We start from the raw sequence: 1046109 nt of genomic DNA, 5'->3' as shown, positions 1-1046109 counted from the left end.
ATTTTGGGACTGCCAGGGCAGCAGTGTGCCAACAGCTCTTCTGCCAGTGCTTTCTGGGTTTGTTTGGTGATTTTTTTGGTTCTGGTTTGGTTTTGGTTTTTGTTTGTTTTTGGGGTTTTTTTTTGCTTGGTTTTTACTTACAGACCTGACCCAAAACTTACCAGCAGTCTGTGAAATTAGTGAAATTAAGTTCAGCTTTCCCCTGCTAAAAAAGGATTGAGTAGAGGATGTTATTCCTAAAGTATGGCAAGCACATTTCTCGTTGGCACAGTGCTGGGATGGAGACATTTTCTACATCAAGTGAAAGTCTTCGGAATGCAGTTGTGCTGAGATTTCAGAAACAAGCATTTTGGTGTGTGGAGCGGTGTTTATTTGGGGTGGAGGGTTGGGGGTTTTGTTAGTTGGTTGGGGTTTTTTTGGTTTTGTGTTGGTTTGGTTTTTGTACAAGACAGGATTTTCCTTGAGTCTCTTTTATTGATGAGGCAGGCGATATTGATGAAGCGTGAGATTAGAAGCGGCGTGGCAGCAGTTCCCGAGCCGAGGACATTCCTCATGCATTCCCTGCTGCTTGGTTGGCTGTGAAACTGCGGGTTACCCCTGGCCACGGTGTGGTTTTCCTTTTGCTCCTTGCACCCATCCCCTTTTGCCACAAGATGGAGATGCAAGCCCGAGTTTAGGCCATGTGTGAACCCGCTTCTTCTCCCGTAGGACTGAATCTCCATGACCCTTGCCCGCTCAGGGACCTCCTTTTGCTGCTATTATTTGGAGCCTGCAAACTCGCAAGATACATTAATTCTTAAATAATTTTATATTATTGAAGGGTGCTGGCGTCTGGAAAAAACCTGTTTCTTATCTTTGCTGGAATTAAAACACCTCTGTGATGTAGTTGGCCATAAACAATTTGAACTCCTTGCAAATCCATGTCAAATTTCAAATCATTGCAGCAACACTAAGAGGCAAACCTCTCTCTAAAAATACCTGGGTGTCACTAAGTACAGATTAGTGAGCTAATGATTAGTCAGATAATAGCTGGCTTTTGGTTTAGTCAGTTAAATCAATTCTATAAGCTGCTTTATTTTCTGTTTTCAACTTCAAGAGTCATCAAATATCTACAAATGTTCTGTCCCAAGTGGCCAAGGGAAGAAATCCAGGCTAAAATGTGGCCAGGGAAGGCCCTGCAGACCTGATATTTAGCTGGCAGTGGTGGCAGCTTGGCTGAAATGATTAACAGCTTCATTTCGTAACACAGCAACGGGCAGCCCCTGAAAGGTTTTGGTGGAAAATATTATGTCACATTCATACCTCTTTTCTATATGTTCCTGTAATGAAGCCTCCCATTCCTTCCAAGCTAAAGGCAAGTGTTCAGCATACTCAGCCCTTCATTTAGCCAGCATTTACTTAGTCTTGCACACATAAAGGGAGGATAAAAGGGACCTGAGCCCACAAAATCCCATTTTTCATCATCCATGTTATGAGGTGATACATTCTTTCATCACCAACTTGGGACCACTGATATATTTGTGAATAGCTTTAATCACTATCCTCCACCCCCAATACTATTTCAAAATGTAGGTACTGGACATTTTTATTGTTGACCTACAATAAAAAGTAATTTATTTATAAATCCTCTTTTCCTATTTATCATCACTTATTTTTGGTAGTACTGTTTATGTGATGACTCATCAGAGTATTCTACATTCACAGAAGTCACTTGTAGTAATGAGTGCCTCCAACGAATACTGCCTTTTCTAAAGAAAATTTTGTATAAATAAAGTAGGATGTCATAAATAACAAGATAATATTAAGCAGAAGAACAATGTTATTCAGGCTTGATAAAATTGCAAATTGCGTTTCAAGAAAAACAATTTGTTTCCTTACTTTAGAATCATAACTGTCATATCAGATTTCTCCTTCTCCTACATCCTCCCCTGTCTTGAATGGCAAAGGTGATGTGAAGGCATTAAAAATTCAACCCGACCTTTCTGTAGGGTTTACATTGGAGAAGAGTCACACCACAAATCCCTGCCCCATCTTTCAGTAAAACAGCTCTCAAAAATTCTGGGTTTAATTTTCTGTCCTCCATGTGACGCCTAGTGAATTTTGGTGGCTTTTTTTGTTTGGACAACACAATGAAAGGAAAACAAGATAGTTTCTAGTCCCCTTCACCTTCCGGTTTTCATGCAGAACAACAACAGCACCCCTTATTAATCCTAGTTTTAGATATTTTAAATGTTTAATTCATTAACAAGAACAACATCCTGGGGAAAGTCATCCTTGTTTTGACTCCAAAACCTGCATAGGTGATGTGATTGAAGTGAATCACATGCTTTTTATTGCATGCCTTTTTTTCCTCTCTCTCTCTAAGAAAAGGTGTCTTGTTACTGCTTTTTGTATGAGAAGTTTCAACCCCCCTGCCATGGGCAGTGACATGTTTCACTAGACCAGGTTGCTCAGAGCTCCATCCAACCTAGCCTTAAACACCTGCAGGAATGGGGCATCCACAACTTCTCTTGGGCAACCTGTTTCGAGTCTCACCACCCTCATGGTAAAGAGTTTTTCCCAATATCTAATCTAAACCTACTCTCTTTCATGCGTTGGTCTGGCAATTCCCAGCTGCTTCTGGATTTCTTGTTTTGCTTCTTGCTCTCACCTGTAGCTGCCAGGTCTTACTCAGTAGAGTATGCTCCACGTTTAGTTGGGCTGACCTTCCCATGACCACCCTGGAAGGTCACAGCAAGTATCCTGCGGCTGGCTACTTGGGCTAGCCAGGAGGGAACACAGTAATGGTCAAGGATGCCAGAGCTAGCAGTAATCATTTATTTCACATCAGCCTCTTTTTATGTGGGCTCTTATGAAATGGGTGGTGGATTCTGCTGTCACTGTGGAAATGACGAATAATAATTAGGTTAAAGCAATATATTGCATCATTCACAGAAGAGGTGTGAGGCAGCTCCTTTGAACTTCTAACACTACCCCAGCTGCTCTTCCCCTCTGGGAATGTTGTTTCAACATCTGAGGTTAAATGCTTTATTTGTAAACAAGTGGAAGAGGAAAAAAATTTTTTTTTCCTTTTTTGATTCATTGCATGATTTTATTAACCCATCCTTTACAATGCTGTTACATTAGCATTTAGCTGTTACATGGAAGTGGAGAGAAGGTGATGGAGAGGTCTTTCAGCTAGTGAATATACTCTGTTGGTTCCCCTGAAAAGACAGGCATGTTAAAAAGCCATCAAGCTACTCTTAACACAAATATACCAACATAGTTGAGAACTATAGGAAACAACTGTGTGACCCAAGGTAGGTAGGCTTGGGATATCATAAAAGCCAGCAATACACAGCTTGTGGGTCTGACTTTTCATCAGTCTCACAATGCATTTGCTCTGATTTGAGCTCTCATGGCTCTGGACATATTTTATGGTAAGTTGCATAAATATTCCTCCTGCAGTTATTCTGTCCATGCAGTATAAAATTCCTCAGGAGTAGAAAAGGGAAGAGAGAGTTGTTTGATGCAACATCTTAGCCAGAAAATATGAAGTAGCTTAATGGGAGCTGTATAGAGAGGTGTCTTTTTTGTTGTTGGGTTTGGGGAGTTTTCTGCTTCTCTATAATAATCACGACTGCTTCTGATTTTTTTTTTTTCCTATGGATTTTCTAAATTTTTTGCAGGAAAACAGTGAAGGATTCCTGAGTAATGTGCAACCTAGAGTCAAATACCACAGCATCCTGGCTGATTTCTGCGGCGCCAGAAGTACATACTGCTGTTCCCCATTCATCACATCTTTTTTTTGAGCAGTCACCCCAGAGGGTGGTGCTTCAGTGCAGGGAGAAGAAGATCAGGATGTACAGAAACATGTGTCTGTGGGAAGGGTGGAAGGTACAGGAAGGAATCCGTTTACTTCTAGGCTGGGGTTAGGAAAAGTTCAGGTAAATCTTCCTCTGCCCTGCACAGGGGTTGTGAGCCCTGTGGAAAAGTCAGGAGGGGACAAAGGCAATTGTGGAAGTTTCAGTCTGGTTTCGACTCTTCTGCCACAAAGGAAAGCAGTATGCTGGCCTTCAGCTCTCTCAAGACTTTAAGCCAGTACTGAAGTGTCTTTACTAACACACAGGAAAGTTACCCCACATGCTCCAGCCACTTAACAGAACGTGTGACTTTCTAGGCTCTGATAAACAGATGCTAAAGCTCGATTTCTGGTCTTGCTTTTTATGGAATGAGAATGTGCCTGCTACCTCTCAACACATATTATGAAAGCCTTAATGCCATAGCTGCTGTTCACTGCTGTGGGTTCATGTTTGAACTCTTCACCCGCCACTGCAATCTCCAAGGAGTTGCAGATTCTCATCATTCCCTCTCTGGATTACAGTTTGAAGCACGTAATTGGTTTTCCCAGTGAAGCTGCAATTAGGACTAAGAAGAAAAGGGCTGTGTGTGATTCATGTGAAGAGTAAGTTAGAGGCTTACAGTAAAGAGGGGGTAGAGGAGGGAGGATATTATATAAATTCCCTTTGAGAGTCCTAAAGCGAAATTAAAACATCAATGCTAACTAAGTCTAACTTTTGTAAACCCACCAACTGGGAAAGTTGTAATTTCAGGTTAGAGAGGCTTAGAGAGGAAAACAGAAACCGAACATAAAAGAGACTGCATTTCTTCCTCTCCTTTTCTCTACTTGGCTAGACTTCCTTTTGTCCCTGTGCCAGAGTAAAGTATTTCTGAGAGGCACTTTCCGAAGACCTTCCCTCCTACCCTGATGTTCAGGCCCTGCAGAGTAGCGCTTACATCTGAGTGGATATGGAAATGAGCACGTGTGTGTGTGTGCTTTTCTCTCACAAAAAAAGGCAAACGCCGCAACTCCCCAGTTCTGGTTTGAAGCATAATTTTCATTTCTAGGACGAACACTGCTTCCGGGCAGCAGTGACCGGGAGAAGGGCACTGGGGGAATATATTCCTCTCCCTGCCACTGCCATGCCGTGACTGCTGGCAGTCGCTAGCTGTGTGGGGTGTCCTCCGCTCCGCTTTTCACTATTACCTTTCTCTATTTCACCAACATATCCCTAGATGGAAAATCATAACGGGGGGCAATGCTTGGACTGCTCACACTTCCCAAACTCAGGCCAAGTGTTGCACCGCGTCGTGCTCTGCGGGGCCGTGGCACGGAAGGGTTTGTTCGGCCGGGCTCCGTTCGCGCTGCGGGCGGGCGCGGTTGCGGTTCCCCCGCAGCCCGCTAACGTTACTGGGCTCGGCGGGTTCGCGGCGACACTTCCAGCGGCTCTGCCCGAGCCCAGGCTCGCACACAGGCGGAGCGGCTCCGCTCCCCGCCCGGTACCGAGCTGGTCCCGGCTGCCCGGCCCGGGCCTCGGTGATGCCCGGGAGCCGCGCGGTGCAGCCGCGGGGCCCGCGCTCCGGCCGCCACGACCCGGAGAGGCTCCGGGACGCAGAGGCACCCCAGCCGTGCCCGCCCGGCCGCTCCGGCGGGAGGCGGGGGCCCGGCTCCGCTCCCCCCGCGGGCTGCGGGGCGGGCCGGGGCGGCGGGCGGCACCTCGGGGCCGGGGCTCTCGCCGGCAGGGGCCCGCCGGGAGCAGCGAGGGCGGGCGGCCGGGGCAGAGCGGCAGCCGGCATGGGGGCCGGGGCTCTGGCCGTACGCGTGAGTAGGGGCTGGCGGCGGCACGGGAACGGGAGCGGGGCGGCGCTGCCGGCGGAGCGGGCGGGGGCGGCTGGATGGCGGCTGGATCAGCCTCCTCCTCCTCCTCCTCCCGCCCTCCGCCGGCGTCTCTTGCGGGCCCGGGGCAGGGGAGGCCGGTGCGGGCCCGGCGCCTTCTCCTCGTCCCGAGCGCTCCCCATCTGTTCTCTCCTTCTCTCTTTCTTTTTCTCTCTCTTCTTTCTTCTTCTCCCCGCTCGGCAGCTGCCGCTCGTTTGGGAGAGGCGAAGATTAGTAAAGGCGATTCCAGGCGGTTTTAAGTTTTTTCTTCCCTTTTTTTTTTTAAACCCAGAGAACAACTGCCCTGTCGCGTTCCCTGCGTTAAAGTTGTTGGGTGAGCCGTAAAAGTGCGCCCCTGCGGCGTCTGAATAGGTTTCTTTCCAAGTGTCTGGGCGGCACTTTTTGGCGGCATCGTGCAGGGATGATTAAGTTGCTTTCCCAGTCTTGGAAATTAGCAACAGTAGCATTAATACTTGGACACGTTTTGCCTGTGTAAAGTCAGATCTTCCATCTATAAGGCAACGTAACACTGAACTCTTTGTTTCAGAGCTGTTTTGAGGGGATGGCTTTATTTTGATTTTGGTTAGATGTGTATTTTGCATAACCACGTAATTTTTTTTTTTCCTAGTTAGCACAGCCTCTCCAGATCCTGAAACAAGCTCAAAATTTCCTATTGTTTCTGTGGACATGGCAAATGTCTGTCGGTTCTCATGCAGGTTTAAATAGCGAGGGTCCCCAAGTAAATCCTGCTCAGTGACTCAGGTTTTCAAATGTTGAAACAGGCTGGAAACCTGTAACTGAGCAAGATTGTGAGGCTAATTGAAGGCCTTAATTGGAAAAGCTGCTCAGAAACTGCTCAAAGGATTTTTGCTGTCTTCTGAATTTAATCTAGTCTATGTGATTTTTTCCCTTGGCATGTGTCTGCCTGGAATCAAAATTGCTTATTATTCATTTAATCCTGAATGGGAACAAGTCTTTTTAAAAGAGATGTGGTATTTTAATGTCAGTCAAATTTTAGTTCAAACACTGGTGCATCTACTGTTCATCGTAAATATTTGTAAGATGGCCACAATAAGGCAATATTGCAAGTCTGTTTCACAGATAATAAAGCATATTTATGATGTTTATATAAGCAACATCTTTCGTAAATATCAGACAAGTGTTGTGTAGGACCTGGGACTATAGAGCACACATGTGCTTCAAATAACTGTTTAATGGGAAAAGCACAGCCAAGTGAGTGATCTGCTAGATCATTTTATATCTGAAAGGACAGTCACTCTTAACAGCAGCATAGCAGATGTTCATGTTTCCTACAGTAAAGACGTTGTGTCTCAAGTGAAAAGATTTTAAAGGCTTGTTTAAAATAAAATAAAATATGTATGCTGTGCTAAAATCTGTCTTAACACAGTCAAGTGTCAAGACTTTAGGCAAGAGTGAGCACTTTTTTGTGTTGCTATACAGTATTCTCCATGTGTACAGTTTCTACAACCAGTTTGTTAATGAAACACAGCAGGAATAAGTTTATTTTAAAGCATCATGCCAGTGGTCGACTTCTTAAACAAAGAGATTGAGCTCTGTGGTAGCAGTGGCTCCCAGTTCCTGCAGTGGGATTGCAGCTGTGGTGGTTGATGCTGCTGCTCTGCCTTGAACTGTCTTCCCAAATGTGCAATGCTGTGGGCTGATTAAGATTTCTGCCTATGATCAGTCCTATAAATTAATCATGTATTGTTTTATTCCTCTGGGTGTTCTTGACTGTCTTCCCATGTTTTCTCTGTCACCGCAACTCAAAACTTGTGAGAATGTTGTGCCTCCAGAAGAACCTGTGGGATTAAAGGTTTATTGTGTAGTGGATTTTCCACCCCCCTTGCTATGTGTGATTAGATTACATAGTCCCTTTCTAACCCTAAAACCTTAGTAATTAAATTTCAGGCTTAGCAGATACTAAACATAACAGAAAATCTTTCATAAGAATCCATCACACCTGACAGTGGCCAAAATGAACCCCTAGGAAACAGCATTTGGAAGAAGAGTGTAGCGAACCTTCTCCAGACTGCTGCCCTGACAGGCATCCTGGTGACAAGTTGAGCTACTGGAGGTGTATTGGGATTGTTTGTGTTTGTCCAGGTGCTTTTGTAATCCATGTGATTTTCATGAGTTAACAACAGCAGTCTTCTGCTTACTTGCTCCCAGTTACTTGTTACTCTATAAAGTAGCAAGCTTGTCTACAAAAGTCTGTCTTTCTCCCTTACCTACAGACTGCTTACATTTTTGTTCCTCTTCTATTTTTTCCTCTGTTCATTACTTTCCTGCTTCACAGAAGTTTTTTCCTGGGGATTAAAATGAAGTGGGGCCAAACCCTTATTCTGGAGCGTAGAAGCCAGTTTCGATGGATGTGCTTGTGTTGTGACCACACAACCTTCTGCAGCAAATGTGACTAATGCACTTTTTTTTTTTCCCTCTGCTCCTTTAAGCAGAACAAATCAGCTGTGAGATTGAAGGAGGACATGAAAAAGATAGCTGTGCTTCCACTGAACAAGCAGAGGGACACGGCCTGTCCAAAGGTGTTTGGTGTGAGCCTCCTGGAGCTCCAGCAGCAGGGACTGAGCAAAAATGGAATCCCAATAGTTGTGTGGAATATAGTCGAGTACCTCACCCAGCATGGTAAGCTTAGTGGAGTCACTTCTCCTATGTAGCACTCTTTATGTAAGACTCTTCAAGGGGAAGAATCTGTCTTTTTTTTGTGGAACTAACCACAGGCAAAGAATGTTACTGTATGTGGTTTGCTTCTTTTTTTTTTCTGCCTTGATGCTGAACTTACTTTTTAATATGTTTGTAAACGTAAAGTACAGTGTTAAGTAGCAGCACGCTCATAAACAAGCTGTTCGGTTTATAAATGAAATGTATTCCATTTGTGAAGGTTTGTGTCATCTTCCCGTTGCAAAACAATTGTCTTTAATACTTTCTCTGTATAGAGACAGTCACTGGTACACACACACATACCCCATCAGAGAATATTACTGAAAAGGAATACATGTTCTTATAGATTCCAGTTATTATGAATCCCCTCGAGGAAGCAGGTGTTCAATTCTTAGCTTCTCTCTGCATTCATTTAATGGGAATTAATTTAGTTCCTGTTGTTGAAATACATCTTGTAAAAACCTAGAACACTAGTGGTGCACAGATGGGTTGTATGGCATTTGGTCAGCAATGGAAACGGTTTTGTGGCGGTAATTTCATCTTCTAAGAAGCTGCATCTGGTTTTACCCTAAGGTTTTTCTTTTAGCTACTCAGTAATGATAATCCAGCTGCAGAGGCTTAGATTCTATGACTGTATCTTGATAGATCCTCAGAAGCTCATAGATGCAAACATGGTTTGAAAATCAGCTTGAATTAAGGTACAGTGCAAGTGTAAAACATGATCCTGCCTTTACACAGCAGCATCTTGCTTGATCTACTTCAACCTGCCTTAAAGTGGCCTGCTGGGACACTGGAAGAGAAAGAATGGAAAAAGCTTTCCATCATTTAGGGTTTAATCAAAACCAGAAACTGACAAACACTCTTGACTGCACGTTGTGGGCTGTGCTCTGTGTTCCATAAAAAGATCGGAATCCCACACGACTGTGTCCCAAATATGGACTAAACAAGCCAAGTTTTCTACTCTGCAGCAAGATTAGCTGGGCTTCTGAATGCCAAGTTGATTATCTGGCCCCGATAAAGATAAAGGCAATTCTCTTTCTCTGAAGTGGAAGCGAGATCTCAAAGATACCCTCTTACATAGAAAGTTGTTGAAATGGGTGTCCTGTATCTGTGTAAGATTTGTTTTGTGAATTAATGGTGATGTTAACTGCGAAGGCATTTTTAACAAAGGCCCAGACACCCAGGCTGAGTTGACTCTCGGGCAGCTGCATCCTTAAACTAAGTTTGCATTAAGCTGCCTGTTTCCAAATTTATAGGTGAAGCCAAATTTCTCTGTGCTGTATTTAGTAGTTTCTAATTACTGTTTTCTGGATGTTCTAGCCTCTCTTTATTTCCATAAATGAGTGAAAAAGAGGGAAGGAAGTTTGATCTGTGTGGGGCCTGTGTCCTTTGCTCACCTAGTGCTGCAAAACCAAAAATCATTATTGAGATGAGGTCTTTTCTGCCCTCGAGATGGCAGCACAGCATGTCACATGAGAATGCATTTTTCTGTGAATGCAGGAATACAAACTCTGCTTTAGTCAAGTAAAATGTTGGAGTGCTTGTCCATTTTTCCCTTTCACTTGAGCAATTTGTCTTCTGGTCCAATAAAAGAGATTATTTTTCTCTACAAACTGCTGCCTCAGAATTGATTTCCTGGACTGGAAGCATTCTGTCAGATCGCAGTTCCTTGACGTTTAGTCTGAACTGATGAAAACAATATATATTTCAATCCTCTTAGTGTTACACTCCTGAGGAAGAACAAGCAGGTCCACAGACACAGCATTAGAAAAGGCAGAATTTTTGTGGTGAAAGTGTTCTGGAAGAAAATTAATTTACAGACTTCAGTTTTAGGCTCTTCACAAAAGGTTTTGAGTCTTAACAAATGCCTAGAAAGTGATGTTCAATTTAGTGTGATTCTTCTGACTTTCTCTCTTGAAGCCTCCTTTTTTGTACATCTGCTTTACAGGGTGTGGGGTGTCTGGCCTGTAGTGATTGATACCATTCCTTTTTCATTGTGAAATACTTTGGGCTTTGTGCTGAGCAGGAAACATTATTTGCTCATTGAGATTTCCTACTGTCATAAAGTTGCAGAACTCACTATGGAGTTACAGCTGCACTCAGCACATATTCAGATGTTTTTGCCTCATGATGGTCACAGGTAAGAACCTGTTACCCTGGAACATGGAGCTGGAAGTAGTTACATGTGTGAGTTCAGCAGTCCTGCTCAAGGTAGTGGGCTACTTGCAAAAATGAAGCAACAGAACTGTTTTGTAGAGTCCTTTGTAGGATCCTTTTCTGTTGAAATATACCAGTGGAAAATGTGGCTGTCTCAGTTGGTTTCTCCATGGTGTGAGACAACTCAGTGGCATTGCTGTGTTGTGGGTTCTCAAAAGAGTATCTCAGGCCTCAAGGTCTTGTCACTAGTATTTTTATTTATAATCCAACTAACTGATGGGGGGGGGGCGTTCTGGGGAAAAAGTAGTATTTTTTTTTTATATTATGATGTGTTAATTGCCCTTGTTTGTATTACTACGTGTTATTCAAACTAGAATATGTGTTTCATGGTATCACTGGGATGTGGTAGTTCAGCTCAATCTTAAATCAGTTTTTAATTACAGGTATGACACAGGAAGGTCTCTTCAGGGTGAATGGCAGCATGAAAATGGTGGAGCAGCTGCGTCTGCAGTACGAGCGTGGGGAAGAGGTGGAACTCGTTAAAGATGGTGATGTGTACTCAGCAGCCAGTCTGCTGAAACTGTTCTTGAGAGAGTTGCCAGATGGGATTATCACGTCTGCCTTACATCCCAGGTTCATCCAGCTTTACCAGGGTAAGTGAGAGGTAAAATCTCCATCCTTCAATGCACTTTCTTTCTGGATAACTGGTTTCTTAGTTTACTTTGTTCCTCATTTCCTTTGGCTTCAGCTCTCACCTGCTCCCAGATGTGCAATTCTGTTACAAGAGGCAGAAAAATGTTTCTTATGTATTGGGTAAAGTCTGGACTATTTATGATTTTCTAATCCAGTTATATCTGTTGAATAAAAAGTGAAATGATGAGCTGGTTTCTTTGGGTATGCTTGTAGACAATAATTGTAGTCTCTTTAGGACTCAGATTTGCTTCTGTTTGCTAGGGTGTTTTTGGCAGTTTCATTGTAATGGACTCTGAGAAGTGAGAACTTCATCTGCTGGTCAAATTGGGCCAAAAGCATATACTGCCAAAGTTTCTGCTTCTCACTAAGTAATGTGATTGTCCATCAAAAAAAAGAACCAGTTTGCAAGTAACAGCAGACTTTATGTTTTATTCCCTGTCATAGCACACAACATGGAAGATTTCTTTTTTTTTTTTTTTTTTTATTGACACCCCCTCATCCACCTTCAAGTGGTGGAACAGCCATAGTAAAGACCACCACTTCTGCTGTGGAAAGCTGAGAAACCATTTTGAAGAGAGTTATGCAAGTTTCAGTCAAATTCATCTGAATCTGACAATCTCTGGTGGTGGTAGGTGGAATAAGTGGTGGTTGGCCCTGTTGCTTGGCTGTGTGGGTCACTGACAGTTCGTCTCTCTTGCTGCAGGCAGTCAACACTTCTTTATGTTTTCCTCAGAAGCTGCAAGGTGGGTGGGTAAAGTTACTGGAAAATGCAGAGGAGGAACATGCACTCTGGCATGCATCCCTTGTGGAAGATGGTGCAAAGTTCTCACACCCTTGTCTTGAGGACTTCCTTCTACGTTTCTTACGTTCAGTGGAGAGAAAATTTCGCCATTTCCAGGAGGAGTAAGAATACTGCCATGTGTTTCTTCTTTCTTTCTTTTGTTAACTGGGCTGTAGAGAGTGTTGATGGTGCACTGGAGAAGAGCTTTGTGCTTTACCTTGAGTGCAGACATTTCAGCTGTAATAAGGTTGTATGTGGGCTGTGTAAAATACCTTCCTATTTAGTAAAGTTGTCAGGGGCACAAGGATAGGGTTCAGCAAGTGTTGTGTAGGAAGGTGCTATTGTTTTAGAAAGTCCCCTTTTTCTGGTCATTGCTGTGCTTTCCTTGGGATCTTTTAGATTTCACCAGGTCTGACTCATGAGCTGCATTTTACTTATGTTCTTTCTCATAAATCACAGTTAAAGTGTAAATTAGTATAAGTCACACCTTTGCTGTTCCATATCCCTGCCCCCCAAGAAATATTGATGTATTTTACCAGAAACTGCTGATGTCCTTTGTGAACAGTGCTGTTTGTGGTGTTTGTGGAAAGGTTAATATGTTCCATCTCTCACAGGAAAGGCAAAATCCCCCCAGTACTTTCTAGGGAAATGAGATAGGTATCCTTACTTAGCAGATTTACTCACCAAACTTTCTTGTTTCCAAATAAAGTTACTGGTGTAACCTATGAACCCAGTTCTGCAAAAATCCATCCAACTGTGACGTGTCCTCATAGCTAAGTTTGCCTATATCTCACAATAAGATCCAACTTAGTGCCATTACAACTTTGATTAGGGAGAAAAAAGTCTTATTTGAAAAATTCCAGTTGGCTATTGTGGCAAGGGGAAGGCTTTTGTAAAGTTTGAAGAAAATTTGAAGGGTTTTTCATGCCATAGAAAATAGAGCATAAATGAGTAGTTATGAAAGGCACTGGTGACTTTGACCATGTTCAGATTAGTTTAAGTGGTAGGTGGGCATTTGCTTGCAGTTAAATGATCAACCAGCTGTGCAGGATTGCAGGAGTTATCTGTTCACTTATCAAAGTATGTGCAAGGGTATTGGTTGCAAAATGGTACCAGGAGAGTGCGTGCCTGGGTGTTCGTTTTGTAAACTGTGAAGAGAGTAGGGCAAACTGTTTCTGAGTCAGCAGGTTATTAAAAAATAACTTTGAATCTGGAGCCACTTTGTGGCATGTCTACAGTGAAGGCAAATACAAGCTCTGTCACAACCTCTGTATTCTCTCCTGTTGAAGCTTTGCATGGGAAATGTTTTTCTAGGATTATGCTAGATTTCTTCTGGTGTATTTTTAGGGATTGTTATCAGCATTTTTTAAGCCATCTGAGATCTTGGCCTGAGAAAAACACATAGTTACTTTACTCACTATAAAAATGGTTAGAGATTGATCCCTCTAGTTAAAAAAAAAACTGGACTGAAAATTACAAATTTTACCTGTAGCTGTAACCCTTTTCAATTCCTATTTGAAATCAAATTTGCTCTCAAATTTGTTACCAAATCAAAGAGAAATAATCTGACCTATTATGAAAGAGAGAAGCTGTCCTGTTGGTGTTCAGGAAGTCCATGCATCTGGTTTGGCATTGCTGTCTGCAGCCTATGCAGTGTTGTGTGAAACAGAGCTCTGCATGCTGCCCTCAAGTCCTAAAGTATGTTTATATAAATATTCAACGTAATGCCAAGACTATGCAGCTCCATAAAACATCATGTAGTGTATCGTGGTGTGTCCTGGCATTCTCTCTGTGCCCTTGGAGAAGGCCAGTGGCAGTGGGAGCTGAGAAGGGCCTCCCTCTGTAAACGATGTTGATCGAAGATGTGTGTTGCAAGCGCAAGCCGGGCACACACTGATCATGACCTTGGTGTTGGCCGGTCTCCTCACAGTGCCTAACAAATAAAGGCTGCTCCTTACGGGGAGTTCTGGGGTAAAAAATGTCCATCACAATCTCTTTTGTGTCTGAGGCTTCACTGCAGAGCAGAGCTGTGCCCACCCATGTGAAATAGGCTGTACTTAGAGAAACCTCAGCCAGAAATTAGCAGCTCCCATACAGCAATCCCTGCCTGAGCTTGTTTATTCCTTCTGGCTTTTCATTTCTTATCTTCTGTATCGTGAACACTGACTCTTAAGACATCTGTACATACTGGGAACTGTACGTACAGCTCTTACCCCTTTCACAGGTCACTTGCTTTCATCAAGACAAAGTGCTATTGTACTGTAAATTTTTTTTCTGTTGTTGTTATTTCATTCCCTCCTCCAGCAGAGGTACAGTGAAATATGGACTCTGTCTTCCTTTTGTACTCAGTCTAATTAAGTTTAATGCTATTTCATCACTCTGGCTTCTTGACATAGCTCCATCCTATAGAATTTAGATTTTTGCAGTGGGCAGCAGCTAGATGTGAATTCTAATTCACATACCTCCTTCTGCTCACAGCTTGTGATGACTGGCATAGTTTTATTTGGTGCCTGTGAACAGCCTTGCTAGTTTCAGGGTGTGGGATGGGAGGTGGTGGAAGGGAAGGAGCAGCTCCCCGGAACAGGTCAGTTTACAGAGCACTTAGTAGCCAGCAGCTGTTTGAGTTAGGTGAACAAGCAGAACCAAAAATACAGCTTGTGTTGGGGGATTTTAGAGGTCAAATTTTGATCTGAACAGTGACTGTGAAAATTAATAGATGAGAGCTGACCTTTTAACCATGGTAACTGCAGCAGTGCACCAGATCTGATTTGTTAGGTATGTGTGGTTCTCTGGGATCTTGTGACATAATTTTAACCTTTTCCTTTGACTTTTATTGTCATTTTAGTGTTAACAGAGCTATTTCCAATCTAGAGAAATAACTTCAGTTTTCCATGTGCAGATGACATTTGTTATGCTGTAAAAAGTCTTGGAACTGGATTTTTTATGCAGATGACACACACCAGAGTTCCAAAAGAAGTGTGCTCTTCCTCCAGTATGTTGGAATGAAGGATAAATACAGTGCTACGAAGTGCTGTCATGATAGAGAGTGAGGTGTCTCAAGCTGGATTGTGATGACAGCCTTCTTACAAGGAGGACGTACAACATTTCTGCTCCTGGTGGCAACAAGGCGTGATTTGTTTCCCTCTGGGGCAGGATCATGTCTGAAGGATCATGTCTGAAGCAGATTGTTTCTTGGCAGAGAAAGACTGGAGTCCCACTTCTCACAGACTCTGGAGGTGGAGAGAAATGCTTTAATTCCTCCGGCGGCCCAGTGGGTGCCATGGTACTGCAATGCCAATGTGCTGCCTCTGTGCCGAAGATCAGCTTCCCAGGGCACATTGAGAGCTGCTGACAGATGCAAGCTTTTCTGTCTGCCCTCCAGTCCGGTAGTATGCAAGGCAGCTGGAAGCTATGCAGACATGGTAGCATGACACTGAGCACTAGCCTCTCTTCCTCACCTCACAGCACAGATAATTGGCTGGGGCATGGCACTGTGATAATGTGGCTTCGGTGCTTCCAGGCTGGAGCTGTTTACAGTCAGAGCATTTGAGACTTGAGTGAAACAATTACACCCACCTGTTTGCAGGAATTCCATACCTTTAGTGGTGTTCAGGCAGCATGTTCTGCAGAGGGAATGAGTAACGTGAACAGAGATGAATTGGGGAATTAGATTGTGTCTCTAGCACATCAGAGACACTCAATATGTTCAGAAATAGCATGAACTATTGGAAAATATGTCCCTCTTGTTGTGAGCTGTGGGTGTATGCTGAAATTAAATGAGACTGAAAACACCCTCACAAATGTGTCTGTACTTCCTACACTGTTGAGACTCCTGTTTCTAGTTAATTAACATTTTTGGAGAGACTGCCTGTCCTTTCCACTTGTCTCCTTGACTTGTTCCTCAGTAATGAGTCCCTAGTTCAGCTTTGAGGTGCCAACTGCCCTTGCTGGCTTCCTTGGTCCTCTGTTCTGTGTCCTCTGACTGCTGAGCCTAGACATGGCCTGAGGCTGCTGGTTTTCTTCCGTTCCTCAGCCCAATCCCCTCTATTTCATTCTTGGTTTCAAGCCCTTCCTGACTGCACATCTAGCTGGGCTTCTCTTGCAGGCCTTGGTTGAGATGCTGTCTATTGCACATGGCTGTTGGAAGGCTCCCAAAATAACAAGGTGAGTGTGTCCATCTGCCTTGAGAGCACCTTCCTCTTAGCCTTCGTTCTTATTTTCTTCCTTTTCCCTTCCATATGCTGTTTTGGGCAAAATTTTCAAAAGAGCTGGACGTGCTGTGCTTGAAAGTCGTGAGTAGCATAAACCACTTTGGTGCTCAGATGTTTTTCTGATGGTCACTACCAGCTCAGTAAATCTTAGTGACTGACTTTGAAACAAACTGAAGAGGAGGAAGAATGATCCAAAGAATGGTTTGTTACCATGACTCAGGACTATTTTTGCTCTTTAATTAAAGTTGAAAAGCTGTTCTATTTGAAGAAATAGAGCCATAGATAGCAGTGGTAGACTTGTCCTGAAAATTGTGCAAAGTGCATGGAATACCATGTATGCATGTCACTATCTAGATTCGCCTCAAACTATAAAAGGAATTTTTAAAAATAAAGCTGAAATCCATGAAATGTCATCAGCAGGAGAATCAACAAATTGGTTTTGGTTTCTGGATTGTTTTGGAAGAAACACTTGAGTTCCCTCCTTTGTTTTTTCACTGGAGAAGGAGGAGAGGGAGCAAAGTCCTATTTTGTTAGATTTCACGAGGAGAAGGAATTTGATGGCTCAGTAAATGGGGTTTGCTGCCTCCTGTTACTCAGTGTCTCTATGTCCTTCAATTAGGGTAATTTCTTATAATGTTATGATGTGGTGTCTGTCTCTGTTCCTGAAAGTACAGAAACGAACAAAGGTTTGGCTGTGCCCAGAAATAACATTTTTGATGTTGATTCACACCCCATAATAAATCATAGTGAATGAGCAGGATCATCCTACCCAGAAAATATGACTAAGGCCATGGGCCCAGTAGCTTTGTTTGTTGTCAGAGTGCAAACCTGTGTTCAGAATGTTTTGTGGTGGTTATTAGCATCTTTCTAGTTTGGAAGGGATGGAAATTCCTCCAGTAAATGAAAAAGTACCCGTCTGTCTAAAGCCCCAGTGGGAGACTCAGAGAGGCAATTAGTTATCAAGGGCATTCCCTAATTAGATGATAGTGATGGAAGAGGTACATTTTTTCTGGGAGATGGCTTTGGCTTTCCTTATCATAACTGCAAGCAATTTGTAGTAGAAAACACTCTGTGCTAGTTGCTTTGTTATCTAAAGAAAAGTATGTTAGAAGGTGAATTTTAATGTTCTGGCTGCATGGAAATCAGTTGTGTTTTGTTTTGTTTTAAGCCTCATAAAAAGATAATTAGTAACCAAGTCAGAGACTGTACAGTCCACTTTGATCGGTGCAAAGACAAATGCACTGAAATTCCTTATTGTTATACCATTTAATACAGCCTTCAGAAGCCTCCTGAAATTTTGCTGCAGAAATAAAATAATACATCAGATTGCTTGTTGTTGCCAAGCTGATTGCTAGTTGCAAAGTCATGATTGTTTTTTCTTCTCTGTAGCTGTAAAAAAGCTTGCAATAAGCAAGCAAATAGGAATTTTTTTTTCTCGTGTGCTTCATGCATATTTGATATTTGACTTTTCTGAAGGAGCTAATTTCTTACCTGTAGAAAAAAAGGATATAGTTAATCAGTTGGTTGAAATGTTTGGTCCTGTAATTTGACTGGCATTTTAGACTTTGGTCTGCTGATGAAAGAATTCATACTAAGTCTGTGGTACCAAAGTAGATACATAAAAGTGAATTCACCGTGCATATAAAACTTAAAAAGACTTTCTTGCCATGTACAGTATTTGGCATGACAGGTAATGCAGGAATCCTAAGCCTGGAAGCAAATGAAGTCCCTCAAGTTTCAGCTGTATCAAGTGGCAAGTATGTATATTAAAGAACCTGTTTGTTTGCCAAACTATTTTCAGGATAAATCCTGTTTATTAGCCACAAAAAGTGTCTGATTGTAAAACAGAAATAATACTGCAACCCAGTGGTTGAGTTCTCGGGAGTCATTTTTATACAGACTGCTAATTTTCACAGCTAACCACTTTTCAAAGCACTCTACTCCTGGAATACTGTTCAGTGCAGCCCTGGAATATTTCTGGGAAATTAAAGGTAAAAGCAAAGATGAGACTTCTGAAGTGTTTATACATACATTAAATGGTATTCAAAGATTTTTGTTTTCCCCTTCTTTTTTTCTCTCCAAAAAAATGTGGAGCAAATGTAAAATGTTCTTTTTTCCTGCAGCAGAAGCCATGGGATGTTTTTCTGCCAGTCTTCTCTGCATGCTGGTTGCAGGGCATCCAGCACAGCTGCAGCACCTATTTGCTTAGCTGTTTTGGATGCAGCCTGTTCTATTCCATCTTCTTGGCTGAAAATGAGTCTTGAAGGCTGAGCAAGGTTTGGTTTTGGTTGAGTGCTGGATGAATCTCCTTGCTAAAGATTATAACATCCTCTCAATGCAAAAATCCCTTGTTACCCTGAGCATGGGGAAGATGTCTGTATTCCCAGGGAAAGCCAGCAGCTACTTTGGGACACGGCAGCCTGTTACAAAGAATACAGAAGGAAGAACAAAGAAGCATTTAGCATGATCTTACCTTGGCTCTGTGGAATAAAGCCAACCACTTCCAACCTTCCAACCACTAGAACTGTTTTTAAACCTTACAGTACATCTCCAAGGAAAAAACAGTTATGCCACAACAGTTTTACAGCATTAGCACCAGCAACCCATAAGGCTGATAAATAAAGAAAAAAGTACTAGAAATGCACAGATGGCCTCATCCTAATGGACACTGCTTATAATTAGATCGGTGCAGAAAACCTTTAGGGCATGAGGTCTTCTGTCTGAAAATGATGTTGCAGAGTCCTTGGGGTTTTTATACATATATGGAAATTTCAGTAACATTTCACTTTTGTGGAGAGTAGAAATTAGTGTTTGCAAGGACTAACACATCCTGTTTTGGTATAAAGGGAAAGTAATACTGAATTGTTTTCAAGACTTTGCTTTTATTGACATGTAAACCCAAGATTTTGGTGAGTACAAATCACTTTTTGGAAGGTGTTTTTGAGATGGAGGAGGGGAGCAAAGAATTTTGCATGTGAGTTCATTTCTAGCAGCAGGACACAATTAAGCAGAAGCTGTGTGTGAGGCCAAGCTTGTGTTCACCACCTGGGTCTGTATAAATGCAGCATCTGTGAAGATCATTCAGTTTTTCCTTTAATACTTGGATGTTACTCAGTTCAATATGGAAAACTTCCATCAATACCTAAATTCTAGAAGATTGTACAGTGTAACAAGGCTACTGTCCAACGTGAGGCCACATTTTGACTCATTTTGGAGTGTGACAGTGCCCAGAACAGTCTTTTCTCCATAAGCAAGGCTCCTTCCTGAATATATAGCAGAGTTGTCACCCACAGAAGGTACTGTAGTGCTGTTACAACACTGCATTTCAGGAGACTCTTTGTTTTACCGTTCTTGCTTTCGTATTTTTGAAGGTTTTCATGGGAAGGGAGACTAATAGAATGAGAAGGGTTTGGGAAGTAGGGATAACATCCAGAAGGAGCATGGAATCTGGAGATCTGGTAGAGAGGGAGTTAAAGCAGATTTAGCTGTGCCAGGTGGGGATAAACATGCTCTAAAGCTCTTAGCTGACTGTTAGTAACTGCTCAATCTGCTCAGGAAAAAGGTTACAGCATAAGGGTAAGAATGAAATAGCGCCTGTGGTGGCCAGGTGAGCCTCAGGAGAAACATGCACATTCCCTGAGGAAAACTGAGGAGTTGTGTGTCTCTGAGTAGAAGCAGGAGTGAATTTTAGCTCCCACTGCTTGCTCACCCATGTCAGTAAGTTGGCAACAATGGAGAAAACCTTATACATATGTTTTTTCTTCTCTTGTTTTTCCTAGACTCTAGAAATGACATGCAGAAGGAAAGTTATTTGAAAGAACTCCTTAAAGAACTGCCTGATGCTCATTACTGCCTGCTGAAGTACCTGTGCGAGTTCCTGATAAAAGTTGCTGAACATCACGTAGAGAACAGGATGAATCTTTGCAATCTTGCCACTGTATTTGGACCAAACTGCTTTCAGTAAGTTGGGGTTTTTACTTTTCCCCATATGCTGGCAGGTGGCCAGAAATGCGGATGTCAGAGCTCTTAATTTGTCAAGGTGATCAAATGGAGGCAGTGACTGGGGCTCTGTTAAACTTTAGTGCTAAAGCTATTTTTGAGCCAAATGGAAGTGGAGTTGCTTTCCCATTTCCTCTTGCTGTTTGCTAAACTGTTAATCAGTTTTGTATTGCTGCATTGGTAGCAGAGTGGGAGTAGAACAGTGAAAGGCCTTCAGACTGTCAGTGCAAGGAGGCTTGTGCTCACACAGGTTTCTTCCTCTGCTGTCAGTTAATACGAGTGCTTCTCTGCAGAAAGCTGTGACAAAGGGTACTTGGTGGAAGAGGACTCTGATGCAGCACCCAGGTGCTGTATAATGGAGATGGATGCTGCGTAGTGTCTGCATGTTTGGCCCTGTGATCTGCTCTCTGCCTTCAGATGCTAATGATTCTGGGCTCTCTGTCCTTCTAGTGTATTCAGAAACTGCTCTGGAGCTTGTGGGGATCCACTGGTCTATTGAGACTCCTTACTGTGATGCCATGATGATTTTTTGCCTTTTCTTTTATACCCCTGTTATACCTTTTTACAACTTCTGTATTCTCAGTGCTTTTTGCCTACATTCTTGGACTTGTTTGTCAAGCTAAGAGACTAAACATTTTAGAAGCTTCATAGCTAGGGATCAGTGTGCCCCAGACCCCAAGGTCCTCTCCAGAACACATTCTGTAAACTAAGATAGAACCCATCCAGGGGAAGGTTCCTTGGGGAGGGGGGCTCATTCAAGCCTCTCATTGGGGAATTTTTGATAGATATGCTAATTAGTAAAACCTATAATGTTAGACCAGATTCTTTGGGGTGGGCACTGTGGTGTGCATTTTGGCGCATTCGATGTGGACGTAGTGCACCTAAGGATCCTTAAAATAAATACCAAGGTAAAATCCCTTTTTTCCTTCTAACTGTGTTTGACTCTTGATTTTTAAGACCAGGAAAAGGCAGCAGCCTGACTCAATATTTTACTGTGTTCTTTAACTGGGAGCAGTTCCTGGGTGCTTGTGCTGAAGACGTGCTTTACGTGCTGGTGCAGCTTGCAGCAGTAGCAGGAACAGTTATTTCCAGGTGCAGGAACACTCCTGAGTGAGAAGGTTTCTGTTGAGTCACTGCTGTGATGCAGTGCAGCGTTAGCACCTTCACCTCTGCAATGAACCCTCTGGCTGGCATCCAAGATCTCAACGGGAGACACCTAAGCAGTTTAGTTCAGTCATCAATCTTGAAAGATATGTGATATCTCCAAGAAGAGACAAGTGATTCCTTGTATCAATGTTGCATTTGTATTGATCTTTGTAAAAATTTCACTCTGGACTAATACTGAATTGTCTAGTAAAACTTAGTCTCATGAAGCAATTAGTCTAATCTATCCCCCTGAGCTTCCTCTCGGAAAGAAGTAGATTTCTTTAAAGAGAGAAAACAGAAATTAGTTTCCTGTAATAATGTATCAAGACAGTTCCACGTAGCTAGGCTCGATGCTGCCTGCTGTCTTTTTAAGGAGCCTGTCTTTTTCCGTTGGTTAGGGAGAGAACACACAGCAATGAGACACTTAAACTAAAGCTTGGCCTACAGCTGCCTTATCTTAAGATGTTGCTGGTGGATGATGAAGGTGAATTCAGGATTAAAGCATTTGCTGTATTAGTACAAAGAGATAAAGTACATTTTGAGGAGAATTATTTTCCTCTCCAAAACAAAAAATGCTCAAAAGACAGTAGTATGCATGGGAGTGCATGAATATGAGAATTGCTGGAAGCACAACACTGCAAATTTCTGACAAGGAAAAGCAAAACAATTTTTTAAACTTGCATTCATATGGGTAGTTTGGGAATTTCTGTCTAAATGTATTAGCACAGTTCAGAACAAACAAAGTAATTAGAAGAATTGAGTTCAATGCCTAAATCTCTATGACTCAAGCTCCCTAGTGGCTATTAGAATAATTCTTAGTTTACTCATCGCTTCCTTCAGGAGAGTTTAAAAATTAGCTCTGAGTATTTTTTGGTGTAGAATGCAGAGAACTGTGGTTCAGAATTGCAATTGGCGTTCCTAATATTAAACCAAAGCATATGTGTTAAAAGCTGTATAGTTGTTGCCACAACGGATCTCTGCTACTGAGATGGCATGGAAAAGATACAAAGTTTTTGTAAGGTACAGAGATGGGATCACCTCATTCCATTGCAGAAGACTGAGAAAGGCAGAGTTCACTGGAGGTGAAAACCCAGCGGCTTGTGAGGCTGTATGTGAGTGTAACCAGCCCAGCAGACGTGACACGTGTTGAAATAAATGCTCATGTGGCGAAAGAGGCAGTGAAAGCAAGGCTTGACACTTAACAAATGGCTAATGTGTTTTTTAAAGACCCAAATAGGTTAGAGTTATGGATGTAGATTTTATTTAAACTCTGTTTCAGCATCTGGTAATTCAGCTATGTGTTTCATCAGATCTTGATCTTTTCAAGGCAGTTCAGGATTGTGGTCTAGACACAAAGGTTGTGAGCAACAGTTCAAATACCCTTTTTTCCTGTGTTAATGGATGCATTCTTATATTGCTGGAGCTGTGACCATCTGTATCAACAAAGATTTGATAGGGGGAGAAAAGAACTTGCAGCACTTTTTTTTAGGTATTGGGCTTAACCAGTTGGTTGGCCAAGCATCCAGAAGGAGATCCTCAGAACACATTTCAGAGCTACAGAGTAAGGCTGCCTGAAGCCTACTTGGCAAGCACTGTCTCTACTGGCTGCAGGCAGCCCATGGAGAAGCTGCAGAAATTAAATATTGGCAGGAGGCTGAAGTGAACGTTCCTCTCGCTTTGTGTTGTTTGTTCAGAGCAGTGCATGGGGGGTTTCTCCATGATAAGGAAAGAAGGCTCAGCATCCAACTTGTCAGCAATTACATTGCCAAAGCAGGGAGAACTGAGATTTTTCTGTCAGAAATTCACACTCGTCTAAAATTAATGTCAGAGTCTGTGTAGTTAATGCACAGTGTCAGAGAAGATAAAGCCCATCTGCTGATAGTGAAGGACTTCTTTTGGCAAGGTATTTTTAGTGACAATTTAGCTACTTAAGCATAGTATCTCCTGCTCCATAACCGAAGTTGTTTAACAGTTGAATAAATCATGGTGCTTGGCCACTTTCCAGATATTTAGGCTTCATTTTAATTCTGTTAATCTCATTCTGTTTTTCTACTTTGTGTCCTCTGTAATGTATCCCATCTCCTAAACTTACTGCTTTTATCTTCTCCAGTACTTCCCCTGCTTCCTTACTTGCTGTTTGACAAACTGCACTGGTGCTTTTCTAAGGAAAGATTATCTTGTGCTTTCTGTATTTCTAATGAATAGAATAAAGGAAAAAATGGCTATTTGCATTCCTTGTAACGAAGTGTGATCTAAGATATAAGAACATGTAAAGGGCAAGGTCAAACAGCTTAAAAAAAGATTGGAGATTTGGTTCACTGTTTTTTCCCAACTTGGATTGTTCAGATTTATTGTGATGGAAGGCAAAGGTCAAGTATATTGAGAAATATGGCCCTGGAGGAACAGTGAGCACAAAGGAGCATAAATAGTTGTCTTTTCTGTCACTGGGCTAATCTGTGTAAAGTATTAACATTTGCAGCTTCTTGGAGGAAGTTATTGTCCATTGACCTGAATTTGAGCTCCTGTAGAGGCATAGCTTTAGTGAAGGCCTGCTGTGTGGGCTCTGCTTGGCTCTGACAGCTTGTGTGGAAAAGGAGAGGACCAGGTGGGTTTTCTCTCCTCCTCTCTGTTCTCCTGGAGCTGGGTATCAGAGGAGCTGCTGCACTTACCCTATCCTTTGGTTGGCACGGTAAGACATGAGGTCTCAACAGAATAATCAGAGGGTCCATTTGCACCCATTTTTTGCAGCTCTCTCTCAAACAATATTCTCTGTGTGTGGCCTCCATCATTCAAGCCCTCATTAACTTGGTTGTGTTTCATGCCAGCAGAGATTAAGCATGTTGTGAGGGATTGCTCCGTCCCCCCAAAAGTGGCTGGCAAATGCAGGTGTCCCACTAAAATGCTGGAGTTAGATGCAGTTATTTATATGTGATGAGTACGTAACAGAAGTTACACAAAGGGTAACAAGAAAAGTGTATTCTCTTTGGATATGGAGAAAATGATAGATTGTAGGGTAGCTGTAGGTATTTCAGAGGTGCTGAACTTGAAGGAATTAAAATCTGATCTGAAATTATGCATGAATGTCTTACCTTGGTTTCTAGCAGCCTTGGAGCCTGCACTGGTTGGGTGAAACTGAAGTGAAAGCAGAGGGGCTGAATTAATACTCCTTAGTGAGTAATGTTGGCCTTTGAAACATTATGTGGATGGGCTTTGTTTTCAAGCAGTGCAGTCCCAGTCCTGCATCAGTCTTAAAAACAAATGTGCATCCAGGATTGGGGCCAAATTGAGTACTGAATATTGTTGTTTAAACATTAATTATTGCAAACTGGAGCATGCAGACATAACCTTTCTTAAAGGGTTCATAAAGATTTTAAATACTGCATTTTCCAGCACTGTAAAGGAATTTTTCATAAGTATTCAGTATGCTGAAGCCTATAATGACAGTTTAAAGCATCAAGCATAATATACCAAGTCTATAAATGTTCTCATCCATAATCATATTAAATACTCATGAATATTTGAGCTCAGCAATACAGCTCAAATACAATCATAAGGAGTGTTTTTGAAGAGCCTCTGCTTTGAAATGTTTGGAGATGTGAGCAACATACTTTGCAAGGGGATGTTAGGCTATGGACTGCCCTTTGTCCCCCTTTGTGTAGGTTGCTCTCTCTAAGATGCCTACTATCACTGTAATTTTGTGATGAAAAATGGAGCTTTTGCTTAAGCAAAAGATTTTTCCTATAAATGAAGCCAGTCAGTAAAGTCTTTGTGGCAGCATCACTCTAACTGTTTTGTGTTACCTGTGTTGCCTGTATTTTGCATAATTTTATTATTTATTAATAATTGTTATCATTCATTATATACTATTGTTTTGGGGGTTTTTTTATTAGTGCTTTTATTTTTTATGAATTATTTATTATTTTGCAAGCAATGCTGGTAGAGCAGAACTAACAAGTTGACTTAGGCTCGTAAATCTATTGCTAAAGAAAATAACCTGGAACAGATTTTAACAAGCAGGTAAGTACATGCCCCATAGTTGACTCCCCAGGATTCTCCAGTATCACAGGAGCTAAAACACTTCTGCACAATCTCAACAGTTGTATCTTGTCATTGCATTTCACTGGTGAGACTGGTGAGACATAAGCCTGCAAATGATGCAGAGCACATAAGCGAGTCACACAGACTGAGATGAACACCTGTCTCAAGTGAGTGTTGCTGTATCTTTAGCTACTTATTAGACTGTGATCTTGCAACAGAGTCTGCAAACGTGAATATGTACCTGTTTTCAGCTGCATCAGTTTGTGGACCAGTGTGTTAGGCCAAATCTCTTCTATCAGCTGAAGTGGACGAGGTCGCATCTGTTACAGGCACAGTAAAGACCGCCTAGAGACACAGAACAGACTGCCTCAAGTCATAACTTCTATAAATTACTGCAACTCTGCTCTCAAAATCTCCATTTGTGCTTGTTGAGGGACTTAGGGATATCTGAGGTACTAATGAAAATGTTTTGCTTGGGCTGGAGAAACAAAAAATCCATGCAGTGTTCCCTGTCCTTTGAGTTCCTTCGTTTCTGGCAGGATTCCCTGGGAGAATGGTAAGGTGACTGTGGTGCTTCTCTACAAAAAAAGGTACTGTACAAGCAGCAAAAGTAGTTTATAGAGCACATAGCCCTCAGTGATTGTAAATTAAGATTACAGTGCTGTCATTCCATGCAAGCTGCTTCTGCAAAGCCACATGGGGAAATGGTAATGTGCATCCTGCATCTCAGACAGGGTGGGGTTAAACACTGTTGGGAATTCATAATGAGATGACCCTTTCACATGGAAATCTCTGGCTCTCAGTTGTGGCAGGGAGCTGTCAGCACTTGCTGCCTGGGGAAATCAGTTCAATGAACTCAGTTCTGCTCATTATAGACAGGTGACTACATCCCAGGTCCTCCTGGCCATTTGAGGCAAGTTTCCCAGGTGTGGTGGATGGTGGCAGAGCCTTGTAGTGATGCCTGTCATGCCACTTGCGTGTTTGTGTGTGTCACTGCACCGCTCTCAGTAGAGTCTGGGATTCACTGTCTCAAAAGCTCCCTCTGCATTTAGGCTGTTAGAGCTTGTTTACAGAGACCCTGAGGTAAATTCATTTAACTAAATGCCTGAGATGTAAGGAATTCTTTCACAGTGAGTTAATCTGACCTCAGGTCACTTCAGTTCTGAGTAAAAGTTGTGACACAGAGCCTTGCTGTGGTTTAACCCATTTGAGACTAGCTTTCCTGAGCCATCCTATGGAAGGAGACATGCACTCGGTCTGGAAGAACCCAAAGAACATGTGGGTGTGGGGTCTGCATGGACAGGAGCTGCATAGAGCTGCACTGGGTGAGCCAGCCATGCTTGTAGGACATTGGGCAGAAGTGTGAAATGCTGCTGGGTATCAGATTTTGAATTGAAGAGCTGACAGCCTGATCCTATTACCAAGTAATGTTTTAACTTCAAGAACTACTGCTTCTTCTGCTTTAAAATGACTTCACCAATATTTTCAGTCTTTAATACCCTGCAAAACTTGTGGTGCTGATGCACCTTTGCCCTCAACCCTTCTTAACTGTGTCAGACACTGTTAATGCTGGTGCCTCATTTAGACAAGGTGCATTTTTTCCAAATGCTTAATGTGGACATGCTTTGCTTTGCACACAGATCATTCAGAGCATCTCTCTGGGAAGGGCATGGTGTCCAGGGAATCTAAGGGAGGGGACACTAGAGATTTTGCTCCTGCTCTGCCTATGCTGTGTATCTGCTGATGGCTTTGCAAGCCACTGTGATAACTTCAGTGGGGGTTTTCCACCTCAAATCTCTAAGATAGATCTGCGCTCATCAACACTTTTTCTTCTAGAAATAACTGTAGAAGTTGCAGGTCTGTGCCACCCTTCTGGTGTTTGTGGTAGTGAAACTGATGCTTCTGGTGCTGTTACTGAAGTAATTTGTACATATGTGGCTATAAGGGGATCAAGTCCCTCTGTTGAGGATTTTGTAACTGGAGTAAATTGTGTGTCTAACTCTCAAAGCAACACAGTTGTAATGCCTAATTAACATGAAAATAGACATAAGGGAACCTTGACTATAAACACAGTTTTACTGTGATGCTTTAACAAGATTTTCACAAAAGATCATGAAGGATTTTCAAGGAGTAGGGTATGCATCAGGAAAGTGGAAGTGTGAGAGAATATTTTCTCACAGATCTGGGTTTTTCTAGTCAGTTGAAGTGACATTTGTAGATGTCGTGACTTTTCAGAATGAGAAGAGCTAAAGTAAAATGCTATTTTTTTACACACATTTTCAGAAAAGTCTAGTCAAACTGATAGATCATGCAGTGTGGCAGCAGATGGGGTTTACTGTGTATAAATAGGCAGGGTGGTGTGTGCTCATAATATAAACTTATCTTCAGCTCAGCATATATCTGTTGCAAGGAAAATGTCACCATGGAGAGCTCACAGAGTGTAATAGTCCTTATCGTGATTGAGGTCTAAGAATAGCAATTATAGGAGAAATATATTAGAAACTTTGTTAAATATGTCTGTTTAAATGACAGAGAAGTGGTGATGAATAAAATATGTTAAATTGCCATTAAAATAAATCAATTAATGATCCTTTGCTTAGTTACATTCAGAGGGAAGTGTTAAAAAAGACTGAAGCCACAAGCTTTAGCCTTGTGTTTTGCATATGTATCTCACCCTACTCATGCAGGATTGTTCTGAATAGGATGATGGACTTTTCACAGGTTTGATTTAATAAAGTTTAACTGACAAGGTAGTGTGGGGAAGGAAGGGCAAGAAAGCCATGGAACTGGGCAGAAATTAAATACTGTTTTTATGCTTTGTGGAAAATTTATAGACTGGACTGTTCTTCAACCAGGTAGAGTTTTTTGGTATTAGCTGTTACCAGTAGGGAAGTGTTGGCTGTATTTCCCTGATGACTTTTCCTGGTCTTAAAATCAAGAGTCAGACACAGTTAGAAGGGGAAAAGGGATTTTACCTTGGTATTTATTTTAAGGATCCTTAGGTGTACACATCCAGGTTGAATGCACCCCAATGCACACTGCAATGTACACCCCCAAAAGATCTAGTATAACATTACAGGTTTTACTAATTAGCATATCTATCAAAAATTCCCCAATGAGAGGCTTGAATGAGCCCCCCTCCCCAAGGAACCTTCCCCTGGATGGGTTCTATCTTAGTTTACAGAATGTGTTCTGGAGAGGACCTTGGGGTCTGGGGCACACTGATCCCTAGCTATGAAGCTTCTAAAATGTTTAGTCTCCTAGCTTGACAAACAAGTCCAAGAATGTTGGCAAAAAGCACTGAGAATACAGAAGTTGTAAAAAGGTATAACAGGGGTATAAAAGAAAAGGCAAAAAATCATCACGGCATCATCCCGGCAGATGTCACTTAGGTGAAAGTCCTGCTATCTGGAGTCTTCATTTTGAGTCGCACGTGCTCCATTACATTCTCAGTCCTTTTCCTGGGAATGAGGTTCATAGGGTGCCATTATTTAAATGGTACTCTGTTTTGGAGAAACAAATGAGGAAGGGTTTGCCTGAACTAGCAAGCAAGCAGGCTTTGCACCATGCCAGCTCTGGAGCACACAATTTAGCATGGCAAGAGGGGTTTCCTTCGGTCAGGGCAATTGCATGGGCCTATTGAATACATACACTTAATTCAGGCCAGTTGCTGAGTTTTAGTGAATATGTGACATTCTTTAAAATGAATTGGCCTGAGTGTACGTGCAGATCTATCAACAGAAGTCATCCTATTTGTTCTTTGCTTGGTCTGAGGCCAGGTTCCACACTAATGAAATCAATCAGCTGATTTTACAGTTGCCAATATTCTACAGTGTGAAATAATTCAATCATTTAAAATTCAGGTCCTGCTACTCTAACATGTATTAAATGTGGAAATGATAGCAGTAAGTACTCTCTTCTAGAGTTTACACAGATATGTTCTGCTGCAGTGGGTTACTCTCCCTCTTGACGTGTAGATGTATGGCAGAGAATAAAGCATTGAGAAGGATCAATAGCCCCTACAAAAAGGCCCTTTTTGATGACAAATTTCTGGGAGCATCAGCTTTCAGAGCCATCTTGTTGAAATGCACATCTGGCCCCAATATACTACAGTTACAGTTTTATGGTAGTTAGTTAGTTTGTAAATTTTTATTTACTCTTTGCAGTAAGCAGTAGTTTACTTTCAAGTTACATCCCTGTGAAATAGCTCAGGGGGAATTTGTTTTACTTTTGGAAGATTGGGTTGTGTTTTCTTCTCATATAACCACTTGTTGTCCTCAGCCAAAATGTGCTTGAAACTTTTTTTTGGTTTTGACTTCTCTGCTTCTTCACTTTAAATCTTCCCTGTGTTTCATTACTCCTGATCATCAGTCTCTGCCACTTTATAAGGTCCTTAGGAAATTCATATCCAAGCAGCCACTTTGTAGCTTACTGAGAAGACAGTCTGTCTGCTGGAAGTACTGTACAATAGGAAACACTTAATGAATGGAGAAGAAGATTCTTCAGAGATCGTACTTTTGCATTAAAACAGAATTTAAGTCAGTTTGGGGCCAAGAAAATTGTCCAGTAAAGTGTGCAGAAAGCTTACATTCCAGCAGATGATCACAAGATGCTTCAATGAATTGTGAGCTCTGTTGTGAGCGACATGCATTTTTTGCTACTTGAGAGAGTTGTGTGAAATACATTAGGAAACATGCAGATACCTACAGTATCTTCCCTTTTCTGTGTGCCTTTAAGGTCTGTGGTAAGGTGCAAAGGGGCCTGTTTCAAGAGAGAAAGAAGCTGCTTCTTCAGCAGCCAAGTAGTTGGTTATTCTCCCAGAAAATGGAGCTTAGGAATCACTTTATGTATTGGTCTTCTAGGTTGTTTTGCAGAAGGCAGATTCCATCTGCATGTTTTAGAAAGCCCTTTGAGTTATGATCCTGCTTTCAAAAGAAATGGTAACTCCAAAGTTAGATTAAAAAATCTGGCGTGCAGCATTGGGTCATCTGAAGGCAAAGACCTTGTTTAACTTTTAGTGTTTTGCTTAGCATGTGGGATTTCCTAATTTTTTTCGCTTACCCTTCTTGTGTACCTTTGAGGTTATCATGAATGAGGTTTTGGAGGAAGCTAAATGTGTCTGAGCTGTCTGTACTGTGTGTGGTGAAACACAACTTAGAGCAGAGTTGGTGGCACCCCACTTGGTGGCTGTCTCACTTAAATCCCTACCTAGATTCTGTGGAGAGGGTCGTTTGGCCAACAGGTGTGGTATTTAATATCCATAAGAAAAACTGCAGACAAACTGTGATGATAGTTGTTACCAACATAGGAACAGTCCTCCTTTCCAAGACAAAAGTTCCTGTGCTTGCTATCCAGCCTGTATCCACAACTGAAATGTTACAGAGACCCTGTGCAGGACCTTTTGTATGTTGAGTCCCTGTAACACCCTGCTTGTTGTCTCTCCAATTCTAGTGTGCCCTCTGGATTTGAAGGGATAAAGGAACAGGAGATCTGCAACAGGATAATGACAAAAATGCTGGAAAATTACAATACTTTGTTTGAATTAGAAGGCTTGAAGAAGGATGAAGAAAAGCCTGTATGTGAAGAGCTAGCAAGAATAATTTTGGTAAAAGTGAGTATCTCTAATATTTCATTTTCTTACAGCAAATCAATAATTCAGGCTTATTTCAGGCTTCAATTCAGAAATCCTTTAGATAAGTGGAAGGCAGACTCTTGTGTAATAATGTTCTGTGTTATTGATTGGTATGCAGTTTACACATTGATTCTGCTGATAGGCTAATTTTCATTACTAGTCTGGAAGCTCATTCTATTAAACATCTTATTCTTTGTTGGCTACACACTTATTTATCCAGGAAATATATTCACTAAATTTTAAATGTTTTTGAATGAGGAGGCAGAATACTTTTAAGAAGTGTTCAGGGCTTCTGACATGGTTTATCATTTATGGTGTACTTCAGTGATGATGAACTTTGGTACTCTAGGACAGTGTGAGGTCCCTAGCCTTTGCCACTGTGAAATCTGCCTGTCTCAAACATGTACCTGAGTTTAAAAGTTACATATTCTGACTCAGAACAGCCATTACTGAGTGCGCTTGAAGAGAAGCATTAAATAAGAGTTACTCTTTGAAGAAAGTACATTGGAGCTCTTAAAGAAAAGGGATACAGTTAAAGTATTACCCCTTTGGTGGGAAGAGGGCTTGTGTGTAACATCAAAGGATTCTAAAATTCAGAAGCTGACAAGTAGGGCAGCCAAAAGTGCTTTGTTCTGGCTTGTGCTGTCTCTACCACAGGAAGCAACCTCAAGTCTGTGCAGAATACGGTCATGAGGTTGGTTTGCAGTTGCCTCATTTCTTTTTGTGTGTTAACTGTGCAGATAATTTCTTACAGGGTGTGAATTCTTGAGTTTGGGAGGGTTGAACTACATGCCTATCCTTGGTAGGGTTCTACCCACTGTTAAAATCACTTTAAACTTCACTGTCTGGAATAGAAGTTGACAGAAAATAGTTATAAAAATACTGTCTTTGACCTTGACAGAACAGGAAGTTTGGTGTGAGCCTAGGTTCTGCCATTCAGATGAAATCAGCTGATAACATCTCTGCCTTTGTTGTGTATCACAGGAGGGTCTGCTGAATCTGTATAAGTTGGGCTCAGCTGCTGGTTTTCTTACGTGATGAATCAGTGAGGAAGTATTTAGCTGTATTTAGTTGTCTTTTAGCTGTTACTAACACTTAGCTGAAATGCTCCTGTGGAAGGAGGTAGAATCACTGATAGCCTTCCAGTGCCACAGTCATTTCTGGGTAGTGGAAATGATCTGCCTGGCCGATGGCAGTGATGTTTAGCCGCTGAAAGTCACTTCAGCAACATATTTCTAAAAAAAAGAGCCCAGAAGAAAAGCTTCAGATATGTCTCCTCCTCTTTCAAGCCTCAGCCAGTTCCAAAAGTCTTTCACTTAGTTCTTTCACGGTTCTTAGTCTTTCACTAAGTTCTAAGGACTTGTAGTAATTGGGATTGCGCAAAGGTGGAGATCTGGGAAATTTCCCACAGCTGTTGAGAGATACAAACTATCAGCTTACACGATGACAACCAGAATTACTCCAACAAAATATGCTAAAAGTGTAATTACTCAAGTGAGGTGGGAAGTGTTGCCCACTGAGGCCTTGCCTCAGGAGACAGATGATTGCTTGAGAGGAATGAGCCATGGATGAATACAAGGGCTCACATTGTGTTTGCATCTTTGGACCTTGTTGATATTTTCCAAATTCTGCTGGCAGCCAGCTGCAAAAATTTGACCTTGTTTGTTGTTCGTCTAATTTGGGTGGGAAGTTATTAGCTTAATCAAGGCACATACTCAAACACAAGAAGTACAATCATCTAACTTAATGTAGCAAAGGTACTAAGAAAGTTTTTCTTTAAATTTGTCAGGTGGTTCTATGGCTCTATGAAAGGACACTTTATACTATTCTCAGAGGTTACGTTTTTTGTGTCCTAGCAGATATCCCCAATCCTAGCCAATCTGTATAACAGAGATGGTACACTTGAAGAGCAAATCAAGTGATAATAATGAGATTCAGTAGAGAAAAGTGACTGCCAGATTGCTAATGCATGAACCATTACATACAGCAGAAGCTGGTCTGTGTAATAAAAGAACAAATGCCTCAGAGAATTATTTGGCATGACCTGTGTCACAGTGTCCAGAAAACAGCAAGCTATTTGTAGGCAAAGTTGCTGCTTCTGGAAAAGCCATTGATACATCTACAGGTAGGGGGATAGAAATTTTCCAAGTAATCCTATTGAAAGCAGTGAAAAATGTAGGATGCTCAGGACAATGCTCTCATAAACTGAGGCCCTGTTGATTCTAAGGGTGTTGCATTCAAGCATGAACAGTGGTGGGATGGGGGAGTGGATGGCAAGGAAAGTGAAGAAATGAGGACTTGCCCTTTACCAAACTCAGCTGCATTTATTTAAGTGGCTTTTTTAGCTTCTGTTTTGGGAACAGCAGGAGGGTGAGGAGAGATTTAGATGACCTCATTCACTTCCTTTTGGGGTGTTCCATCATCCCTTCTCCCAAATCCCTCAATACATTGCCAGCATTTCACCCGGAGTCACTACACTGCTACCTTTCCCATGATTGTCTTCACTCTCACTCCTTCCTCACTTTTCCATGTTTACATTTTTCTCTGAATTCCCACAGCCCCGTCCCACTATTCTTGCTGTACTCAAACTTGGCAGCCCTTCATTCCCATTCCAGAGGAAAGGCTGGCAGTCTGTAGTGAAGTGCAGAAGCTCCAGCACTCTTGATACATGACCTTCCATCATCTCCAGTCACTCTGCATGCACGCTGTGGCCCCTCCACAGCCCTTATTTCGTTGCCATCCTTCCTTTGACATTCTTGAATGTGGAGATAACTTTTTCTGTAGGTTAGTACAGTGGCTTGTGGTAATGTGACCTGTCTTATGTGTTCTTCTCAGTGTATAGTTCGGGGATAGGATTTATTGAGACCTTTTCCTAGACACCCATTAATTCCTCTCTCGGTTGGAATGCTGGCATTAGTAAGCATTCCCAAAATGGGGGTGGAGGTACTTGAAAAAAGTCCGTTTTTACACTGTCTTAAGAGTTTGACCTCATGATGAGTGAAGCCATTAATGCTGATCCAGATGTTTCTTGATTAAGAGCTTGGAAAGAGCATCTATAAGCATGAAAATTCATATACAGGCAGAAGAACGCCACGCATTTGCAGAAGGACTAACTTGAATCAAAATTTGAAATTCAATGACAATGGTTTGAAAAAATAAGGAAAGACATCAAAAAAAGTACATCAAACAATGCCCTTCTCTCATTGCTCTGGGATGCCTTTCTAGCTTAGTGTGTTACAAAATTAGCCCTGCTTTTTCTTATCTCTTTTTCATGGCTTCAGACTCTTACTTTGGTGCTGAAATCTCAGCGGGAAAAAGAGGAACATACCTTTAGTTAGTGTCTGAAGATGTTGTGAGAATCTTACTTTTCCTTGCAGTCTTGGGCTGTTGTTGAGGTTGCTTAGGTGCCTGTTGTGTGACATTATCCACTCATAATAATCTTTTTTGAAGTCAACATCAACCCTCAATCATTAATTAAACTGAAAACCAGGGGAGTAGTGGCTCATGCTATCCCACCCCAAAACGGAAGTGTCATGTCTTGGTCATATTTACCATCTTCCCAAACTTGGCTGACTCTGACACTTCATGGTCTGGATATCTTAAGATTTTCCACACTTTGGTCATAAAGTCAGTGGAATAAAAGCAGGAAATACTGCTCTTTTAAAATGAAAACAAGAATATGTGGATCATTAGACAAAGTCATGGAAGCATCAAGCTACTCTTGGAGCAGTGTATTGGAAAGGAAAAACAGCTCCGGCGGAGCAAGTTGCATCTTGTTTACTATATTTGTCATAGCTAGGGGAAATCCACAATGCTACAGGCTTCCAGAAGGAACAAGAGCATTTCAATCAGGTACAGACTGTGGCAGCTTAAAGAAAATATGTTTTAAAGAGGCTGAAAGTTAATTAGTGTTAGAGATGGGAAAAAGAGATGCGATTCTGTAGGGCTGCTGATAGTTGACCTGCCATTCTTGTTGTGTGTGTGCACTGAGGAGGCACAGGTACACCTTTATCCCAGTTACAGTTCTTCTTTCAGAGGTTGCTCAGTCATTGGGAAAGACTAGTTGTGCTAGGTAAAAAGGATTTCTTAGCTTGCTTTCTCAGTGGATCATAATTCAGAAAATAAGGCAGCTGGAAATCTCTGCAAGTTTCATTCCAGTCCCTGCTTTGTTCCTAGGGCTGTAAAGCCTCCTCTTGCTCATTGCTCAGGCATATTGCAGTATTATAATTAGAAATGATGGGAAATGTTTCTTTGGAAACCTCTACATTTTTTTAGAAGTGCAATTTTAATGAAAAAGAAAATTCATCTTAGAATAGTTCCAATTTCAATGGGAAATTGAACTGTCAGGTTCATGATGGAAGGAATTCGTTCCACCTAATAGAATGATATCCAGATGATCATCCAGTTTGGTGGCCAGCAGGTGGAAGTATAACATGTACTTTCTTCAGAAATATGTCTGTATTTGGAAACACCTTATAATAAAAGAATTATGGGAGTTGATTTATTTTTTTTAAATTCTGAAATAAGTTGGCGTTTGTTGGAATTTATAGGTCTCATTTGCAGCCAGCTATTACTGCAATCCTTAATCCAGGCTTCACTTCAATTTCCTAACTCCGTGAGGGGTCAGTAGGAGTCCCAGTCTGTTGATCAATAGGCTCTGCTAGTTAGAGAGAAATGGGTGAAGTGGGTTGAGTGTTCTCATTAGGTGTTTGCTCCATGGTCACGTTGTCAGGATCATAAATACCTGGTTTTTATTAGGCACTGTTGTGTGTAAGCAGGTAATTTTCTGTCAGTGCATCTGCACTATTGTTCATTTTCGCATTGTAAGTGTCAGGGTTTTTTAAGAAAAACATTGTTATATTTTGCTTTGGAACAGAATTCCTACTGTGAATCCATATGATCCTGATAGATTTTTGTGTTACTAAACTGAGTGATAACTCATGTAATGAATGATCAGTCAGTCCTGAGTTGCAGTACTGCCAATTTTATAATCTTCTGGAAGAAATAGGTTTACAAAATCTACAGTAACAACAGAAATAATAATTTTGAACAAGGACCTTTAATATACAAAGGTCTTGAATTGCTGTTTGAACTGTAGCTGCATATAGTCTTATGTTGTACAGCTAGCCAGTGGTGTATTGCTACAGCTGGAATAAATTGGGACCTTGGAATAACAGTCATTAGGCTTCTCTAACAATCAAAGATAGGCAGTGAAGATTTTTATTTAGTTCAAGTTGCAAGGGAAATTTGGGCCGGCAAACTATTAAGAGACTCACTCTTGAGAGATTTCTAGAATTATTCCTTCCACTGGCTTCAGGTGAAACATGTCACCTTTAATAGCGTGGTTTATAGCTCAATATTGTCTTCAAATAAAACATACAATCTGTTACCTAGTCATTGTATTTTCACCTTTTCCCTCCAATGCCTTCTTGACAGAGCACTTCTAGTTTCAAGAACCATTCAGCTCAGAGCACATAAATATTTGCACTGGCACACAAGCACTGACATTATGAGGATGCAATGCTGTTCCTGGCTTCAGCACATGTTTGAGACAGAAATGCAAAAGGCTTTCCTCATTCCTCCCCTGCTGGGTGGTAGAATACATACCCTGTTCACCTGATGCAGAAGAAAAAGTACACTTGGAAAATTCATAGAACATTAAAATAATATTAACATAATAAGAAAATTGAATTGAAAGTCGATCTTACAAAGTCAAGGAAAACTATAAATGCACAATTTGATCATTGTAAGTATATTGTAGGTGCATTCTGATGCCCTCTGAACAGGCAGCTTTCAATCCCTGAAGAGCTGCAGAAATTGGTCTCTCACTGATTTTTTGCAAAAACAAATAGTTTCAAAAGAACTCTTACTTTAGATGCAATTACCTTTCTGCATTTTTATCCTGTTTGTTTCCAGTCTGCTAGCCAGAGCTGCCACTTCAGTGGGGAGGATGAGCTGGCAGAGTAGTTCTTTGCACTTTAAATGGCAGCACAGGTGCACACACAGCGTTGTGCAAGCCTGCTCTCAGATTTCTGACATGCAGGCAACCTGCTGCTGCAGGTGTGGCTGCAACTCTTGGTGCTTGCTGTGTGCAAGGTGTGCAGTGCCCATCCCAGCCAGGTAAGACCCCTAAGTGCATTTTTTATTTTGTCAAGGAGAGTGCTCCAGCTAACTTAGCTTAAAGTGGAATGCTTGCTCCTTCCCATTGAACACTCTGAGCAGATCATTCAGCCTGAGATAAGATTTGAGCCTTCATCTCTGAGGAGAGGTAGGAAAGGTGAGATAGTCACACAGTTCTCCATCTTGGCTTGACTGGTCCCTCTGCAGTCAGTTGTAAATGTCCACCTCCACTGAAAGCCACAGTGTTTCAGCTGATTTCTGCCCATGAGCAAAAGTAGATCTTCACTTATAAATGCTTTTTTCCCTTCTTCAGCTATAGCATGAGGTTCTAATCTCTTTGCAAGATCTGGGAGAAACTTCTGAGAACTCACCAACTCCATGACTGAGTGGGCTCCCTCTAATAAGTCCCTCTCCCTGTCACCTCAGGGTTACACACTCAGCACAAACAAAAGCAGCCCCTCATTTACGTCAGGAAAGAAGGCATCCATTTCTAATCCATGTTACACTGCCCTGGATAAGCCTGCAGGGTCGAGATACTTTCCTTTATTCTTCTTTCATGTCCGGGACCATTTTAGCATCGTGTTAATGATCGGCTTTCAGTACTGGATTAATTCTTTCCCATCAGGAGACAGCGGGAACGGATCTTTGGAAATCCTTTCCGAAGATCTGAACGAACAATTCCATTTTGTGCTGTGTCCCCTTATTTGGGCAAGTCATGCCAGTTTGCTCCTGCATGGACTAGGGAGCCCCCAAGAGTAGGAGTGGGATCACATGGGAGATGTGAAGAAGGGTGGGAAAGTGCATGAGGAGAAGGAGCACCTGTGGAAGTCTGTCTCCATTTTTTTGTTTAGTATTTCTTCAGCTAGGATTCACTTTGCAGTTGTCCACCAGTGAGCAGATGGGCATGTTTATAGTAAGGGTGTATAGTGATTCAGCCAGAATGACATTTTAAGATGTGAGCTGACAGGAAATGAGCAATATGAGATTTGTAGGGGAAAGTTTATAAGCCTCCAGACCCTTCACCTATAGGAAATTCAGTCTGGAGTGAGGAGGATGGTTATGTTTAGGCTGGGATTCAGAAAGGCAGGTAAAAAAAACCCTGAACAATTCCTTGTGCAATTCTGAAATAGCTTTCCAGTGCTTCTAGCTCTGCTGGTTTTGACAACTCTGTGTATGTATTATTAAACCAGAATATTTCTGCTCTTGAAATTCACTGAAGCATTTACAGGATTATAAATCTGTCACTTGTGGTGTTACTAAATGCAGTACTAAATATTTACACAAATATTTACACAAATATGCTAATGCTAAACTCTATAAAGTAATACATTATTATGCTGATACTTATTTTGCTAGAATTTCACTACCGATTTTTTCATTTTAACACATTATAAGAAGAAATTTGCCAAGATTTAGGACATATAAAGGAAAGACATGCATAACTAATGTCTCTTTCTCTCCTGCTGTCCATACTTCTAGTATACTGTAAATTGTTTTAATATAGCTGACAAATTTTGCAATTGACGTGCTTAGGAATTTTGCTTTTGCTCTCTGAGTTTTTTCTTGAAACAAACACTCATTGATAACTATCATTGTCCCATGATAATTCCACATAGCTAAAATGCAGGGAAAATAACATCCATATGTGCATGTGTGTCCTGGTCTGTACTTGCACTTGTTTTATTTGAAATGTTTTTCATCCATTGTCTGATGATTTGGGTTTATTTGTGGGTTTTTTGGTTGTTGTTTTTTTGTTTTGTTGTGGGGGTTTTGGTTATTTGTTTTTTTCAAGGGGTATGACATTGTAATTTAGCACTTGGGAGCAGTCCATCTCAGTCAGGACATCATCATCTTTCAAAAGGGAGGCATCAAAGTCAGCACCAAGAAACAGGGTACAGTAAAATAAGCATGTGAGCTTCATGTAGCCAGCTGTTTCTGAGCATCTTTGCTGCACCCATGGGGGAAAAAGGAGATTAGCAAGAAGGTGAAAATTTTTCAACTAAGACAAATCTCTCAGTTCCTCCTGTTTCGATTCCTTAATGTTTATTCTGCTTTTCCTTAATTAGTCATTCAGTTAATCAGGTTATGCAAAATGATCATCATTATCCCCTCTGTATGAATCAGCAGTCAGTGTTGTCTTTGTGACAAGGACACATTGCAGGCAGTTGGAACTGATCCAAAGTAAAGAAGTGTGAGAGATTTTTCTGCTTGTGGCATTTAATTCTTGCTGGCCTCTGCCGTTATCTGGAATACTCTCAAGGTGGTAGCTTCAGAAGAAGTCAGCACTAAATTAATTATTTTTCCTATATTAAGAGCAGTGAAATGCTCGCTGGCTTCAGTATAAGTTCTATGGGTTTTTGAAAATCCCTCCTGTGAGCACTGTGGTGATCACAGTTTATCCAGAAGTTGATTCATACACCCTGCTGTGCCTTGTAATATTTCTAGTGCCCCAAAGCTTGTGTCCTTAAACTGGGCTCAGGGCAGTCTGAGAGCAACAGGAGCATGTGATGCATGGGACACAAGGTGCCAGATGCTCCTAATGTGTGGATATGTATGCTCTTGAAAATCTGATATATCCAGCAGATCCCAGCAGCATTTGACCTTAATTGCCAGCAGTGAACATCTCAGTTTCACTGTTAAGAAAGGGGTCTGTTCTTTGTGTGCTGAGAATCTTACACAAGTAACTAGAACAGTATCGAGACACTTAGGACTCCCTAATTTACTGCAGATCAGATACTTCTTCTGAAAGTAACGTTGCTGAATTCCTTGTGTGAAAAACTTTTTTCCTTGTGAGTATTTTGATTTTTAGATCTGAAAATACAATTTAGCTTTTTCAAGACTGAGTTTAAGCAACTGTAATGAGAGATGCAGATCTGGAGAGCCTGTATTTTTCCCATATCTAGGTCATAGCTTTCTTTTAGATTCCATTTATGAATAATATTACAGGAAAATAGATAAATCAAATTCCAGTTTTCAAAATTGAAAGGTAGAATAAAATATTCCGTGGAACTGCTCTGAGCTCTGTTGTTACTGAACACATCTGTGCGCATATACACAGAGTTAGGTAAACCCAGCAAGAGAGAAGTCCTCTTGTGCCACTTTGTAAATGTTTAATTTGGTTTTTTGATCTTAAGTTCTGCTACAGGCTTCTTATTTGTATCTCAGACGGGTGTGGTCACTGACACCTTAACCCCCTGCAAGCTTATATATGATGATGTGCTGGTTTAGGCTTGAGTAGAGTTAATTTTCTTCATAGCAGCTGGTGTGGGGCTGTGTTTTGGATTTGTGCTGGAAACAGTGTTGATAACACAGGGATGTTTTAATTGCAGATTGTGGACATGGGCATGGAAGATGAGTATTTTCCCTTAGTGAAGTCTTTGTAACCTTTTACAAATTCTGGAATTATGTTTGATCCTGGCACTACCAGTTTAACTTCCTGTAGCATTCTGTTATGAGTCCTTCTGCATGGCTGGAGATACATTTTACTCTTTCTCCTGGAAACTACCACAAGATTCCACAGATGGAGTTGGTGGCATTGAGTTGCATCACGGGATTGTTACTATGTTTGTCATTTCCTTTTCCCTATTGTAGTCCTCTCCAAAAATAATGGATTTCCACATCTCTGTCTTGCTTACGTATCAGCTCATGACCTTTGAATGTGTTTTACGGCAGTGAGTGCAGTGGGTTAAGGTTGTACTGATGTGAAACAGAGTATCATTTAGCTGTTTATTGAGAGATACGGTCTCAGGTAAAAGGTCATATATATAAATAGTCTTGGAAGAACAAAAGGAAATGAAAGTTGAACTGAATAGGGTATTAGTTCTATATTGAAAAGCAGTGATGCAGTTTTTTTGCAGTGAGATTCTCCTTTTTATCACTTCTATCTGAAACGGCTATGCTGAATTCCAGTTATTAAAGTATAGGGTAAACATTGGCAAGGCAGAACAGCAGACAGGAGGAAACTGACCCAGTATTTATATGCTAATAGCAACCAAGGCAAAAAACTCATATATAAATACTAGATGTTTCAACGTGTGTTACCTGGTTTGTTTAGTATTATTTACTGACATTGTTCCCCCTTTAACAATGATGTTTTCATCAGTTTCTGAATACAAAATGGAAGGGATGCCTAACATTGTGAAGAGATTTTTATTTTTTTTTTCAGTTACTGTTCACATTAAATAATTTTCTGTATTTTTCCTGAAGGTATCTGTGCCACTGAACAGTGGCTCTGTGAACTGATAACTGAATAAAAATCAGTTATTCCATCCAGTTAACAGTCATGAAAATACCTGTGACCATGTGAATTAAAAAAATGCCTTTGAAGATCTCCGTACCATTGGCCACACAGTTTTCATCTTAGAAATACAGATTATTTGGTGCCTTGCATGTCTTTTGTAGCCTTAATCAGCCATGAGCTATTTTGCATGGTCACAGAGGGGAAGAGATTCCATATTGTCTTCATCTTAGGAGTAAGGAGAGCAGTCTGTAACTCTGACAGCACTGCTGCATGACACACCTGCCCTGCTGTGCAGCAGGGAACTTAGTATGGGGGGGGCATGTATTTGCCATCCCAACATCAAATAAGGGGAGATCCAGGAACTCTTAAATTCACTGTTTCTTTTGCACTGCTCCATGCACAACACTGTTGTGGCCTCGGGAAAATCTGCAGGTGTGACCCTGGTGACACCTGCCTGAGGCAAAGGCTGCACTGCAGTGTTAGGTGGAGGGAAATAGAATATTCCCTCCTCTGTGCTGTACAGCTGCTGACCCAGTAAAGAGTCAGCTGTTGCAGTCTGTCCCGATGCAATCAGCTAATGCATCATTCCTGCAGTCATTTGCAGCATGGAATTCACTGAATAATCCTCTTAATGGCTGCTCATCATACATGAGAGTGGCTGTGCTGGCTCACACTGGGGATCCATCCAGCCCAGTGTCCTGCTTCCAGCACTGCCCATAAGCAGATGTCAAGGGAGGAGAAGGACAAGGCAGCAAGGTGTTTCCTCCCTTTTTGCTACCCATTTGTGACTATTCTCGGAAGTTTTCCTGCTTTTGATATGGTTTGTGTATTTAGTGATGTCCAGAGTAATTGTCCTGGGTCTCTCTCGCACGTGTGTAATCTTTTCGCTTCCAACATATCATCTGGAAAAGTGTGCCACAAATTGCTTCCCCTCACGTGAAGAACTGACTCCTTTTGTTTGTTATAAACATGGCTTTCACTGGTGTCATTTGAAGGTCAGCTGATTTTTTTTCTCCCTTTTTTTTTTTTTTCTTTGAACTGAAGGACATAGTGAACAGTCGAACAGAACATCTCCACATCTCCACCACCCATGACCCCTACAAGCTACCATGGTGGTTGGGGGATTTCTGCTTGATGAAAAATTATCACTGGTATTTGCAGCCCTAATCATTGCGTTGACAACAACTGTTTTTTCTGTCAAAGCCCTTGCACAGAGTCAGTGAGCAATCCCATGTAATAGCTTTTCTCTTTTGGGGCACAAGGCCAAACACTTTGATGAAGTAAATTGGATGACATTTTGGTGAAGTCAGAGTGGCACATTCTTTATTGCAGAAGGGACTCTGACTCCATGTTTCTGTAAAAAAAACTGGTCTGTGCTTTAATTAAGAAAAAGTTTCACATTGATTAAAGTTCAAGTTTATTTTGATTAAGGTGGTCTTCTATGTATTAACAGCTGAAAAATAGATCTGGTGCTTTCCAGAAGCATTTAAAACTTGAACTGAGAATCCCAAGGCCAGTTTCCTCTGATTATGCAGCTTGTGAGACCAGAAACAGAGTAATTAATGAATCAAGTAGGAAAGAGAGGATGAGCACAGCATTAATAATGAGATTGTTCCAAAGATAACTTGGAATATCATGTTATCAACAAATAAGTTTATCGTTGTTATTAAAATGCAGCACAATGTATAGCCATTGTTGTTAGTAGCTATTTTGTTTCCTAATTCCTTCCTTAAGCAGTCATAATCAGATGCATTTAAAGTCTTGTGTTACAGTGTGGTAGCATGCTACAAATACAAAGGACGTTAAATTGACTGCACTGTTCAGTATGTCCATAACTACAGTTGACTGAAGCTAAAACATAACAAATTGTATGCTCATTCAACATCTTGGTGTGAAAAGGGTTAAAAGTGATGGTCGTATTCTGTTGTTTTGAGCTTTGCATCCAAATCTGGTAACAGTGTAAGATACAAGTATGCTGTATGAATCCCTCTTACTTAATAATGGCAATGGATAAGGGAACTAGTACAGTTTATTATTATTATGTAAGGTTAGGAGGACCTGCAGGTCTCTAAATTTGCCACATTTGCAGATGTAGGAGATGACTAAAAGCTTTGCTTTATGCTGACAGACTTCTGACTGCACTATTTGCCAATAAATATTGCCTGTCAAAGTTAGGAAATAAAATGTTCTCTGGCTTTCTGTGTGATTTTCTCAATTCTTGTGTGAAAATCATTAAAGAAACTTAAAGATCAAAACCTGGGATTTGACAGTGTCCTGTACAGATGCTGATTCCTTACTTTGGCCCAAGTACTCTTCATAGTAGAAAAGTTCCCTTAGTAACTGTGGGGGGACTTGATACCATCATGAGCAGGTACTCTAGTTTGGGTAGGTGTTGGGAAGTATGAGATGGAGAGGTGGTTGCTGGCAGCTGTTGACAGTAAGCAGGGCTTGGGTAACTTTCCAGGTGTAGACAGTTAATGCTGATTGTTGAATACACCCAGTTGAACAAAACAAAGTTTGTTTTGTATCCAGTGTGCTGCACTGGAGATTTTTTTCTTCATGTGAGAATGGAAAGTATGCAATTGTTAATAAGCCATACTTCTTAGAGCATTCTCTGGTGATTTGTAATGTTCTAGAAGAGTGATGCTCAGGTAGGACTTCTCCATGCTAGTCATTTTGTGGCTCTAAGTTCATTTATCCCAGTTGTACAGGAGCCACATAATTGGTCTTAAGGGAAATCAGGCCTTAAAGCACAACAGATTTCATCCCTTTGTTTCAAGAATTTCACAAGCAATGCTAAAAATGAATAAACAGAAATCTCAATGAATTCTCAAGCTTCAGTAATTCAAAGATGCACTGAAATGTATATAGGTAGTTATGTAATAATGTTATTTTTTTAATGCAAGTATGAAGGTTGATGTAATTGCTTACGTCCTTACCAGAAACGCAGATAGACAAGTGCTCTTTAAGTCCTTGCAAGTGTGACCTGACTAAATTTTGTCAGTTTTACTACTCTGTGTGGAATGCAAGTGCCTGACTTTAAATACTTGCATTTGAAAATTACAATTTAGGTTTATTGAATCCCAATACCAAAGAGTGTTCTGAGAGCAAGAGTCACATTCCTGAACATGTACAGTTATTTAATCTATGTAATAGAGTTAGGAATCAGTTTAACTGTGGCCAAAAATATCTTAATTGAATTAACTTTTTGATCTGCAAGTTCACAGGATGTTTGGAAAAACAAAATATATTCCAAAACATGCTTAGTTACTGAAGTACGACCTGTTATTGGAAATGAGCGCATTCTTTCTACTTCCTGGATTTTAAAGGGTAAAATCAAACATACTGCCAGTCCTTCAGGAGCAAATATGCAAGAACAAAACACTGACAGCAGTGGATTCTCAGCTTAAACTGTGTTTGAGATTCTGGTTTTGTTTGTTTGTAAGTTTTCCAAGTAGCCTGGGAACTTGGACAGCCTGCAAATGTGACTGTTAGGCCTGCCTCATATTCCTAGTAGGTTTTGTTTTGTCTTTCAACTTGCATCTTTCATGTTAATGATGGTAAGTTCTTCCCCTTGTCTTAATTAATGTAAAGATGTGCTGTACAGTTAGAGAAAACAGCCAGTTTGTAGGAGGAGTGGTGTAATCTTATAGTAATGTTTGCCTTGTAAAACCCAGCATGAATTGAAGGACGGTCGGGAATCAGCAGGAGATTTGCAAGTGTTGGAATCAACTGTAAATAAGATCTTTCCTTAGAGAACCAGAAAAATATACTTGTGTGCATTCCACCCAGTGCAGTTAAGACCTCTTGCCAGAGCCTGCATTTAGCAGACTTTTGGAGGTTAATGTTTAATAGGTTATTAGCTAGTGCTGTTTGCTGTGTTCCCAGTATATGGATCTCCTGCTCCCTTGGAAGTACTATTTTGTGCAAATTAAATGTGTTTCATACTGAAACACATGAATCTACATGTGCTGCTGCAGAATCCATGGTGGAGCAGTTAATAGTGTGCTATCACAGGTTTTTCTGCTTTTAGTTCATGCACTTCTGTTCTCATTTTTCATCTCTGTTCAACATAATAAAAGCAATTCTTGTACTGCATGATTCCTAAAATCTCTGATTATTGCATGCTTATCTTACTAGTATTCAGTCAGTGGCAAGCCTAGTCCTCCGTTAACTGCAGGAATGTTGATTTCTAACTTTTGCTAGTAAGTGACAGAACAATGATCTAACACACCTACGTGATTCACTTGAGTCATTTGTCTTCGATGACTTGTACTTACAACTGGAGGTATAGTTGTAATGAAGATACAATGCCATGAAAATGGGAGATAGAGAACACGTATGAGATCACCTTGAAAGTTCTGTTAGAGTACAGAATGTATTTTTAACTCCTTTTCTAGTTCAGAGGTGAATGACCCAAGAACCGAATCATTCCTGTCCTTTTGTTGCTAGATTGTTACGTGGTCTGGTGGAATTTCTAGTGGAGTCTCAGCTTATCTCTGTTACCCAGTGTTGATTCAGAGGGCCATAAAAATGAGCTTGGGCACGTTTAGTGCCAGTTTATTGGTATGCCTGAGAGTGCTGCTCCACCTCTGTTCAAAATTCCTAAGGCCTGAACCTGCTTTTATTACAGAGTTTGTAAACAGCATTCTTTATTGCTGAGAAGGAAAAGAGATTGAGGAGTGGGAGCTGGAGTCAGCCTTTACAGTCGTCTACTCAGTTGTTCAAGTTCCCTGGTTAATGAGTTGGCCATATGGTAATGTAGGCTAGGAGAAATACAGAGGTAAAACAATCTGTTTTCCTTGAAGGATCTGCCTGCACTTTATGGGATATAGCACAGTTCAGACCAGTGCCAACACTGTCTTTTAGGGAGCAAATTCTTTCATTACTGTGTAATTCATTGTCATGCTGTGAACAGGAGAAACACCATACATGGAGAAAGACCGGTTTCTTAACAGCTTGTTTTAAACTTTTCAACCTACTTACATGGACTTGAGTGAAACAGCTCTGAATTTTGGCGCAGCTTCACATTTTTCTAATGAAGAAATCCTTTGGCAAACACTTACTTGTTTACAGCTCAAACAGTTGGCCAGCAGGAAGGATGGAGGAATGTAATGGGCACTGTACTGACTTACCTTTGTTCTCTGGCTTTTGATGGGCTCATTAACGTTTGCCCTTTAACAGCAGAGCAGAGAGTTACAGAGCATTTGCTTTAGGATTCATTCACATTTATTTTAAGAATACACTGAAATATCACATCATGCCCATTGTAACTACAGTAACTTACCATAATTTTTCTTGCTCTCACTATTGTTTTGAATGGGCAGGTGAATATAGACATGAGCAGGAAGTCTGCCCTGTGGGAAGCTGAGAGCAGGAATTGTCACCATAGTCAGCCTTCTAAGTTCATTCCTGCATTTCTCCTGTGAGTGTGATCATCTGACCATATTTGTGCTTCTTACTTTTGATGCATTATCTATTCAAGCTAGGAGAGTCCAAAGTGGATGAAAGGCAGAAGTTATTCCAAGAGGAGCAGTGTCCCAGCAGTGTAGTCAGAACTCTAGGATTTGGATTAGAATAACTTCCAGTATCCTTGTGGGATACATTCAGGATTGTGACTGAGGCTGGATTTTTATGTTTTTCAAGAGGCCATAAGGTTTGTTGCTGCACAGAGATGATAAGATGATGGGCTATCGTATCTCTCCACTGTAAAATCATGCATGCTTGTTTTGCTTTTGAGCTTTTTGGTTTTATTTAATCCACCAGGGAGTCCTCAACATGCCTTTTGCTGAGATTCCTAGGACCCCTGATCTGCAAAGTCTACATCAATCCCACTCTTTCCTCTCCACCTGGATAAAGCTCTCTTCACCTCAGTTCAGAACACTGACTGCGCTGCATTTCCTTTGGCAAACAGATGCCAGGCAGCAGTCAGTGACTGCTGGGAGCTGGTTGTATCTTCTGGCTTGAGGCCCGTACATCTTGTTGCTTTTTGGCCTACATCCCATGCAGGCTGCACGCCTGCAGCATTTTGACAAAGCTGCCTGGAGAGCTGCACAGGGCAGGAGGCTGAAGGGATTCCCTTAGGCAAAGTGCCTGACCTCCTGCAGAAAAAGGGCCTTAAGGTGCTGCTGGTTCACTTCAAAAACCTCCTGTTGTGTGTGCGCCATGCAGAGTCACAGGTTAAGATAAACTTACTACTGGGTTGATTGCTTAATTTTGAATGTTTTTAGGACAGGATAGCTTTGGGTTCAGATTACATCTTTCTGGAGTGTGCAAGTTTAATGTTTAGCCTTCAGGGGAAATTTGGAATTTGTTCACTGAATCTGCTTTGGTTTATAAGAGACATTATTTTGACCTTGAGAGTTTACTGAAACAAAATTATGGGATTCACAGCCAGTGACAAGTAAACTACCTTTGGAGCTAGAAATGCTGTATCTGCAGAGCTGTGCTTGAATTTCATAGACTTTCTGAGAGCATTTGCTAGCTTCTTACCTCTGGAATCGAGCAGTGTTAGCAAAGTGTGTGTTGACTTTCAAGCATTTAAGCAGTTCTGCTGTTCACTGTGGCTTTGGTCAAATATGGAGGCTCTGGTGTTGTTTCCTGAGCTCTGTCAGGCTGGTGCTGTGACTACTGCCCTGGGGAGCCTGTTCCAGTGCCCAATCACCATCTGGGTGAAGAACCTTTTTCTGATATCCAAACTAAACTTCCCCTGGCACAACTTCTGGCCATTCCCTCTGTCCTGTCACTGCTCACCACGGAGACAAGATCAGCATCTGCCCCTCCTCTTCCCCTCATGAGAGGTTGCAGACTGCAATGAGGTCTCCCCTCAGTATCCTCTTCTCCAGGCTGAACAGGCCAGCTGCTCCTCATATGGCTTTCCTTCAGGCCTTTCATCATCTTCATTGCCTTCCTTTGGACACTCTATGATAGCTCAATATCTTCCTTACATTGTGGCACCCAGAACTGCCCCCAGCACTGGAGGTGAGGCTGCCCCAGTGCAGAGCAGAGCAGGACAGTCCTCTCCCTTGCCTGGCTGGCGATGCTGTGCCTGGTGCCCCCCAGGACAGGGTTGTCCCTCCTGGCTGCCAGGGCACTGCTGACTCGTGTTCAACTTGCCACCGACCAGGACTCCCAGGTCTCTTTCTGCAGCGCTGCCTTCCAGCATCTCATTCCCCAGCCTGTCTGTACATCCAAGGTTGTCCCATCCCTGGTGCAGAATCCTGCACTTTTCCTTGCTGAACTTCACATGGTTGGTGATTGCCCAGCCCTCTGATTTGTTGAGGTCTCTCTGCAGGGACTCCCTGCCTTCGAGGAAGTCAATAGCTTCTCCCAATTTAGTGTCCTCTGCAAACTTACTTAGTATTCCTTAAAGTCCTGTGTCCAAGTAGTTAATGAAGATGTTGAAGAGTACAGAACCTAAGATTGGGCCCTGTGGAACCCCACTGGTGACAGGTCCCCAGTCTGATGTCATCCCATTCACTGTAACCCTTTGTGCCAAACCCATGAGCCAGTTGCTCACCCATCCCATGATGTGTTTATCCAGCTGAGTGCTGCACATTTTGTTCAGGATCCTGTGAGAGGCAGTATCAAAAGCTTTACTGAAATCCAAAGGATTCCCTTGATCAACTAGATGGATTACCTTGTCATAAAAGGAAATTAAGTTGGACAAGCAGGACTGGGATGTGGTTTAAAGGAAGATAATACTCAGCTCTTTGATTCCAAAGAGTCTTGCTCTCATTAAGACATCTGAACTTGCATAGAACATCAGAATTTCATAGAACTTTAAAGCTTCATACACTTTAGGGTTGCATCAAATTTTTAACTTTGATATCTGAGAAGAGCGGAGTGCGGAGGAGGTGTTTTAGTCATCCAATGCCTAAAAATACAAGTAGAGTAAGAGAAATCCAAATTTGGCAGTGGCAGCTGCACATATTGTAAAGATGACCACATTTATCGTGACTTTATGGTTACAGCATGGGAGTTAATCAAGGAAGGATTTCAGGCTTGGTTCTGAGTGTGGAAGAGAGTTGGTAAGTGAAATATTTTTCAAGTATGTTGACTCTGCTAAACCTGGAATGATTACAGAGCTATTGATCTTTGTTTCCCAGTGTCAGTAATTTATGATGAGGCATCTTTAATTCGAGAAGAACTTCACAACTGTAATATACCTATGTGGTTTTAAAGTCAGTATTGTAGGTTGTAGGTGAAGTGATGAATCAAGGTGCCTTTTAGTGACATTTTTACATTTCATTACTTTCTGAATAGAATCTATGTTTTGGGGAAGTATTTGGGCACAAGCCCATTTTAAGTAAGACAGCAGCCCTACTGAAGACATCTGTGGTGAGGGACGCCACTTGTCACCAGTCTCGACTGGGACATTGAGCCCTTGACAACTCCTCTCTGCATGCAACCATCCAGCCAATCCTCATCCACCGAACAGTCCATCCATCAAATCTATGTCTCTGCAATTTGGAGAGAAGGATGTGGTGGAGGCTGTGTCAAAGGCCTTACAGAAGTCCAGCAGATAACATCTGTAGTTCTTCCCTTGCTTTTAGCTCTACTGTTATGGAAAAAAATGGCAGCATAATTCAGGTATGTTTGGATTATGTTGTTCCACAGCCTCTCTGACTTCTTTGTCCCTACTAGTGTAGTCCACATAGCATTCAAACCATGACTTTAGCACTTGCTTCCTCACACACAGAAATTCTGTGCCATGGCCAGTAATGTAATCACACCCTCAGTAGGAGCATAGGAATAGAAAGTGAGAGAATAATATAAGAAGTGTAAGATGAATGTAACTGAAGAATCTCCCTGTGGATTTATCCCTGCCTTTGAAAGTCCTTTGGGCCGGAAGTATATCTGGTACTCACAGCTGCAGGAGATTTATCCCATCCAGATTCATCCCAGAAGTCCCTTACTGCAATAAAATGGTGGTGGAGCAGTGTTGTGTGAGAATTGGCTGCAGTATGGAATTTTGGAGAACAACACAAGTACAGCGTAAATACTTGGTCTGTTCACTGAATGACTTGAAGGGATTTGCTGTCTCAGCAGGAATTTCCACCAGGTTCTCTGGGGAAATTCAGGATGACTTAAACCCTCTGGCAAAATCTGTGTCTCCAAACAAGGCCTGGTGTAATTGTCATTACCATTAACTTTGGCAGAGAGCTTACAGCTCTGTGTATGAATGGAGTGAGTGGAATATATTTGTTTCAAGGTTTCAGTGGCTGAATACCAACTGTGGGTGACTTTGGCAGGTGGCTCATTCCGTGGTTGTTTGACTGGGCAGAACTGGTTGAATTAGGTTGATTAGCTGTCAGGTATGAGTTACAGCTGGCTAATGTTCTCCTTTTCTCAGTCCTTCATGAAGCAGAGGTAATGCTGATGAGTGGATAGATTGACATTAAAGCTTTATGCTGATAGCTAGCCAGATTGAGACTAGAGTGAGAAAGAAACCAGTGTTCCAAATTTCCATGCATTGCTTGGCTATGCCTGGGTTTTTGCAAAGAAACGTACCTTTTTCTATTCCATGGCATATTTGTATTGATACAGACAACTTGTAAGTTGAAAGAGCACTAGGGTGACAAAGTATGAAGCCTTTCAAAAAATAATATGGACCTCTTTGTTTTGGTGGACAACTCTAAGAATTCCATTTGTGTATTAAGCAAGATTTGAGGGAGGTTTCTCCTGTCTGGAAGAGTACTGCGTTCATGCACCTTTAAACAAAAGAATGTGCTGTGTATGTTTTAAATACCTGGTGGGTTTTTTGAGGATTACTTTATAGAAATGTCTTTATTATCCTTTCTATGATGATATTTAAATATAAACTCACAGCTAGTTTCTTCCAAAAGATCTGCATTTAGACTTCACAGTTACTTAACTCAGATGGGTATGAATTGTCCAATTATTTACATGTTCACGCACAGCTTGAGATACTGGAAGTTTTTGATTTTCTTACTTGAGAACATGAGTGTGGTACTCAGAAAAGCAGGATGACCTGTGCTAAGGATCCGTGTCTATAAACCACGTTGATTCATATGCACAGAGCTCTCCAGACTCATGTGGAGCAGCTCATGTTCTTCAAGAACAGAGAAAGGTTAGTCAGCACACCACGTCAGATCTTTAGAATATGTCATGTTTATCTTTGATCTTTGAACCCAGGAGCTTCTGACACCTCACAGGGAGATGAAACATCCCTGTGATGCACCCAGTCAGTTATGAAGAATCTTGGTGGTATTATTGTGTGGGATGATGTCACTTGACTGGTCAGCTTGTGCCTCCAGGTGAAAGGTTTTTTTGCACTTTCTTCAACACCCATCATGATGCATGTTTATACTGGTCATAAAACTGACTAGTCTCTATTACAACTGCAGACATAGTTCCTTGCATCTGAACTTTGAGACAACAAAACTCGAAAGCCAAATGCGGGATGTATGGTGTATTATTTCCTTGTAGTTTTCAGTTCTTTGGTGGTTTTATTATCTTTTCTTGTCCCTTTGATTGTCAGTAGCACCTGATGCTATTTTGCTTGTATTTAGCTGAGAATGAAGGTGTATTTTAAATTACAGAGTAGCAAACTTAAGCAGAGCCCATGCTTTTAGTGGCCACAGCCTGTAGCTATGGTGTAACAGCCCACAACATACCTGCTTCAGGCTGAGTCTGTTTTTTGTCAAATGCAATTTGAGGTTAAGCATCACCAGAGAAAAAATTCTCAGGAAACAAAAATCAAATTATTTTTTCTTCAGCCAAAGCATCACTGCTCTCTAGGCTTGTCCTTGAATTTATTGGTGTCATCTTCCAAAGTGAAGCTTTTTATGTATTTGCAAAGATTTATAGATATGTGTTTGCTTAGTGGTTAGATTTCGACAGGGACAAAATGCTGCTTTGACAGATGCCACACCACATTAGGCATCTCAGTCTGCAGCAGGTCATATGTTCATGAGCTGGGCTTGTTTAGCCTGCAGAAAAGGAGGTAGAGGGGTGTTGTTATTGCTCTCTATACGTACTTGAAAGGAGGTTGTAGCCAGGTGGGGGTTGGCCTCTTCAGTGAGTCAGTGCCTCCAGGCCCTAGTGCCTCCTGTTGTGATTCTCTCCTGTAATGTTGCCATTGTGTAGCTCCCTGTCTCCCTTCCTCCCCAAAGACGTGGTTTTCCCCATTTAAATCACAGCACTGCTGCTGTTTTGTACCAGCTGAGAGGCACTGCCTGGTGTCCATGTGCTTTGTGCCCAGTTCCCGTGGTTCCAACAGCTGGAGACTGCTGCAGGTGATGGGCTAACAGAGTACTGCTGGAACCAGCAGTGGTTCAAAGGTGAGATGCTGACTTCAGGAAAAATGCCCACTGACGTCAGAAAAGTCAGGATCTTACTCAGAGCAAGCGGTCCAGAGGCTAAAACTGGGAAGCTCTCTCAACATCTCTCTCTGATTTCCCTTTGCACTGATAAATGTTTTATTTTTCATTTTATTATCTTCAAAGCTCAGTAAGAAGCAGCCTTCTGTCCCATGAAACTTTTCAACACGCACAAAGCATTTGAAAGCAACTGTGAGTGAAACAAAGCACTAGAAACAGAAGTAAAATGAATTTTACAAAAAACCTTAGGGTAAGACAGGTGTGAAAAGGAGTTCAGAAATTCTGATTTACTGTCCAGCAGATTTGTAACAACTACAGCAGGCAGCAGAACTGAGAAACAAATGGATAATTAAAGTCATTAGGAGGCACCAGCATTACTTCTTTAGAGAAAAAATGGTTACAGAAGGGCCTGTGAACATGTGCATAGGTATAGTCAGTGTAGTGCATTTGAATTTTCAGAAGGTTTTCATGGGATTGTCAACGGAAGCAAAGATATCTTGTGATTAGAAAGAAAGACTTTTTATGGATTAATAACTAGAAAGCCCTAAAAAGATATGATTGGTTTATCACTTTCTGAGAAGTCCCTTAAGGATCTTAGTTGGAATCTGTGCTATTTAACTGCTTCCATAATGACCTAGGAAATACTGAATGTACTGCTAATAGAAAAGTATTCAAGGTAGGAAAAACTAAAATCTGGCTACAAAGACTTTCAGAAGGCTTCTAATTTACTCTGTATTGGGTGCAAAACTGGTTAGTGGAGTTTCCATCACTATGTGCTAACTATGTCAATGAAACCCCACAGATTGTATAAATGTGTATACCGATGAGCTCCAAATTAAGCAATCATGAAAGCAAATAAAAGGTTAGATTTTCATGAGAAGCCACCTCTAAATCTGGCTTCATATCTAATGCCACATGCAGTTCTAACTGCATTTTAGAAAGGACTTAATACAACGTGAAAAGGTGTAGAGAAAAGCAGCAAAAATGATCAAACACATGAGCATGACTCCTGTAAAATGAGAGACTATATAAACTCATATTTTTCTGTCTGATTAGAGACCACTACTGGAGCAGTATGAAGTCAAGAATGGTATGGGGAAGGTGGTTACGGAACAGTTACTGGCAAATTCGCATAATTCAAAGCCAAGGGAAAGATTATGTCACCATACCTAAAATAGAAGTACTTTTTAATCGATTTTAATCAATGTGTAACAATGTTGTGAAACTCCCAGCCATGGGATCTTGCAAAGGCTAAAACCAGAAGTGAGCACAAGAGAAAACTGAGTGTAATCACAAAGGTTAGTTTCAATGTTTGCTGTAAAATAAGGGCCAGACCTCTGAACTTGCTCTTCTTCTCCCCTAAGAATTCTTAGAGCACATGTTGATATCAACTGTCATTAAAAAGTGTGGGAAGGGGGTTGAGCAGGGGTATATATTTGCTGGTACCATCTATTTCTCCAGTGGTCAAGAAGCAAATTCAGTGCAAACTTTTTTAGTCTATCTGCTGTGATACAGAAAATAAGTATTTATTTCACTTACCTTTCTTTTCTTAATTTTTTTCTTGCCTCTGCTCTTTCAATAGACATGCCTTTATTCTTCTTTAAATAATCTTTATCAAGCTGAGTGTTTGATTTATCTGTATTTTGTAATACTGTTTTGCAATTTGTCATCTTTGATGTTTGCACACTGGTATGGAATATCTTTCAGTTACAGATTATGTGAAAAGGCTGTTCTGGCCTTTCTTCTCTTCATATTTCAATTTTCTCTCTCCTTGCTTCTGTAGATGACCAAACCCCCAACGGAACGACCCAACCAAACGTGCCTATTGCCACAACCAGGCCAGTCAGACGGAATACCTCGAGTCAGCCTCCAATTAACAGACAGTGGTTCATGTGGGAAGGAGATGGACTTAGCAGATGAAATCTCCTTCGTTAACAATGATGTGTTTTTCTCCAGGTTAGTGTTCTTTTTTTGTCTTTGTGTTTGTCTCTTTGTTTTGTACCTGCACCTCCAGCTCTGGACATTTTGAACACTTAAACAGAATACTGGGGTGTAAGATAAAGTAATGTGCCTTTTCCTGTTGAATCCACACACTCTGAAGCCAGCTGTGTGCTTTGGTTTACCTCTCCAACATAAAATTTGAAGCATATGAAGGTAGCCTGCTTGGTGAAGGAGTGCAGGTGGACAGGCCTGATCTACAATCAGGCAATAGAAATTACACCGAGCACAAGATGCAACCAAAATGTGTCTCTTTTGAATAATCAAGTGTATTTGATCTGCCCAGTTTAAGTCTTAACAGATGGCTGACTTTATTCTCACTCATAAATCCAAAAAAGAAGGGGCTTTTGAAGGGTTTTGTCTTTCTGGCAAGAATGGTGCTACTGATAGTACTGCTCCATTCAGACAAGAATAGAAGAGTATGTGTAGAGTATCTATAAGAGTATCTTTCTGAATTTATCTATGAGAGTCTTATCCGTTTAAAGCATCTATAAAAGTATCTATCTAAAGGAGTATTTTGAGTTTTGATTTTTGGCATATTGTCTGTTAGATGAACAGGTAATGGGCATTTTGCTTTTTTGTAAAGTCCTTCCCTGAACATCAGGCTGAACCAGGATCTTTTCATTGTTCTCAGGATATTGAATTGAGTCTCGTTTTCTCTCCTCTTGTGTCTAGTGCAGCACATGAGGGATTCAGGTTACTGTGGGAAATTGCAGTGCGCTACTGAAATATGGAATTGGCCTGATATGGGAAATAGTGCTCTTCACATGTCATGGAACACAACACTGCGGTGTCCTAGCATACCAACCAGGAACACAAAGCAGAGGCAGTGCTGCCAGACACGTAACTGAGTGACTTCACTGTGTAAGCAGGAGATGTGTGCTATTCTCAGCACCAGTGCAGACAGACAGCACTCAATTTATGAGACGAGTTAGCAAATTATGCACTAACACCAGGTTTGATTCACAGTAATGGTGGTGAAGCATAGATATCAAATTTGGTTTCTAGCCCTTGGCAGGCACACATGCTTTTTAACTCTTAGCTATGTTAGCTGTGTGTTTCATCTCCCCAAACTTCCCCAAAGATTCCTGCAGCCAGAACACATCAAGTTTGTTTATATGGCTTTATTATTCCAGCTGCTTTTGGCTGAGATGACTTAGAAATCAATTATCAGAGCAGGTTAGCTGGCAAAACGGAGAAGGCAATACAGTTCTATCAGCTAGACAGCACCATGCAGGTGGGGCTGGGGCAGAAGTTCCAGCCTCTTGAGTTGATGTGCTGTAACCTGGCAGAAATTGTGCCCCTACCTGTACTCTGCTATGTGTTCCAAGGTGTAAAGGGAAATGAAGTGCCCAAGGGTTGAAATAAAGAACTGCCAGGTCTCATGTCTGGGAAGGTGTGTGTGATTGATCTACTTCATGAGGTACCCCAACAAACTGCCTTTCTTCCAGAGCAGTCCCCAAGAGATGTAATTATTTGCTGTAGGAATTCCTGCTTTCCTGTTAATGTGTAATTGCTTAGAAGAGTACTGTTGAAGTATGGGACAGTTGGGCCAGTGCTGGCACAGGACATTAAGCACCAAATGAAATGTGTTTGTACCTAGGCAGAAGCCTAATCTTCATGCTCGGGCCATGGGTTGAAAGATGTCTGCATCTCTAATTTTATCTGGGAAATTAATTAACTGTAGAAATTAATTCTCTTGTAATCCCATTTTGTTCAAGAATGCCCTAGTTTTCTGTCCTGTCACACTTCTGTACATGCTTACCTAATTGTGTTGAATATCTACACTGCTGTTTGCTTCTGGTACTTTTTTGTCAGTGATCTACTGCCGCTGCTGAAGGGGAAGTAGGTAGTGTTTGCTATTTTCTTCCCAGGTCCAGGCTGGCAGGTCGTTGGGCAGGATGGGATAGAGAGAAGGCCGTGGAGGAGAGAGAGGTCTCCAGCAGACCTAACATGCCTGGGGGACTGATGTCTGTGCAACAAACCCTGATTCCTTGGCATTAATGTAGCGCTCTGATACATCAGGAGTGGTTTTAAACATGCCTTTGGCAGCCTTGTGTCACTCCCATGTAATTTAAGCTCACAATGAAGTATTACTGGTCTTATTTCAGTGCAAGGCTATTATTAGGAGTTTTCACCTTTTTCAGCAGAAGGACTCTGGCATCTGACCTAGATTACAAAGTGTTTTGCAAACACACTGCTATTCTTGTTGGGGGGTTTTGTGTCACAAGGTACCAACAGTTCTAAAATAAATGTTATCATTAATTATATGTAATTACCAGGTGAGTTTTAGTGAAATTACTGTATCTGCTCAGCTATGATATGATCTTTGTTAGAAAAGATTAAAGGTTGTTCTTGGCAGTGACAATCATTTGCTGTTTCATGAAAATGCCTGTGGTTTGTTCCCTTTCCATGCTCAGATACCATGATATGGGTGGATTAGAAGAGGATGAAGGGCTACACAGAACAGTAGATCCAGAATTCCACCTTTAGCAGCTTCACAAGTGTAACAGTAAAGAAATAACCACACACACTAAGCCCCTAAGGCCCCCTCTAGCAAGGATTACAATCTTCAATAAATTTTCAATCAGTTTAATTTGACCCTACAGCCTTCAGGGAGAAACTGAGAGACTTCTGGCTGCTTAGTAATTTTTAGTACTATTTAAAATGCCTCTTAATGTGTCTTCATACAGTTGTCCTTAAAATGAAGATCCACTGTAGTGGATCCACAACTACAGTTGTCTTCTAGAATGACTTATCATTTTTTAAAAAAAAATGCCTTCTTACAGGTATGATATTCCTCACTGCAGGAATTTTTTGAAGGTGCTACTGTCATCTAAAATATGCAATATATCAGTTGCAGTCAAAACATTGCAGAGCATAAAGTCTGTATCACCTGTATCACCTTCTGTTCACAACAGTTATCGTAAGAAAATGTTATATGTAAGGTTGTTATGTTCTTTTTTTCTGAACAAAATAGGTGGATTAACTCTATATACCTGCAGTCCCCACTAGCATATAATATATGTGTTGTTTTGAAAATTGCCTCATTATTATAGCTGTATGCCAAGGGCAAACTCCTAATTATGCAATAGCAGAAAAGCATACCTGTAATGCAGCTCTTGAGTAAATCCAAAAGCAGTGGAGAAAGAGAGAAAGGAAGGAAGGAAGACAGAGGCAGGAGAGGAGAGACTGGTGCTCTGAAAAAAGGATGAAAGTCTTTAGGCAAAATGCAGCCTGTTACGTACTTCTGTGAGTCTCATCTCATTTTTGCAAGGGTTCTGGTGCAGAACTTCAGGGCAGCCAAACCTCCAGACCCTGGGAATCACACATGTCCTTTGTCTTTACCTGATTGAGAGCCACATGACTCACACTGCAGACTCAGGAGCTTGGGGGAAGGCAACAACTTTAGTACTGGAGAGTGGGCTGGATGGAATGGGCCACCCTGGGGCCTTACCAGACCTTCAGTGAGAGGGAGCTAGAGTGAGCTTGCAGCTCTGTGAAGCAGAGTCCCTGTTTGGGTCCCTCTTTCTTTCCTTCTTTCTCTAGAAGGAAAAAGTCTGCTCAAAGCTCTGGTTCGCACATAACTGCAGCAGGAATTGGCACGATTTTGGATATGTTTAGAGGTACTAAAACTTCAAATAACTGCTTCAAATAATAGATTCAAATGGCTTTTACTTCAGGGTTAAGATATATTAAGATTTACATGGATACAAAGGTAGGAGGGCCTCTTGCAAGCAATGCTCTCAGCCTTTTGTGCTAAACTTCATATACAAGCAAAGAGAAGAGAGAACTTTCAGAAAGGAGGAAAAATGCTTCCTGCAGGCAAAATGTGAAGCAGGGGATTGAGGATGGTGAGCATAGATGTCTTTCCTGATACTGGCTCAGAGGTGTATGCTGTCTGCAGGCTTTGGTTGATACTGTTCTGGATCTTTTGCCCAGGAAAGGGCACTGAAGTATGGTATGTCTATTGTAGCACTTGCTGGAGCTGCATCTCTTTGCACTCCTGGGACTGTTTTGAAGGGGGATCTCTCAGTGGGAGAGCATCCTGCTGTTTGTGGTGCTGTTAGGCTCTGTGCAGGGAAATATCAATGAGTGTAGTTGGGTACCTGTCCTTGCCTAGTAGTGATTGGGTGCTGGGAAGTGGGTGCGTGTATGGCAGCCAGACTTTGTGAAAAACTGTGCAGCTCCTGAGAGCCACAGCTTAGAGCAACCACAGCAGTTGTTCAGTAAGCCAGCCTTCTGTATTTTGTAGCCATGTCTTTGTGTGCCAGAGATCACAAATTCCTGTTAGTGACTGCCATCACAGCTGCATTGAGATTTGCTGGCACAGATACCCTGTGCTGGCTTTCTAACACGTGCATGTTCTCAAAGAGGTTTGTTTACATCAACCTTTTGTTCACAAAAATCCTTATATCTGGCCTGTGTCCTGAAAATAAAGGGATCACATGCCTAGTAGCCTGGTAGCATCCCTAAAATAAAGGGTTGGTTAATGTACCCTGCTGTGCCTTCTTTTTAATGGCACAGTGTATTTTCACTGCTAGTTACTGAGGTATGAAAACATACATACATTTGTACACTGAGAAGTTTGTGCTTACTATAAACACTTTCCCTATTTGTTGGCTTTCCTTTTAGCAGCTGCGGTTTAAAACCGAGGCAAGCCAAAACTTATCATTATTCTCTGGCATGTGATAAGAACTGGTCTGTTGTTGCCAGAACAAATCAAACAGGGGGCTAGTGTTGTTTGCTTAGCTGACTATTTTTGTTTAGGTTTGGGGTTTTTTTGTTTTTGAAGTCTGCCATGCCAGTACATTCAGTCCCCATCAAAAGTAATAATTTGCCTTACCACTGAGGAGCCTTGCTGCCAGGTTTACATAAGGGATTGCAGCCAGGCAGCAGGCAGGGCTGCCCTCCAACAGCCATGGATTCTTCAAGAAAACGATTCAGGAAAGGGGTAAAGGTCTGGAGCAGTGGTGGGGAGGTGGTAAGCACAGTTGCCTTCTGCATCATTAAGCTCGTAGCAGCCTCTGGCAGGCCCTGTTCTGAGCCCTCAGAGAGGACTTTTTATGTAAAATGTTGTTGCTTTTTGCCACTTTTCTCTCTTTAGGTTGTGTTGAGTTAGTTTTTCCAAGCTGACTCATTTAACTTTCCAAGTACATTTGTCTCCACCCTCCTATGCAATCAATTCCCTTCTTTCTTGCATTGTGGGATGCTGGCAGCAGGAACTGCCTTACATAATGAGTTGTTAAGAAAAGCATTTAGTTTTCTAAAAACACAGCCACAAAGACATGTGATTTCTGTGTCTCTCCAAGGCAGGTGACTGTGAATGGCAAATCAGGGTGTGGTCTGAACTCTTCCTGGGTTCTTCTCCCCTGTCTATAGCCCAGATGTAATAACAGTTACAGAAACATGTAATTATGTAGATTTTTTCCATGCAAGTCACTTGGGTGGATTTCAGTGTACTTTTCCAAGCATTTGCCCTTTCTCTTCCACCCTGCACAGGTTACTCCTTTAAATTAGGCTTTGTCATTACACTATTCTAACTTTCCTTTATATTTCTAGCCATTTTATCTTTGTCTCTCTTTGCAAGATTTACATGGTGACAAATTATGGCTTGTGGGATGGAGAACATTTTGAATCTGATGCTCTGACCTCTGCCACAGAAGTAGAAGTTCATCTTAGAAGCAAGAAGAATCATGTATGAAACAAAGATCTGGTGCCTATTCGAGGTAGAAGGCACATATGCACTTTTATTGTCATAATGTGCATATGGAAACAAAAGTTCTTCTTTTCAGTCCATGAGCCAAGTATATTAGCTTTTCCAGTTTCCTGGGACAGGATCCAGCAGCCTTAGAAATCAGAAAGGGACTACAGTAAATTCACAGTAATTGAGTAACAAAGCTGGAAAAAAAATACTGCCTTTCAGGCATTGCTCTCTCTGCTAGAAGGAGTCTTTATTTTGTTACCAGCTTTTGCTGCAAGGATGAAGTCCCTACATCTCATGAAGCTTGATGGCTTTCTGATACCGACTGGGCCAGATAATAGAATTGCTGAGGAAATAAAGGACAAACATCTGTATGATTTTTAAGTAATTCTTAAACAAAAGGATACATGACCTCTTATTGGAGAACACACAGTGAATAATAAGGAGTTTAAGCCAACCTTGGAAATATTTGTGCTTCTGATATTTGTATTTATATAAACCGAGACAGCCATCACTAACCCATGTTTCAAGCAAGTAGGAAAGAAGCAGAGCCTCTGCACTGTGACTTGACTTATTTTTACTTCAGGGAGTAGTTCCCTCTCCTGTAACTTCCTTAGCCTGTCTGCTGGTGCATTGTTCAGATGGGGAGGTTCAGCACAGAGTGCTTTGTTTCCGGTAGCTTTGCAGAGCAAGCAGTTTTCTACCACCTGAGGCTGTGAGGTATTCCTTCCCCTGTGGCTCTCCAGAGGGGACCTGGGCCTGTGTCCTGCAGGCAGTCCCCACAGGAAGATCAGCGGGCAGAGGTCACTGGGTTCTCAGTCAGGCTTGTTTGCTGCTGCAATTTCCCGGTTCAGCTGGAAGGGCTCTGCGTCTGGACGTTGTGTTCAGCACGTTGCAGCGTAGGCTGCTGGGTTCAGCTGTGACTTCCCATGACACACATGTATATTTTTAATCAAAGTGGTCAGCTGGCTGTCTAATAAGATGCAAAGTGTGGCAGGGCAGAGTTGTCACTCACTGCTCCTGTCACTTTGCTTGCATCAGTTTGGCTCCGAACTGTTTCTGTGTTGTAAAATCCTTCTCTTTCATGGTCAGTGGCCATGAGAGATTTCCTCTTGTTTTATCTGTTGTGAGGAGTATGATCCCAAGCTGACTGCCTTGTCTACAAATTGCACTTTCTCTCATTGGCTCAGTGCCTTCCTCTTGGCTGGAGAGGGTTGTAGTTAGGAAGTGTGAAGATAGTTCTGTTCCTGTACCAAAGCTTTTCTTTTCATTATGCACCTGCTGAAATAGTGTGTTTGTGCTAGGGATGCCTGCAAAGAGAGGCCACTAGGTAGTTGCAAAGAAAAACTAAAAGCTGCTTGGTTGTTAATGACTTCCAGTTGTTAAGGCTTTGACAGGACTCTTGGAAACAAAAGATTCCACCACCAGTTCCTCAGGTCCTGTCACAGTCTCCAAGCTCTGTGCATTCAGAAGGTTTGAATCACATAGGGAGGAATTAATATCTAATAAAATAACATTTTTATTGTTCTACATTATGGTTAGGAACTATCTAGCCACTATAAAATGATTGGGAGCACTACTAACACTCCACCATGTTTTATAAAATTTATAGATATTTTCTTAAAAAAACCACCCTGACACTTCAGAAACTGTCAAATTGGAAAAAAAACCTCAAGTGACCACTGTTCTAACAGGGCTACTGAGCATCACAGAAAAGAAGTCACCTCTAAAATCTTGTTAGCTTTTGCTGGATTTATGCCCCTTGAGTAGAAAAATACATTTTTTTCCCAAGACTCTGAAAGGTGGTTGGGAAGTTGAAAACTTACAGACCTTACCCATGTTGTTCTGAATGTTCCTGATAATGAAATGTATGCTGACCTTTTGTTTGCCTGCATTATCCACTTGTGCCACTCCTGACAGGAGTGTCCTGCAGCGGGACAGGGGTGTGTTCACAGCCTGGACACGTACAGAGCAGCTGGGCTCAAAGCAGATGTTGCAAATGAGGGGCATAGCAGTGAGCTGTGCTGATTAAGCCCAGCATCGCTGTATCTGGCTGTGCATAAACAACCATCTGTTGTTCTTTGCTGTACACGCGGCTGGGTGCAGGAAGAAGCCCTAGGGCTGACCTGAGAGGGCTGTGTTCTGCTCAAATGCACTCAGGTTTTAATGGATCTGGTCAGAGTTGCCTTTTAGCAGGATCTCCCTTGCTTCTGTGGCAGATGAATCTTGCAGCTCTAGGCAGAGGGCTGGAGTTATTCTTACCCAGCTCTAAAACTCTTTGTTTTAGTGCTTCCCAGCCAGAGTTGATCTCTCCTGCCGAGTCATCTTTTTCCCACCAGCTCTCCCGGGAGCCAGGCCGGCCACTGGGGCACTGGTGCAAAGGGAGGACTCCTTTCAGTCACGTCATCAGCTGAAGGAGAGGAGCTATTCCTGGAGGGTTTTTTCTGGACAGTGACTCTGCCAGACTGCCTCCCTTGCCAACACGAACAGCAGTTTATCTTTCAGTGGAGTAAAAAGTCGCGTGCAGCAAACGTGAATGGTGTGGCTTGTTCCTCTGCTTTCCTCAGCCCCTTCCCATATCCTTGTTTTTCATAAGGCTAAGGATAAACTACAGGCATGTCACTTGAAGGCGTTTTAGGAAGCAGGGAACATGAAGGGTGAAGAGGTATGGACTTCAAAAGATAGTAATTTTGTAGAGGATTGGGAGGATGTTTTTGGAAGACGTGAGGGTGTGAAAACAGTGACATTTTTGGTAGGTAATATAAATCATGGTGGGAGTACCAGGGACTAATTTCAATTTTTTTTTTTAAACCTTTTTGCTAACAAATGAATGCGTTTTCTTCGTTGTGTTCAATGACATTTTCATATTGGTGTGAAACAGCTGGACTTTTAAAGAGCTTTTGTGCAGACAGTTTTATAGAAATAACAAGTAAGTGTTTTAAAGAAATAACAATTTAGAGGAGTGGGAGAAATGTGACTGGACACTAAAATTTAGGAATTTCATTAGATTAGCAGAGCTTTGGAGAAAGCCTGCTTTGAAAATAACATGTACCAGACTGGACTCCTGCTTGTTTGCTTGCTCTCCTGTGCTGCAGCACTTGAACTAACTGGTGCAAATGAAGAACCTAGTGACCTTGTCACTCAGCGTGCTTTACCCTGTTCCCACAGCAGATTAGCTGGCACAACCATTCATTACTTGTTGCTTTCCTAGGAGACCCTTTAGGGACCTACTCCCAATCTACCCCCTTCTCCAGGATAGAGGCCAAAAAATAATTTCTGGGCTATCCCATGGGGCCAGAGTCCTTTGGAACAAGTTAAAGCAGCTGACAAGAGGGTGTGGCAGTGCTTGCAAAGGACGCTGCTGTTTAACGAAGAGCAGCCACAGCAGCAAATCCAGGTCTCCAGGGAGCATGGGGCATCCCTTGCAATGGGAAATGAACTTCTGTGCTTGTCTGTTGGATGAGATCGGGAGTGCTGAGAGCCTGAAGCTCTGAGAAGCTTTCCGTTTGGTCCACACTTTTCTCTTGTCCCTGCAAGTTTAAAGAACAGTTCTGGAATATGTTTCCTCCTTAACAGATTTTAACTAGCTTTAAAATGTAATTTGACCTCTAAGTTGCAGAAAGGAACAGAAAAGCTACCCAATATATTCTCCACAGATATGCCAACAAGGCTTATGTTTCTATGCCAGTGCAAAAAAGAACAGGGGTAAAATGAAGTCAGCTGAGAGCAATCTGCTTCTCTTTTGGACAAGAGGAGTGTCAGTTATGAAAATAAGTAAGAAAATTCTGCAAATTACATCTAGACAGTTTACCTAAGGTTTGGTGTTCCTAAACAGAGGCAACTGTAATTTGTAAGAACATTAAAACTTCACTATCATCTTTGATGAATTACATCAGTAGTTGATTATTCTCACCACTTTAAAATATCTAATTTCTAGGCATAATTTGCCTATCTTGGACTTCCAGCCATTGAGTCTTGGTCAGTTTGTGAGCTCTAGGTCAAGTATTAATGTTTCCTGCATGCACAGATGATTTTCTTTGAAAAGTACTAAATGTGTGGGTTTCGGTTTTTTGTGCCCTTCATGGGTTGTCTCTTAGCACTCTTCAGTTTTGCATAACTTGCTTGGGAATGGGAATTCCTGAACTGATCAGAGTCTTTTGTAGCAACAAACCCAGTAGGAAATACAGACGTAATCCACGTTTTCCATGTAATAGCCATGTTGATGTCTCTGAGGATGATGATAATTTCTTCAGCCACACAGTCACTTAGGGCTTGTAAGCAGGATGTTGTGTCCCCCATCTTGCACATAGTTCCCAGATTTTACTCTTATGTGGTTGTGCTGAAAGTTTTAATGCTGGCTTGCACACAACATACAAAAACAACGACCAGTATAATTTTATATTTACTTACAAATCATTGAAACATCGTTAAGTGAAACAGGGCTGAGTACCAGCTTTGTAAAGTCACTGTTACTGCTTTTAAATCTTTCTGAGGATTCCCCTTTCACTAAATTATGTTTCTGACATGTTAGTTGATCTTTCTTCCTGTTTATGCCCTTTTGGTGGGGGCCTTTTTAATTGCTTTGTTTGGACATGAAGGGCTACGGTTTCCAAGTCCAGTTTGTATTTACATGTGACTTGCTTATTTCATATGTGCACACAAATCTTCTGGCCTGTGGGAGATTTTCCAGGGTATTTATCATTTGTAATGGCAGATGTTCTTATGCATAGACACTTCAAAGAGGAAAATGTGTGTATTAATATATGTATGTGTACGTAAATAGTGGCATTTTTAATTTTGGTGGTATTTTGAAAAGTACATTCTTTAATTTTCAGTCTGGCAATATCTTTCCTTTGCATTTCATGTTTTGCCAGAGGGAAAATATTGTGTAACTTAATAAACATAGTGGGAATAAATTGATGATATTGAGCAGCATCCAAAAAGCCCTTAGATTTTGTCAGTCTAGTCAAGATCACCTTTTTTTTTCCTTTTTTTTTTTAATAGTATCTGATTTGTGTGTGACTGTGCAGTGAAGCAAGGGATAACTGCTTTTCAGGAGGCAGACACAACCACATCCTCACAAAATCCATTATTTAGATCACATATCTTGTATCCTCTGGTGCTGCTCACAGATCCTCTTCTCTTCTTGCTTTATATGCTGAGAAAATTACTTGGCAGCAAAGTATGAAAAGGAAAGAAAGAGGAGACAGCACTTCTGTAATGATGATTGACAGGAGACTTCCTTTCCAAACGTGTGGTTGTTCTTTAAACTTTGCTGAAGAAAAGTGATTATTCATATTTAGTTCCAGCCAGTGTATTTTTTCCTTTGTTGAAACTCAGTAAGAAATTTGCAAATCAAATAGTTTGAACACAGGTGTTGCCTTGGTGCAGGTGCTGAAGTGTGGCGGTATGTTGTTGGTATTTCAAGGGACTTTATCATTTTTATTGTTATTTGCTGTCTATTTTCCTGAAGTATTTACAATACACTTGGGAGTGTGCAGTCGGTGGAGAGGATGCTGTGCCTGTCCTGAGAGAGGGTTTTTCCTCATCCTCTGTTTCTATGGTTGGTGGTACCATAAAGGGCTTCTGTGCTGCATTGTTGCTGCCAACAGATGAGTTTGGCCTTTCTGAGAAATAGGAATGCACGAACTATATGAAACTTGCAGAAGAGGTTTTGTCTTCCATGTTTAACATGGGAGAACAAATTCAACAAGTACAAGAAAATCCAAAATACAATGTTGTATAATTCCAGGTTTTATGTGTGATAGCCCAGCTTGAGTTACGCAAGTTAAAAAAGATTGTAAGAGGGCAGGGGGAGGGTAGGAATTCCTGCCTCTGTCAAGTAGCAAGTTGGTTTGAGCGTAAACATGTGTGAAGGAAGTGGAATTGTTTGGAGATAAGACTGCAGTTTTCTGGCACCTTTTGTGTGCCTGCTTTGTGCCACAAATAAATCACTTGTGGTCCATGCCCATGAACAGGGGAGGTGAAGAATTAAGATTTGTGTTCTTGTTTAGCAGTTGAGAGATTCAAAAGGCCCATTGAGACTGTGTGAGCTGAGCTAAGGTGACCTTCTTCCTGTACTACCACTCTTACCAATGGCTGGCCACAGTCCCTGAAAGGAGTTTCTAAAATTTCACTCTGACATTTCTCCAGTGTTACAATCTTTTGTTACAGTGTCTGCAGCTGCTCTCGAAATAGTTAAAACTTAGGGAAACCAGCAGTGCTAGCAACAACCAACGAGAATTTTTTCAACTTTGGTCGCCTTTCTTTCAACAGTTGTTGAAGTTGCATGCCAGTGGGTGCAGGGAAACATGAGCTCTTGTACTTCTTAGTTGTGATGGTTTTGGCAATGTAAAAAGAGACATATGAGGATGCAAAGGAGAAAACTGATACCCATTGAGGAGATTGCAAAAGAAGAGAACAGAAACAAAAGGTGGATCTGAAGGTGTTGATGGCACAGGGAGCCCTGCAACTTTACTGTTGGCATCTGGTTGATTTTAGCATGATGCCATGAGCTAACCTTCTTCATTGATGCTAATCCATAAATTAATCTTTCTGGTTGTTACAGGTTGTTGTGTTAGTGAATTCTTTGTCAAGAAGCTTAGTACTTTTAAGCTTATTTATACAAGCAAGTCCCATGGAAGTTATGACAACAGCTAGTGTATAAATTCATAGTACAGCAGCTATTTGAGTTATCCCACTTCTGTTTATACAGCAAGCTGCTCTGGAGAACCCTGACTCCTTGCCCACATGGATGGGTCCTTAGTTAAATGTGGAAAATTAATTTTTTTTAATGGCATCCTGATGGTAACACTCAGTTTATAGAAGTGTAATAAACTATGAATAATTGTGTGTGTATAAAAAAGGACTGGCCAGGAAAAGACAATTTGATTTATTGTTGAATTGTGAAACGGTACAAGGTGCTTTTGTTTTATACTGAAGTAATTTTATGTATCAGAGTAAAATCTTTCTCTCATAGTTTTAGTTGCTTGTGAGTACATATAGTGCATTTAATTTAATAGGAAGTCATCAAGATACTCATTTAATTGCCACAGATAAGAGCAGCCCAGATCCATGATGGCAGAGTGCTTTATCAGCATTGCTGACTTGCCTAAAAAGGGGCCCTGTGCTGTGCCTGGCGTGACTGTCACAGCAGAACAGGCTTGTGCTGAGGCAATGGGCAGAAGCATTACTAATGCACTTCTTCCAGTCAGCCAGCTGACAGCAGATATTAGACAGTTCAGGGTACTGAAGCGAAGCCATGTCTCAATTGACCCCCATGCCTCTACTCCATGCCACTGCTTTGTGAGGCTGCAGCTGCCCACTGCTCTTGATTTCAACAGAAAACGCCCCTGGCCTCCTGCTGACAAAAGATCAGATCTGTTGGGCATCCCTGTGAAATGTCTGATAGCCTCTGCTAACCTGAGGGTGTCGGCTGCTTCTCCAGAAAGCTGATGTGGTTCATGTCTAGTTTGCGTGGCCTATATCTCTAAGGAAGTCTTAAACAGGTACTATGCTCCTGCTACAGCTTTCTTCCAAGTCAGCAGTAGCCCTCACTAGGGTTGAACCGGGTAGTACTTTTAATACTGACTTGAATTTTTGAAGATTGATATGTGCCATTATGTTTGTACCACCTAAAGTGTTGAAAGGTTCCATTCTCTTAGGCCCCTTTATCAGATTAGGATCATCCCCTTCCCCATCACACGAACTATGCAGTGTGATAACATCGTTCACAGGCAGGGCAGCAGCAGAAGTGTTTCTGTCCAATGCTGGGGGAAATGGAAAGCCATTCCTCAGGCTGTCTGGGCAGAGGAGCCAAGTAAAACCTTGGGTATGCTCCTTCAGTAGCCATTAAATGTTTCAGTGCAAGACCTTAGTGGATTTTGTGCTGTTCGTTTTCCAAGGCTGCTGTGTCCTGGCAAGTGGCACACCCCTTGTGTGGGGTTTTTTTGCTGCTGCTCTTCCAGCCCCAAACTTCTACCCAATAAAATGGTGTGATTTGTTGTTTCAGAGCAGTATTTGGTCAGTAGCCACAGATGTAGAAGCAGGAGTGCTTGAGGATAGCCCACTGGGAACATGAGTTGGGCTCTGCAGTTGTCTCTTCAGTTCAAATATTAAGAAGAGTTTTCTTTGCAGTCGGTCAGAATTGGGTGGCCAACTACAGCACAAACCTTTCAAACCGCAGTAGGATCTACTGCAACAGGAAGGGATCAAGTTAAGAGGTTGTGCCAGCCCTACTAGACACGGTGAAGGTGTGAGGGCAGAGCCAGAGCAGCCCCGCGAAGGTGTCGCGGAGCGGTGCGGGGTGTGGGTGCACGGCGAACCCCCTGCCCGGGGCACCGCGCCTGCCCCTCCCGGCGCGGAGCCGGCGCCGCTGCGGCCGTGGGGAGGGAGCTCGGGAGACACTACATTGCACCCTGAGCAAGTTTAGGAAGAAGGGCGGTGGGTTACTGAAAGGGATACAGAAGACCTTGTGGGGTCTTTCTGTTCAAAGGTGTCCTGTAGCCATTAGAGCTCAGCTTGTAGCATCTCTTGCAGGCCCAAAACCAAGAGGACATGAGAAGCCGCTTTTGGTTAACCCGTGCCGGCCAAGCCCGGTGGGGCGAGCAAGGACAGGGGCCGGGGCGGGTGTCGCAGCTGTGGGGCCGGGCCGGCGCTCTGGGCGCTGGGGCGGGCCGTCGTCAGCCGCCAACCCGGGCCCGGCGGCCCCTTCGCCCCTCCCCGGGGCCGGGCGCTCCCCGCGGCGAAACGCTGGCGGCGCTGCGGGCGCGGCGAGAGGCGCGGCGGGCGGCCGGGCGGGCAGCGGCTCGATGGCCAGCATGGCGTGCGAGGTGATGCCCCTGCAGAGGTACGTGTCCGGCCGGGGCAGGCCCGGGATCCAGCGCGGGCTTCTGCCGGGCTGCCCGGCACGGGGGAGCCGGGACTCCGGCCCCGCCTGGAAGCGGGGATACCCGCCCGGGAGTGGGATACCCGCCCGGGAGTGGGATTCCCGCCCCGGCACCGGGGCAGTGCAACAAGTCGGGTTATTAGCGGGTCTCCGGGGGTAGGGGATCTTTGGCTTCCTGGGGCGGAGAGGGGGCTCGATGTAGCGCCCCGAAATCCACACAGCGCTCTCCGTGAGGGGTGGGAGCAGCTCTGAGGTGTACCGGGAGCCCGGACAGCGCTGGGGCTCCGCCGGCTCCGTGCGCCCGGGCGAACCCGAGCCCTGCGGCGGCTGCCCGCGGCGGGGCTGTGCTGCGGTGCGGGAGCTGCCCCTGCGCACAGCCCACCTCCGGCTGTCAGCTCACACAGCTCCAGCCTGCCGCAGCATGGGCGGCAGGTTTAGTTTTGGGAGGAAAAGGGCTGGGTGTTTCCAGGGTGCCGGCGCACACCTCCCTTCAGCACCAGCCGTGAGCAAGTACCTGTGGTGGCATGTGCTCCCGCCACACTGTGGCAGGGACAGCTGCAGTCAAGGTGCTGAAATGGCAGGGCACAGACCCACTGCGGGGAGGAGTGTAAACATCCCTTTCACTGGGTCATCAAATTCTTTTTTTTTTTTATTTTTACCTCTCATTCAGTTCTCAAAATTAAGCGGTCCTTATCTCCCCTAGTAGTATTTGAATGGCCTGAATATCAATCTTTCTGGGATCTATAAAACAGTAAATAGAAAATTTACTGTGCCATTTCAGCACTGTGGTGGTGCTGTTTCAGCAGAAGCTGCAGAGTTGCTGCTTCCTTGAACACCATAAAATAGTAACTAAAATTGCTGCCCAAACTGTTACTGTCTTGGTAAAGTGTAGGGTCCTCTGCAGGTAGATGTGGAGAAAGTCTCTTTGGCACTAATGCAGTCGTGAGGTTCCATGTTGATGACTGCAGAGAAACGGAAATATGGTTTGAATGTCTTAAAGAAGTGGTCATGGTGTATCATTTCTATTTGAAGGACCAGTCTCACATAATATTTTTAACCTTTCTATGTTCCCAAGGATCTGACTGTCCTACCAGCAGTCGGAGCAAGTGGTTGTTATTATGCTCTTGACTCTTCACCCAGGGGAGCATAGGTTTCACAGGCTGGCTCTGATTAGACTCTTTGTTGTTGTTGCAAGGACTAAGTCTCGATCAGTTAGAGATGCAGTCAGCACTTCAAAAGTGAGGAATTTTCTTCAAACTCCATTAAGCCTTAAGCATGGTACAGAATTGTTTTGAGTTTTTCAGTTAAAATAATTCACTAAATTCTGGCTCCTTTTCCATGTCCTTGATCTATTTTTAGTCTGCGTATACTGTACTTTTTAGCATCTAATTTTCTTTGGCACAGATTGCCAGATCCCTTAACAGTGGCGTTCTCCAGGCTGCACCTTTATTTTCTGTTCTTCCCTGTATAATGTTGTCTCCTTCCTTTGGGAACAGTTTTGCTGGCTTTGAGCATTTTTTTGTCAGCTTTGGGAAAGGTTTTACCTCTAGTATTGGCTAGTACTAGCGTGGATAACACTTTGTGCTTCCTGTGGGGTGGACAGGCTGATGTTGCTGTTCCAGCTGAGGGCATGGACAAATTGCAGTGTATGGTTCCTGTTATTGGGTTTAGATCAGAGATGGGGCACACTTCAGGTGCTGTGATTTAGGACACATGCCAAGCTGAAAGAATCTGTCTTTCTCTCTCAAGAAAGGGAATGAGCTGCCTGCAGTAACCACACTTGGTTCCCTTCCTGGGTGAGTGAACTCCCTCTTGCCCATCTCCTGGAGGTGCCCTGCTCCGTGCTCTTTGGGGCCCCAAGGCTGGCCATGCTGTGCCTGCCGTGGAAACCCTCCTATGCTGAAGCAATCCAAATGTGTAGCTGGTGTGTAAAACTTGGGAGAGGGAGAAGGGCTCTGTATCAATCAAGGTATGTGTGAGCTGTGAGTCTGTCTCCCAGAAAATCATATACTGTGCTTGCACAGAGCCATATGTACTATATGTTATCATTCTATACATAGATATTTGTGGAATGGCATGGGATGGGGTATGGTGACCTGCTGTGAAGGAGTGACAGTGGGGATGTCAGGGTTATGTTTCATTGCATGGGAAGAGGTGGAAGGCCAAATGTGTTGTACCCTCACTGCAGTAGGTACTATATTGCCCAAGTGCTGCAGAAGGCACCGGTGAATGTCACATGGATTGCATTACTGATTTTCCAACAGCTTATCCACCAGTAATTGTCTCTTCTATTGCCATTAGGCCACCATCTTTTCAGAACAGCATTAGCTTACTTTGGTATCCTAGCTTCCTAGTTAGAGCGTTACTAATGCTGTTAATGCATGTTTGAATTCATGTATTCCCGCTCAGTCTATTGCAGATTTAACAACAGCTGTGCAAAGCCAGAGGGCTGCCTTTGCCAAGCATATCTACCAGTTTCTGTAGGAGATAAGAAAGGCAGGTACATGCTTGGGCCTTGTTTGTGATAGCTGGCCTCTGTTGCTTAACAAGTCAAGGTAGTGGAAGAGTGAAGCCATCAGAAATATTTTTAGCAAGTGTATATGATTGCAGCAGGGAGGGTGACTGATTTGTTTCTAACCTGTACAGCAGCAGTGGTCTGCATGGGCAGCCTCACTTGCAGTTATCAGGATTGTTTGATTTACCTTACTGGTTGGTTTGTTTGGGGTCTTTCACAAATACCCAGCAGTTTAGCATGAGAACACTATTTGTATTCCACCACACTTTTTTTTTTTTTTTTGGGTGTCTGCTGTGTTCTCTTTATCACATTTGTGAACATTTGTCTGTGTAAAGTTGTATTGTAAATAAGTCTGATCTTTTGGACTTCGCTATCGCTTTCTATCTAAAGTGCTGGGAGTACTTGACAAGCCCTTATGAAGTATGTTCTGGAATATGGATGTGAAGTGAAGTATGCTCTCTGAGAGTGGAGAGAACTTGTATCTAATTTTTTCTTTGTTTGCTTTGGGTTTGGGTGGGTTTTTTTTCTGGTGGAAGAATGAAGAGGAATTCAAACCTGTGGTTCTCATCTTCCTCAAGTCATAGCTTTTTGGAAAATGCTATGTGAATTTTTTGTCTTCCAAACTCAGATTTGACCCACAGCTGGGTACCCTGTCTTGTCACAGCTGTGACATGAGTGTAGGAGCCTGTGGAAGCTCTTCCTCAGTACCACTGGGCATGGAAGGCTCGGACTAAAAGAAGAAATTGGTGTGGAAATTTTCTTTTGTGTTTGTCTCTGTGGTGTCCACCTGATTAAGCAAGAAAATATGAATATTTACCTAAAAACTGGCCTCTCAGATACATTTATTTGAAGTGTGCAAGCTTTTAACAAACAATCCTGTAACTGAAATCGCTGGTTACCTAGTAACAGTTCTTCACCATTATAATGCAACAGGTATCTGTGTGTTATGCAACTTCACTGTTAAATTCTGAGAAGAGGTGAGACTTTGGCTGGTACATTCATTCTGCCTCTTTCTGAGCCATTTTCTAGTTTTATCCTAGTGAGGACTACTGCCAAACCACAAGTAAAAGGAAAGACTGCCCCATCTTTCATAATAAGACCCAACTAGCTTAAGAAGTGAAACAACAAAAGTGAGCTATTTAACATTGACGTCATTTTCTAAAAGATAAACATATTTTCAATCTAGGAGGATAGTAAGCAGAAAATAATTATACGAAATTATGCTGTCAAGGGCTCCAGGATATTCAGTTATGTTAATATAAATGGAAAATCTGCTTATAACTCACAGTGGCACTTAATCAGCAAGAAGTTCTGCTCATTTCAGCTTGCCATGGGAAAGCCTATACCTCCCTGATCTCTGATGTTGCTTTGAAGTAGGAGGAGATGTGCAAAACACCTTCAGTGTACATTTTTTCCTGTTCAGGTAGTATGCTTCAGTCTCAGTGCCACCTCACGCATAGCCTGTGCAGTTGTGCTTATGGATAGATGCCTATGCAGTGGAATTTAGTTGAGAGATCTTTAGGAAAAACACTGCTGAAGAAACAGCTTTGGGGAAGATGGTGGGATCTTTTGGAGTTTAATATTTAAACCAATAGCAGTTCACCCCCACCCAAGTAATTGGAGATATTTTGCAATTGTATGATATTTTTGCAGAATAGGTGAGTTCAGAATAAAGAAGCTGGGTTGTCAGCTTTGGATTTTGATATGTGGCTCATTTGCTGAGTAGCTTACTTAAGTTTCTGTGGTAGGTGTGGTTGGGTATAGGCACAACTATTGTGAAGACTGGATATAAATATCTGAAACAACATGTTATGGTTTTCACTTACTAAAGTTGCTCTTCAGGGAAAATGAAATGTTGGCATGGAAATAATTCTCACAGGAAAATAGCTGTTAAGCATTTGTTTTTTGAACAGTGCATGTATGGCATTCCCTCCTTCCCCTCTGTTTAAGGATATAGAGCAAGGGTGGCATTGCTCAAGGATTGATGGTAGGTCCTGACTGTAATGATGACCATTGTATCACCACACTGTTATGATGTTAGATTTAATTTATGGTTACTCTTGTATCAAGAATGGTATTATTCTTTCTTCTTTTGCATAATGTACCTCAGTATTTATTTGAAGGAAGCTTATTTTGAAGGATTTATTTGAAGGCAAAAGCTTGTGTTGCCTGCTATTTCTCATTTGCAAAAACATTGCCTTTTACCCACTGCTGCGAAGCACAAGCTAGGAGTAAATAGCTCTACTGAGAAAATAAGCATGCAATAAATTTTCATGAGCTGTTTCAATCTTGCATTTTTTGCAACATCGAAATAACTTTTATGGGGAAATGACTTGGGTGGGTGAAAAAGTGCTGAAAAATTTGTGAATAAGATGAGACTTTCAGCAAAAAGCACTACTGTGGTCTCAAAATCAGTGTTTCCTTGAAGCTGTTTTTAGTGTTGTTGGTGTTGAATGGCATAATAAATAAATAAGCAATATTGTTAAAATCCTCTGTAGTTGCAAAAATTGTATGTCTTTTAATCCAAGGAGGCATAAATGTTCTGAATGATGAGAAGAAAACAAGAGGGAGATAAGTTTGAAGTCTTAAGAAGTTGCCCAAGCTTAGCCTTCCTTCTCCTCCCTCCAAAACCTGCATTAACTTTTGATATCATTAGTAGTTTGCTGCCACTGAATTTTTCAATGCCGTTTTGTTTGATTGCATTAAAAATAAAAGCAGCTATTGCTTTGCATTAAAAAAGTGTTCTCACTAAAAACCAATTAAATTTCTTTTGAAGTCAAGAATTTCTGTGGTAGAATAGAAAGCAAGCCATTCCCTTATCTAACATTTGAGGTCAGAACAAACAGAGCCTATGGCAAGGCATTAGGAAAACATGACCTTGGCTGAGCAGCAAGACCCTGACAGTGTCTAGGCCCTTCATCTCCAGTGCAAAATGTTGACCCATGAGTCAAAGTACATTTTTGTAATTGTAAAAAAAAAAAAACAAAAACAAAAGCAATCAAAAAAACCCCAAAAAACCCCAAGAAACAAAACAACAGCAACCAAAAAAAAAAAAAAAACCCACAAAAAGAACCCTGAAGCCAAAATCTAGAGTATTTTTTTTTTTTTATTTCATCAACTAAATGTCCCATTTATGTTTTGAAAAGAGATGCAGAGTAGGAAAGCAGCAGTAGCTTTGTAATGGAGGTTCCAGTGCCAGGAAGCTTAGACAGAAGAACTGCTGATAATTAAGTGCAGGTAAAACAAGGAGGAAGGACCCTGAGCCACTCTCTGACCTGCAGTGGGAGCGAGCTCAGGCTGGCCAGGAGAGGGTTGAGACAGGGGTATTCCTTATGCTCGTAAATTGGCAATTTTCCATCTAAATGGGTGTTCTACAACAGGCTCAGCAGCTCCCTTATTCTGCCTGAAGGGTGAGATGATTTAAAGGTTGGACTTGATCTGAGAGGTCTTTTTCACTCTCAGCAATTCTATGGTTCTATGAGATGTCAGAAAAAAGGAAGACTGTGATTGCCTGTTCAAGAATGTCAGGGGTGAATGGTTGCCTGTAACATTCCTGTTGCAAAAGAGGGAGGCAAAAAATGGATAACTCTCCTTCTGTAACGGGAATTTATTGTTTAACAGTTAGACTTCACCCAGGCTTTCCTGTTTCCTTCTTCAGGGACAGAAAGGATGTGCCTGAAAATCCCAAGATGTGTTAAACTAACTGGTGGGCTAAACTGGTGTTCCTTCCAGTCTGACGTACTTTTTATTAGCTCAGTGGTGGTCACAAACATACGTAATACTACTTCTTTAGCTCTGAAATAAACAGAACAAGTTTGATTTGCTGTATTTTTTTTGGTTGGTTTTGGTTTGACTTTTTCTAGTTTGGCTGGTATTTGTTTTGGGTTTTAGCAAGAAGGAAGCTGTCAGGTAATCTCCCAAGTATTTCATGGACATGATTAATTTCTGTTTAATCCCTTGACTTAGGGGAGCTATTTATATGCCTGAGAAAAAAGAGACTGCTGTATTTTGCACTCACTTGCTTGACCAGGTAATCAGTGATAGTTGAATAAATAACTGGGTTTTTTAAAAGTTATTTCATCCTTTTAGTGCCTTCTGGACATAAAGCATATGTAAAGCTTGAGAAAACTTTGGGGACACAAAAAACCCAACCAAACAAAAAAGCCCCAAAACTTATTTTACTGCTAAGCCTGTTTGTCTAATGGATAAGTTCTTTGCCGGACAAGGTAGAAATTTAGAAGATTTTTATGGTTTTCTCAAAAGTCTGGATTTCATACTAGTTAGCCTGGAGGGCTTCATCCCAGATTCAGCTACTGCTCATTTGCTGCATGTGTAAAAGTATGAACCACTATTGAGTAAGAGAGGCTTTTCACAGCTACAATTATTACCAACCATGTGAAATCTTGACACTTGGTGATCTAAATGAAACTGATATTTGGTTCCTGACTTCTGTAAGAGCTTCTTTCTCTGCCATTCCCAGCTGATGGGCTTAAAATAATTTGGTTTTCCTCAGTTCCTTTGTATGGGTGGATAAATTTTTGTACAATTAGAAAACTTGCTTGACCTTAAGAAGCATCCAGTTGCAGTTGCTGTGGAAGAAAGGGAAGAAAATGCAAGAGGATTCAAAGTCCTGGCTGAATACTACTTTTCCATCTGCTCTGTCAAAACAAATATTGGGAGCATAAATGTAAAAGATTATTTGGACTTTTTCAGTATGATTGTGCTTCTTTGATTTGGAAGTTAATTACAAACCTTGCAATAAGGAGGGGCATTTATGATGAAAAGAAAGCATGTTTGGTGTGGCTTTGGCAGCTGCCACTTGTACATAAAGCAGCATTTCGTTTTGTCATTTGAAGTTGCATTGATGCAGAGAAATCTTGATGGCACTGTGAACTTTAATTTACGTGAGAAAAGATTTTTCATCTTTTCTGTCCACTACTTGGACTTGTTTGCACTGAGATTACAAGTACAGCTATTAATGCAGTGAACTGAACATAGCAAAAAACTTCACCAGCAGCTTTGTGATTTAAAGTACTTTCTTTACACTTAAAAAAAGTATAAATTCTGTAAGTGCTAAATAAAGTGATAGCATGCATGCAGGCTGGGAGACTGCATGCCATCAGGGGAGGGAGCCCTACCTGGCAGAGGTTCTTACCCATGCCTTTGTTGCAGGTTGTCTTCAGGGAAAGGCAGTAATGGGCATTTCTGTGTTTCCGTCAACTTTTTCTAGGCAGTCTCAAAGCTGTAGCAGTTTCTCACAAAGACACTTCAGGTGCTGTTAGTCTCTGTTCACGGGCAGGCGCTCTCCTCCCACTGTGCACTGCTCTTTGTCCTGCTTGGCTCTGGCAGCAGCAGCAGCTCTGGGAACTGCAGCTTGTGCAGGCCACTGAAGACAGGCTTGTAGAAGTGGCAGCAAAGTTCCCAGTAGCAGCTGTACTCCATTCTTCTTGGGGAGCTGCTGAAAGCTGTCCAGTCACTGTTGCCTTACAGAGGTGATGAAGTTTTGGCAGACCACGCCGATTTCAAAGGCAGTTTCTCTTCCTTCCGGTCCGTGGTATTTGGTATTACCTTCAAATCAGAATGTGCTTTAAGGTCTTTTCTATATATGTCTATTTATGAATCTTTCCATATTCTAGTTGGGGGGGTCGAATCCCTGTTATTTTTTCTCTGGAGCACTGGCTTGCTTATCTGTCTGTCTGCCTTTTTGACTCCCTTGTATCCTGCCTCCTCCCTCGTGCTCTGGCCTCCCCAGTGGGTTTGGTGTTCATATTTGTGCATCAGTTATAACATTGGCTGGGTTGGAAATAAGCCATGGTTAAATCTTCTTCTGGCTCTGTACAGTGTGAGGGCAGGGTGCTTACCTGGCTGCAGGCCAGTTTCAGCTCATCTTGCTGAGGGAGCTTCATGCTGGCTCCAATGGAAGCTGCAGAAGGTACCTGGAGTACTTGATTTCCTAGCTGCAAATCCTACAGAGATGTTCCTTTCCCTTTTATCGAGTGCTTAGAGCAGCTTTTATAAGCCAATAAATAAAATCCTTCAAAATTCAAGAGATAATGTGTGATTCTGTGTCCCAGCTCATTCTTACCCTTGAGCCAGCACAGGCACAATGGGCTGGTCAGTCACTTACCAGGTAGTTATGTTGGGGCCAGGACAGTGCGCAACTAAAACACAACTAAACATTTTGTCATGAGGCCTCCATGCCAGCCAGTGGCAATCCCTGGTCTCAAACCAAGAGAAATTTCATTCAAATAAACTTTCCACAGGAGCAATAAAAGTGGGGAATAGGTGGCCTCATGCATGCACCTATGGCCATGGCCGTTTCTTTGGTTACTCAAAATGTCATTTGTGGTTTTTGTCAAATTTGGCTTTAATAGGCAGATTGTTTAATTCTGGAACAGCAGACAGCAAAGGACTCTCTTGGTTTTCCTGGCAAAATGCTTTATTGTTGCTATGGGAATAGCCTTAGAACTGTTGCAGAGTCAGAATGACTCCTGGCTGTCTAGCAGAAGATCTGTTACGCCACATTTGTGGACGTTGAGAAACGAGTTGGATTGCCAGGATTTAAGGAAAGTAACTTAAAGCTTTCTTCCATGCGTCAGCTAGAGGACAAAATAGACTTAAGTGTTACCTCTGCAACGGGTGCAATATCACTTTTATTATCTCTGCTTTTTAAGAGTGAGTATCTTGAGCTGCAAATACAAGACAGAACTGCATACTAACTTACAAAATATGTTTTGTTTTTAGCTCCCAAGAAGATGAGCGGCCCATGTCACCCTTCTATGTGAGGTATTTACTCAGCTGTTTTCATTTATTTTTCTGTGCGGGATTGCCTTGTTATTGGAATTAAATGTGGGGAGGGGTTCAGAGGTTCTGAACAGACTGTAATCAAAGTGAGGATTAGTTTTACATTTGTAATTGTTGCACAGTTAGTGGGATGAGTCTTTGTAGGTACCATCTCTGTTGCTATTCTTCTGTCTTTAGAGAGGAGGCCCAGGGTTTAACGTCTTTATTACAAGATGGACATGGATTTCCTTTTTCCTTTGGTTTGTTACGTAGCTTAGATGCCTGAGTAGCTTATCTGCAGGCACAGGAGAGATTTTTGCTACAGGATTTGAGGAACTGGCAGCATGTGCTGCTCAGAAAGAAACCAGGAACCAGATGGTGAGTCAGCAGCCCATCCAGCAACTGTTTCCCTGCTGCAGCCTAGAAAAGCAGGAGAGTGCTTAAGTACCCAACAAGCCTCACTGGAGGGAATGGTGCTCATGCTGCATTCGAACAAATTGTTTCTTGTTTTGCCAACTGGAGGGCAAAGTCACTGCTTTTAAAGGGGTCTCATTCTGTTGACATCAGTGAAAGTTTGCTCTGCTTGCTTCAGTAGCAGGCTCAGTTCCAATGCTTTAATTTTTACTTAGTGGAAGAACAGGAGCCAGAGCAATTAACAATGAAGGGCTGCAGAGAGGGAAGGGCCAGATATTATAATTGGGTTCTTTGATCTCTGCAGAGTTTAAACAAATAAAAAGAAATCCCAGTGGTGCTTTATGTGAGAATTATCACTATCCCAGTGATAATTGGAATTCTTACAGTGATGTCTGAATGTGTTAATATCTGGCATATATTCCTGTTTATCTTTGTAGCTTGGTTTTTTTTCTTAAAGAATTTTTCTAACATGAAGCACAGAAAGAGTGCAGTTAATGCATACGGCGCAGAAAGTGTGTCAGGGAATTGTTCATGGACTAGCCTGGTTGCATGATCCTGTCTGCCTTCCTGTTGATGCACCATCACTCCCTGTAATGTATTTGTGCAGATGTTGCCCAGTCTGTGCCTCAAAAGCTCCAGATTGTCCAAGGAGATTCTGCCTTTTCCTTCAGGAGATTATTTTGTAGCTGCATACATACGTTCCCCTGTCTCAAATTTTCCCGAGTTTAATTCTTCATCCTGTCTTTGCATTAAAAATCGTCCGCCCTTTTGTTTTTCTTTCTGGCTAAATGTGACCTTCAAATGATTTTAGGCTTTCATTACATTTCCATCTGTCTTACTGCTCAAAACTGTCCTTCCAAGCCCTTTCCTGGATTATAGAAAAATGATACATGAAGGAGATTCTCTTTGGCTGACCTTGTCAAGATCACCAAGGAGATGGGGAGTGAGGAATGGACCTGAGAAAACTGATACCAAAGGACATTTCTGAGAGGAAGAGAACAAGTTTGAACATCTTAAATAGAGATGTAGGCATATTGGGGGGAGAACAGAGAATGAGTGTGTCCACTGAAATGAAAGGATGGATTTCCATGGGAATCTGTCTTGCAGACAGGAAGGGAAGAGTCAGGAAGAAACACATGGATGGGAATTGTAGAAATGGCTGGTAGGAGTAAAGGGAGCAGCACACCTTGAGGTACAGGCTTCATGCCAAGCTCTTGTCTTTTGTAACATTGCTGGGATACAGTTACTTGTAAATAAAGGGAACAGCTTGTAAGTCTTGCTTCTGTTTATAACACATCAGAAATGTGTCCTCCTGAGGTCAGTTGCCAGGTGCAGTGAATTTGGCAGGAGAGCTGGTGCTGGCTGGGCAGTTCCTGGTGCTTCAACAACTGGGAACTGGAGTGGGTGGCCAGTTTTCTCTGCGTAACTTTGAATGTTCTGATTGTTTCCCCAGAGGCTGTGCATGACATATGTAGGAATAGCATTTCACACCATGGGCAAGGAAGGGGAGACTGTCTGCTTTAGCTGTCTGATGGTCAAATCTATTTCTGTTGCTACCAGCCACACTTACATAGTTTGAAATACTGTTCAAGAAATCCTTCAAGTAAATCATGAATGTTTGGGTACAGAGCAGTCACTGCTGTGTTTATGCAGTAGTTCCATATAGATAATTATACAACAAGTTAAGTAAGTGGGAACAAGAGCTCTTTAGCTTCCAAACACTGCATAATACTTGGCTTTTGCCAGACGGAAGGAACATTGTGTCCCTCTGTCATGGTTTAACCCCAGCCAGCAACCAGCTGCTTTTCTCACTCCCCCACCGGCGGGATTTGGTTGTGAACTGGAATGGTAACAGCTGGAAAACTCATGGGTTGAGATAAAGACAGGTTAATAGGAAAGATCCATGCACACAAGCAAAGCAGAACAGGGAATTAATTCAGTGCTTCCCATGGGCAGGCAGGTTCAGCCATCTCCAGAAAGCAGGGCCCTGTCACATGTAATGGTGGCTTGGGAAGACAGATGCCATCACTCCAAATGTTCCCCCTTCCTCCATCTTCCCCCTGCTCTATATACTGAGCATGGTGCCCTATGGTCTGGAATAGCCCTTTGGTCAGTTTGGGTCACCTGGCCTGGCTGTGTCTCCTCCCAACCTCCCATGCACCCCTAAATTCCCTGCCAGTACAAAAACCAGAAAAGGCCTTGGCTCTGTGTGAGCCCTGCTCAGCAATAACAAAAACATCTCTATGTTATCAACCCTGTGTTCAGCACAAATCCAAAACACAGCCCCATACCAGCCCCTGGGAAGAAAATCAACTCTACCCCAGCCAAAACCAGTACACCCTCTGTAAATCAGTTTTAGTAGGATCAACTCAGAGACTTGATTATTCAGTGCTGTACCGTGTCAGCTAACAATGGAGATATTTCCCTGGTTGCTATTTTTAACAAGAAGACAAATGCTGAAGGTCTTAACTTTTAAGTCAGAACTGTCAGAATGCCACCAATAAATACACTGTTTCTTAAAATGACACTGATTTAGGGTTGGGGATTTGTTGTTTTTTTTTTTTCTTTAGATATTGGGAAAGTCAAGACTTTATTACCACTGCTACTTTGTAAGGAAATAAACAGTCTTTAACAGTACAAGAGTAAGCAGTAAATGAGACAAAATGTGACAGGGGTTTGTAAAAAGCGTACCAGTAACACCGGTACAACCACATTATTTTTAAAAGATTTCCCAGAGAGAGGAAGGAGTATACCTAATCTCTCTGATGTCAGCAAAATGTTTTATATCATGTCATCTATATGGAAAAAGGGGACATGAGTACTAGAACTTAAAAATGGGTAGGGAGGGGCTGAGACCTATAGGTATTGCTGGTAGGAGAGGAATGGGTTTGCTGCTGGAGCTCCTTAAGTGTCATGAACTTCTTTTCCTTAATGGCCACTAGCATACTAAAATGGAATCATGTTCTTTAATTGAGCTTATAGCAGGGGTGAAAGGGTTGGGGGTGTCCTCTGGGAGAAAATATATGACAGTGAGATATTATATAGAGTGTGTGTGTATATATATATATAAAATATTTCACTGTCATATATACATAAGGTATTTTTATTTATTTATAAAGATAAGCATCAAATTTAAGATACATACTATAAAAAATAATAACATAAGTAATAAAGTAATTTACCTCAGGTCTAATAATGAAAATCTTTACCATGAAAGGGGAGTTCCTCCCATTTGGAAATGCCAGGGGAAAAAAAAGGACATGAACATACTTGTTCATGGAGGGATGAAAGGGAGGTATGGGATGAAAATACTCCAGTTGAAGTAATCACGTGCCAGTGGATATATAAAGGGAGTATTTTCAGTATACTTAGAAGGAGTATGGATACCCTTGTAAAAGAGACAGGTGTGGCCTTACACAGTTTCAAGTCACTCGTGTTCCAATGGCTTTAGGTTTGTGAAGATGATTAAAGAAATGTTATAAGATGGAGAAAAGAGCATGGATGTCCTAGTTACCATAAGAAGTGAACCAGGGTACACATATTCCCCCTGAGTTTTAGACAGAGGGGGAAGGATGTGTATCCTAAATAACAATACTGATGTGAGAGAGAATGTGTGTAAATAGTTTATGCATAGATTTGGGCAGAAAATTATTAATTTTGTAGCTGGAGCCCTCTTTCATTGGGCATAATAAGGATGAGGTCAGCTTGACCAATTTGAGAGATCTGGAGTTTGATTGCATTCACCTACTGCTGACCAGGGTTGTCCTCTCCCTCTCTGTAGTCCTTGATTAGATAATTTGTTGGCTCAGCTGTGTTCAGTACCAGGCAAGATTTCTATACTGTTCAAAGAAGAGAAAAGCCTTGCTAGGTGGTTGTTTCAGGGAGTCATGCCTGAAGGGTGTTTACGTTCCAAAACCTTTTGTAACAAGACCTTGTGGCGAAGGGAGTTGAGATTGTTAAAAAGTGCACAGTACTGCTCCTTGCATAATTCTGCAGTGAGACTGTGACTGCCAGCTGTATTGAGTAATCAGTACTAAGAAACACTTGGCACTTTCAGGTAATGAAGCAGCATCTGGCAGCAGCAATTCCCTGTAAGCACAATTCCACTCCACGTGTGCAATGAGTTTTCAGAAGGCAGGGAATCTTCAGGCATGCTTTATGCTGGGGTGTGTGCGTTAGATGTGACATTAGTCATGAGACGCTTTCAGAGGAGCTCCCTGATGGGTACGGCCTGAGATAAGCCAGACTGATATTACAGGGGAGAAAAGCAAAAGCTTTGTAGTGTGGAGCTTCCTTGTTAACGTGCAGAACATTAAACTGAAATTGCAATGAGACCTGAAATCACAAGCAGTGCCAAGGATTGCATTAAATACCCATGAGTGCAGGGCAAGGCATTGGACAGTTTTGCCTGCTTCTTTTCCTAGAAGTATTCCTGTGGGCATTATTCAGTACAGCTGACTGTTTCTCCTTTTAACAATTCTTATTTAAGACAACTCTTTTTATGTAATGCAGGTCAGGTATTCTTAGCCTGAGGTTTACTGGGTAAGATGTTTTATGCTGTTTGTTCTCAGGTCAGTTTTCTGAAGAAACTGGAAAATTTTGCTCTGGATTTCACACCTGCTCAGAAATTTGCTTGACCACCTTCCCACTGGACACTTCTTCCTTCATGGCACATGCTATAAGAGGTCTTAAGATCCACAGGAGTGCTGGGCTCCATCGCAGATCATGATTATGTTATGTGATACACACTCATGTCCCTCACACCAGCACTGGCTGAAAGGAAACACCAGGCCACTGGGTGCCCCTGCTCTGGGTGCCTGACTGCTGTGCAGGTCTGAGGCTCCCTGAGGATTATTTCCCTCCTCTGCAGAGAAGCCTGCACAGACACAGCCATGCAAATTCACCAAGCTGAATCATGTGGCCTCTATGAATCCCTTGCAGGGTTGTCTCTGCTCCAAGCAGTAGGTGTCAGTGTGTATCCATCATAAAGGATGTGCAAGTGAAAAACATTAGGAATCCTGAAGAAAGTTGCTTTTTGTGGGGTTAGTTTTCTGTGTAGTAACAAGGTAGTGTAAAAAATAGTTTACCACGTTTAAAGGGAGGATAATTTGATCTGGGCTTGTGAAAGTGTGAAGGTGCTGAGAAAATAATGAAAGTGTGTCCTCTGTGTGATGGGACATCCCAGTAAGTAAGAGCACACCCCTTTTATTTTTAAACTCATTATTTTCACATTTTCTATGCCATCACAACCCTTCTCTTTGGTCAAAGTGTGTCAAATAAAGTAGTCGTCTTAAAATAGATCCCACATGAGTTTGCAGTATTGCATGTCACAGTGTGGAGAGTGGATAGCATTTAGACCATATAAATACGTATGAATAGGAACTTCATAGGTCATGGATTGAAGTAATATATTTGGGAGAACTTCAGGAGTTTCTCATCTGTTATGTCAAAGCCATTTAAACATCCTCAACTTTGCTGGAATAGCAAGATGGTGAAAAGTTTTTGCATCTATTGCGGCTTTCTTACTGTTGTGCTCGGCTTTTAAAAACCTGAAAACAGGAACCAAACCCACCTTTGCTTCCTGAATAAAGCAGATGGACTGTAAATACATCTCAGCAACAAGTGTCTTTAGTACCAGATTGCAAGAATAGTTTATGAGTTAGGCCATTAAGCATTGTCAGGAATTCATTTACTTCATAAATGAAAACCCAGTCTGGGAAAATACTGTGGCAGTATGTCAGTTTGCTAGTTTACTCTGTTTCATGTTTTTTTCTTTGCTCTTTTTACCTGGATGCTAAGATATTTTGCTCAGTAGTGGCTTGAATGAAAGAAATTAGGAGGAGGGGCTTCGATATCCAGCTCAGTTATTTGTCTGCTCTCACAAGATGCTCAATGCAGACCAAACAAGGTGCAGGCATTGCATGAGGTAATTCTCACTCTAGTGCACATCTTTTAAATTTACAGAGTACTAGTTAGGGGGGCAGGTGAGATATAATGGTGATGGAAAATACCACCTTCTCATCTTTGAGGTTGAAACAGAAGAAAGGAGGTCATGCAGTAAGAGTTTACCTTATGTGTGAAGTAAGGCATTATCCAGAGCTGATGGAGCACCTCTGAAAGTGAACAAAAGACTTGGGTAAACAAGTTAGACAAAACTGGGAAGTGCTAGAGGTCAGACTTCCCAAAAGGAAAAGCATGAGGGTCATAAGAAACAAGTTCAAAAGTTCATAGCACTTAATACAGTTGTGTGCCTTGATGCAGGTTTTCTGGCTGGCTTTCTGGAAGTCCCCCAGCACTGGGAAAATGTCCTGCTGCCTTCTGTCACCCAAGGAGACAATTTCTAATTTCTATCAAAAGTCAGTATTTCTCAGCATGCTCTGCAACAGCAGCTGCATAATCTAATAAAGATAATCTAGCTGTGGAGATAATTGACCGTACGTATCAGTGAAATGGAGCAGATTTGAGGAGAAAATAATTAACTGAAGCAGAATATGAGTTCCCATTGTCCGGATGATGTACTGAGCAAGGCAGCTGCCTGCACAGGCGGGCATGCCAAGAGGGCTCTTCTAGGCATGGCTTGCCCTGCCTGCTCTGCATAAATCCAACAGCAGAGCAACTTCTGCCACCCAAGAAGTTTGGGAAACCCCACAGGATACACCCTGCCTGCCTGGTTGCTTTTCTGGCTTCTGAAATCCTCACAAGGCAGTGTCTTGCCTGGGTTTGCCAATGTGCTCGTGCACTTCCTGTTCTGTCCCACAGCAGGCTCAAATCCTAAAACCACTGTGTAACTATCTCCCCTCCACCATTTGTTTTGGATGTGAACTTCCTTGGTATAAGAAAGGTTGGTGGAGAGAAAGTAAAGTAATTTAGCAATGCATTCAAATAAAGCTTCAAAATGAAATAGCCAGAAAAGTTACCAGCTGTGGAATTAAAGGGAAGTTAGTGTATCTAGAAAAACTCTGATTTAAAATCTGTCTTATTGAGAGGGGGGCTGATAAAGAGCACTAAGTTTTCACAGAGCTAAGGGTAAACTTGGATTCAGTACAGTAAAATCGGAATGTCAGAGCTTCATTTTGTAGTCATCCACTCAGCTGGCATGTAATGTATATGTACTTCCTTGTTAGTTGTCAGTAGTTTGAAAATCACCATGTTACTGTCTTTCTTACAGAATCTGTATTGTCTGAATAGGGCCTTTCTAGATACAGTAAATTAATTGTTACACGTAATTACAAATTACTCGGGTTAATGTACTTAAAACTGAATTGCTGTTAGTAAAGCACACAGTTTGTGAATTAGACAACTACAAAATGTACTGGGGTGTTAGAAAAATTTTTATTGGTTGATAAAGCTACATCCTACGGATGCTTTTAAAAAGCTAAAATCCAAACAATCCCTTCTTTCTCTGCACTATCACTTTACTGGCATGAAAACAGGGAAGTGTGATATGAAAGACAACCCCACTCAGTTAGGCGTGCATGTAAATATTACAAAAAGGTGATACAGTATTAACCTACTCCCATGGGTGTAGGAGTTGTAGCAAGCACATGAATTGTATCTTATGATGTGGGTTAGCCTACCACACTAGCACCTTACTTGCTAATACGTCTGCCATGGGAGACCAGGTCTTAAAAAATAGTTTTGGGCTGGGAAGAGGCCACATAGTTCCTGTAAGCAAACTGGAAAGCAAGCAGAGTGCTTGAAATGTGCACTTCAAGTTCCAAAGCCATCCTGTAGTTAACAGTCAAGATGTTAGATGTGGGAAGAGAGTGATCTTGCCAATGTTGTTTCCTGTATGCAGATACTTTATCTGTAATAATAGGTACAGTAATAGTTATTTGTATGTCTTCATGAAATTACCTGAATGACACAACTGCTCAGGTCCTGTGCAGGTAATGTGGGACATAATGGCAAGTCTGTGACTGCTTTCCTGGTGTGCCACCATTCCAGTGGCCTGTGCTGTGACTGGAGAGTAGCACTGAGTGAAGCTGGGACTGGCAAGGATGTGTGTGTGGTTAAATCCCAGGTGAACACACTGGCTCAGCCTGAAGCACACTGCGAGTATAATTTGCAGCTGGGTGTTGTGGGGTTTGTAACTCACTGCACTGGAGTCACACTGGTTCGTTGGTTTTGTTAAATTAGCTGTAGTGGCCCCTCATTTACCCTTCTCATACTCTGTTGCCTGCCTTCTGCCCAAGTGACGCTCAAACCCAGTAAGGCCACAGAGTGGTTATCTGAGGGTGCTGCAGCTTCTTACATAGCTCTAGCCCCATACAGTGAAGTGCAAAGTATTCGAGGGAGACAGAGAGGAAACCTTTGGGTAGTGAAGGCAAATCAGCTGTTGATGGTTCTGCAAGGAAACTATTTAAGATAAACTGGTAAAGACTGAAAGTGATGAATGGCTGCTTTGGCAGGAAGCACGTCTTGCATCCAGCCTGTACCCTCACCACATTTTACTGGGATTTATCTGCCAGTTGTACTCTGCTGATACAGGGATAATTTGAAAGGAAACCCCTAGGCCTGTAGCTTATTTAACTTAAGGCAGGTTGCAGGAGGGATGAATAGGCAGTGTCACCTTATCTGCAAGGCTGAGTCAGCTGAGTCAGTAGCTGAAAAAGGGGCAGGATGGGACTCAGCTTGGCAGAGGGAAGAAAGCAGTGACACCTGTGCCAAGTCAGCTTGTTCAGAAGGGCTTTGAACAGCAAGCGATAACACCTACATTTGTGTCAGCTCTTCCTGAGCCTGATAACAGACTGAGGTAAAAGGGAGAGGAGAGTGCATCGATTTTATTTTTTTTAAATGTGAAGCAAAGAATATGAGTATGTTCTCTGAGCATATTCAAAGAGAGAATAGTTAAACAGAGAGAGCAGTTAAGTGTATACATTTTCAAGTCAGCTTCAAAAGGCGAAGACTTTTGTGCTGAGGCTAAAACATCAGCAGCAGAAAGCCCAGAAGAAAACAAAAAAATCTGTAACATGTTGAGGTTGAAATACTTGCTGTTAGACTTTTGCCTATGCATGAAAATGACAGGGAAATTAATTGTTGAGGATATTGACTTGTCAAAATGTGCCACGTCACAGTGGGAGTGAAAATTCCTTAAGGAGAAAACCTGTGGCATGTGTATGCAGTTGTTGTTCAGACAGCTTAGACCTTTAAATCTCAGCACAGCAAAGAGCAAGAGGTTTTAAGACCTTATTTTGATAATAAAATCTAACTTTTTTCTCTTTTTTCTTTTATACAGTGCTCACGTATCACAAGTCAGTAGCAATGTTCCTGCTACAGGAGAGTAAGTGTCTTTTACAATTTTGTAGCTATCTTTCTTGGAGCTTTTTAAAGTATTACTGGTTAATCTTTGATTTCTCTTAAAGAGTTTTTCTTACATAAACAAAAAGCTGGCAGTGTTTCCCAAAGCAATTCATCTGCAATGAAAATAAATCACTTCCTTCTGAAAACTTCTCAGGCCCTTAGTTCTTTGCTCTCTGTGCCTGTGATGTTTTGCTTAGGCAGAATTTGCATATTTCAAGAAGCTCTTTGCACTGCATCATCCTCTTGCTCTTGTTTGCTCCCTGTTGCATCCCAGCAGAGGACGTGACTTGACCCTACTGCTGTAACTGGGAGGAGCAGAGCTAAAATGGGTTGGCTTTGCTGGAGCTGGAAATTCCCAGTGGCTGATGGGTTTGCAGAACTGATCTTTGTCAATAATGAAATACAGACATACTTGCCTAGTTAAACCATCTGGGGTTTTGCAGTTGCTCAGGTCTTCTGACTTTTCCAGGAACTGCAGTCTCAGCAGGCTTTCAAGTATAGCAACTTAGCGCAGCTTTTGTAAAGGAGAAGCCAGCCCAAGCACAGGTTCCCATACTGTAGCTACTCAGTTGAAAATTAACCAGCAAATCCTGAAATAACATTTTAATTATGGAAAAAACAGTAGAAGCTATACGTGGACTTTGGATGTGCACGTTTGAAAAACAAGTCTGCTTAAAGCATTGCAAGAAACAGAGACAGGATGGGGGTGTATACAAAAATGTGTTACCATGTAATCTCTTTGAAAAAAAAAATTTCGTTTTTTCATAAAAGCTTCCTCTGATGAAGGAAGGAAGGGAATGTTGTAAGAGAATGGCAGTACCAAAATGAAGATTTGGTTGTGTTGAAAGTCCAAGTAGCCGCGCATCTTTAACCAATGCAACTGCAGGGGCTCCTTTGTGGTGGCTTGTGTGGAAGCCCTTTCACTGCCAGTGGGTGTGAGGGTGGTCTCACAGCAGTATCGGGGTGGCTGTGGATACACAAGAATGTGGCCCAAGAATGTGTGAAAACAGCATGAACTCCGAACAAAACCCATGCTTGGTCGCAGTGCATGTTAGGAGTTTGTAGTGAGCTACTGTTTGCATATTGTCATCCCTCTGTGAGACAGCAGTGAATCATCTTCTTGCAGGTGATCCCTTGCCTTACTGAGCTTGTGTTGCGCAACAGACTTGACCACTGTCAGCATGGCTGGGTATCAAATGCAGTTTTGTCAGAGCAGGGACTTTTAAGTGGAGGATGAAAGTTAGGCACTAATGTCTGTAGCTGCAGTAAGTAAAATTAGCTGTTTTACTGAAATTTCAGACATCCCTAGAAATAAAAAGAGCAGTGTTAATTGGGAAGGCTTAGCTATTCTGAGGGAATTGAACCAGAGGGTATCTGAAGATTCTGGCTTTGCTCTTTGCCTGTGTCATAGCGCTAGAACATTTTGTGCTGCTTTGCCATCCTAAGAAAGTATAACCCACAGATACCCTTGTTTTATTTATTGTTGCAGAGAGGGAGCTCCACAAAGTTTTTGAGCTCAATTGACCTTATTTTTCGGCTTGACAGGTATTTAGAGAAGACAATCCGCTCAGCCGTGGAGCAGCATCTCTTTGATGTTCATGGCTCAGGCGGCCAGAGTTCAGAGGACTCTGAATCGGGGACATCTTCAGCCTCTTCTAATGTGTCTGCCAGGCAGAGGAGGCGACACCACAAAGAGCAGGAGGAAGCCCGGAGAAACAGAGACATGTATGAGCCTGATTTCTTTGTTTTGGAAAGTATATTTTAAGTCTACCCCAGTCATGTCTTCTATCAAGGCAATGCCACATTCTGTTATGGAAGGCACTGACCTTTTGCCTCGAGTTGGAAGTGCAGAGCAGACTGCAGTGCCTGTGCAGAGCTCCATTGCATCAGTTAGAGCTGGGAGATACAGAGTTTACTAGAGATCATGGACTGGGGCAAAGCATGATAAGAATCTAGGGGGGTTATACCCCCTAGTCAAGTTTTTAATTACAGTATTTGGAATTGGTTACTTACCGTATTTGTTGCATTAGTGGAAATTCCCAAGCAGTTGGCTGCACTGCCTATAACTTTTTTTAGATAAAAACATTGGGCTCAGCTGCTTTTCTGAATTCAGAATGTCTTCAAAAATGAGATTAAGTTCCTCTTTTTGTGTGTGGAGGCACAGCTTGTGTTTGGGTTTAGTGAAGAGACTTGGGAGTTTGTCTGAAATTAGAAAAATCTTCCTTTTGATTAATCAGAATCTAAGATTTTTTTTTTTATCCACCCTATTATGCAAAATTTAAACATGATTTAGTGGTGAGTTTCATTAAATGTCTGTCAAAGAGTAAAGATAATGCCTATTTTTCCATTCATACTCCTTCAGTTGTGACATATATTGTGTGGTACAACTGTGTTACCACCACAGCCTTAACAAAGTAGTTACACAAGGCATAGCTGTATTTGAGAAACTATAACTACAGACTTCGCTCTAATCAGTGCTTACCCATCTGTCTACCTGTAACGCAGCACTAGTTCTTGTAAAGAATGTCTATGCCTCACTGTAGTATTGGATTGCTAGGATTTGAAGTTGGTTCCAAAACAAACATCTAGTCTCCTGTTGTTGTTCCTGGGTGCTCAATTCCCCAAATTCTGTTGGATCTGTACCTTCCTGTATGAAGCTACTTTAATACAGGTGCATAGCCATTGATAACTCGTGTTAATATTGCAGCCATGGTATTTCCCAAAATGTGTCAATGCTACTGTTGTACAAAAAAATCTATAGTTACCAAAAAAAAAAAAAAAAAAAAAGGTGCCATTTTCATAGTGAATCAAAATACACTGTAAAGGTGGCCTGGGAAATTGGTACTTGCAAGTCACCAAAGTATCTGGCAGCAGCTCTAAAGCAGTTTTTCTTGTTAAGTAGCCCTGCTGACAGGCTTCTCAGGTAAGTAGGTCAGAGACTGGCTAGTGTACGTGTTTGGAAGCATATAGTACTGCAGGGCTTTTCTTCAACCTTGTGTTACAGAGTGGCCTCTAGATACGATTGACACAGTTATACAGGCTCAGTCCAGAAAGCTGGAGCCAAGGATTTAAAGCACATTGAAAGTTTTGAATGCTGGCTATGGTCCAAATTGTTTTCCCTGGTTCCCTTAGGTCAGATTGCTGGGATTTCTCTGGGTAAATTATTGAAATTGAGGATTCCTTTCAAAATGTCTTTGTGTTGTTTTTTTGATTGTCAGTGACTTCATCTCCTTGCCTTGTGATGGATCACAAGAGGATTTGTAATGTCACAAAATGGGACTACGGGCAGGAAGTGTGTTTATCACATAATCACATAGGTGAACTCCCAGGCTTTGAAGATTACATGGTCTACAGGCTCTGTATGTGTAATTGGTCTGCTGAGGGGTTTGTAAAAACTTCCAGTAAGGCAAATCTTAGAAGTTTAGTTAGAGATTTATCATACCTCTTTATATCTCTTTTCCACCAACAAAAGAGATCTCTGATGTAGAAAGTCACTGGAACCTTCTAGTTTTGTTTTTGTTCTGAATACTTGCCATGCTGACACTGTCCAGATATTGCAGAGTAACTGGTTTCTTATCACACCAGTCAAGTCTAGATGAATTCTCCTGCTCTTCATGGAAGCAGGCTTTGGAGTTTCACAGCACTGTGTAAGACAGCCACACAGAGTTAGCAAATGTTCCAGTTTCAGTGTCAAGTGTAAGCAAGCTGCCTTTAGCCTCTGGCTAAATGAGGTGCCTTGTGTTTCTCCTGTTCCCATAGTGTTGTGATGTGTATGTGCATCTTCACTATTGGACAAAGTAAAGGGAAGACTACTAAACAAGTGGTATATGAAAAGCTGTCTGCTGAAGGATCCAACAGGGCAAGATAAGCCATATGCCAGGCTTTTGGTAAACATGCACAAACCCTGCAAGCCCAGAGAGTCCGAGTGCATCACGTGATGACTTAGGGCTGGCTGTCCCATTCGCTTCCCAACATAGCAAAACAGTCCTCTGTCCTGGCAGTCATGTTGCCATTGCAGAGATACATTCCCTTTTATGTTTAGTGTAATTCCCAAATGGAAATCAAGCATTTGGCTAAAGCACCACAGTCCTGCTCTTGCATTTGAGAGTTGTGAGTAAGAGGGCCAATTATGCGGTGTCATGCACCAAAGGAGATCCTCGGACCGCAGCTGTGAATCACTTTTCTAAATTAAAAGCACGTGTCTCAAAGGAAAATATGCTTCATACTCTCTGTAAAAATGCCACAGGCAGCCAGGGACTAGTCCAGCTTCCATGTGAAGGCTTCTGTGTGTTGGGTTTAGTGGGAAGTGAATCAAATCCCAAACATTGATCCTCACAACTTTCTCACCTGAGGTGTATACACTTGGTTTTTGCTCCTCAGTGGGATTTAGCGTTACACAGTGTGTGTTTTTGGCTGCATTGGGAAGAACCAGAGATACTGGTTTCATAGGGGATAGATGCTGTTGCTGGAACTGCCCCAGTCAGCATGATGTAGTTCTCTATTGCTACCATAAATGTAGCAAGAGAATGTTTTAAACAACCTCTTGTTGTAATGTCCCTCTTCTTTTTAGGGAAGTTGTCAACAAAGAAAACATTCCCTCTGGATTCAGCAGTCTTGAAGATTGTATTCTAGCTGCTCAAGATGTAGAAAAATTACAAGACACCGGCTCTGGATACCTTAGTGAAAGGAATAAATCAAAACGGCAGAAATCCAGCACTAAGCTTTCAGAGCTTAATGACAACCAGGACAGTCCTGTGGTAAGCCAGCATGCTGTACTATTTGATGCCTGTTACTAGGATGGTAAAAACTCTTCTATTTCAGTGCACATCTGGTTCCTTTAGGTAGACTTTTTTACCTGCAGTACAGGCTTAAGTGCCTATTTTGGACCATGGGAAACACTGGATCCCACGCTTGTAACCCTTGTGATGAGGCAACTGAGAAGTCATATTTCTGCTACAATCCTCTTAGTCCATGTATAGTCATTTTCTCTTTCTGCAACCTTTTTCTTTTGAGTTCAGTGAAGCATTTTGGAAAGCATAAAAGGAAATATGTCTTTTTCCCAGTCTTTCAAAAGCCTTGCGAGGAGTTTGGAACTTAGATGTAGGTTCTCATGTTCAGGTCAAGTTTATTTTTATATTCCTGCTAAGTTCTGAAACTAGGTTTCAAGTGTCTACTTGACAATGAGGTGGCAAAGGTGTTTTATGTCTTTGCCCTAAAGCCTGTGTTTTATTGTGGTGTTTGCAATTTGGAAAGCACTTTGAAGTGTGCTGGTCCAAAAGGTGATCCCTCTATCCACCTTTTACTGAGGAGATGAATGACTTTGTTGTAACGTTGTAAAAATCTGGAATACTGTAGAACTTTCCCAGCATATTCTTGTGTGACCTTCACAGTAGAAGACAGTTTGTCAAGTTCTACAATCTGTAGAATAAAACTGGTGCACCCTCCTTCCCTCTCAGCCACAGCAAACACTGACTGGAGTGTCAGCAGCTGAGCAACCACGCTTTGCTTCAGTGCAAGGTCTGCATGCAGTGGCAGGAGTGCTGTGCCTGCCCCAACCATGCATTGCATGGTTAACAGGAGCAGCATGAACTGTGTGAAAACAACAGTCCTGAGTTATAGGGCATTTCCTGGTGCTTGATTAAGTTTTAGAGCCTGCTGAAAGCAAGTTCTCAATGTGATATTTTGTTTAGATCACAAAATTGCAACAATCTGATGTTCTTACCCTGTGCAGAGATTCTAGAGAGAGGTGGATTTGCTTTTCTTTATGATAAAAAGAGGGCAAGATGCCAAAAATTGTACTCTGTGCTTAATTTATTAAATTTAGTGCTCAGTATCCATAATCTTCTCATGTGATACTTCATGAAAGCAGAGTGAGATAGACACATTCACACTTCTGTCTTTGCTTGTAGCAATGTACTTTAAGATAAGCAAAGGTCTAGTGCTTATGATCTTTTCAGTACCTTTTCTTTGTGCCTGTGGAGTGTAAAGCAGTTTCAATGTAAATGAAAATTTTTCTCAGTATTTAGGAAAGGAATTAATGACAGAAGTGTCCACTTTGGCTGTGGACCTGAAAAACATTCATGAAGTCTTCAAACATGCCCAGAAAGAAATGTCCTCAAACTTAGCTGTGTCCACTGGACTTTACCCTGCCCCTCATTTTTGGATATCTTGAAGAGCAAAGGCTGAAATGAATATAAAATGAACTAATCTTAAAAGCACTTTGACCAAGATGACCATCAGTGTGGTTCTTGCTTGCTCTGCTATAGGGAATGTCACAGTGGAATCATCAAGTGCAAGTACAGTTATGAAATGTCTTGCAGAGAGCATGGTACTATTGTTTTGGAAGAGCAGAAGCTGCTTTTTAAGTTTTAATGAGTATGCTTATTACATACTTGCATTTCAGAGATTGCCAGAAGGATGTGTGGTGGTTTAGCTTTCTTTTGGCTACACCTTTACACATCAAATAATAACCCCAATTAGGCTACCTACTTGGAGTATAACGCAACATGCGCCATAGCATTTACTAATAGGCCTTTGTCATGTAAACAAGTTTGTAATGTTGTCTCTCCTTAAACACCCTTTTCTGAGCATTCCTTTTTTTTCAAAGCCTGAGAGAGTATGTAGGAGAGTGTGTGGAAGCTTTCCTCTTAGCTGTCTGATTGCATCTGGCTCAAAAGCACAAGTGAGCAGTGGAAAAACTGTCAGTTTCACTTAGACTCCCGGGCAAACCAACCACAAAGCATTAAAAGCTTGTAACTGCATTTCAGTGACATGGTAGCCAGGTACCAATAGGACTTAAGAATCAAATTAGGCAAGGCTGGGATGACTGACCTGTGTTACCTTATGGGGCTGGAGGTGGAGCAGGTGAGAGAGGGCTGTGACCGCCCCAAGAAGTCTGTGCGCGTAGTTTCCAGGGCAGGAACCACTCTTCCTCCTATTTGAGAGAGACTTGCCCAAAACCCAGAGTTGAAAGCCTCCTGGGCATGTGCTTGAAGTGGATACATGGCTTGTCCTCACAGTACTCAAGAGTGTTAATGTTCTTAATGGTAGTCAAGACAAATCTCAGAAGAAGTGGTCATAACCAGTTGGATTTCTTGCCCTGCATTCATATTGGCCCAGTATTACATCTTTGCGGTCTCTTTGCATTCTTATGCCTCCTTAAGAAGAAACTAAGGAAGGGTTTGTCTGAGAAGTGGAGTGTTCTCTAACATGAACATAAGGAGTTCTCCTGAGAGGTTGATGTGGATTTTGCTACCTGCTCTTACAGGAGTTGCATAGACCAAAGAATTACTCCCAAGCTTAGGCTGTCTGTCAGTCTGTAAAATGGGAGCTGGCGGGATACTGTGCGGCATTATTCTGTTTCGACATTTTGAGGTTGTCTGATGAAAGAGACGAAGCAGTGAGCAGTTGGGTTTTCTTGCAGTTTATGGGCAATAAAGTGTGGGGTTTGTTTTGTGCAGCGGGCAGTAGTGTGAGTGTTATCTTTCTCGTAGAAGTCCTGTTGGATATTTCTGTATTTGATCTGTTTAATGGCCTGCAGCTTGAATCTGTTTCTCATATATATCTTACTGCTTTAATATTTACTGTATTGCAGAGTATGGAAAGCTTTAGCTCATCCAAGCCTATAGACAGAACAGGACCTGATGACATGGAAATTTTATCTGAAGAAAGGTGATTTTAATTTTATTTTTTATATATATATGTTTTCCTTTCCCTGTGGTTGTAGTACAGCCTGAGAGATCTTCCACCACAGGCTGTAGGGGTGACAGTTATGCCACAGAACCGATTGCCCACCACGTTAACTTCCAAGCAGAGCTTCATGGAGGCACTGTGTGTGTTGTGTGGGCTTTGCCCTGCAGCACATGCCACCAAGGCTCTTTTCCCAGCCTGACAGGAATGTCACTGAAGGTGCTGATGGTGCAGACTTGAAAAGAAATCAGCTGTGGAGCACCTGAACCAGCATGCTCCACACAGGACCTCAGGGCCTGTCTTACCTGGCCTCTGGATTGGGAATCCAGCCTTTTCCCTTGTGCTTCACTCTTCTGCAAGAGCTGTACAGCCTCACTCTGCTCACCTGAGATGACAATTTCTCTCAACAGTTACATTTGTTGGGAGAATTAAGGGCACTGGAATTAAATGACATTATTGTTCTCAAATAGCTCCTGAGAGGAAGCAAAAAAATGCATAGTTTAGCAGCTTGAAGTGCTGCAGCCCTGAGTGTCCCTTCATTTACTGTGTGAATTACTGAGTGTGCAAGAATGTAAAAACCTTTGTGTGCAGAAGTCCTGCTTGTTTTTGTTACAAGACAAGTCTGGTTTTTGTGTTTGTAATACATTGGTTTGTTCTTGGTTTTTCTTTATAGCAAAGAAAGTGAAAACGATGAGGTTTTTTTCAGGCATTCTCAGGTTGGTATTTTTTTTGTTGTTGTTTTTTTGTGTTTCAGTTTTGTGGTCTCTAAAAGCATTTTATTAAGTAGAGACAAGTAGTTATGCATATAGTTCTGTTTTCACAAGAGAAATGGAGTTAGCATGTACATTTTCCTGTCCCTCAACTCTGCTTTTTATTTACATAGTTTAGGGAGCCTCTTAGCCATTGGGGAGTCTTATAGTGTCTGCTTCAGTCCCTTTGATCCCTCCTTGCCAAAAAGGGAAGGATCACTGAAGTCAGCGCTGTGGTTTAAGTGATGTGAAGTTCCCTTATTAATAATGGCAGACAGGGCATCTGACTGCTTATCTGCCAGGGTGGTAAGATTAGCTTGTCTCTCTTGATTTCTCTAAAATCTTTTGGTCTTTTATTTATCATTTCCCAGTGCAGCCTGTTGCTTTTGAACGTAGGTGTCTGTAATCCATTTCAGGATCACCTCCTGCTTCTTTCTAAGAGTTGATGGCTGGGGTGGATGTCAGGGGCGGGGAGATGTGACATTGATGGCAGCAATTTTTCCCCCAGCTTTCTGTTTCTCTTACACACACACACACACACACACACACACACACACACACACACAAACTTCCTGCACTGGCTTTATGGTGTTTTTTCATCTGATTGTTAAACAAATCAAAGATAGGGGTTGGGTTAGGTTGAGGCCACTGCAGTCACTGGCTCATTTGGATTTGCTTAAAACACCTCTAGACAGCCAAGCATTTAAAATACTGGGGAGGATTATGTGAGGTACCTCTCCCTCATTGTGCATCCATTTTAAATGCGCACAGTAAAGCAGCTGTAGACACTGTCTGCTTTCTCTGGCTGTTTGGAGTTGACTGAAGGCTGGTAATACTTTTAAATTAGACTCTTCTTGTGTTTCTTTTAAAAACAAAAGCCACTATACATTTATTGCCTTTGAAAGACTGCAGTTCTGGTAGGAATTATTTCCACCTAGCAGGAAAGGTAAAAGGTTGCTAGCAACTGAGCTCTGACCAGCTGTGAGGTAGCTGGCGAAGTTTGTGGGACCCTGAAATATGTAGCCCCTGCAAAGGGTGTTGAGGGCTGCCTTTGATCATTGCTCTGACTGGGCTTACCCAGATCTCCTACTTTGCTCCCAGAGGGTCAGTAATCCCTTGCACTTGCTCATGAGCTGTTGTATTTTCCGGAGTCTAGATTTTGCAACGCCTTATTCCTCACATACCCACTTGCACATGGAAAAGCTGCTGTTGCTGCCATGCCACACAATACTCCTATTAAGCTTTTAAATTAGCCTGATGGAGATACATTTGAATATGAAATCATAATTTTAAAATAAACTTTGCTTTAGGAAAAGTTTTAAAGTGTAAAATTTTAGCTGCAGGAGAGGATCTTAACCCAGAGGTTGTGTTATATAGGAATTACAAGGTCAAGAAAATGTTACATTCCTGCAGAGTTGTTTTACATTCCTTGCCCCTTATTCCTTACATTTTGCTTAGGGCAGCTTAAAGACATATGTTTCATAACAAACAACTCATTCAGGTTGAAGAAGGGACAGGGATTTTCTTATTCTTTTCTCTTTCTCACCCTATCTCCAGTCTGAAGATATTAGGAAAAGTATTCAAAATTTGCCATAGCTACCAGTTGTGCTGACTTGGGTCTTCATGAGGCTGTAAAAATACCTTGAAACAGAAGCCCCAAATGAATTTTCAGTGGTTTTGTAACCTTCATAATCTGCCCTTGGAAGTAGCTGAGCTCCAGGGTGAAAACCAAAGGTTTCTAGTACCCCAGTTTTGATAAGAGACAAGTATTTAAGATTCATACCAACATGGCAGCAAGTGTAGAGGGGTGTTGGCATGGCTCAGGTAGGAGGAAGGCAGCAGAATGGCTGTGTTCTTGAATCAGGTTGTATTCCTTAAATGTGCTTAAGGATGCTTCCTGCTTGTGGCTGTAATGGAAGATCAGATGTAGGGGAAGCAAGCCTTTAATATAGAGATGATTGGAATCCACAGGTAATTGAACAGAATACAACTTCCTGATCAGAATTTAAAAGTCTTTCTGTTGCCATTTATTTCTTGCTGTTTGAGCTGCTCTTTATGCTGAATCTCCATTGGAGCAGGGAGAATGAATGCAGCTGACTTATCCCCAGGCTACTTAGATCTGTAGTTACTGGTTCCTGCACAGCATAGCTGCAGAAGCAGCTTCTAAAAAGCAGAATTCAAGCAGCTGCTTTGCAGATCTTTTTTTGTGGTCATTTATGTAATATCTGCAGTGAGCTATGACTGCCAGCTGTTACCAACATCATCGACATGTTGCCCCTTTGGTTTGTAAGAAATTGTGGCACATCCATATCTAAAGCAAAATGTTTCTCCCTTACTTGATTCTTTTCCTAGAGGGTGGCAGCTGGTGGCGTCAGGAAATCAAAAAGGAAAATAAGTGATGGGAATACTGAATTATCTACCCCTATGGGTTTGGAGTATTAATGCAAAGGAAGTTAAACATCTGCTTTCTTGAGTCTCCTGGGTTTGTACCACTGTTGTTCTTCAGAGCACCTAATGATTTATTCATTGTATTAGAGCCTACATCAGAGAGCAAGGAAAGGAGAGTAACTGGCTGCAGGCAGAGCACAGGCCTGTTTTTAAACAGCTTCTAAATATTTCCAGCAACTGAAATGACTTTAGGAGGAAGAAGACATAGATACAATCTTTCTAATATATGTGTAATGGAAATGTTCACCTGTCTGGGAAGTGCTCTTATATCTGCTACAGATATCTTTTAAGAGCCTTAATAAGTCAGGAGACTGTACACTCTTCATAGAAAGACATTTATCTCTAATTAGTATCAGTAGTGGTGATGAGATGGTATTCTCAGGTTGCTCCCTTTGAAATTACTAAAATCTAGGTACGTTCCTCTCTTCACACTTTGTTATTAAAAATAGCACCTATTTTGAAACTCAGTGCTTTATTTCTTTCCTTGCCTTAAAATATCACCTTTAAATACTGTGCTGGCAATTTACAAGGAGTTTTATCAACTGGTACAGTTGGCCACTGATCAGTCTTTGTTTGTGAGGTGCAGACTATTTAGATCCTGGCAGGAAATCTGTCAATGGACCGTGGAGAAATATTTAAGTCCTCCCAACTTGGAAGCAGCTTAAAAGATATTGAACGGTGAATTAGCATTTTTCCATGTACACCTCTCACAATAAACACATTTGTAATCAGATTTAGTGTCAAGCTGCAGAGTTATTAGTGCTTGGCAAGCTGTCACCTAGTGTTTCATTTTGTTATAATGTTTCAAAAAGGCCATTTATTGAAATGAACAGGAAATACACACCTTACACAAATACAATGCAGAACACTCTTTACAAATACCAGTGTATTCATCACCCAGATTTTTAGAACTGTAGAACAGCCCAGGTTGAAAAGGACCTCAAAAGGATCATCTGATCCAACCTTTTGTGGGAAAGGAAGCCTAGATGAGATTATTTAGCACCCTGTTCAGTTGCAGGGATTGATGGAATTGAATCCAGATAAAAACGTTTATTCATATGATTTGTCTACTGGGCAACTTTTTTCCCTCTTAATGAAAGTTACTTGTTTTTCTCTCCTCAAAAGGGAAAAAATGCACCAAACACATCATTAGCTTTCTGCAGATGAAAAAAAATAAATGTGCCTTAGTAGCGTGTGCTAAGGATACTGAAGCGTTGGGCCGTGCTTCTGGATTCACAAAGAAAATAGGTCCAGAAATACTGCTTATTTTCTTTTAGCCCGTTTTCTTCATGTATCAGAATATGCAGACTGTTTACTAGGTTTTTCAGAATACTTGCAGAGGGAAAATCTGCATGCTGACTGCCCACTGGACTATATCTGACAGAATTATGCCTAAGCTGTTCTTAACAAATCCAAATAGTTTATGTAGTAACGTAATCCTTTCTATTCAGTTAGCTCTGTGTTTGTTGGTGGGTTTATACATATCACACTACATGTTTATGTACATGCATTACACTTCCTTTTCCCTGCTGCCCTCTGTGAGGCATTACAGCTAATTTATTTTGGAGTGACAGAAGCGCTCGTCTCGTCAGGCACTGTCGCAGACACGCGCACTGTGTCTCTGGATTGTGGGAATGGCAGGCATTTCTGTGTAAACGCACACGACGTGTGGTATGTGCAGGGGGGAACAGTGCTGAGACAAACAGCACTTGCTTCTAGGTAGTACTAGTTGATGAATCATTTACTTGACAGAATTCTGCCTTTTTTGTTTTTTTTTTATTCTGAAGTCACTGGATGCTTGTGTGAATTTTTTGGCGTTTTCCCAGAGTCCACACTGCTTCCAGCTGAGATGCCAAACCCTACTGCCATTTGGATTTGCGCAACACCGCTTTAATACCCAGAGCTCCTCCATAAATAGTTCTGCTCTCCCCACGCCCAGCTAGAAAACAACCACAGGAAATCGGGGAATGTGCAGCCAGCACAGCTTAGCTGGCACTAATTGACCTGAGCCAGCACAGCCTGCATGAGAGCATTCATGTATGTAGCCTGCACTGCTGGCTGGCTGTGGCTGCTGCTGCTGCCTCGGGAGCTCTGGTGCCTGCTTTTTAGAAGGCACCATATTGCTACAGCCTCGCAGCAGCAGCAGCAGCATTTTTGTTGTTGCTCGAAGGAGTTGCGCTCCTGTAGGAAGTGTACGCAGCCACCCCCTCCCTCTCCCTTTCTCTCTGCCTCCCTGCTTCCCTCCCTCCCATTTCATCCAAATCCACTACTGGAGGCTTTCTCAGCTGCATGCAGTTGTCAAGGCAGGCAGTCTCAGGAACTTGCGGTAGCTTTCTAAAGAAGGGAAAATTCAAGGAAGGCAGATGGACGGATGTTTTTACTGGTGTGAGTGAGCAATTAGTACATAGGGGTCACCAAGCAAGGGGTTTGGATTTGGAGCTGGAAACACCAGGGTCTAAAGGCATGAGCTTACTGCTGCTGTGACTGCAGGGTTTTTTTTTCCCCCCTCTGCATCCTGAAATGTTCTGGTTTTTTTCCTTTCTCATTTCTTCGGGTCTATGGGAACATAGCTGACTTCAAGTATGAAGATTCAAGAACATCCAAGCATGCCTGAAAACAAGTTGCAAAGAAATCAAGATGCTGATGATCAGGAAAACAGCTTTGTATCTGAAGTGCCTCGGCTGGATTTAACATCATTGTGTGATGACAACAACTGGGAAGGTAGGATTGTGTGATGGCTGGTTGTGTGAGTGAAATGAGAGAGGGAAACCTGAGTGGGCTGGGTGGATCTTTATGTGTACATGTTCTCTTGCTAAAAACAATAGAAAAGCAACTTTGTCCTGAATATAGAACTGGAAGTTTGGAGAAACTGGAAGCAAATACTGAATGGTACTGGCTCTAATTGTCACTTAGAGGGGGAAAATTAAATGTTTTATTCTTGAAGTTATTTCATGTTCTGTTTAGTGCTGTTAAGTCCCTAAATGTTTCAAGATACCTTATTTCTTAGTGGCTGGTCATTGAGTAATTAAGCTAGACTGCCCTACACTTCAAAGCAACTGAGTATTTCACAGTCTAAAAAATAACTTTTCTTCTTCAATCACTATTTGGAAATAATGATTCAGACCTGAAAAGCACAGCTGGTAAAAAATGCTGTCTATCTGTTACTTCATCTTACAAACAACTTTTCTTTTCGTGTATGCTGTGAAGGAATTCTGATTACCAGCTCAAATGGCAATGTTAAATTGACTGTATGTCATTTAAATTGCTTTGATAGTATTTCTTAGCTCTCCTCTCCAGAATGCATGCTTGGTTGGCTATTTGTACTTGTGTAAGAGTGGGAATCTGGGCAAACTCTATGGGTGCCATGAGCCTTAATTTCATTTGAAATTGAGATGAGATGAAGGTGTCCAGCAGTTTTGGGACCAAACCCTTTTCTAGTTACAGGGTACGTGTCTGTGTACAAGCCATAATTCTGTTAGTTTATGCACTAGGAGTGAAAGATGGGTTTTGACAGGGAAGAAGCAGGAAAACACAAGTGTGGTGTTTTAATGAAACAGGAGAGGGAAAATGTGCAACTAATCACTGCTCTAAAATAACAATTTCTGAGGAACACTGAGAAGGGAAGTTCTCTGTTCCTGCCTCCACAGCGTAGATGATCCAGTGTTTTGCCTTTCCCTCTAGGAGGGGAGTAGTTATGACACTTCAGGCGTGAGTAAAGAAAACCCGCAGCCATGGCTGCCTTTGATTCAGCCATGCAAGCAGTCACCATGCACAGGAGGGAATTTTTCCATTTGCTTGCTAGGTGGGGATTCCCTGGGTGGAATCACCACACATGCAGCATGGCTGATCAAAGCGCCACAGAAGGGCTCCCAGGTGGCCCTGGCTGCTGGATGTTTGCTGAGGTGCCAATTAGCAGAGCCCTGCAGGCTCTCAAGCTAGGGTGAGCATGTCTGTGTTCTCAGAGGTGATGCGTGGCTTCAGCCCTCCTGTGAACCTTTGGAAATAATGACTCCTTTTTTTCCCTTCCTGCATTACTAATAGGAGTCATATGAAGGCATGAAGGGGAGAACACAGCTCCTTTCTGTCTGCCAGAGGCTTTCCCGTTGTATGAAATAAGTTGCTTCTTCGGTACAACTCCCTCTTAGTAGGCATGCTCTTACGTTTGGATTCTAGCTTTCTTGCCCTGCAAATATGAGACAGGATTATGGGCACATGTGACTGTGCTTCTCTCTGATTCCTCCTTCCTCCCTTCTGTTCACGTGTATTTCACAGGAGGAGGAGGTGGGCAGTTGCAAAAGAATCAGCTGTCTGGGGTGAGAGAGACATCATCTTCTGAAGTGCGTGCTTTCCAGAATCACCATTTTGTTGGTGTGGGTTAACAGCAGCAAAATGGTGCCTTCTGTGTCTCAGCAAGGAGAGACTGAGTCTTTCCTAGCTGTGGATGTAGAATCAAGCTTGCAGCAGCCAGGAAGAGGAATATCTTAACATCCACTCTCAGACTGCTTTTGTAGCTAACAGCAGGGTCTGTTGTTGAGACTGGCTCTGCAGGGCAGGGTTGTGCCATCCATCCACACCTCTAGCAGCCAGGACATCCTCCCTTTCTCTGCCAGCCAACCTGAGTCACTCAAACCTTCACACATCTCTGCAGGATCCATGCCACAGCTCTGGTTGCATCCTCAGCGAAAAGGAGAAAGGGCTGTGCCTTCAAATGCCCTAGCACTGAGGTGTTCATTGCTTTGCTCTAGCAAATTTGGTGAGTCCATCTCTTGGGAAATTACCCACTCTTTCAGGACATAGTTGAGCTGATGTTTGGGGTCAAGGTCCTCTATATCATACTGCAGGAAATACAGAGCCTCTAGTGACCAGGGCAGCTGCTGGGACTTTCACAAGTGACGTGTGAGAACAATTACAGGTTGAGGATTTGCCTTGAGCTGTAGCTGTCACTGCCTCCAGTCAAATGCTAGGAAAGAGCCTTGAACAATGGGCACAAAATTACACAAGACAACCTTGTCCATTGACTAGCTTTTATTTGTCACTCAGGCAGGCTCTCTATTGTTTAAAGAGCAGAGCTGCCTTAAAAACCCTCGTTCAGGGACACAGAATTTAGATAACTGCTGCCAGGTACGCTTGCAGGGCCCTATGCCTTTTATGTTACGTTAGCAGTAATTTCTACCAGATATTTTTTTCCCATCATGTTCACCTCATAGTCAAATCTGTACACAAGAGGAGAGGTTTGCTGTACTTCTTCAGGCTGTGTTCCCTTTACCTGAAGCTGAGCACAGAGAGGACAGAGGCATTTTCTCCCTGCTCCCTGCAATACATAGCCTCACACTTTGCCATGTGCTCGCCCTCTGCATCCCCCTCACCTGCTAAGTATAGAGGCGTGTGTAGGAATCATCAGGCTACTGATGCAGTACTCAGGGCGTGAGCAGTGCCCCAGCAAAATTCAAGTGCTGAACTCCTTGCCTCGGTGTATTTCCCATGGTCCAGGAGTATTTTCCTGGCGTGCATTTGGCAGGTGTGAATCAGGGAGTCTTATTATCGCACTGGGTGTGGACTGAGCTGTCCCTGTGGGATGTCACGTCTGACTGCTGGGTTTGCCTGCTCAGCTGGTCAGTGAGTGCCAGCTGAGATGGCTTTGGGAGCAGGCTGTTCAGAGCTGCTTCCACAGCTAAGGTTTCTAATTGTTGGGGATTACATTTGAATCGGGTGCAGTGACTGAGGAGAACAGAGTGTTCTGTCACAGTCCAGCACTGTTGTGCAGATTTCTCACCAAATGTTTCTAATTCAAGCCCAGAACTTGCTATCCTGTCCTCAAGGCAAATCTGGAAGTATGTTGCTCTCCATAGCAGTGGCTGGCCCTGTCAGCAGATCGGGCTGAGCAGGCAGTTCAGTAAATCAATATGATGTGTGATTGCTGCTGATGTCACCCGATTACTGACACTTTAAAAAAGTTCTGTAGCTGAGATTTCAAGCAGAGTTTGCAGTAACAAGCACTTATGAAACAATCAGCAGGCATTTTTCTTCAAGCTTAAAAAAAAAAAATATAAGCAGAAGTTAAAAACACAATTTCAGTTCAAGCGCTTGAGACCCTGAGGGTCAAGCTGATCTACAAAAGGTTTTGACACTGACTTAAATGATACTTTCCCATGGGGAAAAAAACCCAAAGTAATGCAGAAAAATCCATATAGTATAGCAGAAGGGAAGCTGAATTTAGTTTTCCTTTTTTCAACACTGTGGACTTAGATTGATCAGTGTATTTGTGTGCAACACTCTTTAGCCTAAGAAATCAAAAGGTGATGAAGCACATTCTATTTTTATTACTAAGTATAGGAAAAAAATTGCATTGTTTACTGAATAGCATCAAAATATTAAAATTATATTTTTGTTGTTATGACATGCTATAAACAAAATACAAAGTTTGCTAGCTGAGAGATGTGTCATCTAAGTGAAAAGGCGTGGTGGCACTGTATTTGGGCTATTCTTTTGATCTGTGTAGGAAGAATGCCTCCTGATGTATTCAAACAAGGATATTTTCATGAAGTTATTTATAAGATGAAGAAAATAGGTTGTTACTGAGCTAGTGAATGCTTTGGATGAGGTTTTAAATTACTTTATTCATTCCATTATGAGAGGTCTTTCTGGAGTCTTTCAAGTGGCATTTGATACTAGCACCTCAGGTGTTGTAATGAGTTTAGACTTTTTAATCCCTCTGGACCTACTTCAATTTACAGTAGCTAAGATTTGGCCTTGATTGTTTGACAGATGGGTGTGTGTAAAAGCAGCGTTAGCAGCATGTATGAACTGTGTGGCTGCAGACAGGGAAACAGGAGATGCCTGTGGCGTTTTGCTGGCTGCACCTCAAATGGTATTTGTGTGTAGACACCACTCTGTTGGCCCTCCAGCCCCCAGTAACCCTGGCAAATAAACAGTGTAGTGATAAAAAGAAGTCAGGTTTTGTCAGTGAGATGGCTTGGAGCTCACCAATAATACACCAGTTTGGTAGAATAAATCTTTCTTCTCGTGTGAAGTACTTAATGGTTCAGGTTTATTAAAATCTCGAGCCCTCCATGCAGCAGGTTGGCAGAGAGGCTGGATTGCCACAGGCGATGCTCCGTGTGCCTGCGGAGCTCTGCAGAGCCACGCTTGGCAGATGGCTGACAGCTTTGCTGAAAGATGAGCTGGTAGTGGGATTTTGAGAGGGAGCGTAGCCCTTCTGAAGGACTGCAGGCTCGATACCAGCACACAGTTCACTGCTTCTGCACCAGCTTAGAGGCAGCATACCTGAGAGAAATGCCTAGAGAGTCTGACCAAGACATTAAAAATTCTTTCACCCTTTCTCTGCGCTGGTACTGCCATGGTGGGTAAACATTCCGCACACCACCACACCACCACCCCCCCCCGCACTTTTTGTTTTTTTTTTATTAAAAGTTGCCATTCTGGAAAATGAGGGAAGGAAATAGTACATGGAAAAAATGTGGAGATTAGTAGAAAACTGAGAGTTTTGCCTGAGCAGGGGAGATCTGTTCAGGACAGAAGAGGAGTACGTGTAACTGCTCTGTCAAGTGAGTGGCAAAGAAAAGGTGAAATGTTTACATTCTTTACTGAGATTTTATTCTTCAGTTAGGAGAAGGGGGAAAGGGTGACAACATCAATCATTATGGTGGATGCTTTAAAACTGGACTTCATAGCAGATACTTCAAAACTGAACCATTCAGTCCAGGAGTTCAGCAGTATTCAGAAAAAGCTCAGTGCTTTGATACCTATCTTGGCTAGATGAATAACAAAAGATATTGTGCATCCTGTTAAAGATGAATTAATTGATTGTGCACTGTCAGAAAAAGCAGCAAATTACCAGCAGGTTCCTGTGCATTTGTGTGATCCAGCAATTCCAGTGCTTCCAGCTGAAGTGCCTGGCACCTGGCCACCAGGAGAGAGAAGGCAGTTGGACTGCAGCTCTGGTCCACTTAATGATCTGATGTAGATAAAATCCATAATTGTACATATCTAAATATGTTCCTTGATGAAGTGCTGTGTTGGTCTCAGGGGTCTAGCCATTTTGTGTCTAGATGAGGTTTTGTCTTCTAAATATGTATGGTCAGCAAGGGAAACAAAATTACCCGTAGAGACAGGACTTCCAGGAGCAAGGGTTAAAGAAAGATGATTTTCTGTAGCAGCCATTTCTTCCATCAAGTCTAAAATTTGATTTTTCCTTTTAGGACTTTTTTTCCCCCTCTCCTTTGTAACACTTTCTCCTTTGAAATGGGAGTTTCTGTTTTGGGGGAGTATTTTGAAATCAACAAAATAGAAAGTAGACATACCTCAGTCTCAGGTTACATAAAGTGCTTTGCTGCCTTTTGGGGTTTGATCAGAGACTCTTTGAGCCATTGCAATTCCCTGAATGTCGCGTGCTATCTGGTTTTAAATCCACCTTGGACAAAGTCACATGCATCATGCATGATTAATAATGGCTTTGTTAGCTGGTGTGGTAGAAGCTTAATTTAGTTACTGCTAAATATGCCTGGTTTTTTCTAAGTTTATTCCATCTATGTAAATCCCATGGAGGTGTTATTTAACAATTTCCAAGAGGAAATTCTGTTGGAGGGTGAGAGGTATTCAATTAGAAGTGAGAGATGTCTAGAAGAATTTCATGCATCGTTTAACTCTCATTCCTGCCAGTCAAATATATTTATTTTTTCCCTTTTGTATTGCCCTTTATTTTGCTACAAAAGATCTTGTGAGACCCTTCCTAAAATCATGAGAGGAAATGGATGCAAAATATTTCAGGTATTAGAAAGTGCCATGGTTGAACAGAGCTTAGAAAACCTCTTTTTTCAGAAATTAACTGCAGGAAGTACAGGCTACATAAGCTTTCCAAAACATGGCAAAACAGCCTACATACACTTTTGGGACTTGCACACCCCATGGAAGTAGCCTCTGTGAGGCAGGTTTGTTTGTGCTTCTCTTACCACAACACCTTTGAGGGGCAGTTATGCAAAAAGCTTGTGCAAAAACCTCCTGTCATCCTGTTCAGGGTAGCACATCAGTGTACATGCAGCACCAGCCTCTGTGCAGAGGCGTGCCATTTGTATCCATGTGCTAAGGAAGAAGGGACAAGGAAGGGAGCATCTTTTGAAGATGTGTACAGGCAAAACAGCACTGAGCCTGTCCCTGCTGCATTGGCAGTGATCTTGCACTGCTCAAATTGTACAGAGGGGGAATGTTAAACAGCACAGAGGTTCTGCAGGGGAATCCTCATGCAATCCACTCTGAACTGTGAAAATGTTAACCTTGTTTAGCAAAAGGAAACACTGCTTTTGATTCATAAACTGTTAACTTCAAAAGCCCCTTCTCTTTGTGAATGAAGACCAGACACACTAGGCACAGGAAACAATTAGTCTGTAGCTCTGTGGCTGGTCTGGGAACTTTCTGTAAGGTTTTTGTTTTGTTACTTGACTCTAGAACTGTTTGTTAGATTTGTAAGTTCAAAGCCTGCCTCTTAGCTCCACAGGATTAGACAGTTTAAGTAGGAGCATGCAAATCAGCTTAGTAAACTATCTGAACACAAAATGTTGGACTCCTTATGGCATCTGGAGGGAGTGATCACAAGATTGAGGCAGTTGCTTTCTGTGGGCTCTATTATGCTAATCAGCAATGCTAAATTGGGTTTCTCTTTCTCTCCCACTCCACCACCTCCTTGTATAACATTGCTTTTACTTTTAGCTGGTTAGGTTGTCCAGGGGACTGAAGATTTCCTCACTTTTCTACCATGCTGTAAGCAGCGGGATTGCATGAGAAAGGGAGAAGGAGAAACTCAGATCATATTACTGTAATTGTTAATATGTGGGCTAAGCACACTGTGGAACAGGTGGTAACGTGAGACACCTTTTGCTTGCAGGTTAGAAGAACCTATGCTTACTCCTAGGCTTTGAATTTCCAGTAGCAGGCAACAGGGTTGCATTGGAGTGCTGGGGCCTACAGGAGAACCATTTAATTTGGTTACAGCACTTGTACATCCTGAAACTGAAAAAAATTCCTTCTGGAATCCGATTGCCTACTCTATGCACCATGTGCAATAATACTCTCTGTCCAGTATAACCTTTTCCTCAATGGTGCTGGCTGATGATTGCCTCATTTGGTGTCAGTCCATGGTAGTTCCTGGCCAGCTTTTGGGCAGTTTTCTGTTGCACCTAAGAGATGAGTTATATTTGTATTACCTGTTGTGGGCAGACTTTGTAATGCTTTGCTCACAGGGCAGATGCGAGTAGTGACCAGAGAATGCCTGGTGACCAGAGTCTCGGTCCGGGACAAGCGGGTCAAGGTTCATTAGAAAGTTACCTGGAGTCTGTCTTGTGTGTAAAACAAACCCGATAAAACCAGCCTTTGTCTTACTGTTCCCAGAGCCCATCCCTGCTCTCTCCTCATGGCAGCGAGACAGCTTAGACTCAGATGAGGCTCGCCTTTCCCCGCAGGCCGGGCGCTTGATTCGCCAGCTTCTGGATGAGGACAGCGATCCAATGCTGTCCCCTCGCTTCTATGCCTATGGGCAGAGCCAGCAGTACCTGGATGATACGGAAGTGCCTCCTTCTCCTCCCAATTCTCATTCCTTCATGAGGTGGGTTGTGACTTGCCAGTGCTGACTTTCACATCCAGCTGCAAAGGGTTTGCACAGTTGCATCAGGCAGCATCTCTGTGGATCAGCTGTGCTGTGTTGGGTTTCTGTCCCTATTCACACGAAACTGATATTTTTGTAGAAGTTCTTTGTAGTTAATAATTTCTGGGTTTGTGCATTGATATCTAGGGACTTGCTGTTGCTGAAAGAGGCTGTTAGAGCATCTTTTGCTCTCTGTCACTGCACAGTAGCAACATAGCATTCTCACTTTTGTGGGCTTTGCCTTTATTTACACAAAGTTGAAGTGGCCCTCTCTACATTACCATGTACTGTGGCTGTTTGGATAAGCTCTTCCTGCAATCTCTGCTCTTCGTAGGAGACGGAGTTCGTCTTTAGGATCTTATGAAGATGACAGAGAAGACCTTACCCCTGCACAACTCACCCGGAGGATTCAGGGGCTGAAGAAAAAGATCAGGAGATTTGAGGACAAATTTGAAGAGGAGAGGAAATACAGAGTGAGTCTCTAGGAGTTAAGCATTTATGTGGAGATGTATGTATTAGCAGCAAAGGGAAGGGACACCAGGGAAGTGGGTCAAGCATACAGAAGGACACCAGGGAAATATGCCAAACATACAGAGGGCTTGAAAGCTTTTATAAGGAGGAAAGGGGGGAAAAAAAAGGAACAAAAAAGCCGCTGCCCTTTCCCAAAAGTGTGTATCCAAGCAAATGACCTTTCCAGGCATTATGCGCTATCCATGCAGCTCAAGAGAGGGAGGCTAATGAACTTGCAGGATTTCAACCACTGCTTAAGACAGTGTGTAGGAATAGCTGTGTTGAATTTGTTTGTTTGTTTATTTAAGTTCAGCATATGGGAAGCACAGTTGCTCATCTCATTTGCATGATGATAATCCCAGGACACCTGTGCACTGCAGAGGGGAGAGAGCAGCTGCCATTCATTCCTGAGCAAGGAACCACAGTAAAGTGCTGCTGAGCAGCAGCAGTGTGCTGAACTCTTAATTGTTCCTGACACGCCCTTCTGATGCACAAAAAGCTTTGTAAGGAGCTATAAAGCTTTGCATGTGTGCATCTTTGGCTATCTAAATGGCAAAGAGTTGTACTGTAAAGGTCCTGCCTGCGATAGAAGAGGCTGAAAGAAATGCCCAGAGCTTGCTGTAGCCTGGCATTTGGGTTACTTTGATGTGTTTGGATGTAAGGCAGCCTTTGGTGTGGATACATGTGTTCTAACACTTTTCCAACTGTTGATGCCAGGTTTCCTCTATTTTGGAGGTGCCCTCTTGTTAGGAAACAATAGACACAAGGATTCCAATGTGCATCCGGCCCTCTGAGTCACGTCTACAACTTAATCACTGCCATCAAATGTTTTGTGTTTTCTAAAAAGAAAATCCATCTCATGATGCCCCTAGCACACACTGCTGTGACAGGCAGGCGCAGTTTAAGCAAGGTCTGAAATGGGCTGGTCAGAGGTGTGCAGCTGCCAGTCAGAAGCCAGTGCCTGTGCTCTGTGCTGGGTCCAAATTCCAGTGTACCCCTTTGTGCCACACACTTGTTTCAGTGAATGTCTTCTGGTGGTTTAACACAGATTCAGCATGGCTTTTCTTTCCTCCCAGCCCTCCCACAGCGACAAAGCAGCCAACCCTGAAGTGCTCAAATGGACAAATGATTTGGCCAAATTCCGAAAGCAGCTTAAAGGTGAGCAGCCGCCACTGGTGCACCTTTGGAGGGGGGCAGCTTGACTATGCCTCATTTGGATTTGATGTGAGGCAGTGATCCTGTCACTGTCACATTTTAAAAATGAAAAATTGCTCATCTTTACCCGAATTTCCCTGTTCAGAGACAAAACTGAAGATATCAGAGGAAGACCTTGGCCCTGTTGTGCGTCAGCGCAGCAACACACTCCCCAAGAGCTTCGGCTCTCAGCTGGAGAAGGAGGATGACAAGAAGCAAGAGCTGTCAGATAAATCTGCCAAGCCTGCTGTGGAAGTGACCCTTGACTCCATCCAGAAGAAGCTTCAAGAGAAACGAGCAGAGACAAATCGACCTGAAGACATTAAGGTACAATGTAGACAGGTCAGATTTAGGCCTTTAAGTGCAAGTAGGTAACTTGTAGCTACACAGTCACTTGTGATGAAAGCGCTGTGGTCTTCTACATTTTGTTAAAAAGTCTGCAGCCATTAGTCTGGGCTCACTTGCTTTAGTTCCTTGCTCTCTGCCCTTAGTATCTTGATTTTTTTCCCCAGAGCTCAGTTTCTATTGTGTGTCATCTTGTGTTCTTTGTCTGACCCCTGTATATTCTAAGTAATGTTTCTGAATTACTGCAATTTTTTCCTGCCCTATGTTGGCTATTTCTGTTGTTGCATCCAAAGGCTTTTGGCAAATTCTGAGTCTTCCAGTGCTTCTGGAGATCGTGTCATCTGTTTACTCCTTGTTCACTCCAAAGTTGAATGTTATTCTCTCAGGGTACCCTTCAGAGTTTCACACCGAGCTCTGTTAGCTGCTGTCATCTCTGAGGGTTATCAGCAGGGAGGTCTTTGTGTCTGATGCTGTGAGCTCCTGAGGATTGGGCAGGTTTGTAAATGAAGTCCTTGAGTCTGCTAACATGTAAACTGTGCAGTGCTGTACATGAGTGAGGCAGACAGCATTATCTTTGTTTGCTAGATCTGCAGAAGAAAAACATACTATAGCATGTATTTTGACTATTTTCTCACTGTAGCAAGAACCTACAGCCTGGCCACTTATAGAGGGACTGTGATAGTATTTGGTACTGTGATAGGGAGAGAAGGCTTGGTATCAGGCAAATTCAGTGGCGGAATTTTGGCCAACTTAGTTAGAGAAGTCTTCTCTAACTGTCTCCGTTTTTTTGGCTTTGTCACCTCTTGTCTGCTACAGCTTTTCACTCCATAGCAGAATTGGCAGAAAGAGACAATCTAGCTGCACTTGAGTTCTTGGTAAAGTGTGTTTGTGACAGTCAAAGCAAAGGTGTCAAGCTTTACAGGAGGTACAGGAGTTTGTCTCATAGTTCGAGAAGAAGAAAGGACGTGTGTGTTCTGTTGTAGAATTTACACTTCAGATCTTAACTGAAGAAGATCCACCATCATTAGAAGTTGCTTAGTGTTTTTTTTCAAAGCACACCTATAAATCCCCCTTGGGTACATAAAATACCTTCATATGCAAAGTTTGTGTGTTCAATCTGCCTGCATTGTGCCTAGGGTTCTACTCACATTAACAGTCTTATTTGGCAATGTAGCTGGGAAAAGAGAACTGGAAGGTAGAGATGAATATTTAAAATGTAATGATGGTATGACATGACTTTGGTTATGCCACAGATCAGTATTTCTTGAGTCCAGGAATCTGACTTTTTTCCTTCCTTCCTTTCTCTCTCTCTCTGCCACTTTTCATAGGACATGACAAGAGATCAGATAGCAGCTGAAAAAGTGGCTCTTCAAAAAGCTTTGCTGTATTACGAAGGCATTCATGGCAGACCGGTATGTACTGCAGCATTTTTATTTTTTCTTCAAAGTACATCTTTCTGTGTCTTTGTGGTAGATGTTGGGGGCATCATTTACCCCTAATGCCCCTTTGATGTCAGGTCACTAGAGCTTCTTGCTCTCCAAACCACATGTGCACCCTCTAATCCACCTCCCTGATCCTTCACTTCTGCAGCTGCTGAGGAAGCCTGTTCCAGGCAGGGTGATGTCCTCACGCAGCACTGGGCTGGACAGACACCTGCAGGACAGAGCCTGCAGGCTGAATGGGCATTATTTTGGCGTTCTGCTCACCAGGTTCCACAGACAGCCAGTTTGTGGCCCAGTGAACAGTCTGCACAGAAATATTTGTGCATGGTCCGCCATCCAGCCAGGAAGTTTGCGGTTTTCTGGTATCAGTGGCTAATTGGGAAGGCACCTGTATATAAATTGCACCTTCTTAGAGGAGCTCACTCATGTTTCACTCAGTGCCTTGCTTTTTGCACATCCTCTTGGGCCAGAGAATTCTGAAGAAGTTTGTCTCCTGAGCATCACAGCTTAAGTTGAAAGGAGATCTGAGTCTTCTCCTGAGAAACAGATGGGTTTTATCCATGTACCAGGAGAAGAGAACGGCATAAGGTTTCTTGTACATCACATCTTAACAAGGGCTGCTTACTTGTGAGGACAGAGAATTAAGTATTGTCTTCTGTTGATCCCTGCTGTGGCAGAAACACAGTAGCTTCCAGGCCATCAAGTTGGCTTTCTATGTGTCCCTTCTTCTCTTTCACTGATGACATTATAATCTTTGTTACCAGCTGTGTAGGTAAAGTAACTTAATTTCAGAGTGCTGCTGATCTTTTGAGCAGTGGCTTGGGAGCAGCAAATTACTGCTTATAAGGAGTACTTGATTAGTGCAGCTCACAAATCTGTCATTCTGCTGCTGCACGGGATTCCTGATCTTTTCCTTCTGAATTACTTCCTTCTTTATCCATTGTTTTCAAAAAGTCTGACTCATTTATTTAAATGCCTTCATGGATGCTAATATTGTACAGTCACAAACTGTACTAGCAGCTGAAAATGGCATAGTGACATGAGAGGACAGGCAGATTTATTCTTGTGTAAAATAGGAAAAGGGCAGCACAAGGGAATCCACTTAACCTTCCCTGTGTTCTCCGTGAGACCAAGTCTTTTTTTGCTGCTTTTACAGTTACATAAATCAGCAGTTGACATCTTACTGACGTGAACTCACTTCAGCGTGTTCAAAAAGATAACAAGCCCAGAGCCCATCTTGTCAGCATACTTTTATTCCCACCTACCCTTTCCGATGCTGCATTCATACAACTGCTTTTTAATTTGCTTTGGTTTTAAGTAAGCAGTCTATACCTAGCAACACTGAACTGCGTGGCAAGGAAGACTGATCAGCTTTTGCTGTTCCCAGCTCCTGGCAGTGGAGCAGTGGAAAAGTACTGGGAGCTTGAGGAGAATGGGGATAGTTCAGCCAAGTTTTTTTTCTTTCTTAAAGATATTTAACTAAACAAGAAAAACAATGGAGCTCAGATTTATTGTGCAACTGGGTCTTTCTGCACCAGTGATAGATGAACCTGCAAAGGTGGAACCGAACTGTTTTAGTTAAGCCAAAAGTCTGTCTCTGCAGAAACTCTTGAGTTGCTCTAACAATGCAAGCAATGGTCTGTTCTCAGCTGCTGCTCTTTTGCTATGTGGAGTGTGCCCCAGAGTTGTGTCAAAGGCTCCATTATTCAAACAGTCTCTTTGCATTTTGATGTTCTCCCAAAATATACTCAGGTTTTGCTGGTCTTACTTATGTTTACCTAATGAGACAGTGTGCCCATGTACTAAACATTTAGTTTCCGAATGTGCTTTCTGTAAAGTTTGCTGGTGTAAGTGAGCTGCAGGGCAGGCTCAGACTCCATACACTTAAGTTCCAACTCCTATATTAATTCTCTGTGTTGTTCCTCCACATTGATATTCAGACACTGAAGGATGTTGTTTATCTTTTCCATTCTTCAGCATACCTAAGGACTTTGTGCCCATTTCAAGGCTTATGTTTATTTTTCTGTACAGAACAGTGCTGTTAATCAACTTTGAAAAGTTGTTAATTGAAGGTTTGATTCTAAGCCTCAACATAAGCCTCAGCATAGTCTTGGGGTTTTCTTAAGTAACAGACTGTCTGAGCCAGCAGTAGTGTTGTACCGCCTGTTCCACAAACTGCTAATCTTGTAAAGCTAGGAATAATGTAATATATATATTTAGGGTACCCAGTTTCTCTAGTTGTATTCCTGATGAGTTACAGAGAAATGTGCAAAGCTGGAGGCAACTTGCTGGCCAGTGCAATTGAGTGCAGGCATATCAGCACAAAACTCGATACAAAGAGGGCTGAGTGAATTGTTTGATGCCGCTCACATCCCTGTAATCCATGTGAGCTGCTTACTCAATGAACAGGCAGCTCGAGGCTGTCGGGAATTGGAGCCCTGCTGTGCTTTGGGATGTGGGTCATTTGGCCCCCAGAGCTCAGACTGCCCATCTGTGTGCCCCTTATCAGGCCTGGGGATGTTTGCATTGAACCAGGAAAGGAATAAAGATGTTCTTCCTTCTTCCTCCCTGTTCTTCTGCCCCCCACAGAGGGAACATAGGTTATGAGGAGGAAGATGGATGCGATCTCCAGATCCTTATAGTTCATCCCTGCCATCCCACTCCTGGCAATACTTACAGCCTTTCTGCTCCTCACAGGCCAAAACCCTCTCTTTCTCTGGAGGGAGGATGTAAAAGCTTTAGAAAGATTATGCCAGTGAAAGTCAACTGTGGACAAAATAAAATGCAGTTCCCTTTAAAATTGCCCCCGTCTCAAGCTGTATTCCCTTTTCTCCTATTTCTGTTGTAGAAAGAGAGATTGCACAAAACTCTCTAGGGGTTACACTGTTTATGCTGGTTTTTACATGGCAGTTGTTCAGGTGCTCTGGTGATTAGCAGCAGTAGAAAGGCGTGACATCAGTTAAAGCTTCCTCATAAGAGCTTTATAATCTAAAGTTAGACAAAAGATCTAATGGAAGGACACTTGTAGGATGAGAGTCAAGACAGTGCTGAATGATGATCAGGTTTTGCTGAGGATTTTGTTTGTTTTCTAATGTGCTGTAAGAAAACATTGAAGAAATAAAACCCAGCTTGAATCTGAAAAAAATCCAGAAATGAACACACTCAGTTTGTAATGCTCTCAAACTGGGGAGGGTGCACAGCAAGCAGTAAGGAGGAGTGGAGTTAAGGACAGAGCAATGTAAGGAGCACCTGGGGCAGACATCACAGCACTATTCTGTCTTCTCTATGCCACACAGCCCTGGCAGCTTCATCCCTTCTGAGCATTGCAGTAAATTCTTCCCAGTAAGGTGGCTGGGAGGAGGGATGGAGGAGGGCAAGGTTAGGGGGTTAAAAAGATGAAAAACTGCTGGGTTGGACAGGAAATTAGGAGGAATAGCAAAGCCAGAAAGTCAGCTTTTGTGAAAGCTGTAGTTTACCCTACTCAAGGGAAGTCTCCTCACATTGCAGTATCCAGTCGGTGCAGCTGCTTTCTCCTTTCATGAGTCATAAACACAGCCACTGAGGGCCGGCCACAAGAACAAGGATGGGAAACCTTGTCCTGTGCTTACAGTGGCAGACGTGATTGCAAGCACAGAGTGCTGCCTCTGTGGGTCATTTAGTGCTGTGGACATCTGATCCCTAACTGCTCCTTTAAGCCACCTGTCTCATACAGCCCCTTTAAAAGACACCCCACCCACAGCTTCAGCTGGCACTGGACACAGGCGATGCGATGATGGACAGGAGTTTCAGGGCTAGTGCTGCTCACCTCTCATCCCAATACTCTTCAAGCCCCTTCAGTTCTCTTCAAGCCCCTCAGACTGAGGGTGATCACAGGCATGTGAGTTCTGCAGTGGAGTATTCGCTGTAGGCTTCATGGATCTCTCCTCTTTTTCCTTTTCAGGTTACCAAAAATGAACGGCAGGTGATGAAACCGTTGTATGACAGGTATCGCTTGGTCAAACAGATCCTCTCCAGAGCCAACACCATCCCTATTATTGTGAGTACAGCATTCTTTTGGGGGCTGTTTCTTTGGTTTCAAGAGGAAGCAGGAATCGCCACACTTCTGCACATGAGACAATCACTAAGGCTAAGTCCCAACCTCCCTTATCACTCAGAGATAAAGAAAATGAGTGAGTCAATCATACACTTCATACTGAAGTTGGGAAAAGCTGGTCAAAGGGCTCTAGTGCCCACCTGTGAGCCATAGGGCACATCTCACCTTGTGTTGTTTCTTCTCTTTCCATTGGGCTGCTGCTGTTATTTCATCATCTTCTGTTTGGCTACAGCCTCACTTCTTTTTCCGTACCAACCCATGCTGAGCTGTAGGTCTTCCATGCTGCTTGGATTACCCAGGGTTGTATGTACAGGGTTCCTGTACACAGGAACACAGACTTGAGTAGATCCCACAGGAGATGCCAGGCATGTCCTTGGCTGAAAGAAAGGGCCCTCAGTCTTCTAACACTTAATTTGTACTAAAGAGGTCCTCCAAATGGTGGATATTCCCTCATTCAAGGTGGTGCTTTGCCACCAGCAAGGAACCCAATACATCCCTCCAGGGAGAAAATTTAGTCTTTAATTTTAGACAGTTTGTGTAGTCCAGTTTTTAAAAATTAATTTATCTAAAAAACCCACACAGAATACTTCACGCCTGTCTATGGAAAGAGAATTCTTTTATCAGAGTTCCTGTTTACTCTGTCATGTGTGAACCTTTTTTTTGCTTTTCCTGAGCAGTGCTCATGTCCTGCCCACTTTCTGTAGATGGCCAGTGAAGTGAACAGGCTGGCACAGCACTGCTCAGTGCAGTGCCACTGAGAAGTGGGGCTTTTTTCTGCAAATACCAGGAGGTGTTCCTGGTCCTGCATTTCAAACAAAATTAAAAGTTGCTCCTCCTGGAATATGCAAAATAGTCCCCAAAATATGTGCTGTGAAGACAGGCAATCGAGAAGGAGCAAACTGTGTAGGTGTGCATGGGCAGTTTAATGCAAAGCTCTCAAAGAGACCTCAGGTCCTGTTTAGACACAAAACTGAAATTTCACAGAGGCTGTCAAAGGAGAGATGAGACTTCCCACTCTTCTGAGTGAGTACAGTGAGAGGCTCTTAGAGAGACAGGATACATTGGAAAATCCAACTCTACATCAGTAGGCACTTCAGTGGGAAATCAGGCTCCTGGAAAGCAAGTCTGGAAAGCCTGGCTGAGCTTACCCTGTAGCTCTGGACAGCCAGCCAAATGCTCTCTGTGTGTATGGGCCGTGGGCTGGGGGTTATTTTCTTGCAGCCTTTGTCTTGCAGTCACTACCCAGGTGATATTGGAGCATCCAAGTTTCTTTTTAAGAACAGAATGGCAGTGGTGTCCTTTGCTAAGCAACATCCTGAGAGAAAACAGCCCAAGGTTCAGGGGGTTTGCCAGGCATTTTTCTTCTTTGAGAAGGATTATTTCTCCTGGTGGTGTCCAGCCGTGAGCTGAGAGTGAATGTGTGGGTGAGAATGAGCTGAGAGCAGGTGGTGGAGGAGAAAGGGGTTCACAATGTAACATACTTGTTAACACCTGTCACAGGGTTCCCCCTCCAGCAAGCGGAGAAGCCCTTTGCTGCAGCCAATTATCGAGGGCGAAACAGCTTCCTTCTTCAAGGAGATAAAGGTGAAGACCTCCAGCTGCTAACTAATTGCTCAGTTTGCATCAACTTTCCCCTTATACCAATGAAACAGAATGGTTGATTGATTTTTTTTCATCAGTGTTGATTTTTTTGCAGTGTCCTCCTGAAAAATCAGTAGCTGCTTTAAGCCTCGCCAATTCTGATCAAATTCTTCCCTTGTTGTAGATAAGACTACAGTATTTCCTTGGCTTTGCATACTTTCCTATCCTTCTCCTTTCCCCTCTATTTGCACATAATATATTTCATTTTGCTTTAAAAAATTTTTTTGAAAAATCACAATTACCGTTGTACCTTGCTTTTTTTCTTGCTTTCCTCCTTTCTTTTAAAAGGCACTAACTTGTTTTGTGGTAGTTTCTCTCACTCCCAAGCTCTGTGGCTTGCACCCAGCACCGTGGCAGGAATGAGCTCTCACAAAACTAACCCTCGCACGTGGAGCCAGCCGGGGCACTTACAGGATCCTTACCTGCTTCCATCCACTTAATTTATCCAGGTTCTTTTTCACCCCCTTGTGCAGGGTGTTTTTAACTTAAGTGACATGAGGATGGAAGTGAGAACATCTCGGTTCTGGTAGTTGATACTTGGGCTGATTTGGATGGCAGGATTGTTGTGTTTCTTCTTGTGCTGCTGGGAAGTACTAATTTGGGGTTGGGAAGACTGCTATGATACTGGGCCTTCTCCCCTGAGGAATAAAGTCCAACAGCAGATCAGGACACAGAGCGTGGAGCTGGGCCCTGGCTTGCTTTCTGTGCCCTTGCAGTGTAACAAGTGAGAAAAGTGCTTCTGCACATTTGGATCATTTATCTGTTGTCCAGCCAGAGCTTGGTTAAATGTAAATACTGCAGACTTAGAGATCCAAGGTGATTCGAGTGCAGTAGATTGTATATTAATGGACTGTTTTAGGCACTTAGATTGCAGAGTGAAGATGTTAAGCTGCTGTTTGGAAGCTGGTTAATGATCACTGAGCTGCTTAGTATTTTCTAGATAACCGCTGGTTCAAATCTGCAGTACTGGTCTGGTGGGGAGTGTTTTTGTTTGCTTCTGTTTCTTTCTTTTACTATGTCCTCTGTTCACCACCTCTGCGTGCACCCAGTGTGAGAACTTAGAGCTGTCAATTATGGTGATCTCTGATGGCCAGCACGGGCTGGTGCTGTGCCAGGGCAGCACCAAACCAGTTCAGCAGTGTCCTGCAGGGAATACAAACCTAGAGGGGTTTCTAGCAGAAGATCAGGATGACAGCCTTAAGCCTGTTAATGTTATGTGCCTATTAACACTTAAATGGGGCTCTGTGAAGCTGCATCTGGCAGCTTAGTACTGAACTACACTCAGAAGGAAAGAGAGGAAATTGCCAGAAGGCCCCAAAACTTAGCTCCTGCATAGGTCCACTATGGACAGGGAAATATTTGACAGGCCCCTGATAATGTCAGTATTTGGGTGTTTCTTGGGGGGGAGTTTCTTGAAGCATTTGGGAGAGTTGACTAAAAGCATGAAAGGTGGTGTGAGATGACCTTGCCAAACGTTTTGGTACAGTATCTTGAATGTTGTGTTGAAAAAATCGTTGGAATTCTTGCTTTGTGGGATTGCTGATGATAGGATACTCTGGGGATTTTACACTTGTAATTCTGGAATGCCTCATGGTTGCCTAACAATCCAATCAGGTGCATGCTAAATGAATCTAGTTGATGAAGATCATTCTAGTTCAAGGTGTAAATGCTGCTGCAGGTTTAGAATGAGGTTCCTATGTGAGATTTTTTCAAGGGAAGACCTTGGAGGGCCTTCCTTGTTTGAGTTCTGGCTAAGAATCCTTTTAATTCACTCCTTTGTATTTAAGAGCAAAATGATTTCAGAGGTCTTGTGACAGCCAGATGCAGTGTTTTGGCTCTGAGGTCTAAATGAAATCTCTACACTTCCTTTTCCTCCTGTGGGCTTCCCATGGCAGGAGGCTGGCTCCTGAGCTCCTTGCTGGCTTGGGCAGTGTGCCGGTGTCCTGCAGGGAGGCAAGAGAGGCTCGTGGGTGTCTGTGAGGAAAACACCTTGCATCTGTCCTCAGGAGCAGCTTGTCACACTGCTGATGGAAATTGTCCCTTTGCTTTCTTTCCAGGAGCTCTCCCAGAAAAGGGCATGGGAGCTCCTCTGTTGTTGCCAGAGAGATTCCCCTAAAGCAAAGCGTGCTGTTTTTACTGCTTAGACTGACTGAGCAAATCCCTCTCCACTGCGCAGCAGGATCCGTGTTCTCCTGCTGCAGCCCTTCCCAGTCTGGGCAGGGTGGCATGCCTGGGGACTGGGAAATGGCGGTGAGGGATGGTCTCCCCTCCCCACTTCAGCCTGGAGTTGTTGGCAGGGTTTAAGATCAGTATGTGGCTGCTGGTTTGTGCTTTCTGTTTAATGTGTACAACTGATGTCTGGAGAAATGGGTCCTGTCTAATCATGTGCTAAATATTGCTTCAGCTTTCCCAAGTTCCCTGCAGATTTTCCTAAGATGCATTCAGACTTCTCTGTATCTTTTGTTATTATTGCTACTCAAAACTTCTTCTCAGATAATGTTCTTTTTCACCCTCCAGCCTCAGTCTTGGTTGTAATTCTTAGCCTATGGCTTTGCAGTGCATTATCATGGTGTAGAGTTTTAACTTAAAAAGAAAACTCTGGGCAAACTATAATTTAATTTAAATATATGCATTTATAAATCATTGATTTTGAGGATTTAATGGGACTAAGCCAGGTCCTGATGTTACGTTATCCCTTTTTGCTTGAAATATGGGAGTATTCTCTTAGGAATAATTGAATTATTCACAAGGAATTACATGAAAAAAATCAAGAAAATGTCTTCTTTAGGTCCCAGTGCTGCAATATATTTTTCTATTGAAGACTTCAGTGATGTTAGCTCCCAAAAGCTTTTAAAGATACCCATATGCTTAGGTCCTTCCTGGCTAGAGTTACATGGCTGTAAAATAAATACACTTACACGTACATACGCACATATATATCTAAGAGATTTACTGTCCATGCTGCCATTTGCCTCTTTGTCTAAGTAGCCTTGTTCCTTATATTAAGGTTGAAAACTGCCTTCTAGAAATGTCTCTGTACATAAGAGACTGGGCCTTGTTCCCTGATAATTAAAATTATTTCTGGACAGTGTCACAGGACAAGCCCTACTTTTGAGAACACAGTGAATTGGTGAATACCAAGTGCAGCAGGGACTTTCAAATCTCATGCCTGTAAGTTTTGTAAAAAAAAAAAATGGAACACAACCAATTCATCAGTGTGCTTTGGGGAAATGGGAAATTGCACTGTGCAGAGTTTCCAGTACAGTTTTTGCTTTATTCCAGCTAAATGGTCAGAGCTGATGTTGGGAACATGTTAGCAGCAGCAGTCCTTTTACAGTCAGTCATATCCCACATTTGGGTAATTGTAAGAGTGCTGATCTGAGCTCACTGGTATTGCTGTACAAGCATTTGAGGTCTTGAGTTCAGCCATTAGAGAGAGCTGTTGAGCTGCACCTATTGAGAGAAAACTCCACGTTTTAACCTGGCAGTCTCACTGCTGGGAAATGTTTGCAGGGAAATGCAAAGGATGGCTGGTATGCTTTGGACAATATGCATAACAACTGTAAGTGCATTTATTTACATTAGAATAGATAAACTAAACAAAAAAACAGGTTGCTCTGAACCCTAGGTATTTTTTTCACTCAGTTGTGTTGCCCTGGGTCTCCTTAACCAATCTGAGTTGGTGGTGGCAATTTCTCTGTTATGCTTTGGTTCTAGGGTGTCTTACTGATGGTCTTCTGGTGTCCTGTGTATTGCTTGGCAATTGAAGTGTTTGCTCTGCCTTTCCACTTCTTTTCATACTTGTTCCCCAGTGCATGTGGTGAAAGGAGGAACCTGTTCCTGAGAAGGGAAGCAGTAACGTGTCTTGTTGTGGGGGTGCTCTGTCCCTGTGTGTAGGAGGAAGAGGAGGGGTCTGAGGAGGACAGCAGTGTGAAACCGGATTTCACAATTACCATGAGGACAGATTTCAGCGTGCGCAGCTTCTTGGATCAACTCGAAGATGATGCTGACGGCTTCGTTTCCCCGGTGGATGATAAGATGCCATCTAGGAGCAGTCAGGATATGGGGCTTTCAAATCTCCATGAAGCATCCATGTATGTTGAATTCACAGGCAACTTCAAAAAGTTATTTCTTGCTGAGATAACATTTTATTTGTCAGAAAACTGTCTCGGGTTTTTCTGTCTTTATGATCTGAGCCAGAAGTTTTCATGTTTTATTTTTAAATGCAATAGACCCTCATAGGAAAGGGTTTGGGAAGAAACTACCTTGTCCTGATACTGATACTTAGCATCTGCATCTTTGGATTCCATCACTAAATAGTAACTCCACCTGTGTCAAGCCTTTGTCATGAAAACCCTGCACTCCAAAAGGTTTTTCAGGTTTTGGAGAGGTCAAGTGGAAGTAGCTTTGCTAGTTCCAAATCTGATGCAAACACATGTAGGTGGTAGCCCTAGGTTGTGAATTGAATTGAATTTAGTCCTATAAAAGTCACCAAACCCAGACCCATCTGCAGCAAGTAAGTTTTGTAGAAGTTAGTGGTGAATTGTGAAGTGCACACTTGACCTCCTTAGAGGCTGCAGCTTAAGACTGTGATCATTTTGCTGAACTGAATTCAGAGAGCTTTATGTTTTAAGTAACGTGAGGCTGCCAGAGCTGCTCACAGGAGCAGCTTCCTTCCTTGGCATACGTACAGCTAAACATCTGTAGGTTTACTGTATGTTTCCTGTTATAATCGTGTACATATGGATAATCTCATTTATCTTTAAACCCAACAGCCCTGAACTGTTAGAGCAGCTCCAGGAAGTCAGGGAAGAGAAAAAGCGAATCAGAAAAAAATTGAGAGACTTTGAAGATAACTTTTTCCGACAAAATGGAAGGTAACAGTTTCTCAGCTGCCTCTCTGTTCTTCAGCTACTTTTAATCTGTTTTGTGTCTCCAAAGATCTCCAGATATGCAAAATTACCTGAATTCTTATTAGTTATTTCTGCTTCCCTGTCATTATCACTGCTTTACTCACATTCCGAATGGTGGAAGAGTTACCCAGTGTTACAATAACTAGTTTTTTCCCTAACGATTGCTGTCCTATTCTTGCTTCTCTGTGAGGTATTCAGACACTAGTTTTATCAAGTATTTTTGCTTTAGTGTAACTGGTTTTATTGTTCTAAGGAAATGTACCTCATTAACCAGCTGATAGAATGTTTTCATATATTTATAGTTTTAAATTTTCTTGTCTGTTTCTTGCCACCAGCCATCATCCTTAGGGGTTTTTGTAAAATCACTGAAAACTTAAAAAGCCAAGAGCAGGCTGATGAAAGAAATGCCATCTTTCTTTTCATGAATGTGCCTGTTTGTGTAAGTGCTGTGGTGCCAAGCCAGGAGACGCTGTATTTTATTTTGCCAGGCTCAAATGGGCTGACACTTAGATGGCCCCTGAAGTGTTTTCCAGCTTTTTTGCAGAGCTGGTGATTTCAGAGAAGCAGGGCATGTTTCAAGTAGGATTTGGAACTGTGGGATTGTGCTCAGCCTCAACACACAAGAGTCCCACACTTTGTTGGAGCAGCTTGTTTGCCCCTTTTTTTTGTTTTTTTTTTTCCTCTCAAAGGATAAATGTTTTGGTCTTGTTCCCTGACGAGGAGTGGAGGAGAGGAGCTGCTTTGTAGGTCTTGTAGGGGGACAGAGGGAGGCTGCTGAGGGAGGCTTCCTGTTACAGAACTCTTCATGATCTGCTTTCACTCCCACTAGGAATGTGCAGAAAGAAGACCGTACTCCCATGGCTGAAGAATACAATGAATACAAGCAGGTTAAGGCCAAGCTGAGGCTGCTGGAAGTCCTGATCAGTAAGAGAGATATTAGCTCCAAGATCATGTAAAGGAGGAGATTGTTTTTGCCAATAAACAAAGAGGAGAGAGCACCAAATGGACAAATGCATGAAGTGGATGCAGCGGGAACCTGACTGGGGAGAGCTGAGGAGCTCCTGAGAACTGAAGGGTCATTCCCAGAGGTGGGAGAGGGAGGAAAGGTGGATTTCTGTCACTCTCTACATTTGCTGTTGCCCACTCTTTCTCCAGGCCTGATGCCCAAAATGGAGTTTGCCAGTGTAGGAGGCACAACACTGCTCAGTGACTGCACTGAAGGGATCCTTCTGGATGATTTGCTTACAGATCCTGTAATATTTAGAATATCAAAGCCAGCCATGCTATTCTTTTATTTTTCCCCCCAGGATATTATATCAAGAGGCAAAATAGGATTAATAGTAATGAAATCATCAAATAGCTTCTACTTTAGTTGAACAGACAAGTGCCCTGACCGATCTCACATGAAGGTACAGGTCAGACCAGCACCAAGACTGTTCTCTTGTAGCTGCAGTAAAGATTTTGCCCAGGTTTTTGACCTGACTGCTTGGAGTCCAGCATCTTCTGTTGCTCTAGAGAAATGCTGTAAGAATCTCCTGGTCATCAGCCAGAGCTGGTGTGAGTTGCAGTTTGGTGCAGGCTTGAGTTGGGTTTTCTTCCCACTTTTTTGATGGCAAATCCAACCGAAGTAGAAGGAAGTACCTGCATGTTTGGGGTAGTAAAAAAAAATGAGCCATGCATCCAGGTTCTTATCAGCTTGTTCTGCTTGGAGGGTGATACTTAGACCTTCTGACTATGTTTGGGCAATAGGGAAGAGAAGACGTTTTAAAAGCTTTAAGTCAGAATCCCTTGGGATTTTGGCGGTTGGGTAAACACCTGGTGTCAAATATGTGGCAGGTATCTGGAAGACACCCCCCTCCCCCCCCCCATTATCACATGTGCTTCATCATGATACAGACACCTGAGCCCAAGCTGAACAGTCCACACGGGTGTCCCACAAACTCACACACCTACATTTTCTTCTTTCTTGCACATCAGCCCTGTGTGGGCTGCAGCAGCAACACTGATGGTGGCAGCTTTTCTTCCCAGTGCAGGAGGTATTAGCAGCACAGAGGAGACTGCAGGGAACTGAGAGCATGGAGCCATGCTCTGCCTGGGGAAAGGGCCCCTGTCTCAAATGCAAGTTTTGGCAATGCAGTGTTTTCAAATTGGTTATGGCTTTCAGGAAAGAAAGTCTGGGGACACTGATTCAGGTGCACATGTCAAACAGGTGCTGCCTGAAGGAGGGAAAGGCCCTGAGTTTAGGGACACCAGGTTTAGGGACACCAAGTCACTGAGGGCTCACAGTTCTGCCGTCCTGGGACACCCGGGCTCACTCTCCTGCTCCAGAGGTTTGTGTGCACCCCTTGGTCTGCCCTGAGCCAGGCTCCACCCTGATACCCAAGGGAGGGCACTTCTGTAATGTTTTCTTCAGCTCCCCAGGGGATCACTGCCAGTGTGCAGAAGCCAAATAGCCAAGATGGAACCCGGTGTTGATTGTAGCCAGGCCTCATGCATGCCACACCAGAGGAGCCAAGAGGACTCCCAGAACAACTTCTCCCCCTTCCTTCTTTATTAAGGGCAAGTGGGCTCACAAATAGTTGGTTTTGGGTTGTGGTACTTAGATTTATCCCCTTTCACTTGCCATGTGTGCTGTGTGTGTTCTTGCCAAAACTGCTGCTGTTTTGGTCTCTTCAGGATCCCTTGAACTCTTCCAAAGGTGGCCGTGGGCTGCATGTGCCCATTGCTAGTCAGGGTGGGTAAGGCAGAGATGTGTGTTAGTGAAAGCACTTGGGACGAGGACTCACAACTTGGTTTGGTTTTTTTATTGATTTGCAGAATTGCCTGTTCCATATAAAACCAGCGAAGACTGAATTTTGTATTTCCAGACAGTCTGGAGGACTTGTGTTCTGACCTGGGGCTTGGCTTTTCAGAGGTACTGAGTTCCTGTCTCCTGAGACAGGATCTCCTCTGATCCTTGGGGTGTGTTAACTGGGCTGACAGATTGGCTGAAAAAGTGCTTTGAAGGGAAGCCTGACCAGGGTAAACCCCTGTCCCACCCCAGGGCAGGCCAGGAAGCCAGAGCTGTGCCTTTGCCTGCTCCTGTGGGCTCTTCCTCTCATTGTCAACTCTCTGTAGTTATTTTAGTGAAAGCAGCTGAGCCAAGCTGGCTGCAGTGTCACTCTGCTGGTGGAAGTGTGGGATGAGAAAGAATGCTGGGTTACCAAAAGGTCCTTAGCACTGGCTCATTTTTATATTGTTCAGGCCCAGTTCAGCAAAGCAAAAGCCTGGAGGGTGAGTGTGTACCTCAAGCTTGCCTGCCTTTGGGATGTGGCTGAATTACAATGGAGTAAAGCCTGTTTGCTTTGCTGCATCTGGGCCTGGACACCTTTAAATGAATGCAAAAAGCAATGTCTGCCCTTTTTCATAATCATGCATTTTTTCAGTGGGCCAAGGCTTCCCAGGAGTATGTTTTCTCTGCTTATTTTTAAAGCCTGTTTGCACTGTGTACTGATAAATTATCTGTTTTGCTGGGTTTTTCCCCTGACAAATCTTGATAAATGGTATGTAGGGAACAGTTCATTTTATTTTTAAACTGATGAGATTGTAGCATTTTCTGATGCTTAGTTACTGCTGTTTACATGGTATATTGCTAGAATTTCAGATAGTTTCTATGAAATGTAAGTACAGTTATGCACTTTAGAGAGTTTATATTTTTGAACTTTGAAAACTAAAAGTAACAAAACCTATTAATGGAGATTGTACATTAAAAAAAAAAAAGAAAAAAAGAAACACACCTAGCCATCTCTCTTTTTGAACTGGTCTTTTCAAGTCCTTCCCAGTGGCAAAAGAAAGCCAAACTTCAACTGCCTTGTTGTGAAGGGAACTGCTAGAAAAGATTAGAGAGAAGTGAATTTTAAAATTCCAGTCCTGGAAAGACATGTACAAATGGTGAACTTTGTTCTGGGTCTGCAGATGCTGTGACTCCCCTCTCCCAAACCTGCACAGGAGGAGGACTCCTGAGCACTAAAACGTTGTCTTTGTATCTCCCACAGATGATTTGACTTCCCACTGACCACTAATAGCCAGAAATTATGTTTGCCCCACCACACCAAGTCAATTCAAGCAACAGCTGTGCATTTTGTTTGATGATTTGTCTGTGCCAACATCAGTGATTATTGACTGGAGAACATTAAATACAAGACTGTGCTTTTTAAAAGGTGTGAAGTACTGTACAAAATTGTACTTTAGTGATATAAATAAGCTATTTAGTGTAAGACAACCTTTTTCCGTGTCACTAGAACAAGCTGTCTGCTGTAGGATGGCAGTAGGTTCTGTTGGGCTTCCCCTCCCCAGGGGCCATGTCGGACACGTGTCTGTGTTGCCACACTGTGGTATAATAAATCATTATAATGTAAATGTTGGCCATGAATGGGTTGTGCACAAAGTGAGATTGCAGGAGTGAAAGGTAGAGGGGAAACTTGTCATTCTTTGGTTTTATTCTGTTTACTGCTGAGTAAACATTTGAATAATGGATGTTTCTGTTAAAAGCAGTGAAATTAAAGCATTTTTCTTTTAATCATTCTGCTGAGACATCAGTTGTTATTCCTGGTGTGTGCAAGTTTCAGAGGGTAAGTGCTGCCAGCCATCCTCTAGCCTGAGGCACTATCTTTGGAGCTGGGATTGACAAATCAGGGATTGACTGTTGCTGCTGAGATGAGCAACCAGACCAAAATTGCTACAGGTTAAGTCAAAAAAATGTTTGCAGTGAGTCCAATACCTGGAGAAGTACAAAGTAACCCACAGTTGGGCAAAGGGGACTAAGTGGGGCATAATTAATTGCACTAATAGTCAGAGCTTGCAGCATCTATATCCTAGAGGGACAAGCACAGATAACACCATGAGGGCAAGCCCGGCTGATGGCTGAGCAGGATCTCCTGGGCTCCTCCTGTTTTTCCCTGAGGTGTTGACTAAGGTTGTGTTGCCTTTGACTGTCACAGCAGGTGGGGTCGGAGGCCCTTTGCTTGGGGTGCAAGACACAGGACTTGGCTGAGAGTCCAAACTGGACAGCCCACCCCAGACCTCCACTGCATGTCTTGGTGCCCCACATTTAGAAGATTCATGGGAAACTTGAAGCTCTTGTCCTTGGAGATTGGAGTGGGTTGACATCTCCAGCTCTGGGAGGGGGCAGACAAGTCTCACGAACCTGCATGGTCACTCACAGCATGGAGAGTGGAACACTTGCTGGACCTTGGATGGTCAGCAAGTGTATGATCCTTGTGCTTCCCTTTGGACACCTGCATGCAGGGAACTGTCTCCTAGAATAATGGATATGTATATACATCATACATAATTTTGCAAATACCTTGGTGTATAGCAAATATTTGGGTTGGCTGAGTGCAGAAGCCAGTACTAGGGTGGGTGTGGGGGCCTGACTGAAAGAAAAAATTGTTAATAATCACTTTTCTTCAGACTGCATTTGCTGTACAAAAGCAACTTGGGAATGCCATCATGCAGCCAGTGCATTCCTCAGCTAATGCCACCTCAGTGACTCTGGGCTCGGGTCTCTGTTTACATGATTTATGTAAGCAACTTCAAACTGAATCTGTGGTGTCCTTTTTAACATAAATGGATTGAAAAACATTATGTGTACACTTTGTATTTTGTATAAAATAAGAAAATACAACTATTTTGGCTGCACATGTTTGGTGACAGCTTCTGTTCTGTGTGGGATGCTGCCAAGGGTGGCTCCGCTCAATAAAGTGGCTCATGAAGTCCTCAACAGCCCTGGCCCCTCCTGCCTCCTCCTCCTCAGCTGAACAGGGCTGACACCTGCTACTGGAAGAGAGATGTGTGATGATGTATAAATACAAATATACACCCATTTTGCATTTATATAAAACATATACACACTTACCTCTGTAGTGTAATACATGTTATCTACAATAATGCAATACACTGTATGCAAAATACAGACCGTCTCCACTAGACACAACAGTGTCTAGACCTTGTGCAGTTACACAGTGCAGATCACAGAGTAATGTGCACACACTGTATTGTATAGAAGAGGATGTGTGCACATTCCTATGTGTACATAGGATCCATCCATCTAAACATAAATGCAATGTATGTGTCTAACCCCCAGGCATTTATATTTACCACAGAGGGACGGAAGTAGTGCACTTGTTCTTAATTCAACCTTCTCACAGAAAAATTCCTCTTCACAGCTGAGCCACTGAATGAATTACATCTGCATGTCCTGAATGGTGTCCCACAGTGCTGGGGAGCCAGGCCAGCACCACGAGGTCACACCACTGCTGGGTGAGCCCCCAGGTGGTCAGGGTTCCCTAAGCCACAGCCACTCACCTGCACACATGGAGAAGCCTTGCTGGCCATCACTGCCATGAGGAAAAGGCACTGCTGCTCTATGAGAGGAAGGAAAGGAGGAGAAAGGGAGGGATGGTATGACTGAGGGCTGCTCTCAAGTCCAAGCTTTCCCAAGGAGGATGTTCCTGACTTTGAGACAGAACAGGGGGAGAGGCAGTGCTGGTGCTTGGAGCAGCCTCTCCTTTGCTTCCCCACACAACAAGGCAGCCACTCCATCAGAATTAAACATCAAATTTATTGCATAATACTGTACTATGTACACACACATCGAAAATAAACATTTGATATAATTGTATATTTGTCTTCAATGCTGCATTAGAAAGAGGCTGGGGGTCTCTCCGTGTAGCCCACAGCTTGTCTTTAAAAAAAAACAACAAAACAAACCCAGAAGCCTAAAACCTTTTGTTATGAGGTGCAAAGTTCAATACTGTAAATTGAACATGGTGCATAAATACTATGTCCTAATAACAAGTCAATGTCAAAACCACCCTAGGCTTAAAATGAGATTTACATCAAGACCTGAAAAAGGGCAGGGGAGAAGGGAGAAAAATCATTCAAACTTTGCTTAATGGGGCAGTGAGACTGAGAAAAGAGGACAAAAGCTCTCCAATCATACAGGATAGATTTAGGTAGTGATTCTTCTACATTTTCAGTCTAATTCATACAGCTTGTCCTTCAGGCCCCCTGCCAAAAAAGCTGCCAAGTGAGAGGGGCTGTTCTCAAACAGCAAAGTAACCCTCATTTGCAAAGATCAAACCAATCTCCCAGCAGGGGGCTATCACTCAAGTGGGGATCTCCTCTTCCTTTCTTTGACCTGACCTGATGAGACTGGAGATTGCACACACCTCCCACACTCACACACCCCTGCACACACATCCACACACACAACTCCTCTGGACAGAGGTGGCAGCAGCAAAAGCAGCCACCTTACCTTGTATTGGAATAACAGGGCTGTTGGGATGGAAAAACAGGGCTGCCCAGCCACCCAGACTGCAGCCTTGCTAGGATAGAAACACAGCACAAGGGAGGCATTTAGAGAAACCTGCTGTTACAGGTAGGGTTTGTCCTTCCACAAGCCTGAACACAAACCCCACTCCAGAGGGACTCTGAGGCTTCTTCAAGAAGCTTGAAAACAAGATTCAACATGAGTGAGGAAAAACAAGCCAACCTCTGTAAACCACTGTATTTTCCATGAGACATCCTGGTGCAAAAAGACACACCATCACTAATGCACCACTCTGGGGTCACAAATGACATGCCAGCCCAGTACCATCCACCAAGGACCAAAGGGCAGAGGAGACATTTCCATTCAAAGCAAGCAAGAACCAGCTTGCATTTAAAAAGGGAGGAAAAAAGGGTGGGGGGAAGTCACAGCTTTTCAAAGAGCAGATCGCTATTTCATCCTCAGTTTCCACCATACCCTAAATGCAAGGGACATCAAAACATTTCAACTGGATTAAAAGGAGAGGTAAGAGTGTGTGTGTACGGGGGCAATAAAAGCCAACTACAAGGAATTGCCAGGAGGGCAGTGATGTCAAGTTGGAGGGTAAACAACAGAAATGCCCACTGAACTGGTTTTGTTCAGCAGATAAGAAAATTCAAAGCAAGAACCTCTCCCTGCTGAAGCCCCACAAAATGCTGGCAGCATCAGGCTGAGACTGCATCATCTCTATTATTATTCTTTATATTTACCACCCCCCCCCCCCCCCCCAAAAAAAAAAAAAAAAAATTCAGACCTATTCCCCTACAAAAATAAAGCCCAAGCCCATCGTTCTCTTGCTCAGCACCCAGGAGTCCGTGCCTGCCCCGTGGGGTCAGGCCAAGCTGAAGCCCTCGTAGTGGTCGATGGCCTGCACGAGGCGGGCGCTGAGGACCTCCTTGCTGCTGTACTTGGGCAGGTCCAGCAGGTTGTAGCAGGTGTGAGCCACGGGCAGGTACTGCTCCCCGCTGGGCGTCGACTGGATGATGATGCGCAGGCTGGACATGCCGTAGATGGGAATGCGGTCGCTGCCTGTCAGGAACACTGCAGAGACACAGGGAAGGCCGGGCAGCAGGGGCAGGGGAGGCACCTCCCACCAGGGCTGTGCCCACAGGCAAATTTCAGCCCCACCCTGCCTGGACTGGATTCCCAGGGGAGCTGCAGGACAGCAAGGCCAGGGCTGGGTACCAACACTGGCCTTTATCTTTCCAGCAGTCACAGAATCTGAGTGGCTGAGGTTCAAGGGACCTCTGGAGGTCCTTAGGGCCAACCCCCTCTCAAGCAGGGTCACCTAGAGCCAGCCACCCAGGACAGAAGGGAGAAAGAAAACACAATAGCGGGGAAACCCAGATCTGACTAGCAGATACTGCCACTCATGATCTATCACCCAACTTAATGCAATGAAACTCTGCAGCCACTCCCACCTGAGTCTTCAATTCCAGGAGATGCTGCATCACTGCAAGATACTTACAGAGAAATTTCTTCTTCTTTTCCAAGGGAAATGCATGGAAAGTCTCCCAGAACATTCTCACAGTTGGGTGTGTGGCCGTGTAGTCTCCCTTATAGACAGCGCTCTATTAAAAACCAAACCACCACATTTTCAGCTGGCGCTAGAACGCAAAGACTAAGTAGAACCCAGACCTGATCTTTTCTAGTATCTGACATCAGCTCACTGCCTGACAGCTTCGAAAGGGAACACAGGATGGGCAATGGGCAATGGCACGGCTCAAAGACCCAGCAAGGGCTCTCCTGGCAATGTGAGGAAGGCAAACATTAGGCTTTTGCTTTTCAGCTAATTACAAGTGTGGAGAGCAATCCTGGAGTGCCTGTTCACAGGCTGAACTCATGAACAGGATCATATGTTCTGCACTGTAACTTGCTGGTCTATGGATTTTGAGAGGATACAACCCTTTCTGGGTGTTCAGACTCCCCTTTGAACCCTTGTGTACCTTTTGCCATTGTGCAATGGAGTTTTACTGTAGGTGAAGACCCTTTGTCTCCTCCCTTCAGTCTTAGACTTCATCCCTAAAAAAAACCCAGATGGGAGTCCTTCTCCCTGTCCTTCCTCATCCTGAATTTCCTCCCTGAGCTTTATCTGTAGCAGGCCAGCACAGTGACAGACTTTTCCTGTGAGTGACAGCAAGGTGTACAAGGAGCATAAAAAAACCAGAAAATGCATTTGTGGCTTACGCAATCTCCTGACACAGACTAATGCCCATCTCATGCAACTGCACAATCCTGGCTCTTGTGCTAAAAAAAACAAGTACAAGAGGGAAGCTTTACCTCCTCCAGTTCCTCCCAGTTGTAGTTACTGTTTCCAACTATCATGGCCCTGAGCTCTGTGGGCTGGAAGAGTTCCAGGACCTTCCCACCACACACTTTGAGGAAGCCAGTAGAAAAGGCTGTGTACCACTCTTGGATGGACAGGTTGAAGATGTAATTTACGTAGGCTTCAACAAATTCTTCCCTAATGCATTGAGAGAAAGCAGGCAAAGGAAAGCACTTTTAATCACATGCCTAAGCAGCAGCACTGCCAAGTTTCCCTGTTTCTGCCTGTAAAATGTTCTGCAAACACGAGTCTCCAGCAGGCTCAACCCACTGCCCTCCTCTCACCGAGCCACTGCAACGTGGACAAAGTGTTCAGCAGCAAGTGCCACCACGTGTCTGCTTATTCCCTGGCAGCAGCGGCATGGGAGGTCCCCCAGGTTCTCCACCACTGAGAGAAATACTCTGGCCTTTTGGTGGAGGAATTCTCACCACATCCACTATGCAAAAGCAGCATAGAGGGACACGTGAGGAAGTAAAAAGACTAACAAAAATGAACACTTGGAGTAAGAAATCATCTACCAAAGGGGGAGTTATTTTCCAGTGCATTTGTTTTATTGTCATTTTCCCCACAGTCACCGGAGCATTAGGGAAATCCAAGATGATTAAGCACTTAACTGTTGCTTAATTCCTCTCCGGCTGTTACGGTCATGAACCCTGCATCAAGAGCATTTTATGAACTCCAAAGGAGAAAGGGAAAATGCAGGCATTTCCTGCTCTGCATTTGTCAGTTACAACAATCCTGTGCATTCCCCAGTTCCCAATGAACTTTCCTCACATGGGAAAGGGCAGTGCCCACAGATAGGCACACAGCAAACTATTCGGGCCATAGGGCAGCAAATTGGTCCCTGGCCTCTCAATGTACAGGTGGAGGAAGTCATTCAGCATTGTAAGGTAAACTGACAGCCATGTCTAGACTTGGATTTAGAGGTTAGCTTGAGTTCAAAACTCCAATCAGGATGAAGCAATTGAATTTTGGAATGTTAAGCCAGTGGAGCTACACACTAGCCTTTCTCCTTAAGGATTTTCTTCCTTTGTATCCTATCCTGACTCAATAAACAGTTCCAGTAGTTAACCCTGGTGCTCTTCCCAAATGTTCTCAGCTAAAATCTGTGTTCCTTTGTACTGTATGGCATACAGTAAAAAAAAGGCTGATTTTATTTTGAGTGTACATGCCCAACCCAAAAACTTAAAGGGTTCTGTCACTGGCATTTTCATCTCTCCTTCACTGTTGAAGGGGTAGATGAAACACTCCTCCGGTTTTACCTGAAGTCCATCTTCTCTTTGCACGGAGACAGAATTATCCTGCTCTATCTCCATGTGCATTTTGCAGGGAGGTAGCTCTTTAGCTGTGTAATTGCACCATTTTGGGCAGTAGTAAAGTAGGTAACACAGGCAAAGCTTTTGCTACAGCAATGGCTTTAGACACATTCAAAACCCTTTCAAATAATCAGATTAATAGGAAATTACTTCATCTCCAGCCTTGCCAGCAAGGTCTTCAGCAATCCTAGTACAAGTCCCTAACCATGCTGCTGAGTAGTCACTGGATCACAATGTTTTGCCAGCAGAGAAAGAATGTGAACACTGCTTCAAGTAATAAAGGCATTTGTAGAAATCCAATTACAAGATTATGGGAAGAAAATAGTTCAGCAGCTGGACAAAAAAAAAAGGGGAGGGGGAAATGGTAGCTGTGCTAGTAATAACTCCGGGGTGTTCAGTCAAATGGAAAGGGATCCAAGTACAGCAGGTCCTTCTGGCTGTGATCAGGGATGGGGGTCAGGCCGTGCTCAAAGGAAAGTGTTTCTGGCTCCAGAATTAGGAGTACAAACAAGTCTGCCAGGCTCAGTTTTGCTGGTCATGCACAGTTCCTCTCTGAGCCACCAGGGATATTAACCTGGGTCAAAATCATACTCCAATCTCTGCCTAAATGAGAAAACTGCCAAGGGTCTATATGGAGGTCTTTTATAGGGAAGACGTCAATCCAATTCCACGGTACATTTTCCAAACATTGGTGGAAAGGTGATGAAAACCTGATTTTTGTTCAAGTGCAACTAGTGCCCAGTAACTTATGAACAACTAGTCTTAGAATTTGTTTGCAGTGACTGCTAATTCCCCCCCACACACACTGCCCCTCAGACAGGGTTTCTGTGGCACCTTGACTTCACCACAAACACGAGTCCATCCCTACAGGTGCCCCACTTGCCTGTTGTCCTTCTGCACCAGGATTTTATCTCCATCTTCAATCAGGTTCTTCTGCTCTGTCACACCATAGCTTTCCCTGCAGATCTGTACAAAACCAGGAAATTAATTTTAGCAGAAGTATTTTTCAGGGCATATGCCTAGAAGAAAGACAGAGTCCCCTTTCAGAGCTGATGACTGGCATGTAAAGGGTGGGCCAGAGAAAAAGGTATGTGCAGAAACTTCTGTTCTCTGCTCCAAGGACCCTGTGTGCTTCATCACCCTCCATCACCTACATTTGCTGTAGGACGGCTATTAAGTTTACATGTGAACTTAGTAAGGAATAAAAATTATTTTAGGTAAACTTCCTGGGGAGAAAAACCCAAGAGGTGGATAACTAAAAACCTGTTTTTAACTAAGCGCACAAGCTCTGACAATAAAACTGACTCCCTTTTTTAACAGAAACTCAGTAGGTTAATTCATCCTCTCTCACTGGAAGAATAAATGACACAGACATCTTCCTGCTTTTGCCAGCCTAGGAGGGCACCAGTACAAACCCACACTCTGTACACTAACTGGTTACCTGAAAAAAAAATGCGTAAGGGTCAATTTTCAAGTTGCAACAGACAAAAGAGGCCCTTACGTGTGAAAAAGAATTTGGAGAAAAGTCTCTTTAGTTACTTTAAAGGTATCCTTTTTTCACACAGACTGCATTAGCATCAGTATGGCTTCATTACCTCATCCCAAATTACAGCCCTGTCTTGCAGGAGACACAGTCAGATGCAGGTCTGACTCACTCCAGAGAGTTTATGTGCTCATTCATGAAACAAGGAAACGGGCACCACTCTCCTTGCTCAGCAAGGTTCTTCACAGTGTGGAGCAGTTTTATGGCACCTTGTTTTTACCCCAGGGCAGGCCTCAGACAGAGAGTCAAAAAATCCAGCTCAAGATGAACCCATCACTCATATCATGTTAGAGCATCAGGTCTTTGAACAGTGACAACACGCCTACTTTGAAAAGCACTCAGCTTAATCTACTTATTAGCTCGGTTTTCAGGACCACACAAACACAAAAGAAGAAGGGAGTTACAGCAAAGAACATTTTAACATTAGCATGGGCTATGTGCTATAGGCATATGGAATAAGCCACAACACACGTGAAAATATAGATGGGCTTCAACTGTACCACAGTAATCAGAGAGTTGGAATGTTAAATGTATCTTACTGTAAAATTCAAACAGAACGTCTCCTCCACATCTTCCCCGGGGTAATCTAAAAGTTGCTGGAGACTCCTAAATAACAAGTAGGGAAAAAAAAGAAAAAAATAATAATCAGAGATTTAAAAAGCCATACCTCTAACAGGGAAAACAAATTCAGCAGAAGTAAACAGCATCATACATCTGGGCAGTAGGATTGCAAGAGAGAGAATCTGAGTCACCTGAAGCAGTAAGAAGGAAATACACCTCAAATAAAGAGATGCTTTGTTAGAAGCAGGATAAATGCCAGTCCACAGAAACTATCAAATACAGTCCATGCCTACCTATTTCAAGGATCACCTTTAATGATCCTGGCTTTGGAACAGAATTACATTTCTAGTTCTTAAGTTTTAATTCTGTGTCATCACCACACAAAGGTCTGAGGGAGTAGAGGAAGAGACAGAAGTGGACTGCATCTGTATCCCCATCATACAGAAAATACTCTGCCACCCCCCAAAATCCTACTACTGTCTTCCTGGCATTTTACCTCATCATTGATAAACACAGCTGTCACTTTGTGTAGATAAATCAGATGGCACCTCAGAAAAAGAGATAAGACAGCAGTCAGACAGTGGGATCTTAAGTTCCCAGTGTTGGGAGGAACCAGTATCCCTATGCAATTAGGTAGAAAAGATTGGATACACCACTTAGAAAAAGTTAATCTTTCACTCCATTCAACTTCTTCCTGGCATAGGAGCAGGTCAGAACTGCTCTGGTCCATGGATGGGACAATCCACAGTTCTATGCACAGTTCCCTGCTTGCTAGCCTGAGGCTGGCTCGAGGGGAAAGGCTGAGGCTGGGATCTGGGACCACACACACAACCACACAGGACAGGGACAGGCTTCCAGCCCTGCTCGCAAAGGGGGGTGTGGGATGTGTCTTTTGGCTGTGTTGGCACCCAGTTTCTGCGGGTCAGGAGGGTGGGAGCCTAAGCAGATGGGTCCAGTACCCTGTGGAAGAGAGGTCTTACACAAAATTCACCACCAACTCATATGTGCTGCTAGGACCACAGTCACCCAAATTAGTAAGTCACTCCAAAGCATCAGGAGGTGTCTTATGGATCAGCTTTTACGTAGTTTGGCATTTCTTGTTCTTAGTTGGATGGTCTACCTTCCCAGAAAAGCTGCAAATTTTGATTTTCATACCTTCCTTCCGTAGGGGATAGCTCCTTCAAATCCTCTAGGCAGGGCTTCACGTTCAAGAGTTTTTTGTACAGAGCCAAGGGAAAGTGAAGGTCTACCACTGTGAAATTGTATATTGCAAGACCACATATGATGCCAATCAAGTGAAACCAGTTGTGTTCTACAAAACACTGCAAAACCACACAGAGAAATCCTGATGAGACACACTGTCACCGGTGCAATGCACAGTACCCTATCCTCCATGCACTAAGAAGCCAGACCCTGCTTTTCCAACTGGGACGAAGTCAGAGAGCTCCCATCAGGTGCCACTTTGGTTGTAAAGTCCTTGCTGGTGTGTGGCATGGAAATGAAGCTTCAGAAACCATGCTCTATTACTTTTATAAGCCATGATCAGCTGTGGAAACAGCAGCTTTCCACCTTACCCGCCTTTTAACTCCTTTTTAAATACCTCTGCATTTAGACACTAACACTGCTTCAATGTTTACTGTCTATGTACTGCAAGAAAATGTGATAACAATCCTCTCCCTATCACCCATCCTATTTTCTATTAAAAGCTTTTGCACCAGCACAGTGCCACCCAGGCAGATACACCAGCAGAGGTGCTAGCACAGGCCTCCTTTTCTTCACATATTGACTCTCACACTGCTGTGTCAGTCACAGACTGGCTGCCCACGTTTGTTAAATGTTACAAATACACCACTCACTTTCAGTGCTTACACTGTCATCACTCCTGGTGTCAAAAGACTTGTTTTATAGCACTGACATTAGGACTGAATGCTCTGCAATACTGCTTACAAGTTACAAAAGGTACCACGCCACTTCCTTCCTTGTAACCCCCCAGCCAGGACAGCCACACCGTAAGGGAAGACTAGCAATGTCATTTCCCATCTTGCTACCTCTGAAGGTGAAGAAAAGGACATAAACCACCACCTCCAGCCATCTGACAGTACAGATCTTGCATTCCACACTCTTCCAAAACCAACAACCTTACACTACAATATTTCTGGCTGTTTAGAATTTCCTCACATAAAGCATTTACAACGTTAGATCCTGAAGGCAATAGTGATGCATGACTAAGTGGATTGGCTGCAATCATGTGAACAGCAAGGGGGGCACAAAATTCTAATGCCATTACCACCTAAACCTCTCATTCTGTAAAACAGCACATGACCATCACATCCATGATGATAAGAGCTCTATAACCTGTCACCTGACCCTTAGTACGAGTTTTATTAAGGGATAAGAATAAAGAGAGAGCGCCAACTCCTTAACAGGCACAACCATCACTGTTCTGCTAAGGTTAATGGACCTATTTACACTAACTGAAAATAGAGTTCACATTGTACCATGGGTAGAATATGAGAGGAAGAACATTTTTTTCCCATAGTTTGCCACTAGCTTCCTTGTAATTTAAATGCAGCATATTATTCCAACCTGCAAGTATAGAGGGCAAGGGCTTACCGTGTCTGAAAACCACAGCAGGTTTGACTCTGGGTAGTAAGTGAACATGCCATAGATAGGATTGAGTAGTTCTTTTAACAACAGGAGGAAAAATTCCTTTGTCACTCCTCCAGCATCAACAGCTTCCTCACCATCAAAGATCACCTGTAAAAAAAGCAGGTCAGTGACAGGGGTGCAGAGCTGAGACTGAGTAAATCAGACTTCTCTCTAACTGGGAGCCATGCAAAGCAATTTGTCCAACATGCCCAAACCCATGGCAACCCACGAGCTCGTTTCAGTGCTCTGCCTGCAGGGACAGAAGTGGAACAGGGGTGGCAAATCAGATATTTTGAGAATGTTTAACTCCTTATGCAAATCATAAATAACCACCTGTCTTCCCAACAATCAAAGCAGCAGCATGACAGCAGCTACTCAAGATTGCCACAATCTCTCAGAGATAGAACACATCCTATTGTAAACAGCCTGTTCCTGCAAAAGGGCAAAACAGAGACTGCATAACATCATAAAATGCTTCCTCCCCTGGCTCTTGTACACTTGACACACCAGGAAAAGACTAAATCCTGTGCTTGCCTTCTTGTAAACTATCCACTGCCAAAGCACTCCAGGAGTCAGAAAAAAGACTCAGCCTTTACACTGACTAGATTGAGTGCTCCTGTGTGCTATACCTATGGAGAAGTTACTGCACACTGGTGTAGTGGTAATGTGAATGGCTGAAAGGCTGCAGAAATGTCTGCTGGACACAAGGGTGCTAAAGATATGGGGGAAACTTACTTTGAGAGGTTTTTTCAAATCAATGTCTGAATGGATGCTCAACTCCCTCAAAGCATCACCAACTAAATTACTCCTGCGAACATGAAGTACCAGGAAAGGGCTTCTGGCCAGCAGAGGCTCCAGGGTGAGAAGCATGAAGACATTCTGCAAATTTGCACCGTTTATTGCAACCTGTAAATAAAAGAGAAGTGAAAAGCAGCCACAGCTCAGCTTCTTTCTTCCTGTGAAGGGAAAGCAGTTAACAACTACGTGCCTGGTGTTCCTGCCTTTTTGGTTTCCTCAGGGTTCAAGAATCCCATGCTCACTCTGCACTGTGATACCTTGAGAGGCATCACCTAAGGCATCGCTCTGGGTGTGCCTGTATGCCTACCTGTTCCCCCATTTCCCACACCAATACTTTTGAGTCCACTGATAAATTCACCACATTTGAGCAACAGAGATCAAATCCCTGAATGTTGTTTTTTACATTAGGCAGGTGGGTGGGGAGAAGAGGCCTTACTCATGCTCAGTTTACTGAGTCAAGAAGCTCAGTGTGAACACACTCAGGTAAGTGTGAGTCCAGGAGGGAAAATAGTGCTACAAATATACCAAGCAAGGAGCCAGCTGACAAATGGATCTGGCAAGGCACCAGGGAACCCATCACATACAATTCAAAGCCCTCATCCACATGGATCTTCTGGAGATGGGCAAGGCACAAAGTCCAGTCTAAGCTTTGGCTGCACTTAGTTTGTCTTCTCACGCATTGTCCATAGTAAACGGCAAATTCGCATTTGAAAATTCAGTTTAAAGATCACTTAAACCTGAGACAGAAATCCACCAGGGACCAGGCTTTCTCTGCTCCAGCACTCAGAGAACACCGGTTTCCCTGGCATCTAAGTAGTTGTCTTGCTGAAGGTCCTCTCAGGACAACAAACCCTGTACCCGTCTGCTGTTCTGCCAAGGTAAGGTTGATACCTCCTCTCAGCAGTGCACTGCTCACAAATTGGGCAGCTGAAAACATGCAAGAGGCTGACAAAATGAGAGCAGGAGCAAGTGACTGCAGCATCCGAGCATAGGCCAAGCCTCCTCTGCCTTGCTGCAGGCTGTGTGCTCAAGCAGGCGTAGAAAAGCTAGGAGATGGGTATGACATGGAATTAGCACCGTGGCCACAAGTGACTGTGAGGACAGTTTTCCACCCTGAAGGAACCTGACAACCAAGGATCTCAGCAAACTTATTTCACAGAGGATGGGACTAGTCCCAGCCCCAGCTGCACTGGATGAGGGCTCAGTGCCCAACGCTTTGCCTGCCTCAGGAGGCACCTGTGTGAGCAATGCCTGGCACTGGGGCACTTACACTGGCACAGAGGCCAGCTGCCCTTGCCACAGCCTGGCTGTGAGCTGGCTCGGCTGCCACCTACAGGGTGCTGGAGCTGGACACCTGCTGTCAGCACACTCCTGGAGGGCCCCGGGGCTGTGCCCTCACTGCAAATGGATGGATGGGCTGCTGACAACAGCTGCTGCCTGCAACCACAAACAGCACCAGGAGCTGCTCTACAACACTCACCTCATTGTTAGAGGGAACAGCCACTCCCACACCAGGCAGGAATCTGGAAGCAAGTGTCCACTTACCTGAACGTTTGTCTACTTATCCAGTCTTACAGCTCCTCTAACAGAGGCCTCACCTTACTCCTTATCCTTGGACTATCATAAATACATAACTACTCCTTCTCTATACACTTTAAATTGTCACCACGTGCACATCCGGCAGTTCTGACGTTGCCAGACAAGCATTTTGAAGGGAAAGACACCAAGCACTGCCTCTGCAATATCCAGGGCAAAGAGGTTCTCCAGCTACACTGCTCTCCTGTATTATGGAAACAATCATGTGTTGTACCACCAGCTCCCACTTAACACCCTTTCCATGCAGGCACCGTTGCAAAAGGCAGAAAAAAAGAAGTGTGTCAGGAAAATTGGGAGAGAGAATGATTACCTGCATCTGTAATTCTGCATCTGTCTGTAACATCTTGGTCTTAGCTTGAGCATCGAAGATGAAAGGGTAAGAGCAGAGAGTCACAGCGTCCTGCAAGAAAGGCAGGCAAGATTTGCTCCTAGCCACAGCTTCCAGAGCACTTCTTTAAAAAAGAGTCTTGAGAAACAATTTTCTTACCTGCATGATAGATGGCCTTACTTTCTGTGAAAGAAAAAGAGAAGTATGAAAATCTTTTACTCTTTCGATTTTATGTTGTGTGGGCTTTTTTGGATGGACTAGTCCAAAGGTGACCCAAAGTAAATTTTCCTCCTTTGGGACCAACAACCCATTTTTCTTCCTCTCAAAGAAAAGCATGGGAACTTCCTTCTCAACAAAATGCACAAGTCTAATTCAAAACGTGACCAGCAAACACTACTAAGAGGACTGACTGACACAGAAGCCTGTGTTAGTCTGCCATGGGTGAAACGTGCTCTTATGAAGAGCAACAAAAAAACTAGTCCTCAGGCAGAAACCATATGAAACAGGAGAGACCATAAGGCCACAACATGGTGATACAAGAACACCCCTGCAATGCAAATGACTCGTCATTAGCCATATTGACACGTTTAACTATCCCTTACAAAAATTTAAGTCAGTATTTTATTGTTCTGCTCACTAAAAGCACAAAGCAGCACTATTTAAATGATGGAAAATAGAGGATGGGGACACAGCACACACAGCATTTACAAAGCCCATGAAAACACACACAAAAGTTATCACTACAGTCAGGTTTTACTCTTGCAGCATCCCTCAGCAGATGTTTTTTGGTGGTTTTTTTACACTTGGGATTCCTTTCCTTGCTATAATTAAATAAACTCACTGGGTTCCCACACAGCATATTCCAGCCCTCAGTTTAGTTATCTCCTTTCTTACAGATGGGAAAGTGAGACATAAAAGAGGTGAAGGGTCTTACCCAAGATCACCCAGCAGGTTACTGGAAGAGCCAGGAATAGAACCCACATCTCTTGAGGCTTGGTTCAGTCCCCTAGCCAGAACGCCACACTGCCTCCTCTTACAGAGCAACATTTTAACATCACTGGCTACATTATTCACAATACCTGCCTAAACAGCAGAAGTAAAGGGCAAAAATTATAATTTTAGAATACAGGACTTGGCTCCTGAGGTCTTGATTACATTAAAAGGATCCAGCGACTGAATTAATCCCCTTGTGCAAAGACTGAATGAAATTCACATGAATAATCACAGAGACTGTTGCAAGCTTTGGTTCAATATTGTTAGCTCTAACTCTTTTGACAGCCTTTTTTGTTTTTAAGTCAATTTTGCAAAGCCACCAAGTACTCAGATCTGAGAGACTAAACATACAGATGCTCCTATACTGAATACATTACACTCTCATTAAGGATACTGAAAATACAGATCTACAGCCAGAGACACAAACATGGACAGCTTTTTCATGACTATACATAAAACCTCTTACCATTCCAGCCTGGTGCAAGAACCACATGAGATAATCCTCCTGAATGTCCACCAAGCTGGAAATCTCAGGGATATAAAACTTATCATATTCCACGTGTTTAACCTTCTGATTCACCTAGTGAAGAGAACAGATAAAAATATTCAGCATATTTTAATACATACTCAGCATTTTTCTGTAACACACAGGTTTGCTTTCATAAAATCAATTGTAACAACTTGCAACAAAAGGACCCAGAAAGTCTTGCAAAAAACACACAGTCTCTTGTATTTCAGTACAAACCAAGAAGAATCAAGATAAACCTCTTTCTAACTTATTTTAGCTCCCTCTCCTCCTCAACCAGACTACTCAGCAACAACACAGTGAGAGCGGAGGCCATCAAGGGACAGGTGTTTGTGATGCAAAAGTGCATGGCCCAGCAGCAGCCTTGTTCAGGGTAACTTTATTTGTAGTGTTTGAGACAGGACTAAACAATCTTCAAGAACCTCAGACTCAGGAAAGCCACTAACATCTTTCCCACGAGGTGTCTTGGTGGACAGTGACACAGCTCACGACTGACAAAGAGCAGGCAAGACTGAATCATCTCGAGCCAACACATGCCTGGGCTTTCCTCTCACCTTGTGGAGCTTCTCCAGAAGCCTGAGAGCAGCTGTAATGTAGCTGCTGAACAGGACTGGGATCAGCAGCGTCTTCCTTCCACTGAGGAGGTACACCACTGCACCTTTGTAGAGGTCCACGAGCCTGAGGAAGTATCTTGGGCACACTTGAGACCACCAGTTATCTGGAAAGCAGAGGACATCAATATAAACCTTAATCAAAGGCCAGAGTAACCCTTAAGGGGTTACAACTGAGAAAAGGGGAATATACCTGAAGACTCTTCCAAAAAACTTCCCTATTCTTGCCCTAGTTGTAGTGATGCCATGAAGATTTTTGCCTTTTCTTTTATACCCCTGTTATACCTTTTTACAGCTTCTGTATTCTCAGTGCTTTTTGCCTACATTCTTGGACTTGTTCGTTAAGCTAAGAGACTAAACATTTTAGAAGCTTCGTAGTTAGGGATCAGTGTGCCCCAGACCCCAAGGTCCTCTCCAGAACACATTCTGTAAACCAAGATAGAACCATCCAGGGGAAGGTTCCTTGGGGAGGGGGGGCTCACTTGCACCTCTCATTGGGGAATCTTTGATAGATATGCTAATTAGTAAAGCCTATAATGTTATACCCAATGTTGGGGGGGATATATACACGAGAAGGAGAGAGACACAGAGACACAGGGAAAGACTCGGTGGGGTACATCTCGATGAATATGACCTGGATGTGTACACCTAAGGATCCTTAAGAATAAAACCAAGGTAAAATCCCTTTTCCCCTTCTAACCGTGTATGCCTCTTGATTTTAAGACCAGGAAAAGGCATCAGTAGCAACAGGAAAGCAAGGCAGAGTTATCTAAATACCAGAAACTGAAAAGCTCCTCCCTTTCCACTCTCATCTAACCACACCAGTCATTACCCAGCCCAAACCCTGATCAGGGTGGGAGCCTGAATTTGAAGTTTTTCAGCCTTCAATTCAAGCCACTGTTTCAAGTATCTGGCATTAGATACTGTGATCTTGTGGGCTGTCTCTCAGGAGTGACAAGGAAAGAGTTGCCTGGGCAATTCTCTGTAGCACCACATACTTTTCTAGCAGGTGTCAGAGTGTGTCTCCTGGCACATCTGCACTAAAGGATTTAACCCCCTCTTTAGAGAGGCTGATTTCTTTCTTGAGAAGGACAGGTAACCCTTACTCTCCTCTGAAGGGACCCTAACTATTAGCTTCTTTCCTAGAACCAATCACCTGCAAAGTAAAAGCTGAAGCCTAGGAAACCATCATGTCATGTTAGAAACAAACAATTTATCCTCTCAAGTGTCAACACAACAATAGAGTCTGACAGGCAAAAGTTTGAGAATCCTTTGCATTTCTGTATGCTAAAAATCACAGAGGACTACTCCAAGTAGAAGAGGAAACAGACCCAAAGCCTCTTTGAATAATAATAAAAAAATCACTAAGCCTCAAAATAAATTTGCTGGAGTGATTCTTTTGGAGGTCTGAATGCATCACATAGCATTTTACATGATAAATAATACCAGATTTAGTACAAGACAGCCTTAAGAAACAGAGTAAGATAACAAGTACAGTAGTAGCTTAACAAACGTGAGTAGCAATCATTAAGCAGTATATGTTCTGTTCAGCTTAAAATAAGCTCACAGGAAAATATATTAGAAATTAAAAGACTCAGAAGTGGGAGAAGAGTTGAAGTGTTCAGCATAGTCACAGACCAACAGGTTCATCTGCCATCTTGCAGAGGACAAAATAATTTGATATTATATTTAGTATCCTTTTGTTTACCCTATACAGAAAAGATATTCTAAAGTGATCAATAGCTGACCAGATTTAAGAGAGTAGGATCATTTAATCTTAATGATATACAAAAATCTATGTTTCTGTAGAGGAATGCAAATTTATCTGGAACTGAGTCTCTGAATGTGGGTAAACTAGGTAAGGTAAATTAGATTAACCTCCCTAGTAAGTGTTCTTTGAAATGATATTTTACTTCTAAATTAAAACAATTCTTAAGCGACACTTACCAAGCACTTTGCTGGGGTTGGTATCCAGGCGCAGAATAGCCATTGCTAGAGGAAGTGTCAGAGAAATGTAATACTTGGAGTCTTGGAAGGGTGGGAATTCTGGAAGAATCAGATAGATCCTCATTGCCTCAACATCTGGTGGCGAGCTGGACAGCTGAGGAATCAAAAAGCTTTCAAAGCTCTTCAGTATCTAGAGAGAAAACAAAACAAAAAAGACAGCTTATCCTGGGTGATAGAGCACCCACAATGTAGTTGATGTTTAAGAGCTGATGAAATGGTATAACCCTGCTTTAAAAGTCAAACCCAGAGCAAAAAACCCCAAAGCTATAAATATTATAGCTAAAAGTGGCAAGGGGAACATGTATGCTTTTATCCCACAGCTCTGCACTTGTGAAAGAAATTCTCTGAGTTAGAATAAATTATACAACCATAAAGTATTCGACTCCTGATAGACACATAGTAATTACAAATATAACATACACAGAGTTAATTTCAGCAGACATTCAAGTATTAAATGCCATGAGATAAAACTTGTTTTTAAATAAAAGTCTTGGAGACACATTCTGAAGAGGTCAAAATCAGCCCAGGTCAAAGGAGAAGTACCATTAAGTGTCTGGCTTTTAGATTTGCAGCACAACCCTTCCCCAAAAATGCTGCTGGTACTTGCATGCTAGAGAGGGATAAAGCCTTAATTTCCCCTCTGAATACCCAAATCTCAGAAGTGCAATACCTGCTCTAGGAGAATAGAGTGCTGGGAGTTCATCAGCTTCTCAAACAGCACTCTGGTGGAGTTCAGATCAATCCCTGGGATCTTTGGACTGGTTTTAAAATGTTCATCGATTCTTTAAAAAAGAAATCACAGACAGACAGGCATAAGTTTAAGGAAGAGACCCCATTACCTGTGTATTGACATGGCCTGAGAGCAAGCAATAGAGAAATGACCACTAGGGAATTCATAGGACTAGAAACAAAGACTCTCCCTTCTGAATTCCTCCGGGCCTTGGTTAGGGCTGGGATTCTTGCAGAGAAACACTCCATCAAAGTCTCTGGTGTCCCCAGGATTCCTTCACTGTCTTAAGAGCGCTGTATTAGACACTCTGAAGGGGAAGACAGCTACTAAAGATGGGATGCATTTGTCAGTTTGACGGTGTGACTGTAACAACATGAGGAACTAAACACAGCCAGCTGTAGTAGAATGGCTGTTTCCATAACAGCTCCGGCTCCAGGCTGGAAATAGCTCCCCAGGGACATGCCATGGTACAGAGCACTCCAGGCGGTGCTCTGCAAAGGCAGTGCTGGGTGTGCTCGGGCACACAGCCACAGAAAAGCTGCTCCTCCATCTAATCCTGTAATCCAAACAGGCCTACATGGCCTTAGGACACTGGAGGGATGCACTGGGGTATTTCCATCAAGTGCACCATGACATAAGATTTCATGTATAAAGGTACATAGTTAAATATAGCCTCATTTAAGGCTTCAGAATTTATCATTCATTTGGTCAAAGACTTTCCACAGAAGTTAAGTCCTGCACTAGCCAAGACATCACTGAAGGGGAAGAACAACTGCATTTGGCCGATGAAGCCATAAACTCCACTCATTTCCACATTCAAAGGAGACGTGAGACTATTTAAAGTGACTCAACAACTTGGATACCTCAACAAGGGTTTTAAACCAACATGACACAACTCTCCTGATGCAATAACATGTCACAACACTAGAGAAGAAACCACTGGACAAACAGAAAAACACCAAAATAATTAGCAAATTATTTTCTTTTTCAAGTTGCTCTTGAAACATATTATGCCAAGATTACTCAGAGTAAGTAAGCTTTTCTTCACCTAGTTACAGGTCATTTACTCATCAACAGAAAAATTTCTTCTCCTCCTCCTCATCTTATGCTGTTACCTCCTCAACATTCACAGCCAGCCAACACAAGTCTTCCCAACCCACAGCCTTTGACTCAGCTATGTCTTACAACCTTGTCACCACCTATTGTGGGTCACACCCATTTGAAATTCCTCCTTTTGCAAGCAGGAGCACAAAACTTTCCACATGTGATGTCACCTAAAAGGAAAGCACTTCCATGCTGCCCCAGAGGTATTTTCAAGAGCAGCCTGTGTGGAAGTATACTTTCACATGCACCAGCTAGCTCAGCTGGGTAAGAGACTATTCATCCCTAATTTCCCTCAAGGTCATATTCCTCTCCCTCTCTTTAAAGTTGGTATCTATTTCATAAGGAAGAATAACAATTGTGGCAACTCCAAGAAACCTGTGCCACTTACATTTACTTACACCATGCACTCTCTTTGCCCTCCTTACCCAGCTCTAACCACCCACCTCTTTAGGGAACACTCTCTGCCTCCACCTCCTATCTGATCAAAAAAATCAAATCCCACTGCAGAAGTGAGTGAAGCAAAGGGATTCCAGTCCGCATCAAGGGAAAGCCATGCTTCTGGAAATTCATCACTTACTTCTTCTCCAAGAAGCTTCCATTCCAGCAGGCAGCTGAGGACAGTATCTGAACAACATTACTGTTTGCAGCAGGAAGACAAAAGGAAACAGAGATACAGGTTATGAATGGATGCCTCAGTAAATCTCTTCATCTCTTTTCCCCTCCTTCTATGGGAAACAATGTCAGGATAACCCCTTTAGAGGCACAGAGGGCAAGAAGTTCATTCAGGATCATGTAAGGTCCCTCTTTGAAAGGAGGAATTAGTGCCTCCTTTCCACCTATTCTGCCCTTCTCACGGCAGGCACACTGGGGAAAGAACTTAATCAGTCTGTTCACAAGTTCTTGCTGCTCTTCATGAATTTTAAGCAGACAGTGCAGGACAACTTTAAAATCAAGTTCCCACCCACCATCTGCAACGCTGAGGCAGCCTCAAATTCCTCTGCTTTTGCTCAGAAGCTCTCACCTGGCAGCCTTGTGACTGGCAACTCCTCCCCTTGGACACGACCAAGAACCACACTTGAAAAGGTTGCTAAATTTCAAGTGAAAGCATGGCACGGAAGCCAACAAAATTATTTAAATAGAACTTTCAACAAAAGGCTTGTCCAGTGCCACAATACCTACTTGACAGAATTAGAACTGTTCTTTTCTAAAAGCTTTTGCCTCCAGACATCTATAGTTTCATCATTTATTAAACAGGTGTAACGTGTTTCATTTATGGTCCGGAAATCATCAGCAGGCAAGGAATTCTGTGAGAAGATACAGATTTCAGCAAAGACAAGGCTTGTAAAACAATTCCTTCCTATCCATAATCTCTGTTTTAATAAATAACTGATAGCTTCCTTAGTGTGGTCTCTGAAAAGGTTTGGTTATGAAGTTTTGTGGCATTACTAAGAAGTCCAAAAGGGAAAGTATGAAAAAGCTGAGGGGGGAAAAAAAGATCCTAAAATACATCTTAAAAAGAGAAAAATAAAAAATCAAAATATCATTTCCTAGATGTACCAAAGCCCTCTTCAATGCTATAATATATAACTACAGGCTTAGCACAGTTATTCTAGACCTATTTCCATGCCTCAAAAGCTTATCCCAAACACTTCTTGAAAAAAAGAAGACAGAAGCAGGAAAACCAATTCAGTGTTCAACCCTCCATCCAGCACTGCTTGACAAAATCCCAGCGTATGTGGTTGATGGCCCTACACACCAACCATGCAGAAGCCAGTGCCACAGGTGGAAAGCAGCCCCTCACTTCCAATCTGCAAAGATTGGATTGCCCTTCCTGCTGATTAAATTGGAATCAGCGTCTTCCCAGTGGCTTTGATGTGCCTCTAAAGAATGGCAACTTTCAGCCACTGAAGTTGTAAATCCCTGTAACAACTGTCGGAGCTGGTAAGGTTTGTAAGGCTGAATGGACTCCAAAGCAACACTTCCATTTCAGAACATTTTAGCAAAAACAAAAGCTGTCTTGTGAATGCTGGGACAGGGGAGAAGACTTGAAAAGGTACTTCAGTTGGTTTACCTCGTATTTGGAGCAAAGCACAAATGTTTGGTCTCCTCCAGAGAAGATATGTTTAACAATGTGGTATTTACACGCATCTGTTGGAGAAAGACATGGTTGTGTGAGAGGCTGATGAATGCAAGTCCCTACTCGTGCTTTCTCCCCTACCACTTGCACTGCCAGTACAACTACAAGGAGCACCTGTGTCCTTTGAAGGCCCTGCTGAAATCAGCTGGAACTCAAGCACTGTAGCACTTTCATGAGAGGTACACAGGAGGGGAAATTTGTCATTTCTGAACTGCAATAGGGGCTTTAAAGAGAGAACAAAGCCTTTGGAACACAGTATTAGTAGAATTTCATGAAGTCTCAAGACTGCCAAATGCTGAGCTCTGCCATAAAAAGAGAAAGGGAGATGGCATACATTAACAGAGAGAGCAAAAGGTCACCCAGAAATTACCACAGTGCATTTGGGACAATAGCATGGGTTTCTTTTGCTGTTTCCAGAAATTTCACAGAACGACGTTAAGATGTCTTTAGACAGCCATGAGTGAAATGATTTATGTCCATCTGCCATTTCAAATCGAGCACAGTACATACCAGGTTTCCCTGAGAGTTGCCCATTATGAGCTGCCCAGTGACCCTTGACAGGAGAGGGACACTTTACATTGCAAGTGTGCCCTGTTCCCAGCTGGCCTCTTGTTCCACAGCCAAATGCATAGATCATTCCTGAAGAAGGCACAAAGGCTAAAGTGTGATGTCTGTAAGAGACAGGTACGGAGTTTGGGCCTTGTTTAACAATAAATTTTAAAAAAACCAACAAACCAAGAACAAACAAACAAACAAACCCAACAACCAAACCAAATGCAGCCTAAAACTTATTCTCATTTCTCATAGGCCAAAAGCTGGTGCCAAACAGCACCTTTATGCAGGCACCAATGCTCAGTTTTTGCCACCTGATGGCACCAGTTTATGGGATGGAGCCCTTTAGGTGGCAGTGACAAAGAGCAGCTTGTGCCAACACGCAGCTGGTATCAGGCTCACAGTATCAGCTTAGTCATCTGCTAAGCCTGTACATACTGAAAGGCAACAACACAGCACCAGGATTGCTAACTCACTTTTCATTAAAGAGGCTGGAAACTTGTGACCAAAGGGGCTTCTGCTCTAAAGTCTTGCTGAATTATTAAGCTGGGAAGGTATCTTTTACAGGTTAGAATGCAGGGTACAACCCCAATTAAAAAACTATCTCATTTAGAGGGCCTTAAAATTCTTACGGAAAGCAAAATTTAAATTCATTTAGCTTTGACACACAGAATGCAGAAGCAGGACTATTTCCCTCTATTTGCATGATTCAGTATCAGCATTAACCTCCACCAAAGCAAGTTTCTGACTGCATGCAGGACTCACCTGCCACAAGCAATCTGGGATACTTCACTGCCCATGAGCTCAAGAACTCTTCGGGGGTTCACCTCATCATTCATGGAATCATGTCCCAGTTGCCCGCAGGAACCTGCACCGAAGGTGAACACCCCTCCACTCTGTTAGCAAATCAAACAGCAGAGTCTCCATTTAGGGACCCATAACCCAGCAGGATCTCTCCGACTCCAGTTTCAGTATGAGCCCAAAGCTTAGGCAGAGACTGATGGGGATTTTCAAAGGATTCAGAAAAGAAACTCGGGTTCTGCTAATGCAGCTTCCAAACAAGCTACCTTGCCACCCATCAGAAACTAACAGAATTATCTTCAGGTATCCCTACACTAGACAAGCTTCTACAGAACTAGTTTTCTACAATGGTATTTTTCCTACAGGAATCCTGAAGTCAGTTGTTTAATTCATTTTACAGTGGAAAACATTGAGGTTCCAAAACAGGAAGCAACACCTACCAAGTGGCAGAGGCAAGGCAAGAACTGAGCAGCTCTCTTTCAAATCCTAGCCCTGTCCTCTGGCCACTAAATTACACACCACTTGGAGGCAGCAGGTTTGGAACTGAAAACCTCTTGTAAATGCTGTGCCTACTAATGTTTAATTTAAACACTCATTCATTTTAGCTTCCATCTTATTCTGATGCACAGTATTACTCTGTTTTCCAACAAAATGCTATTTTCACCCCTTTGGATGTGTGTTTGTTAATTTTTCCCCCCCCCAAAGCTAATTTCTTCAAGTTATTCACCTGAGTTTTGCTATTCATTGCTGTGGATTATTAACATCTTCATCTTCAAAACCAGCATAGGATCATGCTGGCAGTGAATCTCAGCATAAATAATTAGGCTATATTTTCACTTAGGTCTTTTACTGGGATTGGAAGGAATATAGTAAATCAATTTGTTCTATGATTACCCAGAAAGTACTGTGAAACCATCAGGCAGGTGAGACAGTGGCTAAGGTTCCCAGGTCAGCATCTTTACCTTTGTCAGGACTGCTGTGTGTTCCTCTCCACAGCTGATGTAAACAACCTTCTGAGACCGCAGCAGCTTCACGTGACAAGGGGACTCTCGGTCTGCCATGAGGACAAAGGAAATAAAGCAGCTGTTTCATAAACACAAACCTGCATGTCCAAGAAAAGCACTGGCAGTCTGATTTTCAGATGTTGTCTATGAGCACAAGGGAAACTTTAACAACTGTGGTGAAAAAAACCCACATGTCCTTGAGTGCTTCACTGCCACTTTTCCCCTCAAATTCTTAAAAGACTTGACTGACTCAAACAAAACTGTCCAGATCAAGAATACAAATGTTGATTGTCTTGTATAAATTCAACATGCACTTGCTCTTTGGGAGATATGGTGAGTGCAGCCTAGATACACCCACCTTCAGCTTCATGTTCCATTTCAGACTCCTCAGGGATGACTGCAAATATTTGTTTCCATATTTCTGTATTTCCATATAGAACAACCCTGACACGTGGGAGACACTTGTGCAAGACACGTGGCAAACTGAATCCCAATGTGTATTTAAATACTCGGCTTTCCTTCTGTTGTCATCCTTTAAGCAGAAGATTCTCCTACTTGCAAAGGCTAATCACTACCTACCATTAAGTGATGCTTTTCTCTTTTACTCTGCCACTCCAATCATTTAAAGTCTATCTCCCAGGAATGAATACAGTAAAAAAATAAAAGCTAAGCATTTCAAGGAGCAGTAGGCACCTCAAAACAGTTAGATATTAAGGGGAGCAGCTGCTTATTTCATACCAACAAAAAATCAGGTTCCTACCTATAGAAGTTGCCCATTTCTTAAGATTCTCACCTAAGGATTTGTAGGGTGCTTTTTTACTGGATAGTGAAAGAAACATGGTCACATTTCCATGAGTATAAAATTGAGAGCATATTTTTTATTTACTTTTTTCTGTATTTTAGCACTCTGATCTTTCTTTTGACAGGAATGACACTTCTCCTCTCTACAGCATAATTGTTAATAACAACAGTGCTGGCAGAATAGCCATGTTTGCAAACCTTGCTGTTCATGTTTGGCAAGTATAATTCACACTGTCTTAACCATGATTCACTTTCCATAAATACCACATATTTACTACAATGCCAGGCACTGAGGGGGGAAGCAGAATATGATCCCTGGCCAGCACCACTCCACAAGCTGATGCCTATTCTGTTCATTTAAGATTAGCCCCGTGTCAAAGTAAGCCTTTCATATGTAAACTGCAGCTTTGTTTTAATTAGAAGCATTTAATTGCCAATCTACATGGAAAGGACACTGCTGCTCTTCTATTAGCTCAGCTTTACTTTATAGACAGTACAAGGTATCTAGGTGCATGCTAGGTATCACATCCACACTCAGTAACTTGCCTAGATATCTAAAGTTGCTCAGGAATTATGCAGAAAACAATAAAGAGGTTGATTTGAAGCTCCAAAGAAAATTTTCCATTCATTTATTTTATTCCAAAAAGTTAAAAGAGCGTGTGAACAACAAGCAGAGGAGATCTGGGCTTTTCAGACTAGCACCTGAGAAAACTACCATTGGCCATATATGTCTGGTAAACTGCAACAAATAAACTAGACAACATTTTACAATACTGGGATATGCTGTGTTGACATCACTTTGTAGCTCACCAGTCAAAATCATGTTGGGAAATGAGGAGATGGGTTCAGCCTGCTGTTCTGCAGGGAAAGCCTTTGCTCCAACCAACTTGAAACAAAATATAGACAAAGTATTTTTGAGAAGAGGGAGAAAGAATATGAGCACTTTCTTCGATATTTGCATGTTCTCATTCACACCTGAAAGACCATTCTTTTTGACCCTCCTCACTTAATTTAACATCCACAAGGGGATGTTTCTGTTTTTACTAAGTATGAAAAGCCTGTAGAGACAGAGACTCTTTCTCTGCCATGTCACCTCAGGAGGAGTTGCTGAGTTACACACCCGTTCAGTAAAAATACACTGTCAATGCAACAAGAGACACTAGGCCAAAGGAGTCTATCCATCTTTCACCTGGGAGCATAATTTTCATACCTCGTTCATCACTTAGTCCCAGCTGTCCTGAGCTGTTCTTCCCCCAGCCAAACACAGCTCCTGAGAGAGAAAGGGCAAAACTGTGGGCTCCGCCTGCAGCAACCTGAGCCAAAGGGATCCCATCGAGAGACTTGACACGTTGTGGACTGGCTTGGGAGGGACATTCTTTGCCCAAGCCCAGCTGACCATAGCTGTTCTGCCCCCATGTGAAGAACTGGCCATCTGAAACAAGGAAAGAAGAGAGTGGTGAGTGAAGGCTAGACAACAGAAAAGCAAGTTTGCCAAAATCAAAAAGAAACAGTTCTGGAGGCTTCGCTCCCACCCAAACCTCATGAAGAAAAGGAAAAAAGCGAAATCAAGAAAGACATTCTTCGCTAAAAAAAGCAAAGCCTGAAGCCATCAGGCAGATAAACACACAAGCAACTGAGTGCAAAATACAAAATACAACTGCTGTAACAAACAGTGCAACAAAAAACAGTCCACATGTTTCATACAGAAGAGTAACAGCCAAGGAAAATTTCAGCACAAAGGAATTAATTACACACATTTTTCTAAATCAAGATGGGAAGCTTTCAAGCATTCCTGCCATCATTCACCAGTGAAACAGTGGGTGGTCTGTAATGTTTTCTTTCTTCACAGTATTGGCAAAGCTCTTCCTCAATATTCATGGCACCTGATGCATTTTATAGCATCTCATTTGGCCCGAAAGCAGTCAGGACATGGGATGTCCTTGATTTATTACGCAGAAATATGCAGTCTTGGACACTGTGCAAAATAACAGCACAAATTTTGGTAATTAATAACAAATGTTACCATACCTGCTGCCAGAGCCAGGCAATGCCAATTTCCACAGGAAACCTGCAGTATCGTCTGTTGGTTCAATTTCTTTATCAACCTAAAGATGACAACACTATTTTAGAACAAGCATCCACAAATACAGCATCACCTTAGACAAAAATTACTATTTCCACTCAGATATTTGTTATATACATATACACACAATCTATGGTTCTGAGACTGAGGAACAGTCTTGAAGGCAATACAGATCCATACGTAATAGATGCAAATCTGTGGAGACCTTTAGACACTTGACTAGTAACTCAGCCACATTTCTTGCTATAACACTGAATCCAACCATCTGGAAATGGTGAAAATAGCTGGGTCTTGGTGTCTCTCTCACTATTCTTTTTCAGGCACTGACATTTTTCATGCTGTTATGGGCCTAGCAGTACCAATGAGTTACAGCACCAAACCCTCTTCAGTGCTTTGTACAGAGAATAGCACGTCAAAGGTTCAAGTTATTCCACAAAAATGTTATTTTTAAGATGGCACTATCACATTGCTATGCGAGCCTGTCTCTTTCTGTTTTACCAGAACCACATGCAAGTTAAGGACTGTCTTCCCATAGAGCCCTTCAGCTCAAACATTAATCTTTTGTAAATGAAACTCCTCCTTTAAATACTGTTTCAACAATGACAGCCATCCCAGAGAGATGTCCCAAACTTCTGCTCTGCACTGGATCTGCAGTGGCAGACCAAATGACAGACTGCATCTGTTGTTAACACAGCATGAAACAGGTGTTTTAACACCACGAAGTACAGCATTTTTGAGTCCTCCCTCATGCACCTCCTGTTTCTGTACAAAACACTGTGGCATTTTTCATGGAGGAAGCTAAGCACACTCCAATTTTCTTTTCCATACCTCAACCATCCCATCCATGGGCAGAAGGTCTGTCCTGCCCAAACCTCCTGAGGACTTGCAGCACTCAGGGAGCACCAGAACAGCAGTGAAAAGGAGAAGGAATCACCTTCATCCCAGCATGAGAAGGACCCTACTCCCGCCACATTGAGAGAAAGCCACCCTCCCAAGGTGAGCAACCCTTGATGCATCACCTCCAAGGAGCTTCCCTGAGGAAAGCTGACCCTGTTAAATGCTTACCTTGGTACTGTCACTGCATCTTCTATGGTGGTGAGCCCCAGCTGTCCATCGCTGCCGGCGCCCCAGGAGAAGAGCTGGCCCTGGTCGCTGAGGGCCACACTGTGCGACTCCCCACAGGCCACATGCACAATGTGCTGCCCAGCCAGCGCCCCGATTTGCTCTGAGGGAAACAGAGGGAAAACATCTCTGGTCACAGCATTCATCTCACAGCGACACCAGGTCTGGGCAAATCCGCACGCAAAGCCATTCAGATGGGTGCGCTGATCCCCAATTTAGTTTTAAAACACTTCTTACAGGAGAAAAAGCACCAGGTTTACTAAAAACGTGTCACTGCTGAGCTCTTCTGAAAGCTGGTCTGAAAATCACAGAAGGTAAGCAGGTATACATGCATCAAGCACAATGACAAACTACACACAGCCAGCCTCAGAGACACAGGAAAACCTATCAGGTTATTCAGGAACAGATATCCCACATCTGAGGTTTCCTCACTCAGTTTTGGTTCAGGATCATCCAACACTGAGAAGATCTCAGACCCTGTAAAACATATTTGACCTTCCACAGTTCTCATGTCCAATGAAGATGAGTCATCCACAAAGCTGGATGTCATCCACAACTCATCCATCACACCTCGATTTATTGCTTGATGTGTGTTACAACATTCTCCATGCTTAAGTTTGAACAAGTTTGAACCTATCAACCTATTACTACCACTGTCAAACACTCATTAACAAAAGTCCCATATAAAGGAAGCAAAATGAGATGAAGGAATAAAAGATTTTTAAAAAATCATCACTCAAGTCCTCTGGAAGATAACCCACAACTGACTTTTCATCATTACAACACATGAGGCAACTGAAGCAGGTTTGACAACTACTCTAAAAATATCTACAACCAAATCTTGCTCATTAAACAATTTTTACAAATGGGCATGAAAAAAAGTCTTGTTTTGCAATATAACATTGGAAATACCACACAAACTGATGGAAATACCACAAAACTGATGCATGCCAGACAGAGGCGAAGTTGCTTTTCTTTTTCCTTCCCTGAACAAATACCAGGTGAATGAAGAAAGATTTTGCCCTGTAAGCTACAAGGCAGTGATCAGTGTTAGTGAAGTCCCACTTGCCTGTGACATGAGAGGAAAGGGTCATTACATGTCATTCCGTGAAAATGATACCTCACATCACAAACATCCAGAAATCGTTAACATGCTTAGCACCAAAACATGCTTACCAATTAACCTATATGTCTTAAATGAGTGTAAAAGAAAGGTATCCCTAGGAGGGCTTGTCTTCTAAGACTGGGAATGAGAAAATGAGGAGAAAAATCCCTAATGGATGTTATTGAAGAAAAAGGTGACAACTACTTAAATACGTATTCTAGCTGAGGAAAATGCCACCTGAACAAGTGCTTCATTTCACTCAAAATACTTAATGGCAACAGAAGTGCAGTTTACAAGTAACAAGCCCATAAATACCTAGGAGGGGTTGAGACCTGCCTGCTATCCAACCATCCTTTAGCCCTGCCATCCAATGACACCCTTGGTCCTGCAGCTCTTTCCAGCAGCACTAACCTCACCCAGTCCCACTGACAATCCCTTACAGAGACACAGCCAGGTTTGAGGGTGGCAACTCAATTTAGACACACAGCTTCCCACTTGGGCCCACAAACACCCAACTATAACACTGCTTGGCAGTCTGGTTTATATTAATTTACATATATAAACAAGGGAGCCTATTTTTGTCTGAGAGCTCTAAACAACCAGCAGCTGTAAGGGCTGATCAAGGTCAATGACAAACAGCAGACAAGGTATCTCAGCAGCACATGTGGCTCTGGCCTCTTCCTCTCAGACATCCAGCAAGACAAACATTACCTGCTGCGCTGTGCCCGAGGCACCACCTAAGTTCACACCGGTGTGTTTCTGTACTGGGACCTGAAGGCCCAGAACTAAAGCTGCTGCTGGAGAAGACCATGCCAACAAAAGGAGAGGAGGATAAAGCCATCCACTTCTCCAAGGAAAACCCTTTGATTTACGAACCCATCATTTCACCACTTCACCCTTGCTGGAAGGGTGCAGTGAGCCTTGGCTGTTACCTGGAGCACCTGAGCCCTTGGAAGTGGTCACAAAGTCACCAGCTGGCCCCGCTCCCAAAGCTGCTCCCTGCACACTGCCGAACACTCCAGGGGACATCATGAGTCCGACAAAACAGCAAACGTGGACAATATGGGATGCTGGGGCACCCATAGCAGACACTGTTTTGCTACCTGCAGGCATGTGGAACTTCCCTGCGTGTAAAACACTTCCCTGGGAAAGCAGTATTTGCCATAGTAAGTCTTATTTGCTGCAGAAGGACTACCAGGAGCTGACCCTGAACCACTGGAGCACCTTGGGGATGTGACAGAAGACTCCAGTGTCCAAAGATTAGCATCAGGAGCGGGAGGAGGCAGGACTGTGACCACAGTAGTACTGCAAATAGAGAAAGAGTGCCCTGAGGTATGCAACTGTGGCAAGGACTTCACACACTGGGACACAGAGAGGACATCCAACAGGTTTAGAAATCCCGGGTAGTTTCAGTCCCCACTGGCTCCATCTCAAGTTTAATTTGGCAACACAAATGTGACTTTGCTCTACGTGCCATCCCAAGAGACTAATAAATACCAACTTGTTTTGAAAGGCTGCCCTGTGTCACTGAAAGCCTTCAGTGACTGCACTGCTCACCAGTGGAACAGCGTACAGTCTCACCTGGACTCGCTGGATAACCACAGACAGAAAAAACCCCATGCCTGTCTTGGAGCTGAAGCTCTTTGCCTTTAGAAAGGTGCATGTATGGGCCATCTCACCACCATACATTCCTAAGGCCCTGTCATTAGCAGTTTGCCTGAGAAGTCATGAAGAAATGTAAAGGCCAAACAACTTAAGTTTTACACACTCACATTAATTTCTTTCCAGAGATGGAAAAAAGCCATCCTTCCCCTGGGATTACAGGCTGCCCAGCAAGTCCAACAAGGGTCCTAGTTCATTGTCAGGCTTGCCAAGTCACTGAATGTACCACCTCCCAGCTTACATGGGATATCAAAAACATCTGACAACTACTTCTTTGTTGACCTCACATCCCTTCCTCACATCAAAATATCAGATGTTTTAGTGGTTGGTATACATTTGTTTTACCTTCCAAAGCATCACACCACCATTATTCACTCCTTAGAAAAGATGTACCACTGCACTGAGATGAAGGGTACAAAAGGTGAAGTTTATACTTAGTATTGTGTCTTGTGTAATTGATGAATAAAACCAGTCAAGTGGAGCTTAACAGGCACAATTATCTACAAAGCTAAGCACAACAAAACCCTGAAAACAACAGGGAAGGGCTGAAGCAGTTATGCAATACAATGTTTCAACACCTCATAAAACTTTCAAAAAACAAACAAAAACTCAAAAGTTCCAAGAAGTTGACACAATCTTTTCTTCCTGAAGCTGCCAGCTGTCTCAAAACAGCACCAATGCTTAGAAGTCGTTTATCAGGTTTTCATATCTGGTGGAGTTCCAACTTTGATTTCTCTCTTCTGTCCACTTTAACCCATGGATCTCAACACAAATAGGCATATCAAGGTTTGATTTTTTTTGTTTTAACTCTGTTAGACCTTAAATACACTGTAGCAAAGAACGAGGAAAAATGTTTTCAGGACAGCCCATCTGTGAACGGTGACAGGCCTGCTTCCCAGGAATGCTCTTCTGTTTTCTTGGTTTGCAAGGACACTAGCAAAAGTTGAGGATAAGTGGTGTATGTTTCTACAACTCAACTTTCTGACAATCAGTGCATTTAGCTTGAAGGTGTGGGAATAGCAGTAAAGCTGGGCCAAGAATGAAAACCCCTGACAAGCCATCAGCCCTGACACCATAAATAGAGAGCTTCCCTATTTATAAAACAGGGCCTATGCTTTGCCCCTACATCTTTGGAAAGCTACACAGGATCTTCAGTCTCTGCAACTGCTAGAAGCACAAAGCACTCACTTATACTGCTCTAATTAGAATGAACAGACAATGATTGATTAATTAGCTTTCCCTCTTCTAGTAATTTTATCAGAGAGCTGGTACACCCTTTCTATGTATAGTTTCCAGCTGCTCACAAGACAGGCTTTTGCTAGAGGATGTGGCAAAATCCACAGCCATATGTGTACCAGGATGTACAGGAACAGCACCAGATGGCTTCTACCGCCTGGAAACTACAGAGAAACCATCAGTCCTGAGGTTACACCTTCAGTGGCAAAATCTGCATTTCTGGTCAGAAGAAGCTGTGTCTTGGAAGAGTTTCAAGTGATTTCAGTCTGCTTGGACACCTGGCCAAAACTCTTCATTGCCTCCCCAGCTTGACAATAAGCAACACGGAGCATTTGCTCGTCTCGGTTGTTGCTGTGAGGAAAGTGCTCACAGATTCTCAAAAATAGGTGTCTTACTAGCTTGCCCAGATCAGAAATGGTAGTAGAAACACAGGGAAGAGAGAAACAGGTGAGGTAAAGTAAGGTAAGAAATTCCTCTGGGTTAAATGCTAGCAGCTTGCAAGTCTGAGGATAGATGAGCCAATTTCATTGCTTTGCCATGCTTGTTAATGCAGTCCACATCCACATTGATGATGTGAGAGCACTGTACAACCCACGTCTAAAAATGAGACGTGTGAGATACAATGTTTCAATGCACAAGGCAACTGAGTATTTAATCAGACACCAACAACGACCTAAATTTCACCTGTATAATCCTTCTATCCTCTGAGTACTGAAAAGCCTTAATTCTTACAGGAAAGCAGCAGAGTTCTCTCCTTTTGGAGATGAATTGCACCAACACATTAAACCATCTAGCAAGGTGAGACTAACAGCATTAGCACTTAGGGAAGCCTGGTTCAACAGCCAAAAACTCCATGAAAATCTGGTACTGCCTTCAACAAGCACAAGAAAATCAGAAAAACACTATGGCCCAAATCTATCAGTCACCACCATTTTATTAAGGCACTGTACAAAAAGCAAGTAAGCAGCAGTGGATCTAAAATGCCCTGACAAGATTTTTATACATTAAGTAGTAAACTTCAGCTGACTGCTGATCCCCCAGTCTCCAGTGGCGCACCCCAGAGATGTTTTTGCATATGGATATCCTGGCTCTACTTCTAGCCTGTGATGAGGTTCATGATTTCAGTCCTATTGAAGTCAGCCAACTATTAAAACATGAGTATTTTAATGAAACTGGAAAAAGAGAAAACCAAAGTGCAACAATCAAAATGCCTGCAACTGAAAGTGCGCTAAGACAGAAGTATGCCCAAGATATCTCCCTGCCCTTATGAAGATTTATCCTTTTTTTTTTTGGTCAGAATAACTTGTGTATTAGCTATTCAATGCTTTTAACAGCATTACCAGTAAAATACCAGCATTTAACCACTAGCAGCACAAGTACACTCACCAACTCTTCCAGAAAACATCTTCCCCAGTGGAAGTGTGATTCTGCCACTTGAAAACTGGTAATTGGGGAGGGGGAAAGCATGCTGTTTGCCAAGGCCTTTTTGCCCCTTCCTGTCTCCCTTAAAGCTCCCAAGAAGGACCCTCTGATTTCCCTCTGCCCACTTTCAACTCTGACCACCCAGGCATCCCAGACTCCTAGCTGTCACAGGCAACATCTGGAGTCGTGGACCAGGATGAAGAAATCAGACTCTATAAACCACTTAAACTAAATACAGACTTTGCAAAGCTGTCATCTGCTTTTTGAAAACATAATCTCACCCAGTCAGCTAAAACTGCTCCTGTGGCTTCACTCACACCACCTCTGCAGGCTGTGGTTTGTCAGCAATAAAACCAGAGGAAGGTGCACAGGGAGGAGGCCAGGGATGCTGGACAGTTTCAAGAACACACCTTGGTGACTCTACAGGCTCTGGCATGGCCAGGCAGATGAGACACACAACACGTAGACAGCTGGAACCGCCCTGCCTGACACCAGCTCCACAATTTCACCTTCCTGCTCCTTGCAGAATGTCTCTGTGAAGGTATTACATGCTTGTTGCATCTTGTGCTCAGATTACGTGACACTGTTGCATGCAAGGGTGTGAGAAGCAATGTGCTCTGCACCTGCACAGCACCAGGAGCAAACCCTGTGGGGAGACCATATCCCCACTGTATGACAGCTACCCTCGCTTTCTGCCTGCTGCTCTTCCCCACATACGGCTGCACACCTTATGCTCACACCTCTAATAGCAGGGGGCAAAAACTTTGAAGCATGAAGCAAACAATGTTAACATCAAAATGTAACCTCCTCTGACTTTCAGCAGCTTAAGTTTACTATATCCATCGAGGAGTCTGGGTTTTACAAGTCCAGTTTGCAAATCTTGAGGTCTTCCTTTCCTGAGCATCGTGAACGGTGCTATGCTTGCAGCAGAAAGCAGAGCAGGATGAAGAGAAGCCTAATCAGAGAGACTCACAACAGCAGCAGTGCTGAAGCTGATAAGATTCTGATAATTTGGTTAAAAAGAATGAAATGTAAACAGAGAGTAGACTCACTGAATGAAAAGTAAGTGTGGGGGGAAGACAGTAAAGGACAGAGGACAGACCAAAGGAGGTGACAGTCCCCCAGAACACTGTTGATCACAGTGGTGGGAACAGTCCATAGATCAATGCTGAGAGGTCCCAAGTCACAGAAGATTCTGCAGTCCCCTTTCATCCAGAGACACTAGTGACTCTTATCAAGATGATGGTTTACCTGCACAACACATATGGTACTGCTCATTCATTTATTTAGCATGGCTACTTACAGTCTTAAATATGAGAGAGGCTGGCTCAGTTATTAACACTGCCTTCACTTTATAAAGCTGTTTCTGGTCATGTCAAGGCAGGAATGCAAGGGCAAGAAGTGAGAGGCCACTGTGACATCCCAGGGTGTCACTTCACATATGCTTTGCCAGCTACTCCCCTTCACAGCTGTGAGCAGACACCTACCCCAAGAAAGCAAAGCCCTTCCTCAGACAGAGGCATAGAAAGCCTTCCCCACTTCGCTGCCTTTTGTCTCGAGGACACAGCCTCTCTGAGGAGCTATAGATGCAGAGTGGCATGGGCACAGACAGCTGGAGCAGGCTCTTGGAAAGGGCTGCTCAGGCACAGAGGGCTTCAGTCTGGCAAGCATCAGCTGGCAGAGGGAAGAATCCACCTTCAGACCCTGGAGGCAAACTAGTATGGATAGTTCTTTCAAAGAAATAAAGCACCATAAGTTGCAACAGAAGCACAGGGAAAACATGTTCAGAATACCCAGAGAGAGCCTGTTTTCAGGCTATGGCAGAGAGCTGTAAAAGGTGGTCATTCAGCCAGGCTTGCTGGCCACTGGCAGGCAGCACAAAAGCTGTGGCTGGTCCATGACTACTGAGAAACCCCCAATGTCCACCATGTACAACCTCAGCAAATCCCACAGCTCCAAAGCAGCAAGTCCAAGGTGGGCAGGATGCACTAAACCTTGGCATGACATACTGAGGATGGACACCAGAAGCATAGGGGGAATTAGGGAAATGGGTGCACAGATGCTGGATTTGACAGGCTGGTACTACGCACTGCAAAGCTGTGACACTTGAGAATCTCACTTGTGGCAGCCCCAGGCTTTGATTAAGTAATACGATTTTCAGAAGCACTTGGTTTGCTCCTCACTCTGTTCCCACTTATTTCAATCCTGTAGTGGTTTGCATGGGAGCAAGACAAAGCCACATGTTTCTGAAAAGCCACACCTGCACAGTGCAGACTCAGTAGAGCACCCCTGCCCTTGCTTTCAAGGGCATTCCCCATCAGCTTTACAAATATTGCTTGAAAATATGTTACTGCAAACAAGCATGGTGACTAGGAAAAGGGAGGTAAGGGATGCAGTCCTATTAAACATTAAAAAAAAATTTATTAATTTTATCTACTGGGCATTCTGAGAAAAGAAGATATGAGCATCTGTACATTCCTTTCTGGTGAGTTTTTATAGGCAGGCAGCTGTTTAAAAGGCAGGTCAGGTGTTAAAGAGAGAGAGCACATCTTCACAGCTCTTTTCAGCTACCAAAAATACTTGATTTCTGATAAGAAGTTTCACACAGATCTTTGAGATAAAGTCTTATTTCCAACACAACTTAAGGAAGAGTATCGGGCTGCCTGAAGACAACTGAGTCAAACTCAAAATCAACAGCCACCACACTACTAAAATCTCTCCTAGAAGCTGTGACTCTCAACCATACTTACTCAGCTTAATGAAGTCATCATTTTTGTCCAGCACAGACAACTATGCTGACTACAAAAATGGTTGAGGCATTCAGAAAACTTGTGTGTATCACCTCCAGCTTCTTCCCTGCCCTCTTCCTTTGCCTCACCAGACACAGCCACCCACCCATTTTATCCTGAACACATCTTCCAGCTTCAGCATGGTTGCAGGAAAGGGGCCAGTCATTAGTGCCACACACCATGCCAAGGTTGCATGCTCCTTCCAAGACAGGCAGGCAGACAGCCTTTATTTCATTTGCAGGCTTTACTTCAGCTGCACCTTCAGAAAGCCTCTGAGGAGTATGCATGATACAGGAACAAGAAGTAACAAATATGACATAGATAAATTCAAGTTGAGGTTGCCAAATTGCCCTACAAGCCCTGAGTCAGAAGGCAAAAAGATGGTCATTCTTACTGCAGCTCTGACTTTTGAGGTAAAGAAGCATTAAAATTGTCTCTCTTGGCCTCTGTAAAAACAGATCAGACTGATTGTAAAAAACTAGTATCTTCCTTCCCTGGGCTCATCCTTGTTTTTACCTCTCAGCAAAATGAAATCAAGAGAGAAATCCGGTGGTTCTAGTAATACTTGTGTGATTAGAGACCAGACTTCAGAGTTGCATCTAAGAACATCTTACAGCCATTTTAGGTGCTCACTAGATTTCTTTACTGTCAAGAAATCAGATTTTTATTTGTTTAGGTTCTCCTAAAGAGGCTTCTCTCTCCTCAGTGTAGGCTCTCCTAGTCCTGCAGTCTCAGAAAATACTAGCACAAGTCAGTTCTCATGATCAAGACCACACAAATTTTAAAACAACTCCCACTATAAACATCTGGCATATTCAAATCCCTCAGCCAGCCAATTCAACACAATGCAGGCATATTTAAGATATCTAAGGGAAAGCACTTCCTTTACTTCTCATTCAACAGAATACCTATTGTTTCTAAATTAATTCTAATTTCTGTCTTCTAATTTTAAAGTCATTCTGAAGCCCAAATGGCATCAATTCCACTGAAATGGACACACCATAAAGCAAATCCACTGCAGCCACTAGTGAAGGCACAGCAGCCTCAAACAGCTTGGTCAGATCCTGTGGCCGGTCAAAGGAGCAAAAGGGATGAGTACAAAGCGACCAGTTTAATTCCGTGGGGTTTTTTTTTTACAAATAACATTTACTATGAGTGCCAAAACATAAACATACACAGCTCTTTGTCTGCAACCTGCTCACAACAAACACAAGCCCTGCCACCTCTCCTCCAGAGCAACCAGGGCCTCCTGCCTGACTTCTTACCCACCGGGAAGAGGCTAAATGACGAAGATCCACACAGACTGTCCTTCCAAGCAGGTGGCACATCTGAATTCTCAGCTGTTCCAGGGTTTATGATTAACAAGCATGCTGCCCTGAACACGGAGCTCTCTGCCACTGTAACCCTGTGCTGAGGCTCAGGACAAGTGGACTCACATTGGAAAAGAAAGGCCACTCAGTTCAGAGAAATCCAGAAGAGCTGGATCCCCTAGGTTTGATCGCTTGTTTTGGTGGTGTTTTTTCTGCTTTTTGAAAGAGAATGAACATGATGATGATATTTCTACCAGCAGCTATGAGCAGATAGATTCCACAATGCACAGAAAGGCAGTGCTCCTCTTCACATTTGCATCCTAACAGGAAAAACTGTAAAAAAAAATCATAGGTTTTTCTGCTATATCTTACCAGACAAAACGTTTGAGGCAAATTTGGCTTGAGACATTGTTCTGTAACTCTCTTGAGACACTAATTACCAAAGTCCAGGTTTTCTCACTAGCAGAAGTCAAATGAAATCCAAATTACTTGAACAAAACAAATCTCTACAGCAGAAAACAAGTTCCACATCTCAGACTCGAGCTTATATGAAGCTTTACAAACTGCTAACAACCAGCTAGTTGTTTTACACTCCTCTATAATTCTACCCATATCCCAAAAGAGCCTTTACCTCAGGTACCTGGCCTGTCTTTTCTTCTCCAGCATGCATATTCAGATAAAACACTTATCTAAGAATCATCACAGGCAGCCAAGACATCATGGCAGACCTGAAGAAAATCAATCCAAGTGAAATTAAAGGACTGAAAAAGGGGAAATTTAGATACAGTTATGAAGAATAATTTTCTTTTCCTAAAACCACTGCAGTACAAAATTATTGCTTCCTGTTAGAGACGTAATGTATGCTATCATCTGATAAATTTCAGGAAATCAATGCAAACCCAGATTAATTTTACAAAACAGCGAGTTCCATACGTCACTACCAAAATTGCCAAGTTGCTTCTCCTAAGACGTGGTCAGAGACTCTGGAGACTTCAAGAGCCTAACAACACAAGTGAAAATTAGAGCAGGTCAGACAGAAGCTTTATTAATCATGGTCATGGTGAGAGAACTCTGGAACAGCATTCCACCTCTGCATCCTTGCCAAGTGATAGCAGAGACACCAACTATAGACTATTTTGCAGAGGAAAAGGTAAAAAAGGAGGTGAGGAAAAACAACCATGTAAATACTAACAAAGCTAGATACCCACCCCTAAGAGGTCTCTAATTACCTCACTAATAACCACAATTTGAAGAAACAATGAATTGGCAAACATTGTGACAAAGTGGGAAACTGGCTTGTGGGAGAGCAGTGGGAGTAATACCTGGTATTACCCTGGTATTAACAAAAGTAGAGAGTTTGAATCGCTTAAAAGCAGTCAGCTTTGAATCAAAAAACCACGTTATTTTAGTTAGGATAAACTTCTTAGGCATCTTAAATCTTAATTTTAGCACCACAATGTAAAATCCAGAGGAAAGGGCACTTCCAGAAAATAAACCTCTACTGACTTACACTCTTTCAGTGGCACACACTCCACACCAGTAATTTCTGTTCCCTGCAGAGGAGAGGCATAAGAACCACTTTGCCAGCTGCTATCCCCCTCTCCACATTGCATCCACAAGGTCAGCAGATGTGACCACAAACACAGCTTTTAATTAACACGTTTTCTTTCATTTCAAAAGGTGCCCTCTAAAGGGCTCCTCCAAGAGGAACTGCTGAAATGATTCTGTGGCCACTGCTTGACATCTTCGTGAGTAGCATGAATGAGAAGCAAAATTGAGTAGTGAAAAATAAAAGGGAGGGATCACTCCACCCCTAGAAAGTCATGCAGCCTTCAAGAGGTTCAAAAGCCCCTGCGTATTTTCATGTCTCGGTGTTACTCTCAAATACAACCAAGGCACTCTCTAAGCCCTGGTAAGCATTTCTGAAGTCCAGAGGGGACTCCTCAGGGGCTGCCTGAAGGGGACAATCACTATTGTGTCACAGCCTCCCACATGAGGAGATGGAGCTCACTTCCAGAGCTGGGCAGAGGTCACCCGCTTCTAGCTGCCCTCCCAGGCTGGGCAGGATCAAGCCACAGGGCAGGAAAACCAAGAGACCTCAGCCCACACTGCCCAGTCCAGAAGAGGCTGGAGAGACGCAGCTGCAATCCTACCAGTTCCTGGCATTTCTCCCATTCTCTACCTCAGACTCCCCCTGACAGTCGTCTTTATCATTTTCAACAGCTCAGGACCCCATGTCCCACACATACATCTTCATCACCTATCAGAAATGGCTTCATTCACAGGCCCACAACAATGGAAAACAGAAAAGATGATCTTCAACACGCCTTTCTACACAGAAGGTGCAAGAAGAAGTGCGGGTGAAAGAGGAAGGCTTGATTCTTCTTGGTCCCATTTGCAAAAGAAAACTTAAGAAATTCAGTTCCCAGTGCTGCAAGACAAAGCAGACCCACACAGAGCAGTGTGTGGCATGGGGCTCTCCCCCAGTTTACTGTTACCATAAAGGCTGCTGTGACTGTTCACCATAAGCTAAAAAGAGCAGCTGTTCCTTGCTTTACAGCACATCCCTCCCACCTGCCCCAGCCAGCAGAAATCCCACTGCAGCCACTGCCAGTAACGCTATGTTGGCAGAGGAACACCACTTCTCAGGCATGGCCACAGGCTCCTCAGAGAGCAGCACTGAAGAACCTTTTTCAGAAAAAATTAAACCTGTAGGGTAACTGGGACTTGGTTTCACATCTTGGTGACAGACCCTAATTTAAGGGGTAGAAGAAGGGCACTTGGGATTAAACACAAAGAAACCTTTTATTTCTATTTCAAAATCTGAGATTGGCCCTCTTCTACAGGCCTAGCTGAAAGCAGGATTACCCAGCTGAGAGCAGTCTACATTTCAGCATTCAGGATTCATGAAAACCATTTCCAGCTCTGATCTACTTGCTGTGAAAACTCCATTTTCATCATCAGCTTATGCTTGCTTTATTTTATGGGTAAAACAGCAGCATAGCCCAAAGATGTTTCTCACAGTATTTCTGAAGCAGCCAGGACTGAATTTCTGGGGCCTCTGCACTAGTCTTGAACTAGCTGGGTGATTTGCTGGATGAAGTATCCTCACCAGTTTGAGCTGAATATTCACTAGGCTTGGCTTCCTTTTACCAAGCATCTCATTTATTCCAGATCCTAAATTTACAAGTCCTCAGAAGATGAACAGTTGTTATGCACAGAGAGGACTTAAGCGCTCCTGCTATTCCCAATCCCTTTCAGTAATTGTCTAGAAACTACGTGCAAGCAAAGCAAGAGAGGCCAAATTCAAGGTCAACTCCTCATCATCCAGCATTCAACACCTACCAAATCATTTTGAGAGAAAGAGACAAAACACACTGACAGAGGAAAGGAGCAATAGAGTCAGTCAGGTCAGATTTGCACATACTACATGGGGAACTGTAGCTATTTTGCATACACCTTCTCTCTCTATCATGCAATAATAGATTACACTAGAAAAGACCCAAGCTCTACAGAGAGTAGCCCGCAGTTTGAGGAATTTTTGCTCTAATTACCCCCAGCACAGGATTTTTATTGTATTATGGAAAGAAAAATACCTGTATCTTTACCACGTGCCAAAACCAAGAAATTAAAGGAAGGGAAACTGGAAGGCCAACACTCAAAAGAGTCCAGAAGACAGGCTCAGGGTTCCTTCAAATAACAACATACAATTAAACCACTCCTTCGCCCTGGGAAGGAGAGGCAGTAGCTGCTTGTGGTTCTGCAGTCATGGGTTCTGTCCTTTGGAACACAATGAAGAAGATGCAGTTTGAGTCTGTGGAACACAACGCTACAATGACTTCCTTTCCGATTAAGAAAAAAAGTTGACAAGGGATTCTGAAAGAGGGAAACAAAATTTACAAACCCTCTTGGCCAAACTCAAGTTTGTTCTCCACAACTACACTCAACACAGATCTGCTTGTACTCTTTGGCATAAATGAGAAAACTCCCAGCAACAGCTGAACAGGAGTAGGCATAAGGATGCAGTGCAACTGGAAGGACAAAGCAGAAGACACTCGCGACTCATGGGCCTCTCTTCCTTTTCATAAAGAGGCAACATAATGCCAGATAACAAAATCTGCCCTGGGACCATCTGTGCTCGCCTCTGTTTTGATGAATTTCTCAGGCAAAGTGGGCAGACCTGTCTCCTCACCCGTGCTGCTCAGCTTTAGCTTTCCAGAGCCAGCTAGTGTTATTCAGCATCATTACTGTGTTACGTGAGATGATTATCAGCTCTGCTGGCTCCTCCAGCTCTAGAGCAATCAGCACAAAGCAGCTTCCATAATCTTCTCAGCCCACCAGCCTCAAGACAGTTTGAAGTGTATATAAAAAGCAGACTTACCTGGCTTGCTTCCTTCACAGTCATGCCCCAGTTGACCTTTGGTGTTCAAGCCACAGGTATACACCTCCCCATCTTCCAACAGGAACACAGAGTGGTTTCCTCCACATGCCACCTCCTTGACATTTCTATCATGGATGAATCCATACACCTGTGGTTCAGGAATGATGACCTGGAGGTTGCTACCTATCCCAGGTTGTCCATAAGACGAGTAGCCCCAGCATAGCATTTTCTCTCTTTTCAGCAAGTCATGTATCCTTCCTGGGCAAGAGAAACAGGGCAATGAGTGTGAATGAAGCAAGTACACCACAAGTGATCCTACAGAGATCCAGCTGTTCACAGCAGGAGGTGGAAACAACCAGAAAAGGCATTTCCTGCATGACTGTCAGGTTTGTGAACTGTCAGTAAACCATCACACAGACAAAGAGTAATCAAGACAGCTCAGCTGTGGTACTGAATCAGCACCTTCATGCCTTGGCCATCTCTAGCTGCAAGGCAGTAGAAATGTTCTGAAACCCAGGAGACCAAGCTTTTACTCTGCAAAATTACTCTGCTTCAAAAACCAAATATCAGACAATGCCCTAAACCAACTGTAATGCTTTTTAGACTAACAGGTCCAAATCTGAACTTTTAGAGTGTCATATTCGAGACCAATCCTAAACAGTCTTTAAAAATTACCTCAAAGGTGGTTAGACTAGCCCTGAACAGGTATTTGTGGTGTACTGGCCAATGCAGAAATGTGTTATTTCTGATAAACAAATATTAAGGAGTACTTTGCTCAATTGAACACAGTCTTGCAGCCCAAATTTGTGCATGTACACACACACAGAGAACTTTAGCCACACACTGAACACACACACCCCTGAACTACAGCAAGAATTATACAAGAAGAAGCAGTTCACGTGGAGCAGCACATTGACAGCTTGGCCCTGACAGCAATGGACAGGTCACGTTGATGCAGCTTGCCAGCAGTCAGGTGTTATCTTTTGCATTGTGCTCAGTGAAAGTCAGGGATTTCAGAGTGGGGTAACATGGAAAGGGAAAAAATATAGCAATATAAATATACAAAATAATAAATATAATAAGAAATAAATAAAATAATAAATATAAAATAATAAATAAAGTAATATAAAAGGTCCAAGGTGTGAACGTTATAAAGACAACAGGATGCTAATGCATAAAAGCCAGGGGAGAAAAACAGCATTCCATAAGAAGCACATGAAAGATTTTATTAATACTCCTTTGTCACTCCTAACCTCAATAGGTTTGGGTTATTTGTTAAACATGCTATACTAATAAGACATTGAGAACTCCTCTGATTGAACTGGAAACTAGTTAAAGCTTTTTTTTTTCCTTTCTTTCTTTTTTTTTTTTTTTTTGCAAAGGGAAGAAGAAAGAAGATTAGAAAATGAAAGATCTGAGACATCAAGTCTTACGACACACCATGCCAAGTTTTAAGCTAAGGCAATTTGCAGCAGCAGCATTTACTAACTTAGCACAAGATAGAAAAGCAAACAGTAACCCCTGAAGCACCAAAGATTCCTTCTCCCACTCTGAACAGACAGGAAACACATGCATTTCAGTTTGTTCCCAAAACCTGGTGCTAATTCAAGCTCTAGGTATTAACAATAAAGCCTTTCCTAATCAAAGCCCTAAGCAAAGGGTGTGCATCTCTTACCCTTTGCCTGTCAGCTGTGGTCACTTCCATTGAGGCAGGACTGAGCTGGAAGAGGGAGGGAGAGGATTGGATTTTCCAGTTAGTACTTCATCAGTGGTGCGATTTCCTACCGCAAACTGTTTACTAGGATCTCTTATTATTTAAAGTAATGCAGGACCCCATTTATCTCTAGCAGCCCTCCTTCCTCTATAGCGTAATTCAACTCATTCACACCCACGTGTGCTTATCACTGGCCAGCTCCAAAGGACGAAGAGGAAAACGCAGAGGTTACAAGGCTGTGCCTGGTTAAATCAGTCATGGTGTACAGTCTGGATTTGGTTGCCCTAAGCACAAAAGCCTGCTGGAAGAGACCCCCTCTATGCTGGCTACGCTAAGAATAGGAATGCTGTGGGACACAAGAAAATTCAAGTGTGTGCATGTGCTTTAAATGTGCTTTAAACTGCTGCATTTATAGCGAACTTCATGTTCTATCACACCACCAAAAAAAACCAAAAAACCCCAAACTAAAAATGCATGAGCAGCACCCTGAAGGTGGCAGGGAATAGTTTCAAAACTGACACTGGAATGGCAGAAATCTGGGACTGCCATTTCTCTCAGCCTGGGGAACTGCCGTGTTACAAAGCCATGAGCAGCAATCCTGAAGATCCAAGGATCATGTTCCCTGCTAGGATAAATAGATACTGCCTCTGAGCTGAAAAGATCTCACTAGTATATGACTCGAACTACAATGACATTGTACCACATGATCTAAATATTAATTTGGGATACCTTCTAAAAGGGTACCTCAACAGTCTGCTCCCTACAGACTACAGTCATCTTCCCTAGTGCTAGTTTCATTTAAAAATGCTAAAAATACATTAATTACTTTCCTTGTGTTCATATTCCACATGAGAATTTGCTGCTAATAGGCAAGGGAATATGATGTGATTGATAAGAGATGGGTTTTTCACTCCAGCTAAGACACTACTTGAAACAGGAAGAGTTCAAACTCCCAGTAATCCATATAAACACTAGGGTGATATTTCAGAGTTCAACCCTCCGTTCATGCTAGAGGCCAGATTTTCTGAAGCCCTTCATACTTAACAATCCTGACACCAGACACAGAAAATCTGGTTTTCACTAGTTTTTTTAAATCATTTCTATTGACTGCCACCCCCATCTTCTAAACATTTTGCCAATAAATCTCTGTGCAGCTCAGTTTCACAGGAACAGACCAACACTTTCCACTGGAGAGCAAAAACTAACATAGCCACTTAGAATTTCAGTGTACAGGCACAGCTAAATATTTCCAATGGCCTGGTGAATTTACTTATGTGGAAGACATTTTAAAAACCACGACTTTTAAGACTGTTTTTTTTCTCCCCCCTAAAAAAAGCTGCTGGAGGTCTTAATACATTATATATTCAAGTAGGAGCTGTGTCCTGAAACACAACGAGGCTTTAAATGACAATTTCACACTCTGTTTCCAATCTGGTTAAGGCAGTTACTCTTCTTTGACAGTAGAAGAGGGAGTAAAAGTGCATCTTCCACTGCAAACTACCTCTACAAACTGAACACCTTTCTCATACTAAAACAATTACATAAAAAGTTTCTAGTGTAGGCAAGCACTAACAGACATGTGCCTGCACATACACATGTATATACTAAATATATGATTTATATTCACTTGTCTGAAATTTTATATAAGTGATTAATATTCCTAGTGCCCAGCTCAATACACCTTAAAAAAGCTGAATTTTTATCTTCAGAGGGCAAACCTTTAGGGGAGATGTTTTTCTTAAAAGCATCAGTTAGGGATTAAAGTTCACAGTTCCTTTTAAAAACGGGATTGCAAAAAGCACAAGAACTGCAGTACCCAACTACATCACCTATTCCTATTCTTCAGAAATCCCAACACAGCCAGCTTGGTATTCATGTTTCAGAGATAAGAACAGATGCAATGCAGTAAAGCCAGTCATTTGCAGAGAAACCCCACATACTTAAAAAAAAAAAAAAAAAAAAAAAAAAAAAAAAAAAAAAAAGAAGGGGGAAGATATACCACCACATCCTCAGAGCCTGACATTCCAGGAATAATTCACCATCAAAACAGTGAAGTACATACATAGCACAACTAGAGCTAGGAAAACCTCACACTGTGAGGAATATTTTGAGGAAATCTATTGTGGGTGGAAGACCCACCCTCTGCTATAATAAGCTTCTGCTGACATACTAAGTATATATCCTTTGGTGAAAAAAGCCCCGGTGCTTTGGTAAAGTAATAATGCTGCACGTATGATCATGACAGGATGTATTTTATTTTGTCTTTTTTTTTTTCTTTTCCTCTCTCTTTTTAAAAGCTCTCATGCCATGCACAGTCTCTCCTCACAATCACACAAACATATTCTAAAGCCATTTCCACTCTGCGCCCTTTCTGGGAAAGTCAGCTTAGTAAATATCACGATTGCAACAAACAACACTCAACGCTCAATGCTCTCTAAACAAAGAGATCTGCCAACTGGCAGGGCATGAATAAACAAGTTTTTCCTTCCCTCTTGTTTGTGAGATTTCAGATAGCAAATGTGTTTCTTCTACCGGCATTGCTCAACAATGACGGAATTTACTACCTCTTTCTGCCACTAACCCTCCGAGTCCACTTTCTTCTTCCCTTTGCCTCCGTTTCAGTCCAACTCAATGTCCAATGCAAACCAGGTTCCGGAACAAGGGAACACAAGGTGTACCAGCAAATGAGTTAATGCAGGAGCAGAGCATTTCCACTGCACAGCCGCATGCCCTCAGATGGAGATGGCCCCACAGACGACATATAAAAATAGACACCTAAAATCAAACATGACAATCCCCTCGCCATCACCTCCATTTTGCAATCCCAGTAAAATCACCTCTCCCTCCCTGCCTTCACCCCGGACACCCCGGGCTCCTTGGCTTCCTGCGGCTGCTTCCCAAGACCACACCGACACTTCCCGGCGGGCACAGACCGACCCTGGAGCGACAGCAGCCCCCTGCCCACCCCGCAGCCAGGTGATGCTGCAGCAGCAGCGGCGAGCGGCTCCTGCCGCAGCCGCGTGGCCGCCCCGGGCTCCCCGCCCCGGGCCGGGGACGCGCGTCCTGCGCCGGGGAGGGCGGCGGGGGCTCCCCCGCGCAGGGGCTCGGTACCGGGACCGGCCGCAGCCCCACCGCGGAGCTGAGCTCTCCCTCGCCAGCACTCACCGCCACCGACCCCGCCGCTGCCGTCGCGGCGACGAGGAAGTCCCGGCCCTGCTGCCGCTGGGAGTGACGCGCAGCGCGGCCAATGCGCAGGGCGGGCGCAGGGAGGGCCGGGAATCGCCTTCCCCCGGGGCCAGGGCACAGCGTGGGCTCAGGGCTCCTGGCGGCGGCCCGGCCTTCCCGCCGGTGCTGGAATGCCGCGGGAGCTGCCGTGGAGGCGGAGCGCCAGGGACAGCCGGCCCCGCCCGCTGGGGCTGCGGAGCTTTAGCCTTGCCGGCGGAGCGGATCAGTAGCCGCTCTAAACACAGCAGAAATCAACGCGTGAAGTTAAGCGCATTCCAGAATTTAAGCTGTTCTAAATGAAGGTCTCAAGGGAAAGCCAGCTTTCAAGTGTTTGAAAATGCGTTAAGCACGAAATATCACTTACTAATTACAATAGTCAGTTCCTTTCTCCTAGCCTGTTTCTTCTGCATTTTATGTGGCCTCTGGTCAGCTGGCAGGCTCGTTTGTTTAGGACCTCACACATTTTATACAAAGTTTCAACCTCAAAAAAAAGGTTTGTTGTCAAAGTTTCCGTTGACAGAGAGGGAAAAAAAAAAACCCACAGAGGCCAATGAGCAAGCAATTATGTAACTCCCGAATACTGATTTTCTGGTTTTAGTACCATCTATTAGAAGAAGACTGTGCTCCACAAGAGCAATGCACAAGTTGGATCCTATTCAGGCCACTAAAATGACAGTCAATATTTGGAGCAAACCTCAGACAGATGTTTGCAAGGGCTTAGGATGGGGGGAAGAAGTCCCTAAGGTAAGTGTAGTGCCCACAAGTATCCATGGCCCTTACACAACATCTCTGGCCGTTTGCAGTGTTTGTGCATTTAGCAGACAATGTGTGACGGATCAGGTAAAAAATCACCTGTATTTGCATGGATTATGTTTGTTTAGAATAAAAAGAGCTGCCCCAGAGTAAAATTACACCTGTGCTGTAACAGCTTTGGCTTAACCAGTGTTACAAGCAGCTTCTAGAATAACAAAAAAGCATAGACAGAAGAAAACATGCTTTCTGTGTTTGCTTTTGTTTCTGTTTTGTTTATTTCATCGTCTGGAGACCTTTGCAAAATAGAGCGTTTCCCTTTACACTCGGTTTCGTCTGTTTCTGATTGCACAATCAAGGAGAAGGTACACACACACACAACAAAAATAAAAAAGAAGAAAATGATGGAGCAGAGCCTGGAATTTGTGTGAGAGGGCTAAGAGTCTCTTGTTAAAACCAATTTTTAACTGGTTACATTTCAGCTTCCTGGAGAAGTTTCAAGGCTGCTCTTGCACTTCTCTACAGGTGACACTCAGCTCAGATGAGCAGCCTAAAAAACATCCTGCTGCAGGTTCAATGTACTTTTGCTGCCTGTGTGAAGCCTTTTAAACTCACAGCTGAATGTGATGCTCACTCCTGTTACACTCTCCTGTATGTTTTACAACAGGCACTGCTTGAGAAAATGTAGACACAACCCAGAGTCCAAATTAATTTCAGAAAATCAGAGAGGAGTGCACTACCCTGAAGGTCTTTATATAATATATGTGTATATATATATATACATATATATATATATGTATATAAAAGCACAGATTATTTGAGGACAAATTAAAAATAGCCTTGAAAGTGACTCTGGGCTTTAATCTCCCATGTGATGTTGCATCATGTGATGAGAAGGACATACCTCCAGGCTCTAAATAAACCTATTATCATTTAATCTCTAATGGGTTATTTTGAATTCCGAAGAGAATACATCTTTTGTGCACTTGCACAGCACAGAAGATCACCCTGGATTTCCTACCACAGGCTTAGAAAACCATAAAAAGAGAAACAACAGCCAGGAGCAGGCTGATGAGGAAAAGCAGGCTAAGCTGCCAAACCAGAAATCTCAGGTAATGTGGCAGCATCAGCCGGGCATAAGATGTGGGCAACAACTTGGGTTTCTGCCAGTTCCCTCTTTCTGCAAAAATACACCTGCAGCAGAGTGGTGCCTTTCCTAGAGGATGTAAGCATCCCTGTGATGTCCTGTTTGTCTCAGGGGGGTGAGGGGGACAGGGATTAGATCTGAGCAGGCCATGTCCCCTCGCTCCCCTCAGCTGGGAGCTGCCATCCTCTGAGGTCCTATTTCCCCTCTTCCCATCAACACTCCCATGCCACCTGCTTTCCTGTACTGCCCTGGTGCTTGTGGTGAGTGCTTGAAGTTTTTTTTACTAATTACTATACTATAACTTAAAAGGAAGCTTTTTTTTGGTTTTTTTTTTTTTAGTAGGTAACAATGTCATTCTGCATCACACAGGAAAGACTGACTTGATCAGCATATACAATGCATCTCTTTGAAATACGCTTACATCAGCCTTTGACTCCACTTGTGAATGGCTCCCCCATAGCAAGGAGGACAGAGAACACAGACACACTGCTTGCTAGGCTTATCTACATAGGCAGATGCATAAGAAAGGAAGAACACAGCTACAGGGGTGAAAATTTAATCCATCATCAGTTAATTTAACACAGTGGAAGTCTTCTTTACATATGGATGTCCCCTGACACATTTAATACACCAAAGAGAAGACTGCTGAAAAATAATGATTTGTTTCTCTCCCCGTCCACGTAGCAAAATACACAGCAAACACATATCCTGCCTGACAGTGTTAATATCCTGCCAGTGCTCTGCACTGTTTTGACAATGAGATTCCACAAGCCCTGCAAGCCTCATGTCCACAGGGCTCTTTAGACAGAGCTGTTCTGCAAGCCTAAGATTTTATGATTTAATTGCGAAACATCTCCTTAGAAGATATAAAGAAACATAACAAATACAACAGTTATCACACTAAATAACAAAAAATTATTTTATCATAGTGCATTAGTATAGCTTTTTCAAAAGTCTAGGAATGATCAAATTTTCCTAAGAATTTGTCACAGATAAGTCATAGGCCATATCCAGGTGAGCCCAGACTGCTCCTTCAATTCACAGTCTCATTAGAGTTAGTTGCTCCCCAAGAGAACCCTTAAGTAACACCAGCTTTGCCTTGCAAGGGTGACTGCTTAGCACATCTTGGCTGTGTGCTTGCTAATGTATGAATGTACAAATCACAGAATCACTGCTGCTGGGATCTCACTCTATTAACACAACCAGAACAGTGCAGACCCTGCTTGCACAAATATGCTTGGTTATCAGCTTCCTTCTCTGAAGTGTGCCAAACAGGATTCTTCTTTCCTAAATTTACAGTCTAACTATGAGGTATCTGGTCTAAGCTCAATTTTATAAGCCATGTAAAATCTCAGCAAATACACACACTCGGGAGTTTATAAAGTGCAGTAAAAATATGGCAGAGTAGAAACCAGTAAACTGGAATAATTAAGAGAAAATATGACAAGTGAAACAAAGACTTGTTTTCTTATTTTTGCTTTAAAGTGCTTCTATCCAAGAATTAGGCAAGGCCAAAACCTTCATTATGCTCTATGGCATAAAGCAACTTCTCTTTGAGTACTTTTTTACTGCTGTATCTGGGGAGGAACAAAATGCAGTAGCAGGTCCTGGCACAGGGACAGACCTCATCTGGATTTTCCACTTGAGGATCTTCAATACAAAATCTAAAATGGTCCAGTACATAGCCAGTGATTCGATCAGATCCTGACAAAAAAACTGAAGGAATGAAAAAAAGAAAAACAAGAACAAGTTAGCAAATTAAAAACCAAAACAAAATAATGTTAACTGAAAAACATGAAAATAATTAATGTTAATGAAAACCATGAAGGGAAATTAGTGTAAACATACAGTTATTTTCCTAAGCTAAGTATTTTGCTGTGTTGAATTTGCATCTGAATACAGTTTAAAGTCTCTTACCTATTCATAGTAATTACAAGCCCTCGTCTACTTTATATTGTGGACTTTGTGGATGAGAAAGGCCAGGCTAGGTCTGACCTTCTACCTTTAAAAAGGATCACCTAGCTTCTGCAACCCTTTGACAAAGGTAAACTGCTTACATCAACACAGTGTGCTCACGCAAGCTGAGGCCTCTGACCAACAAGACAACCACAAAAGTAAGGGATAAAGTTACTGCAGGCTTCAAGGTGGTCCGATGCACTCAGGCAAACCTCAAGGGATGTGAGGAGGGTCAACTGTCCCTGTGCAACTCTTTGTGTTATTTCTTTGTGGTTTTCACTAGAAAATGTGGCAGCAGCAGGGGTGAACATGGGGAAAAGCTACAGTTTGGAACAATACTATAATAGTTTTTATGTGCAACCATCTAGAATGTGTGTTGGGGGGGAAAGAAAAGGGCTATGAAAAGTTTAAAATGCCCAATATATTACCAAGAAACATTTTCTTTTTTTCTTCTGGTAGCTTGTGAAACACAGTCCAAAAATTCCTGATGGTTTGATCTGACTTCTTATACTGTCTGTATACCACATTCTGTCAAAAAGACAAAAATAAAACAGGCCAGTTAATCCTCAATATTTCCATTTATATTTAAAGCAACATTTTATCTGATAAATTTTATAATCCTGTTCATAGATATTCAAATCCCCTTAACCTCTGGAATCTGCTTGTTCATTTGTTTTTCAAAGATTCATATGAGAATCCCTGAGTTATGGCTTGATACTTATTCTCCTTTATTCTTGTAGCTGATATAGATTAGAAACAGAACATCAACACAAATCAAAAAAAGAGAAAGCCCTTCGAGCTTCTGCCCATCTGGTCATGACCTGTGCACTCAATGAAAGATCAGGTCAGAAGTAGTTTATGCTTAGCAGATAGAGCAGAAGGACACTGTGCTTGTATACAATACCTTTTCCAGCAGATGCCAGTCAAATGTTGTGTGTCCCTGGAGAAGAACCTGCAGCTCTTCAGGGAAAAATATCTTCCAATATCTAGCTGGGCAGCCTCTTAAGAACCCTTGCATAAAGTCCTCAAATGGCTTCTGTACCGATTTATTGAATATATAATTCACATACAAATCAACATATTCTTTCCTGCAACAGATACCAAACAAGCATTGGTGGTGCTTTTCTAAAAGGAGGATTATAGAGAACTTTATGCCTTATTCCTTTATTCCATATGACCTGCTGTGCTGTACAGACACAGTCTTCACTGAGACCAGTCGCCACTGGCAATTAGTTATTCACTGAATAAGCTGGGAACATCTTCACAAATAAAAGAGAATGCTAGCCAGAATAGATTCATTTTGGTAACACTCCTTGTACTTCATGTGAACACTCCAATGAAATCCTATCAGACACTTGATTATTATAAAAGATGGAACCTAGCAGACCTAACACTCAATGAATACCCAAGAATTTCCCTGAAATCGAAATAAATATTTGCACAGCTGCTAATCAATAGTTCCACTCTTCTCTCTACTTCATATGGGGATTTGTGTAGTGACATTGTACTTGTACAATCAACTCAATGTAAATGCTGTACTTCAAGCTTAAATAGCCCTTTCATGGATCCCTATGGGTCCTCAGGTCATCTGCATAATTCAGGACACAGAATTTCTCTCTGTCCTCTGTGTTACATTAATATTGACACAAAGCCTTATTGATAGATTGCTCCTTCTCCTTTATGTACAAGATACATGCCATATATGTAACTAAGCAGGAAACATTTTGCTCTATAAAAACCCTTACAGAGGTGTACCTATAGCTGGGTTTCCCAGACAAATCACCTGTATTTCCCTGAAAATACTGTTCACTGTTATTTTTTAAATTTGTTAGGAATTTTCCTGTTAATGCCAGGTATCTGCATATGCTGATACCAGGTTGTCCAAGGATCCCCTTCTAATCCACTGCTTGCCCAAACTGCCAATGTCTGGCACGTGTGCAGCGAGTACAGCAGGAACGGAAAGTGTGCAACCTATTGGACCAAGACCAATGGCACAGTACAGAGGTCAATATTTTCTAACAGTATATGGGGATGGGTACAGACATGTTTCATACACTTGTAACAAGACAACAGGATAAGAAATATAAAAATAAAACTGACCTGTTATCCTCAGTGACAGGAATGCTGGCACCATTTTTCTTAAGTTCAACAACCTCCGTGGAATCTTCTCCTTCCATTCCCTATGCAAATAAATTAAAACATTGGCTGCTATGTCTATATATGACAGATATATATGTGCTACTTCTCTCATTCTTCCTGGAGGGTCTGACATAGCACTCCCACTAGTTTGAGTTTACAGACAAGTTGTGTCATTTGCACTGGGACACTGTCTTGCCCAAATACCTATGTGGGATGTCTTACCGTGAAGTCCAAGTCCAAGCTATCACATTCATCATTCAAAATGCTCCGAAGATTCCTGTCAAAAACCAAAAGGGATTAAAGAGAGAAGAAACATGACCATTCAATGCACTTTCAAATTCTGCTGCAAACTATCCTTTGAAAAGCAGCGTTTAAATGCATATATATACACAACACCTACACTCACACAGAACTGTCATATATGGCCCTGAAATTTTGCCATGCTGCTGCCATGAGCTGAGCACAAACGCCTCCAGTAAAAAAGGATTCCAGGCAAGTCCATCCCCATGCCCTGTGTGGACAACTTTACACAAAATTCAGTGACAAGTGGGATTGGGACCACAACCTTGCTTCCAGACATTACCTAGTAAGGAATTAAGTGTGGACCAGAAGGGAGAATTAAGTGTGGACCAGAATTCTGGGACAATTGTTTTGGGGTGCAGCACCTCTCCAAGTACTGCAGACAACCTTGTGTTCCAATTCACTGAGGAACCTCAGTAAATTTAGCACCTCAGGAATTTACCACCTCAACACAGTCACTAGCTCATGGGATGGGGTTCTCATCTTCTTGGTTGTTTATAGCACTTGCATGGAAAGCTGGGCTTCAGAGGCCTTGAAGCATTATGCTGGTGGCAGCAGCACCTCTCCCTGCTATGTCTGACTGACATCTTCTCTCCCAGTGCATGGAAACTCTGCACAAGAGTTCTCAGAACTGGCACAACTGCAGCATTTTGTAATACTGTACTTGTGCAAGACAATATTGTGGAAAGTGATAATTAGTAAATCAGAGAAAAAACCCCAACATTAATAATTGGGTCCTTAGTTCTTTCAAGTCCCAACTACAGCCCAAAGTGTTTTGAACTATATATTCACAGTGTGGACTTAAGCTTTTGTGGAGCAGAGATCTGACACCTTCTAAGCCATGAGGCTTGGCTTTTTATTTTGGCAATACCAGCCTCTCAGAACAACATCCATGCTCTGGACAAGGACCTCCTTGGAAATCTGTGGCTTCTAGCAGCTTCACAATGGCAAATGTGGATGCCACAGGTGCCCCGAATTCAGCCTCTGGGATCTCCCTGTGCATGGTCAAGGCAAGGGACCCAGCTGAAGCTCGGGCCATGCCTGGCTCATACCGGCCCACAGTTGGCAGCAGCTCCTCAAGGTCCTCCAGAGTGGGGGCCAGGTCCAGTAGCTTTTTGTAGAGAGCCCTGGGGAAGGGGAAGGGCACCATGCGCTGGTTAAACAGGGCCATTCCACAGAGTGTCCCAATCAAGAGGAAGGTGTCCTCATCCTCACAGCTGGAGGCCTGGTTAAGAACAAGCACACCAGAAAGCCATGACTGCCTTTTCCCATGGGTGGGTCCCCCATCCACCCCCACAGGGCTGCCTTACCTGTTTGGGGAACCACACAAGGCTGGAGGCAAAGTGGCAGAAGGTGCCAGTGCCAGGCTGGCAGAGGGTCCTGGCTGCGATGCTGAAGAGCTCCTGGGACACCGCACCATTGTCCATCCCCTTCTCACCCACGAAATTCACCTGCAAGGTCCGAGACACCCATAGATAGAGACACCAATGTTGCCCACAAAATCAGATTCCTTACCTGGTGTGCAACAAGCCAATAATTACATACCTGGGAGATAGACACTGATTATTTATTTCAGGGTTGTGCCAACCTGGGTACTCGGTATTCCACAAATCAAGCACATCCCACCAGACTTTTTGAGCCATTATTTATACACAGAAGTTCAGAGTTAGCAACTTTCCAAGTCTGCTATGCTTGGCTAGTAATTTCCAAACAAGTTACATAACCCCAGCTAACTAACTTCCTCACACCCTCAGGGGAAAGGTCTTCACCTGGGCAGGGGTCTTTTTGCCCTGTGGGCATGATTTTTAGTTTTATAATGAACACAGTTCAGCTACAGGACCTTGAGTATTTTGCCAAGTTAGCAATGTATATACAGACATACATCAACACCTTGATTTACTGCATCCTTAAGGCTTTTTAGTTCCCGGATGTCCTAGGCTAGGGAATGCTGCCTGCTGCCTGTTCCACTGACTCGGTCTCCTTTCTTCCTGATTAGTCTTGCAAGTGTACAAAGATCTTAACACCGAAACCCATTCTGATTTAAGATGATCCCGATCCATTCTACATCCTGCACCACGCACAAACCCCCCGAGGCACTGGCGGCGCGGGGCGGGCTGTGGGCGGGCTGTGGGCGGCGGGCGGCGGAAGCGGCGGCCATGCTGCGCGGCGCGGCCGTGCTGCTGCTGCGGCGGGCGGCGCCGAGCGCCCCGCGCACGGCCGGCACTGCCACGGGCAGCGGGAGCAGGGCTCGGGCTCGGGCTCGGGCTCGGGCTCGGCGCGGCCGCAGCCACCGGAGCCATCGCTGCTGCGCTTCCTGGTGTGCCCTCTCTCCAAGCGACCGCTGAGGTGAGGACGGGGCGGGGGAGCTGCGCCCGAGCCCTGGGCAAACCCAGGTTAGTCACTGCTCCTCATGTTTTGCTTGGATGTTTCTCCCCCCTCCGACTTGGCTGGCTAGGTACGAAGAAGCTACGAACGAGCTCATTAACGAGGAGCTGGGCATCGCGTACCCCATCATCGACGGCATCCCGAACATGGTTCCGGAGGCTGCCAGGATGACGCACAAGAAGCCCCCGGCCGAGGGCTCGGAGCAGCCCTGAGGAGCCGCCGGGCGCGGCGGGAGCGGGGCCCGATGGCCGGAGCAGGGCTGCTGCCCTCCCTGCCCACGCTGACTGTGCTCGTTCCCCTCCTGTCCCTGGCAGGCCTGTTCTACTCGGCCAGCGTAGACGAAGCCTTCCCCCAGGGCTGCACCAGCACAAACAGCCTGTGTTTCTACAGCCTCCTCCTTCCTGTTACAATACCAGTTTATGTGTTCTTTCACCTGTGGACCTGGATGGGGATTAAGCTTTTTAGGCACAACTAGTGTGATGTCTTTGCTAACCCCTGGGCTTCTCTAAATCAACGTAATTTGTTTAATCTCATCAAGTATTGCACTTCATTTGAGAGAGTTTCCTTCTGGCACTAGTGACTGGCATCATTTTCCCCGTAGTATCTGGAACTGTATGAAGCAGCAGCCCATTGTTAACTACTGCTAATGCAGATGAAGAGTAGGAGTAATAAGAAACACTAATTCCCTCTGTTTTATCCCTTCAAGAGTGTTGTGCATTTGTAGTGGCACTAATTAAAACCTTCATTTTCATGAGGAAGAACTGTACTCTGACTGAATAAACTAAATTAAAATTAAAACATGCAATGATATGAAACTCTCTTGGAGAGCTCTGGGGTTTTTTAACTAGATTTGTGTACTGAAATATGTGTGTCTCACTGTCAGAACAGCAAAAATTAAAATAAATCAGGTTGGTGTTTAATAACAAAACTTGAGATGAGTTAAATTAAGACATTTCTTTCTTGGGTTATACCCATGTCTGTATGTGGAGTACCTGCAGCTCTTTTCTTTCTAGGGCCACAATGAGAGTGCCCCATGCCAAGTTCTCAGAATTGTCTGAAAAACTTCCTAACAGGACACAGCTGTGAAGGGGATAGGTCAATGCTACAATGCAGGTTTCTTTTTTATGTTTTGCTTTTGGGTAGTTGGTATCTGCAACACAAAACATGTCCTCTACCTGCTGAAAAATGCAGAAATGCAGCACCAAGTTGTAAATGCTGCAGACCATACATAGTTTCCCTGGGTGGGATACTAACAGTGCAGTTGTATTTCTCAGGCTGCTGCTTGGCAAATAATGCTGTGATGCACAGTGTGAAAGGCAGTGCTCACAAGAGGTGCGCCCAAAGGCTGACTTGAGCTAAGGGCAGCTGTTTGTCAGAGCTTGTACAATTGGTGGAGACTCAAAATCTAGAGGACAGTACAGAGCGTACCCTCACTGCCTCCATAAATAAATGCCTCTCTCAGCTGGCATAGTGAGGAAGCAGGAGGGAAAGGTAGCTTTGGGAGCCATTGTGAATATCCAAAGTATATGGGAAAGAAATGCTTTGACAGCTCTGGTTGGCAAGAGAGCTCACTTGGAGAGCACCAGAACTGGGTCATAGGGCACCAAGGTCCATAGTTCCTGTGGCACAGGCATGGTGCCAGACTTTGTGTTAGTGACAGGTGGGGCACGTGGTCCCTTAGCTGAACTCTGCTCTGGGCAGGTGTCCTATTCCCACATCAGCCAGCTAATGGCTTTTGCAGGGCAGGGCCAGCATCACGATTCCTGCAGGAAATGCAACTGCCACAACCTTTGGATCAGTGTGGAAGCCACAGAATAAAGGCACATGGAGACAGCAGCACTGTAATCAGATTCCCATCTCTCTGGCCAGCACTATCCTTCCTTTCCCTTCAGACAGCATCTCCATGAAAGAAATGTCATTTTGTGGCTGTGTTGCTTGCTGACCCCTCAGGCTGGTTCCCCAGACACTGGGGTTTTCATGTACAGCAAACTAGTATAGAGTCTCAAAAGTCAGACTAGCAGCAACAGTACTGGACTTAGACAACTGAGCAATTCTATTCCATTACCCCAAAGCAACCTCACAGTAAATAGCACTGCCACTTTCATTTGACTTATGCCAACAAAGCTGCCTGGAATAAGAATGTAAAATACTGCCCTCCAGATTTACACCATCTATGGAACATGTTTTATAATAATTTGGTGAGCAGTTCTTTTGCTGTATGCTCAGAGAATACCGAAACCCTTCTACCAATATTCAGTAACAGTGAAAATCAAGGAACACTGCAGCAAGATAGTTAGAGCTAACAAGTAATACAATTTGGTATCTTACCCTTAAGATCTTCCTGAAATCTTGGTTTGAGGCGGATTTTAAATTTTTCCATATGTCTTGCAGAAGGCATTGTCTTCTGACAGCAAAATTCCATGTCTCAGAGATGCATATAACAGGTATCTGAGGATTGAAGTAATAGTCTGTTAGCAGTGTGTTTATCTCTTCTGATTGGTAACAAAATTTGCTGCACTTACAATAGAGACATTGGACAGAGCCCTGCATTCTGTAATATGAATGTAGATCTTGCTTTTCCTGTCAAAGATGCATGGAAACTTGCTCAGATTCCATACGACTGTCTGAAATGACAAGGAAGAAAGGAAAAGACATGTTGATTTTCCCTTGTGAAACCAGACTTCAGGGACATGTGTGCAGACTGAACTGCCAGTCTGTACCCTGGCAAACTCCTGTGTCTCTGAAATGAGCCCTTGTGTGCATGAGCACTGCACTAACAGAGGCTCACGTTCTAAAAACAGCTTCTACTTGCTCCTGTGAGTGAGAAGCAGAGAGACACTTGCCAACAGTAGTGCATGAACAATAAAACAGAGAGAATGATTTTAACTGCATCTTCCATAATTCAGCTAAACCAAAATGTCCTGGATACCCAGGTTATGGTACATTGTTTTTAAAAACTGCTGGGTTTATTATATGTAATACCAAAAATTTATACTGGTATAAAAATAATCTAATTCAAAGTGTTACACCTCCAGTGTGATAAGGCAGCAACTTCAGGTAATGTCCTAATTGGCTTTTGATTCTATGCTGTTTCTCAAACCTCCTTTCTCACTCTGGTTACTTGGTACAAAATTGGTACCTTAGCAAACAAAAGCTTATGAAGGAATTAGGCAGTTGCCCTACAAATTCCAGCCAAGTTGCCAGAAAACTTATTTTTTTTTGCCAGAGGAAACCCCTACTATGCACATTTCCATTTCATACTGCTTCCTCTGACACTGACTGCATTTGGTAGCTAATTTTCACTCTGTGTCATCAAGAAATGCCACAGATTATTTTTTATTACCACAGCTTTGTTTTAAGATGTAAGTAAATTGATATGCTCAGTAGGGTTTCTAAATAATAGGTTAAAGACACCTCAAAATATTTCTCTTAATTAAACTTTAATTAATTTTAATTAAAAAGTAAATAAAATCCAGAGTAACGTGAAGTATAGCAACCATCCCTCGTGCTACTATTTCACAGTGAGTGCTAGTTCAAAGCAAACAGATTCTGCTTAAGATTAGCTCCAACTCTCAGAACCAGGGGTCATCAAACCAGTTGTAGCTGCTGGAACACTGGGATGGTAAAGGGCTTGCATAATTTAGAGCACTGGAGGAATGGGGAAAATGAAATGTCTTCGAGATGTATTGGGTTAGTCTCTAGAGTTGACTTCCATATATATATTGTCAACTATTTAAATAAAAGAAAAAAAGCGTTTCACACTGCTGGTAAGATTTATACTTACTGTTACATTTAAGCATGAACATAAGTTGATAATCTCTATCACTTCAGGTACATAGAAGTTGCTTTCATGCACTCTGAAACCAGTTCTGGAGTTCACCTGCATTGAAACACGCAATATATCAGCAGCAGAACTAGTGTGCTGTCTGTGTGGCAGGACAGGACTGACAGGGCTTTCTGCAGAAAGGGCTCTGAGACCCTGTGCAGAAGGTAAGGGATAAAAGTGCTACAAGTATCACAGTGCTCCACAGTGAGAAGTCTCAGAAACCCATGTATAAACTAGCAGGAAAGCAAATTTCATTTCCAATTAAGATCCCTTAACAGGACTCCATCAGGAAAAGTATGTTTCCCTTGGAGTGTCTTTCATGTTGCAGAACACTCTGTGGTTCCCTATTCATGTTCCTACTTGTTGTCTGGAAAAGATACTTGCAGGGGGACAGTGAACATGTAAAGCTCCAGGTCATGTAATCAGTTGCAGAGGAGTAGGCCTGCTGCATTTTTGAGTTTATTTACCTGCATAAATACAGATTCAAGAGTCTAAACTTTGAGGCCGAATTCTGCATTCTCAGCCAAAAGGATATTCAACTCTGAATAAAATTTAACAAGTCTCTGTAGGGTATGCCCAGCCACTGCCCTGGAGGGATGTCTGCTGAGATAAGGAGATACAAGTCTCTCTGATTTATGCTGTGCACTTGAGCTCTTGACTTTCCTAAACTCTGAACATCTCTGCAGGAGAAAGTATGGTGGTCCAGAAAAACACAATTATTGCTCCCTTTGTTCTTCTTGTTTGTGTGCAGCTAAAGAGGTTCTATTGCTGTTGTCCCAGAGAATTTGTCAGGTTAGCAGGTTCTTCAATCATCACAGAGCATTACTGTGGCAGCCACAATGTGCCAAGCAGGTAGGTTGTCTTTTAAATGCTCTGAGCAGTTATTGGGGTGAAGGATCTCACCAGGAGAAAGGGGAATGGGCATGTTACATAGAGGACACCACATCCATAGCTCTGTAGGCATCAATGCATGCACTCCTGAAACCACTGAAAGCATTCTTCCCCTGCCAGGGGCTATAACATGCTTTAGCTCTTCATTTCTACAGAGGGTCAGTTTGGCACAACTCGAGCAGGACTCCTTCAAAACTGTGCTGGTGTAGAGCCAAAGAGATTGCTGAAGCAGTGTCAAACCCAGAGAATTGAACAAGTGAGAAATATTAAAATACTCTAAGCTACATTGATACAGCCTAATTGGGATCCAAGCACTTTCTCACCTGGTAAAGCCTCTGCAGTATTTGCAGAGGCCCTGTTTCAGCTGGGCCTAGGTTGAAGATGTGGTCTGGCCCCCTGGCTATGAACTCCAGGACAGATTGCTTGGAAACCCTCTGATACAGAATGACCAGCTCCCTGAAAAAGGATGTTCCTAGATTTGACCATAGGCATTCTGTAAAGAAAACAGCTAGTAAGGTCACGGGTAACATACAAATCACTGCAATTTGTGGATGAAGCTGCTTTTTCTCTTTTTATCAAATGAATTTAAAAAACCTTTTAATCTTGCACTACAAAAATTATAAAAAACCTCAGACAGAACTTTTTTAATTCTTGTGTCTTGCTGCATAGTCCCCATGTTTCTATGTCTATCAAAAGCAATTATTTCAAGCTCTGGAACATTACATCAGCAGTAATAACACTTGTTCTGCAGCAGAAAATGACCAAGTATTTACATCATTCAGTTTTATCATCATAAAACCCTACCAAGAGTTTGCAGGCCCTCAGGCTGGAGCTTCATGATGGCTTGAGCCATCTCAAGAATCAGAGAGTCTCCATCCTCCCCCTGCAGAAGGAAAGGCAAGATCAAGTAGACCCTGAAATTTTCAGGTGAGATGGGAGAGGAAGACAATGACGGCAGTAAGTTCTTAATCTCCTTTTGCACCTTCAGAGGGGAAAAAAAAAAAGAGACAAGGGTTAAAATGCAATTCTGTTTTGCCAAAGTAATTAGGTGGCATGAAATTCCTAAGTTTCATGCACAAATCCAAAGCTCCTCAGTATCTGTTTAGTGAGCATCCTTATATCAAATCCTTACCTTCTGGTAGACTGTTTGGTTTTTACTGATCTTCTCATAAAAACGTTTCACTTCTGACATGTCTATGCCTGAGACTTCTTTGGAAGTTTTGAAATGTTTGTCTCTATCACAACACAAAAAAAAAGAACACTAAATAATGTTTTTTCTACTGACTGAATAATGAAGCATTGTAGTATTAGAAAATACTTGGAAAGTTCAGCCCCAGGTTCAGTGGGTATAATTTCACGTGTTCTTACAAGATAGACAACACAGGCCACTGTTTTGTGACCTGATTAATATCCTGTCCTTTCTGTCTTGTGTGGCTGTGAACTACTAATGGTAGGCTCCTGTATTTCACCCTAAGATGACTTCCACTTCAGTGCCAGGAGAAGCTATTATGGATCCTTTGAGAGCTGTAATATTGCCTAAAGAGATTATCATCATCTGCCAAATATCACTAAAGAATAATCTTCTAAAATGTGAACTTCTCTAGCACATTTCAGTAGGACCAGGGCTATAAAAATCTTAGTACTAGCTTGAGCTTTCTGAAATAAAGACTGGCTTCTTGCAAATTCAGATAAAATGAATCTTTTCTACATATGTGGCCTAAAATAACACTTTCTGGTCAGTTTACATGCAGCCAATATATTCTGTTATGTTTAAGTCAGTGCATGCTACCTTTTGTCCAGGAAGCTTCCATTGATACAAGCCTCAGATGAAAAGATCAGTCTGATATTCCTGATAGTAAAAAAAACAAAAAGTCAATCCTTTCAACTTCAGGTTTTTAACTCTGAAAGAACAAAAAACGTGTATGAGTGTGTCTGCACCTGACAGCACACAAAACTTTTCTTAGCACCACTTCATTGTCAGTGTTGCAGAAGATGTTGTACTTGAGGAGTTCCTGATCTTTGGCAAGCCACCTCTGCTCTCCTGGGCCTTGTAAGGGAACCTGCTCAAGTGCCCCATGGCAGCCAGTGTTCCATTCTGGTGGTGTTATCATGGAGATCTCTTCTCCTGACAGGTCAGAACATTAGCTGCTTTTGTTTGTTATGCAAAATAAAAGGCAGCATGGGAGGGAAGAGGATCCCCTCCACGGACAGGGTCTTTGTAACATGTGGAGGGAAAATCCATCAGGCTGTCAATGTACTGCTGCACAAAAGCTGGGTTCCCAGAAACTGAAGGGACATTAGACTTACTCACTCCCTGTATTCCTGGTTCTGTTCTTATTGAAGCAGCTATTTTATCAAGCAATTTGCTGTCAGGCCCTTCCTATTGAGATCTGGAAAGAACCCTCTCTCTCACCCTTTCAACAATCACTTTTCACATAATCCAAACTGTGCTAAAAGTGGTCAGGGAAACATACTGTACCAAATTAGCCAAACTTTTGAAATGCTCAAAATCAGCAGCTGGGGTCAGAGTTTCCCAAAGAAAATAACCTCCCGTATAAAACATGAGAAAGACTCTAAGTGTAAGGCATGCCACAGTGGTATAAACATACTGCTTTTGAAAATGGGTAATTAAAGAAGGGACCACTACTTTTTTAAATGCTGGCTCAGCATTCCGGTTTGGGTACTCTGGATCAGGCTTTTTGCACAAGGCCTTGTTCTTCAGGCAGGGTCTTTCACTGGTTTAACTTGTCAGCTCCTCATCAACTTTACAGCCATTCTGGGCAAGAAGAGGACAGGCTTCTGAAGCCATGCAGTACATCTGCTTTGCTCCTGTTGCTTATCAACATCTCTTTTTTCTATGCAAAAACTAGGTGAGAAGTGCTGGTACAAGATTGTGCCTTGGCTAAATTCTTGAACAACAGTTCCTACTCCTCCAAAATAGCCTCCAAAGAATAATTTTTAGAGAAAATCATGTATCAGGAAAAAAACAAAACCAAACCCAAATAGCAAGTTTCAGATTTACTTTTTTATACTCTTCCAAGGTTTAGATTTAGAAATCCATGCATCCACTTCTTTATCCTCCAGAGTGGCAATTCCATTCAAATATGAATTCTGTGTGAAATGCATAAAAATATTGACAAAATTAAAATTGTAGCAGGTGGGATTATTTTTTTTCAATCCAATCATTATAAGAAGATTTCAGCCTAAGTATGAACAAATTAATGGTCATCCAGCATGATCCAGATGCATTAACCACAGAACATATATAATTGCAATACAAGTTAGTTTGTAGGTAAGCACAGAAAAAACTGCAATAGACAGATAGAAAATTGGAGTGCTACAAGCACAATGGAAAATCCAAATGTTTCCAGCAGTAATGTGGACAGTGGCAAAATCAGAAGCTATGATCAAATGTGCACATACCTTGTTCTCCACCCTGCAACGGGCAAAACTTTGGTTTACTCCTGCAATAATTTTAATCCCCTTTTTTGATGCACCCTTTTCTGTAAAAAAACAAAAAGATTGTCATTTGAAGACACTCATTATCTTCAGAGAGTTAAGTGCACAGAACTGGAACAGCAAAAAAACCCTTCAGATAGTAGTTATTAGGGTTAAATGGAATAATTCCTGGTAGAATTTGTTGGGGTGGCCAAGCAAGCATGAGACATAATATTTGCCTTTCAGTGTAAACACAAAGTCAAGAAAGCAAACATCTCCATGGAAGAAACAAATATAGATTGTATACATCTGCAGTGGTCATTACTCTGGCAGGATTTTCCAGTATTCACTGGTGAATTGATGGGAAGTGGTATCAACTGATTGGGCTTGCTCTCATCTTCCAGTTGTCCTTCATCACCAGACCCAAAGAAGTAGAATTTGTCCAAGGAAGGGACATAGACCAGAGTGTGTTGTCTGTTCAGGAAAAAAAAAAAAGTCATAATAAGTGAAAACCACTGGGCAAGACAGAATAAAATTTACAGATACATTTTCAGAGTGTAGACCTGAAGCTTGTCTTTGAAAGTCCTGACAGTCCAGATAAAGAATCCCTTTAACCAACGTGTTAGAACTCTTCATTGCATAAACATTCAGCAATAAAGACACATCTGGACTCAGATTTCCTATACTATCCTCTAATGTTTGTGATTTGGTTCCACATACAAAAATAGTGGAACCTTGCTTCCTTCATACCCTTCTGGTTTTAAAAGTGCACCTTCTGAGCTGCTGAGCCCAATACCAAGCCCAGGTGAGTTGTCAGGAGACTTTTTCTGGCCCAGTTCCAGAAAGGCAAAGTGAAACTGGGTAATTATTACTGCTCTTCAATTCTTACTAAGAACCCACCAGTTTGTCAATCTGGATGGGAATTCATTGACTTTCCCGATGCAGGCTTTTGATGGTCCTTTGCCCTTTGGAACCCAGTATATCCTTTGTTTATTAAAAGAGAAAAAGACCATGGGCTTGTGGTGGTTTTTGCAGCTCTCTTCCTCTGCTCACAAGGGACTGAGGGTTCTGCTCTCACTGGGGCTCTGGCAGTAGGGTGGCTTATACTTGAAAACTTTGAAAAAATTAAAATTGTAGCAGATGGGATTCTTTTTTTTCAAGCCAATCATTACAGGAAGATTTCAACCTAAGTGTGAACAAATTGATGTTCATCCAGCATGATCCAGATGCATTAACCACAGAACAGACATAATTGCAAGTTAGTTTGTAGGTAAGCACAGAAAGATGGATACTCTGACAGTGCTGACCTATTGGGATACAGGGATTTGAACACCTTGGTGACTCCCTTCCCTACTGTTCTTCAGTGATTCCCCTAAGGCATTGACCCTAGAAGACATGTCATTGGCACTTCCCACCTGCCACAGGCAATCTGTGAAACCCTTGCTCCCCACAGCTCAGCCACCACACGAGGCAGGAGTTCATTCCGAGTGGAGTTGTGACCCAGCTGGCCAGACCCTCCTGCTCCAAAGGTGCACACCAGCCCCTCCTTGAAATGAAGAAGCAAACAGGATCACTGCATTATTAGCGACATTCAAATGGTCACAACCAAGAGTGAGAGCCAGCAAGACACACCATGTTATATGGGACTTGATTCAAAACATCCCTGATTGAAACATGCATCAAGCTGGATCATACACTATAAAATCCAAATAATTTAGCTCCTGAGAAAAGCAGTTTAAGTCCTGAGAATAACTCCCTGTTGCTTAAGAATTTTACTTGTGTGAGTAAACCCTAGTGAATTACATGTTGTTCACATCTTCTGAAGTCCCCAATATACCGTAACAAAATATTTTCAAAAAGTACTGGGAGTTGAACTCTGCCTCAGGATTTCCTTTCACCATATCCCTGCAAAAGGTTGCATGCAGGTGACAGGAATATGAGAAAAGACCAGTTTTCCCAATAGCTTAAATAACATCCCTTGGAGATAGCCTTCAGGCTCAGGTGGAAGCAGGCATTACCATCCCAATTTCTCCATGCTGACTTAGCAGTGTATCTTTTCTCAAAAGGTGAGGTCTCAGATGCTGACTTTCCATTTCAGACTCACCTTAGAGAGAACTGCAGTATGATCTGCTCCACATGAGATAAATACAGTCTTCCAGTGCTCTAAAGCTCCAACATATGATGGGCAGTCCCTGTCTGGAAAGAAGATAATACTGCTAAATTGAAAGAGTACTGGGGGGTCTCATGTACAGAAAAATTTAGAAAACAGGAGGATTAAGTGCTTTTCTGTCTTCTCTTAACAGCAATTCATATAGTTACAGCTTGGGTTTGGGTTGTTTTCCCTCCAGTATAACATGCTCTTTCTCATAATGTTCTGTCTTTTTCATATTACTTTATTTTTTTTTTTACTTTGGTTTGAAACAAAATGCAATACTTTCACATCTGCTTGCCAAATGGTACTTTGCTACAAAATATCTGATTCTCAAAGGTGCGGACTTGTTCAGATTAGATTCTGCTGTCATCAGGTTTTGTCTGGCTAGGGCAGCTCTTCTCTAGCCTTCTAGGTTTGAAGACAAGAGGTTATTTTAATTATCCTCTCACCTTGTGTTTAGAGAGAATTAAAGAAGATACAAAAGTATAAAATTAATTTCTTTCATACAAGACTTCCTGGAGAGAGGATAGGAGTGGAAATAGAACTGTAAGACCTCAGAGGTTTTAAGTGCTCACACTATCCAATTAGCCACATAAAATGATGGCAAGTTCTCTGTAGAAATACAGCCCCTAAAACCATTGTACCTCTATGCCTTTCCTAGTCAGGAAACAAAGAACATACCCTGATGTATTTTATTCAGAAGACTTTACTGTCCACTGCTACTCCACAGGAGCTTGACAGTACTGAAGCTCGATTTGGTGAGCTCACTGAGCTCACCAGGAAAACACCCTCCTGGTGCTCTTCTTCCTTACCTTTCGTGTCTCCAAGTCCCAGCTGTCCAAAACTGTTCTTTCCCCAGGAGTACACAGCTCCAGAGAGTGACACAGTGATGCTGTGAGCTCCTCCAGCAGCAATTTGAGCAAGTGGGATGCCCTTTAGTCTTTCCACCAGCTGTGGTTTGGGAGTAAGCGTGGTTTGGCTCCGCACTCCAAGCTGTCCATGGGTGTTCTGACCCCAGGTGAAGAGCTCACCCCCTTCACACACAGAACAAAAGAAAACAGTTCAGCCTCACTGCTTCCCTTTGAGTATTTGCACTTTGAGAGTAGGAGCAAAACTCAGTGCTGTTTTCAGGGACCTAGCTCCAAGGCAAGACCATGTGTGGCCAAATTTCTGTTTGCTTCTGACCTCCTTGGGACTGTTCCTTGCTGTCCATGTGACTCAACACAACACAAAAAAAGGCCACGTGTTTCCACCTCTAAAGTCATACTTACAAGAAGTTCCCAACCAGAAAGGTGTTGTAACTTAAGAATGAGCAGGTCTGGTGACCGCAGAGTGGGGCAGCCACATCTGCTCTCCAAAACACACCTTTGTGGAGGGGCAGTGCTCAGGAACTGGAGAGAGACAGAGAGATGCATGTCCCTGGGTGCTGGGAGGAAGGAGCAGCACTGATAGCCAGTGCACTTTGTGTCCCCACTGCTCATTACTCTATAATGGAGTCACCAACTCATGCAAGTAGTACAAACACTGCCTTCTCAGAGCAAGCGTGACTGCTGTTTGGAGGAAAAGTGTTCTTGAAAGAGGCTACCTCTGGATAGTGCCATGGCATGCTGGTCCCCACATGCTATTTGAACAATATTTCGGTTTCCCAGTTCTTGCACCAGCCTACAAAAATAAGGAAAAAAATCAAAATAAATAGATGCTGTGCTATGAGACAAAGTAAAGGACAAAGAACCTCTGCTTACCAAGCCCTATCACTTTTAGCAGGAAATACATGGAGAAATATAGGTCGCCTGTAAGCTGATTCACACTTTTCTAATGCTGGCCTGCTGTAGCAGGGCTAACTGATTTGATTGTGGTTTGCTCCACAAGAAGCTGGAAAAGAACCAGGCTCAGCCTGATTCTGTTATCTGGCCCCTGGCAAGATAACAGAAAGTCACACAGCAAACTGCTGGGCCATTTGTAGATGATGGTTACCCTCACAGCTTAATCAGAAGGTGGTAAGGTTCAGATATGCTTGTGTCTTTCACCTGCAGTTTTCCCAAGCCATGTGTGGTTTGCAAGTCATCTGCATTGCTCGGGTAGGTTCTACTGATCCTTACTAAGTTTCAGAGAAACCTGTCTCATGTGCATCCCAAGCAGCTCAGATCTTGGTATCTTCCTCAAAATCCGTGCACTTCTAGCTGGGTTAAAAAAGAAGATAAAGTTTTGGGTACTAAGACTGTATGTGTTCCAGTTCCCTCTCTACAACAGGAGCATGCCTCAAACTCCTGGATGTTACCTTGAGGAAAGCAGGCTGCATTTTCTTACTATTGCCATCCATACCTTCATCCTGTGAAAGCTTCTTACCTTGTCTTGGGGCAGTCTGCTGAAGCTTTAGCACAGTGTTCAGAAAGCTTCCCGTTAGGGGAGAGAATGAGCCTGTGTGTGGCATCATGGTTTGAGCACTGCACCTCATTCCTCTGCGACTGTGTGCACTCTGCAGGACACGCACAGACAGACACGACGGTCATGCTATGGCAGCAGGCACCTTAACCACCTCGGCCCCCTCCCCAAGATCTCTGTGTGCTACTGCTTTCACCAAGAGCTTCTGCCTCTCAGGAAAAAGTGAGACAAGTGTATGTGACTTATTTTCTCAGGCCTCTTAGGGTTTCAGTGTCCTGCCTACCCACTGGTTTGTTTCATGCTGGATGACTCTACTCTAAAAGACCTTGCTCCATCTCTTAGGCTGCTGTGCCACCAGCTCCCAAGACAACCAGTGAAACTGCAGCAGAAGCACAAGTCTGTAGCTTCTGCACATCTGTGGCGAGTGTCTGACAGAGACAAAGCACTTTCCTGAGGTATCTGGCCACCCCAGACTTGTCACAGCCTTGGGGATAGGATGCCTTCAAGTCAAGCATCTTACAGGATGCTGGAGGAGCAATGAGGGAAAATTCACACATTGCCTCTTCACAGCAGAAGGAAGTACCTCCTTGTCTACAGCTGAGGGGCTGCAGATACTCTCCCGACCTAGAGGCACCAGGTGACTTGGTTACTCGCATGTAGCTCTGCTCCACCACAAGTGTCTGAGACCCAGCATGCCCAAGAGTGAAAGGTGGTCATCAGCAAACCTAACACCTCTGGAGACTCGCTGCCCACACATCAGACATGGAACTAGGGAGGAAAATCCCTGGCTATTCCCCGGCATGGTCTTTCTCCTTCCAGTCCCCCCGCTCCGAGTGCAGTGCACTGGGACACGCTTAAGCCCCTCATGCAGAAGCTCCCCGTTCCCGAGGGACCGCACAGCAGATTACTGCAACTTCAGCGGTTCCACCTCCACGGACCCGTCCTCGCCCACGCGCGGACCCATCCTCGGGGGGTCCTCCCGGCCGCGCCGCTCCCGCCGGTCCGTACCTCCCGTGCCGCTCCCCCGGCTCCGCTGCTGCCGTCCCTTCGCCATCCCTCACCCGCCGACAGCTCGGGAGTGCCCGGGCAGCACCGGGAACGCCTCGCCGGGGAAATGGAAACCGAAACTCATCAGGGGCCGCGGCAGCGGGAGGAGCGGGAGGGATTCCGGGTACCTGGGAGCCCGGAGCTGGGAACTCTGACTCCTGCGGTGAAAAGGCTTGAGCTACTGGGCTCCGGTGGGTTCCCGGCTCTTCTCAGCCTGCGGAGCTGCTGCTGCCCGGGTGGGAGGAGAGGGCAAGGCAGAAGGCGGGTGGAGGGATGCCGGGGTCTTCCATGTGGAGAATGCGCCCTTTGACTTTCTTATTCACTTCGGAGAGTGACCCGCCCGTGCCCATCCTGTGGAGAGTCGAGAGACCGACTCTGCTGCTCAGCTGTATCCCAACTAAGCCCACGGAAACCCTGAGGGGCTGCTTGGCTGGGGGAAGTCAAACTGCAAGTGCAACGCTCGGTTTGGAAATACATCAACATCTAAAAGACATCTGCTTCCATTCTCACATAGTCTCTGCTAAATCTCCCTCGCCTTCAAAGACGCTGCGAGCTTCCTCCCTCCCAGAAAGACCACCCTGCCTGCCCCACCTCCCACACTGTCTCACTGGAGTGATGCATGCAGGACAATCTTGGTGATGAAATAAGGGATACCCGTGTGAATGATGAAACAGATCAAAACACAAAAGATCACTTTTGTTGTATTCCTAATAGCTGCCACTGATGAATTAAATTCAATCTGTTTATGAGAATTTTGTGCTGCTGAATACTAAGCAGAGATTTTGGGGGGGCACTCTACAAAAGTCTCAAGAAGCACAACACAAATCTAGAGATTTATACTGGTGTTCACTGAAATGCAGTGGAAAATTTATTACTAAGACAGCAGGAGCATCTAATGTATTTAAATGGAGCAGCCTGTGGTGCACAAAAAGGCACCCGGGGGTCCCTGAGGTGAAGAAAAAAGGGTGTGGAGGACCCATGGAAGCAAAACAAGGTGAGCCTGGGGCATACAGTAATTGGCTTCTGCCCAGGGAGGAGCCACCCAGCCTTATCTCTCTCAGCCACTTCCCTACAAGCACTTTGCGGATCATATCTCCTTCCACAGTGTGTAGGAAAGTCTCGAAATCAAGATACCGAGCTAGAGCAGTGATGCCAAAGCATGAGCTGGGAAGGGACACTAGAGGTCCTTCTGCACCAAAGCATGAACTAAGGTCTCCTCCCTGTGAGGAAAACTGCTCCAAGCACAGGCAAGGGCACTGCCTCTCACCCGGCATGGAAAGGAAAAAATTCGAGGGGAAGAAAGGAAAGGAAATGTGTTGATGTCCTCTCTTCAGAGCTACATTCTTCCTCCTGCTAAGTGGACTGCTGACAGTGATTTCATGTCAGAAAGGTTTGCTCTGGTAAACTGCTGCAAGTTAATTAAACACCCTGGGGAATCTACAGCCCCTCTCAGCTGGCCTGAGTCACAGCTCCAGCTGCTCTCTCCATGGGATAGGACACGGTGACCTGGGGGCTACCCAGCAGGGCTCAGCTGCTGGCAACCCACACCAGACAGTGCCACATCCCTCAGTATCACAGCAAGGGACACCAACTACCTCTGTCCTTCTCCTCCCCAGAGTGCCAAAGCAGCACCCACTGCGCAGGCTCTGGCAGAACCAAGGCTGAGCATCCTCTCGGCCTGGACTGCCTTGCAGGAGAGAGCAGTTCCCACAGGCACAGGCAGGCATGAGGGCAGGGAATGAGTGCAATGGCACAGAGAGCACTCTGTGCTGCCCTGCTGCCCTTGCCCCAGGGGTTTATCAGCACCACATTTTTTTGGGTTTGGTGCTTTCAGGGCACAGTTTTGACAGACTCCAGCAGCATTGCCCAGTGCTGCCTGAGGAATATTCCCAATTTCTGCTGGTGGCAACAGCCCCCCACTCTAGAGGACCCTTCAAGAGCCATTCCACTGAAGGAGCCACAAGCTAAGGTAAAAGAAGGCAGCAGGAAACAATGTTGTCCCAAGTATGGACAGGAGGAACCAGAAAGCTCTCCTCTTCTTCCTTGCCTCCACTATAGCAGGAACCTGATGGGTTCACCTGCACCTCTGCAGCCCCCCACAGCCAATGGCTGTGAGCTGAGCATGGGTGGCTGGCAAAAATCATAGAATCATCTAGGTTGGAAGAGACCTTTAAGATCACCAAATTCAACCATCCACCCAGCACTACTACTGTAACCCCTAAACCACTAAATCATCACCCAGCGCAAGATCCAGATGCCTTTTAAACACCTCCAAGGGACGGTGACTCCACTACCCCCCAGGGCAACCTATTCCAACGACTGACCACCCTAACAGTGGAAAAAAATTTCAAATGTCTAATCTGGATCTCCTGTGCCTCAGCTTAAAGCCTCTTCTTCTCACCCTCTCACTGCAGGCACGGCAGAAGAGACCAGCGCCCACCTCACTACAGCCTCCTTTCAGGGAGTTCTAGAGAGCAATGAGGTACCCCCTGAACCTTCTCCATCAGCCCCTCCTCATAAGATATGTTCTAGATAGACATTTCATTAGCCTTGTTGCCCTTCTCTGGACATGCTCCAGCACCTCAATGTCCTTCTTGTAGTCAGGGGCCCAGAACCGGGCACAGCACTCGAGGTGCCGAGTACAGGGGGACAATCTCTGCCCTGATCCTGATGGCCAACACTTACTGACCCAGGCCAGGATGCCATTGGCCTTCTTGGCCCCCTGGGCACAGCTGTGTTCAGCCGGCTGTCAGCCCGCTCCCATAGGTCCCTTTCTGCTGGAAGAAGAAGAGGGGACAGAGGCGATGCCAGAGCTGAGTGCGGGACAAGCGAGAGGGACCGCGTACGGAGGGTCCGGCCGGCGGTGCGGAGGGTCCGGCGGCCGCGGGATGGCGGCGATGCCCCGCTGCCGTGACCGTGACCGTGACCGTGGCTGTGACCGGGCCGGGGCGGCGCCGCCGGGGAGGGGTTTCCCCGCCGCGGCTTAAGCGGCTGCCGGGGGCGGGCGGCGCCGTGCCGCCATGCCGCCCTCCGCGATGCCGCTGCTGCTTCTGCCGCTTCTGCCGCTGCTGCTGGAGGCGCTGGCGGTGCCCGGCCCGGCCACAGCGGCGGCGGGGGGCTGCGGGCCCTGCGATCCGGCGCGGTGCCCGGCGCTGCCGGCGCGGGGCTGCCCGCTGGGCCGGGTGCGGGACGCCTGCGGCTGCTGCTGGCAGTGCGGGCGCGGCGAGGGCGAGGCGTGCGGCGGCGGCGGCGCTGCGGGGGGACGCTGCGCCCCGGGCCTCGAGTGCGTGAAGAGCCGCCAGCGCCGCAAGGCCAAGGGCGGCCCGGCGCTCCCCGCCGCCGGCCCGCCCGGCGTGTGCCTCTGCAAGAGCCGCTACCCGGTGTGCGGCAGCGACGGGCTCACCTACGGCAGCGGCTGCCAGCTCCGCGCCGCCAGCCTGCGCGCACAGAGCCGCGGCGAGCCCGCCATCAGCCAGCGCAGCAAGGGAGCCTGCGAGCAAGGTGCGGGGCAGGGAGCGGGGCGGGCGGGCTGCGGGACGGGGGATGTCCGCTCTGCTGCCCCGGCTTCACGGGCGAAACGCTGCGCCTCCCGAGTGCTCCTCCTGCCGTTCTATCCCATCGGGGTGCTTCTTTGTAAAATGGACATGATTTCAAACCCACCTTAAATGGACTGGAGAGTCCCAGTCGTATGGCGCTGCCTAAACTTGGAGTAACACTTCGGACCAGCCCCAGAAACGCAGAGGAACTTGAGCACTCACTGTTGGCTTCCAGCGGTTCAGTAACTGCACGCCTCCACTCTTCATACTTTGCCTGAAGCTTGCAATTTGAGCTGCTGTGAGATGGGACAAAAGGGGTGAGCTATCCAGGGGAGTGTTCTGCCGAGGAAGGTTGCAAGCAGAGAGGAAAGGAAATGACTGAATGGATGTGAAAGCAACAGAAATTCAGAGCCAACATTCACTGGGTTGCTTTGGCTTGAATTGAAAACGAGCAGTGGCTTTCCTGTGAGCTGCACGTAGTGGTTTGCACTTCCAGCATTTCCAACCAGGAGCTTGATTCATCCCAAGCTTTTTCTTAGGGATGGTGCTCAAGGAAGAAATTGTTCTGCTGTGGAGCCTCTACAAGAAATTCTGGCCTCTGAGAGTGATTTTTGCTGGGAGGGAGGGATAGGACATAGCCTGCAAACCATATACTAAACATCTCAAGGACAAGATTGCAGCGCCAGTGCTGTTTTGGTGGAGGAGTGTTCTCATAAACACAGTATGTGCAGGTCACAACCTCCACCTCCTCCTTCTCTCGCTTCTCATAACTGAGGCCAAGTATGTTTGCAAAAAAATGTTTCTGAAACTCCCAAGGCAGGCATGAAAGACTGGGTGAGGATTGGGTTATGCACTTTGATGTTGCCCATTAAATGCCCTGTGTGGCTTTTCACAAACCTTATCCAAAGCATTGGGTTTACATATTAGCCAGAAACAGGGTGGTACAGTATTAACTCTTGGAGGGGATGAATTTCAGCCTTCAAGGTAATGTGGAATGAGATGAGAATGGCCTCAGTCTGTGCCTCTGTCTAGTATTTGGAAGGAGCCTTTCCTTTCTGGCCTCAGTAGCCCTAAAATGTGTGCTGCTTCTTGGCTCTGCCAGCCCAGACAAGTGAGCAGATGGGTTTGAAAGATGTCATGCTTCATGTGTGTACTTGAGGAGAAGGCTGTGTTCTCACTTGTCTTGCCCAAAGTCATTTGGGAGTTTGTTGCAAAACAGGTACTGATACTTGTAAGATACTGTCCCAGCTCAGACTGGCTGCACTTCTGGTGTCTGTCCCAGACTGGATGCTGGGGGGCTTTGATCTAGACTGTGGAGATAGAGTTTGATGAGGTCAATGCAAACATGAGCCACTGGGCAGGGCATGTGGAAGGCCACTGACCTGTCAGCCCCCAACAGGTCCCCCAAGACTTTTTCTGTCCTCTGATCATTACAGCAGCAGCTTCTCTGAAGCAGGGTCTCAATGTGGGACAGCCATTCCATGCACAAACTGCATCCCTTCCTTGGAGAAGGTCTCTTCAAGTGTGCAGATCTGCAACAAGACACCTTTACGGGCTGTTACCTGTTTAAGAACTTCACTGGAAGATGTGGTGCAGAGCCACTGGCAAAATGTCCTATGTCGTTCTGGGGTGCTGGTCTTCTTTTGGCTCCTGCTGCTGGGAGAGCTCTGACCCAGCATCTCAGGGAAGGGAGCAGGATGGATGTGGGCTGCTCAGCAGTGGTATCACAACTGACCTTTCAGAGATTTCCCTCGGCTGCATGAACCTTCATTGTGCTGTGGACCTTCTGGCAATATGCACTGCTCTGTGGCTTGCAGCAGAGGCAGGGATTCATCCCACAACCGTGTTAAACATCTGGAAGTATTTCTGTATCCCTTAGGGCCTCCTGGCAGTTAGGAGTATTGGGTGGGAAGGGCGGGGAGCTGTAATCTCCACATGGATTTTGAAACACTAACAGGAGAGAACATCCATCCTATCAGCCTCACAGGACAGAGTGTTTTCCAGTATCTTTCCAGATAGGAGACCACATTTTTCTAGGTTTCTAGAAGGACCTGAATACTGTGGTAGTCAAATAGTGGAAGTTCTGACTTTTGCCATTTCCCACCACAAACAGATGCAGGCACTATCTAGGGTGGGATCCAGCACAGGGAGACCACAAACAGGCAGGATTGGCCATTTGTGTGATAGTTTTTGCACAGAAGGAAGTCCTTGGGTGACAGGGCACTTGGGCTTCCTGTTTGTGGCAGATGGGCTCTGAGGTGTATACATGCCCTTACTGGATTGTAAGGACCACCTTCTTTCAGTCCAAGAGTGAGCAGCCTTTCAAGAGAGTATCTGAGAAGAGAGCCGGAAGCATATGGTTCCAGCAGTGGGTCCTAACTGTGTTTGATTGCTCTTGGGATTTTTTTTGTTGTTTTTTTTGTTCAAGTGAAGCTGGAGAGGGAAGGCTTGTTTTGCACATCCTGTTGGATCTTTCTTTGATACTAAATAGCAAAAGGAATGAGCACATCCTCAGCCCTGCAGAATTTGCCTTGACCTTGTCCTTGATTGTTTCCCAGACCTCTCAGATGTGATGTCTGTGATTTGTACAGAAATGATGAAGCCATGCAGAAAAAGGTATTTCTGCTGCAGCCAAAACTTCCTGCTGGAGGGCAAAGGAAGACACAGTTGAGAAGAGTTTGAAAGGACGGAAATAACCCTTGCTCTACCTGCATTGGCAGATGGAGGGATCCAGCTGGTCTTTTCTGGAGTGAGTTTTATGTGGGCAGAACTGTTGGGGATGTCTGGAAAAAGGCATCCTGCTTGATTGCCAACTCCTTGAAGCTGGCTGGCTGCTCTTGGTGGTGTGCCAGCAGAAAAAGCTGCCTGTCTTTTTGCTCTGGGGGAGCAGGCAGTGATGCCATGCTGCACCCTGTTGGCTGGGCTCCTGCTTTGCCCTCACGCTTGCACTCAGCTGGCCACGGGTTTGCCCTGCTCTCTCTCAGGGCACCACTTCCTGCATCCCGTCTCTACCTGTGTGTCCCAGCAGCCTCTTTGTAGCTAATCACAGTGCTGAGGATGCAGGAGGCAGATGCTGTGAAGTTTTCCATCTGCTTTCCAACATTGCCTTTAAACGGATTGTCTGTTTGCTCTCTGCCTATGAAAATGCAGCTCAGGTCTGCTGCCAGGTCTTGCAGGCAGGGCAGGTCCAGACACAAAGCAGAAGCCTGCTGGTGGGGCAGGTACAGGCAGTCTGGGGTGCCTCCTCTGGTGGCCCCCTTGGCAGGAGGGGAGGCTGCTCTGACAGCTGGGGAGCTGCCCTCTGTCACTGCTGTCACACAGCTGTGCACAGATGTTCAGAAGAGCCTCTTAAGGAGCTGGTGGCTTCAGGAATGTAGGCTGAAATTCAATTTGCAGTGCACACACTGAGGCTGTTTGCAGCCAGCTAGGACCTGGGGCAGGAGGACTGTGGTACCCACTGCCGTGCAAAGCCAGCTGGCATAAAGAATTAGGGTTGCATGGCTCAGCTCAAGCCAGGCAGAAAAGCAACCTCAAAGCACCAACCCCCATAAAAAAAAAGCTATCAGGATTTCTGATTATGATGTCTGAGCTGAAAAATACCAGGCACTGACTTGTTGCCTAACCAGTGCAGGAAAGGACAAATACCCCTGAGTCTTTCTTATCATTAGCTACCAGCAAATTCGTACTTTGAGAGATGTGTTGTGACGGCTGGAAATACTGCTAAAATTGCCTCATTATATGGTTTGAAGTCCCTAATGCTTGTTCCAACAGGGTTGGGGTCTCCAGGTTGTTTTGCTGTTGTCATTCAAGACTTTGTGTTATGCTCACTTCTCTCTTGGTGGAAGCCAAACTCCTGTTCTTGCCCAAATGCAGTGTACCACAAAGCAGCTCTCAGCAGACTTCAGAGGACAGTGTTTCACTCTCTGGGGAACTGGTGCTGCTTTGTACCTACCTACAAAGACCTCCTGGGGGTAGAAACTCAGGGCCTCTCTGTGTGAAGGGTAAATTTGCTGGCTTGCCAAGCAGTCTGCTTTATTTCTATTCATCTGAATGTGGTTTAAAACTTTGTGGCTCCATAAAAGTGTTTTCCCAGCACTGGAAACGTGCAGGGCTTTTCCTTTTGATGATGAGGGCTCACAGGATCCCTCCCACAGGCTACAGATGAACAGCAGAACCAGGAGAGATTCTTTTAAAGCTGACTGTAACCAGCATTAAACTTGTCTAGGTCTCACCAGCAAGGAGATCCCAGTCACTGGAGCTGTGCTGTCCCCCCAGGGAGGTATCATTTTGGCTTCCCAGAAGCCCAGACAGCATCCCTCCTGGAAGGGTTTTTTGCTAAGCTCTCGGGCTCAGGAGAAGGTGGGTGCGAGGTTTCTTGGCTGTCCACAGGGTTTGAAAGAACAGGCTGATGGACGTAGGATTGTGACTGCCCCAGGCAAATACATTGCACCCCCAAATTCCTGCCAATTTACCCCATCAGTGGTTTTGCTTTGCTGGTGCTCCACTGTTCCATAAAGGTACGTCTGTCCTGCAGACAAAGAAGTGCCAAGTTTCCACAGGTCAACTTCAAAACAAGAAACATGAATCACATCTGTTGGCTCATTCCATCCAAATTCAGCTGTTGAGGCTTTGCTGGAAATATCTTAGTTTTGAGGGTGGTTTGTTTTATTTTTTTAATCCCCACACACTACCAGAGTAGAGCAAAAACAGGGGTTTGGGAAAAAACTTGTGGGAATTGGCAGACTGCTATTATCACTGAGATTAACTTGTCTTCTCTTGATACAGCTGCCTTAAGTACAAAGGCTCCCAACTCTAGACACCACAAAATATAGTTCATAGCCAGGCACATTTTGCAAGAAATTCTTCTGGATTTGTTAACAAGAGGCTCAGATTGCTTTAGTTCTTTCCTCTCATTCTTCCTTTTTTGAATTTTAAGGGACTTAGAAGAATATACACATTTTATGAGTGGTTTTGTCTTTGTTGGGGAAAGATTTAGAAAAGTTTTTGCTAAGTTGTCTGTGGCTGGAAATGAACTGAGTTCCCTGATTCTTCTGGGAATCTGGTTTGAGTTTCTTCATCAGGTGGGAGTGGGGGTCTTGCAGCAGTGGCCTGCTACCTGCTGTCTCCCACTGCAAAGGAAACGTTGTGTTCGCAGGTGGATCTTACCAGCATTTTTGTGCTGCATCCTGAGAGTCTGTGGGAGAGCACTCTGGGCTGGATCCCATCAGGGCCCACAGACTTGTGAGTGTCTAACTGGCACAGCAGGCCACTAATCATTTCCTCATGGATTATGGGAGCTTCACTCATCTCCCCATCACTGACTTCCAACTCTGAGAGCTGGGTATCCTGAGGACAACTGGTCTTGATATTGAAGACAAAGAAGGCATTAAGTGCCTCTGCCTTTTTCTCATCCCCTGTCACTACACTACCCTCTGCATTCAACAAATGATAGAGACACTCCTTGACCCTCCTTTTGCTGCCAATGTATTTATAGAAACTTTTTTTGTTGTCTTTAATTATAGCCAAATCAAATTCTGCTTGGGCTTTGGCCCTTCTTATTTTCTCCCTACCTCATGACATCCTTATAGCCCTCCCATGTTACCTGACCCTTCTTCCAGAGATGATAGATTCTCCTTTTTTTCCCCCTAAATTCCAGCCTAAGTTCTCTGTTTAATGAGGCTGGTCTTTTTCCCTGGTCTTTCTACACCTGGGGACAGTCTGCTCTTGAATATTTAACAATTCCTTTTTTAAAATGTGTCCAGCCTTCCTGGACTCTGTTGTGTTTCATGACTGACTCCTGAACACTGCTGTTTATTGCTCTCACTCTTCAAAAATACTGGTAATTTAAAATTCATGTGTAACTTTGGGGGCTTCCACTGTTGTAGCATAGGTCATAAATTCCTCCCTAAAAGGAATTCCATTATTTGAAAAGGTTTTGGTTCACTGGAGCTTGAGTTTTTATGGTTACTGTGCTAAAATCTAGTGTGGAAGTTGTTTAATATATTACTTGTCAGAGCCCTAGAGAGCAACAGTATGCTGGGGACTATGCAAAACCTTCACTGCCCAGGAGGGTCCTGTATTTCACCTGTGTCTTCATTCTCAATCAACACAGCATACCCAAATTCACTAGGAAGGAATGATTACTGATCAGCAAATTCCACCCCATGTTTGTTTTTTCTGTTGCTGGAAAGGCATGCTGTGTTTAAAAAAATGCGTTTAATCCTTTGTTGGGCTGAGGTTGGCTGAGGTTAGAACTAAATAGGAGATTACCACGTAACAAGTCTAATCAGGTCAGATTTTTGAAAGCCCTGCTCGCTTTTCCATGCATAAATGCTGCCATGCCTTGTTTCTGTGTCTCCCACTGCAAGCTTTTCACATTCTTTCCAGGCTTTAGCTCATGGAAGTAGATGATCTTTAAGGTCTCTTGCAACCCACACTGTTCTGTGATTCTGTGATGTGAAGGTCAGGCACAAGGTCTCTGAAGGCAGTGTTCCCAAACCATGGTAAAACAGCAGGGCTGAGGTTTCCAGTGGCAGTGGTGTGCACCACATGGAGCCCAGGGGTGTGGAAAGCAGGAGTTGCTCCATGGCACAGTGATGGTGGCCCAGGGCCCTTCCTCATGCTGACTCAGTCTCAGGTCTCCAGGGCTTGGGCAAAGCTGTGTTCGTGTTTGCCGCCTTTCCAGGGCCTGCTGAAGTCTGAGGGGGAGCGTCCAGACAGACACAGCCTCCGCTTTCATGTGGATGTCTTGGAGCTTCCTTCTGTAACTCCTTAGTCTCTTCAAAGACAGATTACAGGAGGAGGAGAAATGCCTTCAGAAGAAGGTAAAGGAGGAGGCTTGTAAATCCAGCAGAAAGCAGCAGGCAGCTTTGGGAGTGGGGAAGGCCAGGAGCTGCTTGCACTTCGTCTGCTGCCGCCTCTCACAGGGCACTGACTTGGGAGGGAGCAGCTGAGGCCATGCCAGCTAAAATGACTAGATGTTGCTTAAGGAAGGTTTCCCTTTTTCCATATAAAGTAATTTTGAAGGGAAAGTACTTTACCAGCAACTTAGGAGACTGGAGTGGGTTTATTTTCAGACTTGCAATAGCTTGTGGGAGTGAACAATGTTTAGCTTTTGCTTGGGTTTGTGCTCTCGGGGAGTGTTCCCAGCCCGTGTGTGACCTGGGGCCGTGGCAGGGCAGTGCAGTGTGCAGGAGGGCTTGCTGGGAGCCAAGCTTTCCCCCACGTGAGCTTCAGCATGTGGTGCATGGCTTCGTGTGTTCATGGTCTGGGCTTCCATGCACGCCCAAGCACCAGGACACAGCCCACAGTACTTCATGTCCAGCTGATTTTTGCCTTTAGTGACATATCTGTAGGCCTCTTGATTTTAGCAAAAAAGTTACTGCTCTGCTTGCTGTGTGTTTTTTATTTGAGTGTGTGTGGACACCAAAGGAAGATTGGTGAGGACCAGCTAACCCTGAGCTGTGATTGATCATGCAGGTATCAGTGAGGGACAAGTGGGTGAGCTGGGAGATGCCAAATCTCTGCAAGCTGTGGCTGAGCAGAGAAGGGGTGCCTGGTGTAGGAGGGGTGTCAGGAACAGATGTCAAGTAATATCCTCATCGAGGACGTCAGAGGCTCTGCTGTGCACATTGCTGTGGCAGAAAAGCAGCTACATACAACAATGGGAACTCCTTTCCAGCTGCTATTTTTGACATAACACAGGCTGCCAGCTCCCTGCAAGCTGCAGAAAAAGTAGTCCCTGTGTTTTGAGACTCTCTCCCAGGGTGAATGAGCTCTGGGGCTCTGTAAAAAGCCCCTTCCAGAGCCAGGGAGAGTTATTTGTTTTACAAACAATGGGCTGAACACAGAGGAAATGCCTGAAGTGCCTGTGGAGAGCATCTGATCTCCATCAACAGCCTGGGCTGTCATCTTGGTCAAGGAGCTCCTGCGCAGTCAGGGAGCATCTGTACATCCACAGGGTCCCTGGCACGGGCTCTGTGGGACAGCGGGGAGCACACAGCCTCCTCGATGGTGGTGACCATTTTTATCAGCAGGTGAAACCCTCAGGTCCTCAGCCCGAAGGAAGCTGAGGGAGAAACCATCCCCTCTGTGGGCAGTGCTGCCAAGAGAGCAAAAAGGCCTCCGAGGTGCAGGCTGTAGGATGATTGTGGGGAGGCTCCTTGCTGGCAGGAATCAAGACATCTGCTCTGTGCAAGGTGAGCTTGTTTCCAGTCCTGGCTTTGCTCCCTTCACAAGAACTCCTGAAGCAAGAGGGACACTTGGAGGAGGGAATGTCCTCACATCTTCTGAAGTGCTCAGCCATCCCCTGCCTCTCCTGTTGTGTCAGGTTGCCGTGTCATCTGTCCATCTCTGTCCACTTTGGGGGACTGTGGGAGGGAGCATGAGGGGGACCAGCAGAATCAGTAAGTAGGGTGACTGTCATGCACCTGGATGTCAGCTCCCTGTGGTGAGAATTTAGCTACTGCTGTAGCCAGTCATGACATGACTTTAAATCTGCTGACTTCTTGGCCTTTCTCAGAAGTTTATTTTTAGTGGCGGAAGAAGCCCAGCTCTAGAGTTTTGGCTGTATGGATTTAAGTCAGTTGTCCAGAGAGAGCACAATGACTTTTCCCATGACACTTGTTGCATCTCTCAGGATGTGTATTCCCTCCTGGCCTCAGAGCTGTGTCAGATACAGGCAGAGGCCTGTGGATGCTTCTATCTCATTTTGCAGCCAAATGCAGAACGTCATGTTCTGCCTGGTTGGATCAGGATGTACATCCCGAGCTTAGGACTAGCTTGTAACAGCCAAGCTCTCACTGTGCTGTGACTGCTGTGCCAAGCCAGACAGGGCTTTGCTGTGAAGCTGTGCAGGCAATTCCCCTGTCCAAGAAGATAAACAATTTCTCCTCACCCAGGAGGTAGGTAGAAGTTCCTTGTCTCTTTTCCCCTGACAGCAATTGCTGCTGAAAAATCATGGTGTGACTTGTTCATCCTGGCAGGGTGAACAAACACCTGTGGGCAAGTGGGTGTCTGAACCCTCGGCACAGGGGGAAACTTGGCAGCAGCCGAGACTGAGACACCTCAGGCAGTGGATTTAGTGGTGTGCTGAATGCTGCCAGTTCCCAACCAGAGGAGAATTGAGCCAGATCCTGGAAGAGCATAACAGTGCCTTAAAGTCCACCTGGCTTTTAATGTAAGAGTCAGAATCTCTCCTTTTCTGTGGTGAGAGATGGTGGTAATTGGGGGGGCAGTTGTGTTTTTCCTGCCTTATAGAAGAACCCCAGTGACAGAGAGGATGGTGTCATACAGGGGCAGACATAGCCCTGCCAGCTGGGGACAGGCCCCAAGCTCTGCTCTAGTGGGGGGCTGGAGCAGAAAGCAGCAGCAGGCTTTGCTGGGTGCATATCAGCTGGAGGCCCTCACAGAGCATGGGTCCAGCCGAGCTGCCTGGGGACATTGTGTCCCATCAGAGCTTCCAAGCACCCTATTATCCCTATTGTTTAAGGGACACCAGAAAAAGAACAGCTGGGCTGTGCAGGAAATGCTGCACTGGGTAAGGGGACCAGAGTGCATGACCTGAGGTGGCCCCGTCCTGGGGATGGCAATACCCTGAGCTGGCCACTGTGGGGTACTCAGGGGGTAAACCTTTAGCAGGGTGTTGAAACACTGCTTAAATAATTTCCTCAGATGAGAGACTCAACTCTGTGCAAATGAGGAGCACCTGGGTTGTGGTGTCCGCCAGGAAACCAGCCCATGCTGACTATTAGGTGTGGTTTCAACCATTGCCCAGGGCTACACATGAAACTTTTCTGCTTCTCCACAGCTGCCTCCTGTTAAAACCAGAACTGGGATAGTTCTGTAACAGAGGCTGTTGAGTGCAGCTACCCCATGTCTCTTTGCAGCTTCCCACCAGCAGGCTGTGTACAGCCATTCCTGGACAGAGAAGTCTCTCAAAAGAGAAGAGCGAACACTTCTCTGGGTTTGCACCAGCTGCTCCGGAGCAGGGAACCACCTCAGCATCCCTTGGGCTAAAACAGAAGGATGGCTGATACCCGTTGGCTGGTGATACCAGTGTGGATCTGCCCCAGATCCTGAGGAGGAAAAAGACAGCAGCTTTCTGCTGGAAGATGTGGCTGCAGTGGGATGCACTTGAAACCTGCAGCCCACTGTCTGCAGCAGGGCTGCAGGGTGGAGTGCACATGCAGGGCTGAAATCAGTGCAGGTTTGGGATCCCATAAGGAGCATCAGGACCCAGATCTGCCCCTTTTTTATGGGGCTGGGAATGAGCTGTGGTCTGTGGGTCACTATACCCAGGAGCTTCCATCAGCCAGGTTCTGGAGTACCTGTCTGCATAGGAAATGCCGCCTTCTCCTGATGGAGTGTAATGAGAGCCTTAGTTTCCTGTTGCTGCCTGCATCTTCAGAACAGAAGGGGGAAAGCAGCTTGTTGTGGTCTTAAAGCTATCAATAACTGGAAATAAACACTCTGTGCTCCCTTGGTCTGCACTTCGTATTGCGGGGAGTTAATAGCTGCATTTTGCAAAACAGCCTCACTAAAGAGGGATTGAACAGAAAAGGCCTTTCTTCCCTTCCTGGGATATGGGTCACGTCTCCGACATTTCCCAGCCTGAGGGGTAAACATCTTCAGCCAGATCTGCAAAACAGCCCTGCTTTGATATGCTTTAGAAGCAACTCTCTATTTAACCAGGAATTGGAGCTCTCTAGAGAAAAGTGGAGCTCTGCATTCACTCACTTCCTTCCCAGATCTCCCCCATGGAGAGCTCTGCCACCATCCAGCCAGCCTTCTTCGGCTGAGCATTGCACACAGGTACAGCATAACATTGAATTCTGCTAGCCCACAGCAATGGGATTGAAATCATGCTGGGAGAAAGGATGCTGCCAAGCTGGCCAAGCTCTCCATGGCATGATAGCGAGTGGATGCACTGTCTCCTGGGGGTCCTTTTCTCCATGCCAGCTGATTTGGTGACTGCATGGTAAGCAGAGCCAGCAGTTGGTAGAGTTCTGCTTAACCCCTGAGATAACAGAATACAAACACCTCTAACCACAACCTTGCAAGGAGGAGGGTTCATCACCTGAAGAGCTCAACACGTGAGTTTTCATCTGGGGTGAGTGCCCATTGGTCTGGATAGCTTAAGGCTGGATGTGTGTGTCACTTTAGAGAGAGAGGCGCTGTGATGTGGGATCAGTCCAGTGAACTTGGCTCCTAGCAGGGATCACCTTTACCTCATCCTCAGAAACCATCAGACATGACTGGCCCCCACTTAAAAGGCATGGAGACAGGCTTGCAGTCAGTCACCTGGGACTGAAAAGCTTTCCTCCCTTTTTGCAGGACCCTCCATCGTGACTCCTCCTAAGGACATCTGGAATGTGACAGGAGCACAAATCTACCTGAGCTGTGAAGTCATTGGCATCCCAACCCCTGTCCTCATCTGGAACAAGGTAAGGGTCCTGCTAGGAGCTCTTACAGCACAGCAAACCAAGGCAGCTGAAACTGCCTGGTAAGCACAAAGGCCACAGCAGATCCCCCTCTGTAGAAGCACACCTCTTTGATGAGTTCTCTCATCTCTGCAGTTCTGTCTACCCACAAACATCTGGTTTTGCTTAGTTTTTAGACATTATTTAGAAAATAAACTTTTGTTGATCCTGAGCCAGGACAGGACTCGTGTTTCTCTTGGTAGCACCTGGTGTTTGGAGCATGTGGGGAATGTCGCTTGACCTGCTTTCACCTTCACCCTGCTGGCAGCATTGACTCTGAGGTGGCTAGACATCGCCCACGTCAGGAACAGGAACCACATGGGGCAGTCATTTAGCTCCAGTAGCCAGCAGCATGTTGATTTTGGCAGCACTGGTAACATCTGGCTTAGGACGGGGGCCAATGTTGAGTGGAGAGGATCCTGGCCGTAGGGCTGAGAGCCACTGCATCACCCCTGCAGCCTCCTCAAGTGCCACAGGTTTATGCATCCTTGTGAAGGATCTTAAAATTAAGCTGAAACATTACTACTTAAGGATACAATGGAGAAAAAAACTAGATTGGCCCAAAATTTGCTGTAAGACAAATTCGTAAGCTTTATTCGTAGGGGTTCCAGAGCAGACTGTCAGGTGAGCATACAGTGTGGGCTTGCTGACTCAGGCAGCGTGTTCTGCTTGTTTATGAGCAGATGCCGAGTTTACACTGTCAGTGCTGCTCTGCTTTTCATGCCTCTTCCTCATGGCTGAGAGACTGCTTGACCTGGTGGTAACAAGGGCTGAGCACCACTTACCCTGTGCTGTGCTCTGGGCTCAGACACTGGGAAGTGACTGCAGTGCTGCTTTCCCATGGATACTGTGCCTACCAGGAGGTACTGCCTGCTTCGCTGCCGCAGAAGCATCCAGGGCTGAGCACACCCTTGGGAACACACGAGTTCTGCGAGGCCAGATCAGCACAGGGCATGCTGGCACATCCCACTGCCCAGCACCATCCATGCCAGAAAACTGTGCCACTCTGTGTGTTGCTGCTGGGGCAAGGGGAACACAGCCTCAGGGCTGAGACTCTGGGGTAGTGGGGCTGCACTATAAGGTGAAACGCTGACACTAGGAAATGCTGCTGCTGCATAAAACACATTCATGTATAACTAATGTTGATCTGTGTGCAGGTATGGTTCAGCACACAGTTCCAACGTAAGCAAGCCCCAAAGTTTTTACCCATTCCTGCACTTCTGTTTAGATAGTTCGAGGACAGTATGGTGTCCAGAGGATGGAGCTTCTGCCTGGGGACCGGGAGAACTTGGCTATCCAGACCCGTGGGGGCCCTGAGAAACACGAAGTGACTGGCTGGGTGCTGGTAAGTACTCTGTGTATGCACAGAGCTGCACAGACAGCAGAGTGCAGCATGCAAGCTGCTCGTGAACAAAGAACAGGACAGGAGACATGGCAACAGACAGGGCATTTAGAGGAAAACAACCTGAGTGAGTTACAAATGAAGGATAAGGGTGACTGCTGCCTCCAGTCCTACCTGTGGCATGCACCCTTCCTCTGTCTAGCAGAAGTGTGCATACCACCTGCAAAAGCAGAGGGGGGATACAGGGGAGTACGGGGTTTGGCACAAAGAAGTTAGGTAAGATACCTGAAAACAGCATCACCTCTACCAGTGCACAGGATGCTCACTGGGGGACTGGGGTGTGTTTCTTCCCTTAGATATCTCCTCTGAGCAAAGAGGATGCTGGGGAATATGAGTGCCATGCATCTAATGCCAAAGGAGAGGCAACAGCTTCTGCGAAAATCCATGTTGTGGAAACTCTGCATGAAATAGCCTTGACCAAAGGTTGGTAAGTGTGGCTGAACACTCAGCAGCTCTCTCCCCAAACAGTTTATTGTTATTTGATACAAAAGGGCCACCTCTGTTTAATGCTTTCAAAGAAAAAAAAAAAAAAAAAAAAGAACCCAACAAACCCTCCCCCTGCCGCCCTGCATTAGAAATACCAGTTTAACATGCAGTTTTTTGCATTTGACAAAACATTCCAGCAAATCAGCTTCTAGAGTTCTCAAGGGATTGTTAAATAACCTGCCACATGCTGTAAAGTACTGGAAATACCAAATTAAAAAATAAAAAACATAAAATATAAAAATAAAAAAATAATAAAAAAAAAAACCAAAACAAAAAACCAAAACAACAACCTTCTGGGTTTTTTATAGAGCAACTTTCAGTGGGTTTCCAACCCTACATTAGTATCATCCTTTCAGTGTTGTGTGGATGCTTTCAAACCTGCTCCTCTCTCTTGGGAGAAGTATTGGCACAACAGACATTCCAGTTCCTGCCATGTTCTCTGTATGCTGGGATGTCAAACCTCAGAGATTTGCCACAGCATGTCCTCTTTCCTAGGCTGTGAGCAAAGCTGGTGGCAAACCAGTCACCCTCATTCCAGCTGCAGAGGATGTACCACAGCCACATGATAAGCTTAGGAATAAATCTGGATAGCCAGAACAGTAACTGTAACCCTGCTAGAGGCAGAGGCATGGTGAACAAAGCATCCAGCTAGAGAATACTGTGCTGCCCAAATCCTCTGTTGGACATAATCCTTAGTTTTTAATCCCAGCTGGCTTTATCCAAATGATATAGTCTTGACTTTTTGTATCCTTATGTTTGAAGAGCTGAAATACTTCCTTTAGAAGAGCATTAGCAGCACCTGGCATTGAAATGAGAGCTTACAATGAATCCAAATATCATTCACAGGAATTTTGCTAATGGTTTTTAGGTAGTTTCTAATCCCTTTTCAAACATCTTATTTATGGATGTGAATGAAATTGAGTTTTAGTGAGTTGTGCCACGAACAGCACACTTGTACCCCAGAGCAGAAAACGTTCACTCCCTCTCTCACAGTAACTACCGCGAGGTTGCAGTCCTGTGCATAGTGCCTCAGTTTGTTTCTTACACACACCCAGCACGTGTTACAGCTGGTTCTTTTCAGCTGTAGGAAAGCTCTAAGGCAGCTGGAGCTAAGTGATAAGTAAATGCAGACTACCAGCTTAAAAGAAATTGATAAGGTTAATGTAACAAACTGTCAGACATCATAGCTACACTGTGAGAGTCTGTGTGCCATGCCCAGGTGATCTCAGCACAGAAAAATGTATCTATTATCACTCCCCTGCAGCAGGGAGGGAAGGAAAGAAGGCAGGAAGGAAGGAGGGGTCAGGTCTCGCCCTCAGCCAAGAGATCCCAAAGCTACTGCCAAAGTTGCAATATTCCCCCTTGGAACAGGTCAGAGTGTAACATGTTTTTGTTTTTCCACAGATGATGGTGCAGAGCTGTGATGTGAGGACTTTCACTTACGCACAGTTTTAAATTAGTATTTCGGAAAGCTGCAAGCTCTGGCTTTTTCTAGCTGACTAACCAATCCCTCTTAACTCCCTTTTTCTGTGAGTCCCAATTTGCTTGCACACTTCTTTCACAGATACACAAATAGAATCACAAGTTTGATTACAAATTTTAATTCTATTTACAGGAAATAAACATACTTTTGAACAGCACATGGCAGATGAGTAAAACTGTATTTTGAATGGAACATACACAAAATGAAACAAAACCTGAGCACTTCAGTCTCGTAATTAAAAAAAAAAAAAGCCCTTTTCAAGGCTAAACACTCATCATACGAGGTGCAATACTCATAGACATCAGTTCTTGGAAGAGGAGTTTGCAGGCATAGGGCATTCGAACCAAAGATATCTGGAAAGAGATTATAAAAGTCTTGTGATAAACACTCATAAAGCATCAACTTCCACCACCCTCTACACAAATAACTTGTTGAGTTTTTGGCTTAAAAGCATATCTGAAGTTATGCATGAAAGCATTTAACAAGAATTGCTCACAAACAGTACTTAAAGCAAGAAGGAAGCTGAGATTTCCTGTAAGGGCTACGTAGCAGCTCTCCAGAACACATTTTTAATGTAAAAGTGCAGCCTAAAAGGGATCTGATCCTAAACAAGAGCCACTTAACATAGAACATGTGCATAGCAGAGTGTGCCTGAGGTGCATAAATGCAGGTAAGGTTTCCAGCACACATCAATTTGTAACCCCAGTGCTGTGTTAAGAGTTGCAGCAGTCAGTCCCTCACACAAAACCATGCCTGTTCAAGGCAACTATTCTTATCTCTGCCACCGCTCTCCCTTGACATACTTCTGTAACCAAGCATGGACTGCAGAGCTTTTATTAAGTTAAAAAAAGCCACCAAAGTGCAACACAAAAGACCTCCTGTGGGGACCCAGCTCTGCAAGCATAAATATCTTCATGGGACAGTCACAAGGGCGATGCCTCTAAATTCCTGTGATTCTGAGTTTTACTTCTAAAAATAAGCTCTTGAGCGTTTAAAGTCTCTGAAAACTCCGCACCGTACAATATTTGAACAGCATTTCCTGCCAAGTGACAAACCAACACTACAAAATTAATAACGAAGCATCCAAATTGACTGCAACGCTATAAACACTTAAAACAGTTATGAAACTAAAATAGCAATTGTTCTGGTGCTTCTTTAAATATTTACTTCCCTATCCTCCTGCTTCACTCAAGTGGCATTTCCTCTTGCCCACAAGGAGAAACAATGGCTGATGAAAACCACACGTACCTGAGTTTTATTACGGCATCCGCGGCATTCGTAGGTGTGAGTCCTCGTGTTTGCAATCGCCATGATTCCACAGAGGTTACACACATGGACTTGGTATGGGTCTGAAGCTTCAAACAACCTTTCTCTCAAGAACTGGGCTGCTCCATGAGCAATCTGGCAATCTCGTTCCATTTCTCCAAAGCGAAGGCCACCGTCACTAAAAGGAAGAGAAAAACCAACTTTTGAGTTCACTGGCAAAATAATCGATTCTTGTTGGTGGAACAGGTATCTGTATTACAAGGCAGGAGGAAAGCTGTGCATTAATTTTCCTCTAACACCTCAGAATAAAACGGTGAAAACAGTAATTTCTAACTGCTGATGAGCATTTCTACAGCAGGTATCTGACAGCCACAGCACAACTGCACGGCAAAATGAAATGTACAATTAAGTCATCCTCTGCTTATCTGTGGTGGGTTAAATCTTGGCTGCTTGCCAGATGCCCACCAAGCAGCTCTCTGATCCCCACCATGTCGACAGGACATGGGGAGAAAGTCAGACGGGAAAGCTCATGAGTGGAGATAAAACCAGGGAGATTGCTTATCAATTACTATCACAGGCAAAACAGATTCCATATGGGGAAAATGGTATCACCCATTAAAAATGGAGTAGGATGATGTGAAATAAAGACAAAACTAAAAAGTTCACTTCCCCAGCCTTCTTCCCAGGCTTATTTCACTCCTTCATTCCCAAGTCCTTCCTCCTCTCCCTGTGATGACATGGGGAATGGGGCTTGCAGTCACTGCACCACAGTTCCTTCTCAGCTGCTCCTTTCTCCTCAGTTTGTTCCTGCTCCAGCATGTGGTCCCTCCCATGGGATAGTCCTTCACAAACTCTTTCAGCGTGGGCCCTTCCCATGGGGTCCAATCCTTCAGGAACAGATTGCAGCAGCAGGGGTCCCCCACGGATCACACCTCCTGCCAGGAGCCTCCTCCAGCGTGGGCTTTCCACAGGCTGCAGGGCAGATCCTGTTGCATTTCCTCACTCCTCTCTCACAGCTGCTGTGCAGCACTTTTTACCCTCTCTTAAATACATTCCCACAGAGGTGCCACCAGCACCACTGCTGGGCTCAGCTCTGGCCAGCAGAGGGGCTTCCAGGGCCAGCTGTAAGTGGCTGTGTCCAGCACAGGGCAAGCCCTGGTCCATTCTCAGAGAGGCCACCCCAGCAGTGGCTCCTGCTACCAAAACCTTGGCACCTGCACCCAGTACACAATCTTAAGCCAAACACATGAAAAAACGGGTGGCCATTTGGTTCTAGCTGCAAAGCTGAAGCCACTAATTGTTCAGGGCTAAAAACTCAACAGAAAAACAAAACACCATATAGAAACTAACACGGATCCTTACCGAGATCTGCCTTCCATGGGCTGTCTGTTAAGGATCTGGATTGGCCCTCTTGCACGAGAATGGATTTTGTCATCCACCATGTGCTTCAAACGCTGGTAATAGGTAGGACCAATGAAGATCTGGGATGTGATTTTTCGACCAGTGAAGCCATTGTAGAGGACCTGAAGAAGTCAATGCAGTCATAAACCTTACCACCCATCAAATGTATATTAAAAAAATTGATGTTTTGATTATACCTCATTTCCTCTTAGATGATAGCCATAATCTGATAAAAGATTAGAAATCTTTTGCACATTGACAGCATCATTAAAGGGTGTAGCATCACCAATTTCTCCCTTGTTCGCAGACACCTACAGAGAAGAGATTTGGAAAAGTTTGTCAGGTTTCGAAGGACTGTGTAGACCATATTTAGCTGTTTCAAACAGTTGTAACTCTTAATACTGGAATTTGAGATTTCATGCCAATGGTACTACCCTATCTCACTTTGTTTATCTGCCACTTATTTTTAAAAATATACAATAAACAATTTTGCTACTCCCTTTTCTGGGTCGGGGAAAATGTCTGGAACAAAAGCAACACATGAGAGAGCACACTGTAGGTAGGGCCTGATCTGCTGGATAAAATTTATAGGACTGTATATCTTCCCTAAGAAAGCTCCTTTTGCTATCAAGTAACTGGAGAACAATAATTTTTAAGTGAATTAATACCTACTAGATAGTATTCATCTTTACAAAAAAAAAAAAAAAAAGAAAAAAGCTCAAAGCAAACAACAACCCCCACCAAATTTAAATTCATATTGCTCAGACATGCAGTATAAAAGACTGTTCTTACCTTGCCCTGAAGACACTCAATCAAGTGACCAATGGTCATACGGGAAGGGATGGCATGGGGGTTGATAATGATATCAGGTGTGATGCCTTCACATGTGAAGGGCATATCCTAGAGCAGGGAAACACACAGTCATTTCTTCCCAGAACATCATGTTTAGGAAAAGTGGGTGCCTGGATCCAAATTACATCTTTTAAAGCATTTCAAAGGCATTTAAGTATGTAAGAAGCAGCTGTGTCCTCTTCAAAAAATATTTTATCTACACTTATGTCAACATATTGCACAGGAGTAGAAATTCCAAAGACAATTCACTTAAGACAGTTCCAATTCTAAGATCATCACAGGTAAAATCTCCAGAAGAAAAAAAATAAATGGCTACCTCTTGCCTGTACTGGATACCACAGGTTCCTTTCTGACCATGTCTGCTAGCGAATTTATCTCCAATTTGCGGAATTCTTACAGAACGTACCTGTAAGCCAAAGGAAAGCACTCAACTGATAACTTAAACACAGACCAAAGATGATTAAAGCAGACAGCATGAATGTCAGTGCTCACCCTAATCTTGCAGAACTTGTACCCTTCCTGGTTCAGGGTTACCATGACCTGATCTACAATCCCAGTCTCGCTGGTCCGCAGGAAGGTGCTGCAGTCTCTCTTGGTGAAGCGTCTGTTCGTGCTTTCCAGCTCATCTTCATTTTCTGGCAGTGTGACTGTTTTGCCAATGATGACATCATCCCCAGACACACGGACCCCAGGGGCTATCAAACCATCATCATCAAGTTTGTCATAGATTGCGTGTCTCATACCTTGGGGGGAAAAAAGGAAAAATGAAAGTAGACTCCCAAATTTTTCAACATACTGACTCTGATGTGCTGCAGTAATTCAACAAGTCTGCCTGCAACTTCAGACAACTGCTGAAATACCTAATGGAAATATCTCAACTGATATATTAATTGCTATGAAATACAGAAATGTCTGTATTAGTATGTCCCAAAATGAAGACTGAATTAGTTCAACATTAACTACCTTGCCCACAAAAATCTTAATTTAAAAACTCAGTCTTCGTACGTTCCTTTGTCTTACCTTGGCAAGTTTCACGTGTGGGCTTTTCAAAAACTTCCTCTTGGTCATACCCTTTCTTAGACTCCTGCTCTTTGTATGAGCGATAGAACACAGATCTGAAACAAAGTTACAGAGTCTTCTCCAGTGAAACTGGCATCATTTTCCCTCATCTGTATATCTCATTTTCGGATATTATGGCTACTGTTACTAATGACAACCAAATCCAAATAATGACCATATGCCACACAACCTTTCCTCTGATTTCCTGTTAATCTGACCTTCACTGAGGAGGGGAAAAAACCAATAAAACACCCCACCAAACCAAAACGTTTCAGATGGCATTATGGTCACTTTGCAGGTATTGCCAAAGTACCTAAGATAACATCCTAATTTTTGATGCACTGTAAAGACTTTTGGATCTGCTTGACATCTCAGAAGTAGTTATTATTCCTAATGACTATTCACATCTTCAGCATATCATTCCTGTGTTACTTTCCTCCTTATACCTGCCACTTTGCAAACTTTTTTAGGCTTCTACTGCTACCTTGCAGTGCCACACACAGAACAACTGAGCTGCAGTGAAGAACTTTCAATTCATATAAGGGTCTTTCTGGGGCTTTAAGGGTTTTTGTTTGCTGCCTCAGTTGCCAGCACATGAAAGTGCTTTCAGATACTATAATGCACAAAGTCCCATCAACCACCAGCTGTGCCAACAGCAGTTCCTTCTAAGGAGAGGGCATTCCAATCCCTACTGGTAGCAACTGTCTCACTAATAAAGACAAGTCTATGTTAAAACGCTGCAACATTGTTCATGTAACTGGCGAGAGTTATATGAAAATACACCAGGGAAGAGCCCAAATATTTCTCCATTAAACTGTGATACAAAAGACCCAAAACAGAGTAAAGACCAAAATGGAAGAGTTGGGAAGGCAAAGTGAACAGTCAGGTTACACAACGGATGAACCATTCCTGTGTTTTGCTAAGATACACATTCACTGTTTTCATTGTGCTGCTCCCTCAAACTCCATTAAAAAAAAAATAAAAGCTTCTCAAGTTGGAAAGATTCAGATCTTACCTGAAAAAGCCTCTGTCAACAGCAGAACGGTTCATGATGACAGAGTCTTCTTGGTTATAGCCTGTGTATGATGCAATGGCTACGATCGAGTTGATACCTACAATATGCAGGGAAAATATTTTGGAAGAATGCACACATGCCCAGACAGACACTATTTAAACTCAAAGTAGGCTGTACTCTCTACAGTGAAGCTGTTCTACCCTTTCTCAGATAAAATCTCTACATCCCACACACAAAAACATGTAGTATCAGCAAATGCAGCTCTTGTTAGAAAAGAGACTCAAGAGTGACCCCTTGTGAAAAACCTATCAAACACCAATACAGAAAATGCATTTTTTCAGTTAGATTTTAGCAGACTTTATGGGTAAAGTAGTTCCAGCTGAAACACTACCAACATATTTTTTGCAGTCGAGGCGTCCAGCTACAAGCTAACACTTAGCCTCTACTTATTTCTTAAATTGCATACGTTTGCTAAATGTTCAGGTACTCTACACACACCATTTGTGAGGTGTTTTAAACAAAACAGTGGTATTTTTGTTCAATGACCATGAACTGACCACACACCTGCTGGTAACTCTCTGAACCTCAAGTACTCCATGGAGCGTGTTGTTACCAGGGGCTTCTGGGGATAATACAACACATGTGCCAGCGTGTCCATACGGACGTGGAAGTTGGTAATGTAGACTCCCATAGCCTGTTTACCCATAGCAGACTGGTACGTGTTCCTGGGAGACTAGACAGACAAAGGAAGACCAATAATTACGTACATAAAACTCTTGACGCACACAGACACACACCGGGGTGTGTTCTGTCAGCTTGAAAAGCAGGATGTCAGCAGAAGTGCACTGACCTGGTTGTGATCAGGGAAAGGGATAATAGATGCACACACTCCCAGGATCATGGATGGGTGAATCTCACAGTGTGTGTATGTTGAACAATACGCCACACCTTTCTCTTGCAAGTCATCTGGAGTCATTGCCAGCATCACAGTCTCTTCTTCCAGGGTGTCAATGTACTCTACTACACCACTGGCCACAAGATCCTGCCAACTGAACAACCAGTAACTCAATTAAAATGGGTCTCTTCAGCAGTGACAAGAACAAGGACTTCCCTGGGTTATTATTACTACCACTGCCTCAGTGTGATTAAAAAAATTGATTAAACTACCAGGCAGAGAAAGCATCTTTGTGCTGCACAAAGCTTTAAACATTCCTCTCTCCAACCTGAGGGAACATGCAGCTTCCGAGATGGAAAATGCTACCTTCAGTTGAATTTCAAGAACATAACTCACCTGTAGTTGTTATACTCTCGTTCCTTCAGCTGGTCAATGTGCCTTTTCTTCAGCAGCAACTTCTGTTTCTCCACAATTAAAAGGGGCCGACAAATTCTGCCTGCATCGGTGTAGATGCGGATTTCTCGCTCACGAATGTCTCTAATCATCGAGACCTGGGCAAGAGAGCAGCATCCCGTGACTACAAAGTCTCAGCTTGGAATCAGAACCACAGAACACAAAACAGGATAACTAAATTCTCTAAAGCAAAGATTTTCTATACACTATCAGAAACACAGAACAAACAGTAACACTCCTACAAAAAGAAGTGTTTCAGAAGATTATTTATAACTGTTTTGTCTTTCAACTGGGTCCTCTTGAAAAACAAACAACCTCCCCTAAAAAAACCAACCCCACAACCAAACAACAAACCATACACAACACCAAGCATATAATAATAATAATAATAATAATACTAAATCACATGCACCAAGTACAAAAGCTTCCCTAACAAAACGCTAAACAAACCCAATGTGAAATATATTCAGAAAGAGATTTGCAAATAATGCCACTTGGAGCATGCAAAGTAGTATAAAGGCATTATCCTCTCTTGTCTGAAAGGACACCCAAACTCTAGATGTAAAATTTATACCTCTGACACAATGATGTCCATCTGACGACGAAGCTTCCTTAGGGTATTCATGAGCTGCTCTGGATCTTTGTGTATTCCTACCCAGCAGCCATTAACAAAGATCTTGGTAGCACTAGAAATGGGAAACACAAACAAATAATAATTAAAAAAATCCCACCCCACTGAAGAATCCCAAACCCTTGAAGTATTGTGCAGGATAAAAAGCTTAAGTCTGTTAAAAAAGTTTCATTTGCACATACTCAGCTATTGCTGCTGGAGAGATTTCTTCTAGGTTTTCCATACTCCACTCCTCCAAGAATTCCAGAATCGGGGATGGCTGAGACCCCACAGAAATGTAAGCCATCAAGGCTAAGTTCTTCACAAGTCCGACTGCATGACCCTAGTTAGAAACCCAAAGTTAACCTGCATTTTCAAATCAAGAGGTTCCCCCAAGAAGATCCAACAATTTAAACTTAACTCCTCAAGGAACTGGACACAGAAACATGCTTTTAACCACCGAGCTAGCTATAAAGCTAAATATTTGTGTCAGCATTACTAAAAGAAGTGCAAGGGATCATCCCAAGTGCCATGGCTACAAAATGACCATGAGGGAAAGGCAGTTAGTACACAAATCCTGCCTTCATTACCTCAGGGGTCTCAGCAGGGCAAACCATTCCCCACAGGGTGTTGTGCAGCTGCCGGGGCTTGGCCAGTTTTCCATCTCTCCCAATCGGAGAATTCAGGCGTCTCAGGTGGGAAAGTGTGGATGCAAAAGTCAGGCGGTTCAACACCTGCACGCAGGAAGGGGTTCAGTCAGTCAAGGCTTCGTAAGTGCATTGCTGACAGGCATCACGACACACAGCACAAAGGATCAATGCCCTCTAGAAATTATGTGCTTACAAAGAACTAAAATAGCTCTGATATTTGTTAGCTACACTTTTCAGCTCACCTCCACTAATCTTACACTACCCCTGGAAACTCAAGCTCCTAACTAGTGTTATAATGGCAGAAGTTTCCAGAGCATGCTTATGCCACAGCAAGGCTCAGCATGATGAACACACTTCTATCCAAGCAGAGGTCTGGTTTTTGTTGTGTAGCTTACTCTGATCAAATGAACTGAACAAGTGATATTTTCTAAGCTGCACTGTCCCCCCGGGAGGGTTTGCCAGTACAATGACAGTCTTCTTTTCCAACTTTGGAAAACTAGGACCACTTAGTTATTAGGAGCAAATCAGCATTCACATTCTTTTCACTCTTCTCAAAGCTTCTCTAAAATCTAAGAAAATCTACCTTAACAGCCTGAAATGTGAGGTTATTTAAAAAGCAAACAGCAACAAACTGTGTTGGCATTTAAAAACTGAAAACTTTTTCCTGTTTTCATCCTTATGGGAAAGAGAGGCTTAACTAAACACTGCACTGGGCTAATGAAGTCAGTGCTCCTCATCATTTGCCGTGGAGTACATAACTTTTGTATTACAAGGTGTCACTCAAGTTTTTTTAATGGCCTGTGAAGCATTGGAAGTAACTAAAGGAAAGAAATCCATCCTCCTGAAAGATTCCCTGGGACTACAAATTTACACAGAAGTCTAAGATCTAACAAAAAAATCCTTACAAGAGTTACACCAACTGTTAAGCAGTGAATGCAATAGCTGAAACAAACAAACCATGACAAAAAAACCCCTAAACTACACACCTGACCCAACTATTTGGATCTTCATCTGTCACCTAAGGAAGTCTCCTTAAAAGAATATTTCTATTTAACATACAACGTGCATGGCTGCTAAGCAATGTTAAACTCTTCCATGACAGTTTTACCATAAAAACTGTAAACCTGACAAAGTCCTTATTGTACCTGAGATACTCCTGCTCTGGCCTGATGAGCTTTCTTCTGGTCACCCCAGTTTCCAGTTGCCAATGAGTATTTCAAACCGTCTGAAATAATTCTTGTTTTAATTGCCAACTCCAAGTTAAAATCTTTCCCTCTGTCAATGAACTTCTGTGCATATATTCTCACTTCCTTCAGCAAATTCTTGAACATTCTGTAGAAGAAAGACACCGAAAAATATGATTAAACAGTGCTGTGAAATTCAGCCTACTTGGGACGATTTGGAAGAAATGTCACTGTCCTCCTGAAAAGAATCAATTCGTAACTAGCGGGGGGGGGGGGGAGGGCCAGAGGGAATAAAGCAAATTTTGTGCATGTTTGTAAACATGCACAAAATATGCTTCAAAGCAAGTCAACGCTAGCCACCTACTGTTAGAGGAGACTTAAACACTCCATGAAGAAGTCACAACCAGATAGAGGCTCTGTTGCCCAAGACTGGCTCTCTGACACAACAGAATTAGTCTGATTTGGAAGCACAGAGTTGGCAATGCCTCTACCCTTAATTATGTCCAAAGAAAATGTGTATGTTATAGTTACCCTCTGAACAGGAAAGCCAAGAGTGGCCCAGCAAGATCCAGTCTCTTGTTGCCATAATGATCTCTGTCATCCAGCTCTCTTCTTCCCAGTGCTGCCAGCAACAATCTATGAACCATATACCTAAGCAAAGAAGATAGTTTATGTTTTAAACTGACAGCAGACATTCACAGCAAAGATTACATGTTTCCACAAATAAATCAGTGAACTCTTTCCTACAGGCTGTCCATTCTAGATCTTTAGGATATCACTGTCCTAAAAGAAATCTCTTCAGTCTATCCTTAGAGGTAGATGACCCACTGAAAGTTCAGGCTAAGGACAGAGAGAAGAAAATATTTACATCGTGATAGTCATGCCTTAAATATACTGTCCTGTACTGTAATATAGGTTCTGTTTAGGCACATGCAATCTGCTATAAAAATCACAAGTCTCCTGATGCTACAGTTCATCATCTGCATACCAATAAGCAGTGATCAAGACAATGTGCTACTAGTTTTAACGAGTGGTTTACATTACAATCAGCTTATCAGAGTTATCTACATCTTAGTTATCAATTTCTAGATGTTGTCCATGCAACTGGATATCAAGTCATTTAGCACTATCATCACATCTAACTTAAGAACCAAAAACTGTTGGGGGCTCATTTTGTTTGCTTTCTTTTTTTTTTCAGTATTTTATCAAAATTTGTATTTTCTCACCCTCAAAAATATACCAGTGCCCCAAGGTTTATCACTGAGTATCCAGGAGACTGAGGTTAAAACAAACTTCCATTCAGTGTGCTCTTCCAATAATAGACATATATGTGAGTAAAATATGTATTTAGGGTCCATTTGCAGCTGTGAGAGAGAGGTCTGACATACCCTAGAAAATAGGCCTTTTTGGTTTCACAGAAGTCACTGACACCAACGTGTGGGAGCATTTCTTTCTGCAAGACTTCTTTGGCGTACTTGATTCTCTTTTCTTTGGTGACACCTGGCTTGGCACCTCTTGAGCCAATGAAGTTTAGGGCAACATTTTGCTCCTGAATGACAAATGCTTCATCCAGAGAAGGTTTGACCTAAGGCACAAAAATGTAGCAAAATCCTGTAGCAACCAGTGCCTGTTGGGGCTGAATGAAACTACACAGTAGTTTGCTGATGGTTCCTTTCAGGATCTGCTAATTACTGATCCAGCTCTTTTCTGGCACCAGAAAACAGTAATGAAGCATGCAGGAAGAACACAAAGAATAGTTCAAACTTCAGAAAAAAGTTCTCATTCAAGTACATTCTAACCCTGATGCCGTTTCAGATATAATCAAGAGTTTACAGTTAAAGTCAACAACAGCAAGAGAAGACCCTACCTCCCCAAATACATATTAACTCTTAGAAATTTCCACTGAACTCTGTTCACTTAATGTACTTATTAGAATAGGTTCAGGTAGAGAACTTTTGACATTTCTAATACAGAATCCACAACAATAATAAATAAATTACAACTGGAAAATGAACAACACTTCAACTGATGACTAGCTGCACCTACACACCACCAAACATGAAGACAGGAAATAATTGAACATGTATTACCATTTCCATCATTTCTGGGTCTTCAAAATCATATATGATGTGCTCCAGAATGTCCCTATCGGACACAAAGCCGAGTGCACGGAAGACAATGATGATGGGCACCTCTTGTTTGATATACGGCAGAGTTGCTACAATGCGCTGACCAATGGCACTCTTCTTTGCACCCTGAAGAGATGGGGGGAAGCACAGGTTAGGCTTAAATCATCCTGCCTTTCAACAGAAGTCTCTAAAATCATCCTGCCTTTCCTTAAAGGTCTCTCTCTGGATTTGGATGATACAACAGAAGCGTATTTATTCAAGCACCACAGAAAAACATGACTTCTCAGCAGGCCAGCTAAGGAGCTACTCTGAAACCTTCCTCCAGCAATGACTTTTTATTTTAAAAGCATTTTGAGCTTTAGAAATCTGCAAATACTTCTAAGTTTTTGCTGATATAAAGGAATGCAAATACTACTCGTTCACCCATATGCATCACTTCTCTCCCTTTGTGCCAAGAGCAATCCTATCCAGCTTCAGTGTTCTTTCTGTTAGGCTTAAACTCAGCTTTTCTAACCCACTGTGCAACTGATTATTCAAGTAGCTGCTGCCCTTCTCCAGAAGGAAACACTGTGGGATGCAGAGAACTCAAGAGTGCCCCAGACATCAGGGGTGAGAATACTGTAAAGCTTCTATTTAAGTTGCTCTTTTCAAAACATCAGTGCAATACTAAATGAGTACTGACACCTTTTGCTTTAGAAGTTACAAGTAGCACTTATTTCCCCTCACAGATGGCACAATTAGATGTTATATATGAATTAATATGTGGTCTGCAAAACACATGTCGACACTAGCTTGGCCATCAGCAAAGAGAGGGTCCCTGCTCCTCTATTTGTTCTTTGTGAAAAAACAGGATACAGCTTGTTTGAATTTTTTAAAGCTCGTGTACAGTAATTTTAAAATTATTTTTAGCCTTACCCTAAAATCTGCCACAAATTGAGCCTTCATTTCAATCCTGAAATTATTTATCATAGAGACAGGCATAACGTTTGACAAACAAATTTTCATTTACTTTTATCTTCTTTACAATTTAGCATCAGAAGAAATTTCTTCTCAATATCCCAAAACCCAATGACATGAAGAGACAGCACAGTAACAAAACTCCTAAAACAAACTCTGGGGTTATTACTGCCAAGGCATACCTGTCCACCTCTGGCCAGCATGCTGACCCATATAGTACTTGTTGGTCGAGAGGAATTTTCCAGACATGATCTACACTCTCCTGTGTAGGCATATTTTGAATCTTTCTTTGCAAACACATACACTGTGTTTGTAGCCATCTTCTCCTGAGCAATCAGAACCTGTGTTGGAAGCAAGAGCACCAGTAAATAACTGACAAAACAGCATGCTGAAACCAACACTCATGGTGATTCCACTACTCCTTCAGGTGCCTTAACTTTTGGAGCACTGTACAGCATGAAGGCAACTTGACAAACTGTCATAGGTTAGCAAGCATAGTCCCGGAAGGGATGTCCTTGCTAAGGGGTGCTTACAGTTTCCTCTGGGAACTGATAGAACCTATCAGCTGGCCAGTTTGAATATGGACAATTCTCTCAGCCACTTAAAGTTGTGACCACCTCTGTGATCCACACTTAAGAACAGGAAACTCCCCCCCAAGCTCTCTCTCTCGTTTCCGGCACTGGGACAGGTGGCTGCGGGCCCCGTGTGGGGGCCACCGGGCCCGGCCAGGCCCTGCTTGGGCCAGGCCGGGCCGGGCCACGGCCATCCTGGAGCCATGGACCTGTTCCAGCCATGGAACCCCTCCCCCACTGCCTTGCCGTGGGCAGCCGGAGCGGCTCGGCTCTGCCTCCTCTCCACTGCGATAAGAAAAATTCAACATTCCAGCTGCAAAGCTGCAAGGCCGAGGTGAGATTAACCCTTTTACTGCTGTGAAGAGCTGAAAACCTGAGGGAAGAGAGAGAGGAGATGCTTAAAGCTGAAATTCTGTTGTGAAGCTATGATATATCAGAGTATCCCGTTGTAATTCCATGAAGATATGGGGGGTGGAGTGTTCAACTCGTGAGCAAAAGCACCTGCGCTGAGATAGGCAGATGCTGACGCAGCTGTAATTTCATGAGAAGTTTGGACAGGGAGAGATGAACCAGATGAGGACTTTTGCTCCAAACGGGAAAGGAGAAAATCTCAGTTCCTAGAGATGAACCAGATGAGGACTTTTGCTCCAAACGGGAAAGGAGAAAACCTCAGTCCCTAGAGATGCTCCCAGAGATAGTCTAACGATGAAGATGAGGAAGACCCTTTGCTCCCAGGGAAGGAGAAGGGCCTCTGTTTTTGTTTCTGAATGGCTCAACCTTAAAATTGTACCCCAAAAAACTTCAAGAGTGGACCCTTGAAAGCAGTTGCGGGAAAAGCTGCAAGTCGGGGGAAAGGACTCACACGCAGGCAGAGAGACTCCTCTTCCTAAATGGACTGAACAATATTTGGAAGTGGGCGGCTGGCTCGTTGTGATAATGTTTTCATAGCATGAGCAAGAAGAGACTTCTCTTTCTAAATGGACTGAACAAGGTTATTATGGAAGTGGTAAACGGACTGAACATCTTAAGGGTTGTCTTTTTACATTGTCAGTGGGAGAAGAGAGGAAGGTGGGGGGAGGAGGAGAGTTCTGAAGGTGGTATAATTTTTTTTTCCCTCTTTTAGGTTTATTAATAAACTTCTTTATATTCTTTCAAGTTTGGTGCCTGCTTTGCATTTCTCCTAATTCTTATCTCACAGCAGATAAACAGTAATGAGTATTTTGGACCAAACCACTACACAAACTCAGCTGGATTATACTCTGTATTTTAAAAATACAGATTTAAACAAAATCTACAGCTAGTTAAGATGGAATAGCCAAAACAAGAGACTCAGGGAACACTGTTGTCTGTGATTATTTACCACACCTGCTGGCTGTGCCGAGACATTTCTGCTAGCTGTAGGCACAATGCTGATACAGAAAGCATTTCACTATCTGTTTTTCCAAGGCCAATGCATTACACAGGCATTTAAATTTAAATGCCAGCTCAACAATCAAAGCCAGATTTTTCTGTTTCCCCCAAGAAGACTATAAAATTCTAATTATTTTGCTGTGTTTGCCTAGGTTATCAGTTAGAAAATAATGGCAGTTCCACTGGTGAGGCACTAACAGGGTGTGGATATGATTTGCTGAAGCTGCTTCCACAGCAATGGAGGCAAGAACCTATTCTTAAAACAAAATGCATCTATATGGTTGTGAACAAGCTGGAGGACACTCTGAGTGAAGAAGTGCCTCATTTCACAGGGCATGCTGCTCTGCAGTTCCGGAAAAGGAAATACAAATATCTGGAGTATGTAGTGGCAAACAGTTCACAAAATGAAAAGCAGTTCACAAAACTGAAGAAGGGAAGACCTGAAGATGGGAAATGTGCCTCAAAGAAGAAAAGGTGGCTTGCAAAAGCCTTAACAGATTAAAAGCCCATCCTTCTGCACGATCAGGAGCTCCCACAGTAACTCTGATACACTGGAGTAAGAGTGTTTATGCTCCTGGCACAGAACATATGGAAACAAGTAAAGAACTTCCAGTGTCTGTCAAGATGGCTGTGCAAGGTATAGTCCCTTACCTTTTCTGATCCGTTAATGATGAAGTAGCCACCAGGATCAAGCGGACACTCGTTCAGCTCACAAAGATCACGGTCAGTTAAGCCGTTCAGCAAACAGTACGTGGAACGCAACATGATAGGGATTTTTCCTATAAAGGTTTTCTGGTGCTGGGTCTGCAATTGGTCCTCTCCTTCTTTAATAACTGTTTTAGTTATATCCACATACAAGGGGGCAGAATACCTACAGAATAAAAACACCACTGTGTTATCTGTCAGTTATTGTCTCTCCGTACAGCCCTGAGTAATGAAGGCAGTTATTCAAGCACTCACTGGTGTATTAAGCATTATTACCAAATCATTAATCACCATCTGCATTTAACAAACAGACATGGCATTTTAAATAAAGCAGTAATATTGCATTTTCAAGGCACTACTATATTGAAAAAGAATATCAATCAATAAAGCAGAGGCAGTTCTTCCTTGTGTTTATCCATCACAGAGTTGGCTCTTACGTAAGATTTCTCAGTCTGGCTTCATTTGGCATCATAGGTGAGGGTGCTCCATCTCTTTCCCAATGTGTAGGTTTGGAGAGATAGATTTGTTCAAACTTCAACAGATACCGGGGCTGGAAAACAAGAATATATTTACTTGTAATGGAAGAAACATCTCTCTTATTAGCAACCAGAATGTTACTGCAGAAGAACCACTACCAATAAATGAAAACACAGCAAGTTGGCAACATTGGTTCCTAGGATGATTCTATAGGACAAGTAAACAAGTAAGACTTGAGTTTTTGGAAAACAATCTGATTTTTAAAATGCACAAAAGCTTCCTACAACAGGAGGTGGCACACCCTTGTTGGCAAACATTTTGTAGGTCAAAAAATCCCTCTTTCTCAGTCCTTATGTGAAGAAACACCTTCTCCTGGATTTGCAGCAACAGCCACATACAGTTCTCATGAAAGCAATCTTAAAGAGAACACATTCTTATCTCTTGAGCATGATTGCTAAATCCTCTCATGTGCTCTAAACTGCTTTCAAAATTTGAGACTGAGAAGTAGAGGGAAACAGAAACAAAAAAATCAAGTTTTTCCCAATACACCCAGTTTCCTTAAATTAGTTTAGTATCTTCAAATGTGGTGAGAGATTGGCTGCAAGTGACTCTGAAGGAAAAAGTAAGTTTTCTTTTTCTCATCCCTAAACCTATTCCTAAAAACTTGTATTTAATAAATGAGAATAAGACACTAACCTCTGTGATTTGAGAAAGTAAAATAGTAGCTCTTGGGCAAAAAGAAGCCCAGCACAAACCACACTTGTGACCTGAACTGTGACCAGGCACAGTGCAAACAGTAACTGCAGAACTGCACAGCTGGAGAATTCTGCCATAATATACACAGAATAACAGAGGAAACGTTAAGAAGAATTAGTGGGATAGATGCTTATGGACAGTTTGTCTAACAGAGAAACCAAAAGGCATCTCAGTTGTTCTCTGCAGGATAGTTGTTTGCTTGAAAAAAAATGCAAAGGAACAGGAAAAACGTGTAACAAATTTAATGCTTGGGTGTCCTAAAGATCATTTAAATCTCTAGAGGGAAGCATCTAGGTAGTGACTGACAGCAAGGCAATGGCTCATCACCATTTGCACTTATGGAACAGGGATGAGACCACACAAGGGACACAGGTGAAAGCCCCCCAGTCACTGCAGAAGGTGCACACTCATTGTAGAGGAGCCATTGCACGGCGCAGATCCGAGACAATTTGTCCTCTTTGGAACGTGGTGCCAAGGGAAGAAGATGAACAACAGCACCCTTTGAAAACCTGGACCAAACTTGAGCCCAACTTAAGTCAAAGCCAACAGAGGAGAAGTTTTCAGCCAAAAACCTTTCTTGCCATGGTAAAGCTACTGAAAAATCAAAATCTCACCAAGACATGACTTGCTCTTGGCTACCTGACCTGCTCTACTAAATCTGTGCATGCAGTTTTGCACAGGAACTGACAACATGAGCTGCAGCAGCCACTTGTTCTTGCTCACTTCTCAACTCAAGCAGCGGGACAGGGGTGGAATAAAACTGATGTAAAATGATTTTGCATTGTAAAAACACATCATCTCTGCCAGGGTTCTCCACTTACTGGCTCTTCCACTTCTCCTGAGGCATGCTGGGCTTCAGCTTGTAAATCAATTGGTGGAGCATCTTCAACAATTCTCTGCACAGACATCTGAATAAACTCATCAAAGGAATCCAGCTGTTGCCTGACTAAACCCTTTTCATCAAAATAGGAGCTAAAAAAAAAAAAAAAGAACAGGTTAATAAGAAATCTTTTAATTCATGTACTTCACACATCAACAAACTTAAGATACATTTATAACAAAACCTCCAACAGCCCTGAAATACAGTACAGAATCAAGCACATCCACTTATCCCAAGGCATGAGTTTCAAACACAGATGCTCCTCACAAATATTTAACAATTCCCTCACTGCCTGAAGACACAGACACTTCCGAGTGACAGACTTGCTGCCACCTCTTGGCTAAGCCACGACTGCATGCACAGTCAGTGCCTTAAATTTCTCTTAAATTGGAAGAGAAACATGATGACAAACCTCACAGAAAGCAGCTTCAGCTCAAGTTTTCAATAATGCCTGTAAAATACTTTGCTTTAACTAATGTTCCAAGCTGTAGTAAACTGGGAGCATGCCCCCAAGTCCAAGGCACTGTTCTCAAAACTTTTATCTTGTGTCCTCTCTGTTCCAGACACACAGGAATTCCCAGCTTCACCTCCTCCAGTTTTCCCTTAGCTTTTGGGTCACCTAACTTCAAACAAGCCCAATCAGAGCCCAAATTCAAAGCTCCACAGCCTGACTTTTGGTGGGATAAACTAACCATGTCTGCTGCATACACTCATGCCATCAAGTTCCTCTACCTCACATTACTGAAGTGAGCCAGGGAACCCACATTACCTCAGCTTCCGTCCCATCACTGTCAACTTCTCACAGAGAACTGGGAAGAACTACCCCCCACCAACAAGTTCAAGCTCCTCCAGGAAGGGTAGCACACCCTTGGCTATCTTGTGTGTTGCTGCACAGTTTGCTGTTGTCCAAGAAAAAGGATGATGGGAAAGAACAACCTGTATCCCAGGACTGCCTCCGAAGTTTCTCACTTCTGGTCTCCAAGCAGACTGTCTATGGGACCAGCCCCACAGATCTACCCTTAGGCTTGCAACTGCTACTCTAAGACACCACTTGTGTACATCTTATGAATGATGTAACTAGCAAAAGAAACACTTTTTACTCAGTTCCACATAGCATCCCACTCCTTAACACTCATAAAAAGCTGCAGGTCCTGGACACTAGAAAAAAACAACACCACCAAAATGGTGGAAATAACCAAGTACTGATGTCCTAATGCCAGCATCAGCTGTGAGATTAGTGGGCTCGATATGGAACCAAAACCACCTCTTTCTTCACTGAAAAACTGTGTGCTGGGGGTCACCAGAGCTTCTCAATCCCTGACGACAAGCCTTTGTTTCTGCCAAAAGCCCTCCTGCTCTGAACGAGCTGCAACACACAGCTTAGCACCACCAAGCCTGCAGCTCCCAGACGCGTTTCCGGGAGCAACCTGGATGTCACCCCGCACAACCGAGAGCACATGTGTTGAAGGCTTAAAGACACCGAGTTTTAGCCGGTCACCTAATAACAATCCAGCAGGCTTCTTGCCACAGGTCGGGGGTAATTTCATCATCGTCTTCATCATATTGCATATCTGCGGGGAAGCACAACATGTGAGCCAGGCTCCGACCACCGCGGTGTCCCTCCTCGCCCGCTCAGGGACCCTCAGTTGGGAGATCCCACCGCGCCCGGCGCATCCCCCCATCTCCCGGCTCCTGCGGGCCCCGCGCGCGCCCAGCGCCATCCCCAGCCCCCTTGCGAAGACGGACGGGAGGAAAAGGCGAGGAGAAAGAAAGGGAGAACCCCTCACCTTCGTCCGCGTCGTACATGGTGGCGGGCGGAGGAAGCCGCGGCGGCGGCGGCCGAGCGAGAGGCGAGAGGCGAGAGGCGAGGGGCGAGAGGCGAGGGGGCGAGAGGCGAGGGGCGAGGGGCCGAGGAGCGAGAGGCGAGGGGCGAGAGGCGAGGGGCGAGCGGGAGCGGAGCGCGGCCGAGCGGCAGCGGGACGGCGGCTGCGCCACCCGTGACGTCACGCGCGCGTCTCCCGCGAGGCGCCCGCGCTCATCGTGATGTCACGCGCGCGCCTCAGCGGGGCGCCGGCGCGCTTCGTGACGTCGGGCGCGCGCGCCGGGCGGTGCGGTGCGGTGCCGCCATGCTCCGCCTGGGCCCCGCGCTCCTGGCCCGCCTGCCCGCGCCCAGCCCCGCGCCCCGCCGCGGCGGTGCGGGGCGGCGGCAGCAGCGGGCGGTGGCGAGGAGCAGGAGCGCTTCGTCTTCCTCGAGTACGAGCCGGACCGGCTGAGAGGGCGGCGGCGGCGGCGGCGGCGGCGCTGCGCCGGGAGCGGGAGCCGAAGCCGCGGCGGGGGCGCGGCGCAGCGGCGGCAGTACCGAGCCTGTCCGACCCGTCGGTGCCGCCGAGCGGCGTGAGCTGCTCGGGCTGCGGGGCCGAGCTGCAGTGCGGGGATGGCGGCGCGCCGGGCTTCGTGCCGGCCGAGAAGTACCGCAGCCTCCTGTCCGAGGGCCCCGCGGCGCTGCGCGGCGCCGTGTGCCAGCGGTGCTGGGCGCTGGCGCACCACGGGAGCGCCCTGCGGCTGCGGCTGCCGCCCGACGAGCACCGCCGCGTGCTGAGCGCGGCCCTGCGCCGCCCGCCGCGCCACGGCCGCGGGCCGCTGCTGCTCTACGTGCTGGACGTGATGGAGCTGCCCGACCCGGTGCTGCCGCAGCTGCCGGCGCTGCTGGGCCCCGACGTCCCCGCCGCGGGCGTGCTGGTGGTGGGCAACAAGGTGGACCTGCTGCCCGCGGACTGCCGCGGGCACCTGGGGCGGCTGCGGAAGCGGGTGGCGGCGGCCTGCGCCCGGGCCGGGCTGCGGGGCGCCGCGCTGGTGGATATCCGCCTGGTGAGCGCCAAGACGGGCTTCGGTGTGGAGGGGCTGGTCAGCCGGCTGCAGCGCTCCTGGAAGTGTGCTGGCGATGTCTACCTGCTGGGTGCTACTAACTCTGGCAAGTCTACTCTCTTCAACACCCTGCTGCGCTCCGACTACTGCAAGTCCCGCGCCCCCGACATCATCGACAGGGCCACCGTGTCCCCGTGGCCAGGTCAGGGCGCTGCTTGGCCCTTTGTAGCACGGGTAATGGGGGCTGGGGGGTGCGCAGAAAACAGTGAGCAGTGGGCCTCTGGGCTGCTCTCGGCCACCCCTACAGTAGGAGAACCTGTCACCAAGGGTACCTGCCACCCTGAGCACCTCTGTGGTGGGCACTGAGTTCCAGAGCTGTGCCTTGCTTCAAATTGTCCCCTGTGAAGAGTGGCTGCAGGAGCTGGGGCTGTTAAAGGAGGCTCAGGGGAGACCTTACTGTTCTCTATAACTACCTGAAAGGAGGTTGTAGCCACATAACAGTCGGTCTCTTGCCCCAAGTAGCTGGCAACAGGAGAAGAGGACATAATGTTAAGCTGCACCAGGGAAGGTTCAGGTTGGAGATTAGGAGGGTTGTTTTCACAGAAAAGGTGATTAGATACTGGAATGAACTGTCTAGAGAGATGGAGTCATAGTCCCTGGAGGGTTCAAGGAAAGACTGGATGTGGCACTCAGTGCCATGGTCTAGTTGACATGGTGATGTTCAGTCACAGGTTGCATTCGATGATCCCAGAGGCCTTTTCCACACTATTTGATTCTGTGATTCCTCCAGGCAGCAGGGGTGGGATGCATGTGGTGAGGGTGCTGTGCATCCTGTAGCGATAAGAGGCCTGGTAAACCAGAGTGTGCACCCCTGTGTGCACCCCTCCTGGTTAGGATGGCACCTGATCTGCATGCCTTGCCCTGTCCCTATCCATTAGAGGTGCCCTCCAGTCTGGAGAGACCTGGAGGTGGAGTGGTGAACACCTGTAGGCCAAAACAAGCTGTCAGGAGGTGAGACTTACCTGGGGTGTACTAAGTCAGTCTTGGCACCTCTTGGCTTTGAGACTGTTCTGTTCAAACTGTAGGTGAGAGCAGGTCTCAAGCAGCTTGTTTTGGATGCCCTTGGATGGGTTGTTTTTGCTGCCCCAACCTGGGAGGGTAGTACTCTATGGGAGCAGCTGTAGTTCCACCTCTGACTTTGTTTTACTGAGTTTCACCAAAAAAGTTAGAGAAGCAGATTTTTTGTAATCTTGTTCCTCAGAGCTGAAATATATCAGGTAGTCAGAGACCCAAATGTGCCTTCTGTTTGTTTTTCCAGGAACAACACTGAACCTGTTGAAATTTCCAATTATTAACCCTACGTGTGACAGGATATTCCGAAGGCAGGAGAGGCTAAAACAAGAGGCAACAAAAACAGAAGATCAGCTAAGCAGTGAAGAAAAAAAACACCTTAATCAACTTAAAAAGCAAGGTTACGTAGTGGGTGGGTATTGCCTGAGTAAAGGTGTTATCTTCCTGCCCCTGATGAAAGTACTGCATTACACAAAAGTAAATTTATTTTGACCAGTACTTGCTCCTGGATTAATGGGGGCAAGACCTCTACCTCCTCCATAAGCAGCATAATTAGCACTTCTTTTGAATACTTGTCAGCTGCTGTAGTAGCAGAGGGTTCCTCTGTGCAATGCATCCTCTGTCTGAACTAGGCTGGCAAATTCTGATAGCTTAGTAGTTTGCAAGGATATCACAGTATGGGCCATCTCTTGTTCCCAAATAAAGAAAATAAGTTTAATTTTAAATAATCCTGTTTGGGCTGCAGGGATTGTACATCATTTTAGTATGTATTCAAAAGAGCAGGTTGGCACAAGATAGCTGTGTTTTTCAGGTAATTCAATTTTGGCAGTTTGAGGCAGTGGAAAAACAAGGCAGTCTGCTTTACCATAAATTGGAAGTAATGGAGTGTCTGTGATCTGGTCCGTGCTGAGATTTCGGGGTCTGAGGAGTGCTAAGCAAGAATTATAGAGGGGCTTTCTTACCATTTTGGCTTTTGAACACACAAATTTTTAGCCACATAGTGAGTTTATCACCGTTATATTACTGATGTACGTCTCTGTTAAGCTGGGAAAGGGGCAGATGTTTGATTGAAGGAAAGGCAAGTTAATAAGTTAATTACCAGGAAACCTTTCATTTTAATCCAGGAAGAGTTGGAAGAACATTTCAACAGCAGAAGTCTTGCTCTGAGATTGACTTCGACCCTGACATGCTCTCCTACAGCATGGATGAAGATCCCAGAGATCCCCCTAAGATGCATGAGGAAAGGGAGGAGTTCACACACAATGAAGTGAAAGATGCTCGGTGGTGTTTTGACACTCCAGGAATTGTAAAGGAAGACTGTGTAGGTACTCTGTGGTGCTGTGTGTCAGGCTGACAGGGTTTGGGAGGACTGTTCTGCCTTAGATGTGCCTGTGGGAGAGTATTTCTGCTGTAGTCCTGGCATTAAGATTCTCTAAGTTTGGGAATTGTATTAAGATAAGGTTTTTATTTACTTGCAAATGGTTCATGTGGTAATGCTGTTGCATTTCTGAATAGTGTAATACTGCCAGCTTTGCAAAGGAGCTGTAGGACTGTGTGCTGGTTTGGACAAATTTGTAAATATATCCTCTGAGAGAAGGCAGGTTCCACCCCTCCCCCACCAGGTTCGGGAAAAATAAGAAATTTTTCCTTGGAGGAAAGTGAAAGAGATAAAAACTATTTATTTAACAAACACACAGGAAAACAATAATAATGCTAGATAATAAAACCTCTCGCTGTGGAGAGCTAGAGTCCTTCCGTAGGTAGCCTGTCCCCTCCTCCTTGGAGCTGGGATGGGGTGGGCCCTCCTCGGGGGCCTTGATGGAAAAAACATCCTCCTGATGTGTTCTGATGTTGAAACAGTCCAGAAAAAGAAGAGAGAAAAAACCCCAAAGTCTCAGCAAAACGAAAGTTCAGCTCTCTGTCTCTCTCCAGAGAAAAGTAGCCGAAAGCTGGCTGAAAAGCAAGCAGGCTGCTTCCTCCCGCTCCTCTCGGCGCTGCAGGACGCAGAGGAGTGTGCGTGTCCTTGAAACACTGCTTTGAAAGTTCTCTCGTTTTTTTTTTTTCCTCTCCCCCCTCTCAGGCTCAGTTTAGAGGCATAGAAAGGCACAAAATTAATTTCTGGGCATCGGGCAGCGATAGGGGTACACATCATAAGTCACCCCAAGACAGACTGCATCACCGAGCTTCCACAACCTCTGCAGGAAGGGGAGTAAGCCAAGAGTGCTTCACCCAGTGAAGCTGGCACTTCTTTAGCTCTTGCAGCCTACTGAAAAAGGTGGAACTTAGGAGGATAACCAGGGTTGTATGACTGAACCAAATCTTAGAGAAAGCATTCTCCTGAAGCTAGCAGTATCTACGGTGTTGCTGCTACTGGCTCCAGTACATCAGGCCTTTGTCAGTGTTTCAGTAGAGCAATGCCCTACTGAAGCCAGTGCTGACAAAGTGCACATGTCCAAAACAGGCATGTTTTGATTTTTGAGCATTTTGATACCCATGCAGAGGTGCAGGTGACCTTTTGGGGAGGATTAACATGTACAGGGAGACAGGAGGGTTCTGAAGAGAATGAAGTGTAAGAACTGTGCTGAGACTTTACAGCTCAAATGCAGGTGCTACTTTCATGAACACTAGAAAACTCCTGGTTTCCTAGTGATGTGTTTGCCAGACCATAACCTGCTTTGCTATAGCACTTAGGTCTCTTAATAGCCAGTGTAGAGACTGGCATCAGCTTAGAGACATGGTTTGGTAACTTGAGATTGTATATTTTCCTCCCTTCTTCTGCAGTTGAATACACTTGGAAAATGCTTACTGCATCCAGAAATACTTGGTGCTGTTTCTGATTCTGATTATCCTTGTGCTCTCCTTTGGAGAGCTCCATGCCACGTTTCAGATAGAATTTTGTTCCTACAATCAATGTTCAGTCTGAGTAGAGGACAAGCAGATTGTCTGTGTGGCAGGGGAGATTCTTCCTGTTTCTCACTTACTGTGTGGACCAGAATTGAACTGTTGTGTCAGATGTTCTTGACACTGCCTTACTTGGTCTTTTTCCTCTACAATGCTAATACTAATTTCATTGTTCCCATTGAAACATCTGGAATGAGTTATGGCAATTTATTTTGCAGGTTTTAAATCTCCTGACAGAGAAGGAAGTAAAGCTGGTTTTGCCATCACATGCCATTGTTCCACGGACCTTCATTCTCAAGCCAGGAATGGTCTTATTTCTAGCAGCCTTGGGACGTATAGACTACTTAGAGGTAGGGGAAGAAAGGATTTTGGGAGCAGCTGCTTAGTCTCTTACTGTAGTACCAGCCATAAAAGGCTTTCTGGGTAGCTTTCTCAGACCCTTTTGTTGCTGCTTTGGAGATGATGAATCAGTTACTGAGTCACTGCATAAAGTCAGAATGCCTTGGGATGCGTAGTTGAAAGGTTTGTTACTTGTTACAAGTGTGCAGTATTTTATAGCATATAATGGGAGCTGCTTTTGAATGCTGACAAATGTCTTCAGGTTAATGTGCTTCCCATGACATACAAAGAGGCACAAGGCAGGGAGGAGAATGTCAGAATTAACTGGGAAAATAGGTGGGTTTCATCATTCCTGTGTTTTGCGAAATCTGTCTGCCAAGAGAGAAAAGCATAGACATTTTTCTTTTCTGACTTAGACCTCTGAAGAATTTGCCAGAGTAAGCAATTAACTGCACATGTATTTTAGTTTCTGTAAAAGGTGCTGTGTGTCCCCCCGCCAGTAATTTCTTCCATTTATTAAAAATCCCATGCCATACACCTTTACTGAACTGTGTGGAGTTGATCTCCCATGATGTTTCCTCTGGAAGGGGCAGTTTTTCCAGACAGACATTATCCTAGATCCTTTTCTCAGTAGCTTGCCCTGTTTTGGGCGTGTGTATGGCTATTCCTTTGTTTCAGTCTGCTTTCCAAGATCACCACAGAAATGTTGAATTGGTGCTTTGCTAAGAACACTCTTGACCTACTGGAACAAAACCAGAAAGGTGGAGGGGGCAGGATTCTGTCAAGTAAAAAATGTACCAATATGGCAGGAGCACACAACGATGTATCAGTTTTGTGCATCTACATCCTCCTGAGGTCTTGGAGGACTATTGTGCTCAGATCATGACAGAAGCTCCTGCCTCGAATTACACCTTTGAACTTGAAGGAATTGCTGCACTTATTTCAGGCTTCCTGCAGTGTTTGGAGAGGTCTCTCCCACTCTGAGCTTGTTTGCTCTGTCTGCAGATGTGATGAGAGTGCCTGCTGCAGTTGCTCCACAGACTTTGCATAGCTTGAGAGCGCTGGAACCAAGTACTGTTTGATGAGAGCTGTGTGTTAGAAATGTAGAGAGATAGGAGAAGAAGCACCAGAGCAGATATCCATCACCTCTAGTGCTGAATAACCACACTGAGTTTGTTCTTGTGAATTAAATGAGAGCAAAGATCTCTGTTGGATGATTTGCCTGAGCTGAGTAGCTGTGCTGGCAGTAGTTGTGGCACTGGGAGTGCTTTGAGGCAGGATGGTGAAGCTGTCTGGAAGCTCAGCTCCCCAGTTTATATAAGCCCTGGCTGCTCTCACTGGCGGAGGCAAGGACCCCTCGGACACAGAGGGGACATCAGGCAAACAGGTATTCAACATGCAGGAAAGAAAGGGGCCAGGAGAGAGCAATTCAGGGCTGCTTTTCTGTTCGCAAAATCAACATCCTTTTGGTATTTATTTCAGGGGGATAAGCCTGCCTGGTTTTCTGTCTTGGCTTCCAATCTGTTGCCAGTCCACGTAACTACGCTGAGTAATGCTGATGCTGTCTATGAGAAGCACACAGCCCAAGAGTTCCTAAAGGTAAGGGGAGGTGCTGGGGGGAGCTCATGGCTGCAGGTAGGCAGGCCCCCTGTCTGGGCCACACTTGGCAGGGAACGTCCACAGGTATCAGGAGTTTGGGACTTCTGTAGTGGGTGAGTGGAGATGTGCAGTGTGGAGCAGTCTTGCACAGACTGCATGGCTGAGGTGTGTTAAGAGAGAGCACTCAAGATGATGTGTTTTCAGCAGAGTTTCTGTTTCTAGCATTCAGGCTGGTAAGATTTGCAGTGCTCTGCTTTCTCATACTTGGCTCTTCTTGAGCAGCCTTAAAGTGCAGGCAGCAACAGGGATATTTTCCATGGCAAACCTGCTGACTGAGGTTTCAGAACAGATAGCAGGTGAAAAATGTGCCTTTTTATTCTTTGCCTGATGGATCTTCTGCACATACCTTCATCTCTTGGTGGTCTGATTTTTTCCTTGGTATGGCAGTGTTCTGTGTAGCACTTGCAGATTGATGGGAGAGGGGGGTGAGCTGTCCCTGTCCTGACACTTCCATTCCTGTGCACATGGAGAACAAGTGCTGTCACTCACATCAAGGCAGCTGGCCTGATCCACCAGCTGCATCCTGCAGTGGGCACTCCATCTTTGCTCACCTCCCCCAGGGTTCCTCTGATGTAATTCTGACTCTGTTCTGGCAAACTTGAAATAACTCCTGTAGGTTATTCAAACCAGCTCTTAATTGGCTAACAAATGTCTGATGTCTTTATTCCCCCTTGTGCCTTGCTTGCTGGTTTGAGGTAGGGGTGCTGAAGCATCTTTTGACTGTTAAATCTTTTCGCTGTGTTTTAATCTTAGGTTCCCATGGGTGGGGAAGAGAGAATGAAAGAGTTCCCCCCACTTGTCCCTCAGGACATTACACTGAAGGGAATTGATACCACTGAGGCAGTTGCAGATATCAAGCTTTCCTCTGCAGGTAATTTAATATTTCTTCATTAGTTTGCTTTGCAGGGTCTGCATCCTAGAAATGTTGATGGGAAGAAGCCTCTGAAGGGGTGAAGCTGTATTTCCTGCTCAGAGCAGGACTTTCAACCACACAAAATCATAGCAGCCATGACTTTGTCCAGCTGAAGCTTGGCAACCTCCAGGAATGGGGATTGACAGCCATGCTTGTACAGGATGGCAGCATTGGAATAGTTTATGCTCTGGCTGCGATACAGGTTCTATAGCATCAGGAATGGCTGTGACACTGTCAGCTGTCCAGGTGAGAGGGAAAGGGCCATTGACTGGAAAGCTTCATTCTTGTGTTCTTGGTAGTTCCCACCATCCCTCTTAAGCTTACCAGGAAAGAGCTGTGTTTGGGAAGAGTAACATGTGGCTTTAGGTGCTGCCTTCTGTTGGGAAAGGGCTGGATATGACCTTTGAGCTTGGTTTCTCAAGCAACCACACGTGGGTAGCCCAGGGTTTTAGGCACTGTGGGAGGCAGTAGTTTGTGTCAGAGCCTTACTTTGATCCTAGGGACTTGTCTTCCTCACTGTCCATATTCTCTTTGGCTCTGCAGGCTGGGTGGCAGTGACGGCTCACGCGGAAGAGGAATTGCTGCTCCGAGCCTACACTCCCAAGGGCACTGCGCTGGTGGTGCGGGAGCCTCCGCTTTTGCCTTACATCAGTAGCATCAGAGGGGCACGGATCCCAGGCACTCCTGCCTACAGGACCAAAAAGCCTCCCTCCTTTGTGGAAAACCTAAGAACTGTGGGAAGCAGATAGTGTTTCTCATCATCTGAGCAAGGCAGAAGACAGAACAGCCCCTGGAGAACCTTGTGGCTTATTGGTATTCAGAAAACCTTGGACTTGTTCTTAAAGGCCAGCAGATACATTTTGGAAAGCTGGGTGGGAGCTCTGCAAGTCCACATCTGATCCAGCAGAATGAACTGCAGCCCTTTGGAATGAACTGAGGGGCTGGGACCTTGCTGTGGGAGGGAAAACAGCTTCTCCTTGGGATCTGCATCAATGGGCAGATCCCTTTACCTGTCCCCTCTTGAAATACAGGGTGGAAACTCACTTTCCTGATCTGGTCTTTGCTGCTTATTGAGTAGGTGGTCTCTTGCAGGCACACTCCCTCACGTTAGAAATCATGACCTTGTTCTTGGGTATTTCCACAGTTAAGGAGGTGGAAGGAGCAGGGAATGCTCCAGTGTGGGTATGACCCTTCTAGTGGCTGAAACTGATTGAACAACATTGCCCAAAAGTTGTGTCCTTTCTCTCCTTCAGCATCTGGGGCAGATGATGGTGTGCAGTATCCTGCTTTTGGAAGCAGGAAAAGTGATGTGATGAAAAGTGGGTCTGCTCATGTGTCTGAAGAGGAAAGTTTTGCAATTCACTGCTTTGATTTGGTTTCTGTAGCTTGGGTAGAGGTTTCTGAAACCAAGGGTGTAGAGTAAAACTTCTCAGATGCTCTTTTGTGTCCTAGTTGACAAAGCACTCTTTCTGTGGGCATAACCATCTTGCTAAATACAGGAAAGCTCCAGTGCAATAATAAATAAGCTCCATCTGCTAAAGACAGGCAGAGTGTGAGAGACAGGGCCAACCAGTCTGCTGAAAAAGAGGCAAAAAAAGAGTATCTTCTAATCTCCTTACCATTCACTGATGTTTTCCCCAGTCAGTCCCCAGAGGTGGCTCTGCTCTCCTTGGGCACTTGACTGTTATCCTGAAGAAGCCTGGGTGTTCTGCAGAAATCATTGGCTCATTCAGCATCTTCTTCTCACCATTGTTGCCTGTGGGATGTATTGGCATTCCTTTAGGGAAACCTGTCCCTTTGCCTTGCTCTTTGTTTCCCCCATTTTCAGCCCCAGCCCACCCTGTGGGACCACTTCTGTCTGCAGGCCCTGCCCAGGGCCACTCTTGTCCCCACTGTGAGGCTGCCGGGGTCTCCTGTGGAGCCACTTCCCATGCCCTGCTACTTCCTTCACCTCTTCCTCGCCCTGCTCTGCTGCCTCCTGCCCTGCTCCCCACGCTGGGGTCCAGTGAGATGGGTTGCGCCAAGCGGGGCCACAGTGGGTTTGAGAAGCGCTGGGTGCTGTAGGGTTTGAAGTTTGGCACTGCCTTGAGGGAGGTTCCCTGTCCTTGCTGGCTCCTGCCCAGTGCACCTGGTGTAGGAAATCAGTTGTTCCTTATGAAGGTCAATCTGCTGCCAGTGAACACAGGGAACGTGGTTCACGTCTGCATCTAGACTAGAGTTCCTCCTGTACATTAGACAAAATATGTGCACCCTCACCTTGACTTCTCAGGAAGTCTTTTCTAGTTCTTTCTAGAAGAAAGAAAAGGACTATGGCAGCATGTTCCTTGCTGCTCAGGCTGTGGCTCACACAGCTCTCCCGTTTTCCTTCTGTTTCTCTGTTGTGAAAGCCAGCACATGTGTGGCCACTCCTAGGGTGTGCTTGGCAAGCATCAGAGCACAGGCAGCAAGCTCCAGAATGTGTTTTTTCCAGCATGTATATATAGGACTGCAGCTGTCTTCCTGGCTGGATTTCTTTGTGCTGCTGTCAGGCCTCACATTTGGCTGCCAAAATTACTGAAGGAGTTGCCAACAGGACTGGTGTGAGGATTATCTGTTTTAGCTGTGCTAATCTTCACAATGCTTTGATTTTCAATTTCCCCCTCATGAAAGGGAAAAAACACTATCTTTTTAATGTTTAAGAGCAAGATTCTAGAAGCTTTTTTTTTTTTTCCCAGAGATTCTTTTTAAAATAACTTTTGTGATGATGGAAGAGGAAGTGCCATATTTATGTCAACTGTTATAACACAGTGCAAAGCAACCCCTGTACAAATTCTGCCCATTCTTTTTGAGCAGGCCACAGATTTATCAAGTCCCTTCCTTGACTTGCTCATAGCTAAATGGGAGAACCATGTTGCTTTCTGCATTTCTTCCAAGACTGGGTTTGAATGGTTGAACATTTTTAACCTGGCAAGAGGCTAAACAACTTCATGTGTCTAGAAACAGCACAAACAAGTTATGTTGTTTAATTTATGTCTTAAGACATAAATACTGAGAAGAATGCAAAATACTGAGACAGGGACCTCTGCATCTTGAACAAATGTACCAATCCAAACTTCTCCTGGATGTTTTACGTGGATCAGATGGTGGTGAGAGAGAAAGAATATGAAGATCTGCCAGAGCCGCCAGCTTAATATCACAACGCAAAAGCAGGTCAAGGTATTGAAAGATACCAAAGTGACACCTCTTCCTCTTCATCCTTGGCTGCATGACAGGTGTGTGGATGATGTACTTCATGAAAAGGCACTGGTAGACAGCACTTCCCCTCTACGCTTCAGAGGTCTGAAAGGCACTCACTGTAGCTTTTTGAGGCCAGAAGCCACTATAATGTTCTTGTGGGGATGATGCAGTTCTGCAGTGCCTGAATTCAGAGCTGTGCTTACCGGCCCCAGGAGAATCCATCACTCCCTTATGTCTAGCTTCCAGCTTTAAAGTATCTTTGGTACTGATTTCCATAAAAACATCCACTGCTGTGCATAATAGTCATGGGCTGCAGAGGTGAATACCCCTGGCTCTTCCTTTTTGCTTTGTAAAGTTTGCACAAATTCGGTGGCTTTAGTCCTTCCTGGAGCACTGCCTGGGGTGGTGTCACTCCACTCCCAGTGTGAAACAGACTAATTTGCACACACTGTTCCTCAAACTTTTATAGAAGAATAAAAGTTGGGATATATTTCCATCAGCGAAGAGCCTGGATGTTGCGGGGGGGGGGGTCCCGAGAGCAGGGGAATCCAGCCAGAGTCCCGATACGAACACCGATACGATCTGAGCATCGTGCTCCCCTTTCATTATTCGGGTACACCAAGTTATACTTTTTCCCCCAAAGTTCACGCCCCTTTCCTATGAGAAAGCCTCTAAGCAGCGGGGGAGCTGACCAGTGTATACCTTTTCCCAAGGCTGTTCAAGGCTGCCGGCTAGCAGGTGCCTTGCAAGCCTGTCTTCAGCCTGAGGCCCCATCAGGGGTACTTCTGCAACAGCCCTGGGATGCCCAAGCCCTCCTGGGGTATCCTATATTCCACAAGGAATCCTTCTACACATCCCCCGTTTTCTTTTTGGGCAACCCAGGTCTGGTCGATGATCTATCGCAGCCCCGCTTTAAGGCAAAACAAAATACTCCCAAGTATTATTAAACCTAATATAACTACAAATAGCAATCGGCAGCCTTCTACTACCAAGGTACGCAGCCATCCGGTGATACCCAGACCCTTAAGCCAATCTCCAATAGGGTCGTCTGTCTCCTGAAAGATGTGTAGGTCCCTCTGGAGGTCAGAGAGGTGCTTGTGAATTGGGACAGAGTGGTCAGAAAGATTCATACAGCACATACGCTGGAAGTCTTTGTAGCCGTGGCTGTGAGCTAGTAGTAGAAAATCAATGGCTGCTCGATTTTGTAATACTGTATGTCTAACACTAGTAACATCTACGCTTAACTCATCAAGCATCTGCGAAGTTATGTTTAACTTATCCCTCTCTCAGCAAGCAAGTTTATGCAAAATAGCGTGAGCCCTGGCTGCCGAAACACCAAGTAACAACATAGATGCTAGCCAAACTGACTGCCTTCACTTGATCTAAATGGGCAGACAGCTGATTGAAAATGTCCGCTAATGCTCCTGTCTCAAGACAGTCAAAAAACAATTTCTCGCTCTACCTCTGTCTGGTGCTATGCCCAAAAATTTATGCAATATACCCAGAAATCTATGCAATTCTCCTTCTTAGTTTTGTCTTTGGAAAGGGTTCCCCGACACCCACCACAAGTCACTAGCAACCACCCAGGGCAGCTGTTACATTCGCCCCAGTGTCTCACTATTTCTCCTGCTACAGAGAGTGGTGGATCTGGCAAGTCCTCAGCTCCTTCACTCAGCCACGTCTGCAGCCTCTCTCAAGGCTCCCCGGGACAGGTCTCAGAGTTCCAGCTGTTGAAGTAGTGGTGTCACTTTTCTCAGGAGCTGATGCTGATAGTGCCTTCTTGTTTCGGGGTCCTGTAGCATGGCACCACTTTGCTGGACATAGCTCTGGTCAGTGATGCAGCGATGACTTGTCCCTGTTGTTGCAGGACATTCTGTAGCATTGCAGCCCACGTTTGTTCCCAGAGCAGGAACTGTGAATGGGTTAGTAACAACTGTACGATGCTGATGTAGTAATTTGAACACAGGACATCTGCTGTAAAGATAGACTGCAAAATGCTTTGTGTAGATAAGTTAGCAAGCTTTTTGATTACTTGTTGTATCAGTTCTTGGTGTTTCTCCCCGTCCCGGGGCCGCTTCTGGGCCGCTTTGGCTTTGCAGGAGACAAAACCGCAGAAGCCGCGCTGCTGCCGGCCGTCCCGCTGTTCGGCGGGGGGGTTACTCTCTGCCGCTTTTGGCCGGGTTTTAGGACCTCTGCGTTGCTCTGCCGCTTTCAGCGGGACAGCAGGACTGCCTGTGTCTCCTTGGCTCGCCTGTGCCCCGTCCCCTGGATCGGGTGTCTCTGCTTCCGCGTTCGCAGCCATTCCTCCCTCGGCCGTCGGAGGGAGAGCATCCTGCCCTGCCGAGTTTAGCAGCTCCTGCACTGAGCGGACGCGCCGCCGCGTTTTTAACCGGTTTTCTCGCGGCCAGCCCGAAGGACCATGCTACCCTGGACTCTGCTCTGGTCTCTGGCCGCCGCTCCATAAGATCCCCGTCTGTTCCTTTCCCAGAGCTGCTATTCTCTAAAGCCTCTATGGCAGCTACAGCAACTGTCTTTTCTGTTTTTATTTCTGTGAGAGTGCTAGTTACTGCCCTCCAGGTTAAGCTGAGGGCTTTAACTTCTTTAGCTTCCTTTCCACCCTCAATCGTGGACAGCCACAGTTCGTTTCCAACTTCCCCCCACGCTTCGACTGAGAACAAACGCGAAGTGTAACTCAATAATCCATGTTCCCGGGCCCACGTAACGAGGGCATTCAGATCTTGGTCTTTTACGATTTCGCCTCTCATAGAGAGAATATTAGCTAGGAGTCGAGGTCCTGCCCCGTAGTCCATAGCTTCTGTGCTGCGGGTATTCGCTCGGCCGCGCGAAAATACGGTCTCCGGCCACTCGGCTTTGAGGTTTAGCCCCCGGCTTTACTCAGCTTCGGGACTTATCCTCCGGCTGGCTATCCTGCTTTGAGACCGGGCCCCCGGCTTTACTCGGCTTCGGGGCCACCCGCTCTGGTTCCCCTGGCTCCGCCGCACGGATACGATGAAATTCGGAGTCTTACCGCATTGAAGCGAACCTGCCTGAGGCAAAACTCACCCGGGTCCCTGCCGTTCGGGCGCCACGCGTAGCGGGGGGGTCCCGGGAGCAGGGGAATCCAGCCAGAGTCCCGATACGAACACCGATACGATCTGAGCATCGCGCTCCCCTTTCATTATTCGGGTACACCAAGTTATACTTTTTCCCCCAAAGTTCACGCCCCTTTCCCATGAGAAAGCCTCTAAGCAGCGGGGGAGCTGACCAGTGTGTATACCTTTTCCCAAGGCTGTTCAAGGCTGCCGGCTGGCAGGTGCCTTGCAAGCCTGTTTTCAGCCTGAGGCCCCGTCAGGGGTACTTCTGCAACAGCCCTGGGATGCCCAAGCCCTCCTGGGGTATCCTATATTCCACAAGGAATCCCTCTACACCTGGAAAAAGAAAGTAAAACGATTAAGAACTTCAAACACTCAAAAAGTGAAGAAAAGGGAAAAAGCTGGAGCAAACAGAAAAAAAAAAAGTAGCAGAAACTGGTTAAAAGAGGGCTGCATTTAGCGACAACAAGGTTTAATCTTTGTGGTCTTACGTGCAAAAGTCACCACAGGAACATTTCAAAACTAGGGCCTGGGCTTTGGGTCCCACAGACGTTAAAACAGGTTTTGGAATGAGGTACAATTGACAAGTGTTGTAGAAACACGGTGAAATGTAACTAGCTACTGTTTTTCTTCACAAAACTGTCAAAAATCTGTCCACAGAGATCAAGTATCATGTCTCTGTGATCTGATCTATGCTCCACAACCAAAACCACGAAAGAAAATGTACTACATTTGTTTTAAGGGTACACCTGAATTCAGGAAGCAATTCTTGCAATCACAAATAATACCTTTACACATTTACAGATTTGCTAATTTAAAATAAAAATGTAACTACAAAATTAATCCTGATCTTGATCTGTGCATGGTAGATTGTACTGTGTTTAGTCTGAAATTGATAAACAGGTATATAGGCACATGAATTTTGAAATTTCAAGCTATCTACAGTTACAAAAGCGAGAGAGATTTTATTCTACACCTTTAGAACATTTGGTATGGCATTGTTTTATTTGTCCACAAGATGGGAATTACAGTACCTTTTACAGTACCTTCTGTATTTGCAAAGCAAGCACATTTAATTTTAGAAAAACACTCAGAATGAAGTGAGGGAAGCCTGACATTTTTTCTAAAAGTCAAGGCAGGCAAAGTTAGAGGTTAGAAGCAGGTCCTTGAGCTTCTAAATGTCAGATTTGCCAAGACCTTAATAAAATCCTGCAAATAACAAAACATGTTGTAAACATTAACAATGGACAAGAAAATAAAAATATATCAAATACACTTGCAAAAGTTCTGAGAACTTGCTGAACCTCTCATAGTTACGGCAAGCAGAGAAAATACGGGAAAAAGGAGAAAAGAAAGTAAAAACATGGTATCCAACAGAGGAAGGTCAACCTCACTGACATGCTGTTCATACTTTGTTATTCTACAAGGTGAGGGGACCTACAGGCAGAGCTTTAAGCATATTCTTCCTTTTTGTCCAAAGAATAAGGGAAATTTAGAGAAGTAAAGGCAATTCCTCCAAATATGTGTTAGGAAGCATGTCAGACAGCATGAATGCACCTAAGTCTTTCAAACAAGTGCCTTAGAGGACATCTTTTTCCTGATGGGAACTGGCTGGGAAATGCAGTAAATACCTTCGACTAGAACCTACCAGGCAATGAACTGACACGGGGATTCACTGGGCAAAATTTAAGGTTTATCGCTACTGTCAAAAATCCCACAGATTTTAAGGTTAGAGATTTTTGGCTAAAACTGTAGTGGACAGGAAAATGCTTTTAAATTTGAGTATCCAATCTTTATGAATCCAGTGAGCACTTTGGAAATAATAATTTCACATGCATGTTTCAACACACTCATTTGTCACTGGGCTTTGTGCACTCTTGGCTCCCTCCATGGAACTCTAGGACTTGTGGTTACATCTATGTAGTAGCTCCCAAGCCTTCTTTTGTGATAATACATAGTTCAACATTTTTAAAGGAGCCTGTGACACTTTGAAATGCTGTGATAGTCAGTACTGCTGAGTATGGCAGTCCTCACTGTCATAAAAAGGAATGAGTGTGTTTCAGGATTGCTGGCATCCACATGGAGAAGCACCTTTGGATGAGTGAGGGGAATGGCAGACTGCCACTTGGTTTATTGCTGGCAGTCCTGTTTGAGAAGCAGGAGCTGAGAACTGGCGAATTAGCCAGTTCACATTAAATCTCTTCAGGCTGCTCAATTTATTTAAATGTGATACTGGTGGGATACAACCTGAGGATGACTAACAGTGATGTCAGAACTTCAAAGTAAGGAAGGCTTCTGTAGCAAAGAAGGGAATGAACTGTGTGCTGTTTATAAAAAATTATGCAATTGACCCATTTAATATCTTACAGTAAATCAATAGGGGCTTTTGTGGGATGAAACCCACAGCAAATTAACAATGTGTAATGACATTGACAAAAGGAAACATTGAGAGCTGGGCTAAGAATACTGAGTCATTGAGAAAGCAGAGAGGATACTAATAAATGGCATTTATTAGCCTAACTCCACAAGGACTAGCAAATTCTATTCTCCCCTTCCCCAAGCCTAGAAAAAAAGGAAGACTAAAGAAAAGGGGGTCAGGAGGAGGCTGAGGGCTGTCAGTGCCCTCTGAAAGAGGGACATGTAGGCAGCATGCTTAAAAAAGACACCAAAACTACACTAAGCCTAGAAATAACAGAAATAAAATTGCTGATGGAGCCCAACAATGCAGTCTGAAACAGTCCTGTTTGAACCATTCAGAGACATTGGTTAGGGTTACGATCCTTCGTTCCAAAAAGGCAGCCTTTCAGTCAAGTTTTGGTTAAGAGAACTCTATGGAATCACTGCAGAGTTGCACTGCACTAGGCTGGCTAATGGAGCATGAGAGAGCTGGAGCTGATGGTGGTCAAAGGAGCAACACACACTACAAATTAAAGCAACTGGCTCAAGTGGAAATGGACACCACAGAGTGAGTGCAGAACTGTTGTACTCAAAGTTATCCATGTATACACAGGTCATTTCACTGTCAAACTGAGGACTGCTAAACATGTCTGACTCTTAGATAACTGAATTGAGCTTAAAGCTATCATTTATGCTAAACAAAGAGAAATTCTAGCAAACAAACAAAACCCAGGCAAGTCCTTTGGCACATTTTGGGCAGCCTCACTGAAAGCCAAGGTCAGCCAACACAACAGGATGAAAATAACCACATGTGTAAGTCCTTACAACACTAAGGGAAATACGTTCAACTAGTTATGAATAAAACATTTTGCTGTATGTGAGTCTTAATTTTTGAAGATTATGTTCTTTTCAATGTTAACATGTTTACTTTGAACTACATTGTGAACATACATTGGTAAATGTATGTTTCCACCAAACTATTTTCAGTTTTGGGTTAGGACTAACATCCATGACAAAATCTAAACATAAGGAAAGTGACATCGTTCCATTTTTGCTAACAGGTCAGCTTTTGAAAAAGCATAAGGAATAATACAAATGCTTCTGATATTCAACAGTCTGTCAAAAAAATTTATGTTGTTTTGAGTTCTCCTGAAATTGCATCACATTTACATCAAACCTCAAAAACATTTGTCATGCTGGTAATATGAAAACCAAGATGGAAATGGATATAGGTTTGAAAAAAAGGAAAACCTTCTCTTTTATCGCTTTTAATCTTCTAACTTCAATTAAAATATTTTCTAAGAGAGATGCCAGAGGCTGCCTAAAGGAAATACCTGATGATAACAGTGCTGACTGTAGTTTATTCATATTTGTGATGGAAGCGATACTGATTTGACTGGGATTTATTTACTTGGGTGCATATAAAACCTTAAATGATAGATTAGATTATTAATTCTTTATCTGTGAGTATTAATTCTTTACCAAAGAGTAAATGTAGTAGCATTCCTGCTGATAGTGCCACTGATTTTTATTTACTTTCCAGAGTATGATGCATAGTGTGGCTTTACCAGACACAGTTCAGTTGAGCTTTGCTTTACTTCTGCTTTTACCTAAACCCACTTTCACTTGAAAGCATCTAAGCACTGCATAATTACTGAGAAACGTGGCCCAAGGAATCTGTGGGTTTGTGATTGTGTAACCTGCCACTAAACATTACATCTTTACATCCCTGAGTTGTGGATCGGATGGGATACATCTTCCTTGAGCATCCAGACATTTTCTATTTCTAGAGTGCTAGAAATAAGCCAGAACTATCTTGGTTGGATCTCTTTTGCTTCCTGGAGATTTGCCACAGTTGCAAAAGAAGAACCTGCAGAATAATCCAGAATAATTTATACCCCTACACAATACTGGATTCTTTGGGGCTTTTTCTACGTCTTTTTGCAAATGGAATAGTGAATTACCAGGAACACAGATATGATTAACTTGTTCTTCAGGCAGTCAGATTACCAGGGAAAATAGAGACAAAGGTAAATCAGACTGGGAAAAATATCCTTCAAAAATATTCTACTTGGAAAGTTTCAAAATGGGAAAACAAAAAGCCATTCACTGAGCATGCTGTGAAAGCTGCAATATTTGACAACCACCTAATCAGACTGATCATATCACAGGTTTTTCATTAAAACTTTATGTGGTCAATATATGAGTAAAAATGTTCTGGATTCCCACCCATAAATGCTTGTGAATATTTCTTTCTAACTCTGATTTCTGAAGTGATGTATGCCTTCTTTAAGTTTGCTCTCAGATTCCTGCAGCTTTTTTCTGCTAAATGTTGATGCAACTTAATTTTCCAAACATAAAATGGCCTTCTGAGCTTTCCAGATTGTCAGGAAAATGGATATTTTAACAGTACTCACAAATAACTGCAGGCCAAGTATTTCCAATGCTTTACCTCTCAAACAGCCATAAAAATAAAAATAGCCAATTACAGAAACAGCCACAGATCTCTGAAGCTTTTCCATTTCATTGTTTTCACGTTCCTCTGAGTGGCTCATGATAGAGAGGAAAACAGCAGCAGCAGCAGCAAAAAAACAAGGGGATATCCTACAGTCCTTTCAGCATTAATTAAGCTATTGCATACTGGCCTGTGGTGACAGAGAGCACATTCTACAACACATTTCAAAAACCTATAGTGACTGCAAAAACAAATATAATCCTAACATTTGCTTTTCAAATATTTGGTGCAAGTGAAGAACAATTCTATAATATCCACAGCGATGCCTTCTTATTAAATTCATTGAGTGTGGATATATTTTGGATCTGTAGGTATTTGCATAATGAGCACGCTTGATAAATAATTACTAAGTTACAGTTAATTTTCCAATTAATTATGAGAAAATCAGTTTGAAAATTGGAGAAGTCTTACAAGTTGCAGTAAGAAGACATGAAGAGCAGATGAAAGGAAAAGGTAACTTCAATTAAAATGTCATCTTAAGTCAACTTCATAATTTTTAAGACAGTGAAGAGAGGTGGGCAACTTCCATCCTACTGCTGTGAGATACTTCTCTGCCACTGAGATTTCTAACACCATTAGCTCTGATCCTCTGGACCTTTGCCCAGTAGCCCTGTCTATTCCCCAGAGACCATTAGTCTCACTGAACTCTGCCCTCTTTCCCTGAGGCAGGGATGCACATAAACAGAGATGCTCGAAAGCTGCTCTGTTTAATAATGCATTCTTGCTTTCTATGAATTGGAGTATTTTCATTCATTTTTGCAGGCTAAACATAGGGCTTATAGCAAATACATCTAGATCACGAGTACATATGTGATGGTGCCTCTAGCACTGCCCTCAGCTTTGATGGCCCTTACTTGACACAGATCTGTCAGCTGCAAACTTCAGGCCAAATTCTACTGAAAGGAAGAGCCCAGGCTGGTCTGGCTGTACAGGACTGAGCAGCACATTAGCCACACCGTGGGGAACAGAAAAGCTCATTTAGGTTTTGCTTTTTTAAACAGGAGAGAATAAAGCCAGTGCCTTACAACAGAAGAGCTGAAGAGCAGAGGGTGAATTGCCCTTTCCGTGAACCAGCATTGCAGTCACTCGAGCAAGACAAGACAGGACTGCTTGCCACAGCAGGAGGGAAGGCAGCACCTTAGAAGAGTTTGGGAAGTTCTAATGTTCACTTTCTTTAATTGCTTTAAAGCACAGCCTCTACTTTTCACGTGCTACCTTCCCAGCCTCCCATGTCTTAGCCATGCCTTCGTGAAGTGAGTAGAGAGTATCTGCAATTTGAATACTGAGCGCTTTTCAGATCTGCGTGTATTTTTATTGAGCAGCGTGCTCCTTTCTTGCTTTCCCAGGTAATTTGGCATACATCTCCTAATAAATCCCCTTTCATTCTTTGCCATTGTCTTCTGAGGAACTTTCCCCTGTCACTCAGCCTTCCTTGGTAGCTTAGAAGGTCTGCCAGTGTGCAGCATGTTTTCTTGATAGCAAAGAGAATAGACCACCTGGCTATTTCACCATGCCAGTGTTGCAGATAGTCCTCAACGGGTAAATGATGGCTTCCTTTATGCTCCTGTGACTTTTTTGCCTGGGAAGGTGGGCTGTATGTGAGAACAGAGATACAGACAGATAGCTCAGCTGACCATGGATAACTATACTGAGTGTAAGTCTTCACAATCAGTGGAAAAGAGGAAAGCTGAATGTTTCCTAGTGCTTTTCACAGGGAGAACGAGCAGATTTGCAAAGGTTTGTTTTACTCACTTTTAGGAAGTTACCACTTGTGGTCCTGATTCAAACATCTCTGTGTTGCTAACCACAAATTACTGATGCTCCCCAACCAATCTTTCAGTTACTGCTCATATTGTTCTTTTTCCTTGGCATTTTCCTATTCTCTTATTTCAGATATCTGCTTCAACACTAACCACACACTCTCTTACAGAGTTGCACAACTTTTTGTACATCAAAGGCAGCAGGCAGTGTTGAGATGTGTTTGGCATTAGGTGATACTGAGGGAAATAAAATATGCATAGGGTAATATTTGATGCTCAGTTCCACCAGAATGGAAACTGCAATTCATAAGTGAGAGAGATATATAAGGTAAAATCAAAGCCAGGCTAGTCCGAAAAATACAAGATCTGCTTTAAGATGCTCTTGGTCTTACCACCCACCACACTTACAAAACCATACCACCCACCAAGAAAACCGTGGGTTTGTACAATGTACTTGTATGCTCAGAGACAAATCACCTAGTACCATATTTGTAAAGGTATTTAGGGGCAGTTAATTTCTAGTGATTTTACTGAATTACAGGTGCCTCAACAGCTCTTGAAGTATGCTGTTTTCCTTGTATGCGCTCGAGTTACCTGGATGCAAAAAAACCCCCAAAAACAAAGCAGTAAAACATTTTTCTTTCATAGTAACATGGCATTCAAGTTTGAGATGCTGAGGTGGTTTGGTGATGAAAGGGGTGTGGAACACCCAGAAACCAGAAAAATGTTTCTTTATGTACCCAAATTAATCCCTAATCCTTGACCCCAGTCAAACATTTCTGAGCCAAACTCATCAGCTCCAGCATGGCTGGCAGCAATGCAAGGAGGAGGATGGAGAATCTCCTGGTGTCACCACATTGGTGTACAGGTCTTTTGGTGTACAGTCAGGCACTACCAGCAGGTCCCAGATGGCAGTGACAATTTCCCTTCTGGGCTCAGCTGAGCTGCATTGAAATCAGCATCATCTGTCTGAACAAGCCATGCTGCTCACCAGCTCCTCAGAAGGGTCATTCGAGGGCTGCTTTGTTCTGTGATGCGGGACAGACACCTCACTGTGTGCTAATGAGGGCCTTTGGCAGACTTATAAAATGTCAGGCTTTTATACAAGCCTGTTACAAGGTCCTCAAAGGCTTCTGAATTCATAGACATTTGCCCCTGTAGCCACGTGCCCAGCAGCCCCGGACATACAGCCCTTTCCCAGCTAGTTTTACGGCGGCATGTGAGTATTTGTCCCTGGTTATTTACTGATTAAAAGGTGGCATTTCAGGGGACAGTCGGTCTCCTGTCTTTAATAGGCTTAAGGTGGAGGATCAGTTCTTTGCTGAGTTCTTTCTCTCTGTACCACTTGATGGCACACTTGCATAGCACACTGCAGGCAGAAGGCAAGAGAAATCCACATGCAAATCCTGTCCAAAGTTGTTCCACTTAATTTGTTCTGCATCATGAATGCACCTGTTTAATTGATTAAAGAAATCTAACGCTGTAGTATTGAGTAGGAATAAGCAGGGCATACAAAATAATTACACCAAGAAAGCCCTGTATTTTGCAATTTTATCCCAGAAGTTTGCCTGGATAATTCATTACTTTTTCATTATTTCAGTAAGTTTGGTAAGAAACTTGCCTTCGTCCTACTGAGCCTTTTCTTGCAAGGGGGATTTTCTTTCCCCAATATTTTCTTCTTCCTCCAAGAAGGTTTGTAGCAGGTTTGCTCATTGCATGTGTTCATGTGTGGTTCAGGGTTTTCTTTTGTCCTTTCAGTTCAAAAGCAGCAATGAATTGCTGTATACCTATACAGTATACCTTCTGTTTGGCTAAACTGTAGGTGGAAATTAGTTTGTGTCCTTTGAGTAATAAAATTATAATTCAACTTCATATCAAAGTAACATTCTCCAGTGGTCTATTTGGGTTTAGTAATGAGTATCAAATGTTATCACATATGCCACTTCTCTCTGGATGATTATAAATACATTAGTGAATGCTGCAGATGGTTACAGACCACAGGTGGAAACAACTTGCTGGTCTGTTGGATTTTATGACTTCATGAAGAAAGCATTGAAACCTTTATCAGCCCTTTATTGGCAGAATCTTAATGGAAAAATGTAAATGACCAGGGCCTGAAGCTAAAAAATTTCAGGGACTGGGGTGAAATATGTAGACAGTGGCTGACTCTCCCAGGAGCACCTTCTGTTCAAGGGCTGGGATCCAGGTTCTGAAGGAGAACCTCAAGGGGGAAACTGGAAGCACCTCAGTAGAAATGACTGAGTGCCAAGTGACCCTTGTATTTACCAAAGCCTAAATCCCACCATCTTTTTTTACAAAAACTTGGTCCACAATACAGTTGCTAAAAGTCTTTTCCTGGCCATGACTTTACCTGTCCATTACTTTGACACTTCATCAGCTCCTCAAGGGCTAAATTAACAAGGGCAGACTTCTTGCCTTTGTTCTTTAATTATCCTTGTTTAATTTTGTGAGTTTCTTCCCCTCCTCCCCCAGCACTCCTCCCCTACTCCTTCAAATGCAAGGGTAAAAGATGAGCTGGATGTTTAAATCAGGGAGAGCTCATGCTTTTTATTTTTCCTGAAACAATGGAGAGCAGAGTGGGAGCCTCATAAATTAATGTCATGGGTTGGTAGCACCTGAGAGGTTGTGAAGCGTATACTGTCCTGACTTCCTCCATTACCCACTGAATTGCACTGGCAGTGATAATTGCAGCTTCAGGAAAAATAACTGCTAAACAATGATAGCAGTAAAGCCCTACAGCCTTTCTCAATTAAATTAAGTGGAGATTTAGTCCTTGAGTACTACTTCTGAAACTGGCTGAGCAGAGTAAGAGCAAGCACCTGGTGGGTTGCAGGGTAGTGTAGGGCAGGAGAAACACTGCTGGCATTGCTCTGTGACCACTGTCCCCGTGCCCCATCTGAAAACCAAATGTCCACCTCTGCCCTGGAGCTAATGTTGGCATGAGAATAAAAACAACAGCTTGCAGGCTGAATCTACTCTAACAGAGGCCACGTAAGCAGGTGAATTTAGGGGAAGGCCGTTGCCACCTCTGTAGCCATCATTTCTCTTCTGGTTTTGCATCAGCAGCTTGTGCTTCCGCCATTATTCATTTGTCTCGGCCGCAACCTCTTGATCTTTGAAGGCTATTTTGGTATTGTTAGAATGTCCTTTCTACCTCATTTATTTCTATCCTTTCTGCTTATCCTGGCACTTTTGCTTTTTATCAACACCATCTGCAAACATCTCACATTTGCTAGTCGGTCTTACACACTTTAGTCTTACAAATTAGGACTTTTTGTCTCTGTACATTCCTGTGTGAGGAGGTACTGGAGTAATTTTTGGTAACAAAGGAAATATCTTTACACTCACTCGATGTAAACTACCCAAAATGAAAGAATGAAGCAAATGAGTAAGAAGTCTTTGTCATAATACTCAGCGAATCCAGATTTTCTTCAAATAATATCTAAGAGAGCATCTACTTCAGCCTTCATAAAGGAAGGGGAACTGCCTTAATGAACATTATTTGAGATAAATATGGGATAGGAAGGGCAGGTTTTTATGAAAGACAACAGCCTGCAAATTGATCTCTTTCTACAGTGCTTAGAAACAACAACCCAAATACGTGGAAAGGCTTTTGACCAACTTTACATAATGTAACTCTTGAATTGCTGTCTCAAAGATTCTGAGCACAGATTTCTGTGTCCAAATTATTCACAGTGCTTAGAAAAAACATCTAAAACTTTGGGAAGCAGGTAGACACAGCACATGGCTGTATTCTAAGAAATCTATGTGAATTTGTCTGTCATCCAAAGCTTGTCCACTGGCTTCAATTTGAGCTCGTCTCCCAGTAAAGTCACCAAGCTCTTCACAGTCCTTGGGTCTAGCCTGAAGTTCCTTTTCTCCCTTTCATCATTTCTTGTGCCAGTTCCCCATTGCTTTTGGTGTATTTTGAGCAGCACTTAACCCCAGCACTCAGTGACACGCACTTTATCGCTGTAACAAAACATCTCTGGCCTTGTGCAAAACAGAAGTAGTCATCTGTCTGGAAGTTGCCAAGGCTCACTACAGGTTGTCATGTAGAGTCAGAGGCTGAGAAAAGAGAACTTGTCAGCTTTACCTTGATAAGCCCATAAGTGTGAAAGACATGTCACATGCAATTTCCATTACAGATATCATGAGGAATCCATGAGAAGCATGAATGAGTGAAAGGAGTCAGGCATTCAAAAAATTATTTACACTGGAGTCCTTGGACAGTTCCAGGTGTGCTTGCTTTCCATAGTAATCAAGGGGATCCTCAAAATTGTTTTGCAAGATGAAAGGAAGATCATCCATTACCAAGTGCATCAAGATAGCAACATAACATTTTCAGATTAACCTTCCTATGTTTCCTGCCCCCCCACCAGCAAAAAATAAATTCTCTCCCAATAGGAAAGCAGGTTTAACATCATACAAAAATGTTTTGGCACTTTTTCCAGTTATTTGGGACCATCTTCCTTGTTCACTTAAGAGTAGTGTACTACATCCTCCTTCCCTTTCTCTGACACTGGGAAGTTAATCCACAAGTACAAGCACCCTCTCCCTTTGTGGTGTAGGAGCAATACGGACTGCTGGTGGAGTCAGCTTTCAGAGGATGAGAACACCAGCTGTCCTGACAATGAGAGATCAAAAACTTGCACTGTGGCACCATTGCCAAGCAGTAGATGTCACATCCTTGAATTTGGGGGTTGTGTCAGATAAGCAGTCACAATTTGAAGTATTTTGTACCTATATTTGTACAGTAGTTTAGTTCATGCTTGCACCAGCACATAGTGGAAGAGGTCATGGAAAGAAAGCAGGCCAGGCCGTGGCCGGCAGGTGTTCCCCCCCAGACACTGTACACCTGCTCCACTGCTGCTCCATCATGCAGCTCAGCACCCTTCCTGCACCAGATGCGAGACCAGCTAGGGGATTAAGGCTCACCTTCCTGAAGATGGAAGTTTGGTATCAGCTGGGACAGATGCAAGGGCCATGCAGCTCAAACATGTGACAGTGCTTGGTTTCCAGGCGCTGACTTTGTTTTAAAAGCTGATTGTAGTTCAGGGAGGAAAAAAAGCTTTTGTTACTTGCATTCACACTCTCACACGAAAGGTTCTGCATGTGGAAGCTGGTAGCAGCACAGCATACTTGCACAGGTTAAAAATACTGTTTCACTTAGGAAAAATAATGTCCTTTTCAAACCTGCACTTAGTTGAACAAGCGAGGTAAGAGATATATAAGATCTTTCAGACAAATGCTACCCGTAGACAAAGTGTTTGTTCATCAATACAGTGCTAAAATAGCATCACTGCAGAAGGTCAGCAGCCCAGTTTCAAGAACTAAAGTCAGATAACGGGTAGTTTTGTAAGACAAGTAGAAGCAAAGTGAGCTTGTATCAATCAGTATGAAAATGTAATTTAATTCAGTGTAACAGAAATCAATTTTTTTCTCCCAGGATCTAAGATAACTAAATATCACAGAGTCAGCTTAATTAGTTTCTGATATTTGTACAACTTCACCTTTAAACTCCGGAAAAAACCCACAGTTCGTGTGTTTATTCTTTGTAATTCCTTTCTGTTCCACTTTACTGCTTAGAAGAAGGAGGCTTACAAAGCTTCACTGTGGCAATAAAATCTTATTCCCATTCAGACTTCCAGTTGGCAACCAGGAGGTGGAATCAACGCTCCACCAGATCCATCAGGCCATCTCTTTAGTATCACTAAAGCAAGCTCAACAAAAGAACACAGTGAAATATATTTTCTGTAAGAGAAATCTTCCTTCCTAGGGGGGATCTTTCCTTTGGTTTCCACCACTTAAACTGTTTTAATTCTGCTGCTGACAAAAAGTAAGTACCATTATGGCTAGAGGGTTATTTTTTGTCCCTATAATCCCACATGAACAGCCCAAAGTCACACAGGTAGTATAGGAGGAAGCGTCAATTTCAACCCCCATTTAATTAACACCGTGTACCCTAGACCACAATAAGCACTTTTACAAAGCCATGCTCACCAAAGGGGGCTCCACAGCATAGTGTAGCTATCCAGAACTGTCTTGAAGACTGTTGGCTGGAGACAGAGGGGATGGTTGCTTTCGCAGAGCTGAATGCTCCTTTAAGTGCAGTCATGGTAAAGTGAAAGATGGAAATCTGCATAGCTCTGCATCGTGCAGTGATAAAGTTTATAACCTCCAGTTCTCTTTAAACTTACCAAGGGCAATGGGGTGAGAGCTTAGTTAATCAATCCTGAGGAATCCTTTCCTGCTATCTTTTCCATCAGCAAAAGAATGAAATCAGAAATGGTGAAGATAGTTCATACACAGCAAAAAAAGGCATTGGAAGCTCAAAGTGCAGTTGATTCAACACAGCTTAATTAAAGCAGGCATTGCAGGATACTTTTGATGCCCTCTCACATTTCTTCTTTTTGAAGTGTTTGCATCCAAATTAGATAGGGTCTTGAGGTAAAACTGCTCTAAAACTGAAGGCAAAGAGCTTGTTACTACCCTAACACTTATTTGCACTGGGACAGAAGTCAGCACTAGCATTCCAGGCAGGGTACATATGTCGAAAGTTTTATTGGGATCAGGGTGGTTTTGCATAACCAAGAGGTTAGTCCAAGAGATGTATTTTTCCAAGAAATCTTGAAAATATCAAAACTTACAAGGTTTGTGCTCTGCAGATCTGATTTACAGAACACGATAATTTTGGAGAGAAATACTCTGTGTCATAATGGGACTTGTTTTTGTCAGCAGAGGAATTAAAACAGTTTAAGTGATGGAAAACAAAGGAAAGATCCTCTCTAGGAAGAAAGACTTCTCTAACATAAAATAGACTTCATTTTCCCTGTATTTCATTAGTTTAAAAATTATCTAGTTTCAAACTGCAACTTTTAAAGTCCAGGATAATTTGCAGTGCACTAGCTTGTCAGAACTTCTGATGAGAGCTTGACTCTCGATTCAGCTCTAGTTTTGTCTTTCCAGCCTTACTTGCAGCTTTCTCTTCCTATAATTTGCTGGGTAAACTACTCAGATTTCAACTTTTTCCTCTATTGACTTCTTTCTTATCTTTTTATATCATTAATCTTTCATGTATACTGAAATTTGGCTGGACTCTGCTACACAGACCTTACTTTATGCTACTCTAAGGGTCTGAATTAAAATTACAAATTCTGTGTGGATTTTCTTTGGATTAGAAAGACATCCCAAAGCTCTAGGGTGTTTCACAGCTGAGGAAAAATGGTGTTTATGTGGGAATGGGAGATGTTCCTGTCAAGAGCTAATAACAGCATCAATTTCTGGATCACTGTGGCTGTACCCACATTTGGCATGGATCAGGGCCAAACATTTAGTGGCTGAGAGCAGAACTGACCTGTGAGATCGTTGGTGAGACAAATATTAACACTAATTACAATATTGCTAGCATCTAATAATGATGAAAGGAAAAATATGCAGACCATATGGAAGGAAGGTACAGACAGTATCTGTCTGGGGCTTGCTGGTTTCCTGCACTGGTACTGTCTCTGTTAAGATTCTGTGTGTATGGTGAAGCTTAGAGCAACTCCAGAGCAGCTTTAAATAATGTGGCCATTTCTGGTCTCGAGAATGAATGCCTTGGAAACAGCTTTCTCATACTCTGAGGTTTCTAACGTGTTAATCAGTCTGCCTCGAGAAGCTGAGAGTGTTCAGTCTGATGTATCTGAAGGTAAAGAACAGGATTTTCTAAAGCAGTCATGATTAATTTTGGTTATTTAGTAAGATGTAACAAGGAATTGTCTAATTAGCAAATCTGAACATCTGATTCCCTGACTGCTCTTTGGTGAGCATGAAGGGCTGTTTTTTTACTAGTGTTCTTTGGAGTGTGTCTTAGTTTTTATTTCATTAACCTGCACTCAAGTAATTCTCAGCTCACCATCCTGTTGCTCTGTGGGACAGATGTATATTCCTTATGGGATGCAAAAGGTGTTCCATTTTAGTGTGGAAGGGCAAGAAGCAACCTGCAGTCATCTTTCTAGAAGCTGGCAGTCATGCCACTGTCCCTTATGTTGCTATTCCGAGAGAATGGGTAGGATGTGATTCCCTTCATCTCACGCAGAAATTACTTGGCCGTGTTGACATTTGCAGCCCTCTGGGATAGCCCCAGCTACTGACCCTGTTTGCTAAACACTAGTTCAGCTGTGTCAGTTCTGTCAAAAACTATTTTCTGGCATTTGTGTTCAACTCACACTGTTTTAATACCCCAGTCATGATTGTTTTCTTTCTTGAGGAAAATAATCACTCTACTTAGGCAATTGAAAAGCTGGATGTTAAATGCCTTACATGTCTTTTATCAGCACTGTGAGCCTGCCTTCTCTGTTGTGAGGAGCCATTGCTGTTCATAGCATGGCCATTTGTCATGCCTCACATCTGCAGCCTGTTACTGGGGCTGTTTCTGAGGAGCTGCGTGGCACAAAATGACCTCTGAACACTCTGGACTGTGTGACTGCATTTATGCTTAGAAGCAAAACTCGGGAGCACAGTCCCTAGAGCAGCAAAAACAGCAACATCTGCCCTGGGCTGTGAGGGAAGCTGAGTCCTCAGAGACACAGAAGCCTGAAGCTATTTCCTTCTGTCAGTTATTCAACTGAAGTCACTGGGAAATTACTGAGGACAATACATCCAATTAGAGAGATCAGTTCTGCACCTCATGACAGCACTATGCAGTAGGCACAATTCCTTCAGTAGCAAGCAAAAAAATTACTCCCAGGAAGGCCTGCAATTCTTGGAATGACACGTGCTGCAAGCAGCATAGCCAAGGACTAGTTTTCTGTTTGCACAGCAGCTCTAGCACTGCTAGATAATAATTCAGATTGGAGGACTAGCTTTGTTCCTTCAGTTCTGCACTGCAGATATCTGTAAGCATCACAGGTGTCCCCTACATCTCTCCTGGTGAGCAGGTTTGAATAGGTGTCATGCCATTGCATTTCAGAGGCAGCTAATCTCATACACCTTCATGGTGCACACTCCAGGGAGATTCATTCAGAGCTTGTGTTTTACTGAATGAGATAAACAGACCTGAGATCCATGATTCAACAAGACAGACAAAAGCACTGGAGCAGGGAAATCCTACAAAATTATATATGGAAATGAGCTGAGTTTCATTAAATGTTATTTTTTTCCAGTGATATTTGTCAAAGTCATCCACACTTACACAGCACGGAAAGAAACTACTGAAGGAGGCAGAGAGTGTACTATCTGGATAGCAGACCAGAATCAGACATGGGCCTGCAACCTGCTTAGAAAAAGCCAGTGGCAATCTGGGTTGCCTTTACAGAAGAACCCTGGTGCACTCATTTCTCCAACGTTGTACTGAGTCTGGGCATTGTGTTATCAGTAGGGAGAGGTCAGAGCTGAAAGAGAAAAAAATTGATGAGCAGATCGTTGACTTGGAATGAACAACTTGTACAGTATGAGAGAGATTAAAAGTACTAAAGTGATTTATGCCAGCTGAGGATCTGAGCTGGCTAGTTTAGTTTTGGCCACTAGCCAACCTAAAGGGTGAGAACAGGGCCCAGCGGTCTGCAAATAACTGAAGGCTATTAAATACCAAGGAGGAAATTAAATGATTTAATGAAGCACACAAAGGTGTAGCTAGAAGTAGTTGGACTTAATTAAGGAAGGGAAAATTGTAAATGAGTATCCAGAAGGCTTCTTGTTAATGAAATATAATAGTCTGAAAATCACCTTTGCCTGAGACTTAAAACTGGGTGTGACAGAATAAAAATGTCTTGAAGGGTGAGAAATTTATAGTGTGGTAAATTTATGGTTGTTTGCAGCCTTGGGCTCAAGTACGTGCATCTTACCTGTTGCACGCCATCACGTCTGTTTGAGGTCTTAAGCACAAACCCACTATATTTTTTGCTACCTTTAATGTGTATCTGCTCCTCTCACTTTTGAAATAAAACCAACCCAAAACCCAAACCAACAAACAACTCTAACCCAAAACCTCATACTAAGGTATGCTTAGTAGAGAACTGGTTTTATGGTAAAATGGAGAAAAGCAATGATAACTATGTGGAAGAGTAGCCAGGGTAGTCCTTGCCAAAATTCTCAGATTAAGATGTTTTCTGAGCCGTCTCAAAATTCTTAGAAGATGTCCTCCCTGCAGTGAGGGCAGTGCAGAGAGACTGTGCAGTCCCAGGTAGGAGAGAAACTCAAGCTTGCCTGAAGCTCTCAGGTACCTCTGTGATGCAAAGAAGAGATACAGAATTGTTGCTGCTCCCCTTACGTGAAGACCAGTAGCAACAGGCTAGGGGAGTGACATTTCTATTTCTGAACAAACTGTGAATCAGTAGCTCAGATATTTGAGAGACAGAGATTATTCTGAATTTGCTAAAATGGCCACATCTGAATTTATTTCACAGCTCATTAGGGAGCTGTGTATAATAAATTATGCAGCATGTTACGTTCAGCTAACCTGCCAGCTCCCTGGTTTGTTTTATGCTCTGGGCTGCTGAGTGTGAATAAGCGAATAGTGCCTATCCGACCACTGTCTTATTGTGCAAATGACAGAGAAAGTGACTTGACAGAGGGTTTTTTTTCTTTCCATCGAACCTAAAGTGGTTTCTTGCAAAGCTAGAGGTGATTTTTCTGCACTCTACATCCATGAGGGCTGTTTCCAGTTGATAAGAAAGGACACATTAGCAGGAGGACAGAGCTACCTAAAGGCAGGAGGGTTTATTTTTCTTTCCTAATTGTTGCTCACAGGGATGGCTCCTCTCTGCCCAGTACTTTCCACTGCCAAGTGGGAAGGATTTCCAGACAGGCTTGAGATGTCTTGTAGACCTCAAGGACACGCTGGACAGAGGCTCAGCTTTGCCATTTTGCTAGTCAGCTTGGGCTGTGGTTTCATCTGTGTGCTGCACAGCATTGGGCAGAGGGAAAAGGCTTCACTTCACTTTCCGCATGTAATAGCTGCAAGTTTTGTTTTTTTTACTTGACTATGCACTCCCAGCTTGTTTTGTGCTCCCTGTGAGAAGGCACAGTTGCTGACATGGGGGATAGCAGCAAAGCAGGAGAATTTCTTTATGCTTTTTTTTAACCAATTCAGCTTTTCAAAGAGGATGGACTTCTTTTTTCTTTTTTCTTTTTTTTTTTCCCCTCAGAATTTGAACCCTGTTCTTATTTTTGCTTTTTTTTCCTTTTGTGTTTCAGTTATTACCACAAATAGTTCTCTGTTGAGTGAGAAAATGCTCATTACTGGAACTAGTATAAAACCTCCAAGTAGATATATATAGATCTAGATACAGATATAGATATAGATATGTGTTTGTATGTCTAATAGTATTTAGACTTTCTCATAGCAAAAGCTTTTCATGATGAACAGGGAGCTTTGGGGAGATGTCTCTCTGTGGTATGTTTCTGTTTTCTGTCAGTACCACCCAGGATAAATTTTTTTTCACAGGCTAGCTGTTCCAGGACATAATGACAGCTGTGGGAGACTGTGTGGGGACAACTCCTGTTTTCTGTTCTGGCACATTTGCATTAAATCTGGTCTAAACACAAAAGCTATATAGGGCTATACACTTTTGCCAGTTGGTTTCGTTAAATCAACTATATCCATTAATTTAGATTGGAGAGGGATTTATTCAGTGTTTCAGGAGTTGTTAAAAGGAAAAAAGAAACCAAGAGTTATTGGATAGTCTTATCTCATACAAGGAGTGTCCTGTGAAGGAAATAAGTATGTCTTACATATCAGGTTTCAAACAGATACAAGATTGGTGCTCAGATGGACTCAGATTCTTTCACGAAGTAAGTCATAGTGTAGAGTTTAATTTCCAAGCTGGTATTAAGGGATCAGTGGCTTTCACAGGTACATGAAAGCAATACACAGGTGTTAAGGCACCTGAAACCAGCTGCTGCATTTTTAAAACCAGCCATTTCGAGCTGCTGGGGTGAGGCTGGGGTTTTGTTTGCTGGTGTGGGTGTGTAGCAGGCTAGTTTGTGTGCTGAGCCAGCACTTGGGAACTGCAGGCACCTTGCAGCAGGCAGGAGCTGTGAGTATAACTGGAGGCAGAATCTGCCATGCTTTTTGTTCACCAGCTGTGGCCAGGGAAAAAATTGCCCTCAACTTTATATGTGTGTTGATGACAAGTGCTCTGCTGAAGCCAGGCACTGGGGCTAGGAAACCTGTCCTTATTCCTCTATGCAACTGGTAACACTACTGAACAAGTATCCCCTCCACACCCCCTCGCCCAATAGCTCTGCAAACTTCTGATGTTTTCTGACACTGACCTAAGTAAAAGGTAGAAACAATCTGCTCTGTGCAACAGAATAGAGGGATTTCCATTTTCTTGAAACCATACATTCCACCTTAATTGCTTTCCTGTAATGATATAGTGATATGGTGTTGGCTTTGTATGAATAATTCAGGGCAGTAAAATGATAAAGTTATCAACAGAAGATGGCTTACAGTGATTATTTAATGCAGTTCACAGATATTTCAAAGACAAAAAGATATATCTGCAGGTGGAATGTGACATGCTACATTGAGGATGTGTACAAATGTATTAACTCTATTACTGGGGTAGAGGAAAAATAAGAGTCAGCTGAAGATAGTGAATAAAACATTTTTATATTCCCTGAATGTATGCCATCGTCTTCTAGTAAATAATGAACAAAAGATCTTTGCAAAATTCAGATAATCTCTTGTGCAATTGCTACACTATATTTTATGAAAAGGAATGGGAAGACTGGAAGAAGACACAGGGTTCTTGTCTGGTGAGCTGGTTAAAAAATGTGTCAGTAGGTGTGCAGCAGCAAATTATAAGGGCGCAGATTTTATGGGTGGGCTGCATGTATGAGTGTGCTGGGGCTTTGCAGTAGAAAACATGCCCTGTGTGCAAAAGCTCTTCTTTCTTTGCTCCCCTCACTCCCCCAGCCTCTGTTGCTCTGCACGGTGTGGGAGCAGTGCCCCACAGGAACAACTGAAGGCAGGTTAAAAACAAAACATGAAATGTTTACAGCCCTGAGCTTCCAGGATGCAGTTGTGTTTTGTGCTGCCTCTTGAGCCCAAGCTAGTGCTGGAACTGGAGGAACTGAGGGAAACAACTTGTTGGAGCAAACCTCAGTGGCTACTGAAATCTCCTGACAGCTTCAGCCATGCTAATGAACGTGGGCTGGGGTGAAGGGCAGCTCGCATTTCCACAGGTCCCCAGTCCCCGTGGTGGAGCAGACCTGGGCATTTTGCCCACTAAGGAGGCAGTGTGGGTGCAGTGGCGCAGCCAGCCTGCTCAAGAACCTTGAGAACTGCTTGGCAGACCGTGGCTTATCAGCTGCTGTGGAGCACAAAGACTGTAAAGATGAAGGCTTTGAATTTTTAGGGATGAGTCTCAAGCCACTCTTAAGTTTGGACCACCATTTGCTTTATGTAAATTGATGCAGTAAGTTCTGTTTACCCTTGGGAAGCACCTTGCAAGCACCACTAGAGATGTGCCCCTGAAATAAGCTTGAAGATTTCTCCTGTATTAAATTACCATGTTAAATATGTCTCTCTCCCTTTTTTATATTCCTCCCTTTTAAAGTAAGTCAAAGAGGAATCTTCACTCTACAGTGTCAGAGAAAAAGAAAAAAGTCTTAATGCTCCTGTCTCTTTTTCCTCCCCATTCTATTACTCTTTACACTATTCATTTATCTGTTTACTATTAAAATAACTATCTGATGGTGGCATTACTTGGCGAAGTGATACAGATATGCTAAGTGGAGTGTGACAGATGAATTCCATAATTTGAAAACCTGCTAGCTATGAGGTAGCAAGCAGTGTCTTTTTTTCTGTCTTTATTGACTATTAAAGCTCCATTTTGCAGCTCATACTGTTCCAATGACATGGTTTTCCATGCAAAAAAGCCTTGGGTTTTTTTTATGAAACGAAAAAATCTTTCCCTCTGTGTTCATGTGGGCTGTGTAATAATAGGATCATTTGTTCAGACCAGAGAAAATAGTTTGTTTTGTTAAGAAAATGGCTTTTCATTACCTTCCTAGAATGTAATTTTTTAAATATGTAAATTAGAACCTTGCATATTAATTGCAGGGCATGCGAGTGCCATTGGCATTGTTTCAGTATACCTGTGCCAGAGCTGCTGCTGGCCAGGATGTGACAAGGCAAAGGGAAAGATATGAGGCTGTACGAATACAGCTGGTCTGAGTGATCCTGATGGGAAATCTGACCACAAGTACTTAATTCCCTTCTGTGATTACTTTCTGCTCTAATTACTTTGAGAGACGATAGAATGATTGTCTTTTCAATAAGCCGACATAGTTTCTAGATTGAAACTGTAAAGCATTTTTCTTCAGTGGATGTTTCCATTTTAATGGAATAGGAGTGCTTATGGACTCAGCTTATCTCATTTTGGCTCAGTTCAGTAACAGCTGAGGAGTAACTTCATTAAACATGTGCTGTGTGGCAGGGGAATGTTGCTTTGCCAAAATCTATACTTATAGTGAAGTATGTTATTTTAACAAGGGAAAGCCAGGATTTCCTTATACATTTATTCCCATAGTAAAGATAATTGTATTTGTCTCTCACACAGCAACTTTCATGGGCCTTAATAAACATTAATTAAACTTAACCTAGCCATTTACTCTGCAGAAAAATGGTAATTATCCCTCTTTAAAAATCAGTTCCCAAAGTAAGTTTTTACTTTATATGTGTTTCTGCTCTTAATTGGACTGTGTGTGGTGAAAGGCCAGATCGTGATCTCGGTTACCCCTAAGGAGTGTCAATAAATGTGCTGGGGCTAATAAATTTATGCAGATGTTTCCATAATAAAAAGCTTGTCTGCAAGTGTTGATGTTGGAATGGTGGCCTGGTCCTTCCCTCTCTGGTAGCAGGTGGTCCTCTGCACTGCTCTGAGAATGGGGTAGCAACTTAAGTCTAACGGGAGTCCTGAGCTACAGGAAGGCTTTTTGTAGCTGAAATCTAAGGTGCAGCTTCTGATTATGTACAGCTCGGCTGGATCCCTGCCTACCTCTTCTGAGATGTCTGCTAGTCCCAGAATTTCAGCCATGCAGTGACTAAAGCAGAGCAGAAAACAGAGCTTTCATTCCTTGTGAGTTTCTGGTGGTGGGCATCTAGAAGGATATTCAGAGAGCCTGACCTTAGGTATGCAATTCCATGGAAAAGGAAAGGTTTTTTTCTTGGGCCTGATTCAGATGCCTTGATTTACCTTCTGTTCACTGACTGTGTATGGAGGAAAAATATAAAATGCAGTTTCCTGGGCTGGATGGTGTGAATAGCTGTATTTTACTAATTTCTAGGCTAAAATCAGCTGAATGAGATAACTAAACTGAAAACTCTTTAAGCTTTTTATCCCATAAAATGTTAGTATCTCTTTTAGATTTCACAATATTTCATTTCTTAAGTGGTTCATTCGGTTACTTTTAATCAAGGACACGAATGTGTTGGTGTTATTTAAGCAAACCCCAGTCTCTTCTGGTTGCTGCAAAGAGTTTCATTTCAGTTTGTGTTGTTTCAGAGCTCAGCCTCCAGGTCCCTGTCCGCTCAGCCCCCTAAGGCCTTCAGTTTTTGGTAAGCTCCCTCTGGCCAAACGCCCAGTCCATGCTAATGCACTTGCTGTGATTTTCAAAATTCTGCCCAGATGGTCTTTTCCTCTGGAATAGTTTGTGATGTTCGACCTCCCATTTTCCTCAGGGGAGAAATAGATAATTTAATTTGTGGGTTTCAGTAGACTTACTAATGACTTTCTGCTTGTTCTGTCATTTTTAAGTAGTTACAGATGCTTCACTGGCACTTTTATATTGTCCTGCATTGTTTCAATCAGTTGTTGGATTTCAGGAGGGAGAGATGTAAACTGTGCTTCAGCTTCTTTGAGACAAAGCTGACAGAGCCATTGAAAATGAGGCACGTGCTGCTGCTGAATATTTTGCCTTTCTGGGTTGCATTTTGCAAGAGAGAGCTGGAAAAGTATATTCATGAGAGAAACTACTGATTCTGAAATGCTTGTGTCTCAAAGTTCAAAGGCCATCAAGTAGGAAACCATTAACTTTTTGGCTCAGAACTTGCCCTTTAGCAACACACAGAACATTATTAAAAAACAACCTTCAAGGATTTTGCCAGTGAAGTTGTCTATTTCTTTATCACCATCTCAGCAGTGCTGACTCGAGGTGTGGGCCTGAGGAGCTCAGCCTGTTTCCCAGTTGGGGTGTGCCAATGGCAGTGACTCCAGCCTGTGCATCACCTACAAGGGGAGACCTGCTGGGCTCTGTGTGTAGCATTCCTGGGGCCTTTAGCTTTCTTAGAAATCCCTCTGTGTTTAGGAGTGTTTTAAAATACTGTGCTGAGCTAGTTAGCATATAATAACAAAAATGATAAAAGCAGAACAAGTAGAAATTATTTTATCCTTGCCTGGTGATAATCTGTTCAAAAGAAAGATAGAAGGCTGCTATGCTCCTGTTCTGACAGAGTTTTTTTTACCTGTGAGAGCTACAGGTAGTTGAAAACAGAAATGTTTTCTGGGAGTAACATAAAGAAAAATTAATTTTTTTTGGCCCCGTTCATTAAAGCTGTATTTTTATTCTTGATGAAGAACCAAGTAATTAAGTTTTAATGGGTATTATTCTGCTAAGGGAGTGCTCTGAAAGAGATATTTCAAGATGGAGTTTGTAGTTTTTTCTAGGTAGGTAGTGTCCTGTGCTTAGCTTACAACAAGCTGACACCAGTGGTCAGTCAGCTTTGCTCTAAATGCTGTGAATTCAAATGTTCAATTAGAAACATGAGACTAATACATAAACCTACAAAGGCAGGGATCAAGTCTCTTTAAAAGTTTTTTTTTCCTTGGCTGTTGTGCTTTTGCATGCAAAATCAGCTTTTTTTAAATGACACTCCCAGATCCTCTGTATTAACATCAGCAACAACAAAGCAGGTTTCCTATTTGAAAAGAAGCTTGCAGGCACAGCCAGTTGTTCGTGGGGCTGACGTACCACCAAGAGCTCAGGCACAAAGACCTCTAAACTGGAGGGACTCAGGTGGTGCTTGTGTGTGGTTTGGTCTCAGGGGAAAGCTGCATCAGAAAGCAGCTGGAGCAGTGTCTTCTGCGTGGCAGTGATGACCACACAACTCTGCAGCTGTGCAGAGGAAGAGGGACACTTGACGGCAGACTGTGGCTGTCACACATGCACAGCGTGTGACCCTGGTCAATTCACACCTCCCCGTCCTTTCAAACGCAGACACACTCCAACCTCCTGCTGGAAAATAGCACAGGTAAGCCAGGGTTCTTATTAATATAAAAAAACCCCACACACCCCCCAAAAAAGAATTTATGTATCTCATCATATTGTCGAACTAACAATAACCTCATTAAGTCTCACTAGGCAGCTGTGGATTTTCCCTTCCCACCATTTAATTTCTAGCCCTGGAAGATGGCAGATGTGATACTGAATCTTCTTTCATTTTACCCTTGTATATGAACTGCACCTTCAGCCTTTTAGAGTACTTCCTACAGCTGGATATAGAGAGAGGGCATTGTTTCTAACCAGGGGCTTTATTTTACAGCATTTTTGAGGCTGTCTGTGGAATTGAGTTGCTTTCTGCAATAGGAACTTGTCCCATGGTGAAGCATGTTGATATCTTACCTATAATCCTCCAGTGTTGCTTCCCAGGCTGTTAAATTTCAGGGCTCTCCTTGTCACGTCTATCTCTCTGACCTTGCCCCCAAGATGGCTATGGAAATTGCAGGAATGCCTTATGGAGACAGTTGTCAGCCCAGGAAGAGCACCAGCTTTTTTTTTCCTTGAATCAAAGATAATTTTGACAGCTGGATGTAACCACACGGTGGTTGTCTTGACATTGTTTGCAAGCTGGTCGCAGTCATTCCTGACTGGGAGCTGTTAAACTGGAGCAGACTCCAGAGGTGTTGAGTGACATGCTGTTGTCCTCGTGTGCCAAACAACAAGTGCTGCGTTTTGGCAGCCTGAGCTCACATATCGGTTCTGTCAAGGTTTAGAGTCTACTACGGCTGTCGTTTGCTTTGGCTTTGTTGTCTCTGGAGCCAAACTCCTTATCACTTATCGCTATTAGTTGTCACATGCTAACTAATATAAGCTGCATCAAGCCTCTCTCCTTTTGACTTGCTACCGGACAAGGGAAACCTGTGCATTGTAAACGCAAATTAACGCATTCTTCCTTGCCAACTGTGCTGGGCAGAAGAACATTTTTTTATGTTAAAATGCTTCTGTGCCAGTGTTGGTGTGATAAAACAAAGCATGGGTAAACTGGGATGTGCCAGCAAGAAAGAGCCAGGCGGAAAATGCTTTCTTCACTAGGAGTGCAGGTGTTTCATGAGAAGCCACAGAAGCATTTCTGGAGCTAATGGTACCATTTTCCTTGGGGCTCAGGATAAACATCCTGTTGTTTTCAACTTGTTCCAGGTTGCTGTGTGGTATAGTACCCTTACAGAGATGAAACTTGTTTGTGTCTGCATTTTTTTCTGATAGTCAACAATGGAAGAGAGGGGAGGCCTTGAGCTCACATGAGCTCCATCTTCTTGTGCATGGGAAGATCCCCTGATGTTGTATTGAGGTCCATTGTGTCTGTGGGCAGCTATCATGTTCAGCCATGAGAGAAAGGGCCAGGTTGCTCAACTGATTTGTGAGAGAGCCCCCATGACACGTGTGGCTGTGCTACTGGGCTCCCCGTGGAGCCCCCACTTTCTGTGGTTCTGTCAGCATGCCCTGGATTTCCTGGTGAAAGGCAGATTTTATTTCAGGGCTGGTGGTGGCTCCAGATGCTGTGAGGATGGCAGGTTTGATGAGGTGGTAATCCTGAGCACATGAACCTGCTCAGTTTGTGGCAGTAAATCAGCGACATTTCCACTAAATCTGCTGCCAGCAGAACTGCCTGGCTGAGCACTGCTTCCTATGCTGGACCAGACCCCAGCCCCAGCAGAAAAGTGATCTGTTCACAGGTGAGACTTCTTTCTGCTTCTGAAGTGTAAATAAAGAATGAAAATAAAGAATAAGGGTTTCTTGCGGTGCCTTAAACATGATAGATTTCCTGTGCAGTTTTAAACACCCCCAGTGAGGAGAGCATGGCTCTGATGCAGGCTTGTCAGAAATAATGGTCAAAACAGAAGGCACTAACACAATCTCTAGACTGGGGCAGCGTCACTTTTTTGTCAGGGTTGTTACTGGGAATGGTAGTAGTGTGGGGGCAGAAGAGTCTTAACAGGAGAATGAATTAAAGAAAAAAAAGAGGTAATATTTCATTCTGATGAGCATGCTTGCTTTTTTTTCCCCCCTCTAAATTTTGCTTCATAGAAACATTTTTCAAACATTTCAAGCTTGAAAAAACCTAGCACTGAACAACAGCTCTAATCAAATAAATAAGGTCTTTTTTCTTTTTTTGTTTACTTGTCTAATTCCAAGTTTCCAGCAATTCCAGCAATTCTACTGTTTCTCAAAATCATTCAGCTTTGAGAGAAAAGTGTCACAAGAATATTTTTCAGTCACAAAATGATTGTAAAAAAAGACAGATAATTTAGCTCAAGGACTGACACTGACTATTAAAAATGTCATAATAAATAGGAACTTTTCTGGAAACTTGAAAGTTTGTGAAAGAAGGAGGCTATGCTGACAGATGTTTCAGAAACCTAATTAATGAAGCCCTGAAATGAAAAAGACTGAGAACAATTTGGCTTCTTGTATGAGAAGAAAGACCACGTAACATTTCAAAAGCAATGAAAGGCCAATCACCCCGAGAACTTCAGACGATAAAGAGGGATTGTAAAATAGGAGTTAGGTTTCTTTTTGTCATTATAAACTTTTAAATGTATCTCTAGATAGAACTGTCTGAAAGCCCGTGAGTATATTTTTGTGACAGTTACTGAGCTTCCAGGGTTTTATACATTCTACATTAGCAAACAAGGACTTTTGAATATTTTAATATTGAAATAGTTTCTTTAGGAATCTGTAGGTGTTCTAGTCAAGGTTGTTCTTCCCTCCTACTGGTCAGAAATTATTAGAGAGAACCAGATTGTTCTGAACCTCAAAACCTTTTCATCCAAATGAGTAAATCTTTTTAACTGCTTCAGTGTCACTGAAAAACACGTATTTAAACAACATTTTTTTTTTTCTGAAACTACTCCAAGTAACTCCAACTTCATCTTGCATGTAATAGTTTTACCCAAATGAAGGATGCACCTAATCTCAGCTGTAAGAATATGGATTTGCCAGTTCTGTACTGCTGCCATTTGTGAGAAATGGCTTTGCCTTACTGTATTTCTTTTCATTATCCTTACTTAGTGGCTGATCAGCTTCCAATAATGTGGTTACTTGATCCTATCCTGTGAAATTACAATCTATTATCTCATCAGGGTATGTTCTCAGAGGGGATTTTAAAAAATGCTGTCAGTAATACCTATACTCAGCTGAAATTAAGTGAGGCCATGGGCTAAGCTGCACTGCTGCAAAGTACAGGGTATCAGCACCTGTCCTTCATTAATCTGCTCAGCCCTTTCTCTTTACACTGTGAAGTGACACGATGACATAAAGGCACAATGAAATACTTGGAAACTTGCTGTCTGCCCATGCTTTGAGGAGTCTCATCCACCTAGATGCTGCCTTGTTTGATAGCTTTGCTGCGGGGCTGAGACTGACAGGGAGCTCATCCCAGTGGCTTCCCTCAGGTTAGCAGTGGCACATGAGAGTGCACAAAGCCTGCTGTGGAAAGCTGAAATAAAGGCAGACATTTGTAAGCCTGTTTCTAACCTCTGTTAATTGAGGTGCCATTTTATTGGGCAGAATTGATGATGCAGTAAGGGGAGTCACACTACATTAAGGCAAATGTATGGAAGCACTTATTGCCACTGAGAGGCAAAAACTGCTTGAGGACATGCTAAAGGATGAGTGTAATGCTGTAGGGGAAATTCTGCAGGTAAAGGTCAGTGGAGTTTTCCTTAAAAGTAGTTCTTGGACAAGTTTGGGACACATTTCTTTGTCTGATTTCTAATACTGCTTTCTAATCTTTGCCTCAAAGAAACAGTGGGGTACAAAGCATATTGTCTGTGCAAGGACTTAAACACATAGAGTGTTGATCTCCCTGTCTGCAAAATGCCAAGGCTAGCTTAAAAATCGTAGACTTTGTTTTGACATGAAAAAATAAATCTTTTTCCTTAGACTTTTTCAAGTCAAGCTTTCAGATGTTCCTGTATGTTTAAAAGGTCTACACATTTACCTGAAAGAGAATGACAAAATATATGTTGGAAAAAAAAAAAAAAAGACTTTTCACATAGCATTTCACATAGCCACGTATTTTCAGATGCATAGGGGAGAAGACCATCACATGCCTCAAATAATGGAATAGCACAATTTCTGTTGTTTTTGTGTAAACAAGAACTGAAACTTCACAGCTGTAAACATGCTATTTATTGTCAGTGACCTTAAAAGACTGGTCACCTTTGAAGATTCATTTGGGTCTCTTCACCACCAGGAGCATCTTCTTGGGCTTCTTCCACATTACATCCAGCAGCTGCCTGTTACAATATACCCTGCCCGTCATCAGATTTGAGTTCTGTATCAGGCTGTACTTATTTTGGTAGAGAAGTAGGTGTGTGTTTGTGTGCTACAGGGGCTGGGGGTGGAGGTTGCACTCTGTACTGCTTGCAGATGGAATTACTGTGCCTGTATTTCAACTTTGCTTATTTCCCTTGTGTCTCTTGTAGATGTCTGTGGGGGATAAAACAAACACTGGCTTTAGATTTGATTTGCACTGTGAATTTGCTTCTAATTGGCACCACCCACACCCCAAAGTTTAAAGTCAATATTTGCAGTTTTCAAAGCCAGAAGGATAAAGCCAGGCTACTACAGTGGGATTTTAAACAGCTGACAAAACATCCTTGCTCTGGTCAGTGGTAAAAGCTCCTTCAGGGACAAGGTGGGCACTGGAGATCCCTGAGCCCTGCTTGTAAGCTGCTCCTTTGACTCTCCCTTCTCACAACCTCTGAAGGATGTGGCCTGAGGCTTGTGGCTTTTGGCCATGTAATGTTTCCATTGCACAGTTCACAGGGTCAGAAAGGTTGCCAGCCTTTGCTGAGGAGCCCTGCCAGTGTAGCTGAAGAGGAGAAACATGGGTGTATGTCACTTTTATCCTGTCCCCTAGCTGGTGAGGTTTAGTTCTGACTTCAGCATTATATAAAATATCTTTTGGATTGTTTAGTGTTAGAGTCAGGACACTCTGCTTCTGTGCCTTTCTCTTGTCCATTACTTATCTGTTAAGAGACTTAGCTTCAAGAGAGAAAACGAAATGACCTGAGTAGTTTTAGTAGTAATGCTGTGGAGCTGCTTCTAAGTGGCATTTTTGTGTGTGTGCATGTTGATAGAATGTTTTAAATTGATCTTCTGTCTCCTAAGGTAGGTGTGTGCAGGCAAAGATGCCAGAAGTTCATGCAGGGTGGTTTTTGTTGTTTTTTTTCCCTAGCAGCCAGGCTCATGCTTAAATTTCTGCAATGCTTCAGAAATACATTCTAGTTGTTATTTAATTGTTATGGATAGCAGAATCAAACAAAATATTTAAATGCAGTGCCCCCCAAATAATCTAGTAAACCTATTCCTAAACTCTATGCCAGATGAAGCCAGGAGCCAGACACACAAATTATGGTTAGTGTTCTTCCAAATTGAGTAAATTAGATCAGATTCTTAAATCCTTCCTTGGATGGCTCAATAAAAAGACACTGGAAGAGCAGCTACACTCCTGCCTGGCCCTGAAACTATGAAATCCAAGATTGAGATAGGGAGATGTGAATGGTGCTGGTTGGATCAGGCACAATACCAGGTGTAAGGGCTGCACAGCAGCTAAACAAGGTGTGAGGCCAAGGGCCATGTGAACACACTGGTTCAGATCTCCCTCCCCAGCAAGACAAATGGCAGAATCTCCATAAATGGGACAATAAGGTGAGTGTGACCTTGGCATTCTGCTTTGTTTTAGATTGCTTGACCTGTGATTCTGAACCTTGCATGCTTTGGGCTCTGGAGTTCTGTGTCTCGGGGGCAAAGCCTGTGGGAAAGTAATAACCCTGGTTCCATCAAGCATTCGAAGTGTGTGGGATAAAAAAGTGCCACGTGAGGGGCTGCTGACAAGCATCTGGATTGAGAGAGGTGACCCTCTGCTGCTGACTTAACAGCTGACATTCTGCAGGCTGAAAGATGACCAGTCCTCTGGGGAAGGAGGAGTTCAAAACATAACCAGAGATGAAAAGGAACTTCAGAAGCGCCTTAAGGCCCCAGCTGAGATCTTCTGAAATCCCTTTGTGCCAGGCTATCTGCAAAATGCACAGTGCAAGAGAGCCTCTCACAGGGAAGGCATGTGGAATAGGAAGGGAAAAGCAGGAAAGCCATCAGTCCCCTAACACCTCACAGGTGATTAGTATCATAAGCAGAAATTGAATGCTGTCTTAGCCCCTGACTAGGGCATTGTTACAGTTGTCACAAACAGCTCAGGCTGATGTTTGTTTCCAGATATTGATTAGAAGGGTGCAAAAAATCCTTTACAGGTGTTACTTTTTTTCTGAAAATGCCAGCAGTTCTATTAACCAGAGATGATGGCCAGGCTCTGTGATTTTGGGGGCAGGCATTCCCTGCCTCCTGGAAAAAGTGCCCTTCGGAAGGATGGCTTAACCAAGTGCCTGACTGTCTCCAAAACAGCTCATGTGAGCTGAGTGCCAAGTGAGGGGAGGAGGCAGAGCCACTCTTTGAGAAGAGTGATGCCCATTCTTGCAGCCCCTCAAAAATATCGGCCCCTTATATGGCCTGAACTTCAGTGCAGGTTGAAGCTGTCAGAGATGATTTAATTCTTGCTGAGTGCTCTTTGACTCCTCTGAGTCCCAGAGTGAAGCTGAGGTCAGGGGCTGGGTGGCTGCTGGCTGCTAGCCCTGCCACAGCTCTGGGGACAGCACCTTATATCTGTGTAATGTGGATCAATAAATCTCACCATGGGACCAATCGCTTGTCCCCATATGCTGGGACTCCACATTCCCAGTGCTGAGGACTGAGATGAGGTACAATAACTGCATTGAAAGGAAATATGTGCCTTCTGTCCAGTAATTAATGTTTCCCTTCTATGTGCACTTCCACACAGAATGGGCTGGATAACTTCACATCGAGCTGGAACATCCAAACCCATTGATGCCATTTCAGGAAAGTGCAGCACTTGTTACAATAATGGCAAAATCATCACAGCTTTTATTCACCTCCCTTTTAGAGCTTAGGTTATCAGTGGTAACTCTATCCCTGATTATTTTTGGTAGAGTAGCTCTCATCCACCTTATACGCAAGCATTATGTTTGCTGCAGTCTAATCCTAAATCCGTAACAAAATAGAGGGAGGAAAACGCTAGCCAGCTTTGGGGAAGCTCTCCTAATTTATGTCAGCAAAGTGTTTGGGTCTGTAAAGATTGTTGTTCACCAAAATATTGAAATTGCAAATGGTCAACTTGGATTGAAAAAATGGGAGTGTATTTTTGTAAGCATTTTCCTGGAATTGGTTCAGATATTCAAGTGTTCATTGGTCAGTAATAAAATTCTGATCTTTTAAATGCCTGCAGTAAATCAAAAGCTTTTTTTCACAGCAGCAGCTCAGATGTTATCCTTTTAAATGTTATAAATATACCCGCAGTGATGACTGTAACAGCACTTCCTTTATATACACAGAAATTAGCCTTGATGATCAATATTCTTCTTTATGGCTTTTGAATTGAAATAAATTTAGAAATTTATTAATATATGCTATTACAGCTCACTGATTCATATAAACTTACAGCTAAAAGGGGATATTATATCAGTTTGTCTCATCCCTTGTACAGCAGTTTGCACAGTTTCTTTATAGTAGCCTGTTCAAATAAGTGTCTCTCACACTTGGATTTTAGGACCTGTGTGTTCTGGGGTCTTTAAGTGGCTGTTTTTAGCAAGCCCCTTAGAGTAAGACAATAATTCTCCCTGTTGTGACTAGCTTATACCAAAATTTCTGCTTGCTGTATTGACTCCACCAAGGTGATATTTCCTTGAACCCATTTCATTTAAACTCAGACACAGGTGAACTTTGATACGATATAATCTTGTTAAAGTCAAACTATTTTTTTCTTTAGATGCTGACTTGTTCTGCACCAATGGCAAGACACTAACTGATTTCAGTGTAGTCAAAATTTAATCCTGTTTTTTGTAGTAGAGGATCAATATTGTTTTACATCTGCATTCCCTCAGTCAGGGCTTTCCATTAACAAATCCAGTAAAGGCATTTAAAGGCCGCGTGACTGCATCAGCAAGCAGTGGGGACTTTTCTCTCAGTCTAAGCTACTCCAAAATGTGTCATGTCATGTGGGCATGAAGCATCTTAGCTATGAGTTTGGGTTAGACTCTTTAGTCAGAACCACTGGCTGAAGAACCATAAATAAATTTAACTGTCTCTTCATGCTGAAATAGTTTTCTTATTTCAAATACCCAGTCCGGTTAACATTGAGCTCAGACCTGTCCACAAGTTCAGCCTCTGTTAATTTCACTGTTTTCTTTTCCTATGTCTTTGCCTTGTGTTTATAAGCAGGACTCTTCATGTATCCAGGCTTGATTTTCCAGAACTTGAGCACATATACAACTTGATACAGCATGGATTATTCCTTTAACAGCAACTAGTGTGGAAATTGCCTTCCTTTGGGGGTCCCCCTCACTTTCATTTTAATTCTTGGAGTAACTTACCAATTATTTTCTCTGTTATTTCATAGAGGTTCTTGCCATGTGTCTCTAGATAGGATGTAGTGATCACTAAATTTTCTGTAAGTTATAGCAGAATCAAAGAAAAGAGACCTGTTCTGTTCCCCCCCCTGCTTTCCAGAGAGGGTATTAGTTGTGTGGTGACTTTTACCTCGTGGAAGCTTTTTCCCACTTAATTTATTTCATCAGAGCAACAAACCCATATGATTTTTGCAACAGTGATTGTAGTTTTCCTGATATTTTACCATGGAGAAATGGATTCAGAATTTATTCTGTGGAAAGAGCTGTCTCCAGAAACTCATGGTGCCCTTCTAACACTGTAATCCTGGGCAGCCCAGGGAAATTAAAGGAGAATTTCAGGATGGAAGAGTGTTGCTAGTTCTATTAAATTAAAGTTAAAAAGCCATACATGGAAAAATGAAGTTTAAACAAGGCTTGGGGAAGCTGCTTCAGAAAAAATTTGTTGTTTTGTGTAGTCTTTATTTTTACCATTAAAGCTGCTTTTGTTGCAGAATCACATTGTAAAAATTGCCAGGAAAGAATAAGAAAATAGTGAAATGATCCAAGCTCTGAATGAATGCCTTTAAGGCTATAACTGTCTTTCCTTCAGTTGATTTTCCCTGGCAGAACTGTAAGGAAAGCTCTTCCCCATTAAATACCAGAAATCCATAGTGCTAAAACCAAGCAGATATGGGCAAGCATCCCCTAAATTTTGCTGATGAACTCATGGTATTTTGTTAGTAGATATTTCTAAAACAGATGACATCTGATGATGATTCTAGAATAGATGACATCTATATCTCTTCTTGTGTGTGTATGTGGACATTTTAAACACCTGTCTCAGTAGGTAACAGTGGAATTTACTACATTCATTTCTGGTTGCCTCTCTGGGGCTTGGGAACTTCAGGATCTGTTATCTGCTAGTAGGGAATCTCGGCATGTCTTGTTTCAAATGCTGGTTAAAATAAAATGAAAAAAAGAAAATAAGGAAGCAGCAGCAGCAGCACCAATGCAGCACATCATGACAGCAGATTAAATATAGACATGGATTAACAGAGCCATTGTTTTCACTCCTGCTAAATAAGACAGTACACTTAAAATGGAATGCCACTTGACCTTTTGTGTCTTGTCAGTCTGTGACTGTATTTAACTGCGGCAGAGAGGAAACATTTTCCCCTGGAACTGTCCCCTGTTGATATGACGATCGCTGCTGCTGGGTCACACCATGCTCAAGAGGCAGAATCCCAGCACTCCAGAGCACAGGAGGGATCTCGCAGCCGATGGAGGAGTTCTGTCCATGTCTCACAACGACTCACGCTCTTTTTTCAGCTTATCTCAGCTGGTGCTCTCTGCTGGCCGGATCAAACCATCGCCAGCCCTCAAACATTCAAAAATCACGTACTTTGAAGTAGAAATTGTTGATGTGCAAAGCAAAAAGCAGATCTGCATTGTGGACAAGGTGAGTGTATTATCCCAGCACGCTGGGGGTGTGCCTGGTTCACACGGTGCCAGTTCAGGGACTCTGTTTTCAGTGTGTTGTGGTCTTATTCTGTAGTACTACTTTCATTCCTTTCTCTGGGAGACACTAAGAATTCCTTGTTAGTCACAACCCTGGGCTGTGCTTCTTCAGGATTTTTACAAATAATCCTGCACTGGTTTGTTGTAGACCTCCTGGCTGCTCTGTGGATTCCAAGTTATGTCCTTAGGCTGACTCTTGACACTTAGATTGCAGTGTCTGTTTCAGAGCACGATACTTAAACGTTTCTTTCAGAATGGATTCTCAGTTTTAATACGTTTGTAAAGCTTACCATCTCTGCAATGCTGTGAGTACTTGCTGGTATCTAAATGTACTCTGCTGTGCCCTGCTTATTAGATTGGAACTGGCAATTAAAAAAAATTTTTAGTTTTAAACAAAGGGTCTTAGCTAAAAGAGGTGTTCTGAGTTTTTGTTTGGTTTTTCTTTTTTTTTTGGGTTTTTTTTTTGTTTGTTTGAATAACGTGAGTAAAACAATATAAACTACAGCCAAATTGTATAAGTAGGATGAGAGGACTGGGTAGGAAGGAAGCTTACAAACCCATAAATAACAGCTAAAAAATGCTTCATAAATATTTTCATCACAATTTTTGTGATTTATTGTCCCTCAGTGAAAGAGTTGGTCTCTTGCCTGCCATGAAAATGGGAATCCTAATTTATTTAGCCTATGGAATTTTTCAGTAACTTAGTGGAGTTTTGAGACTTACTGTTTTCTAGAAAAAAAAAAAATCCCCTTATCCTCATTGGCAAGAGCTGGAACAGGTAGATAAGTTTGCTTCAAATGTTTAATTTAATGCCTTTGAAATACGCAGAGTGGAATACTACCAGATTTCCAGTGTTCTTGGTAATTTAAAGGGTGTTTTTGCAATTTGTGTGCCTAGTTAATGGTAAATGACTCATTTGTTCATTCCTAAAGGGGCAAAATATTTTTTGCTATTTTTTTTAATGTACCCAAAGAGGAAACGTGTCCAAAATGGTCAAACAAATAGGATGACTATTAATAACAATTTTGATGATGTGTTCACATCACTTTATTAAGTGTTATTTACACCGTTAGTTTATCTACATACATTTAGAATTAGGTTTTGATCAAAAGAAAGACTATGTCTGTTTCTTATCTTGAGCTTTCCTATAGTGTCATTAAAAGAAATATAATAAAGAAACAGCATTAGGCAAAGAGCCACATTTCAGGAATCTTTCTGTGCTGCATGCTGCTGGGATGATACCAGACCTGTGTTTTAATCTTTATTCTGAGTTTTTCTGACCTTGAAGATTTTCTACACCTCCTCCAAACCATGGACTCTGCCCCTGTAGAGGTGAAAAGAGAGACATGAGTGGTGATTGTATTCAGAGGTAAAATACACAGAGGGTAGCAATAACAGCAGGAAGCCTCTGCTCAGAAGCAGGAATATATGTTCAATTTACATAGCCAGCAGCATGGACTTTTATAAAAATATTTTTGGCACAGTACCAAGGGATTGGTGCAAGTACAGTATAAGGCTGAGATTTTTGAGACTGCCTAAAGAATTTGGTTTCTGTATGCTCATTCACCTGGCTGTTTAAGTCCCTTTATTTGCTGTGATAATCCCCTCCTAAGTCAACCCTGACAGTACAGAAGTTGAGTTGCTTGCTTCCATGAACACTTGTTATTATTGGTGACCTTAATTTCAGTTGGTTTTTAGAGCAAACAAGAGTCTGTTGTACTGGATTCTGCATAATTTTCTGTTTAATTAAATATAACTGATACAGGGCCAACATGACACTTCTAATGCCTGTTTTCTGTTTGTAAGACAGTTATGATTAACTTAATTTCTTGGGTTTGCATGTAATTATTGCTTGTCAGAATAGGAGAGAGTAGGAACCATAGATTTTAAAATGTATGTATTTAGATTCTTATTGCATATTACTAGTGGTTCAGAATACTATGATTTAGCAATGCATTTTTAATGTTCTCAGATGAATCTAAAGGGCCGAACTGTATTATAATGGCAGAGAGAAGAACCCTTTCTTTCTCCACCCAACAGAAACTCAGGCAGAGTAATTCAGTGCTTAATGCTCTGTGGTTAAACACCAGGAGCTGCTTCCAGAGGTTGATTTCCTAGGAGGCTCTTGCATGTGCTTCTGAATCCCATTCAGATTAGTGGGAGCTCTGTAAAGTCTGCAAAATTATGGTACATTTAACTAGTTCTGGTATTTAGCAAGAAATTATTTCCTGTCCTCAATGCAGTGTCAGGGATTTAGAAAAGGTCTGTTTAGCTGTGTGAGCTTGAGAAACCAGTTGGCACCAATCCAAGGTTTTGAATCCAGCACAATTAAATCTCTGAGTTAATTCTCCATCTGAAAAAGGAAAATAATATTATTTCCTTTGGTTTTCTTACCTATCTTATACTTTTGGGAAGGATCAGTCACTTAGATTAAGTGGTTATTATAAGTTCTTGATTGTCTTTAACTTCAAGGAACAGAATAAATACATATTTGTCTGCTTTTAAACTTTTAAGACACATTCACATCATATTGCAGGCTTTTCTACAACCAGGAAAGGCAGAAAAAAATACTGAAAGGAAGCAGGAGGAGAGAAAAATCCCAGACATTTTGGTCCCATAGTCATGTCCTGCAGGAGTTGGGTCCTGAAGAAAATTACCTAATCTTGCAAAACTTGAAGTAAAATTCACACGACTCAGCAACACCGGAGCTTATTTTGCACATGCACGCTGTGAACATGAAATTCTTTATGGGAGTATCATTTCTTTTATTTAATATTGTCAACCTGCTCTGGGGACTTTCTCTGCTATGGATATGACATTATGCCAGTAGTTTGGCACACATGAGCTTTTGCAGTGAGTTACTTAAAGAATTTAGAAGAGGAATAATAGCAGTGTGAGATCTTTTTCCCCAGATTTGCTCTTGGTACAGAAATTAATTCCGAGGCGATAAGCCATGGAGAAGAGGCTTCTGATTTTGGGGGATGGGGAGGGAATGGAGGAATCACAAACTTGCCTCACTTTATTTTTTTTTTTTCCCCCAGTTATTCTACAAAATGTCCCCAAACTAGGGGAAGTCTCCAAGTGGGGAAAGTTAATTTAAACTCAGGCTACAACTGCCCTTAAAAGCAGTACATAAATGCTCAGAGGAGGTGCCTAGGGACTAGGCACTGAAGTTGTGAGGACGTGTACGAGCAGCCTCCTGCTCCATACACTGCCCATGACAGGACAAGAGTCCAGGTGTCTGGGTCAGTGTGCAGGACAGCATCCTGGGTTTTCCTTCCTTCTTTCCCTGCTCCCCAAGGAGGCAGGCCCAGGAGAGGATGTCTCTGAGCAGGAAGGTCCTTACCAAAGCACCCAAAGGCCTTACAAGAGCTGGTGCCTGAAAGCCACAATTAGGAAAATTTAACCAAGCAATTTGGCCCATATTTTGACAGTTAAGAGATGGTAAATAACAGTTTAGTGTCTTGTGGGCCAATCTTCACCTCTTGAATATGCACATCAATACTGCATTTATGTGAAGATATTCTCAGATTAATAAATAGTTGAGTAATAAGTAGCTGAAACATGAATCATACTGGTTTCTTGCTCAGTGAGTATTTAGCAAGGAAGGAATCTCTTCTTTGGCCAGTGTAAAACAGCAGGTGAGCCTAGTGATCAAAAGTCCCTTTTTTCCTTGCAATTTATTAATTTGTATGGATGAAATTGCTATCTCTGTGTAAAGAGGAAAGCATGTAATTAGTGATTTCTTGTAACAAATATTTTCAATTAAAAAGCACCACAAAATGTCTAAGGATTTTGGCTTCTGTATTGCTTCCAAAAAGCCACAGAAAACAGCAGAACACACAAAAATCAAATCTTATAAATGAAAGAAAACAATTCCTTTTTGTATTTTTTAACAAATAACCCACATTTTTTTTTGCCACCCACAACTTATGAAAAATACATAGCTACTCAAAAACTGTTTTACTCATACATAGTTCCAAAAGCCTGATGTAGGTTGGTTTCAAAGTTATCGATGTGCAGTGATTTGATTTATAAATGCTGTTAAAGCAACTCATAACTGTTTCTTTTATAGCACTCATTGTATAATATTTTTTTCTTCATATTAACTTGTAGTAAAATGTATTTTCTCACAAATGGTGCAATGTAATTAACTTTGCATGAGTTGCTTTTAAGGCAGAAAGTGTTACACAATACAGTTTTTACAGAACAAATCACCTCTGGGGGAACCAGCAGAGAAAGCTTTTTCCCGTCAAAAGCCTCGGAGCTCAGTAGTTTTGTGCTGTACGCTTTTGCAAGTTAAGCTGTAAACAGAGGTGGAAACTCAGGTTTTGGCTACCATGCAGTGATCCTCCTTTTCAGAACACTTCCTAAGGCCTGCAGAAGAGAGCTTGCTCCCTCAGATGTGCAGGAAGAGCCTCTTTTCTTGATGTGTTGCAAAGATAATGGAGGCTACTTTCCTACTGTTCATTAAACCAGCTCTCCATGCCCCACCTCATGCCCTCTCCCACTGAAATCTCCTTGTAAAACCCAGTTAGTGATAGATAAATGTTTTTAGTTGACAATACACCCTGTAGGAACATTTACCTGTATGTTTGTGAGTGTAGGCATGCTGTGCAATGCCTACAATGAATGTCATGTGAATATTGTCATTTTTAGTGGATTAAAAGGCCCTTGCATAGACACACATCTGTGCATCAACACAGTCACTTCTACATACACAACGTTTCTTGCAGAGAAATACTACAGTGTGTATATCACTACATCTTTTGCCAAAGATGAATTAGGGCTTATTCTGATTGCTCTGAAAGGCCTGTCCTTCTCTGAATGAGTTCATAAGCATTTTTTTGGTTGAAAATCACCTAAATCAACAAAGTGTCTTTGTTATCTGCATGTGATGACTTAATAATACAATGAATTTACCCTGGCATGTCAGCAAAGCCATTTACATGCAGAAATGCTGTCTCTGGTATCAGAAATCTCTTCCCCTTGCCTGTGGGTCGCTACTCTCTCACAGAAAGTAAACAGCCAAGGAGAGCAGTCATCACTGTCTCTTGCACAGTCAGCTCTAGCAAATAAAAATAACTTCTCACATCATGGCTTGAAGGTTAGACATACCACATTCATTTTAGGTGAGCAAATGCAGTCATTAAAGTAGGCAATGAAACTCTGCAAAGGAACTCTTTGCAGTACCAGAACATTGCCTCTAATGTCAGATTCTCCCCATTAGCCTCATTCTAGGGAAGCAAAGTAAAGAAGTCCTTTCCCAGGAAAGACATTAATACCTTCATGGCCATTTTAGGTATTCCCCCCCCCCCCTTAAATCTTTCACTTCTAATATTTCACTTCAGAGGACTATATATTCTTCTTTGTGGAGAATGAGCAGAACCTGTGACCATCCACAGCGGCCTCATTTCACGCAGAGGATTTTTATCATCATTTTTCTCATTCAGGCAATCTGTCATTGAAGATGTGCCACCACTGATGCCAGAGATGCCCAAAGGGGCTGAATAACCAGCTGTGCCAAACTAGGGGGCTTACTATAGTAAGACATGGATATGCTGAGTCCCACATAGCAGCAATTCCCACAGCAAAATGGCTGAATTTAGTCTGATTGCTGTAGAAGTCCTCTTTTTAAATTTCCTTTTGGAAGGAGGATTTTGTGGTGTCTTCTACTGTACATTTTCACAGCATCCAGCACAATGGGGATCTGGTCCCTGCTGGGGGGCACAGCAAAAAAATACATTTATAAAATCTGTGTGTTTTCTTGCCTGTAAGAATTGAATCTTATACCTAGCCTCCAGTGCTGGAAGTGATGACAGTAGTATTTTCTTCCCCAGTTATTACTTATACTTGGTAAAGTAGGTAAACATATTCAAATTCTGTTGTAGCAATGCATGACACTTATTTCTTCCTGCTCTGCTAGAAATTCACATAATTTTAATGTCAATATAGCTACAGATGGTTTCAGATGAAAAGAGGCAACTCTACATATAACTTCTTGCTTGCTGCGAGATGGCTTTTTAAACGGAATACCTGGAGAAATGGCCTTTGATTTTTCTAGAAGAGAGAGACTGGGGAGGGGAGAAGCTGGTACCTTTAGGGCATTTAGCATTTGTAAAGGGATAATTTAAAGAATTACAGAAGCTGCAACAGATGACTAATGCTTCAGCTGATACTAATCAAAGCTTAGAAGTGCCTTTAAATGACAGGTTTTATGCATCTCTTATTTTAGATAAAAAAAGCCTAAGCCTAGGGAAAGAGTAAAGAAACAAATATAATAAATATTAAAAAAAAAATGAAGTTTCATACAAAGTTCAGCAAAAACAAGAGAGTGAATTTATGATACACTGGTGGTGCTCCAACTCTTCCTGAACATAAGCCATTCTGGCCAGCAGTAAAAGGCAGCTATGTTACCAGAGCAGTGAATATTGCCAAAAATTCGCAACAGATACAGATTCCCAGCCAGTGTGAAAATGTCCTCTTTCCCACCAAAGTTATGACATTTTACCCCAGCCACACATTTGCCTTATTGCATTAAAGATAATTCACAGATTATTGCAAATTATGAATGTACTGGAGCAATACCAGACCACAGGGAGCAGTAGATGTTTTATTAGTCTAATAGCTAACAGCACAGCCCATGATGGAAAGTCAGGTGCATAATGGCATCTCATATAGGCATTATTGTAGCATTAAAATACTCCTGCATGTGATTTATTGCTCTATCAGAACATGCTTCAGGTTCTTTCTGAAGTCAGACGTGTGATTCTTCACAAAACACCTGAGCCATGTAGTCATGGATCTATAAATACCCAGCAGTATATGTTAATGCTATTATTATATCTGCCTATGTTTAAGCAATTCTGGATTTTAAAAAAGCCCTTAAAATGCAAGATTTTCTTTCTTAACAGCCACGTTTCTTGTGCTTCAAAAGAACAAACTGTTGCAGTCAGAGAATCTCTACCAGAAGGACAGCAGTCTCCTCATTGCACTTGGTATTGAATAATGAATAGTACTTGGATTTCTAACAGACCTGATGCTGCCTGGTTGTTCTCATCTATCACCCTCATTTCCCATTCCTATCTGCTGCTTCTCAGCTTCCAGCTTCCCTCCATGGACCTGCTTTATTAGCCCTGCTGCTCAGAGAGCCACTTGTTTTGACAAAATAAATTCTTCTGTGAATTTTCTTTTGAATTGGTTAATCTTTTGGCTTTTTTTTTTACTTCATGCAGTCCACCAAATAGATTGTGACCTTGTGCTAAATACTGGTTGAGTTTCTTTGGTGCACCTCTTGATTTTAAATTTTAGCAGTCTGTGTAGATATAAAAAAGCAAAAAAAAATCTATACAGTCATTTGATAGAAAAGGGAAGACAAATTCAGAGGTGCCACAGCTAAGCCATATGCTTTATCTGTGCTAGGACTGGACATCAAAATCCAAACAAAAACATAAACCCCACCCCAAGCCTCACTTTTTTCCTGAGAATTACAGGTCAGAATTTTTCTTTATTATTCTAAAAATATATTATTTATATTTTATTCAAGAAAACATTGTTATATATATTTATAATAAAACATTATAATATTTATTTTAAAGTTTCTGTTATTATTTTTCTTTTATATCATTTTTTTTTTTGGTCACATAATTTGTTTTTACATGAATATCCCAAATGTTGCTGTCTTTGAAAGCAATAGTGGGAAAAAAAATGAATCTTGATTTTTTGATGAGGTAGAATTTGGGAAAGATTGCATTACAAGTTAATTCTGAAATATTTCAATCTGTTGTGACACAATAAATATTTCAATCTGTTATGACACAATAAATATTTCAAGTTCAATTTATTTTACAACTTAATAGTGCATTTATTTGCATATTATTTCCTATTGGGTTGTTTTCAATGACACGAGAGCCATGTGTTATATTATTTTGCACCGTCATGATAGATGTGTCATAAAATAATGCAAAAGTAATGACAGTTTCATACAGATGAGGGATAAAAAGTAATGAAAATAACAACAAAATGAATTTCCAGCATGTGCCAGAAGCAGATTTTAAAAAAAAAATTTCTATTCCATTTTTAAAATTTGAAGTCAACACAAATTTACATATCCAGGGTTTTGCCAGAACAGCTCCATTTCCCTGGTAGAAAAGTGTTGTGACTGAGGCTTCCTGACAAGTTCTGCTATTCAGGTGCTGAGGTGAACAGTAACCTTACTCAATCCCCCTTAATAAAAGGTCAGAGGACCAATTCCAGTCAGATTTGCTCAGAAATTGGTGTACATGTTGAATTCTGTAAACTGAGGCATGGCTTGCACACCTTCTCTCTGCTAATGAATTACATTCTCTTTACTTCCACTCTCATCTTTAGCAGAGAGAGAAAAAGCTCTTTTTGGTGTCTGACACCTTTTCAGGCAATTATTTGCAAAGAGAGAGGAATCTTTTTTTAATAGAAATACCCAGCTATCAGTACAAAAACAATTAATCATCTTTAGAGACAAACTTGCCTGGTGTACATTGACATGACTGCACCCAGCAAGCATGTGGCTACGTGTATTCTTAGCTAATTTGGCCCATAATCACTGGAAATACTAGTCAGATTATCTCATATGCCAAGGTTCATGTGACCAGTTAATAATCTGGAAGACTGTTCAGTGAGACAGCCCTCTACTTACGGACGTGTGCTGGAAACTACTTCAGCTCAAGCCATAATTCGGAATATCTCCTGGTTCTGGAAAGACTGGATTGAGAGATTGAGATCAGAGCCAGCTGTTTGGGAGCCACTTCACTGCAGTCTACTGAGTAAAATACTGCATTCTGTATAAAGCCTTTGTGTAGCTGCTGACAGCACTTGTCTATATGTAGTTACCTCTGTGTCATTTCCATGGTGAGCTCATTTATTTATATCTCTTTGGGCATGACCAGCACACTGGTTCACCAAGAGAGCAGTGTGGGACACACCAGGGAAAGGTTAAAGCAAAACAGTGCCAAATTTTTAATTCTGTCTTTGAAAACTGACAATAAGGAAGAGCCAGTCTGATCTGGAAGTCAAATTCACGAAACACAGAACTCTGTTAGAACAGGTGTTTTTCTAATTAACTTTCTGTGGAATGCTGCTGGTTTCTGATAATACAGCATGCTCCCAAAACAAGGACAGGGTGGAAAAGCAGTAATGATGAAGTATTTGTTGAGTACTGAATTTGGAAATTACCTGGCTTTCCCATTAGCTGGTTATCTCTTTTGCAGCCAGATCCTCAGCTGCAATAAACTGATGTCACTGCTTTGAACAAATTTACCCTGGCTGAAGATGGGGTGGTGGTTAATGAGCAGCTGGAGTGGAAGAATTTCTGAATTTCTGCAATTATGGAAAATGCCTATGATAAAGTAGGTGACTCAGCAGTGCAGTGGTACTGATATGTCACAAAGAGAAAAAAATATTCATAGGGAAATGTTGAATGAAAGATTACTTATTTGCTGAAATTCTATTATTCAAATTCTTATTGATATTCTGCTGACCTCTGACCCCTACAATAATTCTTTAGTGCAAGAACTGTGTGGTGCAATTACATACAGATCACCAGATTTGGCATAATTCCTTGACTTATAAATGTAAAAGAGGTATGAAAGTGGATAACTATCTGATTAGCTTGCACTCACAAAAGGCAGTATTAAGTTCCCTTAATATCTTCCACTTAGTGCTCTTCCTTGAGTCATAGCATAAAATACTAATATGGTATTTTAAATCTTAAAAAGAAATGTGATGCTTTGTGCATTGGTGTTGAAAGGAAGAACAGAACTGGTATGGATGACCCAGAAGGTCCTTTAATTATTGAATTCTTATAAATGAAAAGTTGCCTCAAATGGAAAAGCAAAAGTTTTCTGGCTGTGAAAGTACAGGAAAACCAGGACTTGACATTTTTAAATCATCCTTTTCTGAATGAAAAGTGTAATGAATGGAACCCACAGCTGTAAAATATGCATTTATTCATAACATTTTTTCGAGAAAAAGTAGTCTGGCACCTTACACATGATAGTCATTTATTAGAAAGTTGACTATATTTTAAATCTGGCGTTAGACTACAAGTTAAGAAGTTGTAGGGAAAAACTTGCTTGACCATCGGACTGTAGAAGATACATACCAAATAAGAGCAGAAATCCGTCTTGCTTTAAACAAATTAAAGGTGGTCTCTCACTCTGCTTTGCCTTTGCATATTTGGAAAGTGCTGAAATAGAAGAAAGAAAGGGTTATAACACTTTTAGAAATATTTCAGAAGAATGAGAGTAAGACTAATAATTACAGTGAAATATTCCAGAGTGTTTTATTCAGTTAGCAGGAAGGGTAATAAGGGCAGATACTTTCCCAGTCCTGACAATTCCTCAGCTTGTATTGATGTACAATGAAAAGAACAAAAGATAACTAATGGTCTACGAAGAGGACACCCTTAGTAGTAAGCTGGTGTCTCAGCATCCATCTTCTCACTGATCAATATAAGAAACTATAACTTCACTGGTTGTTTTATGAGGTCTTTAAAAAAGCACACAGAATTATCAAGATCATAAAAAAGTGTATTTCATTCTTTTGTGGCTATAGCCTCATTATTCTGCCTGGGAAAGGACACCGCGATTCTTCTATGTCACAACCCATTCTGAAGGGAGAAAGTATTTGTGTTATTTTTCAGCTCACAATCTGTGCAGTTTGTCTCAAGTGGAAGGTCCTCTTCTAAGCCAGCTGGCTCATAAAACAAGTGTCCTGCTGCCCTCCTGGCTGGATGTGAGCTCCATGCCTTCCCTTGGCCCCCACAGCCTGTGCAGAGCCGCGCAGAGCTGCCAGACTGCGACTCACCAGCCCGGACATCTCTGGGCCCGGGCTGGCAGGGCTTAAACCAGCTCTGGCCTGAAGCAGCTTGGATGTAGCCAAGCACAGCAGTGCTCCTGCTAATGAGCTCTGCCTTGCTCAGGGGTGTACAGAGCACGGCCCTTCCAGCTGCTGCTGTACGCTGCGAGCGCCGGCCTTGGAGGTGGGGAGTGGTGTGTGGTGCTGCACATCATGCACCCCGTGGGCACACTCACCGGCTCCTGGGCTGCAGCAGGACACTGGAAGCACTTTGTGACTTTTAAACACCTAAGGCATGTGGATGGTTCCACAGGTAGACCTAAAGCATGAGCTTAGATCAACTTTCTAAATAGCTGAAGTTAGGCTCTGCCATAGGATGATTTAGAGGGGAGAAAGCACTGATTGTCTCAGGATGAAAAAAAGGAGAGGGATGTAAAGGTAGAGTTGCTAACGAGGGCTGGGCTAGCATTTGGAAGAGATTGAGAGCAGCTCTGCCCTGAACTGAAAACATACTCAGGAGAGCTGGAGATGGAGACCTAGGCTGTGTTTTGAGCAAGCACTGCTTCGTAAGCATGCTAAGCTTTACAGTTTTTCAGCTTTCTTTGACTAAATCAGATGATCAGCTCTCCAGAGCATGGTTTGGCCCTAGCTACTCTGTCCCAGAACCCATCACAGTGAGGTGCTGACCTGTAGGGATGCAGGCCCTGCAGTACTGTGGCTTATAGTGTGTTTCTGACAAATTGGAAAAGACCATCCCTGTCCTTCAACTGGCAATGCCAGCTCTAAATACCTGCACATCTGCCCTGTGCTAGGACACATGACAGATTTTGGTCTGCAGGCTTGTGTGCTGAATAGTTTTTGCCACCTAACAGTGCTTGCATCCATATCTGATGGATTCTGGGCTCCAGGCCTCACAGGTGGGAGATTACAAAGTGTGATAAAGCAATTTCAGACATTTTTAGAGGTTTTGAGAACCTAAGCCCCCAGCTCCAGTAGTCAAGTCCACAGAGGATGCACATGTGACAAGAAAAGACACATGGAGACTATGGGAGATGTGCTGTTCTATTGGGTGTTGAATGAAATGGCTTCAGTGCAACAAACAGATAAAATATTTTCTTTCATTTTTGAACTGAGAAAGATAAAAGGTCTTCTTTGTTTGCTGCAGCTAGGAAGAAAAGAGACTCCCAGGGCAATGCCTCTTGCCTGTCCCAGTACTGTTCAACGTGGTTTGGGTCAACACAGGTTTGGGGACAGAGAAAAGGTGATCCCTGGTTTCAAGGAGCCCAGGCCTTGATTTGGGTGGAGTTGGCATTGCTTAGCAGCCACAACATAGACACAAGTCAGGGTTTAAGTAGAATGTAATTTACAGCAGTTCCTGTAAATAAGGACTTTTCCAATGCCCAGTAAAACCCTCTGTAACTGTGGAAAATAGAGTGTTCTCAGCTAAACCCAAGGAAAAAGCTGGGAGAGGTCTGTACTTTACTGCCTTTTAGCACAGGTGTCATTTTACATCTTTAGATCATTGAAATCCATATTGAGCTCTCTGCCTGTTCATATTATTTCTGGAAGCAAGTTGGGTTACTCATAAGTACTGATAGCACATATATTTTATATTTGCATGGGGTGTCAAATAACATAAGAGTAAATTTTCTTTCTGTGCTGATTTGTTGCTTTGGAGTCAGCAATTTTATTTCGTTTCATCAGTATTTCTCCAAACTCAATCTTTTCAACAAAACAACCTATGTTAAGGTTTGACTGATCTCTACTAGGAGAATTTCTCATGTTCTTTTCTGTACTTTTGCATGGTTATTGTCACAATCCACTAATAAGTAGCTCAACGTGCTACTTCCTCAAGAGTCCTGTTGCCTTTCCTGGAAAACAAAAGGCAAATCCAAGTCTTTTGCTCTAGTAAATGCTGTGTTTCTCATACAATTTGTACAAAGTATATTAAGAAATCAATATACACAATAAAACAGAGCCTAAAAAAGCCTCCAGACTGCCCTCTAACACTGTGACACCTGAATTGCTTCAGTGGACATGAACAAAAGCACGCAGAAGCAAACTCATTTCAGGCAGAAAGGACAGAACTGCCACTTTTGCTACTGGCCTCTCCAGAGAGCCCTTTCATATCTCTAGGAGATAGACCTCAGCATGCTTCAATCTAACTTTTAAGCTAAACCCTTTAAATTTTCCCACTGGTTTCACCTTGGGGGCAATTATTGCATCAAGCAGTGCCAGCAGCTTTCTCTCTTGACCTTTGTGGTTTTTACCCTTCCACTGACCAGGCAGAGGTGGTCCAGGTGACATGTAAATCAAATGTGGACAATCCTTAATAACATACCAACATGTGAAAGCAAATTTTCTGATATGTTTCATTCTAGCCTGAAGAACTTGCAGACGAAATTAAGCATATCTGCATTAGAATGGAGAAAGGATCCCAAAGTGAAGAAGAAAGAAAAACTAATCTGCATGAATTTTGCTTTCTTTTCCAGGTACCTCCAGCATCTACCCTTCTTGATGTGAAACACAAATTTCACAAAGCATGTAAGTACTATGGCTACCAGGCTGGAGGCATAGTTAGAGGCCTTTCACTTAGAGAAATTGTCAAATTTATTTTTCATGAATCTCACACAAAAGCTGAGACTGGCTTGACAGCTCCAGTGCTCAATAAGAACAGTGCTTGAACTAAAGTTCTATTGTAGCTATTGCAGATGGGAGAGACTGGAAGGAGATAACTGCATAATTTATCACTGCCAGCACATGAGGGGCAGTAGTTTTTATCTTGTTTTTAATGTTACACAGTGTCAATTCAAGACCAGTACTACATTTGTTCTCCCAGTGTTATACTGGATAAACTTCAATAAATATAAGACTGCTTCAAGCTGGCCCTAAACTGACCATGTGGACCAAAGAAATACTGTAGTGGGGAACTTGAGTTCAGAGTGATTAAATGACATCTGAATTTAGGTTAGATATACAGAGGAAATTCTTTATGGTGAGGGTGGCAAAGCACTGGCACAGGCTGCCCAGAGAAGCTGTGGATGTCCTGTCCCTGGAAGGGTTCCAGGCCAGGTTGGATGGGGCACTGAGCACCCTGGTCTAGTGGGTGGCATCTTAGATACTGAGCTTTCATTAGTTTTACAAAAAAAAAAAGTGTGATCAACTAAAGGCTAGATCCCTTTTGCAACAACAACAACAAAAAGGTTGTCAGCCACTAATATGCCTGAGTTCAGAGTAGGGTAAGTAGAAAAAGCACTATGCTTCTCCTCTGTCCTTAGAATTTTATAAAACACTGAAGCTTAAGGCATCTGTGGTTGCACACGGGTTCAGTTGATGAAGTGAAAGGCTGTTAACCTGCCTGCTCTAAAGTTACTTATTTTCCCTCCCTGTAAGGGCTTGTAAAATACAAAATGGCAAAAGTTCAAAAGCCACACTGCTGAATATGAAAAGATCGAGTGCATAAGTTTTAATATTTCAGTAAGGGTATGTCCTCCCATCAGTTTGTCAAATGCAGTGCACTTCTGCCTAGAATCTCTTAAATCAATTGAAACGGGATTTATATTGATGCAGTTTAAATTTGTTGGAGAACCCTGGCACAGAGGTTTATGCCAATATAACTGTGATGTGGTTTTTAATGGATTTGGGCTAAAATGATGCAAGATTGTGTACAAGCCATTTCAATGGCACCTGTTTTGATATTAAGAAGCATCTTACTCCTCAAGTACTCCCAGTGATGTAAGTGGAGCTGAGTGTAAAGGAAGACAGTAAGCATACAACAAAGCACAGCACACATCATGAACCAAACCTCTGGCAGTGCAGTGTTTTACAGCGCAGGGAAGGGCTGGCAAGTGCCTTCAATGCTTTTTAAGTTCTCAGTTTTTTACGTCAACTCCTCCCATTCCTTGGAGTACACCATATCAGTGTCCTCTGTCCTTTCTTCTCATTTCAGCTCATTGCTTTGATCTCTCTTTTCCAGTTCAGCCTGGATGTTGTTGTCTCATGAGGTTCCCCCCCTTCCTTCTTTCCCGGTTGCAAAGATCAAACCTTCACTTTTTTCTCTTTGTATAGTTAGTGGGATGACAGCTAATAAAATATTGTTCTCTTAGGCAAGGGCTGAGAAGGGGCTGAAGCTGATCTGTGGATACCTTTGGTTAGCATGCATTTTGTACTAGCTCATGCATTCATTTCTGTCATTTTGTGTGTGCCAGACTCACATGTTCCCCTATAATCTCTCATTAAAACACACTCCTACGCACACCCCCTTACAGTCTCCCTGTCTTCATACACTCTCCTTTGATCACCCATGCAATTAAGCTTTCTCCTCAGCTGGTATCTTGTCAGCCCTTCAGTGAGAGGGACCCCTGTGCAGCAATTTCACAAGCATCATCTCTGTCACAGATCAGGTTTTGCTGCCTGATTCAAGAAAGGAGGAAAAAGACTGAATTGTGAATTGCAGCACAGGCTGTTAGACATTAAAATAAAAGAAATGAAATGCAAGTGACACGTGCCGTCTTACTGAAAAATAATTTCTAAGTTAGCCAAATATTAGTTTGGATCTACATTTATACAAAAGGCAGAATAAGGATTTAGAAGTCCAGGAACAAACACTGAAATACTCCTCAGCCTTCACTTCAGCAAAACTGTCTCTACTGAAACAATCCCAGTAAGGCCTAATCCTGTGCTTTTTGTGGCATTGGGTTCATGGGGGCAATCCCAGTTTCATCACCGGTGATTCAGGGATCTTAGTGGAGAGTAACCATTTAAGACAAAGTGCTATTTTCATGGGAGTTCAAAGGCTTTTTCCAGACGGAAGCTGAATCATCCCCTGGCTGCTGTAGCCACTGCCTGTGGGAGGGACGGGCAGCACCAACTGGGGTCAGCCCAGAACAGCAGATTCCCTGCTGCAGCCCCCTCCAGCCATCAGCTCTCTGTAACAGATGTTAGAGCCAGGCTGTCATGCTTAATGGCAAACATCACACCTGCCCACCATGGATCTGTCTAATCCTTTTTAAACCTACTTACAGTTTTGACCTCAGAAAAATCCTCTGGGAAGGAGTTCCACAATATAAGTGTGTTGTGGACAAACGCCTACACTTCTACAGCTTGATGTTTTCTTCCTGAAATTGAGTGGCAGCTGTGTGTCAGGGTATCACTGGACATCATGCTGAGTTGTCTGAGGCATGGGCAAAGAAGCCTCAATCAAATTGGTGCTGTGTGCTAGGAGACTTTACTAGAATTTTCCTCATTCCTTTGGCTAGCTGGCAGACATGCAACCAAGCCAAAAACTAAGTGTATAAGAAAGACGTCTCTTGACCCATTTTCTCAGTTGCTTATAATGAGTTAGGTACCTGCCATTTTCTTTATCTATACAGATTATGTTTTCAATGGAGAAAGAGATAGCTTGTAGGCTAAAATTCCTGAGCTCTTGTCCTTGGCAATAACTTTTCACCTTTAATTTATTTTTATCCTTGCAAAATGTATTGGACTGCTGGGGGAGGAAATCTTACAGATAGAAAATGAAAAACTGTAATAATAATGCTAATTCAAGTATCACATAACTAAAATAAAATACCTCTAGAACAGATAATATAGTGGAGTCAGTGATCATTAAATATTTTCAAGGTTACTGCATGAAAGTTGCTGAAAAAGCTCATGAAAGAAGAGGAAGAACAGAAATGAAAGGGGGTAATAAGATCTCAGCAGTACTGTAACAAACTGATGGAGGCAACCTCTTGCACAAGGGGGACAGCACAATTGCAGCTACACTTTGAAGCCAGAAGGGTGAGCGTAGGGAGGCCAGAAATTACCCTCTAGGCAGAAGGAGCAGGCAGGGAAGGCAGGAAGCCTAGTGATGTGTGGAAGAAAAAAGTGAAGTCCAAGAGACAACTGAAAACATCATGTCAAGGGTATCCTGGGCTGCAGAGGGAAATAAAGTGCTCAAGGAATAAGGAACATCTAAGCTAAAAGAAGTTATACAGGGCATTTAAAATAAGCCATATCAATGAAAGCAAATCATTAATACAGAAATTGTCAGTAGATGGCACTCAAGAATAAACAGCATAACTTCTAAACAATATGAAACTTCAGAATCTTGCCATACCATCTTGTAACTGCTCCTTATAGGTATTTCTATAGTGATCCTGGGACCTATGTTCCCTGGAATGCTGCTGAAATATTTTCTCTTGCTTTTCTCTAGAGAGAGGACGAGGAAAAAGACAGTGCAATTCCTTCTTCATGATGGGACCAATCTCTCTTTTAGCCTCCTCCTTACAGTAGGGCAGTGTGTTAGGGATCATCTGCCAGGTTTTGCCTACTGCTCTCATCCTGAGTGTTCCCCAGAAGCAACAGGAGAACCCTGCAGATTCCACCCCCCTGCAAACCCCCTGGTCAGAACACCCCCTGTCTGACTGTCTGCACAAAAGCAAATCAGAGGCTCCCGTGCAGGCCCTTCCACCACAGCATTCACCACGCCTGTCAAACACTCCCACTGACTTCCAGGTGCTTGAATAAGATGTTTATTGCCTAGTGCAAGGAGATGTGCTCTCAGAAGACAAACATAAGCAGAAGTACCAAATCACACAATACTTTTCCCTGTGCATATTCTCCCTCCTCCCCTTTTTCAAAATGACCTGTTACTGCCTTCAGCTCACTTCTACCCCCAGTTGCCTGTCAGTAGTGCTCCGCTCAGGCAGTGCTCAGCAGCTGCAGGGAGAGCAGCACTTTAAAAAAACCAGGTTCTTGTTCACCCAGAACCCTGAAGCAGATCTTCAAAACACAGAACAGCAGAAATCAAGCTGATGGGGTGAAGGGCAAGGAGGAGAATCTCTCGTTGCTCAGAAATCACAAAGCAAGCTTTGTGAGCACAGCTCAAGGCACAAGAAGTACTAAAATTAATTCTTTAGTGGAAGAAGTCCTCTTTCTTTTCTCCTTTCTAAAAAGGCTGCTAAGCGTTTTCATGCTCTTAATGTGCAACTTTTCTGGTTTTCATGACATTTGAAATCTAACAGCACGATTCCAATAGCAAGGGCATCAGGAATAACTGGTTTTTTGCCAGGCCCTGTGCTGACACACAAGAGCAGGATGCAGAACTGATGCTGGAAAGGATGACTGTACTGCATCACGTAATTTCCTTCTGGAGGCTGGCTGTGATGTTAAACTGCAAGGCTCAGAGAGGTGAGGAAGGATGCTGTGGGGATTAGCCATTAAGAGCAGTACCAGGGAGAGCGGTGACTGCTAAGCCAGTCCTTGCCTACTGGCTCTGTATAATCAGGACTGTCTGATAACACAGTCTTGCTGAGAACCTGCAGTTCCTCTGATTTCTCCACACTGTCTATTACGGCTGGATTCTCAGGTTGCAGAAAGTTAATGAAATCTGTCAATTTTGATGCCTGGAGAGACTCATGTGCCTGATGAATACATCTGCTGGGGACTAAGAGAAGCTGAATTATGCTATTTATGGCTCAGCAAAGTTGACTTCATACTCTTGGCCTGTCAATCAGCCATGTGTCTCACAAACCAAAGAGACCCAAATAAGTTATATCTAGGGCACAGAGCCTTCCAGAGGGATCTTTCTTCTGTCCTATATTAGGAGATCAGGCTTTGAGAAAGCCAACATTTTTGAAAGAGGGCAACGATCTGATCTCACCATGAGTTGCCTTGAGCTGGATGCATTCCCTGGACAGAAAGGCAGCTACAAAGTCTATAGCTTTTATCAGATCTCAAACTCCTTCCTCCCTGATTGTGTCCTAAGTAGTTCGCACTAGCCCAGAATCCATATATGAAGGAGTTTTCGAAAGGACAGACAATATCCTGCTGTGCAGGCGTCTGATTGCAGAGCTCAGAGGCCCAGCATTACGTCCCCAGTATGGATTCTCAGAGCACACTGGGTTGGCAGTCACATCCAGCTATTGTTTTCAATAAATTCTCCCCTCTCTGCATTCATAACAACTCAATTGGAAATTACACAATGAAGGCAAATCACTGGGGATGGACAGTTATTACAAATGGGCACTAAGAAGAACGGTGATTTCATCAGTGTAAATTGCTCATTCATCTGTGTTGATTTGTAAATGGAAATTACTAGATTAGGAGGGAACATGGTATTTATTCCATCCTATATTTATAATTTAGTTTTCTTTTGTCTTAGTCACAGAGCAGAGATCAATAGAATACTAGTTTCTGATGAATTTCCGTATCCCTCAAGTGACACAATTCTAAGATCTTTTTACTTCTCTATGCCTGTCAATACAACCCAGTTTATTAGAAACTCCTTGAATTTCTTGTTACTTCCTCAGTGAGGCTTGTATATTCTGAAATTCTTTACTGTTTGCTTCCCAGCTCTGAGCACAAAGTAAGCAACAGCTCCTGCCACAAAATTCAAAGAGGTTGCTACCCTCTTCCTTCCCAGCTCAAAATCAGAGATCTCATCCATGAGCAAATTGCTTCCTGCCTGTGCAGCACGTGCCTGTAAGAACAAGGACCCAAATTCTTGCCTCAGGATGGGGCTTTAGTCACAAGACCAGCCCATCCAGTAACTGCATTTCTATCCTGGGCAGGGAGAAGCATCAGGAGGACGACCCCCTCTCAGCTTATTTGTGACATATCTGTGCAAATCTGGATATGCAAAATACAGGAGTCTGTCTGCTGGTACAGATTTGTGTGACCTGAATTTATGGCTTGGCTGTCAAAATAATTGAAGCCCTCCTGTGAAAGCTGGCAATTTTTTAAACTCCTTTGCAACAGCCAGTCAGGAAATGAGAATGGCATCATTGACCTAACACTGTTAAAAGAAAGGAGAAGCCAAACTGAGTTAACCTCATGATTTTCATCCTCAGAGTGCATGAAGATTTGCCTTTTTCTCAGACACCACACCCCCCATCCCCATTCTGTATTGGAATGACAGAAAACCAATTCTGGCTGTTTTCCAAAAGGGACAGACAATGCATGGAGCCCATCACATACCTCCAGAAGGTTCTGTGCACTTCACAGACACTGTTGTGCATCCTGAGCTGTGGTCATCAGCCTCCCATTTAAGCCCCACTCATGTGTCTCTGGACACTGCTAAGGCCCGGATTTTGCTTTTGGACATTTCTAGCTGGGGTGCTGAGATAACAGCAGTGAGAGCAAGCAGCAGACCAGGCATCTGCAGTTCATTTCTCTGCTGAGCACTTGAATCTCATTATAAGTTACAGAGAAAGAGATACTAAAACAGTCTGAAAAGCCTCTGATCAGGTATCCATTAAGTTTTGCTTTCTGAAATACATACATGGTTGCAAAAATATTTTATGTATTAAATTAGGAAACGATGGTGGAGGTTTGGTTCACCAAGCTGATTTAGAAGCAGGGCACAGAGAACCTTAAGCAAGACTTTAAGAGATGGATTTTTAAAGCATTTTGGTCTCCAAAAGATAATAATAAAATCCAGGAGGCCCCCTGGGACTTTTGAGGTCTCCCGATTAACACTGAAATGAATGTGATGCTTAAGACTTAGGTCTTTAAGACTTGACCAATAGGAATCATGCTGTTGACTGGGGTGAGTTGTGTGCTAGACACCTTCCCCCTTTTGAACTTCATTTTCTCATCTATAAAATAAGAATAATTTACCTGCCTTTCATCCACTTTGGGATCTTTTGTCTGTTTTGGCTGCCATCCTGTAAGAAACACTTGGGAAAAAGGATGACTTAAATATATGTTTAATGACCTATTGAACCAGAGGGAGTAAGGTGTCTAAAACACAAAAGCCAGGATTCATTAAATCCTTATAGAAATAAGATGACCTTCAGAAAACCATCAGTATTAAAATCAGCAATGGAAAAAGTGAAGATCAGCTCAAAAAATTTAATGAAAATTCACGTTATTTCTCTTTCTTTTTGACAGCTGCTGCATCTGATGTTATTGCATTTCATTAGCAGGATTACAGATATCATTTCAGATGAGTAACATAATAAAAGAAAAGGCAGCAATTCTACTGAGATGTAGCTTGAAGCAGAACTGTCCCCCTCTGCTCTCTGGGATATTGTTCCCAGCTGAGATTTACAGTGCTCTAACAATGCATCACAAATGACATCCTATGTAAACAATTGGAGAACAAATGTGAGATGCTATTTAAATGCCTCATTAAGAAAAGGAAATTTCATAGCTAGATTCTTTGCTTTTTTTGACTTTGCAGTAGATTTAATTGACAGATCTAGATGAAAAACATCAATTTGTTTACCAGAATTGCCTGTTATTATTTACCATGTGTCTTATATTGCTGCCTATGGTTCAGCTGAGAAAATTACAGTAGAAGGCCCTATAGAAGTAGTCCAGGCCCAGAGAATATCCAGTCTTAGGGAAAATGAGGAACTAAAGCCTACTGAACTGTTAATAGAAGATGCCAAAGTAGTTTTGGGTTTAAAACTGCTTCTAGATCAATTTAAACTCAGATATTAATGTTTTTTGTCTGAAGAAGAGACTAATTCCCAGTGTTTACCTGGTGTTCACCAGCAGGCTCGTGGGCTTAATGTTCATTCAAGGAACTCAAGATGCTGAAAGCCCCAGTGGGCCTTCATAAGTGTGAAAAGAATCTCATGTCCATTAATAAGACAGGTGTCTGTTGATTAACGGAGGGTCAAGGTCACCTGAGGCTTTAAATGTGCTCTGCACCTACATCAGGTTTTTCATAGGAATCCCTGTGCTTTTGAACACCTAAGTTGGCACGTGGCCTTACTGAAAGGTCCAACAGCTTCTCTTACAAAGAGCTGCTTGGAATGGATGTGTAGGAAATATCCCAGGATTTCTTGTGAAAGACAACAGGCACTGGATAGCAGGAGAGGAAGTGAATCTCCCTTGCCAGAGTGGAAGGAACCTTCCTCCTTGAAAAACCTCTGAGAACATGGGAAATAAATGACAAGTCCTATGGTGTCATCTCTGCTAGACAGGCTAGAGAAGAGGCAGCAGCTTCAGCTTCTAAGTGCAGACTTTCCCCCAGGTCTTCTCTGCCTCATGTATTCCCTGGATGTTCTTCTGCAGCCCCTGGCCTCCTCAGGGCTAGGAGCTGTGATGTAACAGGTAACTGCAATTCCAGGGGTAGGGTCAGGTGAGCACAAGAGCAAGGGGGGCTGTTCAGACCTGTGTGTGAAGGATCTCACCCTGTGATAGTGGTTTGTTTTGCATTTGTTTACACGCAAGCCCTCTCTCATATTTGTAGCCTATTTCTTTATTTATTTTCCTATTTGGGCATGCGGGGAAAGAAACCCTAAGAACAAGCAAAACAAGAAAGCTTTCAAACAAAATTTGGTATTTCCAACTGTTTCAAGTTAATGAAAGCAATGCATCAAAGACAAGAAGGTGAACAAATGATTCACAGTAAAAATAATGTAGCAGAGTTTTGCCTCTTTCTAAATTGTCCCCAAGTCGCAATGATATTGAATACATTTGCTGTTGAAAATTACTCACCACTGAAACAAATGATGTGTGAGTTATACTGGAACAACACTTGTTGCCCTGGTTTAAATACATACTAGTGGAAGGCAATATTTTTTTTATGTTCTGCCATTAGACTACAAGTTCAGAGTGTACAAACTGTCTAGATGAGCCGTGTCTATAACATTTACAGAGGGAAAGCAGTAGAGGTGTTCAAAGGCCATGAAGTGTTTGCCGTATAGATTGGGATGAAACGTCATCCCTCAAATATGAGAACGAATACTCAACAAGCAGTATCACTGCAATCAAATCCTTCATGGACTGTATCTGGGAAGCTGTGGAAAAGCTTTTAGGTTGGAAAAGGCCTCTGAGATCATTGCGTCCAACCTTTGACCGATCACCACCTTGTCAACCAGTCCATAGCACCGAGTGCCATGTTCTGTTGTTTCTTGAACACCTCCAGGGATGGCGACTCCACCACCTTCCTGGGAAGCCCATTCCAATCTTTAGAACCCTTTCCATGAAGAAATTCCTCCTGATATTCAGCCTGAACCTCCCCTGGTGCAGCTTGAGGATATGTCCTCTCATCCTGTCATTGGTTGCCTGGGAGAAGAGCCTGATCCCCACCTTGCTACCACCTCTTTCAGGGAGTTGTAGAGAGTGATAAGGTCCCCTCAGGCCTTGCAGCAGTGCTTCTGAGGCACAAAACCCTTTCCACAACCTAAGTAAAGTGGTTGGAGGGGGGAATTAAACCAGCCCAAACAAATTTCTCCCAGGAAGGACATGGGAACATGACAGCCTCTGGCTTGCATGCTAGTGTCTGCTCTGCTGCCAGAGCAGGGCAGATCTCTGCTGCCTTTTTCTCACTGCTCCTGGAGAAATTACAGTTTAGCCCTGTTCCTAGTGGGGATTAATTTTCAGTGTGGTGAATTTACCAATGAATTTATGAGAAGTTAATTTGTACTAAGGACGAAATCGTGTCAATTCAAATGTGTTCAGTTAATTGTTGATGGCATTGGTGTGGCCATTAGATACAAAACCCACATTGCTTTGGGGGTCAGCGAGGGAAAACATCCTGATTAGCTTAGTGGCTGGAGAGAGCACTATCCCTTGGATAGTCAATATTGAAAGAAAATTATACTTAATTAGCATACTTTATTAGCTAATTGACTGTGGAATGCTTTTAAAGAAACAGCTAGAGCCTGGTGTAGGAGTCTGCCCAGTACATCAGTGGGGAAGGCACAAATGAGCTTTTGAGCCATCTTTCCTGTATCAGCTGTGATTGTTGGACCACTGTGTACTTTCTGATGCTGGAATATAAAACCAGTGGGGCCCCAGTCCTGCTGTAATGTGTGTTGGCACAGGACCACATTCAGGCAGCGTGCAAACAGCACTGGTTTGAAACACTGACTTTGCCAGTTCTCTGCTCTCTGTCCCTCTTGCAGCTTTGTGGAGAGCTGCTACCTAAATGTACTCAGCAGTTGTGCTGATTGTGGCAGTACCCACACCAGAGCTTTCTGAAGTGAGGGAGCGGTGACCTGTGTTATCAGTGTCCTGAAGCCCAGCCTATCTGCGACACCATGAGGCACAGCACTACTTGTTCTCTCAGAACCTGGCACGGGATGAGCACGAACAAAGGTTTTAAAAGGAACAACATTTTAAAACAGGCCTTAATATCTTACTTCCTGTGTTTCCTGAGACCACGAGGGTGGGCAGATACCTGTGTTTAAATGCTCTGCTTTGCTGCCAGTGAAAACCTTGTCTGGGCTGGCTACTCCAAACCAGTACAGATAGTTGAGCATTTATGGGTTGAGATAGACAGTAACTGATTCCATAAGCCATCAAATATTAAGCTGCATTTTAAAAAATCCCATGTCAAATTATGAACAAGAAGATCGAGAGGAAGGATATTTTTCATCCCTGAAACACATACTTAGTTTGGCAAAATTAAGATCCTTAATGTGCAGTTTCTCAGGTTTGTGTTGCCCTTCGTGAGAAGGCTTCACTGATAGAGCTTATATTTAGGAAGAGAATCCTGCTTGAGTTCTCACAGCCTCCTGATACCTGAACAATTATCTTTGTTACCCTTTCCAGACTTGTGGAGATGAGAGAATCAAAGGCAAAGATAACTACCAGAATACAGATCCTCAGTTGGCATAAATTACTCATCTCTCTCTTAATCTGGGCTGGTACTTCAGAGCCAGAACCCAACTGTCTGCGAATGCGAAGCAAACCCAGTGCTGTTACAGTGCCCTCCCTGGGGGTCCCTGGTCAAAAGATTCCCGAGCCCATTAGGCAGAGCCCAGCTGCACTGACCACCCCCTGCCACCCTGCAGTGTGTGACTGTGTCACAGGGGCAGCCAGGGCAGGGTGAGGGGGTCCAGGCCTGCAGTGACGCTGCCCCACGGGGTCACAGTGCTGTCCTGGCCAGCTCTGCGCAGCACCACGAGCTCAGACCTCCTCACCTCTCTGCAGTGATGAAGGGCAGTCCCCGTGGGAAAGTTCCTTCCCACTCCCAAGCTTGTCAGAGTACCTATTTTCTTGTTTCTCTGTATTCTGGTCTGTCGTTGTTATTAATGAAGTAAAAGGTGAGCCTCATTCCCTTTCCCTTCCTTTGCGCATGCACATTAATTTAAATGCAAATTCACACAGAAAGATCAAAATTAATTATGCTTTCTGCAGCAGGCTACATGAAAATGGAAATGCACAGGGCTGGCTTTTCCCTTTTCTCTTTTTTTTTTTTTGGAAGTGCAAAGGAAAAACAATGTAGAAAAAATATTAACATATGCATCTAAATGTTGCATGCTTGCTTGCTTTTTTTTCCTGATGCTTTTTGGTTGCCTTCAGTTGCAGATTGTTTCAGAAGGAATATTGAAAGGTTAATGTGTTAGTGACATAAATTGACATCCAAATGACAAATAATATTCTGTTTACCACTAAAAAGAATCAATCTCCATTAAGAAAAACCATGCTGACTCTTAAGAAATTTGTCCATTAATGCCTGATCAGAATATAGCCAAACAATGAGACTTTAAATTTTTATTCCAGTGGGGAAAAAAAGGTATGGGGGAAGTGGAGTGTTCTGTTCCTCAAGAAGTTCAGGCATTTATATAAGATTTTTAATGAAAATGCAGTCAAGTAAATTTGTGACTCAAGGTGCAGCGCGGACTCCCACAGTCTGGAGCTTCACATCTGGGCACAGTCACAGTAGCTGAACTGCCCCCAGGAACCGACATATGGACAGGGCTATCCTTTTTTGCCAGATCCTGGGCAAGAAAGGCAAAATTCTGAAACTTTTTTTTAAGGGGAATGGGTGCAGGCATTGTGTGCACTGTGCTATAGAGACATTAGGTGACCTCTGAGAAACCTTCTGGATCAGTCTCTGTGAGGCTTCAGTGGAGCTGCCAGGGTGACTGTTGCATGACTTCATGTAGGAAAAATGGATGGTCACAGATTTTAAACGCTTAAGGCCAATGGGAATAATCAAATGAACAGCTAAACCAGAAGCATTTAGCCAGATATTTAGTCAGGCTGGGGTTTACTTTCTTAGTAGTCCATGGGAAGTGCATGCTGTCCCGCCTCTGGGCCAGACCCTGTCCTAGTGCTGCTGGTCTTAGCCAGTGTGTCTGAGACATCAGTTCAGCCAGCTCACTGCCTGCTCTCCCTCAGCAAGCAGTGTGGTTGTAGCTCAATGAATTCACATATTGCAAAGACCAGAAGAAAGAAATGGATGCTTATGATCAAATAGCTCATTTTTCAAATTCCACATGCCATTAAGGAAGTGCTTCTTTGTGTCCCCATAGCAACTAGAGTTCAAGGTGCCTTTGTAAAACACATGGCCAAAGATCTTCCCTTCTTACAAATGAAACAAATCAGAGAAAATACTCAGAGAAAAAAGCTGACAAAGAAAAGGGATTTATCTTCAGCTATGGAGCCATTAAAAACAACATCAATTTCAGTACTCTGCTGAGATTTTACTGAACAGGGCACACTGGATCTGCTCTTTCCACTAACTTCCCATAAAAACATGGATCTAGGTCAAGATCTGCTCCCGCTCTTTAAATATTCTGATACACCCTCTCAGAGGTCCTTCTACCAGGAAAACACAGCCTAGCTGAATGATCCCAGATCCAGAAAGTGCCCTCTGAATGTCAGCCCTGTGCCCTAAAGACTTAGCAAGAGATGGAATCAGCACACAATTGGTAGGCTGACCCTGGCGAGCCCTGCTGGTCTCAGGAGCTCAGTCTGGTGTCAGCTGAGAGGTACCTGGAGGGGGCCTGGCCAGACCTGGTCTCTGAGCTAGCCCTGGAAAATAGACCCAGGTGATTGTGCTGGCACTTAGTGTGTCAAAGCAGCAAAACACCTCTTGGCCTGCAGCCAAAGAGGGCCTTTGGAGAGGGACCATGCAAAGAGATGCTGTGGTCCTGCTTGCCCCAGGCTTGCTGCTGAGAGCTGCAATTCTTCAAGTGGGCTGGGTGTTCAGATTGCAGCTCTCAGCAGCTGCCATTTATTACAGTTACAGGAGGCAAGCACAGTAAGTAATCACTTCGGCTACTTTCACTCTTGATCTTGTGGCCAATCTTAGTTTTACTGTGGTTTCTTTGGTGTGCTTTGCTTTCTACCATCATGGTCAGGAATCACTCAAGTGCGATGTTAGCACAATAAATCACACAGCCCTTTTTTCCAAATAAAAGCAGAAAGCAATAGCTTCGAGTCATTTCAGCATCCTGCTTCTCCTGCTCGCAGCTCAGTGAAGCAGAAGTACACAAACTTCAGCCTGCAAAGGCTGTGGTTGCTAGCATGGTGATATCTCTATCTTTGTTTTCTCAGAAGTGTTCCTGGGAACACTCAGACACAGCTGCTGCAACCAAGGGAGACAACACTTATGGCCATTGTCTAAGGTCACAGACATGGGACAACTGTATTTGTTCAGCGTTTACTTGTCAAGGAGAGACCTCAGCAAGTTTTAAGATAATCTGCCTGTCTCTATATATTGTGCACAAACCCAGTATCCCCACACATACTGATATGTGAGTCTTTCCTAGCAAACTCTTCTTATTGCTACATGTATATCAAAACTGCCATTTGGTTAAGGTCGTGGAATGCATTTCAGCCGTGCTCAGTTCACATGAGCAAGTGCTGTTACACTTCTCAGCTCATGTGCAACGTTTTTGTGATCAGATAAGGGAGGTTGGTGCTGCAGTGGTTCGTTGGAATTTCCGCTATTTCTGCAAATTTAAACAACATGCTGCTGATGATTGATTATAGTAATTTTGTTGTTCATATCACCCTATTCATATCACAGCAGGTATTGCTTGTAATTATTAAGGCTATTTGTTATTAGAGATGCACGGGTGGTGAAATACAATGAGAAGCAAACAATTTAACTGGTAATAAAATTAGCTGATGATGGAAAGTCAATCTGCTAATTATCTCCAAATTGTGTCTGTCAGTTGTGTTTTGCATTTCTTAGACTCCTCGCTCCCCAGCAGAATAGTTTTTGCAGGTCTGCATTCTAAGGAACACAGCGAATTCCCCAGCAAGAGAGGTTTTCATCATGTTCCACCTTTGTTCTCATACAGGCTCATGTAACTCCATAAATACTTTGTGACACACGGGCATTTGATTGTGCAATTTACTGCAGAGCAGACAGTGCACTAACTTTTCTGTAGAAGATTCTTTATGAAACTTAATAAAAATTAGGTCAATTCCTTCAATTTCATATCTATTGAAAAATACCAAGTACTTAGATTTCTTAGTTGTTAAATTTTCAAAACATCTCGTGATATTTAAGTGGTGAAACACACATTAGGATCAATTTAAATCATGTGGGTAGAGTACCTCTGGACACTGTTAAAGCTGTGTAGGGCCTTTTCTAACTGTCCTTGGTTGCTAGGATTGTCAGCTGGTTCATTTACTAGGATTCTAGTATACAGGCAGTGAACAAACAAACCATGAGGTCAGCAGGACCAGTGGAACTTGGTTTTCTGTGCATTTTTGCACAGTGGTATTGGCAGCTGGGCATGGCACAGAGGCTGTCATTTTAGCTGGTATTTGTATGGTCGTTTGACAGCACTACATCTCCTTTTTATAGCCAGTATTAACAGGTAATTCCATAGTTGGCTATGGGAAAATTAAAGGTGGTTGTCTGTTTTTATGTGTCCTGTCAGTTTGCTTGTATTTTAATTTCTGTTTTAAGTATGGATGGGTACAACAAATAACCCACCCAAACTTAAATATTTTTCCTCATATCCATTTTTTTAAAGAGGTTTTTAAAAGTAAACATTGAGTTTCTTTCCAAGCAAATGTCATCCTGCGTAGAAAAATTATGATGCCTTAAAGATAAAAGAATTAAAATATTCTAAGCTTTTTTAAAATAAATGTATGGATTTTTTTAATGCAAAGTTGGAACAAATTCCTGATAGAGAAGATGGAATGTGGTCAAAGACTTAAGACCTGTCACAATTGCTTACACTTCCAGACTAATGGAAGCCTGTACACATAGAAATAACTTTGCCTGAGTCATAACAGAATAACTCATAGAACTGTAGAACAGTTGAGGTTGAAATGGATAATGAGAGATCATCTAGTCCAGCCCCCTTGGCATGGGAAGGGACATCTTCAACTAGATCAGGTTGCTCAGTGAAGAAGAATGAAGCTGATGTCACTTAAATTCAAGGGGTTTGTGAATAACTTTTCAGCTGAGGAATGGGCAAAGCTTTCAGGTGCCTACATACCTGCAGTTGGAGGGTGACCATGTTGGAGTCTGAGGCAAACATCCTTCCAGAGAAGGATAAGCCAGGAGAGTAGAAATAATCAAGTAGAGATGGAAAGCTAGGAAGTAATTTCAATAGCTGTCCAATGATATTGCAAAGAGAGGAACTAAAGCTGTTTTACATAAATGCTAGAAATGTAATAGATGAGGAGGAACCAGAATATTGACTAAATATTAGAGGATGTAATATTGGCTAAATAGACCTGTGGTTTGAACCATCATGGCCACTCTTATTTCCTAGACAGCTTATAGCTGCTTTTCCAAGTCAAAACCAGTCTGGAATATATAAGTGAGCTGAAATGCTATTTTTACAACTGTGTTCCTAGTGTGAAATACATATACAAACCTATAAACCTTGCATAAGGGAGCTGAACAGCTCTGCTAACCACAAGGATTACACAAAGACTGTGACCTGCTGTGGCTGAGCTCTGATGCACCATCACGATGTCAGAAAGTAAATATTGATACATGCCTGATCTTAGATGCCACAGGAGTTACAAGATAAACTTCAGTCACCCACAGTCTTGGATTGCCATTAATCTCTGCAGGAGGCAGCAACGGAAAATGTTAATAAGAAAAAACTGGGAATTAAACCCTGCTAAAAAACCCCCAAAACAACCCTGCAAAAGAGAAACCCTTCATGGAAGCAAGGGGAGCTCTGCCAGGTGTGGGAGTGCAGAGAGGCTTTCGAGTGCTGCACACAGCTGCAGCTGTGCCTCTGCCTTTAACGAGTGTGTGTTTATCCTGTCTGGGAGCAGGACTCTGCACACACACTTCGGAGCTCCTGCTGATGCCAGGTGAAGCTGCTCTGTCAGACAGTGCTGGCTCTGGGTATCTGAGAGAGCCATCAACCCCCCATTCTGACAGGCAGCAGCAAGAATTAATACAAGTGGTAATTAGTCACTCAGTTTGGCTTCTTTTCACTATTTAATGAAAAGAGAGCTTTCCTGCTATAGGAATGAGAGGAATTTGTGTCTGCCATATGCAGGCTGGATTTTAAAAGCATCCCACATTGCCAAACAGAAATCCAGAGCTGTTCTAGTGAGATTTTTGGAGGATCCCTGTGGAAAATAGTCATTGGAGGAAGGCAAATAGGTGGTGACAGGTGGGGCCAGGGTCCCCTTGGCTGACTGCTACCAAATGGTGAGCAGGATGCCTAGGAATGTGTGAGATTTCCTATTTGAGTCTTACCAAGCTGGGAGAGCAGATTCTTTTTGGGGTCACACTTCTCCCCAGGAAGCAATGCTGGTTTCTGCAGGACCCTGGACAGCTAACACTTGGGAACAGCCTTGCTGAAATCTGCTGACAGTAGAGACTGAAAGCAGGAAACTTTGGTGTTCTCACTCAAACCAACATAGAAATGTGTTTGGACTTCGTTCTCCACTCCATTTAGCATTTCCACTTGACGTTAGCTGGTGGCCCCCCACCAACACAAAGATCAGGGAAGGAGCAGCTAATTCCTGGCCCTTCCAGAAGAATACACACAGCACTCCAAGCATGGCCTGGAAACCAGAGACACACTGATACTATAACAAGGTCACTGCAGATGAGCAGCAGCAAAGGCACACTTCCATCTGTCTAAATTTTTGAGTATGTTTGAACATAATGGTACACTGAGGCTAAGGAAATATGGGATGACGTGCTTAAATGCACAACCTCTGTTTGCCCTTGTGAAGATTATGAGCCATACCTAAAAGAGCATTGCCACAGGATCAGGTAAATTGACTTTTATTGAAACATACTGTAATATGAAGGGGGGAGCTGGGGGGAAGATTCCAATTTAACACAAATACATTGCATTTCAGGCTCCCAAATAACTATTGATATCTGCTGTCCTGGAGCAAATCATATCTTCCTTGACAAGTCAGACAGCTGCTCCTTCTCTATCTTCCCTTTGTTATCCTTAATAGCCATGGATTGTTGTGGTACCTTGAAAAAAATATTTGCAACTTACTCGATGGATGTCTCACCTCCTGCTATTAGCCCTGGTTCATGGGTTCATCTAACGCCTGTTCTTGCCCACAAAAGTCAGACCAAGTGCTTTTGAAATGAGGGTGTGCTGGGTGTCACTGCACAGTGCACACTGTGTACAGCTCCCTTCCCCTCCAGCTGGCAGCTGGTGTACAGCTCTCCTGATCATCCTGGAATACATTACACAGAAGCAACCTCCAGAGCTCATCTAGTCCAGGTTCCTGCTCAGAGCAGGGCCAACTTTCAAGTCCTATAAGACTGTTCAAGGTCATCCCCAGAGGAGGCCTGACTATCTCCAGGGAAGGTGATCCCACAGCTTCTGGAGGCAAATGTTCCCATGTTTGATCACAGTCATTGTGAACATTTTTTTCCATTTAAAGGTATGGAAATAATTGTACCTTAAATACAGGATCACTAAGAGTGGTAAGATATGTCTAAAAAAAATCTGACTAATTTCACCCAGGCTTTGAATTGAAAAGAAAGCAAATCTCCTTCAAGCTATCAACTGTGTCAAATGAAATAAAGACAAATGTAGTAGCAATGTCTGAGGGTGGTGATATTACAGCAGTTTCCTCACCTTTCTCGGACAATATTTGCTTCCCCCAATCTCAGTCAACATCATGGGCTATGTAAGGTCTCCCCAGCCTGCTTCAGGTCAGCCCAAAAATGTGCTAGGTCAGCCCTAAAAACCTTCAACAGCAAACCAAAGAGTGTGTATGGGTTAAGCAAAGTTACTTGTCCTCGTGAGGCAAAAAAGGAGTGTTTATACTGTCCATACAGCCCCACAGCTGCAGAAGCACAGCCTTCTACATAGAGGAACTTTAATGGCCAAATTAAGCACTTGAGCAGCCATGATCCCCTCTGCCCCATGTCTGTGGCAATTACCAGCTTACTCTGACACCAAGGGAAACAAATGCATCTGGAGACCTGTACCTGTTTGACCAACCTGACAGGTCTCTGTTCAAAATCACCAAAGGGAATCCAGTAACAACTGCCAACTGCCATTGTGCATTTTAGAAAGACCTCTAAACCAGAGCATTTAAAAATGTACTTCTAGGAAACATCCTTAAGTTGAGGGTATCAAGGAAACCATAAGTATCCCAGTATTAGCTACCCATGTGTTTCTACTTTCTGTGTCCCTATTTCCCTGATTAATCTGTGATTGAGAACTAATACAAGCTGCACATCCCTAGTCAGGTTTTATGTTCCTGAAGGGGAAACACAAAGTCCTTTGGACTGGACTGTAGCACAGGTATAATTTTGGAAGGAGGGGCAAGACTGATGGATTTAGTACTGCATTTATTATATTTTGGCAAATATAATAATAAATAGAGTCATCTTTATATTTCCCAGTGCTGCACACACAGGCTGTGCTGACAGAGTGCTCAGCATTGAGACTGGCCTTCCAGCACTCAAATGGGGAGAAGGGATTTATGCTCTAATGTGTGTATTCTGTGCTTCTCCCAGCTCTCTTGTATTCTATTTGTATAGCTAAGACTGAAAAAGAGGTGGTTTTTTATTCCATCTCAGTTTTGTAGCTATCAGCTGAAAAAAAACCCCCAAACCTAACAGAAATTTAGCTCTTCTATCATGAAATTAACAGCCACGCTTTGTGATTGGAACAGGTCCCCAGTGGTACCCGTCCCGTGTTGGCCTGCAACTAGAACACAGTGAGTATTCATATGGCTGAACACGGGCACCTAACATATTACTAATGCTCTGGCAGGTTCTCCTCCTCACGGTATTGCTCTCTCTATACTTGTTATTGGGTGAACTGTTAGTACATTCTCATTAACTGACATAAATTATTAACCTATTAGTTTTCTCACTAATAAAGGAACCTAATGGTTTTCATAACCACTGAGTAGAAATGTTCCAGGATACAGTGTATGGATCAAATAACGAAGGCAAGGCATTGTCTTGAAGTTTCAAGCCCATTCACTCCCTTCCTTCCCTCACTGCATTACCCGTTTTAATACTTGCTCAGTGCCTCACCAGAAGATGCAGCTAGCTGCAGGAGGCAACCCCTGTGTCAGTCCACAAGTTCTTGGTGGACATAGCAGTGAAAGATAATGGAAGATGCCAGGAGCTGTTTGGTGTTTGGTCTGTGGATGTGGAGAATTGCAAAGATGTAGAAAATGAGGGCTCAGCACCTGATGGAATTTAGCAGCCTCACTGATGTAAACAGTCGACAAAAGTATATTGAAAGGGAGACCATACATAAAGAAAAGAGCAAAGAGGTGTTGCAGCCATGGCAACATACTATGCCAGTGGCTGCTGGATTTTTCCAATATCCAGCTCACTGCCTACATATATGTAAAAAAGAAGAACCAAATGTTGTTATTTCATGTCTCTGCCTGCACACTTCAGATCCAATAGGTTTGGAAGCAGAAGCTTCAGAATACTGCTAACAGTAGTGTAATGCTCAGATACACCTGGTCTGCCTAGGTCAGACAGCTGGCAAAGAAATCTTGGATTGTGAGCCTTTGCCCAAGAAGTTGCATTCATCATCAGGTGCTGCCTGTTGTAAAACAGCCTGAGAGTGCAAATGCTTCAGCAAAATATGTCAGTGAGGGAGATGCTGCATAACACAGACTTTGCCATTAGTCTTGCAAGACAGGGCAAGCAGTGCTCTGTGGAGTTGTTTGATTGCACGGCCTGTCCCTAATGGGCCAGGTTAACAGAGACAGCATCGTACAGCTGTCACACATTGCTTGCCTCATGCTTTTGTTAAAATGGAGAGGGAATAACTCTCATGGAAGAGCTCTAAGTTGCTAACCTGGAGAATAAATACCAAGTCACCAAAGTAAATCAGACTCCAAGCTGGGCCTACAGCTAGTGAGCAGGGCAGCCTGTGTGTTATGCTGGGTCTCCGAGAGCGCACCTGTTGTTCACCCCATCTCCTCTTCCATTTTTGCCACTGCAGACGGGCCTTTTTTGAAGGATTCCGTCAGCATTCAAAGCCTTGCCGTCTCCTCCATCGTTACACTGTACTTTACAGACCTGGGTCAGCAGGTCGGTTGGACCACAGTAAGTATGTCCTCGTAGCAGTCAGCATGATACATCTTAATGGACAATGTGTTTTGGCATCAAATTGCTTCAGCTTCCTCAGCCTGTGCTTCCTTATGTAAAATGGCATAATTAGTTTATCAGCACTCAAAACAGAATTAAATGGAGAGTGAGCCAAGTTATCAATATGCTAACTCTGACTTCCAATTAAAGATTAGAAGGGGAACATAAAAATATTGCCTGAGGGAAAAAAAATCAATTTTAAAAAACAGTTTTAGCTTATCTTGGGCTCATATGCCTGTGCCGAACTGTAGTCAAATACATTAATTTACTGAAAGACTCCTCATCTTTGAAAGTGGAAGGATATTATAAAGAAAAAATGGATTTCTAGTAATCCTGTTACTAATGCAGGAAAATAACTGGATGGAAATAACTTACGCTTTGTCCAAGCAAAGAACAATTCTGAGAGAGGCCAAGGATTCCAAGCAGAAGATGCCCAGCAAGGCTCAGGAGCCAAAACTTTTGAATCTCCTTGTAAAACAAAAGCATTTGCCATAACAACAATAGCTGTCTTATGCTGTAGGTAGACCAGGTTTGAATTTAGTTATTTTCCTATAAGCAGGTATTGGAAGGTCAGGGTGCTGCGAGAGAGGCAGCACATTCCACCCAAATGGTGTGTAGGGAACTCTAGCTTACAGGCTCCTTTGGGAAAGTGAGAAGTAAAAGATTGAATTCTTCCACAGCCCAAAGACAGCAGACAGTATGAGGGTTTGAAAGGACAGTAAAAGAATGGGAGAAAAAGGGACCTTTCCAATGTCCTGCAGAAGGTACATGTGGGGAGATGAAAGTAGTCTCGTGATCACTCTGACCAAGCTTTTGCTGCAGTAGAGCACTAGCAGGAGTAACACACAACCCACATCTGTATATTGGATAACGAGATTCCCAATTTCTGCCCTGAGAAACCTGAGTAAGACAGAACTACAGTTTCTGAAACCCATAAAAGCCATGATAAAACTTCTTATGGAAATGGAAGGCAAACCACCAGTTGCTTGCAATCCTTTAATGAAGCAAACGAGTTTTTGCTAACTGGCATCATGGCTGTTGGCCACATTATTAGATTCTTACCTCAGGCAGTCCACAGATCTCACCCTGCTCACATGGGGAGACTACAAGCCACTGTCCTTCCTTGGCTGTGCCTACAAGGATGGAGTTTGTGTCAGGTCTTTGAGCAGCTTGCAGGTGATAGTCCCTGTTCCTCTCTCCAATAGGTCACTATGGGATATGACACATTACTACAAGACACTTGGAATGGATATGCTAATTTACAGTTCCTTATCTGTTGAAACGTACCCTCAAGGTGAATGTTGCTGCCAGAACTGCCTTTGGCTTGGGAAAAGTCAGCCTCTGCATCAGCTCTATAAGGTCACGTATCTGTCCCAACTGCTCAAGATCATGTGCATTTCTCCCTCTCCAGGGAAGCAGATAGCCCTGAGCAGCAACAAGTCTGGCAGCTTTTAGGCACTGTGAAGAAGAGCATGACCTGTGTCCATCCTTCCCAGTTCTGACAGGACTCAGATCCCCAGGGGACCAGCAGCTTACTTCAGTGGAACTAGAGCATTTCCCACCGTGTGACCTACCTGTTTGAGTAGAGGTCTGTGCATTTACTGAGGCTGAGGCTTTACCCCATCCTGATTAATGGCCTACTGGGGCCAGACTAATTAATGCTAGTCCCGTTTCCCTCACAAATCCATCCCACCATCTCTCAACCATGGAATTTCCTTGTAAAGCAAAATTGTGATTACTGCAGCTTCCTGTTTGCTACAATTAACTAATCTGCAAGAACCTTATTTATTCTCTTTTCCTGGTGGTTTATGTAGCCTGAGACAGTAACATAACTACAGCTTAATATCCCATTATAAATACTGCAGTTATGACCAGGAGTAGGTACTGCAGGCAGTGGCATTTTTTTTATGATTTAATCTGCATGCAAAAAGTTGACTCTACGAGTTTCTGAATATTCATCTTATCCCATTCTGCTCCATATTCTAAACTGCCTCCATTCTCTGTGGGAGAAATCTTCTTCCTAGCCACGTCATTTAAACAGTCAAGAGATTTTTATATTATAGCTAGTCTACAGCAATAGAGAAAAGGTTCACAGAAGATTCTATTCTAACAACAGCAATTAGAAATGCATTTGTACACAGGATGTGTAGTTTTACTGCCATTTTTACTGTGCTTAGAGCTCCTGTGCTCCCTTCCCCCTTAATGCTCTACCAGATTTACGCACACAGTGAGGGAGGCTTCTGATTTAAAGGTTTGACATTTAAATAAACAAGGCACAGAATGAAAATATTCTTATCTCATCAGCAAAATGATAGCTAAGGAACAAAGGGCCACATTCAGGTCTGGACTCCAAAAATAGATACAGAAGCACATGGAGACATGTTGGGGCTGCAGAGGTTGATGCATTGGGTATGGATCTGTCTAGGGGAACACTAAGCACAGAGGTGGGTCTTCTGGGGCTCTGTCACCTCACTGGAGATCACACTTGAGGACCAAGACCCCCAGTGCTGGGGATTTACACCAAGACAATGACTTGTGGTTTTTAAAAGGGGAAAGCAGTATCAACCTCCACCTGGGAGCAGCACCCTTTCCAAACATGTAAAATAAAAGGTGATGCCGCTCTGTGTTCCCAGATAAAGAGTTTGTGCATCAATAAGTCTAGGAAAATCAAGAAACTTCAGCTTCCCTTTTGGAGCATTCACAGTCTCAGATTTACAATACTTGTCACACTCCACCTTGGCAGCTCAAGGGTTTGTTGTCTCCTGTTGTCTACTTAGCCCCTCTGCCAGAGGCTGACACCTTGTAGGAAGGATGTTTCGTCCTCTTCGTCAGCTTTCCTAAAACACTGTTGCACAGTGACTAAAATATTTTTGGTGTTTTGTGCAATGAAAAGCCAGACATCCCCTGGGCTCAGGTTACACCACAGCTCTGAGATTGGCTGTTGTCAACAAATTCTAGAGGCTGGGTTGCTCTGATGGAGGGAGGAGGACAAATTTGGGTGAGGGATTTGTGACTCTCCTCCATTGGAACAATTATTTGTCAGTCTCTTTTGAAAAATGAAGTCCTTTTCTAGGATAAAAGTAGGTATTCAACCTCAGCTGGCTCTTTTAGAAGAAAGGAGGCCCTCAAGGTTGATTTCCAGAATATAATTCAGGGAGAAAACAAAACCTGTTTCTTAGTATCATGAAATTTGTTAGAATTCTTGCTCTACTCTCCCTTCTTTTATATAAAACAAATATTACCTGAAACACATAATTTACTTCTGCACAAGACGTACCAATTTCTTTACCCTGCCTGGAGTGTATGATTGAGGTCTGCTGACTGATTCTGCAGAGATACTAATGGGAGCTGAGTTTATAGATTTGTTTTATATGGCCCTGTAAAGATTTTACCCCCAGGGATGTTTGAAATTTCCACCACTGGAGCGACGGCTTTTATTTTTAATCTCTGCAATTTTGGGCCTAAGCATGTTTGACAGACACCTCTTTTTACATAATTGGAATGTGGCATGGTGACTTTCTGAAACATGGCTGGTGTTTTACTACTAAGAATATACACTGCTGCTGTAGTGAAAAGAAGAAAAAATGGAAAAAATCCATTCTTCCTGCTCAAATTCACACTGCTTCTAAAGCTTTCCTTATTTGAGCAATGATTGCAATTTCTGATTTATCAGCTTCTGTTGTCCTGTTGCTACCTGGGCCAGCTACCAAAAGGATCCAAATAGAGCTGAGAAAACAGCATAGAACTGTAAAAAAAATATTTTACCTCCGAGCTTGTGAATTTCAGAAGATTAACCCTGAAACGCAGTACTTCAGTAAATATTTTTTGTAACTGTGATTTAAAATTAGGGATTGCTTAAGTACTTTGACTCCTGAGGGCCTTAAAATAGTAAGGCTGGCAGCAGAACTGCTCCATTTCAAATTTCCCAATGAAAAAAGATTCTGCTCAATTTAGAAATGTAGAGACTAATACTTGTTTAAACCCAAGAGCATATTTGAAGTCTGAAAATCCACATTTTTCACTAATTGATCTGTTCTCCCCTGGCTGGCAAGTTAGACATTGTGGAAAATGAGCAAGAAGCCAGGGAGGGATCTGTGTTTGGAGCTGTGTGGTTATGCACAGCACCTGTACACAGTGGGGAAGGGCTGTAAGGAGGTGCTGCTGTTCTCTCAAAGGGAAGGCAGTGCTTTGGTCAGTGTGGTTCTCCCCTCTTGCTGGCACAGTGCCTGTGCACCAAAGTTTGTCAGTCCTGTTGGTGAACAGGGGAGCAGCAGTTTGCTCTGTCTGGCACAGCTCAATCCGTTGGTCCCATAAATGTGGAACAATCCCATGAAGTCTATGGGATGATTGCGATAGGAAGCGATTTGCGTATCAATGGGTTTGGAAAAAAAGCAGCCAAACTGCTGCAGGCTCATTTTCTCCACCTTCTCTGCACTGAGGCCAGATTTGGACTCCCCATGAAGAACAACTTAAGATATTTTCCCTAATTTGGGAACAGAAGGAGAGACTTCAGTAAAGGTCTATAACCTCCCAATGGGATGTAAAGGTGCAGACAATTACAAGAAAAGGAAAAAGAGAGGATCTGAGGAGTTTGAAGGAGTGTGAGGATGGGAGTCCCAGCAAACTAGTGAGCCAGTGTAAAGATGATAAGTGTAAGAAAACTCATATTATCATAGCTTAGGAAGGAATTTGAGGTCCAGGTAAGAGAGAGAGAGAGCTGAGGATCTGTTTGATGTATCAGAGAATGTCACTGAATGGTTCTCAGCAGATAGATATCAGGGTTTGCTTATTCTGTGGCCAATTCAGACAGAATTAGTTGTGGGAATAGGACCCTACAAATTGAGTAACACTCTCAGGGAATTGTGGATACCTGAAAAGCTTTGCAGAAGTGCCAAATAAACAGAACGTGTGAGTCTGTGTGAATCTACGGGTGGCTTAAGAACAGCTACAAAAAAGTGCCAAAGACAGAAAAATCCTCAAACGGTTTTTCATTGCTAAACCTCTTGGATCAATAGATAATTTGCTCACAGAACATGATCTCCAGGAGAAAAAAGAAGTCACTAATTCCTTGACAGCACCTTTTCCAACTACAATTATTTGTAATGCAAAGCACCTCTGTTTTACAGCTAACAGTTTGTACTTGGCAGAGGTTTCTGCTTGAACACACAGTAAGCGTTGCTCTACCTTGGTGCAGTTGGCCAAGTCTTGAGCTGATCCCAGTCAAAAGCTGCGAACTTTTAAAAACATTGTGACCTTTCACAAAGGCAAACTGCACACACAAGATTGCTCTTATTTTTCATTTAATTAAGTCTAATATTTTTCAGCCTCCAGGGTTATCAGGAGAGAACAGATTGCATTTGCCTGATTTCTTGCCATGGTTTTATGTTGTTTGTGCCTTTCCTTGGGCCACACATACTTTTGGCTCTTTGTTATTGCCCAGTGGCAGCATGAAGTTAACAGATAAGGGAAGAGGAGACCTCTGAAACTGCCCAGCTGGCAGATTTGGTTTCCTCAGATGCTGCTTCTAACGTTGCAAACAGTGTTGCAATAATTTCTCTTGGTCTCAACAACAAATGCCACTAGCTCACGATGAACCATGCCAGAGTGTCAATTTTTCAGGTGCCAAAGGGAATTAGGGAGCTACTAGAAAACTTAATTCTGAGGGTTCTAGTTACTGTTAAGCACAGCAAAGAGTGAAAGACCTACACCTAAGGGTTTATAGGAATGCCCTTGAGTTTGTACCACTTTGAGTGCAAAAAGAAGGTAGACAGAATTCAGTAAGCATAAATAGAACAAACTGTTTCTTTTAGTTATACACAACTTTATGCTTAAACCCTTCCTGCTGCTCAAGGAACAAAGAGATGCTTGATGTACAGTACTGGCAAATGTCGACATTTTCCTATTTGTATTCAGAGTAACAAAGGAGGTTGACATTTTGTCAATCTATGCAAATTTGAGCAGTTATAGTCCCTCTAGAATGCATAAGCCTGGCACAATTATTTTGTATGGGGAATTTTGCCCAACCCCATACAGGTTGTAAGGAGAGCGCAGAGGAGAGTGAACCATGGGGTGAACCAGTGTTGAGCAGTGTGAACCAGAGACAGAAACAGTGTTTGAGAGGACCAGGTGCCCCTTTGCCCACCTTTTTCTGATGCCCTTGACAAGCCACTGAATTTCTCTGTATTTCAGCTTCCAAAATACTGGCAAGAAAGTAACAGTATTTTCCACTTTGCAAAGTGCTTTGAGGCTTCTGGATGGAAAGCACAGATGCTGTTATTTATAATAACCAGGTGTTAAAAAGCACAATTTTGTTTACATATCTGCATAGCAGATAATAAATACACATTTTAAAACAATGCACATTAAAAGGAAGATTTCAAAATGCTGTCAAAGACAGTAAAGACCTGGCAGCAAATCTGAACTCACATTGGTGTTTGGTTACAAAGAGGACTTGAGTGCTTCACTGAATATGTATTGGTACAAACATTTACAACATACATATATGTGTGTGCATAAGAATAATGTTTGTTAATTTGCAATAATTTTCTGTTTTGAGTAAGAAACATGAAAGGACTTGTGGTCTAAGGGAAGAATTTTGACCGTGGTATGAAGTGGTCTGGTGCCAAGGTTTCAGACAGCTCAGTCTTAGAAGAGACAGGAGGAAGCTGGGGTTTCGCCTGCCTTCTTCCACAGACCATGCACAGCCCTGACTTGGACAAACAGTGCCCTTCGCTGTTCATTTCCCAGCTCCTGAAATTGGCCTGAGTCAGCTGCAATTTGCCTATAAAATCCTACAGCAAATCCATTTTACCTCTGGTATTTGCAGTAAACATTGAGCAGCAGCCTGAAGTACTCATAGACACCGAGTCACTGCAAAATCTACCCAGACAAGGGACATTTCAGGTGTGTCTGCATGCACAATTTAAGTTTTGTAGACTGAATTAGCCAGTTCCATGAGAACTGGAACAAGAAGTAATTGAATATTCAAGCAGCCCTTAAGAACTGTAAACAAAGAACCTGATACAAAATTGCTGCTGCTGCGGATTTTTGCAAACATGAAAATACAAAACTTTTACAAAGGTGAAGATTTTAGAGATGGTGCTAAAATTATGCCATTATCATCCCCAGGTAACTGTATGGCCTCTAATGAGGTAACAAAGTATATGAAGTAGAAATTAGACTAGAAATTAATAATGTTTCTTAATGATCATTAGCTCAAGAGTACTTAGGGCTGGGATTGTAAAAGGAGTCTAAGGTAGTTATACACTAAGTCTAACATGATCTGGGGACTTGGGAGGATTTAACTGCCTGTTTCTCTTGGGTTTCTCTGAAATCCTGGCTGTGCTCTGTACACTCACACTCAGCAATGGTCTGTCTGTCTGATAGCAGCAGATCCTCATCTTTGTGCAGTATGTACCGTGTCAGGCTGACCTTGGCTCAGGACTGCAACTACTGCCTTTGTCTCACATTTACCAGAGAAACTAAGCCCTGTCCATTAGATAATTTATATGCTGCAGCTGCTTTTCCATCAGAGTTACCCAGGACATGCTTGAGCTGTTTTGTATCTCTTGCTGTGCTGAGGACTACAGACAGTGACCCAAAGTCATTGTCCTGGCTGCAGGTATTACTCTCATCCCATGCTCTCTGCTTCAGTGCAGACATCCCGTGGGCAATGGAAGAGAAAACATCACAAACAGCACTGGTGACCGGGAAACTGGCCCTACATGGCATGGAAAGTGCTGCAGGAAGGGATCAGTTATGGAAGAGGCTGCATGGCCTTTCCTCAGCTCTGCAGCTTGTCATAAATGAGATAATGTGAGACTCTGCCAAAAGGTAACAAGATAGGGTGTGTTGTGTGATATTACAGAAAGGGCATGTCATAAACATTACAGAGAGGAATTAGCTGATGTCCTCATATGAAGATACTAATATGTGGGCTGTTCATTTATAAAGATTTGGTTGGACTTTTTTCAGACTCCCTCCACTCCACCGCCTCTGTTTACAACTTCCTTTTGTCCTGTTCTGCCTTTTCCTGACCAGTACACACAATACTTTAACTCACATCAAAATCCTTTCCATTCCCTTTAGCAGACCTGTTGGGACAGTGTCAGGCACTATGTCAGCTGCCCTTACTAGCCAGAAAATCCCTCCAATAACTTTAAAGAACTCCTTTCACTTCTGCTGCATTCATACCTCCCTAAATATCCCTCTGACTCACAAGGTCTGGGATTTGAATTCCTGATCTGGCTGTTACTCTGTTCAGCAAGGTGTTCCTGGCACGGTGAGCTGAATAGAGATAAAAGAAGCAGGTACAATTTGTGTCCTGCAAGATAAGATGCTTTGCTGATTTGCAGATTAGCTCTCCTGTATTGTTTTACCATTTGTTCCACCATCTCTTGGATAATGGAAACTCCTTCTTAGCTCTCTTTTGACATGTTTCAGATCCCAGTTTTTATGTTTATGTAGTAGGTACTTCCAGTTTAGGTGTTACTGAATCAGATCCCTGAGGGCCTGATAACTGAGATGGTTAAAGAAGCTTGATTTTAGCACTCTGTATGGAGACCACGCTGGGGAAAGTTTTGATTCCAGAATACTTTCATTTAAGAGCACTTTCTCTATGCTGCTGAGAAAGAGGTCTACAGAGTATATCATGTCAGACACTGGAGAGGAGAGAAAGAAGGTAAGAGAACTGGACACTGTGCAAGATATGAAGTAGACTTTACAGACGTGGGAAAAAGAGGCAATCTCCTCTTTTCTCTCTTCTGAGAGTGAATGATGAGCTCAACAGTTAAATCCTATTGAGATATGCTCATTGTTATAGAGACATACTGCTCCTCCAGGAAAAGATAATTTTGCTATTATGTGTCACCATATTTGGTTGCACCCACTACATCAAAATAATCTAGGCAGGACCACAAGATGGTAAAGAAAAAATAATTTTCTTTTAAATATTGGGGTTTTTTTTTGTTTTGTTTTGCCTTTTTTTTTTTCATTTCTAAAAGATAAATCTGCTCCATGTTTTAAATGATCAGTTGGTTTTTTTAAAAATAAAATTATATTTCTTTTGTTCAGAAACAACAGCTACAATGTTATTATTTTCAGAGGAAATAACAGTGTTATTATTTGTTTAAAATGTGATTACTGTTTTTGCAGAATATGTCAGCAGGAATTAGTAATTTTGAGCACCTATAAAAATGATGGGTTGAACTGATCCTTGACACAACTAATACCTCCCCAAGCCCAGCAATTAGTCAGCTATAGGATGAGTATGAAGATACTAGGTAGGCTCAATTGCATATAATCATTGAGAATCAATAGTAAAAGAATGGTGCTTGCCCTTGATTGCCAGTGGGTAGAACCAATAATTGTAATGTTGTGTTAATTTAAGACTACTTTCCCTTTCACCTGCTTGAACTCATGGGAATTTTTAGCAGTTTCTCTGCCTGCCTTTCTGGAACTCATTTTTCATTTATGACAAACTTAAATCAGTGGGCCAGAGAATTAGTGCAGCAGTCGCAGCATGGGAGATGCAGCAGAAGGAAACAGCCTGAAACTTACCTAAACTAAACTAAACAACAACAAAAACTACAGCAAATTGAACCTCATCCTCTAAAACAGAATGTTACTGATCCTAACTATGTGCCAGTGTGACTCAGTTATGACAAAGGCAAACAGAGTCCTGCCTGCCAGACAGTGCCCAGTTTGACTGCAAATCTCATGGCTGACCCTGCAGCACCTGCCTCCACATGGGTGATGTGACTGACACACAGACAAGAGTGAACCCTGTCCCCAACCTGTGAAGCACCCTGAGCATGCTGATGCTGCTCACCTCCACAATCCCCAGCTCTAGAGCTATTGTCAGTGCTCTCAACTGCTTCTCTGGATTGCACTGATGAACCCTGTCACAGGATTATCTTGTGTCTGGGAGCTTTGGCTTTTAAAGAGAGACTGGATTTTTTACTAAATCTTGAAACTCTCAGCATCTGAAATCAGTCAGGGGGTAAAGGGGAACACTTGGTGCAGTTACAAGTAAGCACAACTTGGTGCTAAGTCCGGCCAAACTCTTCCTGGCAGCTTTGTAATGTGCTCATGCCAAACAGATGTTGAAAGCTGGCAGTTACGGATGTGCTTTGGGGTACAGCTCATGGCAGAGAGAAAAAGCTACACTGGAGAAAGCAGCTCATTCCAGGCTCTTCTGCTGACCTGCCAAGACCACATTATCTTCACCTCTGTCCCCTATACCACCAAAGTATAGATTTAGTGTGTTAGGTTTAAATAGCAGAGGCCATCCCTTACAGTGTTTGCAGACTGCCAGACCCAGTGGGCTCAGATTTTGGAACAGAACCATACAACTACTACTAGGACAAAATTCTAAAAAGCCCTTGGCTGTGAGGTATTCCACAACAATGAGTGCTCTTGGACTCCTAGATTAAATATTTTCACACACACACACACACCTGCTCTTGGGATCATTCGGAGTCTAAATGGAGCACGGAAGTCATGATGTCACTTGGAACAAAAGGGAGTTTCATGTTCCCCTGGTAGAGAACACTTAAGTCTGTTGTTACTTTTGGAGACTGTCCTCCTATGAATGGATAAAATTTCAAAAAGCTTCCGCCTGTAACAGAGGAAAAGGGAACCTAATTGCAGGATATTTCTGCAGGAAAACCTTTCTCTTTCAATGCTCTTCTGAAGAGTGATTAACAGAACAGACTGCTGGGGGATCAAATACTAGTTTTGAGAAAGATGGTCTAAAGTCAGTGTTGCTTCCTTAAGCCACAGGTATTTATTCATTACAATTCTACAACAGTGCCAATAGCCACCATAAAGCCAAATAACCCTTCAGTCATAAATCTTTCTCCCTGATCAATGATAGGCACTTGAGTTACAATTCGCCAGTCCTTGTAAATGTGTAGGACTACACCACTTCCATTTTATTCTGGGATTCAGTCCAGTGGGGACAGGTGATCAAATCTAGACCTCTCATCACTCTAGTGTCATTTTATTTCTTCCAGCTGTGTGTAGTTTAAGAATGTTCCCCAAGCAAAAACGATACAGACTGTAGCAAGCCAAAGTCAGACCTTAAAACTGAGGGTGGCTCATGTCATCTCCATGACTCTGCCTTCTCTCCCTGCCCCTCCTCTCAGCTCTCTGTGCCTAGCAGGAGTGACAGTGGTGAGATGAAGTTATTTCTTCTTGCTTTGTTTTTGTCACGGTAGGGTAGCTTACTTGTCCAGTCTGCCCACCACAGGCTATTTCTGCTGGTGCCTGCACAGGGAGGAGCACCACCCAGTCACTGAAAAAGAGCTCGAAGCACCATGCACCAAGCAGGCTGGTCCTGCTCTTCCACCCACCATGAAATTTCAAGCAATGATAGCCTCCCTTCCAGATGACTCTGCTGGCAACCAGGATTCAAAGCCATGTTTGTTTCTGTCATGCTTGGTTGGCTTTTAACTGATGTGCCACTTAATTGCAAAAAACACTGGCAGAAAGCAAGCTGCCTTCAGTTTCTTGGCCTTGGTTTTTAGTGTTATTTAGATTCCAAATAGGCATCTGATGGCACAGCCAAAAGTATAAAGAGGAGATAACTGTAATTTTGACCACCTTCCATGAAGCAGTCCTGACTGGGTTAATGTTCTGCACAGAAACCTATCTCTCATTTCCTAGATGGATTTTACTCCTTTGCTAAAGAGACTGCAGAAGAAACCCCTATGTGTCATTTAAGTCCTGAAAATGAAGCCAAAAGTCATTTGAAGGATGAATAGGGGCTGTGGATTGGGGCATTCTTTTTCTCACACCTTTCCTGTGCAATTTTCTACTCTGCCACAGCTATTTTATTTTTCATTTCTAGTTTTTTCTAACAGAATACACTGGGCCTCTTCTCATATATCTGCTCTTCTACATTCGCCTCTCGACTATTTATGATCAAGTGGAAAGCAGGAAGAGCTTCCGCCACCCGGTGGTTCAGTAAGTGACACTTGTGTGAACTGTTTTCCTGGAGCATGAGAAACCAGAGGGATGGAGATTGCATTTCCAGGGCTGAGGATGTTACAGGGGGCCTGAGGCTGCTTGCCTAGTGTCAGATTCAGTTCTTACCAATACCTGTTTGACATTTAGCAGCACTCATAAGCCTGACCAAAAATGGGATCCCAGCTGCAACAGTCACTGCACATGGTCACCATGGAGATGCAGTGTTTTCCCCAGTTTAACATAAATTCTGAACATAAGGTGAAATAAAAACCACAGTGGGTAGTAACCCAAAGCCATGCTTGATGGAGAAGAGAAGACAAGACTCCAGGTGCCCCACTACCAATCTCCTTACAGCACATTCCTGCTCTTGAGATGAGCAGCACCAGCATTCAGCACAGAAAGTAACTACCCCCATACCAGCTCTCACCTAGGCACAAGAAAGAGGAAATTCAACAGGTTTGCATGTCATGAGTCAGGTCAAGAACCTCAAAAGAATCATCTCCACAGGACGGTGGTACAATTCACCAGTCAGACTGGGAAATGTCACACTTAAGGAATTTCCTTTCAGTGGAATTGTCCCCATTCTGGGTGATTAGTGCCTGGCAGAAGGATGAAAGGTGATCAAGGAAAGCCTGTCACCTGGATAAGCTGGACCACTTATGGGAGAGCACACAGGGACCTAGGAGGCTCAAGGACTGTACAGCTTTCCCACATACTTCCCACATACTGCCACTGTGATTGCAGAATCAGGGGAACTGGTATACAGCAGAGAAATACAGTGAGTAATAATGCCATTTATAGATGGAGAAACAGGCACTTGGAGAGACATTAGGGGAGTTAGTGGAGCTGGGAATGAGAATACAAAGCAATTGAATGCAAATCCAGAGCTGCAAGATGCTTGTCTTCCTTCTCTTGTGCATATGCTTGAAAGGAGAGCATTTCTGGCAGCACCTGCAGAAGAACCTGCAATACCTTTACCTTCTTTTACATGGGCAAGGGTTGTGCAGAATCCTGCCAGTGGCCACTCCTTAATGGGTTCATCTGAGGTCCCCATCCTAAGCAAAATTAATTTAGAAATTTCCAGCAAAGCTGGGAGTTTGCTCCAGGCTTTGGATTAGTCGTTAATTGTTTGAAATTTTCTTAGCTCAACTCTCTCTGGTTTAATTACTTTGAAATTGTTTAATCTTTGACTTTAGCTACCGTACATGATGCATAATAAAATTATTTGAGATTTCACATGCTGAAAACCACTTTTCATTTATGTCTTATAATTGGTTTGCAGCAAGATGGGCTATGGTAGTACGGTAAATGTAACCAAGATAAAATGCCATCAGGAATCACTCCTGACATTTGTTTCTGAAACTCAATCACTATGAGCTGCAACTCATTCTCGGAAGCAAATCAGCAATGCCTGTTATTGTTTCATAATCTTCCTCAAAAGAGAATCAATATAATAGTTTCTACCACAATTACCTCATTTCTTTATAACAGGCAACAAAAAAGCCATCAGAATGGATTAATTTAAGAACAAAATCTCATTTTGCATCCACAAGGAAATGAAACACAAACTACCCCCATGCAGCTACTTGAGTTGGCAAAGGACAAGGAAACCATTCAGAAGATATTCAGAATGTTTTTAAATGTCAGACACATCCTACAGGAGCATTAAGGTGGCCTTAAACGTGGAAGAGGTCTTTTGGAAGAGTGCGTCAGACTGGCTGTATACACATCTGTCCTGTCTAAATGTCTTGTCAGGACTATGTATCACATTCAGAGCACGAGGAGCTCTTTTTATTTCAAGGCTAGTAAAAATAAGCTGCTTCCCTGCAAAATGCAAACAACTTTGTATAACACTGAAAATGATTCGATTAATCTTTGGTTCCAGATGCTTCAATTAAGACAATATCTTAAATCCCACAATTTTAATGTGACTGCAGTTTTGGAATATTAGTTCTTATTCCTTTCATGACATTAACTGTGAGGTAATAAAAAAAATCTTTCACTTACCTTAATTTCTTTTTTTTTTTTTCTCCCTCTCCCTTCCAGCTTGGCCTGTTTCTGTCACTGTTTACACTACATCAGACATCTTCTGGAGACGTTATTTGTTCACAAGTTTTCGGAAGGGCACACTCCTCTGAAAAATATGATAAAGGTGACAATATGTTTATCATCCTGTGTAAGAGAGAATATCCTCATATCAAAGCAGTCCTTGGAAGAAGATAGGGAAATAAAAATTAATTTATTTTGTAGCTCCAGGAATTATGTTTAGTGAAAATACAGATACAGGAAGGATTTCAGGACCATGTCCCCAAGGACATAAATTGAAATCAATGTCCATTTTAGCTCCTGCATGTAAATGTCCACTTTGACTCATACACCCAAGGGGCTGATTGTCATGTCCAGGATATTTTTCAGACTGAACGGTATTTTATGATGATGGCTGTTGCTGCAACATCTAGCAGTGTTGACAGAAGTCATACACTGCTTCCTTGGTGCAACATAAATACAGAGCAAGAGACAGGCCTTGTGCTAGGAAGTGAAAATCAAATTACAAGTAGGAAAAAAAAATTTCTCCTTCTACAGATGGAAGCCTCAGGCAGGAAGATACTGAACTGGCCAGGTCTTCTCTCTTCCAAAGCCTCCTGAATTTCAACTGTGTGTCATTACTCATAGGCTTTCCTTTCTTTTATTTCACACACTGTACCTTGGCCATTTTGTATAACCCCTCCACCCCATATGGTGTGATGTAAAGACCCTCCCTTTAAATATTTTGGAATACATTTAGGATTTTGGTGAAGGAGATTAACACATGGCCTTGATAGGGAGCTTCACTTTTACTCTCCCTTGTTTTGTCTGGTTTAGCGTTCTGTTTGTCTTGGTTGGGAATGCTGAATTTCAGGTACAGTAACAGCTCAGGTGTGTTAACCAGCCCTAGGCTTTTAACAGCACAACACAAAGAAACGTAATCTTTAGCAGTAGAATCAAAGAAGAAGAAAACTAGTGCCAATTCCTACAACAGGCATGAAACACATTCCACACAATAAAAAAAAAAATCCACGCTGTGTACCTAATTTTTTTTTACTTGCTTCATAGCATCTTAGAAAGATAGATATTCTGAGGCTCACAAAGCAACTGCAGAGTCTTTTGGTGGTCACCCGGGTTTTGGCTTGGCAGACTTTATACTTATGAAGTTACAGTTTGTACTTCCTTGTTGCCCTTTCAAAAAAATTATCTGTCTGTTCCAGGGCTGTGCCTTTTACTGGGGATTCACATCCTGGATCGCATACTACATCAACCACCCGCGGTACACGCCACCATGTAGGTATGGGTAGGACACAAAGATAACAAACTCGGCTTGAAAAAGTCTTTGCCATGTAACCTGAAGTTCTCCAGAATCAAGAGACTGCTCCCACATTAGATTATATGACTAATCTCTCCAGAAATTAATCTTTGCTCCCTGTCAGAATGAAGGTGGTTGTGTTGGAAGCACCTCTGCTTTGTGCCACTGAATGTTTGTGCCTGTCCAGCAATGGTCAATCGCTGTCCAATTTGGACAACTAGAGAAAACACAAAGATCAATGTATTTTGCTCATCTTCACAAGGTTTGTATTAAAGAATGCAGGGGAGAACTAGAGCAGGTTGCATTTTCTTGGAGGAGATATTTATTTGCTAAAGATACATCCTTTTCATGTAAATTAAGGTTTTTCTTTTTTTTTCCCCCTGAGAAAAACCAGTAAAAATCCATCACATACTGCTGATAACAGATTTTTTTTTAGTTTTTAGATTTTTTATCATTTTGTTCCCTGTCCTCGTATTTTACTATTACACTGCTCTTTCTTCATTATTCTTTTCTGTTTGCTCTCTAGACTTCTGCTTCTTTTGACCATAATTGGCACAGGTTTTATTTTCTGCTACTTTACTTTCCTTGCTATACCTTAGTCTTTCTTTTCCTCTCATTTATCTATGAACTTTGGGAACAAAGCATTTGCTTTGGCATTTTTATTTACACTCAGTTAAATTGCTAAGTTTTTTCAACCAAAAATTTCTCCTACATGACACTTGCTTTTCTTTCAAAATAGCACAAAGGTTCTATTTCAAAATTATGTGATTCATTGAATGACAGTTGGATTTGGCGTGGCTTTAACAACAATGCTGCAAACAATGCAGAAACCTCCCTAGACAGTTTTTAGCAGTCTGGGCTATCAAATCAATAAGTGCAGTGTCTTTCTAGGGGAAGCTCTTTGTTCAAGACACAAAAGAGGAAGCATTCAGAAGAAATATTTCTAATTGCTTGCCACTGCCTTAAAATGCCTTTGGCACCACAGAAGAGTCCTGTGCCAGCCAGGAAAAAATAGTTCTCAAAAGTAAAGGCTTGATGAGACATGGCCAAGGCAAGTGAGGTACGTACACGTGGTTTGTGTCCCCCAGCTATGACCAAGGTTTACTTGGGAAGTGTAAACCTTTGGACATGAACATGGTAGAGCCCTGCACTGGTCTGGGACAACAGCTAAAAGGAGAGGGCAGGCAAATGGCAGGTGAAATTTGCAGCTGTTAAATGTATTTCTTGTATGACTCTGAAGCAGACAGTGGCTGTGTATTAAAGCCTGACTATTGCCTCACTACTAAAATTAAAGAAGGTAATGGATAAGTTACGTATTGGGTTTTCTGCTCATGGAATTAGAAGGGTCTATGGATAAGGCTGTGATTCTTGGCCTGGTTTTGCCACTGACCTTCACTCCTCTCCTTGTCTTTTCAAGGGATTCTTCACCACCAGCTGCTTTGACAAAACACTTGAACATTTGAAGCTGGCAAATACTAAAAACAGTTGGGTGAAAACTGCCTTTAGATCAGTGGTGCAAAACTGGCATTTCTGGAGTGCTGTTGTTGTTTGTATTGTCTTCATATTGTGTGTGATAATATCCAATCTTTCTGCAGAGCCTGTCAGGAGAGAAGCATTTCTGCTCCTCAGCACTAGATTAATTTCACCCATAGCAAACAATGTGCACACCGTAAAATGCAATTTATAATTTCATTCTATTTTCTAGCATTTGGCCACAAACAAGTTTCTTATGCTGCTCTTGCTTTTCTGGTACGTACAAAAATGAAGTTTTATTTATGATTATGGAAGAGGATTAACTCACAATTTAGTAAAATGCAGTAATGCTTCTGTGCATTTGTGTGTATACATACATACAAGCCCATGTCCACAGCCCTGTGTACTTTGACTAGATTTAGTACTAATCTATTAAGGTTTCTCAGTCAGGAAGTGTCCTACTAATATTTATGTACACAGAGTTTAAACAGAGATACTGCCTTTTGAGAGCCATGAGAACATCATCAGCATCATTATTACTGGTAATTGTATTAGAACACTAATATTTAGACAGACTGAAACTTGTCATTTTTAAGATACTGAAGAATTACAACCTAAGCAGACTTTGCAATAGTTCAGTGTACACTGAATGACTTATACTCAACAGCTATTAAAATCTATATAAACAATCCCTGCCAAAATGGGATAAGCCAAAGGAAAATGCAGCTGATGAAGAATGGCTGAGACTACCCAACCTGGTGTTTGAATGAACATAATTGTACAGTGAGACAGAGGCTTCACAAGAAGCCCTCACATGGAAATATATATCCTCTCTGTCCTTTGGAACTGCTGGGTCAGTAGCCAAAACATCCTCTTTGAGAATCAGGTACAGATCAGTTTCCAGAAATATAACAGGGTAATGGGACAGTAATATGTCTAGGCTCCTTCAGACAAACACTATTCAGAAAAACATACAAAAACTCATTAGCAATATTGAAATGCTTTTGTAAATTAAGACCCTTAAAGGTCACAGTTTTGGCAGTGTTTGTCTCTGGGGCTGGCCACGCAGTTCTCAGCTTTTCTTGCTCTAATAAGGTATAGCAAAAATAGCAAAAATACTTTTATGAAGAAGTTCACACACTCCATGAGGCTCTAGAGCCAAAAGCGATAACCCAGTACTGCAGAGACAGGAGGTTGTGGCAGTGGTAGACAGCAGTATGCCCAGAACCTTGCTGTGTGCACCCTTCCCAGGCTCAGGGGGTGTTTGAAACCAAGCAAGCTACTTGCCTGAATATTCAGTGCTACCAACAAAACTAGTCCTCATCAAAGTCTCTGCTTAGAGAGAGCCTCCTTTTCCTTTGAAACATCCTTCCCTGCATCAGTGGAACATGCCCTGCTAGAGCTTGTAGGGAAAATGCTGCAAACAAGCAAAGGGATGAGTCGTGTTGAGGGTGTTTGCTGTAAAATATGCCAATGCCCTTAAGATCTGCATCAGCACCTGGTCTGGGCTCTGAATTCTTACAGCTCTTTTGAGAACTCCCTACCCATGGAAACTCAAAACCTGTCCCTTTCAGATCTTGTGCTGGCAGATTCCCAGACAATGAATTTAAAACATCAACATAAGAAATAAAATAATTTGAAGCTGTTTTCACAGGTTTCTAAAATATATGAATAAAATATTTGAAAGATTTCTCTTTTTTTACCCTCTTTTAAGTCTTGTCTTTATTACACATCCTGATTTAAGTGTACACATCTGCAGCTGCTGTAAACAACAATACAGAGTAATTTGAAGAGTGTCTGCAGGCCCTCCTGAAAGATTCTCATGTTTAGAGAAAATAAGCTTTGCAGGGATGTTTTTCTCATAGGGTACACATGGAATATAAAGAGGGGAAACGGTGTGTAGATGTCAATATTTTATCATCATAAATAGCACCAGCTTTTTCTCTGCTGTTCCCCACTGCCCCATATTTTATATATGCTAAACTATGGAGACTAGATTAAATTTAGCAGTGGTTCTCAATGTAGAACATTAACAGTCCCATTTCTAACAAGGGGCATAAAATTTAATCACAGCAGAATGCAGCTGCAGAGTCAAAGGTAAGCCAATAAAATCCCTGCAGAAATGCCCTTTGCTTGTTTTACTTAGAATCAGTAGGGGTTAATTATGTATATGTGTGAACATCTCTTGCTCCACAATAGTATGGGCATCTCCTTAGGTATATTGTTTTACAAAACCACTTGTAACCACAAAATTTTTTCTTTAACATAATAGCAATCAGAAAAACAAATCACGTTCCCAGCTCATTATTGGAAGTATGTAAATCAAAATTACGTCCATTGCTATGGTTAGAGTTAAAGCTTCTGATAGGGTATTTTAAAATAGAATTTCATTTTCTGGCTATTTAGTGTTTTACATCTGGTATTTATGATAGAGGATGGTCAGTTATTTGGAATTAGAAAAATTTAAAAGGACAGCAGGACTTGAACCATAACTACCTAGCCATGCAGAATAACAGCCAATTACAGGTCTATTTACTAATAGACCCGATCTAAACCTTCCAAACAAACCCAACAAAAATCTCTGCCAAAAAGGGGAAAATTCTTCAGCAAGGCTAACTACAATGTTCCTTCAGATATTAGCATGTTTCAATATAAAATGAAGTCACATATTTCTTTCAATTAGTTTTAGCAAAAATTTGTTATGGATGACTTTCAGAATTAACTTAAAAATGACAATTGAAGTTCTTTTTTTGTATTAATTTTGTGACTTCACACTTTTAACATCTTTAGGCTTTAACATTTTCCTTTAAATTTTAATTTCTTAAACTTTTTCAAGCCTTACAAAATTTAGAACAACAAATGCTGTAAGAAAATGCAACTTTTTAACTCTGCATTTTTGCAGTCTGAGAGGACAAATCAGTCTTCAAACACGGAAATGAATAAAAAATTCAATTCAGCCTGAGCTTGAACTGTATACAGCATCTTGGTTTTCTTCACAGAGTAGGGGAAAAATGAAAACCATAAAATGACGTAATTGTGATGACAGGTCTTCTTCTTCAGGAATATAAAATAATTTTCCTACCAGTTCCCACTTTAAATATGGGTAAATATTGATTTTGATTATTTAGTAGTTGTAGCTGATGAAGTACTGAAAGCCCCAAGCAAATCTGAAATCAACAGGGAGACATGGTACCTCTCCCAAAGGTTCGAAACACCTAAATGTTGGAGACCAGTGCTGAGAGGTTGGTCACAGCTGGAAACAGCATAACCAGAGAGTTGCAGAAACAGGAATAGTACTGGCTCCCTTCCTTTATCAATCCCCAGCTACTATCCATTCAACCAGCCTGCCTTTTGGAGAACTGCTGGTTTTTTTATTCACCTTATTTTTCCTTCCTGTTTTGCTCAACACCTTTGAAAGTGTGTGTAGGAAAAGGTTAGAGACATTAACTCGTGACATCTTTACAAAACCAGAGGTCAGCTTTCCACCTTCTTCTTTGCAGCTTGGATTAAAGCCAGAAGAGATCAAGAAGAGCATCTTGCTGAATTCCTTAGAGCCAGGGAGTCTGTCTGATCTCCCCAGGGCCAAACATTGCACATGCTGGGCATGGGAACCCCACTGAAGGCCTGGCTGCATGGAGCTCTACGGAGCTGTGCCAGGGGCTTTCATGCCAGGCTGCACCCACCGTGTTCACTGGACACTTGTGTGTGTGTGACTGTGATCACAGGCTGTTTTCTGGAGTACATATTTCCTGGATACAGAGGCTGAGTTGTAATGGGGAGGGTTCTGGTTATGCAGTGCAACACAATTACCACACTTTTTAGGCATACAACTGAAAATATGTTTTTAATGTCTTGCAGATGTGTGAAGCTGGAAATCACTTTATCAATGTAGCTTTAGCTCACCAAACCAATTCAGGTCTGTCTTTGTTTCCTGTTTGTCTAAGACTGAAGTGTGCTTAACCTATCCATCTTCTGCTGCTGTACAGTAATTTATGTACCTATATCCACCAAAAAAAGAAAGATGAAGTAGGTATCATGCCATTGGTCTAACAACTTCAAAATAAATGGGATGAGAAGGAAACATTAGCAACACTGTTATTGTTTCAAAGCTTATAGCAAATTTATCCTAATTAGACACAACTGCAATTTAAATCTGGATTTAAACTCAGAAGTCCTTTAAAGCATGCTGGTGACTGACAGCAGCATGTTGCATTTTAAATAAGTCTCAAGAACTTCTAAACTATATTGCAGAGTCTTTAGACACATTCATCTCAGGCAAAATACACATGCATATATTCAAATACTCAGAGATAGACTCATGAATACTTGCACGGGCATCAATGTAAATGTATGCTCTTAACAGGCTGGGTTTTCAGCATTTTTGTGTCATGAGATTAAAAGTTATACAATCTATACCAGAAAGTAAAGTATGTTTTCAGACACTAATAGTGTAATTTCCCCACTGGAACACCCTATTCAAGAAAATACCACAGTACTATTAACTTCACATACAGGAGTCAGTTTCTGCTCTTGAAGGTTTTTATGCACTGTGGTTAGGAAACTGCTTATATTATTTCTTGCAAGGGGCCTAATTCAGATTAAAAGCAGCAAGAGCCAAAAAATTGATTTAAGTTCTCAGTGTCTACAAGTATTAAAGATAGCATTGTTGCCAGAACTTAAAAATGAGGTGGTGCTCATTAATAATTGATAATTTCTGCAATTCTTTTTGTACTTCTTGGAAAGGATAATGAATGTCCTTGATTAGAAATCACTTTTACTCTGAGATATTTCCTAACAGAAAATCTTTTAATTCCAACTCCAGAACAAAAGGATTATTTTTACCTATTCTCTCTTAATCCTTCACCAGTCCAAGGCAGGGAGGAAAGGGGAAAAAACCTACCAAATAAAAAAAGCCACATCAAAACTAATCAAGCAAAAAACCCCAATCAACCCCACATGTTTGTGAGGCCACTGAATTTGTATTTGATATTAAATATCTAAAATACAAAATTTACACTGATGCCTTTGGTGTGAGCATTATCAGTGGCTGTAGAGAGGCATCCTGTTAGCTCTGGAGTTGTTTTCCTATTCTACCAGAGATAAAGGGTGAGGATGTGGGAGCCAACAGATTCATGTTACTGAGTCAGAATAAGATACAGCTGCATCCCCCACATCCCAGTGGGTGCCCTGAGTACTCGCCTGTTGACTAGCCCACACTGAACTAGTCTCCCTCTTCTGAACAGAAGTTGCATCCTTTGGACACACCAGACCTTGTAAAAACTGATATAAGGCTCGCTGAGCAGCATTCTCACTGGGATAGGTACAGCTTTTGCTACCTCAAAAGATTTCACTGAAACTTTTCTAACAGGTTGTGCTCTGAGAGCGTTGGCCCAAGGGATCGCTGTTACATAGGCAGGCTGTGATAAGGCTCACTTTCCCTCTCCCTGTACTGAAACTGGTTCTGATTTTCCCCACCCTTTTTTTTCCCTTTCACAAGGAAATAGAACCTGTTTTCCAAGTCCAACCTACAACCCCTTCACGTGGCTCTTCCTGCTGGTATCCTGTCCCAACTATACATATGAGGTACATGACTTTCTTCTGCTTATATGCAAAGGGTAGGTGGTCGCTGTTTCAGCCTTTGCAGAAAATCTGCAACACCTCCATGCAGTTTCCTCTGCACATCAATCCTTGTGGTTCCTATGTCAGAGTCTCCTTGTTCCCACATAAGCTTTTCCACCAGACCCTCCTCTTCCCTCACATCATTATCCCATGGACTCTTCTCTATATTTCCCTTCACTGCAGTCTCCCCAGTGATCTAAATATTTACCACCCATCTCTTCATCCCATCCAGCACACTATTTGACCATCTTGAAAAACCAAATGAGTTTGATTTCTTACTATTTTTCTTCTCCCATTTCCAGTACACACTGTTTTTCCAGGGGAAGCTTTTGAAAACTTGCCATTTTGCTTTACATAAAATATAAAACTAACAGTGCCTTTTTCTTTGCAACAGGCCGGGTCTTGGATTAGTTTCACAGTGATGACACAAACTCTGCCAGGTAAGTTTGTAGCAGAATGAAGACAGCATTTAAAGTGTCATTTGTGGAAGTGAATTCTGGACATTTAAAATTTACCAAAGAAGTCTATAGCATATGAAATATTGCGATCAGATTTGCTATACGAGATAAATGTATAAACCTTCAAAATGCTCGTAAGGGCAGCCTGCCTAGTAGCATTTGTGACTCTTGCTTTCCTGCATCCTTAGAGACCTAAACACTCCCAAAAATATGGTCCCTGGGACTGAGCTCTCCAAAACATTAACTTTTTAATTAGTTTTCCATTTCAAAATAGAAACTTATAAAACTACTTGTAAGAAGTAGCCCCACGTGGTTTACAAATGAAAAAGAAACTAATTTCAAAAGTGGGTTAAACTGCATCATGGAAAAATTAAACTGAAATTTTGTTTGAAAAGATGAAACATTTTTGTTCTTTAGGTTTCGGTATGGAAATGATCTGAAAGTTTGGGGACAATGTAGGGCTGTTCCTACAATAGCAGGAGCAGCAACATATGCAGCACACTCATCCTTGCTGTAATTGTCTCAGCGATAACTTGACCGGATGCCAAATGAATGTTTCTGATTAACTACCTCATTTTAAGGAAGAAAGGATAATGAATTTTCAAAATGCAAATGCAGTAAAATTATCCTCCATTTTGTGCCACTCAGCCTGAAGGGAGAGGTACTCAAGATCGACTTACTGGCTCCCGACAGCCACAGCAGGGTCCTGGGAAGTCTTTTAGTTGCTGGGTTTTTTGAGACCTCGCTGCCAGGCAGCTGAATCCCCTACTTGCTTTAGGGCCAAGCATTGCCATAAACCCCATTGTATTTACAGGGACAGGCACTGAAAGAACACACATGATCCTTTTCTTTAAATCTTTTTCCTTGCTAGTTGGCATCTTTGCTTTCCTGATGGTCATCCAGATGTCTCTATGGGCCCAAAAGAAACACAAGCTTTATCTGAAAAGATTTTATCCAGAAGTGCGGAGAAAAGCAGCTATGATTCCTATCATCTTCTGAGATCGTCACAAGAGTTGGAGCCTAAGTGTACACTTCAAGAGCCAGCTCAGAGTAAATGAGCCATTTCATTCAGGAACCAAGTGGATCAGAGGAAAAAACTACTGGATATCTTTTTCAGAAAATTAACAGTTCAAGATGAAGAGGTTTTAATTAAGTGCAAAAATTTAGCTCTTGAATTCTTGGTTCCTGCTAAAAGATAGGATTTAATTAGATTTCCTGTAATGGAGCTAATTGAAAAGGGACAAGAAAATTGAATGTTAGATATTTACCTGGTGTAAATGGGCACAGATGCTGCTAAAATTAATGAACACAACTCATCTGCATGCATTCAGGTATGGTAATTTTAAGGTTCAGCGTTAGATGTTGAGGACAGTCTTGGAATTTTGCATCAGAAGATGTTTCACAGCCTTATTTTTATTAAACTGCACAGAAAGAGCACATTCTGCCTCAGCTCCTCTAAAGCGTCACATCAAAAGATGACCGCTATGCTGTAAACACTGTTTAGTCTAGCTTCACAAAGTTTTTATTTCTTTTTTTTTTTAATCAAATCTCATAGCAACTTGTTCAATACAAATTGGCTTAAATTATTCACTGCAGAGAGGACTGGCTTTCTTTTATTTTCAGGAAGGCAGCTCAGCCCCATGATCTCAGAGAGGACTGTTTTTGACCTCTTCCCATCTTGTAAATAATTTGAGGCAGAACCTTGGGTACATCATTGAAGCCCACTTCCCTTTCTCACATTGAACAGTCTAGAAATAGCAGAAGACCTTCTGCACTAACAAACATGTTAAGATCCCCTTGTTCAGTGCCTGTCTGTATCCAGACACCATTCCCCTTACTTGTATGAAGCACTGTGAAAGCCTTGGGGACAAGGTGAAGCAGAGTACGGCTCGTTATTGAACAGGAAAGAGACGCCAAATGCATTTCAGTCCATATCTGAACTGCCTCAGATGGACCCTGCTGACAGGCTTCAGCTCCCCTTCAGTTTGGCCAGGCTCTACTTGCCACTTTGCTTTCCAGGATATTATTTTTTAAGGGATTCTCTGGGCTTGTTATTCAAGTCCTGAAAACACTGAGTAGCTCCATTTGCAGATCAGTGGCACCCATGCCATGCAGGAGCACAATTTTAGTTACGCAGAGCAAAGGAACCAGAACTGCTTCAGCAGGTATTAGGATATGAAGAGTTAGGGCATCGAGTCCAGCTTTCATTCTGTTTCTGCTGCACATTTATCAATATCTTTTGGTTCCCTTAGGCTGGTGAAAAAAATCTTGCCTAAAGAATTTTATAGTCATTAGAGAAACCCTGGAGTATACAAGCAAGGAAGGAAGTTTGTCTCCTAAAGGTGCTGTTATGTTTGCGCCAGCCCAAGTGTTCTAAGAAAGTTAATTTGCCCAGTAAATTGTATTCATATCCCTCTTCTAACGTCTAACTTGCAACACTTATCCTATTAGTCCCTGTAACTCAATTTCATCCTTGTAAAGTAAATACATCACTTTCCATATTTTTTAAATTGTAACCTGTGAGAACCTAAAATTTTTATTCCTCTCAATGGAAAACCCTAATCAAAGTGAATACCCAATTCTCTAACCCAGCCTGCTAATAAAGATCTATTTTTGAAAAATTGTTTTCTATACTCTTTAATTGAATACTTAACCACAATATTTTTGAAACTTTTTTTTTCCAGACAATGTTAGATGTGTGAGTCAAGGCTGTTGTCTGTTTTTTTAAATCCAGCTACTGAGATTCTTTTCCTTTCAGGTTTATTAAATTTATTAAATGTCTTATTTCAGCAATCTTAAAGTTTTAAAATAGTCCATGTAGGAGAGTAACTTATTAAAATTAATTACTTATCTATTAATGTTTTGATTGTAATGGCTGCAGCTTTAAGTCTGTTCAAGCCATGTTTCCAGTGTGATGCCAATTGCTGGGAACATGGTTCCTATTCAACAGTTAGCTTAGGTGAAGGAAGTATTTCAGGAATTTTTTACCTCACTGTTAGTTGGTTATTCAGTACCTGGGGTGAGGATGAGGAGAATTTTGGCTCCTGAAGTAAATGACTGAAATTCTAAAGTAAGGTAAAAAGTAAAGTAAAGGGTGAGAGCAAACACAAGGTAAGAACAAATGAAGATACATTGCAGAAGGCTGTCTCAGATAAACATGATAGATATTTTGAGATTCACCAGTGGGATATTGATGAGCTAAAACTGCTCTGAGCAGTGTTAAATGGCTTCACGAACAGCAGTAAATCTAACTTCCTGCACCTTTATGGATCTCTCTATATTACACATTCTCCTCTGATTTTCAGGGCAAGTTCCATGCAATTAGAAAAGGTAAGTTAACTTCCTGGAATGGTTGGAATGTTCTGCTTCAAAACAAAAAGTTTATAAAAATCACCAGTCTTTGTTTTGATAAACATTTCAGAGGCCTTGCTTATAGGATACTGAAAAACCCAAACAAAGAAACCCACCCAGTTAAAAAAAAGTATTACTATATGAATGTTGCTTCCAACAGTGATTTTAGTCCTCAAGTACCATGCACATTTTCAACCAAAACAGTTGTCTTCACACAAATATTTGTCAAAATTGTTCTGATCACCTGGAAAAAAATGCCCTATTAAGCTCTACATATCCAGGACTTTCTTGTACGAGGGGCTGATGAGGAAGCAGGTGGTCAACTGCAAATTCATTTGGCTGTGTTTTCTCTGAAGCGCAGACCTCACTTCTTCAGAGCCACCAGTAGAAGGAAGGCATGGGCAAGGCCACCCCACTACCAGAATCCCACCATGTTTCAAGGTCAAACGGAAAGACTCAACCTCCAAAAAGAGCCATAATAGCTCGCAGAAGCAAATAACCACATTCCTCACAAAAGGCAGGAGGCAGGAGCATTGTACAGCAGGAAAATCAAGTGTTTGAAGGCATGTTCTGGTTAGCTATGAGGAGCTGCTATAGACCCATGTATGGGGCAATTCCTGCTTAATACTTCTCAGGAGGGAAGCCATCTAAACCAAGAGACCACAAATGAAGCAAGAAACAGAGAGTAGACAACAGTTTTGTCAGGAACTGTGTAAAAATAAATCAGATGGAGTATGAGTAGATCCTTCCTGGCCTGCCAATAAGGACTATGTGAATAGCATTGCCTGTGGGACTAAAGTGTATCTTAAGATAACCAGTCCCCGGTCCACCTGGAGAGACTGCTCAACTTCCAGGTCCTTCCATGCTCACCCTGCAGCTTGCAGCTGGGTTTTTGTTGGAACTCTCCGGATGGATGAGTCTCATCTGTCCCAAATTAATCCTAAAACATTGAGATTAAGGAGTCTAAAGTTAAACCTTCAGATACACATCTCTACATTTTTGTGGCTGGTTCTTGCCATAAAATGCCAACCTGGAAAAGAGCAGGCACTGGCTCAGGCCTCCTGGTGGTACAGGAAGGCGTTGTGATGGGGAACTGATGTGGCAGATGCTTCTGTACACAACTTGGCTGCCTGTATTTGGATTCCCAGTTTGAAAAAGCCCTAAAGACCCAGCCATATGTTTGTCTTATAAGATGGTTACCACATCTTCGCAGCTGACAGGACTGAAAATGATCTCTGTGATTTCATCTTTCCATAGGGAAAGTGGAGATCAAAAGGATGCTGAAAGCAGGAGAAGTGAATAAAGGCAGATGGTCATCCTTTTTAAAAGATCTTATTATCATCAAAATATCTTGTACTTTGTATTGTTTTGTATAAAGTAAGTGACTCTAAATTGGCTTTTATCACACTAGGAACTGAGATGAAACAGCCTGTTATCAAAGCAGTTCTCTGAAAGAGAGCCTGCAATGTTAACTAAATATAATATAATAAAAATCACGGAATGTGAAGACTTCTAAAGCACACTATAAGAGGAAAAAAGCTGTAGGAAGGCAAGAGACTTTATCTATTTATAGGTTTAACAAGTGCTGCTGAACTAAAAATTAATTCAAACCATAAAAAGCTTTTCAGCAAGCTAATATTTTTCACATGACGCTTTATTGGCTTTCTTTTTCTATATTTTCCTAGGCACAAGTGTTGTCTACAAGTGATATTCCTTGTCATTAACATTCATGGAAGCTTTTGGAGAAACACACTCTATGCCTATCCCAGTGTTCAATAAATAAATGTAGATGGAGTTTTGTGCTGTCATTGAACACAGATCAGTACCTATATGAACAATATTTTTTATGAAAGGCCTGGTTTATCATAGGTGAGTGCACAGAGGCTGCTGTACAGCTACAGTTAAAGGTGATTTTCACATCACACATGTTTAGCATCACAGAAGAATGTTTATGTTGATGGTCTCTGCACATCGTCAGCCACCTGTGACTCGAACTTACAACTCTTTCTGCAGGTTATCAGCTCCAAGAGCTGAGCTGTCCCATGCCTTTATCATGGTCCTGGTGTTTGGTTATTCATTTGTCTAGCACACCAGAGACCTCCTCTCACCCAGTTCTGCCCTGAGAACACATTTGAGAACACATTTATTTTTCCATCTTGTCCAATTGGACGAGAAGTTGTCCAGGTGAGGAGTGCCGGTCACTGTGTGACGGAAATAATCTGTGCTAAATTTCTTTGGAATGTAATAGTCAATCTAAAACCACTTTATCAAAAAAAAAAAAAAAAAAAAAAGACAAGATAATGGGTCCTGAAATATGTGTGCTTAGGTTAAAAAAAAATCTGCCACGTATTAACACCTCCACAATACCCAGTCTTCTATCATGTACCTGCTTTTATGTAACTTCTAAAGCCTTTGAAACTTGAGGAACCAAGTATGAGGAAATCATTTATAGTTCAAAGAAATATGATAAGACTCTTCAATAATACTAATGAATTCCATATTTTAAAAAAGCAAACTTCACATCTTTTGTCAAAGAAATCTGATTGTTAGCCAGTTTTTTCCTAACACACAGTATTATTCCTGTGAAAAAGTAATATAGCTCTATAAGTGATTCCTTTCACGGTTATGAGTACCTGGCCATACTCAACAGGAAAAGGCTTTTGTTTCAAAATTGCAGATTTCCCCATTTGGGGACTCTTTTAAAGCACTACAAGACAGGCTCCAAAGAAAACATCAATCATTTTTTTGACTCTTATTCAGACTGAAAAGTTGATGAGTTTTCAGTTGACTGATGAAACTGTGACACTGAGTTACAAAAGAAACAAATATTTAAAAAGATGTCCCTCTCTGCAAGGTAAGAATAGGGAAAAAAGGGTACTTTTAATCTTTTCTATTAATATTATGAGGCCATTTCCAAGATTCAAGGGCATCTTTGCAGGAGACATTGATTAGAGATCTGGAAGGACCAGAATGTGGTTGCAGTGTGCTTTTAGGGATTAGCAGCTATGTCTTTTTTGAAAGAAATTTCAGTCTTTCTGAACTGAACTTGAGAGAAATGGATTAAAGATGACACATCTCCAATATTGTATCTAATGAAAAACAAAGCTCCTGTTCTTGAGCCAACAGGGAATTTTTGTCACATATACACGCACACTGTATTCTTCCACCCTCTGGTTTACATCATCTCTTTGCAGAGGGTGCTTTGTATTGGATTTGTATGCCTGTCATTCAAACTCTTAACTACTTACCTATCAGAGCTTTGACATACACAATTGTGTCACAGGAAAATCCCTTCATTTCAAAACTCTGAGGATGCAGAATCTTTTGAACAGTTAACCAATTCCAGCCCTGTTGCCCCACATATACATTAATACTTTGCTGCCATTTTTAGATATCCTTCCAACAGCCATGTGAAGCACAATGTTCAGCTATGTTCAGAGACTTGCCAAGCATCCCACCTTAATCCAGTTGCAAGCACAGAACTAAATCTTCAAGCAGTGAATTGCAATACTTGGCACTATCTGCGCCCTAACTTCAAAATGCTTTTCCTTGCTTCCTTTGCTCTTAACCTCTGAAGGGCTGGAGCTACTCAGGAACTCCTCTCTGCAAAAGCAGAAGTTTAATTCTTCCAGGTTTGCATCAGTATCTTGCTAGGAAATCATAAATTTGTAACATTAGAAACAGCAACCCTCTCACCTACGATTGACACATCTTCTCATTCAGCAGGCCCCATCAGGTAAAAGGAAGATAGATATTGTGCTGTTACAGATACAGAGACATACTGACACAGGGCTGTGGTAATTTGAGAACTACTACTTCACCCAGGCTTCTGCTCAGGGTACCTTGGGCACCTCTCCCAGGAGAAGGCAGTGCAATAAAGATTTCGTGAAATCTAATAAAGGTGATCTTGATTACGGATCTAGAATTAAATAAAGAGATAATATATTTGATTATAATATTTGCTGGAAGCTGTACCTCCGAAACTTTTCCACTTGGCTTGGAAATATAAATTTTAGAATAATTGTCACTCACAGTCATGACAGTTGTCATACATGAAATCCCTAATTAGCTTGGTCTTTGCATGTTAAGTGTTTTAATTAGTTAATTTTGGGTTACACAATTTTTAATTGAGTGTTAATGTTCACCCATCAGTCCAGGTACAAATATCAAGTTCTGTTATTAGTGTTTTCACTTGTTCAAAGCGGTTTATCTGCACCAGTTCCAGTTAAAATCCCCCAGTTAAAAGTGTCCCAGTTAAAAATCCCTTTCCAACTTTAAACCACTTGTACACTGTAAGAGTTGTTTTTCTCATGTTCTCTGTATACTTTTACAAATGTTTTAAGATGTGTTGGATGTATTTTAATATTTTTTTTTAAGGGTCTCTACTTTGCACCCTAAGTCTCAGAACCAGCTCCAAACCCCAGTTTCTAACAGCCAACAGCCAGTTTTAGACCTTTAGCCGTTGGTCTGTAAGTAAGCCCCGTGGCAACCTGAATCTTAATGAGGACATGTTAGCACTCTTACTCCAGATGCTACTACCCCAACCCTGACAACGACGAGCTATTGGTAGACAGAGATGATCTGTCAAAAGGGAAGCACCAATCACTTAGGACCAAAGGGGTGTGCCATGGGCGGTCTGTGGGCGGACTGGGGCGGAGCAAAGGTACTATAAAATAGTGAGTCAGCCTCAGAGCAGGGGCAGAACACTGCAGATTTCAGCTGTTGTGGGCGCTAGTGCTGGGCACCTAAGCCTTACTCCTATTTAGGAGCCTTTAATAATTTTTCTTTGACTTTTGGGTTAGCTAAAAGTCAGCCCAGCACTGCAAGTTTTCCACCAGACGTCCAGTGCCGTTTAAGCCCAAAGATCTCTAATCCCTGCATTCCTGGACATACCTCTTGAGCCATTAGGATCCCAAATTTTTATATTTTTCTGATTTTTGTAATTTTTCAATTTTTCTGTTCTAATAAATTATTTTAATTTTTCTAAGAGTTGTCTCGTTCCTCACACAGTCTTGCACTGAGTAATGCAAGTTACACAGGGAATTACTGTATGACCTGCTACTGTATCACAGAATCATAGAATATGCTGAGCTGGAAGGGACCCATCAGAATCATCGAGTCCAACTCCTGGTCCTGCTCAGGACACCCCAGCAATCACACCCTGGGCCTGATAGCCAGATCCTTAGGGCACACACAAGGCTTTGACCAAGGGTGTCAGAGTGTGTGAGCTTCGCAGAGAGAGCTCAGCTGTCACAGATAGGAGTTAACAGTCCCCACAGACTGCCCCATTCCAGTGCTGATGGTTCTGAACCCATGATGAACCAAAGCCCATACAGCTACTTCTCCCTCTCAGAGGTCCTTTCCTGATGGCCCAGGCCCTAACAAGAAGGGTCATTGCACAAACTCTCTTTGAACTGCTCAAGCGTCACAGATGTGATAGGAGATGTGCTATAAGTGCAAGGCCAGGATGCTGGAGCCAAATGCAAGATGTGCTTAGCCATCTAAATAAGTAGCCTACCAAATGCTTTTTCATCCATGAGCAAGTAATTGATGTTTGCTTTTCATTCCTTAGGCAATTCTTGTCCTTCCCAGCCTGTTTCATTCAGGCATCTGAGTCGCTCTCCGTGGCAGAGGACTGCCCAGACCAACAGAAGTGAGAACAGCATCCGTTGCCATCAAACACTCAGAAAAATGACTGCTTTTATTTACTGGCAAACAATTCATGCAAGAGCACTAAATCTGGGCGTGTGTAAGGCAGTATGGGGCAATCTTGCCTATGGCAGTTCTGGGGCCTTGGGACTGCAGATGCTTGTGTCATTCAAAAAGAATACCTAAACAAGTAAAAGGAAACACCTTGTGTAATTACACCATCCTGCTGTAATTACACACAAATAATGCATTATAAAACCTGTGGACAAGACCCCCACTTCTCAGCAGCTCTTCAAGCAGTCACTTTTTAGATATCATTGAGCAAACAGAAATAAAATCAAATCCTTCAGCGCCCACAGACATACAGTTGACATACACAATCAATAGGCAGTTACAAAGAGAGAAAAACTGCAGGAGTTTTCTTATTACAGATAAGGAGCAGGGGGAGAAACTTTGCTTTGCACCTCCCCAACATTTTCAGCAGAAAAAATAAAATTGATTCATTGGTTACAGAGCAAGGAGATGAGCATCTCCAGCAGAAATTAAGGGCACAAAGAAGGTCACAATACATAAAATTTCAAGCAGCAGCAGACAGAGCTGGCTAAACTGACTGCCATTTTAACTGCAGTTGTTGATAAAATGGTCACATTAAGAGGCAGCTGAAGGATGGTCCAAAGGTTAAGCCAGGCAGGCTGGTAGAGAAAACATAAAAAATGTCCTCTGCCACAAGAAATGGCTGCAGGTGAGGCTTCTCCTGCTGCCTTCCTTATGGGGAGGAGAGTGGGAAACTCAGGGCAAGTAGGGGTCCTGCTGATGTCTTGATCTCAAGTAGGACTTGTCATTTGAAGTCAACAAAGGTTAGTGGCAGCAAAAGTCAGGCCTGGTATTTCTATTACTTGCAGAGCTTCTAATGATTTTCCCTGAAACGTTTTCTCTCCATTTCATTTTCCTTCATCCCCAGAGGATATACTATATGTCTTTATGTTGCAGCAAAATATTCTACAGCTGTAAGTAAAGAAAGCCATCTGTTCTTTGAAAATAGAGTGTCTCAGCTAGGATTTTTTTTTGGGTTTTTTTTTTCCAATTAATACAACCAATCTATCAGCTTACTTGCATTTCACACACAGTTGAAATATTATGCATTTCAGCATAAGTTAGGAGGAAAAAAGTCCAATCAATCCAAAGATCACTGCTTTTCTCCCTTCTGATTTCTGATTTGCAAAAAGTGTTGAATATTTATGTTTACAATGGGAATAAAAATGTACTACTTCCCAATGTGAGCCTCCTTTCCAAATCTTTTTAGGAATGAGTTGCTCAGTGTGCTTCTTTCTCTAAAACCAAGCATAATTTCCTTGCTAATTACTGTAAATTACAAGTGCAAGGGGCAGCATTCTCTTGTTTTCTGAGAAAAAACCCGTGTGGGCTGAATGCTGCAAACTGGAAAACATACTGTTCGATTTCCCCAGCAGAAACATACTCTGACTGCTCTGTACATGGGAGTTTGACAGCTTGAACTGCGAGTGAACCAAACCTGATGCTTCAGACCACTGAAAGGTTAAAAGAGCAGCAGGAAAATTCAGCTTGCTGCCAAGGGGGAACTCTGGAAAGCTCTGACCTTCTATTTAACAAATGTAGTATGGCATAAGAGTATGAGGGAGGAAAAGTCTGTGCCACAACTGACACTTACTGTACACCCAAATTTTTGCTCCCAGGGGTAACCAGGTGGTGTGATGGGTCTGGCAGTTCCCCATGTCTTGCCTGGGGGTTCAGCCCCAAGAAGCTTTCTGTAGTGTCACCAGTCTATATGGCTCCAAAACTGCCTCAGGGGAAAAAGAGCTGAAGCCACCAGAGACACCAAAGTGTCCCTCTACTGGGCAAGCAAGCCTTATCCCTCCAAGAGAGCTGATATCCTTGAAACTCTGCCCTGTCCCTCACATTCCTGTGCCACTGATGGCACATTCCTCCGAAACAAAAAGTGCCCACAGTTGCAGATGGCCATTGTAATCTCCCTGAGTGGCATAAACAAAATAGATAGATGCAAGCAGACTAATGATCTACTCTACGATGGTTGGTTATGATGCATTGGAAAGAGCAGCTGGCTGTCAGCAACATATTTATCAGGAATTTAAAAGACAACAACAGCCATATAATCCCGAGGATTTAATGACAGAGTGGAACGAATGCTGAATAAACGCTCCTTTTGATAAACTCACAAACATTTGGGCGATGCAACAGTGATTTATATTCTTCTGGGAGAAATAAACAAATTAAGGATTTCATGGCCTTGTGGAGACCAGATTTTGTAAATGTGAATTTCTGTGTACTTTCAGATTAACTTTATCTCTCTTTGTATTGGTGGGAAACAAACCATGGTATTTTCAGCTTGCTAGAAACTCCAATCTTTTGCTATTCAGTTTGCTTTTTATTCTGTCCTCCCTAAATCAAGTGAGAAATGTTAGTTGCACACTCAAAATGTATTGTGGAACAGAATTTTGTACCTGGTCTATAGCAAAACCATGAAAACCGTACTAAAATTTTACCTTCATGAATATCAAAAATGTTTTAGCAAAAGTTTGTTTTTTACAAGGTCAAAATGTTTCTGTACAGCATGGTAGAATCACTGCAATTCATGAGGCAGAGTATGACAGTTGCATTTAAAAATTATTCATCATTCAAACGAATACAAATAGGCAGCACTATTGGCGGATAGAATAAAACTATTAAAAAAAGAAAGTGTGACAAGCAGGGTGATGCAGCCCCTCCTGAATGCAGCAGCAGTGCACAGAGCACTGCTTGTTCTCAACTCCTTTAACCCAAGCGTGCAGAAGTTACTCCCTCCATGTGCATCCTCCAGGAAAGCAAACCATGGAGTCTGAGACTGGAGAGAAGCCCTTTGGTAAGGCAGCACTTAGGGAGAGAGTGATGCATTGCCACTGAATTTTGGCCCTCAGGTATGGAATATCAGAGGGCTCTAAAACAGAAGTAAGAGAACTCTTTCCAGTCCCGCCCTGTGGGTGCTGTCAGGATTTGTAGCACATCCCATATGGATCCCCTCACTAGATCAGACTCCCAGAAGAACTTCTCCTTCTGCATTTGTGACTTGTTGTGGGGGATGGCACTGCCCAGATGGCTTTCAGCAGCCTATTATGGGCCAGAAAGCCCTAGATACAACATAACACTACAAATCAGACATTGCCAAAATCAGACAATAGGTAGAGGATCCTGCTACTTACTGACAAAAGCTTTTCCTTACTTGTTAGCATAAGATGTTGTTGCTGTCTTTTGCTGAAGTCCCTACTGAAATGCAACTCCCTTCATCTTGCCTCATCATCAGACACAAACCTTCAGCTGTAAACATGCATCGTTTTCACTGTGCTGAAGGAAGTTATTCTGTACCCTAACTGCTACCTGCATTGTTATTAATCTGCAATTCATGAGCTTTCAGAGCTCTCTGGGTGCCATCCTGAGCCAAGACAGTCACACACGTACTTAACCCCACGCAGACTGCAAGCCCCACACAAATCAATGGGCTAAGGCTTCTGCAGCCCTCAGTACCTGAAATTTAACGCTGAAAGCAGTATTAAAACTCCTCCCCTCCCTGCAGTATTCATCTATATGAAAAGGACATTCTTTTAGCACTGGCAAAAAGTTCATGAGCTCAGCAGGGGAATAGTGTTTCAAGTTCGCCAAGATGCCTATTTCTCTTCCTGTTCACTGCTGAAGGAAGCAATGGTCCATACTTCCTACCACATGTTCTGTGTTCCTCCAGACAACTCACAACCTCATCCTGCTTCCCGTGCTTGGAACTGCTATTGCTTATTTGTTGATACATTAACACTTGAAGCAAAGATCATGACATCATTATACTAGATTCTGTAAGCAAAAATAAAAAGCAAATAAAAAAACAATCCCTTACTCCCATCTGAGCATGAGGAGAAAAGGCAAATAATGCATCCAGGTATAAGGGCGATAAGTCTTGAGTTATGGAGGATGATGTGGAAAGAAAAAAATCCTTCTAGATTTTCATTACCAAACTCATTTGAGATAAACTGTAGGAACGATAATTTCTTGGAGGGGAAACGAACTTTGTACAGTTAAGTCTTTGCTGTCAAAAGCAAAAGATAAGAATGACCTTTGCTTTTAATGTATTTGTCTTTCCATATCCATTATAGACAGTGAACCCAGTCTATTAGCACCATTGGTCTAACACTAAAAGTCAATTTGATTTAACCATACTTGCTGGCACTGCAAACTGCCTGACTATCACTCAATTAGAAAAGAGACATTAGCTCAGGTGTTGCTTAGAATCTAGCTGCTCCTTCACCTTTGTAATGTACCTGAGATTCGGCTTTAATTCAGTGTTCTGTAATCAGCTGGCTTTAAATCAATCCAGCATTGTCAAAAGCATATGGGATCAAATGAAAATGCAAAATTTAAAATACAAATAGCCATTGAAGGTAGATTTTAAGTGCTAGCACTGTATCATTATGGCAAACTTGATATCATTTACAGCAACATTAAAGCAAGTGTTATTAAGAGAAAATGAGGCATTTGTCAATGAATGTTTTTAGTGCCATTAGAGGTCTTTAAATTAACACACTTGCTATATTTTGACTAAAACAAGCTCATTCAAAGGCTCTTTTTAGCGCATTAGCATCTTGTTAGACTTTGAGGATGTTTCGGATCTTCCTTCCTCAGCTAGCAAAGGAAGAAATCGAATTCCAGTCAGCATGTTATAAAACTGTGGAAGTGTACTATTTGCTGTTGCATGTACTCAAAATACAAAGATCAGCCTTTTTTGCTGGAAAATATAAAATTTTATTTCCAGGGTCCCAAAAGGAAATATGAACCAAGTTCTGATATCCCCAGTCATTACTGAGGAATTTTTTACGATATTAATTACCCATTATCTTTTATAGGGCCATTTCTTCAGTGAGAATGCACCCGCTGAGATTGGAGGTCTGCCTCCAGCATCATAAAATTAAAACAAGCTGTGAATATCACAGATGGGCATACATTTATTGTGAGACAATTTTTTGAATATTCAATTTCAGGAGGAAACTTCCAAAAACCAGTCTGAGCTCTTTGCAGAGTCCTTATAAATATATTACTCTGTCTCATCTCCAAACACCTATAGTACCTTGTCTATGTGGATATCTCAGTGCAGAACCACACATGGAAAACCCCACATACTGCACATTTTGCCAAGAAGGATAGATTCCCCCTGGCAGGAACAGACATCTGGATTTTACTCCCAAATACTGGTGTGTCAGCACACCTCCTGGACCAGTCCAAATCCTTCAGTTTCTCACCCTCTTTAATACAATGCTTCTTTACAGAGCTGCCTTAAAAAGGATGGCATTTTTGCAGTACACTGTAGAGGGACATTCTCACCGCAGATTTAAAAGTTAATGTCTAGTTCTGGCTGCTCATCTTCTGGTGTTCCTAGTAAAAGCCCATGGTACACCAAGACGACCTCTTTACTAAACCTTAGAAATGGAAGTGTGATGTCAGGGAAAGGGTCATGAGAGGTTTGGGGCACAGCTGTGCGCAGAATACCCAGTGTTAACCAGGGTATACACCCCTAACCCCTGCATGCATTCATTGAGTTACAAAAAACTGTGAAATAAATAAAATTGTGCAGAAATGCATGTTGAGCAGGCTGTACCTTGCCACAGAGAGTGCTGTCCCTTTCAGCTGAAGAAGGTCTAGCTCTGTGGCTTATGGCTCAATTATGAAGTTAATCAAAGAACTAATTGAGCTTGGTCTGCTTGGTCTTCTGAGCCTTTTCTTATGGATTAACTTTTATTATAGCTAACAGAGGACATGAGGAAGGCTGTAAAGGGCAAGGAGATGATAAGCCTAATATGTGAGAGGAATGATAGTTGTATGTCATATTTGTGCAGACAGAATTGGGTTCTGGGAAGGAATATGACAGAGCCATGTACCTTTTAAAGACCTATAATCTGCATGGCATTTGAAACCTTTCTTGCAGTGTTTTGCCATCTCAAGTGTTCATTTCTTTAACTGTGCTTTTCTAGCCTGTTTGCAGCAAACCAGTGCCTCACAGGAATGAGAGGTTGTATCCACCTGTAACTGTGACAGGTAAAGACTATAACTCTTTTCTTAGAACAAAATAATCTCAAGGAGAAAACTTAGGTATCAATAGAATTATTAAAGATCTGCATCTACAATAGCATTTACAGGAAGAAAAAACTAAAAGAGAAGGGGGGCAGCAGTAATACAGACCGTACAGAAGAAAGATGATTTCTTAAAGATGTTGTTCAAAGAGAATTTGCTTTATTGGATGTGGGCTTCAAAATGAAGGCACATGATTAAGTTACGTGAAAAAAGAGCAATGAGTTACAGTTCCTGACATTTTTGTGCTATTTTTCTCTAACATTAATATGGAGAAAAATATTGTTCTACACTTCAGAGTAATCAGAATACTTTATCTTTTAAAACTGTTTTGGAGAGCTCACATTCTGCAAATGTCTTAGCTCATACTGGATAATGACGAGCAAGTGAGACAGAATTTCATGCTTTCTAAAATGTAAATGTAAGGAGGCATTCTTTTCTCTTTCCAGTGATTATCCTATGCTACAATTACCTTCCTTTTGGCTGTCTAAATAATATTCTCTTGATGAAGGGAAAGTGCTTTTGGGAACTTCTATCACATGGTTACAAAGGAAGAAAATAACTTATTTAATGCACAGCAGCCAGAATTCAAAGAGAAAGAATTGAAGATGCTCCCTTGCTATGGGATTTTTGCTCATCTTTGGTCTGGTATGAGACAAGAGCTACTGACTGGGAAATGCATGGCCTCAGAGTCAGGTGTTTGGTACACACATTCACCTCCGAAGGCTGATGTTGGTGGTCCTGATCCTCTCTTTCCAGGATCTTCCACAGAAGGCAACCTGGGGAGATCTTGACTGAAATTTACGGGATGGTGTTTGCCAGCTCTGGGCAAAAATACAAACTCAAGGAGGTGCAGGTGAAGGATGATCAAAGAAATGGCAAGTTTATCTCTCGAGAGTGAACTGTGGGTTTTTCTTACTGAGCTTAACAAAGCAGAGGCTGAGAGAGATGTTACTGAGCTCTGGTGTGTGCCTAAGTGAGATGAGACAGCATGGCCATCTGTGGTGGCAGCAGACAGAATTTAAGTGATCCTTCGCTGCCCTGTTTCTCCACATTCATTTTCTTGGTGGGATTACCATTTACAGAAACTACTCGGCTCTGTGTTCTGGGATGTTATTGAAGCTTTCAAAGAAATACAGGGATGCCTCAGCAGGGCAAATGCCTACCTTGGTGATACGAAGCCTCTGGATTTTGGACCCAGTCACATGCCCTGCACAGTATGGGTGTATACATACCTCAACCTATATGATTCCCTTAAAGTCGAAATCTCTGTGTGGTACAAAACAGTGGTTCTCAGATACTAATGTCATGAACAGAAATATTGAGCAGAAGGGAGAGCCCTTTATTCTTTAATTAACTCATACAGCTCTTCAGCCATATCATACATCAAGCCTGGCCATAAAAATGGCAATTTTATAGTGTGTATAAAAAGAATAAAATGATTCTCAGAGATTGAAGATCTATTTACAGCAAATGTATATGCCTGTCTGAGTACAATGGATTCCAAACAGATACATTACTGTGACCCATAAAACTACTTCAATAACTTATTTACTGTAACTTTGGGTGACATTGTCACAGATTAATAGTTTTGTAAAAGGTTTAGGTGCATCAGGTCACCATATTGTTCTTGAAGGGATTTTTTTTTTTGGTCAGATGTGTGATATTGGTGTGTACTGAATGACCATTGCACTTCCTTGATGTCCATTATTCTGTCTGCATATTGTTAGGACATAAAATGAGTGAGTGAACACCAGAATAGTCGGGGAAATTTAGGGTAAGACTAATTTGAATATTTTGCACCTAAACTTTTTAACCTGAAAACTTGAAAGACAAGATTTAAATGAAACATAAATATGACCAGTTTAAAAAAAGGATGAAGTTTGAAATGCAGATGGGAATAAGAATTTAAATGCTGTAATCTCTGAAGAGAACCAGCAATCAAAGTCTAATATCCTCATATTGTGCCAGATAATGAAATATTAAGCTGGAGATAATAAGATTTCTTTCCACTGGATAGTCTTCAGCATAGTTAAACCTATGAATGAACAGCTGAAGTGTTTTATATAAGCAAAAGGTTATATGTCAAGGATTCTGAGGACTAAAAAAAAAAAAAATCCCAGCCCATTTACTACAAACTCACATCACTCATTCTCTTTTAAAACTGTGCCGGAATTTAATGCATTTCAAGAAAGACAACTTCACTGGTGTGGCTCTGATGGGGACTGGGGATGCAGTGGACACTTTCTTCCAGCTTCCCTAAGCAAACAAAGGCTATGTAATCGTGCTCTTTGTGTGTGCACATCTACACCTTCATCTTCCCCAGTAAATGCGAATATTTCCATCAAGTTTGACAAAAAGGCAGAGATCTTTAAGACAGTAAATTCCTGAAAACATTCACAAAACTGGGAAGGCTAATAGGGAGATATATGAGCAGCCTCCAACTGAAGGAACAGATGTGGATGAGTCACCTCCATCAGCCTCTAACAAGCCAACACTGGCACAAAAAGCCAAAGAACACCAACTTAATCCATCCCACCACTCATGGAGTTGCCAGCTCTTTAACATGCCAGTGAAGTGCAAGAATGCTGGCAAGGTAATTCCTGCCCTGTGTCTATGGCACTGGATTTCTGTGGTCATTCACCAGGGGGTTTTATATTTAGAACTACAAGGAGGGGATGAGTCCACTATGGAGCAGAAGCAATAAAAATGAGCTTTCCACTGCAAAGAGAAGATCAAAAGAGAAATATTTCTCCTGGGGTCTTGCAGAACCCTATGAGACAAGCACAGCTCAGTGAAACACAGCTCCCTGCCTCCTTAAACTTCATGTGGAAATCTAAGACAATCATTTTAGAAAGAGCTTTAAAATCAAAACAGGAATTACATACGTAACCCTTGTGGATCAATTCAAATATCTATGGAGTGAGTTGTGGAAGAGGCCCTTGCAGAAGAACATAGAGGAGGACAGAAGGAGAGAACCCCAGTTGCTCTGGGACTTCCTCCCACCTTCCTGCACTGTAGACACTTGCATCCAACAGGCTACAAGTGGGCCACTGCGTGTACATTGCTACATTTTCTTCCAATGTCTTCAATGTCTTTTTTTCCTGGTCTTGCTTTTTGACAGGTGTTTGCTCACTTTTACAAAACTGTTATAGATGTTTTGCCGATTTTCCAAAACGCCTTTGAAACCGCAAACCATCAATGGTATAACAGTGCTCTCAGCAGCCTGTTGTACAATGAATTAAAAAAGAACAATATTTCACGCTATTTTTCAAAGTGCCTTAAATTGTTAACACAATGAGATGAACAGTGTTTATTCATGGAATAGTTTTTGAATGTATGCTCTCTTTCACACGTTTATGAATGCCCATGGCTCCCTTTAACTAATACAAATATTCATAGCACATCTCTGCCTCATCAGGAACTACAATTGCCCATCAATTAATCTCTTCTCTTCGTCTGCATTTTTGCATGATCCCTTTTGCAGACAAATTGTGGAGAGGTGGATTTTGTAATAAAACCAACAGCAAAGTGAGGGACAATAGGAGCTAGGTGGAGTTTTGTTTTTAAAAAGAAAAAAAAAAAAAAAGAAGATTTTGTAAGCTGAATGGGGAGGCATCTCTGAAGTGCAGTTTGGGAATCAACCCACCAAACCACTGTAGCATACAACATCAGACAGAGATAGTTGCTAATATTTTTCCTTCCCCCCCTTTTTTTTAACTTCTGCTAAACTTCTAAAAAACAGAATCTCACAGAAGTATTATTCCTTAAAATATTAGCAAAATTGCTGTAGAAAAGGTGCACAGAGAGTGTATATTTACACTTGTAGCTGAATTACATTTCCAGCAAAGGCAAAGCCAGCTTCTCTTGGGAACATTCTTGGTCTCTGCAAAACAGTGAATATGTTGGGATTTTTCTTGTCTTTCTAAAATAAAGCACAGTGCTGCATAAAGAATGTGGCAGATGGTTACTTCCTAATCTGCACATGAAATATCTTCCAGTTACAGAATTTGTTGCTTAATGTCTCAAAGTCCATATTAATTATACACACTAACACAAAGGCAGTACTGAAAATGACTGGATCTGGTTGTGAGCCTGCACAGTCTTCAATGTGGAGTTAAATTGTTGTTCCTCATAAAGCAGCTGAAAAGCCTAGACAATGAAATTTTGCCAGATGGTTGTTGACAACACAAGATGTTAGGCTGCTTTTTCTGCTGCAAATGACCAGGGAAAAAGCGGGTCATAAAACTCCCGTGGTTTTGACAATTTGGGATTTTTTAAAGCATGGGATAGAGTTTGTGCTTGGTTTTGAGGTGTCAACAAGGTCTACTAAGTAACTTATGAGACTTCAAAATAAGCTATAGGTAGTATTTCATTGTCTTACAAGCTTTGTCCTGATCTTCTGCCAGGGCTAAATACTCAATAGCTTACCATCAGCCACTGAACTGCAAGAAAATATGTTTTCAATACACTCATTAAGAAATCAGGTTAATTACACACCCACACTCTTGTGAAGCCTCAAACCTGCCACAGATAAACCAGTGATTTTATGAGGCTGAAAGGAAGAAAAATACCATGGCAACTTTCCTGTGCTATTTAATCATATTTACTGAAATTTTATCAGGTGCTTTTGAAGTAAAATGACAGGAAATAATCTATAAAAAATAATGTGCTTTTAAATACAGAGACCTTGAATTTGAGTGTAAAAGGAAACCAAATCTCTAATTTAGTGGAAACAGTATGATTAAAAATAATTACATTTGTAAAGTGAACATTTGGAGAAAAAATGATTAATGTTCTCAATAATAACATCCATCTAATTTGTATAATGAGCATTTTCATCTAAAGCCACATTTCCATTCACGATATGAAGAGATTTAAAAGGAAATAACTTAGTTATCATCATCTACCCATATTTATATCAGCATCCTGATCCTGAGTATGTCATGGCTTTGCAGCTCTGTTTGCCATTCGGTCTATACAAAAAAAAACCCCAAGAAGAACAACTTGTAATTAAATTTTTTAATTTATAAACTCACATACACGCCATGAAACATTAATTGTGGCAAATCAAAAGATGTACTAGACATTTAAATACTGACAGCTCGCCATGCCAGCAAAAGCACAGAAGTAAGCAATCCTGTATGGATATAAATTAATATTCATTAGAGCTTTATTAACTTTCCCTGATAACAACCTCAGAAAATATTATTTTGTCTTTCTCTTTGGGGTTATAACTTTAGATTGTCAGCTTGTTTTTGCTCCATCCCAGACTGCCCTCTCTCTTTTTCTACGAAGGGGTTGTTCATTATTTTCATTGTAGTGGATGATAGAGAATGATGAGCTGGAGCACTACAGCTCTTTGAGTTAGCTTCCTAACAGGATACAAAATGAGGAGTCATTTAATTTAAGGAAAAAGAGGTGTTGTTGCTTAGAACATGCCTCAAAAAACCTGCAGCATGAGTGCCTAGAAAGCCTAAGGGCTCCGTAGGTGGTTAGGATTGACACCACCCAGCACAGACACTGCAGAGGGTCTCAGAGCCTGCCTGCTTCCCTGCCAGATCCTGAGAGGAGCTGCATGTGGCACACTGGTCTCAGAAACAGAGCACCACGCTTATTTGTGCTTTCCAGACTCCCTGTATCTACATCTCATCCTTCTTCCTGCTGGAAATAAAGTAAGAAGTGTCTGAAGGAGTTTTCCAGGAAAGCAGCCACTTAGCTCACTAAAGTTTGTCCTCATGAAGTCTTAGTGATTTATTAGTTCCCATGAGCTGCTTAAGAGAGTAGCTAAAAGCATACACTAAATCCTCCAAATTTTTCGAAGTATGGTGGGCAGGGAGAGAGAGTGATCCAGAGAACAGTTATAGGTCGGCTCTAGCTCTAACTTTAACAATCTTTTCTACTTCCTATAATTTAACTGTTCCTTATAGGGTGTGTCTCTGATCTAGTTCATTGCATTTCAAGTCAAATTTAACAGCAGTTCCACAGGAAAACAGAACCTCATTTATATTACTTCTCTAATGCAGTGGTTATTTAGAATAACTTCATTTCTATTCACTCCCTAAAGGTTTTTCAAACAATATATGTTTTCCATTTGCTGGCTAACTGAATGGAGAGGAAAAGAAAACAGTTCACATTCAATCCAAATTACTGTAAGGCACCAAAAATGAGAATTCTGTTATCAGTTCTCATTTTTCAAGGAGACTTCAACAGGAATTAAAAAAAAAAGAAAAGGTAATTTCCACAAACTTTAGTGTGTCACGTTCTGTTTTCTGAATGCTTAATAAGACTTTCAAGCTTGCAGACTTATTAAACAAGACAAGGACATTGAATTTCTCCTGTGTCTCTAGCCTTGTCTATGCCAGAAAAGTTTAAATTTTTATGTTGCCTGACTAAGCTGGTTATAACTGTCTGTGCTCCCAGCACTGAAAGACTGAGAGTGTACAAAAGATTTGCAAAAACATAATCTAATATTTTATGTGTTAGATGCCCAAGGTCAAGGGTGCAAATCCCTTAGTCTGTGTGGTGCATCAATGGAAAATTAATGGGGCTGTTAAATGTTAAGAGGTGTTTTAGTCACATTATTCTGCTTGGTAGCAGGGCACAGGGCTGAGATGCTATTGAGGGCAAAGCAGATGATCTAATAAAATAACCTTGCAAGGAGCTCTCCTTCCTCATCTGAGGGGCAACAATCTGCCACAGCTGAGGTGGGGAATTTCTTCCACAGAGATCATATCCTTCATGCATACTGCAAGATAAACAGGAGTGCTTGCTGCTACAGGAGTCACTAAAGTTTCTCCCCCTTTTTTTACACTACCCTTTCACAGGGGGAGAGGAGAAAACCCAGCCCCCACAGTTCTCAGTTTCTGTGGCTGCTTTGCAAGTACAGTTCCCTTTAAGGAAAAAAGGTCAGCCAGGATAGGAAAGCAGACTGTCATTTCTAAGGTAAGACAACTAAGAATCTGTCATGATCATTATTCAACTAATCAGAGATAACATCAACGACCTCATTCTGTCAAAAAATATGTACAACAATGACCTCTTCCTTTATCAGGAGCAATGGGATGTGACAGCACAGCCATTATTACTGTGTAGAAAGAAAGCACCCCCCTGCTGCTCCCCTGAACGGTAATGTGTGCCCATAGCTTTTTCTAATGTCTCCCATTTTTCACAACTGGCATATTTTGATTCTGATAAGAACAATCTATTTAAATATCCCTGAAAAAAATTGCATATTTACCTCACTAATAAGAATGATTGTTGATGGTGGGGTACGGTGTGAATTTGGGGCAGGCTGGAAGCCCCATTTACTTAGGAAAGGACAGATGGCAAATGTGGTCTGGCTGCAGTTTAGCTGGGAAACCTGCACACAGAGTAATTGAACTGTCGTGTTGTACAAACTTCTCAGATAATTGGTAGTGGCTTAAAGCTTTATTATTCCAGTTCAGAGTCCATGACCTGCATTTCTAAAGTGATTAATAAATTTTAAGCCATTTTAATAAATTTGCAAGGACCATTGTAATTTTACAGGCTTATTCTCTCCATAAAGCCAGGCCAAAGATCAATACCAAATAATCTCTGCATCGACCCTGTAATTCCTGACTGAGCACTAGGAGTTGCTTTAGAGAGATGTCACAGAAAGATCATTCACCCCAGCTTGAGGTTAGCTGTTCCTTCCCTGTTCAACATTTCCACTTTATTTATATACTCGTTTTGGCCAGCTTCATTTTCCAGCCAATTATTTTCATCATGCCTTTTTTCCCCCTAGAGATTTCTGGTATCAAAAATCCCTGCTGCACTTCTCCCTGAGTCTAAAGTCTTTTTGCAACTCTTGTTTGTGAGGAGCTAAGTGGCAAACACTTTATGTGAAATCAATGAACTCCAAGTTGCCTTCTTTTTTACTTTTTAACTCTTTCATGGACAGGAAAAGAACTGGAAGTCTGAGAAGCAAGAGGCATGTGCAAAGAAGAATCCCTTCCCGGGTTTTAAATTAAATTCTTTAATGCCATTCTCATTAAAAACTTTTTCCTGCCAAATACTGTTTGATTATGACTTCAAACTGCCAGCATTAATGATGAATAACTCTTCTGCAAGGTATTTACATGTTGCCTTGTCGCTGCCACAGACAGCAATTTTATCCAGTGTGACAGAAAGAAAGAGGAAAACTTGGGGAGTGAATTCACTAACCAGGACTCTGTACTCACTGCAGATGAGCATGTGACATTGCAGGACAAATGCTTTCAGCACATGGCCCAGGGAAACAACCCTGTGCCCTGTTATAATGATTTGCTGCAGGCAGATGTTTGCAGAAGTCATCGCCTCACATTCTGTTGGCTGGGACTCTTGCAATGCTCAGCTCCTCTCCTGAGACACCATTTTATGAGACACTCCACACCATCTACCCAGTAGGAACCACAGTGTGCATTCCTAGGTGTATAACCCTGTGCTTGCTGTGCTATAGGGGCAGTTCAAGCTATGGCACCCCACAGTCTCACAGCACCCATATAATGGGATTGTACCCATCACCATTTTTCATTCTACTAATTCTATAATTTAATTTTTTTTTCTTTTTTGTCAAAGACTGAACAGCTTCTTTCAGACTACAGAAACAGATATTGTAGACTAATCAGTCCAATCAGGTTCCTGGGGGACCTGTCAGATATGTGATCATTTTGTTGCTGACTCCCTGTTTACCAATGTTTTTGGGCATCAGTAAACACACTTGTAATTGGTTCAATAACAGAGATGTGAGAGGAATGAGATGAATGAAGACAATTTGGAGCAGTCTACAGACATGCTGACATCAGGTATAACCATGTTCAAGCTCGCTGTCAAAGGCAGACTCACACTTCTTCCCAATGCTAGCAGTTCATTTCATCCCAAAATCCAAAGTTCTCTGAATTGGGAGAGCCAAGGTCACACTGAGCAGAGCATGGCCAAGTAAGGAGGAGCTCAGCTCACTGCACTTTGAACTACACCCCTATTCAAACCAGTGGTGTGGACAGCAGTATAAATCTTGTGACTTTGTGTGCTCATGCCCACTCCCACACCTGCAGCCAGGCACCCAGGGATGCATCTTCCTGACATGCTCCTGCCTTTCCCTGACCTCTCTCCTCCCTCCAGCGCCTACTATGCCAAATCCCAACATCCCAACAATGGCAGCACGCAGCCATTTCCTTCTGTTTCTACCCCTAGGAGGCTTTGTAACACCACAAATGCTTACAAAGCATATCTACTGATGAGTTCAGGCCTTGACTATCCCCCAAAAACCTGCTCACAGAGGAAACTGTCAGTCACTTGTGAATTCAAAGATGCAGGTTCAATCTGTGTTTGATATTAAAAGTTTCCTTTTTAAGCTGCACAAAATCAAGCACTGCTTGGAAGGCTAGATAGAAGCTGAGATAAAGCCATTTCAGATGCCCAAATAATTTTCTTTCACACCAGTTATAAAGCTCCTTGCCAACGTGCAGTAACAACAGGTTGCCAATTACGCACATTTAAACATTGGGCAGGAACTGAGGATATGTACTCTACAAGGCTGGAGGTAGAAAGGAACAGTGAATACACAGGCTGTGTGTGCTGCTGGCACAATTTGTTTCAAGTAGATTGGATAGAAACAATGGATATTTATGGAAGTAACAGTGGTCCCTGCTGCCCTGAGAATCTGTCAATCAATCAAATACCTGGACGGTGCTTTCTTGGTTGCTGCACTGTGGGTGCAACTTCAGAGTAGTTTCCTTAAATTTGGCTTGGCTAAGCAGAGGCAGGAAGTCCCCCTCCATGGACAAGCAAGGGATAGATGGAGAGTTGGATGGGCAGAAAGAATCCTGGCTGGAGGGTGAGTGCACATTGGTATAATGTACATTTGTGCATATGTTGTTAATGTTACTGCTACCCTTTAAGCCAAGAACATTTGAAACACCAGCTATGGACCACCCCAAGCCATGTGGAGTAAATTCTAAGGAAGGGAATTAAAAAAAGCAGTTAATTTTTCCATGGGCTAGAGCTAGATTTTACTTGCTATACAGATTTCCAAGGAGACTCATTTGAGAGAACTAATGAAACATTAATGCCTGCAAAAGATTTTTAAGAGTGGTACTTTAGGAACTATTTGGCTTTGATGAAAGGTTTGACTGCCTGATAACCCTAGAGCCTGCAGTTATAGTACAATATTTATAAATGGAAGGGACATTTACAGCCTCATAAAAGCTTCTGTTTATTGTTATCAAATTGCAGTGTTGCACTGAAACATTAATATGTAGCTTAACCTGTTTCTTGTTGCTTTGTTATGAGAACAGATGAAATAGCTGAGCAAGCACAATGGACAGAAAACTAGCAAATGCCAAATGACAGAGACAAGGCATGACAATGACAGGAGACAATCCAAACACCGCTACCAAGTCTGCAGCCTGCCTTTGGCTCTTGAGATGTCCAGCTCAAAACCAAAGACAGTGTAATGTTTCCTATGAACAAGAATTGCTTTAGACTGACTGAATCCTCTGATATTCTAGGACACATCACAGATCACAAATCTTGCTAAAACAGGTCTGATCAGAGTACTGGGGAGTAAATGGGCTAATATGTTCTCCTGGACACCCTCTTGCTTAGCAGATATCCATTCATCTTTCCCTTGGATCCTGCAGTGACTTGTTCTGGAATCCTGCTCTGCTCCTGCATGTACAACTACAGGAACTGAATAAACCTTCAAGAAGCAGCATCTTATTTGACTGAGTAGACTCATATCTTGATCCTGAAATATGTAGGGTTCGGTGTGGGACCTGGGTGGTGAGCTGTCCTGGATATCCTTGAAAATTTCCAATGCTCAGGCAACTTTTGGCTCTGAACTCAATACCTTGGAAAAGCAGCAATCAACACAGCAGGACAGTGGAAGAAGGATGTGAAAACTTTTGTTGCCCCTGCTCCACCCAGTTAAGTAGCACATTTGACACAGAGCAGCAGTTTCTGTACAGCTGCTGGTGGATCAGAAAGAGCATGATACTTTATTTTCCTCTCTGATGGATATATATACACTCATGGCAGGCTCTGAACAAATGTATTTCAGTTTAAAACATTATGAGTTCATAAAGGATTGCAGAACTGACATTGATGCTTTTATTGTCAAGTCAGTTCAGCACATAACCTCTCTCCTTCAAGGAAAGCCTTGAGCAAATAGACCTTGCAATGAGATGTGAAGGTTCATCAGTGTAGTCCTTGTCTGTCTAAAGCTGACAGAGCAATGCTACAGTGGCTGCTTCCTCATTTGAGATCCCCAAGGTGGCTTCTGGAAGTTGTAGTTCTTTGCCGTGCTTGTGGCTCAAAATCCTGCTATGAACTACATCTTTCCTAAAGCATTACATCTATTTTGGTGTCAGGCTGTGAGGTACAGCTCAGTTGCAAGTATTTTAGCACAATGCATGTTGGAAATACCAGTACTTCAGAGACTCTGTCCAGAGGAGGTGGAAAGGGCTGGAAATAAAAATTACCAGAAGAATATACACCCTAACCTCATATTCATAGATCCATTGATCCCTAAAGTTAAAGTATTGAAAGCGACCTGAAATGGACTTTTCAGCTTTGCCATTGGAAATAAAATGCCTTTAACAATTCAGCAGGAATCATATTTTCCACTAAAATATCTTTTGGATAATAATTTTCTGTCCAGCTCTATGAATTCCTACTGAATTCCTAAAAAACCAAAAGTCTTCCTAAATCCCACAAGTACTTTGGAAAGCCTAATTTCATTTTTTTTCCCTATCCCCTGAGAATGAGAATCTGGTGTTCCATATTTCAATCACCTTTTTTTTTTTTGTTGTTACAACCTGTTAAGCAAAACATCAGTGAGACACTATAAAGGTCCTCAAGGTCTTTTCATCATACACATACAGCTGGCACACACAATGTAGGAGGGCTTCCTGTTCCATCCTCAGCACTCTGGGTTGCAAAGAGCAGCAGTGCACCACGCTGACCAGAGGTGCACCACGCTGCAAAAGTGTTTCATGTGGCTATGCATGTTAAGAGCTGAGCAAGGGAATCATGGAATATTGCAGGCATCAAAGCCTTCCACAGGCTAATGGCAAGAAAATAATGAGCTAGGGAAATAAAAAAACCCCAAACAAATAAAAAAAAAAACCCAAAAAAGAACTCATAACTTTTCTATATGGAAGGACAGAGGTCCTAGGAATATTGTGAATATACATGTGAGTATATATAACTGCTGAGCTGCCTGAGGGCTGCACCTGGCTAAAACAGAAGGGCTTAATCACTGGTCTTCCTTTACAAATTACAGATGCAACTAGACCTGGAGAGGAACCTGCAGAAGCACTGCCACAATGGGTCCCAGCATGGATGTGGATGATCAGAATGGGTGATCAGATTTGTAGGACAAGAGGAAATAAGGCCAGAAGAAACTCTACTTATTGTCTATCCATCTTCCTTCCTATCCATCTTACCTGCCTCCTCAACTTTGAAATGTTTATTTTGTATGCTTGTCTTCATATTTAAGGCTTAGTATCTTTTCTTCCTTTCCTTTGGAATCTTCAGACTTTATATGAGCCATTAAAAATAAAGAAGAAAAATATTCTTTTGGCAATGGTGATGCAGACACATAAATCTTCGCTGCTTTTTCAATTCATGCACTGAATTCTTTTAGATTTGCTCCCTGCTGAAACCAGCATGATAACTGCAAATTTAAAATTGGCTCTTAATTTGAAGACCTTTGAGTTTTGGTACAGTAGACTTGGATTTTCAAACCTCGTGACATTTATATCAAGGCACCAGGGTTATTTAAATTTATTTTTCATTATCAGTAAAAGAACCTTCTATGTATTTGTCATAATTAATTTGAACACAAGTCCCTGAAACAAAAGAAATGTAAGGGCAGTGCTCTTAACTTTTAAGTTTTAGTACTAAGCAGATTTTCATAATGAAAAACTTTTGTGATGCATGGTACCTTTTCTGCAGCTTAGTGGAGAATTTTAGGAAAATGGAGATGAAGTTCTTAAGGTCATTGTCCATGTAAAAAGACATGTCTCTAATCATCTCAACCCCTTCCAAAAAAAGGTTCTGATTAATTTGTTTCCTCGTTGTCAAAACACAAAGCAAATATTTTACTAGTGTCACACTGTCACCCCATTTCAACACTGAAAACAGCACGCAATGAAGACCAAACACATAAAACTTTACTCCTAGCTGTTTCCATGTAGTGCAGATTACAATCTAAATGCATGCACAGAGTGCCCAGAGATGCCTTCTTCCAGTTCAGAACTGGTGATTTGATGCTCACTCACTTGTGTGCACCAAACTGCTGTCACGGGCATTTGCCAGCTGTATTGACTCCAACTACACTCTGCAATTTCCCTCCCTTGGCAGCTCTGGGGATGCCTTTCCTGCTGGAAAATGGGAGGCTCAGATATCCTGTTGTTTCAGAACATGGAAACCATCTCTGCTCTAGCACTACTGTTGAGGAAACCGCAGCCCTCAGTGCTCACCTCCCGGGAACAGGTGACAGCAGCAGGGACACAAAAGTGTCACACCTACCCGTGCTCAGTTCAGTGGCAATTGCTGCTGCCAGCCTTGTGCCACATCAGCTGTCCCCAGTGAGCTGTACATGTAGCACAGGAGGAAGCTTTGGCAGCAGCAGGGTGAGCTGAGGCTATGCCTGGGCCTTGGAGAGGAAGAGCACAGATGAAAGAGGCTCCACCCCACATATTCCTCCAGCAGCGGCCAACAAACACTTACTCCAATTTACAGCTGTCAGCCCCAAACATAACTAATGTGCATTCATAGCCTCTAAAGGCATCTTCAGGGAGAGCATGGTCTACTTAGCTCACTTACTCATAGTAAAAAGGACTTTATTTTTAGGGATCACTGCTAATGGCAGGCAGTTTCTTGGGGGCCATCAAGGCTTGAGCAGATGTGGGAGCAGATGGCAGGACAATAATGCTTTTTTGGATGATTGACTAATACCTTTTGCCAAATGCCAATGGTAATAGAGATATTTTGCCAATCTCAGATCAAGCGACAAGGAATTTTCATCCCAAGAGGTCACAGAAGCTGAATTCTACTTTTTCTGTCTGTTCGTAAGCACCAAGAAGTCCCCATGAACTATACTCAACAATGTTTTTGCCTTCTTTCCCTTCATCTAAGAAATTACTTTTCTCTGTATATTTTGAAAAGGTAATACAAATATTTAATCAGTTTTGTCATGTCTCGACTCTGTTGAAAGTAGGATGACATATATACCAAAGCAAGGGAGTAAAATCTGTCCAGCAGAAGGGAAAATTTATGGCTGCAATTTTGCAGCGGGGTCCCTATGATGCAGTAAACTGCAAGAATGAAGCATGAAGAGTTTATTAAAGCCATAAGAATCCTGAGATGAGATTACAGCCTTTATACTCCGCCATGCTTCAGATTTGATAATGCATGTCTCTCACCGACCTCCTCCCCCTGCCAGCTCTCCTGGAAAGGTGGAGAGAGGAAAGAATCCACAGTAGATTGATTTTGATTTCACATGTAGTATTCTCATTAATTTTCAAGACATCAGCTCACGCAGTTCAAAGTGGCAGAAGACGCTGACATCAGCTTTCATATCTGAGAGGTTATCACTCCCTGATGATAAAATTGCCGGATTATCAAGGAGTGCATCTGAAAGTCTATAGCTACTGTAAAAAGCATTGTGACATATAAATGTACAATGTGACACCATTACTGTATCATCTTTACCGGAACACTTAGCAAAACATTTTCTGTGACACCAAATGACAGTCATGCCTTTGATTTCATTTCTCAGTTTTGTAGCCTTGGAAACTATAATTTGGGGGGGTGGGGAGGGGCAGGGCTAGCACTTGTTTTTTTTCCTTTGTCCTGACTGCCTCCAGCTCTGACATGACCATCTGCAGTGGAAAATGTGCCATGGAAGATCTGGACCAACATGGCCAAGGAATCCTTCACCTTTTTCAGACCTGCTGATGGAGTGTCATTGCGACAGCAAGTGATCCCGTAACACCACCATTAGAAATGCTTATTTTAACATTTCAGTTTGTGGGGTTTTCTTTACACTCAGTTTGCTCCTATGCAGAACCTCAGGAAAAAGAAACATGGTGTTCTGTGGATTTTATATGAGCTATGCCCTCTGGTTTGCCTCCTTTGTTAGCACAGGAGAGAAGTCAAGCAAAATACTGTATCTTTCTTCAGCCTTCCTCTTTAATGCAGAGTACTGATACTGAGTCCTAAGAGCACTCAGGGCATAAAATAAATAGGAAAACAATTTCCCAGTAACTGGGGAGCATATAATCTCTGGTACTTGTTTTTTGACAGCAGAGAGAAGTATTGTAAATACTCTGTGAAGCAGGGATAACAGTTAAATTCACAGCCACTCTTCTTCCCTCTTCTGTGTCCTACCATTACAAGCAGGAGGCTTAGGGATGTGATTCACGGCAGGAATACAGGGGAAGGGTTACCTAAAGAAGCTTGGACATTTAGCTACACATTTCACTAAAAGCCTGGTTGGTTGCACTGCTCTGAGTTTGAGAGAAAACAAATCTGCAACATTTCTTCCCATTCTGGGAACCATGGAGGAGAGCAGATTCATCCTTTCTTGTTAATTCCCGTTAACAAAACTCCAAAATATATACATGTATTATAAGGACTGTAAAAGTAAGTGTAGAAAGTACACTTGGAGTACACCTTATGTAGGTTTTCTTCTCATCAACCACTGGGGCAGCATGGGGGAGAGGGAAGGCTGTGTTCTTGCTCACCACAAATCAAAATCACTCCAGAAATCTTCAGTCGCAATTACTGCATGAAGACTAAACTTCAAAATGCAATTCTAAAATCAAGCTGTTCTGAAACTGCTAATACACAGTTCTCACCATCAAAATGTGTGTGACCAGTCCAAAAGAAAGTTATTTTTATAGCTCTAAGCCTTGGCCAATGTACCAACCCAGATTTAGTGGACATCTACCCGCTAGAGTTGGTTCTGCTCAGCTGCTTCATGTAAAGCACAGCATCTCCACTCTGCCTCAGTCCTTTCCTGATTACCTTTGATCTGAGAGAGCACAAAAGAGTGACTAGCACTGGCCAGCATGTAAATCACATGCCTCACTGAGAAATTAAAGACATTTGATTAGGTTTATCTAAGACAAAAATGTGGTTTGCAAAGGCAAGAGGTTTGCAGCAGAAGCAAACTGAAATCAAGAGTCACGTCCCCAGGGCTGGGGCAAACACCATCTGCAGATGAAGGTCCGTGGCTTTGAGCTGACTGTAGGCTGCAGAACACTCCAAAGTATGCACACATCCAAACAGCCAGAAACCCTGGAAGTTAACTCAGGATGTTGGCTGTGCTGCCTACAGCTGCTTTGAAACACCCTGTTCACCATCTCTACCCCAGCTATCCTAAGGAATCACGTAGATGAATGACAAAAGCCAGCCATTTCCAAGGAATGTGGGTAACCTTTCCAACCCCCCCACAAACAAAACTAGAAAGCCCACATGGCTGATTAATGGGAATAACTGTTCGGTGTGTGATTAGAAATAATAACATGCCACCCAGAGAAGAAAACCCCAAACAAAACAACAATGGACAAACCACAAAAACCAAACAGCAGAGAGCTATGCTAGGATAACCTGAATAGGAATTGCATAAAATGCCTCTTTGGAAAGACATTGACCCCCTCCTTTATATACAGTGTGGTCACGATCACTGAAAAACTGAATAATGCATACTTCTTTTTTTTTTAAAAAATGAGCCTGTGATACAAGATCAATATAATGAGTACTTAAACACATTCTAGACAGAACTCAGACTGAAGACATAATGAAAGAATACCACCCAGTAGAAGTAATAATACATCCTGTCAGTACTTGTAACAGTCCAAAAGCAATTTATTGACTAGAACCATGAAGAAAATATTTCTGTTCAGTGGGATCTTATGTCATTTTGAAATGCTTTTGTATTGCAAAGTAGCACGAGAGTTGATGTTTCTTGTGAACCTTGAAAATAGTTAAAAATTCTTGCAAAACTTGTGAAATACCTAAAGACTGCGTTTTCATACAGAGGAGTCTTTTTTTTTGAAAAGAGAAGAGGATGGCTTAAATGAACATTAAAGCAATATAAAAGAAAACAGAGAACATTTTAGCATAAAATGAATGTTACAGTACAAAAGTATCAGCAGAATTAAATGAAACAGCATGAAAATTAAATGTTTTAACTGAGAGAAACAATTCGGCGTTACTTAAATGACACGAACAAGCTATTTGCTTCCAATCCCTCTGATTGAAAAAGGCATCAAATTGTCTGTGTGCCCACGAAGTTTCTGCTTTCTTAAACTGCACTATTCCAGTGGAAAACCCTTGTTTTGACATGTTTCTTATTTGTATATATAAAATATGAAGTCTGCTGCTGCTGCAAAAAGGGCTCCACTGCTGTGTTCATGGGTAAGCAAACTGGTGGTGACTGTAAGAACCTCTGGTTTTGCAGCTCTTACCTGAACAATGGAAGCTGGTAAACGGTGAAAAACACCTTTTGAAGATGGTGTCTCTTTTAGTTCAAAGTGTAAATAGTTGTCATGAGATCCTCAGATCGTTCCTGGGAATTGCTCTGCTTGTTTGAATTTTGAGAGCTACAGCATTTTTTAATGGGACCAGACACCACTGAGGTGTGTTGATGTGGATTTAGTATCACCAATCCTTTTAAGTGTCACTAAAAGTCTGTATCAGATTGTGACCTTCCCAAATTCAAAATATAACATCATTAAGCACAATGCAGCCCATCAAAATGCTTTTTTACAGCCTTGTAATTCCTTTTCCAACTCATCAACTCAGGTGAGGGTTTTGCAACTATTGAGTGACATTACATTGATAAATCCAATATCTCACAGATGTTTTCAAGACTGCTTTTTCCCGCAGAGCTTCTGTCCACTTTAACTCACAAGCAAATGTTCTCTCATTGCCAAAAGAATTTAATTGTCAGCTAGGACAGATGAGGATCTGCCAAGCTGAATGAAAAGCTGCCACTGAAGACACCACTTGGAATTGTAAAACCTAGACCATCCCAAGTCTCTTCTACTCATCAAAAGGTTATTATTTAACCTGCAAAATTGTAAGTGATTAAAAGGTCAAGTTTTTAAAGGAGTTCATATTCTAATGCCATCAGCAGAGAGCCTGTTGAGTTAATGCCCATCTTAGGTCACCAAATCAAGTATTCTGCTCTGTTAATATTTATAGCCAAGCAACCAAGTGAAGAGCTTTGGCACCTACAGAGGGCATTATTGGGTATACACCCTGCATGCAGGAAATGGCAAACAGCATGACTGTCGATCCACAGGGCAAAAAAGCCCCAAGATGTAGAGGGGGCTGGCTGCCACACACTTGTCCAGGATGACTCTGAATCCCATGATGCTGGGAACTTGACTCGACAATCCCAGCAGCTGCCCCTTCTGAGACACCAGCTCTTTGCCAATATACAGCCCTGACCTGAATGTGAGAAAGGAGCTTCCACATCTCCAGGAATGTTTTATGGAGAAGAGATAGGAGAGAGGGGATACTACAGCTCGAGGCACTACCATGGACAGGCTGCAGGACAGCAAAGGGCAGTCACGACAGCAGACAAACATGATTACTAACATCGATCACTGTTTCCCGACTTTTTTACACTATATTTTTATGCACAAAAATGGTGCCTTTTAAAAGATGTTAATAAAACCTGCATTTTCATTTCTTGTAAAGTTAAGCATAGAAATGGTTCATTCTGTCATCAAAGTGACTCCAAAACAAAACCTTCAAACTCTAAGTTGCAAATTTTGTGCTATATGGGTAAATCATCCCTCTACTTTCTGTCTTCCTCTCTTATTGAATTTATTTCTATAAGATCTTTCAGGTTTAAAATTGGATTAATGACTAAAGAACCTTCCTATTTTTTACCCTCTGTGAGACATTTCAATGTGTTTGTTGACCTTAATTAATCTTGAGAGGATTTGTTATACATCTATCATGGGATAATTAAGTTGCATTGTTTTAGGTGCTCTGTCTTAGTAACACTCTCTATATTTACTTCTGGAATCATACATCTCCTGTAAACCTCCCTTTTGCTTTGATTTTTTTGCCTGTTTGAAAGCCATTCAAAAAGATCTTTGTAAACTGAGAAATGAAATGCTGTTAAATGTATATTTCAGCCTCTTCTTGATCAAAACTGTAGGAACCCAGAGAGCAGAGAATATTTCTCTGCCTGTTTTGAGGGGTTTCACCCCCCTGAACAACACAGCTTTTGACCTCTGTCCGTGGAAAAAACTGCCTACTATTAAAAAAGAACTAGAAACTACACTGGTATAAGCTAGGTGATAGACTACTATGTAAGATTGTCACAGGGTGAAAAATTTAGAGGTTTTTGGGTTTGTCAATGTAGTAAATAGATAAAAGCAAAACCCATCAAAATGGAGGATTGTTGTTGTTCTCCAAACCTTCTTCTTCTTCTTCTACTACTCCATATTCTGCAGTAAAAGTAGTTTGGGATGATTGGACAAAGAATTCCGCAGTTCCTGACTGTGTTACTGAATAATTGGCAGAAAAGTAAAAATAATGTACGTTTTTAGTAACCATTGGTTAATTTATCTTTAAAGGGCTGTGTAAATCTTGATAATTGGGCTTTCTCCTGTATTCTCTGCTTTGTGCTATGTCTAGATCACACTAGTGACTGTTTCTCTGATAAGACTTAATAAACAACTATCAAGAAGCAACAAAGACTGAGAGTCCTGTTTGTCTCTGGAACTCCCAGCAAGGACTTTAAAAACTCTCTCCCATCAGGAGAGGTTTGAGTACAGCACGATCAGTGTCAAAACCCATGTATTCCTAAAAAGGTTCCATATCTTTTTTGCTTTGCAGAAGTGTCTTGTGATCAGCTATGGTCTGGTACAGTACTGGAATTTCAGCCAAACCACATTTCTTACAATATGGCTCTAAACAAGTTTATCAGGATCCAGTGCAAATACACTACATCAAAGTTGAAAACTTGGATCAAGACTGTACAGAGGCCTCAGTCGCACAAAAAGCATTACTCAATCCCCTCAAAAAGTGTGTGGAGGTATAAAGCAGGGTCATTTTGTCCCAGCTGATCTCTCCTCCAGTCCTTTTTAATTCAGCAAACACGTGGCCCTGCAGCCTTTGCCTGCAGCAGTTCCCTTCTCCTCTTGGGCTGATGGCCCAGGATGGGGAAATGAAAATTACAGCTTGATTCCCAGCTGCTGCAGAGACCCACCTTCTCTCCCAGAAGTTGTCAAGTCTGGTGTTGCATCCTGAAATCCTGTGCTCCACAAATGAAAGTAAGGGATTTATCACTTCTCTGATCAGCCCACAGATAGAATGATACAAATGATGTTGTACATCCACATGCACTAAAAAGTCAGATCAAATTAGAAATTAAAACTGTTCAAGTCCACCTCTTTATTTCTTGGCCTAGAACTTCACAGTTTGTTTTGAAGGTTGTTGGAATGTGAGCTGGAATCAAACCATGTCTACTCAAGATGAACTGACCTGACCCCTTTATGAGGCACATACACACAGATGTATAAATGAACCCAAACTCCAGACCCAAACCTAGGTAGCACAGTCTGTATTTGCAGTTAAGCATTATGGAAAAAAAAAGAAAAGAAAGCAAATGGCTGCCTTTGATAATTTGATCTTTACTTTTACTATTGGAATGCATTCCTTTGTGGCACCTGACCTCTCCAAAGATCCCAGAAGATACTGCCAGGAAATGCCACCTGCAGAGCCCATGCAGTGGGATTGGCAACAGTCAATTCATTTTCCACAAGAGAAGGGCTATCACTGGTGAGAACTGCCTTTGGAGAGTGGAAAGATGAAAGGGTTACCCTCAAGCTGACCTGTGATCAGCCCTTGCAGCAAAAAGACCAGCAAATTACAGCACAGAACTGCTCCACCCTGCTTTTCATTTATGTTTGCATTTATAGCCTCAGCAGCATCACAGCTCCAGTGCAGGATAAAGCAGTATGTGGAATTTCTTGCAGAGTGCAAGCCAAGAGCTCACGGTACAGCTCCAGAGCCAGCTATCAATACACATAAGAGCTCCCTGTACGAAACCTCAGTAATTCCTTATCCAAGAAAGTATGCTGTATATCTGGTACAAACTCACAAGCATATACTTCAGGACTGCAGTGTTTCACACAGCTAATGCATGTATGCTCTCATTCATTCCAGTCTGATAGTCAGCCCTTAGGCATACTTTCACAATCCTGCCTTCTCCAAGTAAATCACATCGAAGTCCTGCCCCTCCAAGAAGAAAATATCAACCAGAAGTGCTACAACCCCGCAGTACTTTCTGCTTCTTTTACTCTGAGGAAAATCCCTGAGCAGAAACTGAACCCAATGGAAACTTCAAATATTGGTGGAACACGGAACAGCAAAGAAAACTAGTTAACCAATAGAGTAACTAGAAAATTCACATGTGCTTGCAGTCCCTTCTCAGGCAAATGCTTCCCCAAATGTTCCTATGGCATGAATTAGGAATGACCTGAAATGCCAGAGAGAAACAGGCTCTCTCTCTCTTCCAAGGAATTTTTAATGATGCATTCAAAGTGGAACAGTGCAATCAGAGGGATGACAGGAAAAAGCAGCCCAGTTTAAAAGTAGATAGGTCAAGTGCTCTGCTGAGGTGCAGTGAACTTGGGCTATCTCACAGCTGGAACATGAATGATGTTTCCTACACCTCCTGAATACCCATATCCTGACCACAAAGAATGAATAGTTCTAGAATTAGAGGTCTGTGAACACAAGTACACCTGCAGACATGCACATATTCATGCTCTCTCATTTCTTATTTTCCCCTTTTATATTCCACCATGTAACAAATGCGTGCTCTTCTTGATTTGCTCTCCCCAGTATGCCAAGCACGGCACAAGTCAAACAATCATCTGTGATCCAGCTCACATCTACCACACTCCTGCAGCAGATCCTTACTTAGGAGCAACCGCCCAGACAACAGCTATTCGATAGCATCACATGGAAATTATAGCTGCTCGAAGAAAATTAATCCAAAGATTAATGGCACCCAAGTAACTGGAAATGCTTATAGGCTTTTGTTCTTATTTTAATTAAATGTGTTCAAGTTTGCAATGCAAATACAAAGATTCAAAACTCCATATCTGAAAGAGGGTAAAGTTTGATTGCATATAAAGAAGACATTTTTCACACTGAAGGGGGAGGGACACTGAAATAGGTTGCCCAGAGAAATTGTAGACATCCCGTCATGGGAAATGTTCAAATTCCAGTTGGATGGGGATTTATGCAACCTGATATAGTGACAGATGTCTGTGTCCACTGCAGGGAGGTCCCAAACTATTCTACTGTAATTGTATGACTTCTACCAAAGAAGGAACACATATAGCAAGGTAAATATGTTTTGGTTACCAGTTTCTAAATGAAAACCCTAAAATTTAATATCAAAAAAGGTAGCAAAAATGTATTTGTTGCATTTCCTACCCATGAATAAAGAGGTTCCTGTGTAGAGGTATAAGATAAAGGTACATCTTGGTCACTGATTCCTCTTTCTTTTCTTATCAGATGAAGGTTTCACTCCCAAGTGCTGAGCAGGAGTGAAGATCAACATGCCTTCAGGTGATCAATAGAAAAAAAGTGTTTTGCCTATTAAGACTTAGTTAAAAGTATTTTGTGAAAAAATCACATTGGACCACTAAAAATGAAGAAATTTATAGCTATTGATTATGTGTCCTAGGCAGGAAAGGAAAGAAAGCTGAAGGAACAAAAAGATGATGACTTTATTCCTGGAAGAAGTGCTGATCCATCTGATACAAATCAAAAGAAAAGAACTTTACATACCCTTCAAACAGAAATTGAGGACCAGATTACTCTATTAATACTGTCATGATGTTTTCTATCTTCCTGTGTTCAGCTTTCTTTCTCTCTCGCTCTCATTTTGCAAAACTGTTTTCTATTCAATTGAAGAATTATCTCCTCAGTTACTGTGACATGGGATGCCACTTGCAGGCAGACTGTGGGACACACTGAAATATTTCTTGCAGTCAGTGCATTCTCTGAATGGCCAAACTCCACAGGAGTCACTGGGCATAAGCCCGGCAGAAACCTGATATACATCTATCAACATTTCAAATTTGCACAAGGATACCTCGCTGACAACATAAGCAGCCTAATTTGCAAAAGTGCATGGGACACACAAGTTGATCTCCATAGGGATTCCTGGAAATCAAGGCTTTTAAAGAGGCCTATTCTTGGGAAAATGTACTTGACAGTGCTAATTATAGGTCTTCAAGTTACTTGGCAATCTTCTCCAATCTCCCTGGCTGCTGCTAGGACAACACTTCCAAGAATCAGGCCATTTTAATCCCTTGGAGTAAAATATTAAAGTATTTTTAGACACAATATGGAAGGAAAAAACTAGTATTTAAGGGTAGAAGTCAAAATACAGCGTGCTATTCCAAACCATAGCATTGGTTTACCATGGACATCACTCCAAGTTCAATTTCCCAGCTAATCAAGGACTAGGATCTCTTTGGGCTGTTGGATAACTTTGTAGCTACCAAAAACTGATTTGGGGTGCAAAATTTGCTTTTAAATAGACAGCACACAAGATCTAACCTCCTTGAGATACATCACAGTTGTTACTACTTCTCTATCAGCAGTGCTGTGGCTGCAGATGGAAATCCATACCATGAATCTCATTAATATCACACTGTTGACCAATTCTCCCTCCCCACGGTAGCTCATAGTTCCATTTCCCTGCTTTATTGCTCTGCAGGTTCAGGTGACATACTGCAAATAGTGACTGTGTGTCTGTATTATAGTTTGTATCACTCAGAATCATTCCCTCCCAGACGTTTTGCAATGTGTGACACTCTTAGCTGACCATTGTGACATCCACTGATCAGCTACACAGTCAGGATTGAAATTTGTTCAGCATGAGCTGGCTGGGAATTCAGCAGAAATTCAGTAGAAACTGGCTTCTTTCAGTAGAAATTGCAGCTGGTAAAACTGAAAGCCCTGTGGGACTCAGATCCAAACCTTTACCCAGGCTGCATACAGGCATAAAATCACATATTTAACTTAAATCAGTGAAAAAAGCACTAAAGGACTGCCTTCAGTTTTTTCTGGGGATGAAACATCTTCACTCAGAAGTGACATATACAAAATCTGATACTTGAATTTGAGTGTCAAATTATTCAGTCCCCTCAGTTGCTGTGGATGTGCAGGAAAAACAATGCTTTTTGAGTAGTGGTGATTGGTTTTCTTTTAAACAAAACATAAATCAATGTTTCTGAAGTGTATTGTTATTTAGACAGGCAATCGGCTCAAACTAATGAGTAAAAGTGGATTTAAAATAAAAATATTTAACACTGAACACTTATGGGTGAGGACATTACCACTGGAGGCAATCCCCTCTCCAAAGTTTATTACATTTCAAAATAAATTAAGTTTTCTTAATCTATAGTTAGCATCTGCACTTAGTGCATTTATTTTCTAAACAAAGATAAAATGCCATGAATAACAAACTAATGGTTTAAAAATAGCTTTGACATTAATCACCCAAGCACCAAATTGGTGCCAATCCATTTATCTTGTCTGTGATATTTTCAGAAGAATGAGAGGAAAGTAAACTGCCACAAAATATGGAGGTGCTTAGCTCAAGCAGAATAAATTCCAGTGTTGGTTAAAAGGAAAATATGAAAGAGGCCATTAAACACATGCTCACACAAATTTATTTACAGTAAAGAAAGAGGGGACCATTTACTGTAAATAAATATAAGATAATTAAAAGTGCGAATTACCAGTTAGAATCTATATATTATCAATAAGTAGCCTTAAAAATACTGCAGTGCTGAATGAGCTGATGATAATATGAGTTCATTTTATTTTTCAGCACCTCAATTTCTGAGAACTCTACACAGAACTTCTAATTACAGCACAGTTCACTGATTTCTTGTGAGAACAAAGCACTGAATTTCCCCTTGAATTAAATATCCAGTAAAAGGCAGCACATATGAAGCAGCCCCCCTTCCAAATGCTACTTTCTCTCACTCTGCACTGACCTAAACATGCATGCACCTAAATCCAAATTTTATGATAGCTCGCATAGATTGACTACAACCTGTATCAGCAACTACATTAATACAGCAATAACCTGTTAAGAAACTACAGAGCACCTGCAGAAACAACCAGGCTTTAGGGTTGCAGGCTGGTGCCCAAAAATACGGGATCCCTTTCTTCCCTGTCTGTGCTGCTTAGCAAGGTCTAACCCCTCAAGTTGGTTACTCTTTTTCCATGGACCTCTTTCTAGTGGACAGTTCCAATGTAAAATATAAATTTGTTCCTTTGAAACCAAACTACCTGAAGACCTGTTCAGTCATGCCAGCTCCTGGCACAGGCAGTGCCAGCCCTGAATTTTAGGCACCACCACCATGAGATTGATAAGGAAATCAGTGTCCCTGTCAAAGGGAAACAAACTTGGGGACCATGAGGAGCAGGAGTGAGATTGGATAAGTGACACACGGGTAACTTCCCATTTATGACTGAAATGGCGGGATCTGCAAGCAGTTCTTGAGCAGGTAGGAATCATGGTGGTTCATAAAACCCTGATTCCCTGTAGTTCTGTCCTTAAAGCTCTGAATTTCTGCTAGTAACTCAGTTCACTCTTATGACAGCAGGCTTTAGTCCCTGCACAACAGCAAGACTGAGACAACTGCAGGATCTACTGCCTGCAGACTAAGGAAATATAACCCGTGAAGATCTTCTGGGTCACAGTCCACATCATGACACAGATGCATATGAAGATGAGCAGGAAACATGTAAAACAGAGAAAAGGTATCTTAAAATTTAGTGTCTTTCATAAATATAATGCCCCCATACCAGCACCTCAAGGCCTCAGTAGAAACATGTGCTGCAGGCTAAGAGGTTCCTTAACTCCAAAGGTCTTGTAAGAGTCAAAATTACAAAATGCTTGGCTGGGGCTGGATAGGCAAGAGGGGAAGGTGCTTAAGCTTATGGTTATTTTACATTTAGGCCCAAGCTGTAAATATCATCTCCTGATACCTTCAGACTACTTGGGTAGTCTGGCCATGAGTTATATGGGAGGCAATCTCCATAAAAAGTAAGATCAGTTGTGTTTATCTCATTTAGTGCCATGAATTGCTCTCAAATCAATGGGAATTACAGTTTTAGTTTTAAATTCACCCCTTTTGGTATCCTGAACACCTATATACTTTTTGCTATGGTTTGGGGGACCATACTACCTCCTCCATTAATCACTTTATAAAACATTGTCCTGTATGGTTTTGTCAGGATAAAGGTCTTCTCTAATGCTGACAAGCATTAAGCTTTCAAATTTCTTCAGGCCCCTTTCTGTGGCCTCATATTTCTTCTCCTTACTTCTGAACTCCATTTATTTGCTCACAAACCAACTCATGACAACATTTGTCAATGAATTTAATGCTCTAGTTAGCAAGGAAGAAGCTTGTTAGCTAACATTTGTTATAAATTCTCTTCACTCAGTGGGCAATGGACTATACAGACATTTGACTAAGAGATAAATTACAGAAAATAATTTTAGGTATTTTTTTATCCACTCAACATAGTTGATCTGAACTAAATGCAACAGACTGATTTTCAGGGTGACAGCTGTAGTAAAAGGCTCCTATAAAAGATATGTCTGTACATAAAATATAGCCAAAGGAAAGTGCTGCCTGTAGATAGAAGGGAATACACAGTATTGAGTATAAATTCCTTATTATGCCAGGCAAAGGCTGCTGGTCAGTGGGCGTATGAATGCAGACCTAGGACCACAATCATATGTGAAACATTTCAAACAGTGAAGGAAGGAAAAAAAATCTAGGCGGCTTACAGGGTCATGTAGAGTGCCTACAGAAATTTGGCCTCTCATTCATACTTAAATCAAGATGTTAGGCTACTCAAATACTTTTGAAAATCATATTAGGTATGTATCTCTTTCTAAAGGGGCCCATATGGGCTGTGGTGTCTGGCCCTCAAGTAGGTCTATTGTGATCCTAAATCCAACTTTTGAGCATCTCAGAGTATTTCTAAATTGCCATTTTCATAACACATTTCCTAGAGGCAGCTCTGAGTCAGAACAACTTTTGTTGGAAGCACCAAAAGAAAAACATTAGTATGATGCATGGAGCATTAGTCGCACTGCAAAAAGAAACAAAATAATGGAACCACACTGTAATGATTTTCAAAACTATTAACTTTGTTAATGAGTCATTAAAAATTTACTCCCTGCACTGATTCAGTGAGAGAACAGAGCCATTCATTAAAATCTCATCCAAAAGGTTTTACTCCAGCTGCCTCTTGAAATGTGCGGACAATGCATATGTTTGGTTTTAAATTACAAAAGTTTGGGCTGTAGAGAAAAATCTTTTTTGGAAGGAATAATGCAAAAGTTTCCTCAAAGTATTTACTACAGCTTTATTGCAGATGTGTAACTGCAGCTAAAAAGCATCAACACAAAAAAAGAAATGGACTCATCTGATATACACGAGATCCTCAGCTATTTATCATCATCAAGCAGCTCTATCTGCTGTTAATCATATGTTTAATGCAAAAGAATTACACGTGGAGGTATGTATTAAAGGATAGTAATATTTAATTACAATTTTTATAGGAACAATAGCCCAATTTTAAAGGTTTTTTTTTTTTTTAGAAGTAGGCAAGGGAGAGTATGTTAGCAGTCCTGCCAGTTCTTATGATTTCATTACAGATCCAGTGACATTTCATGCTCAAGTTGTGGCTCCTGAAGCCCTCTAACGTGAAGGAAATTCTCAGCTTTTCTTTTATTCATAAGTGACTTGCTTTTCAGCTGACAGGGGAAAGCTTGAAAAATATAAACCCTAAAGAAATACCTAAGAGAAATACACATTCACACACCATGGAGTCTCAGGATTTTAGGGCAATCTCATGACTTATGGAATCTTTGCTCACAACTTCTCTACTCTGGAAAGTACAGGAGTCTTCTGAAGTGATCTATGAATATGAATACACAATTACAGTATCGACACCAGGCACTATTGTATTTTAAATTAGAACATTTTCCTTTGACATGTGGTGAACTAACAGACAATGGTGCTGTGAGAAAAGTCACCGTTGAGTAAATAGCAGGCACTTTTCAAAAGCACACCAGGAAGGAAGGTGGCCAAGTTTCAGATTTCCTGTCCTCCATCATGCTGCCAGTTCTGTACCACTACAGTTTACAATCCAACACCAAAAGTCCTTCCCAAGACAGAAACAGGAGTATCTGCCGGAACTATCTAGTTAGACAAATTGAAAGAGATAATTAGGAAAGAAAAAGAAATGGAGTGACTTTTCAAGTCAAGTAATGGTAAAGACAAAGAAGATTTGAAAGATATCCTTAGTTTATTTTACTGTTTCAGCACAAGCAAGACTGCAGGAATACCCTTTCCAGCATCAGTCTGGACTCTCAGTACAAAGACCTCAGTATCCTCCACTGCTCTGGTAGGCATTTAAACTGGTTCTCTCAGGATCCTTGGTAAGCGAAAGTGTGATTTTCAATAAAACATCTGAGAGTAGGATCACAAAAGATTTATCTTCAGCTTCAGTAAAGAAAGAGAGAATAAATTACTAAGAGGCAGGGAAGTTTTATATACTAGTTTGAATAAAAGGGATGTAGATCTGTAGAAAAGCTGATAAACCTACAAGAATGCCCACAACATTCAATATGAATATTCTTATGGGCCTCAGAATTTCTTCCAATCCTAATGAGAATGATTCTATGTATTTTCTGGATTAAAAAAAAAAAATCATACTAAAAGAATACAAAACATTCAGAACAGTGATGAGGAAAATATTAGGTGCAAGAGACTGCACAAATTTCCTGCAGTGGTAGGGTAGAGTTAAGTGAAAAGAATTCTCCGGTTACCTGAAGGTCAAGCTACACAGCAGAGCTGCTTTAATCATCCTGACAAATGGATAAACTATAATTAATTACCCATCTCACCAACTCAGGCCAAAGATGAAGAAAATAATAAACCTTGCTAAAGACCTTCAGTCAGATCACCAAAGAGGTTGATTAAGAAAGTCTTCCCCTTGGCTGTACTTAGAAAGGGCTAAGAACACTTAGAGCAGGAGGGTGAGGCATGAGCTCTCCTGCTGCCATCGTCTATTTAGCCAAGAAAGGGAAGACTTCAGAACCATTCGATATGTGCTCGTGTCACAGGCCAGAGCATATGACTGCTGTGCCCCTGATCGTCACAATGCATTTACTTTTGCTAAATAGCAGCAAGGCAGAATAAAAACCAACAGCTTAATGGAATTCACTATTTTTTTTCCGCTGCCATGAGAAACTGTAGCTCTGCTAGGTCCTAGTACTACTTCTGGCCTCTCCATTTGCTGCTGCAAGAGTTTATAAACCAAAGGCCATGAAGGCAAATGTAAACATTCCTAAATTTCATTATTCATTTCATTCCATCATTTCATTAAAATCAGAGTTTTATTTTCAATTCCCCTTCCTAGGAGTAACTTATTGTGAGCAGGAGGATAAGGTTTCAAAGTCACTTCATGATAACCTCCTCACCAAAGTTCAGAGGGCTTTTCTCCAAGAGATGCACTCACTTTCCTGTATATCACCAGTCTCCCAGCTGCTGAACTGTTTTGTGGAGATCTCTCACTGTAAACAGACATGAATGTGTCAGCACATCCAAGGAGACACTTTTCCAAAATGGCAGACAATCATTGGAAACATGGCAGCAACCATGTTAATAAATCACAATTAAAAGCCATCATCTTTAATTATGGAATTTTCCAACACATTTTATTTTCCTTCGTTGTATTTTCAACTCCTTTGTGTTGCTCTCACTGCCAGTGCACGAGCTGCTCTTGTCCATGGTGGGCTGATCCTGGAAGATGCTCAGGGCAGCTGTTGAGGTGCTGGGTGCTTCTAGTTTCTATCAACACTGCATGGGAACTGAGCAACCTGAGCATGATGTAGGATGAGGCCCAAAAAGCACTTTGAAAATAGATGTTCCTCCTCTGGCACTCAGCAGGGACAACATGCTAACGGCTGGCACAATGATAATTATTTTTACATTATTCTGAGAGCAGTTTCATCCTTCTTTATTTTCCTTTAATTTCCTTGACACTATTTTCTAATCTGATCAGAGTGAAGCAGATTTTAAGAATATATGTTTTGCCTTCTAAACATGATGTTAACTGCTGACAAGCCTTAAGCAGTTTTGCTATGCAAAAGCGGCTGCTTGCTCTGGACCATTTCAAAATATGAGAAGCACAATGTGTTCCCAGCTGCTGTGTTCTGGTTCTTGTGCAGATGAAGGATAATACAAATTTAAAGTATCCTACTGGAAATGAAGGTACTAGTGTTTGCCTTGGGGCTGTGCTTGCAACTTCACGGGTAATCAGAGAGTATCTCTTCTCTGCTGTCTTCATCAGTTGAACAAGCAAAAATAAAAAAGTATTTCCTTTCTCTCCGTTTTTTTTGTCTTTTCTACTTATTTTAGCACATCTTCTGGGACAAGAATGTCTTGCACTGTGTGCAAAAACAATACAGCATCACACAGTATACCAGATCCTGGCTTGGCTGGAAGCCTCTAGCTGCCACAGTAGTATAAAAGAGCAAGAATTATTGCCCATATCTAAAGGGCATTTGAAAACTGATCCTGCTGTAACTCTGCTGAAAACACCTCCTGCTTCTGCATTAGAATTTGTTAGGTCATCATCAGATAAATTCCTCTTGAATTTGTCATCCCAAACTACAATACAAAATAATTTCTTATTGCTTTCTGCTACGAAGGTCACTACATTAGCCTCATCATGAAAAGAACAAATGAGCTTTAGCCCAAGTCCCCAAAATTATACTCCAGATGGACTCCTATTTTAAACATGAGGAATGGATGGAGGTCAAAAGGACAATTACAAAGTCACTTGGAAGTGGAAGCAAAGAGTGGTTGCTTTGGTCTGAGCTGAGCAGCATAACATCACCTGTTCTTCCTTCCTGTCCATGCACAGAGTATTTTGGCTTGGTTTTAGCATAATTTTAACCTTCAAAAATGGTGGTACTTTCCTATTTCCATAACCTTTATCTCAAGATATGTCTTCTAAACTATCAAAATACTTTCTCTTGGAAAACACCACCTTTATTTCAGTATTTTGAAACAAAAGCAAAAGGGCAAGGCAGGAACAAATTTTTTGCAGGTTCAGGCTGCATTTTGTAGGTAGTTAAAGTCAACAAAAACCATGATTTTTTCATCAGATAAACTATTCAACCAAAGCCCTGTGCACATATCTGCTGTGAACTCTTTATTTGCTGCTTCTTTATTGAGTTTTAGAAAGAGTTATTGAGTTTCCCTATTGATTTTTAGTGAGTGAAACAGTAGTTTTTGTTGGGATCGTGACTGAGCTAATTGATAAACTCTTGCGAATAAACAATAGCAGGGGCAAAAAGGCAAATGAAATGTAATCAATGCTAGTCAGAGCAAAAAAATGCCTTCAGAAACTTGCAAAATGGTGTCATTGCAACTACAAGCCGAGTGCTGCTGCAGAAACGCTTGAGAGCTGTTGGGGTAATGAGTGCTATTGGAAATGTAATGATTGCACACTGAGTAATTATCATGTTACATGAATTACTGGTACATCTAAGGATGCATGTTTATTTTAGCTTGCTGGGCAAGATTAAGTAAAATAAAGTATTCTATAATTTAATCGGCATGGAGGTTTTATTTCCTGCAGTTTGGTTAGAACTTAAAATTCAAGGATGCGATTGCAGACTTCACTCTGCATGCACAGTTGAGTCAGTAGGGTTCAACTTAAAAAACATATCAAAGACCAGAGCCTGATTTCTCATTGCAAACTATTAATAACTGAGAATTGACCCATTGTTCAAACAACTTGTGAAAGGCATAATACAGTACGAGTCCTTGTATTTTGTTGGTCCAATGCCTTCTAACTCATGCCTGATGCAATCTTTGTCAATTCACCCAACAAGCAAAAAAACCCCCAACCCGTGGTTTCATGGGAAAATAGTAACTTTGCCAAGATGACACAGAAATAATGCTTCTGTTCAATCACCTAAAGGAGAGTGCTTCTCTCTTTTTTCAAGGCACATGTAGTTTTAGATGTTATTAATGGCCATTATGAAATTGGCTACAGGTGACTGTTCAAAACTTTAATCCATATGGCCAAGGAGAAGAGGCTAATGCAGTTAGTGTGGAGCATGTTGACAGATGCAGAGTTCATCCCTTCCATACTGCTGGATAATAAGGTTTAATCGTGCAAAAGATGTAGGCAAAGGCTTGGAAAAAAAATGTAGAAAAGCATTTTTCACAGAAAACAGTTTCTTCTTCTTTTTTTTAATGGAAAGTTGAACACTGAAAATTGTCAAGTGCCACTGACACTTAATTGGAAGTACCATTGTGGCTCCCCACGGGTATTTCTGTGCCAGAGCCTCTCTCTGAGGTGAGGGCTTCTGAGTGGACTACATTTCCCATGAGATACTGAAAATTTCCCCTCTGCAGGCTACTGTGGTCTCAGAGCCCTGCATAGGAATGGTCCAGAGGGGAAACTCTGTGCCTGGGAGGGAGAGGCTCACTGACACCATCCACAAAAGTCACAGCAAACTGTCAGAAAAAGACATGCCCTGCCTCTCACCAAACGTGTGCCTCTTTGCAACAAGGATTGTCTCAGACCCACAGACATTTTTTTCCCCCTTTCCAGATTTTCAAGTTTGCTTGCTGCTTCTGCTCTCCTGACCTCAATTAAAAGATTCAAATGGATGCTTCTCCTGAAATCTTGAACGCATTTCAGACTCACCGTAAATGTGTCTGCAAAAGAAGATGGCAGATGAGCACAAAGACAATGTGATTGATAAAAAGACCCTTTGCCCATCCCATTAATTGTACTAAGTGATGCCTTGGAAGTCTGTTTGTACGAGAACCATTCTTAATTTATCAAGTCAGCTTACAAAATAAGGAGAAGATACATGCAAGTACGCCTGGCAGTCTAGTTTCTGTGCATGCCTGACAATGACATCCTTGCATTTTCCATGGAAAAAGACAGACAGTGGATTACAGAGTATGCTGAAACTACCCAAATCACCACACAGATCCTTACAAGCCAGGAAGTTGAGACAAAGTGCTTTGGAAGGGAGAAGTCATCTTAATACCTGTGAGGCACCTGACTAAGTCAGGCCACCCTGTTTACCACTCAGTTTGAGACAAAAGGGGCTGAAAATGGAAAAAGAAGCTACTATTGCTTGCTAAGAGAAAGATGCAGAGGGAAAAAAAGGATACAAATTGTAAGGGTTGGAATACAATTTGACATTAAAAGTGCCATAGTGGGTTAGTAACCATGTTCCTTGGAGCCTTCTATTCTTTAATTCACAGAACAAGAGTTGAGGCTCTTTAGTCAAGAGTGATAAATGCCTTTGCTCTGGCTCTTACTCACAGCCTGTGGTTTTGTCCACCTGCCCTGTTCAGGTAGAGCACAGCTTCCTGATGGGGAATGAAAGATAGCTCAGCTTTCATGGGTGGCTGGAATCAACACTCTCACCTCATGGAAAGAAGAGACATATCAGCCTTTCCAGGACAAGTCAACACCAACTCACTCTCAGCCCCCCTGTCCTAACCCAGGCTCCTGATCTGAACGGGTTTTCAAGAATTATACTCATTCCCTTCCCTAGTAAAAAAGGCACATAAGAAACTTCTACTTTACCTCATAGCCCTTCGTAGGGCCCAGCCTGCTCAGCATCCACAAAGCTCAAGGAGTCCCTGGGCTGCAGTGCGTGCGATTAGAGAGCAAGCAGATGTTTTGCTTTTACAGGTAATGAGGACTTCCCCCACAGCTGAAGCAGGATTGGGCATGACTATAGGCAGAAGTGGGTTTTAAAGCAGCTGTTCAACTACTTGCATCCTAGGTGAGACTTTCAAGGTTTTGCAAATATTCTTAATGTGATTTGTCAGCTTGCAGGGAGCAGGAGAGTCAGACAACTGTAACTATGGCAATAAGATCATTACTGGTGCGGAAGATCTGGTTGTTCCCAATGCTTCAGCAGCCTTCATGCATGATGCCAATTAGACAAATTCTTTGTCATTCCTCCAGGCTTCTACAGCACCAAATGCAGAGATTCAGCCTTTAACGAACAAGATTCACTTAAAATTATGTGACATAACCATTGTTGTAAAGTATGTTAAACAAATTTGGCCATTATTTTCCCAGGCTGCACATCCTTTTCCATTTCAACATCATCTTTAAGGACCGACAGCTAGTTACTGAAGACTGAGATACACGTCTGTGTTGTAGTGGGTGTGCGTATCTCTTCATGATGCTAGGGGAATAGGTTGTTCCCAGAGCGCTGAGCCACTCAGAAATCTGGTCCCTTTGAGTACAGAGCTCTTTAAACAATTATCCTTGGTGAGGGTGCTAAAGACATCTGAAAATCAGGCCTAGGAGGTGATTCATTGGATGGTGTTTGTTACACCTGTGGTCATATCGAACTGTTCAGTCTTGCAAAGATGGGACACTCATTCAATTTTTCTACAGTGAAAGGCTCCAATGATATTCTTTCGACCATTCCTTAGTGTGAAATAAAAAACAGGTAAACATCTCAGAGGGCTTATAGCTAACACTGAAGAACTGTTTTTCAGCACAACTGTATCAGTAGAAACACGTAATGGCCAGAATTGAACTGCTTTGTCGGCCATGTCCCTTTTGATGAAGGATGGTCACTTGCTTTTTCCCTTCCTGGCTTGCTTGCCTTACCAGATCCTCAGCAGTCCTCCTGTGTGCTGTTGGATTTCCCAGTTCTCGGCTCCATGAAGGACTTTGAAGGACCGCACATCCCAGCTGTGGTGCTGCTCATCCAATGCATCTGCTGGTCATGACAGAGCATTCCAAGCCCTTGGTCTCTCGTAAGCTGGCTGTGACCTTAGACTCAACACTTCTGTTCTCCATATACACCTCAATTTTCTAGCTCAGCAAGGCTTTCTGCAATCTCTGTTCAGTGCCCAGTTCTGTATTTCCTCCAGAGCTTTACAGACCAAATAAGATTAAGGTGAAAGAGAGGGAGGTCTCAATTGCATGTGACCATTCAACTCAAGGATTCCTTTCTCCACATCAGCTTCCTCTCACAGTTTTAGCCATCCATCACTTGTCTTTTTAATTCTGGCCCAAGCTGTTGTGTCACCTTGCTCTCTGCTGCTAAGAAGTAAGTTTCAATTCTGAGCTATGCAAAACCTTTTTCTCCATATACCTTGGGACTACAGAGAAAGCTAAAGAGTCAAGGCTTACAAGATGTTTTGATGCTAATCATCAGATGGAAAGATGCCTTAGGAACATAAATATCTTACAATAAACCAGAAACAACCTTTAAAAGTATTTTCTTGTAAATAGTTTCTTCTGAGTCTGGGCAGATGGAACTCATGCAAAGGGAAGATACATTGGATGGGGCAGGCAAAGTGAGGCACCGCTCCCGTAAAGATGTAACAGCACTGTCACGGCAGCTTAAAAATTTATGGACAGATGAAGTGTCAGCCCCAAAGGCTGATATAGACCAACAGCTTATTTGTAAAGCCACTGTGCCTACTCTTTAACTCTTCTGGAAGAGGAGCACAGCATTCTGTGGAGGAAATATTTTTAGCAAAAGTGGACCAGGAGGATGAAGTGGGTATGATTCAGAAGAGAAGTCTAACTCTCATCAGGCTTGACTTGATTACCATGCCATCTAAGCCAGTGGAATTACTGTGAGGAATTCAGGAGTAAAAAAAGTCAGAGGAACTTGTAAACATCCTGTTATTAAAAAAAAAAGCTGTATTTACTGCAAATCTCTTTGAAACACCCTCATTATGTGCCTTGCACTGCCCGTTTCAATGTTTGTGTTTACTTACTGTCATCTACATTCCCCTTTTAAAGGAGATTATTACTCTTACTGATCAGCTCTTGTTATTTTCTGAAAGTTTTCTGATGCAGGCAGAATATTAGATGTTTTTTGTAAAGGTTGTCTTCTTGTTACTGTTTGACAAGCAGTTGTTCATAATTCCACACCTTAACAATTACACTAATTTTTAAACTAAAGGTTGGAGCCATAAATTTTCTCCAGTATTTCCTGCAGCTAAAGAAACACAGTAATCAATAAAAAGGAAGCACTAATAATATTCATTACTTCTTTATTTTCTTGTCACACATGCTGCAATAATGTATGGAGATAAACAAGTGCCTATTTTTCTGATTTCATTTTGAACACAGAAATCTCTGTAGGGCACACAATAAAACTTGATTTTTGGCTTATGCTCCACAATCAACAGCTAATCCTCAGCTGAACATTTGATACAAGGTGCTCTGCTTAACCTTTTGTCTGCTGTCTCCATCACGTTTTTGCGTGCTCTTTGATTTCAATTAAGCTGTGACTGAATATATCACCTCTGGGTATTATCTTTCCTTAAATTAAACAGCGCTTTGCCTTGTGATATTAATCACAAGCTCCTTGAGGGGGAGTCTCTGCTGTTACAGCTGGGCACCAAGCCCTCCCCTCCCCAGCATCTCTGAGTAGAGCAGGTTTTGTGATAGACCATGAGAAGAGGAATGGGACTGCCACAAACAGACAAAGTGATCAGACATTGATGATAACACAGATCCTGATGCCAAAAATAACAACCTGTTCCAGGGAAGGACAGTAAAAATTCTGCTTTTCAACAAGCACAGTATGAATAAATGCAGTTAAAAAGCTCAGTTTAGATAAATTTGATTGTCTGGTCTATCTTCTCTGGCCATAGCTTTCCTTAGGGTTATTCTAAAATCTTCAGAGGCCAAGGTCAAATCATCAACTTGGTGTGTCTAATATTTTGATTAAATTAATGGTAGGAAAAGCATACGATTTTTTCACCATTGTGAAAAATGTTCTGCCTTCTGCCACTACTGATATTTCTGTGATCCTGAAAAATCTCTTTCGTATGGACTGGGTGTGTGAGGCTCCCTATGCAGCAGAGGGATACTGCTGCTGATACTGCTATCACTTAAAAGCAGTGACTACTTATCTTAAACAGTTCCTTGGACATTTGCTTCTGATGGAACCTTCTTCAGACCCACAGCTCAGATGGAAAGGTCAGCCAGCCCTAATGAGAACTCCTGATGTTTTCATTACACCCACTGTCATATTTCTTGCTCAGACCAGGTGCAGTGCAAGCAACTTCACAGAACAGACAACCAGTGGGACACACATACCCAAACTACCACTACAACTGTCCTCTTCTTCCTCTATATCTACATAAAACTACAACATATTTAAGTTGAGGTATTCAGAGACACTCCCAATCTGAAACCCACTGACTCCATGCTAGAGATTCCTCTAAAAATGCCATTGCTAAGTAAGCATGTGGCTGTAAGAGAGCCTTACAGAGGATGACAAGGGGCAGCAAAAGGCTATTCAGATAGCCTGCATCAAGCAGCTTCCTTCTGATGCTTAAGCCAGGAGCCTGGCCTCTGCAGGCTCTCTTAACATCAAAGGAGAGAAGCTCAAGGGCAGTGACAGTGCCACAACTGTGGCATGATTGAACAACACTTCATTTTATGTGTGTAGATTCAGATGCCATAGCAGGTGACTAAGAAAAACAGCAAAGGAGAAAAATAAGCCTAAAATCAATGTTACCTCACGTACAATCATTAGAACTCCACAGACCAAATTGCAGCATGTCAAAATTGCATCAAGCGTGTTGAAAGCTGTCACTGCAGTGCAGTAAAAGTTGCCGATTAGGAAACACACTTTGATTTGGGAATATATATTAATTTTATGATTGATTTGATCCTTTTTGGTCAAGCTAAGATCAAAAGGTCAGGTTTTAGCTAACTGCCACACAAGAAAGTGAATACTTCCTCTGCTGCCACAGGGCCCCCATGATCTCTAGCTAGTAATTATTTGTGAATTGCTGTAAGGGAGTGCTTCAAAACTCCACAGTCTCCACAGAAAAGGTGGTGATACTACAGACATGCAGTGGTGCTATGAACACATAGTTCTGGCTTTTTGCTGCCCATTTTTCTGCTTGCACAAAAAAAAAAAAAATGAACCCCCCTCCTCTCCAATAAACCAAACAAACCCCAAACCAAATCCAAACCCAAAACCCCAAACCAAACCCCACAAAAGGCTTCTCTATCACTAAAAAGGGTTTGATATTCGCTAAGGGGATGTGAGAGCTGTATGCTGTGTGTTTATCTACCTGTCAAGTCATCATCCTTCCCATGCTCCTTACAGATCAGTAGGGCAAGACCACTTTCCTTCTAAAAGAAATATTTTAGATCTACTGTATCCTTAAAGATCTGGCATTTCAGGGTCTCTGTGGGGATGTGTGATAGTGAACTTGTAAGTCAGTGCCCTTTTTGAGGCAGCATGGGATGTTCCCTCAACAAATCCTGCCTCTGTATATAGAGAGCCTCGTTCCTTAATGCTACATTTGAAACGGGCACACAAGCACATGGAGGGATTGTACCTTATGCTATGTAGAGGAAGTGGGGTTGCTCAGAAGTGGGGGAAAGGCAAGGGATCCCCATGGGCTGTGATGCTTCTTTTTTGTGGATCCTTCCAGCCTGTCCTGAGAAGTCTCTGCTCCCCAGATCGATATCTGGCCTTCTGATACCACAATCCCCCACTGCACTTGAATGCGAACACAAACACGTACAAGTATGATCGGTCTCTTGTGTCCTCTGGGCTTGTTTCTTTTTATAAATGCCAGAAAAGTTCACCTCCATTTCATGAATGGAATAGAAAACACTGAACAGCTTTGCTCCCCAACAAGACTATTTGTTCTTGGGAAAATATTGTCTTGCAGATGCCATCCTTCAAACACGCATTCAGCATCCATTTAAAGGTGGAAATGGCAGAAATGGGCGAATAGTTTTGTCATGTGGGCTTTGCTTAACCATTTTGCACAACTCCCTTCTCTGGAGCACACCATTTACAACTGCCTAGCAGTAGACTACACATTTTATTTTTAGTTAGCCTCAGTCTTAAGCAATTTATTGCATTTTGTGTATGCGTGTATGTTCTTATTTCTGGCAGCGGAGATTAAATCTCCCTTCTGACACAACCACACTGTGTAACCTTGGTCATGTCTGGTGATTCCTGCACCAGTTACTGGTGAGAGGAATGAACATTTCCTGGCCACTGTCTATCATGAGTGTACACAGCTTAGGGAAAGGCTCTCTTTCATTCTTAATGAACTCTGTGCTTCCCACATGGAGGAAACAGTTCTCATTTAAGATCTTAAGCATTATTATAAACAGATGAGACAGGAAAACACCCTGTGCTGCTTAAAACTGGTTAAAAGATTCCAAACGCTGTGTTTTTTTATATTCTCCTGTATTAAGGCTTGTGACAGGAACAAGATGGTATTTCTGCCTGGAACAGTCTTCTGCCTCGAGTTCGAAGTGACAAAGCATTAATGTATGCAAAATATGCAGCCTACAGCTTGTTCATTAGGAACACAGAGAAGTAGAGGAGAGTATGTAGATTAAATGTCACCAAGGCATATAAAACTCTTTGTGGCTATATAAAACTCTTCCTCATACACAGGAAAGTGCATTGTATAAAAAGGAGAGAATATGCAACAGCTCCACTGCAAAATGCCTAGCGACGGGTAAGTGCAACATAAGCCAGGAGTACATGGGGACCATAAACTTCAGTGAAGACACCTCTGTAGCAAACTTGAATATCTTAAGGATTAAAAATGCCTGCAAGATGTCCTGGTTTTACTCTGACTCTCAACTCATAACTTTGTTCTACCTGGCTGTATTTGCTGCGCTTCACAGTGCCTTGATCTACACTTCTCCATTCCTCCTCTGTGGAGGTTCAGGTTTGCTCACTGCTTGTAGCACTAAGAACATTGGGGATGTCGCTATAAAGTAGTGACAGGCTCTGCCAAAGGACTGAGGCAGTACAAGGAATAATGAATGCCAGTCTTGGGTTACTGTTTTCATACCATAGTGTTGGGCCTCACTACTTCTCTCAGCAAGTATCTGCTGAAGAAGTTGGATTTCGCTTTCCTCTCATCAGACTAGTTCACAATCTCTTCCTCCTCCTCCTCAGCACGTTCAGTATAAGGTTTCCCCCTTTCATAGCCTCATGCTATACACAGAACAAGCACTGAAAGCTGAATGATGATCCACCAATTCTGCTAATTGCCAAAAGGGGGTGAAGAATTATACGTCGGCCACATTATTAAAATTCATCAAAGACATGTTTCTGAGCCTATCCAAACAGTGATTGAGTTTCAGTCAGGTTCAGAAGACAGTGGGAGGCAGAGGGAAATAAAGTTGTTTAATTTTAACATTTTTAAAACAAAGTTTTTCTATTTAGAATGTATTTAAATCATACAATCTAGCCCAGAGCTGTTGTATCAATTCAGAGTGGAAAAAGAGCAAAGGAGCTAATTTTCAGCTGACCTTATGCATGCCTATACCAGTTCTCACTGCCCTACTTCCAGGCCCTCATGTTTGTGCAAAATCAGAGACAGCACAGCTCAATAAAATGCCACAAGCCATTTTATTTTTCACCAAAAAGATGTTTCATCCATTTGCATCACTTATTTTACTGAAAATGTGAAGCTATATCTACTGTTTGAACAGAACTTTTTCTCTTTTTTTTTAATTTTTAACATTGCTCTAATTTTATTTTTTTAAAAACATGTGACCAAAATCAAAACAAAAACTCTGCCAGATTTAACACTAATTTTTGATGAAAAATTCATTTCAGAATTCTTTTTTGTTATCCTATTTGGAATAAAAATAATTTCTTACTACAAATCAGCTACAAACCAGAAAATCTATGCCCAACGCCTTCCTAATATAAGCAGAGAAAAAGCAATGAAGGAAGAAAATACCCACTCTTAGCATTTGGCTTTTATCAAAATATGTTATTAGTAAAGAATTAGCTATACCAGTCTGTGACTATTTCTGGTTTTAGAGCTGGCTTGAAGCTTTGTTCCAGGGGTCACATGACAAGAGTTATAAATCAGGAAGACATTGCAACTCAGATATAATATTTGACCTTCCTCATAAAGCTTTACCTTCTGCTCTCAAGAGATGGAGGTGAGGTGCAGGGAAATTTCTCCTTTTTTCTTGAATAGTTTTTTAGCTCATGCTTGAAGAAAAAGTCCCCTGATCTCTAAGGGCATTAAGTTCAGAAAAACAAGCCTCCTCAAAAAAAAGGAACCAAAGATAAGGGTCTTCTCTGTTATAGATAAAATCTATCTTGAGGGAGCTAACACTTATCTTTGTGCCTGGTTCTATGCTCATGTTTTTTCACTAGACAAAATGCAAAATCACAGCCAAGACAAATTTCAGCAGTTTTGTCTTACCAATCACAGAGCCACCAGATGGAGCTGAGGTTCTGCTTTTAGCAAGGAGGAGCACAATTAATTTCTGGAAGGATTTCAGTGAACATTATGCATGCGTATAACAGGCAAATATGTGTAGACACACTGTTCTCTGTATGAATTAGGTGTATTTCAGGTTTAAACAAATAATTTGAATGAGGCATAAGAACCGGTAAATCAGGTTTACAAGTGTTTCTTCTGCATGCTCTCCTGCTGTTTAACAAAGGGTTAGCTTTCCTTGACTGTGGCTCCTCTATGAACCACTAATCCTTAAAAACTTGTAGGAGTGCAGTCCCTCTGACACCTCTGCTTCTCTTCAAAATATAATTGAAATTGGCCACCAGCTTCAAAAGCTGTTAGGCAGGCGAATATACATGTCCAGACAGCACAATTATTTAAGCCCGACTACCTACCTTAGCAACCAAGATGTAAAATCCCTAAAAGACTTAAGCATTAAAAATTGGGCTTATGCTCCATAATACTTTATGAAAAATACAAGCTTTTCCCCATATAAAAAAAAAAAATAGAAATAAATAAATATATACACAAATAAATACACACACCCACACACCCACACAGAGGGAGCAAGTACTGCAGAGATAACAGCCAAAGCATCAGTGGGAGTCTAAGGGAACTCTACCACCTCCTCCTTACATTCACACAGTGTGCCAGAAAACCCAGACTGAATTACTGGGACAACAGTAAGTGATTCAAGTCAAAAGGTGTATATATGCCAACACCATTTAAAATGACTTGCTAACATTTTCTTCCACCGTTTTAATGAAGTTGGCTTGAATCCCTGGAGTTTAAGGTTGTTAGAACTCAAATGTGTCAAACTTATTATATATACAGTTGTTGTTAATGCTTGTTACAAGATACGTGGCCTGAATTAGTATTGTAGTAGACCCTGGAAAACTTGATGACAATTACTACTCCTTTCCACTTCACAGTTTACATAGGAAAAAGCCCTTCTTTTCTGAAGTGATTTCACCACAACCAGTGAAGATTCAGGGTAGGAGGAAGGCACTGCAGTCTGTGCTATCTAGTGACTCTACCACAGACAAATGTAGAGCACCTGAACAGAACTGTCCAAAAAAATGATGAACATTTGGTTTTCATCAACAGCTTTGAGATTTCCAATTCTAAATTCATTAAGAGGCAAAATTAAACATGACATTTTAGGAGAAAAATAATTGCTTTGGACTGATCCTACATTGTGCTATGAAATAAATTAGATTGCATTTATACATTGCATTATAACGATGATGCCATTAAAAAAAATCAGCAAAAAAACCCCAACAAAAACCAACCAAACAAAAATACCTCCACCCAAACGAAATCTTTGCAGATTCAAAATGGGATGTTTTGACATTAGTCAAGTTTTTTCTCCCTCACTGCTTCCAAAATAGCAGCCCAGAAATCAATTCACTTTCAGGAACTATTTGGATTGTGATGAAATCAAAATGGATATATCAGTTTCACAAAGGTTTCTCCAAATGACCCAATCCTATGGTCCGGTTCCACCCTTGAACCTTCAAAACTCATTCAATGTAATAATTATTATATTTTACCAGGACTGAAAAAATGGCCCAGATGTCCTGAAACCTCCTTGCCTTGCTCCTGATGGCATAAACTCCAGGACATTTAAAGCATTCGGCCACACAGGGCTCATCACCCACACCTCCTCCTGGCCACCTTCAAAAATTCTCTTTCCTAAGCTTCCTCATGTCCTATGCTTCCTTTGCAATAAAAGACTTTTTTAATGACCTCTTTGCCTGAAAAATATTTCCTGATCATTCACCCAGAGCTTCACATCCAGTCAGACCTTCTCCCTCCCACAGCTGGTGCTTGGGTGACAACGCAAGTGTTGCTGATTGCAAAGGAGGGACTAGACTGTGGCCTGTGACTGGGAAAAGGTAAAACAGCCAGCAGGGAACTGCATCTCCTGGGATATTTTCTTTCATTAAGCAAGAAGGTCATGCCTTTATTAGCCTCCAAAGCTGATGTGCAATTCCCCTTCTAGGCTGGAGGCGCACGTCCATGCAGCTGTGGCCTTTTGCTGCGCAGCAGAACCTGCTATTGAAGTGAGCTCTTCCTCTGTGCTAAGGCATTCATGCTCCACATAAAAGGTACATAAGGATGTGCCTCCAGGAGAAAATCTACTTTTTTTTTTAAAGCTATTTCCCCCACAACCACTACCGTAGATTAGCGTTGTCTTTTCCTGACATGGGAGAGAACTTTTGGTGAAAGGCACTTTTGCAACTTGCATGATCTGAAGCTGCTTCTGGCTATCAGATGTCTGAGCTGCTGAGACAGAAGAGTTTTTCCCCTCCTATTTCCTCAGCCTAGTGCCTGGAGCACGATGGGCTTCCTACACCACTCCATACAGTCTGTTAAATGCTGCAATGGGGGCAAGAAAAGTCTACCACTCAACCTTCTGATACTGGCCTGTGAAAAGGAAATGCCTCCCCTGCAGAACTGGATTTAATTGTGCACTCCTGCCCCTGAGGTTACACCACAGCATCTATTTGCTCTGCAGCTCTGACAGCTTGTGAGAAGAGAGGTCCTGCTGCCAGTGGAGTCCAGGCAATTGAGGTCATTCACTCCCAGCCTCAGGAACAATGAGATTAGCAGCCAAGACAGAGGCTGCATTCCTAGAAATCCCATGATTTAACCAGAGTCAAGCTGATATTTTCAAGGACTTCAGCAAATCCTTACTCTATGTTTTGATGGCTCAGCTCTAAATTAAGGATGGAAGATCCTATGCACCAATGTCACCCATCATTGGGAACAACATAGTGGCCTGAAAGGGGAGTGAGGAGGCATCCTAGACTCAACGTGGGATTCTAAGAGATGGATTAATTCTCCTTTCCAGCACCTTGAGCATGAAATGGATGAGGATTGCAGACCTGTAGACCCATCACCTCCTTTGCCTTCCTCATGTAATATTTCATCAGTAACTGTACAAAGCAGACAGTTTTCCCATCTTCATAGGGGCTTTAAGGTGAAGATTCTCCAGTATAATCATGTAATCACCACCCAATAAACCATGACACCACAGCTGCATACTCCACTTGTATGAACAGGCAAAGGAGTAATACAAGGAGTTGAGGATATGAGTCAGAATACGAGGTAACATGTTGGTGCATGTATTCCAAAGTCACAAGTCAGCAGCTTTGATGTCAGGTCCAGCCCTGGTTCCATATGGAACATAGAACTGACTTAGAAATTTTAGTGCCAGCTGAACTTTGAAGTCCCATCAGCACTTTTTAGATATGCCAAACCCAAATGGGACTAAACTACTTCGAAACAGTTTCCCACTGAAAGAGTTCCCATCTTGAGGAATGCACAAACCATAACAGAACAGAGACTTTGAAGTCGCTGGAATACAATTCTACATTAAAACAGTTTCCTCGGCAACCAAAAGTCAAAGCAACCTTCGAACAATTCAGACACACAAACCTTTCACTGCTAGCAACTTTTCAATTAAAGAGGGACAAACATACATTTAAAATATGAAATGGTAAAAGCTTTCTGAAGAGCCCCAGTGTAGCAAGCTCTCACAGCAATATATCTCTGTTAGATAACAACACTCTCTGCAAGGTTTCAAGGACAACCATAAGACATAGAGTAAAAAGAAAAGGATTAACACAATATGCTTTTACACTGCACTCAGTGCAAATATCATAAGGTCTCTGTTTATGACCCCATGCCACAAGAACAGTTTGGACACACTGTGCAGGATACAATGACAGTTTTAGACCTCTACTGTTGATGTGAAAGCCAAGATCCACTGCCTTTAGACATATTCTGGTCTGATAGCAGGCATAGCAGTAGCTCTAGAGCATCCCTACAGTGCAGTCACAGCACCAAGGTCCCCAAAGGCAGACAAGAACATGTGCTAAGCCTGTGCAGCAGCAGTGGGTGAGGCAGAACTCAGTTCATCCCTTGTAGCAGGGCCCAAGCCAGCTGGGCAGAGCTGCAGGGTGGAAGCATAAAGTAGCAGTGCCATATGCTACCACTGGAGCAAAGGCTCATTCCTCGATTTCACAATGCCTGCAGAACCATGGGTTAGAAAGAAACACACTCCTGACAAAAACCTGCTGTGGCAAGACAAGAAGTTGCCTTGGATGCAGCATTCAGGCTGGGAAACTTGAAAATCAAGGAACCAGAAAGGCAGAGTTGTGGTTGATGACATGGTCTGAAATGATAATGGGTGAATTCCTGGTGCCAGAAAAGTTATGCATCTTTGCACCAGGAGGAGGCTGAGCAAATGTCTCCGAACTGCTGTTATTTTACACTGCCAAAGAGACACCATGAAATTGAGCCTTAGATGACAATGCGGGGTACACAATTCTGTGTGCTGTGTCCTGTCACTGCAGAAGATGAGACTTCAAGCTATGCACATGAATTTCTCCAGGTGCATACTCTTACATCCCAAACCTGGTGAATAAATTGGCTGGGAATGTGGACATTCATTAATGAATACAGGAGCATTGCTAACAATGGGACTGAAAATACTCAGCTTCCAGCAGAGAACAACAGTTCAGGCTGATAAAGTTTAAAGTTTATCATTAAGAAACTGAGAGGGATTAGTGCATTATAACATGTAGTAGCAGGCATGCTTCAAGAATAAGGCTCACCACCAGGATTAAAAGGCATTTGCCTGATTCCACGAAGACCTGTAGTCCTCTGTGTGTATGAATATGAACTGTACATTCTCATTTTTATGGAAGATCACCTGTCCTTCCATTGCTAAGGATTTCACGTCTTTATGTACATTCTTGCAACATTGAGAATCTGCAATAATGTAACTGAGGAAATTGTCTATCCATGACATACATCACTGCATGGCATAAACTAGTCAATGATTTCTCAAGGGATAATGAAGACTACTAGTACTTACTGGGTGTCCAGGCCAGGCAGTACACTGTTTACTAATTTATTTTTATATTTTTTAAATAAAATATTCAATTGATTAATTAATCTCTAGTGTCATACATCATACAGAACCAGAGCAAAGAAGCACCTAGAATGGTATTGATAGCCCACAGCTCAGCTCTTCTGCAGCACAATTACAAGGGGATGCTGAGGACACTTTAGAATTCTGAGATGGAAGGCAGGCATCACTGTTCAGCTTTCAGCCTGATACTCATGAAACCTGAGCTCCGTGACCAGTTCAAAGCCTACAACAGCCACTGTTGTGCTCACAGTCAAAGGAAATAAGAGAAAAGGCCCAGTCAGCCAGATCTTCATAGGTAGTGGGGTGTGTTCAAAGTGGGGTGTGCCCAAGATGATTCCAAGGAAAGTGGTGGAAACCAGCTGTGGATCCCACCCCAAGTTTTGCCAGGATTCTTTTTCTACCTCAGCCACTTGCTAGGACAAGATGTGTCAGTGAATGACTGCACTGAACACTCGAATATTTAGATAACTTTCAGTTCAGCCTGTTTATGCTCTAGCACTTAACCCATCAGCCTCTGCAAAACAGGAAAAGCCCACTGTCTAGTGAGTGCATCAAGCCACACTGGCAAATAGTGAAGTATATTTCCAAAATACAATTCTTGTTTAGGTAATGATGCTGCAAGGTGCAAGAATTGCCGAGAAGAAATCAACAAAAGAAGTCGGGTTTAGAGGGTTTGTTATAGGTTTGAAAAATAAGTACATTCAGGAAAATGTAGTCCTGACCTGCTGATAGGACACCAATAGAGATATTAAGTCCTCCCTATTTGAGTGCTAGATATCTGAAAATGTTGAGAATTTTCCACTATAACACTTGAGAAACAAAATGCTACTGAACCAAATAATCCCAGTTTACTCCTCCAGGAAAAACTGACACACTGATATAACACTCCAGTGATTACCAGTCTGAAAACTGGCAAGACTTGTCTATAGTCTTCACATGCTATTTCATTTGCTTACAAAGCATCAGCTTGTTTTGTTATAAAATACTATGTTTGAAGCAATGTTACCTTGTTTCAACCATACCCAGATGACACACTTTTGCCTCTTTCACTTCACCAACAGTAGAGATGGCTAGAGTGGCAAAACCTTCTGACAACCGAAGAAAATTCCATGCTGATATGAATCAGAGAGGAAAATTTAGGCTTCCTTTTTTGCAGTTTTTTTCTTTCCCTGCTCTCTCCTTTTTATCATTACAAAAGTGGATTGGGATAAGAGACAAAAACTAGAAACAAGGCACAAGTCTCAGGGGGAAAAATCCCCGAGACATTTCATCCCTCTTCAAAAAGATCGAAATGAAAATGTTGCATTTCTGCTTAATTCTAAACCAATAGTTTTCCTTTCATTTCATCAAAGAAACAGGAATAAAGCATGACAAAAACTGAAACTCTTTTTTTTATAGTCCTCATATATTTTTTTCCCTCAACAGCTCAACCCACTATTTCAGGAGACTTCAGTAAGAGCTGCATTTACCTTTTTGTAACTGCATAAACTAATGCAGTGCCTTCAGCTCCTTCAAATGCACCCTCATGTGAACCATCTACAAAATGTGCTTATGGAGGACCTAGAAATGAATGCTTGGTGCTGGTCCCTGGAGTGACTCTCTTTGGGTTCAGTGCCACCCGACCTCCACATGCAGAGTAATTGCTCAGGAGTGGGATCTGCTTCAAAGTGGACTCCTAGAGAATCCTGTAACTCAAAGACGGAGCTGGACTGCAGAGTAAAGCATTTTTTGGAGACTTTTATGGGAAAGAGAAAATGATGTAATTCAGTGAGTCGAACAGCAAAGGGTTGTCTTAAGAACAAAGGGGAAGCAGGAAGGGAACTGTGCACCTGAAAGGATGGTATGCAGGCACCTGAGGCTTGGCAGTGTTAGCCTAATAGCTGGATTCAGTCTTAGACATGTTTTCCAATCTAAATGATTCTATGAATTTGAAGATACAGGAAGTGCTTGCAAGTGTATTTTGCTGTTATTCAAAACAAACCAAAAGCCATAAACCACACAGACAAAACCATTAAGTAGAACAGAAAATTAATCCCTCGAATAATGAACTCCGAAGCAGCAGTGAGTTCAGCAGCAGCAAGGTGATATACAGGATTTCCTGCATATGAGGAATGATGATGATCTTCCTCAAAAAAATGCAAGATAACCTCCAAGTTAGCAACTTGCTAAGCTCTGTCTGCCAGGGAGAATAACAGAAACCACTTATACATTTTTTTTTCTGCAGACAGACTCTGTGATTCAGGGAAGGAAGGGAAGATCAGCAACCAGAAAACCTTCATGCTCATCTGCTCTATTTCCATTTCACATTATTATTCCTTTTTTGTATTGCGGTGCGCATGCAATCTCATTCCCTGGGAATGTGAAACCTGCAGTCACTATTTCTTAAAAGACAAGTTTCTAAACATCCAATCTCGCTGCCTTTCTTTATGGATATAATCTCCATTTCTCTAGGCATTGTCTATCTTCCCCAAACCTCATCTGTACTCCTAAATCCCAAGGATTTTCTGAGTTTAACAAAACTTTCTGGTTCCTGTGATAATCTCCTGGCTCTCTGGACAACTGACCACTGTGCAAGTCCAAACCCAGCTATCCCTAAAATGTTAAGAGGAAGTTCTTGTGGCTGGTGACACTAATATCGAAAAATAAATGCTGGTGGTTTGCTTCAGACTGTTACCCACAAATCCCACAACTTCCCTCAGAAATTTGGTCCTTCCTGTGTAAGCCTGAGGCTTGGCATGGCCAGTGATACAGCATAAGAACAGAAAAGTGTATACAGCCTATTAAGGTCTTAAACACTGATATCTAAATCAGATGTTTTGAACTAAAGTATAACAACTGTAGCAGCAGCAATGAGCTAGGTGTTTCATCCTTCCTTCCTCAGACACTTTCCCAGAATCCTGAGTAAAAAGATTCAGTTGTCCTATTCTGCAGGCAGAGAAACTGGAGTGAATTGAAAAGGATGTGTTTTGCCCCTGACCAAGTGACAAATGAGGAGTTAAGCTGAGATCAGCACCGGGTATCCTGGGCGACTGCCTAGTCTGCCACCGTTAGGCAGACGGCACTAACACACCAGGAAAATGTAAAAGTACATTTAATCCAGTAAATCTTTCTGGGCTGGCACTGTGGAAGTGCTCTGATGGGAGCCCACTGGACAGATCAGTGCTTCCTGAAGGAAGCTTTTTTTTTTGTCTGATACAGCTCCTCAGGAATACATATCCATGAGAAATTGATTTGAATGCTTTCCAAGGAAGTGTGACACTGCCTGGCTATACACATTTCAGCATGGCCCTTTTGCTGTCATCTTCTAAATCAATTTCTTTCACTTGGTGCCAACGCAGCATATTAGTTTTTTAGTTGCCTTCTCACTGAATAAGATATGGCAAACCTGTGAATTTTATTGGTTGTAAGAAAGCTTTGAGAGGAAGAAGAGTAGAGAAAAATATCAAAAGCTAGACTTCAGACCATATATTGCTTTTCTTTCAAAAGCAAAGGGGAAAAATTCGTTCTTTATCCTGTAATGTGATTCATGTTTTTTTCCATAAGGCATTGATAATGTAATTCATTAATTTGGCACTGGTAGTCTTCACCATTTTCTCTGTATATTTCACTAGTATGAGCCTGTCCACATTTGAAAAGGTGTCCTGCCTTAAAAATGTCAGCACAAGAGCAAACCTAAAGCAGCTGCATAGAATGTGGGTGATTTGTGAGGGAAAATTACCAACATTAGCAGACAAAGCTAGCCAGAAATCCAAGGAGATGAATTCAGAGTTTTGGGGTAACTTATTAACTCATTGCTTTCTTATGAAGCCTCAGTTTTCAAGGAAAAAAGTGACTGTTCCAACAGTTTCTCTTCTAGCTCCCAAAGCTCTAAGGTTGCACAGATCGCGTTACAGAAATTAGATTTTGAGACAGCAAGCAAAAAGAAAAACCTTAACTAATAGGCCACTCCCAGAGCACTCTATGGAGAATGCCAAAGCCATTGCTTTCTTTTTGAAACACAGCCAGGTGCAGAAGTCCAAGTACTGAAAAATGAGTCACAGCAGTCTAACAGCTAAGGCAGATCCCACATTTCAGTGCTGTGTCCACTGGCCTTAAGATACACTCCTTGGAGGTGTAAAATTGCTATTAGAAAAAAATTAGCAAGCATCAGATTTACACTTTTATTACAAGAAACGTTAAGATATTAACTGATAGAGCACCTGAGTGAAGTAGCATAATACCATGAAGTCAAGTTGCTCTAGAATGGTGAAGGATTATATCAGCCTATAAAATTGTCCTATAGGAAATGACACGTTCAAACTATATGCCTCCAATCCTACAAGTTAAAGTGATTATGATTCCTGAGATGCGGTATCTAGGTTGGATTTTCAAAGGGTAGAAGACATTCAGGCACTCATTTTCAATCAACTTTCAATGGGAAGAATTTGACCCAGTTCTGCTTTGATTCTGCTTTAAATAAAACTGTACTTCACATTTTGGTGATCAGGCTTGACTCTTGATACAACAGTCAGTCTTGATATCCTGAGCACAAACAACCCTAGAGACCTATAAATGTCATTTGATGAGAATTTTTCCATTTACGTGGCAAACAAGAATTTTAACACATGGAGGGAAATGTTTGTCCTGTGTTGCCTTCTTTGCTGACCAGTGACTCGTGGCTGATATTAACTGCAGTGGATCATAGTCTAAACTTTCATATTTTTAAGTGCTTTGAATATGCACAATGGTTTGTAAATGCCAAAAAATATAGTTCTATTTTAACAGTACTGAGCCCTATTCACGCACAACTGAATCAATCCATAATCATTTGGACACAAGAGCACTCTACTGCAAGGAACGAAAGGGACCAGCTAAACATCAGTTTTCACAGTAATTTCTACCTAATTTCTACCTAATTTTAGCAGATTAGTTTACCTCTCTCTTGTAAAACAATTCATGCCTGACAGATAAACAAAGTGCTCTCTCACACAAATTTATTGAGAAAATGTACTGTAACAAAAGTACTGTAGCATCTAATGGCAGATATTCAAGGCTTACCTTTATCTGCCAGGATTATCATCAGCATATATCCAATATCCATGCAGTGCCCCTAAGCACTGCAGTTTCTGTATAGTGTGCATTAAACTTCTTTGAGCTGTTCATAATGGATCAAGTAAATGTTATAGGACATAAAACAACCCCCAAAGCAAATAGTGTTTTGGGAGAGGTAACTTCTTTATCATTCTTAAGCAACCTACATTCACTGCTGGGAAAGCACTGCTGTCAGGTAACAGTTATGGCGTTAACTTATGTGGATTTAACTCCTCTGTTTTTGCAGCTGCCTATGGTACATTACCTGCTGTTCTGCGTTTTCCCCCATATTGCATCACCTGCTTGCTCACCTGCTGCACACTGCTGGGATCCTAGACCAGAAGGAGGGGAATGCTTTTTCCCTGCATGGCTCCAGCTGCTTTGAAACCCTGGCACCTGCTGGGGCTCCTTGAGAGGCTGCAGTGCCCACAGAGTGTAGACGGCAACAGCACTGCCACCTCCCATCTCGGCACTGAGAACAGCTTGAATCAAATCCATGAAGCACAACAGGACTGCTCTGTGAACACCGATTAAAATACCTGCAGGATCTTTCTTTTTGTTTCTCTATGAGGCCTCCAGACTGAGGCAATTAGCAGCAGGTTTTAGTGACTCATGAAGCATCAATGAAAAGCCCTTCTTCAGAGTCTTGTAATCAGGGCAAGCTAAGCTACTCTGAATTGTATGTGTACTACTAACTCTGCAGAGACTGTACCAGACCAGTACTAGCATTGACTTCCATATCTATTAAGCTCACATTTTCTAAGTCTCCTTACTTTTTAGCTTTTTTTCCTACCTGATTTAACTCACTGTTGAGCTGTACTGTGCAAGCAGCCCTGAACCCTGCAGCCCAGGTACTGGGGGTGTGTGGTTTGCAACCAGTTCCGTACTGTATTTATCTGAGCTATGTAGGGTATGAACATACCTAAAAGGGAAGAGAAACCAGCTCACAATTTTACATTGCTGCAGCTTGTCCTGAGCCCACACGGGTGCCTGGCCCATGTAGATGTACCTGGGGGATGTTACTTGTTTAATGCTACTCATATATGAGAAGGTTTCCTGTTCCTACAGACAGCTTCTGTCAAGGATTCTCCTTGCTGCAAAGATTCATAATTTAAACAGAAAAGGCTCTAAATAATTTCTGAAGGTGATACTTATGAAGTCAAACCATTTTTCATGGTAGAGCCCCAAACAAATGATTATCCATCAATAAATCTATCATGCGTGACATCTGTGCTCCCATGGGGTCGGCCCCACCGTAAACAAACAAGAGGCTCTTTTAATGATTCACAATTGCCTAAAGGGAAGGCAAAAAGAAAGCATCAATTTTTCTCAAAATGCAGGTTGACAGACCTACACCGATGAGACATTTACATCCAGAGGATATTTTCCTTATGCAGGGACACAGCTCATTTCTTACATTCTCTTTCTATTGGCAAGTGGCAGAGAACAGCCTAAATCAATATCAAGTGCTACAAAGTTGCTGGGCATAAATCACTGATTTTCCTTAAGTTTAAAGCTAAAGAACAACAACATTTCTCAGTAGTCTGTGACTTCTGATAATCTAAAACTGTAGAGAGTCATTAAAAAAGCCCAAAATTGACAATTTTCCATCAAGGTTTCAAGGAAACTTGCTTTCCCCCTTCCATGGCCACTTGCTAGTGGACAAAAGAACCCACAAGCTGTTCCACAGCCAGTGCAAGAATCTGGCAGAGAAGACCTAAGCGTGTCCAAGTTCCTGTGCAGCTCAGTCAGCTGAGCTGGAGCTCACAGGCACTGCTGTCTTCCAGTTATGAGCTTTCACCATAACAGGTTGGAAAGCACATGGGGATTCAGAATTTGATGGTTCATTCTATCACACCTCTTGTCCATCGCTCCTACACCAGTGGTCACACCAGCGGTCACACCAGCATACATGGCGACAATGCAGCAGAGAACAAAGTCTGTAAAGCTCTACAGATGGTATTTCATGAACTGAGCAAGGCTTTATCATGTGGAAATACACTTGCATCTAAATATACAGCTTTCAGCATTTATTACAACTGAAAAAACATACACATTATAGCTAAAGCACAAAAATCACCCATTCCAGTCTAACAGGCCCCACTGGTGAAGAATGCCGAGCACAAGTTGCACTGCTGAAGATAAATGAGCTAGATTACCTAGGGAGTATCTCATCCAGCTGAGCAAAGGGTGCTAAATGGTGTATGAATATGCATAAAGCCAAGTGACAGAAGTACATAGTCATTTTCAAAAAAAAGGAAAAAAAGTAAGAGAATAATGTTATCCCCAGACTTTCTAACACAGCTCAAATTAAGGGTGGAATTTCAGTCTATCATTATTTCCATTATATGCTTTTATTTGGAAGGGTTAAGAACTCAGCTATTAAAATGCACTCTAGGATGAAATTCCACAGGTAGAGCATTCCACTATGAAAAATCAGCATTATATATCAGGAAGAGAAATTGTTTGTAATTTTTACATAAGAGTTGAGCACAAAACAATTTTCAAACTTTTCTATTTCTTTCAATTAAAATGTCAGATGTCTGTGTTTGTAATAAATCTCTTAATGAATAAGCTATCAGCATATAATGAAGTACACACCAGGGCAGACACTGCAATTATCACACATGTTAAAAACATTCTTTCTCCTCTACTACATACATTTCTTAGTTCTTCCAAGTTTCAGGAGGCAAGATGAAAAATAAAAAAAACCCCAGAAGACATGAAGATGTGTTCTCTGGCCTGCAGATGAAGATTACGGCATCTGTTGTTTTTGCTCCTGACAGATCCCGGGCACTTGGGAAAGTCTGGAGACAGGAAGAAGTTGGACGAGCTCTGCACCTAGTCTATTTAAAGACAAGTATCATCTCTTACTTCTCTCTTAGCACAAGGATATTGCCCCAGCTTCAGACCTCACATGGAAAGGGTTCAAACCCTCTCATAGTGACAGCTATCACTGAACTTACAACACACCCTCAGTCTGCACAGCACTGGGTGCTCAGAAGAGGTGCAGGGAGGGTGCTGATACCTGCAGAGAAAGTGCCCACCATGTGGAGGTGACATAAAGTGTGGGGACAGCCTGGAAAATTTGTTCCCAAATATTGGATCAGCTTTAAAAGATGGTCCTTGGTGATTTGACCTTGTACAATGTTGGTTTTTTAGTTAAACAGTGGGAAATATTATCAAATACTTCTGCTATATCTTAAGATTAAAAAATCCTTTGGTCTGCTTATACTGCTATATTCCAAACTATTCAAGTGAGAGCAATAAAGACAAATTTCATTTCAGCAGGATCTCTTTAATTAGTCTGCAATGAGATTTGCCCTGTTAGAGGTTTATAGCAAATTTTGTGGAAAATGCTCTGTGCAATTCTATTTAGTCTTACTCAATCCCATACAAATACCCCATAAAATATTTTAAAAGCCTGCCATTATAGGAATGTGCTGCTTGGTGAGTCATAATACTGAGCTGGTAGTGCTTTCACTCAGGAGAAATGCTGCCCAAACCATCACCATTCATAATTTACAGACAAAGGAAAAGGCATGTTTCCATCAGCAAGGTGCAATCTGTTAATTTAATGTGAGCTCATCCAGCTGAGCCCATTTGACCAGTCCTGCAGGTTGCAGGAGGTCCTGATACCCAGCCTGTTGGAAGAGTGTCCAAAGATCACCCTGGGACCCCCTTGCAGGTGGGGGAAACAAAGCCAGGAGAGGTGAAATGAGATGTCAGAGGCAGCCAGCTCATTTTTCTGGTAGATTCTGGAACTTCAAGTCTAGCAACACAATCAACAAGGTGAGCTTTCTCTAATAAAAGACTTCTGTGAGAATGGTAGGAGCAGTAAAACACAGGCTGAGTTCTTAAATCCAAGGATGCTTTGTGTTATGGCTATTGCTGTGGCTCCATGCTGGTTTAGCCTCCAGTCTCACAGCGAGTGGCATGAGATCTGTCGCTAATACCAGGTGGATGGTGAAGAACAGCAAATACAGCAGCAGGAAAGAGAAGGGTAAGACTTTCAAAAAGCAATGTATGTTGTAACATATATGAAATTCAGGCCACTTATTTCAAAACATAAACACAGGTTTTAAAATCTCCCCAACAGACAACCTCTGCTTCATGAAAAGCACAGTGACTCTTAAGCCTCACAGTGGTTATTTAATTTTTTTGCACCCTTGCCTTAAACAAAAGCAAGTAAGAACTAAACTGCCAATTCATAAAATCCTAATTCCTGAGCCACTGTGTTATGCCAAACTCTGCTTTGTGTTCCCAAGCAGGATGGCACCACTGTCCAGTGGAAATGGCACTTAAGCATCTGAGGACCTAGTTTGGCTCCACAGATATGTTTGCTTCAGAGCAGAAATATTTAGTTCTCAAGCTTTACAGTAGTTTGAAATGGTGTCTCTAGCACTCAAGAGGAACTGGGAGTGACTGTAAGTGTATTTGGATCTTACCTCCTAAAAATAAAGTCCTTTCTTTATGCATCCTGACAGTCAGCACAGAGATAATAATGAGCCATTCCCAGAAACAGCACTGTAGGACGAGCTGCACCAGGCAACTTAGCACAGAAGAGTGCCTACATATCACAGCCTGGGGTACAGGAAAAGAGAAATCTCAACAGGGGAAAACAGCTTGAGAAAGGTGATGCCAAAGGCTTTACAGAAGTGCTTTATTCTTCCTTACAAGATGAGATAAGTAGCTACTTGACACTCAAATGCTGATGTCCATCAAAATAATAACTATATGTAGTACTTGACTTTCTAGCAGACACCTGGAAATAAATTTGCATAAAATCAGGACACAACTGGAAATCTACTTCATTATGCCAAATTACAGCAGTAAATGGAAACAAAGATAAATAAATAAGCCTCAGTGCATGAAGGAAACCCTGGAGGACACATGAATTAGGAACAGAAAAGTTGAAACAGTAGAAACAGAAGTAATAGACTGAATAAACTTGGAGAGAAGTGACTATCCAGAATCATGCCATCTTCCTGACCCTAAATGTAGATCCTGAAAATGACTCCTTAAGGCTAAATATTGTCCATCCCCAAGCATGAAGACTTGTCAGCACTAAATCTGGAGAAAGGATCACTTAAAATTAGTTCCAAGCTACAAAAAGTATTTAAGGCTATTGCAACTGAGGTGAGATTTGAATCTAAAGTTCAGCAGAATGCATCTCCTAAAGATCATAAGGACTAGTCACAGAGTAACATTGAAAAGATCCCACTGTGATATTCCCTGCCCTGAGGAAATCAGCTCCAGCTCTACGTAAAAACTCTGCTGCACATGTGCTGCAATCCTTATCACACAGAGGTGAGATGAATTTTTCATCATCTGAATATAGCACAGTGTTTCCAAATGCATACATGGATGGCACACTCAGCCACTGTTAATAAATGAGATTAAAGGAAATGGTTTGGCAGGAGCTACTTCCTTTAAAGGATAGCTGAAAAATATATTTATCTGCATTGCAATTTCTCAACAGTCATAAACCAAGCAAAAAGACATAACACAACCAACCAGCCAGATTTAAAGGCCTCTATTTTAAAATTTTGTTGTTTTTTAACACTGTTATACTGTGAAGGTTGTCAAGGAGATAACAAAACCTCAAAAAGAAAAAATCTAATCCAAAAGGTAGCCGATTAAAGAAATATATTGTGGATCACTTGAAGACTGGCAATGACTGGCTTTGACAGAAGAGATTCTGGGGAGAAGTCAAACTGTCTTATTTAAAGGCACAAGCTCATAGTAAATCACTTTCCTGAAAGTAGTAGTGAGTATTTGGCCTTAAGCCATTGCAGAAGAACTACATTACAGCTCTTGTGAAACGCACAAAATTCATTGCAGAGCTCCTAACTCTGAAACAAATAGTTTTTTAAGTCACAGCTCCTTCAAAATTATCTTTTCTATTACTTTGGGCTCTCTTCAAAAGAATTTTAAACTTAAGCTTTTCATGCCCAAAATTTTGAGCAGAATCAAATGGAGTTTTCTGTCTCACCATAAATCTTCCTGAAGCACAGATTTCAAAGGAAAAATTCTGCAGCTTTATTACTAATCTGTCAGAACCACAGTGCCCAGTACAAATGATCCTCCTTTCTATAAGAAGTGCAGTTTGTTCTCTATCAAAGAAGAAAAATACTCCCTTTTATGAATCTGCTCTCTTATGCTATTGTTAGAACTCTGCTAAATCATAACAAATACTGAGAATGTTTATGCTTTTTTGCAAGTGACAGTTTTTCAAAGTAGTGCTGAATATAACTCTATTTTTCAAAAGACCTTCCTCCTTTTTCCCTTCCTCCATGTAAAAAATAAAAAAATCAATACTTAGGAAAATAGAAGGGCAAGGAGATTGTCAAAAACTTAATGTCATAAACATAGTGCTATATAATGAAGAAACTCACTGAATGGTTTGGGAGAGCAAAGCTGAAGCAATTTTTTTCAAAATAAGACACCTAAAGTCAACCTGATATTCAGAAAGGCTTCTTCATTCAGTTTTCTGTGGCATTTCTGGAAACATAGGAGATTTCAGGATGATTTCAGACCTCAGGCTTTTTGAAGATTGGAGAAAATCACTTAGTTGTCTGAAGATTTACTTAATGACTGAAGTGTGGATACTCCTCCTGCAAGACAGATTCAGTGCTGAAAATGTGAGTAACTCAAGAATCCCCTTGCCTGGAGTGCCTTTTAGAACCTCAGTATTGCTCAAGCACACCGAATTAAGCTGTATGACTGTGAACCAGCTGTGTTATCTCAAAGTGTATAATGAGCCAGTTGTTTATAAACATTGTCCTTCAAATGGGAACCTCCACAAGCAGCATTTAAAAATTGCTATATGCACCATAAAATCTAGATGGAGCCTTGCAAGCACAAAGATTTTAGAACTTCATCTGTAAGATGATGTGTGCTACTCGAGCACCAAGCACAGAGCCTTCCGCTGCTTTCAGGCAGTCTATAAACACATAAGAAGGAACAATGAGCAAAAAGGCAAAGTGGGAGAAGAGGAAACATGCCATGTAGATATTTGTTTTAGAGCTAGACAGCAGGAACTGAGCAGAGAGCTGTGGTGGTCATGGTAAAGTGCTTCCAGTGCTTCTTTCTCAAGACTCCATGCCTTCACAGCCATGCTACTGAACCAAGTCTGTCCCAAGGCAAGGACTGCAATATTTTGGATACCTGACAGGGCAGTGCCACATGACAGCAGATGACAGATTTAGGAAGAGAACATAAGCAACTGGAGTTCCAGCCAAGTGGACTATTTGTCTCTTAAGCATTACCACTCAGTTTTATTTCACATCAGCATTGCACTTCTGCCTGTGTTTTTAAAGTGACTTAACAACTTAGTTGCTTGCATGGCTGAAAAGAATTTCCCAGATTAATGCTGGAGAGTAAAATTAACTTGGAGCACGTTAAGAAAAACTCAGGTCCAAAATGACTTGTAACCGAGGCAAAATTACTTCCTCAATATTCCCTGCAAGATCATGTCAGAGGTGGAGTTAAAACTCAGCTCACTTTGGCTGCACTTCCCTCCATGTCTTCCCACTATAACTGTGTCCCTGAGTGCAAGGTGGTTTCCTATCCAGTGATCCTAAGCAAACGGGGGGCTGCATGCTATTGAAAACACTGCTGCAGCCTAAAGCAGGTCTCAGGCCCTAACTTATATCCATCCATGCTATTGGAATAATTCACTGGATTTGAATTTCATTAGTTACCATTTTCTTCCCAAAGGATGCCTTCAGTGGTGGTGGGGACTCAGCTGGGCAGTGAGATGTTTCAGGTGGGTGAAGAAGACGACTAGCCTTGCTGATATCAAAGACACAACTTGATATAATAAAGAGCGATGTTTGTAAATTTGTGGACAACTGCTTATGCTCATTGACTTTCTAATGAATTGTTGGCAGAAAGTAGCCCTCATCTTTGTGCAAGCTGACATCCAGGTATCTTTTTGTGCCATGGCCTTAGCTATATCATTTGTCACATCACCAAAAGATGTACAGTAATAAAAAGAGCAGATGTCTTTGGACAGCTGCAACATCATTAATGCTGTAAATTTCTTTTGTGTGGTGCCCTTGTCTATTGCTACTACCTCAGGTTAACAGAAAAAGAATCTAACACTCATGCAGCTACATTTGGGTAGATATATGGGAAGATCTATTTATTTTAGCTAATTAAAATAATTTATTTATGACTATTTGAAATCAGCAGAAAACCACTATTTGGGAAGCTCTTATATCAAATAACAAATGCAAATGTCCAATTACTTGTAACACACCTATGCCCTGTGGAGAGAGAATTTATGTGCCCGCACTTGAAAATAAAAAGCAATTTTTTTTTGTTTAGCTTCTCTAATGTGACTTTTTCACCTCACGTCTCCTGAGAAAGGTCGATGCCATTCCCCAGTACCCGGTGAAAACAGATGAGTGTTGAACTACAGCCAAGAGCTAGTACAGATATGAAGATATTCTGCTCTTCCCGTAATGAGATCTCCTTTTCCATGTAAATACAACAAGAATTCCTTGTTACCTGATCGAGAAATGCAGCAAGTAGCGGGAGGCTAAGGTGCCCATGGCCTCTGAGACCTACTAGTGACCCAGATCTTGAAAGCCTGCAATGTATGCAGAGACCAGAGCAATTCCCAGACCCTTTAAAGTACATCTCTGCACTAAGGGATATTCAGGCAGACAGATTAAGGCCCACAAGTGGTGTTGGTTATCTGCAGGAGCCTCCTGTCTAGGCATGGGATGAAGACAAGCTGTCAAGCATACTCATAGCTAAATATTTATGAGTTAAGATGAGAGACATTGCAAAGAAATGAAGTACAGAGAAAACAATACCTTCTTTCTCCAGGGCTGCCCCGCTTCTTCTCTGCCTCGGAAAGAAACAAGTCCTATCTGAAAACATTTTAAACTAGAAGAAGGCCTGAAGTAAAAGTTTGCATCAGGACACCACATCTAGACTAAGCACCTTAGTTCAAAAGCAGCTAGATATTAATCTCTGTATCCAGGTTCACACTCCTCCAAAATCCCAAAAGCTGGATTTGACCTAAAGCAGAGAAAAGTTCAGGACAGCAACTTGGATCTAAATCCAGGAACTCATCTGGGAACTTTGTCCATATACTTTTGAAAACTGAGGAGGATATTTGAGCTGGATGGTAACAGAGAAATGTGATCGTCTTCCACTGTGTCCTGTTTTCTCCCTTTCATCTTTTGAATTTTACGTGATAATTCTTGAATTGTACAACAGAGAAGAAAGAAATTCTCCTTCATGTTAACACCTAGTTAAACACTACTTATTGTAATTGCTTGGCAGTAGACCAAAGTATCTCCGTTAAAGTAATAACTTATGCTAATAGCTGTTGCTATTCAATATCGAAACACCTCTTCAGGTATGTGAGATGGTTCAAATAGCTTATCACAGCCTCAGCAGCCCTGCTGAGCCCCTCTGAAGCGTTGCTTTCTCTACCCTGAATACTCACCAGCTAAAATCCAGGGTTACCAAGATGAAGGGAACAGTCACAGCTTTCTCTCCCAGTGTAAGCTCATGCACAGTAATCCTAGGCTTGCCAGGACCATGTTGGATGCACTCACACTGTGTTCAGCCAACACAGGGTGAACACACGGGTGAAGGTCTGTGGGTATCAAGGCTGAGATCCTCAGCATTCAAGACCACCAGCAGTCCAGCACTTTCACAAATCAAATCACCATGTAATGGTGGGATCCACCCAGGGTACAGCTAAGTTACCTTTTCTGGGCCTAGTGGGGCTCAGGCTGGACCCAGAAGTTTTATAAAATGTATGAGGTACATTCATGCTGTTGACAGAGCTAGACTTTTGTGTCTCATCCAAAATGTTTTGAATGAGATGATTAACAGACCAAAAGATTAGTCCCTTAAAAACTTAAAACAGTAGCCAGGTCTCAAAACATATGTGTACATCTAGGAACAAGAGGAACTACTTGCTCCTAAACTTTCCTCACAGTTATGTTCTTAACTACTCTGAGTTCTTCTAAGTATTTGTCCACTGGTATCTGTGTTGCAGACATAGCCTAAAAACCACAAACAAACAGACTTCAGTAAAAAATGTCCGTATTTAATGATTTAGATGATCATTATAACTGAGTAAAATGGAAATTCCTTTTTTTCCCCCCTGCCACAGAACATCAATCCCAATTCATCAACAAGGCACAAGAGCCTAGACAGTAGAGAGCCAAAGAAACTGGATTGCAGTGCTTCTAACTCATTTTACTTGGAATATACTAAATCTGTTAATTAACCATAGAGGTTTTCTCACCCACTTTGAACAACTTCCTGCTCCTAGAATAAGCTCTTTAGTGATTCTGAAGACTCTCAAAAATTTAAGAAGCATTTCTGCTAAACTTTAAAAGACATGAATGCAAGCTGCCTCAAACCCAAATTGTATTCTCCCTTTTCTCAGACAGTTTGCAAAAATTTCCCCTTTCCACTGTGTCATCAAGCAGTGATCCTATTTCTTGACTGGCAAGAAGGTGGGTTTGCCTGTGCAGATATATATTTTTGCAGCTGAAATAAAAATGCAAAAGTAGTTCTTAAAAACAGCTCTGTCGAAAATGGCTATGTGAGTGTTAATATACATGAGAAGAGTACCAGAAACCTGAGCCAGACACATGCATCACAGGAAAGCCTCACATTTTTTCACTGGCTGACTTTAGTGGGTTTTAGGGTTTCATATTGAAACAATTTGCTTCTCCATCAGATAAAATGAAATCTCTCCAAGCAAAGGGCAAAGAGCTGCTTGTATCTGCATTTCTTTCCAATGCTTATGGATGCCTCTCTTCACTAGCCACTGGTTCTGCAGGGTCATAATTTTAATGGAAACACATATTTACCCAACTATGGCCCTTGTGCTTTCATGTCAGAGAATATTTCCCTTTTCTCTTTCTAGTCAATATTTCTAAACCATGCTATTAACAAGGGCAGAAAATCTAGCAGGCACCCATTATGTTTTCTTTAATAATAGATGATATCTGTTTCAAGAAGATAAAGATATTTCCTTGCTCCGGGATGTGTTCTTTTCCTTCCAGATAAGCCACTATTTTGCACATTACATTTGCTGCCTTCCAGAAACAGCAGATAACACTGAAGAGATTTAATTAATATGTACCACAGCATGACCTCAATGGAGAGAACATCTACCCTAAAGGAGCGGAGCTGTAGGAGGTAATTAGAGCACACCATGACATTTATTACTAATGCTCTTCCATTGACATTTGCTGTTGACAGGCTGCATATAAAGTTTTCCTCTGTTTGCACTGACTTACAATGATTTAGACCTCCCCACATAAGTAAGTAAGAATGCTTTTGCTGTTTACAGTAAATTAAAGCATAGGAGACAAAACAAAATCTTGGCCTTTTGAGAGCAACAAAGCTAAACTCCCACCAACTTTCTGGACCCAGATTTCTTCTCCACAGAGCATATTATGTATAAGTGCTGCTAGTATAAAATAAATCCTTTCAGAAGGGGAGAAGTCCCATGTTCCTCTCCCTAGTCTCTTCTGCTGTGTAGATTTAAGGAACCATTAACTGTTGAGTGTAAAATGGATAAACAGAGAGACAAAGAACCTGGATCAAGAATCCACTTCCAATCCCTCTCCAGACCTACAAAACCTCTCTGCTACTGAGTTGCATTACAGAGGGGTTGTCTGAGTACTTTATTAGCAGATGCATTTAGGTAATGAAATGATCCTTTCGGGGTTTAAAACATACCTCAAAATTAATAAAATTTGGCAAAAAGAACACAATAAGTAGAGGGCAAACTCTACTGCTATCAGTAGAAATATCTAGAAACACTGTAAAAGCCCTGGTAAAAATTTGACAAATGTTACAACCTATGAAATGCTCAGTGTAGTAGAATGAAGCTGGAAGAATTTCTTTTTTTAAAAGTAGTTTCACTTGGGATGAAGCAGCCAATAACTCAGCTAATCTCATTCAAAAACATTTTTCATCCCTTCCCTCTTGCAGTACACTAAAACTTACAATAAAATAAAAATAAATCAGTTTTGTTGTAATGAACATGCTCTGTTTTGGAGCAGCCTGTTCTCACCAGTAGACAATTATACCTTTAGCTGTTGGAGGACAACAAAAAAAGACTGAAAATTTGAATTTGTTACAGTGAGCTATGAGGAAAGAAAAGTAAAAACAGTGGGTACTTGTAACACTGGAGGCAGCACAGGTCAGGTACATATTCAGAATATCTCAGAAACTACAGGAATTAATCACTACCACGAATAACATCTCATTCATACAATACCACAGCCTATTCTTGTGAAGTCTTCCACAGCTAGAAAGTGGTTTATGTTACTGCCTAATGGGAATGTAATGAGAGTTATTACATCCCCCTTAAATTATGTTCTGTCTCAGAATATAATCTATATGTGTTTCAAATTTAGTGGATAAGGAAGATTTAGCAGCCTCATTCCCACATAATATTTATGCCTATGAGAACATCCTGCATGTTCTATTTGAGTAATTTCCAGGCATCCCAGTGATTTCAAAAATACACTAATAGAAAGCAGCAAGGAGAGTACACACAAGAACATTGTAATTAGAGATTATTTACTTAGAGTGAAGAAACCCCAAACACTTTCAGATAAAAATCAAAATAGAGCCATGTTTCTACTTTGGCACTTGCCACAGTTTTTTCACATGAAAGGAAAAAATGCATTAAACTTCTTGGCACAAGCACATGCAGTGATTTGGCCAGGATTTATTGTGCTAATTGCATTGACCTCATTAGCACATTGTGCACTGCTTACTGCCCACCCTGTAGTACTCTCCTGCTCTTACTTATCTCACACTACAGTTAGAGGGTTTGGGTCTTGGATACGTTTTGCTTGGACTGGTTACTCTCACAGAAGAGAAATAACAAGAATAACCAACAGTCAATTACGATTAATTTTACTTTTGGTTAAAGTGAGAGAAAATCAACTACGTGCCCATGATGCTATTTGAGAAGGTTTTTGTGTTTGTTTTTAAGAACACAAATGATTCACAAAAACTGGAATCTCAGAATCTCATTTCTAGGTACAGAAAAGACTTGCCTACAGCTCTTCCCAGCTATCTGAAGTGACTGACTGCTGTGAAAGATGTCCAACAGGCACAGGGCTTGTGAGAGCTGGGTGACCTGGGAAATTCAGATAATTGAATTAAAGAAGCTGAATGAGGCTTGTTAGCTTGGGCACAGCCTTAGTCCAGAACTTGTTTATCTCCAGCCAGGTTGGAAAAAAGGCAGAGTGAAATCAAGTCCCCCAGCACAGGTCCCTGTCACTGTGCTTTCCTCATTTGCCTATGACAAATGGCTGTACACAGGGCTGCTCCTTTCCTGTAGCCAGGCATGGCCACAGACTGGTAAAGTAGTCCCTTAACATGCAAAAATGGTATTCTGACATGTTTAATCTTCTACATTTTTTATACCCATTTCCTCTACATGCCAGTCCAACGTGGTGCATGAGATATGGAAGGCTTCAATTCAAAACTGTGCACCACCTCATGGTTAAATGCTGCACAGTGGGTGGTTGTGCAGACGTTTTAAACTGTAAAACATTAAAGCACTCATTGATGTCGTAATCTGAAATCACCAAAAAGCCAAATGCTGCTTTCTGAGCATATCCATTTCTTATTCAGTGACACAGCTACAGCAGTCAAAACCCAGCAAAAGCAGATATTTTCCTAGTTTTCTTAAAAATGTATGTGAGGAATAGGTTTATTACTCCCCTCCCCAACTAATAATATTTTTGAAGCACTTTGCTTAAACTATACATACGTAATCGGGACACATGGTATACTCTTACAACCTTAGGACTGTGAATATTACTGTCCTGGAGAATAGTAGGGTCTAACTATTATGGAAAAATTAGAATTGTGTCCTGACGCATATTCCCTTCACCAAATTGGATCTGAAAAAATGGTCACACATGCACTTCCCAGGAGTTTAACTCTGTAAGAGCTTGGCAATGTATTGCAATAACACTCCAAAAAAAGAGATATCTTATTAAATATCCTATTTGAGTAACACATTGTAAGCCCTTGTAATAGGTCCTTGATGGACTATTTGCAATCTCTTCACATACATATGTATATAGAGACCTTTCCTTCCCCAATTTTACCTCCCTTATTTCAGATTATGAATACATTTTGCAATTCATGTGTAAAGCTACTACCAAAAATAAAGAATTTACAGGCAGTGGGAAATCCTTTGAGTATTCCTAAGTTGGTTTCTGTTTATAGGGATGTCCTCCAATTCTGTCAGAAAGATCTGCAACGGTAAAAGTCTTAAAAAAGCCACGGCTCCATGGGAATACCCAGTCAAGTCAGATCTGAAACTCTAAAGACAACATACATAACTTACAGCATGTTAAACCCAAGTGGTTAATACCCTGCTTTCAAAAAAGCAGTAACTCCATGAACATGACAATGCTGCAATCGTTTCTAAGGGAGCCTTTGTAGAAATGCAGATCAAATGCTGAGCACTTCAGAAAAATTTAAAATCCAGACCTACATCTGCTTCAGTAAAAATATTTTGAGATTTTTATCTCTATGATTTGTTACATTAGCCTTAAAAAACCCAAATACATGCACACACACACCACAAAATATCATTTTATACTTCTTACACAAGGGAAAAGGTTGTGGATTTCCCTTCTAAATTAAGCAAACAGTGTAGAAGCTGAGTGAAAGCAAGCAAGATATCATAATTTCTATTTTAAATGAGTATAAATGGCAAAAAATCCCCAACCAAACCACAAAACAGACTCCACATCTCCAGTTTTTCACTCTCTTTGCCAGCTTTCTCACTGAAGCTCTGCGGGACCCCTGACATATTCCTCCTGGAAATACAAAGCTAATGCTTGTTCTGAAAATTCAGAATCAAGCTGATTATAGGTGGCTTGTCACGGTTTTTCCTCTTATTAGATTTCAACTAAATTCAATTACACAGTGTTCTCCTTGCTGCCATGAGATGAATGGCAGGACAAAGATGAATGAACAGAACTGCTGAAACTGATTGATCCCAACATGCAGGCAGGTTGATTAAAGTGTCCAGAAGCAAAATGAGGAATAGTATTCATCTGTAACTACTGCTTGGGTCTTCAATTAAATGCTGTTTTCACCAAATGCCAAGAAACAGTGTGATTCCTGTTGATTTAGCAAGAGCGTGAGTGCAGCACCCAAACTGAAGCTTGATGAACTGAAATAAAACTTATTTTTACATCACTTCTTCTCTATAGTTTCCTTTCCAATGGCTACTTAGCTGCCACAAACATATACTTGGAAAGATTAAACAACCAAAAAGCATGCTAATGTAAGGTAAAGTTGAAATAGAAACATAGTGGTAGACATACAGCTCACAGGTGAACAGACAGGAGTTTGGTGACTGTTCCATGTTTCCTCTCTCAGCTCCCATGATAAAGTGGGGATGTGTGAAAATACTCAGCCACACATTCCTGAGTGGTTAGCTGCCTCTGGAAGTATTTCCTAGTCTGGAAATACTACATCTTGGCAGTATTGATGGAGGCATTGATTAATGAGGAAAAAAAATCAGATACCTTCTGCATGTTGCAGCAAGAGTTTCCATAATCACTCTGAGCCAAAGGTTAACAATCCAAATGCATCTCGATCCCCAGGCAGATTTGCTCAGACTCTGGCAGAGTGCAGAAAAGTTGATGAAGGGTGTCTGAGCACACCTTCAAGGGGACAGATATGTAAATCTCTACTCTACTCTTACAAAAGCAGCATTTTCCATATGTAACCAAGGACCTGTTTTGCTTCTAACCCACAGGGTGATCCATTCTCAGATGCTTTTACAAACTGTATGTTTCACCTTGATAGCCACACATTTGGTTCATGTATTTCTAAAGCAGTGGCCAGATCCCAGCTGTCATCCTGGACTTTTAACTATTTTCTCTCAGCCATCTGTAGTTTCTTCTGCAATGCTAACATGGTTTCTGGCACCATGTTGGCTTCTGAACCTGTGTCCAACTTCAAACTAATAAGTGTCCCTTTACTTTCAGGCTGACAGGCCATTTGTCTTGTCCTGGCACACCATCCTGTTTCCTGAATAACACTTCAAATATAGTGGTATCTTCTCCCTCGATCTATGCATTGCACTAATGCTTGCACAGAGCAGGGCCATCTGTGCAGGGCTTGAGGCGTCTCAGATTATTCCAATATTAGATTTTGCTAGGTTTTGTAGACTTGGCTTAGGTAATTTGCCAGGATCCATTTTCTGCATTTCCCCTGCCTTATGAAATCTCTAACAAAGCCAGTCTTAACTGCTCAGATCTTTGTTGCACCTGCAGAGACAAACCCTGGCCAAATTAACTGAAATCTTTTCAAACCTTCAAATACTTCAGATGTTGTCTTTCTCTTAACTTGCATTTGTTCTCTTCAGCAAGGGGGTAAGGTGTAGATGACATGTTCTCTAACACTACGGATAACAGTGGTAAGGTTTTCTAAGCTCACTGTGTTTCCATGCATTCCATCCTCTGCCACTCTCATTTGCTGTACAGAAATCCCTCAGAGCCAAAGTCTCAAAGAAAGAATTTCTTCAATGTATGGGTCATTAACGCCTTGCTCAGGATCATGTAAATGCATTCAAAAGAAAAAAGCAGCCCCAAAAAGCTCCTGGGAAAGTTTATATGCAAACGATACAAGTCATTTCAAGAAACCTTGTGACACAATCCACAGACTAACTCTGCACACCCCCAGAAGTAGCTATCTACCAGCTTTACCAGCTTGGCCCAAAATCTCAATGCTCAATCCCCTCACCTCCCTGCATTGCTCCCCATCAACTGGCCTTTGCAGTTATTTGCCCATTTCATTAGTGCTTCCCAGCTGCCTTCTCCTCCCTAACTCGAGGCACATGATTAGGTTCTCAGCAGACTGAGAGTTTGACATGGCCAACCATTGTGATGGTCCTTGGAAAGCTGCTCTCAAATGAAGCTGAGTCAGAAGAGGCAGGTGAGTCCAGCATCCAGTAACCTCCATGGCTTACTGACGGGCCAGTGCCTTTCCACAACAGGGTGATGGGACCTCCAGGAAGCTGGTGTCATGGATATCCCACCCAGCAACTACATGTTCCCTTTTCCAGCTCACAGCAGAAATTAGCTGAATGAATCTCAGCCGCACAAAGAGTTTGACATGTGCCTTAGGAGTTCTGGAAGGTTGGTGTCCCCCAGACTTTCACATTTGTGAGTCAAACAACAGACTTTTGGCTTCAGCTAATGGAAACATTCCAGTCTTGATGAATTTCAAGGAATGAGGTCTGAAACAGAACAGATGTAGATACAACCAAATTTCCCACTTCATGCAGGGGCACCATCCCGTCCCTTCCATCCCCTGCACCTGTAAGACAGCATGGTGTCTGCTCATTTCCCAAACTCCAATTCTGCCTCCACAAACAAGGAAATCACTCACGAAAGGAAAAAGCCAAGTAAGTGCTCATTCACATGGAACAAGTCCACTGATTTCCCTGCACACACTCATGTGCTCTGCCTCATGAGATAAAACACAGCATTAACAAAAATTATGTTTAAGTCAAACCACATATTCTGCTAAAAGCAACAATGGAGATGTTTCACCCCACTTAGGGACTCCTTCCTGTACATGGGTAGTGTCAAGACTGGTATGGTCACAGGACTAAAGCTTTTGCAAGAAGCATGCCATTTAAACCTCAGGATCATCTCCTGTAACCAGCGGCAGTACTGGCACCAGGTCAGAGTCAAGCTCATCAGCCACAGGTCTTAGTGAAGTACAAACTGTTTTCCACATCCACTGTCTGAGGCCAGAAGCAAGAAGCAAACACCACTGACACAGAAACAGCTACATATGCTGCTGAAGGAATAATTAGTGACTGTGCACTGAACACCCACAGAGCAGATGCAAGATGATATTGGATATAGCAGCATCAGCTAGGTGCAAATGATGACAGCTGGGGACTTTGTGCATGATGAGACAGCAGCACATGCAGATCTGGCCTCCTGGAGACCAAGGCAACAGGGCACATGCTGAACACTTCCACTGTCCACACAAGATGTAATCTCATGAGATGTGAGAGTACCTCTTCTTTTACAGTTGAAAGGATTGGCTTAGACCCAACCAGGAGAATCAAATACATGAAAAAATGGTGTTCAGACCTCTGGGAAAGTGGTAATGGGTGCCTGACCCTGCTGTTTTGGGATGAGGAAGAGAAGCTAGGGCATTCCCCTCTCTCATTTTAATTAGTGCTTGCACTTGAGGCTTCAGCAGAAGCTCCCTGAAAATGCAGATTGAGATGACAGTAAAGCTAAACCAGAGGAACATTAAATATGCAGGTGGTATTTTGCTGAGGCAGTAAGATCCTTCAGTCTCAGTTCACTCCTTTATCGGACCTTACAGAACAGACTTGCCAAATCTCTGGTTTTAAGATGAAGCAGAAGGAAAATAAATTTTAACTGTGTGAGGACACTTTTCAACTTTTCAAGGACTGAACATCAACACATCCTTCACATTTTAGTATTCACACCACCTCTGGGTGAGACAAACTAATAAATGGATTAAAACAGTTAGGCAGCTTAATTTTTTTTAAAGGATAAATTGAGTCACCAAAACTTTTCATTATGGAGCAGATAAGGCTTTGTCAATATAGTTAGCTGGAGAAAAAAATTATATTTTGTATTTGTTTGGAGGAAAAAATATTATATTCTGTATTTGTTTGCTCTGGAGATATCCAAGATATATCTTCCCAAGCATGATTCAGTTTGTGAAAAGAAGAAAATTGCAATATCCTTATATATCATGAATTATAGCACTCTCTATACAAAAATGAGACTGACATTATTTCCAAATTTGCGACTGCATGCAAGAATGAACACGGCTCTGTAGCAAATACATTTGCACAGTCAGTTGTTAGAGTCTTATTTGGGCAGAACTGGAATACACCTACCCAGGCACATCTGCCCTGCAGCACAGCAGTAGCTTGAGGGCAACAGGAGCTATGAAAGCTCTCACAAAATGCGAATGGAAAAGACAAAATACAGACCTCTGGTTGAAATTGGTATGGTCTCATTCAACACAGCCCCCACAGAAATACACATAGAGGAAAGTTATAGTATCAGGATCAATGAGATGAAAAGATGATGTATGAGAGAGAATTTATATACTTTGAACACAAGGAATTGATCAGCTTTCAAGAGCTGGAAAAAATCAGTTAATAAGTTTAACTTGCTGAACAAATATTTCCAGAGAGGTAGATGTAGAAGAAATATCTGTGGATTAGACAGCCTGTCATATCGATAGGTCAAATGCAGCTGAAAGATTTGAAGAGATTTGCCTGGCTGAGAGGCTGATTAGAGTTTTCTGACACCTAGCATATTAACAGAAAACATGGGGTTGATCTCTCTGAGTTTAGGACTAAAGTCTAGCCCAAGTCAGAAGTTTGTTTGTGGCCATGTTTTAAAATGGAGCTATTGACTTTTCCCTTCAAAATGGCATTTTCTGTTTTTTGTCCCCAAATGAGACAGTTACAATTTCATTCAAAATGAAAGAAATTATTTCTCACTTGCTGAGAAAGCAGAACATTGAATTTGAAGTTGGTGCTAATTATATCTGAAATTTGTATTGTTTTTCAAATATTCAATTCTCCCCCTGCAAAACCAAGAAGAAAATCTCCTTCACAGAAGAATTGAAATTTTTTATCCAAATATGTCTGTTAAAAAAAATGGAAACCCCAAGTCTTTGTAAAAATTGAAGCCCAACAGATTTAATCCAGTGAAGACCTAGTCTAAAAAAGTAAAAGTCTCATGGTTGGCATTCCACTGAATTATGAACCCAAACACTGAGTAACCAGCATCTATTATAAAGAACTTGCATACATTTGCCACAGCAGTAATCCAAGCTAAGTACACCACTAAATGCTGAATCTAATTAATTATATTTAGCAAAATGTCAAAGGTCAACCACAAAATTTCCATATCTGTTCACTTTGACAAAGAAGTAATGAAATAATTTCCAGTTGTAACTCCACTATAGATGCAAGGTGCAAGCCCAAGATAATTTTGACAGGTTTCTGAAAGTCACACCTATAGTGTATTCGCCTTGGTCCTTGTGTGTCAGATAACAGCAGCATTTTCACACATTAAATTATTTGTTCTTATTGTGAATAGTGTGAAATTTTATTCACCATTCCTCAGCCATTAGGAAAAATGAAAAGATTATATAGGAAATTATGCAAATTGACATTGCTGATCTTTTAAAATATTGCTGGAGGTTTCTGAGATATATTACCAGGATAACCTCTGTACATCAGAAAAACACCGCAGTGCTGGCTATCTCATTTCCATTTTATAGCCTGTGTTACAGACATAGGTACATTATATTTCAGAGATATATAGCAAGGAGGCTTATAATTTATCCTTATCTGTAGAATATGAAGTAGGGTTTTAGAAACTCCTGCTTAGGGCTATTCTGCAGTGCAACTTTGATAAAATTGACAACCTATCTTTTTAGTCAAAGATTTATAGGACACGACTGCTTCCAATTTGCTTTTCAACAAGAAACAGCATTTCATGTAGAAGGCTCCCCCAGCAGACTTTGGGTGCAAGTATTACTTTTGAGAGGGAAGGGAAATGGCATTTGCTGATGTAAATTGATTTTTATTACCTAGGTGAACCTGTCAGTCCCTGGGGCTGGCCAGTGTAGGACCAGGGTGTCCAGCCCCTAACTAAATTATGGGCAGGGAAGCTCAGGGGGAAGGCATGTGCTTCTCACTATGAGCAAACGAGACCTTCAGGGGCATGAGTTGCACTAAATTTAGAATATTTGATGTCACAGCAAAGGGTACCACTACATTACCCTAAACATTAAGGGCTCTAAGAGAGGTCACTGCCTCCATCCACTGTCCACAGCAACCATGTTCTTTTGGGACACATCTCCCTTAGGCTAGCTCAGCTCTGCAGCCAGAGCCTCTATTTCCTCCAAGTAAATTGCTGGAAATTGGAGAATCTCAATGCCTGAAATCCTCTGACATATTCCTGGTACAACACACATGTGGGACATAACTGGGTGCTCAGGTGCAAGCACAGAATCCTGCAATTTAAGCCCACTACAACTGTACCTGCTCAACAATGGGGTTATGATGATTAATTAATTCATCTTTGCAAAGCACTTTGAAAGATTAAAAGCAGCAATTAAAGTGTTTGGCTTGTACAAAGCTGAGACAACAAAATACTTTGGAAGAAAACAATAACTGATAACTCTGAATATTAATGCTGCCACTTAGAAAGAAAGCACAGACAGTAGTAAATTAATGAACTGAGTTTTAATGAATAGTATAACCTGAAGGGATGGAAAAATTGCGAAGATGTGCTAAAATATTTGGAATCTTAAAAACTCTGGATAATATCCAGAGGCTATACCTGGATAAAAACAAAGAATGAGGTAGTGGGTTTTTGTGCTGCTTACTAAGTCTGGCAGAGTTTCTAGAAAGTCACTTATCTTTCTGGTATATAAACATGAAAGAAAGTTAAATTGTAAAACAGATTCTATGCTCTCCTTCATGGAAAAGCTGTAATGTAGTGGAAAAATCTGCTCTGCCTAGCAATTGGTTAAAACAATTGATGTAACTTCAGTTTCATACTCTAAACCCTGATCAGCGTACAGCACAGAAAAAGCCATCTTTTCATCTGCCAACAGTAATGCAACTCCTGTTCTTTAATTTGTACTTGGAAAGAAAACAGATTTGTTCTCTTCAGGAAGAAAAATTCCCTACAGTGAAAAGGCCCTTGAGTAATTTGTTTTGCTAGCAAAACAGGTTGGTATTGGGAACCTTAAATTCCACAGTATCGTTAAAAGTAAAAAAATGTGACTGCAAATACATGTGTAAATATGCCCAGACAGTGTTTTACTTCTTTCCTTCCTGCAAAAGAATGCATGAATTGTGTATCTTTAAGATTAATGGAAATTCAGCACTGAAATGAGCCTCACTGACTTGCATCTTTCATTTCTCAGGATACCCAGTTTCAGCCAGACTTATGTGTGGGTATGACTCAGCATTAGAATTTCAATTCAATTTGATCTGAAATTCATCCAAGGTAATTCTGAAGAAACTTGTTATACCTCTCATTACATTATGGTGTTGCTTACATTTTGGGTTGGATCCTTCCCTGTTGTCAGCTAGTCTGGTGTTATGAAAGCAAAAGAAAACTGTGCAACTGCAGCAATGAGAGATCCAGAAGCAGGGGAACAGCAGTAGAAGGAATAACATGAATGGCAAAAATAGCAGTGGTCCTCTCTGAAAAGCCCATACCACACTAGAGTACAGACCAGGTACAAACCAAGAGAAAAGGAGAGCCTGGAAAGATGGGCAGTCACATCTCCACACACAGAAATGGACCCAAACCACAGGTAAATAGCACTGTCCAAAGTTATAGACATTATCAAATTGTTACACGTATATTCCATTACGTTAGAGGGTATTTTCAAAAAGCTGCATGTGTGATTATTAGTTGTTTGTAATGCACAAATCATCTATGCTATGTGGGATCTAAGCATTGCTCAACACCAAAGCATTCACTGCTGGATTTTATAGCCCAAATTTATTGTTTACTATTTGGCTGTCAGATTTATAGGGACATGCAGTGGACTACAATCATATATCAGCTAGTGCTGAGGAGTCATAGTTGCTTCGTGTTCTTAATTAATCATAGGTTAAGACTGTATTTCTCCAAGGATTACAGGAGCAGCTACCACAAACGCCACTGGTGTCTCCAAGGCTTCTTACAGCGTGACCATTCCTGGCTACAGTACAAGTGTAAGTGAGGTGCCAATGCCAGCAAGTCCCAGTTTGGCCAGATGACTGTATCACTGCCTGCTCTTACAAAGGAACACGGGCATGGTGCCTACCCCACTCACCCATTTCATTACTGGAATTTTAGTTCCAGGGAAGCACTGAAACCAAACAGCTCTGTGGCCTTAATGTGAGCAGTCCCTGGGAAACACTCTCCTAGAAGGTTTTCCTTTGGTTTGCCTCTTACCTTCCCCATCATCCACTTGGCTAAACCACAGTTTCCCAGCCAGCATCTCCCCTTCTCTTCCAAAATAACGTGCACACTTTCACAGCAAAGTAGGAAATCTTGAGCCAGAGTTTCAACTTCCTGCTCATTTCCTCAAAGCTCCATTGATTCTACAATGGGTGTTGTTATCAGCAAAGATGGCAATAACTCCATTGCCACACACAATTCAAAGCTTATTTCAGAACAGCTGCACACCCTTCACATTTTTATTGACATAGCTATCACAGGCTAATAAAGTTTCATTACCTGTACTTAAAGACATTATTATCATGTTGTGTGTTTATATTATACAGAAATAAATCTGAAAGGAATCTTGCATCACTTTCATCCATAAATGCATAGCCATTTAGGCATAGGCATGCAAGTATGCTTATATTGCATGAAATGCACAATTCCCTACACTTTCCTCATTATAAGATACCATAGGGACCATTCCTACCTTAGGGATGAATTGCTTCTCCACTCTTAATCGTTCATTGGCTATATTTGAAAATGCCAAGAAGTCATCAGTGATAATGGCTTCTGATCTGCATCCCTGAATGCCTAGCAAAAGTCCTCAGATGTGCAGGAATTCGCATCATTCATGAACTTAATTCAACATCTGAATGAACTGCCAACTGTCAAAATATCCCTTAAAATACATATTTGTGCAAATACTTCATTTAATAAATTGAAACTGAACATTTTAAAAAATATCATATTCTAATTCTTCATCTAAACTTCAAAGCAAAAAATCAAAAAGCTGTCTTTTAATGAGGTAAAAGGCTACTTCGCTTTGATTTCTTTTATAAATGGAGTTTGATTGAAGTCGGCATGTTCCACAAAATGTTTTGATCTTGTTGAATAAGCACTTTCTGTTGGAAAATTGTATTTTCATCATTTCCTGGAGAAATTGGTATTGCTCTATTAACTGCAGTGATTTACAGCAAGTGAGGACCTGGGTTGTAACAGCAGCAATCTTTGTCAGTATCTTGCAGGCACTTTTAAATGGCAAAGGTACTGTACAATGACAGAGCGTGCATTTTGGAAAGATTGAGAATGGTGGACGTGCAGTAAATTACTTTATATTAATAAGCTTAGTTTCAATGTGATTCTTGGCAAGCAGAGCAGAAGATGAGCAAAGAACCATTCCAATATATGCCCACAAATGGCTGCTGTGCTACTTGCTTTAAAAAGCGGGTTTCAAAATACTGCCTGCAGCCAGCTAGAGGGATCAAGCAGGGTCACAGCAAGACAAGCTACAGCTGCTTGAGAGAAAAAGCTGTACTTCTGTAACTGAGGGCTGACAGTCTTATGAACCAATAGGCAGTGGGCACAGAAACCAATGACTTATGTTCATACCTATTTAGTGTGCATGTAAGCTTCAGCAAATATCTATCTATCTATCTATCTAAAATATAATGTCTGTACCAAAAGAATCCTTAATTAAAACAAACCACCCACTAGCTTGCTGATGGCCTCAGATGACTCATCCCACCACGACAGTATGGCAGAAGTTTATCAAAAGGTCTTAGAGACTCATTTCAGACTGTCATATCACTTGCCTGTCTTCATATTTCTTTCTTTTGTCTTATTCTTGGGTCAAAAGGAACCTTTTAATTCCTCCTCTGCATGCAGGTAAAGTACACTAAATGTTCTGTGACTTTGGTGTCATTAGGAAGAGCAATAATTAATTGCTCTGTCAGTCCTATTTAAGACCTAAGAGCAGGTTTGAGCTACTTTGGTAGCATTTTTATCTTGATGGGCTGAAAATGAGTCGCTTGGCAGTAGTTAAGAAGCATTTCTCTGGAAGCATAAGGACTGACAGGATGGGAAAAAGAGGGAAATATAAATAGTAAAAAAAAAAATCAACCCCCCAAACTCATTTTTACATAAGTTGCACAATTGCAAACAGATGTAACATTCACCTAGAGATAAAAAGAAGCAGATAACCCCATTCTTAGAGTCAGATGCTTTTATGTTTATTCACCACAGGGTTTGACTTAAGACAGTAGTTCCATAACTACCTAAATGATTAATAGTGACAAAAACTTACCACTGACAACCATATAGGACTAGCAGGGACATAATCTGCATTGTAAAACTGCATTTGAGTCCAAAAGGATCCTGACAAATCGAACATACTAGGTGGAAAAAAATCAAAGGAGCAGCTAGACAAAATCCAGATGGAAGCACTGTGAATAATTCAAGTCTAGAAAACAGCACCTACCAACAAGACAGAAGGAGTTCAGAGTATAACCTAAAAGGAAAGGTCTTGAGGGGAAGTATGATAGCATTAAATGTAAAACATCCACATGTAAAATATGCCAAGGCCTCTGTCTTCCATGTCCTTAAAGATGCAGACAAGTCATGGGAGTAAGCTGCAGTAGAATGGTTTCAAGATAGATGTAGGAAAGCATTTCTACATGATTCTGTGAAAATGTTGAATGGAAGAAGTGCTGAAGGTTGTGAACAGGATAGAAAAATACCCTCTGTCACAAACAGCATATCCCAGATCTCTTCACTGCCAGGTGATTTCTCTGTGCCAAATATGGCAAAGAATTCAGATCCAGAGAATCTCTGAACCATAGCTGATCCCATTGACCTCACTGCAAGCAGCTACCAAAACAAGGAAACCTCTCTGGAAGCTTGGAAAGATACAATACCAGTTCCAATAATATTCACAGGACAGTTGGTCACCAAGTGTAATGAGCATATTTGCTGCAAAGTGTGGTACAAGAAAGTGAATTCCTATGTGACAGCAAATTATATAGCACCAGTTTATACACCTTTACTCTGACAAAGAGATTATATTTTCTTTTAGAATGAAAAACAACATCACAGGGATCAAAAATGAAAATTATTTAGATGGGTTACACAAGGCAAGACATCATCTTGTGGACCATCACAAATCCAAAGGCTGCACTGACACAGAAATAACACAGTAATAACAAACTTGATTCAGAGCAAATAATAGGATATTACCATGCCATAAGACATCTTTGAAATACATCATAAGACATCTTTGAAATATATCAGTGCTCAGATATTTGACCAAAATTCCCAGAAGACCACCAGTTTCACTCCTTTGAGATCACCATTCAGTAAGAAACTTATAAGGAAAACAAGCATGGTCTTCCTTGAGGGAAAAAAAGAAAAGTAATTTTTTTTCCCCCTGTTTCAACCTTTCTTAGGAACTCGAGTGGAAACTAAAGCTTTCACATCTACTGTCCACCTAAAAGTAATTTTTCCTCTTTTTGTACTGGAAAGAAATCTACTCACCAACTTACTAATAAGAAAGAACTCCTGACTCCTGCACAGTATTATTTTCCATTTTGAGCTCTGATTAAGGAAGAGACCAACCAACCAACCAACCAAAAACCGACCACAACCACACTTCTCTTGCTCAGGTTGTTTCAGCAACTGAGAACTTTAACTGAGAAATAAATGATTTCTCTCAGTAGCTAGAAACCAAAATCTTGTCATGTTGCTACATAGAACTCAGTTTGAATTAACAAATTTACAGGTCAAATTGTTAAAATATACATGGAGCAGAGTACACTATTCCATTCCAGCTGTAGCACAGAGCAAAACCCTTCCTTCCTCTCATTTTAATTCCTTACTCCCCAGCTCCTGCCAATGCTCGTGCTGTGGGAAACAGTCCACAAAAAAGAAGTCCAGGCCTTAAGTCCTAAAACAGGAGCAATTTAAGGTAATTCAATGTGCTATTAACATTGATTAAATAATTGGCAGGGTGAAAAACTGCCAGCTCCAGTGTAAAGTAGTTACTTCATATTGGCAAACACAGCGTGAGCAAGTCACTTCAGGAGTGCTAACAGTGTCTCTGTGAAATGCAAACCTCAGTGTGGGAGATGTGCCATGCACAGGTCATTACCTTCATAACAGAGATCAAGGCTAATGGCAGTGAAAGCTTACACAGAAGAAAACAAAACAAAAAAGTGAACAACTACATCTCTAACATGGTCATACTATAAGAGAGACAAATGCTGATAAAGATTACACCTTATGGTTCAACAAAAAACATATTCTCTGGATTATATTGTGGAGATTTATTGTAGATGAGTTGCAGTGATTCATTTCGCTGAAGTAATTAAATTTCTGTTGACACAAAAATCCTGTAACTCAAGAGGTTCAGCAATCCCTTGAGCTACTTTGGAGAGAAAATGAAATTAAGGTATGTTGGATGTAGACAAAGTGAAGAGAGCGGGCTCTTAAAAGTAAGCTAATCGAAAAATTCTGTGCTATAGACACGCACTCAACTAGTTCTGTGGCCACTTGATTATTCTAATGTCCGTCCTTCCTTTTATAGCTCATACCAGCATTAATTTATGGTCCATTGCACCAAAATGTCAACTGTATCCAATGTAAAATTTTATAGTGGAATAAGAAAACATGATTGCACTCCACCGCTTCAGGCTAAAACAGAGGCGTTACGTCATCTGCTCCCCAAGGTAAAGATCACAAACAGAATAAACAAGCACTGGAATTTTAAAACGACTTTTATTGTTTCAACACTCTTTTATCTATCATATGTATTACAGCATGCTCCTTCAAAAACCCCAGCCTGTTAAAGTGCAGCTGAGTTTGTGGATGTCTATCAGACTGTGTGTCTGTTACCCTTCAGGAAATCAAAGCACATCCTGAGGGTTAACAACCAAGAGGAACCCTGTTGTTCCCTCACTCATGGGAAGAAAGACCTTACACCACAAGTTGCTCAATTTCCAGTATTAAAAGGTAGGCACTGGTCATGAGGGAAGACAGAGCAACAGCTACACAACTCTTGCAAGAACTTCCTCACCAAAGAGACACAGCTGCTGGTAACTAACAAACCTGCCACCCCCAGCCGCCCCTCTTGCCAACCAACGCTATGAAGAAGAATTTTTCTTTTTCAGCAAACTGTCCGGATGATCCATGATTCTCTCTGATGTTCGTCTTTGAAAATACACAGCACAAGGCACTAACTTAGAACTCACAAAACTGCAGATCCGACCCAGGAAACTGTATGCAAGCCACTAATTTAACTGTGAATAGAGCTAACATGGAGATCAATGTGCCTGACATCCCCTCCTCTTCAACTACTGATCAAAGCCCACTAACAATGGAAACTTTACTTTTAACTTCAGTGGATCTGTGACCACACTCAATTATGTTAGCTTAGCACATCAAACTAAAGCTTCCAGAGCTGGCTGGCTGCAGAGGCATTTGTACCTTAAACGCTAAAATTTAATATAACTTTGTTGTGAGATGACACCTTCTTTTTTTATTTGATTAATCTAGGTATGTTTTTCCCTTTATATTAAAAAAAAAAAAAAAAAAAGAAGAGAGAGAGAAACCAGATCAGAATTCTGTGAATACACTAACAAATAGCTTAAGGAAAATCATTAAAAATCACTTCCAAATATTCGGAATCCTAGTTGTCACTTCGTGGGCAGGTTCCTGTCTGGTAATAACTGGGATTAAAATCAGGTCAGATCTTCTAATTTACACATGCTGAAAATGATGAACCAAAATCTAGATTTGGCTGATACTACCAAAAAAAGAAGAAGAAAAAAAAAAAGAAAGAAAAAAAATCCTATCATAAATATCAAAGAATAACTGCTAAAATTCATACCACATTAAACTCAAGAAGGTAGTTAATTCCTATCATTCCAGCCTCAGAATACAGATTCAAAAGAGGTGAAAATTCTCCTCCAAGCCTACCCATGTGCTTTAACTGCAATGGCAAGACTGCAAGTTTGACTTCCTCTAAAATATACAAAATTTTAAAAAAACTCAAGGTAATCAGAAAGGAATAATTTTGAATTGCACCACCCAGAAGTCAAAGTAAATCCATAGCTAATATAAATCCATAGTAACAGGAACAAATCTGATTTATCCCAGCTGACTAATAGCTTCATGTGTTTACTTTCCTTAAGAAGAAAAATTACACAGCAGTACTGCATAACTAATATGATCTTCTAGCTTCATTTTTTCCCTAATTAGTTTTCAAAGTGATGTAGTTGCTAGTCCTGAATGTCTTTATGTCTTTATTCTACATTCTTAAATTATATTTAAGCTGAAGATGAGCTTTAATCCAAATCCATTTAAACACTCTAAGAAAAAAAAACAGATTCAGCTTTGACTTTTTCAAAAACCTCCGCCTCAATATTAAAAAGCCACAATCCTCAAAATATTTTTGAAAAACAAACTCCTTTATAAGTTTTAGTTCAGAGCACTTCGAATGTTTATAGACTCTACTTCATAAGAAGAGTTCCAAGGCCACTACCAAATTAAAATATAGGTCTTAAGTATATAAAGTGTCCCCCTAAAATTATGTGGCCTTGTGAGAAATACTAGTAGCTAACAATGAGAAGCCAGACAAAACCTGATACCAATCTGGGCAATTAAAGCTAACTTTAAACCCTATCCAGTGGGCAGTGCTTTCTCAGTCCTGACTTCACCTTCTGGCATAGGCTGTCCCTGTCAAATGAAGATATTACTGTGGGAAACTACAGAGCAGGAAGTATCTTCCTGGCTGTTCTCACAAAATGGGACGAGACCATGACATCTCAAGGTGTGAGAGAGTGCATCCATCAGCTAAGGTGGCCTCTGTCAGCCTTCTGAGGCACGGACAGCTCAGTATGGGAGATACTCAAGATGCGCCCCTTGGTACTTGGACCTTTCCTACTGTGCCCTGACAGTGTGTCAGGAATCCCACAGACTCAAGGAGGAGCAGGAAGGCAGGAGGAAAAGGAAAATTCATCCTACTCACAGTGGGAAGAGAACAAGGAGTAAAGACTACATGCAATGCTGCTCCAATATCATCAGTGTTCATGTGCAATAAAAAGCTAAATCAAAGGAGCTTCTTATCCCATGGGAAACACATTTTGCTTGTGAGGCTATGGATCTGTCCGCTCCCTTGGTGAATTGAAGGGCCTGGGGAGAAACTCAAATAAATATTCCCTTTAATTAGGCAATTTAGATTCTTGACATAGAGCAATTTAAGGAAGGAAACAAGACCAACCCCAAATCCACCAGAACAAACATCTTCAAACAAATGACTGATGTACATGAATGGCTGCTTTCTTTTGCTTATGCAAAATATTCCCAATATCCAAATGAAATTTCAAAAATCCTAAACAGTATGCCTTCCTAAAACTTCAAAAAAGATGAATACATTAGAAAACCCAAAAAATTCTGCAGAAAAGATTTGATCACAGTCTTTCCTGATGTCTGGCACAGTCTCAAAGGAAGCATTTTTACCTAAGCAGCCAGAGGCTACAACTTTTGTCATGCTTGAACGCCCCTTTGCTGGGGGGAACTTGAATGCCCCACTTACTGACATCTCTGGCAGAAGGCTGTTTGTTCCAGGTGTTTTCTGAATCATCCATTTTCAGAAGAGATCATGTCCCCTTTAAAATCCTTTTGCTGAAGTCTTTAAGGGGTGTTCAAGAGTCAGACATACCTTTTTTTCAGGGACTAGTGCCAAGAGCTGTCTCAGCTAATGCGTTACTGTTACTATATTGCTGCTGCTCAGGGGAGAGCTGATTTCTCTCCCTCAGGCATTCCCCACACCCATCCCATATCTAATGAACATATACACTCACTCATTCCCCTGAAGATCCAAGTCCTGTTGCCTGCATCAAATTTAGGAATTTAGAAGTCCCCAAGCAGTAGATTTGGGCCCTTTTTGTTCACCCAGCCCTGAGTTTCCTTGGCAAATCAAAGGTTTGTATGCAAAGCCTGCTGGATCAAAAGCCAGCAATCCATATAATTCAATTTACCACACTGGGTGGAAAAAAACCTGAAAACTGAAAAATTTATTCTTGCAAGAAACAGAAATCAAAGAGCAGGAGAAAAACAAAGAAGCTCAGCTCAGTCTCAAAAGACATTCAGTCTCAAAAGACACTCAAACCCAAGAAAAGGAAGAAAACAAACCATCAGTGCTCAGTGCAAGGAAGTTTCCCTAAATATGCAGCTGGCTCCTTGTGGCTCTCTTGGTGAGGTGTTCACAAATTCTTTCTCTAGAGTGCCAGCATCATTGTATGGAATCCATGGCAGAAACAGGTGAGTGCTGTTTTCTGAAAGTTATTGCACATTACCACAGCTGACTTAAACAATAACTTCTAAATGAAATGTAGATAAGTCCTCTTAATTCCAATTACCCTTTATTTTAAAGCTTAATTACAGAAGTACAGGACTGTCATGGAATGATAATTACAATTTATTTAAACATCGATAAGTAAACATTAGGTTTTATTTTCCTACTGTGAAATGTATCTAACCTAATGGGTTGATAATTCCATTTAATTGTGTGCAAAGAAACTGGGTAATTTCTGTCAGGTATCATAAAATGGCAATGACTGCTTTATCACAAGATATTAACATTTTCCAAAAGCAACTGTTCTTTTTATGAATCAGCAGCTCCATTCAGCTTTATTTAGTTCTCAATAAAAGGACAAAGGAAAAAGTTGGAGACTTGTGCAGTCAGAGAACAGGGTCTACTTCAGGCCTTCCCAGTAAAATGCAAATTAAATTGTGGCAGAAGTAATCTTCAGGCCTTGGGAGACACACAGTGACTGCCACAAGGCTGTGAAAGCCCTGCCTTGAGATTTGGCCACTAGCTAAAATCTGACCATCATCTTGCTGTGGCCTCCATCCTGTATCAGGCAGATACAGGTCACAGACACACTGCTGGAAATCAGGAGTGGGGTTTTACAAACATTCCCAGGATGAGAATCGCCCTAAGTGGGCCTTGTTTTCCAAACATCCTAAATGTATTCCAGCACCACTTTACTGATTAATGAAATGAAAGAAAAGAATAGGTGGCAGATTTGCCTGCCTAATACTTATAACCAGGTGCTGCAGACAGTAAGAAGGGCTCAGATAATACTTCAGGGCATCATCAAAAGGTAACAGAACAGCTGGATCAAACCCTTGGGCACTTTTATTTCCACCCCAGAAAAATTAATAAGAGAGACTTTCTCTGAATCCAACCTACCAGATGGTGGTTCTCCTTTTGCCAACACTCTTGGGTCTATTTCAGGGTATGAAAGAAAGACTTTTTAGTAGGGAAGAGGCGGAAGGGTGGAAGATACAATAGCACATGTACTGGAACTAAGGATTCAAATAAAGCATAACAAAACTTTTTCTCCATTCAAAAGTTTCCCTGCAAATCCCAGAAGAACTTTTTATAGCTGCAAGTCCACACATCCAGAGAGAGTCTCTCCATTTAAGTCAGCTGCATGTGCTATCCCACAGCACATAAAATCATCTTTCCCAATCTTCCTAAAGCTGCACAGTGTAAACCCTGACTGCCAGGAGGAGATTGGCTTATTTAACACCAAAAATCCAATGTCTACCTGGACAAACAACTTTAGTGATACAATATAACACCCACTCTGCTCTTCACCACTCAGCTCAGATGGAAATCAGCTCAACTTCTTCCTCCCATGTCAGGAGGGAAACAAAGCAAACCAGCAGCTGTGAAAGAGTCCTGAGAGGATGGACTTTGCCTTCTGAGTCCCCAGACTTCCTCATCCACCTTTCAAAACGCAGCATCAGCAGAATGACTCGATTCCATTCCTCAGGCCTTCCCAGAAGGAATGCATTTTTTGCACAGGGGTAAATACAGCATCTGTGACAATCTCCTCTGTAATGGTGACTTGGCCACACTGATGTACAAAGTCCAGCATTAGTCTGTAGCTGAGTCAGACACCATCACCTCAACTTTTGCTTTCCCACGGGACCTTCCTGTGATTAGATTGTGCCTAGGACCCATCTATCAGAGGCCTGGGCTACACAACACTGCATCCTTCAACCACTTGCTGCTCTTCAGCCCAGAGCATGATGCAGGTGGGAACCCTTTCCAAGTGCTCTGCTCAGATGTAGTCAAGCAACTCTTTGAGATGTGTGAGCAGCTCAGAGCAGCATCTGAATCCTAACTAACATCAGTTCCTCTTCACAAGCCTGTGTCTTTATGAGGAAGCTGAAGCAGCTGAACATTTTACAAACAGAAAAACCAATTTGTAATTTACAAGAACCTTCGTTTTTCTGAAACAGAATTTTCTGTGTCTCTGCACTAAATGTTTGCCAATGATTCAAATAGGTACTCTGAATATTGTTTGGCCTAGCATATAAAAATAAAAAAAAAGAAGTGAAAAGTTGGGGATAGGGGATTCCTGCCCTCAAAATGTGGTGCCATTTTTATTAATAAACACAAATATATGCACTTTTTACATACAGTCTAACTAAGCTGGCAACAGTCTAGCAATACAATGTCACAGAATTGTGCTGGTAATTTTCAGATTTTTTCTATATAAGTAATACTTATATTTCTGAGGAGAAGAAAACATGAGAAGGGGGAAGACATCAAACAGAAATAACTACATTTTTATTACTTCTCCATTTAAAATCATTCTGTTTACAACACTACTGGGTGCAGAGGCCTCTGCATGCAAATTAACCTGATATCTAGGTCACAAGATGCTTCAATGGGATTTCTAATTAGCAAGCACAAATTATCATTCCAATCAAATATTTCATAAAAATGCTGATAGTGAACTTAACTAACCTTTATCAATATGATAAGCAATTCCAAAGATAAAATCTGGCTGTTTATGTTGTCCACAAGACGTGGTAGCAAGAGATATCATTCCTCACACCTACCACGCTCGCAGCCTCCTTCAGTTGCAGCTCTTCGGCTCAATGAGGCTTTGAATTGTCATGCAGGAGGAGATCAGGTTCAGGTAAGCAGGCTATTTTGATCAGATACATTTTTATAACATTGCAGCAGCTGCATGGAAACAAATAGATTCTCACCAAGCAAGAGCACACTCTTACTTCCTAAACTACAGATATAAGGCAAGAACCACAAAAAAAAAGTAATTTTTTTAATTGAAGCAGCAGGACAGATCTTTGTGTGGCCTAAATTATGTCCAGCTATGTCAAAATTTTTTTCAGAGTGTTTTTTCCCTATAAAATCAGATGGTTTATTTTACCCTGCTCTCTTCCAAGTGAACTCTTTATAGATTGTTTGCCTGACTCAAACAGATTTTTTACTATGCCATGAATGTGCCCACCCTTCCTTCCCCCCCTCTTTCATTTCTAAAGATAACCTTACTATGAGACAGATTCCTTTTGCTTTGAGAGCCATGGAGTTTCCACCAATTACTCAATTCACAGTATTGCTGATTTTACATTATAATCACCTTAAATTAGAGATATTACAATCAAGTACAAAAGTGGCATGCATTATTTGGTGTGCATGTAAAATTAGCATAAATGAATCATTTAATTTACTTAGCTTCACCATATCTCTGCAAATTAAAAAAAAGCATCAGCTAGTCTTCTCATCCATATCTTGTTTATGAGCCTATCTCTGTGGTTTAGAGTCACTCACAGGCAATGGAATCATGTACCATGAACAGTGCCAGTTAAGAAAAATGCATCCCCTTCATCAGGATAAGTAATACCCCCAAAGTCAGGAAAAAACTGTCAGCATGGCCTAGCTTGAGCCAGGTGTAAATGCTGCCAAACAAAGCTAAGGGCATCAACATAATACTCTCCAGTGCTGTAGTCAAGGGATTGCTGCCTTGACAGCAAAATTAGGAGAGAAGTTCTTTCCGTGTTGAAGGCAATAGAAAATGGGTTTAGACTTTGCTCAAAATACCTACTCAGTATTGCTAAGCACAACTAAAGAAATAACAACAGCAAGGGGGTAGAAGTATTCAGAGAGTAGCAGGCTGAAGGCAGACACTGAATAACTGCATTTTGGCTCCTTTTCCCTCACTCCAGGAAGCAGTTTTTGCCAGCACTCCCCTCTCTATTTGCACACATGCATGATAAGGTCTCATTTTATTCAAGGATAAGGTGAGGTGGGCCCCCCATTTCCCTCGTAATCACACTAAAACAAACAGCACATGAAAGTCAGGCTCCTGGTTGTTTGAATGCAGATTCTGCACAGCTATCAGATGCTTCACAAGCAAAAAAAAAAAAACAAAAAAAAAACGCTGGCAAATCCAACCTTTTTCTCATTTTCTTTCCATTCTTGAAACAGCCTTGGTCTCAGATCAGTCCAGAACCAATTAATTGGCATACCACAGTGAGAAACCTTCCTTCATCCCCAACACTTTGACATTTCCACCCCTGCTAGCAATGAATAACTAAGCCATGAAACTTCTTCAAAGAGAAATCACCCTAGAAACTTGGTAATTTACCCTGTGTTTCATGATACAGCTAAAAAGATAGTGAAGTTTGAAAACTGAAAACAACACCCCAACCTGGTGACTGGGCTGGAAGGTTGACCTAGAGACGACCCTGCAGCTCACTTAGTGGTGCTCTTGTGCCAAGATGCACATGTGCTCCAAACAAGTGCACTTTAAACACAGTTTTGCATCCTCAGAGACCAAATACTTTTCAATGCTCTATAGGAAATGCTGTATTTATAACATAGATGTTAGAGCTGGAATTGTGGTGGGCTTCAGTAAACTGCTCCTCCCTGGAAAGCTGATGGAGCACCTCATTCTGGAGGCCATCTCTGTCCACCTGGATGGCAAGAAAGTGATTAGGTGCAGTCAGCATGAATTTATAAAAGGTAAATCATGCTTGACCAACATGATTGCCTCTATGATGAAACAGCTGGCTGGATGGATGAGGGGAGAGCAGTGGATGTTGTCTATCTGAATGCCAGCAAGGTTTTTGACACACACACACAAGATTTTCTCTGACAACAACCTCACAGAAAAACTCAGGAAGCGAGGAATGGATGAGTGGACAGTGAGGTGGATTGAGAACTGGCTGAACAGCAGATCCCAGAGGACTGTAATCAGTGGCACAGGGTCCAGTTGGAGACTCGTCACTAGTGGTGTCCCCTGTTGCAGTGGGGATCCTGCAACACGCATATATCAAACCAGGAGTCCCGTGGAAAGGAAATATATATGGACAGACAGATTCTTGCTAGCTGTTTCAGAGATGTTTATTTCTCCAGCCGCATGGCCGGAGCTCTGCCCAGGAACTGTTCCAGTCACGGGACCAAGGGTCCTTCTGCCCGCGCAGGGAACACAAACCAACCCATGGGAACGAGGCTGAGCAGGGGCAGGGAAACCCCGTGTCTGTGCCCTCAGGGCCCCTCTCCCAGGGCTACACGGCAGGGGAGGGACCCCAACACCTCACCCGTTTTATTTTAATAAAAGGAGAATGAAAACAACTGGATAAACATAACAAGAACAGTTTCAAAACAAAACAAGCCACCCTCCTGAGTCTTTAAATGTCCAAACAGATTCTGTGGAACATCTTAGGGCTGACAGAAGGGAGACAGAATTCTCTGAGCATGCTTTGTGGGGAAACTGAGGCAGGAGAAGGTTTAACTTCTTCCCTCCCCCTTTTCATCCCCAACTCGGCATTGGAAAGGGATTTTTGGGGAAACAATTGGCAAAAGCATGGTTTTGTGAGGGAAAGCATGGATGAAAAAACGGATTGGGAATACACTGGGGGTAATAGGACATAGGGTAAAAGGGAAAGGTGGGATTAGGAAAGGGAAACTGTAGGGGGGGCTTACAATGGAGATATTGTCTAACATGACTACGATTTTTTGCATATATACTGCCTTTTACAGAAACACCATCAGGCCCAGTGACCTGCGATGCTTGTAACCCTTTTCTCCCTAGTACAATATTAAATTCCACCACCTCTCCATCTCCCAAGCTTGGGATGCATTTTTCAGGGTTATTCTTTTTAATAGCAGTTCTATGCATGAATATGTCTTGCTGGTTGTCACACCTTGTTATAAAACCATAATTTTGCTTAACATTATACCATTTTACTATCCCTAAGATCTTAGTTACTATGATCTTTTCCTTTTTCCGAGTGGCTGCTGTTTTCTGTCTCGCTGCGTCTTTGCTCTCTCCTTCGGTCACTCCCGTGTTGGAATTGTCGGGGCTGCTGGTGCCTGCGCGCTCTTCCCGGGGTCGCGTTCGGGGCTGCGCGGGCCGGGCCGGGCCGCACTGCTCAGTTCTCCGTGCGTCGCCTCCTCTGGTCGCAGCTTCGCTGCCGCTGCCAGGCGCTGCACCCACGTCTTGGCCGGGCCACCGAGCGATGACTCCTCCGCGCCCTGCTCCAGCGCGCGTCTCGGCTGGGCGCGGCTCCGCTCCACCGCCACCACCGCCCGCGCGCCGCCCCTCTCGGTTGGGTGTTCCCGGGGCTCGCTCCACCACGCGCTGTGCGGGGCCGGGTGGGCACCACCGGGTCCCACTGCTCCCGCCGCTCCTCGCTCCGCCGCCGACACTGCGGCTCGCGTGGCTCCGCCCGCGCGCGGGAACTGCCTCGCTGCTGCTCGCAGAGCGCTCGGTGCACGTGGCCTGGGCCGCACGGTCCCTGCGCCAGGCTTCCCTTCGCCAGGACACAGCTGACATTGCTCAACAGTCTCGGTAACTAAATAATATTCACGAAAATATTCTTCCATCGGCATATATTTTGACTCCAGTATTAACTGTGTCCAAACGGTTTTCCAAAAGCCCTTGGTAAGAATTAAATCCCAAGAAACATAGAAAAAGTTCTTAAACAACCATGCCACGGAGTGTTTCAGTTCTTTTTGAGCTTGAATCAAGCTAAAATTTACAAATCGTTGTTCAAGAATCATTTTAAGTTTAAGATAAATGTCCATATGCGGCTCTGAGAGCCAAGAGTCTTCCCACGGTTCCTCCATAGTTTAGATACGGAATAGCAAAGCAAAACCAAGAAGAGGAATCCAAAGTTTCCAGGGTTTACTCACACAAATCAGTCACTTAGGGATCGGGGATCGTTCTGCTCTCAATTCTCCACCATTTGTTGCAGTGGGGATCCTGCAACACGCATATATCAAACCAGGAGTCCCGTGGAAAGGAAATATATATGGACAGACAGATTCTTGCTAGATGTTTCAGAGATGTTTATTTCTCCAGCCGCATGGCCGGAGCTCTGCCAAGGAACTGTTCAATCACGGGACCAAGGGTCCTTCTGCCCGCGCAGGGAACACAAACCAACCAATGGGAACGAGGCTGAGCCGGGACAGGGAATCCCCGTGTCTGTGCCCTCAGGGCCCCTCTCCCAGGGCTACACGGCAGGGGAGGGACCCCAACAGTCCCCCAGGGCCCAATATTGTCCATCCATGCCTTGGATGAAGGGGAAGATGCCTCCCCATCAAGTTCACTGATGACACAAATCTGGGAGGAGTGGCCGATACCCCAGAGGGCTGTGCAGCCCTTCTGAGAGACCTCAATATGTTGGAGATGAGCGGAGAAGAACCATCTGAAATTCAGCAAAGGCAAATGCAGGGTCCTACACCTGGGGCAGAATAAGCCCACACACCAGCACAAGCTGGGTGCTGAGCCGCTGGGGAGCAGCTCTGTGGAGAAGGACCTGGAGGTCCTGGTGGGCAACAGGATGTCCATGAGCCAGCAGGGCCCTGGTGGTCAAGAAGGCCAGTGGTATCCTGGGGTGCATAGGGAAGAACATGGCCAGCAGGTTGAGGGAGGAGATCCTGCCACTCTGCTCAGCCCTGGTGAGGCCTCACCTGGAGTGCTGTGTCCAGTGCTGGGCACCTCAGGACAAGAGAGACAGGGAGCTCCTGGAGCAAGGCCAGTGGAGACGGACAAAGATGATTAGGAAACTGAAACGTCTCTTATGAGGAAAGGCTGAAAGAGTTGGGCCTTTTGAGCCTTGAGTAGAGATGACTGAGAGGGGACCCTATCGATATCTATGAGTAACTGAAGGGAGGGTGATTCTATTCCCTCAGCTGCTCCAGAAAAGAACAGGACTGCAATGAAAGTGAGAACCAGGCAGAATTTCAAAGAGCAATCTGGAGGCATTTACCTCCAGCCATCCATTTGAGATACCTGGACACTTAAGTGTTCTCCAGAGAGCAGTTTACAGCACTCAAGCAAAGCTCCAGGGTACTCCAGATTCCCCTCCTGGTAATATGAGGCAGGTTCTGTTACAGAGCTCAGGCAGCTCTTCCTTCTGGCTCCCATGTTTGATGGGGCAAGTACAGCTTTCCCTTTCGACCCTTTGCAGAGAAAGTGCTATGCAATTCTGAGCCGAGACAAACACACCCTCTCTGTGAAGTTTCACACTTAAATGCTACTCCTTGAAACTTTCTCTGCAGATACCACTTCTGGTATCACTCAGCAGCACAGGCTAGATGCATTTTGAAGGACTCTAAGATCCATCAATTCTATTCTTGCCTCCTAGATATACAACAGATGACCCAGGGTTTTTCTTGCTTAGCCTGTAGAACATCATGCATCAGCAGGAGCCACTGCCTTTGTTCCTACACTGTATACTATCTCCCCATCACCCATCCAGTACCATATTCAATTATTCATGAATGAAATAACAGTTTTCAGCATTAATAATTTACTGCTACACCAAGGGAATGTGTAAGGTAAAATGTAACTGATATGGGAGTCTGAGGTTTGGCAGTTTTTACAATGCTCATTCATCTAGTATTTTCCATCATTAATCCTTGTGCTTTGCTGACTAGAACATTTGCTCAATGACAGGCATATTTCCCCACTGACGTGGATCTGATACATAGGTTCAGTACCTGCAAACAAGAAATATATTTTTGTTTGTGGGACTTAATTTATTAAAGTGCTGACATCAGATTTCGCAAAGTCTTACTCTCAGGAGAAGCCACATGGACCTAAGTAGGTCTATTTGCTTACAAAAAACCTGCTGATATCAGTGCAAACTAGTGAGGACGGGTCTCAGGTAAGCATGTAATAATAATGCAATTAATAATACCTAATAATTTATTATCCAGCCTCGCAGACAGTTCCACTGCCTTTCTTGTCCAAAAAATGAGAAAGCCTTTCCCTTTGGGGGAACCTGAGCTAATTATATTTACTGAAAGCCTCATCAGAAAGCTCTACTTCACTGCCTGGCAGCACACTGGCGTTGAAGAGGTGCAGGTGTAGGGAATTCCCCTGGACAGGCACCAGATGAAGGGGTGTTCACTACATTCCTCCATGTTACCTTTAACAGCACATTTGGCATTTCCTTGGTCTGACTCCTCTAGCCACCCGTGAGATGAAAGGAACAAGATCATGAGCAATGCACCTCCGAGTACATCCCATAAAATCAGGAAATTCAAGTGCTTATTTCAAATTAAGCCGAAAATCCAAAGAAAAAGATTTCTTGCCTCGCTGTTTCTTCCTCACGACAAGAAAAACTTGAAAATTACACTGATAAACTTGAGCTGCTATGTTGCTTAAGCATCAGTGCAAGACTTGATTTGCAGTTCAACGGAGAAACAACAGTCATGTAACTCAGAGCAAGCATCAGATTTGAGCTGAGCAGTATGGCATGCTGTCCCACACCTTATCATGGTTAGACCTGATATTCCCCTCCCCTGTTTCATATAGTTTAAAGCCCTATCAGTAAGCCCCACTAACCTTTGACTAAAGACCCTCTTCCCCCTTTAAGAGAGGTGAATCCTGTCTGAATTCAGCAAGCCTGGTGTCATGTAGGCCATCACTTTATCAAAGAAAACAAAAATTTTGGCATGGAGCTGTGTATTAATACACTAACTGTCCAGGGATCTGAAACCATCTGTTTCTTTCAATGTCACTACCTGCACCTGGAAGAAGAGAGGAAAAAATAAACTGTGCCCCTGATTCCCTCACCAGCTGTCCCAAGGCATTGAAGTCTCTTCAGGAAAAACAGTATTTCTACCTAAATTCAATGACATGGTGATTTATTTATTTAATTTACCAAGTGAAGACCTGAATATAAGAATACATTTAAAAACTAGGTTCATACTTATTAGAGCTCCACTTTGAGCTGTATTATTTGAAAAATTTCAAGTAAAGAATTGAACTCATGATTTTTTTTTCGTTGAGAGCTGAGCAAAGTCCTAACAAGTTTTATGAACTTGGCATACTGAGTACTATCACAGACTTAAAGCATGCCAGAAAACATATCATGATTTTCATTCATTTGCTTGCATTTGCAATGGTTTGGCTGGGTTTTCCTGCAAAAACAGTTTTCAAGCTCCAGCTTGCTCTGGACTCATTCCTGGATGAAAACTCACAAGTCTGCTCATTTTCCTACCTTGGCCTGTTTATTTTACTGGGTCATCTGCAACAGAACTCATTCTTCAAAAGCAGAAGACGGAATGAGAAACCAGAAGCTCTTTGCTTTCCAAGACACTTGTACACTAGTCCTGGCTTTGCCAGTCGCCTGTTGCATCAAGCTGGTCCAGTCACTGCTCCAGTCCTGCCCCCTGTGAGCTCGCTGGCTGAGGACCTGTCCCTTACAGTGCATTGCACAATCAATAGCATAACAGGGCCTTGATATTGATTAGAGCTACCAGCTGCTACGCTTAAGGACATCTTAACAGCAATAATCAGAACAAATAAGAAATGCTACAGGAGGTTTCCAGTGCAGGGAAGGCTTTCTGTACTGCACGGTGTGTCAGCAACAGTGCAGTAACCAACGGCACTTAGGGGCACAGAAAGAACACATTCATTAATCATATCCCTCTTGCTGTTGCTTTTTACTGTAATCACAATCTAATGATATTGAGATTTTTAGAGCTGGTTACTGGGAAGAACAAATAAACAAACAACACATAATGCAATGTTCTGACTCTCAGTGGAAAACTGCTGCTGCTCCACAACAAAACTGCAGCACTTACTTACAGCACTCTGCAGATTTCCCACTGGTGCAGCCCGACACAGGCATTTTGTAAAAGGGAAAAATAAAAAGGGTTCTTTTGCTTAAAGACTTGTTGAGGAAACCAGACTTTTAGAGAGCTTGTGATGCATACAGCTTATCACTAATAAAACATTTTTTTTCTGCAAACTGTTTCCCAGGGAGGGAGAGCTGATGTTCCCATTGCATAGATATGTATATAACAAACCAATAACCTACAGGGAGCAACATGCACTTCATTAACTGAGAACTAAGTCATGAAATAGACACCTGGACCTACAGTAGACCGTTAAGCTTGACAGTATCAGCACTTATCACCCACAATTTCCTCTTTGACTGGCATGTTAAATGAAGCTGAAAATTGCTTCCTACACACAACATGCTTAAATAGTCAAAACAATCTTAATGTTAGGGACAGACTATTTCCTTTTGTTTCTAGTTAACAACTCCCATTTTGCACAGTCAAGTTTTCTCCAGGCTTCTGATGCAATCTTTTGGGCAATGCATACAGAAGGATAACTGAGAAATCTATTAACACATATTTGCACTAAGGCCTTGATACAAAATTCTTAGCCATGATCTGCTGCTCCTAGCATGCCTTAGCCACACTGCAGGCCCACGTGTCCTCAGGACATGTGTCTCTGTCTTTAAATGGCTAATACAAGCCCCTGGGACTTTAGATTAATTCCAGAGCTCAGTAGCTGGATATCTACTGAGGCATTAGAAATGGGTTTTCCAGAGCAGATTAAATCCCGTCTTGTATAAGGAAGATCAGGGGAGTCTGTGAAGACAAACAAGCTGCAGTGCAGATGTAGGAACACACAAACCTGACCAGGAGGGTGTTGATACAGATGCCAGAGTCTCCTTGTTCACAGGCTTGGTGAGGATTTTGTATCCCCACTGGAAGCCAAGCAGAAATTTCCAAGGTGATATGCCTTCTCTTCCCACAAAAATGAGTTTTAAAAAAAATTGGATGTGTCTATATGAGCTCAGAGAAAAGGCAGAGCTGGCATACTGAGATATGGTGATTAATGGGCTGATGGCAGATGCTCCAGAAAGATACACCAAGTCCCCTCAGAAAGAAACCACAAGTATTTATGGTGGTTCAGGGATGGTTTCCCAGCATCACTCACACCAAGCCTATGTGGGGCTGCAGTGGTGCTTATCAGCACAAACCACAGAGCAGGCAAATGCATTACAAAATGTTGCAAGCAGCTGATGAAGTAAGATTTTGCAAAGACTCACGACAGCATTACAGTCACACATCCTTTTCTTTGTTAATGCAGCTATATTCTTAGGAATGCTGCCTTTATCCTGCTAAGTGCTCACTGCTTGCAAACACCTATATGGCAGCTATACGAGGGGCCAAGCCTGACTCAAATTTGTCCTTTTAACCCTTGTTTAAGACGAAATGCCTTCCTCAAGTTACTTGCTTGTGGCTTCTGCATTATCTGAGCGGACCCTTTGGGGATGTGCAAAACCTCTACCTCAGAAAAGATCTCACTTATCTCAGAGGAGTGCCAGAGTTTTATTTAATCACATTTATCCTTCCTGCATCTTTGCACCTCTACAACTTTAAGCTTTTCTTGACTTAATTCCTTTGGGAATCTTGAATTCATTCACACTTTTGATCACCTTCACCTGTCTGCCTCCCATCTCACCAGCCATGAAAGATGTAATACCTCCCAGCTAAGAGTCTATAGAACAAAGGTCTATCCAGCCGTGCTGTGTGATACAAGGAGTTTTTGGGACCCAGATATCTTTAATAATGCAGAAGAATACTCTTCTCCCAGTGGGAAGAAAAAAACCCACCAAGATAAACAGTTTAAAACAAAATGCTATGATTTAATTTTCTCTGCTTAAAAGATAAATTTAAAAATGAGGTGATCTCCTAGAATTCAATCCCACAAGATTCTAAAGCTCTGGGATGCTGAAGAGTGCAATATGCACCTACAAGGGATATTTGAAAGATAACAAAATAAATTCTGCCATCAAGCAAATGTAGACAGACTCCAGGAACCGTTAAAAGTTTTGTCAATCCATTCTGCAAATAGGCACCCTATATTGGCAGTTCTCTTCATCAAGCACATTTCAGGAATAATAAACTGGTAAAATACCAGATAGTATGTAAAGTGAATTGATCATGATGTCTGAGTGCCAATATAGGAAGCAAATAACCAGAAGTAGAAGAATTTTTTAATCCCTCAGGAAAGTCATAACATCATCCGTAACTGGAACTGAAGTGAGAACAAAGTTAAATAAATCAATTTAGGTGCACAGATTTAGAAGATGGGACAATTAATCTTCACAACTAGCACAGACAAACAGTTTGGGTGGGGTTATAGTTTTGCACAGTCCTAAGCACTGTTGCTCTGTGAGTCAACAACTGGAAAAATTTCAGACAGCTACAGTAGGACAACTATGGGTGCTCCATGATGGATGCTTGTGTGGGAGACCAAGTTTGTGACTGACCAGAACAGCCTCTGCACCTGTGAAACAATTTCAGTTGCGGTTTGTGATAACCAGTTATGGTGGGATTAAGTGCCTCACTAAGTCCTGTGTCCCCCAAAACCGTAGCTGACCTTATTCAGATGACAGATTATTTACCTTCTGCTCTTCCTAGTTATCCCTCCTTCAGCTTCATTCATCTCCCTGGGGAGACAACTCCCTAATTCTAGAATCACCATGATCAAACCCAACCTGAGGGCCTGCTGATGACTGGATAACTGCAGTGTGATGGAGAACCCTGAAAGATGCACCACAGACTCTGCTCAAAAGAGCTCTGCCTAATTAGATGAGAGAATTGATTGCTGGGGGGAAATACCAGGCAGAGAAAAGTTAAAGTAGCTTGCTCAGACTTATGCAACAGAGCAAAACAGGTTATATTCTACCCAATTCACTTTTAGCCTCACTTCTCATCCATCAGAGAAACATTTTTTGATAAAAGATTCTTTTAAATTTATTTTAGTATTAAGTCTGGAACAGGGACAAGAGAAACAGCTGCAGTTGTGACAGTTTATCTCAGCTGAAAATCTGACCTGTTCATCTCCTGTAGCATGGATAATCAATTTTCCCACATCAAAATGTGTTGGCAGTTAATAGCAGCAACTCCTTTTTTGTTAATTAAGAATGAAGTATGCCACAGATCATAATTATTTTTGAAAAATGTCGATGATAATTCAGCATGTGAACAGACAGAACTTTTTATCATTATTTTAAGAAAAAATACAGGTTGTGTTCTTGGAAAAAGACATGTTATCTTTTAAGATTTTAAAAGCAAAACCAGCGAAGACCAGATTCAACAACGGTATGGTATTTTAGGAGACATGAGTAAAAGGACCTGTTTTTATTAATTCATTAAAATCTGCCCTGTGACCCTACCTCAGCACTCCAAGGCCTGTAGTGCAGAGGTAGTGTAATAATTGGGTTGTGTGTGCAGCATCTGCTTTTTAATGAATCCATGATGCACGTATTTCACTGCAGAGTAGAATGTGCTACTTCACCACATTTTGGATATTTACAAAAGTGCATAACAAGGTGCTGTATTTGCCAGAGGACAAATTAAGTGCAACTTCTCCTGCATTGCGTATTTCTTGTTAAGAGCTTGATTTTTGAGGAAACCTGACAATTGCATGAAAAAAGCCTCATCCCTCTTAACCTGCCTCAGCAGACAATCCATCCTGCTTGCTGCAGTGCTGAACTCCAGCTAGCTGAAACAAATACCTCTTTGTTCATCCACTTAATCCCCAAGGGCAGCAGCCAGGTCAGGGTTAACATTTTTTTTCCTTCACATGACCTCTAAAAGCAAACCAACATGAGACAGTGCACGCACAGAACAAACTCTGGAAACACACACAGAACCAGAGCCTGTGCTCCCCAATCCAAGCCCCAACAAAAAATGCCCATATCTCCTTCTGGAGCTTTGCAGACCACTGGAATAACAGTTAAGTCCCTCAGGCTGCCAGGCAGATGCTCGTATCTGCTCTAACTCCCCCAGGAAAGGACAACCACTAAAATAGGCACGAGATGGCCAAAAAGCCAACCTGAAAAATGAAGGGAAGGTCTTCTCTGGAAAGTGTTCACACATCTAATACTTGTGACAGAACTGTCTGAATTTCTCCATTTAGTCTACACTACTAATGACTCTAGCAACACATTTAAAGAACTATATTTTAGGGAGCATCCTTCAACTCTGTGCATGAATCTATAGCTTAGTCAGTTCTAGCTGTTTGTAGTAGTAGATTACCTTGTTATTCCCCTTGCTCTAATTCTTGAGGTGAAAAGTTGTTACAAACAGCACTTGCTAAGTAATACAGGTTCATCAACAATTTGCATTTGCTAATGATGTTTAACAGACCACAGTGATTGCTGTCCAGAATACTTCTAAGAGGCAAAACAAACATCTAAATTATAACTTTCTAACATCTGCTTCCTCTAGGGGAGGATTTGTGTGAGGTTTGACAGATGCAAGAGCTCTGAAGAATGGCTGTTACAAATGAGCCAGATAGCAGAGTCTTGGAAAATGCAGCCAATCTCAGCTTATTGAAATGAGCTCCAACCTGAGGCAGAAATAACACACAGCTGTTCCTTCTGACTGCTGTTCAGGAGAGAGATGGTATCTTCTGATAGTATTAATAGATCTCATTTTCCAGGTGGTATGCAGAGTAAAAGAGAGCTCACCATTTCATCTCATTTGATGTTATTTATAGTGTATTAAACAAAAAAAAAAACAGCCCCCCCAAATCTGCAAGCTAACCAGTGTAGCAATAGTAGTGCTGAGCAAAACAGTCAACAACTACCCAAGTCCATACATTAACTTTTCACTCAAAACATGATTTTGTGCATGCCACAGTAAGAGTTTTTAGGGTCATACTGTCTTCAGAGAAGTGAACAACAGTTCTGTGACTATAACTCTTCAATTCAACTTATTACAACTTACCATGAATTTTATTTACTAAGCCCAACATAAAGAAAATTGGATGTTAACATAGTAGCAACTCCTTTTAACAATAATTTTAAATCTGCCTCTACACCCTATTCCCAAGACACTCCTCTGACTCAAGAAACATCTGCCTTCTGGAGAGAATGAAGGAAAGAGGAATTTCTATGTTTACCGAAAATCCTGCAAAAAAAAAAAAAAAAAGGAAAACAAGAAATTATGTACCTTTAAAAACTTTGTTGGGGTAGGAATACTGTTTATTTTTTCTTTTTTTCTTTTAACAGAATTAGTGAAAAGATGTAACAAGGCTCATGTTTGTTTGTAAACCCTGTCAAGCAAACACCACGATCAGAAACAACAGTGCCATAAGGCTTACAGCTGGGAAAGAAAACAGCAAGAGCAGATACTTTTAATGGCCAAAGAAGCTCCATGAAACCAGCAACAGACAGCCTGCTGCCATGGACTGATGGCCTTATTAATGCTGCACTGATCCCCTCTCAAACCTGTGCAGTCTCATTACGGTTTTGGGAGGACAAGCAGCTGGGACTTGGGCTGATCTCTGCAGGACTGCATCTCCAGGGCCAGCTGTTGACTCTTTCTGAAAGAGGTGGACAAGGTCTGGGTAAATCTGCTCTACCAGTCTCCTGTCAAAAGGTGAGTTAATTTTCTCGGGCAGCAGGAGTGAGGGCATATGCTGGCTGTGTGTTGAGCTCTGTGTTTTAACACTGCTGCTGCTTCAGGGAAGCCGTGTTTGACCATATAACCACTTCTCCCCTGTGTGGGAGAGCCTGCCCATACAATTGCTTCCCTTCAATTTTGGGTCAAGCTGTGCACAAATCTCGTGCAGGCTGTCCAAATTGCATGCAGGGTATAAAACCACAACCACATCTGTTCCTCATACAGCAGTTCCTCACAGTTCTGCACCCTTCTGGCCTCACAGCCCATAATCTCTATTAAATTCACTCTGTGTCTGACAGGATAAATTCTCATTAGCATCTTGTGCTTTCCCTTCTGAGACCCCAAAAGGAATAACATACATTACTTGCCAACCTAAATGGCACATTTCCTTGTGCCCAGCCTCTGGCACTTTGAAAAATGAAGGCCAACTATTCTGCAAAACGAAGCACCAGCAAAACTTGCAGAATTTGATGGTTATAAGTGGTGAATAACTTTAAAGAGTGCCCAAACTGACAGGATGCTTATCAGCTGCCAAACTGAACAAAAGTTTGGTGGGCTCACAGCACCAGTGCAGTGTGCTGGGAAATGCTGCTGCTGTTGTTAGCAGCATTAGGAAAAACATGGTGCCCCCAGGAATACATTTGTATTGCCTACCACATAGCCAGGAGAGAGAATATAATTTGCAGCTATATAGAACAGTACATTATCTGTTTTGAATTTCTTTGTTTTGCTCGGTTTCCCTTAAGAAACCTTCACCAAAGCGGCTCAAAATGAAGCATAAATATTTAACCCCCTTGATTCAGAGATGCACTGTCACAGAGGAAAAAAAATTAATGCAGATAAACTTGCTATGTTGTAAAGCTCACACTGCTGTACAAGAGGCACTGAACATACAATTTGTGTGCCGAGACTGAAGTATATTATTGCATATCCACAACAAATTTCCAGTGGATGGTCAGAATACATAAAGCCTGAATGAACAGCACACATATGAGACAGCTGATATGATACTTCAGGATATGAAGGTGAGGAGTCTAAACACTTTAAGACTCTCTTTCTAGTCACTTGCAATTTAAAACCTTGAGATGTTGAAGCAGAAAAAAGCCAGCTCACTGTGAACACCACGTGGAGCTCATACTACTTGTCCTTAAGAGGAAGACTTCTGACTCAAAGGCTCTGTGCTAAAAGCTGATTAGAGTAGTTGAACCTTACTACTGCTGAATAGCACTCCTCAAATATGGCCAGGCTTGTCAAGTCATAGATGCCATAAAGCCTTCCTAAATAAGCAGTCATAAGAGTCATCCAAAAAAATAGAAGTACTTTCCCTTAGAGTATCTTATTCCTCACAAGTTATCAAGCACTCCCTGAGAAAATAAAGGGGAGAACACGTTATATTGCCTAAGATGTTCACAGACAGCACATTGCAAGGAGGTGCAGACATTTTCATTTTTTTGAAGTACTCTGAGAACTTCTCTAACTCTATACCTTGGTAATCCTTCCCCAAAAGAAAGGCTTTGTACACTTGTTACTGGAACTGAAATCACCCATGACCAAGGCAGCAATTCAGAAGTGAAATCTGCAAAATTGTACCGCTTGCAAAAGTCAGCATTTTATGGCTACTTTAAGGGGTAATGGACTTCCTAAACACAAAATTAAATTCCTAAATTTATTCTTGAGCATTTTTCTAGAGGAATGAGTGTCAGCACATCCTTGGGGATGTAGAGTAGAGACAACCCCTACATTATCTATATTCTAGAAGAAAGCTGTTGTCCCTTTATTGGCCCACCTAGAGATAGGCAGTGCCATGTGAAGCTGACTCTGAATTGGGAACATGCAAGTGAGAAAGCTGGAAGGATCATATGAGTCTCAGGAAAATGTAAAATTCCATATAGCGTGGACTGGAATGATAGTCAGTTTTCTTACACCATGAACACTTATGAAGGAGAGAGTCACTCCTCCTCCTTCCCCTAGTCCACCAAAAAGCAAAATTTTGCTTTGGGAAGAAGAGTTTAATGTCTGAGCAGAAGATACCATATGTCTCATTTGATTTTCTTTTCCCAGAGTGCAGCAAAAATGAAGGGTTTAACAAGAAGATGAGGAACGGGAGCCCCATAACATCTGGTTCCCAGTCCTACAGCTTCAGATGCAGGAAGTGGAAGCCTCCTGCAGAGATACAAAAGGACCTGTATGCTGCTGGTGGCTTTTTATTTTTCAGTGATTCTATAAATGAGAGGAAAACAAGAATTTAGCACTAGCCGAGAATGGATTTTTTTTGTAACCTCAGTGATGTAATTTGCAGGATGGACAATTCTTGTTACCCGAATTTAAAGCCAAAGTAATTAGATCAAAAAGAATTTGATAAGAAAGTAAACGTTTCTTTTTCAATTTCTCCCCCTCCCCCAATAATAAATATGATGATATAAACAGTAATATCAAAGTCTGAGCTAATGATGTTACCTAGAGACAATGCAGTACACTGAACATAGAGCAATTTCTACTGCATGATGAACTCAAAAAGACAAGCACATCAATGCAATAAAGTCAGGAGAGGAATTACTTCCAAAATAGCTGTAAAGGGACAGAAAAGGGAGAAGCTGCTAAGAGGCATTAATTAGTATCAGCACCTTTAGTGCTGAGAAACCGGGAACACCTTGAAAACATTCAGTAGAGACAAAGAACTGTAACACTTCTCAGGTCATGTACAAAAAGAAGTGAAACTAATAATTCAGAATATATTTGCTCTAGGATGGTGATGGTTTCAGTTCCATGGATACAAGTCTCAGAGGGATCTAAGAGTTTTGCTCTGTAGTTCAAATCGATGCTTGGGAAACAGTGCTCAGATGTTCTCTGCTCAGCGATTAAAGGATTAGCAGAGCAGGGCAGCAGCTTTCAACTTCTCTAAAGTTCTAAATTCGTGTTTGTTCATGCTGAGCTTTTAGGGCTGCCCAAGCAGGAGATCATTTGAATAGGATTTTCAGAGGCACACAGAACATACCTAGTCCCTTTCCACATTATAAAGTAAATGAAAACCACACATTTCCTGAAATTAAGTCTTGATCGTCCAATAAACTCAAGAAGAGAACAGACCTCTTCACCAATGTGGGGTTCATGCAAGGGCCAGAGCTTAGTGGGTAAAGGCTGCAGAACAGGGAGTTCTGAGAAAGATTTATCATCATTTGCAGGGCCTAGAGATGAGAAATTAGAGTGTCAGGATTCCACCAGCAATCTCTGTCATGAAGATTTCTTGAATGTTCAGACTTGAAAATAGTCTTAAATCAACAATTGACTGGATTAGATACTGGATTATCAAGTATTTGCAACCCAGTTTTGAAGGAAAGATTTATGCTGTGTTTAAAATGCATCTTGAATAAACCATCTCTGTTTTGTTGAAACCATAATAATAATGCTCATAATTACTTGACATAGCTTAATTTTCTATATGGCTCACATTCTTTTCAACACAGAAACTGCCAGAATATATTAAGCATGTTCTACACTCATCAAGGGTCCTGAATCTGGTCACAGCAATGCATTTCTGCTTCACAGGTAAAGCATGAACCCAACATGATTGACAGCACAGAATAATCCATTTATGGGGGATGCATCTCTGCAGTGTTTTCAGCCAGCCTCTCTCCCAAAGCTTCTTGGTTAGGAACTGTCAGACAACAATAATTTTCTCATTATCCATGAAGCTTCCTCGGCTTTATTGTCCATAGCGTGTTAGCAAGCCCTCTGCTAAGGCACCATCCCTGTTTCCATCACACCTGCCCAATTTCTGACCTGTTTTCTTCATAGAACTGGGATTTTTGCCTCACAGGCATACTTGGGTTTTATTTTCTATTTTAAATATAAAGCTAATTAGGCAGTGACAGATCAAACCAATGAACTGGCACCTCCTCAGTTTAGTACATTATCTATGAAGCTCTCCTCCTATTCTTAAGCACTGTCAACATTTTGCACCATCTTAAGAGCTTGATGCTACCTGGAAATCCTTATAAATGTACATTCTCATACTAAATTAAGGTAGGAGGTTTCTACCCAGGCTCTCAAATTGCTTTAATGCTAATTACTTTTTATCTGCTCTTGTTTCTGCCACCGTTTATTCAGCCATTCTCTGGAAAAGTTTGCTGAACTTCCTTTCAGGAGCGTGTTTCTGCTGGAGACAAACACAAATACCTGGCAGCAGTAAGACTTCTCCAGTGCTGATGCTCTTCTTGCCAGTTTGGGGTGATGACAGCTAGCAGATAAAGTGGCTGAGATACAGGAGGAGGGGACAGGCACAGCCACAGAGATAATGGGACCAACAGGTACCACAGTCAGTGCCACCCTCCTTCCCTGGCATATCAGTCCAGATATTGTGGCAAGAAGGTTGAGAAGAAGGTTCACAGGGTGGGTCACACAGCACATCTGGTAGTGTCCTCTGCCTTCAGAGGAGATAGGGAAATCATATCACTGCACTGTGCAGAGCAAGGTGGTTTTTCATCACTACAGAGAACAAAGGCAGTGATGCAGAACACAGAGGAAAAGAATAAAACTCTTTACCCCTATCCTGTAGCTCTATATGTGGCAGAGTATGAGAGTTACAGGCATGCACACACTTTCCCCAGATATAGGAAAGGGATATTTTAATCTTCCTTAAAAAATACAGGTAGGGGACATGCTTCTGAAGAGATGAAAGCCACAACAAGATATCGCGCGGATACTTCCAGTGAAAACCTTTTAAATGTTCCAAGCTGTGGCTGCCATTCTTGCATGTTAAACAAATACATCACTGAGCTTGTGTGCTATTTAGTTAACACTGGATCCACAGCAGAGAAATTGAAATTATACTTGTAGTTTGAGGAGAGAAGAAAAATACTAATTTTGTAAGCTAAAGTTATGCCAGCCATCCTAAGCTGTTATGCACTGTGGATCTCTGAAGAAGTGTTTTTGCCACTACTGTAAATAAATATAAATGGAGTAAAGACTATATGAAAACAGCATGATGAAATTTAAATGCCAGTAAATAATGTTTTCTCTCAAAAGGAATTTAATTTTGAAGAAACTGTTTCAGTTACTAACTGCTGTATCATTTGCAACTAGACAAAGAAGAAAATTCATGGGTGCTTCTCTTCATGGGCCAGGATATAAGTATAAATACTATTGATATTTTGCTGCTACTGAGAATCTGCTATTCAAAATAATATATCTGCTAATCAAAATAATACACAAAGGAGCCTATATGAAGTGCAAGATAGTGTGGAGTGTTATCTTTAGCAACATAAGTTGAGAATGAGCCACAAAACCCAGAAGTTAGAGAAATAATCTACATGACTACAATAAATCCTTCCTACTGTACTGGAGAGTTGCTTATTCTTGAGAATCCACACATTGTAGAAGATGGTTTTGTAAATCAGACTCAGAGATTTAGACCTTTCAACCTACAAAGCAGTGTGTGCTCAGCCTTTAAGGATGAGCAAATTGGTTAAATTAAAACAGTGCTTCTAAGCAAAAATGAATACAAAAATATTTCTATTTGAGCAGTTCATAGTAGTGGCTTTGAAATAAAAATTTTGCTAGGAAATAACAAGGTGGTGCTTGACCTCATACTAACGAACAGGGAAGGCCTTGTTGGAGATGTGAAGGTTGGAGGCAGCCTCGGCTGCAGTGATCATGGGATTGTGGAGTTCAGTATCAGGTCAGGAAGAAGTAGGGCAGCAAGTAAGGTTACAAACATGGATTTCAGGAGAGCTAATGTTAGCCTTTTCAGAGATCTCAGAAGACTCTCCTGGTGGACAACAGGCTGTCCATGAGCCAGCAGGGCTCTGGTGGTCAAGAAGGCCCATGGTATCCTGGGGTGCACAGGGAAGAGCATGGCCAGCAGGTTGAGGGAGGAGATCCTGCCACTCTGCTCAGCCTTGGTGAGGCCTCACCTGGAGTGCTGTGTCCAGTGCTGGGCACCTCAGGACAAGAGAGACAGGGAGTGAGTCCAGTGGAGGGTGAAAAAGACAATTAAGGGACAAGAGCATCTCTCCTTATGGACATGCTTAGAGAGCTGTTCAGTCTTAAAGAGATGACTGAGAGGGGACCTCATCAATGTCTATGATTATCTGAAGGGAGGTGTCAAGATGATGTTTCCAGGCTCTTCTCAGTGGTGGCAAGCAATGGGACAAGAGGCAATGAGCAGAAACTGATGCACAGGAAGTTTCCCCTGAACATGAGGAAGAACTTCTTTCTTTACTGTGCAGGTAACTGTGCACTGGATCAGGCTGCCCAGAGAGATGGAATCCCTTCCAGCCTTACCCCTGCTGTGATTCTGTGAAATGTTGGGTCAACCCCCTCACAGTGCTTGCTACCCTTCAGCTCAATTAGCTTTGATTTCAAACCTGCTCTAGGGACTTGCCAAAGCAAGTCAGTTCTCTACATTTTTCACCAGCAAGATCTTCAGGCCTTGTGAGGCCAGCTTTTGCTATGTAGCCTGCCCCCCACAAGACCAGAACTGATGATGCTCTCTGCAATACAGGCAGGAGCGACTGCCTGACTATAACCCTTAAGAGAGCTTTGCAGCTTTTTAGAGTTTTATGTGTCACAGCTTTCCTTCCCCATCACTTGAATAATGCTCTCATTGCCATTCTTTTTGCATTTTATCTGCATATGATAGTTTCTTCAAGCTGAAAATTCCTCCTGTAATCACAATATTTCATCCATGTTCACCTGGTAAATGTCTCATTTGCACTAATGTAGAAATGTGGCAACACGTTGCCTAGTGACCAGGAACATTCCCCTCCACCCTTTTCTCTCACAAAGTGATGCTTTTTCTATAGCAAATAAGTGAGTATTTTAATATTATGGAATTAAGTTTTATTAGATGTCAGCTTCCTAATAACATTGGAAAGATCTATAAAATAGAACTCCACACATCTGCTTGCCAAATGGCTTTCTAAGCCTCCTAATGTTTCCATTTATGCAATACTATCCTATTTTATATGTCATTTTACAGCTCTAGGAAAAACGCTTTCCAGTCGAAACACATTCCTATGCATACATTTGGCTTACAGGAATATATACAGGCGACCATCCAGGGTCTAGCCAAAGGATTTGCTCTCTTTTCCTACTCCAATCCCAAACAGACATGGTCTGTATTTCACCTCTATCTTAACAGCCCTTCCATTGCCCAGTTAATAATAAGTGCAGGAACTACTGAGCGAAGTTCTTCCATTTGTGATCTGCAGGTGGTGATAATGGTCCCTTTGGCTTTAAACACTTGTGTCAGATTAACACAGAGAAAATGCAGGATGATGCTCAGAGCAGGATGTCAGCTGCAGTGCTGCCAACACACAGCTCACAGACCTTGGGCCTGGTTCCAAGAATACACTCAGCAGGCTTAAAAAGTAAGGATTTTAACCATAAAAAAGTAATGGGATGCTTGCTTGTTTTAGTTGCCTCCATGTTCTTTTTCATGTTTCACCCTTCCCATGTTTCTTCCATCAGTAGATAGGAAGAGGGCAACAGTTAAAAACATGCCAAGGCATATTTTCAAATAAAAGCTACCAGTGTCCCATAAAATTCCAGTTTCTGGAGTCATTGGGAAAAACAAAATACTGCAAAATTCAGCCAATTCACCTGTGGATAACTTGGAAGAAAATTCCTCTGCCATCCAGATACAACTTTCCTGTGGCACCACACAATGCTGCACCATCTCAGAGCTTCTCAGAGGGAGACACCATCCTTCAGATGACCCTCCATTCTGTCCCCCTTGAAACACTGCGCTGACACCTCTGGGGTGATCAACAACCAGCATCCAAAAGTTTCATCTGTTTCAGGGACCAAAAGGAGACGTCAAAACTTCCCCTAGCAAGGATAGCTCAAGTTCATGAAGTAAATTCTGGCATTTTCCTGTGCTTTCTAGAGCAGACACGAGTATTGGCTTAAACACAGCTGCATGGGATATTCTCAGCCAAAATGAACACGAGATTAAAAGCACAAAGAATGAAGCAAAAATTCTGAAAGACGACCCAAGAGAAATAACAGGTCCCATCACATATAATGCTGTCTACTGTAAAGATCATTAAAATCCTTGGATGCTGCCATAGACAAACACTCTCTCTTGTGGAAAAGAAATATCTCTCTTGTAAGGAAGCAGGAGAAAAGCCTTAAAAAAATGGTGGAAAAAAATTTGACCTTTGGGATTTGGTTATGAAGTTATACTTACTTCATCCCTTTCTGAACAGGGATTTGGTTTAACATTTTAAAAGGCTCTAATTCCCGGTTTCATAAATGACTTTTATTTTTTCAATATGACTGGCTTCTAATTCAGTTGAGCATATCTAAAAATTACACAGTTAAGTAGAAACCACATAAATACTGTTCAGCTTCCACCAAGCCTCACTGCAGCTGGCAAGGGTAACAACCACAGTTCAGCTTTGGGACAGCCAAGAGGAATGACAGCAAAGGCAGAAGTGAATTAAATGAGAAATTTCAGAAAGAGGGATGAAAGGCTTTGCTGGACATTATTAGTGTGTGGGAAAAAAGAAAGGACGTGCAGACAACCTGGAGGAGTTTAGATGTACATAGCCCAAGCACATAGGAAAAGCCTCTGTCTGAGGTGCCTTAGGCTGTGAGCAAGAAAGCTCTCCTACTATTAAATTTCATTCCTCCTAAGGGAATTTGTAGTTTGTCCACCCATTTATAAACAAGCAAAATTCTTCCATATAGAGAGAGGATCAGGGATGGAACCGTTGAGCTACATTTCTACCTGCTGAGTTGTCTATAGCAGTGACAGCTGGCATAAAATTTTGCTACGTGTTGCACATTTATGGTCTCAGATTTTATTAAAAAGTGGCTGAAAACATTCCTCATAAAGCCTTGCTTGGGTGTTATTTATGAACACCGAAGGGCCAGATTTATAAAGTGAATTAGGGATTATGGTTCTTTTTGGCTGTAAGCAGCTCCTTATGTCATTGAGTATAAGAGAGGGAGAAGACATGTATCTAATATGTACCAACAAGTTTTTGCTTCTTATTTGAAGCCTTCTTCCATCTTTCTCCCCATTTTGCCTCCTCTCTTGTCTAGGATGGCTGCTTTGAGCAACTCAGGTGCGTTCTATAAAAGAGACTGAAATCAGGTCCTTGAGCTCTTATACTGACCAAGAAACATAACTTCACTTCCGGCTTGCTCTGTCTGGAGGAAACACTGGCATCTGAAATGTGGCCAGCTCAGTCAGAAAGTCAATGAATGCAGGGAACTTGGCAGACATTCCGTGTATGGATACACAACAGAGTAATTGTCCACCCTGCACCAGAGCTCCACGCATGCCAGGGATCACACCTTTCTAGTTCCAGGCCTGGAGACCACAGACCAAGAGTCATTTGGTGGGGAAATGGGAGTAGGTTGTTACTCTTGAGAAACGTAAGCAAGTCCAATTCCATCTGTGCTGCTGCCTCTACACCCCATGCATTATCAGGCTAGATACAGACCCCACTTCACCTAAGGTAAACCAACATTAGCTGCCTCACAGGAGTGCTGCTGAAACAGCATCTGTAAAATGCTCTGTGCCTGTAGAAAAGCAGAGAACAGACACCTTGAGGACCCCTCTGGGTCTACAGCATTGCTGCTTATGGGGGTGGGAATCTTTCCAGGCATTTCCTCCTCCTGAAGCATTTATAACACAGTGAAGAAACAGAAATAAAGCACTAAGTTTCTGGCTTTAGAGTTGTGTGGATCCCCACCCCAAGCTTCCCTTCAATCCAGCTTCTCTTTTCATTTATACTCTGCACTGCAATCAGTCTCTGCACCTCTTAACCCGGTATGGGCTGCCCCACATTGCTACCTTCCCTAAGTGCTTTATGTATTTTTAAAAACATCATCACGTTCTGCCAGTTCAAAAGTTGCTAAGTCAACCTCAGAAAAAAAGAAATTATTAAGGAATTACCTGAAAACAGCCAAGAAATGAAACTTCTCTTTCTGGTTGCCATCAAGAATTTGTTTTAAAGAACATAATTTGCATTACTGGCAACAAAGCTGTTATGAAGTTCTGGGACTTGGAAGTCAGTCCTTAAATAACGTGCATAAAACTCATGGGAGGGAGGGGGAAGCTGAACACTAAAGACCTATTGAGCAAAACAGAGCAGGCTACTGGAAAAACAGTGAAGACAGAAAAAATTGGGAAAAAATAAAAAGTTCCCGAGGAAGTGGCGCCCCTGTTTTACTCCCCAGATATATGGAGAACCTGGAGTGCTACTAGATCAGTTTTCTTTTCCTCATTTTTGAAAACAGGAAAGGTAGATGGAAAAGAAATATAATATTGTTCTTCAAAGCCCAAGGGCCACCATGACAAATCAAATCTTTTCAAGTCGGCAGGACAGTGTGTTTGATAAAATACTGTCAACTTTGGGCAGCATAACCTGGCCCTGTGTGATGGAAAAATATAGGCAAGGGCATGCCATAGAAGTCAGGCTGGGATGGAAGCAAGGGAACTAAAGCATGGACTCTGTTTCAGAACAAAGAAATTATTAAGAAGCTTCTTAAAGGAAGAACTACATACCTGTGATATGCATTATTGAAACATGAAGGGGAGGAAAGCATCAGTCAGCTACAACATAAGGGATATTTATACACTTGCAAATGGGGAAGTGCTCTGATTTACAAGGTAGAACAGACAGAAGCCTTGCTTCATTACACCTCTGAGACCAAGGAGGGCTGTCTCTTACCTACTTTGTATTTTAAAGGCAGAAGCTATCCAAGCATTTTAGATGAGTATAGAAGCATCTTTTTCAGACACTTATGCGATATCTTTAGTTTGCCAAGATTTCATAGCAAAACAATTAATACATACATGTATTTTCATGAATTCTTTCTGGATTATTACTGAATTCTTCACCAAACAATTCTGAAACTTTTAAGTTATTTTAATGTGGGGGAAATATTTTTTTCAATGCTTACTCAATGTCAACTCTGTTACAGGTTCTCTTCACACTGCCTACGTTTCTCATTTATGGTATTGATATGATTTTCCTCTTCAATATCTCCTCTCCTTCCCTCCTGCTCCCCCAGTCTTTGGACAACAGTCTGGTTTGCAATGGTAGATGAACATTGTAACTTTCTTATAGAAATAACAATGCATTAAGATCAAAGTTTTGTATGCTTTCTGTATTTGAGAATGTTTTAAATACATGTCACAACATGGCTGCTCAGCCGTATGACAAACACAGTCAGCATGCTTTCCAGACATAGTTCTTGACATACAGGGGAAAAACCCCCTGAAGATCTTCATCATTAGATAACTGTGCTAAAAGGCCCCTTATATACACATATGTGCAAAATGCAACTAGCAGCAAACATCACTTTCTTCCTTATCTTCTATTCCTTCCTTCCTTGTTTATTCTATTTTCAGTGGTAGTCTTTTAAACTCAGACAGCAAGGTCATCTGAGTAATCAGATAAGAAAAAACTCATAATAAAAGACGACCAAACAGTTGATTTTGATTTTCCTGGAAAGCACAACCAAATAATCCTGAACACACCCCACACATACTTCAAGTAAACCATCAGTCACATTTTGTTTTTATAGTCAATTGAAAAGAAATCCGATTAACCTACGGTAGTTGTTACATGCCACTTTAAAATAATTTTTTAGTGTTAAATGCAAGCAAAACATAAGATGCTTCAGTATTAAAAATGAAATATTCAATAAAGAATAATTGCAACGTATACTTCTCAGCTTTGCTTCTTTACTTTCTGCAACAGGCAATCCTAAAATGTATCTTTGACAAAGGGACTTTTCACCCAGAAGTCAGAATGTGTACACCAACTTGTTCCAAAGCTAGAATAGCCTTGTTGATGAACTCCAATATTACTATCTCAAAAATAAGTATTATCTTACAGCAGCATGTCTTCACTACCCACACGTGCTCAGAGGAACGTGACTGCTGGTCATGTAACCTCTTATAAAATTGCATTGACAGAGGGGATTGAAAGAAAGCATGAAACACTGCATGTTGGAGGAGTTCTCTTGCAAAAAGGAAGCATGTCCATGAGCTCCACAAGCCAACAATGTTATTATTCCACCCCATTGCTTTCATCAGGACCATTATACTATACGTTATATATATTACATATTACTCTACAGTCTAGAAGAGCTGCTGAAAACGGACCATGCTGTGCTGAGCAGCAAGCACTCTGTGTAAGTACAGGGAACTCAGAAATCCCTGTAGTGCCATTAGCTAAAGCCTGGAAAATGAAACAAGACCAAAAAGGGGTAGGTAATGCCTGGCTGTAAAAGCCAATTAGTGGCAAAGTTAGGAGCAAAGTTCCAAACTCCTAATTCCCAGCCTAAGATTTAAGTAATGTCAACTACAAAAGCTTTCAGACTGCTTTTACAATCTAACCCACAAGAACTAAGAACATAGGTGATTGCAGAAGTGACCTGAAGCCCCATCGTTCAGCATCCCAAATACTCAAGAGTCAAGCTGAAATGAAAGTCTCCAGGAACTATGACTACTTGAAACAGGATATTGTTGGCCTTTGCTGCTAAACAGCAAAAGTTTTTCTAGTGTGAACTTCTCATTTAAGCATCTATTTTGAGATTAAGGAACGCAAATAAAGAAAAAGGCCATCCCCAGTAAAACTGCATGTCATGAAACTGATTAACCAGTGCATCATAACCTGGGAGTGGAATGACAGGAAATATTTCAATATTTTAATGTGTATCTCGCTTGCTTGAAGATTGCCAAACTTCAACCAAGTTTAACACAGATTTTCCACTTTAGGAGAGGCAATTAATGCCTTTTACTTGCGTGCCTTTAAAAACACATTTGGGTGTTTTTTTAAGTTTCTGGCATTTTTAAAATGTATGGCTTTTTCTTTTTTGGTTTTTGTTCTTGTAATATGATAGAAATCCTAATCAAGAAAACACTATAGCAGAGGAATAATTTCATACATCTGCTAGTCTGCCAAACTCTCCCACATAGTTTTGATCCAAATACAGCCAATGAAATATTTCTGCGCACTCTCACAGGTTCAGTTTGGCTCGCACCTTTGAGTGGAGACAAATATTGATGGGGAGGGAGAAGAGAGAAACTGCTAAGCTTCCATTTATCTACCTAAACATAGCACTCAGATCTCCTAAATAACTCAGCTTCACAGGAAAGATAAGATTTGGGCTAAGCAGCCCAAATATTTGCCCATCCTCTCCCGAACATGGAAAATCGAGGTGCTTACTATGACACCTGACAGTGATGAAAAAGATGCATTTGCACTCATACAGGCCAGCTCCTGGAGTCAGAAAAGTGGTGACTGCACGGCTCAGGGTGTGCTATTTGCAGCATTCCTTGGTGCTGAGAATATTTGCAATTAGAGAATTGGCAAAGAGATGTATTAATATAAAAGTAATAAAATCCCAAAGACTGAAAATATGCAGAATTGTTAAAGTGCCTGTGGGAAAGCCAGGATACAGAGGAGGAGTACTTGCCAGAAAGGAGCCTAAGTTTTAGTATTCTCTACTGGTTTAAGAAAAAAAAAAAGGCTTTTAATTATTTAACAGCAAGCATTTACTTTGCCCAATGCAATCAGTACCTGTAACTCTAAAGAGACAGGGCTCAGAAAGGATGAGGACAATCTAATGGTTGTTTGGGTTTTTTTCAAAACAATGCAACTGGATGCCCTGAAATCTATTCAGGAATTTGCAAGAAAAGAGCAAGGTATTCTTATATGAAAGTTATATTATTATAACAACCCCTATAAAAAGTACCCTGAGCTTATTCAGTACCTTGCAAGCATAAGTCTGTGGCTGGGATGTCACAGGTAAACAAATAAAAACTAAGAACTGCCCCAATGTCTACATTATACCATAGAAAATTGGTCATTAAATTGCAATATTGTTTTAGACATGTACAGTGTAGAATCAAAACTGCAGAGAGCTTAACTGTGTCAATATTTACCCCAAAGTCCACTTACCTAGTTGCACTTGTTTTCAAGAAAGCAAACAGTGAATACTTGGGAATAGTGTTGCCTTTTTTTTTCTCCCTGTGGAAGAAGCATCTGGTCTTGGCAAGGAAGTATAACCACAGTGAGACACAGCCCTCTTGCAGACACTTGTTAGGGAGCAGTGTGAGCTCAGCATGGAATGCTGACACCTTACCCTCCCACCAAATAGAAAAATCCCATCAAAGCTTCTTTCAAATGGAATTCCGGGGAAGAGCACAGTGACAAAAACATTTTGTTTAAACAAAACAATAATTCTGGCTTCCATTTAAGAGTCAAGAAGAAGTTTAGAAACACTCCTTGAGGAGTGAAGAAAAACAGTTATAAAAAGGCTTGGGGGGGACTCAAAGGGTTCCTTTTGAAATGGCCAGGAGGAGCTTGGTGAACTTCAAAAAACAGAACCTTTCCTGATTTTCCCCTAGAAAGTATTTTATGCCAACTGACATCCTTAAAATCTCTTTCATCTAGCGATATTGCTGACTAGGAAGACACTTTCCCTCCCACCCTGAACTGAAACACTAGTGCTGGTAGGATGGCCACTGATAAAACTGCTATAAAGTGCAAAAGGTATGACCAGTTTAAGAGACTGTCCAAGCTGAAATCTGCCCTGCTGTCAGCACTGTACTGGGGGGAGAGCAGGGGAAAGGAGGGGGAAAGGGTGACCAATGCCTGGGACTGTCCAGAAGGAGACAGGTAGGACTTTGCCTCTCCAATTTACCAAACGGCACGGCATTAACTATATTTCTTCACAGGGTCTGCATGTTTCTCACTCTTTTTCAATAAGTACAAACAGGTAACATTTTCTTAATATAAAGGAAGATATTGCTCTGCACATACAAGAATGTAGATGGATAGAACAGGTTGCCATGCAAAGATTAATTACATGTTCTCCACTCAGATAAAAGATGTGAAATTCAGCATCGTAATTCATCCTCTCCTAACTAAAGGCAAAAGCTCTGGAAATCCAGCACCAAGAGCACAGGCTGTCTCCCACCAACACTTCTCAGTGCCTCACACTGCCACATTCAGACTGCCACAGCCTAAGCACATGCACCTGTGCTCCCCTCACTATCTGAAACCAGTATCTTCTGTAGTTAAAAACCATGTGGGGAAGACATCCTTCTCAGATGATAATAATCTGATTTGTGGCCAGCCACCACAAGAAAACAGCCTCAAAGAGATGTAAAACTACACCAGGTCTAATTTTTTTCAAAACAATTATTTTAGTCCATGCTACATTCAACTCCCTAGACACTTGGCAATACATTGGGAAACAACCCAAAACCAGAGTGGTTCTTCCATACCAGTTTCCCAAAAGCTGACTGCCACTTCCAGGCTCAAGATAAGGAGGATGAAAAGGTCTTTATTACTGGATGTTTCATGTTTTAACTCTGTTTTGTTTGATATAAGAGGCACAGCTGAAAATGGGGAAGGGTCACCACTAGCCAAGAGGCTTCACATAGAGGGAGCTCCTAATTGCAGAGCTTTCCAACTCTTTCCCTGCTGCCCGTCCCCACAAGCCATTACAAGTCCCACCAAGTCAGTGTTGCTAAACTTGTGTAATAACTCACTGTCACCTCTTTTCCACGCCAGAAAACAGAAAAGTCTCTCCCAAGTAAAAATGGATGTAAAGCCTTTGCTAGGCTATGACATCTTTAAACCCTGCTGTTCCTCTGCCTCTCAAGCCAAGCCTACAGAGCTCTGAAGTCCTTTGTGCTTTCACTGTTATACAGATCAATTAATTTCCTTTACCTCATTTTTAGAAATACATTTTTTTTTTCTTTTCATCTTTACCTTATCTCATCTCTTTTCATTTTAGAAATGCTCCCTTGTCCAAGCTACTCCATCGTGGATTCTGACTCAAGTGAAATATTTATGGCCTTAAATATTCCCTAACATCCAGCACCACAGGCCATATCCATGGCTGTAGACTTTCCACTAGGATTATTACATTAAGGCAGTGTAAGCCTCAGATCACAGATTCCCAGTCTCTTTGTAGTTAGAGCTTGGTTGAGATGACTGGAAATTATGTCTACCACCGGGGTAAGCCCTTCCTCCTCTGTTCAGATAGTGTAGGGCTGCAAACAGCTCCCAACCTCCCACTCCCTCCAGAGCAGCTTCTTCTCTCTTACTCTTTCCAGCACTGAGTCTGCTCTAAGACGTCCAGCTGATGTCTGGAGCTAGGCACAGGTTCTGCTCTACACTCCTTCATCCAAAGGGATGGCTTCCTCCTAGGAGCCATTGGCCAGCACATTTTTACACAGTCATAATGTAAACAGCATTTGCCAGCAAACTTTCAGCCAGACCTATAACTCTACCCCCAAATTAATATTTTCTATTATGCATCATAGAAACCTGAAACCTGGTAAGTCATGCTGAACAGGACTAGCACCACAAATGCATGGGCAGCACTTCATGGATATGTCACAGAGCATTAAGAGAGTGGTCTTAAGAATTTTGAAGCAAATGTTAGAAAGTTTAAACTGTTCTTGAATATAAAAACACATCTCTCCTGATAACAGAGTTATTTACAATGTTTTAACTAGTGTCAGAACCAGTGATCTCATTGATGGGTGCAAATCACTGATGTACACACTATGTAAATACTTTTTGAAGGAATTTTGGCAGGGATTTTCAAAGAACCCTGCAGGACTTTTGATGCAATAGACCAGCTCCCTCAAAGAGCAGCACTAACTTTCAACTTCGTCACATCTAGGAACAGTAGAAAACCAGGCATTACTCCTACTATCAGAGTTTCAGCAGTGTCATGGTTTGATCACAGTCAACAATTAAATACCACACACCCACTTGCTCATCTTCCCCCATTCTATTCCAGCAGAATCCAGGACAAACAGGAAAAACACCCTTTTGACTTATAAATAATCAATCATTTTCCATGGGAGAAAATAATTATAAAGCATAAAAATGCTGGAGAAAGGGAAACTCCACATATCTTGCACGAACAATTTCCCAAGATTTGCCATTTGGAATAAAAACAGGGGCTTCAATCCCTCACTTTATAAAAAAAGTCCTCTTTGTCCTTTCTTGTCTTTGAAAGCAGCTGTAAATATTTGCTAAATGTCACTGATAATCTCACTAGAAATCCTTCCCAGAATTCTCCTTGACTAGGTAATAACACACCATCTGATGATGAGAAGGCAGGGTGGGCCACTAGATACCATACCATCCAAATTTATATCTTGCTTAGGCCTATCCACCCTTTTGTAATCCAGTCTTGTATTCAGTCCAGACTCTCTGCAACATGGCCAATCCTTTTGCTTTGACCTTCAGAGCAAAGACCTCTCATTTGGACTAAGCCAGCACTTTAGTGCAGCATTTCATGAAAGAGACTTCCTGGTAAGAGTCAGCATTTCAGGTGAAAACATCACTGCCTAATCCTTTACTTGTATTTTAACTTCTCTTAGGTGTGATTTTGAGGAATTCAGGAGCTCTAGATCAAGACAAGTGTGCAGCACCTTATAATTTAAACACATTTTTTTTTGTATTGCAGCTCTTTTGTCCATACTCTGTCACAGTGCGCTTTCCCCATTTAATCATCCCTTTCTCTGAAACAGAAAAGGGGAGGAAAAGTCTCGTACCTCAGTTTCCCAGAACTCACTTCTCTAACATAAATTCAGAGACAGCTGACAAGCAGTTGAATGACAGACTTGTGCCAAAGCAGTTTCTTAGAAGGAACAAGATCTTATTGGAATTGTTGGAAGGAAAAACCAGCCCATCCTTACCTTACAGCAACATGGCTATTGCACATAACTTAGGGCTACTTGTTGATGGTTTGGCACCTGAAGGGGAAAGTTGTTGATCAAGCAATTCACAATAAGTCTCCTATTTCACTACCACTTCACAAGGTCTCTCTTATTTATTGGGTTGCCACCACAAAGTTTATTGCCTGAATCAATTTTTATTAATGCTCAAGGAAACAACACAAAATCAAATAGAAATACCTTGTGGAAACCCCCAAACTTTTAATGTGAAAAATCATTTAAAATTATTAGCTAAATCACCTCAAAAGACAGCCCCCCAAACTGGGTATTCACAGGTTGATACAAGTAATCTATCCACTGATGCAAAGAAGTTATATGTAGTATACAGAAATTTAAAACCTTGCTTTTTATGGGAGCAAATGTTTACTTTCTTCTACTCGAAAAAGCTAGAACCAAGACCTTGTGCTATACCCAACATCCAAGCATCCATCTTCCCCTTTTTAAAGGTTCCAGCCTGTTATACAAGTAGGAAAACAGTTATTGTTGCACTGTGTCCTTGCACACAGCAAATTCAGCATATCTAGCTGCTGATGGTATGTGGGGGAAAAAGCAATGGCATCTCAGCCTTCTGGCAAAAGCTCTTTTTTGATTCAGCTTCTCCTAAATGCAATACTTCCAAGGAGCCACAGAGCTTGTGGAACAACTGAGTTGTTCCAAGTGATAGGTTCCAAGTGGCAGGTTTTGCCAGCCCTTCCCATGCTGTCTAGAGAAGATATTCACTCCAAATTCCAAATCCACTCCCTGCTCAGCGGCTGCTTCCCTCCAGCAGCAGGACAGGGGGATACCCATTGCCTAGGTGCCACAAATCCTGTACCCTGTTTTTCCCTGCAGCAGCTGTTTGCTGAGGACTTCTGCATGTGTGAAGGAAGGGGCTGCTATAAACATGGTCCATCTCTAGTGAGGTTTGGTGGGATTCACAGGCCTGACAGACCAACTTAGAGTTGAAGACATCCTCCGAAGCCCTGTGTGTGCAAGAATCCAATCCCTTTTGAAAGGTGGCTGCCAGGGGGTAAAGGCTGGATGCACTTTGCATTCCTTGGTTTTTTAGAGTATTGATGCAGATTTTCTTTCCTGTATAGAACAAAACAGGCTTCCTTGTTTGTTTCCTTGAAGAAAAGGAACACAAAATATGCTTTTGTAAGTCAGGGAATGTGTCAAAACACTCAAGGAGCAGCATAATAAAAAGCAGGTGCTATGAGAAGCTTCCAAACTTGCCACACAAGCACCAGCAGTAATTTATTTGTAGCTACAGTTCATCCCACTTAGCTTGTTTTCCAGCAAGTAGTTCATTGGCTGGTGTAGCATAGGCACTAAATTGAGAACTTTACCTTATCATCTTTGTCACAGTGGCTGTTCTCATTCTCTGAAGGTCCAGTTCTGCATTTGTTTTTGAACAGGTCAGAGAGAAGGACCACAGACAAAGAGTGAGCACCACCTGCTAATCTTGGCTGTGAGAAATGGAGAATAAAGAGGCACAAAACATTCTGTAACTGTTTCCACATATGAGCCCTGCAGCCCCTAAAGAGATTAACAAAACCAAGAGTACAATTTATAAATGTTGAAATATTCTGTTATCACTGCAAAATAATGAAGTAAAAGACCTCTGTGCTCTGTGAACTTTCTGTTGATGCACTTCAACTCTTTCCCTGACTCGAGATCAGTGGTGGTAAAATGCTGCAATTTCCTGAGACATGCAGATGTCATTGCTGTATTTTTGACATTGCTTTATTTTTGACATTGAGCTGAAATTACTAAACTGCACTTTGCAACTCTGCTGAGCTCCCTCTAGTTTACATTGAGAGAAACAAAAGTGAAAAACTGACCTCATTTAAGTGCCTAACCTGAGAGCTGAGCTCCTCTGAACGTCTGGTCCTCTACGCCTGGCCAGAACCCTTTCCAGTAAGATCTGAGTAAAATAGGTGACACTGCTTTCACTTAAGATTAAACACCTGAGCCTGTCACTTTACAACCACTGTGATAGAACCAGACAGATCAGTCTCCAGAGGCAGTTCAGTGATTATAGAGAGGATTTCAGTCAGTAGTAGTTTGGATTACTTAAGCATCAAAATGTTAGTGCACATGGACTCCATCTCATACCTTTGGGGTAGATGAAGACTATGGGGCTTCTCTGGCAGATGAAAATTGAAGCCATAATTACAAGGCTCTCACCTTTGAAATCAAGAGTTTCCCAGTGCTAAGTTTGCATAGCCCACCATAGGGAAATTGGGAAGACAGAGGACAAAGTCCATCCAGAGGACAACACAACAGTTCCCACAAAGCACCTATGTGTTTGCCTGTCTAACAAGGACTGGCAGTAGCATGCTATCACAGAAACGCTGTCACAATAATGAGACAAGCAAACAGAGACAGAGGTCTTTTCCAGAAAGTAATCAGTTTTTAAAACAACACAACACTTTCTACTTCAGTTTACTTCTACATTTGCAAGCTGACGAGGCTATAAATTTGAAGAGATCTGTCTTCCATCCTACTTTGATAAATAGATTGCAGACAGTATGACAGCCTTTTTAAATTAAGGACCTGACTTTCATCAAGAGAGATTTCGCAGAAATATCCCCCTCAGCAAACTTAACCTGAACTTTCTCAATCATAAGCACAAAGCCATGCATCCATCCTTCAGGAAGTATTCTGTCCAAAACACTTTTTTTCCCATGTAGTAATTCCTGTCATAAACTCATTCTCTTGCTGGTGATGATTACATTTCAGCTATTACTTGTTTTTTGGGCCACAGTCCTTAGATTGCCCTCCACAGAGGAGTAGTGTTTGCTGTAGATCCATTAGATGATGAGTCAATACTACTTCAGCCTACTGAAATGCTTCCTTAGATACGCACTTTGAGGCAATAAAGGGTTATGAAATTACAGTTTATAGCTTTTAACCAGTATATTCTTGATAGGCTTGGAAATAACAACTCTTCTTTTCAGCATGAAAATGGGAAACAGTACCACACCCCAAGATTTTAAGAGCGAGGTAGATGTATAATCCAGCCAAATGGACTAGGTGGCTCTTAGGCATTAGCAAATGCCACACTACTGTTATCCAGACATCCAGACGTCCAAGTCTTGGGAGCATAAGATGGCAGACATAGCAGTTCATACGGGGCATCTTCCACCTCCTTCCAAAGTACCCATCCATGCTCCAACATAAGCTCAAATGTTTTGAGAGAGATTAAAGTTGTGAGAGGGTTATTCCCACCATAAAATACCTGAGTTTCCAGGCTCTTTCTTATTCTGCTTGAAATGCTGGAAGGTTTTGAATGTTTTAAGCAGAGCTGGGCATCAAACCTTCCTCTCCCCACACCCCAGACACACTGCCTAGGTATTGGGCTGCTGTCTGTTAATCAATAACTTTTGAACATAAGCTTCTCCAACCCCTCCAATCTCTTTTTGGACTTTTAAAACACAGGCAGAAAAATGTCTAGAAGACACAGACTCATGCTCATTGTGCCCATGTGGGATGAGGACTGTTCTGGGAACACACAGGACTTAAGATGCAAAGACTCTTTGGGCACTTGGGGTATTCAGTAGACTTGTGGCTTGCACACTGATTCAGCCATAGAGGGGCACTTAAAAAATACTGATTGTTGAAGCACTTGGGGGAATCTCCTCTCAGCCTCTTTGTGCTCATATTTGCAAGGAATAATACAGAGAATAGCACTTTCCTGCCTCACAGTGTGGTTTGCAAGGACAAAGAAACCTACGCAGCTCAATTCTGTGTGTTACACTACCAAAGATTGATTTGAAGAGTCAATCACTCCAAACCTATTTTTCACCCAAAGCATCCGCTCTCAAAAGAAAAAATGAGCTACATACATTTTACATCAGCTTGTGCACGAAGAAAGACAGGGTTAGCGTATGGAGACACTTCACACTGAAGCATACAAATTGGCTCACCGTGGGAGTGAGGGAGATGAAAATAACTCTCAGAGCTAAGGAATGACCCCAGGCCAGTCCAGCACAGGAAACATCATCCAGTCTGCAAAAGCAGCACCTGCATCATCAAAAAGTGAAAGAGTCCTTTTACCAGCAGAAGCTAAAAGTGTATTCCCTGAATAACTCAAAGGTAAATGCATTTTGGAGGGGAAAATGGGGTGACTGAAGGGAACCCCTGGAGGGCTGCAAGTCATCAGGTGTAATAGCTGGGATTCTCTTCTAGGACCTCTCTGCATAAAGAGAGTCTGAGATGTAGAGCATGTGAGAGGACACAATCTCTCATGATGAAACTCTAAAGGAACTCCCTGAGTACACAGAGAGACTTTGTAGATCAGTGAATTTATATCAAGTGCAGTTTTCTTTCATTCCTTCTCCTATAATTTGCAACTTGGATCTAGCTTGTAATTTGGGTTTTTTTGGCATGTTTTATCTTCTTTTATTTCCAGTATCACCTTCCCAATCTGGGTTGAAGAGAATTCTCTGATGTCTTGCTAACATCAAGACAGGATGTAAAAATACTTAAACCCAGGTACTAGTGCAACAGCTGCACACCTCCTGCACATTTCTCCCAAGCATGAAAATGTTAGCTGTGTAGTGACAGGAGAGGAGGAACTGCCTGCCAGTGGTCAGAGATTGATGGGATAGCCCTGTGGTATGGGGTAAGGCAATCAGAGCATATCTGAATGCCAGGGAACCTTTTGCAACAGTGTGCAATGTTATTGAAAGATAAAGCCATTGGGCTGGCACAGTTGTGCCTTATAGAATCAATTTGCAGCTTACAAGCCTCAGCATTGTGGTTTCTGTCCTGCAGTGTGAGAATTTGTTTCTCTCAGGTTTGCCACAAATTTTTGGCAGGAGTCCTAACTTGTCTCACCACGGTGTCAGTCACAAACAGGTTACTACGGAGCAGCAAGCTACTGCATGTCAGATAACCAAGCGTGCTTAGCCTTCTTCCATCCAGCTACTTTGAATGCTCCTGAACTTGCTAAGATACATTTGGTCAGTCATGCCTTAACTTGTAAGTATCCTCAAGACTTTGTTGCAGCACTTCAGTCCCCAAAAAAGCTCATCCAGATTTAATGTTGAGCCTAAATGTCAAGAATTATCCCTGCAATCTTTCTGTTCCCAAATTATATTTGACACATGATGTTACAATTTTCAAGCTAAATTGTTTCCTTTTGGCATTCACAAGTAGTCTTAAAGCTTCACATTTAAATCTGTCATGGCATGATCACATCCTAACAGAATCATCAGCTCAGAACCATCCTCTCCCAGTGGTAACTGAGTAGTATTCCTACAGCAGGGCAGCAGCTTATTTAGAAGCAAATACAGAATTAAAGTCTTTTTTGCTTCTTTAGGTACAGCTCACCAGAGGAAAATGAAAAGCAGACTGCTATGGCTGCACAGTCAAGTGTTCGAAAGAAGAGTGATGATACCCTAATTTATGCAAGTTGTTTTGTTGTCTAAATTATTCATAAAACTCCATTTCATCTTTATATTCTTCTCTACTTATGTAACACAACCAGATTCTTGAATGAAACGGTATCATGCATCAGGACCAGGTAACAACTGTATAGACTGAGTAGGGGAAGCAAGTTAAGAGCACATGTACAGGTTAATACATATGAAAATCTTTATGAATTTTAAGCATTGTGGAAGTCCCAGCAGTCATATGTATACAGGCAAAAAGAGCATAATCCGTAATCCTTCATGTACAGAAGAACTTACACATCCTCCTTCATTTGTAAGAAGCTAGTTTTGTACTAATTACTGAGCTCTAATCGGTAGGCTCAAATATACCAGTAACCTACTGCAAAAATTTTGTGTCAACACATTAGGATTATTATTACATTTGCATGAACATTGTCACAGAGTTTTGATGGTTTTAATTAAGACATGCTTTCTCTGATTATATTTTAACAAGATTTATGAATAAATACCACAGCAAGAAGTCTGCAACATCTGGATGAGTCTCGCTCAGAATCATTATGACAGCATTTATTTTATCAGAGTCACTGGAAAATACTCTTATCTCTGGTTACATGACAAGCAGCAAGAATTCAATCTGTGTGTCTGGTGTGTAGGCTGATTGCTATCCCTTTAATAGTCTGCATTGTTAACAGTGGTGCAGCTTGAACTGTTTGAAAGCCTTTTTCCTTTACAATGGAAAAAATCTTCCCACCCTCCACCCCCCCAAATTTAACCACTTCTCTCCCTTTCAGGGAAGATGCATGCTCCTAGGGAACCTAAATCCCAGCATACTCTTTTAGAGACTGACCTTTATAGAGATGCCATCAGTCCTAGATCAAGTGACATGCAAATGTAATGGGCAAAGGTGTCACTGAAAGTAGTAATCACAGCCAGAGAAATTAGAAATAGAGGGACATTAAGACAGCCACCCAGTCTTTCCTTTCTCTTTAACAGGGCAAGCCCACCGAGAAATAAGAACAGAGAAGTCCAATCTGTAATTCTCCTTAATTATCAACAGAGGAAAATATATTCCAGCACCATTGGATAACATGGATATACTATTCAATTGTTCACAAAAACCATCTTTCCTACAACATTGTAAATTCTACCATCAGCTTGTTAGCATGTCCTGTTTAACTATTGTGTGAGATAGTAAACCTCTTTGCAATGAATGACCAGGAGCAAAGTTACAGGAGAAATGGCTATGAAACCTAAGAACACCCTACCATCTGATGTCCAAGATGAGTGCAGTGAAACTTTGTATTTTTATAATATTTAAAAAAAAAAAAAAAAAAAGAAGTGAGTACACTCACCATTCTCTTCCTGTGATACTTGGAGGGATTTCATTTCTATTTGCAAATCTCAAAATCCACTCTAAAGAATGAGAAACTGCTGCATGCTGGTTGATGGAAGGTCAGTGACCTGCTCTCTTGACTAGTGAATTTTGCTGGTGAGGAGCAACGTAAAATAGCATGCATTAGGACTTTCTTTTACATACTCAGGCTCTGCAGCACCGTAGTACAATGCCTTCAGATTATTGACTCCATATCATCTCGCAACCACAAGAATGAGATATCTTCCTACAGTTATTGCTATTGAGAACATATCGAGTCTTCCCTGGAAAATGAATTATCAGTGTTTAGGCATTCGGACCAACAAATCAACCATCTAGTGAAGCTCTTTGTTAAGAGGCCCTTGGGGTGGGGGAAGGGGGGAAGCAAACAAGAGCACCAATTGTATGGGTTTATGTTATTATTATAAAAAATATGCCAAGCGTATTTAGTGGCAATATCTTTATTAATTATTGTCCAGGGAACTCACTTAATTCTGAATGAACAGATGTTGCTCCATTAAAGTAAACCACAGCACGTCTTTTGAGGGAATAAGTGATGTTTACCTGAGACAGTGGTTTCATGAGAACATTTATGCCTTTATTACTTTACTGGTAGAAAAATAAGCCTTATAACAGTGGAATTTAACAAAGCAATATTATTGTAAAATAAAAGGTAGAGTTAATTTTCTGTATATGTTTCTTGAGTGAAGTTGAAGATCAAGAATTTTATTATGGAGTTTGCATGACAGTAATACAGATTTTTCAGCTTTTAATTAGGTACATGTTAGGAACATGTACTTTTTTTTGGCCAAGAAGAGAGGGTCTATTGTTTAATTTTGTCCCATATGTACATATTTTGCATATGTATTACAGTCAAGAATTCTCACAGCCCATCTTGATCATGCTTTAGGAAACAGCACAGCGCAAAGCATTTGTGTAGAAATCACATCTAAAACATGTAAATGGAAAGCTAACAGTCAAATGTTCATTGGAAAAGTTTGCAGAACAAAACCACAGACTGACACATTCATTGGCACAAGGCATTACCACCTGCTGCATGTGGGGACCTGGGCAAAGCTGCTGACAAATCCACAAACTAAGCCAAATCTTGCCAAACCTTGAAAGAATCTGCGTCTTTTTGGGGACAGTCATCGACTCACACATTCCTCTCTGCACTGTCAGGGGAGTTGAGCAAGCTGCTCAGGTAACCATGCTACCTACAACCCTGGGGTAACTTCTACACTCACAGCAGGGAGATGGGAATGACCATCCACTATAAATCCCACCTCTGCACAAAGGGAGGTTCAAGGGCTCACCATCTCCCAGATCAGACTGTCATTACCCAAGTCTCAGCAAAGACCTGCAGTCCCCACATGGCAAACAGGCAATGTGGGCTGGCTGAAGGCGTCCCAGTCCATGGCAGGGGGTGGAAACTAGATGATCTGTAAGTTCCCTTCCAACCCAAACAACTCTATGATTCTATGTTGCTATGATGCTATGATTCCACGAGTCTGTGATTCTACTTGCAGTGAACAACTAGTTCTCCAAATGCAGCACAAGTAATATCTGAAATTCAGCCATACACTTATTTTTTCCTCAAGCCCATGATTTGTTTATTTCACATCCACCTTGGACTGCTATCTGAATTGCTGGGAGCTACAAACTGCCACAGATGTGATTCCTGTTCACATCAGTAAGGACAGTATAAGCCCTCAAGACCGCCAGTTGCAAAGGGATTTGGATTACTGAAACCGGGGCAGAGAACATGCAGAAATCACAAGGCTGGGAACTTCAACTATGTGTCCAAAGCCACACGCAGGAAAATCTCTGTTGGTGCTGCACTACTTCAAGGCAGCTGCTGTGCACCTGGATGAAGACCCATCAACAGATTTCTGTTAATTCCCATACCATTCTCTCCCCTGCATGTGCTACCTCTCCAGCCTCTGAGGTCCAAAACTGCCTACTTAGAAATAACATGGTGTCAAGGGTGCTTTGTTTTAGAGTTTCAGAAGTAGCTTTAGCCAAACAGCTTGCAACTTCAGTGCAGTTTTGCTGGGCATACATGTTTCGAGGAAGCAGAAAGCACCACTAATGTAGCAGAGCCAGAGCCATGTGGTGCTGCAGAGAGAACAGTGGGCCCACTAGGACACATGGATGAGGAGAGAAACCTTTGGGGGGAGGTACAAGGCATGAAATCAGTCAAAACACTGAAAAAAATTAAGAAAGTTAAACCTCTGCTTCCAGGTTAGCCTGGGCTGATCTAACCACTTGCTGTCACATTCCTGATTTTAATTTTGTCCATCACAAACTGTGACCCTGGACTCTCTCTGTGCCAGCACTGGCCTTCCTCCAATCCTGCACTGAGCCATTTCAGCTCGCTAAGCTGGCAGACAGCAAGTCACCACATTGGCCAGGGAGAAGCTCTGTTCTGGTCTTCCCACCAGACAGCCTGCCTTTTGATCAGCACAGGTGGCTCCACAGCCATCCCTCAGACCCTGTGAAATGCTTCCCAGGCTAAACTCCCAGGGCTCTTCTAATACAATCATCCTCCTTTAACCTGATATAAAAATGTATTTTCTCCTGATTTCTCAGAGTAAGAAGATAACAAAAGCCCCTTTTGAAATCTGGTTGCTCAGATTTTACATGGTTGGATCACTGGACAGATTGCTGTGCTAGAAACCTCTTTCCTTAAATCCCTCTAGAAGCAAGCCAGCAGCCTAGATTTGATAGATAGTTTATTCCATGAAAGGCCATCAGTTGATCACTCACAGCACTCATAGTACTCTCCAAATTCCTCAGAATCAAAAGTTCCCCTCTTTAGTACTTCAGGGAACCTCCTTCATCCTTTAACCCCTCTGAAACACACCAGAAAGCATGTCAGATTTCATATACTGTTGGCATTTTTACTGAAGATATTCCCTTCACACATTGAACAGATCCTTCTTTCTCTCTTACACACAAGCATTTAGTTCACATAGGAAGAGCAATGATCCAGCTATCAATTTCCTCTTCTTATTGATTTTTTTCTTAAAAGAGGAGGTAACAACATGCAAAAGCTCTCTTATGGGCAAATACTTCAGATGCTGCTTAGATAAGATCTGTGTTAGAAGTTCTCAAGAGGCTTCCTACCCAAGGCTTCCCTTTGAGAGGAGCTTTATCTCTCTCTGACACAGTTTGTGGAGTAAAGAGGAATATTTCTAGATGGGAGTCTAACCAGAAAGATGTGAGCCTGAAAGCAGGTATTCAAGTTACTGGCTGGGACCATCAGGGAAAAAAATGAAATATCCCCATGCCTCCTTCTTCAGCACCCCAGTAATGAGAAACAAAATGATGACAGAAAGCTGCACAAGCCAAATGCACAAGCATTGCAATGTAAGTACACTTGACAGCAAAATGAATGCATCAAATCCAATGTTGTGCTGGTGGCTCCCTTTTAGTGCTTTTTGGGTTGTATAATCCAGTTTGGATGCCTTCAGCCTGAGCTGCAGATGAGCAGTCGGCTGTAAAGTTGGTTGTGCTAGCCTTGGCTCAGCTTTCTCTAATTTGTCTTGATATGAGTTTAGGCCTCTGCTGAATACACAGGCATAACTTGATCATTCTCACATTAATTAACACCTGCAACATTTGACTGCAAAATTGCTTAAAACATGCCCAACACCTAATCCCATAGAAATGGGAGAGCTGTTAAAGCATGGATTGCTCCAGTAGTTTAAAATCACTGTGCAAAGTAATTAAAAACATAATTGCGCTTCCAATTGTTAAGACACCTCATTACTTCCTCAATACTCTGTTACTTTCTCGGTACCAAGTCCCATAGATGTTAAACTGCCTGTACTTCCTAAAGCCCACAGAGGAAATTCAGTTTCAAACCAAAATATGCCTATAATAGTTATTCCCCATAATGACTGCAAATACTTAATTACTGAGTACCCAGAAATCTTCATGTTCCTTCCCTCCAACTTGCCTTATCCAATGGATTAATTCCTATTTCTCTATTCCCCTGCAAAACTTCTGCAGTGTTTTCCTCTTAGAAGCCGGCATCCAGTGTGGAATAAAGGGAATGTCTGCAGTCAGATATATTATGGCTGTCAAAGTAATTTGTATAATTAATATTTTGAAGGCTAGATATCAACATGGATTGAATTTTATGGTTGATTTTCCAACTCTAGATATCTGGCCACATACAAGTATTGACTTCATTCTGGTACAAAAGATGCAGCAGCGCATCCACAATAGATAAAATTAGCTGTATCCTGAACCATTTGTAGTCTGAAGTTTTTGGGGGCACTAATACTATGGACAGACTTCTCTACAGGTAAATAGTCATTTTGAAGCACTAAAACACAGCAGAGAGAGCCTGTCAGTGTGACATACATACTAAACCCACTTAGTGGGCTACTTTAACAGTACTTCTTTTAAAAGCTGCACTCAAGATAGGTTCACTACTTGCAGACATCTGCAACTTTAAATTTCAGAAGGGAGTTCACAGCTGATGGACAATTTGGACTTCTAATTGAAAGCAAGGGTAGGGAAAAAGGGAAGAACCAAGCCAACGTGTATTTTGGAGACTCCATTGCCATGAAATGGCTACATAGAAACTGACCTAGCACATAACTCCAGTGAATAACATTGTGCTTGCTCTACTACCCAGCACCAGCTGGATCTTTTCTGAGCCAAGGCAAAAAAAGAAGTAATGTTTTGTGACAGAAAGAAAATCCCATTACTAGGAAGTCAAAAGTGAAATGTGCCATTGGTTTCATGCAAAGTGAGACTGCCAAGTCATTTGATGAAATACATTTTAGGATGTTCTAGAAGCTTCTCCATGCAATAACAATTTCTCTGATTAAAGGCACTGTTATGTTAAGACCCATTTAATAGTCTTATCCTGACCCTGTATAATAGCTCTGAAAAGACCACATCAAAAGTTTGCAGTTGTCGAGGAAATGGTTGCTTCCATGGGTTTCATTTTTACACTTAACCCCCAGGGTAAGAGCTGCATCTATTTTGGATCAGTCCTCTTATTGAAATCCACTGTGCTACAGAAATGAAGTTTTTCTCTACAGCTATCACTGAAATCATTCATCAAACCCCACAAATTGTCAGAATGGGTAGAAGAAGCTCCTGCGGCGAAATAAGTTTAGGAGCCTTGTCGGGTGTGTTTCCCTATGCATCCAGACAGGCAATCATTAAAAACACAGGGCTAGAAAATACACATTTCTATTGTGAAAGAACTTCTATTGTGGACAAAAAGGTGTATTTCAAGGGAATAGAATATGCCATGTGAGTAGCCTTGAAGTAATTTCAAAGATGTGCAGATGTGGAAAGACCTGCCTTCCAGACACATCACTTTGAGTAACACAGTGAGCTCTATGATAATTCCAGCCCTATCCACAGGAGCCTATGGAAATCACATCTTTGTAGCTTCATAATAGACATATGGGATGAAACCCAGGTATAACTAATTTTTCTTCTGGCTTTTGCTCTCTTCACATCCAACATGGACTCTACATACTAAAAAAAGTGCATTATGCATCTTACTAGGGACAATTCTCAGTGTGCAGTGTTTTGAGGGAGACCCTTACAGGAGGGATGAACACCACACAGTTCATCTCACAGGAATGCTTTGCTTGCAAGAAAGGTGATACGAGGACAACTTAAAGATTGGTTATAAACGGTTTCAGAACAAGCCATGAACACTTCAGGCAACCAAGCTGTTATGTCTCTTCAGAGAAGAGGTCACCATGAAAATACAGCTCTTTATATGCCAAAGTTACTATTTTTCAGTTTATCATGTTTATTAATATCAACCAATTGACTCCTGAAAAGAGATGAGAAGACAAAAAAAGTAGGAGTAGATGAGACAGACACAAGGCAGGCTGGGAGAGACAAGAGAGTCTATCATGGTTTCTATCCCGTATGTTCACTTACCAAACTCAGCTGGTGGAGCTAAAAAGTGACAATAAAGAAGATGAATGGCTACACGCTTCTCAGCAAAACTCAAATGTCTAAACCCTTCAAGTTTTATTTCCCAATAGAGTGAACACATGCTCAATGGAATTAGGCTGAAGTGCTACAAAAGTGTGAGAAAACTACAGGCAGAGCTTTCACTGGCAATGTCAGACAGTGAATACTATACAACATTCCAGCAAGGTCTGGGGTTTCTACTAAACCTTTAGACATTAAAACATCTGAAAAAGTTATGTCTCTGAAAATTCAATCACCTGTGAACTGTGACATTAAATCAAAAAGCGCAACAAAGCGTAGTGAGAGCCTGTTAATAAACTTTAAGGTAATACACAAACATTCCCTATCAATCAGTAAAGTTTTGATAGCAAATCATTTATCTATCTCAAAGTACTGTAGGAATGTAAAATAACCATATTTGTTTTGATAAGAATGTATAAGCCAACATTCCACTTGGTGATCCTAACAGCAGCAGCTCTCCCTAACAAGGCAGATGGCAAAGATTTCACTGAGCGTTTTCTTATCCAGAGCTCTTTGCACAGAAGGAAGGTGCTGCCCTCTTAGCAGCTATCAGGTCACCTGTTTTAACCTTTTCTTCCTCTTCCTTAGATTCACAAGACCTTTATTTCATTATACCAAGGAACAATTAAAGATTACTAGATTTCCTAAACAACTACAGTAGCCTTAGAAATTCCAGTTGATTTTGAGACTCTACTCTGTGAAAGGCTGCATTCTCCAAGTGTTAAAGACAAAGAGTAAAGATCGTGGCTAAGCTTGCAAGATGAAAGAAGAGGAAGAATGAAAAAAAGGAGGTTAGCGTCTCTGGAACACTCTACGCCAGACCTCTTTATTTCCAGTCAAGTTTTTCAGTCAATCAGCTATGCTCCCAGAAAAATGTAATGTCTTTCCTTAGACATTAAGCTACAAAAGAAGAATGCAGGCATAAAATCTTATATACTTCCAGCAAGCACCTTCTGTGCTACACTGATATCTGGCCTGCTGCCCTGCCTATTAGCATCTCAACTTCTCAGTGCTGCAGAACAAATGGGGAAGAACAAAGCATGAAAACTTGCTTTTACATCTTGATTTTCACTCCTCTTTGGGGACATGGAAGTAAGCATACATTAATTTCTTGGTTCAATATTTTTAGAACATTGCTGTAGGAGGAAAGACCTGGGCGTGGGTAGAAAGGAGAATATTTAAGTTAAACAAAGAAATAGGGAAAAATATCTAAAGGTTCCCTGCTAGAAGGACAGTGCAGTAAAAGACATTTCAAAGAATAACAGCATGCTCATTGATAAAAGTCACTGAGCAAGGGACCAGCAGGGATCTCTGACAGCTTCTTCCAGGGAATTACTCATGCCAGACAAACTTGGCTGACCACCCCAGCTGACAAAGCCTGTGTATACCCTGGAAGAGTAGGGATAGAGGTGAGGATCATGGCTCCAGAAAATTGCCGAGGGTGATTTTTTTTTTTAAACCCTTTTTCCCCCTGAGTCTGGAATACTAAACCAATTCTTTCCCTTTATTCCATTTGCCTCCACTAACAGGGTTTAGAATTACCAAGTATGATCTCTGCGTGAACAGTGGGTGAGATATGAAGGGTTTTCTTGTGGCAGATCCAGTCCATTTTAAGTTAGAAATATTTTTCCTCACACCTATGTGAACTAAGAAGCATTGGGAAGAGCAGTCTTGTTTTCACAGAGTATCTATACCAGGTTGCTTGGTGGGAAGAAGGAATGGTTCATCCTGTGTTAAAAGTAGATTGGTCTAGGTAACCTTTTGATAATGGTGTCAACTTGTCATTCCAAATACATTTTGGGTCAGAAATCATGACCTGGGTCAAGGGTATGCTGACAAACATCTTCAGGTTGGAACAAAAATTCAGCCTCCAACCTCAACCAGCACTGGAGCCAAGACCCATAAAAGTCAGGCATTTTATGATGTGGCTGTCCCTGCAGTAGAAAAAAGGACATTGAAGCTTTGCCAGCTGACTCATCACATGGACAAGGACTTGCTGTTCATCAGGCATGGATTGCAAATGAAGATTCAGTGGTTAAAGGCTAAACTACTTCCTAATCTAGTGAGGCACTCTGTTCCTCTGCCTACATCAGTATTGATTATGATATCTTCTTATAGTAGGTTTCCCCATCCCTCACTAAAATAGGGTTCTTTTCTAAATGCTCCTTTTTTGTATCTTGTTTGCAAATTCACTGATGCTGAATCACTTCCTTCTAAGGAGCTCATGAATAAAATATGAAGATTATAAGTCCAGGAGTCTTTGATGTGTTTTCAAGCATTAGGAGCTCAATCAGTTCTGTGCAGCTATCCCTTTGAAGTTTCAACTGGGCATTTTCTTCATCAAAAAAGAAAAGCTTCTGTCCTTTTGAAAGATGACAGTCTTAAAGATAAACTATTTATTTTGGCTTTATTCTTGATAATTGTTTAAAAGTCAGAGGACAGCACAAGTATCAGAAAAGAAAATAGTAACCATTAAAAAGGTTTACCTTTGGGGTAAACATCAATTTATGAACCTACAAGGACCTTTTGACTTATCCCATTTCCATACCTATCAACATCAATGCAATTATTTCAATATCAACCTGGAATAACACAAGGCAGACCTTGAGCTAGATTGTTCACAGAAATGCAGAGCAGCAATGATTCCAAGGAACGGCTCTACCTCTTAACTTGTGGCAAGTTAAGTGACCGAGGAGAAGAGAGTAATTTCAGAAAGACACACTAAAGGAAAAAACCCACTAAATTTTGCCATGTCCCTGCTTACATAGAAATATTACCCTTTGTGTGTACTAATGCTCATAATGTCTTATGCTGCTTTTTAGTTTTGCCAGATTCCAGGAATGAGAGGTAATTGTTCAGAGCCTGAGCAGCTCCCACGGCTTAAACACCAGTCTCCTTGAAGAAGTACATTGGTGCCTTGCAGTGACATACATCATAAGGTACTGTGGAACCCAGAGAATACCTTACCCAAAGCGTTCCCATGCAGTCATCCTAAGCCCAGAAATAAAATCAATTTGCTTTAATTCTCTTTCTACAGACATCACTGTCTGCCAGTTTCTCTTAAAGAAGGCTTCTTTCAGAAGATAAAGTTTCCTCACAAGGAAACATGGTCTTTTATTCTCTTCACTAATTGCTTTTTTTCAAACCATATCCTAAAGAAGTGACTCATGAAATTTCTATAGGTATAGCCTTTTGCAACAAGGACACGACTCAAATATGCCCGACCTAACATTATAATAGCCTGCAGTAAGCTGAACTTTATATTCAGCTGCACACAGCTACAAAATTATTCAAATAACAAGACTAATCTGTGTTGGACTCTGTGAGGCTTCAGTATCAGCACCACTGGTAGACAAATTAGGTGTTTTTCTGTCTGCAATATCTGAATACTCATTGTTTTGCCCACAGGCTGATTCATAGAAGCAGCAAGAGAAAACTCAAACCTGAGCACCCGCATATGGAAATGGCCAGATACTCACACAGAGACTTCTACCCTGATTCCAACATATAGTTCTGCTTTCACTCACCCACATGCAGGGATTTGGGGTCTTATCTTCTAATAATCTCCTCACCACATGCAGGGATTTGGGGTCTTATCTTCTAATAATCTCCTCAATCAAGATGGGTTTGTAAAGCTGCAGTGAAGTAAAAGGGCTCCTAATCACATATGCATAAGACCAAACCTCGTGGAAAGTCAGCCTCTCTCTGCCCCAATCCCACCTGGGCCATAGAGTGCCTGGCTGAAACAGGCCAGAAGATGACCCCACAACATGCTCCAGGTCCAGCAGGAAAGTGATCTCACACCATCACCGCCTTCTGGTGGGTATCTGCACCTGCATCTTCTGTGGCAGAGGCTCAGGTGCCCAGACCTAAAGCCAGCACTGTACATTATTGAACTTCACTGCTTCTTCAGCCAAATGGAAATAGAAAATAAAGCAAGCCTTTGAGTACACCGAAGAAACCCAGGCTTATTTAATATTAGAATATTAAAAATCAGGCTTTTTACTCTCCTTGGCAAGAGACAATTTTATTGCAGCTTAGAGAAGGCAGTCACACCATTTGTAAGAAGCTGTAGGTGTGAAAACCATGAGGGAGATCATCAGCTCTGCAGTGAACTAATCCACTCAAATAAATAGTTTGATTAGAAATGAGGATGTTGTATTCCTGACCTAGTTTTGCTTCCTTAGTGGAAGCCAAATTACACTGTGCAAAAGGCACACAATCTATTCTCTCACGTGTGACTGAAGCGAGGTTTAGAAATTACTTTTTGTGGAAGATGTTTAACAGTTCTCATTTTTTGTACTTTTTATCAGTAGTTAAAAATGAATGAAGATTACTTTAACTATATGATATTAGAAAAAGAATAAATAAAACTGAGAACTGCTGAAAGATTATTTTGATACATTTTAACCATTTAAATAGTCTAGATATGCTGGTAATGTGCATTTTACAACAATTTTCTTAACTCCTTGGATAGGAACATGTAAGTACAAAAATTCTCTTCAGGCATAAATGTACTTAAAGTGGTTATCACAGCTTTTAAAAAATTGCAGTTATTTTACATGCACTTAGCTGAAAATAGTATTCAAAACATTGTCAGACTCCTGTTGCTGTGGCAACACATTGCTCATGGTTTGCCTGTGTGAGGCAACAAGAAGTCTCAAACATTGAATTAAACATATTTAGGTCCAGCACTTAGATTTGGCCACCACGTCCCATCTGAAAGCTAGTTTATTTAAATTCTACTTAGACATGTCTTCCCACTGAGAGCCAAACTATTACCTAACACAGGGAGAGCAAAAGTCTTTCCAGATGTTAAGACGAAGGATTGTTTAACACTCTGTGGAGCAGCACTGCAGACAGTAACAAAGAGGGTTTTTGCTATCACTTGCCACCACTGGATGGGGCAGAAGTCAGCAAGAGGTATTGCTCCTTAGAGCTGAAGTCACTCTGCTTGTGGAAGATAAATCAGGCACTTCATTCCCATTTCAGCTGTACCAAAGCATTCCACTGACCTCCGTTTAGTTCCGAGCAAGTGATAATAGGACATGCTTTCTGCTTTGCAGCAGGACACCCCACACCTCCATGCCAACTATGCTGCTCCAGGGGATGCTTCCCTTTCTCCCAGGGCAAAGCTGCTGTGCCATGGGGTGCAAAAGCAGCAGGTGTCTCCTTTAAAGCAGGGCAGCTCAATGTGCCTGGTACCAGCACTGCATAAACAATGCCAGAGATGGGGAAGAAGCAGAACCCTGCTCAAAGCTCCATCACGTGTTATCTTAAAATCAATCCTAAAACACAACGTTAAGCACCAAATGTGCACAGCATTTCTGAGCAACAAAGGAATGCGGCCTGACTATCAGCACTGCCCCCACTTTCCTTCGTAAACTTCAGTATTTGGCTGTTTGTAATCCATCTGTCAACAATTTCACACAAGAAAAACACTAGGTAAATTTACAATTAATTAATTCACACATTTTCAGGAAATTCTCCACAGTCCTGGGGACCACATGCTTTCCATACCTACACTCTTCTGCATAATTCTCTTCTGGGTGTCTGGATAACAAAATTGTATGCAGCAAGTTACTTGTATCCAGGAGACACAAAAGCTGAGTTTTGTTTTGCTCTGACACTGTCCTTAAGGGAAACATGCTTATGACCTCTGATTATTGTGTTCTGTGCTTCAAGTGAGAATATTTAGTTTAATGTGCTTGCACTTTAATTTCAGCTATAACAATAAGCAACTGCCCTACTTTGGACCTGAACTTCCTAAAATACAAAAATCTAGACCTGCCAGCTAATCAGACATCATTTCCCTGTGTCTAAACAGAAGGGAAATATTCCCTCTATGAATCACCTGGAGTGACTTTGATTTATCTTTCATTAGCTGCAAAATGACTACCTAATACCTATCTACCAGCATAGATGGCAAATGAGGCTCCCAGGAAAGCATTTATTTAGTTCACACATGACTTCACAAGGCAGAAAGTTACTATGATTGGAAGAATGTCAAAGAAACACATCATTAAAGCCAAATTTTCAATATAATTCATTCAACAGAGGGAAGTAAAAACACCTCTCTCAATTTCACATCCTCTTATTCCTTCAAAACCATCTGCATATACCAATGATAGGGAATAAAAGGAAAATCTGCTGAGAATAGGAAGGTGATGATCCTCCTGCAGGTCTTCTAGGGGCATCTAACAATTTTAACAAAACAAGTTCTGATGATCACAACCTGATCCCAAGCCGTGCTAAGTGACCCACTGCATTCAGTGGGCCTGGCCTGAGATCCCATTAGCTGTCCCTAAAATGGGCTGCCAGTCCTTTCATAGTACATCGCTGCCTTTGCCTAATTAGGCAGTAGGATGCAGAGAAATCTGAGCATCAAAAAACCCCCAAAGAATGACCAGTGTACCATAAAACCTTGCTCAAAGAAAACCTTCCTGAAACACACAAACCACACTTTAAAGAAAGTGACAAGAACTCATGGGGGAAAAGTACATGCCCAAAATGTTTCCAATATATTGTGTGCTACCTAATTTCCTGTACCTTGCTGATAGTGGCAATGATTTCCTGTTACTGGTTAAAACTGAAGAACATGAAGCTTTTCTTGAGTGTGAGATTACTGCTAAATCTCTATTATAGAAAGCCCAAAACTATGAGGGGAAATGCTTTTATGAGCTGGATCAAAATCTTCCAGAAAGTGATCCCTTTGGGTGGGCACATCCATGTGATAAAGGAGAGCAGGAATAAATCCTAAGAAGCACAGAAACACTCCAAATAAAACCAACCAAACAAGAAAGCCTCGAGTAAATGATAGTGTGAATTTTTTGTCAGGTTGACTATGTCTGTGGAAAAGAATAGAGAAGCCTTGGACCTTTGACATTCCCACCAGTTGATTCTTTGTCCTGCTGTTTGATTGTGCCTATATTCAGGCATTCAGGCACAGGTTTTCATTTTCTGGAAAGAAACAGGACTGAATCATGTCAGTAACGGCTCTCACCTTTGGTTCTTTTCCCTCCTTCCTATAACAGCCTGCAAAACACTGAAATTTCATCAAGAAAATAAGCACCTACAGCTTCTGTAAAATTTGCCTTAAACATGGAGAGCTCTAGCTGGGGGGAGTTTTTAAAATTATTATTACTTTTTTTAAACAATAGATTAGAGCCAATTCATTTGTGGAAGACCTATTTTATCAGTCTCAATGAATCCCATGTCCATCCTTGAAATATTGGTACTTTTCCTCAGGTTTAGAAACCTCCTTTTTATGCTGCCTTCAAGCTGTCTGCAAACATTCCAGCATGGCCTGCTCATCCTGGACTTGAGCTGGCTCCTCTCCAGCTCATCAACTCAACAATTATATCTCCCCCACCTGTTTCTTCCCCCTCAAACAATTTTCTGGATACATTTTCCAGTGTGGGAGGAAGGACCCAGACACTGTCTCAGTTCACTTGGTGGATCAGGGGTTTGAACAACAGATTCCCTGTATTGTGTGGGCAGATGTACGAAGGAAGGAAGGTTCAAACCACCAAATGCTTCGGGGAGGGAGGGGAAGGTACCTTGTGAAAGAGGAATCTCGAGGAACCCAACATCACATCTTGAGCCCATTTTACAAAGGGATCCTCAGGTCAATCTGGCTCATGGATATTGGGGATCTTCAAAGGCAAAAAACCTCACCATGCTGTTAGAGTGGTGGTACTTAGCATCACTGACAGCAGGAGTTCCACCCTGAGCTGTAGGACAGGGATTTCTCTAACCCTGGGAGCTGCAACTATTTTTTGCAGTTTGGAAACGTGCAAATAACATTTCATACCACACACCTCAGGGACTAAATTCTCTTGGGCCATAAATAGCAAGCCCACTTCTTTTCCTCGCTTAGCCTCATAGCAAGCCAATGCCGTGTTACCCCTCGCAGGACAGTATCAGAGATGTTCTCCATTCAGCTGCACTTCCCACTCTGCCTTCCTGCTGGAGAGCCAGCCTTGCCTGCTGCGTTTGCTGGCATCCATTCACTCTCCTATTCTAACAGCACTTCCCAACTTTACTTCAGCTCATGGAGAAATGCAAAAGAATTTTGTGTTCAAATGCTATCCAAATATTTATATTTTGCTTATACAGTTTAGTTAATGTGAAATCACTACCAGCTCTTCTTTTCTTTTCAAATAATGAAGTCATGCAGAATAGATTTTCTGTAAAGCTTAGCTCTCATTTCCATGCCTCTGAAAAGCTGCCTTTTTTAAATGGTGTTGTTTACAGCAACCATTGGAAGCTGCACACTTTTCAGAATCCAATCTTCAGTTCCACTGAATGTTTCAATACTACAGCTCATGTGCCTGTGGAGTAATATCACTTTTCTTCAGTGAATTTACTTTCAGCTATTTAGGTCTAGCAGTATTATCTAGCAGTCCAACTTCTAAGAGCCTGAAACGATCAAAACAAGGATTCTGTATCATTTCTTCAGTATTGGAATGACATAATTAAGGCAACACATTAATAAAAATATAGTTTGGGGTCAGACTGGGAGGTTTTCTTCTTTTTCCATCCCTTTTCCTGTCCTTGAGAAATTTATCAGGTATCACGTAGGAACAATAGTACTGAAAAGGCATAACAAATTTGCATTTGTGCAGTGGGATTTACATAAGGTCAAGTGATTTACCGATTTATAATGATTTACTGACGTATTCCCTCAAATTCCAGTCTTGACAGCCAGGTATCTGACAGCCCTGGGTTTAGTACCCACAAAGATTATTTCTAGAAGTCTGTATTTTTGTCATTCTTTTCAGAGATTAAACACTCTTTTTTAAGTTGCCTTTCAAGACAGATTTAGACGCACTGGAGCATGTCCAGTAAAGGGCCAACAGTGATATTTGAAATATACTGAGAACATTGGGATTGCTTAGCATGGAGATGAGACAGTTTAGAGGAGATTTTATGTGTGTGTGTACTGGCTGAAGCAGGGGGAGGATGGTAAATAAGACAGAGCCATACTCTTCCCAATGGAACTCAGGGACAGTACAAGATGCAATGGATACAAATGGTAATATAAGAAATCTCTTTCAAACATAAGAAAATACTATTTTATTGCCAGGATGATAAAACACTGGAACAGGCTGCCCAAAGAGGTTTGGGATTCTCCAGCCCAGGAGATAACAAAAATACAACTGAGCAAATCTCAGAAGTCCGTTCCAGTCTTAGGTGTTTTGAAGTTGTACTCATAAGCAATCACAAATTGCTCAATAGTTTCAAATATGCTTCAATATTTTTTCATTATTTTTTGCCCAGGAAATAAATCAGTAACAGGAAACAAATAAATCACTATTCTTTATGAAATCAAAGACACTCCCACAGCAAAAGAAACAACATTTTATCCATAGAAAGAAATATCCGAAACTAACTTCTCACAGCCAAAACCTGAAATGTATCTATTCTTAGAATACAAAAAAGGAAAAGACAGACTATTCCAAAAGAAGACTCTGCAAAAGAAGAGAGAGAGAAAAAATTTTATACCATCCCTGGCAACAAAACTGACTTTCCAGACTATTTTCATGTCTGCAGAGCTATAGCTATTTGTCATTCAATTCTTTCTTACCCATCATTTTCCCAACTTACATTTTATATTTTTTTCTCATTTCAAATGCAAGAATCCCTTCAGAAAATCCTCTTTACAGAAATCCACTGCATTCAGACCCAAGGGACCCTCTTGCCTATGGAATATTGAATGCCAGCAGGCTGTCAGACCTCACCCACAACTTTCTTGTTCTCCACAGTACCTTCAGAGCAGTTTGCAGTGTAAGCCTCAATAACAGGAGCTTTTCCCATTTCTTGCTGCTAAGAGATTCAAAATGTATATTTAAAAAAGCAATATGATCGTGCTTGTGAAAATTATGAGTCTCTTACAAGTAAATTAAAAAAAAAAACCACTTGAAACATCATACTTCTTGTTCCAAGCTTTGGAACAGTAGCCACGGAAAATAGAGATTTCAGACATATTGTTCACTTCCTGCTAATCTGCACCTCCCTTAACTCTCACTGCTATTTCAGTTCATTTTGAATCTGCATAGTGATTCTTACTTTCTTAAAAATGATGTGATCCCATGAAGAACCAACTTTTCCCTAGCAATTGCTCTCATTCAGCATTTGCACTGGGTCAGTATTTTGACTGCCTTGCTCTTACTACATGCAATGCAAAATTACTGAGCAGTTAGATGGTCCTCCAGGTTCTATTATTTTTAGATCCCATCATTTTTACTTTATGCTTCTGGGAGTTTTATATCCTTAGATGGTACTGAGACAGAAATAATATTTCTGTGAAAGTGAGGACCAGTTTCTTTGCTCTCCACTCACACCTAATATTTCTTTTCCTTCAGCATTTGTGACCCTTCCAGTATCAGATTCTTAAAACCAGCTCGTAATTGCTTGATTCCTAGATAAACAGAAATGTTCATAATGACATCAACTCTTCTGTAAATCTTATGACAATAATTCCTGTGTTAATTGGTGGAAAACTAGTTGGTCTTTATAAAAGGACTTCCACTTATCTTTTGATTCACATTGGAATAAGGTGATTTGCAATCTAAATCTTGCTCTCTCTTGCAAACACCAGACCACACATCCTATCAGTTCACACATTGACTAACATAATTCCACACTGGCAGGTCTCCCAGACAGCACTGTAAGAAAATGTCAGCTAGTCCACTGTAATTCTGCTGAGTTAATCATCAGTTCAAAATGTCACCATCCTATTTCCTTCCTCCTTGTCTTGATTTCCTTCTCATAAAGTTTCAAATGAACTTTAAAAACTATGAGGCTGACCCTCCATTGCACCAGAGAATAAAAAATAGTTTGGAAATGAGTAATCCAGAAGTGGAGTGAGGTGCACTGAAGTTTCATGCCAATATAAAGAACCAGCAAGTCCTCAGTGCTGTTCAGGTTCTCATGCTACCCCCAGTGCTTTGCTCCCTCCTGTCTGAGCTCTCTCAGCCCTGAAAACAGGGTACCCACATAGACAAGGAGCTCTGCATATACTGAGGGTAGCAGGGTAGCACTTCAGCCAGTGCATGGTTTCACTTAGTTCAGGTGATGCAACACAACACAATCAGGTGATATTTTATTTCCTTTTGTTTTCCCTGTACATAACTCCAACAGTTTGACATCAAATCTTATGGATTGTTTCTAGAGTAGAAAATATTAAATATAAACATGCATATGCAAAGGATTTCAAAACAACAAACCCTCAGGAAAAGAAAAAAGAAAAAAAGAGCAGACAGCACCATCACAGCAGGTTACTCACTTTGGTGTGTAATTGTGTTCTTTTTTAAAAAAAAGCTTATTTGCTTTTTCTTGGATTAGAGATGCAGAGTGATACTTGCTAACACTTAAGCTTCCTCAAAAAGACAGAGTGACAGGGGTGAAAAGTCTGTTTTTCAGGTGAGACAATATATTGAGAGGGCAGCTTTCTGGTAAGAGCTCAAGTCCTTCCTGCTTTTCACACTCATTGAAATTGTCAGCATACTGCTCATGTTTTAGTCCATCTATAGCTGATCTTCACATATGTATGCACAAAAGTGTAAGGCACTTGTTTCAGCATGCTTACAAGTAAAAATACCCACAGCGAATAGATTTGGCAGCACTGGGGGCCTTCCCATGTTTTGGTAAGAGCGGCTACATAAAATCAGATGAAAGATCCATTCTCTCTCTAGAACAGACAAATTTTTTCCCGAGTTTTGCAGACAACCAAGTTGCTGAATTGCATCCTGATTCAGAGACGCTGCTAGGTTTCTTCTTTTTATTATTATTATTTATTTTATAGTCTTTTGAGAGGCATCTCTTTCATTAAATTGCCCCTGGAAGTCATGTAAAGGTTTATTATCTAGAAAAATGTGAAAAGCTGCTGCCCTGTTTTCAGTCTGACACTTTGTAGCTTCAGTGGTTGCCTCCAAGCTGTGCTTTCTCTTCCGGCATGAAAAAAAGCAGAGGACCCTTATTTACCACCTGTATCCCACTCAAGGTTTCACAGACCCCCTGTCCCACCCTCCTCTCACTGCCTGCTGTCCTAGCTCATATGCACCAACATGGAAGCCTGTCCATGCTTTCCTTCCATAACCCTTTTGAGATGAGGGGAGCAGACTGCACAATCAAAATCTAAGTGCATTTTGGATTTAAAGAGAACATGATAAACATAGGATCATGGAATGGTTTGGGTTGGAAATAGCCTTAGAGATCATTTAGTTCCAACATGGCCTTGAACACTGACAGGGATGGGGCATCTACAACTACCTTTGGCAACCTCTTCCAGTCTCACCACCCTTATAGTATTTCTTCCTAACATCTAATCTAAACCTACCCTCATTCAGCTTAAAACCATTCCCACTTGTCCCATCACTATATGCCCTTGTGAAATGTACCTCTCCAGCTTTCTTGTAGGCCTCCTTTAGGTACTGGAAGGGACTCTAAGTTGTCCCAAGAGTCTCCTCTTTTCCAGGCTGAAAAATCCCAACTCTCTCAGCCTGTCTACAGAGGAAATGTGCTCCAGCTCCCTATCTTTGTGACCCTCCTCTGTACCAGCTCCAACAGGTTCACTTCATTCCCCATTCTCTCATCTGATAGTTAATTGCTAACAGCTGAGAACCTTTTTTGGTACTACTATAAATTAATATTACAATCCCAAACATACTTCCTGTGGAGTAGCAGCCAGCCCAGAACCTATCATTACATATGTAAGGTTCAATTTATTCTCCTCTCTCAATATCTAAATACCTATTTATCAACATTATGCTAGTAACAATTTGCAGTAATTCATAATAACAGAAAGCCTAAAGTTGAATAGAGGTATTTTTAAAATGCTTTAGCAGTTTTAGAAAGGAAAATTATGCCACTTTTAAATGAAGACTAATCCTGCTTCTGAAGGTACAATCACTTTCACTACTCTTGCTCCTAAAGTGTTTGAATTACCTATATTCTTGAGACACACATCCCCAGAGAAACAGTATTAATACAATTTTTCCTCAGTAAACTTTTTACACACATTTTTTTGTTATTTACAGAAAACATGGTTGAAAAATTTGGGTGGAGAGATAGTGTGTGGAGGAAAGAAGTCTTGCCAAATTATTCTTTCTTTCTGCTTGCAAACTGGAATTAAAAGACTAATTTAATTACATTTTAGTGAGAAACCTACGTTGAGGATTTTCTATGCCCTGTCCCATTTCCTGGCCTCCCTCCCTTAATGCAATGACTTGGATGTAAAATGCATGAGCAGTGCAGGAGCTACACAGGTACAAAGCTCTCCCTCAACAGGAAGGCTGGCTGATGCATTCCAGGTGAGCTTGCAGGTCTGTGCTCGGGTTTGGCATCTGGCAGACACGTGTTTGGAGCCCTCAGACTGAAAGGACAGTCAGCAATGCTCAAGGGGTCACTGTATAAAACGTTCTCTGGGCAACTGACACACGGCACTTAGGAAGCAATCCTGACGCAAACAATCAATACCCATTCTCAGGTAAACAGCTGTAATTCCAACTATTCCCTGGAGAAATCCCCCTCTCAGAGCCAATTCCATGAGCCTTTGTGCCTTTTCAACCCCCCTCCCACCCCTAACTTATGCTGTACTCAGACATTCTATTAACCATAACAACAAATTCCCAGAAGGGCGAACTCTCTAGGTAACATTTATTTAACAGACAGATGGGAAAGCCTGTGGGGATCTCACAGTTTTGTTTCCAGCTCAGTGCTAGAGCTAAAGCAGAAGAGATCCCAAGACTGAGCTAGAGCTGCAGCCTGATTAATGGCAGCCAGTCGAGAAGATCATATAGAATTATAGAGTCTACCATCTGCTTCTAGGTAATACCTGGAAAAATTCCAAGCTGTGCAGCTGGATATGACCACCCACACCAGAACCCTTGCTGACATGCTTGGCCTACTGGTAATCCATGTCTGCTTCCTTGGCCAGCCCAGCTGTGAGGATGGATCCTTTCAGTCATACTTTCACAAAGGCTAACTAGTCCTGACCTGCAGCAGAACAAACCAGCACGTGTGCCAGAAGAGATCCCTCTTGCCTGCCACTATGGCTTCAGAGCGTGGCCACACCCCAAAATGTGTGTGCTGTTTCATGTCAGCGAGTGCTGTCCTGTCCTAGAGCAGGAGAGGGGGTAGAACATGCCAATAGGCTGTGGCACATTTCCTAAAGAGCCCAAGAAACAGATGCATGCATAAAAAGGAAAGAGTCTGAGCTGTTCAGGATAGAAAAAAAGCCAAAAGCTAACTCCAAAGAGTTGCAGAAAGATTTAATTATACTGAGTAGATGGCAGATAAAGTTAAGGTTGAAGAAATGTAAAGTGATGCACATAACAAAAAGCAATCCTAACTTCATATTCACAACAATGGGGTCTGAACAAACCATTACCTCTCAGAAAAGTCAGAATTAAAAGAGAGAGTTCTATTAAAACACTCAATGAGCGGCAGTTAAAGTGTCAGACAAAATAGAGATAACTAAATAGAGAACAAAACAGAAAATATCTCTGTAAATCCAAGTGACCTTGACTTTTGAATATTGCTTGAAGGTTTGGCCTCTCCCCAAATCTCAAAAGATACACTAGAACTAGAAAGGGAAAGGAAAATCAGAAGTATGATATACCTTCAAAGCAAGGAACAACTGGATTGCCTACAGCTTTTCGGCCTAAAATAACAGAGGGATGATATGATATAGGTTTAAAATAAAAAATGCTATTAAAAATGAATTTGAAATACATATAGATAAAGCCTAAAAAGCATCAAGCCACATCAGCAGGTTGTAGGGTCAAGACAAAAAAAAAAAAAGCTACAATTTCCCATGCAATGCACAGTCAAACTGTAATAACTTACTACAGCATTATGTGAATATCAAAATTTTACTCAGGTTCAAAGAGCAGTAGAACATTTTTGTAGAAGACCAATGAATTAAAAGCCATCCGATGAGAATTTCACCTTGCCTCCCAGCAGTCTCTTAGTTCCAGGGTGACAGAAACCACATCCCAGGAAAGCACCACCACCCATCCCCTCCACTTGCTGCTCCCCCAGGCACATGTTGCTGTCAGACCTGTTGCTGAATTTGGTTAGGTCATTTTTATGCTCTCAGGGAAATTGTGTTACTCAGTGAAGTCAGCAAAGTTCTGCAGCTTGCATTAACAAAAAGCAGTGAAGATAGCACTCACCTGAGAACAGCCTCAGCTCTTTGTCCCACTGAAGCCAACAGAATTAAGAGCAGCTTGTTTTTCAGTTATTTCTGGATGGGCCACAAAGATGTTCTCAGCCACAAACTCATATTTGAGATCCAGTTATAAATAACTTATATCAGGTAACGACTAGTTAATTGATAATTCATTAAAATTCATCATTCAATAAATGATGCTGCTACTGAGTTGAGTTGACAAGTTATTTCTCCTCACTTCTTTCAATAGTCTGTCTTCTAGGGTTCCATAATTACAAATGACTTAGTCTTAATTATAGCAACTATTATTTGTTATTAACTGGCAATCATTTTACAAATCAGGTATTAAAGCAGCTGTAAAATAACTTGTGCATATTTTATTATTCAATTTAAGATAATAACCTGTGACATTCTGTGCCTTTGCTAATGCCATCTGGAAGAGCAAGTAAATTCTCACTACATCTGACATCAAAAAATTCATAATTTTTCCAATACTTTACCTTCATTTTTAACTATCTGCAGCAAAGTAAAATATTTTATTATCTCACTACAGGCTGCAATGTAGATAAGGGGTTTGAGCTGGGAGTTTGCAATGCTGCACATAAGGGTACGTAATGTCTATTACTGTAAGGTTGCCTGAAGCAAACCAAGTACGTCAAGCACTCACTGCTAGTGAGCTTTGTCTGATTTGACACGTCCACACTGTGCAATGGAAACAATTGCAGAGACCTCAGCTACTGTCTCATCCACTTCAGCTCACACCAGAGCCAGGTATTTGACTGCCACTGCCAATTCACCCCCTCTTTTCTTTCCTGTTCTCAAGAGGCTTGGACTACACGAGAATAGAAGGCAAGACCCATTTATTCCAACTCTCTCCTGATCTGTCTTTCAGTATTAAGAGAGAATACAACAGCTCCACAATTTAACAGCAGGTAAGAGAGAGAAATATGTGACATACATCAGCTGGCTGTGCCTACATGCAGGGCACATGTGGCCCTTGGGTACCTTGTCTTCAGGGCACACCTTTATCAGTGTCCCATGTTCCTGAATGCTTGGGTTTCTTTGGGAAGGAAAACCCTCACAGGAGTTCTTTCATGTTTCATTTTTGTCTTCAGAATACTGGCTGAAATTTGTTTAAGCTTAGTCAAAGGATGCACTGGGGAAGAGAACAGTTATTGGACCTGCAGCCAGTGCCTTGTGAAAAATCTGCTACACCCACAGTTTGGAGCCAGCTGGGTATAAGCAGACCTGTCCTCTGGGAGCTCACTGCTAACAGTGATTTGCTGCTTGTACATGCTCAAATGCCAAGTGTTATTTAGGCTTTGCACAGGAATGAAAAGAAAACAGAGAAAGGAACAGCAAAAAGTGGTTTCAGGCATGTCTGCCTTTTACCATGGGGGTTGCTGCTCCTCTGGGACAGAGCCAGGCTCCTTGCCTCTCTCAGCACACCCCTCCAATACAGCTGCTTGCCAGGGAAAAGGGACTTTTTCCCTGCTGCTTAAGTGCCAGCTCCCTCAGGTGCCTCCAGGCAGGACTCATACAGGCTCTCCTCACACCCCCCTCCCCTCCAAAACCTCTGTTGCCTCCTGTAACTGTGGTTACCTGCAGGGCAATGGCTCCACACTCATGAGTCAGTGGAAAAGCCAAATATTCAACATGTGCAAGGTATTAGTGTTAAGTCCAGCAGGACAGAAAAAATTGCAGAGAGAAATCTTCAAAGATCTGACTGAAGAAACACCTAGGTTAGGTTAATTTTGAGAAAAGTGGGGAAACTCAAAGTAGAACATAGCAGTTATATTTCCAGTTGCCCATCCCTTTCTGAATAATACTGTTATTTATAAGCACAAATCTCCTCGGCTTTCTTGTGGCATAAGTAATAATGATGGAAAAAGGTGTGGGGATTGGAGGTGTTTCACTCTATCTTTATTTTTATCTTTATCTTATCTTTATTTATTGGAGGTTTTTCAATCTTTATCCTCAGAGATTTTATAATTCTATGCTCTAAACTCAGGGGGAAAAAAAAAAAAAGCAGGGTGTGTGGTTTTTTTGCATTTTGGGTTTGTTTTTTTTCAAGAGCCTGATAGAAATGACCAAAGTTTACAGTGTGCAAAGTACCAAGTCATCTTTCAGGGCAAAGGGTAAGAGACAGCAAGCCTTGCTAAGGGACCTGCATGGTTACATCTCACCTGAAAGCCCCAAATGGTACAAACAAACCCTGGAGTGCACAGTCCTGTATCAACTGCCAGCTAATGCAGAACTTGCATCAAGTCTGGAAATGCTTTGTCCCTCCAAAATTTCAGTTGCACCTAAAGCTTTAATTCCAGCATCCCTGGAAGCTAAATGCCTCTTGTTCCAAGCAACCCATTCTCCAGTTCTAATTCTCAAGGGACAGGACCCACAAAACCTTCTCCAAGCCAGACTAAGCTTACCACAAATCAAAGAGGCCAAAAGCCTCTTTCAGAGAGCAGCAGATTCAAATCATCCAAAAGGCTGCAGGAAATGGGTCTTTCTTCAAGGCAGTGAGAGAAAGAATCAGACCAGCAGGACAGCTCCCAGAAGTCCAATATACAAGGCTGACCTAAGGAACACCTGCATGCCTGTGATGTCTGAGGCATCCATATGGGTAGCTGCTTTTCCTCCAAATTACAATTCACTTATTCTAAATTAAAGGTTACACAGTACATCCCTGAGTTATAAAATTACAGATTTTTATTACTAATGTGCACACTATTTCATTACCAAGCTTCATCTTAGACATTAAGAAGTCATTTTTAAGTCAAACCCACAAATTTTAAATAGATTTGGCTTTCACAGAAGAGAAAAAGTAGTACATTCCTTTTAATGTCAGGTCTTCTGTTAAAATGCATTCATAAAGGCTCAATAATGCACAGTAAATACTATAAGCATGTTGCTTGAGAAGTAGATATTATATATATGAACATTAAGCATGACTTCAGGCAACGTATTTCCAGCTAGTTTGTCTAAAGTTGCATTAACCATTTAGTCACCCCTCATGAATTACATATAAGAGAAACAAAGTATAAGCTATTGCTGAATTGTGATCAAAATAGAAGTCTGATTTAACAATTTATTTTCTGCAAGTTTCCTTTGCAGTAAACTCCCCTTGGCATGCCAATAACCAGCACAGCTTTGTACTGGGGATACAAAGACCTCTTTCCCAGGTGTCTCACTGCCATCACTACTCCAACATTAAAGCAGGTATTGTACCAGCAGGTCAGAGCTTGTCAGGTATCAGCACACATCTCCTCTGGGAGCTCATTGGCAGCAACAAGCCACCATCCACACAATCTCAAAAGCCAGATATTACTTCAGCTTCAGCAACACCTTGAGCACCAGGAGCAAGCACAGCAGAGCAATGGATGCAGTGAATGGCCGGGGTACAGCTGCTGCTTTTGCCGAAGCCAGAGCAGAGTGACAAGAAGCTGTGCTGGATCCTGCTGCTGCCCCCAGGAAGGGACTAATGTCAGTCAGTCTCAGCAACAGCAGGAGCACAGAGTCCTCAGAGATGAAAGTCTGAAACGTTTTTTACACTTTGTTAATTTTGAACAGTGGAAAAACTCAAAGAATGAATGGAAAATTGAAGCAAATGGCAACTACAGCTCAGTTAGCTGGCCCACAGCTCTGGGTGCTGCATGGAGAGGATGTGATGGTCAAAACTTCCCTTAACAAATAATGTGTTTTTATCACCTACAGCACCCACTTGAAGGTTGCTATAGCAATAATGCCTTATCCCCTTTTCTCCTTCAAAGCTGCAGCAGCAGAGAACAAATAGTGTGCTGGCTAAACCAGAGTCAGAGCTAATTCTGCAAAACCGTGCAGGAATCAAAAAGCCATTTACCTGAGCTCTTCTTTTTTTCTGTCACTGTTGAATTGCAAGTCAAACATTCACTAACTGTCCTTTCTTAGTCTCGGAAAACAAAAAAGCTATTGATTTTCAGCACTTTTTTTGTGTACTGAATTCTTGCTCCCATTAGAACATCTCCAGAAAAGCAAAAGGTTTCCTACTGTGTTTGCATCCAATGTGAGCTTGCATGGAAGCATTAATGAAGAGTAAGAAAAGACCAATAAATGTTGTGTGACAGGACTTGCAGAGTGTCAACTCAAGCGGTTTCTGTTTCTTCTGCCTTATCCCAGAAGATGGAGCCAAATGACAAAGCGTCTGTGGCCCCGACAAGCTGCACGTAGGCACTACTGAACAAAACCTTTTCCAGTGAAGGTAAGGTTAGTCTCACTCAAGGGTTCTCATTGCCAAGGTTGGCTGGGAAGGCAGTCAGGTTTCTTGCAGATTTTTTTTTTGCATGTCACAGCTGTTTTATAGCTCTTTGAAAAGAAGGGAGGCCAACTAGATCAAGGTCAGGAGCCTACATTTTTAGAAAGCTAAATGAAAGGCAAAAAAACCCTTACCAAACTTCTCCACAGACAAAAAGAAACCTTTATTTGTGACTGACAGCATGACAAACCTATTTGGTAGCCCCAAAAATAGGTTTGAGGGTCTAACATATTACTCGCCCCTGGCTTGTATGTTATTTACAGTAACAAAAAACTTACGGGAAAAGCTGGAAGAAAGAGATTTCTGAAAATAGGTTTGATATGAGAAGCATGCCCTGTCACATTTTGTGATTCCCTGCTGGGAGCAATTAAGAAAGCCATACTCCAAGAGCAGCCTGGCTGCAGTGGTGTTTAGGGTTAACATAAATCATTCAGAAGTCATTCAAAATGCATCTTTCACTTTGTACAACATGAGGCAACCTTGTTTTGGAGGATAAGCAGAAAAGGATGAGCTGAGACTGGGCTGAGAAGCTGAGGGATGGTGTTCCATCACAAAACACTTTCTGAATGCCTCACACAGATCACTGAAGAGGAGCAGTGTCTTGCTTGGCTGGGAACTCATATAAGGTTCAGCCTGAGGCCCAGCTTTCTTAGAGGATGGCTTGCTCTCAGATTGCCTGATCCCAGCCTGGGCCCTTATGGCCAGTTCAACCATGAATGGATTTTGGCTTTTATGGTATAATGTTGTTCTCATTATTATGACACTGGGCCAAGTTCTCGCTCATGTAGAAACAACTCCTCTCACCTCCAGTGATAAGACCACCGAGTTGTTCAGGACAGTGTAAGAGCTGAGGAACTCCTGAGGAACTGAAGAGAAAGAACATCTAAGGCTTGGTGACTGGCCAATGGCAGGCAAAATACAATTGTAGACTGTAAGTGACTCATGGTGGAAAGAAAACAACCCTAATTTAACATCCAAACATTGTTTTTCCAGAAGACGCCATTTTGCTGCAGCTGTGCAACATGTAAAAAAGGCTCCAGCTACATGGCAGGACAAGGCATAGTCAGGTAAATGATACCTAGAAATTTGATAGTTAACATAAATATTGTAATTATCACATGTAGGTTTTGGGTTTATAAATCAGTTCTGATTCAGCTGCATCTGTTCTGATTTCTCATTTGATTTGAATCCTACAACAGAATCTGAAGAACAGGACAATCTAAAGACATCATTTGTGTAAGTTAGACAAGAGAATGCCTCAGTTCAACTGCATATTTATGTTCTCATTTTGGGTTTATGCTACACAGAAAATACAAAGACTTTAAATAAAGAAAAACTCTGTTTTTTTTTAAGGTGAGCAAAGCATCAGCTATAGTTTGGGAACAAATGCAAAATACCATATGAACCAAGCCTTGCATAAGCATAAGGATGTTGATAAACCCAGAAGTAAGGCAGAGGAGACCCCTTTTAGCCCAATGAGCTATTAATAAAAACCCCAAATGCATGGGGAGGGACACTTAGGACAAAGGAAACTGAACCAAGGCCAAGGGTGCCTGTCAGTCCTTTTCATCTGCTGTACACTGGAAGAGATGCAGAAGGAAAATATCCCGTAGGAAGCAATTGTAACTGAATACATGGAGTACACAAACATTCTATTGCTAGGGAGTTTGTAAATGTGCTGTGTGACCAGGTTTAGCTTTCACATTGCATTTTGCTTGGGCAGATGGGACTTTTAGACAGCCTCAATCTCAGGTATAATGCAAATAAAACTGTGGAAATTTCGGGAATGACAAAACACAGGGGAGGAAATGACAGAGAAATTCAAAACATAGGGTCTGGTTTGCTCTAGACCCTTTATCATGCTGATGGATGGATTTGTTTTTCAGCTTCATGGCCCCAATACTTCAGATTCTCAAATCCCACAGCTGGGACCAGGTTTTCAAAACTGCAGTCCTCTCCCCTTTCAGAAGCTTAAAGATGGAGAATGCCTTTCAAACAGGATTACTATCTGTATAACATCTTTTTGCCAAAACAAGAGCTAAGCTCTTAAAACATCTTGGCCCTTTCTGTGAGGGAATACAGGCCAAGGACTTAAAATTATATTAGAAGAAGAGTGCATGTTTTAAAGAAAACTCAAACCCCACAATTTAGATAGAAAATTAATGATCACACAATTTCAACTTTGCTACTCCAATAGTTAGTTAAATACAGGGTTAAAATCATGTCTCCGAGTTTCTAAATTTCACTCTCTACACTCTAAATTTCAATTTCCAACTACTGGATTTTGTTATTTCCTAGGGTCAAGCTCAAAGCTGTCAATTATCAATGTTTTTTTCCCCTTAGAGGTAATTATAGCCTACGAGGAAGTTGCTCATTTATCTTTGCTTTGATGAGACAAATGAGAGAGAGCTCCTGGAGTGTCTCTGTATAATGCATATTTTTACAGCTCATTTAACCGTGTGTGTTTTCTTCAAACACCCTCCACCCTCACAACACTTCTAGAAGAATGAAGCCTAGAATACGACTCTGCAGAGGTGTTCCAGATGGGCCCAAGTGTGGAACCAGTGGTGTCTCACATATATAGAGGTACTGTCACAAAGTCTAGGAGACTGTTCAGGGAAAAAAAAAAAAAAAAAATCAAATGTACTTTTACCTAGAAGAGCTCTTTATCTCCATTGGCATAATACGGCATGAGTATCTGCAAGAGAACTGGTGGACAGCATGATTTTATGTACATCTACCTTAAAGCAAAATTGTCCTGTCAGGCAGGATTCCAGTTCAGCTCTTTCAAATTCTCAGAGGGAGATTTTGAAGGAGAAATGCTTGACATTCAGGATAAAAAAAATCTAGCAGCTTTGGATCAGTAGCAAGAGCAGAGTGTCCCTTCACAGCCTCTCCTGCACAATTTTGGGTGCCATGCACCTTTCTCCTCAAGAAAAGGAGAAGGTAATAAAAACATATTAAACCTGCTCTTGGTAAATATCACCTCCTTTGAATGGAAGTGATGCCTTATGAATTTCTAAATGAAGGCTCACACAGCACATGTTATCTGGCCACTGAAGTCTGCCCACAGCTGGTGCTGCTGATAACTGATGGTATATGGGGAAAGTGAGGCTTAAGAGAACTTTACAAAGAAGACATTCAGTATAAGAACTCTTTGAGCTGAGATCCACATCTGGAGCAGCCAGAGCATGAAGGATCAGGAACTGCATATGTCACATCCCACCACTCCCTGCTTCAGTTTTGCAGGCCAGATTATCTGGACATAGACTAGGAAGGAATTTCAGCTTCAGTTCTCATCTAAAGCTTTCGATACACTTTTTAATGGCAAGATAAAAATGCCTCACACACAAAGTGATTCTTTTCTGTCAGATCTGGGAATTAGTGATAAATTCTGATGCAACACCGTAAATAACTCTTTCCATTTAATGATGCTGAGCATGTTAGGCTATGTCAATCATCCCTTGGAAATGAAGAGGAGATGTGATTTGAAATGGCAAGCTGTGTGTATCTAATCAATAATCTCATTATGTGTCAAGCAAACCAAATTTGATTATCACAGAGCAGCTACAATCCTCAGTGCAGTTGCAACTCAGTTGCCACTCAAACTCCCAGTCTCAAATGCAGCAGGTGAAACTGGTGGAAGTTTATTTATTTTCCAAAGGTGGAGAAATCTAGAAGGTCTGTGAGATAACAGTCCCATGACTACTGTAAACCACAGGAGATTGCAGCCTCTAGTGGGGAAAAAAAAGAAAAGGGCCAAAATGCCTGTGTTTCCTTCTCTTAAAAACCGCCTAGCTTTCTACCATTCCTTGAGACATCAGTTCTCCAAGGCCGTCAGTGTCTCCTTGCACCTCCTTTCAAACACAAGTAAGTCCAGACCTTGCGTAGACTCTTCACTTGACCTGTAAAACCAGTAGGACTGTTCAGCCCTTCTAACTTTGTCCTCCTGAGCTCTACATAGCACAGTCGATCCCATGGATTATCCCTTTTCACCAACCTATCCACAAGGATCGTATTTTCTCTCACTCTGACCTTGAATCATGACTAAGGGATCTGCACAAGAGATGCAGATCTGCTCAAAGGATGTCATGAGATCCAACAGTATATGCCTACTAAGAATCTGCAGGACTTCACGCCATCAGTCAGACCACTGACCTGTTTCCTTGGTTTGCTCTCCCCATTCACAAGATCATAAGTTCCGAGCTCTGTTCTGCTTCCCCAGTATATATGGATACGATAATGGAGGCACTGGAGGTCTTTGTTAGGTGCACATATAGTAGCTGTGTGCGCACCATTGCGAACCGTCCATACACAAGGAGAGCTCAGACTCATGATTCCATCTGTCAGTACAAAACCAGATTTTGCTGCAAGCTACCATTTCAGTAAGTTATTTACTCTAAGGATGGCAAGTCACCCTGGCACAGGTTGCCCACAGAAGCTGTGGCTGCCCCATCTCTGGAAGTGTTCAAGGCCAGGTTGGATGGGGTTTTGATCAACCTGGTCTAGTGGAAGGTGTCCCTGCCCATGGCCAGGGAGATGGAACTAAATGGTCTCTGAATCTCTTCCAGCCCAAACCAGTCTCTCAGTTCATGATTTGTGTTGAATCAATATTAAAAATAATGCTTCAAAGTCCACAAAATAGTATACCCATAGCCTGGTTTCAGTAAACACATGATCTCTTTGGAAGCAACACTAGAATTCTTTATCTCCTCTTCTGTAGTGGCAGCATGATGAGAGATTTGTGAAAGTCAAGGGGTAAAATAGGCTCATTTACATTTCAGAGACTCCGTCTGGAAGTGTTTCCTGTCTGCTTAACAACAACACTCTTTATAACCCTGAGATTAAGTTTTCTTTTGCCCTATATAAAGCATTAAAAAAGCTCCGACCTTTATTTACTAAATTATGCTTCTAATTAACACTGAATGCTTTTGCCCTAGATAAAGAATTGTTTATTGGATCAGAGCTAAGATTTTAAGATATGATGACTAACAGTACTTTGGGATATAATAAATCAGTGCCTTTTCAGTCATAGGTAGTGAAAAAAGTGCTCCATGCTGTACTTTTTTGAGCATCAGTTTACCAGCAATCCTGTAAAGCATCTGCCTTGGACCATCATACCGTGGAGATGAGAGCCAGATTTCACATGTTAACCATCCACCCAGAGGACAAGGTTTCTCCAGGAGCTGCAGTCCAAGTTAGGTACCTACAGACAAATTCCAAACCACCCAACATCCAGCAGCCTCTCTGTCCTTTCCCTTCGCAAAACCACTGCAGAATATGGCTGAAACAGGAACTTTTGGCACACTGTTGGTCATGCAGCCAGCCAGCAACAAGGACGTGGCAAGCTCCCCTTCTTCAGAGTCCTCACATGCAAGCCCTGGAGTGGCAGACCTGTTTGTGGTGGGTTGACAGGCACAATAACCCTTGATCCTTGTCTCCACTCGCTGATGCACCCCACCCAGCATAGCCAGAAGGCAGGGACAATTTGTGGAAACAACAGAGCAGTGGTAAGGCCATAGTTATAATTCTCCTGTGACTCACGGCATATTTTGTTCCTGCTGCCATATGATTTTTAAAGTTCTCCTATCCCCCAGGAAGTATATCAGGAGGTTTTTTTCTTCATCCAAATGGGCATTTTCCCTTATTACTTTCTGAAGTAAAGCTTGAGCTTATTTCAGCTCCTGAAGGGACCAGCTGCCCTCAGGAAAACAGGCAGTTCACTCATTTTTTGGCTGTGGGAGGCGATGGCTGCTTTTGTAATGAGAGGTATACAGAAGAGGCAGGATCTGTTTGTTACTTCATTCCACAGCTTTTGCCATAATCCCCACTGAATTCTGAGCATGCCTCCCTTATCCCTTGTCTTTTCTTTCCCTAACAATCTGGTTCTAACAATCATAGGTAAACCCCAGAAGACTTGAGCAGAATTACATTGTTGTGATTCTAATTTGGTGACATTGCCCAGAAAAATACGCTCTGGTTTGAGATAGGTAAGAGCTTAGGAAGTTAAACCTGTGTTGTGCACAATTCAAGGATCATCAGCCCTTGCTGTGCTTTTCACAACAAAACATAGGTATTGACTCTAAAAGGGCTTTGCACATTGCATTTCCCAAATAGCAGCCTTCAGGACATCACCCTCGCTTCCTTTGCTGGGTGTGGAAAAGAAGGCAAGACCAGACTGCTGTGAAGGAGACAAGAGTTTTCCTATGGACATCAATAGGAATCCAGCCTTTAAGTATTTATTGTTACTCTGTTCTTTCTTGTTTAGCAACTGCAAGCACCAATAGCATTTTAATTTGGACTGGAATACTTAAAACTTTGTCTTTTCAAGGACTGCTAGCATCAGCTACTTTCCCTGAGCAATGACCCCTACTGATGGGCATGTTTGGTAATTAAAATTTTTCCTAAAGTGCCTGGAAATTTTGCCTGATTAAACCTTTTCTCAAAGTCAGACTGAGTTTTCTAAGGAATCAAAAGGAACAGAAGTTGCATTTTTCTCATGCTGAGTTCATTACAGAAGTCTTCATTTAGCAAAGTGCCTTCCAGCTTGGAGTGTATGAGCAAGCCCACTGAGACTAATAGGATTATTCTAAGCTGGTAAGGCATGTTCTTATGTATCTTGCTGAAAATTAAATGAGGCATGATGTGATTGAGAAGGATCCAGGGGAAGTCCAGTGTGATCAGGTGGAGTGGACTCAAAACATGAAGTCCAGCCTGTATGGAATAATCACATGAGAGGCCTGTCACTCTCAGAGGAAGCCACTCGAGAAAGCACGTGTATGCCAGCATGTAGGGTCGCATGCCCTGGAAGGGCATGGCCCTTTTTTTTGGAACAGTGTAAAGGGCCTTCCAGAGAAAAGTTAGCTTGGCTGATTCTTCCATGCGACGTGAAATAAAAAAGCCTGGTAAAGCTTTTACACATCAGCTGACCCAACTCTTATTTAGTTCCCTTACTTTGTTTTTTTTCATTGACAAGGTCCCTTTCCAGTTAGATTGTCCAAAACCTCTGGAAAAGTCCCCGGAACAACTCAAACTGTAGTCCTGTAGTATGTTCACCTCAAATCAGAAAATTCAGAAACACTTGCTGTCATTAAAAAAAAAAAAAAAAAAAGGCCTGGAGCAACATAAACACAGTCTCAGGCCCTGCAGCACTACTCCCCGAACTAACTCTGATCCTGTCAGCATTCTCCTGCTGTGCCTCAGCAAAAGCAGATCAGGACGTAGCTGTGGAGTCTCTGATGAATGTCCTGAGGCTAAAGAAGTTTTGCTAATGATTCATTAGCACGTTTCTCTTAAGTCAAGTGAAGTTTATGAGAAGTGCTGTTCTTCAAGTTGGGGTTCTCTGCAGCCCCAGTGGTCAGCATAAGGTCTGAGATCACTTCCTGAACTAGAAGAAAGATTTGGATTCTGGTTTTCCAGAAAAAAAAAAAAAAATCCAACATGGAATGAGAAAATTCCCATTCTTTTGGATTTTTTTCCATGATGTTTTTCACATCCTCTGCTCAGCTCTATCAGAAGGGTGTTGGCAACCTAGATATCCAAAGGACACTTATCTAACCTTTAATACCCTTCTAAATTTAAGAATTCTATTCACTTTAATGTCAATTCTAGTAGATTCAAGTGGGAACTAAAGCATGTTCTGAGACATTTTCATACAGAGCATTGCAGGTATAAGATTTATATATCATTGTATTCAGTGTGCTTAGGAAACAGATAATCCTATTCATCTAGCTTTGCCTTATCAACTTAAATAGGTTCTCATGTACCAGGCGTCTTCAGTAATTGAATAGTGAAATTGCAAAGTGAATACATTATTAATGCTTCTAGGAATAGACCTAGCACTTCATAAAACAGAGGGAGTAAGATTTCAAGGTGGTGGCACAACTTGCTTTTAACAGCAGTGAAAAAACATATCAAGGAATCCAAAAGCTCCACTGAATAAGAGAAGTAGCAAGCTAAGCTACTCAGAATATGGAAATATCCCAAAGCACAGTTCAATAAAGAAGCCAAATGTTTTGTAAAAAATGCCATAGTTACAGCTGAACAAAATATACAGTCCACCCAGAGGAACGAATGAAAAATCCTTATGAAGACATCCTACCTCCTCCCCAAGAAGTTCAGTTGGGTTACACCAGTTAAATCCCACACCCACAAATCTTAACTTCTGCACAGAGCTATTTCTCCCCAGTCCAAGGCAAAATTTCTCAGAAGTGGGCATCAGGCTGGCTGTTGTGCTGATGAAAAGAAGCTGGTGCATCTTGATCACACCTTATTAAATTCTTAGGGTAACTGAAGTGATTGATTTCTCTTAGAGTCCAAGGAGAGTGGATCTTCTACATGATGATCTTTCTAGCAAACCAGTAACTCACCCTGTATTTTATGTCCACCTAACAATGTCACCAACTGTTGTTTTGCTCTTCCATACAAGGTCCTGTAACTCACCTAAAAGTGCCACCTTCTACCTCCATATTAATTATTTTCAGCCTTATTCTAGGATATGCAATTATTTGGAAAAATAAAAAGCTTTACCCTAGAGTTGGGTTTAGTGCATTCAGTACACACTACATTTTATACTCTAATACTAGTATCCACACTTGAGCAGGTAAGAAAGTTTAAAATGACAAGCCAAGTCTCCTGTGGGTAGCTCCCATTAATACCTTTCAATGCTGTTAAATACTGTTGTAATAATTTGGTGTTTGTTGAAGGTGTGTGGAAAACAAAACACAACCCAAACAAGTTTTTTCAGTGAGCAATGAAACCAGTGAAAGTGGATCTCCTGCACCTATAAGAAGGGTGCTACAGGACATTAACTCCTGCACATCCCTATACCTCTTTTTCTCTTGGACAAACCAGTCTGGCAGAAGCTATTGTATGCTGTGGCTAATCTAGAGCAAAACTCATGCAGATGACACTACTCAGTACAAGAAAGACAGCAACAGTTATTGTCTAACAAGATTTAAGGGCTAAATTTGGCTAACTTAATGCCCTCAGCAAGGGCATTAAATCTGCATAGCTCACCTCTTCCACCCACCAATTCTCAGGAATCCCATGAGAACACAATGACCTTATACACCGATTTTTCCAGGAGATTCTGAAATTATTGCAAGAATTTTCTAACATATAACTGCCTGAGTCTCTCCCTTAGGAAACAGATTAAAAAAAAAAAAAAAATCAGGACTAAAGAACTAGATGCCAGCTACTTGAGAGCCTGACAATCATCATCTTCTACAAGTTAACTCATCCTCCCTTCATCATCTATTAATAGACACCTATGTGCACATGCACACACATTTGCTTCTAGTAGAATTCTTGATACCTTTTCATTGCTGATGTAACATGAAATCTTCCATTTGTTTGTGTCTTGGAAGTTGCTTCTAAAGTGAAGAACGACTTGCCTTTCCAGAACAGCAAAATATGTTTGAGGTGAGTAACACGAAAAATAATTCATGCACTTAGAAAATGATAACTGTATCAGTTTTCTCTTATAGAAGAAAGTGTCTGAACAAAGTCAGTCAGTTAAACAAAAAGGTTTATTGATTCCAGGATTACTTTTTTCATTTTTGTGATTGGATTTGGGGTTGGGGGAAAAATTCCTGAGAGACTGGGGAGGGAAAAAACCAAGACATAAAAACAGAAACAGGAAAAAAGAAAGGTAGGCACATTACCAGAGCACGTAAGACATGGAATGATTAAGTGGGAGAAAAATTATAAGGGACAGCCAACCTCTATTAAGAGTCCAGACTTGGACAACAGCTCTGAAGCTGATTAGGAAAGAGCTGAAGGACATCAGAGGAGATGGTCCTGTGTTCCTGGTTTTCTGTAGGAGCTGAAAAGTAATGTGTTGCCACACTGCCTTCCACCTCCTGACAGGGTATAAAAAGCCTCCAAAAGGGCCTCTTCCATTAATAGGAAGGAATGGATGATCTGTATAGTAGGTTACCTTCACTATCTCAAAGCAAAATCTCACGTATTTTTAGAAAGAACAACCAATTCCTTTATTTGGCCCTTTACATTCCATGTCACATTCACTTTCCCAAAATTGAAATGTTTTGTCAAGCATTGCCACTTCTCAGGAAGGGGGATTACTCTTGAAAGTTCTCAGCAGTGCATAGGTTGAAGTCATGAAGAAGGAACCAGTATTTTGTTGCCTGAGTGTCAATAAGACCCACATGGTACAATTTTCCAAAGCATCTACTTGCTTAAGGATCTTCAGATCCATTCATGGAAATCACTGGGGAGTCTAAATTCTACTGAAGATTCCTATTTGACTTAAAAATGTCTTTAAAAATTGCTTTTTAATTTCATGTAGTGATTGAAACATGGGCCACGGGCTAGCATGGAAAGATGACTGGGAATATAATAGGGTTTTCCAAAGCATCCTACCCACTTCTGTGCTTTCATTTATCCCTTCAGCCATTTTCTGCATCCTTTATTTAAAAAATCTTTTCTTCCATGCTCCTTACTGGCCGAGGTGGATCATAAAATTGTAACTCCTTACTCTTGGAGTCAAATAGAATTTATCTGTACTGCGAACATTGGTTTGATTTGATTATGGGGGTTTTTTTTGTGTTGAAAGTAAAGGTTTAAGGATGATGAATAGAGCATAGCCTTACATGCCAATATATGACAGCTGGCTCCTGGTAAAACAATCCATCAGGTCCTTGCTTGTGCCCATTTGCAAAGATCGAAGAGACAGCAATGACTTTCTAAAACAGAGCATGTGGCTTTAAGGCCATGAAATCCACTCTACTGCTGCATACTCAGAGTTCTATGGGCATGCAGGTATGTCAATTATTTTCCCCGACCAGCTTGTGAAACAAGCAGTAAACCCTGAAATGTTCCAACACTGTACCTACATGGTTCCTGCTGCAGAGAAGACAGCCAGGAACATACTGTATATTGCCTTCCTACAAACCAGTTTACTTATAGCATAATTGGCAGAGCACGGCTATTGCAAGAATACAAATGAAGCATATGCAAATCACCTTTCCCCCCTCAAACTCAAAGGCCTCTCTGCAGCCACAGAGGTGTGTGCAATACAATAGAATCAGTCAGATGGGACCATCCACTTGAGTTCACAGGCAGTAGTTCCCATCAGGGCATTAAGATGATAACATGGGAGATATCCTGACTGGCAGACAAGTTAGACAAGAGCAGCAGCTACACCACTAAAAATATTTTTCCATAGACATAGGACTCACTATCCATGGCCCTAGGACTCTCATGTATTTTATAAGAAGGGTTTAGCTCATATTTAAGCCTACATTCTTCAGTTTTGTCCCAAAGGCAAAGGGGTTGGTCACAATCATGAGAGTTTAATTAACAGTGGAGATGTGATGCCAAGATTTTGTAGCGCGTTCATAAAAGCACTCGGTTCTAGTGAATTTTCCTTCTCTTGCTGGAGCTGATAAACCCATAACAATGGGCCATAAAAATGAGCGAGTCTCCTTCCCCAGCTAGTCTGGCATTTACATACAGCTGCAAAGATAGATAGCGAGAAGGTTTAGACCCAGCTGGCAGAAACGTCAGGTCTTTCAACTCTGTATCTCTATTACATCAAATACAAACAGCATTAGCTTCTAGCCGTGCCAGTCCTTGGAAAAAATGCAAGTATTTGGGTGAAGAAAGATTGGCTAAATCTAAGCCTGGACATGGCTGGAGAAATTACAAGGAAGCAGGAGAAAAGGAGGAGCCAGAAATAAATTTAAAAGCTTGCTTTCACCCTGTATCACAAGCTATCAAGAGATAAATCTCACTTTGCATGTGTCTGATCTCAAGATCACTAGAAGCTGCTTTCTGAGCTCTTTATTGATGAGTCCCTCTCCTAACTACAGAGGACCAAGATAATACATCCACCCTCAGAGATGGGCAAGAAAGTCGCCCCAGTTATTATCTAAGATAAATTTACAAACAAATACTACCGTGATGCTCCTTCCCTCACAGCTCCTGGAGCCAATACCTTCCTACAGTAAATGTCCCCCAAAGCAGCTCAGTGTTAAACATTTCATAATAACCAAATAGCCATTTTCCCCTTTGCATTTGAAAACAGGATACATAACTTTTAACAATCCATCTGGGCTCAAAACACCTTCTAGATTTAAAAATCCAGGCTGAATTTTTCTTCTTTTGATTTGCTTGCAGTAAATTTTCACTCAATACAGAAACCAAGGGAAGGTACCAGTCCCAGGGACAAGTCATCCAGGGACAGTTCTTCCTTTGGGGGAACACTTTGCCCTGCATGATCAGAGCGGTTGTACTACCTAAAGAAGTTAACACTGGCTCTTCATGCACCCAGTGTTGTTAGGATACCAACTTCCTGTAACAAAGTTTTCTTGACAATTTGTTAATACCTGTGAAAGTACCTCCTGAAGTTGGCTAGAAAGTTCATGAGCTTCAATACTCAAGAAAACCAATCAGTTCATTTCAGAACACTCTCAAAATTAAGAGCTAAAACCATAGGCTATCCATAAATCCAAGACCTTAAAAGTTATCTGAGAGAGAAGAAAGCAGAGAAGAGTATTCACATAGAGATTCTGTTTGAAAGGTCACAGAGTGTGATGGTGTTCTAAGGACAGTACAGACAGATTGCATCCAGCTGCAAACTAGAATTCATTTTCTGACACCCTGGATAGAGCTATAAACAAAGCATAAATATGGGGCTTTTTCCTAGTTCCAAACTAACATCTGTGCAAAGAAAAGCCACAGTCCATTCAATTGCAAACACATGTATGTGCACACACTTTGCCAACTAGCAATAAACATGGGAAACCTGGAAATCCTGACTTCAGGGATGATTCTTACCTCCTTTAGCACAAGGTGATCAATCTTATATCCTCACCACAGGACCACAGATTCCAGAAGTTTGAGTACTCAGCAGGCTACTGGGAGCCCTAGCAAACCCCCAGAGCCACTCCCAGGTTCTACCTGGCACAGGGAATTCAAATTCTCCAGAAGCTCCAGTAACTGACTTCCACAGTTATAAAACTGGATGCTGCAAGGTTTTGGATGGGGATTCTCCTCACCATCTCTAGATCTCGTCTCAATGAGTGTGTTGCTGCAACAAAGCAGTTTACTTTCAGTTGTTTTTTAGGGTCTGTGAAGAGAGGCATTCTCAGCACAAAGGGCCCAGAAGGACTGACATTTCTTGGGCTCAGTTCAAAAGCTACAAGAGTTCAAAGATTCTGCTGTCTCCTATGTATGGTCTTTCCAGATTGTAGAAAGGCATGTTCCTCAAACAGAGGATGGAAAGCTTCTGCTGAAGGTATTCTCTAAATTAACTGCAAGCATCACTTCTCAGAGGAGCTGAATACTAGAGCAGACGGAAACTACTTGGAGAGCAACTGGGTGTTCATCCAAATTCCTCTTCTTGAATGAGACCGTTAACACTCCATCATTAATACGCCATCATTTCCTTTCAATATTAAATTTAAAAAATGCCTTATCAATTGTTCTATGTTCCTTCAACTGAATTGTGAGTAGGAGACAGACAATAAAGCATACTTTGCCATACACTGCAAAACAAACAAATGAAAATAATTACTTTTGGGAAAGCCATATTTATCTATAAAGTTACTTAATAGGCTTCAAGGCATTTTTATCAGAACAAGGTTATCAACGGAAGTTCCTTCTGACCTCAAGCTTTGTACACAGAATTCCAAGTGTCAGAGAAAACCATGTTTGCCAAAACCCAAGCAACAGATGTTCACACAGTGCTCTGGGACTGATGTGTGCTTTCATTGCCTTCAAAGTAGGATGGCCACCTTTTCCTAGGGCAGGCACTTGACAAAATAATTGTCACCAGCAATGTCCTCATCTACATTTTTCAATATGACCATATGGTACCTCTCACACATTCCTGAAATAGAGCACCCAGGAAGAACTTTCCAGTGTGAAATCCCACTTGGGGTTAATTCAAACTGACTCTCAGTCTGAGAAGTTCTATGACTTTTCAGGCTTTCTGAGGGACACTCCACTGAGAATCCAGAACAATTTCTCCTAGGTAAACAACCAGCTTTATTCAAACTGCTGTTAGTCACTGGACCCCTGTGCACAGGGGCTGACAGCTGTGTTTTAAGTTAGGGAAGTTTCACTTAACATTAACCGTCTCTTCAGGAGGTCATTGCTAGCTCAGCACGACAGCCAAGATTAAAGAAACAACAAAACTCCCTCAGAGATGTCCAAAAGAAGTGCTTCTAGAGAAATGCAATGAAACAGGACCAAACCAGAAACCCTCAAAGCAAACCTCACTCTGTTTGCTAAAAGGCCTAGCTCTTCTTTGTTTACTGAATAAATGTATTCCAATCTACTGATCCATAAATATGCAGAAGCTGTTCTTAAAAAGAGAAAAAATAATCCTTTGTACTTACATAGCCCTAGTTGATCCCCACCCCAGGGGATTAAACGTATTTCTCTCAGTTACAGGCGCATGGTTTCACAATGAAAAGGAATTTAACAATAAATTCACAACTCAGTATTCCAGGCCAACATACAAGCAATCATGTAAGCAAGTGGTGTAAAATTGGAATTATACCCAACAAGCCAGTTATTAATAGGAGACTAGCCAGTTACTTGAAAATGTTATTCAAGAGGCCAAGTATTCTTGTCCCTCTTTTCTGTATTTTAAACTCAGCTGAAAAATGTGGTCTTACCTTCACATCTATACTTATAAATGCCTTTCCTCATATTATATAGAGGTTAAAGGGCCTCGTGCACTTAATATCCTTCAAAACAAGGCCTTTCCACAATATATGTGCATATATATGTAAATATTTTCCTGCTTAAATGGCAACATCTAAATTAACAATTTTCTCCTCAGTCAGTGAGGTACATGGCGACAGCAGTGACTGCAATGGTGATTATGGTAAGTTCTGGAGCAAAGCTCCCAAAGGAGCTGGGGGGAGGTTCCTGGGCTCAGGGGAACTCAAGTGAGAGTGGAGAGACCTGGCAGAACCAAGCAGCTCTCACTCATCTCTGTCTCATTAGGACACCAACGCCTACCTTGGGAAGCAGTAGAAGAGCCTCTCTTAACATTTTGAAATATCCCTACTGCCACTGGTTTTAAGGCTTCATTCAGTTACTTTAAAAGCCAAACTTAAAGCTCTGCTGTTTATAGATATCAACATTTTATACCATTGACCTTTCATTCCCTCCTTTTCTTAGTGAGTATTAAATGCTTCTCAATCAGATTTAAATTTACTTCCAACGTCATCTAGACTAACGAAATTAGCTACCACTGCCTTAACTTGATATTCAAGCACAAAGCTATTTTAATAAATGTCAATGAGCAAATTAAATATTTGAATTTTGATGTTGGTCTCCAGAAGCAGAAGAGATTTAATGCTCATCTAAGGAAAAACATAATTAACATTCAGGTCAGACCCAACCAACAAAACCTGCTGAGTGTTCAGCTCTGACACATTCTTAGTTACTTTTGGAAGCGCTAGTCATAAGATCTGTTTGCATATAAACATATGTGACAAAACTGACAAGCGAATTGTGTATAATTTTAATATTTCCAGATTACTACAACATGGTTATCAATGAACTGGTGACATGGATGCTGTTGCTACGGGATGTGGTTTTACATTTATATAACACAGGAGGCATTTGCCCTACCAAGCAGGTCAAAGCATGTGTGAGGTTGCTTTGTAGCAGTAGAATTTAATATTTCATTTGGCTGTGGCCAAATTCTGTTCAGGACACTGAAAAAACCCCAAGGATCAACCTTAGCCTGCCTTCTCTCCCCATATGTGTTCTGCAATGATTTACAGTGGCTTGGCTACTTCTCCAAAATATGCCAGATGCCAACATGTCCTATACACCAGCTAGTCTTGGCAGGTCTGCTCGTGGCATTCCTGGCTTACCTGGACCCTTTGACAGCTGACATTACAGGTGCAGATTAGCACAGAACCAGTGGCTGTCCTGCACTGTGAGGCAGTCCTCAGCCTGGTCAGAAGAGGAGCAGGCTGCTGACACAGGCACTCAGATCACCTGCACTGGTTGGGTGCTCTTATCACATACAACAATATGACATAGATTGCAGCACTTCAGCCAACACGGCAGGAAGAAAGGATTCAGCAGGACCATGGAAGAGGCAGGTCTGCAGTCTTGACCCCTTAGTCCTACCCAGAAGGCCAATATTTCTCTGAACAGGGCTCTGAAAACAGGCATGGACAGATAAACAAGAGACAGCAGGAAATGGAAGCAAAGCAAGTTTGGGCTGAAGTTTAACACATCATGTTGTATACAGAACTCACTAAATGTATATCCTTTCTACTGCATTCTATTATCTCTCCCACTTTAATCAGCAAGCACTTCAAAGTCAAGACAAAGAGATGTAGATTTGATCAGACCCTTGATTATCATTGATAGAAGAGGGCAAACAAACATACAGCACGGAGACAAGGTAGAACAAGGAGGTAATTGATATTGTAAGCAAACAAATAGGAGATGTGGCACTGCAAACACCGAATTCCATTTCTGAGGAAGCTAACAAGCAAAAAGAAAGTGCCTTTGCCTGGAAACCTGCATGACCAAGACACATAAAGTCAGTCATTTGCAGCTAATAAATTGCAGTCTGGATACAAAAACCTAATGAAAAAAGCTGAGCGCAAGATGAGGTACTGCCATCCTGAGTATCACTGTGCAAGTTCAAGGACTCCACACAACACTACTCTTCACTTGGTGCATCCTGTGTTAATAACCTGGGGCCTTACTGTTAATTACTGCTGCTCCCAAGTAATCACTGGGGTAACATTGTGGGAAGTGGCTGTGATGGTGAAAAACGAGTGGCCAGTGCTGCAGCCACAGAGAAGCCCTTAGAGAAAGACTAATACTGAAAGAACAAATAACAAAATCAACCCAAACTGTGGCAAAAATCTCTACTTGAAAGAGGAAATAAAAATCCTCCCAGCAAAAATGCTGTTTTGAATTCAATTAGTGGTTATTAACTCAATTGCCCTGAATTTCAATCCCTGTCATTCACCATTCAAGCAGAGCAGGCACGAATACAGAGGAGAATGGAATGCTATGGTACAGCAAACATTTGTTTTCCATCCTTGGATAATCCTAACAAGGTGTCATTGTATTCAGTGCACCAGAAAATTCTAGATTTCCCATTAGAGCTAATTTCGTGGGCTCTGGGGTCAACATGAGCTCTCTGTTAAGACACTGTAAATTCAACAACTTCAGTGAAGTCATCTCAGATTTATGAAGGTACATTTGGCCTTTTGACTCCCTGAACTTAATGCCAATTGAGATAATTCTGTGTTAAAAAAAAAAAAAAAAAGAGAAAAGCTATGTTATGATCATTTCAACAGCAATTTATTTGAAAAGAAACTCTGGAAAGAAGTCTTCAGAGAAAACTATTATTAAGACATTATTAAAGGAGCTAAGAAATGAAAAAGAAAGTAAAGAGCTGAAGGATGCTCAATTAAGAGACGTTCCAATATAGGCTTTGTTTTGAGCTGTCACTGACAGAAATGATGGTATCTAATTGGTAGGGAAGGTATTATGAAAAAATGGGGAATGGCGGAGCCAGGACACAGGCAAGGAGCTTTACTGCTAACTTTAATTCACCATGCAGAGTTTTAATTGAGGTACAAAGCATAAGTAGCAGCGCCCTGCCTCCAACCCTCCAGAGTGAGATCTGTCCCAGAGCTTCACCCCCAGAAAAAAGGGGAAACAAGCTGAGGCAAAACCAACAGAAAACAAGAAAATAGGCTGGAGAAAACATAGGCCATCTCTTATGTTGTATGTCTGAACAGCCTCAAATCTGTCCCATCAGATCAGTACCACCAAGAAACTAACACACTGCTTTTCCTGCAGAAACAGAACACATGAAGGAAACACAGGTTGGTTCAGTGTGATCTCCATGTCTGTTACCAACTCCTGATGCTACATCACATGAGTACCAGAGATACTATAGTCACTCATCATATCCCATGTCAAAAATCTGGAGCTGCCAGGCTGAGATGCCAGGAACCAGGTGTTTAAAGGTCCAGAGCAGGGAACTTTTGAGTTTCCAGACCGTGGGAAGCCCCAGGATATTCTCAGTCTTGCAGCAGTTCTCTGCCAACCGCTGTAGACCTTCTAGCCACAGCAACAACCAGGGCTCCTTTGGCAGGTTGGTCATCCCATCTGAGACTGGCAAAAACAACAAGCCCCCCATATCACTTTGTATTTAACTGGCTGTGTTAATTTTGGTCCCAGAACAAAGCTGTAATAAGGGATTAGAAAGCCACGTGAAGAAAGTAGTCATGGGGAATCTAAATTCAGCATCCTCTTGGACACCAATAAATTAAAAAAGAACATGCAAAAGTTTTCTGATTTTGACTAACCAAAACCCACTGGAAAGCTCACACTCACATGTTTAATTTACTTGGCATATTTTCATTTAAAATGCCTGGAAATTCATGTGTCTTTTAAATTAACTCAGCTATATAGTAATAGGCCAAACACATCAGTTGCTGGGAAATCTCACAATGTCCTGTCTATTTTTACTTCTTTTAGTATCCTTACTAATTTAAAACACCATCACTCATAACAGCAAATTATTCAAATTTTAGCAAGAACAACCCTCTCAGAGGCCAGTATTTGGTAAGATTCTGTCATACCAAATTCAGTTTAATTTAACAGCAATAATGATCCCTTCCAGGACCAATGATATGACAAGGAGATATTTGAAATTGAGCTCAGGGTCCTGACTGTTTGTTATAAAACTATGATCTACCTACAGCTGGTTTATTTTATAAAATCATTATAGTAGCTTTACATCTGAATAGGTTTTTTTGCCCAAGGAAAACATCCCTGGGCTAATGCAATTTAGTTTGTTGATTTGTGATTTTTTTATTCCCCTTTTTTGTGTTCTAAGCTTCTCTGCCTACTGATGCATTACCTCCTCATGGGCAATGCCCACTGAGTGCATAAAGATAGGATTCAAGTTACTTGATAAATGCTGGTTTGATCCCAGGATATTTTGTTGAAACACCTACCACATAAAAACAATTTGCATCTTTTCTTGATGCTAAAAAAAACCGTTCTGTTACTGTGGAAGCTGAAGTTTAGCCACCTCCACCCACATACATACACCTCACCTTAAGAGCAGAATGAGTGAGATTAAAATTATGTCCATTTTGACTGAGAAGGGCAAAAACCCTCTGAATCTACTTTTCCTGACTTGGATGAGGCCAGTAACTGACCCCTACAGTAGGTTTGGCAAGGTACTCACACATGTCAAAACAAGTTGTAGGATTGTTATCAAACCCTTCTGACTTCATCAGCCTGTGATATAATCACAAGTAATCCCAAGGAAGTGGTAGAAATTAATTACTTTGGGATATCAGAATGAGGAGTGCTGTGGATGAGAGGTCAGATTTTAAACATATCTGAGGAGTCATAGATGCTAAAAGATGCCAAATATGAAAATCAAAGGCACTGATAAGCCTAATTGACATTGGTCCAGACCTTCTGACTGTAGGAGTGGAAGAATCCCACCCCCAAAAATCTCCAAGTCTCAATAAGATTCAGAAGGAAAATTTAACCCCTTGTATCAGTGCTGTATCAGGAATGCAGGCACAAAGATTTTAGGGTCAGATTTAGGCTATGCAGGCACTGCTATGCCTATGAACTGCTAGTAATTTTGAACAAAAGGAATTTCCAAGTTCCCAAAGACATTATTTACCAGAGTCTTCAAATATCACATCTTCTGAAACCCAAACCAGTGCTTTCTCCAAGCTTCCAGACAAATCTTTGGAGCTTGAATCACACCAATCTGTCTACACACAACCTACACTACATATTCTCCACCACGGAAGAAAAACTCCCAGGAGGTGGCTGGCATTTTCCCTGAGCACTATTTATTTCACACATTATTCATTTGAAGAGCTCAGGAAGGTTTTCGTTGTCCCTTGTGAAATTAGCTGTGAATTAAATATAAAGATGAAAACATGGAACACACTAATGTTGTGTTGCATATAACAGAATATCCTTTGAGGGATAAAATACAGCAGCACAGCATTTATGTGTACTACTGCCTCAGGTTTTTGTTTCATGCTCTCTACCTTCCATCCAGCTCCTTCATGAGGAAAATTCTTGACATTTTTCACTTTGCCTAGGTCAACATTTACCAATTTACTAAGACAAAGTCAATGGATTTGTTTTCTTCCATTTCTTCCACTTGAAATGCTGCTAAATGTTTATCATTTCAGTGATTAAAAAAAATAATATTCATATCCACAAAGAATTTCACTGTCACTACAAGAAATGAATTAGGGAAGTACTGGATCTGGGGAGAAATCCTGGAAAATTTGGGGATTTTTTAATTTACTTACAATTTTTGGGATTAATTCACATGTGATGTATATGCATGAGCTTTCACACACAGCACTTTAGCTGTAGATTCCTTCTCTCAGCAGATTTTGTGCTAAGACATTAGATTCTCAGACACTGACTGGGGACAGGGTCTAGCACCCTGAGTGGAACACTAGTACCTGACTGTCTCGGTTTTGAAAGACAGGTGTCTGCTAAGGAAGGCAGAAACCCCCCCTTGAAGTGGCAGATATAACCCCTTTTCCCTCTAAGTTATTATATTTTGAAATCAAGGGCCTTTAGGCGAAGATGTGGGAAATAGGAATAACAGTTCTTTACTCTATATATATATATATGTATATAACCAGTCAAACAAAACAACAACAACTATGGCAGTAACAGCAATCACAAACCCAGTCCCAGCCTTCTCGGCTGCCGGGCCCTTTCCCCTCGGGTGCAGTTCCGCTCGCAGCCGGCAGGGGCACTGGCGGCTCCCGGTGAGCAGGGCAGGTGCGATGGTTCCCCCGCGGCTGCAGGGGGCGCTCCGGAGCGAGCTCGGGGAGCACGCGGCACCGGTGCCCTGGGATCCCGGGAAAAGGATGGAACAAAGGCTTCACAAACCCCTGGGCAGCCGATCCCGGGCTCTCAGGAACAGCAGGCTGGAACGGCAGGCTAGAACGGCAGGCTGGAACGGCAGGCTGGAACGGCAGGGACGGACGCAAATCCCGGGTGGCAGGCGAGATGTATCCAGATGGGAGAACCCCACGGAAGCCCAGGCAGGCAGGGCGAGCAGGGCTACAGCGTAGCGAAAGCTCGAAGCAGCAGCGGGGCAGGGCAGCCACAGCCCGGTCTCCAGCAGGGCAGGGAAAGCGGCTTTGGGATCCCGGCGTTGTTTCCAGCAGGAAGAAAGAACGGCCAAAAAGAAAGAAGCAGCAGCTCCTTTCTCTGCAGCTTCTCTCTCTGGACGCTCAGAGCGAACTGACCCCACACCCAGGTGTAGACAAAGGAATAGCCAGGCCCGCCCCCCTTTTTGTCTTTCTTAAGTACAGCTATTTGCCCCCTAGCAACATGCATATGGGAGAAAATTCCTTTAACAGAAAAAAAACTAAGACTAAACTGAAACCCCAACACTGACAAAATATGACAGCTAAATGCTGTCATATTGTTGAGTCTTTTGGTTGAAGACCTTCAAATTCTAGGCCTTTAGCAATGCACTGATAAGGAGAAGTCCACTAAATGCTTCTAATAAGGGCTACTTTTTCCCTTTTGGGCAGCAGAAATATTATGGCCTTGGACTGCATCTTTAATTCACAGGGCCTTTCTTACAGTGGTATCAGTGTGACTGTAAGGAAGTATTTGTGAATATTCTGCTTAACACAACATTATCCATTCTCTTGGTGTCTTAGTCACTGCCTACAACATGCTTTTCAAAGTTTTGAATTCCCTCAAAATCTTGCAAGCAGTCCTTGAGGCAGAGGTTCCCTAAAGGTGGCTTGGGAATTACTTGATGGACAAGCCTGGGGGCTGCTACATAAATGTGCCCACCAGCCTCGCTAATGGAGGGTGTGCAGCCACTTCAGAAGCAGCTGTCAGAAAGGCTGCATGCCAGAGTGAGACCCAGCTCTGCAAACTACACAGGTCACCCAGAACAAAAGCACAGTAGTTGTACTTCCCCACTGCCATCCCACCATACTCAGCAGACCATAACCATGAACTGGGTCAGACACTGAGAATGGCAAACATTTACAGCCTGCCAGAAGGTGCTCTAGACAGAAAGATGGCTTAAAAGATGTCTCCTTGCACTGAATTTCTCAAGTATCATTGCTGATGTGCTAAACCTTCTGTTGGGTGATGTAACCCACTTCAAAACATGAATGCTCCTTAAAGCATTAGAAGATGACACACTTGCTTTATGGTAGGATAACATAATAAACAGAGGGGTGTTGTCAGTCGTGTCCGAATTTGTTCCCATGAAGAGGTGGGAATAGCAACCCAAGCAGTGACAAAAGGAAGAAAAAAATCTCCTCTGCTGGAAAATTTAAAGAAAACCAAAATACTTTAGTAAAGAGTAAACTTTGGTTGAATGATTTCATTTAGACAAAGCTATTTCTTCTTAACCAGCTGTACTAATGTTCATGTCTCTGCTAAAGAAAAACAAGGGAGAACTACAACATCCCTGCGGATTCTTTATGTCTTCGGGCCTTTGAATATTTACTGCCACTGAAATGAAAAATGCAAGTGGTGAAAAACGAGATGCTTTAAATTCAGTGCTTTAAACCAGTATGAAATGTGTACTCTGAGGTTGTGCTGGTCAAACTGCTTCCTACAAAGCTTTCCAAAAGCCACCAGTTTCCACTCCATACACCTACCACAGATGGCAGGACTGTTAGATTTGTTCTCATTTTGCATTGCCTTATGTTTTTTTACAGAAGCAGTAGTTGAACAAAAGGCAACGAGTTTTTTGCCTTGTTCTGGCTACCATAGGACCCATCCAACAGGCTGGGACCACTCTTTTGAACAAAGGACCTGAGGCCCTGGCTTTAGACCAGACTGAATAGTTAGGGGTCCTAGTGCCATCCTGTGCTGGGAAGTCCCATATCTGACCCTGTATCCAGCCTGATCAGTTTGCTGAAAAACAAGCAGCAAAACCCCCACAAAGACAAACAAAGGAAAAGTCCCCTATTTTCTGCTGACTCATCAGGATGAATGGGCTGGGCACATTGGAGGTGCCAGGGAATAGCATCAGAAAGAACAGGATTGTTGTGATTATAGTCATCTGTGTCACTGTGGATTTCCAGCCTTAACACACCCAGCTCGGTGAATTTGACTGGAAAAACAGGGATTGAGAGTGACCAGATAGAAAACTCGGAGTCTGTGAGGGAAACAGGACTGGAAAAAAGGCTCAGTACAAAGCTTGACCAGAAGTAAGGCAAGATTCTTAATAAATCCTATCCAGCATAGGGTCTCCACTTAATATATCCCAAAATCTGCCCCAAGCATGGGGCATTGCATGTATGTGAGGGGCTCCTGCTGAGCATCCTGGTTATCAGCACCAGAGCATCATGTGTCCAACTTGACTGTACACCAACATGCCTGCCATGACAACATACACCTCTGCATGATGTTGCTCAAGTTTCCTCTATTCCCACCAAATGCCTTAAATTCATATCCCAGGCTGATCCAGGCCAGAAATGGGACCCAGATCTCCATGTCCCTGTAAGTTCCCCAGGCCCTGAACAAATGACTGTTTGACAGTAAAGTCCCCTCTTCTAGCCCTACCAGAAAGTATTCTCCTATCCTCTATTGCCTTCTCTCCAAAGTGGGAAATATTTCTTGAAAGCCCTTCTGTCACAAAAATTGTATGTCTATCAGAAAACTAATTTCTGCTTTTTGCTGAGCAGAAATATTCCAAACAATATGCTCTAGTCCTTCCAGCTAATAGATTTACCTTATCCTGTCTTCTCATCGATTTCATATCACTGATTTCTGAAAGTTTCTCATTGCCAGTATTTCCTTCTTCCAGATAGTCAGTAAATAGAACCCAAACAAAATAACCCTTGAATTTCCATATTTTCCTCTCCAGCAACTGTTTATCCTGTGCACCAAACGCATCTTTGATTACACTCTTAGTGTGACAATAATATTATTGCTTCTTATTAAAATCTGATGACATACACAGCGAAAAAAAAAAAAGAAGTGACAATTGCACAGCGTATCTGTTAGACAATTGTGATAAACTCATCTGTGATGACTTCCAAGTAGAGATAACAATTTCTAAAGGTGGAAAACAGCTCTGTCCACAGGTTGTTATTAAGAGTGCTGTGGCTTGTGCCAAAATATCTTTTTAAAAGAAGTAGACTATTACACTGAATTGATCTTCACCCATAGTTTTTTTAAAAATTGTCCTCCATCTGGAGCATTAAATTCCTCTTTCCTCAAACATTAAACCTCCTTTAATCCTACAGACTAAACAACAGGTGGTAGATTATTTTTTGGAATTAGCAGCCAACTGCTAGAGCAACTCTCAGCCCAATTACTGTGGTTTGTGGCTTGAATTTCATGGTTAAGTAGCAGTGTATGTTTCTTACCAGCAGAAACCAACTTCAATGGACATGTGTCCCCATTTCCCCAGTCCCTCCAAAGTGAAGACACCTTCATAGCCCTCATGCTGAATGGAAATATACTTTTAGATATTAAAACCCAAAATATAGTGGGGTTTCCACTGCAAAATATAAGAAGAGTTTTTCAAAAGTGTTCAGAATTTTCCTACCATTTTACTAAAATGGAACATGCTTAGATGAGCTCTCAATACAGATAGATAGGAGTTTTATATTTTCTCCTGCCCAGGAGAAAATATAAAACACAAAAAAGTTTCCCTATGTCAACTTGACATCAATACTAAAATTGCAAAACCACAAAACCACACTCCAAAACTAAATGCAGTGTCAGCTCAAGTCAATCATACTTGAATTTGTTCTAAATATGATCAGTAATCAAAATAAAAATACCGAAGTAACACATGCTTTTTAAATTCATTTCAGGCTAGAAAACAAATTTTCAGTCACCACATGTTGGCCTGGAAACACATTAAATCTGGCCTTTTTGTTTTTTGCATTTTTCAGCTGACTTCCTGCGAACATGCCCAAACTTTGTGTTTGCATAAGCCAGCATTTTCTGATTAAAAACATTTGAGACAACCCTGACAAGCTCTAATGCTAAGCACTCCCGAAAAATTCCGCTATGGAGCAATTTAAGCCATTATCCCTCATTTGTATAGGTGTGTCCTTTTCGAAGCAGGTTTTCGCAGGAATGGCCATTCGGAGCGCTGCCATGGGAACAGGCAAGCAGCAGGCTCTCATAAGGCACTCGGGAGTCCAGGCAGCAGCGAAGCCGTGGGCACCTCCCTGTCCTCCTGCCCTGTATCTCCCTGTTAGGTGACCTCTTTAAGGCAGTTCCTTATTTGTCCCGAGTGAGAGCAGGCATGTCCAGGCTCCAATTCATCTCACCTATCAAACACTGGTCTCATGATGGGGCTATTCAGCCTCCTCCCCAACAATTCCATAGGAAAGGCAGCTGCCTGGTTTGAACAAAATGCCAGAGCACTCCACAGCTAACAGCAGAGAATGCTGATCCCTGTGTGGACAGAACTATCTACAGAAGGCAAACATGCTCTCTGGCAGACTAGTTGCTCACATGGCTGATTAAGGGGCAAGTAATTGGTTGAGAATGGCTTATCTGAGAGTAAAGTGAAAATAAATGGAAAAAGCCAGGAAGAGCCAAGATTATTTAAGGCCAAAGATTTTCAGACTATGGTACATCTGCATGAGAACCTCCCCTCAATTTCAGTTAAATGCACCCCTACTCTATGACTGAAAATACAGAGAATCACCTGCCCTTTAAAGTTCACTGCCACACTTACAAATTTCTTTCAAGTATATTTAGGCACAAAACTAATTAAGGCATTACTATATGTTGGGTGTGTTAATTGAAAAATCAAGGACTATACACTTCACTTTAATTAGCAACTGTTCAGTATTTACTCAGGAGCTTATCATGATAGAGCTCGCTGCCAAAGGTATTTTTTCCATGCATATTTTCCATGTCGATTTGAAATAAGGGGAGGATGTGGTGCATTACACAAAGATATATACATTAATGCAGCATGCATAATTTCTGATGTGATTCTAGAGAAGAGCAACAACAGAGGTGCCATGAATATTTTTGCTCTGCTCAAGCACATGATAAACTCCAAGCCTTATCACAGCTGTTTGCCAAACCCATTAAGCCTCTCCTCCCTGTCCAGCCTAACCCTCTGAAGTGCCTGCAACAACAGGCATGTCTCCAGATCCGGTTCCAGCTCAGACCCACTCAACAACCTGCTGCTGCTCTGCCCTCCTGGCTTGCTTTGCTGGCAGTCCCCAGAGCACTCCTCTCTCTGTGCCCCTGCCATATGTACCCTGTTCCTGCTCTGTCACACAGGTTGCTCAGCTCCTTGTCACAAGCCCCTACCTGTTTAAGGGGCTTACTGAGTTGTTTGGTCACCCATATGCTATTTTTTCAGGTGTATCTATGCTTTCTACCCTGTGTCCCTGTACACAAAAATCTATTTTATTCATGACAAAGGCCCTCCAGACATTGATCTAAAGTTTTCATTCTATATGCAGCTCCAGGGATACCTGCTCTTTCCATTTTGCTCAATTTCTCCTGCTACCTCAGTTTTTTCAGTCTTTCCTGTCCTAGCATTTTGTGTCCCTGTTGCCACTTGTCCATAACTACTGCTCAGGGTTAGAGTCATAAGGATGCTTCAGTGCTTTTAACATTTATTTTAGCAACTCAGCTCAATATTTATCGGAGCTTTGTTTGCTCCTGTGACTATATAATGACCTTGTTTCTCTCTTTTTTTATTCCACAGACCCATCTGAAGTGGTTTCAACCAGGATGCAGGAGATTAGGCCTATTCCCGACAGCATGAAGCAAACTTTGCAAGAAGGGAGATGGAGTGATTTATTTCCCATATCGGTTCTCCTCAAGGCCTTGCCACTGAGACTATCAATGAGCTGCCAATTAGTACTGCATTATCAGAGCTCAGTATCAGTAATGTCAACAATGAGACAGAGCCGTAAATCTCCAGTTTGATAGATCAGAAAAGGTGTGTAGTGTTGACCTTGGCTGAATGTCAGGTGCCCTCCAGAGCAGCTCTTATCACTCCCCTTCCTCAGCTAGACAGTGAAGAGAAAAATGTAATGAAAGCTCCTGGGTCAAGATAAGGACAGGGAGAGATCATTCACCAATTAACAGCATGGGTAAAACAAACTCAGCTTGGGGGAAAAAAAATTAAATTGATTACCAATTCAAATCAGAATAGGATAATGAGAAATAAGAACAAATCTAGAAACAGCTTCCCTCTACCCCTGCCTTCTTCTCAGTCCCAACTTTACCCTAAATTTTCTCTATCTCCTCCTGCCCAGCAGTGCAGGGGCACAGGCAATGGGGATTGTGGTCAGTTTGTCACATGTTGCCTCTGATGCTCCTTCCTCCTCAGGGAGAGGACTCCTCCCGCTGTTCTCCCTGCTCCAGCAGAGGGGGCATCCCACAGGAGACAGTCCACTATTTCTCCATGAGTCCTTCTCACAGGATGCAGTTCTTCATGAACTGCTCCACTGTGGGTCCCTTTCCACGGGTGCAGTTCTTCTCTGGCACCTGGAGCACCTCCTGCCCCCCCCTCCTTCACCTGACCTGCTTACCTGGAAAGTCAGGAAGCAGCACAGGTCACACCACAACACTTAAATCAAAGCTCCAGAGTTACTGCCTTTCCCTTCTGTAACAAATTCTCCTGTAGCACCTTCCCTTAGATACTGTGTATTATTTAAAAAACAGTACTGCTAAAACCCACAAGTTTTTCATTGCTTCAGAAACCTGTGCTTTGTCTGTGGTATTTCTAAACAATAGCAGCAAACATTTAATTTTAATTTTAACCTTAGCAGTAGCAAAAGACTACAATGCGCTAAAAATTGAATACAGAAACAAAAAGCCACAAGCACAATATTCAATTAAATTAAATGCCACTTCATTTGTTTTCTTTGAGTCTTGACAGCTCAATACTCAATTTGGGGGAACTGTTCTTTGGTAAACATTTTGAGAAGGTAAACAATCTACTTGCTTTTTCTTTTTTGAAACATTGTTTTCTTATAGCCAGCATTTGCAAGAATGCAATTATCAATTTCTGAAATGTACCCCCCACATCATATTGCCTTCCTTTTGGAGAAGGCAGGATGATACTTGCTTAAAATGAAATCATCATAAGAAGAATTTTTATATCTCCAGGGAACAAAAAGATGACAGAGTCCATGAGGGCAGAAGTCGAATATGCAGCAGAAAAGGGCATAGAACATTCAGAACACAAAATCCCAGACACAGAATCTTCTTTTCACCTCAAAACTAGTGGTAAAGAAACAGGACACTCTTGGACTACACATGTACAGCAAGCAGGCAATACAGCCCTGTCTGAAGGGAGAACAGTGGACTGTCAGGGGCAGGAAAACACACACAATACTCAAAATGAGCTGCTCTGGCCACTCCTATGATGTCATGGTTTTTTAGCCAGCACAAGACACAACATCAAACATCTGACAGATTTAGGCATATTCATTCCCAAAGGGCTGCTGAAAATCTGCCATGTAGCCCATATGTATATCCATGTCAAAATTTGAAGGTGAAATTCTAATAAGCTTATTTAGGGCCCAAATACCAGCAAGAGATTTGGATGCCTCCAATGCCCTCGCAGTAAATAGTCTATTGTGCTACTAACTGTTATTGCCATATGCACACCTTCAGGTGAGGGCTTGTATTGCCATTATGTATCTTTATTACCTGCTAGGAGAGAAGCTATTGGACTTATAATTATCCATTACTGGTACCTGGATACATTTCCTGAGGGAAGCTCTCCACTAATTCATACTCTTGTCATGCTTGCTGCATCGCATCTAATGTCGTTTTTCTAAATTAGATAAATAAAATATTTATATTTGGTGACCTTGAAAAGAAATGTGGACCACTAGCTCAGGATGAATTTCCTGGAATTCAATAAATATTAATAGAATACAACAAGCACCAGAGCAGAAAAAGAACGACTGATACACCCCTAATGAGTGTGGTGGCATTTATTATTTAAATGACCATCAGAAACACTCTTAGCCTTTTGAGGAATTCAAGCAGAAGTAGTAGACAGATGCTCCTGAGTGCAGGAGATTAATCATTCTCTCTGTGCAATGCAGGACCAATTAATTTGTTTTTTGTGTTGCGTTCTTCCTTTTTTTTCTCCTCACCAGTTAAGAAAAACAAATTAAAATCTGGATCTTTCTATGTGTCTAACTTACATAGTCAGAAGTATTTCTGCGGCTTCTGGGTAGGAGAAAACACTTTCCACACAAACTCCCATGGCCTGGCTACAACCAGTTGGGTTAATCCTCACAAGCAAACTGTGTTTCAGAGTCAAGAGGACAGGCATGCTGTCACAGAATAAACAACATTTTCATGTGCTTGTGGCAGAAGAAGCACCTGTGGTCAGGAACGGAAACTGCTGGGTTTTAGGAGATCTCAACTCTGTCTGTTAAGCCATGTAACAGACAGAGAGGAAGGACTGGCCTTAAGACTGAAGTTTTGCCATGCTGGGATCTGGGTAACATAAGTTACCACCGCCTGATTAAAATCAATAGATCTTGGTCAGAGACACCAACCAAGACCATGGCAGACCATTGCAAAAGTTGAGATGAGAAAGAATGGGGATATATATTTACTTTCCCTTGAGTCTACAGTGACTGGTCCCAGCATATGTCAAAGAAACATCACAAACCCAGAGTGGACCAGTCCCATCCTCTGGTCAATTGTCTTTGCTCTACCATAGCCCTGTACCAGCACCAAAGGGTCAGGCACATTGCTTACAGGAGCTGTGCCTTGCCTTCGAGACTCAGATCTTGCAGAACGTGCTCTACCATGCAGTCGCAGGCTAAAGGAAAAAGGTGTCAAGTTCACTTTGGCATGAACAGACCCTGGAGTCAGACAAAAGCTTTAAGTTCCACATTGTGCATTTTGCATTTCATTGAACAAGCACAGGAGATTTGTCACAATGAAGTTCCGATGCTGGTAACAATGCAGTACTGATTATTTCCACAAAGATGAAAGGAGGGGAAAAAAATCATGTCAAATACCAAACTACATGGCTATATAAGGCAAATATGAGGGTGAAAAAGAATTCAAAATATTCCAGTGATATAATCAGTACTGCTTGGCATTTCAGAAAAAAAACCCAAGCAAACTTCCAAAATAATAGACTGTTATTTAACATAGAAGTTTTTCAAATCAGGATGAATGAAAATGGAAACAAAATTTAACATTTTGGTTTATGTAAAGCAAGAGAATTAAAGGCTTAGTACCACTTGTTCTGGTAAATCTTTGTGAAAGATAAAAGAAAGCTGAAGCTTTTAGTCATCCTCTTATTAAAGATAAATGCAGCAGAAGAGGCACATTTCTTATCCCTTGCTACTCCATGTCCTTAGCCTCACACCTTGATTTGCTGGCTGTTTAACAAGAGCAGCTCTTGCTTTACAGCTGGCTTGTAAGGTTTTGAAAGGTTATAAAATTTTGAGTAGCCTGAAGCTGTTTTAGATAAGCCTCAAAAAAAAAAGTAAGATGTTCGATGGGATAGTTACTCCACCCTTCCCTTCCCCTGCAGAGCTTCGCTGATAAGTAGGTATCTCTCAAAATGCTGCAGACAGGAGGCCTTTTACCTCCAAACCAAATCTGAGTCCATGAATTTCCAGGTTTTGTTTCAGTTGGCAAGTGGCATTCCTAATATGGGAGCTGGAACACAGAAATCCTAATGTCTTTTGGAGGGTATTTGTTGTGATAAAGATAAGTTGGTAAGATATTTGTAACATGCTTCAGAGTTTAAAGCCAGAGCCTTATGGGGCTAGCTCTGATTTCTGGCAAACAGTTTCAATGAAAATTAGACAAGTGAACAACCAAGTGAAGAGTAGTCTTGTTGCAGTGGAATAGAAACTAGAAAGAGGATGGCATCTGACTTTTAAGGTTGCATTTGTAAAGGTCAGGTCCACACTGATTAGGTATCACATCATTGCACAATTGTCTAGATCAAGTCAGATGTTTACTGCAAGCTGTATAATGATCATCTACTTGAATGTGATGGAAAAACTTATTATGTGCTGATATGTCTCTTTGAAAATAAGATTGGAGCAGAGACTTTCCTTTCTCTTCCTTCTGCCTCCAACACTCTCCACAATGGTTTAAGTGAATTTCATGTTAAAGGTATAGACTTAAAATTCATGAGATTGAATTTTCAGTTCATTATCAGAGCACAGAGTATAGGTAGGAGCTGGACAGATTGTTGAGCATGACTTTACATATTCCCTGATATTGCAGCACAACCACATCTACTAATAAAATATATGTTCCTCCTGATTTTTAAATTTCTTGCTGTTAAACAAATCACCAGACCCTGGCAGATTTTATCACCATTCCCTACTGTGCAACACTACATTTAAGCACCTGCTTCCCATTATACAGGTGTTGACAATCAATTGATTTCAGCACTTCCTGTGTCCACATTGATTACAGGAATATTTTAGGCTTTGGGGCATATTGCACAAGTAGGTGGATTGTGCACCAGACAATGGACAAATCCTTCCACAGCAAAGCAGCACTTCAAAGGTTTTGCTGTCAGTTCCTAAAGTCATTTAAGCATAGGCAGTGACAGGGTTGATTACAGAGAGATTACAGTGCTGGCATGGGTTCAAGTCCTGCTCCACCATTCACCTCCTCTGTGATCTTGGACAAATGATTTAAGATAATGGTGCTTCTTTGCTTCCCAAAGATGGTGCAAGAGGCACAGATACAGTGGTGACTGAAGATCTTGCAGCCTCCTACAAAGAGGTGATAGGTCACCTCTGCACCTGCAATTAAGATCTATCCTGGGGAATATGAGTATGTGAAAGCAGAGCTAACTGCTATTTTCCAAACCTAATCTTTCCATAGGATTGAATCATCTCGATGTTTACATGCATCACAAAAGGAAGTCTTGCCAAATGCAGACCTACATCCTCATATTAATAAGAAAAAAAATTAATTATTTCTGCTCCAAACAGGAGGGTAGTTTAGAAATGCCTACTAGAATTGAAAGGAGGAAAATTAAGTTAAGCATTCACTTTACTATGAAATTGTTTTGACAGCTTCTACATAAGTATGAAGTATTTCCAGCCAATCATGTCTTTCAGGAATATCATTTGTCTATAATGCAAACTGATATTTGCATGCCTTACAACAAAAACAACGAAAATGCCCATATACCTTTGGAAGAGCAATGGACCTCTGTTCCTGTTGTCTTGAAGTGCAGCTAGGAAGGAACATGAACACCTCTGCATTTGATGGAGTTTACACTCCAGGTCTGTATCAGGCTTTATTGCCACTAAAAGGACATTCAAACCCCCTATGGCTCTTGCTCACAGTTCAGACACTGCTAGATGAGTTAGAGGTGGAAGTACTTCCAAATGATGCCCAAGATCCATTCAACACTGGCAATCAGTGCCCCTAAATTACTCTGTGATCAAGTCTGAACTTCACTGTTACAGATTCAGGAACATATGATTCAGTCTCTGTATCAACAGGTTCAGTCAGGTGAACATGTACCTGCACCTGAGAATTTTCTCTCTAGCATCTGTTACAAATAAATACGGGTCAGGACCAGCTTCCAGTGAAGCTTTGAACAATCATTTTTACTCAGAATGCATTGCTCTTGTTATTAAAAAAGGATTATCACCATGACACTGGAACCCATGAGTGGTGACTGATGTCCACAGAGTCTACATAGTGTGTGTTATGTCACCTGTCACTGGACAGATGGAGGTCACCACAGTTCTGTCCCTAAAGCAATCAGCTCAGATGTGCAAGAGATAAAATCCCTCACAGTTCCACTTTCAAGCAATGGTTTGTGTGGTGCCCCTGCACACAAGCGTCAGTCCTTAATAAAGAGAAAAACTTCAAAAAACCCAAATGACACATAACCCAAAGTCTAATTTTCACACTCTCCCTCCCCACCCCTCCACACCCATATGGTAGACTTCAGAAAAAATGTTTAGAACATGATTAGAAGAATTATAATAATTTAAACATTATTTCAAATGGTTTTGGTATTCTGTAAATATCACAGAATGTTATATGGATTTTTAATTTCCTAATCATTTCTATATTCCAGAAGAAATGAATCCCTGTGACATTCCACTGGATAAGGCACTAAATTATAAGCAAACATGTGATACTGCAGAGCAGGCATTTTAAAGCCTTTCTTTAAAAAAAAATATCATCCTTGATTGAAACATCTGTGATTTGGTTTATGCAGGTGATACTAAAAACAGTTTCCTGATGAACATAGCTTTTGGCACTATTGTTTTTTTTTGAAGAGGCTGTACATCTGAACAGGGTTTCAAAAGGGATTGGGCAAAACAATAATTTAAACTTTTGACTTATTCAATAAAAGATCATTTTTACCTACACTGAATTGAAATGCAATTGAAAAAGAAAAAAGAACATCATTCAAGTTAGAAGTGTGTTTCTTTCTTAAAGAGATCATATATACTGTGTGAAAAAAAATCCCCTTTTTAGAATGGGAACAGAATACATACACCATGCCTCTTGTCTCAATAACTAATTAAGTATGTGTTTAAGTGCTTTGTTTAAAGACATGCCTGCATAGTAAAGGCAGAAGTGTCTTATTGAATTCAAGAGTGTAATGCTAAGTATACACTTCAATGCTTTGAAGAACTGCTTTTGATTTGATGGAGAAGAGTTTCAGGGGGAAAAGAAAAAGAGGGTCTCCCTGAGTTCTTAAACTGAACTGGATATGTGATTTCTGATTTACTGGAGAAGATGCCATCCACAGCACTTAATTTCTTTCAAAGGAGCTCTGTAATCACCTCTTGGATCTTGCCAGTGTAAACACGACAGAGCCCAAGAAGCTGCTTTGCAAATGAGGTTTAATGCAGCATGTGATACACCATATAGGACCGGACAGCATTAAACAAAGGTTAATCCTCAGCAGCAAGAGATACGAAGTGGATTCTCTTATTGAACACCCTAACAGCAAGGAGGGAGAGAAGAAAAAAGCATTGCCTCTCAGATACTTAATTATCTGCAATGTATATGCAAATATCCAGAATTTGATGAGGTCTTTACTTTTCACCTTTAAGCACCACATTAGTAATTCATGAAGCCACTACTAACGTTGTTGAGTGCAAGCAGCAGTGAAAATTAAGCACTAACGACTTCAGAGGTAGGGTGCCCATAAAATGAGTAGGTACCTCTGAGGTCATCTGTACTACCTGAACATAAGTGATAGAAAAATGTACATTAGCTCAGTGTTTCATCAGCTGCAGGTTTCTGAAAACCATCACTAATGCCAAGGGTAGTTATACAGACAGCAGGGGAGTTGCTACAAACAAAAGTTCACACCACCATTACTAAAAAGATCTCCACACATTTCCTGGCATTAAGTACCACCAGCTTATGAGACAGCACTTCAACAAGGCAGAAAAGCAAAATAACATGCCAGCAAGTCCCTGGGCCAGGGAGGTGACACAGCAAGTTAAAAATCTGTGACCACTTTGTTTCCTTTCCTGAGGACATGAAGAGTCAAGCAAGTTGCAGAATGATATTTACTTAAGTCACTGGGACTTCAGGGCCACTTGTAAAGTTCTAGTTTCCCAAAGAGTTAATCTGTGACAAACCACGCTGCAGAAAGTCAGCAATGACTTTGTTAAATTGCTGCAAGAAATCCACTAGCTTTTCAAACTATCCAAGCAAGTATATATTGGATACAGCTGTTATAATAAGTTTAGTTCTGAGAACTACCAATACAGTTTATGCAGTGTTAAATAGCAAGTATTGAACTTACAACATAAAATTACAATGTTATTTTGACATGAATGATACATTAGTAAATTAAGATAGCTGCTCTTGGCCTAACAGCAACCAGGCCTCCTGTGAAGATGTTTCCGTACAACTCATTTTCCATCTTACTGTACTTTCAGTATTTCAACCCAAAAAGAGCATTGAAAGAATTGGTTTTTTTTAAATAACTTCAAGAAAAAGAACAAATCAATGGACCCAGTGTTTCCATGCTCTTGAATTATTTAAATACTGACATGATTCCAATATTCATCCATGTCAGAAAATGTGCTGCTCTGGAAGACCATAGGCCCACAGAGCTGTAGTAATTTACACCCCTGGAGAATCTGCTCTAGACCATGAATAGAGAGGGGAAATTTGATTTTTAATGTGATACCTCCATGGAAACCTGGGCTTGTAAATTAGAGGTGTTTCTGTCTGCTTTGATTTTTGATAGATATATATTTATTTATATTATATCAATAAACTTGAGTGTTAGCATGGATGGGTGGTAAAGGCCTCCACACTGATGTGCATTAAAAATAATGAAATCAGTTCCTTAAAAATAAAAAGGGACAATAGGGGGAAAAAATACATTTTCCAGAGTTAGAGTACAGCTTTTTAAGTAGATTCACAATATAAAAGAGATTAAATGGAAAAAAATCCAAATACAGATGCTGCACAATCAGTCAAACAGCATATATTTTATTACAGGAAAAAGAAACAGGTAGTTGAACCCTTTGCAACACACTGAGATTAATCATTCATTATGGGTCTGTCAGAAAATGAGAAGGACAGGATAAAAGACTGCTGCCATCAGTGGCACTCCCTGAATTTAACAAGGTAAAACTCCTGTTCAGCTGGAACAATGAAATTATTGAAGTCTGAGAAGCACAGGATGAGAAAGCATCAATGATTTATAACTGACTGAGGACTCTGCCTTGGCATGTCTGTGAATTCCACCGCTATGGATTCACCCGCCTAGTACAGGAGAGGCAGCAGGAACACGTCTCTCCCATCTCTCCACAGACCAGGCAGGACACCAAAGGTACATGTCAGTCTCAGGTAGGAACATGGAGCCCTTTTAAGCACGGTACCACGGCAAGTCCACTGGGCTTTTATGGAGCCATTCCCTGCTCTGCTGAGTGTACCTCAGACCTGCAAAGACCTGCCTGTTCTTTGCGAGACTTACTCCAGTGCTCCCCACTGCTGCAGTGCCTGGATCTTGTCTATGTACTGCTGGGTCTGGGTTTCTATTCTTCCCACAAATCGCACAAAAGCTGAAGATGTGGCTTGGAAAAAGATGATGCTGCCTGTCATCTATGCCATGGTCTGACTTGAACCCCACAAGGCCCCTACAACAACAGTTATGACTGGAGACACTAGAATATGTTCAGAAAAGGGTTTAAGATAAGTATGGCCAAACCAGCACCTTAGGGCCAGAACTAGATAGACTAGGAGGCAAAGTTATGACAGTCAATTCCCATTTGAGTTGTAAACTTGTATGCTGCAGGGCCAGCATTTACACCTGAACCTGTGGAACAAAACATTATAGCTGGAAAAACTGGAATCAAGACACAATCTGACATGTACAGTGACACATCTGGCATAGAAATGCTAGACAATAACATTTGGATAAAAATTACAGTGATTCTGGCAATTCTCAGACTCTAATGTGTAAAACCCAGGCCTTAGTTGTAGGGATTTAGGGAGACGGCATCATAATTGCTAACCCCAGGATTTCATTTCCTGAGGCAGGTGACTCTGCCCAGCTGTCAGCCTCATGTTGTCTCTCCACTCCCATCCAGTCTTACTCAGCAAGCACAGGAAGATGCCTGCTCAGTGGTCTAGCTGTGTGTGTAGTGCCCTGCTCCTGCCTTTGCAGGATTTGTGGATCTGCTTCTATTTAAAGTAGAAACACTGTTTTTCAGCATGAGAATGCCACTTACTGCTGGGAATCTTATGCAAAAGAAAAATAATATATATTAACGTATGTAAAACTGAAAGAAAAACACTCTGAGAAAAGCATGTAAGCTGCTGGGGGACAGCTCCTGAGAAAATTGTTATACTGCAGTTAGTGAATTACTTTTTTCAGAGAGGCAGTAGCTGAAATATCAATACCCAGCAAATGACTGTCTCGATTACAGTAAATCCTAAAGGCAATACAGCCTCTTCAACGGAAGAACCACTGCACTGCTATTTGCAGAATCAAATAACTTACTTCATGTGAAGCCTTTGATTTCTGCATGCTTGTTTTGGACTTTGAAGGTTGAATTATGCCTTAAAACCTGAGCCCCACAAAGGTTCTTCTACCTTGGAAAGTGGAAACAGTTTTAACTGTGATGATAAAGGGGAAATAATGTAAAAATTGGTATGGAAAATCCTGCCAGCTACAATTTGCAATTCTAGGCTGATCTTGGGAACCCAGCAAGGTTATGATTTAGCTTCAGTTTTACCCCAGAAGAATAAAGCAGCACCTGGGAGCAATAAAAACAACCAAAAACCCCACACCAAACCCAAGAAATGAAACACATCTTTAGTATGGCCTTACTTGTCTACAAAGCTTTATTTAATTTGTTTCAACCATCACAACTAATTTAAAAAAATTTGTAGTGTTGTTTTCTTTCAGTCTACCTGTTGTGTCCTATTAAAACTAATTTTAAAACCGGAGATCTCAAGGTTGTGCCTGGCTCCTCATGCTCATTTTAAGGACACAATGTCAAGTTCAGATGTCAGCAGAAGCCTTCATGGACTGTCTTTTATTTACAGTTTTTTTTTGGTTTTTTCCTTGCCCCTTCAATTTTCTATGATAGTAGGTTTCCTAATAAATACCACCTCCAAAGTGTAGTTCCTTCTCCTAGCTGAACACAGCTTCCTGAGACACAGCCTATTTTTTGTGAAATGAATCTGAGTGACTCACATTTAGATAGCATCATATTAACTCATTCCTCAAAACAGGTGTGTAAAATGAAGCTAGGGACAAACTGGAGTTCAGAGACTTCAGGAGATAAAAAGGGCAAAGGGGTCTGGGTCTTCATGGAGAAGCACTATATCAGATGCCACCTGTCAGAACAAAACCAAGGTTTTATTTATTCATCAAACCTCCATGTGTAAAGTGGGGTTTATTGACATTCAAGGAATGCAACACATTTTCCCTGAGGATTTCCTTGTGCAGACACCTGTTATTATCTAATAATATGTGTCTTGCATTTCACTATTCAAATATATGGACAGTCAGTATTTTCTTGGGTGCAGCACAACCCAGAACTCACCAATATTCTCAGGCTTCTGCCTGAAAAGCAAGCTTTGACATTAGGAAGGGAGTGGACACATCACACTCATATTTCTACTTTTGCTAGAATATCCTTTGAAATCTTGTCATTTTTTAAGAATGGAAAACTGGGAAAAATCAACATCTTGTATCTTGATATAGATACACAGACGATGATCATCTTACACAATGCTAAATGTCTAAAAGTCAGGCATCTAGGCTAAGCTGGTTATAGTAAAGAAATCAAGCCCCTCTTGCAGATAACCCACTCATATCAGAGCTTAAACCATTACTTAGACACTTGTCCCACAGATGGGTAAATTAATCCTTCCCTAGGATTCCTATGCACAGCCTTGTCTCTGCTTTTCTTCCATAGTAGAAACTACAAGCAGTAGAAACTGCTGTCTTCTATTTACAATCAGTGCATCACAGCTCCTAAACCAAAATCTGGCAGAGTTTCAAGAGAAGAAGCTTCCCTCACTCTATGCTACAGAAGGAGATGCTGGTTGCTTTCAAGAGTAGAATTATGAAGAATTTTTAATGCTAATAGTGTGACACAGTCACTTTGTCTATTTTGAAAGACATACGCATGAAGGCTGAACGTCGTAACTCCATCACTACTAATCAAAAGCATCCTAAAAAGAGCATTTTATAGCGTTTGTCACCAAAGTGAGAGACAGAACCATGCTAATCTATTGTATCAGCATTCTGCAGGTCTGAGCACAGCAGCAAACCCCAGTTATAGTGAGTGACCACAAGAAGCATCTTTGCAACTGGTCTTTTGTGCCTAATCCTTTTCCACAGCATTAGAGTGAAAGCAGTTAAAAACATATTCAGGACTGGTAACAGAAGGCTTATGAATGAGTCTGAATGAACCCCTCACAGACCTAAACCACAAAACTGATAGTAAAACCAAATTATTTTGTGCTTGGACCAACAATCTGACTCACACCCTGAGTTTCTTTGCTGTCCCAGCAATTAGGTTACATCCAGTGCCACAGACTATTGGGAGCTAGTTGTTCTTTTCCCTCCAAAAACCAAGTCACCATTCAGAATGACTCCAGTAGATACAGCAACACATGGAGGCCTCCACAGTGGTCCAGCTTTCCTGCACAAAAGCAGTAAGACTTGTACTAATAGAATATCTGCAACACAGAACTCCCTGTTAAAAGAGCTGGCAGATGGCAATTCAGAGGATGAATTCTGGAGAAAGAGAAACAATGAGAAGTAAATCACAAAGAGATTGGCACAAAAGCTCAATTCATGACCTTTATAAACCCTCTGTGCACACAAAGGCTAGCTATACTTTTTGGCTCAGGCTGAACAGGATTTCTGTACAGCTTTCAACACTGCAGGTGCAGATGAGTAAACAGCAAGCCTGGGGCAACAGCAGCACTCATAGAATAACCAGAGACTGGTTAAGGCTTCTGGCTATTCCTTCAATTTAAACCTCATTTGATGTTTGTGCTCCTCGTGGTGCCCTGACTGTGTGGGAACCCTGGTATATTGGGCTGGAATTTAAAAACTGGGTGTTTCCCAAAGGTAGAAGACAGGCAGGCTGTGTGCTAGCCCAATTCCTCCCTGTTAGCAACAGCAGCTGACAAGCTTGGATTGCTGCCTGCCACCTTTGTGCCACAGAGCCAGGTGATGCTGCCACCAGCCAGGAGATGCTTTCAAAGGCCAGCTCAGACATTGTCCCTGGACACATCTCCTTTCCCTTCTAGTGCCCTTGGTCCTCATTCACTGCAGAAGCATTTTCTAAGGGACAGATAGGTTCATCCTGGCTCCCTTATGCTCACCATCAAATGGGCATGAAGGAAACATCTCTTCCCTCCATCCTTCAAACAGAAGATACATGGTCTGAACCACATCTATTCCTGGTTTGCCTGCAGGCATGGAGAATTTAAGTGCCACAACAAAGTTCAAGGCACATGGGAAGGATCTTGTGACTTTTTCACTGTAGGCAACAGAAATGGCCCTTAAAACTCTGAATACCAAGACAGCTGGGAATTACATTCATTTGCCCTTGGAATGACCATATAGTTTTCACTGACCTGAAAAAAAACCCCAATCTTATTTCCACCCAAACAGTACAGCTCCAATTATTCAAATACTTCATGGGAGATCCAAAATACCAATTAAATTTGGAAATGTTGCCCCTGGGCTTTAAGGACTTGGGCACCCAAGATCCAAGCACACAGACTTCAATGCTTTTGGCTGCCTCTCCAGGCTTTTCAGGCAGCAAGGCTGTGCTCTGGGACTACTGATCCCAAAGGCCAGCCAGCTGGCCTTGGTAACAAGCGGGTGCTCATGCAAGCAATGCCAACACAACAGGAAGGAGATGCCAGATATTTGCCTTTGTAGTACAGCACAGGGAACATGGTTGCATCCTAAATTCATCTTTCCAATATATCTAGCTAGATTCACCCGACTGGTACACATCAGCAAATTATCTTTCTTCCTATAACATCTGCTCTTTGCTCTCAAAAACACACCCAGCCTCACACAACCAGGGCTGTGACTAGAGGTCATTTGTGAACAGAAAAAGAACAGGACTCCCCACACGCTTATTTTGCATGCAGAACAGCAGGTGTCACTGAGTTGTTGGCTTTGAAAACATGCAACTAACCACAGAACAGCCCACACAGCCCCACAGCCCTCATTATGCCATTAACAAGGGACTATTCATCCATCTCCCCTTGCTTTAACCAGCAGGTCTGTTATCAACACCACTGACAGCAGCATCACTTCTTACATATAAGCATCCTGTCTTGCAGTCACCATGTGCTGCTTTCTTTGGGCAAGTTTACATTACAGCTTTTAGAAGGGTGTAGCATGACTATGTTTCATAGGACTAGAATTCTTTTAGGGCAATAACACTTGTTCTAATTATGGCTAGTTAGGATTATTTTATATATATAATGTATAAAACCCCCAATTTTTTCATCAAAACAAGCTCTCTACAGATAGAGCTTGCATTAAGGAGAGCTTCACTTGGAGAAATTGTAGAGGTTCAGGAAAGATGTAAAGAGAAATTAGTATTTTGATTATGGGAAACAATTTGAGGGATCTTTGTCCCTGTTGGAGAGCTGCATGGAGTGTAGTGTATCACACTAGACTTGGCCAATGGGCACCAGCACCAGATTCAGGCTCAGCTCAAGCTGGCACATGGGGAGAAGGGATTAGCAGCCTTCCACAGTGACTTTGGGGTGACCTGAGTGCCACGGCCACAACCACTCAGCTGGTCTGCAATCATTCTCCTGGCAAGCAGCAGTTGGACAGAGGGCCTCAAATAATTAAAAAGAGCCAAGGCACTTGAAGGGCCAGGCACCAGCCATTGGCTGAATAGCCAACAATGGCCAAATCAATAATTTAACCACATACCCTGGGGCTTAATGGACTTTCAGTGAGCTGCACAGTTTAGGTTCCTGCCTACTCCCCCAGAAGCTACTATTTTTCCTTCCAGAATGTTTGTTGAACCTGACAACACTGACTGAAGGAGAAGAATGTGCATAATTAATTTGAAGTGACCTTTTAAATATAAGTGATTTTATTTTATATGTATAATTACAGAGTTAAATCCAGAGCCATTGGCTGAATAGCCAACAATGGCCAAATCAATAATTTAACCACATACCCTGGGGCTTAATGGACTTTCAGTGAGCTGCACAGTTTAGGTTCCTGCCTACTCCCCCAGAAGCTACTATTTTTCCTTCCAGAATGTTTGTTGAACCTGACAACACTGACTGAAGGAGAAGAATGTGCATAATTAATTTGAAGTGACCTTTTAAATATAAGTGATTTTATTTTATATGTATAATTACAGAGTTAAATCCAGAGCGGAACATCCAACAAGAGCATCCACAGTGAGACTGCCATCTCCAAGGCGAGATTTGGGTGCTAAAGCAGCTTCAGTAGCTAATGGTATACACTATAAAAAATTGTGAGTATATTCTAATTCTGACAAAGATTTAACTTTGTCCTCCATAAATTACATGCATCTAAACTCCATCCCTGAGGCCTGATTATGGAGCATGAAAGACCAAAGGATGCTACAAATGGCTTTTCTTTTACAAGGTTTTTCTTAAGTATAGGCATACAGACTTTTCTGAGCCATGCCATGAAACACAACTCCATATTCATTGCCAATTTTCTTATGCCTCTGACCATGCATACACATGCCAAGACGACCTTGGTAATTCACTCCAAAAGCAGAATTCAGGAGTGGCAGCAAACTGGTGTTGGCTTGATTAGTTTTTTTAATGATTGTTTTGGTCTGGTTGCTTTTTTGATTGTGGGTTTTTTTTTGGTTTTTTTTTTTTTTTTTAAATCTGGGTTCTTGGGGACCAGTCTTGAAAGTGCCTCATTCCAATTCAGTAAGAAGGCAACAGCAACCTCAAAGAAAAATGTGTTCCTCCATCCAGTTGAGAATTCAATGTTAAGAGGACAATTTCTCAAAGATTAAAACTCTAGAACTGAAAGACTTATTCAGAAATATTCCAGCAAAACGTCACAGGAACCACATCCAGCCTAAAGGGCCTCTATGTGCCACCTAAATCCAGAGCATTCTGGCTGTACTATACCTCCCACAAACTCGGTGCAGGAAATTTGCTGTGGTGGAAAATAAGAATTTTTGGCTTGTCATCTGAACAAACTCCTCCCCCTAAAACATCACGAACACCTTCTTAGCAGCAGAGCTGCATTGAGTCATCATATGTGTTGTACTTTAAAGCTGGAGCCCTATTTTCATATATTGAAATAAAACTAACAGTGAAAGGAAGCTCTTGGGCAAAATATTTTAATCCAAAACAAAGTTCAGCCAGGTTATTGTTTCTCCTCTACCTATTGCAGCAAATATCAGGTGAGATATGATGTATCCTTTATAGGCAGCTTTGTGAAACCTTCAAGTGCTACGTGCGGCAAAGTCTGCTGCTGAGATTGTGATCAAAAAACCTCACACAGGACAAATGTCAGAGCGAGAAGAGAGCTAGGAAATGTTAATAGCATGCCTTTAATCGCATGCTGGCTCTTCATCACAAGGCAAATGGTTTGCTGGAGCTTCAGTTGTACTACAGTAACAGTTTGCTGAGATGAATGTAGCAGCATTGTTAACATTGAGCTACTATTATGTCCTTAAGTGTGCATGACTTACTTTTAACAGAGCAGTTCAGTTCACGTTTGTTACACAGACAATAGCAGCACTTTGGAAGAGGGTATAAAACTTTCAAGTCGCCAGAGACGTGTTCAATGTGACAGTAATTCACAGGTTGTTCAAAGCTCACTTTCAACAGAAAATGATCTCTCCCACTAATGCAGCTGCTGCACCCCCTACCCCATTTTTGGGTTTTTTTAACAGTTATTCCGTTCATAAACTGGTAGGGGAAGTAACAGCAAAAAGTTTACAGCCGCTCCTAAAAATATACAGAGAAAGTCTAAAACGTCCTCAAATTTAATCTACTTAAGCTGCGATCATACCTAGAGAGCAGGAATTTCTCTGGGTGGGGAACAAGAAAATGGCATCATCTGTTGAAGTGCAAGAGCCCACAGTTTACTCGAAGCAGACAGAGGGAGCTGTTGCTATTCAAAAGGAGATGCTCCCAGGCAGACACACACGATTATATACAATCAAGCAGTTTGAAAGATGACTGACACTGAAGACCTCATTTACTAAGGGCAAAGTGAAAATGCATCTGTAATTCCCCCCATTTCCTTCTATAGTTTTCATCTCCTCTCGCAAAAAAAAGCACTGCCAACAGCACAGAAGTGCTGTGTAACATTAAAAATAAGTTTTTTAAGCCTGCTTTGATTAGAGCCCATTACTGAAGCCAAGCAAATCTGAAAGAATTTCTCCCCCAAGTGCCTTATCCCTATGCAAAGGGGAGCACTTATCATGGAGCAATACAAGGAGTGGCAGACTGAAGGGACCAAGGGGCACTTCCCATTCTGCCTCAGGACACCACGGACCCAGGTTCAAAATGACTGCTGCAGGCTTGCAACACGACCCTAGCCAAGTCACAGCTCTGGTCTACCTTCCTGAAACAGCCTCTTGCCTCCCAGCACTGCTGGGTAGCCATTCTAGATGGGATCCAGCTCCAGTTCACCAGTCTTAGGCTGTTTTCTGTTATCTATCTAAAGACTGGTACCTAAATTGCTGAGGAACAAATTGTCCTCAAAGTCTAGGAGCAAGAAACTATGAGGATGTGTTCTGAATCAGACTGAAGTCCAGTTAGCTGCCGTCTTCTACCTAGCAATTATTTAGGGTAAGGGTCATACAAATTTTTACCCTTCTACAACCTTTCACTCCTCTCATCACTGCTGTCTTCCTGGGGAAGGGGTTCACCACAGAATGGAGGAGAAAACCAGCACCTCAGAGATGCCACCAGCAGAATTGTATCGAAGTCCCTAAAGCCCACAATTGCTCAGTGTTCAGCCAGCAATAGGCTGGGTGGCACAACTCTGTTTTCTTTGCACTTTTTGGCTTTTGCTTTCTAGCAGCTTCATTCAATGCATTAACAGATTCCCCCATGAAGTGCAGAAATGCCCTTGGACCCCAAAATTGTGACAAGACTACCAAGAATTAGTTTAAACCAGATATCTGAAAACCTTTTATTAGCAGGCTCCGTAGCAAATAGTCTGCAATCCTCTTAAAGCAGGGAACTCAAGTCTTAAGAGAAAATTTTAGAAACACAGAGAACATGCCAAAGTATTATCTGCTATACTGCTTTTGCTCATATTGGCAAGAGTGTTGTGCCGGACAAAGTGAACTTTAGTTCAATATTTACTGAAAAAAAAAAAAAAAAAAAAGCCTTGCAAAAATTAATGGATGAAACACCCAATAAAACAAAAAAAGCACAGGAAGCCAGTCTGACTTTCTGATCCCTTGCCAGCACCACATCCTTGCTAGGCTGCACTCTGCTACAAACAGCAAAGCAACAGAGGACAATAAGAGGGCAGAGATGGTTTCCCATGTTTAGAAGACATCCTTTGGAAGACTACCAGAGAGATTATTTACTCCTTTTTGCCGTGTCTCATCTTTAACAGATGGAATCCCAGTAATTAAACAGAGAATTCTATTGCATGCTGCTATGGATTTTAATGACGGGTATCTACTTGGTTCTCACCCTGTACTTGCTGAAATCCTTCAGGTGGGGTTCCCTGGAGTACTCAGTGTGCCTTGCCTTGTTACAGGCAGTGGCATAAGACCTCCTGACCTCTGCAAGAACAGAGTGCAGCAACATCCTTGCTGCTCCTTCTCCTGCCTTTGAATATTTCTCCCTGCTGCCACAGACTGACTAATTGATGTCAGCTGAATTTGAGCCCCATCTCATGCAAGTACATAGAAGAGACATATATAAATATTCTTCTCAGCAAAAGCTGAAGGCAACCACTGCACAGAGGGGGTTCAATTTCAGAATAGAGTCCAAAACTTTACTTTCTACCCTGTTTAATACTTTGATTTATATCCTCATTAGCCTGGGGAATAGCTCCTATTAAAACTATTAAAGATAATTTTTGCAATAATATCAAAGGATATGAGTAGGCGTAATGATAGTACTAATGATAAAAATTAATAACATCCATTATTTTTAATCATATGTACAGTTGAAATGAATAATCAGGAAAATAAACAAGACATTTTATGCGAACCTAAAACTAAAGGGATGTGAAAACACTATAAATTACACTCAGTTGTCCACTCAGAGTTTAATATAGCATTTTTGCAGACAAGAAAGTATTCTGCAGGCAGGCCAGACAGCCAGGAACCAGTGAACAGCATAACATAAAGCAAATGCCTGTTCAACTCTTCCAAACCTACACCCTTGATGCCTCCCTCACTCCAGGATAATGTGGGCATTTGGCACCTTACTTCCAGGTATGTATGAGACATAACTGGATTGGGGTATTATTAATGCTAAAAAGCATCAGTAATAACATTTCTTCCTTTAGCCTCAACAGCTGTTCCTTTACCACCTCACTGTCCATGTCTGTTCAGACCTTTAGTATGACACTGTTTCTCACTCACAGGAGGGACAGTACAGCCAGTGTCTCCACAGACTTTGGCAACAGCACATCCTGGGATCAAGCTCAGCTGTCAGCACAAGCAACCCATGAAACTTCACACAACAGCTCTCAGCAATGCAGGCAGGAAACCGGCCTGGCTTAAAGCAAGAGGTCTCCTGCCAGATTGTCATACACATCAGTTGATTCTTCCAACCATGGTCCCTTCCAGTTATGAAACAGCTTCAAAATCCCAACTTGTTTTGGATTTTAAGACTGCAAGACTAATGCACAGCAAGTAAGACAGTGTACTTCTCACCCTTGTTTCAAAACTCTGAAAACATAGCTCATGCTAAGCACTACCTTCATAAATATATAAATGCACCTTTTGGTCTCTAAGATCTCTTCTTGGAAGGAGGACTTCCATTCAGGTTTTAAGAAAAAAGTGGCAGTTGGGAAGTCAAGCAAAAAATAGACCTCTTAACCGATGAAGTTATTTTCAACAATAGAACTACAATTTTGGTGTTCATTATAGGCCACCTTAAAGGTTTTGCAGGAGCCTTTGCTTGATATTAAATCCTCCAGTGAAAGTTAGGACAGCCATTTGTAAAATGAAGGGATTGTCTTTTCTGAATCAAGCTTTGCTGCTGTCAAAAGCTCCCTGTTTGTGTCATCTGAAACACGTCCTGTTTTAATTGTGGAATAAATAATACAGCTTTTGGTCGGCAGACAGGTTGCACCTTCCAAAGTTTGACTGCCCCAAAGCTTCAGCAGCTATGATATTCCACAGCCTCGGCAAAGGGACAGGGAAATACAGGTCACACAGGACATTTTTTGAGATCTGTACTTTTACCTTCTCCTCACATAACATTCTATGGGACAGAGAAAGATCAGGCACAGAAGTGAGCACTGCATGCTCATAAAAAGCCCTTTTTCCCAGCTGACGAATTGAAGTACCACACACTGAGATGAGGTTTGCTGGTTGTGCCACACAGACCTTTCCAAACTTGGTCAAAGCTACCAAAAATCCCAGCTGCTCCCATAAGAAGACTTTCCATGCTAGAAATTGCAGTAATTCCCAAAAGGAGAATTTGACTCCTGGGCCACTGGAAAGGACAAATTAAGGCTAATTTACATTACCTTGCCAGTTTAACACACCTGAGGTCAGAGGAACAGTTTCACCAAAGAATATTGCCCACAAGTTGACAAGGCAAACGCTGTGACAACAGTGGCCAGGCTATCCCACATTAGCAATAAAAGGGCCTCTTACCTCCTGCAGTATTTCACTTCTGCATTCCACCAGAAAGGTGATCATCCTGTTCTCATACACCTGTTGGTCCAGCACACAACGTTATGAGGGGCAGTGGTCATGAAGTCTGTGACCTGTTCTTGGTGGAAGGAAGTCTTCAACATCTGGAGAGGTGTAGAAACCAGAGGAAGAAGAATAAACCTAAGTCTTTCTCCAGTTCATCAAATACACAACAGGACTGTTGGTTTGGCCACTTAAAGGATGACAGAAGACACATTCCCTTTAATGTGAGTACAGAGGCTTCATATCTCATGCAGCTAAAGGATTTAGATGCCTTTCCCCTCATGTTTTCTTATTTGCAAAACTTGTGCCCTAACAACACTGAGTGAGCTCATGAATATCAGTGCTGCCCTGAGAGTGCATGGAGATGATGGAGCACCCAATTTCAGAGCCTTATGTGGATTGCTGTATGGGACATGTACAGTCAAGATACACAGACAGGTATATGTTAACCCAAAAACACCTCAGGCTCACAAGTCCATACTGCACAGCTCGGCTTCTGAAACTAGCTGCTTAACTCAAGGAAAGAGCCTTTAAGGCCTGGTACAGACTAGGACTGAATCTCTCACAGTTGAGACATCCCAGGCTGACTCTCTCAGAGCCCAGGGCAGCCACCCATGCTCTCCAGGGTGCAGCACACCCAAGCCCTTGCCTGCACCCGTGAGAATGCAAATATGGTTATTTGCACACCCAAATGACATCTTGAGCCAAGCCCAAGAGCTAAGAAACTGTTGGCATTGAACACTTCACAGCTGTTAGGGAAGCAGAGACTTGACCTGCAGTTATCTACAGCATGTCCATCTCCTTCAAACCTCAATCCATCAGAAGTTTTTGGGTGCAGGAAGCATCACAGAACCTTGCATGGCTGCAACCCGACAACAGCACCCTACAGCGCTTACACCTGAACCTAAGCTACAGGCCAGCCCCAAACAATCACATGATTGGAAACAAACCAAAAGCAGACCCCATACATACATCAGCCTCAAAGATGAAGCCCAGGTCCCTAAGCAGCCAAGCAGGAGAAGCAAGAGCAGATTGTGCTCCTCAGCTGGAGCTTAAATAGCAGTGGGTGGACCCAGCTCAGGACAATTAAGGGGTCTAAGGGCTTGCAAGAGCCCTGCAGGGCTGCTGCCCTTTGCTGCCTGAGAGCAGGTGGTCTCTCTGGGAGAAACAGTGAAATCAGAGCATGTTTGGACAAAAATCCCTGGCTTTTTTGGAGTATCTTTTCACATATTGCTTGAACAGTTCTGGGAGAGACAGCCAGCTCCCAATGACATCTTTGCTTCCCAAAATGCAACAGTCAGTGAGGAGATCTTCCAAAGTCAAGAGAATTAGTCACTGCCCTGAATTGGGGAGGAGGGATGAAAACGGAACGTTTTGATTGTGATTGGAAGGGTTTTGTTTAAATCCATGTCCATTCAGTCTACAAAGTAACAGCACTAGCACAGCAGGGTGGCAGATTTGACACTGTGGTGTTGCAAAAGAACTATCCCTCTCCTCAAGAAATGCGTGCAAGCAAGAGAGAGGCAGCAGCTGGGAGCAGAGGCTGGTGGCTGCAGAAACCCTGCAGTCCCCCAGACAACTCCAGGGAAAGGAGTCTGCCCAGACTAAGTTTTATCAGCTGTAATGCTAGGCTGGGTGATAGTCTGCCAGTTTGGAAGGGCTCTGGCCTTTGTTCACCTCTGGATTCCTCCTTTACCACTGGCTGGGGCTGGGGCTTGGCTTCCGTGCATGGGACTTCCCTTTTTTCCTGGCACTTGATCCAGCTAAGCAGTGCAGGAGGCTTTGTGTCTGTCCTTCAGGCACACTGAAAGAAGCAGATAACAATGTGTGTGTCCTCCATACATCCACCCTCAAGTGCACAAACCTGACTATAGAAAAAGAGAACATGATGTTAGGGAGATCTCTGGGCTTCTCTTTCTTTTGATCTTTCTCTTTGCTCAATATTTTTCACTTGTGAGCACCCAGCCCTGTGCTCTCCAGTGAAATTCCAGTTCTCAACATGTCTATGTGCTCCCCAAGCAGCTCTGACACCTTCAGTGCCTGATCCAGTGCTGCTGTCAGTATATTTGCCCCTGAGGAAAACTTCTGGTCTGCCCTCGATGTGGAAATGGATCATTATGGTTGCTTTTACTCCATTTTTTCTCTCAGAAACATCACTTCCCAGATACGAAGGCATTATGTGGCACCCACTGAGCTGAGCAGCCCTTGGAATGGGGGAGGCAACAACCTGGCTGGAACCAGACTAGCTGGTCCAGCCCAGGGCACTGACACCTCTTTTAAATCCTGTTTTCCAAGCATGGACTCAGCAGGGGCTGTTTTGGGGCTGCAAAACCCCAGCTCATCTGACTGTAGGAAAGGAGGGCAAATCATGGGTTTAGGGCTCCAAAGGAAGACGTGTCCTTGGGCCTCAAGACCAAGAGTCATCAGACCCAGAGACTTAGTCCTGTGTTTTCTGTGCTTGAAAATAGAGACAAAGTTTTGGGTTATCCAGACTTGAAAACAGGCTGAGGAGGTTGATTTGGGGGCTCTAAAACAAATAAAAAAAAGGCTTGTGTGTTTGGGGCTGGGAAAAGGGTTCCTGGGGGTGGGCTGGCATTTGGAGTGGAGACCAAGTCCTGTGTGTTTGGGCTTGGAAACGGAGATTGACTCATCTGCTTCTGAGGATGGGGGCAGGAGCGGGAGGGAAGGTGTTGGGTTCCAGGCAGGCAGGAGGTGGGCAGGTGACAGAGACCCCTGTCTGAGGCGGGGGTTCAGTCATGTTGGTCCCCAAAGTCTGAGACACCAGCATGAATCAGGCTGAACTCAGCGTCTGAAGGAGTTTCTGGGGGAAAAGACATTTTTCACACTGTTTTTGTGTGTCCAAGTCTTTATTCATTGTGTGTCCAACAGCTGGAATAGTCATTAAGTCATTAGTTCATATTTAGAAAATGTACAATTATGGCAGTTCATATTCCTAGGACAATGACTGATTTATGACCTTGTCAAAACCCACACTGCTATGAGCAGAAGTTTTAATTAGCTTAAGGACAGGTGGGGCCGTCCCTGGCCAGGAGCAGAGCAGGCAGCAGCATTGTCCTCTGCACAAGCAGCCTGGCTCCTTCCTCAGAGACTCAGGGAACCCTGGGCAAGTCTCTCCCCAGCTCCTTTCAGGGGTAGAAATGATGTGTCCTAGCACATCCATGGTTCCTGCTTGGCAATTTGTGGGGGCAGTGTCACTGGCCCAGTTATCCTCACTCACCACAGATGAACCCAAGACTGAACCAGCTCCTCCACCCCTGGAAAAGAAGGCACTTTTTCAGGAAGCAGCCAGACAGTATCTTCAAGTTTATATGTTATACAATATTTTCTGTGCTTGTTATCTAATTATTAAGTGTTTAATAATCAGACAATATTTATAAATTAGTAATTAATTATTATTTAAATACTTGTAAGTTGATTATTAAACGTATACTCAATATTAAACTATGATACTTATAATCAAGTGATAGCAGCAATTTATTCACAACAATGTCAAAAGGCCCTGTGGCACCAGAGCAAGCAGGAGCTGCATTCCCATCCCCATGAAGGTGGTTGGAGCCAGGCAGGATCACATAGTGCACTGGCAGTTCCCCAGCACAGCCTTTTGCCTCTCCATCAGGCATATATGCAAAATATGCAGGAATATGAGTGGTGTGTTTCATTTTTATAGGTACTGTTGCCCTTACCAGTGGGACTTTCCAGTACCATTAAAATTAATAAGATTAGCGAAGCAACGAGGAATAGCAGTAGTTCTGTTACTTCTCAGCTGTTCAGTTTACAGTTTCGCATTTAGCAAACTGAAAAGTTGACTTGAACCAAGACTGCTGGGTAGTGTAAGATATTGGTGCAACACAATATAGAAACTTTAGGGAGGTGTGACAAATGCCAATCAAATCATTACTCAGCTACAGAATGAACTGCTACAGCATTTTTTACAGGTATAACTAAGAGGGTGAAACTGGATATGCAAGTAGAATACGAGAGCTCCTCTGCTAATTCTAATTAGTAGTGATGGCCTGCTGCAGAGGCTAATCACAATAATGAGAACCAGATAACAGCCCAGGAAGCCCAGCTAAAAAGTAGAAAAAGACTGCAAGTTCAAAAAACTAATACTATTTTTAATTGGGAAACTCCCTCCAACACCACAAAACAGCTTCCCAAATCATGAAACAAATGAAGACACCAACAAAGAGTTCAAATTTCAGGAAGAGATGGTCTTACAAAGTGATTCAGTAAGTCTCCATCAACTGCTACGAGAATGCTCTAAAACCGAGCACTTTCCATAACCTTGGTGGGGTTCTCTGGTTTGTTGCAGAGGATTACACTCTACAAGACAACATATGAAAAGAAGCAGCTGAACCTAGTCCTTACAAGCTATTGAAGCTTATAAGGTACTATGAAGAAAACAAACTCTATCCTGGCCAAAACCAACGAAATAGTAGAGGATAATCATACCTCATCTATGACTGTGGCTTAACTGTTGCATCTGTTTCTTGAGGCTGACACTATTACACAAGATTGTAAATCTTGGGTTAAAACCTTTCCTGTGAAGGAAAAAAGATGGCAAAAATCTGAGTCTAAATGTAGCAACTACAACTTAAAAGCATAAATGTTATCTCTTTGTTGTTATAGACGAGATGAAACCACGAAATAACAAGCTGGTGAACAGTTTTTTGAGAATAATATCTAATAAACTGAATAAAATAAATAACCCACTAGTGACTATGCTGTTAACATCCAGCTCCTGTGGAGGAAGATGTTCTAGGCTGGGTAGGTAAGGTAGTCATTAACACCAGTTTCATGTTATTTTTAAATGTCTTCCATAAATATCACAGGAGAGCAAGTAGTTCATTCCTCCACTAAAGTACTAAGAGGTACTTGCTGCCTAATTTAATTATTTCAATTACATATTTATATGAGGAAGAAAAAGCACAACACTTAGTTCATGACCATGACTGAAGTTACAGGAAAGAAGAAAATAAGGTGTAAATTCAAGGGTGTCTCAGAGTCCACAAAAGAGAAACTGTTTTTTGCCCACTGTTAAATATGATGAAAATGACCTGATCATAAGTATATTTATGCACAAATTGTAAAGAATGTATATAAGTTTCTCTAGACATAATTATAGGTACTAGCAAATGATACTTGATTTGGAAGAAACAAGTAATTCAATTAAGACCAAATGTTTCCCACATGCAATCTGGTAAAGTGTAATTTGTTATCATTAAGCTGTCTTTGCAACTTCAGATGTGAGAACTATACTTTCATGGCTTTCAGAAAAATATTACAGAAATTAATGGTCCTTAAATAGGTAAAAGGAGTAGGTAAAAACAGATTAAAAGCAATACTTGGCAGACAGAAGAGATTCCTCAATTAGAGATGTCAAAAAACCTAAATGTGTAGTATGTGGGCATGTAACTTTATGGGAATGTGTTATGAAATGACTAACAAGGAGATTGTAAAAATATGAAATTATTCTATTCCTTTTCAGTATGCTGGCTGTTATTTTCCCATCCTTTGAGCTAGATAGTGACTAAAATATGTAGTGTGTCATCTTTGCAGTAGGATCTGTTTGAAGTTGCCACCCACGCCGTACCTGTGTGGGTAGAGAAGAGACTCCACCAGTGACTGAACCTGTGGGAATCTGTGAACAGAAGGCGAACAGCCAGCACTGTACCCTCGGGGATAAAACAAGTTACTCTGGGTTATCCACTGCACCAAAGTGTTGGTCTGTGCAGTCTGTCAGCAACAAGGCATGGTAACTTCCCAACAACACGACTTGTTCAGGCCTCTCAGCTCCACAGCTGTTGCCTGTGGCCTTGTAGCCTGCTGTAAACTGTGAGTAACATCGGCCAGCTGTGAAGTATGTGTCGATGGCCTGTGTTTCTGCATCCTGGCTACTGTGTGAGCACAGTGTGAGCTTCCATGCCAGTGGTGGGCAGGAGCAGGTTAGTGGGTGGGCAGCAAGGCTGGGTGTTGTCAGAGCGTGCCGTGTTAGGCACATTCCCACTGATGAGCTGTGCTGGGCTCTGACCTGCGCCGCTCCCCTCGGGGTCTCAACACCTTGCGCTGACAGGTACTGAAGGCTGCACCTGCTGTCCTTCCTGTAAGGACTGCCCTTTTTTCCACATCTGGGCTGGCATTATGAGTTTAGACCCTTGTGCTAGGCAGCAAACAGAACTTAAAAGATACCCAAGTAGCTAATAGTCACTTAGGTAGCCAGTAAGTACTCCCCAGCAAGGCACCTGCACAAAGCTTAACAACCAATTACTGCTTCGACTTCTCTTCTGATAAAGCACTCTCCCTCCAGTCTGCAAGATTAGCCTTGTGTGTGAGAGAAAACAATAGGGAGGTTGAGCAGGGCCTGATGAAACTAGGATGCTTTTCAAAAGCCTGAGTACTTGACTTTCAACCTACAAAGATCCCTTTAACAGCATGTGTTCAGGTCTGGTTTGTAAGCCTAAAGCCGGAATGATATAGTTGGAGGAACCTGAGTATGGTTGGCACAGGTTACAGGTTAGAAAACACTAAATCAAAACCTTCCACTTAAAGAGTATTGGATACACTGAATCCACAGCAGCCCAGAAACTCAAAGGAAGGCCTGATGCTGACCAAAAATCCCACATAATTCAAGATTTCTCCTGCCAGGGCCAAGATTACCCAGTAGCCCTGACAAACATGAAATGAAGAAGGACTTCCTCCTGTCTGAGTCTCAACAAATTTCTTTTAGGAGTGCGGATGAACTGTAAGGAAACTGCAACAAAACCAATGAAAACAAAACAAAAAAACCTTCACCTGCAAAATGCCTATTTTGGATATAATCAAAGTACTAAAAATGAGAATTTCTACAGGCTCTTTTCTCAGGAGCACCCTTCATCTTTCTGCATACAAAGGACAGTCTTCAAACTCCCAGGGTCAGGAAAACTTCCTGAAGACTTTTGCATATAAAAATGCTTCTCAAGTTTATTTGAAAAGGAAGTGTCAAGAATATTTCAAAACAGGCTGTTGGTTATTAGAGCAACTGTCAACATTTTTGAATTCCATTTTTTTTGGCAGCCCCATGACTGCTACTGATCCAGGTTTCTTTCTTGGTAAAAGATACCCATTAACTGAAGCCTGAAGATGAACACCAGCTTCCTAGGAAGGTTCAGCAGATGGAGTGGTGGACATAGATACTGCCTGTCAGACTGCAGATAACTTTATGGTGACCTCTTCCCATATTTCGCTTTGAGGATCTCAAAAAACTAAAACTAGAGTTCAGGTTAAAATGTATGAAGTATTAAGACTAAGATCTTTTGGCTGAAACTCCTGTTCATCACATGGACTTTCCAGTACTCCTCTCACTTGGGCTGTATTCAGTCAGATTCTACCTACTTTCAAGCGTATTTAGGATCGGTATTTCAGCTTCAAGAAGTAGTTGAAATTCTATCTATTCATGCTATCAAATACATGCAAGTGTTTTATATTCATTCTTTGAGACACATCCATCACCCTGTCTTCACAGTAGATCTTTTTTGGGCCAAACCACCAGCAAGATTTCTTTTCTTATTCTTACCACCTTACAATAATACCCCCAAAGAATAACTCAAGGAGCTAATCAGAACCTTATCTCTTAAATGTTTACTGTTATTAGGCTTAGCTATTCCTCCCCTCCCCCCAAAATCTCAGTAGATATCTTGTCGTAACAAAGATCTCCAAAGTTACTGATGTCATTCTTCAAAACCTAGGAAACCTGAATTTTTTTAGTGCCTCTTGCACTGCCAAAGAAGATAAAAGTCTCTGCAAAACTGTGCCCCACCAAAATGCTCTAGGAAGCAGCAGTGAGGCAAGAGGCTGGTGAAGAGATGCTAATTACAGCTCTACAAACACGTTCACTGGGAGCACACCAAGTGGACAGGAAGGTTGCAGGATAAGGATCTTGGCAGCTAAGAGGGAAGCAGAGAGTAGTTTGCCTGGGAGCCACACCTGCTGAAAGCTTACTGGAGCTTCAAGGAAAATCCAGGAAAATCAGTATCCTCTACTCTCTCTGTGAGAAGAAGAAATGGGACCTCTGTCCGCTACGGCAGTGCTACTGGCAGAGATGACAAAAATACAACATCCACAAGCCTTTATCACAGCCTTTAGAACAAAGGACCTCTCCCAAACAAAGGAAGGTGGGGCAGAAACAAGTGAAGAGGTGATCCTAAGCCCCAAAATGGAACATGCTACTGGGAAGTCCTCCCAGTTTAGAAAGCTGTTCTGCAGTGAGGGGCCTGCCACAATAAAAAGATAATCACACCCAATCAACTGGTGAAACAAAGGAGAGTCACCCCATGCAGAACAGAAGTGAGGACCTGGCTCACAGCACAGTTAGGATTGGTGCACATCTTGAATTACTTGCACTGTCTCTGAGGTAAAAGGGGACCATGTAATTGCAGGTGCTGATAAACCCCATTGATGATTACAGCTCCCTCATGAGGGGAAAAGGAGGGGCAGGGACTGATCACTTCTCTGTGGTGACCAGTGACAAGACCCGGGAGAATGGCCTGAAGTTGTGTTGGGGGTGGTTTAGGTTGGATATTAGGAAAGGATTTTTCACCTATAGGGTGTTTGGGCACTGGAACAGGGAAGTGCTCACAGCACCAAGCCTGACAGAGTTCAAGAAGCGTTTGGACAATGTTCTCAGTCACATGGTGTGATTCTTGGGGATGGTCCTGAGCAGGGCCAGGGGTTGGACTTGATGATCCTGATGGGCCCCTTCAAACTCAGCATATTGTATGGTTCTATGAGCTAACCCCTTAAGCAGACTACAGACCAAAGACAGAAAAGTTCCTGCCCAGACAGGCAGTGGGCTACCTCTCCAGAAAGACGTGGTTGCCTCCCACAGGTTGTATTTCCTATCTTCCAGCCCTGTGACAGTGGGCATCCAGGTTTAGGCAAAATGAATGTCTAAACTATTTCTAGGTATTACCCAGTGCAGGGCATATGCAGAATCACAAGGTAAGGTGTTTGTAGTAGTCCAACTCTGTGGTTTCCCCTTCTGCAAAAAAAACCCGAAACGGCACACTCTCATGTTGAAGAATACAAGTCAGGATATATTTTTGACTACTCTCCCTACTCTCCCATGTGTACATACACAGGCATTACCAATTTACTGTGTAATTAGGTAGGTCATCTCACTTGTCTACACCAATTATTTTTGCTTCTGTTTTTGTGCACCATTTTAAAACCCTTCCTTGACTTTGCTGTATGAGAAATGACACAGAAGGAATTTGTCATGATTTGCTCTTTCTGGAGGGATGCCTCTGTGTCTTCTGGTTTACAAAGGCAACTGTTTTCCGGTGTGAGAGACCTGAACAAGGTGTTGAACTTTGATGACAGGCTGCTACAATGAGCATATGACTTGTAGGGTATCATGGCAGTTTAATTCTCAAAGTTGAGGGGATTTTCTTGTTAGCAAAACTTGCTTTCTTGTCTGACATGCGGGTTCTATTGACTTGCTGCGAAAGACATTGAGTTGTACTCTCAAAAGGTCTTATGCTTTACTGGCAGAATTTTTTTCTTTTCATGATTTAAGTGTCTAAATTCTGCTTTTGAAGTGATTTAGGCCAGAGTCAGGGAAGTATTTCAGAATCCAAAATTATAATGTAGCTCAGTAGAGGGATTATCAAAACAGGTCCTAAATGCTTTCAAATCTGCACCATGAGACCATTTTGAAGAAATGGACTTGCCAACAGCCTTGAGTTCCCTATGGTTTTCAAAAATTCAAGAGTTCCTAACTGAGGAAGAGGTTACTTGAATATAAAATTAATTTCAAAGCACTGAAAAAAACACAAACTTCCTCTAGAAACAGCAGAATATGGTTGTGATTTGAAAAGAGGGGGGGCAAATGAGGTTTATTTTTTTATACAAATATGAGTACTTTAACACAAAATATAAATGAATCTCTTTAAAACAGATAATCCAGTCTCTATTAGTCACTTCTCTGAGTGGTCGAAGAGTCAGCAAAACCATGCCCATGTATTTTTAGCCCCCCTGGGATTAATTCCCAGGCAGGTCTTTGTTTACAGTGCTATATTTACAGGGAACAGCCATATGGAATAGGGATATTCCTCCTGACAGCTGCTCTGCTTCCCTCAAAGCAACAGAGGGAGGGACTACTTTGAAATAACGCCTCCCACATTTCCATCTCGCTCCGAATTCCATCACAGGTGCAAAGGCATCACCTACCCCAGTGCTTCTCACAGCTCACAGCTGGGGGCACGTGTTGCTGTGTCTTGCCAGGAATGCCCCAGACACAGACCTCAGCTCCCACCCCTGGGGAGGCATGGTCTAGATCTTGGCCCATCACTCACCTCTCAGTACTAGGAGGTGTAAACAATGCACACGTGTGTCCCTCCACTCATCTGAGGGAAGCCACTGGTTTCAAGGTGTGTTTGTTGGCCTGCCCATCATTTAGAACACTGTCATTTCCTAGGGCAGAAGACAAAAACAAAATATCAGTGATAAACATGGTATCTTCTGAAACTGCTGATCTTCATTCTACATATCTGAATTTTTAAAAACAATTGCTATTTGCTCTTCCCCAAATTCCTGTTAAGCTCTTATGTCTGAGCCCCCTTTGATCTCATTTGCAGGCTTGGTGTACAGGAAGGGCTTCTTTCATTCTTTCCTCACTGCAAATACAAAGTCATTTCCTGAGAGGCAAAACTAGTCAGACCAGACTTTTGGAAGACCTCCCATCAATATTTTAGTCCTACACTGAAGAGTCCAGCTCTTGAATATAATGTCTGGCAATTTCAGCTTCTCTTAAAGTGTTGGAGAAGAACTGACTAGCACACCAGCAATTTTTACACGACCTTTGCTAAAATACTGTCATTCACAGCTGTGCAGTGACAGTGTGGGTGGCTCACCACAGATATCATTTAAGTGCTGGGGAACAGATGAGCATGACATGGGCCCTGTGGATATTGTCTTTTACCACTGCACTTTTCTATGCACGATTCAGGTGGTAGTAGTAAGCAAGGGTGAGGGCAGCTCAGGAGCTCTGGAGTCTTCTCATTAAATAAAGCAAGATGAGAACCAAAGCCTCCCTCTAAACTGTCCCTTTGTTGTGTCACCAGGAGGACAAGAGCACTAGAGTGCCTTGCTCCTGGAGAGAAACCCATGGAGCAGCACAATGACAGAAGTGCATGCAATTGCCTAAAGCGATACAGGGAGTCCAGACTGGTGGCTGATTTTTTTCTGCTGTTTTCACCCTACTTTTACTTCATCCTGGGGATACGGTGCAGAAACGTATCACCCACAATCACAGGATGTATTGCACATTTTAGAAAAAGCTTCCCAACACAGGAATTTTTTCCTCCTATTTTGCCAAGATGAGCATTGCCAGCCAAATTTTCAATCTCGTTCTAAAAAGCCTGACATCTGACCCTGTTGAAAATTTAACAGGGTTTTTTTTTATCAAGTTATGCTGAACTGCATAATAGAGGGGACATTTTCAAAAGTTGCCATAGAAATGAGGAAAGAAAGCAAAAAATATAACAAAGAAAGATAACAGATGCCACTAGGGCATGCAAGGTCATAAAACCCTGTGCCCTATCCTGGTGAGCAGGATGGAGTGACCTAAGCCCTTACAGGACTCGGGTAACTCAAAGAAATACAGAAGAAACATCTGAAAATTCCTGAAAATCAAGAAGTGTGTTTGACTCTTCAGAAAACAGATCAATACTGCAAATATTCCCAGATTCAGCTGCCTTCAGTAAGGCTTCCCAGTACAGAATCCCTCAAAGAACATTAACTGTGATTTACCTGCCTGAAATACAACTCTTTCCCTTGGTATAAATGGGCTTCAAAGGTATTTTTCCCGTTCAGGTGAGCAGAAAAAATTTTTCTGAGCTGGCTACACGAGGAGGTTGAAGAGACCCTTCTCTTGTCAGCCAGGTCTAAATTTATGCTGGCCATAAAGTTTGTGAAGTGGCTCCTTCTCAAGCAATCCCTACAGGATAAATACTTAACATAAGACATGATTTCTAAGACCCTCTGCAGGTGACTTTGCAGATAATTGAAGTCATTCCTGCAAGGATTCACAAAACTTCTTGGTACTGGGGACTTCATATTCCCTCAAAGTCACCAAATCTGCAGGAGAAACATCTTGTTTCCTTTTTGTACTGTGCTGGGACCACTGCAGGCCACCAGCTTACAGGCATCTTTTTAAAAACTCTCAAGAAATGTCTTAGTCCTCTAGAGATATGAAGGGAAAGGTGTTTTCTGGGAGTAAGTATGAACTGTTGGCAGGTCTTCAGTCTGTTGGACGATTGGGTTGTGGAAAAAGGAGTGGGGAAAGCTTACTGCAAAAGGAGGAGCAGTCTATAGAAGCTCTGACTTCCATCACTGCACTTCCTTAACTGCTGTGGAGGGTACCAAGCTTACCACTGGGATTTTGTAAAGGCATGTTTTCAGTGTCAGGGTCAAAAAGAGAGGCACTCTGTCAAACCAGTGGCAGCAGACACTAGAAATGAAGTTGGAAGAGGTGACCTGGTTTGGGCCTTTTGTGTGCAGAGATGTCTGGGTCTGCACTTCAGCCAGCATGGGGATGAGATGGAGGAGGATTACACTGAACCCCAGCAGATGCTGTGGGTTCCTCTCACCTAAGACAAAGAAATTAAAAGTAAGAAACAAACACCATTAGCGCTTTCCACTTCCACTGATATTAAGAGCAAATAAGCATGTATCATACTGGGTAAGAAAAACCATGGAAGGAGCAAGGGTTCAGAAGTCACCTGTATGTGTTTCTTGCCTCTAGTCTTAGTTTTTCTGACATTCTCCAGTTATTAGATTCTGTGCCCTACCACATTTCAGAAAAAGTTTTAAGCTATTCTAAATTTAACTTGAAAATTAAAGCACAGTAAAATGATGCTGAGAAATCCTAAGTATACTTTTGCTCCCAAATGTATTTCCCACAAGCAGATTTTACTGACTTAAAATACTCTATACATGAACTCTGGCTATGTGATTTAATAAATGCCCCCACAGATTGGTTTCAGTTTGTTTGTTTTTCTCATAAAGGACTGTGCTGCCACTGCCTTCATTTGAAGAGGATTTCAGCTATTCCAGTGCAGAGCTAACTCGAAAGCTGTTTTATGCTGATAGCAGAAGATCTGTAGTCTTCTGTGAGCTCACCTGCAATTCAGAAGAATGTCACATGCTCCTAGATAAGCACAAAGTAAAGCATTTTTTTTGTATCAAAGAATGCTTTGGGAGAAAAGAATAGGTGATCTGGTAATACTACAGTATATTTTTTTTGGAAAAAGAACCTTTCAGTTTGTCTTTACTCCTTCTCATGTCAGTGAATGTCCAGGGAAGGAACAAGGTACAGGTTGGTAACAACCTAGACATCTCAAATTGGTATGTTGGGTTGGTTTTTTTTTGGTTGTTTTTGCTGGGTTTCTGTTTGATTTTTTTTTTTTTTTTGGTTGTTGTTTTGTTCTGTTTTGTTTTCTTTAAACAAATACTTCTGTCATTCAATTCCAAATGACTGTTCATTTCCAAATATTCCTTTTCATTTTTAAAACATCTTAAAACCTCAGTCAAACACCAAAGAGATAATAATAGAAAGAAGAATAATAATAATAAAAAAGAGAAAATTTGCTCTAAAATATCTTAGTTGACTAAGACTTTATATTTTGTCTTTATTTTGTATCAACCTAAAACAGAATTTTTCTTTTTAATCCTGAGTAGCATGGTATGGGTCTCTACCATTCTGGTGTGTGACTACCTTTTCCAAGCAGAATTAGTTAAACAACCCACAGGATCACAACTTAATTAACACACTCTGTCAAAGTATGAGGAAATCATTACCCCACTAACAATTAGTTGCACATTTTTCCATCTGTCCTGTTTACTGTAAGTACAAGACAGGACCTGCTAACACATCTGTCTAAGCTGAACCCATCACAATAAATGTCCAGAGCTACATGCAAAAGAAGACTTAGTAACAAAGTATCTTATTTTGAGTCACTTTTGAGAGGTCCTAGTGACAAGCTGCTATCACGGCAGTTTCCCGAAGCTGAATCTGACATCTCTCTCTTGTCTAAACCACTGAGATTTTTAGGTACTAAAAATTGATGGACAATTAAGAATAAAAAACCAGAAACATAATATTCGGTAGTACTTTCATAATCATACAGTGAGACTGAGCTTTAAAAGGCCAAAATCTATCTGCAGAGAACAACAAAAAATGCTGGCTGAATTTTTAGAGAAGCCTAATGAAAGTGAGAAAGCTCTTGCCCTCAGGAGAGGGAGCAAAAGGGTTCTTAGCAAGAAGAGGATGAGCCAACCTCAGTTGAGCAGAAAACATTTTGCTGCTTGCATTTTGCACTGGAACTTTATTACATTTGACAGGTTGTTTTCACCATATTTCCTCAAATCAGTTTAATTTCTATTTTGTGAATACACAAGCACGAGTGCACATGACTGTTTCCATGTGTTGCATTCAAGATGCACTCACCAAAGGTTTTTAAAAACATCTGTGGAAAACAGTGCTGAAAAGCAAAAATATCTGTTCTAGAAAGAAAGTGCTGAGAAATTTCAATCTACAGTGGGGAAGTCAGTATTAATTTGGGAGACACAATAGATTTAATTTTGGAGGAGAAGGGAAAACAAAAGCAATATCACCATAATCTGTGCAAGGTTTCTGCTCTCCAAACCAGATGCACACCAAAGTCTTTCCTCCCAAAGTTAAAATTCACAAAACTGCATATGCCTCCCCTTAAACCACAGCTCCAGACAAGGACTAAGAACCGCCTAAATCCAGACAGCAGAAGTAACTTATGTGTGATTGATTCCCAGTCCTACATTTGCTATAAGCGCAGATCAGTATAATCCAGGTGGAGAATTCTCAACCTTTTGTTCAGAGAGATATTTTCTACCTGTCTTTGGGTAAGCAGCCCACAATCCTCTCCCTAAAAGGATTGAGGAGTGCAGTCCTGCTGCCTTGCAGGGAGTCTTGTGCTTTCAAATCTCTCAAGCGCTTTGGAAAAAATTACCTATAGAAACATTAAGCCTTTTGCTTTTGAAACTTCTTAAGAAATCTGAATGCTCACTTCCTATTAATCTTAATTCCTTTCAAAGTCCCTGGAAAGCCGGAAAACTGGTTCCCACGAGATCCTGAGTGGGGACAACTTTGCACGCACAGTCTCCTCTGAAAGTAATTTGTCAGCTGCCACAGACCTGCAGGACGTGCCTATGCTGCCAGGACCTGCTTGGCTTTTCAGAGGCCTCTGATGCTGTAAGAACAACAGAAATGACTATTTTACATTGACTATTTTAGAATACCTCATCAGTTAAGTAATGACTAATGGGAGATAAGCATTTTTGGATTTTCCCTCCAGCTATGGGTGCTGAAATTCTGGGAAAGCAATGCTGGAATACCTTAGAAATGGTTCTCTCCAACATGATGTTGCAGCATCCCCTCAGATGTACAGCCACCCCACCTTCACACTGATGAAACAGCTATGCCCTGCAGTGTCCTCCTTCACAGCAGAGTGTGATGTAGCCCTTAAGACACTGATTCAAGCCCTGGGAGTGGCACAGTTGTCCTGTCATGGATCCACAGCCCCCAGTGTGGGAACACTGAGTCCCAAAGCCTTGCTGCAAAGCCCTGTTAGCATGCAACCCTGTGCCCACATCCATCTGGGAGGCTGGGGTTATTAAGAGAGACTGCAGTCATGCTCTACTGAGAGGAAAAGGCCCGTCCCACTTAGCCAAAAAAAAAAAGAGTGGAACAAAACAAAAATGTCTGCAATACCTCTATAATAGGTCCAACACCATTTCCAGGATTAGGCAGAACCGCTATCCATGGTGCTGAGGTATGTGGCGAGAGAAGCATGCCGCAGGAAGACTTCAGAAAACATTGTAGAAAATACAGAACTTAATAAAAACAAGGTCAAGAATGTTGGCATCTGATAGCCCAGTTGCAGTCAAATTGACAAAAATAATTTTTGATGCTTTATATGAATGAAGACTATAAACAAATACTCAGTAAACGTAGTAGCCAAGAGGCAAGGCTCAACCATCTAAACAATTGCCAAACCATGAAGTAAGTTACCCTTTAACCTTTGTCTCTATTTTATATGCTTTATAGCTATAATTTGCAGCAGAGATACAGTAGATGAATCTGTCCTAGTTGTTGCTTGAAACATAGTGCTTTCACTAGAAAAAATACATTTGAAAGGAATCAATTAAGATTTTTAGAAACCGTGCCCCAAAATTAAAGCTAGCTAAACATCTTCTGTTACAGACCCCTCCAATTTGAGGAATTTTGTTGCCTAGGCAACCGGCTCACAGTGTATCTGTTCAGACCATGCTGGCTGTTTTAAATAGAAATACAACCCATTTAATGCACAGCTGATTTTTAGCAAAAGGTATACATGTGTAATGCACACTGCCAGATCATGTATTTGTTTTGCATTAAGAAGCTGATACGCTCATGTGGCACTTGCAGAGGGGAATATGAAGTGTAAATCTAAGGAGGAGTGAATAAAAATGTGATGGCGCTGGAATAGCAGTAAAGGCTCATTAGCTGGGTGGGACTGTCAGCTGCACGGAGAGCCCAGTGTGTATGAAATTGTCCTGCTGATCTCATCACAGAGATGTAAGGAATAATTGAGCAGTGCTGGAGGGAGTGCGTACAGCAATTTCGCATTGCTCCGTTATATCCAATTAGAAACTGGTCAAGCAAGTGAATCAAACGACTTTACGTTGCCACCTGAAGAGCTACTGTCTAAAGACAGTATCATGCAGATGGGTAAAAAGATTTCCCCATAAAAACACTCCTCTGATTCCAGACCTAATGTTGTCTTCGGGAGCTGGAAGTGCTAGCAAATGGTGTGGTGTTACACGTTGTTGGATCCCTTGGCAAAGGCATCACTGGGAAAAATCCTGGCAGCAGCCAAGCACAGAAGTAGGAGGTGTTCAGAGTAAGACTCAGTGTCTTCTGTATAGGTGGGTATGGCAGGTGATGATTTCTGTGAAGATATAAAAAATTTCCTGGACAAAGCTGCCCAAAAGATGTAGAGTGTTGCATTACTAGGCATAACAAAAAAAGTCAAAAAACCCCAAACAAAATAAACAAACAAACAATCCCCCTGTCCCCACCTCAAACATGCTCACTGCTTGGTTGCAGCCATGTCATTTTAAAACATCAGCAAGTTCACCTCCTGAAGGAGCTGGAACAGAGGGACAACAAGATCTTGGAGAAGAGGTTGGGCTGTAAGTAATCACAGTGGCTCACGGGACTTGTGCTGATAGGCACTGCAACAGACAGCTGACAAGGGAGAATCAACTTTTGTGTGAATTTCTACTTATTAAAGTAGACCTATGATCTTTGCAAATGTATCACTTAGTGAAGCGATGCTGAGTTATTTGCTTCTTGGAAGGCATGTATCTCTTTAGCCCTTTGAATCACAATCAAAGCCCACGTGCTGCTTTTGGAGGGAGAGACTTTCCACATGAAGATGGAAAGAAATGGTTGGCACCAAAGGAGGAGAAAATCCTTAACCTAATTCTGCCTGGTATGGTTTTTAAATGGCAAACTCTGCTTTCATATAGCCAAAGTTAGCTGTGGGAATCATCGTGCATCTTAGGAGATGTCAAGAAACTCAAGGCTTTTCTAGACACAGTTAGGGACAAAGTTCAGAGGTGGTATCCCTGTGCGAGCACCAGTTAAGTACCGCGTAATACCTCACAAAAGTGATTACATTTGGAAGTATTTACATTATTTTCCAGTTACTTGTGTGTACTATTATATATTTGATGCCTGGGACTTGGATAATGCACAGTAGTTGCGCAAGCATAAGTGGGCAGGCTTAGCTGCAAGCATCATTCCTGCAATTAAGTCATTTCCCCAAATCTATAAATTCTACTTTAGAGTTGTTTGGGTGACAGTGCTCCATTGATTCTACCTTCTACAGAAAGCTTGCAAAGCAAATCAATAGCACTGTTCATCTGGAGGCACCAAAAAAATAAAGAAAAAAGAAAAAAAAATCACCTGCCATAAATACTACTCTGTTAAAATAAAAGTTTGTTTGGAAACAAGATTATGCTAAGACACTGAGTTAATGGAACTTATTTACTGCCAATTGAAAAAGGTTGTAAATGATGTTGACCTCAGATTTTGTGTCTCCAAACACCATTATCTAGCCATCTTTGTTTTCCTCTTTGTAATTTTTTATTTGTTTATAAGCCTTATTTGCTAGTAAACCCGAATAATTCTCTCATCCTGCACTAGAGGTAGGGAGTACAGACACAAGGAATACAGAGAAATTTAGTCGAGGTGAGTGACTAATTAGGTTATGACACACACATTGGTTAGGTAACTTATGATTCTCAGAGTGCAGATACGCAAGGGTTCATTTCAAATAAAGATTTAAATTTCATTCCTTCTTTGATCTGAACTGAATTCTTCCACAGAATATTTATCAGTTGATTGAATCTTGTCGGGAGATGGGGGTTCTGACCTCTGTTTATTTATTCTATTTTGCTATTTAACTTCAGTTTGCTAGAGAAAACAAGGACAAGGCTGTGACAGTTCACAGAGATGCAATTTGTCTATTGAACTTAGCTCGGCATCTGTTAGACACACAAAGAAACAAAAGAAACTGCATAAATATTCATCAGCAAAGAAGTCAACCACGATGCAGGATTTGAAGCATTATATGTTATTTTTATAATGATAATAGTGATTCATCAGCCCTAATGATACCTCAGTACATTGCCTGAATGATCTTTTACTCGTGTGCGTATAATTTATTTTTCCATTTCATGTCCTGCCTATCATTTGTTCCCAAAATATGGAAGTAGATTTACATAATAGAATTCTGCTTAGTAGTACTGGACAGGTTGGAGGTTTTTCTTTCAGGTACTTCATTTGAATAAAGTCTATAATGTGACAAGTGGAAGATGGCACTGCCTTACAAACAGCTAATTGGGGGAGGAATTGTGCTGTAGGCATTAGGTAGCATGGACTGAGCTTTGAAATCTATCATCACCTCTCAAGAAAAAAAATATTTTTTAGCCTAGTTTCAAAAACCAGCTTTATTTGTCAATTCTGTTTATCCTTACAAATGAATCTTTTAATGACTTGTTTTTCTGGATTGCATATCTGCCAGAAGACAGAGAAAAACGACCCTGTTTTACAAAAAGGCAGAGTTCAACTTAATGCCTTATCACAACAGCTGTCGCAGCTGGGATTTTTAACACATTGAAGAAAGCTATATTTTTAAAAGTGCCATAGGTCCTCTCTCTGAATGACTTTCAGGAGGTACCTAAGTCACTCAGGGTCTTTTTCATGTATGCCTGAAAGCCTCTGAAAGCTGATGGGGAAAGATATCTCATTCTTCTAGACATGAGGAAAATTCTGACCTGAGCTCATAAATGTACAAGTATTCTACAATGCATAACAAAATGCCTACGAATCATCTGGGTTCCATTCAAAATGTGAAATGAAGGCTTGCTTGATTTGTTGGAAGAAGGCAAAGGGAAAAACACAGAAATGCATTGTTCTAGTCAATGGATTGCAAAAAGACGGGGACAGATTTTATTCTAAAGAAATATGCCCTTCCTTTTCCTTAAAAAAAAGAAAAAAAAAAAGTGGAGCTATTACTTGAAACCACCAAATATGTAAGAAAGGTCTCTTCAAGGCAAACTGTTGGGGAAGATGAAACAGGAAAGCCTTATAAATATGATTGCCTGACAAAAGATTTTGGGAATATGAAAACTATAAGCGACATCGAAATGAAAGCCACTTTTGAAATACCAAGTCTTAGTTACTGAACAACTGGAAAACAATGGTATGGCCGACTGAAGGTAATCCCCTCTTGATTGAACAATACCCTCTGCTTGCAGGCAGGTCCAAGGGTCAGAGCAGACCCTACTAGCTCAGCAGAAGGGATCCAAAGAGTAGTTTTTAGAAGTTAAGATGTAACACTCTATGGTAATATAAGAACTCTTATAGGCTGTATGTAAATGCTATAGGATTTGTATCTTGTATTAGATTGGTTAGTGACAATTAGAATATTCAGTACAGAAGATGATTTATTGTATTGTAACCAGGACTTCATCACTTCTTCTTCACTCTCATTCCTCTCTCTCTCTCTCTCTACTTACCCGCTTACTCTCTTGCTCTCCTGGGCCTGCTCTGAGCTGAGTCTGGCAGCTCTAAGCAGTGCCCCTGTACCCACGCCCTTTGCAATAAACCGCATGTTCCAAGATCTGACTTCAGAGATCTCTTGCCTCCGTCAGTCCCGACCGTCCGACCCACACCCCCAGAGCTCCCGCAGCAAACTGCAAGGGATGGGTGAAGATGACAACTGGAGCACCAAAAGGTCTGCAAAGAGGTGAGATACAGCTACAGTCTGTAGCCAGGCTTGGTTAACCTCTGGCAGCCCCAGTCCTGAAAGCAGATAGTAGGTGGAATTTTGCTTGCTGGGAGGACAGGTAAGCACAGGAATCTCAGACCTCAGGGGCTTTCAAGTCCCAAGTGTACAAAGCCCCCAGAAAGTATGCCTGGATGTGGTTCTGGCCTTGCCCTGAGTGGGAGCTTGACCTCTCCCCCCAGACCTACTCTTCCTAAAGGATCACGGCACACAAGTCAGCCACAGGGAAACCCATTACATTTCGTTTCTGCCATTGTGATTCAAATCCCTGGTATTTACAATAGGGGTTGAGTTGTTTTGCTATTGCTGTAAAATGCCACTTCTTGCTGAAAATAAATGAGATTTTGGTGAACAATGTTGGCAAGGTCTGCTCATTTCAGGTCTCTTAGGGAGAGGTTCTCCCTAACAGTCTTGTCCTGCCCAAAGTCACTCCCTCAAAATCAATTCCTTACAGTCTCGTGGTTTTCCTCAAAGTACATTCAGAGTCACTGGGGGTTGCAGGGTCCCTCCAAGCATCATCCTTGTGCCAGTGGCTCTGTGCCCCTGTTCTTTGCTGAACTCTGGAATGGACTACATAGCTTTGAACTGAACAGAGTATCTTGCATAACTAATACACATCCCTTTCCCTCTGCTCATTTCAGAGAACACTTTTGCTTATTGCTTGCTTGGTTAGGAACCATGAAACCAAGTAAAGTAGGTCTGGGACAGACCTCATGGGATCTTCTTGTCCATTACGCCTTCCCTAAGGCCTACAGAGTTAACAACAGAACAACAAGCTTGCAAAGTCCAGCTGCCAGGCTTTGAAAGTTTGGCTTCTCCTAAAGAAGTGTGCTACTCTTGTCAACATGGGAGAATCTGCATGTGCTTGCTGATCTGTGCAGAGATTAATTTTAAAGCGTACATTGTGCTCAGATGGCCCAATGCTACCATTATATGCATCAGTAAGTTTCATATTATGCAACTACTAGCACTTATGTTCAAAGAAAGCACTTTTTTTACTCATGACAAAAGGTAGTTGCTGTGGTCTCATTACAAAACTAAAGCTACGAAAGATAGGTCTTTGTGCAGCCTCATCTTCTGCCTATTCTATTAAAAAGCATTTATTATATTGAGGAATGCACTGGTAATTTTCTGCACCTCCCTTTCATGTAGCACAGCTGATTTCTAAGGCATATCTTCATTGGATTTGACTGCTCACTGTGTGTTAGCCATTATCAAATACTCCTTTCACTGCATAGTTCCTCTGTAGGTCATTCCCTGGAAGACATATCCATACATGAAAAACACTTGTCTTTTCTCTCGTCCTTGTTTCATTTAGCACTAATTCATTGTCATTCCTGCCTCTGTAAAGCTGAATTTAGAGGCATTATGTAATAGAGAGCCCAGATACCTGAGCATGATCTTTTCCCTCCCAAGAAGGTTAATGTGTATTAAATCTCATCACAAGAGGGTCAGAGCAGTCACAAAATTGTTCTAAACCAGAGTGTGGACACCAAAGTCCTGCAGTTTATCAGCAGCTAAAGCAGCCCCGGAGGCAACCTGTAACACAAGGAGCCTGAGGTGGCTAATTCAGGTGCCTCTATGCATGGCCATGCATCAGAGCTGAGACAGATTAGCAGTGTAGCCTCAGGCTTTCAGCCAGGACAGCCTGCAATGGGACTGGAGCAGATGTGAGCTGTGTGGGTCAAAAGGAATGGTTGCCTGTCCCTTGTAGCCTGCTGTGTCTGAAAACTTTATAGAAGAAGTGTTTGACACTGAGGTAGGCAAAGGCACAGACATCATTTCAGTGCCTGAGGAGGGACTGGGCACAACAGCTTCTCTACCCACAGTCCAGCTGCAGTGCGCTTTGGAACCTTTCCAGCCATATCTGACACTGTTGAGGTGGCTGATTGTTGCTCTGCACCTGTCATTTCCAGCACATAACATTGATTACTTCTTCCATGCTTTTTTAAAGTCTGCAAAATTCTTGTGCAGTCCCCCTCAGTTGTTCCAGATTCTGGTGAAAACAGTGGCTTCTCTTTTTTGCTTGTTATGAGTAATGATGGTTTGCTGACTCATAACAGGCCCAAGACTTTTTATTACAGATGAAAGTTTGCTTTGAAAGTATCCATCCAAATAGAGAGCGCAGCACACCTAATACACTATACCATTCCACAAATTTAAATGCCCAGTCTCAGGCAGTCAATCACTAGAAAAATTCTTGATGGACTATTCTACAAAAATTGAGGGATAGTAGAAAAAATGGAGAAATACACAGGGTACAAGTAGAAAACCACCGGTAATTTAGTATACATTTCCATACGTAAAGGCAATGTTAGCTTCCACCACAAATGAAGGATATTCCCAATTTACCAGTGAATGCCACCCTCTAATCTTTTCCTTCTTCTCATTAGAGTAGAATGCAAACCTATCCTTCATGGGATAATCCTCAACCCTGGCCTAAAGTGCAAACAAGTCTAAGATCTAAATTTAGTAAAAGAGCTGTATTATACCATGATGTGATCAGGATCAACAAATGTTCTCTACAAAAACTTTCTTCAGACAAGAAATTGTGATTTCCAGCCACTAAAATCTTTCACAAAGGTGCAACTTGAAAAGAGTATATAGCAGTGACACAACAGATCTGCAGAAATAGCCCAAGTAGCAGAATCCTTATCATTTCCATGGATATAGTTGAAATTTATCAGAAAAGTCCTGCATTTTAATGAAACCTATCTGCTCATTTGTGTGAGCTGATAAGTATGACTTTAGCAGGTTAGTCATTCTACATGGCAAGGGTGGTTGAGAGTACTTCGTTGCCAGAGCTGTATACTCTTGTGTCTACACTGTATTTTGAGCCACATGACTTCTTTCACAGATGTGCATTTTATGACTTCAAATGATTTTTTTTTCCAAAGCCCCTCAAAAAAAAGTTAAAATTTTAAATGATAAACAAAGAAGCTACGGAGGTCATTGTTATATTTGCAGTAAGTTCCTTTCATGAATGCTTAAGGTTAGCTTTATAAGCTAGGCTTAGACTCTGGGTCCAAGCATATGATGGAGAAGGATTAAGGAAAAATAACTTTTAGCAGTCTTCACTGTGAGCACACTACCAGCCTTGAAAGCAATAAAGAAGCAATGGAAAGCCTCACAGGCTACAAAGCAAAAAATCAACACTTTGATGAAAAAGTTAATACACATTCCTTCCACAGATTCTGTATACAAGATGTAAATTGGGAGCTACTCTGTGAACCTGCAAAGAAAACTTATACTGCTTTATCCGGAAGCCAAGATTTATTTTGATGCTGATAGTGGAAGTTTTTGTAATAGCTTCTAGCTGACTGCAATGTAAGAAAACAGCATTTTCTTTGGTGTTTGCTACAGCTGAACGAACTGCATGTTGTGTACATAGACCATTTTTCTGAGATGGACAGGGTGTGTGCAGCATTGTCTCCCTTCCTTTCTTACCCCGATCCCTGCATAATAAGGTGATGTAAATTCAGTCACACCCTTGATTACTATGGATGGAATACAGCAGACAAGGAGGAGTGAGACAACAAAAAATGAAGCTGTGAGTGATACAGTAATAAATGAAAGACAGAGCATTGCAGAGGCACAATTTCTCAGGTAAGAGATTAAAAGATAAACAGAAGCCACCTTCCCTTGCAATCTGCCATAGCAAGAATACTTAAATAGTTGGTTGTGAACAATGTTGTGATTTGGAAGTGCAAGACATAATGAAAAACAAGACTGAACACAAGCAGTGTGGATAGTGAAGAAGAATTGAGCAAGCTACCTGAGTTCCTCTTGTCACATGACTGGTCAGTGAATTCATGACCAACAGCCTGCTCAGCCCTACTTTTTAGTACATTATTTTGTTACGCTGTGCTATTTTAACCTAGGGAAACTTGATGCTGTGTTAGCAGTGTGCCTTTCAGGACCACAATAACATTGATCTAGTTAGATCATAAAGGTGTATTTTTTCAGAAGTAGCAAAATCTAATTTGCCACAAAATTCAATAGGAATGTGAATCCAGTTCCTGTAAAACATCTTGAGAAATTTTCCTTAGTAAAACTGCAATACAACCTAATCCTCAGCAGCCACAAGTCCCATGCTCTGCAAGGTTTTTGATTTCTTGAGTTTCTATGGGCCTGAGCTAAAGGAGTGACAAGAAGAATCTTTCCATTGATTTGATGAAAATCTTCCTCCATCCCTGGGATCATCTCCCAGAGGACCATCTGGAATAAACACAGCTTTTGACACTCTATCAAATACAGAAACCTCCAGCTTGATGAGAATTTCCATCAGGATATTATGGTGACCTCTGAGACTCATGTGCAATGCTCAGCACTTAAAAGACTATAAAAAAATCTATCTAGAACAAATAAGGATTGAGAAGCTTTGATGAGAGAAAGGAGTAGGTAATGATCTATGCATTAGCTGGAATATGTAGAAACATTTGCAGTGTACATTATGCCAGAATCATCTACAGGAATATCTATACATTGATATCCTGCAAAATAATTAAACTGTTGTGTCTAAATCACTTAGGTAGCTCTGAAATAAGTGTCACCTCTCATGCATAAATAACAATTAGAAGCCCCGTAGAGTCACACGAAAGAGATAGCCAGAGTGTGTTCTGGGATTAAACATAACGTGTTGATCAAGGCACTCATTGCACAGCAATTAACCCAGAAGGTTATCAGCAGTGATTTGCTCTGATACCCTACCATGCAGAATTGCATGCTGCTCCACAGAACAGTACCAAAGCACCCCTTGCAATCAGTCAAGTAAGCTTAGCACCAGCCAAAAAAGTCCCAAGGTTATTTTCCACAGCAGGGAAGAAACTGATCCCACCATTTTATACTCTTGAGGAATTAAGTTTAAAAGAATATTATCGGCATTGGACACGAAAATGAACTATCAGGCAGAAAGGTAGTTATAACTGTACTGAATAAGAAATTATTACATGGACTGGAAGACAGGACGGGACTCTCCAACCCGAAACAAAGGGAAGAAAGAACTGTACTTGGATAAATAACTCAACCTTGCTGTTCACTCTTCAATAGTAATTCTGCATGACCATCTGGAAATTATTCTGTGGTAATTCCTTTTTAACAGTTCTATAATCACATCTTAATTTGTCATTTCTTAGAAGGATTAAAAGAAATGTTTTGCCTCTGCCAGCCCCATCTGTGCCTGTGCACAGGCAGACCACATACAGGCAAGGCACGTGCAAAGCCTGGGGACAGCCACACCAGCCTGCCAAAGCCACCACTGTCCAAGGGAAACTCTCTATGAGACTCTGCTTGCTGCACCTACAATCTCTTCCCAGACTCTTTCCATATTAGTAGTGCTTTATCTTTAAGAAAAGAGCCCTCATCAGCATCAGAGAATCCCAAGCCTTGGAGACACTTCAGAGATTGTCCAGCCCTCAGGCAGAACAAGTCCTTTCTGTTATCCTGAGGGTGCTTTACCTTAAAACCAGGTTTGAGATAGCTTGGTGGAGATCTCCAGTCAGGCAGAATTCTCCAAGAGCTATAGACTTACCAGTAGAATATTTTCCTAATGCTTAGCATCATGTTGTGGTTTTCTTTTCTCTGCTATTCCATTCTTCCTTCTTGTATCCACCCTGAACACGGAGAGCAGGTTTATTGCCTTCCTTACTGCAGCAGCCTTTTACCTATTTGGAAATATGTCCTCCATCATGTTCTCTCCTTTAGACTAAATAATCCAATCTTCTCTCTCCTCCGCACTAAATGAACCGTTTCCTTTCAGAAAAAAACCCAGCAAAATGCAAGGTGTTTTGCTTTGAAGTGTCCCAACTGAATACAAAAAGTATTGACACAAGGAGCAATTTTAACCTGGAAGTTCAGATGTTTCAGCTAATAAAATTTTCAAGTCCAGTACCTCAGACAAAATTTCAGGTATTTTTACTGCACCAAAAGAATAAAAGGATATGCCCACAAAACATTCCGGTATCTACAGATCTATAGGATTTTTCACAAAGTTATTTGCTATGAACGCTTCTCTCAGTTCTGTCACTTCTCAATTTGACCCAAACTGAGCTAAGTCTCTTAAGAACATGCTTAACTTCAAAAGTATGAACAGCCCCACCGCAAACAAAATCTCACTTAGAAATAAAGTGTTTTCTTAAAATTCTTTCTCTAGGAAGGCAATGACTGTAGTTATAAATGATACCTACTTGTCATGGGTTAGCAAGCATAGTCCCGGAAGGGATGTCCTTGCAAAGGGGTGCTTACAGCTTCCTCTGTGACCTGACAGAACCTATCAGCTGGCCAGTTCGAATATGGACAATTCTCTGAGCCACTTAAAATTGTGACCACCTTGGTGATCCACACTTAAGAACAGGAAACTCCGAGGCAGAGCTCTCTGTCTAGTTTCTGGTGCTGGGACAGGTGGCTGCGGGCCCCGTGTGGGGCCCAGCGGGCCCGGCCCAGGCCCTGCTCAGGCCAGGCTGGGCTGGGCCACGGCCATCCTGGAGCCGATGGGCCCTGTTCCACCCGCGGAACCCCCCCACAGCCCTGCTGTGGGCAGCTGGAGCGGCTCGGCTCCCCTTCTCCAGTGCAGCCAAGATTCAGCTGAAGCTGCACCACTGTCTGGCAGAGGTCAGGTGACCAACAGCGATAAGCCACATTCCAGCTGCAAGGCCGAGGTGAGATTAACCCTTTTAGTGCTGTGAAGAGCTGAAAACCTGAGGGGAGAGAAAGAGGAGATGCTTAAAGCTGAAATTCTGTTGTAAAGCTATGATGTATCAGAGTATCCATTGTAATTTCATGAAGGCATGGGGGGTGGAGCGTTCAACTTGTGAACAAAAGCACCTGCGCTGAGATAGGCAGATGCTGACGCAGCTGTAATTTCATGAGAAGTTTGGACAGGGAGAGATGGAAGCGATGAGGACTTTTGCTCCAAATGGAAAAGGAGAAAACCTCAGTTCCTAGAGATGCTCCCAGAGATAATCCTAAAGATGAAGATTGCTCCCGGGGAAGGAGAAGGGCCTCTGTTCTTAGAGATGAAATGCTCCCAGAGATGGGTGAAGAGAACTTTTGTTTCTGAACAGCTCAACCTTAAATTTATACCCCAGTAATTCAAGAGTGGACCCTCAAAAGCAGTTGTGGGAAAAGCTGCAAGTCGGGGGAAGGGACTCACATGTGAGCAGAGAGACTCCTCTTCCTAAATGGACTGAACAATATTTGGAAGTGGGAGGCTGTCTCGTTGTGATAATGTGTTCATAGCATGGGCAAGAGAGACTCCTCTTCCTAAAGGAACTGAACAAGGTTATTATGGAAGTGGTAAACAGACTGAACATCTAAAGGGTTGTCTTTGAACATTGTCAGTGGGAGAAGGGAGGAAGGTGGGGGGAGGAGGAGAGTTCTGAAGGTGGTATAATGTTTTTTTTCTTCTTTTAGGTCTGTTAATAAACTTCTTTATATTCTTTCAAGTTTGGTGCCTGCTTTGCATTTCTCCTAATTCTTATCTCACAGCAGATAAACAGTAATGAGTATTTTGGATCAAACCCACTACACTAAATTGGTGTTTCTGCCTGGTTACAAACCAAACCCGCTACACTACTGTAGAATCTGAACATCTTAGAACCGTGCTCATCATTTGCGAGATGATCTCCTTAAAAATCATATTTAAGCATTTTTAAGATGTATGTTCCAGCACAGCTGCCAGAGGGAATGAAGAGATGTGGCTTATTTTGAACTGCTTTCTTTCTGTACTAGAAGGAGAAGAAGTGTACATGCAAAGTGCAATGACTCGCACACAGGAGGATTATATCATACTGCATGATACCAAACCTGTGTGTTAGCCATTGACTTCAGGGGGTAATCAGCAAGAGAACACCAGTATTTTCAAGCAGGGTGGCGTGGGTGTTTTACCACACTCCCCTCCAATTACTTCTGGGCAGTGTGTGAAATGGACGGATTATAACAGACTTTTCTTCCACTGCTGCAAGGCCCTGATGCATGCACTCCTCCCCTTCATAACAAGTAGCACTGGCAATTACCTACGTCAGATTTCTGTTAAAAATGTCACAAATATATCTCCTGTCCCAATATTTCCCTAATTTATCTGGTACTAACTTTGCCGCTTTCATAGTTCATTCCTAACCACTCTAATTAAACTTATTGATTGCTTCGAGGAAGGATGTGTAGGGAATGGGAATGCTTTTTACCTTACTTCTACCTCCCAACTCTGTGAACAGCTGCTCCTTAGAAATAAACTTACCCTTTTAATTAGTTGCAGAAAATTTAGGTTGGGTATGGCCTAGAGATATTAGTTAACAGTGCAACAGCGGATGCTTTGGGAACCTGTATTCCTGGGATCCCACAGTCAAGGGGGACATGCAGGCAGCCTATACAGAAGGAACTAGCTGGCAGCTCGGCAGAGAGATCTGGGCTGCTATAGACTTGCCAGAAGTTACAAAACCCATCCAGAGATTTGAAACTTCTCTGAGGATCAGCTCAGACCAAGCCATAATTTGTCACAGGCAAACAGGAGGACCAAATACAAATACAAGGTATATTTTCTGTTCTCTTCTCCCTTTCCTTCTACCTTCTCAGGGAGCTCTGATGAATATTTCACATCCATCAACATAAGCACTCTCTCTTTGTGTGCTCCCCTCAGTCAAAGTCTCATCTCAGCTGGGGATACTTCTGAAACCTCTCTGTCACCTCCATCTGGGCTGCACCTCAGCTTTCCTCCCCGCCCCAGATGCTAGGACCCTCTCAAAGTGTGTGTCAGAACAACAGGGATGTTCTGGCATTGCAGAGCTGGGCCACTGAGTTGGACACAATGCAGGGGGCCAGCACAGTCCCCAGTTTCTAATTAGTCATTACTAAGATACATGATGACAAGACATATTTGTACTTTGATAGATAAACTCTTATGAGTGGGGAAAAAAGATGGGAAGTAGGGAGAAGAAAAGCCTTTCACTTGGAAATGTAAAGTCCAAAGGAGAAATAATGTATTTCAATGATCATATATCCCAGTTTAAAGCTAATGTATCCTCCTTGAAAGACTTGCAGTTTAACACTGAGCTATATTATTTCATATTCTTTGACATAATAAAATACATGTATTTATGTATGACTGTAAAACTGTATTATTTTTAAAAGTTATTTCATTGAAGTGTTTGACCTTTTTATGTTTCATGGATACATTTCTTATGCAGTAATAGAAAAACCAACTGTAAACCACTTTATGTTAAAGTATATGCTCATTTAAGTATAACATAGATGATTAGGGACCACTATGTGATATTTGAGGTTTTAGAGATAAAGAAATGGTCCATAAAAAAAAAAATCAATAATACGAACCTTTTACTTAGAACTCCCCTGTTATTTGTTTGGACTTAAATTTGATTTTATTGTTTTTAATTTTATACTCCTGGGTTTTAAAATGTTCAGCAATTATCTGATTTGTAGCTACAATTGTAGTATGTTTACTTGTAAAATGTCTTCCGAAGTAAAATCATTATTCGTACTTTTAGATTTTCCCTTAACTTTGCAACTGAACATTTGCCGCTCAACAAGAAGCAGCAGTATTTTTTACATTCCAAATGGTTCTAATGCCAAAGCATTTTGCTGATTTAATGGCTGGTTTTGCAGGATAGAAAAAATACTAATAATTCTCAGCAAGCAGAAAATCAACAGCTATCACTTTTCAAATGGGATTTCTGTAGCTCTGTCAAGTGTCCCATATTGTAAAAGGGAAAGGCAATTCAATCCTGTGTTTGATTTTGCCTCCAGAGGCAAGAGCTTGAGGCACCTTTCTCTGGAACCCAAAATACCAAATAATGTGGGACACTAAGGTGGTTGAGAGCCTCAAACACCAGACTTAAGTGTCAGAAGCACCTGTACCACTTGGGCCCAAGCATTCAATAACTTATTCAATGTTTAACAGCTACTGCCACCTTGAGATGCCCTCTATAAGCGTCCAGGGATGGGGCACCCACTGCTTCTCTGAGACGCCAGTTCCAGTGCCTCACCACCCCCACAGGAAAAAATTTCTTCCTAATATCCAATCTAAACCTACTCTCTGTCAGGTTAAAGCCATTTTTCCTTTTCTTATCACTACATGCCATTGGAGAACATCCCGCTCTGGCTTTCTTGCAGGCCCCTTTCAGGTACCGAAAGGACACAATCTAGGCTGACTCTTTCCAAGTTTTATCCTGCCTTGCCCATGAGCAAGGAAAAACCAGGCTTATGCCTAAAATTTCAGGACAGCCAGGGCAGAGAAAAATCTCTGGGAAGGTCGATGGGTACATTTTTCTGGCTTGGTTAGCTGGGTGGGTTTTCACTGCACAAAGGTGTGAGCTCTTGAGCTGAGTTAGATGTGTGTGAACATGCACATCTGCATGCACAGAGGACATTTTGTAATCCACAGTAAAAGGCAATGGTTAGGTGAAATAATTTAAGCACCAGCAACCTAATTTCTCGCTTCAAGCTTACTTCTGGGTGCTCAGGGTGTGACTGACATTTGCTGCACACAGCAGCTGCCATGGCTACTCTGAAAGCAGTGCTGAGTAAGGAACATGGCTGTGCACATTAGCAGAGTTTCAGTGTGGTTGGAGCCCTCATGCCAGAGCCAGGAGGGATCACACAGGCATTTTTCTATACCTGAATAATCGCTCATTGAACACCTCCTCTGACTATTTAATTCCCAGGGGAAGTTGCAAAGTTACAGTGAACTCACTACTGCAACAGTTCTGGTTTAGAGAAAGAGAATTGGGAATCCTCTCTGCTTTTCCTGGATCAAAAATAATTTGGAGAGGGGATTGCTACTGAAGAACAGTGGAAACTCTCAGCCAAATCTCAGGCTACACCTGCGTCCCCCCGTGATCTGCCCTGCTCCGATGTCAGTTCAGACCTGCAGGCTCAGCTTACCTGACCAGCTAAAGTGAGGGATGGACTGCTCTACATCATGGCTGTGTCACAGCTGCCTTGGCAATCTGGAAAGCAGTCAAGACTGATGAACATGACCCATGTTCCTTTCTCAGTTCCCTTGGGTGGTTAAGGGGCTGTTTTTTTTTTTATTTTCCTGACAGCTGTATCAGCTATTGGGCAGCCCTGATGTTTTCTTTTTTTCTAAACAAACCTAATCTGCAGTTCTCGGAAGTTTTTAAAAGGTCAAAGACAAGGCAGTGAATTCCCTGGAGACTGACAGCAGGGTCCTCATACAACATTTAACTGCAATGACTCTTCAGAGGAAAAAAGAGTGATGGCCTGAAGAAAACATATGGGAGGACCACACCATGTGTTTTGCTCTCTGTGCTTCACAAGACAGCTGGAGAGGCCAGAAAAACTCCAATACACCAAATAAAGATGCGTTGGAGAGGAATGAGGGGCAGGAAAAGACAAGACAGTACCAAGTGCTGCAATTGAAGGCAAGAAACCTAGGTGTTGGAAGAACTCCTTTGGTTTAGCACCTTGGGAAATGCAGGCCAGTGTCAGGTCAGGTAAAAGGAAGAAGAAAGTTTATTCAGGGAAGATGCTGTACATTTGTTTACATCTACAGAGAATTTATGAGCAGACTTCACACTAACTTGCCCAGAAGGCCTCCTGTAACCACAGGCACCCCACCAGCCAGCTGTCTTCAGTCTGCCTCCCACACATTTGCCTATTCCTATGTCTTGACTATTCTAGAAAAGCAGTGAAATGCTCAGCACAATCAGACATACACCAAAAAAACAACAACAACAAAAAAAAGCCCCCAACCCTCTGCTTTTAAATAGTTTTTGTAGTGTAGATTGACGAAATTATCTGTACTCCCCCCCCACACCACCTTCTGACATGCATCCATTGGCTTGACAAAGCAGGTAGTCACAGACTCCACATGAATGCACCCGTGGCCAGGTTGCCTTGGAAACCTTCACTGCTACCTAATATTGTTATAATTGGCAAGAAAATATAGGTTTTCTCCAATGATTCGCAGCATGTTTCCATTTTACATAAATGCAAGCTTTCCATTTGCATTTTTCTGAAGGTTTACTTCACTTTTTCCCCAGAAATTTTAGAGATATTTTCTCCCCAGAAAAGTTAAACTGTTGTTTAAATGTTAGAAACGGTGTTGTATCAGTACAGGGGGCCATACAGCAATTCCAGCTTCCCTGCGTCTGGTGAGAAGGACTTCTATCATTCAGGAAAAGGAGCCCTGCAGCTCTCCCTGCTGCCTTTAATTCCACACACAACTCTGAAGTTGGAACATGTCAGCCCAAGTGCCCCCACACAACTCTGCTCAGGCTGTACACTCTCCACACAACACCACCTACCAAGTCCAGCACAACTAGTAGAAACCCTGAGTAGATTTTGCTATATGAACATTTCCAGCACAGACTGGAACTGTTATGGAATGTACTCACCCAAATCATAGGCTCAAGGGAGCATTTGGAGAAGAACTTTAGATGCTCACCTAAAGGAGGGCTACATAAAAGCTACATCTGTGTCCACATTGCGTGTACTTACCAAAAAGAGATAAATACTCTTGGCACTGTTGACACAGTTAGGCCCCAACTCCTGTGCTTCTTAGGAGATCAGCAGCCTGCAGTTACTCCTACAGCCCAAGGCCCAGCTTGGGGCAGATGGAAACTGAAAATTCTGGTTGTCTGATGAGCAATTTTGCCTAAGAAAGGCAGGCAAAAATGAGACATGCTGGAGTACTGCATGCCTGTGGGTTCAAAAAGTAATGTCTGGAGGTGGCACACAAAAAGGGCAAAACCTAAAGTAGCAATCCCCAAATGAGCAACCTGAAACCCTTGGTGGACATTGAAGTGAATGCTTTAAGTCAGGCTGAAGAGACATTTTCCTTGGAAAAATAAAAAAGTGAACAATTTCCAGTTAGCCCAGACCAAATGCTGTGCCGCTCCACAGTAACTGCAGTACCCTACTTCACCATGATGTAATCCTTCGAGTCTGAAGTCACACAGCTTAAAAATCTCCTCCAAAAGCAGTGTGCTGACCCACAGGCAAGCCCTGGGGTTGGTGTAGGCTCTTTCTTCAGCTGCAGGAACTACTCTGAGCATGCTTTCCTGGGACTGCTTCTGTCTGAGTGTCCAGCCCAAGCAGTGGCTGCCATGGCAGGGTCAGGGGGATTCTGATCCTGTCATCCTGCTCTGGAAAAAAGAATGACCCCAACTTTAGCTGATGCCAAGGTACGTAAGAGAAAGAGTTTTGGTAAAACTAAAGCAATGTTAAGTCTCCGACATATGACTTTAGATTACCAAGTTAAAGCTGTAGTAAATCAGCTGCAGCAAGATCAGAAACTATGGGTTTTCCATGAATTTTGGGGGAAAAGACAAGAGTTTCCTTCCTGTCCCTGTGTGGTACAGCCGTTCTTTGGCTGTGGTTACAGTCTCAAACAAATCTCTTGAAACAGAAATGACATTTTTTAAATGTAAAAGCATTGGCTTGTATTTTAGCAAAACCAAAAAGCTCTAGCCAATTCATTTCAACATTTTTAAATTACATCTGCATGGTTTTTGGAGTACATGCTTCCAGCAAATGTGTGCTTTAGTCAAACACAATTAAGTGTTGATGCAAGGCATTGATGTTTTTTTTTTCCTGTCTGCACTATATCAGCAGAGTTCAGGGGATGCAGTAGTTACCTTAACTCTGTTCAAAAGAGCTGCAGAGTTGTTTCCAAAAAGAACCCAAAGGCTAATTTTTAAATGCTCAACATACACATTTAGAATTGTATTCTTCAAAGGATCTCAGGGAGAGGTGGCAATATGCATGGTAGGTTCTGAAAAGGACTCAAAACTCTCAGTGAAATATGCAGTTTCCAGCATTTTCACCCTTCAAAACACCTGGGTATTTGACTTCCAGATCAACATTGGCAAACTTGGCAAGTCTGCCTTGAAAACTTTGGTTTTGGTCCATCAGAGCTGCTTCAGAACAAAATCAGCTAAACTACTGGATCTGCATTTGAGATTATGAGAAGCTTAGCAAGAAAGACAGATGGCAAAATGAACAAAATAAGAGTTAATAACTCACTAGGTGTCACTCAGCGTTCATCCTATTTAAATATTACAGTATGTATTAGGGTGTCTGCCTAACACTTCATACCCAACATCACACATCCATGTATGAGCCATTCTTGCAAGTGCTATGAAGTATAGTGAGCCCATTCAGGTTAAAAGAAAAGCAATCTAAAAGTAACATCATGTAAAACTTGCACTATTCCTGGCAAAACACCTCTTTTGCCCATCCTGCTTTTAATTTTGATATGTCTCCAAGATTTCCAGCTTTGCAAGCAGAAATAAACCCCGAAAGGTAAAATGCCAGAGCTGAGAGTTCTCAGAAGAACCCAGGCTTATGAGACTGGAAATTAAACTCTTCTGTGGAGAAACAGGGCACTGCCCCAAAAAAAGCTGAGTTTTTTTAGACAGAAGGATTTCTAAATCAAACTCTTCTTTAACACAGACCAGCAGAAGTTGAACTAAAACCTAACTTTCCAGCCCTAACAGGCTTTTTTAACAACATCTGATCCAAGGGGACAGTCACATGACATTTCAAAACATTTTGTACCATCTTATAGTTCCAATTTTTAAGACTAGAACAGCAAGATTCTGTTCACATGGAAGACTTCTAGATTTATGGATTTTACAAAATTTGTTGGAAATTCCTTGCACTGTGGAAATTAGATGGCTTTACTGGAATCTCGGACACTAGTCTTAACGTTCTTATTGATTTGAAGTACTGATGCTGTGGCTTTGTAAAACCTGAAAGAAAATTATTATATTTGGGATGTATTTTCTCCTTCTGAAAATGTCAATGCTTAATTTATTAGTGAATTTCCCTTATAATTCTATGACTTTGCTTGGAGCTGCTGCACTGTTGTTTAGAGGCATGGAATGTTTCTTCCCTCAACCTCCTCTGTTCGCATACTCTTTACCTTTCTGATCAGAGCAAAACGCTGGGCAGATGATACACAGCAGAAGGAAAACATTTTGATGGACCAGCTGTTTCCTTAAACAATATTGTTTTAGGAAACATTCCAGTTTAGATAGAAAAGAAACCATCTGACATGGAATAAAATACCAAGCTTTTTACTGCTGCCTTTTTTTTGGGTCTCAATTTCCTATTTCTTTCCCACTTTTATATGACAGCCCGTCATTTTGAGTCCTACATCTTATAATATACACAACATATTTTTATTTATTGTTCTCCTTCAACCCAGTAATCACATCAATGACTCCAACGTGGCTGTTTCACTAACCTGCATCTAAAGTTGTACTCAGCAAACAAAAAGAGCCATTTCAGTGAGATGGCATATGGGAAGCAGGAAACTTGCCCTGACCTGTTGTAAATAGCTAGGGACATGTCCTATTACACTCAAAAATACCATAGCAGAGATTATAACTGAGAAAATACAAAGATGTAATGCACCCTCGTCCCCCTCTTCCCCTTTTTTATAGCAAAAGTCCTCAAACTGCTAACCTGGGCTGGCTGTGTGCCACAGTGATTCCAGCAGGAAAGCAGTGCCTGGCTGCAGCAGGTTCTACATGATGGGAAGCAGAGGAAGGTTTGATACTCAGCAGATGGCACAGATGGGCACCGTGCCAGCCCAGGGGCACTACCTGGTGTGCCTACGGGATCACTTGCTGCATTTGTTAATGAGCTGGGGTCAAGAGACGCCTTTGTTTTACTCTCCTTTCTCTTCCTCCTTTGTGTGATTTTGCTTTTAGCCACCAGACAACAGCAGTGCTCTTCTCCAGAGTGTGAAAGATTCAGCAATAAAAGGAGCCCAAGTAAAAAACAAAAAGAGGAGAAATCTGTTGTTTTTCTGTAACAACTGGTCAGCTCAAACCTCCAACCTCTCAGCCTCCCATGACTGCTAATAACTCTGTTTACTCAGAGCCAGACCACAGTGGGGCTTTTGGACCGCAGACTGTGCTGGCACCGTGTGAGTGTGTAAAGAAGCAGCATTTATCATTGTCATGATTTTGTTGCTTTCCCCCACGCTCATAAGAGTTGATAACAAGGAACTCCGAGGCAGCACAGCTGGCTTGAGAGATGTCTCTGCATGAGCAAACGAGTGGCTCTGTTCCAAGAGCAGGCACAACTTATTTCTCCCAATCTTGAATAAGTGCCATGGTAATGGAAAAACAGTATTTACCCTTGCATCTTCTCCCTTTGTTTTGTCTCCAAACTTTGCCTTCCCATATGTTCCATGGTGCAGACCTGGAGCACGTTCTCAGGACAGTATGGTCCGAATGGCAGAGAAGGAGACGGGGTTTTTGGTTTTCTTTTTTTCCATCTATAAATTTTTATTTAGGCCTTCCCAAGCTAGGGCTGAATGTAGGCCTGGGCATTATTCTACCAATGTGTCAGCCAAATTGTAGGGTTCTAGTATTTGCAGTCAAGTAGTTATGGAAAAATATCTTGTGTGTGTTTTGAAAATGAAGAATTCTTGGAAAACCATCAATACAAAATACTTAGAGATTTCTTGGGTAAGTCTGATGTGAATTTTAGAGATGACAACTGACATCCATCACCCCAAGATGAACATGTGGAGAAAAAGTGAGTAAATCTTTTCTCCCCCCCATTGATGTGGTTCAATGTAGCATTTTTCTCTACCCTTTTTGTCAGCCATAATGTAGGGCACCAACAAAACTACCTTCTACTCCAATAGAGCTCAGCAAGAGTAAATCTTTTCTCTTGGGAAGGTTTGCAGCAAAGCAATAGAGAATTTCAGGGCAAGTCTAAGCTAAATTGACTCAAGCTGCCTCAGAGACATTTACCTAAATCACCCTTCTTGTAGTGCAGGCACAACTATCCTTCATTTTCACAAGCACTAAAAAGAAAACAGAACCTTTGAATTCATTTCTTCGAAAATAAAGAGGTGTTGGAAAGCAAACTTAAGTTAACCACTTGAAAAATACTTTCTTACTGCTATAATTCAAAACAACAATGAAAGAAAGGAGAAGGAAAGAAAAAGGAAAAGAAGGGGTTTATATTAAATTGCATTAAACAGTAATCTAACAATCAGCCAATTGAATTTCTTTGTGAATAAACTCTGCAGTACAGTGGCACCCAACGTACAGTAGCTTGATACTTTTTAGTAACTGGGTCTTCGCCCTCTCATTATAAAATAAAACTTATGGTATTTTACTGTAAAGGATAATGTCAGGTTTGATAACATGAGGTAATTAGTAGCTGTGTTTTAATACCGTGAGAGCATTACTCAGGTTTCCTCTCTTGATGAAAAGTAAATTCTTTTTATTTAAATTTATTTTAACAAGGAGATACTAATTGTTTCAAGACTTCTGTGACAAAAATGATACAGACATTAAGTCAGAGGCATGAAAGATTATTCATGTTGAACTTTAAAATCAGGCACATCCAAAATATTATCTTTCAATTTGCATTTCTTTTGATCCACTAGGCTTGAGCGGAGACAAGAGAGGAAATTAAGTTAAAGACAATTCCCTTCCAATTAAACTCTTGTAGAGGCAGAAGGATTAACCCTCTCCCCTGTTCTATCCAGGCTGCAGCTCCTGAGGGAAACACTGAGAGGTGGCAAACCGCACACACAGGCTTGTGGGGAGGGGGTTTCTGCCATGGCTGTGGCTCCAATCATGCCTGCTGGATGCAGGTCACCAGTGAAGAATTCCTCTGGAGAAGCATGGGATACTCCTTGCCCTGGCATACAACCCACTCATGCTTGAAATCCCCCTCACACACAGCAGGAGGACACGGGGAGTTATTCCAGAGCTTGGAAATTGTGGGCTTCACCCTGAGCTTTTTTGAAGGGGGAATCAGGGAAGAGGAAAGGAACCTCTTCAACTGAATAGCTTTGGGTGGGAGCTTTTGGTGCATCTGCTAGTGCCAGCAGGCTGTGGGGTAAGGGACTCTGAGCCTTTGCTTCATCCCCCCTCCAGCACCCAGCCTTGCTGCATCATTTATTACCTGATTTAATTTTGGGACTTGAAGATGGGGGCAGTTTGTTGAGAGAGACATCTGTGCATTGTGTGACATGGTCATCTTTTGCAAAATAATACATGGTTTTCTGCCAGAACAAGAAGGGGTTAAGCTGTCTATGCAGCTGATGCATGGTAGGATTTAAAACTGTCAGCAGTAAAATCCACATCATTCATATCTTTATGTGCATTAGGATTTAAATATGGATGCCAAAAATGAAAATGCAGCTTACTGAAGAAAGGAAGAACACATTTCCTAATATAGATAAATTTTCCCATTTCTGGAAGAAATTGAAAGAATTAGCAGCACCTGCAAAGGCAGAAAACAAGAAAAGTAAAAGAATCATGGATAATTAATACTCAGAAGGCAAAGACATCTTTCATAGAAAAACATAATGGGCCAGAAATTCAGCTGCTGTACATTTGCCGATTTACATCAGCCGAGGAATGTGTTCCAGTAGTATTTAACATTCTTCTTATGTTACCTGGGAGATAAATGATTCAAAATACAGAGAGAACTTAACATGCATTATCTGTCATCTTTTTTTTGATTAATAATTTTAGATGTTGCTACTATTATTTAATATAGACCATCATTACCGACTAAATTAAAATACAACAAAACATTAAATGCGGCAAAGCATTACTTAAGTATAATCTCTTAAAACCCAAGTAAATGAAGTAAATAAATTTTAAAGGTCATTTAGGGGAGCTGAACTTGTAAGAATGAAATTACCAAATTATTTGCTTCTAGGATAGCTACTGGACAGGGCGGAGATAGAGGCAGAGTTCCCAATTTTGCTCTCACACATCACCCTGAAACACTCTGCTGGGGTGAGAACATCCCATTATGTTCTTACTTTTTTAGGTGGAGCAGCATGTTTCTGGCTCTGGTTTTCTAAGTGTGTATGTTTGCTTGGTTGCAGTGTGCCTTTCTGAAAGGTTCCTCTTAAAAGCATTTGAGTTGCTCACCTGGTTTCAACTGAGTTGGAAGGGAAGGTAGAAATCACTCAGATGAATTGGAGCAAACTGTGAAAATTGGGGCTGAGTAGAAGAGTTCAGCAATTCCCTGTGCCCTGTGCCCTGCCAAGCAACTGGGCAGCCGCTGGGCAGCTTAGCACGAGCCTCAAAATGTGCCATCTCCTTCCTGGGAAACCACTTGCGGAGAGATGGAATTAGGGACGCGAAGCTAAGGACAGGCAAAAAAGGAGTTAGGCAGATGAGGAACAAGTAGAGCAAGTGGCAGGAGGAGAGTGAGAGGTGATGGGGAGGATCCCCTTCAGCCTGGCAAATAAAGAAACTAATGGGTGAGTTTTTGGGAAAAACATATCAAATTAACTGGAAACATTCTTCTCGATGCCATTTTCCTTAGCAGGACAATTGTCTTCAAAAGACACAGCTGCAGCATAGTATATTTTGCTTGGGTTATCCAAACTTTAGTGCCATGATAACTGCTGGAAAATTAGCCCCCAGCCTTGCCTCATTTCCCCATTGTGAAAAAGCCACACCCCACACAACACAGAAGATCTCTACAGCAAAGGAAAATGCTTAATTTTAAGAAATGTAAAGTCCTGGATCAATCTTCAAACAGATTGCAGTACATGTGCGTACATCAATAGGTATAAACACAATGTACTAAGTCAGTGTAACCAAACAATAACATTTTCCTGCTTTCTGAGCTGAACTGTGAAGATCGATTTGAATCTAAGAAATATGAAGCTCGGGCCATAGGAAGAAGAAGTGGACTTTTACTTACCCCAGAGTGTAATGCCAAAGTTTTTGAGGGAGACTAAGCAGTTGTCAGCCTTTCTCCTTCCCCATCAAGCTTGCTAGACACAAACAAATACCCTTGCAGGTATTCAGAGCAGTTTACAGCAGATTTGAAAAACTCAGAAAGTACCTGGGATCTAATTCCTGCACAAAAAGCGGTGCTGGCCTCAGCCAGCAGGAAAAGCTGAATGTAAAAATAATTAGGGATAACAGAAAATAGCTTCTACCTGTGAACAGCAGGAAAATATGTACTGCAAGTAGAGCTGCACAACCAATTGATTTTAGGGGTTTGTTGGCAGTCTGAAAACCAAACACTCCCAACGGGTAGGTTTTTGAGTTCAACAGAGCTAATGTATCCTATGACCCAAGAAGCTCCACTGTGTGGCTTCCCCAAAGTGTAACACAGCATGAATTTGGAAGGCCTTTCCTCAGCAGGGCAGTTGTTTTCCATCTGGACACTCATTTTCATAAAATTCACAGAAGCACACGTGAGACTTCTGGGCTGCATCCAGGCACTGGGTTTAATTGTAATTAAGTGGGGACAGACACAAGCATACATGCACACAGATGTGTGACAAGAGGGGGCAACAAATGCCACTCTGTCTCTGAATCCAGACTGTATTTTTTATAGGAGGAGACAAAAGCAGACCAGTACTTTGTCAGCCAGTCACAGATATTAAGCTTGTGCACCCCACACTGCTGAGCAGTAATTGGGCAAGAAATCTCTTCCCCATTCACCCATATGTCTTAAAATAGGGTGGAATTACCTTAAGAAAAGAAGTATCCCAACTCTACCCCATTATATCCCCTTTGTATCTCCCGAACAGGATTGCTTTCTCCTCAGAAGAATAAATGAAGGAATTAGGTGACAGGAAAATTGGGAGTCCTTGCCTCTAAGCATTCAACAGACCATCAGTGAATAATAAGCAGGTCCCTTTCTCTTTCCAGAACAGCAGCTGTGGACACTGATAGACATCAAGCTGATTGTGTCAACATATTCTGGGAAAATTTCCCAAATACTGGCCTGCTCTGGTGGTCTAGCAGTCAGAAAAAAAAAAAACCAACAAAAACCCAACAAAACAACAAACCAAGAAGAAATAAACATAACCCTTTTCAAAAATAGAGACAATGAGGGGAAGCAGGACTTCTTTTTTCTCCCCAAAAAGCACTATGAAATAGCCCTTCTGTTCATTTATCATAGCTACGAGCAGAGCTGCTTCCTAGAACGTCTCATCACCAGTTAGTACAGCATTTGTTGTAACAGCCAATTTCCACAGCAAGACAGTGTTACAAGAGCTGTTGAGACAGAGACACATATAAACACAAAAATACAAAGCACTCTGACTTGCTCATTACAGGAGGAAGCTGCAGCACAGGCAGCTGTCAGACGGTGACCAGTGTTCAGCTGCTCTTGTCCAAACCGCAAACTTGCATGACAAAGCACTCAGGAACCCTCTTTTGGAACAATTCTTGCTCAGAGCTGATGAGATGTCACCAATTCTGCAGCTACCCAGGGATTTTTCCAGAGAAGATGCAGACTTACATAAGTTTTAGGGCAGCAATTCCTTTTTGTCTTGCTATACAAATTTCCAATATCTAATGTAACCATAGTGTAATGTAAGAATGAATTACTTTCTCCCATGGAACAAAAGGGATTGGTTCAAAAATCAATAGCCTGGATTGCTCTCTACACCTCTGCTTTTAAGAACAGTGTCACTCCCATTTCAGTGAGTATGCAAGATACATGCAAATATCTTCTGCTTTGTTCTCTTAAACCTGGTGATCTTTGCAGAAACAGAAGGGTGCGTGCTTCATTTCTTAGGGAAACAAGACCTGCCTATTGTTTATTTCCAGGACTGAGAAAGAATTCGAGGAACTAATTCACAGAACAGAGCCATTACAGCTCTGACACTTCCATCCAAGACACGGAAGAGCATAACCTCTGACCATGCCTGAGGGCACAGCACAAAGGTGCATGTAAGAGGTGGGACTTTTAACAAGAGAAGCCTAAAATTAACAGTTAGCTATTAGCCTTTATGTGTGCAGATGTTTATTTCCCAAGCAGGTTCAGACCCATGTAAAAAGAAAGACGTCTCTGTTCTCAGGAGGGTGGAAAAGAAAGGCTGAACAGTAGAGGAAAAAAGGCTGATGGCAAGGGATCTTGGGATGCTTCACAGCTGCTGCAACTTTCTTCTTTTCCAGTGTGAAATGTCATGACACATGCAGGAGCCACATTCAGCCATCAATATTTATAAATCCCAGAAGCTACCAACTTGCTCCTCAGAGCAGACTTTTATATACAGTACGACTGCAGCAGACTATAAGACAAGCTCGATACCAAACTAACGAGAAATGACATGAAGTTAATACACTGTAAGCCTTGGCTCAATCTGTTTGTCCTATTTATTCATTGCCTTGTTGATCTTGAACCTCTAAATAAGAAATCTGGCCTGTTCATCACTATTGCTTATTTATTCCTCTGAACTCTATGAATAATGAGACAACAATGTTTGTGCCCACTGTAGAAAGAAGAAATATAAATAGAGATGAAATATTCTGTCTAGAGCAGGCATTCGTAGAACAAATATCCCCACTTCTCCTCCATTAGCAAACGCAAAAAAAATTCCCTTTCTGAAAAATTGAAAGGACTGCAAATATAAATGTCAGCCAGCACCAAATTGATCATCATCCAGCTTGAGACAAAAAAATATTATCATTTACTTAAGAATACTTTGGTTGATGTGAGCTACTTGGCAACTCCCATAGCCAGGCCACGGCTTGGACAGTGAGATACTGATGTGGGATAGCATTTCCTTATTCAATATCTGCCATCTTCATGTGTACAGCTGAATTTATCCTTGTTAAAAATCTGCCTAGCAAGCCAACCCTTTAATGCCTGTTTCAGAAAGGGGAAACAAATGTAAAGTGATTAAGTGTCTTGCTGGTATTGCAGGAAAAACAACTTCACACAGGAAAGATGTTGAGGAAACTGCTCTTATTTCACTAGCTTACTAGGGGGAAAAATGAGATACATATATTTTAACTCAGTAGCTCTTTAGGTGAAAGTCTTAGGTGAAAATTTTCCAGGAGAGCACCTGGGCAGTAATGAAAATAGCAAAAGTCTGGGCTTGAATGAATGATCCTTACAACTATAACACACTGTAAATGAAAGTCTAGCTAATGCTATGTCCTGTCTACCCCTGGCTCCGTATACTTTTACGTGGTGTGAAGTTTGGTCTGGAAAACTCTCATTTACACATACTAATGCCTGAAACAGAGCCTGAAGAACTTAAAATATTTCATCTGGAAAGACTATAAACACTGTTGCTAGAGATTCCCAAAGTAAAGCAGCCTCAGGTTGACAAAAAGTTTTGTTCTGCTTGAAAGGGAAGTCAATTCCAGTGGTCATCAGAGCACTTTTTTTCTTTGCTTGAAAAATGTGTTGTTTCCCTCCAGTGAAGATCCAACACTCCTCACTGATGGCTAAAGTTGCAAAGAAAAGTTATCTTCTTGTTCTGGTCTAAGAATAAGCTGCAGGAGAAAAAGCTTTTTTCCTGTGAGAGAGGAGAGAATTGCTGTAAGGTTCTGAGGATCCTGGTGATGTATGTATCTGGAAAGTCTCCATCTGTGCTCCTCTTCAGCTTGTCCCACCTCATACATGGCTCAACAATTCACATAAGGCTGGCATCAAGTAAAATGGAGAAGTCTCTTGTGAGAAAAGGATTTGTGTGGGGGGAAGGGGGATTGGTGGAGGAGGGAAGACGTTCAAGGAAAAAGAAAGAGGTCAAACGACCAAATGATTCGGAAGATGTAGTCCTTTATCTCACTGAAAGGCAACACACAGTGGACACTGCAGAGCTTGCTAGGGCCCAAGCTTAGGCTCTTTTCAGCCCTATGTTTTTCTAGCAAAGGGAGGAGTCCAGCAGATATTGCTGTATCTGACACTGAATAATACTGCTCTGCTGGATGTGCCAATGGAACAACTCCCACGTGGCTCAATTAATACATATGGGTGGCTCAATTCAGGCACTGCCCCTAAGTGGAAATTGAACCCCAACCGTAAGCTTGTCCTGGGTGCTCAGGAGGGCCAGACAGATGCCAGACTAATCCGTAATGTGCTAACATACTGCTTAATTCTTTCCTCTAGCACCAGCTGGGAACCCTCCTGAATGCAGGGGCTCTTCAGCTGCATCTTTTGCAGTAGCTCCTCTATGTTTTTGTAGTGGGCATTCTCCTGTTTCTTGGGCTGAAGTGTCTCAATGTGCCATCAGAGAAAGGGGCTGCCCTGCAGTTCTCTCCAGCCCAATCAAACTAGCACAAATGCCAAAGTAGGAGAACATTTTGTATGCTGAGATACTCAAACGAGACAGTGGTCTGATGATTGAGCTACTTACCTAATCTGCCTTCCTGAGATGGGTCATCTTGCACTGAGGAACAAAGTCTGCTTTTTCTTTTCTTAATGCATCAGGGCATTTTCCTTTTCAAGTAGTCTCTGTTCTTTCTCTTCTTCGACACATGCATGTGCTTCCCACCTCTCTGAAAGGAAGGGCTGCAACAGAAGAAAGGTTGCAATCATTAAAATCCCATCTGCAAAGAGTGCAACACCCAGTACCATCCTGTGCAAGCCCAGCAGGTAGAAATGAGACAGTCTGTCATGAAGCCACTGAGTGTGTTTGAGTCCTATTCCATTCAGATTGCTGATAAAAGCAAACCCAGGTGGGATCAGGCTGTCAAAGAAAAAGGCCAGTCTTTTAACTTGGATATTTAAACCAGATTTGAAATAAACATGCAGCCTGGCTCAATTCTTTCAGAAGACAGATGAGGGTAGGACAATGAATAACTGACTTTTTCTCCCTTTACCTGGCATTAAACTATGCGACACAGGGAACAGTCAGAGGACTAAGCAGATTTGAAACCTGGAGCAGACTGGATTCAGAAGAACCAGAATGCTTTGGGACTGAATACTCTTTATAAGTCCAGTCACCTTAGTCAGAGAGAAAAGGAAAGGGACACTCTATATCCTACAGTCAAGTTCAAGTGGTTTTTCTGTGCTTCAGTCTGCAGCCAAAGATCAAGGAGTTGGATGGATCTCCTAAGGAGCTGCATGTTAAGGATTGTGCCTCGTGCCAGAGGCTCTGAGAACCTCCACACTGAGACTGTTGGCCTCTCTGCAACTGGAAGTGCTGAACCTCATGTGACAAGAAGCTAGGCAATACTGAAGCAATTAAACAAGCTTCCCAAGGGAGAAGCCTTTCAAAGAGGCATCCTCTCGGTCACCCCAGGTCTTCCCCCATCTCTTGGCACCCCACAGAATTTTTTTGTGCTCTACCCCAGATCTTTCTCTTGCAGCCAAAACATGTTGCACAGGCAGGTGGCAAACAAAAGTATCCATCCCATTGGTATACAGGCAGATCAGGAGGGTCCTCTTCCATAAAAATATAATGACCTCAAAAGGAAATGAGGTGTTTTTTACTACCTGCCTTAAACACCACCGGAGTGCGCAATGAAACCAGCTTCAAGTCCAGAGCTGACACTTCTGAATGCTAACCAAACAACCAGCAGCACTCCGACTAGTCAATAAAAAGCATTACTAAGAGTTGCTTTTCTCCTCTAAGCCAAGTGGAAAAAAGCGGTGCCACAGAGTTGCTGATGATATATTTAGCAGTGTTTATCACAATAAACACAATCCTTTCCCGATTAAGAAACACAGTCCCCAGCGAGGCTCAGCACAGATCTTGTGGAGCCACACTGTGCATTGGTATGAGCCAAGTGCTGGTCAGGTGTCATATCAAGCCAACTGCTACACCCAGCAGTGTCTCAGTGCCCCCTAACCAAAATTCCAGCATTAAACTAATTAGCAGTATGCTCTTGCATTTATACATCCCCTGCAACCAGCAGGATAAAAGATAAATAAGTTGTTAGCCTCTCCTAAAGGCTTCCAGACTATTTATTTATAGACTCATTTATAGGTGCCCTTCACAGAAGCATCTGACCTTTTCATAATGATTACTGAACCTCTCCCATAAAGTCTGTGCATAATGAGACAGCATTATAGTGCCCATTTTAAAGAGATGAGAACATGGACTGAAAGCAAGTAAATGAAATGATTTGGTTGTGGATGCAAGCTGTTCCACAGACACATGCCAAACAAAGACACTATTGCTCTACCACATCTCCTTTAAAAGCCACTCAGACTGGTCAGGCAACGCTGGAAGAATTTTGTAAGGCTATAACAGCTACAGATCAGCCCTGGACCCAACAAAGGCAGTAATAAGATGCTCACAAAAAATCCATCCCCTCAAGCACCAGCAGCACCTTCTGATTACCGTTCCTCTTTGTGGAATGGACCTAGGAGTGACAAAACCACACTTTTGAGGCTGGCTTTCCTTGCAGTCTCCTAAGTTGCTCTTGGTGCACCTCTCAGGGTGGGCCAAGGTTTTCCCTGCCTGGAAATTAAGGCACGTTGGAGAGTCAGAGCGAAGCTTCATTTCAGTCCTTCAAACAAACCCATCACTCACAATACTTACCTTTCATTTGCCATCAGTGAAACAGAGGTTTCTGTACTTACATTTGCCCTTAAGTAATAACTGCAAGCTTGATTCCTTTCTGCACCACCATTCTGGAAAATTTTCAGGTTTTTTCCACAGGTAAAGATGCTAACTTGTCACCAAGAAAATGCAAAGAAGGTACTGCTAGAGCCGCATCTGGGTGACAAATTGAACCTCTCTATTTCTAGAGGATAACTGGTTGGAAACCTTCATCCCAGAGCACTGAGAATCACCAAATGAAACAAAAGATGTGGGAAAACTCACTGACTTTCATTATCAGAAATGAAGGAGTCAATTAAGATCAACTGCAAATTAAGCATTGTCGTGTCCTAACTTTGTGCTTTTTGCCACAGAAGCAGCTGTCATCTCTGCTAAAAATTTTGCAGGAAATAGAAGAAACATAAGGACCACCCTAAAAATTCCTTCCAGCTTGATGTTTGTGCCAGAGTATTTTCTGTCCAAATTTAGATTAAAAAAAAAGAAAATGAAAACAAGCCTTAAACTTTCTCCACTGATAAGAAACAGAAGCACAGGCATAACATGTTTCTCCCCTGAAGGTAATTTGTTAACAAGCCCATGGAAATGTCCTCAATACTACTCTTGCCCAATGTTGAAGGGATGCACTCCTGAGGAACATATTTTTCTCTTGAGCTGTGCTGTCAACAACCTCTTTTCCTATATACAGGATCATGAAATAGTGGAAATGGGTAAATCTGGCCCATTTCTTTTTACACCAAAACAGCTTCCAGAATAGCATGAAATATCCTCTCACCTCTCATGTCCCAGAGTGCCACGTTTAAGGCATCCAGGAATTAAGCAGTAATGATGTCACAGATAGCAAAGAATAACACAGCAGACAGCTTGAGGGCACTTTATGAAGGATTTCAAGACCTCACAGGAAGCCATTGCTCTGTCCCCATATAGTGTGTACATGTTATTAATAGATATTTATCTTCCAAAGGAAACAAGAAGAAGAATAAGTGTACAGTCAAAGAAACTGAGAGGATAATTACTTCAAAAGTATAACTAGGTGATCACAAGCTGTTTTGAAAGGATGCCTTCTGTGATATGCCATACTTTTCCTAAAAATGCCAGGCCCTCTCAGGTGTCCCATACAGTCAACATGGCAAATTCATGGTGATGTTGACTGAAACTAGAGCCAGGGGTAAGAAGATAAGAGTGAGTTCTGCAAGTGCCCATTTTTTTAAGGCATATTTGAGGAGTCAAGGATTTTCAATTTTGAGATAAATTATATGTTTAAAACTAAAAAAAATCAGTTATTTAGGTCAAATAAAGTTCTTTCAACACCCTGGGGTTGTCTTTTCTTCCAATTACAACCACCAGAGGTTTTGATTACCTTGTTTCCTGTTTTTGTCCTGTAAACCAAAAGGAAAAAACAAGCAAACCAAACCATGTTATTCATACCGTTTTGTTCTACATTAAGGTTTTGTACTAATGACACTTAAGAGCTGGGATTTCCATCCCAAATGGTTAATGACCTGATTTTATACTGTAGTATTCTATATGAAACAACTCCCAAGGGCATTACCATGCACATAACTCCAGACATCTGTACCACATTAACTAAACCAAATTCTCAAGTAGCTGCTCAAAAGCTATGTACAGGACCCAGCCCTCACCTTACATTGCAGCCTGGCTTCAGTGAGAGAAACAGCACCATGATGTTGTGTTACATTATATGGTCTATAAAGTATTTGGTTTTATTGCTTTCCTCTTTTTTTTTGATACCTTGAAGAAAGATAAGAGTAAGAGAGGGATGCATACAAAGCAGTTTTATTGTCTGTGCCCTCACTGGGTTACACAAAGATTCAGTGCTTGCTTTCAGCTTTATTATTATTATTATTATTATTATTATTATTATTATTATTTTAAATAAGAAAAACCTTGCAGGAGACATGGAAACAGTCAGGATTATTTGTTCAACTGATATGAGGCCTCTTAGGCTGGTTTCTGGTTTTAAGCTATCATTTTGGCAAATAAAGATTAGACTATTTCCAGACAACAGTGGATGTGCTAAGCCACCTTGTAGTGCCTGCAGAAATGGAGGAACAAACGAAGGAAGAAAATATCTTTGCTATCTAGACCTGATCACAAGTGTACCCTTTGCCAGGATACTTAGTGAATATTTTGCTGCTTTGTGCTTTTTGCAGCTTGTGGAAAGACTCTACAAGCACAAGAGATTGTGCTGTAACAAGCAATATTATAACTAAAAGGCAGAGAGGCCTTGCAGGGAGGTGTTTAAGAGGTGTCTGGATCTGGCACTGAGTGATGTGGTTCAGTGGTTTAAGGGCTACAGTGGCAGTGCTGGGGGCACAGTTGGACTTGATCTTAAAGGTCTCTTCCAACCTTGATATGTCCTGGGGGGCACCAGGCACAGCATCGCCAGCCGGGCAAGGGAGAGGACTGTCCTGCTCTGCTCTGCACTGGGGCAGCCTCACCTCCAGTGCTGGGGGCAGTTCTGGGTGCTACAGTGCAAGAAAGATATTGAGCTATCAGACAGTATCCAAAGGAGGGGAAAAAAGATGATGAAAGGTCTGAGGGTGACAAGGATTGGCTGAGGTCAGTGGTTTGTTCAGCCTGGAGAAGAGGAGATTGAGGGGAGACCTCACTGTAGTTACAACTTCCTTGTGAGGGGAAGAGGAGGGGCAGACACGCATCTCTTCTCTGTGATGGCCAGTGACAGGACCCGAGGGAATGGCCTGAAGCTGTGTCTGGGGAGGTTTAGGTTTGATATTAGGAAAAGGTTCTTCACCCAGAGGGTGGCTGAACACTGGAACAGTCCACAGGGAAGTGCTCACAGCACCAAGCCTGACAGAGTTCAAGAAGCCTTTGGACAATGGTCTCAGGTACATGGTGTGATTCCTGGGTTGTCCTGTGCAGGGCTAGGAGGTGGAATTTGATTACCCTAGTGGGTCCCTTTCAACTCAAATATTCTCTGTTTTTGTGATTAAAATCTCAAAAATACTTTTGGTGGGTCTTAGAGGGTACTTATTCAGCAAAGAAAGACTTTTCATACTTCTAAATGTTGCTTTTTTTCATTTACCTTGAAGAGCCAGTGTTTTGCTCCAAATGATATGAGAGCCTGCCTGTGGAGGAAAGTGGTGAGGAAAAAGGATGAACCAAAGCAAACCCAGCCTTTCTCTACTTCCTGGATTCCCAGTAGATGCCATTAAACAGCAATAGCTGGTATCCTGAGTCAAGTAAGTGCAGGCTAAATCTTTACTGAGAAGGGCTGACCTGAGCTGCTGTCACACAGCAGCAGTGCAAACAGCCCATCTGGAGGTGGACATGTTTATGACCTGAGTTTGCAACACATTGCTAAATTCTACAACCATGCCCTTACCTCCATTTCAGCCAGCAACACACAGAGGTGCCAAGTCACATTTGCCTTTCCTTTGAGAGATGTTCTGCTCTTTTTCTCTGAGGTCCTAGCTGTAACACACCTGGGCTCTCCAGGGAAATATGGACCTGCGTTGCACAAAAAATTAGGCTGAAGATGGGTGATGGCGCAGTGTAAGACACACACCTCTTGTGTTCAATGCACAGCATTTAAAGGGGAAGAGGAAAGCTTTAGTTGGGGTCCCACAGCTCAGCATCACCCCTCCAACCAAGGCTTGACAAACTGCAGTACTAATTACCCTTGCTAAAATGTTGGGTGAAGAGTTCCAGCTTCTACTGAAGGGCTGCTAAGTTTATTCTCAAGTTTTAAGCAGCATTTAAGTGGTCAAAAAGGTTTGTTCTAGACCCAATATTTCACCTGCACCAGAGCAATACAGTATTTCTTGCTTATATGAGCATTTCAGTGTGATTGACTTTGGGTTACAGGGAGCTGAAGGCATGTCAGACCTGTTTCATTCTGACATTTATTTGTGCAATGAAATCCAAGGATCTTTCCTTTTGTCTTTTTTTTTTCCCTATGTGCTTCACTCAGTACTCTCTCTGTGACACTGAAATCCATCACGCTGCTAGCCCTGGTGTACCCATTAGATTGTACGTGCCAACAATGCTAGAGCTCTGTGATGGAGGAAAGACAGCAGTGAGAAAAAAAAATATATATGTGGCCTGAGGAAGTAAATTTTAATTTCTTCCCAATCTTTCCCTGATTTAGGGTAAGATTCTCTCACCCTTAATCATGCTGTGATACACTAACCTCCCTCTCAAGGAGGAGGCGATGAATAAATGCCATGCAGCCAGAGGCACTTTTCCTCCCATTCATTCAAGCACTGCACAAGATGCCCAAAGCAGCCCTTCATAGCATTAACCTGCCCAATGGAGAGACATGTCCACAAAAAGAGCCATTTCCTCAATTAAAGAAAATTAGAGGGACAATTAGAGAGAAGAGTCTCTTTCCCACTCCTGATTACTGACAGACACACAAAGCCACACAGCTCCAGGGTCTGGAATGGAAGCCAAGTAGTCCTCTAACATTTCCCGTGCAAGCTCCTGCATCACTTTTTACTGTGCCCCTCCAAGCTCCCCCTCCAGAAGTGGGTTGAAATGGAGTCCTTATGGCTGATGCCTGGAATTTCAGAGCCCTGCTGCAACTGCTGATGAGTAACCAGCAGAATGAGCCTTCCTTGGGTGTGAAGGAGAAAGCTCACATGGAGGACGATGCAGAAGGGACTCCCCATCACTACCTGTGTGCTGCTGGAGACAGAACAAACATCATTCCCCACTGTTGCAAATCCTGTTAGTGTTCAGCAGTTTCTCTGCCTGCTTACCAAGTGCCACAGAGGATGGCAATCCATACAGGCAGTGTTTGTGTGTAGGGTGGCAAGCCAGCCTTGCCAAGGCTGTGTGCTCTCAAATGTGCAGCAACATGGAGGTAGGAGGAGCATTTAGGGGCAGATATGCAATGATGGCTCACTTAAGCTGTGTGAGGCTAGAGGCTCTACTGCTAATTTATCCAAGGCCTTTCACACACAGCTCTAGGTGATTTGTGTTCAATTTGGCTTGAACTTCTTTCACAGGCAGTGGTCCAAAATAATAGCAAGCTGAAATAGCTGAGAGCAAGTGCTCATTTCCACTGCCTCTGGTGGATGGGAGCACCATTAGCATTCCTGGGTTCAGCCTACTGCAAACACACATGGTTTTTGTCAGATGACGCTGGGTAGCAATGCGCTCCAAAAGAGTTCAGCTCTGCTGTTCCCAGTTTGAGACAACTAATCCTAGTGACACCCAATTCTCCACCCCCCTCAGGGCTGCAGGAAAGTCAGGCCATGATGGGGAAAGATGCAACACTGTTTTAACCAGAATATAGATGCTCAAGCTTGTCTTTAGTCGCCATTGAATGAAGGGTCTCTTCAGTGCCCAGGGACATCTGCTGTCCACCTGAGTCATGGTGCTTGAATTCTGGCAGAATCAGCAGAGACAAAGATGACAAAATACAGAGCAGGGTGGGGGAAGGAAAGGAACAGTCTCAGGCAAGAGTTAAATGGAGTGAGAAGGCTAAAAACAGATAAATGAGTCTTATCTGGAATAACAAAGTAATGGGGAGGAAGGGAGGGGAGAAAAAATACAAAGTGAGCAGCAACGGGATTCACAGAAAAAGAAGTAGAAGGTGGTTAGGAGGCAGTGGAACAGCTAAGACATATGCAGAAAGAAACAAAGGAAGAGAAAATGTAGAAAAAATTTAGAAAAATTCTGTAACCCCAGCCTTGCATTTAGGCTGTTATTCGAAATTAAACACAAAAAGTCACAGAAATGACAGGGCACGTTCAAAAAACTCTGTATGAACATCTCTCACTCCAGGCAAAGCATACCTATTTGTTCTTGTCTGCTACTACTATGAACGAGTTGCACTGTGCACAGATTTCTGAGCACATGGCATTTTGCAGGGCCAGGCAGCTGGATCTCTTTGCAGCTCGTGCAGCAGTGGTCTTTCTAGGTAGCAAAGCCAGATGATATCACCCTCCTTTTCAAGCAACTACTGCTCTTATCTACCAAGGCAGGGTTGCAAACACCAGCCCCACCTTCCCAACCAGCTTTTATTGACCTTGTCCCATTTGCAAAGTTTACCCTGAAAAAAAGACTAAGATGTGATGGAGAGTGACCAAAAGACAGTTTTCGAGCCCTATTTTATTACAGATCTCCTCTGATGGAGATCTTCCATGATGAAGCAGCTCTTCCCTCAGCTGTGGTGTTTATAGAACTGCTCTTGTGCAATCCCTGCTCGTCTTTCCCTGAGCTTAAGTACCATCTTTCTTCACTGACAGACTCTCTCCTATACTTGGATAGACAAAACTTGTAAGAATTGACATACTTGTCAGATTTGTTCAGGTTAAGAATGACTGGGAAGGCAAAAAAAAAAACCAGAAGAGGATTACTACATACACCCTATTTCCTTTGGAAACCAAGCTAAAAGCATTATAGATAGGCTTAGAAAACAGTTACACCCATTAATCTTTGATTGACCTTCCTGATGCTATCAAAACTGAGAGCAGTGAACCGTGCGTTTTCCACTTGATTTGTTGTGTTCTTGTTCACTAGGTTAAAATCTAGGACATGTCTTGAAAGACAACTGTTTGACTGGGGCAGCCAGAAACCCATCTGCTTGATGATGCTATTCCATACTACCTGTTATATTTCCTAAAGCACTTAGCCTCTCCCAATGGCAGAGGGACTGCCAGCTCCAGAGGGTCACAGCTTAGTGACACAAGTCTGACTCACAGAACAGGAGTTGTCACTACTGCAAACCAAATTCAGGGCTCCAGTGGCATCTCATGTCATTAATAGGGCTAATGAGGATTTGTCTGAATCAGGTTCAGAAAGTCAGGGAAGAGTTTAAGGCACTTTCAGACGTTAAGTGCTTCTTGCATCTCACCAAATTTCTGCATGTATGAAAATTCTAACCTCTGAAACAACAGACTGTAAATACAAGAATCCAGGGATAGACAGAAGGGCTGGAGATGCACAAGTCAAATGCTCCATGCCAGACACCACTTCTGTGCTCAGGAGCCTGACAGTCAGCTACGCTACATCTGCTGATCAGCTGCAGCTTGCTGCTGCCTGTGCCAACAGAGCATTTCCCAAATTCTGCCATTAGCACAACCCAGGAACTATGTCCAACAGGCAGTTTCCATGTGGGCATGCAGCTCAGCTGAAGGAGTTTAACAGTGTGGACAAGGTCAAGTCCTGCCAGCTGGCCTGAGAACCAAAACCTGCTCTCTGCTACTGTTTAATCTACGAGCGCAGATGTTGCCCACAGCTCATGGCAGCCCTGACAGTGCCCACTTCTTCACATGCCATCCACCACTTACTTTCTCCAACTTGAAACACTGAAAAGCTGTCCCATTCTTTAAGGATCACCGTCCCATACTGTCCCACCCTTTTATCACATACATGAAGCTACCCCAAAACACACCTGTACCTGAAAAAGTAATCTCTACAGATGGTAGTTACCAGTCCTTTCCCAGTTTCTCCATTTCCAAGTGAGGTGGCTAATATTTTACAGAGATGCTGCTGTTTTGTCTGCTATCATGTTCTAGGTGCCTCTATATTGCTGAATTTTAATCTGTTTTGCACACACAGGAGAAGGTTTTCTGGTTTGTGGTTCAAAGGAATAACTGCACAACCTGATATAGAGGCAGCCACCACTGGCTATTGCTTACAGAGAGCTCTAAGCAGTCATTAATCTTATCAAACAGAAAGTGAAATATTTTGATATGTTTCAGGAGAAATTCTCTGATGCACCCATAGGTGAATGCCTGATTTCATAGTTCATGCAAATGCATTACTTCATAGTTATTGCATTGTCACAGGTGATATATACTATTAAGATGTTTTCTCTTGGGTTTTTTTATAATCTCTCCTGAAAGCAAGTCATTATTCAATGAGAAGTAACATCACTGAAAATTTGTATTCCTGCATAGTTCCACCCTGTTGGCTGGCTTCACTTAGGTCTCAAAAAATGTAAGTTTTCTTATTGTCATGATGCTGCTGTACAATGTCGCTTCACTGCAATCAGGGTGTTATTCTGGTGGGACCAATACGGGCTTTCACTCTCTTGACATCTGACTGCCTTTCTCAAAGGAGCTTAATTACTGATCTTTAGTACATCTGCAGCACGAACTAGCTAGATTCTGAAAACACCTCTCAATAGGAATTCCATCTTCCAGCTGAAGAATCCATGTGGCCCAAAAAACATGGGAAAAAGCAGATGTTAGGAGATGTGAGGGAGGACTTTGCAGTGTCCTATCTCTGGCTGAAGTCAAGTGACAATAGGTGTTGAGATTTCAACACTTTTAGACCTGGGAGTTCACTTTCCAGCTAGCTCTACTGCTTTTCAAAATTGGTCTTGTTTATCCTGGTGCTAACATGAGGTGTGAAAATGAGGTATGTATTTATCCAATCTCAGTGATCAGGCTTGTCAGCCTGCACTCCAGGACAATCCAGAAAACTTGTCAGGCTGCAAATCTGTCTTACTGACTTCTAATAGTAAGCTCTTCCCACAGTATTATAATACCAATTCAGCTATCAGAGAAAAAGCACACTTTCTGTGTCCTGAAAAACTGAAGGGTTCTTGGGTTTTGTTGTCCAAAGGGAAAAATAGACAGAATGCTGTTCAGGCTGACATTTAAACTGCCTTTCCAAAAAAATTCTGCAAGAGCAAATGTATAGAAACGGTACAGAAGAAAAGTGCTTCTGTTGGCTCTTCAGTCTGAGCCATGGCACTATTTCAAGGCTGATAGACCACAGGAGAGCTAGATGCTCCTGGACAGTTTTGGCATTAAAGATGTGGCTAAGATAAATAGCCAAGCCCTATAGAAGAGTGTTTTCACAGCTCACCCAGCCTGGCAGCTGGGCCGTGCTAAAACATCAAAGCATAAAAAATTGGCTCAAGCCACCTGCCCAATCCAAAATTCAAACAGTGGAACCATCCTAGGCAATTAGGGAGAGGCTTATCACTAGGCAAAGGCTGTGTGCTGTATTCTTTGCAGCAAAAAGAAAACCAGCTTTGTGAGTAGAGTATCTCTAACACTATTAATTCATGGAGGGAGGAAGCCTATGTAATCACCTTCATAAAGAAAGGCAGGTCTGAAGCATCGAGTTTCACATTTTTTCAGAGATTCAGCACACAGCAGTTGCCCTTGGTCTTAATGAGGTGAGGAAGATGGGATTTCTCCGGTGCTGTCACAAGGGCATGGATCACTGAGAATTCCTGTGGCCAAGCACAGTTTCTCTATTTGAGCATTTTTAAAAAATTTTGTCCCGTCACTATCCATCCTGCAAAACTTATCAATGTTGCTGTTGAATTCATTTACATTCAAGATACTAAAAAGTTCAAAAGAGTCAATGTTAACACTTTGCAAAATTGAAACCCAATGTAAACAAGTAGACTCAAAATTCCTTTAGTCTGGGTATGGGGGAAAATGCAACTTTTTTAAACCTGACCAAAAATTTGAATGCACATATAAGCTATGAAGCTCTTGACTAATAGAGAGTGTAGGAGGTACCCAGAAGAGACAGAAGAGTGGGTAGGATGGATTCTCACTCTCCTAAACCACAGAGAGATCAAACAAAAAACAGGCCCAGAGAAGACAAATCTTGAAGGTCTGCTTGGAAGACTTTCACTGATCAGGGAAACACATGGATTAATGGTGTCTGTTCCTTTGTGTCTCATCCAGGCTATGACTGCGCAGCCCAGAAATGCCATGCTGACAAACTCCCAGGGCACTGAAGCTTTCTTCAGCTTCTAAAGTCAAAAAGAGGGAAATATGCTTTGCTAGGGCAGAGCAGTAGTCTAAGTAATGCTAAAACAGCACACATCTTTAAAGGCTTTTTAATTTCAGTGGTATCTTTTGTATCCCAAGGAAAATATAAGCAACCTCATTCTCATCACTACTGCTTATGTAAACTGCTCTCTCCCTCCTTTCCTAGCCATTTGGAAAGCCTTTTTTTCTAGGTATTTTTTTCTTTTGTTTGGACGAGGCTGTAAGCCTAATGCAGGAAGGACAAGCTTCAGTGGGCAACCTGTGTCTCATTTCAAACAGCAGATGAGAGGGAAGAGCAGCTAGACTATAACAGAAGGCCATGAGGTTTCCACTCATTCACCAGGACACTCAGTGAAGGACCACCTTCCAAGAGGAAGAGCTCAGTATCCTCCTCTGCGCAGGAGTGCAGGTGGTGGCAGATGAGCCCTGTGCAGCCACAGTGATGCCTGTAGCCTGCAGCAAAGCAGAACCTCATGTGCGTACATAGATCCATGTGCAATTTCTGCCTGGTTACTTCCATTGAGAACCTGATTCAACTGTATTTGGCACTGGCACAGCACTCCAAAAAGCTCTGGGTAGAGAGGAGACACTGCCTAACTGGATGTGTTTTCATGTGCACTTTGCTTCATTTTATAAACCACCACTAATGTTGAAGCCCAGACACTGCACCTCAGCACATTTAAATCCTCCTGTGGGAAGGCTAGTGACAGAGCTGGTATATCACCTTCTTGCTTATGGACAAAATTCATCATCCAAAGTAATTTAAACAATTCAGGATGGTCAAGTTCATCATGACAACGACTGTGACTAAGACCCTGTCTGAGGCAATCACACTCAGAGCCTTTTTACATTTTTTGCTAAGGGAGAGGCAGAATGCCAGGATACAGGAAACCAGCTGCTCTGGAGTTCCTGTTTCTCTCTAAGGCTCAAGAATGAGGTCATGGTGTCTGATTAAGGCACTTCAGCAAGGTATCTGAGATGAAACTGGATAGGCAATGTTCAGAGTTCTCCAGCTTCAAAGTGTGTGCTCATCAGCCTGCAGCAATCCCTAGAAAGAATCTGGAACTTGTATGGCCAATGACAGTCCTTACACTGACCTTCTCATTGCTGCAGCTGTGGCTCTGCTTTTGTGTAGGTCACTGGAGTCCAGCACTACAGTCACAGAGAGCAAAGGAATCACAGAGCAATAATTATTTAGTCTCCATCAACCAGTAACATCAGGCAACATGCTGGACACTGATAAGCATAGTTGCAGTTTATCTCTGGTTGAGCAGGATATAGATCCTTCAGGCTTTTTTCTCCTCTTGCACGCCCCCTCCAAAACCAGAGAACCACTCATGGTCAGCACTGTTTAAGGTGATGGGAATCAGCTCCCTTAGCTGGAGCTGTTCTTATTTTCTGTCTCCTCATGTGTTTTCTTTTTCTAAAAGGACAGGTAATTACTCAGGACCCAAAAATCTATGTCAAAACAATCAGTAGTGACATCTTGTTGACTCCAGAGAAACTGCAGCAGAAATTAGTCTGACTTCACTATTCTCCTTTTCTTTGTAACAAATGGAACAACCTATGGAGGCCCCGACTGTAGGCAGCACCAAGCAAGAGCCTGCTCCAGCCACTCCTGTGGGGTTTGATCCCTCTGAGATGCCATTTTTCTCATGGGATTCTCCCTAGCGGTGTCTCCCTGCCTTTCTCCTCCTTCCCTGTCCACAGGCTGTCACAAGATCAAGGGTCACTGCTGAAATTAGGCTCAAGGAAAAAAAAAAAAAAAGAAAGCCAAGAACAAGAAAAGTTCTCTTTCTGAATTTGGGAAAATACACATAGCTCCTCTTGCTGTCCACCCTATGTACAGAGGACTGGGCAGGGATGTTAGCAGAGAGCTTTGACAGACAGGTAAATAGATCTTTATCCTTCCTCTAAATGCTGCTTCATTCTGAACCTTCTTCTGCCCAAAACTCTTTATAGTCTAACCAAAACCAGCCCATTACAAGAAAGGGAAGGACAGAAAAGGAATTGTAGTGGTAGATGTTAGTTTGGCAAATAAACCACCAAAAAAAGTGTGAAGAAAAATATTTTCTCCTGAAGCAGGGGGGCTTGTTCATCATTTACCTCATGTGTTTACCCTTGGGCTATCATTATATTAGCCACATTTCCTGACTGAGCTGGAGCACCTGGTAACTATAGTAACCACATTTTCATATCTGCCCATAAATTCCCTCAGTTCTAATTAGGACACCCATTTATAACAGCAATAACAACAGAAATTACAGCAGACTTAGCTCAGATGCAGTCACCTCTCTCTCCCTCCTGACACAGAAATGACCCCTATCTGAGTAGTTCTTATACCGGAAGATGTCACTTATGGCACAAAGCCTACTTTACTTGCCACTTCAGCCACTTTGTATCCATCTGCTATGCTGCCTGTAGCTTCTCACTTTCCAGGAAGCCTGTTCATCAGTCTTCCAGTTCAAACAAAAGCCAGTGAGCTTCACATCAGGCTGCCTAAACCTGTTTTTTCTTGATAGAAGAAAGAACTCACACCTTGCCTACAACAATATCGCACACACAGCACTATTGCAGATTTTACAAACAGTGGGTGAATGCTATTACAAGCAGAAGGCCTAAGCAGTTCAGTTTACAAATTTACCTATGCAATCCAGACAGTTTTGAAGAGAGGATAAACCATGTCATCCAAAACAAATGATAGGTAAATGATGAAGCAGCAATGTGCAAGAAATCAAGACCAAGTAATAAACAATTGCAAAGTTCAATGGCCCAGTGTATTTCACCACAAATTATTTCCTTCTCTATGAAACAATAAAGCTGAGTGAACAATTTGAAGCCTGCTGACATGATTTAAAAAGATGGATGGGCTGGTAGGTAGCCAAGAGTGTTCGCCTTATTGTTCACGGAGTCACTGCTCAGAAGTACATTTGTCTTGGAGTCTACGTGAATTATTGTCAAAAAAGTGACAAATCTCTTTCTCAATTTAGGCTATACCATGCAGGCCTTACATGGCTTTCTTTTGCTAGAAGAAAAAAGAATTTCAGCTGTGTACTGGCAAAGATAAGATCTCTGCACAGGTCAAGAGAGCAGCACTGCTTTGTCTTTAGAGTTGGTAAACTGGTTTCCATTAGAAATTTTTCTCTTGCTAGAAAAGCACATCACTTATTATAACTTATCCATGACTACCAATAAGACTATCTTCTCATGAACCTTTATCCACTTTTCCTCTACATTCCCTGGAGGCTGAGGGAACTGGGTAAGAAAGCATACTGGACCTTGGACTCCTTAGACTGTGGTTGCAAAAAGCAGATAGGGTTTGTTCATTGCATTCTATTTTATAGCTTAATCTGCTCTTTACACCAAGTAATAAGAGCTTTTGAAGTGAACAGTGTTGTGATGAGAAAATGTAAACTTTAGTGAATTGCCACAGAAAGATTCCAGTTATTTGCCAATTTAGTCATCAAGCACCATTCAGAAGTGTGGATAGAAAATGTGGTGATGATCAAATTCTAATATAAGCACAAAAATTGGTTTAAGATGCTGCCAGATGCGAAGCACAGTAAAGTTCAATGCCATATATATGTTTTTTCACTTAATAAGCGAAAAACAATTTTGGTCACTGGCAGACTGGATTAATTTTTGACACCTCCCTCAGTTCATGAGATGCTGTTTGGGACTTGGGTGGAGAGTCCCCTGTTGCACATTGTGCCACTCATTACTGTACCCTCATTTCTCCATCAATTTCTTATTTATTCAGGCTGTAGTCTGTTAAAAGAGATGGGCATTTGCAGTATGCATGATGCATAATGAGGCTCCAGTCTCTGTGGAAGCCTCTAAAACTGCCCATCATACTTCTCTTACTGGCTCTTCCCATTTTCATCAAGAACACTCACTCTCAAGCTGTCAAAATCTTTCCAAATGACCCCACAGTAACCACTGTAGCCCAGAGTACTTCTTGGCTTTTTAAATATTAAAAATAGAATGTGAAAATCACGTTTTATTTGATTTTCCTAGTTAAAGGAAAGCAAGTATTTGACAGAAAAATAATTGCCCTGAAAATAAGAAAAAAGAACTAATTAAAAATAAGATTAAATAAAATGTTTCGATGTGATCTCTTGAGCTAGTTTCTTTTCAAAGACATGCTTTACCTGGCATAATGTGTGGTTTGTGAGACCCCCATGTAAGGTTAAGTACTCCTTGGTAGTTGCCTGGAAACGATGACAATGACAATTTGTTCTCATTAGGGACAAATAATGCAGAAAGGCTGTTACAATTGTACTTATGAATATTTAAATAAATTAATTTGTTTTTTCTGTCTAAAGATGTAAGTTCTGAAGTCTTACCAGAAGTGTTGCCAGCAAAATAGATTCCAACTTAAATGGATGAGTATGCACATATATTCACTTGAAATTACCACTGTTATTAACTAGTGCTGAATTACCACTATTATTATTATTATTATTATTACTAATACTCTTATTACTATTATTAACTAGTGCTGAGAAGAATACAATCATCTTGGCTTTGGACTGTTTTTGTGGGGTTTTTTCTGGGTCTGTACACTACTTTTAGAAAAGGTCCTCTGAAAAGTAGGAGAGGAGCCTTCAAAGCTGCTGCTTGGAAAATTGCCAAGAAGAGCAGAAACCTACCCAAAACCAGCTACCACCCTGGGAACTGGGAAATTCTTTTTAAGAAGAAAAGCCCACAAGGTTAGTTCTTGCTTCTCAGTTCATCGAAACCCACTACTGCTCTGGGCTCACCTGGAGACATTCTTTGGGGTTCCAGGTTCACAGCTATCCAGACAGGGCAAGGCCAATCTGCACAAATTTTAGAGTTTAGGTGGTCTGGGGGCCACCATGTACCCTTTAACTCTGTCAATTAACAAAGATGCAGCCCCTGGCCAGCTCCCTCTCCTTTTCATCAAGGCTTTCCTTGATGGCCAGGAGATGCTGTGGTCAGTCATGGGAAGCACAGACCAGCCAAAGCACCTTCTTTACAGAAATCAATGACAATGTGAAGCATCACAGCTGCAATTAGAAGAGCTTCAACTAGTTCACACTGCTGGTAAGTGAAATGAAAAAACAATACGTTTAGGGTTGGGAGGAGAACATCTTTTCTTAAAGTATTCCAGCCAAATATTTTGTCATGAGGATGGAGCAAGTGGAGAGTTGAACATACTTGTGACATTTAAGTGCCACAGTTGGTGATCCTGTATGCTCATTCCACATTTTATCTGCAGCTTGCCTGTTACATCGTATTTGGCTTGGATTAATAGAATCGATTTTGAATTGATCTGATGGAGGGGAGTTCTGCAGTGCTACAGGTAGCAGACATTTTATTGTGGCCAGAGGCAGGAAAAAATCAAGAAATCTACAGACTTTCACTGGAAGGCATTGTTATATTTAGTACCAATACTAAATTTAACACTGTATTTAGCGATGTCCATTCCATCACATTAAATTTTCTTCCTCTTTTTTTACAAGAGAGATACAACAGATAGGGATGAGCAATTAAGAAAGAATAAGAGGGGGAAGCATCAGATCATCTTGGGTGAACTTTTGAGATTCTTTTGTTTTGTTGATCTTTTCTAAGGGAAGACCACACAAAAGATGATCAACAGCAGGGAACCATCTTCCTGGTTGGACAGAGCTGCACGAAACTGCCATGAGTACAGGTTAGTAACCTGTATTCCTGCAAAAAGGGAGGATTTATCCATTTTGTTGCCTAAAGCAGGATAAACTCCACTTTTTTGGAGAAGCTTACAAACAGCCAGCCGGAGAGGTATGGCCAGGCAAGAAGTAGATTTTGTAAACAACGAAAGAAGTTTTCCATCTGGCAATGCTGGGCGTAAGAGATGAAGGCAAACTCCATTCTGCTTAGAGAAGTGAAGACAAAGGCCATGCCAGACAGGAAGGATGCAGTCAAGATAACCACTGGTGAGAACACTTTCCAGAGAGTTGTTTGTCTTCTCCACCACTGCAAAATCAGTTTAGAATTGAATAAATAGAAATTGCTAAAAGAGAGTATGCAAGGTATTTCCCCAGAAGCTTTATGTTTCCAAAAAGCACAGGGCATGAGGGGAAATCTTTGGAAGAAAACATAGTTTATCTTGATTAATAATGACTGTCCAATAGCTAAAATTTTTGCTCCAGCTCAGATATTCTCTTGAAGACAACTGCAGAATCAAAGCTGAATCAGAGATTTACATACAAAAACTTTGTGGGAATAAACCACAACTTGCAGCAAACTGGCTCATGTCTGTGGCTGGAACAAACACCAGTCAGCATAGAAAGCTTGGATTAGGAACAGAAAATAACATTAGCTGTAAATTTATCTCTTTTCTCTCAGTTAACATTGGAAATCAGAATATATTTTCAAGCCCAATTCCATGCATGCTTGTCAGATGGCAATAAGGAAGATTTTTCACACAATGAAGAATTTGAGGCATTTTCAAAGTAGTCATTTGCTACTCACAATGTGTTACATTGAAGTTGCATCTGTCTTACATATCTGCATCTCTCCTCTCCTACTGGAAGACTGAAATTTTCTGCGCAGAGGAATAGTAAGAAATGAATAAACAACGTGTTCCCATGACAGTAACCCCTCCTTATCAAGTACTTCTATTCCTACAGTTGTAATGGTAGTTTAGTATTATAAATTCTAGGCTCTTGCAGAGACTTGGCACAAAGTGCCACTAAGATTTGAATCTGCATCATCTCACACTTGACTCACTGCCAAAAGCAAAATTTTTACCTGTGGCAAATAAAAAGCAGCCTCAGGTTTAGGCAAAAGGAGCTGCAACAGAACTGCAGTGAGAATATGCAAATGCCTTTTTGCAGCATTTTACCCACTCCAGTGAGAATACTTCAGTGCCTTGTGCAAGACAAACAAACCAACCCACTCAAAGAAAAGAGCTCCTTTGCCAATTTGTAAGGTGCTCTAGTTATATATGAAAATTGTAGGGTTGACTGAAGAAAAAAAATTGAAAGATGACACGTCCATTATTCTGTTAAATCCATTTTATGGCCTGGTCTTAATTCTGATTCATCCTGCCCAGGGACAAGTGTGGCTACAGCAATGAGTGCTTTTAGTCATCACTGCCTGCAATCCTTTTCTTTACACACGTTAAAAGCAGGCTTTTACATGAGTAACTAACACACAGCCCTTTCCTTAGATACAAAATCGTAAGGCAGATGGATGGACATATGTACAACTGCCACTAACTGCTAATGGAGCCATTTGCACTCCACAACATGACACCAGCTTGGTATATTTTCTGGAAGAATTTATTTTTATAAATAAAACCTTGGCATCCTGAGACTGATATAATCCTGCTTTCATGCAACCTGTGTGAGACATTTAAAGGGACACTGGCACTCTCCTTTCATCCCTTTCTGCTGAAGTTTCAGTAATACTGTTTCATCAAAAGCCCCATTATATTGGCCCAGAAATTAACTGTATGTCTCTGAACTTCAAAACCCAGCTTCTTTTAACTTTTTTTTTTGTTTGTTTTTGTTTGTTTTTTTTTTTTGTTTAAATACGGAAGAACAGAATCCCGATGGAGGTATTTAGGTTTTACTCAAGAAAGTCCCCACATTGGCCAAAATCAAATTGAAATGGAAGAAGAGTAAATGAGCAAATACAATGAAAGACTACAGCATTAGAAGTCTTCTTCCAAATTATGTGTCTCCATATCATGAATGGAAATGAGTACATACCCATTCATGTATTTTTTCCATTGCTATGGGCATCGGAGTTTTCCATATGCAGAAGGACTATAGATTCAGAGCTTCAGTAACAGGATCTGAGCCTCCATTAGGGAAAGAAAGATGGGTTCCTGCTGGAGTTCTTCTATAACCAAACTAGGTAGGTGGTGAAGTGATGCTGCAAGAACGCAAACAGCGTGATCTCTCATTCAGGGCATTCAACTGGCATCTAGTTTCTGGTTTTAGGTGATGTTGATGAGCTCTTTCCCAAGGGGTTACCTGTAACAAACATCTCTGTTAAGGCTGTCAATGCATTAACAATCTTAGGAGTTGTCTTTGCCCTTTGCATGTAAAGCCTTCCCTTTAACAGGATTATTAAATCATTGCATACTGTTCATATATTCGTTCAAAAGCTAAGAGCTCTTTTCCAGGCTCCCATGTAAACATTTACAGCTAGGTTTAAAGGGAGTTTATTTTTAAAAGTCATTCTGTCATAAATATTTAGAGTTTTTTCAACATTTACCTAGCAGCATTAATAAATAAGTAAAATCACCTTCCCCCACAAAAAGAGTTGATATATCAAACTTACAGTAGAGCTTTAGCTTATTTTTTCCATCCTTGGCTTTTTTAACAGATTGTTTACTTCTCCCAGGTGAAGCCAATATATAATCTTTCCAATAAACACCTGTCTGAAACACTCTACTTTTCATTCTCAAAGAGCCAGAAGGATTATGACAGTGATTTGGATATCTATTTTCCTAAAATTGTCCTCCAAGTTTTCCTTATTCTAATGTAATGCCCAGAGTCCTTAGCAAATCCAAATTGTATCTAGAAGGGGAGAAAAAAACCATGGCAAAAACAAATGTAACCTTAGAAAACACTGATGTAAGTCGTTTCATTTCTTGTATGAAAAACCATTTGAAAACTAATCTACTGCACGTTCCTTCCTTTCAGAAAATGTGAATTGATCTTTCAATTTGAATACCTGTCAAAGTACAGCCACTATAATGCTGATAAGTCAGCCCATCAGCTGATAATGTCTGATATACTGCAAAATCACACATAACTCCACAAGAACTGCTGGGCCAGTTTACTCCAAACCAGTGTGGGGGGAGTTCCCTCTTGGAGAATTTGGCAACAGCGTGAGTGAGGAGTGCCTTTCTCCCACCAGCACCTCCCAAAGTGTTATGTGAATACATCACAAGTAAAGGTGATTAAATTAGGTGATGGTAATTCCCAACACAGTGTTTGTTCCTTCCTTCCACAAACTTTCACCATGCTCCTTCCATACAGGGAGGATATTACCAGCAACTCTGGACATAAGGATGGGTAAATTTGCTAAAAAGCATTTAAGAAGTCACAGCCAGTGTTACTGAGACGTTCTGGATAAGGTCATGATGGTGCTGCTATGCAGAGACCCACATAAAATACAATAATATTTAATATCCACTAGGAAAAAACTGAGTGACACAATGGCTTACTTTACCAAAAAGGACTATTCAAAAAAGCCCCCTAAATACCCTCTTATTTCAACTACTTCACGTAAAAAGTCCATTCAAGGTTGTGGTTTATGCCAGTTTCGATAAAACACACACTATTGGGAAAAAAAGACTTTTGGGAAGGCATGGAAGTATTGGCTATCTGCTGCTCTTTTTGCTTGTTTCTAAACGTAAGGTTTAGTGCTCAACCTACTCTATAATAGTGTACATTTAATGTAAGCTTCTGGGGGATGTCACTTCCTAAATGGACTCTTTTTCAGAAAATACTGAACAAAAGCAAAATTGCCTTGGATTTTAACGGAGCTGGGAATTCACTCTGTGAGCAGCACTTTTCCCCTGACTTTACTTTTTGAAGTAATATGTCTTGAATAACCCTGGGAGTGTGTGCTCCTTCCAGGAGTACTGGGAAAGGACAACATCTAGAAAGTGAGAGCAACTCATTTAATAAGTGTACAGATCTCTGTTGAATACTCAAGAGTGCCTACAGATCTAGTGAAACTTTCAGACCATCACAGCAAGGTGAGAAATGTCCCAAAAATTCATTTTCCAGATTTGATACCCTATTTCTCATTTGCCTTCTGTTCAGGAGCCACCATTTCCCTCACAAGTGCATAATTTTTTCCACAAGCACTTGCTACCTGTGAGAAATTACTTTTAGCCTATAAACTGTCACTAAACACTTAATCTCAATTATTTGTTATTTGAGTGCAACTGGTCTGCTTAATTACTTGCTTCTGTCTTTTTGTGCCCTCAACAGATGGCTGAGCGTACTCAAATCAAGAGAATAACCAAGTTGAAAAATAACAAAACCTTTTTTTTTTTAGGCAAAGAAGGAGTGATGGCATGCTTAAAATCAGCACTATTTAAATATTTGTGAGCAGTGAGTGAGTTACATGCTCACAAGACAGAATTTCGCATGAGCTCATCCTGGTCACAAAAGCAGCTGCTCTGTGTGCAAATCCTTTCTGCTGTGCTAAAGTTTTTCCTATTTCCCAATACTACCTGTGAATCCTGAACAGAAAGAGATGCCCAGCACGAAGCAAAGGGCAAGTTTTGGGGGTGTCATTTCTCAGAGGGAGCTAGGCAAGTGTACAAAGCAACAGGTGGGTTCTTTTAGGCTTGAGGATGATAGAAGGAACAAAGGACAGGTCATACCCTGGAAGACTGAGCTTTCAGCCCTAAAAATCAAATCTCACTGGTGCTGTTTGGGCCTGAGTAGATGCTGCAGCTCTGGCTGTAGCTTAGGCATGACCAGCTCTGCAGGCACAGACTTGTGTTACCACACAGACACACTTCAGTGTAGCAGAGCTGTTTGAAAGGCATAACATTACTCATTTCTCATGAAAAAAATACCAAATTTTTCCTTCTGTTTCTATGAAATTTTTCTTGAGTGATATTTCGGGGTCTGAAGGTCACCTGAACACCAAATCCGTTCCCTTTGAAGAGGGAATAGGGGACACCTTCACAAGGGGTGGCTTTTCCTTTCCTAGAAATAACAAAGACCTCCTAAAAAGTATACAGAGTTTTGAGACTGGCAAAAATCACACCATACAGGACAAAGCAAGCATGCAAATTTTATTCTGGCTTTTAGAAAGAAACAAACAAAAAATAAAAACCTGTCCAAGCCCAGGAGGAAAAAAAACAGATTAATAAATATCAGTGCTATTGCAATGAAGGGTTTTGTGCGGACAGGGTACCACTGCCGTGCAAGGCAGCTTTGGAAATTAAACCTTTAGCTCTCAGTTGAGTTGAATCCTGTTTCAAGTCAGTGAGGAATTCAACTATTCATGCAGACAGTTATTTCATGAGGGTTGTGTTCAGCCTGTGGGACTTTCCTCCCACTGCTCCTGTTGCTCTGCTCAGGCTCCCTGTCCTCATGCACTCACTCATAGAAGCGATGCAAAGTGGGTGTCACGTGCTCTGCTTAATTATATTCAGCAACTTTTTGTTACTTGGCACAAAAGTCTAGCTCTTAGCCTGGTATTCTTTAGACTTTCTGAGGTGCTCACTGTTTTTGCCAAATGCAGACACAATTTGTTCAAGGGACACCTTTCTCCACCCTTTCCCCCCTTCTCCTTTCTCAATCACACCAAAACTAACATTGTCTCTAAGCTTCTCTCTGCTTTCAAACACAGTTTCACACTTTCTGTCTCAATTCTTTTACATGCTTGTCAATCCCATTTGCTCCTCAGCGTGGATAAGACCAAACTGGCTTTGCTTAGAAACAACAGGCTTTTCTGGGAGTTATACTATTTCCTGAATATTGTTCAGATTTCCTGCAGAGTGAATTGACTGCAAAAGGCACACAGCTATTTTTAAATCATCTTCTTTTTTCTCCCACATCCTCATCTGCCCCAGATTAAAACTCAAAGGGATTTAGAACAGATGCTTCCAGCTCATCATCACAGCTCCTCATACATTAATACCTCAGGTCATCTCTATGAGGAGCTCGAAATGTTCCATGTTACGTGTAGAAGTTCAACTTCAATCTCTCAAAAACTTCTCTTCCTGAAATTCTAAATATATTATCTCTGTTTCTCCTAAATCTAAAATTTCTGAGATTCAGAGCCTGAAACCTCCCGCTGGGAACAGAAGTCTTGAAGTTTTCTGAAAGAAACCAGGTCCTTAGAGAGTGGGATTCATCAAGCAGATCATTAGTGAGGGAGTCTGTAAGGCATTTGGTTCCTCTAGCCTCGTGAGAGCATGAGTGCAATGCAGGACTGGATGATATGGTTAGCATCCCTTTCAGTGAAGAAAACGTGTTACCTCTTCAGTACCTTAACAGGCTCCAAGTCACACCCAGAGATAAATCTCTGAATAAGCCCAACACCCAGAAAAACAGTCTCAACATGAAATTCCCACCAGCTGTGAACTTGAGACAGAATGTGTGTGCAGGTCTACGTGTACAGTGTACATGAGGATGGGTGTGCATGGCAGGCTGTGCACAGGAGTCGGAGTCAGGCAGTCCAGGGAGTCAGCCCAGCTCTTGCTGAAGGGGATGAAGGAGTGGAAGGAAATATCCATGCAGTGAGTAGAAAAACGTAGGAACTGATTTCTCCACACTTTTCCTATGTGTAAGTACTCAAAAATGGTACCAGCACCTGCCTGTGCTTACAGGCTTTTTGTCTCCGTTCTTCCAAAAGAAATAAACAAATTGTCTGCAACAACCCTGTTGACTGCTGAACCAAAATTCCATTTTCCCAACCGCTCTTCACTTCCTGTCAGTCCATTAACTCTTCCCAGGTATTACAAAACCTGGCTAGAGCTGAGTTAGAGGGACTGGAGTAATGGAGTTAGACAATGCTGTCCCTCGTTTGTCTTTACACTAAGCATCATTAGCCAAGCTTTGAGAGAGCGTGGGCTTTGAGTTAATTATTGAACACAAATGATTCTTTCTGATACCAGAAGGAAAAAAAAAAAAATCTAATTTGCATGGGAAAAGGTAAAGGGATTGTGAGCAAGGTGTATTTACAGCACCTTGTGTAAAAGTCAAGGAGAAAAGGCACAGCTGGCAGAGAAAAGGAGATGTGCTGCTGCTTTAGCTTAAAAGAGACCAGAAGTTGTTAGTGTTAGTCCTTTTCCTGTATGACTTTTCTCACACTAACAGGACTCTGAGGTCACCCTGCAAGCAGTGTCTGCTGCCTTGTGAAGGCAATGGTCCCCCCTTGACCCTTTCCAGCTGCCCAGCACTGGCCAGCAGCTCTACAGCAGTGCCCCAGCATTACCTGCTCTCCCTGAGGAATAAGAGCTTACTTGATAGCATCTCACAAGTGGCAAATTAAAAGTGACCAGGACAATGTCCTATGTTATCAGGGAAATGACATTTGTGGCCCTCTTTCCTGCATATATAAAGAAGATATTAATAAGAACAGGGCAGAGACTGATGTAATGCAGCACAGATCCACTAAAATCAGTGAAATGAAGCCAAATGGGATGGACTGAGGATCTGGCCCTTTCCCAGCGACTTTTCTTTTTGCTCATTTGCTTGTAAAACAACTGCAACAAAAGTAAAATATAACCTGAATACAGGTCAGCTGCCAAACTAATACAGACTTCCCATAAATGACTGGAAGGATTTACAGACATAATCCGTGTACAGCAGAACTCAGCATTGCCATGGAAACAATCACATTCAAGGAACAAAATGCAATTGATACCATCCATTCAGAAAGCATTTAAAACTTGTTATGTGCTTAAAGTACAAGGAAATTAGTTTGCTAATTAACACACTGTTCCCAGCCATTGTGATTTCTTTCTTTAGTGGTGAGAGTGGTATTTGCTGCTCTGCTTTCCCTCCTAATGCTACCTCCAACAAACACATTTAGCTTAAATACAATATTTCAATATTTGTTGCAAGTCACGTAATAAAAGCTCAAACTGCAACTATCCTTTCTTTATCCTTTCTTTTTCAGCCAATGCCTCCAATAGATCCTTTTTAATCTCCCCTAATGTTTCTAATGTAATGAATCCCATATATAATGACATTATAATGGTTAGAAAGTGCTTATGCAAGCCTTCCCAAAAGAAATAGACTTCAGACTCTTTAAACAAAAAGCTAAAACAACAATAACAAACCCCCTCCAATAAAAACACCTTTTAATTAACTGCAGTTCTCAGGGCACTGCTTAATCACGAATTATGATTTCTAATATCCCAGTTCTTGTTTTGCATTAGGTCAGTCACTAATTTCCCCACATTTGCAGCAGAAGAGCAGTATAATGACCCCAAATGACACCTAGCACTTGGAAATGCAATGCTGCTTGCATGCTAATAGAAAAAATTCTCTTCCTTATGACAATTTTAGCATAAGCTTCCAGAAACGACAGGCTACTAGGAGAGATTAACCATGCAGATGGGGCTCTCTCTTCATGCCTCCAAGAAAAGGGTCTTTGGTGTATTACACTTGCAAAATTCCTGCACAGCCAGACAAAATACTTCAGGCCATGTAAATTCAGTACCATCTGTAGCTCAGGAGATATTGTTTCATTCCACTGTCCTGCAGACATTTAATCAAGCTGCCTAAAAGGGATGTGCCTTTGCTTAAATGTCTCCTTTAGCCACTTGACAGAGATGAAACTCCAGAGAGCAATTCAGATCTCAGCTGGGCTCATTGGCTCTCTGGAGGTTCTTCTGTCTCTATTAACTACAGAGAGACTGCCATATGATTAACTCCTGTGGTGGGGGGTAGGTCCAATCGTAAAGACCACATTAACAGACTAAATAATATTGTCTCCCCTTTATTTTGTGAGAAACTGAGGCTCTGAGCGATGCTGTGACCTGAGTTTTTATTAAGGAAAGCAAAAGGAGCACACGTTTCCAAATCTCTCAACCCAACGAATTCAGCAGGAATATAAGACTCACCCAGATACAAATACTGATTTTGGCACCAGCTGAAACGAAACCAAGTCCCACACTTCTTTTATTTCTTCTTTCTCAGACTGCCACGTCCTGTCCTGGGCAGAACAGCCTGCAACAGCTTTTTAATCTCTGTGCAAAGCAACAGCATATTTCATTTCTTTCTTTCTCTCTTGTCCCAGAGCTGCTGTCTGAGTGAGTGTAAACCACTTCCAAGCTTCTCTCATTCATACACTATTGAGCTGGAGACAGCTGCATTAGCCACACTGCCAACAAACAGCACACTTAGGGGAAAAAGCACCCTTCAATCCTAAATGCTGGAGACATCTTGTTAGAATAACACACCCCCGAGCTAAAATTTTGTCCAACTCCTCATCTTCAGGGAATGAAGCACTGCCATGTGTCACTAAATACACCACTTCCAGGGGTACTAGTGGCCCCTAAATGTGGCTGGAGTTGAATAAAATCCTCAGGTGTTCCCAGAAGTCCATTTAGCATTATGGAATCTAAAAACCATGTCTGAAGTTAAACCTACATCTAAGAGTTTTGCTGGACTGAGATTTTGGTGCTTAGAGCACTAAGGCAGTCTTTTAGCAATTCCCAAAACAATTTGAGCTACTAGCTTCTAGGAAATGAGCCAAACTAAAATCCAAAGCAACAACCAACATAAAAAAGAAAAGTTCACTTGCTGCACTTTGCTGTATCACAAGGCCATAACCATCAAGGCAGCTTTCAGGGTTATACTAAATGACAGAAAAGGAAATCAAGTTCCTGACCCACACAAAGTCCCCTTTTGGTAAGAACTGTTTGCAGAATCAGGACTCAAGGCTAAGGCATTTCAGGCATTCAGTCTTAAAACTGTAAACTTTTGAATAGCAAATGGAGCGACAAGTAATCCTGCTACGTCTGATCATAAGATTACAGGTTGGAAGCTCAGCACCATGCACGTGATTCTGCTTTGAAGAGTCAGAAAAGGTGGACTGAAAACTGCCTAATAATTTTCCTTTTACCCTGGCTAGACAGCAGGAAAAGACAAGGATGACCTCCCACATATTAATTTCAGAGAACAGAAGAAAACATATAAACCCCGTAACAAAGTCCTCATTTCCTGACTCATTTTGAATGTTACAGAAAATGAAGCCATTCTCACAGAAGGACCTGCTGGCCATACCTGGTTAATGACCATATCCTGACTGTCAGCTCTTCACTACATCTTGGTGGTGCTGGGTCGTCCCAAATTTACTCCTAGATCCCAATAGCATCATCTCCCATATGGGACATTACATGCAGTTTTCCATCAATCATGTCCCTAAAAAAGCCCCAAACCAAACCAAACAAAAAAAAAAAAAGCAAACCCAAACAACAACAACAACAACAACAACAAAAAAAAAAAAAAAAACGGGGGGAAAAGGTCCCAAACAAACCACCACCACTCCAACACCCCCCCACAAGCACAGTAATTTTACATCCAGCCATATTACCTTTCTGCTGAGATCCTGTTTTTTGAAAGACAAATTTTTAGCTAATCATAAGGCATAAATTATGATCCTATAACTCTCCCCCCACACAAAAAATCCTTGAAGCAGACTAGAGCATATTTGCAATATATTGTGCCTCTCTTTGGGAGTCAAATGCTTTTCAGAGGTAACTTAATCATCAATTGTCCATAAACTTGGTGTCAAGCATTGCCACTCTATTTAATTTACTTGCTTACAGAGACTGCCTTCCTGGGGATATCAATATGCAAGATTGGAAACAGTTGGTGAAACCAGAGGAAGAAAATAGACAGAATGAGAGTACATTAAGGTGTTTAACTTGTTTATGAAGCAGACGCATTGTAAATACACAGGGAAGGCACAAACCCCAAATGTGGAAGTAGACCTAGAAGAGAAAACAGCTAATACAGGAAAAGGAGGGACGCATTTAATGCCTCAGCAGCGTGACCTTTACAGCAGACTAACCACTAAGCACAATATCTCGCCTAAGGGAAGAGATAACGTGAGCTCTTACCACAACTTAATACTCTGACCAGAAGCCCAATGACTTATATGTTAGAAGGCTGAAAAGGCCTTTAGAGGTTAACCAAAAAGTCACTGGAATGTTTACATTTGACCTTGCCCTTGGGCTTACTTGCAGCTAGAGAGTCTGAATATTTATTTCTCTGTATTCTGTAGCCTAGGAAAAAAAAAAATCCTTGTTTCTGTCAGTCTTATAATTTGCTGCAGCATATCCTAGAAAGACTGTGGGCAGCTGGCTCCACGTATCCCTGTGAGTGGCAGCTGCACGAACAACTCAGAGGGCAGCAGAGTCATCCAAACCGGGTGCCCTGGTCTGGGAATTTGCAGCTCACCAGCTCTGTGGATTTCAGTAATGTATTTACATCATAAGACAGAAGCAGGGAAAGGACTCAGGAGTGCAGGTTTTTAATAATTTCTTCTCTCCCAAGGCAGAATTATTAGAGACTTAGAGCAGGGGCAGCTCCAGCTAGTGTTTTTTGCACATCTGTAAAGGGTGTTTTGTGTTCCTCTGTGAAGACTAAATTAATGTCAACGTGCCAAGTCTGCAGCAGCTCTTATTGAAAAGCTTCAAGGAAGAAGTCCTAAACTTCAAGGACAGAGAAATCATCAGTAGCACCAAGAGAAGCTCAATGAGCCATTTCAACTCCCCCTCCCCAGCTGCAATATGGTGCAAAACACACCCGTATTGTGCTTCCTCCCAGTGTAAGGAAGAAGAATTTTCTGTTCTACCACACTGGGCATGGCAGCACCAGTTTGTCAGTGAATAACCGTGGGATTTGACAGGAATGCTGAGCTGCACTCATGGAGCCTGGCACAGGACCAGGGTGGGCCCACTCTGCACAGGGCACGTGGCAACAGATGTAAGGAGAAGCTAGAAAAAGTTGAAGCACAATACTAAAAACATGTAACCTGCCACCTGCATTCTTGGGGATAGGACGTAGGTTGATGGGTGGTGACTGTTCTGCTCTCTTCTCAGCAACGTAGAAGAATTGAAATTTTCAGTACAAAAAACATCTGGGAGAGGTCTTATTCAGTTCCAAGAGGTGAAGAGATTGAGCTGACACATGGGGAGAGCACGTTCAGGCCTTCAGAGCCTTCTTGAGCTGCAAGAAGCAGTCCACCCAAGGTCTAGTTTTCAGTGGTGCAACTGGACATGCAACTGAGTTTTCAAAATTGTCTAGGTTCTTTTTTGTAAAAATCAGATGCTGAGCCTCAGGTATCTGCTTAGGCTCCCTCTAAGGTCAATGAAGAAACAAGACAGGGGCATTCTCCATCCTCAAATTGTTGCTACAAGTGTATTATGACCGATCAGCACAATTTTCAAGGCACCAGACTGACTTGCAAGCCTCAGTGTCAGGGGAAGGCACATCCCGCATCTTACAAGGTTCTTCAGAAAACAGCGCTCAAAGTAACAACTTCTGTCCTGGCTGGAGTCTGGCCAGCTTGATGTCCTCCACGTGGCATGAAGTCCAAGGGCGGAGTGTCCTCTCCCAGGTATCTGGTGAATTAATTCCTCTACAGAGAGAAAGTAGCATTTATTTCCTGAGGTATCCTGGGCTTTCATTCCATTCCCATAATTCCAGCATTCATATAATCACAGAGCTTCGCACACAAGTGACAACAGTGGTTTAAACAGAGGTCAGTCACCTGAATGCTTTGCCTGCCACCAATCACTGTTCTTTGTTTCACTGAAGAAAGAAGATATCTTTACAGTGAGACTTCTGGAATAAGTAGAAAAGTCTCACAATAATATTTTTTATTAAGTTTCAAGATGTGATAGGAGTAAAATTTCTTCAGCATAAAAGGTGCAGAATACTCCATCCAGAAGTGGGCTGAATGGCAGTAAATACATGATGAGATAAGTGTGAGAATATTTAAAGTTAGAAGATGTCTAATTATCACAATTATCAAGTTGGAGGCAGCAGGTTGGGAATGGGCAACTCAGCTTAACTGGACACCATCTGTTACCATCCATATTCTATGAGTTAAAAAGCCAACCTGATCTGCCAGGGTATTGCTAAACTAATGCACATCTGGCTGTTGAATAGCTCTGGAATATTTGAAAATAACCATTTCTCATGTTATCAGCTATTGATTGCTCCTTTCCAGAAAGTCGTTTGGTGTCTCAAGGCACACATCTGCTGAATTAATATTTTAACATACTTAAATGCAATCATAGTCTCTTTACACAGGAGAAAGGCACCTTCCTAGCCCGGTATACTGAGCTCGAGAAAGCCAACTATGCACAAGATTACAGCAGTGTTCACTCAGCCACAGTGTCCTCCTCCTCTTTATCTGTTTGAACTGAAACCATACCCTCTAAGCCAAAAGTATTGCTGTTGCTTTGAAAGACTCAAAATATCCATTCCATAAACCTCAATATTCATGGTTAACAGACAGCTTCAGCTGTCTTTTTAAATCATTTTAGTAACTAATTCAGAGAGATACAATTAAAAACTGAAACACGCAAAGCAAGCCACTGTTAAATGATTAGAAGCTATCAAACATACAAAATCAAAGAAGAAATCTTAAGATTTTGGTCTCTCTCCTGCTACTGAGGATAGTGTGTTTGGCAACAGAAATTGCCCTTCAAGAAGAATTCTTGTTCTTCTATCAGAAGCAGAATAGAATAAAATATCATGACAGCCCCTCTACATTTCTAGGAACATTAATTTGAAGCCTGGCCTTGGTTTAGGACTATCCTTGGTTGTATCCCTGCATCAAGTTTTTGTTTACCTGAATGTTCCTGAAACTCCTTCACTGTTTTTTTTCTTTTCTTCCATGTGACACTATATGACCATGAACAGAGCCCATTGATATTTAAAGATCGTTCTTCCTCCTCATCATTTATTACTTTCTTTGTAAAAAAAATATATTATTTGCTCTGTGAAGTAATGAATCCTTCACATTCCTGTAAAATAAGACAAGAGCTTCAGTAGTATTTCTGAGTGTTCCCTAAATTTCACTACTTGAACCCGTATTTTATTCCTCTTCCCATTAATCACCCAGCTGATGACCAAACGCACACTGAAGAGCAAACAAGAGATATGTACCACTTCCTTGCAAGCTGCATGCAGCTTGGATCAGCCCTCAATGTTAGCTCACAAGTAACTTCTGATAAAAGAAATTTTAAACCTACTGCCACTTTTAGCCCTACTAGTGGTACAAACACTCTCCATTACCCTTAGTTTCACCACAGCGACCTTTGGCTATCAAAGCAATGTTGGGAGACCATTCAACATGCTACCCCAAACTATTCAAATTGTTACAGGACCCTCACAATCTATATAGATGTCTCTCTCAAAACCCCTCCCTCTCATTCAGCCAGCCTTCTAAAGGGTACTCTGTGTTTCTTCTGTGCCTTGGTTTGGGCTCTGGTGCGATCAGCTCTGCATGAGCACACTAAGTCCCCTCCAAAAGCAGCCCTTGCTCGTGCTGTAGCATCAAGAGCCCAGTGACTGCTAAACAAGGAAACACAAACATCTTAGCAGTGCTTTTATTTAATTGGCTCAGAATAGCATAAACAGTCTGTGGGAACATATTTCAGGGTAAAGTTAGCAAAGCCTTCAGGCAAACTATAGCCAACAAGGGAGGAGCACAGCCCAGTATCTTAGAACTGAGGGGGATAGTGCACTAGGCTAGGACATCAAATGCCTATTCTGCATTTCAGCCCTATCCTCCACAAGAGAGGGTGTGGGGAATAACCTTTGCCCACTGCTAAGCCATGCTGCTTGGGGCTACCAAAGCATCTGCTTTTGTGCATCTCTGCTCTGTCCCCACATCAAACAGGGGTTATTTGAGGACGGAGAGGAAGAAGGGGCAGATTGCTGCCTCAACACAGTGAAGGGTAATTATCACACCCAAGGGAGTATAATGATACATAATCCATTTTCCTCCAATATTTGGGGGCAAATGAATCAGGAGCAATGAATGAGAGAAAATACCATCCCCATTAATGCACACCTCAAAGCTATCTGTAAGCTGCACTTGCATCTACAGAGAGTAAACTAGACCTGCAATTTCTTCTAAGAGAGCAAGTCCCTGGGGAGCTTTTTCTTTTGTACTCTAAGTAGGTGTCGGGGGGGGGGGGGGGAACCACTCTTTCATGCCACAATGTTTTTGTAGTATTATTTTGCAACAGTATTGCCAGGGTTACATTATTACTGTTCCTGAATTCTTCCTTTTTCTCTCCTGAAATATTCCTCTGGGCAAGCTGTGGCTTACTTTGGACTTTTACAGAAGGCATTCAGAGGCAGAGGAGATAAAAATCCAGTTAACTTAACAGGCAGTAAAGTGCAGCACTGAAAAACAAGCCTTAAGGAATGCAATAGTTAAGCCAGCAGAAAACAGCACTGTTTTCTGTAGCAATTTAGGACCTTCATAAAAGTCAAGGGAGTTTAATAATGTGCAGCAATGGAGAGGGATGTAAAAGCAAGACATCTCTAAGCCCTACAAATAGCGTCATCCAGCTCTGTGTTTTTGGGCAGGGTTAGCCTCCCAGGGAAGCCAATACCCAACTCCACCCACAGGCACACACCGGCTAGCCAGGCTCCCGGCACTGCTTCCTACAATGGGATGAGCAGCGCCACCTCCTTCCTGGCCCCACTCCTGCTGCACAGATCCAAGCAGTAGAGGGGGAAAGATATGGCTGCACAGCCAGCAGAGCAGATGAGGAACAGAGACCAGGAATTCACTGTCCATCAAGCAGTGAGCCCATGACATCTGCCGTGTTGTGGGTAATTAGAGTTGTATCCAAACCTGGCTTCAGCTTATCCACTTCAGCAGAAAAAAGCAGGTAAGTGCACTGGTGAAAGCATTTTGTAAAGCCTTCAGCTTCATTTGTGCAAGACTTCATGATGCAAACAGGGATGATGTGGACATGCTGAGATACTTTGGAAGGACAGTATGGGCAGGCATAGCAGTGACATGGGCTCCAACAAGTCCACCCCGACACTCTTTGCCATAAATGAAGCCCATACTACTAGGTAAAAGCTAACTTGAACACAGATATATATGATGTGCAATCCAATATCTGTACCTCAGGGTAAACCAAACAGCACAAGATCCCCATTTAGCTCCTGGTCTGTCAGTGACGAGTGTCCTTGAAAAAGTCACACAACTTTCCTAGCCCTGTTTAAACTGCAGAGCAGGGACAGGAAAGGTAGTCTGGTATAATGGGACCTTGATCTTGACAGGAATTTCTGATGGCTCAATAATCCCAATAATAAACATTTCAGAGACAGAATTACCTAGAGTCATCCTCAGGCACTTTACACATTGCATATGTATTTATTCTAATTTAGGCACCTATATGTTAACTGTAGGTGAAGGCATCACCTTGTGCTTTTATTACCCAAAGAAACTGCACATCCTAAAAGCCATGCCATTGGATGAAAGAAACTGAAATACAGAAGCTGGTAAAATGCCTTTAGCTATAAATCTGCATGGTAAAAACTGATCTCTCTTTCCTCCAGTCCGTTCAAATTGGCTTTTATCTACATACTGAGAAACCCTGCTCCATATACAGTCTGAGGTAAAACATCCATGGGAGGCATTTGGAGCCTCCAGGGGCATCGATAACTGAAATAATTGGCATATTACCACCAGAGACTTGGAAAAGTCACCTTCCAACTACAATGGGTTGCTTCTGACAAAAGTCAACCCAGGCACGTAATGTGGTTGTTGCTCATTAGTTTTCCATTAATGATAAAATTTCTGATTTCAATATTTAATACACCTCAGAGATCACAGCGCATAATTTAATGTGCAAGCAGATAATTTGCTGATCAAGGTACATGCTTCACATTAAGGCAAATTGTTGCACACTTTGCTGATTAACACGCACACACACAGGCACATATGAGCAAACCCTATCGCTCTCTTCTCCCAGCAAAGCATTGTCCTCTTGGAGTTCAGTAGGCAGCTGAACCCTCTACATCTCATTCCTTTTACATGCATGTATAAAAGCTCTGTCTTTTATACTTGAGCTATTTTCCATCCTTTCCTTGCACATACACCATTTCAGGACACCCTTGGCAATGGTAAAGTAGCCCATGTTGAGGTTGCTGTGTCACATGCCTCCCAGTATTCTCTCAGCAGTTTACAGGTCTATACCTGAATCTACTCCTTGCCTGGAATTTTAGGCATGGAGAGCAGTGACTTGGGCAGGAACTATGCTTTGGGGATTTCTACACTTTCATAGTCAAGCATAAAGGCACCTGGATAAATGGTAGATACAAGTTGCTTTCAAACCAGTGTATTCAAGACTTTGTGGAAATGAACACGAACATCACTGTGAGTTTGACTAGGACAGAATTCCAGGTAAAAACCAGAGACATCAATTCAAAACCCTCACTTTGCTCCAGGGAGCAGCAAAACCCAGGTAGCAAACCTCGCAATAATTCAAAAACTAGAAGGATAATTTTTCACTTTCCTGCTCTATTAATTCACATGTTTTATTTTTAGGGTGAGGGAACAGTTTAGTCAATGGACAAGTGCTCCTAACCACTCAACAAAACACAGGGGAAGGAAGCAGGCTGGGGCAGCTACTCCTGAGTTATAGCCCAGGAGCATTTCAATAGATCTCACTACTATTATCTGGGCTATATAACTTACAACTGCTGCTGATCGGGGTGATAAACATCCAGACCAATTTTATTTACACTGTAAAAATTGTCACTGTAAGAATATCAGCAAGCTCTGGAAGTCCAAATAAAAGGCTAAGTTATTCCTGGAGATAGCATCCCTCCCTCTAAAAACAAGGATTAGACATCATAAGGTTTATGCTGAAACCATTCCGCAACATTTTGCCTGATCACTACCCATTAACATGCAGCTAAGCCCCTGTGAACCACTTAGCAAATTTTCCCCCCAAGTACGAATTTATCAAGCCCTCCGTATGCCTGAGATCTCAGAAGGTACCAGCAACTTGAAGAGGTTTTTATATTTCCTCTTTATCTTCAAGCTCAGTCAAATTAATAGGAATATATTGGCTCAGCCAATCACACAGGCAGAAATCGAGCTAGCTATTAATGATTTTAAACAGCAGCAGCCCCCAGGCTAGAAGAGCTCCCAGTGGAGTACTGCTCCAAGTTTTAGCAGAAGCTAAACTTTTTGTAAATGTTTCACAAACTTTTCTTTTTTACCCCTTCACTACCAATTCCCCCACAAATGCTCTCTGTGGGCTTCAGTATTCCTTACCTTTTGTCTGTGTGCAAAGTGACTCATCTCACAGAATCACAGACAAATTGTCCCTTTTCCTTCTTTCTTTTAAGATATTTGGGAAACTTTTCTCTCCTGAGGATAGCTATAACTGAATGTTCTTCACACATGATTTCATGTGACTATTAATCATGACAGGCTTTGTCCTTTTATTATCACAGCAGTTAAACTTACTCTCCTCTCAAAGCCAAAGAAAGGCAATCTGTGTGCAGGAGAAGAGAGGAGACCCTGGCCACTCAGCAAGTATAAGAATAAACAAAGGAGGGGGAATCCAATTCCAAAACCCACGGACAGGTTTTCAAAATCTTATTAGTCTGGATATTTCCTTTGTTTGCCATCTAATTTTGGGTCAGACTGGGGGAAGAGATCTGTCGTTCTTTGTTTCACCTGCTGAATTTAATATGCTGACAGTGCTGGGAAGCCGGGCCCAGGCTCCCCCACACCCTGCCAGCAGAGCATCCTACCCACCGCCTTACAAAGTCAGGTCCTTGTGTGTGGCCCTCCCCTTCCCTTCTCTCCCCTCTCCTTCCAGTCACTCCTGAGGATTTTGCTGTGCCATGGCATCGCTGTGACACCAGAGTATGTTCCTGCTCTGCCTCGTAATTTCTGGGAGGGGAGAATCCTCCCTGTCTTGCTCTGACTGCTTTGGGTCAGGAGTTTCTCTCTTACTAGTAGCACATTAACAGAAAAGTTGTATTTTCTAAAGCAAGACTACAATCAGTGCTCCTATAGCAGGGGATCTTCACATACACCTCAACACTCATTTATTTGTGTAGGTCAAGCACCCAGATTCAGCTGCCACTGAAGGAAATGTGCCTGGGGAGGCACATGCCTTGGAACCTAGGATGGAAGAGACAGGGAGGCACAAACTTACATCTGAAGGCAAATCTTGCTAGAGCACTCCAGGCACACACATGCTTCTGCCCTGCAAAAACAGCAAGATTAGAAAGCCCATAGATCCCAAATCTTACCTGAGTTTCCTGCACTCAACCATTATAGCTGCGGAGGCAACAACCTTTACCTACTTCAGGAGTGGTGAAGGGGTTCTGATAAGCTCAGTTACACTTCAGAGCAATGCATCTCCGGCCAGTCCTTCCTGGTTATCTGTAATGTATTACGAAGATAATTTCCTCTAACATGCTTCAAGAATTGATGGAGGTACCTGCATTAAGAGCTTCAGCTCCCTCTACCCTCTGTAGATTGAGGGTTGCTCCAGCCCAGTAAATCCCATGGATACATGTGCTGCATTCTTCCCACAATTTGCACAACTGAAAGAACCTCTCTCACTTATTAGTAGTGGCTTTATGTCCCTCCTACTAGGATGGTAGAATCAGAAAAGTAACTGTCCCACAACAGCCATCAAGTTCTCAAAACCAAAGTCCAGATCCATCCAAATATTCAGGCATCTACTTTCCACTCAGTCAGCAACAGACTCTCATTCCTACAGGAGATGGAGGGCACTGAAGCACAACGGTGTAGCCAGCCATTGTTCTGAGCTATCCCTCCCTCCAGCTGTGCCAGCTTAAGTTCAGTGCTTTGCAGGTGTCTGTACAGCAGCAGTCTTCCAACTAAGCCACTCTCCAAACCTCTTAAAGTCAGAGATTTTAGGTTTTGAAACCTTAAACGCAAAAAGTGCACTTCACAACAGCTCCTGTGGGTATTATAAGGAGCAAAAAATGCTTTTAAGCACTCTTAAGAGAGAAGAAAATGACAATGAAATTGAGAGGAAATGGAGAAAAAGATAATCATGCCACAAGTTGCTGCTCTCATCTCTCAGCTACTTCCAAGGCAGCAAGAACTCAGGCAGCCGGCAACAGCTGCCACCCTATTAAACTTAACAATTTACAGGTGCTCGGAGGGAGCACTTGCGTGCAATTAGCCGAGCAAATTCACTTACTTCGAGATGCAGGGCCTCCTTGGCTGCTGCAGTTTGGCTGTGCTCTGCTAGCTCTGCCAAGTGGAGGACTGCCAAGTTCCTCCCGACGAGGGGCTGGCGTGCAAGTGCTGTGTGAGCTGGGAAAGCCTTGCTCTGCACCAGGATCCTGCGAGGGGTTTTACAGCTGTACGGGAAAGTATAATGGGCTTTCCTCATTCTGCAACTGCTCTCTGCCCATGGAGGGGACTGGTGCTGTCCATTAGGCCTGTAGGACAGACAGCAGCCCTGCAGCTGGGCAAGGAACCTGCTGCCACTCTGGCCTTCACCCCCAAAGCCTTCCATCTCACCATCTTCTTCCATTCCTATTATAATGGCCTCTGCTTGCTTCTATTACTCGACAAAAATGTTACTCAATAGCAATAAGTGTTGTCTAGCCAAGCCACAGCTACAGTGAGGCCACATATTATCAATTCTTTGCTTACTCAAGCTGGAAAGAAACATGGGTAGTTTGCTGAACACGGTCCTCTTCAACTCAGTGGAACTGCTTGCATTTAGTCCTTCCTGATGAAATTCCGTCCGAGTGATTTAGGAATCAGACAAAAGAAAGCTGGGATGATTGCTTCCACTGTGGAATAAATAAATAAGAACACTTCATGATATGGTGTCTCTCTTTGTGCTGTTCTTTCTCTTCCAGTTAATCACATTATTACAAATTAGGGAGTTTCTCCTGCTGTTACAAAGGTGTACTCTAACACATACAAAGGAAATAAACAAAGTGTTTTGCTTCAGATCTCAGCTGCAGTCAATTTATTCTTTGAGCCTCTTAACTTAAAAACCATAAGACTTTGGTGTCTTTGCCAGTATCAAAGTCACACAGAAACTGAAACAGCCCCTGCTTGCATCCACTCAAATTCAGTAACACCGCTGCTCTCATTTTGCAAAGACCTGAAAATACTTCTGTATTCTCTTTGTTTCTACCTGCTTCTTTATTCCCATCTTCCAATTAAACAGCAGAAAAATTCAAAGTTCCTTCTAATTGAGGGTAATCCAAAATGAAAGCTGACTTGAAGGCTGAAATCAAAGAGCTGAATAGGATATTTTTACTTACACCAAACAGTCCCACAAAAGCATCTAGGAGAGAATGATACCTTTCCTCCATAAAAGCCAGGGTCATACTAGCTGTGTAGGAAAAAGCCACAGAGCACAGTGCAATAAAAAATGTTGGAGTATAATCCTCAGCTACTGCAAATTGGCATCTTACTCTTTGGTAAGTGACAATGTCCCCAGTGCTCAGAAGTGTCCTTTTCCTCTGAGAATTCCTCAGGTAGGGCAAGAGTGGCACCTGAGATTAAGATGAGAGGGACTGATGTTAGAAATGCCCCTCTAAATCAATGTTTTATTTAACATGATAATTAGAACAAATATCACAGAGACTTTGGATGATGACACAAATTAAAACCAGCCTAGAAGCACTTAAATTTAATGCTTAAAACTGTCAGCACTCAGGGAACTGGCTATGATGCTGTTTTGAAGGTCTTGTTGGCACCTTTAGGAGGAGCCTGGTTCTTGGTCTCTGTGCAGTGGTGATTGCCTCAAGGTACAGTAGGTCCCAAGGGCAAATACCTCTCTGAAGCCACCAGGGACATGGGCTGTTGACAACAGCAGAACCCCCTGCCAATCCATAAAGAGACAAAATTAAGAATTTCTTCTCCCTCAGCTTCTACAAACTATGAAGAGGAGATGACCAAGAAGTAGGTGCCTTCATTAGACCCCTGAAGATACTGGATGGATCCAGATGATGTGTGTGGGAACTGCTAAATTTAGCAGTAATGCTGCCTGGCTGTGTGGCTGTGAAATAACAGGAGAGCAACAAAGAGTGAAGAATTTTGCCCTTTCTGCTATGACTTGCTCAAAGAACTTTGGACTGCCTTAGCCACGGCAAGCAGTCAGTCACATACTGCAAGAGCACCTTTATGTGTTCCAGCTCTATTTATTATGAGATCCAAAAATCAGATGATGGTTTCTCATATTGTAACTCTTAACTGAGTGGTAACCCTGCAGCTTCACCTTCTATTTTCATTCTAGCTACTGTTTATTGCTAGAATCCCAGCAAAACCCCCTTGCTTTATGACACACCAATTCATACCTAGATTAAGGTATTACAGAAAGATAAGAACCATTGAGAGATGTGTTGGCTTAGTCACCCAGTAAAGAACCTTTACACCAGCTGGGCATCATGCCCTTATCAGATCGTGCCTTATGCATTGTATTCCCTAGTCTGCAAGTGCCTTTCTGGGATCAATTAGAAGCAGCATTAGAGGCAAGAAAAAATCCTTACTGAGGAATTTCATCACTAGAAGGATTTCTTGGCTGCAAACCAGCTAGGTTGTTAAAAACCAGGTATGCTTCAAGGAGAGCAGCAACTCATATTATTTGAGCAGACACCCTCCTAAACTCAACTGGGCACTGCAGCTTATTCCAGAGCACTCAATCCATGATCCAACTTCTGTGCAAATATCAGAGAGCCAGGAGAGGGTGCTCAACAATAAGCAGAAGATCCTGTACGCTGATCAGGCCCTGGGAACAGGGACACTTGCGCACAGCCACTGACATGGAACTGCCAGAACCAACGTGAAGAACAGAGAACTTCTTAATTAATATTTTAAAATTTTCAAAGGTATTTTAATCTAGCCCTTTAAAAAACATTTTTGAATACAGACGAATCCACTGGATAAGATTTTTAAAATGTGGGATTCTGCCTGCTGGACTTTAAGCATAAGGAATTAAGATTTCATCCAAATCCCGTGTGTTCTGCCAGGAAAGGCTATGAAAGTCTCCAGTCAGTCCACAGAAAACATCAAGCATGGAGATCTTGAGGAGTCTGAGTTAGAGGAATTTGTGCTTAACTTGCTTGGACAAAAATATTATGTCCTAATGCCCAACAGTACTGAGATGCTCAAGGTTTTTTGGTCAAGCAAAATTTTCACTGCTTTTCTTTTTCCAATTTTGAAAAAATGGATGCTAACTGGAATAAATCTATGGTTTTCAACATTTGATAAATAAGGTGGTGCTTTTTCAGTATGGGAAATATCACCTTTTTGTAGGGAGTTTTTAAAATAGAGAAAAAACCCCCAAATATTGCTTTTGACATTGAAATATTCAATTAGAAGTAACTATGACTATTATAATCAATGTCTTTAAAAATTGTTCTTCAGCAAGAAAGGCAGAACCTTAGGTGTCCACTCAGCTCCTGCAGGAGGCAGGCAGGAACCAGGACTCCAAGTAAAGGTTTTGCCTCTGCAATGTTGATCTGTGAGGTTGAGCGGGATGGGAATCTGGAGCTATGGATTTGCTGATGACACATCCTTTATCTTGTTAAGTGCAAAGGTTATTTTGCAGTCTGTGCTGTTTCTAGCACAAAAAACTGCGTGGGATTACATTTGCCATAGCAGAATAAGAAGGGGAAAAAAAACACCAAAGGAGTTGTGAAGTTATCAATTAAATTTGAAGCAGGAGTTTTTCATGGAGTCTGCTGTCACAGCTGCCTAAATTGGAAAACGGTGAAAATTCAGACTCTCTGGACTGAGTAAATTACTATAATTTGGATTTAAATGACACAGGAATCAAAAGTTGACTCTCTTTTCTGATTCCATAGCCCTGCTTTTCCTCATTGTTTCTTCTTGAGCCTCCTGCTGTTTATAAAATTGAAAAATCAAGCGGAGCTGAATGTCCAAGGTCTTCACTATGATTGAATCTCTTTCTGTGCATGTGATTGACAGCAACAGAAAAGAATGTTTTCCTTAGCTAACAAACCCTCACTTTGGCTTCATTTCATCTGCCTTTGCATGGGATCATTCAGCCCTAGAAAAGAACACTACTGGGAATGACCTACTTGTTGGTAACCTCCTAGTAACTCGGACAGATATTCAAATCAGTTCTGCCAGAGAAGCGACGGAAGAGTTTAATCTATGATACTTGCAAGGTAGCCTTTTGCAGCTCTGGAAAATGGCAAAACACCTCTTGAACCTAACTGGCAAAGTCCCTGTGTGAGGTTAAAAGTCCTTGCTCACTTTATTGTCTGTGCAGGGGATGACACTGATCCACATAGACATTGTTTCCAACAGCAGTTTTAAGTCACTGTAACTTTCAAGCCCTCTGTGGCATTATCACTGTTTTATTTGCATGTGTGGAAGAAGGGAGGCAGATGCTATCTGTGCACTGAACAGCATCCACCTTCACAGAATCTCATCTAATGACTTTTGAAGCCAGATACTGCAAAAGCTCGTGTCTGTACCAGACTATTTTAAACAGCATAAATAAGACCCAGAGGTGAGACAAGTTCCTGTTACATATGCTAACCAACCAGTATCTCCCAATTAAACCAGCTAAGGGTAAAAAACAAGGACAAAACCCAGAACCTAACACAAAAAAAGCCCCAACCAACTCCAAACTCCAAAACCCAGGAATACTGCATTCTCTTTTGTCTCTATCATTTTTACTTAAGGGATCTCAGCTGATATTACTGCTTAGTGCTTTAGGAGATCTGGCTATTTAAACCTTTGCATATGAACTTCCTCATACATGCTGAAATATAACCCTGTAAAGATACTGGTGCTGGAATGAAAGGCTGATTTCCACAGAGAAACATTATTATGCCTTATTCAGAGATAACAGAGATATCTCTGGGCTAACAGTGCATACAAGGCAGCACAGTTATACTGGAAACCAAAGGAGGCAGAGCTCCCTTTGCTTTTGCAGCCCAGCAGCCAGGCAAAGGACTTGCAAACTCTGAGGAAGAGGGAACTGAAGGTCAACCACCCATTTTTTTTCTCTGAAGATTAGCCAGAAACAATTAGTTCAAATTACAGTCAATGCTTGAGAAAAGTTGGAGAAGATGAGGGGAAATATTAATAGCGAGGCTGTATTTCAGCACCTGCTCTTCTTTTGCCTCAGGTGTGTTTTACTGGGCCAAATGCTATGGTGTGAGAAAGTCCATGAGAACACAAGGCCATGCAAGGTCAGAAATGTGAAAGCACAGAGTGCAATTTTTGAGTTGGGGAGAGTAAGCACTACAGAGTGTGAACATGAAAAATACTGACAGGGAAAGATGGTGGTGGTGGTAATACAAGAAGACTCAGGGAATGGAAACTCTGCAACATCAGGAATCAACTCTGGTCCAAGGAATAATGGAAGATGATGTCCCCATCCTATGACTTGGCCAGTAAAGACTTTGGGTGTTTAATTGGAGTACTGAATGGTTTAATGCTCAGACTGAATAGTTCTATAAGGTGCATTAGCCTATAAGGAATGCTTTATATTTCTCACTTTTGCATATCCTATATGTATGCAGAGTAACCCAGAGAATGACAATTATGACGTGTAAGAGGATTACCTACAAATATAATGGAAAATTCACAAAAATGTGGTTGATTAATAAATAGCACATTCTAGATTTCTTGCTAATCTTCAGATTTAATCAGATAGCAACTAGTTAGCTCTGTATTTTCTCCCTGGCATAAGGCTGGATCAGTACTAGATGGATATTTGCCATCTGTTCTCAAAATCTCAGAAGATCATCTTAAATACTCAGGTCAACAGGATCCTTACCTTGTTTCTAATGCTGACAACCACAGTCCTTTGATGAAGAGCTTTAATTGAATTAGATGCTTCAGCAGTCACTGATTCATCATTCTAGTTCTCAGTGCAACTGAGATGAAAAATCTGCACGTTTCCAGTCCTTCAGAGGTGGCCTTACTAGGACGAGGATTCTGTCCATCTCAGAAGCTATTAAAGATACCAACATCGTGGCACTGAATCATTTTTATGTGACTGCTGGCACACTAGCCTGAATTAGGGCTGTATTTACATAAATCAGAGTGGTAATGGTCTTCTCTGCCTTTTTTTGGGGTTTTTTTTTGGGTTTTTTTTGGTGGGTTTTTTTTTGGTTTTTTTTGTTGTTTTTTAGTTAAAAAAAGGGAGAGGGAGTGAAAGAAAGAAGAGAGATGTTGAAAAAAATAGGAGCTGCAGTGCCATTCAATGGAATAATTTTGTGCTGCTACAAATCAGTGTTTAACCACTAATGACAAGCTATGGATATATATACAAACAGCCCTAATAAAAAACCCCCCAAATCTATTTCAATCACAGTAAAGCTACCAATGCTACCAATTGAATCATAAAGGCTTTCAGCCTTAATTTGTAATGCTGAACTCATTACTCATGAGTGCTCTGCTCTTCCTATTGTCTTATAATTGTGTTTCTGGGGTAGCTTTCAGGTTTGGGCACACCATGGCCAGGTCCTTCAAAGACGACTCAAAGATCAAACTGAGAGTGAAATTTTCTCTCCTTTTCTCTTTACACATGCTAAAAAAAAAATCCAAAACGGGGCTTGCTCTTGTTTCTTTTTCAAGGGAGGATAGTCTCCAGCAGTCCCACCTGGGAACAATCAAATCCCAGCCACCAAAACTCCCCACTTAGGTATCTGAAAGCAGATGCGCTGGGCACTGAGCCATTTCCAGCTCTGGCCCTCCACCAACTGCAGGGCTATTCATGGCAATATGATTCATAACAATAAACGTTTTTGAAGTGCTTCTCATTAAATTACGGGCACAAGCTGATGGTAATTCCTCCGTGATGTGGAACAAGGCTTTGCAATGCTGGGAGCCTGCTAAGTGCAGAGCAGAGGAACACGCAGGCTTCACACAGATTTTTGTGGCAAACTCCATGCCTTGTTTCCCACAGCAAGACCCTGAGGCAACTTGTGAGAATCATGAGTCTGGGGGCTGAGGTACAGGATCATTCCTCTGAACTTGTACCTAAAATTCTGCCCCTTCTCTGCATGCTTTTCTGTGAAAACAAAAAAAAGCTCCAACAAACATTAGGCCCCTAAATCCCTCTGGTTTTGGCATTTTCAGTGAGAATAAACAAGGAAGACACTATTTGCCACAGGCTCATGGAAATGAAGTGCAGAATTCCTTTCCCCTTCATCATGCCTTAGTCCTCTGCACTCAATAAAGCTCTATTTCAAGATCTTGCTATAGACATAAATGCTCAGACTCATAGCATCTTTAGAGGGATGTGAAATAATATATGTTCACATGAAAACCTCTAAATTCCTCCACTGCAAGGAGTTTTATAGCTTGCAAGTATGGTACTATTATACACTGCATGTCATACCAGGATACCAGAGTTTGAAGTGTTGCTACCAGCCTCGTCTAGCATAACATATTGGCCCTTAATCTGGTTCCCCCATGAGGAGCCCTACTATCATGTCCACATGTAATCAGACCTGTGCAGCTGCCTACATGTTCTTTTTAATTGGATTGAAGTTAATCACAGCAGGATTAATTTGAAGAGATCAAGGAAACAGAGTGATATTTTGTGGAAAGCAGATGGTTTCTTCTGGATGGAATAAAGCTCTGAAAGCCATAGGAGGTGTTTAACTTCTCAGGTTTACCAAGATTAAAAGCTCAGGGATTCTGTAACTTAAATATATTATATATTTAATCACATTTATGCCATGTCAGGGAAAGAAACCTTTGGAAACTAACTGTGTGGTTTTCAAAAGGAAGGGGCTTACTGACAGATACTGGCATCTGACGATCATCCAACACTCCTCTGAAGGGAGAAATGAAAACATGTGTCCAACACTGACATAATTATTCCCAAGCAAACTAAAGTTAAGCACTATTGTTTCCATGAGAACCTAGGGCATCCTGCCTCTCCAAATGGCATAACATGTGTCATTGTAAAAATTAATCATAATCAATAGACTGGTAGTTCAGCACTGACTTTTTTCAGAGTTTTTGTGAAGGAATCTTGTATCAAAGCACGGACTAAATACACATTAGGTAACTAAAACTTAACCACCTAACATCTTGGGCACTTTTAAAATCTGGACTTAAAAAAGTTAAAGCACACTTGAAGCATAATTTCATTAACAAGCTGCAATTCTTTTTGCATCTCTTACACATGCACATAAAATACATTGGCACATTCCCATGCTCAAACACTCACAGACATCCTGATTTCTCTACAAGCTCAGACCTTGCTGAAGCACCATAATTTGCATAATTTGTATGTGACATACATGTTAAGCAGGAAAGAAGCATGTCACTACAATGAGGATATAAACTAGATGAAACTGAGCCAGGAACAGCCACAGCCAGTCAGCAGAGAAAGGGAAATGGGAGTCTAGGGAAAACACATGCAAGTGTGTCCCTCAGGTATCAGAAAGGAGCAAGCTTTCCAAACTTTAATTTCTAAGAGCATGGAACAGCAATGATTACTCAGCTAGATTTGCCCTTTGAAAACAGAATCTTGACTTACTTACTTACTAAAGTCTGCCCACTTTAATGATACCCAATGATCTTGTGTAGGGCTATTAAATAACATACATCGCTAATATTAGCAGGGTCAGAATACCATTAGGGTGAAATGCATTCCTTCATCCGAAACTTCTAATCAGAGCTTCCATATGATACAAGAAACTTTCCTACAGATGTGTCTCCTCATCTTTCACTTACATGAAGTACTACAGCCTCCATTATCATAGTACTTAGGAGCCTCACAAATGACCACAATTTTTCTTAAAAATAAAAGTAATAAAAAAAAAAAGGCCTGAGGTCTGTAGGCAGTATTCCCTATTTAGAGCCAAGAAATAGAGAGTTGAAATGCCAGTGCCAGAGCAGATCCTCACCTCTTTCTGCACCTCCAAAACAGAAGAAGGTGGAAGAACAACAGACTCTGGAAAAAGTAAAATGGAAAGTCACTTGTACAGAAGGTGGCACAGCATCAGGACCAGCAGGTTACTTCTGTGCACCCAAAGGTTTGCAGTGCACACTCTACTTAAAACTTTACACAGAGAAGGCTACAAGAAGAATGAAATCATTAAGATGTATTTTAATCTGCTTTAAACATAACATAACTATTCCTTTGCTATAAGCATGTCTCATTTAAACCCCGGGGTCTAGTTCTCCTCCCATTATATGCATTTATTAAACATTTCATAATCTGCTAGTGCTGAGAGGCAATTTAGGGCAGGACCTCATAGTGATTATCACTTAGTGCAAAGGAGCTTATTACTTTACACCCACACTCCAGAGCAGTCACTAGAGATATGCCAGAATTTATATCTGCTGAAAGTAAAGCTTTGTTATGGATATTAATAGATACACAATCATATTTTCCAGTTAGATTTACATAACTACAAACTTGTTCTATTGTAAAGTTTTGCTTTTCATCATGTGATTAAAGGTGATATACATGAAGCTGAAGGTAGTAACAACATTGTATATATTACCTTTTTGACAAACTAAGGGATGTGCTGCTAATAGCTAAGTGTACTTACTCTACAATTGTTATAAATTCTGCAGAAAAACCTTTGGTTATATTACTGTTTAATTACAAATATGGAGAAGAATAATTAGGTGATTACCTTGTAAGTAAAACATAATTACACAGTGAGGATAGAGATCACTTTGGGTTTATCCCACAAATGACAGCCCTTGTACTCACAGTGCACAGCTTAATTAATATGGGGGTACTAGGATCAGTAGCTAAAAAACAAGGTACTTCCACTTGCCCCTGGATACAAACAGCTACTTCAGCTGTGGGCAAAAATCCTGTCACTCCCACCTGCTCATAAGACTGCAAGCTCTCTGGGGCAGAGTGTAGTGTAGTATATACCTGTACTTTGCACAGCTCAAAAGCTGAAGACTCTGTAAATTGGCAGTTAAAACCTTCCTGGAATGGTATCTTTCCATATTTATGATTTCTTCTAAAATTATGGCCTACAAAATGTACCATTCGTGGTACGTTGAAACAAACTGGAGCTGCTACTAATGATGGTATTTCTCAGCAGATCTGCTTCTATTCAGGCTGCAGAATTTCTCAGGGGAGGATGAAAGAGTTAATTAGAAAAGAAGGATCAGAGTGAAAAAAAATAAGTTGAGTATAAATGAGTGATTAGGGGAAAAAATGAGAGATCAGTTTTATAAAGGGAATTGTATTTAAATGCCAACTTCCTGCAGCTGCCTGCATAATTCATGTAGTACCTCTAGCCCATACATGTCAGTTGATATCTGTACCTGTTTGAGGACATTAATCACACACCAGAAAAGTCAGCTATTGTATTAAAAAAAAGAATGGATAGATAATGAAAATAACAGGTACTGAGCAGGAAGAACATTGACTTTGATGCCAAGACACCACAGACATAGGTGGATGGAGAATCTGACCCTCATTTTGTACCAGAAACAAGTGGTGTCATTTTAGAGGACGTTATTTTACTGTGAAAAATTGAAATAAGTCAAATATAGCCTCTGGGCAAACTTTTTGTCTAATTTCAGTTTTAAAAAAAAAAAAACTAATTTGCAATTAATAACTTTTCAAAGTTGATTTTTCTGAGAAAAAAATCAAAGTACTTTCAAAAAGGAAGTTTCATAACATGAAAATAAGGCATCCATTGCAATTACAAGAAAAAAAAATTGAAAACATCCTTTTGATTTCTCAAAAGCTGTAAGAAAACCTTTGTGTTGAACAAAAAAAAAATCCCACTGAATTCAATGAACATTAAGTCACACCTTTTGGGACAGTCCTTGTATTCTAAGTGCTTCTACACCCACAGATGAGAAAAGAAAAGATAAAAATTATCTTTGTCATATTGCCAACTTCTTACTATCCACAACACTCCCATTTTATTTGTCAAATACAAGAGTTAGGGTGATTGGTAGCTACAAGTAGTGCCAGACCCAGAGCTACCTATACTGTCTGCAGCTTGGAAGTGGATACATGGCCTGGATACCCTGGGATGCTCCAGCCAGGGGTTATAGCCACTGTTCTCAGAGGGTGCAACTTGTCCTGCAGCACCCCAATCTGCTCATCAGTGCTCATCACTTGAATACACAAGAGAAAAACCAGCTCAGCCATTTTCTTGCATTGTACCTCGTTCCAGCACGGGTGGTTCTAAGCTGACAGACTTGAGGCTTCTTTTGCTGGAGACTGAATGCTTTTCCCAGAAAGGCAAAAAATACAAGTTGAATTCTGGCTCCTTAGCAAGCACTAGATGACCAAATTTGGCTTCCCCTTCCAGGCCACTTCCCATCTGCCTTCACTTCTTCTATGAGGACCTTTCAGAGTACCTCATTCCCTATTTTCCCTGTTGCATTTACCTCCTCAGAGTGGGAATACTCAGAAGCAGGTGTCTTTCACAGAGCTCTCCAGGTCCTTGCTCAGCTGCTTGTAAAATTTGCCCTGTCTCCTGTCCCCTGTGTGATGAGGACCAGGACCTCTGTACAAGAGCAAACACAATAGGACAGAGTAAGAACATTTAGCAGTCAGTTCTGCAAGCTGCAATAAGTTTCTTCCCCTAGATTGCTCCTTTTGTGTTAAGAGCTTGTCCTTTACACAGACAGTATAGAATTTCGCAGCTAATCAGAGTGCTAATGAAACTGTTGTTCTGTTAATAAAAATTTTTAGAAACTGGCAAAAAGGTAGCTTTACAAATGAGCCTTCCTGTTCAGCTAGGGCTGCCATTCAATTCAAGAGCAACAAAACAGCACTTCAGCAGTGCTTAAGCTTTATTACTTCAACAGTTCACTTCTTTCTCCCCAGGATCATAAACCAATTAGAAACATTACAGGAATTTACCAAGAACAACCAAGTCAATCCTATGGTTATTACTATAATAAAGTCACAGCTAAGGAGCCCAAACCGCAGCTGGGAATGCAGCCTGCTGTGCCATGGACTGCCCAGCACACAGCAAGGGTCCCCACTTCTGACAGCCCACACCTGGTGGGACTCACCTGTGCCTGGTGGTGCTGACCACGGAGCCCCCACACCAGGATGCAGGGCAGCCACATCACACAGGGTCTCTGCCAGCCCATCCAAGGCAGTGCTGGAGATGCAGTACCCCTGCTTGGGGTGCTGGTGTTTTCAGTCTCCCAAGGAGGAACTGGGTCCTTCAAGGAATTTCTGTTGGTGTTGACACCAAAATCATCACAGCCACAGGTATGAGGCAGCAAAGACAGCAAGGGAGAAATGAAATTGAAGAATTTGCATTTTCACTGTGACTGCAAAGTCCCTGGTGATTCCCTGAAGAAATGAGGCTCCGCGATGGGAATTGCTCCCTTGTCTAAAGGTGAGAAAATTATTTTGGTGAATATCACAGCTGCACAAAGCCCAGCATCTTAATATTTAAAAACACAGGGGAGTAAGGGAGAAGAAAAAAGAAGGATGGAAAACCAGGAAATGAAAAGGCTGAGTAACCACAGAGAAAACAAAGAGCAGATGAGGGCAGCAGAAAATCTGACAATCAGTTTATGGCAAAGTGATTATCAGTGACTCTCTATTTTTTAGGGGATTGGGGATTGTTTAAAATGCATTGCCTGGTTTTGCTAATACCCCAGAAATTTCCTCCATCTTTCTGCCCTTGAGGCCAGAGAGGCCCTGGGCACTGACAGAAAAGCCCATCTTTGTCCCACAAAGCAAAGCTCTCTCATTGCCAACACGGCTCCAGCGAAATCTCTTTGCTAGAGGAGTTGGCCAGAACACTCAGGCCACCTGGACAGCAAGCTTTGCTGAGACTTTGACATCTGTGGTATGTCAACCTCGGGCAGCATGCATGTAGGACCTGGGAAATCCTATTCATAGCCTGGCTCCTGTGACAGCTACTCATGACGCATTTAGTAATCAAGGGACTGCATGTCCTATCAAAGTCCTTTGGCAAAGAAAAACAGAATTTGCACTTGGTATTATTTCAGATGTGAAGTTATAAGCTGCTTTTGTTCAGTATTAAGTAAATAGTTAAGGACAAAGCAGTTTTTAACAAAAAGAGGTAGCGAGATACTCACGGATTAGTTTTGCACTTCAGCAAGCCTCAAAGAATTGTCTATAATATCTCCCCATTCTCAGGATGTAACTTTTTCTTTTCAATGAGCCTGTCACCTCCTGTCAGCATCCCCTCTGCCTTCCTTCATCCTCTTAATTAATGACTGTGAGCTCTGCCTTTGTTCTCTCCATTCGGCTTTAAGCTAGAGAAATTAAATCGAAGGAATCCTCCAGAAGGCTTTGTACCTGCACATGAAGGTGTCATAAATAGCTTGTTAATGATTTGAGAAGTGACTAATAAGTAGCTACATTGGGTAACCTTTCAGCATGCTGAATAATTTGCTAAAAACATAATCATTTTAACAGGGGATAGTTTAGTACCAGTATGGAACAGAGCAAATTGAAACTCATACCAGCAGTCTTGTTCCCGTGGGCCACTGTGACCGAGAGGCTTCCTCCCAGACTGGGGCAGAGCCAAGAATTTGGGCTGAATTTACTCAAGGGCCAAAGCCTAAGGTAGATATTAGGCCTAAACTCATTAAATTTCCTTAGTAGAAAACCCTGTAAATAAACCAATCTAGTCCAAATTCTTCAGCTAAAAATAATTGCCATCCTCAAGGAATACCCCCTGCTGTGGTTTTAAGCCTAGCTGGAGATAAAACACCACACAGCCGCTCGCTCAGCCTTCCTTTCCTTCACCCCCACTCTGGTGGAACGGGAAGGAGGATCAAAACTTGTAAAACTTGTAGGTCAAGATAAGAACAGTTTAATGGTTGAAAATGCAATAATAATGGTAAATAATGATAATAAAAAGTGAAAAAAATCCTAAGTGATTCACAACACAATTTCTCACCAGCCAGTGACCAATGACAGATCCCCCTTATCCAACCCAGATTAGCCACATTTCCCGGTAACTGCCCCATTTTATGTACTGAGCATGACATTCTATGGTGTGGAACATCCCTTTGCCCAGTTCAGGTTATCTATCCTGGACATGATCCCTCCCATTTTCTTTTGCAAACCTCCTCACTGGCAGAGCATGAGACAAATAAGAAAAAAAACAACTTGACTTATGATAAACACACCTTAGTAAAAACCCATAGCACCAACACCATTCTCATTCTGAATCCAAAACACGGCACTGCAAGTGCTCCTGAGAAGAAATTAACTCTATCCCAGCTGAAACCAGGACACCTCCATAACTTATAAGTCCAATAAAATTCCTCAATTTTGTGCACCTATTCTGTCGTTAAAACCACATTTCTAATCTTTGTTTACTTGCAGCAAGTGCACCATCATAGCAGCACACTGGAAAATTGTCAAATACTTTATTTTCTAGCTGTTTCTGACAATAAACCAAAAAAAACTTTGAAACTTGAGTAATGACAAGACCTTGATGTACTTACTGATCACATCCATGGCTGATTTTCAAAACTGAAGATTAAGTCAAACACGTAATTAAACAAATAATAAAAAATTAACAAAAGTAATTTTTGCAGAAGATTTATCCCTACACCCACACTCCTCAAACACATTCATATCTCATGCCTAAAGGGTATACATGTATTAACAGAAGCTTGATTTTTATTGATTTTGTGCATTAACGGGGACTGAAAAATGTGCTGCTATGACTGGCCACGTCCCAATTTGGGACACAGTGAGACTACACTTGCACCAGTGTATGGTTCCAATTGCTTCTGGCAGGAAAGTGCCCAGCATTAATTGTTAACTAATAATAAATTACTCTGGCATTGACCCACAAATTTGATAAGATTTTGGGATGCTTGTGTTTAAATCTAGCTCTGTGTAGAAGTAACAGAAATACTCTATGAAGAATGAGCCCACTGAGAGCTCTGTGTCTATATCATTAACAGACATCACACTGTGCACAAAATAAAATGTTCCTATGAGTAGTGACAAGAAATCAGAGTGCTTCTCTTTCCAGACAGGCCAAGAAAAGGATTTTTTTCAACCACAACTGCAGATTTCACAGTATCAGCAAGCATGTCACAAATCCTTATCCTGAACTAGACTGCTTGCTCTGAATCTGTCTCAGAAACTGTGACGAAGCATCTAAATTTTTCCTTTTGAAATGCTTACCCATTTGGAAATATCCTTGAAATTTTCTTCTTTTCAAATATTTCAAAAGTCTTATTCAAAACAACATAGTTCAACGCAGGCTTCGGCAAAATATATATGTCAGGGAGAAGTGAGATAGGAAACATCTGAATATTTATTTCTTTGAGCATTTCCAACCCCCACTTTTTCTGGATCTCGCAGGTCCCCTGCCAAATCTCTGATTTCCTTTTTTCCTCAGACAGAGACCTCAGCTGGCTAAATTATCCCCACAACTGTGCAGCCCATAGATCAGGGATCCCAGTCTCACAGCTAATAGCTCAGTGGTATTTCTGAATGTGTAATGGTTGAATTCCAGCAGTGAAAACAATGTGAAAATCTTCATCTGGGAGCCTGATCCAAAACTATCAAAAAGAATGGCAGGACATTTCTATGTTAAAAACAGGGCACGGAATCCAGTCCAATCTAAACAGTAGCCTCAAGAGAAAACAGAGTGAAATATATTTTTTTTTGGAGACATAGTTATTTTTTGGTGGGGGTTGGGAGATTTTTGGTTTAGGTTTCTTATTTTGCTGTGTTTTTTGTTTGGTTGTTTTTTTTTTCTTGCAGAAGGGTGTTAGAAAACAGATTACAATTTCATGCTTCGAATGAAAATATAAAACAGGGCGGAGGAAAATATTTAAGTTACAGCATGAAAATATCATAAGGGTTTGCTTTTCATGTTTGTTTTTAATTATATGAGCCTGGAATCCCATTTGATGGTCCCTGAGACACACACACCCAAAGGCCACTGGTAATCTGTTTACAAGGCATGATGCTAGGGTTCTTTTTCTGCTGCTTGCTCCTTTGTTCCCACCCAAGTCATGTCTCACTAGCCTTGACTAACCTTCAACTCTGTAAGTCTGATACATCACATTTACTCTCTGGTGTGCTCTGTAAACCTTGATACCCCCCTATAAATGGGAAAACATGACTCCACTGTAATTTCTTCCATTTGTAGGAAGATGAATGTCTATGGCATCAATGTTTCTTGGCTCTCTGACAGCAAAGCTGTCACCTCCTGATCTGAGGCAAGTTTTAATGACGGAAATTGGTAGTGTTTTCTGACTTGGTACTCAGAGAGAGGCATTAGTGAGACAGAGCTCCAAGTACTTTTTGATTAGTGCATTTCTCCAGGCAAGAGTCTGATTGAGTAGTAATTTCCAGGCTGAAGCCCTTTGGACCACAGGGGCATCCTTTACCCATCAGAATAAAGTCAGTGGCAACCAATTCCTTGACATCAGTGGGCTGAGACCTTTCAAAACTCTGTTTCATAGAAAGGATACCTACAATCAAGTCAAATACAATAAACCAAGACCAACTGAGAGCCTAATTTTGATGAGATTTCTTATTAGACCAAGACTTTTGCACCTTTACATTTGACAATACCTGTACTTTGTGGGAAAATAGCATTAGAGAGCCTATCTGTAAATCAATATTTACAAATACAAAAAACCCTTACGTTTCTACTCCTGAAAAAATGCACAGTTGAGGTAAAAAAGTTCCACTTTTTAAAACATGCAATACAGGGGCAACTCTACCAGTTGAGGTCAATCTTACTAATTTTAAGAGAAAGATAGTGCAGCTCACTTCAGCCTACATTTCTCTCATTTTGGTAGCCATGATACACAGCTTATTCAGACACGAGTGTAACTAATTAGTGGTTTACATGTCTTGCAAAGGTAAAATTCCTATAGATTTCATTGGGAAAATAACAACTCTTTTAAAGAATAGTACTACTGGTCCTTTGCACCAAGGAAGTCATTGCAAATTGTAATCTCTGATAAATACGTGAGTTTTTCTCATAAAGGACCATGGTAACAGAGTAGACAAGATATAAATACTTTATTCTTCTGAGGTTTTTTTACTGCATTTTTATTTATGCATTTTCTAAGGTAAAATATATACTGTGCAAAATCCTTTACAAGCCTATTTAGCATCTGTTCCATACAGTCTGTAAAAGCCTGTATAATTTTCTTGCTTTATGTATGTATCAATGCTTTACAGAGTTTACTGGACACATTTCCAAAACCAAAAATCTATGATTCTACTACAAATATTTGTTCCACTTTTCTGTAAATAACAACAGCTTTATACTTTCGTGTAACTGAATAAATCACTGCTGAATCCCAGGGAAAAAAATAATCAAACAAAAACAAACCACAAGGCTCAATCAAAGTAAATACTCACTACTTTCTGTAGAAAATAGAGACAATGGTCAGGTTTGTTAGTGGGTGGAGTTTTTTTTTACATTAAAATAGATAACTTAGAAAGAAATGCTTTTTGGCTTCAGATTTTTAAAATTCTGACATGAAAATGCAGCCACAAAACCTTCTCTCACAAAGCAATTTGATTTCACTTAAAATTTCATCTTTGAAAGCAGTTGTCAGTATATTGTGAGAGACTGTGTAAGTTAAAACCTGCTGAAAAAAATATTAGGAGAATAAAGAAAAAATTCTTGCTTTTGTGTCCTCCCAGCTTGACCGTATTATAGAATCGAGGTGCAGGAGCTGTCACACGAGCTTCTGTGTGCTGTGATGTGCTGCACAGATTTCTCCACTAATGAGAAGCCATGAGCACACTCCCATGTCCTGCTGCATTTTACTCAGCCTCACCTCTTTGCAAGGATCTCTTCTCATCATTTCCCAGCAGCAATTTCTTTCTTTCACAGAGGAGGATGGAGACAGCTTGGTGGGTGTTTGTGGGTGTATGGCTTCTGAAAGCTGTATGTCGTAGAGAATAATACTCAGCTGCTTATCTTCACTGTCTCAGTCACTTTTTAAACAATATGTACTATAACTTAGGGAGGTACAAAGATAATAGTGTGAAAAAAAAAATAAAAAAGAAAAGTTCCAGTGCTGGAAGAAGAATATAAATATAACAGACACTGAACATACAATACTTGAAGAAATAACATGCATGCCTGACAACATGGACAAGTTGTGTAAGCCTTCTCTTAGGTCTGAAGAGTAACTGAACCCCAGTAACTCAAGGAAAACATCTGGAACCTCAATCCCCATCTTTTGTTCTCATCACTAAACTTCAGATTTTAACATCTGATTTCAGCAGATGACTTCAAATGACACAGTAATCCCTGTGTGTTTCTGTTTTTTAAAGTGAAAAAGTACCAAGGGAAGCTACAGAAGGGATCCCTTCTGCCTTTCATGGGCCTTTAGCTCAAGCACAGGCTGCAGGTGTAAAATGAGTCAGCTCTCCTCAAGCAAGACAGGGCTTTGAGTTCTTTCAGAGAACAATGCCTTGTAGGTATTGTTGTAGGTCAGTCCTGCCAACACCCCTCTTTCTAGGGAGCAGCAAAACCCAGTTTTGCTTTTACAGCCAAGAAGCCACCTGCTAGCACTTCCTTGCCTGTCACCCACCACTGCTCCCTGAAATTTGCAGTTTTGAATGAGAGATGAACAGACCCAAGAAGTTCGGCCTTCCCCACTGCTCTGACCTGAAGAAGGAAGAACTAGCCTGGACCAAGCTGTATGCTGCTTTGCTGCTAGTTCTCCAGGCAAAAACATTGCAGGAGAGCTCTGGCACCGCATGACTGGACCACAGCCCCAGTACTCTCACTTTGAAAGAACTCAGGTCTGAACTTCCATGGCTTTTGGGATGCATTTAGAATCATTAATGAATTTCAGGTTTGTGGTTTGTCAGCTCCCCTTCTTTGAGCTACCACACAGGATGCCATTTCTCAAAACTTGCCGTGCTGCTAAGCAGCTCCCTGACTGTTTCTCCCCAGAGCCTGCTTCCAAATAGGAAGTAGGACAAATATGTAGGACAAATATGAATTTTCCCATAGATGGAGCACAAGCAGGTTCAAAAAGGCTTAGCTAGAGGCTCCCACAAAGGCTGTCATGGGAGATATATGGCGGAGTGTATAGTATTAAAGCTGTGAAAGCTGAAGCCTGTTCCAGCATCAGCTGAGAGGTCTGCCATACAATGGATGGCACATGTATGTGGGAAAAATGGCTGAGCAAATGTTCTCTGGCAGACCTCACCAGTGCAGTTTAAGATCTCACCTCGCTTACTGGCCATAACACATCACAGCTGACACACCTGGTGGCTCAGGCAAGCGCTCCCAATTTGTTTTAATTCAGAGTAACACAGATTCATTTAAATCACACAGCACTGAAGCAGATCAGAAATCTTGCAGAGGTTTGAGACACCACAACTGTGAGGACCGGCATCCTTCCTGAAAGGATAAGAAAGGAAAGGTAAGGTGCAGATAGCGGTACAACTTCAGAACTCCCAGGGGACCCACAGGAGTACCTTGTGTAGACCCTAAAACATCAGGGTCAAATAGTGTTGCAGGGAGCTGGAGTTTGTCCAAAGAAGGGCAAGAAAGCTGGTGAAGGGTCTGGAGCACAAGTGTTATGAGGAGCAGCTGAGGGAGCTGGGGTTGTTTAGCCTGAAGGAAACCTGATTATACCACATTTCGACTAGGAAGTCCCTAGCAAAACTCATCTGAGAGAGAAGAGGAAATAAAGCAATAATCTACTAGGTGAAGACTGGCCACTGCTGCCAGTGAATGATCTGTAATTCCATGTGTCCCAAAGAGCCTCCATTTGGTGCCAAGTTCCATGAGATGGGCTGGGTTTGTTTAGCTTCAAAAGAGCCCTTGGAGTTGTTACTCCTAACATTGCAGTTCGCCTTTTAAGGTTATAATAAAATCATTAAACAAGCAAGTGATTCTGGCCTCCCTGCAAGATAGGAGGCTTCTTTTCTGCCTCCTGTCCTCAGCCCCTTCTCCACAGATTGCTATTTTACTTTCATTTCTTGCCTTCCTGTTTCCTGTTGAATCACACTGTGAGAAATAAGTGGTTTGTGATCTCTTGTATTTTTCTTCTCAACTTTTCTTTCAAAGACGCAAGAACCACATGAAAAAAAAAACCCCAAAACAACTCCTTCAGAGAAGATCAGTTTCACATGTTATGAACTGTAGGACAAGGTTTAAAGAGAAAAGGTTCTTCACAAAGCAAAGAAATTGCCATCCACCCTGCAAACAGGAGGTCACAGTCTTCCTCTGTGAGACAGTCCTCCCACAGACCTTCACAGAGGGAAAAGACCAGTTTAACCATCTCTCCACGAAGTTGAAAGGGAGAAGAAAAAGTTGTTTTACAGACCCAAGTAAGGATAAAATAAAGGGTCCGCATGAAATTCAACTAGGAGATACAGACTGGAAGATACAGACTGGAATAACGCTCCCTCCCTGCACAAAGCACCTGAAACTCAGGAGACCCCAGATGAAGAAGTGTTGCCTTTGTTTGAACAGTTAGCTTTTCACAACTCTAGTGTGAATTTTTCCAGTAGATTGTTTGGGGGTTTGGTTAGGGATTTTTCGAATGTTTGTAAACTTTCAGTGTTTAAAACAATTCTATGTCAAGAGTTTCCATGGCTGAACTATATAGTTTGTAAAAAAAATACTTGAATTTCTCTAGCCTTCATGAGATAGTTTTTAGTCACTCTAATACTTGAAGCCCTGGAAGAATCATAGAACAATTGTTCTCTGCCAAAATCTCATTTCACAGTCCTCCAGCCATTGCTTTTCCAACTTGAAAAATCCTAAAGTGCTTGATCACTCCCTGTGCTGAGGGTCTTCCATAATTTGATTGTCCTTGATATGTGTAGAAATCCCTCTCCTTAAGAGTGGGTTGTCAAAATATGTCTTTTGGAATTTTTTCCAGTAATGTTACTCAAATATAAGGCTGACAGAAATACAGTGTTCAAGATGTGGGAGGCATGAATTTATACAGTGCTATATAATGACTTCTACCTTGGTACCTACTCCTTCATAATAATTCCTAACCTTACATCTGCTTTCAGAACTGCTACTGATCATTAACCTAATGTTGAGATATCACTATTTCAGCCCTAACCTCTCCCTCTTGAAAGACTAACCTAAAGCTGATGACCCATTACTAAGTGTGCAGTTAGGATTGGGGTTTTTTTGTCCCCAGTATCCTTCACTTTAGGTGTTTGGGTCCTTTTTACCCTGAATTTGATTTTTTTACTATCCAACCACCCAGAATTGTGACATAATGACATTGCTCCCAATTCACAGGTAAGAAACAGAAGAATGAAGATTATACAGGGATTTCAAAAGGGCAGAGGGCAAAATATGGGTCAGCCACATCCTCACTTTTCCTCAATGTGAGAAAGCCCTATTCTTCTCAAACTCCTTTGATGTTCCTGTACACCCACAGTGCTTGAGGGGGTCCACACAAAAGCAGCTATTTCCCTTTGCTTCCAGCACTGGGAAGAATGTATACAAAAGGGAAAAAAAGCCCCACAAGTAAACACAGGGGTGGAAGATGAGATCTGAGAGATTTTAAAGATGGAAGGACAGCCAAACAAGTCCTTAAAGTGCCAGAAATTGGTTCCAAGGAGAGGCATTTATGGCCTTAATACCAAGATGTTCAAAAACATCTGTCAAAGCAGTTAGTCAAGTTAAATCTAAAGAATCACCTTTTTTGTAACCAGCTGGCTGATGAATATGAAATAGGGAATATGGAGTCACTTGAGCCACAGGAAGGAGACATAACTGGGATGAGGAGACCAGGAGAGGGCTCTGAAGGTGAGAATTTGGTGTTCTACCAGCAGGAGAGCAGGTGTGTGCTCATTGCCAATGTCCCTGGCAAGGCTGCAGTGAGCTGGTATGAGCCCCCCAGCTACGAACAGACAGGAAACCTGCTCCTGCAGCCTGGCCATGGGGAGATCAGCAGCTGTGCTGGTCTGGTGCTGCTGCACACCTTTGTGAAAAATCATCAGCTTTTAATATTGAAATTAATCTTGCTGCTGGCCCAGCTTCACGTTCAAAACCCCCTTCAGATACAGAGCTACAAAAGATGTGACAGCATTTGGGGAAGTAATTGAAAACGCTGCTGCCTGGACACAGGTTCGGGAAGCATATGGGCAATATCCTGCAAATAATTTCCATTTATAGCTGTTATTTCAGACCAGATCTTATGTATGTAACTGCAGCTTCTATTAGCTCCCTTTTTCTCCTACCTTCTCAAAACTTCCCATCTGTTTGGCTCTCAGATTAACTGGGCATTTTACCACAATGGGAAAGCTCCTCCAATCTATTATCTTGAAGGGAAATTTAGTTAGTAAATCAGATTTTCTGGGCTGCATGTTAACTCCTAGTTTTCTGCAGTTTACTATGATTCCCTGCAAAACAAGCTGCTATATGCCACACATGGAGACAGCCATGAGATTTCAGGATGTGCATGTGTCTGTCTGAGACAGATGCCGAGGAGCAGCTACCCAGACATCTGCTGGGAGAGCAATATAGCTGGCTGTGAGCAGTCCAGGAGACTTTTAGAAGGTGTTAAGAACAAATTCCTTGTCCAGGTGTTGCACAAACCAACCAGAGGAGAAGCACTACTGGACCTGTTGCTCATCAGTGCAGATGAGCTCATTAGTGGGGTTAAGACTTTGATGTCATCTACCCAGATTTTATAAGGCCTTTGACAGGGTCACACATGATACCTTTATCTCCAAATTGGAGAATCATGGGTTTGAATAAAGTGGATAAGGAATTGGCCTGGTGGACAAAACCAGAGGATTGTGGTCAACAGCTTGATGTCCAGGTGGAGGCTGGTGAGAAGTGGTGTCCCACAGTGCTCTGTCTTTGTACAGGTGCTAATACCTTTATCAGTGACAGAGAACGTGAGATTGAGTGCAAATTGGCAAATTTGCAGATGACACAAAGCTGAGCAGTGCAGTTTACACAACAGAAGGAAGGGGTGCCAGCCAGAGGGACTTGGACAATCTTGAGAAGTGGACTCATGAGAACCTAATGGAGTTAAAAAGTGCAAGTGCAAAGTGCTGCACCTGGGTCAGGGCAATCCCAGACAGTATGGACTGGGAGAACTCATTAAGAGCAGCCCTGCAGACAAGGACTTGGAGGTTTTGGTGGATGAAAACTGACATGAGCCAGTAGTGCATGCATGTGGCCCAGAAAGCAACAGCATCCTGGGCTACGTCAGAAGAGGCAACGCCAGCAGGTAAAGGGAGGTGATTCTGCCCCTCTGCTCCACTATGGTAAGACCCCACCTGGAGTACTGCATGCATGTCTGGGGGTCCCCAGCACAAGAAAGACAGGAATTCGCCGAAGCAAGCCCAGAGGGGGCCATGGAGAAAATCAGAGGGCTGGAGAACCTGTCCTATGAAACAAGATGACGGAAATGGTATTGTTCAGCTTGGAGAAGATAAGGCTCTGGTGAGACCTTAAAGCAACCTTCCAGTACCTAAAGGGGTCTTATAAATAAAAGGGAAAGCCACTTTTTACACGGACAGGGAGTGGTTTTATATTAAAGGAAGAGATATTTAGTATAGATGTTATTAAAAAATTCTTTACTTAGAGTGCAGTGAGGCACTGACAGAGGTTGCCAAGTGTAGCTGTGAATGCCCCATCACTGGAAGTGTTCAAGGCCAGATTGGATGGGGCTCTGAGCAACCTGATCTGGGGTGGTATCCCTGCCCATGGTAGGGGGCTTGGAACTAGATGATTTTTAAGGTCCCTTCCAACCCAAACCATTCTGTGATTCCATAAGCCCTGGTACTATATGGCAACTGCAGTCCAGAGCAAAATTGAATCTATCGTATCGCTGGCTTCTTGATCACAAGCATTTTTCAGAGCTGAACTAAAGGCTCTCTCCAGGCAGAGAAATTTCTTTCTTGCTTGTAGGCATGTTTATTAAACTGTTTGTTGGACAAAACCAGGGATGTTGAATATTTTCTAAAGAATACAAGCAAAAACCCACAAGCAACAAAAGCTCTGTATTATCCATACTGGAAATTCCTATCAGGGACTCAATCTAGCCCAGGACAGAAATAAGATTAGTAGCAGATTCTCATGTCTAGAGGCAGACAAACACTTGGTTGGAGAAGAGCCCAAGGGCTTAACTAAACTGACTGAAGTAAAATAAAAGAGTCTTGGGAGACTCTGTGAGTTTGGGCTACACTCCATTTTGAGTTTCCTGCTGTGATTTTTGTCATGGTGCAAAATTTATGCTGCTCTCATACTCATCGTCAAGGGAAAAAAATTGCTTTCATAACCAGAAGTGCCTTCTGCTACATCTGCCTCCTGTGGCAGCACACAGCTGCCCCAAGCCTATGAAATATATTGCTGCCTCTTTTTCAACTTGTGCAGTGGATTCCCTGACTAGGGAATGTTTCTTCCTCATGTGCGCAGTCTGACAGAATAAGACTTTGAGACTCTTTCAGCACAAGCTCCAGTGGTGCCTACACCCTGAGACAGAGGCTGTGGCACAGTCCCTTCCAGCCTGCACACCAGCTGATTTGATTTTCTATGTAGCATAGCCTAGAGGAGCCACCTATGGCCCAGAACTCCAGACAATAATTAAGTTGTTAGTGGGTTGCCCCAGCATTACAGTAATTGATGATTAAAGTGTGTACAGGACACCACTGAGGCCTGGCACGCGATGAGGCTGATCAGTTGCTCTCCTCCAAAGCCACACCAGTGAGCAATTTTGTTCCATGCATTGTTCCAGGATGTTAACAGCTTCCCTGTTTCCTAATCAGCTGGGGCAATTTACACAGTCTCTGGCTGTGTTTTACATCAAAACTCATTTGATTCTCTGGTATGTTGCAATGCTCCTGGAGACAACCATCGTTCAAACGTGCTTTCCACACACATCATGCTCCTTCTTTACCAGTTTTAGATTAAAAGGGCAACACACAGCTGTGTGTGCTAATTAAGAAAGTCCTTATATATTACACTCAGTTTTGTTTCCCAATTCTCTTAACCCAGAGATGATATAGTAAAAGATTGATAATGAGAACAGTATCACTGAGCATGGGTTTGAGATGGAAATGATGAGATTTTGTCCTGTCTAATGCAAGCAGACAGGCAGGAATCTGAACACCAGCTTAACCCAGCACTAGCTGATCTTTTTACATACCCAGAACACAGAAGGAACTTGTGACATTGCTGTGGGTAAACTTCTATTGCTACTTTATAGCTCACCAGCTCAGAACTTATGTCTGATAACAAAGACCTCAGATGGGAGGGGGAGATCTCCTTCATTCTGAAATACTGCCTAATTGGGACTGAAGTGCCTCATGACATACCCCAAGCAAATGCATTTGTATCAATAAATGCTTACCCATAGGCAGATGGCTGGAATTGCACAGTGGGAGTCCTTCTTGTAATCTGCTGCCACTAAGAGCCTTTTGAGTCGGATCCAAAACCTCTTCAAGTCAATGGGAGTTTTTTCAATTAACTTCAATAGCAGTTGGGTAGGATCCAGAGAATTAAGTGACCCTAGAGATGTATTCCAGGGGGGAATTTCCAACTCCTTTGGGGTTTTTTTTAGGCAGTTCTGAAACAAGAGAAGCTTAGTTTAAATTTTCAGAAATTCATGTTACAGGAATATCCTATTCCTGTTGAAGTGAGAGGAAATTTTGCCATTTATAAGAATTTATACTTATGACTGCCATTTACTCTACCCCAGGAATTTTAGCTCAGAAAACTGTTCAGATTGTCAAGCAGATTCTTTCAGTACCGAACAAGCAAGGCTAAAAATAAGTACTTAATCATTGCTCTTGAAATGCCCCCTAAAACTTCTCTAGTATCTGGAAACTTTCCACCACTTCATTTCTTGGGGGTTTATAGCAACCCTACCTATGAGATCTATTAACAACAGCCTTTCCATTCCTCCCACGCTTGAACTATTTTAAGACATTCTGCAGTTAAGCTCAAGTCCCCATAAGTTTTGTGTTAACCTGGTCTACACTTCTCAGATGTGGAGTGTGGCTATTTCCTGGCTTGGTTTTACTTCTGACAGAACAGAAAGACTTACTAAGTACTGCTAAGAGCTATGTCATGGCCCGCTGACAGTAATGCAGCTTTGACAAATTTATGTGAAAAAAAAAAAAAAAAAAGCAGGGGGGAAAGCTTGGTCAATGGTGAGCAGAATCAAAATGGTTCCTCAAGGTGACAGCCCACAAAAATAAAAGTAAAGCCTGTGCTGAAACCCTGTCAAACGGGATACTCTGTCTCCCACTCCTGCTGGGGAACAAGGGGATTGTATTCATTGGAAAGGAATCCTCAGGGGGGCAGGATATTGGGCAGCAGGATACACAGGTGTGCTAAGGATGCAGTCAACAGAAGTGGGGTGTTTAGGGAGCTTCTACCCCTCCACTTACCTCATGTCCTCAATTGCTTCACCTTCTAACGTGCTAAAGCTAAAGAGGTGCCTGGATGATTATTCCATATACAGCTAAAAGAAGCTAATCCGTGCTGATAGAGAGGTGTATACACCAAATCAGTGATCTGTTTTTGTATCTGGTTTTGGTTTGACCTGAAAAATTCCAGACTGTCTTGGCTTTGGAAAAAAGAGTCTCTTATTTCTTCCCAATCCCAAATTTTCCTTTTATTTATAAGTAGAATACTCAGAATACTCAAATCGAGACATTTGGATTTTTTGAAGAGACAAAATGCTTTAAAAATTCTCTTTTAAAGAGTAAGAATTTGAGGGTTTTTTTGTTGTTGTTTAACCTGAATGCATATACTGTCCATTTTTCCTTTGTAAACTTCTGGAAAGCCTGCACAATCCTCTGGCTGGAAATGGTAGGTCGTGCCCACTTCTTCCTCAAGCCCACCTTTGTTCTGTGCCCTCCACAGGGAGAAGCACTGCCTGGGAAAGACCCATGGGAGACTCTGTGGCCGCAGATCCAGTAACAAGACCCCTACAGACCTCTACCAATTCGAGATTCTCCATCAGTTCGAGTCCCTTCTGCCTATTCAAGGCTAAAGTATTAACAGAATTGCTAATACTTTAAAGTATTAACGGAAGAAGTTAATATTCTGTTTCCTGACGTTCTCAGTGATATCATAGTCCTGGCTCACAAGTATCTCTGTAACGAGTTCCACAGAATCTGAATCTGAACATTCCTAGATGTGTGATGATAGACAAAAAGGCCCAACTTTGCAAAGAGTCAAACACTAAAAGGAGATTCTTCTGGAAGGCCATTTTATCTTTCACTTGCTTGTCCAGTCAATCTCATCCAATCTTCCAAACCGTGTCTGAGCGATTGAATATATTTCTGTGCTGTAAACACAGGACAAAGTCAGCGTAAAAATCTAGCCATCAAGCTAGCTAGTTTGAAATCTTTTTCTGTATTTTGTGTTGACTGGAAGGAGAAATAATTTATTTTTGGAGTACCAGATCACAGAAATAAATTTCTAAAACAAAACTCCTGCCCAACACAATTATTATTCAACTCATTTTAACAATTCGATAAATGCAGTGCAATGACTTCCGTTAGCTATTCTCCCAGCCAAGGTCTCTTACATCATTAAATATTATTGAGTTGGGTCTGCCATTTTGCTTGAAATTATGCGCCTGGCATTTTAGTCTATGGCCATAAATGCTGGAAATGTCAGTTATATAAGCATCCATCTTTTTCACTACTGTCTCCCATCAAACGTTAATGGTAGGAGCCTTAATCCATTCTACACAGTCCCAGATATCTACATTTGCTAGGAAAGGATCTGTAACAGAGTGCACTGACAACTCACAGTAAGTAATTACTCTCAGAAATCTCTCAGTAAACTCAATTTGCTCCCAGAGGTCTTTTAAATTATATCTCGTTAGAGTGCAATGTTTTTTCAAATGACAAGGTCACACAAAAAAGCAAAACTCTATTTTATTTTTATCAGAGCTTTACTCCCCCCACCATAAAACTGTTATAACACATAATTCCAACCAGATAGAGATATTGTGTTTTACTGTTGGAGCCCAGGAAAGCCATAAAGCAAGCAGAATTGTTGTTTACAGTCACAATAAATTTGGAATATCGTAGAGCATTCTAGGTGAGGCAAACACATCTACTGATGTCAGCTGAGTGGGAGGAAGTAATTTTTTATTATTATTTTTTGAACTTTGCTGGTAAAATAAATTTATTTTGGATTTACACTAAAAAACATCTCATGAATCAGAAAAGATTCATCTCAAGCTATATTAATATAGCAGAACATACACTTTATCTCATCACCCTACTTATCTGCCTTGGTGCCTTTACAGCAAGAGGTTATACAAAAGCAACATGGATTATGTAGTTGACCAGCACTTCTAATTTTATTACAAGTCCTGATAGATAGCATTCTTTCTTATAATCCCAGTTTATGAAGCCATGTAATTAGGAAAGTAAAAAAATTACGCTACAAAAGCAGCAACATGATAGCATTTTTTGTAGGTAGAAAAGTTGCATCTTGTATTAATAGAGATTTTAATTTAACCAAAGAGGAGGTAGAAGCACTCAAGCAGACTCTTCATTAAGTATATCCTTTTGTTCTCATTTGAAAAACTACACCTTTAAGTGAATATGCGCTTTTATTCTTAAATCCAAGTTATCTGGAACATTAAAAGAGTACTCCAATTTGAAACCGAGCAGCACTGGTATATCTTAGCAAGTAACTACCTCCAAAGAAATTCTCCAAGGAATTCAGAGGATAGGAGTCTGCCATCACGGAAAATGCAGAGCCCAGTTTGAGAGCCACTATGCAGGGGATAGGATACACCATCATTCTGCAAGCAGGGGTAAGCCCAAGTCTTTCCATAAATGTACCTAAATGAACACACTCATAGCAGAAGTCAAAAAGGCTGAAATAATTTTGGAAGAGTAGATGTTCCTCATAGTAGGTTTTTTTTAATCCTTCTTGTTCATTAGTATATTGTGCAGGAGTCATTTGGGAGACACTTGCAGGAAATTTAATGGGCATAGCAGAAAGACTGTCATAACAGTCAAGAAATATTCTAAGCAGCACTTCTGATTCTATAAATGCCACCATCTTGCGTTTGAATTATTTCCATTTTTTTTAATATGACAATCACAGGCTGAGAATTGCAAAAGGATACCTCCAACTGACAACCGTCTTACCATCTTTCCCAGAAAGTTTACCTTCTCCAAGCTCTGCCAATGAAAATAGGAGCCAACTTCTGACAAGGGATCTGCTCATGTTATATTTCCTTGCATTGCTTAGTCAAGACAACATATAAGGCAAATACCCAAATTAATGCTTAAAAGTATAAACATCAAAGCTATAAATTTAGCTTGAAACTGGAATAGAAAGACTGGAAAACCTTGTTTGAAGGTTTTTGAGAGTGAGAAAATTAAATTAATAAATTAATTTGCACCAATTTGATGGAAACTGAAATGTGAGCTTTCCAAGCACACCACAACTCAACTGTGTGTCGATAACACGAGCTCAGGCAAAAAAAAGCACCCAGCACTCGTCCTTCAGACTCTCAGTGGGCTTTCTGAACCTGGGTTTTGCTGCTCAGTTTCTGTCAGCTATAAACACATACCTCCCCGACAGGGGAGGGTGCAAGGACTTGAATAAAATCTTGCTGACATGCTGTGACTGCCTCTTGCTGCTACGATGGCATCTGCTGTTATTTGCTGCAGGTAGTAAGACATAACCTTATCCTGTTTCCTCAGAGCCAGTAGTGGCTGAAATACAGAAGAGTCTGTGTATGCAGGGGAGGGTGGAAGGACTCAGCAGAGAATTAAAACTTTGTCTTAAAGGTATCCTTTTAGAGGTGGTTAAGGGAATATAAGGGTGCCCCCTCAGGTGATACAGTGCTATCTGTTGAGAATATTTTTCAGATGGGCTCTCTGGACAGGTTATGCCAGTGAGAATTATGAAATCCTCTTTGAATAGGACAATGACAGAGTCAGGAGCTGGGCTGAGAAAACAGTTTCTCCTCTCCCAGTATTTCTCTGATCTTCACTAAGGATTCATGTCTATGAAGAAGCTTGTGGATACAAAGGCTCAGACTAGTATTTAAGGTATGTCCACTCTCTAAAAATACCCTGTGAAGAACCAGAAGGCAGCTGCTTGGGCAAAAAGCAGAAATCACAGTGGAAGAAAGCATCTTTCTCCTTCTGAGTTCTCTCTGTATATCAGGGCACAAAGACTTGGGGCTTTCTGTCCTTCCATCCCACACACATGACAGTGTCTGTGAATTGCTTGGTGCAACAGTAAGTCATCCAAGAGAAAAAAGACAGAATAGAAAATTAAAAGTTGCCAGCAAAGAATGTATAGATATAAGGTCATTTCCTGTACCTTATCCTATTGAGAGTACAATTTGCATTATCAGCAAATACTGTTCCAATCTCACCCCTTTTCAGCTCTTCTATGTAGAACAGCCTTAACAGAGTAAACACCTCCAAAGATTAATTTTAACAATGTCTGACCAAGCTACCCTGCTCAAAGCTTCTCAGTTGCTGAACTGCATGCTGACAACTCAGCAATGATTCAGACTGTTCAATAAAGCCTCAAATAGGTCAAATCTGCCATTGATCTGCATCAGGTAACTTCATGAATTGAAGTTTACACCCCTGCAGATGTGGTCCACCTGACTTCATGAAGAGAGTCTTTTTATTCCAGACATAAATTTGGCTATCAACAATAGAGGTGCTTTGATTCATATCAGCTTGGAGTTTGATCCCATGACTGCAAAAGAGCTGAGCTAATTTATGTCACTGGAGAAAACTGGGACAAATGGCTATACCTGTAAAACCATAGTCTGAGCTCCCTCTTTTTCAAATATCAAATATTTCAAAACCAACTCATAGTCTGAATTCTCTTTATTTTTTTTTTTGGCCCAGTTCTTTAGAGAATACCCACAAAATCCTGATATATTTTAAGAAAGCTAGAACTAACTGATAAAAAAGTTAAACAAACATAATTGGAATCCAGATTTATCTCTTTCTGTGGAAATATGCCTTGTGATTGAATTTGCTCGAGTTTTTTGCTGAGTTTTGACTTTTAGCTCAGACCTTCATTTTGTCTTGCCCCAAACAAAATCAGAATTTTTCAAAGCCAAAATGAAAACAACAGATTCAAGCTCTGGACAATGACTTTGGCTTAAGGAGAACAAAGGCTTTAATAAAACCCACAGTTTTCAGTAGAAAAGCACTAAGATGGAAAATTTTCAGCTAGCCCTGCCAAATAACTGCATCCTTTCTTTCTGACATTTTTACCTGGCTGGTAACGCTTCACTCCACAGTGAATCCCATTGATTTTCTCCAAGCGAAGCGATGTCTGTGCAGTCAGCAATACCAGACACTGATGCCTGAGCCATGCCACCCTGGGAGAGCTGTCAAGTGATGCCAGGCTCTACAGACTCATGAGGTAGGATTTCCTCTTGGTTTCTTCTCTGCTTTCTAAAACTGAAGGCGAAGGGTTAGTAGTTCACCACTGCCTTAATTTATCCAAGCAGAAAAGATATTCCTAGTGCTTCTAAGGTCCTTCAGTTTATCAGACACATCATTCCTACATCTGCAGGCTGTAATTTGAACTCAGAATAATGGGACTACTAATGAAAAAAGAGACATATGTGTTTCCATTTGCTTTTTCATTTAACTGAGTTTATAACTGGCAGAATATCCACAGGTCTTGATGGAGGTTCTCTGAGAGTATCCAGAGGATGGTGGTCTCAGTCTCCTTATATTTTGAAGATGTCTAGATCTTTAAATCTAGATCTGTAAATCCTTAAGTGTTCAAAATCAAGACTGAATATGTACTCTAAGGACTTTGAGTTAGTTCAGGTCCCAGTTGTTGGACTTGGAGCAGGATTCAGCGGTAAAATTTAATGCATTCTGCTCAGTTTAGAAGACCATCCCAGTCCGTTCTGCTTTAACAATGTACAAATCTATGCAGTGAGCAGCAGACGTAATCAAGCTTTGGCTACCCTTCCTCATTCTCCTGGTTGTATATTTTATTGCAACCCTACAGAGATATAAAAATTAAAAAAAAAAAAAAAACAACAAAACAGGAAGCCTGAAATCAAAATGATTAGATGAAAAGCAAACAAAACAAACCAAATGACCAAAGCTGCTGCTTTATTTTTTCATTTTTACCTTTCCATCACTCCTGTTCTTTTTATTGTATAGATTCCAACTCAGAGCCTTTCAGAACCACCAGAAAACTGAAACTATCCTCTCTCTCAAAGCTCTACCACAAAAATCTAGGCTCTGCTGTCACTATGTCCCACTCAGACAAATAAGTCTTTCAACAGAGCATTTCATCCTCCTTTTGCCATTCTCACTGTGACAATTCCCCCTAGGCTTTCACCAAATTGAAGGATGATCAGAATTTCTGTGGGGCGCTGTTAACAACTAAACACAGTGAGTATCTCATGATGCAGTTTTGACGGCTGCTTGTATTTCACAAGTCCACGGAGAAAGATCACAGCCAGCTTGTTACCCCTTTTCAACTCGCTGCATTAGTTAGAAAAGTCACTATCTTCATGACCATGTGGTGGAGAAAATCTGCCACAACCTGCAGCAGGGTTAGCTGCTATGAGTCAAAGCGGTTGGGGGAAAAGCCATAATGGGATTATTTTTCCCCTGATTTTCCACTAGCCAGCAGTGTCAGAGTCAGAGCAGTGGTCAGGCAACTGCCCACACAGCCACTTTCAAACAAATCACATTGACTTCTACAAAATTCAGAGAAAAATCTTTTTATTCCTACAAAACTTCATCCAGATTACAATCCCTCTACTGTAACTGGATGCTGACCCATAAACCACTACAAATGACGTTGAACTTGTGCCACTTTGAGTTGCTATAGCTAAGAATGGGTTATCATGACTTTAATGACCAATAGGACACACAAAACATCATAAACTTTAAACAGAATGACAAAGCCAGTCTTTATCCTTTTAAATAATCTGCATTTTTTTCTAGCTGTCTTGTCTATTTTCTCCTTGCCAGCTATATTGAGGGGCCATAAAGAGAAGGGAATGAGAATAGCCAGTAAATTAAAGTGCAGGCAACTGAAAAGGTCGAAGGAGTATGCTTTATTATTGTCTGTCTCTGAGTATATGGCACGTCAAACTTCATACACTGGTCTTTCAAGAAAATAGAAACAATGAGAAATCAATCAACATGCTTTGGCTGTACTAAAAACTATGGGATTAAAACCAATCGCGTCTCAAAATACCTGCAGATATCAAGAAAAAAACCCTCTCTTTCTCTCCACTGCTTTAACAGATGGGAACTCATCTGCTAAGTTCAGAGGAACTGAACAATGGAAGCTTGCATCTATTTCAGCAGTACTGCTGAAAAAAATGAGATTGCACCCTCAGCTGCAGGTTGCTCACTTTTTTCATCCTGCAGTGTATCAGCATCAAGGCACAGATCCACGGCTCAGGGTGAGTCTGCTATTGTTAATGGCTTTGTTGCATTCAGTTTCAACCAGCAGAGGAAAATATTTGATCTCAAATGGGATGTCTTGGCTTTCTGGCCCGTGCGTCTCAGGAGTACCTGGCATGGCCAGCACTGGTCTTTGAAAGGTGCATTAAGCCAGTTATCATAACACACAGCACACAGGACACTTTGGTATCATTAACTGAGTAAAAAATGACTGCTCCCTTACTGAGAACAGCCTGCCTGCTTTTAGTCCCTCAAACTGCAGCTGCAGAAGGACATGTTCCTTTAATTACTCAAGCAAATAATTTGAAACAGGGCTGGCCAGATGAAGTGCATTTCCAGAAATCTGCTAATTTTGAATGTGACTGTGAGTATAAGTATAGAAAAAGAATTAGAGGGAGTTGACAGTTTTGAAACATGTTATTTGTGATCAAGTCCACCAAACACTAATGAGACACAATATCTTGCCTGCAGCACAGGCTGATGTATTTTTTGTCACATAATTATATATTACTGTGGCAGAACATATTTTCCACAATGATTTTCTTTCCACCTATCTATCTACCTATCATGGGGGAGTGGACCAGCAATTTGCAAAAAAACCCTGTGTTTAAAAAATGATAAAAAATAAGTAGTGTCTGGTCTTACCATTTCTCTTAAAAACCTGACTAAATTTCAAGCTCACTCATTCAGAATAAATACATTTTCTTCCACTTTTTCCTAGGGGACGATACGGAAGCTGCTTTCACGGCTGCTGGATTAATCACCACCATAATTTTGTTCTCTTACAGAATCAAAAACTACTGTATTTTCATGCTGTAACCACAGTCCTGTGGTCACAAAATGGCACCACTCTTGTGAGTGTTCAAGGGTGTGAAATGGCCAGAGAAGATGCCTGTAGCTGGTGTAGCAATTAAGTAGTTCTTACATCTCACCAGATTTCAAAGAGGATGAAGGGTCAGTCCTCAGACACACCACAGGGTGTGTTCCTCCTTCCTTCACTTGGAAGAAAAAAGACACATGCAACTTTTATTATGCTGTTAAACACACTGTCTTTTGTCATACTTTGGTCAGATGCAGAGATAATTTCACCAAATTCTAGTCCCTATACAATTATTTTCCCCTCTCAGTTATTGCTGTGACAGATAATGAAATATCATTCAACAGCACAGTTCTGCACTAAGCCTTACTGAAAATGAACTAGCAATCTTGTCTCAAGATTAAATGCTTTGGGGATTTAACTCAGGAGAAAAGCTGTCTGTGGAACACACCATCCAAACCTGAGGGAGACACATCAGAAAGATAAAGCAGCACATAGATTTCTAGGGTAAGGAACATAAATCCTATAAAAAATCATGTTAGAAGTCGACCAGATTTTCCTGTAGTCCCATCTCAAAAAGCCTTTACACCAGTCTTTTCCAGCATGGGTCAACTCCCTCTTGGCCCTATTATCCTCAAACGTGCATCCAACAGGGAACAACACATCTATGAAGCTGCAGTATATTTCCTGGAGACTTTCACAAGTTTCTCTTTGTCCTGGGCTGTTATCTCCACATTACATAGAGTATGACAGTTCCCAGAAAGGATGCATGCCTTTACATCCAGAACTTGATATATAGCAGAGATAGAAAAACTCTTCTATATAGCAGAGATAGAAAAACTTACAGACCAGCACAGGAGGGATAAGGTGAATAGCAAGCAAAATGTCATTTTTGGGAAAAGGTACCAAAAGGCATTTTTGTACTCTCTTTTGTATCTTAACAAAACTAGTCCACACATTCCATAATAACATATAAGGATCACAGATAAAAATATAAAATCTGGGTAATGTATGTTATATGTTTCTATAACTTATTAGCACATACATTGCAATTATGCTAAAAACACATGTATATAACTTTTTGTGATAGGGAATAACTATTCCTTCATAAAATTCTAGCTAAATTATGTCTTTGCAACCTCTTATCTGAATCACATCTGAACATCAAGCAGTGGTTTTTGTCCTATTAGACAAAAGAAAGTCTGGACTGATCATTACTCTAGGCTCTGCCACTGGCTGGCCCCAGGTAACAACGCTGGCCTTGCCATTCACCCTCATAAAGACCAGACCTTTGCCTCTTTGCTCAAGCTGCTCTTTCCAAACATCCCTTCTCTACTTCTTCCATCTGAAATTTAAATGCCTTGAACAGCCAACAGGACTTTTCTGGAGCTGCTGGTTACCCGTCCAAATGACTGAAAAGAAGAATTATCATAGAATGGTTTGGATCAGAAGGGACCTTAAAGATCATCCATGGGCAGGGACACCTTCCACTAGACCAGGTTGCTTAGAGCCCCATCCATCCTGGCCTTGAGAACTTCCATGCATGGGGCATCCACAGCTTCTCTGGGGAACCTATTCCAGTGTCTTGCCACCCTTATAATAAAGAATTTCTTCCTAATATCCAATCTAAATCTCTCTTCTTTGAATTTAAAAACATTATCCCTCATCCATTGTGTTCTGATAAAGTGGCCATCTCCAGCTTTCCTGTGGACCTCCTTTAAGTACTATAGCGCTGCTATAGGGTCTTCCCAGAGCCTTCTCCAGGCTGAACCACCCCAGCTCTCATCCTGTCCTCCCAGGGGAGGTGCTCCAGGCCCCTGATCATTTTTGTGGCCCTCCTCTGGTCCTGTTCTAACAGGTCCATGTCATTCTTAGGCTTGGGAACCCCAGAGCTGTATGCAGCCCTGCAGGTGGGGTCTCACCAGAGTGAAGTAGAAGGGCAGAACCACCTCCCTCAACCTGCTGGCCACGCTGCTTTGGATGCAGCTCAGAGTGCAGGTGGTTTTTAGGCTGTGAGTGCGCATTGCTGGGTCATATTCAGTTTTCATCTACAGATTATCATTAGTAATAATTAATCATACATTAATAATTATTACTATCAATATTTCATGATGCTACTGAGGGAGGACATAGTGAGTAATATAAAGTCAGTGTCTGTCATGACTGTTGCATACATTTTCTTCTTTTAATTTGAATTCTAGCAGGGTAACAAGGTGATAGGAGTTAGTGGTATTCCTAAATAAATGATGAATCAAGAGCTTCCATTGGGTAAACTGTAGAACAAACTGTGTTCAGCTCTTTCCCTACCTATTTATGACCTATAAAATTGGCTTTATTCCCCTGTATGAAAAAGATCAGCTCACAACCTCTCTTCCTTTTGGTTCAGGGTTGGCAGGAGATCATTGAAGGCTATGAACCAATAGGTCACAGAAAGAGAAAATCTGAGGGGAAATTCTCCCAGCCTTAACTGGTTGGAATATAAATTCAATTCTAGCCCAGCAATTAAAGCTTTAATTTTATCCCTTTGAAATCCTTCACTCGGTATTTGTCAGATATTTGCAGAAAGTTACCTTCTTCGGACTGAGCAGATTATCAGAGACTGCTAGAAAGAGACTGAACTTAGAGCATGGCTTCTAACAGAACTTTCTACTCTCTTCCTATTGAGTTTCTTGTCAGTCTGTGACTCGTATTTATCTTCTTTTCCTGCTTAATAAAGCTGCCATACTTACGACCGAAAATGCTAGGAAAGGCTTTGGTCTAATCAAAGTAAATCCCCTTTTCAATCTCCTTTGCATAGGCAGTTGTTCATCAGCAGAAAGCAGAGCTGGAGAACATGGCTGGGGAAGAAGAAAAGAAAATGTGTTTCCACTGGCTCCCAGGAAGCTGATTTTTACCAATATATTATATCCTGTTGCAAAAGGCTTCCTCACCGATCACAAATGATTTGTCCTTGCTGGTTGTAATCTAAATACCCAGATGTCCTTACTGAAGAGCCATTGCTGTATATACATTTTCCATCTGGGGCACCCATGGGGTTTTCTAGAAGACAACAGGTGAGAAACAAACACGCTGAAAAATGCATCTGTTGCTGACCAGGGAGGGGCCACTGCTCCCAGTACCAACTGAATAGTGAGGATTGCAAGGACACACAGCAGGCAGACATTTCCAAGAGCCTGTGAACTGATGCACTTGCAGACACATCCAGATGTGTTGCTTCATGAATGAAAATTGGGTAAAATAGTCAGAGTTCCTCAAAAGAAATGAAAACTACTAATTTTGCTTTTATATTTTAAGATTTTTTTCTAAAGGTTCTGGTGTTGACAAGAAGCAAGATTTTCCTACTGTGGTTGGTGGCAGAATTACACAGGCATTTTGGAGTTCTCTTTTGTAGTCCTCAGAAAAGAAAATACAGTCCCTCAAAGGTTTCTGCTTAATTGGACTCAGGCCAAAACTTCTTTTTCTAGATCAAACACTACTTTCTAATTCCAGATGTGAAATGCAAAAAGTGTCCTACCTTTGACAGCCTCAGAAACAGGAGTCTTTCATATCATGACTTGGCTTCATCTGAATCCTTTCAGGACAGACTAGTTCAAGTAAAGGACAAAGCAGAGGCTTGATCCCATATCCCTACACATACTGTCACTACAGAAGGCACATAACTGTGCAGTAAAAAATTAGCAGTAAAAACTCGAGCAAATCCACAACCTGTCCACAAAGCATTTCAGTTTTAATGACAAGAATCTGTTTAGACAAATTCTCTATCATAAAAAAACTGTCTGATAGAGCCAAGGCAGCAAAGCTGCAGTGTTTTCATCATCTGAGATGTTCCTCTTCTGGAAAGCACATCTGCTGAGATAAAGGGATAATTCTGTCGTGTTGGTGTCTTACAACAAAGACCTATGTGAAAATTTTCCATCAAAACCGATCAGGCAAACTGGGCTTTTGATTAAATAGGAAAAAAGCACAATTTTCCACTAGAAGAAAAATCACCCGAACTAAACAACCCCAAATGGAAAACCTTTCTAGGGCTTTGCTACTGCAGTGCTTCAAAATAAAATAAGCTCCTTCTCCTCCCCTGAGAGCCCACCCTACCTTGTTGGTCAAGCATCCCTGTTGATCTGTCCATCTCACAGGTTAGGGATTACCCCTTGGATCTCTCTCCAAGGGATAATCACTAATCACTGAAAAAGTACTTCACAGAAGGTTTCCAGCATGGAAGAAGAGGGCTGTACAACTTCAGGAAGACGAAACCAAACATGGGGGTTCATCAGCTCATGTTTACTAGCATCATTCTAGATGTGTTCAGAGCTCACTGCAAAACTGATTCCTCTCCTACCCCTTCTCTAGTTATTTGAAAGTTGTGAGAATATGTAGTGGAAAAAAAGGTATTTCAAGCATCAGAAAAACAGACTAATGAAGATGTAAAGGGCTAGAGGTACATTTTTGTATGTTCCTGCCTTGAAATTGGATTCATTTATGTGCTCCTCTCTGACTTGCAAGCAGTTTACTGCACTTTTCTTTGCTCAGCCATCTATTCAGGCTGAATCATGTGCCATTTCTCCTCCTTAGTCCTCCATTCCCTCACCACCTACTTCTTGTGTGAAACAGTATCCACCAAGAAACACTCCCTTGTGAAAAGCAGTTTCATCCTGACATGCTCCACCTAAATCAGGGATTAACAGGGAATATTATCCCTCACCAGGACCTCACAAAATATTAAACAAAGACATGGGTTCATCTAACCCTGTATGTAAGGAGCCTGTCTCTGGTGCTGCTGCAAAGAATTATGTCTGTCAGCACTGTCAAGGGGATAATAATCCACCTGATGATCAATCCAGCACACCAGACAGGGGACAGGGCACAAACTCGGGGGAAAATTTAATGAACTCTTGGCTTCTGCCCCTGTGCAGGTGATGTTTGTAGTCAGATCCACTCTCTTGCACTCTGGCTGTCTTTAGCTCATCGCTTCCCCAAACCAGAAACTGCAGACACTGCATAAAAAAGCTCAGTGAATTATACTTTTTGCCTTTTTTTTTTTAAATTTAAATGAGATTCATGTTTAAATCAGACTTTGGAGAGAGGTTCAAGGTTAATTCCTTTTTTTTTAATCCAAATCTGTCTCTCTCCGATCCTTCATTTCAACCTGCAAAAATACCTCTGCTCTGTGTTTTCTGACAGTTCTGACTTTATCTTCACCAGCTGCTGAGTTGCTTTGGACATACTCAGCCTGTTCTCAGCTAAGAAAGTCAGCCTTAACAAAAAAAAAAAAAAGAAAATAAAAATAAAAGAAAAGGAAGATATGGGAAACAGACAGGTGAAAGAGTGCTGATCTTGGGCCATTTTCTACCCCAGCCACTGGTGTAAGGTCAGCCCATTCTGAGAAAACAGCTCTCAAATACCATGCTGGGGGCAGCTCTGCCATTAATTATCTCCTGACTGGTTAATTTACATAAAGTCACTCTGCCCACTGGACGTGCTCTGCTGCATTAACCAAGCCCTCTATGTCATCAGACTCTTGCCCACAACTACCAGTCCCACACTAGTCTGGGGTGGGATGCCTCTGCGTCCACGTGCTGCCAGCAAGGATAGGGAAGTAAAGTTACACAACCCAATTGTACCTTCCTTTTTCATGGCAAACCTTTAAATTTTCCCTAATTTCCCTAGTAAGCCTGATGAGAGTATTTTGCTAGAAGAGGGCAGAAACCTGACCATCTTTCTCTGAAATGAAAAGGCCAGAAATGGTGAACAAAAGACTCTGCCCATGCCCATGGAAACCACCAAGAGAAGCTGCAATAGAGGAATGCTTTGACCACAGAGTCCCTAACTCTGGGCCCTTATGTCCATTGCTGTGGTGAAGGAATGGCACAGCAGGGAAAGTGTGCTCTGAGATACTGCATGCACCAAATCCCTTGGATTAGGTTCAGCAAGGGGATAGATTTGCTTTTGACTGCATAAATGAGGCTATCTCCTTCATTCTCAGTTTCTCTCCTGTCTGTGAAAACCTAATATTCTTGAAAATCAAAGGACAATTACTCCACAATATTGAAAAATCCAGCTGCATGGCACCGTCACAGCACCAGATGGTTGCTACCATGGCACATGGAGAACAGGGAGGTAATTCAAGATTGCCAGTATGGCTTCAGCAAGGGCAAGTCCTGCCTGACCAAAGTAGTGGCCTTCTGTAATGGAGTGACTCCATCAGGGGCAGGGTGAGAGCTACTGATGTCGTCTATATGGACTTCTGTTGGGCCTTTGACATGATTACCCCACCACATTCTTCTCTGTAAATGGGAGAGAAAGGGATTTGATGGGTGGGCCGTTAGATGGATAAGGAATTGATTGGATGGTGGCAACCAGAGGGCAGAAGTCAACCACCCAATATCCATCCATGACAAGTAGTGTCCCTCAAGGGTCTGTATTGGGACCAGTGATATTTAGGATCTTCATCAATGACACAGTGAGATCAAGTGCACCCTCACACCGAATTTGCAACTGAGCTGAGTGATGCAGTTCACACAGCTGAAGGATGGAATGCCATCCAAAGGGACCTGGAAAAGCTCAAGAAGTGGGCCCATGGGAATTTCATGAGGTATAACAAAGCCAGATTCGAGGTCCTGCAGCTGGGTTGGGGAAATTCCCAATATCAACACAGGCTGGGGATGAACAGATCCAGAGCAGCCCTGCCCAGAAGGACTCGGGGGTGCTGGTGGGTGAGAGGCTGGACATGATCCAGCAGTACACAGTCACAGCCCAGAAAGACAAACACAACCTGGGCTGCATCCAAAGCAGTGTGGCCAGCAGGGCGAGGGAGGGGATTCTGCCCCTCTGCTCTGCTCTGGTGACACCCCACCTGCAGTGCTGCATCTGGGGTCCCCACACAGGAAAGTCATGGACCATGGGAATAAGTCCAGAGGAGAGACACCAAGATGATCAGAGGGATGGAGAACCTCTCCTATGAAGACAGACTCTGAGAATTGGGATTGTTCAGCCTAGAGAAGAGAAGGCTTGAGAGTGACTTAATTGTGGCCTTCCAGTACCTGAAGGGAGCCTACAAGAAAGATGGAGAGGGACTTTTTGCAAGGACATGCAGTGACAGACAAGGGGGAAGGGCTTCAAACTGAGGAAGGGTAAGTCTAGATTAGATATAAGATAGAAATCTTTTACAACCACGGTGGTGAAACACTGGCACAGGTTTCCCAGAGAGGTGGTGGATGTCCCATTGATGGACACATTCAAGGTCAGGTTGGATGGGACTCTGAGCAAAAAGAACCTGTTGAAGATGTCCCTGCTCATTGCAGGGAGGTTGGAACTAGATGACCTTTAAGGGTCCCTTCCGACCCAAACCATTCTGTGATTTTACTACAGAGACAGTCCTGGCTCAGCCACAGGGAGAGGAGGGGAGCTGCTGGCCCTGTGAGTTTGGTGGGCTATGGCAGCATAAACAATGAGCACCTATGAATTAAACTACTGTAGCAATGGACTCCCTCTTAGGTAGGGCTGAGCTTAGTCCAGCAAAATGAAGTTGCATATGACTTGAGTATTTAGACTGATAAATGTGAATATCTGTGCTATAATAAAGGAGCAATTTGTGTGAAGGGAAATTGCATTATGCTTATTCAAAGTCAAATTTATTTCTTCCCTTTCTTATTAAGGATCTAATTTTAAAAATCCCAGCCTCAGGTCGGGGTTATACTTATAGGGCTTACTTCATATGTGGCAGTGCAAAATTCAAAATTCCTACAAAATTCCTTGCTGTAGTCAATCAACAGCCTAAGCCCTCTACTTGGGCCAAGATTTTTTTTATTTTTCTTTTAATTAAAAAACAGCTAGAGGGCATGTAAGGCTTAAATTACTTGCATAGAGAAAAATGCTTCTCTAAGAAACTTATTAGGAGATATGGTTCAAGAGCAACAGAAGCTCTTCAGACTAAACAGAAGTTTAATTTTTTTGAGGTAATGGAGAGGAGGAGATATATTCTGGAGGGTTTTCTTCAGCTCATTTTGGACTGTCATTTTCTGCCCTGAAGCCGTAGTCGAGTTACCTCTGAGGAGATCAAGAGAGAGTGGGTCGGGGGAAGAGTCAGTCACTCAGCAGAATGGGGGGAGGACTTGTCTGTGTCGATCTACACCAGTGTGGGTTTGTTCAAAATATGCAAACCTTGGATCCAAGTCAGTTCCAAAAATACAGCCCAGTGATAGCTGCAGCTCTTTGACTTGCACATCAGCTGGCATTTTTGTGTCATACATATTTTTGGTTGGCATAAAGCACCTGCAAGCTCTAATGCAAACAAGAGTGGCAAACAACCTCCCCTGCTCCCTAAAAAAATAAAAGGGAAAAAACCAAAACCCCAGGATCACAAACACCTTTTGGCATCCCAGAGCTGCATAGCACTGAGGACCAGGAGTCCCTGTTGTCTGCAAGAACAGTGACCTGTCTGCCTTCCCTAGAGGGAGATGCAAAAGCCCTGTGCCATCTGAACACAGAAAGATTAGAGCCACAGAGGACTATGAGTTATAATTTTTACTGGTGGGTGGGGAGTCAGCAGCACCAGGTTGTTGGGTCAGCTGAAGCCAAGAGCATTTCAGTCACAGTCTACATTTACAAGGGACTGCATTTGCAAGGGAGTTAGGTAGTGCATAACTTTCCCTGGCTAGGTTGGTATGCATTTCCAGCAAGACAGAATAGGACAGGGTGCTCTGCAATTTCTCTGAGGGAAGCATCAGAATATGGCACACCCTACTCCACCCCTCCCTTTCCTAATTTCCTTCTGATATGCCTCATTTTCATGTAAATGGTGCAGAATCCTCCTGCACTTCACAATGTAGTAGCAACATGGGGAAAAAAAAATGTCCAGAAATGGTAGATTAGGCTCAGAATCATCCCTCCTTTGAGAGGCAATGACTGCATAATAGTGTTACACTCTAGTTAGGCTTAAAAGCAAAGCTCGAGTTAGAGAGCAGGTAATTTCAGTGACCAGACACGAGGCTTAAATGACTGCGAATTTCATGCAAAAATACAGATGTGCTTATTTAAATACTAACAAGATGTTGTCTTGGCCTATCTGCAGGATAGCAAAGGGATAGATGAACTCTCAAACAGCAGCTCTGACTTTTGAACTACTCTTCTGCAAATGAATGAGGGGGACAGTGAGTGGGACAGACCTGCCTGATATGGGCAGTGCTGAAGGATAACTTAATGTCAGGCAGAAGGAATTGTTTCTCCCCTCATCACCAGGAGAGCAATTTCTGTCTTCCCCATCCTCTAAATGAGGACTTCCCTGGCTTTGTGGCAAGAGTCCTCTGCAGCTCTCTGGGCACTGATGAAGACCAAGGAGCACCTATCACTCCAAATCCTGACCCTTGTTTTGCTAAGGAGTATGAAGGAAGTCAGCTAAGTTGATCAGAGAGCAAAACAAAAGGGAATTAAAATTTTGTGTTGAAACTTGCAGTTGCTTATGCTTTACGCCTTGTGACGCTAACAGACTAGAGCAGAGTCTCTCTATCTTTGTCAAAGTGTGGATCCAATTTTGGCTTATCTGCTCACATGTGATCCTGAGTCAGCAGCAGGTAAGTCCCCCCAGGCCAGGAGCACCGGCTGCAGTCCCAGGCTGCAAATATTTCCTTCCCACTGCAGCACCCTGGAAGTGAGCAGCAAGCAGAGATTGAGGACAGCGGGGAGCTCACAAGCTAGGGTAAGCACTTAGAGGTTGTGACTTTACCTGGATCTCACGGCCCTGCGTTGCCAGCTCAGAGAAGATGGAGTTGACTCAGACTGCTGTTGACACTTCCATTCCATTCCTTTTGGACTTTCCCAGTTACAGGCAGCAGCATCATGTGGACGGCAGTGATGGCTGAAATAAATCAGACTAGACTTCACTAGGTGTAACATACCTTGGGGCAACAAACAAGAGAAAGAAGCCTTCACTGTGACCCTAGCTGGACTTGTGTCCTCTGGCCAGCCTTGCCAGAATGGATGATTTACACCAGAGATAAGTAGAAGGAAAGGAGCCCATTAGGAGAAGATGAAAGCTACATCATTATTTAGCTGAGTGTGCCACTTGCACACGCAGTCGTCTGGGAGATGGCAGCAGAAAGTTGCATGATGGCAAACTTTAAAACTCTATTTCAGGTGAAACTGCCACCACAGCAGCAGTGGTTTATGCTGGAACATTAAACTTCACAGAGAGAGAGAGAGAAACTGCACCACAAGCTGCATTCAAAGGCAGCTGTAAGAAGCTGTCACCTCTTTATTGTTAGTTACCAGCTCTGATCTTACCCAGATGACCTTAACATTCACCAACGTATCAAAAATAATATAGATCTGACCGGGCAAGTTTGATCCCGTGACTGCCAAAGCTGGATTCTCCCTCCACACCTCCTACTGCTAACAACCTCTGGGATATAAAGAGCATTTTCAATGGCTCAAAGAAGCCTTTTCAATACAGAAGAAAAGAAAAAGGATTTCTCAAGCTGAAAGCAGAAATCTTACAATATGCTGAAATGTCTTTCATTTATATGTAATTTTTAACTATGGCCTTTAGCCATCTAATAGACCCTGTACAGACGAGGTAAGCGTTACCCTTTCCAGACAGATACCTTGCCATCTCTCAAGCTCTCTGTGCAGTCTCCAGATCTTGCCTCTTTTAAGGCCTTGAACCTGCTGTGTAGTGGAAATGAAACCAAGCCCATCTCCATAAGTACAGGGCAGCCCCTTGTACAAGATGAGGCAGAAAATGTGCTGGCAGCAGCCACTTGAGAGACCCATGGCACGCACCTTATCAGTTAGAGAAGAAAATGATATATTCTGCTGGGCTAATTAGGAGATTAAGAGAAGGTAATGCAGTCATGTTTCCCTGCTTGTTTAAAGGAGTGGAAGATGGGGAGAGAATTTAATGTCGGTTTCCACTACAAGAGATAAAAAGCGACAGGGACATAATAAATATAACACCTTCTGCCTGAGTTGCCTGGGATACAGCATCTAGGAAAGAGAGACAGAGTGGGTGAAGTACAAACCAGTCCCAATTCTCACAGCAATCATCACCACCAGAATGCATTCATGTTGTGCCGTTTTCCATCTTGTTATAATCTTTGTCACAAGAATGAGGTTATTGGACAAGAAGGGCTTTTCCATATCTGCTTTAGCAGTATTGCTGCCATTTCCTTGATCTTTTCAATATTCTGTAATTGATCGGTTTGCTATCTCAATTGTCCCTTGTTTACAGCCTCTGCACCTTGTAGCTGGCCAGACAATTCAAGTAGATAAAGGACCACTGAAAAATCCCTGCCTTCTAGCACTCTGTTCTGCCAGAGTAATCAAAGATCAGGGGTCACATATTTCAGCTGGTGTAAAGAGGTGTAGCTGCAATTATGGCCGTTGCGTTTATTCTCCGCTACAGGACTTGAGCAATCAAGGTCCATCCTGCAGTCTTTCGAGTAGCCCTACAGAAATGCCAAAATAAACCTAAAGTTTCCATTAAAAGATGCAGAGTTACAAAGCCTTGTTATTTGTGTGTGGCACTTTTGGTGAAGTAAGAAATTCTAAGTAGATTCTACCTAAAAAAATTACAAGTAATGAAGAGGAAAATCTTTAGGATTTAAATTCTTTACAACAGTTCCTGAATTCAGCTTTGCCTATACTGGAAGAAGAGCTCTGAACCTCTTCCTGGCCGAGATCAGCCCTTTGCAAAGGCACAGAATCCTAAGCTATTTGTTAAAGCCTGCTACACCTTAATGCTGTCTTTCCATCTACTGCACCCGGCCTTAAAGTACTCCTTTGGTCTGCAACTCCATTTTCCTTCTGTAAAAGGGAAATAATGGTATATTTTCCATCTCATTTACTTACATGAAGAAGTTTTTAAGAGAGAGGCTCCAAATTCTAGCATGCCTAACATAACAGGCAAGTAATTTCAGACTTACCCGTCACAGCCTGAAACCACTACTCACTACTAGTGGCAGGAGTTGTCAAAATAGGTCGGTTAGCCAGAAGCATGGGTCAGAATTCCCTGCCAGGACAAAAACCATCTCTTTCCATGTTAAGTAGCATATAATGTATAGAAAACCTAGTCTCTGCCCCGTTAGGGAAATAACAACCCTTTTGCCTGCTGACACATGAGCTCCTTTCAGGAGCCAACACTGACAGAACCCCTCTGGCAGCACGAATTGCATCCCCCCTGCTATGTGTGGAGCACCACAGGGATATCAGTGTCCTGTGGAAGCAGCTCTGCCGAAACACATTTGCACAGGGAGGGTTCTTGGATGTTGCATCCTCACCAAAATTGTCACCACAAGCTCCCTGCACCTCTTGGGCGGTGAGAATGTCATCTGTGCTCAGAGAGCAAGGGATCCAGAAGCTGCCCTCGAGCTCAAATCTGCCAGCTGACGTTGCAATTATCAGGCAGCTTGCAAAGACTGTATGGAAATTTATAGCAAAATAAGCAACTGGGAAGAGCAGAGCACTCCCCGAGTGGGTGAGACATTGCATTGATTGCATCCGAGAGGGACCCAGAACAGCGAAGGTCAGCACAGGGCTGTTCTATAGAGGCTGCTGATTTTGTCACTCTGCAGAAAAGTGTTTTCTGTTTTCAGTCCTACAGCAAAGTATTAAAAGGGTTACACTGTGTAGACATGCAACATACTTTCCATCACATAGGATAAAGCATAAATGCTCAAAAAATTACAATGTCTTTGAACCTTCCAGATCAATCTGATTGAACTACATACATCATTTAAAGTTTACAATACACCTCCTGACATCAAAGCAGAGGAAAAAAAAAGCACAGTCTGTTTTTTAAATCAGGCTGATCAGAAGTACTGCTATGATATCTCCTCTATGCAGTTTCAATAATTCAGTGGTTTTCTTTTAAATTGCAGTATTTTGTATATTTTAATCTCGTTTTATTTGGCTGCCTTTGAATTTGTTTCCTGGGAGCTCCTGTGTTAGAATCCTGCTACTATTTTTTGTTGTTGGTTTGGCATTTTAGGTTTTTAAAGTTCATAAGAAACCTGAACTGGGAATAATTTGCTTTTATATTAGTAAAATCAATTGATTGAAGGAAATTCAAAACCCAAAGAATTACCCCAAAAAATCACTTTGTACTGATCTAAGTTATTATGGACCTCTCTCCCTCTGGAGTTAACTTTGAGATCATTTTCTTCATGCCTAAACAGCTCATATCCATTGAATAGAGGCATATCATTTAGTTTCAGTGCACAGACTTGTGAGAAAAAAGCTGCTTTGCTTTCTCTATCTACATTGGCTTAGTGAGAGGGGAAGCTCTTGATTTAGAGGAACATATTTAGCTCTTCTAGATCAGTTTATCTGCCTTGATATCAGCTGGGTTATGCTGCTTTTCATAGAATCATGGAATGGTTGGGTTGGAAGGGACCTTAAAGATCATCTGGTTCCAGCCCTCTGCCATAAGCAGGGACACCTTTCACGAGACCAGGTTGCTGAGAGCTCCATCCAGCCTGGCCTTGGACATCTCCAGGGATAGGGCATCTGCAGCTTCCCTGGGCAACCTGTTCCAGTGTCACACCATTCTCACAGTAAATAATTTCTTTCCACTATCCAATGTAAACCTACTGTCTTTTAGTTTGAATCTATTCCCCCTGGTCCTGCTACTGCATGCTCTTGTAAAAAGCCCCTCCCTGTCTTTCCTGTAGGCTACCTTCATCAGTTAAAATTCAGTCCCTTGGTTTTCCTTTAATTTCCTAACAATTTCAGTAATGTGCAAATTATGCTAGAATACTAAAGTAGCACAGCTTCTTTTCTAACCCTGTGCAGCAAGCAGAGGTCACTAGGTAAGCTTTTTCTTCTCTGCTCTCTGAATTTTAATTGTGGTTATTTCACAGCCTGGGTCTAATTTCCAACACTAATTTATAATGAAATCTCTGTATTTTGTTTAGCTCCTGGCTTTATATTTCTTGCTTGCTGGGTTGCACTGGATATTGTTAGCTGACTCCCTGCTGGGAAACTGCACATAATTGCAAAAAAAATTTTGCAGTGCCCTTCCCCAAGGGGTTTTCAGGTAGAGCTAGCTAGAACCAGATTTCTACCCCAAAACTCAACGCCATTTCATCTTTTTGCCTCATCTCTGTTTAACACAGAGCGTAAGGCAAATGCACAGACCTTAAAGAACACCTAAAACTTGCAATAATCAAGGACCTCATTATGAAAAGAGAGTTGGCCAAGCTTGGCATCATAGCATCTTGCTGGAATAGTCACTAAAAGAAACAGGATGTATGATGGCGACATTTAGAAGGACCATAAGCCATTAGCTAAAGTTAACAGTCAAGCAAATTGGCTGCATGAGGCACCCAGACACTTCCGCGCAATCTCCCACCAACAGTTCCCTGTGTTTTGGTTCATTTGCTAACACAGAGGCTGCAGCCAGCCCCCTTCCCCAGCTCAGCTCTCTGTGGGTGCTAGGAGCAGACAAAATGCAGGCAGCAGGGTCCTTTCTGCAAGCTGGGAACTATTTGCTGCAAGAAACAATGTCACAAGCTGGCTCCAAATCAAGGACATTTTAAATATCAAGCCCTGCAAGCTCCACTTAAATGCAGCAAGTGCAAGCCCAGCCACCACCAAAAAATGTTTACAACAGCAGCCACATAGGAGCAGCAGTGTCACTGCCTAACCAGGGATGACACATCCCCTTCACCAGCCTCTGCAGTGTGACAGGGCTGCAAGGCAGGCGGGAACACTCAGCAGAGCATGCAGCCATCTCACATGTCACTTGTTCCATCTCTATCATTCCTTCCTAGTGTTAAGTTAAATGGATCATTGCTGTAGCTCCAGCCTAGCAATCCTTGCTTCTGCTAGCCAGTCGGAATATTCCCACACGCAAGGTCTGAGCAGCCTGGCTGCAAGACCCTGCCTTTCACTCCAGCCCAGCACCACCATTGTGCTGTGTTTGATTTATGGTTAATATTCCTGTCAGCACCACAGGCCTTTGACACTCCAACCACATTACTCAATTCCACCTACCGCTGCCAATAACAGGCGCTGAAGTTTCAGTTCCCAGCAGTTTGATATGTGAAGCTGAAGAATAGTTAGATTATCACCAGTTATGCAGACAGCACATTTGACAGACTTGCAATGATGTTTTCAGCTGTCAGTTATTGCAGCTACAGTGTGGAAACCGCAAAAGGGGCATACACCGAATACGCACTACAAAGACATCTGCTTTGGAAGAGGCAGGCTTCTGGATAAATACGTTTTATAACATAATTGTGGCAACTCAAAATCATCATCTTTATGTCTTGGCAGAGAGGTGGTTTTCCACATGCAAATTAATTATGGTAAGCTTGTCTCAAATCAACACTAAAGACATGGTGGGCACAAACATTTTCAGCACTGATTCTGTGCTGTAGCAAACTCTCACATGACAAATGTCTGTAGTACTACAGCTCACCTCTGCAGGCAACAGTTGTAACTGAACTGCAATATTTGGTCGATTAAAAGAAATAAATCTTTTTCCATTTAAAAGATTTGCCAATATAAAGGGAAATCAAGGTTATAGAAGTCAACATTTGAACTTATATGGACATATTTGCAGTTTATCAAGGCAATCCACATCACTATCTCTTAAAAATTGTGGTTTAAGTTGATTATTGTTGGGGCAGGGGGAGAGGAGGAGTTTATGCTGCACACAGATTTACTCTGATTATTTTAATGAAAAGGTAATACAGAAGCATTAAAGGACACACATTATCCAGATTAATAAATTCTTTGAAAATAGCATCACTATTTCTTTGAATCCTAACTTTAGATGGCACAATCCACAGTTTGTTTGCAGATACTATAAAATAAATAACATTTATTTTTTATTGTTAGTCACTGTCTTTGCATAACACATGTTGGTAGGTTTCTATTTCACCGAGCTGTCAAATGCACCCAACTACTACTTTCATGTAATTTTTTCCACTGGTCTAATAAAACTCGGAACAAAGGTGCAAACAACAGTAGTTCAGGGGAGTTAAAAGGATACAGCAAGCTTCCTTTGGGTGCTCTGCCTCCATAAAATTCTTTTCCAACTATTTAAAATACTGGAGTGTATTTTATTTGAATACCTACCAGGCTGAGTACAGGACGCTGTACTTAACTGCTGATCTCATTGAAGACACGAGCCCAGATATTTGTCTTTGGTCCTGAAGAAGCTTGGATCCCTTCAGCACAGACAGTAGAAGAGCTAGAGAGCTGCAATATCTGATAACTATGTTTTCCCCTCTGCTACTAATCCTGCAACACAGAAGAGTTATCCTCAGTTAAGCAAGACCAAACATTAACACAAGCGTCCAGAGGGGCTGTGGGATTTTATTTCTCGGAAAAACTCAAACTCAACTGGACAAGACTCAAGAAACCTGCATTATATGACATACTTTGTGCAAAGGGTCAGACCAGAGACCTCCAGAGACCACTTTCAAATTCCATTATGTCCAAATTTTAGGAAGGTTTTGAACTCAAGAGGGCTCTCCGCTACCACTTCCATAAATGCTGGAGAATCAACAGTATCACAAATCATCCCCATCCCACAGTGAACAGTCCAAGACAGGTAGATAAACAGCCTGTGCATTACTCTTCCTGAGACATGTTTTCCCATGTGAGGAAGTGCTCTGATTTGCTTCAGATACTCGGGAACAGAACCTTAGAGTAAAGGCCCACAACCAGCATTATCTCACTTGTGCTATGGGCTCACCACCGTGTGGATTTTAGATCAGGACACTCCATAAATGTGAAGGTGAGTTTCCCATTCCTAGTTTCATCCAAAACTAATAAAGAACAGGTGTCTTTAATTTGGGAATGATTGCCTGCATTTCTTAGCTGCTGCAATGACGATTTTGCAAGCAAGAAAAAAGAGACAAGCTGCTGTTTCAGGCAGCATTTTGGCTGTTTTTCTAAGATCTTTTTTTATGTGGTCATCAGAAAAAAGCCTATTAGTTTTATCACATAAGAGAAAAGGAGCTTGGGGCACAGGGTCTGAGTAATATAAACCAATGTTTGGGATTCTAGGTTTTGTATTAATGGCTCTGCCATCCACAGCATTTTGGCCAGCGGGCCCTGGGCTTGTGGTGCTACTTATGTGACTTCATTAACAGCACACACAGTTGGAGATTTGCACAGTGGGGACTTATCTCTTGAAAGAAATAAAAATAAAGAAACAAACAGGAGCAGTTGAGAATGTTCCTATTGATACTGAAAGCAACAGGAAGAGCAAACATGCTAATAGCACAGGCAGACAGGTGTGCAGCACAAAGAATAAAAATAGTGCAACCCTCTGTTGAGCAACTTGTATTCAAGATTTATTGATTCTATCTTTCACCAAATGAGAAATAAGTGAAGCAAATCAAAGCATAAGCTAAACGGAGCAGAGCAACATGAAACCTGTGCGGGATGAGCAGCTCTGTGCCCACTGCCTGAGGCAATCTGCTGCTGAAGGATAACGTGCCAATGCTAATCAGATGATCGGTTCCCCTTCCCATTAGGCATGCTGCTAACTCAACAGATAAGCATTCACTCTCCTGTGATTCCTTTAGGAATGCCAGCTCAACTTGGGAGGCAGCCCTGCTTCCCCTCTGAGCTACCCTTCAATAATCTTGTTACTCCTTTGTCTCAAGTGCAGTCCTGGGGATGCTGACAGCACCACCACTCCCCACCCCATGGTACTGAGCACCAGCCAGCCTGCAGCAGTGCACTGCCAGCCCTCCAAATGCTGCCAAATATCTTGCCCTTTTGAGAAAAAGTATGTGGTTCTGCAGAGCATGGGCTGCCAAAAGAGTGTGTGCTGATCCCTGAATGGGTATAAGACTAAGTTACAGCAGAGATAGTAGAGTATGCAGTGGTCAGAAAGGAGCTACAATTACTTCTTTGACAAGCTGAGAACCTTTCCTGTGCTCAGAGCCCAAAAAGCGTTCAGGCAGCTTTGCTGATCACATGCATTTTTTTTTCATACAGCACTAAGGCATTAAAAAACCCCAAACAAACAACACCAAAAAGACAAAACAACACCACAACAGACGGTGGAAGCACAATTGTAGACTGTATCAGTTTCAAGGCCTTGAATTTCCCAGCTCATCTTATTCAAAAGTAAATACAGCACAGCTTTCTGGCAAGGAAAAGAGAGAAATGCTCTCTTTGGGCCATCTCATGGGACTGCAGAGCAGGAAGACACACAACAGATTTTACCCATATTTGATGTTGCCTGCTGAATGGCTGGGCTGGCTTAAAGGATCTGATCCGAAGCTCTTGAAAGTCAGTGGTTTCCCTTAGGCTTTGAATACGCCCCAGTAACTGATATGTAAAATAATGGTCCTGCGAGGGGAATGATGTACAGAGTAAAAAATCCTTCTGCATACTAAATGGCATTGATTCATTCTGGTATGTGCTCGATCATCTACTAACAAAAAAATATAAATGTGTGCTTGTGTTTATATTCTCTGTTGAAGAAGAAATATTCCAGAATGAGTAATGTTATTCAACTGCCGAGTCAGGCATGCCACTCACCATGTCAGATACATCACATACAAGCTCTGACACATTGCCTCCTAAATGAGACAGATTAGCTCTTCCTCTGAACACATCAGCCTTTAACTGGCTATATTAACAACTGGGTCAGGCAGGCAGCATGCTCAAAGTTACCACCTACAGATTCACTGAGATAATTTAGTAAGCTGCATCTTCACAGAGTGCCTTTCCCACCACAATCTATAATAAGGTAAGCTTGATATAATGTGCCTACCTGGAATCAAACTCATTGCTGTGCAGCAGCCTTTAATGGAAAATATATCACTTTTGAAAATTTGGCTTTCTGGGGACACACTAAGTGTATGACTGGGTGAAGTCACTGTCAGAAAAACGTTACGGTCTGCAGTAGTTACACAGAAATAGTATTTTTAATTTTTTCTGCAAAGTTGATTATTACTGCTCAAACACAGGAGACACCTGCCAAACTGCTCAAGTAACTGGAACCAGGGATTCAGCACCGTAAGAACAGAAGTGCTCTCTCTAGCATAAGAGACCCAGCATCAGCTTTTTGTATGAGAGACATTTCTGGAAATTTAACAAGCAAGCAAACAAAAAAATTCCCCCCAGGCCAAGCAGAGCTCACATGCTTGGTCACTGCTGATGCCTGTACTACAGGGTAAGGTACTTATTTATCCATGTGTTTAAATACCTATTTTCTTAGAGCTCAGCCTCAGACTTCAGATGGCACTTTAGTTCTTTAGGGAGCACAAAATTACCCACTGCATGAGATGACCTGGGGTTGATTTATTGCTGATATTAGCTTTTTGTGAGTGAGATAAGGGGGATTATAGGATATTATTCCCTGCTTACCTTTACACCCATTTCCAACAGAGCCACCACAAATACACCTTGGGAAGTAGGCAGAATGGAGAGACTAGGGATGAGTAGGCTGCCCAGCACTTGCATTTCTTAATCTGCATGATCACGGACGTTCATCTCTTTTTTCATGCCCATCTAGTACAAACCAGGTAATAAAACATGCTTTCTTTGCTTCCCAAGCCACTAGCTGAAATTAACAGTTACTGCCATGCAAACAGGGAACAAGGGACCTTGTGCTTTCCTATACATTACTCTTATCCAGTTCAAACCACCCAAGAATCTGAACTCTTCATGGAAGCACCTGCCAGGTCATGCCCATCTGATCCATGCAGCACAATAGCCTTCTCACAGCGTCAGGAACTGATCATACCTACCCAAACAGTCCCACATGCTGTGGCTGCTGTTTTTTGAGGAACAGGAGAGACGACTGTTCCTTATCGTCCCCTCGAGTAGAGGGAACAAAGTCATAACACCTGGGAGTTAAGTCACAGTCCCCAGCACATCTAGGACATTGTTTTGCCCTTGCAGCATGAAACATAACTGTATGTGATGTGCATTAACACAATACTGATCATACTGGAAACCATCAAGGGTTTCAGCTGAAAGAGATGCTGAAAGAGAAGCTATATGTTCATTTTCAGGAAAAGAATCAAATATATTCCTTTCAAGGAGACTACAGCCCTTGCTAAAACTTTTAGGGCCAGCACCAGGGACAGAAATATTCAAGACTAAGACTACACTGATGCTGATGGACCCATTTCACTGTCAGCTCTGGTGTTTAGAGGGGACCTCCTCCAATCACCTTATCTCATGTCAGCAAAGCTCTTGTACATCACACACACCACCTGTGCTAGGTGCCACTGTCAGCATCTCATCAATGATCAACCAAGATAAGTAAATCAAGTGCAAATAAAAAGGTGCAAAAAGGCCAGATCTTGAAACTATCTATGCCTATTATTCCCACAGAAAAGCATGGGAGCAGGGAGAGGTCAAGCCCTTCAGTGTCTCTGTTTATACAACTGCTTAATAGAAGCTGAGCTCCATGGAAAATCTAATTCATGGTCTATGGTTTAATTTTGTCCATTTATTTCCTTTCAGCAAGTAATATCTCTTTTGTTATTTTAATTTAGTCTTTGGGGTTTAGCCTTTTACATTAATTTTAATATTCACTCTATAGAAACAAACTGATATGTCAACTGTTAAGCACATGGAGTTCCAGCTAGAGAGGTTTATAGCTGGGGTTTCTCTGAAACAGAGAACCCTAAATAGAGGCACAGGAAAAACCACACAGGTGAAGTGAGAGAATGCAAGAGATGATGACAGTATGATTTTGTGATGAGGCCAAACATTACTAACACAAATAGCACTTGCAACTGCAGCAAAAAAAGCAACTGCACTTGGCTTTTCTTTTCTTTGGTTTTGTGATGTTTGGTTTCTTCCTCTTAATAGCAGCACAGTTAAAAGCCTTCCAAAATTTTATTTTAACACCTCTTCCTTCCCAGAATAGAAGTGCAGTGCAGAAAACACCAAAGTTTCTCCAGCAGTTTTACTCTGAAATGGGAGAGTCTCTCCCCAGTGACGTGACTGCACAATCTGGAATTATGGAGGCTGGCATCTATTAACCCATTTGTTAGCCAACACCTACAAGACCACCAAGTAAAGTTCTCCAACAGGCTATTATGGGATCTTACTTTCAGCAGCTTATAAATTTGCCAGTGTTTTATCATTTCAACTGAATTTTGTTCCGTGAGGTATTTTCCTCACAACAGGCACTACTAAAAAAGCCAGTAGGAGGAGGGAAAACTGTTTTAGTTTGCTTGCACTGAAACGTTGAGAAGGAGACCCATGGGTTTTTGTCTCTTTTTTTGGAACCTCTGCTGTCTAACATACAAAAGTTTTTCTGAGATGGGGACTGTGCCTCCTTCCTGTGAGTTCTCTAGAATGCATTAACAGGCAATTCATATAGCAAGATTTCCTATAGATAATAGCAGGCAAAGGAAAGAGAATTTTTATTAATATAACTTATAACTAAGTCTCCTCTAAACCTCTGTCTTCCTTGTAAGATCTGGGTGAAACTGGTCAACAGACTCAGAAGTTACTGGAGGGCAGTTAAAGCAGATATAAAAGGGCCAGGCAGACTGTGATCTCAGTACCTTTACATTCTTCAGCAAAAACTCCAGGCTTCTAAAGTCTCTGTTTTCTTTACTTGTAGCTCCTCATGAGGTGGAAGGCTTTACACTTCATGCAAAAATGGTCAGTGCAACAGCGATGGGGCATGCCCTCAGTCAAAAAATCCACAAGAATTTCAGCAAGGTGCCGAAAGTCAAGAGTTGAAATAAGGTAATAGAATTTATGAAGAAACCTAGGCAGAGTCGAAGTTGTTCTGATGAGATGGAACAGCAGAGAGAGACAGGGCTGGCTGAGAAGAGGCCACTGGCATCTAAAAATGCAGGATCATATATGAAGTCAAACCTTATATGAGACAAATCTTTGAGAAAGGAAAGGACTACTTTAAATGTCATGCCTGGTGTTGTAGTTCTTCATACCAGCTAAGAACTTGTTCCATGGCTTTTGTTTCAGGGCAGCACACACCCAGTACTAATGACAGGGTTTAACTTTGTAAACCTGATGACACAGTGGAGCACAAGATGGTACCAAAAACTCTGCCTGCAGACCTTCATAAAACCCAGTTTCAAGAATGAGTGCACTTCTTCAATCCAATTCCCATCTGCTACATTGCAAAAGGTTCAATTTTTTAGTAGAGCATAAGCCCCAGATATTTGCACTGAGATCTGTTGTGTCATAGAGTAAAATTGCCAGCCATGCAAAAACATGACAGCAGGTTGTATTTCAGACTGGAGTCTAAAGATATAATTCAGAGCACAAAGTCTTCCCTTACTGTAATGGGTTATTTCTTGTTACAGTAGATCTGTTAGTGTTTCTCACTCTGTTCAGCATAGTAAACAACATCTATAGCTGTTCCCTTGGCAGTCTCTGGAGACAAATGGTTTCGATAGTTGTGTTTAAAATGGGCAATAATGGATTTTATGGTGAGCTGGTAATTGGAAAAAAAGGCTTTGGGAACAACTTCTACTCAAAGTTCAGCACAGTGAAGTACTATAATCAGCCCTCTGAAAAAACCCAAACATTATCAGGACCAGATGTGCTGAGTATGACCCACCTCTGAATCACCAATAAAAGCAACATCCAAGGACCACCACTGCAGTGTCCAGCTGGCAAACAGCTTCCTCATCTCCTTTTCCTGGTCACAAGCCCCATTTCTCTTGCCTGCAGAATCATTCAGAACAATCTCCCTTTTTTTATCCATTTTTGTTATAAAAGTTGGAGAAGGAATCTCCAGAAATGAAGACAGTGCAAAAGGGGGTGGCCCAGGTGCAATCACCTCTTTCAGCAACACTGCTTTTTAAGTCAAGCTACTTACTTATCATGGGTCAAATTTCATGGCCCTACGGGTGGAAAACTCCATAATCTTCCTACTGCAGATTTTGGCTACAATTTTTTTACGCTTTCTCAGGTGCATAAGACTTTATTTCCTTCTCCTCTGGAAGATGCAAGTGATGCTTACCATTCTCCATCTTCCTAAAGAGTTGGTGCATAGCCTATTGCCAAAAAGAGAAAACTGCTTCAATCCCAAATACAAAATTTCTGGCATTCCCACACAGCCCAAGAAGCAGTGCTTATAAACATTTTGCTTGGGTTTTTCACACCATATATATTAGGAATGAACTGCAGGTCAAATAGTCTGCCAATTCACTTGCTAGCTTAGCAGCTTGAGGCTCTGCCTCGGGGCCTTTCACACCAGCAGCTATTAACTACAAAGAAATGTCACCTGTGCTGGTCATTATTGTTAATTATGGAATTCCTCTATTCACACATCCCTGTACTAAAAGCTTTTCCTATCAGACTCCTTCCCCTACCACTCAGGACCAGGGTGCTGTGATTATCACACCCGTAGAAGCACAAAGCAGTGCACAGTAGAGTCCCAGGAAAAGCCAGACTGTCACAATTTTATCTGCACTGGCTCCAGTAACACAGACCAGACAAAGGGCTAAAGCCCTGCTCATTGCTGTCTTGCACGCTCTTATTTTACACAGTTATCTAGGATTCAGGCTGCCCACAGTCTTGAGGTATATGGAGTCAGAACTCTTCAACCAAGCCCATCTGGGGCAAATGAGATCTTGGTATCTGGTTAAGAAAACACAGGCTGGATAGCATTTATGAATTCATGCAAGACTTTTCTTCAAACAGCAAGGACAACTCAAAAAGACAGGAAAAGGGACAGTAAATCTACAGTGTTCAGAGCAAGCTACCTACCTCTGATGGACAACAGTTTTGTGTTCCATATGATCTGTGAGCTGCCTGATGTGCTGTGCTTGTGCTGCTTTACAACAAAAGAAGACAAGGGCTGAAGTGAAAAATGAGATGAAGTGCACTTTCCACAAGGAAATGAAAGCTGGAAACAACCACAGTATAGCACAGAGCCTTGGTGCATACAACTACCACAGTAACTGATATTTGTTTAAATTTTGCAGGTTTCCATTAAACCAGTAAGGCCCAAAAGACCATCACCTTCCCTTACCCAAAGACAATTTTGATTCACAGCTTTCAGCTCACCCAGATGGAAAATTTTAAAGCTCTTCTCACTCCTGAGCCATTTCTCCACAATACTTCTGCAGGAGAGGAACCAAAGTGGCTGCTACTCAGCAACATCTGCATATGCCATAAGGCAAAAAACATCCTCCCACTTCCAGCAGGAATTGCTGCAAGATGCAACTATCCTTGCAGATAGTTATCCCTAATTGCCCCTGGAGGATGCACTCACTACCCTTAGGTATCAGTCAGCAATTGAAATCCAGAGCCCTTATTTCATCAAAACTTGATTTGTCCTGGAATCTGTAGTTTCCTTAGGAAAAACATTCAGGAAACATCTCTGTTCATAAATCCAGTCTAAAAGGTCCCTGGGAGCTAATGTGATTGCACACTGTAGCAAATAATTTCTAATAATTTATGTCTATTATGACATATGGATATAACAGCCAAGGACTTATCCTGAAAACTATCTGAAATGTGAGTTCAGCATGCCTTTCATTTCTTGAAAGTTTTATGTGCTCTATTACTGTGGGGTTGGACTCAACAGGCTAAATAAAGCTTCCTCTTGCTTGTCCAAACTGAAATGTAAAATAACACAGGCGAAATAAGCATTTCTTTTCTACACAGCAGCACATACAAAATTTTTTTACTGAAAAAAAGAGCTACAGCAGTCAAGCCTCTGGGTCATTCGTCTCTCTGTGAAAAGAGTAGTTAAAAGTATATGTTAATGTTCCCTGCCAGTTTGTCTTCTCTTAGCCTCTTTCTTCCAGGGCTTTCATTATGTTCCCCCTTCTATGTAGTTTTAAAAGGTTTCCTTGTTTGACAATTTTGATGAAGGCAATTATGTTACTTGCTTTCTCCTGAGCTCAATATACAACAGCAGAAGTGGTACACTGTACATATGGTTAAGATCTGTTTTAAAAACACTTGCAGATTGCTATCAAATCTTGCTGTGTGGCTTGTCATTCGCGTTTAGCAGATTCTGTGAAGAAGCTCTAACGCTCTGCTATGGGATAGTCCCTTGTTTGAAACTGAAGAGATGAAGTTTCTATTGTTCAGCAGCAGAGATGGTTCTGTATTAAATTGAAACAAGAAAAACGTATTTAGGAACCAGCAAGGAAAATACACATCTTGGGATGACAGCACAGCTTCACGTGCTTCATTAAATGTTCACGAGTCAAGTCTATTCTGCTTTCTGATGAGAAAACTGTTCTTATTTTCAGTTTGTAATTACAAAAAAGGCACTTTGGAGGTCATAAGGGGCTTCCTGTCCAGGGCACTCTGCTCTGTGCACAACAGTTTGATATTCACCTGCCATTACCAGAATGCAGTACAAATCCTGCTGCAGGACTCTGCTGCTTTGGCTAAACCCAACCACTTTACCTGCATTGGACTTATCAAAGCCAACATACAAGTAATTACACAAGCAAAAGAGTTTTTGATATTTCTGGGTGCTTTCATTTAACACATCTCTCTAGCATGTGTATCCCCTGGTGTACAGTCACACAGCTGAGCTCAAATTTCAGTCTTTCTCTTTAGAGGGGTACTGATAAGGTTTGAATCCTCTATTTTACCTCATATTTCAGAAAGCATGGAGAAATTCAGCACTGTCAAGATTCCTCCTCTCCAAAATTAGATTGAAACCAGGAAATAAGTTAAAATATTACCAAGATGGAGTTATAATATGGGATGGATTCACAAGACAGAAGTGCTGTGATTTCAAAATCAGTCACTCTCTCCCTTTGCTTCTGTCCTGTTACCATCCCAAATAACAGTTCAAGGAGGGATTCTCTTTCTCAGGCACCATCTCAAAATATCCATTCTACTGGGGAAAAAAACCACTGTGCCTACATCTTATTTGCACCCTTTTGGGAAAATGTAGTGCAGTCAAGACCTTGGCATCACCCCGGTCTGTAACAATCCCACAGGTGGGAATGTGATACAGGCAGCCCCACCTGACTTGACCCCAACAAAAAACCTGGGTAAATTCAAGTGAATTGAAGGAAATATAAGAACCTAAATTGTCTGAATTCGGAGAGTTTGAAATGATAATTTTAAGGTCACATTATCTTAGTTTTTGTGTCAATTTTTGCTTCTTTTAAACATTTTCTTTGTCGAACTGGCTTTCCCTATCAAGGGAATTTAAAATTATATGCAAGCCATTTAGGTACACAATGTACATTACTACAGCACAAAGGACATTGGGAAAGCTGAAATTGGATGAACTTTGCAAGAAAAAGCCAGCTTGGGGAAAGTTATTCCTATGTATCACTGCCAAGTTTAAGTAATATAGTAATGACATGGGAGAGGACACATAAAGCACCATCTGGATAATTAAAATATACACAAAGGTGGTATGCAGACAAGTATCATCTGAATGTTAACAATGTAAAATGGTAAAAAAAATTAACCCTTCATGGGCACATTGATGTCAGAGACAGGTGTTACAGGAGAGTAGGGAAGTCAGCTTCCCTAAGACTCACACCAGGTGCAGGTCACACCAACATTTTAGCTGCAGTTCTGTAGCACATTTAATGCTTATATAACTTAAAGCACAGGCTTTGTGCTTGTAAATCCTTAAATTCACATATAATACGCTTAAGTGCTTTTCTTCACGTCAAACAAGTCTGCTGCTCTCTCTCCCACCACTTGTAAATCACACTGCATTTTCCTCCTCTCCTTACATCACTGTAGATGTAGTCTCAGCGGAAGTTGGCCTTGCAAGTCAAATGGTGCAACATGGCTCTAACGTTATAAAATCAGGACCTGAATTATTACAGTTGATAAAATTTTTTTTTGTCAAGATCCTAATAACTCAGCTCTCCGTCCCAGACTGATCAGAAGGTGGCAGTATTTCAAAACATTACTGTTTGGTTTTACCAGAGGGGCATTTATTTTTTAATTGACTACTTGTTAATAATGAATTTTATTATTCCTAACATTTAAAGGTCAAGAGCTGTAACTTTTAGTGGTTGAGGTGCAGTGGAAGCAGTAACATGCTGCAATTTTGAAGAGAATCTGGTGAATCTATCAGTATGGGGAGACAGAGGGCGGCATTTGCTTTCTAACTGTTTTTATTTGCTGTAAAATATTTGTTATATGCTTTTATAGAAATGACCACTTCTATGAAAGATGAGATAAGAATTTCCAAGGTGTCCAAAGCTTGCTCTTGTGTCCCAAAGCAGTCTCTAAATTCAACAAGGTTCCTGGGAAATATTTTGCCTGATTTGTACCCTGCATTTTCTACAGATTTATGTGAACTATCCCCTTGCACACTTCAAACTGCCATCCTTTGCTTTAACAACAATCACACACACTGTGAACTGCTCTTCCTGAAACTAAAAATGTCCTACTCTTGTGTTTGAGCTGCCACTGCTTTGTCTTCTACCCCTGTACAACAGAAGGCGGATTTTAGCAGCCACCACCCTTTAGCACCTCTCACTTTACATGCACAGGAACATTCACAGTGAAAGACGTGCACTGAACAGCTTCATAGCAAATCCAACTGTGGCTTGAAGTTCCAAATAATAGCTCTGGATCACTCAGCTAGTGAATTCAGGGAAGGCACTGCAAACAAGGTGTGAGTCTACAGTCTGGCTTTCCCACGTGCACGGCTCCACAGTGAAGCTGTCTGATCGAATTAAAAAGAAGGTGAGAGAGAACAGAAAGTCTGCCTTCATTTGGCAAGTAAATCAGCAAAGGTTATTACAGAAATGGAAAGGATGACAGAAGAATCTTTGCCTGCAACATTCTTCTTCCATTATTTACTTCTGCTCACTTTTAACATGGTTTTGTCCAATAACTCCAGAAAAACCATTCCAGAGTACAAAGGAGAGGGGGTAGAAGTTACAGACTAAAATACAGTTGCTCAGACTAACACACTTTCTTCCTTATCTTTCTATCTGTACAACTAGAGGAATTATCCAGAAAAGAGGAAACATTTTGTTGGTGATTTGTTGAACCTACGTGCTGTGTCAAATCATTTGTGCCAAGATATTTAAGGAAATTAAATACCATAAAAACCACCCATGAGACCAAAACAAAATGAAAACATCCAAGTCAACAAAATAGTTCAGCAAACTGAAATAAGAACTAGGAATATTACAGTATTCCTAAATCAGCCTCAGACTGCTATAGACTTGAACTAATATTCCCCAAGTGTTCACAGAGGAGTCTGTTTGGATTTACAAAAGCTGTTGAAAATAATAGAAACAAAGAATATTCTGATTTGGAAGGAACCACAAGGATCATCCAAGTCCAACTGCTGGCCCTGCACAGGACACCTGCAAGAATCCCACCGTGTGCCTGAGAGCATTCAATTGCTATGAATACAGATTGTCAGCTTCACTTGAATAATGCTGATCAAAATGACTATATTTAATATTTTGGGCTTACCTGGACAAATAACTTCAAATACTGGCCATTGGATACAGTTTAAATTCTACTCACAATGAATCAATGCAAAGCAGAGATATTTAGTGGATATACTCAATGTGTACAGCAAGGCAAGTAAAAGGAAGTTCCATCCACCTTTACTTTGATAAGGGAAAATTAGGCAGGGAGTCATGGAGTTAAAATGTTGAATGATTTACATCCCCAAATAACAAGAGAAGAAAATGAAGTTCTGTTTCTATTTCTTCAGAGCAATTAAGACAGCCAGCTGCCTGGGCACAAAAACCCAAGAAAACCCACTATCTCCTGCTAATGTTTTATTATAGTCACTGCCTGACAATCATTTTTGTCAAAGAGGCACGTTCTGTAAACACTTGTCAGCAGTCTCTGCTGCCTTGCTTTGCTCCTGTGGCGAAGCATGAAGTGAAACAGCAATGCAGGAGCATTACCACAGTTGCTTTCTCCCCTCTGACAATAGGCAGGCTTCTTTGGAAGGACCTCCGTGTTGGCAGGCTGCTTTTCATTACAACAAGGCAGCCAATTTTGGATATCATATGCAGCTGAAAAATTGTGAGTAAACTGCCATTACTTGCAGTAGGAACTGAAAAGGCTTTGACTTGCAAAAGGGAAGATCATAGGCCAACAAGAAATTCTTTTTTATTTAGGTGGACTGGAAAGAAAATGAGGGTTCATGCCCTCAAATTGCAGAAATCCTTTGTTCTGTTATCTTCTAATACAAAAGTGGGAGAGCCAAACACATTTCATTTGTACTCAGAGATGAGAGTTACCACCGTGCTCAGTTATACTGGACAAAGCTCTATTGAATTGTCCAGGACAAAAGCATGCCATTTGTATTGAGTGCAGATTCCCCTTACAATGCCATCTGGTTTCTGAGGCACAAGTTTTACAAGTACTTAAACATCACTTTGCTTAGTGCTGCAGTGTTTAACTGGTTGAGGAGCTTGACTCTTACTTGCACAGGGAAGTCAGGCACACAAAAGTCAGCGCCCTGTTTGTTTCTGCCATTGCTTGGAGGTTTTCTGTTTGGCCAAGGGCACGCAGCAGTTCACCACCTCTTTCCATGCACCAAGTCAGCTGGGTCTGGACCAACAGAAATCCCCAGAGCTCTACAGACACATCTCTAGGAATCCAAATTCTTTAAAATCTGTCTCTAAATGTCTAAAGAAAAACAATCTTGTTAGGGGTGATGTGATGCCAAAAGCCAGGTGTGTTTTGAAAAGCCTCTTAGCTTCACAAGAATTCTACCTCATGCCCAGGGAGGAGTTAAAGTCCCCTCTGTACAGTAGCTGATGCTAGAGTGAGCTTTCTTCCTACTGGTTTCCAATACACTTAGTTTCCAGAGAGGGATGTTTTTGCAGATTGGAAGAAAGCAGCTCTTCAGTGGCTGTGCCAGGCGAGGCGCTGCCGCACACAGCTTGACTGTGCTGATACTAAATGCTCTGATTCTCCTCCTAAATAACAGTGCTAAATAAAACAGCAAGGTGAAGTCTCTCATTGCACAGGCAAAAGGAGGTAGGGAAGTGAGGCATCTTACTGGGTGGGCTTTCCTATCTGCACCCCTTTCTGTTTTTCTGGATCTGAATTTTAAAATGGGTTGTATTTTGCCTGCAGCAATTTCTTTTAATAACTGCAATTATTCTCTTCCATTGTTCTGACTCTTACAAGCAAATTAGGGAAATTCAAAGGCAATTTTCATGATTGTTTGTTGTCAGGCGCTTATGAATGGCTCTTCTATTTCACTGGGACGTTTCATCAAATAAATAATGAGTGTGGCACAAGAGTCATAAGCAGTCAGATAGAGATCAGTGAGTTTTAGGGACAGATGCCACTTAGTGCTTAGGTGAGCATGCAGGAGACACAGCAGGACACAGCAAGATATATTTACAGCTTCCATGTTTAAGAAGGGGTAATTTTTCTCTCCTCACATGCGACTGCGCATCTTTAAAGATCTCATTTCACACATTTCTCACACCCCACCCAGAAATCCATGAAAAGAGGGGGTAGTGTTGGGAGGTTTCACATCCCCTCTTCTCTCAGTGCTTGCATAGCCGGCAGAGAGAAGTTGCAGGCCACAGCAAAGGGCGACCTGAATAAATAACACCAGGACTTTGTGCCATACTGCGTGGGAAATAACATTCACAATGTGAGTTTACAACAACAGCAAGACTACATTTCTGGAAAAAATCCAAAGTCAAAGCTTCCAAAAAAGACTCAAGCATCCATTTATCCTGCTCAAAATATCATGCAAATATGTCACCTAAGTGGCATTCATCAATGACAGAGGATCAAGAACACATGCCAAATCATCTCATGTTCAATTTGGCTGGAGGAAAGTGAATGTACAAGGCAAACTTAAGCTAATAACTTCCAAACCCTCCCCCATCTCTGAGGTTTTTAGCATAAAAAATGACTAATTCTCACTTCCATTAACATGCATATACTCCTCTGCTAGATCACTGTAGAGACAAGCCAGGTATAAAACACAAGCCTGATGTTTCTAGCCTGGTTTAGTTTTTTTAAACCTCTGATCAACTGTAATCAAATTCAACGAAGTGGGAGAAATCTCAGTCTAACTTACATAAAATTCAATTGGATTCAATACATCCAGCATTGTGATGTCCTAGTGGACCACAGAGGCTCAGCAGCATCAAGAATCTTTTTAAATGTTCCCAGTGGGCGCTCATAATTAGTCATGAGTCAGACATCTGCATGATCCTGAACTTAATTCCAGTTCTTGCTGAATTACTTTACTACATACTTTTTAATGTTGATGAAGGCAGAGAAATGAGAAGTCCCAGCAAAATACCTGTAACCTGGCTAAAAATTCACATGCAGAATCTTCTCTTCTTATCTAATATCATTTGTGCATTACAGATTTTGTGCAATCCGCCTTGGCTACAGACAGAAATCAAACCATTCGCCTCCTGAATGACTCAGCAGGGAGAAAGTCAGAGGCAGCGCTAAAATATCTATCAAACCCTGTGTTCATAAGGTGCTCTGAAGAGGTTCTGCTTCATAGACACAGCTTGGCAACCCATATAATATAGAACTTCTTCTCAGAAGATCTATGCTTATGAGAATTTCTGAAAGCCCAGAGGCAAAAAGCTAACTCTGACAGAAGGAAATTAGCAAAACTCTCCTCCATCTTCTTATCCCAAGGCAACTTGAGCCTAGTTCTGGAAATATTAATCTATTCTCAGCAGCTCTTCTCACATAAAGACTGTGGACCATAACCTAAATAACCACTTTTAATAACTTTTACTCCAGTATTTAGAATTTTCTTTATTGAGTACCTTTGCAATACGCAATCATGCCCAGCTTGGTCTATAAACTTGTTCAGCCTCAGGTTCTCCTGAACTCACCAGGACTAAGAAAACTTTTCTTTTCATCCGTTGGGAATAAAGGCAGAAGTTCTGTTCAGAAAATAGCTATATATGTGCTCACTCAAAATAGTATATAGGTTACTGATATCTCTATAAAAACAAAGAACATTTGTACAAAAAGGAAAACTGATCTTGTGACTCCTGAATTTTAGCTACGAGGGTTTGAATTGCTCCTTGTAGCAGTATCTCATCATGGAGAGAGACACCTTACAGGTCCCTTTTTTCCTTGTCCCCTTCAGGCTCGAGTGTGTGCTCCAGGCAGCTGCCCCATGTTCTCTGTGCTTGCTGGCAGCCTCTTCCAGCCAGCCATGCCCCTGGCAAGGTCTCCTTCCTCTCCACCATCCCAGTGGGCCCATCTCTGCCTGACAGCAGCAGCCACGACAAGGTAGAAAAGTCCATCCCTTTTGACAGCAAAACCTGGATAAAGCAATACTAGGAATGCAGATTTTATCTGGTAACAGGGCTCTGCTGTTTCATGTCTGTGTTTTGAGTGACAGCAGGGGTGATGCCAGATGGAAAGAGACCACAGGACAGAGGCAGCCTTGGCACAGCCTTCCCCAGTGCTTTCTGGGTTTGCCTCAGACAAAACTACTGCAGAACCCCTTCATGTGTACCCAGTCCTCTCCAAGCAGCCAGCTCCCATCCTCCATCTTTAGCTCCAGGTGTCCCTATCTGAGTCTACCCTCACATCTTCTCACACTCTGGAGACCACAAAGACCTTACTGCTCACAGACTGAATAGGTAAAGGAGCCCTTTGCACCCTCTCTCTTCTACACAGCCATGCCAAGAGAAAGGTGACTGGTCATCAGGGTCCTTAAGCTTTTTGTCACAAAATTTGTAGCACTGTCCTTGGCTTCAAGATTATTCCCTTTTTCTCTGTGTTATGAAAAAATTAGCAGAAGAAAATAAGAATGTGAACTGGTCTTGCATTTATTCAGATTTTTTTCCCCCAAAGATCTAAGCCTACGTGAAGCAGAAGAGAAAACCCTAGGGAAAACAAATCAGTAAATCTACCCAGGAACATTTAGACCATTCCATATCTTTGTTTTCTTACTCTCTGGTAAACTGAATTTATAAATTGAAGGGAAGGCATAAAAATAATCAATGCTTTCTAGAGCCATTACTGGAAGCACCTAATGACAAACAACTCCATTAGTAAAAAAAAACCTGCAAACCTTAACGCTGTAGCTTTCTGCATTCTTACGTTGGCTTTGCTGTCCCTAGTCAATAGAAGCTTAGTTTATGATAATTTAAAAAAATTACAGTGTTTACTATAAGGAATCATAAACAGCAATAGAACAGATAGAAAAAAATAGGGCTGGGGAGCTAAATAGAAATAATGTTTGTAAGCAGCCTGGACATAACCCTTCCTTATTCCAGATGAGATTTTTGCCCATTAAGCAAGAATTAAAATAGCACGTGCTTGCCATCCCAATACGTAACATTTGAACTACTAGAATGATGTTTTAAATACAGGGCTTTATCTAGAAAAAGGTCTGATCCAAAGCCACTTTATGTAAGGAAATTTTCCTGCTGATTGGAGCAAATGAAGCCATGAAACAAGGACAACCACCACAAGTAGACAGAAAACTAAGAGGAGCTATAGCAGCAGTAATCATCTACATAAAAGGTTGCAGGAAAAAGGAAGGGGGCAATTTATTCTCCACTTCCAGGGTAGACAGGATAAAAATAACAGGCTTAAGTTACAAAACACATCTGTTTTGCAAGAAAAAAGACAACTTGTTAGCAGTGTAACACCGGACTTCACCACAAGATGAAGCAGTGGTCTCTTTCCCCACCTTGACAACAGCTACCAGACAGCTCTGAGGAGTGGCTGAGGCACATCTGGCTCTGTTTGGGCACTGAAAGGCCCCTACCTGCCTCAATTGTGGTAATTCTTCCACTATTCCAAATTGCAGCAGCTGGTTGCAAGATGAGAAACCCCAAATCCTTCCATGGTCGCCAGTACCTAATCCTCCTCTGTTTCACAGGGAAAGACATAGGAGATAATGCAGTTATCAGCATTACTCTTATCCCAGAGTGTAAGAGGATGATCATTATGGAAAGGTACTGGAATCTGAGACAAGTGGGGTCCTTGCCACCCTTGAAGCTCCTCCACTACACCCCTCACTGCTTCTGGTAAAGCAGACACACACATCGTAGGAAAAGCTGTGGGCTTAAAATGGACATTTGCCTAACTGTAAATGAAACAGACAGCAACATATTCAACACTTTTCTTAGAGGCCTAACCCTGATTGGAAATGAGGCAGTCACTGCATAGCGCCACTTCTGAGAACAGGACCTGAATCTCAGGTGACATAGGAACCCTTACAAATCCTACCACACATTTGAACTAAAATAAGAGCCACTATAACGCCATTCATAAAGAAATTTTACGTCTCTTTTTACAGTCCTACTTGTCATTTGGGTGCCAAGCATATATATTTCATAAAGAGTTGATAAAGAGTTAATGTGCATGTTAGTATATAGTAAATCAGTTGTTACAGAGTCCAGCCATTGTGCAGGTTGCTTCCAAATTTGGCCTGCAGCCATCTATGGCACCTTCAACTGATGAGCTAATAACCTCAGTAATACACACCATCCACTCCTTGAGCCACCTATGCTTTCAATCTATCATTTATTACCTTTTCTAAACTATAGATAGACCCTTAATATAAAGAATGACCATTTTATGTTTGCTTGCCTGAATATATATGAGCACTCAGCCACATCATTAAAATAATTTTACTGCTAAGGCATACCTAATATTCCAAACAGATAGAGCAGAATTTAAATTAGGGGGAAAAAAGAGACGGTGATTCCTTACAGAAAGGCTTGGAGATGTGACAGGAAAGAAGAAAATGGATTTGTACAAAATAACAAGTCCATAAAAATGTGAACTTTACTGAAAAGTTTTCTGAGCTTTGACAGACTTTCTTTCTCGTAAGAGCAATGGCTTTGCATTATCCTTGCAATTTCTGTGTTCTACTGACCATGGGAGTAAAAGTATTGAAATACCGCCACTAACATACCAGGTGTTTTTAAGTCAATGCCAAAGCTTTAAAAAAGTCAGGTTTCTATGCCAGAAGAAAGTACATGCTCCCTCCAGTCCTAAAATGCATCAGATCAGGGAGAACAGGTAATTAAGGCAACTGAGAACAAAAGAGGAAGAAGAAGGTTATGTCAAAAATCAAAAGGTATTAAAGTACCTTTAATTTTTGTAAAGGCTCGGGTCTGGAGACATGGGATAGAAGAAGGAAACCTCCTTTGTTGTCCAGAAATATATCTCTCTTAATTACATGATTACAAAGAGAGGTCCATATCCATGACTCAAAGGGAAATAAAAGCAGTTCAATGTCCTCCATGCTTTAAAACGGCTTTCATAAATATTTGTGCAGCCAAGCTTTGCAAACAGGCACGAAGACATGAGAACACAGGAGGGTACTACTGCTCAGAGAAACAAAGGATCCTTTTTTGAGTCTACCTTTGCCTACCTCAACATAAATAGTCCTTCACTACAGCTGGGATATTGCTCCTTATTCATGGTACTCTGATACTACTGTGGTTTTCACTTAAATTCAGCTTTATGCTGAACGAACACTGCATTTGTCCCCAACATTTACAGTCAGATTTTCATCTTACCTGAAGAGCAGCCCAGGAAATCCCTTTGGTTGGGTGGCCTAGTGGTGGTGGGCATCCAGCTATCCTCTGGTGGAGAAAGTGAAGCTCTTTCCTTTCACCTCTGGCAGTCTTGGTGGGAAACTCAGTTCTGGCATTTTAACTCACCCTCTTCAGTGACCCCCCTCACAGGTGGAGAAGTGCCAAGCCTGAAAAAAAAGACAAAAGACATTATTTTGAGAAGGTGAGAGACATGGAAGCTGCCTTGGAAGCCCTTGGTGGGGGCTTGCATGCCAAGTATGAGATTTGACAGTATCTCCCCTTTGCCCTTCAGTTTACTACCTGCTCTGCTCTACTGGAAGGATTCAATTCTTTTGCAAAACACAAAGCTGTGAAACTTCAGAAATTAAATCCATGCAATGAGATCCTCTAGCCTCCTTTTTCGCAAAGCTGTCAAAATAATGATGTATTCATGGTGTTTTACTTGATGTGTGAAATTTCCAGCTCACAGATATGAATCAAAGCATTCTGTGCTATTTATCCTCTCAAAAGGATTTTGAGCCGCTTTCTTTTAATAGATAGAAACTATAATTTTAGAAGGTGGGTAGTGAAACTTCTCTTTACACTTGAATGGACAGCTCAAGGTGATAAGGGAAGCGCTTGGGAAGCACAGCAAGCAAAAATGTTTTATGTTCTGTTACACCGTGGCCATTCCACATCTCACCTGATTTAGGGGAGAAGAATCTGAGGCAGAAGAATGCAGAGGATATGTGCATACAGCCATGTATGTCCAGCATTGTGCTCCTCTGGGAGGTGCATACTAATTGCAGTGTCACAATTCAGAGCAGGGAAGTGGCAAATGTGTGCCATTATTGTGTGTTTTTGTCTTAGCCAGATGTGGCACCACAAGCTCAGCTGTGCTGCCCAGTTTTACTGCAGGGAAGCAACCACCTTCTTCAAGGCACTGGCTTTGGGATACCTTTGACTCATAGGCAGCTATTAACCAAAAAATACTTCAGGTGAATTGGTTCAGCCTAATATGGTCAGTAAAAGATCCATTTCTGTTCCTCACTGACCTTTCAAACACACCAAAAAACAGTTACGCTGGTTTTGTATGGGAATGTATTTACTGTTTCTTAATTTATTTATGCACTGAGTGCAGTCAGATTAGAGTGGGAAAATATCAGGCCATGCATACAAAATGCATGATGAATTGCAAAGTTGGGCCAAAGTTCCCAGCTGGGTAAACTGGTGCAGACGCTTTGACTTTTTGGACTTGGATGGATTTAGAGCCAGCTCGAGACCAGACCATATTGCCACAGAGATTAGAACCCATGGGAACGCTTTTCCTTTTGCATTTGCTCTTCTTGAGCTCATCACCACTCTCAACCATATGCAGGACTGTGTAATGCAGGTGTCATTTAAACACCATTTCTTAACACTCAGATGAAGATGGACTGAACCAGGTTTTGGGTACCACTGTACTGTGGATTTTTGTTACAGGACTGAATAATCAAACAAATAAAAATGTACTCAGAACCTATAGAAATCAATCAAGGCACTTCTTAGCTGGGCAGCAGGTTGAACTTGGTTTTTTTTAAATGTCTTTTATAGAATTTGGACATGTTTAGCTTCAATAATGACTGAAAATACTACAACATAAATGATTTTTAAAATATCTGTCATGTGACTTTTCTACAAACTACTTATAAATGTAAATATTTTTGCAAATGTACAATTCTTACCATCAATTTATTTGCTATTCCAGAAAAAATTTTAACACAGCTGCAGAAGATGCAAAGCTTTTCCTTGAGATTTCAAACCTCCTGAGCAACCAATTAGGTTGATTGAAAATTGGTTGTTTCCTTCACCAATTTCCCACCAATCAGGCTAACATCACTGCACAGGTTCCTAATCAGGATTCATTCAGGTGGATGCAAAAAGGCTTATGAGGTCTTCTCTTGGATTACTTTGCACTATTCTTTAGGATAAGAGGCTTGACTTTTAAAAAATAAAGTAAAATCATCTCGTAAGAGCAAATTATATATGAGAGATATGCAGAAAAAAGTAATTGCACTTACAAAAACAGTTATGTGAGGATAGAATCTCCTACAAAGCATCTATCTCCTCGGTGTATCCTTTTACAGAACAGTCTTGTAAAAACTTAAAACAAAAAAATCTTCATAGGACTTCTCAGTCGCATTACATGCTTTAGGAACTAAATTCCACCTATAGAATTTTACACACAACAGAAACATACCCAGTTATTTCCCCTAATTAATTCTCTTGGCTTTGTATTAGTTTAAAGAGGACCTTAATGAATGTCATGAAAATCTTAAGTATTCCCTCCCTGTCTTCAGAGACCTGAGTTTAACAAAAAAACCTAGCATAACATTTAACTTCAGACACAGGGGAAACTACTGAAATGGCTGTTCAGCTTCTACCTGAATTTATTGGTGCTCTTTCAAATGCCAATGCTGACGGCTATTTTTCTTTCATAAAAGATGGGGCAAATATCTTGACATGCTGCTGGAACTGGTAAGCAGCTCCCAGGCATGCCTACGGCTGCAGACCAAGTTAATTCCGTGCCTGTCATCAGACCTTGCAAAATTGGATGTCATGTGCTGAAGCAAGTTATGGCATCTGCAGGGCATTTTCCTACTGGAGACTGTGTCTTGCAGCAATGTGACATGAGACACACTGGGAATTACCCCTAGTCTGCACCTTGCAGGCTTTGCAGTTCCTCCTTTCTGCAGCTCCTACTGTAGATCCCTCACTATATTCATAAGCCCATATGACCTTGAAACTTTTGGAGGTTCAGTTCTCCAAGTCAGCTCCCTTTCTACCAAGATTAAGGCCCAGGCACTGAGTTTAGCAGTCTGCCATTTTCTAGTGTTATTAACTGCAAAAGATTCAATTGTTTTTCACTCTTCCACCTCTCTTTAAGACTATCCAAAGCCAGCAGTAAACTTTGACAGGACAGAAATTACTGACCCCTTCTTGGAAGGCACTGTACCTAAATGGACATGGAGAAGATTCCTTATAATGAAGATTTCCCCAGTGGAAAGTCTATTTATTTATTAAGCAAACTATTTAAATTTTTTCCATAGGCATCCTTTAATGATGAACAACTTTGATTAATGCAGTGCATTTTTTTATAAGTTATTATCATACGTGATACTTGTTTTACTCTCCACTTTCTGTCTCTAGTCAGGCTGTTGCATGCTCTTTTTTTTCCTTTTTCTCAACTGTAATTAACTTGGCAATCCCTTTTTTTTTGGCTATGAAATATGTCCCTTTCCTGTGAAAGCTGATTAACAAAATACAACTTGAGAAGTTGAAGACACAATCTAAGAAGTAGATCACAGGTATGAAAAGTATCCAGACAAGTACACACACACTGGCAGCAAATTAAAAAAAGATAAAAGAAGGTATTTATTATCCCTTGGATGCCAGGTATTATAGTTAAAGTGCTGACAGCAGTACTGGCCTCTGATTATCAATGAGAAGGCAGCTCATTCTCCTCATTTTAAACATATTTATCAGACTATTCTTTATTCAATGCTGAAAAGCAAGGTATGAATGTATGGATGTACATCAGTGCAGGCATGTCAACACTAAATCATTTTCAGCATGACAGAAATAATATAGCCACAGAACCATCCCCTCCTTTGGTTGGCATGACAAATTTTGAAAGGCTGACTTTCAGGGCTTAATAAGAAAAGAAAAACTGTGAGGGAGCAGAGGATGAAAAAAAAGTGAAAAAAACCCTCTCCAAACCCAATAACTCTCCCTCTCTGTAGAAGCAGCTTTATAATCATGCATTTCCTAACCGTGTGAACACCTCCCCAGGAGCAATGAGTACATATGCCTTCTTTTCTTTTTTTCAGCTGGAACAGTTTGAGACTCATATTGAGAATATGACCCTAAAGCTCTCATTTGACTCCTTCCACCCAGCACAGTCCCAAAGCTCTGCAGATTTACAGAGGCTATCGCTGCAAGCTTACACTGTTGATTAGTAGGGACAATTTAGGCTGATAATCTTACTTCACTGCATTCATAAGGACTGAGTCATGGGGGTCTTCTCATCTGCTTTTCATTTCTAAGAACCTGAGAAATTTTACCACATTCAGCGACTTAATAGATGATGTGGCTTAGAACTCCTTTCCACAACAGCAGAGCACCCTGGAGATACACTCACTTGTCATAATATATAAAGCTTCTTCCAAAACCATTGTGCAGGGCTTTACACTGTTCACTGCAGACCTTGAAGGAAGAAAAGAGTCTTTTCTTGTCTCATTGCTCCCATGATGACGTTTGAAAGCCGGCAAATGAAATACTGGAAAGGAGTCTAGGAGTTCTGTTATATATTTGTTTTTTTCTAAGAAACAGAGTGGAAAATGGCTTCACAGAAAGTTACTTCAGAGCAGAATTATGAATGCTATTTGCAGAATACCCTAGGCATTAATATTCGACTTGTACAGGTAAGCTTGCTAGAAAAGAAAGGTACACATCTCATCTCTTGTACAATATTAATCAATACAACATCCCAAGATATGAAGTTGCAGAGTCAGACACCTGTGCAGAAATAAAGAGAAGCTCAGCTACCAACTTCAACTGCAACCAGAAGCAGATCCCTGACAGCCTGGCTGACCAGCTTTGCTGCCTCAGTATCGGGCACTCACATGAGCTTCAAACCATCTGTAAGCAGGTGTGCCAGTACTAGGTATTCATAGTCTCTTTTCAGGGAAAAGAAATTGGTGGAGATTTTTCTCCTTGGCCACTTGAGTTTTCATCAGTCTTATTTTTTTTGGCCATATCATTAGAAAGCTCAAAAAGAACATTTTTAAGAAGATTTTTATTTTTTTTAGAAGTGAAATGAAGAAACAGATCTTTCTGACATGTTTTCTCACATGTTAAGCACACAAAATGGGGGGTGTTGTCTCTGTCTTTTTTTGGTTTTATTACTATAAATATGCAGAAATGAAGATACCCTATCTAGCAGCAGCATGAAACTTCTGAGTGCTGTTACTGCTGCAAGAAACCGCCTTCACTTGTGAGTGAATGATATACATAGATTTAACCTTCATACATGGTAATGCAGAAGCTGAGTGACATTTTCATTTTATATCTGCAGAAATTCGACAAGAGAGGCTCAAGCTAGTCTACATATTTTCTAAATGTACTTAACTTGGGCATTTCAAGAACACAAAATTCCACTTATCTTTAGGATTTCAGCGAGCATCTCGTGCGAATCCCTAGTATTAAAGCCTGCTCCTCCTTCCTCTGTGAGTGCAACCATTAACATTATATGACAGTAGTGGTTAGGAACAGGCAAGGGAATTAATGTCACTCAGGTGATGTTATCTCTTGAACACTGATTCACTTTTCAATGCTCAGCTCGTAATCTCTGCTTTTTCATGTTTTCACTTCCATTCATACACGGTGTATATGTGTGCATAAGTCTGAAACAACAGATGAGCAGCCCTCTGCCCTCCCCAGCCAAGACAGAGACACTTTGGTCAGGGCCTCATACAATCTCACCTTCTTTCACCACCCCAAAACTGGGTGTGTTCTTTCACACACCCCAGCATTGGTTGTCATGCTTCTGCCTCTCGGACTCGCTCCCAGTTGTGAGCCTAACCAGAAAACACCTTCACTCTTAGGTGCCAACTATTTCCATCCCCATGCATGTGTTGCAGACCATAATCGACCAAACTAAATGTCACAATCACTGAGTGTTTGTGAAAATACCCTTACTTAGTTGTAGAACTTGTATTTGAAAAACGTCATTCAAAAAATATTACAACATATATAAAGAGTACTCATTTAAAAAACAACCTATAAATGTAGCAATTTCTCCTGATATCCATATTTTAATTGGATTCATTCAGGGTTTGTAAGTAACCTGAGAGGCAAAACCTTTAAAAATCTGATGAATACTTTTCCAAAAATCACTTAATTGGGGGAAAAATAAAGCCTGCACAGAAACCTTCAAGCCAGCGAACAGACCAGTGGGCCGTACGAAGGCACCACGGTGCTCCATCTCCAGCACACTGCTACACCCATTCCATGGGTGCACTGGTTTCCACACACAGAAAGACACATATACCTGAGGTAAACCTCGGTGCACACGACACACAAATTGTACAAACACACAGGAAAACACACCCACAAACACATACCCTCTCTCCTATTTCCCTCCTCTCATCTGTATTTTCAGAGAGAGTATTGATATACGTGTGCAGTGTGTATGACACGGTGACATTTGCTTCTAACAGCATGAGCCTTTTGTTCTCATTTTGCTTACCTGTCACTTCCTCTTAATCATGCAACTGATGCAGTTATAACCTAATACAACTAGAAGGCACTGCCAAATGCTTAATAATTTGCAGACTTCTCTTCCTTCACTGCAGTCTTGGAGTGCAAGTGGCACAGAAGAAGCATGCTTGAACTCTCTTGACCTGGACAGCTGCTTGAATAATGGCTCAAAAATTAACACCAACTAAAAAAAAAGTGTTGAAGGCAAACTTTTGGCATGTGTCCTTCTTTGTTCCTTTGCAGAATTCAAGTATCTTCTTAAGAAAATTAGTATAAATAGAGGGGACTGAAATGTAAAGATCAGGAAAAAACCACAAAATTGTGTATAAACAAACTCCTTTTGTACAATGCATTCACAGATGAAAAAGACTTATTTGATGTTAAGATAATTTGGGGGGTTATGAGTAATGTTCAAACAGGAATAAACAAAGGTCAGAGTGGTTACTGTATTGCCTTTAGCTCTGGAGCATCAAAACATTTCCCAGTATGACTGAGCCAAGCAATGGCAAACAAAAAATCCTGCTCTTCTCTGTTATTTCAGGCTTATTGCACTTAATTCAGCCCAGAAAATTAAAAGTAGCTTTTACTTCTGATTAAACTACACCATAATCAAAGCCGTTCCCAAGGATATTAGACTGAAATTTTCCAAGTCTGAAATTCCCACACAGGCACCTAACTCTACACCTGCCAAATGTCTGGAAAGCTGTGGCCCCTCCGTGCCAGTGACAATAGCTGTCCCATAAGCCCCTTGCCTTAGGGTGACACACCTTCCCAGTGACACACCAAACCTAATACCACAGCAGGGTCACTCCAGTGCTTTGAGCCTGCCAGTGGATGACAAAGAACGGGCTCTCCACACCTTTTCCCAAGCTTTTCATTTTTTTTTCCTACGGATAACAAGGATACCAGTGACAAGTTCAGAACCTGCTTCCTGTAACAAGGAGATGTCACAGAAACTCCTTTGAGTGCTCCTGAGAGCACTCTTATACCCCAATCCACTGCCTGTACAATGAGCTTGGGCACACAATAAGAGATGCCTCACAGAGGATATGATCCCATGGGAGAATGAAAGTAAGGCCAGATGAGTAGAAGGGTCAGGACAGGTACAATAGAGGACATTTCAAAAGTGTCTATTCGCTTATGAATGTAACTAGGCACATCGCTGCATTCAAATACAATTTCAGTCCCCTGGTAAAAGCTGGTTGTCAATTTTTCTTTTCCCAGGAAGCCAGACTCTTCAAAGCAAGTAATCAGGCACGTGGGACCATGCAGTCAGGGACCCTGCAGCAATGGAGACTGCAGGGTGACTCAGGTCACCCAAGCACTTGGTAAAATTCCTCTTTCTTGTGTCTACATGTCAGTTTGGGCTTCCAGTAGAAGAGTATCAATGCCCTGTTAAGGCCACATCTGAAACACCTCTTCAGGTATGCTAAATGATGGAGAGCTGGAGGGGAGAGAGCTAACTCCAAAGTAAAAGGTTAAAGGTGCTATTGCACCTGTCAGTCATGTCCATATGCAATTGCTGATAGAAATCTCCACAAAAAACTGGCTACAGAGCAACACAGGCAACATTTTCAGCTGCAGCTGGTACTGTCAGCCTTGTCTTGCTTGCTGCAATACGTTTAGGAAGGCAGGTAGTAATGCATAAAGCTGACTTCTTATGCCATTTTATCAGCTTTAAAATGTGGTCTAGGTAACTAATCACACTAACAGGGAAAGAGAATATATGGAAGATTGATCAGACTTTCACAAAAAACATGTATGCCTCCTCCACAGATAAGCCATCATCAGGCAGTTTGAGAAGGATCAAACACAGCTACAGCCCTTCTGCCATGAACCTTGGCAAAAGTCAGATCACAATACTTCTTTCTAAAGCAAAGTCTCTTTCCTTTACTTTCCACTGTTGTTTTATCCTCCTTTACCATGCTCTCTTTTATGGTCCTTTACTTTTCAACTAAAAATACTTCCTGTTCCAAGCAGAAGGACAAGACACAAGTCCCACCAGACCAGACACCAAGCCCAGAGTGTAGCAGCAGGGCACAGCAAGGGCAGTGCTGGAATGCTGGTGACTGGAACCACGGGCTCAGACTTGGACCAGAAATGCAGTGTGTCTCATCCCAGCCAGTGTTGAATCTTCACCTGGGCCCTTTGTGTTTTGGACAAATTTAGCTTCTTATGCTGATAGTGGTTATGAGACTGTGAGCAAAACCAAATAAGCAGCTATATGTTTTCCCCATTAATAAACCTGACTCTTCTTTCTTTTCTTCTTGCTATTCTGATGCCACCCAAATGCAGGCATGGTTATAAATCACAGGAAAATGTGCTATTAATCAAGGAGCAAGGTTGTTCTACATGAAGAATGGCCATTCACAGGTAGAGCAGCCTCTTGTTTTATTTGTAGCTGCTTCTTCATAAAGAGGGCAAGTGAAAGGAGAAACTCACAGCGGGTGAGTGCTAAATCCCAGCCCCAGACTTTTCTAGTTTTCTCTCTCTAGCACAGAAATGGAGATTACAGGAGCACTTTTCCATCAGTGATGGGTGTCACTGACCAGTAGCTCTTACATCTGAATAAGGGTAGAGGCGTACAGCGATTCACACTTACCTGGAAGGCCCTTTTACGTAGTCCTATTGACATAAAGGACTGGGGTTCATTCAAAAGCAAAGCTGTAAGTAAAGTAATCTCTGAAAAACAGAATTCTCTTCAACTCTTTAAATGCTTCCTATCTGTGTGTGCATTGCATGTGACTTTACATTTAATTGCAAGCACTTTTCTTTTTAAAATATGTTTTTCAAGAAAAACCATTAGCGGTAGTTTAGATCAGAACTTTGAAACTACCAAGGCATTTTAATGGCAAAGCCATTCTCTCCAACTTACTTTATATCACTCTCTAAAGTACACCTTTCCATTTTGTTGTCAATTATTCTGCTTCTTCAAAGATGAGTAAATGGCTTTGGTGCTTTATTCCTGAAGGCATTTATAAAACCTTTTCTGGTAACAAACAACAAAACAGGTATTTTCTGATGTCAGCAAATGCTTATACTTATGAAAGGCCTAGGAATATATTTTTCCAATTTTTAAAATTCAGATGCATTAAAAACTATAATATTACTTTTATTTCATAGAATTATTTCTACAATATCTAATGTTTAGATGTCTGTCAAACGACTGAAAGTTAATTTTTCATTTTTTGGTCGAGAAAGCATTTCATACTCAGTTCAAATATATACACATGGATGTGACATAATTTTTATATCAATCCTTGCAGCTGCTTCTGAAATACACCTTTTGTCTCCTCTCTTGACAAAGAAGCCAGAATATGGTTACATGATAAATTTTTCTGGCACTCACCTTTAAATCTTTCTGAGCAAATTTTAATAAAGCCATTTGTTATGAGGTAGTTTACTTTGCAAGAAATGTCATATCTAGCTGTATATCTTTCTGAGAGTGGCCAAAAAATCTGAAGCCTCATATGGATCTTTTAAAATAAACTCAGTGATAGTCTAATTCAATAAACATTTGGCCTGTAGTAATTTTTTTTTTCGCAGATTCTCTCTGCCACGGGAAGATTATATTCAGAAAACTGTTAAAATATTTCAAAGAATCCTTAAAAATATATTCATCTGTATTAACTGCATTAAGACAAGAAATGAGCTCAAGGCAAGTGGCAAATTCACCATCCTCTACAATAAACAATTACAGGAGTGTGGAGAAAATCACATACCCTACAGCAAAGCAGGATATTAGATTTGCCTGGTTATAAGTAAGCCATCAGCTGGCTTATGGCTACACTATTTATGAGTTATGCTGTCTTTCAAGATACAGCTCACTTTTTGCTTAATGCCAAATGACACATTCAATTTAAATCAAGATATGGCAGAGAAAAACCCTGTCCCTAATAAGTGACTCAAGTATTTAATTTTATTTTTGGGCTTCTTATTCCGAGTATGGGGAATTTAAAGGCAGTTCAGTATCTTTCATTTCGTACATCTGAGATTTCTTTACTTAGGGTGCAGGAAAATCACATCATTTTAAATCTCTCAGGATGAACTATCAGATCTGCAAGCAGCCAAGGGAAGGATTTATTTGTAAAACCGGGATGATTATTGCTGATATCTGTGCTACAACTGTGGAAAAAGATTTAGGGATGTGCTCACTTGTAGCACTCTCATTACCTCTGTCTGTGTTCTCGGTCCACCAGCATGAAGGTTTGTCACCACCCCATCTAAAGAAGGACACTAGACCAGAAAAGAGGGATATCAAAAATAATCAAGGCTGCCTGGTTTAAAGGGAGGCTCTACAGATACAGACAGCTGAGCTCAGAGGGAAGATAGCAGAGGGGTATTTTAACAGAGGTCGGTAAGATCAAGAAGATGAGTATGAAGCTGCTTCTGTTTGCTGCTTTTCCTATCAGCGAGATGGAGGCATCCAGGGAAACGACAATGCAGCAAGTCCAAAAGAAATGAGAGGTACTCCTTGCATACAGCACAATGGGATATTACAAAAGCTGAAAAATAAGTGAATTTAAAAATGGATTAGCCAAATTTCTGGAGTCCAGGTTGCTCAGGTACTAGTAAACACACCGGCCTGGTTGTAACCCCTGATCTAGGCAGACCCTTTGCCAGAGACTGCCTGAGGTTGGGAAAATATCCAAGGGATGGGTCATTCACAACATGCTCTGTTTGTTAAATTCCCTCCCTGAGCGTCCGCAAGGGGATCCTGCTTTTATGTTTTGCTGTGCTCTGAATGTGCTCCAGGTGCTCTGCTGGGGCATAAACTGAGATATGCATCTGTCCTCCTTACACACACCTTTAGTGATTTCCATAATAAAAATATTCCTGAATCTGCTTTAGGGAAGCAACTGGGCCTACTTCCATGCAAATCATTCTCACACTGGTGTTTTTAGTTATTAAAACCGAAAATCCACTGAAATACACTGCCTATATGGGCCCAAGTGTCAAGAAACTGTCCAGGTGGCCTGTTGCTAAAGTCACAGCTGTGCCAAACCAAACCTGAAGGATGCTGCAAGAAAAGCATCTCTGGATGAAATTGGTGACATTCAAGTGATCTGATGAAATTACCATAACACTCCCAATGAGCTTCAGCATACAAGTAAAAAGAAAAAAAAACAAGTAAGGAATACAAAAGAAAACATTTTCAGTTTTTTGTAGTCATTGAGGTTTGTCACACTTACATTTTAGATTCAAACTACATAATAGGCAGAAATCTTCCACTTTGTATCAAGACTGACTCAAAAACATCCAGATTTTTTTCTTTTTATAATGTTACAAATCTCTTTCAAAGTTTTAAGCACCGTGTGCCTATCAGCCATCTGCTAGTGTTGGATAGAATGAGTAGGCAAATATTTTTTTTAGTATATTAGATATTTTAGTACAAATTCAATTACTGGCTCTTTTTACCCAGGCAAAATAAAATCTCTTTGTAGTACTATGAAATATAGCCAGTTGCCATGGGTAATGAGGAAATACTTGCACTTAAGGGATTGTGACTCTATTCCATTATCTGCCAGAACAAAGCTCCTGTTAGTGCAAAGGAAGGAAATACACCAAAGAAAAGAAAAACAACAACAACAAAAGTCAGAGACAACCCCCCCCCAAAAAAAAAATACAGAAAGAAAGAAAGAAAAAAAACGAATTGCAAAACAAGAGAGCAAAACTGGTTACAGTCTTAGAGCTGACAGCTTGCCTTAGAAGTGAAAGGAGATTCCAAACATTACCTTGAAGGAATAATACATGATTATAAACACATCAAAAGCACAATCTGCTGGAAAGGAGAGAACAAAGATAATCAAAAATAGTCCGAGAAATGCATTTTCTAAAAGCAACCATGAAATAAGTCCATTGGCAACCTATTCCAATATATCTAGCAGGCACTTAGCGGAGTACATTAGTGACAGAAACACATTCACAAAAGAATATAGGTAAGAAGAGGTCACACCTTAAATCAGTGCCAGTACATTGACTTCGGAGGAACATCACTGATATTTATCATGATGAGGGCTGACCCAGAAATGTTCAGTAATAGCATTCCCAGGAATCCTGACTCCATAAAAATGAAAAAGATCAGGTACTGCCTATAGACAATGTGTGTTCAAGAACACAGGGCACACAGAAACCACCCACCCCATCAGGCACATGCAGCATGCACAGGGAGCACTGGCTCATGAGGATGTACGAACACAAAACATCCACTTGTGTGCATGGAACACATACAGGAGATGCAGCTCACACCATTGGATTCTGTGTGAAAAGTGGTAGCTGCACATGTGTGCTTCCAATTTTCTCCAATGTTTGCACTGACAGGTATTTTCCACACAGGACACATTCACTTTAAGCCTACTCACCTAACACTTGCTCCTTTCTGCTGCCTTTTGCAGATCTTCAGACACAGTACAGAGCCCCAAAGGGTTTTTTTTAACAGGAGGAATACTGTCAATATTTCATATAGGGAAAATGGATGTGACCAGCTATTTCCACTTCTGTACCCACAATGTCATCCTAGTGGTGTTATATTCCACCAGAACTCACCTTTTCCTTACATGCACCAAAGCAGCTTGAAAGCACAGGCTTTCTAAGCTAGCCACTGTTCCCTCAGCTCTTTCTGTACTTCTTCCAGGCAGGTCAGAAAGTCTCAGCCGCTAACAATTTCGTGCAAGCTGGTAGTTACCATATATTTTCTGTGACAAGAAAACTAAAAAGAAGACAGGATATCCATAACTGAGAGCTGCTCTCACTTGAAAGGCACTCCTCACTTGTGGTAAAACAGATATCGAGCAAATCTTGTGACAAAACTCATCTGTGTCACTTCTCTAATAAAAATACAACAGTTGCACAGTTCATTTTACAGTGCAATTGATAAATCGATCGAAACGTTTCCTGCAGAGCTAATAGTGCCAGACAGAACTTCTCCAAACTTTTCCAAGAAAAAGTGTTGATGCTACCCTATCTGCTCAAGGAGAGGACCAAACAAGTTTGCCAATAAACTTGGACAACCTAAAGAAAAATCGAGCAGCAGGCAAGATCCTTAAGGAAGCTTTAGCCAAGCTGATGCTTGCTGGACCTAATTAGAATCTGGGTCTAGTTCCTGGCTCTGCTGTAAACTTTCTTTGTGACCTTGGCTAAGCTCCCTCAGCAAGCTGTCTTCTCAGTTGGTAATGAGACACTGAAAGAGGAGGCTGAATGTCTGTTGTGACATGATCTTGCTTGCAAAACAGGGAAGAAGAATGAAAAAACATTTTCTGCCTGAAGTATCCAACTGTACCATGAACTATCCCTTGCAACGTGCAGCACAGAACACATGTTGAGGCTTTGATGCTGGTCACGGTCCACTGACTGTATTTTAATACAAACAATAATGAGCAAAAAACATTTTTCAAAGAGTCTTTTTCTGGCTGAGTATAAAAATTACAAATGCAGTAGACAAACCCTCAGTGTTCTTTAAACCTATCTATAAAATTACTTTGAAGTAGGAGAGAATGGTTTATTATTTCAAAGTGGTTCAGCCTTAAACTCTGGGAAAATATTCCCCATATTTCCCCTCGTTCTCTATACAATGGCAACGAATGTCATAAATCTCATTTCAAATCTAGTGATTTGTACACATAAAAAGTGTTACGTTTATTCTGAAACCACAAAAGATTGCTCTGAATGGATCTCAGGCTAAATATATTTATATGCAGTGATAAAGCCTTATTCTACATTAGAATCACTCTGACAGTTTATGAATTCAAGGTTTCACCAATGTAAATAAAAGAAAGTCCTGTTATTATAAAAATGGAATTGAAAATAGAGCAATGATGGAATAAAACTTTGAGGTAAATTAAAGACTTGATAAAAGTCTTCCATCCTCAATGAAAGGTACAGTGACAGCAGTGAGATTGTACAGTCACTTCACGTGGCTGCATTTTCTAAGAAACTTTTAAAATGAAGTATCCTTTGAGAGTCACAGTCAAGCACACACACATAAGAAAAGATTATATTAAAAAGGAAGGTAACAGGATGTTGCTTTTCAGTATCACTGCTCACGGTTTTTCCTGTGCGATTCCTACTAAACAAAAGAGCCACACTGCTCAGATCTCTTTCAGTTCTGAAAGGTGCTGATGTGATCCCAACAAGCTCAGCTGACAATGGCAGCCTGCCAAGGATGCTTGGCCAGCAACACAGCTCATGGTGGGAAGGGCTGTGAGATCTCAGCAGGCTGCCTTTCTCCTTCTCCCTTAGCCCATCCCCTAAGCCCTGAAGTGCATAGGATAGAAAATCACACTAAGTCACACTGACACAGAGCCTGAAGCATTTCCAAGCAGCCCCTGCATGCAGCTTCGAGTTCCAACCCTTCCCAGGCACAACTCTTTTCTGCCCTGCGTGCCACAGCAACCTATTTCCACTTCCAGTGCTCTGATCCAGCCCCTATTCACTCCTGTGGCTGCATCTTCCCTGATAATGAGTCTTGCCTGATCCATTGCTGCATCTCCTCAGCTGGCCACCTCAGCTATTCTGGTACTCAGATACTTTCCCTCCCTCCCTCCCTCCCATTTTGCCCACTAGTCAGGTTTCACCTGTTTCTTCACTTCTCTCTGCCCTATCCAGCCTCATGATCTGGGCTGCTGTTCTAGCCCCCTCTTCAGCTGTGACCAATGCAAGATTTTTGGACTCCAGCTCTCCTTTCTTTCCCTCTCAGTAGAAATCCCCTTCCTACACACTTCTATTCCCACTGGAAAACTGTAAGTCCCCTAGACTTACACAGGACAGAGAAAAGATCACAGTGTTCCCCAGAGCTTGGGCTAATCCATATCTGGTCCTTCCCAAGAAACACATGCCTACACACAGAGAATAGGGGAAGGGAACTCTCTACTCCCAAACCTGGTATTTACTTCTTCTGCACTTTGGGAAGAGAAGAGATGGCACAATAGAAAACAGATTTCTTCTGGAAAATAAAAGAGCTAAAGACTTCAGAGTAGCAGGAAGCCCAGTGACTAATTCATTAATGCTCTGTGGTGCCCTTGTTCCAGGTGAATTCCCATGCTATGATTTGTCTGGCCTAGAGTTTTTTGGCCTTCAACTAGCCTTTAATAATTCATAAAAAATGAAACTCTAACAAGAAATAATGACCAGAATAATGAAAATCAGGTGACCACAGCCTGAACCAAGATCTCTTAAACCACATGCTGGTACCAACTGAACACATTTTTTTGAGGAATAAAAATTTTTCCTACTGAAAAAGCCAATGAAACCAACATGCTTTGGGAAAAAAATAAAAGACCCAGAACTGTCTGTGACACACAGGCCAGAGCTGGAAAGAGGGAGCTGGACTTTCTTTTCTGTTACCTTTATAGCCACTGCACCATCTCCAGGCTGAGAGATTCAGGTAATGGAGCAGAGCATCAGAAATGTCTGTGAAAGGAGTCTGAAGAGACACATGAAGAGCAGAGAAGATAGTAGAGAAAGAGTAGGCAAGAAAAGTGGGTGGGAGAAAAGTCAAAACTGAAGACGAAGAACTGCAAGAACAATGCAAAAGTGGGCAGATAAAGGGAAAGAGCAGAAGAGCAAGACAGAAAATCCATCTTGACAGAAACAAACATTCCTTATCAGTTATAGGAAAGTGGTACCTCTGAAAAATCCAATTTCAAATGTCAGAAAAGAAGTGATAGAGAAGGAATGAATCACCTGCATAGAGGTACAAGTTCCTTAATGACTGAAAATCAACACTGGGAGGCGCAGAGAAGTCGGAAGGACATGGGGTTTTGAAACGAAGATGGGGATAACATTAGGAATGGGAAAACTTTCATCATTTGAGGTAAGGTAGTGAGTAGACTGAGCAGCTCTGAAGCTCCTTTCACACCTCTCCAGGTCATGCAGCTGTAGTCTGTCAGCGACACAGGTATTTTCACATGCAAGAAACAGATTAGTGACCTCAGATTAACACTAGGTGAAGTCCCATCTTGCAGGTTTAGAAAAGCCAACATCTATTCCTTCTGTTGCTTCAGCAACCTGGCAATGTCATATTCCAGGGGATCTGGATTCAGCTTGTACCCTGCACCTGGCTCTGAAAGAAGAAAAACCTCCTAATTAGGCTCTAAATCAAGCCCTTAAAAATGCACTTAAGGGCTTCCCTAAGGCCAGGATTCCATGTCAATATTTTCATGTTATTTCTTGTGCACAATGAACTGTAGCTGTATAGAGAGTACACCACTACCTGAAATGGGATGAATATTAATAAGGAGGAGAGAAAAAGAAAGACAGTCTAACAATAGTCACTGAAATCCTTTGTTACGTGCACCCCAGGCAGGGAAAGCAGGCCTTCTCTGGTGAACTCTACATACAAGAAAAACAAATACCAGAAAATATCAGCACAGAGAATCAGTGGCATACAGTAACCATATATAGAACCATCAAATAATACATAGGAACTTAATACACAATTCATCCAATAACTGAGGTTGTGTTTTTGGGGATTTTTACAAAATAAATGAGGCTGCAATTTTATGTCTCATATTTGAATCTAGATGAGAAGAGGAAGGCATATTGAATGGAAATCACCCCTTACAGAATCAATCTGCATGAACATTTTAAGACAGCAGGTAACAGTTCCTTGGGACACAGATATACAGCTTCTCAACTAGCTATAAGACCAAAGTATCATCATGTAAGAGAAATGAAGGCTTTATACTCACTGCCTACACTTTGAAACTCATAACAACAACAGTGTGGAGTTTGCTTTTTTTTTCCCTCTTAAACTAGGGGTTTTTTTGGTTTTTTTTTTGGAAATATAGCAAAACACCAGAAAAATCTGAATGTGGCAGAAATCCATGACACCACAGCATGGATTGCTGAATGGCAGCAAACTGGCCGCCCGCCGTTCAAAATAAATGCATGCACCATCTGCAAGATGCTGGAATATCCCTTCTGGCCTAATTTTTGGAAGATGCCTAAAAAAAGGGACAGCACAACTTGGAACAAACTCTTTGTCCTGTCTGAATGGGATTTTGCCTGTGGGGAAATTCTGTGCTCAGCAACACAAAAAACTTTTGGCTGCTCGACAGACACCAGCAAGGCAGTGTTACAAAGATGACAGCCAACTGTGCCCTTTAATTGCTAGGCCATCATGTAACACACTTTCTCTATGTTATTTAAAGCATACACAAAACACAACTAACACCGAGCTTTTCAAGATACTGATGAAATAGCATTTGTTCCTTTCAAAGCTTCTTTGACAAGACAGGAATACTTCGTGATGGCGAGGCTGTCACTATGGAATCATGGCTTTCCAGAAGTGTAAAACTCCCATTTCTGAAACTGCAGACCTGTCACATACCAGACTTGAAATTTCATGGCAATTTATGGATTTTTTTCCCTTTGTTTTAAGGAAAAGAGTTGTTTTTCTTCCTTTGCTGAATCCAACCTAAGATTTAAAAAAATTATGGTTTTCACTTAAGACCCGACGTTCTGACTATTGTCGGTTTTAATGAAGAAAGAAGAGGTTTTTCTGCCAGACTGACAGGGGTTTATTATTTTCAGGGCTTTTAACTAGAAAGAAGAAAACCACTAAAACAAAGCAAATAATGTTTTAAGTTACCCAGATATGTAAATTGTTAGAATAAGCTTTTAAAAGTTGTCAATATCTCCATGGGTCAGACTGGAATAATCAGGTAATTTAAGCTGTGAACTGTCACCAGTTTGTAGGAATGTCTCCTACTCAAAATGACCATAGTGCTTGCAATTTTCCTTGCAGTGGGACTAAAGCTCTGCAGTGGCACTGGATCAATTTATATCAGTGAGAACGCTCGCTCTTACTGTGGATATAAACAGCTACCATTCATAAATTAGGGGAAGTGCCCACACTTGAAATGAGACAGAAGGCAGGGGTTGCTCTCAGGAAACACAGCCCCATCTAATACATTTGATGTCCTATTTTTCTGTCTCCACGTTTGCAAGCAAGTGGCAGGGACCATAAAAATGTCTGACAGATAACCAAAAGGGAATGTGGGCTTTGCTGAGTGTTATGACACAATAAACAGGTTATTTTAAAGCTGTAGTTTCAATATTAACTAAATAAACTTATTTAAAACACTTCCCATCACTGTTGGTAGCTCAATCTTCAGTCACCACATACCCTTGTGATACCTCCAGGACACAGTACTGCTTGGTGGTTTACCAAACATCAGCCTGGTGAGGAATGCTTCATACTTCTATCAAAACTCTGTTTTACAAATAGCTTCCCACGTGAAGATGAGCAGACTGGGTGAGCCAAAGGAAGCACTGGCAAAGGAATTTCCTTCAAGAGGATACCAAAATAGAGCATGTGCATTTACCTTCTAATACATGTCCTTCCTACAGAACTCCAATGAGAGCTCCAGAGAAAAGGAAGGTCTCAACGACTTAGCATTGACACAGGACTCTGCACATCACAGCTGAGGGAAAAAGTCCTGCCTTGGCTCAGTCACCGTAGTAGAAGTTTCCAGTAACATGAAAGCAAGTGAGTAGCATCAAAGCTAGTGAGCTGTTTGGTGGAGAAACCACTTTGCTGCAGCAAGAGAATGAAGCCCTATGAACTTCTTAGCCCTGATGCTGCCTACAGCCTGAGATATTGGTTCTCTAAAGGGGCCTTGAACTCCTTACAAAGTCAAAGAAACTTGGCCAAAGAGCTACTACTGCTGCTACTTTGCCAATAACAATTTTCTAGTATGAGTGCAGTCCTGCAGTTCAGGTTTCCAAATCCCCCAATCAGTGAGTTTCTAAACAATACTATAATCCCCTGAGAGTGCCTGCAGGAACTGATATTTGAACACTTTGAAGCAGAAAATTTGTCTTTATCCACTTTCTAAAGCTTTCTGGTTAAAAAAAAAAAAAAAAAGGTCTGGCAATCAGTGACTGAGGAAAGCATTTTGCCTCTGGCTAATCCAGTTTAGAGAAAAGATGGTCGCTTTGTGATCCCAGCTTCTTCCATGGATTTGTTACACTAGCCTTTCATTTTCTTCCACTTTGGCAGAGTGCAACTCCAGAATTATACTTCAGGCTACTGATAAAGTTAACTTCTCCCTCTTCTCATTGACTGATTGCTGTAGCAAATGGCCCTCTAATCATTTTAAAGACACCCCTTGTCATAGCAAATGCTTTCATAAAGAAATGTCCCAGGATCTTTTTCTACTGGGAAGTGAAATTATAACCTAGAGGGGTGATTAAATCTTCTCTCTTCCTAGATAGCTTAAGGTAATACCATAAAGAGATACCCTAAGCTAGATATCTGTTCAACCTTTCAGAGTAACCAAAGCAGCACTTATTTTACTTACCGGTTCCAGAAAAGTAACATATTTCTCTTAGGATGTCTCTGTGGATTTCTTGTTTTCATCACAATACTTGTCTGAAATTATTCCAGGGTACCACAAGCACATGACTGAGCACACAGAATTCCTGGGGATCGATTCAGAAGCTGTAACACAGGGCAGAATGACAGAGGGAGATTTAGCTCTTGTATAAATTAGTTGGCCTAGGCTCCTTCAGTAGGTACTGGAGACACAGGCATCTCATCCAGTCCTGTTTTAGGATGAACTTCCTTCTGGAAGAGTCTTGCTTGGTTTTACTCTTTTTTTGGCCCACAGAGGGCACATGGGGTTAGACAAAGCACACACCTCACAGAGCTAATCTTAAACTAGATAGATCTTCATTTTACAAACCCAGCTAGATTGCAGAGCCAGTGATTGGCTCAGCCAAGAAACAGCATTCCTTGGAGATGGAAGCAGAGATGAGCAGCACGAACCAGAGCAGCAAGGGCCCTTTGTATTCATTAAAAAGCTATGTGTGTTTCAAAAACAGCAGTGGAACTTCAAAATGCTCTTCTTTCACTGGGCTCCTTTCTGAAGGGCTGTACTAACAGTACATCAGCTGGAACCGGACTTCAGTACTTCTACCGTCTGCTCTTTTAGTCTTAAGTCTATAAGGAGCTTGGTTTAAGAATCAAAATTGAAAATGTTTCTATCCCTGCATTCAGAGCAACTTTAAAGTAGAATAAGCATCTTCATAACAACATTTTACAGACAGTATTCAATGTGAATGTCAGGGACACTTTAAATGTCAGGGAGCAAAAATATAACAAACTCACGTTTACAGGGAGAGAAGGAAGTGTAGAGACACAAGATCAAAATCGGAGTCAGTTGGAATGGCACAGATATTGTTCAGAAAATGTCAACTATTTTTCTCAGGATATATTAAGTATGTAGAGTTTTTCTACTCATGGAGGGGTTGGTGGTTTTAGGGAGAGGAGTTGGGTTTGCTTTCCTCAAATTAGGAGTTTTCTTCATTCTGGAGTAGACAAAAACTGAAAGAGTTTGCAGTTATTGAAAACTGGAAACCCGAAAGGGTTACAAGAAAAGCATTTCCATGGTTTGACAGCTTGTCATTAAAACTTCTGTTTGTGGGGGGGGGAAGCCACTAAAACACCTTTATCAGAAATATGCAGAGCAACTTCAGAAGGGTAGAATAACACTTCTAACCTTAGTAAAAATAAAAACTTGAAAGTAATGATACTGAAAGACCTTGGATGGACAAAACCAAGAGCCTAGACAGAGAAATAACAGTGGGTTTGCAGTTGAAAGTATTGGCCTGAATTTCTCATGTGCTTCTCAGTGATGCATCTAGAAGGAGACAGAGCCAAAATGTGTTAATATGGGTTTATATCTGACACCTGGGAGAAGGCATGCTGCTGCCACAAATCTGTGCAGGCTATTAGATAGAGACAGGGAGAGAGTCTTCTCATGTACAAAAAGAACTTCAGCCTTCTATTCAGGAAAAAAGAAAACACCAAATACTATCCATAAACCGCCAGAAGTTTAAATAAGAAGGAAAGATTTCTGTTGGGGGTGGGGAGGGAGTTAAGGAAGAAATAGAGAAAGAAAAATCAAGTTCAGTTTTTGGTTTGGGGGGATTTGTTGTAATAATTCCAAGGCTTCCTGCAATGGGCTTTATCAAAAGAGAAGATTTTAGCAGGAAATTTCCTACCAGCTGAAGTGTGATCAAAGATAAGCACCATTTTACAGATAAAGTCCACATTAACAAAACAGTTGGGAAAGATTGTGAAACCAGAGGCTGTGGACATGAGTGATGGGGGGAACTATTTTTGAACCCTCAAAGGGAAATAATGAGGAAAAGCTCTTTGATGAAATTGAGACAACCAAGGTAAAAGCTAAGTTCCAGGGAAAACATGTTGATAGTGAGCTGAGACACCATTGTTTTCTCCAGCTTGATAGCCCCAGATGAGCACGCCTTGGCAATTTCCCAAAATCCACATTGAGAACATGATCTGCTAGCAGCTAGCAGGCTCAACTACACCTTTTAACCCGTTAAGAACTGCTGCAAGACCTCCAGCTAAGCTGTGGATGATCCATCATGTGGTGCACATAACATTAGAAAGAAAAGGACTTAGGAAGCACTATGGAGAGAACAATCCTACACTAGAGGGGTGAAGGATGGGGCAGTCAATAAATCCTTTTCCTCTGTAACTTCTGTAATTAAGCAGAACACATTGCTCATTCTTATGATTCAAACATAATCCTGCTGTTGTCTTGACTGTACAGGATTTGCAGATTCTAACTGTTTTAATGACAATGCACCAAAGAAAGCTTTTTCTCTGCTTTCACAGACAAATCCAGAATCCACATCAGGAGGGAGAGAATCCAGTGGTGTGTGAGGGATTTTGACCTTATAATTATCTTTCCAATTCTAGCATATTCCTTTATTTGAGTTTTAGCTAAACAGCTTTAAAGCCAGAGCTAATGTGGAGGGGAGGAAGGAGGGAGGTGGAGAAAAGGAAAAGAAAACACCACATTTTCAGCAGCAAAGAGACATGCAGGAAACTGCCTAATACCATGCAGCTTCACTGACTCCAATATTCACTTGCAGAGATGCATGCATCTATTAGAAAGTAGGGACAAAACCAGCCAACAGCAATAGTCTGCCTTTTGCTAATGAGTATTTACTAGTGCTGGCCTTTGCTAACAGATGTTCGAAGTATCCAAGCAAAGCCCTGAAAAGATACTTACCATCACATCAAGGGTTCTCCTGAACTCATTTTGTCTAAGTTTTCAACTCCTTTCCTCTTCTACCTATCTTTCAAATGAGCCAAGTAAACTTAAGCCTCTGTTGTTTTGAGGATTTTAATAGTCAGGCTTCCTAAGTCACATAGCTCTGGGATTCCCACAGCAGCAGCTTCCACCGAAGTCTGCCCAGCTCCATGAAGTGTTGCCTACTCTACATCATTGTAGCATCATTGACTGGGAATGGAGAGGAAGAAAAGGTCTTTCTTAGTCATGCTGAAGCATGAGAAATGCCAGAAACAGAGTGTGGTGGGTATGGGGGGGTGTGTGTGTGTGACTGACCAAAAGCTGGTAAACACCAATGTGCTTTGACACCTTCTGCTGGTTCCTGCAGATCTCTCTCACTACAAAGACAGAAATTGTAAGGTCTGTTTACTGGGAATTGTGCCTATAGGATAGCCTGTCTTTGATAGAACCCATAATCCATGGTCAGAAGAGAAAATTGTGTTCATTCCTGTCTATATAGTGGAAGTATAGAAATAAGGGTTTTCCCTTATATTTTTCCTTCTTGCTGTACCACAGAGATGGCAAATTTTCTCCTTAGTGAGAGCCAAGAGTTCCTTCTACCACCTTTGGCCAACCATATTTCAATGCCCCTGATAGTATAGATCTGCTGCAGCCCAGAAAACTAAATGGTTACAGGCCATATACAATTGGATGGCAGGCTGCTCCTGGGGCACAGACCAGGAATTCTCCATCTTTGCTGATTTTTAAGGCAGCTGAGGACTTGCTGTAATGGAAAACACTGGTTTGCTTCTAAAAAGCATCAATAAAAAATGAAAGATTTGATATCTTTGAGAAAAGAGCACTCTCCACTTGCCACCACCAAGGCATTTGCTCACTGACATTCGGTTGTTTAGCAGTTGCACAAACATCTTAAGTAAAATGTATGGCATTATCTTCTCTTTTGAAAGTTGGCTTAATCTGATCAATAAACTATCACAGTTATGATTCACAGAAAAGAAATTTTCTTGAGGCAATATCACAAAGTGATCTTTTAAGATCTTACCCCAGATTCTCCATGACTGCATGTAAATGCAGACTGAAGGCAAATACTGATACCACTAAAATATTTTAGACTGTCAGTGATCCTTCCATTTGAAAGGTAAATACAGAGTTTCTGCTTTAAGAGTGCTTAAGTCTTATTAGGGAGCCTCCAACTTTAGGTAACTTGGCTTGAGTCAGCTGTAAGTGATTTTTGGAATCACTGAGGAAGTGGCAAATGGTGGAAGGAGAAACATGCTCCTGTTATGATGACTCTGCAGCAAACAGCCTATGAGGGAGAAATTCTTACTGCTCCAGTAAGGGTTTCCCTTGGGAGCATCGGTGCCCTCCAGCTTGACAGGGGCAGGCCTTTTGCCCCACTTCCACCACAAGCCAACACCCAGCAGTAACTTCCTGCAAAGACTGCTGAAATAACATTTGGGAGGCTCTGGAAAAATGCAGAGTTGAGAAAACACCTGTTTCTTGAGCACAGATAGTACTAAAAGGGAACTTGCATTTTTGTTTTTTTTCCAATGGTTGCACAAAAAGCCTCCAAGTCCACTGCTCTGAGCCTCATTTTTCTGTTCCTCGGTGTAAACAGTGTAGTCTGCACGCAAGGCCACTGCAGGGATTCGTGTCATCTTCTGAAGACATCAAGGCAATTTAGGAGCTGAACCCCAAACTGCATCCTAAACTTGATTTTCCTTCTCTTGTGCTGGCTGCTGATTCCAGATCTCCACAGCCATACAAGGTAATATCTCACCTGAAGCTTTTCCTGTGGGAGTGTCAGAGGACTACCCCTAGTACTCCCACCCAGCACTGCTTTTACCCATTTCCTCCCTCCCAACTCAAGAACTCTCATCAGGAGACAAGGGATTACAAACTCTCCATACCTGTAGTACCCTTGTTGTGTGTTGGCACGGCACCTACCACCTCAGATCTCAGCAGGTATTCTTTCATTATAACTATTACTCAAAGTTGGGCTGATAGACTGCAGAAAACTGAAAGCTACTTTCGCTTCACCTGAAAATATCCTAAACCCCATGCAAATGAGGGACAGATATATTTGTTTATCTACACAAGCAAGGACTTTAAATTCAAAGAAAGTGACAGTAATTCAGATAATACACAACCAGCATGCAAAATTACGTGTTGCATTACTGCCATTACTCTTTCACTAATCTGCGATATGCAGAAACTGTGAATTTAATGAGCTTCATAATTATTTTGTTCTCAAAATTCCTTCCTTTTTGGTAATGACATTATTTCAAATGATATTTTTTACACTATGTCCCTAGTCAATCATGTCAATTCCCTGAAAGATGTACCTCTAGTGAAATAGTAAAATCCAGAGAGAGGATGAGAAGTTGATTTATCTCAAGGACTTTGCACCTTAAATAGTCAGTAAAATATTAAACATCCCTATCAATAACAAGTGGACTGTATTATAAGCTTCCTCATAACTGGAGTTCTTAGGAACAAGTTGACATCTTCCTGAAAATGTGTCAAGAATTTCATTTAATCCTTTTTATAGCAGTGACCATCAATCTATCTTAATGTTTATTGGAGAGAAAATAATTGTCTTTTCTTTTTGGCAATGGTATTTCATTATAGGCACTAGGATAAATAACTACAATTCAAAGCAAAATAAGATTAAAGTGTCCCTGTATTTTTTCCCCTTGGTGTCTTTTCTTCTTTGTGCTTAATTTCATGATGAAAAAAATTATAATTAAATTAAACTTGATTCTTATTTAAATGCACATCTGAAAGTGAAAGCAAAGAAATTACTTTCTTTTTCAAAGTTGTTATATCCCAATTGATCTTCCACACATTGGCATTATTATCTGATTGTGAAGATGTATGCATTTATGAAAAGCTAGAGCCATCTGTCTCAATTCTATGTAATTTCATTACATATTCATCATTTATCTAGTCTGAGTATGTGACATGAGACCCTACTGACTAGCAATTCCACACTTATTATCATTTCATACTGTGTTTGGATGGACACAAGGCTGTCGACTTCCATTAATCTACTTTTGATGTAAAAATCATCATTTTGGGATAAGCCTCAGAGCTCCTGCATAATCAGGCCACACTGCTGCGCAAATGTAGAGGCACTAACATTTTTATTAAAAAGCCTGCAGCATTTATTCCTGCTTGTCTTTCACAACATGCACATATCACCCTGCAAATGCGTCCAGGGAATGGAAGTATAAATCCCAGCAGATTGGCACACCTGGATGTGCAGGCACACACTGCCCAAAGGTGACTGTCACTCTGCTAAGCATGAATGTGGACATGCACAGGAGCTAATGGCTGCAAGGAGAGATTTTCTAACTTCAGTCACAGTTGCTGGAAGGTCCAGCACAATTAGAGAATAGGGGCTGAATCAACCCATTGCAAAGCCAAAGGTGTTTAACTTCAGCCTGTTACAGTAAATTGAAACTGCTTGGTCGTTTTGGAACAGACTTTGAAGAACCTGTTGTCTGTGCAACAATATTTTGAAAGTTTGACAGCGTAACCAGCCATCCTCTTAACCTTTCTAGTCGCATAACACAAGCATTCCTTTTGCTCCATGTGTCCTTCAAAGGGCAGAGACATGCTGTGAGCCAGGCTCTCCCTGGGCACAAACAGCTGGCACTAGCTAATAGCCTGGATTCCACATGCTTCTGTGCTCATCTACTACGCTGTAACGAAGAGATGACAGAGATAACAAAGGCAGTTCATTATTCATGAACTTGGATTTTGAAAATTAGGTAAATTGATGCTAACCGCTGCACAGGCAATTATTTGTCTACTTCACGTGAACTTCCTTTGACTGTATCCAATTCCAGGTTGCCAACTATTTCTGTGAATGTTGTAGTGAGCAAGCTACCAGGCAAGAGTGTGTGCTTAAACATACAGCTATTGCAGAATACTTAAGTAGAATTTGGTTTTGTGAACATGAATATTCTCTGGAAATCTCATTTTAGAAAGAATCAGGCTCATCCTATCTGGAAACACAAAGATAGGCTATGATTTGTCTGTCAAAAGGATATATATCAAAACATATCTCAAACTGCACATTAGGCTCACTTGAAATTTATGAAGCATCCACAGGGATGGTAGGAGACAAGATTTTATTCCCAATGGCTAACTATCAGCTCTGCTGCTTCTCAGAAATTGGTTTTCATTGCTGTTTTCCCATCAGTTAAATGGGGATGAGAGCACTCACCTTCATCTGCAAATTGCTCTGATTTCTACCAGACAAAAAAGTTCTGTATCACAAATCAACCGCAGTAACAGCCAGCTCAGTTACACAAGTGACAAAGACTGATTAACTCACGAGCAGGAAAAAAGGGCTGCAGTTGACAAATGCACCTTGCCACTAACCAGAGGTCTGCTTGAGCAGTTCGGTGCACTGAGAAGGAGCCTAAACTACCAGGACAGCTGTTGAACCCACTGGCCAAATACTCGTGCTGGGTGTCATACATGAAATCCCTATTTGTGCTTGGTCTTTGCATATTAAGTGCTTTAATTAATTAATTTTGAGTTAGTTATTTTTAAATTGAATGTTACAATTAACCCATCAGCCCAGGTACAAAAATCCAGTTCCATTATCAGTGTTTTCATTTGTTTAAAGTAGTTTATTAATAGAGTTGCACCCTTCCCAGTTAAAATTTTCCCAGTTAAAAATCACAAACTTGCCCCTTAAACTTCAAACCACTGGTACACCATAAGAGTTACCTTTCCTGTGTTTACTGTATACTTTTACAAGTGTTTTGAGGTGTGTTGGATGTATTTTAATACTTTTTGTAGGTGTTTCACTTGCATTTTGATTCCAAGGCCAAAACCCCCACCCAGTCTTAATAGCCAGCAGCTATTTTTAGCTACAGAGCCATTACTCTGCAGGCAAGTTCCAGGGCAACCTGAATACCTGAATTTTAATGAAGGTATTGTATTCCCCTTATCTCAAACTGATACCACCCCTCCCCCCCCCCGACAACGATGAGCCATTGGTGGACAGAGATAATCCATCAAAGGGAAAGCACCAATCGCTTTGGACCGAAGGGGCGGGCTGTGGGCGGGCTGTGGGCAGACTGGGGGCGGAGCAAAAACTATAAAAAGGACGAAGCCGAGAGGCGGGCTCTCTTCTCTTTTCCCCTCTTGCTCTCTCCAGACTAGCTGTGGGAGACATCGGTGCTGGGGCATTCAAAGCCTTACCCCTTTTAAGGGGCTTTTAGTAATTTTTTTTAAAAGTCAGCCCAGCACTGCAAGTTCTTTTTTTCTACCTGAGGTCTAGTGCTGTCTCAGCCAGAAGATCTCATATCCCTGCGCTCCTGGGGCATACCATCTACTGAGCCATAGGATCCCAAATTTTTATATTTTTCTGATTTCTGTAATTTTCCAATTTTTCTGTTTTCAATAAATTAATCTTTTTAAGAGTTGTCTCATTTCTCACATGGGTGCAGGGATTTGCACAGGGAAAGAGAGTTCACAAGTTCACATGTGATAAATTCATATCCCAGTTGATGAAGCTTCACCATCTTCATGTGCAGACCTCATGCTGCCAGCTTCTTACCCAAGGAATCAAAATATTTTCAGCTGAAAGGGGCCCACCAGGATCATCTAAATCAAAGTCCTGGCCCTGCACAGATCAGCCCCAAAAATCACACCATGAGTCTTTGGGCGTTATCCAGGTGCTTCTGTCAGGCTTGGTGCTGTGACCAGTTCCCTGGGGAGCCTGTTCCAGTGCTCAGCCATGCTCTGGGTGAAGGCCCTTTTCCTAAATATCCAAACTAAACCTCCCCTGACACAACTTCAGGCCATTCACTCAGGTCCTTTCACTGAGCACCACAGAGAAGAGATCGGTGTCCCTCTGCTTTCCCTCTTTCCAAGGCAGCACAATGCATTTTAATATGTGGAAACCATTACCAGGAAAATATAAAGAAAAAGAAAAGAGTGATGGAGCCTGCTCCCAAACCACAATGTGGGAAGTCACATTTCAGCCCTCTGAAAGCATTAGGTCAGCAGTGAAAGCAAAACCCCATCATCACCTATGCTAGACTGATCCAAAAACTAGGACTTGATTGCCATGGACAAACATTACCTGATCATGCACAAGATGGCTGCAGGTGGTGGCATGTGGTCTGACTAGGTATGAACCAGTATGAGGTGTCTGATCCCAGAGCTCAGCCAGAGGAGACAGAGCTACAGGGTGAAAACCAGCACCACGCCCAAAACAAATGGGTTATTCCTGTGGAAAGCAGCTCAGGGCCGTGTACAGTCCTCAAGATCTGAGCCTGCTGATACATGTGCACATCTGAAGGGCTCAGGACTCTCTAGATCCATAGCAGCACTGCTAAGAGACCTCAGCTTTGCATTCAGTGCTGGCATCAGAGCAGAGGACGCTAGCTTGGGGCTTCACAGCAGCACAATGCACTGTGCAGCCTACAAACGCTGTAAATCACTGGGATGCTTTGGATGGGTCAGAGTTTTCTCACCCACAATCTTTCTAAAACCAACTTCCTGACCACTGGAAGCCATTAAACACTCCATTACCTCGCAAATTAACTGTAACAGTGTGTTCAAGTGCTAGTTTGGATAACTAAAGTACTTTTCCTTTCCTTACTGTGTAGGGAAATTGTTCCTTTCTGTGTTTTCTCAGTCTGATGCAGGTCCACTGAATGGTCCTATTCTTCCAAATAATGGTTGCCTTTACCTCGGCTCTTTAGGTAAATTTTCATGACTGAGCAATTTCTCCTCTGCTCAGGAGGGGCTCCACTATCTTTGCAAAGTACCTCACAGTTCTGACTGTGAATAAAGCATATTCTAACATTTAAATTATTTAACTCAATGATCTGGTTCACTTCAGTTTATCCCACTTGTGCCTGTGAATACACACTGCATATAAAGTGTCCTTCCTGTACCAAAGTCAGAGATTCTGGCAATGAACCCTTCTGTAACTGTGAGGTTTTGTCACATGTCGGTCAGAAGTAGGAAGGGAACGTGTGCCAAGCACCATCAGAAAGTTGGTAACTTGTAGCTGTAACTGCTACCTCTCATCTTCAATTTAATTGCAACCCAAAGATTTCCTTTTCCCCTTTGCCAAGCGTTCCTGTTAGTTCTGATAATTATAGTGAATACTTCCTAAAAATTAAGCCACCTACACAAATCTGTCCCCAAAATAAGTGCTGGAAGCAAATTATAACACCTCCCTGTCACTTTATGGATATCTGTATCGTCACTAGATTTATGTTCTAATGCTACATTATTACCTATTACCATAGTTGTTAAAACCTTACTTTTCATGCTAATGAAAATGATGAAAGACAGGGGGTTTGACATAAATACTGTAATAAGAACCATATTAATGTGACAGACGATTGCTCCTCTGTGACAGACTATGAAATCCTGTGCAAGAGTTAGAGAAGGTTCATTTACATGTCTGCTCATCTATCTCTCCCTACAGGGAAGCAAGGGACTCATGCTCAACACTGGAATGGAATGAGAATCAGAAGATGGCAAAAAGGCACAAATGGTCATCCTAACAAGAAATGCATGCCAAGGCATACTCTTCCTTTCTTAGGTGACCATAAGCACAAAATGAAAATTACAGGACCTAAGGTCAGACAACTAAGACCTCTTTTCAGGCATGTAATTACACTCCTCCAGACAGAACTTCCAAAATTTAGGACAGATGCAACACTACCAGCAAAATGAGATTTGTCCTCCTAATTCTGTTTTGAATTTGCAACATTGTTCTTTCACTAATTTGACACAAGTGCTGCTATCTCCCAGCCATGCTACCACACCAATCCTTTCCACAGCTTTCCTAGTAATTTTCACAGGTTGCATGTGTGCTCTCCTTCTGAGGAATGTGTGCTTGCCATCCTCAGAGAGAGAGAGAGTGAGTGGGGTAACAGCAAGAAAGAGAGCCAAGATAATCTTATATTCCCAAGCACAGATGATCAGGAGAAGGGCAGTGAAAGGTAAAGTGCAACCACCCACTGGCCATCTGCCTCTTGGAGTACTCAGTTTAATCACAGACGCACAAATATTATCATGTCATACACCAATGACTCCCTTTTTGCTGATCACACTCAAGTTTTTTGTCAGTTGTGGCCCCACACTGATTTTGACCCAACCACTGACTTGGATTAGAAGATTATAGTTTTATTCCAACCTGCAGTGCTTCCTGAACTGCTAATGTCACAGTGACTGTGACAAAGGTGCTAAATGCACACTACTCAATCATGAGACAACAATTCTCTCTATCCATTCCAAAAAACCCAAAGAACCCCCACAGAAATCCAACACTCCGTAAATTAAAGACCATAATAAATCCGGACTTGTTCCTCTTTGCTTTCCACCAGAGAAACACTTTACTTAGGGAAATATTTTTCCTTTTAGAGCCTCTCTCCTTGCAAAGAGAAAGAAAATAGCAATCACATAGATAATTTATTATTAAAACTCTCATTTACTGATAAAATGCAGACAGAGATTGCTTTCCCCATTTTTAACAAAGTAAACATGGTATCAGTTAGAGGCACTCTCTGAAGGCTCCTTGTCTTTTCACATCCTTGCTGTCTCTCTATCCCCTTGTGCTTAATTTAGATTACCTTTTTCCAAACTTGGCCATATTAGCATACTTTTTCTACACTTCAAATATTCGTGTGTTTGTTCTTTGGCCCTCCTTCAGCAAGTGGCTAGGACAGATTTCTAATTCATCTTGAAAGGTGAATTTGCAATTTTTCTCAGTGAGGAAAGTAACTAGAAAAATAATAAAAAAAGAGGTTTTCTTTCATCTGTTTCTTATCCTTGAAAAAACGAATGAAGTGAAATTTCTAAGGCTGATTGTGACATCACCTTTCACTCTACAGTTTAGCACATTTTACTTTAGCAGCAGTTCAAAAGATCACTATTCTACATCTGATGCCTTCTGCTTGTTACAAATGTCTTCAGTACAGCAAGAAGTTAAAAACATTAAAATATTGCAGCACACAGGAACCCCCAGACCCCATAAAATCTGCACTAGCATGCTTAAACTGAAACAGCATCACAGAAAATTCCCACATACTCATTTTCTGTGAGTATATGGGAATTTAACATGATCAGTTAAAGCTGAAATTTAAGCTTTGCTGGTTTTCATTTAGTTTCACCGAACGTGTCTGTATTTTAAAGTTTCCCTCTGCAGGATGCCAGGTCTGAAATTTCAATATTTGTGAAAAGGGGCAAAGGCAAAATATTTAGCAATAAACTAGCATCTTCTGAGGTTCCAGCAAAAGCCTCAAAAAATATCAGCAGAATTATGAGATGCCATAGATTAGTAAACATTGAGAGACAGAAATTGGCCCCAGAATTGTCAGAAAAAGAGGTTTTTCCAGTATGGCTTATTAGCACTATCTGCATGAAATCAGATAGGAAAGCCTGATACGAAGGGCCTGCTCTTTACTCCAAGTGTGCAGCAACTGTGCCATGAAACAAGAAAGGAAACTGAGCTATGATTACAGGAATCTGCTTGCTCAAGGTCACAGAGAACATCCTCACATTTTGGTCACCCAGCTCATTCTGCAGTGCTTAACCCATCAGGTCATGTGCCCTGCAAAAGGAGTTACACTGTCTGTGTTAAATATTGTATTCGTGCAGCACCTTGGTTCCCAGTCTATTTTTCCCGAGTACAGAAGATACTGTCTTTCATGTAGTGAGCTTGCCTTCTCTGTGGGATGCTGCAAAGTCAGCAAGCCTTGATAAAGCTGTGAAGTAAGGACCTTTGCATGACTGCAGGGTTAGTTGGGGACTCCTGGCTCTTGTGCGCTGGGGAACAGAGCCCTGACAATGATTTATTTGTCAGTGCACTACACTGACAGCCAAATCAGCCAGGGAGCAAGTAAGAAATAAAAGGGTAGAGGGAAAATATTTGGGTTTGAAATTGTTCTGAAAATTCCTCATAAAAAAATCAATTACAACCAAAAAAAAGGTTGTGTAGTGGCTAAGGCTATGTACACTGGCCTACAGCAAGGAGCAAAGTCATTTATCTTCAAGGCAGTGATCACAGACAAAAATAGGAGTGCCCTTTCTTTTTCCCCACTTGAAAATCCTAAGCAAATTGAGTTGCTAATTTGATTTTACAGTTTTCAAGAAAACACTTCAATTATTGGCCCTATAAGTTTGTGATATCAATTTTCAAGCAGCTTCCAAGGCTTTCTTCTCAGACAAATTCTGAGTCATGAGCTTAAAATTGCAACTCAAAAAAACCCAAAACCGAAAAAACCAAAACCAATCAACCAATCAACAACACCCGAAAAAACACCAAACCCCCCAAAACCCCAAATGAAAACCCAACCACCCCCCCCCCCCAAAAAAGAATACAAAGAAACCAAAAAAAAACCCCAAAACAATAACTGAAAAATAACTTTAGAAAATAGCAAACAGGAAAACTGAGGCCACAGCAGACCAAGTCTCAACTGCTCTGAAACATTTAACAAAGCACTTTCTCAATTTTCAACCTCTCTGAGAGCCAACAATCCTTTCTGGGAAGGTACTGACTGCTCTTTCAGGTGTGGATCTGACTCTCTGCTTATACAGAAGAGGAAATAATAGCTGCTAGCACCCTCTGGAAGATTAGGAATAATAAAAAAAGCTTGTCTTTGTGGGGGAAGCAACCCAGGCAATGAGACTGGTTGCAGACTTAATCTCTAAATGTCTTTTCAGTTTTCAGCCTTGCTGCTGAACCAAGCATGTGAAAGATGTTTCTGCTCCAGTCAGCACATTGCACATCTCTGCCAAACCTCTTAACCCCTGCTAGCTCCCTGCTTATGGTCTGGAGTTCTTTGGAAGGAAACAGAACTAAGAGTAATGATTTTCTCATTTTTAAAGCAATATATGAAACCAGCATAGCATTATTTCTCAAAAACTAGTAATACTTACCAGGAGCTTTACACTATTTAACTTATAAAAAGTTGTCTTCTTAATTTCCAATCAAAAGAAATGGGTAACTCAATGCAGAAGTTATATTTCTCATTAACAGGTCTTAAGCTAAAAATTCAAACACCAACAGGCATGACCCAGTGTTAATCCTTCCAAAGCATAGGAGCTTAAGGCAGGAGTGACCCATGAAAGAACCTTAAATAAGGATTTGCCCTGAAAAATAGTCACATATAATCAGGATCTTCTTATTCAACAGACTGGCTCACCTCATGTATTCAGACACACCTGCTCATTTTCTTATGAGAAACTGACTTTTTATCAGCATCCTCTGACAACTATTGGCACAGCTCCCCAGGAATGAACTATATAGTCCTTCCTGGAATCACATGAATCCTTTGTATTTTTCTATCTATCCCTGTGCTGCCAGCTATAAGTATTCTAAAGTTAGAAGTTAGGCTGTAAAATTAGGAAACTTGCTTCACAAAAAAAAAACCCAACAAAAAAAATCCCAATGGAACAAAAAACGCACACAACAAACAACAACAACAACAACAACAAAATCCAACAAAACATGACCCAAACAAAAAAAATATTAAAGGAGCTGAGAAAAGAAGCAAAGAAGTGCAGATCTTGTTTCTTACCTTTTTTTTTTTTTAATCTTTATGTTCAATATAAAGTGATATCCAAGCATCTATTTGGGGGCTACAGACTTTGTTGATGTGATTCAGAAAGACAAGATCACGGTGAAAGAACCATGTTAAATCCATAAGAGATGGGAACATCGTGCTCAGAGCAGTGGATCCCCAAAGAGGCCTGATCTGCTGATCCTGAAGCTATATGTGAGTGTGTCACTGAACAAGTAGCTTTCAAAGCACAGACACCTTTTGTTAAGGAAATCTGCTCCTGTGAGGTGGCCTATGAAAATCAATAAGCTAAGATAACTTTTTGAGTTAAAGGACTTGGTCTGGTATTTCTCACCTACAAAATTTTCATCCTTAAATGATGCTGCAGAGACCATCAGGTCTGAGCTCAGCATTCCGCTGAAATATAGTGCCTAAAATAGCAGTCCAGGCATTTTACACCCAGCAGACCATGGAGAAGAAAGAGCATCTCCACGGGGTCAACTGGCTTTCAAGTGGCATCTGAATACTTTCCCTCCTGCTGTGAACAGCAGACCTGGAGAGAAAGCAAGGTGGGGTGGCTCCAAGCCTCATTGCTCTATAAATGCAATTTGTAGTAAATTCTACTGAAATAAACACAGCCAGGAACTTACCTGCTACAGCAGATTTTTCTGTGCATGTAAATACTGTAAAATAAACTCTTTTTGATGTGAAAACTGTTTATATAAAAGGTAAAATTACTATGTTTATATCCAGGTCATGACAGAATAATGTATTTGACTAAAATAGTTACAGTAAATTTTTACACCATAAAACGTTCTGCATATCAGACAGAACTGTAAGTTTCTTCCCTTTCATATTTGTGAATGTCAGTGTGGAAGCTAAAAAGCAAGAAATTTGAACAGATGTGGTGTTGATGGGACTCTGCTCATTCTACGATTCCACGTTGTGCTATCATAAGTCAGCTGGGAGCCTAAAGAAACAGCCTTAAAGACAAAATTCCTTCAGCATGCTGGTGTATGGCACATGGGATGTACACTTCTTGTGTCACATTTCTCTATTTTTTTTTCCCCTTTAAATAGCTAAGTGTTTGTAATACACACACACAGAAAAGCCCCGAGACATGCAAAGCTTTGAAGAGCGATATGAAATAATTTCTGTCCAAAGGATCAGTGAGCAATTTCAGTCACCCTCACATAAAAATGGGAAAAAGTGTGACCCCAGTAAGTAGAAATAGGGAATTATCTCCCTTACTGGTGAAATAATTGCAACAGTACTCTCTCCAGGCAGCACCAGAATTTTCACATGACCCTTCAGCATTTTAATTAAGATAAGCACAGCTAACCTGCACAACTGTTTACATTAGATGGTACCTAAACTTTCCAACAGACAGTGTGATTGCCCAGTGCTGTCACTACAGAAATACGGGGCATGAACTGACTACGCTCTGATTAACGTGGCCTCAAAACCGGAAAATTTGGAAAATTCCAGAAAAGGGATCACTTGTCAGGCTTTTTAGGCAGGCACTGCACTGATGGGAGTTTACAACTACCAGACAAGCAGAGATGGTGTAGACGTGGTCCTCATTTCTAATAATGAGTACACCTCCTTTCTAATCATTAGGGAATTGTGGTGACCTGTCTCGTTTCCTTCCAATGAGCTGGAGGGAGATAAATAGAAACAGACTTCACAAAACCCCAGAATGTTAAAATCACTGTTAAATTATTCACTGTATCAAACGAGATGAAGTCCCAGAATAAAATCTGTGAAAACTGTACTTTGGTTTGTAAAGCCTTATTATTGTAGGGTTAAGGAGGAATTCTCCGTCTTAACATTTAATTAAACTTAATGGGAAATGTTTAATTAAATTAAGAGACGTGAGAAAATTCCCTTAGGCAACAAGATCTGTGATTACAGCATTGCAGTAAGCCCAAACAAGGTTTAACATACTGTAGGGCACACAAGGCCAAAGCCTCTGGACTGCTTTTAACATGTTGCAGAACATTGGTAATTACAAATAGGAAGTGTTAAATATACTCATGCCAGGTTCACGTGGGGAATCTCATCAGATAATAATTGAACAGCTTCTGCTACTACAGGGTGGTGCATGCTGAGTTTTAGGAAAACACCAGCCTAAATCGTTAGCATCTGGATTCAGACTTTGGGAGCCCGGAATTTCTGGATAGTAAGAACAGCAGAGCAAGCTTACCATTATTATGAACAAAATAGATCCAAACAGAGAGTCCACTAGCTTCCCAACACTCAGGTCCATCTCTTACAACTAAGAAGGTTCCATATTTCAACTTGATGATTTCCTATAGTGAAGACTACATGTACATTAGACGTAAAAATGCCTAATAACTGTGAAATGGAAAGGAAACTATGAAATGTTTGTAAAGCAGTTTAAAATCCAAAATCAAAAGGAGTTACTAAAGTACCCATAAAAAACCTAAGCAAGCATTATATAAACAGACAAATATATAACAAAATCCATAGTAAAAAGAAAAATTACAGATAAAAAGGTCTGACCAAAAATTCCTTGTGTTCCCCTTGGGTCAAATAGGTAAGTTTCCCCTGCTATAAGCTGATATAGCCTCACTAATACTACAGCTTTCTGTCTTCAAGTCCTGTGGATTCCATACAGACTCAATGTCACCTCATCTTCACCCTGGTACTTGCTGAAATCACCTGGGAGCCACTAACGTTTGTGATGACTGAAACCACCAAGAAGTAAAAAACCCAACCCAACCAAAAATATGAAAAAACCCTGAAATGTAAGCAAAACATTTACCCAGGCTAATATGCATTTAGCACAGAGATGATCAAAGATTTGTACCCCACTGAAACCCTGTACCAACTAGTTCTCTACAAACTAGGAAAGTATTGCCAAGCAAAGCTATTGCAAGGAATCCCTTGGTCTTTTAAGGGCAATCATTCACCTCTCCTTTCATCACATTTCTTCCTTCTCTGTCATTTCACAAGTACTCATAAATCACCACAATATCAAACAAAACCCCAACTGTACTAAATGCAAAGATAATAAAAGGAAGAGCATTTTAATGAGACACATAATTATGCTGTAAAATTCCTGAAAACTCTTACGATTTTCATTCATTTGCTCATCTTCCTCCTGTGATCTATTTGGGGTTTGGATTTGGTGTTTTTGGCTGCTTCCCCTAAACAATCTGCTGGAAGGGCCTCCCAACTCTGGGAACAACTTTTTTGATACAGGAACCTGTTTAGCACCACTTCCTCAGCATGAATTGTTAATGGCAGCTGACAGTGCATGAAGGTATCTAACTCAAATGGAAAAATCTCCAGAATGATAAGTTCCTGTCAGTTCCTTTTGGATGGATAAATAGAGGTGAAGCATGTGGAATATCTGAAGACAAAGAATTTTTTAAGTGTTTTTGTTTATCTAGTTCTGTCTTCTTTTTCCACCTCCTTTTCTGGTTTTCTACCTACTTTTTTCTTCAGTGCAGTATGTAAATGAAAGAGATGATAAAGCAGTAAGGATACATTCAGTTTCAAAAGTACCTCATTTGAAAGGCAGTAGATTGTGTTTGCAGGGGGAAAAATATCTGTCATCTTCAAAGAAGAGTTTTCAATCATCTCTGGTTAAAACCTTACACTGAAGAGTTACTTGAATGTACAATAAGCAGGTACAGTTATTTTGTAACAATAAGAAGACGGAGAATTAAATTAAACTCCTGCCTCCAGCAAAAAGATCCTAAAGTAGCACAATTTTCTGTAGAATTACAGCAGTTGCAGCACAAACTGTGCTACTCAAAAGAACAGATTTGCTTTTTTAGTTTTTAAATAAAAACATAATCAATTGTGTTCTTCACCTGGACAGAGTTGGTACTTTTCATTCTTTTGTCCTCACTCTAGCCCACACTCAGATAGGAGGAAAAGTATAAATGCCTCTTGAACTTGGGACAATATGGTATCAAGATCACAGAATGTCCTGCAAAAGCCTGCTGGGTTTGAGCGTGCAGTAATACTTGAATGACAAACTTGCTTCACCCTCAGAAACTCTCTTTCAGCTATAAAGTCCCAGGAGCAAAAAAACAAAATCAGCAAGCCCATCAAGTGCATTAAGGATGTTTGGTATCTCCAGATCCTTTGGGCAAGATGGCTTTGTCAAATCATCACTTACTTAAAGTCAGGCACTGTTAAAACATTACAGTTTGGGCCCCCAAAGCTCTGCAGTCCCCTGTCCACATCAGGGGTACCACGTGTGTGTCTTTAGGGTGCAGCCAGATCCCGCAGACACAGTGCAGGGTTATGTGACATGGAAAGCAGAACAAGCTTTGCACAGGTTTCCACAGCACAAACCTGTGTTTGCTGCCGCCGCTTTCAGCAGCCTTCTCTTTGACACATGTATTCCACCCTCACATTTTGTGACTTGCTACACAGAGCTAACAAGCATAAAGCCACCTACCCTCCCACCAAAACACAGTCAGGGTTGCAAGAATTGTGTGTAATAGATTGTCAGCCTCCATGTCCTTCCTGCCTTCTGTACCTGCATGCCCTAGCTAAATGTTAGGTTTGAGACATTGTGCCAAAACTTATGGAACTGATATATTATTCTATTGAAACAACATAAGACAGACTTAATGGTTCAGGACACCTTTGGGGCATTGTGCTGGCTGGAAAATCATGACCCAGTCTCAGCTTTTAGCTCATTTCATACCATCTCCCCTGCATTAGTGAGTTTAAAATGTACTTACTGTTCCAGTTATAACCAAGGAGAATTGCTGCTACTTCTTGTCACGCAAACACTGAAGTCTATGTCGTGGTAGAGTCTAGCCCAAACACATCCCTCATTAAAATGCTCTTGTTTCTATTACCTTTAATAGGGATCAGATTCATGGAAGGGTGGGGTCTTTTCTCATGGCGCTGTGGGGCTTCTGAAAAGACAGGAGAAAGCAGCAGCATCTTTGTGTGAAGAGAGGTCTGTGCCTTGCCTCATAAGACCTTGGGCTTCTAAAGCATTAACTTTCCTTGACAGTTTATTTCCGGTTTGTGCAGCTTTAAGCTTAACTGTCTGTCAGAAAATTATATAAATCTGATTGCCCCTGTCAGAGCCAGATCTGCTTTAGCTCTCAAGACTTCCCATAAATGATGCTACTTATCCTTTAGAGATGGAAGTGGTGCACTGCCGGTACAACCAGCATTTCATTATGGAGCCTGATGCAGTTCGTGCCAGTTTTGCACAATACAACATTCACTTGGAAACACAATAACAGCACAAGAGGCAGCAGCAGCAGCCACCCAGCACTCTGGGGAGAGGATCTGTGTGTGGCCAGGAACCATGGAAGGCAGGGGGAGATTGCTGAAAGGCCCAGTTTAGCCAGACAACAGTCACTGTAAACCCAGAACAGCTCCATCTGCTTAAATGAGGCAGATTCCTGGAGAGGAATCAGCTGGACCAAAGCACATTCCCGTGGCGACCATGACACAAACCATGGCCTTTCCAGCTGCCAGGCCTGGAGAAGACCTCCACGTGTTGGCTGGCACCCGTTCTGCTCTACAACAGGATCAGATCGATGGAATATTTGTCTTTCCAAGTAAAGTCAAGACATGTTCAAGCATGTGCATACATCACGCTAGGAATGTGCCTCCTCCCTTTTTACTAAGTTCAGCCCTGTATTGGCAGCTCTTGGATACAGGAACAACTCAGTACCTGGCCCTTCAGTTCTTCCCTCATCCTCTTCACAAAAAAAGAGCAGGGTTCCAAATTAATCTAATTGGCCCAGGATGGCCCAGTTAACTCTCCTGCCTCTGAGCCAAATGTTTACATATCTTCTCACAGAAAATTTGGGAGGTTTCTGTGGTCTCCAGCAGGGAACAGCCCTGTTCATATTATAAAGACAGAGTCAAGAGGGGAAAAATAGCAACACAAGATCTAGAGTAGATTCATGCAGAATTTTCCATTTGTTTCACCAAAACATACAACAAATGTTTCAATTCAGGTTCAAATTCTTTTTTTCCCCAATGAGATCTTACTTAGGTCCTGTTGCACATAAATGTTTTGACAGCCTTTAATGAAAGAACCAGATGTTACATTTCTACAGGGTCTCAAATATTAGCTTATGTAGGCCCCACCAATTAAAAAATCTTGGTAAAAAGATGATTGAGGGACCTATACAAGCAGAATGACTCACTGCAAGACTTCTTGACTGATGAATCTAAGTTTTTTTGTGGTTTGCCTTGTCACAGGGATCATTACATATGAGAAGAGTCCTTTAAACAAACCAGTAATTGACGAGAATTGCAACACTGATAACTATTCTATGAAACTTCCTTCCTAGGAATAAAAATAACATTAGTTTTTTATCACATGCTGTGTTTTTTAGCATAATTTTTCCATCTTTGAGAAATGACTTGGGTATAAAATAAAACTGCTAATTTGCTACACTCGAGTTTTCACTCTCACAACTGCTGTGCTTTAAGCTGTATCTGAAAATACAGCTGAAACCTGTATTTTGCATATGCCTCAGAAGTACTGCAAGGTATTACTGTACTGCTTCTGAGGGCTGTAAGTGCTCAAAAATGGTTAAGGTCCCCCAGTGACAAACAGTACCACATGAATTCTCCACATGCTGGCAGAGCATCTGCTAAAACCAATTAGGTCATTACTCAATTTCCCAATTTTTTCTTTAAGATGAGAGAAAAAATATAAACCCTAAAAGTGTACTCTTTTATTCCAATAAAGCCAACTCTTTTAGAGTATAAACCCCGTGAAATTATTGGAATGATGCCTGTCAACAAAACCTTTACATTAAAACAAGGGTAAATAAGATCAAGGTGGCATGTAGTTGGGAGAATGTCTGAGTGTTTCATCTCAAGACTACTCATTTTGAACAAGTTCTTGGACTCATTTTAGGCTGTATTTAATCCTGTATGTCCTAGTGCGTTCGAGTGTAATAACATTGAAACCTTGATTGTTATCTGCATCTCATTTCCCCACCTTAATTTAGGTCTAAAAATAATAGTTTAGAGCCTTAACAGCTCAAATATTTCCCCATTAGCAAAAAGCTAATTTCTGAGCTCATTCCAGGGGCAATTAAGCTGGAAAAGCAATTAAGGTTTCAGAAATCCCTGACAGTAGGAAAGGTTCAACCTAATATCCACAAGTACATGAAAACAAAACCTATTTCAGGGTTATTAGAAGAATATGGCCTCAGACTGTGTCCAAGAGCTCACAAAAGCAGATTTATTAATAGCCTTGCTGTGGGAAGCACGTTTCCACCTCAGGTGTCACGTAGGTCCTGGAAAGCACACTGTCAACTCAATGCTGAGTTAGCCCATGCCACAAGGTCAGCTGAGGAAATTTCTTGCTTGAGAGCAGCCCTCTAAATGGGCTGTGCACTGCTTAAACCATCCACTGAGCTCAGGCTGTGCAACCTGCCCAAAAGCTCCTATCCTTTTCCTGTGGAGGTTCCCTTCTTCAAAAGGCCTTGCTAATGGCAGAAGTATTTGTTCCATCATCATCACCAGCTAAGCTGCACCATGTGCAAATTTGGGGGTTTTGCCAGTTCCCACCACTCTTCCTCTCTCACATGTTTCTTCTCCCTAAGTAGGATGAAAAAGGAGGGCCTGGGAAGAAGGATGGAACAAAAATGAGCGGGGTTTATGTCAGAAAGGTAAGCTGTGTTCCAATAATCCTCTGCATGATCTAAGAGGTGGAGAGCAGAAATATGAGGTGTACAGGAAAGTCCTTGGGCACCTCACACAAAAGGAACTATGTTTTTTTCCTGAATTTTCTGACATCTACACACAAAGTATTTGACCTTCAACCTTGTGTAAACTTCCTCACCAGTCTGCCTAAAATAAATTTGAAGGCTGGAGTCAGTTAAACCCCCTTTCCCTGAACCTTGCAGTCAGCCTGAACTTTCAAGGTAAACTGAGATGGCCACGTGAGTGAGCTTTTTTGAGAGAGTGTCAGTATTTCCCACTAGCAGTCAGACTGAAAAACCAGTGAAATATGCTCCACTCAGCACTTTTGCCCTTCTGTAGTAGATTCCAGCCAGGCCCTGGAAGGACAGATACAAACACCAACAAATCAAAACCAGAAAGGGGAGAGCAGTTTTGGACTTCAGCAACAAGTGGTGGAACAGTTACAAAGCACAGGCTACAGAGGCATGCAAGATCAAGATCTCTTCATAATGAATGCTTGACATGTCACAAAAACAAAGAGAGGAAGTGTATCCCTACCTAAACTGCTCAGCAGTTCAGAAAAGTGCATGTGAGAAGAGAAGAATACTTGCAAGAGGGGTGGTTGGTTTTGGTGGTTTGTTTCTTCAGGTTTTTTAATCAACAGAAAGCCACAAGTCCCAAAACCCCTGCTGTTGGTGTCGGTACTTGCTGGTGGTTCTCTCTGACCAGAATCTGACCTAAGCCTACCAGTATTTTCCCTGGATGTCACGCTGCCACAGTTTTCACATTGCTGATACCATAGTTCCCTTATTGGCTCCAAGACTGCTAAAGGCCCCTCCAGAACTACGCAGTTATTATCTAAAAATAATCACCCCCAGCATGCACCCGTGCATCGAGCTACAGCACATTGCAGAGAAGGGAGATGCCATCTGTGAACCCAAGCCAGTTTATGCCAGCTGAACCTCCAATACAACTACGACTCCTTGTCCCAAAACATGACTCTTGGCACCCTGTACTGCAGGGTTTCCTTTGCAGCACTCATTATAAACAGTATTTAAAAACAGAAGAGAAAAGCTTATAGCCTAGTTGATAGCATATAACAAATTAGTTGTGCTTTTAATCTTCTTGCTACATCTTTTCTAATTCAGGAATCTTTGCTCCTGGCACTGTTGCACACAGATTTAAAACGTTCAAACACATGCACGTGTCATCTCTCCTCATCTTGTTTTCAGCTAAACTGCAGCTTTCCCATTCCCAGCAGCTTCAGAAAAACAATCAGCAGGAAGGCACTTCCATGCTCTCCTCACAGGAATAAAGAGGTTTGAACAGCTCCTGGGTATGCATGGTTGACCAAGAAGTGCAGATCGTGGTGTCACTTCTTGCTCAAGTCAAGTTCCATAGAAATGACTTGAATGAAGACGCCAGCCTGCTTGGCAAGGATAATAAAATTGATGAATAATGATACATCTTCTGTGATAGCAATTTCATTCACTGAACAGATTTGACAGTACAGTGTGCTTATTATGCATTATTTTTGGTACTAGAAATCAATAGCACTATTGTCCTTTTCAGTTCAATTTGATTTAGATGAAGCTCAGTGTGCAGAGAATAATGAGGAACACTGCCTCCCATTAAATGGAAACAGAAATCATGTTCTTAGCGGGGTGTGTTTTATGATAAGGTGATTGTTCTGAGAACAGCTTCTTATTTCAATATTTTGGATGTTAAATAAAGTGTGTGCTCAAGACAGATGGAAATCTTCTAGGAAATATATTTCCCCCACACAAAGATGACAATTTTTTCTGTGAGGAGAGCTGCTGTCAATATGGTTCTCAAGGGCTTCCTGTGGAGAAGACGGACACTGAAATCATGAGGGAGGAAGGCTCCACTGGAGAATAATTGTGTGATGTGAACATCTTTCCTAGCTTGAGTTAGAGTTCCTTGTTCTAACAATGGCTTGAGCCTGAGGCTTCCATCATGGGAATGTGTACCCCAGTCTATCCTAGTGCCTCAGTCTCGGTGAAGAACTTTGCAAAGCTGTCATTTTATTTTACTGAAGAATGTATTTTTTTGCATATGTCAAGCATTTTTGCAAGGCAGAAAAACCACTTTCTCCTAATCAAGGGAAGCAGCAGGAAAAATTTTCCTTAGAGAGGTCTGTCAGAGGACTTCAGTTTTCATCTGTTGATGCAAGCAGCTAAAAAGGTCACAGTTCCACCCTCCACAAAAAAATGCAAGTTGCCTCCTTTTCTCTTACAAACAAAATAGATACAGTGTCTTTGTACTGTAATGCTGGGTGACAAATTGCCCCAATCATGCCTGGTTTTTCCCAAGTGCTAGAAGATCTGCTTGCCTCCTACTCCTGCCATCTTTTGAAACTGCACCTGTGCTGTACAAAAATCTGCTCTGCATGAAAAATAGATGAATGAGAGACCTCCTGGTGATGATTACACTGATATGGCTCCTATTCCATTAAATATACTTATTAAATTAATTAAATTAGAATAATAGGCCCCTGCCCCTCTGTGCATTCCTTTAGAGCTGCCAATGATTTTCCAGCTTCTCCACCTGAGTTTATAAAGACCCAAGGGAGCCTGCTGACATCTGAGGACACGTGGAAGAGTGGTAGGACATGCAGTGCTTCTGTCAGAAGCTAGCTGAATGTGTACACCCTTCTGTAAGATACCATGCCACTTAAACAGGGTCTCTCAACAATATGCAAAAATTTGACCTTTTCTGTCCATGCAGCCCAGTCAGGTAGCAAGAGGTGGTTCTAGTCTATGAGTTCTGCCAAAGAGAGCATATGGGGATTCCCACAGACTTTGCAATAGCTGGAAAAGGAATAAAAGCTGTGGCCAGAGTTAAAACCAGGCTGGTGCCTTGCATTCAGGGCCCACCTGGAAGCCATTCAGTGTGAGCTGCAGCACTCATTTCTCGCGTTAAAGAAGCAGGCAATAAAGTCCCCTTGTGCCAGTAGATGGCACTCGGTTAATGACCTACACACACTTATGAGCCAATTCTGCAGTATTCTGCACAATTTCCACAGTAAATACAGAGCCTGCAGCACTTTCTGTCTGCTCTATGGAAGAGGCAGCATTTTGTTGACAGAAGATACCCAGCCCCATCCCTACACCCTTTGCTTCACATATGAGGGAAGTTCAGCTCCTCTCTGTACTGACCTAACCTGCGCTGGTTGATGCTCATCTTGCCCATCTGCAGCCACTCCTAGGCACAGACAGGAGGATAACTCCCTGCTTACCAGCCATCCCTCTCCTCACATATTCATCTGCAGCACACAACTGTTGCAGGACCATTTTGCCTTGGAGACAAACAGAAGGGTGGGCAGGTTGGACTTGAGGAAGAAGTTGGACAATTACTGTTCAAAGGAGAAGGTGGCAACTTGTAGAATCTCTCTCTCCTAGACAAAAAACTCATCTGAAGAAAATCTTGCTTCTAAGAGCAAAGCAAGGTGCTGTAAGTTTTGAGTTACACATGGCCACCACTCAACACCAGCACACCCTGAAACCTCCATCTCTCTTTTGCAAGAACTCAGGCCCCACGCACCAGAAATGCAGAATCTTGGCAAGGCACTTCCTTACTGGACCAAGCATGATCTACAATAAGATTTCAGTTCTGTCACACTGATTCAGAACAAAACAGTCGATCCTTTTGAAAACATGACACGAAGCCAGAGTTCTTCACTTAAAAAAAAAAAATAGCTTTACAACAGACATTCTCTTCAATAAAATTGTCAGTTCTACTAAGGCATTTCTCAGGCACTCAGCAGACAGTTGAAGGGCAACTTCACGGCAATTTTAATTCACAGAGACATTGTACCTGCAACATGACTATATTCTTGCAGACATCATCCTAATTAAGACCACTTCTTACCTCCTAAGAGGCAGCCTTGACTATGGGCACCACTGGATGTCTTCAAACAGAAGGTATTTCCTCTGAAAGCTGCTTTCCTGTGTCACTGAATAGCAGACATCTCACTTGTTTGCTTACAAAACCTTTCTCCTTTGGATTAGAAAGTAGCAAAGAATCCTCCTTCACCTTGATCCCATTTTGCTATAGTATCATGCTTTAAATGACTTTATGTTAAGTATGTAGGACAGGAGAAAAGAAAAATAAAAAAGAAGAATGAAAGAAGGCTCTTGGAAAATAGTGTGGAGTGCCTCCACTAGAATGAATATAAACTAGACACCCAGAGGCAAGAGGGGGTGACAGTTTCCACATGCTCATGCTTTTTTTGGTTATCCCAATAAATAGCATTACTTTGATGTCCTGCCCAGACTGAGGTGGCCAATAACAGACTGCAAGCTGCATCCCATCAATTATGACAGCTAAATTCTCCTTTGAGGAATATTATTCACAGAACACAACTCAGGGCACACAGAGCTGAAATTCCAGGTCTGTCATAAAAGGATGAGACAGTTTATTGATTTCTCAGTTTGGAAAAAGCCAGCCTCCAACCAGAAAGCTGATTTTTCTCCATCAGAGACTGAAAACACTTAATTCTGGTAGCTATAAAGCTTTCAAGTAATGAGGCTTCAGGCTGCATACCCAAACAAAATCCATTAAATGGTACACTTAATATAGCATAAAAAATGCATAAGCATTCAAATGAAGTTTAACAAAAATCTAACCCACTTGGAGTAACTGAAATTTTGCTAAAGCTCTAATAGAGCTTGAATTTATTCAATTCAAGTCAGTGGAAAGCTACAAACAATGTTGTTCAGAGCAGGAATGAAAAACTTTTTCCATTACACAGCAGGTGCCTATTCGAATTTTCCAGTCCTGTGAATATATGATTTATGGTTGGAGTGACAGATTCAAAATCTGGCCTGGAGAGTGACTGCTGTACATGTATTTCACTTTGGGGAAGTAACTTCAAATTCTAAGTACTGGCAAAGGCTCTCCCCCTCCCTCAGTCTGCCTTCTGTGCATGTGTAAAATGCCCTCTAATGAGCACAGATTAGATCACAAGCTGAGTATGTCAACAGCAAAATTGTTGTGAAAAGGCAAATGACTAAGACAGAAAAAGGAGGAAAGTCTCTATTGTGCAAAACTTATCCTTCTTCCCTGCTCTACACTAGTTTTAGCAGTGTGTCTACTTTTAGGAGCCATAGTGTAAGAAAGCTTGTCACCAATATCAAGCAATCCAAAATAAGTTATTAAAATCAAGAGTTGGAAAACTTGCATAGAAATATACACAATATCCCACAACTGTCAGGAATATAATTGTCACAGGTATTTTAGTAAAAAAGTTATTTTTTCTTATGCATTTTTCCATAAGCACGAGCATAAAAAGTGATAAGCCAAAAATTCAGACAATATTTTTGTACACAAATGTAAGCTCATTTAAAAAATATATATATTTAATACCTCTACATCTGGCCATAAGCTCACAAGTGCTTGACCATACAGAAAAAGACAAATATTAATGGAACATCACTATGAAACATTGCAGTGGACCATGCTGCTGTTAAAACCATGAAGAGCTGGCAAATACAAAGAGGACTCCTTCTGGTGTCCAAATAAAAACTTTGGATTCCAGTTCCCACTTCTGGATAAGTTACTGCTTTCTCCTGTGTCACTGTGTGGCTCTGTCTTTGAGGTATGTGATAGGGCAGGGGCTTTGTAAACACAAGAGGCCACAAACCCCAGGTGTTTTTACTGCTTCTGCAGCTGTGCAAGCTGCACAGAAGTGGTTGGTCGAAGCTCAAATGCTGAAGCAATTTCAGCCTTATTTTCTATAAGAGTTGCTTTTCACCTCTTACTTGCTATTGATTTTGAGTGACCTTAGCGTCCATTTGTGAAAGAGCAATGATGCCTCTCATCCCACACCCATTTGAAATGGCTGATATCAGCAGGCTTTCTACAACTGTAAAGCAGATACATGGCTGTGCGCTTTTATTTGTGGATTTGTGCATTCAACCAAGTGGCTTTTCATGGCTTCACAATGCCCCTCTCAAAAATTCTTTGGGACTGTTTGGCTGTAAAGACACACCAGAGTAATTTGTATAGACCTCTGGGCAGTGTCAGAGTGATTATCAGTGCCTGGGTGCAGCAGACAGCTGCTGCTGCTGCTGAGAAAACGGACCTTGGTGGTGAAGCTGACTGCATCCAGGTTTTGGGAAGTGTTTAGCCACCCCTAAGGTATAATTGGGATAAAGGTACCTTTATCTTCTCAGTAGCATCATCCTTGGCCTTCCCCTGCCAAGCAGCATCGTCTTTTGCCACCTTCCCTCCATTTTCCAAGCATCACCAAGCTGAGAGGGACTGTTCTGCCACGCACAGCTGGCCCATCTACCCTGCTGAGGCAGCAGCAGTGCAGCTTTAGCCAAGCAGCTTCAGCAGAAGGTATCTGGGGCTTCTAGTGCTTTAACACCAGCCGGCAACAAAGTACCACACAGCTGCTTCTCACTCTCCCCTCACACCCACCAGTGGGAGGAGAATCAGCAAGAAAATGTAAATATTATGGGGTGAAATACGAAAAATTTAACCAGGACTCCAGGAAATGTCTCCCATATTCTCCCCTGACACTCTGTCCATAATAGAAGCAACATACAGAAGAGACACCCCCACAAAGTGGCTTGTAGGAGCACAATGAATTAGGCTTTGGTTTATGAAACCTTTCCAATTATTCACTGAAATGTTCCTATTCCCTGCCTTCACTGGCTGTAGGATGAAGCCCTAAATCCATACAAAGCTACCCCACACCGGCAGTTCTTAAAACGTTCTGTTTGTTAAATCTCTCTAACGAATGGCTTATTTCCCTTGTCCCACCACACAGTTTCTGGTACAGATATGCTTTTTCTCTTAGTAGGTCAGGCCAAAAGGCTTGGATAGTAAGTTTGTCAGAAACTACTGACTTGCAATCTTCTTTGATGAAGGTTATTTGTACCCACTGAATGCAATGTCCATGCTGCAAAATTTGACAGATGAAACCTGTTATGTTGACTTTTTAAAATTAGTTTTCTAGAAGAGGTTGAGCAAGCAAAGAGGCACTTAAATTAGCACTTCATTGAGCTAATATACTACAATTTTACTGAGGTAATTAAAGATAGAACAATCTGATGATCACATTAAGGTCATGAGTAAAATCAAATCGATACATCAAGAAGTTCAAGTGATAAAATCATCAACAGATCAGGATGTAAAATCTAACAACACATTGCAGTAAATGTAAACTTTTTTGTTCAAATCTTCCTTTGGAAGAGGGCATAAAACAAATTTCTTCCTAGTTTGAAGCCTCAACCCCACTTTCAGCACGAAGTGCACTGACCTGACTGAGGAAAAGCACAGATGGATGGATGCTTATGTCCTACAGCATGACTTCAATGTTAGTTCTGGTCTAATGTTCTTGCAAGCAGCTTTAAGCAAGCACCATGTTTTAGACACTTTTCTGCCTCCTCTCATTCCAGGAAGTGTGCTGGAGTGCTGTATCCTTTTGGATGGACCCTTTTATGATTCTAGCCAAGCCAAGAGAAATAACTTGCTCCACTAAACTCATCTAGACAGTTGCAAAGAACACCTGTGATAAAAGAATGGCCATACTCTAACTTCTACTATGTTTGTCTCAAAACAATTTCCCTGTCCCTTAACAACTGATTTCTTTCCCTGCCCTTACACCTGGCCTGCCAGACATATGTCCATGACTAAATTATGCTTTGGATAATATCTAGGAGGAGATACATAATATCTATGTAGGGGGTTACAGAACTCCCTCTATGCTGGGAGTTCTGTAACCCCCTACCCAATCTCACCTCTCTTCTTCCCTAAGGGATCAAGACACCTTTAGGAATACAGACAACATTCATTTTATCTTTTTCTGATGCATGGGATAGACTGTCCATTCTTTCCAATAAAAGTGAAGGATAATTATTTTCTTCTTCGGTACCACAACAAAGGCTTCTAAATCATACACAGAAAGAGTTTTGGGTAGCACTGCTTTTTAACACAGTGAAATCTACCATTAATTAGGCCACAGGACACCACTTGAGCCAGTGATCTGAGAGCAAGTGCCAGTCCCAGAAACACACACCTCACTCAGGCTCTGCTTTGTTCTATCAGCACCTCGGCAGAAGTGGGACTGTTAGGAATGTAACCAGGAATGTGACAACAACAGACTGTTACACACAGAAAGGGGTAGCTTCAAAAGACTCACCATAAGGAGCCCACAGGATGTGAAAGGAGTCCAGCCAGCAGCCAGCTATTGAACCACCTAGAAGGCATATGCAGTGATAGTTTGAACTGTAGGGACATTCCCCACTGTGAACTTTCACCCTGGGACAGATCTTGGCTATACCATTTTCTCTCACTTTTCCAAGCAAAAGGTATCATAGTTTATGAGTTACCACAGAAGTAAAAGTAAAACCTTGCTAGCAAATGAAAGCTGTGATTTATTAATTTTACTCCTCGCTTACCTGTACATCACTGACCTAATTTTCATGGCATTGCTTCCTTTCACAGAAGAGGTAACAAGAAGCCTTGCATCCACCAACCCAGCCCCACAGTACTGATACCCTGCACCACTGTTGGGATAGATATTCATTGCCTTGCACCAACTCGAGCTGCCAAGTCAGGACACCCAAGATGCCTCTCTGAAAATGAACTTTTGCAGCTATTTTCTTGTGATAAGGATGAAGGAGAGACCATAGAAGAGCATGTTGATGAAGGGGGTGTTCATCTTGCCCTGTCATTCTGGTTCCCTTCTTATAACACATGATTAATAAATGAGGTACAAGGCTGTTTGAAAGCAGTTCACAGAAGAAACAACAGATTGGGTAAGACCAGTGTGCCCTCAAGTCCATCATCTTGTGTCTGATAATGACTACTCATAAGATACTCAGAGGAAAATGAAGAAATACTGCTGTAGACAAGTTTGACTAAATTTATATTCTGTAAAACCCCTCCTTTTTATCTCAAGCTATTTGTTTAACCTTGAGGTGCAAGGTCAAGTAAATCTTCCATGATGAATTCTGCACTGCTCATAAAGTTTTCATTTTTAGGACTCTAAAACCTTCTCCTTTTCCAGAACTTTTTTTTTGTCTACGACAGCTTAAAGTCTGGTGCAGATCAGAATGTACTCCTTATTCTTAAACTAACTCAACTATTATTTGTGGTAAGCCTCCTCATTTACAGTGGAAGCCACTATCTCAGTCTACTTATATTCTTAAGTCACTTTTTGAACAGTGTGCTGTTTCCTGAATGCATTAGCACACACAGAACTGGTAGTTGACTTATATTGTCTGTCATGCACACATTGCTGTCTGCTACAAATATGCTGCGAATTATCAACATTCCTGACTTCTTGATAAAAAATGAGGAATTAATCTAATGAATGCCAAGAGTGGTTCATGTCAAAATGCTCTTGGTGTTATGATCCATCACGTAAGATTAAACAGAGGTATCCTGTGAATCAGATTAATTTCAGTCAGTGGTCATGATGCAAATTCTTTCACTGAATAGCTTTCCTCGACCTGGGCTACAGTGGCTTTCTGTGTTTGGATCTACTTGTTCTGGTCATGGTTGTATGTGCTGTTTCTGATCATATCACAACCAGCTGTGTAGTTACCAGACAAAGCAAATGCTATACACCTCCGATTGACTACAGAAATAACTGTGCCTTTCAGCAAATCAAACACAGGGCTACAGATATTAACCCTGCAAGTATCCAGCAGAAATATTTTTAATCTAAGGTGGGAGAGGATCATAAATAATTTACAAGGAGTTATGACTTTATATTATCTGAGTAATATATCTGGGGGGAAGAACTAGAATCAGTGGTGTGGGTTATTCCCCTCTGAGATGTGTAATAAATTTCTTACATTATAATCTGTTGTGAAAAATATTCTGGTTGTCACGCTCCATACACTGAAGGCATTCTAAGTGGCCTGCCACTGAGTCCCCATTGGATGATAACACTGTCCAAATTTCTCATCATTTCACACTTTCACTCCATAGCTGTGTGCTTGTTACAGCCTGCTGCTATAAAAGTGATTTTTAATGGAAAAGATCTGACAGAAACTTTATGCTTTCTTGACAAAATTTTTATTGGGCTGAATACTGGAATATTACTGACGTAGCTTTGGACAGGCAGCTATGAACTGGGGAATTGCTCTGGGAAGAAGGTGTGGAGAAAGCTTTTATTACTATCCTTACATCCCTGAAATGAAATGTCCTCAGAGCAGAGGAAGGAGCTTGAATGCTGCTATCAAAGGACAGTATGATCCCCTAGGGCTTATCACCACTTTCATTGTCAGGAAGAAGGGAAGTCACATATTTTTTCTCCAGAAGTTTAACACACCCCAAAATTTCATGACCCATTATCACCATAATACATAAATACATCTTGTAGTCACCCTAGCTGATGCTTTCAAAGTGGGAAGTGGGCAGGGACTAAAGAGTCCTGAACACATGGGCACACTCCTCTACCTCTCCCCAATGAACGTGGGATTCAGGCCCTGTTGCACCTCCTTGCCCTCAGCCACCTGGTGTTCCAATGCAGGGCTAAATCTCACACTGTAACTATGCAAACTAAAGCCAAGTGTGAAGCCAGGCAGCACCAACTGTCCTAATTACTGACAACCAAAATCCCCTCCACATCTTTGTCCTCTCTCCCCATAGCAGCATGCCCTTGCACACTTCCTTGTGCTAACAGAAGTGTTTCAGAACACCAAAGACAAGAAAAGACCAAAAAGGGGGGAAAAAAAGACCCAGAAGCCATTTTTTTCAGCAGCAGGGTTGTAGCAGTCATTGGTTAACTTGCTCAGCTGCAGTGAAATGAAGTAAACAGCAGCACCTCAAAGCAAGCAAGTTTAATGGTAGTAAAACTCCGTAACAAACCTCAGGGAGTTAAGCACAGTTGTAATCATAGTCAGTCTGACCTTCAGAAGTTCTGACTCACTCCTGCTGACTTCTGAGAAGTAGGACACTTACTTAGTTTCACCAGGAAAATTTTAATGTTGAAGTCTAACATTCAGATGCAGCCCAAAGATGTTAGGTCCGGATTTATGGAAGTATTTAAGGGCTTAAAGATGCAGATACAGACAGCAGCAGAATTTTGAAAAATGCCTAAGTACCTCATATTATGAAAATCCTCTGAAAATCACACTAGCTAGATATCTTTATCTTGAAGCTTCTAATACTGAAATGACCAAAGTTAACAGTCCCTCAACACTCCCTTGCAAATACTGCTGAAAATCTGGCCTTAAGGAGCCAAGGGCTTTTTAAAAGACTTGAGACTTTGGCTCAGACACTGAGAAGGATTTACATGGCTATAGGACATGTAGATACTTTCCTGTCTTAAATCTGGCCCTTGGTGTACATATTGCTTTTTTCCTGTTTTTTTTAAATAGTTGTGCATTTCTGTAGCTAATAATGAGGTATGAAAATGCCAATGCTACTTTTGGTGGCATCTGTAAGCTGAAAAAAAGATAAACACTTAAAAGAGCTTTTTGATAAAGCCAGATTGACAGTAATTGAAATTATGTGCTTAATCAAAAGTTCTGCATAAAGCAGCAGACTGTATAGAGGCCTCTCACTGTTCACTAAGTATATGTTGACCTAGTAGAAATCAGTATCTATTGAAATAAAGATTAATTAAAATTTATAAGCAGAACTTAAAACTGTGAGCTGTCCCCCAGGGGGCTACCCTCTTGTATGAAAAGTGTCCTTCACCAGTAGAAATATTTCAGAAATTTCAGCTAAGAAATGAAGAGCATGCAGACCGATCCTTTAATTCAGAATATGGCCTTTTGGTCTAAAGACTTCTAACAGATCTCCTATGACTTGGAAAGGATTCACACTCCTCTCAATGTCATCGGCTCAGCTTTGCGGCATAAGAACGTCACATGGCCCTTTGATTCACTCTGTGCAGCTCGAACAGCAAGAGGACAGTCATTTATCTCAAAAATCACTTGACTACTTGATTACTTAACACAGCTTCCAAAAAAAACCCAAAAAAACCACCAACCAAACAAAAAAACAACTCAAACACCCACTTGCTAAAATCATTATTTCCCTCTTGTCTCATGAGCACTGGCACAAGCCTGTTTACCTCATGTGCTTGCCATACTGTGGATTACAGCAACACAGAATTGCTGGCAGGTATTAGAGGCACTTCTCTGTCAGTAGTCAAGATACAGATACACTATTCAGTACCTACAAGTAAACAGGGCTGTGTTACTGCATTAAAGGACATTTAAAAGGAAATTGTCAACTGCACATTGCCCACTGAAAGAACTGAATATAAGGCTGGCTCTTGCTGCTCATAGTAGCCCTAAAAGCTGTGACAGCAACACACCATTTGCATTGTCCAGAACAAAGCCCTGCTCACTGGAATAGCAGGGAAACACGAGAAGAGATGTAACAGCATCTGATCATGTCTGAGAAGCCTTTGCTCTGTGATAGTCTTGTTACAGTACTCACTGGGTGTCAAGCCTCTTTGCTGTGAGTTAGTGGTGTGAGGTTTTATGGATACAAGTAGACCAGTGAGGCAGCAACCACTTGGACACCTGTCACCAGGAGCCCAAAGTGGTGAAAGCCCAGGGCCCAGATTTACTTTCCTGACAAACTGTGTCACAGGAGTTGCTTCATGCTGCCAGCATTTATATGTCACAGGCAGGTCTGTCTGGAAAACAAAAACTGTATTTCATCACAAACACTCAGGCTCTGACATTTGGTTCTGTTGCACAAACAAGAGGATATGAAGAACTTTCACAGAAAAATTCTGAAGCAACATGCAAGCTAAATATGTTTTTCCAGAATAGCTGAAGCAACTTCCTGGGATACAAAAGGCAAAGAAGAAAAACACACAGCACTACAAATGCAGCTGAAAGCAGTCCTGCCAAATATCCACAAACTATTGAATCAGTCACTTTGTCCCCGTCAGTGTCTAAGTAGCCATTGTGTCCATGAAGAAGAAACCCAGCAAGACAGACTGCAATAAAGTTTAAAAAAAATTCAAGACCCTGTTCCAAATTATGGTAAGCAGATCTTTATGTCTGGCAGCTGTGGGCAAGAATGCCAACTAACTAGTTGTGCAGAGAAGCCTCTCTTCTTTTACTGGCTCTGGCCAGATATATCATATTGGATCTGAAGTAAACCTGGTTTTGAAAAAATTCTGATTCAGAGTCTCATCAACCCATTGGATTTGAGAGAGGATTTTCTCCTCTTCTAAACATCAACTGGAACCATTAAGAAATGTCACTTAATAGACTCAAAGGCAGTCAGGAAGAGAAACCAAGGCTAGCAAAAATCTCAGCAGCAATATAAAAAGCAAAAGAACAGCAATTCAAGGGAATTTATGTTTTCATTTATTATCATAGTACCTTTCTCTACTCAGAGGGAGATTGAAAATAAATGACATGCTCAAGTGAAATACAGAATGGATCAGGTTTTTGTGTTGTGAATATAAAATTGTGTCTGCTTTAAAGTACTCTGGGAGAACTAAAGCTTCAGATGAAATTCTGTGTTTTCATTTTCACGTGAAGATGCTGCTACAATGGCAAGAGGCTATGTACTTTGGAGATCAGAGAAGAGAGTTCTAGGGTGATTTACTTTAAATCAGTTGACTAACCCCTCACCAATCAGCCCACAGCCAGTCTACTGGCTGAGAAGTTAGCTCCATTAGAGAGTTCTGTACTGACAGGCTTAAGCTGCAAAGCACAGAGGTGTAGAACCCATGTCTTAATTCACAGATGGATCAAAAACTGCTTAAAAACATGGATTTAGACTAAACATTCCACTCAGGATCCCACCTCTGACAACAGCCAGTATGGATGATTAGGAATGTAGATGTGGGGACTTACTGTGTTTAAGAGAGTTTTCTCCTAATAATGGCCATGTAGAGTTAAAAAATCTTCTCATTAGGAGGTTACACGGGGACTGCGCTGTTTACTCGTCAGATATTAACACAAATTTCTCTAATGCCAACTCCATAGCATCCTGAGGCACCAAGATGCATGCAGCATAATTAAAACCTGGTATAGAGAAAGACTTCCTCTTGGTTTTGTCATTTCTCTTCCCAGCTAATGAGTCGTAGTCAAATCAGTCTCTTCTGAGGGCATTCAGCATTGCATGGAGCCTTTTACCACCTGGTCAGCCAGGTTAATGCACTAATTGAGGTTATTTGTGCATGTTTCACAAGCTAAACTCAACTTCACCTAAATACCAGTCTGACTGGCAAAGAGTGAAAGGGCTAAGTGGTTTGGAGGGGCGACCTCTGCTGACCTTTAGCTATGGGCCAGCTACTTTGTTACTAAGGAAGAAGCTTGAGACAGCAGGGTATGGTGTGAAGGGGCAAAAGGTCTCACACTGATTTCTCACCACTTCATAGCTTCTGTATTTGTGGCCCACACTGTGGAAAACGTGGTCTCCCTCCTCCTCCTCTACTGGTTGGCTGAGTCACTCATAACCCTGTTTCTGCCTCAGAATAATAAACCTTGCCCTTTCATAGCTTGCAAATGCCCTGAAAGCCCTTCTGCTGTTGAACCAAGAGAGGTGAGTCAGAAAAGCTGTCTGAAACAGGCTGAATTTGATGGCCCTCCAAGCCCTCTGCAAGAGCCATTTTCTGGGAAAGTTGACAGGTTTTCAGAGATAATGGTGATTAATGCAATGACAATTTGTGTGTGTGGAGCTGAGTCACTGGCTCACCAGTTTCATTTGCTGCTGCTGAGCAACCACTTTCTAGAGTTGCTGAGCGTATTATGTTGTTGGAAGGTTTAGTACATGTCATCATGCCACGAACTCCTGGGTCAGCTTTGTACTGTGATAAGAAAAGGAGCAGCTCAGAAACAATCATCATAGGCCAACAAATTCAGTTTGTAATGCTCCCAGGAGAAATTAGCCTATACAGAGCTCTGAGCTGCTGTGCAATGACACCTACTGAGATCCCAAAAGACAGCATTTTGGGGGATCTGTGCCCTTCTGTCACAAACTTCTATGCGTGAAAATCACAGGAAGGATTAACAATCCCTGAAACACCAACCATTAGCAAAAAAAGACTACAGACTGCTTGACTTGTGTCCAATAACCATTAAAACCATGCTTAAAGGGATGGACATCCAAGAGACACTGTGCTCCTTAAATCCCTGCTATTTCCAGGGCAAGTCTTCCCCAGTACATATGAAATCCCACTAAGGTTTTAACTTAATCTTCCCAGGTAACTTTATATACGTCCTCTCTCCAGCTCTTCTCCACACCCCCCTCCTCTCCCCACCCAAAAAAAGCTCTTTAAAAGTTTATTTTCTTAATACAAATGACATAGATTGTTTTGAACCCACAGGCTCACTGAGTGGTCTAAATAGATGTAGATGGAATGAGCGGGGCAGCAAGATGGGGAGGTAGGCTTGCAGTAGGCTGGCAGCACCCATGTGCCACCCCTGAGCCAAACAGAACTTAGTGACTTGGGAATAAAGATCTGGTTACTCTACCATGATGCACAGCCAGCTGTGACCACTGTCAGGAAACAAGAATACACGCTGTGGGAAAAATAAAAAAGAAAACTTGCCTATCCTCAGGGCTCAGGAAGAGAAAACTGTTATTCAGAACCACTTTGTTAGCAAACCCAGAACAGCCAGAAAGAGTCAAGGATCTTTTTACTCCTATTCAAAATTTGGGTTGTATTTCACAGGAGGAAGAAGCAGAAAACAGAGGGTGAAAGCACAGATTAACTTTGACCTATCCCACATTGCAGCAAAGGTTGCTTTCCTCAATTTCCATTTCAGAAGGCACCCACAGGACCAACTGAGCTTACTGCCTCATTGTGACCCTGAGATGCTGTGGCTGATTTGCAAAATAAAAAATTATGTGTCTGTGTGCAGCAGATCAATAGCAGAACTGAGGGCCCAGACCACTGCCTCCCAATCCTAGCAACAAACCACTGGCATTCTCACCGGCTTTTCCTCCTTCATGTACTTGCAGAGTTGCAAAGTCCTTGCACTGATTCACAACCATCTGTATTTAGGTATTTTTTGCCAGTGACGCCTCTTCGTGTTCCAAGCCACAAAGCTTGGAAGAAGGTATGTCTGGAGTTTCTTATGTGATGAATCAAAATCCACCCTCGTACCTCTACCAGGTAACACTGACTGGAAAGCAAATCTGGTATTTTGATATACTTGATGTGTTTGTTTTTGTAAAGCCCACACAGACAGACATGGTAAATGACAAACTGTTTTTCCACTGCTTTCTGCCAGGTAAGTAAGGCTTCCCTCTTCCTTGGTAAACAACTTGTGTTATGATCAGCATGGGACATGCATATACGAATTTTATAGCTTTGGTGATTCACTTCCAAATCTTTTGTTATTACATTAAAGCATTCACTGAAAGATATAATGGTTAATATTTGTCTTTGATATGCTTGCTTTGTCTAAATTAAAGAACAGTTTGTTGATTACAATTTCAAACTCTGCAAGTGAAACTTCACACTCCTGCAAATACATCTCCAGTTGTTATACAAATTTGTATGTTTCACACACTATACACAAAATAACCAGACATTCTGTAGCAAAAATTCACTGTCAGGTGATAACTGAGAACACAGTCCAAAGGAAGACTAAATTACTAATATAGTTAAATACACTTATCAATTATACTAAAGCTTACTGAATCCACATGTGCACGAGCAGTTCTTGAAATCAGAGTAATTTTAGAAGGATTCTAAATGAAGTTGCTTTAAGGGAGTGAGGGAGGTCACTGTCACGCTCAGTTGGAAATGGTAGCCTGAACTGCCAATCCACTGGCTGGAAATCTAAAAGCAGCAGATCCTGCAGGGCTCTGCTGTCCGGAAGAAAAGGTCTACCTCATGCCCTTGTCTTGTCACAACACCCTACACAGAAGATCTATCCCCTCGCAGATGTCAGAAGAAATTTCATCCCCATCCTCAAGCTCTGACCCTACAATGAACTTTCCTTACCTGTATCAAGTCCTCCATCACCAGATGCTGGCTGGGAATGAGATTTTAATGAGGTCTGAGCCCCTCTGTATGACAAACTGTCTTTCAAACTGTTACATGATAAATGTTATTGTCAGTGCTGTGGATTACATTCCTTAAATTACATGACAAAACCAGGCAGCATGGAAGGACGATGGTCATATCTGTCAATATGGGTGCACACAATTGATTCAGTCCTACTGCTTTTTGAAATTTCTTGTTCTAATGGGAAGGACAAGAACTTGAAACTATAAACTCCTGTTTGTCTTGCATGACTTCAGATATGGGGAAAAAACCCCAAGAGATATCAGAACCAATTCATATTTGGGTGGTTGGATAATGTATATAAAAAGGCCTCTGTTTTAAATCCTTTAGTTTCATGGATGACATACATTGTTTAGACTGTAATTAGACTGGAATTGCACCTCCTACTCCCCTGACTATTCACTCACCAGCATTTGCTGTGGTTGCATTCACATTCATTTTCTACTCCCTCTCTATGGATACTTTTGGCAAGTGAATTTCCTGGCAAGGATATTATGGAAGCAGCAAGTTTTAATTTAACATCGGAGAACACAGACAGAAAGTGTCTTTAAAACTCATAAACACAAACTATGCATAGCAGAAACTTGCTTTAAAGAACTACTCTCATTATACTCTGGACTCAGTAAAGCGCTGAGGAACATACCTGTAAGCATTTTATGAAGTCCCTTTGAGTTCTCTGTTTTAATATTTTCCTGAACTGGAACCTCCATCTGGGGAGAGAAACAATACCTTGCTGTAAGTGATGTGCCTAATAAAAATGAATCAGCACAGCTTGCATTTTGATTGCCAATTACTTGCAATCAACTGCTTAGAAAAACTCGTGGATCAAGGAAATGCTTAGAAATATTCATTAAAAATAGTTGTGAACACTTTCAAGTTTATACAGAAAGAATATCTATAAACAATTCAGTTGAATATAGGAAAGAAAACTTAAAATTGTTGCCAAATAAGCCATGAGATGAGACTTCAGGTGCTTTATTAGTTTCTATTCTATCAGTGATTTACTTAGCTCTTATTGTAAGGCTACACAAACTAAAAATTCACCTTGCTGTTTGAATCTCTAACACTGCAATTAATACCACTGGCTAGTTTTGGAATATGTTACAATAAAATGTTTTATTTGAATGCATCTATATTCACCATCAAAAAACTTCATTAAGTCTCAGTTACAACTGCTACTCAGAATTGAAGTTAGGCAGAATGTATCATAAATACTGAAGGAAAAATTAAGCCTATAAAAAGCATGGCAAGTAATAGAAAGGGAAGCAAGATAAATATTCAAAGCCATTTCCATTTCATGCACACTTCTGAATGAGAGTGGAAAGTACCAAAAATGCTAAAACAGCCATTAAAAAATAACTCTGACCCTAAAATCTGGCCCTCAATCAAGCTGAAAGAACATGCTTACTCAGCGTCTTTGTTATGAGAGGATACTTAAAAGGTTCAAAGACAGAAACATTCCAGTTACAGTGAAAGCTGAGAGGCTTTGCAAACCTAATTCTCATTTGGGTCCTAAAAATCTTCCCCTGCTTCTTGAGAAGCTGGATAAAATATTAAGCACAAATTAAAAGTTAAATTGCCCGGTTGTTCCAGACACCTCTTTTTCAAAAAGCATTTTTTAAGAAATTAAAGCTTTTAAGGGAAAATTTCCTACTTCATGAGAATTGTTTCAATTCTTTTGATGAAGGACAAGAGAAAATGGAACATCTTCATGGGCCTCCTAAATCTGAAAAATAGGGTCTTTTTTCATGGAAAATTAGTACCACTCTGCTCAAGGATACGGGATAGTCTATTAAAAACACTGTCTAAGCAAACAGCTGCTAGAAGTGTGTTTAGTTCAGTGGTGTCTCCATGTGAAAGTCACCCCATCAGCTAAACTGGCAGCCTGGGCTTCCCATCTGCTGTTGCTGATTGACCAACATTTATGAAACAACCTCACTTGCATCCAGCTGCGAAAATTTTAGCTGACCTCAAGGGTATATCTCCTTTCTCTCAAAGTTACTAACAGAGATCAGCCCACCACCTATTGACCATCGATGGACAGAGAGGAATAGTTTGGTAGATGTAGGTATGGGAGCTGTGTCACTGCTTCAGAAAGGATTTATCCAATGGATGCACAGGAGGGGGTGTGTTCAGGTGTCTAGTTCAATCACAGAGTAGAGGTGAGCATGGGCAGAAAGATCAACAAAAAGTTTTTATTGCTGACTCTGAATCTTTCCATTGTCTGCTAAATGTAGAGGGTCATAGCACATTACAGTTTCTTGTCATGCTGAAATCACTGTCAAATTCAAGTACATTTAACCACAAAAGTCAAAAAGACTTTCACTGTTGCTCCTAGTGACTTTCTAATAGTTGTCTTATAGTCTGGCACCACTTATTCTTCTATTATTATTATTATTATTTCTTTCCTTCTATTATTATTATTATTATTCTTATTTCTTTCCTAAGAGTAAAATATCATTTGTATTAAGTAGGTGACAAAAATGTTAACTTCTTTTAAGGAGGAGAATGAAATTAAGAAGGCAGCGAATTGGATAATGGCTGTATTATTCATAGGAATGCATACCCAATTTATATAGTGCTGCTAGTATACCATCTAAATTTTCTGGAGCTCCAGTTAAGCCCATTTAAGTAATGAAAAGAACTGCCCTACTGTGTCTGATTATTAATTTCATGGTGTGTTTTACATATCAGAAAATAAAACCATACTCCTAACTTGTATGGTCATTTTACAACAATTACTACCAAAACTTTCCAAGGTGCAAAAGTCATTCCAAACAATATTATTTCTAGATCTTATGATCAGATTTCTAAGTACTGGACAGCAACTTTGCACAAAAATATCACAGAGAGATTACATCTGCATGAAAGTATTTAACTGTCTGTCTGGAGGAGATGGAATTTTTAGTCACATTAACTAGCCCCCAAGACACAGAATTGTCTGCAAAAAATCAAGCCCTGTAAGTGCCCCTGTATTGGAAATCCATAAAAACAGGTAACAACTTTGAAAAACTTGGACATTTGAAACCCTTTAGAAAATACAGAATAACTAATAAGTAAAAAAATCGCTTCAAGTTTTTCTAACAGGATTTTAAATGAGGTTAGTCAATCTCAGTTCAAGACAACACCACTCATACTGGGAACCAATTTTGGAGAAGGGGTAACCTATGTGGTTTTGAAAGACAGTATAAGGAGAGTGAAAAATCATTAAATGATATATTAAAGCAATCTTTGTTTCTGCATTTTAGCCAGCTGAAAGCAAGCAACTCCCACATTTATCACCACGATGAAGATGTATAAGCCTGTGCAAGATAGGGTCCAATCTCATCAAGGACGCAGAAGGACTGAGAAAAAGAACTTCAGAAGGAGTGATAAGGAACTCTGCAAGTAACTCTCCATGAAACAAATTACTCCAACCACATAGGAACTCAAGCAACTGTTATTTGTATTAGTAGTATTCACACACACAAACATTTGCAACTCTATTTTCAATCCATTAGTTCTTTGCTAAGTCATATGCAATTAATTCTCTTTCTCAGCTTCTTATCCCTAGAACTACCTTTAGCATGCCATTTCTCCTCTTCCTAGCTAGCAATAGATAAAATAAATCTATTAAGTACAGTTAACGATAACATTTTGGAAAGCTTGTAACTTTCTCTACCAAATATATCACAACAGTAAAAGTGACATCCAGCAAGCAGGGGAAGAGAGAAGCTAAAGATAGGATTGATGCAGTGGGAGGTGGTTATGCAAAGAGTTGGGATCTTATCACCTGCATGTCTTGTCCATTTGACTCTGCTTAGACAGCACAAGTCCTTGTCCTTCCAGGAGGATCACAGGAAAGGGAGGTGATTTGAGGGTCAGTGCTGACACACTGCTTGCCCTTATGTTCCTCAGGGAAATGAAGTCATCAAAACTAGGGGCACAGGCACATACCTTCCTAACTGCTTAAGACTTGATATTCCTGGGTTGGTACTTTTCCCTGGCGGTAATTTCTAGACACTGAAATTGTTAAGCAGCAAGTAAGAGCAATTTTTTTGGAGTTTTGGTGGCTCAGAAGATGACCCTGGTTCTTCACATTCAGTTATCAAAAAGAAATGAGGCAAAACAAAGATAGGAAAAAAACTTTCCCCAAAATACCAGACCATATGTAAAAAGACTGTGCAGGTCCACATCTATATATAAGGAAACTGGGGAGCCAAGAAAGCAAAAATGGATATATGCCATATTTTTCTAGATCTTCTAGTGCATAGAAAGGTTCAAATTGTCAGGTTCAAATTCAGTCTTACCCACTGTCCTCAGAAAAGTGTGCCCTCACACAAGGCACAGATATGTTTCTGGCTTCCTGATTAGGATCCCTTTCCAGTACCTCAAACCCTCCCTGTCATAAATCATTTAGATTCATTTTTCGCTTGTCCCTTTCAATTACTGCTTGTGTATGCACGCAATTCTCTTATTACTTAGGTAGGGAATTATGAAAAAGGAGCTTTTAAAAATCAGAGCCAGTGTTCTCAGTCATCATCTTCCACCAGCCAGATCCCACAGCCTCCACGTTTTTTTATTGGAGCAAGGGCCACCTCCCAAGTATTGCAGCTCATCTGTGCCGGAAGGGGGATTGCTCTAGCCCTCCTTTCAGACACCCAGAATGGGAGGCTGATGTAAGCAGCAACATCAGGAATGCACCTCCAAAGAAGGATTTACAGAGAAAAATCCAGCTCCACTATGTTCCTCACCCTGCCCACATAGTGCTGCCCAGCAGCTCAGGAAATACCGTACCCAGTAGTAGACCATGGACTTTGTATCGAGGTTGCCAGGCCTCAGGACAGAGGCATCTCTGACCTGGTTTTTTTGGAATGTATCTTCACTTTTTTTATCCAGAGGGTCTTGACAGAATAATAATTTTTATGAAAATTAGAGGACAGAAGAACTATCATAAAAGAGCATGGGATTAAAAATACAGATAGAGCCCATCAAGAACCTGATCATCTTAAAATAACAAGGTCACATCCCCAAATCCCCTAATTTTTGAGTGTGAAGATGGGACACAGCACCTAAGAAGGGTGATCACAGCAAATACATGAGCATAAGACAAAAAACCCCTGAAATTTTAATGCCCAGTGCCACAACCATGTGCCAAGAATCTAAATCCCCCTCCTTCTCCACCTAAGACATTTAGCCTCTGCTGCTCCTTCAACTGGGCTCCAGCTTGCCAGCAGCATGGCAATGACTGTGACTGTTTCCATCATGAGCTCTGGGGTAATTCACTGTTAGCAAAAGAGCCACAGCAGGATAGATGAGAATACAAGCTGAAAAATGTGGTGCTGCACTCAAGTGGTCCCTGCAATTGCAGCTGCCAGAGCAAGCAGGTTTAAAACAACAGTGTCACGACCGTATGGCCATCAGATGCCTTACTTTGTGCACATGGGCATCAGAAACTGCAATGCATGCTTTGAAGAATGAATTAACAAGATTCTGCCCATATTGTAGAGCCTCCAAGCATTCTCAGTCATTCCCCAGATATTGCTAGCCAAGAGAAATGAAAGGTAGGGATGACTAAAATGTAGAGGGGAAAAAAAAATCTTAGTTATATATTAAATACTGATTAAAACTCACACTCTAGTAGTACAAGAGTGAAAGTTAAGGTCACTCAGGCTGTTAAGAAATGTGATTGTCTCGCATTTGTGCCAGGAAAACTTTAAACTAAGCAACACTACTTTGTAGAGTATTAAAGAGAGGTCGAGAATCGGATACACATGTTCATCACAAGATGAATGGATTATAAATAGACTTTTAAGACGGCAATAAAATCATTCATTACACTTTTAAAATGAAAAGATGGAGTGAAAAAAGCAACCAATGTAATAATTGCTATGAATATCCACAGCTGGCAAGCAGCTGGATTTCAAATGGGCTTTCTTTCCCAAATGCCAAGAGCACTTAATTCATTGCTGTGACTGCCTTTGTGAATTATAACTTTTGCAAACACTGTCTATTAGGGTGATATACACAGCCCCTGCACATTCTGTGCACAGCACACTGTATTAATCTGTGGAATAGCAAAACAGAGGTGCTGGCTGTGACCTACATCATCAGAGCCATCTCTACAAGCACGACATTGACAAAACATTTCATCAAAGATAAGCCCACTCCTGGAACAGTTCTGGAAACAGAAGTTGTTTGAAACAAAAGGTGACCTCTAGTAAAATTAAAACCCTGCATCCACAGTTTGGGAAAAAATACCTTATTTGTGAAGTCTGTGATTCTTCTGCATCCAACAGTCATGCATACGAGCCCATATTCCCACTTGACCTAAGAGAACAGGATTAACTCTCACCAGCCTCGATGATTTACAGTGATGTTTTCTCTCCTTGCATTAAATATCTTTCTACATTTACCGCTATAAGTATTTATCAGTGTCTGTAAATGGGAGCGGTACCGAAAATGCATCATCTTCCTTCCTTAATAGCACAAAATAAGCTCCCTGTATCTGCTGGCAAAGGTCAGTGTTGCAGCAGCAGGTACCATATCCCCAGGAGCCGAGTTCCACTGAGTGTTCTGGACAAGCAACAGAACAGATTGCTTTGGGCATCTCCAGACCTAAGGGGTCTTCAGAGTCATCTGCCACAAATAACATCACAGTAGTACTGCTGTGGCTGCAGTGCTCTAAGAAGATGGGAGCATGATAAAGTTTGCAATTACAGATCTCAAGATCTATGTCTACACTTTCCAATAAAGCTCCCCTATTCTTTCTCGGCTGTGAAGGATAATAGATTTAGCTGGCCCTGCACTGCATCAGTGCAAAGATTAGAGGAACTCTTGCTGTTCCTTCCAGTGCTAATTTCTGTGAATCTCTGGCTTTGAAACCACAACACAGAACACAGCCTTAACATTCTGAGATGAGGAGGGTTTAATAAAGCGTAGGATTTAGAGGTTCTAAGGAAAAAGCAGAACAGATCAAAGAATTACACCCTTCTACTACACAAAGTCCCTGTGGGCTGATGCAGGAAAGTTACTGCAGCTGCTGAGATGATAACTGGAGGGCAGGGCAGGCACAGGCTGTGCCTGTATTATTTCATCAGCCTCAGTAGGACTTGGGCATCTGTGTTCCACTGCAAACACCAGCGAGAGCAGCAGCTGCCTTAAAAGCTTGATTTAAAAATAGAGCATGTGCACACATTTGTAGTGTGGCAGCCTAGTATGTTCAGGAAGGATGCCAAATATAAAGCTATCTTTGAGAAATAGAAAGTCCTCAAAATAAAAAGGAGTAAAGTTAGTGAGGCATATTCTGAAATCAGTGTCTGAGTTCACATTTTGTCAGGACACTGAAAAAATCTTTTTTTTTGATTGATACAAGCTGCCCTAAACCCAATAATTTCAGGCTTGTCCTTGGAACCTCCTAACTAGTGTCATAGTCCACCTGGCTAAAACAATATTAATTTATCATCACTACACTCAACTGGTCATCTTTGCCCCAAACCTACTGAGTGGAACCACCATCATTTCAATAAAGAATGCCATCCCTGCAGGCACTGAACACACAGAGACACACACAGAAGCAGACAGCGTACTCTTCATTGTAGAAACAGAAGAGCTTTGTAGCATTGCCTATTACTGTCTGTGGTACTTACATATTCATTAGCACTGTACTAGGGCACCCTGTGGTCGTTTGCTTTTTCCTTGCAGGACTGTTGCTTGCATCCCCATGCTGCTGCTGAAAGAATTAAAACACAGGCAGGTTGACTTGCTCACATTCACATGAGAGAACTGCCTCAGAGTGAAGCTAAACCTGCTTCTCCAAACTGCAGACAAGACTGATAATGCTGGCTTCCTTCCTTGATAACGTGTTTGGGTAAAACTTCATCACTGAGCTGGTGTGGTGATGGGAATTGCTGCAGTGTTTACATAAACCTTGGGCTATCACAGTTTCCCTGTCTGGCCATCAATCCATTCTCCTGGATAAGAAATGGTTTAATATCTGTTCTGCAGCAGTGAAAGAAGCTCCCAAATAATCAGAATGGAGATGCTTCTGTGAGCACAAGCACTACTCTGAGCTACCCAGAGAAGAAGGAAACACTTTCTGTGGAATGCAAGACTCAAGGACTAAGCATTAAAAGTAAAACAGAAAACACGAGTGAATTTGAATTTTTTCAGCATCTCAGAGCTAAGGGAAAGAGAGAACAGGTTCCCAGACAGCATGACCCATTGGAGGCCGGTTGGAGAGCACTAACACCGCACTGTTATAGTCACTTCTGGATGCATGGCTTTCCCTCAAGGTTAACTTGGATATGGCTCACGCTCTTCCCAAGCCACGTTCCCCAGAATGTGCTCTCAGTCTCACAGGATTCAGACTTCCAAAGTCAGAGGTGTGTATATTAACCCCATACATTTTTCCAGTTATTTCTTTTATAATCATGTAAACTTTCAGCATTTACATTGAGACGAGTTCCATGGGAACCTGGGTGAGATAGCCCATATGATATATGAGAATCACGGCAAGGAGAGGAAGTTTTATTTTTATGTAACCTAATTTGTAGCCTTCTATTTGTAAATAAAGCCTTAAAGATGTTACCATGAAAGGTAATTCACGAGCTTTAAAAGAACTCATATGTTCTCTATAGTAAAACATTATCCTCAGCTGATTTTTAATTTTTTTTGTTGTTTTTTGTTTTAGACCAAAATTAGTCCAATTTTCCAGTTTCTAGAATGATACCAGCCAAACAGAGAGCCTTTGTTCCCAATACTGCTTCTTAACTCTGCTCATCCAGGTTTATACCCTGTGGTATGTGGTAGTAAGAATGGAGAAACCAATTCAAACTGAAAATACATCAAAAGCCATATACAGCCACAGGACAGACAGAAAACAACAGAGTCCAACACACTGTATTTCTACTGTCAAAATTTTCTTCAATCTTAACTTTATTTGGAGATCTTACTGAAACCTAAGTATGAAACACAGTCTGCAACTCTGTAAGACAGATATGTATTTCACAATAACTTTTTTCCTATTAAGCACTAAGTGTTTTTTAATCTACGTAATTTTTACAGCATTTTTTTTTTTAGCCTCAAAAGGTGACCTTACAAGTGAAAAAACACCTGGTCTGGCACTTAAATGACACGAATTTAGGTATTTTCTCTTCATGAATTTGGCATCAAAACAGTTCCCTCTGCTTAAATACTACATGTCAGCAAGCAGAAAATTAGAAGAAAAACACATATATTTTTATGCCGCTTTTACATCCTTTTCACAACTGAATTTCTTAGGTGCTAGGACATCTGGGAGCCACACAAATCAATGTTATGACACAGACCATTCAACAACAGCCAGTCTGAACTCACCCTTCAGGCTCAGACATGTTTTTTAATTCCCCCACTGAAGAGAACTCGAGGCTGACCATTCCTATGTTAGAAAAGACAGATTGTGATCTTCTGATGTACGTTAAGATGACAGTGCACATGCATGCAGCAAGGTGTGAGGTACAGGTAAGCAGCTGAGACAGCTGTCTGGTTGCTTGCTTGGGTTTGGGTTTTATTTTAAAGAGAACACAAATGCTCTGCCAGGACAATTTTAGCCTCAGGGCCTTGCAACAGCAGCTGCCCAAATTTGGGGTGTGTGACTTTTTCTCTGGTTGTTTTTTGCTTGTTTGTTTCTTTAATGAAAACAAGCTGATTAGAACAGCTGATGGAAATTAACACCATGGCAAGTTCACGATGGAAAGTGCAAGTCAGTAAAGCAAACTCGACCTGACATGGGAATCAACAAATAATACAACAAGGGAAAGGTATTTTCTCAGCTATAAGAAAGGCAATACTACATTTGGAGCATAGGTTGCACAGCTATTTTGCTGGATGATGAGGCAGATAAAGTGAGGTGAAGCTTTTGCTAGGCTGGAAGTTTTAATTCCTTGCTTTCCCGCTGATTCACTACCGTGTAACGTCGTCCTGTTCATGGAACCTAAACTGTCAAAATGCCATTGAGATGGCTGGTTTATTTGGACAAGCCTCAAACAAGGGGACTCTGGCTGGCTGGAGACTGACTGTGGTCCTCTGTCCTTATCCATTCTGTTCCTTTAGAAAGGACAAAAATGTCCTAAATAAACACCGTGTATGTAAAATTCTGCTGAAGGAAAAGATGAGCTACAAGTGAGAGATATTAGATACATTGAAGAGTGTTAATGTATAAGACTTGGGAAGGAATATGTACGGAATACAAAGAGAAGCACATAATTGTTCAGAACACCTGGGCATAAATTTAAGGGCACTTCTGCACTGCATAGATTATAGAGGCTCTGTTCACCTGAGCCTCCCAATAATAGATTATTCTATTCCAGAAGGAAGGGAGACATACTACGAACACTGCCAAGCATTCCACACATAAGCCAGCATATTTAGACTCCCTGAGCTTCCAACAAAATCAATGAAGGAAGATTTCACAGAAATCACAGAAAATCACAGAAAAACAACACAGAGTGTTTACCAAAGTTCCCTTTACAGTCAATGGAGAAAACCTAGTTGGTGCACAAGAAAACTAAACTAGTTGCATTAAACCAACAGGTCTGAATCTCCCTCTGCAGCACAACACACAAGCAGCTGTTTGAGCATACCCATCTGGGAAGACAAGAAATGAGCTCAAGTATTTCCAAAAAGCAGGACCGAACATGGTGCAAGGTAGACACATCAAAATATGGCAGTACTAGGACTTCCAACTTTTGCCTGCCTTTTTGCTGGGTAATATCCCATCTCTACCTTTCTAGGTGGGACAGAGAAGGCAAAAATGTACAGCTTTGCTCATTTCCAGCTGAAGCACCCAATTCTCTTCTCTGTATCAGTATCCACCTCTAATGGCTCATGTAAAAGAAGTAATTTCTAGCCAGGGCTGTACATCTAGGAGAAAGTCCATAGTACCTCCAAGAAAGATAATCAGGGCTAGATAATCTGCACATCCTTTAAGATTTATGAGGATTGCCTCTAACACATGGTACGAAGAAAAAAGTAGAGATGACTGCAGAGAAAACATTTGTCTTCCCTGCTGCAAGCTTATCCATTCTGAATATAGACTCATTAAATATGGATAGCTGAGCCCAGCTTTTATTAAGCAACCTGCAGGACATCTACCTACTGTTTTTAGCATATTTAACCTTCCTTAATACTGCAGATTGGGAAAGGCAAATCATGTTGTCACTGTGCTCAGCTACATTCATGTCCTGTCAGAATCAAGATTCAGCTATCTTCCACACATACTCAGTTGCTCCACTTGGCTGTATTGGTTACATTTCATCAACTCACACTTTCAAATGTCTTTAGGCAGAGACTTTAATCCTCAACATGGACATAGCAGTACCCAAATGGGACACTCAATTCCTCATTTTGAAGGAAATTAATCACCAAATGAAAACAGAAGTGGTTTCCAAACTCAAAAGGCAGTCCATAATTTGTTGGGACATTGTTCTCACAGGTGCATAAATAAATTTAAAATGCATCAGTTTCGAAAGAGAAAGGTTAAATTTAAACCTTTAACCCCCAGAGGACTCCTGGAAAGAGACAGGTAATAACATCTAGCGAGTCACACTAGAGCACGGCCACTCTGAGGAGCACTATGTAAGATGCAGAGCAGATAAGAAGATCAAGTTGCTGGCCACACCAGCTAGCTGTTTTGTACCCAAAACAGTGTAGAAAAAAGTGTAGGACCCAAACAATGTAGAACAAAGTCCCCCAAGTCAACAGGCAAAACAAGAGGAAATAAAACTTAGGAGGCAAAAAAATCAAACCACCACCTTAAACCTTCTCTTAGTTCCAATTTAAAGCCAGTTTTGCAATACAGGGACTGAAGTAACATAGAAACATCAGGTAGAACTTTGATTTAACAAAGAAGGGAATGAAAGGGAAGATTGGTCTGGAAAAGGTGCATTGCACTGAGGAGGTCTCAGCTATTATCAGAACTCCACTAACAGCAGATACTTGATCTCCCCCCCATCCATTTCCCTTTCTGTTTTTGTCTTCTTCAATTGATTAGTTATTAGTTGATTTTTTTTCTCCAAAACTGTTTTTTTTTTCTAAATAAAGCAATTTGCACTAGGGTGCCCTGTTTCCATGCAGACTATAGACCCTACCTTAATAAACTGATTATATATTCATATTAATGAGAATCTGTTTTATCTGCCTGTAATTGGTGCACTATGGGCCATGGCCCATTCCTAATGTCACCTACACTGAATTAATAAAGCAGATATAGCCAGCTTTCAAAGTAATAACTTTAAAGGTGAGAACGTAAAAGCATGATTTTGTTAATGTAATCAGAAAACTGTGCTGGAAACAAGGGAAACATAAATTATGTAAATCAGTAACTGTTTATTCTGCATTATTAAATGAGAAACTCCAGATTGTAGAGGTTTCTGGAATCAGCTGGACTGTTACTCGACTGAATATAAGCAGAACAAAGTCCCAGCAGCTTAAGCAGCTGTGTTTTAGGAATCAAAAGAGAATTTCAGAATCAAAGGAGAGGAAAATCCTTCCTGCAGTCGATTTACCTTCTTTTTTCTGCTTAAAAAAAAAAAAAAAAAAATGAACAAACAGCACAAATTGATAATGATTGACACATGAAATTCAGAAAAAAACCCAGAAACACTCTGAACTGTCTGTGTGTTTTTGATGAGTTGAATAGGGGCATTTCAACAGATGAGATCCCTGACCACAGCAGAGGGCCGCTGAAGATTAGCATTACCTGAAAAACCCTATTAAAATTCTACATTATAAATAAAAATGAGACTATTTTCTGCAAAGAATTTAACAGTGAAGAATTGTTGCTTTATATGAAAGAAAATCTTGTCTCCTTATCAGGAGTTAAAAGTCTACTTGCAATAGACAGATACTCATTTCAGTTTGCCAGTTCAAGCAAGAAATCAACATTTGCCGTATTTTTGGTAACCAGTTAAACTTCAAACATTGCACTTCTCCAGAGGTTAGTATGGCAGCCAAACTGCACCTCAATTTTTAAGGAAATCAGGGGAAGTTCAGCAGTCCTACTCTGTGATTAAGTACTGCAGTTGCAGAGACTTCTTTCCTCAGATGAATCTTTCTTCAATGCTTTCTTGATGCCTGCAGGGTGCTTCTTCCAACAATTTTCTGACATTCATGACTCCTCAAAAGAGATTCATCCAAACACAAAGCTTTCAGTTTTCAGCAAATCCTACAAAGGGACCCACAAAATTCTCTGAGCATCATGTGGGTGATCAGCATCCTGTGGCCTTTGGTTCATGTGCCAGCATTTTGGGGTGTGGCCTGTTCTCTCCTTCATGGCTGCTTACTATTCCTGCTCTGCCTGGAAGCCACTGAAGCCATTGCAGTCTCCTAGGGAGGGAGATCTAGGATACTTAATACCAATTCTCAAGCACTGGCTTTACTGCTGTTATAGGTTAGCAAGCTAAGTCTCGGAAGTGATGTTCTTCTTACAGCTTCCTCTATGACCTCTATGACAGAACCTGTCAGCTGGCCAGTTTGAATATGGACAATTCTTTAAGCCACTTAAAGTTGTGGCCGCCTCTGTGATCCACATTTAAGAATAGGCAAACTCCCCCCCAAGCTCTCTCTCGTTTCCGGCGCTGGGACAGGTGGCTGCGGGCCCCGTGCAGGGGCCAGCGGGCCCGGCCAGGCCCTGCTCGGGCCAGGCCACGGCCATCCTGGAGCCGATGGACCTGTTCCACCCATCCTGGAGCTGATGGGCCCTGTTCCACCCGCGGAACCCCTTCCCCCCCCCCCCCCCCAGCAGGGCTGTGGGCACCCAGAGTGGCTTGGCTCCGTTCCCCCCCCCCCCCCCCCCGCTCCACTTCGGCCAAGGTTTCAGCTGAAGCTGCACCACTGTCCGGCAGAGGTTATGTGACCCACATCGATAAGCAACATTCCAGCTGCAAGGCTGAGGTGAGATTAACCCTTTTATTGCTGTGAAGAGCTGAAAACCTGAAGGAAGAGGAAGAGGAGATGCTTAAAGCTGAAATTCTGTTGTGAAGCTATGATATATCAGAGTATCCTGTTGTAATTCCATGAAGATATGGGGGGTGGAGTGTTCAACTCGTGAGCAAAAGCACCTGCACTGAGATAGGCAGATGCTGACACAGCTGTAATTTCATGAGAAGTTTGAAGGGAGAGATGGAAGCGATGAGGACTTTTGCTCCAAGTGGGAAAGAAGAAAACCTCAGTTCCTAGAGATACTCCCAGAGATAGTCCTAAAGATGAAGATGAGGAAGATCCTTTGCTCCCAGGGAAGGAGAAGGGCCTCTGTTCTTAGAGATGAAATGCTCCCAGAGATGGGTGAAGAGAACTTTTGTTTCTGAACAGCTCAACCTTAAAATTGTACCCCAAAAACCTTCAAGAGAGGACCCTCGAAAGCAGTTGTGGGAAAAGCTGCAAGTTGGGGGAAGGGACTCACATGCAGGCAGAGAGACTCCTCTTCCTAAATGGACTGAACAATATTTGGAAGTGGGCAGCTGGCTCGTTGTGATAATGTTTTCATAGCACGAGCAAGAAGAGACTTCTCTTTCTAAATGGACTGAACAAGGTTAATATGGAAGTGGTAAACAGACTGAACATCTTAAAGGTTGTCTTTTCACATTGTCAGTGGGAGAAGGGAGGAAGGTGGGGGGAGGAGGAGAGTTCTGAAGGTGGTATACTTTTTTTTCCCCCCCCCCCCCTTCTTTTAGGTCTGTTAATAAACTTTATATTCTTTCAAGTTTGGTGCCTGCTTTGCATTTCTCCTAATTCTTATCTCACAGAAGATAAACAGTAATGAGTATTTTGGAGCAAACCACTGCACTAAATTGGTGTTTCTGCCTGGTTACAAACCAAACCCGCTACAACTGCCAAACAGAAACACGCCCTCTTGGTTTCACAGAGACCTGCTAGTTTTCCTTCATTGCACACTCTTGCTTGCACACTCAAGGTTAAACACCTTGCCAAGTTTGTGGTTGCTCAGAACAGCAAACATTTTTATTTGACTTTTCCTCTTTTGTAGCTTGTGGCATTTTCTGCTGTCTGGATTACGTATGTGTCTTTGAACCATGGAAGATCCACAGCGATAGAGGTTTCTGGCAGCGCTCACATATTTTCTTATTGTTTTATAGTGGTACATGGGTTTTGGCAGGGCCAGAAGGTACCTGAACTTTTTAAAATGTCGTGTCTAAAGGCACCATTTTTGAGGATATGATTTATATGCAAGTGTTCTAATAGGAGTCTACAATGTGGGCAGCTTCTGTTATTCTGTCCTTTCTCTTAACATCTGCCAATTTCTCAAATGCATTCAGAAAATAGAAATAACTACATTGCACACAAAAATCCATTACAGCCTCCTCCTGCCTGTGAGTGTGGTAAACTTAGCAGAATTCAATTAAAGTTTATAGTGCACTTTACCAGGAGGGCAATTTTGATGCAATCATGGACAAAATCAGATAGGAAGGTTGTCATAATGGCATCAAAGTATGCAGAGACAACATAGCTAAAGGAGGGTCTTTGCAGTGCATTCCAGATCTAAAATACATTTCAAGCTACCCCTGAAGGCCTCTGCTTTGACCTATTACCCAGATAAAGCCGACCTGGACAGCAGAAAGAAATATTCTTCCCAGACTCTGGTGTTTTAGATGCTTTGTCATAAACAAAAAGAAATCAAAGACAGAATTTCATTTAATTTTCCCATAAGATTCTCTGAACGAACATCACAATTCTGATGTTAAAGATTTTAGTTTAAGGACTATAAATTAAAATCTAACAATTCCCTACCATTTCTGCTAAATCTCATTAAAAGTATAAGGCTGCCCTTCATCCTCCCTACTACCTCCTGGATTCCGGCTTCCTACAGTCACTACCAGAGGAGATAAGAAGCTTCCCTGGACATTTTTTTCCTCTGCATCAACACGTAAAATATCTATTCAGGTCTCTGCAGGGACTTCTGCAGATTCAGGGATAGCAAGATCACAGCCATGTACAAATGATATACACAATTAAACATGACCTTCCAAGAGAGGCTAAAACACCATGATGATTTACTGATTATTTTTGAAAGCAAAAGGTCAGAGGTAGATGGGATTTTTTTCCAAAAGCACAAGGACAAAACATAGATGGATTTCAAAGAATACCAGTTGCTAGTGATGATGCATCCCCTGATAATATTGCCTCACCACATGAGGAATGTTTGGGACTGAAAGTCCACAGCTAAAACACCTACATACACATAAAGATGTGTAAGAGCTGCGCACCTTCAGAATTATTTCCCATAGGAGTTTTACCTATGCTTTAACTTGATTTCAGCTTCCCAGTGGGATGTAAATGTTACTTCCCCTGCACAAGGAGGAGATCAAACACATGCCTGTTATGGCAGACAGAAGTTCATCCTGGAGAAACACCCAGAGTACCCCAGCTGAGCAAGAGGAGCACTGTGAGCTCATGCCCCAGTCTGTGTGCTGTTGGCTCTGAGAGCTCTTGGCCAGTTTATCTACATGTTCTATCAGCATAGCAGAGTTCAATTTTTTTCTAGAAACCCTTAAATGGTTCAATTATCTTTTGGGGAGGACAGCAGAGGGACTGAGAAGATGGAAATTTTTTTTCATAAAATTATGAAACAGGTGTGGGTTGGAAAGGGACCTTTAAAGGTCATCTAGTCCAACCCACCTACAGTAAGCAGGGACATCTTCAACCAGATCAGTTTGTTCAGAGACCTATCCAGCCCAACCTTGAATGTTTCAAGGAAAGAGGCATCTACAAGCCCTCTGAGCAATCTGTTCCTGTGTTTTATCACACACATAAAAAATTACTTCCTTATATCTAATCTAAATCTACCTTCTTCTAGTCTACAATATTACCCCATGTCTTATTGCAACAGGTTCTACTAAAAAGCTTGTCTCCATTTTTCTTACAAGCTCCCTTTACGTACTGGAAGGCTGCTATGAGGTGTCCCCAAAGCCTTCTCTTCTCCAGGCAGAACACCTGTAACTCAGCCTGTCTGCAGAGGAGAGGTGCTCTAGCCCTGTGACCCACTTTTGTGGCCCTGCTCTGGACCTGCTCCAAGGAGTCACATCTTTCTTGTACTGAGTACCCCAGAGTCAGATGCAGCACTCCAGGTGGTGCAGAGGGGCAGAATCCCCTTCCTCACCCTGCTGGCAATGCTGCTTTTGATGCAGCCATGGATATCCACTGAATAGTATATACATCAAATCTCTCCTATTTAGGGAAATGGTTGATAATATTCTATTTCTTGCCCTCGGATTCTGGAGCAGCAGGAATTTATAAGGATTTGTTTATAAGTATCAGAGAGACTATGCAGCCCATCTATTCAGAAGATAAATGTAACACACTGGGTCAGGCCAAAGGTCTGAGCCAGTACCCTCTCACAACTACCAAAGCAGAAGCCTAGAGTAAGAACAAAGTAAGAATAGATCAGTTATATGTGGTACTTTCCCCAATCGAGAAATCTCCCCAGGACTCTGGGGAATCACTTGTCTCCTGCATGAATTCATCTAGTCTTCCACAGAAACCATGACATTTTTAGTATTCATAACATCCTATTACAAAGGCTTCTAGGGTATAATTAAACCTCACATGAAAATTGTATTTCTGTCTTTAGAACCTGGACCACAGGTTCTTGCAGCGAAGCAGACTGTACTTAATTGAGCCCTGTCACCTTTCCCATACAACTCAGTGTTGTTACCCACCATCATACAGCCAACACCTCATCAGGCCCTGGCCATTCTCTGAAACTTTTCCAAGTTGTGTCATGTTCTTTTTGAGATGAAGGGACCAGAACCACACAGAGTTTTCAAAATGCAAGCCACAGCTTTTTACAGTACCATGACTTTTCCTTTCTATTCTACTTTTAATAATGCCAATGCTGCTCGTCTTTTTGACTTCTGAGCTGCTGTGTTCAGGGAACTCTGCCATAAGCTCAGATCTGCCTCCCAGGAACTTAATGGCCAGTCCAGAACGCATCATATAATATGTGAAACTATGATTGTTTCCCCTCCATGCATCACTTAACGTTTATCTGTTTGATTTGATCTGCCCATCTACTGCCCAGCCACTGAGCCTCAAAAGGTCCTTCCATAAATTTCAGTCAGCCTTCATCTTTACTGTTGTGAATAATGTTTATTGATAGCACTAAATCATGTGCTTAATAACAGTTCTCCACTTTTCCATTTCATTTATGAATATACTGAGGATGAATAGATGAATATGAATGAGTATCAGCACTGATCCCAGCACAAACCCTTTGGAACTCCACGGGCAATTTTTTACTACTATGGAAACAGATCACAGAGTCCTTTTTCCTTTTTATATATTTAAATGTTCCCTTTGTGTTGCTAAATTAATGGTCATGTATGTAAGCCTTACATGCCATAACTGCTGTGTTTTCTTGAAAGATTTCTGGTTTGAGATCTTGTTGAAATGACTACAAACATCATTTCACCTTACCTTCAAGTGGGGAGAAATTAAACTATGGATTTTACCTTATTCGTGCAGCTGGTTTGAGGCTTTTTAGGTTGTTTTCTGAAACAAATCTATTAGATCTAAGAAAATATTTTCTAATTCATCAAATAGAAATTTTACTTAAATTTCTCCAAGGAATTTTTTAAAAATAAATCAAATCCACAAAGTCATAAACTGACATCTTAGTGCACACCCAAAATTAACCAAAATAAGGCTGAGGCTGTCTGCAACTTCAGCAAAGACTTCTCTTTTATCTTATATGCACAAAACTGTTCCTTGCTTACTGTACTGGGCTCCAAAATATTTCAAAGTGCAGCATAGAGTTGGATGTTGCTCAGTAAAACAAAAGCCAAGCTCAATAGAGTCATTTATCTCACAGGGAGTTAAAAGAAGATTCCCATTTATCAAAACATTTCAGTGAGGCAGAAATTTACATTGACCAAGGCACAAAAGACCAATAATCAAGTCTGACCCTCCTCCTCCTCCTCTCCCACATCAGGATCAATGTCAACAGAGCTAGAGCAGATAGAGCTCCAGCTGTGTTAAATGTCTAGGGTTATGGAGATTTTCCTCACAATACAGGATTTAGAGTCATGATGCTTGACCTCCTCCTGCTGCCTAATTGTTGTGTTCAGTTCACACAGAAAACACGTTATCTTCCATGCTCACATAACAGCATTCATCTCTGCATGATACCAAACAGCTAGACAGAGTGGGAAGACTGACATCCCCCTCCTCTCCCACGTGTCTGGAGCCATCTCAAACTGAAGTGTCTCAGCCTCAGCAACAACAGCACTCAAATTGGTTGGGGCTGGAGGAGGTTTTATGCAATCTGGTCTAGTGGAATCTTTCCCTGCCCATGGCAGGAGGGTTGGAACTACATGATGTTTAAGGTCCCTTCCATCCCTAACCACTCTGTGATTCTGTGAGATGATAACAAACACCTATTTCACATCAAATTTGGAGGAAACCCTGAAGAATCTCCAAGCTGTAAACAGCAGCAGCAGAAGGACAGATGGCTGCAATTAAAACAACATGCCTGGGTGACAGTAAGAGCAGTCCAGTGCAGTGCAGTGTGGTTGCTGCCTGCAGCGACACTGAAAGGGAAACCAGAGAATGATCAGGGTGATTTTATGGAAGGTGGATGCCAGGAACTGTCCTGCACTCATGAGCAAGATCACAAATTCCCCTGTAACTTCTGTTCTGAGGTGCATACCAGCTACCAAAACAAGACTGTAATTTTGGGGTCTTCATTTTCTGGTTGTGCCAACCACACCCCATTGCAAAGGCCAGTGTATCAAGTTACAGCCAGTAAAAAAGTATGCAAACCTTGTATTTTACCAATTTCAACACAAAACATCTTTCCTTTTTATTGTCCTTCATCACAAAGTCAAAAAGAAATACAAATAGTTTTAAAAGTTGTGTTTGAGATGGATATGTGCGGCTTCAATTTCATAACCAAAATCTGAAAAAATGCTGATTGAAATTCCCCTGCACTTGCTTACTCTAAGGAAATTGGGTTTGATTGTCCTCTCGCTGACACGACTGTGAAGTGTCAAGTAACTCTATTAAAGTCAATGGAGCTGTACTTAAATATATCCTCTGGAAACAAATTAGATCTGTGATTTTCATAGCGTGCAAATTTCCAATCTACTTCTACATGATTAATCATATTTTTAACATCTGCGGGTAATTTTTTTCTTCCCAAACAAACCATCGTTGCCCTGGCCATTGCTACCCTTTCACAAACACCTTTTAGACAAGTTTCATACCTCCACTGCATCAGTGTGGGAGGTGAGATATCACAGGCTCCATAGAAACGAAGTTCCTGAATCTTTAAACTCTGAAAATCTTACACTGAAAAAATCAGGTATTAATGAAAAGTAGCAGCAGTTCTCCTAAGATTCTTTCCCAGCTCGTCACTGTCAGATTCTTAATATATTAGGAGGAAAACCAGAAAATTTCAAGGCAAGCATCAAAACTGTAATTAAGAGGAAATGCTTTGGTTATCTATAGCTGGCTATTCCCATTTAGTAGCCTGTACTAATTTACTTTTTATTACCTCAATCTCTTTTTTGTTAGGAGAGAAAAGAGAAAGTTAATCTTGGCATTAATGCTATCAGATACTGGGGAGGGGGACAGTAATAACAACTGCATCTCTGAAGATGGAAATAATATTCAACACAGCCATGTAAATACATTTAGCAACTTAAAGATTACTGGCTACCTTCAGCACGGCAAGTGCCTATACTTAGTTGTCATTATGTGCTTATCTTGTGAAATCTTGGTAAAGCATTGAGGAAAACTTTGTTTTGATTAGAAAAACACTCTTTTAAAGTCTGCATAATCTAGCACTCTAGGTTGCACCAGTCCCTTGAAAAATATTCAAGCTCAAACCACAAAAATCCATAATTATATTTTTATTTTTCCCCTAAAAGAAATAACTAACACTGCAATTCCTTCCCTCTCCATTTATATTCTTTCTCCCATAGGTGTAGCTAATAGCTACACCTGTCCTTTAGGAAAAAAAAAAAGAAAGCAGAAGACTGTCTCAGATTATCTTCACACACCTTTCCCCTTATTTCCCCTCTCTCTCCAAAGGCAGCATAAGAAATAGAAATATGCCTGAGATTCATTCTTATCACCAACCCTGCAGGGCTGTCATTTTAGAGTTCCTGAAGCTATTTCTTCTAGCTTTTCCACCTGCAGACTCTGGAGGTGACAATAAGGAAAAAGAAAAAAAGCCAAAGGTTTACTCAACAAACAGCAATTAAATATGAAGTGGCAGTGCCCACCTTTACTTGCAGCACTTGGCAGCAAAATCTGAGACTGCAGCAGGACAGAGGTTTGCTTTCCAGCTCCTAATTGCTCTCAACAAGCCTTTCAGGGAGTGACAGAAGACTGAACAGTGGCTGATTCCTTAACCCCTGCTTTCTAGCTGTATATGTCTGTCTCTTGGCTTTCTCCTTCTTCCCTCCTCTGGTTCTTGCTGTCCATGGCTTTCCCTGCTCATGCAGCAAATCCCCTCCCGCAGCCAGGCTAGAGCAGGCAACTGATGACCTTCCATGGACTGCCGGGCTGTACCAGCCCCTCTCCAGGCCTGGGATCATCACATGTGCTCAGGGAACATCAGCAGGAGACTGGAGATCCTTCTGCTGAAGGCAAACACCACTCTGATTGATACCTCTGTCACAACGATGCTTTTCACAGCTGCCCCAGTCCCTCGCCACTAGAGGCTGTCTGTAGGCCTGTGTTTCTATCCTAGGTGAAGCAGGTGAGAGAAGATACATCTTGCACACCTTTTCCCACGCATCAGGATATGGGGCTCTGACACACTTAAAAATTGCCCCGAAACTTAAATCCCTTATTAATGCCGTTTGACTTCAAGAGCAAAAACCAAGAGAAATCTGTAAGTTAGAACCAAAGGAAACCAAGCAATGTTCAAACAGAGGTCCTGTGAACTGATGTCACAGCATTTCACCCAGTTCTAGACAGTATCTCTCCTACCACCCAACATCACAAGGCTCCCAGCACTACTGGGAACAGAAAAATCTTCTTATGGGCTGCTGCTGTGAGCCCACATGGGATAAATGCTCTGCAGTAGTAATGGTGTGAGGAGGAGCAAGAGGTTCCCACTTCACTCTTGGAACAGATTGAAGGGGTCTGAGGCTTCATTTCCTCACCAGCAAACTCCTGAGAGTTACATACTGCAGAGGATGAGTAAATATGAGAGTTACCTACTGCAGAGGATGAGTTTGTTTGGAATAAACAAACCCCAAAAGAGGAATTGAGTCTATCTGCGCTGGGCATGTCTGTTGAGAAGGGAAGACAGGGCTGAGGGAGGGCAGAGGGGAGAGAGGGAAGAGGCATGGGTCTCATTTAGTAGCATCTGTACCTTCTCCACCTGTCCATTGAGCAGGACTGCCTACTATTCCTTGGGAATATTCCAAAACCCGCTTTGGATGCATCCAGGAGGAAGCAGGCAGTAAAGGAAGACAGGACTCCAAGCAAGAGTTGGGCATGGAAACAAGACTAAACCACAACTGGGAAGCTCCAATGGAAATTTTCTTGCAAACAGATCTAGACATCAGCCCTCCTCAGGTACCAAAACATCAGGGTATGGTTAAGTACATAAATAACAGCAACTCTCTAGAGACATTTCTCTCAGCAGCTAAATGAATTTCCAGTTGCTGTCATTACTTTGCTGCTACTTCTGAGCAGGACAGTTGGGTTTTAAACCAACTCTGGCTCCTAATCAGAGGCAAAAAAATCTACCATGTGAAACAATTATTTTTCACTTTGAAAATGCATATTTTGTTCAGCATTACCAGAACTGGAAAATCAAGGTTGAAAGTTATCTTAAATAAAGTCTATGCCAAAGTATTTTTATATTTTCCACAGCTTCAAAAACTTATGTGTGGCTCATATGCCACTTTGGAAAGGTTAAATGAATAGGGGAGTTTGAAACACCTCAAATTTCTCCCATTTCATCTCATCTCCTTTATAATCATTTCTGCAATGACTCCAGAATCCCCCTGACATTCAGAAAGTGCTCGAAAGGGCAAGAAATGTTTTAAGACATCACTCCTTGAAAATCAATTGAAACCAAGAGAAAAAATGCCTTGTTTTATCTTGGACAGTTGCTCAGAAATATTCCTGGCCACAACTCTACCTACAGATTTATAATTCACTGCCTTCCCAAGAATGAGCATAACCAGCTGACCAGCTGGTGAAATGATATTAGTCAGGCTCACATCTCTGCTTCTCGTTCCAATAGTATCACTTGGCCATGACCTCTAGGATGGATGCAACAGCCCACATTGATCCAAACAATCCAGGCCCACAGATGACTTGAAGGACCAGATCCCCTGAAATTCATTAGCCAGCAGATGCTATCTCTACACCATCTTTTTTTCCCATGCAATTTCTGGCAACCCTTGTGCTGTCTCAGATACTTCAGAGAAGCAGAAGGCCCCAATATCTCCTTCTTGAGACAACTTAAATACAATTCAGCTTCTAAATAAAATCTCCCATGTCACTTAGTAGAAACAAATGTGGTGAAGAGAAAGGAGGGGACAAAAAAACAAAAGAAGAAAAAACCACACAAAACCTACCACAGCAAAAGAATGACAACAGAGATGTGATCACTTACAGGAAAGCACAAGCAGCAAAAATATGCAACCATTCCAGATTGCAAAAATGTGTTCATGTTTCACATATTAGATTTAAAATTAAAAGTTAAAAAAAAAAAAGACAGAATGCAGCTTATGGAGTTTAACAATTTGAGGTAACAAAGAAAAATCACATGCATCCATAGTCAGTTCATTAAAATAAGCTATTACAGCCAAGCATTTCCTAATCAGATAATTAGTAGCCTCTAATGCAATTAAGTTTACACAGCCGGCTAGCATAATTAAAAGACACCACTGAAACAGAACCATTATCACAGAATAAGTGTCTTTTGTCGGATTTTTATTTTTCTTTTGAAAGCTCTAGCCAAAATTGAATGTCCAAGAGGAACATGTAGATTCCATTTAAATGCTAGATGCATTTCCACAGGAGATCAGAGGTTATTCTCAGAGTGGAAAATGAAAAAATTCATCCAAGTGATACAGGAATATTTTAAAACTTTATTATAATTATGCTGTTCTACAGTTTTGTCGGGGCTGTTGGCTGAATTTACCATCTAACTCTCTGCTCTCCAAAGAGTTGTCATCTGTTCTTGGGTCCCACGTCAGGGAAAGGCTCACAGTGCTAGGAGGCAGCCCAGGGAGACTTTATGGAGCAGCTCCTTGAGATGTGGGACCTGCAAGCACAGGAGCTGAGCATGTAACTACAGAGCACACATTGTGGGCATCACCTGAGTGCTAGAATTTACCAGCAAAAATCTCCCCACACTAACAGCATACAGGAGAAAGCAGGCAGCTTCTGCCACTTGGACTCATGGAATACCCCTTTATTCAGTACCTGAACTGGGAAGCTCTAATGGAATCTACAAGGAACAGGGAATTCTGCACCCAGCCTTAAAGTTTCAGATCCCACAGTTTCGTGTTCCTGACTCTGTCACATTCCCACTGCTTCCACTCTAGTGGATCCTTGCAAGTACAATCCACTGCTTTCCACTGCCCCCCTCAGCCTGGGCTGCAATCAGATTCAGAAGCACAGCTGGATCTTGTTTTAGTGATTCTGGATTATATTTCTCTTTCTGTACAGGGAAAGAATCTGTATTTTAAGGCTTGTGTTCCTCTCAGAGGTTGTTTCCTGGTGCATCAGGACGTCCCACTTACCTCTGACAGAAAATGATGGGAAAACCCATCAAAAAAGCAAATATGAAAGCCTGTGTATTCTACAGAAAGTTTTCTTTGAAAGTCAAAACCTGCAAGATCCTCAGGCAAACTGAATATTTGTATTCAAGTCTACAATGGCAGGTCATGAAATAATCTCAACCTCCTTCACAAAGTAGATTTTTTTTTTTTTTTTAAAGAGTCTATACCTGAACCTAAACTCATTTGCCTACACTGGGACAGCTAGTAAGCCAAAGATTTGGGGGGATGGATCCCATCCTACCTAGTAATGCTGTCAGAGAGTAATCTGACCCATCTTGCAAACCTTCTGCCCACAATATCTCTGGAGATAGGCCTGTAAAGGGCAATAATCTCTGCTGAACACTGAACCTAGAATAGATGCTACACTTGCTGGGGTGGCTCTTGCGCACTCTGCTCCAGCACAGGAGAATGTGAAAACTGAATTAGGGCAGGTGGACAGAAGCACCTTTGCTACAGAAGAACGTCTGTAAACTTGTACAGGTATCTCTGCACTGTAAGAAATAACCATGATTTTCCTCTTGAGTATTTGTGAAAAACATTAACACAGTTTTTACACTGTAGAAATATTGAGGTTTTTTTCCATTCCCCTGGACCTGAATCAGGCCAGCTGCCACCCGTGGTAGTGCAATTTAAAGCTGTGGTATGCAAAAGGAAATAGTAGGGACCTTGATAAAAATGCAGTGCTCAAAAGGAACCACAACAGTTGTGAATGTCATTGGAACAAGGGGAATCTGGGAATAATCACTTTTTTAGCATTTTTAAGCCATTCAAACCCAAATGAGGTAGACCTGGGCTGGATTTATGGATAATTCCACATTTTGTATCTGTTTTTTCACCTGTGTAGCCAAGGCACTAAAAGGAAAAGATTTCCACCAAGGAAATATTTGCATGTGATTCACAGCAAGAGATGGGACCAGAGTGAAAGGGACATCAACCCCTGCAATGATTTAAATTTAGACTGAAATAAAACAAATTAAGCCACGCAAGGTGGTACTCAATAGCTTTCACATAGCTTTTCTTGTACTTGAAAAGCTGAATGATTAAAAGAGCAAGGTAGGTCTTGTGAACTCTGACACATACAAAAACCTTACTTAAAAGGCTATCTAGATGGAAGAGCTCTCAAAAGTCATTAAACTTGCCTGTCTTTCCTTCCCCATAAAATCTATCCAGACTTGGGAAACCTCAGTGACACCAGGGGAATCCTGTTTTTCACTGGGAGAAAATATAAGCACTCCTTACATTTTTTTTGTACAATACAGATGCCTTATGAATGGTGGGAAATGAACACAGGGATGTGAAACAACCACCCAAATCTTTTTCCATGTCATGTTTCCTCTGATTAATATGGGAGAGATACAAATCAAGAGCAAAGCTCCTCTGATTAGGAGCAAGGACAGCATTCTTCCATCAGCTCTGCTGTCACTTACTGCGTGTTCTGGTGCTGAGCATGGAGAAAGGAATCACTCCCCTTACAACAGCTGGCATTGCTCTTGCTAGAAAGGGCTAGTTTAAGGACCAGCATCTGAACATAGCCTCGGAGGCCAGATGGCTTTCTGGCTTTCCTTTGGTGGGGCTGGTACACTTCAGAGAAAATAAAAAACAACCAACCAAAAAAAAAAAACCCTGAGTGACATAACTACTGGATTAGTTAAAAGCAGCAGGACCCTAATGAGATTTAATTTGATTCTCTTTGTTCTGGCTTCATCAGCAAGTATATAGAAGGATGGCAAAAAGCCAACAACTTTTCAAGCTGTGAACCTGTCTGTAAATCTTCTCTCCAGGAGCAGGCCTCTACTCCTAAGACAACTTTCTGTCCTCGTGCTCCATTAGGACTGATTTGTTGGACAACAGGAACTGTGGGGAGCCTAACCCAGCCTGCTTTGCAGCCTCCTAGCTCTTTTGGAGATTAGCACAACAGGGAGCCAATAGAGCCAGAGCTCTTACTGACATCTCTTCTACCTGCTTTCTCAGACTAGAGAATCCCCTCACCATCATCTCTCCAGCCCACTTGATTTTAGCTCTTCAAACTGTCTATTTAGGATCTGTCTTGGAGAGTGGAAGGGACAAAACACCACTACTGTCTTCTTTTAGTCCTGGTGTATGTCAGCACCATCCTTCCTGCAAGCAATTGAATCATGATTTAGGGCATTCCTCTGCTGGAAGAAAATTGGAGTTGTCAGAATTACCAAGTCTCAGGAAGCCAACAGTGCTAGTTAAAATGAGCAGGAGCCACAATCTGCATTATTTCTTTATCTGTGGAGTTTTTTCCTAGGCTTCTTCACCTGAAACTGTGATAGTTTGAAAGAATGTGCATATCACATCTGGCCCAGTGAATAATAGAGATCTTCAATGCCTTTACCAAACCCTCAGCTCCACAGGAGTTGGTGCACATCTTAAAGAAAAGAGCCAACCTCAATTCAAAAATTACATGAAAAGATTCCAGGGCGCAAAAAAAAAGCAGCTAAGAAGGAGAGAAGGAAAAGCTGTCCCCTACCTAAGGGGAATGTTTGCTTTCTTCCTGTTTCCCCCTGCCTGCAAAGGGAACGCACGGAATCTTTAAGCTGCTTCCCCCCTTTCACCTATCTTTCCATTGACCTCCTCAGGACCAACAAGAGGGCGGTGCAGCCCTTCCATTATCCCTTAACACAGAGATTTTCTGAACCATTATTTCCCAGATAGGTTTCCTCATTTTGCAGCCTGATGCACATGGCAATGGTTTTACGCTTTTCCATGCTGCTGGAGCAGTGGCTCTTACTTCTGCTTTCCAATTACCTCTTTCTGCTAAGCAGCATTCTCCAAGCCTTAAGCAGTATAACCTTCACCAAATGAAGAGCACTTTGAAGTCCAGCTCCTGATTTCTCCCAAGCATACTACAGCTAATGCTGCTATCAGAGTTCTGATATTGATCTTCTCCCTCTAGCTAAGTTTCTGAATTAGAGACTGCAAACTCAAGATTTTAATGGGTGGAAATAATTCCTCTGCATTTTTGTACTTGTTTTCTTATCTTTTCTCCTATCTAGAGAAGCATCTGACAAGGATTTTTTTTTAAGTATTTCTTGCTTCATCTCAGCATGTGGCAAACTTCGAAGAAACAGCTGAAGTTTCATGTGAGAAAATGTAAGCAGTGTTTCAAACACATATTGTGTCAACACCTTCCTCTGTCTCAGTAAACCTGGGCTAAGGCGCTCAGTGCAAATCATCTCTCAAGCTGCTGAAAGAACTTTAATATGTTGACTGCAGTGCAGGCTTCCTCAGATTTGTAAATACAGATTTGTTATGCTTTGTTTTACTGTGTGCTTCAGAGAGAGCGTGCCCACACACCTGCCAAATAAATACTACTGCTCCCTCTCGTACAAGCATTGAGAGATTAAAATTAATTTTGTTTCACCCAAAAGGACCACAGAAACCTTCATGATTTATTACCCTCTGAACATTCAAATCCTTTTTATACTTATATTCAAATAAAAATAAAATAAGCAGCTCTAAGACCTCATGGAAGCAGGATCTTTTACCTATAGTGAGATTTTGCTGCCCTATTTCTTCCCATCAGGTAAAAGCTCCTGAGCATGAGTAGGTCTTTTGTTCTGACAAGACAGCTTGACAAATCCAATCATATTCACAGGAGTGTGTGTGACCCACAACACTCACAGGAAACAATTCTCAGGTCAGAGACAGGGAAAAGCTGCAAGAGCAAGCAGGCAAGGTTAGGAGAAAAACAGAGACTCAGCTTTGCCATGTGTTTTAATGTTGAACTGGACCCAGCAAAGAGTTAAATGTGATTTCTAAGCCCCAGCTAGGCTTCCTTTACAGCAGACTGGGAGAATGTGCTGCATTATAAACAAACTTCGGCAGCAAGCCCCAAGCCCCTGCAGGCTACCCTCCTAATAACAAGTAGTCTGTGAACTTCCCAGCCTGCTTTCCTGCAGTGCACTCCCATCCAGATCCTCCAGTGCCTAATTAAAGTAGCTGGGCTCCTGCTGCCCTCTTTTCCACTGTGGAGACATCAATTTGGATGTCATTCTCCTGCACCACATCCCGAGCTCTCAGTCATGTTTCAGGAACATTTCATTTTCCAATCCCTGCCCTTCAGCTAACTTTGGCTCTAAGTGGCAAGCAAATTCAAACGCTGCTGAGGGAGCAGGGAGTCAAACAGGCTGTCCAGCCACATGAGCCCCATATCTTTGGGAAACTGCTCATAAGCGTGGCTCTGGAATGTGCCGCTGTTCAGAATGGAAACTTGCCTTCCTGAATCCTGGCTACACCCTCTGCAGACCTGTCACCTTCCGCTTTCACAGCAGTCTGTGGCCCTGCTGTGTTCCCAGTGTTTCTCCAGGTTTGCTGAAAGGCAGGGAGCAGGCAGGCCCATGTCTACTCATGGTACCAGTCTCTCAATGAATCCTTTCAGCAAGGATGGTCTTGTACTGTACAGGCCTTGCAGGAGCAGATGGACACGTGCTGTGATGTGGGTAGCAGCTGGTAAGGTATCATGGGTTGCCCCAAGAAACATTTATTTCTTACTGAGACCAATCTAGTCTGCTTTAGTTCCTGTAGTCTGAGTTGGAGAAGCCAGTCAGTGCCACCATGTCCCCTCCACCTCCTGGATGACAGTACAGCTGGCCAGTTACTGAGGGCTGGATCCGACAGTGACAACAAAATGATACCAGTGCTTTGAGGAAAGGGAATAGACCTTGTTTGTCACCTACAGCATCCTGCATGAAACTGCATGTGCAGAAGTCATATTAAAGCATTTTCAAACTGAAGAGCTCATAGTTTAGCAGCCTCTTTTTCACAGAAATGCTCCTTCTGGGCCCACAATTTAAGGTTTGCAATTTCCAAGAGAGAGCTTAAACACTATTTTTTTCAAGTTTTTCCCTGTGCGACAATTTTTCCTCTCCCCACTAAGCCTGAAAATTTACCTGTAGGTATCTGAATAATCAGAGGAATGAAACCTACTGCACATACTCAGGTTGAAATCTTACTCCAGTCTGGATGGGAAAATATAGCTGCAAGCCTCAGAGTAGATTCCTTTGGCAGTTTCTGGATTAGAGTTATTAAATCATGACTTAGGGTCTCAACCTAATGAATTGTTGCGATATAGTTAAAAGGGTATTTTGCAATGCATAACTTCTCATCCCAAAACATGCCAATAAATAGAAAACTGCTCTGCCACAGCAAAGAGTGACAGGAGATTATCAACTTGACTTGCTTTGTTCTTTCCCCTGGTAGGGGGCATTCCACATACCCCCGTGTGGTATCCATTCAATAAGTAAACAAACAGGAGTACAAAGGGGTTTGATTGAGCTACTTGTAATTGGAAGGATGTGCTTCTAACCCTGTGGCTCAGTGCTGTCTAGCTGCTTTAATTGCAGCCAGCAGGAAAAACTCCCTTTCATTTTAATGGGAACTAGCATGACACTGATGCTGTACAAATCTCTTCCTAGATCTTGTAATATGGTGATTGCAAATTATCTAAAATCTGCTGATCCAGTATGAGAGAAACTGCACTACATAAGGCAGCCTTTTATTACATATGCTTACAATACCAAATACTAAGAATTAGTATTATGTTTTCAGTTCAGGAGTTTCTGTTAACCTAAGTTCTATGACACAAAATCATTATTTAGAAATCACACAGCAATTTGGCATGGGTAGGAGGGGGCCCAGTGTCCGCCTAACGGTCTCAAACAGCATGAACAAGAATTGATGAATAGGAATTGTTAGCTTATTATTTACACAGCATTTCTCAAACACACCAAGGAACTCTACCAACTAAATGAAGACAGCAAACTATAACGCAAAGAAAGGGAAAATAACAAGCTTCAAAAATAAATTTAAATTATTCACAGATATCTCAATCCCACTGCCTGCAGAGAACACCAATTGCTACTGGTTTGCAAGCACACAGCACACACTTTCCTGTCCTGAAACAAAACATGGCTCCTTCAAACTCTGCCATCTTCTTCAGTTAATGCCTTACTGTGCAACACCCCAGTATATCTTCAAAATTATGGGCACACTGAATTGCATGGCTGCATAGGAATTCAAGCTCCAAAAGAGAGATTTGTCTCATACAACTATTTCAATGCTCAGAAAGAAAAAGCATTCAGAAGAAGAAAGCCGTGTCAATGATTTTCAGTAAAAATAATAATAAAAAAAAAAAATCTCATTTAGCATAATATGTTCCCCCCCAAAATGAAACAGAGATATCTGAAATCAGAAAGAGGCACAACATTATCTCCCTGGTTTGGGCTACAGTGTACAGTTTTATAACCCTGGATTGCAGGAAAAATGTCTCCAGCTGAAGGCAGGAGTTTGAGTCTTGGTGTAAAACTGAGAAGCAAAAAGAAAAAAAGCCACTCTGTGCACCAGCCTATCAGGGACTGACACAGCAGCGAGAAATGCTGTTGTCCCAACTCCATTATAAGCAGCACAGGGACATCCAACCCATCACACCTCAGCTGCCTGACTGGATCTCTGTTCTCAGCTTCTTACTACCCAGCCCTCCAGAGGCAGAAAGGCAGGATATACTTGGGTCACCTGCCCCAAAACATCTGCAGCGACACCTTGCAAGTAGGGCATGTAGGTGTCTTATCCTTGAATGCTTCATGGCAGGAGAGATGAATGCACAACCTCCAAGCTGTATGTCAGAGAGAACAATGGGGAGAAGAAAGCCTGATAAACAATTCAGCAGATGAAGAAGGATGGTCTCCCTGCCAGAAAGAGGAGATACCCAGCAGTGCCTCCCACAGCAGGTACCTGGCCCTGAGGTGGAAGCCAGAATCTGAGCAAGAAGAGAAAGAAACAAGCAAAGCTGTGAAAGCTGCCCTCACCTCAACTAGTTTGCCTCCTAGCAAGGGCTCAGCTAGTAATTGATTTTTTTGATTGAGTAACTGGACTGGAAACCTCTGAAAATGTTGGTATGTGCAAGCATGTGTAGAAGATGCTGATCCTAAAAAATCCTCATTAGTTTTGCACTAAAAATATTTCTCCTCAACAGTTAATGTAAAAAGTAAGAAAATACTGTGCTTCATCCCAAACTTGCCTTGTTTACTTTTAAAATTAAAAACTAAACAAATTAAACCTTAAGCCGAAACAAAAATATTTTGAAACACAATGGCACAATTGTTTGTTCTGAAAATATTCAAACCACATGGGGATTTTTTTCCATTTATGTTTGCATTTCTTTTTCTGATAGTCCATAAACGCCATGTTTTTCAAAAATTAAACTACCTAGAACACTCTTTTGGTTGTTTTAGTCTACTTAATGCAGCATCTAGTATAACAGGAAGGTTGTGTGAGACACCCCAAAGAGCCTGAGACATGAAGGTACATGGTCAGAAACCCTCCAGGCTCCCTTGTGCCGAGACATCTCTCCAGTGCCAAACTCCCGGTGCCTTCACTCATGCTGAGTGCAATAATGGCATCAATAATTCAGCAATAGCAATGACAAAAGAAATGGACAGTACAGGGAGGAATTTTCATTTCAGGTAAAGCTTGGAGCATCTAAATAAAGCTCAGCATGTGCTTTGCGTTTGCAGTCTTAGCACAACTTCCATTCTGATTTCTCATAAATAGTCTAAGCGCTTGCTTTCTCAGAAATATATCAAAGGCTGTAAAAGGAGGTGCTAGAACACTTAACTGCCAGGGCCCAAGCAAACCAGTATCATTGCAGTGTGTATAAAAGTCTCCTGGGGGATAGGTTGGACATAAAAATTCAGTTGGATCATTAGGAGCCGATGATTTAACTGAGAAAGCAATATAAGTCTCCAAGTTGGCAACAGAAAGACATAAACTGAGTTGGAGGAATTATTTAATGACTAGTAGACCAATAAGAGAGGTATTTCATTGCGCTGGAAGATACTCCACATCATAAGAAAACTGCAATTTTTCAAATATGAATTGTTAGGCTTTTTCTACCCTAGAGCTAATTCTGGTCACATCAGTGGCCTAAAAATCTTAAACAAGCACGAACAAGAGTCAGAGGTGGCCAAAAGCCCTGAGTATTGAGCCTCTCTGGTACCAGTCAGAGCAGAAGACTTTGGGGCCTGTATATGTTCTGTGTAGTTTTGCACATATGGGAACCTCATGGGAAACATGAATGAGGTACAGGCTATACCTAGGGCATCACACTTAGCACATTTAATTAAGACAAAATAATAAAAGCTGGATTTTTCTTAGACAGCTGCAGAAAATATATGCTCAGTCAGCTCCCAGTGGCTTTCAAGGTGAATGTAAGTCCAAATGTCACTTCAAGCCTTTGAGAATGCACCCCAGAAAAAAACATGTATGCATATGGTGCACACATACACACACAAAAAGGCCAAATAAACAAACAAAAAAACCCAACCCCTCATTATTTTTTCTCCCACCTATGTACCAAAGATTGGCAGGACATGGTAGCATTTTTAGATCCTGTCCTTCTTCTCTCTGGTCCAGAGGAGCAAAGAAAAGGACACAGTCCTAGTGGTAAGAGTTCCTGGGTGGTAAGACAGCGAGGAACTCCCTTGCTGCTCACACCACAGAATAAAAGAAGGATGCCACAAGAAATGGGAGCGTGTTTGCTCATGAGAGCCAAGTAGCCCAATTTGGCTACAAAAGAATCACACTGAAGTCCTTGGTTTTGGAGCTCCACAATGATTTTTTACTGTTATGCTGTTAGGCTTCTCCATGGCCCTTTTTGAGGCAGGTCACTCTCTACACTTACATTCTTGACTCACAGCAGTGGGAGGCACACTGAGTAGTTAAACGTCAGCCAGTGGTGTGAGAGGGAAGTTTAAAAATGGCCAGCATTGGTGCACTGACTCCTGTTGAAGACACTTTGAATTTTGGAATCAACTTTTAAGGGAGATGAGTGCATGCAAAATGAGAAAATAGTACTCCAGGAAGAAACCTCGGTCAAAAGATTGTCAGACTGCAAAGTACAGTACAGTCACCTCTGAGCTATTATATTTTTTTTCCCCTTGTCCTCATTAGGAAGGATTCTTGGAAGAGAATAAATTTTTCCTAAGAACCTTAATGGGAAAAATCCAAACAATTCTCTTTGCAAAACATGTTTGGTTCATACTCTTTCAGCCGTGCAAACATTTAATGAGTTCTGTGAAGTCTTCATTCCTGGCATCTTGAGGCTACCAGATGCAGTCTTGGTAACTGAACCATGACTTAGATTCCCAGAAATCTATATTGAAATGGGAGGCATGTGAGCACTAGAGAGACCAGTAATGTGAAAAAGCATACACAGAACAAAATTATCAAAATTCTACCAGCAACATGCATGTGACAAATACAGACCTCGGAAGATTAGATAGAAGTATCTCTATTATTCATGGGAGCATTGATGATGACAAATCTAAGCAGAAAGGCTCTACAAGATCCTTTATGCTAAATGTATGTGTTTTGCTATTTGTACTTGCTCTTCCTAGAACTAAACTTTTTGATTTGGGAGCTTAAAACATCATTAATTACTGTATGGTTTTAATTCTCTGCAGACTGAGATTCTACTTGCTGCCATTCAAAACACAAATGAGCTGAAGTCAGAAAAAATGATGGGCATTTGATTTTACAATAACAGTGAAGATCGTGGTATGTGCCTGTCAGAGACTGAAAATAGTTCATGCCTCAAACATTGATATAAAGTTTTGCTCATTATAAAGAAGCTACAACCAAAGAGTCAGACTTTGAACTGAAACTGTTGATTAGATAAAGGGAAATGCATTGTTCAATCACCTCAGGCTGAGGGAAAGGTGTGCATCCATAAAAGGCCAAAGCCACCAGCTGCAGCTATCCCCGGCTGAGTTTGGGGTGGGGGGAGAGCACAGCTCACAGAAGCCAGGTTTACACAGACTGCCCCCAGCCGAGGGGGGAGGAGGAGGTTTTGGGTGCATGGTGCAACCTCTGGTGAGAGGCAGTGAACACCCATCCTCTGATTACACAAACTGACCCAGCTGTGGAACCCCCAACCCCACGGCCACATCCACGGGACATTCCCGTGAGAGGCTTGGCCCCACAGGACTGCACGTGGTGCAACAGACCCAGAGTCTGCTGTGAGAGACTGACCCCACCCCAGGGGGACATGGCCGACATGCCCCCCCAGCCTGAGCAGGTACACCCATGGGACTCTGTGCCTTCCGGGGGACCTTCACCACCGAGAGACCAGCTGGAGAGGATCAGTGAACATCATTGGGATCCACAGAGTGGTGATATTTTCCTTATTCTGTCCCTGTCACTCTTTCTGTCTCCCCCCCCCCCCCCCCGCCCCCTATTTTCTACTTGTTTTTCTCTCTCTCTCTCATATTTACCATCAAATAAAACCCTTACTATTGTCACTGGCATATGGTCTCGTTTGTACCTTAATTCGGGCAGAGGCATTTCTAAGAACCTTAAAACTGGATCATATCAGTGCCTCCCTGGCAAAAAATATCCTTCTGGGATGGCTTTCCAGGATGTTTACAGCTTCAAAGGTGACCATGCTTCTGTCCAACATTGATTCAGAGGTGATTTCTGCCAGGAAATTTTCCTGTTTTTTGCAATGGATATTGTTATTAATCAAAAGATTTCCAGTTAAAATAAAGTTAAATATTGAAAAGGTTTCTTTTAATATCCTTAAAGAAGGACAGGGGGCAAAGAAGTTTATGAAAATAAATATCTTCTGTGAAAAATTTAGAGATTAATACTTCTGTTCATTCAGAACATTCTAAATGGCAAACATCGTTTTCGAGTAAACAAAAAAATGCTTAAATTCATTGTTATGATTTTGTTTACTGAAGTTGAAATGTGTTGTACTTCACAGGAATAACTTATTAACGTTTGGAACAGTCATTCATTTCCTTCCTTAAAAATCTCAAAAAAAATCTTTAAAACAAACATTAGGGTTTCTAAGTACACACAATGACAGTAAAACTCCATCTTCTGCTGGAGAATATAATTAAGAAATGAAATGCACCTGTTCTTTTAGCCAGTGTTATTTGATCTCCACTTGGAAAATTAAAATGTCACTGCTGCCTCAGAAAAGCATATGTTATTATTATCACACATTAGGATTGACTTAGTACCCCAAAACTCCCAGTCAGGACCAGACCATACTGTGTTAAAACACAGAATTGTACATAATTCAAGTACAAATTTTATGGTGATTTACTGCTGGTTTTTTTTCCTGCACTACAATGTCCACAGGTTTCTTAGGTTTGTTAGGTTTGTATGACCAAGGCAAAAAGTAAATTAACTCAGTACCCAACTGGAGTAAAAATCTCTCTACTCAGCAGTTGTTTCCTATGTACCTGAGTTACTATATTGTATTGCAGTTTTTTCTTAAAATAACATTCAAAGGGACTTGCAAGTTTTTTTCTAAATAATCCAATGGAAATGAGTCCTGGTTTTGGCTGGGCTAGAGTTAATTTCTTCCCAGGAGCTGTTGTGGGTCTGTGTTTGGGATTCGTGCTGGAAACAGCATCAATAATTCAGCGGTATTTTGGTCACTGCTGAGCAGCTCTTGCACAGAGTCAAGGCCTCTTCTGCCTCTCACCCCATCCCACTAGCAAGGAGGCTGGGGGAGCACAAGAACCTGGGAGGGGACACAGCCAGGACAGGTGACCCTAACTGACCCAAAGGAGGTTTCACACCCTGTGGCATCTTGCTCAGCACATAAACTGATGGAAGAAGGAGGAAAGGACATTTTCAGTGTTGATATTCTTCTTCCCAGATAACTGCCACATGAGATGGAGCCCTACTTTCCTGGAGATGGCTGAACACCTGCCTGCCCACGGGAAGAGGTGAAGGAATTCCTTGCTTTGTGTGCACAGCTTTTGCTTTACCTATTAAATTGCCTTTATCTCAACCCACAGGTTTTCTCACTTTTACTCTTCTGATTCTCTCCTTCATCCCAATGCAGCAGGAGGCAGTGTGAAAACAGATGTGAGGGGTTTGGTTGCCAGCTGGGGTTAAACCACAACAAAATGTCTTCAAAATAATATGAAATCTCACGACTAAGGGACACTTCAGTTGTTAGTTAGTAAGATGACACTCCAGGATCTGGAGCATAAGAGAAAACAACTAATTATTTCATTTTTCCTTATCATGGTCTGACTCTGCTCTTATGGTCTGGTTTTACAATCAATTAGTGAGTGTGTTTGAATGAAAGGAAAAGCACTTTCCCTTCCATGTCTGCTGGATTCAGCCAACAAGTTCCTGGATGTTCCACATTTTGAAAGATTTTTAGCTTATAACAAAGGCACTGCTTTAATTTGGGCGGGATTTTCACAAATATGTATCTACAGCTAGGTTGAAAGATGCCTTGGATAAAACTCTGGTTACTCCAGACTGAGGACATTGCTGCCTGGGCAGGCTGTGGTACAAGAGTGAGCTCTATCACTCTGGTACAAAGTGCCTGGTATAATCCCTCTCTGGCTGACCTAAGCAAAGTTAGTCTCAAGACAAGAAAGGTTTTGCTGCCTTCCTGCTGATTTGTGCTATATTATTTAGCATATTATAGTGGGAATATTTCAGTTAGCTTTCACCATTTTCCTTTGGTGTTTGTCAGTTTCCTTAAAAATAACCTTTCCTGTCTCTGTTTGCCCTAGACTTTTCTTTTCCTCTTTACTTTTCTTCTTTTTTTTTCATTTTGGGGTGAGGGGAGGGTGGGCTCTGTGTCTGTAGTGCCTGGTATTCCCATTTTCTTTTGCTTTAGAAAAACTGAGCAGAAAGAACAAAACATTATTAGTGTAGTCAATTCCTTCAGTGTAGCTATTACAGCTATCAAATATTTGCAGTTCTGATTCCAAATTCATTGCTTTTGCTGCAAGGAAATATCAGGCCTTGCTGGAGTGAGATTGTTGTTGTTCCTGCTGCTACATATTGGTACAGTGTGATTTTTATTTAGTGATTTTTATTAACAAGGAGGAAAAATGGGCTTGGAGCTTTCCAAGTGACCAGACTGAAAGGAGCACAAGCTGAAACGTATTTTATTGTAATAGTATCTAGCGATCCCAGTACTAATAAGGTGTCACTACACCAGAGGTTTGTTAAAACAGTGAAAGCATGCTCCAGATCTAAAAAGCCAACAGGCCAAACAGATGACGCAGAAAGGGGCAGAAAAACCAGTAAAGATGCAGTACCACAGACCCCCAGTGCAGTGGGCCAGAAGCTGGTACACACTGCTGCTCTACAAATAATGATGACTGTTTTTAAAGCTACTTCTATGAGATAGGAGTCCATCTCCTGCTTGCAAAATGACAAGATCTATTAACTCACTGAAAAACAATACTTTTGGCAGCACAGAAAATGCACAAAGAGGAGGAAATTCAAATAGCTTTATCCTCCCCTCAAAGCTGTCCTAAAGGAGGGAAAGGCTTCCCATGTAAGAAGATAGCCCTCAGGGCAAGGATACTGCACTTTCCTATGGGCATGGGGGTTTCCCAGAGCTTCTGCAGCACTCAGAACACTGTTCCTTGACAGCACAAGGATTTCAGGGACAATCCTTCGGGGTGGCTTGCACAGTGGATTACTCAATTACTGTCAGAAAACCTTGGTGATCCTTTGGCCTTTTAACACAGCATAAAGCAGCTGCATCAAGGACAAGAGATGCAGTCAGTACCAGCAGGCAGGAGAGCTGAATGTACAGTACTACAGTGTCTGTGCCTTACAGCAACTGGGAGCCAATTCCACCCTGCCAGACCAAAAGCTACTGAACCATCAGCCTGACTCAGTGTTGCTTACCTACATTGTGTTAATATGCATGCAGCAGGTGAACTTGAAATGGCAGCATAAACACCTCTCTTCCTGTTAAACTTTTCATACTTGCCACCAAAATTTTGATCCAGGATAACCACTTTACAACCAAGAAAAAAACCAACCAAACCAAAAACCCCACACACAAACACCCAACACATCCACAAAACAAAATCTTAGGACTGGCTTGAGGCCTGGCTTGGTCTGGCTGGCACATCCTGGGTAATACATCCAGAAAAGGTTTCCCGCTGTTGCAAACTGTGTGGAGGGGACCACTGCCCATGCACATATCACCAGTCAAACAAAGCACCCTGAGTTATGAGACGGATGACATCATCATCTACCACTGAAACCCCCCACCCGCCTCCTCTGAATATGAGTGTTATCTTAGGCCCAGGAGAAGAAGAATGAATCACTGCAAAGAACCCACAAGGAAATCCAACACAGCTACTGTGCTGAGGTCAGCTCTGACAGGGTGAAATTCCAGCAATTCCAGCAGTGGGAGATTGCTCACAAACCACCAACTCAAAGAAACCCACCGACTCAAAAGATGAGAAACACTGAACATGGGATTATTTAGCATTAGAAGCAAGAGAATCATTTAACCAATAAAATAAGAGAACTGGGCACCATTAACTCCTTTGTTTGCTAAAAGGTATAAATAGTGAAATGTTCTTAGTGACCTCAGGACCCCCACCACTGAGAAGCCCAGGATGAAGAAGGACCAGCAGGATGCCACTGGATCTGTGGGCATTGAATACCTTCTGCTTTATCTCTGTGTCTCTGTCTCTCTCTCCCCCTCCCCTTTTCTACTTCTTTCTATTTCACTCTCACACATTTTATTTTTAAATAAAATCTGTACTATTGACTTTGGCATATGTTCTTGTTTGCACCTTAATGTGGGTAGAGACATCTCTCAACAATCAAATCACTTTACTCTCAAGTCCAGATATTCCTCTCCATATACTTGCAGAAGTCATAATCCATTTGGCCTGCTGAAATTTAAACATGCAATGCTGGCAGAATTAAGACAAAAAACCACCTCAAACTGTGTGACAGAAAACATCATAACCACAACTGATGTGTAAAGACACTATCTCACGTTCTCACATTCAAATTTGCTACAAGTTTCTCATGCCTGTCAATCTTGTTTTGATTAGAACAGCTTCCAGGGCAGTCCCTGAAGCATTTGTAAATGAATCCTTCAAACAAACAAATATCTCACTGATGCCAGTAGTCCAGTTAAGCCCATTTCTCCTCTGTGGAAATCTCTGTAAGCTCTGAAACAACCAACAGCCACAGCAACTCAGACAAGAAACACATGAAATCTCTTTTTCAAGCTGTTTTGGGACTGAACAAAGGATCAGATAAATAAAAACCTTTTAGAGAGTTAACGAAAAAAACAGACTAGGAAGTGCCTGATCAGAGAAGATTAACTGGGTTATGCCCAGATTATACAGCTGACTGCTGGAAAGAAATGAATTGTGCTGACATGTATGCTGGGAACATTCCTTCTGCCCTTCCTTGAGCAACCAGATACAGATAACTCTTAAAAATATTTCTGCAGGTTTCTAAAGAGTTGGATCTGCAGGTCTAAGCACAAGGAGAGTGCTGTAAAGAAAATTTAATTATCCAACTTCATGAAATTCTGTTCTGGAGCAGACCGTAAAAGTAGAAACAGTGAGGGTGTGGTCTTTGGCATATTAGACCTGATCACAACACATGACAAGCAGAAGATTTGGGACCTCACCTGGAACTACATCAACGAAAGAACTTTGGCACCATGAAAAAGGACTCAGCACAATTACCTAATCTTGCAATTTAGATTAAAATAAAATTAACTAAATTTACATTAAGTAAAATTAACTTGACTGGGGCCTAGTCCAGGAGATGCTTCAGGTTGGTTGCTGCCTACTTCTTCTGCCCAAACCCTTTCCCTGGCAGGTGAAGCTGTGCTGTTGCAGGCTCCCAGAGTAGTCCCAGACATCACAGGGAGGTACAGGATTAGGTTTACCATCCCAGGGTAACCTGCTCATGCACCAGAACGCCATATAAACAACAAAAAACCATGCCACCAAGTTACTTCTCTTCAGGCAACTCAGGAGCTTTGCTCGTGGTTCTCAAATCCATTCCAAATGTCAGGCAGACTTTTAAGGCACTTATACCCCTCATTGGACATCACTCCTGATGCATATTCAGAGCTGATCTTGAAACACAAGCTAAAGCTTGAGTACCAGATGTCAGCCTAGATATTTGTACATTCAAATTGGAAGTTTTGAAGCCACAAGGTAACCTGAACAAATTTTCCCATTCCAAAGTCTTCTACATATTCTATATTTGGTACTAGACATTTCATAAATACACTAGAAAGTAGAGCCATATGCATGCAGCTTCTAAACTATAGAGGAAAGAAAGCATTAAAGAAAGACACATCCTGGGCCTCCGATGCAGTTCACCATTCACTGGGCTATTTTTGTCCTTAAGTAACTTTAAAAACCCCAGCCTTGGTCCTTCCACGAGTTCACAATTTCCAAGTAACCTGTAAGAACAGCACACAGAAAGAACAATGGTATATAAGCAGTGACAGGATGTGAAAGGCACATGGCACACAAGTCTAAGAAAGGATGGTCTGTTCTAATATATTATTTTTTCCTGTAGAAACTAAACATTAAATTGAGCATTTGTGCTAAGCAATTATGAAACTCTTACTACCCTAACAAAAAGGCCAGCAACATGGCATAAATTTAGGCTGCCTAGAGAGGAGTGCATTGCGTTTGTCATGTTTTAGAGGGAGCAATTACCTTTCATTTTGGCTGAAAACTTATTTTGCTGGACGTTGAGAAAACACATGTATCAAGTTATCCCCCAAAATGCGGCATTTGCGTGTTTACACAGTATCTTGACTAGAATGGGTAAATGATAGAAAATTGTGTACATCAGGTAGGAGAGAAAAGGCCTGTTTGATACACAGAAATTCTGAACACCCTCAAAGTTGTAACCCAAATCATGCCATCGATTCAGACATAGCAGTCACGTAAGTAGGAACAAAACAGTCTGTGGGGATACTGTGAAGGAAATCTGAAAATGCCAAGGTTTTCTTTCTATTATTATTAGTCAGTTTCCTTAAGCCTTCAAGTTACTGACAAAATTTAATCCCTTAATTAAATTAGATTAGGTGTTACAACAAATTTGGAGAATGCAATCATATTAGTCTGTCAGAAGCATGGGGTTTATTGCTCGCAGGAGGACTCACAGTGAAGGAACCTTGCTTTGCTGGAATTACACAGGGTCTGCAAAGTGCCAGCAGAGACTGTATTTCAGACTTCAGCACACCAGAGTAGAACACAGACCCAGGACCAGTGCAAGTCTCTCATCCCACCACTGGATCTGCTAGTATAACTTTGACTGGTCCAAAACAATGGCTGCTCATTCTCTGGAAACTCTATTTTCCACAAAATACTGTTTGAATTTCATTGACTCAAAGCCTAAAACTCAAGAAAATTTGAGTGAAGTAGAAGCTCCCTAGGAACTTGAAATTGATTAGCAAAATGGATTTTCCTGTTCCCTCTAATTCCAGTCACAAAACAAACACCAGGACTTTCCATTGAGCAACTAAAATGATATTGGACAGGGAGGAAGGTGTCCACAAATTCTTCCTGGTATTGATTATTGTTCAGAAAAGAATTCTTTGTCAAAGGCCAAAAATCATCAATGGATTGCTTTTGATTCACCAACATTTCAGTGGCTGCCATACACTTCAGACTTAAGAAATCAACACTTCGCAGTAAAACTTCATTTTTCTGTGGAGATTCTGGCTCCCCAGAGTTACAGAGGTTTTTTTGAGAAAACGTTATGAAGTGGCTCTTTGATGCTGATCAAACAAAATCGATCGGTGGATATTTCTTACTGAGACCACTAACGGAAACACTATCAAAATCCATTCCAACAGCTGCAGACACAGCTAAGAGACCAGGAGCTAAATAAACAGTCCAAGAGCTTCCCCATTTTTCCTTTTGCAGATTGCTGCATGGCACAGCAGTTGTGCTGTCCTCTCTTGCACAGTCCACTTTGCCTCTGTTGCTTGCACGAAAGCAGGGAGTGAACCTTCAGGTCTGTTGTTCCAGTTTTCTCTGGGGAGAGGAAATTGTTTGACAGTGCCATAAAGTCAAGTTTTGAGCTGTGTATTAATTTTATGTCTGCCATCTACACTCCACTCCTCTTAATTAAAAAAAATGACTGACCTTGATAAGTAAAATGAGTTGGTGAAGGTAACATGGCTCAATCAATGACTGACCTCAAAGAGAGCCTTGGCAAGAGGCACTTCATATGCACAACAGACTAAAGGGGTAGAAAAAATAATGACATAAACCTCCAAGTTGTCCCTTTTAAGCTCCATTCCAAAACAGCACACTGACATGCCTCAGAGATGTAGTGATTAGATTATCGCTAGAGAATATGGAATTAGTTTGGGGAGTTGTGCAGACATTATTATTTCTTTTATGACAGCAGTTAAGGAGTTCAAATCATGCACTGTGAGACTTGAGATGGCGATTATACAGAAAGAAGGAAGAAGAAAAATCCCCACCCAGGGAGTTTACATTCTAAATGATTCTCAGATACACTAATTATTAGGTTGCCTGACATTTAATCAATCACTGAACAATTTAAATGCTTGACAGAAAGGAAATATCTGTCTTTGATTTAGTATGAGCCGATTTCTAGCAGGAAAAACTTAAAACTGAATAAACCAATTATTATTCCCATTACCTCATCCTGAGTGACTCTCTGGGATGATAAAGCCATCTTATTGGACTTATAGCTAAGAAATAGACTTCTAAGGCATAAAGTTCTCCAGATGGATGCTTTTGGGGAATTAGTTGAATAAGAGAGATTTAATCCATCCAAAAGTCAGTATACTTAAATACATGATGAACATTAAAAACTCTCTGCTAATCCAAAGTGACAGGTACTAATAGGGTACTTAGTAGATTAATAGCTAGCAGGCTATGTTTGGGACCATGCTGTTTATTTCTATCGTGTGCTTGAATGGATGTAGAAAATAAACCCAGTCCCTTAGGCACATTTAACTCAAGTGGACAAAAATGCATGATTGTACATCTAAGCAGGCAATTGAACCTGTAAGTTTATCTTTAAGATGCCATATTCCTTCAAGCTCTTGAGAAGAAAAATCATAAACCAATTCTGGAAGAACTTTCTAATTACTGCATGTGGCGGTTTGCTGATTTTCCTTGCACTACTTTTTGTCAAAGGGAATTTTTCAGTTTTAAGACACTGTCTTTTCAGGTCTTAATTAATACCATGCACAGGTGCCATGCAGGATAATCACAGTAAATCACACAAAGGGTTATGAGTCTCTGAGGAACTCTTATTAAAGAAAGTCACATCACAAAGCAATAAGCTAGAAGGATGAAACTCTCACACACCACCCGTTTTGGTTGGGGCTTTTCATGTCTACAGAAGGAATCAGATTTATTTAACCAGAGGCCCTACCCTTTAAAAAAAATGGGGAGACAGACAAAAATATCTCACTAACACTTTCTATGATGTGAGGTTCTGCAAACAGTGTACTTGATGAACAGAAGATATCCCTCATACTTGCACTGTATTTTTGCAATTACAGTTTGGATGAAGGGGTAGTGTCAGAGTCCTAACACCAGCCTCTGAATTCCCCCAATTATTTGGCACCAAAAGTTGCAAGGGACAGGTGAGTAAAAAGTAAAGGCAATGTTACTCTCTGTGGCTAGCGAAGTACCACCTCTCCTTTTCTCTGACTGCACATTAGACAGGGTTCCAAATCTAAGAACCATCACAACTTACAGTGCATGCTTTCATGTGGTCACACACTACAGAAAATATTCAGGATTGTAATTTGTTCAAAACTGACAGTCTGCTCCCTGCTAGCACTGCAGCTTGACAGACTCCTCCAAAAAGACAGACTGAGTCAGATATTGCATGATCTTCCATATTTAAAAGAACTGAGACAAGCTTCCCATGTTGTTGGAAGAAGGATTAATAGGAGGATGCTCAGTGCATCTCGGTGTGCTCTTGGGAAACTGCAAGGATCAATCTCTCTAGACTTCTCTGCTCCCTGGCAGGCTGCTCTGAACAGCTCTACAAGTCCTTGGAAAAAAAGGGCAACAAATGTCTTTAATTTTTTCTAGGTACCATTTCAGGTTTTCTGTTCTCAAAGGATATTTTTCCTTCTGCTAAGAAACTTTGTCCTTGAAATCAAACTAACAGATTTTCTACACACTGGGAATTCCTGTTTCAACACACTTTTAGTAGTACTAATGCAGTAACACCAGAGGATGCACAGAAGAATGAAACAAAGAAATGCCAATGATGATAATAACAACAGCCACCAATAAACTCTGCCCTCAAAATCTGTCATTGTAAACAGAAGCAACATTTGTAACAAGACACCAAAAGTTTAACTACCTCAGTTTTCTGTATCCAGAAGTGGCGAGCAGAAGATATACAAAAGGGAAAATGCATGAATTTGTTAATCATTTAAAATATTTTAATTTGAACTGAAGAAACTTAAATGTAAGTAGTAAAGGCCTTATCTACATTTGGATTGCTTCCACTCCTATGGTTTGCTAACACTTGTTGGTGTTGGCAGCATTGCATGCTGCCAAGGATACATTTTTAAGTCATAGAATCATTTAGGTTGGAAAAGACCTATAAGATCACAGAGTCTGAATAAATATGCTGAGATGGAGATCATAAAGTTATAAAAATCTCTATGCAAGATGTTTCTAAAAGTAGAAAAGGCACAATTGATTTGCCAAGGGTCATGTTGGAGATTTAGGATAGATTAAGGAATTAAACATTTTTTTCTTAGGTATGTTTATGCTGCATTGACTGCCAAATCATGTCTCCTTTTTACCCATAATGGAAAAGTGAGGTACAGAACCATAAACAAGAGCAGCAGAACATGATCACACTGTCATGAAAAGGAGCATAAGGATGAAAACCTCTTGACTTCTGTCAACAGAAGCAAAACAACAGTAAACTAACAAGGAAGCAGGAAGCATTAACAAGTCAGGTATGCCATGCCTTCCTGTGCTTGGGGTTTTCAGGTGTTTATAAACTAGACACTATGTAAACTAAAAAAACAAAATAAAACAAAACTGAAGAGCTACCTCTGAATATCTGCCAGATTCATAATATGGAAACAAACAATTCTCTTTGCTTCCACTGAAAAAACAGAGGAGGTAAGTAAATAGGCAGAAGAGGTTTTAAGACAGTATCATCAGAGTTCAGGCATGAGCAAGAGGAAAGAAACCTCACTTCCTACATCAGGAAAAAAAAATCTCACTGTCCAGAGTCACAGTGGTGTAAAAGTATAATAAAGCAAAACAAAACTGAGTTCTCCATGAGCTAATGTTAGCATACCAGAAAAGAAAAAGCAAAGCTGCTCAGGAGAGCTTTTCTATTTGCTGACCATACAGCTGATAGAAAGTAGTAAGAATTGCTAGTAAAAGGAAAACCAAACTCTCACGAACTTCAAAGACAAAAAAGTAAATTCTGTGACTGTGAGGGAAAACTATGATTTCATATTTTCCATAGGTACCATATTTTAATCATCATTTCAGGAGAACCCCAAATGTTGGCAATTTGTATACTTAACTCATGGAGTAGAAGCAAAGACACATACACTGTTGAGCAGGTTTTAGCAGAACTACACCCAGGTATTTATAATCAACAGACTCAAGACTGGAAGCAAACTCTGCCAGTGAAGTACAAGATGCAGCAACTTCATCTCTGCAATAGATTTCAATCTCCATGTGTCTCAAATATTTCCCCCTACAATGAAGAACATGATCGTTTAATCCAGTGTTCAGTGTCTAAAAGCTGAGTTCTTGAAAGGCACATTTTTTCAACTTGAAAGGTTAGGTTTTTCAGGAGGTTCTGCATTTTACTCACTGAACAAGAACCCCTCAAACAATAATTTATTTACAGAATGTATTAACAGGGAGTTTCCAGGTAAAACTATAACAAATTCCAAACACACACTTTAAAATGTAGAATTTTCTGCTGCCCCATCTAACCACTAATCAAACACAAAAACCTGGTTTTCCAATTTCTGATTAATAAATGAACCCATCATATTCTAGCAATCTACTTCTCGTGCAGGTGGGCAAACAGGATGGGGTTGTGGAGATGCCCAGGACAGTCTGACAAACAGAAAGGTTTTTATAAACAGGTGTTTGCTGCTTTTTTTTCCTTTTCATGATACATAAAAGGAGGGAAAGTTTTGCCAAAATTAAGGCAGCCTGTTTTGTATATCACACCTGCTAGAGTCCAAAGTGTGAACAGTCCTACTGCGTATAGAGGCATTCATCACAAAAGGTTGGGAAGGAAAAAATTCTGCAGCTGGGAGAGGTATCTATCTTTGCAGATCTAATCTTCCTGAAGCTGTTTAGCAAGACTTTTCACTCTTGCTCCCTAAATGACCTCATAGAAGATTTTCCTTTGCCTGCCTCATCGATACACCATCTTTTATTTATCTAAACACATAGGAAACAAACACACCTCCTTTGCTAGAAGATCAAACTCATCCTCTTCCTCCCAAAATGCTATTTGGTGAAGTGACAAAGTATCAGTTGTACCATTGCACCACCTCAAAGGAAATCAGCAAGTACAGCCCTTCCTCAATGATAATCTACTCAACCAAAGACTACACACTAATTAGGAAGAACTAAGTATGTTCCAAAGAAACTTCGTCCAAACTGCCAATTAAATACAACCTGAGCTTATTATGATTTTCACAAAATGAGGAACAATTGGTTTCATCAGCTTTGTTCACTTTCACAGTCCTTTTTCTGGTTTGAGTTCTAGCCAGAGATGAGAAACAAAAGCAGCAAAAATGCCATAAAAGGGGCAAAATGCTGTTCTTCCTGAATTTATAATACACAAAGGGTTCATTATCTCAGTCACTCTCATTCTCTGAATGACCAGTCTCTACCAGGCCAGACCAACCTTCTCACTAATTCTAATTTCTCTTAATTTTGGGAAAGCTCTGGGATAAATCATCAAGCTATAGCTCCAAGGCTCCCTCTAAGAGGTTTTAGATGTGGAAAGACAAAGAAGAAAATTGTTCTAGTACTTCCTGATTGCTTTTTAAAGCAATTTGAAAGCATTGAATGGTCTCTATTACCAATTCCCACAGAGAAGAGAAAAGCACTGAAGCTACAGCTCTCCTTTGCACTCTTGGGGCAAGGGACCAGATGTTAAAATAGTGATTGGGCATCCCTCACACTAAGGGTGCTAGGCAATGCTAACATCTCTCCTATGGAAAGGAGTAAAGCAGCAGTCTGCTTAGAAAGCTGGGAGACCAGACATACCTTCATGTTTTAAGGCTGTAGAGATCAGGAACTCATAAGATGTGCCACCCTAAGTAACAGAATTTCACTCACTGAACCAAGAAATGTTGCAAAAGAAGGAAATAAACGCCCCTCCTCCCCCACCTTGATTTGTTTTTCCCATGAAGAATCTTTTCTTATGCTTCCATAAATCCTTTTCTTGCTGAAAATTCTCACTTCTCAAACTTGCCCCTTTTACCAATGGGGATTTCTCTAACATGAACTTCTAATCTCTCACTGGATATTGGCAGACCTGTGTCTTGACAGAATTTTCCTGTTTCATCTCCCACAGTACAATTCCAGCTGGCAAAGCTTTCAGGGACACCAACCAGCCACAATCACAGCTCTGCCAGATCAGCATGACACTGTTTTCTCCTCTGTCTGGAAAAGCTGCTAATGGACCAGAAAGTGGGTTGACACAAAATAGACCAAATCTCAGCATACAGAAATAGCAAACATTAATTAGATCAGAACAGCTCAAATGTTCTTTTTACCAGACTGTAAATTTGTTCATAATTTGATTTATTACAATTTGTTGAGGAGAAATTCAATTGTTGAGTGTTGAATCAACCTTTGATGGTCATTTGTTATTATCTCATATTTCCCTTCATTGTTGTCTGTTACACTGTTTGAATCATCTTCAAAATTAAACACATCTAATAAAATGTCTGCTTGTAAAAAAAAAAAAAAAAACATGCCACCCAAACCCAAATACTACCAGAAAACAAAAAACAAACCAACAAACAACCCAAACAGTTTCAGGCTAAAACAGCCTGGGAATTGTAGCTGCATGAATCCCACCCATAATGGGACCTGAGGTTTAAGAATTATAAGGCACATGTTCAGGGATCTAGCTCCCCATCAGATCACTTACACAACAGGATGTAAGGAACATGAAGATCAGATTCTGAAGCTAAATGAAGCTATCCCAGTCACTGAAAAGTTGAAGGATTTGTAAGATCTCCATAGGTTTTCCTTAAAGGGATCAACTTGTTTAATTGTTTGCAGTAAAATCTAGGAGCACTTGTTTCCCTCTTTAGATGTTTTTGTGTGGAAGAAATAAAAATAATTTTTTTCCCAAATCAAAAAAATGGTGATATCATCATCATTCTATACATGTGGCAAATTATTGATGTCAGAAATACATTTCCTAAGAGTGTTATTCTTCAGTGCTTAATTTATGAGGATTTGTCAAGAAATGAAACACTTATAAGTCTCTGATAAGTTCTAGGTTCATGCCCAGAAAATCAGGAATGTCCCACTGGCTAAAACACAGGATTTTTTTTTTGTTTCACAAAACATTTTACATTCCTAACACCAATCTTATGCAGACTCTCTGCAAGCCAAAAAGCAACACTGTGAATTTAAATAGCCCTTGAAGTGATTATTACTTTTTTTAATTGCTGTTCCACAGCTGGAAATCTTACCAAGGTCACCTGTAAAATTATACAAGTGACTGACAAGAAAAACAGAAATAGCTATCTACAATAACTCCAAAAACCCCCATCCTGAGTAATCACAATTAAGTATCTCAATCTACTTGAGATAATATAGCAACAGGCTTCAGGGTCTCAGAAGACAGAAAAACAGCACAGTCTGAAGGGAGAGACTCAACACAATAGAAACTGGCAGGTGATACCAGCTTCATTAGAGAAACAGCTAATTTGGATTCGAGTGTCATACTAATGAAACTATCCTCCAAAACCTCAGTCAGCAACTCCAGTAAGGTTTGTACAGAACTTTCTAACCTGGCTTAATATTTGCAGTTTGACTCATTTCAAAGTTCTGCATTGACTTCCTAATGATTTCTTTCTGTAAGAGCATGCCATACAGAGACAGAAGCAGAAAAAAGATACAATGCAGAATTTAAGTGAACGTTTTTACTGCCTGTATTTCCTGACTGCATTTCCTTGGAGTACTGGCAGCAAGACGCTTCCCAGAGCAAAAGAGATTTAAATGTACTACAGAAAATCAACATATTATACCCACACTGAAAAATAACTTATTTTTTTCTTATAAACCATATACAAACAGCACTTTTCATTAAAAAGCAATTCCTTTAAAGTTGAAGGCTTGAAGGACACCAAGTACAAAAGTTATGTGCCCTCAGCATAGCTATCAAGTGGCACGTCTGGAGCTGCCAAACATACGTGCAGTAAATCAGCATCTGTGTTTCAGTGAAGAGACCTGCAACTTGGGCTCTGGACAATCCTGAATCTCACAACAGCATTGTTCTGCACACACTGGATGCATATTGCTCTCCCCTTAAGCACCCCCTGAAGTCAGTGCAAGTCTTTGGTCCTAACTCAATGAGGCAGTGGCTAAGGCTGTGGGGTTCTTCTATTTGTAAACAGCACTAGGACACTGGTAATAAGAACAAAACTTGAAAGCTCATTGTGGAAGGGTAAAACCATTTTAGGCATTTGATAGTACAAACACTACCCCATAGTTTGAGACTGTGTCTCTCTTTCCACTAGGATTATCATATTATGATTATTATTAGGACAATAAAGTCCCATCTCTGAGACAAATGGTTTCCAAAGAGGCTGCTATGATGAACCTTCCACTACCAAGAGAATCAGGAAAAAGGTGAATCATTTCTTGGAGCTCACATACTATATATCAGACAGGAACATATAAAAAATACATGTATCATTGCTGTGAAGAACCCTTTGCTGTGTGCCATGGTTTAAAAAAGCACTAGTTTCACCCTAACCCAGCTTCTTGCTTTTCTATTCAGTTTCATCACTGACTTGAGCACAAGTCAAGAAAAGGCCATACCTATCTTTGAATTCAGAGCAAAGACTGCTCTGTCTGGAAGTCCTACTACTCCAGCACAAGTGTGCCTTGCTCGCAACGCGTGTATTCAGTTCATGTATCTTATTTATTCATCTGTTATTCTCTGCTGTTTTGACCCTAATTGCTCTCTGGGGGCACCGAATGTACTTGCAAGAGAAAATAAGTTTCCACAAGAAAGGCCGCAGCAGCTCTGGGTTTCTAGGTCCCTGACAAAGAATTTAAACCTACCTGAATCAGACATCCAGTGAATTTTGTAACAAATGGAGTGAAACTGTTCGTGTTCATTCCTGCTGAAATACAGGTCTAATTTAAAAATAGGACCAGGCTGATCTTTGGATCATCAGGATTGTTTAGAAGAAGGCTCCCTTGCACTTCTCACTGAAAATCAAAGATTGATTTCCCTCCTTCTCTAATTTTTCTGGCCTCTCTCTGAATGTTACTTACAATCAAAAAAACAAACAAGTAAAACTCCCATTATTCTGCTCTCACTCAAAAAATCAGAGGGAAGAAAGGCAGTGGGAAACCCAACTCTTTGTTGAGACTGAAATTTCTCAATAATTTCCCAATTTCTCAACCATAACTGACAGCTAGGAACAAGTGATACTTGGAAAATAACCTGATTCAACTTCACAAAACAACCAGCTTTTCAGCCTACCATTTAAAGCCTGTTGAAGCCAGTGGGATATAGTTGGATTACTGGAAGACATTCAAATCTCACATGAGATTAGGTTTTCTTATTTTGGAGTTCCATAAACAGTCGGGCAGCAACTTCTCTGATCCATGCAACAGGCATGCCGCATAAAGGGGTGTTGGTCTCTTTTCCCAATCAATAAGTGGGAGGATGAGAGGAAATGGCCTCAAGTTGCACCATGGAAAGTTTAGTTTAGATATTAGGAAAAATTTCTTCAGAGTCACCATTCCTGGAGGTATTTAAAAGATATGTAGATGTCATGCTCAGGGGTGTGGTTTGGTGATGGACTTGGCACTGTTAGGTTTATAGTTGTACTCAGTGACCTTAAGGGTCTTTTCCAACCTACATCATTCCATGGTAAGAGATTGAGCCAACTGCCTGACAACCCTTTAGCACTATTTTTCAAAGAGCTCTTTCACAGCCCCTTCTGAAGGGGCTCTGCCACTCACGGCTCTTTTCACTGATGGGGAGGACCCTGAGGATGACATGGCTCACCATGCTATTCACAGGCACAGCCAGCATGCCATGTCAGGTTGATTTTGCTCTGTGAAGCTCAACTCCGGCCTCCTTATTGGGAAGTGCTTCCCTTCAGGATTTGGCACTGTCTCAGCTGTGGAACCCAGGACTCAGCAGCAGTATCTATGCCACCACAGGAAACAAAGAGAGCCCTAGCACAGACACAGAACCATCTAAACAGTGCAGCTATTGGAATGGTTTGGGCATGGATTTGGCCAGGCCAGTTAGAACTGTGCCAGATAGTTTCAGGACACAAGTAGGGCATTATAAGGACCTGTTGGTGGGTTTGATGAGCCCATCCAATATGGTGAGAGAGGAAGATTTAGCAAACTGTTTGTGAACTGAGCCATGCCCCTTGGCTTTACTTTTATGGCTAGGGAGTACACTCCAGCCTAGTTTACTTAGTAACAGAGAGAGAAAATTGGCAAAGTCAGATGTTGCAAGCTTTGACCCTAAGGCTCTAGGTCTGATCAAAAGCCCAAGAAAGGGGTCTGAAGTCATCACTGCTACAGCTGCTGTTCACAATTCTGCACCAGCAGAGTGCAGAATCCCCTACTGGGGTGGACCTGGCCATCCACAATTGTTGCTATATGAGTGGGTTTTATGGCCTTTCCCTATGGTCTGCAGCAGTCTGAGCAGACTGCAGTCACCCAGCTTCCTCATGCACTGGATCTTTGTGCAGACCCGGGCAGCAGTCTGGGGGGAAAGTTGGTTCTGCCCTCCCTATTATATGGTAGGGAGTAGCCAGCTGCAACCCAGAAGCCTCCCAATCCTGGTGGAGACAAGGTCTCAGATATTTCCTGGGGCAACTTAGCATGAAGCACATTGAGACATTTTTCTGCCTCTGCCCACAGTCCTGAATGCTGAGATCACAGCTCTGCAGCCAGCTCTAACTCATCTCTTCACCTTACAGATCCTCCCGACCAGCACATTCTGCCACAGCATTAGCAAGGCCCATGAGCATTTCTGACCAGTGTTCATTGTTCTTCAGAAAGATGCTGGAGCATAAACATCATTCAACATGAGCAGCCTTTTCTTTCCTTTCCTTTCCACAAAGAGGCATTTATCTAGGCTTGGCAGAGGGAGGTAAGCCTCTGGGAAGACATTATCCTGCCAGCAAACACTGGTGACTGGCTTTGTGTGCATGTATGTGTGTGTTTGGCAGATGCTGGATGCTAAATAAATATGGGTTATTAATAAAGTGCTAGCTGGAGATGGAAAATAAGATTGAATGCTTCATCTTTCAAGATCTGTTTCAGGATCTTAGGGGGGAAATAAAGAAGTAAGACAATGGAAAATGGAGAGCCACAGGGGAAGGAATGGGGTGGAGAAGGGAATTCAATAAAGAGGAAAATAGCAACAAGGAGGAGGCAGTAAATTTGGTTGGTTGTAAAAGATGCTCAGGCGGAAAAAAAAAGGGTAACAAAATAGCACTGGTATAAACAAAATGTCAACCACCTCTTGCCCTGCTGTGATTCAAAACAAGATATGAAAACACACTATATTGGCCAAGAACACTTGTGAGAAACTGGAGAAGGAGCAAAAGACAAGCAAATAGTCTGAAAGGGAAAAAAGAAAATGCAAGAAAGCCTGGCATAATGTGCCCAGAGAAGGAGCCCCTGTAACACAGAGGGGCTTTAAAGTGCTGCAGGACTCTACAGAAATGACCACAGGCCCCAGAGGGGTTCTGCTCCTGCCTTCACCCCATTGACATCCTACCCAGCACAACCACGGGTTTCATCTTCTCTTCTGTGCCCCAAGTCAACGCCTGTGCTTGGGAAACAAGTGCCAGCAGGTTTTCCTTTTACCATGCCATTTTTATGACCTAGTCCAACTCACATACTGCACATACCTTGGAACCACATCCTCCCTCCTAGGAACTAACCACAGCATGGTTACTCCTGTGGCAGCACTGTACTGTCACACAGTGACACTACAATAACCCAATTTTGCAAATTTCTTATAAAAGCATTTAGTACCACAACAACCCTTACACTTAGACTGCATGGATTTTAGCTTAAAAAGTCTTTACATTTTTATACTTCTTAATTAACAGTGTGGCTACTTTTTTGGATCATCAAATGGCAAACTGCTATATCTATCTTTACATAGGTGTTATTCATTTATTTTTGCCAGGCAACAAAACACTTCATTAATTAAGTCTCTCAGGCCTAGTTCTCTTCCACTTGTGCTACAATAGTCCTAAAGCTGTCATACAATTAATAAAGCTTAGAGTTACTGTCATATTTTTGACCACAGCTATAGAGTGTTTCAAATTTGGCTGCTTGGACTTAATGGTCCCAGAGAGCACTCTTGATTTCAGAGACAGCATCCACAACTCCCCTGGTTTTAGTGGCAGTCTTGCAGACAAAAGTAATGCAGAATCTGGATCATTTGCATTCTTTTTATGTAAGAGTGGAGCCCCTTACCTCCTAGGGCTCCTGAAGCCTAACCTGCAGCTATTTCTTTAATTCTCACCAACATAACTCACCAAAAAAAAAATCTTTTTTTTTTTGAAAAGCACATCATCCTTAGATTTTGACTTAACTCCAGGTTTTGATCTATCACCTTTGTTCTTCAAGATGAGATAGAGACTGAGAATCTTTCAAGACAACGGTGTCAGAAAAAGACCACATTGTAAAACAAACTTATTAGTTCCACACATCCTTTTTCACACACAACTCAATGCACACATTACATAGACAGGCTCACTGCCTCATTTTGCAGAAATTCACACATGTTGCCTCAAAGCACACTGATCCAATGGGCCACAAAAATCTTATCTGCACATGCACACAGAGGCCAGGATGTGTGGGATGCCATGTTCTTGTTTCACAAACCTAGGTCAGCTCTGTAGGAAGGAGATGCCACAAACCTATGTCGACCATCAGAATTCAAACTACTCACTGTCACCCAGCAAAGACGGAGGGGATAAAAAGCTAAAAGGCAGGACAGTTGGCAATCTTCCTACTGCCAGCCTTACTCTGGAGCACTCTTACCAGCAGGGGCTTATTGAAAAACTGTTCACACTCCAACAAGTGCCGTTCAGACAGAGAGAATGTATTATTCCTTGGCCTTCCTCCTCACAGCAGGAGTGCATGATACCCCTGTAAGGACAACTCAAAATGGGGCCCTTCTTAAGTGGCCCTCAGCATCTCATTTAAGCACTCACTTCTACCCCCATTACTTATGTTTCCTTCTTCTCAGGTATGGAACCTTTGCATGAAAACACCACGATTTAATTTTTCAAGCACTGTGTGATGCAGCATATTCTTCATGGCTCTTAATTTAAAACATACTAGTGGGCGCTTATAATAGGTTTGTTGAGAAAAAGGAGATGATTTTAAAGAATTATGTGAATTTTTAAATATTTTTTTAAATAAATCAGCTGAAATAAAATATACTAATAAGGCAAGCATTCATTATCCCTTGCAAGCTAATTAGGTGGTCATTTTTATTTTCAACTAGTTGTGTCTACTATTTATCACTCCAAAATCAGTCTTATGCATAGCAATTCTGTTTGAAATGACATCAAAAGCTTGAAATCAAGGCTTTGCTACATGCAGTGTGAAAGCAACAATGACAATTCTGTTTTGTTTTATTATTCAAAGAAAGAATTTCCAAGAAAAATGCCACTGGAGGCTAAAACACTATTAAAGATGTCTAGCATACAGAAAGCTCAATTCTGTGAATGCTTAACAAGGGGTTCTGCAAAAATAACTGTTAGCTGCAGAACTGATTTCAATCTTTCAGGCAAAACACTTGAAATGCCTTTCCCACAGAAACCCCAAACTCTCATTGACAAAGGATCTCTTCTGCAAGCTTTACTTTCACTTCTGTCCTTTGTCTGACACAAAGACAATTTCTCCCTTCAACAGACAAGGAAAGAATAGCTAAAAGCCCATTAAACAGAAAAAACCCTTTCCCTCTCCTCAATTAACTATCAGTGTACTTCAGCATCACTACATATAAATATTTTTGAGCCCCTCTTGTAAGTAGCATGAAGGATTGCAGTTACTGTTTGTGCAACAGCTTTCCATTCCTTAGCCCCTTTTCCCTAAGGTCATCTGTATTTCTGAAGGGGTAAAGCAAGTGACCATTGCAGCTTAGAGAGCCACATCAGCAGCCTACTCACTCACCATGCTCCTGCAGGTGATTTTCCTTGGTGTCCCCCTCTTGTTTTTTAAGGCAGCAGGAAGAGAACAATACCTCCTGTGTTTCTCTACTTCTGCTGGTTTGCTCTCCAGGAAGGGAGAGAAAGGACCTTTATGTGTATTTCTCCAGCCCAGTACAGGCAGCAGAGCTCTGCTATCCTGCAAAGTCCAGGCCACAGCAGTCTGGGATAACAGGGGTGAGGGTGGAGTTCCCTAACCCACCACCCTGCTGAGCTACTTGCACTCCTGAACGGAGCTAAGGGCAAACACACCAAGTGAAAGGCCTGATCCAGGCAGGCAGCCACTCCTGCTGGCAGCATAAACCCTGCTGCAGCAAAGGGATTATTCACTGGAGTACTGCAGACTACTCCAGTGACACAGAGCTTGCAAAGGGAAGAACTGTGTGAGACCACTGTGCACGCCACACACAGCCATTCTCAATTACCCTCACACCTGAGGACATGCTGCTGCCATCACCAAAATCTGTTTTCACTTCAGGCATTTGGTGTTGCACTCTCTTCCTGCCAAACAGTTCCTGCAGCCCAGGGATGAGATCTACTTTCTTACCTTCTTTTCTCTTTTTTTTAAATTTTTTTAAAAGTTAATATTATTACTGGCAAAGGCATGCGTATCCCACAGAGTGACATGCAAGGAAAAAATTAAGAAGACTGCTGATGAATCCCAAGACACCCTTCTCTTCCAGGTATTCCACCTCAAATTTCATCAACTTTGGAGCAGATGCTGCCTGCAGTGGAGAGCAAATCTTCAGATGATTCATGGCTGGGGATTTCTAGCTGCCACTGCTTGTCACCACATTACTCAGAGGAGCTTACAAGCTCGCTGAAGGGAATAAATAGCTTTCTAAACCCTGCTCATTCATATAGTTTCTACTTCAGTAGCATGAAAGAGTAGAATCTACAGCCAACACAACAGAAACAGAAAAAAATTTTCTCTACACTTTAAAAAAAGAGTTTTCACTCTTAGAATTCAGAATGTATACCAAAGGTGAAAAGGCTTGGTAGTTGCTCAAAAGGATTCCCTGTCTGGGACAGGATTGCATCTGTTGCTCAAATCTATGCTGCCAAACATGCTGTGGCCTAACACTGTTCTTACCCAGCAGCGTTGTTTCCTTCTAATATGCCTTGAGTTTAAAAATCTCTACCTATGCCAGTGAAGGAAGCATGGCTTGACAGAGAAAAGCTGGCGACAGAAAGAGGAGTCCTGCCTGGCACAGAAGCCTCAACCCAGCTAAGAGTTATGTCCAGTCTCCCCAAAGAGCACCTATCCACAGGGTTTACTCATGCAGAGAACACACAGGACACCATGAATCAAGGGCAGTGGCAAAAATGCTGGGTGATCCCCTTGGTGGATGGGAGACCCTGTGAGAATGAGCCTTTCAAAAAACAAAAAGCCCCTGGCCCAAAACAGCTATAAAGTCCATTGCTTTGCGTATCGCAGGATTCTGATCCAAAGCAACTGGTGGAGCCAAGTAAACAAACTGCCTTTGGAAAGAGGTATTATTTCAAACCCTTGGGGAAAAAACGTTCATTCCCTTAATACTGATCTCAGTAGGCAACTGAAAGAGTAACTGTTTCTGCTTATTCCTCCCCATTCCTACAGATGTGTTGAAGCCTTTACAATATTCCCATCTCTCTACTGATGGGAATATTCACATTATGAAACATATCTCACAAAAGAAGGTTGAACATGAGAGGCAGAGTGATAGCAGCACCTCAAGACCTTATTCCTGGAAAGAAGAGCATAGGCTGTATATAGGCTCTGCATGAAGCTGTATCTCAGAGTACAGAACATCTTGGGAATACAAAGACCATCTGTTTAAACCCAGTCGGAAGTTAGAGCAGACACAAAGGCCAGGCTTTCCTACCAGCACTATAAAAACCTCAGTCTGTGCTCAGGACTCTTTTAAATGCAAAATATTAGCTAAAACATGCTAGCAACATTGATCTTCTCTATACCTTCAATCAGCTAACAGAGCTTAATTCTTCTGCCCTCAATCTTCTCTGTACCAAAATGACAGCCTCCTTTCCCTGTCCTTCCCTATCCCTATCCCTAGATACTGATACTCTTAAACAATCTCTGACCCCATCACAAATATCCCACAGCCACATTCTCTCTCCATATTCTCCTCTCTGCTGCACTGCCATGTGAGCTACTAGTTCCGAACCTCTCTGGCTCTGGGCCACAAAGGCTTATCAGGGCCACCCCCCTGTACTCCCAAACACAACAATGCAGTTTGCTGAAGTCTGTATCTGTGTGCCACCTATCCTTCTGTTCTGACTAAGGAATCAGCTCCTCTAAACCTCTGCTTGGGCTTCTGACAGCAAACATCTCACAAAACCAGGTCACTGGATCTCTGCCATAGCAGCTTCCCATGAGAATGGGCACCAAATTGTCAGATGCAAAGTAACAGCATGTGACCCCTGAGGCGGTGCCTGTGCACTATTGTCAGAAAGATGGTACCACTGCTTACTGCACCAACAAATATGTCATTCAACAAAGACTCAGCAGAAGAGTCTGCCAAGTACACCCACTCTCAGAACAACTTTGTACAAGAGATTAGATAAACTGAAAAGAATGCATTCACTTCATGTGCTTCCTGTCTCAGTCTCTGGTCTTATATCTGCATTATCTGATTAAGTGACTGTTAAATAACCCAAGCTGCCTTGGGTTCCTAGGCTCAGGAAAACACTTTATCTTGATCTGGAAGTGTTGAAGTAATCTCCAAATATGAATTTCAACAATGAAGAGCATTATTCAAGGCATAAATGAAGCTCTGTACTAAATCAAATCTAGTTACATCTGATAATGTAAAAAGGGAAAAATACTTCAAAGGAAGATGTAGCAAACTCTCTCTTGTATATTGCCTCTTATTAGCAGTACTCAAAGCAGGTAACAAAACTCAGTCCAGTCCATGCTACCAATGAGGGAAAACAAAGTATAAGAAAAGGGAAAAGGTTTGTAAGCAGGAAAAGGATCCCCTCAACCACCCCCAATCAGTTGTTTTCTCCACCAAGGGAGAGCAAGTCTCTAAATATCACATCTTCTTCCAACACATGCAAGGAGAGGAAAAGTCCCCAAACCCTTCTTAAGAATATGAAAAATATCTTCAGAACATAAGTCAAAGTATTCTCATTACCCACACAAATGCAATTCCCTTTGAAAGAGCATGAAACGATAAAACAGTATTAAAATATTAATGGGGCACTAATCTGGTAAACAGTTTCATTAGGAGAAAACAGCGTTCATGGGAAAAATGTATTTCTTATTGCTCATTCTGAAAGGAATTTGAAGCACAGCTGAACAACTGGTTTTGGAAACATTTGCTCCACACCTAGCCATAAGTCTCTACCTGCAAAGACATGGGAAAGCATTTGTTCTGTTGGTGAAATCAGAGTGAGGATTTTATCCACCCATTTTGGCAATGGTCTCCGGTTATATAATGATTTCCATATGCTTATCGCATCTGAACAAGAGCAAAACAGCACGATACCAACTGGTTCTGTTTACATTATGATTTAGACTTACATTTGGGGTTTTTTGGAGGGGATGTTTGTCAGGGGCAAGTGAATGCTTTTCAAAGTACCTTTCACTCTTTGACACTGAAATCAAACCCATTGCCAGTAGGAAAGGGAGAAATCTGGATTCATTTTAAAAAAAAGTACGGCCAGAACAGCATGAACAGAATGCTGGATAATATAGAAGGAACTGGCAGTAACACCAATGTTTAAAGTGGTCTGACATATCTCATGGTAAGACTTTGTATTCAGTTATTTACAGCGTTGCCAAATTAACTGGTTTGCCAGAAATTTCATTGGCTAGGTATCTACCCCAGACTGGGAATTTTTTGTTTTGTTTTTCTTGGGAATGGGAGAAAAACAACTGCTCAGAGAAAAAAAAACACCTGTTCCATTGTTTCTGAAAGTTGGAAACATTTTTTTACAAAACCCACATTTGTTTCTCCCTTTTGAAAATAAATAAACAAATCAGATTTGAACAACTTTCTCACTGAGCAGAAAGGTTGTAGAACTGGACTTCACAATTTTTGGTCGTGGTCCTGAAGATATGAAGTTTTAATTGATGTCACGGGAAAAAACGATCCCGTGAAGTAACATACTTGGTTGAGTCTTACAGAAATTCAGCAACTGTACAGCAACATCTTGTGCTGTTCACCCAGCATTCATCACTGCCCTGTGGAATTTTAGTATTTTGTGGTGCCACAAATAATCATAATAAACAAATAATAAACATAATAAACAAAGCTAAGGAAATGACACGTGAACACCCCTTTGAGTTAAGCACTCAAAATCTAAACGGTGCAACTTTAGGCTTCTCAATGTAAGCTTGATAAGGCCCTTTTGTGATACTGCCTTTGTTGTACAAGGTAATATTACAGCTAATTTCTGTTCTCTAGGACTTCTGAGAACACCACAGGCAATGTTTGCCACTGTGGCAAGTACTGACGACTTCATTCAACCCATAAGCCAGGCTTTAGGAAACAGCAGGAGCTTTAAGGACTGCAGCTCAATGTCACCACAATAGCTCAGGCCCAGAAATACACTCTTTTCAAACTACACCAAAACAAATTCTTTCCTTTTGATTTTTCCCCAAATAAAATTATAACCTAAAAGGTGCTATCTCAGCAAGAAAAGACTTTGATTCTCAGCATGAATAAGCACAGAATTATGATTGTCCAGACACTGAAGAGCTGAGTCTAAAAGTAAAAGCATAGCCAGGAGCCGAGAAGTATTCCTGCACTATGTATCTTAGATCTGGCTGGTGAGCACAGAGGGAATGCTCAGATAACTTGGCTGTGTCAAAGCAGGCACAAGAGAAAAAAGGAGTGCCTCAGTTACTGCAGACAACACTGGCCTTGCCACTTCACTCAGAAGAGTCCTCAAAATGTATTTTTTATATAAATCCAAATGATATCACCCCGCCCCCCATATTAACTTAAGATGCACAACAAAACAGATCACAATCCACAGAAATTATAAAATATTTTTTATGCAAAGCTGGTGAAACTGAATATAACAACCATTCCCTAGGGCCAGGCAACATCAGTAGACTTCTAACATGGAAATGCCCAGTTGATACTCTAATCATCTCACGCTGACAGAGGCTTCAAGGAACACTTAAAGAGCTGAATCCGCTCTAACATGTGGAGAAGTTCAAAGCACTGCCATGTTTTCTCCAGCTCTCATCCCCCTGGGACAGCCACAGCAGCAAGAGGTACTTTCCCCAGACCAAGCACACCTGGATGTGGAAGTAAATAGCAGCAATCAGACACAGCCACAAATGAATTCCCTGCCTATGCTCTGCTCTGTTGACATGGTTAGCAAAAATTTCTGGATGGGATTAGAAGTGTTTGCAAAATGTTTTACACCTAAAGGTATGCATCTCCTGCAGCAGTCTTTCAGTTAGAGGAGGAAATAAACATACAACCAAAATCCTCTTCATCAGTCTCTCTGAGAAAGCATTTTTCCAGAATGAAAGGGGAAGTTCATGTTGTCACTGGAAGAAAAACACATTTTCTGTTTTCATGCACTCCTAAGATAGTTCTCAGCACTGCACATAAAGGAACAGGCTGAATCCAGCATTGCTGGTGCTGTGAGCTAAGCAAACATTTTGGGGATTTTTATTTCTGCCAAGCAAAACCACTTAATTATGGCAGCAGAGGTAATGAAGAAAAGAAAGCCCATTATCAGAAGGGTGAAATTTACTCAACTGGAGTCCACACCTGCACTGGAAAAATTCCAAAGATCTCCAGATTGAGAGGTCTGTAAAGTCAATACCAGAAAAAACCACAGGTGTAGAAAAAAAGAGAGACAAGCCTCACAGAAGTTACTCACTTAAGTGAGAGAACAGCTCTGTTCCAGAAAGTTGCCCAGCCAAAAAAATCTGGTGATAGAGGGAAGAAGTGTTTTGCTAAAGGTAAGAGCACCAGCCAGTGGCAGAAGAGTGACCCTGGGGCTTTTAGTTCTCAAATCAGTGATGCTTCCATCAAATCATATCCAGAGAAGAGGACTGTAGCAATAGTTTGTACACTGCCTGTTTGTATAATCTACTGGAAAAGGTCTTGCATATTATACATGATTGTAATGCATACATAGACAGTGAGTATTGTCTGAGAGGTACAGCAGCAACCATTTGCAGACCCAGCTCTAGAGAGTTGTGCTGCTTACTGGGGCTCATATCAGGGAGGGGACCAAGAAACTACAGGATTACAGAGTGGTGGTGAGGGACTCTGGACAGCAGCTGGGGCCTTTTTATCAATCCTCCCAGTCAGAGGGAAGGAATTTGAAAGGGCCAGTGGAGTCTGGCAAATTGACAAATGGATGGGACTGATGCCACAGCCCGGGGTTCAGCCATGGGACTCACTTGGAGAAATCTGGCTTGTGAGAGGCTGATGAGGTCCTCATCTGTCAGAGAAGGGAAAGAGCATCTTTGTTCATAGGCTTGCCCAGAGGGTGAGGAGGGCTTTAAACTAAAGTTGCTGGGGAAGCTGAACCTCAATCCATCCCGCTCCTACAAGTGTGATGCCTGTGACAGTGAAAGATGCCCAGAGTGTGGAGATGGATCACAGGTCAGCAGAAGAGCACCTGAAGAACAGCACAAAGGAATTTCAGCACCTCCAGCCAGTAAGTCAGCTTCATCCAAGTCCCAACTTAAATGCCTCTATGCAAACACATTTAGCATGGGAAATAAACACGATGGGTTAGAGATGTGTGCGCACCTGCAGGACTACGGTCTCATTGGCATCCTGGGAGACATGGTGGGATGCCTCCTGTGACTGGAGTGTTGGAATAAAAGGTTATGGGCTCTTTAGGACGGACAGGCAGAGGAGATGAGGAGAAAGCATTGTCCTCTATGTCAGCGACCAGCTGAAGTGCATGGAATTCTGCCCAGGGATGGATTAGGAGCTGACCAAGATCTTGTGGGCCAGGATTAAAGGGAGGGCAGGGACAGGTGACATTATAGTGGGGAGCTGCTATAGGCCACCCACTCAGGAACACTGAGCGGATGAGCCCTTTGTAGACAGATAGGAGCAACCTCATGCTCACAAGCCCTGGTCCTTCTGGGGTCCTTCAACCACCCTGACATCTGCTGGAGGGACAATGAAGCAGGGCATAAGCAATCTATGAAGTCCCTGGATGCATTGATGATAACTTTCTTCTCCAAGTGACCGAGAAGCTAACAAGGTGCAAAACCTGGGAACAATCATAGTCACAAGTATACCATGTTTAAGTAAGCACCAAAACAGCTCAACCAAAGCCGCATGAGAAAGTATGGATGGAAGGAATTCCGTGGGAGCTGTGACCTGTTTGACAACAAATCTTCGTACACATCAATGCACAGGGTGAGTGTTTAGTTATGGAAGAAATCTGATGCAGAGGGAGGAAGAAAACAAAAAAAGTAGTGACACTCAACAAGTTCAGAACTTTCCTTCCTGATCTTGGTTCCACAAGCCAAGAGAGATTTGGGAGCCAAGCAACAGAGACTAGCACTTCTCACAAAGGGATCTTATAATAGGATGAACTGATTCATCCTTAACATCTCAGAGTGGTTAAAAAATCTGGCCCTTCAAATAAATACAGCAAAGAAACTGCACATGTCCTTATTAAAATTAAACACATGCTATACTTTAGGGACATGAGGGTGCTGGAAGAGGTTAGTACACATCTTGCAGTAGTCAGAGTGTTGTGACTCCTTAGCTGCAAAGGCAGATGGCAGATACCTACCTCTTGTACAGTCAGCCCAAAGTATGTTCAGGATACCTGAAAAACCTCAAGTTCCTACACTCTTTTCAGTGAGTGCACAGGTCAAGCCCAGCAAAATTAATGAGCAGAAAATCTGCAGCTTTTCCATGACTGTTTAAACATCAGGCTTCAAAGCCCTTTGCTTGCTACCACTTTGTTAGATCCATAAAATAGCCACAATTAGGCAACACAGATGTGAAATAGCACCATTCCAGGTAAAAAGAAATAGACAGGTTTGGTGGAAGTAGTAAAGCCTGAGACACAGGTACTCGAGAACTACTGCTGCATCTGTACGAAGGGGTAAAAACAGCACCTTTCGTTTTGTAGTAGGTGATGGAGACAGACCTCAAACCCCTGAAGTTTATTGGGAACTGGAAGAAACTGCATTCACTTCTACTTATCCTGGAAAGGTCAGGAGCTCTGGCTGTGACTTATGGTGCTGCTGAAGTCCCTTCTGATGTGATGCTTTTTTTAACTGTACTTTAATCAGTTTTTATTTAGACATTGGCTGACAATGGCAAGGAATGATCAGCTGGGCTTGCCTTGTTTTACGCAGAGAAACACTATTGTCTCCCATGAAGATATTTGAGGGGCTTTCCTATATTATTCCTTATTCCTACACTTCCAAATTATCCTGTCTCAAATGTGCCAGGCTCTTAAATTAAGCCCTTTAAGGAGATTATGGAGACAGGAACTACACTCAGACCCTTGCTCTCGTTCAGAAACCTAATTAAATGGATGAAACTTCCTTCCTTCTCATCTGCGATGGCAATAGCACGGAATTTTACACTATTAGTTCAACATTTCAAAACCTTTGGAAACCTTTTCCTTTTTTTCTTTTTTTTTTTTTTTTTAAAGCAGATATCACAAAATCACAGATAACTCTAAATCATCACTGCATTTTTCTACTGTGGTAGAAGAGAGGCAATTTTTAATAAAAATGTACATTTGAAAAAAATCTCTGATCTTTTTATATCCAGAAAACCTCACATTAAGGGGAGGAAGCTGAAAAAGACTATTTCTGCCAGAGCATGGAAACCGTGTTAAGGCTTCCCTCCTTAAGGCTGGCGCATGTGAAAATAGAACCAACAAGCAGAGTTTTCCTGACCAATTGGAACTATATTCTATAAATGCCCTTATTTTCTCTTATGGAAGCAAGTTACTGTTCTCCCCACTCTTTGGAGAACTTGCATAGAGGATTCATTATTAAATTGTTTTATGAACAACATTCAACATTTTTAGGGCTTCATGTAAGTAGTTCCAAGACTTAACATTCCACAGAGACTCCGCTACTTTGAAACTGTCCATGATTTTTAGTTTCATATAATTAATGTTGCTTCACTTCAAGTCAGTTACTAATACAAAAGGTAATTTGTGAAATTAGGCAGCTCATTAAAAGGACTGGTTTTTTTTATCTCTCCCAGGATATCAATACTAAATTCACAGTCAAACATTCTTTCCTTTATACTTTGGTAAAGGATTCTATCCACCCTCATAGATTATTCTGGAAGAACTATGTAGCAGCAGTTCAGTTCGATGCTACTTTTTTCTGTAAATACTCAGCTTAGCTCTCCTAAACAAACTTACAGAAATAAATAGACATTGAAAAAAACCTCAGCAAAGCAGAAAATAGAGGATCACTTTAATGTTACTTGAACAAAGACAATTACACCAAAAAAAATTCAGGGGTTTTCCATCTCAGTGAAAAATAAGTATTTTCCATAAAAAATTCCTTTTGTTACTTGCAGGCTTCATCAGTGTGGAGTGTCTGAGTGACAAGAAAAATACTGCAGAGCTTCAGAGGAACAAATCAATAGTCCCATCCCCAGCAGACATAGTTTCCATGGGCCTCAGGTAGGGATACTGAATTCTCCAAATTAGGACAGAGCTGCAATTTTCTGCAAGAGCTTCATGGGCTTAAAGCACCAGGGATCTCCATAGTATTACCAAAGCAGAATATTCTTGTATAAAAAGACAGGTTATTTCAAATTTCAGCTTCTTCCTGGCCAGGATAAATCTTTGCATAATGATTTCCACTTTTCTGCTTTACAGATGAAATTGTGAATAGTATCTTAGCACACTTGGAAGAAATACATTTTTCAAGTAAAGCATTTGACCTTCAGTTACTCATTTTCTTTCAGTAATTTTTAGGTTTAGAGAATAAAAATATTCTTTAAATTCATGAAAGCATATTAAGGGAGGATATAAGGACGGTATTCTGGGCCATGCTCTCTGTGAGGTCTGCTGGCATCTAATGTCACCAAAAGCTGCTAGGTTTCTGTGTGGTGCCTTATAAACTGACCAAACCAGGCACAAGAAAGAGCACTTGCTGTCACATAATGATTAATTCTCACACCTGGTTACTTACAAGCACATTGCTCACTGAAGATTTAAGCAGATTGATGGTTGACTCTATTGGTTGCAGTAAGGTGTATTATAGGAATTTCAACAAAATTCAGTAAATAAGTTTGCATCCAATATTCGGCTCCTTTTTTGTTTTGAAGTATTGCATACTAGAGCAGCCCTGGCACTAATGGAAATGCTATCTTTATAAAACCTGACAAGACACACAAATTATTCAGGAAAGTAAATTCCATTTTCAGGTATGCCTTCAAATGACCTTTCAAGGTAAATTTAAGCACAATGTGAGTAAACATCTAATAAGATGGGGTGTTTTTCAAGGATGCAAGGAGTTAAAATATGGGAAATTTGCAAGCCTCAGATGAATGTTTAGACACCCCTGAAATGCTCAAAACCAACTGTTCAGATTCCAGATTTCTCTACAGAAAAGTGCTTCAAGTCCTTCAGTGTCATTTTCCGCCCAAACTATCAGATTATCACAAAGACTCCCAGGAAGGTCTTTCCTATTCCTGCATTATCCCATGCTATGACTGACAACCTAGGCAATAAGATACAAAGTACTCTTCTGAAATCCTGCAGAATTCAAAAGAAAATCACCATCAATAACGTAAGGTGACTCCCAACTAGCTCTAAATGGGTGAAGTATGGGGACAAATAAGGCAAATGCTTCTCCAGCCCAAAAAGTGGAAAACTCCTGACCTCAGCAGCAGCAAGGCTACAACAAAAATACTCAGCATACTTCAGAAAGGATATGGAAACAGCAGGAGAAGGTCTGAGGAGGACAATAAAAATTAGCTATGAAACAGGTAAGTAAAGACTGCAAGGATATACACGTCTAGGCCACTGCTGAGAAGTTGCTAAGTGCACAAAAGGTTGCTACAAAAGGAACAACCTGTTCACCACAACCCTGAGAGAAAGGTCAACCAACCATCACAGAGATACACCAAGCTGTAGGGAAAATATAGCGTCAATAAGTAAACCAAAACTCTTCAATACCCAGACTTTCAGACTTAGAAGGCTGATTCAGACATTCATAAGTGCATTGGTGGCAGCAGGAGTTCTGGAGGCACTGGGAACAGGAGAGAGATCATGCATGCAACAAGAGAGACCCAAAGAGCCAGCACAGTAAGGAGCCAGCAAATCAGGGCCAGACTCCTGTTCTATAATATTTTCTGTATGTAAAAAGCACAGCTTAAGCCAGAAAGTTTTGCTGGATTGTGTAAGCAAATCCACTCAAAAATCAAACCATAAAAATGTATTAAACCCCTTTTTTACGTGGCACAGTCCCCACACTAATACAGTTGAGATCCACAGTCCTACTGAGCATCCCTCATTATTACAAAGGGTTTCCCAGTTGTGGCCACAGCCTCAGTTTGTTCTGTTAAGTATTTAACCTTTGATAGCATTTAAACTGCAGGGTCCATTTGAGTTTCTCAAGTTCAGAGTGAAACTAAATTGTTCTTGTGGAACACAATCAGCTGGGGAAAAGAAATCTCAGAGAATGTGCAGTTCTGTTTACTTATGCCTGCTTTGAACAGCCACCTAATTTAATAACATCATATATGGCATTTCCTAGTTATAAGTACTGTGCATACTGTCGTATGCAACATTTCAGTACTGGTCACTGCATCATTAGGTATGGCCCTGTGACCTTCCTGCTTGCCTACTTTATTGCAGTTCTACTGCTCAGCAGTGCTGCTGGTTTTTTAAATCCATTACCTTAAGGTCTTCTTAGCGAAATCCTGCTATTAACCAGTCGTTTTCCACAACTTCTGTACTGAAAATAAAGTAGTAAACTGTCCATTAAATATGTCTGATATGCTGTTTCCCATCTTTTCTTTGGCAATTGTTCCATTTTTTTGCTAACACCATCAGGCTAGAGTTAGGAAATGAAGGCATGAGTTGCAATCTGTAGTCCCTCAAGTGAGGAAGGCTGATTTGTGACAGTCATCTCTTAATTGATAAATTCAAGCTAAAGGACCTGCCCATATAAGATGGTGAAAGCAATCCACTGTCAAACACATATGGGACCAGTGCAATGGGGACAAAAAAACCCCATGGATGCAGAAGCAGGTATTTGAACTTTTCCTGATGAAAAGCTACCCTGTAGTTACAGGTAGTTTATCAAGATACAGCCTTGAATTGAAATACTACATCTGAAATGTGCACAGAGAGAAACCAGCATTTGTTTTGAAGAACGTAGTTTAAATATCTGGATATCAGTTCTGTCTGCCAAAGCCCTGAGATAGCCAAACCACTAAATATATAAAATCTGAGTTAAAACCCAGCAGCTTATGCTCAGTGACCATAGTTCTCTTCCCTTTTCATTCCTGCATTCCCACTGAGGACAGGTTTCCCACCGTGGTAACAAACACAAGTTTTGCTTGTCCCAGTGGCTGAAATGCTTAAGCATGTGCTCCTAAACCATTAGGTATCATAAAGTTAAGGAAGAATCACTAGATTATGTAATAATCACCCAGGCCTCCCCAAGGAGTGCAGAATTTTAATATATTAGTGCACAGACGAGTAGTACTGGCATACAGAAAACATTTTGAAGGACATAGGTCATAAATACTGGTAAGATCATAAACACATAATGTAATTTAGTTAGATGACATATGGGCATTTCAGAGTCTAGTTTTCAGCAATGGTAGTGCTACTCGCATTGATATAATGGATGCAATACTTCCTATACACTGAGAAATCCAGAAAGACTAATGAGTAATTCAAGCAATGCTCTGAATCATGTCCAGGACAGACATACAGACATACAGATCACTTTCATTGTATAATGTCTCCTCCCTAAAATAAAAAATTCTAAAAAAAATCAAAAGTTTCCAAGCTTAGCCTACTGAGAGACACAAAAAAGTGCATCCAAGCTTTGGGCTCCCCAGCACAGGAAGGACATGGACCTGTTGGAGAGAGTCCAGGGGAGGCCACCAAAATTATTAGAGGGATGGAGCACCTCTCCTACCAGGAAAGGCTGAGACAATTGGGATTGTTCAGCTTAGAAAAGAGAAGGCTTCAGGCTGACTTATTTTCAGTCTTCCAGTACCTGAAGGGAACCTACAAGAAAGATTGAGAGTGACTGCTTATAAGGGCATATAGTGGCAGGACAAGGGGCAATGCCTTCAAACTCAAAGTCTAGGTTAGATTAGATATCAAATTCTTTATTGTGAGGATGATGAGGCCCTGGCACAGGTTGCTCAGAAAAGTTGTGCATTCCCTATCCCTAGATGCATTCAAAGCCAGGCTGGATGGGGCTAAGAGCAACCTGGTTTAGTGAAAGGTGTCCCTGTCCACAACAGAGGAGTTGGAACTAGATAATCTTTAAGGTCCCTTCCAACCCAAACCATCCTATGATTCTGTGATTCACTGGCAATGCCTAAGTGGTCACATCACCTAAGTACAGTCCCCAGATTTCAAGCCTTGGCACTCTTTCTCACTTGGTGATGAGAAAAAGTGATATAGCGAACCCGGGAGCTTCATGTAACATCAAGTATGATATTTAAAGATAATATTTCATTTCCTTGGTTGCTCTTGAAATAAGTCTTTCCCTGAATGAAGAACTACAGTTACAAACCAGATGTATTTTCTTCATTAACATCAAATTATTTCCCATTGAGAGATATATTAAAAAACACAGGGCTTTACTTGCAGTTGTTATTTTTTTTTCTTATACAAAATCATGCCTGGAGAAACAATTAAATCACTGCATCATTGTACAGGGGTGTTACTTTTATTAAGAGATTTCTCAGAAGTCTGGTAACATTTATTGTGTAAAGGTCATTCCTGTACATGCAAAGCGTATTAATCGCCTACTCCAACTTCATCATGTTCAGAAAAATCACAGCTGGGTAAAACCCTCAGCTGCTAAAGCTCTTTTATAACAAGATGTTAATTACATTATTTTGTAGAGAGGTGAAAGCTTAATTATTGTGGATTTTTAACCCTCCATTTGGTGCTTTGGAACAGAATTTATAGTATTTCTTTCAATCATCAGGGAGTCAGACTATGCCATGCACTAGGGAGTAGCACAAAACAAAGGCATAATCATGTTGTAGGGCATGTAGAAGTACAGAAACATACAGAAACAGAGTGGTCTTCATCATTCCTTTCCTGTCTCTCACAAAACCCATTTAGAATCTGGATACACATTTTGGATTACAATCTCCATAAACACAAGTACCTTGTTCTTACTGACTTTTAAGAGAGTTGTGGCAACTTATATCCACTCCATGTCTGAGCCAAATAAGAGTATTGAATGCTACCTGTATTTACCCATTCTAAGATGTTCTCCCTTCACTTATTTAAACATCTTCTATGCAAACAGAATATGAAACCCTCATTCCTAAAAAGCCACTTCTTTACTTCTGTTCTGCTTCTCTTGACAGATACATTAGTGATCAAGCAGAATTTACCCACTATTAGCTGGAGGGTCTCAATGGAATAATGTTCTATGTGATCATTCCATGACAAATGAACTCTGGATGAAGCCATGGCAACTTTCTTACTGGATTTACTATAATCCTTATGCTGTCTTTTTCATGTGTTTAGTGTAAAACTCACCTATCAACAAAAGGACATAAGAGTTATAAGGAGGGAAAAAAAATTAAAAATGCACACAGTGGATAATGCTGCTCTTTGGATTTCAAGTGAAGAATTTACATGCAAGGCACATATTACTGAATAATAATAAAAAATCACCACTGGCCATACTGTTTGCATTTTTGGCTCATTTTTTTGCTGCACACCCTCAACAGTCTGGTTCCCCAGCTGACCACAAAGCTTAAGATGTGGCCAACAGGGCAAAAACTGCTGCTTCAGAGTCCTGTGGAAGATGCAGTGCCACGTCCAGGTAGCCTGACAATGCCAAAAATATTTATTTTTACTTTTTACAGCTGTTAACTGTGTTTGCACAATCTGTAAAAATTTTTGTAAACTCCAATGCTAAACAACCTATGTATAATCTTATTCTTATTTGCTGTTTTACTGCCTCCAAGGGGTCCTGTTCCTCCACATGGGAAAGATGTATTATACTTTCAAATGATGACCAGGGACAGAATACAGATGCCACCCCATGCAGATAGAGTAGCGTTATTTCCTGTTATCTGCAGCTGCATAATTTCAACCCCCCCAAAAGTCCTTGGTATGAAGAGTAGGCAGGAGGCTTTTTCTTTACAAACTGAATTAACTCCACCAAAAGGGGCCAAATGATATAAAGGCAGGACTGACTGAATGTCTTCCTCATTTTTAGCCTAAAGGATTTAACACCGGTTCCTGTCATTCCCTGGAGAGACTAATGAACCTCATTGTTAGGAAATCTTACTTGACATTTTCTTTAATTCTCTTTCAGCCTATTTCTATGAGTTACTTTGCCTCAGCACAGCCCAAAAAGCAATTCTTGACCTTTCCTCCACATTAAACTCTTTAATTTCATTTTAGAAACACTTTTTCAGAGGAAAGTTGACCTCTGGCAAACATACACACACAGAATGAAACCTAAAAGCCAAACACAAATCATTTCAGTTGAAAGCACAGTGTGTGCCTGACTGTAGGTTCAGGCCATCAAGCCTCCATCCTCACCAACAGCACAGGTTCTTTGAGGTACCATGACCCTTTCTCACCTGGCAGCACACTCTGGGGGATGTGTGGGGGGTGGATTTGCAGAAGAAAACAGGAGGGTGAGTCACCTGCACAGCAACATCCATTTCAATAGATGTATGAATTACTTGTTCAGGACTGCAATAGGGATGCACACACAAACCCTTTGAAAAACAAGATCCTTAACCATACTAAATGCATTTTGTTTGAGAAAGTAGTCAGATGGAAGAACTCCAAACTGCTATAATGAACATGACAGCTTGTAGCTCAGAACTATGCATCTGGGTTATTTAGCAAAAAAGCAGTTTAGCTAAAAGTCACAAATGGACAGTGCTGATCAGAATAGCTGTGTCATCCCAACCAGAACAGGAAGAACTAACATCTGCAAAATGAGAGTTCATCCCCTTCTTTTTATGGGCTCCTTTTCCTCAAATCTTTTGTCCTTTCTTTGCAAGAGACAATTTGTGAGCTTTATTTCATGCCAAATAGAGCATTATGAGCTATATCATGAGACAGCAAGTGCAGCATAACAACCGCTTCTGAACGTGACCTTTCTCATACAGGTACAATTTATAATGTATACACAATTTTAAAGAGTTTTCTGGAACTCATACTTCAGAAAGCAAAGGTGAAAAGCGTCACCATGGCTAGCAACTCTGCTATTTTTAAAGAATATATTTTCTGTGATAGTTCTATTCTACCTTAACTGAACCCTGTGCAAACTCCAGTTTTAACAAGTTCTTGTGTTCATTTCATTAAAAAACAGTTGTATTTTAAAATATTCTTATTTCCCTAGTACTCTCCCCTCGAACCATCAATATTTCAGGATGAAGACTGTATTTTTGTCATATATTTAAATATAGTGCCAGCTAAAAGGCATCCTTGTCACGCGTCTCCTTTACAGTACAAAAAAACAAGCAGTGAAAAGCCTCATAACTTTACATTTGGCGCTATTCTTCAGCCCCCTACTTAGACAAAGTGCCTGTTTTGAGACATTATCTGAAAACTCCTTTTTAATGAGCTTTCTCATTTCTATTTAAAAGCTAAACACTGGATTGGTGATTTTTTTTCCCCTGTGTTCATTTTGGGAGAGGGGGTGGGAAGGAGGTCTGTGGAAAACATGGCCGCTGCATAATTCTGCCTCCAAACACTGGAAGTTTATAATTTGAAGTAGAATCAGTGCTTTACATGGGGCTATATCAAGAGTTTTCTCCCTTAGCATTCAGGAGAGCGGTTGCTTCCCATAATTAACTGAGACAAAAATTTCTGTCTTGCTATCATTCCCTGTGTATTCCATGTAGGTTCCCATTATCGTGGCATTTCTTCCCCCTCAGGCTCTTTGATCTATGTATCTCACAGCTACTCTGACTAGCTGGTACAACGGCTTTGCAGGGATTGCTCTCCACTCTCAGGAGAAATTTAATCCATAAAGATACTTATTGATGGCTCACTTCCTTCACTGCAAGCTTTCCTTAATATGCAACTCCACTTCCAAAGAATTACCTGCTCTATCATCTCTATAGACCTTATACCTAAAGATAGCAGTGTCCCATTTTTTAAATATTCCACCAACTTTCTAAAATAGCTGTTATATCAGTTTCTTTAATTATAATAGGTACCTCCTAGTCTTCTCAGGGAGGCCACACATATTTGAGGTCCCATTGGTTATGTCTCTGTGTCCTGATAAATTGAGACTTCAACTTCTCAAACTTTCGTTTTGTTATTCTTTCTCTTATTCTTACCAACTTGTGTCCTAGTTTTGTCCAGAATTATACTTTCTTAACTTCTCCTTGAAAAGATGTTTCTCCCCTCAACAAGCCTACATTTCTTAGCTTTTCCCTGCCTTTGGTTTTTGAACTCCCTTAGATTTTTTTTTAAATTTCCATTTCAAGCACTGCTTGCCTGGCTCTGCATTGGTTCTCTCTCCCCATATGGCCTCTATCCATTCCAATTTTCCCTAGTTTTCTAATGGATATGATATCCTTCCCCTATACTATTTTCCTCTGAGCCGTGACCTGAGATTCCCCAGCTCCATCTGGCCCTTCACATGACACTGGCAGCATGTTGGAGAATGCTGTCTCACAGACTTCTGTCTCAAGTCTACTACCTAAAATCATACTGTTTCATGCAATAATTTGTCAGCATTTCCTTCCATACCATGGGAGCACACATGCAGGAAGCACAACTCGTAGCTCCACTACAATGTGACAAAGTCTGTGCCTGCCATGTTCAAGTTGGGCTTGCACAGCTCATAGTGATATTAAACACCCTGAAATCTGCATCCCTCTTAGCCAGATTTCCAGTTCAATAACTTTTCTCCTTCCAACAGCTGAGATATGTCCCTGGTTGTGAGCCCATATTACATGGGAATGTCAGACCATCATCCCGAGCAGAGGGAAGGAGAGAGCTGTGGTTACTCGGGCAGTCCTTCTCCCTGTTCACCTGGCTGCCTTCTTTTCAGGAGAGTGTATTCATTGCCACCAACACAGAACCTGAAACTCATGTCATGTGAGGGTTGGACTGCTCCATGATGCCTTCAGGTCTCCTTCACAGGTTTTTCTATTTCTCTGAATTTCTCTTGTTCATCTCAGCTAAATCAGAAATACTCTGAAGGCCATGAGCTGCTGAGCACTGACTTAATGTAAATCCCATCTACCAAAAAGGTAGGTGCCATTCAGTGTTGGGGAGGAGGAAAGTTTGGTAAGAAAATTTCACAGATATGTAGGCTTGGCAGAAAGATCTGTGAATGTAGAAACTGAAAATGAGATAGAAATGAAAGCAAGTTTTAATATAAAGTAAAAGATGTTTTGCTGAACCAGTGATCACTGAATAACTGAGAAGGCAAAGGTTGGAGATGAGCTGGAAGGAGATTTTTATGATTAGGGCAAAGGTATGTGACCACAAACAAAGACATGTTTTTCACCAAGTAATTGAGTCTCAAGAAGAGCATAAGTAAATAAAAAACATGTTTTTACCAAATAGAGAGATATGGCAGGCAAACAAGAAATGTCGATGTAGCAAGAAGAGAGGTCTGAGAATTTTCCATGGTAAGCTTAAACTGTAACTTACTTACTCTTGTGATTGGATAATAATGACTATAATATGGTGATGGTAGTAGCTATGATAGGCTATAGGCAAATGTAAAGGAATTGTACTGTGCATGGTGCTTATTGGTTGTTATGTATTAACATACTCAGCAAAGAAAACTATAGAATGCTTTGTAACTTGAACAGAAAGCGGCTCCCGGTATGCCAGCTTTATACCAGCTGTAGCTGACAGCTGTAGGGCTGGCTCTGGATACCCACTCCCTGAAATGCTGTAACTTCGCCTATGCAAGAAACAGCTTTCAAGAGAGCCTCCTGAAGTCCAGACATCCTTCATAAACACTTCTATAATTCAGGATTGCAGCAGTCACCCAATGCCCCGAGTGAACCAAACTCATAGCTATTCTTTTATGAAGTAGCTTTACTGCAGCTAGGCAGATGGAAAAGCTCAATTCATCTACTTCATCTTTCATTAGGTGTCCTTGTCAGGTGTTACTTCTAATCTCCTAATGGAGAAGATGTTGCTATGCCATCAGCCCTGTTTCCTGCTCACAGGCTTTTTTTCCTGTAAGGGTGCTGCTGCCCTTTCCAAGACTGTCACTTTGAGGGGATGTCACATGGCCTTAAAAACAGAAATGAAGTGAAAATTTCTGAGATACATTTGTGATCTCCTCAGCAACAGAGTAATCAAATCAGTGCCCCCTGCGGTATTTCAAAAGGGCACAAATACTGCTTGAATAATATGAGGCTGTAGAAGCACCCACCACATGTCCATTTAGTTTGAAATCAATAGTCCTTTTGCCTCCTTTCTTCAAGACAGTTAGTCTTGAAATGATAACACCGAAAACTCGACCTCCTTCCTTTGCCTCTTTGGTTTAACTACTCTATTCGGACTCGCAGGTATGAATGGAATTCTTCTGTAAAGCATAACATGCACCAGTAATACAAGCCCCTTGTAAATTGGTCAGAATTCTCCAAAGAGAGAGCTTCGGAATTATGGCTCATTTTGGCTAATATTTTCAAACACACAAAAACAGTGGAATTAGAAATTTTATCTGAAATCACTTAATGAGTAAGGTTAAATTAAAAGACTAACTTTGGAGGGAGGTGGGGGCTGGGATTCTTATGACAGACAAATGTCAGTTTTCACCAGAGAAGTGTTTGATGAATTGTTTACCTTATCTGGTAAAAGAGTAAAATTAACTCTTCTGAAGAAGACTGAACATAAAAAAGATATACATGATTATTAAACCTGAGATATTAGCTAAAGTGCTAGATGGAATCAGAACATAGGGGTCTAAAAAAGGAGCTATTTTGGCCATATTTGAACAGACATCAGATGGAGAGATGCAATTGATATAATGTACCTAAAAGTGGAACTAAGTTTTCAGAAATTTGGAATTATTGCCATGATGATTTCTCAGGTTGACCAATAAAAAACGAAACCAAAACAAAGGGACTCAAAAATCAATAGTCCTTCTAGCAATGCAAATCTTAAACACCAAAGCCATGTCAGTAGTAGGAGAGTAAACACAGTGTGCAAGTAAGCTGGTATATTTCAAAGTTAATAGTCACCAAAAGTCTTTGCATGCAAGGAGGAACACTTCTAAAATTACGCCTTTCAGACATCAATAGCACTACTGCAGGGCCTTGCTAATCTCTCCTTCCCAAAATCACAGTCACCTACTTTAGATCACTGCAATTAGCACCAGATGTTCATTTACACGTTTAGAAGTCCAGGTTTGCAAACTGAACATTCCTGTGTTATGATAATGCCATTTTAACACCCTTAACAGGCTTCTGGTTTCCTTCACCTCCCTATCTTAAAATCTGCTGATAATTTTAATCCAAAAATATTACAGCCAGAGCCCTAGAATAAACTTCAGTCTTTAGTGTGAATTGTTGGGGTGACCCAGCTTCCTTAAGGCAGATGATCATCGTCACAGCACTTCCTAGGTACCAAAAACATCCACACACAGCTGACAAATATAACACAGATCTGGGAGACCTGCCCCTTTCTGGATAACAAAGCCTATTCAGATAAAACAAACTCTCTCTCTTAAATATGTCAAACACTTCTCTGGAATCTTGGATAATCATAAGGCTGAATCATACTAATTTTTCAAGTTACAATAAGCTGAAACCTCAATACAATGCCAGGGGCACATTTTTTTTTTGGCAGAAGACACGAGTGTTACAATTTCCAGATTTCCTACAGGCTGAATCCTGGTGTGCTCCAGCACTTTTGAGCATTTTAGGATAAACGATTTCTTTCTGTAGGTTTCTAGGTTGACTGTTTCAGACAACCTTTAGCAGAAACTGAGGATGTTGTCTCACACTGCTTCAGAGGGTATTTTCACATAGTCTAAGAAACCAATTAAGACAATTCTCAGTTGCTTTGTTGGATTTTTTAAGTTTAGTTTTTACCCTTCATTTTTTAGAAGTCTCTTACCAAAAGCTCATTTCCCCTACCTCTTCAGACATTCTGTGACACAGAAAGCCCCAGCTACTCAGAGATGTCTCACAGGTCAATGCTGGGCAGTCCAGAGTGGACATAAGACCCTTTTAGCTTTATCAACTCTAAGATTATTGACAAAAGCCAAGGTTCCTCAGTGGAGGCCATGGGGAACAGTTCATGACACACATTTCTCAAATCAAAACAAATAACAGGCACTTTAATGAAAGCTTTAGGACTTAACAAGCAACCTTATTGATCTTACAAAATCATCAACTTCGAGCCTCACATCATATTCCAAATACCTCATATACCGAAGAGCAGTTTCCAGAACGGTTTGCAAACAGGCATGCCAAGACTCTCTCGTGCTTTGGATTGAGAAGTGTGACTGGGGTGAACATTAGGATGAACCCAAGGACATCTCAGTACACAGAATATTCACCTCCCTTGACTGGATTTAAACTACCCCTGTAAGAATCAAAAGTGAGTTCACTCAAGCATGGATAAGAAAAAAAAAACATTCCCCCAAAAAATAAGCAACCTGAAGGAGCTCTCTAGAGAGCCCCAAGAATTACCAACCTAGGAAGTCGGTCACCGAATAAGATGTTTGTAGAACTGAGCTGTTCCACCTGAAAAAGGAGAGACAAAACCTACAAAAGGAGGAGAGGGATGATGATCCACAGCACTCTTTGAAAGTATGAAACCACACAGCTAAAGAGTAATAAGATTGTCTAAGAGCTCCTAGCCAATCTTCTGGAAGGCCACAAAAGCCAAGTCTGAAAATGCTTACACTGTTTAATTACTCTCAGAAGGGAGAGTGTGGAGACTGGCCTGAAACATAACTATCCAGCCCACACAAAACTCACTTCTCCAGTCAGTGTTTTACCCCTAAAAAGAAAAACAAAACACTCAGTGAAATGTGTGATGGCACCATTTCTTTTTTCCCATCAAGGTGTTGACTAAGGTTGATTAAGAAGAATCAAACTGTGTGTGATGGAGGTAAAATAGTTGCTGTAGTTTTAGATTGACTTGGCAAAAACCTGTTTGGTTTGAACATGATAATGATGAATTAGATAATTACATTGCACTGAAAGCATTATTATTACTGAAAATATCTGCTCTATAGCAGCCATCTCTTTGAGTATGCATACCTGTTATTTTATGGTTTAAACCAACGGTGGAAACAAAGATGCATCTTCTCAATGAGTAGTTCAATGCATCAGTCACTGCCTTTGTGGCTGCGCACACAGAGGCAAAGGAACACAAGATATAATATTATTATAGCAAACTCTCTCAAAGGTCTGATAAAAATATCAGAAGAGGGTTAAACCATGAGCACTGGGTCCCATAACCAACTTCTGGCAGCAGCTAACGCCAGGTACCTCAGAACAAGATGCAAGGAAAATTTTTGGATGAACATACAGGATGGCATTCTCCCAACTTTGAATAGATAGACAATGATTCCTGTTGTAGAAGTTCTTTCCCTCTTCCAAAAGCCTCCATTGTTTATTATCTTCTCTTACCAGGTCACAATCTAGTTACCCCTGCAAAATCCCAGTTTGTCTTTAATTCTGTTGCAAATGTCACCTATCAGGTTTTTGATGAAATGAGTTTCACAAGTGAAATAAAAAGAAATTACTGCCTTTATACAGGGTTCTGCCATGTTTGTTACAGTGGCTTCCTGCATCAGAAATTCTGCTGTCCTATCCACAGCTTTATAACACAGAAGAGAAGCCCTTCCTGGAGGAGGTAAATCCTCTCCGGGGAGATCCTGGAGGCTTTTCAGCAGCCAGCTCTTAGGCTGCACATATCATCTTCCTGACACAATGGCAAGCCTATGACAAGAAAAAATCAATCTGTGATACTCGTTTTGGGGGCCTTTTGATCTTGGAAAAAGCTGAGATTGAGCAGTTTCTGAATTTACCAGGCTTTTTGAGGTGGGTATTTCCAAAGATGGGAAAGCAAGGTGTGTTCATGCAGAACCAACCCTGTGATGCTGGGCCATGAAAAGGTTGTAACAAGCTGGTACTTTGCATTTATTAGGAGCACTTTTATCACACACATACTAATGAAAAAAAGGCAGAAAGGCCAGGCACTCTTCAGATAAATAGCTAGTAATTTCAAATAGCAAACCAAAGAAACAATTAAAAGGCTTTGGCAATAAAAGCTTAACAGATGATGCACCAACAAACCACTACAATTACAAAACATATTTTCAGCTAATATGGTTAGCATAATGTACTTTGCAAGCATTAATGTAATAACAAGGTGGCTGTAAATCACTTTATCAATTATTGAACTGCAATAAAATATTTATAAGTGGGCTCTTATTATCAAATGCAACTCTGATACTTTTAAACTGTGGCAAACGTAAGGGAATGTTTTTATCTTTTTCTTAACAGAAACTTGTGGTGTGTAAATAAATAGCTTTTCTTTAAATCATGCTTTGCTTCCTTTGCATCTTCAATAGGTCTGCATTAGTGGAATAACACAACTGAACACTGACTCCATTTTGCCACAGTCTTTGCAATAAAACAACTCATTTATTGCTGTGAAAGAGCCATCACGTATAAAGAGTATAACTGGTTTAAGAGGTTTCTTCCATAAAGACAATTGGGACTGAGTACATTGTGTAAAATTGTCAAATGAGCTTCTGTGAACAATTTTTGGTCATGTTGCAGTAAGAACTGGCTTTAAACCATGCATTTTTTGGGGGTAATCATCAGAATGAAAAGAACGTTTTCAATTAAATGTGTGTGTGAAGCTAAATCAAGTTTCCAGAAAAGCCAAACATTTGGCAAATAGCACCCTGAAAAGCCTTAGGAGGGTCAGGGTGCTTTCCTCTGGCCACCACCTGACAAAAAGACCCAAAGCAAGAATACAAAATACACAGGGTGAAACTGGACCTTCATTCCAAAAAGGAAACTTTGGCTAGAAGTCTGTCTCCCAAAAAGCCTTTTCAAAGGCTCTATATAAATTCCAATGAGAAAAAAAATCATTTTTTAAGCCTCGAGAGTCAGCACCACTGTCTAGCTACAGTAAAAACGATTATCAAGACAAAATGATAATAGTAACAGTTAATCAGGTGTCTCCCAAGTCCCTGAATGGAAATCACATACTTGCTTTTTAATGTTACAAGGTTAAAATTTTGAGGATATTCTTTCATAGCATGATATGAAGAGAGCAGACAGGCTAGTATTACATTGCCCTTGATGCTGCTGACAGCAGGACAAAAATGAACTACCATTACCAAGTTGTATACTTCCAAGCAAGAATTACTGTGGTTTTTAGTAGGAATCTGCTGGTGTTTTCAGCACAGGGAGTGTGACAGGGCTTTACTCATCCTGCTCTCAGACCAAGGAAACATATTTTGGTTAATAAGGGTATGCAAGGAAAGAAGGCTCAAGTGTCCAGTGATACAGCAGGTAAGGAGCTGCTATAGAGATGCAAGTCTGAAAAACACCCACAGTCACTGGCAGACTACCAAGGCACACACAGATTCCTCCTGCGAGGCCTTTAGCCAAAGTTCAAATTACTAATTGCAAGATGACACTGTCAGAAAAGTTGTTGCTGAGAACTACCTTTGCTGCTGCCACTACAGCTACAAAATTGCAGCTGTCAGAGCACTTCTGAACTGTAAACCACCTAATCACAGTCTGATTGCGCAGTCCAAACATCATCTAGAAATACTGAAGTGCTGCAGACAGCGTTGTTGTACTTCGTAGAACAAATTGCTAAATATGTGTCTACTTGATAGGGCCAAATCACTACACTGGAAAAGTCAGTGTTAAACTCCTCCTGCTCTCCCAAATGCCAGATGAAAAGCACAGTTCTGCCTCACAGGGCAGGCTGAGGAAGCTCTCTGAAATGTGGGGCAGACATTGTTGCTAATTTATGCCCATTTGGCTTATCAAAAAAGAGAGCAGTAATTTTGCTGAGTGCTGGTAGTTTTTTTTCAACATTTCCTTCAAAGAATAAAACCTTGGAAAGGCACAGTTGATGTAAAAAGACATAGCTGAGGATGTCTGTTGCAGAAAAATGCTGCTTTTGAGCTACTGCCAGCGAGGTTCTTACAATGCATTGCATCAGCAGCCACATCTCGGTGACAGAGCAGCGTGCAGGAAAGCTCCCTCTGGAAGAGAACAGGCAGCTGTCAGCAGTCTCTGAGCCAGCCAGCAGGAAGGGTTACAGATCTGCATTTGTCCTGCAGCTGCCCATTAAGCACAGGGACACCTGGGAGCCTCTCTCCAATACAGGTCTGTCAAGTGCTTCCTTTCCGAAGGCCTTCCCTGGTTCAATTTGCTGTGACCAACCCGAGCAAAAGCCTTGGGCTGGGGGAGGTGACAGCACTGTGACTGAGAGCACTTTCCTGCAGGGAGAGCAGCAGCATATCAGAAAGCCTGTAGAAGAAAAGCTCTTGGATGAAGGGAAGCCTGTTCAAGCACAACCAGAGCAGCACAGCCCTGGCAGGATCACCTGGCCTGTTTTGCCTGCCAGCTGCTGGAAGAGCGTCACATCTGCTGGGTACATCTTACATTTGGAAGTACACAGACCTTATGAGTGAACCAAACCTCCTAGTATTTTGTCCTTTGGAAAGGCTTCCCTTAATGTCCTCCATTTCAATCTCCAGCCAAGGAATCACATTTTTAAGGGAGATAAGCAAGGCAGACATAGAAAATACATTTATGGCCACTTCATTTGGCTTCTTAAACACTTGGGCTGACTCAATAATCCTACATTTTTGTTGCTAAACAACAGCGTGCTTTCCAGAATACCCCTCATCCTGATCAAATTGTATGGGTGATAGCAAACTAACCCTGTTCCTAAAGTAAGTTTTGCCAATAGTTAGGAACCCTTACACGTAAAATTTCTAAATGTATTTAGCTTTGGTGTCCAGCCACTGAACTGTCATATTTAGACAGCACTTTCAAAACATGCAGTAATGAATTAACTCAATTTCCAGTGAAATTCATCCTGGGGTGGTAAGACCACACATCTATCTCAATTACTCTTTCTTCCAGCCTGTACCCACATCTGGGATTGCCTCAAGTCAGGTGCAGTTCTACTGAACTTCTTGAGGTTCTTGTGGGTCCACTTGTTGAGGTCAGGTCCCTCTGAATGGCAACCCTTCGCTCTGTTGTGTCAACAGTTACGGTAAAACAAATGAGTGATGATTTGCCTTAATGCACTAAAGGGTAAAATCTAAGATTTTCAGGTAATTTCACAAGAGCTGCAGCTTCTCTGCAGTGGCACAACAAGCTCAGGGTGGGAGGCATAATAGCCAGGGACAGCAAGACAAGTGTAATACCTGTACATTACAAGTGCAGATGTGTCCTGCCGCTCCGCATAACAACTTTCACTCAAGCAACCTGACAGCTGAGTAGTTCTCAAAACGGCCCAAGTCACCAATATACAATGCCTGCCCAGTTACAATAAATGGGCTGAAGACATTGCAGTGTCAGTGTCATTCTGCACATAGAAGGTCTACAGCTGAAACAGACACTTCCAAGACACGCTTTCAGTTACTGCCGCCTCCCCTGTCATTGTTTGCCCTTGCCAGCACAGGGTGTTTGGGAGAAGGGCTGATGACTGTCAGAGAATGTCATGCTGCTCATAAGCCCCAGTAAGAGATTGACCCACCCCATAATATTTTGATAGCTAACTTGCTGCTACAGCGTCTTCAGGCTTGTTGTGAAAAAACCAGAATGGGCAGAGAGCATACTGCCTGCCACTGCAAGGCCAACATCCACACGGGCTTTATCGTGCATCAAGGAGATCCCCTTTAGAAGCTGAAGAGTCAGAAAATTACTACCCTTGCAGTTCATCAACTTTTTATTTGGGTTTGCTTCCTTGTTTGTTTGGTTTTTTTTAATTAAACCTCGAGTCTGAAATCTGATTCTTTTTGCTAATACAGTGTTATTGTTTCACAAACATCACAGAAATAACTCTCTGCAATTTCCTAAGTGGAACAAAGAGTCCTTTTATTTTCCTTTAGCCACTTCGGCAACCTTTGTTAAGGAACTCATTACAGAAACACTTCTGAATGAATGACAGGACCTAATAACATTCTTCATCGACCACCAATATATGAGTGGGACTAATATTACTTAATTTTTCTGCAATAGGAGAGCACCCCTGCCTTAAAGTTATGCTAACTCAGGTTGGTCTCCTCTTCCCTAGTTATTACAGTGACACTTTAAATGCAGATCTTAAATAAACCTAACAATTATCTACTGTTTACTTAACAATGGCTACATAATAGGCATGCTACACAGTAAAGATTTTGCATACTTTTCATTGCAGAACAGCCTCTGCCTCACTAGACCATTATCAAGTTGGAAAAGGGGCCTTGTGTACGTAATGAAAGTACAGGAGGGAAAAAACTGATCAAGCTTGGTATTAAAATGATCCCGGCCTAGTGGTTTTCCATTTTCTGCTTCTATACTTACTTTTTTTTTTCCCTAGCAGCTAAAACCAGAATTTTTTTCTTTATTGAAAACATTTTTGGATGCTAAAGAGTTATTGGTTTACCTCAAATGCCTGAAGTTTAGAGAAAACCACCAACAAAAAAGCATGAGTTTGAAAAGAAATCCTTTGGAAACCACTGGTGCTTCAAACCAGCTTTAACTCACAATCTGGGAAGGTAGGGCCTTGGTCACATTTCATTCTCTGTAAGACCTCTGTAAAAATGTTCTGAGATGGACAACTCCTGAGGAGGGAGCCATGCAGCAGTGCAAGGGTTCTGCTGCACCCAAACAGATTCTGCACAGTGATGTTTAAATCCAACATTTCAGTTAAAAAAATTAACACCCTGTTGAAAATCAATCATTCCATTTCCTAAACAATATACATTTCTAAGAGACAAAAGATATGTTATACTTCCCATACTTCAAATGTCTCAGTAATGTTTTAAGTACATAAACAAAGTTTTTAGAATTCCAGGATTGAAGGCACATTTTCCTTGCTCAGAGTAATCCCATTTCTTGTCTGCTCATGTTGTGATAAGTCTAAACTGGTCTAAGTTAGGAACTGCGCCATATTTATAAGCCTTGGGTTGGAAAATCTATAAAAACCCTTTGAAAAAGAAATTCCATTATACTCACAAGTTACTACATAATGTGAAAGAAGCTTTTACTTCCCAATTTTTTTCCAACCTCTCCCAGAAAAAAACATGATCTCCTCATTAACAGGTTTTAATCCATTTCACCTCACCTGCCCTTGACACATTCCTCCTGTTTCATAGGTATCTGCTACCTTGGTGTTTTATAAGATAAAACACAAAACAACACTTTACAGAGGGACAGAAAAAGTGCTTCCATGAATAAAGAAACAAAAGTAAGTATCTATAGTGACCCAATATCCCATACAAATAACAAGAGGCTGACCACTTTGAATGTTAACCAAGCTAAATCTGTCCAACCCAAGTAGCCTTTTCTTTTTTTTTTTTTTTTTTTTTTTTTTTTTTTTTGTTTTACTCTCTCTTATCTATAGGTATGACAAGATGTTCATTAAAAACACAGAAACACTGATATTCAGCTACTGATATAGCATGGTCACAGGGTAGATCAAACATTCAGATATTCAGAGTTTGAGACAGAACACTGTTAAGGACACTTTGATACATACATTAAAGGCCACATTCAAAATATTCACTGTTTCTTGTGGATCACAATCATGGACATTATCCGTGCCCAAGCCCTCCTACTGCCCCTAAGCTGACTGATCCCTAGACCCTGCCATCCAGGTCTCACTGAATCTCTGAAATGCCAAGCAAGTACTTTTATAAGCCTGGCTTTATGCCTTGAACTATCACCAGCACCTGGAAATCAGAGAAGCTATAACATAAGTAAATCTACACTAAAACTCTTATTATATTCAAATGCTTTATTCATAAAGCTTCACAGTGCATTCCAAAACCTTCAGATCACACAAAAAGACTGTTCAGAGTTCCTCAAGCTGTCCTTCAGCAATGCTGCCACTCTAAAAGGTTAGATGTGCTCCAAATATACAGTGCATAATTGTCAACAATCAAAATAGTTATTAAATTAGTTTATGAAGAAAGGAGCTTTGAGACCATGCAGCTTTGGTGTAGTGTCAAAACCAGGTCTGCATGAATACAGAATTCTTCATAGAAAACAGCGTGCTACCAGAAAGGAAACAACAGCTAACACACCATAAAGAATCGTACTCCATTGTCCCTGCTTGGATTGTGCCTCGCAGCCAGAAAGCAGTCTTGTGGAATAAAGATAATGGTCCTCCAGCAAAGAAATAAGACACATACAGGCAACATCCACTAGCCCTAAATGCATTACTGTTGATTTCCCTTTCTCTCACCATGCAAAACCAGAATGTAATTCGGCAATTCATTTCTATGTGCAAAACTGGTGACAGAGAAGGAGAGAAAGTGGGACCGGATGGAAATTCATGAACGTATTAAGTGAGTATTAACCTTTGAAAACTCAAGCCTCTTTTTTTTTAGAGAGCTGTGAATTCTGAACACCAGTTATTGGAAGTAAAACAGTGCCAGGTCAAGGAGACATATCTACCCTGTGGTCACGTCAGAGCCATTTTCTCACAGTCTAAAACAAACAGTCCGCTTCCACACCTGTTATACCACAACCTGCCTGTTAAGAGAACCTTCCTGAGCATTCAGGATCCACTCTGGCAGTCACACTCCCACCACCAGAGACTGTCACTGCTGGGACTGAGTCCCCTTCACTGTGGGAGGCTCCGGTGACCAGATGGGTGCCCTGCTTGTGTCCTTGCACTCCTCACAGTCAGACAGGTTTCCTTACTCTTTGCTAAAAGGGTCAGTGACAGGTCATGGCCCCTTGCCATGGACTCCAGCCACTTCCTGACATCCTGAGGACAACCTGCAGTTTGCACTCCAGCTGCACACCGAGCTACCTGCATGACACGTATTCCACAGCAATGCCCCAGCTTCAGGAACTATGTCACTCTGGAATGTACAGCCCTGGACATATGCAGGTCAGCTTGGGACAGTGGGGACGGAGGATTCTGTGCATCTTAGGGCTGTGATGCTATTAGAGGTTACAAAAGGTGAGTCCAAGAAAAGACATCCTACAAGAGAAAGCAGGAAAACGTGACATTTAAGAGCAAAAAAAAAACCAAAAACCTCTCCAGTAAAAGCCACATAGATTATATTGCAGTAATTACTCACTACAATATGGGCATTTTCATTGTCTTTGTCCTTAACATTTATTCTGTTCCAATCAAGAATATAAATATAGATAACAGAGAAGGAAGTTTAACATCTGGCCTCCCTTTAGGACATTATCACTCAGGATGCATAGCCATCTCTAGTGTTGCAAGACCTTTGTGATCTAAGCTTTAAAGCACTATTTAGCTTTTCAAGCCACATGCTGCTCATCACCAGAGAACCCAAGCACTGTACAGCACAAAAGCAGATATAGTCCCAATATTATTTTAAAGCAGAGACTTCTAAATATCTTTCTAGGGTAATTGCCACATCGTAGCTTTCTTTCCTTGTGGCACCACCCCACTCGAGATTACCTTCAGAGAAAGTCTGCCTTGCTGACAGTATGAATAGTACCTATGCTTTGCAAAATACCTCAGTGCTGCTATTCCCAGGCCTGTGTAAGTCTCTAGGTCTCATTTCCAGAGATGCAGATTTTACCCCACATACCAAGGTCTGATGGCTTTAGATTTCTACTGGCGGCTTCCACCTTCCTTTCCAAGAAGGGTTTGAGATGCAAATGCAAATGAAATTTAACCTTTTGTCCTACACCTTGACCACTGCAGCAGTACTTCAGAATGGCTTTTAAATCTATTTAGTGCAAAAGGCTGATAAAATGGTATTATATCTCCGGATTTATGGGAAGATGCAGCACAGAACACACACTTAAGAGACATCTGACTCCCCATGGAAAAAAATAAGCCCAGTCAGTCATTGGATCTACACAAAGGCACTCAGTGGCACACACTGCCCTAAATCTCTTGTCCAAAATCACATAGACAGATGCACTGGCCACAAGTACATCTCCAGACCTTCCAAGATAGCACTCCTCTTCAGAGATGCCAAAGCATCTCTTGGAAGCATTCCCTCCAGGAATCATCCTTCTCTGTTGTGCAGCTTTCATCTCCCTGATGGTTTAGAGTGTCTCTGTAACACAGATAAAACTGACAAGGTCACCCAGGCCTTGATGTGAATCCTGTAACGAGGCACAGGGATGCCAGTATGTTTTCTTAAGGCTATTTAAGAAATGGAGACCGTAATCAATTATCATCAGCTCTGGAAATGAGGCTGATACAGAAGATGAAAGAAAACTGCTAGAGGAGCACAAAGATCCCCACTGCACTGGTTTTCAAAATTCTTTGAAATAGTTTCATAGAACTTTTTTTTTTCTTAACTCACATAATAACACTGAAATTCCAAAAACTACTTCTTTAAAGACAAGATGTCAGCTTTGATAGATTAGTTTGGACATTCAGAAATAAGGATACTTGCAAGCAACCAAGACCAACCAGCCACTTTCCACAGCAAGAGAGGAATAAAAGAAAGGGCTGCAGGCAACTGGGCATTGCTAAAATATAAAGAAAATTTGCTGCCATATTTTAGATATACACCCAAGGAAAAAAAACCAAAACAATGAAACAATCCCAAGAGAAATCTGCTTTAAATTCTTTCAGAGTGTATACAAAGGAGCTAAAAATAAATCTTAATCAATGAAGGAAAAATGCCAAGGGTGATTCGACTATGACTAAACCCCATGTACTCATCCTCTTTGTGGTATATCCCTTTCTTGTTGTGACAGATAAAAAATGGAGTTTAATTACCAAAAACAAACAAACAAACCCCAACAAAACAAAACACCTCTCCAGAGATTTCGTTAATTTGGAAAGCTCTCTTTAAACTGGCCTGTGATCTCAAGTAGAGTTATTTTAATGCATGTTCAAAATGCAGAACTTGTGATGATGAAAAATGTCGGGGTCCCTCCCCCGCCGTGTAGCCCTGGGAGAGGGGCCCTGAGGGCACAGACACGGGGTTTCCCTGCCCCTGCTCAGCCTCGTTCCCATTGGTTGGTTTGTGTTCCCTGCGCGGGCAGAAGGACCCTTGGTCCCGGTGACTGGAACAGTTCCTGGGCAGAGCTCCGGCCATGCGGCTGGAGAAATAAACATCTCTGAAAATATCTACCAAGAATCTGTCCACATATATTTCTTTCCATGGGCCTCATTGTCTGATACATCATGTTGCAGTATCCCCACTGTAACAGAAAAAGTATTAATTTCAGACTCTTTTCCAATACTGTTTTGCAGTGAAAACAAATAAGAAACAAGAAAAAAAAGCATCCTATGGTTTTGCTCCAATCCAAGAGCTGGATTCTTACTTAAGATAAGCAGGTACAAACCTGGCAAGGCGGTGGAGCTGAACCCATTTACATTGTATTAAACTCAGTTCCTCATGCGCACCTACGCCAGTGCAATTGCAAGTGAATGTTTCAAAGTGGCACTAAGAAGGAAGCATATTTCTGTGGTAACGCCCCCCTGAACAAGGCAGAAAAATTCCTGATTAACACTCCTTTGAAAGATGTGCTGAGGATTCCCAGATGATATCCAGGATACAAGGTAACATTTACAAATTAGGCCAACCTTTCCCTGAAGCAAAAACATTTCAGGACCACAAGGAACTCAGGGCATTTGGAAGTGGAGTTTTAAAGCACCAAAGGTTCAGATGCTACCAAACAGAAATATTTTTCCCATATAATCCCTTTTGCAAACACAGAAAACTGAGCATTGAGATCCACCAAATTGCCATGTACAAGCTGAACTGGGGAAACTGTACAAGGACAACAAATTGTGGGAAGTGCAAGGTAAAATACAACTCCATCCTCCTTGACGGTAAAGGCTTCACTTTGCTGTGCTCTAAGCACATAAGTGTCACAGCCCAATGAGGAGCCTGAATTTTTCATTGTTGAGCCAACTGGCTGCAGCTGGGGGCAAGTTTTTCCCAGAATATTTTGGTAACAAGCAGACTGACTGTAAGCAGCACTGGTCTCTCTGCTCTGAAAGCCTCCTGTGATGCTCCTCTCAGTAATGACAGAGTCCTTTTTGGAGTGCGTATTTTTATCTACAGTGCCAACACATCTCTCTCGGACTGAGCAGTCCAGGCACAGCACTATGGACAATAAAGCCTCAGGATGATCAACAAGGAGGAAGTCAGACAGGTGTGCCATGTTTGATGAAAAGACAAATCTCAAAAAAAATTTTTTGAAGCTTCTTGTTCACGGGAATCCTATTTTAACTGCTCTCCAATGGCCATTGGGCATTTAATTCCCTTAGGTCCCTTGAAAAATTCCAGCAGACATTGCTTGAACCGGATCTATTGGCATATCTCACCATAATGCTGCAGCTCTGATGAAATCCTTGTCCTACTCTCTTGTTCCTTCAGAATGCGAGAAGCTCTATGACTGACTGAAGCTGGGCAAAACACAGACCTGCAGGAAGTGGCAACTCCTCCCTGCTAGCAGCAAAACTGCCTGAACTGAAAGTTCTTCAACAAACTGCAAATCCTACTGGGAACTGGGAGTGAATGTGTGTGTGGCTAGCCCGGACTGATCCTGTGCTCTCATCCCTGCTTGGCTGCTTAAAGACAACTGGACCCTTCACAGCCACTTTTGTTTCACCAGACTAGAGTGAATAAAACCTAGATAGTCACTGTGTTTTAATGCATAAGGTTTTGAGAACAAAACTATAAGCACAGCACAGATTTGCTTTATTTTGGGGTGCCCTAACAAGCAAACAAAATTTCCTTTTATAAAGCCCTTGCAAGGGAAGAAGTTACAATACATCAGTTAAACTGAGAAAGAAACATTCCTTGTTTACTGTAGGAAGAAACAGGATTAATGTGTCCTAACTCATAATGTAAAAAAGGGAAAATTCATAATTCATAAATTCTCATAAAAAATTATCCTCCCATGATAGCTGTTAGCTTACAGATGACAAGCCTTATTGCTCAAAACCCTCCTGAAATGAGACATTAAGTTGATATTTAGATCCAAATCTGTCCTGTTTTGCATGCACTGTTTTATACATTAAATAACTAGTTTTGCTGCCAGCCTTCTCCCAAAGATGGTCTTTGCTGTTCACAGACTGTCACACCTTTCTTTTCATATAAATACCATGTAATTTTTATTTACTTTTGTTTTCACAGACATTCTTTTCTCTATTAGAGCTGCTATGCAGTATATACTCAAGCCTTTCTTGTTAGAACAATCAATATTTTTTTTACAAGGAAAATGCCTTATTTAGAATGTGGCAGAAGCAAGATGTTTGCTGAAATGCTGGTGCATAAATAAACTGTTGAAGAAGCCACCTGAATAGGAAATTTTTCTCTACAGAATGCTGGAGTGCAATTGGTGGTGTAACCAAATTCAGTGGATGAGCATGACATCCCATTACTACGTCTGCCTTAGGGGCTTCACAGCCTGTATCATAAGCAGTGAAAATCCAGCTGCTCCAAATAAGACCAGGCGAAAGCCAGCATGAAGAGCTACCTCGGCATTTTCCCTACAGCTCTGCAGGAAACAGTCTCCCTACCCTGGGACCCTCTTGAATTTAGGGATCTTACCGTCCTGTATCTGGGCAGCATAGATTTTTTTGAAAGGGTCTTTTTGTTTTGGGAAAAGTTGTTTTTGTGAGAAGGTGTTAATGATGGCAAAGTAGAGGGGAAAGGTCAATATAGAGAAGGAGGAGAAAATAAAAGAGTAAAAGAAAAGGGTCAACAACTATTTCCCAGAGCAGCAGGTAGCTTAGCTGATGACACATTCCCTTTCATAAAGACAGTAGGAAAACTCCTATGAATTATGTGCTATGACAGCATGTAACTTTCCTTTCCATACCCCATACAATTACCTTACTTCTTTTGGCACTCCTGAAGACTCACTAGTTTGGGCTTGAAACACTCTTTGGAGCTTGAGAAAGTTCTCATCAAAAGAATTTTCAAAGCCAATACCTTCCAGGTGTCAATTCAAAACCATCTCAACAGAAATTTTCCAGTCAGTTTTAATTCTACTACCTTATGGTGTTGGGAAGACATGATGTAGACATTACTGAAATCAATTATGTAAGATTAAAGAGTCCACTTAGTGCCTACTTTCTTCTTCCCATAAAGGTTCTTTAACAGAAATCAAGTTACCTCCAACTCATTTTTCTAAACTGGAGAGATGGAGTTCTTTAAATCTCTCACCACCACAACTTTTCTCTAGCGTTTGGCCCATTTTTTTGTGGTTGTTTCCTGCATCTTCTCCAATTTTTTGCCAATTTTCATGGTACATATTTAAGTACCTAAATGAGAACCTAAAAGGAATCTGTTATTAGGGAAATTGAACAAGGTTTATCTTTACGTAATTGTAGTTAGGAAAGAACCTTACATTATGGGTGGCATGACTTAAGCCTTCCAGTATGTACTGCACTGCAGTGCATTTCTCACCCTACAAATACATCCCTCCATGTTTTCCAATGTTTACTCACTGTGTTTTATTAGCTAGCACAGAAGCTCTTGACACTTTTTTAGACACAGCTTTGAATAATGTGAATATTTTACATTTGAGGATCTACTTCCTCCAGATTTTAATGTGTTTGGTTTTTAAGTCATGTTGTATTTTTTTCCAAATGTAGCATATTTTCATACTTGTGTTCAGACTAAATACTGGGTGTCCCCTTTCAAGTATTTATCAGAAACTTTGACAAAGAAAACACTATGCTCTGTTTCTTAAACCAGTGTCTACCTATTCCATGGCCCTCGTTTTCACACCAGGACCAGACATTCTAAAACGAACACTTTTTCTAGTTGTTGGAACTTTCTAGTTGTTTGCAAGTAGCTGGATGAACAGGATTATAATGAAATATTTAAAGAGCCATAAAAGTGCTGATGAATAGCATCATTTCCCCTGCTGAACTACTACAGGCAAACATAGCTTTGGATGTACAGGTCCCCATGCTGGCTGGGTGCAGCAGATCAGGAGAAGGAACAAGGATGCTTTTCCTACACTTACCATAACAGAAAAGCTCTCTGGGTCCTCTGGTTGCTACATGTAATGGCAGAAAAATCCGACATTGCTTTACAATGCCTCAGCCTCTCTTAGAAGGAAGCAATTTAACAAGGAGTGATACTACTGTTCCTTTAATAAAACATTTTCTGATATCAAGGGGCAAGACACAATTGAAGAATGAACTGTATTACATAGGGTGTGGCACCTGTACAGTTCTGTAGCCTGATCTCAAGAAATGAACTCTCTTCTGTTTGAGAAAGTAATAAACAATGAACAAGCAGGAATGAGTGGAAGATGGGTTTGTTGACCATATTCCACAGTAAATGGAGTTAGCAGCATCTGAAAGTACCCAACAGTGAATCCTGCTGGCTCTGCTCCCCAGATTCCAGGCAGAACAGTAAGAGGAGCTTGTGGAAGTAACCTCATTTCACTTGCTAAAAATATTTGCAAAAATAAGGGTTTGCAAAAATACTGCCTGAAACTTTTCAGTGCTTTAGGTTCCTACTTCTGCTTCTCTACTACAAGCAATATGTTTCCCTTCTTGGTGCTTTGATAAAAGGCTCAAATCCTGGTGGGAGTTTCAAATTTGCCAATGGAATAGAATATTCATACCTGCGGTTCTGTTATTCTAGTTGGCTGCCCTGTCTGTGTTATTCTGTGAATACTGTGTGAGATCTCAGGGACTGGTATAACAGCAGCTTGTCTTTGGAAGCAGCACTAATATTACAAATTTTGATCATTAGTGTGCCAAATGGTTTTTAGGCAATTTTGGATGATCCCTGTGCCAACAGGTAAAAGGAGCACTGCTCAGCAGAACAGGCTTTCAGCAAGAAATACAAGCCTGACTAACAACAGAATGTCTTGGGCTTGGGAGGGGGACAGGGCTCTGCAGGATAGTGTGCAGAAGGCTATCACAGTGCAAGCAGACTTTGTAGAGGTCAGCTGGAAAGGGAGGATACTGCGACATGGACTTGTTCCATAAAACTTCAGGAGCTTAGTTAAAAACACTTAAATGAGAATCAATGCGGATAAAGAGCAAAAAATCGTGCGCTGAATCACCCTTTAAAATGGCCAGAGAGAAACAGGACACAAAAAGCAGTTCAGATTTCTCTCTGTTAATGGAAGGATGAGCAGAGCAATGCAGAAGTGCTCCCACTGCTAGCTAAAGCACTCCCAGTTAAGTATGCAGCAATGGATGAGATAAGCCACAGCTCGCTGCCCAATCCTCCAGGGACACCTTGGTGAGAGATAATGCACTGCTGCAGCCCGGTTACCTCAAGGCATCGACGTCATATTTACCACACAGGCACAGAGGACTTAAGCAGCAGGGTCTATATAGCTCAAAAGCATCAGCCTCAGAGCTCAGGGGAAAAATAAAGGATCAAGATATTCGTGGAAAGACTTATATTCTTAGACTAACCTCAGTATATGGTGGAAGTTCAATGTATTTTTCTTTTCCACGACTCAGGAGCTGAGACTTGGGGAAGGATTCCATTAGACAATCCCTTCTCATTTTCTCCACTGCTGCAGTAAATGGTTGTGAAAAAATTAAGCTCAAATGGTAAGTTCCTCTTCAGGGCTTAATTCTGTGGAAGGCCATATCTTCTTAGGAAAAGGAAGCCTCTCTGACATCCACAGCCAGAAGTGTTAGCATCTTTTCCCCCTCATTCACAAGATAAAGAGCCCTACAATCTCTAAATGTATTGCAAATGGACTTCACTGTTTACACCTTATCTTCATGCCTGGAGGAGAATGCAGGCCACAGCATCTTGGTGAAATGACCTTTAAAATCATCTTATGCTGCAGTGGAAAGAGACAAGATGCCCCAGGGCAAAGCTGAGAATCCTCTGGCTCAACCTCTAAAAGTTCACCATGGCAGAGGGAATAGAGGGGAAGAGAGAATGCAGAAATACGCAGTTGACAAATCAACTGATCTCCCAGGATGTTTGAGATGGACTTCCCATTACAATATAAAATACAATGGGGGAAATATTTGGAGTGGACCTGGGTTGAGAATATGACTTCCTTCACAGCAGGTGAAGAAACTTCAGACAGAACTGTTTGTTCACCATTTTTCAGAGAGATAAACCAAAGGATTTAAATCCCCCTCAAACAGAAGAGGAACTGTCTCCCAGCTGCCTAGCAAGTGCTATGCACATGAAACCCTGAGGGAAGCTAGAAAGGATCTAAGAGGACTAAGTGTGAAGCAAGGACAATTTCTTGAACTGGGTCAGTCCTGGACTTGAGAGAGTCCCAGCTATACTTCCCTGAAGTCCTTAGGGAAAAAGAAAGCCAATACTTAAAGAGACTACATCTTTGGTGCTTGCATTCAGCCGGCAGCTTTTTGTAATGACGTTTTTGGGCTCTGATCCCTGAATTACTGTGAAGTTTTGCCTTCAGCACCTAAACATATTAAGAGGCCGTTTCTGTGACACAAGGCAGCTCAAGGCTCCATGAAGGACATCAGGACTTCAGAGTGCTTGGTGCAGAGATCTCTTTTCAAAATAGGACAGAGACTTCTATAAATAGCCCTCAGCAATCAGAAAGCTTCAGCTGTTACATATGTTCTCTATACAAAGTCCTCAGCAAAGGTTTCAATCAGCATAAACCAAGGTTCAATAAAGGTTTGAATCAAAGGCCTAGCCCTATAAACAGTCAATTTAGTGCCATGAAAGATGACATTTATTGAACTCCTATTTCCGTCCAAGCAATCCAATGGTGCTTGAATTTTAATCCATTCCTCAACGGATGATTGGAGCAAGCATAAAATAAAATGTCTGAATAAAACAGAAATATCAGTCATCAAATCTGCTGTCAAGGTTTCTTGCGGCCAGTGCAACCACAGTAAAGCTGAGGGTTATGTCAAAGTACACTGGAAATTTGCTGCAGCCAAGCCATTTGTAAGCAAGGTTCTCTAATAATGCCTCAGGTTTCTTTTTCACCCTGTAGAGGAGAGTTTCAGAGCGTTATTGCAGTAAGGTAGACTTTGTTCCCTTTGTCACTGTAAAGCTCCATTTGTAACAGGCAAGCTTAGAGTCTGAGACCATTTTCTACTGAGAGTTGTTTAGCACTTTCAATTTCCTATCGAGATGTGATCAAACCAACAGGAGTTGCCTATAGCATCTATTTCTACAAGTGACTCTGGGAGGGCTCCAAAAAATATGCAATACATAACAAACATTGCACAAAAAGATCAATGACTGAAATATTTGCAGCTGTGCTGCAGCATTCAACAAGCTCTCAACTAGAGTGCATCCGTACTATCTGTTGTGCAGAAGCATTTGCACTCCCCATTGCATATGTCCTTTACACTGTACTTTACCCAGCTTCAGAGTCAGTTCATGGGTTATTCATTCTGCCCCACCTAAAGACCTACAAAGCTGTCAGAGTGGAACAGATTTCTAAAGATGTCTCTGCAGGGTCTGTGAAAAATCCTGCTCCAACTGCTGTGACTCTGTAGCTGCTAGGGATCAGCACTTGTGAGTAGGGATCTGTTTGCAAGGGAGGCCAGAAGAAGTCAAAAGATAGGGCCAAATATTACATCTTGCTTTCTCACCCTGAGCCAAAGAAAGAATGTCCTCGGGATGCTCATTGCAGTCTACTGTAATGGTGCATACAAATCAAACTCAAGTGACACATCCCTCTCTCCTGACACCTATTCCAGACCCACTGAGGTTACTAGATAGCATGAGTGCATCTGATGTGCCTAACAGTGCCAGTTAAACCATGCACAGGCATGTCCTCAGGGAGGGCTGTCAGAAAAAACTCTTCACTTGGTCATTTTCATGTGCTATTTCAGTGCCCAATGAAGAGTCCTAGAGAGAGCAATGCCTGCACAAAAGACTCTGGACAAAAGGGATGCCATAGGCCTCACTTCCCTTCCCCCAAAACTGGAAGGAAACAGACCCAGCAGCATTTACTGATCTGGACAAGCCCAGTAGAAGTAGCTGCTTGAAAAACATACAAAATAGCACCGACCAACCTTTCTCAGCTGTGCAACAGGGCAAGAAAGTAATGACCTCATTTCAGGAATACTGACAGCAATTTTGCATTTGACATCAGTGACATATTGAATTTAAAAGGCAGCACCAATTGCAGAACCCTTTCATCTATCATTAACAACCTGGAAGTTATTAATCTATTTAATTTTAAGTGTAGCTTGGTGTCTGAGGACAGGATTTTGATTGTTAATATTTGACAAGCACAGACTTGTCCATTATTATGTTTTGGAGTCAAATGGAAGTGCTGAGAATTGATGGGCAACTCTTAAGCCATCTCTCTCATTGCCTAAGGGAGCTCTTTTTAACGCTCCAATCTTAATATGCTATCTCCCAACCCTTATCCTGGAAGAGCACCCCTGTATTAATCTAGTGCAAGATCAATATTCCAGCATTCATTCTCAGAAATATTCTTGCTTTTTACCTGACCATCCACCCCAGAAAAACCCAAAACCCACCAACTAACCAACCCAAAAAAGAAAACCGTAAAAAACCCACAAAAAACCAACAATGGTCATTTGAATTCTGCTATCAAAAAATACACCTAGGATGAGCACAATACAATTTGCAAGCTCCAGCTGGTATGAAAATTCAGCATTGATATGAACTGAAATTAAAATTCAGTACCACATAGATTTGTATTAATGAAGAATCAATTAACAGGAAAATAGCAAATCAATCTATTGTGAGTGGGTGTTTATGGGATCAGCCTTATATAAACCTCATGGAAAAGGTTACAACAGACCAGCAATGAGTACCCTATAGTCTGTGAGGTTCATTCAGAAATCTGAAGCAGCAAAAAAAAAACATAGGCAAGGAAAACCTACAAATGAACTTTTGAACTCTCCAAGAAGGCAGTTCTGTCAGGGGAAGAGCAAGTTAGGATTCGATTTTCTGAGAAACAACCAATTTTCATATGGGATTGGAAAAGGTTTCATTTCAAATAAGAGAAAGAAAATTGGGTTCTGAAGCTATATTGCAAAAGTGAGAGGTAGAACTAGGACCCAAATATTAAGACAATATTAACAGAAGCCCTCCCTTTTTGAAAAACCATCAAAAGGTGGTACAAATATGATTTTTATCTTCTTTCTTTTTAATGTAATGGCCACCTGACTTCCCAGTTGCTTGAAAGAACCATTACTTCCTGCATTTTTTATCCTTTTATTATTTTACTGCACCACATGGCTGCACACATAATTAAGGATTTAAATAATGAATAGATATTAGCATTATGTAAATCATCATCATTTTCCATTAATGGGAGCTAGTGGTAACTGCCTGTGAATCACAAGCATTAGAAGTTACACAGACTTATACATTTTTAAATTTGAAACTGTATGCCTATTATAAATTACAATCAAAGCAGCTCTTTTGACTACTCTTAAATTGTTCCCAGCTCAATCTGTTGCACATCTGTTAGCTAAACTTTATGTCCAAGGCCCTTAAAAAATATGGAATATATTAGTATCTTGAATTAGGAGAACATAGAGTGCTCAAACTCTGATTATCCTAACCAAAATTAAAACCTCCAAGTTAACATTATGTATGTCTGTTCAAATTACACTTAGCTAAGGTCAGTTATGAAAAACAATTGCCATCTCACCACTTACTGATCTCATCTGTCTTTTTTAATAAACTCATTACCGAGCTATAATTGGAGCAGTTCACTTAGGCCAGGTCTGGAAAGCATTGCTTTTCTTAATTCTTCTTGCTCTGCCTATTTCCACTGTGGCTTGGGGCTTAATCCACTGACACTCCAAATAATGAATTCAACAAACAGGCATGACAACAAAGTCTGTTCTGAATGGTACACTGCATAGTTTTCTTGTTCTACATAAACACGTTTTAATACCAGCTTCAGTAAAAGATATAAATCAGCAGCAAAGGCTAATGGGACACCCTTGTACATCACCCTGGAGTACTCAGCAATGAGGTTCACTGTGCAGCCATCCATATGCCTGTGGTATTAATGACAAATGTTCTTAAGCTACATTTCTTGTAACATCATTTCTTTTCACAGTTCATGCAAAGAGACCAGAAAATCCAGTGCTAACAGATTGGACTGCTGATGAAAAGAGGATTTGGAGAATGCAGTCTAGAACTGGAAGCTAGGCCCCTCATCTACTCTGTCTCTTCAGCTTCTCCCAGCACAGCCATTCTCCTGTTCCGTAGGATAAGACTGGCTGTGGAGAAGTCTGTTGGGAGAAGTTCCATGTTCCAGTTAGACAGGTACAGAGACCCTACAGTGGACACTAATATTACTCTACTTAGAGCTCCTTCATGTCTTTCAGAAATTTTTGTCCCTGCTACACTTCCTTTAACCATCTTCCCTATAGTCTATTTTCTAAACATCAAAACCCAAGATCTGAATATTTCCAAAAATACACATTTCTGAATATCAGATTATGAAATTAATTTATTGTTAAAAGAAATTATATCAGTCAACAAGTAGACAAGTAGCAAAAGACTTGCCTAACCTGCGTTTTTAGTGATGAATGAGAGGGAAAGTGAATAGTAGCTTGGAGTGGTATGGCAAGGGTAACTTGGCTGTATTGTCCATGATACATAATGCCTGGCAGAAGATTGATACAAAAAGAGAATTGAGATAATATTAGCTGCTTGATAGCATATATGACATATGTCAGTTCCTCAAATCTTGTCTTATCTCAGATCTGCTTTGATAAAGCAGGACAGCATTTTGAAATCAAAGCCATGAGAACTATTAAAGCAGCACAGAGCTGTGTTACTTGCTGAAACGAGCTCCTTGCTCACCAGCCCAGTACTACTGATAGTACTACAGGTTGGCTTTACACCTGTGCCAGATGGACTTGTCTACACGACATTAGAAAAAGAAATAACACCCAGAGAAATTTACAGTTTGAGCTAATGAAAAGCAGACATTAGTTGCTGGGTCTTAATTCAGGCTGCTGCTTCTCCTGACAGAACTCCCATACCTGATGCACAACAAAACACCAAAGGCAAGTTATGCAATCGTGCTCCAAATGTTACACAATGTTGATTGCCAATAATATGCTAATCCTAATTGGGAACATCAAAACAAACATTTGCAAAATGTCATTCAGTGAGCCAGTGTTCCATAAGCCCCTACTGCTAGTTAGGATCTAGAGAGCTAAGCCTTTCCAACTTAGTTTAGTTTGTCCTGCTTAGGTGTAATTGCCATATTAGAGACTTTCAGCATGAAAGAAAAGCAGACAGAAGTTGATTGATAACTTTAGACTTAAAAAACCCCCAAACGTGGGAATTTACTGGCTTGTTCAAAACATAGGTAAGGCACTTAAATTATTAAAACACAAAAGATATGACTAGAAGGACAATCTATAGTGTAGTCTGTCACATTTCCAGATTCCACACAGAGGCTTATCCCCTTTCTCCCTTCTATAAACCCTTTTGGCTCCATAAGGTCGGTGAGACTTAGCTTTGTGTGTTTAATGTTTCCCTCACCCAGCACATATGTACTCAATATTGAAAGTAGAACATATCTGCTCTGTATTGATCACTCCATAAAGAACACACAAAATAACTTCCTCTGGTCCAGAAAAAGACCCTTTAGGGATGGAACACCTCTGCTCCTTTTATTTCAGAAATGGACTGGTTTTTCTCTGAACAGGAATTCTGCTAAAAGAAAACTGCAGTTCTTACTTGTCTTCAAACTTGTGGAATGAGAAAAAAAAAGAGGTCTTTGGCTTCCACAAGATGCAATGAACTTAAATATCACTAAATCCATTCCAGAACACAGCTCCTAGGTGGTCTTTGACTGCAAGAGGAGCAAGATCAGTAAGTGACCAGTCCTTTCAATACAGCCCTCTTGGGATCGGCCATTGCCCTTGGCACGGGTGCCAAATGAAAAAGAGAATCAAACCTGTCCAAAACAAATCCAAACTTCAGCTCCAGAGAAAATCTCATTATTAGCATGCTCAAACATACACAGGCAGTATGGAAAGTTCCACTTTTTCTGCAAAGAAGAGCTAATGGATCTGCCCTGAAGGTCCCCTGAGGGAAGAGCTGTTATAAGGGCTGGCAATAGTCACAGTCACAGCCACATCACCTCACTCAGAAGGTTACAGTATTTCTGTTTCTGGACCTGGAAAGAACCCAGGGCAGCAGAAATGGAAAAAGGAATGTTAATAAACCTGTCATCAATATGAGATGCATTGCTGACTCCAGGGAGGCCCCCACCAGCAGCAAGGGCAATCCTCCCCAGCATCATACAACTAAGTTGTGACCTTTCCACACATACAAGTAAGGCCTCAAAAACTACAGCACACAGCAGAAAGAGAGCAAAAGAGGTCAAAACTGCCCACTGATGTTAAGAACTCTGAAGTAGCATGGGAGTTGTTAGATGAAAATGCTTGAGCAATCTTGGCAAGCAGACTCAGATACCACTATACAGAGCAAAGAAAGCAAGTTTGGACTGGCATTCAGCTGAGACATTCCCAATATTGCATGGGACTAATAATTTTCTGTATGAATTTTTATTATTCCCTCAGAGTCATGGAAAGAATAAATACGAGGTTTCATTTCACTTTAATGATTTTCAGAATGAGGCTCTGAAGAGAAAGTCAGAAAGCAAAAATTAGTGTTTCGTTATCTCTTGTAGTTTGCTCTGTGATACTGCCTCTAATCCCCAGCCCTGAGTGAGGAGTTCTGTGAGCTAAATCATCAGCTTGGGGATGGAAAGGGCCTGCCCCACACGTAATCTGTTAGGTAGGCAATGGACAGGCAACAAAACCTGAGGGAACAAACTTCCCAGCAAGATTTGGTGGACTGAGCATCATGGGGAATACTTACATCACTTTGAAGTGTTTCATTAAGAGCCCTGGATAAGTAGAGTAGGAAAGACAATGGCATTTAAGTGTATTCAGAACAATGAAATCATGATATAACTAAACCGGATTTTTCCTTACACTGCCCAAGCACTGCAAAACTACTAAGACCAGCTAAGTCCAGATTGTAACAGAAATATAAAGGTCCTGGTTTAAAATACACCTATCATGACTATTGATGACATCAGAAAATGCTTAGTGATGGATGAATGTTTATCGTTGTATCCCTGGACTGTACACAATCAGGCAAATAATTAGCTTCAGTCCTCTCTGTTGAATGTGTTTGAGTGGTGAGTGAAGAATTCATAGAAATGAACTTAAGTCTCTTAACTGCTGTCAGAAAAACCTCAGCTGGTAGCAGAGACCACCACTCAATGACAAGCACAATCTTTTAGATTTAGGCCAGATCAAACCCGGGGCCTTTGATGATGAACAAGTAGATTTGGTCAAAAACTATTTCATTCCACAAATAATTACTCAGATCATTTTTCCTCTAATACCACCGAGTCCAAAGTCTGAGTCATTCCACAGAGTTCAGGAATCCCTGGGACCATTTTCAGGCTCTGAAAGATCACAGAGATTGAAGGATATGGCAGACTAGGAAGGAGGTGAAATGAGAACACCCCTCTCTTCCCATTTCAGTTCCTTCCCCTCCCCTGCCATTCCCTCTGGCAAGGAGAGGAAAACAATGAGTGTGGCACATGTAGCACTCAAGGAAATATCAGTGCACTAATGGCTGCCTTTTCCACAAGCCAGCCACACAGAATTTGAGCTGAAGATGAAATACATCAATGGAGGGTTTATTTTTCTGAGTTGACAGAAACAAATGAGCAGGTCATGTATTCAATCTCTCAGACAACACAGGAATGCTTCATTTGCTATAAAGGTCAAAAACAGTGACCTGGTTAAAGGCTAAGTGTTTTTCTAAAGGTGAAACACTGACAAAAGCAAAACATCATTTATTTTTAATTAACTATCAGAAAGGTATTTGATTCTTCTCTAAGCACACCACAAGCACAGTATTATTCCTGTACCTGCTTATCTCTAGCAAAAAGGTATCACTGCCTAGTGATCTGGAAAGTGTTGTGCAGGAAACAGGTTGAGCAACACTGCAGAGTCACTGCTGATGGAGGAGCCCATCATCACCTTCCCAAGGATCTCAATTCCTTAGGGTGAGCTAGGCACAAGAGTGGCAACAAAAAGTATTCCATGTGCTTAACTAAGAGCTTTTCCAGATTTGCTCCAAGGCCATATCTGTGGCAGCTGTACGTGAGATGGGGCCAAGCAGTTAAGAGGTCTGTTCCCATAATAGGGAGGGGGCTGCCAGGCTCTCACATCCCAGCCGTGCGGATGCTCTGGCACTAAATACAGAGGCAAGCCCCATAAGCCAGCAATTTGCATTTATCCAAGATGGATCAACTATGACAAGAGACACCAAAAGATTCATATTTAAAATAGCCAGCTGCTCATATCTGCAGGAGCACTTGCAGGATGGGTACATCCCAGACTTAGCCTCTTGTTAGGGCTGGTTCAGAGTTTGGGTCTCCCTAACCCCAAGCCAGTCCATCCTACTGTCTGACATTCAGCATCTGGCTATATTTTGACAGCCCTAAATTTCAGAAACATTTATGCCTCAAAAACTTCACCAAAGTAAATAAACTAATGAAACAAAATAACATTTTTGGCAAATCAATATTTTCTATTTCACTAAAAACACCCCAGACTGCTAAAACTGTGAGACTATCTTCAAATGCCTCTTACATCTCCTTGGGAGAAATATCTTTTAGTATTCTTCTCATGAGGCACTAGATTGTGACTTAGACCTTGAAACTCTGCAGCAGGGCTGAAAAACACAGGTATTTAATATGGATGCATAGGCATATGCACAAAGCTCTACCTGAAACTCAGACTCAACAAGGTGATGCTCAAAATTACTTTTTATAACTTTAAGCATTAGAAAATAAAAGAGGTAATTCACTGCACTATACTGAATATTGGACACAATGCTGATAAAAATCACAATGGCTTTTAAAAGGGGGCCATTTTCCTTCTGTTCTCGACATTCTTACAAAGAAAATCTTATATACAGATTTTGATCTACATCCCACCTAAAACCAGCTGTAGCTTGCTATTCCTCCTTATTAAGAAAATACTGTTCTGAAAGTTGGCATTCTTAAGACAGAATATAATTTTTTTGAGAAGCCCAATGTCTTGAAGTCTCACAAAACCTTCCCATCCATGAGCATGAAGCAGGGGACATTTCATGTCCCACAACGCACAGCAGAACAATCTTATCTGAATAGCTACTCTTTCTGTGACAATTTGCTTGCATTCAGACAAGATTATTTCCCTGATCTTGTCAGGCCACAAATACATGAAATAAGCAGAGACAACAGCTCACATAATTACTGCAGCCACAACCTGTGATTAAAGGTGTCCCAGACACAACTTTGTCACTGGCTGCATTCAAGTTTAAACATTTTTCCCCTAAACGAACCTTGTATCTTCTTCACTCTCCTCTTTTTTAATTAAAGCTTCTCTTTAAGATAATCTTCAGATGCACCAAGGAGTATTCCCCTCTGGTATTTTATTGTGGAGTAATGAACTACTCTTGGTGGTTTCCCAGATCTCTTGCCAATGTAACCATGGAGACCTCGCCAGCTGCTGCAACATCTTGAGGAATTTTGTCTCTCTCACTAACTTCCCCCATGGCAAAATCGTTACCCAAAATTGGCTGCAGGATTTTTTTCATTTTTGAAACTCTCACTAGCTTACATGCTAATTATGCCAACAGTTGGATATATTGCTCATTATTAAATAGCAGTATTTGCTATTTACGTAATAAGAGCATGCAGAGGAAATGCACAGATGTTATTAGGGAAATGCCTTTATTCTAAAGTGTCCAAGGGATAAGACTCCATGACACCCCATTTTTATAAAATAGTACCTGAAAATAAAAATGCTCAATTAGCTGAAACAAAAAGCTGTCTACATCCACTTTCAGATGACGTTAGAGCACAGCTACCGAATGAGAACAGTATGGACTCTCGAGTCAAAGGATCCAGAAGCATTGCCAGACTTGCATTTAACTGGTGCACCTACAACCATAGAAAAACGTCCAGTTTACCACCACATCTTTCCAGCATTCTTCATGTGGTGAAGGTCAGAAGGAAAATTAAAGCAGGATGGCAAGAGGAAATAAAGGTGAGGAAAGGAGAAAGCACCATGCATTCTCTTAAACCTTAACTATTGTGCTTTTCCTCTCTCTCTGTTACAGATGTCTCACCGAGAGCCTGATCCCATTACAAGGCAAAGAAAGAGAAGAAACGAAGGGAAAGAGTGAAAGGACCTAGATGAGAAGAAGCTCTTTCTTACTACTCTTCTTGTTCCACAGTAGGGACATGGCCTGCCCAAACTGGCTGGAATCTTTTGCAACAGTTCTATAAACCAACAGGTGAAAGTACAGTGAAAAGCAAAACTTTAAGCATTCCAGCAGAAGCTAGTCCAATCTTTGTCTGGATGATGGACAACAAGTTCTGCCCATTTCTCTGGTGCTGAAGTTACTAGTTGCAGCCAACACCAGGTGCAGAAACCAAATTTGTTTATTTTGCTGCTGTTATATTAGCCCCTTAAGAGGCATTTATTTCTAACTCTTTTCAAGGAAACATGATCATACTTCAAGAACAAGAACTCCTGCAGTCAGCCCACCTCACCTATTTTGTGCTCTTTTTCAATTTTTAATTTGAACAAAGGTTTCAAAAGCATTCTTCCTCTCAAACAGCCCTAAGAAAAAATAAAGCAAAAAAAGTAATATTGACTGATTATGCCTTATTTAACCCTTCACATTTCAAGCACTGCAATGATTTTTTTAGCTTTTCCTATTGCACTTATAAATTAAAGGTAGCAACTATTTCTCACAGACATTGAAAAAGAACAGAAAAAGCACCTGCCCCCAAAACTCACATAAAACAGCCTCGGCTACATCTAATAGCACCTGTCCACAGCTTGGCATATTTTCAAATATGATCCAGTGCAACTAACCCCTCTGGTCGGCGGTTTGAGATCCAAGAAAATAAAGAAATGTTCAGATCCACTTAAACCACGTAAGAGGCAGCGACAGGAAAGGGACAGCCTGTGGTAAATGGAAAACTTTTCTGGCATTGCTGTGCCCATGGATATTGACAGAAAACAAGGGAAGAGGAGAGTTGCATGGACTATAAGGAAAAGACCTGTCAAGAAGTGTTGATAGCCTGAAGAGCCTGTCAGGATATCTTAGTGTTTAGAAAAGCTGGAGAAAATTCCACTTAAGTGAGGCCAAAACCAACCAGTTTTCCACCAGCATTTCCAGTCTGGTATGTTACAGAATCTGCTGGAATTGCAAAACACTACTGCTAGTTCAAGATGCTCCAGCTTCTACTCCAGCCATATTGTTTCTTGCTAGAATTTCCCCCATTCCCACATGGTTTTAGGTAGATCATAAAGTGCACAGCTTCTGGGGCCTTTATAGCAAAGAAGGGCTTTACCTACACCGTGCTGCCAAGTGAATGGCACTGTCACTTCAGAGCCCAAAACCATAGGTCTGGGTATCTTTTACAGGTAGTGGAACATTTGCTGAAGCCCTAGTTTTACTTTCAGAGTACATGAAGACACCTAGTTACTGCCAGTTTTATGTGATAAGTTTAGAATCCGTTCTAACGCAAGATGGGGAGTGTTCACGCTGTACTAACATGCTGCAGTGATGTAGAGCTGTCCAACTTGAAGCAACCCTTGTTCTACTTCAAAGCTCTCAAGGAAAGCTGAAGTATATTAAGTGCACAGCAGCTTGTTAAGCATGGGCAATCTTTGCTGAAGCAGCTCTTTGCCTGCATTTTATGAAGATGTACATGTCAGTCAAAAAGGAAGAAGGGGGACGCCAGGCCTTTTTTTAAAGCTCACAAGGAGAATGTGCTAAATAACAACAGCTCAGAAAGTTCTGCCTCTCTGCCAGCCAAGTCTCTGATCAATTTATTAGTGAAAATCATTGACAATGGTGGTGTGAACAGGCCCCTCATGAAAATTGATCAATGGACTACAGCAGTAGCCTCAAATTTTGAGTTAGTTCCTCCCTCCCTCAAATCCTCCCCCTTCCAGCCTAAGAGCTGTCATAGGGCCTAGTCACAAACAGAAGCCATAAATGATCCTCACCCACCATAAAGATTATATAAAATGAAGTTGTTTAATTACTTTGATGAGAATCTCCATGTTTAGGGTAGGAAAAGATTTCATACACATGGCTTTACAAGTGGAAAAGAGCAGGCGAACACCTTTCAATAGTTCAGTCATGTCTTGGATGTGTGTGCATCAGGGCAAGGAGGTCACCCTTCCAGGGAAAAGAAAATGTAGTAACAGAGAAGGGAGGGAGATGTCAAAAATACATGCTGAGAAAGAATCAATAATCTGGAGCAAAGTAGGAGAAATTGAACAAACCCATCTGAGCATATTTTCCTGCTCTAGCCAAGCATCTTTACTGAAGAGAGAAGACAGAGCATGCAGTAGGCATGAGCTCAAGTTTGCCAAGGGGATACAAGGAGAGCCAGAGGCTTACCACAAAGCACCTTTCAAAGGTGATCTTGCAGTTATTGAAGTAGGCATATTGCTTCATATCCTTTTCTTTACTTTTGTCACTATGAACACCATTTACACCAACTTTGTCCCTTTCACATTTCATAAATATATGAAATATATTTATATGTATATATATTTATTTAAATATATATATATTTACATGTATATATACGCACAGTTCCTTTAGACTTTAACTTGGCCTGAACTAAAAGTTCTATGAAGGCAAAAACATTCGTCTGTGTTTGGTGACCATTCACAGAAGATATTCAAAGGAGAAACAACTTCTGCTGAGAAGTTTTAGCCAGGAAACCTCTCTGGCAGGGAGTTGGGTACAAGATAGAAAGCTCCACTAAAAAAAATTGAGGCTCCTTGGAGAGTAAAAAACCCCTGAAAATCATGAATGTGTTTTTAGTGTAAAGGGCAAAAGCCATACTTCCACTGTAAAAGCAAACAAACACACACAAGAAAAAAGCAGACAAAACCAACAATACAACCAAACAACAAAGCAGCAGAAACCCAATGGGTCCTCTAAACACCCTCTGTCTGGGACAGTTAATTTTCTGCCACAATAGCTTATTTTTAGAAGGAGAGCAAAGCAATCCACAATTTTCACAAGTGCTTCACAAGTGAAGATAAACTCTTAATTTTTAACTCACAAGAAGATCGAAAAGTGCTCTGCCATTAAGATTTTTAGTGAAGTTCACTAGCTTTAATTAAGAACATCCTTTCTTCTCCACAGCATCGCCCACCTCCCCCCCTGCCCCCACCCGTCAGCAATGGGAAAAGCCATTCCGCTTTGAGAGCTGGTGTAAATGGACTTCTCACAGTGCTCATCAACAGCCTGCCAGCGCTGCTAATCCCAGCGACTCCAGTGAGCAGAAAGCAAGCCCAAAGCTGACCACTTCTGAAAACCTTGTCTTGTCCAAGTACATACAAAAGTGTTCATTGTAATCAGGATAAGCCAGCACAATTCACATTGCCCTTGTCTCCTAGGAGTGGCCCCTACCAGTCACAAATGTAGTGCAACCTGGGGACTTTTTCTCATCAATTCATATAATACACAGAGTACAGCTGGAGCTCAAATAATTAAACTAGAATTAAGCTAACATGTTAAATCTGATGGTTTTTTTCACTGTGAAAATATCAATTGGGTAAAGTCAAAATGTTTAGAAATGTGTTTGAGCAAAAGATGAAAAACAAAATTCAGAAGAATTTGAGAAAAATAACTTGCGTTTTCTGTGGCTTTTTATTTCAAGCCGCCTTTCATTTTATTTTTTAAAGATAAAAAAGTAATTTAATTTTAGGTTGTCCTAAAACAAAATGCAGCTTGTCCTGAAAACAAAAGCCCCTTTCTATTCAATTCAAAGTTTCTTTTTAAATGGGTGCAGATATGACAACAAAAGAAACTGTCTGCTTTTTTCCCCCACCATCAATCGGAAGAGAATATGTCAAGTATGCCAAGGCCACCTGAGCTTTCTTTAGTTACAGAGTAGCTATGTGAAACATATTCCCAACATAAAATATTTTTATTTGCAACAGATGATAAAGTATTAATCAGACTTCAGAAAGAAAATGCAGAGCTGAGCTCCAGACCAAAATCTATCCTGAAAGAATTAGCACACTCTCCTTCAGCAAACTACACATTTTACATCACTTTGAACCACGTATTCTCCAGGTGTTTATCGATGAATTCACAGCAAATGAACCCCTCATGCGTTCTGTCCAACTTCCAATCTTATTTTCTACCTGTAAGCTTTCCCCCAGTGATCACTAGCTCTAAACACTACAGCTCTTGAGTTTAATGGCACTCCAGCTTAACAAAACTCTTCATGGTCATTAAGACAAAATGACTGAATTAATTCAGAAATTCAAGAGCATTCAGCTGAACTGATATTAAACCTCAAAAACACATGAGCCAAAGTCCATTTAGGAAAAAAAGAAGGCAAAAATGAGTAATAAGAAATAGGCACAATTCAGTTTTAATCTAACTAAAGCAGCTTAAGAAGAAAACACTCTAATGAAGCACTTAATGACTAGTTAAAATTATTTTAACAACTGATGACTTCAGAGAGAATTTAAAAGATAATTTCCCATCAAAAGCCTTATGTAAAGTCACACCTCTACCTATTAAGTCCAAGAGTTTGGGTTGAGTTACTCTGCAAAGCCACATTGTAGAAAAAAGACAAGCAAGCAGTCTAGGGGAAGATAGTATTCTGCTTTTCATATGTTTATGCACATGCGATACACAAACAGAATTCCTTTCGCAGAGGCATAAAACCATCAGACCAGATATCAAGCCCAGTTCTTCTCAGGCATCTCTATAAGACTTACCAGGTTGAGCACGGTCCAGTGTAGAAATTAGTCCAGGCTTCCCCCCCCTTCCCATCCAAATCTCACAAGCCAGAAAATTTCTCCCAACAGGGTATATAAAAAATTTAAGTGTATAAAAATTTTAAGTAGAATGTGACATAGAATTAAAAAGGATCAGGAATCACTAAAATCCTTGTAATATCACAGACTTTGTCACATGGAAATACTAAAATAATTCTAGAAATGAACCAGGATTCATGTTACAGAGAACTCTTGCAACCAATTTCAATTTGAGCTTATAGCATCCTGGGGCTTTCTGAGCATGCATAAGATACCTAAGGACACCTCTTTTCCAGGTAATGCCAATATGCAAATCTTTCCAGGAAGGATGGGGGGGGAGCCCTGCAGAACTTTAATGATACTTCATATAGGTGGCTGCAGCATGCTCAAAATAATCAGTCCATTTCTGCAAATAAACTCACACCCTTTAATTCTATTCTGAGCCCTGAGCAAAATATTGTATTGACTATGTCCTCCTGGACATATTTTGTTCTCTCCTGTTCCTCCAGTAGCTTAAAAAAAGTAAAATGAAGAGAGGTCAGAGGTCTACCCACACCTGCTTAGTGCACTGGGTGAGCAAGTGCAATACCTGTTTCCATAGCAATGCAGAAATCTGCATCACTACAGCTCATCCTCCATCCCCTATCCCCAGTGCCTTGCTTCTCCTTCACAGCCAGATGAGCTGCAGGTGGTTTTCAGCAGGAGTAGAGGTCACTCACCTGAAGTTCTCAGCATGGGGCACTGCCCAACCAGAGCCACTGAGATTGCAAGGCCCACATGGTGGCTCCAGGTTTATCCCCATCAGCCTAAAGGAAGGAGAACTTGTTCCTCAGGCCTAACATTAGCTGTTTTTGCATGGTAACCTTCTCTTTTGTGTTTCTCCTAACAGGCAGGCAGTTCCTCCAATTCTGAAGTACTAAGACCCTCCTCCCTCTAACTCTGGTCATGTTACTAAGAGTGTAAGTCTTCTTCCTAATAACCACAGGGCTTGGAGTTTTGCTGCATGTGGTTAGCTCAGCTCTGCTTAGGCAAGCATCCAAGAATCTGGACTCTAGGTATCATAAAGTTGGCCCTGAGCTCATGTGTTTGCATTAGAAATGTGTTATATTACTTCACAGTATGAGAAATGCTTCTCAGCAATTCAACTTTTCATCTAAGCTGGCCATACTAAAGCAGCAGCTCTGATACCTGATTCCCAGCAAGATAATTCCTTTACAGATGTTTTCAAGGCAAACTGATTTCCCTCGTGTTTCACTCCAGTTACAGTCAGCATTGTTAATTTATTTTTCCTTCTACAAGGCAATAAACTGTTGCACATTTTCCCTGGAAGGGAGAGATATTACTGATTTATTTTGCATAACAGGAGACTCTGATATCAACCATTGATACAGATGAGCAAAACCACTGCAGAATCCTGGAGGAATCAACACAGCAAATTGCAAAATATCACTAGCTTAGCACATGACAATAGCATCCTCTGCCTTAACTTACACCTTTGGTATCTTCAGAGCAATTTATTTGCACTATGTAACTGCTTAAGCTGTATCTTTAGAGAAATCATGATGTTTAATGTTTCACAATTGCCAGCTGTCTGGAATTCAGATTGAAAATATCCAAGTTACAGCAGCTATTCATAGCACAGTTCCAGGAGAAGCTGGATTTGCCGTGGTTGCAGCATACATGTGCCAAGGACATGTAACGTGCTAGCACAGAAGAAATCCCCTCTCAAGCATCATTACAGAAAGCCAAGGGTCTTGAAAGACAACAGGAAAAATGACTTTCCAGAGGACTTTTCACTTCAGACAAGGCAGACTGCATAGAGGAAAAGCACTCTTCACTGACTGACCAGAAAAACCTCTATTAAAACTCAGACATTTCTGGTATCCCACAGAATAGTACAACTCTGCGTCCCCTTCAAAATCCCCATGTTTACTCCAGGTACTGAACAGATGAGGTAACAGGAGGAATTGAGGAGGAGGGACTGACTTAAATTGTCCTTGCTGCTAAGACAGAGTTCCTTCTCAACAGCAGTCAGGTTCTTTCGTTATCTATAATTTTGTGGAACTGCTGTTCTAGAGCAGCACACAGAAGAAAAGATGTGGGACCAGTCCATATGCTCTGTGGGAGGGAGTCACTTGAAATGTTTGTAATGTGATGACACAGGGTTAATTCTTTGGATTCACAGCTTCATCCTAGGCCTGCTAGGAAGCAGTCAAGGAAATACAACAGCTCCAGATAAAATATTTCCCAGTAAGCGCATGGTAAAGGGCTTCTCTCCTGTGTGCCTGCATCCAGAGAGCAAGCACACAGCACAGACACAGCCTGCTGTGCCTTGCTTTGCAGATAACAAAAGCACATGGGACAGGGAGGATTTCATTACAAGACCAATTAAAAATGTCTAAAGTATTTCTTTGAAAATTAGTCTGAAAGAAGAGAGACAGAGAGGGAGGTTTCTGGTATTGGAACATAATACAACCAAGACTATTTCTTCCAGACTTTTCCCTTCTTATTATTTTCAAAAAGAAAAGAAAATAACAACAGCAAGAAAAGTGAGAGCAGAGACAACAGATGACTGAATCCAAACCATTAATCTGACAACATTTACATTTTTGTCAAACTATTTTGCTGAAAACGTCTTACAAAAAATTCCAGTACCTCACAAATTTAATTTCCCAGAAAAATGATTTTTCAAACAGAGTGCCTCACCACTAAACCAAAACACTGTATGCTGCAGAAGATGGTAAAGCTGAAGTTACCGATCTGCTCAAACAGAGATTGTGTAGTTATAGTGTGGAATTCAATGCCTGAAAACAATAAGATGGCTGAATTCATCAGGAAAACTCATGGCAAAGTCAAATGATCTTTAGACCATCAGTTTGAGAAGTCATGTAGACTTCATCTGGACAATTTACCCAAGAGTTCTGATGCTTAGTCTACTTTTTGTTCCCATAATTCCAGAGTCACAGTCTCCCATGTACGTCCCCTGGAGCTTCAGCATAATTAGAAAAAGTTATAAAATATGTGCCTCTTGGAAATTAAAGTCACTAACACCAGCATGTGATATAAAAGAAGGTGGCAAATAACAAAATTAGTCCTTTTTTCCTTCTCCAGTTTTATAAAACAAATACTTCAAAAATACTTTTGTAAAGGTACCATTATAAAGACACAGTGTTCTGTTTGATTGGTCTCATTACAACACGTTATTTTCTTGTTCTGTGTCCTGAGTAGGAAAGTATACAATCACACTGTCTGTCCCTACTATGCTAAATAACTTCTCAGCTAACTCCTGAGAGAGGTTTCAGAGAGGACAGGAAGACTCTGAAGAGGGATCTTCACAGTCTAGATCAATGGTCCAGGGCCATTGAGGTTCAACAAGGCCAGGTGCTGGATCCTTCACTTGGGTCACAACTATTCCATGCAACGGTAAAGGCTGGGACAGAGTGGCTGGAAAACTGCCAAGAAAAAGAGGGCCTGGAGGTGCTTTTTAACAGTCACTGAGTATGGGCCAGCTGTGCCCAGGTGGCCAAGAAGACCACTGGCATCCTGGCCTGTATCAGGGATAGTGTGGCCAGCAGGACCAGGGCAGTGATTGTCACCCTGTACTCAGCACTGGTGAGGCCCCACCTCAAATCCTGTGTTCAGTTTTAGGCTCCTCACTACAAGAAGAGGTGCTGCAGTGTCCAGAGAAGGGCAATGGAGCTGGTGAAGGGTCTGGAGCACAAGGTTTAAGAGAAGTGGCTGAGGGAGCTGGGGTTGTTTAGCCTGGAGAAAAGGAGGCTCAGGGTTGGCCTTATCACTCTCTACAACTGCCTGACAGGAGGGTGTAGAGAAGTGGGGGTTGGTCACTTCTCCCTTGTAACAAGTGCAGGACAAGAGGAAATGGCCTGAAGTTTCTCACAGGAAGGTTTAGATAGGATATTGGGAAAATTTCTTCACTGAGAGGGTTATCAAGCACTGGAACAGGCTGCCCAGGGAAGTGATTCACCATCCCTTAAGGTATTTAAAAAGTTGTGTAGACTTAGGAACACCACTTAGTGGTGGACTGAGCAGTGCTGGGTTAATGATTGGACTCAATGATCTTAGAGGTCTTTTTCATCCTAATTATTTCTATGGCTCTATGATTATCAGGTTTTTGAGTTTGAATTATTTAAGCAATTTGGATGAACCTCTCAAATATGCGACCTCCAGCTTCCACTTAAGATAGCTAGAAGACAGATGACATCCTTTGAAGCTGAGTTCTACCCCAGACCAAGGGCACTATGAACATAAAATTCTGTCCCAGAGTGTCCCCAGACATTAAGGATTCTGTGCTCTCAGCATTTTACAAAACAGTACTGAAGGAGAGAAGTAACATCTAGGTCTGTCTATAAATTTCCCTGGTTAAAGAGGGAAATGAGAGTAAAAAAGAACAAGGTAAGTGAGCAAGCTCAGAGATTTAGCAGTGGAAGAGGGTAGAAGTTCTGTGTTCCCTACCAGGAAGAGCATGATGCATATCACAACTATGTACCAGAGCCATCATCTCTATGAAAACTGTAATGGGAACAGCTTATCCTCAGAGAATCTTGGAGAAGTAAAATTTTGTGCAAAAGAAGTAGACCAGGTGTTCCAGATGCCCATGAATTGCATCTAAGGTGACCTTTCATTGCAATTCCCAAGTAATTTCTTTGCACTGTGGGAATTATGATAAGTCAAGAGTTCACTGAATTTTCATGATGCCACAGCTGAGTCACAAGAGGAAAATTTACAAGCAGTGGGAACACATTCAAGCAGTTATTAGCTGTCTGGGAGAAAACTTGATCTATAAGAAGATACGATATTAGGAAGATTCCCTCTGTTCTGTTCTGCTGCTCCATGTTCGCTTGATCCACCACCATCTCACACTGCTACTTCCCCAGCAGTGCTATTGCTACTTGTTCAATATAGTGTTTAAGCAACATGCAGAACTTCAACACATCTGACCATTGCATGTATTTTCTAGGAGTGCCCTGTAAAGGTAACCCAAAATCAAGACTAAAATCCTTTGCTATCATGAGCTCTGCTGAAATCAGAATCAGCTTTAATAAACTCTGTGAAAGGCAGCCAGCAGGCCCAATAACTCATAAGCAAATAAAATAAAAAGGACACTTTCCACCAACTTTTCACACTGTTTCTCTTCTAATAATATTTTTTCCTGGGAAAAGAAAAAGGGCGTGGGTGGGGATCTTAAGAACAGAGGGTGCCTTTTTTTAATTCATGAATGCTGTGTGGTGTCCTAGTAAACCCCACTGTGCTCTGTGTACCCAAGGCTTGCAGGATAATCTGGGATGAAACTTTCACTATATGAAACATCAACATCTTCTGCCTTGGAGACTGGGGTGTTACACAGGTATCTGGAACATTCTAGACGAACCAGTTTTATTATTTCTCTGTTAAACCCCTTATGACCGCCTTAAAGAATGCAGCTCTTCCCTCTTCCTCTCAAAAGCTTTTATTTTATGTGTACAGCCTGTATGAAAGTTTAAAACATTACTTCAGGTTTCTCATAAAGCATTCCCACAAAATTCAATGCAGCACAGTCTTCTCATAGTCTGACCAAAATGGCCTGTACTGATGAACAAGGTCCATAGCAAGCTCTGAAGCCAAGAGCACCAAATAGCCTCCTCCTACTGCTTTACTGACCATAATACATTAAAAAAAAAAAAACAAACACAAACCAACAGCAGCAGCAAAACCATCCAAAAACCACAAAACAACCCCCCACACCACTGAACACTTCTCTTACACACATTGAGTTGCACAACACAGTCCCTGAGGAGATGCTAACTCAATAGCTGGCTCGATACTGCCTTAAAAGCATGGCATGGAGCCAAAGAACATAAACTGTGCCTCCAGGTTTAGTGCTGTGCTGACATGGTTGTACTGCCTCCAGACTTGGTGATAGGTCTGTCAAATCTAGCTCCTTATTTCTGCTTTGCAACTTGTGCACAGAGAAGGTGTGTCCAGCATCTGCCAACACACACTCAGTCGTACCAGTTTGATTTTCCTTCTGATGAAATATTTCATTGTTCAATCAAGTGGGTACAAAAAAGAAAGTGTGTGTCAAAGTGCAGTTCACAAATCAGCTCAAGTATGTGTCTTCCAAGGTGGAACAAGCCAATTTTGACCAAAATTCATGGGCAGACACTCTCCTCTGAGACATGACTACATTAAAGAGATATGTAGATCCCAGGACTCCTGCATCTCAGCTCTCTACCCTTTCCTTTTGCTCCAGTGAGGTTATTATTTCCTGATGGCTTATAGCAGAAACAAATCTCCCCACTGGGTAACTAGAGAAGTACAGTCACAGACCCCATGAATCTTCTTTTTCCACCCTATGCACTTCTCAGCAGAGCCCTGCATAATCTGCACAGCTCCTGTGGAATCACTGAATCAACAAGATTGGAAGAGACTCTTCAGACCATCTAGTCAAGCCATCAACCTGGAGCCATCATAATTCCCCCTGAAACATACCCTGAGTGCCACATCCAGGCACCTCTTGAACACTTACAGAGACAGTGACGCCAACACTTCCCTGGGCAATTTATTCTAGTGCCTAACCACTCTTTCAGTGACTTTTTTTTCTTAAAATCTAATCCAAACCTCTCTTGGCAAAACACAGATATTGAAGTGAGTTTCTCACCCTGTAGCCCAGTTCACAATGCAGCTCTGGCTGACTTGATGCATTTAATACCAAAGTTTACCAACACTGCTGTGAATCCCAAATAATAGAGCAAAGGTCAGAAGGCAGCATCGCCCCCTGCTACTACTGAACACAAAGAACCTCCTTAATTGCAGGGCAGAGTATTTTGTTCTCGTCTCAACTCTACACTCAGCTACTTGCTGAAGGAAAGGGCTGAATGCTGGCTCTGCCCTGACTGTGCACCCACAGCACAACAGCTTCTTCAGCCAGCACCAGTTTTTAGTCTCACACAACGGATAGGAAGGAATGAGGGTCTGTAGCTCTGCCACTTATATGTCAGTTCATAACTGCATTTGCTTCATTGGTAATCTCCACTACACCTGCTCCCTCAGGGCTGTCAGCCTCTCTGCCATACACAGACACAATCTAATCTGCAGCATTCCTCATCTCCACAAATAACTTGGGGAAACTGCAGCTCGAGGAACAGCTTGGGAAAGGCACTCCACAGAAACATGGGGAGTCTTGTGATCTTTAGTATTTGCACTGAAGACCAAGCCCCTGGAATTCAGTTCCATGGGAATCTGAGCTTTTCTCAAAAAGGAAACGGCTTTGCCTAATTGCAGGGAAATCTTGAAGACACATTCTAAAGCTTGAAATGTCAGAGAAATGATAAATAAATAAATGGTTTGGAGAGGGATGAGTTTTCAGCAGGTTAACATTTTATGTCAGTCATCTTCTTTGGATTCTGTAAGAGCGAAGAAGAAAGAAATAAGTTGTTTGATTAAACATAGGGAAACTGTCTAAACAGGTATATTAGAAACCAGGAGTGCCTCCAGAAATGCAACATAAGGCCACATGCAGCCTCACCCTGCCCTGTATTCTCCAGCAAAGCACAGGAGCTGGTCTGGGAGCACTGTCACTTAGGCACGGTGTGTAACAGAAGAATTCTACGTCCCAGGGGTCCCAGAAGGCAAAGACAGTGAGACTGGGTATTATTAGTACAATGAAACAACAGCCTTCTTTGAAAAATGTGTCTCTCACCTACCCAGTAATCAAGGCATGGGTGTGGAGTGTGTTTATTTGAGTTATTTGGTTTGGTTTTTTTAGTTTTGTTCTGTTTGGGGATTTTTTGGCAGATGGGGCTTAGGTATTTGTTTGGATTTGTACTTTTGAGGTTTTTTGTTTGGGTTTGCTTTTTTTTTTCCAGAGAGATGGTGAACCGCAGTTCAAGATCCAATTATACTTTTCGAATATTCTGCCTACATTATTACTACCTTCTCTGCTTCAGTATTCCTTTAACTGTGGAAAAACCTCTTGGCAACTCAGTGAGCTGGAGTTTGTGATTTATTACCCATGTTTGGCACTTATGGTAGCCATCCCCAGTTCAAGTGCTTCAGCTCATTTCTAGAGACAACAGGTGCCAGCAGCCAGAATTTCAGAGCCATTTCAGCCAGGAGAGTCCACCCCTACTTAGTCTAGCAGTTAACAGAAGTTCATTCATCTGAACTCTTTCACCAAACTGAAAAAACCATCCTGAATTTTCAGAAATACCTAGTTCATGAATTTCATTGAAGCATGAATTAAGCTAGTGAAAAAAACTCATTTCCCAGTGTGAAAGAAGGTGGGTTTTCCCCATTAATAAATGGAATATATATATATAATTTATTTTACTGCCCAAGGTGACACTTTTTAAAGCACAGAATATCAGGAAAAACAGGATTTTACTGAAAATTAATTCTGTCTGAATCAATTCTCCTTTTCAAGAAGTTCTGGTTTTGATGCAGAACTGACTTTTGAGATAAAATCTGCTCAAAAGAACATAGTGTTATGTCATCTCCATTCTTCTGTGTCAAAAAACCTGAAAGTTGTACTTGAAAAGGACAATGAAGAGTTAAAAGCATGCACCATTTCCTGAGAAAATGTGTAGAATTTCCTTAGAGAATAAAGTATAATTGCCAGGCATTGATAAATTGTGTAAGAAACACTATTGATGATTCATACCAGCAGAACTTGCTGCTAAATAAACTCTGACCTTGATACTCAGGAGACCCACTTAGAACACCCTGCAAGACAATGATGTATTTCTCCACACTAACCTTTGTGAGTAGTCTGCCTCTTCAGCTCCTTGAAACAAGCTAGTTCCAATTAAATAGGAGAAGTGGAACTGTTTCATACATTTGTTTTAGTGACAGGACACACAGGGGTTATGATGTCATAGTGCCAAAAATATTGGTCAATAAAAGCTGGGTTTGGGGTTTTTTTTAAATTTCAGGTATATATTATTGCAATGCTGCAGAAAATATTTCCTTCTTTATGAAAAAAAATAAAATTAGAGCTGTTAAAGTGAGGGAGAGGGAGAGAAAATGGCATTAGAAGCAAAAGCTTAGAGCTGAAAGGAGGCAGTTATGGCCAAATTCCCAATCAGTTCTCACCATGCAGAAACAGGGACTTTATTTGACTTTCCACAGTTCAGTTGCTCTACTAAATGTGGAGAGAATACAAAATTTCTCCAAATTCTAGCTTGTTAGGTCTTACTATCTGCATGGGGAATTCACATACAAAACAGTTTGGATCCATCACACCCAAAAGGCAACCCCCCAGTAAAGGAAGAGTCACCAGAAAAGACCACCACGAGATGGCAGAGTCTTCCAGGACAACTGGAAGAGAAAACTGAAATCTCTCCTGATGAAGGCGAGACAGACACTGGGGAAAACGAGAACAGAAAAAGACCAGGAGGTTTTGGATGCTGACCTGAACTCTGGAGTGGAGTGAATCAAAATTTTGAAGGAGCATCTACAGCACATGGGGAAAAGACTCCATACAGCTCCTCAGTGGGCTCTTCCTAGTGGCACTTTTTCCCCACATGACATTGAAGTTTCATATCCAAACAGCACCAGCAGTACAACTAAAAATCATTATTTACCAGTCTAGGGACTGAGGAGTAAACAATTTCTTTGACTCATCCATGTCATTCTCCTGAAAATACTGTCCACCATGGAATACATATCCAGAAAGTGCTTGAGAACCTCACTAAACACGTCACAGAACTCTTGACCGCACCCGAGCAAACCAAAGCCTTCCCAGCAGTCTTCTACAGACCTTTAGTACAGAACACCAGATGTCACACCATTGACAACAAACAGGAGAGGTGAAGGGTGGCACCTATAACCTGTGTCACTTTTCCTTTGCAACTGGAAAGTGAATCCATAAAAGTCTTTTTGGATATGTTTAAGGTCTTCCGTTCCTTACTTGTTTCTGAGACAATCACGTGAGAGAGACAAAACTTGCAGTGGGGAAAAAGAGTGAAGACTTTTAGACACATTTCTTAATCCCTGGATCTGTGTAGCAGGGAGAAAGGTGGAATCTGCACTCTGACATGTAAACTTCATCTCTGATGAACAGAGACTCCATCCTTTGAGGAAGAAGCTCCTGGGGAACCAAGCTGTGAAACACAGCCTTTTATCCTAGAGCTTCAGGCAACTTAGGCTCAGGATGCAAAGAGCAGCCAGGATGGACTTGCTTAGTGTTGAGCAGGGAGCCCACACAGCAAGTAAAGAACAGGGACAACCCACTCATGGAAATGAACAACTAGGAAAGTATACCACGGTACAGTTTGCTAAAGGAGATGAAACACAGAGGGAGGCAGGAACAAGGGAAGAAGCGACAGTGATGGAAGCAGATGGGATAGAGGGGATGTGTCATAGGGTAGCATGAGAGAGACATTAACACGTTTGAAAGCAAAGGGAAAAGACAATAACATGCAGAGAAGCAGTGAAGGGATGTAGGAGACAGCATGGCTGGTGAGGAGAGGCAACAATCAGAGTCGAGAGATTTGCTTTCATCCTGATATATGCTGAAAGGAAGTCTCAAAACATTTAGTTTTTTCTGTGAGGGAAACTTTGTTCTCCAATCACATCCCAAAGGGAAAGCAAGCCTGGTGAGGAGTAAGTTCTGAACTTCCCCAGTGTGCAAGGCGATTTGCTTCAGGCTGACTTCCCTTTGTTTTAAAGCCTGAGCAACACCCTGCTATGCCTATGACTATCAAATAATGATGACAGAATCAAACCACAAATGAAAGAACGAAAAAAATCCCTCGTGTCATGGCATTTCCTTTATGAGTAATTGGTGCCTGCAAATGAGGACTGCTTGCCATATTCCCAGTACACATGCAGTCATTAGCATTTCGGGTTCTTGCCTCAGTTGCAGTCAAACTGAAACAGGAAAAATCTCAGCTATGGGAAGAAGTGATGAAGTTAACTGACAACTGTTCTCGTTACCTTGCTTTATTTTTTTAATATCAGTCCTGCTTGCTATTAAAAATGAATTTCAGGCATTCAGCATGGGTTCCACAGTAACTCTATTTGCTTAAGTGAAATAAATGAAACTCTTTCTCCTGCAAACATTCAGTGATGAAAAAGGCTAAAAAACATTGATTTCTTATTTTACATAGAGGTGTAGCATGCATAAACAATAATGAGCAGTAAATAAAAATTTCTTCCTGGCTGCATAGAAAAAGTAATTTTAGCCAGTCAAATGCTAAATCTCTCTCCTCCACCTCACAAGTTTTGTTCTTGTTAAGGACATTGCAGGAAGTTTCATTATGGAATGAAGCTGGTAAATGAAACTTCAGCTACTAGTTTCTGTAGAAGAGAAACGGACCCACTGACCTCTTCAAACCCAGAGGCTCTTATTATAGACACTAATTGTTGTTCTTTCCTACTTTCCAGCTCTGCTGTGCCATTGTCTGAAATTAATTCACCTCATTTGTCACTAGCCCTTCTCAGAACAGAGTTTTATGCATTGCTGATGGTTCAAAAGCTCTTGCAGTAGGTTTCCAGAGTGACTTTTATGTCTTTAAAAGAAAATGTGCATTTGAAGAGGAGTATGTGTAATGCACAGAAACCTACTATTAAGTACAGGCTTTGGGGTAATCTTCCACACACTTCAAGGGATTGCGCATTTTCCATTTCACTTTACCATAATCTTCAAATCTTACAAACTTACGGGTTTTGCACCCATATGTATTAAAGGGAATAGGCTTCCTTATGTTTCAAATCTAGAAACAAGACAAAGATATCTCTAGCTCTTAGGAAACCATGTCCTGTTGAAACTCCATGTTCAGTTTAAGATGCAATATTACAAGATGCCCATTTTTCAATAGGGCATACATTATGTTTCTATTTTCATAATACTTGCTACTTCCTATAATTGCTACAGTATATATCATTCTGTATAATTTTGTCCATGAAAGTTTGCTGAGAAAGTGTCAGGAGTAGTCCAAATGAGTGTGGAAGAAAGGTTGAAAATTCATGTCCTTTTGAAGAATTTTAACCAGAATGAAATTCCAAAACCATAGGCCTGATCTGTAATAAAACCCAAATATCTGACCAGTTGCATCACCTTGGTAAAGACATACGCCACCACACATATACAAATATATTTCAAGTTAAATAAATGCCAAAAAAATAGTGCAATTTGTTCTGAACTTCAGCCTTAGCTCCACCCTCAAATTAAAGAATTCTATAGGCCAGAAACTGTGAGACACGGACTACATTAATTTTTTCAGAAAGGTGACACAGGACAGGATTAGCTACATCCAGACCAGCAGGCTCCAAAGCTTCCCAAGTACCTGCCTTATATCCCTACTTCAGCCTGCAGTGCCCTTGGCTAAAGTACAACATCCCAAAAGCAACTTTAAGATATTCCCACAATACACTATGCACCTCAGCTGCCTAATGTCAGAAATTAGTATTAAATAAAGGTTGGACATATTCATGCAATATAAAGTGGGCAAAAGGTAATAATTTCAGTGCCAAAAATGGAACCAAAACTATCTTTCATGTCACATCCTTACATGTACATAAAGCAAGCAAGTTTGCTAACACAGACCGAGTGGACTGCAGAAATGAAAATGATTTCAGATAATCAGTAAGATACAAAGAAACTTCTACTTTGACAATAACATAATTACAGTATCTGGCCCAAAAGGGTCTGCACAAAGCAGCAGATGCAGGAGCCATTCTGATCCCAAGAAAATACTTTGAAGGGGAGATTTTTCTCGTGTTAGTCTATCACTTTGTAATAAAAATGTAACACCTTTGAGGCAGTGCATATCTTAGTACCTTCTATTTTTGGGGAATATAACAGAGTGCTGGACCTCTTAGAGAGTTAATTTAATATAACATAAATATGATTATACTCACAACAACAAGAATCTTCAGAGATGAAATAATGAGGCACGATGCAGTGAATTACAGACGTTATATTAATAGTGTTGACATTATTGGTAATACTGTAACACGCATTTCACAGCATCATGCCCTCATTTATTACAACAGAGAAGTGAATCTCATAAAAGCAAATCAGCTGTCACTGGACCTGAAAATATTTTTCATTCCCCAAAGGAGCGCTTCAATCCTTCAAATCTTCTCTTTAAGGCTAGATCAAAATTGCTATTAGGAAAGCTGGCCAAAACAATGTTGACAGCTGAGGAAATGTTAGGGGCTGGAGTTGGAAAGGAGAGATACTTGGTGGGTTTCTGTTTCTTTTTAAACTTGGTTTAAGCCTGACTTGAACACAACCTTCTCCCTCACAGAAAAATAAGATGCCCACATCAGCTTCATTTTCATGCACACACACAGGCAGGGCTGAGAATTTGTGTCCCTGTTGTATCAATTCTACAAAGGTCTGCTGCCATCTCTCAAAGCTGCTTGCCCTTCACCCAGGGACCCCTGAAGTCATGGAAACAAAACTAAACTGCTCAAGAGAAGCAGGCTCAGTTTTTTTCTACATCTACTTTCAGCCTAAGCCATAAAACACAGAGAAGGCAGCACGGCCAGTAACAACAAACAAGAACATTTGTCGCAATCTCAGAGAGTTTTGAAGTGGCTTTGTAGGAAAAGGTCAGCCCCTACTGATACCGGTTTTACATCCCTACTAACAAGGCCATACATATGAATTTGGCAATGTTTGTCCCAGAAGGACAGCCAGACTCTCATAGGATCTAGGTTTCACTGCAGCTGGAGCTTTTACTGCCAGAGACCAGGGAGTACTCAAGTAGATAAATGCCCATCTATTACAAATCTGTTTCCCTTTTGGACACAGTTTCAAAAACAGTGACATGAAAGATATAATCCATATGTATCTATGGAAACAATGGTATCATGTTTCTTTCCATAGCAAGAAACAGAACAAGGACAGAGAGGAAGACAATAACTTGGCCATGAGCAAACCTACATTTGGAGAGAAGGCAGAGTATGGTACTCCCAGTTACCCTGCCCCTCTGAAGACATGGTACAAAACCAACACAACAGAGTGCAATGCATCTACTCTCCTTGCATCTCTGACTAGAACAGAAAGGGGCGGGGGGGAGGGGGGAAGAAGGGAAAAGTACATCTGAAAAAAGCAAATTAAGTTAGAAACAGATGCATCATGGCCTGGTGGACTTTCTTTGTCAAGCATGCACTCCTGTCTTTTCTGACTAAACCCATCTATTTTTATTCATTACAGAAAGAACAGAGAAGACTCCATAATTATTGTCTAGATACAGATATAGAATAAATTGATCTTTCCATATCATATCACTTCATACTTAAAATACAGAGACACATGTGATCAAATCAATATTCTCAAAGGAGACAACACCCGCTAATAGCTGGCTTTAATAATCATAATTTTGCAATCCACTGTGCTTTGAACATAGGAATGAATTAGCCACGTCAGAGCCAAGTACTCACAGGAAGAAGGTAGGCATTAGTATATCACAGTCTTTTTCCTGCTGTGGAAACTGAGGACAAGGGTTTACTGGTAGCATTTACAGAAGAGGCACTTAAATACCACGATGCCCCTCACTTTCAGTTTACTCTTACAAGAATAAATGTCTTCTGGAACAAAGGATTTTAGAAAACAAAACCTAATGACTCAGTTTCTGTAAGGAAGATTGAAATCACTCAAGATACAGGGAGTCATCTGAAAGGTAAGAGTTTCTTTAGCTGTCTAGTACTACCAGGTACACTATTAACGTCTCTGTTACCTTTAACAGCACACCTGACCATTGAGAACACGTTTGTCCATGCTTTTAAAAGCATTACTTCTTCCCTGGCTCACTTGCACTGCAAGACACATTGCCGGGCAGCCCTGGACACACAGAGTTTAGATATCTGCTGGAGGTTCCTGTTGGTGAGGCTCTCCAGTGCCAATGCAAAGAGATACGGACAGCCTGAAAGCTCAGTTCCTTTCTTCCACACAAGTTCTTGTCCCTTAGTCTCGACTCTAAAGACATGTTAGGTGTGTAAACCAAACAGCTAAAAGAAACACTTCTACTCCACACCCAGCAACAGGAAAAATGTGTGCACATTCAAGGTTTGAGGGAGAGGAAGGCAACGAAGGTGTCGTCCTGCAGGTTAAAGAGCAATTCAATAGAACAGGTGACTGTAACTCTCAGGTAATGATCTCTACATCAGCACACCACGCTTCCCAAACATCTGGAGAGGAGGAATGGCTGCATATTCCTCTCCTCTAGCAGTGTCTTGCCCTGTACTGGTCAGGGACCCTGTTTTTCTAATGGTAATATCTACATGACATACAAGCACTTCTTTTTCCCTAAATATTTTGTGAGAGAAACACACACAGTCTGAGCAACAACCAAATCCTGGAGGTCTGTGGTTACCAAAGAGGAACATGCCAGAGATGCCTGTCCTCACTGACAGCGTCTAGGCAAGATGTCATATTACTAAGCTCACAGCAGTTGCTGAGAGAGGTCTTGCTATGCACCTTTCTTGATTAACCAACAAATTCCCTCCTAGAGGCACCTGAAGTAGGAGCACTGCCTGTGAACTGAAACTGAATTTATCTGCCTTTCATTTCTTGTCCCTTATCTCCACTTGAATTATGCATTCCAGTCTGGAGCTGCACTCACAGAGGCTAATCTCCTACTGGCTTCTTTGCTAGGCTGCTCAGACCCTATCTCCAGTTTTAATAACTATCAGCATGTGATATTTGTGGATCAGGATGTAAATAGATTTAATGAAAATGATACCAGAGCAGGTAGAATCAAACAACAATTCTAGAATGGAAACTGCATTACAGGAAAATTTATCTGAAACTTTCTATAAAGCCAACAAAAAGAACAATAAAAGTCAGAAAAACCTGAAAAGATTCTAAAACTAAGCATCTTTTCTAAACACCACAAAGTAAAAAAACCCTGTACCATCTTCCATAGGGAAATGTATCAATAAGAAACAGTTACATCTAGGAAGATTTTGCTATAACACAGGAAAACAAACACTTTTTTTTCTTGCTTTGTCCTTTAACCCTGAGCTCAGAGCTTCATTTTTTGTAATGCAGTTTACTCTGGAGAATATCAGGTTAGGATGCATGGGACCCCAGTTCTCTCCCTGCTTGGGCCCAGTGTAATGCTTATCTTGGTATTAAATACTTCCTTGCTCCCTTGTTTCTTTAGTATGGCCTTCCTCTTTATCTTTTGATAAGCACCATGACAAAGGCTTTAAGGGTAACTTGTTTTGTAAATGCTGATGTTAGGATGATCCTGCTGAGACATGCTTAAATTACAATATGGAGACAGGACAGCCAGTTCAGAATTCAGGCACAAATACCAGTGACAGTACTATGAGCTAATCACATAATTGTATTGTTCAGTAGTTAACCCCAGCTTTCTGGTTTCATTAATTCTTGGACAGGATGTCTGTCTTCCCTAGATATGAACATTTGGAGAATTAGAAGTCAGGCAGGGGTCAGCAGTGCCAAAAAGTGGGGGAGCCATGGGGAATATCTTCTGGGACTATCTGCCCTGTAGAGTTGACGACAAACAACTTACCTGCATGAGAAGAGGTTGGTGTTTGCAAGCAAGCAGTAGCAGACAAGAACAAGCAATAGAATCACATTTTCAAACTGAATTATCAGTCATAAAACATAATCTCCAAATTATCTATCTTGTAGGTCCAGTTTGATGCTGTATGTGCTCAATTTTTAACAGTGCAGTTAAGTTTCCAATACATCCAAAAACTCTCTGTGTATTCCCTGACTTTACAGCTGAAATGGTTTGAGATGTTCTGGTGCCCGGTAGTAAATGAAAGCAGTAAATATTCTGTAATCTCTGCAGCAGTAAAAGATCTCAGTGAAGGAGCCTGCTGCTATGTCATGGACATTTGCAATAATCACATTTAGGAAGGGAATGTGACACCACTTGTTCAATGTGATTGAGCCGTTGCAGAGGCTCCTGCTAGCTAATTAATCACTAGGACTGCTGAAGGGGAAGAATCCTTTCCAGACAGATTTATAGGCATAGCTGGAATGAGCCTGAGAACTTTTTGTGCTTTCCCAGTGTGTGTGCAGAAAGCAGCCAATTGCGAGGCTGGCATTGGTCCTTGGTGATCAGCAGTGGGCTAACAGTGAAGCACTTTTCTGCTGGAGCTGGAAACCCCATCCCAACACCAAATAAACAGAACTCTGCTGTGAATTTCCTCTGCAAAAGTAAAAATCAAGATGGAAAATCATAGTAAATATCATGCTCTGAAGTATAGGGACAGGTAGAATAACCCGGGCAGTATTTAAAATACTTTAAAATTCACTGCTCTTTTTAAAGATCCTGATTTTTTTTTCACTTTCCTTAAGAAATATGTGGATTGACAACTTCCTATCATTAGTCTAGATAAGATCTTCTTTTGTTATCTTTAACAATTAGGTGTGATGACTACATTCAAAAAATCTTTCAAAATACTTTTCAATTCTTAAGGTCCTGATCCTGTAAAAGTGTATTCACATGCATGATGGTAAGCTTACAAACAGTGCTTCTCTGTGCAGCAGAAACAGCAGTAATCCAATTTTCAATACATTCCTACAGAGTAAAAACACTCTCTTTCTCAGATGACTGAAATTCTAGTAGGTAGGGGTTTTGAACTGCAAAAACTGAGTGTGCTTTCATCGATGCAGTAATAACAAAGCAGGGCAAGCACTGTATCAGAGAGAAAAAGAGAACTAATGCCTTCTAGAAAGGATAAACACGCAAGCAACGAGAGTCTGACACCAACTCCTGTCTTTGCTCAGCAAGCCGTGTACACACTTACAGACCTCAAAAGGCTGGACTGGTTGGAACTTGTTCCAGCACCTTGCAAATTCGGAAGGAAGTTCTCCTATTGAATTAAGTGGACAGCAGATTAGATTTAATGCTTAGTTGACTACTTATTCCATACTCCATGAGATGCCCGGTACCCTGAATCACTGAATCAAAACAATCTGCCAAATCTAGTAAGTATCAATAGAGGTGCAAAAGGCAGACCAAATGCCAAAGCCTTGGGATTCTGATGGAAATGTCTGTTGTGATCCCAGGGACACATTCCTGATTAGTCCAGGTGTACACACAAGATCTCAGCCTCTCAGTCCTCCACCTTTCTGCCTGTGGCCGCATTCATGGACTTCCTCTGAATTTCCCTTCTGGCAGTTCTACCTTCAGACCACAGAATTTTCAAGTTTTTTCTTAGATCAAAATTTCCTATGACATCCCAAAGTGGAACATTTCTCTTTCCAGATGCCCCCTACTGCTTTAAAACAGTCTGTACAAATTTTGATTAAGGAAACAAGATGTCTGATTTTCAAGAAACGTGCCAGCATTTTCTCAAAGAGGTTGACCCTGTCTTGAGGCACAACAACTGTAATTTTTTGGTTAAACCACAGCACAAGTATCTCAGAGTTTATGTTATTTTTTAAAATACTCTACCAAATTGGAAATGGGAAGAAAGGGGGGGGGGGGGGTGTCCCTATTCTGTTTCTCCTTCCTCTTTCTTTCCCTTCCCTCACCTAACACACAGTGTTCTGTACCATTCTCCAAGTGAGGACCATGAATACCTGTTTGCTTCTGAAGGCTCCAGGTAGAAATTAACATGCCAAAATATATATTTACCTGAAGGCTAACTCCAAGGAAGCATTCTGCCTCAGGGAAGCAGTCAAGCATGTGCCTGTTCCAAAAGACATCATTACATGCTTCAGTAACTTTCTTACACTGAGGTTTGAAGGATATAATCTTGAAAAAATTCTCATGCCCATATCTGAGTCATTTTCCTAACTGACAAAAGATATTTGCTATTTCAGTATGTATCCCAGTCCATAGCAGGTTAAGCTGGATTCTCTCTGAAGAATTCTTTCTTTTTCCCCAAAGAAGTACAGATTTCCTATATCCAGGCACACTGCTATGGCCACTCAAGTGGAAAGACATTATTCAAGTTATTGATCTAACTCAGATGAAGCAGGATCTCCTAATCCCACATGAATCAATCCTACCAGAGATTGTGGGGAGGGGGACAGGAGGCACTCCTTGATTTCAATCACAGACTCCTCTCTGGGTACAAGGGGATTATCTTGCACCAGAGTTAGGTGCAATGGAAGATACCACACGGGATTCAATCCTCAAACCATCTGTATGAAAGATTTCAACACATGGGAATAGTTTGTGTTCTAGCTCCTTAACCCTACACCAGCAAAAGGCAACTATTTTAAGCATGATCCACCTTTTGGGAGGAAGAGGAGAATCTGTGTTGCAATACACAGACAAGGAAACTGAGATAATGGAGAATTCTATTTGGTTTCCACCTAAAAAGCTGTAACATAAGAAAGCACCTCTCCCCAAGAGTAATCTGTGAAATTTTTTTAAGATGCATTTGAGAATGGTTACAATCACATTTCTGAGCCTCCTACTGGTGGCAGCTATCAGGATGAAATAGCATCAGTGACATGAACAGCATGACAGCATTATGTAAGAGATTATGAAGCCGTTTCAAACCTGCTTTGATATGGCATTAACAATCAGCAGGAAAAACTTTGTTTAATATTTCAACAACGTGTTTAAAAGTTAAACACTTTCATTCCTCTGATGGTGCAAAAGCCTGAGCAGTACAGAGACAGGAAAAGAAGGAGACATTTTGAGTCTTTTGCCTACAGTGTAGGACTATCACAGAAATCTTATTAAAAAACATCCTTGCATCCAAAAAAGATAGCCAGCATCAGCAGAAGACCTGATTTTCACCCATTTCCAATGCATTTCCTTATGGACACACATTATTTTCCCTTTCATTCTCATGACTTGAAAGTAAAGTTTGGGTCTAGGCAAAGAGAAGCAGTTTTATAGACCCCAAATGGGCACAGGGAACCCGTCTCTAGACTCTGATACCTTCTGGTTCTTGGACCCAACCACGGACAAAAATAATTTCCTTCAGAACCTGCAGCTCTCATATAAGAAGGACTTACCCTTCCACCTCAGGAAAATCTGCAGGACAGTAATATTAAACAAGGAAGATGGGACAAGAAACATATTGGAGACAAATCAGTCAAGTCCCTGCTTAGAGCCTGTGAAACCATAAATCAGTCTGGGCGGAAGTGAGAGGACCATCATTCCTTTTAATGATTCCCTTTCTCCTCAGACACACTGGCAATTCAGGGAAAATATTTAATTCCCTTATGATGTTAGAAATTCTTCCAAATATCCTCTGCATTTCTTTTAACTCAAGGCAGGCTTCCTGTTCCAAACAACTCCTTTTGTTTTCCAGCTGTTCTGTGCTTTCAAAATGAAAGCACAGAAATACTCTGAAAATGCAGGCAGACTTTTAGAGGAGTAATGATGGAAGTAATGAGGCTTAGATGGAAGCTATGAGTCATGGCAGTGCTCCACATAATTTCCTACAAATACCAGACATGATGAGAACAGTTAATTCTGGCCTTCATATCCATAGCCTCATCCAATGTATGAGTGGTGGTGAAGAGTATCCTCATGGTATCTTCCAATCAACAGGCTTTTTTAGCCCCATCATCTCTTTGGACTGATCCCCTCATTCTAAATGATAAGTACATACTCTCTCAATATATTAACCATATGAAAGGCAGTATCTATTTCAAAATGGTGTCAGACATATTAAAGCACCCTGATAAACTGTATCACATTCTGAAACCATTTGAGTTGACTTCCTATCCAGAATTTCATAAAAAAATGAGTGTAACACACACATTAACATGGGATTTTTCTGCTACTCTGTGTGAGTAATAATAATAAACCAACGAACCCACTCCATCAGTGAAGTTTACCACTGTCAGGACACATTACCTTGGGATTAAAAGGATCTTTCAGATCTGTTCATAAATTCAACATATTTGAAAAGTTTCTTTCTCTCCTTGGCATAAATCTGGCACAGTAAATTCATGCTGTTAACATGAAGTGTCCAGAATTTGTTTCATTACCGTTACCACTGGAATTGTGATTACTAGAACAGAGATCTACCTACTATAGAAAAGGTCACAGGTCTAAAGTCTAGATCCTGGTGGGGATTAAGGAACACCACTGCAAATATTTCCCTGTCATTTGCTCATGGAAACACAGCCTCATCTTTTCAAATATAGTTGTCATATTAAATCCTTGCATTCTATTAATCAAAATCAGCAGTCACAAAACCATGATCACATTGTTGTACAATTAACCAAGTTTAGATAATTTGGGTAATGACTGCTGTATTATTTGGGTATTGTTACTTCAAGGAGATACGTGAACAGTCAATTTCCTACTGAATGTTTAATACATTTCTAATAGGCTGTTTATGCAGTTTTTGATGGCACACTAAATCACCCAGTATTTAACTGTGGCACAAAGATTGATTCAGCTTTGCAGTGGGAGTAGAACAACTGAATACAAGCAAGAGCTGAAAAATGTGTAAGTTAACATATAAGGCTGCCATGCTAGACCTTAAAAGAATATGGAATCTTTTCCCGTAAAACTGAGATCTAGTAGAGTAAAGCCACTTGCTGGATCAAGATATTGATGCATGGTCAGGATTGTAACATGCTCCTCTTTCCTTTCTTTCTCTCCCCTCCCAGTCTGTCCATTTTGTGACACCTTTATTTTCCACAAACTGAGCCTCTTTTGACACCATACCAAGTAAGCCACACTTCCTACAAGTCACATCAGTGCCTTTAGCTACCTCTGTCTCATTTGTGTAGTTGGAGGGCAGCAAAGACGGCACCAGGTCTATTCTCCTCCACCCACAATGCCTGCATGGCACTTCCCAAACAGAAAACCCTCTCTGTGCAGGACGGGCATCACTTGGATACAGTCTCACCCTGCACCCTGCCCCAGCCTTGCCAGCATCCAGGTAGGGACACAGGGTATCCCAGCATGATGTTTTACCTTGGGCTCAGTGCACAGTAATTGCAATCACACAGGTTCTACTCTGAGCAGAAATCAATTATGCCTGTCTCCTGCCACATCAGCAGGCAAATTGAGTGGTTTCCATCTCCCTCACTGCCTTGCTGCTCAAAAAGATTTTGTTGCCTTCCACCAGCTGTGTCTCCCTACAGCTTGGCTTTCTTCCCATGTGAAATTCCAAGACAGGAGCATCAGCCCAGCCACTCAGCTAGAAGCCTCCAGCTTACACTTCTTCCATCATTCCATCCTGATTGTATTAGGAGCTCAGCGCCTCAATGATTTCCAAAAAACACTTCTGTTGTCCCCTACTTCACTAGAGCATGTAGTGACAAGACAAGGCATTTTGGCCTCAAACTGAAAGACAGTAGGTTTAGATTAGATATTAGGAGGAAATTCTTTACTGTGAGGGTGGTGAGACACTGGAACAGGTTGCCCAGAGAAGTTGTGTTTGCCCCATCCCTGGAAGTGTTGAGAACAAGGTTGAATGGAGCTCTGAGCAACCTGGTCTACTGAAAGTTGTCTCTGCCCATGAACTAGAGGACTTTTAAGGTCCCTTCCAGCTCAAACCATTCTATGATCCTAATGAAGAAAGTGCAAGCCCTCACTCAGAATTAAGGAATTCCTTCTGCAGCAGTGTTCTGTACATATCACAATGTTTATGTGATGCAGAAAAATATTACAATTCACATGTACAAGGGCCACATCCTGGGAGATATTTAGATACCAAACTGCTGCCTATTTATCAAGTGCCTAAATATCTGAAAAAAGATACCTACCCCTAACTGTCAGGGCATAGATATTAAGCTGTACAGCTAGCATGCCTACTGATTTCACTAGGAGCTCTGTACAGTGAAGCCTTCCCTCCTCCACTGGCACATTTTGTATTTCTCTCCCAGGGAGCTCAATTGAAAATGTCAGTCATCCCCTGCTACAGAAAAACTTTGACACTCTAGGTTTAGAGAATGCACAAAGAGAATCTATAATTATTTATTCATTTATGTATCTTTTATTTTTCATCCTTTGATTTCTGAGAATCACCAGCTAGATTTCCTGGCACAATAATTATAAATACTTCATGATAGTGTATGGATGTAAAAATTCTATTTGAAGTTTTGATGAGAGTCTGTGATGAAATGTTGGCACATTGTTTCTACTCATCTAGGGACTTCGATGCTACAGTAATTTTCAGAAAATAAAACTTCTGCATTTATACATTACTTCCCACTTCCCTCATTACTTATCATTCACTTTTTCAGCTCAGAATGTCATCTCCCACCAGATAATTCCACCGATGTTTTTAAATGTGGCACATACACTTAAAAACCAGAAGGAACAGAGCCAGACGAAGGACATATACTTGGCAAGAACGCACACATATGAAAGCTTATTGCAGCACCAGCAACACCAAGCAAATGACAAGCTGAAAGTTACCTGTAACACTGACAAGCAGAGAATGCTGTACAGCACAGGAGGGGAATGTAGCCCGCTCTGTACACAGCTCTGCTGAGGAAAAGGAAAGCAATTTCTAAGACTAAAATGCTGTTTAGCCCTGAAAGTCACCACAAAGGTCTATACTTTTGTTTCCTGCATTTTCCCCTCTAGTCTCTAGAGGCTGGGTTACAGGGTTCTTTAATATGTGACACCAAAAATCAAAAACAAAGTACTTTTTTTAGTTGCAGCTGCTGAAATAGAACTATAAAGTTATCAGCAATACAAGGCTGGTTTTCAATTCTGAAATTCAAGTCAGAGAAGCTCAGGCTGTGGCTGGAACTGGAGTCTATCACCTCCCCTTCACAGCTCTTGCAAAAGGCATGCAAGAATACTGAGAAGAAAACTCGTCCTAAAGGAGCACCTTGGACTAGAAAAATACAGCAGAACAGTGGAAACCCGTTTGGGAAATGCAATATGGAGCGAGCCACAGAACATGAGAGGGAAAAGCATACACAGAATATAAACTCCTAACCTTTTGTCACTGAAAAATGCATGCTGCAATTAACTCTATGCTGCAAAGCCTGCAATTCAAAGATAAAAAAAGACTCAGGTTTTAGTTATGAGCCCACTTACACAGCTGAGAAATATGTCACTTAACACAGAGCAAGATAGTGCTTAGCAGATGCAGCACAGGAAGAAAGCTGCAGAGATCGGATGTGCAAAGACAGCAGGGTCAGAAACTGAGCCAAATCTGGCCCTACTGCTCTGCAAGTACAGCTTCAGCTGAACCAGAATGAGAGGTGACCGCCCTACAAAACAGGAAAACCATTTACTGGCCTGCACACAGTTGCCCATCTTCTTCCAGAAGCAGCCTTTTGAAAAGCTGCTGCTGAAGCCTGAGGTGAACTGAAAGACCAAATGCAGCCCATATGTGCCTTTTCCTTCCCATTCCATACTCACACCCATTCATTAGGCCACTAAAAATTTACAGATCACACAAGTAAATGGCTTGAAGTAGGTATGTGGAAGGCTCAGAAACGCGGGCCTCTGAAGTACGTATATCAAAAGCATTGGCAGCAGTGAACAGAAGTAAAAGGAAATGTTATCTTAAGGGCAATGATGACAGGGATTTTGGGAAAAGAAAAAAACCTCAGTTTTACTTCATGCCTTCAAAATTCACATCAGCAATTCTGAGGCAGAGACCAAAGTGTATCTGTAACTTAACTTTATCTTTCTTCCCACAGTTAGACATTTTATTACAATTGTCACCTAAACTTAGCAGTTCATTTTTCCCTTGTACTCAGTGTTTGTGATTAGTTTGTATTGCTGGCACTTTCAAACCTATTTCCACAAAGTATGAAGACAGAAAAAGATTGTTTACAACCAATACAGAATCTTTCAATCAGTCTATGTAAGCTCTTCAAAAAGGTACCTAAGTTTGCCAGAGTTCAGGAAGAAAGATGGCAAGAAACAGCTTTGCTCACTTCATGAATTATTATCTCTTTCTGCTTCTTCCCTGAACTGATCTACCTCAAATGTGCCTTTTAGGCTTGACTCAAGAAAACATATCTGTCATTTTTGAATTAAAATAATAAAAACAGTTCCTCCTTTGAAGTCCTCATTAGCATGCATTATATCAATTTCCAGCATGGTAGTGACACTGACACTTTTAGATTTTCAATTAGGAATGTCAGACTCAGAAAGAACTGAAAACCACAATGAGTTGATTCCATTTGAAAACACTCTTTAAAAATAAAAGACTGGGAAATTCTGATGAGAATGGTGAAAAACCAGCCAAATCTTGATGGGAGAAAGTATTTTGCAGAATGGAAAAAGGGAAAGCCTTATTAAAAGACCTTTAAAATCATGCAGCCAGTTGCTATTCAGTTGCTTTCTGTCTAAGTCATGAAAACTGAACGCTCAATCCCATATGCATAAAGCATGGAAAAATCAGAGGCACTTTTCGATTCACTGGACCTTTACATAATTCACTGAAAGTACAGGGGATATCCAGAGAAGTGTCACTCAAGACATTTTCCATCTCCCCATTTGTAAAAAAGCCCTTACAGGGATTATGTAAATGATGTGAATATGAACACACTCTTATGTATGGACACAAACCTGTGCCATTTCTGAGGCACATGTACTCTCTCTCATTTTTTATTTCATGAAGAACACAAAAACACGACTGCCAAGTTTTCAAGTCATCAACACTGCAAACGAGCTTTTTCCATTTGATCACTAATAAAAAAAAATAGAAATGGTAATAAAAAAATAGAAATGGTAATGGAGTATATGCTACTTTCAGCCCATTTAAAAATACCTTTTACTTGATGCATTATGTTTTGGTATATCCCAGTCAAATTAAGCAGAGGCTGGCAACTGCATATGGCAATCTGATTAATGCCATAATATGATTTATGTGCTTCATTTTAGTACATTGGGTCATTCTGTTTTTTTAAACATATTCCTACAGATGTGAATGAGCACCACATTAAATTCTGTCTCAGACAAAAATCTCCCATTGAGATTGAAATGGCAGAACATTTTCATTTAACAGGGATTGTTTAAGGGACTTGAGTTAGATTTTTTTTTTTTTTAAAGGCAGCCCAAGTGCCATCTAAAGGAATTTTCAGAAAAGGCAATACTAGCAAATATCAGACATTTTAAAGACACTAAATAGCCATTAAACTGCATGTAGGCACATAAAACCTGCAGAAGGTCCAGCTATTTTCAGACTTGTCAGTCTTCTGGGGCTGCACCGGTCTGTACCAAAGCCCACTGACATCAGTTGATTCCAGCTGAGATTTTGATGCAGGCCTCGGTACATTTTCACATTTGCATGAGCAACAGAGCCAAAGACCATGCATTCCAGACAAAGATGAGATTCCAAATCAGCCTCCACTGAGATGAGCAATCAAAGGCATAGAGGCAGAACCACTGTCTCCTTGTATTTCTTCCTCCTTACAGCAGGTACTAATAGCACAAGATGAATCTACTGGATCAAGCATCCCTCTTCATCCCTCAACCACTTTCACCTACTGCTTGTATTACCCACATGTAGGAACCTGTCAGGATTGAATGAGATGCCTCTTTACACCACTGAGTGTTTGGAATGTTAATAGAAGTAATAACCGAGTGCCGCGGGTTGGGTTTGTAACCAGGCAGAAACACCAATTTAGTGTAGTGGTTTGGTCCAAAATACTCAGTACTGTTTATCTGCTGTGAGATAAGAATTAGGAGAAATGCAAAGCAGGCACCAAACTTGAAAGAATATAAAGAAGTTTATTAACAGACCTAAAAGAAGGGGGGGAAAAAAAAAAAAAATTATACCACCTTCAGAACTCTCCTCCTCCCCCCACCTTCCTCCCTTCTCCCACGGACAATGTGAAAAGACAACCCTTAAGATGTTCAGTCTGTTTACCACTGCCATAATAACCTTGTTTAGTCCATTTAGAAAGAGAAGTCTCTTCTTGCTCGTGCTATGAAAACATTATCACAACGAGACAGCCGCCCACTTCCAAATATTGTTCAGTCCATTTAGGAAGAGGAGTCTCTCTGCTCGCATGTGAGTCCCTTCCCCCGACTTGCAGCTTGTTCAAGGTCACACACAGATAGCAATTGGTTTTCCCGCGTTCGAGGGTCCACTCTTTTTTGGGGTACAGTTTTAAGGTTGAGCCGTTCAGAAAAAAAAACAGAGGCCCTTCTCCTTCCCTGGGAGCAAAGGGTCTTCCTCATCTTCATTGTTAGGACTATCTCTGGTCCATCTCTAGGGACTGAGGTTTTCTCCTTTCCCGTTTGGAGCAAAAGTCCTCATCGCTCTCCCTGTCCAAACTTCTCATGAAATTACAGCTGCGTCAGCATCTGCCTATCTCAGCGCAGGTGCTTTTGCTCACGAGTTGAACACTCCACCCCCCATATCTTCATGGAATTACAACGGGATACTCTGATCTATCATAGCTTCACAACAGAATTTCAGCTTTAAGCATCTCCTCTCTCTCTTCCCTCAGGTTTTCAGCTCTTCACAGCAATAAAAGGGTTAATCTCACCTCGGCCTTGCAGCTTTGCAGCTGGAATGTTGAATTTTTCTTATCGCAGTGGAGAGGAGGCAGAGCCGAGCCGCTCCGGCTGCCCACGGCAAGGCAGTGGGGGGGGTTCCATGGCTGGAACAGGTCCATGGCTCCAGGATGGCCGTGGCCCGGCCCGGCCTGGCCCAAGCAGGGCCTGGCCGGGCCCGCTGGCCCCCACACGGGGCCTGCAGCCACCTGTCCCAGCGTCGGAAACGAGAGAGAGCTTGGGGGGGAGTTTCCTGTTCTTAAATGTGGATCACAGAGGTGGTCACAACTTTAAGTGGCTGAGAGAATTGTCCATATTCAAACTGGCCAGCTGATAGGTTCTATCAGGTCCCAGAGGAAGCTGTAAGCACCCCTTAGCAAGGACGTCCCTTCCGGGACTATGCTTGCTAAGCTATGACACAGAGTAATGTAACTTTTTTTTTTGCTATGAGATTCTGTCTAGAATACTTTTTTTTTTAAATTTGGTAATTATTATTATTTTTAACAAGTTCACAAAACTGAATGAGAAGGAATAGTTTTCTAGCCCTTACCTTGGGGTTTTCTGCTGGCCCTAATACTGCTTCTTATGCTGAATGGCAAACAGAATTAAGTCATTACTGAGAGCTTTGGAAATCCAACTCACTAGTAACTATTTTCCCATTACAACAGTTCGAGAAATAATACAGGAAAGTGAGCTAAAAAGAGATTAGGGATGTATAATCAAAATATTTTTTAGAATTCAGAAAATTTTCAAAAAGCCTCTATAAATGGGATGGAGAGAGACAACTGGCTAAAATGCAACTAAAACATTCCGTTGACATATTTTATTTTGATAAATACATGTTTTGCTCAATTGCAGATATTTCTGTTTTAAAGAAAGAGCATGTCACATTATCTCTGCACTATCCCTGCAAAAGCCTCCCGTTTCATCTCTTTTCCTTGTAGTTTTATCAATGTTCAGGCCTATCTGACACTAAAGACAACTCAATTCATTAACCTTAATTATAAGGGATTGAAGTCAGGAATTAGTTTATTGCTTAAGCGTACACAGTAATTATTACTGATGTTAAAAAGGATATTTAATCACTAAGAGGCTCCTATTGAATTATTGCTGGCAGAATTGGCACAGATTACCAAAACTGTGTCTTCAAGGTTCATCAGGATCACACAGACATATGGGATTTTCTCATCTCTTCATTTTTACGTTTTTCACGTTCCCTTGCTTTGTGAGCCAACAGAAATTTTGGCTCCTTGTTACTGAGATGCCACTGCTAACCATCAGCAAAACATCCCTCTCTTTTAACTTTTTAAATTGTATCTGAACTGTTTTGCCAGTTCATACCCTATCATTAATAATACTGTTTATTATTCTTATTTTGCCTTTTTTTAATGGTTTCTCCTCTAAAAATCTGAACACATAAGGTTGTCAAAGCAATAAAATCTTCTCTCCAATTCTTGTTATTTTGGACTGACTGGTAAAAGCTGTAATCTCTCACCTACTGGACATATCTGGGTTAATTAAAGGATCAAGAGACTTGTATCAGGAGGGACAACAGAAAGTTGTTACAGCTGCTGAAAGCAACATGTGCAATGTCTCAGCAAGACCAAAATGTTGGACTGTTGAGCAAGCAAGAGGTTACAATGATACTTTGCAATGAGGACCATCCATCGAGAATCTAAAGTTCATCCTTATTCCCTTTCCTCTGTCATAACAGAAAGTAGCAACTCAAAAAAAGTAAATAATTTCTTCCACACCCTGGACCTCCCAAAGTGTTTATAACAAGACCATTATGATATTGCCTTTTTTTGTTTTACTAGATTAATGAAATATATATCCATTTCAAAAGGCATACACAAACAGAACTTCACATACCCTGTTCTATCTTGTCTAATTTTAAGTTAAATCAGTGGGGCTTTCTGCCTAATAGATGTGCAAAGCTGTTATGTTCAAGAAAGTAGTTTTGTTTTTATAAGCTCTTGCTCTAAAAAGAAAACTCTATCAATCCTGAAATCAGGATGTTTGTTAACATTCTAATGTAAAACTGAAAGTGCATCATTGTTATGTAATGTCGAATTAAGGGTGAGGTTATTTAGGGAGTGTGTTCTTACAGCAGGCAATGCTCTGGCTTGCTATTCCTCTATTAAGTTACAGAAGTAATTAAAAAACCAGAAGGATTCTTTTACTCCCCTGTAATGAGTAAAAGAATCATAAATTCATTTGGCTGGTATCAAGCTGTCTGGAATATGTTACACCAGTAAGGCATTTTACAGGCAAAAGTATTATATAGCATTTACAGATTGTTTCCCCTATGAATGAGAGCTTGCTTAGTTGCTTCATTAAAAAGAAAACCCCAAAAAATATAAAAGGAATGTAATTTGCAAAAAATTTAGTTTTTAATATTTATGAAAGATCAAAAAAATAGTCCTTTTGATTTGTACATATAAGGAGTTCAATGCTAAACTAAATATTGCTTTTGTTAATATTCTTTAACTGCTTCTAAAAGCTCTGTTCTGTTGAGATCATTTTTAAATGAAAAAAAAAATCCTGATTAATGCAAGCAACTAAGATATTTCTAAATTCTTTCCTTCATTTTATTTCAATCTGCTTAGCTCTCTAGCTAGCTCAGATATCCCTCCCCTTTTGGGGAAGCAGAAATACTAGACTGTTGCAGTCAGAAGCAGAAGATCTAAGAGAAAAGCCCTAAAGACCATCCAGATTCTCAGCCTCATTTCCCTTTCCCTGGGGCCTGAGCACTTGTGTATGTTATCTGGTTTTCCTTGCAGATACACCTCACAGTTTCTCAGGAGACCACAAAATGGCTTAAGCCATGCCTGTGCCAGCCACAGGAGGAGACTGGTCAGTTCTCATGGGAATAAGACAAAATGGAAGCCCAGACCAGCTATTCTTGCTCCTCGTATCAGAAACATTGCTTGTAGAGGCAGTAGCTGCTCTCTTCTCCTCCTCAAAATCAAAAAACTAGATGCAGTTTTCTTCCACTGGCTTTGTCACAAGCCATTAGCATGATTTTCCCAAAACCTAGGATAAGCAAGGAAGGCAGTGCAAAGGTTGTGGCAGTTCTCTGGCCAGAGCCAGCCCTTCCTCCTTGCACTTTTGCTGAACTTGAACCTAAGTGCCTGGCTATGAACACGATATGTCTTTGGCAGGCACATTATTTTTCTTTAGTCTTCTGGAAATTAAGCAGATCTTTTTTATTTAGCCTAATAAAGATATGCCAAATCAGAAACAAAAATATTACTCTGGGGCAAATAAAAAAACCTAATTGCTCATAAAATGGCTTCTTGCAAATAAATAAATAAATTTTTAAAAGAGAAAAAAGAAAATAAATATTTTACACAGTGGATTCCTTCTTTCTATGTTTTATGGGAGACTAAGCAAGTCGGTAAATCTCAATAGGAAGCAGAAATCACACATCTTAGTAAGAAACTCTCTACTGCAGAGAGTTTCTCACAAAGCCTTCCAAGCTTAGGAACCAGCATGTGTATGATATTCCAGCACTTGCTGATATGCTTCAAAGTCTGCAGAGGCATATTACAGAATTGTGCTTCTCTGTATCTGTGTTTTCAACCACAGCCAGTACTAATAGAACTATTAATAGACAAAAAATATGAGATCCCCACCAGGCTACTATTAGTCTACAATTCTTGTAACTGGTTGTTATCAAGGTGCGTATTTTCTACACACTACAGAGAGAGCCTGGCAATTTTAAGAATGCTTTTTGGGAAAACACACACTTGGCAAGGCAGCCCTACTAGATCACCTCCCAGAGGGCCTTTTTCCAGCCCTCTATACTGACTCCTAGTCCAAGACTCAGTATGTGCTAACTTGTGTCATAAGGCAAGCAGCTGACGTTATTTTGAGAACTTTCATCAGATGTGAATTTCACCCATAATAAAATTCAGAAGGAGAACACAAAGATGCTTTAAAGTTTCACAATGGCACACATGGAAAATAGAAGTTGCATCCCATTAAATATGGTTTGTCTCACTATGCATTGACAGCAGAGCCACATGACTTTCAAATGCACATTGCCTATAAACACATAAAAATTCAGGAAATGCAGTGTCTGGGATGAGGAAGCTGGAAGAAATTTATCACCATCTCCTTCATCTGATCTTTTTTACACTGCCAACCATGGCCCCCACCTCCTAAGTACTGGACAAGCTCATGATGTCTGTCAGATCCTCAGCAGCTACTTTATAAAGTTTAGAGAGTTCATCCACATGACAGTCAAATTGTGCTGGTGCTTAATTACATTCCCTGCCAAAACAATGTCTGCCTTAATCCTAGATTCTGGCTAGTTTGTGTTCTGCAGCAACATGTAAACTTCAAACTAGGGGTTTTTTCCTATTTCCAAGCTTTCTTGTCTTCCATACGTGAATGAATGAAATGGATCTAGAAAAATGGCTGCTACTGGGATGATAAAATCGCTCTATCTGCTGACATGGTGACCTGTAATTCCAGTGCTGCACTGGACATCCTGGATGAGGACAATGCTCAAAAGAAAAGAAGCAGCCAAGTTGTGGAGAGGGAAAAATTTTTTAACAAAAGGGGAAGAAATTTCAAGTGATTTGATAACAACTTGCAAGTGTGCACAGGTCCTAGTGACTTGGAAATAAGTTTGATTAATCATCTTCGCTTGCCAATATTTTTAGAGAAAGTGTAAAACATGTGCATAAAGCGTTCAGATTTTATATAAATGCACATACTTGGCTATATAAATACTGTCTTTGTCCCCCACTTAAGAATGAAGACGATAGCATCATCCAATCAAAGGAAGAAGCAAGAGCAGTTCAAGGGGAGAATTATTTTTATTGTAAATTTCCAGAGGGAATTAACCAATTTTCTGTATTATGATAGAATCAGCATATTGTAGATTGAACCTGTAGATAATGTCAAAGCAGAAGAGACGCTTTCAGCTTGGTGTGCCTGCTGAATCTCAAACACAAAAGGCTGCCGTACTTCTGTTTGCTCTGCAGTTTTCTCATCAACGTGCACATTATTGGACCTTACTGTGGTTGCAATGAACACTTCAGCCTGGCTGATGAAAGAAGTGAAAATACCCCTTGGATCTCATGCGATTCAGAACTTGGCAATGCCTGTCCCTCCTGTCAGTGCATGTGTGATGGTGAAAGAGCAGGAAGGAAATGAGATCATGGTCATATTCAAAGAATTTTTTGAGCATGGATATGTGCCATGCCGTTTAAAATATTCAAAAAGTCTTTTATTATTGTTATTATTATTATTATTGCTATCCTACAATCTAATGCTGAATATGATTACTTCATACAGAAAAGAAGTTGGCAGGGAGCTGACAGGAAAATAAGGGAAATACTGAATAGCTTGGAAAAGCAAGAGAGAGCTCATAACCTTCAAATCCTGCTTCCCTACATTCAATTAGCATACACATTTTAATATGTCTCCTGCAATGTTCAGGAAAATGACACAGTGCCCTTCTGGATATATTTTATTGGAATTGGTGACTTCAGTGTTAGATGCAATGAAATAAGCATTAAAGATGATATTTTACTCCTTAGGTTTGAATGAATTTTGCAAAAAGCAGGTGTGAATGAATAGGGAAGAGGATGGTACTGAGCTACACACATAGCAATCACCTATACCTAGTATACAGGTAAATATGGTTACACTGAAGAAAGAGGATGCTTCCTAGTTTCCTACTGGAGCTCCCTGTATTTCTTGCTGTTATACTGGTGTCTTAAGAAGCAGATATGGCAGACCACTGCAGCCACTAGTCTTGAGGGAACTAAGATAGGTCCAGTTTTGTAAGGCTGGAAATAGCATGTTGCATTTTACATCCAGAAAAAAAAAAGGGAATGAAAATAAAATCAAGCAGCCGCAGCCTTGGGGGCAACTTGTTAAGTACTGCCCCAAAAGTGAGATGGTACAGCTCTCTAGAACCAATTCCACCTTCTAATTTCAACTCTGGTATGACACACACTAGCAAAGCTTCCTTATTTGATCTTCAGTGTGGAGTGAAACTGTAATGATGCTTGAATATTTCAATCATTAATTATCTTGATCATTCAAAATGAAGCAGCGTTTTCAGCTTTTCATTACTGTATGTTGTTGTTCCTTTGCTTGAAGGCTGGACACCTGTTACTGTATTTTTCAACATTCAAAGACACATTGCTAGACTGTGATCAAATTGATCCAGGTTTCCTTTGAGCAAATATAATACATAACCAAGTATGCTTTTAAACAATAGCTCTGTTTTCAGGTTCTCAACTATCTTCCTCACAGTTCTCCTCTTAATCTTCTCACTGATTCTTCAGCTATCAACACGAAAATCAAAGATGCATTCCAGCAGTGGTCCTATGGTACAATTGCTCTTTATGCATTTGGAATTCATGTAAGTATCTTGACTCATAAGCACTGGAGGGCATCCATCATTCAATAGCCCATTCATGAACCATTAGAATCCCTAGCTCCTTTCTGGAGATGTGGTGTCCTAGGACAGAGCCACCACCCGTGCACGTACAAGGAGCATTCTGCACCTTTTCACACGATCATGCTGGAATGCACAATGTTTGCAGATTTGGAATAAGCTGCATGCAGACTGCAATGATTTCCACTTCTTTTTTATTTGCTATTTCTTTAGCTTTAATGTCATCTGTAGATTTTATCAGTAAGGATTTTGGCTTTGTTTGATGAAAATGTCACACAGGTAGAGCCAAGGAATAACTTATCCAAGCCCCTACCCAACAATCTTAAATTTACCCTTTCATTATAAGTTGTTTAATATAGACCATATTGATATTACTTATTTCTGCTTCTTAAGTAAAATGTCACACAGTACCATGTCTGTACTACATCTTTTCTGCAAACTAGATATAGAAGTACTTTTCTGCTTTTCAGAGATATGAGAGTCTGTACTGAAGCACTTTGATACTGTGACATTAACAGGCAACAAAGAAATGCAGATATCTGCTTTTAAACCGCGATCATTCAACTTTCTCACAGGAAAGTAAGTGTTGAAAAGCATTTATTGCCTTAGCACAAGATTTTGTTGGTGGGAAAGCACAGTGTGGAGATCAGTATTTCTGAAAAGTCAGCCCCAAGAGTTTCTCTGAGGAAAGAGTCCTGAAATGAGAGAGACCAAGAGCTGAAGGTAGAGTTCAGTGGTAAAAAAACAGGCAAAGACCCTGTCTTGTCTGAGTTCAAGTACTGAGGGAGAAATATAAATAGGTGGAAGGCTGGAGCTTAAAAGTATGTGTGAATGCAGCAGGCCTATACTAAGCAGCAGCAGTAATTTTTCAGGCTGGAAACAAAATTGTTCTTCAGGTCCCAGATTCTTGGAGTCATACTTTCCAGCATGGCCTAGTTTGTCCAACTGAGGAAAAATAAGCATCAATTTAAAATCCTTGGTGTTATTGCCTGCTGAAACCAAGTCTTTCTACTGGAACCTTCAGAGAGAATCCTTAACAAAATGCACACTCTAAAGCTGTATGGATGAAGTTTCAAACCTGCTCAGCACCTCACAGCTCCCTTTGTTCTTGTTGGGGGAGCTCTTCTCCCTTGTTCTGAGCGAGAGCAGCTATGAGCACTTCCAAAAGACTAGTCCATAATCCAAAACCCCCTTCAGTTTGCAGGATCAAAAATAACTTCTGCAATGCATAATTTTACAGTGAAAGGGGTGTGATTCACACCAAAGCTGGGTAAATAATTTATTCATTTATTTATTTTGTGTTGCCTCTTAAGCAAAGTAACAAGGCAGTTTTAGTACCCAGAAATAAATTGCCATAAATACAAGGAATACAGTAGACACTATAATAAAATAAATAACTAAAAATATATTTTAAAACCATTTTTTTCTGAAATGCAGTGCATAAGCTTGTAGAACTGCTTCAAGCATAGTAGTTGTTTACTGAAATAAGTGATTACCATAAAAAGATGGGGCATTTCTAACACTGGAGGGAACTGTGCAGTGTCCCTGTCCCTGTACAAAGACATACCTGAAGATTCTTGCAATCTCCCTGATCAGCAGGGTCAAGTAGTCATGCATCAGTCTAGCAGTAAAACTAGAAAGAAAACACAGGCCCTTGTGTGCTCCCATTAGTGCTCTATCCACTAATAAATCAGTAATTCTGAGAGGGCATGGTCTCCCTGAAGGCCCAGAAAGGCAGAGACACAAGATAGGAAAGCACCTTAGAAGAATGCCTGGAGTCATCTTTATCCTCTGCAAAAGCATGTCCAGGTTTTTCCTACAGTATCTCTGCTGCTTGAGACTCTGCAGCATACCCAGGCAGCACAAGCTCTCCCCGCTCTTATTGTTAGTGTTTCACCTAGCACATCTTATCTAAATCATCCTTTCTGAAGTTCAGCCTTATCTCTGCTTGTCCTATCAGTGCAGCAGCCTTTCATAAACCTGCACACAGTTACAGCTCTCCTTGATTTTCCCTTCGCAGGAAAACCTTTCCCTGTGCCAGAGGCAGAATATTGTCCACAAGGAAACAGAAGACCCTATGAGATGAAACAGCAGAAGGTGCAGTAGGTAGGACAAGTGTCTTGTTCCTGTAGGTCCTGTGTTGACTGTGCTTTGTGTACAGAACTGAGTACTTGGGGGCTGGATGTCAGTGAGTGTTTCTAGTTGCCATTTTAGCAAAAAAAAAAAACAAAAACCAAAATGTAGGTTGATGTTTGATCCTAGCTGGAGAATCGTGACTGGCTCAACTAGCTGAAAATACTGTTTAGATTGTGATAGACACAGGTCCCACTCTCACAGAGCACTTAAAAAAAAGGCAGAGCCAATATTTACTTAGGAAACTGGTTTTGTTTCTGCTTAGTTCCCTCCACATATTCCAATATAGTCAGTTTCTATCTGAAATTTTCAAGCTAGAAACACTATACAACAATAAAATTGGGAGGTGGGGGATGTGGTGTGGGTGGAGAGGAGACAATTAATTCAAGAATCCAGCATATAATATGCAAGGTGTCTCAGTAAGAATGCTAATCCCTTCCTGGATTTCTTTTGCAGGAACTCAGCACCAGCCTATGCAAATGCACTGTAATTATTCTTGTAGTCTACAAAGAGCTCAGGTGTCAGTATCAGGTAGAAAATCCACAGAGCAGATAGCTGTGATTTTTCTCACTTGGCACGTTCCTTTTGGCTGAGGATTTTTTTTTTTTTAATTGGAAATTTCTCTGGTGTGGGTGAAATGTTTTAATCAGGCATCAATCTTCGACTTAAAGATGTAAAGTAGAAAAAAATGAATTGTGAAACTAAAATGCTTCTAATGTGATAAATTTCCAACTAGGACCATTCAGGGAGAATTTATGAGGAAAGATTTATATGTTTAACTATCTTTTTAAAAATTAAATAATATGTCTTCTGAACATCTTGCTTTTCCTTATCACCTAGCAAAATAATCTATGGCATATTGTCTGCACATTGTCTCTTATCTTGCTATGTGAATAAGGAGGGCTGTGATTTTAAAGACAGTTTTTAGGTGAATTTCCAAAAAAAAAAAAAAAAGGAAAAAAAAGGAAGATATCAGTTACCCTCATAATCAGGTCTGTAAAAGACAGGTACATAGATTGCACCATATTGCAAGAGACAATCTTGCTTTGGGCAAGAAATTATGCTTGACATTCACAGCTCCTCTTCTATATCCATCCTGGTTTTTAAAATCACTTTGCAAGCAGGGTTTTCCAGAGTAATTTATGGCAAGAGGCTCACAGTCAATTCTGGATGCTTTGGAAAATTCCTCCAGCACTACCCATATCTTCATCAATCATAAAGTGACATTCAGAATCTGCTTCTCTCCTTACTTGTTCTGCAGTGCCTCTGCCATGGCTAACAAATTTAGGTTTTCCTGTGGATGCCAAGATATAAATTCACCTTTCCCCACAGTAGCTGGGCTCCGGAAAATTCCTTCACCTAACATGTGTAAGACAGGCAGCCCTACAGAGGAAGAGGAAAAACCATGCAATTTTGTTTTCCACCTTAGATACAGCCCAAATGTTTGTTTGACACATGGAATGGCTAGAATATTAAATATGCTCCAACAGCATTTTGGATTCTGGGATGAAAGACTCTGATTATCATAAAAACAAAGGGGCTGTGGAGCTCCTCAGGCTGTGATCCTGATAAGAGAGCTGCTGCTCTAAGGAAACCAGACTACTGTCATAAACTGGATTTCATCAATTCAATTTTTTTGACAAACTAATTTGATTTTTCTTTTTTGTACAAGATGAGATAATGGGAGTGACCTGAAGCTGAACAACAATGATAAAAGTGTAGTCATTTGTTGACAGAAGCTCAACATAGCTGAGAAAAATGGAGAATGGAAAAGTGCCAACTACCAGGGCTGCTATCCCTTTTTCATGCTGTTTTAGTGCCATTACACATTTCCCACAACAGATGACAGAAGCTGGAGCTTATCCAAAGAAACAACCGCCCAGGCCAATGGACATGACCTTCACATCCCTAGTCAAACTAAAATAAGGAAGAGCAAAGACAATGAAACCATATTCCTGGTCCTGGCTCTCTCCCCCTACCTTTTATCCCTTCAGACCTCTCAGGAAACAGCCTAAGCCTGGCTCAAATGTGCAAGTACCCCTGTGATACAAGGAATAACAAGAGTATGGATAGCTATGAGGAGCAACTGAAGCCTGGCAGGAGGAAATGCACATCAGGGGAAGAGCTCTGCTGTAACACATCAGAATGGCACAAGCCAACCAGAGGCCACATGCAGCTCAGGACTAACACATGGAATACACAGTGGTCTTCAGAAGGAAATTGTCAGTCTAGCAGACAGCACAACATTCTATTAGTATAGCAAATCCAAGAATTTAAACAGTAAATCTGGAGATGAAATACCAAAGCATACCCCTGTATCTTTGGAGTTCACTTCCGCAGTCTGCCTTTGATGTTCTAGAGCCAGACTTCAAAGATATAGGAATGCACAAATCCTATTGCTACTTGGGCAATTTTTCAAATCTTACCTTGCGACAATTAAATGAAATCTAGGTTTTGTGATTCTCTGGAGGCCCTTTTTAGAGGCAGTATTTCCAAAGCATTTAAGTAATTTAAGAACTTGGGTAACTTAAGGTAAATAGCTTTTGGCAGAACTAGCAGGCTTACAAAGCTTAGATTCCACTTCAAAAACCCACCATCTCCACATGGCAATCTGTTTTGATCACTATCAGCAATTTTCTATTGTTAAATTGCCTTGTTAAAAGTAGCAAACTAACTAGCTTTGCAGACAAGACACTGCACATATCAATCATTTCAAATTGCTGTGCTAACGTTTCTGCTCAATCTGTGTAACTCATCTCAGCATAAAAGTCTCTCTGTTGGTAAGGACAGGGTTACCAGTGCCAGGAAATCATAAATGTTTGTGAAGAAAGATACGCAGATACCCAGGGGTTGAAGTTAATCCTGATGAGATTTGACACATTGACACAGCAGAGAGCTGAGAATATTTTTCCTAACATTTGTCTATTTGTTCATAAGAAATACACCAGCAGCTCTGTTTGCAGATGTGTTTAATTTATTTAGATTTCTTCACCTGTGATAGAGACTTACACAAAGTTCTTATTTGGAATAATGAGCAGATGAAATAAATCAGCATGGAATAAGCTGTAAATAGTGCTCAATTCTCAGATAACATGTAAATGCAAAAGGAGAGAGCGATCAAGTTCTTACGAAGCTAAGCAAATGCATTATTAAGTTATCTTTTATTTAATCCACCCTCTATTTTTCCTCGCCTCTTCCCAGCAACTGCTGTAGCTAACAGTCAATTTTGATACACATCCCCTTCAAACAGAGGCCCACCTGACTGCTGTCAGATAGAACTATCCTGTCTGGGACATTTAAAAGCTTCCCGTTAGGAACCAAAGAGGTGTCACCAAAAGCCAACTAAGTTCATCCATTTTAGATGTGTTTTGCACTAAGAGAAAACTCCAGCCACAGAAAGAGCCCTGATGGCTAGCTTAGATGATGTGACCAATACTAGGAGGGATCATTTAGACTCTTAGTTACTGAAAGTGCTCCCTGGTTCCTGCAGTATCAGTTGGGACCATCTGCTGTCACCATGGCAGAAATCTGATAGGTCAATTCCTAGGGCAAGGAAGAAAGGAGCATCTCTTTTCCTGTGTTACAGCTCTTTTCCAGCTGTTCTCCTACATGCCTCAACGTGAGTTTGGAGTGTACACAGGGAGAAAATGACCTCTGCTGTGCTTCACTTATCCCAAAAGTTGTTAAAACTTCTTACTGCTTTGACTGCATCTTAAATCAGTGTACCACTTGTATTAATAATGGTTTTTTCATGTGCTTTTACAGTAGAAGAATCACCTCACATCAAGAACAACACTCAAGTTCAGTCAGTCTTGTTACAGTGCCATTGCCAATTTTCCAGTGCATCAGAATATCACCATCAAACCTAATGACTTAATCTTACTTGCCATCTAACACTAAACCATGCCACATTTCTGAAAACTCAGCTCTTCCCTGTGCCACAAGCCCAGGGTGCATCTCTGCAAGGCAGTAAAGGTGAATGCTTCTAACCACTCCACACACCCTTCTCTGCCCATCCACTAATCAAACTAAGAGAAGAGAACCTTTGCAGATGATCTCCTGGAAAACAAAGACGCACTTCAGTAAGTATGCCTGTGATGAATGAGGCCTTGGGGGATTCCCACATCCTGTTAAAAATTCTGTGGCTTATATGGAAAAAACTTATAAAGGGCAAACACATACATGACACAGAATTATAAAAGCCATTCAGGCAGGTCTCCATATATCTGAGTTATTACTACACATTAATGATTTTTAGTATTATTGACCATTTCAAGCTGCAACACAGTACTTGCACTGTAATCACTTGCCTATAAAATGTGCTATGAGACAAATCACCACATTTGACCAAGATCAGCTCTGCTGTGTTTCAGAGAACAACATGTAATTACAAAAAAGGGCATCATGGACTCTAAACTTGTCGGGTTGATTTTACAATGGGCACAGGCAGCTGCCCATGTCAAAGATGCAGGCCTTATGCAAAAGGCAAAACAGATGGAACTGAGACACAAAAATATTGTCCTCAAACCCTAATCAGAAATTTTTCTGCATCAAGTCAATTCTCCCAGAAATTTGAATGTGACAGCAGAATCAAAGCCTGATTTTAGTACTTCCTTTGGTTGTTTTAATGCAGATAATACTAAGAGTAGAGCATTAACTACTGTACATGGAGGCATATGCTGACAGTCTGGACACAGAAGAAGGGCTGGAAAAGCTGGTTTCAAGGGAAAAGATGGGAAGAAGTTGTATCAGCTTCAGCTGGACCAAGATTTCAATCCAGTATTGAAGGGGTTGCACTCAGAATTCAAGTCTTGTCACAAACACCTACTACTCAGGTTTGGGTACTTCAGAAACACTCCACTCTACTCAGAACATCTAAAATTAGTAGAAACAATACAGGATGACTATAAAACCACTATATAGTGCAGTGATATAAAGCAGGCATGCAGCTTAAGCAACAGTTTAGGAAGATTGGCTTACTGCCCACTGTTTTACACTGAAGAACACATAACTTGCTTCACCCATAAAGTGACCCAACAAGTCTCCAAATTTTGAACTACTCAGACAAAACCATCATGCAGAGAGAGCTGCAAGAAACATCTTCTCGCTGACCCCCACACAGTGAAATTAATTCCATTTTGATCCCAAAAAGAATTCAGTTCTATAAAAACACCCCATTCCAAGTAGTGCAGTTTCTTGTGTCCCATGCAAATGTCCTACTGATAAGCCTAGAGTCTCAACTGTTCCAACTTTTCTTTCTGGCCTAGTAACTCTTACCCAAAGCTTAGAGATTTATTTTGGTTTTTAATAGGACAGTCAGATGAGAAAGTCACACAGCCTAATCTTGATTTTCAAGAGGAATGAGAAACATCTTTAAGATAAACTACAAAGAAAACTAATTTTTTTCTGTGTACCTAGAAACCTGTGCCTTGCCAGTGGATCCTCCCTGCCAGTGACACTAAGAGAAAGTGAGGATGCTTGTGCTTGCCACAACACAAAAATCATTATGAAGGCTTTCAAAACACATGGAGGGAGAACAACTAGAAATACTGAAACAATTAAACATTAAGTACCTGCTGTTAAAATGAGTAAGAATGCCCTTAATGAGGCTGGCAGCAGGACTTTTGGACTCAGTTGTCAGTCAGGAATCCACTACTTCATTAAGAGAAAACTTGAAAGAAAAATTAAGCTTTTCACCTTCTCTGCTGATAAAAGAAAGTTTTTCACCTCCCTTTCACATTTAATTATGTACAGTTACAAGCGGTTTTCTTTCCTAATTATCCTTGCAAAACACAAACGCTTTCTTTGGCATTGTTTCATATTTGAATAGTACACTTCAATTTCTCTTTTTCTGTTCAGTTTATATTATTAGATTAGATGAGCATCTTATGCTCATGCACTTATGGAGTGTTCTCTGAAGCTGTTTCTTCATCTCTGGCTTTTCTCAGCACTTTTAAATAGAGTCTGTAACAAAGTAAAGGGTAAGGGAGGTATTGATTGTAGCACCATAACCACCAATACCATCTCCATAAAGAAAAGTTAAACTGACCAAAGGTCAAAATTGACAGGAGACTCTCTGCTGTGCCAAAGGATGCTCACACAAGCAAGGGCTGGAGGGCACACTGCTCCCCTGCAGATTTAACAGTTACTCCGCCATGGAAATTAACAGAAAATCCCAAACAGCCTAAGAAAGGAGAAAGGGATCAGATTGAGGCAGATTGAATAAATTAAAATATCTGTAGTATTGGTGCTAAGTACCCACATCACTTTGTCCTTTCCTTCTTGGATGCTGTTTCAGGAATCTCTAAGTGTACTGCCATTATCCACCTGAAAACATTCCTCCCTAAAAACTGAAGCACTGTGGATATTTTGGGAGAAGTGGGAAGAAGGAAGTCCTGAAAGGCCATGCTGCTTGATTTTACTCCTCAGAGCACATAAGGTTATGCAACCCTTGCTGCGCAAAAAGGAACTACTTTCGCATCAGCTGTAAAAACTGCTGACCACTCAGCACTATAATCCAGGCAACGAGACACACTGAATTGACAAAAACCTGCTGGAAAATGTTACTTTACAGCTTTTTATGTACTGGGCTAAGTCCAAATGCATGCAAACCTTTGTAGCAACATGCCTTAAACCCAGCAGCGGTGCATCAGCCAACTGCTCCTTTTTATGAGACCAAGAGTATTTTCAACCAATAAATGTGGAGTCCTGGTACCAGACGGGGTTAGTGCTTCCCCAGCAGGCAGCTCACGGGACGGAGGCTGTTTCTGTGCGAGGGGTGCGCTGACCTCCTCACTCGTGGAATTAAGACTCTGCAGCTAAGTCAGCGTGTGAGCCTACCAAGAGGTGGCACTGGAAGGACACTTTCTGGAAGGAGCCAGGCAAACTTCTGCTCCACGGAAGGGTGGTGAGAATCAGCCGGCACACACACAACCTCAGGAGGAACCCACGGTTCATCCTTTTCAACAGGTAGCTGAAGGCAGCCTTTCTACCTTGTTCTGCAACTTCATCACACTGAGCCTACTCGCACAGAACAATACACACACATACATGAATGTGAATGGCTCTTTTTCCGTCTTGAACATAGGGAAACACTAGGGAGCACTAAAAAAAGCTAGGCACGATCACATTATTTTCACACCCCTCCCCGCCCCTCACCAAAATATTATCAGGACTATTTTCCTGGTTTTTTTCAACACTCCTGATAATGAATGGAAAGGAATAAAGCCACTAGGAAAACGTTCACACATAATTCAAAGCTGCTATCAACTTTATGGCTCTCTGCAAATCTCTGACAATTCCAAAAACCACCAGGAAGAGCAAGCCTGCTTTTAGAGAGCTTAAATCTACTACACAGAGGGATCCACATCTCCCGTGGAGAAGTGCTAGCAATCTACAAATAGCAGAAGTAGGAATAAAAGATTGCAAATCATGGTATTGGAAGAATACCTGTAATATTATATATGGCATGGCACTCATGCTTGTAGAGTGTATTTATGCATATATCTATGCACTAATCTATAAATACATTATGTAAGTTAGACTTTAGACACTTTCCCAGTGAAACTCTTCAATACTAATAATATAGGTAGTAGTCCTGAAATAATATATTGGATATTTGTATTCTGTGGGAAGTTTCAGAGTTAAGTTTTTCTTATCATCAGGTACAGAACTGCTCTCATTTTACTCTCCCTCTCTATCCTTCCTCAGGTTCTCCACCAAAGGGAAACAATAATTTCTGGTTAGCCTAGTTTTGTTTGTTTTTACCCATTCCAAAAAACCAATTTATCTCAACATATTTAATTCCCAGTGCTGAGGGGATATATGCACACATTTTGGTTCATTGTTAAGTAACAACCTGCTGCAGTTAATGTACTCATAAGTAAATCTAAGTGTGTACATTTACATGACTGGAGTCTAAAATAGGGTACTCAAGGCAAAAATTTGGCTAGGTACAATCTAATTGCATGCAATATCTTCTGCATTTGAATTATTTGGAATAGCTTATTTCTGAATTAAGATTTTGTGTGCTGACTTGTGTGCAGTGACCCAGTCAGTCCCCAGACACATCATAAGATGGAAGTAAAAAGGACTTATTTCAACTGACATTTCACATAAGCTTGGCCATTCTGTTTCAACAGAGGGAAAAAGCTGTTAACAGCATTTACAGATATTTACCGAATATTGTACAACAATCTTTAGCTGCCTGCAGAGGTTTGCAGTTCATCACAATCAAAAATTACTAGATATCTTATTTGTGAACTACTACTATATCATAATTGCAATGGCATGGTTTTGAGGTGACATAAGTTCATTATAAGCTACACCTAAGATGCCAAATTACACTTAATTCTGGTTTACTGTCATTGAGCAGCAACAGCTCTGTTGCTGGATTTATTAGCTTGGGAAATTGAAGTTTATTTGGTTTTTTTTCCCCTTCCAACAGACATCACAATGAAAAGAAAAATTAAGACCCAGTGCAAAAAGATTAAATTCCTCATAAATATCTGTATGTCAAGCAGCTGAAAACTCTCATTTTTTTTGCCTTTATGGAGGCAAAAAAAAATATATCTGAGAAAAAAGTTGAACTCACCAATTTGTTCCAACAAAATGTTATCAGAGTCTGTCACATTTCAATTACCTGTGTAATCAAATCATAAATGAAAATCACACAGCATTCAAAATACTTCTAATGTTCCAAGTCAAAATATATTCTTTATAGAGAGAGGCAACTCACACATCGTTATGCTTCTAATTGATTACCACAAACTGTACCTATAATTAGATATAACTAACGCAATTTAAGGAAGAGAAAACTAATATTTGAAGCTAAACACTGAAAGTAATCTCGTTGCCTTCCAGTCAGTTACCAAGCAGAAAATGTACTGTCTCACTAATTTATTATTATTAGAAACATCAGACTCTTAATCTATTCTAAGGACTTAGCCACATATTTAAGGCAGTATTTCCCAGTTGTATTTCAAAACAACAAGCTTGCTTTATTTTTGCTGAAATAAAAAGCACAGAACTCCTCCACTATTACTATAAATGGATGAACGAGAAGAGGTGGAGTAGGAGTCAGCTGAAGACTGTTGCAGTATAACTGACCAACAGGATCTCATTTTAGCTGTCTACATAGAAACAAACAAAAAAAGAAGGATGAATTAAAAAAAGTATATATAATCTTTGTGAAGTTTCAAGTGACAGGTGTTATAGAACCAAAGCAACATTTGGTATAATTATGCTAATATGTCTTTCTTAGCATTCCCAACTAATTGTTGCACTATGCAAATGACAGAACACACAAATGTGCAGGCAATATTCCATGAAAATGCCCTCCCCCAAGCCTTTGGGATTCTTCTCTAGCATTCTCAGATGATCATTTACACAATTAGGCCTTTACCCACCCATGATTTTCCAATTATACAGCAGGCACTGTGGTCCTGCTACCTTCTTGCTGACCTCATCTTATGGTCTTTATTTGCCCAATGGGCTTCTATAGATAACAGTACCACATGTTAACTGTGGAGACTCATACCACAGCCTCCTTCACTCCAAATAGCTCCAGAGTGAGCACATGCTTTATGGCTCCTCTAGCTGAAATATCAGTCACAGACATTTCCCAGTAGCTACTCCAGCACGAGGATGGGCAGAAGTTCCCCACCACTAGGACAACAAGGAACAGCATCTACCAAGTGTGAAGGTTTCCTCCTCCTCTTAGCCACCTCCAAAACTCTGCAGAATTCTCTTCCTACCCTCTCTCAGCCATGCCAGGAATAATAGCTGAACAAGGAATCACTCTGTTCTCCTCTGAGCAGCAGCTGCTGTTACTCCCTGCTGCCTCCCAAGGGCTTTTCTATCTGGTAACAAAACACAACACATAACCCAAGGCTACTAGAGCTACCTTAAACTGCAGTTCTCTGAAGCAGCAGTACATGAAATCTCAGCATAACCTCAAGAAGTGAGTGTGCTTGCCCCAACACACAATTTAGTTTCAATCACGCAGAAGAACCTTATGCTTTATACACATTAGCAACAGGGTATTCATCTCACTTACTGCTAGATGATGGTAACACTATGTCCCTTCCCACACCCTAGGAATCATCATCCCTGTCTAGTTGCCCAGCGACAGAGAAGAGTAACATAAATATCATGTACCACTTGTTACCATGACAAAAGCAGCCTAAGAGGGAGGCAGAGGGATGTTGGTCCCATACTTCAGATCTATCCTGGGAAACCTTAAGAAGGAACAGAACGTAGTGAGACTAAATTCAGAAGACTGAAAAAACACACTACTATGTTATCAATGCACAGGAGAGTCTTATCATGCTGGCACCATAAGAGGTCCGTTCTCTAGAGCTAAGCCTCTCCAGCTTGGAAACCTCCCCTACAATCTTCCAGACTACTTGCGGTGCTGTTACACTCACTGCTGGCTGGTGGGCCTGAGGTACTGTGGTTTCCAAGGTGATCTGTGGGCTGAAGGCCTTGCATGTACGATCAGGAATACTAGTCATTTAAACTTGCCTTATTTGTCTCAACTTCCAAGCCCTGAAATACAAGCCCACTACGCAACAGCGCTTCATATTGAGCATGAGTCACCCACCTACAAGGAAATGGTCCAAGATCACTTCTACAGACGCCATTAAACAGCATCTTCCAGCAAGTCACTCACCAGCACGACTAATTGAAACTCTTGACATCATACTTGATGCTTATAATAGCAGCAACATTCTGAGTAGCATGTTCACAACCTTCATTTAATGATCAGTATGGCACACAGAGCCCTCTTCCCACACAGTGAGAAGTGGAAGAGGAAATATTATTACAAAGAAGACTGTTATATGAACAGTACTGAGCTCTTGTAATGACACAGAGCTCACTTTAAAAACCAGTTCTACATCACCAAGAGAAAAAAACTATGTTTTTCCACACAGAGCTCCACATTCTGTAAAATTTAACAGGAAAGGATACTACTGTGCTGATGATTAATTTCTTCCTTCATGCCAAGTGCCCAAAAGAAGACCGCTTTAAAGAAGAAATCTGGATTTGGCAGTGGGACAAACCATTCAGTTAGAAATCCTACCTATTGCACCATTATGCTCTGATCCAGCACTCAGGCTAAGCACCATTTTCTGGAGGTGCTTAGTGCTCCCTTTTTTACTCTGCAAGAGTAAACACCTGCCTATCCAAAAAGAAAAACAGCTGTGGTGGCAGCAGCAATTCTGCAACCTTTACTGTAATCTAAGCTTCAACAATTTTCCTCTGCTGACCCACAATTTCACATAGCGCCATCAGCAGCTCTGAGTAAACACTGCTGTGTGCTGCCAGGCCCAAATCCAAAGCCTATCAAGTCAGAGAGTCACAGAAGCATTTAGGTTGGAAAAGACCTCCAAGATCATCAAGTCCAACCTTTGATCGATCAGTGGCTTGTCAACCAGACCATGGCACTGAGTGCCACACCCACTCATTTCTTGAACACCTCCACCACCTCCCCAGGCAGTCTGTTCCAACACTTAGCAACCTTTTCATGAAGAACTTCTTCCTGAATTCAAGTGTGAGCCTGTGTTATGCAGAGTTTTAAGAGCAGAGAAGCTGACAAACAAGAGCATGTACATTTGTGTTCACACGTGCATGCACGCAAGTGTTTGAGAAACACAGGTGAGATGTACAGATTTACCCTCTGTGCTGTAACTTCAGTGTTAGCCTTGGGAAAAGTGCATGTGAAAGTCACATGCAAAAATCTGTTAGAAAGCTCAAAAAGATATCTTTAGCCCTCTCCTGTTTAAAGGTATCTGAAGGTTGCACATTTAGTATAAGTTCTTGTTTCTACTAATGTACCAAGTATCTTCAAAAGACTACAATAAAAGGATGCCTTTCTGACTGAAGCTGAGCACACATAAGGACCAAGGTACACCATTAAGCCTCTCAGTACCTCAATTGTATTGTTTCTCTATGTCCCTGTGGTAGGAGGTCACACAGATCTAAGCAGGTACTGAGGAAGTCAACTCAGCATCCACCAACAGCTTTTTGCTGGACTGGCTTAAATCCCATAGACAGCAAGGTAAGAAATAAAAGAACACGTAGGTACAGCCCCAAGCTGAAAATCCCATTTGTCTTCTACAAGAGAAGAAACAAAACAACACAAAAACACAGAGCAGCACTACACATGTACATATCATTGAAGAGATGCCCACAGAGATATGAAAAAAATTAGGCATCACGTACTGATATGAGGAATGTAACCAGAACACTGTTCAATAAGAAAATCTAGTTTTCTTTTATATAAATGGGGTGCAGAAGAACAGCCATGGAAATGTCCTCTTGGGAAAAAAAAATATAAACTGGCATCAAAGATGAAAAAGCTACTGAGGATTATTATTGCTCCAATATTTCATTTGGTGGTGTTGCCACTGAAGTTCTTAGGAACTGCAGCTTGTCAAACTTTAATACACTTTCTCAATCGTGTGAACAAATCAACCTTCATCTAACTGAAGGTCACCACTCAAAAAACACACCCAAAAGCAGGGATTGCAATTAGGGATTATGCACAAAGAAGAAAAGGCAGATGTGGAGAAATTAGCATTATGCTTTTATAGCTCCCGTGTTGATACTCAACAGCTGATGTTGAGTTTTAGTGGGCACATCGTTGGTTTGTTAATAGCAGCAGTCATAAAAGCCTTAATGAAGCCCCATGAGCACCCTGACCACACAAACTAAAATCTTCTATTCTTGTTTCAGCACCTTGGAAAAATCACATCCTTCCCCTATGCTCTGCCTTTTAATTATTATTTTGCTGTGGGGGTTGGGTTCCTATTTTGTTTGCTTCTTCCTGTCACTACCCTTCACTTCCAGTATTCTGACATCTTGAACTGTCAAGAGTCAATGTGTAAAAGCTCTCAGACTTGATTGTCAAAATACTGAAACAATTTTCTTGTGTTTATCTTCTTTGCTCTCCGAGTGTTTGCAATAAGCCTGCTTCCAGATTCAATGTTTGTGTTTAAGAGGCTGTAGTATTAGCTAGAAAGGTTCAGAGTGCAATCCTGGTGATATTACAAACTATGAAGCAAGCACAAAGGAAATCCAGAGCTTTCTATAGCCAATTTTTTGCCATGTAACTTAGGAACAAACTTTTTTTTTTCTCTCACTCTCTCTCTGAGACAGTTCATTAAAAAAGCATCAGAAATTGCTTGGTTTTTTTGTGATGGATTCTGCGCTCATGAGAAGAGACAGATAATGCTGGTAGCTGCTGTTTAGTCTCTGGGATGTTAGTCTGCCCAAGAAGTCATCCCAATTCCCACTTCAGCAGGCAGGTTTATAAATAAGACAGTGGCAATTCTTGTTAAATGGAAACAGTCTCAGGACAGACTAGTTCACAGTAATGATGGCTGGCTAATATCAGCAAACTGTATGATTTATGTTAATTGTGGCAGAGCTTCAGTGGTGTCAGGCCCTAAACAACTGCATGGGGTTGCAAAATGCATTTAACATGTTTCTGCCTCCTGAAGAAATCTAATAATTAAATCAGTTCATGTTTGTATGTTAGTGTGGAGGTAGAATAGTGTTTGCATTGACCTTCTCAGCTGGCTCAACAAATCCAGTCTTCTAGCACAGTAAACACAGTGGTATTAAGCAATTTAGCTCCATTTAGAAGTGGTTTAGCAAGCCTGTTGTCCCCTTTACACACACAGACTCACTGGGAAGCTGTTTTAGAAGCTCACTGCCCTCCCACTGCTATATCAAAATTTCTGCCAGTGTCCTGTCTAAGCTAAATTTGTAGGCAGGTGAGGGCTTTTCTCCCACTACCAGGTGCCGTCACACAACTGGAGTTGTTAATTTCTTTCCCCAGCATTTGACTCCATCTATTTAGATATGTTTTGTCTCCATATCACAGTATTGTTGGTTAGAAAGTCACTTTTTCTAGTTCCCTAAAATAAGGATGATCTTTCCTTCCAGCCCCTAGGTCCTTGTTCTGGAATCCACCTCCCCTGATCAAGAGACCAGAATAGTGAGGGTGCACACACTTCCCACACCACCCCTTTCTCCCATGGTTCTTCCCTAATTATATCATTTATTGGAGAACAAAATGGCACACTGGGGGAAAAGAAATATCAAATATCTTCAATTGTGGAACTTCCTGTACAATTCCTAGTGACCACTGATGGTCTTTCTCTCCACCAACCCTTCCCATACATAACTAGTGTAAAGAACCTCGAGCTTATCATTTTGGGATGAAAGTGATTTGGATAGACTTGGTTTAGGCTTTTGGATTAGAAGGGAGGAAAGGGCTGGGAGTGAATTCCTGAAAGAGAGTAAAAGATTTGCATTTCTAAAAAGAAAAAAGAAGCATCTTGCAAAATCTCCTCTGAAACCACTTGCACATGGAATCTTGCAGTGAATGTTGATCCAGAGCTGTGTCTCTGCACAAACAAGGCAGTGTACACATGGACCTAACAGTACAAATGTTGTCCCTTTTCTTTGCATAGGGAAACTGAATTCAGGTAATGATATGTACAAATAGGCTGGGTTTGGACCAGGAAGAGAAATCAGAGAATGGATATGTCTAAGTTGTCTAACTTAGGTAATTTGTGACATTTATTAGAAAACTATTGTTATCTGCAGTCAACTTCTCTGGAACCTAGGCCCCCAGCAGAGGGTATGAATGTTAGCTGCTTCAACCCATACCTGAGAAAACCACATAAGAAGTCTGACTGCTTCTTCTTTTTTTGTCTATCAAAATTAAAGTGATTGTGTGAAATGCTCTTTTTTCTCCATATGAGCACTTTAACTCTAGAGTGCAGGAACCCTTGAGGTATTCCTCATTTATCCACTGAGACCACAGCAAAATTTTAACTGGTGTCTCACAGAGACTAGAAACTGAACACTATTTACACTGTACAGGCACAGGTTCACGAGCCCTGCACTCTGTCTTTAAAGCAAGCACTCCATTTATCCAGAACTATGGAGTGTGCAGTTTCACACATCTATCAGCCAGAGTACAGGCTGCAGTGAACTGCTGCCTTTTCTGAGACAGGAACATTTTGATGAACACTGCATGAGTGACTACTGGGATCACCTATGTGTCCAAACAGGATGTATAGCACTCCAACTCACATCTTGTCCGACTCATATCTCATCCATAAGGGGAATCACAGAGCATGAAGGGAGCTCAGCAAGTCACTGCTCCCACCTCCTACATGGCAAAGAGTAAAAGTGCTTAATACATTTGCTTACATTTTATTGCATAATAAAATAGAGTTTTTTCCTATTTTCAGAACTCTCCCCTGCATCTAATTTACCTTTTTAGAAAAGAAGGGAATGTTCCTTCCCTAATGGTGACTGACAATGCTCTGCAGAAAGGATGATAAGAGACTAAATAATCAAGAGGAGAGAAGTCTGACTGCGGCATGCAGTACAGTTTCATCTAAGTCCTGTAAGGATCTCAGTGCATTGTTCTGTCCCAGCAAAACAAAGCCATAATGACCAGAAGTCTTCATTTATAAGGCCCTATCTAAAAAAAGCCAATCAGAGAAGTACAGGGTATGTCCAACCTAGAGACATGATAAAATAGGGTGGGTTCTGTCCCTCTTTGTGTGTAGTGTACTCAAGTCTTCTGCCAGAATATGTGGGCAACATACTTCAAGTGCTTAAGGTGAAGAAGTATTTCCCTAATATCAAGCTAAGATCTCTATTGCTTCCAGTTAGATTAATTACTTCTTGGCTTAACCTCAAAGAGGTGTTCATTTTTCATTGTTCGTTGCCCTTCTCTTGTGAGTTCTTTATGCACGGGAAGAGATCTCTTTTTGAGATTGAGCAAGAAGTTTCTCTTCTTAAAGGTAACATTTACAGCTTATAATTCTTGGTAAAAATGATAAGTAACCACCATGGGACTCTAAAGATGAATCCCCATGCTCTCAGGAATACCTAAGCCAGTAACACAACCAGGTTCACACTTTTGTCAAGTAGAGCAGAATAACTACAACTACCTCTCATGCCTAATATAATTCACTCCTATTAACATATTAACAACTGCATTTCCTGCAGTGGCATCACCTTGTTGCCTTTAGCATGTATGCAAATACATCAAAGAGATTGTTCTCTCTCTCCTCACTCCATATCCCAAACATTTTGAGATTCCAAGGAATCACGTGTCTGAACAGAAAACAAATGGCTGAATGCCTTTAAGTTCAGACCTTCTCTATGGCTTCAGGTAATTGTTTTGTACCACTCATCAATTTGCAAAGGCAAAAAACAAAACAACAGCTTTTTTATCTAAAGAAATCTAGAAAAAATCATGACAAAAACTGATGGTGTGGCTGCAGGCAACTTTTAGCAAGGAGTGCTGTAATAATTCCTTCAAAATCACCCACAGCTGACCACTCCTCAATACTTGTCAGGCAAGATTCAGAGCTAGCAGATAATGGTCACCTGACCATTTTTTACATCTACTGTGTGTCCACAGAATGCATGTAAGCAGATCTCAGGAAAAATGTGCTCACTAATAACTAAATGAGTTCTCTAAACCCAGTTCACTTACCTGTCTGAGATAAAAACAGGGCTTCACAACCTCCATGTTTGCAAACTAATTAGATCCCTGCACCTTCAGTCCCTTCTTCTATGTTGCAATGATTTCTCTGTGGGCTCCATTTAGAGAGAATCAAGGTAGCAGTGTGAAATAGCCAGCAGTCATGCTAGAGAAAAGCTACTTCCATTTATTCTGCTGAGAACAAGTAAATTGGCTGGGAAGGTGTCAAGTGTTGAAAAATTGTCCACAGGAGGTTCTCCTTACTTTGAAGAATGAATTAGTCTTTTGATCTAGGTTTTTAAAAACAATGATATTTTTCAAAATATCAGCAATATGCACATTCTTCATTTAGACACAAGACATATAATCCAAGTATTTGAATAAAATATTATCAGTTTTCAGTGACAAAGTGGATCAGTAATCTGAAAGGCTCTGCCCTGTCACCCTTCAGAGCTAGATGAACTGCTGGAAAACAGCCCTACCCCAATTACAGTTCAAACTTGAATTACTCCTCTCAGAATTTAACAACTGGAGCTGCCTCAGAGCAGGGACCAGAGTGCTCTGAGTTTTACTGCAGTTCAGAAGGCAGGATGTTCTGGAAGCAGGAACTGTTAAACACTAGAAGATGATCTTTTCCCAGTCATAACCTTTCCAGCTTCCCACCTCAACAGCAGAAGCACTACAGAAAGCTGAAGCCCAACTATGCAGCAAACTGTGGCCCTGGGTTCTGAGAGGCTGAGCAACACCCCCTGTCCAAGCCCGCTCTCATTTGTTGTACGAGGGAAGGGATATACTCCCATTCAATCCGCACAAGCAACACCTTTCAAGCCTCTGTCCTTGTGACACTTCTGTGAAACAACTGAGAACTGCTAGCCCTTGTTTAAATGGGGGAAATAACACCAAAAAAAGGGCTTGTCCACATGATAGGATCAAGAAGATATGGACACTTAATAGCATGATTGGTACCTTTAAAAGCCTATGTGGAACATAAACAGCAAGGGTTTTCACATGCTGTAGCTTTCCTGCAAGATAATTAACACAGTTGTTCACTCCTTGGCTACTCACACATCACTCACTGACAATAACCCACACAAAGTCCAAGTAATGCACCTGCAAGCCATAAGAAATCTGTGCCAAAGTGGGGACAAGTGCCAGTATCCCAAGGAAAGGCCATAAGTACCATGCCATCTTTCAGTGCAGCTCAAGTGTGTGCCAACAGTATGTGGAGGGTTCATAGCTTGGAAGTCTATTTGTAGATCTATTTGTAGATCAATTTCCAAGAGCAAGACTCTCTCTTGACCAGGATATCCTGTGTGCTGCTCCAGGCAGGTGAATATAGCTCATATGACAGCAGTTTCACCTCCTGAAGCCTCCTATTTTCACTGCAAATAAAATTCACAGATAAAAGGCTTGTAGTTACAGTTTGATTTAAGAGGTTTGATTTATACTGATGGCACTAGAAAAATCAGACTGCAGGTGTTGAGCAAACTCCTCAAAAGGGAAAGGTAAATTGAGGCTTAAATTTGAGGTGTTAGCTGTAGAGCAGATTTGGACACATTTCCCCTTTTTAACTGAAGAATGTTAATGTCAAATGTTAAGCAGCTCATCATTAAAATCAGAATTTTAATCTGGCTTCTTAACCACTACTGATAAAACAGACAGGCAAGAAACTCTATAATGCACTTTGTCTTCTCATTAACATAATGCAGAGCATTTAAAGGCTAATTTCTCTCAAGGCACCACAAAGGTAGGACCCCATCATTAACACAGTAGGAGCCACTGAGGTGGAGGATCTATCTGATCTGTCTGGAGGAGCAGAACACGGAACACAGCCATAATATCCAATACTTCAGGAATGTTTGCTGTGGACTTCAGCCCACTCATACTACCCCAAGTAGATGGAAGACTATTTCTGTGTGGATTGGACATGTGGGATGAGCAAATGACGGTCAAGTTCAACGTACGAGCTCCATAGGCTATAACTTGGTAACGAGTAGCACTGCTAGAAAGGACAGAGAACTGGATCTGAAGGGGTAGACACCAGAGTCCTCATGGCTCTGTTTCTGATCCATTTATGTGCTCATACTTTGTGTCAGCTGGTACCTAAGCACCAGACAGCCTCCTGCAGGAGATCCCAGTGTCAGATGGACTGCACGCAGATCCATCTCCATGTGGGGCAGATCTCATTTCCACTGTGGGATCTAAAAGGAGAAAAGTTGGTGTTGTCAATGCTGTCTCAGAGCAGCAGACATTGGAACAAGAGTCCAGTTAATTTTGCAGCCTCTACACCACTGAAAAGCATCTAGCTAAGAATGATTTCCTAGATCACTTCAGCTGTGGTTTGGTTTTAACTAAATTAAGACTGAATCCAAAGTATTTCAAATACAGAAATTCACTGCCCAATGCCATTGCCAAGCAGAGGAGAAACTTTTCCAGGGAAAAGATAACTATCATCACAACAAATCCTACAGAAGATTTCCTGAGGCATCACCACAGGCTAATAAGGTTATAATCACCAGCAGCGGTAATTACAGCTAACACAGAACTCCAAAATACAAGCATGCCTTCATCTACCCAGCACCACCAGTCCCAGGTCACTGCTATTGACAGGACATGATTACATGGAAGAATTAAGACATTTCAATACTGTTTCATCACAACATTCTTGAATTATTTAGTTCAAAACAGTTGCAGCATGTCAGTCATTTTTGCTATAAATCTTCTAACAGAAGGGATTTTATTATTGCTAGTTAATATATGTGGCAGTCTCCAAGGTAGGAGTGTAGCATACAGCAAGTTGCATCTGTATCCAAACTATTTCATCCCTTGTTTAGCATATTTTCTTCAAGCTCTAAGTTTCCAGAAGTGTGATAACAGAAAGAACCAGCATCTTCCAGTTCTCAGAGAAGAGATGTTAAGGTATGTGTAGGTGAGAGACCCAGGGGGAGGAGGGGAACATCCTACCTGTGGGAATGCAATCTTGAACATCAACAAGTCCTCAATCAGAGTCATTTGTAACCCATCGTTCCTGATCATTGATTGCTCCTAAGTTACATGGCATACAGAGCACTTGATAACAAATTATCCCCTTCATCTTCTTGCCAGAAGAAGAAAGATGTCACTAAGTCAGTATACAGTATATTTACTACAGAAAATATATTTGGTCCCTTAAAAATGAAGCCTCCTTACCCAAGTTTGGACAGGATCTGAAAAAAGTCTGTCATTCATCTACCTCAGCTGAGAAAAACAAGAGCACACACTGCAATAACAAAACATTCAAATTTTATATTGAAGAACTTACATGGCTATTGAAGATATATGATTAGATTCTAACAACTCCATGCCTGATGCATGGATTGAGTAGTATTCATTCCCAAAGAATACATGTCAAAAAATAGAAGAAACGAGAATGAAGAAACAAAACAAGCCTGTCATTCCCACTCCTGGTTTTGGAATGCTCAGCATATGATCCCAAGAACTGGGCAAGGGCTAAAGAAAGACTTGCCTTTCTTTCCAGTTCCATTGCCTTGCAAATCCCTCTGTTGCTCCTTAGAACCAGGATTACCCTCTGGGTGAGGCAAGGCACTAACACTGAACAATGGAAAATGAAAATTTTAGTTCTGCTGCAGGCACTTAGCCAGAGATAAAGGTGCCTTTAAGACAATCAGTGGGGGCAGAGGGTCTGCCAGCTCTTTGTAAATGTCCCATTTATTACTTCAGACCTGTTGATTTGATCTGTCCACACTCAGAGAATCCAGAAAATCCAGAAGGAATGTATCAACTTCCAGAAAATATTTTGCTGACTCATGACCCTAATGGAGGGGGGATATGCAGACTATATTGAACACCTTTTTATTGCAGAAGAAAAGAGGTTGGTATCAAAGAGGGCAAAATAATAGGCAGAGGTTTGGGGGTCCAAAAGGCCTCCCCCACCTTGAACCTGAATCAATGAGCTCTTTGTAGGCAGTAAGGGTCAATTAGAGGATGTTAACATTATGACGCTGAAGGATTCTGATGAGTGAAGGAGACTGGGGGAAAGTATCAATGCATACCCAGCAGATCCTGTACTTCCAATAAAGCTGGGGAACAAAGCAATAGAGCTTTTAATAGACAGCAGAACCACACATTCAGTAATAATGAACAGTAAGGGCCTGTAAGTAGTGTCACAATACTGATGGTTGGAGCAATGGGAAAAAGAACTTTGCAGCCATTGACAACCTACAGAATGTACAATGGAGATATTCAACTATCTCATGAGCTTATATATATATATATATATATATGTACCAGAATGTCCCTTTCCATCATCAGGGTACATGTTAAATGCTCACAAACTTTAAAAATAATCTGTACAAGTTATACATCCCACAGGAAACCACACAGAGCGCTTAAATCTGTTTACTAATGGACCAGACCTTAGAAGAACCTGAGAATGACATCCCAGATCCAGTATTGAGTGTGGTAATCCCTCTGGGGGATGGGCTTCAGAGAAACCAGGTGAAGCAGAGAATGTGAACTCCTCTACAAGTAGAGCTCAAGCCAGGAGCACAGCCAGTGAGGTTAAATCAATACCCTATTAGACTGGAAGCATGTAAAGGATTGGAGCCCTTGATAAATACTGCCATGCAGTATGGACTGCTTGGGGAGTATCAGGCTGAATTAAATACTCCTATTTTACCAGCAAAGAAGCCTCATTCTCAGGAATATAGACAAGCGCAGAAGTTAAGAGAAATAAACCAAAAAACCATGAAAAAATATTTATTTATATATATGTATACACACACACCCCACCATACCAATCCTTACACCCTGATAGCCTCAGTTCCTTCCAGAAACATGTGCTTATTTTACTGGTTTGGGATTTAAAAGATACACTTTTAAATTTTTTTATCCCATTATGCAACAAAGAAAACCAATTTTTGCCTTCAGATCAGAGGATCCCATAATGGGAAGACAGGTGCAGCTGTGCTGTACTGTGCTCCCTCATGAATTGAAAACAGCTCTACTCTGTTTGGTAACATGTTAGCAAAAACATATTGCCACTGGAACAGTGGCAAGGTTACAATAACAATGTAATTTTGTTGGAATATGTTGAAGAAAGAAGAAAGATCGATTGGCAGAAATACCAAAATGTCAAAAAAAAAAAAAAAAAAAAAAATCAGAAGAATGGTGGATAACTCCAAATCAACACATTCTCAGAACTGCTGAAATTATGAGATCCTTCTCAAGAAGTTACATGAAGAAACTCTCATGGGAGCAGATGTCCAAGAAGTATCAAAATTTCTGCAGCTTAAATGGGATTTACGTACCCCCTGTAGGCCACAGTATAGCGAAAAGGTGAAGAGCATGATCGAAAACAAAAACAACAATAACAACGACAAAATTTTTCAAAGTTTTGCCAGGAAACTGAAATGGGTAGATGTCTTACTGACTGCCTTGATGAGGCTCACTTAACGAGTCAGTGAAAGACTGAGTCCTTTTGAAGTATTGTAGGGAAAGCCATATCCAGCTAAAAAATCCAGCAATTGAAGCAACCAAATGCGTGGTAAAGGGGAAAGGATGATAAAAGGTTTTTTTGCTGTCTGCAAGTACCTTTGCCCCGGGCATGCCAGTACACAACTTCCAACATGGAAACTTTATATCCACACTTGGAGAGATGAGACACTGAAAGGAAAAGGACCTTACCTTGTTCTGTTGGTTACACAGACAGCTGTGGAGGTGGAAGGAATCAGTTCCTGGATTCATTATACATCAGCTCCTCAACCACTTTTGCATGGACAGCCAGATCAGTAAGGCCCTTAAAGACTATATTGATGCACCAAAATATATCACAAAATCAAAAATTATGTTTATTGTGTTCTTTCAGGTTATAGAATTAATTGTGGGGTTTTTTTCAAATACAGGGTGGGACTTCTAAAAACTTTTCTGTGGATATGTCCATAAGTCCCAAAGGCGAGAATTTGATGTCAGTTGAGGTTAAAAATCCACAGAGAAGTTCACAGGAACTCTGGTTGGGTTTTGAAACCATGACAACAGTGTACGAGAGCAATGGAAGAGTCAAGAGTCCTTAGGAACAGACTATTATAAATCCTTATTTCACTGACAATTAATTGTTCAAATAGACTCAAGCAGAAACTGTAATTGAGTATATGATTAAATAATAACTCAGTGTTAGCTGACAGGAAGAAAATATAACCTCAAGTTACCCCGGATTATTATAATGCTAAAAAACACATATCCGGGGAAATTTACGTATGCAAAATGGTAGCACAATGAGCCAGACCAAGACCACCACATGTGCATAAAGAATTCTGTTATATAAGCATGAATGAACAGCCACCTCTTTCTGCATTATTCATTCTTTATTCACTTTTTGGAGAAAAGACAGTGCCTGCTTCCTAGAAGGTGTGCTGGCAGCATTAGATGCCTGGCACCCAGTTCTGCAGAATGGCAGTTAAATTAAATACCTCAACCCCTTTTGTAGATTGGCTCCTGCACACTGGGTAGAAGAACTCTGCTTTAGGGACAGCAGTATTATCTAGTTGCCTGTTGCTCTATTCAGTGGCTCCATGAAAGGAAACATCACAGTTGGATACTGCAGTTTGGTCTCAAATCAAAGAAATGCCCTGAGAAGAGCACCAGTGGCCAGATCAGGTTGGCCATGTTAAGATGGGAGGTCAGAAATAGACAGGTTTATTTTTCAGAAAGCATTGTGTGATGTTCTTGTTCAACAGGAGCCAAAGATGCTATTTTTCGACTGCTACCTGGAGCACTGCCTGGTTATTTCCATTTTCAGAAAAATTTGAAGGATGCACATTTCCTGTGTCAAAGCCTGCAGTTCTGGGTACCCTACCAGCAACAACTGCTGCAAAAGCTCAGCATGTGAGGAACTGGAAAGAGAAAGGTGTCAAGTTTAGCCCTCCTGTGGTCACTTCACAGTTAAAAATACAAACTAGATACCAACAATTTTTTAAGGCTTTTGTTTTGTTTTGCTTCTGAAAAAAAAAAAAATCCGAAAAATCAAGAAATTACCTCCAATTCTGTTTTTTACTGAGCTGTTGCAAATGCTAAATGGTTATCATGAAGCTTTTGATTTTTCTTGAAATGTACAGATGCACTCTCATATAATTTCCAAATAGCTTGTCATTCATGAATCACTTTCCTCCCACCTTTCTCAAAGTGTATTATGTTACAGGCTTTATACCAAGGTCATCAGTTTGCACACAATGTAGATGTTAGGCTATTTTATTGGAGTTTCTGAATGAAAATATCTCTTGACTATCGATTTGCAAACTCCTGAAAAATCTATACTTTCTCTTGCAGCTGAAAAACTGAGACAATATGGTTGACACAAACACTTTATGATGTCAGGTACACACAACCATTAATGTGGAGAACTGTGCTTCAGTGGCTTTCAGTCTGGGCTTTGCTCAGCACAAATCCTCTTGTCTCTATGTCTTTCTTGTGTTTGGCATACCCTGAAACCATTTACTTAAGTGCCCATAGAAATGTAAACACAGCCACGAAATACCTCAACGATTACTGTACCTGACCTTTGGAAAACTACTCTCCTAAATTAAAGTACATTTGAATGAGGACACCTTGTAGAAAGAAATCCAGTAGGGATTAAAAAATGTCCAGGATCAGAGATTCTACCAAAGTCTTTGGTAAATCATGCTGTGTCCCATTACCCTGCAGTAGGATTCTCCTTCTGTTTCTCTATTGAATGTCTCACACAGTCCTACAAACAGCATCAGGGCTTCACCTTTCCATTCCAGTTTGCCACGAGTCACACAGCTTGAAACGTGACTGTGCTGGCCATGCTGACCATACGTCAGCAAGGGGGTGTTTGAAATGTGCTTATGAGACGTGTTAAATGTACTAACTCTCCAGAGCAACTCAGAATGCTCAGCTCTCATACCTGGCGAATACCTGACCAAAGAATAATGGGATGCTCCCAAAAAACTGTATGTTCACCAAGACAGGGAGACCGTTCAGTGAAACATACCACTTCCCAAATGCAGCTGGCAATTCTAGAAGAGAAGAGATGGTTATGGATTGCTGACCCAAGAGAATAGTCTCACTTACTACCTTCACTCCTTGAGGAAACTCCTCCTCCATCTTTTTCTACACTCCAGCCCTCCTTTCCCCTTTTATTTCTTTCCTCTCCCTTGAAGACATTTACCTATCCACTCTGTAATCTAAGTTTTTGTAATCTTACTTTTTTTGTGCAGACAATTTGTGCTTCACATCTTATTTTCCTCTGTGGAATATGCTGCTAAGTAGCTAAGGCTAGGGAGAAGAACAACAAATAAAAGCTCAGGGAAAAAAATTATCTCACTGAAAGCAGTGCAGAGACCAACTTCTGTTCTATTCCAGAAACCTCTTCCCCCACAAAACTGAAAGGGTAGCTAACTAACTAACTAATAATAATAAAAATTAGTCACATGCATTTGAATGAATGAAAACACAGGTGAATGCAATGCCACCTCCAACACTACTACCAAAATAAATGTTTAAAAAGCCATGCTCCTGAGAAGTCATGAAAAAGTAAGGATCCTTGTGAATAAGTGATCCTCTATGACATACACAGAAATAAGTAGAACAAATCTCTGGATCTAGCTGCAGGGCACATCTTAGCTGAGCAACCTTTCCAAGCAGAAAGGGATTCAGTAACCACTCAGGTTCAGCTGTGAAACACCCATCTGTATCTACAAACTGTCAGAGGCAGTGAACTTCAGTCTCAGGAAACATCCTCATATTTTGGTTGATGCCAGCACTTCAGCTAAACCAGCATGGTAAATAGCAAGAAGAAAGGAGAATGTACATTTAAACACAACTTGTGAGCCTAGGGCCTGCAAGTCAGCCAGCAGAGCACCTCCACTGAAGCCTCAACAAACTGAATGTTACAGATGGACTACCACTGCTCCGTGGAAGAGGAAGGGATTTAAGCCCATGCATTAAACATTTTGTTAAGCTTCAGCCTGACCTGCTGAGATGTATAAACAGACAGCTTCCACTCTGTTTAATCCATTTAAAACATGTCTGACACCTTCAATGCTGTTAGCTCTGGTCTTAAGTTGCATCACTTAGCTCCAGTGGCTGAGCCAGCATTCAGGGTCCTACACATATATAATTATCTCTGCTAAGAAAGAGTAAGCACAGGAAATACCTGCTCGCCTTGGGAGTGGAGCTGGGGGGAAGTCTGGGGGCCTGGAGACCAACCTTTTTCCTGTTGCTATGTGCACACAATTCCACCACTGCCCGTCTGATTACTACACAAAAACCTTCTATAATGGGTTTACTTTATATCCTTCTCTTTTCCCAAGTATTCTTGTTAAGGAATCTCAATGCTCTTGTAAAACCAGAGCACAATCTGGTTTCTGTCACAGAAATCACAGTGCAGAGATGGATTTGTTTTCTGTTGTGTCTATGTTGCCTCTTAGACTATGCTTTGTATTCCTTCAGATACTTTAACTGGTCTTATAATTAGACCCTGCCTCCCTACCTTTGTGCACTTTTTCCCAGCTTCCTTTTCAAAGTGCGAGATCCTAACAATATTAACATTCTCCTCTGGAACCTCTTGAGATCTTAGCAGTAATTTCATGCACCAATAATGTTTTACTGAAAATAAACAGACCTAAAACATTGGTAACCTGGGAATAATCAAGAAGTCACACGTGTCCTGATACAGAGCCAGGCTGCCTGGTGACCTCTGTAATTACGTCAGTCATTACCATATCCCCAGCCAGCCGCTTTCCCTCTGGGTGATGGAGTGAATACCTGTCCAGCTAAGCAGACTGAAAAGGTGTGACCGACAAATCGATGAAACCTAATGGGATAGAACCCAGGTGCCACAAAGGTTTAGGCTCACTGGAGTGGTTTTGTTGTCAGAGCTGATGATCAGATTCCAGGTCTGATTTTTATGCTGGCACAGCTGTAAAATTATACATTTTGAAAGGATTCAAGGCATCTCTTGCATTCCTACTAATCACAGGTCAACCTCTGTAATACCATTCTGGACACAGGCATGTGAGACTCCACTACTTCCTAAAATAAGGCAACTATTCCCCTTAAAAGCACTGATGCTTCCATATCCAAATATCTGCCCATAGGCAACAAAGAAACCTTGGTCATGTGCCAAGGAATGTGCAAATGTCAGAACAATATATTTAAGACACAACCAAAATGAAACACCACACACATACACACAACAACACATCACGCACCTGAACTTTAATCCTCCAGACAATGAGACATATGCAGAAGAATGAGACCACCATCTTCCTTGGTACATACAGTAAATCTCTTTGCAATAGCAAAACCCTTCCAGGAATCCCTTACAGCACAGCTGCCTGGTGGCTCTTCTACAAATTACAAAACTGAGCACAAGTGCGCACAAAAAAAGGACAAGTTAGCTTTTTAGTTTCAAGACCATCTTCCTAATTGCAACTGGAACTTCAAGGGGCCAGAGACCACTGAAACAGGGAAACTGATTACTCTGTAGGATTTGGAATCTTGGCTGCTGGCAGGTTTTTATGATGTTTTCAAACAAATGTGCACCAAAAAACCCCCACAAATATATCCTCTCCCAGATAAGAGGAAATGAGTACCTGGCCATTGAGATTCATCCCTGAACAATTTTTCTAGGATTCCAGGCAATTTCCAGAATTTTTTTTTTAAAACCTAGATGTACAATATTTATTTTCCCAGAAATTATTCCTTGCTTTCTTAAAACTCAAATATAAGACGTTTCAGTCTTAAGTGTTCATGCCCTGGGGATTAACTTTGTACTCAAAGGTGGTCTAATAGAGAAAGAAAAACTACACCAAAGTTCAGTTCATTCATGGCCTTCTAAAACACTGAGGTCGAATCATCCTCTGGTACTGATCTCTCCTGGCAGAGCCTGGTTCACTAGCTTACACCAAAATCTAATTGCAAGCACAAAGATTCTCTCGGTTGGTCTGAGTCAACAGTCAACCAGAAAGGGTTCATAATACTAAAAGGCAGAGAACAATACAGTACTCTACATCTTCAAGCAAATTACCTTATTCATAAAATATTTTAATTCAATTCTATTTCTTTGGTCTTAAACACAATGAAGTCACTCGTCTCGATTTCAGTGAACAGCTGTATTCCTGAATTTGCTGTTACACTCAAACAGAGAAAGTGAGTTTGTGGTTTTTCATCAAAGTTTTCTTTTTCCCTTGTTTTTAATGGCTTGTTGAAACCCACAGAAGAACAATCATTTGTTCTCATTATGTTTCAGTCTTCAATTATAGCATGACAGAGGAGCAATCTTATTTCAAAATTACTTTTTTTAATGGGAATAAGTCAATCTCATAATTTATTGAATTCTCAAACTTCAGCTACAATGACAAACACTCTACATAAGTTAAATCAAGATAACACATTACAGTAAGCAACATAAAAACAAAGAAATGTAATTAGACAGTTTCAACAGTTTTTCTTGTCATGGCAATGGAAAGCATGCAGATGAATCTGAAATTTATACTGAATTTTGTTGAGTTCAGCCTAAGAAACGCCTCATGAGACAGAGTCAGAGACCTCTGGTCCGTGCCTTGGGGTCAAGCTACGACAGACAACAAGTGCTCCAGGAAAAGCTGTTAAAATAGCGCTCACATCCAGACCTTCATGGATTAATTCTCATTCCCATTGGCACAAACTAGATTTTATTTTTCCTTCTAGACTTCTCAGCTTTATTAAATACCACTATCTTGGGTATTAAAGGCAAACCTCCTGTCTTGGGGTGACTTTATGATGTGTATCCCATATTGCTGCCCTAAGCCCAGAAATTAACTTTGTGCCTTTCTATGCCTTTAAACTGAGCCTGAGAGGGGGAAGGAAAAACTGAGCAAAACTTTCTCAAAGCAGTTTGCAGCTTGTTCAAGGTCACACAGAGATAGCAGGGTTTTTTTCCCCAGCTGCGGCAGGGGAGTGAGGAAGCACCCGGCTTGCTGCTTTCCAGTCAGCTTTTGGCCAGTTGTTTCAGTTTCTTGTTCTCCGGAGAGAGACTGAGAGTTGGACTTTGTTTTTCCTTCCCTGGAATTCCGGATTTTCTCCCTTTTCTACTGGACTGCTTTCAACCTCAGAGCACATCGGGAGGACTTTCCATCGGGCACAGAGGGCCTGGCCCTGGGCCAAGCCCCAGCTCCGAGGAGACCAAAGGGAGGACTCTAACACTTTCCCAGGTTTTTCCTCCACAGCGAGACATTTTATTGTTTAGCATTATTATCCTTTTCCTGTGTGTTTGTTAAATAAATAGTTTTATCTCCTTCACTTTTCTTCGAGGAAAATTTATTTTTCCCGAACCTGGTGGGGGAGGGGTGGTGACCTGCCTTCTCTCAGAGTATATATTTCTAAATTTGGCCAAACTGGAACACCTGCAGTCTGTCATCCTGACATTAAGGATTCCAAAACGATGACAAGTCAGTTTTGCCAGAGACTTTGCTAAAACCCTGAGCAAATTGATTAGCTTCTTTCTCCTTTCTTTATCACAGCAACTTAGATTTCAGCTTCTTTAGGAGAGAACTCCATCTTAGCAGACATATAGAGTAAGAGACCCTCAACTTAATTTGATCCTCTAGGCACCACTGTAATTACAAAACAACAATAATCAAGGGAAATGATCAAATAATTAATGTGAAAAAAAGCAGAGATGCATCTTATAAATTATTCAAGTAGCTGCAGTTATTAATAACTTCCTAGATTATTGAAACTAAGCCAACAATAAAAATCAAATTTATTTTTGCTACCATTTCTTTCTGTTACCATCACACTGTAAGACTGAAAACTACAATGGCACATTTAACCTGAGTAAGGAAACCACCACTGCCAAGTGCTGCCTTCGGACAGAAAGCCTTGCAGGGGAGCTTTTCCATTCCAATGATTTGCAAAGTCATAGTAATATCTCTATGTCCATATTAAATTTTATGGAGGCCATTTTTTTATTACCAAATGTAAATTTGGGGCCTCTATTATCTGCCACACTGTCTTAAAATAGCTCCAAGGTTATGCTGTCATCGCATAACTCTAGAAATTTGTAACCCTAATTCAAGCACTGGAAATATAACACAGATTGTACAGCAAAAGAAACAATGTAGCACCGAGCACAATTTTCTACTACAATAAGCTGGGGAGTGTCTGAGCAGAAAATTCATCTTTCATATTGTACGCATCAGCAGCCTGTAAGTGAAGATTGCACTTCTTTCAAATGCTCGAATGGTAACGGCTCTTGTGAAGCCACTTCTGAACTGTCAAAAGACAGCAGCAACACTTTTCTGAAGTCCTGAAGCTAATTGTTTGGCTATCTGGAAGTCAATGTAACAGAGAAACCTGCTTCTGCTCCCTTTCACTTTGTTCTCAGTGTGCCCAGCCTTAGCTCCAGGTCCTCTACTCTCAGCTTTATTTGTAAGATCAAAGACAAAGCAGCATTCCTAGAAGATGCAACTTTCAACCCAGTACAGAATGATAAGAGAAAGCAGCAATAAAGCTATAAAGTTCCTTAGTTGCCAGATATTAAGGAGAGCAAGGAACTTATTTTGTGCTTTGCATACCAAGACTGCTAAAAGGTCAGGAACTCCATGGAAAATACTCCACAGACACATTGTCTGGCAAGCAGATTCTTAAAGCTTGAGTTTTGCCAGAGGAGGACAGACCTTGTACTAAACATTTCACAGCCCCACAGTTTTCAGTTTGCCATACAACAGAGAGGACCAAGGACTTGAGGCTTCTCTTGTATAGCAGCCTGCCACACACAGGTGAAAAGCACCGTGCATGAAGCATCCTCACTGCTCAGAAACGTAATCCTCACCACAGAAATATAACTTCATTTAGTGGGGAGACAGCAAGACACGCCGGAGAACCTGCTGGCAAGCACCAGGTTCAGCCAGTAACTCATAAGCAGGATAGCAATGGACTGCAAAGGTCTAAAAGGGCTCCCATAAAGCAGCAGCTTTATTGAATATGCTGACCTATGGATGCTACACATTTTTGTACAGTGAAACAGCGTCATGTTAAGAGCAGTCTCTGTGCACAAGTGCGAAAGATATGGCCCATTTGTACACATTTCTCCAAGATAGAAACAATTTTGAAATACTAAAAAGAAAACCAGGTGAAAATCTCTGATAACTCCCTGTTTTACAGAAATTACTGAGTCAAAATTGTGCTGCTGCACTGGGGATGGCTCCACTGTTCTTTGCAGCCTAGGTTTCATAACTGTACATAAAACATGCTCAAAATGGACCTCAGAACAGCATCTCTGCTCCATCCCAAGGCAGTAAAAGTGTTATTAAGCTGTTTTTCATTATCATGCAGGAACTCTAACTGCAGGAGTAGGAAGGCCAAACCTTGACCACCCACAAAAATACAGGGAAATCTCAAGAAGCAGAACATAGGAAATGAAGCAAAGGAAAAAAGCTCTGCTCAACAAGACAGCTGAGCAGAACCTAATCATAGCAGTAAGAGAACCTGCAGTCTCACATCAGAAGGGGCACTCTTTCATGAGTTACACATGAGGACAAGGCTCTGTGCTAATACCACTGTTTCCTACAGCATCAAACACCTAAGAGAATGTAGCTAACAATGAAAAAAACCCATGCAGAGAACTCTCGGCAGAGGCTTGTTAGCAAGTCTAATATTAGATGTACTGGAAAATAGCAACACAAATGTATTCCCCATGCTTTGCTTCAGTCTGTGACTTTGCTTTAATGTGTTGGCTATGAACATCCACCCAAGAAATGGCACACGTGGTGATATCACCCTTTTCCCCTGAGCTACTTTTCAGGACTATGAGGAAAATAAAAAAAAACAGTAGCATCCATGTCATGGCTCTTTCATTTCTGTCCAGTAGGACCTTAGTGGCATGAAAAAGAGAGCATGAAGGCCATGACTCGGGCCACTACATTTTCGTATTTATAATGTTTGGCAACCATAAAATTTTGCATGATCTTTAACAATGTGAATCTCATTTTCTGAACACTCAGGTTCAATCACCTTGTCAAAGAGCAGCTAGTACCTCAAACTTCTGCGTTGCCTAGAAACTGTTGTTTGACACCACAGCAGAAAATAAGAATTTGCACAAACAAATAACTGAATTGAAACAATAAATCGACATTTTAACTGATTTTAGCTTGTCTGTCTCTCTGGCTGCATCTCAGGTGCAGGGTGAAGATGACAACAGTGAGTTGCACTCACCGATAATTCACTTAACAGATTGTTCAGTACTACTGCAGGAAGCAATGCTGGAAATATCTTTTGAGAAAACAGAGATGCCTTGGTTTTAAAGCAAGATACAGTGTGCAGTAGAAAATGTATAGGGACTGATTTTGAACATGAAGAATTACCAATGGTAAGCTGCTACCCATTCTGCAAGCACTGCTCAGGCTGAGACAGGGATTCTACAGGAAAAAGACAATCATGTAGCTAAAACCCCATGAGAAAATATACATAGAAGAGGACAAAAGAGCAACATAAACCCATGCAGAATCAGAGAGTTTTATAAATAATTAGCATTTGATTTGGGAATTTATCCTCTTTTCCCTTTTTTTTCCTTCTTAAATAGGTCCTCAGTTTATTAAGCATATAGTTTATTCTCTGTATAGGCAGACAAAAATCACACATATCCAATGAGAAGCAACAGCTGTCAGGAAGATAAGTCCATACCGCATGCAACTATCATGCAGCCACAGGGATGGAAGGGACCTCTAGAAGTTACAGGGCAAAATTCCACCTCAAGGCAAGCTCAGTTTTGCCCGTGTCATTCCTGATCAATGTCTGCCTAACTGGCAGTTAAAGACCAGCCACAGAGACTTCAGATCCTGAGCAGAAACTCTAATCCCCTGTCCTTTTCTGTTGGAATGCTTTTTCTTAATCTTTTCTTCTAGAAATGTAAATGAATTCCCATGTTATCTACTACAAACCTGGGGTATAGTGGATGAGCTTCCTCCTTCTTTAGAAGGAGGTCTGTTTCAGATGTTGATGTTCTGATAATCATCACTACCCTTAAAGTGGGGAAATATACCTAGCAATTATGTAATGTAATACATCTCCCTAGAACCCCAGTTAAGCAGGCACTGAAATAATTTCTGGGGAAAGTCCACCCTACATAAAACTACAATGTTTTCACTATTGTTAAAAAAGAAATTTGCACATCAGAATATGATTAGTGCCATTTATTTTCTAGTCAGTATAAGACCAATTATGAAATCTATTTCCATAAGACAAAGATATATTAATACTAAGAATAAAACAGAGCCATTTTATGTTACAAACATAATGCAACCAGAAGATTTTGTTCTGCTTTTAGCAACAAATGCTCCAAAAAGACTAAACACATTTAACTATTTGAAGAGATCTTTCAATCTCAGAAGATAAATTTTCATCTGAAACAAGAGGGACCAGCCAACTTTCTCATTTGAAGGAATAAAAAAAAAAAAAAAAAAAGAAAAAGAAAAACCTGAAGAGAAGCAGATCATAAATAATCCCCCTGCTTGCTTTTCCTTCACTGCATTTCTTCCTCCAGGGGTTTAACCAAACCTCCAAGGCTCTCTGCAAATTCTACATGAGCCTTGGGGTCCCTATCAAAGTGTCCACCTATCACAGCAGAGGCAAAATTGTGCATTCCCTCTCTGCGCTCTGCAGACCCCGTGGTGACCTTCACTCTTCTCTGCAGCCTGAAGCCTCCTAGCTTTCTCTCCAAGGAAGATGAGTGCCAACTCTTTTTAAGGGACTAATTCATGCATGCAAGAAAAAGTAAATTTCTGTATACATTTGTATAAGCAAGTTCTGGGTAAGGGAAATGAAGAGGGGGATTTTCTGGGAGGCTTACTGCAGATCTGAACAGAAACAGAGTTAAGCCAGTGATTTCCACATCACAAAATCCACCAGTGTTAATTGTAAAACATAGCACCAGTAAAGCCACGAAAGCTCAGTGAAGATTAAAAGAAACCATTTTTCAAGAAAAGCTATCCGTGCTGTTAGTTCTCCGAAGGATCTAATAAACCTCAAGGCAAACAAGCAGTCCAAATCCTGTCCCTCTGGAAAACTTAGAATAGCAGATTCTGGGAATTTTGTCACATATGTTGTAAAAAGGCTAGCAGTATGTCTCAGACTTGACTTATGTCTACACAGAAATGGCAAAAGGCCTGGTTAAACAGAGCTTTTGTTCTTGAATCATCATCAAAACTCTCCAGGTCCAACTGAGTGGTCTGGAGCCAGGAGTATTCATTGCTTAGATAAGGTCTTTTCCCCCAAAAGCATATGCTCAGCTTATTTAGCCAGATCCCGTTCCTCTGGGGGATGGACAAAAGTACCCTTGTACAAAGGCAAAAAAGAAAGACAAGCATTTCCATCTTGAAGTAACTCTGCCTGGAAATTCATTTGTGTGTGAGGATGAGCTACACACACAGCACATATATAATTACCCTCAAAAGCAAGAATTCAAGAAGCTTGCTTTTACAAAACAAATGTGGAATAGCACGATCCAGCATCAAGGACAGCTGTGCTACTGCTGGCCCAGGGCCACAGGGGACAGACACCCAGCTACTCTCACCATTGCAGTGGTCTGAGTCTGGGCACACACTGTATCCACTGCATCCATAGTAAATCTCACTGGGACAAGAACACTTATGACTGGGACAACACAGGCCCTTAACAGCTTTAGTAACAATATTTCAGCGTTTCAAATGACAAAGCAACATTCCAGGAGCGCTCAACATGAAAACCGTGAGCTCTTGTAAAATTCTGCATTCGGACTCTGAGCAATGGCCATATCAGCTGGTCCCCAAACAGCCAGGCCCAGGCAGCCACTAGGGAAGGGAACATTCACACAAGAAAGTGCACTACCTCCTGAATAGAAGGGCTTTAACAATTTACTGGCACAAGAAATGCAATACTTAAGTGAAGGGTACTTATTTATAGCCTATTTGATTTAGAAATCATAGACAACAGAAACTTCTGTTTCTTGCCTAGCATGACCTTTGACCAATCTCCCAACTGCATTTTAAACTGAGAGAGCCCTTCTTTCAATCTGACACCAAAATGAGGCTGTGGTGATTCAAGATTAGCTTGCAGTAAGTGGAAATTCCAGATTAGCTCTCAGTCAAAAATACCGTGGGACTGTGGTTCACAGTTCTACACTCAGCTTGCAAACATACTCTGGAAATATAAGACCCTAAACAACAGATGATATGGCAAAGCTAGTGGATGCCACATGGTGAGATACAAAGCCGTCAAGGAAAGAAGATGTCTCATAAAAAATAAATAAAAATGTAGTACCAAAAATTGACTATATTTATTTCATACTCCATCGGATTTGGTTCAATTCCCAAGCGTTGCTATACCAATAAATCCTCCTTCCTTAGGAAGTTGCAGCAACACAAAGGATAGAGGAAATGACACATAAACAATCTGTGTGTTGACAAGAAGGCAATTTTGTAATATGTTGTTATTTATGGCCAACACTTAAGCAGATGGAAGATGCATCAAAATGAGTTTCATTTAGAACATGCAGGCCAGGGAGAAGTCTCCGCAGGAGATGTGCACCATTGGAAAACATGAGGCACTTCACAGCTAGAACTGCATTACCATATTTGTGGTAACATGCTGCAGACAATGTAAAGATGCAACAGAGAGAGTGTCTCAAATAGGCGGCAAAAGGAGGAGTAGGAAGTGAAACCTTATTCAGAAGTGCACATACCCTGAGCAGCCCTCTTGCTTCCTGAAGGAAGTGGCATTCCCACAACCTGTCCTGCTGGAACTCTGCCCTTTTGCTATTCCTTCCCCCAGGGCTGGTGACACCCCTCACTTTTACGGGCGCTGAACCACAGTCACGATGGCGAAAGCAGCTGCACGACTTGGCCCATGCTCTGTGCACTGGCCAGATTTGCATTTATCACCCCACCCATTTGTTACACTTCCCAGGGGCCTTCTGCCTCGGGCACTGCTGGGAGCACATGGTGATACAGTGCAGGAAAGGAATGGACTGGCCAGTGAGCGATTTCCAGCCGTAACTCACAGCACAGCATGCAGCTCCCCACAAATGCACTTATTTTAGCTGCATCACTTTCCATCGCATTAGCTCATGCACAAAAGGGGAAAATAAGTTAACAAGGGAAAAATATTTATGCCTCCTCCTCTCCCTCCCCACTATTTCATTTCATTCTAAATCAATTTGGAAGCCCTGCTGGCATCAGGGCCCTGGAGCGTTGACAGCCTCAGGGAGCTTTCACTATCTGAGAGTCCAACTCTCAGCTCTCCTTTCGATTGGCAAGGCCCCTTAGTCATACCATGGGACACAAGAAGGAGCAAAGCAGTTTTAGAATAGCAGTCTTTTTCTAATAACTGATTTAACTTCCCAATCAAAGCTGAATTTTATGAGCTTCCCACCCACTGAGGCATCCCCATGCATGCTAGGATAATAACCCCCTCACCTCCCTCCCACACACACTGGCAATTCAACTCTCCATGTCACATGACCATGTTCTCCAAGGATTAAGTTTGTGGTTTGGCTTCCAAACCAGTTAAATGCTCTGTATGTGCCTTTTTGCCTATCTCTGCTAACTCTGAGCTCATTAGCCAATTTCCGTTGCCTTTGGCAGGGAGGAAGCGCCCTCAGAAGCATTCATATTTTTTGCAGGAATCAGACTGTACCATGAGTGCTCCCTCTGATGAAGCCCCAGCAAACCTACACGGAGTTGCTCCCCAAAATACAAACACATAGGAAATAAGGGTTCATTAGCTCTGCTTCTCTCTGAGAGCTATTCCATTTTTTTCTAGGCTCCCTACAGCTTCATCCAAGCTCTGTGATGCTCACCACAAATTCAGCCTGCAATGTTTATCAATATTCTCTCTGCCTGGCAAAGTACTGAGGTGTCCTCCCTGCCCAGCACCTCACCGCCTGAAGCATGTGGGTATAAGCACTGTGTTCCTGCAAGGAAGCACATAACAGGGAAATGATTCAGCACAAGGATAACAGGGACAAAACAAGGGGCAACAGGTAGAGGTTGCACCAGGAGAGGTTCCACCTTGATGCAAGAAATTTCCTACAGTGAAACAATCAGTCACTGGAACAGCCTCCCCAGGGATGTGGTAGTGCACCCATCACTGGAGGTTTTCAAGGTGCAATCAGACAGCATGCCAGGTAGTCTCATCTAGGCTCCCTTTCTCACAAAGGGATGGACCTGATGACCTTTCAAGGTCCTCTCCAAACTTTTGTAGTTTTCCGATGCCAAAGGAAAGGGGTCTGTTCACTGCATCAATACCCAATCCCACACCCCATCCCCCAAACACAATTCATGCTGGGACAGAAACACTCACCATAAAGAGGCTGGGGAAAAAGCCAGGACTAGGGAGTGACTCCTTTTCTTTTGGTGATGCAGGTGGCTCAAATGCACAGCGAATTTCAGTTTCAGAGGTTATTTCTGGAGGTCATACCTCAGCTCTGTTATGCTAATTGTTGCTAGACAACCTTCATCATATGAATATAAAATCAACTACCAAGCAAAAGAAGTCTAAAATATTGTTCTGGTTTACCTAGGAATATTTGAAAATTCAAATGAAATTTAGCTAACAGATATGTCCAGGTAAAAGTAGAAATGAAAGTTTTCAAACAAATCACTTTAAAATTGAGCATTTTGACATTTCTTTTCCAAATGTTTCTCTCTCCTCTGAGAAGTATTTTCTTTTTGGTTTTGGTAAAGTGCACAACTTTCCCTTTCCTTCCACTGACTGAAACAATATTTCACCTAATACTTTTTCCAGGTTTTGATAGGCAAAAAGGCTGCACTTCCTGCTTCACAAAAAATGCAAGAATAAAAATTTCTCCATTCAGATCAACGAGTACTTTAGGCTTTTCTTAGGAGAAAAGAAATCTGAAATTCTGTGAGAGTTTCTGTTTCTTTCCATACAGCTCTTCACAACTTTGCATAGCTAAACTGCAAATTAGGCTCGGAAGAGTTACGACTTCTGCTTTGTAAAAATGCAAGTAGGACATTTTTAGGTCTGAAGCCTCAGCAGGCTTAGCTTCACTTTAACTAGAGTTAGGTCACTGTCAGTATTGAGACTGCAAGCATACAGATCCAGCCAAATGCACGAGTTACAATAACTGAGCGAAATGAAAAACTTGCAATGTTATGTTAACAGCTAGAGTGGAAAATACAGACATCACAGCTTGTTAAACTGGGTTAGTTAGAAAGCTTGCCAGAGTTGTTTTGGCAGTGATCACACTGATAAGCACCCTCAAGGTGAATTACAGCAATGCTGCTGATGTCAGAGGGACATTTTGCAGAGAGCACTGCCTGATGGTGGGGCAGGGCGCCTCACCTGGGCGGCTTGGAAGAGACAGCAGTGAAATGTGCTGAAGAAGTTAGCACAGAATAGATAAAGGAGCAAAATTAGGGTTGATTTGTTGTAGGGTTGTTGTTTTGGTTTTTTTTTTAGAAGTCCCTTTTTCTCTGGGGATGATTATTAAAAGTTTTATTTTGCTAATTATAAAGGTTAACCTAATTTTAAACCCATGGAAATTAATAGGGATTATATTTTGTAAGATACCTTGTCTTATTATCCTACACATCTTGATAACACCGGCTGCTTTGGCTTTTGCAAGGATCAGGAACCTAATCACTACCTTGCCAATGCCCTGGTTTCAGTCAGCCCACAACCCCAAATAAAGCCAGCCCACACAACCCACTTCTTCCTTGGTTTTCCTGCAACAACTCCAGGGGTACCTTCCTGGAGGAAGCAGGATGTGACCATGTGGTGCCTGTCCCTCTTTTGAGGAGGGGTGCCACTGTCAATCTATGCCTCTGTAGGAACAGAGGCAGCTGGTGGCCCACTCTGCCAGGGTCCACAAAGTGGTAGGTGCACAGAGCAGAGCAGCCATGAGGGCCTTGGGAAGTTTTCCAAAGCAACAGGAAAGCCTCATTCCTGCCCTCCAAAACAGAATAAATAAATAAATAATTAAATCCTTACACACGCATCCCCCCTAAAAACATTCTTTTTACATAACTTCTCACCATCTCTGTACAACCACATCCATTATTTTTCACATCTGCACTTCTACCCTGGGAAGTCATAAGCATTGAGAAGTGGAGGGGGAAAACCACGACAACCAGAAAAGGCTCTAAATCATGGCTGAACCCAAACCAGGGGGTGAGTTGTCTCGCATTGAACCTTCAGGCATTGCAGCAGCTTCCATGTGTGTAAAGCTGCACAAGGGGATACTCACCTATATGTTTAAAAAGAATAAAAATACTTCTGCCAGCTAAACAGCCAGAGAAGCAGACAAACCAACATATTTAATGTAAACAGGAATTTAGCTGTTTTAGCTATTTTCACTTCAAGGATTTATAACATGCCCTGCTTCCCAAGTGCAGTTCCTTCTCCAGTGTAACTACTAGTCAGAATACTACGAAAAGGTTTACCAAAGCTTTTCAGATGAAAAGTCAGAGAGGAGAGAAGGTCATGCTCTGCCCATGCACCCAGCATCTTGCATCAGGCAGCAAGCTGGGTTGCTTCCTCCCCATCCTCTCTCTTTTGTTCATCATGCCCGATGTCCCAATTTTTCATGTTTAAAATGCACACAGCAATTTTTGGAGGCTGAAACCAAGGACCAGGATGTAGAGAAATCAAGCTGGTATAAATCCAGAGGTGTCATGGAGCCATGGTGATTTACACAAGCTGTGCCGATAGCTCGCTTTGCCTCCTCCGAAGCGCAGCACTACTGGAGTGACCATAAAACAATAAATAACAATAATAAAAATGCTCCACGCACATTCTAACTTGAATAATTGCTTTCTGTCTCTTTCTATTCCCCTCAAAGTGTCAGCAGGACACAGCTACTCCCATTATTTGCTTTGCTAACCCAAAGAAAACCAAGCTCTTAAAGCCATACATCCTGGGAAACACTAGGAATGTGTTTACACAGCAAAACAGAGGCACCTTGGCAGCAAATGGCAACATCTTTGTGCTGCCTTGAAAGATACAACAGGGACACAGTAGCAGCAAAGTAGGTTTTGGCACATTAGCCAAGTATGAATTTATGAGGGAAACCAGGAAGGCTTTCAGCACTTGCTCTAAATCTCCACCTCTTTCTCCTCCAGTTCCAGAGCAGAACCAGTTTGTTGTTTCAGACACCAGTAAGTGCCTTGCTGGCTGGTCACACCAGGCCAGCCTCCTTAGACACCAGAACAGATATGCAGCTCACTGAAAGCATTTGTACCTTGGCTGGTGGCATCCTTGCTGGTGTACCTTCAGTGGCTGCCCTACACTACACATTTGCTTGGTCTTGCTGTGATCACGCTTTGTTACAAAGAGCCAAAACAAAATTGCCTAAAGGGTCCAGACAGAGAAATCATTGGCAGCCCTGTCACACACCAAGTGCCTCATTACATGATGACAGATGGTGACAAAGGAGTCTGCTGTTTCGCTGACCTCCAGTTGTTTGCTCAAACCAATCCAGGATCACGAGGACAGAAGTGGTATCTACAGCTCTAGAGGTCTAACTTTGGCCTAGGACATTCACAGCTCCTCTAAACCTTTCCCTTCTTCTGACACAGCCTGTGCTTCCTGACCCGACCTCTCCTGTAAACCCAGACATGAACACAAGGAAAGGGAGAAATCAGTAAATTCCCCTGGGAAACAGAAGAGGAAAGATAGTCCAAGGGCCAGAGATTCATGGATATAAACACTGCAGAGAAAAAGGAGATTGATAAGAAGTGGTGCACGGAGGGGTAAAGAAGTAAAATCCATGCAGATTTATGCTGGAATGGAGCTGGGAGATGCAAGGTGAACTGTCAAAAGCTCTGTGCACTGGTCTGGCCCTTCTGTTTATCTCTGTGATTATGCTCTTATCAATATCAGCCCTTAGGTTAGTGGTAAACAGCTTAGGAACTCCTCACAGGGAATGTGCCACACAGATTGAAATGAGAGTGCAGAAATGGAGGAAGAGGGGCTGGAGAAAAGATAAGAGGAAGAATAGAATCCTGCTGCTTCAAAAGGCACGTGTCCCTGTGTAATTTTATGTGCTCAGTGACATGCTGTTAAATTTCTTCTCAGTCTTCCAGAATGGGAAAGTCCATACCTATGCAACCACGACAACAACGCACAGATACAATTATCTGCACAGTAAAACATGAACCTTAAGAGACTGATGAAGGCAAAAAATCCTCTACAAGGTTTTCAGCATGAGTCTCTTCAGCCACTGGATCACCGTTATGAAGTCAACCACCACTGTATGTTTGGAAAAATTTTAGAGGGTCCCAATATTGTTGGGACCATTTTTGGTATGTCTAAAAGAAACAAGTAGACAGAAAAAAAAAATGCAGTAATACTAAGCTATCACTTCCCTCTAAACTGGGAAATATATTGACATTTTTGGTATTGTCATTATAGTTTCAGACTGGTAGAAGTCTTAACGTCTGGAATAACGGCATTTGTCCATTTACCATCAACTGCTGCCAGAAAAAGTTAAAAAAATACACTAATGGCACTCAGCTTTGTTTGAATACTGTAGGAAAAACAAAGCCACCTTTCCCAGGGTGGGAAACACCACAACAACTCAGAGAGTGCAGTTTTCCCTCTGGCTACAGGGGGACATCTGGCAGTCGTGGTTTTAAGGACCTGAAGTGATTTACTGATTGCTCAAGCCTGCCAGAAACCGGTGTGAAAGTATAGCTCTGCATTAGGCAGAGGTATGCAGAGCCAGCCAAATACACCTCAGAGACGTTCCTTCTAGGACTATTTGTGGGAATAGCTTTGCTAGTCTATCTAGGTAATGAGTTATTCTTACTAACCTTTATATTGCTTTAGCAATCTGGAAGCTCTGAGCAAGATCAGGGCCCCAGTAAATTTTTGCACAGTATTCTCAGGCAGAATCCCTGCTGCAAGCCTCTCTAGCTGAAAGCCTGGCACATTTCAGTGGAGCCAATCCTGACCCAAGCAGAGAGCAAAAAGTCACACAACACTATAGGCCTTTAGAGTAGCTAGACATAGAGTACATGACTCCAGATTTTGCACCCTGATGTACTGCCTGGCAGACTACCTTCCTTCACAAGACCCACGTGGTGGGTCAACAGAGTGACCCTGGTAATAGCAGCTTTGCAGAAGGGCAGCACTGGGCAATACAGGTAATTCTCATGAGCACAGAAATGTGAAGTCAGGTACCAAACATCATCTGCTCCTGACAGCTTTCACATCATAAGTGCTTCCCAGTGGGGCAGCGCCAATGCTAACACACACCCTCTGCATTATCTCAGTAGCTGACAGAGCTAACATCCTATTCCAAAGTCTTGCCCAAGGGCTCTGCGGGCTTGTGGGTGAGGAAAAGAAACAGGTGCAATTTGCCGGCCCTCAGCTGCAGGTCAGCAGTGAGAGACTGACCAAATCCTGCTGCTTCTCCCATTATCCATTCTGGGATAGCACTCTAGAGGCATAACATATTTTTCCTGTTCATGGTGGAGCCTGTCTGTACTGGGCAACATGTAGAGGCTGATAAATCTGCTTGTGTAACAGAATAAGACTTTTAGCCACTGAGCCTGTAGTTTCTATACAAAACACTAGATTTTGGCCCTGTTGTCAGCAAGCCACCACAGGGGGCTTTACATTTTAGTATCTCTGTACACTAAGATACCATGGCCTCCAGGATCCGATATTGCTGCTTTTAAATATCACCATGTCAACTAAAACTCTAGAAGGGGTTGCTGTGTTTCTCAAGGGGATTGGAAGTCCATGCTTTATGGCACTAATTATGTCTTTTTTCCTGCCATTGGTACACAGTGAAATGCAAATCAGAAATGGCACCATGCACAAAATTGCGCTTTTGGGTTTTCAAGTCACCGTGATTATTTTTCATGCCCTGTCCTCCTTCCAGATAAACCATGTCACATCCTCCTCTGTAAAGCTTAGCTACCATATACTGATAATTTTTTACTACATAAAGGAAAGGTTGTTGTTCCTATGACAATAGAGTGAAAAAACTAAAGAGTGACACCCATGTCCATGTAAGCCCTTCTCATTCATCCCCATATCACTTCACATTTGAGGTACAAGCTTACTAAGAAGGTGCACTTCTTTTAAAGCCAGAAAGGGGCTGAAGAAATGTATAGGCTTTACTTGCAGGACCAGGAGATTAAAGCTTGGGAACTCAAGGAGGGATTTTCAAAACAGCTCAGCTCAGCTTTGGCATAACTCTGCTTTTAACACAGCAGTGATAAGACTCCCATTGTCTACAAAGTGGGAAGTGCTACTGTTTCACTTGGAGAAAGAGGATCAGCAGCATGCAATTTAAAAATGCCCAGCAGTTTTGAAGTCCTTGGTACCAGAAAAACATGTTTTACCACTTCTTACACAGCCAGCGTGTTGGGAAATGAGGATTTGGGAGGGTTGCCTTGTTTTAAACATGAAAGCTCAGAGCCTCACTGAAACACCTGCCTTAAGAAGATGGAATACTGAGCTGACCTTCAACTACTGAGATATCATAAAATCCAGAAAGTCAGCAACCATAACAGGGGACTGTGAGAGTTCGGAGTAACTTGTCCTCTTTTTTTCTCAGTCTTCTCTAAGCTAATTCTTATTGCTATGCTCCAGGAATAAAAAAACCCCTGTGTATGGGAACAGTGTGACATTATATTTTGTCCTTTACCTTACCTTGAGTTGAGATAAACTAAATGAAAAGACTGGAAACAAATGTCCTTATCCTCTGTGTCTTTATGTGATAAAATCTTTCCTCTAGTTTTCTAGTCCAACAGCTTCTCGGGCTGAACCAACTCTATCTATCCATTGCTGAGTATCTGGAAAAAAAAAAAACCTTGCAGAAAAATTGAGAAAGAGCAGCAGAGCACTGTTAGTCGCAAGTAGTTTTATACTGTAGCCAACTGCAGGGGTGGGGGAAATCTTTCAATGGCAGTGTGGTGAAGAGAAGATCAAATAGAAATTGGTCGGAACAATATTCTTCTATTCCCAGCTCTCTGTTCTATTACACAAAGATGGGAAACCTTGATCAGAATAAAAAGATGTAATAATTGGAGGAGCTTCTGCTCCTGGAAAAGCTCCAGGTTAGCTGACTTGGGGGAAAGAGAATAAAAGAAGCCTGTTTGTTTTGATATGTTAATTAATCTGTCCAGTTTCTGTTGAAGATCAAAGACAAAATTTTTGTCCAGAAAGACTAGTGGGCAAGAAAGCTTATCAGAACACAGGAGCTATAAGACAGAAACAATTCTTTTAAACCACAAATGAGGAGAGTGTAGTGGGGGAGCAGATCAAACCATAAGACCAGTTTGCGCCTGGTGAAGGTGCACTTTTCGGTCACTACCACAGGCCACCCAACCATACCATCTGCATTTACCGTCTGGATGGCAAGCACACAGGAAGGGAAGCCCACAGAAAGATTGAGGCCCCCCCCAAGGGTCCACCAGAAGCACGTGCTTCCATCTGAGCTCAAAAATGCCAGAGAGACTGAATCCAGTGGTTCAGCACCGGTGGTGGGAGATCAGTTCACAGTTACAATCAGGCATGTTCTGGCCAATGAGCTTTGTTTATCGTCCTGGGGAGCTTTGTTTACCCTTCCTTCTCCAGAACAGATGAACATAGACACACAGAAAAACATCTGCAAACAGCCCCTAATAGATGCAACAGAGATTCTTTATAGGCACCCAAGTCCACCCATACCAATAAATTTGAAACAGCCTAAGCAAAGAGCTCTGGATCACAAGTTCTGCGCCCTCAGAAAACACAGAGGCTGGTCCACAACTTGGATCAAATAATATCCATGCCCTGTTGTTGCCACAGAACTAACTTCTGGGTAGCTCAAATTCCTGAATGAAAGATTGGCTTTCTTCTCTTTGTTGTTTTCCTTCTGCCATATCCTTACAGTTTTTATTTGTTTGCTTAAAATGAAATGAGCCTAAGGCTGTGCTTGGTTTCTGCATATTTTATTTGATCATGCTGTACTTCAAGTATTATATCCCTTCAATGACATCAGGCCTCAGCAGCTCTGCTGGAGCTCTCTCACACAGAGAGGACAGATTCACTGCCTCCTGTATTTTCAAAGGAATTTTTCCTCTCCTTTTACTGAGAATTATGCAGGAAGCTCAGCAGAACCTTCATATATTCTGCAGAGACCTTTAATTATAAGTTTCTAGTAGGTTTCCAGCTACTATATTGTATCACCCAATGACAAAGTAAGAGAACTTGGTGTCCCTTTGCCCTCCCACTTATACAAAATCACTTTGAGTATTTAAATTAATATTGTATGTCTGCCCTTAAAGGAGTGCTCCATCTTTAACCTTGAGGTATGTGCATTCCCAGTCTTGTCTGTGAAAGTCTCTTGTTCTCACCCTAAGTGCAGCCCTGCTTAGCTTTCCCCATTAAATTAACTAGGCATTTTTCACATGTGATATGGGATTCTTTTAGCTTGTCCCTAATGCCAGGAAAGAGAAGTCTACTGTATCTCATATTATGTGGATTTAGAGACTAAATTTTTGCCTTGATCCATTACCATTAGAGATCAAGACCACTCCAGAATGAGGGCAGTGTGAATTAATTGTTAAGACTAAATCTTGATTTTACTTTTTTTTTTTTTTTATTCCCCTTTTTCTGTCAGACTAGGTTCTTTTAGGTAGTCCACACATGGAAGATGAAATGCTTCATTTCAAATGTACTTGTTTAAATATAACTGGTGTCACATGGGATTTCTGATTTAGTGGAATAATACAAAACGGACTGAAAACATAATAAAGATTATAGTAAATTATAGCAATTGCAATACACAGTCCAGTCAGAATTCCAACATGATTCCCACTGCTGGTCTCTGTAATATGCCAACTGGCGTGACAACAGGCATCCCTGATCACCAGGAAGGAGAAGGTGGGTTGAAGCCATCTCAAACCCATTTCACTCCTCAAAATTATTTTTCTGGTTGTCTAGTTTTTTTACTGTATGTTGGGCTGAGCTACAGTTTCATTCCTCCCCCCACCCCTGCAGGTGCTGCTCCCCTGCAGGGAGAAAATCCCTTTTGATGAGGTCAGGGAGAAAAAATGGATACACAATACCTGCAGCTTTCAAGCAAGCTAATAAGGAGGCCAAAATACAGTGAAAAATAAGCAAAGACATTAAGAATAACTTTGGAGAAGTCTAGGGACAAAGAAAAACAAACAGAAAACCTGTCTCTTATCTTTTCCAATTTCCAGCCCCCATGAGAAGCTGCCTCTGCCTTGAAGGCAGAGACAGTCACTCTAAGAGCAAACAGCAGAGTGGTTAATACTAAGGAACTACAAGTCAAAGCAAACTTCCAGGAGCTCTTTGCAAGAGCATGCAGCTACAATTGCACTGCAGCACACATGCATTAATTTGAGATCTTCAAATCATTTGTGTAGGCCAGAGAGTTGAGCTTAAGGGAGACCAAAGAAGAAGAAATTATAGTAGAGACCTAAAAAAATCCCACTGTAGGATGCAGAAGTTACATTAAAACCCAGAGTGTTAGTATCAACAATCAAAACTAACAGCTAAGAGCACTAATACCTAACTGGCTTTTAGAGCAAGCTTGATTCATATGCTAGATTCAGATTTATTGAGTCAATTCAGACATATCCTCCTTTGCCTCCAATATAAATCTGTATCTGCATTTCACCTTACCTGGTGGTGCCAGACAAGAAGCAAATATTAGTTCAATCCTCTGGAAGTCCACAGGAGACACAGAGCTGCTTAGGAAGCAGAGTCACACGTTCCAGAGAGTAAGGAGCTTTTGCTTTATGAGACCTTTGTTCTCAGCATCAGCACTGACTTTACAGTCTGTTATGCACTTGGGTGAGAGCTGTTCAGGGTTTTCCTCTGCCCTTGGGATCACCAGCTGATCACCATCAAGTTCAGGTGAAAGCAATCTGCAGGGCCAGCCCCTGCTGAATCCTAACCCTTGAGAGGTCTGGAAGGAACCTAGTGTAACTTATTTATAATGCAGGACAGCCTGAGAGGAAGCAAAAATATCATAGGAAATAAGATTTCATCAGTTTTCCTTCTCACAAGTTACACATCCACAAATAAGAATTTCACTGGAAGATCTGATGAGCCTTGTTATCTGGATAACTCTAGGCAAAAGAGCTCTGCTAGAAGTAACCAAATCCTTAAGGGCTCCACGTGTCTGATTTTGAGTTGAAATTACCTGAAATTAATTTTCTTTCTACATTATTGAAAAACTTAATTCTGTATTCAACATGGAAATACTGCTGGTTTGGGAATGTCTTCCAGGCATAACAAAAGGATGAGCTGTAGCTTTTGGGAACTGAGCACACCTGTAAAAGCAGCGTTCCCAACCTCCATGCCCATCCCCACCCACTTTTGCTCGCAGCTCCATGGGGAAGTTTCAGACATGCTCAAAAACTCTCATAAGAGGTGGTTTACTCCCACCTGCCACTTTTAATAGATTAAGTTCATTTGACTAATTTTTTTTTCATGTTGTTTATTCATTTCATTCCTGCAACTCCTCATTGGGTGAATTTCTTCCAAAAGTTAAGCATTAGCAGGGTTTCTCCAGGAAGGAGAAATTTGATCGGTGATCCACAGACCCTACTCCTCAAAACCAAGCAGCAGTATTTTTATTAACAAAAACACTGCTCAATTGAAAAGTTGGCCATTCCATTAAGAAAAATTAAAACATGATTCTGGCATAACTAGAACAGAACTGTAGCTAAAAGGCTTATCTGTATAAAGAGTGGTAATATTATGGAATTATGGCATTGCCATCACAGAGTTGAATTTCACACTATATTGGCTGCTGCATCCAGAGTTTAGCTATTTTCTCCTTCCATGTGTTTTGCAGAGACCCAAGCTACACCTCTTCAGGGTTTTACAAGGAAACAGAAAAAGCTTTTATTTCCCATTTAATACAAACAGAATAAATCTAGTTTTAATAATAAATGCTACTAGAAATAGTATTAGTTGCTGAGAGTGACTAAAAGTGGACTAAAATTCTTGATCAAGAACTAGAACTGAAATTCTTCTTGATTCCTGAGCAAGGCCTAAATTGCAGAATGTGAAAAGAGCAGGTAAAACTGTGTGGAAGAAAGAAAAGTGAGAATGAGCAGGAGATGACAGGGAGGATAAAAATGACATCCTAGCAGCAGAGTACAGTCACGTGCAATATATCACTCTCTTTTTTCCTTCAAGGTGTCCCAATAATACACATGAAAATGACCACAACAGAAACTCAGGATTAGAAACATATGCACCATTGCCTTTGTCACTTTGAACACTGCAATATGCAGACAGCACAACATAAATATTTTCTCCTGCCCCCTTGTTACACAGCCCGCATTGAAGTGTTGTCTTCTGTGGGCTCGGCACACGGCATCGCTGCATCAATCAGCGTGACACCCTGTAGGTTAACACACAGAAACTGCCAGGTTAAGCCCTCCCTGTCTCAGTTCTTGATGTCAATATACAACAGAGACATCTCATTGCATCTAAACTTGAGTTGCTCCACGGGTGGATGAACAGCATAAAGCCCTGTGCTGGGTCTGAACTCAGCCTCACACTTCTGAAATTCTTTGGGGCTTCCAAAACTCTCTGACGGATTTAGATCTCCAGCTTTCCTGAATGGTTTCAATAATAGACATCCAGAGACTGAAGTGCAATTCTAAGGCAGACTATGTAATGTGAGGGCAAACATTTTGGGTAGACTGTAGATTTTAACACCAAAAATTCGCATCACACCTACATGCATTTGCCAGTTCTGCTTAAGTGTACACAGCTCAGAGATGATGTGTTAAAACATCATCAGAGGCGAGGTAGGGGGAAATAATTATTGCTTATCTATTAAGATTGAATGATTTTGACTTAATGGGGAAAAATACAGCCATAATACAAAATCTGACCCCAAATGCTGCAATATGACTACAATCTGTGAGGTCAAGTTGGCCCTGCCCACAATAATTAACTCCCACTCTCATCTGGAGGGAAAAGTAATTGACCTATAGCATAATATAAAGAGGGTTCTAGCATATATGCTATTTTATATTGTGAGCACTTAGCAAACCTATATGGCAACTTCATGCTTAGCAGTGTAACTACCTCTGTACAGCCATGCAAAATAGCACAATTATCTGTGGAGGTAAAGGCGAACTGTCAGCTAAACCAAGGGATTAATTTTTGTGATAAAAAAGCACTTCTCTCCACCAATATATTTGATTTTTCAATTCAAATTGGAAATTCCTCCTTGGAAACCACTGCTGTCAGTAATCCTTTTAATTAATAGTATCCAGAATACAATAATTTCTATATTCTGTACCTTAAATTAACTGAAATCTTATATATTGCATTTTTCACAACACATTTACTTTCTGGTCAGGTTCTTCAAAAGAATTTAAAGATGAGGAGCGCTAACCTAAGAAAAGCAACAGATAATGCTTTAAGGTCAATCTTCAAGCCACAGAGTGGAATGAATTTGGCATCCACTGGATGTCAATGGAGGTCTGCATTTTATCTGTATGCAGGAGATGGATGTGTGTTATTTTAAAACTAGATCTCATTACTGATTTTATTAGGATAATTTTGCAGGTTTTTAGAGGGGATGGTTCTTTTCTCAGTATTATTATTCAGTGCCTTCTGGTAGCTGGTAGAGGGAGCTGTTATCACAAAAAGTCAAATGCCAGTAATTTAGAGACAATGTCCATTATCTCTCTCTCTCTCTTCCACTACAGGACAGAGGTAGATTCAACAAGTTTGGTGCTCCGTCAGGACTGGGAAGTGCAGGAAATACTGAAGGTAGTTGCGGGGAAGGCAGCAGTGAGGCTGGCATGATGAGAGAGATTTTGCAGTGAAGTGGAACATGCCAAAGTGATGCTTGGAAACCATGAGAAGTATCATGTTTAATTAGTGTGGCTGTGCAAATGATGTAATAAGGCATCTGAGAATGAATTTGAATAGCAGTTGGATAAAAGATTAGCAATCAGCATGTCTGCCATCCATCAGAGGCCCAAGAGAGGAACGCACAAGACACTTACATTGTCATATGCATCAGAAATGTCTAGATATAGAAATACACACTGACAAAGGATGGTGCAAGGAGATGGTGGAGTAGGCAGCTGTAGGGAAAATCTGGGCAAATGCATAGTGGAAAGCTGAGAAGGGGCAGGACCCCATAGCACCTAGAAATCCAGTAGTCCCTGACACACCAGTGTGACAGAGGCCAGCTGTGGACAGCAGCTTATGATGATAAAAGTAAAAATTTCACAGAGTGTCTTATAGCAAACGCACAGTGCAAGAAAGTGAGGGGTAAAGGATGAGATTTGCACGGAGATTGAGCTCAGTGAGGAAATTGCAAATTGCTGCTCTGCAGAACTTTCAAAGGGGTGAGGGTGTGTGTCATCATTCATTCACTAGCCAAAAGCAATGGCCAAATGCTGACAGACAGTGTCATCCCATTGTTCTGCAAGGTCTGCAAGTCAAAACAGATAGTGAGTTATTTGGTGAGGGAGGGAATATCTTTATTAATATTAAATAAATTACAGCACACCTCCATTAGAATTCAGCCGATGGGCAATGACCAGACCTAGCTACAGTGATTAAAAGACCTCATTCATATCTAATGATCACGCAGAGTAATAATCTCATTGTAAAAGGCAATCAGACACTTGTTCACTCTTCTTATCTCTGCTCCACATTTGTAGTTACTAAGAAAGGATCTGCCTTTGATCATCTTTTTCTGTGCTGCTCTTAAAGCCATTTCATTAAAGGGCCAGAGTTTCCTGGATTAATGGCCATTTGTCATTTCCCCAAATCAATCTTGCCTTGAGTCTGTTGAGACCTTACAAACATTTCCTCAAATTTTTTTCCAGAATTACAGTAGTTACTAATGCTGTGCTCAGATGAGGAGGTTTTATTTAAAAAGACAGCCAAAAAAAACAACCAAAAATGCCCCTGCCAGAGCAGCTTCTATTTTTTATTTAAAGGTATGGAAATCTTAACCAAATTTTTATTTTAAAAAAGAAATAAATATATTGACTGATACGAGTTTTGTCTGCATATCTAAGAAGTCTTAATTCTTTCAACCTTTCAATCTGATTATTTTTTTGAGTTGCGTCCAGAGCCTGGGCTCAGCCCATCTGTCACTGTTGAGCTCTTTACTATTTCTATTTCATTTATATCTACCACATCTGCTTTTTAGGCTCAAGCCTGACTGGCAGACTTTTTTTAAAGAGCCAAATATTTTAATAAAATCAGTGCCATGCTAAAACCTCTTTGTTTTTTTTTCAAGGGGAAGACTACCACCTCCACGGTCTCAGGGAAGCATAGTGATTCTGTTTGTTCATAAAGGAAATTCAATCCTTCATACCAGTGGAGGGCTGAAGTTCAGTGGCAGAGCTTTTCTTCAGCATTCAGATTTACCTAGGAGCTGGTATGACTGCCATCCTGAGGGGGAATTTCAGTATTTAGCAGGGATATGAATTTTGATTTGGCGTTTGTGTTTTTTTCTTCTACAGACAGAAACAACTTTCCAGCTCTTCAGTGGCACAAGACCACAAAGTGCCATTGGTCCATCCCTGTCCTATGCCAAGATTACTCCCCATGCAACTCTAGCACACTTGCTGTTACAGTGGGGATTCTGTAACACGATGTATCAAACAAGGAGGCCCATGGGAAAGAAATATATATGGACCGATTATTGATAGATGTTTCAGAGATGTTTATTTTTCCAGCCGCATGGCCGGGGCTCAGCCGAGGAACTGCTCAATCACAGGACCCGAGGGTCCTTGCCCCTGCAGGGGAACACAAACCAACCAATGGGGAATGAGGCTGACCAGGGGCTCGGGAAACCCCATGTCTCCCCCCCAGGGCTACATGGCAGGGGGGACAAACCCCAGTACTTCACCCGTTTATTTTTAACAAAAAGAGATTTAAAACTTAACATTGAAAACAACAAGGACAGTTTCAAAACAAAACAAGCCACCCTCCTGAGTCTTTGAATGTCTGAACAGATTCTCTGGAACATCTTAGGGCTGACAGAAGGGAGACAGGACTCTCCGGGCATGCTTTGTGGGGAAACTGAGGCAGGAGAGGGTTTAACTTCTTCCCTCCCCCTTTTCATCCCCCCCTCGGCATGGGAGAGGAGTTGTAGGGAAAGGGAATTGTATAGGGAAGCCATGGGGTGAAAAACGGATTAGGAAGGGGTCAACTTAGGAAAGGGTTCATATTGGGTATAGGGTAAAAGGGGGAAGTAGGCTGTGGGTAGGGAAGTTGCTGGGATGGATATTGTTTATAATTTTGTGCATAACAGCTGCCTTTGACTGGAATACCCCCAGGCCCAGTAACATTTGCTGCTTGTAAACCCTTCTTTCCTTGCACTATATCAAATTGTACAACTTCCCCATCTCCTACACTTTGCAGGTAATTTTTAGGGTTATTCCTTTTAATGGCAGTTCTATGGATGAATAAATCTTCCCCTGTATCATCTCGTGTTATAAATCCATAGTTGTTTTTTACCTTGTACCATTTCACAGTTCCTGTGACTTTCGTTGCTACAACTCCTCCTATCATGTGCTTGCATGTTCGTCGTGGCTGCCGGTCCCACGTGGCCGCTGCCTCGCCGACTCCGATGTCTCGGCCGGGCCCCTGCGTTGCGGCTGCTCCGCGCCCTCCAAGCGGCGCTGCTCCGGCGCGTGTCCGGGCTCTGCGCGGCCCCGCGTTGCCATCGCCGCTGGCTCCGTGCCCTGTGAGCGGTTCCGCTCGGCCAACTCCACGCTGCTTTGAGAGCGGCCCCGTTTCAGCTCGGCGCTGCGCTGCGCCGTTTTTCGTGTCGCTGTGGAAACCGCCGCTTCTCCCTCCGCAGGGCTCTCCGAGCCGTGTGCTCAGAGCGGCCTGCCATGCTGACCCCCGTTTCCTGGCTGCTTGTGGCCCACGGCACCCGCGGCGCCTGCGGCATCGCTCCCTCACTCGCGGCCGCGTGGCCGGGGACCCCGAGCCAGGGATGGGGTCCGCGATAAGGCGCAGGCTCCCGAGGGAACTGGGCGCATCCAGCGCAGGCACCTCCACCGGCACAGCTGCAGTCATGTGCTCCCGGGATGGCGGCCGCGCGGCCTCGGCCACGGGATTATGGCCATCCTCTGCTCTAGGGGTAATGGGACCATACAAATGCTCCTGAATAGCTTCACCGATTACCATGGATCCACGGAGGGGTTCAATCACTAATGCATGTTCTGTTTGATCTCTCATCTCACACAAGATCTCGGACCAAAAACACCCGTGAATAGTTCCAGGAGGATCAATATCAAAAAGTAAGTCTCGAGAAATATAGAAGAAATTTTTGAAAAGCCAGTTAAAAAAATGTTCTAGATCTCCCGGAACAAATGTTTTCTTGTTTTGTTGTTCAAGGATTTCTTTAACTTCTAGACACATTTCTTTCTGTTGTTCAGAGAGCCCCATTTCCCATGATTCTTCCATAGTCCAGAGAGAATATCCAAACCAAGGTGAGGAGAGATCTACAGTGGTTTTTACTTACAAATTTTCTGTCCTTAGGGATCGGTGTCTTGCCAGCAATTCTCCACCATTTGTTACAGTGAGGATTCTGTAACACAATGTATCAGACAACAAGGTCCATGGAAAAGAAATATATATGGACCGATTCTTGATAGATATTTGAGAGAGGTTTATTTCTCCAGCCGCATGGCTGGGATCTGCCGAGGAACTGTTGCAATCCCAGGACCCGAGGATCCTTTGCCCGCGCAGGGGAACACAAAACAACCAATGGGGAACGAGGATGACCAGGGGCCAGGGAAACCCCGTGCCTCCCCCCCAGGGCTACATGGCAGGGGGGACAAACCCCAACAAAGAGGCATAAAAAATTTAACACAAACCACACAGAGACCTCTTACCCTTTTCAATCAAACCATGCATTTTTATCCAGCAGGTCTAATTTACTCCACACATTTACAGTGCTGGTATGGAGATGACAAGACACTAAACATTCACTAATTGTGTCTCAGTTCTTGGATACTATGGCAAAACACATGTCCCTAGATTTTCACCATATTCTTTAGGCAGGTAATTCCTTTGCACATGGATTTTCAGAGCTGCTAATGTGTTAGTCATTAGGGTGACACCAGAGACCTGAGGCTCTCAAAATGTTAATTCCAGACCTGCTAGGCTGTGGACTGGTGTCAGCTAAGAGTATTAAGCACGCCTTTTTCCTAAGCAATGAGGTCTAGGCAGAAACATGCTCGGCCATTCACCATCCAGCTGCAGCTCCTGCAAGCGAGGGGTATTTCTCACCTCTCCAGATCAAGTGCTTGCTGTGTCGTTTGGACAGGGTGGGTGACAAAGGTGTAGCCTTGGTTTGAAGTTTCAGATCATGACAGATTATTCCTGTCCCTAACTGGGGTAAAAGCACACATGCTGCTGCTAGCAAGCAGTAGCAGGACATCACAATTTCACCTGCCCCTGGCAGCCCTCTTTGGTGAGCTTGTGCCACAGAGGAACCCACACACTCATCACATTCAATGTGAATTGGCCCTGTTGAAAAGTGGGCCTGTTGGGGTTTGCGCCTGCTCAGCCTCAGCACTGTGCAAGTCACAACATTACATTCTGGTTGTCTAATTCGATACCTCCATCAAACACAGCTACAGTTTGTAAATGTGATTGCACTGCTTTGATTTTTACTGTTTTAATAGTAATTCACCTAAGTGACTCCTGTTCAATTGAGAGGTGTACACAGGTCACGCTTCATTCAGCTGGGGCGGTTCAGTTCGATCAGCATTCAATTCTTGCAATGAAACCTTCCACAATTAGGCTGGCCAGGACCTGCAAGATGAAATTGTGATAACAAATGACATTCTTTTCAAAAGAGGCCTGAAATGCCTGACTGGCAAGACAGAAGGCAGCAGAGAGCTGAGGAATCAAACCTCACAACAGCCCTCCTTAAACCTACAGTGATGTAGCTACCATGCATCTTATTGAAACAATAAAAGCTATTTTATATGGATCCAAAAAAACAAGGGATTCAAGGAAATGTTTCTCACAGCTGAGTGGGTATTTCCCAGGACTTGTTGGTTTTATTACCTCATCTGTGCCCTTAGCTATGAGCAAAGTAGTGCTGAAAGCTCCCCATTTAAAGCAGGCCATAGCAAACAGAGATTTACCGTCTCTCCAAAGCTTGTATAAATTTACTGTGGGCACAAACTCAACAAAAGCTTATAAAAGAGGTACCTGTGGCTTCCAAATTAAGCCCATTTTCTCTAATTAGCCTCCTTCTTCACAATTTTCCTTTTTCCTCTACTCTTAAAACAGAAAAAAAAAAAAGCAACAGCAATACTGTGAAGGCCATAAAATCCATGTGCTTATACTGAGCAGGGACTTGACATGTTAGAATTTTGCTGGAAGAGAAGTACAAACTTAACTGCAAAATGGACGAGGGAAATTAAGCATTCTGGTTGACTTGGAAATGATTGTGAGAAATCTTATCCATTTGCCTAACGTTAATTTCCGCCTGGTTATATTCTGAAGGAGTTTGTCCTCTCCTTGGAAGTCAATTCCCAGCATAACTGTTCATTGTTTACAAGCCAGTTTCTTTTAACTCCTCCTGCTGACAGAGCAAAACCTCATTTCATCTTTTAATCTGATGGAAGTCTTACTGAAAGCAACCAGCACAGAAGTAGTTTATGGCAAATGCCATCCTCACTGTTAGATTATCGTTGCAGAGAGCAGGGACAGGTAATTAGTTTGTTAATGTTAAGCAACTGCAAATAAAAGACTTCTTCTAGGACCGACGTGTAACAGAAGAGCTCTAAGCTAATAATTTTAATAAGTAGCTTAAGAGGAGTGAATGGCTCTGATAATTAGAAATGGCTACAGAGCAAAGAAGGTGGTTCGTGTGCCCTGTGGTGGGCTCAGAATTAAAGCTCGACTCTCCATAAACCTAGTTCATCATGCCCAGTTTTAAGCTCTCTACAGCATTGGGAGAGCATGTACAGAGAGTGCAAGGTGAAAATCCTGAGTTATCTTTGGCTCCTAATTTGGATGTTTCAGGGCTAAGAGCATCCCAGCTTTCCCAGCTCTCTGTCATACAGGCAATGGACACCTTCTGCCACTTCCCTAGGGAGCATGAAGCATAAATTGGGCAACCCACAGCAGCAGAGCCATCCCATCCTTTATTTTCAGTGACTAAAATTTCAACCAGTTCTCCTGGAAGACAGTGATATTCAGGGATCAGAAAGCTAGTGGGCGGGGGGGAAGCAATTCTCTCTCCTAAGACATGGGCATTCAAAGCCAAGGAGTCTGTACTTTCTAAATCCAGATTAAAGGGCCTAGTAAAAAGTGCTTCAAATCTGAACAATGGCCCAAGCACTGCACTAGGAATTACTCCTGCATTTTATTTAGCTGAGCAAGAGGCATGATTCTCTGGAGACAGTAGACCAGTGCTTTACACAGATACCGCTCCTAGGTAAGGATTTGAGAGGGAAAGGTTCCCTTTGTCCCATTGGCTGGCAGATTTGTGTACACTTACATGAAAAATTCCTTTGTGTTGGGTGTGCACTGTTGTTTGCCTCAAAAGAAGGGTGAGCATGGCCGTGGCACCTGGACCTATTTGCACATCAGTTCGTGGCAGCAGCTCTGATGACTGGAGAGGTTAAGACCCTTCACCTACCCTCCTTCTTCCCACTGGGCCAATACTGCACACTTTGAGTAGCCACCCATATTGCTCTTGGCTGAAGCAGGGCAGAAGGTACAGTGATGTCCAGGTGGGAGAGGCACTAAACAGGGCAGACTGGGAGCTCTGTGTGCAGCACCTGCAGCCCCAGGAGCTGACCCAAACACACTGTCAGTCAGCCAACAGGCATTTGTCCCCACAAAGCAGTGAAAAAGTGTGCTTTCAAACAGTCCCGTCCTGGCTTAATTGCAGGAGGGGAAAAATAAGTTCAACCAGGACAGGTAGCTGAATCACTCAACTTACAACCTGCAGGGATGAGCCTGGATAATCAGGGAGGCTCTTTCTGCTTCTAAGTACACATTGATCTATTCACTGCATGCTGAAAAACTTCAGGCTTTTATTCTGTACCAACAAACCGTGCTGTCATTTAGGTTGCAGCAGATATTTACCCCCTTCCTGCCTCTCCTCAGGCACATGAATAGTGTTATGAATGCAAAGAAAATATCTGTGAAAAATAAAAGGTCTCACAGTCAGTGAAACCCAAAGTGAGCTAAATTTAACAGAGCAGGCCTGGAAAATCATCTGTTCTCCATAAAGATATCACATAGCAGCACCATGCATGTAATACAATACTTGATAGCTTGTTTGCTTGTTTTAGCAAAAAGAGTTATTATCAAATTACTTTGAAATGTTTACACTGCATGTGAGGTTTTTCTCCATTTATTTGTTGTTTGCAAAACGTGGTCATCTTTTATCTTCACACAGAGATCTTGATTTTTACCTTTATCCAAAGTTAACAACGCTAACCCAAAAAATAATTTAGTGAAGGTGCTTAACAGGACAATAGCAATCAATTCCTTCAAAATAGCTGGAGAAATTAAGGACTATTAAGACGTGGAAATGATGGATCAGATAGGGTTTAAGTGATCATCTAGTAGTTGCTAAGCCTAATTTAAATACAGGAAGAATATCCCGTTTCATCAGCTTCCATCTTCAGGTTTAAGAGCTTCTCAAGTCCTCATTTATACCTGAAGTGTCACTGGCACATACATTAAAGCTGACAAAATCCATTTACCGCAGCAAGCTGTTCAAGTTCATCTCCTTATTTTCTCCAATCATGTTAATTTTCCTTTAGTGTTCTTTGTTTATAAAAAAAGAAACAAACAAGCACTTTGTGTTTATTAGTCTGAAGTTCTTCCGCAAACATTTATGTTCATTTAGGAGCTGAACTTGTGAGCATTGCTGGCATTCAGTCCAATTGTTCTATAAAATCCCCAGCATCTCTCATCCTCTGGACACTGTTCCTTCCTATCTCACAAAAAAACCCAAACAAAGCACCAACCTTGTAAAACAACCTGCCCCCAATAAACACATTTCTTTAAAGGATGCTCAAAATCTTAAGAAAGCTGCAGCCATCTGATGTATAAACAGAAAATTAAATAAGAGCTTTATCTGAGGCTGCTAGGCATTACTGTTCAAGGAAAGTCATGCATCCTTTCTCACCCTCCCTCAGCCACAGGAAGAAACTCTGGAGAAGACAACCCACACCTTTTCCAGCATCCTCATTATAATCCTAACTTTTTTCCCTAAGAAAAGTGGAACTTTCTCTGCTCCTGTCTGGGAAGCAGAGACAGCAGGTCTTTACCTTATGATTTGAATCTTTGGTATCTAGCAAAGCACATGCTCCAACGAAAGCTCAGCACTGGTCTCCTGCCCCTGCTTGGGCCCCAGGTCCCATGAAACCACTGTCCTAACACATCTGCCACCTCACTTACGTATATCTGAGTCTGGCCAGTTTGGAAATGTGTTCTTGGGGAAGGGCAGGAGGGAGTCAGACATAGAAAGCAATGTCATAGCAGCCTCATATCCTCAACACACAGTTTTAAAAAAAAAAAAAAAAAAAAAAAAAGTCTTTTTCGGGGTCTCTCTCATTAGGGAAAGTTTATTTTCCCCCAACATAGGCAGAGCCCTCCAAACCCATTTATTTTTCAGAGAACCTGTCAGAGGGGTCAGACCTGCCCATCCCAGCAGACATACAAAGAAAAACAAGGAAACTTTTAAAATACTGTCAATTCATTACCGTGTCTCAACCCCCTCACTAGAATGAGCACAGCACCTTACAAGAGCTGAAATACTGGGCTGTGTCCCTCACTGTTGCTAATTAGCTGCCCTCTGTTGATTTATGCTGGCTGTCGTCTGCTCCACTCTAGCCGTATTTCAGTGCTGCTAAGAACACACTCCTGGAAAAAAGCTGCAGAAATTCCCTCTGGTAACACAACCATTTCTCATCCAGATATCATATCTGCAGGTATAAATCCCAATGTCTCTGAACCAGCACCCCACAACCATCCCTGGCATCCCAGTACCACCCCAGTTCCTCTGCAAGAGTCTGATTGCTTTCTTTTGTTGCTGTAGTCCCATCTTTGCCCAAACATCCCTGTCTCTTGAAGGGACCCCTGCTCATCTCTCCTTTATCTTTCTTTGCCTCTTCTTCCTCGGGAAGTCCGCAATCCAGTGAACTTGAAAATGGTTCATTGCTGGAATTTTTCACCCTCAAAGGTCTGTAAAGTATGTTAAATCTTTTCTTTTGATTTACCTTCTGGTGGTTGTACTTCTATGTGAATGAAATCCTACAAGGGACCTGAGCAGTGGGCATCTCTACCACCCATACCTTATACCATGCATTGCTTTGAGCAGAGACCTAACTCTAAAGCCTTACACTACATCCTGTAGCTTATTATTTGTGCCTGTGGCTATGGCTCACAGTAGTGGTGCATTCCCATCTTCTCTATCACCTCTCCGCTGTGCAGCCCCCATAAAAATCTTGGTTCTTCAAAACGTTCATTTCTGTCTCAAGCTTGAGCTTGCCCTTTCCTCTCACGTCACAAGCCTTGCTGGGACCTCTCTCACTCTCAAACCACATGTGTGAGAATGCAGTTTGCTTGCAAAAATGTTGCTGGTGTGCAACAATACATCTCACTCACAAGGGGAAAGAAAAATGAAGCAAAACCTAAACAAAGCCCACCAAGAAAAGGGATCTTTTTGCCCCTTAACTCCTTTTTTTTTTTCCCCAGACAGTTTCCTCCTTCCTTTACCTTCCTATTTTTTTCCTCCTTTTCCCTTTGCCTTTACTTAGGGCTCTTCTCTTCCTGCTGTCTCTGGAACCAAAGCCTGTTATATTCAGATCCCATGTAGATCTATCCACGTATCTGAAGATAAGCACCAACAGAAGTGCTCGTAAAATCAGCACCCTGACGAGATGAGATCATTTCACACATGCTGTTTGTTTCCTGTTATGGTGGGGAATTTACAGTGGCTGCTGGCCACTATAAATACTGAACCATCAAGACAGCTTTTCATATATTTCACTGCAATAGTCATTGCTGCATTTTTGTCCTAAGAGTAATTTGATTTGTTGTAATTGATTTGGGTGAGTTTTCATTCCTAATTAACTGCAGTTATGATGCAATGATGCAATCCTTGTTCACAAACCAGGGGCCAGAAGTGAAATTCAGAACAGGGTAATAGCAAGAGGATGGAGGAGAGCCTTACCTGCCAGGAAGGTGAGGCAGGGGGCTGAGGAGCCAATTAGCCATGGTGTTGATTGGTACACTCACATCAGTGGTGTGAGGGGACAAGCTCAATCTTCCCAAGCTTGTGGCCAACAACCTGCAAAATTCATTTCTTTGTAAGTCTTAGTTAGAAGGACATGCATCAATAAGAGCTGCCTAGTGCTGTTTTGGCAAACTCTGCCTTTTGCTGGTGGTTGGACAAATGTGGCCATCACTAACTAGATCATGTGGTGGAAACCTGAGGCCATGGAACTTTACAAACACACATTCACTGCCACCTCTGTAAAATCCTCACTTGCAGTCAGAGCCTCCAACTGCTCATGGACACATGCAGGGCAGGAGCATCTCCCACCATCAGTCTGTCAGTCAGGCCAATGCACTGACCTTTGTTACCTGGAATTCATGCTGTTATATCTCTACTTCCTTTCTATTTTTTTTTTTAAATCAAACTATTGAGACTGCTTAAAATTTCTTAGCTGGAATCCTTTTCAGTTGCTAACCTTGATTTTGGGAGTGGACTGAAAGCAGGAGTCACACAAATTCTTCCTGAATACATTAATCATGAGTCTTATTTCAGAGTTGCCTTTTGAAAAGATTGTTGTACAAGTCAGAAGGTAAGCTCAGTAAGCTCAGACTTGAGATGAAAAGACTTTATTGGCAGCACTCTAAAATTCTCCCCTCTATTTGCAATGCTGCTGCAGCTGCTAGTATATTGATACAAGGTGTGTTCTGTTAGTCCTTTCCTGGTATTTCTACTTGGATCAGATAATAGTAAATGCAAAAACACCTGTGTATATCTCCTGAGGAACTGAACTAGGCATTATTGATCACAAACAGCACCTAGTTCCCCCTTTATTTTTTCCCATGGAGAAACCAGTCAGTGAAAACTAGCTGTTTTAATCAAACCAGAAAACGTGTGCAGTTGGCAAGGATTTTTGTATGGTTTTTTAACACCCCATAGCTCAAACGCTGTGGGTTGTCATTCTTTTCTGCAGAAAAAGCTCTGAGCTAGTTTTCATGACGCACCATGGTCATGATGCCACTGATCTCCCTCCCTGTTCAGGAGTCAAGAGTGGCTACACAGATCAAGCCAGGTAATTTGTGTATCTGATCTTCCCTGTTTAACCCAGAATCACAGTTTCCATAAGGTAAAAGAGAAGTATGTATAAATTAATATCTTTGTGGATTTAAGCGACAGTACTTCTGTTTCCCACTAGAACATTCTAATACACAGTTTTCCACAGGGTAAAAAAATAATCCTACTGAAAAAACCCAAAATACTTTTATAATCAGACCTAATAACTAGCTCTGGGCACAATCTCCCTTTGCCTAGAATGAACAATATTATGGAAGTTCTTTTTCCTCTAGTTTCAAACAGATAAGCTGAGTTAAGATAATGGTAAGTTTTCCACAAATCACAGCCTCCAGGATATTATCCATTTTTTTTCTTCTCTGGGGTTGTCCTGGTGAGGAATGGACCATTGTCTTCATCATTCAAAACCCTAATGGAGTTACAAGGAAGAAGTAGTAACATTAACAAACTATTCAAGCCATGTGTTGTAAGGAGCATAAATGATGCTTTCCTCTTGGAAAAATATCTCTTCTGATCTTGGGTTTCAAAATGTGGTGTATTTGTGAAGGAGTCACAGAATAAATGCAGACACTCTTGCTCTGTTTTGAACCTGACAAAATGCTGCTTAATTAAGTAACAGGAAACCCTTGCATCTCCAATGAGAAGCTGATCCAATCTTTCTTGTGCTCTCTTTTCTTATTTCTTTTCCCCTCCAATTCCTTAATAACAGATGGGCACACAGGTGTTAACAATATTCCCAGCTTGCCCAATGGCAGTATTGAGGCGATCTATATGCTGCTATTTACATTAATTGGCAACATTGCCCCAATGGACAAGCTATTATCTTCCTAAGCTTTAGTTGTCTCTTTCTGAATACTTATCTTTATCCAACCAGTAAAGTCAAGGTCCCACTCTATTGTTTTCTCCCACAGAGGGTGATTCATTTGATAATGTGGTTTCAAACACAATCTCTTCCTAAATTATCCTATCTATTCCATTATTTCTTTTCTATTATCTTGAAAGTCCGAAAGACTAGGTAAAAAAATTAGGTGCCAAATTCACTGTAAGTTTAGAAACTCAGACTGACATCTCTAAATCCCTTTGATTAGATTTTGTGATGTCATTCTGTCTTTCCAATTAACTTGGGGTGGTGTACTGGTGATAAAAAGATTTTGTCAGTATTTGTCTTCCAGATATTGTGTAAATACAAGTCTCTCTACTTCATCTAAACTTAGTCTTTGTTGCAGAAGCAGTGAATTTTTTTTTTTTTAATAAAGGTCATGCTTACTTTCTTTCCATGCCACAAAGACACATTCTTTATGTGTGGAAAGTCTCATAACTGAAGAAAAAATAAAATAGTCTGGAACAGGGACTAGTCAAAAATGCTCTTGGGGAAAGCAGTTACATTTATATTATCAGGACAGACAAGTCTTTTAATGCTGTGATACTGTCATAGCAATTCAAAGCTAAGCCACTTTATAAATATTAAATTCCTAAGGAAATGGAAATTCATGGTGTACTAGTCTCAGAATGTTACTTCCACCTGTCACTTAGATCCTGAACGTATGGTCTCTGAACAGCAAAGGACTTTTCCAATATTAAGATGTAGGTGTCAGGTATTTCCTTGTAGCTATGTATAAGAAGATAATTTTTTTGTTGCTCTGCTTTTCTCCTGAAGGATATGTAAACTGCCTTCCTCTCAGCATCATCCTCTGCCCACAAGAAGTGGTCTGTGGCCCTGTTCTGCTGTTGTGTATCTCAATTAACATCTAACATTCAAGTATTGGCAAAAATGAGTAAAAAAACCTTTCCTGATTATTCAAGGAACAGCTATTTCAGGCCAACGCTCTTTGTTGACCAGTGCTCAAGGCCAAAAAGCAAACCCAAATTTTGTCTGGTTAGCATAACAGCGAGCAGGCTGGAGCGTGGATCCTACACACTGCACCCTTGGCCCTGTTCACCAGACTTTGCTCAAGACAAGCCATTACACAATGGGCAGAAAGGCTGGCAAAACTGCATCTTGAGATCTCTGCAAAAATACCTATGGCACCATCCCAGAAACAGAATCCTATAGAAACATCCTTTAGTTGTCATACGTGTGAGTTACTCGTAAGGGGACCTCTGACTTGCCTGAGAGCATGTGAGCACCTGCCTTAAGACTAGCTCTTAAAAGCCACACGGAACTTGTGTCTTTCACTAAAACAGCCCCCAGGAGCACTTACCTTGTTTCTTTCACATATTCACCTAAAGAGCTTTGTCTACTTAGCTATGTAGTGCTGAGTGAAACTCTTTCTTTGTTACTGCCTCAAAAGCTGTGAAATAATGCCTTATGACTTCTCCTTCTCTGGGGTGAGAGCCCTTCTCAGCTTCCAGGCAACATCTTGCAGACAGCCAAGGAGAGATCTCTGTGCTCAACATCTTGTAATAACTTGAAATCTTTGTCTTGAACCCACAGCTTTCTCAAGAGCAGGGTCATTGTACTGAAACAGAAGAGAGCAAAGCTCCAAGCTATCAAGCAGAGTACAAGCAGATTAGGAAGAAATGAAATTCATCAATACAGTGCCCTCTTGGTCCAAAGTTCACTGAGAGAGAAGGGAGATGTACAATGCACCCATCTCCTCTTAATTGGCTTGAAACTGCTTCCTACCATGCTCAAGCAGATGTGGTGTCAATGGAAGCCATGCTAAGGCAGAAACTTTTAATTATTTTAAAAGCTGGGACTTGACAGGGAGAGAGAGAAACAAACAAAAAAAAAAAGCAAGAATGGGCTAAAATTTTCTGGAATAAATCTGAATTTGCTTCCAAAACTCTTGTGTCCAGCATTTATTAACACAAAAGTTGTTCTGCAGGACATAAGAAAAAATGAAATTTCTGTGAAGATTTTTGCAGAGACGCATATTTGTGGCTGAATCCTTGTGATTACGTGGGATTTATTTATGTCCTTAACTCAAAAAATTGCATCTGTCAAGAGGGAAGAAAACAGGCAACATACCGCTTATCACAAACCACAAGACAACTGGCTGTGGATTGGATATTTGAACCATTAATTATAAGGCAGAAGTTAGACTGAAATACTGTTACATATATATGACAACTATTATTCTTGAGCAGACATAATCTCTCCTAGATAACTGATGGACAAACAAACAGCAGCTAAGGCAATTAAACCTGTTGCTCACCATGAGTATGTCTGCAGTGGATAACATGGGTTCAAATAATTTTCTTTACCTTCAATCTTCCAAAGTATTTTATGGGGAAGCAGAGAAGGGCACGTGCTTTTGCTGAGATGCAATTGCTGTTCTCTGAGCCTCTCCTTCCCTCTGAAAAGGACTGCGCATGATCAGTGAGGGGTTGCTACCACAGGGCAAAGAGGTATTGGCAGTCTGAGTCCTGGGTGGCAGGAGGAGTCCAGAAGACACTGAAGCAACAGAACGAAAAAAAAAAACATTTGAAGACACAGGAAAGAACTCTGTGGTTCTTTTTGCAACCAGGAGGCAACAAAAAGCTGCTGGTCAGAAAGGAAACCCTCTGCAATGACATCCTATACAGGGCAGAAATGTTTTTATAAACTCTGTTCATCTAGTTTTCTCTTTTAAAGTGTCACAGTTGTAGATCTAAAAGCTGAAAAAGCTGAAAGCCTAAAAGCTGAAAATAAAAGCCCTAGGGTGTGCCTGGGATCTGCTCGTTTAAACCTACAGTTCTGGAAGAACTCACCTCATCTTAGAGATGAGACCATTGTGGAACAGTTCACAGGCCCATTATATGTTCACATGGCAAGTATGAAACTTTGCTACAGCTGCCTCATGTAGTGATGAACATCTGTGGGTCTTAGCATAATGTGTGACAAATGTAGAGTTAATTAGTGTTAAAAGGCAAAACCAACTTTCACTCTACTTTCCTGTTAAAAGTGCTTTCAAAAGCTGATTTGGTATTTCTCTCAATATTTTATCAACTTTCCTGTCACTGTGAAATTAAGCCACCACTGATACCCTCTGGTAAAACACAGCTCCAAGTCCTACATTTTTCTGGTATCTACGTGCAATAGACTGTAAAAAAAGTGTTTACTGTTGGCAGAACTTACCTCCCACTGGTGCTACAGGGCTTTTATCCTTGAGTCCAAAAAGAGAGTGAGACTAGCCAGTGAACTTTGACAGATTCCAACCTACCTTTTTTTTCAGTTTTATGAAGCAAGAGTGAGATCAGAGGAAATATTTATTGCTAATCAAATATTGATGTATTACAATAAAAAAAAAAAAATATGGCCAATTATGATGATCTGTTCATTGTGTTTTTGTGGGGCACCTCTTGGTACCTGTACCTGCTGGGATTTAGTTTAGCACATCAAAGTGTCTGTCCGGATCAGCATTTCTTCATAGTGCTAACAGGATCAGTTGAACACCAGCTCCCCTTCAGTGCGCATGTATAGAGCATCCTAGAAAAACACTTTTCATGAAAGAAAAAAAAAAGACAAATTTGTGCTGAAAGGGGAAAGAGCACAGAAAAAATAGGAAAATCCCTGATGGCTAGAACCTAACTAACCTGACAGAATTAATGAGCACTTGCTACAAAATCTTCATAGATTCTTCTACATGACAAATATCTTCTTTTTAAAGCTCACAAGTTACCTGGAACATTTTGCCTTTTGGCAGCATCATGTAGCCCTGTACCCTCTCAGATAAGTCTCATATCTGCAAACGTCCCCACACAGACACCTTTGGGCAAGTCCTTCTGCACTCTGCAGACCATCTTGTCTATCCAGATGGAGTAGAAGGTGCTTTCCTCCCCACGGGGTCACCGTCCCAACACCACATGAGGTTGCCAGCTGTGCTGAGGCACCCAGATGGGTCTTGGAGGATCTCAAGGTACATCCAGTGATGCCTGAGCTGAGCCCAGGCTAATAGCTCACACATCTATTCTGAGCACGAGTGTCCTTTCAAAGACAACCCTGGTTACATGGGGTGGACTGGGCCAAGAGCAGCCCTTGTCTAATGTGTCAAATGCAGGACATCCTTAAGAGCTTACAGAATTAGGGCACTGCTTGCCACTAAACATGCTCATAACCATCCTGAAAGCTTAACTGCTTGAAACTATAAATAACTGGTTTCCCTTTTCCCCTGTGACTGTTACTGCATTTCTTTAAGGTTCTCAGTTTAAAATAAGCACAGACAAAAACAATGCACTCAAAGGTGCCAAACTGTGCATAAGGGAAAGGCATGTGCAAGAGTGCAAGCTATTCCTGAAAGTCTGACAGGCTCATGCAACGTTTCCCTTAGTTTAATAATAAATAATCATAACACTCAAAGCACACGTATTACATTAACAAGCACAGGATGACACAAAAAAAGATGCTCTTTTTTTTTTTGGCTGCTGAGACTTAGTTACACAAACTACTTGCCAGAACTGACAGCTAGAAAGAAGATGGGATGAATCTTCCTGGCTCTTGGGGGCCTTTCATCTAATTTCTAGCTACTGCAGGTGCCCCTCTTTTCCTGCTCTCTTGTTTTGACCCATTTTAGTTGATATTGCTTCTGGAGTTGTGTGGTAAGGATCACTAGGGTAGATGTAGAGACTGTGGCTGAGTGAGGACCTTCTAACCCAGAAGAGAATCCAATAACTTGGCCAAGGTGCAGCTGAGGCCAGAAATCTGAGCAATAGGGATGGCCTGAGGTTGTCCAGTGGTCAACCTTCAAAGATTATCAAGCAAGGATCAAGGCAAACACACTCTTGGCAAAGAGAAACCATGGAGAATACAATATAACTGAGTCCAAAATAACACAGATAAACCAGGTATGAGGAAGAACAAGCCTTCAGCAGCAGAAATCAAGAATAAACACGATCTACAGAAATGCAGCTACAACTAAGTAGTGGATTGAGCAGCCAAGAGAAATTGCTCTTGGCAGGGGAAGTTTTGTCAGACTTTTAGTGGACAAAAGAGGCAACATTTTGGGCTCCCAGGTTCTTCATTCTCTGAAGTTGTGGAGCTTTGTTGATCAGGACACAAGCAGATGGCTCCTGGCCCCTTCGGACAGAACATCTGTTATCCATGATGGCAAAAGTATTGACCCGTCTGTGACCAGGCTGTGTCACTGGTTGAATTTCAATCCACAGAATTACGTTGCTGTTACTCTGAGTATTCACCGAAGGCAAACACATCACAATGCACAAGAGTTCTTGTCCCACATCTTCTCACAGACTTTACGGTGTCAGAGATCTTGGCAGCATCCCATAGGTGCTACTCCCAACTCGCCTTCCTTTCCTTTTCCTGTTGGCTTTTCTTCCAGCTCTGGAAATCAGTGCAGCCATTTGCTTTTGCTCCCCACATATGGGTTTGCATTTTGTTAGACAGAACACCATGCTGGCATTTATGCTGAGTTTGTTTTATTCAGCTGTTTTCCACTCCCATATGTACAAAAGCTGTTTTTAATTCTCACCTCTCATTCTGATGCTTATATATGCCTCTGCTTTTCTGAGTTATACTTGCTTTATGACCTTCTGCTCAGTCAGAAAGTTGGCAGGTATTTGCTACATTCATATGAAGAGGAATACTTCTCTTATCTCCAGCAAAACTGCCCTGGCGATTTTTATCTGGATTGCAGGAGATTTTTATCTGGATTACACCTACAAACACATTGTCCCTGTGAAAGAAATGAGAGAATTTTCACTAGTGCTGGACTCCTTTCTGGGTCTGGATTTCTCAGTCAGTTTGAGAAGCTAATGGGTAATGAAGACTTGCCTCAAACAACAGAGACCATCAGGTGTGGAGGAGAACACTTTAGAGAGGGAGTGAGGGAAGTAGGAATAGTTTTGCCTTCAGAAATGAAGGCTGAGGGTAATATCATACTCTGACACTTTACTGGCCACAGCTGGAAAACATTCTGCTGCTTTTTAAATATGAAATTCATTGTAGAGTTATATTTCATAATCATGCACACCTTACATTTTTAACATTGCCGGGAAGACTGTTTAAATGTCTTAGCAGAGAGGGAGTGTTTGCCATAATAATGTCTCCTGAAGAGACATAGCCCACAAAGCTCAGGATGGTCTTGGCTGCCAACTGTCCTTTTAGCAAATGAATTCCCATCTGTGTGGGGTGAGGGGCGTACTGGAAGAATTTCATAGAAGGATCAGAAGGTATTTCTTCACCAGAATTACAGTTAAATAAAATTTGGTGTAAACTCAGTCTGTCTATCTTAACAAATACCAGCTCCTCGGCTTTGTTAACTAGCTGTCACAGTTATCATAGTTACACATACACACATGGTGCTTTGTATAATTTTTTTAAACCTTTTAAATTACTGAGAACAAAAATAGTACACTGAAGTTCAGATTTTGCCATGAGAGCCTCTAACAGTAATGCTTCCCTACGGATTTCATACCATTTATTCTCAGTTGTACCTTCCATGCTTTTATATAAGAATGTTTGTGCACTATTGTACACTAGATTTAGATAATGCTTTGAATATAAAACTGACCAGACAGGAAGCTTGTGCACATTTCATGGTAGGTCTGGAGGTCTTGAGCCATAGTGTGGAGCATGACCAAACCCCACTGGGTAATTTTTGCAAAAAATGGAATCCCATAGTTTTGGGTTCCCTCACCTTCATCCTAAACAAAATTTAAGCTTTTCCTGCATTCAGCCTTATGGCTACAACATTCATCTAAGTCCTCTTTCTATTCTTTAGACTGAATCAGGGCAATTTCTCTCTTTGGATGACTGCAACTCAGAGGGCAAGGGTCTGAACCTGCTTCTTTTTTTTCCATCCAAAATTGGTGTGCTAAACCCCATGAGTTTAAGAAAACAGAAATATGTGGAAACATCACTAAAAGCAATACATAGCTCAAAAAAGTTATGATGTGACATGACATCATATTCTCACAGCAACTAACTCAATCAGAAGTGTTCCTAGTAGTTCCTATATGGTTTGGCTGAGGGCACCTCCTGTAAGCATCAAAGGTGATTATTGAATTGCAGACCATGAAATCATTTCTTTGGTACAGTGTAGGTGCCACTGCAGCAAATCAAGACATCGCCACGCAATTTTAGCAGTTGTGTATCTAACCCAAGGTGCCCCCCTCTTTCTGTTACTTATTAAGACAGGGGGGGAAATGCAGATATTTTGAGGATGGGGTGTATACTATATTAAGTATGAGTAGCCCACAAAAACTTGCTTGCATCCCTTGTGTATTCACCCAGTGGCAGATTTGTAGTTTCCATTTGGAGCTGACCCAACTCTGAGAAATTTGCCTGGCCGTGACTCTCATCTGGGTTCCCCATTTCAGTCAAAATCAGCTGCACTCTAAAAGCCATCCCAGTTGGCTGGGGAAAAGACTCCACATTCTGCCTTAAGTTACACAGATGGAAAAATACAGCTCAGGTCTTTCATCATTTGTTCACGTTGTACAGACAGGAGTCCTTAGCATGCTGCAGCAGAGCTTGGAGTACCACGGTTTTACAAAGTCAGAGTAAATTAGAAAGAAAATGGATAAAATCCCCTCATAGTTCACTGTTAAAGAACAATCATACAGCATCTGCCTTCATGTCTATAGCTGCATTACAATGAAGGACACAATCAGTCTCAAACATACATTGCTAGCTTGGCTTATCATCTCCTACCTCTCAAACTGATCCTTCTGCCTCTATTAAGTAGTTTTCCATTGACATTTTCTGTTCTTTTTCAATACACCAGGAGCTTTTGATGACATTGGCTGTTACAGGACTTTCAAAACTCCATCTTTTATAATATGAGGACAATCTGACTTTCTAAAATCTTTTCTTCTGCATTTATCCTTAAATGGTGCAGGTTTTTTGAAAGGACTGGATTTATCTTAATGGATTTCTCTGGAGTTCCAGTCTGCTCCTGTAAAGGCTGGAAAGCATAGGTTGGGAGGAAGAGGAAGGTATTCTGAATATGAGCCTTTTTTGAAATTGACCTTCTCTTAGGGTGGGGAAGTGAGGTGAGCTGATATTGCTCAAATATTTTTAAAACCTCAGGGACACAAAACTTTGCATTTAATGACATTTTTTAATGGGACCTCCTGCCTGTGAAGCACCAGTAACCTCTCCTTCTAATTTAACAGTAATTTTACCACATGTATTTATTTATTTATTTTATCTAACTGGTTTCTCTTCAGCATTACCTATTATGACGAAGGTTGTTAACCTGTTATAGATCAGTTGAATCATTATACCCACCCTCACCTGCTCTTAGTAATATTGCCACTCTGAAATTGGTAGTAAGTCATTATAGACTTCTTTTCCCAGATGTTTGCTTCTGTCATGATGCTGTTACAAAAAGCCTGGTAGCTTTTAAGCAGTCAAGAGTAACATGTTGGATCACAAAAAACAAAAAGCAGAGTTTCCATAAGAATGCAGCCCCCTGTTGTTCTTTAAGTTCACAAAGCTGCTGAAAGGAAAATATACAGGAGTTTTCCAAGGCTGTAGCTCTTCACCCCCATGTGCACTGCTCACAAGTACAGTGTCCCTCACTCTTGGTGAGCTGAGGTGTTGTTAGCAGCAAGGGTCAGCTGGCACTGACACTGAGAAGGACAAGCATGGCCTGTAGCTTTCACACTGTGCTCCTCTGAAGGTCTGTGGCACTAAAACCCCCAGGTCATGGCATTTGCTGCAATCTGAAATGAAAGGTCACAATCAACAGAGAGCAAGAATCACAACTACTTTAGCCAGTGATGATTCCCTCTCTGTGCTCTAGCTAGCTTGCTAATAAGCCTCTGTGCTGGATTTTGACATGTATCTGTGATTTAAGGCTGCAGTTTACATCTTTGTTAATTGTCGGCACTTGGCAATGGTCTTGTGTTTGTGCAGCGTTACCAACATCTATTTGGATGGTGTTACAGAATAGAGTACAGCACGGTCAGTAACACTTCAAAGCCCTTTTTCTCTTAGCTGTCACAAAAAACCTGGTGGATGGAGAGCTGCCTGAATGCCATATCTCAGGGTTGTGATCAGGAGCACAGGGTCCACTTGGAGGCCCATCACTAGTAGTGTCCTACGGGGGTCAATACTGGGCCCAGTTTTGTTTAACTTGTTCACCCATGACTCGGATGAAGGGGCAGATGCCTCCTCAGCAAGTTCACTGACAACACAAAGCTGGGAGGAGTGGCTGATATCCAAGAGGGCTGTGCAGCCCTTCAGAAGGACCTTGATAGGATGGAGAGATGGGCAGAGAGGAACTGTCTAAAATTCAGCAAAGGCAAATGCAGGGTCCTACACCTTGGGCAGAATAACCCCACACACCAGCACAAGCTGGGCGCTGAGCCACTGGGGAGCAGCTCTGTGGAGAAGGACCTGGAGGTCCTGGTGGGCAACAGGATGTCCATGAGCCAGCAGGGCCCTGGTAGTCGATGGTATCCTGGGGTGTATTGGAAAAAGCATTGCCAGCAGGTTGAGGGAGGAGATCCTGCCACCCTGCTCAGCCTTGGTGAGGCCTCACCTGGAGTGCTGTGTCCAGTGCTGGGCACCTCAGGACAAGAGAGACAGGGAGCTCCTGGAGTGAATCCAGTGGAGAGTGAGAAAGATATTGAGAAGACTGGGAAACCTCTCTCAGGAGAAAAGACTGATGGAGCTGGGCCAGTTTAGCCTGGATCAGGGAAGACTGAGAGGGACTTTATCAATGTATATGATTAACTGAAGGGACCGTACCAAAAGGATGGAACCAGACTCTTCTCAGTGGTGCCAAGCAATAAGACAAGAGGCAATGAGCAGAAACTGATGCACAGAAAGTTTCACCTGAACAAGAGTGGGGGGCAGAGCATTGGAGTAGGCTGCCCAGAGAGGTTCTGGAGTCTCCCTCACTGGAGATATTCAAGAACCATCTGGACACAATCCAGAGCACAGTGCTCTAGGGAAAGCTGCTTGAGGAGGGAGCTTGGACCAGATGACCTCCAGTGGCCCTTTCCAACTTTAAATCACAGGATCACTGAATGGGTAGAGTGTTGACAAGTAGGAATCAAAAGACTTGGATTCAGAAATGTGGGGTACACAGTAAAAACATGCTTAAATATAGGTATATGTTTAAATAGCCTCCTGAAGCTGAGCCCAAACATTTGCAGACTGAATCTGAGCTGATTAATACCCATAACCATGTTAGATTTTTACTGAGCCCATAATAAGCTCCTCCTTAATGCTGTGGCAAGGGACTAGCGTACACTCACTTCTTATTCAAACACTTATGAAATTATTTTGATTCTAGAACTAATTAACTGGACTGTATCTTAATCATTCCTACTAGTATCATACGGACGAAAGCAAACTATCATATGATTCCCTACCAGCCTGATATATTTTCAATTTCAACGTAACTTAATAATTGCAGTACCAATTAGTTAAAATGTAAGTAGGAAAAAACATTGGATGGAGACATCTTAATTTAAATATAATCCATTAAGGAAAAACTGCTATTCTAATTAGTGATAATGTAGCACAATTAGGAAATAAAATTTGATTGGTACATAGGAATTTAAACTTAATTAGTAACTGCTATCCTAATTAGTAAATGCAAGACATTTTGAGCAGTGTTTTGTTGGGGAGAAGTGCATGTACAGTAGGGATGATGGTGAGGAAAGAGGCATCGGGAGAGCTGAGGTGGGGATTGTGGAGCACAGGAGTTCAGCCAGTGTCAAGCTCAAAGTCCTGCTTCTGAACCAACACTGACCTCAGAGCAGAGGAGTTCGATCTTGCTCAAAAAATTTGATGTGAAGTATGGTTCACTGTCACCTTTGGGCAATCTCTCCCCGTGGTTAATTACTTCCATTGCCCAGATGGACTGTTCCACTTTGACATCTACGCTTTTCTGTTTCCAGATCTGGACTGGTAAATTTTGATAAACTAGGGGAAATAGATGTGGAAGTCAACTAAATTGAAGAGCTCAGCATTTTGAATCAGGAAAATGCAAAGTTGTCCTAGACATAAAGGCGCTACAACACCACAGATCTGCACTCTTATAACAGGGAGGATACTGGAGGAAGGAGCTTGAGACGCAGCAGGATCTACAGCCTTCTTAGAAAGATGTTATAACATTTCTTTCACTGGGAGAAGAGAGGTGAAAAAAAGGTTTTGGCTGTTGTTTCCATTGAACTCACCATAATTTCAACCTCTCTTTCCTGGGAAACATTTCACCTGAGCCCCTTATTATGTACACACACTTAACACCATTCTCCATTGTATTACTTTGCATTTATTGACACTGAATTCTGTCTGCTATTTTGTCAGGCAGTTACTTAATGTCCTCAACACTTCAATGGCAATTTTAGATTTGTATTTCTGGATTAGCATGAAACTACTAGGAAGTTTTATTGCTTCCTAATCACTCCTTTTGCAATCAGCTGTGGCTATGCAGAACATAGCAGGTCCTAGGACCATTGTATAGACTGCCATTACCTCTTCACTTCATTACCTGTCTTTTAACAGAGAAAAAAATTGCAACTGGAATAAACAAATTACAAACAATTAATACATAGGAACAAGATATAAAAATTAACTAACCTTTTATCTTATCCTATGGTATTTTTAAAGGACTTTCATCAGAGAATTTCTGTCAAAAAATTTAAAAAATCTGATACTTTGTATTGATTTGATTCTTGTTATTAATACATGTTGCAGACAGCTTCAACAGACTTGTATGGTAATGACTTCTGTTTATAAAAACTGCATAGTTTTTTTCCCTTACTGGATCAACTTATCCAATGCCTACTCATTCCATTCTTAATTACAGTTTATACCAGATGCTCTAAGGCTTTACTTCAAAAATATTTGTTATATTTACCACTTTCTATTCCCATGGTACCCAGAGCTATTTAAAGAGTACATGAAAAGAACAGAGTTGGTAGGTCAACATTTTCATACTTACATTCCTTGACACCTCTTGTGTGAATATTATTTAGCTTTTGCAATTGGTTACTATTCTTGCTGTTAATTTACTTGGAAACCTTTTCCATCAGTAATTTAATTAGAGTTAGATTGTCAGAAAAGCACCCCAGAAAGAGATGATGCAATATGAGAAAGCTCCCTCAGTTTAATCAAAATGAATTTTTTTAGTGCCTTTTTATTACATAGTCTGATCTTCTCTGGGTGCCCCTGACTGTGCCTCAATCACTTATTATCCCTACAGAACTGGCAGCAGCATCCCTTTTTCTGATATATGTAGGAGGTGGAAAGTGCATTTAGCAGGCTCAGCTCCACACCCACCCCCACTCCCCTTTTTTTCCCCCATGGCTTTTCTTCTCAGGGTTTAGCATTTAACTTCCCAGAATTCGGGCATCTCTTTGTGTGTGTGTACATGAGTGCTGAAACATCATTTCTAGCTTTCCTTAGTGGCTTTTTTTACTACACTATTTGACTGTAATCCCTTTAATTTTTTTTTTCTCATGAGTAACACACAGTTACTCTGAGCTTCTACTTAAAGCATTTATGCTATAATCCAAGAATTTGACCCTTTTAACTATGCCTTTTATGTATTTATTCCTTTCTGGTTTGCCTAGGTGGCTAGAGAGTAAGCTTTTTCATTCCTCCACATTCTCTTTTAATTCTCTCTTTTGAAGTTAAAAATGAAGCAGCACATTTTCTGTTCCTGAATGCCAAGGTGGAGAAGCAGAACAGCAGCATGCATCTGCCAAGTGCAGTGTGGATGTTTTCTCTGCTCAGTGTCTTCATAAATGGGTTACGCAAATATCAGTCAGGAATTTTATCAGGATGACTGGATTGGCTTTGAAGTGAGGGTAAGGACTACTTAACCGTCAATGTTTCCCTGCAACGCTGCTCTTCTGCAATCTTACAAAATATATGAGGGCAATAAGCACCAGGGAGAAAGAAAAGCCTCTCATGCTGAGGGTTAAGGCTGGTACAAGAGCAAATACATTCACCCAAGTTATGAATAAATTAAGACTGGCAATTTAGAAGATGATTCATGTCTGTCAATGACAGATTTCCAACCAGAAGAGTAGGCTAGGAAAACGTTAACTAGCTTTAATAGGGGGATTTCTAAATCTTTGGGAAAGCTCACAAGACTCCCTTTCTGTGACAGCAAGGACTTAAGTTGCTAACTGAAAAAGACCTTTCCTAGGTGGTTCAGGGTATTTTTGTGCCCTTTTCTGTTAGAGGATCCTTCCCTATGAAAACTTTAGTTCTCACTCCCCAGCTTGAAGGGCAATTCAAGATCTGATTCCATTTGGCAATGACTTTGGCAACATAATTTACCACTGTCAGAAAAAATCCAAAGGTTTCTTTTGATTGTACTGAATCTACTACTCTATAATCTCATTTGATGTTCTGGACTCCTGAGTTATAAGACCAACCAACTTACCCCTCTCAACCAAACTCATACTTCTATAGTTTTCCCATGTATCTTCCCCCAAGACACCTTTTTTTTTTTTCCCCACACCAAGCAGCCTTGGACCACTTAATCACCACTTAGAGAAAGCTGTTCCATACTACTGATAATCCTTCTTGCCTTGCTGTGGAGGTTGCCCAGCTCTGCTAGATCGTTTTTGAGCTAGACAAACAAATTGCACGCAGCACTCAAGATATAAAAACACCACACATTTAAACACCAGCCTGGGGGAATTTTCTGCTCAGTTTTCCTAATAATTTTTAGCATAACTACTAATGAGGACCGAGCAGATGTTGAAGCTCTAAAACCTCTTTTCTTACTGGCAGCAGTCACTTTAGAGCCCATAACTACTTGTGTAAAGTTTTGAAGGTTTTTTTACCCCATACAGGGATGTTGTTTCCCGTGTGTTTTTCACATCCTGCAGAAAGAAAGGCTTTGAGTCACCCCAGTTGGCAAATTGTCATCTGCAGCATAACTGTCCCTCCCTGATACAGACCAGAAGCCATTCACAGAGAGACAGCTGCATCCACCCTGTGCTCCAGACAGCTTATCAACCCAGATTTGGGATATTTTCCTATTGCAATACCCTCTCAGATTTCCATTCAAGAAAGTCATGCAAACATCTGTTTAATACCACTCCTGTTAGCTAAATATTTAAGCACAAAACTACCATTACACACCTAACAAATCCTTTTCTATTCATCAGGATTTCTGCATTTGCTTGAATTTCAGTATAAACTTTGGTATTTTGCTGCGTGGAGATGCCTTCTTGAACAAAGCTTTTAGCGAACGAATTAACCAAACAAACCAAGGAGATTTCCTAAATCCTAGGCTTTCACCTACTGGAAATGAGTTGTGTGCATGGCTTAAGAAATGAACAGACGTGGAAATTGTCCATCAGAATTATTTTCTGCCAGCAAACACAAACTCTCCCTTATTTGTCCTAGGTTTGAATTGGATTGTATTATTTGTGCCTCACCTGAGTCAAGCTTCACTGAGCAAGACATGCAGACCAAGGGGAGGTCTGGAAGAGAAAGGCAGGAGCAGCAGCCCACCAGGTACACACATTGCCATTACCAAATTTGAATCAAGATAAAACATTAGAATTTCCCTTGAGAGCACCTCTTTGACCTTGGCTTACTGCCATGAGAGTCCCTTGAGGTGTGTGCACATCTCATGAATTGCACTTACGGTTTCGAAAAAATGTAATTATTGAGCTTTAGATTTGAACAAGCATCAATGGTTTTACCAGTTTTGCCCAGTGAAGTTATTTCCAAAATCCTCTCCACACTCCTTTTTTACTGTGCATTTTTATAGCCTCTAGTACAACAGGGTTTGAGCTCTTCAGTAAAAACCGTGATTCAAAGACCTAATGGGCAGTCAACAGGTCCCTGCCAAACTGCTAATGCTTTACTGCAGTCTGCCTGGGAGAGCAGGGGCACAGGTAAGTGGGAGTAGGGGACTCGCTTAGAGTCACATCATGAACTAATGTTTGAGGGAAGAACATTACCTGCCTGCTCTGGGCTGTACAAATTACATTTCTGCTCCATCTGCATGAGCAGAAATTAGTTTGCCTCACACAATGGACCTGAAATAAGCAGAGTGCTCACAGTGAAGGGCATATACCATTAGGCCCTAGTGGATAAGTAGTATTTGTTCCTAGAAAATGATGGTCATGCCCTCTAAATGCCCTTTACTGTAATACATTTTGATTAAGCATTCTGATGAATCCCCTGATGAGGAGTCAGCCCTGCCCTCATGCCACACTAAACACTGTGGAACAGCTCAGCTAATTTCAGCTGTCAAAAAATTAACTACCTAGACACAGCAGTCACTGGGGTACACTGTGCTCAGGAGAGATTCAGGGCTCAGGCAGGCTTCATTTCCCTCGGAGCTACCTGCCTCTCCACAGGAGAAGGTGATTCATCCTATCCTAAAATAGGTATGTAAACCAGGGATTTGCATCACACTCTGGTAATACTCTTCTCTTCTCCTCAGCTCCTGATGACTCTCCCATGTGCCCAGATATTCAGCACTGACCAGCCCTGGGGCCAGTTGGCTGAAATAATTTAAGATAAGTGCCAAGCAGTAAGTTTTTTCCCACCCCAAATAGCCAACCATCTAAATTAACAGGTAGATTTTCAGAAGAGAGGTTTGTGGCTGTCAGGTCTGCTCCTCTGTGCAAGACAAGTGCCATCCTTCCTTACAGGCAGGGCTTGCAAGCAATTGCATTTCAGATAAGATTTTCTATCCTGCTCTCCGCCGAGCCACAGGGGGATGTTCTCATTTCAACATACAGCAGAGTGTGGATTTGGCGTGTTCTGTGCAGAGTGTATTTGACATTTTAATTGATGCCATTTGTTAATTAAGAAGGATAAATGATGACAGGGAGAGAGGAGGAGATCTTATAAAGAATGAATAATAACCTTGTTCAAAAGCAGGTAATGAGACACTGGGTTAAAGTTATATAAGCACTTGCAAAAATGTCTAAATGTTTTTCAGAAATCAGGTGCTGCCCATCTTCTCCTTATCACAGAAATGTCAGGGAGTGAAATTCATCAGCTACTTACAACATGTACTCTTTACTGAAGGATCTTCTAGCAGAAAAGGTTGTGCATCCCTGAGTTAAGCAACAGCTGGTCTCCTGCCATGGAGTGAACTGGAGCTCACCATTCCCTTTGTCTTTGCTTGCCATTACCACAGCTACCACCAAGGCAGAAGACAAGGCCACACCACTGCCAGACTCAGTCTGTCCAGACTGGGCTGGTCCCCAGTTTTGCACAGAAAGATTCCAGGCAGCAGCAACTTCCCTCAGCAGTGAAGAAGAAAATTGTGGAGTTGGTACCATGATGCTCAACACTGATCCCCTTTTCAGATGCACCAGCAGCTGTGTTTGGGGCTTGTTTTCCCTAAATGCTGTCTGTGTGTTATGCAAAGCCCTTTAATAGAGGAGAACAGAGCAGAGTCTGTTAGCCAGGAGAACGGCTCTGCAGAAAAGCAGATCAAAAAAAGCCTCGGGTCTTGCTCCTTTCTGTACAGATGCACATTTAAGCAGAGACAAAAGGAAAGACCAAGCAGAAGCTGGAGATGCGGGAAAAGCAATTTTCATCAGCTGACACAGAGAGTGGAGAGAAAGCCCGTCACATCTAAATTTCCAGTGTCAGTCCCTGGAAACAGAAAACTCCCAGGTTTGGTGTTTTGGACTGAGAAGGGCTTTTACCATCTAGCAAGAGACAGACTTCATCTAGACTTTCCTGTCCAGTTTGAAGTGGCATTTCTGTCTCCTGCTCCTCTGCATACCCCAGCAGAAGCACTGATACCAATGTCAGCATCTGTGCAGAGTATACCATAAGTCCCATACCATAAATCTGGTAGACACCAGGAATGGGTGTGGGTATGGGAGCTATTTACTATAGTCTATAACAAGTCTATGACATGAGTCTCCTAGGATGAAAGGTGAGATAGTTTACAGAAGGTTTCCAGGAGCTCAGCAGCCAAGCTGCAATTTTGGAGGAACCATCAGAGCACCCAAAAGATGTTGAGTCCCTGTTCTGACTCTGCTACAGAGTCTGGGTTGCACCTTGAGCACGTTTCCTGCCTTCCCCAGCCCTCAGTTTGCTTTGGGGCGGTGGGAAGGCAGCAGTGAGCATTACAGCAACCTTGTCTGGATTCTGAGATGAGCACCAGCACTGGAGCAGTGGCAGGGATTTCCACACAAAGGTGTACTGCAAAATTGCTAAAAAAGTTTATTTTCGACTTCCATTTAAAAGAAAAATCTGTGAAAAGTTTGGGGAGGTGATTAATACCAGCTCCAGACTGGTGCAGGCTGATTGTTTGTGGTTTTTTTCCTATTTGTTTTAGGTTGCTTACTCGAAGTATTCATTTGTTTACCTTGTTATTTTCCACTCCTTGCATCTGTTCATTTGTTTAAGAATGACCCTCTGTATTTTCCACTTCTGTTTCCTCTCATTACAGTGGAACATCTGCTTAGCACTTAAAAAAAATCAATCAAAAATAATCTTATACCATGGAGAAGAAAGTTTTCCTAAACTATGAGTGAAGAATTATTATTGTCTGCATAATCCTTTTTATTATTACTATTCATTTAGACTTCAGTCTGACAATAATCTGGATGACCTTGACAACCATTTTTTTGGGGAAAAAGGTAGGAATTGCGGCCTAAGAAAACATCTAAGAGAATCAGACCTCCCTGAAAATCAAGGGAGCTCCCTCTGCAAGTCATTTTAAATCCAGTCTTGAGATTGGGGTAGCCTGCAAAAGTGTACATTCTTCCCTGCTAGCCAGAAATCCCAAGAGAAGATGAAACTGGCTAGATGTGACCCAGCTGCAAAACCTCTGCAGAAAGCTCAGCAGGGCACGTTTGTGCAGTGTGTCACGAGAAATGCAGCATCACTGTCACCTCCACCAGCCCCCAAGTCCTTGCCAAAATTCTCCCTCCTTTACCAGCAGCTCCTGAGGGCTCTCAGAGTCCTGTGCACTCCTCACTCCCTGTAGGAGGGGAGCTGGAGAAAACATCCCCACATCCCTTTGCCTCCCTGCCTGCACAGGCAACCTCAGCCCAGCCTGGTTATTCACTGTGAGGAATCTCATTTGACCAAGCAACATTTAAAGGAAATTGTTTTGCTGATTAAAGGAAACATGAAGTATCTGTGGAAAACATATCAAGAGCACATAAGTGACATGAGGCTGAGTGTCCTCTTGCTGGCTAACAGCTGCAAGAGTTACTCATTAATGTAATCAAGTCACACAAAATTCCATGATAACATTGGGGAGTTTTGCACGAGTGGTTGAACCAAACAGCAGGTAGACAAGCCTCTATCAGATTTTCCAGCAACTGCCTGAATTGCCTCTAGGTCCAATTTTACGTCTAAGGGGTGATCCTGTTGCCAGCAATCCATCACAAGAGACTCTGAATTCCCTTTCCCCATCTCTCCCTGGTGTTACCGCCATCCAATAAATCTTTAAAAAAGCAGACAAACTAAATAACTGACTGAAAACAACCCCAAAAAGCTCTCACATGGCAACACTGTTTAGACATCATCACATTAGGCAATCCCAGCGCCTATAATGAAATATTCAGGTAAAGAGCATCTGGGTTGAGTTGAATGTGCACCAAAACCTTGTGAATCAAACAGAAAGCGGATTCTCTGTGTGTTTTCCTGCCTGTTTACACAAATATTTCTTTCTCCCCTCGCCAAACACAAGAAAGAGAAGAGTTTCTACAAAACAAGATAATACTTGCAGCATAAAAGTACTGTTCTTCTAATTAGCAAAGATATTCATGGCAGTGAGTGGAAGAAAGCTTTTTCCCTTGCCCTATTCTGCTGTAAAGATGTGCAATCATTTAGAACATCACTTAATTAAATACTAGAAATGAGGACACTTTGGAATTGAATAATTCTTTTCTGCAACAATTTTTTCTAGTGCTCAAATATTGGTCAGAAAAAAAAAATCTAGCTTTGTCACAGTCATCTGGTACTTAATTGGTTTTTTATTTAGTTCAGTATTAAAGCATGAACTTTGAGGAAAAAATTAATTCATTGCTCTCCAGTGTGGACAACTGGAAGTGTGATTGTGTGGAAAGAAAGTAAACAACTCCAAGTCATTTTAAAGCCCAACATCTGATTTTGGTATCATCTCCCATCCTTTACAAAACTCTATCTGACATGGGAAGTACATCTTTTCTCTGTTAGCATTAAAAAGCAAACTGAAGGTAGGATTTTTCAAAGGCACTTCTTGGTACTCTCTTGATCCCCACTGAAACCACTGCCAAAATTCTTTGCTCCCTCCCCAGAGACTGGAGCTTGCCAAGCACATCTGAGCACTCCGCATACACAAGAATAAATAAATGCTTTTTTGTATCATCTAGATTGTGTCAGGTCAATGATGTGGAGACCCAAAGGTCATTTTGACCAGCCAAATCCACTGGGGGTCTCCTCACTTCGAGTTGCCTCCTTAGCCCCACAGCATAGCTCATCTCATGGTGCCCTTTTCTTGGGAAGCCGACGAGATCCTGCTGGTGCTGCCTTCTCCTTTCAGCTTTGCTCCAATTTAAACAGTTATGGGAGAGGATAACCAGGATTCCCCAGGGCAGGAAGGGAGTGGTGGGATTACTTTGGCCTGTCACAGTGCACAAGGCAACATCAACCTTCATGCCAGGGCTTGGCAGAGCTAATGGGGTCAAACTGGGTGTTGGTTTCAGGAGCTGGCAGGGAATTTGGGGACTGGCCCCAGGGGCCATCATTGCACTTCTTTTAGGCAGCAGGCATGGGCACAAGCCAGATCTGCTGGAAAGTGGTAATAAGGCTTGCACTGACACCAGGAACAGAGGGCTTAATACAGGGGATAAAGGACAAAGACCATCTCAGGCATCCAGGAAAACTTGATTTTATGGAGCAGCTGCTGTCCCCATCCTCCCCTTGAAACTGTCTTAACACAGATCTGGCACAGAGATGCTGCTCCCCATTTCTGCTCCTCCATCAGTGATGTCCTGCCAAGCCAGGGTGATTGAAGGGAAGTCACATGTGTGAGACTCTATTAACCGGAAGAAACCCTGACAGCACATGCCTCTAGCAATGTGCTCTTAGGAGAAAGGCAGGTTGATAGGGATTTTGGCCAAGTGCTAAAACCAGGCTAGCAAAGACAAGGCAAGTCACAATTTCTGCACACCTGTGGATCACTGTGTTCATTAAAAACTACAGACTACCTTGTCTCATTTGGCTAGTTGTCATACAGGAGCTAGCACGGACTGGGAACAGCACTCTTCCTAGTGAGAGGGAGTAAGGGAGAGAACAGGGATCAAAAGGGTGCTGCAGAATCAGTGGAGAGTTAACACACAAGGAGATTGCAGTCTCTTCATTAGCAACAAATAAGAGCAGTTTTGAAACACATGAAACACTTTGCTGCACCATCTGTTTTGTCCAGCTAAATTCTCACATTAATCATCTTTATTCCTTGTGAGTAATTCCCTTATGGGAAATCTCCTGAGCCTGTTTAAACTTATTAAAACTATCACAGTTTATTAAGAGTCCATACCCAGTGTCTTCTGCCTTACACACCTGATGAAGGGGAGAGAAAAACAGCTGTAATCACAAAATGGTTTCTCTCATCTCTGTACCTCCCAGTGTTATTCATGGCAGTAGTGGGTATTGGTGTTGCAGTGACATTTCTTGCATGCCCACTGCAGTGTGCCGGGCACTGTACCAGTACATCATTTTTCTCCAGAAACCTTGTGTCAAAACATTTAGCAGAGATGCAGATGTGGTTACATCTGGTTTAAGGATGAAAGCTCTCACCTGCTCTCATCTAAGCTGAAGTACATAAGCCTCTTCCTAATTCTTAACACAGACAGATTTACCAGCCAACGTAGGTAGGCATCAGCCACTTGATCAACTCTGGATCACATCTCCCAAGACAGCAAAAAAGGCTTTTTGCCTTCATTACCCTGTGCAGATAACCAAAAACCAAAGGGAAGAAAATAACAAGGCTGGCATCATGAGGAATCACGGAACATTTGATATATGGCAGGACTTTGTGTTCCAGAAATCTTCAAGATGTTCATCTCTGATAGGACAAAGAAATACTGAAATGGTTTCCATTAAGTTTGTGTTGCAGCTGCATCAAAAGACAGGGAATTTTTAATGGCAGAAGAATGACTCATTTTTCTGGTGTGAATCATCACACTATCTCAGTTTCCTCACTTATATTAGGAATACCAAAACATTTTTTTCTTATCAGCAACAGAAATTACTTAATGTGTATAAAGGGCTGTCAAGCCACGGCCAAAGACTGAACAAGACTGCAAAATCCAAGCCCAGGGCCCCTTCTCTTAAGCCCGTCAAACCCACACGTGCTGTCAGAGGGGGAGCTGTGCTATCCCATCAGTCACACTGGCAACACAAATCCATCTCACAGGGACAATAACTGCTTCACCACACTCTTGGCTGGAGCAAGAGCACTGCAGGGGCGTTTTCACCCCCTTTGCACCAAGACCAGTAACCTCTGTGAGCTGCCACAACCCAAGTCTCCAGCTTTTGTCCCCCCTAGACCGCAGCCCAGAGCTGTTTTGCCTCCTGCACACTTTATTAAAGCTACAAAGCTACCTCGGCTTGGTTTACATGGCACAGAGAAATAGGAAACTTGAGTACAGCCAGTTTTTTCCAGCCAAAAGCAAACACAGAGGCAATTATCCCTGCAAAACTCCCTTTGCAAGATTAACACACACCGTCCAGGCAACCTCTTTAATCTGTATTGGCTAGTGACTCCCTGCTGAATAAGCTTACTTCTCCTTGAGGAGGTTGCCAGCCTAGCTCAGCTCATGTGCCTAAACTGGCAAAACCCACTGAGGAGTAAACAGTCCATCCAGGGTGTTCACAGACCCAATCCTGGGTAATTGGCTTCCATAATGATGCATACACACACAAACACAAAACACAGGAAAGCTTCCCCTCAGGTTTGCTCAGACTACATACAGCTTCTCACCTGTGATGAGTAATAAAGAACTTGTCCTTTTATTCCGCTGCCCATGAATTAATCCAGTAAGGAAAAAGTGGGACCTGGATGAGTGCCACGGGCTAAAGGCTGAGAATCACATGCACACACACACAGAGCAGGGACATGCAGAAGTGCCATATGGAGAGTAAACAAGCTGTACTGACCTTCTCAGGCTTTATCAAGTATTCATGGGAAGCAGTCTCATGGGGATACAAAACTAATAATAATGAACCCACCAGCATCCTGGCATGTCCTGGTTCTCCCTTCTGGCAGCATTGCCTCTCTGTTTGCATGCCAGATGCCTGTCAGCCCAGCCTGCCTAGTGGCCTTCAGCCCTTTGCTAATACTTGGAGCTAAAGCAAAGGAGGGTGCAGCCATGTAGAGGATTTCTTCCTATCCAGGCCTTTTTAAATGGACAAGGCAGGACAATGTCAGACCTTCAAGGAGACCTGGCAATCTGTGGACTCCGCTAATTTAAAAGGTGAAGACTAGCACCTTGCAACACCAGTGTCAAATTCTATACTCTTGTACCTTGAACAGTTTTTTTTTCCAGCCTCTGAGAAGCGTGGTCATTAGGCACTTTATGGAGATCAGGGATGGCATATGTTACCAAGTTAGTGACCTCAGACATGAAAGGAGTCATCTTATTAGAAGCCAGCCACTCAACTGTAGCAAATTACATTTCTTGAAGGATTTCAGCTTTGAATTTTCATTCCACAATATATTTCAAAGGAAAAATTGGACCTCCTATACAGAGAGCTGGAGAAGGAACTATGCAAGATGAGATGATTTTTCTAAAGGACAATGATCTATTTAAAAGCAACACAAATACACTGAATGGAAATGATCCCAATTATGTTGATGTGACTACTTAAGAAAGCTAAATGCAGGCAAGTCTTTGCATCATCAGTGCTTTCAGCTTTAATCTCTTAGAAGTAAAGAGAATAAATAGCAATGTTGTCATTTCTTGAAAGACAGTGGCAGTATCTTGATTTTGGTATTCTTTCCTTCTCTTTGAACTGGTTTTTTTTTTTGTCTTCTACATACTTCAGATCTCAAAAAAGTTATTTTAAAATAACAGATGTAATTGCCTAGAGGTGAGATGAAAAAGAGACAAAAGAAGACCTGTATAAAGACTGAGGGCAAGAATGCCTGGACAGCCTCTATAAAAAAGTCCTGGTCCCCAATAAAAGCAGAACTTGAAGCTTTGGAGGCTTATATGTTGCAGAAAGCAGCTTAGGTCAGTTGCAGTTGAACCTGAAGGTGAACATTACAGCCACTTGAAAGAGGTTTGGTGAGCTCAGAAAATATTTACAGCTATGTGGGGGTAGAGCCAAAGCCATCTGGAGCAGCCATCCCCCCAGCCTTGTCCCACTGGGGAGCAGGGGTTTTCCAGGGTGAACAAACCACTCTACCACAGATCTGCTGCTTTGATTTCCCCCCTATACTTTCAAATGACTCCTGTAGCTCTCACTTTCTCAGGCTATAAAGAGTCCCTGTGATAAGTGAGACAGTGGTGTTCTTTAACACTGAGATCTATACCTTGTGCTTGGGTGGCTAGGGGTAGGGTGAATATGTGTCATGGGATAAACTGCATTTCTCCTGCACTTTTAACCACCTCCCTCATGCTTAGCCCATTAATCCAGTATATATGGACAGACTTCTAATATTCCAGGCATCTGAGCAGGTCCTGCTGCTAACAAAAAACCCCAAACAAAATAAAGAAACAGGGATAAAAGCAGATTTTTTTTTTTCTTTGTCCTCATGTCAACTTTCTGCAAGTAAACCACATTCATTTTTGTTTTATTGGTGAATAAATTGGCATGACAGTGCTGGGAAATGCTGAGTGAGGAAGGCCGAAGAAGAGGCAAAACAAAACTCAGCTGTTCAACTACCTGGGGGGGAAAGCTTAAGGAGAGAGGCAAAAAGATGGTAGGAGTGGATGGACATCTGTGAGGTTCCAGGGATGAATGGGAAGACAAGAGCAAGGAAGCAGCCATACACAAGAGGAAGAGCAATAACACATGATTGTTGATGATGATGCTATTTCAACCCTCAACGTGTCTTGCTCTTACTCATTACCCATGAGAATTTTTCCTCATGGGCAGGCACAGGCACTCAGCCACACATGTTCATCTCAACGCAAGACCAGCGTCCACCACCTTACCAGAAGCAGTCTCTACTTATGGACCGGCACACCAGCAGTCATGCTATAAAAACCTCATGCCATAATTACTTATTTTGTCCAAACCAGCTCCCTCCTTTCCCTGCCCCTGCATGGGGGGCTCCTTAGCACAGCCTTGTATCCCATCTGACCCATGGAAGCACGACACGCTTCAGTTTTAATTCAATCCAACCTTTCCGCTTGCTTCGGTGTTCTTTGCTCAATGTCACAGCAAGAGCAGCTTCCTGATTACCTTGCTACATGTTTATAATTAATTTCTCTCAGGAGGATTACAGCCAATATTATTACCAAATGCATTTCCTAAGTATTGAGGAAGGATTGGTTCCAAAAAATACATGTGATTTATTTTCTCCCGAGGGAGCAGACATTTGTAAGTAGCAGATTACTGACATGCCACAACCAGAAAGCAAAACATAATAGCAATTAATACAGCATTGTGAAGGAAAGCCCGCCTGCTGCAGAGACTTCTCAACGGCATCAAGCTGATGGCACCCATGTCACAAAATCTGCCGTAGAGCTCAAAATACCAAGCAAGATGAAGACTAAGAGTGTGGGATTCAAACTCCTCACAGCTGAGACTATCCTTTTATTCTGCTTTTGAGCAGCACTGAGCAGGCAGAGGTCCTGCCCTACAATGGGTGCTACGAGCATCAGCACCAGGGATGAGGGGTAACACATGCCCATATTAAAGCACCGTGGGTGTTTCAGAGGAACCGAAGCTTTCAGATTAAATTTCAATTTGTTTCCTCTTTTAAACTTTCTTTTTTTCAGAGAGAAAAAGAGGAGGGATATTCATGAGGTTCCTCCTCTTCCCCTGCTTTCCAAGCTCTTTTGCTTAAAATTCCCTCAAATGTGTGACATAGTAACTTCAGCTGAGATTGTCCTTAGGCTAAAGTGGCTTTTCCTAGGAAAATTGGCTTCTGGAGAATATACCTTTGACCAGCCCTGAATTAATAAAACAAATGGCCATGGCATGATTTTAAATCACTACTATCTTAACACAAATCATAGAAAAATGTGTCTTGGTCCTATTCAGTTCATTGGCCATTTAGCCCTATGCTTCCCTGATGAGCCACTCCATGAAAGGAGCAGAGGGGTCTTGCTTAATCAAAAAACACTTCCTGCCTTGCCAACCCAAGCCACCAGTGCTGGCCAAAGGCATCTCTGCACACACACAAAGAACCACAGCATTACAGGAAAGCTTCAGTTCACCTGGCCTTGCAGCCAGGTGTCCCCTTCAGCATAGCTCTAGGTCATAGCCCAGGCTCTTTAATGAGGGTCCTCAGCGAACCAGCTTGTGTACAGCACACCTTCTTCTCCCCCAGGGCTGCCTTTTGGGACAGGCACTGAAGGCTGAAAAGGCCACTGCAAGGTGGCTGACTTGGTGAACTTGAGCCCTGTAACCCTCCAGCCTCTCCCCCTCATTAGCTCCAAAGAAAACACAAGGATGGTGACGGAGAATGGGGAACAAGCCACCCCAAAACCCAGAGCTGCAAAAGGCCATGTTAATGAGGGCTGGAAAGCCCCTGCTTGTGGATGATTTGAAAGTCAGTTTCTAATTGCCCCTGCAGGTATGACCTCAATTGTTTCCCAGACAAAAAACTTGAGATCTTTTGCAAGAAAACTGCTTTCACTGAAAGACTACCAGTGGAAGCTTTCAGCTCTTCCCAGCAACACACGGCCAGCAGGGTTGAAAAGGAACCAAGAGGATCCGCCAGAGGATGGGAAGATCCCTCCGTCCCTCTCTAATTTATTCACCCACATGTAAAACCAGCTCGTAAAACTTTACCATACGAAGAGGGTAGTTTGCAAATGTTGGTAAAACATTTTGCAAGCCACAGAAAGGAAAGAAAATCAAATTTTAAAAGTGTGATTTTTCCCTATTCCATTGTAGACTTTACAATTGTTTCTGTGGGCAAGCACAGGGCTGATGATAATTGGGGCTGTGCTTGCAGAAATTCTGGACAGTGTTGAGATCTTTTCCCAGATATCCCAGTTGTTGCAGCATTCAAACTTTCATTTAAAGTGTTTCTGCCTGTGAAGATAACTTTCTGAATCCACAGCAGAGCTGAAATAACCATGGATAATAAATATAGGAACTTTCCACCTATGCTTTCCAGAATTAAAACCTACAAGCTTTTTAGAACCTAATTAATAACCTTAAAGTGTCAACAGCCTTAACCTTTTCAGCACCTGACGCAGAATATCCCACCCGGTGCTGGCAGCCTGTGGTTGCCGCAGTTGCCTTTGATGAGCCATGCATTTGAAAGGATGGCATGCTACAATTAACTGTGTGGGTCTGGACTATGAAAAAAGTGCTGGGATGGCAGGAAAGAGTGAACTCTTCACCTCCAAATTGTACTAGCGGGACTGATTATGGTAATGCCAATTTAAAAATACAACAGCAAGCTTGTTCTTCCCCTTTCCTGACTCAAAAGTCCACTTGGCTTCACAGTGTCTTTATTTTGATAGCAATGAACTTGGTGTCTGGCTCTCAGCCAGGTTTGTGAGCTTTTTCTATCTTTCCTTTTTTTTTTTAAAAGTAAACTTCACTCAGTAATGAAAGTAGATCCTTGAAATACCCATAACAACAACCCGGCTTTTGTTATATAGCACTGACTACCATCAAATTATGGTTATTTAACCTGGAGAACTTCTGGCTTTTTGGTCTTAATTCTTAGAGTACTGGCTGGGAAGATACCCCTATATTCAAGTCTGGTTCTTCATCTTCTTCTCCCATTTCCTTTTGAATTGGGATAGTGGGTCAGGTGGACCTATGGTCTCATCCTGTAGGACCATTCTTCCACTATTTAAGACATACAGGACAAAAGTCACTGGACTTTTGATTTAGCTTAAAACATTTTTTCCAAATTTCTCAAAGTTTGCCTTATTTTTTCCTTAGTTTAACTAACTGAGATGACTTTGCAGTTTGTGATGTCTTGGGTTATGGCATGGGCGTGTGTTCACTTTGTACAACATGGCAGTGGCTGCAGCTTATCAGAAGTGTACAAATGTAAATGCTTCCCAGTGTAACCTGCAAAATAGGGGGAACTTGAAATCCTTAAAGACAGTTTAAAAAGAAACAGATTTGATAATAACTTAACTGCTTGCCTGAAAGCCTTAGCAAGATGATTTTCTATGTTGTTCATTAAGGCAAAGCAAGAAGGTTTTGCTTGCTTCCTCAGCTCTGTAACCCTGAACATCTCCCAGCAGCAACAGCACAGTTTTGTATTGAAATTTGAAGTCAAGAATGGCTCATGTTTAAAACAGTGAGTTAGTCCTCCTGGAATCAGGAAAACAGGGCAAGCTTTCAAAAATAACACATTTTGGGTTGTCTGCATTATTGGTCTTTGACATCAAGAGTTTGGAGTCGTATATTTGAATTTCCCTCCTACAGCATAAAAGCAGGCCCCTGGCTAGCAGGACCCCAAAGCTTTGTGTCTTCCTGCCTCCTGACTGCCCTTGTAGCATTCCTAAAAGACTGCAGAAATGTGTGAGAATCCTTATGGGGGAGGTAGGTTTCTAAAGGATGCCCCTGGTGGATACGACTGCAGGTCTCTGCCCTCCAAGTGGTAAAGCTGTTTTTGCACTGTGTTCCTCAGACTCAGGTTCATAATTCCCAAGGTTTGTTTTAGTTTGTGGGGTTTTTTGGGTTTTCTTTCACCCTCTGGCAAATAGCTACAAGGACCGGAGAATGACTCATGTTCTGTGGGTATCTCTGAGAGACACCTGCATTCTTTTTGTCATTGACTGACCTCATTAATGCTTGTAACACCCAGTTTATTCCCTCCCTCATAAGTGAAGGCCCACTTCCCTATGTATTCTCTAGAGCTGCATATTATTTTATGAATTTCTAGTCAATTTTATATACTGATACCTAAAACTTATTCTAATTAGTTTCATCTTTAATAAGGAAATGAGTGAAAATTCAGCATGTTAAGACAAATGGAGCTGGATCAGTTGCAATCTATGTCAAGCATGTGCATTACCTCATATAAACCCATCTCATAATCATAATTGACTAATCTGATTGCTTGAGTCCAATTATTTAAATACTCCTGGCAATCAATAGAGATTCATCCCTATAAACCTATTTGACCCCTTTCCACAGCGAGGCACAATTAGACACATAGCAGTCCTCTATTAACCTTTGACAGAGGTAGGAATTAGTGATCAAGTCTGACATAGAAGCGGTGGAAAGTTGCCAAGCAGTCTCAAAAACATCCATCTTCAGAATGAACCCAACACTGTGGCCTTCTAAGAGAATAGAAATTCACCTCACAAGGTGGATATTAAAAGATAAGAGAGGCTTCATTGATCTTTCGTTTTTCCCTACTGCACCATTGTTAATTGCAAATGATAAGAGGAAGAGTATTCAAAGTAAGCAAAGCTTTTCAATATTAACCTCAATAAGTGAATTAAGCAGCAATACTTCTCATAAAATTAGAGATCACTAATGGGTCACGAAATGAAATTCATTCTTGCTCTGGGCAATCAGGACTCTGATGATAGACCTCTGCAACTTACTATGAGCCTGGTAATTGCTGTCCATTACTGCAAAATTCAGAGTCTGACCTCAGGGATGAGCCACACCAAAATCTTGGGATAAGCCATACCAAAATCCTACTGGATTTCAGTGGTATCAGGGCAGCAGCCTCCACCAACACTCCCATCCTCTGAAACACCCCAGTCAACAATTTATTCTATGCTCTTGAGTAAGACTAAGTCATCTAAACCGCTTCCAGGAAAGCAAGTGGTTAAGTCCATCCTGAGGCTATCCTGTTGAAATAATGATAAATCTGGAGCAGTGTTAATTAACAACTGTGAGAGATTCTTTTCCTATTAGCAGTAAAAAACCCATGATTATTCACAGGCAGCTGTATTTCAGCAGTAAAGGTGTAATTGATATTGAAAATTTCCAGTTTAGCTTCTGAATCTCTTAGGCATTGCAAAGCTCAAGGGAGAGAGTAATTCTCTTCCTGCAGGGGAAAGCATCAAGAGCAGCTGTGCAGAGGTCAATGAAATAAAACTAGTGGAGAAAGAGATGCAAAGCCTAGAGTAGTAAACATAATCTTATTCCCTACCCCTGTGCAACTCAGTTTTGCATCATGGAGAATTTGTCATACCTGATTCAAAGGTCCAGTGATGCCAATAAAACACCTTTACCAGAAGCCAATGTCTTGTGATTCAAAAAAAACAGAAACACCCACAACCTGTGAAAGTACTCAAAAGAACCCCACCAACCTCTAATTCCTGGGAAGAAGAGAAAGAATATACCTGCAAAAGTATATTGCAACATAGGAAAATTCCATCATAGTCTGTCCCATATTCACTGTGCTGAGCACTAACTCACCCAGGTTTTCTGGGGGCTGTTGCAGAACCCAGGCCTGGGTGCAGTGTGAAGAAATGGGTGTGTGCCTGGCCTCAGCTGAAGGGAAGCTCTAATCAGTGGATATGGAAGACTACTGGAGCTGCCAAAGCTGTGCTTGTAACAGCTGAAGGCTTCTGCTGGTGTCTCTTCTCTATATGGCCCTGAGGGAGGCAAAGGAAGATTGGAAGGTTTTTCTAATTAGATTGGTGATGACACCTGTTGAAGGACTTCAGTGACACACACGGGGCAAGTCTGCACTGATTTTGTGCTTGGTTTGGCTGTCAGAGGTGAAAACCAGCTGCAATGTACATTCTCATGAGTTTTACATTTTGATGGTACCTGTAAACTGGCATGTTACGGCACTGAGCCAGTAGGGTTGGTTCTGTGAAGAGAAACCATAGGAGAAATGGTAACCTCTAAAGTAAAAATAAAATAAAATAAAATAAAATAAAATACAGCATCTACCTCCCATTTGAGTGCATGCTTTAATATTTGGGTTGAACCGTGAACAGCAGATGAGCAGTAACTCGATCCACATTATTTTTCTCATCTTCCACACAGATTAGATCCTTACAGTTCTGCCCTAAAGCCAGCTTGATAACTCACATACTTGTCGATGTGCAGTGATCTTGCTCTGTCCTTTCAAGTGCCCTAACCAAGACTGACAGCCTTTGATATTTATCCTCACATCACCTGGTAAAGTAAAGGAAAGCTATTATTCCTTCCTTGCACAGGTGAGAAATTCATGCAAATAAAACACCAACCCCAAAAAAAGAGATAAAAGGGTAGGCTATCAATTATTTTTAAATTAATGGGGGTTAGACACCTAAATAACTGGGTGCATTGGGACATTAAAGAGTCATCTACTGTCAGGCAGTAATTCCTAATAGTTTACAGATTTGAAGGCCTACCTCCCCACTTGCTCTATTTTATTTTTTTTTTATCCTGCAGTCCTGGATTTGGTTCATGCCTTGTGTCCTAAGAGCCATATTATGGGTCCTTCAGCCCACAGTCAACACCCCCAGTTCTCCCTGCCGCTTGTGGCAATGAGCCTACAAAGAGTGCACTGCTGTGTTTTGATGATGTTGAACTCCTGGAGCAACTGTCTGGGACCATGGAGGTTGTGGGACACCCTGGGATAGTTCCTGCCATTTCCAAGCCGTCCAGGAGAAAGAACCACAATAAATCTCTGCAGACCAGGGAAATGCTAGATGTTTTCTCTGTGCAAACATGAGGGATTTAGAGGTGCTCCATTTCACTTTTTAATTCTGCAGATATTTTGCTACCTTGATGCTGGTGTTTAAAACATGCAACACCGTGCTTCAAGTATGCACACTCATGTTGTGCTTGCAGACCCTTGCCATAAAACCGATGGTACCCTCAAAGACCTCATCTTAAAGTTTATTCCCAGCAATACTTTAAAAAGAAGGCAGCAGGGTAACAATCCTAGAATTCCACTGTGAAAGAGTTACAGGTTTTATATCTTTCTCTTCCTCTGACACTGATCTTGTGCGCTTCATCATAGCGTGGTTCTCTACAATTGAGCAGAGAGAGTATACAAGCACCATTTCTCTCCAGCTCCAGCCATCTAGATCACATAACCCACAAGACAGTGGCCACTTACATTTGAGATGGATCCTTGCTGACGTTCAGAGAACGTGTTGTTCACTACAGCAAGCTCTGCAGGAAATCAAAGAGCTGTTTTACATCCACCTGTCTAGTTCTGTTTTGTGTATATGACTAAATCCCCTATTAACTTCTTATCTCCAGTGTCCCAGTTTCATCTCCCCCTATTAAATTGTCTCCCTGCCAGTCAGTTATGATTTCAGAAAAGTCTTTCAAAATGGTATTTTTTTCTTTGGAAATCAATCCTCTCACAACAGATCAAGTGGGGAAAGCAGGCACAGGATGGTGGGAAGTCTCAAGGGAAAAAGAACTGAAAGAACACATTAAAAAAAAGTTGCTTATGAAATTCATTCATTTCATACCTGACTGCTTCTCTTCCAATAAATAATTTCACTATGCCAGAGACAGGAAAAATTCTTGTTAGATCTCATGGCTCTTCAAAACAAAAAACCTGTATTGCACAGACGTGATTCATAAAGGGCTTTAAGACAATGCAAACACCTTGGCACAACAGCATGCTCAGCAACATGGTTGGGAGCACATGTAGAAATGACAAAAGCACAAACTGAAAGCTTCCCAGAATTGTGTGTGTCCCCACTTCCAAACTGGATAATAGTTTTCTTCTGCAAGATCTGTGTTCCTCCCTCCACTTGCACTCTCTCCCCCACTGCCTCTCTTGGGAAGGACAGCAATTCACTGTGTGTGGGCAAGACCAAAGGTGCCTCAGGAAGCTGTTCTTTCACACATGCTAGTTGTGTTTTATTTCTCCCAGTCCTGCACATTTGGTTGCATTTTGCAGCTTCCAACAGCTTCAGAGAGAAAGGCATAATACCTCATCCCTCTAAGTAACACAGAAAAAAAATTTAAGGTATTTTGCTTTAAAACTGCTTTGCTTTTCCCTTGTGTTGTGTCCCTCATCCCATCACCAAACTGGTAAACCCTTTTCCAGCTCATACATGTAGTCAGATTCAAGTACTGGGTAGCAATGCCCTAAGAAGTCCCAGGATGTACACTCATTCCATGTTTTTTGCAGCCTGTGGCACTGTGCAACTGCAATAGGGTGACCCAAGTTGCCTAGGGCATTTCACATGTGATTAATCTCTCCATCCATCTTGAATGACTTTCCTCCTCTTTTAGCCTTTATGTGTGTGCTATACATGGGCAATGACTGGTAGGGGTCATTCCTGATTTGCATTGGTGTAAGGGAAAAGAGAATCAGGCTCAAAATCCAGCAGGTGCTTTAGGCTCTTCTGAGAGGTACTAAGTGCACAACAATTTTATTAGTGAGTCAGTCACGCACCTCTAACCAGCTTTCCACTAAGTGGTTGTTTTAGCATGTTTTGACCCACAAAAAAATGTCATATAATTAGGAAAATGATCAACTGAAGTGCAGGCACAGGTGTCTCTGCTTGTTATTCACCCATGCTGCCTGATATTTAGATGGGAAACAGCAGATGCATGTGTGGTGCAGCCTGCAACAGCCCCAGCGTCACCACGGAGGAAAATACTCTTCTCAGAAACAGCACACAGAGGTGGGCTGGTCCCACCCTCTGCAGAGCCTTTTCTTCTCTCTTAGGGATGCAAAGTCCCAAGGAAGGCACCTCCACTTCTCTCCTTGTGTTTCACATTGGAGACAAACCAGACGAGACTAATTGTTCCTGCACGTTGAAAAACACGGTCTCAGGTCCTTTCTAGCATGTGCCCGTGACATTTCAGGGGTTGCACTAGGGCAATGGACCTGTGGCATGCTGAAATCCATCCTGCAGTTACTCTGTGACTGCTGCCTTGGCCCATCTTGCTTGGGAATAACTGATCACTGTGCTCGTAGGGCTGGAGAAATGCTGCTGGAGCTCCTGCTGCACCCTGAAGGATAGGTTCTCAGAGCTGGGAGCAATCCTCTATGATAACTAGTGAAACAAAAAACCAAACTAATTTTAATCAAACTGTATTAACTACACGAGGGAGCTGCTTGGAGCATATGACTTCTGGCCCACACAGTCCCACCAGTCCCTTCCTGCTTCCTTCTCAATTTCTTATACCATAAAATTAATTCCTTTGGAAAGAGGAGAGAATTGCCCTTTATACTGTGTTTTAAAGATGATCCTGTGATTAAAAAGCAGATCCTATTTACATTCAGATCCCAGCAGGGTAGAAAGCCATACGGTTTCCTGTGCCTTGTCCCTGTTTAAGTACTCAAAGAGATTCTATTTAATCTTGTAAAGAAGTACTAAATAATGGGTCAAGGCCTCTGACACAAGGATGTAAGGTGATGTCACTTTTCAAACCTGCTGCTAAGAGGGGAAATGAAGGTATAAAAGCAAGAATCAGCAGCTACTCCAGGCTGTCCCTGACACGGCCAGTGCAACTTCTCCCAGTTCAAGGATTCTCCACTCACTTCAGGATGAGACCAGCAAGTAGCCCTGCTCTGAGGAGAAGGCATTTATTTCAGAGCTGCTTTTGTCTCCTTCCTGCACAGAGTAGAGAGGCAGTGCTCTGTTAGAGGCCGCTAAATACAAAGAGGAGGGATGGCGGCAGCTTGAACAAAAAGACACAAACCAGGAGGTGGGAGATGTACCAGCTTCCCTTCCTGGGCTGTGTCCTTCTAACTGTGGCATCTGTTGTCAGCGGGCATCACCAGAAGATGAGAGGAGAAGTAGCATGGAAGAGACTTCATTTCTATCCACTGCCATATATTTGAAAGGAAAATTGCGTCTGTTTCTCTCCTCTCCAGCAGGATTTCTGTTGAGCTGGCTACAAATTTCAGACAGCTTGTTTGACATGTTCCTTGCCAGCATCTTGGTGTCCCTTGGTCTCTCCTTTAGCTTCAACTTCTACTTAACTCTTTGAAAAAAAAAAACAATCATTCAGGTGCAGCAGCTCCTACATTGGAGTTACCCTACTTGGTTGGTGTCCTGGGGCCACAAAGGGTGACACAGTGGTTGGACAACAGCAAAGGTGAGGATCAGGTCTGAGATCCATCTTCAGCCATAAGGACCACCTTCAATATCCCACAAATGTTCTCCCCAGAGGGATCTTTGTTCTCCAGAGCACTTCCAAGATGCTTCACCAGCTTCCCTAGAGCCAATGTTCAGCCTCTTTGGGCAATCACTCTGTTAATGACATTCCTCTTCCTTTTCTCGTTCCTATTCAGAAGCTGGTTGAAGGGGCAGAAAGACTGAATTTGGGAACAGGCAACTGGAAAATCTGGCATCCTGGTCTCAAGTCCTGTGGTGTCTGGACATCAAAGGAACTGACAAGGGAAGGAAGGGCAGGTCAAGCTTTGTGCTTGCCTCCTGCGCAGCTGCAGCTCCCATACACTCTCCTCCAATTTACCTCACTCACCACCAGCTTTGATTTCTCCATGACTTCTTTCCAAATCTGTCTTCGTATCAGACTGTTACTCACTGAGCCACTTTAAATGAGCAATTCACCACCTTATACCTGCAAATATCTCTAAAGAAAACTTTGATCCAAATTTAAAGGTCATTTTATTTGTATAAATGCAGAAAACCTTCAAAGTAGCACCTGGAATCTGCAGTAACTGTGTGTAACATTTCTAGTGAGAACTACCTCAGGTCCACACAGGTTACACTTCACTACAGTTCAGAACACCTCTGTGAAAAAGATCACAATCTCAGAAACAAGCTGTTGAGTGGACTTCAGGGAGAACACTTGTTCAGAAAAGAATAAACCAAACCTTTAAAACCTGGGCCCTGATGCTTCCTGTCGGAATTGCAAATGTGACTGTAATTGGAAGCTGTCAGCTCCCAGGTAACAGTGGCAAATTAAGGTGATGAACCAAGGTAAGAAAGTGAGGTTATAAATGGAGACACACTTTGCTGTCTGCAGGCTGACACAGTCATATGTGAAGGCTGCATTGCAGAGCACTATTTATAACAACACTCATTTGGAAAAGTGCTTAACTCTATGCCAGGTAGATTTAGGTTTAAAAAAAAGAAAACAGGAAAGAATATATTTCCTCACTGATTTTTCTTCAAGTTTCTTTTCCTCCCTTCCACCTCCACTGTGAAATTTTCCCTGTGCCTCTGCTGTGTTTTGCTCCATGGTGTTGGATAGGTGCCTTCCCACCCAGTTTCAGTCTTTGCCCTCCATCCCTTGTTTGTGTGGTGCATAACATAAATCCCGCATTTTTCCTTTGCAGAGGCAACAAGAATTGCAAATGGAGTAATGGCTCTTTTTCCTCCAGAAATCTGTTTTAAATACATATTCCACACTCTAGAGGCTTGTGGTTTAAGCTAGAGTGTATCTTAGCAAGATTGTGGTTTTCTAAGGGAGGATCAGGGGATTTTGATGAGACACAAATCTGTAGGAAAAAAATATGAATACCTTCTCATGCTGCTTTGAACATTTTCTCTCAGTACTTGGCCTAAAATGGGTCTGTCCATTGTATGAAAACTGCTGTGGATAGGTGACCTCTGAATCCTGTTACAGATAAAGAAAGAATACATCAGTAAACAGGGGAAGAGGGACTTGGATGGGCCAGTCACAGTAATGCTGTGGGTAATACAGTTAGGTGGTGTTACCACCCAAAAAAAAGCCATCTATTTCCAAGCCCAAATTGTGCCCCTGTGGATACACACCACACTTTTGGCTGTACACCAACTGCTCTTAGAGGTGCCTTGAACTATGCATCAACCATGTAGGGCACCTAAATGCCCATGGGATAGAGTATTATTAGATGGCTCATATTAGGTTACGTGGCTCCTACGGTTTTGGCCAGGTCCAAGGGCTCCTGAAGTCAAATGAAGTATTTTCCCTGGCAGTTGGGCTCAGAAACCATTATTGTGGGGAAGTCTCATCAGTTAGTACCAGCTTGGTATTGGAGCAAGTGTTTATGTGAGGAATGAAGCACTGGAGGTGGGCTTTAATAGGGAAACACGTGGTGAACAGAGCCCTCCGCCTTCTAGGATGGGACCACTGCCATGTTCAGCCTCCTTGTTTATGGCTGGAACATGGTAAGGCTATAATATTTACAGAGAAAAGCTACTCAAAAATTTATTAACACAGTCAAGTACCAATTTCAGGGTGCATTTTATTAGCAACAATAATTACTATTCAGTTAATTTGCTATTTCATATTACAAGACCTGCATTTACCATCCACTGTCATCTGCTCCCTAAGGCTGGCATAGGTCAGGGATGCAACTCTCATTTGGTGTGGTGGTGCACTCTTCTCCCGACTTACATCAATTATGACTGCATAAAAGTTTATATCATAGAAAGCCCAGATAAAATGCACTTAAAAGTCATTCTAAAGCTTATGCCAGCAGTAAAATATTTTAAATTAAAACTGAAGAGTATGTCCTGTGATATATTACTATACTGGTTATGTTTTTGGGCTTTCCTGCTAAAAAGAAATTTATTAAGCTCAGGAAGATGTCCAGCTTTGAGTCAGTTTTATCGCAGATTAGTTATGATGTAGTCAGAAGGGCTTGCAGATGCATGTCCTCATGGAGCGGCTAAGTCCTTTTGCAGGGTGACAGAGCAGTAACAAACTTCATGGAGGGGAGAGAACTCTCAGAAAAGAAGAGGGAAGTTTTTGTCTTGCCCTGTAAGCATGGGTAACTTTTACACCCCAACTGGCCACAGTAAACTGGCCAACACTGGGATTTCACTTTAGGACCCCGCAGGAGAGCCAGTGTGCATTTCTGTCCCTTGCACACTTTATTTCATTCCTCTCCTGCTCTGTGTTAATACATCAGCCAAAGATTTAAATGAGCTGGGGCTGAGAATGTCCCACCAATCTCTGTGAAAGGAATAACACAGTGTGGTTTCAGGGGATTCAGCAGGCAGGTGCTTTGGGGAGCTGACTTCTTCTGGCATTCAGTGTTGGCCCATAGAGAGGAGTGCGTTGCATGGCTGCTTTGATTTTAACACTGTGCTTTTGCTGGTGGAGGTGATGGCCCTGGGGCTGTGGCTTTGGCTCTCAGTGCACTTTTACATCTCAGCCTCAGGCTATCATTCTCTTCAGGTGGGACCTGTGCTGCTTAAATCCTTCAATGGTTTCTAAAAACCATAAGACATACTCAACACCAAGGTCTCTACAAGCTGTCTTAGGTTGAAGATCAGACTATGAATGGGGTGTGAGGGCCTCTTATAGCCCTTAATACTTCTCTTGTGCTTATAGTCTTCCCTTACTTAAAGATAATGGTAGAATAGATCTCGAGTCCAGATTGTTCTTCCTTCTAATTCGAGGAAGAAACTTCCCTCTTTCCTAATTTGGTGGTTTCGTATCTATTGCTCTCTGGGCTAGGAACATGGTGTGAAGGTTTCACAAGAAGTTTTGCTCATGTGTTGCATGTACACAGTCCCACAGGCTGAAGGTATCTCATCAGAAACACCTTCACTTATTGTTGGTTATCACTATATGCCAATTTCCTGTTTAATTTAAAATATCTCTTCCTTACATATTGCATAAAACTGTAATAACCTCTACCATTACTGTTTTGAACATCAAAAGTTACATCAATTTCTGACAGCTTTCCTTGGTTTGCTGACAATATTTAAATACCGCATATTTTATAGCACTGGGCGCTACTGAGCTGAGTTTCAAAGCATTCAGCCCCCTGCCCCACACACATTTGCCTTCTTGAACACAGTGCTAGGGGAGAGCACAGCCTACGAGATCTTGGGTTGTGGCCACATTTTCCACCACAGCTCTCAGCAGGTTCATGATCCATCATACAGCCAAGGGTAAGCACACCTAATATTAAAAAATAAGTTGACCTATCTCTGACCAGGGTGACTCAGGGTGGTTCCACACTTTTGTTGGGCTGAAAATAAGCAGGAGGATGTACTTACTCGTTTTACACCACTGCACTAGGTGTCCCAGGCAGAAAGAAACGTATGGGATCTTCCTCCTACCTCTCTATGGTGGCAGTAAAACCCCCCAGACTTACCCAAGATGGAACATCCAATCTGTAGGCACTTTGGAGGCTGCTGATCCAAAGATGACTGCAGTCAGTGAGATGTTTCTCATCATCTTCAATTATGTTTCCATCAAGCTACGATCTGGAAGAGAGGCACTGACTAAGGAAAAGTAGCAAAAACAGCAACTCAAACAGCATCATCTCTATAGCTCTCACCTCATTAATGTTCTGCACTCAGGACTGCAGGTTTTGTGAATGGCTATAATCTATGTTATTTTTCCTTTAGAATTTTTGTTTATTTGTATTTCTGCTGAGGAGATTTTTCTAGGCATCTTTTTCTTAAAACCCTAAAAAACATCCAGGCTGTATGTATCAGTGTGTGTATGTGGATAGACTGGGAATGCTGCCACAGTACCACTCAGGAAACACTTAATGACATATTCTTTCCAGTTCCCCCAAATATCCAGTCCATAATATCAGAAAATGCATCACCAGCAGCTTCCACAGAAGAGGCATTTTGTGCCTTGCACTACCATTGTGATACTGAAAACTAAGGCCTTACGGCACAGTCCTGAGTGATATTTATCTAACAGACTCCATAAAATTACTAATTAGAATTGCTAATTGTTATCATACAGAAGACACTCAGAAGCCATGGATGGCATTACAAAACTAAAAAATTAAATAATAATAAAAAAAAAAAAAATCGAACCCAAAATGGGTGAGGCACAGCTCACACCCGTCCATTTTCTGATGCATTGCAAAGCAATTCATTCTCCTTCAGAGAGGCTCCCTCCCCTGGGAGGCCACTGCCACCAACGCTATAGCAGAGGAGGTCAAACTGGTAGGAGCAGCATGAAGCAAGCAGGAAAAGGTGCAAGAATCCATCCCTTTGTCTATTCACAATGAAGAGGAAACAGCTTTTTCTGAACATAATTACAACATGTGCTGGAGCCTGTGCATCCTGACATGGGTGAACATAACTTTGCATGAGCAGCTGAGAGCCTTGCCAGCTCTCTGGCCTTTCTCACAGCAAAAAGTGATTGCTCCAGCCCTCCTGTGCCACCTCCTTGAAGCATCCCGCTGGGAAATATCATTAATGCAGCAGCCCTGCTGAGGCAAAACCAACGTGGCTTCACCACACAGGGCCAGTGCCTCAGTGCCAGGCACTTCTATCATTGACTGATTTTTCCCTGAAAGGAATCATTATGGGATCTTACTGCGCCTACCCTCGTCTTTCCACCCAAGGGTCGCTTTTTAACCTCTCTGGCAATTTTTAGCTAGACACAACAGATGAATCTCTCACACACACTTAGTTCCTACACGTGTGTGACAGAGTTGGGTTGTAGGTAGGGAAAAATTCCTCTCTCCTAAGCCCCTGGGGAAATGTCTAATGAGTTTTATTAAGCATCAGAATATCTGCACAGGAAAAAGGCAGTGGAAACCAGGCTTCATAACTTTCAGCATGTGCAAAGAAATCTGGCTTAATACACCTATTTGCAATGGTCTGGTTGGGCAGCCCAGTCCTGGAGAGACTGCAACATCAGTGGATTAACTGTGCATCAGAGGTCCAGTGGATTATAAAGATGCTCAGCCTCAGTGGGTGGAGATCCTTACTTATGCCCACCTCCTCTGACTTTTTCAACACACAGCTGTGAGGCTGAGGCTTGCAGTGTGATGATAACTAAGATGTTTCTAAGAAATCCCTGACGTAACGCACAACTTGTGTTTATTTTGCCTGATCTAGCAAAGGGCTTTTACCTGGATAAAAGGCTGACTGGTTCTGATGAACTCTCTGCACATACCTAAGTAGAAGCAAGCATCCAAGGTTGTTGTTCCAAACACAAGAAGTTTCTGTGCACTTCAGAAACTCTCATGTTGCCTGTAGCAGCAACATGTCTGTGACTCTGGACAATAATACAGCTAGTCATACACAAAATATCCAAATTCTGGAATATGAAGATGACTGGAATGTAAGACAGGGTTTATCAAAAGTCTATTGCAGGCAGATGCCATGCAGTTTTCAGCAAATACTTTGCATTTTGGTTCTTTTCAAATGCAGCTCTGTAAACAGTGAATAGTCCCACTGTTAATGACTGGCTTGCTGTATTTATAGAAAGCCAGATGTTATTTAGCTATGGTGGGATTTAACAAGCAGTCTAATAACTGGGGGCTCTTTTTTGTCGTTTTTTTTTAATTCCCAGCAACTAAATCAGTAAAGCTTTGTTGCACCAACAACCCCAAATGAGAGGGCATCTACTCAAGGTTCAGCAATACCATCATGACACAAGTCAAGGAGGTGGTGCTTTTTCTAGAATAAGTTATGCAATTTGGAGGAAGGAGACCCAAGTGTAAATAGAAACAAATGTTCTAATCCTGCAGTGATTCACTGCAAGATAACTCATCCCCTCTCTGACTCTTTCCTGCTTTCTCTGAATGGAGACAGTGATCCCACAAGAAATACATAGGCACATTGGGGCTCTATTATTGACAACATCATTTTTGACATTGCTAAAATACTAATAATAATCATATACCTCTTTCCACCAATCCAGCTGGGTGTGGTTGTTCCCCATTTATTTGCTGAGAAAAGGATTTGAGGCCCCATCAGCTCTGGGCAGCTGTTGTTCATTTTATAGACTCTTCTTCCAAGCAGGTAGCACCAAGACTCAGAGGCAAGGAATGGACAAGAGGGTAGGAAAGAGTAATAAGATGAACAGCAAAAGAGGAGGGGTCCTCCTGTTTAATTTACCCCACGCTGCAAGAGAAAAGGAGCAAACAAAAACAAAGGTCTGCTGGCTCTGGTCTAGGTTGGCTAGATATTCCTTCAATAAATGTTGATGGCAGACTAATGAATATCAGCCATTAACACTCTAAATCTTAACCCTACAGGACCCTTCACCTTTGCCATCCTTAGGAGAGGTGACAGCCTCTGTGCTGCAGGAGTTGCAGGTGCCCATAGCTGCATTTTCTTCATGCAGTTCCTGTCTTCCTAATACAGCACTGCTGAACCAGCTCTCCTGAGGCCAGGGCTAACTCAGGCAGCTTTCTAAAATGCCACTTCAGCCTGCAACACTTATCTGGGAGGCAGCATCACTTCCTTTGATAGTGGGAAGAACATTAGTTCTTGCCGTCCTTCTCCCACCCACAGGGAGCAAGAGGTTGGGGTCTTGTCACATTCACTTTTGAGAGTGCACTGACAGAGCACTTCCTCTACCCCCTTCAAGATTGCAGTAAATTTGCCTTTTCAGGCATACACCTCAACCTTTTGTTCATCCCAATGAGGAGTCCTGCTCTGGTTGAGAAGGGCTTTCATTTTCAAAGAGCTAAACTTTTTAAGGCAAGGCTCTATCGCCATTTACTGGCATTTGCAAGGCTCTTTATAGCAGCTTGAGCTCTTTCTTTGGTGGGTTTTCTTTTGCCTCCTCTAGAAAGTCCTACACAAATACATTCATGGCATTTTGTCCCTGCCCTGAGCCTTACACACTGGGAATACTGCTGCTTTTTCTCAGTCAGCTTCCTGCTGGATATGTGCAGAAATGGAGCCCCCTCTTTCACAACCTGAAACTGATTCCTTTCCTTCGCACAAGAAATATTCCAGCAGATATTAGCACGAGGCTGACAAGACTGCCTTTCTTTCTGGGTTTACTTTGATTAAAGCAGAAATCCATACCTCAAATCTGTGATATATGTGGCTCACACTATCAATGTGTTAGCCTGGATTTAAAGAAAATACTTGATCACAGCTCCCAGGAGATCTTGAAGCACAAGCTAGGAATGATAGGCCATCTGTCCCCAGATCAGGGAGAAACCTGATGACAGGAGCTGTGTTTGCCCTGCTGCCTTCAATGTCTCATTTTGCATCCTGTCTTTCACTACTCTCTTTTCCTCTGTTCCTTCAGACTCCAGCACTCGGGCTTTTTGTTCACTCCTGTGGCAGGTAGGGTACATCGGTGCCCCTTGGCCCACTACCTCTACCCCATGGGAGAAGGATGTCAAGCAGCAGCCAGTCTCTCTGGGTTCGTAAGGTGCTGTAATCCATTAAATATATTAAATAAATTATGTGCTCAGTTTGTGGGTGAAGGCACTGAAAAATAGTTCAAAACTAAAAGGAAGCAAAGCAACGAAACCTAAACTTGGAGCTGAAGAGGCTGCTGCCCCGTTCAGCCGGGCACTATTTTCCTTGTCAGACAGCAAGTCATCTTCTGACAGTTTCATAACAGTTATTAGCTGGATTGTAATCCTTATTCTCAGCCCTCTCCCCATTTATGCTCAGCTGATTTTGCTGCTCAGTGCAGAGGAGTCACAGACAGATGAACCTGTTGTTGTTAAGAGCCCGGTTTCCAATCTTGAAACCCTCTGTTCAGGCACCTACATCTGCACTTAGACCTAAAATTGGCACTTGACACCCACTGTAAGAGGTAAGTGCTGACAGGCTTTCTAAATAATCAGTGTGCAGGTGTTTAATTGCTGAATTAAAAACCTGATTTTCAAAATTGAGCTCTAAGTATCTGTATTTCTGTAACCAACTCTACTATCAACTTCAGACATGCACCATGGGAAAATAGTCTGTCTGTGAAGGCCAATTCCCACACTTTTTGAGTGCTCAGCCTCATTGCTGTGCCTCTCCCATCCCATTTTCCCCAGGTGCCCTCCCCTTTCTGCCTGCTCATATCCAGGGTTGAAAATGGCAAAGGGAATAACCAAAAGCAACTTAAAACTCTCATCACTTCTGCTTCTGGGGGTCTTCCCATGGATTCCTGTTCTTCCCAGTCTATGTGAAAACTTGGAGGCAGCAGATAGAACTGGGGTTCATACCTCAGTTACCATTTCAGGGTTGTTTTTCACGTGCTATGAATGGCCTCTTTTTGTTGAAAGACTGGAAATGGCATTTAAGAAATCAAATTGTTTTTTTCTTATTTCAAAGATAAAGCATTAAGAACACTCGTGGTTAAAATCAAAGCTGGAGGAGGTCAGCTAAGAGTGAAGTACAATATTTCTAATGGCAAGAAACAGTAAGCAGCAGACATGCCAGAAAACACTGTGACTTTTCTCCTTTTGAATTTATATATTCAGGACTATTGTTCTTCATGGAAATTATGTTTTAGGTAAAGAAAGTTTGCCAGGTTCACTGACAGGAACAGTAGAGTGTTTTCTGCCCTATGTTTTGAAGGGGGGTCAGCAGATGATACTGGCTCTAGTCTGGCTCATTTTAGCTCCACTGTAAAGAAAATGTTCTGGTCCAAAAAACATTTAAAAAGAAACAAAGCCCATTTCACCATTAAGTAACACAAGATTTCCAACACTTCTCTGGAAGAAAACTTTATTATCTGCCTATGGAAGTTGGTCTGTCCAAAGATAAACTGTCTGGAGACACTTATTGTTAACAGAAAATTTCGAGATTCATGTGACCCAAGAGCTAATATATATAAAGCAGGAGAAAGGAAGGAAGTTTTTAGAGAGGGAGATAGTGATGTAGGTAAGAGTGTGCTACAACAAAACCAAAACCATCTGTACAGCTGAACATGATCTCAGTACAGAGAAAAAGCTTTTTTGTTTAAATATCATTTTCAAGGAAAGGAAACAAAACAGTTTTGCTGGCATTGAGTGGCACATTTGGGAAAAACTAAACTCCAAGTGCCAGAGATGTTAGTACATAAATTTCTGTGCATCTTTGCTGAACATTCCTGCTTCAGACTCATGTTTCAGATGCTGATGGGTATCATAAGTGTGTTTTTGAAGTTGTGCAGTTGTGAGTGTATTGGATTCTTTTTTTTTTAACTAAGTTCTGGCATAATATTGGCCGTTGCTGGCCCATAATGCCAATCAGCTGCTGAAAAACAATATTCTCCCATTTCAGCATTTGCCCTTCCACCCACATACATAAGCCTAAGTTTAACAGCAATGATGTCAGTATATGCCAAGACTTCAAAGGCTGTAGATAATAAACATTCTTAGATTCATTACACACTGAAAACAAATGGCTTAATTTACATACTTAGTTTTACACATGCACTTAAACATACCTGAGTGGAGCAAGACCTCAGGTTTCATATTCCAAGGCCCCTTCGGATGGCTTAAGTCCAGGGCAGTACTAGCCAGCTGCCAGAAATATTTCCTCTTGTCACATAAAACTTGTCCCTTCCACCATACAGAGCAGCTCATCTCCTGCCTCTTCACAACAGCCTTCATACCTGGCCACACAGCACATCTTAAAGACAAGGCTTGAGAACAAAACATGGGTCCAAACTCTGACCTCAGACTCCTCCTTAAACAGCATAACTATTACCTAGCACAGGCAGTACTTCTTACAGTGGAGAGTCTTCCTCCATCAAACCATTGCTGTGAGAATGACCACATTAGGCTCTGTATTTTATATTATTCTCTTCTGACCTTCTCTTTCCTTTTAAAACAAGGAATTTCTTTTTAAGAAAGGCCCTTTCAGTGCCACTGTATCATGCTTTACTATTTTGCCCAACTGCCTTTATAAGGAACAGTCAATAAAAACTATATTGCTGCTACAGATATTTCTTCCCATCCTGCATAGCTCCTACTCAAGGTCCCAAAGGATTTTCTCACCCCCACATCTTGACTAATCCTTTCAGCAAAGCACATCTCCCTCCTTTACTCTTTTCTTCTTATTTTGAGCCTGTGCTCCATCTCTGAAATGACTCCCCACAATCTCCCAAATGGAAAAATTTTGAATTGGCTCCCTGGGAAGTGGCAGATGTGTTTGAAGGAGAAACTGAAAAATGCACAGCACAGGTCCAAAAATTTGCACCAGTCTTCCTTGACTTCTGAACAACCCTTGGGATGTAATCCTAACTTCAACTGCTGGGCCCAAGATTCTGCACCTTCTCCCACAAAATAGACTAGAAGCAATTATACAGACATCACAGCATCTGACACCACCTATGCCTTCACAGAGGACATGTGGGGAGTTGCCCCAGAGAGTGACAGCAAAGTCCTGCCCAACCCACTGGTTATTGCTGCTGCTGTGATGCCAGTGGCATGGGTCCAATCCAGCTCGTTTATCTCTGATTTAGAGGGCTCACTGAGGTGTGAGGGACATGTGCAGACTCCTAAAAATAAATAACTCTTGTGCTTGGGTGCTCCTACCTGGCCAATGAGACCCACCCAGTCTCGTATACAAAGTCTTTTAGCTTTGAGCCCTAAAGGCTAAATTCACAGTCTTTTTTTTCTTTTTTTCCCCTTCCTAAACAAACTGTTACCCTCCTTCTCCCAAGCATCACCTGCAGGTTTCCTCACTGATGCATGCTCCTGGTAGTAGCCCAGCTCCCCAAGAGAGACCAAAACTGTTTGTCCCTTTGCCCTGAGAAGGTAACTAATGATTGCAGTAGGCAGTGACAGTAGAGTGTCATTTTTACATTGCCTTGTGGCTCCTCCCTCCATTTCTAAAGCTATTTTAATACAAATAGCAAACACATTTCCTTTAGTAACACAATGCCTCCCATTTTGATGAAACATGTACCAAAATTATTCCAAGTTATCCTAGATCTTTGTTGCTGCTTATTTTCTAGTAATTTTTCTATAAGGAATACAAGCCCTCTCTATTGTATATAGCTCACTCTGCATAGTACCTCTTGTTTAAATTTAGCTTAGCCTTATCTTATACCCATTTACCTTTTCTGAAAGTTTCAGAGCAGAGATATCACTTATTCCCTTTGTTCCTTACACAGATCCATGTCTCTAAGAGCAGCTCAGTGAAGACTCAGACAATGGCTAATTCAGTCTTTTGGGTCCTCTGGAGCTTTGATGTGTTGTCAGGGACTTGGGAAAGCCACGGCTAATCTGAATTTGGTAAGGGATTTAATATCAAGCTTAGATGAAATAAATCAGATGGAAAAACTATGGCATCAAACACACATGGTTGGGAGATCAGGGGGGTTAATTGGCAACCTTTCCCTTTGATCATGATCCAAGCATCATTGAGCCTAAAAACCAGATGTTTGGTTTGCTACCTTAGGAAGAGGCATGGGGTATGTGTAGTCATAAAAAAAAAAGTCATGATTTTTTAAATACTAACTGCAATGCAAGAACTTTTAAAACTTTCTTTGTACAAGTCTTCTCAAAGACCTTTGAAATCAAGAAGGCCACAGATGAGGTGAATTTAATTGATGGTTTGGGTTATGTGCAACTTTTCTACATCAGAGTTTTCTTTGGGTAATAAAACATTGACTACTTTCACTCCCTTTGCTTCATATTTTTTTAATTTTAAAACTTTGCTATTCTTGTCAGTAAGAAACTTTTTCAGGTGCACATGTGGGATCACACACCTAATTATATTCTGAGGACAGAAATGCAGGAAGGAAGAAATTCTGCATTGTGGCCCTCCAGCAGCACTTCTATGCTGCCCTCCACACACCGTGGTGGGATTTCTTTTCAATGGCTCTCAGGCTGCTCAGTTCTGTTTTTCACCCCTTCCTACAGCCGACAGGTCAGTCATCAATGCAGTGACTTACATTGCTCTATAGGAAGAATAGATATTTATGATGGTAGGATGGGACCAAAAACTCTGCTGTACATATCAGAAATTGGCAGAATGGTGTGAGTTGAACGAGACCTTAAAGATCATCTAGTTTCAACATGGGAAACTTCTAGCAGCTTCTCAGAGAAGCCACCCCTGTAGCCCCTCTGCTACCAAAACCTTGTCAGACAAACTTAGTTCACTGGGTTTCTCTGAGCCATCCAACAAGGCAAACTCTATAATTATAACTCCAGAAAATATATAGGCTAATTCTGTGCTCAAGGTATGAAATGGGAATGAAAATGCTGCCTTAGATGGCAAATTCTACTTGTGGCCTCACCGCCAACCTCCTCCCCTTTAATTTTTGCCTGTTCCAGAGACAATGCTTAGAAGGATTCTTTGTCTTAAAAATGCACAAGTTGTGACTAATAAACCATTTTAAGAAGACCCATGCAGTGTGTATCTCCAAAACCGAACAACTGTAAGACTGTTTATGAGATATTTACAAAACAGGTTGGAATAGATACAAGAGAAATGCGCAGTCTCCATAAAAATGTCTCCTAGAACTTTCTAGAGGTCTGAACACATGACATACAGGGTGGAAGACTCAGTCTTTCTCTGGCTTGCAGCAAGACTCTGGTTATAAGATCCCCTCAGACAACTCCTAGGCAATCTGATAACAATCTGATCTTCTGGTGCTCATCTGAACTGAAGCACTCCAACCCTTTGATGTTTTCTCATCATTAATTAATTCAGCATTAATGTTAATTGCCTGCACAACACACAGAATTGACAGTACATCGAGGACTCAGCCTGCCTGTTTTGTAGCTGGCTAACTGGGGATGCAAGTGCTTTGCTGCTCTCATTACTATTCTTGTCAGGCCAGACATGAAATAAAAGCAGTGACACTTTTCCCCCCCAAACACAGTCTGTTGTGGGTGCAAGTCAGATCTGATAGCTACCAACAAGAGAAAATGGACTCAACTGGCATCACGACAGAAATCTACAGACAGTATTTCTTCCCTTTTAATTATTAGCTTCAAAAGATAAACAGTGACATTAAGACAGGCTTAGAAGATACAGCACAAAACCTTTGTACACACTCCCACTGTGGGGACCAATTTGCAAAAATTAATACAAACTGGAGACAAAATAATAATATTTGACAGATGTAAAGCAATATTATCCTGAAACAAAGAAGAAAGGACAAAAGGCTTCTTTCTTCACGGCAAAGAAAGCGCATCATTAACACCATGAATCACACCAAAGCTAGTCCAGGCTCAAACAGCTCCAGCAGCTAGCACAGTGACCCAGTGTGCCAGACACCTGTAATTACAGCCTCCACAGCTCCCACACATTCCAGATGTGCAGCTTTCTGTGCTCTGCTCAGCAAGATGATGGCATTCTAAGCCACAACGTGTGTATCTCATGGGTCGTGGCCCTCCTGTGTCTTCCCCATGCTGAATTGCTGGAGCACATGAGTCCACAAGAGCTCCCCATTCGAAACTCCTCTTTGGCAGCTCAGAGTGAAGGGAGGCTCTGCTCCTGTCCAGACCTGGCTGACGTTGGGTCACACCACAGGAAGCTTGGCCTCAATCTCCCTTGCATTTTCCAGCAGTCTCAAATCCTCATTCCCCAAACCATTTCAGGGCTGGGCCATCAGAGGCTGACCAGGTGAACAGGTTTATCTTTATCTGTATGTTTTTCTAAGCCTGACTGGATGCACTTACACCACAGTCGGTGGTTGCCTTGGCTGTATGAAAAGAATGAATGCCTGGCAGCAACAGGTGAAGAGAGGGGAGAGAGCCCAGGATGGGGGAGTGAATGGCTTCATCTATAAAGCTGCAGCTGGAGCAGGATGTGTGAGCACAGCCTGGATCCTGTTTTGCAAGCCCTGCGCTCAGCCATTCCTAACTCAGCATAGCAGATGAATAAAGCAAGCAATACTGAAGCTATTTCCTTTTGCAGAGATTGCAAAAGGTTGGCAGCCTGATTCTCGTCAAATAACCAAGTCAATCTTTTGCACTGGGAAGCAAGGTTTCAATCTTTCTGGAATCTAGGAGTCTAAAATCCCACTAACAATTGTGTGCCCAGTGGCAGGAGAATTCAAGCTTCAGAGGAGATTTTGACGTCTTTTATGTTCCTTTTAGACTCCAAGGAGAATGGCAGAGATACTTTATGGTATAATTGACTTTCCACTGCTGAGAGAAGGGCAGGTCCAAGATACCCAGAGATCATCAGAAAAGCTGGCTTCAACAGCTAGACAAGCCGGCAAACTGTACTTCTGGACTCTGAACATACTCTAATATGCTAGCACAGGAACTGCTCAAAGGTCCCATTTTCCTGCAGAAAGGCAATGTTTCACACAATCACCTGGTAAGCCAGCAACATTTCTCCCTACTCCAGAGCACTTGAAGACAGGTGTTCTGCCTTTACTCACATCACAGAGCAGGTCTACACAACTACCTCTGTGCCAGTCCTGTCCCTGTTTGACTTAAGTTTTTTTTAAGGCTTCATTGCACTATCTCCCTGTTTCTGCCCTCGTGTCTTCCTTAATGCACGGGTAAGAAGCAAACACACCCTCATTGCCATGCTGCCTTCTTCCAACACCACATTTTTGTGAGCCAGATGTGGACTTTTGCAGGTCCATCCCTCATACCATGCCAAATGCATGGGGAAGGATCTGAGGGGCCATAAGAATTTAACTAGGCATGGCTCAAACACCTTGACACAATCTTGTTACAGATTAAATCCCTGTAGCACTCGGCTGACTGTTGTAAGCTTCAGGTTTGTGACATTTTTCTCTACACCTTTCCTGCTGTTACTAAATCAAGTTTACACATCATTGTGTCAGCTTCTGTTTAGATGCCTAGAATGCCTTGAAGTTCTATATCTTTTAATCTATCCCAAATTTTGGAGGGTTCATCTCATCTGCTGTGGCTCAACATCAACCTGGCAAACCTTGCAGCCCTGAAGCTGCAGTTACTTTAATATCCCATTTATGGTGTCTGTGGGGGTTCAGCAAGTAGCCAATAATGAACTGCACTCATTTTCCCCAGCCTAGGAGAAATCCCAGCTTCATCTTGTCAGGGATTATTAGCAGAGGTTTTAGGCATACCTTTTGTCTTTTTTTCGGTTTCAGGCTTTTATCATCACAGTGCCACTTGGCTCCTCTGTCAGCTGGCTTGTATCTTCTGTGCTGCAAACAAAGAAGGTGATAATTTGCGGTGTTTGCACTTAATTCATCACCTGTAACTGTTTGTGTCACCCAAAGCCTGTGGCACAGCATGGCATCAGTTTCTTCACTCTTGGCAAATATGAACCACATCCACAGTGGAAGAAATACCTGTGAGCATTTAATTTGGTGGCACAGTGTACTTTCCTGTGAACTCTGAGCAGGAGATAGGTGGTCCTTAACCTTTTCTTGCAGCAGCTGCAAAGCCAACATGTGCCAAAGCAGATGAGAGAACTCTGCCCCAAACAACGCAAGAGCCCAGGCAAATATCGAGTGCTGAGGCAGAAACTTTATCTGAATGCTATCTTCCCCTCTTTCCAACATGTGAGCTCCAGTGAGGAGTCACTGCATCCCTCCAACTCCCTTCCTACACATCTAAGCCAGCCATGGACAGATCAGCACTCAAGCTTCCTGTGCAGGGAATGACCAATTACAGCTGCATTACTAGGCTGCAAGCCCTCGGAGTTTCAGCTCTAGAAATGAAGCTGCATCCATAGGCAGGACATACAGTCTGCACATTTGGACATAGAGAGAGTCCCTCTGGCTTGAGGACCAGGGTACAGAAAGCTGTTCTGGCAGGCAGACTGAAGGGACTCTGGAAACTTGCCTCCAGGCAGAGTGGATACAAAAAGGGAGGACTTGAGTAAGGTCAGAGTAAAGTCACATATAAAATATACAGGTTTTGAGTCTTAAACAAACAGAGATCCTGTCCACCCAGTTATTCTGTTTAGGAGCAGGAAATCTGTATCAGCATCTGCTCTGGGAAACACTTGTGTGTCAGACCTGTAGCTCCACAGAAGGAAAACCTTTATTTACTACTCAGTCAAAAATGGCACTAAGCCCAAAGTCATTAATTACCTACTTGCTGGTCCGTGCTCACAGAACAAAAACAGCCTTCCCTCAAAAAACCCACAAATCCACAGAGGTTAGCTCCAACCCAAGTGACTATTTGCTAGATCAGGTGCTGTCAGTCCTCCTGATATGAACATAAAAAGTAATATCATGCTCCCCAGCTGATTTAAGGGAACTCTAACCTCATGTATGGCAAGGAGATCCTACAGCACACAGGTTTGGTACAAACGAGTGAAGTCACCACCACACTTACCTGCCAAGGCTTGCTGTAGTCACAGAAACGGATAATTTGGATTTCCAGGAGGATGCACCTGCTTCCCTTTTTTTGATTAAATATCTCATCTATTACATGCTTGAAGTTTGTGTGCCATGATTATTGCCTTTTTGGAGTTACAGTTCCTGAAAAATAGGTATCACCACTTAAAAAAACCCAAAAAACTTGAAAAGCCAAGGTTAAGTGGCACAGAAAGGTAAAATGCCCTCTCCAAAGCATCCAAGAAACTGGCAACTGTGCCAAGTTATTGCTTGTCTTCTCTTCTGCCTCATGCTGCCTTTCAGCATGAATTAGCCATCTGGCCTTCGCTTTCCTTGTGCTTTGCTATGCCAGCAGAGCTCGGCTCCACCATGTGTGCACAGTTATATTTAGAGAGAAATTACTTCAGCCCTGTCCAGCCAAACAGGCAGGAACAGGGGTTTTTGATGCCTTGCTCCTGCACAGTGGGACAGGGACAGCAGATCTGGCCCTGACACTGGACATGCTCCACTTCCATGACCTCCAGCCCTGCCAATGCCTGTGCAGTCATGAGACGGACAGCAGCGTGCTACCTGAGGTAAATGCAAATAAAAAAATGGGGGGGGAAATGGCAAGAAGGGGCAGTGGCTGTCGTGTGCTTTTCCAGAGAGCTCAGGGGAAGAGGCATCTGGTCAGCCTCTTGTTGCAACCCTCAGTGTCTAGCAAGGAGACCATCCCACCTGCTCCCTGCAGCTCCTCACATTCAAAGTCTCTCCTAACAGTAGCTACCTGCTGGGACTCCTGCATGGTGTCACTACACATGCCCCCCTGCCCTGGGAGGGTTTTTCCTTTCCCTTGAATCCTGCTCTTGGGCCCTGTCACTCTCCATCTCCCTCTTAACCTATGAAGTATGAGCACTTAATGTCTGCAGCCTCTCTCGGCTTGTTTTCCTTCCTCTGTCCAAAGCTCTGCACCCCTTGCACCTCACTCTTAGCGGGGTTTGCAGCTTTGCTTTGGAGCAGGAGGGATGGGGAGGGATAAGAGAGCAGATTCCTGCCAAGCCAAGCACAGTGTATACAAAAGAAAGCATGGAGATGGCAGAGTGCATTTGCAAGCCTCAGAGACTTCACAATAAAATGCCTTTTCTTTCTTGTTTTCATGTTGTTACAGGGCAATAGCAACTGGAGAGGATTCTCCTGCAAGTTTTGTATGCTGTGTTTGCTGACAGATGGATGATGTCTTAATTTTGCAACCCAAAGACCACAAACAGCACCTGAAAGGCCTTTTTCTCCCATTATATGCAGCAATCTCTTTGAAAAACACATGCAGTCAGAGAGCCACTTGTCAGCAAGCACCAGTTCAGGTGCTGAATTACAGCCAGTGGCCCATGTCCTTGCAAGCACCTGCCCTTCCTGCTGGTGGGGGGAACATACAGGACATGATCTTGGCACACCCTTGGTACCCTGCCAGAGCCTTGAGTGTGTCTGCAGAGGGTGAATTGCTAATTTATGGGTGCTAGACTTGCAACAAGGGGAATTTCATCCTCCAGGAAGGAGCAGTGTAATATTAAAGGCATGGTGACAGTTATCCCTGCTTGGGATCCACAAAACTCCCTCATTTGATATGGGGCCAGTAGTGACTTCTACTGGAACTCTGTTCCCTACACGCTGCCTCTTCTTCCCTTTTCCTCCTAGCTCTTAGGTGGATTGTGAATGCTCTGGGGCAGGGTACTCTCTGCATCCCCTGCCCAGAGATGCCAACAGAGAGCCATTTAAATGTAAGATGTGCACCTCAGTGCAAGCAGCACCTGGCCCCTTCCTGATAGGAAGCAGGAAATGTTTTGCTTCAACACAAGTAACAAGAAAATTAAAAGTATTATCCGTAGTTCTCACTTTTTGTGCACTCTGACCATCACACCACACTAATGTAAAGTGTGTTAGCTTTGAAAGTCACAGAAGCCCAGGCTATGCAGGTGGGTCTCACTGCAATAATTCAGGCTCATATCATATCTGCCAAAGATTTTTCAAGTTCCCTTTTCTTTAATGCTTTAAAAACCTCCAAAATAAAGGAAGTAAAATGCAAAACCACAGCAAAGTAATGAGCACAAAGGAGGATTTATCCTTTTCTTAAGCATATGCACCATCCTTTTCTCTTTCCTTTTAATCTCTCAAGCTCATCTGACTGCAAAACTCAAAAGGCTACATTAGCCTAACTTGTTCTGTTGTTTCCCTTGCTCTCCTCAATCAGCAGACATAACTTTCCTCTGGAGCAGTGAAGCTTTACAAGCTTTTGAAAAGTAATTCCTAATAAGGATAAATGAACAGGCGGCCTTCTCTTTTCCCTCAGGCGGCTCCCACAGTATCTCCAGAGGAGCTTCTGTGGGTCTGAACTCAAGACAACACTGCACCCTCTGTAATAACCCCTCTCAGGGATCTGACACAGCCCAAGGGTGACCAGAGAGTACATGAGATCCCAAGGCCTCAGATCTCACCACTAACCCATAAGGACCCAAAGCCATCAGTCCCCCCATACCTTGCCTCATGAGTTTATCTCCTGTAAACAGGGCATTTGGCTCCTGGGGATTTCTCTCCAAAAACTCTTGCTTGTGAACATACAATATCAATTTTTTTTTTCTCTTCATCCAAAGCTGATGCTTTTGTTCTAAAAGCTCAGAGAACCTCCTTAATTAATTAAAGTATATGGACCAACATTCATGACTTAAAAGATACCATCTAAGCAATTTGTTTTGTCTTTTTCCTTTGAGAGTGTCAGGCAATATACAAACACATTTCTCTTGAAAACCCAGCCAAAGATGAGTTTAATGGGAATGCACCCCAGAAGGCACTAAGCCGTTTGCCTGCCGAAGACTGGGCTGGTTTTAAAGCCTCTTCTCCACCATCCCTTGGAGTTTCTGCTGGGGGGTGATGCTCACACGACATTCTTCACATATGTTTCTTACTCTGAAATGAGAGTATGAGGTTCATCACACAACTAGTATTAGCCAGATGTTCAAAGTGTGATGCAGCTACCCTGGCTCATGTCCCCTCTGCTTTCTAAGAGACCAACACAGCTCATCTGAGGAGATGGGTAGCAGATCCTGAGTAACCAGCAGGCAAGGCAAGTGCCATGAAAAACCATTCCTGAAGATGTCTGAGAGTGAAAGCTGACAGCCTAAAGCTTTAATTTAACTTTTTAATCAAAATGAAAGCTCCTTATAGGATTTTTTTTTCCTACTCAATTATGCAAGCAAGCTAATTTTTAAGAGAGGATATTAGGTTACTAATGGGTTTATATTTAAAAAAACATATCTACCTGATATCACAGAACATCATTGCAGAAAGCATATCTGCGGGGTCAAATGGCATTTGAAATCTAAGTAACAAAAGCCCACTTCGACAGTTGTTTTCACTGAGCTGCACGTTGATTGACAAATTATTCATTGCACACTCAGACATGTCTATCTTACAGAAAAGAGAAGCATGTGTAAGGTAGTCTCTGCTGATTTTTATCCCCAAGCCATTTTCCTCCCCAAAAGTGTGGGGAGTGCATTCAAAGAACTCCACAAAAGGAAAAGTAATAAAATACCACTTCTGCTGACTTGAATAAAAAAAACCCCCTTTTAAAAGGTTCAAACTGTGATTATAGAACTGAAATATTGCTAGCCCACAAGCAGTTGGGAAAAATACATATAAATTGCAGTTCAGTGTTTTACAACAATTATATTTTAGCTCTTAAACTGACTTGCAATCCCGACAGATTTACTGCACATTCAAATTAACATACCATAGCTGAATCTTACTATTGCCATAACTTCTATTCAAACAGTCATATTTCTAATGGCAGCAACTATGCTTTTACTGTTGGATAATTTTTGCTAAGTAAAATAAATACCCTGTTAGACTCAGGCTTTTGCCCATAACTCAGCACCGAAAGCTAAATTGGTCTTACAAAGAGCTTGTAGCATCATGTATTTTTGCTCTTTGGGGGCTGGAGGTAGTAGTAATTTAAGAGTGGAAAGAGGACTGGGAGTTAAAGCCAATACACTGGCCTGGGGACCATTGTCTACTAACACAAAAATGACTAATGCTTCTGGACCACCTCTGTGGGACCCCACAGGTTTTGGATCAGTTCAGCATAGTGCCACCAACTTCCCTTTTTGGTCAAATTTTGGGTATAGGCACAATGTTGAATGGAAGTGGGTTATGGCAACACGCCGTGTTACCATCAGCCAGATCCAACCCTATAACCAGCCATGCCCACAGCTGCACTTAACCCCAGTGGTAAGGGGAAATGCAGGGTATTGTGCCTGGGGAGGGGCAAAAGCACAAGTGTGGAGAGTGACTTTTATCATAGGCCACACAGCTGTGAATTTATTGCATTAAAACCTGTGTCCTTTTAGTTCTTCTCTGAGCTTTTACATAGCTGACGTAAGCTCTGATCCCTGTTAACCTTTTGCTCTGTCCCTGTTCCTGACAAGCAACTTTGGCTTAAGGGTTTGGCTCCTTTCAGTCTATAGACCAATACTTGTAGTTTGAGATAATTCCCACTATAAAGACTCATTTTAAAAGGTATTGAGGTGCAGCTTCTCGGCAATGCCAATTTATTTCTAAAAGACAAAAAAGCCCACAAAACTTTGAAAAGTATTTCATACTCATGACAAGCTGAAACCTTCTGAGGACTCAACCACAGGGTTAAAAACTAATATTACAGTTCACCTGGCCACAGCTACAATATTGTAGTGATACACATCACACAAAGATTAGTGGTTTGACATTTCACACTGAAGTCACGGCTCACAAGGCAAAGTCTGCTCTCCTCTCCATGAACCAGTTCAGCCACACCTTGTAGCACTTACACTCCAACAAAGTGAAGCTCAAGGCCAGTATCTGAAAGGATATATAAAGATCTCATTTGTCTCTACATAACACACAGACTTTCTATTCAAGTTAGCAAACCTAAAATGCAGGTGACTTTCAAATCTTACTGTTTAGGCACTCAAGAACTAAAATACTCGGAATCATCAGTTGTTTAACATGATTGATGTGTTCCAAATGGAGAGAGATAGCTTTGGGGTTTTGGGTCAGGTTCAAATGCATCCAGCTTCTCTATAAAAATAAAATAATACTACTGTGATTTGACAGACAGTATTTCCATGCCTACAATCAAAATGGGCACTTCCTCAGCTCCAAAGCCTTTCTTTGTCTTCACTGCTAAGAGGCATCACTTCATTACCTTGGACCAATGCTGAGAAAGGGAAATTTATTATTAAATTCAAAAGATGACTTCATTATAACCTTGCTGGTCTGTAGATAGTTCATACATAAGCTACCATACACACACATCAGCCAGTCTTTACCATTTGTCAATTTGGATGTCCCATATATCAGTACAGATGGGACAAAAAAGTTATTATGTCCAATGTCCCTTGCTTACACAAAAGTTCATACCAAATTTGATGTTTCAAATCACACACTTGACAATTTTATTGTTGTCAGTGATAAAGGAAAAAGCTCAAATGAAACCAGTGTCCTTTGCTGTCAAAGACAAGGGTATCTCATGTCTTGAATGCCATCACAGGCAGGAAATTGCCTGCCCTGGTTTCAAAGAGAGATTTCTGGAAGAAGAAGGGAATGACTTCTTGACAAACTGCACTCTTTTTGAAAATTGTCTGTCAATCAAGGAAACCAAATCTCTGATTAGATGTTAACTCTTTCAAGTTGTCCTAATGTTGTCCACACAGCATATTTGGGTGCTTTCTTTAGGACAACGATATTTGTCAGACAGTAGCTTAGTCTCCAAAAATTCATTACCAAAGTTTTTCGGCCAATGCCTTCAATTTACCAAAAAACTCCTTGTCTGTTTTAGTCACCATTTATTTATAATTTCTCATGCCAAATGTGTTCATTCCCTCAATGCTCAAATAACCCTTTGATTTGATTCAGAAGCCTGGGAAGAGGCCACAACAGCATTCACAGCTCGCAGCAGAGTTATGGAAACATGGGGTGCAGGAGCCAGCTGGAAAGGGCAATACTCAATAGCACCAGCCTGGACAACAGGAATGCTCAGCAGGGAGGCTGTGCAGTAGCATCTTATCTTAAAAAAAAACCCCAAACCATATAAAGAAAGAGGATCCCAGCACAGGGAAATCAGATGGTGCCTGTTTGCTTTGTGATTGCAAGAGTACATATCTCCCATAGACAGCAGCTGGATCAGTTTTAGCAAAGCCCTTCTCTGAAACTCTGTCCTTTCTGTTTAGGAACCCCACAGCTCCTGTTCCCAAAGACATGGAGCTTATTATTGGTGTTTGCACAGTACCTAGAGGAACAGCACTATGACTTGCACTGGGGACATCTCTGGGCGTGACTTCAAAATAAATGTAAGCACTGAAGATGGAAGCTGTGGAGCTACAGAAGAGAAAACGGGCGTTCACAGCAGCCCTTCCCTCTCCTCTGTGGGACATCAATTAAGACTGACAAATTGTTTGCCAGAGAAGGCAGAAGGGAGATTTTTCCAAAATCACACAAGATAGTATTAGGAAATTGTAAACTTGAAGGCAGTGCGAAAAAGTGCAGCATGTCATACAGAGTAAAGAGTTAGGATATTGCCTACAGTAAGATGTTAAAAAAGTCAAAACAAAATCAGGGATCAGACACTTGTGCTGCACTTCAAAGCTGCAACAACAAATACTAACAGGGTTATATAACCTTCTTCTTCAGGATTTAAAGTAATCTCTATGATAAAATTAATATAAAAGTCAGATAAACCAGTTTCCGCCCACTCCTCTCTCTCTCAAGGCAACTGGGCAAAGCGTTCAGGAGACTTTCAAACCACTGGGAGGTAACTCACTAAATCTTTTCACAGCATGCTCTGGGTCTGATTGGAAGTGGAATTTCAGCCCATGCATCATTTAGCTGCTTTTGCAATTTTTATCTGAGTTGCTCTCCACTCTGAGGCCACATCTGGCAATATCTACAAACTCTTGCTGCTCATGAAAATGTGATGAATACCAGGGTTTGCCAAGGAGATTCATATTAAATCTAATAGCTTTATAATAGTCAATAACCTACCTGTCAGGTCCAAGTATTTTATTAAAGACCATACTAATGGCTTTTCTCTAGTATTATAATACTGAATTCCGTAGGTGGGCCACACTGTGAAAAAAGAGAATGTCACCTTTTCTATTTTTGTAGCTAAAAAATACATGTATGTGCAGGGGAAATCTACATCAGTCCACTGCCCACTTTCGAAACATCATGTCTCCTGACACACACAGTGGCATTTACTCTCCTCCACGCACATTGATTTCTGGGCTGCCTCTCTATGTTTCTCTCTGCTGAATCTGGTCTGGGAAAATCTCCTACAGAAGCTTCTCTGTTTCACTCACTGTCAAAATATGTTTTTCCCCCCCTTCCTTTCCAACAGGGTAGGATTACTCTTGACTAACACCAGCTGCTGACTGCACACTCCTTTGAAGCATCTTGAAGTGGTGATAGTCAGCGAGACAAGCATGGGATGGGCGCAGCTGGAATCTGATTCAGTTGGACTATTCATCATAGGGATAAAAAGTCAAATGCCATAATTTAGGCAGCAATGCCTTGCTCTACCTCCTAACCTAGTCTTTCATCACAGCACCTAATCTCACACCACTGCCCAATACAGTTAATTCCTCCCATGTCTGACCCTTCCTGGTAAAAAACATCTTGTCCTCTATTGAGATTGCTTTGCAGACTTGAGCTTCCCCAAAGGGCTCAGATTTCTCCCCAACAAGCCTCCCAGACAATGAGCAACCACTTGCAAATGATTCTTGGGTCACAAACAGCACAATACATCACATCGTGCTCATAAACAGAACAGCTGCTCCCCACAAACCCAGGACAAAGAAGTTCCTACCTTAATCTCTGCTTGTTTTGCAGGCAGCAGATCAAAGACTCAGCCACTGGACTATCAGCATTGACTTGCACTCTCTCACACCACCACAAGCAAGAGGAAATGCAGCTGCTCTTGAACTCCCCTCACTGCAATTAAAAGCTCACTCCACCTGCATAATTCCTGGAGGAGACAAGTACTCCCACAGACTCATTTTGCCCCATAAGCTATTCCCCAGCACATGCTGCTTCCCAGCACCCTCAGCCATGGCCAGAGCCAGGGCTTGAGTGAGTGATATGGGTGGACACTGCAGGTGGAGAGCCAGGTGAGGCTGGAATAGGCAATTAGGGGGCGATGGGGCCCTGATAATTTTCTACACATGCTGCACAAGCTTGGTACAGCTTGGACATTTCATTTTGAAGCCTAAATATAGCAGGAGATGCAGGAGAAACCAAAATTGGAGGCTGGAGCAGAAAAATAGCAGCTGAGGTCTAGGAGACCACCTTTGCTGTGGTGGTGGGTAGGTCCTGCCATTGTCCCAAAGCACATTCCTTGCTCCAGACTGGCACCAAGGGCAATGTGCATGGCTCCTCCTGTCAAAACCATGCTTCTTCCATGTAATAAAATCATTATTTCTGCTTTTTGCTGATGGCCAGAGAGGCCTAGCCCATTTCCACCAAACACAGAGAGCACGTAAGGATGGGCAAGAGCAACTAGAGAAATTGGAGTCATACATGGAATGCAAAGAGTAAAAAGAAAAAAAAAATATCAAGGGCATTTTTTGATGCTACAAAGGTGTGACTTCTGCCACCTTCTTCTTGTTTGCTCCCTGTGGGTTGAATTCTTCGACATGCTTTGCAGAAATACTGAGGGGAGTACAACGGGAGAAAGAGAGGTCTTTTATTGCAAGCTGCAGCTGAGTCCTGCTAAATATTGCAGGTGATGGTCCCAAATAGTCTCGCTGACTGACCCCAGTGTGAATAGCTTGCCTGGCATAGGGCTCATTTGGAAATGCAAGTGTTGAAACCAGGCAGGAATGCTAAAGGTTATGGCTCCCATCAACTAAAAGAGAAAGTGCCACCTGGCACAGCCCCTCAGGACGCTACTCAAAAGCCTGCATGTTTTTCTGTAGGTACAACATGTGCATGCACGTACATGAGTGTGTGCACACATGATCCTCTTGTGCTACCGTGAACAGCATGAGAAACACCAAGCCTTTGAGCCATCAGTCCCAAGGAACAGAGCTGTTCACCCTGCAAGTGCTTAGGGAGGGACATGGGGAACGGATCGCTGTACATCTCCTAAAATGCCCTCTCCAGTCAACAGCAGAATGGAGACCCCTCCACAGGGAGCCTTCAAACAGAAGCAGAGAATACATGGACTAAATACAGGCTAAAGTTCCTTTTCCAGTCTTCCCCTTAAAAGCAACAACACAAGGTTTAACTGAGGGCAAGCCTCCTCCTTGTGATGCAGTCCTGACCCCAGAAGCAGCTGTGTCTGGATGAAAGGCAGATGTTTGCTCCAGCCAGCTGGGGTCAGTGATTCAAAACAGCTGCCCACTGCCAGCAGAGCCCATGGGAGTGAGCAGAGCAAACCTCCACAACGAGAAACTAGCAAAAATGTCTAATGAGTAGACTTCCCGAGGCTCTCAGCAAGCCTTATTGCTGTGCTGGGTCTGCCCTGCTTTTGGTGGGGCAGTACACTGGGTCCTTCTTCACTCTTTAAGAGGGGGAAGCGGTAGGAGTTGATTTTCTCATTTGTATTCCCACTCAGAAGCAAGCAGCAGATCTGTTCTTCTGAATTCACATCAGGTATCCAGCCAAACCACTGTGTGCCCTTTAGATGGATTAATCTACCTGCTCCCAGCCTCGCTCCCCAACTCCCTCTCCACCTGAGCTGCTATGCAGCATTCCTCATCATGCCACAGGAGATATGTTCCCATTTCCTCTCTTGTCTGAACACTCTCATTGGACTGCAGGACACAAGAGAACAAAAGCAAGGATCTGTGCTGGTGCTGGAGGCCTCTTTCCTGATGTAGCCAGCAAGATTTGCTGGCAGCATGCTCCCAGGCCTCCCAGCCCTGAGCTGATCAGCATGGCATGCTCCTTCCTTCTCCACTTCCAAAATGTAATGCCAAATGAGCCATCAAAATTTACAGGAAAACGTTGAATTCGTTTTGCAGCAACTAAATTTTTCCTTGTTACTACACTATATAGAGAGAATAATTATTTCTGAAAGGCCTTTTCATAGTCCATGGAGTATTAAATAGGCAACACTGGATTTCCCTTAGTTGAAATTGCTTCCTCTGTCAAGGTAAATCCTGCCCTCAGGCCCCCTCCGTGTCGTCTTCATTTTGCTGGCTTTAGCAGACTGCTTCTCCCTAAATGACTGAATGTGACCACTGTAACTAAATCAATCATCCGTCTAGAGGTGGATACCTGCATTTATTTATCTGGATCAGGAATGCTGCAGATAATGGGTTATTAAAAATTATACTTTTCAAGCCACAGGTATCATGAGCCTAACTGGCAAAGAATGAGCTTTTAGATAAGAAAGAAGGCTTAAGAGGGTCAATTAGGTTAAATTGGCTTGGATCATCATCCTCTGATACACAGGCTTTATTAAAGCCTGTAGTTGGAGAAAAAAGCTTATCTTCACTTCAGCACAATTATTTTAAAATGTGGCTGCACAATTTGGGGATTGCCAACACATGATATCCACTACCAACAAATCTGAGATTATCAAACATTTGAGCCCATCAGATTATAAAGACAAAGGTCATTTTGTAGAAAAGATAGGGAGGACAAAACCACCGTTCTTCTGTCAAGCTGTGCTCAAGCCTCTGCGGAGCATGACTGGCTTGTGAAATAGAACACCGCAGGTCTGAAAGGAGCCAGTCAGCCGTGAGTTACCTGAGCCCTGCAGCTGAGCCCTTCCTCTCGGCAATCAGATGGGGCTTCCCTAGCCTGAAAATGTTTCGATGGCTCCAGCAATATCACAAAGCAATCTCCTGTTATGAGCATTTGCTCTGGGGAAGGAGGGAGAAACCCCTCTTAAGTCTTTCTCAAACAGATATTCTCATCTGTCTTTCTAGACATCTGTTTCTAAGTAAAAGGGAAAAATATGCTTGCAATGAACCTGGCCATTGAGCCCAAAGCCAACGAGCTGCTCTTATGGTTTTCTGTTCCCCAGGGCAATCCCATAGCCCTTTCTTTGACAAAATCTACAGGAGCAGGGCTCCTCCTTGTTTTCCTAATGTCCATCAACTGGTTTTGCTGGAGGGTACCTTGCTGCCCCTCCTCTCCCTTGCTGAGCCACGCATCCTTGCTCTGTGGGATCTGGCAAGTGCATTGCTGATGATTTGCTGTACCTCTTGTTTTCCAAATACCTGAGGTCAACCCTTAGGTATTTCAGCCAAGAGGGAAGCCAGATTGCTTAACGGGAGGCATCCAGAACACCATCAGAATAAGTACACAGCACCTGGTGATCATCAGCAGCATTTTTCTTGTTGTGCTGTTGCTCTCACACCTCATCTTTGTGTGACAGGATTTGCAAGAAAGGCATGGGAACTGGGAGTACTCAAATCCCAGCCTCATTTCTGCTCCCTGCTTGCCATTTGGCTTGGAGCAAGATATTCATAACCTTACACATCCACTTTTGAAGGAATCACGAGGACTCCTCAGACATCTATGTTTATAAAGAATGGCTTCTACACACAGTATTATGTAGTTTGCAGTCAGCACAACAGTGAGCTTGGTCTCGGCAACGCAGCCCTTCTGATACATCCAAGGAATCCTGACAACCGCTGCAAAGATGCCTTCCAAATAGGCATAGGATGGATTTGGAGAGTTTCCTGTGTTTTTGTTTTATTAATGACATTCCCTCCTCTGCCCCATTTCTTACATGCTCTCTTAATATTGGGGGGAAAAAGATTGCAAAAATCTATCACTTTTGTCACTAGAAAGTGCAAAAATTTGTTGAGATCTTGTCCCTGTTTAATTCCTCCCAAATACACACGCATGCCATAAAGATCAGACCAGTGAGAAGAAAATCCCTTCTTTATAGAGCAAGAAGCACATTTTGGTAAAGCATGCATTCATAGAACAAATTTTCAGTGATAAATGTCCGCCTTTTCACCATATATTTTACAATTTTTCAGATACATCTTACATGTATGTGCAAGAGGCACACATTTAAAAAGAGAGAAAATGCATGCATTTTTTACCCACATTTAGCCTGAAGTGGCTTCATTATTTATTACTTCAGTTTGCTGCTGCTGTGATTGAGAGCTGGAGAAAAGGAAGCCTCCAAGCAGGGATCATGGGAATATAAAGGGAATTGGCACTCACAAGTTGCTGAGAAAGTCTTGGGCTTGTGGCCTCATTTTGACTCCTATCAATGCCAAGTGTAAAATAATAGTCTGATTCAGAGCTAAATACCATCTAGATTTCCCACTGAGTCCATTAATTCTCTTCTTTTATTATGGCAGAAAGTATTAAATACCTCAGATTAGAATCACGGTTTCATGCAGGATCTGTATTCCAATTACACAGCATCCTTTCCCGATTCAAGACATTGTATTGGTTTGTTTGGGGGTAGGGGGAATTCTTTTTTTTTTTCTGCCAACTTAAAGGAGCAATTTATTCTTTCTTTAAGTTGCAGTTCAAATTGCAGATGTCTTTGTCAAGCTGCTTCCTATCAGAACTGGTGCATTAACAAGGAGAGTGCTTGCTCATGAAGGAATATGTGAGTAGTGGACCTGTTTTCTCTGGTCAAATCACCTCTCTGTAATCTTTCAGGATTATCATCACCAAAGAGTTCCAAAGTGACACCCGCTAGGCACTGTCTAGCTAATTATTTGAAGCTCTTCTGTTTCTGCTGAAGTTTTGGCAGCCAGCCTGTAAAGTGTGACTCTGAGCTGTGTTTCCACAACATAATGCTTCGAGGAATGAGACAAACTACTTTTTCTAGCCAGTGCAAGAGACATTTGCCTCCCTACCACCACAAAAACAATATTAAGCAGCTGCTCAGCACTGCTTTCTGAAGGCACTTCTGTCACTGATCAGCAGAATTTAATAACATCAAGACTTAATCCCTCAGACTCGAGCTGGGCTCCCAGCAGAGGCACAGGGTGTATCAAGGGGGTATTTTGAAATTCAAGTTCTCTCACAGGCAAGCTGGAGCTATTCTGGGTTGAAATATTTAGCCAGGGCCAGATGAACAGATTTGACAGGACAGTGGCAAATTCTACTTTAAAGTTTACTTATTTTCACTTGGTGCTTCACTCTTGTAAGAAGCCCAGAAAAGAGTTCCCTCCTCAATCCTTTTTTTTTCATTTTCTTCTTTCATTTGACAAACTCAAGATCTCATTTCAGAAATGCAAGGAAAGGGACTAGTTTGGCTGGAAAGATGAGCAGTCTAGATGATGCCCAGCATGTCAAGCAAAAGCATCTTTGGAGTGCCCATCACCAGCTTCTTTCAGGGGACATCGCTCTGTAGCATCAATGAAATTCCTAGCTGATGGGAAGTTGCTCTGAGTGGTGTAAAACAGCAGACTCACCCTTCCAGGCTTCGTGGTCCTTAGGAGGAGGTGAGAATACTCCAAAGATGATCAATGCACTCAGTGTTGTCCCAGGATCCCGAGCTGGGTGCTTCCAGTGATGGTGGGAACCCTCCATGTCTCCTGTTCCACCTCATCCTTCTCTGCCCAGCTACAAAATAAATATGGAAAAGAAGTCACACTAACATCAAAGTAATTTAAAAAGACAAATGACCATTAGCTACTCTTCATAAAATTTTTTCTGACTTGTGATGGAGGAAGCTTGCTAAGGTGGGTGGGAAAAATGTTTGGTCATGCTGAATTATTCATAGAGATTTGCATCAAGCCCACTATCTACGTTACCAAAAGTTGATCCTATAGGACAGATGGTATCCCTGCTCCTGCCTTAGTGTTTTGCCCTGGCACTTTGCCCCACAGCATCATCTCTCCAACCTTCATCTTGCAGTCTGTGCTCATCTCACTGCTTCCACAGTTATGTTTGCTCTCAGTTTGTTTTTCTCTTCAGCCCTTCCAAATACTAACCACTCCTCAGCATTTGCTCTCAGCTCCCAGCTGAATGTCTTCTCCCAAATCACTGTTTCTCCAGCCTTTCAGGTGACCCTGTTTTGGGTCATGGTCTTGTTCTTACAGCCATCTTGTTGCTAAATACACCTCAACTCCTCCCACCTAAACAAGGAGCATTAGCCAGGTTGGATGGGACTTCACCTCACCTGCAGCATAGTTGGAAGTAAACTCTAGAGAAACATCTCTCTTCACCTCCATGAACATATAAATAAATTCCAGAGGGGTGGTATTTCAAAGTTTATTTTAATAGTGAAACAGTTTGCAAAGTTGATGCTCTCAGCCAAGAAATGGTTGTTCCCTTTCACTCCTTACCCTGTGATAAATGCCCTGCTGGAAGGAACCCTCAGTCTTGAGTGCAGTGCAGAGTTTTGTACCCTTTTCCCCCACAGATGAAGCTCCTTGGCAGAGCAGAGCCAAATGTCCTTTTTCGCTTGAAAACAGTCATCCTGGGGCAGGTAGTCCTGTGCACAGGCTATTCTTATGGGAAGGTGATGTGTAACTAGAGAAGAGTAAGACATGACACTTCCAAGATACCACCTGAGGAAGATGTATTCTAACCTGAAAAAATAATCTGATTTTTTTTTTTTTTTAAAAACCCACTATTTTGATATTTTTTCCTTATTTTTGGGAATCTTAAAGCCTGCCTTAGACACCTCTGCTCTTGCTAGCAGTGGTCTGGAAAAATCATGACAGAACTTCCACATCCCTTGAACTTAAATCAGAGATGCCAAGAACCTACCTCAGCTGTCCTTCACTAGCCATATTAATAATAATAATAATTCTTAGAAGAGTGAAGTGACTTCTCATCACTCAGAAATAAGCAAGGCTGTGGGTTTGGTTGGCAGAAGTAATTTATCCATGTTTCCAAAACAAATAAGCAAATCTGCATACCTTTTTCTTAACAAATTCTGAGCCAGAAGTTCAGCTGATAGCAGCTGGTGTAACTACATGGTTTTCATTGGAGCTGGGACAATTCCCACTGGCTGAGTAATGAACTGTCATAAGTGAATGAGGAGTGATCAAAGAAACATTTTGTTTCAGCAACATGAGATTACAAATGAGCAACCCTAGTTTGGCTTTTTTTTTTTTCTTTTGGTCTCAGCCAGTTATGGGTAGAGAGATTTTATTCAGAGATTGCCAGGCTTTTACAACCATTTATTTTTTCCCTATAAACTTGTGTTCCACCTGCAGATAAAGGTCCCTGAAAATTCTCCCCCAAAGAAATACTAAATTCAGCTTTCAAAGTTATCTCAGCAGTAGATGGCACTGCGGGGACTGAAACCCGAAAGGGAAAAACCAAGACGCAAATTTTGCTCTCAGACAGGAATTTCAGTCTTATAATTGCTATAAAATATCCCCCACATGCAGGTTACCCTAATAACCACGTATTGATTATAAATTGTTTCCATAATTGCAATTTTAATGCGTGGAGTTTCTAAGGGCTTTGCACATGCTCTGTTGTGGAAGAAAAAGAGATTGCATGACTGTGAGCTAATGGGAAGCCTACTAGCAATTAAATTTTGATTTGTGCATTATCACAACATATACCTTTTAGGTAAGCTTTCTTTGAGCATTTATCTGGCTTAAAAGGTAATGAAGGAGCTTTCTATTGTGGGAAGCATTTGATTTATAGCCTGCAAAATATTCTTGCTCTTAGGTAACAGGATTACACCGAGTTCTTTGCTAGGCCTAATCTCTATTAAGTATTGTTATAAAATGCTGTTATACTTTCTTTAAGGCGTGAAGATGTCTAAAAATCAGAGGAACTGATGCTGTTAATTGAATGTGCTGTATCTCTTTGAGAAAAGCTGAAGGAAAAAAGGGTTCCCATGATCTAATCCCACAGAAAGCAAAGTGGCTTCCTATTATAAAGGTGGGCTCACCCCCACCATCATAAGAGATCTCCATTTGATTTCAAATTCGAGTGATTCATCATCACCTAGTCTTTAAAGCAAGCCTTTCTCACAGCCCATTGGACCTGAAAGGCCTGTTTCCGTCAGTGTGGGTAATTTTGGGGTGGTCTCAACAGTAGTGATGTGCTTGCTGGTGCTCTAGCAAACCACCCTCTCCATGCCATGAGAGCATTTCCTGCTTGGATACTTCAGCACTGCATCTGGAAACCAGAGACAAAAATATACATCAGTGAGGGGATGTGCTTGGTGCCAGCGAGTCTCTGAAGGGCAGGAGCCAGATCTGGAACCTGGTGGTGGACTTACAGAGACCATCACGGCTAAGGGAGAGCTCCATGTGAGTGCAGCTCCTCCATCAGGAGTAAATGCTAAAGGGTGCATAGTGGGGTCACATCAACATCCCACATCAGCACCTTTGTCTCCTGCATCTTCCATCTGAGAACAGAAGACCACGGCTTTCCCAGGGGACATTTCAAACTCCAGTGGCCAAACCTGTGAAGTCCCAGGGTTGAACTGATAGATGCTTATAGCTGAGGAAGCTTGGAAACTGCAGATGCCATTTAGGAAATTGCTCTAGCACATCTCATTTCAAGGACCCTCTTCCATTCTTTTGGTTTCTCTGCGATTTTAGGCTTTGGGGCAGGCAACTAACATCTCTATTTGGACCTAAAAACTTCAAGTCCAAGGAGGAGCATATGCTTCCTTTGCAAAACCATACACAAAAGCTGAAGAAAGGACAAATTTATTTCTCTGCATCACAATTGTGTGTGTAAGTACCAGGCTGAGCTAGTTCTTGGTAAGCAAGCATTTGCTTGGAAGAGGTAAAAGATTAAAAAGCTGGGAGAAAGTACTTCCTCAAATATTAAAAAACAAAAACAAAAACAAAAACAAAAACTGGTGCAAGACATTTCTTCTGCAGCAAAACCCTGCCTGAATTTGCAGCTGCAACATGTGTGAAAACAAAAAGCACCACTTAGGGCAAACTTTTCCAAAATAAGATAATCTTATAAAATATGCACTCAAACAAAAGGAAATTAAACCAGTGTGCTCACTAATGATGTGTGTGCCTGCAGCTCGCTCTTCTAGGTGCTGCTTGCAGAAGTCACTAGAAAAGAAAGAGAAAGCACTATTGCAGGGATTAATCCTGCACTGATCAAGGATTTAGCTGAGTATCCCACTAAGCACTCACCAGCAGCACTAGGCTGAACACCAGTTTTGGGGTTGCACATCTCATGCCTGTTCCATCCCTTTGCTGCTTATCCTCGTTTCTGAGGAATGAAGGGCTGCTCAAGGAGATGGGACACTTTGTACCAGCTAGGACATCCAAAGTGGACTTTTTTTTCCCTTTCTTCTTCTATTTTTTCTTTGCTTTTCAGTCTGTAAGTTCCTGAAATAGGGAAAAAAAGCATTCTTGTGTTACAAACATTGCTGTTATTTAACTAAAAAGAAAGGCAAAACAAATCACCAAATATCATTCTGAGCACTGGTAACTTTTGTCACCATGCCAGCACATGACTAAAAAAAAAACCGACAGAAATTACCTTTGAAAATAACTTACCATTTCCTCCTCAATCTTTTCATCTCCTTTCACTTTGTTTTGGTTGAAAAGCAACAATAGCATGTCAGAGGTGGGAGGAAAGACATTTTTGTGACAGGATTGTGGAATATGCAATGGCTTGGGGAGAAACACTTCTTTCCAGTCTCATTTCTATTCAATAACTCAGTAGACTTTCCTATTTTTAATGTACACATATACATGTACAAATGCGCAGGTGGTGCCAGGATAATTTTATCTGCATTTACAGAGCATTTTCTACTTTGCCTTTGTCATCCTTGTTGTTTATAAATAATAATCATTATCCAGAATTTTCATTTGAGAAGCAGATCGTGCCAGGAATGTAAAGATGATGGCAACTCGTTTACCTGTGATCCTAAAATAAAAATTGACATGTTCTCCCCTTGAGTTGTGTTGTGTTGCAAGAAGAAAAAGAGTGTAGTGTTGTTACCTTGTTTGGGTTTTGGATTTCCCCTGCTTCCAAAAGAAATAAAGGGACTGAAGCATTAAAGGCAGCTGGGTAGAATGCATTACTGTTGTTGTTTTCAAAGAACAAAGCCTTTCTTTTAAAAGATTTTTATGTGTTTTACCTGCTTCCATCCATCTCCCACTCTCTTGTTCCTCTGTCTGCCCTAAAATTTCACAGCAATATCTTAACGCAGAGGGAGCTTCACTAAATGTCATTTCAGAGTGGATAAGCTAAGCCAATATCTGGAGCAACACATGGGGTTTCCAGGTGTGGAGATTCAGTCACTTCTTTTGCCCCATTTATCAGACCAAAACCAAACCAGGGAACTCAACTGGCTGCCAAAACATGAACTTGGAAGTCTTCATATGTATATGTAAATGTATATGATAGATATCTTTATATATTATATATATTACAATATTTGTAATATATATCATATATATTTTTTTATTTTTTAATACTGAACATAGTTTTGAGATTAGCAGCAATCTAAACCCAAAAATGTTAATTTCATGGTGCTCTGGACAGAAGAAAACAAGCGTGAAACCTTTCCTTTTTTCACCTACAAAATTCTACCCTGGAGAATACTTTTTGATTTTAGTGGGGTTATTCCTGATTTACTGGAGGAGAGGGAGGTAGTGAAATGTCCAGGGTGGGTGTCCCCGGTGGGGTTTTCCTTACTGTCCACAGCACATCCTCCCTATGGAGCAGTGGGGAGATGGGAGAGAACTACTGACTATATGGGGTAACAAATGAAGCTAATGACTTCAAATTTACTGGGAGATATTTTGGTGACCTCATTTTCACTTCTGGTGATCTTCTTTACACAATTTTATCCATGACTGTTCACATGCATTCATGCCTTCCCATTGGTAATTGAGATTCAAGGTGACTTCAGCACAAATCAAATCCCCTTCCAGCAGCCCAGTCTGGGACTTCAGCAGTGATGGGCCAGATGTTGGTGTAGATATGACACTAACTGCTGTGAGACCTCCCAATCTACCAGAAGACCTGGAAAAACTATTGGAATCTCAGCATGAGTGCTGGGAAACACAGACCAAGAGATATCCACGTAACCCACCATTAGTCTGTCCCCGTGACCCATCTTATTACCCCTTTGATGGGAAGTGTTCAAGAGGAGCCAAGACAACTGAAGAGAATCTAATTCCTCAAAACAAAAGTAGAGTAGTGTGCTAGGCAGTGCTCGAACACTTAAAAATACTTTTCCATATGTGCCAAGCTAAGGAACAAGCAGAGTTCAGCCCAGCCACAGCACTGAAAAAGCCCAAACATGGGGACTGGCAGACTCAAAAGTAATTGCATACGGCACCTGAGCCCACAGCTTCACACATGCTGGGCATCCCAACACTGCCAAGTCCAGGTCTGGTGTAGACAGTCAGAGCGTAGTCCTCACACTGATAAGGAGGTAGATACCAGCTGAACCAGTCCACCCCAGACCTGGAAAGCTTTCTGAAGCACCCAGATCTCTTTGCCTGAAAGGCAACATCTTTAATATATTTTATCTGCATAAATATATAATAATATAGATTATAATAGATAATAAATATGATAAATGTATCAATTTAGGAATTAGCAACAATTCAAGGTGAAGACACAAGCAAAGCAAGTGGTCAGATTTCGCAGTGCCCAACTAATGATCCTGTCCCACAGACTCACTTATAAGAGCAGATGGGACTCTATCTTCTGCCTTGAATGAATTCAAGATTTGCTGACAGTGAGTGGGGATTTTATCACTGATAGTAAACAGGAATACAGCTACATCAGTGTACATCAGTTTTTACTAATCTTACTTGTGCTGGACTCAAGTGCAAGTCCTCTCCATCTTATTACCACAAGCACTGAAAGGTACTCAGTAGAGCCTGAAGGTCAGGGCTCTTTTAGCACTGACCAGCTATTACAGGATGTAACCACCCTACTCACAGACGACTGCAGATCCAATTTTACATAGGACAAATAGCAAAACGCTGAGCCTTTGGCTTATCAATTTGCCTCATTTCCTCATGTCCCTGCATCTGTAACAAAGCAGGGGATAATACACCTTTCCTGCATCCATCACCTGCTGGCTCTCATGGCTCTTGCCCAACCTGTCTAACGATCCTGGCACCAGGCCTCCCCCTCGCTACAGTGGCCTCTTTTGTCACTTGTCAACTAATTAGACCTCACAGGCACATTACCAGCGTGGGCAGGCACCAAGGCCTAGAACAATTACAGCTTTTATTTTTTTAAAAAAGCTGCCAGATGTTTACTGAGTCTTATCCAAAGGGATTTAATGGCAGCCTCAGCATGCTCCCAACCGAACAGCATCTGCAAGTCTCCGAACAGTGTGATTTCATTAATTCCTCAACAGGCTCAGGTTTCTACCAGGGGCCCAGATTTTTCTTGTTTTCCTCCAAACATTGTGACATATATAAATGGAGGGGGATTGCCACTCATGCCACATTGCAGCATTCCTTGGCAGCTAGAACATTTTTCAAAGTCTTGGTGCGTCACTGCTCCCCAGCATCAGAACCCTAGCGAAGGATACCATTAAATTTTGGGACTGGCAGGATACCAAGCTTTCTATGAGTGTGGAACTGCACCTGCAGGATGAGAGACTAATTGGAATTACTCATAAAAAAAAAAAAAAAGGCTAGAAGCTAATATGAAAAAGGTTACAATCACTAAAGGATGTGGTAGTGAAGGAGGGAAAGGGCACAAAGCGTACAGCAAGGTTATGGTCTGTACACACCCTTCAGTCTAACTCATTAGCAAGGCAGTTCATCTCCACTAATGGTGCATTATTGCCCACTAGTGTGGAGCAAGATTAATCAACAGGTGATCAAAAAAAATAAAAGAAAAATAAAGGCACCTGTCTGTAAAATACTACCACTGCACATCAGTCATATGCCAAGCCTGTGATCCCAGGTCTCCTGACCAGTCCCAGTCTCCAAGAGTTTAACATCCTCTGTGCTTGAACTGTGAGTTGGACTGCTTCATGCTTGGACTTGGTCAGCTTGGACTGTCTGGTGTTGGCTGCTGCATTCCAGCACAGATGATTTATGAAGTTGAACTGGTTCAGGAAGCCCCTGTTTGTCCACACCAAACACACCTCTGTTTCAGGTCAGGGGAGACTGAGACCAGACTCCTTCTGGCAATATCTGCTATAGCAGGGCCTGGAAAGCCAGCACTGCTCATAAATCACTGCATCAAGGGAGAGGCCTTTATCAAGGCAACCCTTTTGTCTCTTCTCTATCTGATAGCCATGATTCTGCAATAAAGGCAGAAATACTGTTGAGGTCCACAGTAATTTACTACAGGGAAAAATCAGGTAGTAGGTTCGATACAAACTTGACAGTTATAACTAGCACTCAGCTGTGTGCTGAGGAAGCTTGACCTCCTTACCCACAGGAAAGGAAGACAGGGTTGCTCACGGTGTTTTCCTCCTGTTCCTCATCTGTCACTGCCCTCCTCGTTGCCTCCCAAGTTCTCTTAAATTTTGCATATATAGCTTTTGGCACTTCTCTTTTCTCCAGACTTCTGTCCAAGAGAAGGAAGAAAAAAAACACCTCCTGAAGGAAGGATTGCCAGACGGCTTGCCAGAGATAGAGATCTGTGATTTCTGGGACTGGCACGAGACAGAAAAAGAGTGGTGACATCCTTAATGGGAAATGTGCATGCAGAACGGGAATTCAGGGGGCCAGAAGGACACAGCTAAGTTCAGGCATACCTTCCCAGTGGAGGACTGCTGAATACTTAACTGACACTTTTAATTAACTTATTACAAGCTCATGGTGATTAAAAAAAAACTATTCAGTGGCTAAAACTAAATTAAAGCTTACCTGCACACGTCTTTTACCTGATGCAGTCTGATAACTGGTGGGATATGTACAGTAGAGAGAAATGCTTTCCTCTCCCTTGATAGTCCCCCATAATTTCCTTCATCTTAGCACCTTCTTTCTGGTTGCCTCTGCTCCCTTAAAGTTTTCTCCCTGAGGAGCCTCCGGCAGCAGAGAAAGACTAGAAAAGTAATATTTAAAGCCAGAATGCATTTCATACCCTGCTGGCTACCACAAAAAACATTTTTCCAAGACACCTGTAAGACACGGTTTGCAGCATTAAAGAGAAGAAGGTCCTCTATAGTCAGAACATTGGGATGGAAATTACACATTTTGATCCACAGGTGCTCCACAGACATATGTGTCTCCATGTAGATTTTCTTGGAAAAAGACAGAGAGGCGAAAGCTAATCCATGGGCCACTTTCAGGCAGTCCGTAGGCAGACTAAATGAATCACTCATTTTACAAGATGCTTCAGTAGTAAACACGGATGGATGCACCTCCATGGATGGAGGAGAGTGGCCAGCAGAATCTTGACATGGTGCATTTGGTGCTTTGTGTGCTAGGGTAGGAGAGAGATGATCCCATGGGTTCCTGGAGTGCTTTATCCAATGTAAAAGAGGTCCATACTGTGAAAAAGCCAAAACTGTGCCCACCCCATGCCAGGGACCAACCTGGGCACGTTAGGAAAAGTGGTGCTTGGCTTCCAGCACCAGGACCCTGGACAGCCTTTGGCCTGGCAAAAAGGCATTACAGGAGACGCAAGCAGCACCAGGTTTTTTCTCCTGTAAATGCTTAGCTGTTGCTTGGGGACCAGCTTTTGGTATCCCATTTCATTTAGAAGTAAAGACACACTGAAACACTGCAGGCTCACACTCTCTTCTTCTGAAGAGGTTGTGATGGGGACAGCACCTTCCAGTGTCTGAAACCATTTAGGAAAGGAGATACAAAGTCACACTTTTCCTCAGTCTGTGGTTTGACATCTTTCCTTTTCCTTTCTTTTTCTTCAGTGGCTGAACCCTGGGCTCATTTGCCACACTTGAAAAGAAGGGATCTTCAGAACAACATCACAAGCCCTACAACTCTCTCCTCAGCTCCCAGTGTGGTTTCTTCAGCTGATGAATTCGGGGCACATTGCAAACAGTATTGCAATGGCTGGTTAACTCTGCACCTACACCTCCTTGAAGACATTGAGGTGTTTCAGGAGCGCCTCTTCATCTCTTCCACTACTAAAAAGAGCTTGTGTGACAGCTTGCAAGGAGAGCAGAGAGTAAGAAACCAGCAGGTTGACACTAGCAGATCATATTCAACACACAAGCTTTACAATGAGAAGTTAACACTGGGGAAGCAGAGAACTGAAAATACTCTTTGAGAGCTAAATCCCTCTCAGTTCAACACTGGCAAATATATATCTCTGAATTAAGACAAAGGAGCATCTATCCTCCTCTTCCTCATGCATACTAGAACAACAGAGGGGTGGAGGCATTTGAGCTGATCTGGTTTCAGACATCTAAGACCACAGGTGCCCAAGGATCTACAATCAGTGGGGAGAAGGGGGACTGTCAAGGGAAATTGAGCCCAGGTGGCTTTGAACCCATGTCAGGGCAGCATTGTAACCATCAGGAGGGACTTGTCTCACCACTGGGTATCAGAGTTGGGACATGGCAGTCCCCTCATATGCTCCCTACCACAGTAGGGCTTGACACTTCATCCACCTGCCAAAGCAAGCAGGCTGAAAGCCTTGCTCTTCAGGGTAAATCAAGAAAAAACAAATGTAAAATTGACAGCAATAATAATTTCAGTGGAATGGTGTATTACTAGCAGTGTTAATGCTTCCACTGCCTTTATTAGAGTGTATACACAGTGTGCAATAATGTAATTAGATTTCACAACGTGTAATAATGATTTTTATGCAATGCAACAACTGTGTATTAGAGAAGGGAATTGGTTCCCATTACAGAGCCAGCACGAATCTTGGGCCAATACTTCATACCTGACAGTGCATCTGTTGGGTCTCAGGTCTGGGCTATAATCCAGTAAAAGCTGGAGAACAGCCTAGTGCAGGGCTTTTTCCACTGTGACTCCAGAAATGCCTCTGTGCTTCCTCCTCCCCCATGCCTTCCTGTATGGGCAGCATCACCAGATTCCAAGAGAACCCAAGCACAGATCCTTCATGACTGAAATGCTCACAGGAGAACACAGCCCCTTTTTGCAGGGTAGGGAACATTTTTATCTACCTTGGAGAAAACCATTTAGGAGCTAATGTGTACTCACAACACATGAGCCTACCCAGCTGGGAAGGAAATGAGCAGCACAGCCTGAGATCAGGGAGGGAAGATGAACCACCATGGGACCGGGGACTACACAGGGCCCATTAAGGGGGTACTAAGGAGGCAAAAGGTAGAGTGGTATTAAAAGTGCTCCTGATCCACAGATATTCACCTCACCCAAGTGCAGCTGCTGACGTGTGAGTGGGCTGACACAGAGCCTGGCACAATTTACCCCTTAGCACAGAGGGGGCCAAGTAATTTCCAGAATCATGTTCCCCATTTTAACCCCTAATGACTGGGCTGAACACTTGTGGCACATGCTAGAAAGGGCACAGCAATGGCCACCTGGCATGCCCAGCAATGCAGTGGAGAGCATTTCTGCAGTGGAAATGCAGCCCTCGGCTCCAGCACATCCAGAACTTGGCTTAACCCTGCCTGGACAACAGCACCCCAAAGCATTTGTGACTCGCTCTTGAAATCCAACGGTGACAACAAACGTTTGATGCCTTCAGAATAAATAATTTTCACTTTCCCTCTGAGTGGACTTGTTTTAAATGCCACTTACTCTGTCTTTGTCATTTATGAGCATGAGTTGACCCACTTAGTCTGTGCTGCATTTTTCACAGCAAATCATGGCTTTTCTGCAAAGGTACAGAATATTAGGGGCACAATTTCATTGGCAACATTTTTTTGCTTGTGAACCCATTAGTATTTTCCCTGAACAATTTTTTCTCCCTTGTCTTGCTAAGATAGAGAATTGCTCTTTTGCAGGTCTATTCTCACTGTTATTCCCTTGGCTTGAGTGAAATATATATGAGATGACTCAAGAGTTTGAACTCTCAGTATATGTTTCTAATACAAAGTCTCTGTGTGTCTGGGGACTTAAGACAGATATTTAATTTTAGATAAGAAATACTAGTGACATCATGCCTTTGATTTCTTTGCTGGATATCTGTGCAGGCTGCACATGGTGAAGCTGTTCAGCCGTAACAGCCTCATCACTTTTAGGAAGCTGCTTAATATTGAGCAGAGGAGCAGAGCAGCAGGCAGCCACTGGTCCTCTTGGGTGGCGCTAAGTGGGAGTGCACCATACAATAACACATATGTAAGGGTAAATAAAGGATATTGCAAAGAAAACTGGGGTTTCTAAGTTTCATTTTTATGCAGCTGCTGCATCCCCAGGACAGCAAAGCTCTAAGCAGGGCACATCAGCCAGAGGGTCAGCTACCCTTACCCCAAAGCCACCTTGCAGATGTTGGTTTATGCCCCCTCAACACACACACTGGAGAGGTTGAATTTAACCTTGAAGCCATCAGTGGCTTCAGCTTCCCACAGCAGCAGATGCTGGCAAGTGCATCCAAGCAGAAGGAAGCACACACATAACAGCTTCATTTTTTAGCTTTACAGATTAAAAAAAAAAAAAAAAGGCATGTCTTTATTTTATTTTGAAACATGACTAACTAAAAGCTCATATACATGGAGGGAAGCTTGCGGAAAAAAAACCCCAGACTCCTGCAGCAACACTTTTTAGTCGAGACCATTTTGACGACATTACGGTGACAAATATTCAGCCTTTCCTACAATATTATGCCTTCCTACACAGCAGGTGTTATCCAGGAAGATCTAGGAGAGCTATTACCATGGATAAAGAGGGAATAAGACAGGAAATAAAATTTAATTGCTGAGACACGAGTCAAAGTGCCATACTTGCATGTCAACAGAAACAGTTAGCATGTAGGGTGTCTTACCAAGGGGTCCAACATAGTCATCATTCTTCAGAACTCCAGTCACTCTTGAAACATCTTCCTAAAGTTTAATCTCCAGTTCAGCCAGGAGGCATAAATTTGCTGCAAACAGTATCACCTTCACCACCTTGGCCTACATGAAGAAAACCCTCCTCAGCACACCCCCCTGAGCTTGCTAAGGGGCCTCTAAGCAACATCCACAGGTGTTGCTGTTACTTCTCCAGTTAGGGACAGAGTTACACCCAGTTACATCCAGTCAGGTGCTTCTCCTAATTGCCCTAAATGAATAATGAACAAACCTGTAGATTAAGAGAATTTGGTTGGTTTGGTCTGTAAAAGGGAAAGTTTAGGAGTGATGTAATTGCAGCCTTCTGGTACCTGAGGGAGCCAAAAGAAACATGGAGAGGGACTATTTGCTGACTCTTACCAGTTCTGCAGTGATGGGTTCAGTGGTTGTGAGGCAGAGGTACCCCTCAGCATCCCTCTCTTGTGAGCCCATGCTCTTGAAGGTATAGCCCAGGGTGCTGACATGCAAACTCTACTCCCCTCTTTACACTGCCAGCTGGGAAGTAATTTTCCAGGCCTGCCTAATACTATTGTAATTTTTTATGTCAATAAAATATGGTTGAAAAAAAAAAAAATCACAAGTGTGAAGTATGGCTGAAGACTCAGCAGCGGTGTTTCTTCAGTTCCTCAGCGAGCTAGCAATTCTTTCGGACCCTGCAAC

The 1046109-nt window shown here is 41.7% G+C and overlaps 8 protein-coding genes and 2 long non-coding RNA genes across 24 annotated transcripts; 5 read left to right on the top strand and 5 right to left on the bottom strand.

Moving 5' to 3' along the window:
• The first annotated feature begins 5575 nt into the window (after window positions 1-5575).
• FAM13A (family with sequence similarity 13 member A) lies at window positions 5576-129797 on the top strand. 6 transcript variants are annotated; one of them, XM_039550661.1, is made up of 23 exons: window positions 5576-5641; window positions 8170-8356; window positions 10993-11202; window positions 20014-20194; window positions 30869-31028; window positions 54538-54710; window positions 78603-78644; window positions 88294-88338; window positions 89904-90083; window positions 92929-93115; window positions 95953-96029; window positions 96721-96763; window positions 101815-101965; window positions 109646-109859; window positions 110233-110371; window positions 111485-111566; window positions 111709-111929; window positions 113276-113359; window positions 117330-117425; window positions 118983-119066; window positions 123021-123217; window positions 123899-124000; window positions 124866-129797. In XM_039550661.1, exons 1-23 carry the CDS (start codon window positions 5615-5617, stop codon window positions 124990-124992), a joined length of 3009 nt encoding a protein of 1002 aa, XP_039406595.1. In that variant the 5' UTR covers window positions 5576-5614; the 3' UTR covers window positions 124993-129797. The 6 variants fall into 6 exon arrangements, with proteins under 6 accessions (XP_039406595.1, XP_039406594.1, XP_039406598.1 ...); XM_039550660.1 differs by having other exon boundaries at window positions 5600-5641; window positions 8167-8356; XM_039550664.1 differs by lacking the exon at window positions 89904-90083 and having other exon boundaries at window positions 5600-5641; window positions 8167-8356.
• An 820-nt stretch (window positions 129798-130617) lies between these two features.
• HERC3 (HECT and RLD domain containing E3 ubiquitin protein ligase 3) lies at window positions 130618-175948 on the bottom strand. Of its 5 annotated transcripts, none has more exons than XM_039550659.1 (27): window positions 175757-175942; window positions 175156-175366; window positions 172553-172597; window positions 170878-171135; window positions 156916-157075; window positions 155796-155872; window positions 154978-155199; window positions 152925-153016; window positions 151927-152057; window positions 151120-151280; window positions 150544-150620; window positions 149652-149776; window positions 149050-149109; window positions 147309-147420; window positions 146579-146768; window positions 144575-144738; window positions 143961-144074; window positions 142661-142684; window positions 142484-142573; window positions 140515-140685; window positions 139744-139887; window positions 138286-138452; window positions 137109-137175; window positions 135910-135992; window positions 133665-133848; window positions 132853-132955; window positions 130618-132425 (listed from the first exon to the last, which is right to left on the bottom strand). In XM_039550659.1, exons 4-27 carry the CDS (start codon window positions 171101-171103, stop codon window positions 132217-132219), a joined length of 3153 nt encoding a protein of 1050 aa, XP_039406593.1. In that variant the 5' UTR covers window positions 171104-171135; window positions 172553-172597; window positions 175156-175366; window positions 175757-175942; the 3' UTR covers window positions 130618-132216. The 5 variants fall into 5 exon arrangements, 4 of the variants coding, with proteins under 4 accessions (XP_039406593.1, XP_039406592.1, XP_039406590.1 ...); XM_039550658.1 differs by having other exon boundaries at window positions 175173-175366; XM_039550656.1 differs by lacking the exon at window positions 175156-175366.
• Window positions 175949-178253: 2305 nt separating this feature from the next.
• On the bottom strand, window positions 178254-202289 carry LOC104697322 (E3 ISG15--protein ligase HERC5-like). 3 transcript variants are annotated; one of them, XM_020583791.2, is made up of 24 exons: window positions 201890-202289; window positions 198191-198580; window positions 197147-197276; window positions 196386-196462; window positions 195613-195834; window positions 194753-194844; window positions 194064-194194; window positions 192974-193122; window positions 192634-192713; window positions 192233-192321; window positions 191000-191059; window positions 190343-190445; window positions 190015-190192; window positions 189534-189703; window positions 188278-188373; window positions 187016-187117; window positions 186822-186941; window positions 183419-183559; window positions 183161-183333; window positions 182031-182085; window positions 181770-181849; window positions 180574-180757; window positions 180098-180197; window positions 178254-179429 (listed from the first exon to the last, which is right to left on the bottom strand). In XM_020583791.2, exons 2-24 carry the CDS (start codon window positions 198234-198236, stop codon window positions 179215-179217), a joined length of 2793 nt encoding a protein of 930 aa, XP_020439380.2. In that variant the 5' UTR covers window positions 198237-198580; window positions 201890-202289; the 3' UTR covers window positions 178254-179214. The 3 variants fall into 3 exon arrangements, with proteins under 3 accessions (XP_020439380.2, XP_020439382.1, XP_020439383.1); XM_020583793.2 differs by lacking the exon at window positions 198191-198580; XM_020583794.2 differs by lacking the exons at window positions 197147-197276; window positions 198191-198580.
• PIGY (phosphatidylinositol glycan anchor biosynthesis class Y) lies at window positions 184639-185421 on the top strand. The gene has a single exon (XM_010411897.4). It carries the CDS (start codon window positions 184738-184740, stop codon window positions 184966-184968), a length of 231 nt encoding a protein of 76 aa, XP_010410199.1. The 5' UTR covers window positions 184639-184737; the 3' UTR covers window positions 184969-185421.
• On the top strand, window positions 201235-216773 carry IGFBP7 (insulin like growth factor binding protein 7). Of its 2 annotated transcripts, none has more exons than XM_039550670.1 (5): window positions 201235-201730; window positions 213100-213209; window positions 214474-214590; window positions 214944-215070; window positions 216538-216773. In XM_039550670.1, exons 1-5 carry the CDS (start codon window positions 201250-201252, stop codon window positions 216555-216557), a joined length of 855 nt encoding a protein of 284 aa, XP_039406604.1. In that variant the 5' UTR covers window positions 201235-201249; the 3' UTR covers window positions 216558-216773. The 2 variants fall into 2 exon arrangements, with proteins under 2 accessions (XP_039406604.1, XP_039406605.1); XM_039550671.1 differs by having other exon boundaries at window positions 214944-215074.
• On the bottom strand, window positions 216719-235775 carry POLR2B (RNA polymerase II subunit B). Its single transcript, XM_039550655.1, has 25 exons — window positions 235675-235775; window positions 235386-235458; window positions 233829-233979; window positions 232212-232324; window positions 231721-231940; window positions 229270-229428; window positions 228092-228256; window positions 227390-227586; window positions 226533-226652; window positions 225963-226149; window positions 224758-224901; window positions 224371-224510; window positions 224132-224243; window positions 223501-223655; window positions 223060-223258; window positions 222774-222942; window positions 222210-222306; window positions 221156-221250; window positions 220628-220878; window positions 220452-220541; window positions 220076-220183; window positions 219481-219594; window positions 219245-219405; window positions 217865-218060; window positions 216719-216969 (listed from the first exon to the last, which is right to left on the bottom strand). Exons 1-25 carry the CDS (start codon window positions 235691-235693, stop codon window positions 216880-216882), a joined length of 3525 nt encoding a protein of 1174 aa, XP_039406589.1. The 5' UTR covers window positions 235694-235775; the 3' UTR covers window positions 216719-216879.
• A 238-nt stretch (window positions 235776-236013) lies between these two features.
• NOA1 (nitric oxide associated 1) lies at window positions 236014-244678 on the top strand. Its single transcript, XM_039550653.1, is given in 9 exon segments — window positions 236014-236082; window positions 236085-236211; window positions 236244-236954; window positions 238071-238235; window positions 238948-239144; window positions 240943-241074; window positions 242546-242662; window positions 243476-243593; window positions 244179-244678. Coding segments are annotated over 9 exon segments (1842 nt in total). The 3' UTR covers window positions 244385-244678.
• LOC120409871 lies at window positions 242564-250110 on the bottom strand. Its single transcript, XR_005601717.1, has 2 exons — window positions 249915-250110; window positions 242564-245391 (listed from the first exon to the last, which is right to left on the bottom strand). It is a non-coding gene; the product is annotated as an uncharacterized LOC120409871 (long non-coding RNA).
• A 23574-nt stretch (window positions 250111-273684) lies between these two features.
• TECRL (trans-2,3-enoyl-CoA reductase like) lies at window positions 273685-343424 on the top strand. Of its 3 annotated transcripts, none has more exons than XM_010411903.4 (12): window positions 273685-273878; window positions 297213-297264; window positions 316495-316539; window positions 317796-317899; window positions 329793-329908; window positions 331958-332063; window positions 333157-333229; window positions 334957-335000; window positions 338583-338640; window positions 340222-340307; window positions 340738-340783; window positions 341673-343424. In XM_010411903.4, exons 1-12 carry the CDS (start codon window positions 273723-273725, stop codon window positions 341798-341800), a joined length of 1014 nt encoding a protein of 337 aa, XP_010410205.1. In that variant the 5' UTR covers window positions 273685-273722; the 3' UTR covers window positions 341801-343424. The 3 variants fall into 3 exon arrangements, with proteins under 3 accessions (XP_010410205.1, XP_010410204.1, XP_010410208.1); XM_010411902.4 differs by lacking the exon at window positions 273685-273878 and adding an exon at window positions 283554-283828; XM_010411906.2 differs by lacking the exons at window positions 273685-273878; window positions 338583-338640 and adding an exon at window positions 283554-283828 and having other exon boundaries at window positions 341673-341759.
• On the bottom strand, window positions 284905-762721 carry LOC104697215. The gene is made up of 21 exons (XR_005601811.1): window positions 762652-762721; window positions 723042-723181; window positions 703441-703625; window positions 684125-684289; window positions 677769-677900; window positions 670981-671089; window positions 670780-670887; window positions 665059-665247; window positions 659172-659387; window positions 651648-653230; window positions 646941-647163; window positions 645894-646222; window positions 645261-645379; window positions 596524-596678; window positions 562353-562470; window positions 556474-556562; window positions 555239-555275; window positions 551959-552101; window positions 331919-332045; window positions 294026-294109; window positions 284905-285211 (listed from the first exon to the last, which is right to left on the bottom strand). It is a non-coding gene; the product is annotated as an uncharacterized LOC104697215 (long non-coding RNA).
• Window positions 762722-1046109: the final 283388 nt, after the last annotated feature.

Source organism: Corvus cornix, chromosome 4 (assembly GCF_000738735.6).
Source record: "Corvus cornix cornix isolate S_Up_H32 chromosome 4, ASM73873v5, whole genome shotgun sequence".
In the NCBI taxonomy this organism is placed as follows: Eukaryota; Metazoa; Chordata; class Aves; order Passeriformes; family Corvidae; genus Corvus; species Corvus cornix.
The sequence above is the reverse complement of the archived record's forward strand: the minus strand, read 5'-3'. Positions and strand labels throughout refer to the sequence as shown.

What these genes read in the sequence shown, in the direction of transcription:
- TECRL (XM_010411902.4), top strand. Translation starts at nt 283,595, where the DNA reads ATGCTCAAGAGGCAGAATCCCAGCACTCCAGAGCACAGGAGGGATCTC. An exon ending in TTCCGCCACCCGGTGGTTCA is followed by an intron (nt 329,909 to 331,957) that starts GTAAGTGACACT and finishes TCTCCCTTCCAG; the next exon opens with CTTGGCCTGTTTCTGTCACT. An exon ending in CTCTGAAAAATATGATAAAG is followed by an intron (nt 332,064 to 333,156) that starts GTGACAATATGT and finishes TGTCTGTTCCAG; the next exon opens with GGCTGTGCCTTTTACTGGGG.
- HERC3 (XM_039550659.1), bottom strand. Translation starts at nt 171,103, where the DNA reads ATGCTATGCTGGGGCTACTCGTCTTATGGACAACCTGGGATAGGTAGC. An exon ending in ACTCTATTCTCCTAGAGCAG is followed by an intron (nt 146,769 to 147,308) that starts GTATTGCACTTC and finishes TTTTCTCTCTAG; the next exon opens with ATACTGAAGAGCTTTGAAAG. An exon ending in TCTTGCACCAGGCTGGAATG is followed by an intron (nt 142,685 to 143,960) that starts GTAAGAGGTTTT and finishes TTTCTTTCACAG; the next exon opens with AAAGTAAGGCCATCTATCAT.
- POLR2B (XM_039550655.1), bottom strand. An exon ending in GCCTGCTGGATTGTTATTAG is followed by an intron (nt 233,980 to 235,385) that starts GTGACCGGCTAA and finishes TTTTTTTTTTAG; the next exon opens with CTCCTATTTTGATGAAAAGG. An exon ending in AAAAAGGCCTATTTTCTAGG is followed by an intron (nt 226,653 to 227,389) that starts GTATGTCAGACC and finishes TTCTTTGCTTAG; the next exon opens with GTATATGGTTCATAGATTGT.
- IGFBP7 (XM_039550670.1), top strand. Translation starts at nt 201,250, where the DNA reads ATGCCGCCCTCCGCGATGCCGCTGCTGCTTCTGCCGCTTCTGCCGCTG. An exon ending in CAAGGGAGCCTGCGAGCAAG is followed by an intron (nt 201,731 to 213,099) that starts GTGCGGGGCAGG and finishes CCCTTTTTGCAG; the next exon opens with GACCCTCCATCGTGACTCCT. An exon ending in CTGTCCTCATCTGGAACAAG is followed by an intron (nt 213,210 to 214,473) that starts GTAAGGGTCCTG and finishes ACTTCTGTTTAG; the next exon opens with ATAGTTCGAGGACAGTATGG.
- FAM13A (XM_039550660.1), top strand. Translation starts at nt 5,615, where the DNA reads ATGGGGGCCGGGGCTCTGGCCGTACGC. An exon ending in ATCGACCTGAAGACATTAAG is followed by an intron (nt 111,930 to 113,275) that starts GTACAATGTAGA and finishes CACTTTTCATAG; the next exon opens with GACATGACAAGAGATCAGAT. An exon ending in CCTTCTTCAAGGAGATAAAG is followed by an intron (nt 119,067 to 123,020) that starts GTGAAGACCTCC and finishes CCCTGTGTGTAG; the next exon opens with GAGGAAGAGGAGGGGTCTGA.
- LOC104697322 (XM_020583791.2), bottom strand. Translation starts at nt 198,236, where the DNA reads ATGGCGAAGGGACGGCAGCAGCGGAGCCGGGGGAGCGGCACGGGAG. An exon ending in TACTGCAGAGGCTTTACCAG is followed by an intron (nt 188,374 to 189,533) that starts GTGAGAAAGTGC and finishes GTTTCAATGCAG; the next exon opens with GTGAACTCCAGAACTGGTTT. An exon ending in ATTTCAGGAAGATCTTAAGG is followed by an intron (nt 183,560 to 186,821) that starts GTAAGATACCAA and finishes CGGACCTTGCAG; the next exon opens with GTGAATTTCGTGGGTGAGAA.
- PIGY (XM_010411897.4), top strand. Translation starts at nt 184,738, where the DNA reads ATGGCCGGAGCAGGGCTGCTGCCCTCCCTGCCCACGCTGACTGTGCTC.